The 1,150,543-nt window shown below is 45.8% G+C and overlaps 1 protein-coding gene, 1 long non-coding RNA gene and 3 pseudogenes across 7 annotated transcripts; all 5 read right to left on the reverse strand.

Annotated features, from left to right (window-relative positions):
• Nucleotides 1–45,312: 45,312 nt before the first annotated feature.
• Nucleotides 45,313–46,296, reverse strand: LOC144769417 (uncharacterized; annotated as a pseudogene).
• Nucleotides 46,297–48,430: 2,134 nt separating this feature from the next.
• LOC144769418 (uncharacterized) lies at nt 48,431–52,794 on the reverse strand (annotated as a pseudogene).
• A 1,893-nt stretch (nt 52,795–54,687) lies between these two features.
• Nucleotides 54,688–62,129, reverse strand: LOC144769419 (uncharacterized; annotated as a pseudogene).
• An 86,009-nt stretch (nt 62,130–148,138) lies between these two features.
• Nucleotides 148,139–818,451, reverse strand: AMZ2 (archaelysin family metallopeptidase 2). 6 transcript variants are annotated; one of them, XM_078654299.1, is made up of 9 exons: nt 818,333–818,445; nt 795,542–796,658; nt 693,345–693,448; nt 652,790–653,072; nt 633,066–633,239; nt 609,124–609,252; nt 213,694–213,857; nt 152,616–152,792; nt 148,139–149,958 (listed from the first exon to the last, which is right to left on the reverse strand). In XM_078654299.1, exons 4-9 carry the CDS (start codon nt 653,070–653,072, stop codon nt 149,812–149,814), a joined length of 1,074 nt encoding a protein of 357 aa, XP_078510425.1. In that variant the 5' UTR covers nt 693,345–693,448; nt 795,542–796,658; nt 818,333–818,445; the 3' UTR covers nt 148,139–149,811. The 6 variants fall into 6 exon arrangements, with proteins under 6 accessions (XP_078510425.1, XP_078510427.1, XP_078510426.1 ...); XM_078654301.1 differs by having other exon boundaries at nt 818,385–818,430; XM_078654300.1 differs by lacking the exon at nt 818,333–818,445 and adding an exon at nt 798,975–799,206.
• Nucleotides 818,452–864,693: 46,242 nt separating this feature from the next.
• LOC144770069 (uncharacterized) lies at nt 864,694–937,424 on the reverse strand. The gene is made up of 5 exons (XR_013598786.1): nt 937,369–937,424; nt 899,361–899,510; nt 889,116–889,190; nt 877,142–877,217; nt 864,694–867,089 (listed from the first exon to the last, which is right to left on the reverse strand). It is a non-coding gene; the product is annotated as an uncharacterized LOC144770069 (long non-coding RNA).
• Nucleotides 937,425–1,150,543: the final 213,119 nt, after the last annotated feature.

Raw genomic sequence — 1,150,543 nt, forward strand, 5'->3', positions numbered from 1 at the left:
AGAATTTTTAGGTCACGCATTGGCAGCGCTTGCGCTGTCTTCGAGACATGCATTCTTAGGTCTTGCATAGGCAACGTTGGCTTGCACTCAGTGGTCGAAGTGGGGGGGGAAAAGTAGGGGGAACTGTGGGAGGAGAATCAGGAGGCGGGAATAACCGAAGATTGAATCAGTGGGCGGAGTCAGGGGTGTGGCTAGAAATAGCAAAACATACCAATTTTTAGTACCTTTAGCATTTCACTGACCAGTTACAGCTTATAACGTTATTTAATTAAAACAATGGATAAACATGTTTATTTGAGGTTTAATTCAGGAAAAAGCAAACACTCATAGGGAATACAGGTTTATGTAAAGCGTGTGAAATATAAGCAGGAACAACATGTTACCTTAATGCTTTTACTCTCATTGTTCAAAAATCCATGATCATTTTTTGTCTCAAACATTGAGGTCATGAATACAGGGCTCCTCCTGTACACATGTGTTAAGCAGGGCTCAGAAGAGAAAGGGTCTCTTCAGGAGAATCTAGACTCACGGAAACCCACAAAGGCTCCTTCATATTCCTGTCAGCCAGCTAGCTGCTCAATCATAATATAGCAAAAAGAACAACTGGTGGACAGAATGCAGAACAATATCATACATTTACCCCAGTACAGAGATCTGGGCCTAAATCCATTGTTTCTTTACTCACCATGCCAGTCCAGTTTGGACCCAGCCATATGCAAATCAGTCTTGACCCTGCACCCAATGGGAACAGTCCAGCCCGAACTGCCAAGCCAGGTCCTCCCTGGACTGGAAACAAGCATCCTAGGACCGGTTTCGGGCTTTCAGCCCTCATTAGCCAGGATAGCTTGATTCCAGTGGAATGGAGAGCATGGGACTCATGTCTGAACACACCTGTCCCACTCGGGTGACAAATGCAAAAAGAACAATTGGTGGACAGAATGTAGAACAATGTCATACATGCACCCCAGTTCAGAGATCTGGGCTTAAATCCATCGTTTTTTGCTCACCATGCCATTCCAGTTTGGACCCAGCCATATGTAAATCAGTCTAGGTTCTGCGCCCAATGGAAGAGTCCAGCCCAAACTGCCAGGCCATATGTATTCAAGTGTCCTTTCATTCGGGAAGTGAATACAAAGCAGTACCCACTGAACTATGCACATAACATATTGCTCTTTGATATGCATGGTACATGTTCTTTGCAGCAGGCACATTACCCCTCTGCACTACCTTAGATGAGTAAAACAGCTATTAGACAAAATATGCTCCCATCTCTCTCCAGCAGGTACATTGATCACCAAAGTTATCTTGGCACTTGTATTATAGACCGAAACTTGCTGAATATACAAAGAACTTTGCAGTCTTTTTAAAACTCCTGCACTTGCACAAAACTGGCCCCCTACCCTCCAAGTCGCCCTGGGAAACACCTGCTCCTGCCCTTTCACTGCTCCTGTCCAGTCAGTACTCCTGCTCATGCTCGATCAACACTCCTGCTTCATCAATTCCTCTGCCCCCTCCCTTCTCCTGGCCCGTCACTTCTCCTGGCCCGTCACTTCTCCTGGCCCGTCACTTCTCCTGCCCTGTTCACCGCTCCTGCCCTGTTCACTGCTCCTGCCCTGTTCACCGCTCCAGCCCTGTTCACCGCTCCAGCCCCGTTCACCGCTCCTGCCCCGTTCACCGCTCCTGCCCCGTTCACCGCTCCTGCCCCGTTCACCGCTCCTGCCCCGTTCACCGCTCCTGCCCCGTTCACCGCTCCTGCCCCGTTCACCGCTCCTGCCCCGTTCACCGCTCCTGTCCGTTTACCGCTCCTGTCCGTTTACCGCTCCTGCCCGGTCACTGCTCCTGCTCATGCCTAATCACTGCTTCTGCCCCGTCACCTCTCCTGCCCCGTCACCTCTCCTGCCCCGTCACCTCTCCTGCCCCGTCACCTCTCCTGCCCCGTCACCTCTCCTGCCCCGTCACGTCACCTGCCCGTCACTTCTCCTGCCCGTTCACCTCTCCTCTCCTGCCCGTCACGTCACCTGCCCGTCACGTCACCTGCCCGTCACGTCACCTGCCCGTCACGTCACTTCTTCTGCCCGTCACTTCTTCTGCCCGTCACTTCTTCTGCCCGGTCGCCTCTCCTGCCCTGTTGCCTCTCCTGCCCTGTTGCCTCTCCTGTCCCCGTCACTTCTCCTGTCCCCGTCACTTCTCCTGTCCCCGTCACTTCTCCTGTGCCCGTCACTTCTCCTGTCCCCGTCACTTCTCCTGTCCAGTCACTTTTCCTGCCCGGTTCACTGCTCCTGCCCGGTTCACTGCTCCTGCCCGGTTACCACTCCTGCTCATGCCTAATCACCGCTCCTGCCCTATTACTTCTCCGGCCCCGTCACCTCTGCTGTCCCGTCACGTCTCCTCCTGTCCCGTCACCTCCTCTCCTGCCCCGTCACCTCCTCTCCTGCCCCGTCACCTCCTCTCCTGCCCCGTCACCTCCTCTCCTGCCCCGTCACCTCCTCTCCTGCCCCGTCACCTCCTCTCCTGCCCCGTCACCTCCTCTCCTGCCCCGTCACCTCCTCTCCTGCCCCGTCACCTCCTCTCCTGCCCCGTCACTTCTCCTGCCCCGTCACTTCTCCTGCCCCGTCACTTCTCCTGCCCCGTCACTTCTCCTGCCCCGTCACCTCTCCTTTCCTGTCGCCTCTCCTGCCCCGTCTCCTCTCCTGCCCCGTCGCCTCTCCTGCCCCGTCGCCTCTCCTGCCCCGTCGCCTCTCCTGCCCCGTCGCCTCTCCTGCCCCGTCGCCTCTCCTGCCCCGTCGCCTCTCCTGCCCCGTCGCTTCTCCTGCCCCGTCGCTTCTCCTGCCCCGTCGCTTCTCCTGCCCCGTCGCTTCTCCTGCCCCGTCACTTCTCCTGCCCCGTCACTTCTCCTGCCCCGTCACTTCTCCTGCCCTGTCACTTCTCCTGCCCCGTCACTTCTCCTTTCCTGTTGCCTCCCCTGCCCCGTCACTGCTCCTGCCTCGTCACTGCTCCTGCCTTGTCACATTTCCTACCCCGTCCCATCACTTTTCCTGCCCTGTCACTGCTCCTGTCCGATCAGCACTCTTGCCCGATCACCGCTCCTGTCCCATCACTTCTCCTGCCCCGTTCACTGCTCTTATCTGTTCACTGCCCCTATCCGTTCACTGCTCCTGCCGGTTACCGCTCCTGTTTATGCCTAATCACCGCTCCTGCTCCTTCACTTCTCCTGCCCCATCACTTCTCCTGCCCCATCACCTCTCCTTTCCTGTCACCTCTTCTGTCCCATCACTGCTCCTGACACGTCAACTCTCCTGCCCCGTCACTTCTCCAGCCCCCGTCACCTCGTCTGCCCTAGTACCTCTCCTTTCCTGTCACTCCTGTCGCCTCTTCTGTCCTGTCACTGCTCCTGCCCAATTCACTCTGTGTATAACATTAACAAATTACACAAGGTGTCAAGTTCCCCATGTACTCTGTCTGGGGAAAGCTCCTCTGTAATCAGCAACTCTGAACTCACTGGCACTTGATATGCTAAAGGCAGAGGGGGGGCGCATTGTCATTCGAAAGGGGATAATCGGCCTCAATCGGAATGACAATGGGCCTGCCCTCGGTCTGTGCGAGCTCAGGGAGGGGCTGCTGCAGCCTCTGGAGTTCACAGAGAAGTGCGAGCAGCCCCTGGAATTTAATGAAAAAAGTTTAAGCCAGACTATTCTTGTCGTCCCGGGATGCCTTTTTAAAAGTAAGACGTAGGGGAACGGACTGAAATAAGTAGGGGCATGCCGTGCCCTTCCGTTCCCGCCCACTTCTACCACTGCTTGTACTGTCTGTCTCTTCGAAACATGCTTGATTCAGGATATGGTCATGAAGGTCCGCCCATATTCTAATTTGCTTTTGTCACTGCCCTCTGTAAGTTTCTTTTCATTTGTCAATAGGCTTAGAACTCCCTCCTTATTACCGCCTCTTCTCTTATTGTAAGCACCCATGGGGACGGACACTCCCTGGTACATGTCCTGGCTGTTATTTATTAGTTTTGGTGCATTCTTTTCAAATTTTTTGTTTCTTTAACACCTTCCGTGCTCATGACGAGCTGAGCTCGTCATGAGGCACAGTTGCGCTGTGCTCATGACGAGCTGAGCTCGTCATAACCGCCGCAACGCTCGCACGCGGGGATAATTTCCCTGCTGTGCTGAACGTTCGGAAACGGCATGGTATGACGAGCTCTGCCACAAGCACGTGGGCACGTGGCGCTGTGCGCGCCCCCAGCACCGCAGGGAAATTAGCCCCGCGACGAAGGGGTTAAGCTCAGGAACTGCATCCAACCACACGTGGTCCCTCTCCCGGGCTGCTGCTGATGATTCCTCCTCCTCTTCCTCCTGTTCACTCCCTCTCTGCCAATGCAGCTGCCTCCTCCCTCCTGTTTTTTTTAAACAGGGCCAACAATATGCATGTTTAGGACTTGTATCTGTGACTTGCACACTCGTATGGGTGCCTCTCCTCACTTCAAATAATCCTCCACCCACGGCTGCAAAAACATCATGTAACCCATGCAACACTTTCTCAATAGCCGCAGCCTTTCCCTTGATGAGACGCAACCCGTCTTCAATCCTCACTACTCCTTCCTCCCGCAGCATTCGCTCGTCTGCTGGACCTCTTCCCTCCACTCCCAGGGATCTCCCCGCTCCACTCCACCATGGCTCTAATGTACCCACCTTCACTTTGTAAGTGCTGACACAGCGTGTACACGTTTCCTAAACCGGCGCAGCACTTTATTTTTTATGGCAGTCATGGCCAGCTGTATTGGCAACTATCGCATGACACTACGGCATTAGGTCAAGACGAAAGCTAATGCTTTAATTAAGATATAACCAGAAGATACATTCAAAGCGACCTCTGTCCCTGTTTACCAGGCAGGTCGCTCCCCTCACCGCCACGCAGCCCCCTGTGTGACCACTGACCGCTGCTGCATTGTGTCTGCCTGCGTTAAGAGTGACTGTGCCCTCCTTCTCTTCTGTACCCACGAGTGAGTGATTCTCCCCCACTGTACCTGTGTATGTTGCTGCCTTGATTGTTCCCCTTTCCTTTGGTGCCCAGATTGTGTCCCTTTTTTTTCTTCGGTCATTCCCCGCGTCTCCCCCTCGCCGCCCGTTTCCCGCCGCCGTGTTCCGTAGCTCCGCCCCCCTCGCACCCTATTGGCCGCCGCGTCCCGTAGCTCCGCCCCCTCACACCCTAATGGCCTCCCCGCTCCCACCTCCCAGCTGCTCCTCCCTCCCTCTCCCACTCATATGGAGGCCGCGCAGCGGACGTGCAGCGGGCGCGCTGCTGGCGCGCCTAAGGCAAGCCCGTCTGCGCCTGTCCGCGCCTGGCCTGCGCCCAGCGCCAGGACCCCTGTCTCCCGCAGACACCAGCCCACCCGCCGGACCTACGACGCCACCGAACTCTACGCACTCAACGCCGGCCGAATCCCGGGCTGCTATCGAGCCACCCCGAGACGCACCCACGGACCCTTCTGCTGCCACTCCTGCAAGTTCACCTGCATCCGGACCTGCACTACACCAGCACCGACCAAGCCGAGCACCAGCAGCAACCACCTCAAGTGCATCCTGCTCAACACCCGTTCCGTCCACAGACACGCCGTCGAGCTCTGGAACCTGCTCGACACCTCAGCCCCAGACGTCGCCTTCCTCACGGAAACCTGGATGAATGCCTCCTCAGCGCCCGACATCGCCATCGCCATCCCGGACGGCTACAAGATCATCCGGAGGGACCGCGTCAACCAGACAGGAGGAGGCATCGCCATCATCCGCATCACGACCAACACCGACGACACCCTCGCACCCGCCGAACACCTGCACTTCCAGATCCACATCAACCCCAAGACCACCCTCAGAGGCACCCTCATCTACAGACCCCCAGGACCACGCACACAATTCAGCGAAGACATCGCCGACTTCATCAGCCCGCACGCCCTCCTCTCCACTGACTACACCCTCCTCGGGGACCTCAACTTCCACCTGGAGAACAACAACGACCGCAACACGACCACCCTGCTGGACAACCTCGCCAACCTCGGTCTCAAGCAGCTGGTGACCACCCCCACCCACTACGCCGGACACACACTCGACCCCGTGTTCTCATCCAGCAAGGACATCACCTTCAGCCACGCCACCGGACTCCACTGGACGGACCACAGCTGCATCCACTTCAGCTTCAGAAGGACCACGATCCACCACCACCAACAACAGGTGGCACCCAGAAGCTGGAACAAGATTACAGCCGACCAGCTCGCGAACTCCCTGAGCATGAACCCTCCCACCAGCGCAACTAACCCAAGCCAGGCGGCCACCAACCTCACGAAGTGGATCAGCAACTGCGCAGACTACCTCGCCCCTCTGAAGACCCCGCCTAGCAGACCCGGCAGCAAGAAAGCCCCATGGTTCACCGACGAACTCAAGAGCTCCAATAAGAACTGCAGAGCACTAGAGAAAGCCTGGCGCAGAGACCCAACACCGAACAACATGACTGCCCTCAAGCTCGCCACCCGAAAACACCACCAACTGATCCACGCCACCAAGAAAACTGCATTCAAGGAACGACTGGACAACAACGCACACAACAGCAAGGAACTCTTCAACATCGTTAAAGAGCTCTCCAACCCCAACGCCGGAAACAACGACATCACCCCTTCGCAAGACCTCTGCAACTCCCTCGCCTCCTACTTCCACAACAAGATCGCGGACATACACAACAGCTTCAGCACTCAACCGACGCACGCCACGACTGAACCACCGCCCCCCACCACCACCCTCCGCGCCTGGACCCCGATCAGCACCGAAGACACCATCCGCCCGACGAACTCCATCCACTCCGGAACTCCGGATCTCCGACCGACCCCTGCCCTCACCACGTCTTCAACAAAGCCGACGCTGTCATCGCACCCCACCTGCGGGACATCATCAACACCTCCTTCAACACCGCTACCTTCCCGGAGAGCTGGAAGCACGCCGAACTCAGCGCTCTACTAAAGAAGCCATCAGCCGACCCCACCGACCTCAAGAACTACCGCCCCATCTCGCTGCTCCCGTTTCCTGCAAAAGTCATCGAGAAGACCGTCAACAAGCAGCTGGCCGCCTTCCTCGAGACGAACGGATCCCTCGACCTCTCGCAGTCTGGCTTCCGGGCCAACCACAGCACCGAGACCGCCCTGATCGCAGCCACCGATGACATCCGAGCCCTGCTCGACAACGGAGAAACAGCGGCCCTCATCCTCCTAGACCTCTCCGCGGCCTTCGACACTGTCTGCCACCATACCCTAGTGCAGCGCCTCAGCAACGTCGGAATCCAGGAGAAGGCACTGGAATGGATCATCTCGTTCCTCGCCGGAAGGACACAGAGAGTCCGCCTCCCCCCGTTCAGATCAGAAGCCACCGAAGTCATCTGCGGCGTTCACCAAGGCTCCTGGCTCAGCCCAACCCTCTTCAACGTCTACATGAGCCCCCTCGCAGCCATCGCACGCCAACACAACCTCAACATCATCTCCTACGCCGACGACACCCAGCTGATCCTCTCCCTCACCAACGACCCCGCCACCGCCAGAGCCAACCTACACGAAGGGATGACAGACGTAGCCAAGTGGATGATGAACAGCCGCCTGAAACTGAATTCGGACAAGACGGAAGTCCTCATCCTGGGATCTTCACCCTCCGCCTGGGACGACTCCTGGTGGCCCCCCGCCCTGGGCAACGCACCCAAACCAACAGACCACGCACGCAACCTGGGCTTCATCCTGGACTCCTCCCTCTCCATGACCAGACAAGTCAACGCCGTCTCCTCGTCGTGCTTCAACATCCTGCGCATGCTACGTAAGATCTTCCGGTGGATCCCCACCGAGACCAGGAAGACGGTCACCCAGGCCCTCGTCACCAGCCATCTGGACTACGGCAACTCCCTCTACGCCGGAACCACCGCCAAACTCCAGAAGAGACTCCAGCGGATTCAGAACGCCTCTGCACGACTCATCCTGGACATCCCCCGACTCAACCACATCTCCGGACACCTGAGAGATCTGCACTGGCTCCCGGTCAACAAGAGAATCACCTTCCGTCTCCTCACCCACGCACACAAAGCCCTACACAACCAAGGCCCAGGATACCTCAACAGCCGCCTCAACTTCTACGCCCCCACACGCCAGCTTCGATCGACCGGCCACGCCCTCGCCTCCGTTCCCCGCATCCGAAGAGCCACCACAGGAGGAAGGTCCTTCTCCTACCTGGCCGCCAAGACTTGGAACTCCCTCCCGACCCACCTCCGCCTGACCCAGGACCACCTTGCCTTCAGGAAGCAGCTCAAGACCTGGTTGTTCGAGCAGTAGCGGACCCCCCCTCCCCATGCGCCTTGAGACCCTCCGGGTGAGTAGTGCGCTATATAAATGCCGTGATTGATTGATTGATTGAAAGCCATGTACGCGTGTGTTGAGAATGCTATGCACCATCAGTATGCGCTCAGATGTCGTTGCTGTATTACGGGCTATAAGTAACGTATTGCTGACAGAACATCAAATAGTCATGCATTCCTGCATGTTGCCACTACTTCCGCATTGAACTCATGATCACAGTTTAATGAACTTTGACCGCTGGTCTACAGAGCAGAATTTAATGTGAAGCGTTTGTTAAGCTTGCGGCTTCAAGGTTAAGGTGGGACCGATCAAGACTTTGTCCTTCCTAGGTCAATACCATGAGCATAGCTCACCACCTGGCTCCATGGGAAAATCTAGTTTCATTCAATAACATCTGCAGCTAAAAGCCCTGGGCAAAAGTTTACCTTGAGCGTGATTTGTAAAGTTTGTGTCCCATATAGATAGCAGACCAGATCCCACCACTGGGTGAATGCGTGTGCTGCACTGGAAGGCAACGATAACTCGTATTCCACATCCAAGCACCAAAGAGGAGGACTAAACAAGCAAGGAAAAACTTCATTTGGCAGCCACACCATTCCTTACATACAACTTCATCCTATGCTACTGGAGCAATGTCTGCCCTACTGTCTAGCCCTATCCCCAGTAGCAGTAGGGCCTGTTTGGGCACTTCGCTCATGGCGGCAGCACATTAGTGGTGAGACTTTTACTCTCTGATTTCGGCAACTGCCTGCCTGATCTGGCTTAGGTCTCTTGTCTTAAAAAGGTATATAGAGACCAGCCGACCGAGATGGCGGCGTAGCTGAAGAGCTCTGTGAGAGAGGCGGCTCCACTGCATAAATCCGATCTTTAATCCGGCGAAATTACTCCTCCAGAAGCTGACCCGGAGGGGAGAATCCAAGGGGCACTGTCCGCCGCCACTCCGGATAAGATCCGACGTGGGAGGCCTGGAGAGGAGCGCGGAGACTGTGTGGGCCCTTCCACGTCCCGGCTGCACCGTGCTTGCGTTGTGCCGTTGCCCGGCCGGAAGTGCCCACGAGACGGGGGCGATCACCGGAAGTCGCGGTACACCAACAACGAGCCGCGGGTAAAGTCTGCGTGAAAGACGGAGTAGCGCAGGAGACACGGCTCTCTCTAAACCCTACGGCATTCGTGCCTGCGGTCCCCGCGAGCACCTTCGGCACCGGAGGAGCGGTGAGCAAAGCCCCGACGACAGCGCACTTACAGCGTGACACACGGGCTGGGGAGGGGAGGCTAGTCGGCCCCCTTCCTGGCACGTTTTGACCATCGCGCCCGTTCTTGCCTCCCCACGGCACCCTTAGGGCACCTAAATTCTTCAGGGCAATAAATCCTGCGCAAGACCCGTGCGGGGCCCAGAGAGTCAAGGGGTCCCGCGCGACGTGCTGGCCGACAGGCACCGGGCGATCCACGCCGTGCTCCACCTGGCATCTCACATAACGGGGGCGTGAGGTATCGCCCGGCGGGGAAACCGCTTCCGCTGCCGGGCAGACAGAGACTTTTTGCCGGTACTGGTGAGCTTCAGTGGTGCCCAAAGCCAAACAACACAGCAGGCAATATGGCTGGGGTGTGTATGTTGCCCTAAAGGAGACCCGCCACACCAGCTGGACTGCACGGCGACTGGGGACTAACACGTTTGCAGATTCTGGTACAGCAGGGAGGGCACTGCGGTGACACAGGCAATTTTGGCTGACCGCGCCACCATAGCAGCATACTCCGCGGAGACGCGGGGGCCCCTGGACGCGACGCCATTTTGTTTCCTGCGGACGACCCTTGCGCATCAGGCCACCATCTACGCTGCCTCAAGGCCCGGGACGATTGGGGTACCTAGGTATTGCTACACGGCCGTCTTAGCCCAGCACCAGGGCCATAATCAGGAGCCATGGCGGGAAGGGGACCCAGGAACAGCGCGGCACAGTCGAAACTTGAAAAATACGCCTTCGACAAGACCACCACGCAACACCCGGAAGGGCGCCCTTCCACAGGCAAAGGCCCAGAAGGGGATGGCACCAAGAAGGTGACATTAGAAGACCTAATGAAAATGCTATCAAGCGTGCAAACGACGGTGGGATCCATCTCGACGAACGTTGGCCTGCTGAGGGCAGACTTACACAAGATGACGGAACAGGTGGCGCAGGTGGAAGTGGTCACAAAATCTTTGGTGGTGGACACCTCCGAACTGCAACTGGCCATGGAACGCATGGACACAGTCACCAAGAAAGTTCAGGAGAGGCTGGACAACCAGGAAGGGCGTTTGAGGCGGAACAACGTACGAATCCTAGGCATACCAGAGTCAGAGGGCAAGCGAACGATGGATCTCTACGTTGAGGACCTCATTAAGACAAAGTTACAGCCAAAGGGTCTCTCCCACTTCTTCTCCGTCGAAAGGGCACAAAGATCCCCGGTGGAGTACCGAAACCGGGGGCACCGCCGAGGCCGGTATTAGCTAGACTCTTTAACTTCTGTGACAGAGACGCTATACTCCAGACAGCAAGGGTCTCGCCGCCTATTAAAATACAGAACTCCACCATTGCCTTAGTTTCAGATTACACAGCCGAAGTGGCCCGGCGCCGGAAGACTTTTATAGACATTAAAAAAGCCCTGCGAGCAAAGGAGTTGCCCTATTCCATGCTCTTCCCGGCGAAATTGAGAGTCGTTGATAATCACAAAACATGGTTCTTTGACACTCCTGAAGCGGCGCGAGAATGGCTGGACGGCTGGCGGCGTGTGGAGGCCCCTCGACGCACGGGCAGAGGACAACGCAACCAAAGACCAGAGAATCGGGCGAGTCAGCAAACATCGCCCGGACATAGCCAAGACATGTTCTCGGAGACGGGTCTGGAGGAAGGGGAACAGCCCGAGTCATGACCGCCCGGCTGCATTGACACTGGCAACAATTATTTAACATGGTAGGCGTACGGCCCTTGGGCTCCACTCTGAAGGAGGCAGGAGAGGGCAGGTGGGGCCGCTGCATCACGGAACTACTTACCCCTACAAGCAAGTACAATGGGTTCGGATGGGACTATGCGCTCTGCTAAGTTGGGGAGGCGGGGGGTTCTATGTCCGTGTAGCAGGGAGGCAGGGAGGGGGGTGGGAGGGGAATGTTCTACTGTTTTAGTTATTGTATTGCGCGACAGGACACAACACGACCAGGAACACACGCAATTCACTCACAGGGATGCAGGACTCATAGCACGGTTGGGTGCAATGCGGAGGCCCAAATTTAACACACCTCACCATGTCACGACACTCACAGGAGACAGCTTCTAGCGGCGTGTTGCGACAGATAGATGCCCCACCCCTGAAGATACTGACCTGGAACGTGCGGGGACTGGGTGATAAAATTAAGAGAGGACTAGTGTTACAGACCCTCAAACGCCAGAACCCACATTTGGTACTGCTGCAAGAGACACACCTCACAGGCAAAACTTGTAAAGCACTAGACCGTAGGGGATACAAAATGGTGGCACACTCAGAGTACACTTCTGGTTCTAGAGGTACAGGTATTCTCTTGAAGAAGACCTCTCCATTTATTCTGCTGCGCCATGCGGTAGACGATCAGGGCCGCTTTGCTGCAGTACACGGGCAGTGGGAAGGTCGGCTCCTAAACATTGTATCAATCTACATCCCATCGGCACTCCTTACAGTGGCCCTGCTGGCACTAGGAGAATTCCTGCTCCAACTCCCGGAGGGAGAGACACTCCTCGGTGGAGACTTCAACGCAGTGATAGATCCCACGTTAGATAAGTTCCCTGTTAGGTCACATACACCCAGTCCCACTAACCTACAAGGTTTCCTGGGAGCCATGGGCTTGATAGATCTCTGGCGCCAGGGGCAACCAAACGCGAGACAGTACACCTATCACTCAGCAGTACACAATAGTCTATCCCGCATCGACTATTTCTTGGGGATGGGTGATGGAGTGCAAGACATCGATACTATCGAGATCCTGCCCAGGGGGATCTTGGACCACTCTCCGATAGTGATAGCACTACGCTGTCGGGAAAAGACTCGTAAAAGGATTTACCCCATACAGCCTAACCTTCTGAAAATCCCGAACATCAGGAAAGATCTGAAAGTGACGACGCACTATTTTGCCGAGAATAGGGGTTCAGTGTCCTCCCCCTCGATCCTATGGGAAGCATATAAAACGTTTCTTCGTGGGCAGGCAATTACCTCCATTGCAGGACATAGGAGAGCACAGAGTCAGGAACTCGAAGAATTAGAACATTCCTTGCATGCGGCCACTGTGGCACAGACGGCAGATCCCACAACAGATACAACTCACACTTTACAGCTATACCAGCAGCGACATAGGGAACATCTTAGATTGCAGGTGCTGAATAACATCTCGGCCACGGCCCACAGAGTCTATGAGTGGGGGATAAGGCAGGAAAGATGTTAGCCTGGTTAGACAAGAAAGACAGGAGCGGAAGAAACATTCAACAGTTATACACCAACACGGGTCAACCACAAACTCACCCCGAGGAGATTGTGAATTTACTAGCAGATCACTTCGAGGAAGTATACACCCCAGTTCGGGAGATCACAGAACATGCTGCCCTGCATTCTATACAACACATAGAGATCCCAATGCTCACACTAGAAATGACCCAAGACTTGGAAGCCGACCTCTCTGTCGAGGAAATACAATCGGCGATCCACGCGTTACAATCCGGAAAAGTGGCAGGCCCGAATGGGATTCCCATAGAATGGTACAAGCTTATGTCAGACACACTTGGCGCGCCCCTGCTCGATATGTATACAGAGAGCCGAGAGAAGGCAAAACTCCCCATAAACCAACGGACAGCCACCATAGTGGCGGGCCTGAAACCTGGCAAGCCACCCGCAGCATGCACGTCCTACCGTCCAATTTCTCTCATCAACGCTGAAGCCAAAATCCTTGCGAAAGTACTAGCCACTAGATTGATGCCCTATCTCACACAATTGATTCACCCCGACCAATCAGGCTTCATGCCGAACCGGAGCACTGCCCTCAACCTCAGGCGAGTACATGGAGTGATGGCGCGGGCTCCGTCGCTAACGGAACCAGCTGTGATCCTTTCATAGACGCAAAGATGGCGTTTGATATGGTTGAGTGGGGGCACCTCTTCGCAGTTCTGACACGTATGGGCTTTGGCCCCAAGTTCATAGCTTGGGTACGTCTCCTATACGCTAATCTGGTTGCACATATCACAGCCAACGGTCACATCTCTCGCACGATTCGTCTGGCGAGGGGGACTCGACAGGGCTGTCCCCTCTCCCCTTGCTGTTTGCCCTGGTCTTGGAACCACTGGCGACACTGATCAGAAATACACCATTATTGAGAGGTATCAACTGGAGAGAGGAATGGGAGGACCGTGTGTCCTTAAACGCCGATGATATGTTGGTGTACCTTACGGACCCAGAAAGAAGTATACCAGCCCTGTTGACCCTGTGTGACGACTATGGGACATCCTCGGGATATACTATTAACTGGTCAAAGTCTATCCTCTACGTGATAAGGGGGCCCGCGCCACAGCTCGGTACACATTGCCCGCTGCAACTAACCAGATCATCCTTTAAATACTTGGGTATTCACATAACTGACAACCAAACAGATTTTTTTGATAAAAATCTGATTCCACCCAGGTCCCGGCTCCGTACTGATGTTAAACACTGGGCTTCCTTGCCGCTGGCGCTCCTGGGTAGAGTGGCGCTTTACAAAATGATCTATTCTAGAAAACAGAGGTCCTTAGGATAATTGTAATGGCATATACGATAGAATATATAGACTTGAATCAGCCATATATCTGGTGGCTCCAGTACCCAGCCGGGCCTGGAGAGTTTTTATTCAAGAAATACAATGGTTTAGGAAGACCACAAAGGGGGCCAAATACAGCAATTAACAGGGTACAAGCCTGTACCTATTAAAGAATAGCTGACAGACAAATCCAGAGAAAATGTTAGAAATAGAAAAGAAAAAGACATACAATATCAGGCAAGGAAGACGTGGGAGCCAACTGTCCCTTGCATAATTATTAACTGTAAAGCAAGTTCGGACAAACAATTACTGCAATAGACTAGTCACAATGGCAATACTGCAGAATTGCATTTTACTGTCGACAACGTTTCGATCCCCTGGCTCCTAGTGAACCGGGATCATCATCAGGACTAGATTTTAAATTGCCTGTTTTTTGCTATTGATGCGCCTGAAAGAAATTGGGGATAAAGGGAGAAAAAGGCGAAAAATGTAAAACATATTTACAAGTGAAAACAACGTCCTACGTCTGTCAGAGCATTGTTAAAAAGTTGCACATGTTTCCTCGCATTACTACATACTCCGTTATCTCCAAGACAACTGCAATTATTTAATCTGGTTTCTCGAGAATGTCTAACAATTTAAGTGCAGTGCACATCCGACATGGGTGTAGTTGGAGTCAAAGTGCCAAGTGTGGTATTACTGGGCACGGCATGCAATTCTTAGACGTTCGCTAAAGAGTGTTCCAGTATACTCAGACTCTGTACGGTGAATGCTTGTTGGTTTCACGTGAGCGTGCCCGCCTGAGATCTCTCATGCGAGTGGAACTAACAAGATTGGTGCCTACTAGGATTTCGAGAGTGAAACAGTGCCCGATGTGGGTGGAAGCCGGCGGAGCCATGACAGCGCAGTGAAGATCGCGACTGTAAAAGAGTCAAAGGCTGACCTGTTGGATTCCGTTCTTAGTACGTGGAATCGTAGCCCTGGTTGTAGGGGTTGAGATTATCAATAATAATCTGTGGGATTACAGAGTTACCGGTTAATGGATCAAGATGATGGCACATCCGAGGTTCCTATATGCACTAGAAAATTCACCCTACCCTGTCCCACCGAGTTACTTCCGTCAGGTCCAAGCCTTGGTGTCCAACCTGCTCTGGGGCAACTGGCCGGCACGCATTGCCCAAGTCAAGCTGACCAGGAGTTGGTATGCGGGAGGGATTGCTCTGCCGAACTTGCAATTGTACTACTGGGCCGCCCAACTTAGAATCATCAACCAGTGGATACAGGCGCCTCGAGATGACCCCGCCTACAGGGCGGACAGGGCACAGCTGGGCACGGATTGTATGCTCTCCGTACTCTACAACAGAAGCTAGATGGCTCGACTGATAGGACCCACGAAACATACGGTCACGCTGTGGCGAAGCTGGGATGGAGGGATACCATCACTAAACTTACTCCACTCTGGGACACTAAGGCATTGGGGCAGCTGAGGAAGAGTAAAGGGTTCACACAATGGGATAACATTGGCATATCCACGGTGGGGGACCTTTGGGACAAGGGAGCAGTGGTCCCATTCTCCCTTCTCCAGCAACAGTACAACCTAGGCCCAAACGAAACCTATAGATACGTACAGATAAGGCACGCATTGTTACAGGCGATACCACTAGACAGTGAGGTCCCGGAATACTCCCCCGCTGAAGGATAGATTGCTCACAGATTACATGCAACACAGCGTCACCTCCCTTACCTACAAAAAACTACTGACTAACCAACCAGACCCTACGCTGAAACTGCGCGATAAATGGGTGGATGAGCTGGGGGACATGGATGAGACAGAATGGAATGAGGTGCTGGCATCCCCAAGAGAGGTGGGAATCTCGCCCAGGCTCAAGCTAGTCCAATTAAAAATCCTGCACCGCATATATTATACAAAACCACACTGCATAAATTACACAGGGCTCCGCATCCCTACTGTCTTCGGGGATGTGGGGAAGAAGGTACACTGTTTCATACCCTTTGGGATTGCCCGCTAATCGCCGTCTACTGGTGTCAAGTGATGCGCACAATGTCACAAACACTGGAGGTGTCCTTGACTCCTGAACCACGAAAATGCCTGTTAAACATCTGGGAGCCAAATGATCTATCCAGGTACGGGCTGATATGGAGTACTTTAGCCATGCTAGTGGCGAAACAAGACGTAGCACAAAAATAGGGGACCCCCAGAGCTGCCACAGTGGCGCAATGGTGCAGAAACATGGACCTATTAATGCTTACGGAACGGACAGTATATATGTAAACAAGGCTTGCCCTCGTAAATGGAACAAGGTTTGGTCCTCATGGAACTCATACAGGGGTGAGCTCTGTGATCCACTACCGGAAGACGATGATACTGGCTCTGATGAGGAAATGGAGGGGGAGGGGGAATAGTAAACACATCTTTGGTCTAAGGTTAAATACATGATGAGGCTTCCTACTTGATACACTGTGGGTCTACTCCGATCCTAGCGTGCCTTTACTTCTCCACCTGCTGGGACTATTGTCGTGATGAATGTCGACGAGTTTGTTTGTTCAAAGTTTTATATATGTATATTATGAGCTAAGACCGATTGCAATGAGAAAAATATAGGCCTTTTTGATGGTCCGATATACACATTGATTAAACCAAGTACACCATTCACCGTAACGCCGCCGAACTCCAGGGATGTCGGCTAAAGGGCTGTGTTACCAATATAACGTTGAAGGATGCTTGTTACTGGTGCGGCCGGCCCCCGGGGTTGTAGGCTAATAGCTGTGTTATTCTAGAAGTGTGCAATAAAGGTCTTCTAAACAAAACAAAAAAAAGGTATATAGAAATAGAACTATAGAGTGCACTTGAAAAAAATGGAAAGGAAATCTGCTGTATAACGTTTTTAATGGATTAGCACAGTTGATGTCTTGGACTTTGAGACATAACCGATGCAACACCTTTTAGGGATTCTGTTAGTTTTAGTCTCTTGTGATCACTTGGCAAGTTCGCAGACACTTTCACACGTCCTCTGATAGTCTGACTGTATCCAAGTCACTTTGGTGATTTAATTAGTGAGAGAGTATGGCTAGCGCTGCTTTACAATAGAGATTACATCTTGCACCCTTAGATGGAAGTAGAAGGTGAAAATAATGAGTTATTCGTACTGGAACACGCATTTAAATGAGAAATAGCATATATACACAGTTCTGTGGTTTATAGCTTCAACTGACTGCAGACTTTGAAGCTGGTTCCCCCAGCTTCGAAGTCGGCAAATGAAAGTTTACAGTTCTCTAGTTTTGGGTGGTAAATCCCACATTCTGGAACTTTCCATCAGATTTGCAAGGCTTTGCCTGCAAGCATATGTTCCCAATGTTGCATAGAGCGGATCAAACAATAAAGTTTTTATATATATGGAGCCACAAACCACTATGTGCTTTCACCCAACCAGGCAATGCAGCCTCAAAGTACAGTAACACATTTAAAAGGCTTGAGCCCCTCAACAGCACAATGTTGTTTGAAAGCAATTATACAAGTTCATATTTATTTTTAAGCACATCACAGGATCCTGAGCCGAGGCAGAGACTCGAATCAAAGCTAGTTCTCCAACTACAAAAGTAGAAAATCGGACCAATAGGCCACACCTCTGTATTTATCTTACTCACTTCACACTGCCTTCTCTCTTTAGTTTACCCCTCTTTCGTTCTCTCTCCCTAACTTGTGATGTATTTACTATGGGTACTGTATCGATCCCCCTATTTCTGACCCTTGTCTGGTTAATAATTAACTAGCAGCCATTCAACTGCACAGAAACCCGTTATCTGATTAGCCATACAACGGCACAGAAGCCCGTTATCTGATTAGGTCATAGTGCATGCCATCTCATTAGGCAAGCACTATTTCTCCAGCCCCCTAATAGGCATACGGTGTTCTCAAAACAAATCAAACCTACCACGACCTGGGAAATCCCCACAGCCATTGTTTTGATTTGGCCGAGAACTTCAGTAAAGAATGTGCGAACGACCAGTTCGTATGACATCCTTATTGACGTATTTATGTCCATCCTTACGTCAATCTCGGCACCTTTCAGGTATAAATAATACCGACATTGCCTTAAGCAAACACACGAGGTGGTGACAAGATTGGAGCAGCGAGACTTGCCGAGGAGCCCAGCTGACAGCGAAGCCCACAGACGCTGCCCCTCCTTTCTGACACGCTGAGAGAGAGACGCTGCCTTTTCTCCTGCCGAGAAATCCAGCTCCGGCGCTTCCAGCCGCCCTTGCAGGCAGCTGGGATATCAAGACCTGAGATAGAGATACCAGCCCTCCAGCCTTCTAAACTCCCAGGTACTGAACTGAATAACCCCTTGCAGAGAATTCTTGAAGCAGACCCTTGGCAAAGCAAACTTAACTTAAACTGCTACTTATCTACTTCCGCCCAGGTATTAGGCTTAGGTCAGGTACATTGGGGTAGGCGTAGTTAGAAGCACCAGTTGAGTACGATTAGTCAATGTATATATGTATGTATCTATTTTATCCATTTTAAGTATCATATGGCTAAGAAACCATATCAATGCTTTTACAGTATTATTTTATAATTCTGTTATTACTGTATGCACTTTACTTAACAATAAGTATTGCAATGATAGCGATTCATTTCTCTTGTATGAGAAAAGAGACTGATCAATAAATAACATCTTTTTATTGAACACGCCTGTCTCTTCCTTTTCTCTACAATCTGGTGAAACTAAGAATGCACTGAACTGACTGAGTAAAATAAGTTGTCTTTTGTTTTCACACGACTCTAGAGATACACTCTTGATTAGGAGAGAGCAAAGTTGTCATGTTCTATGGTTGTCAGAAACTAAATCCCTTCTTGTCTATCCAGGGAGGTTAAACTCCTCCTTGTCTATTCGAGAAAGTTTCTAGTGAACTCTGAGCTAGCTGGCACACATAACTGTAAGTCTAATATCGACAGTAGAAGACCTAGTTAACCTCTGTCCTACGTCTATACTATTGAAGATATTATTCCAATGCGCAGAACCTATTGGGATAATAGGAACTACACTACATGGCGCCCAACTGTTTGGATAGGCGATAAATCTAACGTAAGACATTAGAGTAACTCAGTCGTGCTTTTTCACACAGACCCCTTTTCCCCATAATACTCCAAAGACGTCTGGAGTGGGTGAAAGGTTAAATCCGCCAAACTTAGTAGGAGGAGACTCCTATGTATGGTTCTTGGTTTATTCAACGTTGAAGGATACACTGTTCCAAAATATTGTGCATCTAATCTTTGTTTCCATAGAAACCTGATCTGCAAATAAACAAACTTTCTTGACATTAGAATGTCACAAGCTGAAGAAGAAAGGGAGACAGTTAGAATAGCAGCTGAACTCATAGCGGCTGACAATAGTCTCCTACACCAAGACCCGGAGGCAATACTCATCCCGGTCAACATAAGGAAATCTATAACTTTAAAACTTATAGAAAATGGGCTGACACCGAGAGGTGGTACAGTCATATTCGTAATTGAGGCACACGAATATCGGCAGACAGAGGTATTCTATTCATGGATAAACTTTCCAGCAGCAAACGCTGTAACAAAGGACTTTCACTATTACAAAATAGAGGAACCTCCAAATGAGTACACTCCTTTCGAGGAGGTGGAAATACCACTCAAATACCAAGAGCACCTGCTCTGGTTTAATGGCGCCCTAAAACATAACAATCACATCACCAGGCTCGGTCCACTAGGTAGACCAGGAGCAATGTGGCCGGTCCTAGCCGGATACACACCACATCCAGACATTGAAGAAATGTCTGCACCAGATCTTTTAGCACAGCTAAAACAACTAATTAAAATACACAGACAATTAGTCCAATATGTAATGCGGACTTCAACAGTCCAACCAACTATTAAAATTCCACAGCTGATCCCTCACCAGGGGAACACAAATAAAATTACACCACAGAACATACAGTCCTGTCTAGGTAAAGTACCCGCAAAACGGGAACAAATTCCATTCTGGTTAGCACAAAAAATCACTCAAATAGAGGCGGTATTTCCAGATACCACCCCGGTTGAGAAACACAGGATTCTGACTATCTGTCTTCCAATGGGAATCGCACCACATGTGGAGGACTGTGACACTTGGGGTACAGTCTTTGCTTCCATTTACACAAAAACACATGGTGTTCCATCCATGTCAGTAATACCAGATGTGCTAAAACAAATTCAAGATGAATACGGTCCAGAACCTGCTTTAACTCTTGGTATGAAATTACTAAAAGACTTCAAGCAGGTCTCGGCAATATTATTAGCCAATATAAAAGGAGAAAGCAGCAAATGTGGCGATCCGCCAGAGATTGAAAGAGACAGATATAGCAGACCAACCATTTGAAATTGCCAGAATCATAGAAAAATCCTATGAAGAACTAGGAAGAGATAGTTTGGGTGGAAAACCGGTGAAACCCCAACTTATTGAAAAACCTGAAAAAGTATTTATTAAAAATAATCTAAACACTCACAAAAAGAGCTGGGATGGAAATAAACAATCCACTCCTAAAGAAAAAAGATTCCAGTCCAGAGGAAGGTCTCCTCGGCGGAGAGAAAGATCTCCGGACCAAGGACACAAGTCTCCCCAAAGGGAGCCCTCTGAGAAAAAATACAACCTTAGAAATAGGGATAATCTGAAGAAACCTGATAGATATCAAGATATTGATACACGTCCCTCTCAATCTTTTCAGACTTCCTCGCAGAAATCGGAAAGAAGAGGACGGTCAGAACACAGGGAAGAGCATGTCAAGTCCAAAGACAAGGAACCTGCTCATCAAAATAAAAAATTACAGTTTCCAAAAAAGAAGGTAGCCAGTATTAAAGTAATCAACCATGCCGAGAATACTGAGGACACAGCTGAAAAACGGAGAATGGGCTCAGACAATGCTAGACAGCGCAGCAGAAGTGAGCATAGCTCGCAAGATCCTTATGAATCATCTGGAGACAGTGGACACGAATGAATACATTCAGGTGGAAACTGCAGATACCAGAGTTAGCAAACCTCATAAAATATATGAAATAACATTGCGTATAGAGGGGGATAAGACTAGGAAAATAAGAGGTCTCTTTTGGGATAATCTCTCCAAGGGCTATGATATCCTTCTAGCTGAAAGAGACTGGCCACCAGAGTTTGTCAGGGAGTGCCCTCATGGCGAAGAAATAATTATGCCTGCCTTCTCAAATCATATTCCAATTCATAAAAAATATACACTTGCAAGAAAGTGGGCAGTAGCCCAAGCTCCTGCATTATATAAAAACCATGTGGGATGGGACGAGGACTCTCCTCCTCACAAAATCCAGTTAAAATCACAACCTACTGCACAGAGGCAGTACCCAATTAAGCAAGAAGCTAGAAAACGGGTAAAAGAGATCCTAGATCAACTTGAATACCAGGGGGTGATTGAAACTTGCACCTCACAAATGAATAATCCTTTGTTTCCTGTCTCCAAACCAGACAATTCATATCGTCTTGTTTTGGACTACAGACACCTTAACTCATGTTGCAAAACCTTTGCAGTACAAAACTCACATAGTGCTGCACTAATGAATAACATAGTGCGCAAAAAATACAAAACAACATTAGACATCTCTAATGGATTCTTCTGTCAAAATATAGCACCAGAGAGCAGATATTTGACCGCGTTCTCAATAAATGGTGCGCAAAAAAAATTCTGTTGTTTGCCCCAGGGGTTCAAGAACAGCCCAGGATTATTCTCAGCAAGAGTAACAGAGTTACTACAAATATATGATGATGAGGCATTATCTTATGTCGATGACATCTATCTAACAGATGATGACTTGGATACTCACTTGTGAACACCATAATACTTGGGTTCGCAGCAGAGGGTTACAAATTCAACTTTAAAAAGTCAAGAATTGCCCATCTAACTGTCCTGTTTTTAGGATATGAACTATCAAGTGAAGGCAAAAGCCTGGCTGACAATTTCCTAGAGAAATGTGCTGTAATCCAAGCACCTAGAACACTAAAAAACTTACAATCAATTCTAGGTTTCCTAAACTTCGGAAGAACTTACATTATAAATTATGCAGAGAGAGTTAAACCTCTCTATGATCTTATAAAACCAGATTTTAAAAGAATCAATTGGACTCAAAAACACACAGAAATTTTGAGATCTTTACAAACAGATATGTTAGTTAAAACAAAATTACAAACACGTGACAACACACGCAACCTTGTGATTCGAGTCATCCCAGGAAGATGCGGATTCACATACCTGACCTCTGAGGGAGAGAAGGTACCAATAGCATACAAATCACATTTGTACACAGAAGCTGAAAAAAGGTTCAGCATTAAGGAAAACATTGTTCATGCGGTTCAAACAGCTGTAGCAAAGGAAAAATACGAAGCCGACGGTAGACAGGTTACAGTCAGAACAGCAGAATCAGCTTTTGAGGCACTAACAACACCATGTAATTTACCGACAACGGCACTGAATCCAGAATGGATACAATGGGTAAATTCTGTTGCTACAGACAAAGTAAAATACTATTTTGACCCGGAAATGAAAGAATTAAAATATCTAGAATATGAGAGAGAATACCCTCTGCCAATCGACATTCTGCCTTTACGACAGTACCCCTGTGTAATATATACAGACGGACATGCTCAACCCTCAGTTTGGGGAGAGCTGGCTTACAACGCCACATGCGAAATTGTAAAAGAAGTGTGGCGCGGAGGTAAATTAAGACCTCTACTTACAAAAACACACTCAGTGGAAAATAATTCAGAACAACAAACTGAAATAATAGCGTTAAAAATGGCGCTAGCTAATGCCGATCGCGAATTCCCAACACTTATTGTGTGCGATTCGTATTACTGCGTCAAATCATACAATAACGATTTACAGAAATGGATTCAAAACGGTTACAAAGATGACACAGGTGCAACAATAAAGCAAAAAGTGCTTTGGGAACAAGTAGTTCTTTTACAGAAAGAACTACCAAAAACTCACGTGATACACTCACTGAGTCATCAGCGTGATGGCGTTCACGTTGCAGGGAATTCATTGGCTGAGACAGCCACAGCGGCAGCAACTAAATCGGCTTCCGTAGCTACAAAGAAGCGTGCAGTAAAATACATTGACGGTGAAACTGTGCTGGCAGTAAAAACGTCATCAAAAGGCGACTGTTCAGCATTACCGATCAACTATCCACTCAATTATACATACATAATCGATGCAAACTCAGTCCCTTTTGCTCGAATCCCTGGAGTGGGGGATAGAGTAATTCCAAACACGGACAGGAGAGGCTTGTTAATAGCAGACGCACATATGGGTGAGGGTCTCAGACACCTTAAGCTAAAAGATTCTCTGGAAGAATTACAATCAGTGTACTGGTGGCCAGGCATGAGCCTGCATCATCACATTTTTGCAAAAAACTGCCCAGACTGCAATGGAGATCGCAGTGGCGAGAGAAACGGTTTAATACAATGGCGTTTCATTCCAGAATGTATCAAATCGACAAAAATAAAAACCAGTATGAATAATACGTCACATTAACATGTAAAGACTATTTTCACTTATAATGTAGACCCCAACTTTCGGCTGACGTCGGAACTGTTATACAAAGATTTGCGAGTCTAGAATGGCATATACGCTAGAAGCATGTTACGTTCTGACCAAAATCTTTCCTTTAGCTCTAAAAACAGCTTATGGGGGGTGCCTGGCCAGAATGAACATTGCATTGCGGGACTCTTCTCACTTCCTTCCTGAGGGAAACGGGATGGTGTAAAGAAAAAACCAAGGCATAAAGCAATCTATAACAGCAAAGATATTAGGTTCAGGAGTTGGGTGGGTCAAACATTTAATAAGTGTCCAACGTAGTCTAAATAACCTGCCAAGAAATTCTCTGAAAGGACTCAGTCCGTACGAACTATTATTTGGGACTAGAATGTTAATCCAGGACTATCTATCTATCTATCTATCTGGGCATTTGTATAGCGCACTACTCACCCGGAGGGTCTCAAGGCGCTGGGGGGGGGTCCGCTACTGCTCGAATAGCCAGGTCTTGAGCTGCTTCCTGAAGGCGAGGTGGTCCTGGGTCAGGCGGAGGTGGGTCGGAAGGGAGTTCCAAGTCTTGGCGGCCAGGTAGGTGAAGGACCTTCCTCCTGTGGTGGCTCTTCGGATGCGGGGGACGGCGGCAAGGGCGTGGCTGGTCGATCGAAGCTGGCGCGTGGGAGCGTAGAAGTTGAGGCGGCTGTTGAGGTATCCTGGTCCTTGGTTGTGTAAGGCTTTGTGTGCGTGGGTGAGGAGCCGGAAGGTGATTCTCTTGTTGACCGGGAGCCAGTGCAGGTCTCTCAGGTGTCCGGAGATGTGGCTGCGGCGGGGGATGTCCAGGATGAGTCGTGCTGAGGTGTTCTGGATCCGCTGGAGTCTCTTCTGGAGTTTGGCGGTGGTTCCGGCGTAGAGGGAGTTGCCGTAGTCCAGACGGCTGGTGACGAGGGCCTGGGTGACCGTCTTCCTGGTCTCGGTGGGGATCCATCGGAAGATCTTGCGTAGCATTCGCAGGATGTGGAAGCACGACGAGGAGACGGCGTTGACTTGTCTGGTCATGGAGAGGGAGGAGTCCAGGATGAAGCCCGGGTTGCGTGCGTGGTCAGTTGGTTTGGGTGCGCTGCCCAGGGCGGGGGGCCACCAGGAGTCGTCTCAGGTGGAGGGTGAGGATCCCAGGATGAGGACTTCCGTCTTGTCTGAGTTCAGTTTCAGGCGGCTGTTCGACATCCATTTGGCTACATCTGTCATCCCTTCGTGCAGGTTGGTTCTGGCGGTGGCGGGGTCGTTGGTGAGGGAGAGGATCAGCTTGGTGTCGTCGGCGTAGGAGATGATGTTCAGGTTGTGCTGGCGTGCGATGGCTGCGAGGGGGCTTATGTAGACGTTGAAGAGAGTTGGGCTGAGCGAGGAGCCTTGAGGGACGCCGCAGATGACTTCGGTGGCCTCCGATCGGACTTAGATAGTCAGACTTCAGTGGTTAAAGAAAAATGCTTTGATATCAAAGATCACTTGGCTATTTTACAGGACTTAAATGAAACAAGAAAAGACCTGAGCAACCTAAAGTTGAAACAGCAGCCAACAACCACTGAAGAAAAACCACCTGTCTCAGCAAGGCCTGTCTGGATTCCAAAAATCGGGGATCTGGTCAGAGAGAAGATCGCGGTAAAGAAGGAATTTGGGCCTTCTTACAGAAAAGCAGTTCCTGTCTTGTCTATCAACGGGACAAGATCAGTAGTGCTACCGCCCCTTGCTGGTAAAAAGGAGAACCGAGTCATATCCATCGACCAGGTTAAACCACAATCATGTGGCCGATAACAAATAGTAGGCCAAGTGGACTCCCAAGAAGTAGCAGAACACCAAAGTTTGCTACATCCACAGAGGTTCAAACTGAAAGACTGATCACATTTGGAAAATCTACAGTGAAATAACAAGGACTATGCAACAAAGCAATGGAACTTGAACCTCTTAAAACCCAAATAAAGGCTTTTCATCAAGAAACAACAACCTACGATGATGTAACTACAGACTTTTCTAATGAAACAAAGCAAAAGCCAAAAACAAGAAGTAATCCAGAAGCAATTGGAACAATTGACAGAACGGCATCCGGCTACTTCATCAACTTCGATGATTCTTCAGAAGAACAAAGCGAACCAGAAGTACAGCCATCAACAAAAACTTTTAAAGACAAAGCAAAGGAACTTTTTCATCAACTAAAGAGAACCTATCTGACTTCTCCATGGATTGAAATTTGGGTGACATTAGGAGCATTTATCCTCATACTTTGGCTCATCATGGTACTATTCTTGGGACATATCATTGAGGGAAAATATGCTAAAATGGACACAGCAAGCCAGAAAATCAACTTGGTCCTTAAACCACACACATCTTCACACGTCAAGAAAAGAGAACTTTCTTCAGTGAACTTCACAGCCAATCCTATACCAGGAGGTGTAGCATGGGACAATACTGATTATGAAATCTATGGCCCGGTTGAAATCCTGAAGTATCCACACCAATTTAAGATCTCGTTAAGTGACTTTGTAAAACCAAGCACATTTGCTGATGATTGGGACTTTGAAAGTATTAATGATATGATGTCTGACCTAGTAATGTCTGCAAAATTTACAGAACATGATTATTTGCAGGGTTCATCTAATTATGATCAAATGTTCTGCTATAACCACTATGGTAACCATTATCTCCATAAATCTGCACAACCTAGAAATGTTTTAAATTTTAACCAATGGGAACATTGTGCTACTCCTCCAAAGGGTAGTTCTAAAACATTTTATGATAAATATTCATACTTTTCAGGGTTTAACACAAGTAATGCAGAAACATTTTATTTCAAATTGTCGAATAAGACCGGTATGAAGACCATGCTTACAAACACGAAATTGATATATTCAGATTCATTTTTTGAGCAAATGAATACATTTGGTTTTGAGTTCTGGAACAATAACATTGAAACAAAAACTGTTTGGGGTGCAAAAGATTGGCAAGTACAAGGTATAGAATCATTGTTCAGAGCCTGTATGATCCCAGAACAAATATATTCTTGAATGACACTATTCAACAAACTACCTGTCTTGGCTTAGCCAAAATCAAAGACTTAAACAAACCGTCTATTCCAAAGCCAACAACGAACAGTAATAGCTCTATAGATGTTGAGATAGACGCGAACCATATTTTAAACCAAAACAGAACACATCCTGATTGGAAACAATGGTTGATCTGGCCCACAGACACTAATAACTGTCAAGACAGATTCCTGAACAAAATACAGGGGTTCAAATTGACCAGGCCAGACCCTAGATATTCCCAAAGACAACATCCAGGGATAGTAACTACTTACAGTGTGGGCAAGCTCTGCCTTCAATGGCTACAAACATCCACACTGGCAGAAATTAAGCAACACCTAACTTTACTTCAAGAGGGTGCTGACTTGCATGATTTCATTATGGGACCACGCAAACAGCGTCAAAAACGTTTCATAGCGGCCTCTATATATGCAGCTTACAATGAAGTTTGGAAAGTAACTCAAATTGAGATAGCAGAAAAAATACGGGAAATTGACCGTATTAATTTGGAAAAATCACTTTCTGTTGTGGACAATGGGTTAATGACTCTGTCCTCCAGAATATATTCACTGGACAGTATTGTGTCTTCAGCAATTGATATAATATCGCAAGACTTACTGATGTTACAACACGGTCAGTCCCAATTGCGTTCTATTGTACAGCTTGGCTGGACGTTACAAAATCTGCGTTCAGGCTACGTGCCTTGGCGTTTAATCAACACAACGTCACTATTTAATATCTTTAACCTTACTGATAAACAAATCAGTTTGGCACAGAAGGGTGCTGACTATACAATTCTGAGCATTGAAAAACTTGAGAGATTACCATTGACAATGTCAGAACGACCTGTCATTGAATGGATAATACATGGGATAATAAATATTCCGATAACAACTTTCCAGTTTCAATACTGCCAAAAATATATACAGGCAGGCCAGTATGAAAGGTTGGGTAAAGGATACATTAAGTCAACATGGAACTTGCCCTATACACACGCATGTGTTAGTAATAAAGGACAAAGTGTGTTCCTTAGTGGCAATAATTGTGAAAGGTCACTAAGCGGTACACTTCTGTGTCAGGGTATTAGTTTGCATGGAGCATGTGAAGGGACTTCAAATAACCTTTCATGTCACCAGCTAGGCACACCTGCAACACAAATAGAACCATTCTTTAGGAGACTCTCGAACGGGAGTTACATTCTAATTGTAGATCGCAGATGTTGCAGTCTGCTGCCCGGAAAACCTTATCTCATAACCGTGACTACAAAGGTCATGTGCTGTGAACGAGTATTGTTCCCAAACGATGCCCGAGACAGGGAGGCAAGGTTATGGCCCAGTTTGAAAATTTCTTCTATTCGAATTGATACTTTAAGCAGAATGAAGACAGTGCTCCTACAGACGCCAACCATGTTAACGTCATCAAAAGAAACGTATGATCTCCAAGTTGCAAGGACAACTGCTGAGATTCATTCACTGTTATCAACCAATTCCCCCATACATTTCGCAGAAATACTGAGCAAAATCTTAAATATTTCTGATACAAGTGGAATCGCGAGTGTATTTAAGACAGTGTTTTCGGGAGCTTTAACCCCATTCAAAGCCATCCTGGGTATTTTTCCAGATTTTGTCCATTCCATCTTTGGCGGACTTCCTCTCCTTTTGGGACTAGTGGCAAGCATCCTATTTTTTATCCTGTTACTTCGCTATGGCAAACCACGTCACAGACAAGACACCAGCGACAATGGAAGAAACAATCCGAGCTATTGGCTACCGGGACCGCATAACTAAAGTCCTTGGACTAGCACGGCTACGAGATTTAAACATGACTTGGTTTCTTTCATTTAGACCGATGTGGCAAAGTTGTGTTATGCCTGTATTAAGGTGCTTGCTATGCGGCGAAGAATGCGTTTTGGACACCTGTCTGACACTACAATCGGATGTGCCAATGGACGCAGAGACTTTGTTGGGTCCGGTAACGGCTCATGCATTGTGCTGTCCCCAGCGGCTACCAATCCTGATGACGGCATTCGTGGAGAATTCACCACTACGATTGAAGAGTTGTGAAGTACAAGATGAAAGCAGCATCGATCAGGTACGACCTTCTGTCAGCTATGCTGATCAAAACATCAATGAAGGCAATCATGCTCATGAATGCATGTTACAAAATTTTTCTGAGTTAGTGGAACTTTCGCAAGAAGCAGTTGACAGTTTTTTCGAAAGTCTCAACAATATGATGTTTTCACAAGAGCAGAAAGAATGACTTTGAACAAACTAGCACACGGCGTTCCCTACACCCTGAATTTGGCCTTCAATTTTGAAAATAAAGCAATAAGAAATTTTCTCACCAGTTTTTACGGAGAGCGAGACATTTTTTTCCCCATCCATTTCCAAAAATATTTACGATTTTTTGGGACACTTATCTTCTGCTTAAAGTAAAACTATTCTTAGAGAACAAAATTTCTATTTTTAACTACTCTAGAGACATTAGCTACCCTCTAGCATGTTCACAAGTATTTATGATTTTTGTGATGAGATGGTCTCGACCTTTTCTTCTGTATTAAGAGCCATTTCATGTGTAATTTCCGCATTTCGTTCATGCTGATTTCAAAATATGCGTTTAGATTTAGCATTATTATACTGCTTGAAGTGCATATAGTAACTATACTCATCTTTTCGTGTATTTCACATTTCCAATTTTCAAAATGCATTTGATTGTATTTTGGGGTGGTTCGGTATACACATGCACTACTAGTTCTGTTTACTATGCCTAGATTTGTAAATATGGACATAGATTACGTGGAGTGGGTGTGATGTATTTACTATGGGTACTGTATCGATCCCCCTATTTCTGACCCTTGTCTGGTTAATAATTAACTAGCAGCCATTCAACTGCACAGAAACCCGTTATCTGATTAGCCATACAACGGCACAGAAGCCCGTTATCTGATTAGGTTATTGCGCATGCCATCTCATTAGGCAAGCACTATTTCTCCAGCCCCCTAATAGGCATACGGTGTTCTCGAAACAAATCAAACCTACCACGACCTGCGAAATCCCCACAGCCATTGTTTTGATTTGGCCGAGAACTTCAGTAAAGAATGTGCGAACGACCAGTTCGTATGACATCCTTATTGACGTATTTATGTCCATCCTTACGTCAATCTCGGCACCTTTCAGGTATAAATAATACCGACATTGCCTTAAGCAAACACACGAGGTGGTGACAAGATTGGAGCAGCGAGACTTGCCGAGGAGCCCAGCTGACAGCGAAGCCCACAGACGCTGCCCCTCCTTTCTGACGCGCTGAGAGAGAGACGCTGCCTTTTCTCCTGCCGAGAAATTCAGCTCCGGCGCTTCCAGCCGCCCTTGCAGGCAGCTGGGATATCAAGACCTGAGATAGAGATACCAGCCCTCCAGCCTTCTAAACTCCCAGGTACTGAACTGAATAACCCCTTGCAGAGAATTCTTGAAGCAGACCCTTGGCAAAGCAAACTTAACTTAAACTGCTACTTATCTACTTCCACCCACGTATTAGGCTTAGGTCAGGTACATTGGGGTAGGCGTAGTTAGAAGCACCAGTTGAGTACGATTAGTCAATGTATATATGTATGTATCTATTTTATCCATTTTAAGTATCATATGGCTAAGAAACCATATCAATGCTTTTACAGTATTATTTTATAATTCTGTTATTACTGTATGCACTTTACTTAACAATAAGTATTGCAATAATAGCGATTAATTTCTCTTGTATGAGAAAAGAGACTGATCAATAAATAACATCTTTTTATTGAACACGCCCGTCTCTTCCTTTTCTCTACAATCTGGTGAAACTAAGAATGCACTGAACTGACTGAGTAAAATAAGTTGTCTTTTGTTTTCACACGACTCTAGAGATACACTCTTGATTAGGGAAGAGCAAAGTTGTCATGTTCTATGGTTGTCAGAAACTAAATCCCTTCTTGTCTATCCAGGGAGGTTAAACTCCTCCTTGTCTATTCGAGAAAGTTTCTAGTGAACTCTGAGCTAGCTGGCACACATAACTTTAAGTCTAATATCGACAGTAGAAGACCTAGTTAACCTCTGTCCTACGTCTATACTATTGAAGATATTATTCCAATGCGCAGAGCCTATTGGGATAATAGGAACTACACTACAAACTATTACCTCAATTAACCATTTCTCTCAAGATTTGTTCACCACCTCACCTAATTTCTTTCTACCTCACATCTATCACTAGCTTACTTATTTCTCGCTATCTCACTTTATCTTTGTCTCTTGTTTCTGCCTACCATTATCTGATCTCTCTCCCACTCTCTACCTCCTGCTCTCTTTCAGCTCACCCGTTCTACCTTACCATACCGTTCTCTCTATTCAGTTCTCTACATCGCCTCAGTCTCACCTTCAACACTCTCTGTCTACCTCACCTAAGGTAACAAGGTGTCCTGAATGTTCTGGGACAGGCTTGGTGTTTTACCAGCTCTCTTGGCAGATTTCAGCAATTTTGGCTGATGTCCCAGTTTTCATAGAGGGTCGACTGAAACGTGCAGGAGACACATTTTTATGTGTTCCAAAGTAAGAATAGTTGACAGCAGTTATCCGTAAAGCAATTTAATTAGAAAATATAGTGGGTTTAAAATTGCATTTTTAATAATGTCCTTAGTGCCTCATATGTGTTTCTATGTTGATGAATGCTGTGTTTCTGTACCCCTCAGCTCATGTAAATGATAGTCCAAAATGTCTTGGTTTTTGATTTTCAAAATGTTGTCACTTTAACCTCACTAATGTATCTACCACAGCTGTGTGTCTCTACTTCACCACCTTTCTCTGTACAACTCCTTTTTAGCCTTCACCTCGTTCACTCTGTTTCAATCTGCTTCACTACTCTTACCTGAAATTTTTTATATCTATGCCTCACATTTCATTTTGCCCTTGTCCGCGCTATCGTTTAGCTACTCTGTGTGATAGTCATAGCGTGGTCAGGGACAGTGCTGTTCTCAAGAATAGATGAGGCAATGTGCACTAGACAAGATTCAAATCAGCATTTCAAAATACAGTCCATAATCACGACTTACTCAAAGTGAGTTTGAGATCAGTAATTTAAGAAAACTATGAAGGTTTACTAGAATATTAAAGTGCAATGCTGAAAGATAAAAAAGTATAGCAATCGAAATAAATCAGACAAAAGACATAGAAATCAATTGCCATGAAGGAAGGCTTTCAGAATAAAATAGATGTAGTAATGAGAAAAATCTGAGGAATAGTCCTAGCTCATAATAAGGCTGTCTGGTTTTAGGTTTAAACCTATAATAACTGATTAAACCCCACCGGAAGGGAAATAGCCCTCACCAGTGTAAACATATAAACACTGGAAAAAAACCTGCACAACCACAAACTAAATGCAATTCAAAGAAAGGAAAAGGAGAGTGAAAGAGTCATTTTTATTTCTTCCTGAAGGGCCCAATACAATGTAACTTTGTTATATAAGGTAGCAGTAGTTTCTAGTTTATTCTTTATTGTTTGATTAATTAAAATCTTACAATGATACAATATAGATATAATAAACCAGTATAAAACAGTTAAAACAAGAATAAAAGTGCAATATATTTGTTTTTAACCCAGTTACATTTGATAAAATCCATTTGATAGTATATTTTAACATATTTCATACAGGACTGATCGGTTTTAGATTGTGCTCTTCTAATTTGGTTCCTATACTTACTAAAAACTTTACAAAAGCGGAATTCATAATTATATTGTCGGAGTGCAGACATATCAAAGCTTGCCTACATGGCCTTACTCCTCAAGCATTGAGAAGAGTCTTGAGTATGTTTTTTTTCTTCAATTTTCAGTTCAGGGCAGAGACATAGTAGGTGAATAATGTTCTCCTCTCCTGATTTACATAGTCTACAAAATGTTTCCTCTTCTGACTTTATCCATGGTGGAAGATGGCATAGTCCCGGTAATACACCAAATCGTGATTTTGTAAAGATTTGTTTATATTTCAATGACCATGGTGTTTCTAAGTATGCTTGTATCTTCTTTTTTGAAAACCCACCCAGTATTGGCTATGCATGTTTTCTTTTTGCTAGTATTTATCTCTTACCATCGATAGATGATTTGTTGTTTTATTGATTACTTATTTAAATGATTCCTGGGTTATTGTGGTTATCCAGATTGGCATCACATTAAATTCTTCTAGCGCTGTATTTAAGTATTTCCATGCCTGTAATTTTCCGTTACATCATTTATTTCCTGCCATAATAGCTGGGATATTTGATTTTCATGGTCATTTTTTATTCTATTCCATATTTAATAAATTGGCCTTTTCTTGCGTACAACTGAATATTTAGACCAAACTCCAGCCTTATTTGTGCTGAGGATGCGTTATTAGGTAGGTGAAAGAGGGTTTTAAAAGTTTTTGAGACCTCATTATTTATGATCACAGCGTCTTTCCCACTTAGAGCCTCACAGACCCCCCAGGATATAGCGGCATGGATTAGCAAATTTAGCGGCACAAAAATGGAAATTTAGCGGCATAGATATGGAAATTTAGCGGCAATTTTGCGGCATTTTATTTGGCCATTTGTCCTACAAAAATCACAGGCAACAACAGAAAGAAGTGAAATCCGCACCTTTTGCCACTCTGCAGAGCCTGAGCCATTGAGGAACAGTATTGGAAGAGGATAGTAGGTACCAATGAAAAATTATATTCCTTTATCGAGGAGGTGCATCCTATCAAGCAGTGTATCATTTCCATAAAATGTTTGCTTTGTTTGTTAAAAAAAAAAGGAAAATCCCACTTGTGGTGACGGTAGGAGCAATTAATCTAGGGGCCCCAACAAGGAGAATATCATGGTAAATACTAATATGTCTATTCATTTTACAGACTTGAACGAGATATGTATGGCAAGAGAGATAAGAGAAGAACCAGAGGTCCTAAGTAAGGAGTCAGAGCAGATGTAGGCTAAGACAGAATGGTCACGTGTGTTTAGCCTCTTTAATGCAGTGGATGACCTCAATCAAGACAGTGTGATGTTCTCGAATGAAACGAGACCCACACAATAATGGTTTGAATGCTGCAGTTAAGACACTTTGGAAGACGAGTAGCCCGGCAAAACAATGAGTTTTAAAAATGTTTCAAGCCACAGAAAAGAACAGTCTTCATGCACACAAGCTCACACACGCACACCTATGAAAGAATATATATATTTTTTATAATAAATATACAAAATTCACATAGATGTGAAGGCAAGGTTTGTGACAAGCTCGTCTGACTGCTGAGGACAGAAAAAGTCAGCTAGCATCAATTAAAATAGCCTTCTCAGCGTCTTCTTGATGGAGAGGAAAAATTCCAGGGAACTGATGGACCAGATCCTAGTTTCAAAAAGATTCTCCACTAGACTCTTTCAGAGCTTGATTAATAAGTAAACTCCGATTTGGTAGTAAAATGATGTACCACACTGCAGTCCTTTGGTACAGATCTATTGGCAACATGATATAGTATATTCAGTCAATGAAAACAGAAGGCACCCAGAACGCTCTGCAATGCATCCAGCCTGTCCTAGTCGCTCTCCTCTTCCCGCAGCAGGCCCTGAATATAGGCCATGTACACAGCGCTATCTATCTCCAGTGCGTCTAACCTCCGTCCCAGCCACTCCTGGAAGCCAGACGACTCCATTCCACACTGGGACAGTGCTCTGACTGCTGGCCAGCCTCACCGCCTTTGCAGTGGATGACCTGTTGACAGCCACTGCATGCACCTCGACCACTTAATGCAACTTTGGAAAGCCAAAAGCTATACGTTTTTTGAAAAAAGAAACAAGCCACAATTGCGTTATAATTTAAAGAGGGTGCCAAGATTGTTTTGATTTTTTGCAAAAGAAAAGGATAGTTGCACCCTCCCGCCCCTACTTCCATTTTACTACAACACATGTATCCCTTGTCACGTGCCGTGTACTGACGCTGCCCACGTAGCTGTGAGGCCTGTATAGTTCCACCACGTGTAACAGCAATGTTGTCGCGATGGCAGTGCGCGGAAAACAAGTCAAACTTGATTAGAGGAGTGAAGTTCTGAGAGCTTCTATTCCAGGGTGAAACCGTGAGTAGCTGCTCCTTGATTGACCTAGCGTCACCATTCATCGCCTGCGTCTCCATTATATGAGAGGATGAGGCTATGCCCACACACATAATTCGCTTCTGGCTGCCAGCACAACGCCTCCTAATCAGACCCCCCAGGATATAGCGACATGCATTATCTTTTGTAAAAATGCTGCGATTCCTACAAAAGTGCCGATTTCGCGGGCACTTTTGTAAAAATCGTGGCATTTTTACAAAAGTGCCGATTTCGCGGCAAACCGCGACATCGCGAAATCCTGGAGGGTCTGATTAAGGTAGGCAGTAGTTGTGCTAATATAACCTTTAAGGAGGAGCGATAAGTCAGATTACCTAATGATTTCTGCAGGATCCTAAGTGCTGCTGTCAAGGCATTTGTTTTCCTTTGATGTCCAATTTTTGCGGGAGAAAATTTCCATTATCATTAAATAGTACTCCCAAGTATCTGTATGATTCTACTTGTTCTAATTGGGCTTTCTCCAGAAACCATTTGGATTTATGTTTTAATCTTGCATTTTTAGTAATCACCATGACTTTAGTCTTTGTTTCATTTATCACCATCTTCTTTTAAATATGAAGATATTCGATCTATTAGCCGTTGTAACCCCACTTTTGTTTGGCTTAGGAGGATGACAATCTGCGTAGAGCAGATTAGATATTTGTTTGTCGGCTGATTTAGGCGGGTGTGCATTTGTTTCATTCAGAACATCCATAAGATCCGCTAAAAACAGATTAAAAAGTAAAGGGGCCAATACGCATCCTTGCTTTAGTCCTGCTGTCATTAGTATTTCCTTTGTTAATGTCAGGCCATCCCCCATCCGCGCTCTAACCCAGGTATCGGTATACAAAAGATTAATTTGTTTAAACAGTTGCACTGGAATATCTTTCTCCCACAGTTTTTCTCTCCACAGAAGTTGTCTGTGCATGCAATCGAAAGCCGATCTAAAATCAACAAAGCACAAATGCAAGGGTTGTTTCATTAAAATAGTTTTGTCCATTAGTACAGATAAGGTTAATATATTTCTAGTAGTTCCAAGTCCTTTAATAAATCCTGTTTTATTAAGCAGGAGTATCTTTTTATCCGTTGCCCATTCAGAAAAATTTTAAAGTAAAATCCCCGCAAACAACTTGGCATCTCTATCCTGGAGAGTTATTAGTCGGTAATTTTCAGGATTGGCCCTATTTCCTTTATTATAGCTAGGGGATATTAACGACCCTCTCCAGGATTCGGGTATTATCCCCGTCTGTGCGACTTCTTTAAAAACTTTTGTGAGATGTTCTGACCATAGATCCGGTTTTTCCTTTGAAAGGGCAAACAGAATAACGTTGGGACCTGGTGCCCCATCTTTTTGATTCTTTATTAGTTTTGAGATTTTGTTATATCAATTGCACAGCCAATTTCGTGAATTAATGTATCCATCCTGCTCCGATTGCCATCCTGATTCATTATTTTCCAATCGGAGTTTAAATGATTTACCAGAAAATTAACCCATTCTTTTTCAGTTAGTACTGATGAAACCACAGATTTATTAGGTCTTATTGGACCATTTATCATTTTTCAAAATTCCCTTGAATTTGTTTGGTTGCTAGCATAACATTTTTTTGTCCACATGTCATACTTAGCTTGGTTTCTTTCATTCCAAATTAGTTTCCTCAAATTTTCATTTATGTTTTTTAATTTGATGACTAATTTCTCATTATATGGATTGAGTCCTTCTCAGTTTCCTTATTGTATAGGATAAATTTATATCATTTTTTTTTCTCCATTTGTATCACTAGTTGTTTCATAACTTTAGGTGCAGAGTCATATGGTTTGACTAGTTTACGTGTAAAGTTTACCCATTGTTCAATTGGGGATTTTCAGATCTTATCTTCAAACCAGTTTTTGCGCCAGTTAATTGGTGTCATCTTTATTATGTGGCGTCTAGATAAGTCTCCTGTAGTTGATAGTTCCCGTCTGGCCTTGCGGTGTCAGATACGATTGATGTTTTTTACTAGACAAATTTGTAGTGATTTTTTGCTGACTATGATAACTATCAGGCACCTTCCTCAAAAAATACGAGGTAATATTGTTAAAGATGTTCAGTGATAAAATTGTATAGTGAATGCGTGACTTCGAATTGTGTGAGTAAAAAGTCCATGCTGGTGGTGAGTCTAACGGGAATCTCCCATTTAATATTCATAGACCCATTGCTTCTACATCCTCCACAAAAGTGATTCCTACTTTACTTTGTATAGACTTTATTTCTGTTTCTAGTGAGGAATTGCCCATTGATGACCTTGTGACTGTGTAATATCATCTCTGATAATAGGTACTAACCGATTTAAATTAAAATCCCCTGTGAGTATAAAATCTGCAAACGGGTCATCGATTGTTTGGTCCTACAAAAAACTGCTAAGGGTAGCACACATATTAGTCCTTGAACTCTGTGTCGGATGTATATATTTATTGATCAATATTAGGGTTTTTAATTTAACTTGCTTGCTTACTTTATATCGCAGCTTTACCGTTAAGAAGTAACAATTATTTGTATCCAGTTGCTCATGTTCCACTCTCAGGTCGATGGATATGAATGTTGCTAGTCCCCACTGGGGCAACCATATTCATCTTGCTTTATTGCAGGATCAAAATAACCTTTATATCCTCGTAACATAATTGGGTTGATTGCCCATGTTTCTTGTACTAAAATGATCTGCTATGAATTAGACATAGAGTTTAAGTGGGAGTTATTTACTTTGTTACCTGCCCCATTTATGTTTCATGAGCACATCCTAAATATTTTACTGTCCTTATTTGCTTCTTTTATTGTGCATTTTGCTGTGTTCGGTCATGGATCATTATTACCATGTAGAGCCGAAGATATACATTTTTACTTTATTCCTGTTGCCTTTTCTACTTTGCTTTGGGTCAGTGCCATTTCAGCATCTCGCTCCGATCTTCCTGGGGAATTTGTTATGATAGAGAAAACCGGCTTGTTCTTTCTTTTTTTCTGTATCAAACTCTCTTCTTTAATCAGAGTGGTTGGATATACCTTTGGAACTGGCTTGCTAATTATTATCCCCCAGCTATGGAAAATATATTTTTTATTTATAATTTGTTCCACTAAGGAGACAGAATTTACAGTTATCAAAGTTAGTGTCTGGCTGCCTTCAGTGTTTGGTAAGAATCCGATGCATTTAATATCTTTACTTGTCACATTTGCTAGTGACGGGATAGACTTAAAGAGGCGAAGAATGTTTCCTCTATTCAATGTGTCTTGGTTACCTCTGGGGTCATATACCAGTTTAAAAATTTGTTGTACCGTCCCATTAATTGGTAAATCTTTTTTTCTTTCCTCTCCTAAATCTTGTGGGACTTTATATGTGACTTGTTTGTCCTCCCCTTGTCCTACAATAACAAGGTGATCCCAATTCGATACGTACCAGGTATCCTCAGTTTGTTCTATCATATCGTTTTGTTTCACAATTATATGGTTTGGTTTCTTTATCTGCTGGTCTAGGTTTTGCAAATATTGCTGGTTCTGACCTTGAGTTATTTTCAAAATTGAACTTTGGACTATGTTATGATTGCATCCGTGAGACCTCTGTACTACCGGGCCGATATATACTTGTTCCTCCTCTTCTTCTTTTACCAGATCTTTAAAGTTATGAGGAATTGATGCGCTCTTTACTTGATCCATCTCTTCAGGTGATATACTTTTTATACCCGCAGGTGTCTGTTCTATAATATATCAGTTTCCCTGGTCTAGTTCTTCGCCCATCTCAGGTTCATTCACAAGTCGTCTAATTTTGTCCAATTTATTAGCTATATCTGTTTGAATAGATGTTTGGTTGATCGATTGTTTCCTATCTTAGTGAATATAGCAAAATACTTATTATTCTTGTTCTTTATTATTGAAGACTGCTCTCCATATAATACATTTTCTTGTTTACCTGTTGTTTCCTTGAATCGTTCTTTTCCTTCACTACCTATTTCTGTTGGTACTTCCTCTTGGGGATGTGTTGCTACTATAGTTTTATGTTTAGCTTTATTTCTTGCTTTGCATAGTTTTTCCTATGTCTTTTTGTCATGCTAAACAATGGAGAAACTGAGGGAGGAGCTACGCTACGAAGCAAGATGGCCGCATAAGCTCCCGGCTCCGCCGACAGCTCGTATATCCTGTCTATTATCCTTCAATCGTGCCGGACTCCCATGCGCATGAAGTCTTTCTGACTCCTGAGGTGCAAGTCCGGTTTTTCTAACTTACCGGGGGACGAAGTTACGTCGAGCTCTATCCTCTGCCTGCTCCAGGGATTCCGCCGGGACCTCGATTTCTGGCCCATTCGGGCTGGAAGTGAACAACAGCGGCTGTGGGACCAGGGGTGCATCCGGTCTCCCGATCTCGGATCACTTTTCCGCTTCCGGCTGATAATAAAGCAACCAGCTTCTCGAAGGACATGGTACGGTGACGCAAGTAATATCGGTGGCCACGGTCGGGGGTCCGACGCCCGGAGACCCTTCTGGGAGGCCGGGGTTGACGGGCTGGCCCCTGCGGGTGCCGAAGGTGCCGTCTCTGCCTGCTGTGAAAGCGCCCGCTGTTATTGCCAGCTCAGTGTGTGCCTGTGCCTCGACGGTGTTCAGTGACCCGAGTCCTGCTTCGTCTCGGGGGACGGAGATGGAGGAGACTGACGGCGCGCCATCGTTGAGGTCCGTAATGGCCGCCATTGGGGCGCTCCACTCTCACTTTGTTGTCACGTACCAACGGATGTCTGTAACGCTGGATGCTGTTTGCTTGAGACCGGACGACGATGTTCCGACCAGTTATCAGCGAGCTATGGTTCCTGAGGAATATCCTGCATGTCCTTCCGAGGTCCTCGAGCGGAAACCTGCTTTATCCCAATTTTATGACTCTGGCCTCGTAGATGGCGCACCCACGAACGTTGTTGGCTTTCCATACCGGACTCCTGTTTGGCGAAACATCGTCGCTAAAGGCTGTGAGCGACATGGACAGTTTTTCAGTGACTTTCGGAGAGAAACGCCCTTCCCTTTCATCATCCTTTGTTGTCGTATTTTCGGATGTCGCCATTTTGTTTCCTATCTTCAACCCGATTCTGTGGCCCCAAATTGTTCTGGACGCTTCGACTACCTTGATGTCACCGTGGCTCGGGCCACTTGGGCGTTTGTAAAGAACCGTACTGGTCAGGGTTGATTTTTGACTTTTTTGGAGTTAGCCGTGCTTTGTGATTTATGCCGGAAATGTACCTTTTATTCTAATGGGAGTCAGCAGTTTTTTGATGATGTCCTCCCCTTGTATGGGGTCAATACTTGCTCTTAATAGTGGATAATATGTCCTGGGGAGGTCGCTAATGGCGGGGGGTTAAGGAGACCGGGAGTGTTTTATTGTTCTCCTCTCTTTCTTTATCTTTTATTTTCCTTTCTTTAGGGTAATTCTGGGGTGACAGGCACTCTGTTAGTGGGGTAGGCCATAGCCATTACGGTGATGTAGGGTGGCGGGTGTTGGGGGGGTTTTGTTATTTTAGTTTGTTTTGTTCTATGGTCCCTTTCTCTCTTCCTTTCTTAGTAGGGTTGGCTGTATCTCCTTCTTTCATCCTTTTCTCTGTCGGGCATCTGCACTTGCCTCTACTTTATTGTCTCGGAAGGGTGGGTTTTTCGGATGATGCTTTCACTAAATTGCTTGCCATTGTTTGACCTTTACTCCTGGCCTCCCTTCGGCGGGCGTAGTGTGTTTTAGGCCGTATTGCTCATCACCGATTCCCGATTGCGTGGAGGGATACGCCCCTCCCGTCTCTTCTTGTTTATCGTGTAGTGTGATGCCTTCGATGATATAGCCACAGCTACTTCTTCAAAACTATAAAAAATTAAACCTCTTCCATCCTTGCGATTCGTGGTGCCTACAACCATGTATTATGATTACACCGTGATTACTCCTTGAGCCGTAAACATGTGCAATGCTTCTGCTTATATTTCCTGAGTTTGCGGCCGGCCCCTGTGGTTGTAGGCCTGCGCTTGTACTGCTTTGATCGAATCAATAAAGGTTTTAAAAAACAAACAAAAAAAAAAAACCAATGGACCTCCCGGTCTTCAGTTGTCTTTTCTCTATGAGGGACCAATGGTTTTGTACCCGTTGACTCCTTCCCATCCTGCTCCGTGAGCAGCGATTTTTTTCGACGTTAATTGGTCCAGGCCATCTAGGTCTATTGTGGCACTAAGTTGTTCCGTATCTCTAACGTCCGTCATGTTATTATTGTTTTTTTGTGTTTTGCAGCTATCCTCTTTTTAGTTATGTTTTTGCCTTTGAAGGGTCGTTTTGACATCTTCTAGTATGGTATTCATAACATCCGGTATTATTGCCAATTTGTTTATTATTGGCGCACATACACAATCAAAATATTTTGTAGCAGCTTCAGTTTGAGCTCTAATTATCAAACTATTTTGCTGAGCGAGTTTATGATCTATTCCAGCTACTGCATTTGCCATCACTTTGAGTAGTTCAATTTGAATGTCCATTTTATTCGACTGGTATGTCAGTGCTTCTAGCATTAGTGATGATGTTTGGTAGAAGATATCCCAGGTCCGGGTTGGCTACGGTTTGTGTTTTTTGGTCATACTGGGGTTCATACACATTGTTGGTGGAATTTTTAAAATTAACACGGGGGATTTCTTGCATTTCAGTTACTTTTTTTAGGTTGACCCATATTAATATGTTTACTACTATCTTTTCCACTATCTTGTGTTTTACTGCTGTTAGTGCTATTATAAGATGCAATTTCCGTTTTTTTCCTGAATTTTCAGTTATTCCTTGTAAAATATCTTGTATAATTTCTACATTTTGGTCATTAGAGATCAATAGATTTTGTTGATTATGGGAATTACCCCCCTTTTTTCATATTTTATTCTTGTATTTGTGCCTATATTAGTTCTTATTACCGTGGTTACCCCCGAGGTAAGTCTAGTATTACTATCAATTGTATCAATTCTAACTTGATTATCCTGGATGACATCTACTATGTTATCATTGGGGTCCTGATCGACCACCTGCCTATGTGATATAAAGTCACCGGCTGTCTCAATTTTTTTCTTTATTTCTACCTTCACCTCTATAGGTAGCATGGTCGTTTTTCTGGTTTATCTCTCCCTGAGGTATCTTGTCCCAAGGTGTTCCTGGCACATCCATATCATTTTGTTCAAATTGAGTAGGTGATATTATAGTTAGCATATCAAGGTCGGTAATGTGGAGGCTCTTAACTAGGGATGGCAGGTCCTCCTCTTGACCGGCAGTTTATTTACTTCCTCCCAAGTTGTTAATTGGCCTAATCAGGGTTTGTAGTTTACTTGTTTTTGACTCTATTTGCATTGTGATTAGGGCTCCAGATGAGTCTTTCACAAAATCGAATTTGTGTGGAACATTTGTGGGTTTTTTAAACATCCGTGCTATTGGTGAGATTAAGGATTGGTTCACCCCTGTTGTATATGCTTTTGCTTTTTTTATTACTTTTGGTACTTGTACTTTCCATGGTCGTCTTGTGGGGGGTCCTGCTGCCCTCTTTTTTCCTGAAAGCATGCTGTTTTATTTTAGTTTTTTCAAAGATATTATCAATTCAATTATGTAATATCCTGTCACTTAGTAGTAATATCACCACTATTTTTCCTCAGTGCTGAAATACTTTTCCTTTTGGTTCTCCTGTTGGCCCTCCTGCACCTCCTGCTGGGACTGCTCTCTTTCTCCCTTTTTTGTTCCTGTTCTTTCAACGGATTTGGTTTTTATTTTAGGTCCCAGAAAATGCGGGCAAAGGATGGAAGGAGAAAGGAATTATGGTATGGGGCCTGGGATATGAAGCAAGCGGGGCACCCCAGGCTGAGTCGCAAGCCGCATCTGATCTAATCGGGCCGATTCCGCGTGTCCACCGGGGCCGCTCTTACTGCAGCCGCCTACTGTAGGGCGGCCGTGCTTGCCAATTCCCCAATGCCACAAGGAACTTAATTGCCGGGAGAGTGGCAGGCAATGAGCCTTGAATATCTCTCGGGGGGGGGGGCACACAGAGTCTTTTACAGTTGAGTTGTAGTTTTTAAAGAGCTTAACAAAATAGGGATAAACTCCCCCAAGCTTGTTCTCCTCAGCTCTGTAGGCCCAGGCTTCGGGTCTCTCGTGCTGCTTCTTCTCCTTCTAACTCAGCTGGTGGCTGGCAGGCAGACCTGCACTCGTCCACGCTCCACACTCAGTACTGTGCCCTGTCCAACCCAATCACAATAGACTGGACCAGACTCTGTTTGCCTTGTGCAGGAGGTGCAAGAGGGGAGACGTCGCGGGATCTCCTCTCTGCCCACAAACTCCCGCCCACTAACTCTTGGGGTCAGCGTCGGGGAACCGCTTGAGCCGCTCGAGTCAGGGATGTATGGCATAGTTGTCTGGTGATTTTGTCCAGGTACCCAGTCAGGCACCCGGACAACTCCCCTTCTCTTACTGCCTTTCCACACTCTGCTGCAGCAGCTGCCGCTCTTGCCACCGTGGCTCCACACAACTAGCTACAGCTCGGAGGTCTCAGGCACGATCAATCGAGCACCACACAGTCAAACTCCACCTAGAAGTAAGAAAGACTGGGCTAACATTATTGCACGTGAGTTTTGTTGTTTAAGGATGTCACTAAAATAATGTTTCTTCTTCCTTTTTTCAGTATTGATTGATTGATTTCAAAATGTATATAGCGCTTACTGTCACCCCACGGGTATCCTGGCGCTTCAGACTAAAACTCACCCATGATCGAAAAGGTCACACCTGCCAGAGCCAAGATAGAGGACTAGAGCTAAGCCTTAGGAAAAAGCCAGGTTTTCAGGTTCCTGTGAAACTCTAGCAAGGCGCTGATCTGTCTAAGGCTCTGGGGAAATCCATTCCACAACCGGAATGTCCTGGTCTTTGGTCTAAAGATACAGGGGTTAGAAGCATGTTTTAGGTGTTCTTTGTTTATTTTATAAGAGAATCAGGAAATATCAAAATTATATTTGATACAGTGTTAAAGGGAAAAGATCTATGTGAATAACACAGGAGTAGGTTGACAATACAATATGGTTTAATGCATTAATCAGCAAGGCTCAGCAGAGACAGGAGACAGGAGTCAGGAGACAGGAGTCTAATGTCCAACGAACAGTTCAAAAGCAGTGGCTTATATAATCTAAAATCACAAGAGAAAAAAGTTACAAGCACAGGATTACATAAAAAAATGAGTAGATTAAAATCAGCAGTTACAACAATTTCTTGGAAACAAACAACATATAGATATGGGCCAAATGGCCCTCACATCTCATATTGGTGGAAACCTCCTCGGTGGTTTTTCTATTCTCAGACTATTAACAAAACTTTATATACATCTGTTTCCCTGCAAAGTGAGTCATTATAATATTTACTAAGGCTTTTTGGCCACGCTTATCTGACCTCTGACCTGTGGTTTCATCCATCATGCCTAGTATTGTGTAAGTGTGACGTGGTTTTCAACTGAAGGGACTTATGAGTAGAGGCACGGCTTGCACCTGGCTAGTCCATCCTGTGTGAGAGCCTAATCTATGTGTGCATGCATTAGTAACACGATTACAAAAGACAAGATTGACACCTTTCAGCTCAGTCTCTCTAGCAGATGGGCTTGTGGTTTGTGGTTTTTGTAGTTCCAACATTTAAAACATTACTGGTTTCCAGAGTCTGGAAGAAGATATGATCTATGCTTCATGCAGTAGCTTATCTTTGTGACTGCTGGCCATTTCCTGACCATTCAACGAACCAGGTGACCTGATAAGTTCAGCTAAACTCATCGTCCTTTGTAACATGCTATTTTCTGGCCTATTTATCGTGCAGAGGCTTGGGCCTGTATTTCTACTGAGGCCTAAAACTGCTTTTAACTTTAATCTTCTGCATAGAAATTGCAGGCCTTAACGCAGCAGCCCGTCTCATCCTAAAAATCCCTAAACGATCAAACACCAAAGCCGCTCTCAAAACCCTCCACTGGTTGCCAGTAAAAAGCAGAGTGGAATTCAAAGCCCTCTGCACATGCCACCGCATCCTGGCTAAGAAATCTCCTATTCCACTCCAGAACCTAGTGACAAGGTATACACCTGCACGCGAGCTGCGCTCCTCATATGAGGGCCTACTTAAGGTTCCTAGGGTCAAAAGAGCCCGTATGGGCGGACGTTCCTTCCGCTATCTGGCAGCGAAAAAATGGAATTCCCTTCCTCTCCATCTTCGTCTGGATCCTTCCGAATCCAGCTTCCGCAAGAACCTAAAAACATACCTGTTCTCCAGATAACGGATCACTGGTCTCCACCTCGCTCAGAGTTCTTCAGTTGCAGCGCGGGGACACGCTTTGGCGTAACCAAGCGCTTTACAAGCTACCCTTATTATTATATTATTATTATGTGTGTGTTTGTACAAAATAAATTCTATTTTTCCCTATATCAATCCCCCCTCTAGTTGATTCTTCAACTACTTCTTCTAATCTCCCATCCTCAAAGGGAATCTCCTCATATATAACACTCTGTTCTACGACATCTGTGGTGCTTTTCCTGACCAAGAATGCTCCTCCCACGCTAGCTCTCATCTTTTTGCAACAGGCTAGTATCACCTGAAATACAAGGCACATCAAAAGCAATACAAAAATTAAAGGCAACAAGGCCTTGAACAACCCCGACATCCAGGACGCCACCCAATCGAACCAGCCCTTGGACCACTCATCAGTAGCACCCCCTCTTCCACCATCTTCTTGTGGAGATCATGCAATGTCCGAATGGCCCAGTTCAATGTCCCATTGTCTGCATCATTGGCTGGCACATACGTGCAACAGGCAGATCCAATCTTCTTGCACACCCCCCCCCCTCCATGACCGTCATTAAATCTAGAATGTATCTATGCTGCATCACCATTAATCTAAGGGCACGTAGTTCTTCCTTTATGGCATTGAAGACATCTTCTGTGGTGTTTATGGCCTTCATTAGCTCCCACCTTGTGATCTGGAGACAGCGGGTGGTTGCTTTTGCCTGAAACAATGGTTTGATGCTACCAAAGAATAGCTGAGCATCATTAAAAAGTCTGTATTCTTGCGGAGCATTTCCCCAGGGTGTGGCGCCAAAGTACTCAGCAGTTTGTTTCTTCACATGGTGATGCAGCAGGGTCGTTGGACGGCTCATGGGCTGGTCATGCAATGTCTTAATATCCACTCTTGATATCACCTGGGAGGGGGTGTGTAGTGTGACCAGGGCGTAGACCACTCCAGTTGGGGGGTAGATGTAGGTGGAGCCGGGCCCCACAGTGACAAAGTGGCCCATCAGGCTGGCAGTGCCCCCCTGCATGTCGGCGTTGTCCACGGTGGTATTGCAGTTGAGGTTCCTTCCCACCTTTACTGTCCCATTTCCTCTAAAACAAAGAGAAACAGTGTTAATTTTATTGCTACTCTAGGGTGTGTGTTAATTCCTGTCCAGGTATATCTCTGTATGTTTGCATCCCATATTTGCTGACATTGTCCTACTACCTTATCAAATTTTAAAGGGCTATTTGTTTTCGTGCCATTCCACAATGATATAGCTCAACATATAAATGCGGCACCAGTGTGCCATTTATCAGTGACACATACTGATCCTGTAACATTGAGTACTGGCCTAGCTGCGCAGTCAGGGGGCATAGGTTTGGCTGAATAGTTACTACATTCGGACGATGGGTTAGACTTTCCTAAAAAGCCCACTGTACCTGCATAGTTTCTTTTCTGCCTTGCTTCCTTTATTCTTGATATCATTGCTTCACTATATCTTCATTTTCTGTCAGAATTTGTAGGACTCTAGGGGTGGTGTCAAATAAGGTTGTATTGACTCGAGACGTTGGTTGTAGCTGTGCTTTTATTCTACATAAAAAGAGGTGCAAGAGACAGGGCGTAACATTCGGGGGTACCTCCTTGGGGGGATGCAATCTTTCTACCACAGTGGCAGGGGGAATAAGGGAGCATACATAACTACTGGTATTAGTTGTGGATTGGCCTGTACTATGCATGTGCTGGTACCAACTATTTTCAAGCAGAGCATTGTGGAGAGGGTGATGATCAGTATCATTTTCAACACTTCTACGCATGCGCATGATATCTAATGTGAAATAGACTAGGGCTATCATCATCAATATTAACGCAGCGAGGAGGAAATAGAAAAGAAAACTACATATCTTAAAATACAAGTCTTTTGACACGTTGGAGGGAGGTTTTACTTCTCCTATTCTCCCCCCTCTTTTTCCTCCTCGGTGTCCGAAAGGATAGATGGCAAGGTCGGCGCTTGGCCAATGTTCTCAGATTATACCATGGCTTATGTCCTTGAACTTTCACCACAATAGCTGTGCTGTGAGTTACTGGGAAGGGTCAGTTGAATTTGCTGTCCTTCTGGGTGCGGGTAAAGTTCTTTGTATACACTAGAGTTCCAACTGGCAAAGGTTGTCTTTGGTCATCTGCTGGAAGTACGTTGGCACCCTTATCTGCTGCCTGAGTGACCTGTTAAGAGAAGAACTTTGCGGCTTTTGTTAGTTGTGCAATATAGTCAGACATTTCAGTGTGAACAACTTCAGGTGCACTTTTAGTTTGCAACTTGTGTCTAGTTGGGGGCACAAATGTACTCATCAGTCTCCTAGTCACTATTTGGTGTGGGGTCAAATGGTGATCTGACCCTGGGGTATTTCTGAGGGCAAATAATGCTAATGGGAGACAGCACAACCAGTTCTTTTTCAAGGTGACACACAGTTTACTCAATTTGTTCAGGAGGAGGCCATTGAGGTGCTCCACAATACCATTACTTTGAGGGTGATAAGCTGATGAGAGCTGGTGTGTTATTCCTAGCAAGGTGGTAAGATGGGAAAAGATGTTATTCACGAAGTGAGTGCCATTGTCGGATCTGATCCCTTCGTTAATTCCCAATCTCAGAATAAACTCACGGATCAGAAAAGTGGCAGCCGACTTGGCATCATAGTGCACAGAAGGGCCTGCTTCGATCCACCTTGAAAATGGACAGACTACAACTATGTGATACCAGTAACGGTTGCATCTGTAAATCATAACAACATAATCATTGTGCAACTCCTTGAAGGGTCCTTGTGGTCGGGGTATTGTAGAAGCTATTACCTTGAAGGTGGGATTTGGGGAATACTGCTGACACACGGTGTATGTGTATAGGTACATTGTGATCATCTAATTTAAGTTGGGAACGAACCAATCCTGGCGTATCTGGAGGGACATGTTGTCTCTGGCAGTGTGTGATGGAAAATGTTGCTGGTTCCAGGCTATAAGTAGTAGTGCTTGGGGCATGACAGGCTTCCCTGTGGATATCTGTCTGCATACTAAATCTGTATCTCTTTGTGTGCATCCCCAGATTCCCACAACTGCTTTTCATGGTCTGGAGCATTTTCCTGTATCTCTCTTAGATGTAGGTGAGCTGTTTCTGTATAATGCCTAGAAGGGTCCAGGGGATCACAAGATGCATCTGCGTTGCTAGCTGCTGTGTCAGTCGTTAATAGAATTGTGGCAGGTACATTGTTTAGAGGGATTTTGGCTGCTTCCTTGGCTGCCCAGTCAGCTAAGGTATTTCTATGGGACACAAAGACTTGAGAATTTGTGTGAGCTGCGCATTTTACTACAGCGACTGCATGTGGTAGAGCTAGAGCTACAATCTGATCTTTTAAAAGAGGGCGATGCATGACAGGACTTCCATCATATTTTAGGAATCCCCATCTGCTCCACCACATAATGCTGGAATACACTGTTGTAGTGACATAGGCTGAATCAGAATACACTGTAATTGTTTCGCCTCCACCCTGTTTAAGGGCTGCCACCAGTGCTACTAGCTCAGCAGCTTGAGCAGAATAATGGGATGGCAAAGTTATCTGTTCTGTTATCTGCAAAGTATCTGAAGAATCATGCTGCATAGCTCTGACCACTGCTGTCCTGTATTTCATATTCCTGTGTCCTGATCTATTGTGGAAGATCCATTTAAAAAATATACAACAATACCTGGAATAGGGTCTTCTCTTGCTTGGCTACACTAATCTGGAGTATATGTTGCACAGTCACGGGGGTCACTATCTGCATCTTCAATAGGGGGTGCAAAGAAAGTAGCAGGGTTGACGGTGTGACACTTGACTACCTTGAGAGATGGTAGTGATAAAATTATTTCATAGACTGATACTCTCTGTGTTGTTAGTGTCGTCTTAGCCTTCTGAATTATTGCAAAGACTGCATGTTCTGCATGCAGCGTCAGAGATGAACCTATGACAATGGTCCACCCGACTCTTCACCAAACTTACTGCTCGGAATACCCTCTTAGAATATTTGAGTAACCATCCGAGAGGTTTGAGGGACAGGCTTCCCTTCGGACCATTTCTACGTATTCGTAGAAATTGTTTTTTTTAAAGAAGACTACTTTCGTGAAGCAGAGATTTTATCCCAAAAATTGCAGCAACGTGGTTATTCGCGTAAATTGGTTAAACACTCGATGAAACGGGCATGGTACAATCACCGTGACCTACTGCTGATTCCTAAAACTCGGAAACCAATGACCCGTATACCATGTGCGACTACCTTTGGCACTCGCAGTAACCAAATTTCAGGAATCATCAAAAAACATTGGCCGCTAGTTGTGGCTACAGGGATTACACAGGAGCTACCGCTTTTCTCTTTCAAACGGGGCAAAAATCTCCGTGACCATTTGGTCCGAGCAGCTTTGCCCCGGCCTGAAAGTCCGAATTTAACATCTATGTGGGGCTTAAATAAAATTGTGGGACACTTCAAATGTGGCGGCTGCCTCATGTGTGTCCCCAGTATGAACACGAAACAGTATTTGCATGGCAACATTAAACATGATTTGCGCAATTTTTCTAATTGCAATACATCCAATGTCATATATGCAATTTGGTGTCCGTGCGGCCTGATTTATATCGGCCAAACGACCCAAAAGATCAAGATACGACTTGGACAACATAAAAGCAGGATACGTTGCCAAACTGAAAATGCACCCCCTGGTGGCACATTATTTACAGCTTAATCATGCCCCAGGAGATATGCGCTGGCAAGTAATCGAAGTGATACAAATTCCGGAACGAGGTGGCAGTGTTGCCAATATTTTGAGTAGGACTGAATGCCGCTGGATGCTTTGTCGCAACAGCATCAATCTTGGCTTTATCTCTATGGAGGAGTCCCACTCTGTGATAACAAGCTGAGTTATAAATATGCCACTATGTCTTTGCTAGTACTGTAATTTTAATACACCTAAGCAATCAGCTGTTTTTCCATTTCTTTCACTTTTCGCTTTTTTATAAAGATTGGTGTACTTGTCTTGAACAATCTATACTGTATTATATGTATTGGCTATGACGATATCACAATCTTATGACATACTGGTCTGTATAACCGTCCTCTCTGTCTTGGTTGATGGTGAATCTAGGCAATGTGGTGGATACAATGACTGTCCGATTTAATAATATGCTGTATGGTATTTGTTTATTTTTATTTTTTATATGATGGATTTAATTATTTCTTTTGACACATATAATGCTGAATCATGTATTTACAGTAATTTCTAGTACCTTGACCAATATGATGTGGAATTGTTGTATTATGTACCTAGACCTGTTCAAAGGAAAACACTTTTACTACTGCATGCATTCTGCCTTTATAATTTACTTTAATTATGGTGGATTGTGTTTGAGTTCTATTTTCACTTATTAGTGCAATTTTGTGGAATTTTTCATCCATTGCCATCTAATAACAGCTTCTAGATGTTCGATCTGCGATCAGTTTTTTGTGCGCAGCATATTGTGGTCCTCTTTGGATCTGGTTGTATTAATATACATGCACCAATACTCCTTGCCAAGATGGTGCCCACGTACGTTGGTCACGTCGTGGCTGAGCCTTTCTAATTTTAGTCCGATTTTTGACTGGACGGCTAGTATCTCGTGGAGACAATCCGTGTTTTTAGCTTCTGACTGGACGTGTATTTTGGTAAACCTGGCTTCTTCGAAATGTATATGACCGTTTTGCAAGCTTAATACCGGCTTGTGGTCTTCTCAACCGCAGCCCACATTTGCCATGACTCCGCGCTATCTGTATACGCGCTGGTTTAAGCCTACTATTGGCCGTGCCTAGGGCTCAATGGACTACGTTATGGATGTAATCAGCGCGGCCACGTTGTGACAGCCTAGGGATCGCATTAATATACATGTAGATATCCCCTTTTCCAAGATGGCGCCCACGGACGGCTTGGGGATCATAGTAATATACATGTAGATACCCCCTTTCCAAGATGGCGCCCACGGACGTTGGGCACGTCTATTTCTAGTCCGACTTTTCAATCGGACGGCTAGAACTTCGTGGAGACCACCCATGGTTCTGAGCTCCCGAATGGACATGTAATTTGGTAAGCCTGGCTCTTTAGAATTGTGCACGACCCTTTGATAATTTTAGTATTGGCATGTGGGTTTTCTCTACCGCAGTTCAACCCCCCTCTGATTTCGCGCTAATTGCTTATGACATTACCGGTCGTGCCTAGTGCTGCATGAACTGTACCAGCACAGCCATTGTTTTAGAGTCTATTTTCTTTAGCAGCCCCACCGGTTCCTATTACGGTTTGGGCTCCTTTGGGGGACCGACCCGGGCTGTTTGGATGTTTAGACAGCCGCTTATAGGACTTAGCCCTGTAGCATACATGTCTTGGGCGGTTGTATATTTTTGGGGGTCTCCCCGACATGTAATTTTGTGCCGGTAGTGAACAGTGAGTTAGGACCTTGATGTCGGTAATTGTTTGACTCAGTTATTCATCTGAATCGTGGCGGGAGTTTAATGAATTATCCTTGCCTTTCCCTTGTTTTTCAGCCGATTGATTTAGAAACACGTGGGAGCTATTTATACGCCACACGTAGAAAGTATCAAATTCTGGACCCTCTGGATGCTTTCTGAAAAATTAACATTTTTAAGTAAGTGTATTTCATTCCTTAGTGGTAAATTATCTCTTGGGTACGGTAATTCTGTCCCATACTAGTACCGCAGTATGATTGACTGTCCGTTCTGATTTTTATGTAGAAGCTGGACTAATTGTGACAGCCATCAACATTTGTGATTGGCCAGTCCTGTATAAAGGTGACTCTTTATATATTGCCTTGTTGGGCAATGGATTCATGTTGGGTGTGGTGGTAGTTTTAACTTGTCTATTACTCTTCTTTCCATTCCCTGACGCTGGGTGCTCTATTCCTCAGTCCTTTCCTTTGATGAAGCCTTTTCCTTTGAAGAAGCCTACTTGCTGAATGTATTTATGACTTTTTGTAAACTTTTTATTGTACAGCAATATATCTCTCAAGCCTAACTCAAGTCCTGATGATGACCGCATAGTAACCCAGCGGTTGAAACGCCGTCGACGCTTTTTGTGGCCATAATTTTTAAAGGACACATTATTTTGTCTTTTGTTGTTCTTTTGCACATGTAATGTCTGTTTTGCTAGCCACTTGTTTGGTTTGTGAAGCTGTTTGTATTTTGTTTACCAACACTTTGTCTTGAGCATAACTGTTCTTTTTGAATTCTTAATATATATAACAAATTATAACTGTTTTTTGAATTGTCTATGAATACCCAGGCTTCTTGTTGTTTTTCTTTTTTCATTGTTTGCATGAAGTTGGAATATACCCCTTTTTTTTACTTCTCTACCTGAACCCTTGTTAGGTGTTATAATATCATGACAATGGGGGCACTTTCCTCAATCGAAAAAGCTACTGTTGCCAAAGCTTGCTCGCAGGGGTAATGGCCTTTCATAACCGGATCAAGTAGACCACGAAAGTACGCAATTGGGTTGTGGCCTAAAGGATACTTTTGGGTGAGGACAGCCGTCATCACCTGGCCATTGCAGTGGCAAAAAAGGAAAAACTCTTTAGTGTAGTCTGGTGTTCCTAATCCTGGTGCATTTGTTATCACTGTCTTTAGTTTGTGAAACGTTTCTGGCATTTCTGCTGTCCATGTTATTCTGTCTTTCTGTGTATTTTCCAGTTTGACGGCTGTGAGCAAAGGGGCTATGAGGGTGCTATAGTAAAAAGCCCATTGTCTGACTTAGTTACGAAGGCCCAAAATATTTTGCATTCCCTTCACTGTCTCAGACTCAGTCATCTGCCTAATTGATGCTGCTCTTTCAGGTGTAACTCGGCGGCCTGAGGCCAATAGCAATTGTCCCAAATAATGGACTTCTTCCTGACAATATTGTAATTTGTCTCTGTCTACTTTGTATCCTCGTTAAGCGCGGGTGAAATGCAGAGACACAGTGTCTTTTCTGCACTGTTCTTCTGTGGCACTACAAATTAGTAAGTCATCAACATACTGCATTATTGTGCTGTCACTTTGAAAATTAGCGAGGTCATTCTTGACTGCTCTGTTGAAGACACTAGGGGACTCACAGTACCCCTGAAATAAACGAGAATGGAGGCACTGGGAGCCTCGAAATGAGAATGCAGTCATGTAATGATTATCTGGGTGTAATGGAATGCTAAAGAATACATTTTTCAAGTCTATGACTGAGAAGTATTTAGCATCTTTAGATACGTTAGTCAGGATAACGGAAAGGTCAGGTACTACAGGAAATTCCGGAATCACTATATCGATAAGGGGGCACAGGTCTTGAATCATTTGCCATGAATTAGTCATGGCCTTCTTGACCGGTTAAATCGGGGTATTGCAGGGGGATACACCTGGGTATATGACTCCATGCTCTACCAATGCCTGTATAACTGGGGCGATGCCTTCCTCTGCTTCTTTGGATAGAGGGTATTGCCTTACCCTTGTTAGTATTGCTCCTTCCTTCAAGGTTATTCTGAATGGGACTACTGTGCTGATGAGGCCCACGTCATGGGGTCCTATTGTCCACAAATCAGAGCGTACCTGCTCAAGGTCGTTGTCCTTACTTGGACCAGAAACAGTCTTTGGTATTGCAGATCTTGTTTCCAACGTAGTATGCAATGGAATACTATCTTGAATAAACTAACACTGACCTTGTGGGTTCATTGGCAAACAACTGGTCATCTGATATATCTTTTACTTTTAAATTGGGGTCATGAAAGAGGACACAGGCCCACATCATACAGGTAAAATCACTGGCCATCACCATCCCCCAGGTGGAAGATATCTCCACAGCTTCCCACCTCCAGTATGAGACCTTTACCCAAGACTTCAGAATTCAGGTTTTCTGACCAGGGGCTCTGGCGGCGGAACAGAAATTCAACTAGCTCTCCTGTTAGTTCTGGTGTTTCTGCTATGAAAGTATACCCTGCTCTAGTAAAGGCTGGGATGTCTATAGGCCTAGCTTTTGTTCAGTAACCGTCTGGGTGGTGAGTGACCATTGTCATGATACATGTACGAGACATTCCTGGCGTTGAGCAGACCATTGTCCCATCCTCCTCAAAGTAGATGGACATGTTTAATTTTTCCATAAGATCACATCCTAACAAGTTTGCTGGGCTGTGGTGGAGAATAAGAGACTGCTGTTAACGTACCTCCCCCTATCTCCATCTCCACAGGTTTGGTGAATGGAACCCTCATCACTTCCCTGGAGAACCCCCATGTATCCATTGATGAGTTTGACAGTGGATGTCCTCTCTCATGGATACAGGACCTAGTGGCCCCAGTATCAATGAGAAAGCTGTATTCTCTGTCATTTATGGCTACCGTCACAGTGGGTTCCTCGTCTGGCCTGTGAGTTATCGATAGTACTGGACACATGAGACTACTCCGTGGGCACCTTCATTGAGCATATCCTCCCACATAATTTTGCTGAAAGGGGTTTTCTCCTCTTACCGTTACTCCACCTTGTAAGGTCTGGTGTTGTACAGTGGGCTGCACTGCCTGATGCGGCCCATACAACATTTGGGGCATGTGTTGTTGCACCTGTTGGGACTGGAAATGTTGAGGCTGCATTTGGGGCTGTGGAAGATATATCACTTGAGGGATCATGGCAGGCTGTGCCACAGTGCGACTAGGTGGTACCATTTGTTGGCCATATATTTCCCCTGCCTTTTCGTTGTTCTTTTTGGTCCTCTATTCCCTGATGAAATTTCCTGGCATCTTAGAGTAGTGGCATGTTTTTCCGTCCCTAAATGTGTCTTGCCTATTTTCTGTTATTAAAGCTGGGGGCATATTGTTGGGGTCTTGAAGTGGTGTTTACAGGTGGCCGGCCAAAGACAATGCGGCCATTTGGGTAGCCACGGTGACAGTTCCTCCCTCTGTCCTCTTTGCTAGTTTCCGTTGTACTAACTTAGCTGCTGCTTTCTCAATTTTATCCTTCTTGCTCTTTTCCTTGTCCTGTCTCCTTTTACAATACTGTATTATATGAGCCTGTATATCAGTCCATGGTTTGGCTTCTAAGGCTACTATGTTATCTAGTTTGTCCTGCACTTCAGCTAGTAATTCCTTTTTTACTATGCTATAGAATAGTATTGCATTTTGTCCAGACACATCCCATCTTTCCCCCTACCGCCTGTGTCCATTTTTCTCTTTCATTCTGCTTAGGAATTGTGCTGGGTCTTCAGCTGCATTGTCTGTGCCTTTAGAGATCCAATGTCTGGCCTGTCTGGGTACATTTGTCTTAGTTGTGTCCAAACAACTCCCCTTACTTTGTTGAAGTGTGCCCCATCACATTTTGAATTAGTCAATGCCACATTCTATACTCCTGCTTTCATGAACAGTGTGTCTGTTTCAGTTCCTATAAGGGAGCTTAATAAACATTTGATGTCGCCTATCGCAAGGGGTATCCCTGCTGTGTGTCTTTTAAAAGCAACTATCCACTTCCCCGCCCCTTCTGCAAGTGGTGGCAGCTGTTTTTTAAGATTTTCGTTATCCATCTGGGGCCATGGTATGTATTGGGGTGTCCCTGAACCTTTAAATATTAGGGGCAGTTGTGACCGGACTGTGTCTCTATGTCCAGTAGGGTGGCTTGAGTCATACTGTCTGGTATATCTTTGCCATATTCACAAGGTCTAGCCAGCGTTATATAAAACCTTTTAAATAAAAATAAACAAATAAATAATCCCACTCAGGATCCCCTATACCGTGAAGGTTGCACATCTCCGCATTTGCCATGTCTCGTGGTTAAAAAAAAAACATCTAGTGGACATGGTGTCATTTGTGGTTCTAGTCCTTCTGTCCAACCTGCTAGATTGCCAGTAAAAGGGACAACATTGGACCAACTCTGTTCTTGTTGGGCCACTATTTCATTGGATGTCTGGTCATTGTCTGGGCTCACAAGGAGTAGGAGTGCTGTGTCTTTTCTCAATGTCATTCTTCCTGTCATGTTCGATGTCCCCTGCTTCTCATAAGGGCGTGCATGCGTTCCATCAAATTTCAATCTGTTTAACTCTCGCTGTCTCCTCTGTAAGGCCTGAGTAACCCTATTGTTTTCTCCCCCCTCACAGGCAAACTGTGACTGTTCTCTATCATAGTCGTTAATGATGGACATTCTATTAACATGCTCTGTAACATCATCTAATGCCCCATCTGATCCTATGTAAGTTCTGTCTGACCTCATGTCTTCTTCACCTAAGAGGTTATGTGCACGGAGGAAGTCCTCCGAGCTTTGGTGTTTCATCATTTGTGACCTGTCTAGTGTCTTCCGATGCTACAAGGGGACCGCCTCTTTTTCCCAGGTTGTTCTTGTGTCCATCTTCCCTTATTTTGACCAACTTGTTATCGCCATCCTCCTCTATCAGTCTCCAGCGTGCTGCAGGAGGTGTTTTTGGTGTAAAGGCTAACTTTTCTGTCCTCCTCTCACTCTTGGGGCTTGAATTCCTTGGACCGTTGACTCTTTTCCTAGTAACACCTCCTCTCTGTGTGTCCTTTGAATCTCATTTTGGGTGCTGGCCTTCGCTTTTATCTTTCTCGGCAGGTGCAGTTTCATCTTCTAAATGAAGTGTAAAGGTACCATCCACTGTTCCTACATATTTATTGGTGTCTCCCCCAACATCTCCTGAGGTGTGCTAGTCATTCATGGTCGTGGCGTTAGCCGGACATATTCACTGTGTTTGGAAAATGCTTCTGATGGTAGGCTACACTCAGGGTCTGAATATCCTACAGCAGGCAGATGTGAGGAGGTGGGAGGGTGTTTGATGAATTAACCTGCATCGTATACATGCACTGTACCTTTGCAATGTTTAAACTTGCTTCTGCCTCTCGGTACAGCGGTGGAGGAGCTGACGGCGGGGCCTGGGGTCTTATCTCAGTCTCCTTCTCGTGTGGTTCACAAAATACATTCCACTGATCTAAGATGGTCTTTCTTTTTTCTAATTTCTTCCCATTATATTTGCTTTGCAAGAGAGTGGCTATATAATCTAATGTTATGTTGTAAAAAAAGCCCTTCGCATGCCATGCATGTTCAAGTTTAATGTTGCATTAAGCTACACCTTACAATATTTCTCTATTTTGTCCTTGTCGCCAGAGAACACCTTAACCATGTGTTCTAAAGGGGTCCCCATTATTTATGGGGCGCACTTGGACTCTGTTTAGTCTTATATTTGGGCCTAACTTGTCCCTGTTGTAAGTGTTCACTCTACCTAATGAAATTGCTAATTCTCACTTCTAATATACTTTCCACCTGATACTCTTATCTACCTCAAAGGGTATTATGGTAGATTTCCTTCAGGCTATTCTCCTTGCTACTCATATAGGTAATGAGTTAATTTCTTGGGGGGCTTCTGGGGGATGTAGAATTCAAAACCAATTCCAATATCTTAAGTGTGGAAAGGTCCTGTTCAGAATCACCTGCAAGAAAATTAAGGACGTTCCTATCAAGTCAATCAGTTATTTCTTCTATGGTATGTGTACCTTGAAAATAGCTATTTAGGTCCTCATCTATACTATTTGATAGTTCTTCTAGGCTCCAATCTGGAGGCTCTAAGGTTTGATTAAAGGGATAATAATTGATAGCATCAGAATTTGTTGTGGGGTTCATGAGGTTGCTGTACACTACTCTTAATCACTATAATGTGGAGGACAATGTTTTTGTTTACTTCTCTGGGACCAGTCTTTTTTGTTATCTGACAGGAGTGTTACTGTCACATCAATATATGCTGTCAGGAGATCCATCTGTGATGTATAATCAATACCTAGGTGCTCACAAACCTCTGACATTAAGGTGTTATCTGATGGTATTGGGATTGCTGGCCAACCAGGGTCAGTACCAGTAGAAAGGGCCACAGGGAGACCGTTATAAAAATGGATGATTAATTCGGGACTCAGTTGTGGTTGGGTACCTGTGCGCACTTGAGACATTTGTCTAAATAAAAATAAAAATCCTTTTCCTAAAACTCTACAAGTATTTCACACAATAAATAAATCTTTAGATTAAACAGCACAAAGCTACAAAATGACATTAATGTGTGTCCGTACTTCTATTCACATCTGCATAGGCATATTAATGCACTCTAAAACTTCATACTAGGGCAAAAATGACTACTACTGCTGCTGCTGCAGCTGGTCGCTTCTCCCGAACTCACAAGGAGGATATAATTCACTGCCTGTAACTACAAACTATGACTTTCAGACTTAAAGTCTGAGATGACTTGAATTGTTCTGCTCTTACTCAGAATAAAATTCCAATGAACACCAGGTTTTCACCTGTTTCTTTGCCACAACATCAGAATGTACATTGGCTGTCCAGCTTTAAGCCCTACTCTTTCCTGACCACTTCTAGCTGTTTTAGCCAGGTTCCCTTGTACCTTTCGGACTTACCACTGAAGCTCTAGTCCTTGTTATTGTGTCAGTGCACAATCATGCATGCATTTCCCCATATATAAACATTAATAAAAATAATACCATAGGACACATTATACTGTCAACATGCTACCTGTAAGGTAGAAGGGACGACATTGGCACTGTTCTCACCTTTGAAGAATGCCAACTCCCAAGCCTCACCTGTCCCAAAGAAATGTGAAGACTTTCTAACCGGCGTCTTCTTACCTTCTTTTAGTTGCGCAAAACCATTTCTATAAGGACAGGCGGTGCCCAGGGTGTGGCAGGGGGCAAGAAGAAGTGGAACTCCTGGCTGGCGATGTTGGAGGGAAAAATCTCTTTAAGAATAACACAGGAGCAGGTTGACAATACAATATGGTTTAATGCATTAATCAGCTGGGAGATCAGCCGGACTCCGCATAGACTGGAGTCTGATTTCCAACGAACAATTCAAAAGCAGTAGCTTATATACTCTAAAACCACAAGTGATAAAAGTTACAAGCATAGTATTTACGTCACAAATGAGTAGATTAAAATCAGCAGTTACAACAATTTCTTGGAAACAAACCACATATAGATATGGGCCACATGGCCCTCCAATCTCATATTGTCAGAAACCTCCTTGGTGTTTTTTCTATTCTCAGACTATTATCAACATTTTGCATACATCTGTTAGGGAAGAGTTGTGGCACTGTGGCCAGGGTGACTGACACTGGATGCTGGGGCTCATGGTTCGATCCCCAGCATCGACGGCAGGTCAGCCCAGCACCATGTGACTGTGGGCAATAGCTCGCTTAATCTTCCCGACGGCCCCCAGTGCCAGGATGCCTCCGGGTAGCTGTGCACTTTACAAATACTGGATATAACAAACAGTGTGACCTGCTGGTTCAGCTAAACTCACTGTCCTTTCTAACATGCTATTTGCTGGCCTATTTCTCGTGCAGAGGCTTGGGCCTGTATTACTACTCAGGCCTAAAACTGCTTTTGTTTGTGTTTGTACAAAATGTATCCTATTTTTCCCTATATCAATAGGTTTCATAAGAATCTTTCCCAATATGTACCATCACATTTACCCACAGAGAATGGGTAAAAACCCTTGATACACCATCCCCCTTTTCTAGTGAGTCAGTATTGATAGTAGGTGAATTGCCCAACACCGGAGGCTGTAAACATTCAATGTAAGGTATAGTGACAGGTATATGTGAAAAGAGTGCATTCACAAATCATCTGAGATACTGGTGATAACATGACACAGGATTTTTGGAAAACATGGCACGCAGTGTCACTTGGAATGCTGCTGCAAAAAGTTCTTACCAAGTTCAACAAAAATGTAAGTGATTTTGTTTGTTTTTGCAGTGATTCAGCTACGTATATGAAAAAGTTGTGTGATGATCTGTCAAAATCGATACCTGAGCCAAAGTGCTTCCCTGTAAGAGATCCTTGCCACTTGTTAGATGGTATGCTGAAAGCATCTTTACAATCCTCAGAGTTAATGAAGAATGCTATTGACTTTTTAGTCCATTCTGGTGCACTGTTTTGTTATGCATGGAAACTAAAATGCAAATATTTCTCATTGTGTGCTTTGTGTGGCATCAACCAAAGAGTCATCCCAACAGTGTCACTTAGCTGGTGGTTTTCAGTCCTAGAGGCATGAATGCTATATTATCCATGTGGCAACCGTTTACTGAACTTTTGCTGAGTGATGATCCCAAAGGCAAGAAATGTGAGGATCTTTGGTCACATATTGATAGTGAGTTAAAAAACTACACTCTACTGCATTCTTAGATTTTTACAGGAAAGCATGACTGCTGTAGTGCACATACTAAACAAACTAGAGTCTGAAAACACCCTTATCTATGAAATGTTCAGCATAATTGGTGTAGATGTGAATCATATCCTTGAGAGTAGGCTGGCCAACACTTTTAGTGTCTTTGGCACTGCAACATATTCCATGTTAGGGTACTTCCCACTTGGTAAGCAGAGAAATGTTGAGGGGCAATTCAGGAACTTTTACTTTACAATGTATGAGAAATAGCCCTTCACCAACCATGGCATTTAAAGTCAATGAAGCCTCACTGTGGTACTCTGCACAAGTTATAGATCCCTTCCATAAAGGGAAATTTTATCCGGAGTTTCAAAAGTGCTGCCTAATTTTTGACCGCTTCAATAACTCTGAGGGCAAATACGCCCAGTTCAACGCATATGTTGCAGAGCCTGTCGCAGAGAATCATAATCTTCAGGTGCACCAATATTGGCATGGAAAGTTATGTCAGTGGCCAGAGTTAGCAAATTGTATACTGGCTATTATGGCGTGGCCTGTCTCAAGTGCCAATGTTTAGAGGGCCTTTTTTACAGATAAAAGTTTACATGGGAAGGAAAGAGCGAGCGTGCATGACCAAAGACTCACTGAAGAAGTATTGTATGCTGTACTACGATACGTTTGATTTGTAAAATTGTATTTGGACTTCATTTACACTGTAAGTACACGGTCCATATACCATATACTATCAGTGCAGAAAACAAGCGATAATAAAAGCAAAACGTTCCATAAACACTGGAAAAACACTGTTTCTGTTGTTTTTAATGGCGCGAAAATGTGTAACCACTGATAACCACTGTTTTTTAAGGTATTGAAATCACTTGAAAACACTGAAAAAACCCCACCAGAATTTACCAAAAATTGAAACTGAAAACAAGAAAGCCTATTCATAATATACAACAAATCGACAGAGAAATGGGCAGCATCCCTAGTAGCGACGCAAAAAGACCTGGCTTACCTCCAAATTCAGGGTTCTTATATAGCACGTTCCATCATAAAAAGCAGTGGGAAATGCACTGTCAGTGCGGTGCAAACAAAAGTGTCTTTATATCAGCAAATCATATTTATTCATTTTAAAACATCATAGTACCATCCTAGTAATATCCCACTACATGAATATGCAGTGTATGAGAAGGAAGAGCCTTGAAAGTATCTAATGGCTAACACTGGTGTTCTTGGAGAACAAAATGTCATACAACATAAACAGCGCTCATTTTACTGTGTGCAGTGTCAATGAGAAATATAAGCCATTCTATTTCAAAATGAAATCGAGACCTAGTTAGCCTAAGCCAGGAAAACAACATTCTAGACAACACAGCCCTTTCGGTCTAATTGCAAATGATTCCCATAATTAAGCAAACTGCATTTTACTCTGCTTCACTTTACCTGATCAGAAATTAATCCCAGAACCGACTCTCTACATCACCACATGTACGCTACCTGGTGTCTCACTACCTCATCTCTCTAACCTGGCTACGTCCACCCCTCTCTCCTTCTACTTCCCTTTAACTCATCTCTCTACCTTATTTCTTCTCTGGACTTCACCTCTTTGTCTGCATTCCCTTCTCACTATTTCTCACTCTCTTCACCGCCACCTCACCCTTAAACCTTACCTAGCTATCGCTTTCTCCACCTGCTTCATCATCGTTCTAACACTGTATCTTTTTTCTGGTTACCTCACCTTTCTCTAATTACTTTACGTCTTCCCCCATGTGACATAGGTTTCTACCTCAATTCCATCTTTACCATGTTTCTCACTCTTCCTAACGACTCTTGGTCTACCATGTTAATTATTTCTCTGTCCTTATTCTGTTTAATGCCAGAGAAGTATACGCCAGAGAAAAAAACCAAACTAATCAGAAAAGTATACACATAGGAGAAGAGAAGGAACAAGACAGGAGAAGATAATTATGGAGAAATTGATCGAATTTCACCCAATGAATAGTGAAAATCCTCAGAGCAGTGCTTTGACTTTCAGTGTTGCAGAGAGAATGGCAGTTGTAAAGATTGATTTATTTGTGACAGTAAATGTCTGTTTTTCCTTCTCTCCTTTACTGTTTATAAGCTGCCTGTTAGACCGGTCAGCCTTAGGGTACCCCTGGGGAAGCCCCTGGACAGCCCAGAGGGCAAGGCACAATGTATTTTATGACATATACTTTTAAGTTTGACATGTCCTGGTAGTGAAAAACTTTTTTAAATTTGTTTTTCACGACAGCAAGGCCTATCCCTCTCACAGCATAACATTGGAGTTTCCCTATTACATTTTATAAGTGTAATTTTCAAATGGGAAGAGATGAACGGTTGATGTTTGGTGTCTTTGGAGTCACAATTTAAAATCCTAACTTATGGTGAAGTCGGATTTCAAATTACAATTTTGAAAATGAGACTTTTGGAAAGTTGGCATTTTCTTGGCTTACTTAACAAAAACAAGAGCAGGAGGGTCCTAGGGAAATTTAAAGACCTGCAAGGATATGATCCCCAACAAATTGTAAAAAACAATATAGAAATCCTTGGGTCTAGAATTCCTGTGCAGCCAGGAGGAAAAGCTAAAGGTTATCTCAAGGAGCTTGTGTAGGAATCCCTTTAAAGACGGAATCTCTCACCCACCTTAGGTGGCATGCTTAATCATCTGGGATTCACCTCTTGGCGTGAACACCTAGATCCGCCAAGGGCTATGACTTCTTCTCTGAGAGGAAGGAGCTCAGGAATGTTTTATTCCTACACTGTTTAGGATATACAACATGCTTCAGATGAGAAGAACAAAGACTAGTTGTGATGAGGGCACAGTGCAATAAATGAAAAATGTCTAAAATTTAGGAAGTGATGCTAAAACTAACTAACAAGAGCAAGAAATTGCCTTTATTTGCTCGTTCTCGCTGCCAGGATTAAAAACAGTGCACCTGCGGTATGGATTTAAAACTGCACGTGTCAGACGAAAAAAAAGGTCTACATGTTTCAGCCTTGAAGACCCAGGATGATGTCACAGCTTTCGTCAGGACCTCGAAAAAGGCTACTACGTAAATAGCACGTGAACGTGATGAAAATAAAATAAAAATACAAGTAAGAAGTGAAAACAAAACCAGTAATCTTTCTGTTTTTCAGTGCTTGATTTACTGGTCATACCTGTAGAGAAAAACACAAACGACAAGGGAAAACGAATACGTAAGGGACTCTAAACATGTTGTTGAGTACACAATAAGGAGCTTGTGGGATACAGTTATCCCCACATATACGTTCCGTATGGCACTTGCAGTTATTGATAAAGTTGCTTACCCGCGGTGTACGGATAAGAAGCCTCACCTCAACCTGGCGACAGCTCAGGGAAAGGGCACTGCTCTGAAAAGAAAAGGATGTGAATGTGTCAAACATGCCCAAAGTTGGTTTGAAAAAACACCAAAAAGATATGAAACAGCAAGCATATAATACATCTGCACCTCCCTCAATGATTACCCATTTACAGTCAATATCCAAACACATTCATCTTGATGGTGTGCACATCAACTTCTCCCGTTGTTCCCGGAGAGCGATCAAACTGATCAGAGTTAATTTTTTCTAATTGTGAAATGCACCCCCATAAAGTAGTTTAAAAAAAAGACGTAGTCAATTTCGTGTCCAGCATATCCTTTAATCATCACAAATATCCTTTCAAAACCAGCCAAAATGAGATTTGGCTGGCCATGGCAGCCGGGGTGGCAAAACGCAACATCGCCAGTTGCTGGGGGGGAGGTGCCCCCGCAATGGGACCAATGGCTGCGAGATCTGGACTGGTGTCAGAGGGCAGCGGACACGATATACACGTCCAGGGGATGCATAAAGAAGTGGAAGAGGGTATGGGGGCCTTGGCGGAGGTACCAAGCCGAGTTGGGTGGGGAGGGGGAAGGGGTTTAAGTGTAATCCAGAACTTGTACTGCCAAGCTTGCCGGCGGTTGTACCATGTAATGTTGACAATTTCGATGGACGGTGATGCCAATCAACTTAGGGTGTCTTTTTTGTAGAGAGCAATCCCTACGATACTATTTGAATCATTCCTGAAAAACTGAGGAGATTCGTTTTTGATGACAGATTGACCATTACTACCTAGCCCTACAGATACTTCTCAGGAGAGAGTATACTACGAAAGGGAGTAATAATAAAAGAGGGAGAGACTTATATTTGTGGAATCAAGACAATAAGTGGTGTTCCGTGACAAGATACTTGAGTGGAAATGAAGTTGATGCTGCTTTTACTGGAACTATGAGGGATCTTGATTCATTTCACCGTAGGAATCTCCGAGTCATAAAAGAATTCTGTGGGATAAATAACAACCATTCTGAAGAAGGTCTGTAATGTGGAACTGTGATAGGCTACAGCAACGGTACACGTGGAGAAGAACCAGGGTGTAGAGAACATTCTTTGATAATCTGGTGGGTCCTGAAGAAGGTGGCTCTTACTGCTATCTATCGCCACCGAAACGCGTCGACCAAGTCTATATTAAATCCTACAGTTTGTAGTGACCCTGTCTGTGGGCATTAGACAAGAACCAACATAACGCGAGAACTTGCACAGATATTTTGCGGTATGAATGTGTATGAAGTATGTATGTGTGGTTTGACTGTTGTTTGTTCTCTACCTGGTCATATATAGATCAATCAATGAATTTGTGAATCATTTTTCATGTTGCCAAATTGAGCAGATAAAGAATTATTTTTTTGTACTTTTTTAATGATAATAATGTTTAAAAGATATAACAAAGAGGAAAAAAAATAATTTAAACAAATAAATAAAAAAGAGAATGGAAACAAGAAACATGTAAATTTGTGCTTTGTTATGCCCATGCAATAATTTAAGAGGCTAAAACCCTTAAAGAAATAGAGAGGTCACGAGGGAGTTTGTGTTCATAGTTGCTGTTATTTGAAATTTCTTTCCTCTCTTCTCCCTGACCTGCGAATTAGTACCTTAAAGGGGGTCCCATTATCTACATAGAGCAAAACGCAACATCGCCAGTTGCCGGGGGGGGGGGGGATGGCGGGGGGGCAGGCACCCCCGCAATTGGACCAATGGCTGCGAGATCTGGACTGGTGTCAGATGGCAGAGGAAATGATATACAAGTCCAGGGAATGCATAAAGAAGTGGAAGAGGGTATGGGGGCCTTGGCGGAGGTACCGAGCCGAGCTGGGTGGGGAGGGGGGAGGGGAAGGGGTTTAAGTGTAATCCAGCCCTTGTACTGTCAAGCTTGCCGGCAGTTGTACCATGAAATGTTGATATCCTTCATGTCTTTTTAACACAGCTGTACAATGAATGTGAACATGAGCAATGTTAATAAAAAGAGTTTAAAAAAAACAAAACAGCCAACGCGTTTCGTCCACCTCTGTGGCCTTCATCAGGGCTGTAGAACATACAAAATATAAAGTGTATAACGCAAACATAGAACATCACATGGACAGACAGCATCACATTTACATATATCAAGACAATACAATGTTAAAAGTCTATTAACGGACAAGGTCAAAAACACAAACATAAATATTTAAATGAGGGACAGTGTCTACATATCAAAAATCAGTATCAAAGAAATGGATCTAAACCCTATCAGGTTTTAACTCTAAGGTAAGAAGATTGCATGATTATGTATCAAAGAAAAATTCTTCATAAGCACATGGTAGTCCATCATTGCTATTCCAAACAGGTAAGTAAAATCCCTATAGTTTGCTCCTTAAATCTATACTTTCTTTCATTCCTGGCACAGCAGAACTGGTCAAACATTCACTAATTTGAAAAGGTGGGGGGGGGGGGAAGGAAAAAAATGAAGGACCCCCGATCCAGCATGAAGATAAAAGGTTGATGATGCAATTAAATCCTAAGAAAAACACACGTACATCCAAATATTAAATATGGCATACCGTATTTATTGGCGAGATTCCTTAACGCTTCTGATAGTGATTCTAAAATTATTGGTATTCACAACATAGCCGTAATTATATATCCACATTTCTTTCCTCCGACCATTCCAGAGTGATAGGTGGATGGATAGTGCAACCAAGCCTATACATAAGGAGAATCCCTGGAGATTAGGATGTATATAGCGCCCTTGTCCTCAATCTCCTATATAAGTTTCTCCAATTATAACACATGCTAGTTCGCAGCTGAGATTATGCACAAACGCTCGAAGTACCACAAAATCGTTAAAAATGCACCTCAATGCAGGCACACCCTTAGCGTGCATGTGAATGCTCATTCAAATTCAATCCAACTTGCAGAGGTAACAGCAAAGACAAAATCACGCAACATTATTTTAATGTTCCTACCTGAACAGGCTTCATATATTTCCTGTAACGCTTGACAATGTTTCTTTACTTCAATTCCCAGCCCCTATGGGCAATTTTGCTTTTGTGCAGTAAACTTATGGGCAGGAATGTGCTGTTCTAAAATAGCAGTACATACAAACTCAGGCTAAAGGAGGAAAAGAAAGAAATTACAAATTAACACGATGATTCTTTTAAAGGACGGCTCATCAAATTAACACAGTGATTCTTTTAAAGGACGACTCGTCAACATTAGTGTGTATATATTCTTTATTCAATCAAAAATATGATCATTTACAGTAATAAAAACATTTCATAGATATAAAACGATAAAAGGTTAACAGTCCATATTTCATAAAAATCTTATGTCAGGCGAACTATAACAGCACTACAGGAAATACATAAAAACATGATTTCCTTTCAAAAACATATAAAAGTAGGTATTAACCAGTCGTATTTACAGAAGCACTTTTATAGAGTGTGGTGTGGACCTTCTCCACCAAGCATACAGCAAAAACCTCGATATTGCAAATACGAGCCGCCATGTTGTATCGGATCTAAAGATGCGTAGAGCTTCACTAGGAGATCTGAACGACAGTAGGGGGCATGCTGGAATTATCCAGGTTTTCCTATGATCAGCATGAGTAAGATAATAAAAAAGAAAATTATCAATGGTCTCAGAACTGGTGTGACACGTAGGGCCCAGAGGTGTTACAACTGAGTTCCCCCATGTGCTGCTACAGTGATTCAAAGGTAAAGTCCCAAGTCTAAATTGAATGTACAAAGCTTTTGCCTGTGGGGGTTCAATACCGTCCATAAATATTTCAAAACCGAAGACTCCTTTAAAATTAAAAAAAACTATTGGTTAAAGTGCCGTGTGCAATACCTTCTGTATTTTGGTGGTCCATGTACTCCCAGAACCTTTTTTTACGGAGAGGAACCATCGATTTTGTTATGGAGCCCGGGGCCTCCCAAACGTACCCCAACCCCATTGCCAGAAGCCAGACCTTGATTTTATTGAACCATTTTATACGGCTTGATTGTTTGTGCAAAATAATTAGTTTTTCCAGGGCCACCTTCAACTGGACTTTTGTTTTACTGGTCCAGATTCTAATCCAAAACAGGAGTACCCTGAGGATAGCAAAATGGTAGATGGGTTTTAGGCCAAAATCAAGTCTTAGCAGCAACAAGGGGGTGCTGGCAGGTAGGTTCAGGATTGCCCTGATTAATTTGTTGTCAGCTAGGGTTAGATCACTTAAATTTTCCAACCCCCAAAGCTCAGCACCATAAAGGGGTGCTCCTAGACCTTTAGCCCTATGGAGTTCCAGAATAGGCGACACTGGGCGATAAGGAGATGCCCTGGCTCTCCTGGGTGTAGCGCAGTCAGCATGCTGGAGGGTCTCAACGCTCTTCTCTATATGGGGCATTCAGGACAACCTATCGCTAATGCGTACATCCAAATAGTCAAAATATTTGACCTGCACCAGTTGTTGCGAGCCCAGCATGAGTTTGCCCTTATTTAATTTATAGGGATTAAAAGTCATGTATTTTGTTTTGGAGCAGTTTATTTCTAACCCCTTCTTCCTGCATACTTTGTCAAATTTGTTTAAAAGATTCTGGATCCCACTAGGTGTCCTTGAGATTAACAAGGTGTCATCAGCAAAGAGTAGACAGGGCACAGAACTGCCTTCTAGTCTTGGGGGGGTCACCACCACAATTGTAAAGTTCTTCAATTAGACCAATAATATAGAGGCTGAAAAGTGTTGGGGCGAGAACGCAACCTTGGCGCACACCTTTCTGTACCAATATGTCTTTTGTCAGGCTGCCTTCAGTGTTCCACCTAACCTTTGCATAAGTATTATGATGTAAACGAGTCAAAATGGTAAGTAAATAGGCTGGGAAATGCAGTTCACTCAGAGCAAACCATAGTTGGTTGCGGTCTATCAAATCAATGGCCGTTTTTAAATCCACGAATACAACGTACAAGTGGCCACCTCTTATAGTCACTTCCTTCCAGATTAGTAGGAGAAATCTGAAGACTTGATCAGTGGTACTTGTGGAGGCCCTGAATCCCGCTTGAAGGTCTGACAAGATGTTATTATCCTCGATCCAGTTTTGGGTCCTAGTCAAGATTATTATTCAGAAAAGTTTTGGAGAGACATCTAAAAGGCTGATCGGCCTATAGTTACAGGGCAGCCCTTTATCTCCCTTTTTGTTAATGGGAATGATCTCGGCACCCCTCCAGGTTGCCGGGATTTCGCCACCAGAAAGGATAGCGTTTAAAAATACTTGTAATAAGGGGCACCAAATTGATGGTTCAGACTTGTACAGGTCTCCCAGGAGCTTGTCTAGGCCTAGGGCTTTTCCTCTCTGTAGTGCATTTATGGCTATGATGGTTTCCTCTACGGTGATGACTGACTCCTCAGTTAAAACTGCGTTTGATAGTCTTACTTGCAAGCCCAGATCAATGGTAGCACCCTGTCCTGCATATAACTCTTTAAAGTACTCCTCCTACACGTGGGGCTGAATATGAAAATCAATTTCTATTTTTGAGTTTGGGGAACTTTTGGCAAGAAGATGCCAAAACAGCTGGCTATTCTTTAGCTTTGCTGCCTCGACAAACTTGGCCCAGTATTCTGCCTACCATTCTTTTTTGGCCTTGGCTTGGGCCAATTTATATAGCTTTCTGCATTTCTTTACATCTAGGGGAAGTTTTGATTTAACTGCCATGATTAAGTCAGCTATGGCTTTGCCACATGCCATGTTATAACAAGGGGCTATGTTCTGTTTTGCGTGTTGGACGTTATGTAATTTGCAGAAGACTGGGCCAATTACGGCGGTCAAATGAAGGAATAAGGCCAGAGTGTCATTTATGCTTCTAGCAATGGTACTCAGATCAACAAGAGTCTGCTCCACCGCGGAGTATATTTTGGAACGGGCAGTTGGATCAGCCTGTATCATTGGCCATTTGACTCTTTTGTTATTATTGCTAGTAATAACTGGACCACTCTTGGTTCCGGAGTTACCATACAGTAGAGCTGAGCCCGTAAGTGTAAGGGCAAGGGCATTATGGTAGCTATCTTCCCATATTAATACGGCCATGTCTTTTACACTAAACCAAAGTTCAATATCAATCAGGATGTAATCAATCCTGGTTTTGGTTGCCCCCCTCTTAAACGTGTGGCATGCTTCTTTATCAGAGTCAGTCCTACCGTTGCAAGCACGTACCCCATAGGAGATGGTAAAAGATAAAACCTGTTGCCCCACCCTAGCCTGTTTCTTAATAGGGGTATCCAGAGCTTGGCAATCCCTTTAGCTTTGTCACCCTCTAGTTATCAATTAACACAGTGATTATTTTAAAGGACGACTCGTCAACATTAGTGTATATTTAAAAAGATGCCTGTAACGTGGCGGAAGACCCCCTTCTAATCGTAAGTTGAAATTGTCCAATGACCAGGCTATACTTTCATGCTTGTGCAGAATGTCCAATAAAATATAAGAAATATACTGCAGTGCCTAACTCATGGTGCCGCCCCATTCATCATGCCACTTAAAAAATAAAACACATGTAAGTGGCAGACCTGCCAAAATCATTTTCTGGTAAAAGTAATCACAAGCATACTCTCAAACACAGCCAAACATACTGTTTATGTATTCGTATCGTAACAAACTTCAGTTCTATCTAGTGGCGGTCCATGTTGCTTCCATGTTAGGATCCCGCCCCGTGCAGTCTCGATTTTATTCATGGTGACGTGACATAGCGCTCTTTATGAATAATTGCCTGGTGTTTTTTTTTAAAGGGAGAGCATAACCATAAGTGCCCATAGAGTATGATGTTACAATAACTATTGCAAGTTAAAAACAGAAAGAGAAATTTTATCCATGGGCATATAAAATACCCGAATCCGAATGTCCGATGGAGTGGTACCGTATGATCCTATATCCTAGTTGGATTCGGAAAAACGGCACCTCAGCAGCAATGTAAATTATCTAAATTAATCTCATCAAATAACGAGCCGAGGCAGGACTAGGGTGACAGAATGGATTCCTAATAGTGAGAAACCGTGAAAGGCTGAGCTCTTTAATAAATGCATGCTATCATATCTTTTTTATAAAATAGAGGCAGAAATAAACAAATGGAATATGAGCAAATTCCCGGTCTTGAAACCACAGCACATACTGTGCTCTCCAGCGCATATGTGCTACAGTGCCTATCGTGTGGAATAGAGGCCAGGATAGGAAATGGCAAACCGACATATAATAGACATGTTTTCTTACAAAAAGTAGTGAAACTCGTCATCAGTGTTGTGACCCATATCGACGCATCGAAGATGACAAATCCAACTTGCCTCGTTGCGTCGTAGTGTCAATTCTCAGTCTCCAACCCTAACTTTTAAGGGTGTGTAGTCTATCCCATGAAACCAAATCTCCGGTTTTCCGGCATGTTGTTCAGTCATATGTACAGTCATTGGATATCTGTTGTTTGATAGCCTTAACGTGTTCTTGAATTCAGATTATTAACGGTCTGACTGTACTGCCAACATAAATGATGTTACAGCTACATCCAATGACGTATGTGACAAAACATGTTTTGCAATTGTTGTATGACGAATGGCAAATGTCTGCTCTGTGTTGTATTTGAACTGTTTGAGTTTGGTTTTTTCCATACTTACAGACATTGCAGTCCAAGCATGTGAACAAACCTTGTTTCTTTTGTGGCAACCAGTTCTGATCTCTTTTTTCTGGTTCCACGTAACTAGGACAAAATGTATTTTGGATTGGTTTGCCGCGTCAATGGATTTCTTTGGGTTTCTTAGTAATGATATGGTTGACGCCTGGCACATCTTGGAGTAGGGCCCAGTGCTTGAGAAGAATCTTGTACACATCATTGCTATGTTTACTGAATCTTGTGGCAAAATGAATGTTCTTACTATCATTTCTAGGTCCCACGTCCTTCCTCGGTTTTGTTAATGTGGTCTCTCTCTGTACATGGCTTATCCTGCTCCCAACATTCTGTAATACCTTCATCTTATATCCTCTTTGTGAAACAATCCTTAACCTCTGCCTGGTTATGTTCAAACCTATCTTGTTCGCTGCAATTACGCGCAACCTCACCATTTCACTGTATGGGATATTGTCAATGGTGGACTTCGGGTGCGCCCTTGTGGCACGTAATGTACTATTGCAAGTTGTCGGTTTGCTGTATAAAGTGCTGTGAATCCGATCACCTTTTGCATAGAATGTAATGTCCAAATAATCTATCTTGAAACGGTTATATGCCATGGTTAGATTTACATTATATGGATTGTCGTTTAGAAAGCTATGATATTCCGTCAATTCTTTTTGTGAGCGATTCCAGATGACAATAATATTGTCGATATACCTCCCCAGAACATGATGTTTTCTGATCAGGGGGGCATATCGACCGCAGGCGTGTTCCTTTTCCCGCCAGCCCATAAAAAGTTCCGCATAATGGGGCAAATTTTGAACCCATCGCCCCAACCCCCCAATTCTCTAGTCAAATCTTCTAAGGGGATTGTATCATCTTCAGGAGTTGACAAGAGATATATATTCTCCCCAAAATACATAGGGGGAGGCCTTTTCCCCAGGGAGGCCCATAATTGCAGGAATAGACTCCCCCACCGAATGTCTATTGGAATATGTAGACACTTTTCTGCAACCCTTGCTTTCCAATCTGCCAGCATTCATAAAAGACAGCAAGGACATCCTCAACAAATTGGAGGACCTACAATGGGCTGAGGAGTTCTTGTTTGTCACATTTGACGTCACTAGTTTATACACCTGTATAAAAAAACAATTTGGATTGTGGGCCCTTGGCTATTTTCTTGAATCAAAAAGTGCAGAATGCTTGGAACACAATGAAATGCTTATTGCTATGACAGACATAATCTTAGCCAAGAACTTCTTCCTGCATGGTGGTCGCTGGTACCACCAGAAACGAGAGGCCGCGATGGGTTAAAAATTTGCCCCATCATATGCAGGACTTTTTATGGCTGGTGGTAAAAGGAACACGCCTGGGGTCGATGTGCCTCCCCAGGTCAAAAAACAACATCTTCTGGGGGAGGTAAATCGACGATATTATTGTCATCCGGAATGGCTCAGAAAAAGAATTGACGCAATATCATAGCTTTTTAAACGAAAATCCATATAATGTAAATCTAACCATTTCATATAACCGTTCCAAGATAGATTTTTGGGACATTACATTCTATGCAAAAGATGATCGGATTCACAGCACTTTATACCGCAAACCGACAACTTGCAATAGTACATTACATGCCACAAGCGCGCATACGAAATCCACCATCGACAATATCCCATACAATGAAATGGTGAGGGTGCAGCGTTATTGCAGCGAACAAACTAGGTTTGAACATAACCTGGGAGAGGTTAAGGATCGCTTCACAAAGAGAGGATATAAGATGAAGGTATTACAGAATTCTGAGAAAAGGATAAGCCATGTACAGAGAGAGACCACATTAACAAAACCTGAGAAGGACCTGGACCTTGAAATGATAGTAAGAACTTTAATTTTGCCACAAGAGTCAGTAAACATAGTAATAATTTGTACAAGATTCTTCTCAAGCACTGGGCTTTATTCCAAGATGTGTCAGGGGTCAACCATATCATTACTAAGAAACCCAAAGTAATCTATTGGCGCGGCAAAACAGTCCAAAATACATTGTGTCTTAGTTACATGGAACCGGAAAAAAGAGATCAGAACTGTTTGCCACCAAAGATACAAGGTTTATTCACGTGCTTGGACTGCAATGTCTGTAAGTATGGAACAAACAATTTCAAACAGTTCAAATACTACACAGAGCAGACATTTACCATTCGGCATAACATCAATTGCAAAACATAGTATGTCACATACGTCATTGGATGTAGGTGTAACATCATTTATGTTGGCAGTCCAGTCAGACAGTTGAAAATCTGAATTCAAGAAAACGTTAGGGCTATCAAACAACAGGACCCTAGATATCCAATGACAGTACATATGACTGAACAACATGCCAGCAAGCCGGAGATTTGGTTACATGGGATAGACCATACACCCTTCAAAGTTAGGGGTGGAGACAGAGAATTGACACTAAAATGGAACGAGGCAATTGCGATTTGTCGTCTTCGTTGCGTCGATATGGGTCACAACACTGATGACGAGTTTCACTACTTTTTGTAAGAAAACATGTCTATTGTATGTCCATTAACCATTTCCTATCCTGGTTTCCATTGCATAGGATAGGCACTGTAGCATGTATGCGCTGGAGAGCACAGTACTGCTGTGGTTTCAGGTCAGGGAATTTGATCATATTCCATTTGTTTATTTCTACCTCTATTTTTAAAAAAAAGATATGATAGCACGCATTTATTAAAGAGCTCAATTTGTCACTGTTTCTCACTATTAGGAATCTATTCTGTCACCCTATTCCCGCCTCGGCTCGTTATTTGATGCAATGAATTTATATCATTCACATTGCTGCTCAGGCGCTATAGGGAGGCTGTTTTTCCGAAACCAACTAGGATATAGGATCATACGGTACCACTCCATCAGACATTCGGATTCAGGTATTTTATATGCTTGAGTGTAACATTTCTCTGTTTTTAACTTGCAATAGTTATTGTAACACCATACTCTTTCGGTACATATGGGTATGCTCTCCCTTTAAGAAACACCACGCAATTATTCATGAAGAGCATTACATTACGTCCCCGTAAATAAAATCCAGACCGCCCTGGGTGGCGGGATCCTAATACGGAAGTAACACAGACAGAGATAGAACTGAAGTTTGTTACGGTACAAATACATAAACAGTATGTCAGGCTGTGTTTGAGAGTATGCTTGTGATTATTTTTACTGCGAGTGCCAAAAAATGACTTTGGCATGTCTTCCACTTACATGTGTTTTATTTTTTAAGCGGCATGAGGGATGGGGCAGCACCATGAGTTAGCCACCGCAGTATATTTCTTATATTTTATTGAGCATTCTGCACACGCATGAAAGTTTAGCCTAGGCATGGGGCAATTTCAACTTAAAATTAGAAGGGGGTCTTCCTCCACCTTACAGGCCTCTTTTTAAATATACACTAATTTTGACTAGTCGTCCTTTAAAAGAATCACTGTGTTAATTTGACGAGTCATCCTTTAAAAGAATCATTGGGTTAATTTGTAATTGCTTTCTTTTACTCCTTTTGCCTTAGTTTGTATCTACTGCTATTATATAACAGCATATTCCTGCACATAGGTTTGCTGCCCACAAGCAAAACTGCCCATGGGGGCCTGGAATGGAATTAAAGAAACATTGTCAAGCGTTACGGGGAATATATGAAGCCAGTTAAGGTAGGAACGTTAAAATAATGTGGGGTGATTTTGTCTTTGCTGTCACCTCTGCAAGTTGGATTGAATTTGGATGAGCATTCACATGCGTGCTATGGGTGTGCCTGCATTGGGGTGTATTTGTAACTATTTTTTGGTACTTCGAGCGATTTTTGCATAATCTCACCTTTTGCTGCTGAGGTGCATGTCTAAACTGATGTTAGGCACTATACCTCATACGAACTTGATGTTGAAGCTTACCATTGAATTGGTATGTATCCTACGGGTGTCACGTTTCTGCTCCTGGGGGGTAGTATTTTAAATCTCTCCTCCCCTTGGCACTGGCTTACAGAGGAGGACAAACTGGGTTATCTTAAAACTGTGACTTCAATGGACTACCACTTGGTCGGCTGAGTGGCTGTCGGGTGTTGGTTTAACAATGAACTGTACTTGGTCTAACAATGCACTGATGTAGTATCTGCAAACTTGCATGTGTTATAATTGAAGAAAAGTATTTATGAGATTGAGGACCAGGGCATCATATATAATCTCCAGGGATTCTCGTTATTTATAGGCTTGGTTGCAATATCCATCCACCTATCACTTTGGATTAGTCGGAGGAAAGGAATGTGGATGTATAATTATGGCTGTTTTTGTCACTATCAATACTTTTGGAATCACTATCAGAAGAGTTAAATAATCTCGCCAATAAATACAGTATGCCTTATTTAATATTTGTATGTAACAAAAACAACGGTTCCAGTGGAAAGTTAGGCTAGTCTACAATAATAATAATAATAATATGCACAATCGCAATCACAAACAGGTTATGGTGATGTCAGAAAGAAAGAAGACCTTGCAGACTTTGTATAAACATTGATTCTTTTTATCAGAATTGTAAAGTTCAAAATGATATATACACAAACCAGGAAAAATAATGGTGCTTATGTGTCCCCAAGTGAAATGGAACCATAAAGACAGTGAAAAGACATGTAACGTATACCACTTGGTTTCCATAATTTTTTAAAGACGACCAAAGAGTGACTTAGTAATAATTCCAGCTGCTGTGTACAATAATCAGAGCTGTTCAACTGGTTCGCTTTAAAATGCAGTCAACGACGTTTCGACCCTTTTACTATGCAAGGTCTCTTCAGGACCAAGGGATATGGGGACAATCTGATGGCGATTGTTCAACCTCGAGAGACAGTAAAATAAATGAGACACCGGTGAGGTGAGAAAAGAAAGGGGAATACAAATCGATCTGCTCTGGTCGTCTGCCTTTGCAGGCAGACAACCAGAGCAGATCGATTTGTAAGCACTTATCTGATTCATTCCTAAGAGTAATACTTTTCCAGTGGCACGATTGGTCCTGCGGCTGTTTCAATTAAATTAAAGAATCTGCTCCATCACTACCAACAAGTGGGGGTGGTGTACATCCGCCGTCCACTGCGATTAAGCAACCTATGATTAAGACCGTTTGTCAGCCTACCAGTTCATATCTCATACGGAACACCCAACTAGGTCCCCGTGTGAGTATTTCCCTTTCTTTTCTCACTTAACTGGTGTCTCACTTATTTTACTGTCTCACGCATGACGTCACCACGTTGACAAGTGGCACCCGGGGCTGATGGGATTCTTATTGCTTAAATGTCAGAAACCTGCCAATGTTTACTATGCGCATGCTCGGAGAGTCGGGGAAAACAAGGGGTGTGTGATTCAAATTTGAAAACTTTATGGAGTTCTATATATTAACCATAGACTGAAAGGTTGACTGTACACAATGCCTCAAAGCTATGTTGACTCGATGCAGGCTTGAAATAAAAAAAATACAGAAAACCAAGTGTTTGAAGCAGGGGAGGAATCTATGTCAATTTAATGGTTTTATTAACCAATATTTAAAAATGAGCTGTTAACAAGTAGAAACCTGCCTAAAGTATCTTGTAAGAGGCAAATGCTGATGATTGTTATATGTATATGTAGCCTCCTTCTTATAAATGGTCAAACACCTCCGACTTTCATGTATCAAATAAAAGGTTCTAAAACCAAATGTTAAAAAGCAGTGTTGGGGGAGAGAAAGGGGGAGTTCTATTTATTAACCATGGACTGAAAGGTTGACTGTACACGATGCCTCAAAGCTATGTTGACTGGATGCAGGCTTGAAATAAAAAAACTACAGAAAACCAAGTTTTTGAAGCAAGGGAGGAATCTATGTCAATTTAATGGTTTTATTAACGAAGATTTAAAAATTAGCTGTTAACAAGTAGAAACCTGCCTAAAGTATCTTGTAAGAGGCAAAATGCTGATGATTGTTATATGTATATGTAGCCTCCTTCTTATAAATGGTCAAACACCTCTTTCAGGTATCAAATAAAAGGTTCTATAACCAAATGTTAAAAGCAGTGTTGGGGTAGAGAAAGGGGGAAGAAAGCGCCGTTCTTCGAGATTGCGGAAGTCAAACTTACAACCTAAAATCTCTTTGAATGGTGTCTTAGAATTGAACTACACCCCAACAAGTCTGGGATGCATGTGAACAAAGTTGTCATTATTAGGGGTATGCAATTAATATGAAGGCAGTAACAGCTCATGAAGGGATGGTGGGAACACTCCCTTAAGTTGCCATATATCAGGCAATAGTAGTGTGTGGCTGAAATCAAGGGCATAAATTCATAACGACGTCCACAGGATGTCATCATTGAGCCCTGCACTATCACTCCGTAAACGATGGACCCATCTTTGTTCACGTCGGAACAAATATTTGGCGATGTCTGTTATGTGGGGATGGATGTAAGGTTGTTCTAACACCGTGCAGCTCAGTTCATCTTGTGATAAATATGAAGAACATGCCTGGACCCTGTCAGCACAAGTTAAAGATAGACACTACTAGGGTGTGTTTGTCCGAAGATCGAGGAAAAGGGCAGCTAATAACAACAGAGAGGCATTTATCGAGGGTGCAGCACCCAAAGAAAAGTCAACGATGATCACGTGTGCCAATACCTTCTGTAGCTTTTGCAATCAAATGAAGAAGTCGAGCAGAAAAAAATGGAAAATCCTGAACATAGGGAATGTTTCTATTCCCCAATCTTTGTTCACGAACCTCAAGAACCAGCTCGTCCATCCCCGACCTAAACTTAAGAGGAATACCAGTCAGGAGACACTATGGGGAAAATTTATTACAGAGTGATTTAGGGTGGTAACTGTTGTATGACAAGAGGAAATTCCTGGCCATAGGTTTCTTGAAGAGTTCAGTTCCAAGTCCATCTCCTGATGGAAAGATGCGGATGTTCAGGAATGGTAAGCTTAGGTTGATATACTTAAAGGTAAACTTCAAGAACTCATTTCTGGTATTCAACCATTGGTGGAATTAAGTGATGGAGTTTGGTTTTCCTCGCCATATGACAAAAACGTCATCAATATAGCGCTTTGACAGGAGAATGTGAGTCCGGTATGGGTTATTTTCTGTCAGTATCTTTTCTTGCTCAAACATGTGTATGTACAGGTTCACCAAGCTGGGCCCGAAAACACTGCCCAGTTGTTGAGTAAGGATCATATTGCTGCGAGTGTTTCATCCTGCTGAATGCAGGTATAAAGGGACTCAACATCAAATGAGACAAGATAGTCTCAGGTGGTATCAAACGGAGTTTCAGATAGGATTCTGATGATGTCTTTAGTGTCTTGAAAGTAGGTCGGCTTCTCGGACACCATCGGTCAGAGCAAATAATCCACGAAAGTTGAGAGGGGCTCAAAGAGAGACCCTATTCTGAAGATGATAGGTCTCCCGGGGGTGGTCTTTGCTCCTTAGGTATTTCAGGCAATACATATAAATAGGGAGTGATTGGATGTGGTGTAACAAGACATGATGCCTCTTGGGGAGTTATCCATCTATTGTCTTCGGTGTCTTCCACTAGCCTTTTAATTTCTTGTGGTACCCTCTTTGTTGGATCCATTTTCAGTGGTCAATAGAACTGTCTGTTTTCCAGTTGTCGTAGACATTCTGAGCGTAACGAAGACGTATTCATGATTACGGTTGAGCCTCCCTTGTCTGTTGGCTGGATAGTTATTGATTCGTCGTTGGTTAGCGTTTGTATCGCCAATTGTTCTCTTTTAGGAAGGTTCTTGAATTGTCTGGTGTCTTGTCTGTCACTTCGTCTGAGACCACTTTTTCAAAGGTGAGAACCTGAGAGGGAATCAGGTGAGAAGGAGGATTGAAAGTAGAACGGATTTTCAAACCCTTGTTCGATGTTCCTTCTTGGCTTAGCCATTTGGTGCCTGCCGCCTGTCTCTGGTCACAAGACTGGGTGTAGTTGGCAGTTGGGATTTGTGTATTCCTCCTAAAAAGCCACACACAATGGGAGCTTAGGTGTGACTGGAAGGGTCATCACTATCAGGAAGGTAGAGGGGGGAGCTGGGCCTAGCCTTACTTACAACTGAATAGGATGTGTCCTGTCTGCACACAAAGGGCCTAACGGCCCTGCATTGTCACTTCAGCCAGCTTGGAGCCCGGGCAGGGAATTCCTTGCACTTCAAAGCCACTGTTTAGAAGCTTTTCCCACCTTCCAGTAGCAGGGCATCAGGGTATAAAAGCTGGACCAAGGATACCACAAGTTCAATACACTTCTGTACCTGTGGATATTCTGCCAGGAAGAAGGAATGCTGTGCTGCTGAGTGATTGCCACTTGGCTGGATTGCACTCTGCTGGACTCCTTCTTTGCTGTGCTGCCCTCTTGCCTGGGTGAGAAGAACTAGACCAGAGTCTCTTGAACCCAGAGTGACTCCAAGGGCTAGTTAGTTGGCCTCCTGATATGAAGGTCAGGGACATAAAAGACTTCCAAAAACCTTACATTTGTACCTGGACTCTTCCATCAGTGAGTCTACCTTGCCAATTGGTGCCCCACGAGCTCAGGAATCTTGGAAGTGGCCCTAAGGTGCTTTGCCATCATCTGTGGATTCAGTGGAACCAATGGATCTCCTCATTCCTCACCTACATCCATCTCCCTTTGCCATTTTCCTCAATATTCTTCTCCCTTCAGGCTCCCCCCCTTATTTAACACCACATACGCCTTCAGCGGCCTCACTTTAGCACTTAAACTCATCGTTCCTAACTAAATCCACTCTCCAAACAACTTTTAATAAAACAAGACTTTAGCCAAAAACAAACTACTATCTGTTCTCACAGGTAATATAGTGTAATATATCCATGTTTTAAAACTACTACCAGACCTTTTAACAAAAGGACGAGGATTTAACGCAGGGCATTTGAGTGATCGTCTGAAATGTGTCAATGCACAGGAGGATGAAACATATCTAAACCCTTTGAATGTGAACAATAGACAAACCTCTAGCCTCACCCACATATTTTCTCATGGGTGAATGTTTACGTATTGTCACTAAATATTCACACAAAACAACCTCTTGTTTCACAGCAATTTGTGTTTTTTTAATTGAACTCCTAATACTTTATTGGTGACATATTCATGTACTGGCCCAACACTTTTGTGCCACGCTGTAAGAAAGTGCCCTGTTTGCCCCACTTTTTGCCAAACTGTTGATGTACTTTGAGTGTACCCTGGGTTCCTGCCAACCACGTACCCAGAGCCTATGTTCTTTCCCCAACACTGCATTAAAACCAAACCCAATTGGCAATCTTTGGCCACATGACAGTCCCTTTTGAATGGTAACATAGGTACCGATGGCACTGTGGCCAGGGAAGGCATCTAAGGGCTACAGCAGTTTTTGTGCCACCCTTAGAGGCCCTGTACCTTTACACACACACACACACACACTGCCATTGCAGGCTGCATGTTTTGGTGCAAAACAAAGTAAAGAGTCCACATGGCACACATCCCTGTGTGCCATGCCTACAACCCACTGCCCTGGCATAGGCCAGCCACCCCTCTTGCTGGATGCACTATACCAGTAGTGAGGGTACAGGTGCATGAGCCCTGTACCCCTACAGTGTCTAAACCAATTCTTAGACATTATAAGTGCAGTAATGCCATTAAGAGTGGTGTTGGGAGTTTGTTATTGTCACGTTAAGGCGTAGATAGAGGGTGAGGGTACATTTAGGCATGATGTATGTGGGCCAGAACGAATGCGTGTGTATGGCTGCACAACGTCTCCCATAATCCTGTGGTGTGAATAACCTGGCTTTGTATCCCAAACCCTATTTAAGCACCGCCTACAGGCTGCTCAGGTGCTTGTCAATAACGCTAGCTGCTCTCAGAAATCTGATCTACGTCGTGTTACTTCAAGCTGTGAGAAGGTATTCTCCTTCTTATACTATCCTTGCTTCATTTTGTTGCCCGAGCTGTGAGAGAACGCTCTGCAGACAAAACGGATTCACCTGGTGATTCATGACCTTTTGAGTCGAACGCGCTGGAGTGCGTTTTGGAGCCGTTACTCGGCTCGGGTCATTTGTACATTTACTTTTGCCTGCTTTTTTAATTTCTACACTCGCAGCACTGGATCGCTTCTGTGAGGCGCCTGAAATGCTCGGATTCTGTTTTCCTTTGGAGTTTTAGAGTTTCTTGACGAACGCGCTGGAGCGCATCTGTGAGCCGCCTGAGAGGCTCGGATTCCATCTTCTTCATTGTTTGTATATTTAAAAGCATTTCCTGACGAACGCAACTAACGCGTTCCCGAGCCGGGTTTGAAAGGCTCAATCATTCCTTGCTTTCTGTTCTTTGGAATATGTTGCTCATTGTTTAGCAAACGCACTGGAGCGCCTCATAGAGCCATCATTAAGCTGGATTACCTATAAAGGTACATCAACACTCAAGAATAGCGTGACCTAACTTTGGTTTGATTTGCTGCAAGGCGCCTGAAGGTATCTTGGGAAGTATATTCAGCTTCCATACCAGGAGGATTATTCACTCAGCTAAGTACACTATTCTTTTTTATATTTTGGGAGCTATTATACTGGAGGATGGGCGCAGACTTGTAAAGACTAGGTGGGTTCTTTTATGGTTTCTTTTTCGATTTTCTGTTTTCTTTTATTGCAAGTACGGCATTATAGAAACGTAAGTGCATACACATACTCTTTATTGTTTTATTGCTCTTTACATGTTGTGACTGATATATATATGTTGTGCTTATCTTTCATTACAGGGAACACAGGGCTAGACTGCTGGAGCGTCAGGACAGGAGTGAAGTTTACAACTCCACGCCTCTTCCCCACTGTGTGATTTCGCAGCCGCATCTTTATTGTTTCCTTTGTCCCTTTTTTCCCTTTCCCCTAGCATGGTGTGGTCTGTTGAGTGTTAGCTATATACTCGAAGGTCACTCCATATAGGGGATAGGGTTGTGCAGCATCATTCATCGCTCCTGCTGTATCCGGCTTCCAAGGTTAGTGGTTACCTGTCGGTGGTCTGACAGTTATTACGAACTCCACAGCACCATAATGGCTTTACTGAAAGCTGGGAAGTTTGGATTCAACTTCTCAGCACATTAATCCCACACTGATGCCAGTGTGGGATTTATTGGAAAATGCACTCAGAGGGCATCTTAGAAATGCCGCCTGAAAACGACCTAGCTCAAGAGTCCTGGCTGAGTGGCTGCTCGCCAGCTGTCACCACCAAACATGTTTCTGGACCCCTGGGTCGAGAGCCTGCTGCTCTCGGGGGTCTGGAACAATGCACATCCTGGGATGAGGTGCCAAACCTCAACTCCCAGGATGGGTAGGTTCCACGAGGGGGAAACTTCAAAGGCTTGCCGCCTTTGTGAACTACCCCAGCCATTTGCTGCTTCCAGCAACTGCCCCCCTGTTCTGACCCCCACTTTGGGTGGGAGAATCAGCTGGAAAACTATGTGAGGAAGGGAGGTGCACCTTTGCCAACCCCACCCCTCAGGTGGAGGAGGCGAGGTGAAGCACAACTCTCAGTCCCCGCCATCTTGCAGATGCCGGGACACAGCCAACCAGAGGGTGGCATAATAAGAGGTGTACCCACCCAAAGGAAGGGACCCGTTGGTCACAACCTCTACTTACCTGTAACGCCCCTAAATCTAGTATTTTGAGGCAACCATAATCCTTGCCTCCTCAGACAAGAATCGAGAAGAAGAAGGACCGAAGAAGCCATGTTGAAACTAAGAAGAGAAGGACGCCCACTGACTTGGCTCCAGTCCTACCGGCCTGTCCCCAAATTGAACCTGCTCCAGCGAAATCCCGGTGTTTCCTGCAGCCAGCAGCCCTCAAGAACCCAAAGGACCTGCACTGCCTTCCAAACCCAAGACTTTGTCTCCTGTGAGCACCAGATTTGCTCACCCACAGACTCTGGCTCTGGCCAAATCCTCCAGTCTACACCACTCTGCAACCGACGCCCACGGCCCGAGTGGCCCAACACCACACGTAGAGGTTTCCCATGGCAATCCTGATCTGAGATCTGGTGATCTTTGACCTGCCTAGAATCTCCAATCGACGCCTGCAACCCCTTTCTGGATGGTCCCCCAGACTGCGGCCGAAGCTGGTAAGAAAACCCTATGCCTAAAGACACCCCTACACCCAACGCCCCACGGCCTTTAGTGGCCCAACCAACGGTGTCCCAGCATCTCTAGGCATCCCACCTAACCTCTCCAAATGGTGGTCACCTTCAGAAGATCTTCGTCCCGAGCCTGTAATCTTTGATGCAACCAGAGAATCTCCATTGAAATCAACCGGGCATCCAATGCCAAAACAGCACCCTGAACCCAGCCGCCCCTGCGCCGCTGCGGGTGTACTTTGGGTGCTAACTCAGACCCCCATTTGCCCTGAGCCTAAAACCCAGAGCTTTTCTCCCACAACCCTGTGGTCTGCTCATGAGCAGCCACCAACCGGAGGCCACCTATCCTCCATTGGATAACATCGGGCCTCAGCACTCTGCTACCGGCCCCCCAAGTGCCTCTGAGGGTGCTTTGAGGATGCATCCTTGACCCTGGGGTAACCCTGGTTCTAACCCCAGAAAACCAACTCCAAAACCCAAGTACTTACCTTGAAACCGATAACTTCATTTCCTCTCATAGGACTACATTGACTGCTTTCTTGTGACAATTGTTTTAAGTGTGGAGTTGGTTTTGTATGAGAACTTGAAAAACTGCAAATATCTAAAAACTGCTTTACTTACCTTTTCTCTAGAAAATGTCCCAGTGTAATATCTAGGCATATCACACTGAGTAGAAAATGTAATCTGGAAAGTAATCTAACAGTAATTTCCAATGTAGTCAAAGTACTTACAAACCTGTAACAACGTAATTTTCATTCAGCTTGCTTGTATTGGTCAACCTGCCTTGAAAAGTACCATTTACACTTATTTGTGCCATGCTTGCTTGGTTCTAGAAAATAAATATAACCATATAATATTTTTTTTATACTATCAAATTGATCTGAGTTCAGTCTTTGAGTGTGTGACATCATTTCTTGCCTGAATGTGTACAACAAATGCTTAACAATACCGTCTGATAAAGCCTTACTGCTCGTTCACACTACCACAAATAGAGAGTAAGGTGCTATCTACTTTTACCTCTGCTTACCTTTGTGGTTCCACTGGACTCTTTGCACACTATACCTTATTTTGGTATAGTATATACAGAGCCAGCTAACTACAAATGCTAACAATTAGGCGGTCTCCTATTTCAACCTGAGCCCTTCCAGATGTAATTGGAATACATCAAACATGTCACCAAGCTAGGAGGAGCCTCTATGTTAAATACATTTTAACGTTTGTCACTTTAGGAAAAGATACTGTTTATTAATCATATATGAAATGACAAAATTAAAAACATTAAATTGGTTATTGTAAGACTATCTAGGACAACAGTGACTCCATCAATAAGTGTTGACTATTTTCTGCTCTGTTTTAGTAAGCCAATATCTTGCGTATACGTATTTATTAGGATCATTATAATATGTGTATGTAAGAAAAAACATATCAAAAGCATTAAGAAAAATATATATGTTCACAGTCGTCATCAGTTATGTCTCCTGCGGAGAAAAGAGAACAATCTAGTAATTTTATGATTTTTAGCATCTCTTATTAATAATGCCTCATATTATTTATTTACATCAATTTCTGGTTATTACCACATATAGGCAATAAAGACCGATACAGTATCCAAAAGGCTACCCATATATACTTAACTTTGTGGCTGTGGGGTTTATTGCCCTACTCCATGCATCTAAATATAGTGCGTATCATGCGCACCATTTCAGTAAAGTGGCACTCCATCCTGTGTGGGAGCCCTTCGGGCATTACACAACACTACTGTTATTGTGTTTCACACCCCACATTTATCTCTCAATAGCACTAACTCCCTCCTTGCGTGGAAAAAAGGGGAAAGACATGGGACAAAATGAATACTATATTTGGATGGGTTCCCAAACTTAGGAGTGGAAGTCGTGTGTTAAGAAGTACGAGTACGGTGGGGGCAGCATACCTTATAGTGATGAGTAGAGGTGAACAGGCCTATTTTCCTGTGTTAATGTAGTGAGGCCTACAGGCTCAATCAATTGAAGTTCCACTGCTATGTGCTTAACTCACCCTTGGCCCATATCAAGTTAGTATGAAAGGCTGTGGAGTGTGTATCTGTTGCATAAAAAGTAGGGCTGAGACCCTGGAATAACGTTTGTGATATCATTGTGACTGACATCCAAGTGTGAACCTCTTGTCACTCTTACTGCCTGTGTTGTGGGGCTATCAGATGTGGAAACGCTCCTATAGTGACAGAATGCTTCCTGTAGTAAGGGCAAGGCAGAGAAGTGCAAAAAACACAGTTGATGGACAGAATGTAGAACAATGTCATACATTCACCCCAGTACAAGGATCTGGGCCTAAATCCATCGTTTTTTTGCACTCCACACCACCCTGGGTTAGACACTGGCTATATGCAAATCAGCTCTGACCCTGTGCCTCATGGGAACAGTCCAGTCCGAACTACCAAGCCATGTCTTTCCCAGACCGGAATCAAGCATCCAAGGACCGGTTTCTGGCTATCAGCCTTCATCAGCCTGGCTAGCTTGACTCCAGTAGTGTGGAGAGCCTGGGACTCACGTCTGAGCATACCCAGCCCACTCGGGGTGAAAATTGCAAAAAACACAGTTGATGGACAGAATGTAGAACAATGTCATACATTCACCCCAGTACAAGGATCTGAGCCTAAATCCATCGTTTCTTTGCACTCCACACCACCCTGGGTTAGACACTGGCTATATGCAAATCAGCTCTGACCCTGTGACTCATGGGAACAGTCCAGTCCGAACTACCAAGCCATGTCTTTCCCAGACCGGAATCAAGCATCCAAGGACCGGTTTCTGGCTATCAGCCTTCATCAGCTTGGATAGCTTGACTCCAGTGGTGTGGAGAGCCTGGGACTCACGTCTGAGCATGCCCAGCCCACTCGGGGTGAAAATTGCAAAAAACACAGTTGATGGACAGAATGTAGAACAATGTCATACATTCACTCCAGTACAAGGATCTGGGCCTAAATCCATTGTTTTTTTGCACTCCACACCACCCTGGGTTGGACACTGGCTATATGCAAATCAGCTCTGACCCTGTGCCTCATGGGAACAGTCCAGTCCTAACTACCAAGCCATGTCTTTCCCAGACCGGAATCAAGCATCCAAGGACCGGTTTCTGGCTATCAGCCTTCATCAGCCTGGATAGCTTGACTCCAGTTGTGTGGAGAGCCTGGGACTCACTTCTGAGCATACCCAGCCCACTCGGGGTGAAAATTGCAAAAAACACAGTTGATGGACAGAATGTAGAACAATGTCATACATTCACCCCAGTACAAGGATCTGGGCCTAAAGCCATCGTTTTTGTGCACTCCAGGCAGAGAAGTGGGCACTTAAAAAGGAAGAAGCCCACAACACAAACATCAGAGACTCAGACCCTAAATTACATTTGGTGTCTGGAAATCGACTATAAGAATGGGAGGTCAAGTCACCCAAAATTGTGAACTGTCAAGCAGCTGCTTGAGCTGTGTGAGTAGGAGAAGCTCTGCAAGACTGCTGTCTGTGGCCAGGGCTAGAGACTTGGTGAGGGTACCTCACGCAGGACATCCAAGACCACCTGCCCCTGAAGCACCAGTGCCTGCCAGCTAGACACGACCAGTGCGCCTTGTGAGGAAGAGGATCCTGGCAAGTGGATCCCTGTAGCAAGGTGTGAGGAGATGGCTGCTTCACTAATTGGGCTGTCGCCTGTATGCAGGTTTCAGTTGATGCCCCATAAGCCAGAGACAGCTGCCATGAAGTTAGCTGTCGTCTGCATCACTGCCATGCTGATTAGGCTGTAGCCCATGTGCAAAGTGAAGTCAGTAAGTCTGTAGGCCAGTTGGAGCCACCATGAAGATTATTGCTATGCTGATCTGACTGTAGCGCATGTGCAAAGGAAAGTCGGTGACTCTGTATGCAAGGTGGGATCACTATGCAGATTGCTGTCATTCCGATCTGGCCATAGCACGTGTCCAAAGGAAAGTCAGCAACCCCGTATGCCAGGTGGTGCTGCTGTCAAGATTACTGCTGTGCTGATCGGGCCACCGTCCGTTCGAGGAGGAAAGTCGGCAACCCCTTATGCCAGGTAGGGCTGCCATGAACTTAACTGATGTATCAATCGGGTCATCAACCATGTGCAGAGTAAGGTCGGTGACCTCATGTGCCAGGTGGGTCAACCGGAAAGAACAAGAACCGTTGGCTATATTGAAATAGTCATTGTGAGGGGAGGTGAGTGAGGTGACCAGTGTTGGCACTAGCCTCTATAGTATCTAAATCCCTTTACCCTTGTGAAGGATCAGAGGAACTCACCAAAGGAAGTGCTGTGGACACCCAGCCGCTGCCCTAGGCTGAGCCTTAAGTGCTACTCACCAACAGAATCCGCCCGCGCCCCTCAGATACCCCTGTTGCATTATCCTCGTAGAAGCAGGTAAGACTGATCGCAGGGCCGGAATGCACTGATGGAGCTTGTTCACCTAAATAGTGCTTCGGGCACTGGAACACTTTTAACTTTTATCTTGGTCAGAGTGGGAAGTGTTACTCAGGGACCTGCCGATAGGGCACTAGAGCCCTAACTTGAGGGGGCTATGTGTAATGTTTGTGTATGCCGTTTTTCACTTTGTGTTCGTATTTAAAATACCACTCTTGTCATAAAAGAAAGTATTTAACTGGACAAACATTTATTGCTGGTATAGAACATACTTTGAGCTGTGAGCCTGTGTTAACCCCTGCTTCTACCTCTCCCCCTACCTCCCCCCCCCGACACACTTTGGACTGCTTGACCTGGGATGCCACTTAGAGTCAAGTGCTGGAGGGGTACTGGTCCAATTCCTCAGGACCCATTGTAGGTCGGGCATGGGACATCAGAAGTAAAAGGCCTCAACCCTCATGGTTGGGCTCAGTAGTTCCTACTTGCCCTGTGGACCTCTGAAATGGGTTCTGACATTTGGCAGCAAGCAGTGGGGTGGCCAACATTTTGGAGCCTTGGATATAGGTTTGGCAATGGCATGTTCCAATTTACACTACAAATACAATAAGTTAGATTTTACGCACCAAGTCAGCATAGACAATGGAGAATATAGGGTTGGGAATAGACCTCAGAATCATGTCCATAGATCATATGAAGGATTTACAAAGAGACAAAGTATGGAGGGTTCCCAGGAGAAGGGACAGGGAGGTACTTGCTAATTTCATTAGGAACCAGTACGAGACACTGTGTGATAGGGAGAAACTGTAGTTAACTCTAGGGAGTGAACTATGTTATGAACCCAGGAACAGAGCTCTTTGTATTCAGGCTCTAGGATACTCTGGGGATATATCTATCCCAGACACTTGCACAGTGCTGTAGTAGATTGATTTCAATTAATCAACTTATCATAGGCAAGGCTAGGCACACATACCTGCTTAGCACCAGGATACCGTCATAGGTGATAGTGCACTTTACAAATACACATAACATAATGCATTTTCCAGAGCTTCCCCAAGACACTGACCACCTTTAGTTTCTAGAATGTCTCAGGTGTGTACACCAACCAAATGTTTAGGGCACCACTGTCACCAATTCCAGGAGTAAATCCCTTGGGTGCATTGAGTCTAGCAAAGAGCCTCATTTTACAGTTGACTCTCCAGAAGGCTAAGGCTGGGTAAGAGGAGAAGCTCAGAGAGTTTGAGAGGGAGAAGCTAATAAGGCTAGCTCACCAGGAACAAGAGGAGGGAGAAACAGAAGGAATGGGGTCGAGAAGAGAAATTGCAAGAGAGGGAAGAGAGAAAGGGAGGCTAAACAGATAGAGTGAAAGAAGAAGGAAAAGTAAAGAGAGCTAGAAATGGAAAGGATAGCCATTGAGAGAGAGAGAGAAACATAGGAAGGCATCATGGCAGAAATGACAACTTCATCTGGGATAAGTGACTCTACAGCCAGTTCAGGCAAGATTGTGGACAAGGTTCCAAAGGTTCTTGCTCATGCATATGTGAAAGGTGGGGGCATTTTGGAATGGGTTATGAGCTTTAAGGCCACATGTAAGGGTCAAGCCTTGAATGAGGTGTCTAAAGCAATTGTCTTGTTGGGGTGCATGCCATTGGAAGCGGCAACCATCATTGGAAGGATGCCTGTGGCAGGCCTGGCCGTCTACGAGCAAATGAAGTAAGCTCTGATTAGACAGTTGGGAATAAAGCCAGCTCAGTCCATTCAAAAGGTCTGGGACTGCAAGAGGGCTAATGGTGTTCCGTCTGAGACTTGGATTCATGGTGTATTACGTGATTGGAATGAGTAGGTCAGAGGGATTGAGACCACTTTCAGTCCCTTAATTAGTTGATGGTGACAGACCAATTGAAGGATTACTGCTCTAACCCAGTTAGATAATACCTGTCTAATCTGACAGAGAGGGATCCAGAGAAGCCTGTAGTGTTGTCTCACAGGGTTCGCAAGGGGATAGAACTGCACAGTTCTAAGCCAAAGAGGTAGAGGAACTCTCCACAAGCTGGTTCTAACAAGAGGGTAAGGGTAATTCCAATGGGACTCAAGTAGGGCACAGATGAAATGGGAACGGTATTGGTGTGTTCTGTAAGGAGCATCATTAAAAGGGAGAACAAGGAAGTTCTTCCAAGTCCAAGGTGATGACTTGCTACAAGTGCCAACAGGTGAGACATTTCAAAAAGGATTGCCAGGCAAAATATTCTGACCCAGCAGCCCCTGTGATGTCAGACATATCACACTTGGGTGAAGGGAGGCCCCGGTTGCGCTCAACCAAGTAGTTATAGAGATCTCGGAGAGGGACTCAGATGCCTGAAGCACTTTCACCCTAATATGTTAGGGGTTTGTGCAGAAAGTTAGTATAAATCAGAGGAAAGTGCCTGCCCTCGGGATATCAGAGCCTTCCACACTGTGGTTGTGTGGAAGCACCTTCAGTCTCAGGAGATGCTTCCTGGGACCAAGGATACACGTTAGGTAGCCAGTGGAGAGGACGTGGAGTATCAGCATGCTGATGTTGAGATTGAGTTAAATGGCAAGGCGGCCATGGTTGATATTGGGATAAGGGAACAGCAGGGTTTTGGTCATCACCTGGGCAATTACTTCATTACTCCAGGCTCGGTGCCAGGACCTGAAGCCTTTATGGCTTGGACCATGTTGGTAGTGTTGACTAGAGCAGAGTCTGAGAGTGAGGCTGGGATCATTCCCGATTTGCAGGAACCAGGACAAAATTGGTTTGTAGGAGAGGGCATACTCCAGGAAGGCAATGGCCCTGGAGGTCATCGCTTCTGTTCTAGATGGAGAGGAGGATGAGTCTCCTGAAGAAGACTGGGTGTTGGAGTCTGGGTCACTTCCAGAGCTGCAGGGTTTCTTAGCTGCTGGGGGGCCTACCCAGGAGGATTTCAGCAATGCACAAGAAGAGGGACTTTGGAAGGAAGCAGAGGAACAGGTCAACAAAGGAGTGGTTGGGAAACATTATGCTGGCTGAGAGGATGGCCAACTTTATAGTGAGCTGGTGAATCTTGAGCTAGGAACTAGTAGAAGGCTTGTGGGTCAATTAGTACATAATAATTTTTTGTTGTCACTGGCACATGAAGTGCCCTTGGCAGGATAATTGGGCATTAGAAAAACCCAGAATAGGTTGGAGTCTGTGATCTACTGGCCAGGCATGTGCAGCGACACAGGGAGGTTTAGTAGAACCTGTCCAAAATGCCAGATGAGGGCTAAGTAAGCAGGAAGGAGAAACGCACAGTCAGTGCCTCCAGTAGTTGTAGATATTCCATTTGAGCAGGTGAGAATAGATCTCGTTGGTCCCTTGGACCACCCCTTCACAGTCAGGCAACACAATTATATCTTGTTTGTGGTAGATCATGGCACAAGGTACCCAGAAACAATACCCCTGAGTAGCATGACTGCACTGGTGGTAGCAAGATGTCTCCTAGGGCTCTTTTTTCAGGTTGGATTTCTGAGAACAGTAATTTCTGACAATGGAACACATTTTGTCTCCTCTTATATGAGAGAGATATGGGAGCAACCTGGTGTGACATAACACTTCTCCACAGCATACTCTCCACAAACCAATAGTTTGGTTCAGCGGTTTAACAAAATGATGAAGAGCATGATGGGAACTCTGCCAGAGAACCTCAAGAGGAAGTGGAATCTTTTCCTGCCATGTCTCTTCTTTGACTACCAGAATTGTTTGCAGTAAGGGGTACAGTTCAGTCCTTTGAGCTTCTGTATGGACACTTGTAGGATCCACTGACCTTAGTCTGAGAAGGTTGGGAAGGAACCTCAGAGTCTCCACAGAAGGATGTGGTGGGCTATGTGGTTGGCCTTAGGAAGTTGATGGTGCAGTACTTGAGTCAGGCAAAGGAAAGCCTTCAGGCCAGCCAAGCACTGATGGAAGAATGGCATGACCAGAAAGCTACATGACTGAGCATTAGGAAGGTCAGAAGGTGTTGGTGCTAAAGCCTATTTGTGCCAGGGCTTTGGGAGACAAAGGTGTGGCCATATGAGGTAGTTCAGAAGGTTTCTGAGGTAACTACTAGGTGGACACAGGTGCCACAAGGGAACCTAAGAGGATGTTCCATGTAGACAGGCTGAAGCCTTACCTCTGGAAAGCTTAAACAGTTAATATCATGTCTGTGGCAGAGGATGTTGAGAAAGTCAGTGAGCCATTTGGTGACTGGCTGCATATTGATATGAGAGATGGCAGTGTGGAAGGGGTTCAGTTAACTCCTGAGCAGCAGAGAGAGGTGTTGGGGCAGTTTGCCAACCACTTCTTACTGCTTCCAGGGTTAACACCTGTCTGTGTGCATGACACAGGCAATATTCTGTCAGTGAAGTGCAGGATGTACAAAATGTCTGACCGGGCTCAGGGATGCTTTAAGGTTGAAATTGCCTAAATGCTAGGCGGGAGGGGGGGGGGATCATTGAGGGCTCTCATAGTCTGTGTTCTAGTCCTGTGATGCTAGTACCAAAGCAAGGGTCTTCTGACATGCAGTTCTGTGTGGACTATCGAACCCTAAATGAGGAAACCAAAACTGATGCCTTTCAATTCCAAGAGCAGATTATTTTGTGGTCCTCTAGGTGCTGCAAAATATTTGAGCACCTTAGATCTGACCAGTGGGTACTAGCAGATCGCTTTAGCACGACAACAAGGAGAAGACTGCATTTACTATGCCAGAGAGACTATTAGTTTAAGGAGAAGCCGTTTGCCTGGTGAACTATGTTCTCACAGGGCTAGAAGATTTCTGTTTGGCCTACCTGGATGACATTGCAGTATTCAGCAATTCATGGCAGGACCACCGGAGACACCTAGAACAAGTGTTAGACTACAGGAGGCAAAACTGAACATCAAAGCAACCATGTGTCAGGAAGGGCATTGCTCTGTAGTTCACCATGGGCATGATGTGGGAAACAGGAAGATTTGCCCTTTGGATGCCAAGATTCAGTTAGTGATGGAATGGGAGGTGCCTACTACCCAGACAGAGGTGAGGGCCTTTTTAAGACTGTTTGTATTACAGAAACTTTGTGTCAAACAATTGAAGTATAGTTGCCCGACTGGCTGCTTAAAGTGCCAAGAATCAGCCCAGGAAATTGATATGGCCTGAGGAGTGTCAGCCTTTCACTGTACAGATGGATGCCTCTGACAAGGGAGTTGGAGCAATGCTACTTAATGCTACTTAAGGGGATTACAAGGGTAGCTAGTGTCCGGGAGCATATATTAGTAGGAGGTTCTACCATGATGGCTATGAAGGAAGAGATTCCTAAGTTAAGGTGGTCTATTTCTCTGCAAGAAAAACCTTGTAGACCTTGTAGTGGGGTACATAGTCGGATTGTGCCACAGGAATGGTGATAAACTTTCCCACCATTTTGATTGATCTGACCACCCATTCTCTTCAGCTTAGGCGTTAATTCGGGGTAGTATGATCTGGTAGGGGCGTCTGTTGAGATGGAAAAGTCCCTTTCATGGTGATGGACGTGTATCCCTGCCTCAAGTGTCTCAGCTACAGTGATTTCTTATATCCCTGGTGCTTAATTCTGTTGTCATGGGTGAACACAGATCATTTGTGTGCACCATGACATAGGCCTATCTCACGGATTGCTGTCTTTTTGGGCTCGGAGGGGCACCCAAAGTGCTACCCTCATAGTGGTGAAAGGCTATTGTGTTTGCCAGGAGTTTAGTATCACAAGCACGTTGGTGGAAGCATACTGTGTATTGATCAGTAAAAGTGAACAGGCCCTTTTACCTGTGTCACTGAAGTGAGGCTTACAGGATTACTAATGTAAAGGTCAGTTGCTGCATGCTTAACCCACCTTGGGCCAACATCAAGTTAGTATGTAGCGCTGTGCAATGCATATGTGCTGGGCGTATGTTTGCCCGTGAATGGTGCAATACATGAAAGAATCTGGAGTCTATTTTGGGAGGCTGAGGGCTCACTGGAAGAGCAGAAGGAGGTAGAGGAATCCCCCCAGACAGGTTTGGGGATTCCTTTGCGCTGGGTGGGATAAACTGGAGGAAGAGTGAGCCAGGTTCTGTAGTACACTTAAAAGGGGGCTCTTTGATCATGGAGATGCCACTGTAAAGGGGCCTGGGTAGATCTCAGGAAGAAGATGGTGTTGATAGAAGATTCATAAAGAGTAGGACTGAGGCCCTGGGGTAACTTTTAATGCACACATCACTATGTCTGACATTTAGGTATGAACTTCTAGTCACTTTCATGGCCTGTCTTTTGGGGCTATCCGATTTTGATTCGTTCCTGCTGTTACAGACTGCTTTCTGGAGGAAGGGCAAGGTAGAGGAGGGGCACTTCCAACGGAAGCAGACACCCAACACAAACTTCACTTCAAAGACTCAGACCCTAAATCACATTTGGTGTCTGGAAATGGACTATAAAAAAGGGAGCTTGAGATCCCTAGATTGACAATGGTGAAGCAGCCATTCACCCTATATGAGGAGGAGAAGCGCTGCAATTCTGTGTCTGTAATGAGGGCTGGAGGCTAAGGACTGCCAGTCTCCTAGCTGGGTGAGGGTACATCACCCAGGGATATCCAAGACCACCTGCCACAGGAGCCTAGAGCACCAGTGCCTGCCTGCTTACCAAGACCAGTGTGCCCTATGAGGAAGAAAAGGTCGCTAAAGCGAGCGAGGTCCAGTGGGGGATCCTTGAGAGTGGATTCCTGTAGTGAGGGGTGAGTAGATGGCTGCTGCACCGATAGGGTCTTTGCCTGTGTGCAGGTTCAAGTTGGGGACCCTGTATGCCAAAGGGGACTGCTGTGAAGATTACTCCCTTGCCAATCGAATTGCATCTCATATGTGGAGGAACTTTGGTGACACCGTATGCCAGGTGGGGTGCCTTGAAGATTCGTGCTGTGCCGATCGGGTTGAAGCCAGTGTGCAGAGGAAAGTCGGTGACCCCGTATGCAAGGAGGCGGGGCACTGTGAAAATTACCAGCTGCAGTGCTAATAAGGCTATAGCCTGTGTTCAGAGGAAGGTCAGCAACCCCGTATGCCAGATGGGGCGGATGTTAAGATTACTACCACCTTCCTCCACATCATGGATGACGCCCTCCAAGCCCTTGACCAAGGCAAAACCTGTCTCCTAATCCTCTTAGACCTATCCTCGACGTTCGATACCTGTTAACCATGTAACACTCCTTGAATGCCTCAAACTCAGGATGGGTTTGGATGGCACCGTCCTTGAATGGTTTAGGTCCTTCCTTCAGAATCGCTCACAGAGAGTCCTAATCAACGGTAACCTATCCGCTCACTCTCCGATCACGGTTGGAGTCTCCCAAGGATCAACCCTGTCCCCATACCTCTTCAATCTTTACCTTGAACCGCTCACAGAGGCGCTACGCACCGCCAATATTTCCTACTATATGTATGCCGATGACACACAGATCTACATTAAAATCTCTTCCCCTGAAGACATTCTCTCCCTGAATCAGGCCTTGCAACTGACTGTTCACTGGCTCACCTCTAACCAGCTCAACTTAACGCAAATAAAACTGAGTTTCTTCTAATCTCCCCACCCAAAACCAATCCCGACATCCAGGAATGGATCAAGGCTATCACAGCGCTAAACTGCCCTCTTACCATTGTGGACTCTGCTAAATACCTTGGAATAACCCTAGACAGCAGCTTGAACATGGGGGCCATATCAACTCGATGGCCAATCTGCCAGATTTCACCTGAGTTACCTAAGAAACCTGAAACCCTTCCTCAACACTTCCGACCTAAATATGGCAATCCAGGCACTAGTCATCGCCAGACTAGAATATGGATGCTCTTCTCTCGCAGGTCTACCAAGAACTCTCGGGCCCCATTGAAAGACTGCCTCAGCGCCGCTGCCAGACTCCTAACAGGTTCTAAGAAATTCTACCACATCTCTTCCCACCTTAAAGCTCTGAACTGGCTTCCCCTCGTGGACAGAATCCAACTTAAGCTGGCCTGTATTACTCACAATTCCCCTGCATTTCTCACCCAGAAACTCGTGATATCCGGAGGAGCCATAAACTCCCGATCTGCCAGAGACCTTTTGCTCCAACCAGCAGGCTTCCGGGAGAAAACCCCCTACAATCAGGCCTTCTCTGGGGCCGATCCAAGAATATGGAACTCTCTCCCGCCATCAGAAGACTCCCATCTTTGGCATGCTTTGAAAAGGAGACCAAAACTTTCCTAATGGGCAAATTCCTCGCCTAACGATCACATTAGAATCACCTCAGCGACCTGTTCTACCCAACATTACGTCATTGTTGATGGCTTTTCCGGATGATCCCTTCCCTGCACTTCTGGGCATCCCACCCAAGAGTTGAGACTGCGTGTTGTCTTGTATAATGTATCTACCTGTTTTTATCCCAAATGTATCCGGGACTTGAGACCGCTTGTTTTCCTTGTATAATGTATCTACCTGTTTTTATCCCAATGCTATCCTCCCCTCCTAAGTCTTTTGTGTACCACCAGTCAGTCCTGTAAAGCGCTGATAACCTCACAGGTCTGGTTCGCGCACTATAAAACTTAAAAATAAATAAATACTGCTGGGCCTAAGCCCTTGTGCTGAGGAAAGTTAGCAACCTCGTATGTCAGGTGGGGTAGGAGCAAAGATTACTGCCATGCCGATTGGGCCGTAGCCTGCGTGCAAAGGAAAGCCCGCAACTCCATTTGCCAGGTGGGGTCAGCCTGAAGATTAATGCCATGCCGATTAGGCTGTCACCCATGATTGGAGTAAGGTTGGTTACCCTGTGTGCCTGGTGGGGCCACTGGAAAGGACAAGGAATGCTTCTAAGTTCAAGTCATCATTATTGGGAGATGCCACTGTGGTGACCCGTGTGGGCCCAAGCCCTGAATGAGGATCGGAATAGGCAACCTACCTGCCACCTGTGGAAAGGACGAGAGTAACTTACCGTCTCACTGGAGCAAGGGCCTTGGACACCCAGCTGCTCCCATGGCCGAGCCTTGAGTACTATTCACCAACAGCAGCTGCTGTTGCTTCCAGCATAAAATACAGTTGCACCAACCACCCACAAGCTTATCACAGGGGGAGAAGGCCCAGGGGGAACCTGTTTTGCTACATAGCACTTTGGGCTTTGAAACACTTTTGATGTTTCTCAGAGTGAGAGTGGGACTCTTGAGACTCGGACTGCTAGTGGGGCTGTAACAAATTAAAAAGATAAGATTCAGGTCATGTAGACAAAATAGAATAAAGTAGATCCAATAATAGAAACCCCACCAGGAGCAGATGTAACTGTCCCTGCTTTCAAGCATATACAATTGGAACACTATGTGACATCATAGATGCCTGCTGAGCAAGTAATGACAAACACTAAAGAAGGACAGAGAAGAAATGAAAGCAGGATGCAACAGGGGCCTAACCTGAATGCTGCTGATAGGTAATGGGGAATAACCATAACCGCTAGTGAGAGGGAAGTGGGATTCAGGGACCTGCCTATTGAACACTAAAACCCTGACATCAGGGCATTTGTGCCTGCTGTATTTCACTTTGTGTTTGTATATAAAATACTACCCTTCTCATAAAAGACAGTATTTGACTGGATAGTGATTTATTGTTCATACTGAATGTTGTTTGAGTTGTGAGCCTGTATTCACCCCCCTGTATCACTTCCCCTTAGAAGCCTTGGACTCCTTGACTCCCGCTAGCACTGAGAGACAAGTGCTAAAGGGGTACTTGACCCAGTTGCTCAGGAACCATGGTAGACCAGGCCCTGTAAAAGGTCTCAACTCCCACGGTTGGGCCCATTAGCTTCTGCTTGCCCACTGGCCATTTGAAAGGGGTTCTGACAATATATGGCTGCTTCCAAAAGCAATGTTGTTAGATATCAGTAAAATAGAGTGGAAGGAAATATTTTGATGTGCAGTGTCCCCAGAAATTTAGTTAAAAATATTCATGAGATTAATTTCAAGCATCCTGTGTTAAAAAACTGTGCTTCATGCACAAACGCACATCATTTGATATCATATTGGTTTGAAGGGTAAGTAAAATTTAGACACAGCCCTCTTTTGTCGTTTCTTACACACTTTATGCATGTAAATATGGAAACTATTGCCACTGTCAAATATGAAAACTATGAAATGGCAGGGTCAGAAAAAGTAATGTTACTAAAAAACAATCAATCAGGAGAAGTGAGGACACAGCCTGTTTCTCTGGTATTTTCTTTTACTCCTGTGATTTTTCCTAATATACTTTTGAATAAGTACACAAGACTGACTGACCTCCCTATTTCATTTAATCAGTGCACCAGCATTGCTCTTATTTTTGTCCATATGTCATTTTGTACGGAAAGAGACCTGCCGTTGGCTTGAGACTTGAAGCTCTTAGGCTCAGTGGTAAATGTTTCAATCACCAATATTTGAAGTTCCCCGCATGTGAACTTGTATTTCCACTTAATGTCACCATGTTGTGCTCTGTGGCTAGAAGACATATGCGTGTTTAGATGAAATTATCCTGGATGATGTTATGTGCAACAACAAAGCATTAATGTCAACGCATGATCGGATGCAAAAATAGTAATATTATGCTTACCAGAGAAAACATGAAGTCGCCATTTTGGAATGTCCCACAATTCTCTGCAGAAGGGTTGGGAAAGAGGTAGAGGGATGAAGTGGATTTCTAGAATTTTCATGGGTTGCCTGGGCCCTAAATCTTTCCACCCCAGCTTAAACACCCATTTACAAGGGAGAGAATGTTGAGAAGACCCTGGACTTGGAGGCGGTGATGGTGAAAGGAGATGTCCAGCTGGAAGGAGAAGCCACCTGATACCCTGAAAAGATGGACTAATAACTTTGACTCCAGCTGGCCCTTAGGACTAGGATGGATTGGCACCGGTGTCAATGAGAAAGAGACTAGCACAGTGCGTGATCTGAAGTGTGGACTCCAATGTAGATTCGAGGGGCACAGATGGCACCTAGGATGACCTCCCGGGGATCCTGAATGGAGGTCTCTGCTTGATCCTTGGGTCCAGAAGCTGCATCAGACGGAACCAGAAGTGTGCTGAATATACTCAGCATGATCTTTCTAAAGGCCTTCATTTGCTGCTGCATTGCGTATGGACCCATATATTTGGGTTGTGTTGGGACCAAACTTAGAATCGACTAACAGAAGTTTTGGGAGCCAGACTGGGAGGCATGTTGACACCTTTGCACTCTCTGGAGGTGGAGAGTGGCAGAAAGGGACATACTGTAGCTCCAAATTATTGAGCTTCTCTTTTAGCTTCAGACTTCGACTGTGATGAGGGCTGCCATGGGAATGACTTCCAGAGCAAGAATGGGACCTTCTTTTTTACTTTGACCAGTCATGCTGCAGAGTCTTCTGGTGCTTGGCGACGTAGAAGTTTGTCTCATGGTCCTGTATGTCCTTCAGGTACATATGTGTACAGTCACTGCAGACCCCGAGCAGTGCTCCAACCCCTGGCCGCCACAGACAATCCTCATTGGTATGTGTCAAACATAATTGTTTGCAACAGTCCCCGCAAGGTTTAAACCCTATAGTTTTATTGGTTGCCATATTGTCCCTTGCACACTGGAAAAGAACATTTTGTGGAGAAAAATACTCATCAAGGATTAGGACAGGAAGTGCCAGCATCCAGGTCTGTAGGCATGGAAAGACAGGAACTAACTTCAGAGCACTTCAGTAGTGCTTATATGTGTCCCCAAATATCCCATCTAGAGCATAACCATTTAAATACATAGCTGCACTATGCCACTTACTGACAGACAGGAGTACTGCTTTAGAGTTTTCGAATTCATTTTGAAATCGGGGGAGAATATTCACCAGGTGAGGAACCTGTGATTTGAAGTATTCATCAGAATAAAAGCTATCTTCTGGCCTCATTTATTGGATGCTTATTACATAATTCTTGCAGAGGATGATTGGCTTCTAGTATTTGTAAGGGATGAACCTCGAGGTGAGAAGGTGATGATGCAAGCTTTTTCCTCTTTCATACCTGGAGAACTTGGATAAATATGCATGTGAGAGGGCTCCGAAACAGCCTTCTGTATTTTATAGAAACCAAACGGGGTAGCACCAAACAAATCTGTTCCACACGGGATTCCCCTAAAAAGTTTGCCCCACGTAAAAGGCTCAATATTCTCTAAAGACAGAAGCCAGGTGCAATACAAAAGCAATATCAAGGTATGAAAGTTCATGATCATTCTACTAGGAACACTTCTCTTTTTCCAGTATCGAAACCTGATAATTCATATAGAATAGTTTTAGATTACAGAAATCTGAATGCATGTACAACCACACATGCTGTACAAAATGCTTACTGTACTGGACTACTGAAAAATCTAGTGAAGAAAAACTATTACATTAATTTAAGTATCTCTAATGGTTTCTTTAGTCAAAATATAGTGCCTGAATCCCAGTATCTAACCACTTTTTCATTCGGACAGTATTTAATATGTGCATACACGATTGCTACGAGGGGTAAGAATAGCCCTGGATTATTTGAAGAAAGAATTATGGAGATCTTACAAGACGATCTTGAGGCACTTTCATACATTGATGAACTATACATCACAGACCATGACTTGACTGAACACCTGGTTAAGGTGGACATGATAGTTACTCTTTTTGGCCTGCCAAATATACATTTAATATTAAGAGAACAGAAATTGGATATCGTAATGTGATTTTTTTCAACGATAGGGGTTATCCAGCAATGGTAAATGCTTAGCATCTGACTTTATACAGAAGTGTGCTATTTTACAACCTCTGAGCATGTTGAGGAAGATACAAGCCCCAATACGGTTTCCTAATCGGCAGAGCTCACTTTCTGCATTATAATGAGTGAGTGAAGCCCGTGTATGAACATTTTCTGAAAAACATTGGATGAAGGCATGCACCGCTATCTTACATGGACTGTACCAGATGTGTTAGATACTAAATATTTTCAGACAAAGGATAACAAAATAAACCTAGTGATTAGGGTTGTTCACAGCACTAGAGGCTACACATATGTTGTGTAAAATGAAAGGCACACCACTCCCATAACTTACATATCACACTATTATTCCTCTGCCAAGGAATGCTTTATTCCTATGGAATACCATTTTACAGCAGTGCAAACAGCAATACTGAAGGAACACCATTTGGCACAGGAAAACACATTACCATAGCATCTCTTATAACTATTCTAGAAGCAGTAACAAAAGGTATTATTCATTCATTTTAAACTTTATTTAGGTTATCAGATAAAAACAACTCTGGAGAAACTACCCCAAGAAGAGTACGGCCACCCTGAAATACTGAGCCCCAATCCCTGGATTGGGGAGTTTGCAGTGCCTTCAGCTTAACATCAAGTGCCAATTTCAATAAGATACTGCAATTTCCACTAATGCAACGTCTGCTGTGGTTTATTATGAACCTCTGACAGAACCAACATTGATTGAAATGATACTACTATAAGAAATTGTGCTATATGAATAGGATTCTGATTTAGGCTTTAAAAGAAGACAAATAATTTCTTCCCTCATCAATCAGCATTATAGATGCTTCTAGCGTACTGTTGCAGATAGCTTTCCCCACCGTGGTCATACATTTGGGCTGCTACTGGACATCTGTCCATTTTAATGTGGATCATCACGAAGCACTGGAAACTTCCCTTACTGATTGTTTGGATGATAACTGTGGGTCCGCTACTTCCAGAGCAGTGGATTTGGAGGCTCTCAAGGCAGTCATAAGTGGGGCCTGCATTGGTACCACCTGTGGCGTACAACGCCAACATCGATTGGCAGAACTTTAGGGCTCTGAGGTGTTCTCGCCGAAAGGAGGAGAGAGGGTGCTCTGGGCTCAGCGGGAGGTGCAGTCAGCCTGGGAATCCTTAGATAAGTGGATGATCATGGCTTATCGTCAGCGCCTCCAAAGGGAGGGGGACAAATTCAGCAGACTTCTGGCATGGATTTTGCAGACGGAGCAGGAGGTTCCTGCATGTTTGTGCTCCCAGTGGGGAATTGGGGACTAGTCGCCCTGATATCCTGGGGGTCTTCATGGATCACTTCCAGGGGGTGTATCACGTGGGAGAGGTGGGGCCCCTCCGGGCCAAACCAAAAACTTTTTGATGGACACGGGGGTACCTACCCTGACTCCAGATCTTGTAAAGGACTTTGAGGGCGAGATTACCTTGGAGGAATTAGGTGCAGCCATTCACACTCTCAAAAGATCCAAGGCTCCAGGTGGGGATGGCTTCCCTGTGGAGTTCTATCAGACCTACTCTGTTAACACTTCTGGCAAAATTGCTTGAGGTCAGTCTGGAACCTCGGGCAAAATGGATACTTCCGCACAATATGAGAGAGGATGTATCTGCCTTCTACTGAAGCTTGGGGGTGATACGGCTAACCCCTCATCATATATGCCCCTTACAATGCTCAATATATTGGCATTGCGCTTGGGGGGAGTGATTTGCGTATTAGTCCACAAAGACCAATGCAGCTTTATGCCAGCCCATAGTACCACCTTCAATCTCTGGAGGCTTATGCACATATTGCATGAAATGGTGGATAACCACAAATTTGCCTTTGTTTCCCCTACCTGGAAAATGCATTCAATATGGTGGAGTTGCCATTTTTGATGGCAGTGCTGTGAGGGATGGAGTTTGGCCCCGTCTTTCTTTTGTAGCTGGGTGGCTCTGTCTTTTGTAGCTGGGTGCAGCTCCTCTACACTAGTCCCACGGTCCATGCCAATATTGGAGGCAATCTCTCTGAGCGGTGGAAGGGGCACCAGGCATTGTTGTCTCCTCTTGCTGCTCCTGTTTGCTCTTGCCATTGAGCCTTTGCCGCTCCTCCTGAATAAGGAATTGGAGCAGTGGGGAATTCGTGTTGGGGGGGGGGTTCCAAGCATGTTATCTCCCTCTACGCGGATGGTGCGCTTGTGTATGTCCCCTCCCCCTGCCAGGCGGTACCGATATTAATGAGGCTCCTCAGTGCCATTAGTAGGATCTCAGGCCTTTGGGTTTATTTCAGGAATCTCTTATTCCTGCTTAGTGAGGAGATTAGGGTGTCTGCTGCCCGATTGTCCGAGCTTGGCCTCCACCGGGAAACAGAGGGATTAAGATACTTGGGTATATGAGCAGCCCATACTGAGGATGTATACCAGTGGTTGAATGAGGACACTGTTTTAGTAGGTCTCAAGGGACTCCAGGGTATTCTAAAAAAGGCTCCATTTATCAGTGATGGGTAGTGCTGCAATAGCCAAGATGGTCTTTCTTCCTCGCTGCCTTTACTCGATTCAAAACTCAATGTTTCTGCTCAGACCACACTTTTCCTGCAAACTGGATTGCTTACTCATTTCCTGTGTAGCGCTCTTCCCACCACTACCTCCCAAATCACCACAGTCTGGTGCACCACGTAAGAGACCGCAGACACTGTCCCTCTCCCTTGTATCAGCAAGTGTGGCAGTGCGTTGTCTCCCAGCATGTCAAGGAACAGTCTCTTCTCCCAGTTATCCGGTACTGCCAACCATTGCAGCAAACACTGTAAGTTGGCCACAAAATAATAGTTCCATATGTCCGGTATAGCAAGACCCTAGTCCTCCTTCTCACACTTGAGAACCAATAATGCCACTCTACTGCGCCTCCCATACAGATACTCAGACAACCAATCAATAACCCATATAGACTTTCATGTAGCTACTCACCAACCCATGCAGCCGCTTACACAGCAACTGACAGACTGATACAGACATTCACAGTTTAGTCACTAACCCATGCATTCAGTACGACACATTAATCACTCACTTATACAGTCAGTCACACACCTACTAAATCATTCATTCAGACACTTATACACCCACTCATTCTTCAATACACCTTGGCCTATATATCTATAAAACATATTTAAACTTCACAGAAACACAGTCACTGGATGATGTCATCAGTGATGACATTCGAGATATCATCAGTGATGTCACTGACCATGTCATGAATGACGTAATATGTGACGTCATCAGCAGTGCATTGCGGGGGTTAGCTCAACTAACTATAACGGCTAAATTTCTCTGGTTTTGTATGAGTGAAATGTTCAACTAACTATAACGTCCCTGAAACCTGTGTTTTTTTCAGTGAATTTCTAAGGTTTTTCAAATGCTAATTTCTAACTATAACGTCCATGAAACCTATGGCATTTTCAGTGAATTTCAAAGGTTTTTTTAAATGCTAATTACTAACTATAACATCCCGGAAACCTATGGTTTTCAGTGAATTTCTAAGGTTTTTAAATGAAAATTTCTAACTATAACGTCCCTGAAACTTGTTTTTTTAAGTACATTTCTGAGGTTTTTTAAATGCTAATTTCTAACTATGCCTACAGAGGTAGGACATGTGCAGAAAGAGGAAGAAAGGCACAGAAAGACACAAGAGAAATGCAAAAAGAACCAACAGAGGTGCAGAAAGAGGCCTTGTTGCAAAGTCATCCTGGGCACCCGCCAACTTTTTGCTGACTGGTACTTGTGGTAACTGACTGACTGATTGACCCTGGGCTCTGCCTAACCAGGCCCAGAGCCAGTGCTATGCTAAAACACACTTATAATACAGTGAAAACACCTACATACACTAGGGTACACTATGGGTTGGGGTATCCCTGTGATTGGGATGACCTCCCCTGTAAGGCCCTAGTATATAATAGAGCAGGGGGATTAAAACTACCTCTACGTCCCTAGCATATGATAGGGCGTGGCAGTTTAGAGGCCAGCAGCCCTTTACTGCACTTGCATGTGTGCATTGCTGAGCCTGATGTCAGTTTAAAAGTAGCCTTGTGTGTGCAGAAAGAGGCAAGAGAGGTGCAGAAAGAAGCAATAGTGGTGCAGAAAGTAGCAAGAGAAGAGCAGAAAGAAGCAACAGAGGTGCCCATAGAGGCTAGAGAAGTTTAGAAAGAGGCAGCAGAAATGCAGAAAGAAACAAGAAAAGTGCAGAAAGAGGCACGAGTTGCAAAAACAGGCAAAAGAGGTGCATTAAGAGGGAACAGGGGTGCACATGGAGGCAAGAGAAGTACAGAAAGAACCAACAGAGGTGCAGAAAGAGGCAAGAGGGGTGCAGAAAGAGGCAAGATAGGTGCAGAAAGAGGCAAGAGAAGTGTATGCAGAGGCACAAGAGGTGCAATAATTTGCAAGAGAGGTGTTGAAAGAAGCAAGAGAAGTGCAGAAAGAAGCAACATAGGTGCAGAAAGAGGCAAAGGGGTGAGAAAGAAGCATGGGAAGTGCAGAAAGAGGTGCAGAAAGAGGCAAGAAGGGTGCAGAAAGAGGCAAAAGAGGCACAGAAAGAGGGAGCAGAAATTTACAAGACCGGAACAGAAAGAAACAAGAGCAGTACAGAAACTACCAAGAGAGGTGCAGAAACAGGTAAGAGGGGTGCAGAAAGAGGCAAGAGAGGTGCAGGAAGAAGCCAGAGCAGTGTAAAAGAACCAACAGAAGTGCAAAAAGAGGCAAGTGAGGTACAGAAGGAGGCAAGAGAACTGCAGAAAGCGGCAAGAGAGTTGCAGAAACAGGTAAAGGGGTGCAGAAAGAGGGAACAGGTAGGCAGACTGAGGCAAGAGAGGTGCAGAAAGAGAGGTGGAGAAAAAGTCAAGAAGGATGCAGAATTTAGAACAGAGGTACAGAAACAAGCAAGAGAGGTGCAGAACGAGGCAAGTGAGGTACAGAAAGAGGCAAGAGAGGTGCAGAAAATGACAAGAGTACTGCAGAAAGAGGCAAGAGGGATACAAATAAGAGAAGAAGGGTGTAAGAAGAAACAAAAGAAGTGCAGAAAGAAGAAACAGAGGTGCAAAAAGAGGGAAGAAGTGTACAGAAAGAAGCGCGAGGGTGCATAAAGAAGCAAGAGATGTGCAGGAAGAAACAAAAGAGGTGCAGAAAAAGGAACAGAGGTGCAGAAAGAGGCAACAGGGGTGCAGGAAGAGGGTAGAGAAAGAGGCAAGGGGGTGTAGAATGAAGCAAGTGAGCTGTAGAAAGAAACAAAAGAAGTGCAGAAAGAAGGAACAGAGGGGCAGAGAGAGGCAAGAAAGGTGCAGAAAGAAGGAAAAGGGGTGCAGAAAGAGGCACGAAGGGTGCAGAAAGAAGCAAGAGAAGTACAGAAAGAAGCAACAGAGGTGCAGAAAGAGGCAAGAGAAGTTCAGAAAGAGGCAGCAGAGGTACAGAAAGAGACAAGAAAAGTTTAGGAAGAGGCATGAGAATTGCAGAAAGAGGCAAAAGAGGTGCACAAAGAGGGAACAGGAGTGCACACAGAGGCAAGAGGAGTACAGAAAGAACCAACAGAGGTACAGAAAGAGGCAAGAGGGGTGCAGAAAGAGGCAAGAGAGCAAAAAGGGGCAAGAGAGGTACAGAAAGAGGGAAGAGGGGTGGAGAAAGAGGCAAGAGGGGTACAGAAAGATGCAAGAAAGTTGCAAGAAGCAAGTGAGGTGCAAAAAGAGGCAACAGTGGTGCAGAAAGAGGCAAAAGAGGTACAGAAAGAAGCAAAAGAGGTACAGAAAGAAGCAACAGAAATGCAGAAAGAGGAAAGAGAGGCACAGAAAGAAGCAAGAGTGACTTGCACACCATTAGTACCAATTTAACACCTACATTTAGGAATAAGTAACAGGTGACCATTCCAGGTTTACAAAGGACCTTCCACCACGCTGTAACACTTGTTGCTGCATTTTTGGTAAGGTTTGAGCCGTTTGAGCTAGAAATCTGCAGATTAGGTAGCACATGATGGATTATGTGGCTAATGCGGAAAATGTATAATTATGTGAAAGTTGGTGCAGCCAAACAGTTGCCTAATTCCAGTGGCCCTGTTCATACCTCTGACTAGGTCCAAAAGTGCTCCTCAGTGATTCCTTCTTTTTTTGTCTCATTGACCTCATCGTTTAGCTTCTATGGAAATGAGGAAGACTAAACCTGAGGTTACCACTCACAACAAAGACTACCATACCACCTAATTGCTCTCCATAACCCATAATCCCACTCTACATAATTCCTATACACTAAATACCACATACTTTCTATCCACATAATTTCACTGCACAACATACCACATAATTCCACTCCACACAACGTATATCCACTCCACTCCACTCCACTCCAAAAAACATTAGTAAAAAACGTTTACATTTACAACGCCAATAGCTCTAACTCTTGCAAATGCGAGACCTATTAAATTACAAATGCTTCTTTAACTGGTAGTCACATTTGCAGAGTGGTTGAGAAAGCCGGCTGGGCCGCCAACCATCGCTCAGGAATTCTGCTGCGTAGGAGTTACAGGAGGTACCAGGAGGGCTTCTTGGCCCCCAAAGACCCTCAGGAGTAAAGTGGACTTCATCCCCCAAACAGTACTGTGCCTGGAGGTGCGTTTATAGAGTGGTGGAGAAAGGAGGTGTGTGGCCTCCGAAGACCTCTTAGCAATCCCACTGTGTTGGACTTAGTGGAGGTAACAGGAGGGGTAGTGGCCCCAAGGATAACCTTGGGGGCCAACTACCCTTCCTAATACCTCCAGTAAGAACCACACAACAGCACGGCTAAGTTCTCATAGCAGGCCACGCCCCCTTTCCCCACCACTCAGCAAATGCCAACTAGCCTACCTGTTACCTCCAGTAAGCCCCACACAGTGGGATTGCTGAGAGGTGGTAGCAGGCCACGCCCCATTCCCCCACCACTCTGCAAACGCGCCTCCTGGCACGTTCTGGGTTTGGGGATTAAGTCCCCTTGAATCCTGAGGGTCCCTGTGGCACATCTAGCCCACCAGGCACCTCCAGTAAGCCCCAAACAGCTGGATTGCTGATAGTGGTCGGAGGCCATGCACCCTTTTTACACCACTCTGCAAACGCGCCTCCTGGTGCACTGCTGCTCGGGGGATGAAGTCCACTTTAGTCCTGAGGTCCTCAGGACACAAGAGGACCTCATCGCCCCACCAGCAGTGGGCCAAGAGGCTAGTTTGCAGAGTGGTGTACAAAGGGGTGTGGCCTCAGACCACCTCTCAGTAATCCTACTATGTGGTGATTACTGGAGGTACCTGGTGGCCTAGTTGGCCCCCAGGTTTCAAAGGGACTTAATCCCCCAACTTAGAACGCGTCAGGAGGTGCATTTGCAGAGTGGTGCAGGGAGGGGGCGTTGCCTCTGGTGAGATGCCAGCTTTTTTTTTTGTTTTTTGCTAGAAGGGGGGCTGTGTGTGGGTCCCCTTTTTTATAACGGGGTGGCTAAACACATGGAGTCACATCACAGAGGAAACTGGAAACTCTTGCAATTCTATGCAATTAAAACAGTGGCCCGCCATGACGGAGGCGGTGAATGGGAGAGAAAGCTGCGTCAGAGAGAATCGCGACACATTCTTAATCTAGGACTTTTACTCAGTATGGGTTAAACCAAAGTGAAGAACTAAATGTACATTTATGAATCGTTACTTTTGCCTCAACACTACGTTTTAATTCACATATTTCACCTTATAATTACAACAAGAGCACAAACTGTTAGCACCATTGGTAATTGCCCGTTTAGCGAAGAATATGCGTAATTGTAATTGCTTGGATGGTGTTCCATTTTAGAACAGATTGTATCAATTTATATGTCACCCACTAGAGGGTATGATCCATGTCATAATAATTTTTATGAACTCAGACATAATGTTGAAATGAATATATAAACTGACAAATTGAATATGGCTCTATCTGAAGTACGAAACAAAGTAAGGGCAATTACAGAATGCATTTGTTCATTCACAAAACATTGCACATTGAATTTCACATAACATCACGTTTTGTCACCGATTACTTAATTTAAAGGTGTATCATACAACAGATAACAACATCTCCCAGAATACTTAAAGATGTAAAAACAGGAAATGCCATTCAATTCGCATGTAACAACAATGTATATAATTGGTTAAGATTACATCACGAGTATTATCATAAACAAGGTCTCGGGGAGACCGAAACGCATCGGTAATGCGATAAGTTGAAATGAAATAAGAACTTTGAAAAACCTTCCATGAGTGCGGCCCATTTCTTCTTAGGAGAGTTGTTGAATTGTAATTGGCTGGGCTCCGCACCGCTGCAGAGCACCGGGGAAACCAGCCAAAGTCGAGCCATTCGTCGGATGATATATCCTCCTCCTCCGCCCCCCACCCCCGAAACGCATAGACGTGACTTTCTGCGATTTGAGAGGTTTCGACCAAAACTATATATATATATATATATATATATATATATATATATATATATATATATATATATATATATATATACACACATTAATCGCATATACCTTTATTATCATTCAAGAGATGATATAATTATTCTGTTTAAGCTACACATGTTAATTATTTAGACACAAGTGGCAAATATAGAATGCTCGTTTATTAATGTAATTTTCTGTAATGTGATAATAAAGTTTGCTCGAATATATTCACAGTATTTAATCTGAATTGAACTTTTCGTTCTAAATAATTGTTCTTGAATTGCGAACAAGGATTAATGAAAACTGCTAATTTAATTTCTCATATATTATTCTTCACAGGGCACTTTTTTTATAGAACGAAAATAAGTAAAATGGTATCAGGCCATTTTCTTTTTTTAATTTATTTAAAAAAAATTTTTTTATTTAAAACTTTTTATTAAAATATATGAAACAGAAAAGAATATACATGTTTGCATTTGTATATACAGTACATAATGTGATGCGCTTCGCTTTTATGTTCTCCGAACAACTCCTGGGAAGGCAGCTAAACGACAACGAACAATGCAAACTGTGGCGCTCGGTATCAGGCCATATTCTACTAATTGTTTATTCTGAAAGATTCAGCAGTCTGCAGCACCTTAAGCAGGTTTTTATAGGTCCTTTAAGCTTCCAGCACTACCCTTCATTCTTAAGATACCAATAAATGAGGAACACACTAGATGCCTTTGCATGTCTTCTTTTATTGACAGTGGAAAAAAGCAGTTCCAACGCATCTCTACTCTTCTCTTATTTTCCACGTTGCAAATCAGAGTATATATGGCTTCGATATATAAATTTGCATATTCACTTTTGCATATTGTTGGTATATGGCTATGCTCCCCTTCTAAGAGTGCCCAACTGCTTGTATATTTTATATCCTGACTTTTAGTTTGGCTGTGGCATCATGCTAATCTAAGCATGTGCACAGTGGTCTAGACTGGTCCTTGAGAATGTGGGGTTCTGGACCTAATCTGTGACCTGGAGGGGGCGCACTAAGTGTGCCCTCATTGTTGGACACTGTCACTGTCCTGAGTATAGCACATAACGTGGTGTGGGCAGCATAGTGTTTTTTTTTATTTCAATCTTTTTATTAGCATGTTTGGAAACATAGTAAACATCGAAAGACAATGGTGCAAAAATAACCCACATGCCTATAATGTAAACGGGCAGTAAATTATACCAAAATGCAGTCAATTATATCAAACTGTATACGTGCTGACTGAGAAGTAGAAAGAGTCATCAAGAGAGCATAACACTATTGAAAAAGGAAAAAAGCAGTAAAGGGAAAACGAAAAAATGGATGCATTACATTGTCTAAGGGTTCACAGGGCCCCAGTAGTATACCAGGGGGTACGATTAAAAAAATTAAGTACCAAATGCACGTCATTGCACCAGAATGATGGGTCAAGCATGCATACACATCACGAGAACTTGGTTTCTAGCCAACAATTCATCCTACTGTAGGAAGACTACCCAAATGTCTCTAAAAAATGTGTTCTTAGTCATTCAATCTATAACAGGCTTTTGTTGACAGCTGTTGTTGCCAAGGCCTCAAGACAATCCTCCAAGCTAAGTGCAATGGGGATGCCCACCAGTCAATTATATCAGACTGTATACGCGCTGACTGAGAAGTAGAGTCATCAAGAGAGCATAACACTATTGGAAAAGGGGAAACGCAGTAAATGAAAAACGAAAAAAGGGATGCATTACATTGTCGAAGAGTTCACAGGGCCCCAGCAGTATCCCAGGGGGTACGTTTAAAAATAAAGTACCAAATGCACGTCATTGCATCAGAATGATGGGTCAAGCAAGCATACACATCACGAGAACATGGTTTCTAGCTAACAATTCATCTTACCGGAGGACGACTACCCAAATGTCTCTAAAAATGTGTTCTTGGTCATTCAATCTTTAACAGGCTTTTGTTGACAGCAGTTGTTGCCAAGGCCTCAAGACAATCCTCCAAGCTAAGTGCAATGGGGATGCCCACCTGTGGAAGATGCACAGTTTAGCAGCCGCCAGAACGGAGTTTATCCATCTCTTTTTATGTTTAGTGAGGTCTAAGGTGTGTTGGGTATCATGAAGAATGGCCATGAGAGTAAGAGGGTGGTGAAAACTCTCTGGTATCATTTGTTCAATGTTGGATCAGAACAGTTGAATTGCAGGGTATGACCAGAGGATATGAAGAATATCACAGCCAGTCTGTTGACCGCGTCTGCAGTCGGAGGTGGACACAAATGTAGCCCTGCATAGTTTAGCAGGCGTCCAGTGCCAATCCTGAAGACTCTTGAGGTAATTGGACTTCATTTTTACTTACCAAAGGCCACCGTCATGGATTTTCATGAGTTTGGACTAGCCAAGTGTTTTTTGAGAAGAGATCAGAAGTGTTGCCTAACCTTTTTAAAGTGTCACTGAGAGTGAGACTTACTCACCCCACTTGTGTTTAGATCCACTGTTATGTGTATGCGCATAACCTTACGCTGACATCCCATGTGAATGTCCAGTGCATGTCCATGTGCATAGCATATATGTGATGGTCAGTTGTTTGAATGAGTGAGCCTGCGTAATGAAGGCCAGTGGGATCCATTTTGGATGCCAAAGGCCTGGCATTGCTCAACATGAAGGGTGAGCACTGTGCTCTCGGATAAGTTTATACCTGCATTCCTGTAGCATCTGGGAATAGATACAGATACAGATACATTAGGAATTCCATGAGGTTATTTTTGTTACCAAGGAGCTTCTGATTAGTCTTCCTGAAATCTGCCATTTCAGGACTACTGACAACTCACCTATCACGAGAATGGTTAAAATAAGGACTGAGCACATTTTTAAATGTAACAAAAACTGCACCCGAGCCTGATTCACGATACTCCTGATTGCTCTTAGAAATAGGGAAACCTGGACCTGGGAAGATTGCCTGGGAGACAACAGAGAAGGAGCAGACTGGGTGTAGCACCCTCTTGAGATTGCGCCCCGAGTCATTGACTTGCATATGTTATTTGAAGTGTGTAGTATTTAGTATAAATGTGTGATTAAAGTACTTTCTTTCATGCAAAGATGCGCGCTGGGCTGAACTTTCAATTATTGTACCTTCTGGTTCATTGATGAGATCTGAACTCAAGCACCCCTACACTACCTCCCTGGGAAGCCTGTAACTACTTACTCTTGCTACCCTGATAACCGCCTGCAGAAGTGGTTATACGTGGTCTAATTTGCAGAGCCATATTATGATGGGCCATAAAACACCAATGGCAAATAATCTCAACACACCCAGGTGAGGCCCAGTAGCTACTGTCTATCCCTAGCCTCCGGGAACAGGGTCAGACGGGCTCGCAGTTGTCTTACAAAGCAAACAAACACAAGGAAGCATCGTCTTTGGCGACAACAAGATTGAAGTATTGATCCTTTGTTCCACAGAAAGAAACAGCAGAGTTAAATGGTAACCTCAAAGATAAACAAGCATTTACAATGCAATGTTTTCGCCTTTGTTAAAGTTAGAGCTATTGGCATTGCTCTTGACATTATTTTTATTTATGTTTTTTTAACATAAATAAATGGCATTGTTATTTACAATGCCACTAGCTTTATCTCTCGCAAAGGACACACACAGAGCCCCCCCACAATAATAATAATCTTGTAACTTAATTACGTAATTTGTAAACCCATAAATAGTTTACCCTTGACAAACGAGCAGAGTGGGCGATGCAAGTAAAATGTTAAAAGAGTCGGTGGCCGAGCAAACACTGAGAAGGGAGATGGCGGAAGGGAAAAGAAGTTTGTTAGTCACTTCCCGCAATATTAGCTGACCATGGACGGCACAAGAGGCCTCTGGGGACAGGGGGCTGCTGGGGGTCCTCGTTTTGCTGGCGCAGGACGGTGGGGTCAGGCATGGGCTGGTGGGGGGTGCCTGCTGGGCGACCTAAGGGCGGGTGGGGAGGGAGGAATGCGATGAAATGCAAGGCCTTGTGGCCTGAGTTGCGGTGCTGTCTGAGGGCAAGAGGTCTCGTGCCACACTCGGACAAGGGGGCATCGCGTAGTTGACAATGGAGTGGATCCACTCCCGGACTTGACCCGATGCGGGAGGGGGGGGCTCGTAATTAAGGGGTAACAAAGGTTTCGGAAAGTGAAGGGACGAGGCGGTGTCTTGTGGGACAGTGGCGCGCGGCAGGATGGTGCGGGGGCGCCGCGGAGCTCAGCACAACATCAATAGGAGCAGAGGGGAGGGGGCGATGACAAGGAGATCAGGCGCGAAGCAGGGGATAGGCGGGCACATGGCCTGGAAGGACAGGGGAGGGGTGGTCTTTTATGGGGCGGGCAGGTTGGGTTGCGATGGGGATGGACATGCGAGAGATTCATGCGGATGCATTGGGTGCTGTTTATACAAGTTGGTAACAGCATTAGAAGAAGAGAGTGATGTCAACGCGTAACTATGACTCATTCACAATGAGTACGTCCTGAGCAGGCACTGTTACTGTACTTTCAGTGTACCCCCGCTCACCCTCCCGGCACACTGTGCCCCTGATGTATTCAGAAAGAAGCTGGAACTTAAGATACAACAGCCCCCCTCCCACCCGGGCATGTACCCCTCCGTATGACTTGTTCTGTGGGTAGTGCAGCCCTCTTTCTCTCTCCTCACCAGTACTTGACGATGGCGGTGACCTGGAGCGGGTTGGGCTGCTCAGGGTACAGGCGGCGGCACTCCCCGTAGATGGCCTGCAGGCCGGGGGGTACCAGCGGGATGAAAGGTAACGAAGGGGTCCCAGCAGCGGGGCTGGACCGCAACTCGGCCATGCCTACGCCCAGGTCCTTGTCTATTCTGCGTTACAACTACGTCGCCGCTTATGAACTTCCAGGCGCCTCCTGAACACTTAGAAAAACTTCACTCGCTTCCCAGCCGGGCTGGAGGATCACTGTAGCCGCTTGTTGCTCCTGTGCCGAGCGACCAGTTCTAGCTCTCCGATTGGATAAGAAGTTGCCAATCAAAGGCGTCGTTAGGCGGAGCTTCACCACGGCTTCCCAAATCCGTGCCCGGAGGCAGGGGCAGACGTACTTTGCATTTTACTGTGCGACACCGACGTCTAACTACGTCATAGAAATAAAAACAGGACATAAGTAAACACAAAAAAGGGACCTGAAAGAAACCACTAAAATCATCCACAAGCGTTAATAGATAATCTTTTAACTACATGCATGATTGGTTAGCAGTCATTTTCCAGGATGTTAAAATGTGAATATGAATTTCGCTTTCTAGCTAATATTGTTCTAACGAGTACACCTGAATACATCAGTCATGTACATATTGCGAGTAATATTTTGTAATAAAAACGCAGCATAGTACACGGTTCTTCTGAAAAACACGTTTATTTAAATTCTGACAACAGACTAACTCGGGGTGATGGTTTTAAGCAGAATAACTACCATTCCGGGGTGGCCTCTGTGTTTTACAGGACGAGCGGGCAGTGGCGTGCCTGATCAGATAAATGTTAAGTGCTAAAGTTCTGCAGATGGCAACGTGAGTCACCGCGTAGCATTCACATTGGCGGGAGGGGGGCGGGAGAGGACACGAACGGCGGGAGAGGGGCGGGAGAGGACACGGACGGCGGGAGGGGGGCGGGAGAGGACACGAACGGCGGGAGAGGACACGGACGGCGGGAGGGGGGCGGGAGAGGACACGAACGGCGGGAGGGGACACGGACGGCAGGAGGGAGGCGGGAAACGTGCACAGGACAGCGAGGGGGGGGCGGGGGCGGGGAGGCACACGGAGGGGGGCGGGAATGGACAGCGCATCTGAAATCACTTTCAGTGAAAGGGGAGGGAACGGGAAAAAACGAAACTCCGCCCAGGGAAAAAATCTCGGGAACGCCCCCGAATCTGGTCCGGCCTTGACGGACAGATCCGGCACCCAATGGCTAGCCTCCATTTATGGAGCTAGCCAATGAGAGCCGGGGGACGTTCCCGAAGTCCTTATTGTAAACAAAGGATTTCACCTGCGCCGAAAAGCTGCGCAGAGCGCAGCCTTCGGCAGGCAAAACCCAAAAAGACGGAGGAGACGAAATTAGCGTTCTAAGTAGCAAATTTAAAAGACACAAACAGCAGAAAGCAGTGGCTATACTTCTGAGATGAACGTCTTCATCAAGACAACGTGAAACAAATCCGTTTGCGAGGGAAATCAGTGAATAGCCTCAACCGCTATGAAGACAAAACAGATGTGATTCCTGAACAACAAAAAAAAAACATGAACCAGAAATTAAAATGTATCATGTCAGTAAAGGAACTATATCAAAGAAGCGACACTGACTCTCAAATACAAGCTGCAGGTCATGATGCTTCTGCAGTCTAAGAAAAGGAATATTTTAGCTGCTTCACCAATGGGAACATAAATGGGACAAAGTAATAATCCACGAAATGCCATGGCCTTGAAGGACAGCCCATTCAAGCAATGGCAAACCATAAAACAAGCCTTTGCATTTACAATATACCTGGTTTATGAATGAAAGTGCATTTTTTTGTGTCATTGATAACTTTATGCACTCATTAAGGCATCATACATGCTCTCCGTCACTGGTTTTGCACTCATGCATCCATTCATCCAGCCACTGAATCATTCTTACATTAACTCTCTGACACAACTATAATAAAACACACACATATTCTACATTTGGAAGATAAATTAAAAGAAAGCAGGTAGCAAAACTAAAGATGCTGCTGGCTAAACATGATGAGCATGTGCTGCAACACGACCCAACCTTCGGCCGCGTCCCACTAGCGTGGCTACCAGGCTTGTCAGGTAGGCGTGGCAACGCAGTGAGGGGAGAGTCTGTCGGCGGCGGTGGCTTGGTTGTGTGGGCGTTGCCGTGCTGTGAGCCAGAGACGAGTTGGGAATGCGCTGCGGGTTCCGGGAAGGCGAGGGGCACAGTGAGGCGGTGAGGTGGACGGGTGACCGGAGAAAATCCGCGGGAGACTCACGGTAAGACACCCGGTGCACGCGAGGGGGGGGGCTGGATTGACGGGGTTGACCGCGTGAGAGGCAGCACGAGAGTTAACATCCCGCACCATCACCACCGTTCACTCCGGTGAGCGGTCGGCTTCTCTCGGGTCCCTTCCGCCCCCCCTGACGCACTGACTGCCCGGCTCTTGCTCGGCGTTCGTGCTTGCAGTTCAAGCACGCAGAGCCCTAGAGCTCCTGAGTCCATCCCCGAGTTCTCCTCATTGCCTGCTCCGGTAGCCCTCACGCCTCACGGCTTGCGGTGTCCTTGTTGCTCTCGCTGGGGGTCTGGCCGGCACCCTAGCCTTCTACCTCTCATGCCCCCAGCCACCCCTCACTCGCTGCTCACTACCTGGCCGGTCACGGGAACCCACCAGCTCTGGGGCTGCTCCCCTTGCCTCCCGTCCCATAACCCAGCCTAGGCCTTGACTGTCCCGCCCAGACCCGGCTGGCTCCATTTTCACCCAGTACACTGCCCAAGCTGCTCGTATTCCGGTGGTGGTGGAGAGGAGGTGGTGTCAGCGGGTGGAGGTGGGGTAGGGGGTCCTAGAGCAGGAGGGACGGGGTGAGCAGGGGGGTGCTACCTTTGAAGATAGTCGCACAACGCACAGCTTACGTACAGTACAGTACAGTACAGTTCAGTACAGTTGTACAGTTCCAGAACTCAGAAACTCAGAAAACCCGCTGCTGTAAAAGAGCTGCTAAACAAAGCTCCAGTGGTGCTGGACCTGTGAGCAACCAGAAGAGCCCAGGCCTTGGGAAATAATGAGATCAGGAAAAGTGAGGAAGTATACAGCACCCAAAAGAAGGACAGCCATACGTCCTGACACCGCAGAGGCCTCGGCAATCGCCAACCAGAGCCTAAAAACACAAAAAAACCCAAGCATACGGGACTTCTTTAAAAAAACGTCATCAAAGCCCGCGGAATCGCCACAACTACAATTCCAATCTCCGGAGGCAATAACTACTACTATTACTCCCCTGGCCCAACTAGGGTCGTTTAATCTGGCCTCGGCGCAACATTGGGCACTTGAAACCACGAGGGCAGTTGAGCCATCAGAGGCCTATATTTTTGGATCCACCTGTATCGACCACAACAATAAAAACGCTCAACCTGCCTACCTTTTATCGGATAAGTCTTCCGTGCCTCCAACAGAGGATCAGTGGTCTTATCAAACTCCTCAAACCCAGCCGGAGAATACTATGTGCCCAACAGAGGTCCAATTAATGTCGCCCCAACCCACTGCAACTTGTGTAGCGACCTCGATCAACCCTCCTGCGGCCTCCTTTCACCAAACAACGACAGCACAAATCCACGTGCAAGCCAACCCTGAGATCTCCAATAGCAGCCAACAATCCCCAACCCTAACCCCACAAACAATAACCCCCTCAACAGCACCACCAACAGTACCACCTGCTTTGAGTCCCCCGTATCTGTTATTCTCGCCATCTGGCCACACAAAGGCCACACTGCAAAGCCAGCCAATACTGCCTGACCAGAACGATCAGTTCATGACGGACCTGTCCCTCATTTTCATCACCACCCCCTTTTCTGAATCGTTTTTGGCCACTATAGGTGTGGCAGGGTATACTCAGACATGAGTCCCTTGCTCACTGCTCCATCAGGATTCAAGCAAGCCGGGCCGACGACGGCTGTAATGCCAGAAACCGGTCCCCGGAAGCTTGTCTCCTTTCTGGTAAAGAATTGGCTTGGTAGTTTGGTTTGCCCTGTTCCCATCATGCACTGGGACAGGAACAGACTAATTTGCATATAGCCAAGTTCTGAGCTGGGATGGTGCAGTGAGCTAAAAAACGGTGATGCCCTGATCTTTGGACTGGGTAAGAGTGGTCTGCTTAATTCAGGCACACTGTTCATCATCACCCCCTTTTCTGAATCAGCAGACATGGAAGGGCTGGGCCCTACTAATATCATCGAGGCCATGACTCAATCTAAACCCCTGAAGCAAGCCCCAAATACATTAGGTGAGCTCACTGTGACGAGATTTTACAACGCAGGCTACTTGGTAGTGAATGGAAGGACAACAAGTGACTCACCTCCAAATTGGACCTGGTCAAACGGAAGAAACCATCTGCAATTCAGAACTACTGTTTAAACTGAACAGTTTTTGCATCCACCAACGGTCTGAAAGTGATCACAGGCCGCAGGTCACCACCTTCACTACAAACCAGGATCTCCACAAAGTGGCATCTATAACCTACAAGGGTATTCACACTGAAAATCTAAAGCGCCTCAAATGGAATGAATCTAACAGCCAGAGTGTTTTAAAAACAAGCAAGGTCTTCACAACAGACAGCCTCGACAAAGATGCCAACCCGACATGGAAATGGTTGCAGCTGTGCCTTCACTTGATCAAATCATATCCAGCGACCACGCAGAGATCAAACCGCTCATCACCAGCAGGGGTTGCAACCGCCACCGTCTTAAAACCACTAAAGAGAGCAAGAAACAATGCACTAAGGCTGGCTTCAAAATTCCCAGGGAACAGTGCCTCCCTTGCCACATATCATCATGCCCAAAAAGCATTTAGGAGGGCAGTCTCCCAAGAGAAACAGGCTCAGGAAAACCAATATTGGGCAAAACTGGTGTGGGAAAGCAAGCAAAAAAACTCAAGGAAATTCTGGTCCCTTGTCAACCACACCAACCTGAACCTAACAAACTCTGGCTCAGCAAACATCCAGGAAGCAGAATGGGTAAAATACTTAACAGCTCATTTTCAGGCACAATACCATCACGACTGCACCAGACCACCGAGGGTATGCGGGATTGGAGCTGATGTATTAATGAACACCGCCCTCAGTACAACCCTGGGCCCCAATCCTGTACTTGTACTAACTGAGGAACGAGTGGTCAAAGCAGTGACAAAAGGAAGACAAGACGGAGCACCAGGCCCGAACAGCCTGCCACAAAGGCTATATAAATCAGACATCCCTTTCTGGTCCACGGTCCTATTAAATCTCTTTAATTACACCCTGAAGACATCGACAATCCCGGACTCGTGGAGGGGCGCAATAATTCACCCCATTCACAAAGCTGGATCTCGAGCTATGCCGAACAACTACAGATTAATCGCCCTACTGGATATAGAGGCGAAACATTTTGCAGGGCTCATTTTGGAGGATTTAAGGCAATGGACAAAGGATAACGATTTGATTCCTCTGAATCAAACAGGGTTTGTTGCCAATTCAGGAACCACGGCAAACTTATTGGCAGTTTCCACAATCATCGACAAAGCTTTATTAACACGCAGGCTGGTTTTTTGCTGCTTTGTCGATTTAAAAGCAGCATTTGATAGAGTACCTAGGGCGGCCCTTTGGAAAAAATTGACACAGTGGGGTATTCGAAACAAGATACTGAACCCAATTATACAACTCTACACTGACACCTGGGTTCGAGTGAAGTTAGGGTCCGGCTCGCATCTTTCGCGAAAATCATGACCTCACGCGGTGTCAAACAGGGATGCGTACTGGCCCCCCTTCTCTTTAACCTATTTATAGCCGACCTGTCAAGCACCCTAGATAAGGTAAATAGCCGTCCACCTAAAATAAGAGGTACGGCAATATGCAACCTTTTATATGCCGATGACCTGGCCCTGTTTAGCCTTACTAGAGTAGGGTTACAAAGGCTTCTCAATGCACTATCGCAATACACGTTTGATAACCAACTAGAAATTAATATGGAGAAAACCCTGATAGTCCCATTCGGTAAGAAACGCTATAGTGGCGGTGGCTGGTCAATCAATAAAATAAGTCTTACGATTGACCAATCATACAAATATTTAGGCGTCCACTTGGACTCCAGGGGCAGTTTCACAAAGCAAAGCAGAGTGATTGCAGCCAAAACTACGGCTCTAGTGGTATCCTTGGCCAAACTATCAAAGAAACTTTCAGGTCCAACCCTTGCCCCCTTACTAGAAGTCCTCAGAGCAAAGATCGGGCCAACACTCTCATATGGCATAGAGATCTTTAAAGGCAAAATGAATACTGCCCTAAACAAACACACTACTAAAATCTACAGAAAGGCACTTCATTTGCCGAGCACCGCTTCCCCGGGCCCAGATTAGATTAGAGCTGGGTCTAATTAACTATGAAGCCTCCAATGTCGGCACCTATCTTAAGCTGTGTCACAAACTAAGACAGGCCGAACCAGGTACACTAGAATCTTTAACCTGGAAAGAAATCAACGAGACCAACCCAGGGGGAACATTCGGCCGCCTTTTGAATGACTACATCCACCAAATGTCAGTTGCCGAACTCTGGGCTCTTAACCCCAGTCAGACTGTTTTTAAAAATATAATCAAAAAATGTGTAAGAATGAAATCTTCGGCTGCAGACAAAGCTCTTGTCACAAAGCGTAGTCATTCTTGGGCAGTAGTAAATTCCTACAAACTACTAACCCCTGCTGCCTACCTCTCCACGACATTTTCACTTCATCTAAAGCGCTGTCTGATTGCCCTAAGAATGGGAGAGTGGCGCTTTCTTGAAAATCTACCCACCTGGCGCCGCAAGAAGGAGGACACAATATGTAGAGGATGTGGGTTAGCAACTGAAACAATCTTGCACGTGCTCTGCATCTGCCCCCCATTTAATTCACTACGCAGGTGTCTGCTTAAGCCAGAATGGAACAGGCTGGGGGTTCGGTCCTGTAGGCATGCCATTATTGCTGCTCTGTCTTTAGATAATATTATTTTAAACAAAAATCTGGCCAAATTTATTCAGCAAGCATACCATAACCTAGATAAAATGGACACTGCTGAGGTCTCTGCTCATCGCTAAGTCTGAAAATGCATTCTAACAGAACTTGCAAAGACCAGGAGGGCTAATCTACAAACTGTAATGTTTTAACTGGCATGCTTTCGGCCACATTTTATTGTTTGCTTCTCTTTTAATCATTCTTTTATTTCATAAAATTGTATATAATGTGATTTGTGCGACCTTTTAAAGATATATTTTATATCTAAATAAATAATTATTTACTATAGCAGCAGGAGCCCATCTTGCAGTGGTATTGTACATATATCAAGTATAATGGGGTGACCCAGTGACCCTCAGAACCTGGGCGTCTAGAGTATGTGCTAATGTTGGTTCTGTCGGGTGGAGAAATTGCTTTAATGTTACATCAATATTTTTTTCATGGGGAAAAAAGAACACACCTAATTTGAATCAATAATGTAGCATTATATTGACAGCATTAGTCGTTTTTTCTCTTTTACAATTTTTCAGTTTTCTGGTTATAACATGATGTGGCTGTCACAAACAAACAAAAGTTATTGAAAAAAGATACAGGACTAACTTATAAGTGATTAGGTGAGATAGCGGTGACAAGGTGATGTAGGCGAATGAACTATATATAAGTGCTGTACTAAAATGTTCAATTCAATTCCTAAACACATGTATCTCCAATCCGTCTAATGCTTAATCTGCTTTTCACATGGAGTGGAGAGGGTAGGGTATGGATTGTATTACTTTATCAGCACAGGCTGTCCCCCTGTGTCCTGAAGAAGACCCGCTGTGACTCCTTCTTCAATCACGCACTTCTCTGGGTCGAAACATCAACGTACCTGTACAATCCATACCCTACCCTTCCTACTCCACGTGAAAAGCAGATTAAGCCTTCCGAAAAATTTCTAGCAAAAACTATAATAGTTCAGATATCCTACCTCAAGAGTTTGCCAGAGGGGGTTGCAGCACCAAAATTCTTCCTAACAAAGGTGAGCTTGAAGATTTCATGTAACAAAATACCTGACAGAAGGCTTTAACATGATGAAAAAATAATCCATGCTTAAAAGTGTATTGCTTTAACATATTTGTTACACAGTACATAATTCAGGCCTACTGTCTTTGTTGTCCCATTTAATAATAAACAGATAAGACCTATGACATCTGAAAAACATTTATCTAGTGAATGACTCAGGCATATAACTATTATCATTGCCCTGTCACCTTATCCAGCGCAGGCCTACTGTACTGTACTTAAGCTTTCCCACAAGGTAACCATCAGGCATAGAGCCATAAAATGTCTACAGTCTATAACACGACATGATAACAAACCACTATTAAAGGTCTACTGACTTTAACTGCTTCTGTGCGTCGGACGGCCCCCGGCCATCTGATGTCATGGTGGGCGTGTGCGGAAGACGGCCGGGGGCTGTCCGAACCGGGCACTCGTGGAATTCTCCATCACCACAGGCAAATTCCGGCAGCAGCGAAGCAGTTAACAAATGTTTTTCACAATAAATAAGCTCGGCCAACTGCCTTTGTCATAATTTTTCAAAAGGAGAAGTTCAGATCTATGCATTGGATAGAACTTTTTCCAGTGCACCAATAAGGCCTATTGCTTGTCACCAAAATCAACTCAGACCTACTGTTTTGAGCGCATGTTTTCCTGAAAGCAACCATCAAATGCACAGTCATAAAATTACAAAGGTATAATAAATTACATTTGCCTAAGTAAAATACCATCTCACCTAGGAGGGTCCAACACGGATTCACAAAGAGCAAATCTTCTACAAGCACAGTTTGTAACAGGGGGTAGCCAACACCATAACCTTTCTCTACTGCAGATTCCATGTAACAAAATCCTTCTCTTCAGGCTTCCCTACAGAGTGATAACTATCCACCTTTAATTGGATTGGTATTAACCTATGCTATATTATTATTATTATTATGATTATTAGGGATTTGTAGAGCACATGGCTACCATAAGGCTTTCCAGCGCTGAGTGGTCAGATACTGAATAGGGATAACCATGTGTTAGAGATATTGCATGAACAGCCAGATCTTGATCTCTTTGCGGAACTGTAGTTCCCTGTCTATCAATCTGTATTCCAACCGCAGGGAGTTCTAGAGTTTGGGAGCCAGGAGGGAGAAAGATCTTCCTCCCCATCTCTCCCTCCTGGCCTTTGTTTCTTTTAGTCGTTCCTCCATGCTGGATCGTAGCTGCCTATTTCGGATGTAGGGAGATACTAGCCTCTCAATTTTTTTAGGACCTCTATTATGGTGTGCTCTCTGATTGACGACTAATACTTTAAATTTTATTCTGGCTTCTACTGGAAGTCAATGGAGTCCCAGTAGGTGCTTTTTTACTGACTCCTGTGTAGGAACGCTGCACAGCAGCCTTGCGGCTGCATTCTGAGCCACCTGCAATCTGCGGGTAACATATTTTGGTGCACCCAAGAACAGTGAGTTTCCATAATCTGGTCATGAGGTAACCAGAGAGTGGACTGGACCACTGTCTTCCTGAGCTGTATGGGAACTTTATCCAGGATTTTCCGAATGCTTCTGAGTAGTCCAAAGCAGGTTGCGGCAACCTTCTTGGCCTGTGTCACCATAGAGAGATCCGTTTCTACCCAGAATCCTAGGCTTTTTATTATTTCTGTAGGGGTGGGTGGATTACCTAGGCAGGCAGACTAATCTAATGGGCCTGGGTATTGCTTTCTTTCCGAGACATGGTATCCCATTTTGTCCCCATTTAACTTTAGACAACTTATCGTCATCCACTCTTTGACTCTTATCAAGCAGGAGGATAGTCTCTCCCTGTCCCTGCTATTTTTTGGGTCCAAGGAGATAACCAACTGCGTATTGTCGGCATAGAAGGTCATGGATGTATCAAATTCCAGCATGATCTTAGCAAGAGTCTCCATGTATACATTAAAAAGATTTGGGCTTTTCACAATTAATGCAACAGGCCTGCTGCCTATATTCAAACATTTTATAATAAACAGATTAGGACTGTAGACATCTTCATTGGTTTACTACCATAACCAACTCAGTCCTGCTGTATGACGTATAAGTTTTACCACACTTAAAAAGTGCAATGCAAGCATTCTTTTCAGTGGAGCACATGACTTTGGTCCAATCAAATCCTGTATCCAAAGCAACCAACACATGGGTGGAACCTAAGCCCCTTTCGCAGTAGTACTTTGAAAGCTCTTTTTTTGTTGATCACATAAGGTCTGGCGATAACTGCGATGCCAACCCAGACGTAAAAAGCAGGGCCTATGCTAGGCTTGAGCAGCTGCCCAGGGCCCTGCTCTAAGTCCACCAACATGGGGCCTCAGGACATTATTCCCCTTGAACTGGGCCTCGCACCTATGCTCCAGCACTGCGAGGCCCATGGGAGGGGCAAATCTCTCCTGGGCTCGCAGGCATGTGTAGCATAGCCATGAATACTGGAAGGCCCTTTGATACGACAAGCAATTCTTGCTCTTTTAGCTAACTATTGGTATGCAAATAGGGTTGCCACCCTGCCAGGAGATAAAGCCTAGCCAGTTGTTGCTGTTTTAGGCATCTGCAGAGGCCGGGACATGATACTAAATAGGACTTTAAAGAAAATCTTATGTATTCATTTATAACAAGACTTTTCTGTCTTTGTTTACTTTAATTACTAAGGGGAATCCTTATGGGTATTATTTAGTGCCCTCAGACACCAATTGGGTGTCATGCTTCATCATAGGGCCGGCGCTGCAATGCCCTACGGGCCCATCGAGAAGGCTTTGTCTGAGATCTTTTTCGTTTTTTGGTCGTAATAATGAAGGTGTGTGTGAGGAGACGATATGTGTAGGGAGTAGTGATTGCAAAGGGAGTGTCAAGTGATTTAAAACTTTAAAGGGATACCAAATACATTTGAATATAATGGTTCCCTTGGCAGCTCCTTGTCCCCATCTTGTGTACATATTACTTTAATAAGTAATCAGGGATCGAACACAGCTCTAAGAACAAACTTAATTGTGTTTTCTGTTTATATTTGCTCTTTGAAGTATGTACATATAAGAGCTCAAAATAACGGCTTTAGGTGATTTGTTTATTTTTGTTTTTTGTACTGGCAGGCACATTAAACAAGACAGAATGGGAAAGAAAACCAGCCAGGTGGCAAACTTAGATGCAAACAGCCTTGAATGAGTGAGTAAAACCCATTTGTTGCAGTATTGTATAGCACAAACTGGGTTACATTGCACTAGGACACATTTATTTTTAGTCACAGGGAGATTAAGTGATTTGCCCAGAATCACAGGATGTTGAGCTGATACCAAGATTGGAACCTGCTTCCCCAGTTACAAACTTGGCAGCTTTAGCTATAACGCCACATCCTGGTTAGACGGAGTGTGGCAAGCAGAAGCCACATGAAAGCTCGACTCGTTATGGACTTAAGGTTAAAACTGGACCTCAAGCTGATTCAAAACCAGGGTGTCTATTTCTCACATTAAGCCTGTTTCAAAGTGCTGCTATATTGTCAGATCCTTGGACAAGGCCACAGGGAGAGTATTACTTGCTCAGGATCAAACGGTTTGTTAAATCAGTGGACCCAGACTGCAGTACACTGCTACTTGGTACAAAGGCTATATATTTACACCTGTACTGTGTTTAGGTGACTATAACATATGACTGGACACCTTCCTCCTCTCAGGAAATATTCAGTTTTTCTTTTTAAATCACTGTGACTACCAGTTTTGCCATTGAATCAAAATACTCCCAATATTGCTAAAATGGGAGCAGCAGAGTAATAAGCAGGGCCACTGGAATTATGTGGCAGAGCAGGGCCGAAATATGCGACAGGGTAAATTATTCACCAAAAAAGGCAAATTATGCAACGTAATTTGGGCACATTTTATGATAGTACTACTTCACTTTATTGTATGTTGTGCACGTGTTAACACTGCCTGGGCATAATTTTTTTTTTTTAATATATTTTTATTGCAAACTTGTAGAGTATACAACCATGTCGCTCCTCACTCTTGCCTCCAGCTTGCTTTTTGTAGCAGCTGCCAATTACGATAACACACGGCCAGTTGGCCCACAACCCTGAGGTCGGGCGGCATTAATCAAAAATCTGCTAGATGCATACAGGCATACAAGCGACTCAACCCTAGAACATGAGGGTCTCGTGTCCGCATTTCTATTTCACCCTTCCCCCCGCCCCCCAACATGTAAACAAGAATGAGCCCTAGGAATCAACATCAAATTATCAGTACAACTACTGCGTAACATTCCTTACCCTGTCTCCCTTCGTTCCCCTCCCCTCCTATAGTAGGCAGCAATCACGTGGCGCTGAGTGCACTACATAGCGGTACCAAGCTAAAAGTGGGCAGCTCCGTGAATATAAAGAGTAGACAAAGGGCCTGCATTCCACAGTGGTCCTAGTCATATATTGCGCCCCTTGATCATTCAATTCCACTAGTGAACCCCCCTACCACCATCCCATACATTACTCTGGTGTTTTACAGCCATCTGCCAACAGTCACACCATTCAATCTAGTCCTTCCCTTCTGCACCCCGCTCGATAAGCGCTACGCAAAATCATCCATTCCTATCCTCCCTTGTTTCACCCCGCCCCCCCACACCCACCCTCCCCATGTCAGTGTGCCCTCCGCTACCCTCCCTATTGAGCTATCAATCTTCCGGTGCATTCCGGTGCCAAACTCCCGCAACACTATGCGCTTAACTCCATCCGCCGTGGGGAACCAGCAATCCCACACCAGTAAACAGCGCGCCCTGCGTCCCTACTCTATGCCACTGCGTGGCCTATTCCTAGTAGTAAGTCCCCCTCCTGCCCATCCATTTCTAATTGGTTCCCCCCGCAGCGCGCTCCCCTGATCCCCCCCTCCTCGATCTCCGGCTCCTGAGCTGCGGGGGCCTCCTCCCCACCCTCCCCGTCCGCTTCGGTTAGAGTTTGAAGCTCCACCACCAGCGTATTCCACGCCCTAGCCGCTGTTGTTTCAGGTATGGAGGTACCGAGGTCCTCCTCCCATTTATCCTGCAGTCTGTCCAGGGGTCGGAGCCCCTCCGTTGACATCCTCCTGTATAAACAGGTGATGGCCTTAAGTGTGCCCGCTGCCATTGTGACGTATTGACACCCCAAGGACGTGGGGGGTTCCGTCAAACCCATCCTTCACTGTTTCTGGATTCCCAACACTAGTGCAGCATGTAGCAAGAAATCCCCACGCGGGAGATCCCAGATGCCCTGCAGCTCTCGGAAGGGCAACAGGACTCCATCACGATAGAGGTCTCCCACCACGTGGAGTCCGCAGTCCTCCCAACCCGCCAGCGCGACCAGTCTCCACCATGTGGCATAGCAGTACACATGCCCAGAGGGATCTCCGGCGCATACGGGGCAGAAATGCCCGCTCGTCTCTAGCTGCGCGCCCAGCACTGCCGGGGAGTACGCTCCTCAAGCGTTAGTTGGTCCAACCTAAGCTTTTGCTGTAGTATGATGAAGGACAGCACATGGCGAGGGATCACCCTGCCCTGCGGCCCATCCGGGCCTCTAAATTCGCGCGCCACTGCCTGCGTGAGCCATTGGAGCGCCGCCGCCAGGTAGTACCACTCGAAGTCCGGGACTGCCATCCCCCCCTCCTCTCGCGGCCGCAGCAGGGTGGCTAGCGCCACCCTTCGTCTGCCCGAGCCCCATATGATTCCGGTCACCATCGATCGCAACGTCCTAAAAAAGGACACCGGTATCCACACCGGCAGAGTGCGGAAAAAATACAACAATCGTGGCAAGACCACCATCTTCAGGAGTGCTATCCTCCCCGCTACCGACAGCGGCAGGGTCCGCCAGAACCCCATGCTGCCTCGTATGCCTCTCAGTGCCCCTCCTATGTTCCCTTCCAGAAGATCAGAAGGGGCATGGTAGATGCGAACCCCCAGGTACGGTAGGCACTCGGCTTCCCAGCGAAGGTCTTCCAGCTCCAGAGGTCTCGGGCTGTTCGGGAGCAGGGGGAACAGGCAGGTCTTAGTCCAGTTAACCCGCAGCCCCGAGAGCCGGCCAAACTCCCGTAGAAGGGCCCGGGCCCCTGACACTGAACCCTCCGCATCGGCCAAGTACATGAAAAGGTCATCCGCATACAGAGAGATATAATGATCGTCTCCTCGTACCTGTATCCCTTCATAGTGCCGTCCCTGGCGGGCCTGCGCTGCCAGCGGTTCAATCGCCAAGGCGAACAGCAGAGGCGATAGGGAGAAACCTTGTTGGGTACCTCCCCACCGGGTATGCCGCCAAAATGGAGAGCCCCGTGCGGACCCTGGCCGTCAAAGTTGTATAACAGCTGGGTCCAGCGAATAAAATCATCTCCCAGTCCAAATCCCCGTAGTACCTGGAACAAGTATGGCCATTCCACACTGTCAAACGCCTTCTCAATATCTACTGATAGCACCACCCTCCCAGGCAAGTCCCCCTCGCTTTCGCCCATGATCCGCATCAGTCGCCTTATGCACGTAGCAGTGTTCCGGGTCGGGATAAAACCTGACTGATCTGGGTGTATGAGCGTTCTCATATGATCGGAGAGCCGTGTGGCCAGGATCCTGCTCAGCACTTTGTAGTCCACCGTTAGCATGGAGAGTGGGCGGTATGCCATCACAGCCGTGGGCGTCCCGCCCTTCTTCAGCAATGGAATTATAATCGCCTCTCGGGTGGACTCTGGTAAGCGGCCCAACTCCCAGGCCTCTCTGTACACCACGTGCAACTGAATATCAATGTACGCCGCATAAAATTCCACCGGCAGGCCACCTCCCCCCGGTCATTTCCTCCTAGCCATATGCTTAACCGCTGCCCTGATCTCACCTAGCGTGATAGCAGCCCCCAGCGCTTCCCTCTGCTCCGGATCCAATCGCGGTAAGCACGCCCCCTCCAAGAAGGCGTCCAGCCCTTCGGGCCTCTCTTTCATTCGGCTCCGATATAATGACGTATAATAGTCCAGAAATTGGTCATTGACCCCTGTCTGCGTGTAAACCAGGCTCCCCGCAGGCGTAGTCAGCAACAAGATCGGGGTGCCCCGAGCAGCCGGATTGGCCAGCCAGGCCAGCAGCGTACCTACCTTGTCCCTCTCAGCCTGCGCGCGGACCATGTATTCCCGATAATCAAAGCAGAGAAGCCGCTCCAACTGCAGCGCCACCTGCTCGCGCGCCTCCAGCACTCGCTCCTGTCCATCCGCGGTCGCGTGGCTGTCTATCTCTGCCTGGCTTAAGCTAGTCTCCTCCCTTTTTATATCCTCTAGCAGCGTCCGACGTGTCCCGGCGGCAGACGCCATGCACAAGCCCCGGACCACTACTTTGAAAGCGTCCCACTCTAGGGCTCTGGACGTCGCCGTCTCCGCATTTTCCGCAAAATAACGTTCAATGCCCTCCTTGACCACCGCGCAAAACACCGGGTCTTCCAGGGCCATTGGGTTCAGTCGCCAAGTGGGTATCGCCTGATGCTGGCGCGACCAAAGGACCGTGATCAGGCATGGGTTATGATCTGATATCGTTTTCGCCAGGTACTCGCTATGATGCGTAAGCTCCTGCGCCCCCGGTGTACACAAAAAACCATCAAGTCGCACGTGAAGGTCATGCGGCGCGGAGTAAAACGAATAATCCCTATCGGAGGGATGATGCGTCCGCCAAGCGTCCACAAGGCCCCACTCAGCCTGCCATTCCCGCCGTACCTTGGCCATTCTCCGCACCGCCGACTGGGCCAATGGCGGGTGAGACCTGTCTAGTTCCGCATCCTCGACAGAGTTGAAGTCCCCGCCCATAAACACCGTGCCGACCAGGACGGCCGCCAGTCTCCCAGACAGCCGCGAGAAGAAGGCTGCCTGGTCAAGATTCGGAGCGTAGATACTGCAGAGCGTAACATCCCGGCCATCCATGCAGCCCACCACCACCACAAATCGCCCCTCTGAATCCACTATCGTGGACGTGGGCTGAAAAGGGACCCCCGCACGCACCCAGATCAGAGCCCCACTTGCATACGCCGAGTACATGGTGTAAAATAACTGACCCCTCCATCTCTTCTGCAACGCCTGCCCTTCCGTCTGCGTGATATGAGTCTCTTGTAAAAAGGCTACCTGAATCCCTCTGCGAACTAAGTAAGCATGCACCTTATATCGCTTTCTCATGGAGTTCAGCACTTGCACATTCCAGGTTATACATTTTAGTTCAAGTCGGGTCGCCATAGGCAGGCATACAACAACTCACACCGTCACGCAACCTGACGGGCACACTGACATCCCCCCCAAATTCAAAGCATCCCCAACATATCCTCAACCCTCCCCTCCCCAGAACAGGCTCCAAACAGTCGTTACCCATCCAAATCCAAACCCCCGCTGTCGGGGGAACTCTGGTAACAACCAGAGACTCACAAGATATGTGAGGTAGAGGGGGTGACCCTACGCCAACCGGGCTAGACCGTGAACCCTCCTGCTCAACTTGTCGACCAGATCCCTGTCATGTAAGCCTTCTCACCCCGACAATCTCCCACCTCCCCGTCCGCCTCCTTTCCACGGGGCCCTCCACCCCCCCAGGGGGCCTCCCCATCTCAGGAGCACAACAGGCATCCCCCCGCCGACACATGTCCCCAGCAACAATCCCAGTAGGCTCTAGCAGCCGCTTAATCTCTGGCAGGCCCTCTTACTGTACACCATTTGATGTCCAACAGAGTCACTCATCCAGCAGGTCATCTGCAGTCCGTGGCGTGACCAGTGGCAACTCGTCCAGATTCGCCTCCGACCCTCCCGATCCCCCTTCATCCGAGCCATGTTGTGAGCCCGAATCGACCACAGAAGTCGCTGCCACCGCTCCAGAAATGACGGATACCGCCTGCAGCGCCGCGTGCCTTTCCAACTCTGTCTGTGAGGTTGATTTGGACCGCTTGCCCAGAGGACGTTTCCTGTTGCGGCTGTTCCGTCGTGACTTCGAGTGGGCCTCGGCCATCTTCCCCCAAGTGCCGGTGCCATCTGCGCCCGCCCGGTAGCGTTCCAGCCACTGCCAGGCCTCCTCTGGTGTGTCACAGAAGGTTGCCACCCCGTCCACCATCACCTTCAGTCGAGCCGGGAACAAAAAGGAGTACTGCACCCCCTTCTCGCGCAGGGCCCTTTTGACTGCCAGGAATGAAAAGCGATTCCATTGCACCTCCTGAGAGTAGTCCGGATAGAGAGAAACGGAGGCATTATCTACCTTGTACGGTCCAGATGTCCGGGCCTGCCGCAGGATGCCGCAGGATGAGGTCGCGGTCCCTAAATAACACCAGCTCCGCGCCCTTCATACGGTCCTTTAATTTATCGTGGTCTGCCCTCAGAAGCCCAGGCTCGTTGACACCAGCGATATATCATGATGTAGCGATTCCCTAGTGTCCGAGATAGCTTCAAGTATCTGGACCATCTGTATATAGCCACCCAATAGCCGGGTTTCCGGCGGCGCCCTGCTCCTGGGTGTCAGGTAAGTCCTCACCCTGGTCCGTGTGTACTGTCCCTGGCACCTTGCGTGGTTTCCCCATCTCTCAACTTTCCAGCTCCCGCAGCAGCGGCCCAGGATCACCAGTAGGGTGGAGCAGGCGCGTTGGCACCGCGCACTCACTCCTCGTGTTTATACACCCCCTTCAGGCACTTGTCCGAGTCATCCTTGGCGCCCCCGCTGCTATGACCGCCGAGCCCCGCTGGCGCCTCCGGGCTAGCGGTGAAGCTCCTCGCGCGGCCGGTGTCTACGCTCACCGCGGTATGACTTCCAACCGCAGGGCCCCCGCGCCCACCTCCAGACCGTGCAGGAGTGACCGTATCGTAATACCGGCCAGATCTCCAGGGGTCGGCCCCGTTACTCAGACCAGGGAAGCCATCACCAGGGCGCCACGTGCGCCTGCCGCTGCAATGTCAGTTCTGCGTGCCACCACGGTTCAACCGCCGACTCAGTTCGTCAACCTCCAGGCCTGCTATGTCACGGCCACACTCAGCCAGGTCCTCCACTCCAGGGCAAGTCCGCCGCAACCCAGATTCCCCCTCCTCGCTGGGCAAGAGAAGGCAGTGTGCAGTAGGCTGTTATGCAGGGGCTCCACCCTATGCATTCGTCACTGCCATCGCCATCGGCGCTCCGGTGGGTCCCGGTGAACCCCCGCTGGCCGCCAGTGAACCTCAGTAGTTGGCCTCTCTCAAGTGCCGGGATCGCCTCCTCCTCCACCTCGGTGAGCCCCGGGTAGAGCGCCCTCTTCAGGCCTAGGCCCGCACCTCGAGGGTACCGGCCCCTCGCCACCGGTATGGTCGCCTACCTGCCTGGGGCGGCCCCCCCTCGTCTCGCTCCTCACCGTGCTATGCTCACGCTGTCTGCCTGTTCAGTCCGGGCCAGCGCTACCGCCAACTGCATGCAGCACCGAGGTTCCTGCTGGGCCAATGTGCCGCCGGGCCGCCCCTTGCCTCCGCCAATCAAGTCACCTCCACAGCCCAGGGGGAGCGGGTCCTCCTCCGATCGCAGTACCAGCTATCAGGTCCTCCAGCCGGTACCCCGCTGGCCGCTGCAGCCTCTACCACCAGGGGATCGCTTTAAGGGTTATGCTGCCATGTGTCTCCCCCTCCCCCTCTCCCCCGCTCGCCGCCGCCAAGGCCGTTGCTTGTGCCCCAAAGTCGGCCGGGTGCCTTTCAAGTTCAGGGCGCCCCGCGGGGTTGCGGTCCTCGCCGGGGGAGTCCTCTCAACAGGATAATAGCCGGGATCTTGGCCGGAGCTCGGAGCTCACGCGTCCATTCTCGGCGGCTCCCAAGCCACGCCCCCCTGTCTGGGCATAGGTTGCACCTCATTAGTACCAGTTTAACATCCAAATGTAGCAATTAGCAACAGAAAGGTGGCCAGTCAAGCTTTGCAAAAAAGTATTTGACTGTGCAGCAACACGTGTCGCTGTGTTTTTAGTAACTTTTGAACCATTTGAGCTAGAAACAAAAATTATTTTTGGAAAAAATCTGCAGATTATGCAGCAGATGATGGATTGTGTTGCAAATGTGGCAAATCTATAGATATGCAAAAAATGCAATGTCAGCACAATTGCATAATTCCGGTGGCCCTGACAATAAATTCAGACAAGTGATTGCCCAAGAGCACACCATTTGGCCAAATGGGAGGCAGGTATTAAAAGAAAACCTGTCACCTGATTCCATATCTCCAACCAGTCTACTAGTCGACAACTGGGGTGTCAGGGATTCGGATGGCAAGGCGAAGGGGCTGTCCCTTGCAGGGAATAGCCAATCAGTTATGGGCCCTGCTCAGCTTTAGAACATTGTGTATTTCAATAATAAAACTTAGATTAGATGTCAAATATCCTCATTCCATGTTTAAAATGAACTGGTTAGACCAGGTCATGCGGCAGTGGGTACTTACTAGACAGTATGTGTGGTAGATGTTGATATTTACCACTGCAGCATAAAAGCCTATGACTATGTCCTTCTATTTGTATACCAGAGTTTATTTTCTAAACCTTTCGCTCAAAATTTGGATTGCGACCAGTCAAAGCTTACTCCAGGAGGTGGTTAAGGGATTATAACGCAATTATAGTATGAAAAGTCTCAAACTCAATAAACTCAATCTTCAGCTGAGTTATCTTTTAACATGACCTGTTTTAGAGGGGTGATTTAGAATTAATTAGCAAAATCTGCTATGTGACTCATAGTTCCCCTGCTCCCCAATAAACTTCTTCTCATGTCTCTGCACACAAAATATGTCTGCACACAAGCAGTGGTTCTCCAAAGGCACAAATTGTCCTGGGAAGTGATAATATGGCTACCCTACTTAGCAGCTCTAGCAGTGATGGCTGGGGACCATGGCTGTGAGGCCCAGCGAAGGTGACTTTCCTTTTCTGGGTCTTGCAGGACAAGACCATGGATGTGAAGGCCAGAGCAGTGGTGCCACATCCTTTGGGCCTTGCAGCACTACATCACAACTGTGAGGCCAGAGGATGGGAAAACACTCCCATTGGCCTCACAACTTTGGGGCATGGTGGGGTGGTCCAAGGGAGGGAACACCCTTCCCCTGGGCTTGCAGTGCTACACCATTGTTGTGATGCAGATGGTAGAGGGTTCCCTTATTTTGGGTCCCCTCTTCTGGGCATTGCAGCACTAGGCCATGGTTATGGGGAGTGGAGGCCCCTACCCTATGCCTTGCAGTCATGGTGAAGTTTTGCCAGCTAATGGGGAGGGCAACTCTTCCCTAGGCCCTCTAGCCATGCTTATGTGCTGCGAGGCCCATGAGTTAGTGTGCTCCCTCCCCTAATCCTCTCAGCGCTACATTATGTTTGAGAGGCCCAGGAGGTGGGGTGGTGCCTTGTGTGGTCACCTCCCCTGGACCCTAGTGAAACTGTCTCATAGCGCTGTACCATGGCTCTGTGAATGAGTCATTATCAAGGTCCATGTCCTGTTATGTCTTTTCCTGTGATTTCACGCTGTATGCAAATTAGAGGGACCTAACACATTTCCTTTCTGCCTGGGCATAGCCATCAGTAAGGGGAATAGCTGTCAGCAGTGCAGTGGCACTGGGCCCAGGGTTATTTAGTGCCCAATGTAACCAAATTATGGCTTTCTTTTTCTGTGCAGCCAGGGGACAAAAGTTAGGGGATGCTTTTACTTTGCACAAGCACCCTTGGCACCATTACGGTGCTATGTGCCTCTCTTCCATGGGCATTGCAGCCATATTCCAGAGCTGTGAGGCCCAGAAGAGGCCCGCCTGCCCACCCTCCCTGTGGTTGGACACTCAGGGAAAGAAGCACCAGCCCATGAGTTTAGCAGAGAAGGAGTATGGCTGTGAGCCTCACTGGGAGCCTTTCTCAGGACGTAGTTATCAGTAGTGCAGCAGGTGCAGTTGCAGGGCTCATTGATGTAATGGAGCCAGTGCATACATATTATAGCTGCGTTTTACTGTCCGGCATGATTTTCATGAATCAGATCTCATGGCTACATTACTATGCCACTGGTCCCTTCTCTCATGCACCGCACAGCCATGATCCAGAACTTTGAAGCTCAGGAAAGGGCCATCCTCTCCTAGGCTTACCAGCCATTGTTCAGTGCCGAGAGGCCCATTGGAGCCAGCCTGCTGTTCTGGGCCTTGAAGCACTGGTCCATGGCTGCAAGGCCCATGGCAAGAGTCCCTCTGAAGGGCGTGGTTATCAATAGTGCAGTGGGACCATGGCCTTGTGGGGTTATGGGACCAATGCACCCAAATTATGGCTGTTTTTTTACTATCCACTAAAGAGTATACAAAAAGTGACTGATGGAATGCTTGAATTAATCTCAGCAACTGGTAATTACTGGAGCTGCATTTCACTCCATTGTTATTTTGCATACCACGCCACCTCAGTTTGAACCCAACTATATGCAAATCAGTCTTGATCCTGCTCCAATGAGAAGGGTACAGACTGAACTGCCAGGCCAGGTCCTTCCCTGAACAGGAACAAAAGCAACCCAGGACAGATTTCGCCCTAGTGAGGGATCATCAGCCAGGTATCGCTTGGTACCAGTGACAGTGTGCACAAGACCCACATCTGGGTAAACCCGTCCGACTTAGGGTGACGCACTAAAATATTCCAAAAGGTGAAAGATGGAATGCTAGAATTAATCCAAGCCACTGCTAAGGCTGATGCCCCCGAGATCAATTGAGGTTCACCAGGGGATCCTCACCCCAATTTGAAGATCTCTGCTTACACCATTTGTCTGTATATTTTGTGTGCTTCCAATATGAGAGATTTTACTCAGTTGATGTGGCACGGATATTTTGTTCTATATTGTTATATCCCTTAAACTTCTATTGTTATTTTTACTTTTCTGCTCTGTTTTAGACATGAAAATACTATCCATGATGGTAAAATACTGACCAGACACAATCCTAGAGGCCGGGCCACCCTTCCATGGGCCTTGCAGCCATAGTCCAGCACTGTGAGACCCAAAGAAATGGGTCAGTTAGTGGGCCTGGCTCGCACCATTTTTTAATTGCATTGGAATGTTTGCTTTCCGGGTGTTGTTCAAAATTAGGAGCAATCAAATTAGAGGAGATTTATTTCAAATTTATTAACTGAATCTGCATCATGCTAATGTACAAACTGAAATGCACTCTGGAACCATGTAAATGCTAATTATTAGTATCAGAATATTTAAAAGCTTAAGAAGACATTGATAAGTGTGTTTGAGCCATGGCTCATGGCACAACATTAAACACTTTTAACCTACATATGTTTGTATTCTGGTCGTTTCTGATATTTTTCAGTGACTAAGGTAATGCCTTTAATAGAGGTCAAGCTATTTTCAACTGTTTTATTTGCATTCATATCTTTATTTCCACATACACTTTCTTGTACTGGGTATCTGGGAAACCTTCTGAGAATTTGAATCCACACTGGGCCCCTGAGAGGCATTCTACATGCTGAAGCACACCTCACTAGGGCATGAAGAAATATGACCACATCAGAACACCATGATGGGACTCCACAGATACCCCATGCCCGTACCATCTTCAAGTTCAGCTTCATCATCTGCAAAGCCATCAACATACGTTAACAGTCCACAAACCAGATACCTTTCCCATCATTCCTTGACTTTATGCTAGTCATTGACCCTGTACAGTGCTCTGCTGCTGTTGACTACGCTTGCACTACATGACCGACACCCCTGCCTACTTGTATGACAAGCTCGCCATCTACAGTGGTTCTCCATACAACGGCAGCAAGGACAGCTTCAGATGGAAGAAGATGTGCTAAAAAGATAAAGAAAACAAGAAAAAGGCCATTTCCATCTATTCACCAAGAATCTTGAATGTCATTCCCATATCCACCCGGACAGCCCAAACCCAGCTCCAATTTTGAACAAGCATTTGCAATGCAATAGTTCTCGCATTTACGAGAGTTTAAGCTATTGGCATTATAAATGCCAATAGCTTAAACTCTCGCAGATGCGATACCTATTGCATTTAAAATATTTTGTGTGTCAAAGAGCCCATGCTGCGCTTTCACGTTAATGGCGGCCGCGCCCCTTTCTTTAGACAAGCTGCGTCTTAAGAAATGGGTGAGGCCACCATTAAAGTGTACCTGTGGCATGGGGGATTTGACAAAAAAAGCATTGGAATGTCAACTTGACAAACAAATGCTTTTTTTTGTAAAAGTGTCCCATGCCGCGCTTCCACTTTAATAGCAGCTGCGCACCTTTCTTTAGACGTGGCTTGTCTAAAGAAAGGTGGAGCAGAGCTCCATTAATGTGAAAGCACCACATGGGCGCAAGTAAACAAAAATAAAGAAAGAAAGAAGCGCGTCCGCTATACTTAAAGCGGGCCACCATTAGTAATTAAAATAAAAGCGGGCGGAGAGCTGCGGCGTAGTAGGTGGAATAAGGAGGGGCAGGTCAATTAAGAAAAATAGTGCTCACAGCCAAGATAAAGCAGACTGTGTAACAAGACAAGTAAAATGTCCAGTAGTTATGGGAGGTAACAAATGTAGACAAGGCGGTACCAAGAAGGGACTAGCAATGATTTTGCAAGGACAGTAACAGCAGAAAATTGAAAAGATGGGCGGGACATGGGCGGAGCTTTAAGTCCCTACCTCAATACAGCATGCCTAACAGAGCAGCGCATGCGCTGCCCAGGCTCAACCTAAAAAATAACACAATGAACAGAGATCACACAGGAAGTGATTTCCATATTAAAGGATTGTGGTGGAGCACACAAAAATACATATCTGGACAAGAAATTGAGAGTTGCACTTTAGCAGTTATGAAAAAGTGGCTCTCTATATTAGAGCACACTGTGAGTGGATATATGATGCTAGGGTGAGGAGAAGATTGCCCCATTGTCTCAACTTTTGCAGAAATGTCACAAGTGATGTCGGACAACAACTATCCCAATTTATACTTCCCTCAAAGGGAGAGCCAAGGTAAGTGAATTTGGTATGCACCAGGATGAGGGCACCAATTTATGATGCTCACAGACAGATTTATTGCTCATCACTCAGGAGAACCAGAGACCCGTGCAGCCTTGCACACTGAACGGGTGCTATGTAGAGGTCGGTAAGGGATCAGCAGTTGTTTACATTTTGATTAGGGGGGTGCTGCTCCAAGAAAGGTGAATAAAAACAAAATATGGGTTGTACCACAGCCCAATGAGAAAAATAGCGTTATCAACATACTTGATTAAATATGTTCTCACCTAGGGATACACCCACTTAAATGACTTGTTAATGAAAAACAATGCAAATTGAGCCCATGTGCTCAGAAAAAAACACTTTTATATTATTTACACGAATTTAAAAGATTATGCAATCGTTCATAGGGAACTGGAACTCTGAGAAAGTAGACAGTAAAAACTCTACAGATTCAACATCAGGCCAAAAGTATATCAAAGAGCCTATTTGTCACACTTGGAAGAGGGTGGTATGTAAATAATGAAATACAATTATATATATAAAAAAGTGTAGCCCCTCTCAAAGCTTTGACTCCAAAACGGCCTTAAATTGCATGGTCTTAATCTTTTTCACCCATGGGCGATGGCCCATGTGTAAAAGTGCATGGTCCCTGTTTCGACCAGGGCATGTGCAGCATTTGCCCACACAATTTGAGGTAGATTTTACCTGGTTAAAACAGTGCAGCCAAACACTAAAAACTCATTTTATGGAAATGTAGCACTCCTATCATACTATAGAAAGGAAACTTCACCTTTCACTTTAAATCCAATCAGAACTATAGCAAAGAGACTACAAATCTGACTTGCAATGGAGTGAAATTCAAAGAAAGCACAGTGATGCTTTCCAAGTCACTCTCAAAGTGTCGAAATCTGATTCACGCACTTCACTCCATGCATACGCCAAGGTGAGTATGTGTTCTATTTACCCACACTATTTTCTCTAGGTTTTAACTAGATAAATCAGGCAGGCATAACATCTCAATGTGAGCAATTTAGCTACCTTATACACGGGGAAACAGCTTCAGTCACTGACACATTTCAGCCATAACCATCTTGTTTATGCTGCATGTGAAGATTGACTGCCGGTTTGGAGAGGTATCCACTGCCATTAGAGACTCTAAAAGTCTACTTAAGCTGTAGGGTGCCTGTTTCAGGGAGGGGTAATCTACAGCGATAGGCATTGAAATGTTAGGTCTACTGCCATAGTCTGGACCGGGAAGAATGATGGGTTGGCATCAAAACCGAACAAAACCAGTTACTGTGGAACGGAAAAGGTTATCTGTTTGAAAGAGAGATGACTGTTAAATGCCTCCTGAGATGAAGCATTCTGTTTGACCGAACCTGTCGTGGACCCCGAACACCCGTACACTCAAGGCAAACCACTCTTTACCTCTGTGTTCATCGCCATCTTACTCCTGAGTCAGCCGCGTTGCACTGTGGAGAGCAACATGGTAACTAAGAGAAGCTCGTCCTTAGCAACCGCAGAAAGGTGCATTGTCGCTTGGAGGGGGAGAGGTTAATCATTTCATCAAACAGAGAACAGTTCCATGGATTAAGTTAACAATGGATTTCTACAACATAGATAAAATAAACACTGCTCTCTTACGTGGGCTATTGCCAACAAAGACTTCGTTTTCCAGAAAATAACTACTCCCCTTTAAAGACAGCTTGGCATCAGGGACAACAGGAGGAAGGGGGGTGGGAGGCATGGACAACGGGAGGGAGATTGGGTGGGGGTAAGAAGGCAAGGACAACGGGAGGAAGGGGGGTGGGAGGCATGGACAACGAGAGGGAGGGCGTGAGTGGGGGTAAGAAGGAAAGGATAAAGGGAAGGAGGGGGTTTCAAGAATGCACCAACACGTCATGCCTGCAGTAGAAACTCATTAAAGAAAATAGTGCTCACAGTCTAAATAACAGGTACTGTGTAACAACCGAAATAAAGGGGCCAGTCGCCATGGGAGGGGACACATGAAGAGGAGGCAGTACTAAGGAGGGACTAACAAGCCTATTTATAAATCAGAAGCAAGCATTTAGGACAAACAATGACACAAGCCAATGGCAAATATGGGCGTAGAGTCGGCGGGGCTTCTATTTGCTACTCCACCACAACAAGTCTCGCAGAGCAGCACATGCGCACTGGCTCAGGCTCGACCTAAAAACAGTGAATACTAAAAAACAAAACAAAATCATGACGCAGTCACTATCTACATACCATCTACTATACCTATCACATGTTGCTGGTGTCTTGGACTCTGGACAGTGCTTTGCAACTCTTCCACTAGGTTTCTGCTATATAAATACTTCATAAATATATATGTACCTAATGCACCAATCTCGAAACAAATTGTTAACATTTGATTGAACTTATAAGTTTTTGGAAAGACCCAGGCCAAACCTTTCCATCCAGTATGACTAATTTAATGTATTTCTAGTTGATTGAAATGTAAGATAGAAGTACTTATTTTATTAGTGTTACCATTTATGTTTTTGTTTTACTAATACTTGCAGCAAGAAAGGTGCTTCTTGCAAAGTTGATGGCTCTTCCTATGATTCTGTGATTTAATGTTGTATGCAAATTAGGTGGGCCTCACACATTCCTTTTCTGCCCTAGGCCCAACAAATCCTAGTACCGACCCTGGTAAAAAGAATAAAGCCACTGGCTGAAGTAGTCGGACTCAACCCCTACTCTCTCTGACCAACTTCCTACTTGTACTTCTTTTTAACCTAAAAGGGGCTCAGGACTGTAAATCCTTCAGCAGTCCATATGTTAATGATAGTGCAATTGGCATACAAAGGTGTCTCCTTAAATAATGGACACTTTGAAAATATTTAAAAGTATCCGGACGCACCCTATTTTACATAATTGAAAATGGCAACATTATTTTATGACTGCAAAATCAAGAGTAATGGTGACAAAATGTTGACAATAGTTGAACAATGTGTTTGTAGATGAAGACATGCATAATCTCATACTGAGTCATTTTTTTTACATATATGTGTTGTTTACTTTTTCTCCTTTCTACTGCACCTCTGTTTTCCTAGTTTATTATAGGCGAGTTGTTTTGTGCTATTTGTCAAAACATGTTCGCAAATACAATTGGCTGAAGAGATCCCCACGTATGAATATACCACTGTCTATATACTGTTGATGAGACATCGTAGTGCTTAGTTAACTTAAATTAAGAATTAAATTAAAAAGCTGGCAGCACGCACGCGTTTAAGGCACTAGATATACAGTAACGTCTTCAATGGGCTAGTTATTCCATTCCTTTCCTTGGAATCGCTGATGGAATAACGTGGTTGGGTCTGCGGGCAGGGAATTAAAAAGGACAGAAACATGTTTGTTGTTGCGTAACAGGAACCGACTGCAAAGGTTAAAAGAATAATCAAATCATTAGTGCACAGTGGCTTCTTAAAGGATTAACATTTTCGAACGTATTACAGGAAACCGAAGTAAGCCTGTTCCAGGTAAGTTTAATTAAAAACGTTATCCATCTGGCAAGATGATACAGCTAGTGGTTAAGGAAAGATGGTATTGGTTTAAATATGTTTTTAATTGTGTATGTCTCCTGTGACTCTCTCAGAAAACACTGCGCACGCGACAGCTTTTTCAGCCGCTTAATACAGCCTCAGTCAAGTTAGGCGCTGAAAGAAAAGTCACTCCCTCACATTTATGCCATATCCATATGAAACTCGCGTGTGACGACGAAACTTACCAGCTGCTTGCGAGCCCATCCACATAACGTGCACACTACTCTCACCCTCCATCTACATGCTTCTACTATAAAACATTTTACTTCGGCATCAAACACAACTAAAAATAAAATGGTTTGAAAAACACGAAGACAAGGCACATGGCACTGAGGAGAGCTGCCAGCCAATAAAATGTTGTCACAGACTGCTGAGCTTGTTGGAGCCCCATGTGTTCAATCTGTAAATGGTATCTTCTAGACTGCCTCAGAACCAGATGTAACTTGAAAGGTTCTACTGAGTTCCTCTATGTGTAGTGAGCCATCAGGACCTTCCCTGCTGTAGCTCACTGCAACGGATATACACCCGGTAACATCCTCTGACCAGGTGTGGCACCAGGCCTTGATGTAGTATCCGGCTGGATACAGTCTAGTGTTTGGCATGTGATGTAAGACACTCTACACCCACCCACCCACCACAGGCGTCACCAGTCAGGTGACCCTGTTAATAAAAGGGGCCATGCCCACGTGCCCTGGGCCCAGTTACTGCACCAGACTACCTTGTGTCCGTGTTAGTCACTCCTCACCATGTGGGCCTGAGGCCCGGTTCTATAATGGCGACGAAGGTTGGATCTGACCCCGCATGCTCGCTGGGCGGCACTCCATTGTCCTTCATGGGGAGGAAATGAGCCAGAGGATGCAGCATTCCCCACTTTGCTGCCTCCAGAAGCCCACAACTGGAAAGACGGGTTCGGCAACTGATGCGGGCCCGTGGCGTCAAGATGTGGGGTGAATGGTGACTGGGCGTCTCGTACCTCATCGGTTCCTGAAGAAACAAGAGGGGAAGAGCACTCCCCATGAAGTACGGACCAGGGTGCAGGAGCCATCCGATTCCGGTGAGACATAGTTGCCCCCGCTATGCCAGTAATGAAGCTACTGCCGCGCTCAGGTGATCTCCACTGCAATCATGAAGCCCTGTAGTTACTGCACCAGACTACCTTGTGTCCGTGTTAGTCACTCCTCACCATGTGGGCCTGAGGCCCGATTTTACACTTATATAATAAAGGGGCGTAGACCGCAAGGGCCTTCTGCCAGTACCTTCTCTGTATGTACGTGTGTCTAATCAGGCTGTGCCTAGCGGGATACAGATACCCATATCGCACCAAGTAGCTCCGCTACACTGGCGATGAGGGTCTTCCAGGTGTGTCTACCCGGGACTGAAGATTACGTTGTCCTTCTGGCTGCTCCATGCGGAGTTGTGCCATGTCCGAGTGCCGGCACTTCCGCGACCCAGTCCCGGACTCTGGCAGTGGAGGCTGTGGAGCCATGACCCCGTCAGCATCGATCTCAGACAGCGTGATATCCTGCAGTTGGCCGCACGACCCACTCTGCCTGCGGAGTGTGTCTGGGCCGCATTGCACCAGCTAGGAGCTGCACACGCACCACACCCTGCTGCCTGATTACTGGCCTGTTATGGCAGGAAAGCATTGTAGCCGGAGCCCGGAATCCTCCAGCTAATAAGGTACACCTGTGCCTACTCAGCAGCTGGGACACTGTCCTAGGGCTATACTGGACTTGTAGGTAGGCATCCTAAAAAAATATATAAATAAAGAAAACAAAACAAAAGCTAAAAAAGAAGAAGTGACATGGCAACTGGGCGATCACTGCATTTGGCTAGAAGAAATTTCCTAGACAGACTAACTGAGCAGAGGAAACGCAGCAGCCACAAGACACAAGCCCCTGCCACACACAAACAGCAAGACAAAAGTAGAGTCAGACGCAACACATCATATGTGACAGAGTGCCAGCAGTCTTAGCATCTAACAGCAGGCCTCGCACAGGAAAGAATTGAACCACACACATTTGGTGCAGCCATGACAGATGGTGCAAATGTGGCACCATCACAAAGGCAACCACCCAGTTTCCCCCACAACATGCACTAGTAGGGGTACTAAAACCATTCAGCGAGCACACTTATCCAGCTGCAGCCTCATCCAGCTGGAAGACATGGGCCGGGAGGTTGGAAAAATACTTTGTCGCCACCTGTGAGAACGATGGGGCCACCAGGCTCTGCTTCCTACTCCATTATGCAGGAGAAGAAATCTACAAACTATTTGAACACTTAGCCAACACAGTAGCGGCAACTGACTATGAAGCATCCCTGAGAGTCCTCAAAGCGCATTTTGAACCACAGTTAAATCCAGACATTGATAGTTTCAAGCTCCACTAAGCTTACCAATGAGAAGGCGAGTCCATAGGCACCATTTACGCCCACCTACGTGAACCGGCTAACACATGCACAGCAAACAACCAGCCAAAAGAAAGAGCACAGATCAGTAGAGAGGACTAATGCACTGTACACTTAAGGGAAGGCAAGCTTGCCCTCCTCAATCTGGATCTCGCTGCAGGTGCTATGGCTGCGGTGAACACCCCCTAGATGGCTGCCCCATGCAGGGCCGCACATGCTCAAATTGCGGCAAATTGAATCACTTTGCAACAGTATGCAGAGGGGGTAGAGAGGGAGAGGTGACAAAGGAAGGTGGGCCCTATCCAGAGCTATACAACAGCTATCCCTGGATGAACCAGAACCCCTGGTGCCCACAAAATAGCTGCCACGTTACAGACACCGGCTTGAAGACTCATCGCCTGATGAGAAGGAGGGAGTTTTCCTCATCTCATTCACAAGCCACCTGATGAGGCACAGAAGGTCACAACCCTTGTGTGTGGTGGAGATTGCTAGGTTGGAAGTCAAGGCCCTCTTTGATACTGGCACGTCAGTAAACGTGATGGGCATTCAAAGGACAGGTATCAGGTATCTCCGGTCCAAGCTGACAATTTCCCTGTCGTACACCAAAATCTTCATGTATGGGAGCCCGACCACGTTGCCACTGAAAGGGTGCATGATCGTCAGTGTGAAGTCCGACAACCAGGAGATCATGACGACTTTCCAAGTGGTCGACAAAGAAGATGACACCCTATTAGGGAGCCACACAGCTGAAGATCTGGGCCTCGTGTCCTTTGCACGAAATGTACGGCCTATCAGACTGACGAACTGCTAAACCAATTCCTGTGCTATTGAGTGGTCTAGGGTGTCTGAAAGTGCTGTCAATCAAGCTACACATTGATAAATCAGTCAAGCCAGTGGCCCTTCATCATCAGCGTGTGCTTTTCCACCTGAGGCCACTAGTAGAACAGAAATTGGACAAGCGTGAGAGCCTGGGATGGATTGATTGATTGAAAAGTGTCTGGCCCTACCCCCTTGGTGTCCCCCATTGTCATGGCAGAAAAGCCAACTCAACCAGAGAAAGTACGCCTTTGCATTGATAAGAGCTTCCCCCAATCAAGCCATCAATCAGGAGGGGCATATCACGCCCACGATGGACGATATTATTGCCGAATCAAGGTGGTTCTCCAAACTGGATTTGAACGCCTGCTATCACCAGCTGCTCCTTTTGGAAGAGAGCAGATATAGAACAACTTTCTCCAAGTACCTTGGGCTCCGTGGGTACAGAAGACTGAAGTTCGGCATCCCCTTAGCAGCAGAGATGCCATAAGGGAAACACTGTCGGGAATCCAGGGCGTCACGAATGTGAGCAACGAAATCCTGATCTACTCCACAACTGCTGAGGAGCACCATAAACACCTGTGAGCCATACTAAAGTGCCTGTGGGAGTACAGAGTCACCCTGCATAGAAAAAAATGCTTTTTCCTCCAAACATCCATTGAGTTTTTTTAGATACGTGTTCAATCAGGAGTGCAAGTCTATCTCCACAAATCGCAGGCTATCAAAAAGGCCCCTGCTCCAACCACCATGCTTGTTCCTAATCTCACAACCATCCTCGAGCTTTCCAAGATCAATGCCCCCTGGACCTGAGGGTAATGTAAGGAAGAGGCATTTTAGGAGATAGAGGAAGCCTTACTTACCAAGACAAAGATGGCCTACTTTGACCCAAAGTAGCAGACAGAGCTGCTCAGTGATGCGAATCCTAGAAGCCTAAGGGCTGTACTCACCCAGAAAGTAGAGCCAGGGAGATGGGAGCCACTCGTATTCGCCAGTAAAGCACTAACAGACTTAAGCATGATATGCCCAGATAGAAAGGGAAGCCCTTGCCATCAAATGGGCCAGTGGACACTTCCACTTGTACCTCTGTGGGAGACCGTTCAGAGTGATTACTGAACCTCAACCACTTGTCCCATTGTTTCAGGGGACGACGCCACACCCACCGGCATGGACAGAATGCGGGGCCATCCAGAGACAGCACTACCACATGGTGGTGGGTAACTGTCAGGAGTCCAAGAACCCAGCAGACATCCTCCCCTGCCATTTGCCCCACCTTACAGATGGAAATTATGACAATGCGGAGGTGACTGAAGAGTACGTCATCATGGTGCCAAAAGGAGCCTGTCTGAAAGGCACACACCCTAAGCGAGATTGAACAGGCCACCAAGAAAGACACCATGCTACCGAAGGTAACAGATGCCTTGCATAGAGGCGTGTGGCAGAACTTCCTCCACAATACCAACAGCTGGCATGGCACAAATAAGGAGCGGCTCACAAAGATGTGGAGAGTGTGCTAATCGCACACTCTCACACTCAGCATCACTCTAGACAGCATAATACTGGGGGGCTGATGGCTAGTAATACCTGACAGCCTACATCACCAGGTGACAGCACTGGCCCAAGGGGGGCACCAAGGGAAGGTAAGGATAAAGTGACGGGTGGGAGAGAAAGTGTTGCTCCCAGACCTTGAAGCCGCTTTAGACGCGATGGTGTAGCGATGTCCCTCATGTCAACTCACCAGCTCCCAGAAAGCACCTGCAGCAATTATTACAGAAGAACAATGCAGAGCCCGTGGCCCAAAGTCTGTTTAGATTGCAAGCGTTTTCGCGATGGGAGAGTGACCGTAGTTTTAGTGGACAGTTATTCGAGGTGCCCCATCGTCGATGTGGTCGACTCAACTGCAGCACCGGTGTTAGAAAGGACCTTTGCACTATTGGGCCTCCCTGAGGAGATCAAGATGGACAATGGCCCTACCTTCCATTGGTCAGAATTCAAAGAACTACTCAAGCACCTAGGGATACGACATTGCCACATCACACCAAAGTAGACACAGGCCAATGGCGGAGCAATTCATGCACACACTAAACAAAGCCCTCAGGATAGCCAGAGTGGAACGAGTCAACCCTGAACTCAGCCTCCAAAGATTCCTGTAAGAGTATCGGGGAACACTGAATTGCACCATACAATGCCCTCCGCGGTCTCTGATTCTCAAAGGACCCAGAGGTGACACCATCCTGGTCCACCCTGGCTGGACACCATCACTTAATTACCCTGTGAGCACCCAAACCCGGCGCATGCAGAACAACATGTACACAAGCCTGAAGCGGCAAGCCGCAATCCAGCTGATCTCTCCAAGTGACAAGGTGATAATTAAAGACTGAAAACCTGGATGGAAGAGGAAGTTCAGGACACCCTTCGAACCTGGAGTGTGAACCATGATTCGTGTCAATGGTACCATGGTCACTACCCGCAAAGGCAGCAAGACAGTCGTCAGGAACATCTCATGGTTTCAGAAGGTAGACCTTCTGGGTCACCGGGAGCTGGAAGTGGAAGCAGACGAGGCTATGTTACAAGGCACACCCCAGAGTTAAGCTAAGCCAAGTCGGGAAGGGATGCAGTGTGCCACCCAGACCTCCCCCGCGGCAAGTCACTGCCCCGGATATACACTCTGTAACATCCTCTGGCCAGGTGTGGCCAGAGGCTATATAATACAGGGGCATAAACAGCATGGGGTCTTCTGCCCCTACCTTCACCATGAGTATAATCATTGTACTGCAGCAATCGGGCCGCGCCTAGCGGGATATCCATACTGTACCGGTAGTCCCGCTACACTATGAATGTTTACAACACTTCTCTAGATTCTATCTAGACAGTAATGAAAAAGTCACAAAAACACAGTAGGACGACTATAAAATGGTGTGTGAAAATATACTTGACTATAACTACAAGTTAGTGCACAGCAGAGGAGCTAATGACATTTTCTTTAATGGAACACCACAATACTTCTATTAGGAAATTCCACTAACATTCATCAAGCATAATCTGCAAATACACATATATATAACTATTGCATTATTCATAATAATTCTTATGTACAGTAAGCGGACATTCATTTGCAATCACCCGCAGATTGTTATTTTTTTTATAAAAAGAAATCACCGTCAACTTTCGTTTTGAATGTATATATTTAAAAGAATAAGGTGCACTAACTATTAGACCAACCTGATCGCACAATCACAAAATGAACATCACCAAAGCAGCTACCAGCCACAGAAGCCAGTTTTCTGGCTTCAAAAGTTAAACAAACAAGCCAGCCACATGAAGTGAAGGTAAAAAAATTCAAAGTGAATACTGCAACAAAGGATTAGGCATGTGCCTACGCCGAAGCAGCTGTTTAGTAGGTAGGCCCAGGCATATCCATTCTTAGTCAATGAACCATGAAACCATATCAAGTTTTCAAAATAGCCAGATGAAACAATCTGCATGAAATAAAGCTATAAGGAAATTATTTAAGGATTTATTTAGAGTCTGATAGATAAAGAACTCGACCCTTGAGTTGGCGGCTGTTCCGTTGGAAGTACGACAAGGGCTACTGAAATTGTAACAAGGTTGATAGGCTACATTTATGATGGATTACCTGTCCACCAATTGGAAAAAACTGTGTTCACCCCATGAACAGATAATATTTTAATCATTTCCCCAAAATGGGAGTAGGCTTCTATTTAGATTTTTATATTAAGCCTATCTCTTCACCTAACTCATTCCATACCCTGCTCGCATTAGCCTATTTTCTTTGAATCCTCCAAAATACACCTTGTGCCGGAGGGGGTCATGACGGTGCCTATTGTATAGAGAGTGGTATTTTATCATGTGCATTCTCATAGCAGTTTATGTCTTTTCCATATAATAAGTCAACATGTAAAGTTTGAACCCAGGGAAAAATGCAGGTTTTTGGTGATATACAGGAGAAACTAATTGCGATGAGAACCTGGAAAACATGTTTCTGCTTTCTCTGTTGATAGCCTCTCTGCAACCTGGTTGCCAAGGGTCTTGGGAAGAAGACCTTGGTCAGAGTGTATGTAGAAATGACCACCACTGCAGCAAATACATGGATCAGCTGTCTTCCCACAGAGCGGATCACTATAGTCTGGGATTTAGGAAGTCTCTGGCATGGGTCTCACATTAGATTATGTCAAGGTCTGCCTTCAACATTCTCCTGTAATGCCACATCTGCTGTAACTATACACAAGGTCTAGTCTGCCCTCTAGTGGTGCAATGGGCAGTGCAGTCAAATCTTCAAGAGAAGCAGAGCTAACAGTAAACAGCAAATACAATAAGAGAAATTGGACATTTAAACCAGAAAATGACCAAATGTTAGTTTGTCATGGCCACGGTTGTCCCCCTTTGTGAGTGGACGATTTGCGTGTTATATCTATACTCCCTTGTAAAGTGGATCTGTAACTGCCTGCAGGTTTCCATTTCCTGTTCAGGGGTGAGTCACCCTAGACAGACCGTTAGCTTTTCAATGAACAAAACAAAGCATCAGTGCTTGCTATAAGACACTCACATTCAAAATGTTTAAACAGAACCAAGTTTTAGATGTTTCATGAATGGCCCCAGTTCATGTGCATTGCAATCTGCTTAGAAAATCAACCTATGGAAAATATTTTTGGGGAATATGAAAGGAGACTGCTTCAAGGATTGCTGCCACTGGGATAGATGCCAAATCATGATTATTTCTAGGACCAATGTCCGAGAGGTCCACATCAGGAATGGATGCATATGGACAGATATCAAAGACAGAACCTTTGGGCCTCATCACTTCAGCATCTTTACAATGATGGTTCCAAATGTAAATGCTAGTTGTGGATATAAGCAAAGTGTAGGATAAGGCTAGTCAGGTTTTTAAAGAGAACTAATTATCAAATTTGTAACAGTTGCCATCATTTTCTAAGGACGACTTGCATGTCTTATTACAGAATCACTGAACAGGCACATTTTTTTTGATACCTCAAACACTTAGTTATACACTTCGCAGAATGCACCAGAGTTGGGCAGAAATATTTTTTTTTATAAAAAAAACATTAGTGCTTTTTCCCCACTCAGATTACTTTGAAACCTCCGAGCGGCCTGTTGAAATGTATCAGCTTTCAGCTGCCAAATCACATTCTTTATATTAGGTTTGTAACAGAGCAAGGCACTTCAGGAGCCAGTTACGATGCTCCTGGAATTCTTCCACTGGTTTTTGTGAACATCTTTCAGCTCCACCACAAATCTCTTGATTTGTTTCGACAATTCCATCATCGATCCAGTGTAGCAATGCCTGCAATAAATAAACACATATATATGTATACATGTACATAAATATATACAGACAAACTTGGAATTAGTGTCCTGGAATCACAAATCATTATCTGGACATTACAGCAAGAAAACCTGCTCTGAACCAGCTTAAAAAAAGTAATGGAACTGAGATACAGAAATTCAGGGCAGTAGGTTTATAACAGAATGTTGTGCCAGTCCATTAATTACTTTTGCGCCATTTGGGTCTGTTGTTAAACTGAGTGCTGTGGTAGGCCTTCGAGGATGGAGAGTACCAGTTAGCCTATTCACAACGAAGAATCACAGCTATCCATTCAAAACAGAGTCATGGCAGTATATGGTGAAGAGACGTTCTATTTGTGAATGTGGTAAAAAATGATCAATGTTGACTTAGTGACAATTTCTACATCCCTCTTTGGAGTTGAATTATTGGAAACAGTGGTTACTGCAAGTTACTTTATCTACTTGAGAGGACTCGAGTAATGTGTAGCGTGCCAGTAGGTGGCTACTGAAAGCTTGGAGCTTCAAGCGCCACATTTTCACCTCCTCATGAAAGGATAGGCAACGTTTAGGTATTGTGATTACAGCAATATCTGAGATAAATGCCTCTCCTGGCCACCTCAAAGTGAATCCAAATTATAAGCAGCACATGGTATAACAGTGCATCTACAGTGTGGGGTTGGGCGGGTTATGATACTCATGCAAGAAAATCTGAGTGCCTGCTCACATTCTAAGATTTTAAAGGGACCCAAGTATCATGTGGTTCTTTGTATGGCTCCAGTTGACATGCACTGAGCCCTGTTTGACACCGAAGAATGGTACTAAGGGGAAACACACATTTATTTGAAAATGTTATGTGAGGTCTGTCGCTCTCTCTGTTGTTCCACCTTCTTCCTGAAAAATTGAGTTGTATAGTTTGTTGCTGAAAGAGCAATGGGTTCTTACTGTAAAAGATGTTGATTACAAATGTTCTTGTCAGTCTTTTTCTGGGGCCACCTGAACGTTCAGAATACACTCTCTGATGAGATATGGACTCGTACTTTTTTTCATCTATCAATAAATGGCAGAAACTCAACTATTACTGATCCACTTCCCAAAACACTGAATTATGATCTATGAAATGCAATGCTTTATTTCCTTGTAAAGATATTCTGCAATTCACATACTATGTATAATCCTAACCTGTCATGGTTGGGATCAAAAAATCAACTTGATTACATAATTGTGGGTATCGGCCATATACGTGGCCATAATGTTCCATTATCGTATTGACACAAATCCCAAAAGTAACCCCACTACCTAGACATCAGCTGTAGACTATTTTCCATTGAGATTGTTCTAATGTGTAAATCAATAAATGGTGTATAACGAACATGCAAATAGCAAGCCGAGTTGCTACCTTCCTTCTCACTGGGAAAGCAGAAGAAGCATAAGAACATCTTGTGTTGTGTTAGTAGCTGAAAGACTATTGGTCAGGTGAAGTATTTCATTTGCATATCTCTACCTTCACAGAATTCAGCTAAGCAGTAACACACACATTTCTTTATATTGTCAGTCAGAATTCAGTTTCTTGTGTAGTGCTAATTATCCCTCAGTAATGTTCAGTGAACCTGTGCACTCATGACTATGCTACCAATGAAAGCAAGCTCTGCAACTTTTTCTGTGTAAGATGTGAACTTGGTCTCATCCATAGTTTCTTGTGAGCAAATGAATAATATATGAGGATACAATTCACACCCCAGCCTATAATATTTACTATAGAAAATAGGACTGTACTACTTCTGTTATCTAGCAATTGAAACGAAGAGCTCATCTGTGTTTCTAAAACATTTTACCCTATCAGTGTAAAACATCAGAGCCCTACTTGCACCTAGTGTGTACAGGCAGCTCTGGTGCAGCGTCCTCAAAACCACTCGATCCTTATGCATCTGTATAAAAGGCTCTTGAATTGGTAGACCTTAAACTTCACTTTTCGTACTCAATGATATTTTTGCTATTAAAATGTTTTGACTGACATGTGTTTCAACGTGCACTTATACTTTAGCTCAAATTGAACTTGTATGGACTTCTAAAAGTACCGATATCAACAATATTTTTGTTTAAAAGGAAGAATCATCTTTCCTCCTCAGGTATACAACAATTACTAACAAAGTAATATATATGTGCATCCTCTTTCCATTTGCCATCTTGCACCACATTCTTGAAATCTCAGTAAACATACCGAGCCAAACTACTACATGTTTCAATACTCACCTTGTGTGTCTAAATGTGTTTTGTGCTGCAAAAATGTAAAACCTAGTACGCAAAAGACAATAGCAACGACTTGTAAAGATCTTCAAAAATCGAGAGACTGTACCATGGAATGTAGTAAATAACTTTTCTGTGGAAATATGTCATTTTTTAAATTCCACATTATTCAGTAGTTCAGATTTGTCATGGAGTGAAGTGAAACCACTTTAGGAATATGAAAATAGCTTTGTAAGTTAGTGAGAGGAAGCTTTGCAAGAAGATGTAACACAAGAGATCATTTCAAAATCATTAAGAAAAATATGAAAAATAGCAGAAATATTAAGAAAAATAAAAAAAAATGCAAATAACAGTCCAAGCCATTATGCTGTTCCTCCTTGTCTGATTTATATCGTACAGGGTATTTCGTACCTTATATCTTTCAGCAATGTTGAAGCCGACAGCACTCTGCAGTTTGCGTAAACAGATAGGGCAGAGTTCGAGGGGGCGGCGATCTGACTCCTGTAGGTGATTGGACCCCTGCATCACACACTGCAGCCACTGACAGTGACGTAGCCCAAAAATGTGCCCGATTTCATGGGTCAGCGTCTGGAAAAAACACATGAGCGCTGCATATATGTTATTGGCTTAACTGAGAGCATAGCCTATGGCAATTTTTGAAATCACAATATTTTAAAGAGAGAATATGTTTAAAAGAACCAGTTGCTTTTGCCTTTCCCAAAATCTTATTTAGCTTTAGTATTGATTTGTATTAACCATTTAATATGGTGCATGTCCAAGAAAAATGTCTTAGTGCTTGAATGGTGTTCGTTTTACCCAACTCAATGAAACTCAGTTTATCGATCTCAGATTTATATTGCCTTTATGGATTCAATCTCTGCACCGTTTATACAACCTCTCAAACATAAAGGCTTCTGCACCCAGCCAGTAAACGATTTAGGATGATAGAAGTACCAGCTGTAGTTGTTGTTGGTAGTTGAATTGTATTTGCATAAGTTAATTAAAACCATTGCATTACAATAAAATAGAATGTAAAAAGAAACCATAGTTCATAAAGATTAAAATGCAAAGGTACAATTGATAAGTGCCATTGTTTGACTCTGGCTTATTTTCATGTTTCCAGTTACTGTTGCTCTGGAGCCGGCCCGTAGGGGAGTGTCACCCGTCTGGCTCTTCTCATTTCCAAGTCTTCTCTCCTTTCTGTTCTCCTCGTTGGAATTATTTCTCTTATAAAGTGCTTGTACTTTGCAATTTAGAGGGGGATTATAACAGATTTGTATTTGTTAAAGTGCTAATGTTATGTGCTATCTAGTGACTCAGGGGCAAATTCTTGTGTTTACTTTTGTCCATTGCGCTACGTCTGGCCCCCGATGAAGGATGTCGCATGTCTGGCTCATCAGTTATCCCAATCTTCTCAGGCACCACTTTTACTGGCTTTGGTCCGAAACCTCTTATAAAGTGCTTGTGGATATATGTTGCAGTTTTGTGGCAATATAGAGCTAACTTTTCCTTGGATAAAAGAGTTGGAAGTCTCTAGTCTCAATTGCTGCATTCAAGGAGGGGTCCGCGTTCTTTCAGGGTCCTGTATTTAAAGTAATCCAGGATCAGCCTTTGGACTGTACAAGGGCTAGATTGAGGGTCCCTGATAGATTGTACAAATCTTCCACAGCGGGTAAGGATGTGAGGTTCCTTTTGTGTGAGACATACTGCCGAGGCCTCGAGGCAGGTGCTTTCTTTTTCACTCAGGCATAGTCCCTAAGAAGGATTCTCCTTTTGGTTGCTAAGGCCAGGCAACAGCACAGGAGGTGTAGCCATGATTCTCGTTTGTATTCACACAGTCGGCATGCTCCACCTGTGTTTTGGTTTGCCCAGGCCCGGCTGAAATCCAATATAGGCAGTGCCAGCAATCGCATGGACATAATCTCTCTTCTAACTTTGGGGTTCAGCGTGGCGGAGAGGTAAGGCTGAGGTTTGTTTACCAAGTATATGTCATTCAGTGGGTCTAGGAAGGATAGTGTTTTTAAGAAAAAATTATATTTATTAACATTCATCGACACAAAACATACACAGCAGAGGAATCCGCATTATCATAAGCAGTGACAATAATAAGCAATCACAATGTATAACTTTTAATGTTGCCTGATCTTGCAGAAACGAAGCTAGTTGGACTTGTAATATTGATACGCTTTTTCCAGATAGCATATGAAATGCAAGGCAGAGCGAGTGCTGGCTTGTTTATTTCAGTGAAGACCAGGGTTCTCTCAAGCTGCGTATTCCACTGAGAGCCTGTTTTTTCAAATATATCTCTGAGGCAGCTCTTTAAGCATTCACCAGGGGATTTTAGAATTCGAATTTAATATTTTAAGAAGTCAACCTCGAGGGTTAGTGTTTGTTTGACCTGTACAAAGCTCCAGCCTGAGTCTTGCCCTGGAGAGGTGTTTTGGAAGTTGAAAGATTTTTTTGTAGCCCATGTATTGAGCCCACTCCAGAGTTTTCGAGCAGGCGCCCGGGAACGCAGGAGGCCCATAAAAGAGTGCTGAAGAAGGGTGGTTTGGATGACGTTTCTAATGCCCTCTGCTGCTGGACTTTTTAGCTTGTTGTTCAATTTTATTAAACCATAGGTTATGGCTACTGTGCCACTACCCTGCGGACTACTGTTGTTTGCGCTAAGATCCTTTAAAAAAAATTAAAATTGTAACTGAAATTGTATTTGGAACTGTTTTTTAAGTGATTTACAACTTAACTTACCTCGCTCGCATCATCCTAGCAGCACTGGCTCCCTTGCGTTCTCCTCAGCACACCCCTCGGCTTTAGCCAATCACGCCGGGTGGGGGAGGAGTCAGAGGCAGGGAATGGCTACATATGTCCCACGCAGCACGGGAGCGGGCACTCTAGCGATTGTGCCGCTACCCTGGCGACTGCTGTTGTCTGCGCTAAGATCCTTTTAAAAATGTTTAAATTGTAGCTGAAATTGTATTTGGAACTGTTTTTTAAGTGATTTACAACTTACCTCGCTCGCATCGTCTTAGCAGCGCTGGCGCCCTCGCGTTCTCCTCAGCACACCCCTCGGCTTTAGCCAATCACGCTGGGTGGGGGAGGAGTCAGAGGCGGGGGATCGCAACTTATGTCCCACGCAGCGTGGGAGCGCCGAAGGTGCGCCAAAGGCAAGCCCATCTGCGCCTGTCCGTGCTCGGACTGGCCCAGGGACCATAACCCATGCCCAAATTCTTACCTACTCATCTGAGGAACGCAGGAAACTCCATCAGGCAGCACTTTCTCACTGCCCTGTCATCCGCGCATGCCTTACCCACACTGGAATTCTCCAAGCACGGAGCTTCTTCCAAGAGATCTCGAATCCTATCCTCAACCGGTATCGGGCACCGCCTACTGCCCACGTCTAACACAATGCACTACGTATACATTACCTCAATACACGTTCCCTAGTCAAGCATCAGCTAGATATCTACCTACTCCTACTGTCTGACAAACCGGACATTTTCTTTGTCACAGAGACATGGCTAAATCCCGACTCCACCTCAGATATACTGGCTGCTCTACCCCAGGACTACTATATCCTCCACTGACAACTGGTTGTCAACTGACAACCAGGAAAAGTGGGTGGAGGAGTAGCCGCAATCATCCATAAAGACCCCAAATTCACATCCATGTCCTCCTTTAATCTCCCCGCAGTAGATAATATGGTCATCAAGCTTGATTCTAGCTCTGGGCCACTTATCTGCGTCCTGATATACAGGCCTCCGCAGCACATACCACTATGTCCCCTCTCACTGAGCGAACAATTGGCTAATCTTGCCACGGAGTATGCCAAAATATTGTTAATAGGGGACTTAAATTACTGGTGCAATGACGAACATGGTGGGCCCCACTCCACTGAACTGACTGAATTACTAACAAACCTGAATTTAATCCACCACATATCCTCAGCCACACACACCAAAGGACACATACAGGACCAGGTCTGAAACATCAACCTCACGGTGACCACGCCCACAACCCTTCCTCGTATTTGGTCTGACCAGCACCTTATAAAATTCACGGCAACAATTCCTAGCAGCAGTAAGACCCCCACGGTCAAGGGGTGCATAATTAGGAAATGAAGTGCCCTCAATAAACAGGAATTTCAAGACAGCGTGGCCGGCTCTACCACTCCCTTCCATCCCGATGTGGACCTCCTTGAAGCTAACATCTCAGCCTGGCTACTAGCGGCCAGAGATAAACACGCCTGCTTAAAAACCTCAAACGGGCTAGCCGCTCCGATGCTCAGAAATGGTTCTCTTCTGAGCTAAGAGCCCAAAATTTGGATCTCCGCCAAAAAGAAAGGAAATGGAGACTCACCTACACTCCTAAAGGGAAACTTCACTACCTGAATGCCCGAAAAGAATACGAAAAAGCCATTATGTCCGCCAAGGCCGCCCATTTCTCTGCAAGAATCATGAACTCCAACAACAGATCTAAGAATATCTTCGCTATTGTTAACGAACTGTCCAATGCCAAGAGAGTCTTGTCTAAACCCACACCCACTCAAGACTTGTGTGACTCCCTAAATAACTACTTCTTGGAAAAAATCTCCAACATCAAAGCCAGAATGAATTCCTATCTTCAGCCCCAGAGAGGCTCCTACCGCTATAATAACAAATCCTTTACCCTTAGATAACTTCATCGTCATCGATGCCCAGTCCTCTGGGACTTGCTGTCCAGGGTAAAATCTGGCTCCCCCATGGACTGCTGTCTACCTCATATCCAAATAGACACCCCCTCCGCCCTACCTTACTCAACCATGACCCTCTTGAATAAATCACTCTTGCAGGGCAGGGTCCCCAAAGCATTCAAGGACGCAGTGGTGGTCCCTCTCCTAAAGAAACTGGGAGCTGACCCCCAGAACTTATCTAACTAACTGCCCATCTCCCTGCTCCCCTACTTTTTTTTTTTGCGCAGAGTTTTATATAGCGCGAACTAGAACCGAACCGAGTCAGTTATCAGAGCGCTTTACATAGCACCAGTTACGTTACATGAGGACACACTACTTGGCCATGGTTCTTGAAGCCCATGTGGCAAAGTGTCTGTCCAATTTTTTGGAACAGTCTGAATACTTAGACCCTCACCAGGCTGTATTCCGCCCTGCTCACTCTGCAGAGACAGTGATCCTAGCTGTCCTGGATGCCCTACGAGAAAAAGCCGACAAAGGCACTCCCCAGGCCCTGGTGCTTTTAGACCTCTCGGCCGCATTTACATGGTCGACCATGTCATCTTAATGGACCGTGTCGGACAGGCCGGCACTCCACCTCCGTCAAGAGCCTAGGGGTAACCATTAATAATGACTTATCATTAAAAACACAAGTGAGCACAGTGGTCTCGACCTGTTTCTTCCAGTTACGTAAGATCAGGAAGATCAACCGTCTGCTCACTCACACAGCACTGATTCAAGTTGTGATAGCCCTGGTGCTATCACATCTAGATTATGGCAACTGAATATACCTTGGCATGCCACTTTTTTTTAATTAAACAGCTTCAGCTGGTTCAGAACAAAGCAGCAAGATGGACCCATCAGCAAACCAGATGGCAATCCGCCAGACCCCTTTCAAAAAAACTTCACTGGCTGCCCATTCCCTAACGTATGGCCTTCAAGAAGGGTTGTATCATATTTAAGTCTCTTCACAGCCAGAGCCCCAAATTCATCAAACGCCTCCTACCTAGGTACAACCCCTCCTGCAACCTCCGTTCCGCCCACCTCCAACTTCTGGCCACCCCAGCCTTCAAGCTAAAACGTCAAGGAGGCTGCAGGTTCGCGGCCTTGGCCCCCAGACTGTGGAACTCCTTTCCACTAGAGATTTGATCATGTACCAACCTGCTGAGCTTCAAGAAAATTCTCAAGACATGGTTGTTTACGCAGACCCAACTTAACACCTTCCATCGGTCCCGGCACACATAGAGCTAGCGCCATGAAATCTTCTGGTGTACGTGCGCTATATAAGAAATTGATAACATAACATAACTGTCAATTTTTTTGTCAGATCTTTTTTGTGGGCATAGTTGAACGGATTCTGTGAACCAGACCCCCAAGTACTTATATTTCTGAACTGAGTTGATTGTGCTGGAGCCTATGGAGCATGTGCTTTTGCTGTCCAAGTACAAGGATCTTGGTCGTGTCTGAATTCATGATTAGGTGGTTTGTTTTACTCGTGTAAGCTGGTCAAAGCACGTTGGAGACCCACTTTGGTAACATCCATGATGACAATGTCATCCGCTTATTGAAGAATGTGTAGAGTTTGGTTGCCTAGTCTGGGAGGGGCCATGCAGCTGTTGGCAAGAGCTTTTCCCAGATCCGCTGTGTACAGGTTGAAGAGGAGGGGAGCAAGCACACAGTCTTGTTTCAGGCCTCCGATCATACAGATTTTAGCTGAAAGAGATGTAGGGCCTGTTTTCACCCATACTCAGATTTCCGATTAGAGGGACGTTATGGCCATGAGGAGCAAACATGGAATGCCCTTGTTCACTAGTTTCTTCCAGAGAGTTTGTCTGTCGACCTTGTCAAAGGCAGCAGTTAGGTCAACAAAGCAGCAATAGAGTGATGGTTGATACGGCTGGGTGGCTTGATGACAAAGGGCAGAATAGAGCAGTTATGTTGTCCGTTGTTGCAGCTTCTCTGCGAAAGCCTGTTTGAAAAAAAGGGGAGTAACTCCTTTTCTTCTGCCTTAGTTTCCACTTTTTCCATTCGGCGTATGCTTTTGCTTCCAGGTCTAAAAGAGCTATTAGACGGTAGTTGCTTGGATTTAGGAGGTCTCCTTTTTTGTGGATCGAGCACAGTATTGAGATCTCCAAGATTCAGGTGTCAGCTGTAAAATCTATCCAAGTCCAAAAGTTACTGATTCTTGTTCTAAGGATGTAGAAGTACGACATTCCAGTACGTAAAGACCTTTGGCTAAAAGAAAAATTTACAAAAAGACTATTATCTTACCATTTCGAGACCAGTTCAGGATGGAGTCACTCTTATGCATGGATACCTGGTGGACTGTGTGAAATGGGTTTAGTCACAATTCCCTCACCAGTGACACCAGTCTCTCTACTAAAACCTCCTTTTCGTACGTTTTTTCTTGCTTTTAAAAGGACCTGAATTGCTGGTGTTTTTTTTTACCTCTGTGCTATGAGAGGGTGCTAAACAGCTCTTCTTAGCATTTTTCTTCTTCTTACGCATTTACTACTGTTTAGGATACTTAACTGGCATGAGAGCCTTTCTGTATTCCACTGTATGTCGGTGCCCACAAACTGCACAACTGACGTAAAAGTCAAGTTACTCACATGGGCTGCGGAAAGGCTTTCACTGGTTTTGACCCAAACAGAGTGACCAAAAATCAATCACTGCACATCATGGCCAGCCCCAGGATTAAAACGTAAAATTACCTCATTTTTAGTAATTAAGAATGAAAAATGAGAATAAAGTCAGCTGCCCAATTGCATTGTAATAACAAAGCTTAGCTGTGCAGTGTTCAGATTTTAAATGCGCAACCAGTGCCTCCTTGTATGTTTAAAAGGCAGAAAGAGGGTGTTTTTAAGTCTGACATGGAAGTGGCAAGAGGCACCTTTTTTCATGACATCTGCCAATTATGGAAAATTACAATCCTTGGCTGGTATAACTTTTATTACAAATTCCACAATAATGACTTTTAGAAAGATCACTTACTTCCTACCTTCAATTTCAAACCTATTTAGTACTGCTATTGCTGGATTGGATTTTCACCACAGGCACCAGTAATTACACTCTTCCAGTCTGGACATACGGTTTAAAAGGTACAAATGGGCCTTCCTTGCTCTCCAGGCCACCTCGTGTATGATAATCAGCAGTCACGATAGGTCAGTGATTAAAGTTCTAGACACATAAATAACTGACTAGTTACCCATTTCTCATGTTTTGTGGAAACAATTGAAAGAGCCAAAAGCTATCTGACACAAAGAAGTATCCTGCCTTTTATGCTGTCATCTACAAGCCGAAGAACTAGCACAGGAGGTACTTAAGATGGGGTTGAGGCCACATCGAGGCAAATAACTTCCTAGGAGAATTAGCATGGGGTATCTAGAAGTAGTATGCTTCACCTTAATCATGAAGGGGCTGGAAATGGTGGATGTTACATTCTTAAGTTGTTTTATATGTGTTATGATTGATTGTTAAACCTTGGTTTCAAATCCATAATTTAGTATGTGAACCTTTAATTATGATTGAGGGGTGCACTTCCTAATACTGGTCACTCAATGGCTACCCACTTGTGCTTCCTGTAGCATTCTAAGTGTATGATCCCAGTGCATTATTTGTACCATGTTCCATTGTGGCAGCTTAGCTGTTAGTACTGTACTTGCCACACACTGCATTTAAGATCTTTATCAATACCATGACTGCATACCTCTTTTAATCACAAAACTGGCCTTATCGGCGAACTAGGAAGCTAAGTTAGACAATCATGGCCAAGGCTGAGTGGTTGTGAAATAGGTGGAGCATGCACTCTGGGGTAATCCAAAAATTAAAGCAATTTGATAGGAAAGTAGATCACCTTTCTGCGTGCAAACAGGGTATCGCTTACTGATCCTAAAGCGTTACTCAGAGTAGAAAACAAAGCGTCACCCCAGGGGTAACGTCCCCTGAATGCACAACAAAGTACCCAAAGAAATGGAGTAATTCAAGTTAATCAACATAATCCGAAATTGAAATTCCATTTTGAATTTTATTAATTTGTCGTGGTTGATCAATCATCAAGGCTGAGTGATGCCACCTTGGAAGAAGTGAGACTAGAGAGCATTATTGGACTGATGCTGCCAATAAATAAAGTGTTAAGATAGGAGAGGATTGAGAGGGAATTTCACTATGTTAGGTTTTGGGAAATTCAACAATCACTATTGGGTTAACATAAAAAACAGTTTTCAGCAACTTGAAGTCACAGTGCTAAGTGCGTTCTTCGAAAACGACGATAAGACAGTGTACGTGGAAGAATTTTCATCAGCCTGAGAAAGGACTGGTGTCTTTTCCCAGTCAGGCATTCCTGACTCTGCAGCTGTTCTGATGACCAACCCATACAGAACAAAGGTTCCAATGCGATAAAGCAGCCAAAAAGTCAGTAGTTAAATTACAGTAAAAGTGTGCATAAAGATAATGCTGTATCAAAGAAAGAAAAACAGAAAGCAACACACTTTGCAATTGTGCAACTTTATTGGTTCAATAAAGGTGCTCAGTGTTCATTTGTTATCTCACAGTGATAGATAAATAATTACTACAGTGTGCATAAAAAGAATATGACAATGGAACATATAAGTTGGTAATTATTAATAAGGATTTATGAGTCATTTGATTAGTGGATCCAAAACCAGTTCCATTTGCTGTATGCATCAACGGCATTGCGACCCAGGAGGATTAATGGGTCATCTTCAGCACTCAGGCAATTGAGGGAAGCAGAAAGGTCTGAGGAACAAGGCAGACCCCAAACAGCAGGGCATTACTCTGAGGAACAAAGCAGGCCTCAAGCAGCAGGACAGTCCTCTGAGGAACAAGGCAGTTCTTCCTCCCTAATGTCCACTGGTCCAAGAGTGTACCAAGGAGTGGTTCTGAGTGTCTAGCAAGCCTTCGAAGTGCAGTGATTCCTCATACCACATATTTTTGCCACTTTGTCACCCCCCTCAGTGATGACACCCGGGGCGGCCGCACAAACCGTACACCCCCTTCCTACGCCACTGGGTGGAACATTCCGCCAGCAGCTAGTCCTCTCGTCTCACTATCTCAGAGGAATAAACAAAGCTCAACAGAAAAGCCATTCACAGGCTAGTGATCAAGGATACTGGCAAAAGGCACAAAGGGTTAGGATAAGAAAATGCCAACTTTCTAAAAGTGGCATTTACAAAACTGTGACTTAAAGTCTGACATTACCATCAAAGAGGATTTTACATTATAATTCATTTGCTTTGAAACATGACATTACCCTATATTAACCTACTCCTCACCTAAATGTATCACTTATTAAATGTAATAAAGCAGGGTTCTCCAAAGTAGGTCTTGGAGGGCCGGATCCAAGCCAGATTTTTAGCACATTCCCATTTAGGACCGACTTTGGAGAATCCTTTGTAAGGTAGCCCAATGCAAGTCAATGGGAGAGGTAGGAGTTGCAGCGATGAAAATGACTTTATGAGCTTTTCCCTAACAGGACATGTAAAACGTCTAACCTATAAGTCCTACTTTTTACATACAAAGTACCCTGCTCTATGAGCTTTTAGGGCCTATCTTAGGGGTGAATTATATGTATTAAAAAGGAAGGTTTAGGTCTGACAAAATATTTACTTTGTCAATGTCGAAATGGCAGTTTAACAGTGCACTACAGGCTGCAGTGGCAGGCCTGAGGCATGTTGCAAAAAGCTACTTTAGTGAGTGACGCCAGGAGAACTGCTGTTCTTCAGTAGCATTTAATTTAGCAGCTCTAGGTACCAGTGGTACCATTTACTAGGGAATTACAAGTAAATTAAATGTACCAATCAGGTGCAAGTCAATTGTACCATGTTTTAGAGACAGAGAACAAGCACTTTAGCACTGGCTTCAATGGTAAAGTGCACAGAGTCCTAAAAGTAAACAAAAATAAGGTTCTCAAAGTAAGGGGGTGAAGAAAAAGAGTTTGGGGTGACTGCAAAGATTCCATGGTCCCATATATACCCAGTGGTTATTCACTCTTGCTGGCTATTCAAAATCTGAAAAAAATATGGGAATACGCTAAATTAATCAATCGTGGGAAAGCTGTTTTATTGTGCGGTGAAAAATGAGTCATTCACCAAAATCCAAACATGGGTACCTAAATATGCAAAACTTAAAACTCATGCTGTACTATACAGAAGACAATTTTAAAAATAGGGAAGCCATGGAAAATGTATCAAAATATCAAATTAAAGGAATGAAAGGCAAAATGCTACACCAATCGATTGTCATAAAGTACCTGTGCAGTGTTGTAGAGCCAAAGTATGTTTGACTCATTGCGTTAGGGGTTCAAGCAACAGTCTAATCACAAATCGAGTGGGCGGAGGATCCGGTTTGCTGCGGTGTTACAGCGACCTCGCTTTTAAAGGGAGCAGTGAGAGAAGAGATTGTGTTATGAGGGACGCAGCTTGGTCAGTAAGACTCGGGTGAGGGGGGGGGGGGGGGGGAGATTCAGATTTTCCATCAATCATGCTGTTGTATCCCGTTTATCATTATATGAGAAGGAACGGGAACAGAGTGAGAATTGTGAGGGGGGGGCTTAAAACACCAAGTTTTAAGATCTTAAAACAGAGCCAAGAGTGTATGTGTGTGTTAATGGCTTACCCAATTACCTGTAGTCCTGATGAAGAAGCATCAATCATCGCGGGTCGAAACGCTGTGGAAGACCCGATTCCCACTTTCACCTGTAGGCTGGTGGCAATTAGAGTACTAGAAAAGAAGCTATGCAACATTTGGGAAAAGATGGTCCCCAGAAATGTTTTTACTTCTGCAAGATAAGGACATGGTGTCAAACTTATGTGAGGATAGCACATTATTGTTGTGTCCGTTTTCCTGATTTTTCCCACTACGAGCATTTTAGAACCAAGTTCGCAGCCAATTCACAGCTGCAAAAAGAAGCTATTTAACCTTATAGAACTCTGTTCGGCCACAGCTTCCAGCCTTGCCTGCTGAAGGTTTTAAACCTCCAAAAATGTTTGTAAGTAAACTATTTACAGGGCCTAAGAGCTCATTGTTACCGACCCTTGCTGATCAGCTGTAACAGGTGCTGTAAGTACTGATTTGCGATCAAACGGGACTGGAGTAAGGCAGCAACCTCTATCCAACTTTGCTCGAGCGCCATTCAGATGCAAGGGTGTCTAACACAACCTACTGAATAAAAAATGATTTTTGTCCCTATTAATTTCCGTGGGACGGTTTTTACATACACTTACAACTCCTAATCCCTTTGACCATTGTTGTCATTTGAGTGTATTTTTAATTGTTATAGTTAACTTTTCAAATAAAGTAGCGTGAGAAATGTCTTTCTTAATACTAAGGTTGTTTTTGCACTGTTATGCACAGGCCACATACATATTGTCTGGAAAAAGCCTGTCAGGATACAAAGGGTGAATTCAGGATATTTACAAGAAACTAGTGTTTATTTATAGATGTTAAATTGGTTTAAATGTATTAAAACTCAGCCTCAGGTCGCATCATGACTGAGGTGGCTATTCCCCATAGGCTCACAATCTGGTGCCCTGCATCCCCCATCAGCAGTCACTGCAGAACAGATGCAGAAGCATGTTGGCACAGAATTCTTGCTACTATAACTTCAGTTGCATCCATGCAATGCATGCATGTGGTATTTCTATAGTGCAAACCTAGTCAGAACTCAAAAGGTATTGGAGCACTGTACATGGTCAAAGTCCAGCAAACAGTCAACAAGTGGTTTATTGACTGTACTGTGTTTAGTGTTCTTTAACAAAAGCAACTCTTCAATTCCTTCCTAAAGTGGAGCAATGTTGGGGTAGTCCTAATGGATACAAGAATGTTGTTCCAGATCCTAGGTCCATAGATGGAAAAAGCTTACTGCCTTGTTTTTCGTTTTTTACACTTTTAAGTTTACTATCTGATGATATCCTGGCTACAGGTATGCCAAGAACTACTAGAGGTGGTGAGCTTGTCTGCCAGATAAGCAGGGTACTGGTTGGGATGGCTTTTGTTATTGATGCAGCTAGTTTTGAAGATGGTGAGGGTAGGCCATGGGAGTCAATGTGAGTTCCATCTGCATGGAGTGGTTCTTCAAGCCCTGGATGAGATTAGAGGTAGGAGGAACTCTAGGAGTTTCATGTGTTTTGGAATCCAACTGAGTTACATAAAAACCCTGTAAGATTCCACAGAGTTTCACAAATAGTTGGGAAAATATGCAGCTCGTGCTGCAATTTAGCGCCAGTATCGTGAGCAGCGCTGAAAAATCGTCACGAACGGCACCATGTGTTGTGCCAGAATGCGCGGCCATTCAGTTGATTTTGCGGCCACTCAAGATGAAAATCTACTAGAGCGGAAACATAGCTACTAGAGCGGCAGCCCTCTGATCGTGACCGCTCATGTTAGAAAATCGTGCTAGGAGACTCCAAATATCACTCGTGCTCACCAGCTCGCATTTCCTTGTGCCTTGCAGCAGAAAAATTCCACCACACAGCGAATAGCTGAATTTGGCTAGAACACCATGTTAAAGAATGACACACAGTGACCAAAATTCCAGAGGCACAATGAAACATTGCGCCCACCACTAGATGAGGTGTTCTGCGGTGTGTAGGAGGTCGTTAAAGGCTGGCAGTGTGGAGTGTGGAAGCCATGGAGTAGGTAATTACAATCATCCAGATGCTAAAGTATGAGGGCTTTAACAGCAGCTATGAAGTCGCTTTGTGGAAAAAACAACTACACTTTCTTTAGAAGAGAGCGGTCCCCGAATGTCTTTACATTTTTGACAATGAATTCCTTATGGGTGAGGTTAGTTTCCGGGACGAATCCACATGATTTGGCATTCAGCGAAAGTTGAGGTTCAAGGCCGTCAAGGTTCTTGTCCTGCAGCCTGATTTGTACCGTTCCTTGTTGTTGTTCATGGCAAATAACAAGAATTCTCTCTTGGTTGAGTTGGCTCAGGTAGGCGCTGAATATCCAGATTCAGATGATGTGCAGACTGTGTTTGAAGCGTTGGATGCCTGAAGCAAAGGAGACTTTCAGGTAGAATTGAGCCTCATCAGCTTATTGGTGAATTAATCTTGATGCTGTTATCTGTAAGAAGAGCACTGAGTGGCTTCATGTAGAGGTTGAATATGACAGAGAACAGAATGGAAGCTGAGGGACTTCGCAGGTGATAGGGATCATGAGGTACACATGTGAACAAACTGGTTTTGATTGCAGAGGTAAGAAGAGGTTCAGTGAAGGACGTTGCCGGAGAATCTCATATGCAACTGCACGTCACTTCTATAGCAGTGATGGCATGTCATTCCCATAGTGTGTTAATGCTCCTATTAGAATCCTCTCATAAGCACTAACATTTATCCAAAATATTTATCTTTGTGTACCACTCACTGCTCATCTTTTGCTTCTAAGCACTTGAGAGAGGCACAGGCTTACATGTGAGTGACAAAGTATATACAGTTGCATTGAGGTCCTCTCAGGTGCTATACATTTTCAAGTAGTACAATATCATTTTCATGCAATCTAGGTTACTCTGAGCCATGTCGTACTGTGACGTGCATTTTGCTCGAAAATTGTGAGCATCACTTTTTACTGGAATCATATTCTTTTAGTGCTTGGCATTCAAGGTTGGTGCATGAGTTGGGGAGAAAATATAGAGCTGGGCCTGGGAGTATCAATTGTCTGAAGAGCGGCTATTCCATTGTAGCGGGTTGTTGTGACAAAGAAGCATCTGTCTCATCTTTTGGTGTGGTTTTGACTCCCCACTCCTGGAAGGGGCTTTATATATTTGATCATTATAATATATTTTACTGTGAGGTAGGTTGCAGAACCGCAATAAGGACCCTCATAAGTGTCTTTTAGGTATAAGTGTACAGGGCCTAAAACTATTTGTTGTGTGTATATTGGTATAATGATGTGTGTGAAGGGACTTCTCTACCACTGAGTCTGGCTGAGGGAAAGGACCAGGAGCTCAATGGACTGGTTAAGATAGAAGGGGACTACCACCTTACGAAGAAATTTAAGATTAGTTCTGAGTACAGATCTCTCATTGTGAACTTGAACGAAAGACTCCTCAAGGGCGTAGTGCTGTAACTCGCTAACACACCTTTAGGCTGTAATAGCTATAAAGAAAGCAACTTTCCTGAAGAGGAACTGTAAAGGGCACAAATATAGAGACTGAAAGGGAGGACCAATGAGTCTGGTAAGTATAATGTTATGGTTGCAGACAGGGCAGGTACCCTAGGTGGGATAACCCATTTGAATTTTCCATGAAAACTTTGGTGACATGAATTTTGAGTAAAGAAGAGTGCTCTCTGTCTTGCATGTAGGCTGCAATAGCGCTAAATGAATGAATATGGAAGTACAAGCTAGATCTGATTTCTTGAGGGAAACTAAGGTCGACAGATTGTAGGACATCAGAGCCAGATTGCTAGAGTGAGCTAACAAACAATAAGCCCTGGGAATATCACTAATTCCTAATCGAATTTAACGCTTCTATGAGGTCCCTCATTTCAGTATTGTGATATGGGCAAGCTCTAGTGAAAAGCTACAAGAACATCCCTTTGCATGTGTCAATGTATAAAACCAAGAAACCAGGTCAATGCCAAGAGATAGACCAAGTGTACTCGTAGAACACCCAGACAAGAAAGCAAGCAACCACCAAGGAGCAGTTGCCATTTTCTCGCCAATTTGCTCACATATCATCATTGGCACCTCTCCTCTGCACCATAAGGAACCAACGCCTGAATAAGTTCAAGAAAAATGTTGTGTATGTGTGTTCATTGTTTGTCTAATAATGTTTTTTTTATACAGCACACATCTATCAACGCCCGGAGCTCCCCTAAGAGGGAGGATAAGCTTCTTCCTTACAAGAAAAAAGGTTAGAAATGAGTTGCATAGGGCCTCTGGCAATTAGTATTTTAATAACGCCTGTGCTCATGATTTAAAAAAACCCTACCATATATTAGACCATTTTAAATAGAAAACCAACATGTTTCATTGCCTTTCCTACTCGTTGGCAATTTACTCAGGGCAGGGGGACCTCATTTCATCCATATGTCCCCCGGATCAACTGGCTGCCGGGTAAATGCCTACCAGCAAGCAACTGTGAGAGACCAAAGGTTATTCTCCAGACACACTTTTCACAGCTCAAAGTCTGTTCACCGCCTATGTCGGCGTTCCACAGATTAGCTAGATTGAGCTGCCTTGGATTGGGGTGTCTGATTGTGCCTTGGTTCTGAGTGAGAAGGCCTGGCCAGTTGGGCGGTTTCTCGTGGGAAATACTGACATCTCTAGAAGGGTCAAGAACCAGTGTAGTCTGGCCCATGTGGGAGCCACTAGGATGAGAGCGAGGGAGGTTTGCCAAAGCCTCAGGACCACATATGGAAGCAGTGAGAGAGGAGGAAAAGGGTATGCAAATATCCCTGACCAATCCATCCATAGAGCATTGCCCATTGACTGTGAGAACCTGGAGGCAATGTTTTGACATTTTCTGCTTGCGGCAGTAGCAAAGAGGTCGATCTCATGGACCCCCCCTCCACGGCAGAAGTACGGCAGTAAGACTAGTAGGTGCAGTTCCCATACATGGACTTATTGCTGCATCCTGCTCAGTAGGTTTGCAAAGTTGTTGTCGACTCCCAGAACCCTGGCAGGCGTTGCATCTACTGGCCAACTGCCGAATGCCAAATGCTTTGCGCCGGTGCGGTTAGCTATGTTGAGTGTGTGCTGCCTTGCTTTTGGTGATAATAAATAGCTGTCATGTTGTCTGTCTTTATCATGACTTCCTTGTGCTGAGCCTGCTGGTTCAAAGCCCTGAGAGCTAACCAGAAGCAAGAAGTAATTGAGGGGGTGTACCCTTTGTTGTAGCGGCCATTAACATGTAGTTTTGTTGAAAAAGAGGCAGTATCTGCTGAAATGTTTGTACCCATGCTTGACTGGGGGTATGACTTGCTGGTGACTGTATTGAATACAGCCCCCAGACAGGGCTGGATCTGAAGGGACAGAAGGTAGTATTTGAAGGTATTTATGGTGAAGCCCGAGCTGTGGAGAGAGGATATAGTGGCTTGGGTGTGAGCAAGACACTGTTCTTTGCTTGCTCTCTTGATCAGCCAAATGTCTAAACAGGAGAATAGGTGAATGGCGTTCCTTCTGAGATGGAGAGCCATTTTGTAAATACTCTGGGGGCAGTGGTGACCCCAAATAGCGACGCTTTGAACTGATGATGTTGACCAATTTCCACGAACAATGGGTAGCGTTGATGAGTGGGATGGACAGGTATGAGGAAGTAGATATCCTTGAGTTCAAGTACAGTCAAGAAGTTACCTTGCTGCAGCAGAGTGTTGACATCCTGCAGAGTGACCATGTGGAAGTGTTCTTAGAGGATGCACTTGTTGAGGTACCCGAGGTCAAGTATGGGCCTTAGTGACTCCTTTTTGGGGATTAGAAAGCATAGGGAGTACAACCCCTTTCCATGATGCTGCAGTGGGTCTAGTACTAGCGCCCTTTGAGAATGAAAACCTGGACCGCTTCCTTAAGAAGACACTGGTGTTCTCCAGAGAGGGTGTGTCTGCGGGTGAAATGTTTGGTGGAGTTGCAATGAGGTCTACACAGCAGTTATGCTCTATGATGGAGAGCACCTGTTAGTCGGAGGTGATCCCTTCCCAACATGGAAGTAGCTCCTGCAGTCTCCCCCACAACAGTTGTAGTGTGAACAGAGAAGAATAAAAGGTAGTCACAGCTTGGAGGAGGAAGCTCCTTTAGCCGAGCCTCCTTTGCCCCTGCCCCTGATGTTGCTACCTGCTAGTGGTTTGAAGGGCACCCAAGCCTTGGCTGTGTCTGTGTCTTTTTTTAGCTTTTCAAGCATCTATCTACTTGGTATTTAAAGCAGTGTACACCTACAAATGGCAGGTTCAACAGATGTTGCTGTACTTCTGGCTTAAAGCCAGAGCCAAGGAGCCTCGTGTGACGTCAAAGCAAGATGCTGGTGTTAACTCCCCTGGTTGTGGTATCTGTAGCATCTATGGTGCAGTGGATAGTGGCATTCGAATTGGCTTAACCTTCTGTAACCAGATCTTGTCCATGCTGCCTATACTCCTCAGAAGGGTGTTTGAGGAGTTCCTGTATCTCATCCCAATGCACCTAGGCTTATCAGGAGAGCAGGACAACTGAGTTGACAATCCTCCAGTGTGTGGCTAATTGCACTGCCACTCTTTTGCCTGCTGCTTCCAGCTTCTTACCCTCCTTATCAGGAGATGCAGCACCCCCTGTATCCTGGGTATTGGCGAATGTCTGTGCTTTATGGACTACGAGCGACTCTGGAGGAACATGGCTATGAATGTAGGGAGAGTGCTTGGGTGACCACTTGTATTCTGTGTTGACTCTAGATGTAATGACCATAGCTTTGTCTGATTCCTTTGTCTGATTCCTTAAAAATCTCTAGTACAGTCTTGAGCATTCCATTAAGCATTGGAAGGAACTGAAGGGTACGCTGGATCTTTGATAATATTTTAATCAAGCAGTTGTCGTCTTCCTTAACAACATGCATTTCAATTTCATGATATGTAGCTGCCCTATGTATGAGCTCATGGTATGTGGTAGTGCCCTTGGGGAAGGAGGGATTGACTGCGTACAGATCAGGGATTGACATCATAGTCGTCCACGGGTCATCCTTAGGCTCAGGGTCCTAGAGTGCATTGTAGGGTTCAGCTGGACACAGTGGACTACCTGCTCCATAGGAAGAATGTGGTGACCACTCCGGTGCAACTGGAAGAGGTAGGGCATGAGGCTGTGGAGGAAGTAGTGGCGAAGCAGGAGGTGGTGGAAGAGAAGAAGGTGGAGGAATAGAAGGAGGAGGAGGTTAAGTACAGAGGGGGCTAACGCCCCTGTCCTTATGTTCTTCTGTTTTGCAGGAGGTGGAAGTTCCAAGTAATTTGCTCTTCAAAAGTCAACTTCCTCTTCTTTGGACAAGTGTCCTGTGTCTTCGGCAGCAGCTTTGTGGGGACTCTCCTAGTTAGAGGGTGGATAAAGATATGCTTCTGACGAGCATCAAACTCCTCCTGTAGGCGCCTCAGAGCTCGACATCAATAGAGATTTTTGCACTGAGAAGGTTCTCGGCATCAATGGGTCTTTAGTATGGAGGCCCTTGGTGTCAGTGTTGTTTTCAGTGTCGAGGTCGGCTTCGGTGACTATGTCAGCTTTGGTGGTGATATCAGCTTTGGTGGTGACTGTCTATCCTGTCTCTACCACCCTCCCCATTACCCTCTATCCTCTATGGGATTTGTCGTTTATGTTTTACTATGAGACTGTGACTAATGTAACTATGCAAAACTGTTATTCATGTAAAGCGCTCCGATACCTCCGGGTCTAGCCAGCGCTATATAAAACTCTAAAAATAAATGAATAAATAAATAAATAAAATTTCAGCTTTGGTGGTGATATCAGCTTTTGTGCCAGAGTTGAGGACACTGTTGGCTTCGGGCTGCAGCTCATGCAGGGTCTCTTTTGTTGGAAAGGGAAGTGTTGCCGGCTCAGAAGGCTTTGGTTTGACTGGACTATGGCCCGAAGGCAGTTGTGGCCTGATAGGCTGTTGTTGAGTCTATGGGCTCAACGTCCATACCCTGTTGTCTGTCCATAGTCACTGCATGACCGTCGATTAAATGTTGGTGTGGACCTTACTCTTGGGTTCAGAATGTGTGCTTGCCTCTGAACTGGACCAGCTGGGTCTTTCATGGACCGGCCTCTTCCTGCACTTTGACATAGCATTTCCTGAAGATATCAGAGATGTTATCCGCCACCATTCTCTACATTCCCCGATGTACCCCCCTCCATTCGTGTCAGAACCAAAGAGTCTTCTTTGAGGGGCAAGTGAGGTAGGCCTAGAACATGGTGTCTCTGTGCTCTGGAGAAGGGCTTAGATTTCAGACTTGGTGGTGTTTGATCCAGGGGAACATACAGTACAACTGGGGGCAGTATTGGAAGAGAGTCCTTTCCATCATTGGCCTGGCAATCTCATTGACAGGGTACCATAAATGACGCGTGAAAGGCCCCAGCTGAAGGGCACTGAGGTGATCTTGTTGTTGAAGTTGAATAAATGATCTATGGGGAGTCTTCAGTGTCATGAGGTGACTGGGCCCAGCTGTAAGCGGTATTGGGAGCTGAACACTGAGCCCCATGAGTACACATCTAAACCCGATGGTGGAAAAAAACAATCTAACAATGGAGCCGGAGCCTGTGCGCATTGCTAACAAATGGAAGAGCCACTATACCTCATGAATCTAAAGACTTTTTTGAAAGAAAACAAGTAGCAAACATCCCAACACTTGATGGCAGGAGTATGCAGAGCATGTGCATCTACAGCCACACATGCTACAGAGATATAATTTCCTGTGTGTGCTGATTTAAGAAGGGTCTGGAAACAGGGTGATCCTATTATCAAACTATGAGAGCTCTCTGGCAGGTCTACAGCCCTCCTATCCATTTTCAGGCTAATGTGTATATCCCAAAGGGAGAAGTAGGAGGTGTCATATCAATTTTCTCTATCACCAAAGAAGCATGGGTATATCCACAACTATGTGTGCTAAGAAAATCAAACCAAGAGTACTCTTAAAAAGGGGAGTCTACAAAAATCTGTTCATACATTCGGCTTTCGAATAACCGCGGGCAGAGAGCTCAGATCCGCCCACGGAGTGTGTGGAGTTTCGCAGCGGAGTGGAGTTGACCAGCCCCCGCCTCCACCCCCCCTATTAAGAATTAATTAAAACTACATTAAAAGTAAAAGAATAAAGACTTACCTTGACTGCAGCATCCCCAGGCTGCCGTCATCCTCTTCATTGCTGTCTCAGGGTAATCTGCGCGTGCGCGCGCTCGCACGCCAGCACATGCACATTTTTGTCGCACGGAATGCGCAGATCTCCCTGAGACGGCGATGAAGAGGAGGACGGCAGCTTGGGGACGCCTCACTCAAGGTAGGTCTTTATTCTTTTACTTTTAATGTAGTTTAAATTAATTTTTGGAAGGGGGATGTGGAGGCGGGTGGCGGAGTTCCACAGAGTATGTCCCCAACTCCGTAGAACCTCCGCGTAGTACGGCGCTGCCAGCTCCACCTAGGGTTACTTTCGAATCAGAAATAAGTTTGCTTGTCAGAGAGCAATGAGCAGCAGTACCGAATGTAGGCAGGCAGACAGTGAACTAAATATACATCTATACTATCCTCAATCTAAAGTAGTACAAGACTTTTAGGAAAAGGGTCACAGATTTGTTTTTATAATGAAACACCATGTGTATAGATCGTATAACATTGTCCACCACTACCCACCTCCAAACATCAGCTGCATAGAGAGACTAATTACACTGCCAAAACGGCTGCTGCTGCTCTTTTTTTGCTGGGGGCAGAGAGACACTGAGACTGGGTGACTGGGAGGAAGTGACCTGACCCCAGGTCACCCCCCACGCCGCACGGCTCCTCGCAACTGCCCGAGTGTCTGCCCTCTGCCCCGCCGCTGCCGAGGGTTCGCCCCTGGTATCCGGTAACTGGGTACTTGCTTACTCTGCTGTTTCCTTCCCTCTGTACTTGCTGTGGACTGTATAGTGTGATTAGTTTTTTTCGTATTGTCATGCACTCCTCACGCCCCTGCCTTGTGCCCTTGTGCCCTCCCCGCTCCCCGCTTTGCGCCGCTGCTCACCCGCGGCACGCCCCCTTTTCTGTTTCCCCTGCCCTCGCCCATTGGCCGCCCCGCTCCCGCCTCCCAGCTGCTCCTCCCTCCCACTTCGCCTCTTACGGAGGCCGCGCGCAGCGGGCACGCCAAAGGCAAGCCCGTCTGCTCCCGTCTGCGCCCGTCCGCGCCCAGCGCCAGAACCCCTGGCCCACACCGGAGTCAGGGCGCCCGACTGAGATACGACACCACCACCCTCAACGCACTCAACACCAGACTACCATCCGCCTGCTACAGAGCAAACCCGAAGCAAACCCACGGACCCTTCACCTGCCAAGCCTGCAAATTCACCTGCCTCCCAACCTACACCCCGCCCGTCGAACCCAGCAACAACAACAACAACCACCTCAAGTGCATCTTCCTCAACACCTGCTCCGTCCACAAACACGCCATTGAATTCTGGGACCTCCTCGACACAGCGGCACCAGACGTCGCCTTCCTCACGGAAACCTGGATGAACGCCTCCTCGGCCCCCGACATCGCCATAGCCATCCCAGACTGCTACAAGATCACACGGAAGGACCGCATCAACCAAACCGGAGGAGGAATCGCCATCATCTACAGGAACACCATCAACGTCACGACCAACACCGAAAACACACTCTCCACCGCTGAACACCTACACTTCCAGATCCGCACCGACCCCAAAACCACACTCAGAGGAACCCTTGTCTACAGACCCCCGGGTCCACGCACACAATTCAGCTGTGACCTGACCGGACCTGGTCAGTCCGGTCGCTCCTCCTGCCGCGTGGCCCACCCCGAGTGTGCCCGTTCTCCTCCCGCTACCACCGCCGCTGCCGAGTTAAGACCTCTGCCCCGTCTAGGTTTGGCCCCTGTCCCTGACTGTCCCTCTGTGCCTGCTTGTATCTCTCTTGTTGTTTCGCTGCCGTTTTTTCGTTTTGTAGTATTTTGCTCTGTAAGTGTTTTGTGCTATTGTCCATCGCTCCAGTTGTTCCCTGCCCCACCCCGCTCCCTGCCGCTGCTCCCCGCGGCCCCACCCCCGCTCCCTCCAGCATCTCCGCACGCTCCCCCCCTCACCACCCCGCTCCCGCCTCCCAGCTGCTCCTCCCTCGCCCCGCCCCCCCCCACTCTCCATTTATGGCAGAGTGCATGCGTATACGCAGCGGGCGCACCGATTGTGCGCCGAAGGCGCGCCAAAGGCAAGCCCGTCTGCGCCCGTCCGCGCCTGGACCACGCCCAGCGCCAGGACCCCTGGCCCCCGACGACGCCTGCCCACACGACGGACCTACGACGCCGCCTCCCTCCACGCACTCTACACCGGCCGAACCCCCGCCTGCTACCGAGCCACCCCGAAACGCACCCACGGACCCTTCACCTGCCAAGCCTGAAAATTCACCTGCCTCCGGACCTGCACCGCACCCACCAAGCCGAGCACCAACAACAGCCACCTCAAGTGCATCCTTCTCAACACCCGCTCCGTCCACAGACACGCCATCGAACTTTGGAACCTGCCCGACACAACTTCACCAGACGTCGCCTTCCTCACAGAAACCTGGATGAACGCCTCCTCTGCACCCGACATCGCCATCGCCATCCCAGACGGATAAAAGATCACCCGGAGGGACCGCGTCAACCAGACAGGAGGAGGCATCTAAGCATGGGCGGATCTAGCGGATCTCGCGTACGCAAATTTGCGTATTTACAGATTCGCAATCCGCAAAATCCGCGAACTCTCGCGGATTTGCAGATTTTTGTGTTTTTTGTGTTGGCGAGCGTTCGCGAGGATTTGTGGACCATTTCGCAATTGCGAACTTACTTTTCGGCTCGCAACGGCCGCGACTATGTTGTTTCTACGTCTGGTTTATCATCACAGGTTCACAGCACCCTCTGTTTCACCACTGCCACCCTCTGGTACACCCATGCCACCCTCTGGTACATCCTCACTGCCACCCATTAGGTTTGTTTATCACTGTAGATTATGGGGGTGAAAAAAAGCAAGCACACCTGCCCTGCTTCAACTGCCATGAATTAATTTGGGGTTGATTAATGTGTCAGTGATTTTGAAACTTCCAGTCTGGCTGGCACCTGCTTCCTTCCTTATCTGTAATTTGCTTTCTGTTGCAGTGAAAGCAAGCACACCTGCCCTTCTTCAACTGCCATGAATTAATTTGGGGTTGATTAATGTGTCAGTAATTTTGAAACTTCCAGTCTGGCTGGCACCTGCTTCCTTCCTTATCTGTAATTTGCTTTCTGTTGCAGTGCAATTTTTTTTCACAGGACCTTTATGGTCTACTTGTAGCTATTCTATGAGCCTGCTGTTTGGGTCATAGCAGGGTCATAGAATAGTTGCAAATAGGCAACTGAACTCTGGAGAGGCCCCTCAGGAAGCACTAGAGTGAATGATTACTAATGTTAAGTTTGAACTTTTGCATCTGCTGATTGCTTTCATTTTTGCTAAAATCGTTTTTCTGCAATTTCGCGCGATTTGCGGGGCGCGAATCCGTGCGAGATCGATTTTGGAAGCTGCGAATCCGTGCGAATACACTTTTTTTTTTGCGGCGTGTATGTTCGCGTGTTTTATTCCGTGTTCGCAAGGCGCTTGTAGCGATACGTTTGGCAAGTTACCCTAGCGGTCGTACACGGGCGCGGCCATCTTGTTTGCGTGACGTAATTCCGTTTCCGGCCGCTATGTGTAATCTCACAAAGTGTGCGGCTCGCTAGTACAATTTTGCGTGTGATCGCGAGGAAAATCTCGCGCGAACTTACCCACGCGGTCGTGAACGGGCGCGGCCATCTTGTTTCTCATTCATTGCTATGGTTCTGGGCATGCTTTCTGTATCCTCTCTGAATCTCTGCCATCCTTTGCTTGTTTGAAGTTTTTTTGATCTATTTTACTTATTATCTATCCCTCTATTTTTCTAGCTCTATATTTTTGTGTTTTCTGCTACTTTTTGTTAATTTTAAACTACTTTTTTAAACTCTTTTCTTTTCTTCTTCCCTATTCTATTTCTTCTTTATTATTTAACTTCATTTCTGCCCAGACCATGGTAAAGGGAGCCGGGAAGCACCCTGAGAAGGGGTAGGGTCCCGCACCCCGTGCCCGGCTCCCGTGCGGGCGTTTGAGGGGGGAGACAGTGACAGCCCGGGAGATTTTTAGTGCGGAGGAGGTGGCCGCACTAATATTCCACGTCCAGCGCCGCCTCCCCAAGACCATCCTGGGAGGCGGCAAGATCGCAACCGGCTACGGCATCCGGGAGCGCCGGAAGCGGTGGGAGAAGGTGTGCCGGGCCATGTTTAAACTCTCTGGGGTCCGGCGCACCTATAACCAGGCCACCCACCGCTGGACGGATGTCATGGACCGGGAACGCGACTTGCTGGACGTGCTCGGCGTAGAGGTCCCCGGGCTTGGTGAGTAGTAGTAGCTATTTCTAGCTATTTCATCACTACTCTGTTTTATCCGGCTCTGTTATTTGCAAATCTTTGTTCTTTACCAAGAGCAATAATGCTGCCGATTACATTGTAGGTAAATTATATTTCAAAATCTTCTATGCATTTCAGGTGCACTGCTCTCCTTCTCAGTAGCCTTGCTACTATGCTTATTTGTTTTGTATTTTGTGTTCATTTCATTGGCCTGAGAAATTATGTATGAGTGTAGTGTAAAGAACTGCGTAATGCTAGACACTAAGGGTCATATTTTCAATTACCGGCGCATCCCTGCAAAGTAGCAGGGATGCGGCAGTAATTGTGCGCCATGCCACCACCACCACCCATGGGCCCAAAACGTCACAGAAGCCTTACGCATCTGTGCCGTAAAGGCGGCGCATTGCTGGAGTTGCGTGCCAACGATGGCGCAGCTCCAGCAATGCTCTGGGGTGCCCTATCTCCCCAATGCTGCATCAAGCCGTACGTCGGCTTCAAGCAGGCGCAGGGTTTGAGTCACGCATCATTGTCCTAAAAGTGACTGATTGACATCTTGTAGATTTCCCTCAGCCACTTTTAGGATTCGTTCCTGCGCAGGAACGCCCTCCCTTGCGCTGGAACGCCCCCTGATGGCGCAGGGCTTTACAACGTGATGCATCTCCCATATGCGTCATTTTTTTTTGTTGATATACGCCGCACCATGGCGCCTCTTTTGTTCTGCCGCTGCGTCACAAAAGTCACGCAACAATGGAGGAAAATGAGCCGCAAGGGACTTCTAAATCAGCCCCAACAGACTGAAGTCCAGTACTTCCTTGAGACACATGGCTATAAGAAGAAATAGTGGTGGTGGTCGGTGGATTGATAGTTTAAGTATTCACTGATCTGCAAGCACGATGGACTTTGTCTGTCACTTCGCGTGCTGCGGACTGCTGCCTGCCAGGCCTAGGCAAACCTTTTTAGTAGTCTGTTTAGTGAGTTACATAGGAACTTTCAAAGTCAACGGTCCGCAAATCAGGCAATACGAATAACGTAGTATACCACATGAGATTGGTCAATATATCCTGTGGAACAGTTGTCTATCTATTTGCTATTTCGCCAAAATATTTTGTTATTGTTCTTTTGAAATTTTTGATTTGGTTGACAAATGTCATCCATGTTTTCTGGTCTTTCTTTCTTTCATGTTGTACATCAGCTCCCCCCAAGGGCAAGAGGACACAGGAGGAGGAGGGTGCTGTTCAGGAGGATGCAGGCCAGGATCGGGCAGGCGAGGGTTCCTTTGCTGGCCCCAGTAAGTTTTAATTTCAATATAGAGTACCTATTTTTTCCTAGCGTTCCTCATTCGATTTTTTCTAAATCGTCTTTGATCTTCTTGTAGACTGGATCTAAATTCTTATCCTGCCTCGACGATGACTCCCTGTGGTATTACTAGATTATTCTTATTAGTCTGTCTGTGTAGCTAACTAAGATTGCACATTTGGCAATTCCATTGGACTCCCATTCTAGTCAGCAATAGCTCTATGCACTGAGTGCAGTCCTCTGGCATTGTCCATAATGTCTTTTCAAGTCTTCTAAATGTTTATGCTTTGACAATTGCCAACAATAAAAAGGTGAATGACCACCAAGAAAGAATAAGATACTACTGTACTTTTGGATAGGAGGACAATCCATTCTACTACTGTTGCAGGGACAAATCTGCACAAACCGAACTATGAACACTAAATAGTGCATTGTTTATCAATTATAATAGGCGCAGGTAGACTTTCTTTCCACATACCTCAGTGATATCAGACTTTGAAGAACCCCCAATCTCCTTACTGATTAGATAGTGTGGCAGAGTCATTTAGCTCCCAAAGTCACCGATGATTGATCCCCAATGATGATTAGATTATCCAACGCAGGACAAGAGTACGGAGTCAGAGTCAAGAAGTGTCAGAGGCACTCATGCTTGCAAAAATTCCAAAACCTTTAGCTCATCCACTCTAGTCTGGAGGACCAAAAACCACAGAGTCTATTTAAGTTTAAAAGCTTTATTAAAAGTAAACACATTTATTAAAATCAACGTTGTCATAAAAGTAAACGTTTAACTGAAAATGGAAAAGTGCTTAGTGCTAACGATTAATTGGACACATTTCTTGTGGTCGAGCTGAGCTCTCACCTTGTTTGAACTTGAGCTTGACCCTGATCGTGTTCTTAGAAGTCAAGCTTCTGTTAGGAGAAAAAGTGGTGTGTGTTAAAAATAAAAAGCAAGCATTCATCAGTTGTGCCAAAAAGTGCAGCAAGACAACAGCCTTCCCTGGAAAAAGGGACATTTTTACTTTAGAGTAGACAGTTACAAATTATTACATTGTATTTCGTTTTTTTAACATTTCTTTATTCCTCCTAGACCAAATATTATATAGTAGTGAGTGGTGTATTCTAACATTCTTAAATGTACTTTGTAGGTGGAACATCTGGTGGCGGGGCCAGCGCGGAGGTGGTGGTGTTGGAGGAGGACTCTGGGGAGGAGGCGGTGCAAATGCCGGACGTTCCTGTGAGGGTTCACACGGTGGTGGCGGGAAGAGGTAAGCTATATATTCCTTACTTATTGAGATTGAAGACTGCATAGTGTGCTTTCTGCACGGGTGTATTATAAATCAACTAGGTAGTAGCCTCCTCTAAATGTACTTCGACTTAGCTGTGAAGTTTTTGGTGAGAAGAATCCCAATAAGATCTTAGATGAACTTGATGGATGGGATGAATGAAAAGCGAAAGAAGGGTGTAAGTAAGTGTGGAAGGAGGAGACATTTTATGATGGCTGGCAAAGAAGAATGATATGTGTTTGCTTGGTCCCCGAGGTGGCTGGGAAGGAAAGAATATGGTATGGTGCATGGCTGGGTCAATGATGAAGCAAGGATGGGTGGAAGGAGAACAGCCTGGGTGGGTGAAACAGAAACTGTATGTGTGCATATACTTTGAATGGATGGATGCCTGGAGCATGGTATTATCTGACTCTTAGATAGCATATGTGTATCTAGAGAGAGTAGATGGTCACTGCACTGGATGAACTAAGTGTTACCTTGAAGAGCATGCAACACCGCACCCGCACGTCCGTTCCAGTGTAGGGAAGGCAAGGAAAAGAAGTTGTAAATTTGTCCAAATACTACCATGAATAGTAGCAGTAGTTTGTATTGCAACTGCAAGCACAGCATATATCCGGTTATTACGGTGGACACTCCGTACCTCTCTTAATAACTTTAGTTTCGTAGTAGTACGTCATTCATGTGTGGGTGTATCACTGTTCACTCAATAATAAGCAAAGCACCTGAAGTCATCCCATATGTCATCAAATACATCCCATGTGAAGTGATAGATAATCAAATTATTTAGCTTCTTCATTTTCCTTTTCTAGTACTCATTTGCACTGTAGGGTGAAAGCTAAATTAATTAAGCAGTAGCCCTTGTAACAGAGTATTCTCAGTGCCACCCGTAATAGAAAAGTAATAGCTTCACCACCTGCATGTACTGGACCGGTACAGTAACGCAAGTCTGTCTCACTCATCATGGTGTGCGTCTGTTTTTCTCGGGTGCAAGTTCACTGCGCTGGCATTCTGCCGGCTTGCATAAGATAACGTACCAATTTTCCTAAACAAGAGAGAAGAAGAAGAATAAGACTGGTGTACTGTCATAGTCGACTGTAATGGAAGTCCATGGTGGTCGTAGAATTTGTTCATTAAACTCTCACTAATGTTAGAGCAAGGATGCAGAAGTGGGAGGTTAGATAGATACTGTCCTCAATAGTTATGTACTGTGCTTTCAATTTGCTACTTGTACTGTGACACAACTTTCGTCTCAATCACTTTGTGTTATTAATGTTAAGGAGCATTGGTTACAGACTATGTCTTTCTTTCTTCATATAGTTGCTCCTTCCAAATCGACATCACGGAGGGAGCAGGCTCGAATGGCCCGGCAACGGAGGCTGGATGCCACTGTCGCCGAATATCGGCGGCTGGTGGCCCTGGAGGAGGAGGACACGCAGTCAACCGGTGGAACCACAACATCCTCCACTGGGACAGCTGCATCCTCCTCCGTGCCCCCACGGGCTGCCAGCCAGCGCAGTGCTCCAGCGGTACGGAGCCGGGCTACCAAAGCCAACCGCCACCGCCGAGCAGCAAAGACATCAGCTGCCCCCCACAGGAGTTGCAAGGCACGCCAACGCCGCTTATCCCTCAGAGTGTCCTACCTGGAGCAGGAGGTCCATAGCTACAAGAACTTGGTGGAGGGCCTCCGCTTCGACCATGCCACCCTCCGCAAGGAGTATGATGCCCTGGCCGCTAAATTCAACAGCACCATCCAGTAGTGTAGTGTCCCTTGCCCTTTTTTAGAGACTTTTGGGTGGTGGGATTTGGGAGTTGGGTTCTTTTTGGGACTTTTGAAAGACAATCGTTGGGGTTAGGGAGGGTCTTGAGGGAGATTATTTTGTTAGGGCTACATAAATATACTTTTTTAAACTTTATCGGACCATACCTGTTTTTTACTGCTTTTGAGTCTGGTGGGTCAATCTCTCGTCTAGTCCTAATACTCCATTATACTACCTCCCACCAAACGCTTATCTTACCTGTTTTTTGTGTTTGAAAGTAGGGCTAGGCCCAGGGCTGGCTCCACGGGAAATGGGGATTAAGGTTGGCAATCCTGGGCGGATGAAATGTCCTCATTGCGGTGGTACTAGTGGTGTGACACAGTGGCAGTTGCATGCATATGGAAAAAAAGAAAACGAAACCTGGTTTGTCCTTGCAACGGTTACGGTACGATAGAGAATATAGCAGGTGACAGTACACTAGAACAGTGCCACAATGTAGCCTAACAAATGGTAAAGTATTGCAAGTATAACGAGTACTTGCGTTGAATTTATTTGACATTGGCTCCTACTACTACAAGAAATAGTACTGAAGCTGAGTAAGTCTAGAATATATCCTCGGATTCCTTCACCAGCCTGTTGCTGCTATGACCTTATCCTCCCCAGCAAGTGTGTGGAATTATTGATGTCATTTAGTCACACATCAAGCAAAACCACACAGCCCGGGGGAAGAGGGTTAGGGTTTGGAAAATGGATGGGAATGGGGGTTTCTTTTTGGGTAGGTTTTGTTGAGAGAAGAAAAAAAAAGCAAGCATGGACAAACAATAATTGAAGATAAAGAAATCTTTGGGTACAAACTAAAGCTAACCACAAATCTTTTAAGTGACATAAAGGAAGTGCATGCCCTACTGCATGCATTGTTACTGAAAAGTAAGTAGTACTAGAATGCGACAGTACAGGGCTGCAGCGTTTTCACTAGCCTATCTCTGCACTCAGAGAAACACTTCTTACATTAAATTAGGTTTAAAAATTAGCCGAAGTAAAACCTATAGAATGGCTGTAGGGATCAATTTAGAAGCAGAGAGAGATCCAAGCAATGCAGTCACACTCATAGAAGAAAACAATGGATACTGTATCTGTATGTTGTTGGAGTTGTCCTGTTGAATTTGGTAAGTAAGTTGCATGCAGCAAACAATTCCTCTTATTAGCGGCACTCCTCCATTCCAGCTGACGCTTCGTCCATCAATGTTGGTGGCCACTGACAGAAGACACCCTGTCCACTGCCTGCCTGGCGGATGTTGAATTGCGGCTCGTTAATGTGAAGCCTGACTCCATCTTTTTTCCCCATTGCACAGACTGAAACCCGGCCTGTAATTATTGAACGGAAAACAGTAAGTGCTATTACAATACCACTGATAAATAAATATAAGGTATGTACGCTGTGTGGTGCAAAAAGTCACACTTTGATTTTCCTAATAGACAGTACAATATTTTTGAAAGTGCGTACTCTGTCTGAGTCACCTTTTGAAGGATAAATAAGTATGGCCAAATTAATTTAGCGGATCTTTCCCCTCAAGCTAGGTGTACTGTAAACTGTGTTTTAGAACAAAATTAGACCTTCCCAGCAGTGCTCCCACCCAGACCCTTACTAAAGCCAGTCGCAAAAATGTAGAAGACCCCCAATCAGATCTCAAAAAACGAGGCCTAGCAGAAAACTGGTGACAAAACGTACTTTGAAAGTAAAAGTAGGCCCAAATACCCCCTTACCCACCGTGGATTGTATTCAAACCACTTGCAAGCAAGCAAAAGTATCCATAGCCATCATCGCTCCAAGAGTGCTCTAAAACCCCAGAACTCATTTGCAAAAATCTAGAACACCCCGAAACACATGCAATCCTGCTGCTAGGGCTAACCCTAACGAACCCTAAGTTACAAAAAGGGCCAAAAGGCTTTTCCTTATGGATTTTGTCCAAACCACTTCTATCCGGTATTAGACCTTCCCAGGAATGCCCCAAGACCCGCCAACCCACCCGCAAAAAAGCACGCGACTACACCCCCAAACAGCCAAAAAGCAAAATCTCATACTTACAATATCTCTCGGCCTTCGGTCCAAACGCGCTGTGCAGCTAGGTCATCATCATAACTCCTGTTTTCCACCACGGATTTCCTGAAAAGCAAATGCAATCTAGATTAGACTGTCGCAGCAGGGCTCCCAGACCCCAAAACTCACCCACAAACACCCGGAACCCCGCCAAAGAGCACCTCAAAGGCAAGCAAGTCAGCAAAAACGGCAAGAAATTTCCGCCTCATATTTGGTCCAAACCACTTTTATCCGTTATTAGAGCTTCACAGCAATGGCCCCAGAGCCCTCAACTCACCCGCAAAGAAGTAGAACACCCCCACAAGTGCTGAGTCTTTCTTCATTGGGCGTAATCCAGCCCTCTGCTTTGAGGGAAATAGGAGTCTGGAGGAGGAGGATAGAGGAGCATGTTCTTCTAAACTTGTGAACCTGAGGAATGTACACTGCGGCACCTTCAAATCAATAAGCAAACAAGTGAAGACAGTTCTGCTGATGGGCTTGTTTTTGTCATTAGGTGATTAAAGTTTGAATTAAATTAACTGTGCAAAACAAAGAAAGACAGACACACAGGAATAAAAGTGAATAAGGACGAAAAAGAAAGTTATTGATTCATTGTCTCATTTTCAGGGCTCGGTGTCAGGGAATAAGAATAAGAGTTCGTCATCATACTCTGCGAATTCAGGCAGGATGCGGTCAGTGTCACCGAACAGAGAACAAATTCCCTCATCTACGTTGCTGTCCTCCTCGTCTTCATGCGCGTGGTTTCTCGTACTTTGTAATCTGGTGGTATGAGGTGCTGATTCATCTTTATCATTGTTAACCTCTCCACATTTTTGGGCGAGAGGCGGCTCCGTTTGGGAGTTACAATGCCACCAGCAGCACTGAAAACACGTTCAGAAGACACACTTGCGAGTGGGCAAGACAAGTAGTTTATAGCCAGGTTGGAGAGCTGTGGCCACAATTGTTTTTTCCCATGCCAATACTCCAATGGCTCATCATTAAGAAAGACCTCTGTTGAGTCATTCAGATAGTCCTGCACCATCAACTCAAGGTCCTCAACGGTTCCTCCACTTTGCTTACTTTTTGCTGTGCCGGTGACCTTTTTTCGAGAACCATACCCAAGCCAAGATAGCCAATCCTCTTCAGCAGCCAATGTTACTCTTGTGTGTGGTGCAGATGATCCGGTTGCCGGTGTCTTTAACGGCTGAGAGGTCACTTGTGCCACAGCCACAGGTGCAGAAATGGATTCTTTTGACTGGGGATGGCCTGCTGATGCTGATGCTGATGTACTGCCTTCTCCTTCAATACCCTGCCGTTCTTTTTCAAACCTCTTGGCTGACCTGGCTAGCCAAAGTTTGTACTTTTTAACATCTTCATCAGCAAAAGGAAAGAATGCTTGGCCTGCCAGCGCCTTTTTGTAGCGTGGATCCAGAATAGTAGCACAAATGTAATGCTGTTCTGAGTTGATCATTTTAAGACGTTCATCACCACGTAGGCGCTCTAATAATTTCTCCGACAAAACAAAAGGGTCTTTGTTTTTTTCATCTTTTTCTAACTCAGAAGACACCGCCTTCAGTTGGTGCTCCAGCATGCACAACAATAGGATAGCTTTTCCCAAATTACAGTCCTCCTTGCTGACTGCACGCGTGAAGACCTCAAAAGGACGAAGCATTTCTGTCATGCTTTTAACTATGTCCCATTGCGCCGCATCCATCCTCAGGTCCTTCTGAGCTGTACCCTGTTTTAAGAAATAGTGATCGAGTACCGTATACTGCTCATACAGACGCTCAAGCATGTAGAAGGTTGAGTTCCAACGTGTTGACACCTCCTGGATGAGTGCTTTCACTGGCATTCGACGTTGATGTAGCAGGCTCCTCAGATGCTTCCGGGCCTTAAAAGAATGGCTGAAATGGTTGCACATTTTTCGGCAGGTGGCCATTACCTCGCACGCTGGACTGTCTTTATCACTCAAGAATTTTTGAACTACCAGGTTGATACAGTGCGCCAAACACGGCACTCTGAAATAGTCACCCAGCGCCATGGCCTTAACTACATTGGCGCCATTATCTGTGGAAACATAACCAATCTGGCGTTTTTTTGGGGACAGCCAGTGAAAGACCTTTTTGTTAAACTCGTCCAAAATGTTTCGTGCTGTGTGACGTTTCTCCAAGCCAAACATGGCTAGTGTTGCATGTTTCCGAGCAGCTTTAAAAACTTGGTCCGGGTCAACACCTGCGTTTAGCTTTGCTTTAACCCCTGAAAAAGAGACCCAGTGTGCAATGATGCACATGTAATCAGCGCCTGCGCCACTGGTCCACATGTCTGTTGTCAGATGTATAGTGTGAACAGCACTCTTCTGCAAAGCTGCCCCAATCACCTCCAGCACATGTTCATGTAATGCTGGAACCGCAACTCGGGCAAAATAGAACCGGCTAGGAACCTTCCATTTAGGGCAGAGCGCTGCCACTAATTCTAGAAAACCTACCGCTTCTACAAAAGAAAAAGGGAGAAGGTCCAGAGCTAGCATTTTAGCCAGCTTAGTGTTATACAGACGCGTCAGTGGGTGGTTGCGTTCATATGGCGCGTCTGAACAAAACATGGTTCTAATGTTGCCCTGGACCAAGCATTTACGGGATGATAATGACTTCGTTGACCCAATTTTGCTCGCTGGTGAACTTTTTCGCATTGGTGTCTCACTCGCTCCAACACTCTTAGTGTGCCTCACATGGGGTGTGCTGCTGACAGGGGTACTGGGTGTAAGTGAAGTGTTTGACACGTCTTCTTCCTCCTCGTCATCATCAGATGAAACATCAACGTTTTCTTGACTTCCAATTCGGGCTTCCTTGATCTCCTTCAGGTGCGCAAACCATTGGACAGCGTGCTGTCTCCTAAGATGACCTCTCTGGCCTCCGGTACCATAGTTGGTACCAAACTTACCACGACTAACTGCAATCTTACAAATGCTACAAATGGCGAACTTTTCCCTTTTTGGGCAAACAGTAAAGAAGTCCCAAACTGGGGACTTGAATTGTCTGTGGGGGCCGGAGGAGGCGGCGATACTGGTGGTGGTGGTCATGCTGCTAATGCCAGATGAAGTGGAGGATGTGGATTGCCGAACTTTAGTACGTTGTGCACTTTCACCGCCACTAATTAAGGTCGAGGTGGATGGAGGTCCCTTCTTGCGAGAAAGAAATATGGAAGCGGTACGAGTTGGTGTACTACTTAACTCAAATGATTGTGGTGTTTCCACTGCCTCCTCGTCGACAACATCATCAATATCACGCTCAGCAGCTCTTCGGGCTAGGGTCGTCTGTTTGCTGCATGCCCGCTGGGGCTGCAGTGACCTTTATGATGACTGGGTCGTCGTTGTCAGAGTCTTCATCAGCAGCAGTATCCGCCACTTCTTGTTGAGCCTCATCACACTCCATAACTCTGAGACTTTGGACGAGCTTCCTTTTACGCTTAACTACCTTTGTCAGATCATGGTGTGCCTCACTCTCAGACGGCAGTGGTGCTGGTTCCCAATTTTGATCCGTATCATCAGAAGGAGGTGTGCTTGAAGAAGATGTAGACACCACCCTTGATCTCTTCCTTGCTAGGGGTGTGGAAGACAATGAATGACCATCAGGACGAGTGGCTTGATTGTCGATTTCCTGATGTGCCCCTACTTCGGGAGGAACAACTATTGTGGGCACTTGTGACCCTCCATGCACCTCTGCTTGCGCATCTCCTTGCGCTGCCTCTCCTTCCACATGTACTTGGGCTTGTACTTGCACATGTGGTTTTTGTTGCGGCTGTGGTTGTTCAACACTCGTCAGATGAGTTACAACAACCTGTGTTGATTGAGGGACATTGCTGCTACTTTCTTGCGATGAGCCAACATCACTGGTCGATGGTGATTGAACAACTAGACTAAGTGCCTCTGCAGCAGTGAAGGGCTTGGACTTAAGTTGGCGTGGTGGTGGTGGTGGCACTGAGCCCAATGGAGCGGGGGTGCTGCTCCCAGCTTGGTCCCCAGCAGATCCCGCTGCTGCTGCAGGCATACTTTTTTTTTTACTCCCAAAAAAAGGGGCGGCCGGCACACCAGTCTCCTTGGTAACTTGCTTCTTCTGCTCCTTACTGGCAACTTTCTTGCTAGAGGAGCTACGGGTAACTTTTTTTGGGGCCATCTTCTTCAGAGCAGGTCAGAACAGCAGGCAGCAGTTGCACGAGTTGCAGAGTTGTCTGTGTCCAGACGTGACGTCGCGTGACGTTATGCTGCACACACACACCGCTGCAGGACTTCTTCCTGGCACTGGTGGTTCTCTTGAGTCTTGTGCACCTAAAAGCAATGGAAGACAGAGGAACATCAGTTCAGTTATACACCCCAAAAAAATCGAAAAACACAGAAAAATCAGCACAATCCCATGCCATCCATGATGTTTACATTCAAGACACCCCACAGAAAGACTAGGCCCATGCAACACTCACTACCCCTGGGCATAAAGGTTGAAAGCTAAGCAAAATGGTTGCAGACCTAAGAACACTGCCTGCATTCAAAATGTCCGCCTGCCTCCCAGCACATGGCCAGGGCCTGCCTGTTGCAGCACTCAAAATGGCCCCCACCCACATGGCCAGTCCCCATGAACACCCCAAAAAATCGAAAACCACACAAAAATCAGCACAATCCCAAGCCATCCATGGCCTCAATGATGTTTAAATTCAAGAAGACACCCCACAGAAAGACTAGGCCCATGCAACACTCACCACCCCTGGGCAAAGGGCCCCACCAGCAGCCCCAAAAAACGACGAAAACCACAAAATTCAGCACAATCCCAGCCCATCCTTGGCCTCAATGGTGTTTAAATTCAAGAAGACACTCCACCGAAAGACTAGGCCCATGCACCACTCACTACCCCTGGGCATAATGGATGAAAAGTAGGCAAAATAAGTGCAGGCCTCAGACACTGCCTCTCTTCAAAATGGCCCCTTGCACCCCAAGCACATGTTGCCTGCTGTACCAGCACTCAAGATGGCCACCACCACCACCCACATGGCCAGTCCACATCAACACAGTACACCCCAAAAAAAACGAAAAACACCCAAAAATCACCACAATCCAATGCCATCCAGGATGTTTACATTAAAGAGAGTGAGACCCCACAGGCACACTCAGTCCATGCACCACTACCCCTGGGCAAAAGGCCACACCAGCAGCCCCAAAAAAACGACAAAAAACACAAAAATAAGCACAATCCCAGCCCATCCATGGCCTCAATGATGTTTAAATTCAAGAAGATACCCCACAGAAAGACTAGGCCCATGCAACACTCACCACCCCTGGGCAAAGGGCCCCACCAGCAGCCCCAAAAAACGACAACAAACCGCAAAATTCAGCACAATCCCAGCCCATCCATGGCCTCAATGGTGTTTAAATTCAAGAAGACACCCCACCGAAAGACTAGGCCCATGCACCACTCACTACCCCTGGGCATAATGGATGAAAAGTAGGCAAAATAGGTGCAGGCCTCAGACACTGCCTCTCTTCAATATGGCCCCTTGCACCCCAAGCACATGTTGCCTGTACCAGCACTCAAGATGGCCACCACCACCACCCACATGGCCAGTCCACATCAACAGTCCACCCCAAACAACCCGAAAAACACCCAAAAATCACCACAATCCAATGCCATCCAGGATGTTTACATTAAAGAGAGTGAGACCCCACAGGCACACTCAGTCCATGCACCACTACCCCTGGGCAAAAGGCCACACCAGCAGCCCAAATAAAACGACAAAAAACACAAAATTCAGCACAATCCCAGCCCATCCATGGCCTCAATGGTGTTTAAATTCAAGAAGACACCCCACCGAAAGACTAGGCCCATGCACCACTCACTACCCCTGGGCATAATGGATGAAAAGTAGGCAAAATAAGTGCAGGCCTCAGACACTGCCTCTCTTCAAAATGGCCCCTTGCACCCCAAGCACATGTTGCATGTACCAGCACTCAAGATGGCCACGACCACCACCCACATGGCCAGTCCACATCAACAGTACACCCCAAAAAAACCGAAAAACACCCAAAAATCACCACAATCCAATGCCATCCAGGATGTTTACATTAAAGAGAGTGAGACCCCACAGGCACACTCAGTCCATGCACCACTACCCCTGGGCAAAAGGCCACACCAGCAGCCCCAAAAAAACGACAAAAAACACAAAATTCAGCACAATCCCAGCCCATCCATGGCCTCAATGATGTTTAAATTCAAGAAGACACCCCTCAGAAAGACTAGGCCCATGCAACACTCACCACCCCTGGGCAAAGGGCCCCACCAGCAGCCCCAAAAAAATGACAAAAACCACAAAAATCAGCACAATCCCAGCCCATCCTTGGCCTCAATGGTGTTTAAATTCAACAAAACAGTTGCATCATGCACCCATAACCAACCCTGGTCCTACTGGATACTGTGGCTGCCCACAATATATTTTATTTAATGTTCTGAAAAAGTTCCAAAATTGAAGTTGCAGCAACTGTAATGCCCCAAACAAACTTACTTGTGAAAGTTGATTTCTAATCCAAAAGTGATCCAAAGAAAGTCAAAAAGGCCTCAAATCCAAATATCCAGCAGCAACCACAAAAAGTAATCCTTCCAGGTCAAGGTCCAAATGAAAGTGACCAGCACATGAAGAAAGCACTGGGAGGAGCCTGCTGGACAGGAACAGGAAGTTGGAGACTGTGGGGCACTTCCTTCCCCCCCCCCCAAAAAAAATGGACTCCTTGCAAAAACAAAGTGCATGCAAATGTCAACCTGAGGAGTGATTCTGATACAAATCATCATTTTCTGAAGGTTTATGCTGTTTGCTGGTGGATTTCTTGTGCAGAATTGCAAAATCTCTATTTCGCGAGTGCGAGATTGTTCCTGTCCGCCGCAACTACGTGTTCGCAATTGCGAACTCTCGCGAGGCGTGCTCTGCAAGGTGGCAAGCCGCGATTACGTATTCGCGGGCGCCAAACTCCCGCGGGATCCCGCAGCAAGATCCGAAATGGCGCAGCACTCGCAAAATATGATCGAGAAAAACAACTCGGCAAACGTTTAATGACGGAAAGTGAACGCCGTGCACCACGCCGCGCGCCGCAATATTGTATCACCAAGCAAAAAATCCGCCGCGAGCGAATTCACGGATTTTCGTCAAATTCGCGAGAGTTCGCGGATTGCGAATTTGCCGAAAATCCGCAAAATCCGCGAGCGGAACGGATTTTACGCCCATGCTTAGAGGCATCGCCATCGTACACAAGGACACCATCCGCATCACGACCGACTCCAACGACACCTTCTCCGCTGCCGAGTACCTCCACTTCCAGATACACACCGACCCAAAGACGACCCTCAGAGGCACCCTCGTCTACAGACCCCCGGGGCCACGCACACAATTCAGCTAAGACATCACGGACTTCATCAGCCCGCACGCCCTCCCCTCCGCTGACTACATCCTCCTAGGGGACCTCAACTTCCACCTGGAGGAGAACAAGGACTGCAACACCGCCGCCCTGCTGGACAACCTCGCCAACCTCGGACTCAAGCAACTGGTCAACACCCCTACCCACTACGCCGGCCACACGCTTGATCCCGTCTTCTCATCCAGCAAGCACATCACCTTCAGCCACTCCACCGGACTTCACTGGACCGACCACAGCTGCATCCACTTCAGCTTCAGAAGAACCGCGACCCACCACCACCCGCAACAGGTTCCTCACAGGAGCTGGAGCAAGATCACCCCCGAGCAGCTCACCACCTCCCTCAGCCAGAACCCACCCGCCAGCACAACGGACCCCAACGAAGCAGCCCACAACTTCACACAGTGGCTGACCGCCTGCGCAGACGACCTCGCGCCACTGAAGAACCCTCCCAGCAGACCCAGAAGCAAGAAAGCCACCTGGTTCACCGACAAACTCAAGGACTCCAAGAAGAACTGCCGCACCCTCGAGAAAGCCTGGCTCCTCGACCAGACCACAGACAACATGACCGCCCTCAAACAAGCCACCCGCAAGCACCACCAGCTGATCCGCACCACCAAGAAGAAATCACTGAAGGAACGACTGGACAACAACGCCCACGACAGCAAGGAACTCTTCAGCATCGCCAAGGAGTTCTCCAACCCCAGCACCGGCAACAACGGCATCACTCCTTCACAAGACCTCTGCGACTCTCTCGCCTTGTTTTTCCACCGCAAGATCGCCGACATCCACAACAGCTTCGGAGCACCATCCACGCACCCAACCACTGAACCGGCGCACACAACCGCCACCCTCCGCACCTGGACCACGGTGACCACCGAAGACATAGCCCGCACAATGAACACCATCCACTCCGGATTTCCAACCGACCCCTGCCCCCACCACGTCTTCAACAAGGCCGACTCCATCATCGCACCCCAACTCCGGGACATCATCAACATCTCCTTCAACACCGCCACCTTCCCGGAGAGCTGGAAGCATGCCGAGCCCAGCGCCCTACTGAAGAAACCAACAGCGGACCCCACCGACCTCAAGAACTTCCGCCCCATCTCGCTCCTCCCTTTTCCTGCCAAAGTCATCGAGAAAACCGTCAACAGACAGCTTGCCGCCTTCCTCGAGACGAACGGATCCCTCGACCCCTCGCAGTCCGGTTTCCGAGCCAACCCGTGCACCGAGACCGCCCTCATCGCAGCCACCGACGACATCAGAACCCTGCTCGACAACGGGGAAACAGCGGCCCTCATCCTCCTGGACCTCTCTGCAGCGTTCGACACCGTCTGCCACCGCACCCTAGTCCAACGCCTCAGCAACACAGGTATCCAAGAGAAGGCACTGGAGTGGATCATCTCGTTCCTCGCCGGAAGAACACAGAGAGTCCGCCTCCCCCCGTTTCGATCCGAAGCCACCGAAGTCATCTGCGGCGTACCGCAAGGATCATCACTCAGCCCCACCCTCTTCAACGTCTACATGAGACCCCTTGCTGCCATCGCACGGCAACACAACCTCAACATCATCTCCTACGCCGACGACACCCAACTGATCCTCTCCCTCACCAGAGACCCCGCCACCGCCAGAACTAGCCTACACGAAGGGATGAAAGACGTCGCCGAGTGGATGAAGAACAGCCGCCTGAAACTGAACTTAGACAAGACGGAAGTCCTCATCCTGGGACCATCGCCCTCCGCCTGGGACGACTCCTGGTGGCCCCCCGCCCTGGGCACCGCACCCAAGCCAACAGACCATGCACGCAGCCTGGGCTTCATCCTGGACTCCTCCCTCTCGATGACCAGACAAGTCAACGCCGTCTCCTAGTCATGCTTCAACACCCTACGCATGCTCCGCAAGATCTTCCGATGGATCCCGACCGAAACCAGGAAGACGGTCACCCAGGCACTCGTCACAAGCCGACTGGACTACGGGAACACCCTCTACGCCGGAACCACAGCCAAGCTACAGAAAAGACTCCAACGCATCCAGAATGCCTCCGCCCGACTCATCCTGGACACCCCCCAACGCAGCCACATCTCCGGCCACCTGAAGGACCTGCACTGGCTGCCCGTCAGCAAGAGAATCACGTTCAGACTCCTCACCCACGCACACAAGTCTCTCAATGACCTCGGCCCCAAGTACCTCAACGACCGCCTGACCTTCTACACGCCCACCTGCCAGCTACGTTCTACAAGCCTCGCCCTCGCCGCCGTACCACGCATCCGAAGAGCCACCACCGGAGGAAGATCCTTCTCCTACCTGGCGGCCAAGACATGGAACTCCCTCTCCACCCACCTTCGGCTGACCCAGGACAATCTCGCCTTCAGGAGACAACTCAAGACCTGGCTGTTCGAGCAATAGCGGACCCCTTCCCCTAAGCGCCTTGAGACCCTTCCGGGTGAGTAGTGCGCTATACAAATGTTATGATTGATTGATTGATTGAAACCATCGCCGACTTCGTCAGCCCGCATGCACTAACCTCACCAGAATACATCCTCCTAGGGGACCTTAACTTCCACCTAGAGAACAACAACGACAGCAACACTACCACCCTACTCGACAACCTCACCAACCTCAGACTCAAACAACTGGTGAACACCCCCACCCACCAAGCCGGCCACACGCTGGACCCCATCTTATCCGCCAGCGACCACGTCTTCTACAGCCACTCTACCGGACTACACTGGACCAATCACAGCTGCATCCATTTCACCTACAAGAAGACCACAACACACCACCGCTCGCTACAGATCCCCCGCAGATGCTGGAGCAAAGTCACTACAGACCAGCTCACCACATCACTGAGCCAGAACCCACCAGCCAACACTCCCGACACCAACGACGCAGCTCACAATCTCACACAATGGATCACCAACTGCGCCGACAACCTCGCGCCGCTGAAGAACCCCCCAAACAAGAACACCAACAGAAAAACTACATGGTTCACCGACACTCTGAAAGACTCAAAGAAATCATGCCGCATGCTCGAAAAAACCTGGCGCCACGAACGGACGACAGAAAACATGACAGCCCTCAAGAACGCCACTCACGAACATAACCAGCTGATCCGCACCACCAAAAGGACATCATTCAAAGAGCAGCTGGACAACAACACCCACAACAGCAAGGAACTCTTCAGCATCGTAAAAGAGATCTCCAACCCCAACGCCAGCAACAACGACATCACACCATCACAAGACCTCTGCAACTCCCTCGCCAGGTTCTTCTACCGCAAGATCGCAGACATACACAACAGCATTGACACCCAGACTCCGCCTCCAGCCTCCACACCAACGACCCCCACCACCACCCTAAGCGACTGAATCCCCATCAACACAGAAGACACCACCCACGTCATGAACACCATCCACTCCGGCTCTCCCTCCGACCCATGCCCCCACCACATCTACAACAAAGCAGACGCCATCATCGCACCCCACCTCTGGAACGTCATAAACAACTCCTTCGCATCAGCCACTTTCCCAGAGAGCTGGAAGCACGCAGAGATCAACGCCCTTCTGAAAAAACCCACAGCGGACCCTAAGGACCTCGAGAACTTCCGCCCCATCTCTCTTCTCCCCTTCCCAGCCAAAGTCATCGAGAAGACCGTCAACAAACAGCTGACTGCATCCCTCGAGGCAAACAACTTGCTTGACCCATCCCAGTCCGGATTTTGAGCCAACCACAGCACCGAGACAGCCCTCATCGCAGCCACCGACGACATCAGGACCCTGATGGACAACGGGGAGACAGCCGCCCTCATCCTTCTAGACCTCTCAGCCGCCTTTGATACAGTCTGCCACCGCACCCTAACAACCCACCTCTACAACACTGGGTTCCAAAGAAAAGCACTAGACTGGATCACCTCGTTCCTCTCCAACAGAACCCAGAGAGTCTGCCTCCCACCGTTCCAATCCACGGCCAGCAAGATCATCTGCGGCGTACCCCAAGGCTCCTCGCTCAGCCCAACCCTCTTCAATATCTACATGGGCCTCCTCGCCGCCATCGCACGCAAACACAACCTCAACATCATCTCCTACGTCGACGACACCCAGCTGATACTCTCCCTCACCAAAGACCCAACCACCGACAAAACCAACCTCCAGGAAGGAATGAAGGAAGTTGCGGAATGAAGGAAGTTGCGGAATGAATGAAGCTCAGCCGGCTAAAACTGAACTCAGACAAGACAGAGGTCCTCATCCTCGGACAATCCCCTTTCGCCTGGGACGACTCCTGGTGGCCCACTGCGCTGGGCACCGCACCGGTACCCACGGACCACGCATGCAACCTGGGATTTATCCTGGATTCCTCGCTCACGATGACCAAACAAGTCAATGCCATCTCATTCTCCTGCTTCAACACCCTGCGCATGCTCCGAAAGATCTTCCGGTGGATCCCTACAGAAACCAGAAAGACGGTCATGCAAGCCCTCGTCACCAGCCAACTGGACTACAGGAACGCCCTATACGCAGGAACCACAGCCAAACTTCAGAAACTTCTGCAGAGAATACAGAACGCCTCCGCACGACTCATCCTCGACGTCCCTCGCCACAACCACATATCGGCCCACCTGAAAAACCTGCACTGGCTCCCTGTCAGCAAGAGGATCACGTCCGGCTCCTCACCGACGCACACAAAGCACTCCACGACATGGGCCCCGAAAACCTCAACAACCGCCTCTCGTTCTACTCTCCCGCCCGCCAACTCCGCTCCGCCAGCCTCGCCCTCGCAACCGTCCCACGGATCCACACCACCACTGCCGGAGGACGATCATTCTCCTACCTAGCCGCCAAGACATGGAACTCCCTCCCCGCTCACCTACGACTGATCCAGGACCATCTCTCTTTCAGGAAACACCTCAAGACCTGGCTATTCGAGCAGTAGCGCCTCCCCCCTCTCCCTCAGCGCCTTGAGACCCTCGCGGGTGAGTAGCGCGTCCTATAAATGTATTGATTGATTGATTGAGGAAGTGAACTACAACTCCCCGCAACCCTTGCGGCCCGTGAGCCCCGTCAACGCCGCCTACTGCCCGCATATGAAGCGCCAGGAGGTGCCTACTTAAGCCCATCGGTGCTCCGGCAGCGCGGGAGCCTAATTCCAATGCCAAAACCGCTGCAGCTGCTCTTTTCTTGCTGGGGGCAGAGAGGCATTGAGACCGGGTGACTGGGAGGAAGTGAACTACAACTTCCAGCACCCCTTGCGGCCCTGCGAACCCCATTAACGCCGCCTACTGCCCGCACCTGAAGTGCCAGGAGGCGCCTACTTAAGCCCATCGGTGTTCCCGCAGCGCGGGTAGCGGCGGGCCGCGCGCGGGTGCGCCACAGCCAAGGCAGGCCCATCCGTGCTCGTCAGAGACCGGGCTGGGCCACCCCTTTGACATCCCCTATCATTCCTGACTTCTACGCGGTGAGTCACACAAGATTTATTTTTGTGGATACTATTCATCATGAGTAAACGTAATGTTATGCAAAGTTCCTACCCCCCCCCCACCTCCATAGAAAGTATGCTGGAGAGAGCCTTTAACATCGTTAGCACTGAAATCGAGCTAACAGAAAGACGCTTATCCCTGGGACTAGCAATCCTTCAGTTCTCTCTGAGGATAGTGATCGTACCAGCCCCCCTTTGATGTTAAACCCATCAATTTAACACAACATGCATTCGTCAGCCCTGGGAAGCGGGCAGGGGGCAGAAGGCAATAAGGCAGCCGGGGGTTCAAGGGTAGTTGAGGACTTTCCTTCGTCAATTTGTAACAAGGACACTGGCGTAATCGTGAACGCTTCCCCAAAATCAGAAATTGCCGGGGCAAAAAGAAAAAGGAAATCTACTAAGTCTGTTTGCTCAAATAGGAAACAACCCCCACGCTCAAAACGACAACGTACCGCCTTAAGTACATGGATCCAAGGACCAGCGATCCCAGTCGATACAGCAACTGTTAGTGTCTCCGTCGATCCAACGCTCTCTGAGACATTAAACTATTCCATTCACACTCAAACTGAGTCTGTATCTACACCTTTTACTAATTTTAAACTTGGGGACACTGCAATTGACATTATCATAGATACTATGTATGAGCATGTTAAGGAGTTGGTAGATAAGCATTTTGCTACACTTTGGAAGCGCATGGATCGCTTAGAATCATTAACTAATAAGCTAAGCTCTCACAACAATGTACCCAAGACGCTACCCAAACAGGGAGGAACCCATAAATCGCAGGCCAGAGTGCAACTACTTCTAGTATGCAATAGCAAACTTTAACCCCAGTGCAGCCTCCTTTAATTGATTCCTGCAACACTTGTCACAAAGTCAAAGAATGGATCTTCTCCAAACATCCTATCAACCAGGTAATTCCTCCAAAGCCAAGCAACCATAACAGATTATACCCACCTAGCCAATCAGTCGACCATGCTCCCCTCACAGCCCCCACAACTAGTACTAGTCCCCCTCAGCATGCAACCCCCAGAGTATGACCCCTGCTACTAAGAATAATGGGTGTGGGACTCTTGAGGCAAGTAAAGATGTTTTAAGTTTACCACCGGCGGCCTGTCCTTATGTCTTGGTTCTTGCAGGGTTCCCCCCTATAGGGATAAACCAGCCTGAGTCCTGGGACCAATTAAGTAACACAAGCACTGACTGGCTGGCTAAACACAAAGGATTCAGGGTGTCTAACACCAATGACACCATAATGGTGCGTAGAGTTGGCTGGGTTGGACCCTCGGCTAAGGCCATAGAGGGAGACTGTGTTGTCATCAATTTCCGCCGACCAGCACTTGTAAGATCTATATTGATGTCAAAAGAGCATAACAGCTCATCACCCACTCATATTTGGTCACTGCCTCTTGGCTTTTTTTATAACCCCAAACTTTGGGCAAAATACAGCTGCTATCTCCCCATACTCTACACATAACAGGTTGTCTGCCCTCTCTGGTTTAGACAGTTTAGACTCACTGATGCCTATATTAACACCAACTAAATCTGCTCCCTCTTTACCCATGCCGGTCCACCTGGAAAACGACAGCTCGGAGACACATGACCCAAACCTGCAAGTGCTAACCTGGAATATTGCCGGCCTGGCCTCTAAAGTAAGCATTGAGGACTGGGTTAAGATGGTAAATAAATATGATATTTTAATGTTCCAGGAGACTTGGGCAACAAGGGAGCTATATCTAGAAGGGTTTGAATGCTTTAACGTCACCGCACCAGTCCCCAAACATGGGCGACCATCTGGTGGCCTTTCCATTTGAGACAACATTTCTTCAGGTGGTAGCATCAAAACCATTACCACTAATAGTGCCAACTTTCAAACCCTGATATACTTGTGGGGGGTCCCCATTTGTTTTATCAATTTTTATAATAATGATTTTTTAACTGTACCTAATGCGAACTTTGCGAATCTTTTTAATTTTGTCTTGGACTTACAAAGTTCAACGGAGAACTACAATTTAGCTGGAATCTGCTTGGGTGGCAACTTTAACGTTAAGATCGCCGAGGCAAACAATTTGGTTGCCGTCCACAAACCCCAGGCACACATTTGCAAAAGGGGGGCTTAATTACTAGACTATTTGTTAAATCACAATTTATTAATTGTGATGGACATCGCAGCCGTAATTCAAAATGACAGTCACCCAATACCCACCTATAGAGGCCGCGGCTGTGCATCACTAATAGATTATGTTTTTATATCTGCTCCATTGGAAGATTTTTTAGCAAAAGCTGAGGTTAAACTCACCATGTATGGGGACCATAATCCAACCTCGGTTACATTTAGGGTTGCCCTTAGACCAAACTTTACTGAAGAACCAGGGGCCTGCAGTTTAGCATCCTCAACAGATAATTTAAGAGTTATTTGGAAAGGTATTGACAACACTAAAGTGTTCTTAAATATGTTAATAACCTATTGACTATCTGTCGATACTTGTCTGTCGCCCACTGACCCTAATCCTGAGGTAGTTATCGCCTTTATCCACTTATTTGCAGGCATCAAACAAATGATCTCAAGCCTTGCATCTAATAACAACCATAACCCTAAGTGGTTTAATAGTGCTTGCTCACGGGCAAATAGAGAGCTCCGCGTTGCCCTTACAGCGGCACCAAGGGATGCAAACCTCGTTAGTTTACTGAGGTATCAATTTAAAAAAGTGACTAAGATGAGATCCCTAAAGAATAATGGGACAATTTGGCTTGTGCTGCTAGACTTAATAACACAAATGGTTTCTGGGCAGCAGTCAAAGACACGAGAACCATGGGCCTTAGACTCATTCCACTAAGCTGCGATATAACTAGCGAAGCGTGGGAAGCTCATTTCTCCAAAATATACACCGCCCTGCCAAAGAGTGAGAATCTCACAGACAATTATGCCGCTACACAAATTCAGATATCTCTATCTGAAGTTGAGGATGCCATCTACCAAAGTTTAGGTAGCAAGGCCCCTGGCCCCGATGGGCTTCTCATCGACCTTATTACGCATAAACCTGAGTTCTGGGCAACAGGGTCAGAGCTGATTTGCATATCGCCATTGTCTAACCCAGGGTGGTGTGGAGTGCAAAAAACGATGGATTTGGGCCCAGATCTTTTGACTGGGGGAGTGTGTGACATTGATCCACATTCAGTCCATCACTTGTTGTTTTTGCAAATGCCGCCCTAAGTGCGCTGGGGATGCCCAGACGTGGGTCCCAGGCACTCCACACCACTGGAATCAAGCTAGCCGGGCTGAAGAGAGGTGTTACCTCGAAACCGGTCCGGTCCTCGGATGCTTGGTTCCGTTCTGGGAAGGACATGGCTTTTGTAGTTCGGACTGGACTGTTCCCATGGGGCAACAGGGTCAGAGCTGATTTGCATATCGCCATTGTCTAACCCAGGGTGGTGTGGAGTGCAAAAAACGATGGATTTGGGCCCAGATCTTTTGACTGGGGGAGTGTGTGACATTGATCCACATTCAGTCCATCACTTGTTGTTTTTGCAAATGCCGCCCTAAGTGCGCTGGGGATGCCCAGACGTGGGTCCCAGGCACTCCACACCACTGGAATCAAGCTAGCCGGGCTGAAGAGAGGTGTTACCTCGAAACCGGTCCGGTCCTCGGATGCTTGGTTCCGTTCTGGGAAGGACATGGCTTTTGTAGTTCGGACTGGACTGTTCCCATGGGGCAACAGGGTCAGAGCTGATTTGCATATCGCCATTGTCTAACCCAGGGTGGTGTGGAGTGCAAAAAACGATGGATTTGGGCCCAGATCTTTTGACTGGGGGAGTGTGTGACATTGATCCACATTCAGTCCATCACTTGTTGTTTTTGCTAGACTTAATAACACAAATGGTTTCTGGGCAGCAGTCAAAGACACGAGAACCATGGGCCTTAGACTCATTCCACTAAGCTGCGATATAACTAGCGAAGCGTGGGAAGCTCATTTCTCCAAAATATACACCGCCCTGCCAAAGAGTGAGAATCTCACAGACAATTATGCCGCTACACAAATTCAGATATCTCTATCTGAAGTTGAGGATGCCATCTACCAAAGTTTAGGTAGCAAGGCCCCTGGCCCCGATGGGCTTCTCATCGACCTTATTACGCATAAACCTGAGTTCTGGGCGCCTCTTTTACTCAAAGTTTTAAACAATTTAACAAACACCCAAATTCCTAACACTTAGTCGACCAGCATTATTGTGCCGATTTTTAAAAAGGGGGACAGATCTAACCCTAGCTGCTACAGACCGATCTCCTTGATTGATAACACACTTAAAATACTCGGAGGGTGCTATTTAACAAAATCAGGTCTTGGGCCGAGGAGGAAAGTACTTTAAATAAGTGTCAGCTAGGTTTTAGAAGTAATTTGGGAACCGTGGAACAATGCCTCAATCTCAATTTGATCTTCAGCAAATATACAATAGCCCGGCACTCTCCCATTCACTTAGCCTTTATGGTCCTTACCTCAGCCTTTGATTTTGTTAATAGATCGCATCTATGGTTATGCCTTTTAAAATATGGTTTGGATGAGGGTTTTGTGCATTTTTTAGCCTATTTACACAGAGACCTGAGGGCAAGGGTGAGGATCAGCAGGGATGGGGCAGTTTCAGGGGACATAGTTATTGGCAGAGGGGTCAGACAGGGGTGCGTACTGGCCCCGCTCTTATTTATTTTATACATCAATGAGTTACATAATATGCTGTAAAATTTGACCAGACATGTCCCGATGATTAATGGTAACAAACTGCCTGCCCTACTATATGCGGATGACGCGGTCTTAGTGGGCCGCAACCCAAATGCACTGCACACTTTAGTTAGGGGCTTTGTTGATATTATGGACGGATTGGACCGTTGTACAAATTTAAAGAAATCGTTTTTGAGTCGTGGCCCCAAAAAACACTTTGTTAAAGGAATCACCTCAGGCTCTGATAATCTGTTATGCACCCGCACATTTCCATACCTGGGTCTAGTGGTTTCAGATAACGGTTCTTGGGCAGCTCACCTGACGCATAGCCGGAGTAAATTTTTAAAGGCTGTCAACTCGATCTTGAGCCTCCCCCAACCTAGAAGAACAGAGGTAGTGCTATCTTTACTGAAAATATATAAAACACATACCCACTGCAACATACGGGGCAGAAGTCTGGGGCCATACAAATTTTAACAGCATTCAGGAAGAATAAAATAGATTCTGTCGGAAAATCTATGGGGCATTAATTTCATCCTCTGTTTGCCACAAGGAACTAAAGTTGTCTTATGTCGAAGACTATATTAGGTCTCGCCCAGCTATATTTTGGCTAAAAGTTTGGCAGAATCCAGCAGCCACGTTAACTTGAGAAATTATAGCTGATTGCCCTAAATGTGACAAGGGCGGAGATATAACGTGGATGGCGGCTGTTAGGGCCAGCCTGTCTTGCATAAACCTTGACCATATCTTTTTAAACCCAAGTCATATAGAGGGTATTAATAAAAAAATCATTCAGGTGGCCCTATATGCACACTACTGTGGTATAAGATATGAACAAGAACTCTCAAAATCAAGTGCACAGTATATATCCATGGTGGACGCTGATAGTCCCCCTTCACATTTACCAGCCAGCTATCTCCTAAAAACCATCAACCGCTGGGACCGAAGCCTGCTATTTTGCCTTAGGGCTGGCACCTTAAAATATCTACTGTGTTTTCCTCTAGGCTTTAACATCAATCTTGAGCAAACGCCCTGTCCCTGCGGCAATCGTGGCAATCAATCTATGTTGCACTTTCTATTTTTTTGTAACTTTTACCAAAAGTATAGCAAACATCTGTTTATTCCTTTTTTAAGGACTTGGCCATTACTGACTTTATGATAGCTTATAGGGCCATCTTTAAGCTTAATGGGGAAAATGTTGTCCTCCACGTTAGCACTTTTCTGAAAATGGCCATCCGCTCACACGTCTCCATGAACACTTCATAAATAGACCTGACTGCACTTCCTTTTTAAATTTTTGTTGATAAGGAACCTGAATTTGGACTTTGATTCATGTGCTGAAAAATTTTATTTATTTTATGATCCCAACTTTATAATATCATTTTAATTGCATTTCTAATGTACCAGGCTGCTCACACTGGATAGTGTCCTGAAAATATTCTGCTGCTATTTCGTCAAACCTTTTGCACTTTACTACATTATGCTGCTATATTTTATGAAATACCTTGTTATTGGTCTGACCTAGCCATAAGTTTATGATGAATTTGTTGCGTTGTTTTGCACAATGTATAGGTCCCTGTGTATTCATGGTTTTAAGTCATGTGTTTATTGTCTTATTATGTAATGTTTTAAAAGCACATTTCTTGCTGGTATCTTTGCTCTGTGCTTTTATGGATTTTTTATATCCGAATAAAGATTATTGATTTGATTTGATCAGCTGCATATAGGCAGTGGCTATTGCATGCTGGAACTGTCTCTCTCCATGAAAAAAATCTAAGAAGAGAAACTGCTCCAACCTGGTTAGTTGGATTCTTAAACTGTCAAGAATGCCCTGAATCTACGAGGGAGCTGCTCTCAGACTGCCAGAATATGGGAGAATCTGGAGCTTCCCTCCAGCTTCCTGAGCACCTCTTGGGTATCTACCTTCATAGCCCACTGCTGCCGTTTGTATTTACAGAATGTGGAGAGTTAAATGCTAACCCTTTCCTCCTGGCTAGGAACAAGTCACAAAGCACTTCTGAAGCTGGGGCCACTGCTGCTGACCTTGCCCGTGAAAGCCTTTAGCCAACTCACAGAATCCGCAGGCACCGAAAAAGTGCCATCTGACCCCTAATCATTGACCAGAGGGCTGCCCCAACAAACTATATCTACACATGCAGGTAAGCTGAGTGGTGCCTCTGCATGCAAGCACACTCAATCTAAGAACTAACTTCCATTGTTTTGTTATTGGCTGCTCCAGCTACTTTGACAGAAGTCTAGCACAAAGCTGGTCTCTACGTTACCAGATTAAGAGAGGCTTGCATGCTCCAGTATAAAGCGTTTGAGCTTGAGAGACGCCCATCATCGCTGAGCATCCTTTCATAATGAAGGCCCTAAAGTGACTCAATCATTAAGCAGGAAACTGTGGCTCTGTGCTATTAAGGCCCTACTTCATAGACTGAAATTGGATAAATATTGGGCCTCACCAGAGAGTATGCGTTTAATTGGCAAGCCCAGCATTAAATAAATATTCTGGCAGAGTGTGGCAATAGACAACGGTACACAGTGCAAGGGCTCCTTATCTGTGTCTTTCATTGACTGAAAGCTAAGTACCATCAATGAAATTGTCCCTCCACTAGCCAGGAAACTCTACCTTCAATCAAGGTATGGTACTTTACCTGTAAAATCATTTACTGGTAGATGGCAACAGGATAATGGTCAATACGATGATCTGTGTGTAGGCTGTGTTGGATGTTGGATGTTGGCTGTGTTGGATGTTCTAAATCGCTTATCCATGTTTTTTCCCCTTCTTACAAACACATACGTTAAAAATGGATTGTTCCTTTGTGAAAAAAACTGGGTTGTAGAGAGCTCCTGGAAATGTTCAGACAAATACAGCGTGACACCAGTCAGATTGTGTTACTTTTGTCTGGCTATGTTTTTAAAGGCATTTTGGATTAGGCGTTTAAAATTCGTGCAGTTAGCTTCTGATCTATGAAACAAATCATTTGAGGTCTGTGTCTGTGATGTACTGTGGTGGGACATTTAATATTGCTGTAGAATTTAATCATGACCACTGTCTTTTTATGCTTTCTATACACTGGTTCGTGTTATGAATTTTGTGGTTTTATATTGTTCCTTTTAAATATGCTAGCCAGAGCTTTTTATATATTGATATAATCCTATTTATTGATTTTTATATTTGTATTTTTATGCATGTGTGTGCTGTGGCTGTTTTTCTGTCTACAATTTTATGATCCATAGAGATAGAAATTAAAACCTTTGATGATGCTGATTAAGCAGGAAACGAGCCAGTCTTAATAGTTACAGTAATTCTCTTTTCTTACCTCCAAGGCAATAGTCATTTCATTTGCAGGTTACCATTTCACTATATTTGTGATTGTTACTTTGTTTTTTGTATTTGGTCTTTTTCTCTAACAATAAACGTTTCTGAACCCCAAAACAAGTACCTCAGTTTTAGCAGGAGAAATTAGATTTTTTTGGTAGTGTGATCACAATAGCCAACAGTATATGTTGGAGAACATTTTCAGACTAATTCCAACATTAAGATAAAGGCTTTACTATTCTGTTGTGTTCTCTAGTTATCCCGGATTACTCTGATGTTTGCGATCAATTTACTGACAGCACAGAGTATGTACTGCTTATTGCCAGGGACAGTGGTTTTCTAACTGATTAGTTTTGCATCACTGTTTTATTGTATATTTTGCTTTGAGTGCTTTTTACTGTTTAAGTCCCATCTCTACTATAAATGCATGCGTTTATTTTTGAGTTATTACTAAAATGTTGTGTATTTATATAAACTTATAACTTTAGGTGAACATTCCCATCTTTACTGCAACTGTGCTAATTATTTTGCTCCATAGTCTACATCTCAACCTTAGAGCTAGGCTTTGACTGCTCACCCACGTATACTTAAATAGTTAACGAGGCGTGGGGTACCAAGTCTGCATCACACACAGTATACCCAGTGTCAAGGGTATTGGCTAACACAAGTGCTCTTACCTTAGATGATGTCTGAATGTCCCTGCATCTGCAGTGGTTGCAGAAAAATACTAACATCAAGGGAACTAAAACACTGGGTGGAGAAAATAGAAAAGGAGGTAAGTGGATAGTGAAATGTGAGACGAACACTGAGGTGAGGAGAAGCCTCCATACAAACTAGCATGAGGAGGATGAGAAAGTGTAGGAAACGAGAGGATGAACAGACTAGACACTGCAGATAGGGGCCGGTAACATATGAAACAAGCATTGGCATAGCCAATAGGTCTCGCTTTTGGGACCTTATAAGTATTTAGTTATGCAGCACAATATCCTTGTTGCAACAACATCAACTGTTGCATAGCTAAACACTTATAATTGATTAGCCATGCAACACTTGATGTTGTTGCACCAAGGATATTGTGCTGGTTAACTAAACACTTATAAGGTCCCAAAGGCGAGACCTATTGGCTATGCCAATGCTTGTTTCTGTATGAACACATGTTACAAAGGCAGCCGTCTACTAAATATATGCCATACAATTATCAGCTCTTTCCTCTATTTCATGGATGAAAGATCATAAATATGACCTACAGAAAAATAAATGCTTCTTAGACCTGTGCTCAAGAGTACCTTCCTCTTTTGCAATTTACACAGACAGCATGAGCATTATTGATAGACTACTGTTAAACTGTTGGGAAATAATTCGATTGCAGATTGCAACAAAAGAGTTTCTATGAATATATAAGTGGTAAAATGAAAATAACACCCTTCTACAACCAATTGTATGAATATTCTAGTAATAGCATGGGCAAGTCTTCAGTCATTGGAATGGATTGGAATGCTTACTCTCCCTTATAGGAAAACATAGGGTCTCAAGTGATTTATGATGTTGTATAGGGGTCACCTGCATTTTAAATTAGGCTGCATTTCTGCAGCCTGTCTCTGCAGCCACAATACAAGTGAAGATGTGGGGATGTTGTTTGTCACACTGTCTCTCACACACACACACTGGCTCTCCATTATTCCATTTATGTGCTCTAAAGGTTTGTTACATTCCGTTGCATGCATGGACTAAGTTGTGATAAGTAGTCATTTTAAATGTGTTTACGTCTAATCTGCGGAGGTGACAACATGACAGCCCACAGAACGTGCGCATATAAAAACAACTTCATTCTCTCTAAATCGGGCTGAGACACAGATAATGGAACATAAATGTGACTGACGTTTGCAGAACAGAAAAATCTGCGACAAGAATCACTGCAACTGCTTCCTGTTAAAGTTATTGGAATGTTAGTGCTGTGTTCATTTAGTTTTATTTGAATCCTGGTACTCGTAAAGTGGGAGATTTAATGCACTGTTCAGCAGACTGCAGGCTGTGCCGTAGCTGCGCGGCGATAAAATTGCGACAGCAAAAGTGAATGCAGGCTGGCACAGAGCTTGCAATGTGCGCACCATGACGAGAGAGGAAAGCCATATGGCGCCTCTGCTCGTCATTGTGCGCGTAACCGCACGCTCAATGCCAGCCAAAAAGCTGTGGGCAGACTCTTAAAAGCCCGTTTACTAAATGTCTCGCAGAGCAACATATGCGCTGGCTCAGACGAGACCTAAAAATGGTGACTGAATTAAGGGAGGAATTGGGGTCCGCAGCCCCCGCGGTGCAGGGGGGTCCCCACTCTCCTCAGTAAATGAAGGGGGCCCCCTCAGCTCTTCAGTGAGAGCTGTGAGAGAGGCTTGCGCTAAAGCAAGCCTCTCTGCCTCTAAAGCAGGTGCAGGCAGTCTGCAGCCTGCTCTGAGCCCCTCCCGCTGACTGAAGAGAAACAATGTAACACGTTACATTGTTTCTCTTCAGTCAGATCCCGGCCCGGAAAAAGGGTGGGGGCCCCAGAGAGAGCATTCCCCACAGGGCTCTGCTCCTCTGAGAAGAGACAAGGACAAGGATGGGGTGGGGGCACCAGAGACAGCATTCTCCAGGGCAATGTTCATATGAGAAGGGATAAGGCAGCAAAATGGTGCCCTCAGGTAAGCACTCTTGTTAGAACGCACCATGTGGGCGTCCGCAGGGGGGTAAGGGGGGGCAGTTGCCCCCCCTGGATCACCAGTGCGTCTGGTGTGGGCCCAGTCAGGGACGGCCCTAGTCTATCATGCTTTTGAAATGGTGCCATTGTTCACGGTGGCAGCCCCTCCATTGAGTGGGAAGGGTGCAAGGGGTGGCCGAGAAGGGTGCAAGGTGGAGGGGTGAAGGGTGCTAGGCAGAGCGGAGAAGGGTGCAAGGAGGAGGGGGAGACGGGTGCAAGGGAGAGGGGAGAAGGGTGCAAGGCAGAGGGGAGAAGGGTGCAAGGCAGAGGGGAGAAGGGTGCAAGGCAGAGGGGAGAAGGGTGCAAGGCAGAGTGGAGAAGAGCGCAAGGCAGAGAGAAGAAGGGTGCAAGGTAGAGAAGGGTGCAAGGCGGAGGGGAGTAAAGGCAGAGGGGAGAAGGGTGCAAGGGGGAAGAGGAGAAGGGTGCAACGGGGAGGGGGAGAAGGGTGCAAGGCAGAGGGGAGAAGGGTGCAAGGCAGAGGGGAGAAGGGTGCAAGGCAGAGGGGAGAAGGGTGCAAGATAGAGAAGGATGCAAGGCAGAGGGGAGAAGGGTGAAAGGTAGAGAGGAGAAAGATGCAAGGTAGAGAGGAGAAGGGTGCAAGGTAGAGAAGGGTGCAAGGCAGAGGGAGAGAAGGATGCAAAGCAGAGGTAAGAAGGGTGCAAGGCAGAGAGGAGAAGGTGCAAGGCAGAGAGGAGAAGGTGCAAGGCAGAGGGGAGAAGGGTACAAGGAAGAGGGGAGAAGGGTGCAAGGTAGAAAAGGGTGCAAGGCGGAGGGGGAGAAGGGTGCAAGTGGAGGGGGAGAAGGGTAAGAGGGGGAGGGGGAGAAGGATGCAAGGCAGAGGGGAGAAGGGTGCAAGGCAGAGAGGAGAAGGGTGCAAGGCAGAGAGGAGAAGGGTGCAAGGTAGAGAAGGGTGCAAGGTGGAGTAGAGAGAGAGAGTGGAGAGAGAGACAGTGGAGATAGAGTGGACAGAGTTGAGATAGAGAATAGAGAGAGTGGAGAGAGAGTAGAGAGAGTAGAGAGAGTGAAGAGAGAGAGTGAAGAGAGAGAGTGGAGAGAGAGTGGAGAGAGAGAGAGTGGAGAGTGGAGAGAGAGAGTGGAGAGAGTAGACAGAGTGGAGAGAGTGGAGAGAGCATGGAGAGACAGTGGAGAGAGTGAGCGAGAGAGAGTGGCGAGAGAGAGAGTGGAGAGAGAGAAAGTGGGGAGAGTGGAGAGAGAGTGAGAGTGGAGAGAGTGGAGAGAGAGTGAGAGTGGAGAGAGAGAGAGAGTGGAGAGAGAGAGAGAGTGGAGAGTGGAGAGAAAGAGTGGAGAGAGTGGAGAGAGAGTGGAGATTGAGAGAGTGGAGAGAGAGAGAGTGGAGAGAGAGAGTGGAGAGAGAGTGGAGAGTGGAGAGAGAGAGAGAGTGGAGAGTGGAGAGAGAGAGAGTGGAGAGAGTAGAGAGAGAGTGGAGAGAGAGAGGGGAGAGAGCATGGAGAGACAGTGGAGAGAGTGAGCGAGAGAGAGAGTGGAGAGAGAGTGGAGAGAGAGTGAGAGTGGAGAGAGAGTGAGAGTGGAGAGAGAGAGAGAGTGGAGAGAGAGTGGAGTGGAGAGAGTGGAGAGAGAGTGGAGAGAGAGAGAGTGGAGAGAGAGAGTGGAGAGAGAGAGTGGAGAGAGAGAAGAGAGAGAGAGAAGAGAGAGAGTAGAGAGAGAGTGGAGAGCGAGAGTGGAAAGAGAGAGTGGACAGAGAGGAGAGAGAGAGTGGAGAGCGAGAGTGGAGAGAGAGGAGAGAGAGAGTGGAGAGAGGGAGAGTGGAGAGAGAGAAGAGAGAGAGTGGAGAGAGAGTGAGAGTGGCGAGAGAGAGAGAGTGGGGAGAGAGAGGGAGTGGAGAGAGAGAGTGGAGAGAGAGAGTGGAGAGAGAGTGGAGAGAGAGTGGAGAGAGGAGAGAGAGTGGAGAGAGAGAAGGGAGACAGTGGAGAGAGGCAGTGGAGAGAGACAGTGGAGGGAGACATTGGAGGGAGACATTGGAGGGAGACAGTGGAGAGACAGTGGAGAGAGAGTGGAGAGAGAGTGGAGAGAGAGTGGAGAGAGAGAGAGTAGAGAGAGTAGAGAGAGAGAGTAGAGAGAGTAGAGAGAGAGACAGTGGAGAGAGAGACAGTGGAGAGAGAGACAGTGGAGAGAGAGAGAGACAGTGGATATAGAGTGGACAGAGTTGAGAGAGAGAATAGAGAGAGAGAGTGGAGAGAGAGTAGAGACTGACTGACTCAGACTGAATACTGACTGACTGAGAGACTGACTGGCTGAGAAACCGACAGAGAGAGAGAGACTGACTGACTGACTGACTGACAGAGACTGACTGACTGAGGTAGAGAGAGACTGACTGACAGAGAGAGAGACTGACTGACAGAGAGAGAGAGACTGAGAGAGAGACGCTGAGACTGACTGACAGAGAGCTAGACTAATTGACTGCGAGAGAGACTGACTGACTCAGAGAGAGACTGAGAGAGAGACTGCCAGAGAGAGAGAGAGACTGACTGAGGTAGAGAGAGATTGACTGACTGAGAGAGACTGACTGACTGGGAGAGAAAGACACTGACTGGGAGAGAGAGACTAAGAAAGAGAGACTGAGAGACTGACTGACTGAGAGAGAGACTGACAGTGAGAAAGGAACTGACAGAGAGAAACTGACAGAGAGAGAGAGAGACTCACAGAGAGAGACTGACTCACAGAGAGAGAGACTGACTGACAGAGAGAGAGACTGACCAACAGAGAGAGAGAGAATGACTGACAGAGAGTCTGACTGAGGGAGAGAGAGACTGTCTGGAAGACTGACTGACTGAGAGAGAGAGACAGAGAGAGAGGCTGAGAGAGAGAGAGAGAGAGAGACTGACAGAGAGAGGGACTGACAGGGGGATAGACTGACTGGGAGAGAGACTGAGAGAGAGAGACTGACAGAGAGATGGACTGACAGACTAAGAGAGAGAGACTGACTGACTGAGCGAGACTGATTGAGAGAGAGACTGACAGAGAGACTGACAGAGAGAGACTGACTGACAGAGAGAGACTGACAGAGAGAGACTGGGAATCTGACAGAGAGAGACTGGCTGAGAGAGAGAGAGAATAAGAGAGAGAGGCTGACTGACAGAGAGAGAGAGGCTGACTGACAGAGAGAGAGAGAGGCTGACTGAGAGAGACTGACTGACATAGAAACTGACAGAGAGAGTCTGTGAGAGACTAACTGACAGGAAGGACTGACAGACAGGGGGACTGACAGGGAGAGAGACTGACTGAGAGAGAGAGACTGACAGAGAGAGAGACCGCCTGACTGACAGAGAGACTGACTGACTGACTGACTGAGAGAGACTGACTGACTGAGAGAGACTGAATGACAGAGAGAGATAGACTGACTGACAGAGAGAGATAGACTGACTGACAGAGAGAGACTGACTGAGAGAGAGAGACTGACTGACTGACAGAAAGAGAGAGATAGAGAGACTGACAGAGAGAGAGAGACCGACTGACTGACAGAGAGGGAGATAGACTGACAGACTGACTGACTGAGAGAGACTGACTGACTGAGAGAGAGAGACTGACTGACAGAGAGAGAGAGAGAGAGAGAGAGACTGTGATGGAATTGGGGTCAAAGTGTGTATGAAGCTATGCAATGCCTCTTAAGATTGCTATTGTGACTGGAGGGGGACGAGCTGTTTTGGGGGCTGACCGTGTGAAGGGGTCCCTTCGCCTTTGTCCTGTCCGGCGGTCCTGGACCCCGCGCCTGGCTCTCGCCTGTGGGGCCTGCCGCTGTTCGGAGAGGATCCTCCCCCATCGGGCGCTCTCCCATCCTGTGCCGGTGAGGCCGTTGTTGGGAGCCTCCGGGGGTCTGTAAAGTCCTACATTTGGGAACTGTTTGGGGGCCCACGGTGGAGTGTGGGGCGGCTAAACTCACAAGATGGCTGCCGACAACGTGGGGGACACTCCGCTCTGCAACGATGCTCCTTGCCGGCCGGATTGTGCAGAGGCCTGGGTGTGTACTCGAGCGCCCACGCCCGGAGATGTCCTGGACGCCTTGATGTCATTGTATGCTGTCTTGGCCCCCGGTGCCTCTGCTGACCCCGTGTGGCCCGCCGCCATTTTGGGCCGCCGCTCTTTCATGCACCCCTATCATCCTGATGCCGCCATTGCTTCACCCCCTTCGGCTGCGCCAGGAGTTGCTGTTGTTGTTCTTCGGCCGCTGGATGGGCCGGTGACTTTTGACCCTCTGCTTCCTTGTCGCCTGGATTCCGAGGACTTCCACACGCCGCGGAGATCTGCTCCTTCCCGGGTGCCTGGGACTCATAGGTGGGCCGCTGTTTGCTCCCGCTTTGTTGGATTCGAACTTTTGTTCTGGAGGGATACCTTTGTACTGTCGATCTGCGCACCTGGACTCCGGCTTGCCTTTGCTTGCCTTGTCGTTACTGCTACAATTGACTTGCTTAATTGACTTTTTGTATTCCCTCCGTACGAAAGCTCTACCTGATTTATATCATTATCGTGACTCTGGACTACGTTATGATTATTTTTTGCTGGGTGGTCCGCTCCACATTATCCTTGATTGGGTTGGTTTCGTGATCAGGAAGGGTTGGGGGTGAGTTGCACGACATGATAGTTTGCTGGTCTACCGGCCCGTTGCATTGATGTCTGTATTCCCGACACGGGGAAACGTTACGATCTCTCCCTCCTCCCCCTCCCTGTGGTTCTTGCTGTATGTGAAGGTGTAGTACTGATTTGATACTTATTCATTTGTTGGCCGGGGAGGGTCGTGGCCGAATGTGTTTGTTCATATCCTCTGGCTCCTCCCTCACACTTTATTTTTTGTTTTGTATTTCATCTCCTTCTCTTTTTGTCTTCTTCCTTTACTTTTCTTTCACTATATTTCGGGTTTCGGATTAGGGCGACAGGCACGCTGTTTGGAGGGTAGGCCGTAGCCTTCTGCAGGGGTGCGGGGTGGGACGGGTGGGTGGGGTCTTTCAGATGTTTTCTTTTGGTTCTATGGCCCTTTTCTATCCCTTTATAGCGGTGCCGCTTCTGTCCTCGCTTCTCAGGCTTGGGTGGGTTGGGGTCTATTGCTTTGCCACTTTTCTCGGTTTCGATGCTTCGTTGCGATTGCCATACCCTTCTTTTCGCCAGCTACCACTTTCTTCTGTACTATTAGCCACGGGTTGCTTGGCCCGGGGTGGCGCCCGTCTCGCACAATTGTGTTTCACTTTTATTTTTATTTCTTTTGTTCTTCTCCCTTCCTTTCCCTCCCCTTTTTCTGTCCTTTTTTGGTTTCCTCCCCCTAGTTTCCTTCCTATTTTTCCCCCCCTTCCCTTCTCCCCCCCCCCTTCCCCCTTTTTCCCAGGCTCGTATTGTGAGAAGTGGGCTTGATTCGTACATTTTTCCGTTCCCCTTGCCTCCGTTAGCGTGTTATTGGGTGGGGGTCATTAGATCTTGGTAGCACTTGTATGCTTCTCCACTACATTTTGCGTCTGTTTTGTGCTATGGTCGTATCATGCCCTTACATCCTCTTCCCCCCTACCCCCCCCCCCTCCTCCTCTCGTTCTGGCATGGGTATAATCCTGTTTCTGGGTTTTTCCGTATTTGTGAGTCAGCCATGAGCCTTGTCCCCTCATTATAAAATAGACCTCATTGATCCTGATGTTGGGCCGTTATTGCTGCTTATCCCATTTCTAGCATTGTTCGATTATGTTTGCTTGCTTGCCACCTGGCCTCGTGTTGCCTCTTTTGCCTCTTGATTGTCTTTGATTTGTGGCCGGCCGGATTGGTTGTAGGCCCGTACATGTTTATCCTAATGATGCAAATAAAGGTCTTCAAAAAAAAAAAAAAAAAAGAAAAAAGATTGCTATTGTCTACTAATAAAAATGTATTATCAAAATGTGCTCTTTGTAGTTACATCTGCTTTTGAAATACTGCATTATCGCATTGTCTAATGTTTTAAAACAGAAACGAGAAGGAGTAGTGGATGCACTTTTGTCAAAACTGAACGATGAGAGGGCCCGATGTTGTATATCATGACAAGAGTGTGCATCAGGAAACCCACCTAAAATAGGGCAAACTTCCCCGGCGTACTGATGGCAGGGACCCTGTAATGAATGGACCACCACCTATGAAAGCCTGCTGGCAGATTAAGTCTAACCTTTAACTCCACCATCCAGTGTTACTTATAACGGCTGTATTGGTGACAGCGGCGTAACAATAGCCCTGCATCCCCTGCAGTATGGCGGGTTGCTGGCCTGAGAGCTCTAGCCTGGAACGGAGGATGGGAGGGGGGGGGGCCCTCCATGTAGTTTGCAGGGGGGCCCCCTCAAGTTTCGTTACGCCACTGAATTGGGGGCAATGTAAGGTGGGTATAAAGAATACATATCCATCAAATGGCCATAAATCAAGAAGAGGAGGATATGTGACACTAGATTTGTTCAATACGTTTTGTCAGTCATGTTTAAACAGATAGGCATTTTGTTAGCTTCACTTCAGCAGGATCACAGAACCAATCTGTACACATACTTTCCATAATACATTTCACAATGTGCAACAATGATCCATCGTACAGTTTTGCCAATGAAAGCCCCGGCCAACACCCACCTTGCAGGACCGCTGGAGTAGCACCCCAGTGATGGGAGGGGTGTAGTATCCATTAAACACGGAGTAGTTTCCTCGGATGACAGAATTCCCTTTATCCAATTTGCCCTTGTAGTTCTCACTGTAGAAATTACTGTCATATCTTGCAAAGCTGAAAACGCCCACTCCTTCAGAGAGAAAAACAAATGTATAGACTGCATGTTACAATACTAAGGATTGGCATAGGCATGGCAGGGTCTTGGACCTGCACCTCATCTCAGCAGCTTGAAATGGACATCTTGGGAAGCCAAAAACATTTGTACAACTAAGAAACTGCTATGTTGGTCATGCTGTATCTCTACTACAGGCAGCCCACAGGGACAAAATTGTCTACTTTCTCAGACCTTCTTTGCCTTTGCTGGAGATTATTTGCATAATTGAATAATCATATATCAAACGATGTCGTTTATTTTACATACAGTGGCAGGTCCTCTGCCCCCTTGAAAATAAAGGCATTCATTTAAATGTGTAAAAGAAAATGCAGCTAAAAAAAGACAAGTCGGGCGCAGCAGTAGGAAATAAAATTGGTGCGTGGCAGTTCAAATTGACAAGGATTAGGGGACTGTGAAAAAAGCACTAGATGCAACAACTCAGAATAACGCAAGCTGTGCATTAGCATCTGATGCACAGCGAGCAACAACGGAGACACACCCCATAAAAGCCGAACCCCTCGATGCACCTAGGATGAAAAGCACTGGACTGCAGAACAACCACTTGATAATCAACCTAGCACTCTGAACAAACAAACAGAGCGCATCTTCGGATGCCAGGTTTGATTCTATGGCAAGAACATAAGCGAGGTTTATGCTCTTCTTCCTTTATTGCAAAACTATAGCAGCAAAAATAACGTCAACATACAGACCATATTTCCCAAAAAGTCAATGGAAATGGACTTCAAACACTACTGATAGAGTCCAATACAGTCCTTTGTTACTATTCCTTCTGCTTCTTTCTTTTTTGCTTTACAGCCAGTTAAGTAAAGTCCGTTGTTTTGACTGTTTTCTTAAGTAACTAGGGATACCTTTGTTGACATTGTGGATTGGCTGCAGGAGCTCCCCCGATTGTGTGGTCCAGGCAGCACATTTCCTCACATGAATCCTTCTCACTGGTTCCGCGCATTAGCCTCCTAAACCAATCACACCGTTGTGGAGCAAGAGCCCAGGACGGCGTGGTGGATCGGTTCCTTGAGCCTTCTAAGGAGCGAGCTTTCTGCTAGTCAGGCAAGGTCTTCAGGAATTAGCAAAGAGGTTCCTGGAACAGTACAATCTTCCTTTTGTTGATTTATTATACGCAACTAATAATTTACCTTTTGTCTGGGCAGTCGTGTGTGTCATTGATCCAGTATTGGCTGACAGACGGCAATACCATCTGACAGCAACTTTAGTTCTTTATTACAAGCAACATATGATGTGGAGTAAGAAGACTCCTGTGCTTTGATCTGTTTGAGGTCATCCACCATTTGCCTCAGGGGTGCTTTAGAAAGGTGTCATCCCACTTGCGAAGCGCTGTGGGCAGCAGCTTTGCAAACTGTCCCCTCCATGGCAACTCCACCTTAAGTGTGTGGGATGGATCCATGCACAATGGGACGACAGAGCCTCCTGCTAAGTGAGACAAGCACTAGAAAAAAAGTCAATTTCAGTCAGGCAAAACTTTATTTAGGGTATAAGCCATATAAACATTGTATAAAATATGTTTAACATTAAAACTGGAGCAAGCGTACACTCACAGGAGCAACAGTAATTGGTTATAACAAGCGAGCACCATTAATAAAATTATTAGAGAAAACAATACACATAAAACATTTCATAATGTCAATAAGTTGGGCCAGAAAAGGGGACATAAATTATATTACGCAGCAATTTTACCAATGCGTTGTGCATGAAGGGGAATGGGATCACAGAGGACACCACGTGTTTCTGTTATGTCGCGGCCCGAATTAAGCCGGCACATCATACGCTTGGTCCTCTCCATCATTAGCAAGTTGCGGGAGACAGTAAAGACAATACTTTGTCTCGTGTCATATTTCAACATATGTGAAGCCACTGCATGTTTCTTTGCCCCTAGATCCCAGCATACTGGGAGTATCCATTTTTACCTCCCCTTCGTATAGCCAACGTAGAAGAAGAATAGTGCCTGCTCCACCATTTCAGAGGAGTATGAATGCTTTGAGAAGCTCGAGAAAAAAGGTCCTTTCAGAGAAGCATTGACAGTTTGAGAAGCTGAATAGGACCTTTATAACGACGAACCTTTCGGAACAAGAGGAAGAGCAAAAAGGTCCAAGATATGGAAAGCTTGCTGACTGTAGGTCCAGGAAAGAAGTGACACCTCATTAGATGAGGAAGAAATCATGGGTGATGATTCCTCCGAGGACTTGGAGGAGGGAATGAATGGCATGTACCAAGTACAAGAGCAAATTGTGATAAGACTTTGTTTGGCCAGGAGAAAGGCCTTTGGAGGATATGTTCGACTTAAGGCATTATTGGTACACAGAGTGGCCGTCCATGTCCAAGATGACAAGTGACATGTAAAGTTGCCTCCACAAGCCTTTGGATATGGACTACAGACATTGACAGAATGTTCTGGCCCATCTGTGGAGGGGAAGGTTTTGCATAAGCCCGAATTACTAGGAAGGTCATGTTTATGGGCATGTTTTCCAAGAGACCTATGAAAGGCATCAGCAGGTCATGGTGGTCTTAACAGGACAAATTACTAGATTTGTGGTACTGCTTACTGAGATCCTGGGGATTAACACAGACAGTCTCATGGGATGGGTGCAATAGGTCCTTTGACTGTTTAGGAAATACAATTTGTGCTATCACTGTGGAGCACCAGTGAGAAATTCTGATTTGAGTGGCCACCAAATTAATGGAACTAGTGCCCTCTGACCCCTAATCATTGACCAGAGGAGGGCTGCCCCAACAAACTATATCTACACATGCAGGTAAGCTGAGTAGTGCCTCTGCATGCAAGCACACTCAATCTCAGAACTAACTTTCATTGTTTTGTTATTGGCTGTTCCAGCTACTTTGACAGAAGTCTAGCACAAAGCTGGTCTCTAGGTTACCAGATTAAGAGAGGCCTGCATGCTCCAGTATAAGGCGTTTGAGCTTGAGGGACGCCCATCATCACTGAGCATCCTTTCATAATCAAGGCTGTGCCCTGAAGTGAGCAAACCATTAAGCAGGAAACTGTGGCTCTGTGCTATTAAGGCCCTACTTCAGTGGTTCCCAAACTTTTGACTCCTGTGTACCCCCATTGAGTCACCACCGGAAACCAGGGACCCCCCAAGCAATTTGTAGGATTCAAATTTCAAACATTAAAACAGTAATTCGAACAAAATAAACACAGGTGTACACAAAAGAAAAACTCGAATTACTAACAATTTTTGGGGCATATTTACAAGCCCCTATCCCCATGGGAATGCCACTTTTTGCGATGTTCCCGTGGCGATAGGGGCTTCGCCTTATGTACAAGGCAGCGTTGAGCCACTTATCGTGGCTTAACGCTGCTTTGCAAATAAGGCCCCCTTTCATGCAATACTTAGCCTGAAAGAGGTGGGCAATGGGTGGTGTGGTGGGCGTTCCACTGCAACACCCATTGATTTTTTAGCGCTGCCTCCTATTAACAAGGGCAGTGTAAATAGGAGGTTGCGTCAAAATTAAAACCAGGAAACACCTGGACTTAACTTGGCGAAACGAGGAGAAATGCTTTATTTCTCCTCGATTTTGCTTTTTCCATGTGTGCTGCCTTATGCAGTACACATGGAAATAGCAAAATGCCTTGGGTTTTTTATGTTCAGGATGGAGGATCTTCCTGTACGTAAATAATCTTCCCCTGCAGGCAGACACACTTGCACTATGGTGCAAGGGTGCCTGCATTGGCACTACCCTGCTATGTGTAGCGCTAGCGCAGGGGGAAACGCAGGGCTGCACCATATTCTTGTAAATATTGTGCAGCCCTACATTTCAGAAGTGGCGGAGCGTGTCGTCTAGCCAAGGAGGCTAACGACACTCTCCTCCACTTCTGTAGTAAATATCTCTCTTAATATTTTATATTGAAAGAATTTGCAAAAAACTAAATTATTTAATGGGAAGGTTGGTGCTGCATCCCAGTGACAAACTTTTACATGGCTGGTTTTATTTTGCAGGACGAGGCTCCTGCTCCTGCCAGGCCAGACTGGAAACCAAAAGCAGCCCTAGAAAATGTTTTCAGATCAGTCCCCATACGGTTCATACCAAGTGCCTGGCCACTAAAGAGGGGGCTTTGGAATGCTCTCCCCCAAAAGTTTTTGGGACACAATGGTGCAGTCTACAACACAGTTATCATTACATATTGAATTTTATTAGCTTTTAAAGAATAGTAAATGAAGACCTTACTATGCACCAGGATACAACAAACTGGGAAGACAAATAAGTTACTGACAAAAGCAGTAGGTAACTGATTGACCTATATATAAAATTTTAAAAAATTAAATGCATGGTACATGTTCTTTGCGGTAGGCATATTAACCCTCTGTGCTACATTAGATAAGTTAAAGCTGCCGCTGGACACAACTCTCATCTCTCTCTCCAGCAGTACATGAATCACTGGTGTTATCTTGACGCTTTTATTGTTGCTCGAAAACTGCTAACTCTACAAGGAACTTTGAAGTGCTTTCAAAACTGCTGCCTGCGGACCCCATGGAATGTGTCAAGGACCCCTGGGGGTCCGCGGACCACAGTTTGGGAAACACTGCCCTACCTCAGACTGAAATTGGATAAATGTTGGGCCTCACTAGAGTATGTGTTTAATTGGCAAGGCCAGCATAAAATAAATATGCCACATACCACATGAAAGCTTACTCCAGTTTGCCTAGAGAGGACAGTTTTGGGGTTCAAGGTACTTCTATGTAGCCTATCGTCCACCAGCGGGTGCTGTATGAAGATCCAGAAGCCAGTTGAGAGGCAAAGGGCTCAGAATGATGTTCAGGAACAAGAGGTAGTCATTTCTCAGCTACGTCTAGATGCTAAGCTTGCAGAGGGTCTGAGCTTCATTTGTTTTGTCAAATCTGTTTATTGGCATTTTCATATAAAGACAACTCATTGTACTAGACGAGTCAACAATAAGCAAACAGTAAGCAGGTATGCCAGGCATCATTCAAGAGTCCATACACCTCCCATGTAGGCATTCAAGTCTCTGTGTGGAGTGGGAAAGGATTGTCCTGCATTCAGAGGGTCTGAGCTTTATGGTCAATTGGGAGGAATCAAATCATATGCCCAACTGAACATGGAGGTCGCAGGGTTTCTGGTTTACATGGTGTCGAGGACTCTCTTCCTTTCACTTACATATATTAAGAAGCAAGCTCTCTGTTGGCTCAGAGGATGTCATGGTCAGGACTGAAGGCCTCCTTTCTATGTCTATACAGCAAGTTTGACAAGTTCACTCTATTATTAGGCCTTGCAAAAATCATGATACTGCATCAGAGAAAAATATATGGATAAATGAAAGAGGAGAGATTGTCTGAGAAAGCCAGGATCAAGATTCAGAGGTAGCTAGCTGAATCACATGTAGGCATGGAATGGCACAGCCCTTTTTCCTTATCCGCACCAGATACTATGATCAAGCGGGATGTCAGCTGGCCAGGGGTGCACAAGGTGGGAGACTTATCTAGTTCAGGAAACTGGTCAGGAGACAAACTATGAATAGACATCAACTGACTGCAACTCCTAGAAGGTTCTTAGTGACTACTGAAAGACAAGATTTAGTGTTGTGTACTGTTCACAAAATGCATGTCTTCCAGAGCAGACTAATTACGTTATCAACAGGAGCTTCAGGATCTTGAGGAACTCTAGCAATTGAAAGGTGGATCCAGGAATTTCATGGCAATAATGAGCAGATGGGGAGAGTGTGCCAGAATCTGTTTGTGCCAAGACTGAAAACCCAACTATTGTTCTTTTTCTGTCGCCTATGCCCTTCTTTAAAAGTGGGGATGGTCCTCAGTTATGTCTTACGGCTGATGGAGGGGCCCAGGTCATATGCCAGATGACAAACATAATTATGTTGGAAACCTATAGCTTATGTTCCAGTGCTTCAGAAGCTCTTTTCCGATTCTTCAATCCTCCTAACCTGGTTTTCAGAACTTTTGTTTTATAACTTTAGAGGTTTTCAGAGGTTGGACTGGGAACTTACAGCCTTATTTCTGATGCAGATACATACTATGTTATTATTTTCAATCAGATTAGAGAGGTTACACATTTCTGCGTTTCAGGACAGGTTAACAGCATGGCAATATATTGTAGCGGACAAGGTAATCAAGCTACATTTAATTTATCACACACATGAAAAGCAAGATTCTTTGTTTATCATTATCTCATCTTACAAACTGTCAGTCGTGCTGGAAAGAAGTGACAATGCAGGCCACATCTATTAATTATATTTGGCATGGACACTGGTACATTGTTCGTAGTGGGAACCCTTCAATGTCTTGAGGTGAGGAAGGCCCAGGTTCTTTAAAACCTTTATATCTTTTGGAGAACTACAGCGGTGAGCTTGCCCATAGTGTATATGTACTATATTTTTGTCCACCAAAGACTCACTGATGGAGGATCTTGTAACGTCCAAATTGTGCTACCAACAAAGGGGCCACCAACAGCATGTGAGTTAACAATTTGTCCATGAAAGTTGTTAAAGGTAAGAATGAACTTTTACTGAGTAACCAAACAGTATCATTTGTAGGTCTGAGGGTAGTGAAATGTACTGAAATAATTTAGAAGGAGTAAAATCATAATCCGATAACGATGAATTTGGCAACAGGTCATGCTCCCACAACTTTCACATCCCCTCCAACACCCATCAAGAGAGCCAAATATAATTTGTGGATATACTGAAGCGAGGTACCAATGTGTTAAGATTTAATATATATCTGCAGTACTTGCCCATAAAACATTCCAGTTATCTTCTGTGATCTTAATGCCAAGTTCACCCCTTTGTCAAGTATTTATGGTTATGTGGCAGTTGCCTATCCCCCAGCATCACAAATAAGGAATGAGATTTAACCTTGGTGACCCAACACTCATGAAAAAATTCAATATGCGTGTTGTCACAACATTCTTTTTCCATGCAAATATCAGTATGCAACCAATGAAGGACTTAAAGAAATCTGAAGGTATCTGCAGAGGATAACACAAAATCAGTTGTACAACAGAATTAAACCACTAGAACATAGTTCACCCAACTGTGAGAGCGCTGCCTCAATGTCAGGAATCAGTGAATAGTAAGACCTGGAAGAAAGCCTAGAGTATGGACAACAGGTGTCACTGGTAACTTGTGACTGTTCCTTTATGCATAAACAAATTCCGTGTTTCTAATAAAATGTTTACTGATGTTAAAGAGGGCTATCTTTAGGTGGGAACCAAAACATGTGATTTATATGGGTGATAGATGATTCGCTTTCCACTTATACCCATAGTTTCCGTAAGGGAGTGTACATCACTTTAGAGCAGGGTCTATTTTGGCTGCTCACATGTACATTTCTACATTTGGCAACCATACCATAGCCTTACGGATATTCAACTGTTTTAATAGTTTTGTTGCCCCACGTAAATGCTGTTAGGTTTTGTTTCACTGACTACTTTGAGCATCAGTTGCGTAAACTGGAGAGACAGTGTTTGGATAATGTAGAGGAGTAATGTATACAATTAATTTTAAGGCATGCTATTCTTCCAAACCATGATATTTCAAGGCAGCCCTGTCCATATAGAGCGACCCCTGACCCTGCTTGCAGGCCAGGTCGCTCCCCACCTGCCACACAGCTCCACCTGTGTGCCTGTGCCTCTCCCCCTGTGCTGCCGCTCCGCCGTGAGTTTGATCATGCTGTTGCCCCAGTGGTGAATTGCTGTACTGTTTCTGCTCTTTCCTCTTTTTTCGCCTCGTATCCACCCCTCCCCCCTTTTCGTCTGCTCCCCCTGCCCGTTTCCCGCCGCTGCTCCCCTACGGCACCACCCTCGCCGTCCATTTGCCGCCCCGCTCCCGCCCCCCAGCTGCTCCTCCCTCCCTCCCCACCTTAAATGGTGGCCGCTGTGCGGCCGCGCGCAGCTGGCACGCAGCTGGCGCGCCGCTAGCACGCCGGAGGTGCGCCAGAGGCAAGCCCATCTGCACCCGTCCGCGCCTGAACCGCGCCCAGCGCCAGGACCCCTGGACCCCGCAAACGCCACAATGCCATACTCCGATACAATGCCAGCACACTCCACGCACTCAACGCCGGCAGAGACCACACCTGCTTCCAAGCTGCCCTGAAACGGACCCACAGACCTATCTCCTGCAGCACCTGCAGCTTCACCTGCGACAGAACCACCAAACCTCCAAGGACCGGATCCAACCACCTCCGCTGCATACTCCTGAACACCTGCTCCACACGCAAACACGCCGACGAGCTCTGGGACCTGCTCGACACCTCCGCACTAGACGTTGCCTTCCTGACGAGACCTGGTGGAACGACTCCTCGGCACCCGACATCGCCATAGCCATCCCGGATGGCTACAAGATCACCTGCAGGGACCGCGACAACGGAATCGGAGAAGGAATTGCCATCATCCACAAGTCCTCGAACAAGGTCTCCACCCACTCAGATGACACCCTCAACACCGCCGAACACCTGCACTTCCGGATACCCACCGACCCCAACACCACCCTCAGAGGAACACTCGTCTACAGACCCCCGGACCCCGGTTGCAGTTCAGCGACTCCATTGCCGACCTCGCCAGCACCCACGCTCTCGCCTCCACAGACTACATCCTCCTCGGGGACCTGAACTTCCACCTCAAGAACAACAACAACGCCAACTCCACCTGCCTGATCGACAACCTCGCCAACCTCGGCCTCAAACAACACATCACAGCTCCCACCCACGCCGCCGGCCACACGCTTGACCCCATCTTCTCCACCAACACCCATGTCTCCTTCGACCATACCACTGTACTCCACTGGACCGACACCCGCTGCATCTATTTCCCCTTCAACAAGTCCACCACGCACCACCGCACCCAACAGCGGCCCCGCTGCTGCTGGAGCAAAGTCACAGAGGACCAGCTGACCATCACCCTCGCCCAGAACCCACCCACCGACCACACCAACCCAGACGTCGCCGCCCGCAATCTCAGATGGTGGATCAACGACTGCGCCAACACCCTTCTCCCGCTCAAGAAACCCTCCAACAGCCACACCAGCAAGTAAGCCACCTGGTTCACCGAAGAGCTCCAGAGCTCCAGACCTCCAAACGAGCATGCCGAAAACTGGATATGAAATGGCTCCACGAACAAACACCAGTCAGCCACGCAGCCCACAAGGACGCCACCCGCAGACATCACCACCTCATCAGACTCGCCAAGAGATCTTCCTTCAAAGCCCGCCTAGACAACAACGCACGCAACAGCAAAGAGCTCTTCAACATCGTGAAGGAACTCTCCAACCCCAGCGCCAACGCCAACGACATCCCACCCTCACAAGAACTGTGCGACGCACTGGCCACCTTCTTCCACCACAAGATCGTGGACATCCACAACAGCTTCAACACCCCGACCACCCCAATAACGACAGGCAGCACCCACCTCACGAACACCACCCGCATCAACGGCCTGACCTCATGGACCAACGTTACAGACGACAAGACACAAACTACATCCACTCAGGATCACCATCAGACCCCTGCCCACACCACGTATTCAACAAAGCAGACGCAGCCATCGCTCCCCAACTACGGAAAGTCATCAACATCTCCTTCGAGACATCTACATTCCCGGAAAGCTGGAAGCACACAGAGATCAACGGCCTTCTCAAGAAGCCCAAGGCGGACCCCAAGGACCTCAAGAACTTCCGGCCCATCTCCCTGCTCCCTGTCCCGGCGAAGGTCATCAAGATAATCGTCAACATACAACTGACCCGCCACCTCGAGGACAACAACATCTTAGACCTGTCCCAGTCCGGATTCAGAAGAAACCACAGCACCGAGACAGCCCTCATCGCCGCCACAGACGACATCAGGCGCCAACTAGACAACGGCGAAACATCAGCCCTCATCCTCCTCGACCTGTCAGCTGCCTTCGACACGGTCTGCCCCCACACACTAAAGACATGACTCCAAGAAGCTGAAATCCAAGAGAAGACCCTCAACTGGACCACGTCCTTCCTCACCGGCAGAACCCAGAGCGTCCGCCTCCCACCTTTCCGTTCTGAATCCACCGACATCATCTGCGGCGTACCCCAGGGCTCTTCCCTCAGCCCGACACTGTTCAACGTCTACATGGCCCCCCTCGCACAAGTGGCCCGCCAGCACGATCTCAATATCATCTCCTACGCCGATGACACCCAGCTCATCCTCTCCCTCACCAAGGACCTGCACACCTCCAAAACCAACCTCCACAAGGGTATGAAGGCCGTCGCCGAATGGATGAGGAGCAGCCTACTGAAGCTGAACTCAGACAAGACGGAGATCCTCATCCTGGGACCAACCCCATCAGCCTGGGACGACTCCTGGTGGCCAACCACGCTGGGAGCAGCACAAACACCCACTGACCACGCACGCAACCTAGGAATCATCCTCGACTCCTCCCTCTCCATGTCGAAGCAGGTCAACGCCGTCTCCTCCTCCTGCTACAACACCCTCTGCATGCTCCGCAGGATCTACAAGTGGATCCCTACCGAAACAAGAAGAACAGTGACACAGACCCTCGTCAGCAGCAGACTGGACTACGGTAACGCACTCTATGCAGGAATCTCAGCCAAACACCTACGACGACTGCAACGCATCCAAAACGCCTCCGCCCGGCTGATCCTCAACATCCCTCGCCGCAGCCACATCACCCCCCACCTGAGAGATCTACACTGGCTCCCCGTCGACAAAAGGATCACCTTCAGACTCCTCGCCCACGCACACAAAGCACTCCACAACACCGGACCATCCTACCTTAAAAGCAGACTCAGCTCCCACACCCCCGCCGCCAACTCCGCTCTGCCAGCCTTGCCCTCGTCGCTGTTCCTCGCATCCAACGAGCGACCTCAGGTGGCAGATCCTTCTCCTTCCTCGCCGCCAAGACCTGGAACACCCTGCCTACCCTCCTGCGGCAGACCCAAGACCTACTCACCTTCAGAAGACTCCGGAAGACCTGGCTCTTCGAGAAGTAGCAGCACCTCCACCCCCTCCCCCTCAGCGCCTTGAGACCCTCACGGGTAAGTTAGCATGCTTTAAAAGCAGATTGATTGATTGAGAGATGCTTGTACAAAGTTTCAAGAACATAGGGACTGTCACACACATACAAGTTGTGTAGGGATATACCACTAAATATTTAATTGGACCCTTGGTGTAGAGAAGTCCTCACCCAAAAATGGTCCTTTGTTGTGGTTTAGGTAATCTGCTGTATTTATAGCCACTTATTTGGAGAAATTGACCTAAAAAAAAGAGTCCACTGAAGAGACATCTTGGACACCAAAGCTGGTATGATTTGTTCTGAACGGGTTACAAACCACAGCAAGTAAGCTCACTTAATTTGAATCCTTGGCGTTTGTAAGCCCTAATATATTTTGATTGTTCTGGATCTTCCAGGCCCAGGGTTCCTATATTAATAACAAACATTTGCAATGCAATAGGTCTCACAATTGCGAGATTTTGAGCTATTGCCATTGTAAATTACAATGCCTTTTATTTATATATTTTGAAATTAACCCATAAATAAAAGGCATTGTCATTTACAATGCCAATAGGTCAGAGGCTGTGAAAGACATTCATGGAACATTTAGGACTACTGTGGCTGGGAATAACTTTGACAGTGGATGTTTCCCTGAATGATTATGGCCGTGTAGTTACTATTTAAAGATGTTTCTGAAATTAATTGAGTTCCAGTGAGACTGTCTGTAATGGAGATTCGCTGTAGCAGCACACCCTTTTAATATGATGACAGCAGAGGATGACACCAGGACTAACATCTGTAAAAGTTTATTCACTGATGGCTTTAGAGTCCCTGGATCGAACCAGACAGCTGAATTTACTGACATTCATTGTAATGCACTGTAGATAGCCTGGGATGTTTGCATTTGTACCACTGCGCGCGCACACAGTCAGAACATCACCAGCCACCACAGCTGTGGGCCCACTCCTCCTCATGCGACAGCCTCATTATGCACTGCACATGCAAAAGGATGCCAACAGGGAGGGGCCAAGGGCTACAAAGCTAAAATGTAATGTACTCTTGTTTTGTTGTGGATATTTGTACATCAATTTCCAAAAATAAATCTTCCATAGTTCAACATCTCAAGGTGAGAAGGTTGTGCAGAACCTGTACACTGAGCAACTCTTGCACATTCTCAACGTCACAATTGTCGGGCCCCGCAGACTACTTTCACACTATGACATGGCTGAAAGTGAATTCATTGGGGATTTGTTTCCCACAAATTATTCCGCAGGTCTCCATTCCCCGCTGTATTTGCATCTGCTAACGCCAGAAACGTGTGCATAAGGTCTCTTGGTGAGACTACACTTTGGCACCTTTTGACCATTTGAGTCTCAAAGCAGTCACAGCAGCTGCTGGGTTTAACCCCGCTTACCAGAAACGGAAATTGTTTTTACGGACTATTATATAACAAACCAAGAGTAAGTCCCTTTGTGTACTTTTTAAAATGAAAGTGTAAGCGAATTACCTTGAAAAGTACACTTTGTCGTGTGTTAGTATGGCCGGGGACTACCGAACATCCCTCTCCCCCGCCTTGCTTTTAACCAACATTTATTAAAGATGCACATGAGAGGGATTTCTTTGGAGGCGGGGGTCGTACAACCCCCTGCCGTATTTATTAAAACTTAAAATAAAAATAAAATAAGCAATATTTGCACATTTTTACGCAGAAAACGTAGCATTACATTTGATTACATGTTAGATGGCTAACCTTTATATACTTCTAGTACAAGGTATTTCCTATCCAAGTCTAACATCTGAATCATAATCATACATGAATTACTTTTCTGCGTATCCTATTTGGGTCTACGGCAAGGTCGCTAACTGTTGTCAGATCCTTATCAATTAGCCACGTCCTCCCGTAGGAGTGCGCATACGCAGAGGGCCCGTTTACCGTGAGGGTACTTCCCCCTCCCCCCCGGTTACCCCCGTACACCCTATTAACTCCATTAAAGGGGGCCCTTGCACTCTGCGCCGTTTAGTGACGTCATTGTGCACGTGCGGGGTGGACAACCAGCCTAAAGAAAGCGTGACTCCCCCGAACCCATCCAGCCAACCGGATGTACCGCCCCTGGAGTTCTAGGAAAGACCACTTGTCCCTCCCCTTGGGCGACCCCATTCAAGAATGGTACAAAAGGGGGTGGTGATGGACGGAGCATCTGAACCAATCAAACACTCACACCCAGTCAACATATGCAAATCAGTCTGTGCAACCCTCTAGCTGTTGCTTCTGTGGCACCCCTATTCTGAATGAATGAGTCCAAAAGTCCTTTGTATCCAAACCTGTCCTGTCTATTGCTAAGGCCAGTACCCTTTTAAATTGGAACCTGGTAAGAGGGGTATTATCAGCATTCATTAATAATGCCCCCCCATTGCACTATTCCTCGGTCGGAGGAAGGCTTCTAGGTGCATCACTGGGCAGCATGGATTATCCTGTGCCCGGTGAAGTACTATCCCTTCACCACGGGTTCCCTGATCAGTTTTGGACTTTGTAATGTTTATTAGCAAAGTGTCGCCCTGTAGTGCTCCAGCTGGAGCCCACCTTGCACATCCTGTTTATTGCGCGCCATTAGTTCCCCCACCCTAAATGCTCCATAGAAGGCCAGTGAAAAGGCAGCTCTGAACAGCAATGCCTCGCCTGTTGAACTGCAAATGCCACCCAGGGCTGCTAGCAGCGACGTCAGCCGTTCCAAGCCAATCGGGTGTCTTGTGTCCGGAGCGGACCCCTGGAGGCGCCACCATCCCTTCAGTGCCTTCCTCACAATTAAACTATTAGTGGGGTCCCTGGTGTCCTTGATTTGCGCAAAGAAAGAAACCGCTGCCACATGTCGCCTGGCTGTCGCCGCAGAGCACCCTTCCTTATTCATAGTGTCTAAATACCGGAGGAATACCCCTGACTTATGCCAGCTATCTGCCCAATCCTGCCCCAGAAAAGCGCAGTAAGACCAAAACGCTCCTTCATAAGCCTTCCTGGTCCTGGGCGCTAGGCTAGCTGCCACGAGGTTCTGTAGCTGGGGGCACCAATCTGCCAGAGAACTTCCGGGAAGTGTGTTGGTGTCGCCTCTTCAGAGGGTAGGTGTTCCCTGAAAACCTGCATCTTGAAGCGAGAGAGTGCATCAGCAGCATTATTCAGCACCCCCCTGGACATGTTTAGCCTTAAACTGTATGTTCAGCTTCATACACAACAGCACTATCTCTTTCAACAGGCAGAGGATCATTCTACTGCTGGTTGATGCATTCAACCACTGTCATGTTGTCTGACCAGAAAATCACAGATTGATTACGCAATTGATGAGGCCAAACAGTCAGTGCAACCCAGATGGGAAACAGTTCCAGGAAACCTATATTGGCTGACACACCACTCTCCACCCACCAAGCCGGCCAATGTTGTGCCACCCATTCGTTCCCGAGAATGGCACCAAATCCCACACTGCCCGCAGCATCAGTCCATAAACCTAACTTCGCTGAAGTAGTGGGTGGACCGGGCGACACTACCCTACCATTGAAACCCCCCAGAAATGCTATCCAAATCCGCATGTCCTGGCGAACCTCAGACGACAGTCTTGTGTGATGGTGTTTTTCCTGGAGGCCTGTCATGGCCTGAGAGATGGAGTGGGAGAATGGTCGTGCCATAGGTATTACCCTTAGTGCAAAGTTCAAATGACCAACTATCTGTTGTAGCTGATGCAAGGTTACTTTATCTTTTGCCAAACATTGCCGGAGTGCTGCTCTAAATTTTGCAATTTTTTCCTTAGGTAACCGGAAACACCCCTGTACAGAGTCCAACTCAATGCCTAAAAACTCTATCATGGTTGCTGGACCCACCGTCTTCCCCGGCGCCAGAGGAACCCCGAAAGCACACATGAGCACGCAAAATTCCTGCAATGCCCAAGCGCATTCCCGAGAGTCCGCCGACCCCAGAAAGAGGAAGTCATCCAGATAATGCATGACGTATTGGTGCCCTGTTGCCTGTCTCAAAACCCATTCAAGAAATGAACTGAATTTTTCAAAGTAAGCGCTGGAAACAGAACAACCCATGGGCATGCACCTATCCATGTAGAATTTGTCCTGAAATGAAAAGCCTAACAGGTGGTGTTCAAGGGGATGAACAGGCAATAGCCGGAAGGGAGACTCAATATCTGATTTGGCTAGCAAGGCCCTGGGTCCCAGAACCCTTAGCATATCTACTGCCTGGTCAAAAGAGGCATACGTCACGCTACAGATTTCTTCGTTGATGGCGTCATTTAATGAAGTGTCTCTAGGGGCTGACAGATTATGAATCAACCTAAACTCCCCTTTCTCTTTCTTCGGGACCACCTCCAGGGGCGAGCAGACATAATTGTACACAGGCATCTGATCAAGTGGACCCGCTATTCCGCCCAGGCGTAACTCCTTTGCAATTTTTGCTGCTGCTACCCCCGGATTGGTCCTTACAGGAAGCTGATTTTTACACTCTGGTGTCCCAGTATAGTCGGCTGCCGGAATCCTAAAGCCATACAAAAAACCTTCTTGTAAAATCCTAGCTGTGGCATGGTCAGGGTACCTGTTTAACCAATGAGTCATAGCCATAACGTCAATGGGTGAATGTGTTACCATTCGGGTCCCCTCTTTACTCCTGTTTCCTCCTTCCCCTATTTCCAGATTTTTTGAAGTATTTTGATTCTGGGTGAGAAGGTTGATTACATATGGAGCATGCGTGCCTGAATTAACAGGTGCCTTGTGCCCTGGTGCATGTCCGTCTATTAAAATCCCAGCATGTCCCTTTCCTTCCCCCCGCTCCCTGTACTAGGGGCCACGCCCGCAGTTTGTGGTGGCCGAAAGGGCTGAGGCGCTTGGGAAGTGTGACCCTTGTTCCAGTTTTGAACTGCACTGCGCGGCTGTCCTGGGCCAAACTGGACAAACCAGGAGATGGAATCGACCCGGTCCCAGGTAAGTGATGGGTCAAATTCCTTAGCCTTCCTGAAATTCATGTCATATTCCTTCCACCCCACGCCCCCATATTTATCATGAGTCATAGTAACCCTGCTCTGGTAACAAGCCATTTCCGCTTGCAGATTAGGCGAACACTCAGCTATTATAGCCATAAATACAGAGAAAGCCCTAATCCAGTTGTTCAAAGTCTCCTCCACCCTGAATCTCAACATTTCAACACACCATTCATTAGGAAGCATCCCATCCTTCTGCTTCTTGGCATACTCCATTTCTCTGTTACCCACAAGCAAGGAGAACATATTGATGTAAGCCCCAGACCAAATCAATTCCTTCACCTCGCGTGTTACATGTCTGGCCAGATGTTCCCTCCTAGTGGGTAGTACACCCACATCCAGCAGTGGCAATGACACTTCCTTACCTATTGCCCCAACTCCAGCTGGCTCCGTCACCTTGTCTTTTCCATTGTTGCTCTCCTGTACTGCTGGTTGGGGTAGAATTGAAGTACCTGGCCCTTCGCCTGGCACCCAGTTTGCGGCTGCAATAATCCTTGCCACCATCCTCTGTGCCTCCGCTAACAGGTCCTCCCCTACTTCCTTTGCACCTACCGAAGACGGTAACATTCCCCCCCTTCCTAACCAAGGGAGAACTGCCGCTATCTGAGCCACTAGCTCCTGCGGAACTGGAGTGCGGACCACTGGATTCAGAAGAGGGACCACCGGGACTGATGCGGGGCTAGGTGTGGGCAGCACAGGGATAATTGCTGGGACCACCAGAATTGATGCGGGAGGCACCGAACTTGGTGTAGGCACAAGCGGGGTAGGAGCGGGGACCAATGGGACACTTACCGTGATCTCTGGTATAGGTATAGGGCTCACCGGATTCACTGGAACTCCTGAGGGACCCTCCCCCAAAGGAATCTCCCCTAAAGGCTAACTTGGTATGGGATTCTTCCCCTTCCTGGGTCTAGTCCGCCTGGGGAGTGGGTCCAATTCCCCCCCTGGGTTTTGGAGGCACTATCGTTCGCTTAGGCCTGCCTGTTGCCCCACTCTGCCCATCCACTCCTTGTCTGAGCTCAGCAAGGCTCTGCCCCAATTGCTCTACCTTTCCCCATCTCCTATCCATTGTCGCCATCCTACGCATCATTGATTCCAACATGTGTTCCATGCGGGAACGATTTGCGCCACGTTTACTAGCCATAGCTCCTGAGATAACAACTGCAAGGTAACGTATGCACCGATAGGCAATAACACCGCGAGCACAATGTTATCTGTCACCTAAATGGGACCTGTCCAGGTCCTTACCTGTGCACGTTGGGGGTACACAAACTGGCCGTAAGTACCACTCAACTGGAACCGTGCCACACCAGCTAACCTGGGTGTTGGGCGAGTAAACTCTAGCCCGGCAGCCCACAGAAGCAGTGAAATGCAGGCCTGTCTGTGTCTCCTTACAGCGATGTTCCTTGTCCTGCCTCCTGCTGACCTGACGTGATGAGTACCCCTGCGTGTACTCCTATAATGGAAAATAAAAGATCACATGCCCTGTGCTCCTAAACAATAACAAACCTTCTTGTAAGCCTTTGACCACCCAGAACAAATGTACGCTGCAGCCCTAAACCATTTAATAGTTTGCAATTGACACAATGATTCACATAAGTCTCCTACTCATAAAACCACACTGTTGTGTTATTTATAACAGCACCACCACTAAACACGGGAAATGTTACACAATAGAGGCCCGTATTAAGAAACTAATTTGGCAACCCTCGCGCTGCGCCGCAGACGCATTAAACCCCTGCTATGCAGACTTTTCCATGCACCAAGCCCGCAAACAAAAAGGCCCTAAAACCAGACTTCAGAACACTGCCGTGATCTAAACGTGTTTAAAGATCCTGGCCAGTACGGGGAACGAACCCATGTCCTTAGCGGTCATAGAATCACACTCTAACTGACGGATATAACCGGCCGTAGCACTTCGAGTGCCGCCGCTCTTGGTCCCCCCACTGTGTTACCTGAAAGGCGCTCGTGTGCCTAACCGCATGAAAAACAGGAGCGTGGGCTGATCCTCCTACGCGATCCTTCTGCTCTCACCGCCACACGTGAAGATCCTCCCACTGTCACCGCCGCTCGGGAAGCATAAACCCGCACCCTGCAGAGAGAGACAAACAAAGAAAGGCGATGTTCCCTAGCCACGCGTCTTACAATCCTGCCACTTCCACTTCACACGAATCCTTCCTCGAGCCGGCACGTAGTGGTAGAGGAGTCCTGGGAACGCTTTGATTTTGGTACCACCTTTTACTCCACGCAACCTGCAAAAACGGCAAAAAGGAGAGAAAAAGATGACAGCCTCCTAGAGGTTGGGTGGGGCAGACCTGGGAGCGCGGGTAAAAGAGGCCGAAACCCGCGCTGCCGGCCTTTTAAACCCCACTACAGGCCAGGCCGGTTCTAACCGGCCTGACCTCTGCTCCCCAGTGACCCGGAAGCGATTCAATTGCTTCCGCGTCACTTTGGAGCCCTTGTTGCCAATCCATGTTGAGGTGCGCCCCCGCATCATAATGACACGGCAGGGCACGCCACACCACGGAAAGCAGGCGGTGGAAGGCGGTGCCCCGCAATACTTGCGGAGGTGCCAATGCCGGCCACCGCCTTTCTTTCTTGGTATGCTGCAGCAGCGGCGCTGCCTAGCCACTGCTTGCCATTGCATGTCTTCCTTGCTGTACCTCTCAACATGGTAGGCTGCAGCAGCGGAGACACGGGGTGGCGGTTTAGTGGCGCCCGATGATATAAAATGCTGTAAGTGAAGAACATAGTAGTGCAACTCTCTCAACCTACTTCAAAACGTGAGAGCGGAGGCACTGTAGAGATGAAGTGACTATGTCACTCCCACGCCCGGATGAGTCTGTTTCCATTTGTAGGGACGCTGTTGGTACCTCGCCGGGTCGACCCACCGGGTCCCCAGACAGTGTAAGATTGAACACCGAATCAACCGATTGAGGATCGCGAGCCCCCGCCGTGCGCCATAGTCTGTCAGCAAATTCTCAAGGAGGGTTAATTCCCTGCCAATGGGGATGTCATTGTTACCCTGTGAATTGCTTGGAGGCGCAGGGTGGTAGCAGCGTTCGGACCGGATAAGACAGGCTCACTTTAGAGGCCTGGACACAAACAACACTTAAATAAAATCCTGTGGGCTGTTTTCGTACCCAAGACTGTGTGCAGTATTTTTCCCAATGTTTCCGTTCATATTAGTGTCACGGCCACTTTAGATGTTTTGCACCTCCTCATTATGGTGCCACGCTGAAACAAACATATTTAATACAAGGGGTGGTGAGGGACAGAGTCTCTGAATTAAGCAGAATACTCTCACCCAGTCAAGTGATCAGGGCTAGATCCAACACCGTTTTTTAGCTCATTGCACCATCCCAGTTTCAGAACCTGGCTGTATGCAAATTAGTCTGTCCCTGGCCCAGTGCATCATGGGAACAGGGCAGACCAGACTACAAAAGCCAATTCTTACACTGGGAAGGAAACAAGCTTCCGGGGACCGGTTTCTGGCATTACAGCCGTCTTCGGCCCGGCTTGCTTGAATCCTGATGGTGCAATGAGCAAGGGACTCATGTCTGAGTATACCCTTCCACGCTTAGGGTGGACAAAAATATTTACAACAAGGGGTGGTGAGGGACAGAGTCTCTGAATTAAGCAGAATACTCTCACCCAGTCAAGTGATCAGGGCTAGATCCAACACCGTTTTTTTAGCTCATTGCACCATCCCAGTTTCAGAACCTGGCTGTATGCAAATTAGTCTGTCCCTGGCCCAGTGCATCATGGGAACAGGGCAGACCAGACTACAAAAGCCAATTCTTACACTGGGAAGGAAACAAGCTTCCGGGGACATTGCACCATCAGGATTCAAGCAAGCCGGGCCGAAGACGGCTGAAATGCCAGAAACCGGTCCCCGGAAGCTTGTTTCCTTCCCAGTGTAAGAATTGGCTTTTGTAGTCTGGTCTGCCCTGTTCCCATGATGCACTGGGCCAGGGACAGACTAATTTGCATACAGCCAGGTTCTGAAACTGGGATGGTGCAATGAGCTAAAAAACGGTGTTGGATCTAGCCCTGATCTCTTGACTGGGTGAGAGTACTCTGTTTAATTCAGAGACTCTGTCCATCACCACCCCTTGTTGTAAATAACGCTGAAACAAACAGCGCTGTGTAAATGAAACGTACACGCCCACTTTTGTTATTTTGCAAATTTTCATTAGGGTGCCGCGCGGAAACACACCGTGGCACCTGGGTAGATGAAACGTATGTGTTTGGCTGAGAGTGAAGTCAACAAACCGCGGCGCCTGTGTCACGATAAAACCTACGCACACACTTTTTCTGCACTAGGGTGCTATCGGCCTTAGGCATTTGCAAGATGTGCACCTGCACAGGGCCGCCAAACCCCAGGGGCGCCACGTCAATATATATCCTAAATATAATAATCCTCTGAGGATCGCTACATATTTGCGTGACGGCCCCTGGCAGGGATTTGGCAGCCTCAGGCTCTGTTCCACTTCCAAACACCCTGACCCCCCCTCTTCACTGCGGACCCCCTCTTCCGGGGCCCTCTACCTACGCTCCCTGCCCAGGGCCGCCATGAGCCTAGAGTCGCCCCTGGTGCTATGCTGAAATAAACCGCAGCGCCTGTGAAGGTAAAACATATGCCTGTGTAGATAGGGGGCGGGAGCAAAGGGGATGCGGACAACGGGAGGGGGGTGGGAGCAAAGTGAACAAGTGCGAAAGTGAGCAGGAGGAAAGTAAACAAGCATTTGTTTCCGGGGACACTGAGAAGATGAAGTAGTCCCAAAACGAAACAGAGATACCGACCTACAGCGTGACTAAACTGCAGTTGGTCAGAGCTGCTTCCCACAAAACGGAAGTGACATATCGGATCGCCAGCCAATAATGATCCAGCTAAGCAGAGCAGCGCTAGAGTGAACCAATGTCAAGCGGCAGGCGGGATTACCCTCCATGTACTGTTTACTACAGGCCTTGCGGACAGAGCATGTGCTGTCTAGGCTTGACTTAATAAAAAAAGAGGTAAGAGGGGCAGCCCTCTCTCGTCCCTTTGGTATGTGTACAATCGGGGTATTGCCCATTAACATTTCCTTTGATTTTTGGGTCTTGAAAGGTGGCTAAAATGTAATTCTTCATGTTTGGGCCCAAGCAGGTTTTGTTTAACAGTTCAGCCAACAGAGCGCATTTGACTCTGTTTAATGTTTTGTCAGCACAGAGTGAATACAGAGTCAATGACATGTAGGTGAGTTCTGCTATATCAATAACATTTACTGCAAGGCAGATGTTATGCCATGTATGTCTTTTTAATGAAATCCGCCTAGAAGGCTGACATTATCTTGGCCTAAATAGGACGCCAAAACTTTTATGTAAATCGTTAAGTCTTGAGTTAGTAAGGTTATTGGTCCATACAAACTACAGTTTTTGGGGTATTAGCCGGCTTTCAATATTAGGGTCAGAAATTGCATCATCATTGTGTTGGTGACAACCTCTGTATGTAAGAAAGGAATGAAAACATTGGTGAGTAAGGGTAAGTAAGTATAACATTTTTTAAATAAAATAAGGCCATAAAGCCACTGGGCCTGGAACATTACTGCCAGGTAAGCTTCTGATAAATACTCAAACCTCGTATTCTGAAATAGGTTCCTCTAATTGCAACATAACATCAATATCATTTTTGGAAAGCTCAAAATCAACCAGGTAATTATCTAGAGTCTCAGGTTCACACCCCAGTCATGCATAATGATATACAAAATTGGTAAAGCACCCTTTGATGGCAGGTGTTCTTTCTAGTCACCTACCATCTGTATCAACAATACTCTTTAAGCTAGTTCTCATTTGGAACTATTTAGGTTTATGGGTGGGGAGACTGTCAGTCTTGTACCCTGTTCATAATATTTTTGCTTGAGAAACAGTAATGTAATGCTGGTTTCTGAAAGCAAGAGTTACTCTAGCTTCCTGCTAGCCTAAGAGATTTGTAGATAGCCTATGAGCAGACATATTTATGTTGGGCCTCTATGGCCTGGATCCGGGAAACAAGGGCTATTTTCTTTGCGCTGCCATTCGAATAAATGTACCTGTGCATTAGATCACCTTTCTTCTCATGACAGCCTTTGTGGCATCCCAAACATTATGCCAGACCAACACATTTTCAGCATGTAAGAAATGAAGGATGGAAGCTCACTCAGGCAACAAACACGATCCTTGCCAGATTGAACCGAAAGAGTCGCTAAATTAACCTGCACTGAACCCACTGGTAGCTTGGCACAAAAGCATTCAGGCTTAACTTCGAGACAATGTCTAAAGAATGTATGCAGCACTCATACAGTAATAAAGGGAAAACAACACAGGAAATATCCCACACAATTTAGAAAAATAGAGGACAATGTAATAATTAAAATAACACCAACATGAATTCAATCCAGTCAGTAGAACCGGAGTTCTACATTTTTAATGTTTTAGTGTAAAATATTGCCTGAAAGATCAAAGCGCCAACTGCAGGTATAGGGTCGCGTGAGACAGTCGCAAAGTCAACACCTAAGGCTGACCACGATGAAGCATGGGTTGAAAACGTGAAGTGGATTGGGCCCGGTCTCAGCTTACCTTTGGACTTAGACGATATTTTGAAGAAAAGTTCCTAATAATGTAAAGCTCAGCGGAGCAAGGCACCAGACGGTGTCTGAGGAGGGGGCGTCATCGTTGGCGAGCCTCTGTTTGGAATTCTACCTTCAAACTTTGTCAAATTTTGGGAAGTTGGAAATCCCCAGTGGGACAAAGCTGCAAGCTGTAGCGGGGCTCCATGAGGCTGGATACATTTGCTGAGATGTCCAGCTGAACAGGATTTGCTGCTGTGGAGAAGAACAGAGCGGGAGCTACCGCAGAGTCAGGCCGGTCGGCAATGCACCTTGGGTCGATCAGCAAACAGTTAGGCCCGGACTTCTATTGGCATTTTTGGGTGGAAAATGTTTCAAGCACGAAGTTTTAGGGTGAGGCAGGAGCAGTAAAACCAACACCACAACCAAAGGTCCAGGACCTGTGGGGCTCCACTTGAGGGGTTAGGGCACACTTGAGCAGAAGTTAGGTGCAGGGTTCAAGGTCTCTGGAGCTTGTTATGTCCCTGTAGCTCACACAGGAGATGGTTCCAGGCCTCTAGCAGCAAGGCGGTTCACTGGTAGCAGAAGGGCAGTCCTTCTGAAATCTTCCACTGGTCCAGGAGTGTACTGAAGAGTAGTTAAGAGAATCTAATGTTTACACCTGGTGCCAGCCTTTGAAGGGGTGGAGGGTAATCCTGGGCTACCCCCACATTTGGTTTTGGGAACTTTGTCTCTTCCCCTGCCTTGGTGGGTGGATGTGTGGGTGTGTGTGGTGGAGGCAGCTCTTTGAAGAGTAAATGGGGCAGGGAACAACTCCACTCCCAGTCATCCTGCCAATACCTAGTCTTCCCTTTGGCACACTGTCTGGGAGGAATGCGCAGAGCCATTTACAGTTATGTGATGTGAAGTAGTAGCCATCAAATAGCTAGGACAAGAAAATGCCAACTTTCCTAAAGTAGTAGTTTCAAATGTATGATCTATAATCTGACTTTACCTTCAAAGAGCATTTTAAATTACAGTTGATTTGAATCTAAACATAGCATTCCTACCTGCTACCAATAAGAAGTTAGCCCTTTTTAAATGTAATATGGTACCTCAATGTTATCTAATGAGAGAGATAGCCCTTAAACATAGCATTCCTACCTGCTACCAATAAGAAGTTAGCCCTTTTTAAATGTAATATGGTACCTCAAAGTTATCTAATGAGAGAGATAGCCCTTAAAGTAGTGAAAAACAAGTTTAGGAGTTTTTACCCTACCAGGACATGTAAAACACAAACTCGCATATCCTACAAGAAACCCTGCCCAATGTGCTTTCTAGAGCGTACCTTAGAGGTGACTTCTATTTATCAAAAAAGAAGGCTTAGGCCTTAGAAAAGGTTTATTTTTAATTACCCTTTATTTATGTTCTCTTTCAATCTATTTTTTAAGTCTGTGCGTTGATATAATCAAGATACTATGTTAAGCTCTTTTTTTTCAAAAGACGGACACACAGGAAGCTACGTTTCTCAACATACCCTGTGGTGATCACCAATCAGCTGGCACCACATCAGCTGAACTTCTTATATTGGCCGCGTAGTGGTAGCAATGCCATACCCCAACATGGTGGCTGCCACTTCTTAGGCCACTTCCTCCTCAGTCACTATGTTCCTAAAGGCAGACTGAGGGGATGTGGCTTCGGTTCTCCACCTGACACCTCCCTTGATAGCGGAAATAAATTAACGTTAGTGGGGGCTAATAGCACACGCTACCCCGTTCTTCTACAATGTAGAATTATTAGGTTTGACTAGCCACTTTCTCCTTCATACATTAGCAAACTAGCAATGTAAGCTATTGGTGTGTTCTACATTTGCAATTTTTTCCATTCTTTTCTGAAGACTACCTACTCCTAGTAAATCATTATGGTGCATGAGACAACCTTACCTGTCCACACATATAGTAACCAGGGTCTGCAGGGTAGAAGCCTAGTTTCCCCAAGGTTTTCCAATTAACAATAATTACGGCACAATCCTACAAATCAATCATTTGTCCCCATTCTCTGAGATGGCACAGATGACAATTTACCATACAATACATATTTATGTTCCCCTGTGAGTCTTGTCTGTATTTTTTACATGGATACCTTATTATGTCCCATAAATGTATGACTACAGGAAGTGCCCACCCGGTTCTGACCATGTTGTAAGCACCAGCCGACAGTTGGGTAAGTCAGGATGCATGAAGGTGTGCATGTTTTTTACCTTTCCACAGAATTCTTATTCCACAAGTGAAGTGTGTAGTTTGCAGTGCCACCAGTGAAGAGCATGTGTGCTGCCGCTGTTTTTATTTCTCAGAAAATAAATTCTACCAGAATTAATATCTGGTATGGTACCCTACCCTTAGGCCACCCCATTTGAATGGTGAATGTAAGAAATCCTTCTTTCACCAGCACATAGATGTTTTCACCAACCGTATCCTATATCTTCATTGCCCTGATGAATGAATGCTCAGGACCTTCCATAGGCCGCCTCTAATGGGCAGAAACATGTTGGCAGATGACTGGATGTAGTGGCCATGACACCCACAAACATCCCCTTTTTATGTATACCTAGGGCACTGTGACCGGGTGAACCCGCAGACCCCCCCCAAGACATCCCCTATAGAGAATGGTGGACGGCGATGCCTCCTTTACAACCTTGTGTCCCTTCCCCACAGGATGAATGGAGCTGGGAAAGCACACCTCTATGTTCAGCTACGGAGGAAGAAAACGAGGCCGGCGCCTTTAACTGGGCTTTCCAGTTTCAAGAAGAAGCCCCGCCCTCAGCAAACATCAGCGATCCGCCATTGGTTAAAGAATAGGAAGTACAGCAGTCGCCGTGCACTGACACCGGAGAGAGATCGGGAGGAGTTCTGGTGGCGTGTTCGGAAGAGCGAAGAGGACGAGAGAAGGAAGATTGTGTCCGAAGAAGAGAGCCGAGTATCGAGGGAGCTACGGCAGAGCCAGGAGGCAATGACCCCACGTTCCGCTGAGCCACGTTCCAGGAGGAGTGAGGCTGCTCCAGGAACGGCAGAAAGTCTCGGGTTGGGTTGGGAGGTGGGGGAGCCCGTTCGTGTAAAACCTGCCCGCACCTGTTCCCCCTCCTCTCCTGTACCCCTTCCTGATCCACGTCACTCTCCCCATACACACGTCCTTCACATATGTTCCTTCCGCATAGATGGACGTGAAAACGAGTGAGCACAGTCAATGGGGATCCTTGCACCCCCGGTTTCCTTGGGTGATACGAGTGACGTAGAAACGTCATCCTGACCCTCTTTTTGTCTTTTCATTCCCCACAGTGGAGAAGCGTGGCTCAGTGGATAGAGGCGGCAGACCCGGAAGCTGAGATCGACCGTGGACCAGGGTTTGATTCCCCGCCTTGGCAGGTCTCGGGCTCAAAATTCCACGGACTCGACAATTCTCGCTCCGGTGCCTACTCGAATCACGGGGTTACACTCTGCAACTCTGGGCAATAGCTTGCTTAATCTCCACTACGGCCCCTCGCGGCGGGATGCCTGGCTTTCACCTTGTGGACACCCTGCCGGGGTTTCACACAGGGGAATACCAGGACGGGTTCCCTAAGCAAGCGCCAGGATGCCCTTTGGGTGACAGGTTTGCGCTATATAAGTACACCTACATTTACATTTACATTTACATATTTGCCGGCTGGAATACCCTCCTGGGGGACCCATTAACCAGACACCGGAGCAACTACGCCAGAAGGTCCCGGTCCACCCCTCGTGAGGCCCGGCCTCCAGGCCCTCTACCATCACGGATCCAGCCCGGTTTGCCAAAGAAAGACTGTCTAGTCACTCTAAAAAAATGTTTCAGAAAATAAAACCTTACGTATCCAGACCTGGTCTCCGATCCCTCACTTCGACCTCGTCACAGGTACTCTTCAATAACGAGAATTCCCATGGGTTAACCTAAGGTATTTTTAATATCTGGTTCCCTGTCCTATCCAGCTCTTGTATTTATTTTGAACAACTCCCTCACAAATTATAGGCTGAGTTTGCTCTGGTAGTTCCAGCTTACCATGGTGGGGTAGGAAGCCTATGATAAAGCATGCCACATTACATGGGTGAGGCTTCTTTAACTAGAAGAACTGAATCTGGTTTCAGAGCCTAGGTTTGCCTAAATATGGTATAAATCTATTATACCATATTTTCACAGAACACTGTACCCCTTTGTGTTTGGATCTATTAAACACAGGAAAATTTATGGGGTGCCACTCAGTCATCCCTATCTCTCACTTTGATTATATAAAAAGGTTTATTTTGCCAAGTTGAATTCACACTTTGAAACTGAACTATAGGCTGCAATGGAAGGCCAAGTCACATGTTAAGGTGCTACTCTAGTGGGTGGCACAATGAGTGCTGCATGTCAGGGACTGTCCGGGACTATGTGGGGAACACAGTCAGGGACTTGGGCAAGGACTGGGAACTGGGTAGAAAACTTACACAGGAAGAGGAGTACAGCGCTACCCAGGATCATACAGGAGTCAGAGGAGAAAAAGGGATCCAAAGGGGAAGCCTGTACAAGTGAACAAGATGGGTAAGACTTAGAAAGGAAGGGCACTCACAAAGCAATTTAGCATTCAGAATAACTACACCCAGGATGAATGTGCAAGACATATATATGTGAAACAACATTAACAATAAAGGGGGGTGTGGGGTAAAGCACTCAGGAGCTCCACACGGGAAAACTGAAGCTCAGTAAGTTTCTTACCCACAATTGCTGTTACAGATACTGACTGCAAATACCCACATGTAGGATATGGATACAAAGGCAGGGTCTGTGGAGCTTATACCTATGGTGATGTTATACATGTAACTCAAAGACAATACTCACAGTGAACAAGAAACACCACCTAGGTAGTCAGATGTGCCCATGGATCCTGGCGATCAGGAACGCACAAGGCAGTAACAGCAAAGGGGTAGAACTAAACACAAGCACAATAGACAAGGAGCTAGCAAGGAGGAGTGCTTAACAGGAAAGGAAGGAAATGACCGGGCACACTTGGCAGAAAGCAGGTAACAAAATACTAGGTAACAGAAGTAAGATGGCAGAATAGAATGACAGCAAACTAGAACTGGAACCAAGGAAATGGGAAGTAAGGCAGGGACTGGAAACGGATATACAGAAGGGGAGGCTACAAGGGTATACTAGAATAGTGCAGGTTAAGGAATCAAGAAAACAAAGAAGCAGAGAAGGCAGTATTGGGGCAGAAACAAGAAGTGAGGTAATGCTCAGGAGTCAAGGCAGCACTGCAGGCAGTGCTGGTTCAGGAACAGGGAATTACTAAAGCTTCAAGGAGTCAAGGTAGCACTGCAGGCAGTGCTCGTTCAGGAACAGGGAAATTACTAGAGCTCAGGAGTCAAGGTAGCACTGCAGGCAGTACTGGTTCAAGGAAACAGGACATAGCTACAGCTCAGGAAAGAAGGTGTCAAGAGAGCACTGCAAGCATTGCAAATCAGGAACAAGAAATAGCTAAGCCCTGGAACAAGAACAAAGAATAACTATAGCTCTGGAACTCAGGAAACAAGGTAGCACTGCAGGCAGTGCTAATTCAGGTACAGGGAATAGCTATAGCTCAGGAAACAAGGTAGCGCTGCAAGCAGTGCTAATTCAGGAGAAGGGAAACTGCTGCAGTTCAGGAACAAGGAATACTAAGGCAATGGGGTCAGGGTAGCACTGCAGGCAGTGCTAATTCGGGAACAGGGAAAACAGCAGCAGGTCAGGAACAAGGAGAGCAAAAGCTCAGGCGCACTGGAAACAAGGATTGGTCTCACCGGTAAAACAGCTACAATGACCAACCTTTGCCTGAAGGGAGCTGGGGCTTAAAAGAGCTCACAGTAATCACATGCAGCTGGTGTAAGCAGGATAGGAGCAGCCAGCCACAGGTGAGCTGAATTCCTCCACCCATCCTTGGCCTGCAGGGGTGGAGACAAAGCAGTGAGCAGGGAATTCTGGGTAATGAAGCTTCAGGCATGAGTAGGCTGGCTTTAAGTCTAAGCAGGCTGGCTTTCACAAAACCCGGCAAGGATTGGGAATGGATGTCAATTCCCAAATAGTGTCCAAATGGCTGGAAGTCAAGATATGCATGCAGGGGAGTGTCAGGAAGCATATTAGAACACTGGAGAGTCCCACAGTTCAGCCCCCTGGTGGTGGACACGAGAACACAGGGAGCGAATCGTGACACTGCAGGCCCACTATTAGCATTTAATTTACAGGTCCTGGGTACGTGCAGAACCATATACTAGGAACTTATAATTAAACAAATGTGCCAATTAGGTGCAATTTTACCAGTGTTTTGGTAGAGAGCACAAACACATTAGCACTGGTTAGTAACAGGGAGGTAAACTGCAAAAGCAAGTGGTGACAGTCGCTCTGTTGCGCTGGGATCAGGGCAGGGGAGAGGGTGACACCTTTCACTGACCATACAGCTCTTTAGAAGACAGAAGATCTGGGAGAGGTTCACTCTCCTCTTCCATCCCATCATCTGTCACCAGGAGCATAGGGATTTTGGACCTCTCATTGTGGGGCTTGATACGATTGACATGCAGGACCCTTAAGGAGTTCCTGGGGGTCTTGAGGTCCATCAGGTAGGTGGCCTCCCCTTTGATCCCACTTCTCCTTCACAAGGCTGAGGCGCCCTCTCAAAGGGTAGACACTAAGGGTGGGCATAGTTGGCAGAGTACCACTACACGGAATTCTGCAGAATTGATCAAAAACTGTGAATTCTGCTCCACAACTCCATTCCATCTCACCACAATTAATAAAACAGAAACCTCACATACCCTTGGTAAAACGTCAAGTAACTCTATTATTACATGCTAAAATGCATATAATCATCTCACAAAAGTGAAAATAAAAATAAGCAAGCAGTGAGAGAGGTGATGATTTGGATGTCCTCACTAACCTAGGGAGAGAACCAAGCAGATGCCTTGAACACAAAGAACACATCCTGCTGAACGATTGGTGGTGGTCCCATCCTCCTAGGACTACCACAAGCACAGTAATGGGCAAAAATACAATCCCAACTAAAGGCCCTGCAAAGCATTATGGGACAATATTCTAGGGTGCAGAGAATATATTATAGTATCCAATATCAAAACACTCCTCAAGGGGCAGGCTCTGGGGCTCAGCTGAGAGCTAATACTATAATATTCACTAAACTCTAGAATCTCGCCCCATAATGCTTTGCTGGGCCTTTGGTTGGCATTGTATTTTTGCCCATAACTTTGCTTGGGGTGGTCCTAGGAGGATGGGACCACCACAATCATTGAGCATGATATGCTCTTTGTATTCAAGGCACCTGCTTGGTTCTCCCCCTAGGTTAGGGGGACCCCAAAATCATCACCCCTCATTGACTGATACGTTTCAAAACTCACTTTTGTGAATTGGTTACAACGCGTTGTAGCATGTAAAGGTAAAATTGTTATATCAATGGAATGTGGTTGTATTAGCCTATTCCAGAGTTTTTGTATTAATTCCATTGTGTGTGTTAAAAAAGTTTTAAACAGAAATCTAACATACCTCTAGTAAAAAAAAAAAAAACTTTGCATGCTAAAATACATATAGCAATCTCACAAAAATGAAAATATGGCAAGCAGTGCCTTTAAACAATAAATAATTCTATCTTTACATGCTAAAATGTATATAGCCATCACCCAAAAGTGAAAATGAAAATTAGTAAGCAGTGAGAGACGTGATGATTTTGGGGTCCTTCCTAATCTAGGAAGAGGACCAAGCAGATGCCTAAGAGCACATCATGTTGAAATGATTCGGTGGTGGTCCCTTCCTCCTAGGACCACCCCAAGCACAGGTATGGACAAAAATACTATCCCAACCAAAGGCCCTGCAAAGCATTATGGGACGATATTCTAGAGTACAGTGAATATTACAGTATTCAATATCAAAACACTCCTCAAGGGGCAGGTTCTGGGGCTCAGCTGAGAGCTAATACTATAATATTCACTAAACTCTAGAATCTCGCCCCATAATGCTTTGCAGGGCCTTTGATTGGCATTGCATTTTTGCCCGTAACTTTGCTTGGGGTGGTCCTAGGAGGATGGGACTACCACGGAATAGTTCAGCATGATATGCTCTTTGTGTTCGAGGCATCTGCTTGCCCTCACCCTCAGTAAGGGGTGACACCAAAATCATCACGTCTCTCACTGCTTGCAACCTGGATAAACAACAGCTGCCTTAAGCTCAATTCAGAGAAGACCGAGGTCCTCATCTTCGGACCCTGCAACTCTGCCTGGGACAACGCCTGGTGGCCCTCCGCCCTTGGAAACCCACTCACTCCTACAGACCACAAACGCAACCTCGGCATCATCCTTGACTCCTACCACTCCATGAACCGCCTGGTCAACGCTGTTGCTTCCACCAGCTTCAATAGCCTCGCATCCTCCGAAAGACCTTCAAATGGATCCTCCCCCCCCCCCCGACTGTAGAAAGACTGTCACCCATGCACTCATAACCAGCAGGCTGGACTATGGCAATGCCCTCTATGCCGGAATAAACAGATCCTTCCTACACAGACTCCAGACCATCCAAAATGCCGCCGCCAGACTCGCCCTCGGAACTCCAAGCCACGAACACATGACCCAACACCTACGAGACCTCCACTGGCTCCCTGTCGAGAAGAGAGTCACCTTCAAACTCCTCACCCACGGCTACAAATCCCTCAACAACATCGGACCCAAATACCTCAACGAGAGACTATCCTTCCCAAGAAGAACCTCCACTCCACCAACCTCACCCTGGCAGAGGTCCCCCGCATCCGCAGAAGTAGAACAGGCAGGAGAGCCTTCTCCCACATCGCAGGCAAGACCTGGAACAGGCTCCCCTTGAACATCAGACGCTCTCCAACCCTGCACACCTTCAGGAAGGACCTCAAGACTGATCCGGAGCTCCCCTCCTCCCCTTGGCACAAAATCAGTCAGGCGTAACTTATAGGCAATGTTTTAGAACTGGGACACTCACACACCCTTGCAAGTGTCATGCTTCATCATAGGGCTTGCTCCTCGTCGGGGACGGTGCTGCAATGCCCAACCGGTACCCTCAAGGGAGCTCTTTATCAGAGATATTTTTCCAATGCCATATGTGAAATGCAAGTATTGGGCCCTGGTTGTAGATTGATAAAGGTGTGTGCCACTGAGTGATGAGTAGTGAACTACAATAGACTAGGCAAATAATTTTTATCAGTGAGTGTGTCTGTCTGATTAAAAATGTGTTAACCATCAGTAGAGGCAATAATCTCGGGGGAGGAGGGGGCTTAAGATAGAAGTTTAGACGGTCAACATGTTTCTTGCCGACATAAAGTCAAATACTTTTCGGGGGCAATTCTTCAGTAACATATGAATCTAATCTACACAGTATTTGGAACCAGAAGTAAAATGCATGGAATCTAAACACTTAGTATCGTAATTGATGTACCTTGATAATGCCAAAAAGGCTGACTTGATAAAGTAGATGGGAAAAACACAAGTTGAATCATTCAATAAAATAATACATTTTATACAAGTGTAGTGGCATGCAGCATTGGCATGCTTACTACCATGATCATTTCACAAAGGTGAGGAAAAACACAGGCATGGGGAAGACATGTGACAAAGAAGTGACAGGTTCATATATGTAAGGATGGTTTCATACACTGTAGACAAGGAGGATAAATTGCTTACCCGATGTGGGTAGTGAGTCTGCCTCCTCAAGACTGCGCTGAGATAACACTAAATTTTAGCATACTGTTAATGTATAAATTGGACAATAAGAAGGCCTGAGGGAGTGCCTTGGACCTAATCAATAGTGTGAAATAAAAGTACAGTACCTACGTAGTCCTTATGACATATCACAGGAGACCCACCCAGTCTTGAGCGCCTCTGAAGTGAGGGTAAGAGGGAAGTCAGCTGCCTTTATCTGGTGTAATTATTGCTAATCACTCTTGGGTGGCGGAAAAATCCTGGGCGTGTCCAGAAAACATGGGCACCATCTTAGACTACGTTAGACCAATTAGCTTCATCATTGAATGTGCCACGCTTGCCCTTACTGAATGTTTTTTTCAATACGGTGAACAGTTGAACCATTAGACCCAATAGAGTTCCATGGGAAGCAATTTTGCTCCGAGCCAGGCCTTCCACTATGTGGCAACACATGCATGTCAGTGGAGCATATAATGCGAGGATTGGTTTGATCACATCAAAAGGTGTAGCCCGGACTACGACTTCCATGAATTGCTGCCCTCAGTGTCATTGATGTGTATCTGGTGAAGCAGACCAACTCGTTGAAGTGAGTGGTCTGGCCAGTCATGGTGCCAGCAAGGTGCCTGCATGTCAGATGGGTAGGAAGTGAGGCCACCAACCGCACTGGGGCGGTGTCAGTGTGAGTATCTATTCAGAGCCCAATTCATAAAGAGGATGGACAAAGGGAGTGTTTGTCACCGCCTTTGCTACTGGGTATCGGTGAGGGACCCCTGAAATGAAAATGGGTGGGGCACAAAACAAAGTAAACAATTAATTAAATAGATGACGAGCTGGCATTATCATCATTTTGGTCAAAGTAATAGAATCCTACGACAGAGATGGATGGTTATAAATCAGCATACAAGGTGGTCCTACAGCGTGTGTAGTATATGGCTTATTATCAGTGGTTAGGCATGGTGAAAGGGAGGGGGCTGCCAACCGGATGGAAAATAAGAAGTTTATGTCCCCCCAAGGAATATCCTTATTCAGTCCCAGAATGTGTGTAAATATTCAGAAAATGTAATTCTGTTCCCTCTTAAAGAGTGCACCCTTTGTGAGAGAAGGAGCTTTCCGCTCCATCCATCGTAAGTCATCAGCTGAGTGGCCTTGATTGACAAAATATGTACACATCTTGGTGCTGGTCTTCTGGCATCTCACATTACTGAGGTGTTCAGTGATACGAGTCTTGACTGTTGTTGTAATTGTCATCAGTATGTATCGATCTTCACATGGGCATGTCACAGTGTAAGTGTAATTTCTAGTGTTGCAGTAAGTGCAGCCTTTTGTGTCCTTTTGTGGACGTACAAGGAAAGTGGCCTCTGACAGGAGGTAAGGACCACAGAGTTCTTTGGTCTGAGGTATAAGGTGTGTGTACCAGCATGTCCTTGATGTTGGGGATGCGCTTGCAAGCAAACCTCAATTGTCGCATGGTGAGGTTGCCCGACTGTAGGCAGTACCATTGTTTTTTTTATAATCTTGCGTATCCTGATGGAATCAGCAATGTATGTATTGACGCAAGTAAGAGTGTCTTTGGGTGGTTTTTACTTCTGTTCTAAGAGGACCTCTCTATTATTGTTTCTGGCTCATTTCTTGGCCATTTTGACACAGTGTTGGGGGATAGTCTCGTTTTATTAGATTCTCAGAGAGTTCTTGTGTTTGTGTGTCATAATCAAGTATAGAGCTGCAGTTTCGACACAGCCTTAAGAATTGTCCATAGGGAAGGTTGTCCCGCAGTGCCTTGGGATGATGGCTGCCATAAAGAAGGAGACTGTTGTAGTCTGTAGGCTTTTTAAATGTGGTAGTACTCAATTTGCCACCCTTTTCCAAGTGAATTATGAGATCTAAGAAGGGGAGTTCGTCATCTGAGACATTGCTAGTGAAGTGTAGGAAAGGGTTAAGGGAATTGACCAAATTGCAAAAAGCGTTGCATGCGGTCCTGTCGCCTTTCCAAAGATGAGGATGTCATCATTATATCTGCCCCAGAGGGATATGTTGGTACTGTAAGGGTTAGAAATGTTAAAGATGTTTTCATCCTCAAAGGCTGCCTGAGAAGGCGGGTCAAATTGACATGCACACTTAGAAGTGCACAACACTCATCCTCCCGCCTCACATGGCCCGACCCGCCCCACCCTGCACACGCTGCTGAAAAACAAAATGATAATGAAATATCATTTTAATTCTCAGCTGCTTTTCTGAGCCAGTGGGCCGACGCTGCTCCGCCATTGCGGAGGAGCAGCCACGGTTGCCTCTATTGGTGGCTAACACATTTTCAATTAGGTAGGCATAGTCACTGATTAAAATTATTTTTAGAGATTTACCTAGTCTATTTTAGTTCACTACTCATCACACACTGATACACACCTTTACCAATCTACACTAAGGGCCCTATACTTGCACTTCACATCCGGCACTGGAAAAAGACCTCCAATAAAGAGCCCCCCTTGAAGATGCCTATCAGGCATTGCAGCGCCGGCCCGATGAGGAGCAAGCCCTATGATGAAGTATGATACCAGCAGGGGTGTGTGAGGGCCCTAGTTCCAAAAAGGAACCCGCCACCCAATCTTTGGTTCCTATATTTCTGACCTGATAGCCTCTCAGGAACTGCATACCTATTATTGATTAGATTTACATTGGTGCATGTCTGCTGGACCTTCATGGGCTGCTGGACCTTCATGGGCTCCTGGTCCCTCATTTTTGTGATTTAAGTATTTATGCAGAACTCAAACAGCAATTAAGTGTAAACACAACACAAGAAAAATAACACACCAATTCAGAATAGAGAATACATGAATAAATGACACCAAAACAAATCCAATTCAATCAGTGTAACCGGAATTATGAATTGTAAAGATTTTTAGTTTAAAATAAGGTCTAATAGATCAAAGAGCCAACAGCGGGTAGCTGGTCATGCAAGACCAGGGCAAAGCCAAAAGTCATGGCCGACAGCGGTGGAATGCAGGTTGGACACACAAGGTAGATCAGGCCTGCTCTTGGCTTACTTTATACCTAGATGGAATTTTTAATAAAAGTTCCTGAGAAGGTTTACTGGGGCAAAGCAGCACACTGCGTACGAGGAGTAAGCTTTATCGTCGGGGAGCAGCTGGATGGAGTCAGGGACTTTTGTGTGTGTGCTGGAGGCAGTTCTTTGAAGAGTAGGTGGGGCAGGTAGTGATTCCACCCCTAGCCATTCTAGAAGGATGGCACATCCTGCCAACACCCGTTCTCCCTTCGTCTCAGTACCTCAGAGGAATACACAAAGCTAATCAGCAGAGCTATTCACAGTCATGTGACTCAGAACACTGGTAGCAGGCACCAAATGGTAAGGGAAAGAAATGCAAACTTTCTAAAAGTGGCAATTTCAGAAGTTTAACTTATGATTCGACTTTACCTTCATGGTGGATTTTAAATTACAATTTATTTGCATCTAAACATGACATTCCTACCTGATCTCAATCAAAGGGTAGACCTTATCAAATGTAGTAAGTTAACCTAACATTAGCTAATGGAACGGATAGCCCTTACAGAAGTGAAAAACTATTTCAGAAGTTTTTCACTACCAGGACATCTAAAACTTACACATACATGCCCTACTTTTTAAATACAATGCATATTACTCTGAGTTTTTTAGGGCCTACATTAGGGGTAACATATGTATTAAAGAGAGAGGTTTATGCCTGGCAAAAAGTTATTTTGCCAGGTCAAATGGTCAGTGTAAAACGGCACTTCAGGCTCCAACGGCAGGCCGGAGATGAGTTTTAGGGTGCCACAGCAGCGGGTGCAACAATGAGCTCTGAGGTCCCATCAGTCACATTTGATTTACTTGCCCTGGGTATATATAGGTCCATATACAAGGGACTTATAAGTAAATTAAATGTTCTAATCACGTTTAAGCAAATTGTACTAGGTTTTAGAGAGAAATCACAAGCACTTTAGCCCTGGTTAGCAGAGAGAAATCACAAGCTCTTTAGTAACTGCACAGTCCTAATGCCGACTGTGAGCTTGTACTCGGGTTTGACAAGGATCGAGGTCCAAACGTAAATATTGTTGAGTATTTTCATTTTTCTTATGAACGCGATGTTTGACATGAGGCAGTGTGCAACAGTTCGATAATGCTTCTTAGCCCGTTGTCGGTAGCCCCGGTCCCGTCCTTCCTGTTTTTCTTTCTTCCACTGATGTCCTCTTTGGGTGTTCTCATGAGGAGAGAGGAGGAGTGGAACAGTGAGTGGGGCGCTACTAGTGGTCACGTAGGGGAGGGGAGTGAGGATGCTTCTAAGTAGTCTTAGCGAGGTGAAACGAAATAAGTGCAATTGATGGGAAGACTTTGGAGCAGAAGAAAACCTGGCTCACGGAATGCTGTTTCATGATTTTGCAAGGTAGTCTCCAGGTTGGTAATGAGGATCACGTTGTAATTTTACCGAGACCTGCTAATAATCAGACTGGGTCATTGTGCGTATTAATGGATCTAATATAGATAAAGTTAGCATATTTTTAGTCAAGAGGAAATGTGTTCTTGAATAGGATTTATGTACATTTGAAAAAACGTGTAATCCATTCCTGTCAATGGGAGTATTGACTTCACCACTATGTCTTTAAGCAGTGATGGCGGAATAGGCTGTGAATGTTGTTTGAGGTTTGATCGAGTTACGGCGGGGTCACGTGTTGTGTTGAAATCCCCTTCTCCTCCAGCCCCAGCATGAGATTGTCCCTGCAGAAGCTAAATAGAGTTGGGAACAAACCCTCATAAACCCCTTTCCTTTATTGGGAACATAAATTGAGAACAGCGTAAACCATCTCTGATTTAGGAGACCCCGGAGACTTAAATCCTACACTCTTTTAAAAAAAATATTTTGCATCAAAGGAAACAGGAAAACCACTGCAAAATACTACTTACGCCCCTTTCGGTTCAGTAGAAGCGTGAGACTGGAACTGAATGGGGAACCAATAGGGCTGTAGTCGTTTTGCATCTTTCTGAAGCAAGTGTTTTTTTTTTAACATCGCTATGTCTATATCCTTAATGTTTAACAGTTTCACACTGAAGTTCAGTTTTTGAACAATTAGGATGTAGATATTCAACACTGTCATTAATTAGAGAATAGAGAATGCATGTGAAAAGAGCTCAAGATAGACCCTCGACAGACCCAACCGACCATGAATGTTTGTTAACACTTGATAATCTAGCTCCCTTACAAAGGTGTGTATAAAGCTATTCACATAAAACAAGAAACCAAACATCCCTGTCATAGTTTCTAGTTTCCTCAACCTGATTTTGTCAATATGCATCATGCCTGCTAACCATAAACATGCTCTATAGAAATGGAGAACTAACAAATAACAAAATAAGAAACAGGGAATCAGTAAAAGCAACTGCCTTACATACAGAGGTGTGTTTGTTGCCCCTGGCATGACAAGGTAATGTATACTGGAAGCTTTTTTATGTAAAATTGTTCCCAATCAATTGTCCCAGCCATCTAGTTTTCTTCCAGACACCCAGGAATAAAGCAAATGGTTGTAATGGATTTTGTTGAATACTAGAGCAAAACCTGTATTTGTAATTTTGACAGTGTAACAACCTTGTGAGAAGGTGTATTATTAGTAATAATGTCACTTTTCTTGTTAGGTCCAGTAAAGGTTTTAGTAATTTAAACTTGAGTGCAACTCATGGTAGCTATGGTAGACAGCCAATAGCCTTAACGTAAGAAAAATGTGTAAAGAATTTAGATGTACCAAAAGGTGAAAAAGTTGAAAATCCAACACAATAAAAATTCCATTCCAATTTACAAGATCAGATAATAATTTAATGAACAAAATGATCATGATCCAATAAAGAGCTCGAATCTTTAAAGTCGTAGATAAAAATAGTGTCAGCCACAGACAACTGGTCGCCCTTGATTGGGACAACGGTAAGTTTGCAGGCCAACCGCGATGGAGTGTGGATCGGATACAAGAATAAGGTTTGTCCTGTAGGAAAAGTTACCTCCAAATGTCGACCGCCTTCATGAAAAGCAGGTAGTGGGCTTGCATTGAGAGAAGGGGTGAGGTGTACATGGATTTCTGCGTCAAGATGGAGCCACAATGAAAACTTTGGTTTAGGAGGGAGAAGCTTACATTGGAGAAGCTCACGTTTTTGCACCCTGGAGGTATCCAGCGTTATCAGGTCTCCTTTGATGTCAGCGATGATGAAGCTGCAGTTGGGAACTGAGGAGGGCTTGGCGTAGATGGATTCCGGTTTCAAGACAAGAAGATAGCAGGAGCTAGAGGGAACTCAGGCCCACTGATGCATCCTCGGCAGATCGGCTGGCTAGTCGGTCCCGGTCCCTCCATGGTTCTCCAGACAAAAAGTCAGCAAAAAGTTTGTAAGTCACAAGTTTTAGGGTTAGGCAGGTGGAGAATACTCTGACACCAGCCAAGGGTTCAAGGACCTCATGAACAGTATTCGGGGATCAGATTTCCCTCCAACAGAAGCCACCAGTAGGGTCCAGTGCAGATCCAGTGGAAACTGGTCAGTTGGGGTCATGCAGGACAGTGGGCTTCTTGCAGCTTTTGTATGCCTGTGGCATTACAGGAGGTCAAGCCAACTGACCATTGGAGTACACTTCTTTCTCCCAGGTACAAGTGGGAGCAGGTCCAGCCAACTGGGTTTTCCTCAACAGTCTCAACTGGAACTGCAGTCCTTCTTCGGTCGTCACAGGTTCAGTAGTGTTCTGTGAAGAGGGTGCCCAGCTACATTCATGCTTTGCTAGTGCCACATTTATGCTTGGCACTAGCCACTTGCCAGTGGGTGTTGCTGACTCGTTCTTAACCTACCCACTTTTGTATCAAGTTATGTGTGCCAAAAAGCAAACAATCCCACAGTGCTCCTCTCTATCTAGACACAATATGACACAACCTTTCTTCCTCATGCAGAACTCCTGTGCGTACCTCAGACGTGTGGCAAGGCAAATTAGTAAACCTTGCTCTGTGGTCTTTCAAACTGGTTCTGGGGGCTGCTCCTTTCCCACTGGAATCGGTGCCTAGCTGACAAAAGGGACAAAGGAGGGGGCAGGTCCAGGTGTTAGCTAAATCTGCCTCTGACAAGGTAGGGCCCATAGAAGTTAATTACGTTTACGAGCAACGCCAGATGGTCATCCTGCAGAGGTGGAAAATACAACCCCAAATCCAAGGCCTTGTTTCTGCTCTGGGAGCATATTCACACCTCATCAAAGGGAGTATTTAGCTCCTGGGTGACAGTTGGAAGCTAATACAAATGGGCTTCTAAAGGCTTTGGGCAGGGAAAAGGTAACTTTATTTAAAGTACCTTTAGTTAAATATGTAGTATAAATCTGACTTCACCAATGAGTTGAGCATGTAAAAATATTTTTAAATATCCAAGAATACATTTTGTAGCTGTTTCCTAGGCAGGCTTGTGTGTGGAACACCTACCCTTGCTACAGTGAAAATAATGCTAAAGGCCTTATTTTTTAAGAACATGCTTTACAAAAAAAATTGACATGTCCTATTTTTAAATACAATGCATCCTGCCTTAATGTACATTAAGTGGTACAAAGGGGGGGGGGATGGACGGAGCATCTGAACCAATCAAACACTCACACCCAGTCAACAGATCTGGGTTTAATCCATCACCGTTATTTAGCCCACTCTGCCACCCCAGTTCAGACATGACCATATGCAAATAAGTCTGACCCTGTGCCTCATGGGAACAGTCCAGCCCGAACTGCCAAGCCATGCCTCCCTGGACCGGAAACAAGCTTCCGAGGACCGGTTTCTGGCATTACAGCCGTCTTCAGCCCGGCTTGCTTAAATCCAGTGGCAAAGTGAGCAAGGGACTCACGTCTGAGCATACCCTGCCACACTTATGGCAGCCAAAGCAATACAAAAGGGGGTTGTGATGGACGGAGCATCTGAACCAATCAAACACTTACACCCAGTCAAAAGATCTGGGTTTGATCCATCACCGTTCTTTAGCCCACTCTGCCACCCCAGTTTAGACATCGCTATATGCAAATCAGTCTGACCCTGTGCCTCATGGGAACAGTCCAGCCTGAACTGCCAAGCCATGCCTTCCCTGGACCAGAAACAAGCTTCCGAGGACCGGTTTCTGGCATTTCAGCTGTCTTCAGCCCGGCTTGCTTGAATCCAGTGGCAAAGTGAGCAAGGGACTCACGTCTGAGCATACCCTGCTAACTTATGGCGAACAAAGTGGTACAAAAGGGGGTGGTGATGGACGGAGCATCTGAACCAATCAAACACTCACAACCAGCCAACAGATCTGAGTTTAATCCATCACCGTTCTTTAGCCCACTCTGCCACCCCAGTTCAGACATGGCCATATGCAAATCAGTCTGACCCTGTGCCTCATGGGAACAGTCCAGCCCGAACTGCAAATGAATGCCTTCCCTGGACCGGAAACAAGCTTCCGAGGACCTGTTTCTGGCATTTCAGCCGTCTTCAGCCCGGCTTGCTTGAATCCAGTGGCAAAGTGAGCAAGGGACTCACGTCTGAGCATACCCTGCCAACTTATGGCGAACAAAGTGGTACAAAAGGGGGTGGTGATGGACGGAGCATCTGAACCAATCAAACACTCACACCCAGTCAACAGATCTGGGTTTAATCCATCACCGTTCTTTAGCCCACTCTGCCACCCCAGTTCAGACATGGCCATATGCAAATCAGTCTGACCCTGTGCCTCATGGGAACAGTCCAGCCCGAACTGCCAAGCCATGCCTTCCCTGGACCAGAAACAAGCTTCCGAGGACCGGTTTCTGGCATTTGAGCTGTCTTCAGCCCGGCTTGCTTGAATCCAGTGGCAAAGTGAGCAAGGGACTCACGTCTGAGCATACCCTGACAACCTATGGCGAACAAAGTGGTACAAAAGGGGGTGGTGATGGACAGAGCATCTGAACCAAACAAACACTCACACCCAGTCAACAGATCTGGATTTAATCCATCACCGTTCTTTAGCCCACACTGCCACCCCAGTTCAGACATGGCCATATGCAAATCAGTCTGACCCTGTGCCTCATGGGAACAGTCCAGCCCGAACTGCCAAGCCATGCCTTCCCTGGACCGGAAACAAGCTTCCGAGGACCGGTTTCTGGCATTTCAGCCGCCTTTAGCCCGGCTTGCTTGAATCCAGTGGCAAAGTGAGCAAGGGGCTCACGTCTGAGCATACCCTGCCAACTTATGGCGAACAACTTTGTTCGCCATAAGTTGGCAGGGTATGCTCAGACGTGGGGTACAATCTTTTCTGCAGTTTACACCAAAACACATGGTACCCTTCTCTAGCTGTTCTACCTGAGGTACTGAAGCAGCTTCAGAATGAGTACTGGGCAGCACCTTGCCTGGACTTAGGGATGAAACTGATGGGCAATTATGCCACAGTGTCTGCCATTATGCTGAGCCATAAGAGGGGAGGCAGCTATTGTAGCTATACGCAAACACGTGAGGAATATCACCCCTGTGCAGCAGGAGCAGGAATTACAAAAAGTTATTGAAGTAACCTATGCTACACTAGGTAGCGATAATTTGGCAACCTGACCTGGGAACCCACAACTTTGACTAAGAAGAAATGGGTTAATAAACAAAAAAATTGAGGCAAGACATGATCACAGGGTGGGTCTCCTCAGCAAGATGCCACTAAAAAACAGATATAATCTCAGAAACCGTGATAACATTAGAAAGCCTGACAGGTATCAGGATACTGATACACGTTCCTCTCATTCCTTTCAAGGAGTCATTCGATAAACGTTCTGAGAGAGATGGAGGGTCAGAGCGCAGATCAGAAGACCACGTGCAACTGAAGAAGACGTTCATCTGATTACATCATTAATAAAGAAGAGAAATGAAAGACTCCTAAGCCTCAATTCAAAACGATAAAGGTAGCTGGAATTAAAATCAGGCATGCCCAGAATACTAAGGATTTCTGAATGGGGAGTGGGCAGTGACAATGCTGAACAGTGTGGCAGAAGTCACAATAGCTTGCCAGAACCTGATTTATATGGCAACATTCATGCTGAGTGAGCATATCACTGTGGAAACACCAGATACTAGGGTAAGTGTTCCTCTTCGCTTATATTAAATTACACTCCAGTTGGAGGGGGACATACCCAGAAACATCAAGGCTCTATTTTGGGAGGACTTGACGTATGGTTACTATATCCTTTTGGCTTAAAAAGACTGGCCACCTAATCTTGTAATGGAGTGCCTAAACTGGGAAACAATAATTCTACCGGCCATTCTGAACTTGTCCCTGAATCAGTGAAACATATATGCCAAGGAGTGAGCTTTAGCGCAAGCTCCAGCATTATACTGTAATCATGTTGGGTGGGATGATAAGTCACCTCATCACGAGATCCTATTGAGGCAACTCCTCAACGCCAAAGACAATATCCAGTTACACATGAAGCTAAGACACAAGTTAGGGATATCCTAGAACAACTTGAATACCAATGTGTAATAGAAAATTGCACCTCGTCAATGAATAATTCCTTGTTTCCTGTAATGAAACTGGACAATTCAAACTGGCTAGTATTGGATTACAGAAATTTGAGAACATCTACTCGCACATTTGCAGTACAAAATGCACACAGTGGCGCACTAATGAACAACATTATGTGGAAAAAATGTAAAACAACACTAGAAATCTCAACTGGATTTATTCTGTCAAAATATAGCAGCTGGAAGCAGATATTTGACAGCATGTTCAGTGCTAGGTACTTAAAAGACAATTATGTGGATTACCCCAGGGGTATAAGAATTGCCCAGGACTGTTTTCAGCCAGAGTAACAAAGTTACTTCCAAATTTTGATGAAGAGGCATTGTCCTACATTGATTATATAAATCTAACGGCTGATGCATTAACGGAACACTCGAAAGGAGTGGAACGCATAATTCTGGAGTTTGCTCACATGGGATATAAATGTAATTTTAAAAAATCACAAATTGCATTTCACAATGTCCTAGTTTTAGGATACAAATTGTCAAGTGATGGCGAAAATGTGCATTGGTCCAACCTCCATCAACTCTGAAAAGACTACAATTGATTTTAGGATTTTTAAATTTTGGATTACGAAGAAGGTGTAAAACCATTTTACGACTTTATAAGGCCAGACTTTCCAAGCATACTTTAGACTCAGAACAGACAAACAATTTGCGTTCGTACAAGCTCATATGAGAGCTTCCAAACATTTACACACACGTGTAAACACCACAAATCTGGTGATCTCGGTAGTCGTTAGACAATCTGGGTAAACCTATATCACATTCAAAGAAGGCGATATAGTACCTGTAACATACAAATTAAATTTATACACAAACGCTGAAATGCATTTTGCACATACGGAGAAAATTCTGTTCTGCTGTAGTGAGCGAGAGAGAGCACTAGCTCAGGGTATACGCATAACTCTTGTAACCCCAGTGCCGACCTTAGAGGCAGTCATCAAAGCAAGCATTCCAATGCCAAAGCTATACATCTAAGATGGCTACAGTGGGCTAACACTCTCAGTGCAACAGACGAAGACTACAGATTTGACTCTACATTACAAATACAAGCCTTTTTGCAGTATGAACAAGAATATCCTCTGCCGAATGAAATAATGCCTCTAGATCAATACGATTACATCATTTACACTGGTGGGTATGCCCAGCCTGCCGTAGGAAAAAAGCACCAATATTAGGCCGCATACGCAATAGTAAAGGTGCTCATGCATAATGGAAAATTACATCCTGAAAAAACACACATGCAGTCCCTTGGTGACTGCACAGCGCGGCTGGCAGAACATCAAGGCCCTGATACTGCCACTGGAGAATAGGGATCATGGATTCCCCACACTTATAGTGTGTGATTCATATTATTGTGTCCAGTTATATAATGAATTCCTTCATTAATGGGGCCAGAATGGATTTCTAGATTCAAAGGGTTGCATGATCAAGCACAAGATGCTTTGGGAACAAGTGGAAAAGCTGACAAATTGCTTGCCACTGGCTCATGTAATACACACCTTGAGCCATAAACGTGATGGTGTTCACGTTGTAGGGAATTCCATGGCTGATGAAGATGCTAAGGCAACAGTTCGTACTACTGAAGTTGCTGCATTCTCTAGTTCTAGTAGGAGGATAGAGAGAGACATCATAGTGGCTGTCAATGCTGTGCACAATGACACACACCTGCAGAAAGGCTTTCCACTGAAGTACTACTACAAGTTGGATGCACAGAACATACCATATGCTCACATTTCAGGAGTGGAGGATAGAGTCATACCCAACAGTGATCGCAGTCTGAGTTAATGCTAGCTGCACATGAGGGTCTGTGTTCAGCACACGCGGGGATTAATGCTACAGTTTCATTATTGCAGCAGCGCTATTGGTGGAATGGTCTTACTAAACATACCAAGGACTATGTCCTCAAATGTGACATCTGCCAGCAGATGAAGGGCTCCACCGTAGCACATCCACCACAGACACCTCTATTGATTTCAAACAAGCCACTTGCTTGTGTCTATTTGGTCAGAAACAATTTCCCTTTGGGGGTTACAAAAAGCATACCATACTGCTCACTGTCACATTCAAACTGACAAGCATCCAACAGAGGAAATGGTTAAAGCCCAAAAATATCAATATACAAATGTTTATTAAATAGATCCGTTCAGTACATTTAAATTTGTTTAAAATATACAGTCCTTCCTGTGACTAATAAAAACAACAATCTATATGAGTTCATTACATTACATACATAGATTCAAGAACAGACAACACAATCTTCATTAACACATGCGTATAACAATTACAACCACTATTAATATTAGGTTCTCCAAATCATAGACGTTTTGTTGATAAGAACCCTTAAACAGTGGTAGGGAAAGAAAGGGCCAGAAAGCGATGCATTTCAGTGGTATCAAAGGGTCCAACCACCTTCTTCAGACTTAAAAAGTGATGTCTCCCAGCAGTCTTATCTAATTCAAAAAATGTATATATAAAGGTATATATTACAAGCAGGCCACAATAAAGATTGTAGTACCATATTGACAAACTTTGATTAAATTCATTTTGATCATTAAACATTAAAACTTATTCTTATTTTATTAAAAACACAGAGTTAAAAAAAAACATTTGTTACAATCCAGACCTTATAAGTCACTAGACAAGATTTCCAATTATATATAGCAACACACTCTCATCCATACAACCCAGTTCACACTATCTATACAATCTATCTCTCGTGGGTACACTGATCTCCCACCTATGGGAGATCAGTGTACCCTCGAGAGATAGATTGTACCCTTCTTAAATTTAAGGTGTGCACTATAAATGCTTATGAGCTATGTTGATAGCTATGTCTATAAACAACCATACGGAAGGTTATATAAATATATACCATTTATAACTCTAAAGAAAAATAGGGGTGACATCAGGAACCCATGTCAGATCTGCTCCATAAAGCATTGAGAGGGGCCTAGAGACATATTGAGTGGAGGAATAAGCGCCCCACTTCAACATCTTGGTTTTTGGTGGGTATTGCCCCATTGGTATATTTTCATGAGTTCTGATAGTATGAACTGGGTTGTATGGACGAGTGTGTTGCTATATATAATTGGAAATCTTGTTTAGCGACTTATGAGGTCTGGATTGTAAGTTGTGAACCTATAGATGTTTCTATTACTAGGTTGGAGCCAAAAAACCTAATATGTAACAAATGTTTGTTTTTTAACTCTGTTTTTCATAAATTAAGAATACATTTTAATGTTTAATGATCAGAATGAATTTAAGCAAAGTTTGTTAATATGGTACTACAATCTTCGTTGTAGCCAGCTTGTAGTATATATCTTTATATATACATTTTTTGAATTAGATAAGACTGCTGGGAGACATCAGTTTTTAAGCCTGAAGAAGGTGGCTGGACCCTTTGATACCACAGAAACGCGACGCTTTATGGACCTTTGTTGCCCTACCACTATTTAGGGGTTCTTATCAACAAAAAGTCTATGATTTGGAGAACCTAATAATAATAGTGGTTGGAATTGTAATAGTCATGTGTTAATGAAGATTGTGTTGTCTGTTCTTGAATCTATGTATGTAATGTAACAAACTCATATAGATTGCTGTTTTTATTAGTCACAGGAAGGACGGTATATTTTAAACACATTTTAATGTACTGAATGGATCTATTTAATAAACATTTGTATATTGGCATTTTTGGCTTTAACCATTTCCTCTGTTGAATGATTGTCAGTTTGAATGCAACAGTGAGCAGTATGGTATGCTAGTGATAAACCCCAAAGGGAAATTGTTTCTGACTTAGTGTCATTTGGTATCATGTCCCTTTGGTGAGAAGGACCCCTCTCTTTTTTTTTGATATTTTGATAATTTGGACCAGTGCGGCCTCTTATAATCTGACAAGGCTTACAAGTACATCTTGGTGGCAGTGGATTCTTGCTCTAGATTCCTGTGGGTATTGCCACAGCGGTCAGCTGATGCCCAAACTGTTATCAAAGAATTGTGAGTCTTCATCGGGACATATGCAATTGGCACACTACATTCCGACCAGGGTCTGGCGTTTAGCTCTCGGACTAACAAAGAGGCCATGGGAAGTTTGGGTGTGACCTTGCTATACTCCTCACCCTATCATCCTGAGAGCAATTTTATAATCGAGCGGAAAACCCATGAAGACCCTGGGAAGACCCTGATCTTTAACAGCAAGGGTACTAGGTTTAGGTCGCAGTTGGGTCCATCACCTATAAGGGGTCCAGAGGGCACGTAACAATATGCCAAGAACATCCCTGGGTGGTCGGACTCCATATGAAATCCTGTCCGGGATGAGAATGTGAGTCCCGGTCCTCAATAATGTTGGCACAGTGGGAAGCAGACACACCGTTTGACATCAATGAACGTTTGGCTGTTTTACAGGAACTAAATGAATTCTAGGACGAACAAAGCAACGCCCAGGTAAAATGCATTGCCACTGAAAAACTGAAAGTTGTCCCAGCAAAACCCAGTTGGATCCCAAAGATTGGGGATATTGTCAGGGAAATAACTGTAGACAAAAAATAGCTTGGACCATCATACTGAGTGACTGTACCTGTCCTGGCTATCGAAGGTACCAGAACTGTGCTTTTTCTGCCCCTTGCCAGTCGATGAGTGAAAAGGTTTGACTCCATTGATCTGATCAAACCACATTCTGTGGCCAATTCTCAACTGTGGGCTCCTGGGTAGCCACCACTCTCCTCTCACTAACACACAAGAGATTCAGATGGAAGCTGTGATAACTGAAGAAGATTCCTCTCTCAAATGAGAAACAGTAAACAGCAATGAAGTATTTCTTCTCCCTGTTGCAACAACCCCCATTGTACAATCAACTACTACAGAAACGCATATTTAAATTCGAAAACACGACGAGAATATCATCTATGTCAATATGCCACAGATTTAGTCATCTTCTGGTTCTACAAAACCTGCTGAGCTACCAAAAATAGACCAAACGGTGTCTGGCTACTTCGTGGACTTTGACGACTTCTCATTGGATTCAAATGAACTCGAGGCACCACTGCTGCCACCCCTCCATTTCAAGCTAAAAGTGCGTGCTCTCTATCTTTGGCTGATAAAATACATACTTTGTTACTCCATGGTTACACTTATGGATTACAATTGGATTACTATTTCTGGTCCTCTGGATTGGTTTGGTGACAGTCTTTTTCATACTTCTGAATGGACATTATCTCGCAGAACGCTCTACAGTACATCTGGTGAACTTGGTTTGAAACAACATGCATCATCGCACCTTGAAAAAAGAGATCTGTTCCTGGTGAACATTACAACGGTTCCAATTCCCAGAGGAATAGTGTGGGTCAGGGTATCGTATGATGTGTATGGTCCTACTGAACTTTTGCAAATTTCTTTCAATTATAGCATCACTGCTAGTACCATTCTGATGATTGGGATATTGATACAAGGCATAATTTGCTAAGATACCTGGAGCTATCAACAGTATTTTCTTCTGATGAATTGCATGATGGTACATCTAATTACGGTGATATGTTCTGGTCATCACTTTCTGCATAAAGCAAGTATCGCACGTGCCATTTATAATTATACCCAATGGGAACACTGCCCATCATTGCCAAAAGGTGGTTTAAAAATATTTGCACAGAAGCCTCATATTTTTATAGGCTTGCACCTACATCTGCTAAGAAAAATATGCTAACAAATACCAAGCTGATGTATTCTGCTTCTTTTCTTTCCGAGCTGTCGGTACAGGGTTTTCACTTTTGGAAAGACACAATAGATACAAAGTCTTTTTGGGGGGGACAAATGATTGGCAGGTTCAGGGAACTGAGGCCCTGTTTAGAGCATACCTGATACCACACCAAATGATTTTCCTGAACTGTGCAACAAATGTCATGTCTTTGAACAGCCATGATAAAGGACTTGAACACACCACAAATTCCCACATTTGCATGTTTTGAAAATTGGCAACACCTTACACGCTGTAATGAGGATACACTGGACGTCACACCACGCAATTTCTCTTACAGTTCATCAGACCCCAATCGGAAGGGATGGTTGGTTTGGCCTTTAGACACTAATAGGTGTCAGTCCACAGTCCTGGATAACGCCACAGAGATTAAGATCAATAGACCTGTCCAATGTTATGTACAATCTGAACACTCGGGTGGTGACATTATACAATGTTGGGAAGTTATGCCTTGATTGGCTAAAGACCTTGACACTATGTCAGGTGGAACAACAATTGTCTCTTCTGTCAGATGACATGGATGTCAGGGATTTCTTGTTATGTCCCAGGAACCCACTTTAAAGCGCTTCTTATATGCCATATACAATAAACTATGAAACGTTTCTCAACAGGAAGCTGCTGAGAGGCTGTGCAAGATTGATAGGAATCATTTAAAAAAGGCTTTTATGATCTAGCTGAAAGACAGATTTTAATGGCACAGAGAGATGCAAAATATACCATGTTGTACACTGAAAAACTAGAACGATAACCTTTCACTGTTGCTGAGACGTCATCCACTGATTGGCTAATCCATGGATATATCACGACATTCCAATTCCAATATTGTCTACAACATTACTAGGTAGGCAGATATGAAGCATTAGGGGAAGGATTTGTGCATGAATACTGAGAATTACCTTTCAAGTTTTGAAGCAGGAATGGGGACACTGAAGTTTTTCTCAGCGGTTCCGACTGTAGAATGCTTTAAGTGGGTCCTTCGTATGCAAGGACATTTTACTTCATGGGGCTTGTAATGTGTCGGTTGCGAACTTGTCCTGTTATCTAAAGGGATCTCTGGGCGACGTGAGTCATTTGGTTTTCAAACTACTCGCCAATGGGAGTTATTTGATGCTGAGCGATCAAGGCTGCTGTGGAATGGAACCACGCACCGCTTATCTGGTGACGGTTAATTTCATAGTTACTTGTTGAACACAAGTACTGTTTCCACATGGCTGCACAGTTAGGGAGGCAACGCCGTGGCCTTCGATAAATGTTTCCAACATACGCTTCGATTCTCTGAGCAAACTGAAAGCCATGCTTTTTCAAAATGATGTAGCCTTACCATCCGCCAAAGAGACACTTGCGAGGTACCCGTCTCAAATACAAACTCTGCTTCATACTAACAACCCACTACATTTTGTGGAGCGGCCCACTGTATCTTTAATGTGCCTCATACAAAGGGAGTAGCACACTTTTTTAAATGTATTGGCTCTGGATTGGTTAGTACCTTTCAGACAGTTTTCGAAGTAATTCCAGTCTTCATATACTCCGTGATGGGAAGCGTTTTTGGAGGTTTTCCGCTTGTCCTGACACTTGTGGCTGGATTCTTTTTTTTTTTTTTTTTTTTTTAAGAACCTTTATTGACATGATACGGAGATACAGACACGGGCCTACAACCAATCCGGCCGGCCGCTATTCAAATCGATTAGAAGTAATGTATTAAAAAGTATACAGCGGTCCGGGGGACAAGAGCTGAGTAGCATCCAGGATATACCATATAAGTAAATTACCATGCGATAATAAGGATCTGAGACGGTTCATTTTGTAATAACAGGAAAAGAAAATAAGATTCAATGTCGCTTAATCACACACACCCCTAATATAGCCAACGAAAGCAAGGAGTTTACGCCAGTGATGTACATAGATGAAAAGGATGGGGGAGGGGGTATACGAATCAGGATGGATGCAATAGACACCAAGCAAACATAGCGAACCAGCCCCACACCTCAAGGCGAAACACAATATGGGAGACATGGAAGACGACGACATCGAAAAAGGAAAAGGGCAAAGGGCCATAGAAACAAGATAGAACAAAATAACAAACCCATCCCCCAACCCTCAACCCTGCACCCCTGCAAAAGGCTACGGCCTACCCCCCCAGCAGCGTGCCTGTCACCCTAAATAAGAGACCCGAAATACAGAGAAGAAAAAGAGAAAAGGAAGAGAAAAAAATACAGGAGAAGGGCCCTCGATCCGGTCATCCGGCCCCTCCCACCTCCGCATACAAAAATCGTATAAACAGTAAAGGCAAAAGAAGTACAGGTAGCAGCAATCACGTAAAACGCAATCAATGACAGCCCCGCTAAGCGCCCCTCAAAGCACCATCAACCAGCTATGAGTCCCTCCATATTCCAATCGAATTCACCCCTGGCCACGTTTTGTCAATAGTACCAACGGTGAACCATCCCTCAAACGGGATACAAAATAACACAAAGGGTCCGATTACACCGGGAGGATCAGGCAGTGGCGCCGCTCCATAGGACCCCAGCCACCGAAATTTCGCCGATGATGCATGGCGGAAGTCTGAGTGGAACAATGGCAACACCGCCAACAGTCTCGAGTCCGAACACAGTCCCGCCAGACACGGAAAGGGAAACACACGAAGCGGGAAGCGCCAAAACCCAGACGGGGCCGCCCAAGTCGTGCATCGACGCTGTTCCGCTACTTGCAGATCAAAGAAAGGCCCCGGTGAGACAATCACATGCGCCACAGATGCATCCACAGTAGGCTCTCGAACCAAATCTATCCACGTCTCTAAGAATGCAGACTCATCCGGGGAACACGTCGATGAAGCAGAGGTAGACACAGCGGCGCCTCCCTGAGAGCGATCCGGGCCGTTACAAGATGGCGGGACAACAATGGCGGCCATCCTTTGTCCCAAATCTCGGGCCTCCCGGATCAGGGCTGTCCGCAGGGTTGTTAATGCAGCCAGGATATGTTTGGGCGTGGGCGGTTTCTCACAGGGCCAGACCCTGGGGTTCTCTTGCGCACCGGTTTCTCTGCCCGGGTGAGGGGTGCACGGGGAAGCATCAGCCGCCATTTCAGCCGTCACGGTCTCTTTCCCCTCCACCTCAAATCAGGAGCGGGCCCGACCCCCGGGAACAGCAGGATCCACTGCGGGATCTCAATAGTCTGGGCAGGCAGCAGAAAGGAGAGTCACCGAAAGGCTAAACAAGCTCCCCGCTGCCCGGGAAACACCCGCCGGGTCCCAGGGAGGGCTGCTAACATAATCGGGTATCACACCGAAGGGGAACTGGGCATCATGGACTCTCTCCGTCCCGGATATTTCGCACCTCCCGCAGGGCAACCCACTATTGGGGGTGGGTTGGTATCACCTCTTCCGGCTCACAGTTCTCAGGCTCTCTCCAACCGGCTTCCCATCGCGACCAGAGGCCGCTGGTGTTGCAATCATGACCGGACACTCCCCTCACTCGAGATCCCGGCCGCAGCACCTCGAAGGCCGCCAAAGAGACGGAGACAGTTCTTCGGGTCTACTGCACGGTGGAGCCTCAAAAGCGGATGGTAAGTGAACGCTTCTCTTCACCTACTGAAATTAGCGAAAACTGCTCGGGTTTATCACAGGATATATGTGCGGGGCGGGAGGGCACACGGAGCCAAGCAGTTATGCAGCCATCCCGATCGCCATCTTGGCTCCTCCTCTGTGGCTGGATTCTTATTTACATTTTTCTGCTCTGCAATGTTGTTCAAGTTCAAAACGAAATGGAGACAGCACTGCCGTGAGCGCAAGATACACTGCTTCGGCACACCTCCGCTTCGAGAACTGAATGAGCATTTATTCTAATCGCTCAGGTATGTATGCGTACAACTGATATTCCACTGTCTGCTGTGCAGTCATGAATGTCTACTGGATTTCTGTCTCAGATCGCACTTGGTTACAACATTGGACATTCAGGTGTGAAGGACCCATTCAAGGCCCTTCGGTATAGTTTTCCCCAGTATATTCTATTGCTGCTGAATGCATTCTTTGAGCCACTCTGAGATGCTTTGGCTCCTAGTGAACTAGACATCGGCTCTGCGGAATGCTTACATGCTGTAGTCCCTCCCTCTGCGGCTGTTGTCGGGACTGGATGGAACCACCTTTGCTCTATATGATTTGATTTAAACTCATGAAGTGCAACACATGCCGAAAGGCATCTAGGTGCTGCCTGAAATCAAGTGTGCAACTAGCACATGAGAAGATTAAGAAGCAGAGGTAAACAGCCAGGTTTTAAGAAGCTTTCTAATAGCCAAATGGTTGGGAATGTTACTTAAATGAACAGACATTTGGTTCCAAAGGCGAGTGGTTGCATGACAAATGGTTCTACAATCCCAAGAAGCTTTAGAAATGGTTGTAACCCACATTTTATTAGATGTCAAAGAGCACAAATGGCTGTTTGGGATGTACCATCTAAGCTGGTCTCTGAGCAGGGAAAGGCCCACTAGAAAGAGTGATTTGTGCGCTATGCAAAGTGCTTTGAACACAACTCTTCTTTTGATGGGCAGTCAGTGTAAATCGTGCCTGGCTTTTGACACAGGTTCAAATTTATTGATCTTTTCTAGCACCCAGAATGCTGCATTCTGCAGCCTCTGGAGTGTATTCAAAACTTTCTGTTGGGGTCACACATAAATAGCATTGCAGAAGTCTAACTTTGAATGCACGGGAGGTGACCACAACCTTCTACAGGTATGATGGCAAAAATGGAAGAATTTTCTTCAGTACTTCTAGAGAGTGGAAGCAAGAGTAGGCCAATGAGCTGGTTTGGCCCTTGTAGGGAAGCTTAGAATCAAAAATAATTCCAAGATTCCTTGCTTTGGCCACCTGAGTGGGGAGCGGTCCAAGCACTGGTGGCCACCATGAGCTGTTCCAAGCACTGGTGGCCACCATGAGCTGTTCCAATACGAAGTATCCTTTCCAAAGAAAAGAACCTCAGTTTTCTCAGAGTTAAGTGTTAGCCTCCGGGACGACATCCAGCTGAAAATTGGCAGCATGCAATTAGTGAAACCTGTGACCACCTCGTCTATAGTCTTATTATGGGAACAACAATTTTAGTGTCATCGGCATAGGATATAGTAAAAAAGCAGAATGACTTTATAATGCTCATGAGCGAGGCAACATATTTATTAAACGGGGTGGGGCTCAATGATGAACCCTGAGGAACACCGCAGGGCAGTGTGAAAGACTTTGAGTTAAAGTCGCCTAGGTTCACTGTTTGCTTCCTGTTATCTGGGAAGGAGCATAAGAGCTGCAGAGCAGATCCTAGGATGCCTATCTCAATCAGTTGTTTCAGTAATGTATGGCTTACCATGTCAAAGGCTGCGTATCAGTCCAAAAGCACCACCGCAGCCTAGTCACCTCGATCTAAGATGGCCCTAACCTCTTCAGACACTGAAATAAGAGCAATTTCAGTACTGTGTGCTTTCCTAAAACCGAATTGAGATGTGTTGAGAATGCAGTTTTCCGCCAAGAAGACAGTGAGAGTGGTATTAACCCCTTGCATGCGGCGCAAATTTTCGCGCTGTGCGGCCGTTTTGAAGAGTGGGCGGGATCATGACGGCCCCCAGCCGTCATCAGCACACGCCCACCGTGATGCATGACGGCCGGGGGCCGTCATCAGCATGCAAGGGGTTAAGGTGCATCTCTAAGACCTTAGCAAAAAAAGTAAGTCTTGCTATTGGGCGGTAGTTTACCTCTGACGCCGGGTCAAGGCTAGGTTTTTTCAGCAATGGTAAAATGGAAGCCTCTTTCCATTCAGTAGGATAACAACCAAGATGTAAAATACTGTTTAACAGCTTGGTCATAGAAGGAAGCATAAAATCAGCAATGTCATAGAGCTCCGGATTTAGTTGCTTTAGAAAGCTCCATATGTAGTTTGGGCGAAGTGACAGGAAATTCCTGAAGGGTTAACTGATTCAGAATAAAACAAGGTAAAATTCTAATCGGTTGTCATGCTCGGAGGAAGATTATTGAAGATAGTTTTTTGAAAACAAATTTTTTATTGTCATAGTTGCAGATGCAGCTTATTGAAGATAGTTTTGACATTGTTTTGAAAAAAGCGAGCTAGGTTATAACAAAATTGTTGTGATTGAAAAGTAGAAGATGAGGCGGAATGAGGAGGAGAGGTCAGCCTATTTACTGTCTGAAAAAGATCCCTAGTAGAGTTGGAGGCAGACCTAATAGTCTCAGAGAAGTATATAGTTTTCTCAGAGATTATCAGGTTTTTATATTGCAGAATTGGTGCTTTATATTTCAGTTTTTCGTCCAAGGCATAATGAGTTCTCCATGATCTCTCTTGGTGACAGCACTTTTACTTTAGGTCTTTCAATTTGGAGGAATACCAAGGGGCCGGTGGTTTAGTTCTATGATTAACAACTATCTTAAGCAGAGCCACCATGCCTGACGCTTTTTGTAGCCAAATACAATAGTGCACAGCATCAGTATTAGGGGAGTTCGCCATGTGGGCTTGAGAGGTCTTGAGAATCTCTATAATCCTGATTCAGGTAGCAACTCTGGGAACGTCTGTGGTTGCTTGCAACAGCAATGTTGCGACTACCACTCATAACACAAATAATTCGCTATTCCGTTTAATGGGCCTGTTTTCAAACAAAAAAACAAAATGATGCTTGTCTTTATTTCTCTCTATCTTCTTTTGCCTCTAGGCACCTTGGTGTGGGCTTCAGGTTTGCCTCCCAAAGCAGACAAGTGCCTCCTCCACAAAAGAGGGATAGTCACAAGGAATAAATGTGGTTTGGCTGTTCCTCTCCTTGTCAGGCAATGGCAGCAATCAGTTCCAAGGCCTGGCTCAACTCTGCTGTTCTGTAGACCAACCAGCTTGAGAGGTATTGTCCTCACGCTGAGCTGGGCCAAGGGCTGATTTAATGGAGAAGGAATCCACCTTGGGCAAGCGTACCCCCTGCCTCCGCACTGCTTTAATTGGTCTGCTACAACAATGGAGACCCAAGGGGAGGGCTCTTGTTGCAGCGGGCCCTCAGCTTGGCATGCAAAGGGAGGGAGACTATGCCAGAGGCGAGTATGCACAGCCTTCTTGCCTGTAAATAAGCACACACAAGATGATGGACGGAACGCTAAAGCTTTTCAGACACTCACCCCAGTCACAGATCTGAGTTGAATCCAACATTGTTCTTTAGCTCACTTTGCCAACACAGTTCGGACCCAGCTATATGCTAATCAGTCTTGACCCTGTGCCTCATGGGAACAGTCCAGCCCGAACTGCCAAGCCAGGTTTTCCCTGAACCGGAAACAAGCATCCTCTATCAATCAATCAATCAATCAGTTAGTCAGGGACTTGTGAGGCACGCTACTCACCCGTAAGGGTCTGAAGGCGCTGGGGGGAGGGGGTTTGCAGCTCCGGTCAGTCGAAGAGCCAGATCATAAGGGTCTTCCTTAAGATGTGCAGAGTGGAGGCATGTCTGATGTTGATCGGGAACTCGTTCCAGGTCTTTGCCCCAATGTAGGAGAAGGCTCTTGCACCCAATCTGGCTCTGTGGATGCGCGGGGTTTCGGCAAAGGGCGAGGTTGGCGGATAGGATGATTCTCTTGGGTGCGTGGAAGGATATTCTTTCATTGAGATATTGGGGTCCGGAATTGTGGAGACACTTGTAGGCATGGGTGAGAATCTTGAAGGTTACTATCTTCTTGACGGAGAGCCAGTGGCGGTGTCGCAGGTGTTGGGTAATGTGTTCGTGTCGAGGATGCCGAGGATGAGTCTGGCTGTGGTGTTCTGTATGGTCTGGAGCTTGTGGAGCAGAGATTTGTTGATCCCGGCATAGAGGGCGTTTCCATAGTCCAGTCTGCTGGTATTGAGTGCGTGGGTGACGGTCTTTCTTGATTCGGGGTGGATCCATTTAAAGATCTTGCGAAGGATGCAGAGGGTGTTGAAGCATTTTGAGGTGACAGCGTTCATCTGTCGGGTCAAGGTGAGGGAGGAGTCGAGTATGATGCCGAGGTTCTGAGTGTGGTACATGGGGATTGGGGGGCTGCAGTGGGCACCAGGTGTTGTCCCATGCAGAGGGGGAGGGGCTGAGGACAAGGTCTTCTGTCTTCTCTGAGTTAAGCTTCAGGCAGCAGCTGCTAATCCAGGATGTGACATCCTTCATTCCTTCCTGGAAGCGGAGTCTGGTGGTGAGGGGGTCCTTAGTGAGGGAGGGAGAGGATGAGCTGGGTGTCGTCGGCATAGGTTACTATGGTGAGTCCATGCTGTCTGACAATGGCGGCGAGGGGGCCATGTAGATGTTGAAGAGAGTAGGGCTGACCGATGATCCTTGGGGTGCTCCGCAGTTGATCTCAGTGGGTTCAGAGAGGAAGGGCAGAAGTCTGAATCTTTGGGTTCTGCCGGTGAAGAAGGAGTGGAACCAGTCAAGGACAGTTCCCTGTATGCCAGAGTCGTGGAGTCTGATGGTGAGAGTATGATGGGAGACGGTGTCCAAGGCTGCAGAGAGGTTGAGGTGGGTGCAGATGTCTTCTGTGGTAGCGAATAGGGTGGTCTTGGTGCTGTAGTTGCTGCAGAATCCAGATTGGGAGGGGTCGAGGATGGTGTTATCTTCGATGAATTTTGTTAGTTAGACGTTGACGATCTTCTCTGTGACTTTGGCCGTGAAATGGAGGAGTGAGATGGGTCGGTAGTTCTTGAGTCCGTCTGGTCTGCTGAGGGCTTCTTGAGGAGGGGTTTGACTTCTGCGCATTTACAGTCATCTGAGAATGTGCTAGCTTCGAAGGTGGCATTGATGGTGCGTCGTAGCTCAGGTGCGATGGCGGCGGAGGCTCTGTGGAAGATGTGCGGCGGAAAAGGGTCCGAGGGGGCACTGGAACCGATTTCCTGGTAACACCCCTCATCAGCCAGGCTAGCTTGAGTCCAGTGGAAAAGTGAACAAGGGACCCACGTCTGGGCATACCCTGCCAACTTAGGGCGAGCAAAGCACTAGCAGGGAGGCTGTCAGCATTTTGTTGAGCTCTAGTGTGATCTTTGATCTTTTCCTCCTGTCCTTGGGCTGTATAAGATTACCACCAATACTACTCCCCCATCATGCCAGGCCACAAACAGTAACGCTGGGCAACAGCTGCTGCTAAAAACATTCATGCAGGAAGCTGTAGCTGGGAGCTCAGTAGATACATCCTCTTGGGTCCCTGCTATGACCATCTTCCCTGTTAACTGACCTTCTGATGGTACCAGGGAAAGCTCTCCATCCTGTGATCCACAACACCCTTTTGAGCCTGAAGGTATAGCAGGTTTCAAGAATTTATGTCACATGATGCACTATATTAAAATTACAATCCATGTAGCAAGTTGAGAAACGTTTAGTTCCAAGTGCTGCATAATATGTTTCTTTTATTTTAAACAAATATATTACCAGGTTAGTGCTGTTCAACAGGGCTATGTATGCCACAATACATTACATTCACTATCTAATGCTACAGTACACTTGGCATCAGTAACACCTACTAGTTGCGGTTTAAGCCTTCACTTCATCCTACTGAGTGCTTGATTTCCCTGTACGCATTGTTAGCTCTATGTTCTATCTGGTTTGATGCCATAATCATATATGCACTCTTCACATTAATTTTTACTTAGTCTAATTATATACAGTGCAAAGTAAAAGGAATGCCTTGATGAATTGAATACAGGTTAGATGGGGCGATGAGTTTGGTGTGGAGAGGTGAGGTGCGATGGGGAAGCAACACAGCATTGGTCAATCAGATGTTTAAGTGCTTACAATGAATTTGTGTGTGGATCTGAGCTGTGAATAGATGTCAATTTAGAATTAAATATAAAAAAAATTATAGGTTCATACCTAATTTATAAAATAAATGTTGCTATATTTACCCCTCTATGGAGCTATACCTTAAAGATATAACTATGTCAATGGATACTGAAAAGATATGTGTAGATGAGTGTCTACATATGGGTTTGTGCTCCCTTCTATGATAATACATATATGTCTATCAAATCAGGCATAGCATCATACATAGAACACATCTGAATATATTGAGATTAATTTGGCTCCTTTTGTAAAAACACTGCCTTCATTTATTAAAAATACAAAGGACTTTTTGATACAGATGATTGATATAGCCTTGGATTCTGACTACTATCTTGTAACCATGGATGTACACAGTTACAAAACGAGGCACAGCTATACGAGCATAGAAAATGATAAGGGTTTAGAAGCTTTAAAGGGTCAGATGTAGGTGGCAAAATACCGAGCGTTAACGCTGAAATTAGCAGAATTTCAGCGTTTGCGACCGTTTTTTGGCTGCGAACAATGTAGGTGAGTTTAAACCTACTAGCAAAATAAGGAATCGCAAAATTGCGATTCCTTATTTTGCTCTTTCATTTAAGGAATCTCTAATTGCGATTCCTTAAATGCAATGTAAGTAGAACAAAAGAAAGTGCACTTTAGCCTTAAGGAATCGCTAATTACCACCAACTTCAAGAGAGTGGTAATTAGCGATTTCCTTTAAAAAAGCAATTTGTTGCTTTTTTTAAAGTGCCATGTGGCACACATTCATGCCCTTAGGGCATGTATGTGCGCCACATGTGCACACATGCACATTTCAGGGGTGCAACAAGGGTGTCCTTTTGACACCCTGGCACCCTTGAAATAGCAAATTGATCCACCGAGCACTCAAAATAATTAATTACAGTCCACAATAGTATTTTCCTTCTTCAAGTTTTCTTTTCTTTATTCTTTAACTTTTCTTCTTCCAAAGTAATTTTCAAAAAAGCCAACACGTGTTTCGTCTTAGCCAGTCTTTGACATACAGACTTCTTCAGGGCTGTAAATAATTATACTATTCTTAATTGTAACCAAAATATGGTTAATAATATGTACAACAATTCTTACAGTTAACTGTTCTTTGTCTTTAAGAAGACCACCGAGTTACTGTGGGATATAGTAAAGACATCACTTATAGGCCCTAATGCCAAGTATAAAATTAAAGTCACCATAGTGAAATGAGAATACAGTTGCCAGGTGGGCAGGACCCAAGTATAGATTCCAGAGTTAGAGTAATAGCCAGTGTATCTTAGTTTATTCAACCTACCCATATGAGGTCCAGTTGAGATTATATACGATAGGTCCTATCCACTAATTCCAATTCAGCGTTTAGCTATAACAACAAACAACAACACGACCCCAATCATAAGCCATAACCTATATATCCTATTGATACCAAATCTTGTACATCATACTAGGTTTCTCACTTGACTCACCTTGTACTCAGAAAAGTACAGTCTTGTAGCACGATTTCTTTAGCAGCTGTTATGGTTAGGTATCCGTTCTCTATATTCGTTATTCTAGAGTAACGAAGTATAATAAATATATCAATATTGACATCCTATATCCTACTAATCTCGTTTTTACTACTATTCTCATTAGTTACCTGTTATTTAATTTATATCACAATATTTTATTCTTAATAAAGAATATATCAATATTAACATCCTATAACCTACTATCTCGTTTTTACTACTGATCTCATTGGTTACCTGCTATTTAATTCATATCGCACTTCTTGCAGTTTGTGTCATTCATATCGCACTTCTTGCAGTTTGTGTCAGTCTTGGTCCGTGATTCTGTAAAGTAAGTGTGACCAGACTAAGTATTTCGTTAATTGGTAGGTCCTAATTCTATTATATTACATCGATATGTTGCCCATTAGACTCACCATGTATCTTGAATCCGCCTCGGTAATTTCTCGCGTGCTACGCCGATGCCATCTTGTAATGGCTTTTTGTAGTCTTAAGTTCTAGGCGCCATCTTTGCATAGTGTTTCGATTGTTTAGTTACTATCGGCGATTATTTAAAAGTCCTAGATTTTATATTACCTCTTCGTAAATTATTTTTTACTAAGTACAAGAATAGAAGTACATCCATGATAGATTAAATCTATATAGCATTATTCAGCGGACTGTAGTTCCGCCATTTTGGATTGGGCTAAAGTTCCCAATTATTTCGTCTTTTATCCTTGTGTTTCAGATAGTTATAGATTAATTATTTCTATCTCGATTCCCTTGTTAGTCGTACGATTTAAATACCAGTGCAGACTATTTTTATGCCGTTAGACTAAATTTTCACTGGGTAATATTACAGTTACGCGTTTCCTACTGTTTATTTGTATTTATATCCATAGTTATCAATATACCTAATATTTGATAGATGGGCAATCTTACATCACATATTGCTTAGTTTAGAACCTACTAATTACTTATTGCTAACTATCATTATCATTTATGTCTTATAAATTCAGATAACATAGAGTATAGCAGATGACTGGGGGTGTTGTTTAGTATATTTGCTATTTAAGATTTTCGTATGGATATGTATTCTAGGGGGAAGGATAGAGGGGGAAAAAAGGTACAGGCAGGATAGCAGCGGATAAGGTCAAAGACATATTGTAGGAGAGTAGGGTCTGCTATCCTATGGTCACCCCAAATTTTTGCTTTTTGCTTCACTGGTTTATGACTTAATGTGGCTGTGAGCCTGCTAATCAGACCCACAGCAGGCTGTTCTCTCTCTAACTTATTGCCAATGTACTTTAGGTGCATTACGAAATTGGAACTGGTTCACCTTATTGGCCCCTGTAACAGTGTACCCAGGTACCCAGGGCATAGGTGCTTCCAAGGCCTACCAGGGGCTGCAGCACGTATTGTGCCACCCCTGGCCTGGCCTCCATATTTGACACAACTGGCTGATCACTCAGCTGGGGTAAGTCGGTGTAACCACCCCTAACTTAGGTGTAGTATGCCTATGCCTAACCTAAAATAGACACATATGTTCCTATCAGCCACTCCTATGGAAGGCCTCATCAATCCTGGAGGCAGAGTGCTTGGAAATATGTGAGATGGTGCTCTGGCATGAGCTGAGCCTGTCTGCAGCTTTCGGAACCATGTCCTTTAGCTGTTTCATGATACTGCCATACCATATACTCTTAAGTGCATTATGAACCTCGCGGTTAAATGCTATCTTTGGTTTGGCTTTATCAAAACATGTCGAGTAAGGTGTCATATGAATTGGAATACTACCCCCTCGCCAGTTCTGGTGACGGGGGTAGCATTCCACCCTTCTAGAGGGATACGACATGTACCTAACCTGAACCCCGGTTAAAGTTAAACAGAGCCTCAGCATCACAAAATGGATGCTGCCACCACAGACACAAGTCTGACCTCCTGCTGCTGGGAGTCCTTCCAGCGAGGGCAGCTTGGACAAAGGGTTTCCTGCCTTGGGAGGTGCTAGCACCACCCCAGACAGGATTTTGTGTATTGGGTAGGACAGGGCTGAATAGAATCAGACATGCCTGGGGCACACAAGGTGTCCCTGTGCATATGCCAGTTCAAACCGGTGCTGGGGCTTTCCAGCCCCAGTCTTGGCGCGAAGCTGGACAAAGGAAAGGGGGTGTAACCACCCCCCTTCCTAGTCCCACCCAGAGGAGGGACCTAGTAGGTGATCCGGCCCCCAGATTTGGAATAAGAGTAGGAGCTGTGTCCTGAGACTTCAGATCATCCTGAACTCGACTTGAAATACAGAAGAAACTTGGACTTCGACATTCTGCTGCACAGAAGACTGAAGAGAATCTCCCTTGTGGCCAAGGAGTGACCACCCTGTGAATACAGGCACCAAACAGCAACTCGACGTCTGCTTTGCCGCCGCCTCCTGCCGGAGCCCGAGCCCAGTGCCTGACAAGACCCAGACTCCCAGACATCTCAGAGCCCGATCCACAGTCCCTGCTAAGAAGAGACCCATGGAGGCACCGAGAGACGTGGGACCGGACATCTTGGAAGACCCCTGAAGAGCTGACTGCGCAGCACCCGAGGCACCCTCGACGCTCTGCTTTGGGGTTTGAGAAGCCCCAACACCGAGCAGCATTTGCACCGAAGATCAGCCCCCCAGCATCTCCACGATCTGCGTGGGGCCCTTTTGCACTTTGCCACTCGACGCGCCATCCCGGTTACTTGCCACGCGGCTAGTGGCCATCTTGGCGACGAAAACTACGACTTACACCACTGGTCTGGTTGCTCCAGACTGGCCCTTGCTCCCCTGAAAAGGAGCACCCGCTCTGACCTTGCTGGTCCGAGTGAGAAGCTTGAATCGATTCCTGCGTTACTTGCTTTTGCCAAGGCCTGTTTGCTCCAATCAAGTTGCCGACACCACCATCAGCGAGAGCCATCGTGGGACAGCTTGTGATCGACTCCTGGACGTCCTTGACCTCTTCGTGTCCACGTGGCTGCAGAGACAATCTTCACTTCATCACCTGTTTGCACCGGACATTGCCTGGTTCCATCCTGGTTCCACGGTAGTCACTGGCTAGTGACTTTGAACATTGTCCCCTCTGCTTTCAGGTCTTCACCTCTTCAGATCCACCCTTTGATCCACCGGAACTCTTCACGACGACCCGCCTGCAGCATCTTCAGCTCCAAGCACCATCGACCTGCGTGACGAAACCCGACACTACTTCGCACCTGTGCACCCGCTTCCTGTGGGTGAGGTAACTCAGCAACGCCGGTGTTCCCACACTGGTGTACACCTCTAGTGCCTGTGTCTAAAGTTTTATCCTTGTAGGTCCATCGGAAGGTTCCTTAAACACTAACTTTGTAACTTTTACGCACCATTGACTTAACATTGGTGCATGCGTGCACATTGAGCACTGCACCCGAATTCCGCGGGCCTTTCCCGACTTCATCACTGCTAGTCTCGAACAGCTCCAGCGATTCCCCAGGCCCTAGGCCTCTTCACTTTCCCCATAGTGGTTCTTATACCACTATTTTAGTATATGGTTTAGATGGCCCATAGGGCTCATCCATATTTGTGCAACTTTTGTATATTTAAACTGTGTTTTGTTTTAACGCATTTGCTTCTGTGCTCATAAAGAGTATAGGGGATATTTGTAGAAATAAATCTATAAATATTTTCAATATATATCTGTGTGGTGTCCTTTCATTTGGCATTCAAGGGGATCGTGTATGGTAAAACAGCTTGCTTCACATGCCTTTACAGAGTTTAGCCTAAGACTGCTTAGTCCATGCTACCCCTAGGATAGCTTGTCTATAAGGTTGACTTTACAACCTCCACCATAAGGGTTGCTTGGCATGATACAAGGTGATCACTAGAACTAGTGAGCATCATATATCAGGCCAACTTCTCACATTGGTGAGCAGCGGATTGGGATTTGAGCTTGCCGTTGTTTTACCATTACAATCTTTGAGAGTATCATTTGAAAGATCATACAGGTACCTGATAGGTACACTAAAACAAGACTAGTATACTTAAGTTCTACTGAACTTAGTTGTTGTAGAGGATAGGGAGTAGCACACCCTGACTACAACTACTAGATAGGTTTAGTAGGAAAACACCAGTGTAGGTAGATTGCAACATATCCACCCACACTAGAGCAATGTCTGGAGCAGAGGGATCCACTGGACCTATCTCTGTTGAGAGTGACCCTCCAAGGGCACCATCCAAATTTGCTATCTTTACTTTTAAAGAACTGAGGCAGCTGTGTTCCTTAAGAGGAATCAAAACGGGTCCTACCCCTACAGCAAGTCACCTCAGAGAGCTTTTAGACCAGTCTGAAGCTCTAAAGACCTCCAAACCAGGCCCCTCAGGGACTGGAGAGGGAGGCTCTCCCACTGAAGATGACAACACTGACACCCCTGCCCCTGTCATCCAGATAGATGAGGAAGACCAGGTCACTGGAGATACTCAGCCAGAGGATGAGGAAGAAGAGGAGAAGGAGGAAGAAAGTGGGTCTGATGATGAGAGAAATAGTCAGGTGCTAGTCAGCAGGCTTAACCTGGCTAACTTAAGCACATTTGGGTCTGAAAGTGGGTCCAACCCATTCAGACCCCCAAGTGGACTTAACCAGGAGCAAAGGAGGAGAAGGAATCCCTCAGGTGAGTCCAATGCCTCCCAAGCTTCTAGAGGTTCTCATGGACACTCCAGAAGGGAGCTGTCTAGCCCTCAGAGAAGGGAACATGAGGCCAAAATGAGAGAGGCTGAACTTAGGATCCAGAAGCAAGAATTAGAAGTGGCCCTGGCCAAAGAGAAGCTTGCTAGAGCAAGACAGCCTAGAGAGAGTGGATTAGGATCCACTGGTGGCAGCAATATCCAAAAGGATAAAGACAGGTCCTATGACAATAGAAACCTGAGTAAGATTGTGCCCTCTTACAAGAGTGGGGATGACATCCACAAATGGATGACTGCACTTGAGAGAGCCTGCAGAGTACAGCAGATCCCTCAGGAGCAGTGGGCAGCAATCTTGTGGCTCTCCTTTGAAGGTAGAGGCCGAGACAGACTCCTCACAGTTAGTGATGGGGATTCTAGAAACTACCTGGTCCTGAAGAGTGCTCTGATTGATGGGTTAGGCTTAACCACTGAACAGTACAGGTTAATGTTCAGAGATACCCAGAAGACACAGACTCAGGACTGGTCTGAATTTGTTGAATGTGCCACTAAGGCTCTGGAGGGCTGGTTGCTGGGAAGTAAGGTTACAGACTATGAAGGATTGTACAATTTGCTTATGAGAGAACAGATTTTAAATAACTGTCAGAACCAGCAGTTGCATCAACATTTGGTTGACTCAGATCTAACCTCTCCCCAAGAATTGGGAAAGAGGGCAGACAAATGGGTTAGAACCAGAGTTTAGCAAAAGAACCAGAACCAGGGTGGTGACCAGAAGAAAACAGACCAGAGGGGTGGGGAGCAGAAAGCTAAAGACCAGAAGTCTTCAACAGGGCCCCAAACTAATACTGAGGGTGGGTCCCAAACTTCCAAGAAGAAGAAGAAAGAAGGTCAAAGAAAACCCTGGTGTAGTTTTTGTAAAAACACCTCTCACTGGACAAGTGAGTGTAAAAAGGGTGGAGCCCCCAACACTGCAGCCCCTAAGGCACCTGCACCCACTAGTAGAGTTGGCAGTGTTGGTCCACAGACTAAGGGGGTAGTAGGTATCACCTTGGGAACTGAGGGAGATTCTGGCCTAGTCAGAACCCCTACACAGGCTGTTCTGATCTGTGATGTGGAGATTGATTTGTCCACTACTGTCAGTCCCAGTAATCTGGGCAAGTACAGGCAGACGCCTTTGATTAATGACAAAGTGGCTCAAGCATACAGGGACACATGTGTTACTGTGGGATATAGTAAAGACATCACTTATAGACCCTAATGCCAAGTATAAAATTAAAGTGGATTGGAATTAGTGGATCGGACCTATCGTATGTAATCTCAACTGGCCCTCATATGGGTAGGTTGAATAAACTAAGATACACTGGCTATTACTCTAACTCTGGAATCTATAATTGGGTCCTGCCCACCTGGCAACTGTATTCTCATTTCACTATGGTGACTTTAATTTTATACTTGGCATTAGGGTCTATAAGTGATGTCTTTACTATATCCCACAGTAACTCGGTGGTCTTCTTAAAGACAAAGAACAGTTAACTGTAAGAATTGTTGTACATATTATTAACCATATTTTGGTTACAATTAAGAATATTATAATTATTTACAGCCCTGAAGAAGTCTGTATGTCAGAGACTGGCTAAGACGAAACACGTGTTGGCTGTTTTGAAAATTACTTTGGAAGAAGAAAAGTTAAAGAATAAAGAAAAGAAAACTTGAAGAAGGAAAATACTATTGTGGACTGTAATTAATTATTTTGAGTGCTCGGTGGATCATTTTTCTATTTGGTCGAACCGCCTTGGTGGTTTTGTTTGGAGTCGTGGCAACAGACTCGCAATTACCTTGAGCACCAACTGTACTTTGCGAACTACTTTTCCTAAATTTGCTGTGCGCTCCTTGAAACTGTTGCCATTGTTGTAACCCTTGAAATAGCTTCCGCTATTTGTGATTCTTTAATAGCGAATCGCAAATAGTGAATATCTTCCCATTCATTTCTATGGGCCTCCTAGCCCATAGGAATGAATGGGTAGGTATTCCTTATTAAAGAATCTCAATTTGCGCTTCGTTATTAAGGAATATTAATGAATCGCGAATTTGTGCTTAGCAACAATTTTTTTCCATATCAAAATGATTAATATCAAAGAAGAGGAAAAGCTACGGGCTCCAGGTTTGCTCTCTCTTATGAAAACCTTGTGATCGGATTGTATGAGTGGAAGCATGCCTGGACTGGATCGTGGAATGAATGTGATTAATTTTTATTTTGGGGTAGTTATATCGATGACATCTCCATCATATGGAAGGGCAGTGTTGAGGATTTAAAAATGTTTCACTGTCATTTAAACAACAATCGGTACAACATTACCTTGAGTTTACAATACATTAAGACAAATATTTGTTGCTTGGATTTCAAACTTTATATTGGAGAGGGCAAACATGTCTCAAGAATGTTTAGGAAACCAACTTCGGCAAATGCTATTTTATGTGCCGGGTTGGGTCATCTCAAGAAGCAAATCAACACTATTTTTATGGGCCAAGAGAAATTGTAGTATGCAAGCTGAATACGAAAAACAGTCCTCAGAAATTAAGGTTAGATTCTTACGGAGAGGTTATGATCCAAGTGCGCTGCATCTGGGTAAAGAAAGAGCAAGTAAGAATTGCAGAGCGGAGATATTGAAAGACAATATCAAGAAATTAGATACGAAGAATGACGATATTAGACTTACCACTACATATAGTAAGGGTAATAATCTAATATATAGGAGCCTTTTGTAACATAGGAGGTTTTAACTTTTGATACAGAAATACGAGATGTTCTCCCAAACAAACCTCTGTTTCCATATAAAAGAGCACCAACATTAAGGACATTTCTCAGTCCGAGTGATAGAGTTAAGTACCAAAGCAACATAAGAATTGGTATTGATGATTCTAATTTGTTACCAGTACTACTTAAGGGTTCATATAAATGTTGACATTGCATATGATGTAAAAATGTAATGGATAATACAAAGACTTTCGTGGATATTACACATAGTTGTGAATGTAATATTTCATTGTCCCTCAAATTGTGTGTGTGTGCATATATACATATATATATATCACTGAAAAAAACAAAGGTTATAGGGATATTATAGTTAGGCTGACATTTCACTTGCACAAAACCTGAGAAATTCAGCAGTTATAGGTATCTGAGCTAACTATAATCTACACCCCCACAATGCACTGTTGATCACCTCACATATTACATCACTCATGACATGGTCAGTAACATCACTCATGACATCTCAAACTACATCGCTAATGGCATCATCTAGTGAGTGTAAGTATTTTCTAAGAGTTTATGATTGTTAAACATATATAGTAACAAATTAATTACAAAAGTTAAATTAATATACTAGGTGCACTACTACTGAGTGATACTATTTCTAACATATATTACGTGAGTGACTGTATGAATCTTTGTGTGTATGGGTGTGTGAGTGACTGGGTGTGTGTGTTGCTGTGTGAGTGGATGTATTGGTGAGTGAGTGGGTATGTAAATGGCTTTATGGGTGAGTGTACGGCTGTTTGAATGGGTGTTTGGTTAAGTGAGGTGGTGTGTCAGTTGCTGTATTGAAGAGTGAGTGTCTGTGTGAATGGCTGTATGGGTGAGTGAGAGGATGTGTGACAGCTTGTATGAATGTGTGATTGGATATGTATGTGATTGTGTGGGCGTGTAAGTGCTTGTACGGCTGAGTGAGTGGCTATGTTGAGAGACTATGGGTAAGTGGATGTGTGGGTGACTGTAGGTAAATAAGTGGGTGTGTGAGTAGCTGAATAGGTGAGAGTGTGGCTACGTGACTGGCTGCACGGGTGATTGACTGGTTGTATGAGTTGCTGTATGGAAGAGTGAATGGCTGTGTGAACATTGGTATGAGTCTGTGAATGGTTATGTGAGTAGTTGTTTGGATGTGTGACTGGATGTACACTAGGTTGTATGAGGGTATGAGTGGATGTGCAAGCGGTTCTGTGGATGATATCATCAGTGATGTAATATGAGATGTCATAAGTGATGTCACTAACCAAGTCATGAGTGATGTAATATGTAAGGTGATAAGCAGTGCATTGTGTGGGCTTGCATTATAGTTAGCTAAACTGCTCTGGTTTTGTATGAGTGAAATGTCAGCCTAACTATAACATCCCTGTAACCTTTGATTTTTGGAAGTGCATTTATATGTTACTGAGAGGGTCTGTGAATGAGTGTATGAGTCTCTGAGTGGGTCCATAACTGGGTGCATAAGTGTTAGAGGGGGTTTGTAAGTGGGTGCATGAGTCTCGCAGTGGGTCTATGACTGGGTGTATGAGTGTCTGAGTGAGTCTGTGAGTTGGTGCATGAGCATCTGAGTGGGTATGTGCCTGGGTGCATGAGTATTCGGAGTGGGTTTGTGAGGGAGTGCATGAGTATCTGGGTGGGTCTGTGAGTGGCTACATAAGTCTCTGAGTGGGGACTGTAAGTGGGTGCATGAGCCTGTGTGAATATGCGAGTGGGTGCATGAGTCTCTGAATGGGTCTCTGAGTGGGTGTGTCAGTGTCTGAATGGATGCATCAGTGTATGAGTGCATTTCTGAGTGGGTATGTGAGTGTATAAGTAAAGCTATTGGCAAGTGCGTGTATTTTTGAAAACATGTTTTATTGTCAGACTGCACATATGTTGCAGGGCTCTGCACACCAGAGACAACTGTGGTATTAAGCTTTACATCCACCGGAAGGCAATCGACTTTTCTTTGTGAGCAACAACAAGCAAATATATGACATGTCAATACTTATGAGTCCACAGCTCCCCCCCAAACAGCCCCCTACCCCCCAACTCCCCCCCTCCCCAACACCCTCCCCCTGGAGTCACACAAGTTCCACCAGGGCCCACCTATACACAAAATCAAAAGCACAGAGAAATAACTGTATATGCACACCCGCCTCCCAGGTCCCCCCACCAATACTACCCCAGTACCACTGGACCAATCCATCACTCTGCCGGAATATCTTCTGACACAACAGGAGGTTCAAGCCACAGGCCCCTATAATCCGCACAGCGGATTATAGCGGGCACCCCCTGGCTACAAAGATCGGCTGCTCCAATCCCATACAAACGTCAAGTCCATTTTCCACACTGCCACAGACGGGGACCGCGGATCCTTCCATGCCCTGGCTATGTCCCTCTTGGCCAATGTGAGGCCTAGTTGCATCAGATGCCTTTTGTACACGTTGCCACCCACCCGATCAATTACATGCAGTAAAGCAAACCGTGGCGTACGTGGGAGCTCCCACCCCCAGCACTTCCTATAGGCAGGACAAGACCCCCCACCAGAACCGATCCAGGGAACCACAACACCATACTGTATGCAAAAATGTGCCTTCCTCCCTGCCACAGCGGAGGCACTCCGGTGAGGCAATCAGTCCCGCCCTCCAAAGCCGGACCCTGGTGAAATAGACTCTGTGTAAGTATTTAAAATGAATAAGACGGAGGCGCATTGCTATGGTTGCACCTCTGGGGGCGGCCAGATCCTCCCTCCAATCCTCCTCCTTGAGCTCGCCCACCTCCTCCTCCCATGTCTGCCAAAGCCTCTGCAACTTAGGGGAGCAATGCGTAACCAGGGGCTGATATATTCGGGATATCTTCTTTGTCTCCAGGTCCCCCAAAAACACCTTTGCTTCTAGCGGACTAAACTCAGGGAGAGACTCTAATCCCTCCAGGCTGCGGGACAATGCATGACGGAACTGAAGGTACCGAAAGAACTGGGAGCGAGACATACCATATTCTTTAAATAGGTCCTGAAAGTACTTGAGTGTCGTGCCCCTAAAACATCTCCCACTGTCGAAATACCTATGGTATCCCATCCCTGAAATCCCTGTAGTGTCGCGAGGCTGGGCAATCGCCCATTGTGTCACAAGGGGGGTTTCCCCAGTCAGGGTATTCCACCACCCCATCCAGCGCAGAGCCCGACTCCAAATTCGAAACACTACCTGTGTGGCCGATGGCAATGCGCCCGCAGCAGCGCCAAGTAAAGAATAGTGTGCAGCGTGTGGGACCACATGAGATAGCATTCCAATGCATATGCGGGGTCCCCCCTATCGCCATACCACCACTCATTCAGGACCAGCAGATGTGAGGCCTGATAGTAGGAAAGGATGTCCGAGGTTGCCAACCCTCCGCATTAAGTGGATAGAAAGCATGCGCGCAGCGCCACACGTACAGATCCACCCTCCCACAGGAACTGCCCGAGCACTGAGTTCACCAGCTGGAACCATTTAGGCGGAATTGGATATGGGTGATTTTGCAGTTGGTATAGCAGTTGGGGGAGCGCCACCATCTTAAAAATTACCGATCTGCTATAGATCGTCAGCGGCATACGCAACCAGGTCTTGAGAACCGCCTGAACTCGCTCCCATACCGGCGCCAGGTTCCGCTCCCAGGAGACGGTCGGCTCCTCTGAGAGAAACACCCCCAGATATTTTAGGCCCCCCCACCGCCACCTGAAGTGTAGATGCCCAATCAACCAACCTCGACCGCTCCCCTATCACCCACAGTGTGGACTTGCGGGGATTCATGTAGAGCCCCGAAGATTCTCCAAAGATCTGCATTATCCGCCGGAGGCGCGGCCCGACCTATTGAGATCGGAAAGAAAAAAAGAGGACATCGTCCGCATACAATGCGTCCCTATCGGACAGCCCCTGTGCCCACTCAAAACCACGCAGCTGCGCATCAATGCGCACCCACGCCGATAATGGCTCCATAGCCAAGGCGAATATATATAGCGAGAGTGGGCAACCCTGCCGGGTGCCGCGCCTAATAGAGACTGCTCCCGCCACCCGAACTGACGCCGTCAGATCGGTATATAAGAGCGTCAAGTAGGACATGAAGCGAGGCCCAAGATTAAGCCGGGGCAGTAGTACGAACAGATAGACCCAACTCAAGGAGTCGAACGCCCTGTCCATGTTGGCTAGGAGGAACGCGGCCTGTTCCCCGGTCTGTCGAACCGCCGCCATCGCCACGTGCACCCGCCGAATAGTGTGCCTGGTCGCCATTAGGGGCATAAAGCCAGCCTGATCCGGGTGTACAAGTGCTGAGATGTGGGGTAGGAGCCGGTAAGCCAACGCTTTGGCCAGGACTTTGGCCTCCACGTTCAGAGGAGAGATGGGACGGTAGGAGGCATGGTGTTCCGGAGGGCCCGCCCTGCTTGTTGAATACCATCACTTCCGCATGTCTCCAGTCTGGGGGGAGCCTACCCTGTTCCCTGGCCTCCTCCAAAGCCGCCCAATAATGAGGAGCCAGCTGCAAGTGATATTTTTTTAATAACTCACTGGGGAACCCATTCGGTCCGGGAGCCTTCCCAGAGTTGAGCTCACCCAGGGCTGTGCCCAGCTCCTCTTCCGTCAGCGGAAGCTCCAACCTAGCGCTCACCTCATTGGACACTGCTTTAGGTGGCAAGTCTGCTATGAACTTGTCCACCACATATTCCGGTAGGCACTCCCTCGGGGCGTACATACGCAGCAAAGCTCTCCGCCAGCGCCCTCGGATCCGTAATCGGGGCTCCCGCTTCGTCGAGGATCCCCGGAAGGGTCTGAGCATGGAAGGCGCCCTGACAGAGCCGATGCAGCATTTTGCCCGACTTGTCCCCCCACTGACATATTCTGCTACATGTTGCCAGCCAGATCTGCAAAGAATCGAATATAAAACAACACTTGCTAGCTACAAAAAATTAATAACAGCAGAGAAAAGCAAATACTTTATTCAAAAAATTAATGCATCAAAAAACTCCAGTAAAACCCTTTTTTCCACGGTCAAAAAACTTTCCAAGATTGAAAATAGCATCCCAGAAGAAATGTCATCAGAATTTTGTAATACTCTGGGTGAATTCTTCGTAAAAAAAGTTTCATCAGTCTACGAATCTTTCAAAAATTACAAAACAGACAAAACTGATCATAAAGATCCAATCAATGCTCAAACAATAATTTCAGAGGAACAACTAGTTCAACCTACAATGTTCCAATTTACCATCCCAACAACAGACCAAATTCAGAAAGAATTACTTAACATCAATTCAGGCAGCCCAACAGACCCATGTCCGCCCAAAATAATGCAAATCTGCTCAGAACAATTGAGCATTGTACTAGCAAAATTATTCGGTCAAATAATCGATACCAATACCTTTCCGGATGACTGGAAAAAGATTTCTATCAGACCACTACTAAAAAAAAACTATCTTGATAGAGACGAGCCAAGCAATTATAGACCCATAGCCAGAATTCCTTTCGCCGCTAAAATACTGGAGAAACTTCTGAACAAACAGCTATCTCGATATCTGATTGACGGCAACTGGCTGGACGACTCTCAGTTTGGCTTCCGTGAAGCACACGGAACAGAAACTGCATTAATCACAGCAGTAGAAGAACTCCATTAAGTGATGGACAACGGAGCGAAGGCCGCCTTGATATTACTAGACTTATCGGCGGCCTTCGACACGGTCAGTCATGAAATTCTTTTAAATCGATTAAAAACCGCAGGAATACATGACTCAACATGTATCCTCATGGAATCCTATCTTTCCAATAGAACCTTTGCAGTGGAAGTAGAAGGAGAAAAATCTAAAGCCTTTTTTCTACCATGCGGAGTTCCGCAGGGATCATCGTTAAGTCCCACCCTTTTTAATTTTTATGTTGCCCCACTTGCAGAGATAATAAGAAATTGTGGTTTTACCCCAATATCATACGCTGATGATACTCAAATTGTAGTGACCATCAATAAAGACCTAGAAGAAACAGCGGAAAAATTCCAACATTGTATGATACAGGTCAGCCAATGGATGGAAAGGAATTGCCTGAAGCTCAATGGAGACAAGAGTGAAGTGATGATATTAGGAGGTGACACAAACATCTGGTCCCCCGCATGGAGGCCTAGGGATATGGGCAGATGTCCTAGATCATCAGAAAAAGTGAAGAATCTGGGCGTTACCCTTGATATGAAATTATCATTTGAAGCTCAAGCCAACAAACTGTCATCATCACTCTGGTACATTTTAAAAATGATAAAAAAACTATTTCCATATTTACCACAGGATTCTCGCAAAACAGTGGTAACAGCATTAGCATTAGCAAGTCTGGACTACGGAAATGGTTTATATGCCGGAGCCAGAAAAAAGATCATAGATAAATTACAACGCCTGCAAAATGCTGCAGCGAGACTGGTTCTAGACATACCCAGGTTTGAGCCAATCAAACACAGACTGAAAAGTCTCCATTGGCTGCCAATTGAAAAGAGGGTTAAATTTAAATCACTCTGCCTAACCTATAAGGCACTACAGGGAAAAGGATCACAATTTTTGAGACACCATTTGAAACATTTTGAACCCATGAGATCTTTGAGATCGGGCCAGATGAAACTAATTGCTGTCCCCAGATTTAAAAGAACCAACTGGGGAGGGAGAAGTTTCCTGGTACATGCCGCACGTGCATGGAATCAACTGCCTCTTAATATAAAAACCTGCCCATCTCTGGAAACCTTTAGAAAGGAAGTAAAGACATGGCTTTTCTCCGATTAACACCAGACACTGCTACAGAGCTGGAAAGGACTTATCTTAGCGCCAAGACGCCCATGGGCAATCGCTGCGCTCTATAAATTGATAAATCAAATCAAATCAAATCAAATCTGCCGTGCCTCATCCAGCAGACGGGCTACATAGGACTGTTGCGCTAGGAGCACCTGCCCCACTGCCTGACCCTCACCCACCACGCGACTCGAGCATCTCAATCTCTGCCTCGGCCCGCACTAATTCCGCCCTGCGTCTCTTACGAGCCGCTGCACACTAGGCGATATCCACCCCCCCCTTAAGGTGGGCTTTAAAGCTTCCCACAGCATCCCGGCGCTAGAAACAGAACCCACATTCTCAGCAAGATAATTAGCAATAGACTCACTCATGTGCCTCCCATATTCTTCCTGTTGCAGGTGCCACACCGAGAGGTGCCAGCGGAATGGCTGCCGCCCTCTGCCCATCCGGATGTCAATGGACACAGGTGAGTGATCCGAGAGCCAGCACGGAAGGATCTCTCTGACTCCACCCTTCCCGCCATTTCTCTGGGGACGAAGATGTAGTCTAGTCTGGAGAAGGATTTGTGGACTGCTGAAAGATATGTGTATTCCCATGTGTCCCCATGCAAGCGCCGCCACATGTCAACCCAGTCCAAGCCCGCAACCATATCATGCAGTTTCGTAGATTGGCCACCACCCGGGCCTCCCCAATCCTGTACCTATCCCTGACCACATCCAGGACATCGTTCCAGTCTCTTCCCACCACCAATAGAGCGTCAGGTATGTCCGCCCACACGGTAAACAATTTCTCAACCAGCGACCACTGCAGGGGGGGGGTGGGGCATAGATGCAGCCCAACACCAAAGGTTCTTCCCCGACCATGCCCCGGATAAACAGATATCGTCCTTGTGTATCGGCCCACTGCTTGGAATGGAAGTAAAGAATTCTGCGATGCACTAATATGGCCACCCCCCCTTGAACTCCTTGCGAACCCTGCGTGGAAGACTTGTTGGTACCCATAGCGCTGCAAACACAGGGCCTTAGTACCCATTAGGTGAGTTTCTTGTAGCAAAAGAACGTCAGCTCTAGCTCTCTTCGCCTGGCGCAGTACTGCCCCCTCTTTATTTTATCCAAGACACCACGCACATTCCAACTGTAAATGCGGAGGGTACTCTGGGGCCCCCAATCATCTTCAAGGCGACCAGCCATCAGGGAAGTGTGTGTATTTTTAAATATATTTTCACCAATACATGCGCTGTCATCGATAGTCACGACGTCCCAACGACGGTACACGGGGGGCCCACTGACAGTTGTGTTGTCATAAATATCGCATGTGATTAAAAAAATCAATTTTGGACACATAACTTGTGTCACTAACACCCCCATTTCTCAAACATGGGGTCAGAGTACTGCCAACCTGACCACTTATGTCAGCTGCCACAGAAATGTTCAGCCCTGGGAACTGTTCCCCAGTCGATAAAATGGCAGCAGCAACTTTCTGTTCAGGTTGCGGCAAGCCAATCACAGCATTTCTGTTGGCGCTCACAATCGCGATTATCAGCGGTGTTGCAACAAAATATCCACATTTGGAAGAAAGGTAATTAGGAACTAGTTATAAATAGAGGGCAAAGACGGACAAATGACAGCAAGAACTATTGAAAAACAAAGTGTGTGGTACAAAAATATGGCTTTTATTTTATTTTATTCAAATGTTTTTCTGATAAAAAGCATCATTATTTTATTACAGGTAATTATCGTGTGCATGCCTCCACTATACATGTGACTTTCAATCTACATATATATACTTATTGTTGCATCCTATACACATTTCAAGGTAATTAATTTAAACTTGAAGGTTGTGTGGAAGATTGTTTCAGCACACTGTACATAAAAACATGGCTAAGTATGACATCTACGCGCGTTTCGGCTGGGGGCCTTCATCAGGGAGCCATGTGAGTATCCAAATGGACCTATACATATAGAGAGATATAAACAATAGCAGTGCTTGTCAATGTCCGTGAGTTGTCCTGAATATTTACATGTTAAAATACAGAGAGAAATCTTGTGATACATTTATACAGTGATACAAAACATGACAATAAAGTCTATGAAAATTCTTAAACCTGTCCTATTATTTACAGTTATATACAGTTTGGTGCCCATTTAGACTGGTACATTTCTGATATCGTTGTATTTCTATGCAGCAAGCTTCAATACGAGGGCGATGGAATAGGGGAGGACACATGGGATGATTATCTAAACAATATTTAAAGATCTGAATGCTAACTACAGAAAGACGTAATGCGGTAATGTTGTGCAGATAGCCATGAGAGGGGAAAGGGAGGAATGGTAAAGGATTGGAAGAGTGTGAGTGATGACGGAAGATCAAGGAAAAGGATTGAGAACAAAAAAGGAGAAAAACGGGGGGAAGAAGGAAGGTGAGATGACAGATCAGTTGGGGACATATGGAGAGCAATGGTTGTACCTGGGTAAATAGATGGTGCCGGTTCTCAAAGAAGGGGAAGGATAAAGAGATCTTGACCTATGAGATGTTTGTCTTTGAGACGTGGGCACTGCAAGAGGACATAATTAAAGTGCGACATTTAGTAGTTCAAAAGGATGAATATTCAAAGGAGTATAACAGGGGAATTACGGAATGGAAGAGTACCTGTATTGTAATTTATTTTGCTTGTGTTATTTCTCTTTCAATCGGTGTCCTGCTATCTAAGGGCAAGCTTCGAATTTTGAGCTGTTAAATAAGAAGGACATAGGGAGGAATTATATAGGTCATACTAGTATCATGAGACTTAATGGGTGGAACAAGGCAGGAGTATTACCTGTAGAGATGGTCTTGTACAATTGCTAGGTTACGTGCTCCTGGCGCAGGGGAAATGTTGTGCAGTTAACCTAAATGTCAGGAGACATTCATGGCAAGCTGTTAGTGGTGGTTATCCATAGGGGGGGTGCTAATAGTCATGATAATAAAGGCCCAATAAGTACCTGTAGATTAGGTTCATAGGTGCTCTAGGTTGGGATCTCTGGACGTTTCTTGTAGCGCTGACTATCTATGTGTCAGAAAGGATACAAGCAATGACAACGTTTTAGAGTGGCGTATTGTTATACATGGATGGTAGAGAGCGGATATTTATTTACAACTAATTACCTTTAGCCTGCGTCCACTGTGTTTACACTGGGGGTCTATGGGCTTCTAGGGTTTAGCCGACGGATGCCGTCATGTTAATGGCGGTGCGAGGACAATCTGTACGGCAAAAATAGAGACATACAGCCAACGGTTATTATCGGGCTGTGTCTTGCGAAGCGTGTATGAACGCTATTTAATCGGGCGTAGATCTATGACGACCGGTTGCTTACCTGATGGTTGTCTCTTCTTCGCTTTCCGATTGGGGGGTCTGCCGGCGTCTAAACATGTAGAGCCAGGGATCGAAAAGGCTAAGTGGCGCCGACTGTATTTAAACCCTTGAGGTCAATTTCAATGGTGGGCGCGTCTAGAGTGGCCTAGAGGTCGATGACGGGCTATGTTTAATAGCGTCATGTAAAGATGCCGAAAACTGGCGGACATGTTGGAAGGGTGAAATGGACCTCTCGGTGCTTGATGATAAGTGGCCTAGAAGTCGATGACGGACTATGTTTGATAGCATCCTTTTACAATATCGAAAACTGGCGGACATATTGGAAAGGGTGAAATGGACCTCTCGGTACTTAATGATAAATGTGATTCTTATCAGTTTGTTCAAATTTGCGGGAGGATTTTTTTTGGTAGGGGGGTTTGTTAAGGAAGGAAAACAGTGAACAGAAACATAAAATGCCTAAGTAGGAGTGAGAGTCAAAAAATGCCCGGACTGGTGGGATGTAGGGCCACATTTTTATATTTAACCATAGTTATGTTTCAATACTTGGTCCCATGGTATTTCGTTATTCATGCCCTTTAAGTAGGTATCTAGGGTGAAAATCCAATATACTTCGCGACATTTACGCACCTGTGTGCTAAGTGCACCAGATGTTTTATGGATTTTTTCCAAGATGAACCAACGAATGTCGTTGGAATTGTGTTTGGCCTCCTGGTAGTGTTTGACTAGGGGAGCCTGTGTTTTACCCGTACGGATGGCTGATCTGTGTTCTGATAAGCGTGTAGACATCATCCTTGCTGTTTCGCCTACGTAGCCATTGTTGCATGGGCAAAGTAGAAGATAGACCACATTGGTGGTTTTGCAGTTAGTAAGAGTTCGAGAGCGAATGTTGCAGTTGTTAAAATTCAGCTCTTTGGTTTCAATTGCAAATTCACAGGCAGCACAATCCAGGCACTTGTAGTTGCCTATAGCTGGGCTCAAGCCAGTGAGCATTCTTTGTGTGAGAGCTGTTTTGTTAGGTTCCATTCTTGATCTTACTACCAGATCTTTTAGGTTTTTGTTTTTCCTGTATGCAAACATAGGCTTAGGGAGTTGACTTTCTTTGGGTTTTGTTGCGTTCAGGATGTGCCAGTTTGAGAATATAATGTGTTGAAGCTTCGCATTCATAGTGGAGTGCCTGGTTACAAAGACCATTTTGGATTGTGGTTCTTTGATTTGGGGTGTTAATAGGTGCTGTCTGTCGAAGAACCTTGCTCTTTTGTATGATTCTCGTACTAGACGCTTGGGGTATCCACGAGATATGAATTTAAGTTTCATATCCGTTGCTCTTCTGTCAAAGTCCGTGACAGAAGAGCAGTTCCTTCGGACCCGAAGGAACTGACTGAAAGGGATGCTAGACTTCTGGGTTTTGGGGTGGTAGCTGGTATAGTGTAGTAACGTGTTGCGGGCGGTTGGCTTCACATACAGGTCTACACTAAGACGGTTGTTCTTACTGATGATATTGATGTCTAGGAACTCAACACGTGTCTGGCTAGATGTAACAGTGAAGTGCATGTTTTTATCACATAAATTGAGCCATGACACAAAGGTGGATAGTGGTTCTGTATCTGAGGTCCAGATGAAAAAAATATCATCAATATAGCGAGCCCATGATGAGATGGACTCGCTAAAGGGGGCAATTTCATTGTAAATGAATTTAGACTCGAATTCAGCCATATAAATATTGGCTACGGTGGGCGCGCATGAAGCACCCATGCTGACGCCCATGGTTTGTTGGTAGAGAGAGCCATTAAAGTCAAATGTATTTTCTGATAGGACTATTTTTAAGCAATCTAGGATAAAATCTTTCGGGCAGTCAATTTGATAAGCGTCAATGAACCAGGAGACAGCTTTAATGGCTCCTGGTTGCGGAATGTTTGAGTACAGAGCCTCTATATCCATAGTGGCTAGCCACTGTCTGTCAGGGTCAAAGGTGAGAGATTCCATGATGTTGATGATATCTCTCGTGTCCTTGACGTGGGATTGAGTTTTTGGTATATGAGGCCTTAAGATGGTATCAATGTATTTTGACAGAGGTTCGGTAATGGATCCGATGGTGGAGACTATCGGTCTGTACGGTGGATCATAGCTGTTTTTATGTATCTTTGGGACTCCATAGATTGCTGCCATTTTGGGTTGGCGAACATTAAGAAAGTGCCACTCCTTATCACAGATCACATTGTCGTCAAGGGCCTTAGTTGTTAAAGACAAAATCGCAGATTGGACTCTTTTAGTGGGGTCTTTTTGAACTGGAATATATATCCACAGCCACAGATATCACTAAGATTTTCAACTTACATTTCTCAAGAATTACTGAACGGATTTTCACCAAATAACAAAAACCACAATCTGCATAACAACATCTACCTTTCTGCCAAATTTTGTACAATTCTGTCCAGCGTGTTGGGCTGTAGGTTCGACTGTGCATCCTATGCGAATTAACAGGGAAAACACACTTTTTGGGGGAACATTTTGTGAAGATTCATCAACCGGCACCAAAGATATAGGCAAGTTAAAAAACGCTTTTCCAATGGAAATTAGGTCCTAACTATAACTACCTACTGTAGACTGCCAGTAGGTGCTATATATATATATATATATTCACTGAAAAAACCATAGGTTTTACACCAGTTATAGTTAGCTGGAAATTTTACTCGCATAAAACCATTGAAATTCCCACGTTATAGTTAGTTGGACTCACTATAACTTGCGCGTGCAATGCACTGCTGATGAAGTCACATATTACATCACTCATGACACGGTCAGTGACATCACTGATGACACCATCCAGTGAATGTGTGTCTTTCTGAAAAATAAATATGTGTTATATATGTATATGTAAAAGTTGATGGAAGAATAAATGTTTAAATAAGTGTTTATATGGATGTTTAAAAAAAAAAAAAATTGATTGGTTAACTGGTTTATTAAGTGTATCTTAGTGAATACATATATTAGAGAGTAATGTTTAAATATTTAAATTATGTATTAGTGTTTCACTTTGTGTATAAGTGGCTGCATGGGTTGGTGAGTAGGTACATGTGTATGTATATAGGCTATTAGATGTTTTTCTTAGTATCAGTATGAGTGTTTGTATGGTTTGGTGGAGGTATTACTTAGCACAGATGCATGAATGACTGACTCTCTCTTTGTATGTGTTTTGAAGACAGCATATGTGCAGGACTGTATGGGTGGATGACTGTGTATATGTGTGTGTTACTGAGTGAATGAGTGTCTCACTAGTTTCTTTATCAGTAACTACATATGTTTTAATCTAGTGTATGTGAATATTTATGTTTATAAGTGAGTATATCTGAGAGTAAGAGATTGTAAGAGTTCCTATTTAAATTAGTATGTGTTTCTATAAGTGATTGTTTAAGAGAGTAAGTATGTGTAAGTTTCCTTAGAAGTAAAGTGGTAGTGTGTGTATAGCTGTATATGCAAATAAATGGATGTTGAATAGTTAATTTGCATGTGTGAGTATGTGTGTGAGTAACTTTTGGATGACTGTCAGTGTGTAACAGGATGTATAGGTGTATCACTACATATGATGAGTCAGTATATGTATGAGTGACTATATTGAACTGTTGGTGAATGAGTGCATGTGTATATAGATGGTGGAATTATTGAATTGGTTGTTGTAAGTGGTATGGCTATCTCCATTTTTTTGTAAATTTTAGTTTCTATTTTTGAATATTTGTTTCAAGGGTTACATTACAGTGAAAGGAGGTCTGTCACTTTGTCACAAGGATGGTGTGATCAGTGATGTCATGAGTGATGTCACTGACCATGTCATGAGTGATGTAATATGTGACGTCATCAGCAGTGCATTGCACGCGCAAGTTATAGTGAGTCCAACTAACTATAACGTGGGAATTTCAATGGTTTTATGCGAGTAAAATTTCCAGCTAACTATAACTGGTGTAAAACCTATGGTTTTTTCAGTGAATTTAATAGGTTTTTTAAATGCTAATTCCTAACTATAACTGGTGTGAAACCTATGTTTTTTTCAGTGAATTTCAATGGTTTTTTAATAGCAAATATTTATAGGTATAGAAAGTGAAAAATTTTAAAACAAATTTTATATTGTATAAATATGTAAATTATTTTTATTTATTTTTATTTTTAACCCGGGGGCGCTCCCGGGGCGCGTACCGGTGAACGCACGGGTAAGCGCAATATTACGGCGCGCCCCGGGGTGCGGACCGGGGAGCGTCCCGGGAGCACTATTGCCGCAAACGAAAACAACATCGTGACGTATCGCGTACACGTGTGATGCGTCATATGACGCACAGCGTAATCGCAACCGAAAGCACGCGATCGCATACGATCGCGAAACGTCCTGACGCGCTTACGCTACGCACCTGCGGGCGCGCCCCGGGGCGCGTAGCGTAAGCGCGTCGGGTCATGTGACTTGAAAATAACACTTTCTATTGGTGCAGAACAGTTTTGGTTTCTAAATGAGTAATGCCTGGGTCTTGTGACCAGCCTGGGTCTTGTGACCTGAAAATTACACTTTCTATTGGTGCAGAACAGTTTTGGTTTCCAAATGAGTAAAGCCTTGGTCTTGTGACCTGAAAATAACACTTCTGATTGGTTCAGCACAGTTTTTTTTCCAAATGATAAAAAAACCCACCTTTCTTCCTTACTCTGACTTTGTCCTTTGACTGAGGAAGACCTGTTTCATCTACAGAGACAATTCTTTTGTACTTTGAAATGGCTACTGTAGCAGCAACAGCTGGAGCATCTGCACCACCACCACCACCACAACCACCAAGAGGACCACCACAACAATACATTGGTGGTGAAGAAGAGGAGGAGGAGGAAGAGGAAGAGGAGGAGGGGAGCAGATGGCCGCCTGAACAAAATACCCCATACAAGCCAAAAGAACACATTGTATGGGAGTTTTTTTCACTTCCAGAGGGCAAGAAAAAAGTTAATGCGGCCAAGGTAACATGTCGAATCTGTGGTGCAGAACTCTCAAGGGGCAATCCAGATAAAAAATATTCATTTGGTAATAATACCATGATTCGGCATATGACCCGGAAGCATCCTGCTAACTATTCTCGTGCAGAGATCAGGGAACTGGCCAGTCACCTCCCCCAGTGTTCAAGGACCAGCTCCAAAAGAAAGCAACCCACTCAATCGGGACCAGAAACATCAGAGGTGATGCCTTGTATCCAGGAACGATTTGGTGATTTTAAAGTCACTTGTACTGGATGTGGCAAGCTTATGTCCTATGGGGAAAAGAGTGTAAAGCTCATCGTCATTGCTGGTGACAATCACGATTGCCCCAAAAAAAAGAAGTAATTTTTTCCATTTTTTGTTTTTTGCTCCAGTTGAGCCATTTTCAATTCCCTTTCTCTTTGTTTCTTCCCATAAAAAATACAAAAAAAATATAAAACTGTTTTGAAAAGTCAAAAAAAGTACAAAATGTTCAAAAAACAATACAAAAAATATAAAACAACAAAAAGAAGGAAAAAAACAGTTCTTTTTAGAACTACCTTTCATATATAAAATTAAACCTATATTTTTAAAGGATCTCAGACAATTTTTTGTCCTTAGGGTACGCGTACCGGGGCGCGCCGCCCCAAAAAAATAAAAAAATAATTTAATGAAGCAGTTAGCATGAGAGAAGAACACAAAGAGAGTTATGTTAAGAGAAAAAGAGCTACAGGATGAACACAGAGGGATTGTTTATTACATAGTAAAAAATAGAGACGGTGTAATTGGATGAAAGTGAGAAAAGTAAAATGACTAAAGGAGCAAACGAAAGGAAGAGAGAGGAAGAACACTAAAGTAGAGATAGTGGGAGAATGTGACTGGCTGTTAAAAGAAAAAGAAAGGACAGTAAAAAATGGGGAATGAAGGGTAGTGGCGGAACCGGGATAAATGAAGAACGATGAGGGAAAGTGAGAAAAGACCAGGTAGTATAAGTAAAGAGGGGTGAAAGAGGGGGAAGACATGGGGAGTGACAAAGAGAAAGGACAAAGAGAGTAAAGGAAACAGTACCTGAATGGGCTTGAGTGAAACAGCAAAGAAAGATAAGTAATGCAGTGTGTGTGACTTATAGGGAGTCAGTGGGTGTAGGTCGGGGTGTGGGTGTGTAAGGTGTGTCTGTAGGTGTGGCTGTGTGGGGTGTTTCGGAGTGGGTGGAGGTGAGGGTGTGTGAAATATGTGTGAGGAGTGTATGAGTGTGGGGTGTATATGTGTTCGATGTATGTGTGTGTATGGAATGTGTGTGTGTGTGTTTGAGGTGTGTGTGTGGGAGGATTTTGTGTGTGTATGAGGTGTGTGTGTGGTGTGTGTCGGGTGTATGTTAGAGGTGTGTGTATGTGTTGGGAGGGGGATGACGTGTATGTGTAGGAGTAAGGTCCGCCATTTTCTGACTCAAACCTACCGAAACACAAAATGGAGGACTCCCGTAGCGCTGCCGGTACGCGTACCGGGGCGCGCACCGGGAAGCGCTCCAAAAAAATAATAAAAGTTAATTTACATAAAAACCACTGGAGACACTTTCACCAAATATAGAATAGACCATACTACATACCAGTCCCTACCATTTTCCCAAATTTGGTGGAATTCCATTGAGCCATTTGAGCTGTAGCACTGTCTAAATATCCTGAGGTAAATTACATGACAAAAACACATCTGAAGTGTTAGAATTTACAACCAATTAAAATGTTACTTTCATTTTCTACTTTTTTTCCTGACATTTGATTGGTTATGTACATGAATATAAATGAAAAATGAGAGGGAAACACGGCCATTTTGACTACAACTACCTGAGGTACATCTTGAAAGGATTTTCGCATTTTTTCTTCTTCACCTCTCTGTAAAGTAAGTTGATAATTTGTAAGGGGCACTTTAAGTTAATTTGTAAAAACGTTTTCTGATAATTATTTACTGTCCCTCTGCTATAGTTATAGAAAGAGATAGGCTCCTCTGTTATATTTATTGATTGACTTAGGCTTCTCTGCTATAATTATGAATTTACTTACACTTCTTCACAGGCACTTTTTTATATTTTTACTTCCTGCCTGCTACAACACACTACCCAAAGTTAACTTCACTGTTAAATAATCAGAACTACCTGTCTGAACTTAAACAAAACAGTGCCCTAACTCTACTGATATAGTTATTTTTTATACAATTTACAGAAAAAAATGGAAGGGGAGCAAGAAAATATCAATGTTTCCTTCGAGATTACATCTGACGAGATTCTAAATGAAGATTTTTTGGATGAAGATTTTATGGATCAGTCTTTGGATCAACAATTTATTGAATGTTTACAAGATATAGAAGCATGCATGTTTGAGGAGATTCCAGATGATGTAATGCTGGAAGTTTTATTGAACTATGAAAATTCTAACCAATACATTTTTATTTAATAATTAAAAATTGTTTGAGACATTATTCATTTTTATATCTAATTCATGAAGTACTATCAAAATAATTATGTTTATATTATAGTATAAAGTGAAACTTACAGTATACTGTGCAATTTTAAAACATCATAAGGGAGCAGAGAAGACTACCCATGATCCCCTAGGTCTTCTCAGGAAGTACTTAAAGGATCTGTTTCTGCTTTCCTGACAGATTATGGTATGGATTCCATATACCACAATAACTTCTATAACAACATGCTAGATATCTACATAAAAAAAGGTGTACATTGAATTTAAGACTCAGCATTGGTACCTACATGTTGGTACTTAAATCACCCACACAACACAACAACTCTATTCAGAGCTACCCTACCTCTAAGCACTTTAAATTAATATTTTACTGTTTCACTAGGTTTTCCCCATGGTACGCTCCCCGGTACGCTCCCGGTGCGCGTACCGGGCGCTCCCCCCGCGAAAATTGAAAAAAAATTAAAAAAAATGTTGTCCCGCGGGACCCTTTTATGGCCCCCACATCAAACCTAGGGGGCCAGGGAGGGTGTACCCTGCCCCTTTTGGTCATTTCCCCCTTAGTTTTTTGCCACCTCTTGTGTCTCGATCCTACCGAGACACAAGATGGCGGCCGCTGCGGACTGTTTCAAATGTTTACAGACACCCGAGAGCCAATCAGCTTACGGTGCGCGTACCGGGGCGCGGCCATAGGTATATACATTTTTTTTAACCTAAATTACTCAAAATCCTCTGGAGCACATATCTTGAGACATAGCAAAGGCACATCGGGCTACCAGTCCCACGTTTTGGGACCCTCCTTTTATCTCGGCCCCCGCTTGACGAATCCCCCCCAAACTTTCAGGGAAGGAGCGGAGCACCGCGAGGCAAAGTTGCTGAAATATTCAGGCAGATTCCTCAACCGGCGCCAAAGTTATTCCCAATAGAATGTTGCGATTTCCCTATGGAAATCAATCCTAACTATAACTATCTACTGGCGACCGCCAGTAGGTAATATATTTATATATATATATATATATATATATATATATATATATATATATATATATATTTTTTTTTTTAAATATATATATTCAAAGATGGCCACCACATAGACATTTGTTATCATACATACCGTTTTCTACGTTGTTGATTACTTTGGGCCAACAGAAGGGTTAAAATGGCCACACGAGGTTTGCACAAACTGACACTGACGAAGCTGAAAAGCGAAACGCGTCTGTCGGGGGTGAGGGGTTTGTAATAAACATCAAGTGAATCAGAGACCTGTGTGCTTGTCCTTTTTGATTCAACTGAGTCAAACGTGTTGGCATATATGTATAAATGTTAGATACTTATGTGTGGCCACAGACACGCCAGGGCATCCGCCCTCAAGCTGTTCAGAGGCATCAGTGGCATTGTGATGGGAGTTTTTCTCCTGATTCATCACCTATATTATTTTCAAGAAATTGAAATCATCTGAACCGCCGCAGCCGAGAGGAACAGATATCTGCTGTTATTTACAGGTCGTGACTGCATGGTGAGACACAGTTTACTTAAACAGAGCCTTCAGGTGTGTTTCAAGTTGGCGATATGTGGGTGGATGTAGGGTATAAGAAATTCATTGCATTTTGAAAATGATTCAAGTGGCATTAACTTTATGGAACTTTGATGATGATGCATATGAAATTGACAGCCCACACTCATTTGAGGATATAATAGTACATTATCTTAAGGGCTGAAAGAAAGACATCAATATCAATAACAGCGTTCCTAGGAGGAATAGTGGAATGCTGGGACATGCAGTCTACTCAAAGGAGCCACAGTGTTCTCTCTAATGAATGTGTGGCTAGCAGTGCTTGCTCCAATCAGAGCGAGGCAGCACATATAAAAAAATATGTAAATGAGCCCTGGAGTCACAAGCAACTGAGAAAGGCACACTCGTCGAATATATATATATAATAGTTTGTTGAAATCAAACTTCTAACATTTTTTGCATTTGCACTTTAGATATCTGACATGCACTGATTAAAATTAAAATGTGTTTAATTTCACAAATGTTGTGTAATAGAAAAAGTTAGGAATTAACACGCCCGCAAAATATATGTAATCAACATTTGTGAATTACCTTTGGTTTAAAAAAATATGCATTGTCACTTTAATTGAAACCTAGAAGTGAGGTTTTCAAAATAAGTAAATAGAAGTATTGAGAAAATACGCTCTCTGGCAAAGAATGAACATGTTAAAATATGGCCACCAGATTGCGAAAGAACTCTTTATGCATTGTGTTGTGTCCTTTGTCAGTGTTATTCACTATTGGTTGTGTATTTTATTGAGAAAAAAATGGGCTCTGACATCGTGAACATATATATATATATATATATATATATATATATATATATATATGGCGGTCACCAGTAGGTAGTTATAGTTAGGACCTAGTTTCCATAGGAAATCCGCAACATTCTATTGGGAATAACTTTGGCGCCGGTTGATGAATCTTCGTGAATTTCTCAAAGAAGATGGCCCGCTCCGCTCCTTCCCTGAAAGTTTTGGGGGGATTCGTCAAGTGGGGGCTGAGAAAAAAGGGGTTCCCAAAACGTGTTTTCCCCATGTTATTTTCCATAGGACGATTAGACACAGCTACAGCCCGAACGGCTGAACGAAATTACAAGAAATTTGGCAAAATGGTAGAGTCTGATTCGCAGATCACGCTTTTGCTCAAATGGTGTAAATCCCTGCAGTAGTTCCTGAGAAAATCACAAGAAAATTATATATATCTAAAAGCGCGCACCGTGCGCGCATCCGTGCGTGAATCGGGTGTGCGCAAGCGGAATTCTGATTTGCTGTTAGAAGTCTGTCAACATTCCAATTGGTGTTGGCTGCCATTTTGTCACTCCGAGGCAGAAGAGAGCCCAAAACAAAAGTGGAGAACGTGAAAAGGGGGCAGGGTAGAGACTCCCTGACCCCCTAGGCCTTCTCAGGGGGTCCCTGAAGGACCCCAAAGGCCCCACAAAACCATTTATTTAATAAAAAAATTGTGAGGTGCGCGCACGTTGCACGCACCCTCGAGGCAGAAGTGAGTCAAAAACAAAAGTGGAGAACGTGAAAAGGGGGCAGGGTTGAGTCTCCCTGACCCCCTAGGCCTTCTCAGGGGATCCCTGAAGGACCCCGAAGGACCAAAAACCCATTTTCTTTTTTTTTTTTTAAATCGCGAGGTGCGCGCATGTTAGAAAGAAAAAAAACAAAAACAAAATACAGTTAAATAACAAGTTTGAGTGTTTAGATGTTGGTTGGCTCTAAAGAGAGCCGTTGTGTTCATTGAGAGTTTTTTGTACCTACAAGTAAGTACCGATGCAGAGTCTAAAGTTCAAGAGGAAGACTCTGTTTCCCTCATCTGTGAAATGTACACCGTCTCGTCTATAAATGCCTTGCATGTTGTAATGCAAGTTGTTGTGGTATATAGAACCCATACAATAGTCTCTGAGGAAAGCAGAAACAGACTTATTCACATGTTTCCTTGCTTTCTCAATCTGTGGACAATATTGGTTGGACCAGTTCCATTTTTGCCTTTGGCATATATTAGAATATACAAAGGCAGTTTGTGGAAAAGGTGACATCAATTGCCCAAAGGTGTCCTTTAAAAGCATCTCCAGACCTACCCCAGTCAAAGTGCCTAGGTCATTGCCACCACAGTGCACAATTATGGGGTCAGGGTATGGAAGATGCAAAAAGGATTTTACCAATGGCATCAATTGGTGACATCTTAATCCTTTCTGGCCAATCCATATAATATCCACATTTGGTAAATCAAGGTTGAGAAAGCATCTATTTGCTGCATACCTTTCACTCCAGAAAATATAGCTGTGTCCTACAATCCACACTCTAAGCATCTTGAAGGGAGATCTGGTTGTACTCAGATGGGCTCTGGAAATGAAATGGCAGTTTGAAAAGTAGGTGTTTAGAAATAAATGTGGATGAGATTCAGTGCACTTGAAAAAAAAGAAATGATTGGTGGTTTCTGAAAATTCAACATTGAAAACTAGGGTGCATGCTACTGTTTCTTTTTAAGGAGAAATGCAAATGGTTGAGAAAAAGTAATTGAAGGGAACATTGCACAGGATTCGCTGGTGTATTGAAAAGTCAAACACCCTTGCTGGTTTGGTTTGCAGATGAACTTTTCACCTATGTGTTCAGTTAGGTGTTCTATGGAGGGTTACCATGGTAACAGGCAGAGAGAGCAGTGGGGGAAGGTTGAATAGTATGTGAGATTTAAAGTGTTGCAATGTAGAACCAATTAAAATGTTAGTTTGGTTTTGAATTTGTGTGGGAAGATATTTCATTGGTTATCTACAAGAATATGTGTGTAAAATGAGAGGGAAGCTATGTCATTCTATGGTTCCAGTGACTGGTGCACAATTGAGAGATTCTGCTTAAGAAAATCTGGTGTGTGATTGACACTGTTCTAAAACTACAAAAGCATTTTTAAAGGGGAGTTGTTAATTTGTAAGGTGATCTATGTTGTGCACTTTAAAATAATAAGAAAAATGTGTTCTAATGTGGAAGCAGGAGTTTATTTGCATAGAGTCTGATTCTGAATTTGTCTGCTTTTGGAAAAACATTGTCATAGGAGCATTTGGTATGTTAATGTGTTTGAGGAGATTTGTTTTGCAATGCAGCGCTGTTGTTAAAAATGTAGAGTGTGTACATGAAGTGGTCTAACCACTTACACACTTGTATATCAGGGTTAGAATTCTCAGATAGTCTCCTTGCAGTCTAGTATACACTCTGGGTGTGCTGCACAAATGCCATGGAAAATCTTTCAGTAGCATGTGGCAGAATAATTTGCTTAGTTGATGTGTTTACAAACATGGGAATACATGTACTAATGGAGTGATTCAGGCTTTAGGACATGTAGTGCTAGAAAGTTCTATGCAGCATGTGTGTCAGGCCTCTTAATTCCCAAATAGTCTCCATGCTGTGTAATAGAGATCCTGGGTGTGCTGTAGAAATGCCATAGCAACTCTCTCTGTAGCATGTAGTAATCATTTCAGTGAATTTTCATTTCTACATTCTCAGTCCCACCTTGACCCCTTATACTGCCTGAACACCACTGCACTGTCCTAAACCCTGAAACACCATCCCTAGCAAAACCTGCTAAACTCTTTCAACACTACTGCACTGCTCTAAACCCTGGAACAGCACTCCAAGCAAGACCCCCTTTCACTGTAGTAATCATTTTACTGAATTGCAAGGGATACTGTAATTTTACTGAATTGCAAGGGATACTGTCATGTGTCTAAGATCACACTGTGAGTTAGTATTCATTTCAGAAAATTGTGGCAGAATAATTTGCTTAGTTTATGTGTTTAAAACTATGGGAATACATGTACTCATGGAGTGAGTCAGGCTTTAAGACATGTAGTGCTAGAAAGTTCTATGCAGCATGTGTGTCAGGCCTCTTAATTCCCAAATAGTCTCCATGCTGTGTAGTGAAGATCCTGGGTGTGCTGTAGAAATGCCATAGCAACTCTTTCTGTAGCCTGTAGTCATCATTTCAGTGAATTTTCATTTCTATATTCTCAGTCTCACCTTGACCCCCTACACTGCCTGAACAGCCCTGCACTGTCCTAAATGCTGAAACACCATCCCTAGCAAAACCTGCTAAACTCTTTCAACACTACTGCACTGCTTTAAATCCAGAATCACCATCCTCAGTGAATGCCCCTATAATGTTGAAACACCACTGCACTGCCCTAAACTCTGAAACGGCACTCCCTGCATGATCTCCTACAGTGCCCGAACACTGCTGCTGTGCCTTAAAGTCTGAAAGAACACCTCTTGCTATACCCCCTACACTGGGTGAATACTAGTGTAGTTTTCTAAACCCTGAAACAGCACTCACAGCAAGACCCCCTTTCACTGTAGTAATCATTTTACTGATTTGCAAGGGATACTGTCATGTGTCTAAGATCACACTGTGAGTTAGTTTTCATTTCAGAAAATTGTGGCAGAATAATTTGCTTAGTTGATGTGTTTAAAAATATGGGAATACTTGTACTCATGGAGTGAGTCAGGCTTTAGGACATGTAGTGCTAGAAAGTTCTATGCAGCATGTGTGTCAGGCCTCTTAATTCCCAAATAGTCTCCGTGCTTTGTAATAGAGATCCTGGGTGTGCTTTAGAAATTCCATAGCAACTCTTTCTGTAGCATGTAGTAATCATTTCAGTGAATTTTCATTTCTACATTCTCAGTCCCACCTTGACCCCCTACACTGCCTGAACAGCACTGCACTGTCTTAAACCCTGAAACACCATCCCTAGCAAAACCTGCTAAACTCTTTCAGCACTACGGCACTGCTTTAAATCCAGAATCACCATCCTCAGAGAATGCCCCTATAATGTTGAAACACCACTGCACTGTCCTAAACCCTGAAACAGCAGTCCCTGCATGATCTCCTACAGTGCCCGAACACAGCTGCTGTGCCTTAAAGTCTTTAAGAACACCTCTTGCTATACCCCCTACACTGGGTGAATACTAGTGTAGTTTTCTAAACCCTGAAACAGCACTCACAGCAAGACCCCCTTTCACTGTAGTAATCCTTTTACTGATTTGCAAGGGATACTGTCATGTGTCTAAGATCACACTGTGAGTTAGTATTCATTTCAGAAAATTGTGGCAGAATAATTTGCTTAGTTGATGTATTTAAAAATATGGGAATACTTGTACTCGTGGAGTGAGTCAGGCTTTAGGACATGTAGTGCTAGAAAGTTCTATGCAGCATGTGTGTCAGGCCTCTTAATTACCAAATAGTCTCCATGCTGTGTAATAGAGATCCTGGGTGTGCTTTAGAAATGCCATAGCAACTCTTTATGTAGCATGTAGTAATCATTTCAGTGAAGTTTCATTTCTACATTCTCAGTCCCTAGCAAAACCTGCTAAACTCTTTCAGCACTACGGCACTGCTTTAAATCCAGAATCACCATCCTCAGAGAATGCCCCTATAATGTTGAAACACCACTGCACTGTCCTAAACCCTGAAACGATTCATAAAGGGGGGTGGTGATGGACAGAGTATCTGAATTAAGCAGAACACTCCTACCCAGTCAAAAGATCAGGGCTTGATCCATCACCGTTTTTTAGCTCACTGCACCATCCCAGTTCAGAAACTGGCTACATGCAAATTAGTCTGTCCCTGGCCCAGTGCATCATGGGAACAGGGCAGACCAAACTACCAAGCCAATTCTTTACTGGAAAGGAAACAAGCTTCCGGGGACCGGTTTCTGGCATTACAGCCGTCTTCGGCAAGGCTTGCTTGAATCCTGATGGTGCAGTGAGCAAGGGACTCACATCTGAGCATACCCTTCCACGCTTGTGGTGGCCAAAATGATTCATAAATGGGGGTGGTGATGGACATAGTATCTGAATTAAGCAGAACACTCCTACCCAGTCAAAAGATCAGGGCTTGATCCATCACCGTTTTTTTAGCTCACTGCACCATCCCAGTTCAGAACCTGGCTACATGCAAATTAGTCTGTCCCTGGCCCAGTGCATCATGGGAACAGGGCAGACCAAACTACCAAGCCAATTCTTTACTGAAAAGGAAACAAGCTTCCGGGGACCGGTTTCTGGCATTACAGCCGTCTTCGGCCCGGCTTGCTTGAATCCTGATGGTGCAGTGAGCAAGGGACTCACATCTGAGCATACCCTTCCACGCTTGTGGTGGCCAAAACCATTCATCAAGGGGGGTGGTGATGGACAGAGTATCTGAATTAAGAAGAACACTCCTACCCAGTCAAAAGATCAGGGCTTGATCCATCACCGTTTTTTAGCTCACTGCACCATCCCAGTTCAGAACCTGGCTACATGCAAATTAGTCTGTCCCTGGCCCAGTGCATCATGGGAACAGGGCAGACCAAACTACCAAGCCAATTCTTTACTGGAAAGGAAACAAGCTTCCGGGGACCGGTTTCTGGCATTACAGCCATCTTCGGCCCGTCTTACTTGAATCCTGATGGTGCAGTGAGCAAGGGACTCACATCTGAGCATACCCTTCCACACTTGTGGTGGCCAAAACGATTCATAAAGGGGGGTGGTGATGGACAGAGTATCTGAATTAAGCAGAACACTCCTACCCAGTCAAAAGATCAGGGCTTGATCCATCACCGTTTTTTAGCTCACTGCACCATCCCAGTTCAGAACCTGGCTACATGCAAATTAGTCTGTCCCTGGCCCAGTGCATCATGGGAACAGGGCAGACCAAACTACCAAGCCAATTCTTTACTGGAAAGGAAACAAGCTTCCGGGGACCGGATTCTGGCATTACAGCCGTCTTCGGCCCGGCTTGCTTGAACCCTGATGGTGCAGTGAGCAAGGGACTCACATCTGAGCATACCCTTCCACGCTTGTGGTGGCCAAAACGATTCATAAAGGGGGGTGGTGATGGACAGAGTATCTGAATTAAGCAGAACACTCCTACCCAGTCAAAAGATCAGGGCTTGATCCATCACCGTTTTTTAGCTCACTGCACCATCCCAGTTCAGAACCTGGCTACATGCAAATTAGTCTGTCCCTGGCCCAGTGCATCATGGGAACAGGGCAGACCAAACTACCAAGCCAATTCTTTACTGGAAAGGAAACAAGCTTCCGAGGACCGGTTTCTGGCATTACAGCCGTCTTCGGCCCGGCTTGCTTGAATCCTAATGGTGCAGTGAGCAAGGGACTCACATCTGAGCATACCCTTCCACGCTTGTGGTGGCCACAACGATTCATAAAGGGGGGTGGTGATGGACAGAGTATCTGAATTAAGCAGAACACTCCTACCCAGTCAAAAGATCAGGGCTTGATCCATCACCGTTTTTTAGCTCACTGCACCATCCCAGTTCAGAACCTGGCTACATGCAAATTAGTCTGTCCCTGGCCCAGTGCATCATGGGAACAGGGCAGACCAAACTACCAAGCCAATTCTTTACTGGAAAGGAAACAAGCTTTCGGGGACCGGTTTCTGGCATTACAGCCGTCTTCGGCCCGGCTTGCTTGAATCCTGATGGTGCAGTGAGCAAGGGACTCACATCTGAGCATACCCTTCCACGCTTGTGGTGGCCAAAACGATTCATAAAGGGGGGTGGTGATGGACAGAGTATCTGAATTAAGCAGAACACTCCTACCCAGTCAAAAGATCAGGGCTTGATCCATCACCGTTTTTTAGCTCACTGCACCATCCCAGTTCAGAACCTGGCTACATGCAAATTAGTCTGTCCCTGGCCCAGTGCATCATGGGAACAGGGCAGACCAAACTACCAAGCCAATTCTTTACTGGAAAGGAAACAAGCTTCCGGGGACCGGTTTCTGGCATTACAGCCGTCTTCGGCCCGGCTTGCTTGAATCCTGATGGTGCAGTGAGCAAGGGACTCAATGCAGAAGAGGTGTTAGCTGATGAAGTTTTAGGGAGACGTCCTAAGGCTCCAGTGTACACTTGGAATTGTAGTAGTATTTGTAGTGTACGTCAGGATTCAATTGATTTTTTTCGCAATTTCTTACGTAAGTATAGTAAGAAAAGTGTTAAACAAAAGATTAAGATGTTGCAAGAATTATATCCTTGCAAAGAGAGAGAAAAAACAGGTCTGCAAGGTCATTCTCTGGCTTGTCTTTCTAAAAAAGTATGTCAGAGTGTTTTTCACCATTTCAGGATGTTAGCAGTACATCACACCGAAATAAGAAAATTAGTGAGAAGGTTGTATTATGCAAAAAGTCCAGCACTAATGTTAAAAAAGTTAAACAGTGCTCTTTTGCATGGATCTGTATTAGATGTAATCAACATTTGTGAAGAAATTGAGGTTAGTTACTTTGGTCCTGAAGAAGACAGTACAGAAACAGATGCATTAATAGAAGGAAGTGTGGAAGAAAATGTACAGAATTTTAGTACAGAAAATTTTGAGCAAGAAATTACAAGGTTTAAGGTCATTTCAGGTGAAAGGCCGAACTTTTCTTGTATTTGTTGTAGACGAATTTATTATAAAAATCAGACCAGGTTAGTTGATCTATATTTAAAAAGTGAAAAGGAGAATAATAATGAGTGGAAGGAATTTGCAACTTATTTGTTGGTAGAGAATTGTTTTGATTTGGGTTCTGATCAACGTATTTGTAAATATTGTTATAACAAAATAAATGAAAACAAAATGCCTGCTAGAGCTGTACATAATAATCTTGAGTTGGTAAATATTCCTTCTGAACTGATGGATTTAAATACTTATGAGTCTATTCTTATTCAATGTGTGCATCCATTTCAGGCTATTGTTCGTATGGAGCCTAAGACAGGGAAATTGCCTCCTTCAGATTTACAGGGAGGATTAAACGGAAGAGTTTTATATTTGCCTCTAGATTTAAAGAAAAATATTGAAACAATTGGTGTAGAAAATGTGGAAGAGGAACCTCTAGTTATTCTAGTTAATGGCGTTCCTACGAAGAGTAAGAAAATCTGGCAAGAATTAGTGGATGTTAGGAAAGTGAAAAAGGCAATGTTGTATTTAGTAAACAATAATCAATACTATAAAAATGTATATGTAGGAGAAGAGGAAACAACTGTAGAAGAGGACAGTGATTTGTCAACTGCACAAATTGAAAAAGTGGATGTGTCCAGAACTGAAGAAATTTATGAACATTATAGTGTGCATCCACTTCACTCTAAAGAAGTGATGGGGAATACAATTGAGTTATTCCAAATGAAAGAAGTGAAAGGAAGTCCCATTAGTGTATGGGAAGAAAGCTTGGAAGCTCGTTGTTTCCCTCAGTTATTTCCAACAGGCAAAGTTGGACGATATGATGAACGACCTGTGCAGATTCCTGCATCTGAATACCGGTAATCAAGATTATATGCAGAAGATCCAAGGTTTCGCCAATGTATTCCATATTTGTTTCATCTTCTGTTTGAGAGGGACTTATCTGGACTTTCTTATGCAGTGAACAATATACTAAAAAGTGGAGTACATCTGCAAAATGTTTCGCCAAAGGACTTTATGGATAAAGTCCATCAGAAAGATACTGTTTTGGAATCACAGCTAATTAATCTCATGGCATGTCAGCGTGGTACTAATGAGTATTGGTACCGTCGTCATGGGGAATTGAAATGTATGCTAAGAAACTTAGGAAGTCCTACATGGTTCCTTACTCTAAGCTGTGCAGAGTATGCTTGGGAAGATTTACTTCAATTTCTTCGAGAGGCAAATGCAAACATAGAAAATATAGAATACAAGACACCTGGAGAACTGTGCTCTTTGGATCCAGTTAATGCATGCAGGTATTTCAATCATAGATTTGAAGCTATGATGTCTTTTATCACAAACAAAAAAAATCCTCCTCTTGGAGAGGTTCTGGATTTCTTTTGGAGAAAGGAGTATCAAGCAAGAGGTGCTCCTCACATAAGATACATATGCTGCTATGGATCAAAGATGCCCCCAAATTTGGAACAGATTCAGATGACACAGTGATGAGTTTTATTGAACAATATTCTACATGTGCTGTACCAAAAAGTACAGTACAAAAGAATTTAAGACATCAAGTCTTACGGTTTCAAACCCATCATTGTGGAAAATACTGTCGTCGAAAGTACAAATATAAGGATAAGTTTTACACAAAATGTCGTTATGGATTTCCACGTCCGGTAATATCAAAAGGAAGAGTAAACAATTTGATGTCATCTTTGCGACATACTGTCACAAGAAAATAACCGAAAAATACCTACAACTTAAGAAGAAATGAAGAGTCAAAATACATAAATGACTATAACCCAGTCATTTTGTCCATGTGGAATGCTAACATGGATATTCAATATGTTGTAGACAACTCCATTGCTGTGGCTCGATATGTAACGTCTTACATTACTAAATCTGAAAAGACGGAACTAAAGGAAATGTGGGAAGAAATTTCTCATGAAAAGAGCCTAAGTAAGAAATTGTACAGCTATAGTTTGAAGATGTTGTCTCATCGAGAAATCGGAGCATATGAATGTTTAGATCACTTATCATCTGCAAGTCTATACTCCAAATCTAGAACAATCATTTGGGTGAGTTTAGGTCTTGCAAGAACACGAAATGGAGTTTTGAAATCTATAGAAGAAATTGAGTATTTAACAGAGAGAGAACCAGACAGTACAGATATTTTGAAGACAAATATGTTGGATACATACTATCCAAATAGAAGTAATCATCTTGAGAACGTTTGTCTCTATGAAGTACTGCAAAGCTATACTTTTAAGAGGAATATTACAGAAGATATCAATAAAGGAGTATATGCTGTGATTGGATCTGAAGGATGTTTAGTGAAACAAAGAAAAGGACATTTGATTAATCACCGAAAACTGGGTTATGAAACTCCTGACAAAAGGGAATTTTACTATTTAGCTCTTTTGCAACTCTTTAAGCCATGGCGAACAGAACTGGAACTACTTGGAGATTTTGACAGTTATGAAGATTCATTTAACGCAACTAAAATACTATAGAATGTCCTGTTTTTATTAATTATCTGAAAATGTTGAACGACTAAATACAGCAAGAAGCTGCAATTGCAGCAGAGATTGCTAGAGACAGTTCTCAAGACAGTCAAAGTTCAGCTTTGTTGAGTCAGGATCCACTAGGAGAACCAATTATCCAAAATGAAGCAGCAACTGCCATGAATGAGGTGGAAACAGCAATGCAACAAGCTCAAGAGGATGTAATAAACTTAGAAGAATTGGAAAAACAACTAAATGTTGAGCAAAAACAAATATATGATCAAGTGACAGAACAGATTGAGCATGGTTTATATCATGAGAAAAAAGAGTGCTCATGTACGTCATTTAAACCTGTCCAACTGTACGTGAGTGGAGAAGCAGGAACTGGGAAAAGTTTTCTAATTAAAGGAATTGCAACTTATCTACAGAGTCGTCACTCTCTTGTGTTGTTACTGCTCCAAATGGGTTGGCAGTGTTGGACACGGGGTCACCAGCCCACCTAGGGTAGCCTGGCACCAAGTGGGAAGGCCTAACTTCAAGGCAACCGTGTTGTACTTGCGTCACACTCAACTCAGCGCACCTCCACTTAAAAATGACACCACACCGTCTTTAGAAAAGTAGAAATGTTTATCTTTCATGTTCGATAGGTTTGAAATTGTCAACACATTTCATCAGTTAAGACTTGAGCAATGCAAAATTCAAGTATAAGCATTAAGTAAGGGAAAGAAAATTTCATTACATTTGGTTCAGAGCATTATCAAGCAGAATTCAATAACATTTCCAATGTGCCATTTGTAGTACACTATAACCAAGCGAGGGATTAACAGCGTTGGTTAAGAATTAGGCTGATATTTACACCATCAATTATAAAAATAGATAAATACATAAATATTACCAATGAAGAAGATTAAATAAGATTACCATCAAGTCTTTTAGTCATCTATTTGCTTGACCTACATGAAAGTTCAAGAAGATGGCACAATAGTTATTAACCCCCTTCTCGGCATACAATTACACAGTAACAGGAATTGGTATTATTTCAGAGAAACAGTTCCTTGTACCATTCTGGGAAAGCAGATCAAATAAATTCACTTGAGGAGAGAACCCAGGTAACTGAAGTAGTGATACAGGGTTAACCAAAAGATCAGGCCCATGCAGAGTCGCCACTGGAATGGGGGAAACTTAGTTATAAACATCCCCTCCCCCCCTTATTTGGCAGGTTCTCTCCCTTTATCCCTTCCCAGAGCAGGCAATATCTTTCTAGGCCTCAGGTAGGCAGGACTAACTCTCACACTTTAAGGACTTCCAACAGTGTGGGGAAGAACACCCCCGTTATCCTGTCAACTGGGGCCGCTAACAAGACCTCCACACCTCGGGCCCAGCGTGCACAAGTTCCTCAGCTCCTCACATGAGGACTGTTGTTGATGGAAGGAAGCTCGCACCCCCACACGGGAAAAAGGGGGGGTTCCCTGCTAATAATTCCGCCTCACTCTGTGTCCCCGCTATGCCCACAGCACCAGAGACGGCAAGACAGCGTTGTTCGGCGGCAGCAGGAGGAGGAAGCACTGACGAGGGAGAGTGACACGCTGGGTTGGAGCCTCGGTCGCTAGACGACTCCGCTCAGCGTCTCTCCCAATCTTCACTCAGCTGCACTTCAGCCTGGGCCGGCTTCCCCTCCCAGTCCGGGCTGCAGCGATGACTAAGACTTCCCAGCAGCAATCACCCCAGAAGCGGAGGCTGGTCACTGGCACGTTAGGCCCCACGCACGAGAGAATCTCCCGGGGGCTGCAGCGGTGAGTCAATTAGGGCTTGAAGCACAGGGGGATCCCGGGCTAGCTGTGGTATTTATAAATGAGATCCTGCAGCGCGAGGAAAACCCTGAGATCACAGAGGTAACGTGAAGGGCAGTCCTGTCCCACTAACGCTCCAGGCGGCAGCAGGGGCTCTAAGGAGTACTTCAACCAGGCTACACCTCCCACTGGAGGCGGCAGCACTCACCACCTTTAAGAATGTTCTGCCTTCCTCAGTTTACGTCCTGGTAGATCCCCAGGGCCAATTTGGGAGCCCCACTCCTGTGGAGACACTGGGGAAAAGTGGGTCCGGGTGTTGATTAATGGCAGTGTCAGATCAACAGGTGGGGGGGCAGCGTCAACTGGGAAGGGCAGCAGCCCCAAAAGGCGATCAAACCCTTCAGTGCGCCGACCTCCTCACTAAGCAGCCTGTACTCCAACCAGCCCCTCAGTGACCACTCTCTTCTCCTCTAATCTCCTCACTCCCCCAAAATGGCCGCCCAACATTCCATCTTTTATAGCCTGGGCCCAGAGTGTCCAGAGTGGGCCAGAAGGTTCTGGAACCCCTCATTGCACCCTATAGCCCAAAGCTCTGAGGCAAATTCTGACAGGCCACCATTTTGTGACAGCGCACCTATCCTCCATTTTAAAAGGTGCGCCCCACCATTAATCAGTAATGATGGTGCACCCAGAGTTTTTAAGGCAATACACCCAAAAATCACAGTGGACACAAAAATAGAAGGCAAAAAGGAAGAAAAATAAGGGGGGACCACCCAAAGGGCTGACAGGTCTAACAGGCAGCACATAACATTAAAGGGATTACTTTACACCGTTTATTGATGCTGCCAGTAGAGCATAAAAATAAATTAGAATACCACAAGCTATCTGGAGAAGCTTGTTGTGAAGTTTCTAGAGTTTTGAAAAAAATTAAACTTCTCATTATTGATGAGGTAAGCATGGTATCAAATTTAATGCTTGTCTTTGTGCATTTAAGAATGCAACAAATCCTTAAAACAGAGTATGATGTGTTATTTGGAGGCAAACACGTCATAGTTTTTGGAGATCTACTACAACTATCTCCTGTGAAAGGACAACCAGTATTTAAAACAGTTACACATGAAGACACCAGAAAGTGCCTGGGAAGCATTGGAAATGTTAATATTTGGTCATATTTCAAATATTCAGAACTCATTACAAATATGCGACAGGCAAAGGACGCTGATTATAAAAGTATTCTTGAAGATATAAGAATTGGAAAAGTGAGTGAACATGGCAAAGAAGCTTTACAGGCACGATTACTTACAAATTTGTTTCCAAATAAAAATATTCTCCCAGAGAATATATATAGAAAAATTTGAGAAAACAAATCAGTGATATGCTTGATGCCAACTCTGCAAGAATGTTCAATATTCAATGACAAAATGTTAAAGTTAGAAAATCAAGAAATTATAAAACTGGAAGCTATTGATAGAATAAAGCATGAAGGAGCTACTATTATTTTGTCAGAAAAGTTGAAGTCAAAATTGGATTCTTTAGAGAAATCAATATCTAAAACTGCTGGTTTAGAAAAGAATCTATATGCATGTATAAATTATCGGATAATTTTACGACGTAATTTACATGCGGAAAGAGGTTTAGTAAATGTAGCAATGGGTAATGTTGTTGATTTTGTGAATTACCCAAATAGAGATGACATTGAATTTTTGAAAATCAAATTTGATGAAATAGAAGAAGTACAACAATTGTGTCGTTGTTCAGCTCGATTTTTGCTTGTAAAAGATTTACATGTACGCCGAAAACAGTTTCCTGTTTGTTTGGCATATATTCATAAATCTCAAGGTTTAAGTGTAGATAGTGCTTTGGTGAATATTGGAAGTACTGTGTTTAAAGAGGGTATGGCATATGTTGCTTTATCTCGAGTCAGAACTTTATCTGGATTATACTTGATTGATTTTGATGAGACAAAGATTAGAGCAGATGTAAATTGTGTAAAAGAGTATAATAGGTTAAGAAGAGAACATGCTCCCAATTTACCTCAATATCCAGTATTTGAAAAGCGTGTGGTAAGTCGAAAAAGAAGATATGAGAAAAATTGTAGCGAGGTTGCAGAGAAAAGAAAAAAACTAGATGAACCAGTAATAGTAACCAAAAATAAAACGGATTTTATTGAAGAGGTTGTTGGTTTTCAGTTTGAAAACAGTTCAGGTGTCAACTGCTATGCTAATGTAGCGGTTAATGTTGTTTTTTTTCTTGGAACTTTACTACAACAAATTGTTGAAAATCGGGACAAAAGATTTTGTTGTTTGTTGAATTCTGTGTTTGAGAAATGTAGTAGTGATAAAACGAAAAATAGAAAGTGTTTCTGATATTCGAAATGTTTTAGACATATGTTCTGGTTTAAATCAATTTTCACAGAATATTCAGCAAGATTGTCAGGAATTTCTAATGTATATGCTTGTTGTATTTCAAGATGAAGGTATACATATTGAAAATCTTTTTGGCCTTTCTTATAAATGGCAACATGACTGTGACAATTGTTCGTTTTCAAGTAGTACTAAAATAGACACTGAAAGATTTATATATTTGACTTTACCACACTGCAAATCAGTGTCTTTTAATAATCTAGTTAGAGAAGCAAATCAAAACATGGTCTGTACCCAATGTAACTCACAAATGTTATCAACATTATTTATACCAAGATATGGACAGTATGTAATTTTAATGCTGCAACGATGCAGACCTGATGGAAGAAAACTGACAACTTTAATTTAAAAAATGGTGGCTTCTCAACTATCAATGTCAGGAAGAACTTTTGTAACTGTAGCAATTATTTTCAATGATGGTCCTTCTACAACATCAGGACATTACACAGCTTATTTAAAATGTACAAAAGGCTGGACTCATTGTAATGATAGTCAATTGATTTTTAAACAACGTTTGCCTTATGACTTACCAAATTCTTACCTAGTGTTTTTACAACCAAAATGTTAGGGAAAATAATTGCCTGGGAAAATTACTGCTGTTAAGAAAGGGTAGTCTGGTGTTGAAAAGTACTTTGTGAGTGAGGGTGATGAGGTTCAAAACATTCTTGTAGTTGACGTAGAGGTAGTGTAAGTGTATCAGATAGTGGGTGATGTGGCTATCACAGGAGATGTTGATCATCAGTGAGGCAGAGATGTTTTAGATTTGTTGTAGTTGTTGGAGATGTTGGAGATGTTGGTGACATTTTTTATTCCCTTGTAGAGGTTTCTTTTAATGGTATACAGCTCCTTGGTAAGATAAAGGATGAGCAGAGTGTCATCAGCATACCAGATGATGTTGAGATTCTGATAGTATGCTAGTTGTTTAAGGTTCTATGTATATGATAAATAGCATCGGGTGGAAGTATAACCATTGTAAGATGGTACAAAAGATGTTGGTGCTTTTGATTCAGAAGGTTGGGAAACGGACGCTTAAGAGTACTATTAAGTATCTTCCAAACTAAGGATTTCACATATACTATTTGGCCATGAGGAATGGTATTTGAAACAAAAAATGACCATTTTGGGTAAATGTTGTTAGAATATGTTTGTACATAACTTTATTTAGAGTGTATAAAAAAGAAGTAATAATGTTTTATTACTTTGTGATTGTTGGAGATATCCCATATTTACGTAAGAAATTGCTGTTCGAAAAAAACCTTTAAGATATGTTTTTTCTAATTGTTACATTCTTAATGAAAATGTTGAATGGGTTTTTTAAAGGCATTCTTATTGATTGTCTTTTTTTTGCCCGCTGTTATATGATGAGTACTATTGAACTCACTGTTTTCAGTGAAATTCAATATATTCTGAGAACAGAAAAACAAAATACATAACATATTGTACAAATTATTTTGTATTGTGAAATATATATTATAACTCAATTTTTTCTTCTCTTCCACAGATATTATATTTATAAAAAATATATTATTAACTTTTCATTACTTATAAGGTAAGTATGACAAACAAATAATACTTTCTCATCACTCTCTTACATCTCTTTCCCTTTTTCACTTTCTTCAATCTGTCTCTTACTCCACTTCCTTTGCTCATCTTACTCCCCTTCCCTCACTCTATTTACTCCCCTTAATTCACCTTTATACTCCTCTCACCATCAGTACCCTTCCCTCACCCTCACTTACCTTCTCCTGCTCCCTCTTTCCTCTCTGTGTCCCTCACTTCTCTTTTCTTTCTTCCTCCATCACTACTCTTCTTTTGCTCTATCCCTCACTCTTTTCTCTCTCCCCCTGACTCTTTTTCATTCACACCATTCCTCACTCACTTTCAGTCACTCCCCTTCTCTTATTCCCTCACTTCCTTTTGCCCACTAACCTTCCTTTATTCCCTCCCTCACTCCCCTTTCCTCCATCCGTCTCTAAGTCTCTTCCTCTGTCTCAGTCACTATAACTGCCTCATTCCTTCACAGTCCCTCACTCTCCCTCTCTTTCTCTCTCTCACTGTCTTCCTCTCTCTCCACCAATCTTCCTTTTCTTTCCTCTCTCTTTCTATAAATTCTTCTCTCTCACTCACTACTTTTTCCTCTATCTTAATATGCTTCTTTTTCCCTCACTCCCTTTCCCTTACCCTCATATCCCTTCCCTCACTGTCACTGCCCTTCACTCAATCTCACTCCTCTTCCCCTATTTCATATTCTCCTCTCTTTGCTTTACTCCCATTCCCGTTCTCCTGCTCCCATTCCCTCACTCCCCCTCACTCTCTTTCCCTCACTCCATCCATCAGTCCCCTTCCCTTACTCCCCTTTCCTCATTCACTTTTGCTAACTCCCATTCCTTTAGTCCCTCACTCCCCTTCACTCCATTTCTCTCTCCCTCTGTCTCACTCAGTCTAACCGCCTCACTCCCTCTCAGCCACTCGCTCTCCCTCTTACCCTTAATCTCCTTTCCTCTCTCTTTCTATCACTCCTCCTCTCTTCCTCACTCACTTTCCCTCTCTTAATTTTCTTCCTTTTCCCTCATTCACCTTCCCTCACCCTCATACCCCTTCCCTAACTGTCACTGCCCTTCACTCACCGTCACTCCCCTTCCCCCTCTACACTTCCTCCTATCTGTATCTCTCACCCCTTCACTTTCCCGCTCCCTTTTCCTCACTCCCCCTCGCTCTCCTTCTCTAACTCCATTCCTTACTCCCCTTCCCACACTCCCCTTCCCTAACTCCCTCTATCCCCTCATTCCCCTTCTGTCTCCTTCACTCCCATTCTCTCACTTTTCCTTACTCCCCTTTTCTCATCCTCATACCCCTTCCCTCACCGTCACTCCACTTCCCTTTCCTTCACTCTCCTTACCCTGCTCTACTTCCCCCTCTCTGTCCCTTATTCCCCCTCCGTATCTCCATCCCCCGCTTCCTTTCTCTCACATCCCCTCCCTCACTCTCCTTTCCTTCACTCCCATTCTCTCACTTTTCCTTACTCCCCTTTTCTCATCCTCATACCCCTTTCCTCACCGTCACTCCACTTCCCTTTCCTTCACTCTCCTTACCCTGCTCTACTTCCCCCTCTCTGTCCCTTATTCCCCTTCGGTATATCCATCCCCCGCTTCCTTTATCTCACATCCCCTCCCTCACTCTCCTTTCCTTACTGCCATTCCTTTACTCTTTCACTCTCCTTACCTCACTCCCCTACCCTTAGTCTCCTTCTTTCAGTCACTCTTTCACTCCCCTTTCCTCATTCACCATACTCCCATTTCCTCACTCATTCCCTCAGTCTCTTCCTCCCCTTCATTCAGTCATTTCAGTCATTCATTTATACACTACACATTCATTCCAAAAAAGTATGAGACAGTATATAAGAAATATAGCTCTTCTTGGAGAAGTGAAGTTAGTTCATAGAAGAACTGTTTTTTGTTGTAAATTTGTTTAGTGATTTTATTTTAGCAATTTTATATTTTTTGAGGGTTTTCTGAAACAAAAAAGAAATCAGGTAACCAAAAACTGTTCAACAGGAAAAAAAATAATAAAAGAAAAAGAATTAACGGCGGGAGCATTTGTGCTGCCTGATCTTTGTCACGATTAAGTCAATGCTTTGTTCTCCGTAGCATAATATTTCGTTGCAGTGGTTGCAGCGTGTGTGTACATCTGCAAAATCCGTCCGGATATCTAAAGCAGTTGCAGATGGAGATGCTCCCGCAGAAGAAGTGCTGGGGACAGCAGCTGGAGGATTGTCTCTAAGGGCTTGAGTTGATGCCTGAGCAAAGTTGTTTAGATGCAGATTTTTAACATGCCTAATCATTGTAGCAACGCTAAAAGAATAATGCTTGGTGGCATCACCTCTTGAAAGTATGCTGCCACAGATTTTGCATGTAACTTTGGAGGCATTAACCTTCTTCTGCCCCTCTGGTTAAGTAAAAAACTTCCAAATAAATTATTCTTTGGTCTTCTTTGGAGGTGTCTGCTCAGGAACAAAGTCCTCATCTGAATCAGATGAAGATTCCTGTGGCTGCTGTTGTTCTGCCATTTTCAAATCTTGAAGAAAACACTGAAGATGCTTCTCCCAAGGAAGTGAAAGAGCGTGTGAGGGAAGTAGGTGGGATTTTTGAAGATTTGGAAAAGAAACCAAATCAAAAGTGTTGTTTTCAAGTCACATGCGCGCACGGTTTTCGCAAGGTGCGCGCACGGTTTTCGCACGTCGCATATGAATGACGTTTTACCCGATTTTCGTAAATGCTTTTAAAGCTAATATACGGTTATAAAAAGTAAAAAATACTATTTTTACAGTTATGTCACAGAATGTCTTGGGTTATTATGTACATTACATTGACAGAAATGACTTTTTGGAATGACATTTTTTTTGCGGGGTGCGAACACCGTGCGCGCATGCGCGCGAAAACCGTGCGCGCACTTTAAAAAACACCAAAAATTTTAATATTGATAAAAATATAGAACATTTGTATAATAACACAAAAAAAACAATAATTGATACATGTTAAAATTAGCATTTAAAAAACCTTTGAAATTCACTGAAAAAACCATAGGTTTCACACACGTTATATTTAGCTGGACATTTTACTGAGACAAAATCATTGAAATTCCCCCGTTACAGTTAGTTGTACTCACTATAACTCGCGCGCCCGCAATCCACTGCTGATAATGTCACATATTACATCATTCATGACATGGTCAGTGACATCACTGATGACATCACTGATGACATCATCCATGTGACAATGAAATACACCTCATCACACACTAGTACAATATTTCTTCACTCACTGTAAAATACAAAGTGCCATATTTGAAACCATTGACACACCAACAGTAATTTCTAAACACCCACTCAGTGATTCATAGATCTATACACACATCTAATCACTTACCTATAGATTCAGAGTTATATGCAGTGAATAATTAACAGAACACTATCAAATATACTTATATGCCTATTTCAACTTACACACCAGCACACATTGTATTCACTTATAAAGACAACATTCTGACTTATGCAAACAATTGATTAAACTTATATTTACTCATCTACACACTTATACAAACACCACTTCATCTATTTATATAAATAGTAACTCACACTTAGTTTGTTATAAAATCACTATTTCAAGTATATAGTTATCCATATACTGACTCATACAATCACTAAGTCTTAAGCACAGTTAATTAGATATAACTGCCACATACACTGCCTTTTTTTAAAGTTTAATGGAGATGTACCATTGAGAGAAATATTTTATCACCACCACACCCATAAACATATACACTTACTGAAAAAACTGTTATAACATGTAGTTTTAACCTCATATACCTACTGAATGAACTATTCACACATTTTTGATCAATCACACATCCCCCACCAAACCACATAGACATTCATTTACCCATACAAATACTCAGTTAAGAAACTAATTACAAATTTTGGGGTCGATTAGGATCGCGGACGGACTTGAGTCCGTCCGCAACCCCTGAGGAGGAGGGAACGTCCGCATGGGCTGCGGCGTTCCCTCCGATCAAATTAGGATGTGACCGCCAGGGTGGCGGTCACATCCTCTATCTCTAACATTGCGGCGGGTGCAGCTTCAAGCTGCACCCGCCGCAATGTAAAAAATCCATGCACAGCATTTGCGTGCACAAAGCGGCAGGCACCGCGCGGTGCCTGCTGCATTGTGCACGCAAATGCAGGGGGGTACCATAGGTACCCCCCATGTGCACCCCCCACCCCACCTTCACCCAGGGGGCCCGCAACGGGCCCCCGAAGTGAAGGTCCGTATGCTTTTCCACGGCGGTAAAGCCGCCGCGGAAAAGCATATATTTTCAGACATCCTAATATGCCTGGCGGTGTCTGATAGACACCACCAGACATGTTAGTGCTTTTCTGCCGCGGTCGCCTTCCGACCGCGGCGGAAAAGCGGCGGACAGATTATCAGACCCACCAGCCATCCTAATTTGGCGGTGGGTCTTTGGAGTCTCCGCCGCGGTTTTTCCGCATCCTCCAGGCCGGCGGACACTTCCGCCGGCCCGGAGGATGCGGAAAAACCGCCATCCTAATCGGCCCCATAGTCTTTAACATAGCAATTAAGACAAAGCAATAATGACTTTCACACAGTTTAGTAACCACACATTATATATAGTGAGACTCTACAAATTAGTCAAGGAAACAATCAATGACACTGTTACTAAATCCACCGTCCACACATTTATATTTATATATCCACTCATTCTTCAATGCAAAGTAGTGTATTTATAATACATATTTAAATATCAAAGCAAACCACATTCACTGGATGATGTCATCAGTGATGTCATTTGAGATGTCATCAGTGATGTCATCAGTGATGTCACTGTCCATGTCATGAATGATGTAATATGTGACATCATCAGCAGTGGATTGCGGGCGCGCGAGTTAGAGTGAGTACAACTAACTATTGTTAAAAATAGGGAAATAGAAATAGGGAATTTCAATGGTTTTGTATGAGTAAAATGTCCAGCTAACTATAACTGGTGTGAAACCTATGGTTTTTTCAGTGAATATATATATATTGCCCCGGTTGAAACGCGTCATGCTGCCAGATTAAGAGGAATAAAAAGCACCTTCACACCATCTTTGCATTTGAGTGGTCTGTACCTGTCTTTGGAGTCCGTTGGATTGGGCTGCAGGATTTTTGAACTTATATATATATATATATATATATATATATTTCACAAAGTCCAACTTGTAGTTGGAAATGAAAATGCACTCACTCGGATGTCAGTTTAAAAAAATTACAGCAGCTTTATTTTACCAAGCTTTTCGCCAAAGCCCAACGCGTTTCACCTTAAACAGAAGGCTTGATCACGGGATGTTGAGCCTTAACATTGAGCCTTCTTTTATGCTTGTGCATAGTGATTAAACAATATACATACTAGTGCATTCTGGTTAGTGTAGTTTTCCAAATGTTTTAACCAATTCAAAATTAAAGGTGCTCCATGTGTTTACAAACAACTTAAAAGGAGATTTTTGCAGTGTCACGGATAGTGATAATTTCATTATTTGTTTCTTTAATGATTGTTCATTGTTTTATAGTCTCTCTAGTGAGATGTATCGTTTTCCTTCACAGTTTGTGTCACTTGTTACTTTAGTTTGTTAGGATCAAACAATCTTGTTTTTGCCGTCCTTTCTGAGATGGTAAGCATTTTAACTCTCTAGTGAGTATATGTGTGTGTGCTTTTGAGAAGTAGCCTCCGATCTGATGGTTATTTCATTCTTGATGTTTTGTTTTTTACAGGTGGACGTATAATTCTTCATTCTGGTTTAGGCCTCTTGGGTCTAAGGTCCTGAACGAGATGATATGTTTTGATTCCTTTTGCCTGAGAGTCTTGGTCCGATTGCCTCCTCTTTCAGTTTCCAGTATTTGTTCAATGGCACAATATCGTAACGTTTCCCAATTGTTATCATGACATTTGTCCATGTGTTTGGCAATGGCATTTGTTCGATCTCTGTGGGTGGTAGCTCGTGCATGTTCTAGAATTCTTTTTTTCACCTCAAATATGGTGCTGCCGATGTATCTTTTTTCACAGGGGCATGTGACCATGTAAACTACGTGTGTGCTTTTGCATGCGAGATGTTGGCGTATCTTCCATTTCCTGCCTTTATGTATCTCAAATTCCCTTGTTGGGGTTGCGATTTTGCAAACTTTGTACTGCTTACATGGCCAAAACCCTTCTCTTTGCAGCCAGGTGGTTTTTGGTGAGTCTCTGAAGTGGCTATGCACTAACCGGTCGCCTATGTTTTTGACTCTTCGGTAAGTGATATTAGGATGGTCTCCAATCAATTTTGCCAAGGTGTGGTCCGATTTCAGGATTCCCCAATGTTTCCGGATTATTTTTGTGAGTTGTTGGTTTTCTGAATTATATGTGTTGATTAGTCTGATTGTGTTATCTTCAGCTGTATCATCCTTTTTGTTGTGCAGAATTTCTTTTCGGTCTTGATTTATTGCTTTGTTGAGGCATTTTTCCACAACTTTAGTCGGGTACTTTCTTTTGAGGAATCTGTCTGTGGCTTTCTTGCTATGTTTTTGAAATTCTTGCTCATTTGAGCAGTTTCTTTTTAATCGCTAAAACTCCCCGTAGGGGATGCTCCACTTGAGTTTTTCATTGTGGAAACTCTGCCCATGTAAGGTTGCATTAGTCGCATTTTTTTTCCGATGCAATGTTGTCTCTAGGGAGTTTTTGTCAATGTAGATTTCTGTGTCTAGAAACACGACTCTTTCTGAGCTGATTTCAAAGGTGAATTTGAGGTTTGTTGAGGTGTTGTTTAGTTTTGCAAAGTAGCGTTCAAATTCTGCTGTTGTGCCATTCCAGATGATTAATAAATCGTCTATGAACCTCAGCCATAGTATGTTTTTTTGTTTTCACTCACAGTTTTCTGTATTCCATGCCTCATTTTGTTCGAACCATCCCATTGTGAGGTTCGCATAATTTGGGGAGAATGAAAATCCTATCGCACATCCTCGTATCTGTTTGTAAATCCGCTTATTAAATAGGAAGATATTATTGTTGAGGCACAGTGAGATCATTTTATTTAACATTTTGTTGTGTTCTCTGTATTTGATGTTTCTTTTCCCCAAATAATATTTACAAGCATTGATTCCAATCTGATGTTCAATGTTTGTGTACAACGAAATCACATGCATGGTGATCAATTTATAGGATGGTTGCCAAACAACATTTTCAAGCTTTTCCAGAAGGTCTGTGGTATCCTTCAGATAGGATGTGTGGTCTAATGAAGCAAGGAATTGGTCTATATAGTTTGAGATTGGTTCTAGTAGTGAGTTATTTGTGGACACAGTAGGCCTGCCTGGTGGTTTATCTCGGCTTTTGTGGAGCTTAGGAAGGCAGAAGAAGGTTGATAGGGTTGGATATTTGTTGCCCAGATATTTATACTCATCTTCATTTATCAGGCCTTGTTGGTACCAGTCCATTAGATGGTTTGTTATTTTGATTTGTAGCTCCTGTGTTGGATCTTTTTTTTAGTAGTTGGTAACAACTTTCATCCTTTAATTGGCGCTCGGCTTCTGCAACATAGTCAATTTTGTTTATAATGACTATGTTGCCGCCTTTGTCTGCCGGCTTTATCTCTATGGCTTTGTCTTCTGCCAGATTTTTTACGATTTCTCCTTCCTTTTTTGTTAAATTATTGCGTCCTTTCTTTGGTGTGATTTTATATAATTTCTCAACTATTAGCTCATGGAATATGTCGATCTTATTTCCTGATGGTAATATCGGATTGAATCTTGATTGTTGCTTCAAACCGCTTTCACTTGCTCCCTCCATTTGGAGTGTTTCCTCAATTTCCGTTAATGCTTGTTCTTCTTGGGATAGAGATGTTGTACCCATTGTCATTAGAGAGGTTAGGCCTTCCATGTCTTCCACATTGAGCGAGCTTGTTGATCTTTTGCTAGCCTCTTTGTTTTGAGATGGTTTTTCAGCATAAATGTTTGCTAGATTTAACTTTCTAGTATATTTGTATAGATCAATGCGTGTTTCTGCAATGTTCAGGTGGGATGTAGGACAAAAATTTCAACCTTTTTTCAGTATTTCATTTTCTGTTGTCGTTAAAGTTCTTGTTAAAAGATTGATGACGTTTCATTCGTGTGAGTCTTGATCTGATTCTCTTATCGCCGAGGTTGTCTCAGTCTGTCTTTCGACCAAGTGTCTTCCTTTGGTTCCACCCTGACCTCTCTGGCCTCGTCTGTATATATAGGCTCAATCAATCAAACTTGTTTATAAAGCACGGCTATTCACCCGCAAGGGTATATAGGCGCTGAGAGGTACGCAAGTGAAGGGATACATTGTTCCAGGACTTCGCAGCGAGGTAGGAGAAGAGCGTCCTCCACTGTTGCTTTGATGGATGGGAGGGTGTGTGAGGAAGATTGAGGCAGAGCGCTGGTGTCTGGAGGGTTGGTGGAAGTTCATGCGGTGGTTAATATATGCAGGTCCTTGATTGTGAAGGGCTTTGTGTGTGGATCAGCATCTTGAATTGGCATCTTTCCTGAATGGGGAGGCAGTTGTCTTTCATCCAGTCGGCAAAAGCTCATCATACACTTGTGGAAGTTGGTCTTTGTGGTGAGGGGTCTTCTGATAGTGAGAGGATGAGCTAGGTATTGTCTGCATAGGATATGATGTTTAGTCAATGGGTTCTGAGGATGTTGGTCAAGGGGGTCATGTAGGTGTTAAACAGTGTAGGGCTGGGGGATTAGTGGTAGGTGGTGAGGAAGTAGGCGATTAATTTAAGGGCGACTCCTTGGATTCCTATGTGATGAAGCCTCTTAATAAGAGTGTGGTGGGGTATGGCATTGAACGCTACTGAGTGGTCAAATAGGATCAGGGCTGCTGTTTACCCCGGTCAAGAAGGGTTCTGATGTAGTCAGTGGCAGCGATCAGGGCAGTTTCGGATGCTGTGATTGGAGCGGAATCCGGACTGGGAGGGGTCCAGGAGATTAACATGGGGAAAATGTGTTTTGGGACCCACCATTTTTCTCAGCCCGCCCTTGATGGATCAACTCGAAACTTCCAGGACAGCAGCTGAAGTGAGTGGCAAACTAGTTTTGCAAGTTTCACGAGAATGCATCAAACAACGCCAAAGTTATCGGCAAATGAAAAAACACCTTTCCTAGGGAAAATACATACTAACTATTACTACCTACTAGCGACCGCCAGAATGTTTTATTTATTTTATTATATATAAAATGTCTAATCATAATTTTGTTTTGAGGTGGAAGGGAGGAACACCATTGAGATCTGAAACACACAGCACTATAGCCAGGGTCAAGGGATAGAAAGAAGACATTTTTGGAATCAGATCAAGTCCCTGTTGCTATGATTGTCTTGGCCATTCAAGTACAATGGGGAGTATGAGTAAACTTCTGTTTCAGAGGTTAAATGATGTTCACAGTGCCTCAAAGATTGAGAAACAGCACACACCTGTGAGTGGCAGACTGATACATCCATAGGAGGGACTTCCACAAACCGATGGGTATATGCTTTTTGTTACTCAGGGGATGGTTTTTGCTCTTCTGTGCATTTTTTGCCTTTCAGTTTGGGTTCTGACTAAAATGAAGTGATGGTATGTTTTCTGTGCTATGGGAAAAGTGGCCAAGGAACACAGAATGGGTATTTCTTCAAGAATTCTCACAGTCTGTATCATTAAATCGTTGAACTAGTTCAAAACTACAGAACATCGGAGGGTTTGACCTTTAAAGCCAATAAGGATTATTACTTTGTTCTCACTACATACCAAATGTCAGTAGTTCTCTGTACACAAGAACAGGATTTATTATAAATGCTAAGCCAAGTCATTACAGCCCTCCGAAATGGTTTGTCTGGTCCATGGTGCCAACAAGCTATACCCCCTGCCTTGTGTGCCTGAACCACAAAGTGAAAAACATAGCATCCATCTGAAGAAGAGGACGTCATGCTCAATTCATTTGGATCACAAGAATAGAGGTAATGTAAAGGAAGAACCAAAGTGGCAAAAACTTAAGGTTCGAATACAAATATGGATCACATACAAGGACAAAAAAATAATAAATGTGAGCCATCTGTCAAATTTACATTGCCATTAGAATGAATTGGGTAATGTGTGTACTATGTATTTAGAAGTGGAAACAAGTCCGTATTAACTTGATGACAGATTACTGCGATTCGGTGTGTGAGTGGTTGTGTGGGTGTGTAAGTATGTGATTACGCCCGTGGGTCTGTGTATGTTATTTTTTTTAATCAGGGTCTGCATTCCCACAAATTCACCTGAATCGGGGAGGATCCATGGATCCTCGTGTTGGAAAAAAAAGGTTTTTGGACAATTCCTTCCCCATGCAAATCATGATTCCCTACCCTGCCCATGTGATAGACAGAGCGGCCAAACAATTTTACATTCTCTATTTTTCTGCAGGTTTTATATAAAATATGCTAAGTGGCTTTTAATTCCATAAAAAAAAAATAGGCCCATCAGTCTGGTAGATGCCAATAGCGGATTCTAACACTGGCTGACAAAGACTTAGTCCTCCGCGTCTGCACTTTTTTTAGATATGCCGTACGGGCCCGTAACATGATGTGTAACCCCTGAAATGTGTCTGATTTTATGTATATGTATTTATTTAAACACATGTTTTAAATACTGTATAGCTATGCCTAAATATCATCGAATTTTTATTGTGATCATGCATTTGTGTCATTAACTGTTATGTTCGATGTGCTTTTATGGATATGGCCTATCTGAATAAAGTATTTTTGATTTTGATTTGGTTTGAACTTGATGACAGATTACTGCGAGTGGGTGTGTGAGTGGTTGTGGGGGTGGGTAAGTATGTGAGTAAATCTGTGGGTCTGTGAGTCAGTGTATGTTGTTTTTTAATCAGGGTCTGCATCCCACAAATTCATCTGAATCAGGGAGGATCCATGGTTCCTCATGTTTGAAAATAAAAGGTTTTTGGACAATTTCTTTCCCATGGGGGACCCTCACAGACACCTCCATTAGTCCCATAGGGTAAGGGTACCTTTACATTGACCTCTTCTATCTCTTTTTAATTTTATTTTCCACGCCGGAAACCTAATCCCAATGAACAAAATGGCGGCTACAACTATTCTCCCAGGTTGTGGTCAATCACAACATTCCTGTTGGCACATGGATCCGCAGAAGAATCATGTCCTTAGAAATAAAAATCTAGTGTTTAGTTAATATCGCTAAAACTACTGAATAGATTTACACCAAATCACAGAAAGTGTGCTTTTTAGACCAATAGCTAACTTTCTGCAAAATTTGGCTTAATTCCATTCAGCAATTCAGGCTCTAGTCATGTTCAAAATCCCCATGGGAATTAACATAGGAAATATGTGTTTAAGGACCAGTGAAATTCAACAGTGATAGTTACCTGAGCTAACTATAACTTACACCCCGGAAATGCACTGCTTATGACCTCACATATTACATCACTCATGACATGGTCAGAGACAGCACTGATTACATCTTAAATGACATCACTGATGACATCATCCAGCAGATATACTCAGGCCACTCTGTGCGCTTCTTGGACCTGATATAGGGGAACCCCTCACTTCCTGATGTGCCACGACAGACTGTGAACAGACAATGCACTCACTACCCACCCGGGCAGTGCTTCGCCAGAGCTTGAAGCACTGGTTTCCTTCTTCCAAGAATTCCATCCAAGTCAAAAGTACATGAAGATATATCCGACGCTCAGACTGACCCAGACTTAAGATGGCTAAATAAATGCAGAACGTTTTTATTGCTTGCGTTCATAATCAGTGCCTAAAACCGAAGGGATTTGGTACATACTATAAATGGCTGCGTTTTGTTTACAAAGCAAACCACAGAGTTTCCCAAACAAATAAGCTAACATTGGAGGCACTCATCTGTGTCTTTGTAAAGTCGTTCTCCCTGAGTGGTGTCCCAGAGGTTACCAAAAACGCATATAATTGAACCTGGAATTTACTTGAAAACCATATCAACCTTGTAGGTCACAGAATTGATCCATTTCGATAACATGGCACTTTCCTAAAGACTTTACTCCATACCAGTCTGAAATTAAGACATTTAAGTAGCCAGCAAGATAAAGACCATTAAGGAGTCTGCAAGATGGCTTGCTGAGTAAAACATGTGGTGTTAGCGTTCTAGACGCTACGCCTAAGGCGTGTGACGTAACACGCCTGACGCGCCTGGGATGGAATGCGCATGCGCGAACGGCGGTTCGCGCCAGAGACTCGCCGGCACTGCGCTACTCACAGCAGACGCCCGGCGCTCTTCCCGTGATAAACATAAATGCTAATAAAGCGGTTGTGGAAACAATACACTTGCCTCCTGGTCCTCTGTATGGTGCTGCATAGGAAACTCCACAGTGGCGACGAGGAGTGGGATCCACCCACAAAGAACAAGGAGGAGCAGTGCCAGGCAGAACAGAGGTGGAGAAAGTCCTGGGGCACACCAGAACATGGAGGCCCCACGCTATTCACCCGCAGCACTGGTGAAGAAGGACAGAAGTCATACAAAGCAGAAGGAAGAGCGTGGCAGTGGCGCAGAGAAAGAAACGTAGTACAGGTCAGAAAAGCAAGGCGACCTGCGCGAGAGCATTGTGGGCCGGTAAACCCCCCACGTAGAACCTGGCTCAGAAGGGCGCCCACGAAGGAGCGGGGAGCAGTGCACCCAGCGCCGCAACGTCGCAAACTGACAGTGCCAGTGCCCCTGGCAGCCCCAGGCGTCAAGAAGGGGATAACAGCGCGCCAGGCAGCCCCAGAAACCAAGAGGAAGGACCAGAAGGGCGAATCAAAATGAGTAGTCAGGCGTCATCACTCACAGCCCCAATCCCGTTTCTACCCAGGCCCGGAGAACCCCAGATGAAGTGGGAGGACTGGAGGGAGTACTTCGGCAACTACCTAGAAGCCCTGGAGGACGAATCCACTGATGAGTTCACCCCTGCGAGACGGAGACGGATATTACTACACAATCTAGGCCCTGAGGGCATAAGAGTATTAAAAAATATTGCGTCACCACCACTTCAAGCAGCTGACGCCGATACCTTCAAACAGGCCTTAGAAGACTTGGACGCCCATTACCGCCCGGCAGTATGTGTCTCCATAGACCGATTCAACTTCCAGCAAAGGAAACAAGGAGAAGGAGAGTCAGTGGACGACTACGTGGCAGCCTTAAGGAGACTTGCAGTCACGTGCAAGTATGGGAACATGGAAGAGGATTTTATTAAAGACCAGATAGTAATGCACACTACCAACAAGAATGTGCAGGACAAGCTATGGGCTCATGGTGAAGCCACGTTAAAAGAAGTGATCGCAATGGTAAAGAAAGCTGAGCTCTCCAAGAGGTGTGCAGAAGCCGCAAAGAAGGAAAGCGCGCAAAGAGTAATGGTTAACAAAATTGATGACGCAGAACCGGCGAACAGGTGGAAAATGGCGCCGAGTGGCGACCGTACACCCGGCAAATGGGCGGGAAAATCTGGACAAGCGGGAAGACAGTTCTCAACCACCGGATCGTCATGCTACAGATGTGGCAGTGCTAAGCATGGGCGTAAAATCCGTTCCGCTGGCGGATTTTGCGGATTTTTGGCAAATTCGCAATCCGCGAACTCTCGCGAACTTGCCGAAAATTCGTAAAATCTGTGCGAAGCGGATTTTTTGCTTGGTCGCACTTGCCAACTAGAATACTATACAATTTCGCGGGAGTAAACACTTGCGAACACGTAGATGCGGCGGGCAGCGACAATCTCGCAATTGCGAGATTGCAAAATTTGCAATTTCGCACAAGAAATCCACCAGCAGGCAGCATAAACCTTGAAAATTATGATTTTTATCAGAATAACTCCTCAGGTTGACATTTGCCTGCACTTTTTCTTTGCAAGGAGTCCATTTTGGGGGGAGGGGGTGAGGAAGGAAGTGCCCCACAGTCTCCAACTTCCTGTTCCTGTCCAGCAGGCTCCTCCCAGTGCTTTCTTCATGTGCTGGTCACTTTGATTTGGATCTTGACCTGGAAGGGTTACTTTTTGTGGATGCTGCTGGATATTTGGATTTTTGCAAAACTGAAAGCACTCAGCAGGTGCAAAAGTTCAATCTTATCATTAGTAACCTTTCCCTGTAGTGCTTCCTGAGGGGCCCTTCAGAGTTCATTTGCCTACTTGCAACTATTCTATGACCCTGCTCTGACCCTCACAGCAGGCTCAGAGAATAGCTACAAGTATACAACAAAGGTCCTGTTAAAAAAATTACACTGCAACAGAAAGCAATTACAGACAAAACTGAAAGCACTCAGCAGGTGCAAAAGTTCAATCTTATCATTAGTAACCATTCCCTGTAGTGCTTCCTGAGGGGCCCCTTCAGAGTTCAGTTGCCTACTTGCAACTATTCTATGACCCTGCTCTGACCCTCACAGCAGGCTCAGAGAATAGCTACAGGTAGGCCACAAAGGTCCTGTGAAAAAAATTGCACTGCAACAGAAAGCAAATTACAGATAAGGAAGCAGGTGCCAGCCAGACTGGAAGTTTAAATTCAGTGACACATTAATCAACCCCAAATTAATTCATGTCAATTGAAGCAGGGCAGGTGTGCTTGCTTTTTTTCACCCCATAATCTACAGTGATAAACCAACCAGAGGGTGGCAGTGATGTACCAGAGGGTGGCATGGGTGTACCAGAGGGTGGCAGTGGTGAAACAGAGGGTGCTGTGAACCTGTGATGATGAACCAGACGTAGAAACAACATAGTCGCGGCCGTTGCGAGCCGACAAGTAAGTTCGCAATTGCGAACTGGTACACAACCCTCGCGAACTGGCAGAAACCCTTGCGAACATAAAAAAAATCCGCAAATTCGCGAGAGTTCGTGGATTTTGCGGATTGCGAATCCGTAAATACGCAAGTTCGCGGATTGCCAATTCGCAAAATCCGCCCATGCTTAGGCAGTGCCAACCACTCAGCTCAGGACAAACGCTGCCCAGCCTTTCGTGCGAAATGCATGTTTTGTGGCCTGATCGGCCACTATGAGAAAGTGTGCCGCAGAAAGGAAAAAAAGACGATGGTAAAATACATAGCTCAAGAACCACAAGATGGAAGCGCTGGAGAGGTGTCGGGGGATGATGATGAAGTACTGTGTATCGAGGAGCAGGTACTAGGTGTCGACACTCAGCGTTCAGACAAACAACGAGCTGAAATGCTGATAGGTGGTGTGAAGATCAAAATAGCGATTGACTCTGGGTCTCCATACTCCATTGTGCAGAGATCGGTGTGGGAAGGAGACTTCAGTCCGAGCCTGGGTTCACACCTCAATCCGCCGGACATCAGACCGATATCGTATACAGAAAATTAGATCCCCATGGTGGGGTACCGAAGCCTCCTGTTCGAATTCCGAGGACGAACAGCGACCTGTAAGCTATATGTAGCTGAGAGAGGACCCTCCGTCCTGGGGTGGAGAGACCAAGGAGACTTGGGAATTAAACTAGACCCGGGCGGCAAGGAACAAATTCTCCTTACAGACGACGAGCAGTGGCCCGACTTGGACAAAGTGAGAAGAGAATATCCCAGAGTCTTCGGGGGCAAAGTGGGCAAATTGGAGAAATTCATGCATAAAATAGTGCTCAAAGAAAACTCCCAACCCGTATCCCACAAGGTCCGCAACATACCCATCGCGGTGAGAGACGCAGTCAGTCAGTCAGTCAAATTATCTTTATTCGACTCAATTAAAAGTCATACAAAGAGATTAAAAACATTTCATACAAAGAGTTTAGGAACATTTCATACATGTTAAGAACAAAAAACCATTTACATTAGAACAAATCTAGGCATACAAAAATTTAAAAAGGGGGTAACGATGGATCTAATGGGTATGTTTTTTCATCCTAGCTGCAGCTACCAAGAAGTTAGCTATACAAAAATTAATACGTATGTTGGTCAGTGATTGTAAAAAGAACAGAGCCGGTCTCACTTGTGTAATGCCAGCCTCCTTCAAAACTGGTACCAGATATTTTTTCCTTGGCCCTACATAAAACCCACAAAACATAACAAAATGCATAGTATCTTGGGGTGAGAAATGATCACAGCTGCAGGGTAAAGCTAATTCCGGTTTTTCCCATGTTTTAAAAGTGCCTAAATAAAAATGTAACAAATTAAACCTAAACTTAGTTAAAAGAAACCTGTGGAATGGGATTGTGACAAAACCAAGATAAGGAGCTAAAGAAAATGAATTGACAAGTAAGTAATGACCCCTTACTGCTGGTTTCACTAATTCCCTTTCCTCACGGAATGCTCTTGCCCTCCCCATAAAGTGCTTTTTAACAAGATCAATATCTTGGACCTTGATATCTTGAGGGGAAGTAAAGAGCTCTGGTCGTCCCAAATCTGAGAATGCCTTCGACAGATAGGCCAGCCAAGGGATCTTTTTTTTTTTTTTTTTTTTTTTTTGGGTTAAAAACTTTTATTGAGCAATCAGATAAAAAGTACAAAGATGGGCCTACAACCACACGGGCTGGCCGCTAATTCGCAAAGCACGTAACATGCAGTAAACATTAATCTCCGTGGCCAGGCCCAAATCACAGATTAAATATTGCACAAAGCATATGACAGGACACAACAGCTTTGTCTTAAACATTAAAATAACAAACCAAAACAAGGCGAATGTAGCAATCACGTCAGCCCAGATGACAGAGGGGAAGTACACTAATCAGGAAGATAAAGGTAAATCAATGAGACTTGGCAAGGCCGGGGGGGGGGGGGGCAGCAGGGAGGACAGGAAAATCCTAAAAAGAGAATGAAAGATTTCGGGAACGTCAGCCTAGGGAGACAGGGCAACATCGGATGTGTCAACCAAGGGAGGGGTACAAATGTCTCCACGATACGCATTCCACTGACCCCAAATTTTAGTCCACGCCCTGGGTCTGCCCCTAGCCACATAGACGGTCTTCTCTCGAAACATGGACCAGTCCATGTTATCCTCCCACACCGAAACGTCCGGAGGTCTGGATGCGCCCCAAAGTTGCGCAATGTCCCGCTTCGCGACCATGTACCCCAAGGTTGCCCATCTGGTCTGGGCCACAGAATAATCGGTGGGTTCCCACACGTTCAACAGGCATCGTCGGGCCTCAGGCCGCAGGGCAACACCAGTCACGACAGTCATCACATCAAGGACATCAATCCAGTAGGCCGCTACCAACGGGCATTCCCAAAGTATATGCATAAATGTACCACTCATCCCACAGCCACGCTTACATAAGCCATCCGGGGAAAAACCCATTACAACCAGGCGCGGGCCAGTTACATACACGCGGTGGAGGATTTTAAGTTGCACCAAACGAAGACGGGCGGGAATGGCTACCTCCTTAGGAGAAGAGAGTGCTGACTGCCAATCCTCGTCATCTAATTCCAATCCGTCACCGACCCACAGCTCCCTAAGGCGGACCAACAGGTCGGCGCGACTATGAATCAATTTTTTATAAATAAGGGAGATAGTACTATCAGGCAGGTGTCCATCTAGTATACGATCTTCAAGGGGGGAAGACTCGGGCAGGGTCACACCAGGAGTTAGAACCGAGGCCAGGGCATGCCGGACCTGCAGATACCGAAAAAACTCTCTATCACTCAAGTCGTATTCTGTCTTAAGGGTCTGGAATGACTTCACGCTACCTTTCGCACAGAGATCACCCACCTTACATATCCCAATCATATCCCAGCGGTCGAATCCCTTAGTAGACCAGAGACACCCCAAATGTTCAGAGGCATAAAGCGGCGTCGCTAGTGTCAGTCGGTTCTCCCAGCCCAAACTCACATGCGCGGCGCGCCACACAGTGACTGCAATCCTGGACGGGCCCACAAGATGGCGCCCGGCCGATCTAGAATAAAGCGCTCTATTAAAGTCCCCTCCCGGCAGCTGGAGTCTATCCATCTCAAAGGCCGGATCCCGACCCGGTGAATACATCGCGTGGTTGATGGCAGACAGCTGGGCAGCCCAATAATATCTCTTGATGTCGGGGAGCGCCATGCCCCCGTCATACCAAGGGATGGTGAGTTTCGCAAGGGCAATACGTGGACGCCCGTCCCAGATCAGTTGTCTTTGAAGACTCTCGATCTCTCGGAAATAGGTAGCGGGAACGTCGTCATAAGAATTCTGAAGTGCGTAGAGGAACCGCGGCAAGGACATCATTTTAAAAAGGGCTGCCCTGCCCAGAGGAGACAGGGGCAGCTTACGCCAACGGGCCACATCTAGTCGCAGTCTAAGAAGCGGGGGGAGGAGATTGCGCTCGAATCGGAGTGAGGAGTCCAGCGTAATAAAGATCCCCAAATACTGGAAGCCAGACTGGACCACCTGGATAGGAAATCTGTCCGGCAATGGGGGCAAAACACCCGAAAGAACATACACGCAGGACTTAGCCCAATTAATAACTAGGCCCGAGTTAGCTCCAAACGAGGTAAGAACATCAAATAAAACATTTAGAGATTTACGCGGGGAAGTAAGATACAAAAGAATGTCATCCGCGTAAAGTGAGACGCGGTCCTCAAAGTCCGGTGACCAACGGATCCCCTTGAGTGAAGGCTCCCATCGAAGCCACGCAGCTAACGGTTCTAGGGCGAGCGCAAAAAGCAACGGAGACAAGGGGCAACCCTGACGGGTCCCCCTACCAAGGCAGAAGGGGACAGAAACTCTACCGTTCACCACTACCTGCGCTAAGGGTTCAGCGTATAACAACTTTACCCAACCGATAAACTCAGGACCAAAACCAAATTTTTCAAGAGCAGCCCAAAGATAGGGCCACTCCACTGTGTCAAAAGCCATCGAGGCATCCAACGAGGCCAAAATGGCCGGTTCCGTCAGAAGCCCCGCCCTCGCAACAGCACCGTGGAGACGACGTAGGTTAAGAGCCGTGTTGCGATGTGGATAAATCCGGATTGATCCGGATGAACCAAGTCACTAATGACCGACAAGAGGCGGGTCGCCAGGAGCTTAGCCAGGACCTTGGGCTCAACGTTTAACAAGGAAATGGGCCTATAAGACGAACAAAGGTCCCGCGGTTTACCGTCCTTGGGAATTACGACTATCGTAGCCAGACGCTGATCATACGGGAGAACACCCCGTTCCCGGGACTCCAAAAACATGTCGCGAAGATAGGGCGCCACCTTATCAGGACGTAGCTTGTACAGTTCAATTGGCAACCCGTTCGGGCCCAAGGCTTTGCCCGAACGGAGTGAGCGAATGGCAGTAGCTATCTCGTCAGTAGTAAAAGGGGACTCCAACGATTTACAGTCTAAATCGGAGACACTGGGCAAAGCTATATCGCGCAACAGAAGGCGAGAGTCAGCAACATCCCGTCCAGACACAGGGGTATAAACCACACGAAAATACTCAGCAAAACATGCAACTATTCCAATCGGGTCCGTCACTCTCACACCATTCGACGATTGAATCACAGGCACCACACGATTCGCCCTCTCCTTCTTATCCAACCACGCCAATAATTTGCCCGCCTTGTCCCCCACATCATACAGACGGCCCTGTTGCTCCCGGAACATCTGTTTGGCCGCATCCGTGACCAAAGACTTATAAGCAAATTGTTTCAGACCCAGGGCATGGAGTTTATCAGATGTGACTTCCGACTCTAAGGCAGCCTCCCTTTCAGCAATCTCCCTCTCGAGGTCCACCACCTCCCGATCCCTCGCCCTCTCGGATTCAACAATAAGGGAAAGGGCCTGTCCACGAATCACTGTCTTAAAGGCCTCCCACAGGGATATCGCAGAGGAAACGGATCCCTCGTTGTCCAAAAAATAGGCGTCCAAAGACTTAGTCAAAAGGTTGCGGGTCTCGGGGGAGGTAAGGTACCATGGGTTGATAGGAGCAACCCGGCCCGCCGCCTCCACCCCCATCTCAAAACAAAGCCAGAGCGGAGAATGATCGGAAATGCCCCGGGGGAGGTGTCTAATCTCACGCACCGCCGGCGACTGGGCCGCAGGCATCAGGAAATAATCCAGTCTAGACAAACTCCCATGGGCCCCAGAGTGGAAAGTGTATTGAAGCTGAGTAGGATGCATAAGCCTCCAGCAATCCACCAAACCAAACGTGTCTAGAAACCCACCCAGCCACTGTTGGGCCGAAGGAGTGTCCCTAGGGGGGCGGCGATCGTGTAGACCGGAGAACACAGAATTAAAGTCACCTGCTATGAAGAGAGTACTATTAGGGAGGTCCAACAAAACACGGCCCAAATCGGAAAAGGTAGAAGTCTGCAGGCCGGGGGGGACATAAACAGCAAATAAAGAGAGGGTACGACCCTCATAACGACCCACGAGGACAGCATATCGCCCCCGATCATCAAGGATCACATCATCAATAGCTAGGGGGAGGGAAGCCCGAACAAGGATACCCACCCCCCTGGAACCCGTGGTAAACCCCGAATGTGCGGCAAGGCGATAGCCCCACCTATTCATCGCACGACAAGTATTGCCCACCAAATGAGTCTCCTGCAGAAAAACAATATCTGGAGATAAACCTCGTAAACATTTCAACACCACACTCCGCTTAATACGATCCCCCAGACCATTAACATTCCACGAAACAAACCTCAACCCGCTACCCCCCATCCCACACAGCAACGCCGAAACCCCTCCTCCATGAGCATGACATAAAAACCATCAGTAGCAAGATAAAGTCGCCTTGAGAACATAACACACAAACATCGAACTTCCCAACCACCCACCCCCCAACAATCAAGAAAACACCCCCCACCCTGCACCCCTGCAAAATGCTAAAAAGCCACCCCAACATGCAGTGTGCCTGTCGCCCAAGAACCCCCATTCTACAAAAAGACCCCGGAGGAGGAAAGGCTCTGGCCCACCCGCCACCCCGATCAAGACAGATGACGAGGAAAACACACAAACAGTAGAGGCACTTAGGCATAGAATCCCGGAAGAGTTTACTCTATACGAGGGCCCAGGCGTAAACGAATTGTTCAGCTCTCCACACCACCCTCAGCACCACCCGGGTGGGCGTCGGACTCAGTCGCAGGAGGTCGGCCAGGCAGAGAGTCCAGCCAGTCGTTCACAGAATCTGGCCGATCAAAGAAAAAGGTTCGGTCATTGTACTCCACTCGCAGCCTGGTCGGAAACAGCATAGCGTAGCGTAACTCCATGTCCCGAAGACGCTTCTTGACACCACGGAAGCCCATACGCTGTTTCTGGACCTGTTGAGAAAAGTCCGGATAAAAGTTCACTGTGGCGTTCTCAAAGGCCACCGGGCCCTTCACACGTGATGCTTGCAGGATAGCGTCCCGATCCCTATAATGGAAGAGTTTCGCAACAATAGGCCTCGGCGGGGCACCTGGCTTACCCTGGCCTCCCGGAACTCGATGAGCACGCTCTACTGCGAAAAATTTACTCAGTCCAGACGGAGAGAGATAGTTTTGGATCAGGTCCTCAACCAGGAGATCAACAGAGTGAGGTTCTGGATTCTCCGGAACGCCAACCACGCGCACATTACAGCGACGTGCCCTGTTCTCAAAGTCCTCCAGGCGCCGGGTCATGAACTCGTTCACCCTACGGAGATTACCAATCTCCGTCTGTATCTCCGAGACGTCCGTCGTGAGGCTGGATGACTTGAGATCCAATGATTTCACCTTCTCATTGGTTTTCGATAGGTCGGCTCGAATCAAGTTCACATCAATGGCCACGGTGTCGATTTTGTGGGCCAAGGCCTCGTATTGTTGGCCTATCGTCTCCCTCATGCCAGAAATGGCGCCCATGATGTCCTGCAAGGACGGCTCCGTTGACGCGTCCACGATGTGTTCAGCAGCACTTGGACCGGGCAGGGCGGCTCCGGGGGACCCCTTCAAGTGAGTGTAACGGTCCATAACGTTAGACTGGACCGGGCCCCCGCGCAGGGGTGTCTTGGTCTTCCGTGTCTCTCGGTCCCCTCTGCCCGCCATGTTGGAAACTGCGTCACAAAGAGATTCACCAGGCTCGATGGAATGGGCACAGGAAAATAAGGCCTCGGAATCAAAGAGCCGCCAAAAGGGTACCACCAGGATAGAGCCAATCAGATAGGAGAATAAGCCAGCCAAAGGCCCACAGCCGTCTCGTGCCCCGGACCCAGCCCAGGCCAGACTCCCCTGCCAGATGTCTCAGTCTGAGGCAGAATCGAAACCGAAACTTAAGAGGGGGACCCACAAGTCCAATCCCCCTGCCGCTGTTGTTCAACTCCAAGACGGCCACAGAGCCTCACCCAGTCCCGGGCGTACCTCAAGGGCGGATCCCAAAAGTTCGAATCACCGTAACTCCGGCACCCCGGGTCAGAATCAAATTCCGAAAGTTCCAGGACGATCAGCCCAGCGTCCTCTACACAAATCCTCGTGAAAAGTCAGGATATGTTCAGGATATCATGCCGGGAGTGGCGGGGGTCCGGAGAGCGCTGTGCTCACGCCAAGCTCCTCCTCGAAGGGTTCTTTTTAAAATGGTCTAAGGACAGGACGTCGGACATGATCTTATGGTTCAGTGGAAGGTCTTCATTGAGCCACGTCTTTAACCAAAAGATCAGGGAAGCCATGTTCAACCCATCAGTGAGGAAATCTAAGCCCACCTCCATGTGTATAGAGTAAGTTGGTGTTGACTGCGGCACAGAGAGGAGTGTCCGTATGAATCTATTCTCCGCTCTCTGGATTGGTTCCACGTTTACGTAGCCCCAGAGTGATGAACCATGTGACGTGAGAGCGACAGGTTTACTCTTATAAATTTTTAACAACGCTTTCATGGGCCTGGCACCTAACCTACCCGCAAAGCCCATGAGGGCAGACGATGATCTAGTAACCGCCAGCCTCTTCGCCCTCACTTGGGGACCCCAGGTTCCTCTCTGGTCAAAAAGGACCCCCAAGTAGGGAAAAGTGGGGACTCTAGAAACCATATCCCTTCTACACGTGAAGGTTTTTGTTCTCCTCTTGCTGCTTTCTCGGCCCACCACCATGGTGTGCGACTTGCTAGCATTTATTTTTAAATCGAGCTGTTCCATGAATGTGCCAAAGGCATTTAAGAGGCGTTGAAGGCCGACACCCGTGCGCGCGATTAGCACGGCATTGTCCGCATACAGGAGCGCTGGGATCTTGACTGCTCCTGCACGCGAAACGTCGACTTCCTTTTCCTCCAAATGTGCACCCAAACCATTAATATAGATGGTAAAGAGTAGGGGGGCCAATATACAGCCCTGCCTTACCCCCTTCAGGGATTTGAAAAGAGACGTGCACCTACCCTCATTTGTGACCCGTACAGCCGCAAAGAGCTCCTGATGTAGGGAAGCCATGAATCTCACTAATGCCTCGTCAATCCCCATCTCCAGCAAGATCATCCATAACTTAGCCCTGTTTACCATATCGAAGGCCGAGGAGAGGTCCATGAATGCTAGAAACAGGGACCCCTCCTTGGCCACCGTGTACTTCGATATGAGCAGGTGTAGGTTAGAGCATTGTTCGATTGTACCTTTCCTTTCTCTAAACCCATACTGGATCTCTGACAACCCTCCACAGCTCTCAACATTATCCCTCAGCCTAGACAAAAGGACTCTGCCTAAGATCTTCACCGACGAGTCCAAGAGGGATATGGGCCTATAACACCCGGGGTCGTCCCGCTGGCCCTTTTTAAAAATGGGGACGATGGTGGATATGACCCAGGAGGATGGTGTAGGGTTGCTATTAACGGCAGTAAATACATTGGCCAGTACCTTTGCCCACAGCTTTGGGGAATGTATGAAAAAATCGGCTGGCACCCCATCAGGGCCCGGGGCCTTGTGCTTAGTTGTGGCCAAAATAGCTTTCTCCACTTCTGTGCTATAAAAATGTATTGGAGTGGCGTCTAAAGTGGCCAACAACACGTCTTGGGTTGCCCGATCATTATCCCCATACACGTTTTTAAAATGAGTCAACCACTTGTCATCTTGGATGACACAGTCCATGGCCTCGTTATTTTGGTCGGAGAAGAATGGCTGTTTGATTATATCCCAAAATTTCCGACTGTCCTTCAGGACAGCCACGGATAGGAGATTTTCCCAAGCTTCCCGTTTTATACTTTCTTGTCTGGTTTTTATAGCTGACTTATAGATTTTCCTCAGTCTGACAATCTCGCCCCTTACCCTAGGTGTTTTTCTCAAAGCTACCATCAGAGACCTGTGTGCATTTGAACATGCGGTGTCGAACCAGCGCTTCATATTCGGTGCTCCTTTCTTTGGCTTAGCCAGGAGATCCTGCGACACCTGCCCACAGATCGACTCAAAGGCCCCTATAGTTTCGCAACCCGGGGCGCAAGGATTCTGGCAAACCTCAACCTGTTCCTTAATTTTCTGGAAAACCTCCGCGTAGAGGTTTTCTGGGACCACCTTAGCCCACTTAACTCTTCTACCCTGATCAGAGGTGCGCAAAGTGTGGTCCGGCCTCACTTTCCCCGGATTTGGCCCCATGTGATCTCCCCAAGCCACTTCAAGTAAAACAGGGTTATGGTCACTGTGGTGCGATGGCACAGTGCTGTAGGAAATCACCCGGTTTAGGATACCTTGTGTAGTAAAGATATAATCAATTATAGTTCCGGGATTGGTGCCAGTGAAGGTAGCTATTCTTGGGCCACCCTCTGGTTCGTACAAGTTGAAGTTTGCCAGAAGATCTTCTAGCTCCTCTCCTTCTGTGGTATGTTCAAAGTGAGGTACCTCGGGGCCTTCGCCCCAATCATTGTTATTTAAACTGCATGCTAGCTTGCAGGGATGAATATTAAAATCACCTAGTAAAATATACTCTATATCAAGTTGAGTGTTCTGACTGCCTGACCTTAATATAGCGTCTAAGGTAGCGATATTGCTACCGCTATTGTCCCTGCTCCCCGAGTTGTAAAAATTAATGTATAAGGACCTCCTAGTGGGGTTAATCTCTCTCTCTACGATGAGGATGTTGTGCGAGTCAGTGCTAATCTGTTTTAGGGAGCCCTTCAGTTCCAAGGAAAATAACATCAACAAACCTCCCTTAGCTCTGCCAATGCGACTAGGAATAGCCGTCTTGGGGAAGCTAGTGAACCTATCACACCAAAAGTTAGCAGTTGTATCCCAAGTTTCCTGGAGGGCAATAATATTATGTCCTACAACAAAGCTTGACCACTCCTTATCATTGCGTTTAGAATTGAGTCCCGCTATATTCCAACTTAATATTTTGCAAGTTTCTATAGTTCTCTTCACAGCAAAATCGGTCAAGGGGACCCCATCTTCTGCTCGTAGATGGGGAGTTCCATTATCCGATAGGTTACCCACTATCTCTGCTACATTTGACTGATCATGAGAAATATCATTATCATTAACATTCTCGTTGAATGAGCCACCGACGTTCTCGGCCAAAGTTTGGTCAGGAGCAATTTTCCTTTCTGGAGCAACCTGCACTTTGCGACCTTCCAAACTGGTTGTCTCGTGCATATTTGTACCATTTATGAGTCCTCTGCCCCTATCTTTGGGGTTGCTTATTATACATGAGGCCCTTAATCCATTTTTTGACATATTTGGACCCCCCGTACGTCAATCGCAATCATTTAAGTTTGCCAAAACCCCATACCTATTCACTGTGCCGAACCCCCAATCATGGGGTGTAGCCCCCAATCCCCATCCATTTGTTACTACGTTCCACCTAGGTAGTGGGGTATTGGGGCGCATCGGAAACTGCTCATCACCCGGCCAGGCTCCAAACCCATTTCCACAGCTTCCCCGGTCATTTACCGGGGCACCCACCCCCCACCTATTCATTGTATACCAGTTTGATCTAGGGGTTTTAGAAAATAACGCTTTCTGATAATCACCTGGCCCTGTACCAAATCTATCTACTGGGCCAGTACCATGGTCATTATATATAGGTCTAAGACCCCCACCCCATCTGTTACTTCTAGTGGGCCGCCCTGGTCTTGGAATATTTGGATGGGTCGCATTTTGCTGCTCACTATAGAAGAATTTTAGGGTAAGAGAGATTATGGATCCACTTCTTCGTTGGGGGGGAAATATGTTTGACAGGACGTTTGGGAGCACGGCTGCGTTTGCAAAATTTAACACTACGCAGTCCCCCTTAAACTTTTTTTGCCTGTTCCCTATCCATGTCATCCTCCTCGCCATTACAATTTCCCCTGCCAACTGCTCTTTTCCATAATGTGCCATCTGCATGTTACTTGACAGCCAGTGTAACGCCTTGCTTGTCAGGGATGAAATAGATTCTGTCTGGCCAGGGGATAAGATAGGTACATTGGCTAGTACCAGTACCAATGGTGAGGCTTCCACTATAAATTGTGATGAGTCATCCCCTAGGGATGGCGGTGTTGATGAAGTAGATGGAACTATAGGGGCCTCTCTCGCTGCTTCCTGGCTAAGTACAACTGGTGGTGCCTGACCAGACAGGATGGTCTCTAATGAGCCTTCATCTGCTACTATGTCTATATCTCCCCTATTATTGTTATTATTTCCCTCCACAATATCTATTGGTCTAGAGACAATGGTTACTACATTCTCTATTTCTTCTACTAACTTACATTGCAGTCCTCCCATCCTTTTCACCTCTGCGGTGAGCTTGTCAATTTTTCCAATCAATGGCTTAATAATAGTCTTTATCTTTATATCTATCATATCCGCTATCCTGTTGAAAAGATCATCATCTATAATTTGTCTACGGTTATCTTCCTCGTGCTCCGTTTTTTTTCCCTTAGACTTTGGTGGAGAAGCGGCCCTTTTCCTCCCTGTCCGTGTCCCCCCGCGTTTAGGCTGAATTTTTCTGCAGGTTCTCACCGCCCTAGTCATAGGCACAGAGGATGAGGATTCCTCTGCTATAAATTCCACATGGGACTCGGGGTCAGACTCTGCATTTGTGTCTAGATCAACCAACAATTCTGCGCTTTGATCAGGGCTTCCGGTGTCAAGGAGGTTAGTATCAGAGATGTTCATACTGGGGTCTTGCGATGGTATATCAGTCATTTGCACACTAGTGGAGGGGCTCCCTAAGTGAAGGACAGGGGATTGACTCAAGCCTAGCGATTGCCTTCTTTCACTGTTTATTTTATTTACCACCTGGACTAAATAATTATCTAAGGTATTAAGCGTGTCTGAAGCTCCAGAGACGATTTTCTTAGGCATATTATCAAATAGTAGTAAACTCTGCTATATAACACAGACAAGTGTCAATCAGGTTCAATGCGTGCTAAATACAGTCACAGGGACACTGCTTTGATGTAATAGGTGATATAGTCTTACTTCAGTCGGCTAACTTTAATGGTTGTACGGACAGAGTGGCGGGCCCAGTCCAGTCCTTACCGTCCTCGAACGGCCTCAAACGGCCCGCTCTTTGCCCGGTCTTATCCCCGGGCTGAGTCCCGCGCATGCGTCCCGCGCTGCGGGACACAATGAGCAAGATATAGGAGTGGTTACGGGCTGTGGGCGGAGCAACAGGGAGAGCGGACCGGAAGATGGGTGTCGGTCAGGCAGGGAATCCTGGGAGATAGAGTCCCTGCAAACGCTCGCAGCCCCGTTGCGTGCCGCTACCTGGGTCTAGCAGTTCCTAGCTCCCTCGATGCGTCTGACTGTCTCTGTCTCCACAAGCGAAGCGGCACCCGCGGAGCGGGTGCGGCGAGGTCCGGTATACAAAAAGGTGCAGATTATGACTCCCCACCAGCAGGGTCGTCGGTAGTGTTCCAGTGTTCTTGGAGACGCAGTCCAACAAGAATTGTCCCGACTGGAAGAGCAGGGTATCATTGAGCCAATCGACAGCTCAGAATGGTTGGCTCCCCTCGTGGTTGCCAGGAAGCCCAACGGGAAAGTGCGTCTATGTGTGGACTTACGCGAGCTGAACAAATGCTTGGTGGTAGAGAAATTCCCCCTCCCGAGAATAGAGGAGATGCTAGCGAAAACAAGAGGTGTGCAGTGGTTCTCCACCATTGATCTCACGTTGGCGTACCATCAGATCGAACTCCACCCGTCCAGCAGGAAACTGACGTCCTTCATTACTCCATATGGGTGCTACCGATTCCGCAGGATGCCCTTTGGGCTGGCGTCTGCAGCGGCGGTGTTCCAAAAACTAATGCATCGCCTATTCAGGGATGTCAAAGGCATTCAATACTTCCAAGACGACATCATGGTAATGGGGATGGATCGCAAGGACCATGACGCTAAACTGGACCAAGTGCTAAGTGTATTGCAAGGAAGAGGACTCACAGCGGCATGGGAGAAGTGCCGCTTTGGTATGACCTCAGTCACCTACCTGGGGCACGAAATAAGTGGACATGGAATCACACCCAAGAAAGACAACGTGAGAGCAATCTGTGATGCCAGAGCCCCCAACAACAAAGAGGAGGTACGGTCATTTCTAGGGATGGCAGAGTACTATAGCAAGTTCGTCCAACACTTCGCGACGAAGACACACAGCTTGCGTCAACTAGTCAGAGACAAGACGTCCTTTCTCTGGGATAGTGCAGCTCAAAATGAATGCGATGAGCTAAAGAAGGACATCAGCCAGGCTGTGCCGTTGCAGGGGTATGACCCAATGGGAGTCAGCATCCTTACCACAGATGCCAGCGAAAAAGGACTGGGAGCAGTCCTGGCTCAACAAAGAGAGAATAACACCGTTTAAACGCTCAGTTTTGCGTCCAGAGCATTGTCGGCCACTGAACAGAAGTTCAGTGTAATTGAGAAAGAAATGATGGCAGTCGTTTGGGCCATGGGAAAGTTCCGGCAGTTCCTGTGGGGCACGAGGTTCCGCCTGCAAACAGACCATAAGCCACTAGTCAAAGTGCTGACCTCAAGTGGACATGCAACGGCAACCCCACGGATTGCCAAGATGACGCTCAAGTTACTGGAGTACACCTATGACGTGGAGTACATCCCGGGCACGTGCAACAAGGTAGCAGACTACCTTAGCAGGGCGTCGAACATGGAGGAAGCACCTGCTCCCGCAGAGGAGAACGAGGAAATGGTGGCGGCCATGGAAGATGTGGAGAGGGCGATAAGTATGCAAGAATGGACCCTAGCATATGGAAAAGACGAGACATTGGAGGAGACTAAGAGGCACTTAGTCAATGGTTGGCCGGACAAGAGAAAACTGAAGGAAGAGCTCAAGAAACTGTTTGAGGTGCGAGAGGAGTTGTCCATGAGTGATTCAGGAACCTTTCTGTACCGGGGGGACAAGGTAATACCTCCTCAGGAGCTGAGCAGGCCGGCCTCAGGGGCGCTGCCCTTGAGTGGATCACTTCCTTTATCTCGAACCGCACTCAAGCGGTTCGCTTAGGGCCTTTCACTGCTTCAAGAACCACCTCCACTTGTGGGGTCCCACAGGGATCCTCACTTTCCCCTTTGCTTTTCAATTTGTATCTGCGCCCCCTCCTTCACCTTTTAAAACAATTCAATGTCACAATCTTTAATTATGCTGACGATTTACAGCTAATTTACCCTCTGAATACTCCTGATTCAGTCGCCCACTTTCACCAAACTATGCTTATGATACAACGCTGGATGAGCTTAAACCACCTCAAGCTCAACCCGGGTAAAACCGAGTTAATTCTTCCCGGGGACAGCAGTATCAGCTGGGGCCCTCATTATTGGCCTTTGAGCCTTGGTCCTGCCCCAGTCCCTGCTTCTTCAGTGAAGAGCTTGGGTGTTACACTTGCATCGGATCTTTCATTAAAAGCTCAAGTCGGAGCAGTTGTTTCTGCTAGTTTTTACCAGATTAGGAAAGTAAAAAAGATTGCACAATTTCTGACATACTCAGCCCTTATCCAGGTCACCATCGCACTGGTACTCTCCAGGCTGGACTTTTCTAATAGTCTGTACCTGGGCCTTCCATCTGGCCTTTTAAAAAGACTCCAACTAGTGCAGAACCAGGCAGCCAGACTTGTTCTTAAACAACCTAGGCGGTGTTCCATCAGGCCTGGCCTAGAACAATTACACTGGCTGCCTGTATCTCAAAGAATCATGTTTAAGTCCGGCTGTATCATATACAAGAGTCTACAAAACATAGGGCCTCAGTTCATCAATCAGTTGGTCTCCAAATACAAGCCCACTCGCAATCTTAGATCCATTAATAAAGACTTGCTGGTTGTTCCCTCTTACAGGAGAAAGCGTCAGGGCGGCAGCTGTTTCCATTACTTAGCTGCTGTCCTATGGAACTCCCTACCACTTTCCCTTAGGCTCAGCCCAGACTTTCTAACTTTTAGACGTTCTTATAAAACTTGGCTGTTCAGACAGGCTTATTTTCAGTAAGTTGTTGTGTTAGGTTCCTACTTCTACAGCGCCATGAAGCCCATGGGCGTACGTGCGCTTTACAAAAAAACCCTAACATAACATAACATAACATAACATCCCTAAATTGTTGAACCAACTGCACGAAGGTCATCTCGGGATTGTGAAGACCAAGTCACGGGTGAAGCAAATGTACTGGTGGCCAGGAATGGACATCGCAGTTGAGAGACACGTCAGGGACTGCAACCAATGCCAAGAGTCAGCTAAAGTACTCAAGCCGTTAAGACCAGCATTAGGCCTCTTCGAACAACCCAGTGATCCATGGGAGGACATAGCTGTTGACATACTAGGGCCGATATTGGATGGGCAAGGGATAGCCAAGTACTTGTGCGTGCTGGTAGATAAGTATTCCAAATGGCCTGAAGTACATGTACATGAAGTAATGGACACGGAGGTTGTAATCAAATTTCTCACATCCGTGTTTCTGAGGGAAGGCATCCCGAGGACCATCCTGACAGACAATGGTCCACAGTTCACGTCAGAGAAATGGCAAAGTTATATGGAAAGAAACGGCATCAAGTCAAAACACACGGCGGTGTATCATCCCGCCTGCAATGGACAAGTGGAAAGATTCAATCGCGTGCTGATGGGATCCATTCAAGCCGCCATAATGCTAGGAAAGGACTGGGAATTAGAAGTCCAGAGAATGCTATGGGCGTATAGAATCACCCCCACCACAACGGGGTACAGTCCCTTCCAGATTCTCAGAGGTAGACACCCGTTCACGAAAGACAATGTGGTCTGGAGAGAGAAAACGATCACCAGCAAATGGTCACCTGCTGTAGTCCAACACAACTTGCAGAGAGCACAGAAGGTGTACACAGACCACTACAATCAAAGAAAAAGAGCACAAAGTTCGTCGTTGGAAAAAGGAGAGTGGGTGAGAGTAAAAAATGCAATCCTGAAGAAGAAAGGGGAGAGCAAGTACAGCCCACCCCTACAAGTAGAGGAAGTATACAGCAGAGCGGCTCTCCTTTTTTTTTTTTTTTTTTTTTTTATTAAACATTTTATTAGTTGCGAACAGAACATAGACATGACAGTGGCAGCATGTACAATCCAATACAATAATAAGCGTGGTACATACAGTAGAGAGGTATCAACTTCCCAAATGAAAAGAAAACACAGGCATATAACTCCATGTACAGCAGCGGGAGGCCAACATTCTAGGATCCCCCCCCCCCCCTCAAAGAACGGGACGTGGCAAGACAAGCTGCATCTTTTCTTCCCAGTTCAAACGGGCGGGCAGGCATGTAGGGCCGGCATCACCGGAGTACCCCAACACGAGCCCGTCTACGCACCGCCCAGGTAGCTGGCCGTGTTATCATGTGTGTCAGTGTATCATACATACCCCAGACATATGCGTCTTCACTGAGGGACTCATCTAAGGACAAATGTATAGAGTAACAGGATACAGTATAGTGTGAAGCAGTGCATAGTGCCCCCCGTCCCTAGTGTCATCTGGAGCGTCGTGTACGCGTAACACCCAATGTGTTTGTCCGTCACCCCCACCCCAAGTGGAGGAAGAGTAAGATAGGCCCCTCCCCGAAGCAACAACACATAGTCCTCCGGACATCCCAGGTATTCCAACAGTAAGAGTTCAGTGGGTGTACCCCAGACATGTCCTTTCACCTAAATCCAGGCGGCGTGAAGCACCACCCGGCACGTGTAGAGTAGCATGGTGAATGTAACGTAAAGCACTCACGCGCTCACGGGCCCGGAACCGGTTCGTCATCCCCAGAGGAGTCGCTATGGGTCGCTTGAGATAGCCAGTACATCTGCAGGGGGGACCAAAAGTCACGAGGAGCGCACCTGGCAGGTAACAATTCTGCATAAACGCCATGTTGGTCCTGGCAGTATGTGAGGTCGTCAAGCCAGTCCTTAAATTTTGGGGCTCTCCCCCTTCCCCATCTGCAAGCTATTCTCCGCTTAGCAAGGAGTAGCGCAAGGTCGACAAACTTGCGAACTGACTTGGGCAAATTTTTGGTGTACCCCAGCAGCATCACCACCGGCTCCATGGGTATGGTGCCAGCGATCATTATTTGGAGCGCAGCATGTACCTGCTCCCAATACGATTGTACTGCTCCACATTCCCAGGCCAGATGGAGGAAATCCGCGCCAGCCGCCCGGCATCTAGCGCACCGATCATCCTCCGCCAGGTGAAACCGCAATTTCCTGACGGGGGTATAATAGTATCGCTGCACAAACTTATAATGAATAATTTTCAGCCGACAGCTGGAGGAGACTCTAGCCGTGAGCGAGCAGCAATAATTCCACTGCTCGTCCGTGAGTGCGGTTGGCAGGTCTGCGTCCCAGTTAGTCCGAGCTTTCGGCAGAACCGCTGGGCGCTGTTCACGCAAGGCGGCATACAATTTGGACACCAAGTGCCTGCCATCCGACACAAGCATAACATGCAATGGCAATACTGTCCCCGGTTCCTCCGGGAAGTTGGGGAGAATGTCTCGCATACCCTGCCGGAGTCTGATATAATAGAACACTTCCATGGGCGACGGGGGCGTAGTCCGGAACATCTGTTCCTTGGTACGGAACATTCCATCCAGAAATAAGTCACCCCACGTGTGAAGGTGTACGCGATTGCACATGGACCGGAATCCGTTTTCCGTTAGAAGGGAAAGCTTTGGGTGGTATGCAAGGGGCATCGCCGGGGAATAAAGCATGGGAGCGTTCAGCAGTTTAGTTACTCTCCGCCAAGCATCGACTGTGCATGTAACCGTGGTATCAGGCGTATCTACATCCCCAATCAGTCCCATCAGCATGCCCTTAAGCGGGATCGGGTATACGATCCAGGCCTCAGCTGCGACCTGTGGCATAAAGGGAGCGGGGTTAACCCAATGATACGAATGCTGAGCCTGAGCACTGAGGTAGTACATTTCCATGTCAGGCACATCGAATCCTCCCCTATCGTACGGCTGCGTCAAGACTTTCCAGCTAAGGCGTGGTTGCTTACCACCCCAGAATAGGCGAAGCAGCTCAGTTCTAAGCCGTTTGAAAAAATAGGCCCCCGGGAAGTATGGAATGTTTTGGAATAGGTATAGGAACCGCGGGAGGACGACCATCTTGATCAGGGAGGCTCTCCCTGCCATCGAGAGCGGCAGGGCCCGCCAGCGGGTTACGTTATCAGCCAACTGCGAGATAGCCACTCCGTAATTGGATCGGATTGTGTCGTCTTTATTGAGCGTCACTTCTATGCCCAAGTACCGTAAGTCGGAGCCACACCATTCCAGGGGGTAATCCAACGGAAACTGGACAACTGATGCCGTGAGGGGGAAGAATTGCGACTTCTTCCAGTTAATGTGTACCCCGGATATACCGCCGAACGCCACGAATTCCCTCAGGAGCGGATTAAGATGATCTTGTGGGTGGCGCACATACAGCGTGACATCATCTGCATAGAGAGAAATACCAATCTGACGCTGCTGACAGTTAAAGGCACTAGCCTTGTGCAACTGACGTATCCTACAAGCCAGTGGCTCTATTGCCAGAGCAAACAGCAGAGGCGACAGGGGGCACCCCTGCCTAGTCCCTCTCGTGATCGGCATCCGTGCCGAAAGCACTCCATTGACGACGACCCTAGCGACCGGCAAGGTGTAGAGCAGTTTCACCCAGGCTATAAAGATCTGAGGGAAGCCCATCCGGTCCAGAATTGCCAGTAGATACCCCCACTCCACCGTATCAAACGCCTTGGTGGCGTCCAGAAACACTGCAGCGATCGGCAAGTCGGGCGAGATGGTGGGAATCAAGGAGAACAGCGTACGCAAATTATGGGAAGTAGCTCTCCCCGGGACAAAGCCAGATTGATCTGGCAGCACCAGAGTAGTCATAAGTAGGGACAGCCTAGTCGCAAGCACTTTCGCGAGGATCTTCACATCACAGTTGAGCAGCGACAGGGGCCGATAGGCATCAGTATCCTTCGGATCCTTCCCTGGTTTCAAAAGCGACGTGATCGCTACCTCCCGCATGGAGCCCGGCAGTATCCCGACCTCAAGCGAATCCTCAAAGACCTCTTTCAGGACAGGTGCCATGATGTCTATGTAGCACTTATAAAATTCGGCCGGTAGACCGTCCAATCCCGCCGCCTTGCCGTTGCTAAGGGACATAATAGCTTCCCTGATCTCGTCCAGTTCGAGCGGGCATCCTAAGAACGCCCTGTGGCTATCGCTGAGCCAGCAAAGCGCGATGTCGTCCAAGAAAGCACCGAACTCCACATCGCCCATCTGCTGAGAGGAGTACAGCCGCTGATAATGTTGTAGGAAAGTATTTCGAATTCCATTAGAATCCTGGTGAGTCCTGCCCCCCTCGTCGGAGATTTCCAGGACATGGGTAGCGAAGCGTTGGTGCCTCGTGAGCGCCGCTAGGACCTTACCCGGCCGGTCTCCCTCACAATAGCGCCGAGCCGTCCAATATTTGCCCCGAAATTTCGATTCCCTGGCCGCTTCTTCCTCATAGGCCGACAATTTAGTCCTGAATGCCCCCGCCAGGTCTGGGGAGGGATTCCCGACCATCTCAGCCTCCAGTGCCTTGAGCTCCGATTCAAGGTTAGTTAATGTGCGCACTATGTCCCGCAGTACCCCGCAACTCTTAGAGATCGTGAACCCCCTCACTGTCACCTTAAAGGCTTCCCAGATCGTTTCCACCTTGTCGACTGAACCTTTGTTCCTGGGGAAGAAGGCCTCGATCTCCTCGCCTAGTTCATGACGAAAGACAGGATCCAGCAAGGCTGAAGGAGGGAACCGCCATGGCGGTCTCACCCTAGCATACCCCGGCATCTCCAAGACTGACAGTATAGGACAGTGGTCTGAATAGGTGCGAGGCAGATGGTTCACCCTAACAACACCGCCAGCAAGGCCTCTCGAGACAAAGCAGTAGTCGATTCGTGCCCATGAGCGTGTATGCGCTGTGAAGTGGGTACCCTCCCTAAGCGTCGGATGTCTGTGCCGCCAGCTGTCTACAAGTCCAGCCTCTGTGATTATGCCCTGGAGGGCATCCCTGGCATTCGTGTTATATTGTGCACTACCGTCCGATCTATCTACCATAGGACATAACGATAAATTGAAATCCCCCCCCCAGACAATGTGCGTGACTTCGGTTTCCAACACATGACCCCACAGCGACAAAAAGAAACCAGGAGTGTCAACATTGGGCGCGTAACAGTTCACAAGCATTACCACATCAGTGCCCAACCGCCCCCAAAGGATGACGTACCTCCCTTCCCTATCCGCCCGCTCCCCCAACTTCAGAAACGGGAGTTGTTTATTGATTAATATAACAGTCCCTCTAGAGTACGTAGAATAAGAAGAGAACACTCTCACACTCGCCCACCTGCTAGCAAACTTGGGGACACTATTTGGGCTAAGGTGGGTTTCCTGGAGCATCGCTATCTGTACGTGGTGCCTATCCAAATATGCAATCACATTCCTGCATTTGCGGGGATCATTAAGGCCACGGACATTCCAAGACATTATGGAGACATTTGTCAAAGCATTATCACCCACGGTTATCTCTGTATCCCTGAAAGAAGCCATCGGTCAACGCACCAGCCCTCAGTCTGAATGTACCACGTGCCGAACTGCCCACTGTCCAAAACATCCTCTCCACACAACCTATCATGCTGTCACACATACAAACTCCAGTACCTGCACACATGTCATGAGCGCCAAACGCAACAACAGTTACATTTTCAACAACTAGCAACCCAGCAGCCAAACCCCACCCCACCCTCCACACACAACCTCCATACCCCCATTCTCCCGCTCCACCCCCCACCCACTGAAGCAACCCAATCTTGCCAGTACCACGGCCCTCCCCCCCACCCCGAGCCCAACAAACAAGAACAATAGAAAAACCATATGGGGAACCCCCTCCTAGTGACACCAGAGGGACGCACCCAAACACCCCACCACGCTCCCCTCGCCCCGCATGTGCCATACGAGGAAGAGAGAGAAGGCGGGGCGGTGCCCGGCCTGTAGTAGTCCTGCAGGCTAAGCCCAGACAGCCAGTCAGCAACTCCTATCACCACCCTCCATGTAAGAAAAGTTACCAATAAGTTCAGGAGGACTGTCCAAGGCGCAACCGCTGCATACATCAGGTCCCGTTCCACCATCGGGCAGCCCTGATCAAGATCAACTCCAGCATCGGGGCAACATATACGAAGGCAGATGGCGCTCAACAGCAGGCCACGATACAGCAAATCAGTCATCAACGGTTCTGCAGGCAGGGCCGGGTCTCCCCGACGGTGACAGGCAACAAGAGTCCATCCGACGTTCCATTACATGGAGTCAGTAGGCAAATGTTCGCGATGGCCCTTTTAAGATTCCTCGTGTTCAACAGGGAGCTCGTCTGCCCCAACCTCTCCCTCGTTCCGCTTGTCCCTCCTGGCATTGCGAAGCTTCCGAACATAGTCCTCAGCCTGCTGCGGGTTCGTGAAAAAATGTTGTTTGCCCTGATGGGTCACTCTGAGACGCGCTGGGTACAGGAGCGCGTAGTCTACTTGCATGTCCCTCAGCTTCTTTTTCACGTCCAAGAATTTCCTCCGTTGGTCCTGCACCATGGGCGTAAAGTCCGGGTACAAGGAGAACTGCACACCATCGCAAGTCAGGTTCCGGTTCGAACGGGCTGCGCGCAGCGCTGCGTCACGGTCACGGTAGTTAAGCAGCCGGGCGATGATGGGCCTTGGCTGCGCCCCTGGCTTGGGAACCGGACCCAGGGAGCGATGCGCCCGCTCGACAATAAATTGGCTGGAGAAGGCCTCCTTGCCCACTGCCGTGATGAGAATGCGCTCCACATAGTCCTCCATGCGCCCAGTGTTGGTGGACTCCGGAATCCCCGTGACGCGGATGTTATTGCGCCTGCTCCTCGCCTCCAACTCCTCGTTCTTCGCCGCTATCACCCTCAGGATGTTGTCCATTCTAGATAGGCGCGCGTCGTGGGCAGTGGCCGTGTCCTCCGAGGTTGAAATACGTCGTTCCGCCTCCGTCAAGCGCTCCTCGTGGACATCTATTTTCTGCGCAATTCCATCCATTCTGGATGATAAGCGGTCTACCTTGTCCACTATCGTGGCGAAGCCCTGCCGCATTTCCTCCATCATCAGTCTCAGCTCCGGGGCTAAGGAAGTAGAGGGGGGGTCAGTGCCTGACGGTCCTGGGGCACCGCTAGCCCCCGCCATGTTGCGCAGAGGTTTTTTCGCGGCCGGAGGGGTGAAAGAGAGCTTGGGCTGCTGTCTGTCATTTTTGCCCATCTCGCCTGTGCTGTGAGCGGCCACTAAGTCCGACAAGGGGCGAAAGTGTCTGCGTCCACCGGCCCCGGCAGGGGCAGCGCGTACCGATGGCCCTCCGCGCAGTGGTCCCACCTGGGGCGGTAGAGCCTCCTCGAGGATGCAGGTCAGTAGTAGCGAGTGGAGTCCACGCTCCGCAGAGCCCCCGCTCCGGTGAGGCAACCCCGGGCAAGCTGGTGAGGCACCGTAGCAAGCGATGCAGCTCAGAGCCCAGGGGATGGCAGCGGGGGGTAAAAGCAGGCCGCCAGGCGCAGGAGGAGAGTCAGCGCGCCAACCTCGGGACCAAGGAGACACAAGCCGGCAAATATATATGTCCCCCGGGGGGCCCCAGTCGATCCACAGGCCTCCCCCCGCAGCTGCAGACGGATCTCAGCAGGAGTCAGGGGCAGCAGTATGAGCCACGCGATGCAGGGCCGGGTAGCCGACCCACCCCCACAGCAGGCCCAGCCGGGCGACGCGCTGAGTGCTGGTGACCTTGACTGCCCACCAGCGCAGTGCTCCGTATCGCAGTTCTCCGCAGAGGCCCCAGAGGGGGAGAGACTCACCTCCGCCGCCCCCGCGAAGCCCCAGCAGGTCTCTCCTTGATCAATGCGAGCCCCGCAGCACCGGGGCCTATCCCCCTCGTGGGAAGCCGCGGCCTCGCGTGGTCCGGCGCCCAGGCGCCTCGGCAGCACTCTCCAGCGGCTCTCCCCGGGCAAAGGAAACAGCCGCGCGGTTCCGGCCTCCGACCTCGGATTTCCTCCAGATTTGGACAGGACCCGTGGAAGGTGTATGTCCACCAGCGCTGCTAATCCTGGGCTGTCACCCGCAGGAACAGAGGATAATTTCAGGATGTTTCCGGCCAGGCAGCCAGAGCCTCACGAAAGTGCGGCCATTAGCTGGTGCGCCCTCTAGCGCCCAATCAGAGCGGCTCTCCTTAGTGATGGCAGAGTGTGGTCACAAGATCGTATGGCCAAAGTCAACAAGATAGTGAAGTGGCCGGAGGAGAACAGCCACGACGTGCATGTTCAGGAACAAGGAGCAGGGAGTGGAGAAAAAGAGCCCGAAGAAACAAGCAGAGGAATGGAAAAGGTGAGCATGGACATAGGAGACCCCATCGAAACCAGTGGAAGAGAAACATCAGCAAGAGCGGAAGCGACGCCTGGGAGAGGGGGACAAGATCGAGTAGGAGGAAGGGTAGAGAGCCCTGACCCAGAGCTGCCGAGAGGAAACTCCACGCCGGTAAGGCGCACGCGTGCTGGGAGGTTGGTGGTCAGACCCTTGCATCTAAGAGACTTTGAATAAATGAACATTGAACACTGAACTGTTTCCTCCCTTATGAAAAAAGGGAGATATGTGGTGTTAGCGTTCTAGACGCTACGCCTAAGGCGTGTGACGTAACGCGCCTGACGCGCCTGGGATGGAACGCGCATGCGTGAACGGCGGTTCACGCCAGAGACTCGCCGGCACTGCGCTACTCACAGCAGACGCCCGGCGCTCTTCCCGTGATAAACATAAATGCTAATAAAGCGGTTGTGGAAACAATACACTTGCCTCCTGGTCCTCTGTATGGTGCTGCATAGGAAACTCCACAAAACACTCTCTCCAGCAAACCCACCATGTTGTCCGTGCAGAACACGATATTAAAGCCCCGTTAAGGATCGCCTTCCATCCGTTCTGTAAATTGAGGGCCATTACATTTACTTACAGTGGCACTGGTTTACAGCACTTATCGACTGCAAACCTGCAGTATGAAGCGCCGCTTAACAGACAAAGTATAAAAAATCTTCTTTTTACAGCTGCTGGGAGTGAGATGTTTGTCCAATTAAACTTTTCCAGTGAAGTTTCATATAAAATTGAGGCAATATCCCCTAACAAAGTGCCTCAGTCACCTATCAAAGGCACAACAAGGCCCAAGGAGGAAATATGTCTGCGCAACTACCAAACAGGTAGAAACCATTTATCACAGAGGTTTCTCTTCAGGGGTTTGTTTTAAAACAGCGCAACAGACAAAAGAATTTGAACTGAAGGATCCACGTATTTGATAAACGAAAGACTTCTATTGGTAGAAAACCTCATACAGACTAGTGACTACCTGTGGCGCGGTGGAGAAGGAGACCATGACAACTACGTGGCTTTCAGGGGTTTATTGGTAGGTTTTAACAAAAGTAAAGTTCTAGGGCAGATAGTCCTTAGTGCAGGGATTCTGGGTCTTGTAGTCTGTTCCGGTTTCCTCCTGTGGTGTTGGCTGTTAGTCAGGAGCTTGAACCCTTGTGTGGCGACTGGAAGGATCTGGACCAGGTGCTCGTTGATAGAGCCAGGGGGAGAAATGGACAACAAAGGAAAAGAAAGAACGTAAGGAAGGTGTTTTCACCTCTATCAGTTTTCGCAGGGAGCCAGGGGGTGAAGGGATTTGCCACTTCTACCGCCACCAGTGATGTGTTGTGCCTTTAGTCTAACTGTGGGGGTTGAGCTCTCCCTCTCCCGTTTCACCGCCAGTCGTGGGTCTTTCAGTTGCGAGGCCCAACGCAAACCCAAATTGGCCCCGTAGCTTGTGAAGCCACGAACCTCCTCCTGGGCCGTGGCCGGAAATCCCGTGTTGCCAGGTAGGGTCTGGCTGCCCGTCCGGTTCGCCTTCTGTGGCTGTTCCTCTGTCATACTCCTCTCGGGACAACGCGACCTCCTGCTCGTCCTGCGCAGTTATTCCTCCGTCCGATGGGGGTATGTGGAAGGTTTCCACCAGCGTCTCTTCTTGACCAGTCTCGTGGATCGGTCCTAACGAATACCGGACTCCTCTCGCGTCTTCCGTCTTGAAGCCGCCTCCGAGACCACCTGACTCTGTCACCTGGTGTGGGAAGTCTGGTGCCTTAAAGGACCAGTCCTCTTCCTGAACGTTCTGAAAATATAGAAGGGGAGTCGAGAAAGAGAATGTGGAAAGTGCCCCACTACGCTGTCCTCAGATTGCACATCCTCACACTACCTATCTCAGATAATGAGTTCTGCAAATCCTTTCAGCGTGCATGTTCTAGTCATGATGGAGCCATCGTGCTCCGCACTGCAGGGCTTTAAGTAGGATCAAAAAAGCAAGAGGGCTCTAAAAAGGGTGGGAGATGAATGGCGAAAGCAGGTGCAAAGGGAAACAAAAAAGCAGTGAAGGTCATAAAACAACAACTGAAACAAAAGAGTTTTCCCAAACAGTTACAGAATGAAAGCATAAGGAAACTGTACTTTGCCGGTGCTCCTCAGCCTTGAACACGAACAAGTTAGGAAGCAGCAAAGAAGAGAGACACTGGAGTAAACTTATGGCAAGCAGCAGGCGGGAATAATTGTTTTTTTTAATACAGCAGGTCTTGCATACAGCACATGCACGCTGCCTAGGCTTGACCTAAAAAAGCACTTCCCTGGACCATCAGCTATCTTTCTGCCAAATTTGGTAGAATACCGTTCAGTAGCTCATGCTTTAACTGTGTAAAAAACTTCTATGGAAATTAACATGGGGAAAATGTGTATTGGGAACCGCCATTTTTCTCGCCCACTGTTTGATGGATCACCACGAACTTTCAAGACAGCAGCTGGAAGTGAGTGGCAAACTAGTTTTGAAACTCTGAAAAAGTTAACGGCAAATGAAAAAACACTCTTCCTATATAAAATACATCCTAACTATAACTACCCACTTGCGATTGGCACTGTCCTAATCCTACGCTTAAAGACTCTGATAGAAAAGCAAATGCAAAAACAACAGTTGATGGACAGAATGCAGAACAATGTCATACCTGGACTGGAAACAAGCATCCTAGGACCGGTTTCGGGCTTTCAGCCCTCATCAGCCAGGATAGCTTGATTCCAGTGGCATGGAGAGCACGGGACTCACGTCTGAGCATACCCGTCCACTCGGGGTGACAAATGCAAAAACAACAGTTGATGGACAGAATGCAGAACAATGTCATACATTCACCCCAGTACAGAGATCTGGGCCTAAATCCATCGTTTTTTTGCTCACCATGCCATTCCAATTAGAACCCAGCCATATGCAAATCATCCTTGACCCTGTGCCCCATGGAAACAGTCCATCCCGAATTGCCAAGCCAGGTCCTCTCTTGCCTGGAAACATGCATCCTAGGACCGGTTTCGGGCTTTCAGACCTCATCAGCCAGGATAGCTTAATTCCAGTGGCATGAAGAGAACAGGACTCGCGTATGAGCATACCCATCCCACTCGAGGTGACAAATGCAAAAACAACAGTTGATGGACAGAATGCAGAACAATGTCATACATTCAACCCAGTACAGAGATCTGGGCCAGGAGGATGTTTCTTCATTGATGTTTTTTACCAATAACTTTTTTTTACCAATAACTTGTTAGAAATGCAAGTGAGCAAAGTAGATGTGAGGTGATTTCTTGGCAATGCTTTTTTGAGTATTTCAGTATTATTTCAAGCCAGAAGAGAATTAAGATATAAGCATGGGGTTTAAAGTGGGAGGGTACAAACTATGAGTGGTTTACATTATTCCCCTTTCCCCCTGTCTTTTTCTTTTCTAGAGTGGGGCCTCTTAATCCTGAGCTAGGTCCAGTTGAGGTGAGGTACAGTCCCCGGTCAAGACGGGTGAGGCCCTAATGTTTTTGTACCGTTCATTGAGATAATGCACACTACGCGATTTGCGTTTTTTTAGCACTTTATAGAGTTTTGTTGTAAGAGTGAACTAACTAGGAATGTGTTTATAATGTTTCCTACATATGCCATCTGCATCCCTTGAAGCGGAGGATATGTTGAAGTAGGTTGTATTAATTCCAACCTCTTATGCTATTTCCTATTTCACCTTTTTTCACTTTATTTTGAGAGAGATTTAAGCAGTAGCAATTGTTAAGAACAGAGTTCCTGACGAAAGCCTAGGGCACTCTTACCCTATTGGATGAAACATGTTGGCCGTGATAATCTAGCAGTTATTTGTTAATACTGCTCTTTGCACTGTTCTGTTTTTAGATTAGAGGGTGAGGTGATAACTCTGATAAATATAGTATTTTCTCCTCATGACTCTTTTTTTAACATCACACATTTTTGTTTTGGTTTGCACTGCTTTCTGATTTCCAAGTAGTCACAGACTGAAAATATTGCACAGTCTGTTTCACTTTTCTCTGAGGTCCTTATTTCGATTCCATTGAGCGAATCCATTTGTTGGAAGTCTGTCTCCATGATCAGGAGACATATCATCCATATGGGTGGATAACCAGATGATAAGATTGTTCACTCTGATACTTGATGGGAATCCAAGTTCAGCTCAATGATTTCTGGTTCCTTTAACATTCCTGTTATCTTCACTTTTCTAATTCTGTCTGTAGTAACCTAAAGCATTTGGTGGCTTGATATCTATTAGACCCCAGTTCAGTTGGTTAGTGTTAGAGGTGGCTATACCCTATGTGAGTGGAGAGGCGCAATCTTCGCTCCTGTGGATATTGGTTCTTCTGACCGGGGGCAAGACCCTGACAGAAAAGCTAAGCCCACGAAAGATGTATCCCCCGAGCGAAGATGAACAAAGGCGCATCATATGACACGCTTATGGATGACTCCCTAACCCTTCAAAATCCTGAAACCACTATGAATGACCTAGCCGCTACAGTGGTTAATTTACAAGCAGAGCTTAGGTTATTGCGAAGCAAGAAACAGTGCCTTGTATCCGAGCTAGATATCCTGAAGACCCAAAAACAGATAGAGGCTAAGGTGACTGAGACAACTCCCAAGCACAGACGTAGCTACATACAGCCTGCCCATTTTCAAGTCCCTTCCCCAGCCACTGTTGTACCCTCTACTCCTGCTTCCGCCCCGGTTAATGTGACAGTAGTTACACCCCCCAAACACCCCTAGCAATGCCTGAAAGATTCAATGGGGACAGCAGCAAATATGGGGTGTTTATGAATCAATGTCACCGCCAATTCCTTTGCCGAGCAGCCTCTGTTCCGGATGATGCTGCTAAGATAGCATTCAAAATATCCTATTTAAGTAGTAATGCAGCACTTTGGGCAGTACCCCTCGAGGAGAATGATGACCCTATTTTGTACAACCTGACTCAGTTCAAAGAAAGGATGAGGAGTCTCTTTGCCCATCACTCTTATATACAGGCAAGTGACAATGAATTGCTCAGTCCTAAACAGGGTTCGAATGATCTGTTAACCCACCTTCAATAGGTTAGTTACTGAGACTCACTGACCTCAAGATAAGAGAACCTCTCTGTTTTATAGGGGTTTAAGGGATGAGCTTAAAGACATCCTGCCACGGATAATGGACCCACCGGAGGATTGCTCATCGTTCATGGACCTGGTTGTCAAGTTGGATCATCGCTTGGCTGAGAAGAAAGGAGAGAAGACCAAAGGAGAGTATTCCCGCCTTTTCCTTGCTCAAAGCAAAAAGAAAGAGACTAAGGACACCAGTGAGCCCATGCAAATAGGAGAGGTAAGGGGCCAGTTATCCACTGAAGAACGTGAGAAAAGAAGAAAATTGAATCTCATCCTGTATTGTGGAAAAGGAGGACATTTCGCTAGGGAATGCCCTGTTACACCTAAGTCTACTTTGAGGGGTCCTATGGGTAGGTTAGGGGCTGCTGCGCTGTCGGAAAACTAATTGACTTGGAGAGTACAGAGATCGCTCTTCCAAGTCCTTCTCTGTTACAGATCTCACACTCTCTGGCCAACATTCTGTCTCCTGTACCCAAACATTTCGCTATCACTGTTGTTTTTGTTTTACCCTCCCAACATAGAAAATCCATGTCCATGCAGTTGGATTTAGGGGCTAAGGGGAACTTCCTGGATATTGCAGTGGCCAAGGCACTTGGATTAGAGTACATCCCGAAAACACAACCTGAAAGAGTAAGAGTGGTGGATGGAATGGAATTGTCCTCTGGCTTGATAGCTTATCACACCCCAGACCTTATTATGGTATTAGACAATGGGCATTCAGAAGTTATTTCGTTTGATCTGATTGACACCACAAACTTTGGCCCCATTCTTGGTGTGGTCCCTGGCTACAACTACACAATCCGCATATAGATTGGATCTCCAGAAAAGTTACTCTACAGTCCTCTTATTGTATGGTACACTGCTATCAAGAAACCACCCTGTGGCAATCCCCCTTGTGTTGCGCTTTTTCAAGTACTGACTCCTCAGTCCTGCCTTCTGAATATTTCGAATTCGCAGAAGCATCAGATGAGGCAAAGGCAGTAGCACTTCTCCCCACATCGAACCTTCGATTGTAGGATTGATTTGATACCTGGTGCAGATTTGCCGGTCAGTAGGGTCTATGCCTTAACTGAACCAGAGACCAAGTACCTCTATGAGTACCTTCAGGATAGGCTAAAAAAAGTTTTTATTTGTCATTCTACCTTCCCAGTCTCCTCCCCAATTTTCTTCAATCCCAAGAGGGAAGGAGGATTAAGAGCGTGCCTGGACTATCGTGCCCTGAACAAAGTGACGGTAAAGAACAAATATCCTCTTTCGTTCATCTCCAATCTCTTGGATCAGGTGTGCAAGGCCAAGCTTATAATTTGATTTGAGTCAGAGAAGGAGATGAGTGGAAGACGGCCTTCCGCACTAAGTTCGGATTGTATGAATATTGCGTTATGCCGTTTGGCTTATGTAACGCCCCAGCGGATTTTCAGTTCTTCGGGAACAAGATATTGAGGGAGTATCTACACCTATTTGTCATCGTTTATATAGACGATATTTTAATCTATTCCCAGACCGAACAAGAACATGTGGAGCACGTAAAACTGATACTGCAACGACTACAGGACAATCATCTGTTCGCCAAACTGGACAAGTGCCTCTTTCATTCTCAGAAAGTGGACTTCCTGGGTTTTGTTACATCCCCTGATGGTATACATATTGACCCTGCCAAAGTATCAGCCATAACCAATTGGGCTAGCTCTAAGACCGTGAAAGAAGTGCAATCCTTTTTAGGATTCGCAAATTTTGATAGGAGATTTATCCAACACTTCTCTGAACTAGTCACTCCAATTACGAGGTTACTAAAAAAGGGAGTAGCGTTTGAATGGGATAACGCAGCATAGTCGGCTTTTCGAGCTCTAAAGAACAGCTTTACTTCTGCCCCCATCATAAGACACGCAGACGAAACTCAGCTTTATTTTGTTGAAGCAGACGCCTCGAAGTATGCAGTGGGTGGGGTTTTATCTCAACAGGATTTAAAATCTGGTACCCTCCATCCAGTAGCGTACTTTTCTAAGACCCTGTCAAAAGCAGAACAAAATTACACTATTGGTGAAAGGGAACTCTTGGCCATAAAAATGGCATTCCAGGAATGGCGCCATTATCTATTGGGATCTCTTCATACCATAACTAGTTACTCTGATAATCGAAACCTCCAATTCTTTCGGTCAGCTAAAGCCCTTACTCCCAGACAGATGATGTGGGCCTCTTTTTTTCTGCGAATACGACTTCGTTATCACCTTTCGCCCAGGAATGACACACGGGAAAGCAGACCATGTGATGTAACTGTTTTCATTTGCAAAGTATGCCAAGAAAATTGCAATAAAGAAATAAAATAAAAAAATTTAAAAAAGGGAGAGCAGACGCCCCATCACGTTTGAGAAGAGACCATAAATATATAGTAGAGACCCCTGTACCCATCATACCAGAGAGCAAGATCAAAGTCCTTGGTGAACGTCACGATGACGAATCGGACTCCATTTTCTTACAACTGGAGCAGGCTTTTCTTAAGCTTGATCGTGGTGCATGGTTGGCAGATCTTTTTTTAACAAAATAGTTAATGGCTTATTTTATCATGAAGACCGCCTGTTTTTCCCCTCAGAAAAAACACATAACCTGATTATGAAATGGTGTCACACTTTACCCATGGCAGGACACCCGGGGGAGAAAAGACCCTGCAAACATGCCAGAGATGGTTCTGATGGAAAGGCATGACTCAGGATATCTCCAATTTAGTCAAAGCCTGCCCAACGTGTGCTCGACAGAAATCCATGCATTGTACACCCTCAGGCCTTTTACAAACTTTACCTATCCCTGATAGTCCTTGGTCCTCCATCAGCATGGATTTCATCACTGACCTTCCAGCGATTCGAGGGTTTACTACGATATTAGTTGTAGTAGATATGTTGTCCAAAATGGCCCATTTCGTTCCTCTCAAAAAACTTCCTAAGGCCAAAGAGCTCATAGAGGTGTTCATAGAGCACACAGTGTGCGATTACATGGATTGCCCTCTGTGATTATTTCAGATAGGGGACCCCAGTTTGTATCCAAATTTTGGCAAGGAATACGTAAAGCACTTCACATAGACCATCGGCTCTCTTCGGCTTACCACCCGCTAACGGATGAGCAAACGGAGAGAACAAACCAGACCCTTGAGCAGTTTCTCCGATGTTTAATTAGCACTACAACCAGTGATTGGGTCCAAGCTCTCCCCTTAGCAGAGTTCGCTTATAATAATTCCACGCATTCTACTTCCAAGATTTCACCCTTTTAATTTACCACAGGTTATCATCCTAAATTCGTTCCTCTTCAGCTTCCTCCCTTGTTGCCGGGCGTTCCAGCAGTCGCATACCACCACACATTCCTCATGTCCATATGGGAGCATGCCAAACAAGAACTACTTGAAGCCAAACAACACATGAAAAAACACGCTGACAAACACAGACGTCCTGCCCCTGATTATTCGTCGGAGAACAGGTTTGGCTGTCCACCAAAAACCTCAGGCTATCAGACCCCGAAAGGTACAACACAAATACATGGATCCATACACAATACTAAATGTAGTTAACCCTGTGGCAGTCAAATTAGAGCTTCCATCAGACATGCATATACACCCTGTTTTTCATACTTCTCTGCTAAAACCCATATGTCATCCCTCCATGTCCTGAGCCCCCACCTCCTCCTGTCACCATTGAAGGGGAACTACAGTATGAAGTCAGGCGAATTATTGATTCACGAAGATACTGGGGGAAACTACAATACCTTGTAGATTGGGTGTGATACGCCCCTGAAGACAGAACATGGGAACCTGCTGAGAACGTTCATGCTCCATAATTGGTGAGAAGATTCCATGCATTACATACCTCTAAACCTAGACCACTGAATAATCCTTTAGGGGGGAGAACTGTTAACTGTCAGGCTTCTTGTACCTTGTCCCTGCTTGATAGCATCCAAAAACTATAATTTCCATAAGGCACTGCAACTGCTACCAGATTGTATGCTTTCCCATGCTGCACTAGTCTAAGGTCAGGTGACATATGCAGCATATAAGCTGCCAGCTCCCGGTCTCAGGTTCTTGGCTTTTTGCTAGGACCACGCCCTTCCTGCCTGTGAGTTCCTGTTTCTCCAGTACCTGTGCTGCAGTGCTTCTGGTGATTTCCCCCTGCCTAAAGAGTTTTTGTATGAGATCTTCATCCCTGATCTTCCCATATTCAGCCTGGAGGTGCTGAATACCTCTGTCTTCCTTATTGCAGTGAGCGTGAGGACGCGCTGGAGCCTGTTTCCCCTTTTTGTTTATTTTGTTCACGCCGGGACCCGTTGCACTCTACAGTCTTGTGGATTTCCCTAAGCGCGAGGACGCTCTGGAGACTGTCTTCCCTTTTGTTTTACTTATGCGCTATCGAGCGCTGTGCATTGTTTTGAATCCTCACTTTTAAATCTCCCTTTCTGTCGATCTGACAGACTGTTATGTCGCTTGCGAGTAGAGCGCGAGGAGCGATATTACGCTAGTGACTTATCCTTTTTATTTTGTTTTATTCACGTGCACGTGAGCAACGGAAGTTGTTTTGTTTTCTTTATAACACGCACGGGCAGAGTACGGCTGATACTTTGTATCCCTCTGAACCCGTTCGCGTCTTTCAGCAAGATTGAATGCTACTTTCTGCAAAGCAGTCTAGTGGGATACACGGACTGCTGGAGGACTTCCAATGTGTTTAATTGCTTACACTCACGGGGAGTGTGTGTAAGGAAGGAGATTACCTTTATTTTTTTATTTTTGCCTTTCATTTGGAGAATCCTGAGACTGGCATTTCAGAAGAGTACCCGATCTACTGATTATTCCTCCTCCTTATTACAAGAAGTTCTGGTGGTCCTTCCGGGTCTCTTCACTCCCTGAGGGTATCAGTCTACCATTGGTGTGCCTAATTGGCTAGAGGTGGCTATAGCCTATGTGAGTGGAGAGGCGCAATCTTCGCTCCCGTGGATGTTGGTTCTTCTGACCTGGGATAAGACCCCGACACCTCGATACGCCATAATGATGGAATAAGAGCCCTTGAACATATCCTTAGCACCAGACCCATTGAACTGTACGCACACAGTAAGATGTTTATAGATCTTACAAAATTCTGTTTAGAGAATAACTATTTTGTATTACAGCAACAGGTCTATCATCAAATAAGGGGCATGGTTATTGGGGGCAAGCTTTTCGCCAAGTTATGCTTTCCTCAACATGGGATGGTATGAGGAGGAATTCTAAAAACTTAATATGAAAACACAATGGCAAACAACGTAATAAAAAGGGTTTGTTTCATAAATGATTTGTTTGTGGTGTGGAGGGGGGGACAGAAAAAGTGCAGAAGAGTTCATAACCAAATTGAATTGTAACAATATAAACCTGAACTTCACATATAACATCAGTGAGAGCGCTATCTGTTTCCTAGATGTAGAAATGTATGTGGCAGATGGGAGGTTGGAAACTAAACTACATCGGAAACCTATATCAGGCAACACGATTTTACATTCTAGCAGTTTTCACCCAAGACATACTATCTGCAACATCCCCAATGGAGAAATTCTGAGAATACACAGAATTTGCAGTAATGAGGTAGATCTCACAACAGCACAGGAAAACTGTAAAAATCGTTTTTTGGCCAGAGGATACTCAGAACACCCCATTGAGGGAGCAATAAACCGCACTACAGAATTATCCAGAGAAGACCTACTGCTAAAACCAACAGGCAGAAAAAACAGAGAGGGAAAATATGCAGAAAATGTTGAAACCAGCCCTAGGCTGATTTTAACATATAATAAACAAAAAGATGAATTGAGGAAAATCATCAAAAAGAACTGGCATCTAGTGCGTAGTGATCAGATCATTGGGAATAAGCTTCAAACGACTCCAGTAATCACATTGAGAAAGGCTCCCAGTACGAGTGATTTTTTAGTAAGTAGCAGTTCCGAGATTACAACAAGGGGAAACTGGATGACAGACCGCAATGGATGTGTCCGGTGTACAATATGTAAGGAATGCAGATATGGAGTGAGCAAGATTTCATATTGCACCCCTTTCAGGGATGGACCTGTTAAAATCAACAATTTCTAACATGTAAATCTGAATTTGCCGTCTATGCGCTGGAGTGCTCTTGTGGACTGCGGTACATAGGCAGCACAAAGCTGCAGGTCCACAAGAGAATTCTCCAGCACCTTCGGGCCATCACCAGTTCAGTTTTACGTATCCTGTGGCCCGCCACTTTAAAGAGGTCCATGCTAACAACCTGGACCATTTAAAATATTATGTGATGGATACTGTTCCGCCTCTAAGACAAGGGAGTTATATGGAAGCAACACTTAGAAGATTAGAAACCAGATTCATCCTAGAATTCAGCAAAACCAAAGAAGATGATGGACGGAGTGTTGAACAATGCAAGCACTCACCACCAGTCAACTGATCTGGGTTTAATCCATAATCATTCGTTAGCTCACTCCGCCACCCTAGTTCAGACATGGCCATATGCAAATCAGTCTGACCCTGTGCCTCATGGGAACAGTCCAGCCCGAACTGCCAAGCCATGTCTTCCCTGGACCGGAAACAAGCATCCTGGGACAGGTTTCTGGCTAATCAGCCATCATCAGTCAGGCTAGCTTGAATCGAGTGGCAAAGAGAGCAAGGGACCCACGTCTGGGCATACCCTGTTAACTTAGGGCGAACACAGCAAAACCAGAGGGGATGATGGACGGAGTGTTAAACAATGCAAGCACTCACCCCCAGTCAACTGATCTGGGTTTAATGCATCATCATTCTTTAGCTCACTCCGCCACCCCAGTTCAGACAAGGCCATATGCAAATCAGTCGGACCCTGTGCCTCATGGGAACAGTCCAGCCCGAACTGCCAAGCCATGTCTTCCGGGACCGGAAGACAAGCATCATGGGACCGGTTTCTGGCTAATAAGCCGTCATCAGCCAGGCTAGGTTGAATCCAGTGGCAAAGTGAGCAAGGGACCCACGTCTGGGCATACCATGCCAACTTAGGGCGAACAAAGCAAAACCAAAGGGGATGATGGACGGAGTGTTGAACAATGCAAGCACTCACCCCCAGTCAACTGATCTGGGTTTAATCCATCATTCTTTAGCTCACTCCGCCACCCCAGTTCAGACATGGCCATATGCAAATCATTCTGACCCTGTGCCTTATGGGAACAGTCCAACCTGAACTGCCAAGCCATGTCTTCCCTGGACCGAAACAAGCAAATACAGAGATGTAAACATTTGGTCAGAAACGGGCTCAAGAGATAACACATGCCTCAACACTGATCAACAAAGACAAAAAAGTCAACAACAAAGAAGATGAGAATGTGATAAGAATATTCACAGCATACAGTAAGGAAAGGTACAAGATTAAAAAAGTTCTCCAAAAATATGGAATGTCCTTAAAAAAGATCCTGAAATTGGAAGTACAATCGGTGATGGACCGCTGATAACGTACCGAAAAGTACCGTCATTGAAAGATAAACTGGTCAGGAGTCACTTCACAAAAGAAAGACCCAGCAATTGGCTCAGTGAGAAACAAACAGGCTTTATCCAATGTAACAAATGTAAAGCCTGCAAAATCGGCTACAATATAAAAGAAGTCAATGAATTTCGAGGGAAAATATTCCATATCAGAGAATAAATAACATGTGATACATCATACGTTGTTTATATGATCGAATGCCGATGTGGCCAGAGGTACATCGGAAGTACAATCTGTCCCTTAAAAAAAGAGAATCTTAGAACATCCAAGGGCGATCAACAACAAGGACATGAACTATGCGATTTCCAAACATATACACCAACAACACACAACTGGGTGGCGAGACATCAAATATTTTGGAATCGCGGTGGTGAAAAAGAACGAGGGAGGTGGCAACCGTTCTCTGCAACTAAGAAGATTGGAATCGAGGCTCATTGTCAGATTCAAGACAAAGACTCCGTTTGGCATGAACGGGAATGAATTGTTGCATATTCACTTATACATTTGAAATCTAGATCAAGGTGAAATATGTAATAGAGCACTGAGCTCTTACAGACTGTCTTTAAATCAGCAATAAAATTGTATGCGGATTAAACATACAACAGAGCTGAAAAAGCACACAATGATCACCACTATGTTAATCAATAACAAAATACGGAGATCCTTACAATACACCTTGAGAGATCAATGATGTAAGAATATGAAATCAAAATCTCACTTAGAGAATAAATATAAAAAAAACTCTTCATTTCCAAGATGTGAAAAATCGCATACAATCAGAAATAAGAATTTATGTTCCTTAAAATGAACTTTGGCAAAGAAAACACTACTAGTCCCATAATGGGCTAATATGGACAGCTTATATAATGATAAGAAAAAAGGACTCACGCTAACCGTGAACAAGACCATTTCCTGGTTGAAACGTTGGTGATGGTGGTTGTGATTATTGCACTTAAATAAACAAGCTGACTAACTGAAACTGGAGGAGTGCGGTGATTCCTTGTTGAATAATGTAATACGAGGTTAAGTCCGACCTCGAATCCTGGGCACCTGCTGTGCGAAGTGCGCGCCAATTCAGGACTGTTTGTTTGAAGATATATATATCCAGAAAACTAAGTTTGTTTGCTTCGTTTGGTGCAAAGTTATTTACTGTAAGTGCAATATGTCGCCATGACACGTTTCAGCCCCTCCACAGGCCTAGATCACAGATATATAATCTAGAAGCACAATCTAGTTTTGAGGTGAAATGGAGGAGTACCATTGAAATCTGTAACAAACGGCAATAGAGCCAGGGTCAAGGGATAGAAGGAGGCAATTATTGAAATCAGAGCAAGTCTCTGTTGCTATGATTGTCTTGGCCATTCAAGTGTAACTTCTGTTCCTGAGGTTAAATGATGTTCACAGCCCCTCAGAAATTGAGAAACAGCACACTTGTGTATATGCTTTTTATGTTACTCAGTGGGTGATTTTTGCTCTTCTGTATATTGTTTGCCATTCAGTTTGGGTTCTGAATAAAATTAGGTGATGGTATGTTTTCTGTGCTATAGGAAAAGTGGCGAAGGAACACAGATTGGGTATTTCTTAAAGAAATCTCACAGTTTGTATCATTAAAACATTGAACTAGTTCAAAACTACAGCACATCGGAGGGTTTAACAGTTAAAGTCAATAAGGATTATTACCTCATTCTCACTACATACCAAATGTCAGTAGCTCCCTGTGAACAGGAACAGGATGTATTCTAAATGCTAAGCCAAGTCATTAACGCCCTCTTAAATGGTGTGACTGATCCATGGTGCCAACAAGCTATACCCCCTGCCTTGAGTGCCTGAACCATAATGTGAAAACACAGCATCCATCTGAGGAAGATAATGTCATGCTACATTCATTTGGATCACGGGAATAAAGGTAATGTAAAGGTGGCTAAAAGCTAAGAATCAAATACAAGTTTGGATCACATACAAGGACAAAAAAATTATAAACGTGAACAATCTCTCTAATTTACATAGCCATTAGAATGAATTGGGTAAGGCATGTACTGTGTATTTAGAAGTGGAAACAAGTCACTATTAACTTGGTGACAGATTTCTGCGAGTGGCTAAATAGCACAGTGGATGTCTGAAAAAAAATCTAAGTTGTAAAGGTTGTTAATAAGGATGAAAAGTGCTTGACTGGAGTCGGCCAGCCTTCCACACAAATATTACACCTATGGGCCGAAACGTATGGCTAATTTACAATATGTAATGTGTACATCCTCCTGAATGACCGATTCCTTGGGAAACACCAAGACTCTATGATGTTCTAGGCCTCTTGGCAACTGTCTATCCCTCACACATCACCTCCTCTGGCTCACAGCGTATCACAAATAACACACGTACATAGGCTCCTCTCCAAGCAACTCTCTAACTATTCCTTGCGAAATCAGGAATTGCTAGTTATAACCTCGTGTGCCTGGATGTAATCAGCTACAAAAAGCTAAGAAAATATGGAAAGAGTCTTCTGTACTGCTGAAATATATAAAGATTCATATAGTTCACAAGTAAAACATTCTTGTTCCACACGACAGACATCACACGCTTGCAGAATGCATAACATGCCAAATTATTTATTTTGTTATTATTAAAGCATGAACTTGCCAATGGCTGACAGAGCACTGAAAAACAATTTACAGTACATTATATATTAATAAAAAAAAGCAGATATAACTATCTCCCACTTATATATTATTCCCAGGTGTACCAGCAACGTCTCTGTGTGTCCCTTCCAATAATCATCTACATAAAGGGTACAGTAATGCTCCAAAGGAGACACAAGAACCTCAGATCAACTTATGCAAGTCCCCATTCACCCTGTCCAAGTGTCCCATCCTCAGACCCCCATATCTCTCTCACCTCCACTAATCGGCCTCCACTTGCTGGATTATCCAAAGGCACTGTCATGGAACCAATATCTCACCATCCTACATCTAATCTTCGCCTGTCGGCCTCTGCCCCACCATATCCACAGTTTCCCTTCAGTCACCAAAGCCGGCAAGGTGTTTCTATGTGAACCACAAAATCCCGGAAGGAACCCCAGGGGCACCACCCTTCTCTACATTGCCACCACCACCAAAATGTGGTTTCACAAACCCTGCCTCTGAGAACAGCATCAATGTACCTCTCCCCCCCAAATTTCACGTCTGAGCTGTGCTCTTCTTGCACAATCTATACCACACAGACAGACATACGTTGCATTTCAACATTCTTTGCAGGAGCCCTTTGTGATGTTTGATTGACCCTTATATAGGCAACGTTTCAGGAGATAATCACATGCAAATGCTGCTGCTCAAGGGGGCAATGCCCCCACTGCAACCTCTGATCAGTCACCAGTTACATTGTCCTATGCAGTAATGGAGACAATGACTGAGGTGGGGAAGTAAGATATGGGGTGGGTTGTTCTCTTCCTTTCTATGATCAGCTGCAAAGACATGCATGTCTGTGCTGTTTGCCCTTTGAACACAGCTGTTAAAAGGTTAACTAGCCTCATCACATTGTTCATCGGTACAGTTCTCTATGGGCTTCCCAAAAAGCAGTTCTTTGCTTGGGCTCCTCCTTCATTTAACGTAGACTGGCCAGACCACCTCTACCATGCAAATCTCATGAGTGACCTCAAATCATGCAGGTAATCCTTTGGGCGTCTTGCACAGGATGTGTTAGCAGACATATCCTTTGCTTTTTGCTACAGGTTGATTAAGTTAAATCAAACAAGACAAGGGCCACTAAGTTAGACACCTGGTTACTCAAAACCTTAAGTTCACCATCATTGAGAACATACTTCTCACATGCTCTGACCATTGAGTTACATACTCTTCCAGGCTACCTGAAGAATCTACCTTCTCCACTGCTTCCACTACCCATGCCAAAGGTGACTCCTTTACAAAGGCGAGGGCTAGTTAAAAGGATATTAAAACAGAGGGCACAGTGACGCATCTAAACAACTCAAATAAAAATTATTCGGAGTTCATGATCTCGGACACCTCAAAAGATGTGGCATAGACCTGGAATGGCAGTATCTTCAATCGAATTGTGCAACAGCTGTATGACCTACTCCCAAGACAAAACTGAACATCCATGTCCAAATATTGTAACATATTCACTCCAACCCAAAAGAAAACGAGCCCTGCGGTGCAAAATTAAAACCTGGAGCTCACTATTGCTCATATTATATACGTAGGGAAGCAGTTGGGCATCCTGCTTAAATATGGCTTAATTGTCTTTAGGCTAAAGTAGATAGTTGGCAACTCCACCCAACAGTTTCTTGATTATAGAATAATTTGGGAAAGAGACTTTGATACAGTGCTGGATCTCACTCTAGGTAAATCATAATGCAGGTCCCAGACACACTCATGATCTGCAAAAAAGATGCATGAGAAACTAGAATTTTATAGCTGGGTATACAAGTGGGTTAGCTGTCATACAATTTATAGTCATTCTATTCATTAGGAAATAACATGTATTAGAGAACTGACCTAGTATTAGGAGAACTAGGGGCTTTCCATTTTATTTCTACCGACATCTATTGCTAGGATGCTGCTGGGTCATTCCTAACATTGTGTTGTTTAAAAATTCAAAGAACAAACTTGAATAGATTTAGAATCGAAAGGTGCAGAATGGATAAAATTGGGTTACTCTCATAAACTAATGCAGGGATGGGTGAAAGCACACGTGTTTTAGGGAGGTATTCACAGCTCACATAAGCTGCATGTGTATCACCAGATAAAATCAAATGTTAAAGGCAATTCATGAAAAACTCGATTTTGCCAAAGCCAACCACAAGAGAGTAACTGCAATATGCTGCAAATTAAGGCCAAAGGGTTTAACATCTTTCCGAAACTGAAGTTGTAATTGATTTATTGATTGATTTGAGTTTTGTAAAGCAGGAATGAATATCCTGAGGCGTCTCGGCGCTAAGGAACAAGGAAACATTAAGACCACAATTAGGATTTCGTTAGAAGCCAGGTTTTTAAGAGCTTGCAAAAACCGAGAGTTGAGCAGCTGCCAAGTCAGGGATGAGCTGCAACATTTGTGGAGAACATACATTAACAAAGAAGATGAATACAGAAGAATTAATATCTTATTTATTTTCAATGTAGGGCACAATTAGTTACCCTATCAGTATATAATTCTACACAAACCGTTTAATAACACCCTTTTCAATTGGTGAAGCAATCTGCAGCCACAGCAGTCCAGCTCCTCTCCTTAAATCAACGTGAGGCCAACATTTTTGGAGGGCAAGGATTGTGATAAATTGACCAAAGTATGTCAACCTGAACAGATGCTAATTTGACAGTCTCTTCAGCACTCTGATGCCTATTGTTGTCTCTAATAGTTTGATAGCGCTTCAGGTAAATGGCCCAGTAATTGCAATCATTTTAAGATGGCTGACAAGTACTGGCATTTTGCCATTTGTTATGGTCATTCAAAGAAGACCGCAGAGTGAGTAGCTTGACAGTACTATGATAATTCAACTTCTTTTAACATAAAATTATATTTGGCCTCTCTGGATGTTCTTCTCACCTTCTGTTGGGCAATGCTCTTCAGAGCCCTGTTATTTTGTTCTTGAAGGGTTTGTGGCTCTTGAAGCAAGTAAATTGCAGCATCATCAAAACAAATTCTTGTTGCAATAGCCAATGTGGCAGCAAGGGTCGACTGAATTATTAGTACATAGGAAGAACGTGCTATTTTGCTGCCAGTCACAAAACTTTACACACCCAACAGTTTGAATACACAATTAACCCCTTCACAATCTCAGTCTCATTTTATAAGACAAATATCGCAAGAACTAGTGAAATAAGCCAAAAAAGGTTCTATTGAGAGTAAATGTCTATTTTTGTGCCAAGTGTGGTGTGATTCCATTAAGCAATGTAATGGACAGCAAACTGTATAAAGGCCTTCCAGTGGGAAATTCTATCTTGGCTTGCCCCAAGCAACGTTGTCCTGGGTTAACTACCCTTCAAAAAATTTGAAACATGGACTCTCCGTTGAGAGAACCAGGGCTTTGAGTATTTTTGTGTTGATTCATCAAATGATGCCAAGCTAATAGTATTTCAACATTTCCCATTCCTATGAAATGTTGGTCACTTACTCTGTGATGAATCCCTACAAAATCTGCCTTGTCCTAATGGCCCATAGGTGATCACATATAGCTTCACTGAACACCATATGTCCCTTGAGACATAGTTACATTTTTGAGAATATGTGACATATAACATTAAACACCCTCCCATACTTAATCAATGAAAAATCTAGGCAAGCCAACATGACAACACCCCACCACCACAAAGATTCATAATAATACAGCACAGTCCCACTAAACAGGAACAACATACCAAAACGGCATAACTCCACAAACCGATTAATTCTTTATTTTGTTTAAAGAAACCATTAAAGATGCAAATAAATAATCCGTATCTTAAAAACAACCAACAGTGCTTAAAAACAACCAACAGTGCCTAAAAACAAGAGAACATCAATAAAATTACAAATATCAGAAATACTTCTACTAAAATGTAACATATCCCGTCATTCGCGCTACACGGCTTTATAAAACCTTTGTTGTGGATAAGTCACTAAGGTACGAGCAGCGCGGGAGCAGGAATAATCAAGTGAGCTTTTACAGGTGGTTCACAAAATTCCCTGTAGGTTCTTACACTCTCAAAAGGGTCCAAAAAGAAGTGCTTAACAGATTCTTTAGTAGGAGGGTTGATTATATTATGGATATTGAATATTTCTGGGCAAATCGTTTTGATACATTCTTCTGGGGGATCTGAGCGACATTGTATAATGACAAACAGTCTCATATGATAGGCCTGGTGAAACATGTCCCAAACTGAAATCCAAAATAACAGTGGAGAAATGTTAATTCAATCTTCTATATAGGAAACCCCTACTTTGTCACGGCAAATAAATGTTGCCCATTTTTTTAGGAGCCTTAGGAGGAAACTATTTTCAACTTTATGTAAAATGCTTGTAGCGGAATAGCCCCACAACCCACAGCCATATGTAGCCTCTAAAGGGTACTTGCTGTGGACTTCTTCCTAACTTGGTGTCTGACTAACGGCCTTGAATGCCCTCATGAACTGTTAGGACCTAGCCAAAGCAAATGGCCCCAATTGAGAGCAGACTCCATTGGTATGCTCAAATAAGTAAAGTTCTGCATTCGGCCCACCAGAGAACCGCTGGAAATATGATACAGACTTTTCACAGATTTTAATCTACAAACCATAGTGTGTGATTTTGTCACATTAGCTTTCAGGTCAAGTCCCTCCATGAAAAACGTGACAGTGTTAATCAGAATCTGGAGCCCATTAGCAATTTTAGCCAACAACACTACGTCTTCCATGTATAATAAATTCTGGATTAGATCAATCTTCCCGCTAAGGCATATCATTTCCATTTTTATCAGATAACTCACCAAACCACTTATAAATAGAATTAAAAGAAAGGGTGCCAATCTGCAGCCTTGGGACACGCCAGTATTAACTTTAATAGACTCAGTACATTCTCGACTAGTAAGCAAATATAGGTTCTAACTGTGCTTCACTGTCCCAAAGGCTGAAGTGAAATCTGTATTGGACATCTGTAAAAATTTAATTTTGCTCTGCCCACGCTTCTTCCCATCAGAATTCTTCCCAGCACCTTGACAGGAAAGGCAAAGAGAGATATCAGTGGGTAGCACCTTGGATAGGACCTATCCCTTTTTTAGTAGTCAGTTCGTTGGTAGAGCTGGACCATCATTAAGGTAGGGTGCTCTTGATAGCAGCTCTTATGACATTAGTTTGCAACGTGGTCCATACAGCAATATTATTCTTAAAGAAGTCCATATGGATGGTATCTAGACCTCGTGCTTTACTGCTTGGGCTCTTCCTGATTGTGCAACCTCTAAGGAAACACTTACATTTTCCTTTGCAGGTCATTCTAGCCAACTTAGGGGGATGGGGCAGCTGGGCAGAAGAACAGGCACTAGTAAATTGGGCCACCCAACTGCAAGCTTATATTAAAATTTGAACCCCAGAACTAACTGCACTAATGCCAACAGGAGGATTTGATTTAGTGGGCCGGGTATCAAGCTGATTAAACCCATCTGTAAGTCCTGGCTCCAGTGGAACCAGTATGGGAAGTTAACAACGCCCAGAGGTAACCACAGAATGAAACAAAGGTGTTTAAGATCTTAAGAGGGTCCACACTTAAACAGACCCATCATGCCTCTGCGTTCTCTTCAAATAGTTCTAACAGTAAGGTGGGGTGGGCGGGAAGGAGTGGTCACTTATACAACTAGGCACTATCTTACAATTACACATAAAAGAAATCATATCTTCATAAAAAAGGATATAATCTATAATGATGCGGACTCCCCATCCGGATAAATTAGATACTAAGAGAAGGGAATAAGAACATAACTCAGACGAAAAGACAAGGTTGTATTTCATAGTAAAAGTATTAAGGGTGTTGTCTTATGTATTTTTACTTAAATACGACTGATCTTCCCAGCTAATATTCATACAACCACACACTTTTCTAGGAGGATACTGACAATGATGGGCGTTTAAATCTCTCGCCCAAATAATCAGAAGACTACACTCTTACATGGTAATATAATAATCAACATCACTACCAATATTGAGTGTGTTGATTAAATGAGTGCTACGAGGATCAGAACTGTTATTGTTCAAATGAATCCCCAAGATGTTTAAGTGGCTGGGAAACTGAATATGTACCAACTGAGTATACACAGAGAGCTAAGCACATGACAGAAATAACAATGATCAAACCACCTTTGGCCCTGCCCATACGTGAAGGAAGAGCTGGAGTATAGTATGTGGGAAACTCACCTACGTGGAAAGAATCCAAGGCCCAGAATTCCTGGAGACATATAAAATTATACTGTCTAAGAGTAGCAAGCCAATTTGGATTGTCTAGGTTGGAATCTACCCCTGCTATGTTCCATGAAAGAAATTTCAGGCTACTAGCTTTTTTGTCATAGTCATCGCACTTTCCCACTGACAGAATCTTTGACCTGTTGGATGTGGACAGTTCTTTGTCAATTGGACTGAAGTATAAGACCTTTTGTCCAATTGAGAGCAAGGGTCCAATTGTCGCCTTTAGTACTGCTTTTCTACGACTGCCTGTGTATTTCTCTCAAAGCTTTACAGAAGTTCTGAATCCCCTGGCAGAGTACAGGCTGGGGAAGCAGCCTTAGGCACGCTCCTCCTGGACAGGAGAGGCCAAGTTGGGAAATAGATTGAGGTCAGTTTTAACACATGACCAATGGAGAACTGGTACCGGGTTGTGTTCGGTATTGATGAGCAGGTCATCTTTCCACTGGTCTTTCAACCACCTAGATGGCCAGGTTTCGCTTGGACCTATGTTATCATTATAAAATGAAAGACCCTCCTATTCAGTGTTTCCACACGTCATGACGTCTTTGAATAGTTTGTGCACCTGTCTTGTAGATGGGCATCTGTAAGCTTGTTGGGTGTTTCCCCAATGATAGGTTGTTTTGATATGATGGCCAAATGCCGTAAGACTACTTCTAACACCCTATATGGAGTGAGAACACGCTTCAGCCACATTGTCTGCTAAGTGGAAAGGCCGAAAGTATGGGAGTAAGTTAGGCCTAACGTGCAGTAAAGCTAAATAATCTGTACAGCACCTTTTATTCTTCTTTGTGAGGTGCTCTGGGCAGTGTAAACGCTGGATTGCCCCCCCTCTACCGTACCTTGGGTACTTGTCAACACCCGATAGCACTAAGAATCTGTTTTGAGGACACAGGCTGCAGCACAGGAGCTGGGCACAGCTACCCCCACCCTGCCGCCCTGCAGGAGAAGCCCACAATGCCCAGTGCTCTCACAGTCATGTGCCAGTGTGTGCTTACTTGTAGACCAACTTAAGGCATCCCTCCACAGACATACCACTCAGTGCTACTTCACTGTGAAGCCCAAGCAGCCTCGAGGGCCCAACTACAGCAGTGCACAGGGGCTCTTTGCTCAGAAGCCGCCATAGTGTGCAGTCCATCTATCCACGCACAGGGTGTGCTTCCTCTGCAGTAGTTGACAGTGGCGCACCCTCCGCCACACGCACCCGACCCTGGCGCACAAAGGTCAGGACCACGCGATTGACAACCTCACACGCCAGGCTGGGTCTGCCCTTCCGCCCGGCCAGACAGCGCCCGGCAGTCCCCCGTCTACACCTGGTGGATCTCAGCCACAGCGGTCAGCCAGCATGTGTGCACAGACATTTTCCCCTCACAAACCCGGTCCCCTTCCTACCGAAACCAGGGGAACCGGCTATGAAGTGGGAAGACTGGGAGGGGTCCTTTCTGAATTACTGGTCTGCTCTGGAAGACGAGGGCAAAGAGGAATTTTCAAGCAAGCGCAGAAAGAAAATCCTTTTGCATAATTTGGGGTCGGAAGGGCTTAGGGTGTACAAGAACATGGTGAAAAAGACGAGACTCCCCGAAGATGGCGACATTTTTCAACATGCGGTGGAGGATTGGGACAGTCACTTTCAGCCTGTAGTCTGCACTGCCATAGACCACTTTAATTTTTTTCAACGCAAACAGACTGATGCTGAATCTGTAGAAGACTATGTGGCAGCGCTTAAAAAGTTGGCGGTCACTTGCAAATTTGGCGTCCTTCGCAATGACTTGGTACGCGGCCAGATAAAAATGCACACTGTGAATACCAACATACAGGAAAAGTTGTGGGTCAGCAGACATGCACCCCTCAACAAGATCATAGCCATGGTCAAAAAGGCTGAACTGTCTAAACGATGTGCAGTGGCGGCGAAAAAGGACAGCGCCAGCAAGGCCACAGTGTGCAGAGTGTCGGACACCACCTCCCACGACAGCACAACTCCACCCACGGTTGGGGCAAAGCACCACAGGAAGCTCAAGGCGACCGCACCCCACAAGGCGTCCAGTGATCACAAGAATAGCTGCTACAGGTGGGGCAGTCGCACGCAGCCAATGATAGACGGTGTCCAGCCTTTAGAGTCAAATGCTCTTATTGTGGGGTAATGGGGCATTTTGAGAAGGTGTGTAGACGTAAGCCTCGCCAATCATCTGTTAAATGTGTTCTGCAGGATTCTGACACAGACGAGGTGGAGGGTGAGGATGAGGTGGAATGTGTCCTTTGCATTGATAACTAAATTCTAGGTAGCGACTGTTCCAGTACAAAAAAAGCCTTCTTGTCTATTGTCCATAGGGGCTGTACAAGTGTCCATGATGGCAGACTCAGGGTCCCCATACACCATCATCCAACGACATATATGGGGACGGGACCTCGCACACAACACAGGCACTCATCTGCTCCCCACAGACATCCGCCCTGTTACCTTCACGGGGGAAAAGATCCCCATGGTAGGCTTGCGCCCACTCCGTTTTGAGTTCAAGGGTAGAACCTCAGAGGGAAAACTGTACGTAGCAGAAAAAGGTCCCTCGGTATTGGGGTGGGCATACCAAGGAGCATTAGGGATTCTACTAAATCCAGGTGGCACCACGCAAGTACTCATGACAGACCATCCGCATACATATGAGAGTGGTACATGGAAGGCAAGCTTTCCAGCCGTTTTTGGCGGCACCATTGGCAAACTCACAAAGTTCACCAATAAAGTTTGCCTCAAAGAGGGAGCGGTGCCAGTAAGTTACAAGGTGAGAAACATCCCATTCAACTGCAGGGACGCAGTGCAGCAGGCGCTACAGCGCCTAGAAGACAATGGGGTAATCGAGCCAATGGAGAGTGCAGAATGGTTGGCGCCATTGGTACTCGCACGCAAACTCAACGGAAAGGAGCGCCTCTGCATAGACCTGAGGGAACTCAATAAAAACATCATAGTGGACAAAGTTCCACTGCCCAAAATCAATGAAATGTTGGCCCAGACCAAAGACATCAAATGGTTCTCCACGGTGGATCTCACATCGGCGTACCATCAAATTGCGCTGCACCCCGCCTGTAGGAAACTCACATCCTTCATCACACCATTTGGTTGCTAAAGGCTCCGGCGGATGCCCTTTGGGTTGGCATACGCTGCAGCCGTGTTTCAGAAGCTGATGCACAAGTTGTTTAAAGACATCAGTGGAGAGCAATACTTCCAGGATGACATCCTAATCATAGGAAATACCAAACCAGATCATGACGCAAATCTTTCTACAGTACTACGCATACTATCACAAAACGGTCTTAGAGCAGAGTGGGAAAAGTGCAAATTTGGCCTCCGCACAGTCACATACTTGGGTCACAAAATAAGCAACAAAGGGGTATCGCCCAAGCGTGCGAACATGGAAGCAATCAAGTCGGCACCTACACCCCAGAACAAGGAAGAAGTACGTTCATTCCTGGGAATGGCCGAATTCTACAGTAAATGTGTGCAAAATGTCGCCACCAAAACGCACCATTTATGCCAGATACTGAAAGAGAAGAATGCCTTTGCCTGGTCCGCTGCCTCTAATGAGGAATTTCTGCAAATCAAAGACGACATTTGCGCTGTTGTGCCTCTACATGGCTTCGACTAAACTGCACTTTCTATCCTCACTACGGACGCCAGTGACAGAGGCTTGGGAGCGGTCCTGGCGCAGAGGTCCACGGACGGCGTGGTAACAACCATCAGTTTCGCGTCTCGATCCCTCGCCCACAATGAGAAGTTTAGTGTAATTGAAAAGTAGATGCTGGCAGCCATCTGGGCAATGGAAACATTTTGTCAGTTCCTCTGGGGTTCCAAGTTTTTCCTCAGAACAGACCACAAGCCGCTGGTTAAAGTACTTACGACTAGTGGACATGCCAGTGCCACTTCACGCATTGCAAAAATGACACTCAGGTTGTTGGACTTCGTATATGATGTAGAATACCTACCCGGCAATAGGAACAAAGTGGCGGACTACCTCAGTAGATAGGCGGCAATGGAAGAGGCGCCTGAGCGCACAGAATGGGACGAGTACACGATAGCCTTCACGATGACCAGGAAGAAGTCATAAGCGAACAAGACTGTAAGCGGGCGTACGAAAAGGACCCCCATCTGGTGAACGTCAAAAGATTAGTCACACAGGGGTGGCCAGAGAAGAAGCACTTGGACACCGACCTCCGGAAATTCTGGGAAGTCTGGGAAGAATTGTCCATAGGGGACAATACCATATTCCTCTTGCGAGGAGACAAAGTAATCCCTCCACAACAATTGGTGGAACGCCTGCTCATGATCTTGCACAAGGGCCACCTAGCTAGCACAGTTACGGAAAAAAGGTGACAGCAAGTTCAGCGCCCCTTTGCAAGTCGAGGAAACCTATTCACGATCTGCTTTATTAAGTGATTGCAAAGTATGGTCCCACAGCAGAATGGCCAGGTGCAATCAATAAAGTATTTGGATGGGACAAGGGAGGAGCTGTATCAGAAAAGGGAAACACCAGTTGAGGATTGGATGATGAAGAGCATAGACAGGAGACAGACACACAGAGAAGCGGCGCAACAGGCAACAGAGAAGAAGAGACAGACAATACACAGGAACAGAGAAATCTGGAGGCCACACATCAATGTAGGCCACAAGAGACCCAAGGTACAGGTGAATCAGACACCAGGCGACAAACCTCCACAATTCCTATGAGTGACCAGCACGGAAGCACAATTGAAACCAGAGCATACATGATGGAGACACAAGTGACACAAACACCCTCTACACGCACAGACAGAGCAGTGGTATTACCCAAAATATACATTCACTCCTTGAATACCATGCCCCTTCGTCCTCTCAGCGAGCCTTTGATAATTGCCGCTCACCTATGTCAGGGATCCCCTTCCTTGCCTCTCTTCTTGTTGTTACTGTTCCTTTATTGTGATGTGTCCTAAAGGGGGGGTATATGTGGTGTAGCGCTTTAGTGGTTACACCACGTGATGCTGCAGGGGATGCTGGCAGCTCCGTCGGCCATCTTCCACACAAAGGGATCTACGTGTGGGAATATCCCCGGTGCTCTCCCTGTTATGAAAAAAAGACGTTAACTCAGTGCAACCTGTGCTGTGTACGATTCTGCCGCCAGACCTCTACTGCATGCATCTGTGTTGCTAACCAGGTTTCCACAGGCTGTTTTTGGTTCTGTAATTCAGGCATATGGGTTTCATTTTCATATGATCTGTCACCCAGCCCTAGCTTTTCATCCAACATTGTTTTTCATTGTGGCTTTTTTTTTTAGCTTTTTGTGCATAATTTATAAGCATTAACTTAAACAACTGGCAAGAGTTATTAGCTGTAAAGCCCGAACCGGCTTAAAATGTCCCACCAAATTTGGGGTCACATAGGTCCCTGATAACTCATGTCATCAAGGAACACCATTTCCTGAAGTAATTATTTGCATTTTGGGATTTTAAGTCTGGGTTCATTTCAACTGGACTAACATTAAAACAAAGGTTTGTGAAAGGAAATCACAGCATTGGAACATACTAGAGTCATCTGGTAATCTTAATAATAACTGGCTTGTTTATAAATATTAGTAAGCCTATTCCGGAGTTCATGATATCTAGTTTCTTTCGTTTTAGTCACATAGCTGGCATTCCTGCAACTTCAAAGTACTTGGGCATCACTATGAGCTATGCATTGGTAGTAGAGAGGTGGGGAGTGGGGGCAGAGCAAATAAGAGGGCACAAGTTACTACGGGAAAGCAGCTCAAGGAAGCAGTACAACATTTTTTTTTCCCCACAAAATGTTATTGAGTCCTACGGATGATATATATATGTATACATAATCAAAATTATAGATTTTGTTTACATTTTTATATAGCAAGATGGTATTAGCCATATATATATATTCTGAGTTACAATATGTAGAGTACTGATCCATTCAATACTAAGCGATAGCATCATAAAATATAAATGTGCATACTTTATAAGAGCATATAATGTAGAATCATGAATATGGATGAAAATCGCAGTATCCAGTAACCTCCACCCAATGAAACCCACCCCAATCAATACCCAACTAAACAAGAATAACTGTTGCCGCTACATAGACAATACACCCTATCAGATGTTTTTGTATCTGGTGACTGTCAGGTCAGAAACTATAGGGGAAGGGAAGGGGGGCATGGTGGAAGAGGGGGAAAGAGAAAGGGGGAGAGAGAGTAAGAGGGGGAGGAAGGGAAGTGCAGGGGAAAGGTGAGGAATAAGGAACACAATCAATTCACAGACAGTAATCAGATGTCTGCACCGCTTTCCAACACTGTAATATGCAAATCTTCTAACTCATTCCCCGTGCCTGCTTAAAAAAGTTCTATCAGGTGTGCCCATTCTAAGGATATTGGACGTTTTCGTAGTCCCCTATATTCTTCACGCTGTAATGCCTCCCTCTCTGCAACCGTCCACCTGATAACCTCCTCACGCCACTTGCTCTCACGGGGCGCCGTGTTAGATTTCCAGCGCTGTGTAATCAGTCTTTTGGCAAGCATCAGGGCCAATCCTTTAAATCGACGTAACAATTTCGCCTTCTTAGGGAGGGGGAGGAGCCCCAGGAGACAGGCCTCAATCATATCCCATGGTGTGCGTTCTGTCAGTACTACTAGACTCTGGATAACGTCTGACCAAAACCCCCTCAGTACTGGGCAGAACCATAGCATATGAATAAAATCAGCCTCTTGTGCCAGACACCTCGGGCAAGCCGAGGACGCATTCAGGAACATCTTTCGTATTGTTGTCGGGGCAAGGTATGGTTTGTGTAATATGAATAATTGTATCATTTTTAATTGGCAATTACGAGGGACTCGCCAAGGCTAACATTAGGGCCCATTCTCTGTCTTTAACTCACACAGAAGTATGTCCCATTTCTGTCTGAGATGTTGTAATGGGGTATGTAAATGCTCCCTCAATCCCGATAGAGCCAGCGTTCTAGATGTCGGCCATGCCCCAACATGTGAACAGATTTCAATAATTGGAAAGTTGAAGGTTCCCTCTGGTCTATGAACCAATATTTCCGAATAAAGTGCACTATTGCTGCATGAGTGAGAAACAATGTATCAGGTACGGAATGATTACGTACAAACTCTTCGTGGGGCATTAGGTAGCCATCCAAGAAGAACTCACCAACTGTCCCTACACCCATTTATGTCCACCCTCTTATCCGATTCATTGATATTATCCCGCGCCTGCAGGTAAGCCACAGAGGGGGATGTTCGGGGCGTATGGAAATGGCAGTTTTGCTAATTTATGGGCTTGTTTACAATAGTGTAGTGCAACATGCAGAAGATAAGGTGGATCCCGCAGTTTATTCGCACCCGGGCATAGCAGTGATTGAAGGGTTCCTTGTTTTAAAAAGTCAGGGTAATGCCCAATTTCAAATAAATTCTTGCCCGCCAACCAATATGCCAACCACTGTAATTGTCCGACTATACAATATGTTTTAAAATTAGGTGCTCCCAGTCTCCCCGCATTACTAGGTAGCTGTAACTTAGCCAACGCTAACCTGTGTAGTGGAAGTAGCCGTGATGCCAAAACCTTACTAAGTATCTTGTACTCTGTATTAAGAATCGAGAGAGGTCTGTAAGACAGAAGTTCAGTTGGATCCTTGTCAGATTTCAATAGAGACTTAACTAATGCCTCCCTGGTAGTGGGAGGTAGGGCACCTTCTACGAAAGAGGAGGTATGAAGTTGCAATAACCTAGGAATCAGTGTATCTGCAAAAGTTGAAAAAAACTTCACAGGGATGCAGTCTGAGCCTAGCGTTTTATTACGGGCTAATGCATTCATCGCCATACGAATCGCAGCAGTAGTAATCGGAGCCGCCAAGTCCTCTGTGGTCGAATCCAAAATAGTAGGAAGTTGGACCTTTGCCAGGAAGCAAGTTGTAGTAGCGGACATATCCAAGAGGGGGCGGTATATAAACGAGCATAGTATTCCTGAAATGCAGCATTAATTGCAGCTTGAGAAGTAACCAACGTGTTATGAGCAGTATGTATCGCCAAGATGGGCGTGGCAGTCGCCGTAGGTTTATTCAATCGTGCTAATAATGTGCCTGCTCTATCTGCCTCGGAATGAGAACGCAGTGTGTAGGCATTAAAATCTATCAGTCGCAAGCGTTCCAGTAATTCAGCATACTTAATCCTAGCAGTCTGCAGCGGCTCTACGCCTCCTCTGGGCAGCTATCTCCAGAGCCTGTATGACCCTTTCCAGGTCTGTTATATCCCTAATTGTTTCCTTCAACAAACCCACCAAGGTTCCCATTGAGACCCCGCGAATGGTTGCTTTAAAGGCCTCCCACTCAAAGGATCTGGACTAGGCTGTACCCTCATTATCTAAAATATGTAGTGATAGCCATAGCCAAAGCGGCCCAATTAACTTGGTCCTCTAATTATATAGGTTGCATTCTCCACGTTGGGATAGGAGCGAGGAAACAGGATTATGGTCAGATATGGTCTTGCCCAGATAACTACACTGTGCAACGGAAGGGGATAAGTCTGGAGAACAAAGGAAATAATCTAAACGAGTGTGTAACTGTGGTAAGAGTAAAAGGAATATGCTTGCATATTAACATGTAGGGACCTGCACACTTCTAATACATTCCAGCCTTGTGCCCATCATGTCAAGATAAAAGCCTGCGATCGCGCTGTAGTATTAGATAAGAGAGGATGAGAGCGGTCAAGATATACATCAAATATCGCATTTAAATCTCCACCCAATAACCATGGGAAGTGTGACAAGTCTGAAAGTGCTCGAGAGACCCATTTTAAGAATGCTTCTTGATCTGTATTCGGAGCATAAAGGGAACCCAACACTACCTGTCTACCATCCAATGCTCCAAGAAGGACAAACCGACCCTAGTCATCAATTTTACTCTCACTAAGGGAGAAATGAATCCCCGCCCAAATCCATATTGCAGTCCCTCTAGAAAAGGCAGAATATGAAGTCGCATAAATTTGACCCGGCCATCTTTTTTGTAGTCTCATAGTTTCAGAGGGAACCAGTTGAGTCTCGTGCAAGTATACTATTTGAGCTTTACGGCGGTGTAATTGTGCGGCTATTCTGTGCCGTTTAGTGATAGTTCCCATACCCCGGACATTCCACAAGATGATAGTATAAGATTTGACAGTAGACATCATAAGAAAATAATGATAAATCTCCCCAGGTTCCACCCCCAACCACCCCCCCCCCACATACCCACCCCCAAATCCCAAACCACGCGGCACAAAATACAAATAACTCAACAATGTCCCAATACTGGGTCCAACGACCAAACTTCGTTCAACCAAACCATGAAAAAAAGAGTAGCATTCTTCACATTTGCTAACGCCTGCAGGGGAAGGTCGCTAACACTATTGGCATCCAGACAACCGCAATGAGCAATATATAAAAACGCCCAAAACGAGGGCCGGGCCAGGGGACTCTCTGAACCATCCCTACCTGTGGTGCAAACATACTAGGAACATTGTATACTGGAAGTAGAATAAGTAAGCATGACTATAACAATAGCACATCAATCTGTACAAGTAACTGGTAGTGGACTGGGAGTTCCTTTCGGAGTCATGTGTCAAATAGCATATAAACAGCTTACACCAGAGGATCATTACTAAGTTGCATGACCACAGAGAGCAACAGCGCAACGCTGCCGTCAGAGTCTGAGTCCATATTAGCATCCTCGTACTGACTGGTACTGATAGACGGGCGAGACGTACGGAAGGTTGAGGCAGTTTGAATGGCCCCCTGCCTGCCCTCCATCACCTGTTTATGAAGCGGGGGACTTGAGGCCGAACTCTGGGTAAGGAGCCCTCTCTTATGCCTTTGAGGGGGGGCGCTGTGACTTTGGTTGCGAGGAATCCATACGCCTAGTAGGTTGGACATCGGGAAAGGTCTTGTCCAACCAGTCCCATGCACTGTCAGGAGTATCAAAAAACAAGTAGCGCTGATTATAGATGATTTTCAGTTTTGTTGGGAACAATAAAGCAAACGTCAGGCCTGCTGCCCGGACCTGCGCCTTCACCTCCATAAAGGAACATCTTTTACGCTGTACAGCCAGAGTGTAATCGGGGAATATTGAGACCTGTACATTATCAATCCGCAATGGGCCGTTATCCCTCGCCACCTGTAGCAAGTGATCCCGGTCTCTATAGTTCAAGATCCTGGCTAATATTGGACGTGGGTTGGCGCCAGGTATTGGTCTACGTGTAGGGACACGGTGTGCCTGCTCTACTGTAAAGTGCGCTGATAGTCAAATCGGGCCACGCTATTTTTCAGCCAGGTTTCTATGTACTCCGTGGGGTTGGAGCCCTCCGTTCCCTTGGGTAATCCAACAATTTGAAGGTTGTTGCGGCGTGCTCGACCTTCTGCATCATCGGCCCGGGCTTGGAGGGAATCAATCTGTTGGCGCATGTGACAGAGTTGCACTTCATGGGCTTTTACTTGCAGTAACATGGTTTTCACAGTTTGCTCAGTGGATTTAACCTTATCAGCTAATTTCTTATGATCATCTTTCAATAAATTGAGATCAACTGATATCATGTGCAGTTGCGCCTCTAGTACAGAGCGAGAATCAAGGATTTCCTGTAAAATCATGTCCAGTTTATCCACTGAAGCGTTGGTACTGACACTTCCTTCTGTATGATGTGACCGGCTGTATGAATGTCCTGAAGTCAGAGATAGTGAACCTGCTCTTCGGACCTAGTAGAGGCTCTGGGCTTCCCTTTGCCCATGGTCGGTGACGAGGCGCAGTAGTGCGATGAGCATGTGGTGGTGATTGCAAGTATAGTATAAACACTGAGGGAACAAGGAACAACAGCCAAGGAAGTGGGTGAAGAATGGATGCGTTGGACACCAAGCACCCACTACGAAATGGCAGTCCGTCTGAGAGGCACTGACATGAACTCCACGTACCTCGGCAACGGTGATGGCGAGTTTCACAAAGGCAGACTCGGGCAGTCCACGCCCAGGCAGGACAGTAGTAAGCTCTGCCGTCGCACTGGAAATATACCTGACCGGGGGCTCGAGCAGACACTGCAGCCGGAGCCAGTGTCAGGCGGCCCAGCCAGTCCACAGGCCAGCCCGAGGCTGACGAGGCTCCTCCTCCGCACCAGGTTATGCCAGAGAGCGCCGCCGTCCAGAAGACCACACTCCCAGGATCTCTGAAAGCCGGACAGCACAGTTGAGGCAGCCTGTTGTTGGGAACAAGCGTTCAGCGATGAAAACAGCTGACTAGTAAGGTAGGGAATGACGGATATTATGCGGATAAGGAGCTCGTCGATTGAGCGACCCCCATCTTGGGCTGCAGGCAAAGACAGGAATAGTCTGAAGGAAACACAGAGGAGTGCAGATAAGACAACTTAAAACAAGCATTTACAATGCAAATGTTCTAGAATTACTGAAAGTTTGAGCTATAGGCATTGCAAAAGAAAAATGCAATAGCTCAAACTTTCAGTAATGCGAATGCTAGTTTTACTATAGTTAGCATGACTGTATATATCAAAGTTTGTATGGTTTTGAATTTATGCACTTTATAGGTCCCATGAAAGCTTTATTTATTTATTTGATTTGAATATTTGTATAGCGCACAAATGCCCAATTGCGTCTAGGCGCTAAAGTGGCCCGGAAGGTTGTCAACGAGAGAGTAAGAGCATAGTTTTAGTTGGCAAAGAGCCATGTTTTTAGTAATTTTCTAAAAGTTAGCAGTGTTGGGCTGTTCTTTATGTCAGCAGGGAGTTCCATGTTTTAACTGTCCCCAGGATATAACTTCTTCCACCCCAGCGGACTTTCTTAAATCTGGGGATCTGTAAGAGTTTGCTCTGTGACGATCTTAAATTTCTGGAGGGAACATACCAGGTCAAGTGTTGCTTCAGGTATTGAGGACCAGCACTGTGCAATGCCTTAAAAGTAACATGCATTACAATTGAAAAGAAAAGGAGTCACTGTAAACTTGAGAACAAACGGGTATTATTCACCATTTAGAAAGCTAGGCAGGTCTTTTTGCAAAATCATACAGTTAAACAGCACTGTATACAATAAATGGGGTGACAACCCGGTGGCACTTGGTGCAAGTGGTATATACATGAATATGTACAGTGAGTAGTGACGGCTACACCCTGGAATTACCCACCCGGCATACCTCTGATTGATTCAGACGCTGATTTTCACCGTCTACTCAAGACACCCCTGCTTTCAGCTCCGGACCTTAATTTCCAGCCCCTCCGACTGCACGACTTTTGACAGCAGCGGTTTTCACTGTCTTCCCCCGACAACCCCGTCCTGATGATGATCCCGAGTGATGAGGATCGAAACGCCGTCGACAATACAGCCTAATTTTATGGCGCTTTACCTGTTTTGTACTCCTGGAATTGAATTGAATCTTGTTTTAAGTGATTATTACTTAAATCCCTGGAGCCATTACTCTGTGTATTTTTCACTGTCACTTTGCGCCGACCACGCTGTTTTCACCCCTGCACTTGCACTACCGTCACTACTCACTGTACATATTCATGTATATACCACTTGCACCAAGTGCCACCGGGTTGTCACCCCATTTATTGTATACAGTGCTGTTTAACTGTATGATTTTGCAAAAAGACCTGCCTAGCTTTCTAAATGGTGAATAATACCCGTTTGTTCTCAAGTTTACAGTGACTCCTTTTCTTTTCAATTGTAATGCATATTGCATACATCCTTTGAACTGTCTTCCTATTGATACCTGTTGGGAATTGTTTACACTTACAGTCTACACCCATCCCAACTTGGTTTATGGGTTCCCTCCTGTTTATCCTATACATGCCTTAAAAGTAAGGCATAAAGATTAAAATGTTATCCTTTTGTCAACCGGGAGCCAGTGTAACGAATTTAGTCCATGGGAGATTAGCTGGAATTTAGAGATATCCAGCAGCAGTTTGGCCGCCGCATTTTGAAGACGTTGCAGCTTGAGTAAGTACTGCTTTTGAATACCCGAATATAGGGCATTGCCATAATCTAGTCTAGACAGGGCTGAAGTACTTTCAAGGTGTTCAGCGGTATAAAAGGACGAACTTTCCTGATTATCTTTAAGATGAAGAAGATTGTAGAGTTAAGATTGACGATCTGATGTTTCAAAGTCAGATTGTCGTCAAATACAAAACCAAAGTTCTTCATCTTCTTGACTAGAACTGGAAGATCTCCCAGACTAGCTGGCCACCACCAGAAGCAGGTGTCTGTACCCAGCAAGAGGACCTCAGTCTTTCCTCCATTCAACTTTAGGCAGTTAGAGCTCATTCACTGGTTCATCTGGGTCATACAGCAGTTAAATTGGTCTGCTGTTTCATCTACGTCGCTTGAGATAGACACCACTAACTGGGTATCGTCTACATAAGAGACGACTGAGAAACCAAACACCATGATAATTTTAGCCAGGGGATTAACATAAAGGTTGAACAGCATGGGGCTTAGCGTAGAGCCTGGTGGCACACCCCAGGGAAGCATGAATCGCTCAGAAGAAGCAGCTCCGGTCTGTACAAATTGAACCCCGTTGGCTAAATAGGATTTCATCAATTTGAGGGCAGTCTGTCTCTTTTATCCCTACATCGAACAGTATTTTGATCAATATGTCATGGTTCACTGTGTCAAAAGCTGCTGATGAATCTAATAAAATCAGAACGGCCTTGCCACCAGTGTCCATGATTGCTCTAAGCTCATCAGCCGCCATGACCAAGGCTGTCTCCGTGCTATGGCCCTTCCGTAAGGCATATTGAGAAGGATCTAGAAGTTCTGCGGACGAGATAAAAGCTGTGAGTTGGCAATTCAGCACCTTTTCCAGTACCTTTCTTGGGAAAGGTAGTCTGGAGATAGGTCTGTAGCTGCTGGGATCTACACGATCCAGATTGGGTTTATTCAGAAGTGGAAGGATCAAGGCTAGCAGATAATCAGTTCTAATACAGACCCTATTTGTTCACTGATAAGTTCAGGAGCAATATGGAGTATTTATGAGGGGCATGGATCCGATGTATGAGAAGTTGGCCTGGCATATGCTGTCCACTATTCTAGTGGCCACCTTGCACCAGTCCAAACGACCCTTATTGATGGTAGGTTTAAAGACAACCTATAAAGAAAGCTATCCTAGTGGTAGCAGTGGAGAGCAGCCTTCAGGCTAAGTATTGAAGGAATGTGGAGCAGCTTGTTTTTCTGGTCTATAATCTCATGAATGACCAAATGAAAGGAGAACCACACCAGGTATATATATAAAATATATGTATTTCTTCTAAACAAATCCCTCTAGTCTCTTTATGAGGCTATAGGCAAAAGTACATACAGTAAACTTAATTAGCACACGGTAAATTAGCACAATATACGTTGAGCCCTAGGGGTGTACCAAACCATATATTAAGAAATTGGTATAAGGACCACGACTGGCATAAATACAAGGCCTAGAGCCTTCAGAACCGCTGGGGCCACCAGGGACCACCCAAGGTAGTGACACAGGGGACCCATGGGGGACGTGTGCAGTGTCTAAACACAGCCGCGAATCACCGTTAACATCTATGGGGAAAGTAGCGGTTGGAAAATTACAGATTAAGGACACTTGGAAGAGGACTTGGAGCAAACCCCTTTATAACTAGGCAGTTCTAGAATCAATACCCACGGGAGCACCGGAGTACTCGAGTTACCTCACCCAGGGAAGCCGGATGCAAAGGTGTCTTTTGATGTCGGGTTTCGTTGCTGTTTTCAATGGTGATCTGCTGCAAAGTGCTGCTGGAGACCAAGTCGAAAGTGTCCGGGTGGATCCAAGATCTGAAGAACCTGAAAGCAGAGGGGACAGAGTCTGGGTCACTTTCCAGTGACCAGGAAGGCGATGAGCGGATGCCCTCCGAAATCGGGTGCTTTCAGATGAAGAAGGTGAAGCTTGACTCTTCAGCCACGAGGACCAGGGGGCGTTGACGATGACCAGGTGCTGGATTCAAGCTGTCCCACGAAGGATGTTGAGTGCTGCTGTGTTGGTATCCGGATTGGACCCAACAAGCCTTGGAAACAGCAACCCACGCAGAAAGCAAAGATTGGCTTTGGTGCAGACCAGCAAGATCTGAGGGACTTACCACTCGGTGGGGAGTCAGGGCACGTCTGGAGCAACCAGGAAAGCCCAAGAAACAGCAGAGTTACCTTTGTGGGGATCCACCAGTCGACGGGCCAGGGATCGCACAGGAGCCTCGAGCGGAAATGCTAGAAGCGGGCCCACGGAACACTCGTGGTGTGTAGGCCCACAATCTTCGGTGCAAATGGTGCTCGGGGCTTGGACTAGAAGTAGCCCAATGCACAACTTCGAGAAAGCTTGGGAAGTCAATGCACTTGCAAATATGCATGGTGTCCAGGAGTTCCGGTTCCAGGTCACTCGTGAGAGCTGCGGGTCTCAGCTTTGCTGGGATCTCGTGTCGGCCTCTGCGAAATCTGGAAGTCTGTCTCCTGCATCGCAAATCCTTCGGGATCCGGTGGAAGCCTTGAAAATGCAGACCGGCAAGATGCTTCTTTAGTGCCTGTTTGACCCCAAGGGAGATTCTTCCGTCTTCTAGTCGAAATAGAATGTGGAAGTTCCAGGATATATGTTGCAGAGTTTCGTCCAGGTGTAATCTGAAGTCCTAAGGACTGGGTTCCTATACTAATACTAAGTTTTGGGGTTGGACTAACTCTTGGGACCCATCTATGGGAGGGTCAGGGAAGAGGGGTGGTTACACCCATTCCCTTTGTCCAGTTTCAAGCCACAGATAGGGCTGAGTGCCCCTGCAACCGGTTTGAACTGGAGTATGCACAGAGACACCAAGTGTGCCCCCAGCACTGTCTGAAAAGCATTCTATGAATGCACCCACCCAGCTCCAATACACTAAAGCCTGTCTGGGAAGTGGTTCCAACTCCCTGTGACAGGAAACCTATTGTCCAGGCCTCCCTGCCGGGGTTTCGTCCAGCAGCAAGAGGTCAGACTCGTGTCTGTGGCTGCAGCATCCATTTTGTGATGCTTGGGCTCTTTTAAACTATTACCGGTTAGGTTAGTGTGTACATGTTTTCTCCCTCAAGAAAGGTGGAATTCTACCCCCGCCGCCAGGACTGGCGTGGTGGTGGGGGGGGGAGGAGGATTCCAAAGTGTTTGACACCAAACACGACATGTTTCCATGGAGGCATTCCAAAGTTAGCATTTACTGCGAGGTTATAATGCACTTAAGAGTATATGGTCTGGCTGCATCACAGAACAGCATCAGAGTATAGATTCAGAAAGCTGCAGAGGGGTCCTGCTCATGCATGGGCAACCTCTCAGACAAAACCAAGCACTCTGCCTTCAGGATTGATAAGGCCTGCCATAGGAGTGACTTATAGGTTTATATGTGTCAGTGATTAAAGGTAGATATAGGTAACCTATATCTTAGTAAGGGGTGCATGCACCAACTTACCCAGGCTGCAGTAGCAGACCTGTGGTGCCATTTTGGAAGGCTTCCCAGGGATCGCATAATACATGCTGCAGCCCCTGGTAGGCCTCTGGGGTACCTATGCCCTTAGTACCTAAGGTACCATATACTAGGGTCTCACAAGGGTAACACCAGCAAAAAGTGGGGGAACCATAGTAAGCAGAACCAACTCTCCTACACGATGGAGCTCCAGAATTTGAAGTCCTAACCACCTTAGATATCTGTTCCACATTGGGTGTGGAAAAGGAAACAAACAGGTTAGATAGGGAGGGGCAAATTATTCGGAATGAAATATGACTTTCTGATGCTTGGCATATTGTGGTTATGTACAAGTGGAAATTACTTGTGTGCATGTCTTATTTAGAATCGTCAATTGATTTTGCTATGCTTTTAAGGTCTTTGACCGAAATAAAGTGTTTGGAACGGAGAACATGCTTGAATGCGTGCTCATTGAGCTTTGTGGTTGGCAGGCTCATCCAATGCCACTGTGTTAACATGCTAATCCTATATCTTTCCAGTTAAAGAGACATCTGCTAGTTAACCACTGTCACAGACTTCCTGAAAAGTGTGATAATTTATCAGCTTGCCTTCAATACTTTCCTCACTTTTGCATTAAAGTGGCAGATGGGAACTGCATATATTCTGCAGGCTTATTGTGGCCATCTAGATAACACAATCGTGAAAGGGAAACTGACTGTGCTGAGAAATAAAAGAAGCAGAATGGAGAAAGGTGTGCCTGCAGATTAAAAGGTATCAAGTAAAGCCATATTTAACTAATGGAATTTAACGTGCTATACCACCCTCAACTGACTTGAGGGTGGTCACACTACTCGGAACAATTCCCACAAGAGGAGAGAACTGCACCAAGTGCAATCACACTGGAGCCACCTTCTTGCTCTGATAAGGAATTTCCCACAGATCTCTGAATTCTTGGCATCAATGACTAACCAGTTAACATGTTTACCAATAGTGAGTCTCCTTAGTCCAAAAAACGTTTTCCTGTGGGTATGTCCCAAATTCAATGAGTGCGAGATCCGGAAAAAAATATTTGCACTATGAACCGGTGCCGATGTAACGCCAAATAGTGTTAAAATGGTTGCACCACGTAGACCTGAAATTGGATACATGACTAAAGGATGTCATGCGATGTTTTAAGGAAGAGGCAATCCATCCATATAATAACAACTCTAGGAAGGACTACATATAAGAAGATGTGAAGGAGTGGAAAGTAATAATGTTGGCCCTATCGACTAATCCACTAGAAAAAAGTTGTGTGATAAATTATTATGATGTGATATTTAAAGATGTCTTTTGTGTGTAAGTATAGGACGAAATGAACTCTGCGCACTATTTGTAAACTAAATGGGCTGGGATTGTCTGAGACATGCCATGCTTTCATAACATTTTCCATGAGAATGTTTTACTAATTTTTAAGTGTATCTACTGGTTTGTATTGGTTCCAAATAAATACAAATGTATTGATAAAAAAAACTGCCCCCTGAAACATGCATGCTCTTAGCCATGCACCATGGCTTCACATTTCCGACTACTTTTGATTATTCACGTCTGGCTTCACTGAGCCAATTATGCCCGGCTATGGAGCCACTCTGCCCTTTAATCAATTTTGGTCTGTATTGAAGTAAAAACAAGGGGAGACCATGCATGGAAACTGGATCCATTCTTTTGTTCATAAACCCTCTGGAGGAAATCCTCTCTCTCGAGCTATGCCCCTTATATAGGTGCCAAAGGAATTACCTTTTGCATCCTTCCCGTGGGGTTGATTTTACAGGAGTTGGTGACCTAGTCTGAAACAGCTCGCAGCAGTGATTGAGACGTGAAGTGTAATCCATGTTTTGGATAGGAATTATCTGTTGTGGATCTCACAGGTCACCTCAGGTGTGGTGTGTGGTACTTGGGTTTAGGTTTTTCTAGGTCATCAAATGACTTGATCTACAATGAAAAGTATTTCTTGAAATGTCATAATAGTACTGAGAAAGTAAATTCACGAGGTATGTTATTAACAATGTTGTGTATTACCTTTCCTTGTTTTGACTTAGGTGCAGCTTCACTTTGTTTGTTGTCTACATATCTGATGACAAAATTTAAGGCATGGCTTGCTGTTCTACCTGCTGTTTTTGTGACCTCTCAAATAAGGGACAATTTACAATCTGTTTTATGAGTAGAAAATATTTCCTTACAGGGGACACGAGACTAACAAATAGCTTGTTATATTAATAAATGACAGAAAGTGAAATTCTTTCATGTCATTTTTGGCAGGGTCTCCACTTCCTAGGATCTGGTTACAACTGGCCAGCTAGTCTCTTTATGAAAGTAGGTATTGGTCAATCAATCAATCAGTACACTTGTAAAGCGCGCTACTAACCCGTGAGGGTCTCAAGGCGTGGGGGAGGGGGGGGCTGCTACTGATCGAAGAGCCAGGTCTTGAAAAGTCTTCTGAAAGCCAGCAGGTCTTGGGTCTGTCGTAGATTGGTAGGGAGGGTGTTCCAGGTTTTGGCGGCAAAGGTAAGAGAAGGATCTGCCGCCGGCGGTTGTTTTCCGGATGCGAGGAACTGTGGCGAGGGCAAGGCTGGCAGAGCGGAGGCTGCGGTTGGGGGTGTAAAAGCGGAGTCGGTCGTTGAGGTATGCTGGTCCGGCGTTGTATAGGGCTTTGTGTGTGTGGATGAGGAGTTTGAAGGTGATCTTCTTGTTGACGGGGAGCCAGTGCAGGCCTCTCAGGTGGGGTGTGATGTGGCTGCGTCGGGGGACGTCGAGGATCAGTCGTGCCGAGGCGTTCTGGATGCGTTGCAGCCTTCTCAGGAGCTTGGTTGTTGTTCCTGCGTAGAGGGCGTTCCCGTAGTCCAGTCTGCTGGTGACGAGGGCCTGGGTGACGGTTTTCCTCGTGTCGGAGGGGATCCATTTGAAGATTCTGCGGAGCATTCGGAGGGTGTTGAAGCAGGACGGGGAGACGGCGTGGACTTGTTTGGTCATGGAGAGGGCGGAGTCGAGGATGATCCCCAGGTTGCGTGCGTGGTCGGTGGGTTCTGAGGCTATTCCTAGCGCTGTTGGCCACCAGGAGTCGTCCCAGGCTGATGGATTGGTGCCGAGGATGAAGACGTCCGTCTTGTCTGAGTTCAGCTTCAGCCTGCTGTCCTTCATCCATTCGGCGACGGCCTTCATTCCTCTGTGGAGATTGGTTTTGGCGGTGTGGGGGTCTTCGGTGAGGGATATGATCAGAAGGGTGGCGTCGGCATAGGGGATGATGTTGAGGTTATGTTGTCGTGCGACGTGGGCGAGAGGTGACATGTAGATATTGAATAGCGTCGGGCTGAGGGAAGATCCTTGTGGGACGCCGCAGATTATCTCTGTGGTCTTGCAGCGGAAGGGTGGGAGTGGGACGCTCTGGGTTCTGCCGGAGAGGAAGGATGTGGTCCAGGCCAGGGCCTTCTCTTGAATGTTAGGGTGCGGTGGCAGATCGTGTCGAAGGCTGCTGATAGGTCCAGAAGGATGAGGGCAACTGTTTCTCCTTTGTCCATCAGGATCCTGATGCCGTCGGTGGCGGCGATGAGGGCGGTCTCGGTGCTGTGGTTGCTGCGGAAGCCGGACTGGGATGGGTCCAGGATGTTGTAGTCTTCTAGGTAGCGGTTCAGCTGTCTGTTGACAATCTTCTCCATGACTTTCGCCGGGAAAGGGAGCAGGGAGATGGGCCGGAAGTTCTTGAGGTTCTCGGGGTCCGCCTTGGGTTTCTTCAGTAGGGCGTTGATCTCGGTGTGCTTCCAGCTCTCCGGGAAGGTTGCTGTCTCGAAGGAGGTATTGATTGTTTTCCAGAGATGGGGTGCGATGGCTGTGCTGGCTTTGTTGAAGACGTGGTAGGGGCATGGGGATCCGGAGTGGATGAAGTTCATGGTCTTGATGGTGTCTTCGTCGCTGACGTTGGACCATGCGGTCAAGCGACCGGTGTGGGTGGAGGTCGCATGTGGTGGTGTTGGGGTCGGTGTGGATCTGGAAGTGCTTGTGCTTGGAGGTGGTGAGGGTGTCGTCAGTGTTGGTCGAGACTCTCAGGGTGTCCTTGTGGACGATGGCGATTCCCCCTCCCACTCTGTTGGTGCGGTCTCTGCGGGAGATCTTGTAGCCCTCGGGGATAGCTATGGCGATGTCTGGTGCCGAGGTGGCGTTCAGCCAGGTCTCCGTCATGAAGGCGGCGTCAGGGGTGGTTGAGTCTAGGAGGTCCCAGAGTTCGATGGCGTGTTTGCGAGCGGAGCAGGTGTTGAGGAGGAAGCACTGGAGGTGGTTGGGTTCTCTGGTTGATGGTTTGGCGGGCCGGATGCTGGTGAAGCTGCAGTTCTGGCAGGTGAAGGGCCTTTGGGTGTGCTTCAGGGTGGCCCGGTAGCAGGAGTGGTCTTGTCCGGTGTTGAGTGCGTGGAGGGTGCTGGGGTCGTAGTGCAGTCTGGTGTTGTGGCGGCTTCGGGGTTCAGGGGTTCAGGGGTTCTGGCGCTGGGCGCGGTCCATGCGCGGCGGCGCGTCCACTGTGCGTCAGTGCGGCGGACGCCATTTAAGCGGTGCGAGGAGGCACGGCACGTAGGCAGGAGCAGGGTGGCGAGGGGGCGTGGCCGCGGGGAAGCAGCGGGAAGCGAGTGGTACAGAAGGCAAGATGGATTGGGGTGGGGGGGTGGCGGAGGGCTGTGGCGGTAAATTTAACAACAGAAAAACGAAAATGGCAAAAGTAACAACAGTTGTAGAACAGGCAAAGAGAAACAATCAAACCCACAAGCAGAGCACTGGCGAGGCTTAGGGGGCTCGAACCCTGCAGGAGGCAGCAGCAGAGCCGAGCGCGATCAGAAGGAGCAGCTGGTGGCAGTGGGAGTGACTCGGCCCTTGGACAAGGTCGAGGTCCTGACTCGGCCCTTGGACAAGGTCGATGTCCACTTTACTTATGGATTGCATCTTTGGACCACAGTGAGGAATTCTAGTAGCTAGCTGTGCTGCAAGAGCAGTGTCTCACAGGATACACTGGTGCTGCTTTCTGTAGCCTGTGTTAAGTTCTTCTGAGTTTTCTCTTCCTGTGTTTGGGAAGCTGAGTCAATCTATTTACACCAGAAGGCGAGTTCCTCTACTCTTTTTTTCACAGCTTTCATTAATGGTTTGATTATTTTCCTGACAATTGTTAATATTTAGCCTCTTTCACAACTGGGGCACATTTGGTTGATGCAGTGATGTACATTGCAGCTCTTCCAATCAGAGGCCACATTGTCTTGATAATTTAAACCCATGTAGTTCTATTGGTGACAGCTAGCTTGATATGTTTATTCCTCTGTTACAGCCTCAGCCAACGAGGCACAAGGACTACAGTGGCTGTCTCTCCTGGTTCCTGTACGGTTCGATTAGCTCTTTGATGGAAGTCCAATTATTTTTTATTTTATTTCTAGTCATTCCCTCCTCCTGGCGGTTGATTGGCTCCCTCTCGTCTGTTGCACCCTTATGGCTTTTTTGGGTTGATCGGCTGAGTCTGGTGCTAGGGTTTCATTGTCATCTCTGATTCACTTTCAAGATTAGTCAAGACATTTGAGTTGGTGTGTTTAATAGCCATTCCATTGAGTCCCTCAGTGTATAAATAGCTGCTTGCATTACTGGGTGAACACCTGGGACAGTCACCCACTGATATCAAGCCTGTGTAACACGTGAAGCAGGATGCGAAAGAGAGTCAGTAAAAGACTTGCTACTGCTCAGACAGCCGCCATGGACTTGAACGAAGACAAGGAAAAGGAACAAAGCAATCAAATTTCAATATGTGGCAGTATTATTAATCAAACCGAGGGCTATTCTTTCCCTTTAACATAATAAAGGCACGTTTTGGCCTCACCGTTACCCACTCAAGGCATGGTCTGCGTCTATAATGATGAAGTACAGCTTAAGTATTTGGGGTGAGAGGACAGCTATAGGGAGAGAGTGAAGGGCCCAAACATCAATGCAAAAATGAAGGTATCATCCATTTCCTAGAAACAGACTCACTTTCATGAAATATGATTTCTCCAGGTCACATTTGTAGCAACCCTGTACTGTATTCACGGACACGTTCTGCATCTGATGCATCTTTGTTATGAATTCTGTACGGCTAAAAAGATTATTTTCTTAAACTATCATGTCCTCAAGACCAGTAGAAAGTATTTCTCTTGCATTTTACACATTCGTGCATCATGTCATGAACAGTGCGTAAATGTGTTAAGATGCTCTTAACACATCTTGCTAGTTATACAGGTCCAGTGCTGATCTGAATCCATGAAAAAAACACTGAGCCAAATGTTCCCAGATGTGAATCCGCATCCTGTTAGTCCACCAAGACTACAGGGCTGAAGAGGCAGGGGACAAAGACTGAAACGGGCCCATGTGCTCTGCTGCCGCAGCACCATGGTCAGTGGTGCAGGGACAGTTTTCAGTGTGGGGGTGATGCCATTAATGTTGCATCATTGAAGTCATAGAAATCGTGAAAAATGCAAACGTCGTACAAAGAACAAGTACAGCAAATGAGCCACATCCGTACGGCAGGAGAGTGGTAGGATATGGTATGTAGCCAGCGGTGCATCAGGTGCACATATATTACTAAAGCATGGTGTGGTAGCACACAGTCATTTACAAGCAGCACATGTTCTATTTAAATGGACACTACATTTGCACTGATGTGCAGTTTTACGGATATAATGAAACAGCGCACAAATGATAATGTGTGGAAATCGGGTTCAAGCAAATATTTATCATTTGCACATCACCAAGTAAAGTCTCCTCATTTGTTTTGATCCTATCTTTGTTTGCATCACACTTCAGAATCACAAAAAACGAGCGTCCTTTGTGCCTTCCTAACTGCTGATATATTTTGAAATATTTGTTCAGTTAAGTTACAGGTATTTAAATGTTGTTGTGTGTTAGAAATAAAACTGACACCCTTCTGCCTTTTCTTTCACAGTCTGTATCTCACGCCAAGATTGTAAGATAGCTCACCGTACAAAATCCTACAATTTAGCAATGCGAGAAAGAAAAGTAAATGCCAATCTCCTCGTTAATAGAATGAGAAGTAATTTGGAATCTAATCTACCTAGGGAAAGCTTGATTCTAAACCTCCCTTTTTGTCATACGGTTTAAACGGGAAGAATGCAACTAATGGCACCTTAAAACACATAATTTGGTAAATCGTTACTGATGAAAAACTTAAGATGGCACAAATATTTGAGAGCCTCAAATGAAATCCTGAAGGCTAAAGATCTCTGGGAAAGCTCTCACCACCTAAAATATTAGGTAGATTATTATCTAAACAGTCACAGTTAATTTCGAGTGATCTCAACATTGAAGCTGAGAACAGTGTTGCTTTTATAAGCATGACTTCACTTCTATATAAATGAAGGCAGTATTACAAGTTTGCTTCACTATCTACTGAAACTTCATAGGAAAAAATAAATACTACAGTTAAGGTGCAGCATAATTCTTCTTAAACAGTATAGTTGTGGTGGGAAATCTGGCTCGACAGAGTGTTCTGCAGGCTCTGCGGGTCAGCATCAGTCTTATTACACATTATCTGCTTCTGTGAACCATTACTGGTGCAGAGACGTTGCTGGCTGCTACATATAAGACCATGCCAGGGAGCAATTACTACTGTCTATCCCTCCAATCATCACAGCTTGCAGACAAAATCTTGAAATTCATGCAACATGCGGGTAAGATGCTGGAGGAGGCCGCAGATTACAAAAGACCCTTCCTAATGCCACGAGGCACCATTTGACTAACTCAGGGACAACAAGTAGGAGCAAGTTAACCAGCGACCAGAACAGATCACTTTTGAAGTATTCGTTTTCTATCCATTTGCTGGAACAACATTAAGAATGATAGTTTATCTGATTACATGGTCTGGCAAGAGTTCTAGTTACCCCTGACCTTAACAGATGTAGAATTAAAGCGGGTGGGACTTAGAAAACGATTGTGCCATCCCAAGTGATACTAAATATCAGATCAGCTTATTAATCTCCAGCATCCAGTCTCTTGCATAGCACACTAGCTTGAAACTATAGAGTATACATGTTTTATAAGTACAACTGGATTGATCTGTAGTTTTGTGATGCACTTCGTCCTTTTTAGCTGTGCTATGTAAACATCCGGTGTGATAATTTGACGTATTTATGACTTGGGCTAATGCAAAATTGCAGCTTAATTTATCGAATTCTTCAATTAGGGTAGCCATTTTATTGACATGATTGTTTAGAATTTCTCTTTGTAATGATCTTTAATAACAGTACAATAAATGTACTTACTTAAAAGTAATTTGTCAAAAGACAGAGCCTACCATTTGACCTCTGTCTTAGAAGACACTGCAAATGTGACGAGATAAAAACACAATTAAAAGGCATCTTTACTGTCCATCCACCTTCTGAACTTCAGCATGATTATTTTGCAACACTCCCCCAGCCTCCCTCGAGCCTGGCTTCACCCATTTCCACGGCTGCCATTCAGTAATCCACTGTGGCGCCCATCCACTTTTACAACCGGCTCAGAGGAGGTAGTCAATGTCAGAGAATTAGCTCCTGTAATTGGGGTTAACCTGTGGTTTTTACACCAGGTAAAGGGTCTATGGTTAGTCACCATAGCTTTGATTAAATATGAAACGTCCCTAACAACATGGGGAGATACCGGCTGGAATTGTCAATTCTGGTCCTGGTATGTCCCCGCAGATGTTACAGCCAACTTTTCATTGGGCTCAAATACTACAAACCATGATTTACAGAGGAAGTGGGGACAAACGTCTACTGGGCTACAACACTAGAGGAAGAAGACCTCAACCTTGGCTTTCAAATGTTACCCCTTCTCCCTTTCCATGCTGTATGACAAAACTTTTGCTTTTTTTGTAGATATTTTTGCTAAGGTTTCCGGATCATATTGCATCGCTCAGAAATCGAACTGCAATACAATTAGCGTTATGAAGTGTACATGCTGCGTGCATGGAATTTGAAATGAAGTGCAGGGTGCAAACATCTGAGGTAAACAACAGGATAAGGGAACAGCCAATCCAGTCCTGCACCAGATTCTACAACTGGCTGTGAGTATTACAGTAAGAGATAAGTAAGACACATAAAGCTAAATGTCCATCTGAAAATAAGAGCCGCTAACCACACCAGGTTCACGTGTACAATAATGACCAAGTGTTGAACAAAGAAGCTGGACACATAAGCAATGGCCGTCCCTGTGCATCAAAGACAAGCATGACCCTACATTTGCATAATGGAGGATTTGTAACTGAATGTAATGGAGATTCAGATCCTTGATAAAATGTAAAAAAAACTTCCCTGCGAATATGTGAATGTGTGTTTGTGTGTGTGGGGAAGGAGTGTGAATGGTTTGCGTTTTTAGCATCATTTTGGGTTTACCGAATTTGTCACTTACCGACACTGCTGCATAATTTGCAGATTTCAGGAGAAAAGTTTCTTGCAGAAATTGATCATTCCCTATCTGATGCAACATTTGGATTGCAGCACAGATTTAGACACGCTGCCAAAGTTAAATGGCTCTTTCAACTGATTATTGTATTCTGCAACTGAACAGTTAAGGACTGAACCTAGGTAGGGTTAGTATCCCCTAAAATATAGACTGGGAGGGATGTTAAATTGTATTTTTCTACTATAAGGAACAAAAACTGTAGGTATATAATTATAAATCACCTAGGGTGGAAAGACTGGTTAATTATGGGATGTTTTGTTCAACTGTTGCTGCTAGTGCATGTTTCTGTAGACGTTTTTTCAAAGATGAATGAGGTATTTTGGGCCTTCGGAAATCAGAATAGCCCCAATCTTTTTGCAGTTGTTTAATATTGAATTTCTCGAATCTTGGAGGTTCCGCCTCCTGATATAGCTTGCTATGAAGTGTGTAATATTGTTCCACGGGGCAGTTTCTGCTTTGAAAGGAGAGTTTCACAAGAGCTGAACAAGATCAACATAAAATGATTCGAACCTTTAACAACAGAGAACTAGATTGCAACGAAGTTGGGGTACAGAGAATAAAAGGCGGACACTTTTTATTACACGAGATGTGTACTTGTTAGTTTCTGTTCTGCTGATTCAATATTTCATGCTTTGTTTTATACAAATGATTGTAGTTTGTGAGGATGAGATGGGGGAGTATTAATAAAATGTAGCTCCTGTGTGCCCATGCAATACAAAATCCGTAATACTTATGTGTCCAGTGTCATTCTTCACAAACTCTATATATTTCTTTCATAAGAAACCAAGATTTCCCGTAACACTGCGACTCATTTTGCATCAATAACCGTGTATGATAAAATGTCATAAGAGGTAGATAAAATACATCAGAATATGCTGCTTAATTTACAATTAAAAACAAAATATGCCACTGCTTTTTTTATTGTTGCTTAATTCAGTAAACAATGCGAGAGATTTGGTCCGACATTGTCAAAGCAATATGATCAAAACCTAATATTGCCCGAAACGCCTGTGCAAGCAACGCTCACTTGTTATTATTGCCTCAAAGCTTGCCTGATATTGCCCAACTCTACCCCAGTCAGACCGGCTTTTCAGAGCCACTGGCCTGCAGGAGCTTATTACTGCTGTCGTGTCTGTCTAGACGAGTGCTAACGTGGTCCAAAAAGAAGCAGCTGTAGTGAACAGGCGCTCAACAACATCATGGCCATGAAAAAGAACTTCAAGTTCTGAACCTCTGCTGCTCTTGTGCAACACTATATTGCAGATTTCGCAAGTTTGCAAACTGAAGTCACTGTTTACAGAAACAAGGGTTAGTACGCCCTGCCCTAGTCGCTATCCACCTGTTTTTGTCAACAGTCTGAAATTCCCTTGCACCACACAGTGCCAGACGTTCTGGAAGAAACTTAAAATGAACAATTCCTCGGTAAACAAAAGTAGGTTTCGCATGGGAAACTGATTTGTTGACGATTTTTTCGTGTGCTTTTTCATGTTTCTTGTGTGGCGCTTTTCCTGGCTGACAACCACAAACTGACGTTTTCTTCGATCCACAGCCATAGCATGTCACACTTCTCCACACAACTCCAACGGCAACGAGGTGTCGCCTTGGCAAACAAAATATTGTGGATTTTAAAATATATATGCATAGTTTATTTTGTATTCTTTATTAATCTTAGTTTGGTCAAAGTTAATTACAAAACCTTGTTTATTTTGTATTCTTTATTAATCTTAGTTTGGTCAAAGTTAATTACAAAACCTATGTAATTTACATTTAATTACCTTTCTTAAGTCTCGCCTACAGACTGTAGTTGAAAATGTGTGTATAATACCAACAGATCTTTGTAGAGTCAGGCCTCTACTTATCAGTAATTGACTTTTCTGTCAATCTCATTTGCTTATTTCTTATTCAATTCCTTTTTTGTCTTTGTCCCTCCCACGGAGCATAACTTGCTTACCATTCTTCTGATTAGACAACTTGTATTCTGTCCCTGCTTACTTTCAGGGCACTCATTGTTTTTAGGTTTAGCCTAGAGTTAGCGTGCAAGCGCTGCTCTGGTGAATATCTGCTGTAGTTCAGTGCGTGAGGGAAGCTCCGCCCATATTTTTCATTGGCTTGTATCTTTGTTCTTCATAAATGCTGCCTTCAGATTAGTTTATAGGCCTGCTAGTCCCTCTTTATTACGGCCATGTCGTCATTTGTATCCTCCCATGGCTACTGGCCCCTTTACTTGCTTGTTACCCGGTAGGTGAACTTTTTCTTTATTGAGGCTAGACAATGGCGGCCGCATGTTTTTTAAATACACGCCAGAGTTTTGCAATGTGCAGGAAGGTGTGTTGCAGGACGGCCTTGGCAGTGCGCCCCGGGAAGGCGGAGGGGCACTGGCTCCTGTTCCTGTGTTAAAAGGTCTCCGAGCATGGAGGAGGCAGGCAGCAGGAGCACTGGAGGTTCTGTGAATTCTGAACCCGTGGGTTCCATTTTGTGTATGGCAGCCATTTTGTGGTTGCCCTCACATAGGTCACGATTGTGGCCGAAACCAGTCTTTTAAGGACATGTAGACCTTAGCTTGAGTTCATGCTGACTCCTGTTTGTACTGAGTGAACTGACCCTGTTGCCTGAAGCTGACCTTGTTAAGCCAGTTCCTGCCCTATAGCTGATCAAGATTGAGGATCAAAGCACAGGACATTGTAGAGTTTGGTATGCACACACACACACCCCTTATACTGCTTCTTATCTGTTTTCTGTTCCTTCTTTTATGGTCTGTTTATGATATGGGTTGTGGTCCTTTTATTATGGGTTTGTCCGGCTTGTGTAAGAAGGAATGTTAGGCATTTTGCATGCTTGCAAAAGCTAGGACTGCCTCTTACTTGTATGCTGAAGTTTGCATATAAAAGGCCTCTGTTTTCTGAATTCTTCAGACTGCCTCATTCAGTTGCTACGGCTTCTGTGTGACGTGGCCTCACTTATTAAATTTAATAAAGATGTCTTTTCATATTTTCAGCTTCTGTGCCAAGTTCTTTTTTATAAGTAAGTATTCCCTGAGAATGAAGATTACAGTTCTTCAAATGGCGCAGCCAACGTGGGCTTCATCAGAGAAGTGACTTTCTGTGGGAGTAATCTGGACAGAGGACTGAAATCTACTGAGGAGGACAGAACAGGATTCTACTAAGGAGGTACTCTGTGCACAGGGATTCTGGAGATTCTTTGATTCTGCAGCCCAGTATATTTCTGATCTTCCTGATTTTGATCCTCCACATGATGTCACTCCTGACTGAGAACCTTTTTGGCGTGAGTATTCTAAAAAAGACCGTTAGGTCATGTAGAACTTGACAGTTAGAATTTGGATAACCTTTTGATTAGTAAAAATAAGAAGTACAAGTGGGTCGCTTCCACGACTTTGTTTGGTTTCTTGATTTTGATTTGGTTATTGCAATTACCAAAGCCGAGGGGTTTGGTTTCTTGGTTTTTGATTTGGTTATTGCAAATTACCAAAGCCGAGGGGCTCGTATATTTGCGAGTGTATTGGTAGAGATAACCCCTTGAAGTTTGAAGCTAGATTAGTGAGCTATAAGATGCCTAATCTTAGCAAATTTGGTACTGTAGCTTTGGAACTTTGGAATTTGTGTTGGCCAACTTTGGATTTGTATAGGTTTGGATATGCGAATTGCTATTTGTGTAGGCAGGCAATGAGGAGATATTTCTCCATTTGGTTTAGTTGAACGGTGCACATACGAAAAGTACCTTAAGCACCACTTTGATTATAATACTTGCGTATTCCGCAGTATTTTTGTGGCATGTCTGTTCTCAAGCTCACATGGAAAAATGTGTTGCTTTTTTGGAAGGTACCATAGTGTGATGTGAAGTAAATTAGCCGGCCCCCCTAGCAGGAAATATCTAAATAGGTTTAGATTTACAAACATATTTCTTCCTTGGTGATTTTGTATCCCCAGGGAATTAAAATATGACATAATACAAAACAAGGATCCTTTGTTCTGCGCAATGTTATGAAGGAAGATATGCAGAGCGATTTTGTTTGGTGTTCTGCTAGACAAAGCTAGTGAATTGAGTGTATTTTCGCTTCTTGGACATACATCAGTCTGTTGGGCTGTTTTTGCAGTTTTTTGAAACACAATTGAGAAGCGTTTCTTGTAAATATGACTTACAACTAGTATTTGCAAATGGTTTGGTTTAAGTACAGTCTGTGGGCTGTCCTTGGTTTCTGTCCTGAGTATTGAGTTATGGGTTAAATGTGTGTTTAAATGTCTATGTGGTTTTCCCATTAGTGCAACTTCTGTAAGTAAATTGCGATGGCGCTATTTATGAAATGCATGGCTAAAAGCTCGCCGTATTGTGTGTCCTGAGTGTTTCACCCCTTTCTGTTTATGTCTTAAGTGAGCTCAAATGTGTGTTTGTGGTTTTTTATGTTTTCAGTCTATTAAGCAAAATTTCTAAATGCTTAAAAAAAATAAAAAATTAAAATTCACATTCATTAGGAATAAAAAGGCCCCCAAAAATGAATGGTGTGTTTTTGTAGAAAAACCAACTTATATCATTTCTTCATTATTTTGTATTACAGGAAGACATTCCAATTAAGGGGTTCCTCTCTTTAAGCATACGCATATACTTGGCTCTGTTGCTAAATTGTCCTTTTTAGAAAGAAAAATGTAGCGCCAAATTTTGTCATGTTTCAAGTTAGGCTTCTGTGCTTTGGCTTATAAATGAATGCGTCTAAAATGATAGGAAAGGGTTGCAGCTTGCTTTTATATGTGAAATTAGCAAAAATGATTGGGTATATTAAAAATAATTATTAATTATGAAAAATAATTATTAAAAATAAGTGCTACAAAATTCGTTTTTTACTATTCATGGAGCTTAATGCTCTTACTGTGACCTCCTAGCATTATAATTTGATTTGAGTTGTGTTGCACTGCATAATGAGGACATTAGCATATGACATCTTACCTAACGCAGGCGTAAAAAACTCATTTTTCTAAGGATTTACATGGGATATGTCTAATGTCCAATCTCTGTAATTTGTAAAGAACATTCTGAGGATGATTAATATGTATCACAAGTATAGGATATTTATTTTTAAGTGCCCTAAACATCAAAGTCGAATTTGGGTAAAATAGACCATTTAAAACAGCATTCTTGCCATTTATGATAGCTTTAAAGTGCTTTAGGCTTCAGTAAATGCATACATTTAGGTGTAATACAAATTTGCAGACTGTCACCATTTGGGGTTTGCTTTTAAATGGCCCAGTGAGATTCATTTAATGTTGCTGAAATGAGTATCATTGCATAGGGTAATAGCAAACATCTGTTCTAAAGATGGTATGTTATATTATTATGTTTTGCGAATTAGTCACAGTAACTGTTTTAATAATCTAAGTATAGAAATAAATTGTAGCCCCTAACAGGAGTAATATATATATCATGTGTTTTAAATAGGGTTGGTTATTGCAGGTTAGAAAGAGTTGGGAAGGTTTTTTGTCTTTTTTCAGCCTTAAGAGTGAGGAAGAGATAGAGGGCTGAGGAGCCCGCAAGGCAGATTTTGACCTTAAGGTCAGTAAGGTGGGAGTTAGCAGTAAGTGTAAACAGATGGAGAAATGATTGCTTGGAAAAGCAGGGCCTCAAAGGGTGTTGGCGTACGGGACACGCAGAGTGTCAGTGAAAGAATTTTACTTTTGGAAAGTTAAAAGGGCTTCATGTTGCAAGCTGACTGACAAGATGGTAACAGTTAAGTAATGGAAATTTTTTTTGTGTCTGTTAATGTGTATCATGTTTTGTCTTCTGATTAAAAGTTATAATTGATGTCTGTTTGTCATGAGAAAGGTCTCTCTTTTGTGTGTTGTGTATTTTTTCTTTTTGCTTCTGCTCACAGATCATTCATGGATTGTTCTGGGTGATTTTAAGGCTGACAAGACACGTGAGTTTGGTTGGTTGAAAAGAGATGTGGTTTTGCGTAATTTCTTTGAAAAGAAATGTTTGTGCATTTTACATATTCTTGCATTTTATCCTTTTATGAATTGTTCCTGCTGGTCACGTGTGTCAGAAGTGACACACAGTAAGTTGCATTTGACAGCCAAATCTCCACTACCTGGTGATTTGCTGTCAAAAGGAGGGTGAGGATTTTAAACCTGACAAATTAAGCAGGCCCGAATATTTATATATGCTATTGTTTTGTCTATGCTTTTTGTGCTTGATATACAGTGAGTATATCTGATGGCTTGACATGTCCGTTTTGTGCGTTTTTTTTGGCATGTTTTTGTTTTATGTTGCTGCTTATAATACTATTACAAGTTTACCTGCGTTGTGAAGGGATATACATGACGATGTGTATCCTGCAAACAGTTGGGTAGATTTGCTTTGACACTAAATTTCACAGAAAAACAGACAACACTTCATCAGTGTATGTCAAATTTGGCTTTAATGGTATTTGAAGGAAAATAAAAAAGAGATATACAGAATCAAAGTGTGTCACATGCTGTTAGTCACGTACTGCCCCTCCCCTTAAGGAACAGGCAGCCCTAAAATTATGTATCCTGAATTGGATGTAAGGATAAATTATAGATCGTGACTTTTGTGCATGGTGACCTAATTTTTATATTACATTAGTCAGTTTTGTTCTGCTTCCTAAGTAGTGTATGGCTTTGTACAATAAAGGAAACCAGGTTTCATTTTTCCCTGAAGAAGGAACTGGAACATTAGCTGAGATTACCGTATATGGTGTAGCGGCCAGCGGTAGAGTTTAAATTTGTGTATTATTTTGACCTTTTGTGTATCACCCATACTCTTGGTATTGTGTCACATGCCTGACTATCACCCAAGCGCATCGTGCCTAGTTATTGGGATTTTAGCTGTGTCCTAGTTCCATTTCCCTTTTCCATATTCTTTTCACCAGTTAGCCCATTTCTTTATTGTTGGTGAATTATTCAGGTTCACACTTTCAGATTGCAGTAATGTACCATGGACCCCCATTTTATGTATAATTCCCTTTTGTATAACCAGACTGTTTTCCCTGATAATCTGTATTATGCGATTTTACTTTTGAGATGTTCTAGATAAGAAATTTAGGAACACCTATATGTAATCATTGAGATAAAATGTGTTTAGACGATGCCACTATGTGTGAGGACATCCATTCACATTGAATTCCCATGTCGCTATCTACCCTTAGATGGTGAAGGATATGCTCTCACACGGAAACCCAATTGAAGAGCCTAGAGGCACTGTTTTGCCTACTGCCTTTGTTTTTGTATTGCCTTTGGGAATGACAGTGTATTTCAACGCAGAATTGTCCCATGGCATATGGCCACTCCTTTGAAGATTGCAGGCCACCTGCTTGCAGTCCCCTTGTTATACAATGAACTGTTTAAAGCAACGCACTTGCTCCATCAGACGGCATTGGACATCACAGAACAATAATTTCAGTGCAAAGAGCAAAAGAGAAGGATTCTTGTTGTTTGAGGCTTCAGTTTTCCACCCACCTGTCATGTACTGGTAACCTCTGACAGTGTGCAGTTCCTTGAGTCCCTTGGCCTGAGTTTTGGTCACACACCCCCCCTTTTCCTTTGCTCCAACGGAAGTGCAGTGCACTGGAGGATCCAAGATTGGAAAAAGGCACTACATTCTGGTGCCCATGAAAGAGCAGCCTGAGCGTCCTCTGACACTGAATGATGAGTGTTGGAGTCTGAGAATGGTCCCGGGTCTGCACAAGATGATTTGTGCTCATGATCAATGAAGATCATGCTATCTGTAGTGCCTGCCGCAGAGGAGAGATATTGGTGCACTGCCTTGAGACATTGAGACTTTCAAATGAGCTGTGAGTGTTTGCCAGGAGGGCACTCCAACGGATACTGAAAAACACTATTTTTCATGGGAGGCATGCAACAACTGGAGCAGATATGATGGACAATAGAAGCCTGCCAGAGAGGCTTTTGAGCGGACTCTGAGCATAGTTGGTTTCACAAGTGGTTTCCGTGTGATTGCATAAAATGGGTTTGAGGAGACTGATCATTATTGTTTTACTGGCATTGTTTTAAAGTAGTATTCTGTTTAGTAAAAGCAGAATAAAATCCATTCTTTGTGGAAGAGTATCCCCTTTTCACCTCAGAGCATTGATGAGGATCACCACTGTTTCACCTGAACATATAATAAGTTACTGAAATGCATAGGAGCCATAGAGCCATAAAAATGTTACTAGATAATTTTAGGAGTTGCTTTCTGCTTAGGGTTGTGAAAAACGATACATTTTGTTTGTAATAGTGGTCATTACTTTCTCCTGTTGTCTATATGTTCTTAAAAACGTGTTTTCTAGTGTTTTTAAGCATGATGTTGTCTCTGATGGGTGGGATTGTTTTTGCTACCCAGTTGACATCTGTACCCACCTCCCAACCTATGACTCTTCCTACTACTACTTCTTTGCATTCTTTTCATATCTTACCTGAACACGAGCAGATTAGAAGGTCGGAATTTGTGAATAATTCCTTTGTACAGTTTCAGCATCAATACCAGTTAGTAATGAACACCACTAATTGTTGGGTGTGTGGTCTTATGCCACATACTACAGATAGAGGTATTCCCTATTTGGTTCTGTCATTTAGTTACAATGGGTCAGTATGGGCATATCAGACGATGTTTTATGCCAACGAAGCCTATCCCTTGTGTTCCATGAAAGATAACTCGAGTAATAGTGCCTCAGTGAAGGGAATAACGGATAATATTGATATTGATTCAGACACAGACTGAGTGATTGCCTATGTAAGGGCAAAAGGAGGGGCTGAGGTTCTGTGAATTCTGAACCCGTGGGTTCCATTTTGTGTATAGCAGCCATTTTGTGGTTGCCCTCACATAGGCCATGATTGTGGCTGAAACCAGTCTTTTAAGGACATGTAGACCTTAGCTTGAGTTCATGCTGACTCCTGTTTGACCTGAGTGAACTGACCCTGTTGCCTGAAGCTGACCTTGTTAAACCAGTTCCTGCCCTTTAGCTGATCAAGATTGAGGATCAAAGCACAGGACATTGTAGAGTTTGGTATGCACACACACACCGCTTATACTGCTTCTTATATGTTTCCTGTTCCTTCTTTTATGGTCTGTTTATGATATGGGTTGTGGTCCTTTTATTATGGGTTTGTCCGGCTTGTGTAAGAAGGAATGTTAGGCATTTTGCATGCTTGCAAAAGCTAGGACTGCCCCTTACTTGTATGCTGAAGTTTGCATATAAAAGGCCTCGGTTTTCTGAATTCTTCAGACTGCCTCATTCAGTTGCTACGGCTTCTGTGTGACGTGGCCTCACTTATTAAATTTAATAAAGATGTCTTTTCATATTTTCAGCTTCTGTGCCAAGTTCTTTTTTATTAGTAAGTATTCCCTGAGAATGAAGATTACAGTTCTTCACACTTCCTTGCAGCGGCATGGAGGAGTGAGCGGGCAGGATCCGGGGTATCACAACAGGAGCAGTATCCCCAACTTTGCAGAGGAAGAGCCAGGCTCAAAGTAACACGCAGCCACCGCTCCAGCAACACTGTGTCCGCTGCAGGAAGCAAGAGGCGTGCGCTGTTTCAATCCGAGCAGCCGCAAACATGGTGAGTGGCTCAAGCCCAACAGGGGTAATAAAGAGTTGCCTGAGGGGACAGATGAGAGGCAAAGGGTGAGGGAAGGGTAATAGAGTGGAACAAGGGGCCAATGGTTCTGCGAATCACAGTTGCTTCAAATACGCCCTTTAAGGAAGCTTCACACTTGGAAATGCATGGAGAACGGGTCTCCTGGCAGGTCAGGGGGCGATGTAAGATGTGGGCTGGGTTGATTTTGTCATGTTGAAAACCCTACCCATAAACTACCATTCCCCAGGGAATCTTGAGTCTGCCACACAGCAGGCGGCCTCCCTTAGTGTGGTCCTGCAGGATCGTGGCTAATTTCAAAGCCTCCTCCAAGCCTCTCACCAGCCTCTAGTGGGATCCCTCGCCATCTGGCCAACTTCCTGGGAGGCTGTCACAGCTCACCGGCACCAGTCTTGGAGAGGCTCACTTCCAGCCAGGGAAAGCATCCGGCCCCCTCTGCAACCGATTGCCTCCGCTCCTGTCGATCGGTGTGGGCAAGGCAGACAGGAATCTCACAGACACCAAGACAGTTACAACCACGCCCTCCTAGGGCTTAGAGCTTTCTCACTCCTGTGCACCGTCTTCACCACAGCAGTCCCAGGGCTTTTGGTCCCCCCTCGCGGCTGCCCAGGCACAGCCATGCCCCACAGGCCCGGCCAAACCACCATCCCAACAATCAAGGGGGACATCTGGACATCACCAGCTCAGGGATCCGTGTGTGTTTGTGGGGGTGGGGGGGGGGTATGTTAGCATAGGCCTCTCTGTGAAGCACCTTTCTAAGGGAGGAAAATTGAGAGGATGTAATGTTAGGGTCAGAGATGTCGAATTGGGAACTATGCAAATGAGTCTGCAACCTACCTTAGCTCAACATCCTGAAATTCTGGGCAGATTATTTAATAGCCCAAGGACTAAAAATAACAAGCATTTGCAATGCAATAGGACTCACATTTACGCCAGTTTAAGCTATTGGCATTGTAAATGACAAGGTGTTTTATTTATGTTTCAAAAACCAAAACATAAATAAAAGGCATTGTTATTTACAATGCCAATAGCTTAAACTTGTGTAAATGTGAGACCTGTTGCATTGCAGATGCTCGTTTATTTGGCTTTCAGCATTCCATGTAATTGCATGTGTTTTTATGCTCTCTCCCTTCTGTGCTGCTTCCTTCTTCATATTGCCATCTACCCACTCACGCTCTTCATGTTGCTTTCCCACTCACAGTTCATACATCACGTCACCCACCCCTTCTTTTCTGGCTCAGCTTTTGGCGTGGGTCCCGTGTTCACTGTGCCACTAGATTCAAGCTAGTATGGCTGATGAAGGGTGATACTATAAAACCAGTCCCAAGATGCTTGTTTCTGGTCCAGGGAGGACCTGGCTTGGCAGATCTGGCTGGAATGCTCCCATGAGGAGAAGGGTCGACTGATTTGCATATGGCTGGGGCCACACTGTGGTGGCGCGGTGGGCAAAAATACAATGGATTAAACCCAGATCTGTCAAATGGGGGTGAATGGTTGCATTGTTCAACATTCTGTCAACTATCTGTTCTTTTTGGCAAACAATCTTCAACAGATGTTTTGACAAATACAGAACCATGGATATTGGTCTATGATTGGCTTGATCTTTAGAATCAAGCCTATGTTTTTAAGAAGTGTTGTAAATTTGTTAAGGTAGCAGTCAGGACATAGGAATAAGCTGATTATATATTTTTTACAGTTGTATCATCCAACAGCGACAAGTATTTAGGAGAAACCCTGTTTTTCTTTAAGTTATATGCTCGTCATACTTTGTCATTGATACAAGTTGGCATTTATCAAAGGATTGCAGCGGTATCATGCCTATCAAAGGCCATAACGGCAGTCTCATCAATCACTGAGAATTCCTTTCTGGGCTTCTTAACCCAGTCATAGAAAAAGTTGGATAAATTACCTACCAGTTTCTGAGAAGAGGCCACCTCATGAGATAAAGGAAGTGGATCTTGGGTCTGTTGCTGGTGCATGGTTTAGAGCAGCCTGTGGAGCGCCAAGCACAGCTATTTTCATTTTCTTCAACTCATGGCTCAAATTGTACCTTAAGAGATACGACGGTGCAGCAAAGATGTGCTTTCCCATTTGAAGTTAGTGGGCAGTAAAGAGTAGCTCCCTTCACAGTCTGGATGGCTAATCACACCTACTTGGGCTCAAAGCATAACGGAAAGCAGACCAGAAAAAAAGTCTGCTCTGCTCAAAAGAGGACTCCCGCTGTCTGGACCCCATGGTGCCCAGTGTTTGGAGGAAGACAGAAGAGACTGCTGCCCTTGCAACAGTTCTGCAAAGCTACTATAATAATGTTGTTCAGGACACAACCCATTGATCAAAACTGCATGAAGTCTGAATAACTCTATTGCCATCTTAAGCCAAATAAAAGCAAAAAGATAGCCAAAGGGGCCCGAAAGAAATGTTAGGCCAGCAATTGTTGCCACTTTATTGTTGCCAAGTTGTGCATAACCAGGTAAAGACTAGGAAGAATTACTGTTTTGATTACTTTCCTAAATGAGGCGCTTGCTCTGATCTTAGGCATGAAGTAAGTTGGAGGAGGGGACCAGAGGAGCTGAAGAAGAAACAAGTTTTGTGAAGTTCAGGAAGCATGCACAACAAAGCCTGTGTTGCCCTGTCTTATCATCGTCAAGGCTGAGGTTGGCCTCATAGGGCAGACGAGGGTGGAAGCTTGGGTTGGGATGGAAATGTCCACTGATGACATATGGGTTTTTTCACCTACCCTAAGTGCCCAACTACTTATATATATGATATCCTGACTTTTACTCTGGGTCCAGTGACATGATCATTTCAGTATGTGGGAAGAGGCTTAAGCCTCTGACTATATGAGGTCCTGGCCCATCATATAACCTTGAGTGGCACACCAAGCATCCTGTCTTTGCTAGCAGTGGACTACTGAAACTTATCATAGGTATAGCACAGACATAGTGGTGGTGGCAGCATACCATGTTGAAGAGAAATCAATAGTATTACGAGACATTTTTACCAGTGTGACTAGGGTTGAGGCCTAATAGTGCACCTATGTAAAATTCGGCTTTTATTTGTATGACCAGACCCTTCCACTGACAAGCAGTGTGTGTGTTAAGAGTGTATTTGGTTATATTGAGTATAATTTAAGCATTGTGTGTGAGTAAGCCAGTGTACTGGAAACCAGTGGGGTCGGTTTTGCATACCATTACCCTAGCCTAGCACACAATGGAAGTGGAGGACTGTGCTCCCAGTTAGCAAAAGTGTACTCCTTGCGTTTTTCTAGATGGAGGGAGGAGACACCGACACTGATGTGAGGAGGATGACACAGCTCCCTCCAGAAATTCTAAAAGAGCTTTTGTTAGCAAGGAGCTGCTGATTTGTCTTTGAGCATTTCCATTTGGTGGATGACAGGGGTGAGTGGTGTTACTGAACAGTATGTTGTGAAATGTGAGGAGATTTTTAGTAGGGGTGTGCGAAATTTGAATAATTCGCTTTAGTGCAATTACGTAAAGTTTCTTGAAAAACTAGAAATTATGCAAATTGAAAATCTGCCATTTAGCGATATATTTTAGCACAAAATGTCTCGTCATGTCAATTTTTGTAGCAGTACCCATTTTGCATTTTTAACTGGTGTGGGAAACTCAGCTGCCGTGAAAGGCAGTCACTCACGTTCTGGGTGTACATGTTGTTCCTGTGCTGTAATTTTGATGTAAACAGCAGTGCAATAATGTAACATGGCACAATTTTGATAATTTCTCGTATTCAGCGTAACGCCAATTAGGCCGGCATAATTAAAATTTTGCCTGGGTCACGTTTCTAGCTGAGGCCTACCCTTTAATTTTTCCCCGAGTACTCATTCAGTTGGGATGATGAAAGCCAGGTGCAGAAAGCTCCCCCTCTTTTTGCCTCCGTTGTGGGTGCTCGGGAATGGAGACAGCCCTAGTGGTACATGATGTGAGAACTAACATTCTTAACAATGGCTATGTCTGAAGAACAGTATGCATCGGACCCTTGAAAGGAGAACCACTGTAAACTGGTTCCATGGTTTGAGATAGTGGCTTTACATCCCCTCTCTCGAAGTTGTGTGTAAAAGTGGGTCCCAAACCACCTCACTTTTTTACAGTTCCAAGGGCTTTATGAGAAAGGAAGGAAGAGCTCTGAAGAGTCCTCAAAGTACTGTTGTGTAACCAGAGCTGGTGTCTGCCTTAGAGCCAGTCTTCCAGAGGTGAAGGGACATCACATGAAGTCTGAACTTTCTACTGGAGAAACAGTGGATCTGCCCCGAAGCAATTCTGAGAGTAAGAAGGAGTCTTGTTTGCCCTGCAAAGGAGAGATCGTTTGGGAAGTGCAAGGCCCAATGTGTCTCAGGGCTCTGTATCATTATCGGGGGAGGGAGGAGGGGCAGAGCGTTCCTCAAAAGAAAACTAGGGAGGACCCTTGTGCCTTTGTGCCCCACTCATTTCAGTCTCTCATTTTGGTTCCCGGAGGGATAGGGGCCAGGGTGAGACTGATACAATGTGCTCCTAATCTGCCCATTCGGGGCTACAACTGTGCGACAGCCAAAGGCCAAGACAAGGGCCGCAAGTGCATGATTGTTAAACATTTGCAACTTTGTGATTGGCAAAGGCCCGGGATGAGAGTTTCAACTGCGTGAGTGCTGTCTGCCCAGATGATGGCTGCAACTGCGGGAAGTCTGGTCAAGGGCTACAAGTGCCTGGTATTCGTAAGCTCAGCTGGAGGCACCTAACTTCTGTCCAGTCAGGACTGTGCCCTTCAAAACTGCCACGGCCCGACTCTCAAGCTGTACCTATTGTGACCGAGTCAGGTCCCCATTACCGCACCAGACGAGGACCAATGCAGAGGGGTATGTAGCTGCACCTGCACAACCCCAGCACTGTGACTTCTGTGACCAAGGTTGGGTGGGCGCACTGCAAGTTGTGCCCCAGGTCTGATCATCCAGAAGATTGGCTGGCTCACTATGACCCCTGCTAGTCGTGCAGGTCCAATGGGCAGGAGAGCTGCCCCTGACACTATGCAGGGAACAAGGACTTTTAAGATATCAGCCATCCCATTGAGCAGTACAACCAAATGTAAACTGAGAGTACTTGGCTTTGGGCACATGTAAACTGTTACAACAATACAGGGAGAAGAAGGGTTATAGGGAAATTTTAAAGACCAGCCCTGGTTCGCATCCCCAAATAATACATAAAATCAACAAAAAGAACCAGGGGTCTAAAGGCCAATATTGTGGCGAGCTACCCTTAACTTCACAATGGTAAGTTAGTACCCAAGTTACTGGGAAAGCCCAAGAAAAATAACTCATACATGAGAAAGGACACTAAAGTGATATGTGGGATAATCCAAACTCCTAGCTCTGGATTGCCATCAACTAAACCTTGTGATCAGTATTATCATTTGGTCATCCAGTTGTAGAAATGGTAAGTCCCTTGATCATCGAGACATGTTACCATTCAAACACTCGTGGGCTGGATCATGCCCACAGTCACTTTAGGACCACAAATGAACAGCTGGATCGTTGATAGCTAAAGAGATGGTAAAGTGCAGTGTGGAAAACATATATGTGGTGAGTTAAAATAGAGTAATGTGTCCAAAGGTGAATGCAAGTTTAATGGAGATATGGGCACATCCCCTGATTAAAAACAGAACAGTGCAAACGGCAGTTTAAACAAATGTCTGCCAAAAAAGGGCCAACATGTTTCAGTTAAACGGGCAAATAATCCCTCGGCTTTCGTCAGGGCCTCTGCTCTCAAAACCTTGCTACTGCATCCAAACGTGTTGATTAAAAAAATATGTAAACGTGAAAGCAATCAATTAAAGGCTGGAATAAATACAACCTGTAGTGTACTAATCCTCTGTATCAGTGAATGCAGATGGCATCCAGCTTTACCGGGGACTGGACCTCACCTCACCTTTACCGTGCTCAGGTTATCGAGGCCCCGCTCTGACCGTCATTGCCTCAAGACTGACCTGAGTCAGTAGCAAGGTTTTGAGAGCAGAGGCCCTGACGAAAGCCGAGGGATTATTTGTCCGTTTGGCTGAAACATGTTGGCCCTTTTTTGGCAGTCATTTGTTTATACTGCCGTTTGCTCTGTTCTGTTTTTTTTTTTTTTTTTAAAAGACCTTTATTGCGACATAAGGCAGATACAATTACAGGCTAGCAAATACACAGCCGGCATAATCACAGAGACAGTCAATGCAAATCAAGAAGTTAAAACACATACCTCCCGCCTCCCAAAGTCCACCTCAACACCCATGATACTGTTGCACCATAACGGCACCAGGATAAGAGAGGTTTTGTTTTCGTTTTTTAAGGGGGTTCAAAGATAAAGCAGGATCCGACATCATACAATCTAGTAGCACCAGAGCTAGGGGACATCATAAATCAGGATATGCACATTTGGGACCACTGCAGGCGGGGCGCAGACACTAACGCGTACTAAACAGGATAGACAACAAACAGCACATTACGCCCTCCAATGCAGCACGAGCCCGCCGTACCTGAAATGAAAATTTATTAGAACATCCCCCATATTGGCTTGAGACATAAGAACAGCCGGTAAACTACTTACTACTCGGAATCCCAAAAATAAGAAAAGAAAGAGAGGAATAAGTCACCCAAGCAAAGCAAGAGAGAAAAAGAGGCCCTAGAAACTGAAAAAGAAAAGAGAAAAACAGAGAATACCCCCCACCCTGCACCCCTGCCTCCGGCTACGGCCTCCCCCTCAGCAGTGTGCCTGTCGCCCACTGTATGAACCCGAGATTTAGAAGAAAGAGAAAAGAAACAACCACCCGTCCAGACTAAAAAGATCCCAAGCGAGGGAAGGAAAGAAAGAAAGAAAAAACGGGAGGGGAGCCCTCTAACAGTCCCCCGGCTTCTCCCTCTGCAAATATCGTAGACGGACAGAATGTAAAACACCCTCGCCCAAAGCAATACAATAGGTCAGTGCACTAGGCACAGGAGCCGCCCAACATGGCAACAATATGGACAGTATGTCACACATCCCACATGAATCCGCAAGCATGAAGCATCGAAACGGAGGAAACATCGTCTACCCTTGTTCTGTCCCGCACATACTACGATGGCCCATCAAATTGTTCCACACCAAATCCGCAAACGTAAGGAAGAGGAATATTGGAGCAAGTCCAGAGAGCAGCAAGTCTGTAGTGCTGCGCTGCGATCGGACCCCATCCGAGCCCGCTGCCGCCAGCGCGAATGACCAACCTGTCGCAACAACATGACTGCCACATCGCAATCAGCAGAGCAGAGCAGGGAAAAAGTGCCGCAGAATGAAAACGTGGTTGGAGCAGAATCAAAGACACCAACAGCATGGTGTGGAAAGAATGCCATCGCTCAGTACCAAGCAGGAGCCCACGGATAGTTCCAAATCACGAATGTCACAAACTGGGGATCTCTCGAGAGCCCGCGTACAGAAGTTCAGGATATCAGCGCAGGCGCCATATTGTCGCGTCTAGGTAAGAAGTGAAACATACCACTGTGCGCCCACAAACCACACGGGCTCAATAGTTCCACCACAAAGTCAATACCATCCAGCATATCACACAGTGAACGGACATCCTACTCCAAGGTATCGTGAAGTACAGCTAGGGCAGCCATGAATCACCAAGACGAAGTTCCGCTCCATGTCCTCTTTGTTAAAGCTCCCGTCCTCCACAGGATGAAAAACAGGTCAGGACTCGGTAGCACGGATACAGCACTATGCCCCCCTCACTACGTTCCGAGGGAGCACCATCATAGATCGGGGCCGGGGCACGAACAGCAGGGCATCAGGCGTCATGGAAGCACAAGCCGGGCACCCAAACAGAGGAAACATGGCCAAAACACAGCCGCCGGGGGAGGCCGTGTTATCAATCGCGGCCGGGCACAAATTCGGGATTCTCCCGCGAGTAGCGGGACAGGAATGACCACGGTCCTCGGCGGCAAGCGAGAAATGTCCAAAAAAGGGGGACAAACGACCCAGGGAAATCAGGAAGGGGCGATCTCCAGCTCATGCCCCCAATCAGACAGGTAAGCGATCTGAAAATCGGCCGGTCCGGAGCAATCCGGAACCGACCGGCCCTTCACCGTGGTCGGTGGCCGTTGTTGTTGAATTAATGGCCGGCCCCGCAGTTAGACGAGGTCCCGGTCTTAAAGCTGCCCCAGGCCGCAAACGCCGCCGTCCGTTTCTCCTCGTGTGGAGGTGGTAGAAAACCCGGGGACGCTCCATCGAGCACCGGAGCCGCTCCCGCGCCCGTGTGTACACTTTATGAAACAGGACATCAGGCCGAAGGCGCCTCCAGGAGGAGATGGTACACGGAGCCGGGGGACTGGGCGGCCATTTTCGATGCCGGCTTGGCTCCTCCTCTGTTCTGTTTTTAATCAGGGGATGTGCCCATATCTCCATTAAACTTGCATTCACCTTTGGACACATTACTCTATTTTAACTCACCACATATATGTTTTCCACACCATTTCTACAACTGGATGACCAAATGATAATACTGATCACAAGGTTTAGTTGATGGCAATCCAGAGCTAGGAGTTTGGATCTTACCCCTTATCACTTTAGTGTTCTTTTCCATGTATGAGTTCTTTTTCTTGGGCTTTCCCGGTAACGTGGGTACTAACTTACCGTTGTGAAGTTAAGGGTAGCTCGCCACAATATTGGCCTTTAGACCCCCGGTTCTTTTTGTTGATCACATGTAAACTGTGCCAGAATCTGTTTGGATGCATTACTGATTTAAAAAAGGAGGCAATACAGAGCTTGGTAAACATCTGAGAGGGACTTGTAGAGCAAGCAGGGAGGGAATAGTACATCCAGCATGATCACACTCAAGAACATAGACTTGTGTGATTAATGAATTGTGTATTATTAAGTGTAACTGTGTAAGTAAAGTACTTTCTTGTTTACAAAGACAAGCAAGGGGCTAGACATTAAGATTATACTGTCTGTTGGTTGATTGTTGAGCGCATGGCTTGAGCACCTTCACCCTTCCTCCCCGAGTGGCCTGTAGCTGCTTATCTTTGCTACCCTGAGAGTCAAATGCAGAAGCTGTTGTTCTTGGTCCAGGTAGCAAGTTCATGGGAATAGCCTGGGGCATCAGTGGCAAATAAACTCAAGGTTGGGGTCCTGTAGCCCCTGCCTGCCTTATTCCTTCTCCTGCCCCATCTCAATTGTGTCTGACAGTTTTTTTACAGAACTGATTTAGAGAGGCAAATGACTTTGAACCTGACTTGTAAGGAAAACCACGATATCTTAGCGGAAGCTATGGATAGGTTTAATATAACATTTTGGGAGGTCTAGATTTCTCCACTAATGAGATGCACAGTATCGCTTAAGAAGAGTGCTTTTTGGCATTGGCTTGCATATGATGTTAGGTGGTGTAAGAAATTGGGTTATCAGTTATGAGAACCCTACTCAAGTAATAATCACCATCCTCGTCAGGGTGAACCACAAAAATCACTAAATAAAACTGTGGTTCACCCCTAGTAGCTTGGTACAAAAACATTCAAGCTTAACTTAAAAGCAATGTGTAAAGTATTTGGGCAGTACTTAAACAGTAATAAAGGGAAAGCGCAACACAAGGAAAATCCCAAACCAGTTTAGAAAAATAGAGTAAAACGTACTAAATCAAATGATAAAAATATCACCAAAAGGACAGGAGCACCAAGTGCAGGTATCTGGTCATGCCAGACTGGGACATAGTGACAAATTCAGGCTGGCCATGATGGAACACAGGCAGGTACAGGCTCTAGTTTGGCATGCTGGACGTAGTACCTTCTCTCCTTGAGGCAAGGTCGGCAAAGTGCGGCTCTGTAAGGCTTCACATTGTTCAGTGACAGATATGTTGAAGAAGCCAGCTATGCAGCGAGGCTTTGCATCGCTCGAAATTGGATCTGATGTAGCGTTCAGGCGGGTGGCATTCATCAGGACAAAAAACAGGGCTCCTATCATACCACTTGTACAATTGTCATTGGGGAAGAGGAGAGGACATCTCTAGGAGAACAGCGAGGGACGGACTTGAGGCAAGTGTTACTACAGAGGGTCCCTTTTATCCTCTTCCCATGGGGCAGTTAGCACCCTAACTTGGGGTTTAAGAAACAGCAGTTTAGTTAGAGGATGACACAGGTCACTCTAACATAGTGGTAACATCTAATCGCATTGGTAAGATAGGAGCCCTGTTTTTCGTCTTGATGAATGCCAAGGACCCATTTGTGCCAAAGGCAGAAACATGTTGACGACAGAGGTGGAAATGGCGTAATAGTGCCCCCAACCCCCACATTTCAGCTTTTAATACCAAGTAGTACCCAGCGAATAAATGTGTTTGGGTTACTAAATTGAATTTTTAAATCATTTATTCACTGGCCCCCACTTAGCTTATTAGAAGTGCCTCCCTGTCTCCAGGTATAGGCCCACTCTATATCAAATGTGGTTTTCAGAGAGTGAGGACTGCCAATGATAAAGCTTGACACCTGGTGGTGTGTGAGGACAGTCCTTTTTTTAGATGCCTAGCACTTTACTGACTTAGTGCTTTATAAGGACATTGTTGCATTTTGTTAATGACTAATCATTCAGAGTATCTTCTTTTGTTTGTGCTGTATATGCCATTGACAGGGCAGGCATCTTCAGAAGTCAGGAATGGGTGGGTACAGCCTTCAGGCTACTCTTGGAAGCTCACGAAGGGCTGAGTACACCCCCAGCCCACCCTGCTCAGGAGAGGAAACCCCTCCCCACACCCAATGCCCTTTTGTCCCCTGTCTGGAAGGAATACACTTAACACCACAAGGGAGCTATTTAAAGCCTTATGACTCTGGACACTGGTATAGGCACATTTGGTTTTGGCAGAAAAATGCCAACTTTCTAAAAGTGGCATTTTTAAAATAGTAATTGAAAATCTGTCTTTACCATTAAAGGGGGTTTAAATTACAATTCAACAAGTGGAAGCAGTGTTTCCCTAGCTGTTCCCAACCTGCGGTTATCACTTTTTAAATATAATAAAGTACCCTAGTTTTAGTCAATGGGAGTGCTAGACTTGCTGCAGTGAAAAACATCTTTGAAAGTTTTGCACTGCCACAACTTGCAAAACTTAAGTACACATGCCCTACTTTTTAAATACCATTCACTTTGGCGTATAAGCTTTTAGGGCCTAATTTAGAGGTGACATAAGTATTAAAAGGAAAGGTTTAGGCCTGGCAAACGTTTATTTTGCCAAGTCAAACTGGCAGTTTTAAAACTGCCCTACAGGCTGCAGTGGCAGGCCTGATACATGTTTTACAGTGCCACTTTAGTGGGTGGGACAATGAGTGCTGCAGCCCACTTGTAGCATTGACTTTACAGGCCCTGAATACAAATAGTACCATATACTAGAGACTTATAACTAAATTAAATGGGCCAATAAGGTGTATACCAATTTTACAATGCTTAAAAGGGAGAGCACGAGCCTTGACTGCTCGGAAAGATATGTTTAAGACAAATCATGGCTGCAAGGTTGATGTGCCTACAGACCAAAGTTATGATCCCAAAATGGCACTCCCATTCGATGATAGCCAAGAGCAAACTCCGCAAATATAAAAAGGAAATGTTTAACCACCTTCTGTGATGCAGTCATGCACTATTGAATGCTTGCCACACCTTGCTAAAACCATTGTTCCTCACACACAGGATACAAACAGTTACAGAAGCAACTCATTTTGTTTTTAATATAGTGGAGCCGTGTGTCTTGTCGAAATTTGGCAAACACATCAGCCTGCTACACGTATTACTTAAAGACAGTAACAAAACTGATCACCTCTTCTACTAAAATTACCAAACCAGTGAATTTTAACGTTTTATATGGTTGCTTTTTATGTCCGCTTGGATAGACTTTTTAATGCTTCTATTAGCCAGTACAGAGATCTGGGCCTAAATCCATCGTTTTTTTGCTCACCATGCCATTCCAGTTAGAACCCAGCCATATGCAAATCAGTGCAGTTCGGGCTGGACTGGTCCGATGGGGCACAGGGTTAAGACTGATTTGCATATGGCATGAGCAAAAATCGATATATTTAGGCCCAGATCTCTGTACTGGGGTAAATGTATGACATTGTTCTGCATTCTGTCCATCAACTGTTGTTTTTGCATTAGCCTCACTCTCAGCACGATTAGACAACTATCTGTCATATGGTCTTTAGTTTATATGCACTTCCTGCACCTGCACCGTTTGCACACCAAAACTATTCTGCACAGTAATGAACTGGTATCTAGCCACATGTTCCATTTATGATTTTCACATTTTTATGACATTTATTTAAAATTGACCCCTATCTGCTTTATACTATTAACACTGTCTATGCTCGTGTTTAAGATCACATGCACTACATGTACTGTTTGTACAGCTACGCTATTTTGCACAGTACTGAGCTAATTTTTAGCAGTAGGCCCAGTTTAAGATTCTGACATTTTTATGGTATCTATTTAAATCTGGCCTTCACATGTCTAATAACCTTGAGTTTATGCCCATACCTTTTATAGCATCCCTTTTTTCTTCTTTGAGAATTCTTGAATTGTTTTAGACATATATGTGAGAAGTTGGCCTGATATGTGATGTCCACTATTCTAGTGGGCACCCGGTATCAGTCCAAACAACCCTTATGGTGATGGTTGTAAAGTCAACCTTATAGACCAGCTATCCTAGTGGAAGCATGGACAAAGCAGTCTTAGGCTAACACTCTAAAGAGCATGTGAAGCCAATTGTTTTACCAATAACAATCCCTTGAATACCAAATGAAAGGACACCACACAAGGTATATATCAAATATATGTGTATTTATTACTAACACAACCCCTCTGTACTCTTTATGAGGTCAGAGCTCGAGATACAGCACAAGTTACTCAATAAGCATACTATAAGTTGCACAAATACAATTCTGCCCTAGGGGCCTCACGAACCATATACTAAAGAAGTGGTATAAGAACCACTTCAGGAAAGGTGAGTAGGCCTAGGGCCTAGGAAATCGCTGGGACTAGACTGATCAATCAAAGGACTGGAAGTAGGAGACCCACAGGATGCGTGTGCAGTGTCTAAACACACACGCGAGTTACCATAGACTTTCAATGGGAACGTAAAGTTTACAAAGTAGTTGATGTCGGACACTTCCGGGTGGACTATGGGAAAACCCAGTTAAACTAGGACACTTGGATAGTGGTTACCGATGGGAGCACCGGAGTACTCGAGTTACCTCACCCAGGGAAGCCGGGTGCATAGGTGTTCTTTTGTGTTGGGTATCGTCGTTGAATCCTATGGAGAGCTGCAAGAAGATGCTGCAGGTGACCAGGAGGAAGATGTCCGGGTGGATTCAAGGGTGGATGGGAGTCGAGAAGAACCTGAAAGCAGAGGGGACAGAGTCTGGGTCACTAGCCAGTGACCGGGAAGGAACCAGGAAGGAACCAGGCGATGTCGAGATGCAATCAGGTGAGGATGTGAAGCTTGTCTCTGCAGCCACGTGGACCAGGAGGCGTCGACGACGACCAGGAGCTGGATACGGACTGTCCCACGAAGGATCTCGCTGTTGGCGGTGTTGGCTTCCGGATTGGAGTCAACAAGCCTTAGCAAAGGCAACCCACGCAGGAAAGGAAGATCGGCTTCTGTTCAGACCAGCAAGGTCTGTGGAGCTTCCCCTTTACAGGAAAGCAGGAGCAAGCCCAGAGCAACCAGGCAAGTGGTGTTGATTCAAAAGGATGTCTTCAGGAGGGCCACTAGCCAATGGGCTAGCAACCGCGAAGACGCGTCGAAGTGAAATGCAGGCACAGGCCCCACGCGGCACTCGTGCAGTGTGGAGGGCTGAGCTTCGGTGCACTTACTGCTCGGGGTTGGGGCTTCTCAAACCCCAATGCACAACTTCGAGGACGCCTCAGAAGCTGCACAATTAGCAAAAAGCAGGTACTGCAGGATGTCCGGTCCCACGTCTCTTGTGTCCGCCACAGGTCTCAGCTTTGCTGTGGATGTGGGTCGGAGTCAGAGAAGTCTGGAAGTCCAGAGGCTGCGTCGCTAAGTCTTCGGGATCCGGCTGGAGCGTCGACAAAGCAAACCGGCAAGTTACTGGTGGTGCCTGTTTGCACAGGGTGGTCACTCCTTGACCACACGGGAGATTCTTCAGTCTTCTAGTTGCAGTAGAATGTCGAAGGTCCAGAGTTTCGTTTCACAGTTTCAGTTCAGGATAATCTAAAGTCTCTAGACTCAGCTCCTAGCTTTACACCAATCTAAGGGGCTGGATCACTTGCTAGGTCCCTCCTATGGGTGGAACCTGGGAAGGGGGTTGTTACACCCCTTTCCCTTTATCCAGTTTTGCGCCAGAGCTGGGGCTGGAGTGCCCCAGCAACTGGTTTGAACCGGGCTATGCATGGAGCACCTTGTGTGCCCCAGGCAGTGTCTTATTTCATTCAACCCACCCTGCCCCAATACACTACAGGCTGTCTGGGGAGGTGCTAGCACCTCCCAAGACGGGAAACCTATTGTCTAGGCCTCCCCTGTCAGAGTTTCGTCCAGCAGCAGGAGGTCAGACTCGTGTCTGTGGCAGCAGCAACCATTTTGTGATGCTGAGGCTCTGTTTAACTTTAACCGGGTAAAGCCACAACTACATGTCTTCTCCCTCTAGAAGGGTGGAATGCTACCCCCGCCGCCAGAACTGGTGGGGGGCGTAGTATTCCAAAGCGTATGACACCTTACACGACATGTTTTGATAAAGCCAAACCAAAGTTAGCATTAACCGCGAGGATTATAATGCACTTAAGAGTATATGGTATGGCTATATCATTGAACAGCTATAAGGACATGGTTCCGAAAGCTGCAGACAGGCTCAGCTCATGCTAGAGCACCATCTCACATAAAACCAAGCACTCTGCCTCCAGGATTGTCAAGGCCTGCCATAGGAGTGACTTATAGGTATATATGTGTCTATATATAATGGTAGGTATAGGAATACTATACCTAAGCAAGGGGTGATTACACGACCTTGCCCCAGCTGACTGATCAGCCAGTTGTGTGAGTTTGGATGGCCAGCCAGGGGTGGCATAATACATGCTGCAGTCCCTGGTAGGCCTTGAATGCACCAATGCCCTGGGTACCTATGGTACACTATACAGGGGCTCACAAAGGTGACCCAATACCCAATTGGATATGTACCTAAAGTATATTGAGTCCATTTTACAGAGAGAGCAGATAGCCTGGGTCCCTGAATAGCAGGATCCCAGGCCAACTAAGTCAAAAACCAGCTAAACACTAGGCAAAAAGTTGGGGTAACCATACAGTCAGATATCCACCTTCCTACAATATATTATAAAGATTTTAATTAATTATACAATAAAGGAACACCGACTACTGGTTAGCAGGAGTAAGAGAGTGCAGTCTTCAAAACAAGAAAAACAGGTACAGCAAACAAGGCAATACTCTGGGGTGACCCTGCCGAAAGGGCCTGGCCCAACAGGAGAAATTACCAGCTGTTAATACCTACCCAGTGAAACGGCGCATCTTTACAGATTATTTGTTCATTCCCATCCCTACACCCAGGGTTAGTAAACAGAAACATTTTGTTCAGACATTGCAAAGACAAGTTCGTAAAGTGCACAACTGGTACTCAAGACCAGTCACCTGTTCTGCTTACAAGCGTTTTCTATTTACACTGCTGCCCAGGTGTGTCATTCCTAAATACTTTCCCCAGACTTCAGACGGTCGTCATGGACAAGAGCCTCCCTCTGCTGGATGCAATAATGCCATTGTCAACTAATTCGGTATGAATTTCCTACGGGAAGAGCGAGGGGTTTACCTTTCAATGTACCCACTTTCGAGGTTGTAGAAAGCAGGGGTGAAATCACCTTTCTGCCTATTGATTAGCAGCGTTCAGCCTACAATTGCCTTTGCTTCAATGTACTTCAACAGGGAAAATAACATGTAAAATACATTTTCTTTATCTTTGGTGCGTCAAAACTTTCGCATCCTGCTAGGGATGGTAAATGCGTAGAGTGGCCCACTCGGCCACGGCGCCTCTTGTTCTGTCGGTGCTCCTGGGCACTGCAGACTGGAACCCTTCCAGCATGCGGCAGCGCGCTAATCCCAGGAGGCTGTCAAACGTAACGCACACCCCGGCGGAGCCAAGATTCTGTTCAAGGGACTCTATGTGTACCATCAATCAAAATGGTTCTTCTCGTATCGAAAATATTCCAGACACTCGCCTACTAGAACACTCAGTTCCGTGTGCACGAGAGAGAGAGAGCGATACCTTATCCCGGGCGAGGCGGGCCTTTCGAAAGTACCGCATTGCAAGAGTGATGGCACAGGCAGCCGACCCAGCGGCGGGCAGGGCTGCTTCAGATCCATTATCCCACAGAGAAGCCCCGGCGTGGAAAAACACCACGGCAGACCCACCGTACCCTTCATCTGGATGCGCTGCGAGGCCGAACGTAATGGAAGCCACATAATGTAAAGCAACAACAAACGCCTGCAGCCTGGCGCCTGCCTTCCGAAATAGTTTAAATAATTACAAGATGTTGACTACTGTTCCACCTGAAGTACTATAAAATATCACCGCGAACTGGGGCATAAGTCGCTATTTTATACATGCCAACATTTTAGAAGAGGAAATGGGGGGGGGGCTATAATCGGGAGAAAGTACCTAATACAAACTCCCCCCACCCACCTCTCCCCCACCCATTCAAAATCATGAGTCCCCCCCCCCCCCCCCCCCCGAATTGAAATACATGGTTGATGATATTTGATACCAGGACACAAAACTCAAACTGCCTGTATTGTTTATTTTTCCGAATTTAGCACTCCGTGGTTTGTGTATGGTTTGCGAGTGACCTCTACCGGTCAAACTGAGTATTACGCAGCTCCGTTCTAGAAGGCACTTTTTAACTTTTACATGAAAACACGTTAGGTGCCACAGCGATATATATTCAAACAACCCGAGTTACAGTCGATGTTTTACTCTTTTTTGCATTATGTATATATTGTGTTATATGCACAAAGCTGGCCATGTGACTGAGATTCAAAGCAATCCTGTATGCACGTTCTTTTCTTTTGCAGACCCTTGTAAAGATCTACTTGGACAGTAACGTTTAGGATGACTTTTACGTATTTACTGATGTTACACTCGCCGCTACCATGATGTTCTTCTGTGTCTAGATTCATAAGGGTTTCTATTAATATTAGGAACAGGTTCGATTACCCCCATGTTCCACTTTTAGGATAGGAATTCATTTCAATCTGATCGATCTCTCTTTTTTTTTTTAAATGATTGTTTTTTTGGATGTCATGTTTTTTAAAACGTTTGCTGCGTGGTATTAATGCTTGTTATTTTTATGACCTATGGTCGAAATATACTAGGGTTGATTGCTTGATGTATACTTTAGGATGTATATATGTGTACGCACTAAATGTAGTGTTCTGCTGCACACGGGCCCGCCTGTCTACTGGGGCTGTATTAACACTCACCCCAGCCCCATCCAGCATAGGTATCACCTGACGGATGACCCTGCCATTAAAGAGGCATGCACCCTAGGCCTGTTACACTACCCTTAACACTATTGTCCATGTCGTCCTTTTAATTAGCATGTGGGCTTGGGCCCAGGATGCTACATTGGAGAGGAGGCTGACCGGACCCAGCACTGGCATGTTAGGACCCACAGGGCTACCAGCTGAGGCGTCCATTTGTTGACTGTGCCTGCCAACATTCATTCCAGTGCAATGCAATAAGTCTCGCATTACTGAAAGTTTGAGCTATTGGTGTTGCATTATTATTTGTGAATTCACAAACAAATGTGCTTTTTTTTTGTAATATCGCCCATGCCGTGCTTTCACTTTAATGGCAGCTGCGCCCCTTTCTTTAGATGCGGCTTGCTGTAAGCTGAATACGATGAGCAGCATCTAACGGAAGGGGCGCAGCCACCTTTAAATTGAAAGCACGGTATGGGGTGCTTTCAACAAAAACAAAAAACAAGGATTCTGGAGTGTGGCCGCTACAGTTAAAGCAGACCTCGCTCGCAAATAAAATAAAGAAGTGCAGCCGCTCTAGTCTAAGTGGACCGTCCGCCATTACTAATACAAATATAAAAACAGGTGGCATGTTGCGTTGTAGGAAAACACGTCATGGGTGGAGTAAGGGAAAATCATTCAAGAAAATAGTGCTCACAGACTATAGATAAAACAGGCCATGTAACAACACAAGTAAAAAGTCCAGTTTTCCTGGGAGGTTACAAATGCAGACACGGTGGTACCAAGGAGGGACTACTAAGCCTATTCACGGAACAAAAGTAATGATTTTGAAAGGACAGTAAAAGCAGCCAATTGAAAACCAGGGAGGAAAATGGGTGGAGCTTCAAGTCCATACCTGGATACAGTATACCTCGCAGAGCAACGCATGCGTTGCCCAGGCTCAACCTAAAAAGAAACATTCTGCCGTTGGAAGTTTTGCCCTGTTGTGAGTAATGAAAAACAATGGACCGCAATAAACCATTGCTAAATTGACAAGTGATTTTAATTTAGATCTAATGTAAAGGATCATGGGCGCTAGGTGATATCAGTTTTAACCAGTGTAATGTAGTGAAATGCAGCCATTTTATGAAACAATCCGACTTTAATAACATACTGATTTTGTTTAATGTTCAACCTCAGGAACAGTTCTGCCAATTCACATAGTATTGGTCACACTCATTAAATGTGCTTCAACCCATGTATATGATATAGATCAGTCAATGGCTTTAGGGAGGGTAGATCCACCACTGATCAATATTTGAACCTGTACCTACTGGCAGCAAAATATACCATCGCTGGTAGTGGGAATATATATATGGGGTTTATGGACCTCTCCCCGGCCTTCGATCGCGTAATCAGAGAACAACTTTGGTCATTATTGCTATATTTAGGAGTGGATCACCCCTTGTAGATGTCCTAAAAAATCTACACTGGAATACTTCTGCAAGTGTGAGATATAACCAAGAGGGAAGTAAGACCGACCCCTTTGTATGCACCAGTGGAGTGAGGCAGGGCTGCATTTTAGCGCCCTTCCTATTTTCTATATATATAAACCTCCTGGAAAAAGAACTTCTTAAGTTACAGGTAGATTCGCCCCAAATTGGCCATCGCGCGGTGCCAGTATTACTATATGCCGACGACGCGGTATTGCTAGCCAGAACCCCCCTGGGGTTGCAGAAGTTGATTGATGGCTTTGTTGATTTTATGGCCAAACTTGATCTATCAACAAACCTGGAAAAATCTTATATTATGTCAACAGGACCTAAAGAAAAAGGGAAAATTACTTATCATATTGGTTCACATAAAATTGGGCAGGTTAAGACTTTTTCTTATCTTGGCGTACTGTTTGACAATCAATTGACTTTTAAACCCCTGGTGGAGAAACATGCAACTAAACTGGCGGCGTCATCCGGCGCTATTATGGGGTTCGGGAGAAGACTGGGCAGATGGTCCCCAGAGCAAATATTAAATCTGTATAGATCAATATGCTGTGCCAAGGTCTCTTATGGTGCAGAAGTTTGGGGTTTTATTGATAAAAAACTGCAACTGATACAGGTGGAAGAAAATAAGTTCTTCAGAAGAATTCTGAAATTACCACAGAGTGCACCGGCCTTCATCATTCATGAGGAAGTTGGAGAGTCGTACATTGAAGATCGGATTAGAAGTAAACCTCTCCTAGCCTGGGTTAAAATCTGGACCAATCCCGATGCGTCCTTCACAAGGCAAATTATAAAAGATTGCCTTAAACGGGATAAATGGGCTCATATACCTTGGCTGAAGTACATTAAGAACTCTATGGAGGATATTGATTGTAAAAACTTCTTTGTAGCCCCAGAATCCCTAACTGCTGAGAATAAAACAATGGTTAAAAGACTTTTTTCGGAACGGTTAAGTATGACCAGGGCGGAGAGGGAAAGACGAAAGCCCACTGTCTTATCTTATTGCCAACTAACAGTGAAGCAAGGAATGGAACCATACCTGAGGGTCATGTATAATGCTCAGGATCGTTATCATAGCACCTGTTTTAGACTGAATATGCTCCACCACTTATTTGCGGTTCCCCCTGGATTCACTCTTACAGTGGAGGCGAAGAGTAACCTGCGGCTGCAAAGCTAGGTCTCCGCAGGATACCCTTCACTTTGTTTTGCTATGCCCCTTTTACTCTGCCCCAAGGCGCAAGTTTTTAGTAGGGATTCTGAAAGAAACAAAACTCAGACAAGCAAAAATGGCCTTGAAGTTTCTACAGGAAGCCTCAGATGCTCATACACTGTTCTGTATTGTGAACTTTATTCGAGTTGCATTACGGTTAAGGAACACATGAGAAAACTGACTCTAATACCATTTAAACCTGTATAGACAACTCCTTTTTCCTAGCTTAATGAAATACGTGTTTTTAGCTGATTTTTAAAAAAAAAAAAATGTAAAAAAAAAATTCATGTGTATATTGTGTATGTGCTTTTATGGTGTCTTTTTAAGTACCGAATAAAGACTAATAAATTGAAATTGAAATTGATATAGATCAGTCCACTTGGGAAGACCAGCGCACCCTCTTTGCCTGCTTCGTTGACTTCTTGGAGGCATTTGACTGTGTTAATAGAAATCTACTTTGGCAAAAACTACAAAATTAGGAGATTCCAAACAGGTTGCTGAACACCATTATAGCCCTCTATACCAGAACCTGGGTACATGTCAAACTCAATGGGAACAGCGCCCCAAAGAAGATATACACAGACAGAGGGCTGAAACAAGGTTGCATATTGGCTCAGCTACTTTTTAATTTACACACTGCAGACATTGGCAAAACAATATCAAAAGCCAACCTGTTAGCACGCAAGTTCAAGTCACCACTAGTTCAAGTTTATTTATTATGATTTGGGACTCGAAAGAGTTCCACATAAAATGAAGAAGAAACATCTAAAAATTAACATTACACTTCATAAAAAGAGGAATTTTCTAAATTTGTACGATACTAAATTTATCATGTCATATACAAACACAGAAAAGCATATATTCGGAAACCATTCAAGGAACCTTTCAAGTGTCAAGAAGGTTGGTTCATAACAAATCAGATTACCATCAATGAATACTTAGAGGACTTTTACGAAGATTACAATCTAATGCTGTAGTAGAAACCTTCAAAATTAAAACCATGTAGTAAAAAGCGGGGACTTGTCAATTCACAATACAGTACAAGATAACCAGCAGCATAATAGTGCAAGAATTTTAAAAATTGAGTCGACTAGACTATTCCTAATGCAATATGCAGGTGACATGGTCTTCATTGACCATACAAAAACAGGCCTGCAAAGAGCACTGGACGCACTCAGCATTTACAATGAAGAAAACGAATTGACAGCAAATGCCAGCCAAACACAGGTAGTCATCTTTAGAAAACACCCCAACAAACTTAAACATCTATGGAAAATGGGCAACCTGAAATTATTAACAGTCAAATATAACTACTGGGGGCATGGATCATGAGCAATGGCAAGCCAACAGCTCACATCACATCTATAGAAGCTAAAGCACAGGCGGTAATGTATGCCATTTGCAAACTCAATTCAAAACTATGTAGTGCGTCTGTGAGAAGTTGGCCTGGCATATGCTTTCCACTATTGTAGTGGGCACCTTGCACCAGTCCAAACGACCCTTATTGATGGTAGGTTTAAAGACAACCTGTATAGAAATCTATCCTAGTGGTAGCTGTGGAGAGCAGCCATCAGCCTAAGTCTTGAAGGAATGTAAAGCAGCTTGTTTTACCAGTCTATAATCTCATGACTGACCAAATGAAAGGAGAACCACACCAGGTATATATATAGAATATATGTATTTATTCTAAACACATCCCTCTAGTCTCTTTCTGAGGCTAGAGGCAAAAGTACATTCAGTAAACTTAATTAGCACACATTAAATTAGTACAATACATGTTGAGCCCTAGGGGCGTACCAAACCATATATTAAGAAAGTGGTATAAGACGTCCACACAGAATTGCGCACACGAAGCTTAACCGTGGATGGTACGACGGAGGGATAGCCTTACCTAATATTGAGCTCTACTACTGGGCATCGCAACTCAAAGTTATTAATCACTGGTTACACGTTCCACAGAATGACCCGGCGTACTTCTCAGATAGAACGCAATTGGGGACACACAGTTTGCTGGCCCCGCTTTATACTCCTACCCTTGCGAAGACACTGCTCGGTCCAACCAAACACACGGTCACTATATGGCACAGGGCACTGACACGACTTAAGTGGAAGGGAGTCTTAACCAAACTTACTCCACTGTGGGACACTGCACAATTGGGCTGTCTTAGATCAAGTAAAGGTTTTACTCAGTGGGATAATATCGGCATATCGACAGTGGGAGACCTATGGACTTGTACGGGAATGATCCCTTTTCCACACCTGCAGCAACAATATGCATTAGGTCCCAATGAAACTTACCGATACATACAGATACGACATGCACTCATGGCGGTCATTGAGCCGGGCGCTAAAATCCCGGATTCCTCACCTCTGGAGGACCGTCTCCTCACGGAATTCATGCAAACACGCGCCACCTCACTCACATACCGTAAGTTATTGAATAATTTACCTGATCCCTTGCAGAAGTTGAAGGAACGGTGGGAATCTGAGTTAGGGTCCATGGATGAGGTAGAATGGAATGCCGCTCTGGCATCGCCACGGGAGGCGGGTGTGTCGGCCCGATTCAGGCTGATACAGCTCAAAATACTGCACAGGGTATACTACACCAGGTCCTCACTACACAAAATGCATAGGGCAGACACCCCGTATTGTCTTAGAGAGTGTGGGGAGGAAGGAACATTACTACACACACTTTGGGAATGTCCTCTTATCTCGAATTACTGGCGGCAAATCATGCGCACTATTTCCCAAACCCTTGACACTTCCATACCGCCAGACCCACGTCTGTGCCTTCTGAATGTGTGGGAGGGGGTTGACCTGCCGCACCGGAGACGGCAGTGGGTCACCATTGGGACTATGGTGGCCAAGCGCGACATTGCGCAGAGGTGGGGTGTGGCGGAAATCCCTACGCTGGCGTTGTGGTGTAGAACGATGGACAAACTGATGATTGTTGAACGTGCAGTTTACAAAATGAGGGCTAACCCGCGCAAGTGGAATGCAATCTGGGTGGCTTGGAATAAGTATAGGGGGGACCTCTGTGAGCCGCTTCCGGAGGATGAGGACGATAGCTCAGACGAGGGTGAAGACCTGGAGGACTAGATTGAAGGGAGTGGGTGGATAGACTGGCGGAGTTAGGGGTCGAGTGCCAGGGATAACAGTTGAGCGGGTGTGGGGAAGGAGAGGGGTGATAGCATAGGAACCTGGTCCTAATCGAGTGACACTGGGATATATGGGAAGATTCGACGTAACTGTCCTTATTGGCATGAGTCTAAAGTTTGGATTGTTTGTTATAAAAAGCATAAAACAGTAAGACGTCTTACCAACTATTGATATATCATGATTGCCTTATGTGTTTTGTCAAACATTTGCTGCCGGACCGGAAGGATGTCGGCTAAATAGCTGTGTCACAATGTACAACCTTGGCTGACCGAGAACTCATTCCCTCCACTGTGTTGTACAATTACTGTAAGTTTGACAAATGCTAATAAAGTCTTACCAAAAAAAAAAAAAAAAAAAAAAAAAAGAAAGTGGTATAAGAACCACGACTGACACAGATACAAGGCCTAGAGCCTTTAGAACCGCTGGGGCCACCAGGAACCACCCAAGGTAGTGACACAGGGGACCCACGGGGGACGGGTGCAGTGTCTATAACAGCCGTGAATCACCATTAACTTCAATGGGGAAAGTCACGGTTAGAATTTTAAAGATTAAGGACACTTAGAAGAGGACTTGGAGCAAACCCCTTTCGAACTAGGAGGTTCTAGAGTCAACACCCACAGGAGCACCGGAGTACTCGAGTTACCTCACCCAGGGAAGCCAAGTGCATAGCTGTCTTTTCATGTAGGGTTTCGTCTTCGATTTAAATGGCGATCGGCTGCAAAGTGCTGCTGGCGACCAAGTCGAAAGTGTCCGGGTGGTTCCAAGGGTGGATCGGAGATGTGAAGAACCTGAAAGCAGCGCAGACAGATTCTGGGTCACTTGCCAGTGACCAGTAAGGCGATGAGCGGATGCCCACCGATGTCGGGTAATTTCAGGTGAAGAAGGTGAAGCTTGACTCTTCAGCCACAAGGACCAGGAGGCGTCGACGACGACCAGGAGCTGGATTCGAGCTGTCCCATGTAGGATGTTGAGTGCTGCGGTGTCGGTTTCCGGATTGGACCCAACATGCCTTGGCAACAGCAACTCACGCAGAAAGCAAATATTGGCTCGGTGCAGACCAGCAAGGTCTGAGGGACTCACCACTCTGTGGGGTGTCAGGGCATGTCTGGAGCAACCAGGGAAGCCCAAAGTAAAGAAGAGTTACCTTTGTGGGGACCCAACAGTCGACGGACCAGGGATCGCGAAGGGGCTTCGAGCAGAAATGCTAGAAGCGAGCCCACGGAACACTCGTAGAGTGTAGGCCCACAATCTTCGGAGCACATTGTGCTCGGGGCTTGGACTACAAGTAGCCCAATGCACAACTTCGGGAAAGCTCGGGAAGTCGATGCACTAGCAAATGTGCACGGTGTCCAGGAGTTCCGGATCCACGTCACTCGTGAGGTCTGCAGGTCTCAGCTTTGCTGTGATCTTGTGTCGGCCTCTGAGAAGTCTGTAAGTCTGTGTCCTGAGTTGCAAATACTTCAGGGTCTGGTGGGAGCCTCGGAAATGCAGATCGGCAAGATGCTTCTTGGTGTTGGTTTGAACAGGGGAGTCACTCCTTGACCCCAAGGGAGATTCTTCTGTCTTCTAGTCGGATGTATGACGTTACAACGCAGGCTATTACTACGCCTGCCTTTACAACGCGGTTTTTACATCGCATACCATTACAACGCATAGCGCTTTTGGGTGCTGGATAGTGAATAGTTTAATTTACTATTCCAACTCCAATCCCCGTGGACACTAGGGAAGGTGTTGGATAGTAAATTAAACTTATTCCCTATCCTAGAGCGCCCCCCAGCGCAATGCCTTGTAATAGTTTGCGTTGTAATGACCGCGTTGTAATGGTAGTGCGTTGTAAAAGTTTCGTTGTAAGTGATGTTTACCCTTCTAGTCGTGTAGAATGTCGAAGTGCCAGGATATATGTTGCAGAGTTTCGGCCAGGTGTAATCTAAAGTCCTAAGGACTGGGGTCCCATACTTATACTAAGTTAGGGGGTTAGGCATACTCTGGGGACCCACCTATGGGAGGGTCTGGAGAGAGGGGTGGTTATACCCCTTTCTCTTTGTTCAGTTTTGCGCCAGAGCAGGGGCTGAGTGCCCCTGCAACTGGTTTGAACTGGGGTATGCACAAGGACATCAAGTGTGCCCCCAGCACTGTCTGAAAAGCATTCTATGAATGCACCCACCCAGCCCCAATACACTAAAGCCTGTCTGGGAGGTGATTACACCTCCCTGTGACAGAAAACCTATTGTCTAGGCCTCCCCTGCTGGAGTTTGTTCCAGCAGTAGGAGGCCAGACTCAAGTCTGTGGCTGCAGCATTCATTTTGTGATGCCAGGGCTCTTTTAAACTATTTCCGGTTAGGTCAGTGTGGACATGTCTTTCCCTCTTGAAGGGTGGAATTCTACCCCGGCCGCCAGGTCTGGGAGGGGGGGGGGGGGTAGGATTCCAAAGAGTTTGACCCCAAACCTGACATGTTTCCATGCAGCCATTCCAAAGTTAGCAGTTACCACAAGGTTTTAATGCACAAGAGTATATGGTCCGGCTGCATCACAGAACAGCCTCAGAGAATAGATTCCGCAAGCCGCAGAGGGGTCCTGCTCATGCATGGGGACCCTCTCACCCAAAAACAAGCACTCTGCCTTCAGGATTGATAAGGCCTGCCATAGGAGTGACTTATAGGTTTATAGGTGTCAGTGATTAAAGATAGATATAGGTAACCTATATCTTAGTAAGGGGTGTATGCACCACCTTACCCAGGCTGCAGTAGCAGACCTGTGGTGCCATTTTGGAAGGCTTCGCAGAGGTGGCATAATACATGCTTCAGATCCTGGTAGACCTCAGGGGTACCTATGCCCTTGGTACCTAAGGTACCATATACTAGGGACTCACAGGGGTAACCCAGTAACCAATGTGGAGTGTACCTAAAGTTTATACAATCATTTTAGAGAGGAAGCAGCCAGGCTGGGTCCTGAATAGCAGGGCCCCAGCCAGACTAAAGTAAAAAAACAGTGAAACACCAGCAAAAAGTGGGGGTAACCATAGTAAGCAGATCCTACTCTCCTACACAACCCCTCCAACGCAGTGACATTAAACTAACCTTGACCAGTTGAGTCTTCATGTTCTAAGTGGAAATATATGGAGAGCCCATCTGCATTGGCATGGTTACTCCCAGGTCTATGTTCCACTGTATAGTCCATCCCCTGTAGAGAAAGGGACCACCTCAAAAGTTTGGGGTTTTCACCCTTCATCTGTTTTAGCCATAAGACGGACTTATGGTCAGTCTGAACAGTGAAGTGAGTGCCAAACAAGTATGGCCTCAGCTTCTTCAGAGCCCAAACCACAGCAAAGGCCTCCCTCTCAATGGCTGACCAACGTTTCTCTCTAGGGGTCAGCCTTCTGCTAATAAAAGCTATTGGCTGGTCCTGACCTTCATCATTCAATTGTGATAGCACAGCCCCTACCCCCAACTCAGATGCATCTGTTTGGACAATGAATTCTTTGGAGTATTTAGACTTTGCTGAATTGGTGCAGTGCGCATGGCCTGCTTCAGGACATCAAATGCCTTTTGACAGCTAACTGTCCAATGAACTTTCTTTGGCATTCTTTCAGAAGTTAAGCCATTCAGGGGTGTCACAATGGAACCATACCCCTTGACAAATCTCCTGTAGTACCCAGTCAGGCCCAAGAAAGATCTGACCCGAGTCTGGGTAGTTGGAGCAACCCATTCCATGATGGTCTGGATTTTGCTCTGTAATGGTTGAACCTGGCCTCCACCTACAAGGTGGCCCAGGTACACAACCTGACTCTGCCCTATCTGGCACTTAGTAGCCTTGATAGTTAGGCCTGCCTTTTGCAGGGCCTCCAAAACATTTCTCAGGTGGAACAGGTGATCCTCCCAGGTGGAGCTAAAGACAGCAATATCGTCTAGATATGCTGCATTATAGTCTTCCAGGCCTGTTAGGACTTTGTTCACCAACATTTGAAAAGTGGCAAGTGCATTCCTCAAACCAAAGGGAATTACCACAAATTGATAGGGCCCACTAGGGGTAGAACATGCTGTCTTTGGCTTTGCATCATCATCTAATCTGATCTGCCAGTAGTCAGCTGTAAGATCAAATGTGCTCAGAAATTTGGCTGAGGCCAACATATCTATAAGCTCATCTGATCTTGGGATTGGATGAGCATCAGTCCTAGTGACTGCATTGAGACCCCTGTAGTCAACACAAAACCTCATCTCTCTCTTACCACCTTGTGTGTGAGGCTTTGGTACCAAGACCACTGGACTAGCCCAAGGGCTATCTGAGGGTTCAATAACTCCCAAATCCAACGTTATCTGGACTTCAGTCCTGATACAGCCCCTGACATAATAAGGTTGCCTGTAAATCTAATTTTTAACAGGCAGACCATCCCCAGTGTCAACTTCATGAGTGCACCACGTAGTCTGACTTGGAGTCAGAGAAACCATATATGTCTGTACTGACTGAGTACCTGTCTGCAATCAGTTTGCTGCTGGTCAGTGAGGCTACCTACGAAGGCTACACCATCTACTGACCCATCACCAGGGTTCTGTGAGAGCAGGTCAGAGAATGGATCACTCTCTTCCTCCTGTCCCTCATCAGTAGCCATGAACAAGCCCATGTCTGCCCTGTCAACATATGGTTTCAGTCTGTCGACATGAAGCACCCTATGGGGGCTTCTGGGAGTTCCAAGATCTACCAAATAGGTAACCTAACTCTTCTGTTCAACAATAGTGTGGCGTCCACTCCATTTGTCTTGGAGAGCTGCTGGGGCCACAGGCTCCAACACCCACACTTTCTGTCCTGGCTGGTAAACAGTCAGTACAGCCTTTTGGTCATGCCAGGATTTCTGTAATTCCTGGCTAGCCTCAAGGTTTTTAGTTGCCATTTTCATGTACTCAGCCATCCTGGAGCAGAGACCTAGTACATAGTCCACTATGTCCTATTTAGGGGGTTTGAGAGGTAACTCCCATCCCTCCTTCACTAGACACAATGGGCCTCTTACAGGATGCCCAAACAGAAGATCAAAAGGGCTGTAGCCAACCCCCTTCTGAGGAACCTCCTTGTATGCAAATAAAAGGCAGGGTTGTAGGATGTCCCATCTCCACCTAAGCTTTTCTGGGAGACCCTTGATCATACCCTTTAAGGTTTTGTTGAACCTTTTAACTAAACAATTGCATTGTGGGTGATACGGTGTGGTGAATTTGTAGTTCAATCCACGCTCCTTCCACATTGCAGTCAAGTAGCTAGACAAAGTTTGCACCTCTGTCAGATACTACCTCCTTAGGGAAACCCACTCTTGAGAACACCCCCAAGAGGGCTCTTGCCACCACAGGTGCTGTAGTGGTTTTAAGGGGAATTTGCTTCTGAGTACCTAGTGACACGGTCCACCATCACTAGGATAAACCTGTGCCCAGATGCTGTCTGAGGATCCATTGGTCCAACAATATCAATCCCCACTCTCTCAAAGGGAACCCCCACCACAGGTAGTGGGATCAGGGGGGCCTTTGTTGTACCACCTGCTTTTCCACTGGCTTGACAGGTGACACAAGAGTGACACAACTCCTTTGTGTCTTCAGACATGTGGGGCCAATAAAAGTGAGGGACAATTATGTCCCAAGTCTTGTTTTGGCCCAGGTGTCCTGCTAAATGGGCTAGTGTCAATAGGAAGCCCCTGAATTTTAAAGGTATAACCAACCTCCTGGTTGCACCAGGATTGGGGTTTCTACTCTCTGAATACAGGAGTCCATCATCCCAATACATCTTATGGGTGCCACTAGCATTCCCAGCAGCCTCAGCAGCAGCCTGCTGCCTGAGGGGTTCAGGAGAAGGGCAGCTCAGCTGCTCCTGACTCTGATCTGCCCTGGAAGGGCCCCCTGTCCCCAAAAACTCAATCGGATCAGGCTCAAGCTCATCTGGGACAGTTCCTTTTTCAGGAGCACAATCATCTCCCTCAAGAGACTGATCATCGCTCTGAGTCAGGGGGGAAGGCACTGAATTAACCCTACTGCTCTTGTTCTTGGAAGGCACCTGGTCCATTATTCCAGAATCCAGGGCCTGTTCAGTTTTAGACATTTTGGCCTGTGACCTAGTCACAGCAAACACATTTGCAAAGATTCCTAACATTTCTGCATGGGTCCTTAACTCCACTTCAGACCAGGCTGAAGTCTCTAAATCATTGACAAGCAAGCATTCTACAGGGAGGTCTGCACTTACCACAACTTTCTTGAGGCCAGTTACCCCTCCCTAGGAGAAATTAACAACTGCCAAGGCATGGTTGATCCTGATATTGCTAGCATTGGTCACTTGGTAAAGTTCACCAGGTATGATCTGTCCAGGGTCTACAAGGTCTTGTGTCACCATTGTGACACTTGCTCCTGTATCCCTTTAGGCCATAACCTCATTTCCATTTATCAAAGGCTGCTGTCTGTATTTGCCCAAGTTACTGGGACTCACACAGGAGGACATATCCATGCCTCTATCACAGATCAGAACAGCCTGAGTTGGCACTCTGAATAGGCCAGAGCCCATGTCAGTACCCAGGGTTAACCCTACTACTACACCCTTCTGCTGAGTACCACCACTTGGAGCTGAACTAGGGGGAACAGTTGCCTTAAGGGTAATGGTGGCTGAAGTTGAATCTTTTCTAGTGCAATCACTAGTCCAATGGCTGTTCTGTTTACAGACTTTACACCATGGTTTCTCTGGGCCTTTCTTTTTGGACGATTGGGACTCTCCACCATTAGAAGATTTTTGGGGGCCTTGTGAAGACTTCTGGTCTTTACCCTTCTCCCCACCCTTATTAGAATCTTGCTTCTTCTGGTCACCACCTTGGTTCTGTACCTTCTGCTTGACTCTGGTTCTGACCCGTTTGTCTACCTTCTTTCCCAATTCTTGGGGAGAGGTCAGATCAGAGTCTACCAGGTGCTGATTCAACAGCTGATTCTGACAGCTATTAAGGATCTGCTCCCTCATAATCAAGTTGTATAATCCTGTATAATCACACACTTTACTGCCCAGTAACCAGCCCTCCAGAGCCTTAGTAGCACAATCAACAAAGTCAACCCAGTCCTGAGTCTGTGTCTTTTGGGTATGTCTGAACTGTATTCTATATTGCTCAATGGTTAAGCCAAACCCATGTATTAGAGCACTCTTCGGAACTTGGTAATCATCAGCATCCTCTTCTCTGACAGTGTGGAGCTTGTCTCTACCTCCTTTGACTGCAAAGGAGAGCAACAAGATTGCTGCCCACTGCTGCTGGGGGACCTTCTGTACTTTGCAGGCCCTTTCCAGTGCAGTTATCCATTTGTGGATGTCATCCACACTCTGGTAGGGATGGACAATCTTGTTTAAGTTTCTATGGTTATAAGACCTTTCACTACCACTAGGGAAGCTGCTGCAACCATGACCTTCTAGACCCATCATTTTTCTAGCCTTTTCAAGCTCTAGGGACTCCCTTTCTAAGGTTACTTTCTGTCTCCTTGTTCTCAGTTGAGCTTCTTCAAGTCTCATCTGTCATTTTCTCTTCTCCTTCGAGGTGTCCCTCCTATGTGAAGAGACAGAGGTCCCTAGAGATGTGTCAGAATGGTTAGATTCCTGTGAAGAAGATCTTGGCCTTCTAGGCACACCCCAACTCTTCCTGGTGGGACAAAGACAGGGCCACCTTGACCTCCATCTCCAGTTGGAGCTGGATTGTCCAGGTCTAGGTCATTGTCACCTGCCTGGTCAATATCAGAGTCTGAGTCCTGTTGGTTTGTACCACTGGCCTCTTCTCCCTCTGTTGGTTCCACCCCATTGCCTATCCTTTCAGGCTCTGTACCCTTCTTAAGGTCATCTAGCAGTAACACCTCTCTGAGGTGTTGGGTGGTGGCATTCTTGCCTGTCTTCAGTTTCCTCATAGTACACATAGCCCTTAATTCTAAAAAAGGGAATATATCATACTTGGATGCCTGTAACATACTGACATCTGGCAGGGACCTACTGGTTCCTGGCCCTGAATACATACCTAGTGAGGTGTGATGTATGCACTACCTACTTTAGTTGTTTACCTACTAAACTCTCTTGAGTTGTAGAAAGGGTGTGCTTAAGCCCTTAACACACAGCTCTAAGTTCAGTAGAACGTACTGTATGTAAGCTTGCATTATATGTACCTCTGGTACCTTTAGTAGTTTTCAAATGATCAATCTCTTGAGATTATCTGGTAAAACAATGGCAAGCTAGAATCCCACACGCTACACGCCAATGTGAGAAGTTGGCCTGGCATATGCTGTCCATTATTCTAGTGGGTACCTTGCACCGGTCCAAACGACCCTTATTGATGGTAGGTTTAAAGACAACCTATAATGAAAGCTATCCTAGTGGTAGCTGTGGAGAGCAGCCTTCAGGCTAAGTCTTGAAGGAATGTAAAGCAGATTGCTTTACCAGTCTATAATCTCTGAATGACCAAATGAAAGGAGAACCACACCAGGTATATATATATAAAATATATGTATTTATTCTAAACACAGCCCTCTAGTCTCTTTATGAGGCAAAAGTACATTCAGTAAACTTAATTAGCACACGGTAAATCAGCACAATATACTTTGAGCCCTAGGGGCGTACCAAACCATATATTAAGAAAGTGGTATAAGAACCACGACTGACATAGATACAAGGCCTAGAGCCTTTAGAACCGCTGGGGCCACCAGAAACCACCCAAGGTAGTGACACAGGGGACCCACAGGGGACGCGTGCAGTGTCTAAACACAGCCGCGAATCACCATTAACTTCTTTGGGGAAAGTCACGGTTGGAATTTTATAGATTAAGGACACTTAGAAGAGGACTTGGAGCAAACTCCTTTAGAACTAGGAGGTTCTAGAGTCAACACCAACAGGAGCACTGGAGTACTCAACATTCCTCACCCAGGGAAGCCGGATGCATAGGTGTCTTTTCGTGTCGGATTTCATCGTCGATTTCAATGGCGAATTGCTGCAAAGTGCTGCTGGCGACCAAGTCGAAAATTTCCGGTGGAACCAAGGGTGGATCAGAGATGTGAAGAACCTGAAAGCAGACAGGACAGAGTGGGGGTCACTTGTCAGTGACCTGGAAGGCGATGAGCGGATGCCCACCGATGTCGGGTGAAGAAGGTGAAGAAGGTGAAGCTTGACTCTTCAGCTACGAGGACCAGGAGGCGTCGACGATGACCAGGAGCTGGATGCGAGCTGCACTATGAACAATGTCGAGTGCTGCGGTGTCGGTTTCCGGATTGGACCAAACAAGCATTAGCAAAAGCAACCAACGAAGAAAGCAAAGATTGGCTTCGGTGCAGACCAGCAAGGTCTGAGGGACTCACCACTCGGTGGGGAGTCAGGGCACATCTGGTGCAACCAGGGAAGCCCAAAGGAAAGAAGAGTTACCTTCGTGGGGACCAACCAGTCGACGGACCAGGGAATGCGAAGGGGCCTCAAGCAGAAATGCTAGAAGCGAGCCCACGGAACACTCATGGAGTGTAGGCCCACAATCTTCAGTGCAGATGGTGCTCAGGGCCTGGACTACAAGTAGCCCAATGCACAACTTCGGGAAAGCTCTGGAAGTCGATGCACTAGCAAATGTGCACGGTGTCCAGGAATACCGGTTCCATGGCACTCGTGAGGGCTGCGGATCTCAGCTTTGCTGGGATCTCGTGTCGGCCTCTGAGAAGTCTGGAAGTCCGTGTTCTGAGTCGCAAATACTTTGGGGTCTGGCGGGAGCCTCGGGCTTGCAGACCGGCAAGATGCTTCTTGGTACCTGTTTGAACAGGGGAATCACTCCTTGACCCCAAGGGAGATTCTTCCGTCTTCTAGTCGTGTAGAATGTCGAAGTTCCAGGATATATGTTGCAGAGTTTCGTCCAGGTGTAATCTAAAGTCCTAAGGACTGGGGTCCCATACTTATACTAAGTTAGGGGGTTAGGCATACTCTGGGGACCCACCTATGGGAGGGTCTGGAGAGCGGGGTGGTTACACTCCTTTCTCTTTGTCCAGTTTCGCGCCAGATGGGGCTGAGTACCCCTGCAACCGGTTTGAACTGGGGTATGCACAAGGACACTAAGTGTGCCCCCAGCACTGTCTGAAAAACATTCTCTGAATGCACCCACCCAGTCCCAATACACTAAAGCCTGTCTGGGAGGTGGTTACACCTCCCTGTGACAGGAAACCTATTGTCCAGGCCTCCCCTGCTGGAGTTTCATCCAGCAGCAGGAGGCCAGACTCGTGTCTGTGGCTGTAGCATCCATTTTGTGGTGCCAGGGCTCTTTACCGGTTAGGTCATTGGGGACATGTCTCTCTCTCTAGAAGGGTGGAATTCTACCCCTGCTGCCAGGACTGGCTAGGGGTTAGGATTCCAAAGTGTTTTACAACAAACACAACATGTTTCAATGCAGCCATTCCAAAGTTAGCATTTACCGCGAGGTTATAATGCACTTAAGAGTATATGGTCTGGCTGCATCACAGAACAGCCTCAGAGAATAAATTCTGAAAGCTGCAGAGGGGTCCTGCTCATGCATGGGCACACTCTCACACAAAACCAGGCACTCTGCCTTCAGGATTGATAAGGCCTGCCATGGGAGTGACTTATAGGTTTATAGGTGTCAGTGTTTAAAGATAGATATAGGTAACCTATATCTTAGTAAGGGGTGCATGCACCACCTTACTCAGGCTGCAGTAGCAGACCTGTGGTGCCATTTCGGAAGGCTTCCCAGGGGTGGCATAATACATGCTTCAGCCCCTGGTAGGCCTCTGGGGTACCTATGCCCTTGGTACCTAAGGTACCATATACTAGGACTAGGGTAACCCAATAACCAATCTGGAGTGTACTTAAAGTACATTCAATCATTTTAGAAAGGAAGCAGCTAGGCTGGGGTCCCAAATAGCAGGGCCCCAGCCAGACTAAAGTCGAAAAACAGTGAAACACCAGCAAAAAGTGACCATAGTAAGTAGATCCTACTCTCATACAGCGTCGACTGAACCTATTCGAAAGGTCATACGAGCCAAGCAAATTCCTTCAATCTCCTATGGGCAACTAGTATTTCCCGGGCCCTAATTAACATCATGGAGTCTGCCAACTGCCTGAAAGACGGCCTCCAGACACGGCTCCACGGACACTTTACGGTTCTTATGGGATTCGGGTCTACTCTGAGGGAATCCCCCACCTACTCGAGACCTTAGCTTTTCTCTACTCAGAAATACCAGTTCTTGCCGCCTCAACCTACACATGACGGACTTTTTCATCGCCAATTATTCCTTTGCCCAGAAGAAGCCCAGTTTTGGGTGAAACGCGTTGGCTGGTTTCGTCATCTGCATATTGTGCATAGCAGAAAATAAAAGATGAAAAACAACATTTGAAGATGTCATGTCGTTAAATGCTTATACCTGTTTCTGTTCTCCATATGTTGCCTCTCATCCAAAGTAGTTTGTGAGTCAGCCAGCTGTCACACATTCAAACAGATATTCCAGATGCCGGCCTAAGCCACAAACGCGCTAGTAAGGCTGGAATTTGGAATAAGCAAACAATCTTATCAATATTGGGCCTTGTCTTCCGTTATTATAGAGGAACATGTGCTGCCCCCCCAGATACAATGAAAGCTACCTTAAAAGAAATTTTTACGAAAGGGAAAAATCCATGGGCAGACGCTTTATCAACAGCCCTCACAGAGCTGCACCTCGATCTGTCTGACTGGGGCTATTTTATTCATCAACCGGGCCTGCTTAAAACAATTTTAAGGAAACAAGTTAGAACACTATCAAAGCAGGATGATATAGCGAATATAGAGTCCTCCAACAGCAACATTGGGATACTATTCAGCTCTTATAAGGACAAACTGAGACAGCCTTACCTTGACTCAGCTATAAATAAACCAATACGAAAGCAGATCCTTTCGGTCAGACTCATGGCCATACCAATAAAGACAATAATACTCGCTGGAAATCACTAGACCTCTTGTAGACTCGGCCATCAGTTAGAGAAGTCCCTGGCCCATCTATTCTGCATCTGCCTTCAACTGAGTTTCGCACGTCACACTTTACTAAAACCCTTGTTTCTAAAATATGGCATCCGTACCTGCACGGATGAAATAAAGCTTCTTTTCAATTTAGATATCCCCATGGAACAGGCTCAATTAGCGAAATTTGCATAAAAAGAGTTTTTAAGTAAAGATCGAGCCTTGGCTTGACTTAAGTCTCTAAGCCTAAAGCTGTGAGCATGTATCAAGTAACTATGGGCCTCAATTTTTCCTTTTGATATGGCTCTGAAATGTATGAAACAAATTGAAATGATATTATTTTTAATGACTTTCGATATGGCGCTGAAATATACTAAATGAATTGAAATTATATTGTTTTTATTAACTGTCAAAGAAGGATCTTAGAAGTACACATGACGCATGGTCTTTTGTAACAATTTGTATTAATTGAAATAATAAAATTACTTTATCATACTGTATATGAACAAACATTTAATCAGTATCACTTTTAAATACATTATTTCTTCTACTGAGCTTGTTAAATTCGCCTCGATCTAGTTCCAGACTGAGACCATTGAAAACATTTGAAGTTCTAACTCTTTGCAAAGAATACTTTGCGTGTACCCCCATTGTGTGTACAGTTTCTAATGCATAATGCATTTTGGAGATTACATAATTAGTGATGTAAGCCAACGCAATTTGAAAATACTAATAACATCTGAACTATGAGGGGCGGTTCCCAGTGAACAGGCCAAAACCAAATGTCTTGCAGTAAAAAGCATTGGAGGTTAGCATAGCAAGGAAATCTAGATAATCTACAAAAAAAAGTGTTATTTTAGTCACAATGCACAGGCATCTGGTGTCATGAAGTGCCTAGTCCGGTCTGAGTCCTTGTCTCATTTTCAGCCCCTTCACTTACCAGACCGCACATCACCCATTACACTCACTGAGGTTCCAGGTACTCACTTTCATTTGGGAAAACCGATACCCAGCAGAGGTTAGCAGCATGCTCTCCTACTAACATAATCCCTTCCTTCACCCTAAAGTTCTCAAGATAAATACCCGCAAGGATTGTGCAGGATTTCAGAAGTCCCATAAAAGTTGGCAGCTATGTTGGGTGTGGCGCTATTTATCTATGCCAAAGATTTCACCTGATATGCTGCATAGAGGACTGAGGGAAATCGTGCCACATCCTCCCCTATTTGGAAACTAAGCAGACATAATTGTGCCCATAATAGAGCTTCGCACACATGGTTACTTTTTCTGAGATCTTTTTTGTAATGAATGAACAAAACATTGTTTATTTGATGCGGTTGTAGTTGACACCTACATTGCATTAGCTTTTAAGAGTGGTTACCTGTAAACGGTGTGGTGATCAGGTAGCCGCCTAGGAGTACGGACATTTATTGGATACCTCCAGTTACCAGTGATTAACTAACTGACATACAATTCCCAAGCTAAGGTGTGGGCTCATGGACAGGTGAGTGAAAGCAGTTGCCTTGATTAGGCACAAATCCGAAGACACAGGGAGAGGCGCGCCTGCTCTATCTCATGGTTTATTAAAGAGAGCCACACCTGATGAACCGGCTGCGGCCCTCCTCAAGCTCGGCGAGATAGTTTGAAGGCAGCAGCTGTAAATTAGAAATGTCTCACATTTTTTATTTACATGTATCTGGGGATGCATGTAATTTATTTTCCTACGAGCTTTGGGCTCACGGACAGCAAGCATTCAAAGACATACGGAGACGCATGGCTGCTGCGACCGCTCTCTCTCGCTCCACAACCTGACTTCCGACTTTGGTCGGCAAACCGGCAGACCACAAAGCACGCCAGAGCCCGGCAGGAAGAGGTGGAGCGTGGCAAAGCAACTTCCTGTGCAGCAGATGAAACCATGACAGAGCAAAACAAGCATTTGAGAGACAAGACTTCAACAAGCCCAATCCCCTTTGGAAAAAAGCCCAAAACAAAATGAATAGCCTACCAAATAGAAGCCCAACTGAAGGTGGACATGAAAAGTGCAAAAAAGGCTAAATTAATATAATCTACAGAGCGGAAGGCACAGTGAGGGAGGCAGCACTAACACAACTGTGACATTAAGAGGAGGTAGGAGGTGGGAGGAGGAATGCTATATTTACATGTAAGCAGCTATGCCTCTAAAGCTGAACACAGGCAAACAGTAACAAACCAAGAAACCGAGAAAAAAATAGTTCCCCAAAGAACACATGAAGAACTATAGCGGAATGAGACAGTACCTAGTCCCTGCTGTGTGGGAGGAACAGAAGGGGAAACGGAGGGACAAAGAAGCAGGGCTGACCACTAGCAAGCAAGGATTTTTAAAGGACACTGAAACAAACAAATCAAAAGTGGCGGGATGGCTTTAAGCCCACAAGAGAAATTGCAATAGGTCTTGAATGCTCGACTTAAAAAGGGGAGCAGCACCATCATAGCAAAGTGCAAGCTGGGCACTCATCCTCCGGCAAGGCCCCCCAAGGTGGGAGGACTATTCTAGTAAGGCTCTGGAGTGCTCACATAAAGGGACTTGCACCTCGGCACTCGCGTGCCGGAGCTCTTGAATAGAGAGGCCTGAGAAGAGGGTGGAGTACTCCAAGCACTGCTAAGCAGAACATGAAGCCACCCCCTGACAGACAGCTTGTGCCCTAGAAATCCCCAAGCTTAAGCCTACTGCAGTCACAGCAAGTAGAAGAGACTGCTTGACTCCTGCAGCAACCCAGCAGCACCAGCTGAAATTACAAGGGAAGTGCAGGAGAAAGCACAAGGGGCGCCGTACTTTGGGCACAGCCCAGTAAGAAAGCAAGGAGATGCCTACCTCCAACCAAGCCAACCCAAGTACCAGATACAGCGGGAGTAGCTCCATGTCTCCCTCATGTCACAGGGACTGATGCAGACTGACACTGGAGCTCTGGGAAAGACAGAGAAGCCCTCACCCAACACAACAATGAGCAGGTCACAGAGGATCAAAATTGACGACTACCTCTCTTTACCAAAGGCTGTCAATCAAGGATTATCACAGGGTTCTATACTTGATCCTACCTTATTCAATCAAAACTCTTGTGGTCGTATTAAGAAAGGCTGGTATCATCTACCATCAATATGCATATGACACCCAGCTCTACTTAAAGGTCTCATCCAGAAATTACATCCCTCCTCTTGCACACACTTTAAACTCCGTTCATGATTGGATGACTTCTCTCAACATATAACTGAATTGTTAGACGTGTCGGCCATAGAGTGGCCTCCCCCCACACTTTTTGCCTTCACCCTCCTATTATGCTGAATTCATTTTTTTGTCCATAGAACTCTGTGCACTTTACCAGTGCTAAAGTGCTTGTGGACACTCCCTAAAACATGGCACAATTAGCTTACACCTCATATGCATATTTAATGTACTAACAAGTCACTAGTAAAGTGGTATGCCACATACCCTGAGCCTGTAAATGAAATGGGAATAGTGGGCCTGCAGCACTTATTGTGCCACCCACTTCAGTTGTCCCTTAAAATATGTCCCAGGTCTGCCATTGGAGCCTGCATGCAGTTTTGAAATGCCAATTCGACTTGGCAATATAACCCCCTGCCAAGCCTTAAACTCCCCTTTTTTGCTTTTAAGTCATCCCTTAGGTAGACCCTATGTAGTCCATAGGGCAGGGTACATTGTAATTAAAGGGTTGGACATATACTTTTACATGTTTTGGTAGTGAAAAACTCCTAAATTAGTTCTCCACTACTGTGAGGCCTACCTGTACCATAGGATAACATTGGGTTGTCTTATTACATTTAATATGTGCTAACTTTTGATTGGGAACAGGTAAACATTTCATGTTTGGTGTCTAATGAATATTAATTTATATCCCTCTTTAATGGTAAAGTCGGATTTTAAGTTACAATTTTGAGACTACCACTTTGAGAAAGTTGGCATGTTCCTACCCTATTTGATGCCTGCAACCTGTTCCAGGGTCAATTGACTGGGTGTAATTGGCAGTACAAAAGGGGGTGGTGATGGACGGAGCATCTGAGCCAATCAAACACTCACACCCAGTCAAAAGATCTGGGTTGAATACATCACCGTTCTTTAGTCCACTCTGCCACCCCAGTTCAGACATAGCTATATGCAAATCAGTCTGACCCTGTGCCTCATGGGAACAGTCCAGCCCGAACTGCCAAGCCTTGACCTCCCTGGACCGGAAACAAGCTTCCGAGGACCGGTTTCTGGCATTACAGCCGTCTTCAGCCCGGCTTGTACCGCTTTGGGTGTAATTGGCAGTCAGGTTTTTTATTCCTCCAGACAGCCGCACATTAGAGGGATTAGGTGTGCCTGGATGGGCCATCACTGTCAGGATGGGGGAAGGGTGAGTAGCTGAGCACAGCCCCACTTGCCACTGAATAGGCTGTGCTCTGTTTTTCACACGCACTTGTCATCTCTGCACTTTTCATGCGGACAGTCAGGGGCCAGGGCAGGGGCAGCAGGAAACTAAGTACTTGAAAGTGAATTCTCTAGAAACTTCTCCTGCTTCGAAGAAGGCACCAGGTATAAAAATAGGGCCCCAGTCCCACTCTTCACTTTCTGGACCTTCGGAATGACTCGCAGAGGAATGTCTGGTGCTGTGGATTTCTGTGTACTCCACAGGACTGCTCTGCTGCACCTGGATAAACTGCTTTGCTGCCCGGACCCTGCCTTGAACCCTCAAAGCCTTTGCTGCTGCTTGAGCCCTGCTCCCCTGCTTAAACCCAAGACTACCAGAGTGACACCAAAGGCTAACTTGCTGGCCTTCTGATCAGAGCCTGAGGAACTGAAAAGGCTCCTACACCCTCAGCCTAAGTGGTGCCCTCCAGTCCTGGACCCCTGGTAGTGGTGCTAAATGTGCCCAGACAGTTAAAATCAAAAATTTGGGACATAAAACATTTTGGGGCTACAAACTGCTCAGAGAGCAGAGACAAGACCGGACAAACCTGCTCATCTAGCCGCCCAAGGTGCATCGCTGGCCAATCTCAATTCATGGGAGCTCCCGCTACATTCTTCACCGCTGTCCTTCGCCAAAGGGGTATTCAGCCTTGTGGAACTCTTGACGGCTACAGCCTCCAACCTCGTCCTGCTGGATATTTTTTACTCCAAAAAAATAGACTAAGCCTGAACATGGAAATCTTCACCATCACTTCGTCCAGCGGCTCCCCTAAGATGACCCCTCCACCTCAGACACCACCTGCCACCCAGCCCTGTTGAACTTCTACTTTCTCGAAGACCTTTGCTGGAATTTCTTCTCAGTCCAAAGGTAAACTTTGACTGGGCGCAGCCCATTTTTGTATCAAACACTGGCTCCATCTTGGTTTGCCACAGTTTTCGACTTTTACCCCATCTCGTTTGACTAGATGTCCATGGTTGTTGCTTTGATCTTCTAGGCACCCGTTTCGGCCTTAAACTTTACAATTCCACTGATTGGATTTTTGTCATTTTGGTGTCGAATATGTTTTTTAAATTTACTATGTAAGTTCGGGAGGGATTTTCCGTGTATGGTGTATTCACTTTTTTACTGTTTGTGTGCAGCATAAATACTTTACATATTGCCTCAAAGTTAAACCTGCCTGCTTTTATGCTAGGCTACCAAAGGGTACAGGTTAATTTAGTGACTTTTGTGGTTCAGCCTGGCAGAGACTGTGGCTGTTGCTTGAGCAGGTTTAACACCCCACTCAACCAACAACCTAATTTGTCACATGAACCCTTCCAAAACTGAATTCCTCTTCATTTGCCCTTCGAATTCACCACCACCTCTACAATCCTGCATGGATTCACTCAGCGTCCTAAACAGCAACCCCATTATTGTTGGCAGTTTAAAATCTCTAGGAGGAACTCTGGATAAAAGCCTTAACCTTCAAACCCAAATCAGCACCATGGTCAGGAATGTGCGATATCAACTAGGTCTTCTTTAAGGAATTCAACGCTATATTTCTGAACAAGATCTGAAATCTTTCCAGAATATACTATTGTAACTCTCTTTTGGCAAATCTCCCCAAGACCCAACTCACCTCTCTGAAATCAGTTCCACATTCAGGCACACGCTTTGTCAATGGGGTGAGAATAACAACCATATCTCACCAATGCTTGACCCTCTTTGCTGGCACCCACAAGGCCTTGCATATATCCACTCCTTGCTATCTAGCGAAAAACTGAAGCTTTTTGGAAGCTCCAGACAACTTTGACATGCTGAAGCTATGTTGTTAGATCCTTCAACCTTTACAAAGGTATGACTTATGGCACAATCTTTCTATAGTAGTGCGACTAGAAATTGGAACTGCTTACCCCTTAACTACGCACAACCACCTCATTGCCAATCTTCAAAACAGCTGAAATCCCTTTCCTACATAGACATTTTGGCCAGCTGTTCCCCAAGCCAACCTAACCCAAAGATAATTTACCCTCCCCAACAGGGCCGGACTGGGAACCCAAAGCAGCCCTGGAGAATTTTGTCAGATTAGCTCCAGTACGATGCATAGTGAGTGCAGTGTGTGAACCTGGCCACTACCAGGAGGGTAGGGGGCAAGAAAATGTGGGCAAAAATGGCACATCCTTCAACACATTTTTCTTAAATATTCAACTGTATTAGCTCTTAATAGCTAATAAATGATGACCTTAGAGTGCACCAGGATTCAACACTCTTTGTTGCGGTTCTTCAATGATTCCCGCTCTAGCACCCTTCATGCAGAGACGGACCCTCTCAGGATCCGGATGTGCCGCAGGGGGTGCCAAGTTGCCGCAAAGCACAGAAGCTGAAGATGGGCTAGTGTTGCATTAAACACTGTATCCAAATATTCAAAGACGATCACTACGAAGGGATCAGGTAAATCCGAAAGGTGCAGAGGTGCGTCCGTGGGTGAGAACCTACTGATCGCCAATAGGTGGTGAAGAAGGGACCGGATCTGGAAAGGTAAAGTGACTATTTTTATTGGTAAAGTTTCACCCATGACAGGCAGCGACCGGCTGGTTCAGATCCCAGTTACAACTGACACATTCTGCTGGAATCCTCACCTGCCATTCAGTCTGCAAGCACAGGCAGCTTTGAACATAAACGAGGCACGAGTGATGCAGTGAAGCTCGGACACAGGCACACAGTGCATGACCTGGACACCATGTTACATTCTATTATAGTCTGCCATCTTCCTTTTGCTACTGAACCAGAAACCCGTCCACCCCTCACTCTCACCTTCCTAGGAAATTGCCCTCGATCCCCTACTATAGGTGATCTCTATATGCACCATCAGCCCCTCCTGTAAACCCTTCTCTTGTACAGTGATATTACTTTGTAGCGAGGTCACTGCTACATAAATGACATACACACAGGAAGATGAACAGAAATGATGTATACGTTCGTGTAGCATTCTGGGCCCACATGCAAAGTAAAAGGATGACATACACAGTAGTTGTTTGGGGTAGGGTAACTGGCTGCAACAGGATATCTTTGCTCACCTTCAAAAATTTGACCTATGTGAGACAGGACATCAACACATGTTCAAAGAAGTCCAAAAATGTCTGTCCGCATTGTAGCAGGAGTCACGTCCACAGTATGGAGTCAGTCCATTTTGCTGATGCTCCAGTTGATTTGTGGTTGGTGTCAACAGTTCAAAATGGGTGCATTGTGAGGGTTGTCCGAGTCCATCTTGAAGCTTGACAGGTGGTGGTGTTGTTTGACTCACCGACAACTGGGACAGTCTGCAACCTGTTGAAGTCTCGGTTCTGATGCCCCTCTACCTTGTGGCATCTGTTGAAGGGGAAGGGTCAAGTCCATCTCTTGTGTTTGTGGCGGCCCCTTGGATGGGTTCCCATGGAACTGCATGTGTTCTGTGCCACGGCAGTGTGTACGCCACTGCACGACTACCGAGGAGCTACTGCTGAGTCACTTCTACAAACACAGCGGTAGATGAGTCATGGTCAGGCATGCTCTCGCCACTGGGATCAGGATGCAGGTGGGGTAAGCAGGTAGTCACTGGCTGACTGATTCTTCAGATGATCATTGGTGCTTCTTGCCTATAGGTATAATGGCAGTGCTGAACTCCACTCTGGTTATTCGGCTCCATGGCTTGAAGTGATGACACACTAGACAGGGCTGGCATAATGGTGTTGCCAGTTGTGTGGTGAACTTGTATAACAGGTGGGTTCGACTTCCCTTGATGGTTATCAATCAATCAATCAGAGAGTTTGTAAAGCACGCTACTTACCCGTGAGGGTCTCAAGGCGCTGAGCGGGGGTGCTGCTACTGCTCGAAGAGCCAGGTCTTGAGGAGCCTTCTGAAGGTGAGCAGGTCTTGGGTCTGTCGCAGATGGGTGGGGAGGGTGTTCCCGGTCTTGGCGGCGAGGAAGGAGAAGGATCTGCCGCCGGAGGTGGTTAGTTGAATGCGCTTGACGGCGGCAAGGGCGAGGCTGGTGGAGCGGAGTTGGCGGGTGGGGGTGTAAAAGTTCAGTCTGTTGTTGAGGTAGGCTGGTCCGGTGTTGTGGAGTGGTGTGCTTTGTGTGCGTGGGTGAGGAGCTTGAAGGTTACAGGCCTTCTTTCTTGGGCGGTTGACAACACTTGGAGTGATGGTGGCTATGGGCTTGCATACCTTCTTTGTGGAAGCATCTGCATTCTTTAGTTTGGATGCTCTGAATTGCTGAGCCATCAGTGACTGTGTCTGGCCGAGTGCGCTGGAAAGCATCGGGCGGAGACTCAGTTTCCCCATACGTACAGCTTACTTGTGGTTCTTCCGCTGGGCTGTCTCCAGGCCATCTTTATTTGACATTGGTAGGCTGCTTATGTGGCTATATGCCCTCCATCAGCGGCTTGAGTCTTCGAGTTTGCCTTTGAGCCCTGGCCTCACTTGATCTTCCCTCCTAAGCTTGGTTGATGTCGAGTTTCCCAGTGTGAACAGGCTAGTCACAATTACACTTCCTTCTCTTCTTTCCCCTTCTTGGTGCGTCAGCATGCACTTTCGCTTGGGGGGGCGCTAGGTGGTGTGCGACCAAGTTGGCTGCACACCAGTGAGGCTCCTGCCCAGCCAGGTGGAAAAACATCCTTAAACCCCATCCTAAGCTGCATATAAAGCCATTTATGCACATCACAGAAGAACAGAGCCGCTGCTGTCTTCAGCGAGGTGATTTTTTAATGGAGGGAGCAGATCGCTTCAAAACGAGAGGCCGGTGAATCTTCGTGCAGACGACTGCTGCTCAGGCCTGGTGCAGAGAGGCGGCTACGGCAATCAGGACAGTCCGTGGTCGCGTGGGCCCTCCAGACGGGAGAGGTGCGGTGGTCTGCTACGCTACACTACTGCTGGCGCATTGCCGCGTCCCCATGAGGTGAGCGCTTGGGCAGCGGAAAAGAAACGAGAGGGCCGCGCCAGGTAACAGCCGGTCAGAAGAGAGTTGCACTGGGGGAGCGCCGTGCTCAGATTGCGCAATACCTTACAGAGAGTGCTGATTGAAAGTGGAGCGCCAGAGTGGGAGCTGGCCGGAGACTAACGGAGGCACACACAAAGAATCCCCTTTGTCACTGCTGGTTCCAGGGGGCCGAGTAAGAAGCCCTCAGCAAATCGCAGGCGCATCGCCTCCTACCCATTCTTAACAACGTTGCCGGGGGGGTGAGCTGCCATTTTACCTAGCGGGCGAAACAGAAGAAACATGTGAGATCGCGTAGGCGTAGGAACCAATTCTTGCATATATACAACACCAACCCTGTATGGCTGTACCCAAGAAAAGACACTTATGAGGCCGGACTGAGATTGACAGTAACAATAACGCGCACCTTGGCAGCAGCAGGGTGATATAGTGAATGCTGGGCACCTCCTAGAGACCCTAGACACGCGGTAGGACTCACGGATATTGAGTGGGTGATCCGGGTGATACGGAGCCTCCCCATAGCAGCGAAGTGTCCTATCTTGACACTGTTGTACACAAAGGGCGCCTCATAATCATTGTACTCAGCTGCGCCGGGGGAGGCGGGCAGACCAGGACCTGTCATAGCAAGTGATCAGAGAGTTCACCACTTCAACTGTGTGTACCTGTGAGGGTTGCAAGTCGCACGTGTCATCTACATGCATTGCCCAGGTGAGCTAACATACTGAGACTTCTATGTAGAAGGTGCCGGAAGAAACAACTTCAGGGCACAGTTTGGAAAACGGCGTGACGCCGTACATTCCCGCCCTTTGATTCCAGGCCGCTCGCCAGTGATCACCATGGGGCGCAATGATACCAAACAAACAAAAATACCATTTGAATCGTGCAAAATGCCCAGGTACAACTCAGAGGAACACACGGACTCTGATACCGCAGACAACTAGGAGGAAGATTGGAAAACGTTACTACTTGGCATGAAACAGAGCCTTTCATCTATAGATGCGAAAATAGACACAATGAACGTGCGGATGGATTCAGTAGTCAATAAACTAGACCAGCATGAACAACGGATTAAAGAAGCAGAAACTAGGGTATCTGAACTGGAGGATGGCGCCACGGCAAATAGAGAACATGTTTTACAAATGGACAAACTACTTAAACTAATTGCGGATAAGAATGAGGATTTAGAAGCCCGATTCAGAAGGAACAACTTCCGCATTACAGGCCGCATGGAAGACTTTATTGAAAAACGAGCCGTGGATCTATTTGGAAGAGACCCTTTTTCTGCGCATCTTACAGTGGAGAGAGCACACAGATCATTAGCTGCACGTCCGTGTCCGGGAGCACCACCACACCCAGTGATAGCGCGCTTCCTGAACTACCCAGACAGGGACACGGTCTTACGCCTTGCCCGTGGAGAGACACAGGTACATTATGAAAACACCACTTTAGCGTTTTCCCCAGATTTTACACTTACATTGCAAGACGCAAGGCGAAAGTTTGCAGCTGTGAAGAAAAAATTACAAGCGCAAGAGATTCCATACGCCATGATGTACCCGGCGAAGCTGAAGATAACGCACCATGGGAGACAATATTTCTTCCAAAATCCACAACAAGCGGAGGATTATCTCAAACAAAATCGCCGAGCAGCATCTATGGAGGCAGAGACACGCAGATGCTCCAGATCCCAGTCCCCTCTGTCGAACCCAGGCTGAAGAGGACAGTTACTACTGACACACATGTGGTCACCTTTGGCGATCTGACCTCGGAGAACTGTTCTAAATTGGTGAAGTATTGAAGTTATTAATGCATTGTAACCTGTTCCGCCCAGACACTCGCCTCCATCCCGCTATAGCTACCCTTAAAGCAGAGTAGCAGGTGGGTGCAATAGTGGAGGAGAGTGGGCAAGTTGTGAGCCCCTAGTGACTTTCCCACGAGGGCGAACTCCCAAATTTCCATTACGGAGGGGAATTGATTGACTGACGTTTCTCATTGGTAGAGAGGGTATACATGCCCAGCGAGTTGGGGAAGCCGGAGTGGGAGGGGGGTGGGTGCCCTAATTTAGGCAAAATGTTATCTACCGAGTTTGCTACCAGCAGCGGCATATGTTTAAGTTTCACTCACAAAAGTCGAGGGAATGGCGGACACAACAAGTGATACAAACAACCTAAATGTGATATAATGGAATGTATGGGGTCTGAATAACCCTAGGAAAAAGAGACCTGTACTAGGATACTTAGACAGGCACCACATCACGGTCGCTTTACTGCAAGAAACACACTTGAACCCAGAGACTACACCCCAGTTTGCTGCAAAATGGGCCTCATATATCTGTTTTGCATCGAACTCCGGGTACTCTCGAGGAGTGGCCATCCTAGTCAAGAGAGGGATGAAATTCGTGCCTGGGGGGGTCGGAAACTGAAACTAACGGGAGGTTCTGTTAGGTGTGGGGGAGGCTGCTGATGTGACATTTGCAAATTACGACAGTCCTAACACTGACGATCCACATACTTTACTTCTATTATGGAGCAAAATCCAAACAATAGGTACTACTTATGTCATGGGGGGGGGGGTTAATACGGTAGTACACCCCCAAATGGATAGGTCAAGAGTTTCCCCAATGCACTACACGACCACGCAGAATACGCTAAAGGACATAATAGACACCAACTATTTACTTGACACAAGGAGATATAAACACCCTACGCAGCGGGAGGGCATGCACCATTTCGCAGTCCACTCGACATGGGCTTGGCTAGACTACCTGATTGTATCCGTAGGGACGACACATTGGCTGGAACAAGTAACTCATCTTGCCCGTACATATTCGGACCACTTCCCCGTGGCAATGGTGTTGCAAGGCCCGATGGATCAAACCCCATACAATAACTGGTGTCTCAATCTCCTGCACCTTCAAGACACTGTTTTCGGAGAGGAAATAGAACAAGAAATTCAGGAATTATTTGAGCGAAATGTGAAATATGTCTCCAGCCTCACAACTGTTTTGGAGGCATTTAAGGTCACAGCTAGGGGTTGGTGCATATCCAAGGGTGGGGGTATACTCAAAGATCTACGTAGAGACTTACACAGACTGGAAGGGGAAATCAAAACACTTGAAAGAGATCTTAATTCAGGCACAAACGAAAGCGTAATCAGGGCCAAAATACCGGATACACTGACAGAATATGAAGAAACTGCCGATAGGGAATCCAAATTTCGAGGGAAACCTCACATGGAAAGGGTTTATGGCGAGGGAGACCGCCCAGGGAAGTTTTTAGCAAATACGATTCGGCCCCCCAAGTTTTCTAACTATTTAACGGAGATACAGGACGCACAGGCCACTATACATAGAAACCTCTCAGATCAATTGAACACGTTCATTGACTATTATAATACACTCTATACTTCCCAAAGGGGTACCCCGCTTGATTTGTCACAATATATTGAAGATACTGCCTTGGCTTGGTTCGGGAATACCCAGAAGGTTTTTGGGGACTTGGAGGTGGACGAAATTACTGATGCAATAATGCACATGAAATCAGGGCGAGCGCCGGGATCGGACGGCCTGCCAATAGAATTCTATAAGGCCTATGCACCACTCTTAGCTCCCATCCTGAAAGAGGTATTCTACATGGCGTCGGAGGAGTGATGCCTACCGAGAACCGTGCGTGAGGCTTAAATAACTTCATTATTAAAACCTGGTAAATCCCCACTACACGAATCGCTCTGTCCCCGCTCCTTGCTGAACTGTGACACTAAAATGCTCCCAAAGGTCTTGGCGACCCGGCTCAGCCTGCTGATGGAACGCTGGATCAGGCGGGATTTATCCCAAACCGAGCCACATCCCAGAATATCAGGACCCTTTTATCAGGACTGCAGGATATAGATCCCAATTGCTCGGCAGTGGCGGTCTTCCTCGATGCCACTAAGGCGTTTTATTCAATGGTGTGGGATTACCGGTTGGGAACTCTGGGGTTTATTTGGATGCCCCTTACCTTTTTAAACTGGGTGCAACAGCTATATAGACAACCGATAGCCACAGTACTGATGAATGGTGCCAGGTCTACCAACTTTACTATTTCCAGGGGCACGAGACAAGGCTATCTGCTGTCCCCAATTTTATTTGCCTAGCAATTGAACCTCTGGCCGTAAAGCTACGGCAACATCACAATGAGAAGGCACTGATTTCCTATACGTGGACGATATGACGCTGTACACCAAAAAGCCCCAGGAGAACCTCAACCTTGTGCTACAAGAGATAACCAAATTCGGGGGAATCTCTGGCATACAAATAAACTGGGCTAAGTCTGCAATATTTCCCTCCAACGAACAAGACCCTTCCACACCAATTGGATTACCCCTTGGTCTGGGAGAGTGACGAATTAAAATATTTAGGTATACACATCACCAGGGATAAGGACGCATTGATGCGTGCAAACTACGGCGCGGCTATTGACAAGGTAACAGATAGTATAACTAAATGGATACGGATACCACTTTCAATGGCAGGGAGGATATCCCTTATTAAGATGATACTATTGCCAAAATTCCTATACCAATTTATCAACAAACCATATCACCCAGGGAGATTCTTCTTCAACACACTTAAGACGCAGCTTACAAGACTCATATGGGGTGGGAAACAGGCACGGCTCAACCTTGCTACATTGATGTTACCGTACCACCAGGAAGGATACGATGATCCCAATTTTGAATATTACTACTACTGTGCACAGGCACACTTTGCAGTTTATTGGTTTCATCCACCTCCTTTCATGCCTAATCTGGCGGTAGAGGATGGCTATATGACCCGACGCCTCCAGAGGATTACCTATTCACGGCAGCGATGGACCGGGACCCATCCACTGTAGACTGCGCCATCGCAGCATGGCAACGGATTGCTCGCAGACTCGAGGCCGGCATGATGTACTCCCCTAACATGACCCTGCCACATAATCCCTTATTGCAGATCACGTATGAGGGGATATGTCGCAGAAGGCTTGACAGACTCCACTATAACACCTGGGGGGGATCTCTATATTGGGGGACAATTCCGTACCAGGGAGCAATTTTTCGGTGCACACACACCCACTACCATGGACATATTCATGTACATACGACTCAGACAAAGTGTTAAAGCTGCAACCCTTGTATTTCCCGAAGAACCAAATATACTCGCAGCTCTACATGCTCTACTACAAACGGACGCCCCTGATCATGTCACATCTCTATTGTATAAGCATGTACAAAAATGCACCACCCTTCCAGAACCCTCGTGCCAGACTGGAGTGGGATAACGATCTGGAAGTCCCGCTGATGGATGAGCAATGGGAACTCAGTTGCATGCAGACGGAGGATGTCACAGCCAATAGTAGGTTACGCCTAATCCACTTTAAATTTCTGCATAGATTGCACCACACCCTGAATAAGCTACACAAGTTCCTCCTGCGAGAGAACGACAAATGTACATGGTGTGGGAGGGAAGGAGCAGATTTCCTGCATCTGGCATGGCATTGCCCCCAGGTGGCGGACTACTGGATGCGGGTTTTTGAAGGAATGTCGACCATGATAGGAGTTCAGATACCACCGAACCCACTTGCGGCTCTCCTGGGTCTAATCCACGACATAAACACAGTTCACAAAAAATACTTGGTAATGGGTTTGTTACTAGTGAAGCACCAGGTAGCATGCAGGTGGGGAAGGGGCTGTGCTCCCAAGTTCAAGGAATGGATACATGCTATCTCCACTTGGCAGGACCACATGCACTATTATGCTGAACTCTTACCTATAAAGTTGCGCCCGAAAAATACCACTGACCGCCTATCTTCTCACACAAGGGACAGACAAGGATGTAGACCGGGTGGGGGAAGAGGAGGAAATAAGGAATGAGGAGAGGCCTGCAGCCCAATCTCCAGTCCCACAGGAAGAACTTGACGCACTATTGTTCTGGAGTGAGGGAGGGCCAAATGGGTGGAGACATTGGATTGGGTACGCCTGGGACCTTGTTTATCCATTAATGCCGCAGAATCCCAAATTGTCTTTTATTCTAGTAATGTGTAAGTGATCTCTTCATATTGTGTACTCTCAAGACCCCGTATATGGGAAAGTGTGTTGTTGCCCGTACAATATAGTATTATGCCGTCTCACTTAGGACTGGGTGGGATTTTGAATAAAGAGGTAGATAATGGGGGGGGGGGGGGAATGTTAATAATCTGCAGCAGATTTGTACGGGAAGGTGTAGAATACAAGAGCAATATCACTGCATTTGATTGATGTTAAACATTACACTGATATACTGTGCAAATCTCCAATAAATGTTTTTGAAACTAAAAAAAACCCACAAAAAAACATGCACTTTCGCTTCAATTATGCAGCTGAGACCACTTGTTGCTTGAGTCTTTACTCTTCTAGGTGTAGCAGCATGCACCTTCTCAGGGACTGGCCAACAGGGCCGCTCGATGGTAGACTGTCTAAGTAGTCTGGCCACCTGCCTCGGGTGTTGAGCTCCGGCTTGATGATGATCAAGGTGGTTGCTGACCCAATTCTTCTTGACTTCTCTAGGGCTGTGTGATGTCCAGCCACATTATGAATATTCCCTCTTTTTGAGCCCTACTCCAGGGTGTTCCATCTTTTGGTACCTTCTTAGGGAGCTGTGGCTCTGCCTCCTTTCTCTGGGTGGTCCAGAGCATGTGCCTTGAGGTGTTGCTGCTAACAGGCATGATTGGTGGGGTGTGACACTGTTTGCCTTGAAGGTGCGGGACAATGTATGTCTTAGTGTCTGGACTTGGGTCTCTGGTGTCAGTGTGCATCTGCCCATCTTGTGGTCCAGTCTTGCTTTCCCTAGGCCTTCACCGACCTGGAGCTGTGCCTATCTGGGAGGCCAGGAAAACCAACATGGTGTCTCCTATGAACTGGGTCGGCTGAGGCATGGTCTGGGATGCGGAGCGAGCAGATAACAGGACTAGTGGCAGGGAGTAACGGAGGCTGGCAGGACTGGAGTTCCTCCACTGAGGACAAAACCAAAATGCTTGTTCCCTGAGCTGTAACTGTCTTTGATGGGGCCAGGTGTGTTCATTGGCTGCTGTCTGAGCCTTCATCTCAGGCAGGCAGGCTCGACAGGGGGCACACTCCAGTGAGGACTCTCTGTTTGAATCTTCCTTTTCATTAGGGCAACAGACTGAGGGTGCAACCACCAATCATTTATTTATGCATTGTTATAAACTGTGGACATTACCAAAAAGTGTTAGAGGACCTTACATAAAAACAGGTTTCATTACAAGAGATACAAAGTTACATACAGTTTCCTGGCAACAGCCCGCAGGCCCATGTCAGCAGGACGCTGTTGCATGTGACGCTCTATGCAGTGGCAGTGACGCTCCATGCACCATGAGCCAGCAGTGACGCTCCATGCAGTTGCCATATTTGATTGGGCTCACATTTGCCAATTTGGTGAGCATGATGAATTTAACAAACAGTTCATTTGTTGGCCAGTCGCCTGACGTTTGAGCGGCACAGTGTCATTGTTCATGGACACACCTATGCTACTATACATTGCTTAATAAGCAGCTGCAGGTACTGTGTTTTCATTTTTTCTTCTCTCACGAATTTGACTGGTTTTACTCTATTTGCTCTTTTAAGTTATGTGACTGCTCACACACAAAATCAAGTATGGTGCCATTTCATATTGTGGTACAGTAGCATCGTTCTCAAAGATATTTCAAGGTGGGCTGTAATTTTGGTTGTCTGTACGTTTTTGTTTCCTCATTATGGCCACTCGACAACAAATCACAAAGCCTCCTCCCTTATTTTATTTTATTTTATTTCTTGGCACTACCAGGCAAACCTACCATCAAGTGGGCCCAGTTGTTTTGCCTGTTTGAAAATCCTGTTGTTGCCATAGATGTGGGTGGTTACAGCCCACAGCGAAAACTTATACTACTTTTGATAATCTACCACCCATTTCCGCCACTTGCTGTCAATCTGGAGACAACTGGAACATATGTCGAGGCAATCGAAAGGCTGCAAAAACAATTCGCAGAGGAACCCAGTGTCATGCTAGAAAGACATAATTTCGTCAAACGGAAATAACTCGTTAATGAGGGAGTGGCAGGTTATGTGGCTGCACTTGGAATTTTGGCAGCTACGTGCGAGTTTGGTCTGAATTTGGAAACGTATATTCATGATCAATTCGTTTTCAAGTCTGTTTCAATAAAGATTCAGGAGCAGTTGCTCAGCTGCCACAATCCTACTCTCAATGAAGTCTTGGATTTGGCTGAAAGGATTGAGCGATGTTTAATTTCATCAAAGGTTTTAAATCCTGATGCCACAGTCAATTTGGTTGCTGGTCCAACTTTCGAGCACGAGGTTCATTCGTTATGTGCAGTGCATACTACAGGAAGATCACAAGTGCAGAAAGGAAACATAAAAAGATTTTGAGCTGCTTGCTACAGATGTGGCTACAGATGTGGATGAAAGAACCATCTGAGCAACTTTCCAGGGTGTCCTGCAATAAGTAAATGTTGTCTTGGTTGCAAAAAGTTAGGACATTTTTAGATTGTGTGCAGGAGTAGCAAAACCCCTATTCGCATTAGCAATGTGGATATTGGACTTAATTCTTGTACTCAAGTAACGTCGTTTTAACCAATTAAAGTAACATTGTTAGCACAACTGTGAAAGGTCCCAGTTGTGATGCTCTGATTGACAATGTTTTGTTGCAGGTCATGGCAGATTCCGGCTCACCAATCACTATTCTTTGAGACACTATCTTCTATGACAAATGGGGTAAAAGCAAGTCACTCATTTGCCCAGATATGCGCCCAAAAGCATTTGGTGAGAAGCACATTGGCATGATAGGCTTCTTTATGGCTAAAGTACAGTACATGGGTAGGGCACCATCATAGGTAAGAACATCATTGGTTGGCAGGACCTTGCTAAAATAGGCTCGTACCTCGTTCCTGGCTAAAGCACTCCTGTGATCGCAGGTGATATGCTGGTAAGTTTAGTGAGAATATGGAGGTACCTCTTGATGCAACTTTAGCTAAGCATAAGGAGCTGTTCAGTGAACAGGTGGGAACTGTCAAGGGTTTCGTTCATCACATTAAAGTAAAGCCCCATGCACAATCATTTTTGAAGAGAGTAAACAGGATCCTTATTCAGTCAGGGAAGAACTTAAACAAATACTAAAGGATTTATATAACCAGGTTATCATAGAACTAGCTGGATCATCTCAATAGGTGGGACAGATTGTGGTCGCACGCAAGAAATCAGGCGATATCAAGTGGTGTGCAGACTAGAACACCTTGAATGCCAATATTTTGGTAGACTGTCACCCCTTGCCGAGGATACAAGAATGGTAGATAACTTGGGTAATGCTAGATGGTTTTCCATCATTGATTTAAGGTCAGCTTACCACCAGATTGCTTTGGACGAGGAGTCGCAGTAACGGACGGCTTTAGTCACCCCCAGTCAGTGCCTATAAGTACTTACGGTTACCATTTGGACTGGCATCAGCTGCCAGCATGTTCCAAAAACTCATGGATGTCCTGTTTGCCAACCTAGAAGGGTACAAGCCTACCAGGACGACATATTGGTTTTTGCAGATTCTCTTGAAGAGCACAATCGCATTCCAGACAAAGTTATGTCTATTCTTATGCACAGAGGAATGACGGTAAGGAAAGATAAATGTAAGTTTGGCACCATAGAATTGGAGCACCTGGGATATACCATCATGGATTTAGGCATCAAACCAAAGTTCTTGTTGGTAAAGGCTATTAAAAAGGAAGGTGCACCCACTGACTGTGATGCCTTGTTTTTCATTTTAGTTCTCGCTGAATATTATGCATAGCTTGTGTCAGGGTATGCATTAGCAGTAGAGCATCTTAGATCTCTGTCGAGAAAGGGACAGAAATTAATTTGGTCAGAGGCAGTGCAAACTGCTTTTGACAAAGTAAAAGATTTAATCATGGAGGCACCAGCTCATTGTGCATTTAGGGAAGATAGCACATCTGTGATCACTGTGGGTGCGAGCCTCCCGGGTCTAGTGGGCAGTCCATATTCAAAGGGAATGGAGTAAAGAGCAAACTGTCGCATTTTCTCCAGGTCACTCAGGAAATTTGAACAATACAGCACGTTTGAATGTGAGGCCCTAGTGTGTATCTAGGCAGTTCAAAAGTTCAAAATGCATGTTTGGGGCGACGCTTTGAGATACACACCGACCACAAGCCCTTAGTTTACATTTTCACATGGGATATTCACAACAATGTGTCTGCAAAATTTACAATATTTGTTCTGAAACTGCATGAATACACTTTTAACATTAGTCATGGGGCAGGAGGCAAGAGGCAAGAATTTCCGGGCATATTGCCAGTCTCGCAAGCCTCTGGCAGAAGTGGACGAGGAATTTGACATGGATGACACTGAGTGTGCTGCTTCTATTGATGCCGTTCAAGAAGGTAATTTCACATTTGGTACTAATGATTGGTTACACGCATGTCAAGAAGACGACATTTTGAAACAGGTTGGTGTGTGAGCTGAGGTTAGAGGTTTATAGGGTGACTTGAAGGCTTATGCTAAGGTTGCGAGTGAGCTTTCATTTGTCAATACTACACCTTATTGTACCACTGCGGTCACTCCGTTTTTAGGTCTAGGGACCCTCGCACTGCGAAGCAGGGGGGGCGGAGTCCCAAAGAATTTATGTTTTGGAGTTAGGGGGCTTGGAACCCGCCCCTCTTCTCCATTGGCTGGCTTCCTAAACGGAGGCCAGCCATTGGAGGAGAAGGGAGTCACTCCAATAAAGCCCCGTCTCTTTCGGATTCGGGGGCGTGTTTTTGGCGTTCTTTCGCCTGTGACGTCATCCGTCACTCAGAACGCCAAAAACACGCCACTGAATCCGAAATTTTCCGACGTTTGCGGCCGCCATTTTTTTGTTGTTGTTGTTCTGCTCCCTGCGTGCACCATTGCTTTGGCACTGACTCGGCTTCGTAGCTCTTGTGTCTGCTTTATTTGACTTGACTTGAACAACATGTTGCGGTGGCACAAAAAGACTTCCCATCTCTCCTGTCCTTGGTCCACCATGGCGGTAAGTGTGTGATCCTTCCACATACAGCCGAGCACAAGCCTTCGCAAGGGCAGTGGGTTGAGAAGCTCGGGCGCAAGGCCTTTGATTAATGCTGCATTTGGAGAATTCGTGATATGGTTCATGTTTGTTTCGGAAGATGCTGCGTGTTTGCATGTGGTGTTTAATGGCTGCATGTTGATTCAAAAGGCATCCAGAGCCCGCACGCATGTCACATACATCACCATTGCCCATGATCCAATCTGAAACCATTGATGTGCAGCCAATCAGAGAGGTGGGTTTTTAAATGGCCAGAACCATTATCCTTCAATTGTACCAAACCATTTCTTAGGGTCACAGATAAAAACTGGCAGGCCACCTACAACGTGCTATCATGAAGATTGGCTGCTTGTCATATATAAAGTGACAAACTTATTAAGCAGGCTGAATTGAACACTCGTATGGTCTGCGGAAGGGGCAAGGTCTTCGGAGTGCCTCAATCAATCCTCTTCTCTTCACACCACTCTCTTCTCGAGTCACTTTGTTCGTTATCTATGCTTCTTTTCTCATCGTTTTCTGAAATGCTCCATCTGCATATCTCACGCCTCACCTCTGTGCTCCTCAGCACAGTCTTATCTCTCTCCTGCCCGCACTTCGTTGCATCTCCTTCACTGCATCAATGCTCCCAACACACACGACGCCCTTACCCGCGCGCACTGCACTTTCTTTAACTTTCGCCCTGTCACTATTTCGATAATTAGGTACCGCCTCCTCAGCTCTGTCACTATTTCGATAACTAGGTACCGCCTCCTTACAGTTCAACATATAAACACCAGGGCTTTAAGTGGGCCGGGCAGGCCGGTGCTCAGCACCAGCAGTTCTAACAAGCAGGTGCTGAATCGTGTCCCTGTCGGGCTCTCCCTCACCCTAGGTGGAAAAAAAATCTTAACTCTGCAGGAGGACCACTCTTCACTGCCTTTGATGTAACCTTACAGTGATTCATTATAGTTCTTCACAGTCATCATTTCAAAACAGAAGCATTTTCAATATTATATACAATGAAGGCCTATTTGTTGTTTTTTTTTTCATCTTTTGCTACTAACAGCCATTGACAATGTCCATAGTCCTGGCTTGTTGTAGGTGAAATGTTACAAGTTGCATTATATATCTGGATGCAGAAGCAGCAAAATAATAGTCAGGCGGCACACTGTGCTAATCACAGATTTTTAGCTCGTGTGCTTTTAATCCACGCCCTTAATTACACCGGCCAAGCCCCTTGAGAGACACCCAATTTTTCAACCCATTTAAAGCCCTGATAATCACAATTACAATTGCCACGCTAGGCCATTTCTATGTGCAATGTACAGAGAGGCCAATGATTGGATGAGCATGTGTTCAAAACTCCCTTATATCTCACTGACAGGCACTGCGAGACGTCTGCCCTGCCTTTGGCCTGAACTCCGCGACTCTCAGTCGTAGCCCACAGGACTCGCACAGCCACATAAGAGCTGTTGTTTTCACACTGCTCGCTGTACATAAGCAATACTTTGCATGAAGAACTACACAAACAAAGCATCAGGAATAAAGCAAATGCTGTTAGGGAATGAAAGGGTAAATGAAACGCAAAATGTAACAAGCATTTACAATGCAATGGTCTCGGCATTATTAAAGGTAGAGCTATTGGCATTGCTCATGACTTTTTTTAAAAAAATCATAAATAAATGGCATTGCACACCAACCCGCTCAAAGGCAGCTCGCCTGACATGAAAGGAGCGTTTGAATCTGCTCCGCGCCGAACAATTGAAAGGTGCAGTCTGCACGGCTGTGGCACTGCTCCAATAGCAGCTGTTCTGCATTCTGTCCATCAATTGTTCTTTTTTCACTGTGATAATCACAGATTTTTAGCTCGTGTGCTTTTAATCCACGCCCAATAGGTCATGCATTTGCGAGCGAATAACCTATTGGCATTGTAAATGACAATGCCATTTATTTAACGATTAAGCTATTGGCAATGTAAATGACAATGCCATTCATTTAAGATTTTAAAAAAAATAAAAAATGACATGAGCAATGCTAATAGCTCTACCTTTAATAATGCCGAGACCATTGCATTGTAAATGCTTGTTTGTTGTTGAGAGGGAGAAATGATCATCCAGCTTTCTTTCCCTATGTGGCTAATGCACCAAATTACTATCAGGAAACAAAAGAAAGTAACTCTTTGAAGGAAAAGGTTACTGCAAGGGTCATTGAAAAAAGGCAAGAATGAAATAGGTCTTTGGTAAGGATCATAGCGCGGACTCTGGTTTTAAGCTTGGAGATGATGTTCTGATCAAAAGAACCGAGATGGTCAGAAAGGGGGGTCGATCTTTTCCTTCCCCAACAAGAGTTTGCAGAGTTGGAAAGGGGTGAGTTCGTTTGGAAGATAGATGCTGGTGGAACAAACAGAATCTGGTCAGGCTCACACAGCAGCAAGCCTGCATCATTAACAGGGAGAAGGGTACAGGATCAGATTTAGATTTGGCACAGTAATTATAGTCTGAAAAGGACACCAGGAAAGTTAGACAATTTCATGAGGTGGATCCTGTGGAATGACAGTATTCACATCAATTCTGATAGTCACTCCACTGTAGTATGTACTAGATCACGAGAGGTTAAAAGTCCTAGCAAATTCAAGGATTATTGTTCTAGTGCTGATGCCTTTACTAGCTCCTGTACCTCTTTGGTTTCGGTTATAAATGTTCACATATTTTGCAGGATTTGATTTGTCTGTTTTCCGTCTTTGTTTTGGGGGGAAAAGGTGACTGTAATATAATGTAAACATGCTTGTGCGCTGTGTACTCATGCCCGAACTGCACTGCGATAACTTGTGCCGGGCCAATGTATAAAGCTACCCGTGCAGACTGAACGGCTAACCAGGATTCCAGCTAACTGGGTCAGTTGTAATGGGGATCCGAGCCGACTAGTCATTGCCTTTTGTGAGTTTACCAATAAAAACAGTCACTTTGCCTTTCTGGCTCCGGTCCCTTCTTCACCACACTGCAAATGGAGACAAGGTTGAGGTTACAGAACAGGGAAAGAAGTTTGGGGAATATAAAGGGCAATGGGCGCAGAACTGGGTGGACGTCGGTGCAGTGTGGGGCATCTCATAAGGTTAGTGTGACAGCTGGATGATTATACACATGTCAACGTTTTGCGAGCACAGTAGAAGGCTTGGCATCTCATCTCCACCAACCTGCATTTCCTGGTTCCAATCTGGGAATAATGCGGTTTGCTGATGTGTGGCTCACATGTTCCTCTGCACGTCGTGATTTTGATTACCAGGAATAGCTGGGTGTTGTAGTTGGCTTATTTGCAGGGAAAAGAGAATGTCTTGAATGTGATCTGTGTGGGAAGTGGATTCCAAAGGAGTGATGAGCATTGGTGTGCATACATATATGCTTGGCAACCATTGATGAGATGAGCTGCTGCAGGTAGAGGGCCCTTCTGTTGTGTCATGTCGGGAGAAATCAGTTCAAAGCAGACTGGAAGTGGAATGGCAAACAGTCCCTTCAAAATCTGATTAGGTCTTGCTCAAATCTGAGTTGTGTTGGATGAACATATCATAGGGAGGACATTTGGATGTGCACTAAACTCAAACCAAATCATTGTATCTAGGATGGCAGCCACCCAGTAGATTTTGGGTGGTCGACCTCTTGCTACAGGTTGGGAAACACTGGATATGTGGTGAGGAGTGGGGCTACTGTGTGATTTATTGACTAAGCAAAGAGTCTCCAATTAGGCTTTCTTTTCTGGAAGCAAATGTAGAGTATCCCAGGCCGACATGATGTGGTAATACAGTTTAAAGCTATACAAGGAGCATGGTTATGGGTTTTCATAAGCTTGGTGATTAGTTATAGGGGAAGACGAGTATAAAATGCACTGCAGTAGTCCCATTATGGGATAACAACAGCAATTGGTGTAAATTGTAAAATACATTCTTGTTGGGTTCATTTGTGAGGAGATAAAGAAAAGGTGCTTTTCTAATTTGGAATGGTGGGGGCAAGGGGGGGCTCTCCGGGGAGATGAACCATGAGAAAGGGAGAGGTAATCGATATAAAGTAATCATGAGCAACAGCTCTGATTTCTGGATTTTGAGGCACAGCCACTTCCTCTGTATTCACGGCATGCGTTTGGACTCCTTATCCCTCTTTTATCTTGATATAGATGTGCTTACTGTTTACTGATGTTGTCCAATATCGTGGGCTTCCAGAATATCAATTATTGGGGGTTATACGTTTTTACAGAAGAAGTTAGAAGAGAGGGCAGAGCCTTGCTGATGGTGAGCAATGGATTACATTTAGCCTGGTGGGTCTAACCTGTAAGGGGAAAATTTCATTGCTTGACTAAGTTCAGTCACACACGTAGCATTGCAATTTTTGATTACTCCGTTCTGCATTTTAATAATAAATATCATACGCATGAAGAGTTACGGAGAGTAAAGATATCCCAAATATGGACTGTAGCTTGTGAAGGCTGCACATTATTTATTCATCTAAAAGTATAGCGTGTGAGTGTTCCTCTTCAGTTGTATATACAGTGAACTATGGGCTTTTTGAGATATAAAAACATTTCTGAGTCAATTCAAAATGGACAAACACATTTGAATCGCAATGGAATGTATCAATGTAGATTAAATAACAGTACACTGTAATCCTCCTCCCCTTCCTAAGCGCCTTGAGACCCTCTGGGTATGTAGTGCGCTATATAAATTCTTTGACTTGACTTGACTACACTGAAGGGTGATTTAGTGGCAAACTCTGAATATAGTCCACAAACTGCGCCAATAATTCATAGGGTTTAAAGTCCAATTTGCGGTTGGCATGGTTCTTCTCAAGGCATTTTGGAAAAATAAAGACGGACTGAGAATTTTAAAGGCCAGTGGGGCAAACTAGCCACAAATGGGAGGATGTAAAGACCAATCTCCAAAGTAGTTGGTCACTTACTCCCACATACGTTTGGAAATTTAGTAACATATAGTGCATTTTGTTTGAACATCTCTTTATTGACAGTTTTAGCATACAAAGACAACAAAGAAAAAGCGGTACACCTTAGGCACATCAAAGTTTCAGTATCCCATTACATTGTGCTGGCAAAGGCCACCAGCCATAATATCGCTGTTTCGCATTTTTGTTGCGGTAGTAGGGCCGCCAAAGGGCGAAAGGGAGCCTAGAGTCTATAAGTTCAGCATAGGAGCGATAAGGAAAACAGTGATACACATTAATAAAAAGACAGTTCACTTTAGGTTGAAAATACCCATCCATCGCATGCAGAAGCTCAGGAGGACCTGTGAGGAAGACACATGGGATAAAGAGAGGTGACATGCTGTTTGGGTTTGACGTGAGGGTTCAGTGAAAAAGTTGGAGTACTTTGAGTCTAGGAGGTGTGAAACGTGAATGCTCCAGTTGCGAAAAGCAGTGTATGAGAGCTGCCAAGTGTGGGTGAATATCCCTTCCGTGCAGGCGATTTTATGAGATAGAATTTCTATGGCTAGGACCATTGGGTACCATTGAGCTATAGGAGGGTGTCAGGAGAACGCGGATGACAGGAGAAATGATTGGCCTCCTGAGGAGGTTAACGGCCTACTGTTGCCTTCTACGCAGGTAGGTGTGGAGCCCTTTAACGAAAATCCCTCGGATGAGTCCATGGAGGCGTGGCCTTTGATGTTTCCCTCAACCATCTAATCAGGTGAGCGATCGGACGGAACAAGAGAGGAGAGCCCCTGCACGATTGCAGAAGGAGAATCCTGGGCGAGAGAAGAGTCGGAAGCGTGGAGATTGGAGCAAACAGACGGATGGAACGGAGACGAGAGAGGAAACGCTGCCCCCGACAAATACGTCAAGCCAGGAGACCAACAAGACTGTGTTCCACCCCGCCACCCTCCAGGAGGAGGGTGGCTTACCAAGGTACGGGCGAAGCTTCAGGGGTTTCCAGGGCACGGGTAGGTGAGGGTGGTGAATGAGAGGGAGGTCACAACTGGGTCCACACGGTGTCAGCGGTTTTGGTGACTCATCCTTCACTCCCCGCTTCCCTGTATTAGGAAGTGTTTCGCTTCCCCACTGACCATATTATTATTTCCTTTGTTTTCTGGGTTTGGTCGGGACGCCATTACTTTCCCAAATTCCCCAAGGGAGGAAGCTGGCGAAAAAGGGTGCAGCCCCAACCAGAGGAGGACTCCATTGTACCAGACTGTGAAATAAGAATCAATAAATGAATTGATAATAACTCATTTTCTGCCTCATTGATACTTAATACCCCTATGAACAGAGGCCCCGTTACAAAGTGGCTGAGAATGCAGGCATAGCCTCCGTCGATACACGATGGAGAATTTGGTATATAATTTAAAGGAAGGCCAGGCCAAGCTGGAGTGGGCTATCGAGAGAAGCTCCAGCCAGGCCGAAATGGACAGAGCTGCCGTTACAGCTGCCATACAACAACAGGCTGACCAGATGGTCAAGCTGGCAGAGGGGCAGAGTCACATTCTTATGGGCATCGGACAAGGAAGAAGCCCCACTCCCCCAGTACAGTTATCCCGTTACAGAAGTACTTACCAGGGGAGGACCCTATCTCCTTCTTCCTGAACTTCGAAAGGGCCGCCCGGGCTAGTGGATGGCCTACGGATCGCTAGCCCTTCTACTTGGCCCCTCTACTTACAGCCGAATCACAAGCAGCAAACCAGGTCATCAATAAAGATGGTACTTCGGCCTATGGAATAGTGAAGCAGTATAACCTGGACCACCTAGGGGTAGACGATGAGACCCACCGTCTCAAATTCAGACAAGAACGTGGCCTTGCAGGTGACAACCCACAAACGCTGTTCTATAAGATCAAATACATTGCTGATCGCTGGTTAAAACCCCAGGAGTTCAACATGGAAGAAGTAATGAGTAAAATCTACTTAGAGCAATTCCTTGAGGCCATGCCCTATGGTACCGAGGCCATGCCCTATGGTACCCAAAGGTGGCTTAGGCAACAAGCTGGTCTGACTTTGGCGCATGCAGTTGGAAGGGCCAACTCCTAATCCTGTGCACAAAGTCGCCCCTTCGTAAAAGAGCCAGAGAAAACCCAGAAGGGGTCTCGAAGACGAAGTACGACAGGAAACCGATAAAGGCACCCCTGGAACCTTTTAGAACCCAGACTGTAAGACCAGAAAGCTCTACCACGTCTGGCCCTCAATGTTTCAAATGTGGTGAGCGGGGCCACATAGCCTGCTTTTGCAGGAAGAGAAGGGACAAGGTTGAAGACGAACCCATGGACGTCCGTTACGCTCCCTGATCCATCCTCTTTTCCCAAGAGACGGGGCACATCTACTACGTGAGTCTATTGGTGAATCACAGAGAAGTAACAGCTCTTCTAGATTCAGGGTGCAAGCACTCACTAGCCATAAAAGACCGTCCCCACCACGGCTATTATACCAGAGAGAACAGTCAATATCGCTGTGTGCATGGGGATATCAGAGAGTACCCGATAGCACAGTTGATCATTCGCACTACGACAGGCAGAAGCACCTCGGTCACCGTAGGAGTACTCCCTACCCTTTCCCGAGGCTCTGATTCTGGGGGTTGATAATCCTTCCTTTGCTCTTCTTATGTCCAATACTCTTGGTATAGGTGTGGCAGACCCGGGTCCTCACAATTCCCTTCTGACCTCTGAGCCCTGGGCCATCGATAACAACTTCAGGGCGGCCCAGTTAAACGACACCTCCCTCAGAAAACGCATGGCAAGGATCGCAGGAAACTAGAAATAGCCCAGACGCACTCATCCTTCTTTTGTAGAACAAAACAGGCTCCTCTATCGGCTTGCCAAGGAAGGAGCAGAACCCCAGTTACTAGTCCCCACCAGTTTTAGGGAGCAAATCCTTTTTTTTGCACACTCCCATCTTCTTGCGGGTCATGTAGGGGCGGAGAGACTAGCCAGGCGATCCTAGGTTGTTCTTATAGGCCGGGCATATATCTCCAGATTAAGAAGTACTGCCAGGAGTGTGCCATATGCCAGAAGAGGAATCCCTATGCACCCCCAAAGTGCCACTACAACCCCTACCCATTATGGGTCGTCCTTATGGACATGGACCTCATAGGGCCTCTCCCCAAGTCCAGCAAGGGTCACCAATACGTTCTTGTGTTAGTCAATTACGCCACTCGTTATCCTGAAGCCCTTCCGCTACGAACAACCACCACCACCACGATAGCGCAGAGGGTGATAGAGGTGTTTTCTAGGATGGGATTCCCACAATAGCTTGTAACAGACCAGGGTACACCCTTCGTCTCTCGTCTAATAAAGGAGGCTTGCAAACAATTTGGCATCAAACACATCAAAACTGACAGTCTGGTACAAGGGAAACCTAAAGCTCACCTTGAAGAAACTGTTGAGTGGGGATGGGAAGAGTTGGGATCAGTTACTTCCCTTGGCCCCGTTTGTGATAGGTAGCACTATTCAGAGTAGACTAGGATTTTCTTCCTTCGAACTAATGTTCGGGAGAAAACCACGTACCCTCCTTGAGATTACGAAGGAAAGTTGGGAGGAACAAGGGATAGCCGAGGCTCAAGCCCTGTTAGAGTATGCAAATCAGGTGAAGTTGCGGCTCACAAATAGAGGTCCCTAGCCCATGAGAACCTAGAGAAGGCTCAGACTCCACAAAAATACCAGTATGACAAGGGCAAAAAAAGGAGAGAGCTAAAATCTGGGGAATGGGCCCTACTTCTCTTTCCTTACTCCACCCACAAACTCAGAAAACAATGGCAGGGCCCTTATTAGGTAGTACAAATGATCGGAAATACCACTTACGTGTTGCGGCTCTCCCCTGGGAAGACTCAGATGTATCACGTAAACCTATTAAAAAAAGGGCTAGGGCCCGTCCCTAATAAGCCCTGTACCATTTCTCTTGCCACCCCATCCTAGACCACGGTAGGGGACACCATCCTTGGCCCAGACTTAGAGCCCCAAGAAACAACAAAAATAAGGGACCTCTTGCATTCTTTTTCCGATATATTCTGGGATCAGCCCGATAGAACCACTTTAGCAACCCATACAATACCCACCACTGAGGGGATTGTAGTTAAACAAAGACTGTATCGGGTCCCCGAGGCAAGTAGAGTTGTTGTGTAGCATTTTAGGACCCAGGCGTAATTTACCGATTCATGCCCTTATAGAGGTCCAATTCACATTGCCCTGATATAGGCATAGCAATCATAACCATATTTAGACATAACCCATCCAGTTCAAATACAGGCATGGCTACTTCCACTTGTTCCAAAAAGCCACAACGATTTCTTGGAAAAACTCGGCTTCAGCAGTCAGGAACATCCCCTTCCTTGAATATTGATTTGTCCTAGAAATCATGGAGTTTTCAAAGAACTACCATTCCCTTGGGGTTCTTTGATGATGTCTTTATGTCCGACTTTACGTCAAACTAGGCACCTTCAAGATATAAATATGCCTACACTTGCCCCTGCAAACACACGGTCGTTCGGAGCAGCTCGACTATCTACTTGTACAACTCGCTACAGCAAGTGCCGAAGGAAGCCGACCCTCCAGCTGACGCACTGATCAAGAGGCTGCATTTCTCCAGGTGAGAATCCAGCTCCAGTGTTTCCAACACTCCCTTCACGGGGTGTTGGGAAATCGAGTCCAGAGACAGAGATACCAGACGTCCTTCATTCTAAAACCAAGGTACGGAGCTGATTAGACTCTAAGAGAAATCTTGGTTAGATTCTCGGCAAAGAAAAACTGAACCTATGCTAAACCTCACTTACTTCTTCCCTTGTACTAGACTTAGGTTAGGTACATTGGGGTAGGCGTATTTTAGAAGCACCAGTTGAGTACTTTTAGCCTTTGTTATTTATGTATGTATTTATCTATGGTTTAGAAACCATACAATGCTTTTACAGTATTATTTTATAATACTGTTTTTACTGTAAGCATTATACTTTGCAACCAGTATTACGATTGTAGCAGTTCACTTTACTTGCATGAGAAAGAAGACTGTTCAATAAAACCCCTTTTATTGAAAGCACCTGTCTCTCTATTTCTCTGCACCTCTGATGAAATAAAGCATGCACGATTGACTGAGTAAAATATCTACCTACTGTTTCCACGACTCTGAAGATCAGTTTTATTCTTGGGGAAACAAAGTTGTCATGTTTATGCGGTTGTCAGAAACGAATCCCTTCTTGTGTATTTGAGAAAGTTTCTAGTGACCTCTGAGCTAGCTGGCACTCACAATTAAGTCTAATATATTCAATAGAGACCTAGTCGACCTAAGTCCTGCATCAAATCTATAGGATATATTATTCCAATGCGCAGAGCCTATTGGGAATATAGGAACTACACTACATGGCGCCCAACGTTTGGTAAGGCACTAATTTAATGCTACATACTAGAGTAACTCAGTCATGCTTTTCTTAGAGTCCCCTTTTTCCCGTAAAATACTCCAATAGACGCCTGGAGTTGGTAAAGGGATAAAATATCCGCCATTACTGAAAAGGACGAAAATCCTATGTATTAGTTTTTGGTTTGATTGAACGTTGGAGGATGCAGTGTTCCAAAATATTGTGCACCTTATCTTTGTTTCTTTGAAACTTGCTCTGCAAACTTTCATTAAACAATGTCGCTGACAATAACGCAACTGGTGGAGCGGCAGCAACTGCAAACCAACCGGGTTTAGACGTTACAGGTTTAAAAACAACCGACCCGGATGCTGTAATCATCCCGGAAAACTTAAGTAAAACCATCACTATAAAACTTATAACAAATGGCCTATCACCAAGAGGTGGTAGGGTAATTTTTGTCATACAGGCACACGAATATCGGCAGACAGAGGTTTTCTATTCATGGATAGTCTTACCTGAAGCAAATGCAGTATCCCATGTGTTTCACTTCTACAAAGTAGAGGATAATCCAACGGAATACACTCCTTTCGAGGATGTTGAAATTCCACTAACTTACCAAGAGTATCAGCTCTGGTTTAAAGGCGCCCTACAACATCGAAATCACATTACCAGACTCGGTCCACTAGGTAGACCAGGAGCAATATGGCCGGTACTAGCCAGCTATACACCACATCCTGACATTAAAGAAATGTCAAGTGAAGAACTATTAGTTCAACTAATAAAAATACATAGACAATTGGTTCAATATGTCATGCGGACTCTAACAGTCCAAACTCCTATAAGGATTTCACAACAAACCCCTCACCAGGGGAAATCACACCACAGACTATACAATCAGTCATTGGTAAATTACCCGCAAAAATTGAACAAATTCCATTCTGGATAGCTCAAAAAACTACTAAATCGAGGCAGTATTTCCTGAAAGTACACCTCATGAGAAACACAGAATTTTAACAATCTGTTTACCAATGGGGATCGCACCACACCTGGAAGACTGCGACACTTGGGGTACAGTCTTTGCTGCAATTTACACAAAAACACATGGTGTTCCATCTATGGCAGTAATTCCAGATGTCCTGAAACAGATTCAAAATGAATACGGGGCAGAGCCTGCTTTAAATCTGGGTATGAAATTACTGAAAGATTTCAAACGGTCTCAGCTATAATATTAGCTAATATTAAAGGTGAAGCAGCATCCGTGGAGATCTGCCAAAAAATACGAGAAATTGATATAACTGAGCAACCGTATGAACTGGCCAGAATAATTGAAAAATCCTATGAAGAACTAGGTAGAGATAGTTTGGGTGGGAAACCAGTAAAACCCCAACTAACAGAAAATCCTGAAAAGATCTTTATTGAAAACACTCTCACTACTCCTAAAAAGAAGTGGAAAAATACTAAACAAACTTCTAATGAGAAGCGTCCCCAGTCCCGAGGAAGGTCTCGTCAAAAGGAACCCTCTGAAAAGAGGTATAACCTCAGGAATAGGGATAATTTGTGAAAACCTGATAGATATCAAGACACTGATACACGTTCCTCTCGTACCTTTCAGACTTCATCACAGAAATCGGAAAGAAGAGGATGGTCAGAACACAAGGAAGAACGCGTGAAGTCCAAAGACAATCAACACGTTCCAAAAAATAAGAAAACCCAATTCACCAAAAAGAAGGTAGCAGGTCTAAAAATCAGACATGCCGAGGATCTTGAGGACACAATTCAAGAAAGGGAAGTGGGCCCAGACAATGCTGGACAGCTCAGCAGAAGGCACCATAGCTCGCAAGATCTTGAAGGATCATCTGGAGACAGTGGACTTGAATGAGTACATTCAAGCTGAAACAGCTGATACCAGGGTTAGTGTACCCCAAACGTTATATGAAGTAACGCCCTGGATGGAGGGGGACATAACTAGGAAAATAAGAGCACTCTTTTGGGAGAACCTCTCTAAGGGTTATGACATTCTTCTAGCTGAAAAAGACTGGCCACCAAAATTTGTCAGGGAGTGCCCACATGGCGAAGACATCATTATGCCAGCCTTCTCCAATCATATTCCAATTCACCTAAAATATACCTACGCCAGAAAATGGGCTGTAGCCCAAGCTCCAGCATTATATAAAAATCATGTAGGATGGAATGAGGATTCTCCTCACAATAAAATCCAGTTAGAAACTCAACCAACTGCACAGAGGCAGTACCCAGTTAGGCAAGAAGCTAAAAAACAGGTCAAGGAGATCTTAGATCAGCTTGAATACCAAGGGGTGATTGAAACATGCACCTCGTCCATGAACAATCCTTTGTTTCCTGTCTCCAAACCAGACAATACATATCGTCTAGTTCTGGACTACAGACATTTAAACTCCTGTTGCAAAACCTTTTCAGTACAAAATGCACATAGTGCAGCACTAATGAATAACATTGTGCGTAAAAAATATAAAACCACATTAGATATTTCTAATGGTTTCTTCTGTCAAAAAATTGCACCTGAAAGCAGGAACTTGACCGCTTTCTCAATTATGGGGACACAGCATCACTTCTGTCGTCTCCCCCAGGGAATCAACAATAGTCCGGGGTTATTTATAGCTAAAGTAACAGAATTACTACAAACATATGATGATGAGGCATTATCTTATGTCAATGACATCTATCTAACAGACGATGATTTGGACAGACACTTGAACTATACATGGATTCGCTTCTGAAGGGTACAAATGTAACTTTAAGAAATCAAGAATTGCCCACCTCAACGTTCTTTTTCTAGGATATGAGTTATCAAGTGAAGGCAAAAGCCTGCCAGCCATCTTTTTAGAAATAAATGCGCTGCTCCAACCTCCAAAAACGCTGAAAAAACTTACAGTCAATTCTAGGTTTCCTGAATTTTGGAAGAACATATATTCTAAACTACGCAGAAAGGGTTAAACCTCTTTGCTAATTAATCAAACCTGATTTCAAAAGTACTAATTGGGCTAAAAAACACACAGAAATTTTGCGTTCAGTGCAAACAGACATGTTAGCAACAACACATTTACAGACACGCGTAAACGTACGCAACCTTCTAATAACAATCATCCCAGGAAGATGCAAATTTACATACTTAACCTTTAATGAAGGTGAAAAAGTACCAATTGCTTACAAATCACACTTGTACACACAAGCTGAAATGAAATTCACTTCAACAGAAAAAAATTCTGACAGCGGTTCAAACTGCAGTAGCAAAAGAGAGAGCTCTCGCACAGGGTAAACGCATAATGCTCGTTACTCGTGTACCTGCCTTAGAGGCAGTGACAAAAGCAAGCATTCAGAATAAAAAGGCTTTACAACCAAGATGGATAGAATGGGTTAACTCTCTTGCTGCAACAGACGTTGAATACGTTTTTGACCCCTATTTGAAAACTCAAGAATTTCTACAATACGAACAAGAATGTACTCTGCCCACTGAGATTCTGCCTCTGGAACAGTACGAATGTATAATAGATACAGACGGATCAGCACAGCCCGCAATTGGGGGTAAACAAGCTTATAGCTCTGCGTGCGCGATTATTAAAGGTCGCTGGCGCGATGGTAAATTCCGACCTATGGTCACAAAAACTCAATCTCTCGGAGACTGTACAGCTCAGCGAGCTGAACTACAGACTTTCAAGATGGCGCTTGAAAATAACGATCGCGAATTCCCCACACTCATAGTGTGCGATTCCTATTACTGCGTTCAATCTTACAATGAATACTTGCAGAACTGGGTACAAAATGTTTTCAAAGACACAAAAGGTGGGACAATCAAGCATAAGTTGCTTTGGGAACAAGTAGTTCAATTACAGAAATAACTACAAAAGACTCACATGATCCATACACTGAGTCATCAGTGTGATGGCGTTCATGTTGAAGGGAATTCATTGGCTGATGAAGCCGCGAAGGCAGCTGTGCAAACGACTTCCATAGCTGCAATCACTCGTTCGAAAACAAAGAGAGACAGCAAAATAATGCAGGCTGTCGCCACTACCAATAAAGACAGCGGTAAAACATTACCAAAAGGCTTTCCACTCAAGTATTCATATATAACTAATGTAAATAATGTTCCTTTTGCTCAAATCCCTGGAGTGCGGGATAGAATAATTCCAAACATGGAACATAGATTAGGACTAATCTTAGCAGCACATGAAGGGCACGCCTTTGCACACGCAGGTGTTTCCGCTACAGTGTCATTATTAAAGCAAAGATACTGGTGGCTGCGCATGAGGAAACAGACCATAAACTATGTTTTGGAATGTGAAATCTGCCAGAAAATGAAAGTTTCAACAGTGAAACGCCCGGCGCAGACGCCCCTTTTAATTTCAGATAAACCATTGGCATGCGTTTACCTGGACCACTGTGGACCCTTACAGAGGGATGGTAACTACAAATATATCATGGTCGCAGTGGATTCATGCTCAAGATTCATTTGGATGTGGCCTCAGCGCTCGGCTGACGCCTGAACTGTTATAAAAGATTTACGAGTCTTTATCGGCACATATGCAGTCGGCACGCTACATTCTGACCAGGGTCCTGCGTTTAGCTCCAAAGCTTACAAGGAGGCCATGGCCAATCTGGGTGTTGCATTGCGGTATTAGAGTCCATTCCATCCTGAGGGAAATTCTGTAGTGGAAAGAAAAAACCGGGACATAAAGCAATCTATAACAGCTAGGGTATTCGGCTCGGGTGATGGGTGGGTCAAACATCTAATAAGTGTCCAACGTAGTTTAAATAATCTGCCAAGAAATTCTCTGGATGGAATCACTCCATATGAAATCCTTTTTGGTACTAGAATGCTTGTCCAGGACCTTGATCGTCACACTTCAGTGGTGGAACAAAAACCCTTTGATATCAAAGACCGTTTGGCTGTTTTGCAGGACTTAAATGAGAAAAGGAGAAGTCAAAGCAACACAATACAGGAGCCAACGACCACTGAAGGAGAACCACCCATCCCAGCAAGGCCTGTCTGGATTTCAAAGATTGGGGATCTAGTCAGAGAAAAGATCGCGGATAAGAAGGAATTTGGGCCTTCTTACAGAAAACCAGTACCTGTGCTAGCAATGCACGGATCAAGAAGTGTTACTACCGCCCCTTGCTGGAAGGAAGGAGAACAGGTTCGTATCCATCGACCTGGTAAAACCACATCATGTGGCCAATAATAAGTAGAAGGCCCAGTGGACTCCAAAGATGTAGCAGAAGATCAAATCTTGCTACTATCCAAGAGGTTCAGACTGAGAGACTGATAACATTTGAAGACTCTGCAGCACAAAACAAAGGACCAAGCAATAAAGCTATGGAACTTGTGCCTCTTGAGACCCTAATAACAGTTCGTCAAGACACTCCTGTCTACAATGATGTAGCATCTGACTATACTAATGTGACAAAGGATCCGGTAGCCCCAGTGATTTAAAAAAATCCTGATGCAATTCCAACAATTGACAGAACTGCCTCTGGCTATTTCATTAACTTTGTTACGTTTTCTGTGGATCCCAGTGAGCCTGAAACGACGCCAGCCAAAATAAAACTTTTAAAGATCAAGTAACAGAACTCTCTCAGCAACTTGAAAAAACTTATCTGGTTTCACCATGGGTTGAATTTTGGATTGTGCTAGGCGTACTTTTTCTCCTACTTAGGCTAATCCTGGTATTAACTTTGGGGATGCTGATAAATGGAAGATATAGTAAAATGGACACAGCAAGTAAGAACATCAACTTGCTCCTGAAGCCACACAAATCATCTCATCGTGAACAAAGAGACTTGACATCAGTGAACATCACAGCCGTGCCTATACCTGGTGGTATAGCATAGGACAGAACTGATTATGACATCTTTGGCCCTGCAGAGCTGTTGAAGATTCCACATCAATGCAAGGTTTCTTTGAGTGACTTTGTTTCACTTATCACATTTTCTGATGATTGGGACTTTCAGACTGTTAATAATATGATGTCAGACTTAGAGATGTCTGCTAAATTTACAAAGCATAAATACTTAGAAGGTTCGTCAGATTATGCACAAATGTATTGTTATAATCATTATGTCCATCATTACTTGCACAAATCTGCAAACCCTAGGAATGTTTATACTTTCAATCAATGGGAACATTGTCCAACGCCACCGAAGGGTAGCTCAAAAACATTTTATGAAAAATGTCCATACTTCTCAGGTTTTAATGTCTCAAATCCAGAAACCTTTTACTTTAAAAATGTTAATAAGACAGGAATGAAAAGTATGTTGACTAATACTAAGCAAATTTATTCTGCAGCCTTTTATGCCCAGCTGTCCTCTTTAGGTTTTGACTTTTGGAGTGACAACATAGAAATGAAAACTGTCTGGGGCTCAAGAGACTGGAAAGTGCAGGGAATAGAAGTTTTGTTTCGAGCCGCCTTTATCCCTGAACAAATAATGTTTTTGAACGACATTGTGCAACAGACATCCTGCCTTGGCCTGGCCAAGATAAAAGACTTGAACAAACTGCCTATACCTACACCTATATCTGATAGCAAAAACACTTCAGAAGGAGGGATTGACGTAAAAACTATTTTACTTAAAAAGAGAACTGATCCTGATTGGAAAAAATGGTTAATCTGGCCCACAGACACGAATAACTGCCAAGATTAGATTCCTGAACAAGACACAAGGGTTTACAATAACTAGGCCAGATCCAAGATATGTCCAGAGACAACATCCAGGGATAGTAACAACATACAGTGTAGGAAGACTGTGCCTTGAGTGGATACAAAATCTACACTTACAGAGGTTAAACAATACTTATCTTCACCTAAAGATGGTGTTGATTTAAGGGACTTTTTACAAAGTACTGCGAAACGCCGTCATAAACGTTTTATATATGCAGGTAAATACGCCATTTATAATGCAGCTTGGAAAGCGACACAGGCAGAGGACTGCAGAAAGAATACGAGAAATTGATCGTATTAATTCAGAGAAAGCACTCTCTGTAGTTGACAATGGGTTAACGACCCTGTCCTCCAGAATTTATTCTTTGGACAGCATAGTATCCTCTGCCATAGACATAATAGAACAGGACTTGCTCAGCATGGACAGTCGCAATTACGTTCTATAATGCTTTTAGGCTGGACGTTACAAAATCTTCGTTCTGGATATGTGCCATGGCGTCTAATAAACACCACATCATTGTTTTCTGTATTTAACCTTACAGATAAACAAATCACTCTGGCACAAAGAGGAGCAGACTATAAGGTGCTGAGCATTGAAAAACTGGAAAGATTACCATTAACTGTTTCAGAAAAACCTGCAACAGAATGGCTAATACATGGGATAATCACTCTGCCTGTCACAATTTTCAATACTGTTTGAAACATATACCAGTTGCCATGTATAAAAGATTGGGTAAGGAATACATAAAGTCTACCTGGGAATTACCATACACACACAGATGTTGGTGTGGAAGAAAAGAAGTATTTCTTAGTGGTACACAATGTAAAAGTGCACTAAGCTGTACACTTTTATGTTAGGGTATTAATTTACATGGAGCCTGTGATGGTTCTTCGACCAACTTATCCTGCCATCTGCAAGGTTCTCCAGCAGCAGTGATAGACCCAATTTTTAGGCACCTTTCTAACGGGAGCTATACAATGTTGAATGATCACAGCTGTTGTGGCATGTTGCCAGGAACAGCCTATCTAGTAACTATGTCAGCCAGGGTCACTTGTTGTATGCAAGTATTGGTTCCTAAAGCTAAGAGACCGGGAGTCGCAGTTATGGCCTTCACCGAACATCTCTTCTATTTGAATTGATACTTTAAGCAGAATGAAAGCCATTCTTTTACAAAAAACTGTGCCTCTGACCTCGTCCAAAGAGACGTATGAACTACAAGTTGCAAGGTCCTCTGCAGAGATACATGCCCTTTTATCCACAAACTGCCCGTACATTTTGTAGAAATGTTAGGTCGTATCTTAAACATGTCTGATAGCAGTGGTATTGTACATGTATTTAAGGCAGTTTTTTTGGGACTGTTAGCACCCTTTGAAGCAGTCCTCAGCATTTTTCCAAATTTCGTGCACTCTGTGTTCGGTGGCCTGCCTCTCATTTTGGAACTCGTAGCAGGAATACTATTCTTGTTCCTTCTGCTCCGATATGGCAAGTCCGGTCAGCAGCGACACCCAGGTTACCACTCTCCTGGCAATGAAGCGTCATGAGCGCATGATACAGATTCTGGGCCTGGCTCGTTTAAGAGACCTGAATACCACGTGGTTCATATAATTCCGACCAATTTGGCAAGATTGCATCTGACCTGTTCTACGATGCCTGCTATGTGGAGAAGAATGCGTGTTGGATATCTGTCTAACACTTCCATCAGCACTGCCAATGGATGTTGATACCTTGCTTGGTTCAGTAACGGCCCATGCATTGTGTTGCCACCAGCGGCTACCAATCCTGATGACGGCATTCATTGAGATCTTACAGACGCAATCTGCTGACGGTGAGATACGTGGATCGACAGGCACACAGGTACCATCTCCATCTCCGACGAACATTGCTAATGCGGCTAACTATGACGGCGATGCTTCACATTTTTGTGCTATCGGTTTACTTAATGAAGTGGTCCAACTTTCACCTACTGTGGTAGACTATTTCTTTGCCAGCTTAGAAAATTTGATGTTTTCTCCTAACAACGAGAATGACTTTTGAAGTTAGCACACAGCATTCTATGGGACTCTGTATTCAACCTTCACTTTTCAAAACAAAGCTTCCAACTTTAGAACTCTATTTTTCAGCGTTTTGACTTTTTTTAAACTTTTACTTTTTTGGCACAAAGTAATCTGCTCAAAGGAAAACTATTCTTAGAGAACAAGAATTCTTTGAAAACACTTCCAATTGACAATATTTGACCTTGTCCACAACCTAAACAGTTTATATATTCTGTCATGGAATGGTCTCGACCTTTCTTCTGTATTTAAGAGCCATTTCATAAATGTTCTTTCATGACTCATTCTGATAAGCATTTTCGAATATCACACTACATGCTTTGAATGAAAATATTGCTTTTTTAAATGTGTACAGCACAAATGCTCATCTTTCATGTACAACCATTTCAAATGCATTGTATGTATTTTGGGAGGGATTTTTAACACATCATGCTTTAGATCTGTTTAAAATGCTCTGAATTTAGTAATATCGAACATAATAAAGAGGAGTGGGTGTTGTGTAGCATTTTAGGATCCAAGCGTAATTTACCGATTCATGCTCTTATATAGGTACATATCACATGCCCTTATATAGGCATAGGAATCATAACCATTTTTAGACATAACCCATCCAGTCCAAATACAGGCATGGCTACTTCCACTTGTTCCAAAAAGCCACAACTATTTCTTGGAAAAACTCCGCTTGAGCAGTCAGGGACATCCCTTTGCTTGAATATTGATTTGTCCTAGAAATCATGGAGTTGTAAAAGAACTACCATGCCCTTGGGGTTCTTTGATGACGTTATTATGTCCGACTTTACGCCAAACCAGGCACCTTCAAGGTATAAATATGCCTACACTTGCCCAAGGAAGCCGACCCTCCAGCTGACGCACTGATCAAGAGGCTGCATTTCTCCAAGCGAGAATCCAGCTCCAGTGTTTCCAAGCTCCCCTCGCAGGGTGTTGGGAAATCAAGTCCTGAGACAGAGATACCAGACCTCCTTCATTCTAAAACCAAGGTACGGAGCTGATTAGAACCTAAGAGAAATCTTGGTTAGATTCTAGGCAAAGAAAAACTAAACCTATGCTACACCTCACTTACTTCTTCCCTCGTTTTTAGAAGCACCAGTTGAGTACTTTTAGCCTTTGTTATTTATGTATGTATTTATCTATGGTTTAGAAACCATACAATGCTTTTACAGTATTCTTTTATAATACTCTTCTTACTGTATGTATTATACTTTGCAACCAGTATTACGATTGTAGCAGTTCACTTTACTTGCATGAGAAAGAAGACTGTTCAATTAAAAACCTCTTTTATTGAAAACACCCACCGCTCTATTTCTCTGCACCTCTGATGAAACTAAGCATGCACGATTGACTGAGTAAAATATCTATCTATTGTTTCCACGAATCTGAAGATCAGTTTTATTCTTGGGGAAACAAAGTTGTCATGTTTATACGTTTGTCAGAAACAAATCCCTTCTTGTGTATTCGAGAAAGTTTCTAGTGACCTCTGAGCTAGCTGGCACTCACAATTAAGTTTAATATATTCGATAGAGACCTAGTCGACCTAAGTCCTACGTCAAATCTATAGGATATATTATTCCAATGCGCAGAGCCTATTGGGAATATAGGAACTACACCACAGGGTGGCCCTAAAGAAAGAAGTGGCCGATATGTTGGCCCTGGGGGTTTGTGGTGCGCTTTAAAAGCAATTGGTGCTCACCAATCGTCCTTGTCCTGAAGTCGCATGGTTGTACCCGGTTATGCATTGATTTCAGGGTGGTGAACCGAATATCCAAGCAGGAATCATACCCCCTTCCGCGGGTCAATGAATTGATTGAGCGCCGTGGTGAAGCTCATTATATCACCACCATCGACCTCACCAAAGGCTACTGGCAGATTCCCCCTTCACCCCGGGGACCAAGAGAAAACAGCCTTTTCCACCCCAGAGGGCTTGTTTCAATTTACAGTCCTACCATTTGGCCTACATGGTGCCCCAGCCAGCTTCCAACGGCTGATGGGCACCCTTCTGAAAGACCTTCAAGATTATTCGGCAGCATATCTAGACAATATTTGAGTGTGTAGCAAAACCTAGGATGAGCATCTGTACCATATATCGGCCGTCCTCACTGGGCTAAGAAACGCAAATCTACACATCAATGCAAAAAAATCCAGATTCGCCTACCAAAAGGTAAAATACCTGGGGTACTTGTTGGGGCAGGGCTTAACCGAACCCCAAAGCGAAAAAGTGAGTGCTATCCAAAACACCCCTTATCCCACCACAAAAAAAGAACTAAGGGCCTTTTTAGGGTTGGTTGGTTATTAGAGGCATTATATCCCCCTTGTTTCTGATACTGCCGCCCCCCTTACAGACCTGCTTAAGAAACACGCTGCTCCCAGCCGCCTTAGGTCCCCAACCAAAGAAGAACTATTGGCTTTTCAGGCCCTGAAAACAAGTTAACCACTTCCCCTTTTCTACTTACACCAGACTTCCAGAAAACCTTCATCTTGCAGACAGATGCATTAGGGATGGGAATAGGAGCTGTTCTCTCTGTTAGATGAGGAAGGGCTGGAACGGCCTGTTCTATATGTCAGCAGGAAACTCTTCCCCAGAGAGAGGGCATTTCCCATAATAGAAAAGGAGTGCTTGGCCATCAAATGGAGTATGGACACATTAAGGTACTATCTGGAAGGACGCTCCTTTCTGTTATATACGGTTCAAGCTCCGTTCACCTGGCTGCAGAGGAATAAGGGCACCAACAAACGAGTCCTTAGATGGTTCCTGTCCCTTCAGCCATATTGATTCCAGGTGCTTCACCGAAAAGGTAGAGAACAGATCAATACCGACAACCTGGGTCAGGAGTCCGCGGATGACAGGAGAACTGATTGGCCTCCTGAGGAGGTTAACGGCATACTGTTGCCTTCTACACAGGCAGGTGTGGAGCCCTTTAACGAAAATCCTGAGGAGGAGTCCCCGGAGGCGTGGCCTTTGACGTTTCCTTTGACCGTCCAATCAGGTGAGCAATCGGACGAAACAAGAGAGGAAAGCCCCCGCACATATGGGGAAGAAGAATCCTGGGAGAGAGAAGAGTCTGAAGTGTGGAGATCGGAGAAAACGGATGGAAGGAAAGGAGACGAGTGAGGAAATGCTGCCCCAGATGGAGACGTCAAGCCAGGAGGCTAACAAGACCATGATCCGCCTGCCACCCTCCAGAAGGAGGGTGGCTTACCAAGGTATGGGCGAAGCTTCAGGGGTTTCCAGGGCACAGCTAGGGGAGGGTGGTGAACGAGAGGGAGGTCACAACTGGGTCCACACGGGGTTGGCGGTTTTGGTGACTCATCCTTCACTCCCCGCTACCCTGTATTAGGAAGTGTTTCGCTTCCCCACTGACCGTATTATTATTTTCTTTGTTTTCTAGGCTTGGTCAATTTCTGGTACCGGGACCACGGATGTACTGTGAAGCCAGGAGGACATTACTTCCCCAAATTCCCCAAGAGAGGAAGCTGGTGAAAAAGGGTGCAGCCCCAACCAGAGGAGGATCCCAGTGTACCGGACTGTGAAATAAGAATCAATAAATGAATTAGTAATAACTCATTTTCGGCCTCATTGATACTTGATACCCCTACGAATAGAGACATCCGCAAAAATTTTTCCAGGGGGGGGGCAAAATATTAACATCATCACCATCCTCCGACATGATGTGTGCCAGGTGGGGCACAAGAAACACTAGGGCGCATAACTGGGATAGGCTCAATTAAATGCCAGGAATCCAGGACATGTGACTGACCCTGCCACAGGCCAATAAACACCACCTGTAGGGAAAACGCTAAACTTTCTGACTAGGTGCTTTATCTCTGTCTGCTAGGTGTGCAGACTTCCGGGTCCTCGATCCAACACCAATCAAGGCTGTCTTCAGCACGATTCGATTTTTATCAGAATACTTTAAAACAGCCTATGATTAAAGCACCAGATTAAATATACTGTATGCACAGTGTATGTTAGGGATTATTTGTAGCACACATATTTACAATATTGGCTTCTTGGTGCTAGAATTCATGATAACTTTTATCCAAAGTTAAAGCACAACGTCAAAGTTAGTAATAAATAATGCAGCAATCACACACGCTAGTGATGCGCCAATGGGTGCTCCCTTTACTAGAATTCCCCGGGCATTGGTAAATTTTACACACATTCAATTAATTTATACAAATTAAAATGTTTAGGTCCAAATGTTAGCTATATTTTTTAAAAGAAACGTACAGTCCCTCTACGTGTAGTCAATGTCAAACTGACAACGTGCGCACGTTTAGGGAAACAATAATGGCCAGCTCCCTTATGCGGAAGCCCGGCACCGTAAATGTGCGGCACATGCGGCGCCCGCAGCGGTGGCACATCACAGGTCCAGGGATGCTGAGTCTTACACAGTGGTCAAAGTGGGAAAAATAAAGTAGGGGAACAGTGGGCGGAGAATCAGGGGCGGGAATAACCCAAGGATTGGATCTGTGTGTGGAGCCAGAGGTGTGGACAGAATGCGCAGACATCCCAATTTTTAGTATTTGTTTGGCATTTCACTGCCCAGTTTAATCAACCAATGAATACACATGATTATTTAAGGTTATAATGAGTTATTGACATTAAAATATATTCACAAAGTGGGATATGCTTCTAATCACAGAATGTACCAAATACGATAAAATGTGGAAACACAAGCCATTTGTCTCCGAGCCATGGAGTTTCTGTCATCAGCACTACTCCCTTTTTCCACAATAGCAGTTCAAACATGAATGGCAAAATATCCTAGTTTGCAAATGTTTTCTCTAAAATGATGGCTCTGCCATATTTGCCTCATAATGCAAGATCTGCTGCATGATCTGACCATTTAAACTAATAAATTGTTTGTAGCTCAAACATATCAAAAGTTAATATAAAATGTGACTTGTGTTGCTGCGGAGTGGATGGCCTATTGTAAAGGTTGACTGGTCACCTTTCTCACTGCTGCGTTTGTATGTTACACTGGTACTAATAAGGCAAAATCTTTCCAGAAACTGTTAGCATGTGTACACACGTCAAAATAATAAAATATCTGAAAATATACTGCATTACGCTGCTGCCTTTTTTTAATGCATAATTTAGTCAACACTGCGGCATAATGTTGTCATCCTTTGCTGCATAATTAATTCCAGTGGCCCCACAGCAGGCAGCACATGTTAAAAGTGCTTGTGAATGAAGCAGGGAGACTGTGAAGTTGGCAAACTTAGTTTGGTGTGCGTGCAAATCCTGCATTGCCAATCCCTGGTGAGTTGCAGCTACTACTGCTGAAACAAGGCCAATGGAGGTACCTATGGGTGAGGCAGACTGGCCTCAAGGGCAGGGCCAGCCATAGCACTGGTGGTGTCCTGTGCATTAATGTTTGTTAGTGCCCCCCAATGACCACCTCTGCCATGCATTCCCTTACTACCACCCTTTAACTGTGCCCCCAAGTTGCCATAACCACTCTCTCAGATGCATTTAATTTGATTTACAGCGCCACTCATACCATTGTAGGGTGTCAGAGCACTTTACATCACACACATTACACAGAGACAATCAATATGTGTGTAAATCATTGTATAGAAAATGTTACATAAGACTAAGGACTACAAGGTGTAGGAGTCACATGACAACCATACTAGTAGCCCGCATAGTTTTATAGTGATTGGTCTGGAGAAACACAATACCCGGAATGTAAAACATAATACCATGGTTGGGGGTTATCCTTAATAATCAGAATTGATTTCTGTCCAAAAGAACACTTTTTGGTACATTAGGATAAGGATACCTTGCAGTTTGTATGCAGCTCTTAGATGACAGTTCATAGCTCACTGTTCTAAGTTAGGATTTTAACTTATAAACTGCAAGTAACATAAGGATCTCTCTGACAAAAGCAGTAGCCCACTGACCTATTTACATTATGTGCACTTTGTGATTTGCATGGCACATGTTCTTTGCCGCCGGTACATTAACCCTCTGAGCTACCTTTCCATGAGTCAAAACTTCCACTAGGCAAAATTCTGATCTCTCTCTAGGAAGAACATTAATCACCAGAGTCATCATGACATTTGGGTGTTGCCGAAAATTGCTGGAGGCCAGGAAGGAGGCAGCAAGCATTTTTAAAACCATAATATACTTGCAAACATGATGCCTCCATCTAAAGTCAGCACCCGGTGCGGTCACACTGGTTGCACCGCCCTAGAGCTGGCCCTTCTCAAGGGTCCTGTGACCTCAGTGACTGTTGTTCTAGGGTGTGCTGCTTCATAGGCCTGCCTGCAAGACTGGAGGTGAACTTCAGTATGTATAGTGGTGACAAGCCTTCAAGGTTAACTTACACTTGTCATGCTAGGGTCCACCTGCTGGTGCGAAGACACCAGGACTTCTAAGGTGTTGCAAAGCCTTCAAAGGTGTAGCATGTGATTGTGCTCTCGGAGGAGAGTGGTCTGGTGGGCTGGTTATTAAGGCTGAACCTGGTTCCCAGTTCCAAATTCAGCAGCTCTGACCATAGTGCCACATCCTCTCCCCCACTGAACACTGTACTGCCCCACTGAGAAAAACTCCCACTGCCTTCAACTACAGCCCAATTGTTGCCCGCTATAAACACCTGGATGCGGCTCAATTTAAATTACCCACTAGACAAGAGCAATATGCGGCCTACAAAAAAAAAGTAACAACATCCTGGAAAAAGCAAACACTTATAGGAATGCAAATTTTAGCAAACCATCGGAAATGTAAGCAGGAACAACATGGCTACCTTAATGCTTTTACACTCACTATTCAGAAATCAGTGAGTGCTTTTGCCTGAAAAGTTAAGGACAGGACTACAGGGCCCTGAATGGACCCATTTCAATGGCCATTGCTTATATCCTTACAAAACGTAAGCAGTATGGTAAAAAGACCACATCCCTGGACACGGAGCCGCAGCACACATTTTATTTTCCAATCCACATATTGCAGTACCTCCAGGATTGGTGCACTAGTTCCAAGTCCAGGAAAAACAAAGACAAGAAAACAAAAATAGTGCTTCACTGGCAAACTCTGTAAAAGTGGTGCTACTGTGTTTCAGTGTGAATAAAATCAGTTTGGCCAGTTTGCTACCACTCTGTCTTACTTTATTTAGTTATTTATCTATATTTCATTATTTAGCCTTTTATTCCCATTGCTGCACTTTGGAATTAAAATGTCAGAAAAATACAGCATTTCCAGCAAAAGCGTCTTTCTTTTTTGGATACATTTCACAGGGAAGCAAATAAAAGAAAGGAGAGGAAAGAGAGTGAGAACCCCGTCTTGAAGTCATGGTTTTCATGGGCGTCCGCAGGGGGGGCAAGGAGGGTCGCTCAAGGGGGGGCAAGCGCCCCTCCTTGCCCCCCCTTGCGGACGCCGGGCCGTTACAGAGGGACATGTTGTTTTTTACAATTTAGAGCTACTAGTTGCTTGGCAGCACCCAACATGTGGCTAATTAGGTGCCATTCTGCATGAGTCATGCCTTGCAAGAGTCGGGTCGGACACTGAATTATCGTCAAGTAGGATTCGGGGGGCGGCTAAGAATATTTCTTTCCAAAAAGTTGTGATGAATGGACAGGACCACCAAATGTATATGGAGTCTCCCAGGAGAGTGGTGAAGAGGCAGGGAAGATCGTGAGTAGGCACCAGGTGTGAGATACCAGCATGTCATTACTTTGTATGCCAATTCGTGTTGTGGTGTACAATTATTTCAAATAGTGCATTTTGGAGGACATTAGACCAGCAACATTGAAACAAATTGTTTGGATGTAAATAACCTTTTCAAGTGCTTGTAGAGTCTTCCTACAGGAACATTTGGATAATTAGTTGCACATAGCATTTAAAGCACATATGCCAGTAACCTTTGTCAAAATCTGGTAGGATGGAAAGAGCACATCCAAGTGAATCAACTGTTCTGTGCAAGAGTAGTCTAGTAAATCACGTGGAAATTGTGCTTTTAAACTATTAGGTTATAAAACATTCCAAATATGGTAGGATGTAAAAGGTGGCTTTAAAGATGGAGTCAGGATTGACCCTAAAGATTCTTTTGGACGTTTTGTGGCAAACAGTGTAAAAAACGGTCCATTCTATTGCCACAAATACAGATATATTGTGAGAAAATGGCAGGAAGTAGGATCAAATTACCAGATGGCTCGATGTCACCAAGGACACCATTTTTGTTTAGCAACCTAATGCATTGTGGAATTGGTGTATTGGCTCATTTTAGTGGATGCACTTGAGCTCCCACACCTTCAACAATGATTTGTAAATGAAATGCCCAGGACTGCACTGAAGCATTGTGTTTTAAGTGATCTGGAGCCATCTTGTGAAGACCATTTTACACAAGAATCGTATCACACTTTTACATTTTACATTACGACCCAGTTATCACATACTGTAACACTTAACACGCTGCTCTGCATACTGCAGTGTGAAACCACTATGCAGAGTTTGCAATCTCCATAAGAGTTTTGTAGACATCATCTACTGGCTGGTTCTACTACTCCAGAATGCCACATTAAGTGTTTATATTTATTTTCATGGACTTAGGTCTTTCTGCGGAGCTTGAAAGCGACAGAGCAGCTTCCTAAGCGGTTTTAAAATCACTTTGAAACTGAGAATTAAGGGGAAAGGCATGTAGCTACAGAATTCCATAACTGACCCCAATGCAACAGGCATGTGTTGACATATACTGGACTAATCACTGACAGACCCTGACAAACTGCCTGCCCAGTCTCACAGTAGCAAGCGCTTCATCGGGAGAACCCGGTACACTAACATGGCATATTGTTCCTAGGATCTGATTAGCTGGGTTTTCACCACAACAGAGGTCATAATTCAAAAGGTCCAAAATGAAAAACAAACATGTAGAAACAGAAAAAAATAATACATGTTGCAGGAGGCTAGTAGGCTGGAGAGCAGAGATATTCTGTCTCTGTATTCCTCCTTCTAATTCTCTGCCCAGATGCTGTACTTAATGCGTCCTACTCTTGGCTTGGAAAGAGGCTTCAGCAAGAAGACTAATTGTTAAAGAGGATGTCGCCTCAATGCCTCAGACCCGAGCGATCTTGTAACATCTGTGTTCGTGCCACAAAACACTCCATGGGAACAAGTGCCAGGGGACAAACATTTCATAAGCTTCCATTCTATCTTATGATATATACTTGTGCTGTATAGCCCTGACAAAACAATGCAACAGGGGTTGGATCACCTGGCAGTCAACATTTCAGGAGGCTGTGCGTAATATGTTGCTCACAAACATCATGGTCCATTGTATCATACGCTGAATACATTTTCAGAAGCATCACAGTGCATACTTGCCCTTTTTTATGAGGATATGTAGTTCTTCTTTAATAATGAATAGTGTGTTTTTTGTTAAGACTTCAGAACCCAGACAGAAAGTTCTTCAGTTCTATTCAATTTTTGTATTGGCTTGAACATTGCATATTGTTAGAGTTTTAAAGGGACAACACCGATGGTGTTGATGAGGCTTTTAATAGGAGCACCAAGGGAGGCTAGGTGTATGATCCTCACATTGCAGATGACCATGGTGGTAGATGATGTTTGATGGTGAAAATAGTTTAGCCATGACTTGAAGTCGGACCAGAGTGAACTAAAGCAGTGCTGCATGTTGTACCATCTCCATAGAAATAGTTTTCATCAATGCTTAATTTGATCTGGTGGTTACTGGCGGGGCCTACCTGCACTCTTTTTTGGGGTCTGGCACTTATTTTTCTTCATTGGACATTTCCTGAGAGCAAGAGAAGGAAACTCAAACAAATGGAATGAAGGAGAAAGAGAAAGATGGAAAACCAATTCAAAGGGAGAAAGTAGGAACCTGTAAGAGTGAGTTAATAGAGCATGGGGTGTCTGGTAGTTGATTAAAGGGGCCTAATGTGAAATGAAGTCTATGCAGCCTTGATATTCAGTGAGCTGACATGTAATAGCACCTGCTGGGGGCTTCAAAGCAGAGTTTTGGTCACCAGCACTCATTCTTTTACAAAATAAGTACTGGTTTTGATAACTAGCATAGCTGCAGGTTAAATGTTTACCCTTACAGAATCAATTTGATGTAGTATTAACAAGAGGTCACTTGAAATGGCCTCATATAATCAACTACTTAATCCACACTGCTTGCTTGCCTTCATAAAGGTAACCAGCTGTATACTCACCCCTTTGATGGTTATACCCGATGGTTTTACCTACGAGTTTGATATGCCAACCTCTGAAGTTATCAGCAAGAGGAAAAGTCAGTCTTTCATGCCACAGGCGAGGCAAGCGTACTGAGCGAACATGATGACATGGATGTAGGTATTTTGACAAAAGCACATAAAGGGTCACTGTGACATTCAATACATATTGATGGTCTGAAAGTCTAGTCTGTTATCTAAAGAATTAACTACAGATAGTGAAGAAGAATCAAAGAGTAGTTCTACGTAGACATGAAATACGTACTTTTTCTGCCCATTAAATAAACATTAGATCTATGGGGTATTACAAAATGGAGTCGGCGTACACAACCCTATTCACTCTCGAATAGGTTTTTCTTCCTAGGTAACTTCAATATCTGGGCCAGAGATTCACCCAAACCTATGCTCCAGATATCACACAGAATATTATCCGCCTGAACTTTCAGTGACTAGTCAGTTAGCAAAATCCAATCTAAAGGACACAACTTGACGCCTAGGGCCACTACCTAAGCTACTGTTCTCACTAATCTTCATGTCAAACAAAACTAACTACAAGGCCCATACCCGAGTTGTCCCTGTGTTGAAGGTGGTAAGAAATCAGTTAAAATCCACATGGCAAAAGGTCGCAGCTTTGCACAAAAGTATGTTTCCCCTCAAGCAGCCAGAAATTAAATCCATCAAGAGCATCAATAAGAGGTAGTTAACATTTGGCCTATTTAAACAAAAGAGCATAGCTCTGTGGCACCGTTTGGTCAAAATTCACAAGCACTGGCTGATCTCAAAGTAGATCAGTGGACCTCTAAGGGGTATAAGGCCAAAAAAGACCCATTTCTATTCCAAAATAACAGAAGCTTAAAATTCCGCTAAAGAATTCAGAAGTATCCAACAATTGTCCACAATAGTTGGAACTATGCCAGACTCTCAGGAAAACCACTGACTATATAAATGATTACCTTTGGGAATCATTATTTGTAAAGTTATTCTGCGAATATATCCTGAAACTCTACTATAGATCATCCCATCATGGAACAACGTTGGACACCCATAACAAAAAGTAGTGGCCTTAGCTCCTGCAGAAAGCACTGCCACATACTTACACCAATGTTTAGAATGAACTAATGCGATTCACACATTTTACCTACAGCCATTCATCAAAACCCTTTCCAAGGAGACATGCAGTACTGTCGAGTTCACCTTCGTCCAACTTCAGTTTATTGCTAGGAACTTTCTTACCTTCAAAAAGTCATCCCCTTGCATGTCCACCCCACTATCATCTGCAATATGAAGGTCATAAACCTAGCCTCTCTGTACTGGCTTCTACTGATCGCTTGATCAACTACTTAACACACACTGTTCTCTTCCTTTAATCAGCTAAAATATATGAACAGTCATTGAGGATGAACCTTGAGCTCTTTCCTTGGTGTTTCCTTGAAGTGTAGAGAGTAGGGTGAGTAATTACATCCAGAACTATTACAAAGAACACAGTGTATATCATTCAATACACCTTGCACAACTTGTTGTGTTTACACTGTGTGCCAGCTGCGTGTGTTAATACACAACCCAAAATTAATCTTTTTCATACAAACTTTTATAGATGGCAGATAAGAGTAAAGTACAATGTGACTTAAAATACGGTTTGTAAAAATACGTTTTTGAGACATTTGGTTGTTCCCATTCGCCACGACAACAGAAACCACTTTAAAAACAGACAAGCTCTACTGGTTTTGTGTTTGCTTTTTTTGAATTTTCACATATACTTCTTCACTAACCTCACCACATTATAAATCCCACATTGATAGGTTATTTTAAAATTAGCTTGGACTCAGTCCAGAAGAAAGCCGGAGACTCCACAGGAGCTTTAAATAATAGCTGAAACGTGCTGACCATTCAAATAGAAATAGGGAAACATTTTCACTTCAAGTGTCAAACATCAATTTTCAGTCTTATTACAGGGGGATAGGGGCACTATAATAAAAACATTAACCGAGTCTTCTACTAAGTAATTTTATCACATTCATATAGATCCTCCATGATTCCCACAGCACTGAAGAGTCTAGGAGAGCTATATTGGTGAAGGACATAAATATACCTGTGATACAAGAAGAAATATCAAAAAAATGTCTCATTGGAAGCCTACTACTCAGAAGTCTACTCCTGGTAACAAACTTAATGTCAAGGGTGAGGAGCAGACTCATTCCTGAAGCATGCCACCTCAGTGCGTGATGTGTCCGTGTTTTTCATGAGAGAAGCCTTTGTTTTACTATCAACATGACGCCATGAATATTGTTGCCTTACCAACAAACCAATATTGAGTTGCATCAATATGTGGGTATATTTCAACAGGTACTGGGCACACGTATGGTTAACAACTATGATAGTACAGTAATTAGAGACAAATACTTTTGACACCGGTAGTCTAGTAAAGCCAGTATGTGATGCTTTATGTAGTTCTTTTTTTCTTTCAGATTTTACAAACGCCAGCCGACACGTGTTTCATCAACAGGGCATTGCCTGTGACTCATCAGGGCTGTATAACATATCATAGTGTTACCATGACAAAAGCAACAGATAAGGTATACAAAAAAAAACACAAAAGGGGACTCCAGCAGCAGTCCAAAAGGAAGATATATGCAATACTAATTATGTGCATGAATGTGTATCAACGAAAATAGAAACAATATTAACAATAGAAGGTAAGTTAAGCACATTGGTGAGCATGTGCAAAACGATCCTAAACGTACTGTGAGTGAGGGATGAGTGAAAAACAAGGGTGGGGGGAGGGGGGGAAAAAGGGTTGGTGGAGAGGTGGGTGGGTTTGACTAAGGAGAGTGTCAGTGCAGAGAGAAGTTCCACGAAGGAATTGCAGTGATGATGCTGAATTCAACAGCTGCATAGAAGACATGCAGCATCGTTTTCACAAACGAGGCTACAACCAAAAAATGGTCAACAAAGCAGTTAAGAGAGCTAAACTACTAGACCGCGACAGCACTCTTTTACCAAAAAGTAAACCCATTCTTGACACCCCCCAAACGAGGATGATCATGGACTACAACAACATCAGCCCTGTTATCAGGAAAAGCATCAACAGACACTGGAATGTTCTCCTGGCTGATAAAACTCTGTCTCCCTGCATCAGCTCCAAACCACAGATCACATACAGGCGTGGAAAAACTTTACGAACAAGACTAAGTTAATATTGTTTCTATTTTCGTTGATAAGTATTCATGCACATAATTAGTATTGCATATATCTTCCTTTTGGACTGCTTCTGGAGTCCCCTTTTGTGTTTGTTTTTGTATACCTTATCTGTTGCTTTTGTCATGGTAACACTATGATATGTTTTACAGCCCTGATGAGTCACAGGCAATACCCTGTTGATGAAACACGGGTCGGCTGGCGTTTTGTAAAATCTGAAAGAAAAAAAAGAACTACATAAAGCATCACATACTGGCTTTACTAGACTACCGGTGTCAATCGTATTTGTCTCTAATTACTGTACTATCATAATTGTTAACCATACGTGTGCCCAGTACCTGTTGAAATTTTGTATGGTGTTAAGGCCTCTGCAGTGCGACGAACTAGCCCTAACAAGAAACTTTTTCAGTTTCAAAGAAAAATTGTTCCTACAGACAACTGGAACCTCGATGGGGGCAACCATGGCCCCAAGTCTGGCCTGCATATATGTGGGCCAGTTTGAAGAGCACGTAGTCTATCCCTCCACCAATCCCTTCAGAGACCAGGTACGTCTCTGGAGGAGATATACAGACGACGTGCTCTGTATTTGGACTGAAGAGGAGTCCATCTTGCTGGAATTCCTTAACTGGCTTAATACGCAGGATCAAAGCCTACGATTTACGTGGTCCTACAGCAGGGACACTGCAGTTTATCTGGACCTGGACATCAAAGCCAGTGAGGGAGGCTTGATGACAAGTGTCCATCAGAAGCCCACCGACAGGAATTCTTTGTTGTCCTACGACTCATACCACCCAAGAGCACTTAGAGACAACCTGCCGGTGGGCCAGTTTCTTAGATACCGGAGAAATTGCTCCAGTACAGATATATATGAGGAGCAGACACAGGTTTTGGCAGACAAATTAGAACAAAGAAATTACCCTGCAAAAATCATCAAACAGGCAAGAAAGAGAGCTTTAAATACACCCAGAACTGCACTCTTAGAGGTTAACCATCGGGATAAGGAAGATTGCCTACCGGTGGTAATGACATTCGATCCTTTGGCTACGAAAATAAGGCAATCAATTCGGAAGTATTGGCCGTTGTTGTCAACAAAGGAGTTCAAAATGCCGAAGCCAAGGTTTGCTTTTAAGCGTGCTAGTAACCTCAAAGACAAGTTGGTTCATACACGCCCACAAATTTGCAATGTAACAAGTAACAGCACGGTCCCCTCGGGACACTATCCATGCGGGTCATGCTCGGTGTGTCCCTTAACATCAAAAGTGAAAAGTGTAAGGTTGCAATCAGGTAAAGAATGGAGTCTTAGACAGTTCAGAAATTGCAACACCACTAATGTGGTATACAGGTTGGACTGCGAATGTGGTCTACAATACATTGGACTCACTACACGCAAAATAAAAACACAAATTCAGGAACACTTGAGCACGATCAGGGCCGGAAAACTTTCCACAAAGTTGGTCCAACATTGTCACAGCAATAGGCACACATTCAAGTGGGTGGTGCTAGAAAAGGTGACAGGCGACTCTGGTTCAGTCGAACGCCTGCTCATTGCGAAAGAGGCCAGATGGATCTACCAAGAAAAAAGCGAGAAAATAGGTCTTAATGACTTGTTGGAATGGAATAAAGTACATTGAAATTCCCTGGGTTGAGAGAGCAGGATTCCATCAATTTTAAGTCTAATCATCAAGCCTAGATGTTTCATTGCCATGTGTGAAGGTGTATAAGTTTGATACCTCCATAGACCAGCTGTGTTAAATCCAGCTCTGTTTTAATCAATACGCCACATTATGTTAAAGAGTTGTATATAAAAACGAAATAGGCAATACACAGACTATATATTTCTGGAACATGTGTGTCTAAATTTGATAAAAAATTGTTTTCAATTTTTTTTTTTACAATTGAATACAGTGGGTTTCTATTATGTGGGGGGGATTGAAAGGCGATCATCTGTTTGGAATGTGCACTATTATACAAAACCAACTCGCATCGTTCCACCTCTAGATGGAGCCCGAAATAGGTAGATGAATTGCACCTTTAAAAAGACGGGAGTATTTCGATATAGATTGGTTACATAAAAAGATTCAATCTATATAGATACAGCCTGTATACATCATAAAATATAACGTTATTTGGGTTTAAAACACAATATTTTAAGATATAGTTGCCTATTCAAAGATGGCGCCCGTAGTCGAGATGTAGCAGATCTCGCGAGAATACGGAGAACACCGGAACACTCGAGGGTTTTATACGGGAGTAAGCTTCGTGGAGATGCACACGGGCTGATGAAACGCTAGTGGTTCTTCTATACCGGTAAGGAGTAAGGGGTCCGGTTATGAGAAAGGTCAGATCACTTTGAGATAAAAAAGCGGGCAGTAAGATGTCCGGTTTTTCGCACCGAAAAGTGGAACGCTTAGCGCTACCAGCTAGACTTTTAGAAAGCTTAGATTTTTTGGAGATAAAGCAGAGGGCAGTCTAGTAAATTCTCACGATATCGAGTGGTGTAGTAAGAGATGAAGCACAGAACTAAGCAGTGTATAGTTTTGGAAAATAGGATAAACATATAACCCTGCACTGTTTTAAATTTCCTGCAGTGTAAATTACGGATGGAAAAGAAAAGAGACTCACGTTTGGAGCATTTCTAGAAGCACAAACAGGTGTTTACCTCTCGGCTGGTACGAGACAAGTTAGCTGATAGAGGGTAAATATGTTGGAGTTATGTGCAATTTGGTTTGGCTACATTAACAGTACTTTACAAGCAGTGGCGGCTGGTGACATTTTGAAGTGGTGAGCGTAAAAGTTTGTGATGTATAGAGAAGCATGCAAGCACGACAAATAAGAAGGGCTGGGGGTAGGGAGCGGGGTGTCCTACAGGATACTATCAGACTGAAAACTAAGAAGTTTAAAAAGCAAAAAACAAGACAGCACAGCAGGCATTTTCCATCTCTGCACCCAGTATTTGGAACAATATCCTCATATCCATTAACACCACCCCAGCAATGCTGCAATGTAGAAAAGATTTGAACACACACTTCTTTACAGAATAGTATATCACAATGCAGTAAAAAAATTACCACCAGCTACAACTCCTATTACTCATTGACCGTAATAGTATAACATACACATTTATTGCTTGGATGTTTATCAGCCCATTGTAAGTGGCTGTGCTTATTATTGTGGACATCTGGCAAGGTTGTCATAACCCTTTCCTTCCCTTTATCAAAACACTACATGTAGCATGCCCTGCACATCTTCACGTTTTTTCACTAACTGCAGCCCTTGGTTTCCAGCAGTCACAGAAAATCCATAACAGATTACATTTTAATCCTAAACAGTTTCAGAGGCTGTCCATGAAAATTATCATAACCAAATTCAAGGTCATTAAGAGACTTTACATTTCCACAAGAAAGCAGAGCAGAATATACTTTTCTCAAGTTGAAATCTGCCATGCTGGTAACAACAAATTTCACAGCACTGCCAACAGTGCACAGATAGCAAAACGTTTGAAACTGCAAACAAAGTCCCATTTTTTTTTAGATTTATAGCGGAGTTTGTGGAGTTTGTTACGAGATGGTGGTAGATTAGCCGCCCAAGCCCCACACCTGATAACGAATGACAAATGTTCCATATTATGTCAGACAAAACCAAGGCTCTTGTAAAACAGCTCGAATAGGATATTTTAACACAGTTACGCCAAGGAGTAGGCAATCAGACAGCCGCCTGCTCAGCAAGGGAGTCGTAGATTAATCCAAACCTGCAATCAAATGACCAAGCACTGCAAACAGCGGGAAAAGCAGCCGAGCAGCAGGAAACACAAGCTCGTGAAATAATGGCGCTGAAAAGGAGTTCTGTGCCCTTCTCGAAGTCAGGAAGCCAAAGTTAAATATTGTATCGCGTATTGCCAATTAATTCAACAGTCGCCAGTTAGGCAAACCATTTATTTTATTTGGCCTTTCGTTGCCGTCAGCGGATCAGCCATAAAAAACATTGGGAGGCACACGCACAGAAGCACGCACACAATCGCACTGCTAAAGAAAAACAAAACAAAATGCACGTTTGTACATATAGGCCACTGTGGCCGTGGTTAATGTCACCTTGGGGTTCCACACTAAAAAAATTTAGACCTTAATTTAAGGAAAACAGAATGAAGCAGAAGCACCAGAGGGTAACTATGGGACTCTCCATTTGGCATACCATTCTTTTTGGTTTTAACCCTCGTTCTCCTATGTTGCCACAGTAAAGGCTCCTTTAAAACCTCAAGGTTGCCCTGGTTCTGCTCAGTTTGTGCCATAAACAAGTTTTTTTTCTGTCCGTTACGCACATTGCTAAGGCCTAATGTTCTCTATTTTACACTTGCTGCAGGATAAGAAACTGATCAAAGCCTTCTTTGATGTTCTCGTTCATCCTCAAAATTATTTCAAGTACACCGCGAAAGAAACACAAAGAGATGCTCCCACGATCTTTCATCAAACTGCAGTCTGCTGAAATCCAAAGTTTCAAGCTTTCTGGGGCCATACAAATAGCCAAGAGGCATATAGCAGTGGCACAGGCAACAGCTACAGCCACGGAACCCCGTTCTCGTCCTTTTGAATTCTTATCTCCCTATTCAGACTTTTCATCTTCCGCTCTAGTGGAACCAGTTGCTTCACGCAGGGAATTAGTAGAATAAAGAAAGAAAACTTACCTGACCGCCGGTCAGCGCCGAATCTTCTGGGACCTTGGCAAGTTGGCGCCTTCTCACTGGAGCGGAAACCGTTACCCCGCCCTCCGTCCTCAGCCAATCCTGGCGCTGGAGCAGCGCCAGGATTGACACAGGGCATGGTTGCTTTCTGCCCGCCTGCCCATTAGGAGAACGAGGTTTCGCTTTTCTAATGGGCATGCGAGCAGGCACAAGTGCGCATGCGTGGGGAAGGCTGAAAATGTGCCCTCCGTCCCCACTCATGCGCACATGTGCTGCTGCCTCCTGCCTGCCCCTGACAATGCTGGTCTGTCAACATGACACAGGACTGCCCAGGTGGGCGGTCCTGCATGCTGACTGACAGGCATTTTCCCTCGGCGTCTTTCAATTGAAGTAAACTGAGAGTTTACTTCAGTTCAGACTAGAGCAGTACGCCGAGGGAGCTGCTGGTGCCGGTGCGGGCGGGGGGGCAACGCCCCAACGTCCCCAATGGACGCACCGCCACTGTTTACAAGGCAGGTTGACAACAACTAAAGTGCTGTGTATTTTATAATTTCACAGTTGTCAAGACGATATATGTCCAATGCAGTGGCTTGAAATATGTAATGCCCTGAAGAAATTGCCAAAAAGTTGAATGGCAATGAAACATGTCGGCAAGTGGAGTATGGTTGGATAAGTAGTAACCACACTCACTTTTTTAATTATCCACAACCAACACTACGGAGAAAGAATAAAATTGGTTATCCGTGTTGTTTGTGGTTTGTATGTTGTTTTGACTATATGTATGTCATTTTTCCACTTACACTGCACGTTTGTCACAAACACATTCTTTGTTTGTTTATTTGGACACAATTACTTTTGAGCTTGATGGCACCAATGATGAGAACAGGGCAATCCTGGTGAGTACCTGCCAGGTTCCCGTTGGTGGTGCGCCCGTGAGGTGCCATCTCGCTCACACACACTTTTTCTTTTGTCTGAATGTGACACCAGGGTGTGTGTTTTTTGTATTCTGGCAACTGTGATTTTTACAAGTAGGGACTGGGCAAGTTTTAAATACGGCACAATATGGATGTATCTCCTACCCCAGTAAATTGAAATAGGGGAGGTCAGTTGTAATGTAATGTTTTGCGACACATGATACACCATTAAACACAAAATTATATAGTGCCATGGGTCTAGGTTCTTTTTTTGTAAAGTTAAGGCCTCCTACGCCTGAACACCTTTTAGAGGTTTTAGGGTTGTCCTCTACACTGGCAGCACCGTCTAACCACTTCTTCTTGTCCATCACCACATATTACAAACGCACTGTTTGAGCGCCCCTGTCCTGTATACCCCAAACCCACAGCAGATTGCACAATATGTGGGTATATCACATTCTTGGTGTTCTAAATGAAAGTATATCCTGGACTTTGAATAAAATGATGGTTCTAGGTGACCAGAAAATTAAAGAAGTGAAACAAGTATAGTCGTGTATGTTTTTAAAGGTTCTTGGGAGGGTGTCTTACAAATCGTAATTCAGAAAACGGGGGTTAGCTATAAGTACACCTGGCAGCTTGGACCACATGCTTGACTCCGCTATATAAATTCATGTACATTTATTAAATTGAATGAGACACTTAAGTTGGAACAAGCATAGTTAAAATGCATGATAGACAAGATAAAAAAGAAGGTGGTGATAAACTTAAGCACTTTGAAAAGCAAGGCTAGCTGGACTCTTATAGCATGGAACATTAGAACAGATATATTTCGAGACATTATAAAAGAGCTTAAGATTCTAGTCTGATCAACAGTAGTATTTACAAGATAGGAAACGGAGGCAGCATTTCGCTAGCATGTTGAAGGAGCATGGGAGGAGGATTTGTTTGGTTATAACAACTCAATTTGGCTGCCATTACTCAAACTCAATGAGTGGAGTTACAAAGACCAATTTCATATCACAAAATAAGAAATTGATGGACTAAAGAAGATCAGGTTGGGATGTCCTGCCAACAGAACCGTACAGTCAAATCCTGCCCATTTGGTATAACCTGTTCAGTTAAATCATCGATGGTAACACGGCTTGCAATACTTGAACAGAGTCAGTTATAGCTCTAATACTGAAACCAGAAAAGGATCCCAAGAGTTGTGAGTGCTACAGACTAATCTCTGTTAAGATACACAAGTCTCACACATCAAGCTGCATAGAAAAATAATCTCATAACAGATACACTGCATGAATATCAGAAGGGATTAATTCTGGGGAGAAAGATTGCCGAAGTGACCCACAAACTAATTACAACAATTGATCGCGCAACTCAGTTTATGAAAGCACCTGCAGTTTATCCTGCATACAACCACCAGGGCTTCCATTGCGTCAATTTGGAGTGCTTAAGGAAGAAAGCAAGACAGTTTGGTTTGGGATCAAAGCACTTGACATCTATACAGGCATCACATGCAAGTCCAATGGCAAAGATATTAATAAATGGTGCTCTCATTTCGGTATTAAAAATGGAGCGAGGTAAAGGGTAGGGATGACTTTTATCACCAATCCACTTTGATCTCTTTAACAAACCACTGGCACAGAAACTTGATCTAAATGCTGAGGTGGGCAAATTTCTTTTTATGATTGCTTGCCAAAATAGTCAGATAAACCTGATTGAGGAGATGTAGACTGGGTATACAACAAAAAGAATAACTTATTCATTTACTATGTATCTGTACATAATTGGTGATTGAACACAAATATTAGCTTCTTAATGCGCTTAACCAATATGGTATCAGAATGTGTCGCCAAACAATAATTTTTTGTATGAGGGGAGGATTTGCTATTGTGACTGTACGGTTTATTAGATTTATGAACAGAGTAGATAGGGTATTGACAGCAAAAGAGCAGTAATGAGGAATACTTGATTAATAATTGTAAGTGACTGTTCAAAATGTGAATTGATTGTGCTCTGGGGCTAGGCTGTTACATAAGATTCTGATGTTTGTGTAGGAAGACTATTTTGGCATTAGTTTTAACTACACATGGGTTTGGTGCTATACTTTCCTCCTTTCCTTTTGCTGATAAAGATGATATTTAATTAGCCTGTGGCTTTGAAATATGCAGAATGGTTTTAAATATTTTATATCCATTTTAATAATTTGCCTTTTTGCATGGAATGCAGTTGTTTCTAAATTCATGTTTACAAAATCACTTGGGAAAATAAATCGTACATACTAAGGTGAAGCGGTTTTGCATTCTAATGAAATTCACCTTATGATTTTTTTAGCAGACTTTATCATACTTTTATACTTTTGCAGCAAGCGGTCTTTAAAAATTAAGGTGTTACTGAATTTAAGATGTACAGAGCACCATAGTTGCTTATCTTCGTTAACTTCCATTAACTTTTAAATACATGCTTGCTTGTTTATATAACATATTTGCAATGTTAGTGCTGAGTCCAGAAAACAGAAGCCCAGTGCTGCTGTCGACCAGGGGGGCACATGTAAAGGTCAACAGGCTGCATGTGGCCCCTGGCCGTGCTTTGAGTATCACTTCAGTATTCCTGAGAAATTGACTGAGAGTAAGGTCCTTGAGGCGGAAAGCCGGGGACGCTTAGCATTTTAAAAATCGTATTTTCGTGTGTGACGCTTATATTTAAAAAATTGTAAATATTGTGGATTTTAGCACAATCAGCTCCCTGGGCACTCCCTACCTGATAGCCCACGCTCGCGCTCACCTCGAAATCCCTCAAGCAGCCGATTAGGCGCTGCTCCCACTAACTTCGTCCGCCATCTTGGGTGAGTCAGAGGGCGAGCAGACCAATTGCTCGGCCCTCCCACCCTGACCACCACTATAAAAGCACTGCGCGCCCTGTGGCCCCATTCCTGAGAAATTGACTGAGAGTAAGGTCCTTGAGGCGGAAAGCCGGGGACGCTTAGCATTTTAAAAATGGTATTTTCGTGTGTGACGCTTATTTTTAAAAAATTGTAAACATTGTGGATTTAAGCACAATCAGCTCCCTGGGCACTCCCTACCTGATAGCCCACGCTCGCGCTCACCTCGAAATCCCTCAAGCAGCCGATTAGGCGCTGCTCCCACTAACTTCGTCCGCCATCTTGGGTGAGTCAGTGGGCGAGCAGACCAATTGCTCGGCCCTCCCACCCTGACCACCACTAAAGCACTGCGCGCCCTGTGGCCCCATTCCTGAGAAATTGACTGAGAGTAAGGTCCTTGAGGCAGAAAGCCGGGGACGCTTAGCATTTTAAAAATCGTATTTTCGTGTGACGCTTATTTTTAAAAAATTGTAAATATTGTGGATTTTAGCACAATCAGCTCCCTGGGCACTCCCTACCTGATAGCCCACGCTCGCGCTCACCTCGAAATCCCTCAAGCAGCCGATTAGGCGCTGCTCCCACTAACTTCGTCTGCCATCTTGGGTGAGTCAGAGGGCGAGCAGACCAATTGCTCGGCCCTCCCACCCTGACCACCACTATAAAAGCACTGCGCGCCCTGTGGCCCCATTCCTGAGGAATTGACTGAGAGTAAGGTCCTTGAGGGGGAAAGCCGGGGACGCTTAGCATTTTAAAAATCGTATTTTCGTGTGTGACGCTTATTTTTAAAAAATTGTAAATATTGTGGATTTTAGCACAATCAGCTCCCTGGGCACTCCCTACCTGATAGCCCACGCTCGCGCTCACCTCGAAGTCCCTCAAGCAGCCGATTAGGCGCAGCTCCCACTAACTTCGTCTGCCATCTTGGGTGAGTCAGAGGGCGAGCAGACCAATTACTCGGCCCTCCCACCCTGACCACCACTATAAAATGTCCCCCCTCCCCGGAAGCGCAGCGGACGAGCGCAGCGGGCGCGCCAGATGCGCGCCTAAGGTAAGCCCGTCTGCGCCCGTCCGCGCCAGGCGGGGCCCTAGGGCCAGCCATGTCGGCCATACCATCTCATACTCGTCACAATCCCTTAGAGAGTTGCAGCATCCGTACGCCCCGCCGTCCCCTAACACCATCAGGCGCATACACACAGCCGGTCTTATGCGCCCTGCCCCTCATTCTTTCTGCGGACGCAAACCTTCAGCTAAACCGACCTGGAGCGACACTTCCATCAGGGTGACATATCTGAACACCCGCTCTCTAGTAAAACACCACGACGACATCTACATCCTGCTGTCCACTAACAATCCCGACATACTTTTGCTCACGGAAACATGGCTAACTACAGAGTCTCTCCCAGATATTCTGGCGGCCCTCCTCCTGATTACTACATTCTCCACGCCGACCGCTCTGGTGACCGGCCCGGGGGTGGGGTGGCAGCCATCATATCTAAGCTCCTGAACTCTATCTCTTCATACTCCCTCCCCCTCCCTGAGGTGGACAACTTGCTTATTAGCCTAGAAACTGACACTGGTGCCCTCACGTTCCTCCTCTTATACCGGCCCCCACACCCTATGCCATCCTTCTCCACCATCATGAGTGAACAGCTGTCCAATCTATTAACACAGCACTCTAGTCTCGCCCTTTTCGGCGACTTGAACTACTGGTTCAATGACACCAATGCCGGTCCTCATGCTATCGAGCTCTTCGAAACTCTCAATAGCTTGAATTTGACCCAACAGGTCACCTCACCCACTCACATCAAGGGCCATATCCTCGACCAGATCTGGACCCATAATCTGGCTCTGTCCCAGCCAGTTATATCCCCTTGCGTATGGTCAGACCATTACCTAGCCGACACCACCATCACTGTCGTCGGCAGGACTCATGCCCCTCTGATGGCTGGTGGCTCCTCACGAAAATGGAGCACATATGATTCCCAGGGCTTTCTCGCGACCCTGGCCGACACCCGCCCAGTCATCAACCCCACAGACAACATCGACGCAATAGAAAGTGACATCGGCTCCTGGCTGAAGACGGCCAGTGACCAGTTCGCCCCCCAAACTAAATTCCCCCGTACTAGGCATCACAACTCCCACAGATGGTTCTCTGATGACCTTAAGCAACACAAACTGAAAGTGCGCCAGCTGGAACGGATCTGGAGACGTGATTACTCCAACTCAGCCAGACTGTCTTACACGGCTGCGCGCAGAGACTACCAAACTGCCATCACCCTAGCCAAATCGGAACACTTCTCCAATAGGCTCTTGTCAGCGGTCAACAAATCAAAAGAGGTGTTCAAAATCATGAATGAACTCACCACAGATGACAGAACCCTCCCAGCCCAGACCCCCACCCAAGAGACATGCGATGCTCTCAACCTCTTTTTTTGTGGAAAAGATCATAAAAATCAAGCACTCTATCCCCCCTCCGCCCCAGTCACATCCCTCGGACACCTCCCCTAATAACCCCCTGACCCTCACTACACTCCCTGCCCTCAACCCCACTTCGTTGGCGGAACTCGCTACCCGGGTCAAATCAGGCTCACCAAATGACTGCTGTCCGCCATCGGTCTTGCGGAATATCTGCCTCAATCTACCCGACTGCATCTTACCCCTGCTGAATGGCTCACTCAGCAGTGGTATTCTTAGATGTCTCAAAGATGCCATCCTAGTGCCCCTCCTCAAGAAACCTGGCGCTGACCCCGCGGAACCATCCAATTATCGCCCCATCTCCCTCCTCCCTTATTTTTCCAAATAAATGGAGGCTCACGTCACTCGATGCCTTTCAAATTTTATTGAAACCTCCTGCCACCTTGAGCCCAACCAAGCCGGCTTCAGACCTGCCCACTCTACTGAGGCCGTCATTCTGGCAGCCCTGGACACACTGAGGAGTAACGCGGATGCGGCGATTCCCCAAGCCCTCGTACTCCTGGATCTGTCGGCCGCGTTCGACACGGTGGACCATAACATCCTCCTCCACCGCGTCGGGCAGGCAGGCATCCAGGGTACTGCTCTTAAGTGGATCGAGTCCTTCCTGACTGGAAGAATACAGGCCGTTCGTCTGGGCCCTTATACAGCGGCAAAAACTCCCACGACCTGTGGAGTCCCCCAAGGCTCCTCCCTCTCGCCACTGCTGTTCAACCTGTACCTCCGGCCCCTGATTCACTCACTTCAGAACTGGGACATTATTGTCTACAACTATGCCGATGACTTGCAGATTGTCTTCCCACTCAATTCCCCCAATGCCATTAACACTTTTCACACCGTCATGATTCACATCCAACACTGGATGAACTCGAATCAACTGAAGCTAAATCCTGGGAAAACCGAGCTCCTTCTCCCTGGATCCAGCCTTGCTCACTGGGGCCCGCAGTTCTGGCCCTCTGAGCTAGGTCCCCCCCCAGTCCCGGTCAAATCAGTAAAAAGTCTAGATGTGATTATCGACACCGAACTATCCCTTAAAGCTCAAGTGGGTGCTGTCATCTCCTCCTGTATGCACCAGCTCCGGAAGATCCGCAAAGTCAGCCACCTACTGCCACCCGCCGCACTAACCCAGGTTGTCATCTCTCTGGTACTATCCCGTTTGGACTTTTCCAACTCCCTTTACTACGGTCTCCCACAATCACTGCTGCACCGCCTTCAGGTTGTTCAGAACCAGACGGCCCGCCTCATCCATAAAACTCCTAAATGGCAATCGGCAAAACCCCTGCTTCATAGACTGGATTGGCTACCAATAGGTCAAAGGGCAGCCTTCAAGGTGGGCTGCCTTACATTCAAAGCCCTCCACTGCACCGGTCCCGCGTTTCTCAAATCTCTAATCATCCCACATCGACCAACGCGTAACCTCCGATCAGCTGATCTTCATCTGCTAGTCACCCCCAAAGCTAAAACCAAGAAATTTGGTGGCCGTCGCTTCTCCCACCTGGCTCCCGGTCTCTGGAATCCCCTCCCTCTTTCCATCAAATCCAGCCCTTCCCTTCTTAATTTCAGAAAATCGCTCAAAACTCACCTCTTCCCCCCCTTGGTTAAACTCCGTCACCCATGCCTTACCCTCACTCACTCTGTCTCCAAGCGCCAGGAAACCTTTGGTGTCAGTGCGCTATAAAAGCTTCATTTAACATAACATAACACTGCCCTAGGGTAAGCAGTAAATCTACTAAAATCAGAGGATATGAATCTTATGAGATATGTGGTGTGGTAAAATATTTGGTAACAGCAGTGAAGAGTAACTTCCTCAAGCTTATGTTTGATAATGTGAATAAAAGTGGTAAAATATTAACCTCTTACAAAAAATAAAGTGATTGGAAGAATCAATGTTTCAAAAAAAGGTGAACAATGTCAAAATTCAATTTCTGATTTGACTCTGTTCCATTAGTGGTAAAACAAAAATCATTACAATTCAAGGGCATTCAGTACCTTCCTGTGGACATCTCAAAGTATCAAGCTATCATATACTAAACTGGGGAGATCTATTACAAAGAGAAGGGCGGGTCTTTCCAGACTTACAAATACACACTGTGGTATTTCAAGTAAAGAAGTTAGTTTAGAACATCAGTAGCTCAGTGGGAAGGGTCGGCATGGGCCTACCACTTAAGTTAATGACTGCATCTAGTTGGATGAAAGATTACTTATACAAATTCTCTATCCTTCACATATTTTTAAATGCTTGTGTAAATGTTACACGTAATGCAATAAAAAGTTATCAATTAATTATGGAAATAAGAGAAACTGAATACGATGGAACGAGGCAGTCAACCTAAGATTCACCAGGCACTCCAGAATGTTTAAAGGACTATTGAGCTAAACTATTAAGCACATTATTGTATCATTTCTGGTAAGCCCTGATTACAAAAAGTCGGTTGAAATTGTGGGAATTTCTATATACGGAAACAAGTGGAAGTTTATCTAACTGTAAGTATTTGCAACTCAAGTCATAGACATCCACTCAATGTTAATCACGGAGAGGCTCAAATCACAGAACGCCAGGAGCTTTTAGGTTGAATTTAGGACCCAATGCTATATAAGGAAGGCAATGGCTAAGTGGTACAATATTGTCATAAAGTCTTGGAGGAAAATGTGTTCTTGTTGGTAGAGTTGCTTATGCTGGAGAATCAACAAAAATGACAAGTAGCAATTAATATGTTGTAAAAAAAATATATGGACTGCTGCATTAAGGAATACGCTTTTTTAATATTCCTTATGATTTATTGGACACCTTGGACACCTGAGAAGCTCACCAAAATCTGTACTAGAAGAATAGTTTTATGTCCCTAATGTGATTAATCAGATGCCAACGACTTACATAAGCTTGCATCCTGGGCAGCTCTCCACATTTTCTGGAAAGAATTGAGTAAGCAAATGTCCAGTATCCTACATAAAGACATCAAGGTAAACTATTTTTTAAATAATTTTTGGAATAAAGGATAGGAAAAAACGGAATTTGTCTTCGGAAAAAACCCACAAGCACATTCTTCTAAATGATAATACTAGCAAAGTGAACGATCTGCGAAAAATAGATACTGATGAAGCTACTTGACCTTGGTTACATTCAGGTTTTTTAATGGGAAGTAAGAGAAAAACCCAGAAAAGGCCAGTGCTCTGTTCTAGCTTCAAGCAATGGTCAGCTACAGAAAATGGAGTGATAAGACTTATGATTAAATCCTCACAGAACAAAACAGAGTGGTTCTTTTAGCCATAGGGCCACCTGTCTCATTTCCTGCAAACCGAGAAACAACAAGGAACTGTTTGCAATAAAAAACGAATTATTCAAGCACTAAACGTTCCAAGAGGCACCCTGACCCTATCCCAAAAATTGAAACTGGAAGCGCACTGAACTGTGAGATCATTAACCATTTGGGCCATGTGAGTGAAAAGCTAGTAGGGTATTCCGGGGTCATCTGCTAGATATTAGAATTCACTCAGGTTGCTATGTGTGAGAGAGTGTTTTGATAACCCTGCATGATGCACTGAGGTCACCACTGCTGACTAACATGCATGGGGTGGCCACTAATGTATTCTTGTCTGATGTGGTTACTGTTACAACACAAATAATATTAACAGCTGAGGATGATTTTCATTGACCATAACTCGTGCTTATTACATAAAAGGTTGGAGACCCATGATCTATATCATTACTAGGCCAGAGAACAGCAACTTGACCGAGGCATCTTAATTGTACACATGCATTTTATGTAAGATTCTTTAAATGTCTATTGTATAAAAAACAATTAGAAACAATTGCACATTTTTAAAATTTATTTATGCTTTTTACAAAGGCCGGATAAACTGAAAGTGAACTCAAAGCAAGCGATTCTTTAACCATAGTATGAGGCAACTCAGTCCGGTGAGGGCGGGAATACCTTTTCAGCCCCTGACAACAATGGTAGACCCTGATGGGAGGTTTGTGGCTGTGCAGGGCCGGCTGAATGGGAGAGATTTGACGCTCTGTAGTGTTTATGCCCCGAATATAGAGCAGACTGCCTTTTTTGCACGATTGTCTGGGAAATTAGCAACAGTTTTGGCTGGCGCGATCCTGCTTGGCGAAGACTTTAATTCTGTTGTAGATGTGGAACTAGATAGATCACACCCACCACTAGCCCAGTCCACAGTTCACAGAATAGCGAAGGGGAGACGGGACTGGCAGGATACGTGGGGTTTGGTTGATGCATGGCGTGTGCAACACCCTGCTGAGAAAGATTATTCCTTCTATTCCTCTCCCCATGATCTGCATGTCAGGCTGGATAGTATTTTAAGTTCCCCGGATGTGCAGGGTTTGGTTCGCCATAGCGAGTATTTGGCGAGGACGATCTCGGACCACAATCCCTGCCTGGTAGTTGTCCAGTGGGCTCGGCAGCGACAGGCTATTCCCACTTGGTGTTTGAACCCCCTGGTGTTGGAGGACTCGGTCTTTAAGGCGGCAGTGCAGGACGGCGTGGAGCGCTACTTTGCTGAGAATGAGAGAACGCTGTCGAGTAGGGCCCTTGAATGGGATGCCTTTAAGGCGGTAATTAGAGGGGTTTGTATCTCCTCGACGGCGGGGGCTCGCAAGACTCTCCTCCGTGATCTTGCGCAGAGTGAAGACCGATTGCGTTCCGCGGAGTGGGCTAGTCATGCGGATTCCGGATCCCACGGGGCAGTTTTGGCTGCCCGCGAGGAGGTCGCAACGCAGATGGAAAAGCTCCGTTGCTTCGACCATAAGGAATATCTCGTTCGAGCTCACGCTGAGCGAGATAAGGTGGGCTCCCTGCTGGCTTGGCTAGCTAATCCTGCGGCCCAGGGCACTCCGATCCTGACCCTGACTACTGTGGAGGGTCGCTCGGTCTATTCCCAGAAAGAAATTAATGATCAATTCTTTGTTTACTATGAGCGCCTTTATAAGAGTGCGTTGCCTGACGTGACTGAGAGACTTGATGATTTTCTAGGTGCAGCTCAGTTGCCGCGCCTTGATCCAGCCCAAGTGGAAGGACTAGGGGGGAGATCTCAGCAAGGGAGATTCGTATAGCAATTAAGCAAATGGCTCGCCGTAAAACACCTGCCGCAGATGGTTTGCCGATTGAGTTCTATGCAGCCTATGTCGATATCTTGGCCCGAGATTGCAAGCTGTTTATAAGGAGGCTTGGGACACTGGTGTCCTGCCTGCAACCGCCCGGGAGGCCATTATAATACCCTTATTAAAACGTGGGGGTGATGCTGGCTCTCGTTCGGCCTATCGACCACTATCCATGCTTACGGTTGACTATAAGATTTTAAGCAGGATCTTCGCGTCGCGACTCCTCGGTCATATGCGAGGCCTGGTCCACCCGGACCAGGCGGGCTTCATTCCCCAACGCCGACTTCTCCGGCTCATGGGGGGCGATTTCGGGGGGCTACCAGAGGCCACTGTGCTCTCGATTGACATTGACAAGGCCTTTTACAGTGTGGAGTGGCCCTACCTGTTTCGGGTCTTGGAGGCGTTCGGTTTGGGAGCCCGGTTTGTAAAATGGACTGCTTTGCTCTATAATGCGGCTACAGCCAGAGTGAAAACCGGAACCACGATATCGAAGGCATATCGGGTCGGCCGCGGGACGCGCCAGGGGTGCTTACTGTCCCCCTTGCTGTTCGCATTAGCCATCGAGCCATTGGCGTCTCATGCTCGAACTGGGCGGGCGTATGAGGGCCTGATGTTGAGGTGTGAGACCCATTATATTTCACTTTACGCAGATGACCTGCTGATTTTTTGGGAGGATACTAACGACTCGCTTCGCGGAGCTGACCTCCTCCTTCATGATTTTGGCAGTATTTCGGGATTGACAGTCAACTGGGGGAAAAGCTGCCTCTTCCCGATAACCCCGAGAGAACATGCACCCCAGATGGAGGGGAACCTTCGGTGGGAGCTCCATTGTCTCCCGTACTTGGGTACTCATATTTATCATGCCCAGCTAGATTTGCTGGAGGGCAATGTGAATAGAGCGATCAGGAACCTGCAGAGTAGTATGGGATTTTGGCGTACCCTGCCTTTATCAGTGGCGGGAAGGGTGGCTCTGCTGAAAATGGTTGCACTTCCCCGCCTATTGTATTTATTCTGCACGCTGCCGGTTTGGATACCGGCGTCTTTCTCCCGCAGACTTCGATCACTGACTACTGGGTTTGTCTGGGGCTCGGGCAGGCGTCGCGTTGCTTTGACTACCCTGATGCGTCCCAGGACGGATGGTGGATTAGCAGTCCCTGATTTTGAATGGTACTACCTGGCGGCGCAGTTACAATGGCTTACTCAAGCAGTGGCTCGGGAGTTTAGGGGCCCGGAGGGGCCACAGGGCAGACTGATTCCCAGACAGATTATCTCCTTTATAGTGCTAGGTCAGAAGATTGACTTAGATCACCTCACTCTTGAGGAACGCACGCTCCGTCTCTGCTGGCTCCGAAGCCACAAACGGTCGGGTATCACTTGTCCATATGCTCCGGAAATTCCCTTAGGGATGTGTACGGCTCTTCCACACGGCGGTGACTGGTCAGCTTTGGCTGTTTGGGAGGATCTCGGGCTGCACATTATTGGAGATCTGTATGGGGATGGGGCTCTGCTGACTTTTTGGGAGTTGCAGAACAATTATGACCTCCCAAGAGGGGATTATTTGCTGCATGCCGCTTTGTGGCTAGTATTCAGAAACAATGGAATATGGGGCTTTCTGAGCCGCCGACCTCTCCAGGGTGCCAGTATGTGGTTATGGCGGCTGGTACCTTCAAGGCCGTTACCTGCCTTTATAGGAGACTCTCTACGGAGACCTTATTACCTTTGGATGGTCTGCGAGGTAAATGGGAATTGGCCATCGGAAAACCCATCCCTGAGACGACATGGCCCCAGCTGGTTCGACGCGCCTGGAAGGGCACTCGGAACGCTCGTTTTCAATTGGTCCAGTTTTTTACTCTACATCGGGCGTATTTAACGCCTGTTAAGATCCAGCAATACTTTGGTGGCGCTACATCGCACTGCCCGAGATGCAGGGCTGATGGAGCCGATTTTTCCCATATGTTCTGGTCATGCGCGGGCTTAAATGACTATTGGAAGGCGGTGGTGGATTGTTTAAATGGTGTCACAGGCCGGCTTATAGAGGCGGACATGGGGACCTGCTTGCTACTCTGGTTCCCACATACCCCCCGAACAAAAATTACTAGCAAATGTTATGACTTAGGTTTAATTTTGGCCAAAAGGGAACTCACCATGCACTGGAAATCGAACCTGGGCCCTAGTTATCCTAGATGGAAAGCGACCCTGTTGCGCTGGGCTCGAGCCGAGGGCACACTTCGACTGCAGGAGGCTAGGCGCTTAGATAATGACAAACTTCTAGAAGCGGCTAGAGCGTGGGAGGCATTGGTGACAGTGCTCCAGCGTCCAGCAGATAGCTCAAGTGAGGAGGAGGAGGACATAGCATAGGCGTTGGCACTCTGGTGGGATGGATGTTGCTGAAGCGAGACAGGATGTTGATAGTACACCGGGCATAGTTAGGAAGCCATCCCCTATACCATATCAGGCAGAAAGGGAGTTCATGATACGTAGAGAGTTTCCATAGTTACTGTATTTGTATATATTGATTGTGGGCGCACTGACAGGGATGGGGGCAGGGAGGAGGGGGGGGGTTTCTGGGATTTTTCTTTTCCTTGTTTAGGGGCATGAGTATCCATGGATGCTATGTGAATTGTTGCTAACGCGACCTGAGATGATTTGAAATGTGATGCTCCTTTTGTTCTTTCACAAATACCAATAAAATATATTTACAAAAAAATGAGGCAACTCAGTCCCATCAGTGGCCATTCTTTGCCTCATAATGCAGTTCAGCTCACATTTTCGACTGCGCTATCCTATTAAGGACCAGCGGGCGGGGGGAGGGGGATTCCATTTCACACACTAAAGACTATTAATCGTGAGCACCTTACAGTTCATAATGTTGTCTATTTTTTTGCTGCTTCTTTGTTAACCAATCTTATATTTAGCCGATTCTCAAATATGTATTTAAAAATTAACTAAATTCAAACACTTGCATACAAAGCTTAGCAGCTATTTATAAAGTCACATGTCCAGCATTGCTCTGACATTATGCAAGTTAATCGAGCATGATATATTGATGATTGATGGCAGCCGTATCGAAATACTTGGTTAACGCCGTGCAAAAGAGGATTAGATACAGGATGGTCTAGGCACTTGAATGAGACCAAGGAATTTTAATCACAATCAAGTTGGCCTGATCAGTAGGAAATATTACCAGAAATTGAATCTTTGTGCTCTGATATGATAAGGTTGAAATATATCAAGAGCTTAGCGCTCAATAATGCAGCTGGTGAACCACGCATCTTATAGCTCGTAGTCCACCAGAATGGTTCTCCGAAAGATGGGGAAAGTAGCAACACAAAGGCAGTGGGGATGTGGCCAGACGGGAGTTTTTCACAGCATACTCTGGCCTTATGTAGAAGGGAAACGATGTTGGGATGAGGTAAGCGAATGTCTCAAAACCATAACAGGAGTACAGATTGGAGATGCAGCCATAATACTCATGCTTAACATTTGGGTAGAATGAGGACCGCCGAAATATATAAAACTATTAAGAGTCTTTGGGTTAATGGCTGATAAAAGGGAATATAGCTAGGAGATGGTGGGCAAGCGGCTCACTAGGCATTCACAATTGAAAGAATGAAGGAGTGGAAATTAGTGCACGTTAGCTGAGAAACAGTTTTATGAGGGCAGACAATGTCCTGGAAAAAGCGGGTAAATTAGCAGCCCTGACAACAATACAGGGAACTACAGGCTTGTATATAAACTTTGAAATTGATTTGTTGTATTTCGAAGACAAGGGAAAGGAGAGTTAATCAGTTTTACTGATTATGTCAAAAACTAAGCCTTTTTGATTGCTCACTAACACAGCAAGCCTGATGGGCACTGAGCTGTCTTAAATGAGAGAATGGATTGTTTGTTCAATTTTTTTCCAAACAGATTTTAATGGGTTTTTAGATGCATGCAATACATTCAACAGTGTAAACACATCTGAGAACAGCATGCAAGACCTCAATATAGTACGCAGCCAAATCTGTTTAGTGACTCAAATTTAAGTCAATCAAACAGTTCCCCCCCACCACCCTCCCATCCCCCCCGCTGGTCAGTACATCATCTCCTAAATGATAACCCAGTAGGCATGCTGGAAAAAGTAGCAGGTCACACATCCTAACAACGAGGGCCAGGCTAGAGGACTTTCTTCGCCATGGGCTGCGTCTACACAGCCGGTGTGTCATAAAGTGTGGTGTCTGGGACTGAACCATTAACCGTGGAGCTTTCAAATCATCTCAGAGATTAGACAGGGGAGTCCGCCGGTGAGTCTGGTTCTGGGTTGGCCAGATCGTCTACTAGTATGCCCCTGGCTCGGGTCCTGTCCATGTTCCCCATACCCCTCTGCACCTCCCTCAAGAGTATCCTGCCCTCGCTACCTGCCCATTTGAGCAGTTCTCTCTTCCATACTACAAATTGTGGGCCACCTGCTGCCTTCCAGTTCCTAGTTATTTCCCGCTTTGCAATGATATACGCTAGGTCTTGAAACCTCTCTGTAATCTTGGTACTTGCGGGGTGGGGAAACCAACTCAGTAGGTAGTGACCCGGGGTTTACAGAATCTCCCTCCCAGGGCACTCCTCAAGTGTCTATATCACTCCCTCCAAGAAATAGTGAAACTCGGGGCACTCCCAAAACATGTGCAAGAAACTGGCCCCCACAGCGTTACATCTGAAGCACGCTGCGTCCGGTATGTGGAAGTATCTACCTACCCGTTCTGGTGTCAAGTATACCCTGTGCAGTATGTAATAGTTTATTAGTTTAAATCTAGTGTTTCTATAGACTTTTGGTGCTTGTTTTAATATCTTGCCCCATTCATTCTGGCTAATAGTGGTATCTATGTCTTCCTCCCATCTGGCCTTCAGTGTGTCCAGTGGCAATTGCTGGTCTATCCTCAGTGCCCTATAAAGACATGAGACTGTCCGTATAACACCTGCTGAAAAAGCAATATATTGACAGCCCTAGTGCGTCGTAGGTTCCAACGACCCTTTTCCCCAGTGCTTTCTAATCCCTGCTGTAACTGCGCTATGGGGAAGGAAATGTCTCATTCCATTCTGAAGCCCTCAAATGGGAGCAGCTCCGAGTTCCTATATAAGTCTCCCACCCTCAATGTTCCTGCCTCCGCCCATTGGTCCAGGTCCCGCCAACTCCCCCATGCGAGAGTGCATGCAGGAATCCCATGGGCAATTCGGAAGTGTATGGGGTTTTAAACACATTCTCTGGAGGCTCTGCCCTGTGCCAGCACTTCGTCAGCAATCAATCAATCAATCAATCAATCAAGAACTTATAGAGCGCACTACTTACCTGTGAGGGTCTCAAGGCACTGGGGGAGAAAGGGGGGGAGCCACTTCTGGTCAACCAGCCAGGTCAGCAGTTCTTGGGTCTGTCATAGGCTCAGTGGGAGGGTGTTCCAGGTCTTGGCGGTGAGGTGGGATAAGGATCTGCTGCTGATAGCTGTTCTTCGGATGCGAGGGACTGTGGCGAGGGCGAGGTCGGAGGAGCGGAGCTGGCGGTTGGGGATGTAGAAGAAAATTCGTCTGTTGAGGTAGGTTGGGCCGGTCTTGTGGAGTGCCTTGTGTGCGTGGATGAGGAGCTTGAAGGAAATCCTCTTGTTGACGGGGAGCCAGTGCAGGTTTCTCAGGTGGGGGTAATATGGCTGTGGCGTGGTACGTTGAGGATCAGGCGTGCAGTCTCGTTTTGGATGCGTAGCAGTCATTTGATGAGCTTGGCCAGGTCTCCGGCGTAGAGGGCGTTTCCATAGTCAAGTCTGCTACTGACAAGGGCTTCGGTGACTGTTCTTCTTGTATCTGTCGGGATCCACCTGTAGATTTTGCAGAGCATGCGGAGGTGTAGAAGCAGGAGGAGGAGACTGCATTGACTTGCTTAGTCATGGAGAGTGTTGAGTCGAGGATTACTCTCAGGTTGCATGCATGGTCGGTGGGTGTCGGGGCTGCCCCCAGTGCCATGGGCCACCAGGAGTCGTACCAGGCTGAAAGGTTGGAGCCGAGGATGAGGACCTCCGTCTTGTCCGTGTTCAGCTTCAGTTGGCTGATCTTCATCCAGTCGGCGGCGGCCTTCATTCCTTCGTGGAGGTTGGATTTGGCGGTGAGGGGGTCCTTGATGAGGGAGAGGATCAGTTGAGTGTCGTCGGCGTAGGAGATTATGTTGGTCGTGCTGTCGGGCGACTTGTGCGAGCAGGGACATGTAGATGTTGAACAGTGTTGGGCTGAGGGATGATCCCTGGGGTATGATCGGGAAGATGATCTTGGAGGCTTCGGATCGGAATGGGGGGAGGCTGACGCTCTGGGTTCTGCCGGAGTGAAGGAGGTGGTCCATTCCAGGGCCTAGTCTCGGATCACTGCGTAGTGGAGGCGTGTGTGTAGTGTGCGGTGGCAGACAGTGTCGAAGGTGGCAGAGAGGTTCAGGAGGATGAGGGCCGTGGTCTCACCATTGTCCAGCAGGGTCCTGATGTCGTCGGTTGCGGCGATGAGGGCTGTCTCGGTGCTATGGTTGCTGCGGAACCCTGACTGGGATGGGTCCAGGATCCTGTTTTCTTCGAGGTATCTGGTTAGCTATCTCGATGACCTTGGCTGGGAAAGGAAGTAGGGAGATGGGCCGGAAGTTCTTGAGGTCTCTCGGGTCAGCACACGTAGCTCATGGATTGTTTGATCTTCATGGGGGGTTTGTTCTTCATATTGTTAAATCACTAAATATATACATCTTTTTAAAAACATAATGCAGCAGGTCAGTGGCAAAGAGACCCATTTGTGTGAGGGAGTCACTGTACCCCAATTATGGCCGTTTTTATTTCCCAAATGCAAGGCAAGGGACCCATTTTCTTTACTTGCATTAGGCCTTTGGCACCAATGCTTCACAACTGTAGGTGTCTACTAGAAATTATAACTAAAATCAATGATGTATAACATTAACAATTCAGACAGCATATAGCCCTTCTTTTTATATGCGTAGCTTACATAAAATGATCTTGTTCTACACACCTTTCAAGATAGGCTTTATGAGTGCAGAGTCATTTTTCACACCCTGATAGGTCCCTCTTCCTCTTCAAAAAACTTGCTTGAAAATAACATCTAATTCATTTTAATCTATAAATTATGCAATTTATATACAAAACTATTTCTGAAATAATCGATGATTTAGTGACTGGCCCAACGCCTTTAAGATGATGTGGAAGGCTATTTGATGGAATTACAATTCGTTAGGGAGTGAGGACATTTGCTGAAGATGAGCACTCTTTGGACGGTTGAAGACCAGCAGGAGCAGGCCGAGGGTGGTGGCCCACTACCAGAGTCAGGCAAGAAGATGCTGAAAGTCAATCTGAGGGTTGACACTGTTTCCAGGTGACTGAGCAGCATCATGAGTGTTAGGGTCAGACCTGATTCTGATAACTTTCTTGTTGAAGATCTGATCAGGCAATGATCCAGGAAAATTAAGAATGGCACACTACTCCCTCTGAACCAGTTTCTGTGCCAGTGGACCACAACTACACTAGCCGACCAAATGACCCGGTCCTGGAGTACTTCCAAAGTGGTCAGTATATTATTTATGTCGCTGTTTTGGAAAGCTTTTAAGAAGTGTTTCTTTAACCTGGTTTCTGCTCCCATTTGATTTGATTTGTTTGGCAAAGCTTACTTCTATTTTTTTCCATCATCTGAATTCTGCGTAAATGTTTATTTTTACTTCTGATTATATTTTTACAAGAGTTTACATTTCTTGTGTAATGATTCGTGTATTCTGTTGCTATCCTTACACGGCACACAAATAACATTCGATGGTGAAGACAGGTGTTTCAAAAAAACGTTAAATAAAATAAATATTCCCACAAGGTTCTCTCCAGAAACCCTTGCAGTGAGAAGTAACACTCCCGCGGGGAGAACCCGAGTACGTTTTATATTAGGTTAAAAAAATATTTTAAAAAGAGGAAGTTGGTAAAAACAAATGGTGATCGACTGAAAGAAACAATTCTTAGCCTCTGGAGAGGATATGAGGGGAAAGCGGGAAATCTAAGTCTTGCTTTACCAGCATGGTGTGTAAGAAGAAAGAATCTACCTAAGGGATGTGCCTGTTTTGTCAACAGTCAACAAATTTGAGTTAATCAACTGAATTACAAGGCCCTTCATAAGAACGAGGCGTAGAACACTCATAGGCAGCAAGGTAATAGAGGGTGCAATCAGCGGGCAGCATGATCCCCATTTATGCCTTTGCCTAGAGAGCACGAGTTGAGCACAAGGCTTTAATAGAACTGAAAGAATTACTAAACTAGCGGAAAGGAAAGAAGAGTGGTAATGGGGTGACTGTATTGGTAGGGCAAAGGAGGGAAACTGGCAATTGATGGCAGGGATATGATGGAGAAGGTCAATATAATACATCATAATTGGCATCCTTAGCAATGTAGGGAGACAGGGAGACGAAACACGAAGGTGGTGACGAAGAAAGCATCAGGAAGACAAAATGCAGGCAGAGGAGTGCACAATTCACTTAGTTCCACTGCAGCCTGTAGCAGGAATAAGTCATTCAGAGTAGAGCATATTTGCGTAGAATGAATTCCATTTTGCTAGAGAACTGTGGTATACAATTCAACAAAATATGGCTTGTGGCTAAAGTTCGCTGGAAGAGCATGCCGTTTTGCTGTGTAATAGTTACTGTGGATCGTAGACGAGTTTGCTGCAGTTCTAGAGTGTATGAAGTGCGTGGTCATCTCAACATATGCGTCTAAAGATGGTTCTTAACTTTGCAGGAATCTAAAGGAGGTCCATCAGACGTTAAGCGTTGCCGCAGCATATTTGAAAGTGGATATTCTGCTCCAGAGAAAATTTTAAAAATGAGTGGGCAAATATTGCTTGCTCAGTTTTGCTTAAAATTGCACTAGGGGCGTGGCCAAGATGGCGACCGGGGTGGATGTAGGCGTATGAGGCTCCCGGCCTAGTCCCCCGTCCTGACCACTCACTAGCCCTTGATCCCCCAGAGTAACCCCCAGAACGAGAGCGATTGTTGCCTAGAGCACCAAGGGGCAACCCTCGATAAAACTTGTGGCCGGCGAAGGCCGAAGGGCGGCCCCGAGCGGGATCCCCTCCTCTGTGGGGACGGGACCCGCCATTTGCTGCACTGATGAGTTGGCCGTAGCTGGAGAGCGATCCTGGTTCCCTGATCGCGGAGGACGCAGGACGCCGGAGGGCGGATCATCGGGGGACGACAACGGGCAGTGGCAACGGACCCGGCCGCCAGGAATTCGCCCAGCACCAAGGAGGGTGATCGCGAGCCGCCGGCACTACCGCCGGGATAGCGTGAAAATCAAGCCCCCGGCTTTGGGGCCTGGTGCCGGGGCTCATGCACGGAAGGCGGCTCTCACCCCCAGCAACGCAACGGAGGCCCGGTGTGTGAGGCGACTGGGGAGGCAGTCGGAAGCAAGACATGGACTGAAGCTGACGGCCCGGTGAGTGTGCACTGGAACGGAGCGGGGGGCCGCACCTGGCTGCACGAACTGCCCAACTCGAGCCCCCGGCTTGCGGGCCTGGCGTCGGGGCTCGAGGGCAAGTGGCAGTGAACATCCCTCACAGTATAACGGGGGCAGGGTGCACACAGAAATTGGGACAACGGAGATAGGAGCGCCAGTGCCCGGTGCCCCGGGGGAGAGCGGCTGAAGCCGGTGAGCACACCCACGGACGGGGCGGGAGGATGCATCCGGCAGCGAGGAGCGAGGACACCGAGCCCCCGGCTTGGAGGGCTTGCGCCGGGGCTCGGGAGCGAGAGGCGGCAGACACCCACAGCAACATAGCGGGGACCAGGAGTCGACGCCAAACTGGGGTAACATCTCAAGGCGCGGTGCAGAGTGGAGCGGACAACGCCCGGTGCCCTGGGAGTGATCTGCTGAGGAAGCCCGTGGATAGGGCGGGAGGCCACGTTCAGCAGCACGCTACAAGCCTTGGGCCGGAGCACCTTTGCGAGGGGCGCGGAGGGCGGCCTGCACCCCTACTTGCATCAAGGCTGGAGAACTGGGGCCCGACCACAAGTGCCACTGGGGCGCACCGCGCGGGCTCTGTCTCCTCTAGAGTGGGGGCTAACCTGAGGCTCTCAGCGGACGGTGAACACCGGTACGATGGCGACGGGGCAGCGCAGAGCTGGGCGCACGATAACAGACATGTTGGGGAAGAGCGCCCTTAAAGGAGAAAAGAGCCCTACAACTTCGGCGGTGACAAAGAGTGCAATGGGGCCAGAAGATGAGGGTGCCCCCACCACCAAATCCTTCTTGGAGACTCTTTTTAATACATTGCGCGAGGACTTCCAGACATTGAAACAGGACATGGCGGGGGAGTTCAGAGAGCTGCGCAGAGACGTGGATGGCCTGGGAGAGCGGGTGGCCGCAGTGGAGGAGACCGACCAGTCTAGAAGTGAGGAGGTGGAGCAGCTGCAACAAGAAGTGGTGCGCCTCAAGGAACAGCAGGTCGACTTACAAGCACATGCGGAGGACCTTGAAAATCGATCCCGGAGAAATAACATAAGGGTCCGAGGCGTACCACTTAAAGCGGAGGGGACAGATGTTACTCTCTTCTTGCAGGGCCTCTTTAGGGACATTCTGGGGGAAGAGAAGATTTCGACATACGCATCGACAGGGCGCACAGAGTAGGCCTGGCGCTCTGAGCGCCTGCTCCCCCCCAGACATCCTGGCGTTCCTTCCTGACTTTCCCTTAAAGGAGCGTATACTACAGGAGGCCCATAAGAAGCAACCCCTCCGCTACCAAGACCACTCGGTGGCACTGTTCTAGGACCTTTCGGCCATTCACCCTTCAGAAGAGAAAAGCTTTTAAACCAGCCACTGCATTTTTGCGGGAAAAAGGCATTCCCTACTCGTGGGGCTATCCCTTTAGGATAATCTTCAAATGGAACGGAGCCCTGCCACAGCTCCGATCCCTGCAGGACACGTGCGCACTACTGGGAATAAACCTAGACGAAGATTCCACGAGGGACGACCCTTCGGAGCGACCTTCGCCCAAGTCTACGCCACGAACTTCAAACGACGGCTGGCAGCGAGTAGGGCGTCGGCACTTGCCCAAGGGGTCTCTTAAACCGGACCCACAACTGATGGCGCAGGAACAGGCAGCGGCCATCCAAGAAGTATCCAGAGACACAGCGACATCGGAATAGCCGCAAGGAATACGTACAGTGCCCTGGTGCAACAGCTCTTTCAGAAATGTGTACAGGGGTCTATCTGCTTCAGGATCAGCAGGTCAGGGGGTAATGGGGGGCCGAGGGGGTCGCCGTTGCCACACATTCCTCCACGTGAAGACTCTGTGGGTCTGAACTGTGCTCGGATAGGCCCAGGACTATGATAAAGTTGGGTTTCCAGTTGGGGTTGGGGATGAGGGAGGCTGGGGGGCAGGGGACGGGGGGTTACCCCCGCGCCCTGTCAGACTACAACGCGGTTATGGTACGTTTGACGGTTCCACGCGTGCGGACGCGCAGCGGCAAGTGGCGCCTTCGAGAGAACCTGCTCCAGCGCAAAGGAGTGGCACAACAGCTTTCCAAAAGCATTGCAGACTACCTGAGCATAAATTACACGCAAGAAGTGGCCATGTCGGCTGTGTGGGGGGCACTGAAGGCGGTGGTACGGGGGGAGCTAATTGTGATTGCTGCGGCAGACAACAGGGAACGCACGGAGCGTCGCCAAGAGTTATCGGAGCAGGCGACGGAACTCGAAAGGGTTCACAGCCGGACAGGGGCCCCTAGGATCTGGCGCAAGCTAAAGGCGGCCAGGGGACAGCTGGCAAGCTTGGACCTCGACCGCACAGAGTACGCGGCGTTGCGCCTCCGCCACACGTACTACGTGGGGGGGACAAGACTGGACGTCTGTTGGCCGGTAACCTTAGAGCCAAAGTACTCCGCTCCACAATCCCTGTTATTGACGGTGAGTAAGTAAAGTAAAGTCCACATTTGGAAAGCGCACAATCACCCTAAAGGTCTCTAGGCGCTGGGGGCCGTCGGGAAGATTAAGCGAGCTATTGCCCAGAGTCACATGGTGCTAGGCTAACCTGCCGCCGGAGCCGGGGATCGAACCGTGGTCCCCAGGTTCCAGCGTCAGTCGCCCTGGCCGCGGCGCCACACCTCTCCCCTGAGGGGGGTAGAGAGGCCAGAGAAGACGATCAGATAGCAGAAGCATTCAGGGAGTTCTATGCCTCCCTATATACAACTGACACGTCCCTGGACGCTGAGGCAGGGAACGCCTATCTCGAAGCCGCAGCTATTATGGTCCTCAATGAGACTAACGCCCAGTCTCTAGAGGCCCCGATACGCTTGGAGGAAGTAGTATCTGCGATAGCGCGCCTCAAACCGCTAAAAGTCCCTGGCCCGGACGGCTATTCCGCGGGGTTTTATAAAACGTTCTGCCCCCTCATAGCCACAATACTGACCAAACTCTTCAATTCCTTTCAGGGTCCAGGCTCCATCCCACAAGACATGCTAGAAGCCGCCATAATCGTCCTGCCGAAGCCGGCAAGGACATGACCCAGTGCGCGGCCTACCGACCGATCTCACTGCTTAATCTGGACCTCAAACTTTTCACCGGGATTCTGGCCGCTAGGCTCGGCCCGTGCCTCCCAGGTATTATAGAGCCCAACCAGGCAGGCTTTATACCTAATCGTCAATGTGCTGATAATACCAAGCGCCTGCTACACGTCATTGACAAAGCCCACTTCAAATGAATCTGACGCTGCGCTCCTCTCGGTTGATGCGGAAAAAGCGTTCGACAGGGTAGATTGGAAACAACTAGATAGAACGCTAGCGAGATTTGGTGTAGGAGAGAGATTCCGCTCTTGGGTGGCCAGCTGTTACGCATCACCGCGGGCAACCATCCGGGTCAACGGAATAGGTTCTCGGCCTTTTGACATCAGGCGTGGTACCCGGCAGGGGTGCCCACTATCGCCACTCCTGTTCGCCATGTACATAGAACCGTTTGCACAACGGGTTCACGACAACCCATCCATCACAGGCATCAGCTTCGCGGGGGAGAGACAACTATTAGCTTATACACCGACAACATCCTGGTGGCCGTGGACAAACCCGAGTTATCGGTCCCTGCCTTTCTATACGAAATTGAGACTTTCGGGAAAGTGTCGGCTTTAAAATGAACGTCGGGAAGTCGGTGATCCTACCTCTAGGACGCAATACACGCCTGGCCAACAGAGGCCTGATGCATATCGGTGGACTATCCACCAGTACGTCAGTGCCTTACCTTGGGATTGTCCTGACACCCACCACGGCCCAAACGGTCGAACACAATTACACTAGGCTCCTCGCCACCGTACAGGGGGACATTCAGCGTTGGCGCCAGCAGCCACTCTCCTGGCTCCGGCGCGTGGCGGCGGTGAAAATGTCCCTGCTGCCCAAGGTGCTGTATCTTTTTCAAACTATCCCGGTCGCTCCCCCAAAAGGGATGATTAAGTAACTACAGGACATCCTACAACAATTTATTTGGGCGGGAAAACGCCCCGGCTCCGAAGGGACTTAACCATGCGGACACCTGCGGAAGGCGGCCTAGGCTTCCCGGATCTACTGCAATACTTTCAGGCAGCGCGGCTCCGATACCTCTTGGAATGGTCACGCCCTACTTCGGAGAAACACTGGTTATTCCAGGATAGGGCGATGGCTGGCATGCACCTGTGGAAAGTCCTGTTCCTGGCTCGGCCGGACAGACCAGCGTACATCAAAAGGTCTCCCGTCACCTGGACACTCCTCCAGGTGTGGGACGCATGGCGGTCGCCAAGAATCTCACTTCTTTTCCGTCGCCAATGACACCCCTGCTGGATAACCCGGCCTTCCCGCCTGGGTTGGCCCCCTGCTCATTCTCCCAATGGCGACGGTCGGTCTGTAGGTCCGCCGGACACCTGCTCGACACAGAAGGTTTAATGCCACTAGACACCATACGGGATATGTACGGGATCGAAAAACCACAACGATTCCAATACTTTCAGCTCCGACACTGGCTCACGAGTACAGCCGTCTCCCCACAGGTTGGTCGCCGCCTCACGGCGTACGAGAAGTGGCTTGTTACAAAAACCACCGATGCTCGGGCTATATCAGAGCTATACAAACTATTGGCCCCCTCCCCTTCCCCCACACGTCCCGCAGGCCAACGACGTTGGGAACACGAGATAGGGCGCACCCTTACGGACAAGGAGTGGCAAGATATCTACTATAGGGCCCACCACACAGCTAGCAACGTGGCCAGTCGGGAAGCGGCAGTGAAAGTGGCATATTACTGGCACTTGACTCCGGCGAGGCTTCACCAGGGTAACACGCGCCGTGATCCCAACTGTTGGAGGGGTTGTGGCCAACCTGGGACGATGATACATCTGCCATGGGAATGTGTTGAAGTGCAGGAATACTGGGAGGCAGTGCATCGGGACGTGGACCAACACTTTGAAACAGAATTCCCCCGCTTCCCAGCCTATGCGGTCCTAGGCCTACCAAACAAACTCACGTTCCCACTCAAATCAATCAGGGGGAGACAGGTTGGCGGTAGGCACAGCGACACATCACATCCTCTCACTATGGGGTACCGTACGAAAGCCCACACACACAGGGTGGCTCCACAGATTATGGTACATTATGGGTATGGAAAGGATACAGGCCTCCCTCCAACAAAAGTCTGACTCCTTCAGGGAGACTTGGCAGCCACTAGTCTCACTGCTAACTCAAGAATTTAATGAGCTGACATGCCCAAAATATCTCAAGGTCCTCCGCCTGGTGGATGAATTCCACAAGAACCCAGAGACCCGGAGTTAAAGTTCCAGTAGGGACAATTCCACAGCGTTACTTGGATAGGCAAGAGAACACACCGGAGGGGGGAAGGGGGGACGGGGATAGTTGGGGGGGGAGGTGGGGGTTGGGGAAGAGGGGTGGGAGGGTTCGGGCACGGGAAATGTCATTTGCATGGTTTGGATTCATATCGCCCCCGCTGGCCTGCATGGACACAATACACCCTTCCAGAGACGAGGGACTTGGAGTAAGGGCCGGGAGGGGGGTACGAGCATTATCGGGATATTGGATTTGTCTGTCTGATAATGTGTGCCATGTTGGTGAAACCAATAAAACAAAGTTGATCAAAAAAAATTGCACTAAGGTTAATAAGGCAGTTGTGAAAGTGTAGTTAAAACATCAATAAAGAGATTTTATATTATAATGATGTAGGTAGCTGCTTATTTAGTATAACCACAGACCTTTATAACAGACTTTGAGATACCAATGCTGAGTTGTACAGATTTCTTTATTTATTGAAATACTTTTACAAATGAAATCTACTGAGGAAATATGTGTTATTATGATTTGTCGGACTGGACACTGAGCCAATCTGTCAATGGGGAATTTAAGTGTGCAATGGCAATGTACTTACTGTGAAGTCTTGGTCAATGGGGAATTCGATTCTAACTCCCCACTGACATAGTAAAGACCAAGTCCTCAGCTCAGCTGAGGGTTAAGACACATGCAATCTCAGAAGATCCATAAGTTGTTTTTTTTATAAAGTTTTTTATTGTAACAACAAGCAACAACATGCCATGATACATTGTCACACATTATCGGTCTTCCGGTCCACAAATTGTACTTTTCGAATGTCTTACACAGCCATTATGCCAACAACGCAAGACGGGCAGGCGGCGATAACAGATAGGATCTAGAGACAATATAACAAGCAAATAGCTAGAATTCCCCCAGTAGCTGGGCACGGATGATTGACCTGTGCATTCTTCAGGTCCAAAGCACAAAAAAACCCAGTTTCAGTGTACCTGAGTGTTGCCACATACACTCTCCCCTCTCCACTAGCTCTCCCGTGCATTACTCTCACCCGCCATCCCCTCTTCCGTAGTCCCTTTACAACAACACGAACCCCAGCTACACTCAATAGGTCGCAAAGAGTGGTCGTTCATGGGGCACCCTAAACACCACTAGCAGTCTCACTAGAACCTGTACCAACCTCACTAGCTGTTCCTCCTACTTCCTTCTCCAGCCCTCCTGTATTGTTAAGCATATATGCAGTATATAGTCCTCAAAAGTTCTTCGGGTGGCTCCTAGGTGGGAGCAGCTCACTGTAATTTTCAGACTGCGTGGAGCAATACATCATGTCGTGTGACCAGTGTCGAAGTGTCGGGACGGGACCCCTCATCCAGCACATTGCAACCCCTCTCTTGGCCATTAGTAGCCCCATATCTACCATCCTACGTATTGCCTTGGGCAATTTCTTGGTGTACCCCAGGAGCGCCTTCGATGGGTCTGGCGTGAGATCAGTTTCCACCACTCTACCCAGCTCTCTAAGTATGTCCTCCCAGTAAGAATATATTCCCGGGCACTGCCAGGCTAAGTGTAAAAAGTCCTCAGTTGGTGTTAGGCATCTCTCGCAAGTCGCTTCCCGTAAGCCATATCTGCATTGTCTCTCTGGGGTGTAGTAGGTCCTATTAAGGAACTTGGAGTGCACAAGCATATGCTTGCCATGAAGCGATATCTTTCTAGTGTTCATACAGCAGTAGGACCACATAGAATCATCCAGCTGTATCTGCAAGTCCCGTTGCCATGCAAGCCTGGCCGCCGTGTATTTGATTTGATTTTGATTTGAAAAGAATTTGTTAAGCGCGGCTAACACCATTAGGTTTCTTGGCGCTGTGCTGGGGCGTGGTGAAAATAAATAGAAAGGAAGCAGAATCCAAGGATACGAGATAGTAAAGAGGAAAGTTTTAAGAAGAGATCTAAAGCCAGAGTATGAGGGTGCTAGTCTAAGAGAAAGAGGAAGAGAGTTCCAGAAGGATGGGGCCAAAAGAGAGAACCTCAGGCCCCCATGTTTTTTCCTCTTGAACCTAGGGATGGATAGCAGGGCCATTTGGGATGAGCGTAAGGTACGGGACGGAGTATAAGAGTGAAGGAGAGAGGAGATAAAAGAAGGACCTGAACCAGAGAGAGACTTATAAATGGTGCAGCCTAACTTGAATTGGCAGCGGGCAGAAACCGGCAGCCAATGAAGACTCTTTAAGAGTAGGCGAACGTGCTGATCTCTGGGCTGGTGAAAAATCAGGCGAGCAGCCTGATTTTGTATCAGCTGGAGTCTTCTCTGTTGGTACTCAGGAATACCGACGTATAGCACGTTGGCATAGTCGAGTCGACTGATCACTAACGCCAAGAGTGCTAACGTGAGCGCTTCGGTGGTAAGAAGGCGAGATATTTTCCGGAGTTTCCTGAGTTGGAAGTGGCTGGCGGACACCACTGCGCTGATCTGGGGGGTCATTGAAAGATCATTGCTGATAATGACACCCAGACTTTTGGCAGAGTGGACTGGAGAAGGAGGGCTTCCAAGACTGGCAGGCCAGATGGACGGTTGCCATGGGTTGGAGGCTCCCCCGACAAGAATTAGTTCAGTCTTGTCGGGGTTGAGCTTCAGATGATTTGAGCTCATCCAGTCACTGATGAGGCAAAGTGTATTTTGAAAAATAGAGATGGAATCCTCAGAAGAGTCAATATTAAAAATCAATTGGATATCATCCGCGTAGTTGAACGCAATAACGTTCAACCCGCGGAGAGCACGGAGTAACGGGGCCAAATACAAATTAAAAAGAAGAGGGGATAATGAAGAGCCCTGAGGAACACCACAGGACAGCTCAACCTGAGTGGCGGAGAACTGAGACAGCCTGACAGCTTGTTGTCGTCCCGTCAAAAAGGACTGAACCCAGTCAAGGGCGGTCCCTCGGATGCCGGCCTCCTCGACCCTATGTGCAATGGCAATTTTGTATATGGCTGTGATCATCTTACGGGGGGACTTAATCTTAATTACATGCGTCAGTTCGCGTACTTCCGGGGGTTCTTCCATGCCCTCACCTAGCAATTCTCGCAAGGCCCTACGTACCCTGTGGAACTGGAATTTACTCAGCTGCGTGCTTTCACCCGCAGCCCCTTCAATCTGCTCCAAGGTCTGCACCGTTCAGTTTAGGAAGAGATCCCTGGCCAACTCCATGTTCATTGCATGCAGTGCCTGCACCACGCCCCTTTCTGTACATGTTCCCAGCCATCGCATCCACTCAAGTGGCCTTGCAGGGGAATATAATAATGCTCCAGCCTGATGCTGCAGCAGACTGTGCCATGCATGTCGAGTGGAGTTTAAGGAGTCCAAAATGCCCGTTCTGCGATCTACTGGCTCAAATATCAAGGCAGGTAGAGGGATTGGTTCCGCAAACAGTCTCTCCAAGCAAGTTTTATCATGGACTGCCGAAGTCTGAGGAAGAAGGTAAGCGGCAAACCTATGGGTATGTTTGTAAATAAGAATAGTAGCCTGGGCAGGACCACCATCTTCATAATCGAAATTCGTCCCATTAGTGACAAGGGTAGACAGGAGCACAGTTCCACCTCATCTTCCAGTTTATCTACGGCCTTGCCATAATTTTCCCTAAATACTATTTCTGAATCAGTGTGAAGCTTGATTCCTAAATATCTGATAGAATCAGTAGACCATTGTAGTGGGTACTCCATAACAAATTCCGCCGTGGCTGGGGTGAGTGGAAACACCAACGACTTTGCCCAGTTAACTTTCAACGCCGACAGTGCACCGAAGTGGACGACCTCCCTGATGATCGAGGACACGTTATTTTCAGGATCCCGAACATACAGCAGCGTATTGTGCGCGTAGGTCGACACTACTATCTTGTAAGTCGGAAATCCAATCCCCTCATTGCCATGATACACCCGCATTGCACATGCCTAGGGTTCCGCCACCAAGGCGTATAGCAGCGGCGACAGGGGGCATCCCTGCCTGGTCCCTCTAGATATGGGAAATGAGTCCATAACCAAGTCGCCCAGGCGGATACGCGCCATAGGTTTATAGTATAAGGTCCCGAACAGCTGTAAGAAGACCGCCCCAGTCCCATTTCCACCAGAACCTGCCTCATAAACGCCCACTCCACCGAATCAAATGCTTTTTAGGTCGAGCTGCGAAAACGCGCGAAGCGCGTTCTCGATGAGAGAACTATAGTCGTCAGCTCAGCCGACAAAGGAGTGGAGACAAGTGATGGCCACGCGCAGCATTCAGGAGCATGGCAGAGGCAGATTCCAACGCGCGCTTTAGGATTGGGTCGTGCAAGTGAGTTTGTCTGTAGCCAGCTCGCGACACACGCCTGGTAAGTTTCGGTTTTCGGCGCCCGCGGGGGAGGAGGAGGCCGGTGGAGAGGAGGAAGGAGCAGCGGAGATCCCCTCCTCGGACACCCGGTGTAGGTATCGGCTATCCTCCACGCTCGCTCTCAGAAGGCATTGAAGCTGAGCAAACCTCCTCGTAAGCAGCACCGATTTCGCAGGCCGCGCCTAGATTGCCGGCTGCCGTAAGTCTTCCACTTACCTCCTGTAAAATGTTGGCTTGTTTTCGCTGTTTGTGTTTTCTTCTTTCGCCGGTGATTTGGAAGGGACGGGAGACCGAGCAGAAGCGAACCGACTTCGCTGACCGATGTCAGACGGGTGACAAGCTATCCAGAGGAGGCCGGAAGTGCCTGGAGAAAGGGATCGCGTCTGTACGGATTGAAAGAGCAATGGTTAAAAAAATAATAATACCGTTCCCTGAAATAACTGATGAGATGCACATGTTCGGATTACAATGCTATAGTGCCGAAACCTGACACGCATTCAATAGTGAGTGGGCTTTTATTAGCTAAATGTGAAAATACCCTAGGTGCGACTTCCATTTCTTCTCAATGCAGCATAAGCAAAACTAAACAAATGTGAGGTCAACAACAAATACATATAGATTAGTAGATGAGGAAATGTTTAAAAATAAACATTATAAACATGTAAGCCTGCCTGAACGCCAGGAGTGGAGGCCAAAAGCATGGAGATTTTCCGGAAGCAAACCTCAGTCCTGCGGTGCCCCTCTGATTCTACCACAGACAGCCTCGAGCAGCTTCCTTTGCAAACTGCCTTCAGTCCAGCAGACGACCAGTCGTACACCCACCTGTGCCCGCTGCCGTAACCATGGACTGACTGCCATCTTGAAGGGACACAAGAGAGCCTGCCAGTTTCAGAGCTGCTGCTGCGACAGATGCATTCTTATTTTGTGAGCAGTGCGGGCTATAGTGTTAGGAAAAAGGTTTTCTTCAAGGGATACACCCCAGTGTTCTGAGGCATTTTAAGGGCAGATAATTTACAAACAGAACTGGGGTATTTTGAGATGAGGATGTTTAGTATAATTGTTTCATATTTGAAAAGTCACCTTAGCTAGGGCAGAGTGAATCTCATGTCATGTTAGCCTTGCAGATGACTGCCTAAGTTCGATATTAGCCTTTCAGGGGTGAGCTTGACGCAATATGTTACTTGTATTATATCGTATTGCAATTTTATTTACATTGTATACGGCCAGTAGTACAACTATGCAGTATTCTTTTGCATGCTTACCTGCCCTTGGTGGATCGGACTCTTGAACGCCTGCCATACTCTTAAGAGCTGATCTTGACAAATGATTGTCTGCCCCCTTCAAAAGCTTCACCTGATTGAGGCTCTCCATCAAAGACAGTCTTTCCGAGGCTTGACTGACAGGTGACAGATTTTTCTTATCCTACTTGTTTTAAAAAATGGATTCGGACTCACCCTGCCAGCTCTCAATACCCTTTAAGAAATGAGCCTGACTTGACCAAGACTTCATGTTTTTTGCCAGAACAGTTAGTGCAACCCTTCACCAACATCTGTGTTCATCCTTCTAAACTTTTAGTTCTCACTAATTTCAGTAACTTGAAATTAAGCCATGACTGCATGATTAAAAGGGCATTCATTTTATTCAGAAAAATAAATACGTTTCTAATAAAAAATAAAAATAAAAAATAAATAAACATGTGAGCCTTAATTATAACGTTTTAGACACACCTGACACATAAGTTGAGTTTCTCAAATGTAACTTTTACTAGTCTTGTCATTCTGCCATTACACGGCCACACACTGACACCAGCCTGCAGCCAACCCCGACCGGACTTTACCGTGCTCTTTTACCAGCGGACATGTGACTTTAAGTCACATGGATGTCATGCCCCAGGGCTGAGCTTTCAGTTAACACTGTTGCACTCTTCGCGGGAGCCTTTGATGTCAGGAGTCCTCTACAAACGCCAAATGCATCTGATTAAAGAACCAACCTAACATGTTTCTTAAATCCTTTCATCCCACCCAGTGCACAGCTTGTCACTGAAGCCATGCGTATTTAATCTTTATTGCTTGCCATGTAGTTGCCAAACAATGCTTTCTAGTAGTACAGACACTTTGGCCTAGCAACGGACACCTGTTCACCCTGTGGAAATAAATACATAGTCAACTCCTGTGGCCCACATGCCTAGGTACAGAGGACACTACATCCACTTCACACTACTAGTCATATGGGCTGTACGATAATGAAGTGCTACTTAAATTGCAAGTGTACCGAACTCATTCAGTAAGGGGGTGGGGGTTGGTAATTGTCATTAATATAGAGCACATTCTCCATCAAGTCCCCTTTTTGTAACTAAATGTTCAGAAACACGACCTCTGTGTGATTGGAAAGAGTGGCCTCTTATTTACTTTTCACAACTTACTGTTGTGTATTTTGATAGAAAGGCCTGAAGAACCTTTGTGTCAACACAAATTGACAACGTGCTATGACCCTTCAGTTCAAGAGGAACAGGTTCTGTCCCATCCTCCCAACAAATCAGAGGTTGTGACCTCTCCTCTTGACCAGCCCACTGAAGTATGAGGCCCTTTGTTCAGTTCATATGCAACAGCTTCTGTGCGCTCAGCCACAAAGGTGGTAGGTCATTCTGCCACACAGTGTGGCATGCTTTTTCTTGGGGCGTATCCCACCAAGCACTGGTAAAACAGCCTCTCTATCTTCCATGCACCTTCTGCGGCAGTCATCCAGCCATCTTGGGTGTTTATTTGATGAAAGTCTGAACTGCTAATGCTGGTGCTTCCCGGTGCCAGGTGTAGCACTGTAAGGCCCCACTGAAAAGTAAACAATTGTAAGGTTGAAACATCAATACTTTATTGTTGTCCCCATCACATGATTGAAAACCATGAGTATTCTTAACTGGATCCTTTGTGTTCCTTCGGTCTCCGTGTGGGAGTGCACTCCTTTCATTGAATTGCTGCAGGTCTATATGTATGTATGTGGTATTTCTATAGCATGAACGTAGCCAAAAGGCTGTCATCTGGACAAGCGCTGCCATCTGGGGCATAGTGTGGCAGCAGAAATAATGTCCCATACGCACAACAATTCAGTAGGACTCTATACCTCAGTTTTGTATTGAGTTACCGTGCTTGTCGAAGTGCAGGCCAACGCCGAACACATGCAACATAGTCACAGACCGGCGCCAAGTAGGAGAGGTTTTGGGGCGTGGCTGTCGCATGCAGGGTCTGCAGGATTGTTATACTGGCCGGCCACTATCGCCGATATAAGGGACAAGTACATGACACAGCCTATTCTTGTACCTGCTTATTCCACCAGTCCATAGCATGGATTATTGATTGGTGCCTATGTGTGCTATTTCCCGTGTTTTTATGTAGTATTTTGCACAGGGGCTTACTATGTGGTAGAGGGTATCTTTTTGAACTTATGTTTCTTATGCATTACTGATGAAGCTGCTCATCAGGGAAGCAAGCAAGACGAGTGTTTCAAGTGTGAAGCTGTTGCATGAAGACAGGTCAAGTGCATTGTGTGCTCCTCTGCATTTATGCTGTTAAAGGGTTTACTGGTGCACTGTATTCCTGAGTCTGCACTGTCCAAGAGGTGTTCTTCCCACTGAGACTCTGACACAATGGCCATATTTATTATTACAATAACCTGTACTTAGACATGCCTGGCCATGCTTGTTTTGTAAGGACATAGAGTATTTCATAAAGAAATATTCGGGCAAGCGCAGGAGTTGTCACCGCACACTTGTGTACTTCTGCCTGAGCACTTATCACCAGTGCTTTGATGGTGGTAATGGATTATCGGTAGGGCCACTGGAATTATGCAATTTTTCGGCCGTGGGATTTTTCGAAAATATTGGGATTTTGCCGCATTTGCCACCTAATCCATCATCTGCTGCATACTCCTGCAGCTTTCAACAGCAACAAAAAAAATTCTCTAGCTCAACCGGTTTAAAAGTTACTAAAAACACAGCGACACATGCTGCTGTGCAGTGGAACGGCCTTTGCAAAGGTTGAGTAGTCATCTTTTTGTTGTTTATTGCTATATTTGGGTATTAAACTGGTACTAATGAGGTGCAACGTGTCCCCAGACACCGTGCAGTGTAAAAATAAGAAAGTAATACTATTATGAAATGTGCTGAATAAGTTACTTGAGAGTTGTTTGGGATTTAGAAATGTTTTACATGCATGAGTGTCTGACAGGCCGTGTTAGTTACTCTTTGCTGCGGTGCCATGTTCTTTATAGGTCACCCTTGCTGGCCCGGGTGGGGGAGTGCTTTTATGTGGCCCTGCGTGTGGCCACTCTATATTGTTTTGTGCCCTTCCGCATTATATCAACTTCCATTTTAATCTGCGTAAATCAGAAATACGGCCGGCTCCAAGTTTGTTCACATTGTGGCCTTTGCTTCAGATTTGTAAAAGAATAAACACCAGTGCCCCACAGATTTCTTCATAAGCTCATTCCACTACTCCTATTGTAATTCAGATACTATTTCCCAACCTCCACCCTCCCGTTGTTTATGCCCTCCTCCCCCATAACAAAAATACCATAAGAAATTAGCATTAGAACAGGCAGAGAAAAGTTCCCAGCATTGCATGGACAAAAACTAGAACCATTTTTTTTGTGTTAATTCTGTTTTTATTAGGGTCGTTCAGTTGTACAAAAAGTTTGCTTGTTTTATTCATGTGTATTGTGCAACTCTTTTCTTGGTTTTAAAGTCTCTGCTTGTTCAGTTTACTTGTTTCACTGGTGCCTGGTACATAAATTCCCCTGTGGAGGAAAAAAACGGTGTGTTCCATTCTGTAATGCAAAGGCCTCAACAATGCTGAAAATGGTACTGCCCTATTTTTTGGTATTAGTAAAAAACAAGCATTTGCAATGCAATAGGTCTTGCATTTGTGAGATTTTAAGATATTGGCATTGTAAATAACAATGCACTTTATTTATGTTTTAAAAAATCAACAAGTAAATAAAAGGCATTTGTCATTTACAATACCAATAGCTCAAACTCTAGTAAATGCGAGACCTATTGCATTGCAAATGCTTGTTTAGAACTGCGATTGCCTTATTTTCCTGTCTCACATGTTGCATGCTACCAAACACAGTACGTATATTATATGTAAGATTTCTAGACGGTATGAATCCCGCCTGCTCTGGGGCGACTAGGATAGTGGACATAAGAGCTAGTCTGGGAGCCGGGGAGGGGACGGGGGGAGGGGGTCGCTAGGTGGCGCATGAGCAGCATGGCCGCACTCCTGTGAGGCTCCTGCAGCCTGGCCCATTTATCCGATATTTATCCTGCTCAACAGGCCGACTGAGGGGAATTGCAGATGCCCTACTACTGCTGACGACTCGCTGAGTCTCCGGTGCGAGTTACAGCTGTAAAGATTTTGCTCAACTCTCGCAATGCCACGGGACAGGTCAGCAGGGAGAGGCCTGGAGCTGCTGTGTGACTGAGGCGGCGCGGCAAACTACGCAACCCCGGGGCTGACCACGAGGAGGCTAGGCCCAGAATTGCTGAGGTCGTGTGCGGCCTGACCTGGAGTGGTACCGACCTCCTAAATGCGGTGAGAGCAGAGTGGCATATGCCCTACACTGGCTGAATTCCGCTTTGGGCTGTGGTGGTGTATAAAAAGAGCGAACTGGGACTAAATTGCTCCGGTCCCTGCAGCGGCCGTCATTACGGGCGCATCGGAGGTTGCGTTGGCAGAGAGAGGCCCCCACGGAGGAGCGGCAGATCCCCCGAATTGAGACACTCAGAGTGGCTCCCCCTCCCCCCCGCTGCCCTGCTACGAAACTGAGGCGGGCTGAGATCGCCTCAGAGTGGCGGTGACACACTGCTGGTGAGGGGATTGGTGACTGCTGTGGAGCTGACGGGGGTGCGTTCCCTCAGCGGAGCGCTTAGCGCGATCGAGGCACTAGAAGAGACAGCTGGTTAACACTGGAGTGGGACACATGCTAGGAGACTTGGGATTACCTCGGAGCTGCCTGCGCATAAATCCGAAATTAAGGGCTCGGAAGGTGCCGGTAAGCCTTGCTCGGGACCCCAAGGTGGTAGTGCCCTGCTACAACGTGAAGCACTAGTGACAGCAGCACACAGTTGGGATCTCTACACTACGCACTCCTTTTTGGGCCCCAGGAGAGCCGCCCATTAGTATAACACATATCTGCGCAGTGGAGAGACTGTATATTGCTGGAAATACATGGAGGCGCCCCTCTATGCTGACAATCTACTCTAGGGCAAATATTGGCTTGCGAAACACACGATTTACTATTGCTTTGGACTTCCAACTGCGCAGAGTCGCGGGGGAGGGGTGAGACCTCGAGCAATCATGGGCAAACCAGATACTAGACAGCATAAGCTGAATTTTGAGGCGGTGAAGAGAGGAGTGCGTGGTTCGCAGGAGGATCACGACAGAGACAAAGGAGACAAGACACCGCGAAATATGGCGGAACAGAAGACTGATGTATTCCACAGGAAGTACGCCAGGGATTCGCCACCATTGTGGACAAGGTCGACAGGATGTCGTCAAGGATGGATGCCATAGCCCATAAATTAGAGGGTCTTGATGACCGATTGAAAGAGGTAGAAAGGCGCATATCTGACAACGAGGATACGACGACCAGGGCTACAGAGCACATTGCTCACATGGACAAGCTCCTGAAACTTATTGCCGCCAAAAATGAGGACTTGGAAGCACGCAGTAGGCGTAATAACATACGCATAATTGGCATTCCAGAATCCACCAATTCAGGCAGAATGGAGGAGTATGTGGAGCAGCTGTTGTTGTCCTCGATTGGTGCTGAGTCCTTGTCCAAGCAATTTATAGTGGAACAAGCCCATCGTTCTCTGAGACCGCGGCCTCCCCCGGCGCGACGCCGCAACCAATAATAGCCAGACTTTTGAATTATAGGGACCGGGATGTGGCACTGCGGGTGGCACGGAGTAAGCAACAGCTAACGTATGATGGAAATAAGTTCTCCATTTACCCAGACTTTACCCCTATGGTCCAGGAGGAACGGCGAAAGTTCACAGACGTCAAGAGCAAGTTGAGAGCGGCCCAAATTGACTATGCACTGTTGTATCCAGCACGCCTTAGAGTCACTCATGAGTGGAAGCAGCGTTTCTTCACCAAACCACAGAAGGTGGAGGTGTTCCTGAAACACGTCAGATGCACACAACGCAGAGATGGGAACCAGGCAGCGTTGCAGCAATCATTATCGGAGGGAGCGGAGGATGATTCACTTTGATGGACCTTGCATGGGACAGATAAGTCTGGATTTGCAATGTGATGTGCGAATTGTGGGGCTAATAGAGATTGTTTGATTAAGTATCTGCCTCGTCCAGAGGTTGGACACGAGAAAAAGCAGAACTTATTGACGGCCAGGCACCCTTGACCCCCCGGAGCCCCGAGGCGTAAACTAAGGTAGACTCCGGTGGAGAGCGGTAACCGTGCCGCCACCTAGGAGTCGGCCCCTATTGGGTGTACCCCCACTGTTAAGTTTTTTGTGGGTTAGCTGAACAGATAATCGGTTTGTTGGTTACTGCTCACTGTGTAGAGGTTACAGAGTGACGCTCTTTTTTTTATTATTGCTGTTTTTCATGCAGGATGGGAGGGGGTGGGTGATGTTTTCTGGCAAGTTGGGGATGTTTCAGTGGGTTGGGGAGGGGATAGGGGGTAGATTGGAGATCACACATGGTCATCAGAATATATGATGTTTTAGACGATGAGGTAGCTAGGATGCTATGCGATTCCATTACTGGTCAGGCAACGCATGATTTGTCAGCCCGCTTGGGACGCCATTGGGGTCTGGCCTGCGCACCTGAACCAAGAACTGTTTTGCTGGGGACGTCACAAACCTATGGCGAATACCAACGTAGACAGATTGAATTTTATCACATGGAATATAAGGGGGCTGGGAGATCCACGCAAGAAGCGGAACATATTGGCCTATCTGGATAGACACCAGATTCATGTAGCAAAGTTACAAGAGACACATTTTAGCCCACAACACGTTAATACCTTTGCCAGTAAATGGGCAGAGTACAGAATCTTTTCCTCTTACTACTCATACGCAAGGGGAACAGCTATACTGATAAAGAAGCGCACACCATTTACAATGGCTGGGGCCACCTGGGATACTCAGGGGAGGTATTGCCTAGCTTGGGGCAGAGTGGGATCCTACTCGATCACCCTGGCTTGCTGCTATGGACCGAATGTAGATGATCCACAGTTTTACACTGCATTAGGGGCGAAAATTGTGGACATTGGCTCCAATCACATAATATGGGGAGGAGACTTTAATATCGCACGTAACCCGGAAATTGATAGATCTCACCCCGCCCCCAATCACTAAACCAGGGCACATGCGGTGCTGCATAACACACTCACTGAGTACCGCGTGATCGATGCCTGGAGGCATATGCATCCGCACAGGCTAGAAGGGACTCACTTCACGGCGCACGCAGCATCTTGGGAGCGTCTAGATTATCTGTTTCTCTCTATGGGGCTCTGTCCGGCCATTTTTCAGGTGCAACATTTGGCCCGAACATATTCAGATCATGCGCCTGTCAAACTTACCCGGTCTTTGGCAGATTATGGTCCATCACGAAGGAGCTGGAAGCTGCAGCCTACCATTTTATTAGACTCTGTGTTCCAGGAGGAACTCAGGGCGGAGGTGCAGGACTCCTTTGTATGAAATAAAGATTTGGTTAAAAGTGTAGAGACCATTTGGGAAGCGTTCAAAGTTACGGTACGGGGCTATTGCATAGGAAAGGGGGCTGGTATACTGAAAGACATCATGAGCACGCTGATAAAGCTTGAGATCGACCTCAAAACTTTGGAAACTGCACTTTCCACACGTTCAGATGGGTCCACACAGTCGAAATTCAGGGAGGCACTTACAGAGTATATGGACACGGCACGCAGGGAGGCACGCTTTCGGGGGAAGTATTGGGTGGCCCGCCGCTATGGTGAGGGTGAAAGACCGTGCAGGGCACTGGCTGAAATGATTAGAAAGCCACGATGCTCCAATTTTGTGCTGGAATTGGAAGGTTTGGAGGGGGTGGTGTATAGAGACACTGCGAACATACTCAATACTTTTACCGCTCACTATGCTAAACTATATACTTCGCAACGGGTGGGTATGCTTGATCTAGATACCTATTTGGGGGATGTGACTCTGGGTTGGCTGAGTGATGTGCAGCGACGTTTTCTGTGTGCCCCATTCGAGCATGATGAGGTAAGGGAGGCAATTATGCATATGCAATCCGGGAAAGCCACGGGCACAGATGGTATCCCCGTAGAATGTTATAAAACATACATAGATCTGATGGCCCCCATACTAGGTGAAGTTTATGAGGACGCGCTGGACACAGGGCATCTCCCCTCCTCTATGAGGGAAGCCCTCATCACCTCTCTTTTAAAACTGGGGAAGGAGCCACGACAGTGTGACTCATATAGGCCCCTGTCCTTGCTTAACTGTGATCTTAAAATACTTGCGAAACTTATCGCCACACGCCTCCGTTTTTTTATGGAAAATTTAATTTTGCCCGATCAGTCCGGCTTTGTTCCCGGAAGGGCAACATACCACAATTTGAGAACGCTTTTCACAGTCTTAAATAACGTCTCTTCAGATTTGCCTTTGGCGGCTGTTTTTTTAGATGCCATGAAGACTTTTGATTCGATAGAGTGGGATTATATCTTTGGAGTGATGTCGCGTATGGGTTTTCCACCCCTTTTTCTGTCTTGGATACAGCTGTTGTACTGCTCACCAATCGCTAAGGTGCTTATTAACGGTAGGGTTTCCCAGAGTTTTCCGGTTACGAGAGGTACAAGGCAAGGCTGCCCCCTTCTGCCTTTGCTTTTTGCGATTGCTGTTGAGCCGCTAGCGGCAAAGCGAAGACAACATCACCGGTATAAAGCGTTGAGGTGTAACATGAGACAGATATTAATATCCTTATACGCGGATGATATAACGCTCTATATACGTGACCGACTGCACAACTTGAATCCCATCCTCAGAGAGTTCATAGTCTTCGGGCAGCTTTCAGGGGTTCAAATAAATTGGAGTAAGTCTTGTATTTTCCCTCTTACCGCCGCAACGACTCGATTCCCCCTAGAATACCCATTGCAGTGGTGTGAAGATGAATTGAAGTACTTGGGTATCTGTATAACGAGAGACAGAGACGAATTGATGCGCCTTAATTATGGCACAGCCATGGACCGCATAGCTGACAACGTTACTCGATGGATAACACTTCCACTCTCAATGGCGGGGAGCGCTTTTATAATTAAAATGGTGATACTGCCTCAATTGCTCTATTTGTTTTTGAATATACCATTCCATCTGGGAGCTTATTTTTTCAAACAGCTTCAGTCGGGGCTGACACGGTTGGTATGGGGAGGCAAGCAATCGAGGTTGCAGTGGAGGGTTCTCATTAGGCCCTACTCGCAGGGAGGGTTTGGAATGCGCGACTTTGAACTGTATTACCTGAGCGCACAGGTACATTACGCATACTTCTGGGTGCATCAACCGCAATACATGCCACCGGTGGCGGCGGAGCATTGGCTCGCTCTCCCGGTTCCCATAGATGGCGCAGTGTATGTTCCGCTCCCTAGCAGGGGCGAGACGCGGACTACTGTGACCTGCACCGTTGCAGCATGGGCTAAGGTCAGTAAGATGCTGGATGCCTTCATGCTCTATTCACCACTGCTGCCTCTTGTGTATCATCCCGATATGCCCCTTCTTCAAGAATTGATCTTTCATAAATTTATGGAGCGTACACGCATAAAAACCTGTGGTGATATGTACCATGAGGGGAAATTTCAAACAGTCAAGCATATCTTTCAGGGCTTGCAACAAACGCCATTAGGCACCTTTCTGTACATACGTCTTAGACAGGGCGTCTGCTCTATTACCCCAGACTTCCCTATGGAACCACAGGCCCTTGCACCATTACAGCTGGCTCTACAGAGCACGAGGGCCAAGCGCCTGGTATCAATAATATACTACACAGTGCACACACAGAGAGAGGAACCGGCTGCATCGGCGAAAGCGCAATGGGATCAGGAACTAGGCTTATGACAGATGAGCAGTGGGAATACTGTTCACTGCAGACTGAACGGGTATGAGCTAGTAGTAGGCTCTGAATTATTCATAATAAATTCTTGCATCGATTATATTATACCCCAGCTCGTATGCATCGCTACAAATTGAGGGAGAATGACAGATGTCGAGCCCCTGAGGCTGACTTCCTGCATCTTGCGTGGGAATGTGCGGAGGTAAACGCATACTGGATATTAGTGTTGAGGCTTTGTCTCTAATGGTAAATGCATGGATTGAGCCTACTCCATTGATGGCCCTATTGGGTTATGTCAAACCATTGCCAGCAGCGAATCGTAATTTTGTTGCTTTTGCGCTGTTGATGGCTAAGAGAAGAGTGGCATGCCGCTGGGGCAGGGGAAGAGCACCTAAATTTAAGGAATGGATAGCCAATCTGGTTTATTGTCAGGAACAGCTAGCAGTACAGGCGGAACTGATGCCCATTGAATCCAGACCCAGGGACATCTGGGCTCCACTGCAATGTTATCTATTGTTGCACCCCCAGACAGACCCCGCTACAGAATAATAGCTATCAGCACACTTACTATACACACTTTTTTTGCTAGTATAATTTGATCACCTGGCGAGAGCACTGTACTAATGTACCGCATTGATAATACAATAATAGCAAGTATCTGATATGTAAGGGTGAACTTAACTGGGACGGGGTGAATTGATACTGTCCTTTACATATTCCTGTCATACGATGATGCATACTCCCCCAATATCAAGGCCAGACTTGTGTTTTTTATACTTAAGTAACCTCGCCTCTGTACTACATGTAATGTATGAAACCAAAGATTTTAATACCTGGCTACCTACTATCACGAGACGCATTGCTACCAAATACTGTATGATGATTTGTAATGTATTTAGTCAAACTGCTACGAGTATTGATGTGTACCATGTTTGAAAATCAATAAAAAGACGTTTTGAATAAAAAGAGCTAGTCTGGTAGCCAATATTTTAGCGAATATCTTAGTATCCACATTGAGTAGGGAGAGAGGGCTGTATGAGCCGCACTCTTCTGGGGGTTTTCCTGGTTTAGGGATGGCGACCAATAGGGCTTCCCTCATTGACAGCGGGAGAGTGCCCGTGACACACATATCTTCAAATAGGGTAGCTAGATTGGGGAGTAGCAGATCTAAAAAGGCGTTGTAGAAGGCAACTGTTAAGCCATCAGCCCCCGGGGCACTGCTGGCTTTCATCCCCACCAGAGCCTCAGTAATCTCGTTCTCCTCTAATGGATGCATTAGGAGCTCCCTGTGCGTATCAGAGAGGAATGGTAGCCGTATATGCTCCAGGTAATCCGTTATTTTCACGTCCACCCCATCTGACTGGGACCAGTACAATTCTGTGTAATATTGTTTAAAGCGGTCGGCAATTTCCGCCTCCTCCGTCAGTAGTTCCCCGTGCTCTGACGTGATCTCCGAAATCTGTATCTTACCACGCCTTGCTTTCATCAACTGGGCCAAAACTGAACCCGGCCTGTCCCCTTCCCCATAGGACCTAGCCGTTGCGTACTATCGAGCTGCTGCCGCTCCAGATTCTTCAGCTTAGATTCTAAGTTAGATAATCTCTTCTGTAAGGCCTTAAGCACGCCAGAGTGTTTAGCCATCGCTATACCTATAATAGACTTTAAATGTTTCCCAAATGGTCTGGAAGGTGGCAACTGAGCCAATAATGGTATAAAAAAAGGTCTCAATGGCGTCGGCCATTTCCTCCCTAAATAACGGGTCCAGCAGTGAGTAAGGGGGAAATCGCCACATAAACTGCGGCAAGGACTTCTTTGGCGTGGAGTGGTCAGAAAGTGTGCGCGGCAATATCACGCATTTTCGGACCTGATCAATCAATGAAGTTGAAGCCAGCCAATAATCTATCCGTGTGTGTATATTGTGGTACGCTGAGTAGTGTGTGTAGCCACCCCTGCCGCTGTTACGCACCCGCCATACATCGCATAAATCCATACAGACCATCACTCCCTCCAGCATTCTCGCAGCCGCCACCGGGTTCCTAGGGGGGCCTGCCGATCTATCTAGATCCGGGTGACGGACCAAATTGAAGTCGCCTCCCCACAGAACCTGGATGTTCCCATAGGGTTTGATTATTTTAGCTATATTCCCAAAGAACTCAGGGCTGTCATAGTCTTTTTAATCTTTATATGGTCCCCTTGATTGAGCTGATTGCGTCCTATCAGATTGAAGTCATATCGTACGCTGACGATACCCAGCTGATTTTAGTGCTGGATAGGGAGCTGCCTGGGGCAGAAGAACATCTGATGAACTGTCTAAGGGCTACATTTGAGTGGATGACTAACAATCACCTCAAGTGTAACTCGGGGAAGACAGAAATAATATCTTTTGGACCTCAAAATCTGTTCTCCCCCTCACAATGGTGGCCCGAGGATGCAGAAGCTCCTCCTAATACTATTGCTTCTGCGCGAAATCTTGGGATTAAATTCGACGACCAACTTTCATTCAAACAGCAAGCGGTGGGTGTAGCTGGCTTGTGTTTTCAGATCATCAAATCACTGAGGAAGTTTTTTGATCTTCTTCCTCTGGCAGCCCGAAAGACTGTGGCAGTAGCCCTTATAACATCCAGATTGGACTACTGCAACAGTCTTTATGCAGGCACTAATAAAGCAGTGCTGCACAGGCTGCAGATGGTCCAACATGCTGCTGCTCGCCTGGTACTCCGCTGGCCGAGAAGGTCATCTGCTTCGGCGGCGCTTAAGGCCCTACACTGGCTGCCCATCCATAAGCGTGTATTATTTAAGATTCTTGTCATCACCTTTAGAGCCTTTCAGTTTCAAGGCCCCAGATATCTTCTGAATGGCTTTAAACGCTATGTGCCAACACGCTGCTTGAGGTCTGCCAATCAAAATCTCTTGGTGATCCCCAGATTTAGACTGGCCACCAAAGGGGGGAAATCTCTTTTTGTGCTAGGATCAAGAGCTTGGAATAAATTGCCAGCTCAGCTTTGCCGTATAGTCAAGGAGAGTGATTTTAGGAAATCCCTGAAGACATGGATCTTCTCACTCTCCGATGTGGCTTGCAGAACATTAGTGTAAAGCTTGTACTGCGTGATACTGCCTCTTGTCCACCAACTTATTCCAGCAGGGTTGGGTGCTGAGCGCCAAGATGCTCCTTGGAGCGATAGTAGCGCTATATAAATGTGTGCTTACATTACATTACATTACTCATTGACTATGAGCAAGTCCAAGCCCCGACTAAGGCATTTAGATACTACATAGCGGCCATCAACGTCTGCATGTAACTGTGTAAGTTTGAATGGTGCTCTGGGATTGATCCAGGTCCGTACGCCCCTAGCATGTGAAGTGAACACCGCCAAATTAATGTTCCCATTCAGTCCCCTAAAACGCAGCTTGGGGCTCATTTGGGGTAGGTGCGTCTCCTGTAGAAGTGCAATATCTACATTCTGTCTATTTAAGTAGCTTAGTACCTTCCGGAGCTTACAATGATCTTTAAGTCCCCTAACATTCCAGGACATTGCCCGCATACAACCTACCGTGTCCTGGGTGTCTTGTGCATTATGTGTCATCATCTCCGATGACAAGACTTATCGTGGAATCAGACTTACTGTGCTCTCGTGTGTGGTGTATCATAGGCATGTACAAAAACAAACCCCCCAAACTACCCCCCTCCAGGAACATCTCCCCCATCCCCCCCACCTCCCACAGCAGACCTCCCCCCAACTTGGCCGCATGCACGCCCAACAGGCGCCCCTTCCTCCCTTCACCACCCCCTCCCACAGACCCACTCAAAAAGCAACAGCAGTGCCAGGCACTGGTGGGCGGAGGTAGCTCCTCGTGCCATACTCCTATATTCAGTAGCATCAAATCTACCCAGCCATGACTCACGTGCATCATCAGCGTCCATTTGCAGCATTTACCATAAAACATTTTCCGCTGGAGAACCAGTACCTCTGGACCCCGCATACTCTGTCCACTGCTCACCCCCCTGAAGAGAATATCAAGTCCGCTGGCCCCTGTGCCGCAGTGTTGATTCTTCTCATATCTGACCAAACCCACTCCCCACACTAAGCAATTAACACTGTACTTCAGGTCCTGCAATAATAGCGGATAGATACCTTCCGGGCACCACAGTCTCAAAGCTCCAGGTGAGGGCGATCAAGTCATACCTCAGACCCCGAACCCCATCCCCCCAACTCCACCCCCATGCCATCTTACTTCCCGGACGTTCATCAGCTCTTTGCGTCAGTCTTGGTCATCTAGCGAGCCTCCTGCCGCCTCCTCCAGTAGCTGTCTCTCTGGGCTCTCCCGCCGTTCCGTTGGCCAGCTCTTGATTGCCTGCTGTAAAGCCTTGGGGTCTGTAAAGATATGTGATCACCCTTGTCTATTGACTCGGAGTTTAGCCGGGTACAGCATGGCATAGTCCACACCCAGTTCGCGAAGCTGCTTTTTAAGAGGGACAAAGTGCCTGCGGGCCTCTTGTACTCGTGCGGTGAAGTCCGGGTATAGGGACAACTCTGAACCCTTGTATCTCAAGACTATCTTATCCCCAGCTGAATTAACTATTGGCAGTGCCAGCCTGTTCCTCTCCCCACTCAGCAGTGTGGAGCTCTCTGTGTCACTGCCACGTGATGTTTTGTAGCGCGCCTGTTAGTTCAGGGGGGGCGCGGCCCACCTCACACCCCGCCTGGTAGTACGAGGGGGAGGGAGGACTCCTGTACGATGTATGCCCCTTGGGCTGGTAACAATCCCGAGGTCAGCGCCACACTTCAAGCCTCGCTGCTTGCCCCCGCACTTCTCTGGCCGATCTTCTGGCAAGCGTGCTCTGTGTCGCGAGTTTGGCAGCCTCAAATGAAACCCGGTGGCTGACTCTCCCTGCTATTGCCAGCCGCCGCACACACCTCTTTCACCCGGTAACTGGAGGTAACCCAGGGCTGTCTCAAACATTCACCAGTCAGGGGCCATTACAGCAGCCTCCCAGGCTCGACTAACCCCACAGCTCAGGTCTGGACCGGTCAGCGCCACATGGCTCCTGGGCGCCCCCCCGCAGCAAGGGTCTCTCTGAACCCTTGTATCTCAAGACTATCTTCTCCCTGGCTACTCGGAGAGCTGCATCCCGATCACGATAGTTGGGTAGCTCTGCTATGATCGGCCGCGGAGGGGCGCCCACTAGGGGTCTAGGGCCCAGGGATCTGTGTGCCCTCTCCACCACAAACATCGCAGAGAAAACACCCTTTCCCAGTAGTGTCACCAACAGTTTCTTCACGAACTGTTCTATATTCCCCATGGGAGCTGTTTCTGACAGGCCAGTGATTCGCAGGTTGCACCGACGGGAACGTGCTTCGAAATCCTCCGTCTTGTCCTGCAAGACTCGAAGGACCCTTCCGAGTTGCTTGTGGTCGGCATCTAAGGTAGTATGAGCCTCCTCTACCTCGGTTAGGAGCCTTTCAGACATATCCAGTCTTTCTGCGTGTTTGTCGAGGCGTTCGGCCATTCTGTCCATTCTATATGTAAGGGCATCCATTTTAGTGCCCAGAGAGGTGATGCCACTCTGCAGGGATTTTCCATAGATTTCAGGATACTGCGTATGTCTGATTCAGGGTCTTCGTTCTCTGGGGGCGGCATCCTAGCGTCCTCACCCGTGGCGGCGTCATGATATTTTGATTGCTTCTGGTCAAAGGCAAGTTTCATCTGCGTCTTGTCACAACAATCCCCGAGGTCAGCGCCACACTTCAAGCCTCGCCGCTTGCCCCCGCACTTCTCGAGCCGATCTCCTGGCAAGCGTGCTCTGCGTCGTGAGTTTGGCAGCATCAAATGAATTCCGGTGGCTGACTCTCCCTGCTATTGCCAGCCGCCGCACACACCTCTTTCACCCGGTAACTGGAGGTACCCCAGGGCTGTCTCAAACAATCACCAGTCAGGGGCCATTACAGCAGTCTCCCAGGCTCAACTAACCCCACAGCTCAGGCCTGGACCGGTCAGCGCCGCATGGCTCCCGAGCGCCACCCCCAGCAAGGGCCTCGCGCCTCTCACCTCCGCTGGCACCCCCTGCGTTCTCAGCCGCTGCCCGGGTGACACAGGGCTTCCGTCGCTGGGTTTTCGGGACACCCATATCTCCACACTTACGGCCCTCAGCACTGCAGTCTTCCACAGAGCGCGCCAAGTGGCTTTTGTGCCTGCTGCACGTCGAGCGACGTCGCCCGGATGTCACTTGCACTGTGGCTTGGGGATTTGCGGCCTGTCAGCCATCTCGCTACTTCGCAGTGTAGCTCCGGCTATATTTGTCGGAATACAGAGCCGAACGGGTCGTCGGCACCCATTCCCTTTCCGATGGCTTGGGTGCTGGAGAGGTGAGCAAAGGATCAGAAATACTGCAGGTTAACTTAAGGATGGTGTGATAACGCGACGGAGCTCCGGGCTCAAGTGGCCATCAGGTCGCGAGCTAATTCCGCCCCCCCCCCCCCAAAAGATCCATAAGTCTTGATGGCTGCTGATAATGTTTCTTAACCTGAAGCGGAGCAGTTTGTGCCTGAATTTACGAGTTGAAAATAGTGGCGTTCTCATTCATTCCTGTAGCCCTCCCTCAGACCAGCTGATTCTTGGAGGTGCTTGGGAATAACAGCGAAAAAGGAGAGTAACAATAAGGCTGGGATTAAACAGCTCAGTTTTACATAGCTTTATAAGTGCCACGAGTTATAGGTTTATCTCATAATTATGTTGAAAATACCTTCCATTACATAATTCCTTGTTACAAACACATCTTTTAAAAAGGCTTTCAATTCTTGTGACATTTTTCAAGCATGCTCTCGACTTTTTCCGTGTAAGTATTCTACCATAAAAACACCGTCTGTTACAGGGAGGATAGAGACCTTGTTACACTACGCCTCAGGATCAAAAGAGGCAAAACATTTAAACATATGGTGGTAAAAATATTTTGTGTGCTTTTGCTCATACAAAAATCATTTGTATTATTGGAGAGTCGCAGATTGGAAGCTGGACGTGACACCGGCCACGGTAGCATTGTAAGAGGAGCTGCCCTCTATATTCTTTCCAGTAACACTTCACGGGGAGGAGGGAAAACAGCCGGTAAATTACTGTGGAAAAAGTAAGTGCTTGTGTGACCCCCCCCCCCCCCTGCGCTAATTACAGTTTTTGTCTTTCTAACTGGTTAAAAAGACAACAAGCATTGGCATAGCCAATAGGTCTCGCCTCTGGGACCTTAATAGTGTTTAGGTATGCAGCACATTATTCTATGTATTGTGTTGCTAGGTATTGAATAGCTGTACAATTACTATACATTGGGTTATGGTGTCTGATTTATGACGAAATGCCTGGCTCTCAACATAAGACAGAGTGTTTAGTCACTGCTTTGGACTCTTTAGCCCAGTGAAGCCACAACAAAAAGCTGGTCATCAACTCTGTACTAGCGTGTGTGGTCCATTTAATAGGGCACTGCATGAATGGGATCAAGATTTTGCAAATGTTCCTTCTCCTTGTTTGGATCTGGAGGAGGTAAGAAAGATGGAGCAGAGGTAGTCTGAGCGAAATGGAATGCAGACATCTTTTTGGATAAGACGAATAAACAGATACTAACTTTTCTCCGACCCCGTGAGCCGAACAGAACTGTTTTCATTTTGAAAGCAAATAAATAGTTAAATAGTACTTTCATGATTACACATGCATTTTCACATTGTACGGGAGTGAGAGAGCGCAAACTGACCTAAATGTATGAGTGCATCACACTTACCCGTAGTAAGCACAAATCATGAGGAGAAATGCCATGAGTGCTAATAGTATCTGCAATTATATTCTGAATGTATAGCTAATGTAGAGATTTAAGTAGAAGTGGAACTAATACAGAAATGTGTGACACTATATGATTTTATTAGATGTGATTATTCCTGAATCCATGTCGTGTAGCTGTTAAAATGTAAGATGGCATGTGGTTAAACGCAGAATGTGGTAGGCCTCAGGGCCAGAGCTAGAAGGGAAGGTGTTTCTTTCCACGACATAGATTGAACTAATGTTTTGGTCATTGCATTAATGGGCCATGATTTATAGATGTGTTTACTGAATAATAGAATAAGAGTATTAACATGCTTTAATTAATGAAGAAGTTGAATGCTATAATTATTATGAGACATGTTGTAGGCCTGAAATGTTTTAACATTGATTTACACGTACATGTCTGGGCCAAGAAATGTTGCGAACCTTTTTGGAAGTCTATGAGAGTTGGGATCTTGGCTGCAGATGTCTGTCTGCAAGAGAAAAGGGGGAATCCAATTATAAATAAAATGAATAGAGGTCTGTTCAGGAGACGGCCCAGACATGGAGGAGGGTTCCGGAATGTTTAAGGGGTATCAGCGGGCCGGAGAAGAGTCTGAGAAGCAAGGTCAACTCCAACGTATGAGGCCCAATACAAAGCAGCATGGAAAAAGCCAGAAGCTACACCACGTGAGGGGCGTCTCACGAGGGGCGTCTCAAATGTTGTTGACTGTTTTGTATTAGGCACAGCACCCCTGGGTGGAGTTGGAGCAGATACCTGAGGACCCTTTAGAGAGCGGATGGGTAGGCAGAGAGGGGTCATGACTGGAGAACTATAGGTTTTCACCAAGAGACTAAGAGTGAGTGACTTCCCTTGGGGGTCATTCACTGCTGACACCTTTGTTAGGTTGGGATTTGGTTAAGTAGGGATACCATCTAGAGCAGGGTAGGGACAGCCTAACCTGTGCGTTTTTCCTCCAACTTAAATGAAGGAGAGATCTCAATATGCGTCAATGCTGATAGCTTTATTATTCTTAGAACTTGTGTTAGTAATTTCCGTTGCTCGTCTGAGGGCTTTCAGAGAGCACATGTATGTAGTTGGACCTGTGTATCTCGTGAATCTCATTCTGAGATGCCTGTATTTGCAGCTTATCCTAAGCTTACAATAAACTTTTGAAAGCTAGAAGTTGTTTGTGATCTTTGGGAGCGGAGTCCTTTATTGGGTGCGCTAGCTTGGTAAGAGATGCACTTTCTTCCTCAAAGACAGGCAACAAAGGTTCAGTCGACCAGATCGAGGTTTGGATCAATAGTGATAAGGTATCGATCAAAATCTCGCCCTTCCAGTTGGTAGCAGAGGATGGTTGCCTTCTTGAGGACGGTGACCTAGGCCAGGTTAGCTTACCCCAAGGCCCCTAGAAATCGATGATCGGAAGAACCGCCCGCTGAAGAAGATCCGGATGACGTGAGACAGAAAAAGCAGCAGTATCGGTCGAGAGTGAGTATAAAGGGTTATGCGTGTTAGATTGCGGTGTTTTGTATTGTATCTATGTTGTAATGTCTGGCGGAGTTGAATGTCTGTAGAGTGACTGTGGAACAGGTTGTGAGCGCGCGCAACCGGTGGAAATCTTAAGTTCAAGGAGAGCTTAAGTGGTTCGGGTGTTTCGGACACCCAGAGTAATTGTCAACTGGAGTGAAGGGGGTCATGAGGTACCATTGATCACCCGAAAGACCGAGATAGGGGGAACGTAAGAGTGAGTGCGTGAGTAACGGACGCTGGTCGGAGGTTACTGTGTGTGTAAGCAACCTATCAGAGAGACGATAGACATTTCGTCAGTTGTGTTGACAATTACATATAGACTGTGGACGTACAGTCGAGGGAAGTGACCGCTTGGTCGGAAGTAGTCATTTTTCGGTGTATGAATGGGACGCATGCATGACCGGGAGACGAGTTGAGAAAGGAGGGGTGCTGCTGCGAAGCGGAGAAAAGTGACGTCAGGAAGTGTCGCGACGTGATTGGCCGACAGGAGAAAGACCGCGCTGTGATAGGCCAGCTAGCAAAGACGTCAGAAAGTGTCGCGACGTGATTGGCCGACCGGAGAAAGACCGCGCTGCGATAGGCCAAGTTAGCAAAGCCGCGTTAGGATTGGTGGATTGTCATCAGGAAGTAAACAGAGTAGCGAGGCTGGATATTGTGCGTATAATTATGAAGTGTTTTAAATGGCTGAGAGCGGTGTTTAAAAAAGAGAAGCGGGGATCGGAAGAAGGGGAAGAAGCCCCGCCGGAGGGTACGCCGGCTCGTTACATGGCAGTGAATGTTGGGTTGCATACGATCCTTTGGATATCAGAGTGGAGTAAGATTACGGAAGGAAATGAGGAACTGACGTTCCCGAAGTACGGGACGTTCAGATTAGAGGTGTTACATCGATTAAAATCAGTCATGACCTCAATGAGACCCTTGCCTAGACCGACCCAGTTTGAAGCTCTTGATGCATGGATTAGGGCAGCGCATGAAAAGAATATGAACAGACGACAAGAAAGGGTGAAACGATCGGTAAGGGCAGTGCAGGATGCCAGGTGGGATGCGGATGCTAAAAGATGGAGAGTGCATAACATGGAAGTAAATAAACTGTACCCGGTGTTAGAGGTGCCCGGAAATAAAAGCCCCCTAGAAGAAGATGATGAGAGCGAAACAGAGGACAGCCTGATAAACAGATTATTGACAGACAGGCCACCCCCGTATAATAGAGCAGGGGGGGAGGTCGAGCATAGTGAAAGAGAAAAGGGGGGCAATGCAGGGGAGCATGGACCGCTTCCCAGTTCAGAGTGGGATCCTGAGGCAAAGAAAGAGCTGTCCCAGCCTAGTCAGGTGCAACAGGTAGTCGGGAGGTTTGTGGTACAAAGAGCGCCGGAAACGGAGAGCGCCACATCCTACGCATTACCAGATGCACTACAGGTACCTGTTACCATAGGTCCTATAATATCGATATATGACCAAGAAAGAGCAAGAGGGGAAGAACGGGTACGGAAGGACAGAGAAAGAGCAGGGACGGCAAGGAGGAACGATACGATTAATTCCCCAAGTCAGATGCCGATACCAAGAGAGTGGAGCACCCCGATGCACACAGCAGGGGATCCAGGAGGGGACCCTGGGGGCCCTAGATGGCCAGTGGATCTGAGGGGATCTGGACGAAAATCCTTTCAAGAGCTAAATGAGTACATGAAGAAGTGGGATGAGGCAGTGGAGGCTCACAAGAGCATCATAGCTGCAGAAGCTGAAAGGGAAAGTCAGGACAGCAGAGCTCGGACTCACTGCGGGGCTGGGGAGAGCAACCCGGAGTGGGACGGGAGAGAGAGAGATAGTAGGGGAGTCACCCATTGGGCCCGGAGTGGGGATAGAACAGACCTGGAAAACGGGGGCCCCGGGAGTGGAGGGGTGGCGCGCCCAATACTCAGTGAAGGGGAGAGGAGAGCGCAAGAGTACAGAAACAGCTTTAAGTGTCCACACTGTGTGCCCGGCACCAGAGAACTGAATGGGAGTTGTGAGAGGTCGCATCATAGTCCCTGTGATGACGGAAATGAGCGCAGCCCAGGGAATATGGGGAACCAGGAAGGATCGTATCGGATACTGAGCGATACTAGGCAAAGGGAGAGTAGCGACCAGAGGGAAAATAACAGAGAGGCGTACGGTGAAAGGAGAGAAGAAGAAGAGAGTGGGCAGAGCAAGAGTGGGGGTAACAGGCCCGTGTTCCATCACCTTCCAAGATCGGATGGCCGAGCATGGGACCTGGAGAGATGGGAGCAAGGGAGAGCACTCATTAACTCTCCCGAGCCCAAACGTAGAGCTCGGAGTTGGGATGGTAGGGAGACCAGTGAGCCCCCTTCGAAAGACATATTGCGAGCTGAGATAAAAGCTAAGAGACTCGATGTCGCCAGCTTAAGGTCAGACCTGGATGACATGATAGATGGTACCCTGCCTTTAGAAAGAATAGAAATGTATGAGCAGGATGAAATACTGTATATGGCAAAGGACATCACTCGAAAAGCGAGAGCAATCCATGAGAAGTTAGTCGAACTAGCAGGCAAATATATGGTGGACCTGTCAAGAACCAAAGCATTACAGGGTAACCACAGGCTACATTACACAGATCGAGACCTAGATGAGAGGAGAACGATTGGGCTGAAAACGCACATAAGGGAACTGATCACTGGAATAAGGACATGGAGGGCACTAGATAAGTGGGAAGAGAGGTGGTCCAAGAAAGGGACCGTCAGGAGAAGCACGCTTGGTATGACACCAGGAAGGCTGCAGGGAATAGAAGCATACCCTTTGCGTGAAGTCGCCAATGGGAACTATGTGCATGTCCCTTGGAGTAGGGGAGATTTAGCTGCTTTTACCACCTCCTTCCCCAAATTGCGGGAAAACCCAGTGGAGTGGTACAAGCAAGTCGAGAGATTTGTAAAAATCTCAAAGGTCCTATGGATAGATCTGAACACGCTGTTCGACATTGTAGTACCAGGAGATCTGTGGACAGCATGCAAGGTTAGCGCTGAGTGGCCCACAACGGAGCCGGAGAGAGAGGCTAAGACTAATGGGCCGTCCGAGATTGTGATGGCAAAATTCGAGAGAGTGATGACTTGGCTGAAAGAGAAAGTGCCAATGCAAGACATAGATTGGGTCAGAATAGACCGAACCAGACAGGAACCCAAAGAGACCGTCCACGAATATTACGAGAGATTGCTGAAGGCGTTTAAACAGTATAGCGGCCTGGATGTAATGGATCCAAAAGACATAGGGCAATTCGTGTCCAAGTTCGTCCTGGGACTGAGACCGGATATTAGTTTAATGATTCAGCAACACTCGATTTGTTGGCAAAATAAACCCCTAGACGAAATACTGAGGTATGCCAGGTACTGCTGTGATGAGATAGACTCCAAGGCTAAGAAACTAAAAGAAAAGTTGATGGTGGTACAGATGCAGGCAGCAGGAAAGGGGGGACAGCAGCAACAGCAGCAAGGAATAGGTACAGGAGGAAAGAAGCAGTACAGTCAGAACAAGGGCAATGAGGAGAGTTCCACCTTTAGACCCAGATTAGACATAGCTGCCTTGAAGAAAACGACTAGGTGCCACCAGTGTAACGAGGTGGGGCATTGGAAACGCGAGTGTCCCTACAATGTAGAGATAGGAGAACAAGAGATAGAGGAGGAAGAGGTCCAGAGCGCGCCTACAAGAGGGGTGATGCCATACCAGGGAAAGGTGCTCAAAGGGGGGGGGGCTCCTCCCCGAGCCCAGTTCCCGCAACCTCCTCGAGTAGGGACTATGGGTAAGACCTATAGACAGATGCCCCTGTTTGTAGAAGGAGAAGAGTGCTATTATGTGGACCCATTAACCGGACAGAGAGTGGAAAGAGAAGACTGCACCCTCGGGGCAGCCTTGGAGGTGGACCAGAGGGGACCCTATGTCGAAGCAGAAGTAGCAGGGTGCCCCACGACATTTCTGGTGGACACAGGAGCCACTAGGTCCACGATCAGATCAGCTGCAGTTCCAGACCTGCCCATGTCTGGAGAGACCATACAAGTGGTGGGGGTCGCAAACAGGAGAATAACCAGCCAATTGACAGAACCGGTACAGGTGAAAATAGGGAAGTACAGCGATGAGCACCAGTTTGTGGTTTGCGATTCAAGTCCTGTGTGTCTGCTAGGGAGAGACCTGTTGTGTAAATTGAATTGTACTATATACTGTACACCTCAGGGAGTGGAGGTATTGACCAATGATGATGACGCAGACTTCAAAGTTGCAAACTCAAGAATATGCGTGGAGCTGTACCCTACTTTGACAGTAGATGAGCTCCCCTGGGACTTGAGAGAGACAGTGGCACCAGAAGTATGGGATTTCACTGGGGAAGAGATAGGATTGGTCAAAGGGGTGGACCCAGTGAAAATTGTAGTGAAACCGCATGCTGAGTTCCCAAGAACACCCCAATATAAATTGACTCCAGAAACGATTGCAGGCATAAAACCCGTGATCGAGTCCATGATTAAACAGGGAATACTGAAAGAAATCGTGGGTAGTCCATGCAACTCCCCGATTATGGGTCTGCAGAAACCAAATGGGAAATTTCGGATAGTGCAGGACCTCCGAAAGATTAATAACATAGTCGTTTCGTGTTGTCCAGTGGTGCCGAATCCATCAGTGATACTGTTTCAGATTCCATTCCAAGCTGAGTGGTTCACTGTGATTGATCTTTGTCAGGCTTTCTTTTCGATCCCTCTGGACGAAGAAAGCCATTTTCTTTTCGCATTTAAGCTGGAAGGTCGCGTCCTAACATGGTGTCGTATTCCTCAGGGGTATACAGAGAGCCCATCGATCTTTAACCAGCTTTTGAAGAAAAATCTTGAAAGTCTAGTGCTGCCCCAGAAGTCAGTTCTGGTCCAGTACATAGACGACCTCCTCGTGGCGTCAGAAACAGAAGAAGCTTGCAGGGAGGACTCCATTGCTTTGTTAAATCACCTAGCTGCCAATGGGCACAAGGTGTCCCCGGGAAAATTGCAGTACTGCCTGACAGAAGTGCAGTACTTGGGACACAGAATAGAGAAAGGCAAACGAAAGGTGTCACCAGACAGGATAGAGGCGATCATGAAAATGAATGCGCCTAAGACACAGAGAGAGGTCAGGATGTTCCTAGGGATGGTGGGTTATTGCCGACAGTGGATCGCGAACTTTTCACTGAAAGCAAAGCCCTTGCAAAAACTGACGCACAAGGAGGTGAGCGATCCGGTACCATGGGACAAAGACTGTTTGATGGCATTCCTACAGCTGCGAGAGGACCTGTGTCGTGCTCCGGCATTGGGAATGCCTGATTACAATAAACCATTTTTGCTTTACTGTTGTGAGAGAGAAGGTTGCGCGTTGTCTGTGTTAGTCCAAATCCATGGGAATGCCCGCAGACCAGTTGCTTATTTCTCGGCTACTTTAGACCCAGTAGCCGCAGCGTTGCCCGGATGTCTCAAATCCGTTGCTGCAACGGGTGTCAGCATTGAAAGATGTGAAAATATCGTCATGGGGCACCCGTTAGAGGTGTGCGTGCCCCATTCTGTTGAACTGTTGATGACCAGGACCAAAACACAGCATCTGACCAACAGCAGGCTCACGCGCTATGAGCAAGTTATTCTTGCTGCAGAGAATGTGACCCTCAGGAGATGCTCTGTTTTGAACCCTGCCACCTTGATGCCACTCCCAAATGATATCGAGGATGATGATGAATGTACAGACCATGACTGCCTCGATGTGACTGAACTATGCACCAAACCCAGACCCGACATCGTAGATGAGCCACTGACCGACCCAGACGAAATTTTCTTTGTCGATGGCTCATGTGTAAGAGACGAAGTTGGGCAGTTGAGAGCAGCTTATGCTGTTTGTACAATTACTGGAGTTGTAGAAGCTGGGTGCCTGGAAGGAGTACACTCCGCTCAGGTAGCCGAGATTATTGCCTTGACACGTGCTTGCTTGGCAAGCAATCAAATTCGAGTCACCATATACACCGACAGCCAATATGGTTATGGGGTGGTTCATGATTACGGGCAGTTATGGTCTCAAAGAGGGTTCATGACCTCTTCAGGCTCTCCCATTCGCAATGGAGAGTTTGTGCGCCTGTTGTTAGAGGCGTTGCAATGCCCAGCAGGTATCGCAGTTGTAAAGTGCACCGCACATACCAGAAATGAGGACTTCGTTTCGAAAGGCAATAGATATGCTGATGAAGTTGCGCGGTATTGCGCGGAGCAAGGGTACTCTTTCACAGAGGTGGAAGTGGGTGGAATAAATGTAAGGACTGAATTAGCCATGATATTGGAAACTGTTGATACTTGGGATGAACTGTCAAACATGCAAGAAAATGCTCCTGATTTTGAAAAAGAAACATGGGAAAAGGCAGGATGTGTAATGGGTGAGTCCCATTTTTGGGTCTCAGCAGACGGCAGAGCAGTGTTGCCCAATGAGATGGTGAGTCCAATGGCCAGACTCATACATGGTCCCGTACACTTAGGGAGAGATGCTATGCTGAGAGTGTTTAGACAGACCTGGTACAATCCTAAGTTTAGAATAGCAGCAGAAGCAGTGTGCCAGCGTTGTGTGACCTGTCAGCAGCTGAACGTAGGAAAAAGAACACCAGTTGCACTGAGTCACATAGGAAGGTCTGGAGGTCCATTCAATCGAATGCAGATAGATTTCATTGAAATGCCGAGGTGCAACCGCCTCCGCTATGTCCTGGTGGTTGTTTGTGTATTCTCCAGATGGGTTGAGGCATACCCTACACGTAGGTGCGACACCCTCACAGTGGCCAAGTTACTGCTTAGGGAACTCATTCCGCGCTTCGGGGTGCCGGCCTTTTTGGAATCAGATAGGGGAACGCATTTCAACAGCGAGCTTGTGAAGATGATTTGTGCGGCTCTGAACATAGATCAGAAATTGCATTGCAGTTACCGACCAGAAGCCTCAGGAATTGTGGAGCAGATCAATGGCACGATCAAGGCCAGAATTGCAAAAGTGTGTTCCTCAACGACCCTGAGTTGGCCTGACGCCCTGCCATTGGTCCTCATGAGCCTTCGTAGTACCCCAGACAGAAGAACGGGGTTGTCACCACATGAGGTGTTAATGGGGAGAGCAATGAGGCTGCCATCTGTCCCAACTACTGCACTGTTAAATATCACAGATGATATGATCCTGGACTATTGTAAGGGGCTGTCTGACGCCATTCGTTCTGTGTCCCTTCAGGTGCAGGCTGCCGAGGTTCCATCGTGCCAGGGCCCGTGCCATGACCTGTACCCTGGGGACTGGGTCCTGGTGAAAAAACATGTGAGAAGAAGCTGCCTGGATGTTCGTTGGCGTGGGCCCTTCCAGATCATCCTGATCACGAACACGGCTGTGAAGGTGGGAGGCCTGCCCAATTGGATCCACGCGTCACATACGCGAAGGGTTCCAGCACCTCTGGAAGAAACAGCTCCTCTCTCGGATAGACGTCCAACAGAGGACCGAGAAGCCATAGAGGGGGCTAGCCAAGCTGTAGAGGTGCCAGCGGAAGCAGGGAACGAGTCTGACCAAGCTGAGGACGGTCAGTACAACAGCGAAACAGACGACGCTACAGAAGGAGAAAGTAGCTGGGAGTACGAGTCAGACACTGACAGGTCTGACAGAGAGCGAGAACAGACAAGAAGGAGAAGGAGTAGAAGGGCACGTGGAGAAGCTAATTGGCCGCAAAGAAGGAGCTCTAGCTTGAGGTCAACTCCAGAGATAACCCTTCCTCCGATATCAGAAGACTCAGACCCGGAAGAAGGTGTTCAGGGCGCTGAAGCACCGGACCGAAGAAGGTCAAGAAGAGTGCGTGTGCCTAGCAGAAGATACTCCACCCCTGAGTGGACATATCTGGCGACAAATGTCTGTGAAACAGGAGACAGGGAGGATCCGAGCGGTGGTGGTGTCCAGTTCTGAGCCCATCGTCACCGTGGAAATACGACTGTTGGTACCCGGAGTCGAACAAGAAGGGTCACTAACATTCATGCTCCCCAGACCTCCCCGCCTCAGCAAGTTAAAACATATGTTTCTCTCAGAATTGCAATTCCCCGACTTTGGTACAACGATAACAGCCCATGAAGAGCACAATCTTCGTTTGGAAATACTGAACTTTGCTATCGAAGCTGCAGGCACAAACCTGATAGTAGATGCTTAAAGGACTTTGTAAATAAAGCGAGCAGAAAAAGAAGATTACCTAGCGCCCAGGAAGCAGAGAATATTAGGGAACTTCCCTTGAGTTGATGGAGAAGGGCTAGGGTTGTCTTTATTGAACTGTTAAAGGACTTTTGCGAAGAAGGTTGTCAGCTTCCAGTTGTGTGGATTCTAAAGACAAAAGGATTAAAAAGAGACTGTAAAGGAACGAGAAGAAAAGAACTTTTTGCTAAGATAAGAGAGAGCCATATTGTCTGACGAAATGGAAGCCGGCACCCAGAACCGCAGAGCTAAATGTATAATAGGTACACTAATAGTAGGAGTGATAATATTGATAGCTTTAGTGGTAACAATTTCTTATGTAAAGGGACATGAGGAAGAGGCGAAGGTAACTGATGTGAAATCTGTAGAAACGCTTACACCCACTGTTGCTGGTGAGAAAAGGGAAAACACTCAAGAGAAAGCGTTATTAGCTGCAGAAGCCCGCAGGTTACACGTAGATGAGTCCCAAGGAGACTTTAGGTCAAATGCTTATGCTAAACTCTTATATGAATACGTGGATGCCATGGAGGTTAAGGACTGTTACGTCTGCATGCAGTTGCCGGCGTCTGTAGATGAAGGCATTAGATATCATCACCTCCCGCTGACATATGGCATTACATGTAGCTTATTGCTTAGTATATTTTATGAGAGAGATAGTTTTGAATACTATTTCTCCAACTATGATTCAGTGTTGCCAGAAGTCCCAAATTATAAGCAGATGAACAAATGGGACTACTGGAAGAGTGAAGACAGATTGGCCAAGTTCTTCATTCCTTGGATTACCTTAGATACTTCACATGCCCGTAGAAATAACCTGACATGTAAGGTGTCAGAAGTCGAGAAGAAGTTCATAGGGCAGGTGGATGATCGTTACAGGAGACAAAAGATTTTGAAAAAATCAGGACAATGGAAAACAGATTGGACCGAGGAAGAGAAGGCACACAAGAGAAAGGGTAGTAGTGGTCCAATAGCTTTAGATAAGACGCAGAGAGGAAAGCTATGTCTTCACCGAGCCAAAACGTATTATGAAAATGTATACGTGGGAGAAGTCGACTGTGAACATGCTTTCAATATAGAGTACTATACTAAAGATTTCCTGAAGGGAATGCAAGTGATTCCAAATGTGTATTTTGTATGTGGAAGAAATGCCTACGTGAGACTACCTGACAACTGGTATGGATCATGTTACCTAGCAATTGTCTTCCCCAAAATATATCATGCACAAGACTTAGAGATCATTGAGGGCAAGACATCATCGAGGGGAAGGAGAGATGTAGGAGATGCAGAAATGGTTGGAGATGTCTTTGGAGCTATGTTCCCTCTTTTGGGACTAATCCTTAATGATGTTAAAATTAGACGACTGGCAACAGTCGTCGACAGGTTGTCTGCCAGCACTGCTCAGTCCTTAATGCTGGTAGAAGGAGAGATGCAATCGATAAGGGCTATGGTTCTTCAGAACCGTCTTGCGTTAGACGTCCTACTAGCAAAAGAGGGCGGAGTCTGTAAGGCTTTGAAGGTCCAGGAATGTTGTACTTACATTCCAGACAATTCAAAGCCCCTTGAGAAAGTTATTAGGAACATAACTGATATTCACAAGGAGATCGAAGACTTGAGTAGAGAAAATGTCTGGGAAAAGGTGGGCCACGGAATGAGTGAAGTTGGAGGGTGGATTTCCACCTTAGGCAAAAGCTTTGTGTGGTATATACTGAAACCTATCATCATAATATTGATCTGTGGGATCATATTGTGGGGATTGGTGAGGGTATTCAAATGGTACAGAGCAAAAAGGTCAGAAAGGGCCCAAAGAGAGCAGCTGCAGAGATTGGCTGCCATACAAGATAATCAGTACAGGAGTCTGAGGGCTCTGGAAACGCAGAGACAAGTTATGCTAGCAATAACTGCAGTTTAAATGTTAGTGATGACCCCGAGAGGTCATCAAAGGGGGGAACTGAGAGAGCGCAAACTGACCTAAATGTATGAGTGCATCACACTTACCCGTAGTAAGCACAAATCATGAGGAGAAATGCCATGAGTGCTAATAGTATCTGCAATTATATTCTGAATGTATAGCTAATGTAGAGATTTAAGTAGAAGTGGAACTAATACAGAAATGTGTGACACTATATGATTTTATTAGATGTGATTATTCCTGAATCCATGTCGTGTAGCTGTTAAAATGTAAGATGGCATGTGGTTAAACGCAGAATGTGGTAGGCCTCAGGGCCAGAGCTAGAAGGGAAGGTGTTTCTTTCCACGACATAGATTGAACTAATGTTTTGGTCATTGCATTAATGGGCCATGATTTATAGATGTGTTTACTGAATAATAGAATAAGAGTATTAACATGCTTTAATTAATGAAGAAGTTGAATGCTATAATTATTATGAGACATGTTGTAGGCCTGAAATGTTTTAACATTGATTTACACGTACATGTCTGGGCCAAGAAATGTTGCGAACCTTTTTGGAAGTCTATGAGAGTTGGGATCTTGGCTGCAGATGTCTGTCTGCAAGAGAAAAGGGGGAATCCAATTATAAATAAAATGAATAGAGGTCTGTTCAGGAGACGGCCCAGACATGGAGGAGGGTTCCGGAATGTTTAAGGGGTATCAGCGGGCCGGAGAAGAGTCTGAGAAGCAAGGTCAACTCCAACGTATGAGGCCCAATACAAAGCAGCATGGAAAAAGCCAGAAGCTACACCACGTGAGGGGCGTCTCACGAGGGGCGTCTCAAATGTTGTTGACTGTTTTGTATTAGGCACAGCACCCCTGGGTGGAGTTGGAGCAGATACCTGAGGACCCTTTAGAGAGCGGATGGGTAGGCAGAGAGGGGTCATGACTGGAGAACTATAGGTTTTCACCAAGAGACTAAGAGTGAGTGACTTCCCTTGGGGGTCATTCACTGCTGACACCTTTGTTAGGTTGGGATTTGGTTAAGTAGGGATACCATCTAGAGCAGGGTAGGGACAGCCTAACCTGTGCGTTTTTCCTCCAACTTAAATGAAGGAGAGATCTCAATATGCGTCAATGCTGATAGCTTTATTATTCTTAGAACTTGTGTTAGTAATTTCCGTTGCTCGTCTGAGGGCTTTCAGAGAGCACATGTATGTAGTTGGACCTGTGTATCTCGTGAATCTCATTCTGAGATGCCTGTATTTGCAGCTTATCCTAAGCTTACAATAAACTTTTGAAAGCTAGAAGTTGTTTGTGATCTTTGGGAGCGGAGTCCTTTATTGGGTGCGCTAGCTTGGTAAGAGATGCACTTTCTTCCTCAAAGACAGGCAACAAAGGTTCAGTCGACCAGATCGAGGTTTGGATCAATAGTGATAAGGTATCGATCAAAATCTCGCCCTTCCAGGAGTATAGTATTCTATCAGCATTATAATTCAATTCCAATTGTTTGCTTTTGCAAACATTTGCACACGTTTTTAACTAGAAACACTGTAAGTAATGCAAGCTGAGTCCACAGCTCAATGCATTTCCGTGGTGTGCTCGCCCTAACAGCATGCTGGTTGGCAACTAATATACTCCAGTAATATCACATGCAGAGGAATAGCTACCACTCGAGACATATGGTGCAACGTGGAGACGATTGAGTCGTTGCTAAGGAAAACTATTTCAGGCTCAGTCTAAAGCCTGGTAGGAGTATTTATAAAGTGAGCACTCTGTGGGAAGAGGATTCAATTATTCATGTAAAAATGGAGGATAAAAACCACCATGACAGATCTCCTGCTCCAAGCTAAACTGTTGGAAAAGCAAGCCTTTTTTTTTTTTTAAAGCTTTAGGAAAATAGTATAAAAAGTTAAATGAAAGCTCTCTTTACATGATCAGTAAACCAAGATAGTAAATGCTTTCAGTATGCCCAAGATGAGGCAGCAAATCTTTAATGGCCCTTTAAATCCAGTCTGTGTTCGCTAAAACAAATTTGAATCTGAAGAAACCGGTTACCAAAAGCAAGTCAACAACATTTCAGGATGACTAAAGAACCCGATATTAATCCCCAAGTGCAGAAAAAACCTGAACCTAGTTTATAAAAAAATTAAAAATAAATCTTCCTATTATTCTGCAAATTGCAAAGATGGGTGACAAGGGAAAAAAGATTAAAACAATTTAAAAAAGAGAGGAAACAGGGACATGGCGGTCTTAGTGTCTTTTTATTTTTATTTACTTCTGTGACAAGCACTGAGTGGTGATACATTAGCCGGGAAAAAACCCTTTCAAGGAAAGAGGGTGGAAAAAATTTATGGGAGAAATATTACACAGACATGTAAACAAGGGGTCAAAAAGAATGCTAGCTGTGGAAGTGGGAAGACTGCAGAAAAGAAATCTCAAACACGGGGCCAGAGAAGGCTATGCTAACTGGAGGGAAGAGACTGCCCATCTATCTCACTCTTCCAACACTCCCACCACACACACAGACACACAAACACAGAAGCACACACACACCAACGTCAAATGATCGAAAGGATCCTAACGACAACAACCAAAAGTTAAGACAGACATTTGTTAGATGCTTTTGTCAGCCTGGAAAAATATATAAATTTTCTTATTTTCCACAGCATGTTTGATTTTCATAGAGATCTACACAAAAGCCTCATATGGTTAAAGCGCAGAATGAGTCAAACATAAAACTGGACTACGTTTTACAGAATTTGACCAATATGTTCCTATTGAAGACGTGCAAGACATATTAAATAATTAATTTCTGGTGATGGTAAATTAGTTTAGAAATTAGTGCCACCGCTGCTTAGGACATTTTTCATTTTAGAGACACTGACTGTAACTACATGAAGCATCTTCGAATGAATATAATATTTTCAAGAATGTACCACAAGACGAACCACCTATTGAAACCGTTCAGTGTGAATTGTAAAATACTGTATTATAAATGTTTTTAGAGGAAAAAGCAAGAAACAAAATCATTGATTTCCTAAAGGCAGTCCTCAATTTAGAATATCAGTTTACAACAATCTATTTTTATGTTCACTGTAGAAACCACATCATTACAAGTTTCAGAAAGCAAAACACATCTTTGCGGGCAGTAGTTTAACTTCATGTTGTTGCGATTGACTAAACAAAGTATATTCCGCATGTTTTCTACATGAAAAGAGGATTGTGCTGTTGGTTCACGTTACAGGAGCTTCAAATCAAAACCTGTGGTATAGATATGAAAGTCATTGTGGCTACTTTTGAATTCAGTAAAAGAATCAAGTAAAGAAACTGTTATAAAAGGAAGACAGGCGGCACACCAACGTCGTGTAGGTTAGGGTCTTTTATTGAGCAAAGACGTAGGAAAACCCAACCATCAAGATCGGGACCAAACGGGCAACTGACAGCCGTTGGACCGAACACTGGACATGTCATCGAGTCAGGCAGCACGAGCTCAGCGCGCGACCTGGGCAGTGACACGGAGCACAGGGTGAATATAACACATCTCCTTTCCTCAAACAGAGAATGAAAAGAATGCAACAGAACAAATTGGACAAAAGCTTATAGCAACCTTTTACAAGGAATCATGTGAAATACATAGTAAAAACAATACAGCATTGAATATACTTCTTTCTCTTGAGAATGCAGGACCAGGTAAAACAGGTCATTCAACCCCACATCCTCCCTTAAACAAACAAAATTACACATAATCTTTTAAATAAGCAGGAGTAACCTTGCGGCGAAGAGGTCTGCAAAGCCCATCAGCAACAATATTCTTAGAGATTTGCACTGAGGGAACAGACTTAACTCTTTTCTGATAAAGTGCCACCCGGCGGAGGTTCCACGTTTGGCCATTCTGCAACTTAATGTAGTTGCCAACTACCGACTTTACTTGGTAGGGCCCCCTAAATTTGTTGAACATCTTCTGATTACCGCCAGGTTTCACTTTTACCAGGTCCCCTTCGGCTATTTTAGTAGAGACACGTTTTTCTGGGACGTTGCATTCCACCTTGTTTATTCTCTCATGTAGCCAGGTAGGAATTAGTTTCGTACCCGCCGCTCTCCCCCTCATGAGCTCAAAGGGTGTCACGGACATGTTGCTATGAACCGTTGTGCGGTATGCCCACAGCATTTCTTTAATTTCCTTCTGTACTGAGCGGCCTGATGCTAAGGCAAGTTGCATAGTGCCCTTAACAAGTCTATTTATCCTCTCACAAAGTCCATTCCCTTGTGAGTTGTAGAGCGAAGTACGCAAATGTTTCAAGCCCAGAAATACAAAATAATCCTCCATAATGGCTGAGGTAAGCTGCGTGCCATTGTCTGTTAAAACCATGGAGGGAATCCCCTCACGTCTAAATATCTCATCAAGTACCTTGACAGTGGACTCAGCAGTGATATTTTTCATGAAGGCAACCTCCACCCACCTGGAAGTTGAATCCACCAACACCAAGGCGAATTTCTCAGAATCTAATAGGTCATGAAAAGGACCTATAAAGTCAATGCAGACCTTCTGCCACACACCATCGTCAGAAATAATTTTTCCCATGGCATCCTTACTTGCACAAACCTGTAACCTCTTTTCAGACTCTCTGCATAGCTGGCATTGCTCAACCCAACTCTTCACCTGTGTATCTACCCCCGGCCACCAGAAGTCAGCTTTGATGCGTTTACCAGTAAGGGTTTGGCCTAGATGGCCCTCATGCGCCAAGGCAATGATGCGGGGTCTAAGGGATACCGGAGGTATATATTTTTCGCCCCGCACAAGAATATATTCGCCCTGTAAGGAAATTTCATCCTGTAACTGAACATAAGGCCTAAGAGCAGGTGAGACTGTACTTTGCCTTGACACCCCTTCTTTGCACATCTTGATTAAACCATCCATGACGAGATCTTTCCTCATTTCCTCAATCCATTCCCTCCTAGATATAGAACTGGGTAAATCACTTTCTAAGTCATCTAAAAACGCGACCACATTCTCGATCACTAACTCTTTGGGCAGCTCTTTAGTGTCGGGTAATCTGGATAAACAGTCCGCAACACTGTTGCACCAACCAGGTAAGTATTCTACATTACACGTGAACTCTTGGACACTAACAGCAAGTCTCGCTAACCTCCCTGAGCAATTTCTAATTCCCCCAGGGGCTAAAACCTTCAACAGAGGCTTGTGGTCCGTTCTGAGTGTGAACGTGATTCCCCATAAATATACTCTGAAGTACCGGGTTGCCCATGCAGCCGCCAATGCTTCACGCTCTATGACCGAGTAATTCCTTTCGGTCTCAGTCAGAGAACGCGAAGCAAATGCAATAGTGTTTTGTTTACCACCCCCTTTTTGTGTTAGGACCGCTCCAATCCCAACAGAGCTGGCGTCAACAGTGAGGATGGTGTGATATGACTGCACAAAACTTGAGAGAATGTTAGCATCTAAGATGTTTTGTTTGATCAACAAAAAAGCATTCCTCTGATCTGCACCCCAAGTGAAACCTTTCCCTTTTCGCATGATGATTCGCAAGGGTTCTACCTTTCCTGCAAAGTTTTTTACGAACTTTGCATAGTACTCAACCATGCCCATAAAAGACCTTAGTTTGTCTTTGTCATCAGGTTCAGACACATTACATATTGCACTTACAAGGTCTTTTTTGGGTTGTATGCCAAGGCCAGACACGTGGTACCCCAGGTAATCTACTTCCTCAACAGCAAATACACATTTTTCCCTTCGCAATGTTAAACCAGCCCTTGAAAGAGCAGTGAGAACTTTATCTAGAATAACATTATGGTCATCAATGTTCAAACCATGAATTAATATATCGTCCTGGAAAAATACTACCCTTTCAATGTCTTTGAGGACATCTGTGATGATTCTTTGGAACGCACTTGCTGCCGAGCAAAGGCCAAAGGGAAGTCTTTTGAATTGGTATGTTCCCTCCGGAGTGATGAATGATGTAAATTGCTTTGAGTCCGGATGAAGCTTTATCTGGTGGTATGCGCTGCGGAGATCCAACTTTGAAAAGATTTTTCCTCCACCCAGACTCAGGACAATTTCATTTATGTTTGGAAGTGGAAAGCTATCCATTATCACGGCTTTATTAAGGCTTCGCATGTCCACACAGAAGCGCAAGGATTTGTCCGGTTTTTGTGTGATCACTACTGGACTCAACCACTGTGTGGTCTCCACAGGTTCAATTATGTCATCCTCCAATAACTGCTTGATAATCTTTCTGACCTCATCCCTTGCAGATAGGGGTATCTTCCTTGCGGTGTGTTTCACAGGTGCTACACTCTTCTTGGTTTTAATAACATGTTTGTAACCAATGGCTTCTCCCAACTTCTCATTGAAGACGTTTTCATGTTTTTTAAGAATGGCTTCTAGATTCTCATAAACTATATTGCACACATTTTCTCCCTCCACACACATTACAGGTGGATCAGCTCTCGGGTTCACTCTTATATTAAGCTCATATTGGTGTAACCATCCCAAAATTGCAGGGCCATGTGGGGATACATAAACCTTTCCCTGAGTGGCTCTCCCCTTAAACCTAATATTGGCCTCAAAGAATCCAAGGACACCAATGCTCACCCCTTGATAACCTCTTAGAGTGATGTCAGATTTCACTAAAATAGATCCGGTGCAAGATAAATTATACAATTTTTTTGGGATGATTGTGTAAAGTGACCCTGTATCCACCATTAAATTGACAACAATTCCATTCAACTCAAAATTTGCTTTAGGCCGAGATAGGACAGCACCCTCTGTTAATTCCAGGCTGCCAGCAGATGTAATCATCATTACCTCCGCTTCATCATCAGTAGCTTCACTATCAACTATAGCAATCTTTTTTGAGTTATTTGTTCTACACATTCGTGCATAATGCCCTTTCTTCCCACATTTTAAACAATCCCTAGATAAAGCCGTACAATTCTTTGAGTCAGCTAAATGAAAAGGGCTTCCACATCTATTACAAGACCGTGTGGTCTGTTTAAACTTGCTGGTTATCCCACTTCTATTAAAAGAGGTTGTGGGTTTCCCCCCTTTATTTGTTTGTCTTCCTTGTATTAAGTCTATGCTTTCTGAAGCATCTGCCTGTAAATTTGCAACTTCTTGACTACTTGTGTGTCCCATTTGTATTCTTTTAAGTTCCTTCATGCATCTATCGCTTTCTTCAGCAATCTTAGCAATAGTAATTGCTTCAGTGAGGGTGGGGTTTTTAGCTGCCCACAACTTTTCTTGTGTTTTCTTACTAAAACATTGCACAATTAATTGATCCCGAATCATCTCATCCTGTATGTTCCCAAACTGACATTTCACAGAGAGTTCTCTTAGCTTAGAAACAAATTCATCTATCGTTTCATTTTCCCTTTGTGGGGCAGTGTAAAATTTTGTGCCTGCGCATTACTACATTCTCCTGCTTAGCAAACCTAGTATATAGTCTAAATAGAGCATCTTTGTAAACATCATCAATGTCAAGAGGCGGGTTCGGCAAGTATTTAAATACCCTTTGTCCCTCCTTCCCTAAGGCACCTAGTAACAAAGCCCTCTTCCTGATGGCAGAAAACTTTGTACCATCCAAGGCTATGATGTAATTCTCAAATGCCTCACACCAATCGTCCCATTCCATGGATGGTTCACCTGGGGCACTTAGGAAAGGGACAGGGGCTTGAATGGCATTACTCACATTCATAGTGAATACTCAGGATTAACACTTACAAATATACTTAACACAAATCTCATAGAAACATAAATCAGAGAGGAAAATTACTTAGCAAGGTTCGTGATATTTCAATTTAAAGTGTGTGTGTCACTGTCGTTTATGTTGTAGGTGCGTGACACACTATGAGAAGGTTGACTTTAAAGTGAGTGTGTCACTGTAAATTAGGCTTTTCTCCAAAGTCGGCCGTCTTTAACGACAAATATGTTTATTTAAAGTGCAGTTCCCTTGTGGTTGCGTGACACACGGTGACGAACTTGCTTAAAAGTGAGTGTGTCACTGTAGACTGAATTGCGCTGGTATTCGTTTAAAATGCACTTTCTTTGTTTAAGTGCGTTTCCCTTTTAAATTGTTCCCCCGAGTGGTGGGGCTCACTGGTACTGCCTTTCTGTTTGCATTGATAATTTCCCCTTTAAGAGCAATGGCACCATGGGGGCGCTGTCGCCTGCGTAGACGGGCTGAAGACTAACAGTTAATGCTCCGTCACACTTCGTACGAAGACAGCTACAGTTTTAATTCCCTTCACGGTGAGCGACTACTCAACATACCTTCTCTTAAGGCTTACGTTATTGTTTCTAATTTCGATCCGCTTTCTCTGGTCTGTGAGTATTTCCTCTGGTCGGGTTTCCTTTTTCGTGTCGTCTTTTCCGCTAAACTCTGGCTTTTCTTTCTCGCGTTACCCTCCGCCTTCAGCTGTCGCCAAAATGTTATAAAAGGAAGACAGGCGGCACACCAACGTCGTGTAGGTTAGGGTATTTTATTGAGCAAAGACGTAGGAAAACCCAACCATCAAGATCGGGACCAAACGGGCAACTGACAGCCGTTGGACCGAACACTGGACATGTCATCGAGTCAGGCAGCACGAGCTCAGCGCGCGACCTGGGCAGTGACACGGAGCACAGGGTGAATATAACAGAAACATAAATAACATGTCAGATATCCTACTGGTTAACAGCGGATGGGGGAATGTTTGTTTTCATAAAGTTCGTTCACCCTCTTCCGCGATCCCAAGGTCAGACCCGTAGGGAGTCCTCCAGAAAATATTCTAAAAGGGTATTAACTCGTCTACCACAGAAATATCTTCTTAGTGAATTAACACCTTATCTTCGAGGCCATCAAACTGCAGGGTTAAATGCTGTCTCTGGCGCAATGGCGTAGGAAGGGGGTGCGGTGGGTGCGGGCTGCCCCAGGTGTCATCACTGAGAGGGGGTGACAAATGGCAAAAATATGTGTTTTCAACATATTTTTGTCAAGACAAGAGCCTCATCAGGTTCCATACCAGGGTGCACAGCTATCAAGAAATAATGTTTTCCAACAGTTTCATCCATAATTTATCTGTTTATTGAGAAATTCTGTAATCAAGCAACTCTAAGAAAAATCTTTGGATCCATTCTGGCTCCTGAGGGTATTCAGAAGGTGAGAAATATGCATTTAGATAGAGTATTCAACAGAAAGAGTGTTACTGAGAGTAAGAAACTTGTTCACCTAGTTTCAATGAGGAGTTGTAACTGCATGATGTTATGTTGCACTTAGCAACTTGCTGAATCTCAATAGCTTCCATCCTTTAAAACTGTGAGGTGTCAAGAAGTTTACAGGATTTGTGTTTGAAGCTAGATCATTGCAGACCTAGATAGTTGGTAGGGCATGAACAAAATATTTCTTTATGCACTTCTTAGATGAATAGTTAATTTGACTGATTAGTTTTAGCCAAGTTGTATACAGTAACATACATTTCCATTTTATACAGTTACAATATGAATCCTATGCTTTCCATTTTGGTGCAGAGTTTTGAAGTTGATGATTAGGTTTTAGTATCTAGTCATTGGTAAAGTAATGTGCCTGTTGCAAGGGTAATTATGGTTCTGCTCCATGGGCAAGCAGTGCAAAGTTGGCTGTCAACATCATTGTTCAAGTTCAGATTTAGAGGGCCTTCAGCCTGGAAACATTGACAATCCATTGCTAAAGTCTTCTTTCTTGGTGCAAATTTACAAAATGTTACTTTTTGATGACCTCACGATAACTTTACCTTTTATTTTACTCTGATAGTTCATACTTCTTCTACTTCCAAGCAACATTAGCTGGGATGTTAGGTTCATTATTTTTGAAAACTGGGGACACTGTAGGTATGACTTTAAAGTTCTTCCGAGAACTGCTTTCAGTATTTCCTACCAGAAGCACTACTAGATCCTGGTGTACATCATGTGCTACTTGTCTGCTAACAGGCAGTTGAAACACAATGAGAAATGCTGCACTAAAGGGACTCACACAAAATTATTGGAAACGTTGAAGGGAGCTCAGAATGCTGGCGTATAGATGAGATGTAGCATGGACGCTGCAGAAGGTAACTTGTGCCGGGGAGGTGATTGGGTTTGTGAATAAGTTTGGCTTAATGTTTAGTTAGATTAGCTTATTTGTATGGGGTGACGGGGTTTGACACGGGTTACGTTAATCTGGCATGGTTATATCACTAAAATAATATGTAGGCAGCACGGCATTGGAGTTTTAGCGTTTTGTAAAGCATGCAGTAGATTTGAATTGGGCAGTTTGGTAAAATAGGATGCATGATTATACTTTTAAGATCATGATTAAGTTTAAAGTGCAAGCGACAACAATGTAAAATTAAACGATTGTGCATGAAAACATGGGTAGAGTAAGAGGGAAATAAAGTCATGTGCTTTTATGTTTACAGCTTACCCCTGAGGAAGGGCGACTACATGCCCGAAATGCATTGGGTTCCTATTGTATAAACAACGTCACGCGATGTGGAAATTGGGCCCCCCCATGTAGCTTTGAAAAGCCTGGAAAGGAGTTGGTTGAAATTATGGTTAAAATGTTCGTACAATGAACTGCTGGAAGAAAAAACATAGGAATTAATTACAGAATTTCTCAATAAACAGATGAATTGTGGATGTAATTGTTGGAAAACATTATTTCTTGATAGCTGTGCACCCTGGTATGGAACCTGATGAGGCTCCTGTTTTTCACTATTATAGTATCAGAGCGCATGGAAGGAGCGCTCTCTAGGGTAGCACGCTGAACATTTATAAGCTTGTAAACTTTGACCAAAAGTCTTTTTGAGATTGGTGTGCAACCTACCACCTTATGTGGCTCAATGGTTAGAGCGGCAGACCCTGATGCAGAGGTCTAGCCTGGGACCAGGGTTCAATTCCCCGCCTCGGCGGGTCTTGGCCTCAAAAAATCCACGGACCTGATAATTCTCGCCTCGGTGCCTATTCCAATCATGGAGTCCCACTCTGCAACTCTGGGCAATAGCTTGCTTAATCTCCACAACGGCCCCCACAACGCTAAGGATGCCTGGCCTCCACCTTGGGGGTGCCCAGGAGTGGACACCTCACAGGGAAAGCCAGGATGGGTTCCACAGCGGTATTCGTACAAGCGCCTTGAGACCCTTGCGGGTGAGTAGTGCGCTATACAAGTATCAATTTACAATTTACATTTTACCTTATGCAGTTGTTCAACATATTTTTGCCATTTTGCCAAGCCGGGGGTGACGAGAAATTTTCGCACCGGGACCTGACCTTGCTACACCACTGGTCTCAGGAAATTCATTGAGAAATCAAATACTTTACACCCTGCTTACCTCCTCCTATATGAAGGAGCCAAGGCAGTCTCTGCTCCTTGTTCCGTGATCTGAAAAAAAGGTGAGCCGTGCGGAAAGAAAGAAACGTGCAGCCTTTGGAAAAGTGAAAGCACACTGAAAATAAACACAAGAAGAGCCCACCAATGCGTAAGCAACAGAGCCACTGCTGAAGCGCGAGTGCAGAGCTGGTTAAAACAACACAATTAAAAAAATTCAAGGAAGCCTGCTGTGAGGAAAAAAAGCCCAGACTGCCATTGTTTGTATTGCGCCTGTGTTAGGAGTGGCGTGCGGGGAGCAGTAGAAAACAATCTGTGGCCCCCATTGACTGTATGCACTGTGCTTTGCTGAAACATTATGCAAAAGAAACAATTGAAGGACAGAATGCTGGACAATGCAAACATTCACCCCCATTCACAAGGATCTGGATTTAATTCATCATTATTTTGCTCACCACACCATCCCAGTTTGGACCCAGCTATATGCAAATCAGTCTTGACCCTGTTCCTTGTGGGAACAGTCCAGCGCGAACTGCCAAGCAAGGTCCTCCCTGGACTGGAAACAAGCATCCTGGGACCGGTTTCAGTGCATCAACCTTCAACAGCAAGGCTAGCTTGAATCCAGTGGTGTAGTAGCACGGGACCCACGTCTGGGCATACCCTTCCCACTTAGGGCAACATATGCAAATTAAACAACTGATGGACAGAATACTGGATAATGCAAACATTCACCCCCAGTCACAAAGATCAGGGTTGAATCCATCATTCTTTTTCTCACCACACCAGCCCAGCTTGGACCTAGCCATATGCAAATCAGTCTTGACCCTGTTCCTTGTGGGAACAGTCCAGCCTGAACTGCCAAGCCAAGTCCTTCCTGGACCGGATACAAGCATCCTGGGACTGACTTCAGGACATCACTCTTCATCAGCCAGGCTAGCTTGAATCCAGTGGTATAGTGAGCATGGGACCCAAGTCTGGGCATACCCTTCCCACTTGGGGCGACATATGTAAAAGAAACAACTGATGGACGGAATGCTGGACAATGCAAACATTCATCCCCAGTCACAAGGATCTGGGTTTAATCCATCATTCTTTTGCTCATCACACCACTCGAGTTAGGGCCCAACCATATGCAAATCAGTCTTGACCCTGTTCCTTGTGGGAACAGTCCAGCCCGAACTGCCAAGCCAGGTCCTCCCTGGACCGGAAACAAGTATCCTGGGACCAGTTTCAGGGCATCACCCTTCATCAGCCAGGCTAGCTTGAATCCAGTGGTGTAGTGAGCACCACTTTGGTGTGCTGTGGCTACACAGAACAGCAGTCACGCCAGTGTCTTAGACTCATTGACTGGCAATAATGTTTCAACTTAAGCCCCAACCACTCAGGTGGCTTGTCTTTCCAGGACCCACCTGGAGCCCTCCTCACTCGATCAGTTGTAAAGCTGCTGCAGAGAGAATAAGGTCTACCAATAATTTATTTGGGGGGGTTAGGCACCTAAAACAATGAGTGGGTCATTGCCCCAGCACCCTAAAAGATGCACTGTCTCTATGTGCTGTATGAAATCACTTGAAGCCACCAGCCACTTGTACCTGCTGCGAGGGATCCAAAATCTGAACAGACCTGCCACATAACCTTACCACAGACCTCGTGTGGACTCCTTGCATTTACACAATCAGTGAAAATGATGTCTTGCCAGAAATAATTTTCGTCAGTGTCTCACATTCATGGTATTTGATTTTGCCTTAGCACTCCTTGCATTTACGCAATCAGTAAAAATGATGTCCCGACAGAAATACTTTTCATCAGTGTCTTACAGTCATGGTATTCGGTTTTGCCTTACCACTCATCATTTGCTAAGTGTCTTAGTGACCAATAAGGAGCCAATCAAATCCTATACAATTAAGCATTATGTCACATAAATGACATTAACCAAACCTGAACAGAATTTAGCCTGCACTCTCAAGTGTTGCATGTTAATATTTTCCAAGATAGTAAACCCGAGTTTAGAAGCTCAATAATGAATACTTTTCATGCAGACATATGCATGATGGCGATGAAGAAAAAAGATGGAAAACACAACCTGGAGAAGCAGTCAAACATTGACCATGGATTCAGAGAACCAAATCTGTGAGTCCCTTTAGTGCCGCATTTCTCATTGTGTTTCAACTGCCTGTTAGCAGAGAAGTAGTATATGATGTACACCAGGATCTAGTAGTGCTTCTGGTAGAAAATACTGAAAGCAGTTCTTGGAAGAACTTTAAAGTCATACCTACAGTGTCCCCAGTTTTTAAAAACAATGAACCGAACATCCCAGCTAATGTTGCTTGTAAGGGAAGGCGTGGCCAAGCAGCATGGCCGACAGGACGAGAGCTCCACCAGCTCCGTCCCGAAGACCAGCGTAATCCTTGCATTAATCCTGCCCGGGCTCTCCTGATAGCTGGAAAGCGTGTTGACAGGAGCTGTGACCCTACTGGGACCCCTGAGCTCGAAAGATCGGACCCGCGACCTGTGCTCCGCAGTGGGTGACAACTCGGATGCTACTGGAGGCGGCGACGGCGCGTTGCATCACGCACCGCCGGGGATTGGGCCTGCACGGTGAGGCTGGACTGTGGGCGCACCACCCGGGGCTCCCGACCTGAGCGAGCCCCCTGATGAACGCTGGTGATCTCGCCGAGACTCCCGAAGCGTAGGTGGAGGATCGGAGAGCGGCGGCTCGGCGACCCTACTGCTGGGAGGCGAGGAGGGAGTCCGGACGGAGGCGCCGTCCATTTTGTGCATTGCTCCTGTGACGGAGCTCTGGGGCCCCCCCCCCTTTCTCTACGGCTGCTGGGGTCTGTGTGCCCGACCGTCGGAGCGGATACACCCGGTGTAGGAGGACGTGAGTACCGCCTACCCTGACTCCCGATTGAGGCACCTGGTGACCGCGAGAGCCCCAGACGGCTGTGCGCCTGGCTGGACCCGGCCCCTTCACTGCTCCCTTGCACAGACTTGGTGCCTGCCTCCCTCCTCCTACCGGACTCCGACCTGTATCCTCATTTTGCCCCTCGCCACCTTACTACACCAGGGGGGAATGTGGAACAGCGTCGCTGGGGCCACGGTCAGGCTGCGCCCCTCCCCCACACGCCCGCCATCTTGAGAACTGTGCCGGGCGGCCTCCAGGGAGTCCGAGGCGGCTGGTAGCAGAGCGCGCCTCTGTCCCTCCTTGCCCAGATCTGCGGAGCCTGGGAGATCCTCTGCTGGACTGCCAGTAGTGCGTTCCGTGAAGTGAGGAGGCGACGATACCCGCGTTCCCGCTGGTCCTGCTCATTGTTATTTAGGTGGGATCTCGTATCCTGACCCCCCCTTGGAGAGTGGCGGCCGCGTGCTGCCCCTGCGCTATCTTGCCTCTCGGCTTGCGTGAACTACCTGTACTGCGCCATCTGTGCGACGTGGGGTGCACCTACCATCTCTGACCTGGTCTGGTTCGGGGGGCCCTCCTTGGTCGGCCGGGCTTGAGGTGCGCATCTTCTATCACACGGACTCGAGCTCCTTATTATGGCGGCCCGCGCAGGTCGTGGTTCAAAGGCCTCCCAGCCTAATACGATCGTCCAGTACATTACCCCTCGTCAGCAGCCGCAGAGGATCACGCGGCAGACAGGGCCTGAAGACGGAGGTGAGGACCCATCGGAACCGTCCAGAGCTGAACTCCTCAAGGCTATTCATGGTTCGCACACGGCCCTGGAACGCCAGATAGAGACGGTCTCTATAGATGTGAACCTTTTGCGGACGGACCTTCGCAAGGTGGCAGACAAGGTTTCGGATGCAGAGGGCAATATCACTCAACTGCAGGGGGAGGTCGCGTCCCTACAAAAATCACTTGCTCAGCTCACCTCTACTACCCGCGCACTGGAAAGGCGCGCTGAAGATGCCGAAGGAAGGGCGCGTCGGAGCAACATACGAGTACTGGGAGTGCCGGAACGATTGGAGGCGGGGAACCCTGAGCGCTTCCTAGAGACTTGGATCCGTGAGCACCTGTGTCCGACTGGATTGTCCAGCGTCTTCATTGTGGAACGGGCGCATAGGGCCCTGGTGCCCCCTCCGCGGCCAGGGGAGGCTCCTAGAGCCCTCATCGCGAAAATACTAAACTACAAAGACCGTGACTGTATTCTCAAAGCGGCGAGGGAGACGGGGCCCCACATGATTGAGAACAGTCGCATTTCAATTTACCCTGATTATACCCAGCAGGTACAGGAACAGAGGAAATCCTACTTGGGGGTTAAACAAAAACTCCGTGACATGCAGCTTCAGTACATGCTTCTATATCCCGCCAAGCTCAAGGTGCTTTCCCAGGGCCGGGCGCATTTCTTTGAGACGCCAGCGGAGGTTTGGGAGTGGCTTGAGATCAGAGGGGATGACCTGCCCCCGGGTGAGAGAGGGGGCTCGCGAGACACTTGGGTGACCAGGCCACAGAGACGACGTCGTGGTAGGAGAAATCGCCGCTCTAGGTCCCGTGGTTCTCCTGAAGCTCGACCCACGGTGGGACCGGATGGGGCCATCCTTCTGGACGACTCGCCGGCGGGTTCGGCTGGGGCGGCTGCTCCCCATGACATCTTGGTACCGGACACCTTGCCGGAAACACTGCTAGTAACAGCTTCTACAGCTCCGGTGGTCCCGGAGACTGCGCTACCGGCACTGGAGTTGGAATGATCCTTGCTCTAACTGCCACGACTTTTTCTGTACAGTCACCCTTGGTTGTGCGAGCCTCCATTGTCCTGCAATTCTCTGGCCTGTAGCATTTCGTCATTGTCGCTGGGACCTTTCCGAACATTGGTTAGTACCTTGGGATTGGTATTTGGGTCATATGAGCTATGGGGGGCATGAGGTGGGATTGGTTGGTGTCGGGTCTACATTACTGGCACTGCTGGGGAGACATGCCCGGGTGATTATTTCAGAATCATTGGGTCTTTCGGGGAGCTGGGAGGGTGGGTGGGTGGGTGGGGTTGTTTTGCTGTGTGTGAGTGTGTGTGGAGTGTGTTGTATGGGGTGGCTGTGCACGTCCTGGCACTGGCGGGGGAAGGGCGGGGTGGCGGTTTTGGTTGTTGCTATCCTATTGCTCGTGGGTGGTGGGGAGGAGGGTGTTCTTGCGAAAGTTTCTTGTTTTGGGGTTGTTGAGGGGTGGGATTGGGATTGTGATAAAGATGACAATGACATTATGTGCACATTGGTTCCGATTTGTGGGAAGCTTGTCCTCAGAGCTGCATCCCTAGATTTATATGTAGCAGGGGCCACTTGGAGGCGGTCCGAGTTGCACCTATACTGTAGCCCGTCTGGGCGTCATCATTGGCCATGGGATTTAAGTTTTTAACGTGGAATGTGCGTGGCTTGGGCACGTGCACCAAGAGACACAGGGTCCTCACCTTCCTTAAACGACATGGGGTTTCAATTGCTTGTTTACAGGAGACTCACTTAGATGAGGAAGGCGCACAACGCCTGGCTAAGAAGTGGAGAGGCCAGATTTTCCATTCCTCCTATTCTACATATGCTAGGGGGGTTCTCATTTGGGTGGCCCCAGGGATTCCCTGTGCTGTTCAATATATAGACGCAGATGTGGAAGGTAGATATATCTTAGCGCGACTCAGACTAGATGACAAAGACCTCCTGCTTCTAAACACGTATGCCCCGAACGTTGATGACCCGGCCTTCTTCTCCCGGATACAGGATCTTGTGGCTCCGAGTTTGGATGCGCCCCTCCTCTGGTTCGGAGATTTTAATTGCGTACTGCACCATGAGTTGGACCGTCACCCGTCCAGAGTGGGCACTAAGCCCCGTATGACGCGGCGCTTACAGGAAGTGATGCATAATCTTGGGGCAGTAGATGTGTGGCGTACCTGCCACCCCACACAGAAGCTTTACACATGTTATACCCCGACGCATGGTACACATAGTCGGCTGGACCGGGTTCTCGCGGCTAATCTTCCCTCTTCTCTTAGATTGACGGTTACACACCAGGCCCGATACCTTTCGGATCATGCCCCCGTCACGTGCGTGGCGCAGTGGCCTGATCGTGCGGCACGTCCGCGCACGTGGCGACTGCCGGCTGACCTGCTTCAAGATCAGGTAGCCAGAGATCATGTGGCAACGTCGCTTTCCGACTACTTGGAACTTAACTGGGTGGGGAATGACCTGTCCTACTCCACCAGGTGGGAGGCACTTAAGGCAGTCGTACGTGGAGCGTGTATGGGCCTGTCGTACGGGGTCAGAAAACAATTGCTCTCTGACTTACAGACTGCGGAGGATGCGCTCATGCGCGCCCAATCCCAGCCCGATCCGGATGCGTCGGACCAACGGGCGGAGGGTATTGCCCTGGTATCCATACACGACATACTAACACGGCTTGATAAATTTACGCTGGGCCAGTACAGGCAGCGTCTCCACCAGGAAGGGGATAAGTCGGGCCGCTTGTTGGCCTGGATACTTCGTCGCGAGTTCACGCCCGAACGAATCGTGGCCCTACGTAACCCTAGTGGCGTTATGGTCCACTCAGAGGCTGACGTTCTAGCAGTCCTTCGGAGCCATCTACAAACCGTATATGAGGCTGACTTGTCCATATCGGTGGATGCCTACCACTCATATCTTGAAGATCTCCGCCTACAGACCCTACCGGAAGCTGTGGCGAAGGAACTTGATGTCAGCCTGTCGCTGGGTGAGATTACTGCGGCGATAACCGCCCTCCCCCGGGCCAAGACTCCTGGTGGAGATGGATATCCGGCTGAGTTTTATCAGGCTTTCGGACATGTCCTGGCCCCCCCCCTCTTACAGGTCTATAAAGAGGCTTTGCGTACTGGCGACCTTCCACCCACCATGAATCAAGGTGAGGTGTGTATGATCTTGAAGCCGGGCGGTGACAAAACAGACCCCGCAGCCTATCGACCTATCACATTGATAAACTCAGATGCTAAAATCCTTACTAAATTGCTAGCCAATCGCCTGGCCCTGCACATGGCCCACCTCGTCCACCCCGACCAGTGTGGCTTTATCCCGAGTCGTAATACGGCGATGAATTTGCGTCGCCTGAATCACGTATTACATGAGGTGCGGGGACGGGAGGGTCCTCACGTGTTGGTCTCCGTTGATCTGGCTAAAGCCTTTGATACGGTGCACTGGGGTTATCTAATGCACGTTCTCCTGAAAATGGGGTTCGGTCCTGGATTTTGCGATTGGATCCGGGTGCTTTACAAGGCGCCCCGCGCCAAGGTGCGACTGGGATCGGCCCGCTCCGACGAATGGTCATTGGGGAGAGGGACCCGACAGGGCTGCCATCTCTCCCCTCTCTTATTTGCTCTTGCCATTGAGCCCCTCGCCATTTCTGCCCGCCAGGAGTTACATGACTGGGGCATAGTGGTGGGGGATACTACCAATATTATCTCCCTCTACGCTGATGATGCGCTCTTCTATTTGACTTCCCCGGTGGAGGCCGTCACCGCCTTGATGCGGCTTTTGGACCGCTTTGGCGCAGCCTCTGGACTGCGTATGAATGTCAACAAGTCTCTGGTGTTTCCGCTGACAGATGCTGTCCCTGTCCCGGATGCGGATCCCCAACACTTGGGCCTCAGGTATGAACGCCTGGCGTTTCGGTACTTGGGTATTCAGGTAGCCGCCTCTGACGATGCTCTCCTAGCTTACAATATAGACAAAATTCTCGCGGCCCTCGGTAAATCTATTGCCTTTTGGAACACACTCCCCCTCTCTCTCATGGGGCGACTAGCAGTTGCCAAAATGGTGATGCTCCCTAGAGTCCTTTATGTGTTGCAAAATACTCTATGCCCATTGCCGCCCCGAGTGTTCCGAACCCTGAATTCACTCCTCACCTCCCTGCTTTGGGCGGGTGGGCGCAGCAGGGTCGCGCTACATACAGTAACGAGGTGCTGGGATGAAGGCGGCCTCGAGGCCCCGAGGTTTGACCTGTACTACTATGCGGCACAGCTTCTCCCAGCCGCCAGGTGGTTTGCTGAAAACGAGAACTGGGAGCTGGCATTGTTGGCTGACGCGACTACTGTTAAGGGCCTACAGGAGGCCTTGATGCAGGGTCGAGGCGCTGATGACACTCTACCTCATGTGGTGAGGCATACGGCCAGCATTTGGCAGCGCTTCGTAGAGAAGGTTCTGCGGCGCACGCCGTTCCATAGGGAACTCCCACTTTGGATACTAGCCCCGATACTCAAACTGGAGGCGAATATGTCCTTTCGAGAGTGGCGTTTGGGCGGCTGCGAGACCCTTGCGGATCTCTACCCGGACGACTCCTTTGTGTCCGTTGAGAAGGCCGTGGACTCTTTTGACCTCGGGGAGGGCCAATACCTACACTATGGAAGTCTTAGGGAGGTGGCCAGGACGACATGGCCCCAATTCCCAGAGGCGCCCCAGCTCACTTACACTATGGACATCGTTTTATCCTGTGGGAGAGGCAGGCGCCTGATTTCCCTCCTTTACTCTGCCATGCGCAGAAACTCGACTCCCCCGTTGGCGCCGGCCTGGGCGGCTTGGGAGGCGGACCTGGGGATAGAGTTGGATCCGGCCCAGAGAAAGCGGATTGGACTGTTGACTCGTAAAGTATCCTGCAATGCACGTTTTAAGCTTATACACTTTAATTTTGTTCACCGCACTTACATGACACCTGTCTCCCTCCATCGTATATCGTCAGATAGACGTCATAATTGCCCTAGGTGTGGGATGGAAAGGGCGGGGTTCCTACACCTAGCGTGGGAATGCCCCTTAGTCCAGGATTTTTGGCGCAGGGTGGTGGTATTGATTGCCCGTGCCACCCATCTTAGGTTGCAACTGGACCCACTTCACTGTCTGCTAGCATTAGTGCCTAAGCCGAAGAAGAAAGGCCTGTCTTATAAATTACTGCAACTTCTCCTGGTACTGGCGAGGAGACGGGTGGCCATTACCTGGATGGGTCAGAGGGCACCTGAGATTTCTCATTGGTTACGAGATGCCAAGGAATGGACCTTGGCAGAGGAGACGCACATGCAGCGCACTCGCAGAGACGAGAAGCTCCAGGATGACCTACTCGCCTGGAGAACTCTGTGTATGGAGGGGTTGCGGGAGGATGACTCAGACGCCACCAGCGCTGAGTTGTTTTCCTCTGCGTCCTCGGACTCTGGTGATGGGGGGGGGGATCTGGGGCGGGGTGTTTGAAGGTGGTGCGGATGTCCACCGATGGTCACGCCGCTATTCCTTGACGGCCATGTTTGTATTTCGCTGTGTTTCCCATTAGGCCACACTACATTGTGATGACTGCGACCTAGCTGGCCCTTGCATACTTCTCCTCCTATATTCGGATCTGCACTGGAAATGTCATTCACGGGGTACTTAGTTACTGTTAAGCTGTTATATAGTGTAAAAATGCAACATAAGAAAACTGGCGTGGACATTGATAATGCTTTATTGTTACTTGGAGCACACTTGCACTATTCCCTACTCGTATGTATGTTTACTCCTGCGCCGCCCTGCCTCCGGGATGTGGGCCATACATGGCTGTGTATTGACTCTGGGATTTTTGTTCCTGCCGTTTACATACCGACTGAGTTGATGACTGTATACCTGGTGCCTTTTTACTATTTCCGCCACAATAAAAATACTTTATAAAAAAAACAAAAAACCTTAATGTTGCTTGTAAGGAGAAGAAGTACGAACTATCAGAGTAAAAAAAAGCTAAAGTTATTGTGAAGTCATCAAAAAGTAACATTTTGAAATTTTGCACCAAGAAAGAAGACTTTAAACCACGGATTGTCAATATATCCAGGCAAAAGGCCCTCTAAATCTGAAATTGAACAATGATGTTGACAGCCAATTTTGCACTGCTTGCCCATGGAACAGAACCATAATTACCCTGGCAACAGGCACATTACTTTACCAAAGACTAGATACTAAAACCTAATCATCAACTTCAAAACTCTGCACCAAAAAGGAAAGCATAGGATTCATATTGTAACTGTATAACATGGAAATGTATGTAACTGTATCCAACAATGGTTAAGAATAATCAGTCAAATTGACTATTCATCTAAGAAGTGCATAAAGATATATTTTGTTTATGCCCTACCAACTATCTAGGTATGCAATGATCCAGCTTCAAACACAAGTCCTGTAAACTTCTTGACACCTCACAGTTTTAAAGGATGGAAGCTAATGAGATTCAGCAAGTTGCTAAGTGCAACATAACATCAGGCAGTTAAAGCTCCTCATTGAAACCAGGTGAACAAGTTACTTACCCTCAGTAACACTCTTTCTGGTAAATACTCTATCTAAACGCAGATTCCTCACCTTCTGAATACCCTCAGGAGCCAGACTGGATCCAAAGATTTTTCTTTAATTGCTCCCACACAACAGATGATCATAGGATTCATATTGTACCTGTATCATGGACATTTGTGTGACTGTATTGAACCTATTTTCAAAGGGTGGAAGCTTTTGAGATTCAGCAAGTTGCTAAGTGCAAAACAACATCAGGCAGTTAAAGCCCCTCATTGGTATCAGTTGAGCACGTTAGTTACTTTCTGTAACACTCTTTCTGATGGATACTTTATCTTCTGAATACATTCAGGTGCCAGACTGGATCTGAAGATTTTTTTTAGAATTGCTCCAGAAGGTTGAATAACGAGGACTAGCCATCTCAATATGATGTTTTTCTGCCCCCCCAGAGAAACCCACAAAGAGCTGAACGTCTACCTGATGGTCCTTGGTACAACTGATATGAAAACTTTAGGCTCCTACCCCTTTGCGGGATGAGGCGCAGCAAATGAATGCCCAAAGAGTGACAGATTGGCTAACATGAAAGGGAGTCACATCATTCAGCGCAAATTCTGCTCTGGTCTTCAATATTAGTTTGTCTGGGAAAACGTTAGTGTACGCAGGCTGGACAGAAAAAGCTTGTGGGTTACTAATGTGAAACGCTGAACTTGATGAAATGAGAACAATTGTTTTAAGAATCAGGAGATGTAGAGAACGGTTGCCTATCAACTCAAATGAGGTACACATAAGGAAGACCCAGAAGAGTTGTGTGGGAACATATGAACAAAACCTTTGAGGAAACGCTTCTCAATTGGTAATTTAAACAAGAAAGGTTTGTCCAGCAAATGCAAAAACGCAGAGAGGACCAAAAAATAACCTTTAACAGTGCCCACGGCCAGTTCTTGTTGGGCTAAGGACAGCACAAAATGCAAAGTATCCAACAACTTTGCTTGCATTGGGTCTGTAAGCATGAGACAAACTCCCAGCATCTGGGGTAAACAGATTTTGTAGATGGATGCCTGGCTGCCATAATATCCACAACTTCGGGAGGGAGGTCAAAAACAGTCAACTGTAGCAGCTAAATCTATATGCATGGAGGTGTGGATTGCACAGGCCTAAATAAAGTGGCATCCTGCCCAGATGTTTAGGGTACTACACTCTCCTGGCCCAATCCAGAGCTACTAGGATGACTTGGGGCAGGTTGCTCCTGATCCTGTCAGAACTCAGACTAGGAGAGGTGGTAAGGTATAAAGGATTTCCAATCTCCACTCAAGGCAGAATGCATCTCTGAGAGCCTTCTCGAGTTGACAGAGAAGAGATAAAGCCAGAGTTCTCCCAATTGTTGGTAGACACCCTGTGCCACCTTCTGGTGTAACTGCCATTTGTGATCCACTAAGCGTCAGCGGCTGAATTTGCCCACACTGGCAATGAAAGATCCTGCCGGGTGGTGTACAATCGGAGAAATGCTCTCATGATCAAGCCAGTTCAAGCGCAGAACCTCCTGGCACAGGAACCAGGACCCCACCCCACCCCGCCCTGCCCTGCCACATCGTGATACTGTTTCTGTGAAGACCTGAACCAGCCTCCCTTCAATGGATGATAGGAAGGCTATCAGCTCCAAATCAATGGCCTGCAACGCCAACAAGTTGATGTGGGGACAGGTCTTTGCCAGAGACCAGAGTCCTCTGATCTCCATTTCCGCCAGGTGGCCTCCCCAACCCAGCAGTGATACATCATCAACTCTAGGTGGGTAGGGAGATTGATCTGCTGTCGGTCCAATTGTGGTTGAGTAGCCAGTGCTGCAGATAACATAACATAACATAACGTGTATTTGTAAAGCGCATGTTCACCCCAACAGGGTCTCTTGGCACTGAATAACAGATGTTTATTGTTACCCACCTCAAAGGTGCTCATTTTATCGACCTCAGATGGAAGAAAGGCTAAGTGGACCCGCTGGGGATTTGAACCTGTGACCATGAGGTCGAACACAGGCCCTTGCAGTTGCGGCATTAGTCCACTGAGCCACTAGACCCGGCTTTTGCAGTCTCCTCTGAAACCTATATGGAAACCAAAAGATTCCCTTGATGCTGAGCCCTCTGAGACTTGAAATCCCTCTGAAGGGCCTGCATGTGCATCTAGTTTAGTCAACAAGCAGGGTGTAAAAGGCCAAGAAGGCTCAGAGCCACTTAGAGCTCCATGCTTTTGACCCCCTCTGCTGTTAAAACAAGCATTGGCATAGCCAATAGGTTACGCATTTGGGACCTTATAAGTATTTAGTTATGCAGCACAATATAATTGGTGCAACAACGTCAACTGTTGTATGACTAAACACTCATAAGGTCCCAAAAGCTAGACCTATTGGCTATGCCAATGCTTGTTTATCCAGTATTGGTATCTTTCATAGATTCACATGCCTGAATCATTCCCCGTCGTCGGGGTGGGAGTCCCCGGTAAATAATTATAGTAATGTCACATGGACATATACTTAGTACTAGGCCAGAGGCCTCACATTAGTAGCCTATCTAGGTCCTTATGTAAAAAGGACCAAACTTTGGCCAGTAGCCAATCAGTGACCATCACCCTCCTCACCTTCCTGGAAGGAGCCCTAGTCCCTCAGATTTTCGTAAGCACAGTGCCAAGTAGTACCTACTGAGAAGACAAAGGTGAGCCCTTCCAGGGGAGGTGGGTGGGTTGCATGTGAATCTATGAAAGATACCAATACTGGATAACTGCTGTTACAGGTAAGTAACGCATTTCTTATCCAGTATTATGGGTATCTTTCATAGATTCACATGCCTGAATCAGAATAGCAAGCAATAATGAGCACATTTCGCATAATACATCTGTAAAGACATAAAAATCTTATCATAAGTTGCTACACCGTTACATGATACTTACAACCTGATAAGAAATGTGCAATAAATTACCTGGAAGGTGGGATGATAGGAAGAAGGCTCACCTCTAATGAAATAGATGACGTAGGCCCGCCTGTCCTACTGCTGCATTCTTCATAAGTTCAGAATCCAAGCAGTAGTGCTTGGTGAACGTATGTGGCGTCTTCCATGTCGCTGCTCTGCAGATGTCGACAATGGGAACCCCAGCAAAGAGCGCCATGGAGGTGGCTACCGCTCTAGTGGAGTGTGCTCGAACCTTTGAAGGGAGAGGATGGCCCGCCTGTTGGTGACAGAAGGCGATGGCAGATGAAATCCATCTGGAAATGCTCTGTTTAGTCAATGCTAGGCCTTTCCTGGGCCTGCTAAATGCAACAAACAATTGGTTGGACTTCCGCAATTGCTCCGTCCTGTGTATGTAGAATTTGAGACATCGCTTGAGGTCCAATGAGTGTAGAGATCTTTCAGCCGCAGATGATGGATTCGGGAAAAAAGATCTCAGGACAATAGGTTCGTTGAGATGGAAAGAGGACGGAACCTTCGGTATAAACTTAGGATTAGTCCGTAGAATGACCCTGTCGTTCTTGAACTGGATGAAAGGGTCTTGCACAGAAAAAGCCTGCAGTTCACTCACTCTTCTTGCTGACGTGAGCGCCAGTAATAGAGCCGTTTTCCATGACAAATATTTAAGATCTGTTTTGTGGATTGGCTCAAACGGGTGTTTCATTAGTTGAGCTAGTACCACATTTAGTTGCCATGTAGGTGGTGACGCTCGTACTGGATTGAAAGTTCTGAATAACCCCTTCAGAAACTGCTTGATCAGTCTGTTGGTCCATAGTGAAGCTCCACACGAAGAACGTCTGAACCTGGATATGGCCGCCAGGTGGACCTTTATTGAAGTGTGCGCCAGCCCCGAATTGGCTAGGTGGAGCAAGTAGGGCAGAATTTGTGCTGGAGTAGAAGTGAACGGATGTAATTTCTGAGTCCTACACCACAAACAGAACCTTTTCCACTTAAGGGAATATGTCTTATTAGTACTTTCAGCCCGGGCTAGGACGACCCTGCATTCCTGCGGAATATCTAAATGCCGGAGCTCTCTGAACTCAGGAGCCAAGCCGATAATTTGAGAGATGTTGGATCCGGATGCTGGACTTGTCCCTGGTTCATTGTGAGGAGATGTGGGCAAGTCCTGAATAGAATTGGAGGTTCCAGCGATAGAAGGTGTAGTTCTGTATACCAGTGCTGGCGCGGCCACGCTGGGGCTATCAGGATCAGGGTACAACTCTCTGCTTTCAATTTCCGGAGAACCCTGGGGATCAGGGGAAACGGTGGAAAAGCGTAAGCAAAGAGTTTGCACCATGTCATCGAAAAGGCATTCCCTAGGGACCTTTTCTGGGGAAGTCAGCTTGCGTAATGTTGGCATTTCGCATCCGTTTCCGTCGCAAAGAGATCCAGGTGAGGCTTGCCCCAACGGGAAAACACCGAGTCGAGCGTCATCTGGTCGAGCTCCCACTCGTGGCAAATTGAGCGCTGCCTGCTTAGCGAGTCTGCCAGGGTGTTGTCTACTCCTGGGACATACTCTGCCCGCAGAGAAATGTTGTGTTGGAGCAGCCAGATCCAAATTTGCTGAGATTCTCGAGACAACGTCCTGGATCGAGTACCTCCCTGTTTGTTCAGGTAGTGCATTGTGGTGGTGTTGTCCGTCCTCACAAGCACTGGGAAGTTCCTGATGCGGGGTAGAAATGCTCGAAGTGCCAAGCGCACTGCTCGTAACTCTAGCAAATTGATGTGGAGTTGTCTTTCTGCCACTGACCACTGACCCTGTACTTGCAGTTCTTGAAGGAATGCCCCCCATCCTTCCAGTGACGCGTCTGTGGTTATCACATAAGGAGAGATTGGGAGTAGAAAAGACAGGCCTTTGTTCAGGTTGTCGCCCAGAAGCCACAATCTCAGAGCCTTCTTCATGACCTGAGTAATCTTGATCCAGTCGTCGAAGGATCCTGTACTTTGGATCCACTGATTTGTTAAAGCTTCCTGAAGAGGTCGCATGTGGAGGCGACAGTGAGGAATGAGAAAAATGTTGGAAGACATCATTCCTAGTAACGACTTGAAGAGTCGAACCTTGACTCTCTTTTTGGTCTGAAGTTGGACGGCCAGGGTCTTCAGCTTGACCTGACGTTCCCTGCAAGGGAAGGCTTTCTCCTGTTTTGTATCCAACGTTGCCCCCAGGAAATTGAGACGTTGTGACGGTCTTAGATTTGACTTTTCCCAGTTGAGCGTGAGGCCTAGGTTCTCGAAGAGATGAAGGCAGGCTGTAGAGGACCTGGCCACGCCTGTCCGAGTAGGAGCTTTGACGAGCCAGTCGTCCAGGTAGGGAAAGACTTGGTGATGATGCTGGCGAAGGTATGCCGCAACAGGAGACAGACACTTTGTAAAGATGCGTGGAGCTGACTTCAGGCCGAATGGTAATACTCTGAACTGGTAGTGTCTGCCTGCTACTGCAAACCTCAAGAATTGTCGATGACTCTTGTGAATGAGGATATGAAAATAAGCATCCTGGAGGTCTAAGGATACCATATAATCTTTTGAATTGAGTAGATGTAATACCTCCTGGAGGGTAACCATACGGACAGACTGCTTCTTGAGGTATTTGTTTAGGTTTCTCAGATCCAGAATTGGTCTCCATTGCTTCTTCTCCTTTTTTCTGATCAGGAAGAATCGGGAATAGAATCCCTTCCCCTTCTGACTTCGAGGAACTCTTTCCACTGCTCTTTTCTGGAGCATTAGTGAGAGTTCCTGTTGAAGTATGGTTAGATTCTTGTGCTGCACAGGACATGGTGGGTTCGGAGGAGGATGTTCCACAAACTCCAGAGTGTGTCCGAAGCGAACTAACTGCAAAACCCAACGATCTGTTGTAATTTGCTTCCAATTGTGGAGGAAGTTGGTAATTTTTCCTCCAACTACGAATTGTGGAGAAGAGGTGGAGGCCTGCTGGAGAAAGCAGTCATTGGCGTCTGTTATTGTCTTTCTTTCCTCCTCTTCCTCGAAAGGACGACTTGTTGTATGAGGATTGTCCTTGTTGTTGCCTCTGCTGAAATTGAGGCTTGTACTGCTGGGAAGAGTTATAAGTGGACTTGTAACCTTGATAGTTGCCACGATTCTGTTGTCCTCGACCTCTGGATCCTCGAAAGGAATTATGCTTGTATTGTAGGGTGCCTAGGGCTTTCGCCGTTTCGGTATCCTTCTTAATACCTTGCAGCATGTCATCGATATGCCCACCGAAGAGTAGCTCCCCATCAAATGGCATGTCGAGAACTTTGGCTTGTACTTCAGGCCGGAATGCGGTGGCTTTAAGCCATCCCTGGCGCCTTAAAACTGCTGCTCCCGCCAATTGACGAAAGCCTGTGGAAGCGATATCCAAGGCAACCTCGTTCATCTCTGAGGCAGAGCGTTCGCCCTCCAGCAAAATCTTCTTAACCTCTTCCTTCTGGTCTTCTGGGATCGCCCCTAGATATGGGGCTATATCTGCCCATATCTGTCGATTGTAGCGACCTATTAATGCCAGAGAATTTGCAGCCCTGACTGATAGGGCGGACATGGAGGAAAATTTCTTGCCAATGGCATCAAGTTTTCTTCCTTCTTTATCAGGAGGCGTTGTCATTGCTGCTGACGGGTTGCTGGACTTCCGCTGAGCGGCCTGAGATATAACTGAGTCAGGTTTAGTGTGGCCAGTTAAACATGCGGGCGCAGCGTCTGGGGCTTTGTACTTCTTTTCAAGCCTAGCTGGCACTGGAATGAGAGAGGAAGGATTTTTCATTATTTTTAGTCCTTGCTCCCATATATAATCGATCACTGGAATGGAGCGAGCTGAAGGGTTCTTTAAAATCATGAAGGAAACAGTCTTGCGTTTCCGATGCTATTTGGATGTTGAACCTTGCAGCCGCTCTTCCTACGATATTATGGAATCCCCCTAAGTCTTCAGGGGGTAAATCGTCCTGTACTTGGTCTGGGGATGCTGAATCTGGGTTGGCGTTATCATCAGAATCATCATCATCATCATGTATTTCACCTTCTTCCTCTTGGGTCTCATCATTTCTCACTTCTTCCTCATAGTCATCCTCATCCGAGGAAATGTGAGGAGGTAATGTCTCTTGTTCCTGACGCACAACCAGCGGGGGCGGACGCTGTCGATGTTGAGGAGTTGGCGTTTCCTGCTGTACCTGTACTCCTGAGGTAGGAGAAGATGATGGAAATCTTTGTTTATAGTCTGAAATTAGAAATTGGAGGTCAGAAACAATTGAAGCTGGAAGGCACACCATAGGCTGAACAGTGGTATGTTGTTGAACTGTCTCCTGTATTCTAATCTCTTCAAAATCTTCATAGTCCGAACTCTCCTGAACTTTGATGTTAAGATGAGAGGGACTGGATGCCACTGGAAACATGGTCTGTTCTTCAGGATCTTCTGTTTCTAGAAACTGCGTTGGCAGCAGCTGTTGGACCTTGCTAGGTGAAGTCATCTCTGGTGTCACCATACATGACGACATTTTAAAGTGTGTATATGTATACTTCAATGAGGGAGAGCCCTTAGATTGCAGATCCGTTGACGCGGTGTCCGTCGACGGTGGGGCATCTACGATTTTTGATGATTTATCAGGCATTTTCATCACCGACTGTATCGTCGACGTCGATGTCCTCGTCGACGACGATGATGTCTTCGTCGACGGCGGCGGCGTCGACACTGTAGTAGTCGACGACGATGGCTTCGTCGACGGTCTCGTCGTCGACGGGCTCGTCGACGGTGGTGTCGACGGCGTCCTCGTCGATGAGGTAGTCTTCGTCGACGGCGGTATCTTCGTCGACGGCGGTATCTTCGTCGACGGTGGGGTCTTCGTCGACGAGGGATTCCTCGTCGACGATGGGATTTTCGTCGACGCTGGAAGCTTCGTCTTCGTCGACGATGAAGCGGACGTCGACGGGAGCGTCGGCAGAAGCGACGTCGACGGTCTTGTGACAGGAATGACAGAAGGTATTGACCTACCCATCGTCGACGATGTTGTAGTAGTCGATGCCATGGAGAAAGTAGACGCCGTGGATGTAGAAATGGAGACTGTCGACATCGTCACAGGTGCCAGAAGACACCAAAGCAGGCTTCTTGAAGTCTGTCATCTGAAGAGAAGGTTTCTGAGGCTTGACCTTAGGATGACTCTCCATGGACTTTGGCTTCTTGTGCGGAGGCGCAACAGACTGATCTGGGGATGTCTGTCTAGGCCTTTTAGGAGAGGAGTGGAAGCTCCTGAAGGAACACTCGCTCTCACCTGAAGAGACTAGCTGCTCTTTGTCCTTTAGTCTCTGGAGCCACAGAAGCAGTCGCCCTTCCCTGTCCTTCAATGTCTTGACCGGGAGAGTGCGACAAATCTTACATTCTTTGGCAGAATGCTGAGGATAGAGGCAATACAAACAATCTTCATGCTTGTCCTCTATATGTAGCCTCATTTTACTACAAGAGGCACAGGGTCTAAAAAGCCCTTTTTTAGAAGTAGTAGACATATTAAACACCAATACTCCTTCTAATCTGAAACTTGAAGAGTTAATAGGAAAAAAAACAAAGATATAGGAAAAAACCTGAGCAGAGCTCAGTGGAGACTCCCTTAGCACGACGTGCGGTAGAAAATCTGAGGGACTAGGGCTCCTTCCAGGAAGGTGAGGAGGGTGATGGTCACTGATTGGCTACTGGCCAAAGTTTGGTCCTTTTTACATAAGGACCTAGATAGGCTACTAATGTGAGGCCTCTGGCCTAGTACTAAGTATATGTCCATGTGACATTACTATAATTATTTACCGGGGACTCCCACCCCGACGACGGGGAATGATTCAGGCATGAGAATCTATGAAAGATACCCATAATACTGGATAATGTAACAGGTGCTCATGTAGGTCGATGCAATGCGCTTGGGCTGATTTAGCGCTATATAAAACTACAAATATTGAAAGAAAGAAATGCTGCTCTGGATACTTAATTTTATGGCAAGACCGGAGGCTCCTATTATGCTTTCTTATCTTGTATTTATTATCATAGCAGCCAAGATAAGTGTAAAACTACAGTTCCCAGGGGCCCAGGGAAACCACACTGGCCAATGGGAAAACAATAAAACGAAACCTAACAACTAATCATGACATAGTATCCTATAAAACATCATATCTGACTGCGCAGCTTCCTCTTTTCTTGCTGCTCGCAGTCAGATAAGTGTTTTATCTTTATGCTCCCATTGTTTGCTTATTGGGTTAATTGAATAATTAATTGAATTATTACTTTACTATATACTTATTTCCTTAATTGCTTACTGCGAGTAATTTGTTGTTGCTGGCAAGCGTTTTTTAGCGCGTTCGCGCTATCCGCTCCTCTTTCCCCTCCCCCAACCCCTCCCCCCGCGGTTGCAGTGTCAGTGGTTCTCCCCTGTGGCGCAGTTCCCGTTCACACTCTTTGGGCGTCTACGTTGCCGGTCTCCTGGTTTTTGCCCCGTTTGCGCTAGGCTTCCCTGTTTTAGCGCGTCCTTCGCGCTTTCACCTGTGTTGACAGCGCTTCTTCTCCGGTCCTCTCGCTCGTTCCTTTGAGCGTTTCCTCTACTTCGTTCCAGGACATGCCCCTTCTGGGAATTTTTTTCCCTCTGTAGTTTCCTCCCTCAGTGAGACTATTAACCCCTTCCTACCACGCTTGTTTCTGGCTTGTACTCATGGAAATAGACAGCTCTCCAGAGCGCAATGAAATGAATGATGAGGGTGCTGCCTTCAGGCACGACTTTCGTAAATATATCAACACTTCTGTTGAAAATGCTTAAGAGGTGTCAATGAAACAAATGTCGAAGGGCATGGAAAACTCCATGTTGAGTCTCCTGTCTAAAGCATTGGCCCAGTCTACGGGGGATAGCAGACAGAAAAAGGTGTTTTCTTCTGCTCCTTTTCACGCCTCAAAAACTGCGTCTTTGGTGACAAGCGAGGTTTCCTCGTGTTTGATCGAGGACAAAGTGCCTTCCAGGCCTCCTGCTAAGGAGGGGTTGCTCCGAGGGCAAAAGCAAATGTAAATCCAAACATGCAGAGCTGCCAAAGAAATTGGTTATTTCCACCTTAATGAACACGGATGACGACATGGATGACGCAGATGACCTTTTTGATCTTTTCGATATTTCTGACCCTCCTTCCCCCCTTCTAAAAAATCCAGGTCCGAATCTTTTGTTTTTGAGCCCGTTATGGATTTGGAAGGCGTTCCAATGTTTGATCCTTCCTCCATACACCACCCTAATTCTACTGAATGGTTTCCTGCCCCTCATGAGGGCGAGCGAGTACATATCTGCCAGACTCCGTCTTCCTTTAGAGTCTATTTGGAGACTCCCTAGTCAAAGACCTTAGCAGGTTTGTGTCCACCTTTGCCTCATTAGACAAGGCTCAGCAATCTATAAAGAAGGTTTTCTCGCCCCGGGGTTTGGACGGGCCGGCAAAGGCAGGGGTCGCTCTTCCGGCCGTCCCTACAACAATCAAGGCTCCAGAGGTTCCTCTCATACCAATTCACAGGACGGGGCAGAGGATACAGAGGTCGCGGGCAAAAGAACTACCGCTCCAACTACAACAAACAGCAAGGGACGTCTTTCTCCTCTCCTCCCCTCCCCCCCCCCCGGTGGGAGAGCGTTTAAAGTTATTTCTTCCAAAATGGCAGACTATCAGTACAGATACATGGGTGCTAAATACCATACAAGGTTATCTTATAGAGGTTTATGCGCCACCTTCCCAAACTGCGTTCCCCCCTTCACTGGTCTTTTCAAACGAGATGTCCCAATTGATCTCGGCGGAGATTCTCGCCCTGCTTCAAAAACAAGCTATCCTTGTCGCTCCCTTCGATCCTTCAGCCTCCCTCAGTTCCATTTTTCTAGTTCAGAAAAAGAACAAAAAACTACGCCCAGTCATAAATCTAAAATGGTTCAACCAATTTGTGGTGTATCGCCACTTTAAGATGGAGACGATCATCCATTTAAGAGATACCCTTCGGCCAAACGATTGGATGGTCAGACTGGATCTGCAGGACGCGTATCTCACCGTCCCCATTCATCCTTCCCATTCCAAATTTCTTCAGTTCCAGTTATTGGGCGTGACCTATCGCTTCACCTCCCTCCCGTTCGGTCTTTCTTCGGCACCTTGGTGCTTTACAAAACTTCGAAAACCTGTGGTGGCTTTCCTTCGATCGCTCTGGATCAGGCTCATTACATACCTGGACGACATCCTACCATCTTCGCTTCTGCCCCAGATCTTGTGTTAGAATTAGATGCAAGCCTGTCGGGTTGGGGTACCCGCTGTGGAACAATATCGACTGGCGGTACATGGTCTCGCGAGGAGTCCTAATTGCACACCAACTGTTTAGAGATGCTTGCAGGTTCCTTTGCAATCCAAAGCCTGTTAAAAAACAGAGTGCGATGTTCTATTCTTCTTCAAATGGACAATGTTTCTGCGGTCCGTATATCAATCACCTTGGCGGTACCAAGTCCAAACCCCTGGCGGAATTGGCGAAGAATCTTTGGGAGTATTGTCTGTCGAACCAACTTTCCCTGACAGCGGAATACCTCCTGGGAGATTTCAATGCAGTGGCGGATTGGCACCCTTGTTATCTCCGCGACTCCAGTGATTGGAGGCTGCTGCTATCCGTCTTCCACTCTCTCTCTCTAACATGAGGTCCCTTTTATATCGATCTATTTGCTTCCCGCCTCAACTCCCAGTTACCCTGTTTCTTCAGTTGGCGTCCAGATCCTTCAGCTTTAGCAACGGATACGTTCCTCCAGGATTGGTCCCTCCACCTCAACTATACGTTCCCTCCTTTTCTCATGATCAGCAGAGTTCTTTCCCAAGTTCGTCTGCAGGCGACCTCCCTGGTCATTGTGACCCCCTTTTGGCAGTCCCAAGTTTGGTTTCCTTCCCTGTTGGAAATGGCTGTGGATTTCCCAGTACTTTTGCCGGTTCGCGAGGACTTACTTCTGAATCCCTTGGGATGTACTCACAGCCTGATTCTGGACGAGTCTTTGGTGCTTTCGGCTTGGAAAGTTTCCGGCCTTCCTCTTCTGACTTCCTCCTTTCACAAGAGGCTCCTCTCTTTATCAGCTAGGCCTGAGCCCCCGGGACCTCTAAAGCTTATAAGTCCGACTGGTCTCTTTGGGCAAGCTGGTGTATGGAAAGGCATGTTGATCCCTTTTCAGCCCCTTTAACTTTTGTGGTCAACTTCTTAGCCCCTGAGGCTAGTGCAGGTAAGTCCTATAGGACGGTCAATTTGTACAGGTCCACCATGTCTCTGAATCACTCCATGGTAAGCCAGTTGGTGTCCACCCTTTAATCTTTCGTCTACTCAAAGGAGTTCGTTTTGCCAAACCTCCATTGGCTAAGTATTCTAATTTATGGGATGTTTCTGTTCTCAAACTGTTCACTGATTGGCCAGATAATTCTGCTCTTTCTTTAAAAATGTTGTCAGCCAAGCTTACCAGGCTCTTATGTTTGGTTTCCATTAAACGTGTTTCGGATGTTAGAGCTTTGGATATTTCTTCACGTCAATTTTCTCCTACAGTTGTTGTGTTCCAGGTTCACAGAAGAACTAAGACTAATCTAAATACTGTGTTTTATCCCTATTTTCCCTCTCAAAAGTTATGCATAGGTCAATGTCTAAAAGCGAATGAAGAACGGACTTCTGATCTAAGACTGCCCTCACATTCCCAACTTCTAATTTCTTTACGTAAACCCCACTTTCCTGTCTCTTCTGCTACTTTGGCCCGGTGGGTGCGTTGGATTATGTCTCTTGCAGGCATCGATGTCTCCGTTTTCGGAGCTCACTCCACCAGGGGAGCCATGGCTTCTAAAGCCTTTTGGGCTGGCTCCCGTCTCGAGGACACTCTGAGATCAGCAGACTGGACTAATGACCGTGTTTTTCGAATGTTTTACTGCAAACCTTTTGATACTGTCTCTTCTTTGGTAGTCAATATGCTTTAAACAAGCATAATAGGAGCCTCCGGTCTTGCCATAAAATGTAGATTTTCCTAGTTATTATGACGGAAAGTCTTAATTTTATTAAAGACACGGAGGCAAGTATTATCCCACCGCTAAACTGTTAACCTGTGTTTTCTCCCTCCCTTCAGCGAATCCGGCTCTGCCGCCTGCATCGTCGTAAGGATCCTGTTGCTCATCGGATTTGGTCTCCTCCTCGACAGTTCATCTCTCCGTCCGGATTGGACGCCTATGTGACGAATCCTGTTGCTCCCTTATCCTGGATGAACGTGGCTCAAGATCTTTGCTCCTGTACTTTGGCTGTTTCTATCGTTTTGCCAATTGTTTCACTGTTTTCTGACTTTATCTGAGCTGCTCATCAGCGAAAAGAGGAAGCTACGCAGTCAGATATGATGTTTTATAGGATACTATGTCATGATTGGTTGTTAGGTTTCGTTTTGTTGTTTTCCTATTGGCCAGTGTGGTTTCCCTGGGCCCCTGGGAACTGTAGTTTTACACTTATCTTGGCTGCTATGATAATAAATTCAAGATAAGAAAGCATAATAGGAGCCTCCGTGTCTTTAATAAAATTAAGACTTTCCGTCATAATAACTAGGAAAATATACATTATGCCGCCCTGTGGCTAACAGCTCTGCACTACCACATTAAAAAAAAAAGTTGCACTGCAGAAATATATTTTGGTGCCCCTGATACAGCCTCGTAAAAGCAGCCTTGAGAAACAAAGTTTTTGTAGGCGGTGCACTCGCGAATGTCGTCACATTGACGCGAGCCCTGTTAATCCCGCCTAAGGAATCTAGAGTGGAAAAAGAGTCTGTAAAAAACATGAGCATGGAAGCTGAAGCTATAAGTCTGGCCAGACAACTCGAACAGGATGTAGGCTGGAGAAGGTGGCATGGAATTTCAATTACGTGACCGAGAGGCGTGACGCGGCAGCTGTGGACCAATGGGAAAACGTACAGGGAAGTGCGAAACCAGAAGTGAATATGAGACCGAACACTCGAAGTCCTGCTAATTTTTAATAAATCGCACGGTTTTACCCATACTTTAGGGGTCTCACGTGTCGACATTGGAGCGAGACTCTCCCCTCGCAAAAACAGCTTACCTTTAAAAAAAAAAAGTTGCATTTGTATCGCCCACTATCCGTCGCTGCCCGTGTATTTGGGCTTTGAGAAAGAAGATATTTAGACGTAAGAATCATGACATAAGAAGGAAGCCTGACACTCAGAGTTTTTCTTCGATATGTCAATAGGTGTTTTTCATCGATGAAGTAAACAAGCATTGGCTGTCAAAGTGACACGGCCGCGAAAGTGAAACTGATCGCGACCGCGATCAAGCACGGCGAACGAGAAGCGATCTGTGGTGGGGGAGGGGGAGAAGTGGGAGTTGTATGATGGAGGAAAGACAGATGGCGGTTGCGCGCGTGCAATTCGCGTGCACGCAAGTTTGAGGCCTCCAAAAGCCTGCGGTGGCACTTTTAAAAGCCACTTACTAAATGTCCCAAAGTGACACTGCATGCGCTGTCTCAGACGAGACCTAAAAACGCGTTATAAGCAATGCTTTTCTGTTTGCAAGGCAAAATCCGCATCCAAGGGATCTAGACATAATCTCCTGGAACTTGACGTCGTGGCCAGCACTTTATCTTTAGCTTATTTCCAACAAGTGGCAGAGAATTTTTCGCACAACGTTACGCCTTAACCTACTCCACTTTTTATTGACCTTCCCCACCCAATGGCCGTGGTTTGCATCACTCCCCACATGCCCTTGTGATGGTAATTCTGCACAGAGCACAATGTACTTTATAATATTCTGCTCACTCTATACAACACAAAATAAACCCTTTTTGCCCCCAATTTTACGCAAACTTAATACAAGATCTCATAAGACAGCTTTTGCCTCTTAACAACACTTGGGGAGTACTGGGGTATGTTATGCCATAATTAATTTTTGTAAAAAGTATCTTATTGATTAGAAAGAGATACTGAACTCGTGTAGGTTGTATTGGCTTTTTATTATATATTGTACTGTGCATTTTGTTGTAACTTTAATGTATATATTATTTTAAATTAATTATTAATGACTGTCTCGACTTTCGGCGAGTGACAGGCAGTTTGAATTATACGATTGGACACACAAAATTGATTTCTAAATTCCCATACCGAGTGATTGGATCACGCCAAAAGACTGAAGCAGAGCAAACCTAGAGAAAAAACAGGACTGCCTTTCGAGTCCTAGGTACAAACAAAAATCGGAAATGGTAGCTACTACAGGGTCTTCTGGAGCAGCAGCAAACTGAAACAAAGTAAAGCTAAGATAGTTATCCAAATGTAGGACAAATAGGAATGCCCGTCGTCCGAGGATGTTAAAAACAATAAGGCCGTGTGGGTCATACACAGCTATACTTGCTGGCGCTTCCACCTCATAACCAAGGCCACTGAATTGTGTGGCCATGGAGCACCACACTGAGGCAGGGTTCACTAAATTATGGGGCAAGAAAAGACAAATTATGTGCCATAATGCAGCACATTTTTGATAGTTGATTAGTACCCGTTTAACAACTAAATACAGGAATATACAACTGAAAAATGACCAGTTAACCTTTGTGAAGGGTATTCTACTGCACGCACATATATCGCTATTGTTTTTGTAACTTTTGATCCGTTTGAGCTACAAACAAAATATTTTTTTGTTAAAATCTGCAGATTATGCAGGAGATGATGAATATTATTGAAATTCGGTAAATCCGTAAACATGTGAAAACAGTCACGGCCGCAGGATTGCATAAATGCAGCAGCCCTGATCATAACCCTCTGCTTGCTTTGATAATGGAGGAATGTATAACTGACTTGTTGAACAGGATGGATGAACATCAGGTGGCACAACAAATTTACAATGGCACATTCCTTACATTACATGGCTACAAAGAAAAAGGTTCTGAAATAGAATTAGATACCTTAGTATATTTTCTGCTTCAACATATAATCAGGCCGACATATTCCACAGTTCAAAAGGAAACCCCTGAATGTGTGCAAAAGGTTGTCGAAGCTACATAGTGTAACCTCTGCTAAGGGTCGTTGTAATCAAAACCAACGCTGCTGTGAGAGAGATGTGAGAATATATAGATAATGAATCTTGTTAATATTGCTGCAACCACATGGCATCCACTTGCACGAACTGTAGACATCCACTATTGCATTTTACATGTTTGCACCATATTTATTACATACTTGTTGAGTTGCACAAATGTGATTGCTTGCAGACAATGCCTGCATATGTCAGTACATGCATGTTGATTTCATTCATGTGGCTTGGAGTTGTCCGAATTTGTTAGATCGCTGGAAGCACACACTAACCTGTCTGTCTGAGGTGATTGTCAATGACAATCCAGTTTCACCATTAATTATACTGCTAGTACATGTTGAATGACTGCCTAAAACGATTAGGAAATTTACTATAGTGGAACTTCTGCTGGTGAACTGCTGAGTCACCATGGCATGGATAAGGAATCCGCAACTAGCAGTAGGACCTACTTCTATATAAGGAATGGGCAGAAACCTTTGTCATGTTACATCCAACGCCCAAAGGATATATGGGGTCCATTATGGGGCTACCTAGGGTACGAACTACATGACCATTGACTATAGGGAAATTTCACAACACAAAGGTTAAAATCAATTATGTATTGCAACCAATAACCATACTCTCCTGTTGTGAAACAAAAGAGAGGAAATCCTTGGGTTGATCAGGATTGCTGAGATGCCAGAGCAACCCATCAAAAGCTTTGTCATCATCACGAGAACACATTCAGGGATTGTAACATCCAGAGAAGGAAGTCAAGGAAGTACAAGTCATTGCTTAAGTTAAAAATTGAAGCTGCTGAAACCGAAACCCTAGATCTCAATTGAAGAAATTATTGAGGCAGGTGACTCACATTCATTTTGGTGCCTGGTCACTACTGGTCAGTCAAAATTCAAGAAGCCACTGAGTCACTCATCCCTAAGTTACCTTAGCAGTCTTATTTTTTAAAGATGTACAAGGCTATTGATTTCCCGTATTGGCAGTGACAAGATGTGCTATTCATTATAACGACTAATCCGATCTTGAGCATTACAGCATTAATTGCCAACAGGTTGGAATATCTAACCACCTGCTTAGGAAGTGTCCTGAGTTTTGGGCAAAAATGTTGGTTGCTCTTTTATATAAGATCATCCTCATAGGCCATATACATCCTATGTGGGATGATTCACTATTCAGATCTTTTTATAAGAAGGAGGCCAAGCACAATCTGGCACCTTATCTTCTAATATCCAAACTGAAAGTATTTGATAAACTTCCCCTGCAGTGCTTGGACACCAAAGTGGTGGAATTCGCACCGATTCCAGAAGAGGCAGGTTTTAGACCTAACCTGATCCTAGCTAATAAGGTTTTCACCCTTTAGTTCATCGTACAGAGGTTCACATTGGCAGGTAATTTATATGCCCACCTTATGGACTACTGTGCAGCATTTGACATGGTTGATCTTAGTTGTTTGTGGGCCAAGCTAGGCAAACATAGTATTTCAGAGTTAAGCTCCCTTGGTTTCTATGATTGTGTCCACAAAAGACTTCATGGGCTATGGTCAGATCAATCCAATGCACTGCGATAGTCCAGAGGATTCCTCCTACAATCTCCAGGGCACAAGTCAATATCTTATTTTATGGTAACAAACTAGATTTGCTTGAAAGAAAACTTTGAGGCCTCAGGTAACATCTAGCTTGCTTACATCAGCAATGTTTTAAAACATGGATTAACTATCAATGCATCAAAACGCAGGTACTACATCTTAGAGGAGGAAAGCCTCATACAACTGGACCTTCAGATATGCGTGTTGTAGTTCAGTATTTAGATTTCCTATTCGTGGGGTATCTTAATTGGAACAAGCACATAGAAATGAGTAAAAGCAACACTATAACAACAATGCATGGCCAGATAAGGTGAACCACCCTCTAAAAGAAGCATTCTGATCAAGGCTATGCTAAGAGCATGCTATGTTAAAACGCTCCTCATTTATTCTATGGTTTTGCACCCCCTAGTCTCGAAAGACTTCTCCAGCTTTAAGAAATTACAAAGTAAATTCTCTAAAGAGTCCTAATGCTGGTAAAATCAGTTAGGATCCAGTTCCCATGTTCAGAGTGAGGCTTAGCAGTCTGAGGTATGAATATGAAGTTGCAGGCATTAGGTTCCTCTCTAGAATGGCTAATGAGTCAGAAGATAGCTATGGGGGCTGAGCGGTATATAGTTTATTTTCTGAAGGATCTTCACGCCTACACATTGGCGACAGTCAGGTACACTAATGACCCAAATTGTACGCGCCGTTTTAAAACTGGAAGGGGGGTCAGACCGGTTTTCTATTCACCTTGTATATTAACAAGCTTAAACAGTTCTTAGTGGATGGCCGAGCAGATTGCCTGCAGATAGGAGTCCGTTCTCTGCCTGTCCTACTTTAAGCAGACGACCCAGTGTTAATGGCAAAAACCACAAGGGGTCTGCAAGCCCTTGGATGCATTTGAGTGTTTCATGGATGAGCTTGATCTAAGTGTTAATACTAGTAAACCTCATGTGATGGCGGTAGGACCCAGTACAACAAAATCGAAAACGTTTAATGTAGGGTCCAGCCTCTATCTAAGACGAAACTATTTTCGCATTTGGGTGCCATGGTCGACTCAGACTTTGTTGGAATCCCCTGCTCAATGGAAAAAATATGGATTTGTTAAGAACTAATGTGTCTGTATGGAGGTTTGCCTCTTGATTGGGCAGGAGGCCAATCAGAGTACTTGCACAAGTTTATTTGCCCAAATGTGTCTCCAAAGTATCATATGGGAGTCACATCTGGGGATACACCAAGCACAATCCCTTACACGTGGTCGAAAAGAATTTCTTAAGAGGTCTTCTTTGTGTTCCCCCAATGTATTCCCTCCTTTATAGTGCATGAAGAATTGGGGGTAGGCTACTTTTTGGACATAATAGCCCTTCACCCTCTTCTACACTGGGTAGAAATTTGATCTAAAGGTGGGAACAAGGAGGTCTTGTTAGACTGCCTCTCCCTCAACTACGTCATTCGTATTCCTTGGCTCAAATACATTAAAGAACAGTTGCAGAGTATAGGGTGGGTTGAGCTAGTCACTTATTCTGGGGGGACTGTTAAGGTAGATTAGACTTGAGTCAGAGATAACTTTCTCAAACGGAGGTCATTAGACAGGGAGCAAATGTCACTACAGAAGTCCTCGGTGCAAGGTTATGTCCTGTTGGAATCAACTCAATGTACAGAGCCCCATCTCAGCACTGTAACCTGTAACTATGATAATTACTTGCTTACCAGGTTTAGACTTAAGTTGATACCCTAGTTGCTGGCATTTCCACGGGGCTGGCAGTATGTCCACCCTGCGGCTGCGACAAGGTGTCACCACAGGACACTATGCATTTTATGTTCTGTAGATATTACGAATTCACTAGGAAAGCCAATATTGTCCCTCTGTTAAAAGCTCCTCAATTCAATCAAGTTCGACCTGCCCTTATATTTTAACAATTGCTTTCAGTTGATATTATTTTTAATGTAGCTTGTCCTTTAAAAGCCGCAATGAGATTAAGGAGATCTAGAGATTTTTGAATTAATTTAGGGCATTTATTGTCCCTTATGATGTTGCTCTTATGGATAATCTTTTTTTACTGCATATGTGTGTGTATATTCATAACTTTGTTGTATTTATTGTGGTGCTTTCATGGGTTTTATTGTAACCGACTAAAGCTTACTGACTATGACTGAGTCAGAAGATAAAAGGAGATGAAAGTCAACATGCCTGCTCAATAATTTTCTTTCTAGTTTGAATTTAGGCTACGACAAGACTATATTGATTAAACATGTTTTTACTTTTTGATAACATACCTTAAAGAAAAAAAAATCTAATAGAGAAGACAACAGTCATGTCTGTATAAAGTGTATTTGATAACCTTCTACAATCACAAATTAGTAAATAAACCAGTCCATACTTATTTTTCGTTCCCAACCCTACCACAACGAAGGTTAATGGTGAGACTTGACAATAGCAGGTATTGTCTCATCCCGCTGAGTGATATTGTTTTCAAATAAACATGCATTTGCTCGTTTTAGACTCAGAGTGCTCGTTTTCATATGCTTTTTAGTTTTTACTAACCACTTGCGGCTTAAGATATACATTCTGTGACCCCTCTTCAGAAGGAATTGAATTAGATCAGCCAGACAGGCTGCTACGATAGGCGTTTGCTATGATGTATATTAAGACACAGCTTGGATCACTATTTAAAAGGCATTTCACCTTTCTAGCTATTTTAAAATATTTATTCAAAGCTGTTTTTATATCCCTTAGGTTTTATCATTCGAATACTTATGTTTACATGAGCATGTTTTATCTAATGAAAAGAATTTTGAATTGAACTGTACGGATGGAGAATATTAAAAGACTTATGTCTGATCAAAAAGGGCCAACAAAATCAGTTATGTTGCATACACTTATCAGATAAGTAAGCAATTGGAAAATGCTACAATAACTGTAGATGACATCTTGCTCCATCTGAATATACATTTTTGACCAAGTTAGCCAACTCTTTGTTTAACAGTATACTGCTAAATCATCAACGTATTCTCTAACTTTATGTGATGCCTTTAATAAAAAACAAAATACGAGAAGCAGAGGTGGATTGTTTCGGAGAAGACCCCCTTATACTTACGTGAACTATGAATTACCTTCAGTCAATGAAGCCAGTCCAAACACAAAGTTCCACGACTCTCTTGGATACAGATCTATCATTGTGATCCCCACAATACAAAATGCATCGCTCGGTTTCTTTTTCTTTAGGTAACTTAGGAGGCGCGCTGCAACAAATGTAAAGCATTAAAAAGTAAAATGAAATAGATGTCTTCATTTCTTGCATAAGCAGCAACCATGCAAAGATTTCAAGAGCTATAAGAACTAAACATACATGTTTTTGGTCCTTACAGTACAAGCTCACTTCACATTGGAAAATGAAGTAGCTTCTCTGTGCTGGCTATTTTGCACAGACAATGTTAGCTACTATCAGGGACCATTATGATTATGGCATAGCAATCAAGTGGAAGCAACAGGCTGTAATCAGATTGAATTTCTCACAATGTCTTGCAGTATTCTCGTCAGAAGAGGACTTCGAAAGAATTATATAGGCATGCAAAAGCAGTGGCGTAGGATCAGGGGTGTGCTGGTTGCGGGCCACCCCGGGTGTCATCACTGAGGGGGTGACAAAATGACAAAAATATGTGTTTTAAACACATATTTTTGCCATTTTGTCAAGTCGGGGGTGACAAGAAATGTTCCCCACCGGGTACGACCTACCGCACTGTGCAAAAGAAAAACAAGGCGTGTGAAGACAAGATAAGCACGAGTCCAAAATACATTAATGTGCGTAAAAAATTAGGCAACCTCATGTACACAAAGTACAGACAAAATTAAAGATGATGCATGTACATAAAGAGATGAGATAGACATGTATAGAGAACATGCGTTGACGACATAGGCAGGCAGGAGTACATAAGAGGCTAGCATGAGAAAGACGAGGTAACACTAGGGTGGAGGGAGCAATGGGCATGTTCATTTACTGTAGCATAACAAGTCAATAAGAAACACGGTTATTGGAAATCGATAGCCACACTGAGAATCAAATTATATCTGAGCAACTTCGGTGATTCGCAATCACAGTAAAATCTCAGTAGAAACATTAATAGTAATTATGGCTTCCGGTGTTATGGTATTTATATTGTTGTCTTTTTCATCTGTATTTATCCATATTTCTTTTTTGCTAATTTTACCTATATTTATCCATATTTATTTTACGTCATGTGAAACAATGAAGCCGAAATGTGTATATTTCTGCATTTATTTAACCACTTAATGTACACTTGTGCTTGAACGCCTGACAGATCTTAATGATATACACACACACTCAGATGATAAATTACGCACTTATAAGAAAACTTGCACATTTTGGTATCAAGGTTGTGCAAATCTACTGCTGTTTAAGGCTCTATACTAAAGTGCCATTATTTGTTTAATCCCTTGTCGGTCAATCCGCACAACTTTTGGCCGGGCTGGCATGATTTACAACATTCAGAATCATTAAAAAACAACCCAATTTCCATTTTTATCCACATTTAAAAATAAATACAGACAGGAAGATAAATGGTTTTCTGTCTGTATTTATCTGTAAAAACAGACAACAGGGAGCCTCAATAGTAATACAGAAAAATAGAAAACCATTTAAATACATTTTCAAGACAAAAAGGTGGCAATAAAAGAAGAAAATGAGCATCATTTAGATACGTAAAGAATTATTTATGCATTAGCAGATGTGCCCAAATGGACCTGACTAAGGGAACATTACATGGAGTAGTGTAATGGTCATGTACTCTGCCCCAGACACTTGTTCAAAATGTAATAGTGCGCCCCCCTCTTCCAACTAATCCTTTCTTTCTCGTTTCCTATCTCTCGCTCTTCTTCATCTATACTATTCTCTTCCTACTCATCTTTCTTAATTTACTGTCTCCCCTCCTGCCTTAACCCCCCTCCCCTGCAGACATGCCGTATACTAACACAGACCCACACAGTTTTCTGCTTGTTGACAGGAGTGTCACCTCCTCCTGCCCCATTGAACATTCCAGGTTACTAACATGTGACACCTCTCGTCTATTATTCCCTCGTTCCTCCACTCACCCTACCGCCCCCCGACCAGGGTCTCCTCATCCTTCATTGTTGAATGTTTACACACCTTAGTTCTCCCAAAGGGGCAACCGGGCCGGCTGCTCCTCGATGTGAGAAGCTGGCCTGGTATATGATGTCCACTAATTAAATTGGGCACCTTGCACCTGTCCAGACAACTCTTATGGTGATTTAAGAGGTCTCACGCAACCTTAGAAGGCTATCCAGGTGGTAGCTGTGGGGGGAAGCCTTCGGACTTAGTCTTGAAGGAGTGTAAAGAAGCTTGTTTTACCAGAATGCAATCTTATAGTATATAGTAAATGAAAAGGCAACCACACAGCAGTTATAAAAAGATGTATTTATTATATAACACTATCTAGTACGTTACAGTATCTCCTACACGGAGATAGACACAAAGCACACAATACTTCAGCAAAGAAATAACAGTAAATAGCACTTATACACAGTGGGCCCCAGGGGGGGAACCAAACCATATACTAAGAAAGTGGTATGAGAACCACGACTCGAGTCAAGACAGTGTTGAGAGATCGTTGAATTGCTGGGACCCCAAGGAACCACCCCAGGAGAGTAGATAGGGACCCCACGGAGTGCATGTGCAGTGTGAGAACACGACTGCATGCTCCGTACAAGTCTATGCGTAAGTCACGGTTGGCATTTTAAAGATTAAGGACCCTTCCCATTGGACTTCGAATAAACCCTGTGGAAGACAGAAGGTTAGAGAGCCACCCCACCGGTGAATACCGAAATACCCAAGTTACCGATCCCAGGGGAGCCGGGTGCATAGGTGTGCAGTGTTGTCGAAAACAGCGGTCAAACTCAATGGAGGACTTCAAGAAAGTGCTGCTCCTGGAAGAGGAGAAAGTGTCTGTTGGAATTCAAATGTGGATTCTTGTCGAAGAGTACCTGAAAGCAGAAGGGACAGAGTCTGGGTCACTTAAGAGTGACCTTGACTCTGCAGCTGCGGGGACCAGGCGACGTCGAGGACGACAAGAGCTGGATAAGAGCTGTCCCACGAAGAATTTCGAGTGCTGAGGGGTCGGTGTCCGGCGGGAGCACCAATAAGCCTTGGCAACAGCAACCCACACAAGAGGTTAAGGAAGTGCATGGTTCGGACCAGCAAGGTCCAGGAGACTCACCACACACAGGGGAGTTAGGGCAGGCCCCAAGCAATCAGGGGAGCCCAATGAAAACAAGGTTGACCCTCAATTGGACCCCCAGGCCGAAGGCACAGGAGTCGCTAGAGGACCTAGGGCAGCTTCATAAAACAAAAGGCCACGGAGCACTCGGTGCAAGGTGGTTGAAGATCTTTGTAGCGGAAGTTGGGGACACTCAGAGCTCAATGCACTTGTTGCAGAATTGCCAGCAAGCACTTGCAAAAGTACGCAGTGCACAGGGGTACGGGTGTTGCATCCCACATGTGGGATTCTGGCCTCAAACTGACTGAGAGGACAGCTCAGGCCTCGAGGGACTTAGGAGCCCACCTCCTGTGTCGCAGCACCCTTCAGAGTCCGTAGGAGCTTGCGATCAGCAGACCGGTCAGAAGTGTTGCGGTGCCCGCAAATGCAGGGGAGTGACTCCTTTACTCCAAGTGGGATTATCTTCAGGGACTTGGATGCTCCACAGGTCCTACATGGATCCGGAATGGTGCACAGGCACGGATGATGCAGCAAACTGAGTAGGAGACAAAGTCGGACCCAAATAAAGTCCAGCGAAGTCCAGAGTGCCCAGACGGTCGAAGTACAGTGGTTTTAGTTCTGAATCTTGTCCACGATGAATTCAAGGTCCTACAGCCAGGTAAGCCCTTAAGTACCCGCAGGAGAGGGTTGGAAAGATTCAGGGGACCCTCCCAGGAGAGGGTCTTGACAGGGGGGGGGAGGGTTACTCCCATGTCCTTTGTCCAGTTTTGCGCCAGAGCGGGAGCCAAATGCTCCCAGGACTGGTTTGAACTGGACTATGCACAAGGACACCAAATGTGCCCATCATGCAGACTTTCAGTCGCTGGCAAGTGCACCCACCCAGACCTAATACACTAAATCCTGTCTGGGAGGTGGTCACACCTCCCTGTGATGGGATGCCTATTGTTCAGCCTTCCCCTGCTCGAGCTTGGCTCAGCAGCAGAAGGGCAGAAGTGTGTCTCTGGCCGGCAGCAACCATTTTGTGCTGTCCAGGGCTAGAAGGCTGGTACCAGGAACACCAGGAGCCCCACAAAGGACGCTTCTGAGGGATGGAATCGTATGATTCCAACATGTTGGACTCCAAACACAATAGGGTTTGTTTCAGCCGATTTAGAGTTGGTCCTCTCACGGTTGCATAATGCCCCTTATAGTAGTATATGGCAGCTTCACTGACAACCCAGAAGAATGGACTCCGTAGGCTGCAGGGGTGTCCTGCTCATGCTGGGGTACCCTCTCACTTAGAACCGAGCACCCTGCCCTCAGGATTGTAAAGACCTGCTATAGGGGTGACTTATAGGTTTTAAGTGCAGTGACCGTTAGATATAGTAAACCTATATCTTAAGTATGTGGTGCATGCACCAACTTACACAGGCTGCAATGGCAGGGCTCTAGTTCCATTTTGTATGGCCTCTCATGGGTGGCATAATACATGCTTCAGCCAATGGGAGGCCTCTGGGGTACCTATGCCCTGGGTATCATATACTGGGGACTGACAAGGGTATCCCAGTATCCAATCTGGAGTGTACCTAAGTATATAAGATAACAGTTTTAGGGAGAAAGCAGATTGACTGATATCCTGCTAATCAGGACTTCAGTCTGACTAGTCAAAAACCAGCTTAGCACCAGGCAAAAAGTCGGGGTACATATGCAGAAGGATCCTACCTTCCTACACTCAACGTCAAGGATTTACTATTTATTGATATTATTAGCATTGTGTCAGGATTCGCGAGCATGAGCGCCTACCTGGCGTGTTAAAACTACAACTCCCATGATCCTCTGTAATATGGGAGGTACTTAACGGTGAAACGCGCTGAGGCAGATGCGCGTAATTCTGTTTTCCTGTTTCGAAGTCCTGGCGTCCTGTTGACATGTTTCCGCTGTAGGTGTCCTCTGATCCTAACGTGGTTGCCGTGAGGTGGATCCTTGTGTTCCTGTTGTCCTCTTAGCGGTGAGTCCTTGTTGTGCGGCTGGGCTACCTGAATGAGCGGAACGCGGTGTGTTGGACGACCACGCGTTACCGTTTTTATTACCTGCCTGGTTCCAGCTTATCTTGCGGAGCATGGTAGTGCCTGCTACATGCTGCCGTAGAATCATCCCGATTTCCCTGTACTGTCAGCGGATCACAGTGTGTCTGGAGGCCACGCGCTACCGTTGTTGTTGGTTTTTCTTTGTATATACAATACTGCGGAGCGAGGTGTGTCTGGAGGCCACTCGTTGCCTTGTTTCCTGCAACTATGACCAAGGTTATTAAACAGTGGAGTTCAGTGGTGATTCAACTACGGACTACCGTATGTACTAATTCTTTGATAAAGAGAACTGTGATATTTACTTTGACTCCCAAGAGTTTGCTGCCCAATACTCTTGAGGCTTGAAAGACACTGGGGTAAACAGAGGATTTAAGGATAGAAGGATCTGTTCTCATTTATTGCTTTATTTTGACCTTTGAACTGCAAAAACCATAGGAATCCCCAGTACTCATGATTCCTGGTTGAACTGATGCTTGTGTATCCTATGATGTGTTCTGTTGTTTGCAACGGTGTATGTTTACTCTGAAGTTGAAGAGTACTCATTGTTCCCTTCAGGTATGACTCATCTTAGTGAGACTATATGAGAGTAGCATTACAGTTAGAAGTGGTGTATAACTGTGTTTTTCTGCTTATGTCATTTCAGAGCCTTTTATTCCTGCAGTTCCTACCCCTTCCCTTATTTCCCTCGCCTAATGGTTCGAACTCCCTGTTATTGTATTCAGGGAGTTGGTAACATTGGGAGGTGGACCCCTATAAGCAATGACCGGATCCTCTGGAGCATAACCCTGACAGAACTACGCGCCCACGAATAGTGCTCCACCCGATCTGGTGGTTGAAGGGGCCATGGCCTCTATGGACGACATCCTCCAGGCTTTAGTTTTAGTGGAGCAGGAGTTGATTTCTTCTAAGGCCGAAACAGCGGCTCTGAAGGAAAAGGTGGAGAGACTAGCCAGAAATCCTTTTAATGCCTCCACATCAGTCACAGTACTCCCTCCCATACCTTTGGCTTGTCCTGAAAGATACTCAGGGGATCCGTCCAAAACCCATGTGTTCCTGACGCAGATCATGATGCATTTTTCAAGCAAACCGTCATCATTTCCTACCAATCATTCGAGAGTGGCGTTTGCCATATCTTACCTAAGTGGGGATGCCGCCAACTGGGCAGTACCGCTAGTACGGAATGATGATGCTATGTTATCTAACTGGGCGGCATTCCATGCTGAGTTTGAGAAGGTATTCAATAGATGGGCCACCACCTTTAATGCAGACAAAGAGCTATTAGAGCTAAAACAAGGGCGACAGGATTTGGTAACATATCTCACAACCTTTAATAGGCTGGTAGCGGAGACAGCATGGCCGGAGGAGAAGCGAATGTCGCTGTATTATCAAGGCCTAAGAGAAGGGTTAAAAGATAGCATTGCTCAAATAGATCCACAACCCATCACCTGTGCCGATATGATAAACCTTTCCCTAAGACTAGATGGGAGACTTACCGAGCGGGGAGGAGAACGACGTAAGACAGAGAGGGGCTACTACCGGTCTGATTACCCTACACGCAAAGTTGGTAACTCGACAGAAGTAGGTAGTGAGACAATGGAGATAGGAGCCGTTATAGCTCCATTATCCAGTGGAGAACGAGAAAGCCGTAGGACATTAGGGCTGTATATGTATTGTGGGAAGAAGGGACATTTTGTAAAAGAATGTCCTGTGAAACCCAAGAACACAGGGAGCTGGTCCAGAAACAAGAGGGTGGCTGTGTCAACCACTATAACTGAGGAAACACCTCCAGTAGTAGAGGCAGAGAAGAAGTGGAAACTCCCGTCACTGTCAGCCTTAGCCATACAGGACAATGAATCGCACATAGTGCTTCCCATGACTTTAGAGAACGAAGACCAGGTCCATCAAGTAATGGTTATGGTCGATTCAGGGGCCACAGGGAACTTCGTAGATAGCGGTTTGGTCTCTACATTGGCTCTACGTAGGGTACTTAGGGCTAATCCTGAAGAAGTGTGGGCTGTGGATGGAAAACCATTAAAATCAGGTCGTATAACGGAACAAACAGAAAGTTTAGTCCTGTCTGCGTTAGTAAGTGGAGGTATACATCAGGAAGAGCTAAGATTGAACATCATAGAGGCTCCCCAGTATGAAGTTATTTTGGGTATGCCTTGGCTGTGCCATCACAATCCCACGGTACATTGGAGGAACAAGACCATACAGTTCTTAGACCCTGAATGTCAGAGCCACATAATACAAAACCAAGACACACATGTGATTGCCTTGTTGAACTCTTACAGCATAGCTACGGCAGCAGAAAAGGTGGTGGTCCTACCCCGTGTTATCAGGAATACAGCGATGTATTTAGCAAAATCATGGCGGAACAGTTGCCTCCGCACAGAGAATATGATTGTCGCATAGATTTGATGGAGGGGGCTATCGTACCTGCTTGTCGAGTGTATGCCTTGTCAGTCCCTGAGACTAAACACCTGAAAGACTATCTGGAACACTACGTAAACATTGGTTTCATAAGACCATCTCGCTCTCCAGCAGCCTCATCTTTGTTTTTCATCTCAAAGGCTAATGGGGAGTTGAGGGCTTGCGTGGATTACCGCAGGTTGAATAAGATTACCATCCGAAGTAGGTACCCCTTACCCCTCATTTCAGTCTTGCTGGACCAGGTCCGAAACGCCAAGATTTACACGAGACTCGATTTACGAGGGGCTTACCACTTGGTTCGCAATAGGGCAGGGGACGAGTGGAAGACTGCATTTAAGACCCATTATGGCTTATTTGAATATCTAGTGATGCCATTTGGGCTTTGCAACGCCCCTGCTGCGTTTCAATTCTTCCTGAATGACATTTTGAGAGAGTATGTAGATGTCTGTGTAGTGGTGTACATTGACGACATCCTGATATACTCTGAGGAGGTAGAAACACACACATCTCAGGTCATTCTTGTGCTCCAGAAGTTGAGGGAACACAAATTGTACTGTAAATTGAGTAAGTGTGAGTTTGGGGTGACTGCTGTTGAGTTCTTGGGAGTTATGCTTCACCCTGAAGGGTTGCGTATGTCAGATAGGAAGCTGTTAGCAGTGCAGAAGTGGCCCATACCCAAGTCTATCAAAGAAGTACAGTGCTTCCTAGGGTTCGCTAACTACTACAGGCGATTTATTTTACATTTTTCACAGTTAGCAGTGCCCCTAACACGCTTGCTCCGAAAGGGAGCAGTTTTTCTTTGGTCACCGGAAGCAAACAACGCATTTGAGTACCTGAAAGAGGCATTTACCTCTGCTCCCGTTCTGGCCCACCCTAAACCAGAATTGCCCTTTGTAGTGGAAGCTGATGCATCTGACGAAGCAATAGGAACAATTCTATCTCAAAGAGATCAGAACACTGGCCAACTGCATCCAGTAGCCTACCTGTCCAAGAAGTTGAGTTCAGCTGAAAAGAACTACACAATTTCCGAAAAGAAGTTACTGGCTATTAAAAGATCCTTCCAGGAATGGAGACAATACCTTTGGGGGGCTGTGTACCCCATCACCGTCTACTCAGATCATCGCAACCTTCAGTTTATGAAGACAGCCAGGCACCTGACCCAGCGCCAGATGAGATGGATGCTATTCTTTGCAGAGTAAGAATTTGTAATAACCTTTAGGCCAGGGAGTGAAAACAGGAAGGCTGATGCTTTATCCAGGCAAGAGGAGGATACTCCCTCAACATCACCAGCCTTGGGAATCAATTATAGAACCCTCTAAGGTGGTTTGTGCCCTAAGCGCTGAGAACTTTCTAGATAAGATAAGGAACGCAAAGACTGCAGTAAACTGGGGATCTTGGGCCGCTATGGAAGGAAAAAGAACCATAAAACAGGGTTTGCCGTTTGTGAACAATCAGCTGTTCTTGCCCTCAATTGGGTTACAGAAGGAGGCATTCCAATGGTGCCATGTGTCTCCTTTGGCAGGGCATCAGGGTGCGCTCAAGACCATACATTTGGCACAAAGACACTTCTGGTGGAAAACGCTGAACAAAGACATCATCTCTTGGGTAGCGCAATGCGATGTTTGTGCCCAATCTAAGAACGATAGTGGCAGGAAAAAAGGGAAGTTGATGACAATGCCAACTGCTCGTAAACCGTGGCAAAACATCAGCTTAGACTTTGTTACCGGGCTACCACCTGATCAAGGCAAGACCGCTATCCTAGTGGTGGTTGATAGCCTAACCAAATTAGGGCACTTCATACCTTGTATCAACCTTCCTACAGCAGGACAACCTGCGCAACTGCTTCTCTCAGAGGTCACTCGGCTGCATGGAGTGCCTGAAGTGATCGTTTCAGATAGAGGCCCCCAGTTCATTGCTAGATTCTGGAAACACTGGTGTCAGGCCTTGCAGATAAAATCCTCTCTGTCCACAAGCTTCTATCCGCAGACGGATGGCCAAACCGAAAGGCTAAACCAGACTCTAAAAAAGTACCTCCGTTGCTATGCTGCCTTAGCTCAGGACTCCTGGGTATCCTTGTTGTGGATCGCAGAACTGGCCTATAACAACGCCTGGCATTGTTCTGTGGGAGTGTCCCCTTTTTATGCAACATACGGGATTGACGCTAGTATTCTTCCTGTGTGTATCCCTGAAAGCGTATCTGAACAACCTACAGTATACAGCAGAATGAAGAAGCTGCACGCCGTGATGCGCCAACTTACCAAACATCTGGTCAAGGCCAAGGGTGAGTACAAATGATGGGCGGATGCGCATCGTCGTGAAGGCCCGGATTATCAGGTGGGGGACAAGGTGTGGCTTTCGACAAAGAATATTCGGTTCAAACTGCGTAGTGTCTTTCATCCCCGTTTTATTGGGCCTTATGTCTTTGGAGGAAGGTGAACCCTGTGGCTTTCAAACGGAAGTTGCCTGCATCAATGAGGATTCACCCAGTTTTTCATTGTAGCCTTTTGAAACCTGCTTTGTCTTCCGCGCGGAGGGCTCCTCCTCCGGTGCTCGTTGATGGTGGTTATGAATATGTCGTGAGATGTATTCGGGATTCTAAATGGAAGCGTGGTGCTCTGTGGTACCTGGTCGCTTGGAGAGGTTATTCAGCTGAGGATGACTCCTGGGAGCCGTGTGGCAATGTCCATGCGCCTGCTGCTGTTCGGCGATTCCATGCGAGGTTCCCTGCCAAGCCTGGCCCTAGGAGGCGCTGAGAAGGGGGGCCTACTGTCAGGATTCGCGAGCATGAGCGCCTACCTGGCGTGTTAAAACTACAACTCCCATGATCCTCTGTAATATGTGAGGTACTTAACGGTGAAACCCGCTGAGGCGGATGCGCGTAATTCTGTTTTCCTGTTTCGAAGTCCTGGCGTCCTGTTGACATGTTTCCGCTGTAGGTTTCCTCTGATCCTAACGTGGTTGCCGTGAGGTGGATCCTTGTGTTCCTGTTGTCCTCTCAGTGGTGAGTCCTTGTTGCGCGGCTGGGCTACCTGAATGAGCGGAACGCGGTGTGTCGGCCGACCACGCATTACCGTTTTTGATACCTGCCTGGTTCCAGCTTATCTTGCGGAGCATGGTAGTGCCTGCTACATGCTGCTGTAGAATCATCCCGATTTCCCTGTACTGTCAGCGGAGCACAGTGTGTCTGGAGGCCACGCGCTACCGTTGTTGGTGGTTTTTCTTTGTATATACAATACTGCGAAGCGAGGTGTGTCTGGAGGCCACTCGTTGCCGTGTTTCCTGCAACTATCATGATGTACTACGACCAATGTTATTAAACAGCGGAGTTCAGTAGTGATTCAACTACGGACTACCGTATGTACTAATTCTTTGATAAAGAGAACTGTGATATTTACATTGACTCCCAAGAGTATGCTGCCCAATACTCTTGAGGCTTGAAAGACACTGGGGTAAACAGAGGATCTAAGGATAGAAGGATTTGTTCTCATTTATTGCTTTATTTTGACCTTTGAACTGGAAAAACCATAGGAATCCCCAGTACTCATGATTCCTGGTTGAACTGATGCTCGTGTATCCTATGATGGGTTCTGTTGTTTGCAACGGTGTATGTTTACTCTGAAGTTGAAGAGTACTCATTGTTCCCTTCAGGTATGACTCATCTTAGTGAGACTATATGAGAGTAGCATTACAGTTAGAAGTGGTGTATAACTGTGTTTTTCTGCTTATGTCATTTCAGAGCCTTTTATCCCTGCAGTTCCTACTCCTTCCCTTTTTTCCCTCGCCTAATGGTTCGAACTCCCTGTTATTGTATTCAGGGAGTTGGTAACATTGAGAGGTGGATACCTATAAGCAACGACCGGATCCTGTGGAGCATAACCCTGACACATTGTATGCACTGTGAGACTTTTTCCCTCTCTTGCGTCCTTCCCTTCTGCCACACTATGTACATTGCACTGTCCTGTACACCTGAGCCATAGATCTCTTTTTTCAATAAAGAATTACAACACAAAAAAAATGTAATAGTGATCCGAAGCAAAGGCTAAGAGATCCTCAGCATAAAGTACATTTGTCACATCTGTCACAGGGTCAAGACTGATTTGCATATGGCTGGGTCCAAACTGAGGTGGCAGGGTGGGTGAAAACATAGGATTGGAATGCGATCCAAAGCAATTGCAAGTGGCTAAGATTAATTCAACCATTCCATCCATCACCTCATTGTTTTTACAGAAACAAACAGACGGCCTAATATCAGAGTTTATGTTCTAGATCCTTACAAACATTTTACAGGGGGTGGAGTACGTCCCTCTACACTCACTGACTGAGCCAGATTCCCTATCGATTCTCTCAAGATTGGGGCCACATCACATATGATTCTTCTTCACTTCAATGAACAGGACTTACCTTCTGTTGGTGTAACCTAAGGGCACGTTATGAACTTAAGGGCCCGTTATGAAATAAAGAACTTATCTCCTACCTTATTGGCTCCAGGCTCTTGTAGGAAGATTCTGCACTGTGACAACATTTTGATGAAAAGTTAAGGGCCTGCATGAAAATGCAGCAAGATTCTGGTGGCAGTTGGGAGCCATTAAGGACAGACAAAGAGGTCTGTCCTGAGAAGGATGATGAACCTGTGAACCTGGAGTTATGTGTGTTGGTATTAGGTTACTAGATTAGTATACAGGCTGCATACTCAGGGTTGTTCTATGCCATGTATTACTATGTCAACATAGAATTCTTGTATGGGGATATTCCTGTGTGACAGTTGGAAAGGAGCGTTGGTTGGGTGTGGAGCCTTCCCTGTACAGTTGCACCAGTATTCTTCAATAAAGCTAGTTCTACTTCTTTGGGTCCTAGAGATTATTCTCCAAAGAACTAGTGATAAGCTGAACTGACAAGAGAATGCAGCAAGTTCTGTAAACAAGTTATTGAAGCATGTTCGGGTTTCCCACTGTTCTGTGTAATTGACTACCTTCAAAGTTGGGGAGATGCCTTTGAACTAAATAATAATGAACTTACGGTGAGTGAATTTACTCTAGGGCGACCTGTACATTATTGGCGAAGCATAAGCACACAACCCCAGTGCTGCACGTGAACACATAGTGTGACCCTAATGTTGTGTGCACAGGTGTCACGTTTTGACGTCATCTCAGACACAAAATGGTCGTCATTTTGAATCAGGCTCTGTTTTTGCCCGTACTGTCAAGTAGACACGAAGCGTACCGCCAGTTTACACAGTTGTTGCGGATGCTCCAATTGGCACTTCAGCTATTCTGTTCCTCGTGGTGCAACATTGTATTTGCGTCAAACTACCCGCTAGCATTCATGAACTAAAAGTGTGGCACCTCATGCTGAACTATAGTAAGTGCACTTTACATTTTAAGCTATTCTGACTGATTATTACTTGCTATTTTCTTGTCCAAGATTATTGGATTCACATAGTTATAATGCCTACTTTAAAATCATGGAATTTCACAACACCACAGCCTTTAATTCCACCTTCTGGGGACTCCTCTATTAAGTGGGAAGAGTGGAGTGAATATTTTTAAATTTCATATCCACATTTGAGGTGGACGAAACGTTTACCCCCTGGAAAGAGGAACAAAGTACTGTTACATTGTCTTGGGCCAGATGGTTTAAAAATCTTCAGTCTATCGAGAAAAAAACGAGATTTCAAGGGCAAGATGTTTTAACTAAAGCCTTTTTAGGATTTAGATACATATTTCAAGCCTGGATACACATATTTTCACAGGAAATAAGTCAAAGATGAGACAATTGAAGACTTTATTTCCGCTCTGAAAAACCTAGCGTTAACTTGGTGCTTGGGATTCTGCATGATGAACTTATTTATGACCAAATGGTTATGCTCACATCCAACCCCAATACATACGAACGTCTACGGGCAAAGGGAGAGTCACCAATGCAAGAGAGGATAGATATAGTTATAAGAGCGGAATTAACCAGAAGATTTGCGATGGTGGTGCTATTGGAGGAAAAAGAGAAGATTGAGCAGAAGACTTAAACTAATGCTAAAACAAAGGCAGGATCTGCTAAGAACTAAAAACAGAAGGAAGAAGGAGGAGAAGATTATTGTCACAAAGGATGCAAGTGGAAAAGGTTTGGGGGCAGTGTTGACACAAATTAACTCTGATGGTAGAGAAAATGGAATTGCTCTTGCCTCCTGTTTGTTTTCTCTGACTAAGGTGAAATTTTCTGTCATAGAACAGGAAGCACTTGCATGTGTATGGTGTGTGAAACAATTTAAACAGTGCATATGGGGTACATGTGTACCTCCTACCAGAGTACTGATCACAAAAGGTTTTTATAACGCTTCCCCTTGGTTGGCAGACCTGTCATTGCGGTTCTTAGGATCCAATTATATGAAGTTCAGTACGTACCAGGAGTTAAAAACAGAATTGCACATTTTTTGAGTCGCCTTCCATTACCATTAAAGGATGCTACCAGGAGACAGTTTGAAGAGTGCTGAGTTGCAGAAGTGTGTGAGGATGAGAATGGCATTTTACAAGAAGAATGGATGAGTGAGCAGGAGAAGGATACGGTTTTAAAAGAAGTTTTGTTGACGGCTGGCCAGAGAAAAAACAGTTAAGCTAGGATGTAAAAGTCTTGTAAGAGATGCAGAAAGCACTTTACATCTTTGAAGAGAAAATCAAATGAATGGTAAACTGTTACTCCATCTGAATCTCAAGGAGCTTTTGAAAAATTGCCATGAGGGACACTTAAAGACTGTAAAAACCAAATTTAGGGTAAAACATTTGTATTGGTAGTCTGGTATGGATATAAATATTAAAATACGTGTAAGGGACTGCTTGTTGAGCAACGATGCAGACAAAGCTCCAGTTACCTTGAAATCCTCTTTATGTCCAGTGAGCGCGCCTAGCATGCCATGGGAGAAGGTTGAAACAGATATCATGGGACCCGTAAAGGACAATAACAAACAGACATTTCTCATTGTTACGATAGATTATTTATTTCTCAAAGTGGCCTGAGATTAAAATTGTTTCAAAAGTAGATTCCGAAGCAATTGTGACATTTCTGGATAGAGTATTTGGGAAAGAAAGGTTAACTAAAATCATTCTGAGTGACAATGTGCCTCAATTTATGTCTAATGTCTTTACGTCTTTTGTAAAGAGGAGTGGGATCACTAATAGAACTACATCTATATACCACCTTGTGGTTAATGGTGTTGTGGCGCGCTTTAACCATGTGATTAATGGTACCATGTAGCTTGCTATGAATGTGAATGTGAGTTGGAGAAGAAAGGTTATGTGTATGGTGTGGGCACACAGGGTAAGCCCTTGTACAATCACAGGACATAGTCCTTTTGAACTCAGGAGAGGTAGGGTGGCAGCTACCGAATACATGATTTAGGCTGGACGCCAGAGTGCAGGAGAATACAATTGTCACCTGAGTTGGTTACGGAAAAAATAGTGAATGCTCAAAATGTGTACAAGGTGTATTTGATAATAAATACAGGTGCAAACAAAATGCCATAAAAGTTGGTGATTATGTGAATGTGAAGAGACCGGGGTTGGTTGTGAAAGGAGAAAGTCAATTTTCAAAGCTCCAATGGGTGGATAAGATTATTTAGCAACTCAATTCTTCTGAATGATAATAAAATATGGCATTTGAGTCGAATTTCTGTGTGTAAGAATGGTGTGGTTAAGGGAAAAATTACTGGAAGTCCAAGTAGCGATTGGCTATCACAGGATGATACTAATGTTGAGGAAAACAATCCTGGGTTTGTAAGAGAAAAGGAGAATGTGACATTGCACTCACCTCGGCTTCCATCTGTCTTGGTGCAGTCTGACACTGAGGTAGATTATCAATACAATACAATGATCATGCTGAGAGTGGGATGCAGAGGGAAAGCAGCAGATGGTTTGGTAGATGCCTAAACAAACCGTTCAGATTCAAAGATTACTTGAGTCGAGGCCTCTTACATTAATGTTATATATATTTCAACATCATTCACCACAATGCTATTTAGTGTATAGGGTTTATAAATGTTCACTTTTCCTTTTTCCCCATTTCTTATTGCATATAGAGGAGTTGACCTAACGGCTAGGGCGCTCGACCTCGGACCTGAGGGTCTGGGTTCGAGTCTCGGTAAATCACTTAGGGCCATATGTATCAAGCTAATTAGCATTCGCAAAGGCCGAAATTCTGCGAATTTCGGCCTTTGCGAATGCTAATTTGACAAATGGTATGTATCAAACATGTTTGATGCAAAATAAGGAATAGCAAAATTTGCAATTCCTTATTTTGCGATTGCACTTAAGGAATTGCAAATTTTGCGATTCCTTAAATGCAATGTATCAAACAAAAAATATTCAAAAAATGCCATTAAGGATTCGCAAATTACCACCAACTTCTAGTTGGTGGTAATTTGCGAATTCTTTTCAAAAAGCTTTTTTCCAAAAAACAAAAGGTGCCATATGACGCCCATACATGCCCTTAGGGCATTTATGTGCGCCATATGCACCCAAATGTCTTTTTCAGGGGTGCAGCAGGGTGTTCTGGAGACACCCCTGCACCCTTGAAGAAATTCCTAATTTGCGATTAGCTAATTGCTAATCGCAAATTGCACCTTCATTCCTATGGGCCTCCTGGCCCATAGAAATGAATGGGTAATTTGCGATTAGCAATTTGCTAATCGCAAATTAGGAATGGTAAAGAATCGCTATTTAATAGCGATTTTGTACATATATACCGTTTTGCGAATTCCAAATAGCGATTCCTTAAAATTCGCTATTTGGAATTCGCAAATCGGTAGTATGATACATATGGCCCTTAATCTCCCCGTGTCTAAAATGAATGTGTGTCCGTCCTCATGTAACGTAACTGGTGCTATGTAAAGCGCTCTGATACCTGATTCGGTTCGGGTCTAGTTCGCGCTATATAAAACTCTGCAAAACAAATATAGGTTTATTTAGACACATACGTATGGATTGTAATTGTTATTCTGCAGAACTTCTAACATGTAATTTATGTTTGTTATCAGTATTTATTTATAAATGAGTGGGATGTGTTGTGTGTTCTTATTAGGTGCATATATAGGCTTCACAGTGAGGGTTGTTCCATGTCTTATATTATGATACAAAATCCTTGTGTGGTGATATTCCTATGTGGCAGTTGGAAAGGAGCTTTGGTTGGGTGAGGAGCCTTCTCTGTATAGCTGTGCAAATTTTCTTCAATACACCTTATTCTACCACTATGCATTTTTAAGATCCAAAAGGCAAGTGTTGTGAACTCAAGTCACAGGGCAGGAGGATCCACGTGAGCAGGGTGGGCAGGTTCTGGCAAAGAAAAAGAGCTACCTTGGGGGGTAATCCACGTTTACTATGAATCTTTTTTTCCGCGGACTTTGACTCCGCCTACCATTACTCCGCGAGGTCATTGTACCCGCATACCATCATTCCGCATTTTTTCACAACGCGTGTGCATTTACCACGCACGCCTTTACAACGAATTACGTTGTAAAGGCATGTATGGTAAATGCACACGCGTTGTGAAAAAAACCCAGACTTCATGAAGAAGGAACCAGGAGGAGAGAGGAACCACGATGAGATAGAGGTAAGAGGGTTTGGGTTAATTTTTTTAGGGGTGAGGGTCATGCTAGGGTAGTGATTGTGTAGTGTAGGGTAGTGTTTGTGTAGTGTAGTGTAGTGTTGTGGTGGTTGTGTAGTGTAGGGTCGTGCTGGGGGTAGCGTTATAGGGTTTAGGGTAGTGTGGTGATTGTGTAGTGTAGGGTAGTGTTTTAAGGTTTAAGGTAGTGTCGGGGGTCGTTCAGGGTAGTGTTTTAGGGTTAAGGGAATTGTTGTAGCGATTGTGTAGAGTAGGGTTTAGGGTAGTGTTGTGGTGATTGTGTAGTGTAGGGTTTAGGGTAGTGTTGTAGTGTATGTGTAGTGTAGGGTAGTGTTTTAGGGTTTAAGGTAATGTCGGGGGGTCGTGCAGGGTAGTGTTTTAGGGTTAAGGGAATTGTAGTGATTGTGTAGTGTAGGGTTGTGTTGGGGATAGTGTGTAAGGGTTTTGGGTAGTGTTGTGGTGTTTGTGTAGTGTAGGGTCATGTTGGGGTAGTATTTTAGGGTTTATGGTAGTTGTCGTGTTTGTGTAGTGTAGGGTCATGCTGGCGTAGTGTTTTAGGGTTTAGGGTAGTGTTGTGGTGTTTGTGTAGTGTGGGTCATGCTGGGGGTAGTGTTTTGGGGTTTAGGGTAGTGTTGTAGTGTTTGTGTAGTGTAGGGTAGTGTTTTAGGGTTTAGGGTAGTGTTTGTATAGTGTAGGATAGTGATGTGGTGTTTGTGTAGTGTAGGGTCGTGCCGGGGTAGTGTATTAAGGTAGTGTTGTAGTGTTTGTGTAGGGAAGAAAAGTGGTTTATGGTAGTGTTGGGGGGTCGTGCTGGGTAGTGTAAATGTAGGGAAAGGACTGGGTGTCAAGGGTGGGTTGTGCAGGGGTACTACATTAGGGTGTAGGGTAGGGTAGTGTACTCTCACTTACCTTTAGAACTTTTACAATGAGTATACCTTTAACATGCATGCCTTTGTGTTGTAATGGCATGCGTGGTAAAGGCATAGTCATTGTAAAAGTTTGCGTTGTGATAATTTGCGGGGTGATTGTACTTGCGGTATAATAATTGCGGAGTGATGGTATGCGGGGTAATTGTTTGCTGGAAAAAGTCACATATTCACCTTGGGGAATTGTAAACTGAGGGGAAATGTCTCTGTGTATGGTTCTGAGCGTAAGTGCAATGCTAATTAGACAATGTCAACACAGTTATGTTGAGACAGTAGGACATTTCCTTACAGTAAGCATAACTCTAAAACGACCAATGGAGCAGCAAGCAGTAATACATTCAACGGTGAAGGTGAAACAAAGTGAAGCACTGGAGAGTGCACAATAGGATCACTGAATTACGTTGACTGTGGCTCAGACTAGTCCATGCCTCTGGTGGGTCCAGTGTGCAGTCCGCATATTTTATGGCACCCAGCCTGGAGCGACGAGAAGAGATGACATGAGCCCTGCTAGCACCGTGGTCAAGGCAATGGACAGATGTCTTGTGACAATATGCAGCACCATGTAAATGGGGACTTTTCTCTCTGGTGGGAGCCTGATGGTGCTGAAAGAAGAAGTTCTGGTGTTCAGGGGGCACAACAGCACCGTTTGCTCATCACAGGGCATCACCAAAATCTTGGATTTCAAATCAGGGTGTCAGAGGAGAGGAACTGGCTATTTAGACTTTGACCTCGTGAAGGAGGGTGGTAAGATGATTTTTGATTGGAACACGTCTGGAGACACTAAAGAAAGGCTACCCAATGACCCTGGATAATTTAGAAGAAGTAAAACGATCATCAAGGAGACTGGCGATGGAAAAGATACTGTGTTGTTTGAGAGTATAATGTGTTCTGAAGTCATCGGAAGTCAAAATAACCACTGTCTGGCATTTGTCCAATTGCAATGTTAAAATAGGATATTCAGCTAATTCATCAGTGGGGTTACATGGCGTTCATGGAGTTCATAATAGTCTATGTGCCTTGGTTAAGAAATGTGCCATGTTTCCCACTAACTGTGAGGTTCATTTGGTTGGGGGAATGTTTGGTTGGTGATTCCTGCATATCGACATGTGCCATATACACCCTAATGGTAACGCATATGTTGGGTTAGTAATTTTCCAAGTAAGTGGACTTCTGTAGCTTGGGCATTGCAGTTTATATTATGATCATGGTGTGTACAATGCTTAGTGTTGCAAGACAAGTGAACATTTTTTATATAAGGCACCTGTAGGTTGTTGTGGGGGTAATATATGGGCATTAACGTTGAAGTCCATGTGAAGTCTAGCAAGCCGTTTGGGGAAAAGAGCGTAATACCCCTCTGCATGTTGCTGTGCAGATATGTGAAGCTTCTGCATGTTCAAGTGCGGTCGATGTAGAGAAAAGCAGTATCCCATTATGAGAGACACTGGTGTAGTACACTTGTGTATGCGTTAGTGTAAAGGGGGAAAGAGCTGTACCCAGTCTCTAGACATTTTATGGGGAGTATCCCATGGTATGTAAAGTTGGGGAACTGTAGTACCCTGTTGAGATGAGTTGCATGGGGAGCACTTCATGGGTGTGGTGTGGGAGAAGAGAAATATCATGTTGCGAGAGGCTGCACGGAGAAGTAACTAATTGAGTGAAAATGTGGGAAAGTGCTGTAACCCGTGGAATTGTGGGTGATAGCCACAAGTTTCAAATGAAAGTGCTCTGGGACTAGTCAACTTTCTGCACAAATGGGAAGATTAGTCACAAGTATGGTACAGCAGGCCAAGTATGTTTGTGATTGTCTTGTGGTGCATTTTATTCAGTTTGTATATAAATGAGTTTCTTAATGTGTTTGAATGGTAGTGTTGCATGTAGCTTTAATGTGTTGTAGGTGAGTACTTTTATACCTGCTGATGTGGTCTGGTGTCAATGGTTGTATTACGGGACTTCTCTACTTTTGACTGTTGTATGTCATTTTAAGTATGCAACTACTGGAGGATGTCATCATTATGTGCGAAGGGTTGTCACAACTTCTTGTGGTGGAGTTTCCAGAGGGTGTGGTAGTGGGTGCAGATTAAGTGCTTTCTTTGGTCAGGGAATGGGTCATTTTGGTTTGGCCAGCTAGTGTGACTGGGTCTGGGGTGTGTTGAAGTTCTGGGCTGCTGTTTTGTGTAAGTGTTACAATGTATTGTCCTGGTGGAAATATGTGTGTGGTATGTGGAAGATGAAGAATATTGTGCTGTGAAGTTTAGTAAAGGGATTTGGCTGTCTGGGGACATGATGTATGAGTGCAGTTGTGATGACAAGGGTTGTGTTGAAGTCTAGCAGAGGGAATTTTGAACTGAGGTTCACTTTTTGTTTTGTGCCTTGAATGCATTCATTTAGAGGTGATGGGGAAACCCTTGGTCGAAAGAAGGGTCCATGCTTTGGCTCTTGTGTGACTGGATGCCCAAGACTACATATCCTCCATGCATACTTTTTCTATGGTATCATTGTGAGTGTGCAGGCATGTGTAGAGAGGTTGCCAGAATTGCACATCTTGGTTCTGGACCGTTGTGCAAAGGTAGTTCCAACCTATTTGTTGAGTCGTTTCCGCGTTAGATATGAGGTGTGGAGAGCCTAATGTATTACCTGTTTCTCAGACTATTATTTGCTATCTATGTGTGACTATGTGGCTATTGGGGAGTTTAACAGGTTGTGTGTTGGGTAAGTGTTGGAGATACTGTGATTCTGAATGACTGTCCATGTACTTTATAGTCCATGGAATGGCTGTTCATTTTATTTCCGTTTGTGAGAATGGGGGGTGTGTAGCGTCTTGTGTATCACCATTTCCTGTATGTCTAAGATGGTTTCTGGAATGTTGAAAATGAATGATGTAACTAAATGTTGATGTGTGGTCTGAAGTGGAAGCTATCAAATAGGGACAGCTGGATGAAGCCCTAACTGGGCCTACTGGCTGTTGATGTAAACTAAGGGCCTAACATTAAATAAAGGTCCTACCTGAGTGGCTCTAGGCTCTTGTATGAGGATTCTGCCCTCTAACTAGAACAGTTATGTTTCATCTGGTTTCCAGTTTGATGGGATGTTTCAAATGTTGCACCGCTGTGTGGTGCATGCCCTGGAAGGAAGCATGAATAAAGGGGTTTATGTTGATTTAAATTTATGGTGCACACATCCATGCTCGTAAGGGACTTAGGTCTTCAGAGTCTAACATACAGGCAATTTTAAGCAGACTCCTCACCCTGGTGGGCATGCTGATACTCATTGTTCCTCTCTATTCTCTTTCATGACTAGTCTCCAGGTCTTTCACAACATCAACATCACAGGCAATATGATCCTGTCCTTTATCGACCACCATGAGATCGGGTTTGCGGTCTTGCTGGAAACTCATCTTGTACTAAGAGAATGTACTAAGCTCAGAAAATGTTGGGAAGTTCTGGTTTACCACTGCTTATTTATATCTGTGGTCTCCATCTTACTCCAAAAGTGTAAAACTCTTTTTGTAATTTTATCTCTACACAGTTACCATCTGTGCAGAGGAGTCAAACTAGTGGTATGCTCTATTCTCCCTCCAGATCGGCCTTTTGAATTTTTACTCCCCAACTTTCAAAGCATGACATTTTCTGAGCATGTTTATCTAAATGTTTATGCTATCTAGTTTACCACTGGTTTGTAGAGGGGATCACAACTGTCATGAACCGAATACTTGATAGATCATTCTGAGCACCCCCTTCTTTTTCCAGGGTATCAAAATGTAACCAGCAGCCACTATTACATCTCAATTGAAGGATGGGCTCTCTATCCCAGCACTAATACTTGACAGATTATCCCAAGCATCCCTTTCTCTGTAAAATATATCAAAATATATCCAGAAGACACTGTCAGATTACACATCAATCAAAAGTGGGACTCTCACTCCCATCAGTCATCACTATTTGCATCACTCAACTGTTCATAACAGCCACCCCTGTACTAACTATTTTGCAGCCCCACGTGTGTGTATATATACATATATACACACACACATACATGTATATATATATATATATATTTATATATGTATATATGTACAAAAAAGAAGAGAACTCTGGGTAGATCTCAAGTTTAGGTGGAAAGCACTCTCAACACCAGCGACACACTAAATTTGCTCAACTCAAATGTCTGCTTTTCTATCAAAGTCTTAAAGCATAGGATTAGCACAGTGCTATCCTTGCCGAGCTGTAAAATGGCCAAAGCCTTTTACCATTCCAGGCACAGTATTACAGCTTTGGATTAGAAAAATACCATCCAAATCAACCTGAAATGAATAAAAGCAACCCTTGACACGTGTTTCGCTCTCATTAGAGCTCTTCAGAGAGGTATAGCTTTGTCCAGACACAAGGGCGCACCCAGTATAAGTAAAAACAAAACTCTCTTAGGCATAGAGTGATGAATAAATTAGGCAAAAAAGAAGCAGAGAACTCTGGGTAGTTCTCAAGTTTAGGTGGAAAGCAGCTCTAATATAAAGCACTCTCTACACCAGTGACACTCTAAATGTGCTCACCTCAAATGTCTGCTTTTCTATCAAAGTCGTTAAGGGTAGGATTCGCACAGTGCCATCCACACCGAGATAGAGAGGGACAAAGTATTTTACCATTTCCACAGCAAAGTCTTTAAGCATAGGATTAGCACAGTGCTAGCCTTGCCTGAGCTGTAAAATGGCCAAAGCCTTTTACCATTCTAAGCACAGTATTACAGCTTTGGATTAGTAAAATACCATCCAAGCCAACCTGAAAGGAATAAAAGCAACCCCTTACACGTGTTTTGCTCTCATTAAAGCTCTTTGGAGAGGTATAGCTTTGTCCAGACACAAGGGAGCACCCACGCTTAAAGACTTTGATAGAAAAGCAGACATTTGAGGTGAGCAAATTTAGAATGTCTGGTGCTGAGAGTGCTTTATATTAGAGCTGCTTTCCACCTAAACTTGAGAACTACCCAGAGTTCTCTGCTTCTTTTTTGCATAATGTATGCGTCACTCTATGAGAGAGAGACAGAGAGAGACAGAGAGAGAGACAGACAGACACAGGTTAGTTGATCTGTGGTCAAAGGTTGATGAGCACTCAGTGATTTTCTGCATATAACTTTTAACCCTCTCAATATCAATTTGGTTACCTGAGTTGTTACATCTTCTGGTGAAAAATAAATATCTATACAAACATATACTGTTTGCACTATTTGTGGTAAAACATATTTTAGTCATTCACTGGCTGCCCCCAGTAGTGAACTAGATGTGTTGGCTTAATGGGTGCCCATCTCTGTCTATTCGAGCCTCTCTTTTACCTCTTTGCTCCTGAGACAAAAACGTGTTCATTAGCTTGCTCAGCTGAAAGTTTTTACATTCTTGTAACAACTGAAGGTTGTTTCTTCCTGTTTCAAGATCTTAGACTCTGGCACCTGTGTACTACCTTTATTTTTCAATATATTGTGATTCCCATTGAAAGCCTATAGGTAAAATCCGATATTTTTGTGTCTTGCGTTTGCTCAGAGTGTTTGGTTATTTTGGAGTTGCTCAGGCCCTCCTGGTTGCTCAACTCAGTGACTCACGTAGAATATATTCTACTTTTGTTAATAAACCTTTCAGAATTCGACTGCCATGTGCACAGATGTTTTTTGTTTAACAAACGCATAACACTTTGTGAAAATCAAAAATACTCCTTTCTCTTTTACTCAACCAACACAACAGTTCACCCTAATAAAAAATAAAATTTAATTCAAGTTTCGCCTCCACAAATACCTGCATGAATCTGTAGATTCTGAGTGTGCTCGTTGACTCGGAACACACATTCTGCATCCTTTACAGACACGGGTTCCAGGATCCTTACTCTCAGTCCGTAATAAAATGACTCGCAGTAATCCTTCAACCACCCAATGAATTCTTCTGTTGAAACTTTGGAGTCCCCAAAGGAACCTATATATGCAAGGAAATAAAAAGATACATGTATCTTTCAGGCTGTTGTAATGTCAAATATTAGTCTACAACCCTCACTATGTGTAAAGAAATCTAATAAAAACCCAGCTCAAAGTCCTGTAGTGCAAAACATGGGATGGGCTTATGTTGAAAACCCCTCCTACGTTAGCATTTCCATCTGAGAGTGCAACATTTTTTGTTTGGGCTACATTATCTTGATTTATTATAATAAGGGGCAAGTTTCAATAGGATACACATTTCATGGATTACCAGGCTATTGATGTAAGGTACTCGCCACCGATAAATACTTGTAAAGTGGATGGCTTTATTGTCTCCCCTTTGTAGGTAGAAACCTATGTTTTCATAGACTCTAGGGTTTAAGTAATGTACCGTTCTTTAAAGTTCCTCAGCCATCCGCATGAGCTACTACTCACCGTATATCACAACGAATGGTAAGTTTATAACAGAAGCCAAACATTTAAGATCAGCTTAATTTCTTGTTTTCAGTGGATGAGCAAGTATCCTTTATGCTTGGAGAGCAAGGTGAACCAGTGCTTGACTACATATGCTGGAGGTACTTAAGTGTTTGCTCGATAAAGCATTGTTTTAGTTTGAGGACATAGGCGAGTTTCGACATGGATAATTGACTGTGGCTCCACATTGGGTGGGGCAGGACCTGAGTACTTGCGCTGTACTGATGATACGTCTTAAAGGACGTGGAGCCATTCTCTTTTTTAAACTGTTTGTCCTTGATACAGTTGTTACTAAGCTGCTTTTGCCAGGATCTAACAATGGATATTTATAGGGTTCTCGTACTCCAGTAAGACGCCCTATTTTAGGATGAGGTGCCCTCTTGCTGGTAAAATCATTTGTTGTCAAGTGAGTCAGGTAAAAAAGCGATCCATAAGTTGGTTTCTAGATCTCTACATTTACTTTTTCCATCAGCTTTGCTGATTCTATCCTTCAATGAACAAATAGCCATTCATTCAAAGATGTTTAAAATAGTTATATTGTATTTCCGCGCAGGAGTATTTTAGAATGCATTAAAGCCACTGAAAAAGTGTTGTTTAAGTTGAGGAAAAATAACTAATTTCACAAAAGAGGTACTTGAATATTGTGGGAATTTCGATTCAGTCAGTGATTTTAGATTTTAAAAACTCGTTTTGTGATCAATAATGTTACATGTTTGAAGGATAAAGGTACAATTTTCTGGATGAGGCACAGTGTTGTACGTGTTCAACATTTAAGATGGACAGACATGAAAATATGTACATAAATGAAAAGATGTACAGGCATGAAAAAAGTAAGGCACACTGCAACGAAGGTTGGAAGATAACCAGAGCATCATTTCCTGGTCTCCACTCCCATTTCCCTAGCATGCTTTTCCATTGATCCCTAAAAAATTAAAAGTTCTGTAGCGTGTAATTTTCAATGTAAAACAAGCATGGCAAAGTCAGTTGGTTTTAATTGGCTTTAATGTGCTAACACATGCAAGCAAAGACATGCATAAACATTGTGTGCATGCATTTTATACACATTTACTGTATAGAATCTTAAAGTCCGATTTACCAGCTTTACTGAATCTGGGCAAAATTATGAAAGAAAAAATGATTGAATTCAGTGTATAATGCACACAGGAGAAAAAACCTAAATGTGACAAACAGTGTGATGATTGAGTGCACTTTAAGATATAAAATAGTCTCTTTTTAGGTCTTGCCTGAGACAGTACTGTCACGTGTCGATCTTTTGTATTTTTCTCAAAGCATAGGGAGGGCTTAGAGCCTGCTCATTACATACCACTGGGTGGCGTTACTGTCACTCTAATTTCCCTGCTCTTCATTGACCAGTGGGTGCAGTTTTACTTTCTTCTTCATATTTCCATTGTGAGTTTATCCTTCAGATAGAGCATGCCCCAAGTACAGATTGATGGCTTCAGTAGTGTCTTTACGCCTCTTGCAATTGGACTCATGTACTTTTATTCTTTTTTATATTAGTGTTTCTCCGTTGTTACTTGCGTCCATCTTGGCCTTCTCACTCCCTTCCACGGTCTGCTGTTTCCATGTTGTTCTCTCAGCTTGTGTGCTTCACCTCCCTGAAATGCCCCCGCTTCCAACCCATGCTCTGTGTTGTTCTCTTCCTTCGTGTGCTCAGAACCCCCATGCTATTACTTACTTGAAAATTGACCACACCCACTGCCCCAAAGCTCCGCCCAACCCACATATTTAGCATAATTTAATTCCGCCTACTTATCATACTGCTGATTATAGGGTCAACTCAATAAATAAAGAATTGTAGTGAATTGAGATGGGAATTTCAAATTTAAGGCCAAAGTAGCCGATTTGGAAAAATTCTCCTATTCAGCTGTATCCGATATTTTTTCCAAATTGGCTACTTTTGCCAAAAGTTTGAAATTCCCATTGGAATTCATTTGTTAGGGGTGGCAATGGAATTGCCGGGACTGTCTCAGGATAGTGAATTTCCCAGGACAGTCTCCCACTTGCCGGGACTGTCCTGGAAAAAACGGGACAGTTGGCAGCCTTAATGGCTGGTATTTGGGGGAGTGGCCTGCACTCTCTACTTAAGCTGTGACACAACTATCTCAGGCCATATACTAGGACACAGCTGCAGACAGAAGAGGTACAGTGTAGGGAAAGAGGTGAAGCATGTATCTCACCCAGGCACGCATATACACGGTGTGCACGAGCCACTACATGGCATGAAAATCGTGTTTAGTGCCGCAGCAGGAATTCGATTCAAGACATCCCTTCTCTCCAGTTGTGTTGGATTCGTATTATTTAAATAGCGCTTATTGCCCCATTGCAGAGCGCTGAACTGCTTTCTCTGATGGATAGGCTGTAGTCATATTTGAATGTTGATGGTATACCTCATCTGTGGATGTTCTATACTTAAACAGTTTATGGTTACTTTTTGGTGGAAAGGTGAGAGCACTGGACCAGCTGTGCTTCTATAAAAAAAATGTATTCTTGAAGGGAAAGTGGATTAGCATCATCTTCTTGTTTGACCCTAAAACTAAGGGCCCGGTTCAAAGTCCTCATGAAAAGCTCAACTGCCCAGCTTCCTTGGGGCCCTTGCGGCGTCACTTTCCGGTGTCATATTGCCAGGGAAACAAGATACTGTTGGAACTCCTGCCCCTGAAACGGGGTCCATTGTCCCTTTTCAACTCCTCTGGCAGACCAAACAGAGCAAATACTTTCTTCAACATTGGTTTGACTCTGGAAACCACAGTGGACTGCACCAACTCTACCATGGGGAACTTTGAATGGGAGTGAATGAGCATGGCTGTAAGGCTGCAGTACGGGAAACTCCCAGAGTCCATGCCCGCCTTTGACTATGGCCTCAGGCTTGGCTCTTCTGTGATCACAGGGGCCAGCGGTGGGTATCGAATAGTTATTGCACAGGAATGGCAGTTGCACACCTAGAAGAGAAGATGCGCAACTATTCGGTACCTTGAGAGTCCATCCTGGGGAACCACACCTTTGCCTTCAACAGTGCCTTTGTCTTGACCACACCCTGGTGTCCTCGGTGTGCTAGGTCAATCACGGGGGCCCAGAGGCTCCTTGACACCCACAATCTGCCGACCACTGAGAAGCAAACCTCCTTTGCTGGTACTTAGCTCATCCTTCACCGGCCAAAGCTGGTTCCTCATGATTTGCTCAGCTTGCATCAGCCTTTTGGCTCCAAAGAGGAAGTGTTTCCATTGTTTCCTGGAAAGCATCTCGTTGATCTTTCTAAGGATCTCATTCAGTGCTGTACGTTCATGCATCTCCTGCATGGAAAGAGCTTTTGGGCACGCTTCATGTACTACCATCTGTACAAACTCCTCAGCACCCTCTCCATTGTCTGCTTGATCTCAACCCTCTGGTGTGGATGGGTGCCTGGACAAGTAGTCCACAGTGTCGTTTGCTTGAGGGAGATAGATCACTTTGAAAGAGTACGGCTGGAGCTGTACAGCCCATTGCTCAATCATTGGAGGGGCCAGCCGGTTAGATCCCTCAAACAGAGGGACCAATGGTTTGTGGTTGGGGACCACCCTGAATCGATGCCCACACAGGTACAAGTGGAGGTGGCAACATGCCCACCAGATGGCCATCCCTTCCCGCTCAATTTGAGCGTAGTGGATCTCTCTGTCAGAGAGCGCCCAGCTCATGTAGGTGATGGGGCCCCGTGAGCATTCTGCTTTCTCTTGTAGGAGCACCGCTCCCAACCAAACAGGGCTCGCGTCGATGACAATCAAAATATGCCATTGTGGTGTCATCAAGGAGAACTTGTTTCACCTGTATAAAAGCCTTGTCCGCTTGTGGCCCCCATTCCCATGGGGTGTCTGCTCATGTGAGGATCCTCAGTGGCTCTGATAAGGTGGCCAGGTTGGGGATTAACTGGATGCATTACATTGCCATGCCTATAAAGCTCCCGACTTCTGTTGCATATTGCGGAATGGTCACTTTTTGGATGCCCTCAACCTTCCTCGGGTCCACCCTCAGGCCATCCCTTGGGAGGATGTAGCCAAAGTACTCGATGGAGTTTTGGTTGAACGAGTACTTATTCTGATGCAGTGTCAGTCAACACTCTGTCAGCCACTGCAGCATGGTTCTTAGCCACACATGGTGATCTTCCAGGCTCTCAGAGATAATCAGAATGTCATCACTTATGATGAGCACCCCGACCAGCCCTGAGAGGGTCTCCCCAATGGAGGACACCTCTACAGCTGACAAGATGTGGGTGGAAAACATGGTGATATACCAACTGGAAGGCTCCTCCTCCAGCTGAAACAGCTCGCATTCAAATCGAGCTTTGAAAATCATTTAGCACCATTCCGGTATGCCACAAGGTCACCCATGGTCTGTGTGAAGTGTCACTCCCGCCAAATGGCTTTGTTCAAGAACCTAATAACAACACACAGTCTTATGGCTCCAGGTTGCTTAGGCGTGATGACAAACAGGGACAGCAGGGTGTGGGGCTGTGACTTCCTTGATGACCCTTTTTGCTCAGGCCAAAGAGTTCTCTCTCTATCTGCTGCCTCAGGTGACAGAGGCCCCTTCGAAGGAACAGCACCGTCGGTCGAACGGCTTTGTGTTTGCCCTTGTGCCGACCAAGGCTGATAAATAGTTGGGGAAACTCTAGCATCATCTCCACGGCATGTGGTAAGTGCACCTCTTTTGCAAAAAACACCAGTCCTAGGTTTTCCGCAACATGGCGCCACAATAGCGTGCCTGTTTCTCCCTCCATGACGTGGAACCTTCACTCACCACTTCCACAATTCCTTTCAGAGGTAGTGGCTCGGTGTATGCATAACCATAGATTCATGCCTTGTTGGCAGCTAGATAGTGGAGCAGTACGATCTTATCAAACTGCGCTGAGTCCATGAGGTTCACAGATGCCCCAGAGTCTATTAAGGCAGTTATGAAAGTGCCCCCAATCTCCACAGTACACATGGGAGGGTGCTTTTTCTTGTTGCCCTCCTTCCCAGGTAATACCATGAACACATAATCATCTTCTTCATCATCATCTATTGGACCACCTGGAGTGCCACGTCAGGCATATCTTCTCTTCCTTCCTCAAGAGACAGTTGGCACAGAGCTGCAGATGTTCTGCTTGGGTACCCTCTCTGAGTCCCTAGCAGCTCACCTCTACCCACCTTGGCAAATTCATTTTTCCACAGTTGGAGCAGGTTTGCCCTCTCGAAGGGCAGACATTCTGTGTCCAATGCTCCAGTCCACAGCTTCCAAATAGTCTCCCTTGTGGTTTCAACACGCTCGACGGGCAGGTAGGCCCCTGGCATCTCTGGATCGCATCGGCCCTTCCTTCCTTCACCTTAACCAGTTTTGGGGCCCTTCCTGGTGAGGCGCTCCTTCTTAGGGCTACCTCTATATTGTCTGCGTTGTTGTTTAACAGCTCATGTACGTGGACTAGGACTATGATACCATCCACGGAGATGCTTGGCTGCCTCAACATGAGGCATCTGAGCACCGCTGACTGTCAGCCTCGTATTTTCTGGGCACAGATTTCTTTTGGTTGGTCTATGTTCATGCATGTGCTTGTCAAATTTTGGAGCTGCACATAGAAAATGTCAACAAATTCTTCCTCCGCATGCCAGGCTTGGCGTAGTTTGAAACGCTCATATTCATGATTCAGCTGTGGATCAAAATGCCTAATCAAGGCAGCCACAGTTGCATCAAAGTCATTGACTCCCCCTTTGTTAGGCAGGAACTCAAATATGTCATATAGCTCTGTCCCCAAAATGTATCAGCAGAGATCCCCTGCTCCATCGGTTTCACGGGTGGCGAGAAAGTAATGCTGAAGGAACCAGATTCAGGAGCGCCATTTAGGTGCATCTGTTGCTGGGTCAGCAAATTCACTGAATGGTGGTAACACTGCCACCAATGCCTGTGAATATGTGGCTAGAGGCCACGGAGCTGGAGCTGCCTTCTGTTCCGTCTTCGTTGTAGTGCCCAGGAGATGGCACTAGGACCCTGCGAACTCAGGGCTGGGGACAGGGGACACCGGACACCACATCCGGTCAGGAGAGGGTACCAGAGGGCAGATTGGGCTAGGACCTCGGGGCAAGAGGTCGCCGACATGCAGAGCTATGTACGAGATCCTATAATGCAATAAAGGTACCTGTAAGAAGAGCTGGCGTCCTGTGTGCATTCCTGGGGCTAGGAACACGACATCTGGCGACGAGGCGGGATCGGAATCATCCGACGTGGAAAAATCGCGATTTTAACCAGGAGCCCACCCTGGATCGCGTCGTGACCTGAAGGAGGAGTGCAGCAACATTGAATGAGCAGCAGCGACGCGGGAGCCCACCCCGACCGCTGCAAGAGGAAAGGAAAGAAAAAGCGACCCCTCCGGTAAGCGCCGAGCGAAGAGCGCAAAATCCAATTAAAATAGAAAAGCAGCGCGAGCTCTCGCGACCCACGAGAGTCTCGGCGGCCATTTTGGGGTCAGGCGAGAGAGCCAATAGGAACTGCAAACGAGCGCGGTGGCCATTTTGGAGTCAGGCAGCGCCGCAATTGGACGCGAAGTCCCGCGAGAACACGGCGGCCATCTTGAAGACAGGCATATGACCCAATAGGAGCAAAGAACGAGCGCGGCGGCCATTTTGAAGACAGGCGGAGCGCGAAAAAGAGCCAAGAAGACAAATATAAGGGGTAAAGGCACCGAAAATAAAGGAAAGAAGACCACAAAGGGTGGTTAAAGTGAAACCATAAACAAGAGAGACATATATATATATATATACATACAAAGGAAAAACAAAAAACAAAAAAAGGAGAGAAAAGAAAAGCAAAAGGAAAGAAGCAAAAGTAAAGCACAAAAGTGACAAAAAGGCAGAATGACAGAACAAAAACCAAAACCCAGCGCACAATACAGGAGCCCACTACCATTCAGCCTATCAGAACAACAGACTGGAATAAGATGGGAAAAATGGGTGAGACGTTTTGAGAACTATGTCGACGCGACGGATGTCACAGAGGCCAAGAAGAGAGGACTATTCCTCAACCTAGTAGGGGACGAGATAGAGGACTTACTAGTGACACTGCCAAAGGATGAAATCTCCACCTATGATCAGCTAATAAAGTGCCTAACAGCAAAGTTCGATCCGCAAAGGAATGTAGACTTTGAGCGATACAGCTTCATGATCGCCTTCCAGCAAGCAGATGAGTCACTAGATGACTTCGCGACAAGGCTGCGCAAATTAGTCACACATTGTGAATTTGACAAGTTCGACAATGAGCAAGCCATAAGACTAAGGATCATTGAGGGCTGTTGCGACATAGAATTCCGGGCAAGAGTGCTGAAGGAACCAATATCGTTGGAAAACATCCTAGCGCTAGGGAGAGCGTAAGCGAGAGCGAATGCCCATGCAAAAGAAATGGAACGAGGCAAAGCAAGAGGCGGAGAACAGATACAACGAATGACAAACAATCGCTCAGGAAACTGGAGGAAAGACAGAAATGACCAGGCCACAAAGAAGCAGCCAGAGGGAACATGCTACAAATGTGGACTAGAATTCCCACACAGAGGACAATGCCCAGCGTTTGGCCAGACCTGCAGAAAATGCAACGGAAGAAACCACTACGCCAGTGTATGCCAAGGGACGCAATTCAGAAACGACAGAGGAAGACCAGGAAGAACGCGAATGCCAATGAGCAGACACATCAGGCACGTAGAAGCGGGAGTGAGAAACTCATCCGCAGAATCAGGAGAGGACAGCGAAGAAGGGACAGCAGAACGGCTGTACCTCATGACGGACGTCACTGTGGAGTCCGAAGGAGAAGAAGATGAAAGCGCAGAAATAATATGCCTGGTAGACAAAAAGAAAAGAAAAAAGACGGAATCAGTGACCATCAACGTGGGGCCACATGAAACAAAGTTTGTTTTGGACAGTGGGGCGACGTGCAACATCATGTGCGTCTCTGAGTATGAAAGAATGAAAGTCAAGCCGACCCTCAAGCCATCGCGCGTGGAAGTCTTCACGTGGGGATCGAGGAGACCAGTAACAAACATTGGAAATTCAAAGAAGAATTACAGTACAAGGGTCAGAGACTGACAGAGGAAATACATGTGCTAAAAGGGGACATCCCAGCTCCGTGTTTGTTAAGTAATGTCACAGCTCAGATCATGGGGCTAATGGAGATGACATACAACATGTCAGACAAGGAAAGCATCCTGAAAGAATACCCCAAGTTGCTACATGGACTAGGAAAGCTAAAAGGACGACAGATAACGTTGCACATTGATGAGACAATCAGACCAGTAGCACAGCACCACCGAAGGGTGCCCATACACTTGCAGCCGCAAGTTGCAGAGGAGCTAGAAGCACTGTTGAAAGAAGACATAATAGAGCCAGCGGAAGGGACACACCGTGGGTGTCACCCATAGTGGCGGTCCCAAAGAAAGACAAGTCACAAATAAGAATATGTGTGGATATGAGGGTCCCAAACAAGGCAATAGAGCGAGAACGACATCCCGGCCCCCACCTGGACGACATGATTAGCTGTCTCACAGGCACCAGGCGGTTCTCAAAGCTGGACTTATGCAAAGGGTACCACCAGCTTGAACTAGACCCTCAGTCGCGATACATCACAATGTTTTCCACTCAGTTAGGCCTGTTCCAGTACAAGCGTTTGAGTTTCGGAATCTCATCAGCTGCAGAGATTTTTCAAGAGACAATAAGACAAATAATAAGACCAGTAAAGAACAGCCTGAACTATAGTGACGATATCCTGGTGTTCGGCAAGTCAGACGAAGAGCACGACAAAGCTCTAAGAGACGTGTTTTCGCAGCTGGAAGAAGCAGGCCTGACACTTAACGAAGAAAAATGTGAACTGGGGCGAAGTGAATTGGTGTTTTTCGGCCACATTTTCTCCAAGAGAGGGATGCGGCCGGACCACAGCAAAGTGGAGACGCTGGAGAAGGCGAAGAAACCCACAGATGTAGCGGAAGTGAGATCATTCCTGGGGCTCGCAAGCTACTGCGCGCGATACATCAAAGACTTTGCCACGGTAAGCGCGCCTCTAAGAGAGCTCACAAAACAGGGACAGACGTTCATGTGGACCAAAGAGTGCGATAAAGGATTCGAGGAAATAAGAAAGGCAGTGACGGCGGTAGACCATCTGGCCTATTTCGATCCAAAACTGTGCACAGAACTAACGGTGGACCCAAGTCCGGTAGGACTCGGAGAAATATTGGCACAGCATCAGCCAGGGAAAGACTCCCCAAGGCACATAGTAGCATATGGAAGCAAAAGCCTGTCCGACGTCGAAAAGGCATACTCTCAACCAGAGAAGGAGAGCTTGGCAGTAGTATGGGCCTGCGAACATTACCACATGTTTGTATATGGAAAGCCGTTCACAATCATCACGGACCACCAGGCATTGATCACAATATATGGCAATCCAAGCGCGAAAATACCGCCAAGAATACAAAGGTGGGGGATCAGGCTCATGGATTACAACTTCAAGATCATTCACAAGCCAGGAAAGGAGCAAAACCCAGCAGACTATGTGTCGCGACATCCCCTACCTCAAAACTCAAAATCAACAACAATGGCGGAAGAGTATCTAAACTTCGCACTGAAGCTAAGCACGCCTGAAACAATTACATTAGAAGAACTAGAACATGAAACGAGACAAGACAGCACCATGCAAGAGACCATGAAGATCAACAAAATGCAGAGGTGGAGACACGTAAATGGCAATACCAGCGTGGCAAGAGGAGTAGACAAAGATGAACTACTAGTGTTCAAAAGAGTCAACGAAGAACTATCAGAGTGCGAAAACGGAATAATAATGAGAGGCACTCGGATAGTAATGCCCCGCACGCTGAGAAGGAGAACAGTAGAACTGGCGCACGAATCACATCGGGGAATGGTGGCCACAAAAAAAATGCTGCGGGAAAAGGTGTGGTTCCCCGGTCTAGACAGTATGGTGGAGGAAGTAGTGACCAAGTGCCACATATGCCAAATAACAGGGTCATCACCAAAACCAGAACCACTTCCAAATGTCCCCGCTACTAGAGGCGGTGTGGACAGAGCTGGCGGCCGATTTCTACGGGCCGTTAGAAACAGGTAGCTACCTGCTGGTCATCATCGATGAGTATTCGAGGTTCCCCATAGTGAGGCCGGTATCATCGACATCAGCAAACGCAACACTGCCAGTGCTAGATGACGTTTTTGCAGCGTGGGGCTCCCCTCAAACTCTGAAAACGGACAATGGCCCACCATTCTCAGGAGAGGAATTCAAGAGATTAATGGCGTACCTCGGAATACATCACAGACGGATAACACCGTTGTGGCCACAAGCAAATGGGATGGCGGAGCGGTTCATGGGTACCATCAAGAAGGCGGTACAAAGGGCAAAACTGACCCAGATATCAATAGGACAGGCCCTCTGCCAAGTGCTAAGAGACTATCGGAACACCCCACACAGTTCCACGGGACGGTGCCCCGCTGAGTTGGTGTTAGGGCGAGTGAGCAGAACAAGACTGCCACAAGTCAAAGAAGGGGAGAAGGAAGAACACAAGGACATTGCCACAAGAGACAAAGAACAGAAAGCCAAAATGAATAAATACGCTGACCAAAGAAGACACGCAACCGGCAGCAAGCTAAAAGAAGGGGACACAGTGCTCGTGAAGCAACGGCAGGTGAGAAAGTCAGACAGTCCTTTCTCAAAAGATCCCATGACAGTGACCAAAGTGAACGGGCCGATGATCACTGCGTCTGCCGGTCAGCACCACATCACAAGAAACAGCTCCCACTTCAAAGAGCTCAAAACAAAAGAAGAAGACAAGACAAAGCAGGAGCTGACAGCTGCCACACCACCGGCGGAACAGCCAACAGACGGAGGAGACCAGCGACCGAGACGGGAGTGCAAAAAGACAAAGAGACTGATCGAAGAGATGTGAAGAGGTCAAGATGCGGGAACAGACAGGCGGGAGGCGGAAACAATCTCTCTCTCTCTCTCTCTCTCTCTCTCTCTCTCTCTCTCTCTCTCTCTCTCTCTCTCTCTCTCTCTCTCTCTCTCTCTCTCTCCCCCCCACCCCCCCCCTCCCTCCATTGGTTGTTGTTCACGACAAAGGGGGAGATGTAGTGCCCAGGAGATGGCACTAGGACCCTGCGAGCTGGGGACAGGGGACACCGGACACCACATCCGGTCAGGGGAGGGTACCAGAGGGCAGATTGGGCTAGGACCTCGGGGCAAGAGGTCGCCGACATGCAGAGCTATGTACGAGATGCTATAATGCAATAAAGGTACCTGTAAGAAGAGCTGGCGTCCTGTGTGCATTCCTGGGGCTAGGAACACGACATTCGTGATGGGCACAGGTGGCATATGGACGTGACTCTCGCCCCCTCCAAGGCACTGTGGACCTGTACCTTGGCCTTACTGCTACTAGAATGGGTTAACTCGGTGGTGCAATCGCATGCACAGTCTCACATTCTGTGGGTGACTCCTGGGCTATAAATACTTGTTCTGGTGTTACACTAATTATCCTAATACGTAATACCCAGTACTGTTTTTTATTTTTCTCAAATAATTTTTATTGGGTTTTCCAAAACGAGAACAATAGTGAAAATGAAAGACACAACAAGATGACATGAAATAAATGAAGTTACAGCTGAAATGACAAATGAAAATTACAACTGAATTGACAAATGAAATTACGAATAAAATTAAAGTAAAAGATGTTCCTTGTTATAGACACGCTTACGCTATCTAATCATATAAGCCGCATGATAGACATACATTTTGTGTGATGCATCCTCTCATTTGTTCCATCACTCATAAGGTCTTCAATATGATACTAAAGATGTAACAACGTCGGGATATGAGAGAAAATTTGATGATTTGGTAATCTAGGTAGACAAAGATTTTGCACAGGACATTACTGCAACTTGATGTGCACAGTACCGTCATGTCGTTTCACATACATGAGTCCATGCATATCCTACTCCAGGGCTGTCCCAGCTTTACCATTAGACCTCATGTGTGACACATCCAAACACGTGGGACGCCCTTCACTCCCGCAGGGCCACTTTGTTCGCCGACCACCTTTTATCGCCAGCACTCCGATGACTGTATGCGTTGCTGGGTGAGCGGCAGCATGGTGGCGCTGCAGGCACTTGCAATCTCTGCAGCGGGCCTCGCTGCACATGCGGAGAACCATTAATGCAGCCAAAGACGGGCACACCGTACCGGTCAGCAGCAGGTGAGGGCAGGGCAAGTCTCCACTCCCCTTACAGGAGAGTGCACATTCAGCAGGCTAGCTGGCGGATAACAACATAGCTCCCTCGCTGCCAAGTCACCTCATGGTTGCACTCCACCCAGTTCGAGTCCAGGCAGCAGCTGGGTAACGGGTGTTCCCGCACGCGAGTAAAGCCAACAATTGTCATTGCCAGGGTCGTGTGCGAGGCCTGGTGAATGATGCTCTGCCCTCTGCGCAGGCGATACAATGTAAAGGAATACACACGCGCTCTAAATCTGCTTTACGGCTGTGGCCACAAGCGACCACTAGCCCCTTTATTTTTAGCTTTCACGCCAAGCCTGGCCCTCAAGGTGCAGGTTGCAACATAACAGAATAGAGGCCTGGTGGCACTCTACACTGTGACCCCCTCCCCTATGCTTTTTTACTGTTTTATATTGGACAAACGGGACGCAAAGGCATTGCAGTGCCTTTCACAAAAAACAGTTACATTGCTATCGGTCACATTCATTTTTTAGGCACGTGGGGAGTGATTTGCCCAGAATCACAAGATGTTGCGTCAACGCTGAGACTCAAACTTTGTTTCACAGTTCCAAAGACAGGGCTCTGGCTGTAACAGCACATCATTCCTTTTCCTCTTCTTTCCTCTGGAGACCCCACTCGTTGCGCCATGTCTGACAATCAGGAGAGCTGGATTCTCACATGGCGCAGAAAAGTGTATGTAAGGTGGGAGAGATAAAACCATGGTCACTGCTTGAGTCAAGTAATTAAAACTGTACTTTTAACTACTGTCACTGCATGAAGCTATAAGACTTGGGGTGACATTGCTGTCATATGCAAAGGCAATTTTTATTAGCCATGTTGTACAGCAGCACGTCTGCTGTGGAGCTTGGCTGAAATTAAAGAACAAAGTGCTGTGATGCAGTTAGTGCCGACTGCATCACAGTGCTTTTTTTTCCTTGACTTTTAGCAATGTTGCCGTACAGCGTTGCTAAACAAAACATTGTCAAAGCCAATGGCTCTTATATAGGTGAGACATATTTGCTTTGCCAATGCTTGTTTTCCATTGGAAGCACTTCCTATCAAGCTGAATGATACACCAAACAGCCAACAGTATGAGTTGAAAGATAAATACTCCTCTGGGTGGCTGTGTATATTTTAAAGGATTTGTAACAATGGATCAGCAGACAGCTGCACTGTCAAGGCAGACCTGAAAAAAAAACTTTAATCAGAATTTCTTCATGGGGAAGTGATCAGCGCACTGCATGCATCAGAGAACCTCCTACTAAGGCATATAAGCAAAAAAATACCCCAAGCTTACAAAAAAATAAAACTTTGTATGTGCCTAGGCAGAAAATAATTCACAAACAACTGGTTTTCATTGGAGAATCCAGTATGCTGCAAATGTATCAATCCATCATGCACACAAGATATAGAGGAATCACTTAACTGTTGCACGTTACTAGATAGAGGAACAAAGTAACTGATTTGGCACTGTTTAACAGTTCCTGGTGGTGAAATTGAGCTGTTGTGTTGAAATAAATGCTATGGAGTTACCAGAATGGATTGTTGATCCCTGTTGTGGATGTGTTTGATGTTATAGCAGACTTTGAGTGGAATCAAAGTGAGCATTGAGCAAGTATGATACAGACTCGTTTGGAAGGAGCAAACACGTCTTAAACGGGTGTCCCGCTGAGAAAAATGCAGGCACAAATGTGTAATATAATTTAAAAAAATTATTGATTACAGATTTTTTCGTTAAAAATAATCGGAACATTTCCTAAATGGAAGAAATTATGTACATCTTAATGATTACTTTTTCCATAAATAGCTGCTAAATTTCAGCCTTATTCAAGTTAAACCACATTTTTTGGCTTTACAATTTGTACGACAAAATACAAACAACTATTGGCAAAGTCAATAGGTCTTCACCATGGCAATTTTATACATGCCACATTCTGGTGCAGTATGCTGTGTGCGTATAGCGAGATGAATTTACCAATATGATTATCCGGGCAGTGTAATGAGAGCCCTTTTTAAACAGCATTTAGATATGAGGCATGTATAAAATTGTAAGAAAGCCAGAGGTAGTACAGAGACGCAGTCTACCTGATGTCAGACAGAATAAACATTTTATATGTTACTTCTAAACAGTTTACAGGTATAGAGATCGATGTATGCAATGGGTGTTAGATGATAAACCTGGGGTAATCTCGGACATTTTGCCTTCAGGACAGTTGGTATTGTAGAATGGGGGTGTGAGTAAATAGCCTGAAATAGAGACCAATTAATATGTGGCTCCACATTTTCCATACTTTGTAGTTCTCCATTCTATCTCACTGTTTACAGAGCGGGGCCTCCATATCCTGAGCACGGTCCAGGTGAGGTGAGGTCCAGTCCCCGGTCAAGCTGGGTGAGCATATTTAAGTTTCTTATATTAATGTTCTTATCAGAAAGAACTCCACATAGCAACAGAGACTCATTATTGGTAATTTCATGTTTTGTAGATGCCAATTGCATTCCTTGACGTGGAGGATTATGTTTATATACATTCACGTCACTACACTGATGTATCACAGCAAGTATTTTGCATGATTAATTTTCATTAAGGTTTTGATCGATAGATGCAGTAGCAAAGGGTATATAGCAGAGGCTCTGCAGAAAGCCTAGGGACAGTTGGCCCATTTGGCTGAAACATGTTGGCCCATTTTTGCAGTTATTTGATCATACTGCGCCTTGCACTGTTCTGTTTTTAGTTAGGGGGTAATGTCCGCACATCGAGTAAAGTTTGTTAATTTGGGGCACACCACCCTATTTTAGGCGGGGGCTGCACAAGCAACACAGGCATGATGTGAAGCGTCAGTGTCTAGCGTCTGTGACTGGTGATCATACCGGCATGGTCAGTCACACACTGGCCAGTGCGATGGTGCAGTGGGCCGAGCACCTGCGGCTGAGATCTGTGCCTAACTTGCAGACTAGTGCTTTTGATTTCCACAGGACCAACTCAGCCTTTCAATCTCCCAAGGTCGATAAAAACGATAACCTCTTTTAGCAATAGCTATGACTTTAGAACTAAGGCATGATAAAAGTGTTGAAGTCTGTGCCTTAAGAACGGTAAGCATAGCGTCCAATGGGGTAGGTGTTCCTGCATGATAGATCAATAATGGAATATGGAAATGTCACGCCCCCATCTTACAGTGAGCTGTGATTTCGACAGAAACACTAGGTACGCAAAAGCACGAGGACGGAAACATCCCGAATGAGCCAAGAGGCCCCGGGCTCGGCCAACAGGAAGTGAGGGAACATCTGGACACTTCCGAGGCAGATGAGATGGTATCGGTCCCGGATGAGTGTTGGAAGGCGCGAAAGGAGGGCCTTCTAGGGACTTCTGGAGCCAGCAATCAAAGGCGGTGCATCATGGGAAAATATCTGCCATGGAAAAATGTGTCACGCCATTAAAGCCTCCCTTCGAGACCCCGTCATGGCAGGGGACCCCCTTACACCCGCCGTGTGGCCAATAATGTTGAGAATATGGAAGGAGTCCAAAAGGATAGTATAAAAGCATCCATTAAATATAATTAAATACAATTGTTCTGTTTTTAGTTAGGGGGTAATGTCCGCACATCGAGTAATGTTTGTTAATTTGGGGCACACCACCCTATTTTAATTCACCACTCACAGGTTTTTGTTTTGCACTGCTTCAATTTTTTCAGTGATCTAGTATAATATGGTTCACTGTACTTGTTCACAATATATTTGGGTAGGATCCAGCCGAATGCATACAGGTATGGTGTTCTCTATGATCAAGAGGTACACCAGCCCTTAAACTGGATGACCAAATGATAAAACTGATCACCTTGAAGATTTGATGGTTATTCAGATTCTGTTATAGGCAGATTGTCCCTTATATAGATCTTGATTTTTGGTTTTGAGTCCGAGTGTTATGTGCATTCTTTGTACAAATAAGACAACACACCACTAGTGAGAGTGTGCGATAGACCTGCCTGATTTGAGGCATTGTAGACCCCCAGTTCTTCTTTTTTGGTGTTTAGATTGCAGTATTTGGGGATGTGAACCTGGGCTGGTCTTAAAAATATCCCTGTGACCCTTCCTCTCTCTGTTTTGTTACGATAATATTATTATTTTTAGCCATGCAGGACAGCTGTAACACTGTTATACAGCATGGCAACAAATCATTGCCAAAGTTGGCAATGCACATGCTGTACATCATGAACTAAAGGCAATGGCAGACCCAACAATCTCTTGGCGAGACCTTTTGGCTTTCCCAATGCTTGCTTGGTCTCAGCACAACATCCATGTGATTCTGAGCAAATCAGTTAATCTCCCTACACGTGAAAAATAAAAAAATATGCCATTTGGCAAAAAAAACCAACTATCACATAAAGAAAGCAACTGCGTACATGTCCCTGTCTTAGTGAAAATACATTTGGTAGCAGACAACATCTGTTGTCTCAATAAACATTCATTTCACTGCAGAAAAGGACTTCTTTAAAGAGCGTGTGGCATTTTAAAACAATTACAAATCTTAAGAGGTTCAACAAGAATGCCAGTGAAGAACAAAGAAAACAAGTATTGGCATATTCAATAGGTCTCGCCTTTGGGATCTTATAAGTGTTGAGCTGCCGACACCACCGTCCTGGAAGAGTGGCCGCCTGCTAGGTAGAAGAATTGTTCTACGAGAAACATTGATACTGGGCGGGGGCTGCACAAGCAACACAGGCATGATGTGAAGCGTCAGTGTCTAGCGTCTGTGACTGGTGATCATACCGGCATGGTCAGTCACACACTGGCCAGTGCGATGGTGCAGTGGGCCGAGCACCTGCGGCTGAGATCTGTGCCTAACTTGCAGACTAGTGCTTTTGATTTCCACAGGACCAACTCAGCCTTTCAATCTCCCAAGGTCGATAAAAACGATAACCTCTTTTAGCAATAGCTATGACTTTAGAACTAAGGCATGATAAAAGTGTTGAAGTCTGTGCCTTAAGAACGGTAAGCATAGCGTCCAATGGGGTAGGTGTTCCTGCATGATAGATCAATAATGGAATATGGAAATGTCACGCCCCCATCTTACAGTGAGCTGTGATTTCGACAGAAACACTAGGTACGCAAAAGCACGAGGACGGAAACATCCCGAATGAGCCAAGAGGCCCCGGGCTCGGCCAACAGGAAGTGAGGGAACATCTGGACACTTCCGAGGCAGATGAGATGGTATCGGTCCCGGATGAGTGTTGGAAGGCGCGAAAGGAGGGCCTTCTAGGGACTTCTGGAGCCAGCAATCAAAGGCGGTGCATCATGGGAAAATATCTGCCATGGAAAAATGTGTCACGCCATTAAAGCCTCCCTTCGAGACCCCGTCATGGCAGGGGACCCCCTTACACCCGCCGTGTGGCCAATAATGTTGAGAATATGGAAGGAGTCCAAAAGGATAGTATAAAAGCATCCATTAAATATAATTAAATACAATTGTAAAAAAAAAAAAATCACTGTGCACTGAACTGTAAGTAGGACGAGATGTGGAACATGAGATGGTGCTCGTTAGTGAAGAGACCATATCCGTAGAAGGACATTAGTTGTCTCAAGAGGTTAATGTTCTGATGATAAGATGAAAAAAATGAAGTAATCAAGGGTGAAAATTGATGAGCGGGTGCGAAACTGAGGAGGGGGTGGGAAAAATGGGCCAGGAGTTTAGCGAGGTGAAAGGGAACGAAGCGCACAGAAAACAAGTAGGCCTTCACAAGAATAAAAGTTAAGCAAAGGATGATGAAAGGCGCAGCCGCCATAATTACAGACAAGTATAAAAGTTAAGCAAAGCATGATGAAAGGCACAGCCGCCATAATTACAGATAAAGCGCTGCTTGACACAACAAGCCCGGGAGAGGAGCCCGAGCGCTGCAAGACATTTGAAGAATGCAGCTGGCACACTGCGGGCTACTGCTTGCTCCTGAGACCCCTAAGCCATGGGAGTGAAAGTTTTGGGGAAAGGCGGGACATGCACCCGTCTTTGGCCATTTGCGTGCTTTCATTATTGAAAGGCCAATGGGATGTGTGAGAGGAGGCAGACCCACACGGAGAACTCTCGTGGAAGTCTGAAGTGATTTCTAGAGGCCGTCTCCTAGAGCAGCACATGCGTGCTGTGCTAGGCGAGACCTAAAAAGTAGTACTTCAATAACAGCGTAATCCGTGGCAGGACTGCAAGCACGCTGAAGCAATCAGTACTTGATCTACGCTCCAGCAGAAAGAATAGCAAGTTAAACCAGCATGCACTGGCCAATTAGAAGGAAGCAAACAACAGTGACAATAAAGCCAACGAATGTTAAGCAATGGGCGGGCTGCAAGCCCCTTGATGTATAAAATATCACTCTCAAACGAGAGCGGGTGCAGTGCATGCACTGTTGCAGGAGAGACCTAAAAAGAAGACTGTCATCACTGCCCACAACTTAGACACTCAATCTTATCTGGAAGACGTGTTCTCAGTGACTGAACCAGACACACTACCATATGTAAAAGTGAGCAGGACCACGCTGCTATGAACTTCTTTTAACCTCTGGCTGTATAATAGAAACAAAATGGCAAGAGAATAATGCCCAGGTGGGACTTTAATAAGGTGATAGCAAACTCATAAAGTTAGGGTGTTGAAATCTACATTTGCTTGGAAAAATGTGTTACTCAAGGTCTCAGTAGATATTGTTTAAAACAACTGAAGTGTTCAAGACATGTTGTTTATGGAAGCCCAATCTGCTTACAATGAGCACTTTGTTCCTGAAAGAGAATATTTACTAAACAAACTTTTAATTTGAGAAGATTACCAATGGGTTGCACGTAGATGATGCTCTTGTAGGAGCTCGGTGTGCATCGGCAAGGGTCCTCATAAAACTGCTGGAAGTCCTGGGTAGGCTCAGAATGAGAGGGAATCCAGTCAGAATTTGAATGTATGATCACAGGCTTGAAGAGAACACTGTCCAAGCGAAAAGCCTCACTGAGCAGCCGTTTCTCTCCCAGGGTACCCTGCTCGAAGAGCTTTGCAAGGTTACGATCCTTCGATATCAATGCTGTTCTCAAAACATCTTCCTTATGTTGAATGACCTGCATCTGAATAAATAAAAAGTAAAAAAGAAAATAGGACAGAAATACTCCGGTGAGTCTTATGATTAAGGAATAAGCTAACTACGAAATATTAGAAAGGTACAGTAATTAAACATACCATGACAAAAGGGCCAGGGCGTTCTAGTAAGACAATCTGATTTGCAGTGATTGCATTGCCCAGTAGCATTTCAACAATGGGAAACTTAACAGACCTTCATGGTTAAAGGGCCTACCATTTCGTCTGCATTTGCGAAGAAAATTTAAAGCCATCTAAGGATTGTAAACAGGTTTGAGGCTATGGTATTGTTGCACTTCTCTATGGAATAAACACCACTGAAAAAGGTCTCACTCAAAAAGCCACTTTACTTCTACAAGCTGTCTGATCTAGAGACAGATAAATCAACACTTATTGCCACCAGATGCGGAGTTTAATTTTAAAACGGTCTGATAAGATCAGGTATCTCCAACCAGTCGATCGCAAGATAGAAAAGTAGCTTGTAGACTCCTTCAGAGTAGTTCGCAGCCTTGAGTTGATTTTTAAATAAGCGGAGGGTCACATTATATTTTTTAAGTTAGGGGAAAGTTGTGTTCATTTTACATTATCATTATCAGGCTGCAGATAGCAGGGCCTGATAATGAGTACTGCTCAATCAGATTTAGAATCTAGGTTGGGGCACAGATGAAGAACTGTACACGCTGGTATTTGCTCTTAAGTAAAAGTCCTTGTCAACTCAATATTGGAGTGCGAGAACCAAATGATGTCTCTAAATACTTTTAAATGAAGGAAAATTAAAATTAAAAGTTACCTCAATTATTAAGCATAGTCTTCCATTTTATTTTTCTCCCATTTCAAACTCTCCCATTTACAAACAGCACGCCTCTTGCTCCCAGAGGCCAGTAAGCACTGTGCCCCATTTATAACTGAAAAATCCGGCAATTATGTTTAAATGGGAGAAATGTAAAGTGAAGAAAAATATTTCAGTGAAACATTTATTTAAAAGTTCTATATGGTGCAAATATGACCCATAAGAGTATCAGAGCACTTTACAAATGATAAGAAAGAAAACAAGCATTTGCAATGCAATAGGTCTCGAATTAGGAAAGTGTGATGTTTTGGTATTGTAGATAATATGTTTATTTATTTATGTTTTTGTATACACAAAATATAGGAATTAATAGTTTTGTATTTTACAATGCCAATATTTTTAATTTTTCAAATGTGACACCTTTAGCAATTGTAATACAATGTGTTGTTTGCATGTGACTTGTATGTATTGATATTACAAATAACAATGGCTTTTATTTAAATGTATGAATTCAATTTTAAAATAAAAAGTTATTGTAATGTACTATGGTATTTGCTAAAACTTATGTAAATAATTTGGTGGATTTGTATTTGGAGGGTGGAGTTTGATTGTGGTTTTGCTTTTTGAGTTTGTTATTTGATGTTGGATTTGGAGGGTGGAGTGTGTAGTTGTTGGAGGGTGGAGTTAGAGGGTGGAGTGTGTAGTTGTTGGAGGGTGGAGTTAGAGGGTGGAGTTAGAGGGTGGAGTTAGAGGGTGGAGTTAGAGGGTGGAGTTAGAGGGTGGAGTTAGAGGGTGGAGTTAGAGGGTGGAGTTAGAGGGTGGAGTTAGAGGGTGGAGTTAGAGGGTGGAGTTAGAGGATGGAGTTAGAGGGTGGAGTTGGAGGGTGGAGTTGGAGGGTGGAGTTGGAGGGTGGAGTTAGAGGGTGGAGTTAGAGGGTGGAGTTAGAGGGTGGATTTGGAGGGTGGATTTGGAGGGTGGAGTTGGAGGGTGAAGTTGGAGGGTGGAGTTGGAGGGTGGAGTTGGAGGGTGGAGTTGGAGGGTGGATTTGGAGGGTGGATTTGGAGGGTGGATTTAGAGGCTCGATTTGGAGGGTGTATTTGGAGGGTGGAGTTGTAGGGTGGATCTGGAAGGTGGATTTGGATTTGGAGGGTGGAGTTGGAAGGTGGATTTGGAGTTGGAGGGTGGAGTTGGATTTTGAGGGTGGAGTTGGAGGGTGGAGTTTGGGGCTGGAGTTGGAGTTGGAGGGTGGAGTTAGAGGGTGGAGTTAGAGGGTGGATTTGGAGGGTGGTGTTGGAGGGTGGAGTTGGAGGGTGGAGTTGGAGGGTGGAGTTGGAGGGTGGAGTGCTGAGTGTTGCTATTGTGGTGCTGATTAGTTTTGCGTTGTTTCTGAGTTGTGCTGTTGTTTGCTGACTGATGCTGTGTTGTGCTTAGTGATGCTGTGGTAGCGCATAGTGATGTTGTGGTGCCCCTGAGTGATGTTGTGGAGCCCCTGAGTGATATTGTGGTGCCCCTGAGTGATATTGTGGTGCCCCTGAGTGATATTGTGGTGCCCCTGAGTGATTCTGTGTTGGTGCTGAGTGATGCTGTGAGGATGCAGTAGATAGATAGAGTGAGTGCGATAGATAGATAGAGTGAGTGCGATAGATAGAGGGAGGGCGATAGATAGATAGAGGGAGGGTGATAGAGTGAGGGCGATTGATAGATAGAGTGACTGCGATAGATCGAGTGAGTGCGATAGATAGGCAGATAGTGAGGGCGATAGATAGATGGACATATAGAGTGAGGGCGATAGAGCAAGGGCGATAAGATAGATAGAGTGAGGGCGATAGATAGAGTGAGGGAGATAGATAGATAGAGTGAGGGAGATAGATAGAGTGAGGGTGATAGATAGAGTGAGGGTGATAGATAGATAGACTGAGGGCAATAGATAGATAGATAGACTGAGGGTGATAGAGTGAGGGCGATAGACAGATAGAGTGAGGGCAATAGATAGATGGTTGTGTATGTGTGGGGGGTTGTGTATGTGTGGGGGGTTGTGTATGTGTGGGGGGTTGTGTGTGTGGGGGGTTGTGTGTGTGGGGGGGTTGTGTGTGTGGGGGGGTTGTGTGTGTGGGGGGGTTGTGTGTGTGGGGGTTGTGTGTGTGGGGGTTGTGTGTGTGGGGGTTGTGTGTGTGGGGGTTGTGTGTGTGGGGGGGTGTGTGGGGTGTGTGTGGGGTGTGTGTGTGTGTGGGGGGGTGGGGTGTATGTGTGTGGGGTGTGTGTGTGTGTGGGGTTGTGTGTGTGTGGGGGGGGGTGTGTGGGGTGTGTGTGTGGGGTTGTTTGTGTGGGGTTGTGTGTGTGGGGTTGTGTGTGTGGGGTTGTGTGTGTGTGGGGGTGTGTGTGTGGGGTTGTGTGTGTGGGGGGTTGTGTGTGGGGGAATGTGTTTGGGGGGTTGTGTGTGTGGGTGTGTGGGTGTGTGTGTGTGGTGTGTGTGTGTGTGTGTGTATATGGTGTGTGTGTGTGTGTGTGGTGTGTGTGGGGGGTTGTAAGTGGGGCATCACCTTTCCTAGATTGGGCTTGGATAACCTTTGGTAGTTTATCCAGTGTCAGCTCACAACATAGTCTTACATGCAGCACAATCCAACACGATTGTCTTTTTAAACTATTTACAACCTTTACAACCCACAAAAGCCAATAAGCCACCTCTTCACTCACTGTCCTGAACACTTCTGAAAAAGAGACATGAAAATGAAGGTCTCTGCATTTATTCCCGCTCTCCTGCAATCTGGAAAGACGCGTCAAAAGAACAATAGACGGGTAATTACATGTTTCAACAAGATAGAAATCAGACATCACTTTAGCATGAAAGACTTTTATGCAGTCCTTAATTTGTGTCAGTGGTTTCAGGTGGAACTGGTGAGTTCAAAGTACGTGCACTTTAAGTTAAGCAAATTCCGTAGCCGAGGCAGGAAACCATTAAAAGGGGCGCTGTGCTTAAAATATAAAGCGCAGTGTCTGTGCCATGGCTAGAACAACAAAGAAAAAAACATGAGTCAGGAAACTATAAAATAAATTTCAAAAGTGGGCGCTGTGCTAAAATATAAATCGCGGTGCCTGTGCCATGGTGACAACTAAGAACAAGGAATGACGGAAACTGTGCCAGTGCCGCGCGCTTGGCTAAGTGGAGCACTGAAGCGCTTTGAAGCCGCGTCCGTTGGTATCCTGCAGGGCAAGCAGGTTTGAGTGGAGGGCTGAAGCCTTTGAAGCTGCGTCCGTCGGTGTGGTGACAGGCAGGTTTGGGGAGGTATCTTCCTCTGACCTGGCAGTGGTGGAGGGTAGGAGGGGGGCATTGCCATTGCGGGGGCAGGAGAAAGCATTCCTTTGAGTGAGTTCGAAGTACGTGCACTTTAAGTTAAGCTAAATCCGTAGCCGAGGCAGGAAACAATTAAAAGGGGCGCTGTGCTTAAAATATAAAGCGCAGTGTCTGTGCCATGGCTAGAACAAAAACAAGCTGTGAAAAGACACAACCATCACCAAATTTGGAACACAAGACTTCCCGCTGCATTGAACGGGAACAGCAGCTTATGTTTAAACATGAATGAGCCTGGTAACGCGATGCTGTTGACTTTGTGGGGCAGAGGTTACAGACACTGAGCTCGTCAGCTGCCTGTTTGCCAGCCATTTGGAAAGCGTTCACACCTTATTGTAGATTATGCAAGAAGGGTTGGAGATGGATTTAGGTGTGAAAAGGGACTCAAGAATGTCTACTTGTGTTGTAAATGGTGATGCATAGCACGAACGATCACTATCGGGAGCCGCAAATACATTCTCTCACCATAAACATTCAGTGAATTGCCCTTAATTAAAGGCTGGGAAGACTACCACCAAGACGGCACCCAAACATATATATATTTTGTTTCCACTCTAGAAAATTGTGTGCCAGTTTAGTAATACATACAATATCATGATTCAGTTAAAGGTCACCTTACCCTGTGTGCTTATAAAATTGTGCAAACACAACATAGTATAGGTTATAGTTGTGTAAATTGAAAGGTTACCAAAACATGGTATTACAAAAATAGATATTTAGAAAATCTAATCAGCATGTTGCAATGAACATTAAACTGTGGGCGTTCAAAATATAAATGAAAAATAGGGAAACATAATTAGCGTGACACGGTGGTGGAAACAAGTACATCGAAGTTGGTGGATTTAAAAAAAATAAAAGTTCTTGTAGGCGTGTGCATTATAAGTACAATTAAAGGTGATCTTACCCTTTGTGCTCCCCAAAAATATAGCCTAAAGATAACATCATATGCGTTGTGCTTCAAAAGCAGAGTTAAACAATATTACCTATTGTGCCTCAAACACGAACTAAAAGGAGGAAGGGTTGCAGAAAGCAGGCAGCGGTGGTGCCTGCTTCAATGGAGAGCACACAACAGGAGCACGTGAAGTGAATGGTGGGTGGCAAATGGACTCAAAGCGGCCGTTCGCTTTGATGTTCTTGGCTTGCTTTGTGGAAGGGGTAGGGTAATTGGAAGTGTAAACCAGCATGAAAGCCAATGTGGGGGAAAAGCGCGTGCTTGTGTTCACGTGAACTGCAAATTCCGTAGCCTAGGCAGGAAACCATTAAAAGGGGTGCTGTGCTTAAAATATAAAGCGCAGTGTCTGTGCCATGGCTAGGACAACAAAGAAAAAAAACACGAGTCAGGTAACTATAAAATAAATTTCAAAAGTGGGCGCTGTGCTAAAATATAAATCGCGGCGCCTATGCCATGGTGACAACTAAGAACAAGGAATGACGGAAACTGTGCCAGTGCCGCGCGCTTGGCTAAGTGGAGCACTGAAGCGCTTTGAAGCCGCGTCCGTTGGTATCCTGCAGGGCAGGCAGGTTTGAGTGGAGGGCTGAAGCCTTTGAAGCTGCGTCCGTCGGTTTGGTGGCAGGCAGGTTTTGGGGAGGTATCTTCCTCTGACCTGGCAGTGGTGGAGGGTAGGAGAGGGGCATTGGAAAACAAGCTCTCGGCATTGCGGGGGAGGGGGAGAGCATTCCTTTGAGTGAGTTCAAAGTACGTGCACTTTAAATTAAGCTAAATCCGTAAGCCGAGGCAGGAAACCATTAAAAGGGGCGCTGTGCTTAAAATATAAAGCGCAGTGTCTGTACCATGGCTAGAACAAAAACAAGCTGTGAAAAGACACAACCATCACCAGATTTGGAACACAAGGCTTCCCGCTGCATTGAATGGGAACAGCAGCTTATGTTTAAACATGAATGAGCCTGGTAACCCGATGCTGTTGACTTTGTGGGGCAGAGGTTACAGACACTGAGCTCGTCAGCTGCCTGTATGCTAGCCATTTGGAAAGCGTTCACACCTTATTGTAGTTTATGCAAGAAGGGTTGGAGATGGATTTAGGTGTGAAAAGGGACTCAAGAATGTCTACTTGTGTTGTAAATGGTGATGCATAGCACTATCGGGAGCCGCAAATACGTTCTGTCTCTCACCATAAACATTCAGTGAATTGCCCTTAATTAAAGGCTGGGAAGACTACCACCAAGACGGCACCCAAACATATATATATTTTGTTTCCACTCTAGAAAATTGTGTGCCAGTTTAGTAATACATACAATATCATGATTCAGTTAAAGGTCACCTTACCCTGTGTGCTTATAAAATTGTGCAAACACAACATAGTATAGGTTATAGTTGTGTAAATTGAAAGGTTACTAAAACATGGTATTACAAAAATAGATATTTAGAAAATCTAATAAGTATGATGCAATGAACATTAAACTGTGGGCGTTCAAAATATAAATGAGAAATAGGGAAACATAATTAGCGTGACACGGTGGTGGAAACAAGTATATCGAAGTTGGTGGATTTAAAAAAAAAAAATTCTTGTAGGCGTGTGCATTATACGTACAATTAAAGGTGATCTTACCCTTTGTGCTCCCCAAAAATATAGCCTAAAGATAACATCATATGCGTTGTGCTTCAAAAGCAGAGTTAAACAATATTACCTATTGTGCCTCAAACACGAACTAAAAGGAGGAAGGGTTGCAGAAAGCGGGCAGCGGTGGTGCCTGCTTCAATGGAGAGCACACAACAGGAGCGCGTGAAGTAGATGGTGGGTGGCAAATGGACTCAAAGCGGCCAGTCGCTTTGATGCTCTTGGCTTGCTTTGTGGGAGGGGTAGGGTAATTGGAAGTGTAAACCAGCATGAAAGCCAATGTGGGGGAAAAGCGCGTGCTTGTGTTCACGTGAACTGTTTGAAATCCGCCGATGGTTTGAGAACTTTTTTGCCTACTATAATTCTCCCCTATCCATTCCTTGCGGAATGGTATAGGCGAGACCTAAACATGCAGGGCAAACAACATAATCGAGACCGATACAGGATGCGGCAACTCCCCAGCTGGGGCAGGGGCCACCTCAATGACTAATCTGACAAGTCAAAAAACATGACCGTAACAGGTGAGTATAAAATATGGGTTTAGGCAATGTGCCATGTCGGGCCGGAGAGCAGAGTTCCTGGGTTCTAGGGCAAACGTTTGTTCATCAATAGTAATTTAACTTCCTTTTTGAATGATGCAGTTGAGGGATGCAGTCTGATTTCAGGGGCAACAAGTTCCAAATTCTTTGGGCAATACACAAGAAGGCTCGGTTGTAAGTTTTCTTTTTATAGAATTTCTGTGGTTCCAACAGTAAGGTGCTGGTACTTCTAAAGCAAGGCTTTTACATGGAGCGCATTAGGAAGACATTTTGTATGCAGACTGATGCATTCAGTGAATAAAGGTACTCGCTACCACATAGCACAATTGAAGCAGGGAGAAATGTGCCTAGAGTCGCCAAGTCAAGCAATGCATTAGCTTTAGAGTTAGGGTTTTGTTTTTATATTCAATTGAGTTAATCAGCTCATCAGACAGTCAGCACTGATGGCTGGATGCAACGAGTAGCTCTGCATTAAAGTTGTCACAATTGGGCATGTAAAACCTACAGGGCCCAGCCTTGGCTGTAAGCAGGTGGAGACTGGTGTTCCTAGCCAACACCATATGCAAATCAGGAAATGGCAGTTGGTGGCACATGCAATTGTCTGCCTCCACAATATGGTTAGTGCACAGTCCTCCGAAAGGATGGTACTGTCATACGGCAGAGTGAGCTGTGCGGGAGCTCTGGAAGAGAGTTTACACCTCATTGGGTATTATGAGAAATAGAGTAAGATATCTTCTCTTTCGGGCTATAGCACCTGCTAGAAAAAAATATCAAGTATTAACAAGTGGTGACGATATAATTCTGAGACAGGCTGCTCTCGCGAGTTCGTTTGACCCTTGGCCCCCTCCCTCCCCCCCCACCGCCCCCAGACGAACGCTGACTTGCATCTTTGGGAACTTCCATGTTGAATTGTCCTCCACAAGCCAGTCATGTTCCAGGCTGTTTGTAATTACCACTGAATGATATACATAACCATGGGGATGGTATTGCGGGAATGCGAGGCAGACTAAGATGCCATTTGGGAAGTATTTAGTTGATAGTGCACCCACGAGGGAGAGGTTGTGTATAGAATTACAAGGGTACATGAGAATATTATAGCAAGCAAACAAGACCTAGCTCTTTTAGTTTAAAGCTATTAGAAGATTGGGTCAGCTGTCTAAAGTACATGTGACTAGTTGGTCAGAGAAATCGCAGGCACTGAACAATTGTGACGGATCACAGAGATTATCAATCACGAGTCGGGGAGGCAGCAGACTGTTCTCTCAGGGGTGTGAATGGTCAGGGAGTGGCTGGGTCAGAACTAATCTAGAAGTCAGATGATAGTGGAATGGTCAGCCCAAGGGCACGTTGCAGTGCGTATGGAGAAGAAGGTACTGGAGGACAGCCTTATGTGGCAACACAAGAGCATTGCAGTAGCCAAAGGGCAACACTTCACTCTAGAGATACTGCTTGCGGTATGCAGGATGGCACTGACACCAGCAAGTGGAAACATATGTTTCGGACAGTTAATCTGTGCGATTATGGCATCAAGTCCCCCCCAGTCCGCCCCTCCCCCCCCCCGAGGGGTGCTGAGTCAAAGCTCGGCTATGCCTGCATTACATCTTGGACAGCGACTTCTGCCCCGCTTGCTACATTCGGCACGGAAGTATCTGATGAGGGTTTCCTTTCAGTAGGACCACCAGGCGGCCAGCGTAGAGTCTGGATTATGGACCACTCCTCCGTCGCAAGAACATGGCAGTGGGCATTGTCGCAGCAGGAGTACACAGGGATAGGGCTGCACAACACGGGAGTAACCTGGTTGGGGCACCCAGGCTTGAGATGAGGCTAACAGAGGCAGAAGTAGGAATGAATACCGGACATGATACTAGTACACCGGGGTGGCAATGATCTGGCTGGCTTGGGGTGGAAAGACATTGTGGAGCCAAGCTAGCTGCCTCACAGACCGTGCCAGATTGATCTGCCCAGAAGACGCCAGAGTGACAGAGATCCTAGTGTGTCGCAAATGGAAGGGGGTGCTAGATTACGGGGCTATGGAGAGGTCTAGGCAGAAGCTAGTTGGGGTGCTAGAGCAGCAAGGGATCTCGTAGACTAACGGATGAAGAAGGAGCTGCCGATGATCGAGGAACCACTGGCAGCATGGTAGAGACAACATGCAACGACAAACAAAAAAGATCAGTAGCCCAGTAGAAAAAGTGTCTCAAACAATGTCCTTGAGATGCATCATGGCAAGGGCACTGTGAGCAGGTGATTGGCCAGCAAGGTTCAAAGAGTGGCTCAAAAAGTGTCCTTGGGATGTCTCACAGCAAAGGCAGCCTCACGCCAGGGGCACTGGGAGCAAGCATTTGGTCTGCAAAGGGTCAGGTTTAAGGGGACATGGCACTTGCAGTAGGGGCTGGCCATGACGGCCAACCACACAGATCGCAGAAGCAAGGGAAGCCTAGAAGCCACAAACACACCTGCTAAGGGGCCATAGTACAAGGCTGGGACAAGTCATGCTGTTAAAAAAGTAGTAAGGACAATGGTTGTTTAAATACTGTCCGTTTATGCTTTGTATTATAACAACCAAGTAACGTGTTGTGATAAATCATGTGTTACGCAAGATATAATAAAGTGCTGCCTGTTTGCACCATATGTGGTTTTCCAGTGTACTCAATAAAAGTGAAAGGTGCTCAGGTCGGCAAGGTGGGACAAAGACCACTTGCATGTCTAGGAGGGGTTAGGTCAAGGACATCGGACATGTCCACAGGAGGAGGCAAGATGTTATTGCTGAGGGATGTCAGTTAATTTAGGTTGATGTTTCGCATGCTCCTTTTCCAGTCTTTGGGTTTCTTGAGTTGCGCCATATTTGTTCCCACAGAATCTGTGATGAGGAAGGTCAAGCAGTGATGGTCTGTCCAGTCACAAGGAATGATCGATTCCAGCTGAAGGTTGAAGGTTGCTCCCTTTTTGTGTGTAGGACTGTCGCAGATTTGGATCAGGTTTAGGTAAGCTAGGAAGGTTTTAAGGCTGTTAACTGCAGGGTCATTGAAGTCATTTCAGTGGAGGTTGAAATCTCCATGGAAGATCTGGGTGCAGTGTTGTCCCACGTTAGTTGAGATGACTACCATCATTTGTGCTATGAAATAAATGTTATCTCCTGGTGGTAGATCGCGTGCAGTTTGCATAGTGGCCTGTAGTTACATGTAATATCGATGCATAAGTATTCAGATGAGGATAGAACTGGGGACTATATCTGTTTCATTGGGAGGCTGTTAAGGTGTATGTAGGCGATACCTTTACCTGGTATACCAGAACTCATCCAATGATGTTGTGGCTAGGCGGAACTAGTATGTCAATGATAGGTGTAGAGGAATCATTTAGCCAAGTTTCAGTCAGGATTAAGAGGTCATGCTTGTGTGTGAGGTTGAGGTCAGAGATGTCCGCTGCATGTATGACTGTCGATCTGCAATTGAGTAGCATGCATTTGAGATGAGGTTTGGAGTCAGATGGGGCAGTCTGTGCGAAGGTAACTTGCTTACGGTTGTACTTATTTATGGCACTGGAATTGGGCCTAGGTTCTCTGTGTGGGTCCAAAGGAATTGTTTGGAGTTGACCCAGATTGTCTGTGTTATCAGAGTATGTTGAATTATATGACAGGAAGAGGAAGTGAATATAGCTGCTGGATAGTGGATCTTGCAGTCGAATGGGCTAAGTGGGGGCGTTGGGGTATGGTATAGTTCTCCATCTCAGGTGAGGAGACATCGAGGTTGGGGAGATCATGTTGGTTGGGGGAGGTGATGGAAGCCTAGGGCGGAAGTTCCTGGATTGATCATGGTTATGACTATTCATCCTCGGAGTCCTGTTTGGCCACCAATTGTTCACCAGCTCTGATGTGATGTATATTAGGCTTTGTAAGTCAGCCTTACGTTATTGTAGGTCTAGTGCAATCTAATCAAGTCTGGATTCTAGTGAAGTGGGGGCAAGTTGTCAAGTTTAGTAGAAGGGGTAAGGAGATTGGGGTGTGTTCAAGACTATGGTGTTGGAATACTGCTGACCAGGGAGAACGGGTTGGAGATGGAGGTAAGCTCGAGAGGTGGAGGTGGAGGTGGAGAGCTCGAGAGCTGGCCCAGTATGAGTGCTTTGGTCATAGGAGTCATATTGCTAGGTGGGTTTAGGAGTTCGGACTGAGGGAGGGTCATTGGTTGAGCTATAAGGAGGGTCTGGGGTATAGTCGGGGTGAAGGTGTTACTTTTGTTGCTCTGTAACTCTGAGCTGCTCTAGAAGTGTGGTGCAAATGGAGGGGGGACTCAGACCGGTAAGGTGGTGGTATAGAGTTAGTGCTGTGAATGCTGATCACCATGGAGGAGCAGGGGATAGTAAAGGGTGGGAGAAAATATGCAAGGACAATACTTGGGGATCCTGTAGTTTGCATGCAGAGCTTGGACAGCCTTGGGAGGAGGTGGATTCAGTACAAGTCACAGTGTTTTTGATGAAAGGGAAAAGCTTCTCAAATATTTCTAGGTTGCAGTCTAATGATTGGATGAGGATAATCCCATTGCTATAAAAAGAGTTTGTTGCTTCTGCTCTGCAAACAGATAAGGGGGCTACCGAGAGTCTTAGACCATGAGGAGTTTTCCTGGATGTAGTGATCACGAGCCAAGAAAACAGGGCTATCCTTCATTGTGCTCATCTGTTCGTGTAGAAGATAAGGTCACTTAATATGGTTCTTTTATTCGAGAATAGGTAGGGGTCCGAAATTAGTTTTTCTGGGTGAGATTCGAGGAGTCAATTATTTTGAGTTCTTGGATACGTTTTTTGCTAGATAAGGAGAGTACTTCATTTGATAAGCTTTTCGGCCTGACGGTTCCAAAATGGTGTCAGCTGCTCTTAGTGAATTAGGATCCATGCCTGAGTTTGATGCAACTAAAGTTAGAAGAAGAATGGGTGATGTAAACAAGTAGGGACGAGTGTTTCTGACTTATTATTGTGGACAGTGTCCTATTTATTTTTCGTGTCAGTGCAATAGGAATTTGGGGTTCAGGGTTCCAGTTACAAATAGACGCCACAACATAAGGAGATGTAACTAGTGATGAAGTACTGACAGGGGAGGTGTGGTGGGTGTGAGGAAAATGTAGTTCAAGCCCTGAAGCAATGGTGATATGGGAAGATCATGAGAGTCATTGAGAAATGTTGCATAGTTAGGGCAAACAGAAGATATACTAGTCAAGGTAGGGATCACACTAGTACCATTTCAAGATGGACGCTACTTAGAAGCTCTGGGATCCAGTTTAATGTTGGGCGAATAGTCCTTTACTTTTCTGCAAACTGCCTGTCAGTAGTCTTATTTCATTTCCTTTTACGTAGGTACAGGTCCATTGTTTTGGGAATGAGGCCCTTGTGTCTCAATGTGAGTGAATTCAGACAACTTCAATATGGAAGACCATTCAACCTCAACAGAACTGGAATGCATAGAAGGAAAGTACAGTGCTAGGCCATATGCATGCATTAAGAAGTGTAGAAGCAAAGTTTTCACAGGCTGATGTGGTAGACTCTCACAGCACAAGAGCCCTGCTCCACAACTTGGAATTCAGGCAGGGACAGTTGGATAATAGCTCATGTACGGCAGCAGCAGGAGGTGCCATTGGTCACATTCGAGGACACATCGGGACCAGTGGCAAAAGATGAGTTCACTTGAGATCAGCCAAGTGAGGCAGGGGCACCAAGGGCGAAGGGGCAGCGGAGCGCTGCCATCACCTCCCTCTGCCTGTGGCAATCTAAGGGACACACGTTCCGATTGCTGGAGATAAGTGCCTTGGGGTGGCCGAATTGTGGCATGACTCTGAAAGCAGGAGGGTGCGGAAGTCTGCAAAGTCTGACCCTGTGCCTCATGGGAACAGTCCAGCCCGAACTGCTAAGCCATGCCTTCCCTGGACCGGAAACAAGCTTCCTAGGACCGGTTTCTGGCATTTCAGCCTTCTTCAGCCAGGCTTGCTTGAATCCAGTGGCAAAGTGAGCAGGGTCAGACTGATTTGCATATGGCCATGTCTGATCTGGGGTGGCAGAGTGGGCTAAAGAACGGTGATGGATTAAACCCAGATCTGTTGACTTGGTGTGAGTGTTTGATTGGTTCAGATGCTCCGTCCATCACAACCCCTTTTGTACCGCTTTGTTCACCATAAGTTGGCAGGGTATGCTCAGACGTGAGTCCCTTGCAGAGCATTGGTTGCTATAGAATTAGCTAGGATTATGTATAAAGCGTTATATAAGGGTTTTTGATGTACAGAATTATGACTAATATCTGTTGAGTTCGTATTATGTTATATGTAGTCCTGAATAGGCTTCCGAGTATTGTGTGAAGCTGGTCACTCTGTCTGCAGGCAGAGGAAGTGTGACAATGAAGTCGCACATCGCATAGTCTGTTTCAAAAAGTAGTATCGTCTTATACTGCGGTGGTATCGTCGTATATCACAAGTGGTGTTGTCGCACATTACTGGTTTAGGGACTTTCCGTATGAAAGGAAAAATGTATAACGAAGGCAGTCTATAAAATCTTGGCTTTCAGGTACAGGGATCATTGCGTATCCTGATTTAAAACTTACTGCTGGGAGAGTACCTGAGCTTGAGAGAAGGGTAAAGTAGAGGAAGTGGTGCTACTTTATTGGCGAATGTAAAATTCTGTGGTAGAGAAGAGGTAAGCGCTGTCTACTGGAAATACAGAATACTTGTGTAATTGAGAAAATTCTATCACTTTGTTTGGCGAAAAAGACGAATGGAGTTGTTTTGTGTAAGTTACTAACCGATTCAGTTGAATATCTTGTAAATACGGCTTCTCGATAAACCTTGTAAAGGAGGGGTCAGTCGGAGCTGCAGAAGCCGGAGTGCTGGTGACGTCAAAAGTGTCACGCTGGGATTGGTCCTCGTGACCAAGACAGAGCAGAAGCTGATTGGTGCATCATGGAAAGCAGCAAAACTATTGGTTAAGCACTTAAGAGACGTATCTTGTTCTAATTGGTATGCTAGTGTGAACCGCGCTGTGATAGGTTGGTGTTACGGAACAGCAACAGAATAGTGCGCGATCTTTTTGAAAGACAGGGAATTTACAGAAAAATTGATTACTATTACGAAGAGGAAAAGAAGAAACCTTCATGGTTTAAGAAATTGTAGAATGTGTTTGTGAAGGATAAGGCAATAGTCACAAGAGAGGGAAAATTACTTCCTCCACCGAAAACGCCTGCTTCCTATATGTTGTCAAAATATGGTTACCATACGTGTGTTTGGTTAGAGAATTGGGTAAGATATACCAGAAATGATGGTGTGCTACCTTTCCCGGAAGGAAGATCTTTTGATGTGGCAGTTTTGAGAAATTTGAGAGGAAAGATGATGAAACTTGACTCAAGAACTAGACCGACTCAGTTTGAAGCTTTAGTTGAATGGGAAGATGAGATGCATGAATTGAAAAGCGAAAGGTTGAAAGGACATATCAGACCAAGAGGTAGATTTCGTAATTTATGGGGAGAGACACTTGAGAGTAGAATGCGTAGATGGAGAAATGCTGACATGTGTGATGGCATGTATCCAGTCAGATTAGTGGATGAATATGAAGGGCGGAAATGCACAGAAAAGAGGAAAAATGTAGAAACAGGAAAAGAAGGTTATGGTGACAGTGAATCAGAGGATGCTGTGCTAGAAGAAATATTAAATAGGAGACCCCACCATATCAACCAGGTTCTTTATGGACTACACCTAATGCTCCACCCGTAGATGAAAGGATTAATGAAACCCCAAGGAAATTTTCTAATTTTAGAGATGTACCAGAAAGAGTAGAAGTGAGATATAATCTGAGTACTTCAATAACAGAACCAAGACTTGCCGGTACTCCAAAGCAAATTAATGAACGAGAAAGTGTAAATAGGGTAGAAAAACGAGTTGAAGAACAAGCAAGTACAGCTGAATATATACTGACTACAAATGCATTGACAGAAAAGATACAAGAGCTTACAAAAAACATAGAAGAAGTAACAGTCCCAGTAACGATAGGACCTGTAATTCCAGTGTTTGAAAACCAAAGAATAAAAGAACCAAGTTTGACAATCCCTTTACAACAGATTTTGCAAAAAGTGAAAGGAAATATTTATCCAGCTTTGTCAGAAATCAGATGAACAAATAATGTAAATCCGCCTGACTTAACTTTCAATCAGAGTTTACCCTATAAATATGCAACCGGAGCAGAGTCTGACTCTGCTACACCTGAAAAGAAAATAGATTTAACGCAAACCCCTGTAAGACCATCAGAGCAAGAATTAAGTGTTTTTATTAAAACTCTGAAATGAAAAGAGCATGAACCTAAAGTACTGGATGTAGCGAGATTAAAAGTTGATATGGAAGAATTAATTATTGGAACAATTGGAACAGATAGATTAAAAACGTACCAAGATGATGAACTCATGTTCATGTGTAAAAGCATAACATGGAATGCAAAGTCTGTACATGATCAATTAGAAGGATTGGCAAACAAATTTGAAGTAAAATTTGCAAAGAATAAAACATTACAGAAATCCTATAGAGTGGATTTTTCAGAAAAAGATATTGAGAACATGAATACTGACGGAAGGTTAACCCAAATAAAAGAATTAATTGTGCTGTTACGAAGATGGGGAGATGTGAATAAATAAGTGCAATGGGCAAAGAAGAAAAAGGAGGCTAGTGATAAATCCAAATTAGCGTTTCCAGTCAGAGAAAAGGAGACAGTTGCAAATGTGTTCCCTATGAGAGAAATACCTGGAGAAGGATATGTGCATGTTCCTTGGAGTAGACAGGATATATTATCATTTACAAATGATTTCCCCAGATTGAGAGAAAAACCAGTAGAATGGTATAGACAGGTAGATAGATTTGTGAAAGTTTCAAAAGTGCTATGGGTTGATCTGGATGGATTATTTGATATAGTTGTGCCAGCAGATCTGTGGACGGAGTGTAAAATCACTGTGAATTAGCCAAAAGAGGAGTATCCTCGAGACAAAGTAACTGGTGCTCCGTCACCTGAAGTGATGAGGCAATATGAACAAGTGATTGTATTTTTGAAAAATAAAATTCCACCAAAAGAAACAGATAGGGTATAAAAATAGAGAGAACTACACAGGAACCTGTACATGTATTTTACGAAAGATTGCTGTTGGTATTTAAACAATACAGTCGATACGAAGAGTTGAGCGAGAAGGACACGAGTCATTTTATTTATCGATTTGTGTATGGATTAAGACCAGAAATTGGAGACATGATTAGGCATAGTATGATAGGATGGCAGTCGAGCACTGTAAATGATATCTTAAGAAAAGCAAAATATTGTAGTGAAGAGATAGATGCCAAACAAAAGAAATTAAAAGAAAAAGCTATGTGGGCACAAGTGAGGTTAGCAGAACACCAAGTGGCACAATTGGAAAATAAGAATACTGATGCAAGTCAGGGAAAATTGAAAGGAAATTTCAACAAAACGAAATTAGTAGGAAATATAGAAGAGCACAAGAAAAAGTTCCCTTGTCATAATTGCGGCAGAATAGGGCATTGGAGAAAAGAGTGTAAGTATCCACCAAGAGCTAATCCAGAAAATACATCATTGAATCCACAGGTGCAGAATGAGGTAATTCAACAGCAACCGCAACAGCAACAGATAGTTAATCAGCAAAGTCAGGTGCCACAACCGCCACTTCCACACAGTGTAAACCATCAGAGATACAGTGCAGAGACAGGATTCAGCGGAGGTGAGCAGGTAAATAGATCGCCCAGAGTGAATGTAAGTCCCCAGTATTGGTTACAAGAAGAAGGTGGAAGTGAGTCGGATGAAAGTTTCCGACGGTGCCTGAGAGAGGAAGAAGAGTGTGTGCTTGGAGTCACTCTTGAGGTAGATCAGTCTGGTCCATTTGTGAACGGAAAAGTGAATGATGTAGAAATAACTTTCCTAGTGGACACTGGTGCTACCCGTTCTACTGTTAGATCAGTGGAAGTCCAATATCTTCCTCTCTCGGGAGAAAGTATCCAAGTTGTAGGTGTAGCTAATAGACAAATTAAAACTTCTTTGACACAACAAGTTGAAGTAGAAATTGGAAATTTTAAAGACATGCACCGATTTTGGTGTGTGATAGTAGCCCCGTAAATTTGTTAGGACGAGACATTCTGTGTAAAATGAACTGTGCCATATAATGTTCACCAGAGGGCATAGAACTGCAAACCCCAGATGAAGATAGCCTGTCTAAAATGACAATGCTTATGCTTGAGGCAGAGCAAAGCAAATTGTTCCCTGTGTTTGATCGAGAAAAGATACCTGATGAATTAAAAGAGGTAGTGAAAGAGAAAGTGTGGGATTTCACAGGAGAAGATATTGGGTTGATGAAAGATGTAGATCCTGTAAAAGTCTCTATAAAAGAAGGTGCGAATCACCCAAACATTCCCCAGTACAAAATGACCGCAGAAATAATTGAAGGAATAACCCCAGTGATAAACAAAATAATTGAACAAGGCATACTGAGAGAAACAGAGAGTAGTCCTTGTAATTCAACGATAATGGGATTGAAAAAGCCAAATGGAACATTTAGAATTGTACAGGATTTGAGAAAGGTTAATAAAAGAGTTGTCCCATGTTGTCCGATTGTACCAAATCCAGCAGTGATTTTATATCAAATTCCCCATGAAGCAGAATGGCACACTGTAATCGATTTGTGTAATGCGTTCTTTACAGTTCCATTGCACCCAGAAAGCCAGCCAATATTTGCGTTCAGATTCGGAAAACGTATTTTGGCATGGTGCCGAATTCCTCCAGGGTATACAGAAAGTCCATCTATCTTTAATCAGCTGCTAAAGAAATCATTAGAAAGTTTGAGCATGCCTGGAGAGTCTGTATTGGTTCAATATATTGATGATCTCCGAGTGGCATCAAAGACAAAAGATGCATGTGTAACAGATACCGTTGCATTGCTAAATCATCTGGCAGAAGAGGGACATAAGGTGTCTCCATTAAAATTACAATTTTGTCAGAAAGAAGTGCAATACTTAGGTCATAAGATTGCCAAAGGAATAACACAAGTCACGGCAGAAAGAATTAAAATGATACAAGGAATGCAGCCACCAAAAACTCAAAGACAAGTGAGATTGTTCCTGGGAATGGAAGGTTACTGTAGACAGTGGATTCTCACTGATTGCTAAGCCATTGCAGAGCTTAACCAGAGCAGATATCAGAGACCCTATAGTTCTGACTAAAACTGAAATGGAAGCATTTGAACAGCTGAAAACGAGCTTATGTGAAGCACCAGCTTTAGGGATGCCCGACTATGAAAAAGAGTTCGAATTGTACTGCAGTCAACGAGAAGGATGTGCATTGTCAGTACTGATTCAGAGACATGGAAAACTGAGAAAACCTATTGCGTATTTCTCAGCTGTTTTAGACCCTGTTGCAAAAGCATTGCCAGGTTGTCTGAAAGCAGTAGCAGCTACAAGCGTCAGTCTAGAACAAAGTGAAGGAATAGTGATGGGATTTCCTGTGAGGGTGTATGTACCTCACTCTGTGGAGATTCTCCTCACTAGAACAAAAACACAGTACCTGACCAACAATAGGATGACAAAATATGAAAAAACAATTCTGGGAGCAGAAAATGTGACAATTTCTAGATGCGTGAATGTGAATCCTTCTACATTATTGCCCGATACTATGGAAACCGAAGTGAGAAATGAGGTTGATCACAAATGCCCAAATGTTCTTGAATACTGTACCAAACCAAGACCAGACATCAGAGATGAGCCATTGCCTGAATCCGACTATGTGATGTTTGTTGATGGTTCGTGTCTGAGAACAGATGAGGGTGTTTTGAGTGCAGCATATGCCGTTTGTACAGTGGCAGATGTACTGGAAGCTTCTTGTCTGAAAGGAATTTGTTCTGCTCAAATAGCAGAATTGATTGCTTTGATTCGAGCATGTGAACTGGGAAAGGAGATCAAGGTTACCATAGTGACTGATAGTCAGTATGGATTTGGGGTTGTCCATGACTACGGCTGTGGTCCCAAAGAGGTTATTTGACTTCTGCAGGATCCCCCATACGTAATGCAGAATTTATGAGAATGTTGATTGATGCAATTCAACTGCCTGACAAAATAGCTGTGGTGAAGTGTGCAGCACATAAAAAGGGGGATGACTACATCATCCGAGGTAACAGGTATGTAGACTCAATTGCCAAATACTGCGCTAAAAATCTTGCAACCATCAATCGGGACAGGGAAAAAGAGCATGTTTTAAGCCCTTTAATGCTAACAACTGTAGTTGAAACTTGGCAGGAAGTGAGGCAAATGCAGGAAGAAGCTGATGAGGAAGAGAAAATGTCTGATTAAAAGCAGGATGCAGACAAAGAGAGGAAGATGAAATCTGGGTTTACAAAGATGAGAGACCAGTAATGCCCGATAGCATGATCTCAAATATGGCCCGAATGTACCATGGTCAAGCTCATATTGGGAGAGATGCCATGCTTCGTCTATTCAGACAGACGTGGTACAATCCAAAGTTTAGAATGATTGCTGAAAGCTTATGTCAGAGATGTCTTGTATGTCAACAGTTTAATCCAAACAGAAGAACAATTGTAAGTTTGGGAACCATAGTACGGGAGGGAGGTCCATTTACACGAATGCAATTGGATTTCATTGAGCTTCCGCCTTGTAACAGACTCAGATATGTTTTGGTGATAATCTGTTTGTTCTCCCAATGGGTAGAGGCTTTCCCCACAAGGAGGAATGATGGGTTAACTGTTACAAAGTTACTTCTACATGAGATCATCCCTATGTTCGGTTTCCCAGTGACCATTGAAACTGATCGTGGCCCACATTTCCAAGATGAACTCATGCAAATGCTATGTGAAGCACTGGACATTCGTCAGAAACTGCATTGTGCTTATAGACCTGAGGCTTCAGGAGTAGTTGAACAGGTAAATGGAACGATTAAAAACAGGATTGCTAAAATGTGCCTGGCAACAGGACTGAAGTGGCCAGATGCCTTGCTACTTGTTTTGATGACATTAAGAAGCATTCCTGACAGAAAAACTAGATTGAGTCCATATGAGATTTTAATGGGCAGGGTAATGAGACAGGCATTTGTACTAGCTGATAAGTTGTTAACAATAAATGATGACATCATACTGGATTACTGCAAAAACCTGTCTGACGTGGTGACTTCTGTTTTCCATCAGGTGGGAACTGAATCAAACATGAAAGAGAAAAGTCCAGATCATGATCTAGTTCCTGGAGACTGGGTGCCCATAAAAGTACACCGCACAAGAAAATATTTGGGGCCTCGTTGGCAGAGACCAAGACAAGTCATATTAGTTAGCACCACTGCAGTTAAGTGTGCTGGAGTAAAGAGATGGGTACACGCAAGTCATACTATCCGTGTGCCTGGACCTGAAAATCTAAACGAGGAAGGTGAAAGCACAACTGATTCTGACTCTGAAGGTGAACCAGAGTGAGTTCCAGATATTGAAGATCGACAGGAACGTTGATATCTGGAAGTATCAGATGCTAGCTCTGCGTCTGAAGGAGAAGGAGAAATTATTGAAGTACCAAATTCTGAAGATCAATCTGAAGATCGAGAATTGGTAGAGAATAACACCAGTAAGGACACTGAGCAAAGCAAAGGTAAAACTGGTGATCAAGAACATTCTGAAGAACAGTCTGAAAGCTCTGGAAGCAGGGACGAAAATCCTGATCCTGGAAAAGAAGGAAAAATTCACGATAAGGATGAGATTCCAAGTACCAGCTATGGAAATGTTCCTAACAGAGTGAAAGAACTGTCAAAAGAGAAAACTGACTCTGAAAAAGGAAAAGACGTTGAAAAGTTTGTTATAAACAAAACTGTCGAGGACACTGAAAGTGAGACTGACGACAGTGCAGATGAAACTTCATTGAGAAAGAGTCCAAGAAAAAGAGCTTGGAGAGTGGAACATAACACCACGGAGCCTAAGACAAAAAGATTTTGTAAAGGAGATAATTGGCCTAAAGGAAATGATGGACTGAGATTAAAACTGGTTAATAAAGAAAGAAAGCGAGAGGAACAGGTCAATGAAATAACCAGTCAAAGAGAATAATTGGGAAAAAGAATAGAAGTTGTCCAAAGGCCAAAAAGAGTGAGAAGACCAAATCAGAAGTACAAATCACCTAAATGGACGTATATAATACTACCTCCAATCGAAGAAGTTAACAGCAGTCAAGAGAATCTGAACTGCACAAAGACAAATGAGAATAGTGAGTAAAGAATTGAATCACAGAGAAAAGTGGTAATTGATTAAAAGACAAGGTAAAACCTGAAAACCTGATAAAAGAGAGGGCACTGTAAGTGAAAATTAAAATAGGTGACACAAGGTCGAAGAAAACTTGTTAGAAAAATAGAAGCTTGTAGGTGACACAAGGTCGAAGAAAATCTGTTAGAAAAACTTGCTGTGTAAAAAAAAATGGTTAACATTGAGCATAAAACGAAATGTTCTGTATTTAGAAAATGGTGTAGATCATGTCTAATATCTATTGGATTACTAATATTGATATGGATACTTTTGGCTATTGTCATTCCTTTTCAGAATAACTTAGTGAAGTTAAAACATAATGTGAGTTCAAGTGAACAAAATGTGGAATCAAAGTCTAACAAGCAGCATGTATATAGGCCGGAAATACATCAGGATAGTTCTATTAGTGATTTTACTAAAAGTACATTTTCAAGATTATTGTCTGAATATGTCAGGACAATGGATGCTAGTGACTGTTATGTGTGTGTAAAGTTGCCTGCATATGTTTCCGAGGGGGTGACATATCACCACCTTCCACTTACATATGGAGTCACGTGTAGTGTGATTGCAAGCCTGTTTTATCAGACAGGTAAATTAGAATATCATTATTTTAATTCGGATGAAGTTTTTGCAAAATCAAAAATTGATAATACACTGAATAAGAAAAAGCCTGCCACAGTTATGGGAGAATTCTTTTTAGAAATAGATGAATTGAGCCATGATTACGCTTTTGAAAATAATTTGACATGTAAAATGAGAGTAGAAGAGAAAGCATTTTTAGATATGGTTGAGTAAAGAAGAATCGCCTATAAACATAAAGAAAAAGTAAAGCATGCGAAATCCAAATATTGGACATTTGATTATGAGAATCTTGATGAAAGAAATGTGAATGTAGATATATACATAGATACTCCATTGTTAGGGAAATTTTGTATTAGGAGAGACAACACTGTGTATGACAATTATTTTGTGGGAGCAAGTAAATGTAAAGACACTTATAGAATCCAAGGGGGTTGGGGATTTAAAAGGGGGAAAAGATCCAGTTTTTCCTGGTATTTATTTCATTTGTGGAAACAAGGCTTGTTATAGATTACCTGGCCACTGGTACGGTACTTGCTACGTAGGCTTGGTCTTTCCTAAAATCTTTCATGTAGATAGAGGTACTAATGGCATCCATGAGATAGGTAAACCTTTGAGTCGTAGAAAAAGAGAGAGTGTCATAGAAATAATAGGTGATGTTTTTGGAGCACTGATACCAGCAGTGGGAATATCTTTCAATGCAAATGGAATTTGAAAATTGCCAACGATAGTAGATCGTTTGTCAACAGACACAGCAGGTGGATTCTTAATGGTAAACATCGAAATGATTGCTATGAGGACTATGGTAATGCAAAATCGTCTTGCTCTTGATATAATATTAGCAAAAAAAGGAGGAGTTTGTGGAATTTTGAAGGTACAGCACAGCTGCACCTACATTCCAGACAAAAGTCAAAACATTGAAAAGTACATTACAAATATTACAGAGTTGCATAGAGAAATTGAACCACTGGAGGTTGATGGTATTCTTGAACGACTTGGTAAAAGTTTTACAGCAGTTAAACATTGGTTTCAAGAAATAGGTAGTTCAATTACAGGCAAAATACTAATTCCAGTAACAGTAATAGTATTAGTAATTTTAATAATAAGATTATGTTGCATTTACAGAAAAAGAAGGAATGTTAGAAAGTCATTAAAGAAGATAATCCAAGAAAAACGAGAAAGAGAAAGAGAAAAAAGTGATATAGAAATGGAGGAGTTCCGAGAAAAGGTTTTTAAAGAGACTAGAGAAAAAGATACTAGAGTATAAATCCATACTAATCTGTAGAACCTGAAACATGTTTTGATAACATTTTGTGCCAAATTTTGGGAGATATTTGGTGATAAATCACCAAAGGGGGGAGTTGATGGAGCAAGGTGGATAAATTAAATGTTGTGTACCCCTTGCAAAATCACACTTCCATAACCATAACTTAAACTAATTGAGTTGTGTGTGTAATTAATCAACTTAGAATAAGAAATGCACCTACACAAGTACACGTGGGAACTAATTTTGCTTATGTTGCAATCATAAGTAACTAATTATTTGATTGTTGTGTCATAAACCATAAAAACACACCCTTAATAGGGGAACTGTACCCATGACCCAAAACCAACCCAGTGTAAGGGTTAAACGTAATGTTAATCGGAGAAGACCCAATAAACATACCCTATGTAAGGGTTACCAAATCGAACAACTGTAAATGGGAATCATACCCATGAACCGAAACCAACCCAGTGTAAGAGTTAAATGTAATATTGATTGCAACAGACCCAATAAACATACCCCATGTAAGGGTTACCAAATAAAACAACTCAATTGGGAATCATACCCATGAACCCACCCCTATGTAGGGGTCATGTGTAATGCTTTATGAGAGATGGACTCGTACCCAAACCCATGCTGATCCCTCATGTAAGGGAGAATGTTGTACAGCTAACCACCAAGGACAAGACTAGGACGTCCCTTGAGCAAGGAAACGTAAACAGTGGAAGCTGAAAAACTAAAGCTGTGAACATTCAAGTATTCATACATAGATTCACATAAGGCAGACTCTACATACATAGGAAAAAAACAATTATTGTAGGAATATGTAAAATAAGAAACGCCGCCGGTGAGCGACCTCTCACCCGGATTATGCTAGATTTATGTTAAATGTAAGCAGCAGACACATGAACTGATAGATCAACTCTACTGCATAAATGTCAAATTCCAACTTGGCACTAGATGGCAGCGTAACACAGGGCAGAGAATAGTGAAAAATCATAGCTGTGTAAAGACACAATCATAACCCACAGATTTGAACATTACCACGCCGCACTTGAGCAAAAACAAAAAAGAAGAGTGCCACCTCCAAGAAAAAAAACTAGTCACTGTTCCTGTTTTAAAGTCACAGCTGCTATGATAAGCCTCTCAATTGTGTTTTGCTAATTTCGAATATGGTAATCTCTTCATGTTACTCTTTCTTAATGTCCAAGTGTGGAACTGGAACAATACAAATCGATTCAGTCACTGGATGGTAGACAATAAAAACTTCCACTCTCCACCGGTGTCCAAAATAGCATCCACTGTCCTTTGTAAGATGATCAGACCGATCACGGGATCATGGGATGACCCTGCAGAAAAACAGAGGAAAAACGATCGTAGCAACGATGAGAAGCCTCGTGGTAACCAATGCCGCACCACCAAAGAAAACGTAATGTTAACTGAGACATGGTTGGTGTTTTGAATGCAAATCAATAGCAAAACACACAAGGCTAGGTCCAACCACAAAGATGGATGCACGCTCATGAGACGCACGTCGAGTGGCTCACGGCATGCTATATGTGCAAAGCGTCCATTGGCAGGCAGCGAAGACTCCGGAGGACGTCACAGAAGACTCCACAGCTCCGCGTGACACCACGGACCAGGTAAGGTGCGGGCGCTGTAATTTGAATTTGACAGTGGTAGTTACAGAGATCAGGTCTTAACGTAGACCAACAATCAAAGATCAATAATATGTCTCACCTGACTCTGCCCCTTGTGATACTGCATCTATGAGGCACCAAGCATGTACCACAACCTGGCACCACGTTGCTAGCCACTGCCAGGGAGAAGCTCGTACTTGCCTAAAGCTCGTCAATGAAGTCCGTCGGCTCTCCTTCATGTTAAGTCCACAGCTCTCCTTCGTGTTAAGTCCACAGCTCTCCTTCGTGTGAAGTCTCAATGTTGAGAATGTCCATAACAACCAGTGCACCTTTACAAATCCAAATCGTTGTGTTAGATGAACTATAGAAATTTCTACACACATTGTAGATATATCTATGTAGCTCAAAAAAACATTCCAATGTAGCACCCACATCCGGCAGCTGACAGACTTCGCGCAGGACAGATGCCCATGAAAATCTTGACCTGTGTTGCATACAAGCACAGTTTGTACAAGTTAAAAGTCATTACTAAGGAGAAATCTTCCCTTGATTGCGCAGGTCTTGTGGCAAACACACAGTCAGCATGCTTTTGTTGGGGCAGTCCGATGTACAGGACACTGGTGGGGGTTAAAGAGTATGGTGTAACAGTTTCTTTTGTACCTTTTGTGGCATCTTGAGTTACGATGATTCCTCTTGTGTTGCCTGTTATGTTGCCGCTTGTATGCTTGATGTAGCGTTGTTTCATAGTTGTCTGCGCTTGTAAGACTTGTGGCTCCTTCTCACCCTGTGGACTGGTTAAGGATGTCATCTTCTGCTTCCTTGACCAATTGTGGAGACCAGTAGGCAAGTGGGAAAGTCTCCAACTCTCGCTCGTCGCCAAAATATGTAGTACCCTGTGACAGAAGACGTTGGTAGCCAAGTAGAGTTCATATGTACCTTTATTCGGTATACAAGTACATCAAATATGTAGTCCAGGTAGACAGGTGATGGTGATGTAGGTCAGCCCTTAGTCCCATGTAACAGCAACCCCACCAGGAGCAGCCTGCCTGCTGCTCAGCCCATCTCGAACTGTCATTCCTCACACACACAGACACCCCACATCCCGTGCATCACTGAATTCCCAACATTCTACAGTAAACATACACAGTGGCTGAGCAGCAGGAATATTGATAAACTATAAGATATAAGTAAACTATGCAGGGCATAACACACTTACAGTTCGAATTCACATCAGACAAAAAGTGGGGGCTAACCATGCAAAAAGAGGCGCTTTCCTACACTGGCTCTATGGACATTATGCTTAAAGTCAATGAAGCAGGTGGTGGGGGTGTATGCAGTGCTTTAAATGGGGTAAAATAAGTGCAGGTACTCATTCAAATAAGCTAGAGGTGTGCCAAGTGGGCGGGGTTAGGGGCGGGGCTAGGGGCAAGACATAATGATATTCAATGACTTCTATACCCGTTGCAGCACATATCAAAACACAACAGAAATGCATTTATGTAAACAAAACAGGTTAAATCATTACACAAAATGGAAGCTAAACAGAATAGGTAAACATTTCCTTGTTTTGTAAATTTGCAAACTCAATGTCAAACCGTTATTTGTTGCTGTTTGGCACAATGCTATGTATTCTCAATCGTGTACACACACACAAACAAACAAGCAGACGTACACAAAAGCATTCCACCATGCAAAGGAGCCTAAGCTGAATAGTCGGCATTGGCTGAGCTAGGGACTACAGAATCGCCTTGGCTGTCAGAGACAGCTTCTTCTCGGACAGCCTAGTGCTCACCAGAACTATCAGCCAATGAGCCTACCAGTAGCTAAATGCCGGTACTAATAGTGATAAAAATAAGGAGTGGCGGTACTCAGTACCTATGAGGATCGTCCTATTTAAAGCACTGTCTCTGCCCTTTTCACTACGGTCAGGCTCTTCATGTCTATTGCTGGTTCCGTGTCTTTACAGTCACATCTCCTTTCCGTTTTCGATTCACCTCTCATTCCTACCCAGCAGCTAACCTTCTCTCCAGGGTTCTGCCCCTCCTACTCCCACCTCTCGCTTACTCTCTCCACAAGTCTCTTAGATGTTGTCACTATTTTTTTCCCCTCTTGCCTCCTGTTCTCCACTCCATGATGTACCCATACCCTAAATTTGCCACCTGGCCAGTATTTTGTTGTGCTATATTTCATTATATTTGTTGATAGAGCAGCTTACTGTTGAGGCCTGAATTTTTAAATAAAGTCTCACAAAAAACCTTGATAAATCACAATTGATGTTTTCTCCACTAAATAGAAGCATAAATCATTTAATCACTTCAAAAGTATTTGCAAGCTGTGAAAGTGTGTGCCTGGACGCGCATGCACGCGCTGTCGCTGCCCTGCAAATTCTGCAATTCAACGTTACACAAATGTATGTTAAAATAACATTTCTAAGCACTCATTTCAGAATTGAACAAATAGCTGATATTTTATCGGAAAAAAGTGGCAAATCTAACTTCAGCTGTCACACTTTTACATTCCTCCCCCTTCCTTCTATGTTTATCTCATTTTCCCCCAACCAGATTCATTGCCAGTTGTCCTTCATGGGGTGCTGCAGGGGTCCCTGCTATTCTTTGCTCTTCAGGCAGGGCTGCCTTCACACTCACTGTTTTAACCCTCGCTGTTTTAATGTAAATGCAGCCATTAGTGCTGAAGAGGCACACAAAGGGAAGCAGCTCCTGTGCTAAAAAAAATAATGAAAAGAAACCAGATTTGGTGAGGGTGTAGGGTTTGTTAATCACTGCGTGATACAAGCCCTCTCCAACACCTGCAGTGTGGGAAATTCAAATGGGCGCTGCTAATCCAGTAGCCTGTGTGCAAAAACGCCACTTCAAGGACTCGGGGTGATGTGCGACATTAGGAAGCAGAGCGGCATCTGTCCTGCGTTGGAAGAGATTCCAAACCAGAGCCTGCCATCCATCTATCAGGGTACCGGTACTCTCCCTGACAAAAAAAGTGCCGGTCCTGGCGGCTAAGAAATTTGGAAGTGCCGGTACTCAGTACCGCCCCATTTAAAGCACTGGGTGTATGGTAATAATGAACGAGTTGCTTAGCCTTCACTTGCTCACAATGATTTTGACTGATCAGAAGTAGCTCTCACTACAGAAATATTTGGAGACCCCTGCTTTAGAGAGTGCGAACCACTGCCTTGATTCATCATAGCAGGCTGTACCTTTTTGACTCCAGTCTCATTTCACAGGCTGATCATGTGTTTGCATTGGATTTTGTAACATGGATTAAGACCCAGAGTGAGGTACTGTGATCCAGAGGGGGCACACCCTGTGCAACCTCCTTTGACACAGCAAGACTACTGTTTGCTCACAGAGCAATAGAGAACGTACAATGGTGGCAGCAATACTGTGATATCGGTATGGCAGGCTTGTTTACTTTCCTGTGCCATGGGAGTCTCCTACTTGTCTTTCCCAGAATTTTGTAAATTGGTCTACCAATATTCAGCAATTAAGTCATTCGCCCATCCAAGTAGGACATGGATGTTGTATGTTTGTATTTTCGAGGAGTAGAGGATCCATGTATGTAGTGTATGTGATACATGTGGCCATTGCCACTAGAATACATTTATTATTTGCTAGATCCAAGGGGTACCTACGATTTGGGTTGGGTAAAAGTAAAAACAGAAGATATGAACTGCCTGGCCGTTTCAGGACATTCCAGAGATCCTTCATAGTGGATCAGAGTTTTGTGTCTGGTGGAAGGGAGGCTTTGGGTTTCTAATGCATGGGGACTCCCAGCTCTCCTCAATCTTGCTGCTAACACCTCGTAACAAATGCCTTGGCTGGACTTGTCTGATTGGCATAAGCAAAAGGGCAAACTTCCCAGAGCCAGTCTCAGAGATGACTGTTGGAATACACAACTATCATCTGACATTTTCGTATAAAATGGGGCAGGATCCTCCAGCTGGTGTACCAACATTTCCCCAACAGAATCTGGGGTCTCCATGCTAGCTGCAACAAAGAAACATTTTTGTGATCCTGGTTTGGGGTATCCATTGCCAGGCCAGAACCTGGCAACTTCGACAAGAATACCAGAAGGGGCTGATTAGACCCAGCTTAAAGGAAGAGAACTGACTAGCCAGGCAGGAGGACCATTGTCGTTGCTGTTGCATGAGGAAGACACTGCTCAGAAGGAGGTGATGTTTAAGAAAAAGTGAAATGAGGGTATAGGTATGACAAACAAAATTATTGCATCTACCACTTCTTGCCCTCCAAATAGAAGAGTATTTTTGTTGCTGTGTATCATGGTCCGCTGACCTATTGTGAAACCACTTAATAGCGATGCCTCAGTGGGCAGGCATAAAACAAGCGAGTCTTCATTTTAATCTAAAAAGTTTGAAGGATTATTTCTCATTTTATATATTGCATAAGTTGACTCCTACATGTACTAGTTTTTATCGACCCGCAGTGGAAAAAAAATTCTAGGAATCTGGGTATATTAAAATACGATGAAGGCTGCTACTGCCTGAGGAGATACCTCTTCACAGATCAGCTGCTGGCTGAAAGTGCGAGAGAGAAAACTAATCTCACACAATCCTTTGTGATCTCCTTTGTAGATGTTAACTAAAACATGGGGAGTTGTAAGCACGTAACATGGAGAGTTGTAGAGACATAGAATGTGGAGTTATAGAGACGTAGGCGGTCTACATAGATTTCCACGCTTGCTGCCTTGCTATAGACTATTTGAGAAAGTCTGTTTTGCAAAAGCAGTGACGGTCAGCAGATGAGAGAGATTATATTACATTGGAAATAGTTTCCCCCTGTCGTAACTATAGCCATTACCGGCTTGGGCCTTTAATGGCCAGTAGAGCCCACTACGGGGGGCTCTAAGGCTATTAGAACATTCGGCCCATAGAGGTAAAAATTTTCAAATTTGTAAAACAAAGGCCTCACGGAGCCCGAGGTAACTGAAAACCCCTTGGGCTCTGTGAGGTCTTTTGTTCACAGCAAGAGCTGTCAACCAACATTAGAATGTTGATGCTCTGGACTTCTACCAGCCATTAGAAACCCGGAGCACTCCACTCCACTGTTTTCAAAAGAGGTCCCAACATTGCAATGTTCTAATATGGAGCAAATTCGGCAATCTTCGTATTAAGCTTAATACAGCCGTTATCAGTAAACATTATACAAGGCCGGAGGCCTTTCACTCATTTTATACGCCAGATTAAGGTACAGGTTATACACTGATATTAATCCTTCTCAGGCTGAATGTCTCTTATTAAAGACAGTGTAGCACTTCGTGCTGTAAGTTAACATCAATATTGAATTTTAAAATAGTTTCGAATGCTCTGCCCCACTTAGGAGCCCAATGCAGGAAGATGGACTCAGCTGGATTAGGTGTCCTTAACGCTAAAAAAAAATTCATATTGAGGATTCATACAAATAGCAGTAAACTGTAGAGAGCAACTAATGAATACCTTAATACGGCATTAAAATCCTTCATTAGCAACACTTTTGAGAGCAAACCTCACTTTATCTGGATGCATGTGAGCAAACAGCTGTGCTCATTCTCAACAGCAACTCATGGCAGCTCTGCTTCCTAAGCCTCTGCAATTTACAGGGAAAAATGCCATACTTCCAGGCCTGATTTATAGTGGGGATATCTCGTGCCATTCGCTCTTTACCCCAGGCTCACCCCTCTCCCAGTAAGACACTTACAACTGATTGGTGTCCTCTGCGTAGCTTTATTATTATACCAAAATCCATTTCAGTTGTGGGTAAAACTTCCCACATTTACCATTTATTAAATTCACACATAAATGCTGCGCCCATACATATGCGCCACAGTTTACCATATATATACAAATTGGCATCTCTAGAGGAGTGTTGTACCAGCAGGACACAACACCACCCCCTTTCCAAGCCACCAGCTACTAGGGTAGAGCCAGAGAGTCCAGGACCACCAGCAGGACGGCCCCCTCTCCCGCCAGCCTAGAGCCGCCATAACAGCCTCCCCTGCTCCAGGGTGAACCGTTTTCCGTCCAAAAGGAGTCCCTCAGCCTTTTCTCTTATCAGGGACCCCGCCCCCGCCCCCAACAATTGAACTTAGGGATGGGTGGGTGGGCAACTCTTCTTGGCTGGCCTTCCTGCTACCCAGGCGAGAGACGAAAGAGGGCTACTTCCCGGGGTGCTGCTCTCCTTATCGCCTTAGGAAGGAGGGTCCTCGGACGCCCACCAGGGGTCTCGCATTACCGAGACCCTCCCCATGACGTCCAACCCCAGAATCGAAACTTTACCTACAGGGGCGGGCACGGAATGCCCACTAAAGGCCCCCCTCCCCTAGACGCGGGGGTGGCCTCTCATAGTGGGGATATCTCGTGCCATTCGCTCTTTACCCCAGGCTCACCCCTCTCCCAGTAAGACACTTACAACTGATTGGTGTCCTCTGCGTAGCTTTATTATTATACCAAAATCCATTTCAGTTGTGGGTAAAACTTCCCACATTTACCATTTATTAAATTCACACATAAATGCTGCGCCCATACATATGCGCCACAGTTTACCATATATATACAAATTGGCATCTCTAGAGGAGTGTTGTACCAGCAGGACACAACACCACCCCCTTTCCAAGCCACCAGCTACTAGGGTAGAGCCAGAGAGTCCAGGACCACCAGCAGGACGGCCCCCTCTCCCGCCAGCCTAGAGCCGCCATAACAGCCTCCCCTGCTCCAGGGTGAACCGTTTTCCGTCCAAAAGGAGTCCCTCAGCCTTTTCTCTTATCAGGGACCCCGCCACAGGGCAAGGAGCCCCACTGGCGCTCTTGCCCTCCCCCCATGCTAACGCCCTGCCACTCTACCGGGGTGTAACATAATGGCCCCCAGGATTGTTTGCACAAACACCTCCAAACCTACCCTGGTCAGGTGCACCCCCCCTGCCCGATACTCGTCTGGGGTCAATGTCTGCAGCAAGGTATGTCTAATAACCAGTATCTGTGAACCCCTCAACAACTTTTCAACCTCCCTATTCATTTTCTTTACTGACGTGTTCATTGCTGCTGCCGGCACATCACACCCCCACTCCCTCCGAGTGAGAACCTCTGACCAAATAATTGTTGTGTCCGGCAATGCCCTTCTGATCCAAGTAAGAAGAGAGAATAATGCCTCCTTGGCTTCTCGCCTGCCCCCTGGGACCATATTTTCAGCCCCGACATGAATAACCAGCACATCTGGAATAGGCAAACGTTTATAGAGCGCACTCCTCAAATGAGTTGAAACGTCCTCAGCCCGCAGGCCCTCCAAACCTAACCAGTTGTGGACCATTCCCAGGGCCCTCTGCGTCTTGTCCACCCCAGATTCTCCAAACCAATTCCCCGCTCTGCATATGACCGAATCTCCACACCAGCATACTTGCATCCTCTGGCTTGCCACCCCTGCAAGCGAGACCAGAAACAAAATACAAAAGAGAAAAGTGGGTAAATACCAACCTGTTGAGGGTACCACCCCACCTATACCAGCTGTGGTCGCACATAGCGCTCGAAACTCGCTGAATTCCACCTGCCCACTCTCTTGATAGCACCCGGTGATAGTCCTAATTCCGCTGCTGTAGTAGCTGCCCCAATACGGAATGAATGTGACGTAAAATGAGCTATGTCTTCTCCTAACAATTCCAGAGCCCGCTTGCATATTCGCGTGAACTGGAATTTCGTCAACGGTGTACCATCCTCATGCACCAACAGCCTATTGTCTTCACATCCTGGCCTCATCTGCATGAACCTTTCCATCAACATCACCGGGCAATAGCCCGCCCCCTGGCTTGCTCTCAGTTGCACCCATACTCCTTTTCCCAGTGGGTCTGTCTTCGACCGCCGTACCCTGACCTGCAGCAAGCCCGCTGCCATCACCACATCATCAACGGCGATCCCACCCTGTCTGTCCATCTTAGAGTTTGGCACTAGCTCTGATACCCTGAATGCCCCAAAGAAAGCTAATGAATATGCTAGCTGCAGCAATTGCACCTCATAATGCGACCAACAAACCTGCGGCAACACCCCCAAGATATTCACCAACCTTTTGGAATCGATCGGTCTCCTGGAATCCTTTTCCCCTGGAACCAATCGTTCCCATCCCTTCATGGCCCTTCTAACTCTAAGGTCTTTAGTGGGATCCGTCACCCCTTTTATCCCTGCAAAGAAGGCTATTGCTGATAATTGTCTGCGTACCAGAGCCAGGGACCTTCCCCCATCTTTCTGGCTAACTATGAAACTGAGCACCCCTTGTGGTGTAAATTCTCCCACACCCTTTTTGCTCTGCAAAACAGCCCTGTAAACCTGCCAATCCTTCTCATACCTACTCTTAGTCTTGGGAGCAACCGATGCCGCTATGAGATCGGGAGCAATGGGGCACCAAGCTTCCACAGGCTTTCCGGGAAGGCTGTCATCTGAGCGTCTGCTTGCGGCCATCGCGCTCTGAATTCTGTTAACTTAAAACGAGACAGGGAATCAGCTACTGTGTTAACCACGCCTGGCACATGCTTTGCAATGAAATGCACATTACGCCGCAGACACTCCCGCACCAGCACTTTCAGTAAACGGAGCACCCAAGGACATTTGGCACTTTGGTTGTTCACCGCCAAAACCACTGACATACTGTCAGACCAAAACACAATTTTTTTGTTTTCCAGAAAAGTGCCCCATATCTGAAGAGCCACAATAATGGGGAATAACTCCAGAAATGTGATGTTGCGGACCAGCCCCCTCTCAAACCATTCCGCTGGCCAGTGTTGCATACACCACCTGGCTCCTAACACTGCCCCGAAACCAACACTACCTGCTGCATCCGTATAAAGTTCCAATTCTCTGTTGTCCTGCGCCGGTTGTTGCCATATTACCGACCCATTGAAATCCTCCAAGAAATCCCTCCACGTGACCAAATCATCCTTCATCTCAGTTGTCAGCCTAGTGTGATGGTGTTTTTCCTTCAAACCTGACATCGCCCTAGCGATATTCCTGGAAAAAACCCTGCCCATAGGTATCACTCGGAGTGCAAAATTCAACTGACCCACTAACACCTGTAGCTGATGCAAAGTAACCTTGCGTGCCCTCAAGCATTGGTCCAAGGACCCCTGAAATGCCTTAACTTTTTCCTGAGGTAATCTGCACACTCCTTCAACCGTGTCTATCTGAATACCTAAGAATGTCAACTGGGTTGTCGGTCCTTCCGTTTTCTCCACCGCCAGAGGCACCCCCAAGGCCCCCGCCATGCGCTGAAAACCCACAAGAGCCTCCTGACAATCGGACGCGCCCGCCCGCCCCATAAACAGGAAATCATCCAAGTAATGCACCACCTCTCGCGCGCCCATCACCTCCCGCACTGTCCATTCCAAGAAGCAACTGAATGTTTCGAATATTGCACATGCAATGGAACAACCCATCGGCATACATAGATCCACAAAGAAATTGCCCTCAAAAGTGAATCCCAGCAACCTAGTGTCCTCCGGGTGGACCGGCAGAAGGCGAAAGGCCGACTCAATGTCAGCCTTTGCCATCAGAGCCCCTCCCCCCAGCAGCTGCAATTTCTGAATAGCAGAGTCAAAGGTGGTGTAACGAACTGCACACAATTCTGGATCCAAACCCTCATTGACTGACCCACCTGCCGGACTTGACAAGTTGTGAATGAGACGGTATTTTCCAACTTCTTTTTTCGGAACTAGCCCTAAGGGAGAACAAACCAGGTCCGGCCTAGGCATTGTCTGAAAAGGACCGGCCACCCTCCCCAGGGCCAACTCCTTGCTAATCTTTTCCCACGTTACTTCTGGATTCCGTAGCACTGACCGTTGGTTGCGGGGAGGAACTGCGGATGGGACTGCAGCCGAGGGAATGTGAAAACCGTACTTAAAACCTTCATACAAGAATTGTGCTTCTGACCCTCTCTCATACCTTGCTAGCAGGTGGGTTAATACTGGGAGCTTTATGGGCGTGGGCAGGTTCCGAACTTCACTGTGCAGGGCGGGGCTTTGGTTGCAAGGGAGCTGCAGGGGAAGGACGGGGCTCCTTAGGCTTTCCGCCCTTCTTGAAACACTTGATCTCTGGGTGGCCAAACATCCCACAGAAGGAACACATGTGCCTGAACTTACAAGCCGTCCCTCTATTACATTCATTCTTGTTGAATTGCCAGCATGCTTGTTTCTTTTCCCCGGCACCCTTGTCTCCTCGAAAGGAATGTGCAGGTTTGCTAGTTGGTACCGCTGAATAAAATTCCCCATGCCAAATATTAATCTCGCGCTGATCCCATGCTATGTCGGGTTTCACCGCCTTCATCTGCCTGAATTTCGTATCATATTGCAACCATGCCGTTCCCTGAAATTCTGAAGCCGCCCCATGAATCAATGCCATGTAACTTATCAACTGTGCCGCCAATGCGGGGAACCGCTCCACCATAATTGCTGCATATATAGCAAACCCAGTCACCCAGTTCTTCAATGACCATTCCACCCAGACCTTCTTCTGTTTCATTTCCCCATCTTTACCCGATCTGGTTTTCCCCGGGACCACACCTGCATTAATCAGATCAAACACATCCACATACTCCCCCTTAAAGATCTTCTCCCTTGTATCTGCCGGCACGTGCCAAGTTATACTTGCCGACGGAGTCATTGCCAAAGATGCCGAGCCATATAAAACTGGGCTATGCATAAGGGGAGCATGCGACGGTGCCACCGGCGCAGCGGGTGGGGTCGGGGACACCGTAACTGGCCCCGCCCCCACTGACATTGCGTTGTTCACTGGGCCTTGAGCTGTGGTAGCCATCACCATTGGTGCTTGTACTACACCCCCTGACTGGACCCAAACCTGAGCCACCCCACCATTTTGTGTCGCCACCACCGGGGCCTGAACTGTTTCCACTAGGGTCCGCGCTGCAGCAACGGGCACCGCCCCCCCACCATCCGGGGCTGCCCCCCTGGCCACCACCGCATTCTGTGTCGCCCCCTCCCTAAGCGACAACCCACTCCCTGCTGCTTCAGCTGTCTCGCCTACGCTCGCCACCCGCATCGTGTCCTTGACCACCAGGGGCAGGCCCTCTGCCATCGCCTCACCTGGAACGGTCGTTCGCTGACCTGAGACCCGCTTGGTCTTCTCTTGCTGAGCGTCCTTAAAGCGACTAGGCGTCCGCCGAACCCGTTTTGCTAAAGTGGACTCCAGCTGCCCACTCGCACCCCCATCTTGCGATAGGGTCCTCAGCGCCCAATCGATACCTCCTTTCTTTGCGACCTCCCACAATGCCGCCAATGAACGAAATTCCTCTGTTGATGCCGGGGCCTCCTTGCCCCCCCGTGCCCGCTTGGGCGGCATTTTACCTACTAAGAAAGAAAATACAATCATTAATGAGTCCCAACATGCCTGCCCCTTCCATCCGGTATTGCACTGGCGCACAACCTACTACGCGCCACCCCTGTCCTTTGGACCCCTGCACCATATCCGCCTCTGATGTACAACAGCCCCACTCGCATTGCCTGCACGCCACCAATCACTTCAAAGCCCTTTACATAATTGCGCTGCTGCAATTCTATGACGTAGGCTGGCAAAAAGTGGGAATAATGCCACCCCCCAATCCATTTACAAAAGGAGCTGCTTGTCTGTGAGTGGGCATCTGACGCACCGAATTAAGATGCTGTTAAATGAGCAACGGTGCAATGTTCCCCGTGAAATGGCCAGACCCCCTATGTGTGCCTGACCAAAGACAATGCATCTGAATGAAGAAGCGGCTTCTGTGATCCAAAGCCAATTCCCTCACCCTGCATGCCGTTTAAAATTCCCTTCTCACATAACGAAATCTCCCATGTTCCCAGCAATGTGAACTGCCGCCCTGTATCCGCGGCGCCCTCAAGCTGCACCCCTCCGTGCCTCCAGGGCGCGTCTCCTAACCCTGAATACCTATCTCGGAGCCCTTAGCCCATCCATCACCCTGACATCGCGCTCTGGCTCCCCCTCCTCCACATCTCTGCCGTAATATCGTGCAGCAAACGATCTGCGCTCTGCTGTCCTACCAGGATCGTTTCACTGTGCCATACTTAATCGGCCTCGAACCCAAAGTGAAAAAACCCATCACCGCCACAAATGCCAATGCGCTCCGTAAATCAATCCCTTAACATCGCGCCCCAGCACCACGCTGCGCTCATCTCTCCTTATTATCTTTACTGATTTATCTTTATCTGTGCCGATGTCGTAGCATCCCTACCGGGGCTCGAACCGTGCTCTAATGTGAAACCCCAGGCCAACTCGCACCGCAGCACGCCACGCGGGTTGAAAAAAGGGGGGGGGGGGCCACCCCTCCCTCCGCCTGTCCGATATCCCTGCACCCGCTCCGCCTGCGTTATCATTGCTCGGTACCCCCACCATAAGGCTTAACGAGGGGGTTTATTCAACTCTCCATGCATTATTCCTTTGCCACAAAAAACGGGAAAACAATGAAAGAAAACAACCTTCCTGAATAAACGTGCGCTATCACAAGGGCCCGAACCTGAGGCTCCCGGCCCCATCCCCTACCGCTGGCTCCCCCATTACGCTACGCTATGGCCTCTCACCTGTGTATCAGAAAAACAAAGGCCACCAGTCTCGACTCCGCAACTCTTCTTGGCTGGCCTTCCTGCTACCCAGGCGAGAGACGAAAGAGGGCTACTTCCCGGGGTGCTGCTCTCCTTATCGCCTTAGGAAGGAGGGTCCTCGGACGCCCACCAGGGGTCTCGCATTACCGAGACCCTCCCCATGACGTCCAACCCCAGAATCGAAACTTTACCTACAGGGGCGGGCACGGAATGCCCACTAAAGGCCCCCCTCCCCTAGACGCGGGGGTGGCCTCTCAATGTAACACCGGGGAACAAGGCCTTCCCCCTTAATCCACTCTCACTCCCCCGCCCCTCCAAAAGAAGGCCATGGTGATAAGGAATGCATGGTGCAGTTCATGTATGAACTAAATAATTACTGATGTCTGCAGCATTTTCTGGGGTTTCTGTGCAGTGTACAAATATCCTGGTCCCCCATGGAACAGTTTTCCATGGAACACACTGGGGCCAGTGAGGGAATGAGGAGTGGTTAAAAGACATGTAGGTTCAGGTACTTTTGGACTCTCCTTTGAAGGACTCGTGGGTCTGGGGTAGAGTCAGCCCCGTGATATGCTAGTCGTGGAGTCTGATGTGGCAGATATTGATATGAAGGATTATTCCTAAGGGATATGTACATGTCAGTTTTACCTGTGACAGGGCAGCAACTACACCAATAACTATACATAGTGAGCAGGAAAAAGTAAGGCCTGATTATATAGATGCCATTATTTCAAGTAACAGTCACTAAAATAGTTTTAACATTAATGACACAGACATAGAGTGATAATAAACAAAATGCTCCAACTATCTGGCATTAAAAATGCCACTGTGTATACATCTGAACATACATATAAACCTGTAGCAACACAGTACCCATATAAATGCCAGAATCAGATACGATTGTTGTGCCAAATGTTACTATATGGAGTATTTTTAAATCTTAAGATCATACCCCTTCTAACACTTTCTTGAATACAAATGTTAAATAGTATTTGTATAAATATAATACTCTCCTATCTTTATTCAACAAGATGATTCCCGAAAGCTGATGTTATGTTATGTTATACAGATTTTATAGAGTGCATGGCTGCCCCAGCAACAAGGCGTCCCAGCGCTATATCAAGATCATCCAGAAATACAGATAAATAAGGGCGGCAAGACGTTATCTCCAATCTGGCATTCCACTGGCACCATTGGGCACATGGGTTCGCGTTTCCACAAGTCATCAGTAGGATCTTACTCATTCTTCTACAATTCTTTTCTTGAATTTGAACTTGCGTTACTTCAAATGATGCAAACTATGGGTTCAGTACCGGCAAAACTCTAATAGAAAAACAATATTACCATCACAAATAGTACATTAACATTTTGGTACACTTTCTACCATGCCTATTTATTTATTTATTTATTTATTTTAACACTTATAAAGCGCACTAATACCAACCGGTGTCCTGGCGCTGAAGTGGTAACTCCCTAAGGTTAAGAATCCCCGGCTAAAGGGTGAAAAGCCATGTTTTAAGGTGTTTTCTGAACGCTAACAGATTGGTGATTGATTTAAGGGTCAGGGGGAGGGAGTTCCAAGCCTTTGCCGCTACTCGGACAAAACTCCTGCCCCCCCAGCGTGCCTTCCTGATCCGAGCAATTTTTACCAGTCCCATACTGGCAGACCTCAGCTGTCTCTCAGGTCTGTACCATTGGAATTGATCTTGAAGAGACACTGGGCCCAATCCATGCAGTGCCTTAAAGACAATGTAGAGGGCTTCAAACATAATCCTCTTTCGCATCGGGAGCCAATGCAATTTCTCCAGTTCCTTGGTAGCTGAGGCAAATTTAGGCAGACCTCCAATAAGGCGGGCTGCCGCGTTTTGAAGGACTTGCAGCTTGTTCAACACTCCCTGTTGGGCCTCTAGAAAAAGACTATTACAATAGTCGAGGCGCGACAGAACAAGTGCCGTCACTACCGTCTTTTTGCTTCCCTCCGGTAAAAACGGGAGCACTTTCCTGATGGTTTTCAAGAGCCAAAATATGGACGAGGTCAACGCCATAACTTGGGGTTTGAAAGAGAGTTGGCTATCTATAATGACTCCCAGATTTTTTACCTTCTGAGCTGGAGCCGGCGGGTCACCCATATCTGTTGGCCACCATCTTGGACTCCAGAGATTTGAGTTGGACCCAAAGACGATCACCTCAGTCTTGGAGGAGTTAAGTTTTAGACAACTTTTTGCCATCCAAGAACTGACAGCAGACATACATTCCTGAAACCTGGCTGCCACCCCTAGCTCTTTCTCCGGATGCACCGAGACCACAATCTGGGTATCGTCTGCATACGAGGTTAATTCAAACCCGAAAGCTCTAATCACCGGAGCAAGAGAGGATACATAGATATTAAACAAAGTGGGGCTAAGGGAGGATCCCTGAGGGACCCCCCCGGGGAGTTAGAAAGGTCTTGATTCGATGTCCCCCATAGCCACCACTTGTACCCGGTCTTTCAGGAAGGCCTTCAGGCTTGTAAGTGCTCGCCCCTGGATCCCGCAGCCCTCCAGCCGGTCCACCAGCAAAGCATGGTGAACCGTGTCGAAGGCCGCCGTCTTGATGAGATTGACGGTGGGGTTCAGCAGGATTCCTGCAAAAAGTTTGTTATGTGTTCTTACCTTGCAGGTGTGCAGCACTTCCAGCAGGATGTATTTTTGAGATAGTTCTCCCTCCTCCACTGCTCAATTTCAAGGCAAGTATCTCCTCCCCTAGGATATCCTATCTACAACAGAAAATTCCCAAAAAAGCAAAAAGGCACCGGTAAACCTCAAGTGTATGACCATCATTACTTGTCACTTTGATATTTATAACCAATCTTCTGCTTAATGACACTATACACTGATAACACAAGAAAAGTTCCAAATGTATGAAAACACACGAAACCCTAATTACCCAGAGTATCTACCTGGTTATCTCTGAAAGTGGTGGGGTGTAATACATGCCCTGAAATCGAGCAAATGAAGCAAGCACGCCCACCTACGGGATCCAGTCGGGGAAACGAGGCGGAAATATCCTCCTCTGAGAAACTGTTAAAAAGATAGGGTCAAATATGGATTTTAAATCATCAATTTCTATTACATTAGCTAAAAAACACATATCCTCTGTACTGGCACTAATTAAACATTGAAGTAAATTCATGGTGTGCCAAGTCAATGTAGGCTGATGCTGCCTTAGAGATGACCCCATTTTTATCAAAATGTGCAGTGGGTCCCCCTGTATGTCACTACTTACCTTTACTGTGCCGGGTCCAGCATTTTGTCATAGATGTCCCTCATATGTCACGGATGGTTCATTATGAAAAGAATTACATACAATATGCTAGTGCCAGAATTTTGCCAATGACTCCATCCATATACAATCGGTGACTCACATGAATAAAAGTATGCTTAGTATGACAATGGCTGTATGTCATCATGGTTGCATACCCAACCCACCAGTATCAGTATCCCATTGGGGTCCTCATTAAAGCCAAGAATTACCTGTAGTGCCTTAGGGGACCATTTCGCCAAGAATTACCTCTGGTGTTCCATATGCCAAGAATTACATTTAATGTGGCAGCATTTTGCCCATGTACCCCTTATGCCATTAATTACCTCCAGTAAGCCAGCATTTTCCCATGTGTACCACTGTAAGCAAATAATTACCTTTAGTATGCCATGGAGAGCGGCAGACTCACAAGTGTAACATACATACATACTTACACACACGCTCATTTGCTTTTGGAATGGAATATCTCCAGCAAGGTGTACATGTGTGTTCCTTTTCACTGAGTACCTGACTGCGTGTAACTGGTACCGTTGATTTTGACCCTAGCCTCACACTAATCGTTCGTGTGTGTGCACAGAGGCCTGGGCCTGCATTTGGAAACGAGAGAAGTCCTGGACCTATCCTATGACCTGGAGGGGAGCACCAGCATGCCTGCATTATTACAACACTGGATGGCAGTCCCCTTCTTTTTGTTGTGAATCTGTTTATTGTTTTTTCCACAAAAGAACATGAAGGAAAACAGTGACATATACAGAGGAACATTCAGAATGGACCCCAAAACGAGGGGTGTTTCAGAACTGTAGGGCATTGCAATTCAAATACAGTAAGCGAGAATAACAAACGTGTATTATAGCGAGTTGCGGATACCGACAGTGTAGATACATCTGTACATAACGTGTGTTTGACACCGAGGTGCCGCCTCCTCGCCCGCAACGCCCCCTCCCCCCCCACCCCATCCGCAAGTGCACCATTTTTCGTTCTATAGCAGATAATTGCCACGTATGTTGAATGGGTAAATGGGTAATCGCCGGATGGTTGTTGGAGAAGTCTTTAACAAAGGGACATCATGACCTAATAGGGACGGATTATGTTGGCACAATAGCTGGCTCCTCCTCAGTGGATGAATCTACTGGATCCATGGCATAGAACCTCTGTAGGTCCGCTAATATTGCATCCCAACTGGTGGATAGAGGGAGTTTATGGAGGCCTAGCAAATCTTCTCTGTGCAGGGCAATGCTCTCTGCTTTAGCCCATATCAGTAAAGAGCAGCGCCACACCATACGTGAGGGGCATAAGAAATTTCCATCTCCTAGTGATCAGACGCTTAGCGAGTCACAAACCCAAATCCAGAAAGGGAGACGTAACTGCTCTTAAAGAGATGCAAAACATGGGTCTCCCATAGAAAGAGAATATCACGTTCAGTGCAGCGAGCAAGAACGCTGGCTATTTTTTCCAGCACTCATTTAGAGCAGGGCAGCGCCACAACATATGCAAGTGGTCGGCGTTAACCAATTGGCACCTGGGACAGGTGTTCTCTGTGTGATGAAAGTACTCATTAATTTTAGCTGGGGTGAGGTACGCTCTGTGCAGTATGAAAAATTGGATCTTGCAGAAGCGCTGTTTGCGAGGTATTTATGTGGTGCTATTTAGGTCTATAGCAAACTCAGTGTCCGTGAAAGGACGTTCCAAGTCCAGTGAACCTTCAAGGGGTCTAGCGTAATTGCAGTATGCTACCTAAGGAAGGCGGTAAACCACCGCGTCAGGTGACCCCCAGTACCCATTATGTGTAAATACTGTACTGTGAGATGTGTGGGAGGCTCTATGGTCAAGTCACCCCAGCAGGCAGTGAGGGCTGCTATTAGGGTGCGGAGTAATAGAAAGTGCCCTAGGTGAGGCCCCTCCTCAGAGACACGTGTGGTGTATGGGATGTGGTTTCCGTCCAGGAAAAGATCCCCAATGTCATGTATGTCAGCAGTCTCCCAGTTGTGAAGCTCAGCCACCACGGTGACCGCCTGCCCCCTGCGTGTCCTCTGGAGAGGAATAGCAGGTGCATATGGTATTGTAGAGCGGGTGATAAAGAGGCTTCTGTGGAAGCATTGGTGCGCTACTGCGAGCAATAGGGAGTCTATGATCTTGGGATGCGAGCAAGGGTGAAACAAATGGAGAAGGGAGTGATGCGATGGCGGAGGGTATAGAGTGGCTGTGTCATTGAGCTGTTGGGATGCCAGCCACCGGGTGATCTACTGTAGCTGTGCAGCTAGATAGTAGTGCTCTAGGTTAGGGGCAGCCAGGCCTCAATGGTCTGTAGACAGATAACGTTTTTTAATGGAGACACAGTATCGAGAGGAACCCCAAATAAAATCTCTAACAGTACTCTCTAATTCCTTAAAGAAGGGAGGTATATAGAGGGGTAGGTTCCTGAAATAGTAGAGGAGCCAGGGAAAGATCACCATTTTGGTAAGGGCAATCCTACCAGTAACAGATAGTGGAAGGGTGCCCCAAAAGGAGAGTTGAGTGCGGATTGCGGTAATTGCTTTACCTATGCTGCCGTAGAAGAGGTTGGGGTCTCGCCGATAAATGTGAATGCCAAGATATTGGAAGGAGTCGGCGCACCACATTACTTGGTTCCCGTTAAGTGTATATTTAGTGTAGAGTAGAGCCAATGAGGAGGGAATGGAATGAATGTCTCTCACGTACAGCAGGATATCATCCGTATACAGTGAGATAGTGTGTGTCCAGTCACCTAGGGGTATGCCCATATCTACTCGGGTATGAACACATTCTGCCAGTGGCTCCATTGAGAAGGAGAAAAGAAGAGGGGGTAAGAGACAGCCCTGTCTAGTTCCGCGACCTACAGTAATGGGATCAGATATATAAGGACCTGTGTTCACATGAATAGTTGGATGAGTATGAAGCAACCTGACCATACCAATAAAAACGGCTCCAAAAACGAATTCGGATAGTATTGCAAAAAGATAATCCCACTCAAGGGAGTCGAAGGCCTTCTCGAGGTCCAAAACCAGGCACCCCGAGTGTGGCCAGCAAAGTGGCGCCTCCCATTCCAGTGATGGTGAACCTGTGGAGCCGACGTTGGGGGCAAAGTACCCCGGAGATGGGAAACATCCTTTACAACGCAACTTTTACCATGCAGTGCCTTTACGACGCAACTTTTACAACGCAAACCATTACAACGCATTGCGCTGGGGGGCGCTCTAGGATAGGGAATAGATTTATTTTACTATCCAACACCTTCCCTACTATCCACGGGGACTGGAGTTGGAATAGTAAATTAAACTATTCACTATCCAGCGCCCCAAAGCACTATGCGTTGTAAAGGTATTCGTTGTAAATACCGCGTTATAAAGGCATGCGTGGTAAAATCATGCGTTGTAATGTCATACATCCCCCGGAGATTGCCACGCCCAGAGACCCATGACAAGCTTGGTCCTCCAGTGCAGCCGGCTGAAGACGCCAAGTAGGGATTGGAGGAGGTCCCGCGTCCCAGCTAAACCTCAAAAGCTGAGGGTTATGATTAGAGTGTGTGCGAACTAGATATTCGGTGTCCTGAGTCAGGGGGACGAGGCAAGATGAAGCTAACATACGATCCAGTCGCACATGAAGATTATGGACAGGTGATTAGAAGGAGTATATGCGGGCTTAGGGTTTACGAGAGAGCCATACGTCTATTAGGAACCAATGACTGAGCCAAGTGAGTAGAGCCTGTGTGCTGGAGGTCGTTGTAGTAAGCGTGAGGGAGGGAAAGAGCGGTCCAGTGAGTCGTCGAAGACGGAATTTAAGTCACCTCCTATAAGCCCGGGCAAGCTGCTCCAATGGGCCAAAACCCCAGAAAGTCTACAAAGGCAAGAGTTCTGGTCAGCTCTGGGGGCACAAACTGAGCCAATAAGGCGGGGCTTGCCATTAAGTCTACCCTTGTGAAACACATATCTACCCTCTTCATCGGCCTCAACCTCCTCAACCTCACAAGGGCCCCCCACCTTCACCCATATCAATGTGCCCGTCGCCTGGTAAGAAAAGTTAGTGTTGTACACCTGACCTCGCCAGTGGCAGCGTAGCCGATCCGCCTCAAGATTAGTGAGGTGGGTTTCCTGGAGCAAGGCAATTCCAGTGGACCTGCGCTGTAAATAAGAGAAGAAGCGGAATATATTCTCCTCACATTCCAGGTAACAACATTAACGTGTGCCATTGGGGACAATAGTAGCATCTGAGCTTAGTCAGCGCTGCGGACATGCGAGAGGAGAGCAGGAAGCTGGGCGGCACCCCACCAGGGGCAACAAAGGGTATAGGGGGAAAATTAAAGAACTTGTTTGTGTGTTGTGTAACATCATGAGAGCCAGCTAGCAATGGAAGTTGGTCCAAACAGGGGTGCCGAACCATGGAAACTAATGCACGAACAAGCTAGTGATTGAGGTGGGGCGGGAGCACATGTACTTATTACTTGGTGTCTATTCCCCGGTATTTGAGTGTGAAAGAAAGGGAAAAATATCTTGCGGTGTAGCGGGAATTCCGTTCTCCTACAGAACTGTGCATAGAGATTTGGAACCTCGGCGAATTAGGGTGGCCCAAAACTCACCTGAGAACCCAAAATCCCCTTACCAGGCTAGCTACAGTGTGTCATTGGTCATAACAAACTCCCAATGTTTAGACAAACCAGAACATGAACTTACGATACCTCCGGTCACGTGGAACACATGAGCACTCCTTCGTTATACAATCATTTCAAACCAGAACGTGGAGTAAATGAGGAAACGTGCACGTATGAAATATTTATTTACTAATGCCGTCTTCTCAAACGCAGTATCTTAGATAATACAAGGAAACATATTATCAGAAGCAAAGTTATCAGCATAGTTACTAGTCCATAGAAAGAAAAAGGTGACAGCATGCTAAAATACTGTAATGAATAAGGGTTAACAACACCTAATTTTCACCCTCTCTAAGTAGCATATTATATTAATATCTAATAAGGTCTCTTTGGCTTTTAGCAGGGCGGCCCCATACCTCAAGATCCTAGTATGAAGAGATCACATCAACTTCCACCAGCTCTCTGCATGCGAACCGCATCAAGTGTGTATGTGTTCTTGGAGCAAAGCAATATAAAACGTGCCTAAAGCCAGAATTTGGCAGGAGCTGCACTTATGTTATGTCTATGAAGGTGCGGAGATCAGACCTCACAACAATTCTGTGTCGAGTTATCCTTGAAGCTTCAGCACTCTCTGTACAGACATAATTTACTAAACAAAGCTGATATCAGAGCAATAACATATTATTCTCATGTAAATCACAGCGCTCTTCTAGGTTGAAAGCTAAATCAACAATTATGTGTCGTGTGCAGAAGTAGCAAAAGGAAAAATGGCGTTTAAACATTTAATAAGCTCATGCTAACTTAACACAGTATATAGATAAGCAGTAACTATATGACAGCGGAAATAAGCCACTGTGGCCCCGTTCACTGCATAACCGGACCATAGGGCGAAGTCAAGTCTGGCACCACCCGGAGGAGGGCGTGGCTTGGCCGAGCAGTGGAATGGTCGTGCATTAGTGCGGCTCCGCCGGCCGGGCTAATTCATCCGCTATTAATCCGACCAAAAACACGCAGCACCGAGGCACAATAGGGTAAAAAGTCACCAGGAACAGGCCAGCAGACGATAGAGACTGAGCTGTGCCGAGAAAACAACGAGAGAGGCTGGTGAACTCCGGCGCAGCAGCTGGGCCTGGTTGCTGGGAGGAGCCAGAACCTACATTTGGCGTTCGCCCCGGACATTGAGGTGAGGTGCCCGGGGATCGGAATTAATTTCGGAGAACATACGGAGCCAAAAAGGATTGTGACTGCTGCAGCGGCACTCACCTGCAGATGGGCATAGTTCCGACTCCCGCTGCGGGCTTGTGAGGGGCTGGAGCGTGGCCCGGTATATGGCGCTCCTGCTCGTGCTCCGGTTGCGGTGTTGCAGGTTGGCCGCGTTCGCTGGGGCTTGTGAGCCAACAGTCGCGGGGTTGGCGGTCTCCAGCTGGTGGGGCGGCAGAGGAGCTTAAGGAGGCTGGCCGGGGCTGGAGCATCGGCGGAGCACCGAGGACTGTGCGTACCGCTTTGGAGGTGGGGCCGCCATTTTGTGTCGGCTAGTGGAAGATTCTAGAGGCGCTGCCCCGTTGCGGCAACTGCCTCCCGAAGTGTCCGGCCTGATTGGGGCGACCTGGAGGCTCTAAGGCGAGGAGCACAAGAACGGAGTGGCGCAGAGGGTCCTGCAGCGCATACTCGGCTGGACAGGAGGAGCCTGATAGACACAGAGGTATGAGCAATATTTTACCTTTTGAAATTATTTTGGCCACCATGAGTGTGGAAGGGTATGCTCAGACATGAGTCCCTTGCTCACTGCACCATCAGGATTCAAGCAAGCCGGGCCGAAGACGGCTGTAATGCCAGAAACCGGTCCCCGGAAGCTTGTTTCCTTTCCAGTGAAGAATTGGCTTGGTAGTTTGGTCTGCCCTGTTCCCATGATGCACTGGGCCAGGGACAGACTAATTTGCATATAGCCAGGTTCTGAACTGGGATGGTGCAGTGAGCTAAAAAACGGTGATGGATCAAGCCCTGATCTGTTGACTGGGTAGGAGTGTTCTGATTAACTCAGATACTCTGTCCATCACCACCCCCTTTTGAAATTATTTTGGCCACCATGAGTGTGGAAGGGTATGCTCAGACATGAGTCCCTTGCTCACTGCACCATCAGGATTCAAGCAAGCCGGGCCGAAGACGGCTGTAATGCCAGAAACCGGTCCCCGGAAGCTTGTTTCCTTTCCAGTGAAGAATTGGCTTGGTAGTTTGGTCTGCCCTGTTCCCATGATGCACTGGGCCAGGGACAGACTAATTTGCATATAGCCAGGTTCTGAACTGGGATGGTGCAGTGAGCTAAAAAACGGTGATGGATCAAGCCCTGATCTGTTGACTGGGTAGGAGTGTTCTGATTAACTCAGATACTCTGTCCATCACCACCCCCTTTTTGAATCGTTTTGGCCACCATAAGCGTGGAAGGGTATGCTCAGATGTGAGTCCCTTGCTCACTGCACCATCAGGATTCAAGCAAGCCGGGCCGAAGACGGCTGTAATGCCAGAAACCGGTCCCCGGAAGCTTGTTTCCTTTCCAGTAAAGAATTGGCTTGGTAGTTTGGTCTGCCCTGTTCCCATGATGCACTGGGCCAGGGACAGACTAATTTGCATATAGCCAGGTTCTGAACTGGGATGGTGCAGTGAGCTAAAAAACGGTGATGGATCAAGCCCTGATCTGTTGACTGGGTAGGAGTGTTCTGATTAACTCAGATACTCTGTCCATCACCACCCCCTTTTTGAATCGTTTTGGCCACCATAAGCGTGGAAGGGTATGCTCAGATGTGAGTCCCTTGCTCACTGCACCATCAGGATTCAAGCAAGCCGGGCCGAAGACGGCTGTAATGCCAGAAACCGGTCCCCGGAAGCTTGTTTCCTTTCCAGTAAAGAATTGGCTTGGTAGTTTGGTCTGCCCTATTCCCATGATGCACTGGGCCAGGGACAGACTAATTTGCATATAGCCAGGTTCTGAACTGGGATGGTGCAGTGAGCTAAAAAAAACGGTGATGGATCAAGCCCTGATCTGTTGACTGGGTAGGAGTGTTCTGATTAACTCAGATACTCTGTCCATCACCACCCCCTTTTGAAATAAATATTTTACCTGGGCAGGAGTGGTGCAGCGCTGGTGGATTGTAGCACGGCTTGGTGCCTCTTTGATCTGGGAATACTAACACACGGACACAGTAAATCAGGGGAAGTTAGACCTGCAAGTGTCTAGCCTCCCACAGCTCTGCTTAACCCCGAGATAGACTGGGGCATTCAAAATAAGGACATACACAAACAATATCTTGCAGAAAGAGCACAGTAGAAGGGAAGTTAGCTGTGACTAAATGCAGGACAGAGCGAGAACTGGAGGCAGATGGTAGTAGCCCATATAGACAAGGGAGCTGCGGAGGCCGGCGAATTGCAGCTACAGTGCAGCATAGACACCGCTGGGACCTACTGTACGAGCTGCTCCTGGTGGCTCAGAGGGGAGACCGTACCTGGTATGTCGCGCTGCCTCTAACAACTCTATGGACTAGTCACGATTTGGCTGCCAGGCGAACACATTTGAAGCCGCCAAGCAGGAACCGGCGAATGGCAATTTAATTGGTCTGCATCAGAAGTCACGCCTGACCCCCTAAGAAACTCGCTGCCTAAGTGGAGGTGCTGCTGTGGGCACTCTAGATTGTGGAGTGGAGGGGAGGATAAAATGGGAAAGCCGGACACCAGTCAGCCACGGCTCACTTTTGACAAGAAAAATGCAAAGAAGGCGGACGCGGAAGCGTCCCATCAGGACCCAGTTGGGGATAATACAGCGAGCCAACCGCCCACCGAAAACATACGAGAAATGTTTAGGGATATTAAAACTAGTCTACAAGGCCTAGACGGCAAGATGGATTCCTTGGCCGAAAGAATGGACCGAATAACACAGAGAATGGAGAAACAAGAAGGGCGGGTCCGCGTTTTGGAAACCAGAGTGACAGAAACCGAGGAGGGGCAGACCGAAATGGACAAGAAAATACGTCAGATGGACAGCGTGTTGTATGCTATACAACAGAAGAATGAGGACTTGGAACCCAGGTCTAGGCGCAATAATATACGCGTTACAGGAATTGCGGAAAATCCATGGAAAACATGGAAAAATACATTGAGAACATGATGACGGATCTTTTTGGTCAGGACCTGTCAGCAATGTTCCTAATTGAACAAGCACATCGAACGCTGGGTCCGCGACCTAGAGCTGGTGCGCCGGCGAGGCCAATACTTGCACGCGTCCTCAACTACAGAGATCTCGATACAATATTGAGACTGGCCAGGGAAAGAGGTGATATCCAATATAAGGGCAACCATATTGTGCTGTACCCGGACTTCACGATTCAGGTCCAGGCGGCCCGGAGAGAGTTCCTTCCTGCAAAAAAAATCTTTCAGCAGTTGGGCACCAAGTACTCTTTGATATACCCGGCCAAATTGAGAGTGCAGGGGCCAGGAAAGACTACTTATTTTTTTACAGACGCCAGGGCGGCCCTCTCATATGCCAAACAATTAAAAAAAGACAATAAGCAAAAGACGGCGACCAATGACACACAATCTGAATGCACTCTCAGCAACAATGAGTGATGATCGGAGGCCCACGAGATGGAGGTTCAGATAAGTACAGCTTCCTGTATAGACTGCAACTGGGGTCTTATGTTCCAATATCCACAGATACAGAAGAGACTTATTGAGTAAAACAGCTGATTGGGAATTTATGTCATGTTCAGTCTGGCAGTTGATATTTTGGCTGAAACTGTACAGTATTTGATTGGTTTCGGTGCTAAGTGTTCAGTTCCCGGCCACCCTGTCAAGAGAACAGGAAGGTTTGCCGGCAGACCCACGTACCCCGCAGAGATGACTCCCATGGGTTCACTAATGTGGTCCCTTTGTTTGCAGTTAGGGGGGATTTGGGGGGCTGTACACAACCTGTTTGGGGGGTTGGTGTGGGTGGGGGGAGAGACGTAAAGTTGTTTTATCCTTCAATAATGTTATGTCATGTGCCACTACGCAAAACACACTTTTGCTACCAACAACTCTGCTCATTAGTTAGGAGAGGTCTGATGCGAGGCGATTCTCGCGGGCTGGTGACAGTCTCACAATATCCTGGATTCGGATACCGGCCGTACAACAGCTAACCTTTGGTTTTACATATGCATGTCTTGAGTACTCCCAATGACAACACTTAGATGTCTTTCCTGCGCCACCTGATACAGGAGACCCACATGGTGCATGCGCCGATTACCGCACTCAAACACTCTAGATGGGGCGAGGTGGTGGAATCAGGACTCTCAAATTATTCTAGGGGGGTGGCGATACTGATTCGTAGAGGACTACATTGGAACACTCATCACATTATACGTGATAGGGAGGGGCGATACATATTATTAATAGGCACACTCTACAATACCCCTGTAGTGCTAGTAAACACGTACGGCAGAAAGTCCTGACATTAGACAATGTGGCGGTATTGTGGGGGGGAGATTTCAATGTCGTGCTGTCACCGTCATTGGACAGACAGGGAGCGGCCCGCGACCACCATCCACGAGCAGCAGAAATGCTGGTAGGAATTATGGACGATCTTGGCCTTGTAGACCCCTGGAGATTACAGCACCCGACAGTTAGGGAGGGCACCTGCATGACTCATCGTCGTAATGCATGGTCAAGGCTAGACTACTGGCTAGTGACTAGGGATAAGTACGCTTGGGTTACGGACGCCACCCATCTATCTAGAACTCTATCAGACCACACGCCTACCCTTTTAACGCTACGGATTCCTCCACAGTTTCGCCAGCCGTTTGCCTGGTGATTTCCGAATGGTGCGCTGAGAGACCAAGTATTCCGTGCAGAGTTAAGAGACAAAATAGTGGAGTATTTCGCGCTGAACGAGGGAACGGTTGATTTGCCGGGTACACTTTGGGAAGCATTCAAGGTGGTGATAAGGGGCGACTGCATGGCACTCAAAACTGGGGTCCTGAGGGATATATGTAACACACTAGGCAGACTGGAACGTGAAATAGGAGAATTAGAACGCTCAGTCCAACAGACCTCTACACCCATTGACCTGTCTCAGGTGAGATCAAAATTAACGGAATATCAGGAGGAGGCGGAGCGGGAGACGGCATATTTGGGGAAATATGCACAAGCGAGGAGATACGGGGAAGGGAACAAGGCTGGGAAAACCTTGGCAGGACTGCTTAGAACCCCGAGGGGAGTAAATTATATAACCGAGCTTCACACTGAGTCTGACAAAACGGTGCGAACGCCCAGCGAGATCTTGCATACAATGACCCACTTCTACAAACAGCTGTACACCTCACAAACTAAACCGGCCCAGTCTGTGATAGACGAATATTTAGACACGGTAGCCCTAGCCAGGTTCAATGGGGGGCCAGGGAATATACGGACATGCCTATAACGATAGACAACATAAAAGAGGTGATTGGAGGAATGCAGGCAGATAAATCCCCAGGAGCAGACGGCCTTACAGCAGCCTTTTACAAGGAATATGCGGATATATTAGCTCCTTACCTATTGCAGGTATATTTAGAAGCAGTGGAAACGGGAATCCTGCTTCCCACCCTCAAAGAAGCCACCATCATTACATTGTTAAAACCCGACAAGGATCCCTCTAGGCCTGAATCTTACCGACCATTGTCATTAATTAACTTAGATGCCAAGATCTGCGCTAAATTGATTGAGATTAGATTACAACCAATGCTACCGCAAATAGCGTTGCCTGACCAATCCGGGTTTATTCCGGGTCGATCAACTGCACATAATCTAAGAACGCTGTTCGGGCTATTGCACTACTTATCGCCACATGTTCAGGCCATAGCGGCATTGTTAGATGCCACTAGGGCGTTAAACTCCTTGGAATGGAAATACTGGTTTACCCTTTTACCTAAATTAGGATTAAGCCCAACATTCATTAGCCAGATAGCGGTGATATACAACATGCCTAAGGCACGAGTGAGGGTTAACGGACAGTTATCAGAACTGTTTGATATTACAAGAGGGACCAGGCAGGGGTGTCCACTCTCGCCGCTGCTGTTCGCCATCGCGACAGAGCCATTGGCGGCCAGACTTCGCCCACACCACACACACAGAAGCATAGGTTTTACATCTAGGGGGTTATTAATATCGATGTATGCAGACGATATGAGAGTCTACCTAGTACATTTCCAGAGATAATTTTGATGTAATAATGAGGGAAATGGTTCGGTTTGGTGTTTTGACGGGAATCCAAATTAACTGGCAAAAATCTACATTGCTGCCGCTCACTGATGGCACGGCCCAATGTGACACTGAATTTCCCATTGTGTGGGCGTCGGGTGAAGTGCGTTACCTGGGCATTTGGATAAGCAGAAATAGGCAAGAAATATGGCTAGCTAATTATGGTAAAGTTATGGATTGGGTAGATAGCAAAGTTCAAGGATGGAGTAAACTTCCACTGTCTCTTATGGGTAGAATAGCCATTATAAAAATGGTGATACTCCCCAAGCTTCTCTATTTATTTGTGACCATACCAATGCCCCTGAATACTCAGTTTTTTAGGCGACTCCTCTCAAGTATTATTGGCCTGGCGTGGGCGGGGAGGCAGCCCCGGGTCTCCTGGAACCTGCTAACGCTTCCCGTTGATCAGGGCAGTCTTGGAGCACCTGACTTTGAACTCTATGCATACAGCGCGCAAGCACAATATCTACATTTTTGGCGACATCCTACGCAGTTTCAACCACATGTAGCGATAGAAATAGATAGAGTTGCACCCACTCAGTTAAACACAGCGCTATACCACCCATACAAAAGGCCCAATATGGAAATTGACACCGTGGAAACAACACGATGGGCATGGAGGAACATAGCTAAAAGGGCTGGTAACAGTAAACTGTACGCGCCTTCCATGCCGCTGGGGGGGCAATCCTATTTTAGCACCATTGAAGGACAAAGCTACCACTATGAGGGCACAAGCACATGGCATTATACAAGGAAGTAATTTGTACCCAGAGGGCGAATTTCTTACACTCCAGCAGATGTGTAGGCAGCAGGCACCTTCGGCGTCGGACATGTTGCTGTACTATCAGTTAAGGGTGACCAGTAGAGCTAGGTACGCAGAGTTCCCGAAAGAACCCCCCACTTTAGCGGCCCTGGAGGACGTTTTAGCAAACTCCTCGCCCCGTAACTGATAACACGTATTTACAGAGCGACACAAAAACACTCACCCATCACGACTAGCCAATCTAAACCACACTGGGAAAGTGAAATTGACACTGAGATAACTGATGGGCAATGGAGCTATTGCTGCTCACAACTAGAACACCTTTCACCTAACTACCGGCTGAGGCTCATACATTTCAACTTCCTACACAGAATATATCGAACACCGATTCAATTACATTGCATGGGCTTACAGCAGACCGCGGGTTGCTGGAGATGCGGGGCGCTAGACGCGACATTCTTACACCTGGCCTGGAACTGTGGACCGATAGCGGGATATTGGACTGAAACTGGTAGACACATTGCTGACGTAATTGAAACCCCTATACACCTGACCCCACTGGTGGCACTGCTGGGATTTGTGGGAGATCCCAAGATGCTCCCGAAAACTCACGGCTATATTGCTCCTGCTAGCCAAGCGGCAGATCGCCATACATTGGAAAAAGAGGGACCCTCCTACAGTAGCTAGATGGATAAACGCGGCGATGTATTGCAGGGATCAACTGACAAATTATTGGGACCTGATGCCTGACAGGTCTAGACCAGTGGACATCTGGGTGCTATTCGTGTTGTGGTTGGAGGCGGGTGGAGCGGATCTCCATAGTGATGACTAAATCATAACTATAATATTGGGGTAGAAGACAGAGAAGGTTTCTTACGTTGCAGAGTTGGCTGTAGGATTATATGCCAAAGGACAAAACACAACGAGGCAACAAACAAGGGATGAGACAACCGCACATATTCTATGTTTAAGAGATTTGTAGAGCGGCACTGACATATTAGGATGGAACGGGAGGGGGGAGTTAGATGGGTGATTAGGGGTATTTAGAGGTTTGTTAAAACTATAAGTTTTGAATAATACAAGATTTTACACACACAGTATCAAATGTGTAATTATATAGCGAGTATGTAAAACCAAATGAACGCTGCTGGGCCCCAGGGATGTCGGCTAAACAGCTGTGTAACCTATGCAAAAGGGAAGGGGGAACTATGAATGCTGCCGGCCCCAGGGTTGTAGGCGAATGGCTGTGCAATCTAAGTGTTTGGAAATAAACAAATAAAAAAAATAAAAAAGTCTGGCCCCACCCAGAAATAAATCCACCCCCTCACCCCCCTGGTGCCCAAATGAGTCGAAAAGGTGGATAGGTTTGAGCTAAAAAATGCAGAGCCTGATAGGGTACAAATCGGACTGACAATAATATGGAATATATTCACAACGTTCAGATGAAGGTGTCCGAGGTTTGTTAAGTGATAATAGGGGGACGGGGCAAGCCTGAGTCTCCAGACCACGCAGGTAAAGAAACATCTTCACTAGGCGACTTGGGTGGTGACAATACTGATGAAAAGGCCGATTTCGTGCCGCGAATCGACGCAGCCGCTTGGAGCGCCACCTGACCCTCAGAAAGGATCTGCTCTGGGTCCCGAGCCTTGCTCAATGGGGTTCTACGATGCGGCCCAACCCCTCTGCCCCGGCCACATCTGACCTGCCGGGGTGCCGGGGGGGGGGGTCATCAGCAGATCCAGGCAGAGTGGCCAGGCCTGTCTCCTCCAGGCAGTCCCAAACGTCTGAGGGGGAATTGAAGAAGCGTGCGGATACATCCTTAACCCCTCGCATGCATACTGGAAATAGTAAGGTGTTGTGACCGGGCCGACCGGCACCCAGTCACGGAAGGAAATACGGACTGGTGGTCTGTTTTACCCCCGTCACCCTCTCTCTTTAAATCCCCACAGGAGGACTGGTCCAGGGAAGTTGATTGGAGCTCACCTGAGGAAAAAGAACAGGGCGCCTTTATTGGGCTCTCTACTGCGACGAGGCCCCGCCCCCTGGGAACGTCAATGAAAGAACACTGGATAAGAGTCAGGAAGTGCACAACACGGGGTGCAACGTCACCGAAGTGGAGGAGGAGAGCGGAGGAGCCACGGTGATATCCGAGTGCAGCGGGAGCAGCGGTCGGGAGGAGAGACCAGGACGGCGGAGGCAGTGCCAGGAGGCCAACGTTTCCACTCATCCCCGAGCCACGCTCACGGAGGAGCGTGGCTTGTACAGGTGCGGAACCGTATTTCGGGCTGGGTTGGGAGCGGGGGGTACCACTAATCTCCATACAGTGCCTGTAGTGTTCTGTGTAAAATATCGTGTATTTCTCCCCCCCCTTTTCCCGTATTCCTCTCTCCTACCCGTTTTCCAGAACTTCACTCCCTCACTAGCGCGCTACCGACTTGTGCACTCAAGCACATGAGTGAACTAGGTATCTCCTCACCCCGGCCCTGTTACTAGTGGGAATCAGATAGCAGTCTCCCTGATGGCCTCTTCTCTGTCTCATTCTTTTTGAGAGGCCACTCCTTTCCCGGGACAGACAAGGAAGCCCTATAGAAGAAGTACCGGCCACTGGGAAACCTGGGACCCCTCTGCCATCACGGATCCAGCCACGTTTGCCGCAGAGAGACTGACAAATAGAAATAAGCGGGTGTTAAAGAAAATAAAACCTTACATACCTCGACCCAGTTTACGCCCTGTCCATTCCACGCCGCCACAGGTGTATTACAAGTTGATGTCGAGAAGTTGGTGCTTCACCGCTTCGAAGGAGCTGCTTCGTTTTTGTACTTGGGTAGTATTGTCTGGAAAGAACATAACTGATGCATTCTGGATGGTGAGTCCCGGCATTTTTCTGACCTCTCTCAAAATTGTGTCTCTGTCCCTGAAGTTCAATAATCGGAATAGAACTGGACACAGGTTGGCTCCAGGAGGGGACCTCTGAGCGGGCACCCTGTGCGCACGCTCCACCACAAATTGGGGAGACAGAACCCCGGGTGGAAGCAGCTCCTTCAACCCGCGTGCGGTATAGTTGACCGGATCCAGGCCCTCTGGGAGGCCAACCACTCGTATGTTGTTACGGCGCGAGCGACCCTCAGCATCGTCCAGTCTGTCTTCAAGAGTGCATACCCAGTCCAGAAGATCTTGTAGGGTGGCAGTGTGGTTGCCCGACTGGAGCTGCAAGTCGGTGAGTGCAAGTTCAGTCTTGTGGGCCCTATCAGCAAGTTTTTGGTGGTCAGCCTTTAGGAGCATAAAGTCTGATACCACTTTATCTATTTTTGCCTCCAATGAGGTGCATGTGTGGTCCAAAGCTGTTCTGATTTTCTCCACGGCTGCAAGGACTGAGTCAAGTTTGGAGGAGAGAACAGAGTGTTGAGACTGCAGAGGCCAATCCCCTTTGAAGACGCCTCATCACCGGCCTCTTGGTGCGCCTTCACATGCGGGGTAGTGGAGCGAAGGTGGACCATGACTAACTACTGGGCAGTGGGCAGTACCTGCCCCTGGATGATGTAAAGGGTCCTAAGTTGTGAATCCGCCACTAAATTAAGAGGGTATTTAAGGTGGTTAAAAGCGACCCCACAGTGTTAGACCAGCCGGTATATCTGATGGTAGAGGTAGCAAATACTGATAGACATGCAGAGCAGCAAATGGTAAGGTCCAGGTGGGAGAGGAGACCAATAATACAGTCAATAGCAGTTAGCTGAAGTGAGGAGTGGAGCGCAGTAGGTCCAATCCGACTCCCAGGACGACCCCGTGCGCAGAAAAGTGGGCGAACTCCCAGCTCCCTCAGGCCTGAAGGACAAGCAGCACCAGGATAATAATGAAGAGGTAATGTGATCTGTAGAAGGGATGCCTGGTAAGGAACAAGAACAACCAGGAAGTAAACATGGGGGGCCAGGTCCAGACAAAATCCGGTAGCACGTCTGATACTCTCGCAGTGGAGTAGGGAAATGGCTGCCCAACACCAGTACAAGTCTGTGACAACCCACAGGAGCACTCCCGTAGCCTAATGCTGGAGCAGTGCACACGGGTGTGGCTATTTCCGCCCTCAACCTGTAGGAACCTTCATGCCATGCGTGGGGGCCTAGATCCGATAGACCCCTGTGCCCCCGGCCACGCCAAAGAATGAAGTCAGGGGAGGGTAGCCTGGACACGACCCGGTCACCGGGCCGCCTCCACACCTCACGGGCCCAATAGCTTATGGTAGTGAGCTTGCGGTGGAGCGAAGCAACCCACCACCATCGCCCAGAGGGAGAGAGACAATCCAGGCCTGACATGACCCTCTTGCTGTCCCAAATCCTGGTAGTGAGCACCGGCAGCTGACAGTCAGACCAGACCGTGGGTCGCGCTGTCCTCAGGTGTCTGTATCACTGTGTAGGGAGGAGGAGCCTAGGCCCTATTGACCCGCGAGCCCCCACCCCACTTCCACAGGTCCGCAGATGCAGACGGCTAGCGCCGGACTCACTTCCGTCGACGAGGCGGGTGCCCATCCTAGAAGACAATGGGGGGCCAGACGTCGCTCCCCAGCAGATTGTCTCGTTGACAGGGGGCCAGCAGCCTAGGGTCAGCCTCTGGGAGCAGGGAAGCGGGGGAGCCACATCAGGTGAGAGCGCCCAGGACGTGTTTGTAAGGGTCACGCCCGGGCCCCCAGGCAGCAGGCCTCAGAAGGGACCAGCCCAACACTCTGCAGTGCCCTCAGGCCCGGGAGCCCCGGCAATCCAGGTGGTCCAGAGGCGCATTCAGTCAGCGGGCCAGAGGGCTGCGGGCCCACGGCCAGTCGGGACACCCCCCTCCAGCCACTGCGGGACTGCCACTGCTGCGCAAGGGCGGGGAGGCATGCTGAAGAAAGGCTTTGGCGCCCATGCCAGGCAAGGCCACACCCGCAGCAATCAAGGCAGGACAAGGGCACGGGTCGTTACAGCAACCGATGCCGCAGCGGCAGGGGGATGTACTTACCCGTGGATGGGCTATCGGGTAAGGCAGTCGCATTATTGTTGAAGGATAAACGGAGGAAGGGTACAGAGCAGGCTCAAAGCACGTCCGCCATCTTAGGCAGTTGGCCCCACCCCTCCTTCTGGATTACAGTCCCCTTCATGGCTCCGGCACATAGAGTGGTGGTGGTAGCCTACCCTGTTTTGTGAATCTATAGTTATGATCAGATCTTTTGTCCATGTCACTGGAGTGGAGAACTGCTGGCCCACTTCTGTTTCTATCCACTTTCCTAGATCCTTTCACTAAATGCCCGGTGTGCTATGTGAGTAGTCTTCATGGAACATACATGGTGTGTAGGGATGAAGAAGTGTAATGTAGGCCTGTGGGGTCTATTCTGAATGCCCCTAGCCTACCTTTTTGCACAGGAGAGAGGCAATACTGTTGTCCCTGACAGTGGAAGTGCAGCTTCAACATTCCTGAAGCTTGAGGGAGGTGACAAGGCTCCTTAAGAAATTTGGTTAGCCTGTTGTTGAACACGGCGCTCTTCAATAGCGTTCCAGAAGCACTACCATTCGGAGTTGAAGTTTGGGACTATAGTTTCTGTTGTGCAATGATGAACGGGACCCCTTAGTAGAGGCTCAGGTTTTCTCTTTTAATGATCCTTCTTTCAGTATGGCTAATAACAGCCATGTGCATAAAGCTCACACACCTTCTTTGTGCCTCTGTTGTGGGTGCTCCAGGCTGGAGAGTACCCTGCTTTTTGGAGAATTACCCCACACAAGGACTGTGTCTGGAGAGCAGGCTTGAAAAGACACTTGAAAAGAGAACCACGAACTATGCTTGTGAAATATCTTGCATTTAATATATCTTAAAAGGGTGCTCTTATCAGTTCCTATTCCCAAACTTTTTTTGCTACCTTCCCCTGACTGCCGCATTTACAATTCTTCTACTAAAGCTGTTCACACTGTTTTAGCCCCGTACACTGTCAAGATAGGATCTATTCCCATAGAAAGGGCAGAAAGCTTTGAACATTATGCTGGAATGCTAGCTTTTTATTACTTAGATGTGTAAAGCAGATGCTTTAGCCTTAAAACGTTTATGGCATTTCCTATTCATGCCTCAGTACCTTTCGTTGCACTTTGTCTGCATTATCGGATTGATTTTTTCCAACGTAATCTATTTGGTCATTATGATCAAATTATAAATGCTGTAATAAACACTGCACGGTAAAAATAAAGTTAATAGGGGGCGTGGCCAAGATGGCGGAGAGCTAAGACGTGCTTTGTCTTCTCTCCTCCACCCGCCAACCTATTGCACCAGCCTCAGACCTCATATTGCCCAGAAAACGGCTGAATTGCTTCCTACAACACCCAGGTTCCCGTTATCACTCACCGAAGTGCCCCCTGGGTCTTTGTGAATGCGCTCAAGGCTGCCGGCCTAGGCTTGATCTGGGCACCGGTGGGTGGCGTGAGGCATCGGACGGTGTGGCTATGGTGGGGAGGCCTTGCCCTGAGTCTCTGTAGGTGGAGAGTGTCGTCTGCCTTTGACATCGGCACCATTCGGGGGCATTTCCCGCAGCAAAGGACCCGAAACAGAGACTGAGGCAGCCGGAGACGAGATCTTGAGCACCGGGGCGTGCTGCACAGCGGCCCCTTCTGTGGGACCCGAGGAGCCCGGCGGAGAGATAGCGGTGAATCAAGCTATCGGCTCTGCATCCCGCTGAGCTCCTACCTCCCCGGGGCCAGCCAGACATGTATGGTTCCCATCAAGCTGCGCGATCCATCGCCACAAGTGGGCCTCTCTAGATCTTGGGCCTCTGGCAGTGGACCCTGCATCGCACCTATCACACCTGGATCTTCCGCCCCACTGCGCCGGCTGGAGCCAAAACCGCCAGCTCGCCGCGTCTGTTAACTAGGGGGTGGCGGCAGGGGCTCGAGGCCACACACCGGGCGCCATTTTGCGGGCTCTGGTTCCCAACGCGATCCCACGCTAAGACCCCGAGATTGGCGTGTGCGGGGTGGGCCCTCGGGAGGTATATCGGCCTTCGGCCCTGTGGAACACTTCAGAGAACTCCTGTGGTGGCCCTTGCTGCCGCCGCGCGCCCCCCCCACCCTTTGCTGAGACTCTGCCTGTTCGAGGCCTTCTGGAGACACCCGGACTGCACTGCGCCACAAAACGGCCATTCTTTAGCACTGGGCCTCTAAACTCGCACTTGGTCGTGGCCCACGAAGGGGGGCCTGCTGGAGTTAGCCGCAAGAGACGTTGCGAATAAGGCCCCTTACTACCGGGCCCCACGGCGCGCTGGTCCCTATGGCGCTGGCAGCGCCACCCTGCACCCTTTGGTAATGGACTCCTGGCAGTGGGAGCTGTCCTAGCCTGGATATTTCCCCTACACCATTCTGCCGCTCCCTCAGTGGTGATAATGCACAGATGAGTGACTTCTGGCCCTACTTCTCGGCTTCCCTCTGATTCACAATACAGCGTGACACGACCCTCCCTGGGCCCCGACAGCGCCGACGCTTTAACATAAGTAAGGAGGCTGACTGACTATTGTTGGGTACATCGCTCCGCGCGGAGCGCGACTCCCTGTTGGCGCTCACAGATTTGATCCCTGGGAGACAGTGTGAACCCGCGGCAGTGGCCGACTTTGTGCTGCTGTGACTTCTGCCCTGGTCCAACCTCTGGCTGCTGTCACCAGTGCTATGAGACCGCTGAGCATGACATCTACTAGGGGTCTGAAAAACAAGTCGGCCATCAGAGAAGATTTGCTTAGGAACTTATTCGCTAAAGCACAAGGAGGAGGGCCCAGAGACACGGAGCGGCCGAGCTTGACGGCGCAGAAGGCTGCCTCCTCAGAAGCACCGGTCACACAGGCCTTTTTGGAATCTCTTTTCGCTGGGCTGCACGACGACCTTCAAACCGTGAAGCGTGATCTCACAGCAGAGATCAAAGACATCCGTAAGGATGTGGACGATAGAGGAGAGAGGGTGGCAATCCTGGAGGACAAGAGCGATACCCAGGACACCGAACTGGCGGCTATGCAGCAGGAGGTAATCTGAATGCACAAGCAACAGGTTAATGAGCAGTCCCATCTGGAGGACCTCGAGAATCGCTCCCGCCGAGGGGGTGGGTACCAACGAAGAAGCTGGTGCTTTCTTTATATATGTGCGAGAGCTCTTCAATCATATCCTGGGCAACCCACTGAACGCTGACCTGAAGCTAGATCGTGCACATACAGTGGGCCGACCAGAGCAGCGACTGCACCACCAGCAGATATCCTGGTCTATGTCCAAGACTTTCAAACCAAGGAAGAAATCTTGCGTAAAGCCCGCTCGCTTCAGCAGATTTCCATTCGCAACCAGACTCCCACCCTTTACCAAGACCTTGCCGGCATCACACTCCAGAAACGTAAGAACTTTCGGCCCATCACTGAGGCCCTCCGCCAACGCAACATCGCCTACTCCTGGGGACATCCGTTCCACCTGGTTTTCCTACACGAGGGCAAATTGTACCAGTTCCGCTCCCTGTCTGAAGCGAGCAAATTGCTGGGGATTCATCTCCCTGAGGACACAGACGATGGGGAGCACTCAGACCCCGGGTCCAACAATGGCAGACCGAAATGGCAACAGCAGAGACGTCGGCGCTGCTTCCATCGTCCTGACCCCACAGTGGTCAAGCAGGAACAAATGGCTGCCCTGGCAGCCCTGGCCAAGGCGTCAGCCAAGTGACTGAACCTGGTTATTATGATGTATCCTTCCCTCATGGCTCGGGCGGAGTGGAGGGGGGACTGGGATGATATAAGCCACACAAACACCCAACAGACTCTTCCTCTGCTCATCCCTGGATGACGGACTATGACTGTATGTCGAATTCATTCGGACACTTATTGTGCCTTGTTAGGTTTTTTTTTTGTTTCAGGTCTTTGGGGTCTTTCTCTCGTCTCTTCCTTCTCTTATTCTTTCTCTTTCTTTCTTATTCCAAGGGAGCACCCGGCCCACAGAGTGCCATTATTCTTTTGCCCCCACATTGGTGAGATATGGAGTTCCCTATAGGGCCCATCAGGGTCCTCACTTCGCAGGGGCTATTGCTTGGCATTGCTTCCTCCCTGAGGTCTAGATGCTGCTATCCCCAGTTCAGATTCTCACTCTCAAGTGAGAGGTCTCAATAATCCCGTCAAATGGAGGGCACTCATTTCATACCTGGAGAGCACTGGGGCAGTCATTTCCCTTCTCCAGGAGGCACACTTACTTCCCACAGGCTCGGTCCCACTCCTTCCCGACACAATTCTTTTCCTCTAGGACCACTAAGACTGCTGGGGTGGCTATCCTGGTTTCCAAGGGCTTTGAGGGGACGGTGGCACAGAAGGGAGTCGAAATCAAGGGCAGGCTCCTCACGTACCAATTTACCAAGGGGGGACACACCCTGACACTGGGGTCTATTTACTCACCTAATGAGGGTAAAGAACGATTCTTACACGAGGCACTCACTGAGGCGTCGGCCACTCAAGATCGACACATTTTGATAGGGGGGACCTTAACCTGGTATTTGATAATGACATGGACAGATCGGCGCAACGCACAAGCCAGGTTGGCGCTTTCTCTTGCACAGGGCTTACCAGACTATGGGAGATACCATCACCCTCAGTTATGAGAATTTTTGTTCTACTCTAACGCACACAAGACATATGCCAGACTAGATTACTTGTTAGGCTCAAAGGCTCATTAGGACACCACACTTTCGACTGACATACTAGTTGCGACCCTGTCCGATCATGCCCCAGTGGTGGTTACGTTAGCTCTTCCGCAAACACATCGACTGACCAGACACTGGCGGCTCCGGGACACCCTACTACACCGGCTGGACACTGTCACCCAGATACAGCATGCTCTCAATAATTACCTACCACACAACGATAACCCTGACACAGCCTTTTCCACTCGGTGGGAGGCCCTCAAAGACATAATTAGGGGAGAAATCATAGCCATCTCTGCTGCTGACAATGCGGATTGCAAGACAATGCGGTAGGAACTGACTCAAAATGTGCGAGAATTAGAAAATGTACATCAACGCACCGGGACTCCGTGCGTCTGGAGACAGCTGACAGCGGCTCGGGCGCAACTAGCTGCCCTGGACCGTGACAAGGAGGAATATGCTGCGATGCGCCTGCGACACTCCTATGTTGGTGGTGATAAGTGCGGGCGACTGCTTGCCCACAAGCTTTGGGAAGCACCGCAACGTGAAGGGGTTTGGGAAATCAGGGATCACACAGGAACACTGCGCTCAGACGATGCGGCTTTTGCCGAGACATTCCGCGACTGTTATGCACAGCTTTACGACGAACAGCCACTGGAGAGGGCAGAGAACGATGCCTATCTCGCTCAGGCTCGCCTGCCCGTCCTCACGCCAGAACAGGCGACTCACATGGAGAGGGAGATCAGACCCGAGGAAGTCATATTCCCCATCGCCCGCCTAAAGTTAGGTAAGTTACCTGGCCCTGATGGTTACACCAGGGCCTTTCACTAGTTCTGCTCCACGCTCACCCCTTTACTCACCCGGCTCTTTAACTCCTTCGCGACACTAGGGGCGATTCCCTCCTCCATGTTAAAAGCAGCGATCGCCGTTATACCCAAGCCAGGAAAAGACAGGATGACCTGTGGGTCGTATCGGCCCATTTAGCTCCTAAATATTGACTTGCAGCTGTACACAGGGATACTAGCCGCGTGGCTTGGCCCTCATATGCAGGGGCTTGTGGACCCCGACCAGGCTGGCTTCATTCCACAGAGGCAAACGAGCGACAACACCAAGGGGGTCACGTATCTTATAGAAAAGGCATCCCGCATCCCTGGTGCTTACAGGCTCCTAACTATAAACGCGGAGAAGGCCTTCAATTGGGTCCTCTGGCCCAATCTTGAGCAAGCACTGATACGCATTGGCATAGGAGACAAAATGCGAACGCACATTTTTAACTGTTACCGCTTCCCTACAGCCACAGTATGAGTTAATAGTCACACAACCACCTGTTTCCTATCCGTAGGGGTACGAGGCAGGGGTGCACTTTGTAGCCCTTGCTTTTTGCCCTCTACATGGAACCTATGGCACAGAGGGTAAGGGATCACCCCCAGATAATGGGTATCCGCTTTGGCGGGGACACACACACTATACGTTTGTATGCTGATGACATGCTGGTCACTCTCACAAACCCTTCGACCGCATTGGGGACCTTTCTGGAGGAACTAGACTCCTTCGCGAGAACCTCCGGCTTCAAGGTCAACCTGACAAAGTCCACAGTGCTGAATCTGTCCTTAAGTATGGAGAGATTCCCTTGAGGTGAGTTACAAGCAGGATTATATCAATGCACAATGTTGAGAAAATGATTCTTACATATATAAAACAAACATATAGCAGTTAAAAAGTCATTTATTATAAATGCAAAGACAGAACATTAAAACCAATTATTCTAACTAGCTAATCTAATCAGCTAATAAAAAAACATGGATACATCACAATCAATTATGACCTGCATAATTGAAAAGCAAGACAGAAGTGTAAAACATAAAATTATTGGATACAGTTTGTACATTCAAACTCCTTTATGGTTTCATCGATCTTATGTTACTATCGAATCTGTGAATCAACCATCGATGCTGGAGTCTTGAATTGTACCAAGGATGGCATCGACGTGTTTCGGTGGAATAAACAGATGAAAACCACCTTTATCAAGACTTTCTGTATATCTGTCGTGATAGGGAATTAGTTGAATCTCCCTAAAATGTATATACACACAATTAGAGTAAAGTAATAGTCTGGTACATCTCTACACAGTAATACACAATAGGGACATAAGTACATGGTTGACTTCCCTATCTCAAACCTATTTCTTCAGTTTAATTGTCATATAACTAACATTTGTTAAAAAAAAGCAGACATGTTGTTAATCTCTATGTTCCAACAATCTATAACATAATGTAGATGATAAATGCACTACACTGTATATACAACAAAAGTCATAATTCATCCTGTGGCTAAGGAAGACATGAGATAAAAATATCAAGTGCTCACTCGCAATTGGTCTCCTCGAGTCTTCATTACATAGGCAATTTTCTATTGGTAGACAAATAAAATACTCGAGAGAGTCCTATGTTCAATCACAGACTTCATGGAAAGCCACATAATAACATCCTAGTGTGATTTTTAAACCACTATATTCCTTTGTTTTGGGGCTCACGGTGGTGTCAAAGTTATTCATTTAGGGGATGCTTACCCTAGCGAGACTGGCAGCTGGTCTATTGATGTCCAAATCTGTATCTTGTATATATTGCAACGATAAACTAGGATTCGGTCAATTTTCTTTCCTAAATAGGGGGTATACACTAGTTAAAGAGATGCATACACGTGACTTCTACCTATATTATGAGTTATAGAAGATTGTAAAAAGCCTACCTATTTAAGCTTTTGCGAGTATTTTGCTGTTTTTTTGCAATTATATGTCTCTATTCACCTCCTGAAGGAATAGTTCAAAAATATTTGACCATTGTTTAGAAGGTTTGGCAGAACCTGGCAGGAAAATAAGAAAAGAACAAAGAAACTCATTTGTTCTAAATGTTAAAAGTTCTATCCTTAATTTTTTATCCTTCCAATTTATCTAAGAACATACCTGTAATTTGATAAGTCTGAGCACAGAGTCTCCCTGGTATATACGGGTCAATTCCGTCTCGCTCTCTGGTCAACTCAACAGGATCCTAGTGGTTACCCTGCATAATGATAAGCAGAGTACCATGTAGGTCAGACAAACCTAATCAACCGTTTACATATCTTATCTCTCTTTCAAGTATGACCCTAATGTTGCCGGGCTCGCTCTGGAGACAGTCTTACCTGCTGGCTTCTTCGTGGTATCTGTCAGTACAGGGATTCCGCAGTGAATGCGCGCAAAGCCTTGTGAACATGAGTTATATGCATGCCAGTTGCCTGTGATTGGTCTATGGTTACCCTTCCTATTGTCCTATTAAAATACAGTTCTTGAAGCTGAACAATATGCATATTCAAGAGGCTTGGGAGGGCTGGCTTCTGATTCGTCCTTGCCGCCTAGCTGATCCTCCCTCTTTTACAGTGAATGCAGTTCTCTATCTGGTCGGTGCCCGTCTTAAAGGGGAAGACAGATAAAGATCCGGCTTTCCCGTTATTTATATATGTGTGACTGTTTGCATGTTCGAAAATTAACCTGTATTTTAATAAAAAGTGAAATCACATTTTTTTTAAAGTCCTATCGGCAATACGCTAATCTTAGCGACTTTGATGAGCTGGCTGCTGATTCGTCCTCGCTGCCTAGCTATTCCTCCCTCTCTATCAATGGATGCAGTTCTCTATCTGGTCGGTACCTATCTTAAGGGGGAAGACAAATAAAGATTCCGCCTTTCCGTTGTTTATATATGCGTTACTGTTACATGCCCAAAAATTGGCATGTATGTAAATAAAAGGTGGAATCCCCTTTATTGAAAGTCTTATCGATTTTAGGTGGGCCCTACAGATTGAAAATATGATTGTATTAAATATAGGATTCTTCTGCAGTATGCAACTCACAAAGTTCAAACGGACTGTATTACGCTATTAGGGACCGCAGAGCGATGTAATTTAACCTCTCACCATTAAGGCAACTCACTATTCAGAATAGGGAAACTATAGTACAAAGTGCATGAGTAGGTACATAATGGGTGGTGGATAGTTTAGTCTCGTGGAGGAAAACAACTTTTTTAACATTTGGGGTCAGCTCTTGTTCCCTGTTATAAACATTTGGTCCAATCTTCTCTCGTATTGAGACCTTTTAAGATGGTGTTAAGATGGCAAAAATACCATTGTTCCTTCGTTTTTCTTATTTTATCTATGTCTCCACCACGTCGATGAAGGTGAATAGAGACATATAATTGCAAAAAAACAGCAAAATACTCGCAAAAGCTTAAATAGGTAGGTTTTTTACAATCTTCTATAACTCATAATATAGGTAGAAGTGACGTGTATGCATCTCTTTAACTAGTGTATACCCCCTATTTAGGAAAGAAAATCGACCGAATCCTAGTTTATCGTTGCAATATATACAAGATACAGATTTGGACATCAATAGACCAGCTGCCAGTCTCGCTAGGGTAAGCATCCCCCAAATGAATAACTTTGACGCCACCGTGAGCCCCAAAACAAAGGAATATAGTGGTTTAAAAATCACACTAGGATGTTATTATGTGGCTTTCCATGAAGTCTGTGATTGAACATAGGACTCTCTCGAGTATTTTATTTGTCTACCAATAGAAAATTGCCTATGTAATGTAAGACTCCAGGAGACCAATTGCGAGTGAGCACTTGATATTTTTATCTCATGTCTTGCTTAGCCACAGGATGAATTAGGACTTTTGTTGTATATACAGTGTAGTGGATTTATCATCTACATTATGTTATAGATTGTTGGAACATAGAGATTAACAACATGTCTGCTTTTTTTAACAAATGTTAGTTCTATGACAATTAAACTGAAGAAATAGGTTTGAGATAGGGAAGTCAACCATGTACTTATGTCCCTATTGTGTATTACTGTGTAGAGATGTACCAGACTATTACTTTACTCTAATTGTGTGTATATACATTTTAGGGAGATTCAACTAATTCCCTAACACGACAGATATACAGAAAGTCTTGATAAAGGTGGTTTTCATCTGTTTATTCCACCGAAACGCGTCGATGCCATCCTTGGTACAATTCAAGACTCCAGCATCGATGGTTGATTCACAGATACGATAGTAAGATAAGATCGATGAAACCATAAAGGAGTTTGAATGTACAAACTGTATCCAACAATTTTATGTTTTACACTTCTGTCTTGCTTTTCAATTATGCAGGTCATAATTGATTGTGATGTATCCATGTTTTTTTATTAGCTGATTAGATTAGCTAGTTAGAATAATTGGTTTTAATGTTATGTCTTTGCATTTATAATAAATGACTTTTTAACTGCTATATGTTTGTGTTATATATGTAAGAATCATTTTCTCAACATTGTGCATTGATATAATCCTGCTTGTAACTCACCTCAAGGGAATCTCTCCATACTTCGGGTTAGATAACCCCACTTCCCTTGACTAGATTAAGGGGTACCTCTCTCTTTTCACACACTGAATCTGTCCTTGCCATCACAAGTACAGGTGGACCTCCAGGCCCGACACCCCTTGCAATGGTCCGATGAGACGGTCCCTTACTTGGGCATACAACTGTCTCCGACCTTGCAGGCCATGAGGAAGGTTAATTACTCCCTCCTTCACACAAACATACGCTTAGCACTGCAGAGATGGAAACACTACCCAATTTTGTGGCTAGGACTTATTTCGGCCATTAAAATGACGATCCTACCCAAAATTCTGTACCTTTTTTAGACACTTCCCCTGCCACCCCCTACAGGTTGGCTACAAAGGGTACAGTCAGACCTTTCTCTTTTCATCTGGCAAGGGCGCAGGCAAAGAATGAAATGGTTAGTGAGCTTCTTCCCACCCCATTAGGGGCGCCTCAGAATTCCAGACCTCACGCTCTACTATTACGCTATGCAGCTTCGACACTTGGTCGAATGAAGCGGGCTGAATTAGAGAAACACTGGCTCTTCCAAGACCGGGCAGTAGCTGGTACGTCCCTCATGAAAATTCCCTTTCTCCCGAAACCCCATCGCCCACCTAATTTATATGTCTCACAGGTGACGCCCAGGACCCTCAACGTCTGGGATAGGACCAACAAACGACACGCCCTAACGATCTTCCTTTCCCCGCTCACATCCCTTTTCGATAATCCGGACTTCAGCCCCAGGATGGGTTTGCAGACCTTCCTGTTGTGGAGAGAAGCTGGCTGCCGAACATTAAGCATACTATTTGACAAAGGTGATATTTTCACCTTCTCGCAACTTAGGACCGATTATGGCCTTCCTGAATCTGAGCGAATGCGCTACTCACAACTGCGACACTGGGCCATGCATCCTGATAACCAAGAGCAAGCCGCTATACTTCTCACCCAGTATGAACGGCGGCTTATTACACGGTCCTCGGACAAATAGTTGATCACGGACTTATACAAACTGCTCTTGTCCAGATACACCCACACCTACCATGCTGGACGCGCAAGTTGGGAGAGGGACCTGGGACAGAACCTTAGCTTTAAAGAATGGGAAGAGCGCGCCACATGCGACTCACGTCGGCCTAACCGAAACATTATGCCACCTCAATCAATGCCACTCTACTCTACACCACTCTATTTCACTCTACACCACTCTATGCTACTCCACTCTAACACCACTCTGCTCAACGCCCTTGACTCCACACAATGCCACTCCTCTCTACATCACCCCACTATAATCCATGCCAATCCACGCCACTGTAGTCCACACAATGCCACCTATGCCACTCCACCCTAAGTCGCTCTACAACATGCCATCCTCCTCTACCCCTCACCACTCTTCACCACTCTTTATCCACTCGGCACCACTCCACTCTACCTCTAATCCACTCTTCACCACTGAGCTCTAATCCATGATACTCTACACCACCCCAGTCTGCCATTCTACTCTACGCCTTTCTACTCTATGCCAGTCTATTCTATACCAATCTAATCTATGCCACTTTACTCTACACCATTCTACTCTATGCCACTCCAGTATAAGCTACTCCATTCTATGCCACTGGACCAAGTGCGTCTTCTTCCTCGCCTTTGTTCTTCCTAATCTTTTTGCAAGGAACTATTTCTCTTAATTTATAAGTGTGTCAATATTATTCCTGGACGTGCAATGTGCTTTCCTACTTTTAGCACAAGCATACAGCTTCTTATTTATGCTGCTTTTACCCCCTATCCTGTCTCTATTGAAATTTTAGTTACTTATACCCACAACTGTACTGCTCTACTCCACTCTATGCCAGTCAACTACACTACATTCTACTCCACACAATGCCATTCTATGCCACTCCACACCATACTGGAGGTGTCTACAAGGAGTCCCCAAGCAGCCTTGGTGAGTGGGGCTGACGTTTGAGTATTGTTGGTGCCCAGAGATGGCACTAGGAAGAGCCCAGTGAACAGGGCTCCCTAGGCTCTGTTAGTGCCAGCACTTTGTCGGCCACAGCTGCATCGCACTAGCGCGGGCAGCTGCAACGAGAGGGGCACATTGTTTAGGAGTCCCAGTTGGGCTCCAGGGGCGCACAGTGGTGCCAAGGCCAATTTTCTCAGCCGCACCGCGAGAGCGCGGGCAGCTGCAACGATGGGGGCATGTGTGTTTTCGTGCTAAGGAAGGGGTGAGAAGCACACCGCGCCCACTGCATATTGAGCATGGTGTTTTCGTTGATTTTGGCAGCCAGAGGGCTACTTGAGAGGCCCTACAATTACGCCCTCACATTCTGGACAGAGGGCATTTGAGCCCCAGTGGAATGCCAGTTGGCCTGAGGTCAGGTTTGGTACCTGTGTGCACCAGGAGGGTGCAAGGCCCTAAAGGAAGGTGATGTATGCACCTAGGGAGTGTCACTAAGGTGCCCTCCCCATTGTGATTCATGCGTAATGTGTTTTATGCCTAATGTGATGCAGACATAATGTGTTTATGTTGCTAATGCTTATTCTGACTACAGTATTTCGCCAGTAGTTGCTGGTAATATATTATTATTACTACTTGTGCTTTGTGATGGTTCTGAAAGTGGCCCGATTGGCCGTGGCATGTATATAATACCCTGTGAATATTGCCTAGTGCTAGTTGGCACAGTGTATATGTGTGGTTATGATCTAATGTGTTTTGGATAATACAAAGGCCATTTTTAAATAACCTTGTGTGGAGTTTCTTTGTGGGGTGCCTAGTGTGTTGCTGCTGTGTGGTGCCCAAACGCTTTACACATTGCCTCTGGGATAAGCCTGACTGCTCGTGCCAAGCCACCAAAGGGGTGAGCAGGGGTTAGCTTCAGCGTGAAATTCCCTTGCCCTGACTAGAGTGGTGGTTTCTGCCTGGCTTAGGCACATGCCCTAGCCAACCAGAAATCCCATTTCTAACAGCGCCCATGCCCGCTTTCATTTTAATGTCGGTTGCATACCTTTCTTTAGACACGATTTGTGTAAAGAAAGGGGTGTGGAGTCTATGAATGTGAAAGCGTTGCATGGGCACTAGTAAACAAAATAAATACATAAATAAGTAAGCATGGCCTCTAAATGCGACCGCGCTGCTAAATAAATACATTTTAAAACGCTGCCGCTAAAGCAGACCGCCTTTAGTAAAAATGAAAATAAAAGCAGGTGGAATGGTGCGAGGTAGTGGGTGGAATAGGGGAACAGCATTAAAGAAAATAGTGCTGGTACAGGCAGTCTCCCACACACACACACAACATAGGCACAGGCGTGCAACGCCCACTTTACTCTACGCCATTCTACTCTATGCCACTCCAGTATAAGCTACTCCATTCTATGCCACTGGACCAAGTACGTCTTCTTCCTCGCCTTTGTTCTTCCTTATCTTTTTGCAAGGAACTATTTCTCTTAATTTATAAGTGTGTCTATATTATTCCTGGACGTGCAATGTGCTTTCCTACTTTTAGCACAAGCATACAGCTTCTTATTTATGCTGCTTTTACCCCATATCCTGTCTCTATTGAAATTTTAGTTACTTATACCCACAACTGTACTGCTCTACTCCACTCTATGCCAGTCAACTACACTACATTCTACTCCACACAATGCCATTCTATGCCACTCCACACCATACTGGAGGTGTCTACAAGGAGTCCCCAAGCAGCCTTGGTGAGTGGGGCTGACGTTTGAGTATTGTTGGTGCCCAGAGATGGCACTAGGAAGAGCCCAGTGAACAGGGCTCCCTAGGCTCTGTTAGTGCCAGCACTTTGTCGGCCACAGCTGCATCGCACCAGCGCGGGCAGCTGCAACGAGAGGGGCACATTGTTTAGGAGTCCCAGTTGGGCTCCAGGGGCGCACAGTGGTGCCAAGGCCAATTTTCTCAGCCGCACCGCGAGAGCGCGGGCAGCTGCAACGATGGGGGCATGTGTGTTTTCGTGCTAAGGAAGGGGTGAGAAGCACGCCGCGCCCCCTGCACATTGCGCATGGTGTTTTCGTTGCTTTTGGCAGCCAGAGGGCTACCTGAGAGGCCCTACAATTATGCCCTCACATTCTGGACAGAGGGCATTTGAGCCCCAGTGGAATGCCAGTTGGCCTGAGGTCAGGTTTGGTACCTGTGTGTACCAAGAGGTTGCAAGGCCCTAAAGGAAGGTGATGTATGCACCTAGGGAGTGTCACTAAGGTGCCCTCCCCATTGTGATTTATGCGTAATGTGTTTTATGCCTAATGTGATGCAGACATAATGTGTTTATGTTGCTAATGCTTATGCTGATTACAGTATTTCGCCAGTAGTTGCTGGTAGTATATTATTATTACTACTTGTGCTTTGTGATGGTTCTGAAAGTGGCCCGATTGGCCGTGGCATGTATATAATACCCTGTGAATATTGCCTAGTGCTAGTGGCACAGTGTATATGTGTGGTTATGATCTAATGTGTTTTGGATAATACAAAGGCTATTTTTAAATAACCTTGTGTGGAGTTTCTTTGTGGTGTGCCTAGTGTGTTGCTGCTGTGTGGTGCCCAAACGCTTTAAACATTGCCTCTGGGATAAGCCTGACTGCTCGTGCCAAGCTACCAAGGGGGTGAGCAGGAGTTAGCTTCAGCGTGTAATTCCCTTGCCCTGACTAGAGTGGTGGTTTCTACCTGGCTTAGGCGCATGCCCTAGCCAACCAGAAATCCCATTTCTAACAGCGCCCATGCCCGTTTTCATTTTAATGTCGGTCGCATACCTTTCTTTAGACGAGATTTGTGTAAAGAAAGGGGTGTTGAGTCTATGAATGTGAAAGCGTTGCATGGGCACTAGTAAACAAAATAAATACATAAATAAGTATGCATGGCCTCTAAATGCGACCGCGCTGCTAAATAAATACATTTTAAAATGCGGCCGCTATCGTTAAAGCAGACCGCCATTAGTAAAAATTAAAATAAAAGCAGGTGGAATGGTGCGATGTAGTGGGTGGAATAGGGGAACAGCATTAAAGAAAATAGTGCTGGCACAGGCAGTTTCCCACACACACAACATAGGCACCGGCGAGCAACGCCCATAGGGCTAAAAGGGCTTTAGCCCCCCACACACACACACCGTCGTGTGTTTCTGTCCCAGCTGGTGTGGGCTTGGCTGGGCAGTGTCTGGAGTCTTATCTCCGGCACACCCCAGTTGTTCACAAGTCTTTAAAGACCATTTGCATACCTTTGCAAACTGGTTACCGAGGCTTTGTTTTTTTCTGGTTCCAGTTCCTCCTGGGCTCCCACTCTTCCTAGTCCTTACATTTGTATTTTACTTTTTACTGCCTTAGTGTGAGAATGCAATTCATTAAAAGGAATATAAAGTAGGGTTACCTAAAGAGAAATTCCTGCCATTTGTTGTTTAAAGAGCCTGTAAAGGCCTTGTCTTGACACTTAATAGGGTTACAAATAAAATAGTATGTATTCATTTGTGATGTGACTTCTCTGTCTTTTGTTCCCTTTAATTATCAGTCATGGATCATTCAGGCATTCAAGTATGCACAGGTACGGGTTGAAAATAGGTTTTAGGTGACTGCTTATTTGTGTCCCGTCTGGGACATAAATATAATGAGCTGGCAACCCTAATCACAAGACTGGAAGTTTGTTGCAGGATGAGCACAACATATATTTCCTCCACTCTCGATTCCTGGACCCTGAAAAATTCCATAACAGCAATAGTTTACCTTATATCTGAAACTCTATGCCAGCGCTCAATAACATGCTGAGTTACTTCAAATGTTTGGGAATGCACCCTGCCTTCAGACAACTCACTCCTCATTCTCGCCCTTCACTTTCACACTCACCCTTCACTCACAGCAAACACAGTGCACTCACAGTGAACACACTGCACTTATGCCACTCGTCATGAACTCACACCATCCTCCCTCCACTTACCCTGCAGTCACACGAGCACACCGCTCACTCTGCACGTGACACTTGACTCACCTGTCCCCCTCACAGCTCACTCTGCAATCTCACTCAAACAAGCCCATCACTAACCCTACAGTAATTCGTCCTACTCTGCACTTACATCCGCACCCAAATTCATATGGTCACCTTACTCACCCTGCAGTCATGAGTGTGAGTAAACTACGGGTAGCCCTATAAAAAAATGAAATGTTGGTCAGAAAGGTGCTATAGAGAGATGAGGTGCATTGTTGGTGAGTGGTAGTAAAGGAATTCATGGAGGAGGAGTAAATGGGGGAGGGGTGCCAAAAAAGACTTGCACAGTGTGTGACCAGTACTAGGGCCAGCCCTGGCTGGGAGTTGGCATCTTTTACATCGATTTTGACTTCTTCCAAGGCTCAAAAATATTTGCAATGCAGTAGGTCTCAAATTTAAATGCAGGACCTATGCCGCTATTGCCCCGGCTGTTTCAAAAGGGAAAGTGCGCATGGTGCGGTAAATGTAATCAGAACATGTTGTGCCTACAGCAAGAGAAACTCAATAAAGAAAATAGTGCTCACAGACTAGAAAAGACATACCGTATAACATCCAAAGTAAAGGGCCAGTCTCCATGGGAGGTTACAGATGAAGACAAGGCGGTATTAAAGGTAGACTTTATGAATCAGACGCCAGCATTTACGTAGGACACTGACACAAGCCAATGAAAAATATGGGCAGAGAGTGGGCGGGACTTCTATTACATACTCCACTACAACAAGTCTCCCAGGGCAGCACATGCGCACTGACTCTAAGCTTGACCTAAAAAACACCTCTTCTCAAGCTGCCAAGCTAATTTTACTCACTTAAGACTATTCGGATTTAGAAAAAGCTTGCAAACGTGTTCACGGGCTTAAAGTATGCATTTGGAGTGAGGCTTAATTATGGGCTCCTCTGGATCAAAAGGGACTTTTGATATGGACTAGAACACCTAGTTAGGTTGGTCTATATACTGAGCTTGTTGAATGTTTTAATGTTGCCTCAACGAACCACGTAGGGGAAGTGTGCTACTCATCAATACCCACATGACGAAGCCCAATAAGAAAATATCCTTGCTGATTCAGCCACCAGAAAGGCAACCACTGATCCTGATATTATGTTGTACAGATTGATTTTATCTCCCACACCATCTCTAAAAGATTTGTCTCTGTTGCAAGAATGAGCCTCTGAGACTGAGAAACAATAATGGATCAACCAAAAGCGTACAAGGCACGCTAAGAAGTGTCGATAGACCTCCGACTGCCCTCCAAGCTCACGTAAAAAAAGACCCACCCTCCCAGCCAGCAGGAACCCCCTGGAGCTCTATAAGAACCATACAGAGCCACTGCTGCCCTCGCCACCTGCGACTTGTGTGCCCAGACCTTCTCTTAAACCAACCCCGTGCCATTCCTACCAAAGCCTGGAGAACGTGCCATGAAGTGGGCCGATTGGAAGGGGTACTTCTTGAATTTCCTCTCAGCGCTGGAGGACGAGGGAGAAGAGGAATTCTCCAGCAAGCGGCAGAAAAAGATGCTGCTCCATAATCTGGGACCGGAGGGTCTGCACATTTACGACCAGATGGTGAAAAAGACCAGGGCCTCGGCCGCCGACGACGTATTCCAATATGCCCTCAAAGATGTGGACAGCCTCTACCAGCCGTGATATGCACAGCCATCGACCGTTACAACTTCTTCCAAAGGAAACAGGTGGAAGCCGAGTCAGTGGAGGACTACGTGGTCCTCAAGAAACTGGCCATCAACTGCAAGTTTGGCACCATGCACAATGACTTCATACGGGACCAAATAATCATGCACTCCACCCACATGAGTGTCCAGGAAAAGCTCAGGGTAAGCAGCGATGCATCCCTTCCATAGATAATTGCGATAGTGAAAGAAGTTGAGTTGTCCAAATGATGCGCCCTAACTGCCAAGAAAGACACGGCACCACAAGCCACAGTGTGCAGGATTTCCGACCGTAAGGTTCCATCTCCGAAAACCACAACAGACCCCGCCGCCCCTGACAATCTTCGTCTAGGAGCAGAGGTCCAGATCGCAACCCCCCCCCCCCCCCCGGCAAACAAGGAGCCTGCTACAAATGCTACAAATGCGGCAGCCACTCCCATATGGGTAATGACAAAAAATGCCCGGCGTTCCATGTCAAGTGCTGGTTCTGCGGAATCACAGGGCACTTCGGCAAGGTTTGCCATCTGCGGCCCAGAAACTCAGCAATCAAATACGTCCAGGACGTTTCTGATGACCAAGAGGGATCGGAGCTCTCAGACCCAGATAGCATTCTGTGCATCGAAGACTACATCCTGGGCATAGGGGGTGTCCAAACGAAGAAACCCTTCTCCAAGTTGTCCATAGGCAGCGTCCACGTCGTCATGGTAGCAGACTCGGGATCGCCCTACACCATTATCCAGAAACAGATTTGAGATTGAGACTTCGCCCAAGTGGTGGGTAACAATTTTCACCCCTCGGACGTCTATCCAGTCACATACATGGGAGAAAAGATCCCCATGGTGGGCTTCTGGCAGCTCCTGTTTGAGTTCAAAGGACGACACACTACAGCGAAGTTGTACGTGGCACACAAGGGCCCATCGGTCCTAGGTTGGGCGGAGTAGGGGGCTCTTGGTATTCAGCTCAAACCCGGTGGCGACACACAAGTGCTCCTAACTGATGATACATCCTTGCCATCCTCACTCCAAGCAGAGTTCCCCACAGTTTTCAGCGACCCCATCGGGAAAGATGTGCAAGTTCTCCCACAAGATTGTCCTCAAAGACGGAGCAGTACCAGTCGCCCACAAAGTCAGGAACATCCCGTTCAACTGCCGAGAAGCCGTACAGCTAGAACTTAAGCGCTTAGAAGACGGCGGCATCATTGAATCGATCGAATGCGCCGAATGGCTCGCGCCCTTGCCGGTGGCGCGCAAAACAAAAGGGAGGCTCTGTATTGACCACCGCAAACTCAATAAGAATATCATTGTGGAAAAATTCCTGTTGCCAAAAATCAATGAATTACTCGCCCAGACCAAAGGTATCAAGTGGTTCTCTACCATCGACCTCAAAGCCGCCTACCACCAGGTATCACTTCATCCGCCATGCCGGAAACTTACATCCTTCATCACACCTTTTTGGTGCTACAGGTTCAGACGCCTGCCTTTCGGCCTCGCATCCACGGCGGCCGTCTTCCAAAAACGTATGCACAAGCTGTTCCAGGGCGTCCACGGCGTCCTCTACTTCCAAGATGACATCCTCGTCATGGGAAAATCCAAAGCTGAACACGATGACACCCTGCACACCGTCCTACACACGCTCGCTGCCAATGGCCTCACGGCTGAATTAGAGAAATGCAGATTCGGTCTCCGCAAGGTCACATATCTGGGGCATGAAATCAGCAATACAGGAATCACTCCCAAATCGGCGAATGTGGAGGCCATCAAGTCAGCTCCATCCCCGACATCCAAAGACGATGTACGTTCGTTCCTTGGGCTGGCTGAGTTCTTTAGTAAATTTGTCAGAAACTTTGCGACAAAGACGCACAACTTACTCCAGCTGCTCAAGGAAAAGAACAGCTTCACCTGGTCTGAGGAAAAGGAAGCAGAGTTCTTAGCCATCAAACAGGACATCTGCAAGGCAGTTCCCTTACACGGGTTTGATGTCGCTGCGTCCAGTATCCTCACCATGGACGCCAGCGACTAAGGGCTGGGAGCAGTCCTCTCCCAGAGGGCTTCCGATGGGCGATGGAGAAATTTCGACAGTACCTATGGGGGTCAAGATTCACACTCCGCACCGACCACAAGCCTCTGATCAAAGTCCTTACATCCAGCGGCAATGTAACAGCCACACCACGCATCGCTAAAATGATATTGCGTTTGTTGGACTTTGTCTATTATGTGGAATACATCCCAGGCCCACAGAACAGTGGCAGACTTCTTGAGCAGAGCGGCAGCTATGGAAGAACCCGTCACCTCATCGGAGTGGGAAGAGTACAGTGTTGCCTTCATGACAGATAATGAACACACCATCAGTGCCCAAGTCTGGCAGTAGCCTACACGCAAGACACGGAACTCTCCCAGATCAAGGGGTACGTCATGCGAGGCTGGCCGGAGAAGAGACACCTCGAAAGCAACCTCAGAAAATACTGGGAAGTCCACGAAGAACTCTCTATTTGTGAGGATTGCATATTCCTGCTACGGGGCAACAATGTTGTGCCCCCTGAAGGCTCTGTATGACCACATTCTTCACATCAACCATGAGGGCCACCTGGGCATCGTAAAAGCCAAAAGGCGGATAAAGCTGCTATACTGGTGACCCGCCATGGACATCCAAGTGGAAAGGTTTGTGAGGAAATGCGCCCATTGCGCCAGAGCGGACAAAACCCTGGTCACCGTGAGGCCCCCATGGGCGAGTTCTCCACTCCCAACAACCCCTTGGAGGATTTGTCCATCGACATCATAGGCCCGGTCCTAGACACCTGGTGTACACCCAAACACCTCATCGTCGTGGTGGACCAATATTCCAAGTGGCCAGAGGTCGAAATCTGCAAATCGGTACATTCCGATGCCATCATCTTGAGGGAGGGCATACCCAAGTCCATCACCCGCGACAATGGACCCCAGTTCACATCGGCAAAATGGACAGCCTTCACCAGCAGAAACAGAATCCGGATGAGGCACAGCCCGGTCTACCACCCTGCGGGTAACGGCCAAGTGGAACGCTTTTACCGGGTGATCATGAGCTCGATCCAAGCAGCCATCAGAGCCGGAGAAAACTGAGTCTGAAGTCAGGAACACGGTATGGGCATACCGCATTACACCCACCTTGACAGGCTATAGCCCGTTTAAGATCTTAAGAGCCAGAGAACCATTCACCAGAGACAACACAGCCTGGATGACCATAGACTCCAAAGCAAATGGTCACCAGCCATTGCCCGCAGCAACATCGATAAGGCACAGAGTATCTACAAAGCACATCATGACAAAAGAAACAACGTGAGTGACACCTCATTGGCAGAGGGCGAGTGGGTCAGAGTCAAAAAGGGCCAATCAGGACTCAAAGGAGACAGCAAATTCAGTGAGCCCCTACGTTTGGTAGAAGCATACTCCCGCTCCGCCTTATTGAGTGACAGCAAGGTCTGATCCCAATCCAGAATGGCCAAGTGCAACAAGATCCTGCATTGGGGCATAGGCAACAGTCAGCTGGGAGAAAGCCCCAAGGCAGCGGGGGCGGCCGCACCCTCTACAGACCATGTGAGTGAGACCGGACCAACCAGCGCGGAAGGACAATCACCTGGACCACCAACACTGTGTCCCCCTATCCAGGATACAGAGGAAGGTGCATCCCGGGCGAGACACCCACAGCCTACCGGAGAGATCAGGAATTAGGCACAAGGTCAGATGCACCCCACGGTGGAAGAGAGCAGGGGACCGGAACACACACCCGCAAGGGCCGTGTGGTGAAGCTACCGAAACACCTCAGTGACTTTCAGTTGTAAAACCTTCCCTTCCCTTCCCTTTTCCCCGTCTTTTTCTCTCTCTCTCTCTCACTCTACCTAGTTTCCCCCACACCTGTGGACATACCTACTGTTTTGTCTGTGATTGTTAAGGGGGAAGATGTGTAGTGTGGCGGTCTAGCTCCCCGCAGTCACGTGACCCAGGGGCAAGGATTGCGAGAGATCGTGACGCGGGGGCAAGGACTAGAGATCGGGACACAGAGGCAAGCGGACCGGCTCTCCCCTTTTTGTAGTGCACAATATATGTAAAGTTAATAAAGTACTGTTAATGCGCCCCATAGTCTCTTGCCTTATCCTTCCGAGGGACTCTGCATTCTCCCCTCCACAATCCTTCTTACTATTCCTTGAGAAATATAGTCAAACCATTAATCTTTCCTCATGGTTGATCTGCACACACTTATCTGCCGATAACTTGTGGTATGTGTCTTTGTTCAGAGTGTCCCTAAGCCAAAACAAAACCTTTCTTGATCTGTTCCATAATTTGCACAGACTGACAGAATGTGCAGACAACTCTAACATTCTTTGAAGGGCCTTGAACAGTACAACGACCCCAAAGGCCAGTATAACCCCAACGTAACTCATTTGGCCTTTGCTGAATGGGGGCAGTTTTGTGAACACCAAGAAACAACTACCTGTAATGTCTTTGTTGGCTGAAGTGAATGTGACACTGGTGTAGAGACTATAACCCATGAAGCAACACAGTCTTCTCAATGGTGTTTTAAGCGTTGATGTCAGTGAAACTATGACCATGTTATCAGTAGAATAAAAGGCTATCCCTAGCTGCCTCAACTTTTTCTTCTAAATGTATTACCTAACTGTGGCATAGGAGAGGTCATCAGAGAGACTACACACAATGGTTAGATACTAGAAGTAGTAGTGCGGATCGAGCAGTACAAGGCTTTTCGAGGGTTGCAAGATAAGCAACAGTGCCAGACTCAAAATACAGTGACCCCCAATAATGTGGTTGTCCCTTTCAATACTTACTTTTAGTAGAAAAAGTAGTATTTATTACACGCGCAGAGTACAATCAAGCATACTAAATAACACACACTACAGTTTCTCAGGACAACCGCTTTCCTAGGCAGTGTTCCCTAGGTCATCCCTCTCCCTCCACACTAACAACCAGGTTCATGGCAGTTTACATGAGGTAACACCAGAAGTGCTGATTGCAATTGCAAACAAGCATTGGCATAGCCAATAGGTCTCGCCTTTTCATTTGTTGCAGATTTATATAGCACGACCTCGAACCAAAGGTATTGGGTGCTTTCATGAGCACCAGTTACGTTACACAAGGACACATTCATTTTTAGTAGGTGCAGGGAGATTAAGTGATTTGCCCAGAATCACAGGATGTTGAGCCGACGCCGAGGCTCGAACCTGGTTCTCCAGCTCCAAAGTCGTCAGCTCTAGCCATAAGGCGACATGCTCTTTGTGACCATATAAGTGTTTAGCCATGCAGAACATTATCCTGGGTAGTTCAATTATAGCTTAATTCCTGAATATGCATTAGGTTTTATCAAGCTCAAATTGTATCCACTTATTAAAAAAATTAAAATGAACTGTACACAAAATAGTAAGTGTTTGCCAAATCACAGGCACATGACTTGTGAAGCAAAGTAAACAAGCCAAAGATTAAGCTCCATGGAGACTGGATAGGTGCAATTTGGCTCTACCTCACTATCACTCTTGTATCTATACAATATCCAGATCTACGTTTTGTTGATTGCAGCGAGTGAGCAGGGGGACACTGAAAATTGCTGCGGTTAAGCTCACGACTCCAGCCCGGTTCCGGCCTCATTTTGTTGCAGGGCACCCTTAACCTTATCGGGGGTTAATTGGATCGCGGATCAGTTCGGTTGGGCCGTAGCTACACCCAGCAGTGGACTGAGCACAGCGGAGCGCGTTCGGCCATGACCTGCCCTAAGGCCGCTCTGGACGCTCCCGTCCCTGCTTTTGCTCCCGCCGTCAGTGATATCAGTGCTTCCATTTGAAGATCCCGGGCGTGGTGCGGTGAGCTTTCAACCCCTGGAAAAACCTTTGGGAGCTGGTTGCGGTTGTTCAACGAGCATAGGAACACAGAGCTTCAACGCCCTCACCGACGCTGACGCTTAGTGACCCAGAGGTGAGGAGAAGAGAGGGTAGTGTGGAAAGGGGGGGTGCTTAGCTGAGGGGATTGCGGTGATCAAGCACTCTTTCATGCTCGACCCCTGCTTGTCTCCCTTCGTTTCCTTTCACACCTCCCTTTGGCTTTTGGCTCTACCAAATCTACTCTTGCTCCTCTGATCCTACTCCTTTGAACTAACCCCTCTCTTCTGCAACTGCTGCTGGCCTTAAGGCCATACCGCCCTATCTGGCCCTACGTTTTTTCCCTCATTGTCTCATTGTCCCTGGCAGGAGGGTACGTAGGGCCCGTGTAAAAGAGTCAACGGTGGTCAAGAGCTTCTCTAAAGCCTAACTAAGACTTAGCTGATTCTGCTGCAGTAGACTAGAGTGGCAATACAGTGGTCTTTAGGCACATCAGACGGATCATGGAAATAGCTCCTTGAAAAGCCAAAAACAAACACAATCACCATTAGCAGGGGGGTATCAAGCGAGCAACCCAGCAGCCAGCAGCCAGCGGAAGCGGGCTAAAAAACAAGCACATATAACTTGGTTAAAGTAGCATACAGAATATATACGGCTGGAATTAGGCAAACAGGATCCTAGGGAGGGTATCAGTTCCAAATAAATATGTGATCTGGCATGGTCAGGAAAACACCTGGAGACAAATCAGGAGCCCCCAAAAAAGGAACCAAGGCAAATCAAATTACTATGAAAGAGGCAAATACAACTTGTGTAAATACTAAACTAAGGAGTCCACTAATCTCACCAATAGCCACAATGTTTGGGAGGTCAACAAAGAGCATCCCGGGGGTGCAAAATCTCACATTCCTATTGCTCAAGGACCCCAGTTCAGTCATCTTTTCAGCAACAGGTGACACGCGAAGCCTGATGACTACTTTGGCTCCCACTAAGGTAGTGCAACGGCTGGAGAGCCAAGAAGCGCAGAATTTGTCTAAAACCCCAAAAGAATTGACAATGTCACTACCAACTGCTAAAACAGCGCAGGACTTCAGTGCGATGAATTTCCAAGTTGTCTGTCTGAGCATGAAACTCTTCGCAACATATCTCAACAATAACAGCAATTGTACACACTGATTCTATACAAAATCACCAAATGGGAAGCCAAGTGTTGCCAATAAGCCCAATTATAACAGAAGGATTAAACGTGTCAAAAACAATAGCTCTGAAATACTCAGACCCCAATGAAAACAACACAAGGGGAACCTATGTGCAACTTTCTAGCATATCAAAAAATGAAGAAGAAAAAATCCTGGATAAAATCCTAAAAAGTCAAGTTAATAAACAAAAGGTCGAAGAACAAAACAAGCCAGATGGGATACCATCTAAAGCCCAGGGCATGGACACACATTCACCTTCCAAACTTTTCAGCTAAGTAATGAGGATTTAGATTATTCATGGTTAAATTCACAAACATCACAAATTCACAAGGATTATTCAGAAATGAATAGCCTTAAAGAAAACTTGCAAGAAGCCTTATCAGAGGTACCGGAAAATGCGGACATGGAAGAATTCTCACACAGCCGCAAAAGAGGGCTAGTTCAACAAACAATGTTGCCTCAAAAATGCACTATCAAATCTTGCCAGCCCCCAGAGTCCATCGTAAATGTCAATTTAGAATTAAATTACCTCACTTGAATCAAAGGAAAATGCCAGACAATCTCCCAAGCCAGACAGCGGGGCAAGGGTTACAACACAGATGCAGATGGAACTCTTACTCCCGCTGTTACGAGCACTGCAAGCATCAACAGATACTCTGACTATGCAGTCAGACAAGCTTGTCACCCAAATAGATTTAATGAACATTATTGCAACTTATATTGCAGGTATTAACTCAAAACCTAACAATTTAACCAATTTAATAACAAGAGTTCAATCCATTTACTCTCCTCAGCCCTCTTCATGTACATGCGGTCCAATTCTAGATAAGCTAAGCTTTTTATCGACTTTTATGGAACAGATTCTTTCTCTTAACAAAGGTATAGTTCTCTCACGGGAAAACATCAATCTAGATTATATTGACTCAAACACAAATAAGCCCCTGTCAGTAGTGCCAGTTTCGGTACAGTTAAAATTATAACTCAGCTTTCTAGTACCGAAACGGTAGGACAAGTAAATGCTGAGCAAAAAACGAAACCAACTGCTTCTCCAGGTCAACCATCTACACATTTGCAATCCAGACAGCAAAAACAGAGAAAAAGGAAAGCTAGAAATAGAATAAAGGATCATACTACTGATAGTTCTTCTAAATTATATCTGATTTTCACTGCATCATGTAAAACTAAGAAATTAGAAAGACATGCATCACCATCAATATCTGTAAACACACTGCTAATTCGACCAAAGGATCCACAGGAACAAAAATAGAGTTCCCAGGGTCTCTTGAAAACAAAACCACTGAAACTATAGTCTTGGTTCATGCTAACTCCGAGGAGGAAAATGAAACACATAATAGAGTCGATCTGTGAGCACAAGAACTTAAGAAGCAAACAGAGTAGACCCAAAAAATTGCGAAAAAATACTCCTTTAAATTTGCATCTTAAAAAGTACAGCCCTGCCAGACATTTCTATAACCATTGCTGTAAACCAGGAAAAGATAAAGAGAAACCAGTCACCACAAGAACAACTAAAATATCATATTGCAAATAAGATAAACTACGAATTGAAGGGCAGTATACATAAGGAAAGTCTAAGAGTCTCCCCTAAGCTTAATCTGACAACACAGCAGATATTATGGACACCGGAATACGATTCACAAGGTAGCCATGACATCCTAAATAGAAGCAATATATTAAGACTCTTGGAGGTGATCCCGGACCCAAAGCAGATACATACAACGAACCTTTTGGCAGCCCAGATCCTCCAAACAGACCGAACAGACTCTAAGAAACAAAAACTGACTACATGGCAATCTGCAGAAATTGCTCAGCTAATATTAAACAGCTCCCTACAAATTGCGGACTGGGGTATAAAACTATCTATACCAACAAGTCCTCGCTACCCCTCTTCTCTGACAGATAATTATTTACATCGAACAAAGGGAGATGGTGATAATTCTCTGGTTAACAAACAAGTGTTTTCTATACTACAGAGTGTCAAAGGAAGCACCAGTTCACAAGCAACCTTGGAAAGCAAAGTCGTAGTTCGACATCCAATAAACAACTTAAGCTCACATGACTGGCACTGGCTTCCGGGAATACTAGTAGTACTGGCAAACAGAGAATGACAAAAAAAGAATTAGGAACCCTTACGAGGACGAGATTCACATAATATTATGGAACATAGCTGGAGCAAAGAAATATCTTGAAGAAGGTCTCCCACTGCAAGAATGGGCCTTGTGACATAATTGCCCTACAAGAGATTTGGGCAATGGAGGACCTTCCTATAGTTGGATTCACACACTACACAGTGTTGGCAGAAAAATGTAAATAACTTGGTCCGGCTAAGGGCGGCCTGGCAGTCTACATAGCATTAGCTCTAAATATTACTTCGGAACAATTGAACTCACCAGATCCAAGCACTCAAATTATCAGACTTACATACCTTAGCTCAGGCAAAGAGACATCAGTAATACTGATTAACTACTGCACGCAGCCAAATGTCCCAAAAAAAAGGACAACAATGCATTACTACTCAAAACCATCTCAGAACTACGTTGAGCTCAACCAGCTTGGAATATAGTTCTAACTGGAGACTTCAATGCAAATGTGTTCCATATACCTGAAGAAGATGAGATTCTGGAAGCTGATAATATCTTTTGGAGCATACGGCAACAGTTTCCAAATAAATCAACCAGACAGGATAAAATTGGTCAACAGCTGGTAACAGCTTTAAAATACCAAGGAATGGGGAGGAGCCAGGCTGGCGACCGAGATGGCTGCATAGACGCTCGGCTCCGTGAGCCTTCTCACCCCGCGCATACATCCTGGCAACTATCCTGAGCCGTCACGGCATATTTAAGTAGGCGAAGGACAACTTTCACTGACCGTTTGCTCCTGAGGCTTTTACGCGTGGCAGACCCGAGGAAATGTCCCCGACTGTTTTGCGGCCTTCACAGAGCTGAGACCGGGGTGTCGAGTGAGGAGAGTAGCCGGCCGCGACTGCGACAACAGTGGAGGTGAGGAGTCGGCTGGAGGGCACCGGAGATCTGTTGGGCCGATGGCGACAGTGCCGACCCAGTCCATCTAGCGGAGTGCCTTGTGGGATGTGTGGTAAAGCATGGTCGAGGGGAGTGCACGATACTTGGCCCCCTTTCCGGTGTTGTGTCCGGGCATGACTAATGACTTCTCCCGGAATCGGCGGGCGGCTCCCAGAAAGCGGCGGAGATTTTGTTTAGCCTTCTGGTGACCCTTCGCTGAGAAGCCTGCCTTGACTTTCGGGGTCCTCATGGTGAATCCTGTTGCGCCCTGGTGTGGGGCCCGGTCCCGAGGTGGGGTGGAGAAGGACGAGGCCGGATCAGCTAAGATGGCGGATGGCACCCTCTTACGCAGACCACATCCAGGCAGAGAAGCTGCTGTACGGGAGAGTCCTGGGGTCTGGCGACACGAGACAGAGCCCACGTCCAGAGATATACTGGCTGCGCTAACAACCCTGCATACGACCCTGATCCGGGACGCCCGGGACCTGGGAAGAAGGATGGCCGCCATTGTTGTCCCACCGTTCAACACGGGCATAGTTCGATCTCAAGGAAGCGCCGATGTGCCCGCCTCTGCGTCAGTGAGGAGTGCTCCAGCTACGCCTATGTTCGTGGAGACACTGGAAGACCCGGTTCATGAGATCGCTTTGGACAGATCTGTTGTACATGTGAGTGACTCGTAGGGGCACATATCTAATCGGTGGCTGGGGAAACAACGTCGATCTATGGTTTGGGCTGCCCCGGCGGCGTTTCAGCGCTTACCGGATGGTGTGACTGTCTTCTGGCTGGTGAGACTGTGTTCGGACTGGAGGATGTTTTCGGGGTCGATGCTGACACAGACGGATTTCCGCCATACATATTCGGCTGGGTTTTGGTGGCTGAAGTCCCATGGAGTAACGGCTCTGCCCAGTCCGCCCGGGCCACTTGGACCCTCCACGCTGCTCTGTATGCCGATTGATATGTGGACGTATGTTGGTACTGCTGATAGAAAAGGCCAGGGGTGAAACCGTCTAGGACATGGTGGAACTTATTGTTGGTGATTTGGGGGACACTCGGCGGGGATGTTATTGATTGTGCTATCGGTGATTAATGTTTTCCATGGCTATTCTGATCTTGCTTTTAGGATGTTTACTGCGCGCGGTGGGGGGGGGCGGGTGGCTAGATCGATGGCCCTTCCCCACATTTTTTTCTCTTTTTTCTCTTTATCTATATTTCAGGTCTCTCATTTAGGGCGACAGGCACGCTGCTGGGGGGGATAGGCTGTAGCCTTCTACAGGGATGCAGGGTGGGGGGTAGGGGGATGGGGTTTGTTAATTTGTCCTTTCTTTGTTTCTATGGCCCTTTGTCTTTCTTCCTTTTTGGTGTCGTCGTTTTTTATGTTTCCTACACTATGTTTCGTTTTGAGGGGTGGGGTGCAGCTTTGCTACGCAACGTGTTTGTTTTCACATTTATCCTGCTCGTATGCCTTACCCCCAATACTTCAAACGTATTTGCACTGTTTGCGGATTTCCTGCTTCATGCTTGCTATTGTGGGACCATGTATGACCGTATGGCATTGATTCTGAGTTTTTCTTTATTGTAAAATGAACCTTCTCGAATCCTGAATCTTGCACAGTACGCTTGAATACAAGTTATATCCCGGACACTTATTAGACCCCGATTTTTGGGCTGCTGTATTTTTCTGCATTGATTTGCTGTACTTACGACTTGACTAGCGGCCAGCCGGGGTGGTTGTAGGCCCCTGCTTGTATTTCCTTGAAGTAACAATAAAGGTTCTAAAAAAATAAATAAATAAATAAATAAAATACCAGGGAATGAGTGTGATCAATGGAAGATCGGAAGAAGATACTCCACCTAAATATGTGTATCATGGACCAGGGCCATAGTCAACACTTGATTATACCATCTTAACGCTCCCACTAATGCCACTCCTTGCTCATTACTACATTGAATACACTATATTGAGCAACCATTCAATTCAGCATATTGTTTTCAATCCAAATTTAACACGTTTCCAAACCTCTGCATCCCAGGAAGGCAATTTGAATACAATAAATCTAAAACGCCTCCTTTGGTCAAATGGTAGCAATTAGGAGCAAATTAAAACAACAAAAATACAACTGGCTGAATCTATTCAAGAAAACATCAATATTGTAGAAGCATGGTCACAATTTTTGTTTAACCTACCAACTGCAAGAATTATCTCTAGTCAAAAGACACCATGCATTAACCCACACACAGGATTAACAAGTGAGGTAAAATTAAGTACAGTCATAAAAAAACAATTAAGGAAATTACAAATAAAAAACAGTAATGATATTGCATGGGAAGTACTTCGAGAGCAGAGAAAACTCTACAAAAAAAAGCTATGGGAGAACAAACGATCAAGAAGAGAACGCAAAAAATCATAACTCAAATAAATTCTGGCAAAACAATAAATGTATTGAAAAGGCCAAGAAACATTTTAACTTCAAATGTATAGGAACAGGTATGGGTGAACTATATAAAGCATAAATTTGTAATGGAGCATTATCATTCCCAACAGACTCAGATAAGGCAGGTTTGTCCAAGTCGTCGACAGCAACTAAGTGTTGATGACCAACTTATTTTAACAAAAGAGATGAAGGAGATCCCTGGTCCATCTACGGAACCTAACATAACTAATTTCCCCTGCACAGTAGATGCAATAAAAGTAGAAGTGCTGGAGCCCATGGCCTAACGGAGTCCCGCAAGCCTTTTTTAAACATGACCCAGCCTTTTGGAGCTCTATACTAGAGAATCTCTATTTAGAAGTCGAAATCCTAAATCACATTCCAGAGCTGGCAAGGATCTATTTTCACACCAATATATAAAGAGGGAGAAAGAACAAATCTGTCTAACTACAGGGTTATAGCATTGTTGGATGTTGAATCGAAATATCTTGCCTCCCTGATTTTGGAAGATTTGGTTAATTGGTCAAATAAACTTAAATTGATTCCTGCAAACCTAACAGGCTTTAGAAAAGGGATAGGAATGATATCTAACATCTTGTCTGTCTTCCTAATTGCAGAGAAATGCAAGAAAAACAAACAGAATCTGCATCTCTGTTTCGTTGATCTAAAAGCTGTGTTTGAATAGTGTGGTCCAGCAGCTCTTGTGGACCAAAATGTGAACATGGAATTTTCCAGAAAGAATTCTAAAAGGTTTAATGTTATTTTATATTGACACATGGGTAAGAGTTAAACTCGGGAATGGTTCAAAGAGTTTCAAGAAAAATATTCACGAACAAAGGCTTGAAGCAGGGATGCGTTTTGGCCCCTCACCTATATAACATTTTTATATCTGATCTGTCAGGAAAACTTAATACAACTAATTTCCACTCCCCACACCTTGGTACCTTACTCCTTTCGCATCTTGCTTACGCTGATGATATTGTTCTAATCAGTCTAACAAAGATCGGTTTATCGAGATTATTAAAAGCACTTGTAGAATTCCTAACAGTAAATAAGTTAGAACTTAATACAACAAAAACGAAAACTATGCTTATCAGTAACCGGGCTACACCTGGTTAGAAGGAAAGTGCATAGAAAATGTGTCTAGCTACAAGAATCTAGGATTCTACATAGATAACAGACTGACCCACTGCAACCACAGGAACTATATGGCTCAACGGGCAAGTGCACTAACTTTTGCTTATGGCAAAGAAACTGGAGGGTCCATCATATAGTCCACTGATCTTGGTTATCACAGCTAAAACTCTTTCAACGCTTAGGTATTCGAGTGTCGCCCTTTATGGAAAAGATTGAACTATTCTTAATAATACAATAACTAGTATCTTTAAAAAGGTCTTTCATCTTCCTCAAACCGCGTTGCCAGCTCAAATGCGCCTGGAATTTGGTCTAATTGATGAAACCGTAGGCCGACTCTACTTTACAATAAAAGTGTGGTTTCGGATTAAACAAAACTTGGGGAATTCCAGGCCTAATGAGGCTCTGTGGCAAGAACTTGAGAACAGGATGAAATCACCTTACATTGTTTATTTACACAATGCACTTGAAGCCACATGTACACTGGACCTGTGGAATAAAAATCTGTCCGCTTCAACATTTAAGTCAGCACTTAATAAAGTTGCTAAACTCCATTCTTTATTACTGGACAAAAATACTTTCAGTCAAAGATCTAACTCCTGGTCAGTAATTAATAACTATAAAGTCCTCAAACCAGCGGCCTACATGGTCATACATTTTCGGCCCACTTGAAAAAAAAAGCTAATGGCGCTACGCTTTGGTACTTCTCCCTCACTTTCAGACGCCCCAAGGTGGAAAAATATTACCTCAAAAGTGTGCCACCTGTGTGGTAATCATAAGGAAGATTTCATACATCTGATATGTATATATCCGAAACTCCATCTAGCATGTGTCACTTTGTTAAAGGAAGCTTTCCAGATTAGAGCAATAAGATCTTGCAGGTCTGCTATTATTACAGGGCTTGATCCGTCAGACCCCCCGATGAACTGCAAACTGGTTACGTTTCTTTATAAACACAAATAGGCTCTGAAGCTTACATTTTTAAGTGAGGGTCAATCCGCCGAAGAATAAACGTCTGCCTCAATCTGGTCCAACGGTCTGTCAGCACAATGACCGAGTTTACTGCTGTACATACAAAACACTTACGATCAATAATGGTCTGCTGACTTGTAGTAAAACAAGACGCCTTGGACTTTATCACTATTTCACAATATTATTTTAATTGTAAATAAAATGAAAAAGTGTAAGTTACTCTATGTTAATCAACTCAAAACTTGTACAAATGTTTTTATTATATAGGGTTTTGAGAGAACTTCGATACTTGAAGATTCGTGTTTTATAGTTGTGTGAAAATATATTGATGAAATCATTTTAAGTATGTTCTTAATCAATGCTTTGAAGTTGTTATGGTTTTAATTGACTAAACAATAAAGAAACATTATTACTGTACAAGTCTGCAAGGAAGGTATCGCAAACCTGCTGTCAATTCCGTCACTTAAGGCACTTCTGAAGATCACCGATCAGTCTCTGGAAATGGCATAACTAATGACAGCAATGTCCTAAATGGTGTCCCCTACTGTCTGTGTAGGCCATTTCTAGACAGCAGAGGGGGCCAGTGGAAAAAGAGTCAGCCACAAGGGTGCCGGTTGCACATCTTCCATCAGAAAAAACACATTTTCCCAAATTCTAACTGAGGGGGAGGATCAGGGAAGATTGCAAAGGATATTTTGCAATTATTAACAGATGTCCCGATTCCACCCTATTCTAAATGACTCCCATTACTCACATGACAAAACCTAAAGCACACTGGGCCCCAACCAGTAGAAGAAAACCATATTTGAAGGTTGTTTTTTGAATCCTTCAATTCACCCTCTCTAATACCCTTCAATAAAAAAGCACAAGTATATTAAGGGTTGTGCTTGCACATGTATACATTTCAACCCCGTAAGACATATGCTGATTGAGATTACAGTAAAATATTTGTATGAACATACCCTGGCAGCGTGCGGGGGATGTATATCTCTATTCAATTGATATAACAACAGGCCTGCCAAGTATCACGCATCAGGTGTGACGCTCACCCATTTCAGTGTGGGGTTCCGCATCACCGCACTGAAATGCATTGTGACGCATTTAATGGCACTCTAAAACTCTGGATACCAGGGTGCCAGCGCGCGCCACCGGTGCTGTGCGTGCTGCTCCCCAAAGAAGTGCTGCAAGCAGCTGGGCTCAGGAAATTAATCCTTAAAGATGACTGCTCTCAGCTCTGAAGTGGCTGAGATTGCTGCTACAATGTTAAAAATCTGCCCGGCAGCCTGGCGTGCCTAGCTGCATATTTCCTAAGGCCCGCGGCGCCGCACGGCTTTCAGACAAGCACCTCATGACCGGGGAGCGGGGCCTGCCGTCAACAGTGGTTGCTACTGGCTGTGGGGGGCCTGGGATTAATAATCCGGGTTTGTGACCGTAGTGGAGGAACTTTGAGGTAAAGTCAGATTCAGAAGCGGCAGGGGACTCAATCTGAGAGTCGATTCCTCGGTGCGTTGCTGACTGCGCAATAAAACCCCCAGCGTTAGGCCAGATCGAGTGACTGATTAATTTCTCACTCACCGGCGACATAGCTGCCAAGGTTTCAGATTGCTATGAATGACATTTTCATAATTTCAGAGTAATTATGAGTGACATTTTAACTAGTGTGAGTCTATGAGTGACACTTTCTCGTGAGCAAAATTAGGCCGTGAAGACGAGGCAAACATATAACTATCAGAAATTGCACTCATTTGAGCAACGAGAAAGTCTAAGAAGATCTTAAAACTGCAGCAATGCACCAGAAATGGAACAGCACTAACCTATTAAAAGCAGTAACTCACAGCTAATCCTCTAAAATAGTTTTGCGAATATACATGGTTCATATTCCATAGCAGAAACTGTCACAAGACAAAACTCTGATCTCACTCCAGCACTCCATTATTCACCAAAGTTACCTTGACCTTTTTTCTTGATGCATGAAAACTCCTGGACACACATAGAATTCAGCCACATTGCCAACTTGTTTTAACCCCAGGTTATATTTCTGGGCCTTTGCAGAGTCTTAAAACACGATTCACTGGTAGAGGTCGACCCTACTGGCCTACCTCTGTCCATTTTAACCACATTCATAACTTACCTAGGGTGTCTTCATCGGCTCGGGAGGTGCAGGGGGTGAAGTATTATTCCAAATATGGTGGTCATGTAGCCAGGTAGATATTCAGTTGTTAAATCATAATCATGAAGATACTTCTTTAATGTAGACAAATGATACTACTATGAACGTATACACAGAGAACACCTTATAGTCAACCAAGAGGAAGGACAAGCAAATTACGATATGCAAAGGTGAGCACTCATGGGGATCTGTGTCAGTACGATGCCTGGCTGGTAGAAATCATGTAATAAGTGCAGACTGAATCACACAGGTATGAACAAAGTGAGCAAGGAGCCCGCCGATATGGGATAAGAATCTAGAGGAATAAAATAACAAATACAATTCAAACAGCACTTCCAATACCCAAATTTAATTATGAATGGGGACACGTTTTCAGCATGAAGCAGATCAAAGAACTTAGCCTGTAACTGATTGTCTGTAAGCGATCTTGGAGAAGGCATTGTGATATTTGTTTTAGGTACAAATAGAGACAGACATCAATTATTGTGAGCATTTCTATACAAATTGTTAGCTAACTAGCTCATATGGTATAAACCAGCAGTGAATGACAAAACTACAAGCAATCCCCCACAAAGGGATATGAGAAAGCTCAAACAGTATATAATACTAAAACAATAAGTTGGTATGTGCACAAATTGACATCCAACTGTACACAAAGCACCCGAAGTTGTCGGATTACTCCAAACAGCGAAGGTGCAAAAAATAAACCGCTCCCAAACAGATTAAACTTTCAGCTAAATTGCGGAATACCAAATAAGTGAGCTAAAATCACATTAAGTGACCTTGGAGATGTTACTCACTGACTCGTCTCCCACCCGGCCGGCCGTACTTTGCGCCCGCGATCACGATGTCGATGCCTCTCAAAAGGTCACTTAACGTGATTTTAGCTCACTTGTTTGGTATTCCGCACTTTAGCTGAAAGTTTAATCTGTTTGGGAGCGGTTTATTTTTTGCACCTTCGCTGTTTGGAGTAATCCGACAGCTTCGGGTGCTTTGTATTTTGTATTTTAGAGGATTAGCTGTGAGTTGCTGCTTTTAATAGATTAGAGCTGTTCCATTTCTGGTGCTTTGCCGCAGTTTTAAGATCTTCTTAGACTTTCTCCTTGCTCAAATGAGTGCAATTTCTGATAGTTATATGTTTGCCTCATCTTCATGGCTTAATTTAGCTCACGAGAAAGTGTCACTCAAAGTAGTTAAAATGTCACTCATAATTACTCTGAAATTATGAAAATGTCACACATAGCAATCTGAAACCTTGGCAGCTATGTAACAATTCAGGCCAATAACGCTATTCAATTTTTTTATTTATTTATGCGTTTTTATATCAGGGATGTGGAATTCCTATAGCCCGACGCCCAGGACATATTGTTTGGGGTCAAGGGCAACAAGTTTTAATGTGTATTTTGTCCTTGGGACAAGTAGGCCTCACCCTTTACAGCACAAACTCTTTGGCGGCCAGTTTACAGTAACACATTATGGATCAGGGAAGAGCAATATCTGCAGTTAAGGTAATATTTGTGTCCATATGTTAATGAAATTCAAACTTGAATTTATGGTTCATTAATGCAAAGCCTTTATTATTATGCCACGTGCTCTTAAGTAAATGTTGTAAGCTCGGACTGTACTACTAACAGTGGTTCCAGAATAAAAATGTGTACACACATTTTCAAAGTTTAGCAATATGAGGCTATGTATAATGCTCCCAGAATGCTCTCCAATTAGATGCAAATATTTGCAGAGGCTTGAATGTAAGTTTGAGGAGTCTGCTTTCAAAATGAAATGTTCACAAAAAATTGCAAGTAGGAAAAAAAACATTTGGCTAAACTACTGTATAAATGTAAGTACCATTTCTTTGCAACATCATTTAGTAAAATGTGTTGATGTATGCTAGCATATTCCAAAGATATTCATAATGGAAAATGAGTGCAACTAGTTTCAATAAGATTTTGGGAAACATAATAAACACATTGGCAAAGCCATCAGGTCTGAAATTGATAGCGTTTTAGTTTTGTCATTGTCTGACTTGGTTTGGCACGGTTTATGTAAAACCAAAGTGGTGTGGGGGCTGCCGGTTCATCATCATTATAACAAACATTGGCAAAAGCAAAAATAGGTTTTAGCCTCAAAATGCATACATTGCCACAGTAGTTCCTGGCACTGACAAAACTACTTTGTGTGCCGATATGCTCCTTGTGAAAGAGCAGAATCCGGTCAAACACAGTGAAGCCAGCTGACAGAGAGAGAGAGAGAGAATTTTAATAAACGCAAAAAGCCATGGTTAACGTCAGACCTAATTAGGGGTAAAATTATTAAAGAGTCTCAAAAGTGCACCTATGGTACATGTCCTTGTATTAAGTGCAAATATACAACTTTTGTGAATTCACAAAAAGTTACAGAAGTAGGCCAAGAAATAGTACTCCTCGAAATTGTTTGTGAACTGCATTTTAGCACGAGCAAATATGCATGTGTAGATTTGCTCATGCGAATATCTGAGTGTTTGCAAGTTCACTTTCCCTCCAACCACTTTTTTCCCAACCCTGGAAGAAGTTTCACATCTGCCATGGTCAGGAGCTAGGTTCCAACCTTACTCAGTATGGGAAAACACTAGAGAAGAGTTGGTGAAAATCCTTAAAACATGGAAGTCAGTAGGTATGCACAGACTCAAAAGGGCATTCCAACCCTGGAACTATTGCTAACCACTATCTTCAGCCCCAGTATGTAGACCTGCGAAAACGGGGCAATATAAGGAAATAGCTAGTATTCAAACCGTACTATGGTATGAGCCTGGCATAATCAGAGAGGCTCTATCAGAGATCTTATATAATAAGATTGCTGCCATAATTTGTTGCTGCATTACATGACACAAAAGGGACAAGTGGATTTTGTTACAGGACAAGTAGATTTGTGAAGCAACCTGCCCCATGGACAAGTAGATATTTTATTAAATTCCACACCCCTGTATATAGCGCGGACTTTACCCAAAGGCGTCAGAGCGCTTCACATTAGGAACAGTAATGATACATGCTGATACATGCAATGATAAAAGCTAAAATCCAAATAAATGAGGACATTTTGTAACTAATTATACATATCTCCTTTCTATGTTTTACTACCACTACAGACAATTCGACAGACAACAAACAGAGAAAAATACTCAGAGAACCAAAGATACACAAAGCTAAGTAAGTATATTCAACATCTTCATTAACTAGTAACATGTTTAAAATGAAACACTGGTTTACATTTCTAAAACATAGGAAAATTTGTATTTCAGAAACGGCTACATAAGACTATACTACAAAAGAACAAACAACAACATTATACAATCAAAAAGAACACTTACAAAGTAAGTACCTCCAAATACAAAACTAAGAGTTAAAACGCCCAAAACAGCACATGTTCTAATTAATAACAGATGTCTATTTTTTCCCTCCTAAAACTACAGAAAACTCTACTGTCAAAAACAATAAAATAAATTACCAATTCACAAAGATATTACAAAATAAGTGTGTATATATAATAACGAAAGTAACAGATAAAATGTTAAAAACCTAAAGACATGCTAACATTTCTAATAAATCATTTTTTTCCCAGATACTACTACAGAATACTCTACTAAGAAATAACAGACAACTCTACTCCAACGTCCTATCTAAAAGTAACAAAGTAAGTATATTCACAAATTTTTTTATATCCTAAAGTTATTAGCAACCAATTTTATAGAAAAATTGGCCCTGAAACTCTAAAAATCTACAAAAGCAAATCATTAAAATTACTCTTATTTTTAGCTTACAGATCAGAGACAAACAGAAAACACAGTCAACAACCGAAGAATAAAGCATATCAAAATATTTCACAGATTTGAACAAACTGTAAGTATATACTAAAGTATTGTTTAATTAATTAATTTTATACACAAACATGACCATTTACATAACTAATAAATATATCTCTTGTAGATTTACAATCAACAAAATGACTGAGGGAGCAGAATTTGTGACCAGCCAGAAAGGAAAGCTATTACTCTGCTACATGGGTTACACTTATACCCAGGAGAAACAATATGGGTTGAAAGTAAATTGGAAATGTTGCAAATATTATTCTAACAAGTGTTATGGAAGGGCAACAACTAGAGAAGCAACTGTACTTTATACAAGGGAACACAACCACCCACCAAACATAACAGAAATAGAAGTTAGAACAGCATTAGAAAACATAAAAGAAGCAAGCACAGGTTCCCAAAAACCAACCAGTGTCATATTAAAAGAAGAAATTCCCAAAATTCCTAAAACAGCAACAACACAGATGCCAAATGTTCGTGCACTAAAAAGAACAATAGCACGAACAAAAAAAAGTACTACTACTACCACAACACCTCCAAGAACATATAGTGATATAAGTTTAAATGCCAACCAAACCATAACTCTAAACAAACAACCATTTATCATTTACGACAATGAAAGCAACGATAAAAGACTTATAATTTTTGGAACAAATCTTAACTTAATAAAACTTCAGCAAACTCAATATTGGATGATGGACGGGACTTTTAACATTTGTCCCAAACCATTTTTCCAATTATACACCATACATGGCCTATATAATAACTGCAACATACCTCTTCTTTATGCACTACTACCAAATAAAACTAATTCCACATATATGGAATTATTAAATATAATCAAACAAAAAACTAATGACTATTCCCCAGAAAAAATAATCCTAGATTTTGAACAAGCAATGCTTTCAAGCATATTGAAATTACACCCCCATACCTGCATTCAAGGCTGCTACTAATACCCTGGTGGAACATTTACAAAAGCACCTTAAACGGAGAATCTAAAACAAATAACGCAGTGGAAGGTTGGCACAATGCCTTTATAAAATCAACTGGCAGAACTAAACCAAGTTTAGAAACATTCATTAAATGCCTTCAAAAATAACAAAGCTACCAGGAGTTTAGAATGGAACAATCCATTACTGAACTACTCCCTAAAACATCTAAACAAACCAAACAAATGCACAAATACCTAGAACAACAAGTAAAGTTATACCCTAGTACTAAAGGAATTGAATACCTAAACTTAATTGCCAAAACACTACTCTAAATAAATAATACCACCAAACAAGTACATAAAAAAGGAACCTAAGCAATTAAAACAACATCAAAATCTTTATTTTCAAAACTCTTAAATGTATGCAATATAATTCATATTTTTTGACATAAATATGCACACATTACTTACAATGCATTACTATAACACAGAACCAAATTTATAAATACATTACCCACCCACAAAAAATAAAAAATAAAAATAACTCACCAAGCATGTCGACAATCCAGGAAATCCTTCTCCCCCAAAATAATCCAGGTAGTGTAAAATGTTCCCAAAAAAAAAAGCAAAACTGCAAATGTACCAAAAATCGCTAATCCATCCAACAAAGATCCATTGGAAAACCATAAAAATCCCGAAAATTGTTCAAAAATAAAATAAACGCTCCAGGAAAACCGAAAAGTTTGAAGAAGTGTTAGAAATGCAGTAGTTAATAAAACTAAGAAACACTTCCTTAAAAAAAAACGCTCCTTCCGAAATGGCAAACACCTAGAACAGAAACATATAAAACATACATTCCCACCCACATAAAACTACACATAAACAACTACTAACATTAGTATTAACATTATATTCCTAATACTTATACTTAAAACATCTATATAGTAACTCTCCAAACAAGCCTAAAAAACGGTAAAACGACGTGTACCTACCACACGTGAACAATAATAAATCCTGTAATACCACTCAAATCTAACAACAATAAATATCACCACACTAGTCTCAAAAATAACATTAAATACACATAAAACATATAAAACAAACCTTACCTTAAGCGACGTTAAGTTTCTCCCAACCGCGAGCTGCTCTCCATCCAAATGACACAAAACGACCTAACCCGGTTACAAAATAAAAGACCCAAAAGCAACAAAATAGTCCATAATGACAAATATATGAATTAATCTGTGTAAAATGACCTTCAATATTTGCAAAATTAGTACAATATTTAACACAATGTTTTTTTTCTCCTTATATTAAATAATTGTGAAATATGTAGTAAAACTGTAAAAAAAAATATAATAACAAAATGTTTAATATTAATTTAAAAAATTTGAAAAATTGAATGTAATGTTACAAAATTTTGTTATGACAATTTTCAAAATGTATATAAAGAAACCTATGTTAAAAATAAAATGTAACGAAATACATTGTTAAAATAATTAATATTAATATATAAAATATTAATATTAATACAATATTTGCATTTACTAAGAACATATATAACACTATAAAAATGTGATATGACATTAAACAATACTATGTTTTATTTTTCTCATGTAAAATATTATTTTACATTTATATAATGTTTTTGTTTCAAAAACATAAATATTTCACAAATGTCAATAATATATGTTGAAAATAATTTACTCAGCAAATGATACAATACCTAATAAATTTTTATTGTTTGAAAAATTTTATTAAGTGTGTGTTTTACTATTAATATCATAAAAATGTTTTTCCCCATACACAAAATATAATAAATATTATTTTATTATACATAAATCAACAACTCTTCCCAAATTAATCCACATATATATCAATTAGTTACTGGACACTAAATAAATATAATTTACTATTCCCACTCCAGTCTACATTAAATTGAAGTAGGTGCTGGACACTAATTAAATATAATTTACTATTCCCACTCCAGTCTACATTAAATTGAAGTAGGTGGTGGACACTAATTAAATATAATTTACTATTCCCACTCCAGTCTACATTAAATTGAAGTATGTGCTGGACACTAATTAAATATAATTTACTATTCCCACTCAAAACTGACCCAGAACCCTAAAAATACCCCTTTACCCAAAAACTGACCCTGAACCCTAAAAAGACCCCTATATCCAAAAACTGAAAACTGACCTTGAACCCTAAAAATAGCCCTTTACCCAAAAACAGAAAACTGACCCTGAATCCTAAAAATATCCCTTTACCCAAAAACTGAAAACTGACCCTGAACCCTAAAAATAGCTCTTTACCCAAAAACGGAAAACTGACCCTGAACACAAAAAATACCCCTTTACCCAAAAACTGAAAACTGACCCTGAACCCTAAAAATACCCCTTTACCCAAAAACTGAAAACTGACCCTGAACCCAAAAAATACCCCTTTACCCAAAAACTGAAAACTGACCCTGAACCCTAAAAATACCCCTTTAGCCAAAAACTGAAAACTGACCCTGAACCCTAAAAATACCCCTTAACCCAAATACTGAAAACTGACCCTAAACACTAAAAATACCCCTTTATCCAAAAACTGAAAACTGACCCTGAACCCAAAAACTGAAAACTGACCCTGAACACTAAAAATACCCCTTTATCCAAAAACTGAAAACTGACCCTGAACCCTAAAAATACCCCTTTACCCAAAAACTGAAAACTGACCCTGAACAAAAAAATACCCCTTTACCCAAAAACTTAAAACTGACCCTGAACCCTAAAAATACCCCTTTACCCAAAAACTGAAAACTGACCCTGAACACTAAAAATACCCCTTTATCCAAAAACTGAAAACTGACCCTGAACCCAAAAAATACCCCTTTACCCACAAACTGAAAACTGACCCTGAACCCTAAAAATAGCCCTTTACCCAATAACTGAAAACTGACCCTGAACCCTAAAAATAGCCCTTTACCCAATAACTGAAAACTGACCCTGAACACTAAAAATACCCATTTACCCAAAAACTGAAAACTGACCCTGAACACTAAAAATAACCCTTTACCCAAAAACAAAAAACTGACCCTGAACCCTAAAAATACCCCTTACAAAAACAAAACCATATAATTTACTATTCCCACTCCAGTCTACATTAAATAGAAGTAGGTGCTGGACACTAATTACATATAATTTACTATTCCCACTCCAGTGTACATAAAATTGAAATAGGTGCTGGACATAAATATAGGAAATGTTTAATTGTTATATATGAAAAAACTTCTAATATTATAACAGTTTTAAATTAAAACTAAAAGACTATAAAACAATAAGATTTGTTTAAAATATTATATAAAATATATATATATATTTTATCATTTTTATACAAATCTAAATATTAAATGTAGAAAATAATAATTAACAAATCAAATATCAAAAAGCGAAATTTATAAATTATAAAATAAAATGTAACAATATTTATAATTATAAATACATATATTTGTAAAATAGTTATTTTTTTTATAACAATATATGTATAATTTTTGTTTAGATTTTTTTATGTGTTATATATAGTATTATATTTCTAATGATTATATATTTATTAATACATATATAATCTATATTTTGGAAATAGTATGAATACATATATTTTTCAATATCTTTACATCTTTTATTTAAATTTCTAAAATCTATTTTGGATTTTTTATTTGTATTTTATAAAAAATTTAAATTTTTTAGATTAATTATATATATATTTAAATTATATAATAAAAATTTCGCATTTTTTTTATACATATAATTTTCCTAAATTGTTAAATTTTTAATTTAAATTTCGATTTTTTTTTTAATTTTATAATCATTATATTAATATTTAAAAAAATATATCATATTTTATAAATATTATTTTATTTAAACATATATTTTTAAAACACTCCCCACCCTTATCCCCTATAAACCCAATAACCCGCTCCTAAAAATATATATGTATTTATAACTGTTTTAAGATTAAAAAAAATTAAAATATTTTTTTTTCAATAACATTAACTGATTTCAATAAAATATTAACTTAATATGCATATTTTTTACTATTATATACTATTATACGATATTTTTTTCTCTCGATATTTTGTCTTCCGATATAATTACTTTAGATATTATGATAAACATACTATTTACGATATTTTTGTATACCATATTTTTTTGTTCGATATTTTTGACCTACGATATTTAATGTTCGATATTATGTCAGTTCGATATAATAATTTCGATATTATGTCAGATTACCCATGAGGTAGCAAACGGTACATTACAGGAGGAAAAAGTGACATGTGTGCAGGTTACAAGAGAAAACAAAGTACAATTAGAGGTATAATTCTGCATGATTTGGTCAGCCAAGGGTTACAAATACATTGCAAATTCACAGCTACTAAAAGGTGCACATAAATCCCAAAGATTAAAAAGAAGAGCATTTGCAATGCAATAAAATCGGTCTCGCCTTTGGGACTTAAATATTTAGTCTGCAGCAAACGGTTGCGCTTTCAGTTAAAGTGTAAGGCAGCAGCTGCAGCCTAGTGCTAGAATACACTACTATTGTCTGTGAGAGCGGCTGACGCACTTTGGGCAAGTTTCAGTCCTATAAATGAGATAAATATACTTGAAGGAGGCTGCTGGCCAACTCCGCTAAGTACATGATTCCTACAACTCCGGAGTCTGTTGGGGAGGAATGGGACTCGTGCCTGTATAGCAAGGTCTCACCTACAAATCTTAATTGGTATCTTTTCTGCAGCTTAATACAGCGCAAACCCAACCCGCCAGCACCAAACAAACCCAACCCGCCAGCAGCAAAGCGCTCCACACCAGAAGCACATCTCCCACATGAAGTCATACCTTCATGCCTCCGCGGCACGGGAAGGTCAAATCCCAGCGCCGGGTCAACTTCCTGTGATTCGGGGCAAATCACGTAATCTCCCCCGTGCCACAAAAACAGAAAAATATGCTCTCAAGTGCAAAACCTATGCGTTGCGCGCAAAGCCCCCCAATGCTCCAGGGCCAAGTCCGAGCTATATAAATAACATACAACTGTCTGTCCGTGTAAAATGAAGGATAGATGGTCGCTCTAAGCTACTTATTTCAAAACATGCCTCGTTTTCCAGCTTTTTATATAGAAGGCAGTTCTGCTGCTGGTGTTACTTTGTCAACACGGTCAACAAGCATTAAAACATTTTACATGAGAAGCATATCTTCTACACAAAAGCATATCTTTCTGCCTCTGCAGCATGGGAGAAGTCAGTCCCAGTATCGGGTCAACTTCCTGTGATTCTGGGCAAATCACTTAATCCCCAGCACCACAAAAATAGAAAAAATGCCCTCAAGCATAAAACCTCCGCCTCATGTGTCAAGCACTTTAATGCTCTCGAGAGTAGTACGCACTATGTAAAGCTGCAAAACACATACAAAGTATGTATGTGCTTTATATGGTAGAATAAAATGCCGATTTAAATGTCTATCTCACACCCACGCCATTAAAGCAAATGCTATATGTTATAAATAACGTACAACTGTATATGTCTGAGTAAAACAAAGGATAGATGATCACCACGTGCGAAAAGAGCTGTTCACATAAAAAAACAAAATAGGAAACAGAAAAAGAAGTCCAACGCCGTAAGGGAATTAAAATGAAGCGCAACACTACACGTAACCGGGCCAGTCTCCAGGGATGGAAACCACCCACCGAAAGGTGGGACAAACGATACAATGAGCCACTGAAAGGAAGGGAATTTTTAAAAGCATGCAAAGGAACCAATGGGAAGCCAGAGGTGTGATCACTGCCGATAGATGAGAAACTGCATGTCTCGCAGAGCAGTGCATGCGCACTGTCTCAGGCTCAACCTAAAAAGTCTCCGTTTAGCCCTGAAAGTTGAGTTTAATATAGTACTAATATTGCAAGTGAAAGGCCCACCAGCCTTGCCCCAGTCTTACCCAGAAGTAGCCTGAAGAAGTGTTCAGGAGTCGTGCCATGTTTTCCCGCACTCCAGCGATGAACGAGATGCATCACATCTTCCTGAGGCCAGTGGGAGTGGTGCGCTCCGGCGGTCGCAATTGGTAACGGCTTCTGGGTGCAGGTGGTGCCTTATCATTCATGGTTCCTCGAGGTAAGGTGATAGGGCAGCAGCAGTGATGCAGGGTAGCTTTTACTCTTGATCATGAATCATTCCGATTGTTGAGGGGACTCCTCTGATATGGGTGACAGCGCTAATGGATTCGCTTCCACGAGCGATGTCCCAAGTCTTGGGGGCCCTCCTGGCATACAGGAAACACTGCCAAGGGCTATGTCTCCGACAATGTTGCCTCGATTGGATACAGTCCAAAACTTATCTGTGGCTTTCTCTGACAATAATCCTCACACTTCTCTCGGCAAGAACCATTTATTGGGATCCCCTCTGGGCCTCTCTCTTCCAGGCTCTCTCCTTCTCCTCACAGGGCACACTGTTCTTTGCAGACAGGCAGAAGGCTGGTGCTAGAAACACAGGTCAAGTGTTCTTGGCTTCCTGGGAGATGGCTCCTCTCCCAGTTGAGAGAATAGCAGATCCCCTGGCCCCAAGACTGTCTGGAGCAGTTTGACGATGTGGTGATCCTGTCTACAATGATGAACAACTTCTGGGACTCATTCTCCCATTTTTATTGTTTATTTTCAGACAAAGATGTGATTTAGTGCCTGGTCTTTTGAAATTCGGTTGTGGGTGTCGACTCTTTTGATGTGTCCTATCATTTGGCCTGTTCTTTACCAAATTGACAGTGTGCTACAGCTGGAGTGTCTGCAATGTCAACTAACCTACAACAAAGGCCAAGGGACTAAACAGTGATTACACATGGCTGGTGGCCTTCACTGAAATATGTCTGGTTCAAAGGCCTACGTCTTCCCCTTTATTATGATTCCTTCGTCCTTCAATTGCAACCTTATCAGACCCACTATCTCAGCCTATGAGCCAGGCCCCATTGACCAGTAACTCTTCCTGGGATCAGAGAGACCTTTCATGTGCTCAGAGGATGCTCTGCTCTCCTTCCTCCAGGCTGCATGTTCCCACAGCAGCACATAGGAATGTTAGCAATCCACATCTCCGGACTGGGGCTGCAGTCCTCACCTTCAACTAGCCTTTCAAGGACGTGGCTTCCAAACTGGAACCCACAGTCCTCAAAGTTAAGTATTAAGCACAGGCACACACACAGCATGCACATGCCAGCATCACACACTGCATGGAGCAACATACAGTCATCATGTAGGCCAAGGGTGAGCTCAGTACACAACAGCAGAACTTTACGTGAGTCGACCTGTGGGCACCACTCCAGGTACACAGGTGAAAAGCGATGTTCGCACTACTGGCCGTTATGAAACACATGGGTAAGCTGCCACCACCGCGCTAATCTCGCTTAACTCCAGGCAAGGGCAGTAGCTCTTTATCATTATGAGAGTAGTGCTCTGTCTGCCCCTCCTGGTCTTACAAGGGTATATTACCATGAGACAGGCCTAGGTCATGGTCCACAAATGTTATCTGTATGCTCCCATGACTAAAATCAACCCCAGGGGTCTAGATATCCATGGAACTGGGGTACACAGGGCTGCAGGTCTCTCACCATGCAGGGGACTTTTCTGTCCCTAAAGGTCCTCACAAAATTTCTAAGGGTAGCCCTTTCTCCACTCTTCCTCAATTCAAAATCTAGATCACCACCCAGACCCAGCCCCAGCGTGAAGAATGTGGACTATACACTCCCACGGTCTGTGGACGCTATAGCCATGCTGCATCTTGTGCCATGCTAAACCAAGGGAAATCCAAAATGGATCTCATTAGTCCCAGCAACCATACGAACATGAACACTAGCTAACATATCTGTACTACTAATTCACTATGCATATATGAATGTAACACGCACACAGAATATCAGGGAAAAGGTCCGGGTGTTACATGGAAGCAGTGCTTTACATGTGTGAGTCTGGTAGGTGACCCTCTTCTCTTGGCACAGGAAAAAAGATTGGTTTAGGACTATTAATTCACAAATATCTGTATACTACTACTCAGGACATGGACGGTAGTTCAGAGCTAAACAGCTGGTTTCCCCATTCTGGTTCCTCCCTCTCTCCTTTTGGTATATGGGTGTACATTTGGTCGTATCCGTCCAGTGATGCAGCAAGCTGGTGGGTTGGGGTCCCCCAATCTAGCCCGTTATAGGTTCTCCAAAACCCACACCTTCTGAAATGTTCTCTGGCAGACACTCGCTCCATCGACAACTCTTCTAACCTCCATCCAATGCATCATACCAGTCACCTATTGATTATTGGTGGTGGTATGGGGCTTCCCCACTTACTAGATACATCCCTTTTTGCTGTGCTGAAATTCAGCTCGCAGAATGTGTGTTGTTTTCTGGGGTGGTCTACATCACTTAGAATTCCCCAAAAACACGAGCTGTGGCTGTGGGACCAGAATATCAGCTAGCTCTGCAACATCCACCTGTGTATAATCTTAAACCAAGGCTACGCTTTTTTAGTTCTTTATTTTTAAAACGTATGCAAAAAGCATTAAAAGTTAAAAGTAATGAAAATTAAAAATATTGCCATCTACAGTTGCCATGTGTATGATTCCAAAAATAAATGAAAAAAAGCATGAAATGAAAGTAAAAATAATAGTTGGCCTACCAGCCCTAAAACTGAAGCGGACTACGTTTCAATGGGGTTAGGCACATGTGAAAAAGTAAATTGCAAGACGCATTGTCAGGGTTAGTAAGCGCTATATAAATGCAGTTACAATACAAAATAATATAAATGTAGAAGAGTAGGATCTGCTTCTTATAGTTGCCCCCACTTTTTGCTGATGTTTCACTGTTTTTCCACTTTAGTCTGGCTGGGACCCTGCTATCCAGTGCCACAGCCTAGCTGCTTCCTCTTTAAAATGATTGCATGTACTTTAGGTACACCACAGATTGGGTTCTGGGGTACCCTTATAAGTCCCTAGTACATGGCATCCTATATACCTAGGGCATAGGTATCCCAGAGGCCTCTCAGGGGCTGCAGCATGTATTACGCCACCCATGAGAGACCACTCAAAATGACACCACAGGTCTGCTACAGCAGCCTGTGTAAGGTGGTGTACGCACTCCTTACTTAGATATAGGTTCCCTCTATCTACCATATATCACTACACATATAAACCTATCAGTCATCCCTATGGCAGGCCTTATCAATCCTGAAGGCAGGGTGCTGGGCTTTGTGTGAGAGGGTCCCTCTATAGTCTTCGGAATCTATTATCTGGGGTTGTTCTGTGATGCAGCCAAACCATATACTCTTAAGTGCATTATAACCTCGCAGTAAATGCTAACTTTGGAATGGCTGCTGGAAACATGTCGTGTTTGGTGTCAAACACCTTGGAATCATACCTCCCTGCCATTTCTGGTGGTGGAGGTATGTTCCCACTCTCCTAGAGGGAGAAATATGACTACACCGGTACACCCGTTACCAGCTTAACAGAACCCTGCATCACAAAATGTATGCTGCAGCCACAGACATGGGTCTGTCCTCCTGCTGCTGGATGAAACTCCGGCAGGAGAGGCTGGACAATAGGTTTCCTGTCACAGGGAGGTGTAACCACCTACCAGACAGGCTTTAGTGTATTGGGGCAGGGTGGGTGCACTCCAAGCGTGCTTTGATGTCTGCACTGGGGACACGATTGGTGTCCCTGTGCATAGTCCAGCTCAAACCGGTTGCAGGGGCTACCAGCCACTGCTCTCGCGCTAAACTGGCAAAGGATATGGGTGTAACCACCCCTTTATCCTGACCCTCCCATAGGTGGGTCCCCAGAGTTTGTCCCACTCCATCCTTGGGTATAAAGTAGGCACCCCGGACTACAGGACTTTAGATTTACCTGGACGAAACTCTGCAACAGAATCCCAGAACTTCAACTATCTACACTTCGTTGGATGACCTAAGAATCTCCCATGGAGTATAGGAGTTACTCCCCTGTAAGCCAGGCATCGAAGACGCATCTGTCCGGTTTGCAACTACGCAGCTCCTGAAGGACTCTGAAGACTTTGCAACACAGGAGGTGGGTTTCCTAGCTTCCCCAAGGCTGATCCGTGCTCTCAGCATACCTGAGATCCAAACTCCTTGTAGGGACCGTGCAACCTGAACCTCTGGACACCGTTACCATTTGCAGCTGCATATGCTTCTTGGCAATCCCGGAGGCTGTGCATTGGGCTACTTGTAGTCCAGACCCCAAGCAGTGATTCCACCGAAGATTACTGGCATACACTCCACGAGTGACCCATGGCTGGTATTTAGTGATTCCGCTCGAGGTCCCTTCACGATCCCTTGTCCGTCGACTTGTGGGTCCCTGAGACGGATACTTTAACTTTGAACAGGCTTACCTGGTTGCTCCAGATGTGCCCTAACTCTCCATCGCTTGGGGAGTCCCCTGGACCTTGCTGGTCCATCCCAAAGCCTTTTTACTCTCACCGCGTAGGTTGCTGTTGCCAAGGCTTGTTAGTCTCCGATCCGGACACCGACCCCCCCAGCACTCTACATCCTTTGTGGGACAGCTCGCCTGTGGACTCTGGTCATCGTTGACGTCTCCTGGTCCCCTTGGCAGCGGAGTCAAGCTTCACCTCATCGCACCTGAAACACCCGACATTGGTGGGCATTGGTCTACCGTGCCCCTGGTCACCCTTCAGTGACCCAGACCCTGTCCCTCTGCTTTCACGTTCTTCACATCCTCGATCCAGGCTTGGATTGCACACGACACTTTTCCTTTCCACGGCAGCAGCACTTTGCAGCAACTCGCCATTGAAACCAGCGACGATTCCCGACACCATTTGGCACCTATGCACCCGGTTTCCCTGGGTGAGGTAACACAAGTACTCCAGTGCTCACATGGGTGCTGGCCTTAGAACCTTCTAAGTCTAAAAGAGTTTTCTCCTTAATCTTTAATTTTCCAACCACGACTTTCCTATAGGATTGTGCGAAGCTCGCGGCTGTGTTCTCACACAGCAAGCGTCCCCCCTTGGGTCTCCTGTGTCTTGGGTGGTTCCTTGGGGTCCCAGCGATTCTACGTGCTCTGGGCACTGTGTCTAGTCAAGTTGTGGTTCTCATACCACTTTCTTAATATATGGTTTGGTCTCCCCCGGTGCCCATTGTATACTGTGCTATTTACTGACGTTCTAGTGTGTTGATATTGTGTATCTTGTTCTCTAATCTCATAAAGAGGTTAATAGAGAGTGTTTAGTAATAAATACATATATTTTATATATACCTGGTGTGGTTCTCCTTTCATTTGGTCATTCAAGAGGTTATAATCTGGTAAACTAAGCTGCTTTGCACTCCTTCAAGACTTAGCCTGAAGGCTGCTTTCCATAGCTACCACTAGGATAGCTTTCAATAAAGGTTGTCTTTAAACCGATCATCAATAAGGGTTGTTTGGACTGGTGCAAGGTGCCCACTATAACTAGTGGACAGCATATGCCAGGCCAACTTCTCACATTGGTGTGCAGCGGAGGGATTCAAGCTTGCTATTGCTTTACCAGATAATCTCATTTGAGTGACTAACTGAAAACCACTATAGGTATATAGAAAACAATCTAGAATAAAGTAAGTTCTACTGAACTTATAGTTGGGTAAGTCAAGGGTCTAGCACACCCTTTCTCCAACTCATAGAGAGTTTAGTAGTCCCAGTAGAGTAGGTAGGTGCAGACACCACACCACAGTAGTATGTCTTCAAAGGCTGAAGCCTGTGGCTCCAGATTAGCTAAGTATGACCATGTCCCATTTCCAGAATAGAGGAACATGTGTGCATCTAGGAAATTGAAGACAGGGGAAAACCCTAGGGCCCAACGCCTCATAGAGGTATTGCTTTTAGATGATCTCAGAAAGACCCCAGGGTCTGATCAGGCAGGTTTGGTGGGGCAGCAGAAGAGGAAAGGCAAGGAGGTGAAAACATCCAAGACCTAGACCTTGACGCTGACCAGGAGGATCAGAATGATCTAACCTGGACAATCGAATTCTCCCTGTGGATGAAGAAGAGAACCCCGGTGGCCCTCTCTTCACCCCCCCTCCCTCCAGGAAGAGTTAGCAGTGTGCCTAGAAGAGAGAGTCTTCCTATGATAAAAGTGCAGACTGCTCAAGTTTGAAGAAGCTAAACTTAGGATCAAGAGAGAGCAGCTGACCTTAGACAGGGAATCCCTGGAGCTCCAGAGAGCTTCAAGAAAAGAGGGACTAGAGCTCCATGGTGGCAGCTACAGTGCCCCTAGAGGTAGAGAACATACTCATGACCATAGGAACCTGAACAAGATTGTCCCGCCCTACCAGAGTGGGGATGACATCCACAAATGGATAACTGCACTTGAGAGGGCCTGTAAAGTACAGAGGGTCCCTCAGGAACAGTGGGCAGCAATCATGTGGCTCTCCTTTGCAGACAAAGGCAGAAACAAGCTCCTCACTGTAAGAGAAGAGGATGCTGATAATTACAGTGTCTTGAAGAGTGCTCTGATTGACTGGTTTGGCCTAACCACTGAACAATACAGGATTAAGTTCAGAGACACCCAAAAGGACTCAGGACTGGGTTGACTTTGTAGATTGTGCTACTAAGGCTCTGGAGGGCTGGTTACTTTAATAATTGTCAAACTCAGCTGTTACATCAGTACCTGGTGGACTCTGATGTGACCTCTCCCCAAGAATTGGATCAGAAGGCAGACAAATGGGTCAGAACCAGAGTGAGAAAGAAGGTTCAGAACCAAGGTGACTCCAATAAGCAAGATTCTAAAATCTCTAATAAGGGTAGGGAAAATGTTAAAGACCAGAAGTAGTCTCAAGGGCCCCAAAAATCTGCATATGGTGGGGAGTCACAATCCAACAAGGAAAAGGGCCAAAAGAAACCATGGTGTAAAATCTGTAAACAGAAAATCCATTGGACAAGTGGTTTTACCAAGTCCAAAGACTCAACTCCAGCCATCATTGCCCCTAAGCCAACTGTTCCCCCAGTTCAGCTCCAAGTGGTGGTAATCAGATTAAGGGTGTAGTAGGGTTAACCGTGGGTTTTGAGATGGACTTTGCCCTAGTCAGAGTTCCAACTCAGGCTGTACTGATCTGTGATAAAGGCATGGATATGTCCTCCTTTGTCAGTCCAAGTAATCTGGGCAAATACAGATAGCAGCCTTTGATAATTGGAAAAGAGGCTTTGGCATACAGGTACACAGGAGCAAGTGTCACAATGGTGACAAAAGATCTTGTGGTTCCTGAACAAATCATACTTGGGGAGATGTACCAAGTGACCAATGCTAGCAATGTCAGGACAGACCATTCCTTGGCAGTTGTTAATTTCACCTGGGAAGGGGTAACTGGCCCTAAGAAGGTTGTGGTAAGTGCAGCCTTTTTTGTTGAATGCTTGCTTGGCAATGATTTCGAAACTTCAGCTTGGGCTGAAGTGGAGCCCAGGACTCATGCAGAAATGTTGGGTATCCCTGCAGATGTGTTTGCTATGACTAGGTCACAAGCAGAAATCTCTAACACTGAACAGGTCTTGGATCCTGGAAGAATGGACCAAGCACCTTCCAAGAAGAGGAGCAGTAGGGGTAAGGCAGTGTCTTCCCCCCTGACTCAGAGTACAGATCAGTCTCTTGAGGGAGATGATCCTAGGCCTGAAGAAGGAACTGTCCCAGATGAGCTTGAACCTGATCAGTTTGAGTTCTTGGGGGCAAGGGGACCTTCCAGGGCAGATCTGAGTCAGGAACAGCTGAGCTGTCCCTCTCTTGAACCCCTCAGACAACAAGCTGTTGCTGAGGCTGCTGGGAGTGCTAGTGAGTCCCATAGGATCTACTGGGATGATGGACTCCTTTACTCAGAGTAGAGAGACCCCAAGCCTGGTGCCACTAGGATGTTGGTTATACCTCTGAAGTTTAGGGGCTTCCTATTGACATTAGCACATGACATCCCTTTAGCAGGTCACCCAGGCCAAAGCAAGACTTGGGACAGAATTGTCCCTCTCTTTCATTGGCCTCGTATGTCTGAAGACACCAAATAGTTTTGTCGCTCCTGTGTCACCTGCCAAGCCGGTGGTAAAGCAGGTGGTACAACAAAGGCCCCCCCGATACCACTACCTGTGGTGGGGGTTCCCTTTGAAAGGGTAGGGATTGACATTGTTGGTCCTATGGATCCCCAAACTGCATCTGGGCACAGATTTATACTGGTGGTGGTGGACCATGTCACTAGGTATCCAGAGGCAATCACACTTAGGACCACCACGGCTCCTGTGGTTGCAAGGGCCCTCCTGGGAATCTTTTCCAGGGTGGGTTTTCCTAAGGAGGCAGTATCAGACAGAGCTGAAAACTTCATGTCTATTACTTAACAGCTATGTGGAAGGAGTGTGGTGTAAATTATAAATTTACCACCCCTTATCACTGACAATGCGATGGTTTAGTTGAGAGATTCAACAAAGCCCTCAAGGGCATGATTAAAGGTCTCCCAGAAAAGCTTAGGCGCAGATGGGACATACTTGTGCCCTAACTTCTATTTGCATACAGGGAGGTTCCACAGAAGGGGGTTGGCTACAGCTCATTTGAACTTTTGTTTGGACATCCAGTTAGGGGTCCATTGTGTCTAGTGAAGGAGGGATGGGAGTTACCTCTCAAACCCCCTAAACAGGATAGTGTGGACTATGTACTTGGTCTCCGCTCCAAGATGGCTGAGTACATGAAGAAGGCAACAAAAAACCTTGAGGCTAGCCAGGAATTACAGACGGCCTGGCATGACCAAAAGGCTGTGCTGACTGTTTACCAGCCAGGGCAAAAAGTATGGCCGTTGGAGCGGCCAAGTGGAGTGGCCCTCATACTATAATTGAGCAGAAGGGAGAGGTTACCTATCTGGTGGACCTAGGAACTCCCAGGAGCCCCCATACGGTGCTCCATGTCAACAGGCTCAAACCATATGTTGACAGGGCAGACATGGGCTTGCTCATGGCTACTGATGAGGGACAGGAGGAAGAGAGTGATCCACTCCCTGACCTGCTCTCACAGAACCCTGATGATGGTTCAGTAGATGGTGTAGCCTTGGCAGGCAGCCTCACTGACCAGAAACAAACTGATTGCAGAATAGTTCTACAACAGTTTAGACATATAGGGCCCGATGTAGGTAAGCAAATACTGGTCGGAAACGGCCGAAAATACCGATTTTCGGCCGTTTCCGACCGGTATTTGGATATTGAGATGTAGGGGCATGTTAAATTACAGAATCGGTAATTTTACAGAATCTGTAATTTTTCCGATTCGGTAAAATACCGAATCTGTAAAATTACCGATTCTGTAATTTAATGTAATCAGTGCTACAAGGGTTTAAGAATTCGTTATTTACCACCAACTAGAAGTTGGTGGTAAATAATGAAAACCCTTCAAAAGGCATTTTTTTGCTTTAAAAAATGTGCCATGTTGCAGACATACATGCCCTAAGGGCATGTATGTCAGCAACATGTGCACCCATGCACAATTGAAGGGTGCAAAAGGGTATCAAAGTGACACCCTGTCCCCCTTTCAAATTCGGTAATTTTACCGAATCGGTATTTACCGATTCGGTAATTGCCATTGATTCCTATGGGCCTCAAGGCCCATAGGAATCAATGGCAATTACCGAATTCATTCATTCCGATTCGGTAATTTCAAAAGTAAAATTACCTACATCCCATTTACCTACTCTTAAATACCGAATCAGTATGATTCGGTATTTAAGAGTAGGTAAATCGAGATTACCTACATCGGGCCCCTAATCTCACTGACTCCAAGTCAGACTACATGGTGCACTCATGAAGTGGACACTGGGGACAGTCTGACTGTTAAAAATAAGATTTACAGGCAACCTGATCATGTCAGGGAATGTACCAGGACTGAAGTCCAGAAGATGTTAGAATTGGGAGTTATTGAACCCTCAGATAGCCCTTGGGATAGTCCCTTAGTCTTAGTCCCCAACCCTCACACCCATGGTGGCAAGAGAGAAATGAGGTTTTGTGTTGACTACAGGGGTATCAATGCAGTCACTAGGACAGATGCTCATCCAATTCCAAGGGCAGATGAGCGTATAGATACTTTTGCCTCAGCCAAGTTTCTGAGCACATTTGACTTGACAGCTGGCTACTGGCAGATCAGATTAGCTGATGATGCAAAGCCAAAAACAGCATTTTCTACCCCTAGTGGGCACTACCAATTTGTGGTGATGCCCTTTGGTTTGAAGAATGCACCTGCCACTTTTCAAAGGTTGGTGAACAAAGTCCTTACAGGCTTGAAAGACTATCGTGCAGCATATCTAGATGATATCCTGGTCCACCTGAGAAATGTTTTGGAGGCCCTGCAGAAAGCAGACCTAACTATCAAGGCGACCAAGTGCCAGATAGGACAGAGTCAGGTTGTGTACCTGGGCCACTTTGTGGATGGGGGCCAGGTTCAACACTTGCAGAGCAAAATCCAGACCATCATGGACTGGGTTGCTCCAACCACCCAGACTCAGGTCAGAGCTTTATTGGGCCTGACTGGTACTATAGAAGATTTGTCACATGTTATGGATCCATAGTGAACCCTTTGAATGACAACTTCTAAAAGAATGCCAGAGAAGTTCAGTGGACAGTAAGCTGTCGAAAGGCATTTGATGACCTGAAGCAGGCCATGTACACTGCTCCCATTCTGCAGAGTCCTACCTACTCCAAAGAATGCATTGTCCAAACAGATGCATCTGAGTTTGGGGTAGGCGCTCTGTTATCACAATTGAATGATGAAGGTGAGGACCAGCCAGTAGCTTTTATTAGCAGAAGGCTGACCCCCAGAGAGAAACGTTGGTCAGCTATTGAGAGGGAGGCCTTTGCTGTGGGTTGGGCTCTGAAGAAGCTGAGGCCATAATTGTTTGGCACTCACTTCACTGTTTAGACAGACTCATGGCTAAAACAGATGATGGGTGAAAACTCCAAACTTTTGAGGTGGATGGACTACACAGTGGAACATAGACCTGGGAGTAACCATGCCAATGCAGATGGACTCTCCAGATATTTCCACTTAGAACATGAAGACTCAACTGGTCAAGGTTAGTTTAATGTCCCTGCGTTTTGTTGGGGGGGGGGGGGAGAGTTGTGTAGGAGAGTAGGATCTGCTTCTTATAGTTACCCCCACTTTTTGCTGATGTTGCACTGTTTTTCGACTTTAGTCTGGCTGGTACCCTGCTATCCAGGGCCCCAGCCTAGCTGCTTCCTCTCTAGAAGGATTGCATATACTTTAGGTACACCACAGATTGGATTCTGGGGTACCCTTATAAGGCACTATTATATGGTATCCTATATACCTATGGCATAGGTACCCCAGAGGACTCTCAAGGGCTGCAGCATGTATTATGCCACCTCTGAGAGACCACTCACAATGACACCACAGGTCCCCTACAGTAGTCTGTGTAAGGTGGTGTATGCACACCTTACTTAGATATAGGTTCCCTATATCTACCATATATCACTACACATATAAACCTATCAGTCACCCCTGTGGCAGGCCTGATCAATCCTGAAGGCAGGGTGCTTGGTTTTGTGTAAGAAGGTGCCCATGCATGAGCAGGGCCCCTCTGCAGCCTTCGGAATCTATTATCCAGGGTTGTCCTGTGATGCAGCCAAACCATATACTCTTAAGTGCATATTAACCTCGCAGTAAATGCTAACTTTGGAATGGCTGCTGGAAACATGTTGTGTTTGGTGCAAACACCTTGGAATCATACCTCCCTGCAGTTCTGGCGGCGGAGGTATGATCCCACTCTCCTAGAGGGAGAAATATGACTACACCGGTTGCACACAAAAAATGAACATTTGTGCTGTACGCATTTTAAAAGCAATGTTTACATTCAAAGCGTATAGTATGACATTGGAAATGCTATCCGAATTAATTATGAAATTACATTTATGAAATGGCTCTTAAATACAGAAGAAAAAGGTCGAGACTATTCCATGACAAAATATATAACTTGTTTTGCTTGTGGAAAAGGTCAAATATTGTCTCTTGGAAGTATTCAAAGAATTCTTGTTCTCTATGAATAGTTCTACTTTAAGCAGATTACGTTGTGCCCAAAAAATGTAATTCAATTTTGGATGAAAGTCAAAGCGTAGAAACATAGAGTCCCAAAGTTAGAAGTTTTGCTTTTGAAAAGTGAAGGTCGAATACAGAGTTTCATAGAACGCTGTATGCTAATTTCAAAAGTCAGTCTCATGGTTTGGAGAAAACATCAAATCTTCTAAGCTGGTAAAGAATTTGTCTACCACAGTAGGTGAAAGTTGGACCACTTCGTTAAGTAGACCGATTGCACAAAAATGTGAAGCATCGCCGTCAGCGTTAGCCGCATTAGCAATGTTCGAAGGAGATGGAACCTGTGTGCCTGTCGATCCACGTATCTCACCGTCAACAGATTGCGTCTGTGAGACCTTAATGAATGCCGTCATCAGGATTGGTAACCGCTGGGGACAACACAATGCATGAGCCGTTACCGAACCAAGCAAAGTATCAACATCCGTTGGCAGGACTGATGGCAGTGTGAGACAGATGTCCAACATGCATTTTCCACATAGCAGGCATCATAGAACAGGTAAGATGCAATCTTGCCAGATTGGTCGGAATGATAGAAACCACGTGGTATTCAGATCTCTTAAACGAGCCAAGCCCAGAATCTGTATCATGCGCTCACAACACTTCATTGCCAGGAGAGTGTTCTCTATGGTAATCTGGGTGTCGCTGGTGACCGGACTTGCCATATCGGAGCAGAAGGAACAAGAATAGTATTCCTGCTATGAATCCCAAAATGAGAGGCAGGCAGCCAAACACAGAGTGCAAGAAGTTTGAAAATATGCCGACGACTGCTTCAAAGGGTGCTAAAAGTCCAGAAAAAAACGGTCTTAAATACATGGATAATACCACTGGTATCAGATATGTTTAAGATACGACCTAACATTTCTACGAAATGTACAGGGCAGTTTGTCGATAAAAGGGCATGTATCTCCGCAGAGGACCTTGCAACTTGTAGTTTATACGTCTCTTTGGACGAGGTCAGTGGCACAGTTTTTTGTAAAAGAATGGCTTTCATTCTGCTTAAAGTATCAATTCGTATAGAAGAGATGTTCAGTGAATGCCATAGCGGCGACTCCCCGTCTGTCTTAGTTTTAGGAAACAAAACTTGCATACAACAAGTGACCCTGGCTGACACAGTTACGAGATAGGTAGGTTTTTCTGTTTTCAGTTTCTATTTTTGGTCAATTCTGGTGGTGTTTTTTCAGTGTTTTCCAGTGATTTCAATACCTCAAAAAACAGTGCTTTTCAGTGGTTACTCATTTTTGCACCATAAAAAACAACTGAATCGGTGTTTTCCCGGTGTTTATTGAACGCTTTGCTTTTATTATTGCTTGCTTTCTTCATTGATGCATGGAATATAGACAGTCTATGTACAGTGTATATGAGGTCCAAATACATTTTTACAAGTCGAAGGTTAAGTCAGCACTTTCGGAAATTTGCCTGAAAAGGGAGGCTCTGTGCAAGGAACACCTTTTGAACTGCGGGGTACAGAGAGAACTTTTTGGAAATTATAGATTTCTGATTGTGTTGAGTGTTGTAGACAAGGCAGGCAGTTCTCATAGTTCATTTAGAATCAATGTGTCGTCATTTGAAGAAAGTGAGAGCTGGGTGACATGTTCATGGTTTTGGGCACTCCTCACAAATCACTTAGCATGATGGCACGGCTCTGAGTAAAGTTAGGCTGGTGCTCACAGCTTTTTTTCCCCCCAGATATATATAGTGCTAACTCGACCTGAAGGTATTGAAGCACTTCACATGAGCACCTGTTGCGTTACACAAGGGCACATTGAACTAGGAGGCCTTTTTCTTCCAGTGTGACTGCATAGCTAGGCCTCACTGATCCCTTTTTTTAAGTCATTACTTCCAGAAAAAGCTTACTTCGGAATGCATGATGGACTATTTCACATCTTAAAAGAACACCCAATCACCCTGCTGTCATTCATTTATGACCTGTGCGCGTTAATTCTTTTTTATGTTTCTCAGAACTGGCAAAGCCAACAAGGGTAATTAACAAAATTTGTAACCAGCATTTTCAATACAATAGGTCTCGCATTTTAGAAACTTTGACCTATTTGTATTGTAAATGACAATGCCTTTTATTATTACGGTTTTTTGAACACATACATAAAAGGCATTGTCATTTACTGCCAATAGCTTAAAATCTCGCAATTGCGAGACCTATTGCATTGCAAATGCTTGTTAAAATCATCACTCTGTAGCTTTGGTACCTGTGCTTACATCGTGCGGTCTTCTTTCTCCCACAGCTGCAGCTCAACGAAGTTGCTAACTGTAGCATGTCGCATTGTGCTTGCCTGTGTGTTTCTAGGGAGCCATGTGAGACTCCCCGGAAACATCCGGAACCGCCCAAGTTCTACTCCCCGATGAGGAAAGACAGCTGATTCACCCCCGCCCGCAGCTCTGGTGGAGACCGATTTAAGGCACTCGAAGAATGACATGCTAGTTAATTTGGCCTCGAGTTTCCCCTCCCACGTTTCCTTCATTGTTCACTAACTTGTGCATTTTGGAGCCAGCGTTGCCTAGTCATATGCATCCATTGGCGTGCTTGCTCCCGGTGCGGGGGCGGGGGTGAAAGGGGGGCGGAGGGGGGGGTCTAAATAGCAGCAATGTAGTATTGTCCTAAAGGCCGTCTCCTGCTTCTGATAACATGATAAACCACAGGATCAAAATGTTGAATGTTATCTGTAGGTTTTACCAGCCCTTAGAAGCCACACGCCCGAAGTTACTCTTGTATGTGGTTTAATACATTTTATTTACCTATTTACACTGTGAATTTTCATTTATTGTTAATGCTGCGATTACTCGGTAAATAAAAAGATAAGTGTTTTTTACTAAATATAATTTTAAAAAAATGTTTGCTTTATCAATTGGATCATGACTATTTTAAGACCTGGACAACCAAAATTAAATCAAATTTGGCATTTAAGATTTTTTTTATTTTAAAGTAGAGATCAGAAGGGTAATTCATGGGAACACTAACAAGTGTGAATGATCTATAATTCACATTAGTGATGTCACATGTATGAATTACGGGTTTCAAAACCATTCGGAATTGTTCAATTAAACGCACCTCATATAATGAGCAGGTATGTGCTCTATCTTTGTAACGTGGCTAGGCTTTGCCTGTGTGATTTGAAGGACTCAGCATAAAATGTGCACTTATTTGCTTTGCTGTTGGCAGAAGTGTTGTGTGAGTTCATTTGCTGAGGCTCTGTAAATATGCCAATTCTGAGGAACTGTGGCTAATATAAATCATAACCATTTTAAGCCACAAAACCCGATTAGCCACACGTTTGAAAGCTGCCACTTTCACGTTTTCACTGTTTGTAGAAAATAAACTGAGATTTTGTAAGGCTATTTATTTCTCGTTCTTTTTTTTCTTTCATTAAACAGTGTTGTCAGATATGCTTGGGCTGTGTCTAATCTTTTTATCCCCAAGCCCCTTCCTTGCAAATGACTAGTGCTTGCTGCGCGTCACTTATGTGTGTCTCTTATCCTGTGTAGTCTTTCTTAGATCACCATGCACAGCCTCTTCATGTGTCACGTGATCACAATGACCATAACCACTAATTTGGCACACTTGTAGCTTGCCTTTGTTGCTTAGTGTGGAGGAAGTGCTCAGTAGTTCGGAAAACGTTTTAAGGGTTTCTTAAAACTTTCTAAAGAAACAAAGTTTGCTTCTCTTTGGGGTTTACTGGCAGCCAGGTCACAGGGTTTCTGTTGCCCTACGACTTATTTCGGCACACACACAGAGTTTTCTGCTCGGCAGATCATATACAATCCTACTCCAGAATGTGTAGGAGACCTGCCAGGGACATGTAAAAGAATGTTAGGGTGCCGTAAAGACAACCATGGGGACAGCGCATTGCCACTCATGTAGGAAAGAGTCAAATGGGAATAACACCACCACTTAGAGACTGTGTGGGGAAAAAAATGGGATTGAAGACAGATTAGTACGCGGTCACGAGGTCCAATGGCGTGAAGCCCTTGCTATGGACACTGACACATCCTTACGAATGAGGGCTTTGGCAGGCCTCCAGCCACCTCTTGTGGAAAGTCACTGGAGGCTGCGGACAAAGCCTAATTAACAAGTCAATAGTCTTTTAAAGACCTGTAAAGTACTCGGGTGCGGCTGGCATATCAAAAACGTGTCTTTGTGTGTGCCCTGGGGGCTGCTCAGCCCGGGCTGACACACACAACGGGGGGGGGGGAAGGGGGAGGAGGTGGGAGGGGGGATGGGACTAAAGCCCCCTGAGCCCAATCGGTGTCTGCTTCCAAGCTCCCTGATGCAGGGCCGGCTGCCAGACATGTGACAAAACCGCAAGCAATGAAGACTGTTTCTGCGCTCTGCCCCGCCCCCAGGGACTCTGAGAAGGGGCAAAAGAACAACAAAGCCTCGTTAAGTGAATGGTCTTTTTAAAGACTTGTGAAGTACTCGGGTGTGGCCCCCAGTCAAACAGACGGGAGACCACAACAGCTCCTCTCCCCCCCACGTCAGCTATGAAAATCAGTGACACTCGGCTTAAACTGGGTCGCCTGATTTTCATCCGGAGGGGTACTGTCGGAGAGAGAGTCGGTTTTAACCGAATTCCGGAACGCCTATAGATAGGCTATTACTGGCAACATGCCACAGCAGCTGTGATCATTCAACATAATATAGCTTCTGTGAGAAAGCTGCCTAAAAATTGGGTCTATCACTGCAGCTGGAGAACCTTGCAGGTAGCAGGATAATTTGATCGAAGAACCATCGCAGGCCCTGTGTAAATTAATACCCTGACATAAGAGTGTACTGCTTAGTGCACTTTTGCAATTTGTACCACTAAGAAATATTTCTTTTTCCCCACTCCAACATCTGTGTGTATATGGTAATTCCCAGGTTGACTTAATGTATTCTTTACCCAACCTTTCATACATGCCAGCTGGTATATGTTTCAAACAATATTGAAAATGGAAAATTGTGACAGGCAGAGTGATTGTTCCGTGTATTAGCCATTCTGTTGCAGATTTTTCTGAAACAGTTAATGGTAATCTTTCCAGTTTCTCAATGCTCAGCACCGTATATTCTGCTCATCTTTGTGCCAAAGTGATTTGTTTATCTGTAAGGTTAAATACAGAAAACAATGACGTGGTGTTGATTAGACGCCATGGCACATATCTAGAACAAAGGTTTTGTAACGTCCAGCCTAAAAGCATTATAGAACGTAATTGTGACTGTCTAAGCTGTAGCATGAGCAAGTCCTGTTCCATTATGTCTATGGCAGAGGATACTATGCTGTCCAAAGAATAAATTGTGGATGACAGAGTCGTTACCCCATTGTCAACTACAGAGAGAGATTTCTCTAAATTAATACGATCAATTTCTCGTATTTGATCTGCAGTCTCTGCTTGTGTCGCTTTCCAAGCTTCATTATAAATGGCATATATACCAGCGTATATAAAGGGTTTATGACGCCGTTTCGCAGATCCTTGTAAGAAGTCCCTTAAATCAACGCCATCTTTAAGTAAAGATAAGTGTTGTTTTACCTCGGTTAGTGTGGACTTTTGTAGCCAGTCAAGGCACAGTTTTCTTACACTGTATGTTGTTACTATCCCTGAATGTTGTCTCTGGGCATATCTTGGATCTGGCCTAGTGAATGTAAACCCTTGCGTTTTATTCAGGAATCGATCTTGACAGTTGTGTGTGTCTGTAGGCCAGATTAACCATTTTTTCCAATCAGGATCTGTTCCGTTTTTAAATAAAATAGTTTTTACGTCGACCACCCCTCTGTAGTGTTCTTACTATCAGGTGTAGGTGTAGCTATGGACGCTTTGTTCAATTCCTTAATCTTGGCTAGGCCAAGACAGGATGTCTGTAGGACAGTTTCGTTCAAAAACATAATTTGTTCAGGGATAATGCAGGCTCGAAATAAAGCTTCTATTCCCTGCACCTGCCAGTCTTTTGTGCCCCAGACAGTTTTTGTCTCAATGTTGTCTCTCCAAAAGTCAAAACCTAACGAGGATAGCTGGTCATAAAAGGCTGCAGAATAAATGTGCTTAGTATTAGTCAACATACTTTTCATTCCTGTCTTATTAACATGTTTAAAGTAAAATGTTTCTGGATTTGAGACATTAAAACCTGAGAAGTATGGAAATTTTACATAGAATGTTTTTGAGCTACCCTTTGGTGGCGTTGGACAGTGTTCCCATTAATTAAAAGTATAAACGTTTCTAGGGTTTGCAGATTTGTGCAAATAATGATGACCATAGTGATTATAACAGTACATGTGTTCATAAGCTGATGAACCTTCTAGGTATTCATGTTTTGTACATGTTGCAGACATCTCTAAGTCTGACATCATGTTATTAACAGTCTCAAAGTCCCAATCATCAGAAAATGTGCTGGGTGAAACAAAGTCACTCAAGGAAACCTTGAATTGGTGTGGAATCTTCAACAGCTCTGCAGGACCATAGATGTCATAATCAGTTCTGTCCCAAGCTATTCCATCAGGTATAGGAACGGCTGTGATGTTCACTGATGTCAAGTCTCTTTGTTCACGATGAGATGATTTGTGTGGCTTGAGCAGTAAGTTGATGTTCTCACTTGCTGTGTCCCAAACTTAATCAGCATTCCCAAATTTAATACAAGAATTAGCCAAAGTAGGAGAATAAGTATGCCTAGCACAATCCAAAGTTCAACCCATGGTGAAACCAGATACGTTTTTTCAAGTTGATGAAAAAGTTCTGTTACTTGTTCTTTAAAAGTTGTATTTGCTGGCGTCGTTCCAGGCTCACTGGGATCCTCGGAAAACGTATCAAAGTTAATGAAATAGCCTGAGGCAGTTCTGTCAATGATAGATATTGCATCAGGATTACTTGAAATCCCTGAGCTACCAGATCCTTTGTCATATTAGTATAGTCAGATGTTAAATCATTGTAGACAGGTGTTTCTTGACGAACTGGTATTTGGGTCTCAAGAGGCACATGTTCCATGGCTTTATTGCTTAGTCCTTCTTTTCGCACTTCAGATTCCTCAAAGGTGATGAATCTCGCAGTTTGAACCTCTTGGATAGTAGCAAGATTTGGTCATCTGTTACTTCTTTGGAGTCCACTTGGCCTACTACTTATGATTGGCCACATGATGTGGTTTTACCAGGTCGATGGATACAAACCTGTTCTCCTTTCTTCCAGCAAGGGGCGGCAGTAACACTGTTCTTGATCCGTGGATTGCTAGCACAGGTACTGGTTGTCTGTAAGAAGGGCCAAATTCCTTCTTATCCGCGATCTTTTCTCTGACTAGATCCTCAATCTTTGGAATCCAGGCAGGCCTTGCTGGGACGGGTGGATCCCCTTCAGTGATCGTTGGCTTCTGCAATGTGTTGCTTTGACTTCTCCTTATTTCATTTAAGTCCGGTAAAACAGCCAAAAGGTCTTGATATCAAAAGGTTTTTGTTCTACCACTGAAGTGTGACGATCAAGGTCCTGGACAATCATTCTATTACCAAAAAGGATTTCATATGGAGTGATTCCACCCAGAGAATTTCTTGGCAGATTATTTAGAGTACGTTGGACACTTATTAGATGTTTGACCCACCCGTCACCCGAGCCTAATACCCTAGCTGTTATAGATTGATTTATGTCCCGTTTTTTTCTCTCCACTGCACAATTTCCCTCAGGATGAGATGGACTAGAATACCGCAATGCAACGCCCAGATTGGCCATGGCCTCCTTGTAAGCTCGAGAGCTAAACGCAGGACCCTGGTCACAATGTAGCGTGCTGACTGCGTATGTGCCGATAAAGACTTGCAAATCTTTTATAACAGTTCGGGCGTCAGCCGAGCGCTGAGGCCACATCCAATTGAATCTTGAGCATGAATCCACTGCGACCATGATATATTTGTAGTTACCATCCCTCTGTAAGGGACCCCAGTGATGCAGGTAAAAGCAAGCTAATGGTGTACCTGAAATTAACAGGGGCGTCTGCGCCAGGCGTTTCACTGTTGAAACCTTCATTTTCTGGCAGATTTCACATTCCAAAACATAGTTTCTTTTCCATTTCCTCATGCGTGGCCACCAGTATCTTTGTTTTAATAATGATACTGTGGCTGAAACACCTGCGTGTGTAGAGGTAAGCCCTTCATGTGCTGCTAAAATAAGTCCTAATCTATGTTCCATGTTTGGAATTACTCTATCCCCCACTCCAGGGAGGCGAGCAAAAGTCACATTATTTGCATCAGTTATATACGAGTATTTGAGTGAAAAGCCTTTCAGTAACGTTTTACCACTGTCTTTGTTGGAAGCGGCGACAGGCTGCATTATTTCGCTGTCTATTTTTGTTTTCGAACAAGTGATTGCAGCTACGGAAGCCGTTTGCACAGCTGCCTTTGCAGCTTCATCAGCCAATGAACTCCCTTCAACGTGAACGCCCTCATGCTAATCACTCAGTGTATGGATCACGTGAGTCTTATGTAGTTCTTTCTGTAATTGAACTACTTGTTCCCAAAGCAACTTATGATTGATTGTGCCACCTTTTGCGTCTTTGAAACCATTTTGAATCCAATTCTGCAAGTATTCATTGTAAGATTGAACGCAGTAATAAGAATCACACACTATGAGTGTGGGGAATTCGCGATCAGTATTTTCAAGCGCCATCTTGCATGCTTGTAGTTCAGCTCGCTGAGCTGTACAATCTCCAAGAGATTGCGTTATTGTGACCATAGGTCGGAATTTACCATTGCGCCAGCGACCTTTAACAATCGCGCACGCAGCACTATAAGCTTGTTTACCCCCAATGGCGGGCTGTGCTGATCCGTCTGTATAAGTTATACATTCATACTGTTCTAGAGGCAGAATCTAAGTGGGCAGAGGACATTCTTGTTCGTATTGTAGAAATTCTTGTTTTCAGAAAGGGGACAAAAACTTATTGAACGGCTGTTGCAGCAAGAGAGTTAACCCATTGTATCCATCTTGGATGTAATGCCTTTGCATTTGGAATGCTTGCTTTTGTCACTGCTTCTAAAGCAGGTACAGGAGTAACGACCATTATTCATTTACCCTGTAAGAGGGCGCTCTCTTTTGCTACTGCAGTTTGAACCGCTGTCAGAATTTTTTCGGTAGAAGTGAATTTCATTTCAGCTTGTGTGCACAAGTGTGATTTGTAAGCAATTGGAACTTTGTCACCTTCATTAAAGGTTAAGTATGTAAATTCGCATCTTCCTGGGATGATTCTTATTAGAAGGTTGCGTACGTTTACGCGTGTCTGTGAATGTGTTGTTGCTAACATGTCTATTTGCACTAAACACAAAATTTCTGTGTGTTTTTGAGTCCAATTGGTAGTTTTGAAATCAGGTTTTATTAATTCGCAGAGAGGTTTAACCATCTCTGCGTAGTTTAGAATGTAAGTTCTTCCGAAATTCAGGAAACCTAGAATTGATTGTAAATTTTTCAGCGTTTTTGGAGCTTGGGGTACTGCACACTTCTCTAAGAAGTTGTCTGCTAGGCTTTTGCCTTCACTTGATAACTCATATCCTAAATATAGGACAGTGAGGTGGGCAATTCGTGACTTTTTAAAGTTGAATTTGTACCCTTCAGATGCGAACCCAAGTATAATGGTGTTCACTCTTTTTAAGTGTGTCTCCAGGTGATCGTCTGTAAGATAGATGTCATCGACATAAGATAATGCCTCATCATCATACATTTGTAGTAATTCTGTTACCCTGGCTGAAAATAATCCTGGGCTGTTCTTGAATCCCTGGGGGAGACGACAGAATTGCCTTTGAGCCCCCATACTTGAGAAAGCGGTCAAATACCTGCTTTCAATCACAATGTTTTGACAGAAGAAACCATTAGAAATATGTAATGTAGTTTTATATTTTTTACGCACAATGTTATTCATTAATGCTGCACTGTGTGCATTTTGTATTGCAAATGTTTTGCAACAAGAGTTTACATTTCTGTAATCCAAAACTAGACGATATGTATGGTCTGGTTTGGATACAGGAAACAAAGGATTGTTCATTGACGAGGTGCATGTTTCAATCACCCCTTGATATTCAAGTTGATCTAATATCGCCCTGACCTGTTTTTTTAGCTTCTTGCTTAACTGGATACTGCCTCTGTGCAGTTGGTTGTGTTTTTAACTGGATTTTATGGTGAGGAGAATCTTCATCCCATCCTACATGATTTTTATATAATGCTGGAGCCTGGGCTACAGCCCATTTTCTGGCATAGTTGTATTTTAAGTGAACTGGAATGTGATTGGAGAAGGCGAGCACACCCTGACAAATTTTGGTGGGCAGTCTTTTTCAGCTAGAAGAATGTCATAACCCTTAGAGAGCTTCTCGCCAAAAGAGTGCTCTTATTTTCCTAGTTATGTCACTCTCCATCTGGAGCGTTACTTCATATAAACTTATGGGGTACACTAACCCTGGTATGAGCTGTTTCAACTTGGATGTATTCATTCAAGTCCACTGTCTCTAGATGATCCTTCAAGATCTTGTGAGCTATGGTGAATTCTGCTGCGAGGTCCAGCATTGTCTGGACCCACTCCTCGTTCTTGAGTTGTGTCCTCAAGATCCTCGGCATGTCTGATTTTTAGACCTGCTACCTTCTTTTTGGTGAATTAGGTTTTCTTATTTTTTGGAACGTGTTGATCGTCTTTGGACTTCACGCGTCCTTCCTTGTGTTCTGACCATCCTCTTCTTTCCGATTTCTGTGAGGAAGTCTGAAAGGTACGAGAGGAACGTGTATCAGTATCTTTATATCTATCAGGTTTTTTTTTAAATTATCCCTGTTCCTGAGGTTATACATCTTTTCAGAGGGCTCCTTTTGAGGCGACCTTCCTCGGGACTGAGAACGCTTCTCTTTAGAAGTTTGTTTGGTGTTCTCCGACTTTTTTTTGGGAGTAGTGAGAGTGTTTTTAATAAAGACCTTTTCAGGACTTTCTGTTAGTTGGGGCTTGACTGGTTTCCCACCCAAACTATCTCTACCTAGCTCTTCATAGGATATTTCAATTATTCTGTCCAGTTCATATGGTTGCTCAGTTACATCAAATTCCCTTAATTTTTGGCGGATCGCCACAGATGCTGCCTTACCTTTAATGTTAGCTAATATTATAGCTGAGACCTGATTGAAATCTCTCAGTAGTTTCATACCCAGATTTAAAGCAGGCTCTGCCCTGTATTCATTATGAATCTGTTTCAGGACATCTGGTATTACCGCCATGGACGGAACACCATGTGTTTTTGTGTAGATTGCAGCAAAGACTGTACCCCAAGTGTCACAGTCCTCCAGGTGTGGTGTGATCCCCATTGGTAAACAGATTGTTAAAATTATGTGTTTCTCATGAGGGGTGGTATCAGGAAATACTGCCTGGATTTGAGTAATTTTTTGAGCTATCCAGAATGGAATTTGTTCCCTTTTTGCGGGCAATTTACCAATGACGGATTGTATAGTCTGTGGTGTTATTTTATTTGTGTTCCCCTGGTGAGGGGTTTGTTGTGGAATCCTTATAGGAGGTTGGGCTGTTCGAGTCCGCATGACATATTGGGCCAATTGTCTATGTATGTTTATCAGTTGTTTTAGTTGAACTAATAGTTCCGCGGCTGACATTTCTTCAATGGCAGGGTGTGGTGTATAGATAGCTAGTACCGGCCATGTTGCTCCTGGTGTACCTAGTGGACCGAGCCTGGTAATGTAATGTGATGTGATTTTGATGTTGTAGGGCGCCTTTAAACCATAGCGCATGCTCTTGTATGTTAGTGGAATTTCAACATCCTCGAAAGGAGTGTATTCCGTTGGAGGTTCCTCTTTGTAGAAGTGAAACACATGTGTTACTGGATTTGCTTCAGGGAAGAAAATCCATGAATAGAATACCTCTGTTTGCCGATATTCATGTGCCTCTATGTCAAAAATTACCCTACCACCACTTGGTGATAGGCCATTTGTTATAAGCTTCATAGTGATGATTGTTTTCCTTATGTTTTCCGGGATGATTATAGCTTTTTGTTGGAAATCTGTAATGTCTAAGCCCGGTTGGGTTGCAATTGCTGCAGCTCCACCGGTTGCGTTATTGCCTCTTATAGCTCTACCGTTCTCGGTTTCGCTATCCGACATTTTTTAATGAAAGTTGCAGAGCAAGTTTCAAGGAAACAAAGATAAGGTGCACAATATTTTGGAACACTGTATCCTTCAACGTTGAACAAACCAAAAACTAATACATAGGATTTCCGTCCTACTCAGTTATGGTGGATATTTTATCCTTTTACCCACTCCAGACGTCTATTGGAGTACTTTACAGGAAAAAGTGGTCTCTGTGAAAAGCACAACTGAGTTACTTTAGTATCTAGCGTTAAATTAGTGCCTTACCAAAAGGCTGGACGCCGTGTAGTGTAGTTCCTATATTCCCAATAGGCTCTGTGCATTGGAATAATATATCCCATAGATTTGACGTAGGACTGAGGTCTACTAGGTCTCTATCGAATATATTAGACTTGATTGTGAGTGCCAGCTAGCTCAGAGGTCACTAGAAACTTTCTCGAATAAACAAGAAGGGATTTGTTTCTGACAACCGCATAAACATGACAACTTTGTTTCCCCAAGAATAAACGTATCTTCAGAGTCGTGGAAACAATAGATAGATATTTTACTAAGTCAATCGTGCATGCTTCGTTTCATCAGAGGGGCAGAGAAATAGAGAGACGGGCGTTTTCAATAAAAGGATTTATTGAACAGTCTTCTTTCTCATGTAAGTAAAGTGAACTGCTACAATCGTAATACACGCTGCAAAGTATAATGCGTACAGCGTGAAGAGTATTATAAAATAATACTGTAAAAGTATTGTATGCTTTCTAAACCATAGATAAATACATACATAAATAACAAAGGCTAAAAGTACTCAACTGGTGCTTCTAAAATACTCCTACCCCAATGTACCCAACCTAAGTCTTGTACGAGGGAAGAAGTAAGTGTGGTGTAGCATAGGTTTAGTTTCTTTGCAAAGAATCTATCCAAGATTTCTCTTTAGAGTCTAATCAGCTCCATACCTTAGTTTAGAATGAAGGAGGTCTGGTATCTCTGTCTCGGTACTCGATTTCCCAACACCCCGCGAGGGGAGCTTGGAAACACTGGAGCTGGATTCTCAGCAAGAGAAAGGACAGCTTCTTGATCAGTGCGTCAGCTGGAGGGTCGGCTTCCTTCGGCACTTGCTGTAGCGAGCTGCGTCGCGCAAGTAGATAGTCGAGCTGCTCCGAACCACTGTGTCTTTGCTAGAACAAGTGAAGGCTTATGTATACCTTGAAGTTGCCTAGTTTGACGTAAAGTCGGTCATAATAACATCATTAAAGAACCCCAAGGGAATGGTAGTTCTTTGAAAACTCCATGAGTTCTTGGAAAAATCAATATTCAAGCAAGGGGTTGTCCCTGACTGCTTAAGCCGATTTTCCAAGAAATCGTTGTGGCTTTCTGGTACGAGTGCAAGTAGCCATGCATGTATTTGGACTGCATGGGCTATGTCTAAATATGGGTATGATTTCTATGCCTATATTAGGGCAATGTGAATTGTACCTATATAAGCGAATGAATCGGGAAATTTTGCTCGGATCCTAAAACGCCATACAACAGGGACTTACAGCCTGATTCATTAACCTAAATTGCGCTCGCAATAGCTGCGAAAAATCTATTGCGAGCGCAATAGTCAAAATCGCTATTCATGAAGGAAATAGCGAATTCGCTAAGCCAGAATAACGAATACGCAAATATTTTCGCAGATTACCGGCAGTTGCCCAATTGCGAATCGGAAATAGCGAGGAACCACGGAAATTGCGAAAAAAATTGCGATACCGCAATATAATCGCAATCGCTATTCAAGAAAAATCGCTAATACCGAAAATCCCGTAAATCGCAATTAGCGAGGCGCATTTTAAGGACAACCCAAAGCAGGTGGTAACCATCAAAGCCCCTTAAATTATTTTTTGAAAAACCGTTACCCAATCAGGAACAGGTGCTGGCCTGACCAAACACACTTAAGGAGATGCTGCAGCAGCATTAGGATTCTCACAATGTCAGGACTCTACATGGTGGTCAGGCGGCGAAGGCTACAGCGAGCAGCACTGAGGAGACGCAGAATCCAGGAGAGGATATTCCGCCAGCGGGTCACCCTGCTGGGCCAAACCAGAGAGCAAATATATGCAAAGTACCGCCTGAATGGGGCAATGATTATCAAGCTAATACAGGACCTTGACCCCCTGATGCAGCACCCAACAAGGCGGACCAATGCTGTGCCTACACATGTCCAGGTATTGTGTAGCCTGCACTTCCTGGCCTCCGGGAGCTTCCAGGGGATAGTTGCGGCTGCTGGGGGATATCCCAGCCCACCATGTCCCGCTGCCTACGGAGTTTCCTTGACGCAATGCTGACCCAGCTACACCAGCACATCAAATTTCCCACCAGCCAACAGGATTTGGATGTGACCAAGCAGCAATTCTACAATGTTGCGCAGTTCCCACATGTGATAGGATGCATTGACTGTACTCACATCCACATCTGCCCACCAGCTGCAACGGAGTACATGTACCGCAATCGCAAGTCCTACCACTCCCTCAACATCCAGATGGTCTGCAATGCTAAGTCATACATCACGGACATTGTGGCACAGTACCCGGGGAGTACACATGACTCCTTCATATTCCGGCACAGCGGCCTCCACACACGACTGGCCAGGGGAGACTTTGGTGAAGGACACCTACTTGGTAAGCACACTTGCCCCACAATGTCACACTGTGATGTTATGTTATGTTATGTTATATGCGGATTTGTAACGCGCTCCGATAATCAAGACTGTCCTGGCGCGGGGAAGAAACTGGATCAGAGTGGAAAAAGGAGTCTGCTATTCAGGAGCTTGAAAGAGGTGAGTTTTAAGCAGTTTTTTAAAATTGGTCAGATTGGGAGCGTGTCTAAGAGCGTCTGGCAGGGCGTTCCACATTTGAGCTCCCTTTACCGTTAGAGATTGTCCACCCATGCGGACTCTTCTGAATCTGGGGACGACCACCTGCTTTCTGGAGGTAGATCGCAACTGACGGGTCGGGAGGTAGAGAGTGAATCTTTTGGCAAGATAGGAAGGGCACGGTCCATTGAGGGCTTTATAGACGATGACCAAAGATTTAAAGCGAACTCTTTGTGCCACGGGAAGCCAGTGAAGCTCCTTCAGCTGTTTGCGAACGCTGAGTCTCCTAGGGATGTTAAAAATGAGTCTCACCGTAGCATTCTGGACTACCTGTAATCTTCTGATCATATAGTCAGGAGCCCCTATATAAAGGGTGTTTGAGTAGTCCAGACGGGAGAGAACCAGAGCTCTGGCTACCGTTTCTTTGGCCGTTTGAGGGAGGAGGGGAAAGAATTTGCGCAGAGTGGTCAGGGTTCCAAAACACATCCCCGCCAAGCGCGAGATCTGGTCGCGGAAACATAGGTCGGCTCCGAACCAGATACCCAGGTTCTTGGCTATCCCACTCTCTCCCGTAGGGCATGTTGATTCGCTGGGCCAAATAGACTCCTTAAAGTCAGTGGGGAATTGGCCGTAGAGCAGAATTTCTGTTTTTTCCTCGTTGCATTTGAGGCATGATTTGGCTAGCCAGGCAAATACAGAGGATAGGCATTGGCGTACTCCAGAGGTGCACAAATTCTCTTTTTTCCAGGTGAAGAGAAGCTGGGTGTCGTCGGCATAGGCCATTATCTTAGCACCCCAGCTCTCAGCCAGCCGGATCAGAGGAGTTAAATAAATATTAAATAAAAGGGGACTTAAGGTCGACCCCTGGGGGACATCAGTCTCTACCTTTCTATTGGAGGAGTAATATGGGGGTAACCAAATCTGTTGGGAACGGTCAGATAGGAAAGACTTAATCCAATCTAAAACCGTGCCCGAGATGCCAATGTCCTCCAGCCTAGATAAAAGCTGGCGGTGGGGCACCGTGTCGAACGCGGCAGAGAGGTCCAAAAGAATAAGGGCCGCTCTGCCGCCTCCGTCAAGGCATTCCCTGATGGCCTCAGCCATTTCCACCAATGCAGTTTCTGTACTGAAAGAGGTGCGGAACCCTGATTGGGCCGGATGAAGGGCCTCAGAGGATTCCACGAATCTCTCAATTTGCCGGAATGCCGCCTTCTCGCAAACTTTGGCAAGGGATGGTAGGAGTGATATGGGCCTGTAGTTGGAGGTGATCGATGGATCTGCGGAGGTTTTTTTTTATCAGAGGGAGAAGTTTGGCTTGTTTCCACTTGGTGGACACAGCTCCTGAAGTTAGGGATTCATTAACCAGGGTGGTGATCATGGGGGTAATTACTTCAGCTATTCCATTCAGGACCCTTGCAGGGCAAGGATCTATAGGTGACCCTGACTTCAGAGTTTTTAATAAGGCCATAACATCTATACTTTCAACCTGAGTGAATTTGGTCATTTCCACTTTAACCCTTGACATTAGGGAAAGTGGAGGAGAGAGAGGTTGGCAATGTAAAGCTAGATCCGTTTGCGAGACAGGTGGCTGGTCCGGGTTATTCAGACTGTCTTGAATTTTCTCGATGAAAAAAGTGGATAGTTGTTCGCACCATTCTGTGGAAGGCGGAATTGCTGTCTTCTCTGCTACTGGGGCAGTAAAGCTTTTAACTATGGAGAAAATTTCTCGACTGTTTTTGGCTTTTTGGATTCTAGACGCATAGAATTCCCCTTTAGCTGTTTTAATCGCTGCGTAGTAACTTTTTTGGGCTGCACGAAGTTTCGTTTTAGCAGTGGGACAATAGTTCTTTCTCCATACTCGCTCTAACGCCTTACATCCTGTTTTTAACATTTTTAATTGTTCAGTATACCAGGGGGAAGTAGGGGTGATCCTATGGTTGTTTTTACCTTAGCTTTTTGGTAGTGACTTAATGGAGGAGTCTATCCAGGATGAGAAGTTGTCTACAGCTTCATCCAAGTTTTGTGCTTTCATAGGGGTGGAGTGGGTGAGGGCCTCCACTAAATCCGGAATATTAATTCTTCTAGAGCGTTCCTCAGTCTTAAGAGTGGGTAGCACACGAGTTTTGTTAATGAACCAGGAGAAGTGAACCGGAAAGTGGTCTGACCATGAAATGGGGTATGGTGGATAGGTGGAAATGTTAAAGTTGGAATATACCAGATCTAAACAGTGCCCCCCTTCATGAGTGACAGATTGCACCTGATGAACCATCTGAGCCAAACTACAGATTTCTTTCAGCTCTTTAACTCCAGGAGCAGAGCTCGTGTCCATATGTAGATTAAAGTCTCCCAACATTAGGAAGTGTGGGAATCTGAGTGCACGTTGGATGGTGATCTCCTCCAGGGATTTGATGAAGTTACCTAGAGGACCCGGAGGGCGATAGATCAATAGTCCCCCCAGAGTGAATTGCGGGGATAGTGCTAGGGAAAATTCCATAGCTTCTCCATCCTCAATCCTTCCTGTGCATTCTGTCATCAGAGTCCATTTCTCTTTATAGATCACGGCCAAGCCTCCTCCCCTGCCTTTATTGCAGTCCTGTCTGGTAATCTTAAACCCCCTGGGGACAGCCAGCTCAACTACTGGGGCGCAGCTCTTATTCAGCCATGTCTCCGTGATGAATAGGATGTCAAGGTTTTTATCAATGATGAATTCATATACTTCCTCTGAGTGTTTTGGTAGGGAACGTGCATTGATAAGGGCAGCCTGAATAGGTGGGTCATCCGCTGTGGTAAGCTGGGGGAAGGAGGGATTAAAGGGACTGAATTTGAAGAAGCAGTTAGGACAGATTCGTGAGATGGAGTCTGAGACATCCCAGTGGGCGCCATTACATGAGAGGTTGTGACTTAAAGCTCTCAGTTCGTCTGAGTTGTAGGTGATATGGGGAGTAGTCCCATGCAGTGTTGAATCAGCAGGGTTCCTGGCCCTGGGCACTGCCGGGGCGCAGACGGGCTTGCCTTAGGCGCGCCTTTGGCGCACAAACGGCGGTCCCGCTGCGCTCGTCCGCTGCGCTTCCTGCCTAGGCACATAATAAGAGATGAAAAGGGGGGGCGTGGCCTCAAAGATGTAGTATCTGCGCTGCACAGGCACTCACCCTCTGCTACTCTCATGCAGGTGACAGTGGCTACGCCCTCCGTGAATACCTCCTCACCCCATACCTCAACCCTGCGACACCACAGCAACGGCGTTACAATGTAGCACACATACGCACAAGGAATTGCATTGAGCGGACATTGGGCTACTGAAAAGCAGATTCTGCATACTGCACAAGACTGGTGGGGCCATGTACTACAGTCCTGATGTGTTCTGCCGCATTGTGGCTGTGTGTGCAATACTACACAACATTGCTACCAAGCGCCGGATACCTGTAGAGATCTCTGGCAGTGAGTCGGAAGGGGACGACCAGCCACCTGCACATGTGCGTCATGCACACGGGGAGAACCCAGCTGAAGGACACAGACGCCGCAACCACATCACAATGAACAGTTTCTAGTGCACCCACTCCCCTCACCCAACAAATCACAATTGCATGCCAATGGAAATAATGACTGGAGGCCGATGTATGATGCAAGAATAAATATTATTGTTAAATGCACAATAATAATGTTATGTCTCCATTCATCAAATGCTAGCAATATTGCGCCATACTGCTCCTAACAAAACACTGGACATGCTTGTATCAGCAGCATGTCCCAGACAATGTACATGAAACTCAATTGCGCCTCCGGCGCGCAGCACCCAAACGTCTCTCGGGCTCTTCCTCTGGGACGGCATGTGTCGCTGCAGTGGGCCTGGTGCTGCGGCGTAACACGCCAACCAGTGAGGCAAACAGGCTGCTGACACTGGAGGTGCCCTCACTGGTGTCGTCCCCCCGCCCCCATTGCCTGGCCCAGTAGGATGGAGTGCCAGCACGGCAGTGGTGACCTGCTCCAACACTCGTCCAACATCCTCAACGCATTGGATCAACTACTGCTGCTGCGCCAGGGACCGTCGTGAGAGCTAGGAGGTGGCATTCCCGATTATATAGTTAGAGCGGGTGTAGGCTGACAGCCGCGTAAGAAGCTGCCGGTGGCGGCGGCGGCGGGCGGAGTTGCGCTGCGATATGAGCGCAGCAGTGTTGGCCTCCATGGCTGTCGTCATGCGCTCAATCCTCACGCCCACATTGGCCACATTGCGTTGTTTAGCTGCAGTTGAATAGCCCCTTGTTTTCGTTGTGCCTGCAGTTGGTGTATGCGTAGCATCTGGCGCTCAATGCTCAGGCCTGGCACGCGCACAGCCATACCCCTCCTGCCGCTGCGTGCGGTGTTCTGCTGGCGATCCCTGCCATGCCTGCTCTGCTGGCTGCCCACAGTGGGTGTGCGCACTGTCACCACAGTAGCTGCACCAGATGTAGATGGTCCAGCTGGTGGTGGAGTTGTGGTTGTCAAAGGTGCTGCGCCGGATGGTGCTGGCGCAGTTGGTCTTGCCCTGGCTGCGGGGATAGGTGCTGCGCCTGATGGTGCTGGCGCAGTTGGTCTTGCCCTGGCTGCGGGGATAGGTGCTGCGCCTGATGGTGCTGGCGCAGTTGATGTTGCCCTGGCTGCGGGGAGAGGTGCTGCGCCTGATGGTGCTGGCGCAGTTGGTGTTGCCCTGGCTGCAGGGAGAGGTGCTGCGCCTGATGGTGCAGGAAGTGTCGGTGTTGGCACCTCCTCGGCATCCTCTCGTGCATCGTCAATGAACAGCCTGTCGCTGTCGCTGCTGTTGTCAGCGCCACCTGTGGGGGGAATAGGACGTACATTAATTGCATGTATCTGTCACACGTGCAGTTGCTACATGCATGCTGGATGACATTCCCTCCCTGGCTTTGGCATTGCGTACTTTGGGACATGTGAGGCTGCATTGGGGTTCTTGTACATTGTGGGTAGACTTCATGTCCCACAATGCTTTAGGGCATGACCTAATGTGCATGGTTTGCATGACTTGGGATGAATATGGGAGGCTATAGGGCCATGGCCATTGTTAGGGGACAGGGTCGCAGTCGCATGCCACTTACCTTGGCTGTGTCGGGATGAGTCCAGATTGACGACCCCTATGCACGCCTCTGGCTCCAGAGTGTCCTCCACACGGTCCTCCATGGGGGTGTTGGGAGGGACTGTTGGATCTCCGCCCCCAGTAGCCTGGGTCTCGCCCAGCATCTCTGCCACCCTCTTCTTGGCACGACCTCGGAGGTCGTACCACCGCTTTTTCAGCTCATCCAGTGACCTGTGTGTCACGCCCACAGCGTTCACTTTAGCAGCTATCCCAAGCCAGATACGACGTCTCTCCACCTCCCGCACCCTCCTGGAGTCCTTCCCAAATAGTTTGGAGTGGTTATCAACCACTCCCTCAATGAGGTGCTCCAACTCCTGCTCGGAGAACTTGAGCTTCCTCTTGCGCCCGGTGTCACTGGGCCCTGGTGCTGGCTCCTCTGCCGTTGCTGCAGTCACAAATGGGTGGGATTAGCAGGTTTGGAGGTGTCCTGGAAGGAGCTCTGTTCAGCTGCAGCCTCGAGATCAGCCTCACAGTACTGAATGGGGGTGGGAACTGCCTGCTTCCTGGTTGTGATGTCATCACTGTGCTCGAAAAGCGACTTCCCGTTTTTGCGATCTCGCTACTTGCGAGATCGTATTTTTCGATCTCGCAATTAGCGATCTCGCTAATAGCGATATCGCTAAATCGATACGGATTTTGAGGGTAATTGCGATTTTTCTGCGATTTTAGTAATTCGCTAACGCTTTTTGCGGCCGGGAGCGATTCGCTTTTTTTTCTCGCTAACTATGATGAATGCCGATCTGCGCTTTTCAAATTGCGATTCGCTGTAAATCGCTATTTGAGAATCGCAGATTCCCTTTTTCATGAATCAGGCTGTTAATGTCTCTAGATTCTTTTTTATGTGGTCTAGACACTAAAGTTGACTTTTTGAATCACTAGAGTCCACTACTTCCAGTCTCCCTTATACTGCCCTAATCTTACTTGTTAAAGGTGGGGAGCCCTCTTTATTCAGATTTTGTTAATTTAATTTTGTGCAGCTGGTTCAAAGGCAGTTTTTAAACCATCAGTATATCCTTTATTTCTTTTATGACATTCGTCATGATGGTTATTGTAGTATTTATTAATTTACCACTGTTATTCCACCAGGCTCGTATTATAGAAAATAAATACACCCAGGTTGAATTCCTGTGTCATTTTATTTCTTGAACTCTAACACATCCTTACTCTCATAATGAATCACGTAAGGAAGCATGCAAAACACCCAAAGGTATACCGGGAGCCCATACCCCGCCAGCACCCACCAAAACAGAACGTGATCAACCTGGGCACGACGAGCTCCTTTTAGCGAGTCCTCCGTGCCTCGGCCGACCACATCCCACTCCAGCGAACACAAACAGACCACAAACTCCCCGCACACCCCTACACGTTCTATATTGCCTCCCTGCACGATCAATCCTCATTTTTCTCAACTGCAATTAATTTAACCACTGTCGGTATAAATTAATGTCCGAGTATGTATCGTTACTTAGGTTTTTATGCTTCTAGTTTAAGCGATAAATTACGCTATCTTAGCAACTTGATTATCATTATTTTTATCTATACAAAACTGTTTAGGTCTAATTAAAATGCGTCTCTTACCTGTCACGATTATTCTCTAGAACGCCCCATGTGAGTAACGCTGATGGTCCCGCGTTGCCCTTGTCACTATTTAAATGCTCCCCACGACCTTTCACGTCAACGCGTGTAATTACTTCCGGAGGAGACGTGTTGTATTGCAGCCGGTATTCAAACTTAGCGCCATCTTAGTCTAGTCAATTCTACTTATATTCTATTATTTAACCTAGGTACCTTCCCCAATATGTATTATTTCATATAGTAGGCAATCTTTACATGTATAAGGAGCAGTGTATTTAATCTTATATGGCTTTACTTCTCAGCATACCTTTTCCTCCCACTCTCAACATAACGATAATTTCAATTTATATTGAAGATGGTTTATTTGATTTTTTAAAGCAAAACATATATTAATGATGCAACGCTTGTTCCTATTAAGTACTCAACTATAATAAGACGAATAGATTCTTGAAAAGGTATTGTCTTTACTAAATAGCAAAACCGTATACCAGCTAAAACGTTAACATTACAAATTAATCTAGATCATTTCTACATTTTGTTTGTTTGTTTCCAGCTTAAACAAAATAACCGCCTAGGCGAAGGAAAAGACAAATAATATCCCAAATACAAGAAAAGTAGGGCTGGGCTATTCAGAACCAATGCCAACAGGGATAAATAGAATAATAAATAAGGTTCTAAGCGTGACAGTAACTTACTTTGGTGAAGGATTTCGGAACCGGTATATCTCTTTAAAGTCAGGCTCCATCTATGCACAGTATGTTTTTATAAATTTGATCCCCTGGGTGTTATCAGAGCACGAATTCCCAAATTCAAGGGTGTGGCGTCAACGGGATGCACTGGGCCTCCTAAGCTACATTATCTTTTAATCAAATGGATAACTATGTGTAATCAGATCCATCAAGCAGGCATATTAATATTAGACCATACTATTGTTAACCTCTCCTTTTAAGAATCTGTGACGGAGTCCCGAGGAAGGTGCAAGCCGAAACGCACGTAGCCAGAACATAAACCGCTAATTCAATAATTTTAAAAGGAAAAAAATGAATATGTATTGACAATAAGAGATGTTGTAGTCTAAAATGAATATCAATGTATCAACAAATGTACCGAGAAATGTGAGAGCAATAATCGGTATTAAAAGTTTATGTACTGTTTTACATATAAAGAAAATGTTTATGATCAGAACAGATATCTGTCTGTATGAAAAGTGTTTCTCTTGTTTATATTAAAAAAATACGTGATTAACGCCATCATACTGAATATAAAAAATATTTGAAAAAAAGAAAATAAGCAAATAAAAGAAATTGTTTTGATACAAGGTTGTCATGTGTTGAAAATATATATATATGGTCACTTCAAGTAATTGCTTGATATAGAATGTGTTTGTGAAATGTTTCGCTTCAAGTAGTTGCTCAATATAGAATGTGCCTGTGACATGTTTTGATCCACCTTGCCACAGTCACTCTTTAAAAAAAAAAAAAAAAAAGTTGTCCCATTGACTCCTGCCCAACACAAACTTTTTTCAACATTCACAATGAGACAGGGGTTCCAATGGGGCCGCTTGTCGTTTACAAATGGGTTACTACCTCTTTTGAGGTGTTGGTAAAGGTTTAATGTTTTGCAACCAGATTTTGGTTGCAAAACATTGATTCATACCTTAACAAAGTGCTATTTAGAGGGGAAACCCTAAACATACACCTTTCAAATAGTGATTTGTTATGGGTTTCTAAACACATTTTGCAGTTCTGGACCCATCACCGAATAGGTTTAGTATTATAATAATAATAATAATAATAATAGTAATACTGTAATTGTAACTGTAATGTACAGAAATTTTGTGATTGCAAACGCTGCAAATTTGCAAATGGCAGGCTTTGCGATAGCAAATTGACTTTGTACATCAGGGCATCTATAATTAGTACACTTGTAACATTTCAAGAGTGCATGGTTGCCATGGCCACGTGGTTGGCAGATAACTGGTTACAGTTTAACTCTTATAAGGCTGAGGTCTTGCTTTTTTCTGGTCAGGATCCTCTATAATCTATTCCACAATGACTTTAGCCAGCATCTGTAGGTGCTTCTCCATCTCAGGGATTTTCAGTCCACAGCATGGGCTTTAATTTTGACTCTGATCTTTAACTAAACAATCAATTCAACCATTTATCTTTTACTGGTTCCACTTTGATGAGAATTTTACATAAAATGCTTCCTTTTCTATCCACACCAGCTCAGCAAATGGTGGTGCGGGCAACTACTATTAGTCGCTTTGACCAGTGATTCTTAACCTGCGGTCAGTGGACCCCCAAGGGCCACCAAAGCCTACCCAGGGGTTACACAACTGTGTAGATAATTAAATAGTTTTAGCAGATTAATAACGTATACGAACATGAAAAAACACAAATTGTAAAACTGAACATTTTAAAATGTTCTGTAAGTGTGAAGTTAGTATACTTATCTGGATTCGTAGGACCAGCGCACGTACAGCAAAGAGAACTTCAATTGAGGCCACCAGTCGGGCTCACTTGAAGTACTGGTATATGCCAACCAAAAAAGAGCAAACATAAGAAGCAAAACAAAATCTAGGTGAATTGCTGGAGTCTAGCATATAGCTTTGTCTTTTAGAAGTAAAACCACATTATTGAAAGTTCCAACCTGCTCAATAAAATGTCGATTTTTTTGTATAGTATGTGATTGAAATAAAATATTTTATACTTAGGTTTTCGTATTTGGTTGATACGAACTTGTTTTGTATTTCTGTGTATTGTTTTGAGGTCCAAATTTAAAAAACTGCTCATATGGGTGTCCTGCCTTCCAGCAGTGATTCATTGGAGGAGAGGACTGAAGTCAAAAGGTTAAGAACTGCTGGCTTAGAATATTGCATCTACCTGTTTCGTGGTTCATTTATTGGGTTAATGAAACACTTCAAACGAATCCAAAATGCTGCTGTGAGACTTGCACTGCAGTAGCCTCGATTCTCTTCAGCATCTTTGGCACTGAGCACTCTTCATTGGCAGCATGTTTCCAAAAGTGTGTTTTTTAAGTTGCTCCGATTGGTTCTCCATGCATTCTATTCTCTTGGCCCAAGCTATCTCCACATAAAGTTCCAACCATACCACCCTACTTGCAACTTGAGGTTCTCCCAGCTTGTGTTAGTTGCGAAGTTCTGCCAATCCACAGTGGGTGCCAAAGCCGTCTGGGTATGGAACTCTTTGACTTTGTTATTGTGTACTTTTTAGAAGCTATTACCCTTTCAGAAAGCCTTGAAAACCTGGCTTCTCGCACAATTTACACGTTCTGTTTTTTGCTAACACTATACCTTAGCGCAAGGACACCTTTTTAAATCTTAGTCATATTCTATAAATATTATTTACATAAAATTACATATTACCTGGCATCCTTAAGAGTCGCCAGAACATGGGATTCTCCATTATAAATCCCCTTGCTCTTTCTAAGAAGCAATTCTGAGGCAGATTCACCACGCGCCATTTGTTGGGTCTTACCTTACACCAGCCTGTGTTCGATCTCATTATGCGTTAATTGAAAGATTCGGACATTACGGTTCCCAGGCTCCTGTCCAGACTCTGTCCTATTGATGATATGGACAAGACTATCCTTGAATCTGTGCACTCCTCGGTTGTGTATACATTTATGGCTAAATAAAGTATTCTGAAGGCTCCAACTGATAAAACAATCATTGTCAATGCCAAGAGGTCTAGGTTTTGGGACTTGTTGTCCTTGACAATGGCTCCAGGCATGCTGTATAGAATCCCTGATGATGTGCAGCACAGCTTTTGCATTTTCTAAAATAAAAAGAAGCCTATGACGTGGCCAGCTGCGCCATTTTGTAGGTGTAGGTACCAGACAAGCATGTGTCTACAAAATGTAAAGCAAGTTGAGAAAAGCAACACAGAGGGGTGGGGAGGGCGGAATCACAGAGTACTGTGTAAGCAATAGAAGGGTAGTGCAGGTCAACCAACACAGGGGCGCAGGTGGTGGGAAACAACATGGAGGGCGCAGGTGGGAGGAAGCAACATGGAGGGGACAGGCAAGAGGAAGCAAATGAAGAGAGGAATGTGGGGGAACAAACAGACAAGAGTGCAACATGGAGCAAGGGGAGACGTACATAGGCGAAAAAAGAAACACTGGGGATAAGCACACCACGGTAACACGGCAGAGGTGGGGGGGGACGTACACAGGCAACGAAAGAACAACATGAGAGAGCGTGGCGAGTGAGAGAAGTACACAAGGAAGACAGCTAGAAAATACATACACTCTTGTAGGGTGCTTAAGCAAAAAGAAAAAAAGTTACACCTGCAAAGGGAGTAAGGGTAATGGGTAGTTTCAAGGACATGATTAATGCGGTCATACTCCAGGGAAGGAACAAACACAGAAAGAGGAAGGAAAGCCCACATGGACTAACGAGTAAGAAGCAAGCAAACGAGAGTGACAATAAAGTCAATCAATGGTATGCAATGGGTGGGCTGTAAGCCCATTGCAAGCAAACATATAGTTCATGCGCGGTCTCATATGCGAGAACTAGCATTTAAAAAGTCATGGACTAGGACCCATCTTTCCATGAGAGGAGGGATTTTAAGAACTTTTAAAGCCATTCAGTAAGGGGAAAAGGTTGATCTTCATTTGAATCCATAGAATGACAAGTGGAATATCTGTCTAGTTGTTTCGTCTGACCTTGTCTGAATATCTACTCTAGCAAAAGATGCAACGATTGCGGCTAGAAGAAATAGCAAAGTAAAGGATTGCACAAAAATACAATGCAGAAAGCTGAAACGTGGGCATACCTTCTGAAGGGGTAAAACTATTTGGATAACAAGTGGAAGAGAAATTTCAATTAAGAAGCAAAAAACAATATTTTAGAGTGATAGGAAATTCAAACGTTTGAGCAAAAGGAGAAGCCTTCCTCACCAAATAAATCTCAGTGCTTCGGACTATGCTGAGAATGACCCACAGTGGCCAGTTGGAGGAGGGATAGTCCTTTCAAGCCTGACTGGCAACTACCCACTTCAGATGCCTGCATCCTGATGATTTGTGAGGGTGGGGGGTATTGGATCAGTTTTTTTGTTCAGGTCAGCCAGAGACCTTGATCGTTTATACATCCTGCCTCCTCAATATGATCAAGAAGGAAGCAATGATATCAGCGATCCATTCCTTAATAGTGAAGAATGCAATTGGATCTGTCCCGATGCTGGGGTAGGAAAGTAGAGTTTCCGCAGTCATCTTGATTCCAAAGACCACAGGAAAAGCCATTAAGAGCATTCTGAAAATCCCATTCAAGATGGAGACTCTTCAAAGGATAATTCCTTTGATTCTGTAAGGAGTTTTCATGGTCACTCTGGATCTCTTAGATGCATACTTCAACATTCCCATTTCAGTACATCATCAGAGGATTCTGAGGTTCTGCATTTTAAGGAAACACCAAATAGTTCCATGTTCTGCCCTTTGGTGCCAGATCTGCCCCTAGAGTTTTTACAAAGATGATTACTCGTTTGATTTCACTTGGTCATCTTAAAGGCTGACAGTTGGTATGTTCCCCTCTATCTAGACGATTGGCTGTTTCATGCTCCATCAAAGGAAAAAGCAAGCAATTTAGGAATGTTCAACTCAACATGGGTTCATTATAAAGAATCAAAATGTCAGGTAAATCAACTTCAACACAAGACATACACATCAGCCCACTTCAGAAATGGTGTGCCTTCCAGCAGACACCGCAGAGAAACTCAGTCTGTTTCTTTATTCCTTTTTGTCCCAACATCAGACAGCTCTGGCTAGTGATACAAATGCATTACAAGATCCTTGGGCAAGAGTACATCTTAGACCGCCCCTGTTACATCTGCCGAAGGTCTGGAGTCTTACACTGATTAAGTACAAAAAGAAAATGTCAATGTCAGTTCAAATCTGCATGCATCTTCAGCTGTAGTTAAAGCCAGGATCACTAGCCAACAGCTTTCCTCTTCATCCAAGTTTTTCTAAAGTCATGAGAAGGGATGTCAGCATAAGACGTTGGGGAACAACGTTGACGAACCTGCAGGTGCATGAAAATAGAGTTACCGAGTGTCAGAATCTTCAAATTGGAGAGAACTGTCTGGAATTCTACGAAGACTATCTCACTGTCAAAGTCTTCGTCAACTCCAGCATGTTCTAGTCCAGACAGACAACCTGGTTGGTGTGAGATATATATAAGCAAATAGTGGGTAATAGTCTGTCTAATTCATGGGTACTCACAAAGTTTCTCTCAGGGGCTAAATTTACAGTGTGGTTTGTGTCCGAGGGCCGCACAGGTGGGGGCGGGGCTAGGGCAACAACAAAAACTGTGACCATGAGGTTGAACACAGGTCCCTGCAGCGGATGCCTTTGCCCACTGAGCTACCAGACCCGGCATACACACATCTCTCTCTCTCTCTGTCTTCCTCCCTCCATCCACCTCTCTATCTCTCTCTGCCTCCCTCTCTCTGCCTCCCTCTCTCTGCCTCCCTCTCTCTGCCTCCCTCTCTCTGCCTCCCTCTCTGTCTCCCTCTCTGTCTCCCTCTCTCTCTCTCCCTCACTCTGACTGACTCCCTCACTCCCTCTCCCTAACTCTGACTGTCTCACTCCCTCTCTCTCTGTCTCCCTCTCACTCCTTCCCTCTCCCTCTCACTCCTTACCTCTCCCTCCCTCTCATCCTCACTCCCCTCACCCTCACTCCCCTTCTCTCACCCTCACTCCCCTTCCTTCCCTCTCTCCCTCTCTCTCCTTCCCTCACTCCCCTTCCCTCACTCCCTAATTCCCCTTCCCTCACTCCCCTTCCCTCATTCCCCTTCCCTCATTCCCCTTCCCTCATTCCCCTTCCCTCACTCTCTCCCTCACCCACCCCCTCACTCCCCTTCCCTCACTCTCTCCCTCACCCACCCCCTCCCTCACTCCCTTCTCTCACTCTCCTTCCCTCACTCCCTTTCCCTAACTCGCCTTCCTTAATTCCCTCACTCCCTCTACTTCCCTCACTCCCTTTCCTTCAGTCCCTCCTTCACTCCCCTCCGCTCACTCCCTTCCCTCACTCCCCTTCCCTCATTCCCTCACTCCCCTTCCCTCACTTCCCTTCCCTCACTCCGTCTCCCTCACTCCGTCTCCCTCTGTCACCCTCCTCCTTCTGTTGGCCCCTCCCTCTGTCACCCTCCTCCCTCTGTGGCTCCTCCTCCCTCTGTCTGTTTCCCTCTCTCTGTCTGTCTCCCTCTCTCTGTCTGTCTCCCTCCCTCGGTTTGTCTCCTTCCCTCGGTCTGTCTCCTTCCCTCGGTCTGCCTCCCTCCCTCGGTCTGCCTCCCTCCCTCGGTCTGCCTCCCTCCCTCGGTCTGTCTCCCTCCCTCGGTCTGTCTCCCTCCCTCGGTCTGTCTCCCTTGCTCTGCCTCCATTTCTCGGTCTCCCTTTCCTTCCCTCCCTCCCCGTCTCCCTCACTTTCCCTCCCTCCCTCTCCCTCTGTCTCCCTCCCTCTACCTCCCCCTGTCATCCTCTGTCATATCACCCTGCCTGTGGCTTTGCCCGGGCTGAGACAGCTTCCCCGGCGCGCACCCACAGCCGCACCTGAGCACTCCACAGGTCTTTAAAAGACCATTTGTATGTTAATGGGGCTTTGCTGTATTTCACCTCCTCTTAGTGCCCCTGCAGCTCCACTCTGACGATCGCTGGAATGAATCGCCCGGCACCAACAGAGCAGCAGAGTCTCTCAGAGTGTCTCTGCTGCAACCGGCAGTGTTTGCAGACACTCTTTAAAAATGATTTTTTTTAAAACGGGTATGATGTCTCAAGGTCCGCAGGCAGCCACGGAAGGCTGGCCGGGCCGCTGGCGGCTCGCGGGTGGTACTATGAGTACCCGTGGTCTAATTAGTAGTGATGAAGATTGAAGCAAGGGAGGAACATCACATATTTTACCTGAAAGCTGTTCATTTGAGCACACAAGACAATCGGCAGAGGGGCAGCTTAAACAGAATCTTTCTCTCATACCAAAATCTTTCTCTTTCTCCAGAGATATTTTGGGAAATATGCCAGAGATTTACAGACCTCTTTCTAGATCTGTTTGCTTCATCAGATCTTCCAAGATTGTGTTTTTGATTTTCTACACCAGGAATCTTGTAGAGTAAATGCCTTGTTTACACACTGGCCACTTCTACGTTATGCCTTTTCTCCTACTCCACAACTTCTCCTAAGAGTTCAGGAAGGAGCAGCAGGGGCGATAGTGGCTTCAATTTTGGCCTCACAGAACTTGGTTCCCTCTGCTGCAACCAATGAATCTGTTTTCTGTTTGGAAAAATCCACACTTTACATTTCAATCAATCAATCAATCAGAGCATTTATATAGCGCACTACTCACCCGGAGGGTCTCAAGGCGCTAGGGGAGGGGGGTCCGCTACTGCTCGAACAGCCAGGTCTTGAGCTGCTTCCTGAAGGCGAGGTGGTCCTGGGTCAGGCGGAGGTGGGTCGGGAGGGAGTTCCAGGTCTTGGCGGCGAGGTAGGAGAAGGACCTTCCCCCAGTGGTGGCTCTTCGGATGCGGGGGACGGCTGCGAGGGCGTGGCTGGTCGATCGAAGCTGGCGTTTGGGAGCGTAGAAGTTGAGGCGGCTGTTGAGGTATCCTGGGCCTTGGTTGTGTAGGGCTTTGTGTGCGTGGACGAGGCGGCGGAAGGTGATTCTCTTGTTGACCGGGAGCCAGTGCAGGTCTCTCAGGTGTCCGGAGATGTGGTCGCGACGGGGGATGTCCAGGATGAGACGAGCTGAGGCGTTCTGGATCCGCTGGAGTCTCTTCTGGAGTTTGGTGGTGGTTCCGGCGTAGAGGGAGTTGCCGTAGTCCAGATGGCTGGTGACGAGGGCCTGGGTGACCGTCTTCCTGGTCTCGGTGGGGATCCACCGGAAGATCTTACGTAGCATGCGCAGGATGTTGAAGCACGACGAGGAGACGGCGTTGACTTGTCTGTTCATGGAGAGGGAGGAGTCCAGGATGAAGCCCAGGTTGCGTGCGTGGTCCGTTGGCTTGGGGGTGGTGCCCAGGGCGGGGGGCCACCAGGAGTCGTCCCACGCGGAGGGAGCGGATCCCAGGATGAGGACCTCCGTCTTGTCCGAGTTCAGTTTCAGGCGGCTCTTCTTCATCCATTCGGTTCATCCATTTCCTCTACAAGCACGAGGATGTCTTTCTATCCAATGCCTATCTCTATCACTTTTGCAGGTTGAAAAGATTGGGTTGCAAAATAGGGGCATACTATTCCAATTTTTTCTTAGGCCATTCAAAGATCTCGTAAAGACTGGGAAAACTTTTACAACTGGAGTACTATAAAATATTGTTCTCCTATTGTTGGAAATGGCCCTTTTTGCAGGGTCATCCCTAAACTTTTTGCCTTCCTCTTGTATTTTTTCTGACCTGTTGTTGTTAGTTTTATGACTTTGGGCACTTTACCAATGCCGATCAGTGCTAAAGTACATATGCTCTCCCTTGGTAAATATGACTGTGAATTGGTATATCCCTGATTGGCTTATTTGGTTTACCTGTTAGTCCCTAGTAGTGTGGCCTGTGTGTGCCCAGGGCTGGTAACCCAAATGCTGCTGGTGGGCCTGCAGCGCTGGTTTGCGCCACCCACAGAAGCAGCTTGTAAAGTGTACCTCAGACCTGCCACTGCGGTGTCTGTGTGCAGTCCAGAACTGCCATCTTGGCTGTGAAGTGTCCACACTTCCCAGCCCCTGAACCTTCCCTTGATTATCAGTCACCCCTATGGTAGGGTGCATTGTGTGTGTAAGGTAGGACCTGGCTTGATATGTGTAGCATGTCTTGGTAGTGAATTACACCCAATTTCGTTTTTCATTACTGCAAGGCTACCTGATCTCCATAGGCTAGAATGGGCAGTTTGATTATTACATCTTATAATCCTAACTGACCCAAGGAACATGGTAGAAGAACGAATTTAGTATGCCTGAACTCAGCATGATAAAATACATCTTTTAGTGAAGTTGGTTTTAACATTCTGTGTTTGAAAATACCACTTTTAGAAAGTAGGTATTTTCTTGCCTAAGCTTTCCAGTGTGCTCTGCTGTTATGTGTATTCGCTGTCTGGGTTTAGAGGGGCAAGGCAGGCTGAGTCAGACCTGGGTTGAATGGAGAGATCTGCATTGAAGTATTGGGGAGCGGTGGTTTCCTGACCTGAATAAGGCTGTGCCTGGCAAGGTGAATGCTGGCTCCACCTCCTACTATGTGTCTGATGGCAGACCCCCTCTTTCTAAAAGGAAGGATGCAGCCTGGTAAACAAAGTGCTCCAGAACTGGGCAGAACTGGTTTTGGTTGAGTTCAGTGACTAGTGACTTTTAGAACAAAGACTTTTGGGGTATAAATATCTGTGCTCAAACCCCTACAATTTGTGTTGCTCCTGGATGTCAAGAAGAACCTCTGTCCGTATAACTGAAGGAATCTGCAGGAGAGGACTGTCCTTGTGCTGTTTCTTGAATTGGCCTGCAGTAGTTTTCCCTGGACTTGGAAGAAGAGGGAAAAGGACTTTGAGATAACTTTTATTTCAACTTGCTAAAGCAATCACCCAAGGCCTAGAAGAGAGCTAGCCTCCTGCTGGAGTCTCAGGCACATCTGACTCCACCACCAGCCTCCTGATTCCTTCCAGCGAGGATTTCTATCTGCAGGTGAGGCTCCTGTGAGTTCCAGGGCCTCTAGTTCTACTACAGAGAAGAGAGTGCTGAAATCGTCGCTAACGCCCGTTTGAGAGCCGCCGCAGCTGAAGAGCGTAAGGAAAATCACTGTGCTGCTGGCGCCGAGCGCTCGCAAACCAAAAATCATCGCAGCGCACGCTTGCAGGCCACAAAGTGCTCGCTAACACCCAAAGATCATCGCATTGCAGGTTTGCGGGCTGTCGAGTGCTCACTAACCTTGGATCCTCGCATCGAGATTATCGCATCACGACATCGCATTGCGGGCGCCGTGCGGCCGCCATTTTCATCGCATCCCAACCGGAGCGTCGCTCCCTCGCGGAGCGCCATTTCTTCTCATCGCCACAGGGTCGCACAAGCAACAGGCTCGGTGCATCATCCTCCCTTGCGGCAAGGATTCAACGCATCGCTGGCCTTGCGAGAATAAGTTTGTCGCTGTGTCCCGCACGCATCTGAAGATCGGCGCATCATCCTCCCTTGCGGCAAGGATTCAACGCATCACCGGCCTCACGTGAGGAAAATCAGTGCTACAGCACGTTTACAACATTTTGGTTGTTTTGCAAAATCCAGATACTTTGTAAGAAAAAGGGTCGCATAGACCACTGCTTTGAACTGAACTCCTTTTTGCACACTTTGAACTATTTTTACAGCATTTCAAGAGTAAACCTATTTTATAGTATTGTGGCTTTTTATCGTTATTGGTCTTGTGTTAAGTTTAGATATAAAGATACTTATTTTTTATAACTACTTGTGTGGTGTCCCTTTGCAGTGTTCTTCACTGTGTTACTGTGTATGATCATAAATGCTTCACACACTGCCTCTGAGATAAGCCTAGCTGCTTGTGCTACTTTACCACAGGGTGGTGCAGGGGTTATCAAAGGGTGTAGCCCCCTTACTCTGGCTCAAGAAGAAGGGTCCCTACTTGGACAGTGGCCAGCCATTGCCAACTAGAGACCCCTATTTCTAACACCTATCAACTGTAACGTTTTGGGGATTTCATAAGAAGCTAGCAGTGGCAAAACTTAAGGCTCTGTGGGTAGCAATTAGAGCTTTTGGTGAGTCTTCGGGAGGGGGGGGCTAGAAGGTGAGGCGATTCTATGTTTTAGAATGCTGAAAGTTTTTTCTACGTCCAGACTTTTACTGCAACCCACTGTCCCTCCTTGGGATTTGTTCCAGGTTTAAGGATCTCTCTAAGGGTACCTTTTTGAGCCTCTTAATTATCTTGAGTTGGAATGTGTGACCATGAAAGTGGCCTTTTTGGTAGCAATTACTTCTGCTATAGGGATTGGGGAGCGTGGTGCCCTCTTATGTAAATCTTCTTTTTCGACAACTTTAGAGAATGGTATAATGTTGCAACAAACCCTAAATTCACACCCAAGGTGGTATTAATGGCCGACAGACATCAAGAGATTATGTTTCCTATGGTTGTAGCCTTCTCCTTCCCGTGAAGAGAGCCTGGTGCATATATTGGATGTTAAGGGAGCAATTTATGTTTACATGGAGTATTATGGACATTTTAGTTTAACTCAATCATTTTATTACATTTGGGGGTACAGGGCAAGGCCAGAAAGTGTTGAATATTTCTATTAGCTCATGGATTTATCTGTTGTTTCAGTGGCATAGATTTTACCGGTCATCCCTATGCCGAAGGTTTGTGAAGGATCTACCAGAGGTGTTGCTGCTTCTTCGGCTGAGATTCAAGGGGTTGCTTTATTACACATTTATAGAGAGACTGCTTGGGGCTTCAACTCATACCTTTATGAAACGTTATCATTGTTATGAGTTGGGGTTGAAGGGTTGTTATTTTGGATAAAGTGTTTTGAGTTCTGTTGTCCTAAATTTCAGTGATACAGAAATATTATTCTCCATTAATAAAGTTTCAGTCCAGAAGTATTAGTCACCGTGTATATTATGACTGCATCAAACACACAAAAGGAAAGTCCATGGGTCGCACACTACTCCACCCACCAGCGGGTATACCCCAGGAGCATCACGGTAAATGCAGTTCTTCAAAGCGTGTGCGCTTTTCGTAGAATTCGAAGTGTATAAGCAAAGTTGCAGCACCAACTCTGGACACCGGTGTTTCAGGATTATTTTCCTTCATCAGCAGAGTATAGGTAGTTTTCAGGGGTTTGCTGTGCAGGCCGCCAAATATTATCAGGTCTGGTACCTCTCACGGCGCGTAGGTGCATTATCCGAGCTCGTCAGCCCAATGGCCCGAGGGAGCCATATTTAAATGAAAGTCCATGGGTCGCACACTACTCCACCCACCAGCGGGTATACCCCAGGAGCATCACGGTAAATGCAGTTCTTCAAAGCGTGTGCGCTTTTCGTAGAATTCGAAGTGTATAAGCAAAGTTGCAGCACCAACTCTGGACACCGGTGTTTCAGGATTATTTTCCTTCATCAGCAGAGTATAGGTAGTTTTCAGGTGTTTGCTGTGCAGGCTGCCAAATATTATCAGGTCTGGTACCTCTCACGGCACGTAGGTGCGTTATCCGAGCTCGTCAGCCCAATGACCCGAGGGAGCCATATTTAAATGAAAGTCCATGGGTCGCACACTACTCCACCCACCAGCGGGTATACCCCAGGAGCATCACGGTAAATGCAGTTCTTCAAAGCGTGTGCGCTTTTCGTAGAATTCGAAGTGTATAAGCAAAGTTGCAGCACCAACTCTGGACACCGGTGTTTCAGGATTATTTTCCTTCATAAGCAGAGTATAGGTAGTTTTCAGGGGTTTGCTGTGCAGGTGTTGGGAGGGATGCTTGCAATAAGTCTAACCACTAGAAATCGCTTGGGGTAGCATTCCAACCCATAGTTATTTTGCCCGTCATGCCACCTGAGGTTGGACCCAGCCAATCCTTGCGGAACTCTGCATATGTGGTTGTGGTTATCAAAGGTGTACGGTGCCAGGCTGACTGACTGTGTCCTTGCAGGTCAGGAAGGAGCAGAGCCATTGGAGTGCGTTTCCTTGGCGTCTGATGTTGTGTAGCAGTTGGATGAGTATGGGGTGGGAGACAATATCAAATACTGTTGGGAGGTCAAGTAGGATGAGGGTCACTGTGTCTCCTCTGTCCAATCATGCAGATGTCATCCGTGGCAGCAATGAGGGCAGTTTCCGTTCTATGGCTGATCTGAAACCAGACTGAGTGGTGTCAAGGAGTTAGTGGTAGCAGAGGTATTCGGTGAGACAGATGTTTTTTTTTCAATGTTTTATTGGTTTTGCTCTTCAGTAGCACCATTACATACAAGGATAATGTGATTTAACGATTACACATACATTGCAGCTTAAATCATAGTATGGTTCAGTCCCAACAGGGGTCAGCAGTGGTAATGGCAATAGGCAGTCAAGAGCAAACTGGGGAAATAAAAAGAGAAACATAAAATGACAGAAAGTGCTTGGCCTTACTGTGCTATTACACGTGTCCCAGGGTAGTGCCGGAGTGTCACTCTCCCTACCAGACATTATCCCTCCCAAATACCCTCCTGCATGTGGCCACAAGTCATCGCCTTGAAAGCCCAGCTTGGGCAATGACATCCGTGCGCCTTCTACGCACACTAATAGGTGTCTTGGTGTCATGTTGTGGGATCATGGACGGTTTCAATGAGGTCTATGGAATGTTTGTGAAGCCCCCTATGTTTTTCAACTTGAAGGGTGTTGCCTTCAGTTTTAGCCCACCTGCCAACCTCATCCTTCCAAGGACAGTAAGGGGTCCAACTACAGATTTCCAGAGTGTTGCTATGGCCCGGTGCACCAGCACCAGGCCCAAGTTGGTAAACCTGACCTGTCCCGCCCTGGAATGGAGACGTGGATACCGGCCCAGCAGGCAGGCCTCTATAGTTAAAGCAGGAGGTGTCCCCTCCACTCTCCCCAACTCTGTCACAACCACTCTCTAGAACCATGCCACCAATGGGCATGTCCAAGTCATACGTAAGAAATCTGGGTCCAATGTGTGGAATAGGGGGCACGCGTCTGACATCATGAAGATAGTATTCAACCTGTAGGCTAAGTGATGTGCAAGTAATTGAATTGCGTGTAGTGGAATCTAATGTTTCCAGAGATCTTATGTGAATGGGCCTGCATCTGTTACCACTCCTTGTCCCACAGCTCCCTGACCATCACACCCTACCAATATGTCCTCTGCTTCATCAGGGTGGCGGCGGCGTATATCTCCTGCAGCAACTTGTACAACTAAGATACAAGTTTGCAGCGGCCTCCGAATGTCAGCAGCACCTGTAAAACCTTATGGGTCTTTGGTTCTGTGTGCCTGCCGCCACATAGAACCTCCAGAGAGCGCGCCCGTGGTCCATAGTTCAGAAACTGCGATTCCAGAACCCCATCCTCCTCAGACAGAGAGTTTAATTCTCGCAATCATTCCTCAGTGCAACAGTCGCTCCCTGTGGTAAGCCCCACATCTGTCCATTTTTGCATCTTATCGGCTGTGAAATACCCTCCCTGAGCTATCGGGAGGCCCATCATGGAGATCACGGGGGTATACGGCCGGCATGTTGCTGTCCTTCGCAGCGTCCTTCACCAGCATCGAAGGACTATGGATACCAGCATGGTAGGCTTAGGTTTTTGCAGCCTGAGGATCAGTAGCATAGCAATGAGTGCTCCCTCCCATTGTCTGTCACTCATCTGTCCCGGTTCGTCTAAGTGGCAGCCATCTAGTCATCGTGCTATCCACTGCACCTGGGCGGGGAGATGCTATAAATCAAAGTTCTGGGCACCAAGGCCTCCCAACTAAGTAGGTCGCCGAAGGGTGGTTAGCAGCACGTTATGCCTGCCCCAGTCCCATATCAGAACCCTGAGTAGTGTGTTCGCAACCGTAAACCAAGATTGTGCGATCCATATGAGGAAATTTGCAAAGTGATAAAGCGTACGAGGAAGCACCCCCATCTTAGACAAGTCGTTCCTTGCCATGATCAGCACTTTCACAGTACGCCAGAACTCTATGCTGGCCCAGAGGATTTGCAGCACACTTCCCAGGTTAACCTCCCAAACTTCTGCCTCTATGTGGTAAACCTGCACAGTACCTCTGGCAGGGCAACTCAGGAGTGCGGCGCTAGTGGGAAAGCGAAGGATTTGGACCAGTTCGTATAAAGACCGGAAACACTGCTCGGGTGTCCAAGAGTTTCAAACACCAGCGTATGTCGGTTTCTGCCGTCTGTAAATATAGAAACATGTCATCAACATAAAGCGATATGCAGTGCTTCCATTGTGCAACCGTAGCCCCCGGTCCCATCCCTCCGTCTGGACTATACGTGCAAACTGCTCCGGTCCAGCGCAAACAGCATAGGGGTAAGACGACAATCATGTCTTGTTTTCCGAACGGTCCAGAGATACAGCCATTAGTCAGGACTGTAGCCCGCGCCTCCGTGTTTGAGCGACACCCATTTTTACCCCCCTGCTCCCTGGGCCATCCACCACAGTACTGACAGCAAATATCTCCAGTGAAGGGAGTCAAAGACTTTTTGTAAGTTGATAAACAACACCACAGAGGTTGGGTGGGTCCCTGGATCCAACTCGTCAGTTATTTGAAATAACCGTCTGATATTTATTTAGGTATTCCTTATGGGAATTCACCCATTTTGGCCTTGGTGAATGAGGGTCTGTAGGTAGGGCTCAAGGCGGCCAGTTACGACTGTACTAGGAATTTTATAGTCCAGTTTCAACATGGACAGGGTTCTAGAAGAGGAAACATCCAGCAACTTTTCACCTGGTTTGAGTAAATCCAGATCAATGATCTTGAGCCCTTGCCCCGCCCACGAGCACTTATATGCTACCGTGTGAGTGTGCTCCAGGGCAAAGAATTTGGAGAGTCCAGCGGGGCCACTTCACAAGAGAACCATGCCTCTAAATAGTAAACTATTTCAGACCCTTCGACTTCTTCAGGTAGGCCCACTATGCAGATATCTTTTCTCCAGCTATGGCCCTCCGCATCCTCAGCTCTCTTCTCCAGCAACTCCACCCTGCGTAGCAGTGTTTCCAATTGGTGCTGCAGCATGAGGATTGCAGGGTGTGTGAACTCCAGGACATTTTCATGGCAGTTGACCTTGTCAGATAGTTTTCTATGATTGTTTCTGAGTAAGCCAAGATCGACTGACACTTTATCTATCTTAGCCTCAAGCGTATCTGTGGTGGAGTTAACTGCTGCCAGAATGCGATCAAGCTTAGCATCCAAAAGAGTCTGTCTTGACTCCGACCCTGTGTCCCCCACTGATGTTGCGTCGCCACAGAGTCATTCTCATGGGGGGTGGGACACCATGCCCTCAGTCAGGGCTACTCGTCCCAGCTCTGGTTTGGTGAGTACTGCCCATGTTTGGTGGCACTCAAAAATGCCTGACAAGAAAAAGAGGCTGCAGTGTAGATGAGCCTGCCCCATGCAGTCTGCCAACTCCCTAGAAGACGACAATGTTGAGTGCGTCAGAGGCTTTGTCTGGTCAACTCAGGGGGGAACCCCACAGATCTTGTCCCCTTCGCCATTCACCCCGCAGCAGATAAAGGGACCACATGGAATCCTAGCCTAGGCACCGCACAGAGTCCGCTGCTCATCACCGCCCCACAAGGGGCCCTTCACTGCAGCGAGGCATTAGACGCCAGCAGCTAGGTTAGTCTGCTCAGACAAGGTGAAGAGTTCCAAGTGAGCTCCCAGGGGCTCTACTCTGCTGCAGTCCCATGGCAGGTCAGGCAGTGCTTCCAGCGTCAAGCAGTCCTGTTGGTGGCTCATGCAGGCCCCCAGCATAGTGCATAGTTAAGTTGAGTCAGCCAGCTCCTCCGATGTTGTTCTCTGCACAGGCTGCAGGGCTCCTCTTCAAGGTCCACCTGTGCCCTGGACTAGGGTGCAGCCATCCAGGCCACGCAGCACTGACAACATGCACCACAGCCTGATACTGTACATCTCCCATGTCAGCAATACAGCAATTCGCCCATATCATTGCCCGCCAGTTACAGGGGTCAGCAGGAGGATGCTAGGGATCCCAGTAGGCAGGGTTCATTTGTATTATGGGCGTGGGCTTGGGAGATCACTAGAGTGCTGCTATCTTTACTCGCTGCGGACCATACCCCCCTTCAGTGAAGCATCTGTTGATTATTTTCTCTAAGACCCTAGCCAGGAATGGTAGTGGGGGGAATCAGCCTTTAGCTGGCGTATGTTAAGGGTCCTCAAAGGGTTTCATCAGCAATTGGAGGACAGTTTTGTCCTTCCAAGCATCTGGGAAGGTCACAGAAGAGTTGGAGGCATTTGAAATGGGTGCGAGCATGGAGCAGATTGGTTGCAGTCCTCAAAGTAGGCATGTTGGGGGCAGGGGTTTCGATGCGGCCCTGAGTAGATGGACTTCATGGTGGTGAGGGTTTCTTCTGGGTGATGATGGCCCATGTGATAATATTATTTCTTTAGATATGATCAGGAAGCGTTTATTGAGGTCTGTGGGGTCGGTTGAAGTTGCTATAAATGGCAGCAATTTTGTTGCTGAAGAATTGAGAGAGGTTGTTGCAGAGGTACTATAAGGGACTGATTTGAGTTGGATGTGGCCACTGTTGAGGTGAAACACTTCACAATGGCAAAGATGTTGTTACTTATGTGGTGCTGTTAGCAATGCGGTCCACCAGAGTGGCACATTTGGTCATCCACATCACAACATGGAAGCCTCACAGGGCTAATTTGAACAGGTTTCCCTTCTGTATTGTCCTGGCTCATTCGCTATTTGTACTCCCGTTTTTTTGCTGTGGGTTTTCATCAGTCTCAGTTTTCCCATATACTAACTGGCTTTGGGTCTAGATCTTGATGTGTTTGGGAGCAGTGGGCATGCAGTTGGTGTAGGAGGTTTTCCAATTGTTGAACTTCTTTTTTTTTAAAAATAGGTTTATTGATATTCAAATTAACTAAATACCCACAATACAGGGCTCGAAAATTCCACTCGACCGCTCGCATAGTCAAGCTAAATTTAACAAGGTCGAGCTGTTTTTAGGTCCTACTCGCCCTTTCTGGCGAGTAGGAAAACAAACCAACTTTTGTCCTCTATCTGTGAAAACTGAACAAATGTGACAAGATAAGATTTAAAGGCATTTCTATTGCTCACAAAGTTAATGAGCAATAAAGATGCCTTTAAATCTTGTTATCTTGTCACATTTGCTCCGCTTTTAGAGACGGAGGTCAAGTAGGTTGCAGTTAGGTCGAGGACATTTTTTAAGGTACTAGTTCTGCAGGACTAGTACCATTTTTTGGATTTTGAGAGCCCTGCAATACAACACAGCATCTTCGCCTCCATGACCATTGTCGCGTCGTACCCTTAATGCAAAACATATAAAGTCACATGTAGTTCGTCTCAGCATAATGTCCAAGTTTAACTCGTCGGCGTATCTTCCTTCTCAGACAGGGAGCCCCATATTTCCATCCCCCACCCTCCTCTGAGAGCAGGAAAAACAATGACAGACTACCTCAAAACATGGCCCATTTAGCCCGGCGCAGTGTCCCAACCACCTCAAATGTTCTCAAATTTCTTTTGGAACCCCAGTTTCAGACTTCATGCCCCAACAACCTATAGTGGTCCATACCCTGCACCCATTCTCGATACTGCTCTCAATTTTCTTTTCAATCATGAAAATGAAGCAGTATGCGTAAAATTGGTTAACTTTTTAAAGGAATTTATGTATATCTTTTAACTGTATATTTCCCAAGTGGGATTTAATTTCTGAATTGTTGACCTTATATCTAGATGTTTTATCTTCTCCTAATTTTGAAGGTATTTCGCACTATTGTGTTTTCTACACTAAAGGCTCTGTGTTCATCTAATTTTTAATTTGCAAATTTGCACATGAATCGGTTGCTTCCTATATGTCAGTTGCATATTTCCGGATATGTCCTGCTGTTAATTGTAAACTTTGATCCATGAAGGTGCTCTATGGTGTCCTGGCTGCTACCTATTTGTTACTTCCACAATTCATGATATGATCTGTGTTCTCATTGTCGGGTGGTTAATTTTTAATTTTATCCCCTGATACTGCTGTTTCCTCATGTTGGCTGCTAAATTCAAATTTTTTTTTTATACTGCTATATGGTGAAAAATGTTGTTCTTGGACCACCTTATCATTTTGTATTTTTATATGGCTTTATTGTATTTTATGTATTAATTGGTATGCATCGTTTTAAGTGGACCTCATTAGAGTTCCAAAACTTTAATAAAACTGAATTGAACAAGGGATCTCGGAGTGCCATTTCCTAGCAATGCAAAACCAAACGGGATGATGGACGGAGTGTTGAACATTGGAAGCACTCACCCCCAGTCAACTGATCTGGGTTTGTTCCCATGAGGCACAGGGTCAAGGCTGATTTGCATATGGCCATGTCTGAACTGGGTTGGTGTGATGAGCAAAAAAACGATGGATTTAGGCCCACATCTCTGTACTGGGGTGAATGTATGACATTGTTCTGCATTCTGTCTATCAACTGTTGTTTTTTCATTTGTCACCCCGAGTGGGACGGGTATGCTCAGACGTGAGTCCCGTGCTCTCCACACCACTTGAGTCAAGCAATCCTGGCTGAAGACGGCTGATAGCCAGAAACCGGTCCTAGGATGCTTGATTCCGATCCAGGGAAGACATGGCTTGGCAGTTCGGGCTGGACTGTTCCCATGAGGCACAGGGTCAAGGCTGATTTGCATATGGCCATGTCTTAACTGGTGTGATGAGCAAAAAAACGATGGATTAAGGCCCAGATCTCTGTACTGGGGTGAATGTATGACATTGTTCTGCATTCTGTCCATACTGTTGTGTTTACATTTCATAGCAATAGCACGCTTTGCAACCATACACCCTAGATTTACCAAAATGTTATGATATTAGGAGTGGTCCATCTGCCCCCATACATCCAGTACCGCAAGTGTAGGCTGAAGGTCCAATGGACACCTGTCGTTTCCTCCAACGTGCCCCTCACCACCTCCTAAAATAAAACAATCTTAGGGAAACTCCAGAGTGTATGGTAAAAAGCACCCTCCTGGACGCACTCCCCGAGGCAGCGGCATCCTCAACCCTACCTAGTCTATGGAGCAGAGTGCATGTGTAATATACGCTGTGTAAGATTTTGAAGTGAATCAAATGGAGGTATGCCTGGATAGCCACCTCCGCTGGGAATATCAGTGTCTCTTGCCATCTAGATCTGTGCTGTCCTGCGACCACCTATCCAGCATTCAAGTCAGGGGGTCTGTGTGTTACCCATCAGGGTCACATACGTTAAGCAGATTAGTCCCTTCCCAACTGGGCCATCCAACACTCATTTTAAAAGGGGGCATTCCTGCGTCACTTTGTCAGGAGACACATTATTTCTAAAACTCTGTCTGCAAATGGGAAAAGGGACCCACCCCACTAGATTTCCAGACATCCGCGAGGGTTGAAATACTAATATTGTCCCACTTTCAGAATCCAGTCAGAGTTATACACTAGCCGGAGCCTGGGCCCTTCCCACAACGGAGTTCTGGGTGTCAATCTGCTCCCCCCAGCCCATCTCCCTGGTCTGTTTCTTCAGGTACGCACCACTGAGTTTGTGGCGGATAGATGTAAGATGCGACCACCTATCCAGCATTCAAGTCAGGGGGTCTGTGTGTTACCCATCAGGGTCACATACGTTAAGGAGATTAGTCCCTTCCCAACTGGGCCATCCAACACTCATTTTAGAAGGGGGGCATTCCTGCGTCACTTTGTCCGGGGACACATTATTTCTAAAACTCTGTCTGCAAATGGGAAAAGGGACCCACCCCACTAGATTCCCAGACATCCGCGAGGGTTGAAATACTAATATTGTCCCACTTTCAGAATCCCGTCAGAGTTATACACTAGCCGGAGTTCTGGGTGTCAATCTGGTCCCCCAGCCCATCTCCCTGGTCTGTTTCTTCAGGTACGCACCACCGAGTTTGTGGCGGACAGATGTAATTTCTCGGTCTACCCCATAAAGAAAGTGTGAGTAGCTCCTATCCCCCACATGTCTAAGCGGAACACATAGTCATCCCATTCTGCATACGCCCACCAGTAGACGATGCATGTCTGTGCTGCCTCATAATACTTCCAAATGTTCAGGAAGGCTATACCCCCCTCGTATATAGATAGTTGGGGAACCCGCAGGGCCATCCCAGGTGGCCCGCCGGTTGTGTGTCGATTTAGATACCCGTACGTAGGTTTAGTGAATCATGTCTGGCTTTCGGGCTAGACACTCCACTGAGGCTGTGGTGGTGTCGGTCTTGGATAATCTGAGAGAGGGCCTAGACTCTGACCAACCACAGGCGCTGATCCTCCTGGACCTGTCCGCCACCTTTGACACGGTGGATCATTCCATTCTTCTTTCCCGTGTCAGGGCGGCGGGTATCGGGGGGACAGCCCTTGTCTGGCTCTCCTCTTTTTTGAGAGACCGCACCCAGGCGGTTCAGTTGGGAGATTTCTCCTCTACCTCTCTTCCGATCTCATGTGGGGTCCCCCAGGGTTCTTCTCTTTCCCCTCTTCTGTTTAATTTATATATCGCCCCCTTGATTTTTGCTCTTCAGAAGCTGGAGGTCACCGTCTATAATTATGCCGACAACCTCCAGCTCATCTTTAATCTTTCCTCTTCCTCTCACTCTGTCTCCAACTTTCACTCTGTGATGTCTTTCATCAGGGACTGGATGAATCATAATCATCTTAAACTCAACCCGGACAAGACTGAGCTAGTCTTGACGGGGGGTTCATCCAGCCCCTGGAATTCTTTGTTTTGGCCTCCTTCTTTAGGTTCCCCTCCCTCTCCTTCTTCCGTTAAAACTCTGGGCATTAAACTCAATGACCATCTCACTCTCCATTCTCAGATCGGGTCTGTTGTTTCCGCTTGTTTCCTAACTCTTCGTACCATTCGCACTGTTTCCCGTTTCTTTTCCTTTTCTGCACGTAAACTTATCTTGTCCGCTCTGGTCATCTCCCGTTTAGACTACGGGAATGCCCTATATAACGGCATCCCGGCTTATAGTCTACGGAGATTGCAATTGGTACAAAACCAGGCGGCCCGCTTAGTTTACTCTCTCCCCAGATTTCATCGTGTTACTCCTCTGTTCAAGGAACTCCATTGGCTCCCAGTTCGTGAGCGTGCATTATTCAAACTGGGATGCATGACTTTCTTGGCCCGTCTGGGTCTGGCTCCCGCCTTCATCTCCTCGGCGGTACAGCCCTACGTGCCCTGTAGAGAATTGCGCTCATCTTCCCTCTGCTTACTCACTGTACCACGTTTCAAGCGCAAGAAATGGGGTGGAGCCAAATTCTCTTACCTGGCCCCAGTGTTTTGGAACTCCCTTCCCATTCACCTCAAATCCTCCACCCAGTATCTTTCTTTTCGTAAGTTACTTAAAACCTTCCTCTTTTCCCAAGCTTTTCATCTGTAACTCCTCTCCCATTTCAGCTTAGCGGTCCTTTTTTTTGGTTTCCATCTATGCCTGTACTTATAAGCGCCAAGAAACCGCATGGTGTACGTCGCGCTATATAAATACTTTAAATTCAAATTTAAATTCAAATTCATGTCCTTATATAGGCACAATTCGCATTGCTCTTATTTAGCCATAGAATCCCAGTCCTTATTTAGGCATTGGCCATGCAATCCAAATACAGACATGGTCACCTACATCCGTCCATCCCACGTCACAACGAGTTCTTAGAAACCAGACCCTTAAGACATTGGGACATTCTCTGCTTGGATTACTGATTTCTCCAAGAACTCATTTATTATGCATGAACCACTATAGCCTAAGGTTCATTCATGACGTCTTCCTCTGCCCGACTTTACGTCAATGCTAGCATTCCTAAGTACACTCCAGGTATAGATATACCTTCACTTACTTTGACAAGTTTCGGCTACCTACCGGCTGCACGACTGCATACTTGCACGGCTTGGCTACGGCTCGCCACGGCAAGCTCGGAAGAAATTCGAGTCCCCGCCTGATGCACTGACCAGATGCTGTCCTCCCTGCTCACAGAGAATCCAGCTTCCAGTGTTCTGACTCCCTTCGCTGGGTGTTGGAGTTTGAGATCCGAAAAAAAGATTCCCACCTCTCTCATTCTAAGATATGGAGCTGACTAGAACCTAGAGGGACTCTTGGCATACTAACTATAGCATACCATACTATAGACAACAGCAACAACTTCTTACATCGTACTACACTTAGGTTAGGTACACTGGGGTAAAACTATTTAGAAGCACCAGATGAGTATCCACTTTTAGCCTGTGTTGTTTATGTATATGAATATAGGTCATAGCTAAAAGACAATGCTATTACAGTATTATTTCTTTTTAGTGCTCAGGCTGTACATTTTATATCTTGCATACTGTCTAACGATTGTAACAGCTCATAGCTCTTGCACGAGAAATAAGACTGTTCAATAAACCCTTTTATTGAAACGCCAGTCTATTCTTTCTGCGCAACTCTGCAGAAACTAAGCATGAACGATTGACTGAGTGTAACTGTTATATAGTGCTTATACGATTCTGTGACATGTTCCGATTCGAAGGGAAACAAAGTTGTCATGTTTATGCGGTTTAAAACTAATCCCTTCTTGTACATTCGAGAACTTCTCTAGTGAACTCTGAGTTAGCTGGCACACACAAGTAATTAAGTTTAATGTACTTGATAGGAGCATACTGACCTTAGTCCTATGCTAAAACTACAGTGTATATTATTCCAATGCACAGAGCCTATGAGGGAAATAGGAACTATACTACATGCCTGCTCACAGCACAGTCCATACCAGTGCCTCAATCCTCGCAAAGAAGGAACCAGGGAGCCGATAGGGCGTATTCTGGAGGACGTAGAGGAAGCAGGGGAGAGCCATCATCCTAAAAATAGCACCCCACCCAGGCACCGAAAGGGGCAGCAGCTGCCAATGCTCGATGTCCCAGTCGAATAGTGCTACTAAAGGAGCCAGGTTCTCAATGTACTGCGACTCCAGATCTCTAGTGATCCACATTCTCAAATATTCAAGTTTATGGAGGTGTGCTCTAAGCGTCAAGGGATTGTTCCCCATCTCAGTCACACCCACTGGAAATAGCAGAGACTTTTCCCAGTTTATGGCAAAGCTGGAGGCCTCTACAAAGACCCAGAAAACATCGAATTGTTTAAATTTGTGATGGCTTTGTGGTGGCTATTTTGGTTTTAGGGCGGGTAGTTGCTGAGGGTGGTGTTCCACTCTTTTTCAGTGATGCTTCTCCAGTTTAGGCAGGCTAGTCTGGATGTGGTGTGGGTGCGCATTGGACAAGAACAGGATGTTGAACTTGATGAGGGGTTGGTCTGTCCAGGAGACTGGTGTCGATTTGTCGACTCGGATGTTGTTGATGATGGAGAACATAGGGTCCAAGACATGTACGACGATCTGGGTAGGCCTCGTTACTTGTTGGGTGCGGCTGAGCCTTCCAAGGACTTCGATGAGTGCTTATGAGTTGGGAGTCGGTGTGGTCTTCCAGATGGGAGGTAAGGTCTCCGAGTAGGATGCACTTGCAAGCGACAAGAGTGAGTGGTGCGACTAAGTTTGTGATGGTGCTGGTAAAGTTAGTGATAATACATCTCTCTGAGGTGTCCCTCAAGGCTCTATCATCTCACCCATGCTTTTTCAACATCTACATGAAGTCATTACCAGCACTGATCAATCAATTTCACCTCACATGCTATAAGTATTCTGATGACACACAAATACTCAAACTGGAAAGCCTAAAATACATTGAAATCTCACAAATTGTCAGATGCCTCTGCGCCATTGATCAGTAGATGACATGGAGCCATCTCAAATTGAATGCTTCCAAAACGGAAATACACACATGTGGCAATTGGAAAAATTATGACCCACTCGCCGCCTGGCGTGACGATCTGGGAACACTGCCTAAGGTATGAAATAAGAAATATAATATATATATATATATAAATATAATATATATTTTATAAATATAAATATGAAGTAAGAAACCTCGGAATTACCATGGACTCCAAGCTACCAATGAATGCTCAAGTGGACAAACTTGCAAGATCCAGCTTCATTACTATAAAAACTCTGCAACACATTTTCCCCCAACTGGGATTTCCACACCAGGTCCAAGCTACTATCTCTCTTATTCTGTCAAAACTCGATGATGCAAATAGCCTCTAATAAGGATCATATGTAACAACTATGAAATGTCTACAATGGATTCAGAACTCTTCTGCCGGACTACTCTTACATATACAACCACAAACCCACATTTTCCCTGCCTTGACGGCCCTACATTGGTTACCGGTTGCTAGAAGACGCACATTCAAGCTGCTTTGCATTACCCACAAAGCAATACATGGAACAGGGCCGCTCTTCATCAGGTAAAAAATCACTGAATGCATTCAAAAAAGGAACCTCCGCTCTAGATTGGCACCTCACCTCAAAATGCCATCATAGAAGAAAAAACACTTAGGTGGCACATCCTTCTCTGTTCAAGCAGACAAACTATGGATCTTTTTACCCCCAGACATGAGATCCAATGATAACTACCTTATCTTCAGAAGATACTCAAGAGTTGGCTCTTCCCCATATAATCACCATACTCAAACATAAATATACAGCATATCCCTGTGTATATAAGCAGCTTTTTGGATTACATATGTGTACCTAAATATGTGTATTCCTTTGTATAAACTTGTTATAATAATCTTGATTATAAATATATCGATTTTTATTTGTTATGCTTAGCAAATGCATGTTACTTATGGTTATATTTTTCTTTGTTTGACATGCACATAGTTCACTGCATACAGTTTTATAATAACTGTTCATCTACAATTGCTACACTATTGGGGGAGATATATATATATATATATATACACACACAAATAAATTAGCTTAGAGTTCTTGAAGTACAGCAACACTTGAAAGTCTGCGTTCATTTAATACAACTTAAATCTAGGTATATCACTATATATATATATATATATATATATATATATATATATATATACACACACACACATGCCTTCCATGTAATTATGTATCTTTATATTTATTACTTTACTCCTAACTCAGCATCTCTAATGCAGTACCCTGTATCTCACCCCATACCTTTCAATATATCCTCTATCTCAACTCTGCTTCATCCCAAACCTCCATCTACTACGCTCTCCAATGCACTACCCTATTTTTCACCCTATACTTCTCTTAATATTTCCTCTACCCACTCTCTGTGACTACTATGATCCCCAAAACAACTCTTTCTATGCTCTTCCCCACTCTACCCTTACAATGATCACCAAAATAACCCTTTCTAGAACCTTCCTCTACCTAACCCCTTGTATCGTCTCAAACCTCTTTTACTATTCAGATCCCCCACACAGGCCTTTCTAAACCCTTCTTTCTTACTCTTGTCCCTCCCCCGACTCATCCCAAACCTCCTCTTGCTGTTATGATCACCAAATAAACTCTTTCTAGAGACCCTTGTCTCTGCTATACTTCCACTATCAGACTCACATGTCCACCGCTCAGATAAATTGTTTATTTCCCTATACCAATTCACAACTATTCTTGCTTGGGTCAGGAGTATTGTGCTACTAGTCGAAAAACACTTTGATGCCTCATCGGGGGTACCAAGCACTAATGAAATTCGAACCACTCCCTCTTCTATCCCTCCACTATCCTTTTCAACCCAAATAACAGACTCACATATCCACCGCTCCAATTAATTTCATATTTCCCTATACTACTTCACCACTAACCCTTTTTGAGCCCCAGAGTAGCGTGCTATTCGCTGCAAAGCGTTTTGACGCCTCGTCAGGGGTAGTAAGCACTATATAATTACAATGTGGCTGATAGAAAGCCTAAAGGCAATGTATACATCTGAACACAGTTACGCAATGCTATGGACTTATGTAACAACACGTATCTAGCCTGGCGTGAATATCGAAACATAGAGCAATAATGAAAAACCACTTGTGCACAAAGTGAGTGTTTTAACTTGGGCACAAAAAAACACACAATTCCGTGCAGTTGCCTACTTTGACACACGGTGACACTGAGCATCTACCTGGAAGTTCTCAATATAGTAGCGTTGTACGAAAATACTGAAGCTGAGGTACCTCACAGCTGATTCCCCACGACAGCAATCAGTTTGGTCCTAGGCGCAATCGCAACAAAAGAGGGACATCGGCTGAACTCATAATAAACAGGAAGTTCCAGGAAAAATGTTGTTATAAAAGGGGGGAAATGACTGGACGTAAAAGAATGAGTCATATAGTATAAATCAAAACCACGACGCTAGCCATGATTCTACTACACGAAGCGATCATAAATGACTCCTGTAAAACGCTACTTGTTATTTGTTTCGACGTGACCTTGGTATCAGAGAATGAAAATCACGTATGTTACAAGATGGCGGATACGTTCGGCCACTTTTGGGGGCGAGGCATGTGTTATCTCTAGAAAATAGTTAACATCGTATAGAAAGGGTAGAGAAGGAATATTGTCATTTTATATTTTACATTTAAAAAATATAAAGGAGCGTGGTATTTACGTCAATTAATGTGAAACAATATTTTAGAAAATCTCATATGTCGTTGCTTTGATAAAGAAAAAGCCGGTCCCTCCAGTCACATCTTTACAGCGGGGGTAGAAGCAAGCCATTTATAAATGGTGACCTCTTCTTTAAGTACTCTGTCGCTTCTAATCACTTACCAATGGTAATCTTAGGCGGGATAAACTGTAGCGGACATGTTGTAATAGAAACCTGAACAGATGTAAATTAAAGATCTTAGTCGCTGCTCTCAAGGTTATGTTTCTTTACCTTAATTGATTCGCTTCCCGCATCGATCAATTAGCATACTTATTTCATTAACAGGTGGCGCGTTCACTTGAATTTTTGTGAGGGCCATGATGAAAATACGATGCGCAAACAGCATTACATTGATATCTTTAAAACCGGCAAGACAGGGGTTATTTCTCTGTTTTCTCTATTCACAGTTAGCAGCTACTTTGCTTTTCGTCTCAGGGTCAAGGCAGCAAGCAAGTGGTAACACTGACTCTGCCACTGTTCCTGGCTTGTATAAAGTGTGTAGTTGGAGTCCTCTTTTTATTACGCTGTCTTATCCGGCAATGTAAGGGACTGCCACGACCAGAGAGATCATAGATATTAAAGACGGACGACATTACATTAAAATTGAATATATTAGGGATGAGAAATGGATTTCAATATTGTAGATTTTTAGTGCAGATCTTCCCTGATGTGGTTTTTTTTTTTTCATTCTAACTGGTCAGTCCCGAACAGGTATTCTAAAATAAGGCAGCTCTCAGACGTAACCTGACAGAGAGGAAGTGTGAAAGTCAATGACTTTATTCCACTTCTCTTCTCTTTCCTCGTTCCGTCTCCAAATATCAAGTTGCTCTACAACTCATGCAGTTGGAGGTTTGCATTGTAATATTTACCCACAAGGATAGCAAACTGTGCTCATGGTGTGTGGCTGGAAGGTTTGTTAAGTTTCGCCTACAGGTTTTTAAAATACATATTTTGGTCCTACCAAGAATTTGCAGTAGACCCACAGCCCGCTCATAGTTTACAATTGCTTCGCTTTTTTATGACTGCTATTTGCTTGCTTCTTCTTTGTTGCATTTCCTTGTACTATCTTATCCAGTGTGTGTCCTCTTCCCCCTACAGTGTATCCTCTTTACTATCATGTTGATGACTGCTTTGTATTCTTCCACTACACATTTTAGAGAACTACGTTTTTCGTTTTTAGTTATTCACTCCCTATCAAACAAGACCCATTCCTTCCTAATCTGTATTTTTACCTACGAAGTCCCTCTGGTCTCCATTACCTCTGGCACTGTTCAATGTGTATCTGCTCCAGTATGCAACAATTGTAAACCATACTCTGAGTACCAGTTGTACGCCATCAATACTCAACTTTACATCAAAGTCCGTGGTCTTGTCCCTTACAGTCTAGTTTCCTTGAGGTTAAGAAATAAAAATGTAACTATTTACAGGTAAATGGTTCAAAACAGAGCGTAAGCGCTGGTAGTAGGGTTCGGAGGTGCCCTAGAATAGTCATTCTGCAGTCCCAAAGGTGAATGAGCAATAAAAATGGCTGTAAATTTTGTTTTTATATTCTCACTTTTTCTGTGCCCAAAGACAAAGGTCAAATGTTAGACATTGTCTTCTGACAAATTGCTGCTTGTTTTTAGGTCTCGTGCTATTAATCGCGGAAGCGATAATAGGACGAGAGTATAGAGGCTCATCCAAGCTCTGAAACCATCGCGGATTACGTCGAGTGCATGTGCACGCGCTTTTTACCATTTGCTCCCCGAGCCGCCTGCCTCCGAGAGCTTCACTTCAAAGGCATCCAGTCCCCGCCCCCTGTCTTGCATTTCTCCTCCCCCGCCCCCTGCTTCACACTTTTCACGGCCGCCAGGCCGTGTCTCGCATTTCTCCTCCCTCCTCCCCACAGCAATGCCAAGAGCTTGTTTTAAAACCCTTCCCTAACCATGCAGCTCTACCATTGGCCACCAAACTAGTACTCTGCTTCTTGGTCCTGCCCTCCTTGTTACAGCTCGCCACTCCTGTATCTGTCCCCATTCTATAGCAAAACTCCCCACAAAAAAACTTTTCTCTTCCTCTTCCCAGACCGCTGATCGAGCCACGCAAACATTCCTCTCAACAAACCCTAGTTCCTTTTAGTAATTACCTCTTACCCCCGCACCTACGCCCCCACCCTCGCTCACATGTGCACTCCTATTTTAGTGAACTGTTTTTTCACCCTCTCTGTCGCTCCTACCCAGACCTTATACCACCTGTACCGTCTCACACCACCTAATGAACTTTGACTCACCCAGGCCTCTTGCTTCTAAGCCCCCGCCCCCTCCCATGCGGAGTGTCATTGCGCTCCAGCTGTTTAACGGCTAACAATGCTCCCACTCCCCTGCTACCATCTAGCGTGTGCTTTCAGGCCTTTAATTATATTACGGCCCCATTGTGCGCTGTTTGGATGAGCCCTGATGGGCTCAGCCCACTGTTTGCAAAGAGGAGCCCTTGAGATGCCGTGGGCCAGTGAATCCTAATCTGCTCTCACTGGGGACAGCTCGGGCCATGCTGGCCTGTTGCAAATACCCCACCCCTAGTGTTTCTAATCGTAACCCCCGAACCGTCAGTGTTTGCCAGCGGTTACTCGTATATCTTCATGGCCCCGAAATCCCACTTGCTGCCTAGCACCACCTCTTCCAGACCCCGACCCGCTCTTTTCAGAGGCGGCCCCATTTTCCTGTCTGTCCCACATTACCAGTGTACAATTTTCCCATTGCGACATTTCTATGCTTTGACGGGGCCAGGTTTATAGCAGCGTGGCCTCCGTAGCTGTGCGAGCTGTTTCCTCACCTTGATTTCATTGTGTTTCTGATTCACACAGCTACAGTTGTGTACCGGCTGTTCCGATAGCTCAGTGGTTGTGTCCTCTGAAATGGTTTGCAATGAAGCTGCAAGTACACATTCACAGCCTTTCTCTTGCCTACCTGCAGAGTTTGTGAACGGAACACGTGGCGCCATTCATCGCCCCCCCCACCCCTCCCCACCCCGGCACATGCTTGTGCTCTGAAATTCGCGCCAGACTCACTTGCTTCTTTTACAAAAAAAATGTACAATTGGAATTAGCATGTGCAGGAAAGGCAATGGGCAATGTGCTGGCTATTGAGCACGTTGCTGATAGAAAGCGCTACCCAGTAAGCGGTGGGCGGGTTGATTCCAATCCACAGCACTGGTAACAAGAGCCCCATTTTCTGTTTGCGGGAGTACCAGACCCTCTATCTCCATCGGCCGGCTGTTTGCCTGCATGTTTGTAGCAACGTTTTCACAGTGTGTCTTTGTCTGTCTTGTCAAGGGGGCAGCAGAGAGAGAAACCGAAAGGCACCTCCATGGCGGCGTAAAGCTGCCCCCCTCCCCAGTGGCATATTGTATTGCAGTCCCATGGCCAAGCCAACAACTAGACGATACACATGGTAACTCAGAGCGCAGTCACAAAGAGAGAGACGCTCAGCGGCTACAGGTTTAAGCAGCCTTCCCGAATATCTTTCCAACCCGGAAGTGACCGTGCTGATGGAGCTGGGGATGACCCAGTCCAGACTCATGTCGTTCCAAGCTTTCTCTGCACGCTAAAGTAGGGTGGAGAGAGGTGGGGGAAGGTGCTTTCATGAGGAAATAACACAAAAGACTATAATTGCGAGGGGGTCAGAATTTTGAGTTGTGCTGAGTTTACCGCACCTGGTAATTACCAGGTGCAATAAACTCCTCACCCATCGCTACATTTCAGCTAGTTAAACCTCTTGCAATTTGAAAGGGAGAAAATATTACAATATTTACTGTGACTTGGATATTTTGCTGCAGTCATTCCCCCAGAAACACAGAATAGGTGCAGATTGTAAAACCCGATATATTCAGAACGTAAGAATCTATTAGTTATAATAAATTACACCTTTTCTCCAGGGCACTTGTAACGGGGCCCTACATTGCCCATCTCTCTTACTCGTTGCAACGCTTCCGGGTTCAAAGCCTGACCTCCAGTGTTCTTAACGGGGCCCTACATTGCCCATCTCTCTTACTCGTTGCAACGCTTCCGGGTTCAAAGCCTGGCCTCCAGTGTTCTCTTTTACTGTCGGCCTCTCCATGCCTGCAGGGACCTCCAGTTGTTCCATGACGGCCTTTCCTAGTGTCTCTAACCCATGCAATTTGGCCCCAGCAGTATTTATTTTACTACTGTGTATGTCAGACCCCTAGTACCTGCTTGCATATTTAAAAACCACAACTGCTTTTGTATTGTTATGTAAGTATAGCTCTTCAAACACGACAGACAATACACAACCTACTTTCAGAGGACAGGTAGGCGCACTACTATGTAGGTTTTGCCTGGTTATAAGAGTGCTCGTTTATAGTTGTTGTTCTGTGTAGGCTGCACTCTCTGGATTGAGGCTGTACTTGTGTGACATGTTTTTCAAGCCAGAGTTCTAGTGACTTTATTTTCATAGCCATGATTTTCCTCTGAATATGTAGTACCCGATGCCCTACAGCTCCTCCTCAGTGGAGTGACATTCAGAGTGTATACCACAGTTTCCTATCCCAGTAGGCGAGGCCAGAGATGACACAACACCAATTGTAACCTAGGTCACCCGCACTTTTCTCTTCAACTTTTTATGCATATCTCCCACGTTGCAGTCAATTACAACTACCTCCCCTCTTTTAATGATTATGGGGTAGGGGATATATCACTCTTGTGCCCAACTTAAAAAACCCGTCCCTTTGAAATAAACAATTGTGAAACCTTAAGCCACTGTGAGAAAAAAGTGTGTGGAAGCGAGATGGCACCTCACGGACGCACCACCAACGGGGAACCTGGCAGGTATTCACCAGGATAGCCCTGTTCTCATCATTGGTGCGATCAAGCTCAAAGAAAAGTGTCCAAATGAAAGCAGGTATGTGTTTGCAAAAAGAGAGTGCAGTGGAAAAACAAACAAAAACACACAAGATAGTGTCACATAAAATAAATGCACCCAGCACAAATACACAAACTTTATTCCTATTTATTGTGCTGATTGCATGATTAAAATAGTGAATATGACTGCTGTTTATACAGCCATACTCTACTTGCCGACATGTTTCATTGCCATAGTATTCATCTGGCAATTTCTTCAGGGCATATAGTTTATTTGCAACTGCTTTAGACACCGGCGCTTCACAACTGTCAAAATATAAAAACACCCAAATTTCGATTTAGTACTCTGCCGTGTGGGTATTCAAAACCACATTGCTGCGCAAAAAAAGCACTGTGCTGCTATTTGTCAATATTTACCCTCTAGCGGCAGCAGTCTCTCATACCAGCCGAGATGTACTAAAAACACTTATAGACTAACTCCTTCTGTGAGTTGTCTGGCGTCCACTTCGTGATTTTCACTGTAAAAAGACGAACATCGGGATATGTCTTAAATTTTAACTTACTTCTCACTTCTCATTCTCATCCGTTTTCCAGACCACATCTATTTGGGCCCCCCTTCCACCTTACCGATAGTTGAAGACCCTCCGGCTTCAACTCGACCCGTGTAATGTTCGCGGTTGCCAGCCGTTCATTTACACAATGCTGTGCGAGAAAAACCAGCCCTGATTGGCTCTTCCAATCTCGCGTTACTAGCGGCCATGTTGGATTGGGCTCTTACACATAAGAGCTACAGGGAAGTGCACATCCTTATTCCTTCTCGCGAGACTACGCATATTAACATTCTGTCTTCACCGAGATTTTCCATACCACAACTTTATTAAAACTCGTGTGTACAGATTGTAATTTCACAATTCTAATCAAGCGTGCAGCGTTCACTCACTAACTCCTCTTAAACATAGGAGATATAAAGCGATGACATTCCTCCTCCCAAGCGCAAAATTGCGCTTTTTGACATCTTATCTTATCATAGCACAGTTTTATTAAAAACCCGTGTGTGTAAGTGTAAACTGTCAATCCTTAGGTTACATGCAATTGAATGCAGTGTATAATACTCGCTCTCAAATTGCCAATGTTACATTAAAAGAAGGGCTTTTTTGTTAAAGAAAATGCAGGGGGGGAAGAGGGCCCCCCCCAAATCTTATTAGAACCTCAGATTCGCACTCACATATAGGGGATGTCATTACTTATCAATGTTTTTAGGATAAACTGGATTACCACATATCCTTGCATCATCATGCTCATCTTCGGTGAAGACAGAATGTTAATATGCGTAGTCTCGCGAGAAGGAATAAGGATGTGCACTTCCCTGTAGCTCTTATGTGTAAGAGCCCAATCCAACATGGCCGCTAGTAACGGGAGATTGGAAGAGCCAATCAGGGCTGGTTTTTCTCGCGCAGCATTGTGTAAAGGAACGGCTGGCAACCGCGAACATTACACGGGTCGAGTTGAAGCCGGAGGGTCTTCAACTATCGGTAAGGTGGAAGGGGGGCCCAAATAGATGTGGTCTGGAAAACGGATGAGAATGAGAAGTGAGAAGTAAGTTAAAATTTAAGATATTTCCCGATGTTCGTCTTTTTACAGTGAAAATCACAAAGTGGACGCCATACAACTCACAGAAGGAGTTAGTCTATAAGTGTTTTTAGTACCTCTCGGCTGGTATGAGAGACTGCTGCCGCTAGAGGGTAAATATTGACAAATAGCAGCACAGTGCGTTTTTTGCGCAGCAATGTGGTTTTGAATACCCACACGGCAGATTACTAAATCGAAATTTGGATGTTTTTATATTTTGACAGTTGTGAAGCCCCGGTGTCTAAAGCAGTGGCAAATAAACTATATGCCCTGAAGAAATTGCCAGATGAATACTATGGCAATGAAACATGTCGGCAAGTAGAGTATGGCTGTATAAATAGCAGTCATATTCACTATTTTAATCATGCAATCAGCACAATAAATAGGAATAAAGTTTGTGTATTTGTGCTGGGTGCATTTATTTTATGTGACACTATCTTGTGTATGTTTTTGTTTGTTTTTCCACTGCACTCTCTTTTTGCAAACACATACCTGCTTTCATTTGGACACTTTTCTTTGAGCTTGATGGCACCAATGATGAGAACAGGGCTATCCTGGTGAGTGCCTACCAGGTTCCCCGTTGGTGGTGCGCCCGTGAGGTGCCATCTCGCTTCCACACACTTTTTTCTCACAGTGGTTTAAGGTTTCACAATTGTTTATTTCAAAGGGACGGGCTTTTTTAAGTTGGGCACGAGAGTGATATATCCCCTACCCCATAATCATTAAAAGAGGGGAGGTAGTTGTAATTGACTGCAACGTGGGAGATATCCATAAAAAGTTGTAGAGAAAAGTGCCGGTGACCTAGGTTACAATTGGTGTTGTGACTTGATGAGTGGAGGACGACCTAGGTCCTAAAATCCCTCTTTGCTCCTTGTTGTTGTTGGAGGCCAGAGATGACCCAATCTATGTGCAAGCAGTGCAGTGCCCACCATCCCTCTCAGTGGTATGACCTGCCGTTCTGCGAAAAGAACAGCCAGTTCTGTACCATTACTTTAATTTTTATTTTTGATCCTCTTTCACATCTCTGCGTTTTTTTGTGCCTTTCTGCCCTCTGTTAGACTCGTTTTTGACTCGTTTTTTTGTGCCTTTCTGCCCTCTGTTAGACTCCTTTTCCCCTTGTTTTTCTGCCCTTATGCTCTCTGTTAGACTCGTTTTTTGTGCCTTTGTGCCCTCTGTTAGACTCGGTTTTTGTGCCTTTCTGTCCTCTGTTAGACTCGTTTTTTGTGCCTTTCTGCCCCCTGTTAGACTCGTTTTTTGTGCCCTTCTGCCCTCTGTTAGACTTGTTTTTGTGCCTTTCTGCCCTCTGCATCACCACATCATCACTCAGCGCTACCCCAGCATCACTCAGCACCACCACATTATCACTCAGCACCACCACATTATCACTCAGCACCACCACAGCACCACCCAGCGCCACCCCAGCATCATTCAGCGCCACCCCAGCATCCCTCAGCGCCACCCCAGCATCACTCAGCACCACCCCAGCATCACTCAGTACCACCACAGCATCACTCAGCATCACCACAGCATCACTCAGCACCACCACAGCACCACTCAGCACCACCACAGCACCACTCAGCACCACCACCACAGCACCACTCAGCACCACCACAGCATCACTCAGCACCACCACAGCACAACTCAGCACCACCACAGCATCACTCAGCGCAACCCCAGGTTATAGGTGTCTTATTTGCGAAAGTTATAACTATTGGCATTGTAAATGACAAAGCTATTAATTTAGCTATTTTCAAAACCAACACATAAATAAAAAAATTGCCATTTACAAGACCAATATCTCTAACTTTCCTAATGCGAGACCTATTGCATTGCAAATGCTTGTTGTATGATGGAAATTGGTGTATACTTTTCTTTCATTGACTAGAAAATGAGAGGATTTTATCAAATTAACTGTGCCAATCTTGCTTGCGTGGAAGGAAAGCCTACAGGGTTTTATATCTGTAAATGAACTGTACAAATATTTCAAAATACATCTGCAGTTAGCAAAGCACCAATTAAGCTCTTTTTTGTAATTCTGAAGTGTGATAGAAACAAAATATTTTAATATGATCAAAACAAATAAAGACAGCTAACTGGGTTCAGTGGCCAGGGCCAGGATCATCTTGGCCGCTCGGAGCTTCTGCTCCGCTAAAGCCTCGCGTTCAACAACCAGCGTGGCGCTCAAACCCCATTTTAACAGATAACTGACCCACCGCAAGATGTCTGAAGGTTGGGACTGTCTGCCGCCGTACAAAACAGGTGCTGCAACACCGGGATTTCGGCAAATGACCTGCCCGACGTTATTGCCTCAAGATGGCGCCTAGGATGGAACGAACACGCTTTTGAAATACTGGAGCTGTGTGGCCCGTCCTCTGCGCGTAGAAAACATCTCTTGGCCGCAGCGGACATGCCGGTTTGTTTGCCCTGAGCCTAGAGACACCTGCTTGCTGAAGATCGAAATGAGCGTGGCCCCACCCCCCTGCGAGAGACAAAATGGCAGCTCCCATAGCGCTGCCCACCGTAATGGGTGATGTGCCCCGCGTCCTTTCAGGGTCTGCACACGCCTCGAGAGCCTAGGGACACCAGGAGTGAGTCCGACCCTTCTCTCCTCACAAAGCTCTGGCGTACTTGGCTCACTCTTGGTTTGGAAAAGGTCCCAGGATAACTGACACCAACATGGCCGACACTGGTGACTCCTTCCCCCTTGCTTAACCTTTACCTACTCATCACTTCCTGGACTATGCCTGACCTCATGAAGACTTCTAGATCTCTTTTTGACCATGGCCTCTATCCCCCCCCGCCCCCGCACTACTCTGACATTCCCTCAAGAGGACTTTTAGATCTCTTTTTGACCATGGCCTCCCTCCCCCACCCGCCCGCACTACTCTGACATTCCCTGAGGACACATGACCTCTTTCTGGACAGCGGAGTCCGAGGATTATGTCCGACGCCTGGTGGAGCTGCTCTGTTCAGCTAATGAGGAGATAAGACTTGGTTCACCCCCTGACCCCCACCTGCCCAGCCGTATCTTGGGCACAGTTTTTCTCCCCTTCTCCCTGTCTCACCCACCCTCCCCCTCATTGTATTCATGCCGTTCTGCTTCTGCCTTGTTCTCCTTTCTATACACCGGTCTGACTGATACATGTTGGTGTTTTCTTGAGAGCTATAGGGTAAACGTTCCTCGGACGACCTCACTGGCCATCACCTACCATTCGGTCTTTGGGCTGACTTTACTCCCCTGTCTCTTATTCCTTCCTCCCACTCGGACAACCTCACTGGCCATCACCTACCATTCGGTCTTTGTGCTGACTTTACTCCCTGTCTCTTATTCCTTCCTCCCCCTCCCCCTCTCCCTCCCCCTCTCCCCCTTCCCTCTCTACTGATCTCTCGTTCTTTCCTGTTAATGTGTCTCATATATTTTGATGTAACGCAAATTGTTATTATTGTTGTAACTTTGCTGACCTTATGTAAAGCGCTCTGATATCTATGGGTCTAGCCAGCGCTATATAAAACTCTTTAAATAAATAAATAAAATTGGTGATACCCAATAACACAATCGCTGAAAACCATATCCACACCTTATTGTTTGTGCGCTATATTTTTATTACTAAAACCATGTCTTTGCAAATTTAGTGGCAATTTCAATGTAGAATGGCAGTATTCAACCACATCATGTTTTAGTAATATATTTGCAACTGTGTACCCTAAATTATAGAAATAACTACGTACTACACCCTTACCATGATTGTATGACAGAGGCATGCATGGCTAAACCACGCATGCCTCTCCAACGCTGCATGCACGGTTCCAGTTGCGGGGAAACGCAATGCGTGTAACAGCCGGGAGGGCATTACATCCAACAAAATGGATGCCCAACTGTGACCTCTTTGAGACCAGTGGCACCACACCTATAGTGTGACTCACACCTTTCTCCCCTTGAGGAACAGCACAGCATCCACAGTTTTGATACTCTGGGACACACGCTGGGGCTGGACCTCCCACTCCTGGTGAGTGAAAATCACTCTTTCCTCCCCTCTCCCTCCTGTTGAATACATATGAATCAAGTTTGTAATGTTTCTTGGCAAATAACAGAATTTCTGTCTTGGTTGGATTGAGCTTCAGGGAGACACTGGACATCCAGGTTTGGATGAAGTGCAGGTAGTGTCTGAGGCATTGAATTTCTGAAGCAGAGGAGACTTTCAAGCAGAATTGTATATTATAAGCATGTTGATGAGTAACATCAAGTGGCTCCATGTAGGAGATAGTATGGAATCCTGGAGTTCTCTGCAGGTGACAGGGATCTTTTGGGACCTGTAGGTGCCATAAGAGGTGGCTTTGAGGGAGATGAGTATGTAGGTGAGATCTGTTAGAGACAAGGCTTTGAGGGGTAACCATTACAGATTTCTACGGGAAGGGGTGGGCATAAGATATTAAGCAGGCTTCATGTTCTTTACCTTGTCTCAAACCTCCTGTATTTGTTCACTGAAGAAGATGTTGATGGGATTGCACTTTTCTGTGAAGTGAGAAATACATCAAACACAGATGACAGATCAAGAAGCCTCAGTAATGTCAAGTCTCCAGAACCCAGGATCTTAAGTCTGATAGTTTGAGTGTGCCATTCAATCCGGGCAGGGGGTGCTAATCTTTTGTTTCTGATGAGTTAAAAAATGTCTTTTTTAATAAAGGTGTAATCTAGGTTTCTCTGAGGGAAGCATGATTTCCCATTCCCTGAGCGAGCAGTTAATATGTTCTTAATGAATGTGAACATTTTTCTTGTCCTTCATTTAATAGCCCCAAAGGACATGGGCCGCCATAACAGAATGTATGATTGACAGATTTGATTAGTGTAACAGTTTCCTCTATGGTGACCTCATTGAAAGAGAAGGTATACCACAGTTGCTTATGATATGGCAGGTAGCCTCTGTATTAGAACTTAGGTTTTGCTTAGGGAGAGTGGTCTTGAGCTATTGATTATACTCTGTAAATATTCTTGAATAAGATTTCACCAGTATTTGGTAGATCAGGAGTATCGTTGTATGAAGGATGTTGAATTTCCTTCAGAGTCTGAAAAAGGGTTTATTTAACAGTAATGGAAATATCTTTCTTGTTTCTTTGCTTCCATTGTAGTTTCTTTTATATCTTTTGTTTGTCTTAAGTTTCTGGAGGTGGTTTTAAGGTGTACAGCTTCCGCACCAAAACGACAGAGTGTAAAGGTTTGCAGGTGTAGCATCTGGTGTAATCCACTAATGTATGGTTAGTTTATTTTTTCTCTTGCAAGAGTATACATACATTGTTCCATATCGAAAAGAAAATCCAGAGTTTACCATAAGGGAGAAAGAAGGAAAGCATGTGAATATATGAAAAGTAATTTTTAAAAGTAGTAAAAGAATATGGAGCGTAGAGATGCAGAGGAAAGAATAGAACTGAAGAAAATAGATGAGAGTGTAAGTGGAGTAGAGGAAAGTCATGGAGAAAAGATTCCAATCCTTCAAGGGCAGTGTATTACTTATTACATCAAATATAAGCCACCCCATTGGCTTTCTGGAGATAGGCCGCAGCACTTGTTTTAATAAACCTGTGAAGGAGAACAAATCAATTGCATTCTTCATACAATGATGATACTCATCAGTTTCCCTGTTAATTTCATACTAGGTGCATCTCTGTGACACAAAGAGCAATGTTCGCTCTCCACCTTGAGTAATTGTGTTTCTTCTCAAATCCCCCTCTTACGATTACGGGGTCACACTCTTGCTGGCCACTGTAATATACTGTTCAATATTGTTACATTTTGTATTTCGTATTCATATTATACACTAATTGTATTTATAGATGTATGCCTTTAAGGCATGAGGCATGTTATGTTTCTGCTTTGATTCTGTATTTCAAACAGAACTGTGCTAATGTAGCATTCTGTACTTAGAAAGCAGTTGTATCCTGCCTCACCATTGACAGGAACTTTGCTGTGCTGATCTTCAAATAAACAACTGAAAAATACAATTTTGGACTGAATTCTTACAAATTTGGCGACGAGGACCATTTACTCCTGCCAATTCTCAGCACAGGAGCGGAGTACTCTATGAACCCATTGGATGAATTTACTCATTTTCAATTTCTTTGTGTTTCTAATTAAAACTGTTTATCTCAAGGTACTGTACTTCTAATTATTTCATTCATATACTGGTTCTAATAATTCAGTAAGTTTCTGGAAAGGTTGAATATCCATCCTATTTTATGAAAAGGATGAACAGAGTATAATCCTGCTTGGCGCTTCTCAAGCTTTCCTTTTGTGATACTACATTTCAACGCTGTGCTGGAAATTACTTGCGCATGAACAGCGTATTCAATCAATCAATCAAGACATTTATAGAGCGCACTACTCACCCGTAGGGTCTCAAGGCGCTAGGAGGGGGGGTGCCGTTACTGCTCGAACAGCCAGGTCTTGAGCTTCTTCCTGAAGGCGAGGTGGTCTTGGGTCAGGCGCAGGTCAGTCGGGAGGGAGTTCCAGGTCTTGGCGGCCAGGTAGGAGAAGGACCTTCCTCCTGTTGTTGCTCTTCGGATGCGGGGGACGGCGGCGAGGGCGTGGCTGGTAGATCTGAGGTGGCGCTTGGGAGCGTAGAAGTTGATTCGGTTGTTGAGGTAGCTCGGGCCTTGGTCGTGTAGGGCTTTGTGTGCGTGGGTGAGGAGACGGAAGGTGATTCTTTTCTTGACGGGGAGCCAGTGCAGGTCTCTCAGATGTCCGGAGATGTGGCTGTTTCGTGGGAGGTCGAGGATGAGTCTGGCTGAGGCATTCTGGATCCGCTGGAGTCTCTTCTGGAGCTTGGCGGTGGTTCCGGCGTAGAGAGCGTTGCCGTAGTCCAGTCGGCTGGTGACGAGGGCCTGGGTGACGGTCTTCCTGGTCTCGGTGGGGATCCACCAGAAGATCTTGCTTAGCATGCGTAGGATGTTGAAGCATGATGAGGAGACGGCGTTGACTTGTCTGGTCATGGAGAGGGAGGAGTCCAGGATGAAGCCCAGGTTGCGTGCGTGGTCCGTCGGTTTGGGTGCGGAGCCCAGGGCGGGGGGCCACCAGGAGTCGTCCCAGGCGGAGGGCGAGGAGCCCAGGATGAGGACCTCCGTCTTGTCTGCGTTCAGTTTCAGGCGGCTGGTTGTCATCCACTCGGCTACATCTCTCATCCCTTCGTGCAGGTTGGTTCTGGCGGCGGCGGGGTCGTTGGTCAGGGAGAGGATCAGCTGGGTGTCGTCAGCGTAGGAGATTATGTTGAGGTTGTGTTTGCGTGCGATGGCCGCGAGGAGGCTCATGTAGACGTTGAAGAGGGTGGGACTCAGCGAGGATCCTTGGGGGACGCCGCAGATGACTTTGGTGGCCTCTGACTTGTACGGTGGTAGGCGGACTCTCTGTGTTCTTCCATCGAGGAAGGAGGTGATCCATTCCAGTGCCTTCTCCTGGATTCCGATGTTGCCGAGGCGCTGCACAAGGGTGCGGTGGCAGACAGTGTCGAATGCCGCGGAGAGGTCTAGGAGGATGAGGGCCGCTGTTTCTCCGTTGTCCATCAGGGTTCGGATGTCATCGGTGGCAGCGATGAGGGCGGTCTCGGTGCTGTGGTTGGCTCGGAAGCCAGACTGTGAGGGGTCGAGGGATCCATTCGTCTCGAGGAAGGCGGCCAGCTGTTTGTTGACGGTCTTTTCGATGACTTTGGCCGGGAACGGGAGGAGCGAGATGGGACGGTAGTTCTTGAGTTCGGTGGGGTCCGCTGTAGGTTTCTTGAGTAGAGCGCTGAGTTCTGCGTGCTTCCAGCTCTCCGGGAAGGTGGCGGTGTCGAAGGAGGTGTTGATAATGTCCCGCAGGTGGGGTGCGATGACCACGTCGGCCTTGTTGAAGACGTGGTGAGGGCAGGGGTCGGTTGGGGATCCGGAGTGGATGGAGTTCATTGTGCGGATGGTGTCTTCGGTGCTGATCGTAGTCCAGGCGCGGAGAGTGGTGGTGGGTGGCGTTGCTGTGGTCGTGGCGTGCGTCGGTTGGATGCTGAAGCTGTTGTGTATGTCCGCGATCTTGTTGTGGAAGAAGGAGGCGAGGGAGTTGCAGAGGTCTTGCGACGGGGTGATGTCGTTGTTTCCGGCGTTGGGGTTGGAGAGCTCTTTTACGATGCTGAAGAGTTCCTTGCAGTTGTGTGCGTTGTTGTCGAGCCGGTCCTTGTATGTATTTTTCTTGGTGGTGCGGATCAGTTGGTGGTGTTTCCGGGTGGCGAGCTTGAGGGTAGCCATGTTGTCCATTGTTGGTTCCCTTCTCCACACTTTCTCGAGGGCTCGGCAGTTCTTCTTGGAGTTCTTGAGTTCGTCGGTGAACCATGGGGTTTTTCTGCTGCAGGGTCTGCTGGGCGGGGTCCTCAGAGGGGCGAGTTCGTCCGCGCAGTTGCTGATCCACTTAGTGAGGTTGTCGGCGGCCTGGCTGGGGTTCGTTGAGCCGGCGGGAGGGTGCTGGCTCAGGGAGGCGGTGAGCTGGTCGGCTGTGATCTTGTTCCAGCTTCTTCGGGCAACCTGTTGCTGGTGGTGGTGGATCATCGTTCTTTTGAAGGTGAAGTGGACGCAGCTGTGGTCCGTCCAGTGGAGTCCTGTTGCGTGGCTGAAGGTGATGTCTTTGCTGGATGAGAAGACGGCGTCGAGTGTGTGTCCGGCGAGGTGGGTGGGGGTGGTCACCAGCTGCTTGAGTCCGAGGTTAGCGAGGTTGTCGAGCAGGGTGATGGTGTTGCGGTCGCTGTTGTTCTCCAGGTGGAAGTTAAGGTCCCCCAGGAGGATGTAGTCGGCGGAGGGGAGGGCATGCGGGCTGATGAAGTCGGCGATGTCCTCGCTGAATCGTGTGCGTGGTCCCGGGGGTCGGTAGATCAGGGTGCCTCTGAGGGTGGTTCTGGGGTCCGTGTGGATCTGGAAGTGCAGGTGTTCGGCGGTGGTTAGGGTGTCGTCGGTGTTGGTCGAGATGCGGATGGTGTCTCTGTGGATGATGGCGATGCCTCCTCCCGTCTGGTTGGCGGTGCGGTCCCTCCGTGTGATCTTGTAGCCTTCTGGGATGGCGATGGCGATGTCGGGCGCAGAGGAGGCGTTCATCCAGGTCTCTGTGAGGAAGGCGACGTCAGGGGCTGTGGTGTCGAGGAGGTTCTAGAGTTCGACGGCGTGTCTGTGTACGGAGCGGGTGTTGAGCAGGATGCACTTGAGGTGGTTGCTGCTGGTGTTCGGCTTGGCGGGTGGTGGTGCAGGGTAGGTCCGGATGCAGGTGAACTTGCAGGCATGGCAGCTGAAGGGTCCGTGGGTGTGCTTCGGGGCGGCTTGGTGACATCCTGGGATGCGGCCGGTGTTGAGTGCGATGAGATCGGTGGCATTGTAGGTTCGTCGGGTCGGCTTCCGTCGGTGGGGGCCAGGGGTCCTGGCACTGGGCGCGGTCCAGGCACGGACGGGCGCAGACGGGCTTACCTTTGGCGCGCCTTCGGCGCACAATCGGCGCGCCCGCTGCGCGTGACCGCTGCGCGTTCGCACGGTCGCCATATAAGGCGAAGTGCGCGGGTGGGCGGAGCAGCTGGGAGGCGGGAGCGGGGAGGGAACAGAAAGAAAAAAGGGGCGGGGTCAGCGGTGGTGGCGGGAAGCGGGGAGGGAAGACAGAGGGCGGTTACAGGCGGCAAAACGGGCGAAACAGCGGGAAGGAAACAGTAATGGACAAAATACAATACCAAATACAGACAGTAAACGGGCAATCAACAAGGACAGATACAGCACTTTTAGAACGAAATTTAAACAAAATATACACCAGGGGCACAGGGAGAGAGGCGGCGAGCGCGGACCACGCTGCGAGATGAAGGGGGCGTGGTCACGATGCGGCAGCCGGGTAGCGAGGCAGTACAGGCGGGGGGCACACGCAGCAGCTGGTGGCCGTGCGGCGCGGGGGTGTCCTAGAACTAGGTCACACTCACCTGCGCCGCACGGTCGCCATATAAGGCCAAGTGCGCGGGTGGGCGGAGCAGCTGGGAGGCGGGAGCGGGGAGGGAACAGAAAGAAAAAAGGGGCGGGGTCAGCGGTGGTGGCGGGAAGCGGGGAGGGAAGACAGAGGGCGGTTACAGGCGGCAAAACGGGCGAAACAGCGGGAAGGAAACAGTAATGGACAAAATACAATACCAAATACAGACAGTAAACGGGCAATCAACAAGGACAGATACAGCACTTTTAGAACGAAATTTAAACAAAATATACACCAGGGGCACAGGGAGAGAGGCGGCGAGCGCGGACCACGCTGCGAGATGAAGGGGGCGTGGTCACGATGCGGCAGCCGGGTAGCGAGGCAGTACAGGCGGGGGGCACACGCAGCAGCTGGTGGCCGTGCGGCGCAGGGGTGTCCTAGAACTAGGTCATTAGATGTTGACGGCGTGTTTAACTTTGCAACCATCCTATTGGATTTATTTATTTACAGACAGTTAACTGCGCTGTCACCTTTTTTTATTTTCTCTACAACGGCCAAGTAATTTCCTCAGTACCTACGTTTGGTGGTGCCTACGCTCAGCAATCAGTTCGAGTGAGTTTGATGTGCAGCACTGACAAGTTGTGGCGAACGCAAGTCATCACCGCATTGAATTTTTGTGATTTCGGCCCCAGCACTGACAGACTGCAACGGTTCAAGTTATTGTTCGGACCTACCTGCATCTTTCAATTCTTCGCTGTCCGAGCGCTCAAGAGCGTTCCATTTCTTGTTGCTTCTTCCCGACGCTTTGGATTCCTATGAAGCGGTGAATTCTGGGAAAACTGAGACATTCTGGGTAGCGCTGTGCATTCTGGGCGCGTATCCCGGCAACCATCGGAAGCTTTTCTCGAACACGGCCCATTTCAACAAAATTCAACTTATTTTATATTTTCAAACACATCAGAAGCACTGAATTCTCAAAATTTTAAACAAACACTGGTAAATTCAACGCTACATTATTTTGGTGCAAGTGTTTTATGCATATTTCTTTTGAATTACATCTTATTCTCATTTGCTACTTATATTGCTTTGAGTTTGTTAAGTTATATTTCTAGTAATTATTATAGTTATTATATTATATTTCACACTTATCTCATTTATCTCATACTTTAAACCTAAATAAAATGCAGTTTGATCCTCAGCTAAGTTTTTGCAAAACAAAGGTGACCCTCCAATGCCATGGTCTAGATGGAAAGAAGAGTTCTTTAACTATATGAAGGCCATTGATGGGGAGATAATGGGTGCTGAAAGAAAGAAAAGCATATTACTTCATTGCCTTGGTTCAGAAGGACAGGACATTTTTAGAACATTACCACAAAGTATTGCACGGCCTGGTGAAGGTGATGCTTTAAACGTGTACATTGAAGCATTATCTAGACTTGAAAAACGTTTTAAACCTACAGCCTACATCGCTTTAAACCGTTTTAAATTTTACACCAGAGCACAAAAAAATGATGAAACATTTGATGACTTTCTCACTGCCTTAAGATCTTTAAGTTTACATTGTAATTTTGGAATGATGTGTGACGAAATGCTTAGAGACCAAATTATCGTCCATGTCAAAAATAAAAAGATCCAAGAGAAACTCTGGTGCATGGGAGATCCAAATTTGGAAGAAACTATTGCAGTAGCAAAGTCTATGGAAATGTCAGAAAAATGGATGAATGTAGTAGAAAAAAGTTCCAATACCAATAAGTCTACATCTGAGGAGGAAGTTTGTGTTTTAAAGCCTAAACTGGATTACAAAGGTTCAAACTTTACTCAAGGAAAAAACAAAGGGAATTTTACAAATTCTGCTTACAAAAGACAAGAGAATTTCAACAAAGTATTTACTTGTTATAGGTGTGGTAGTAAATAACATATTGCATCATTTCAAGGTTGCCCAGCTATTAACAGGGAGTGTAAAATTTGTGGGAGAATGGGACATTTTAGTAATGTTTGTAGGGATAGACGTAACTTTCAAGCACGTTCTTCTTCCAACGTTTCAGACCCTATTAAAGTATCATCTATTAATGAGGGCACAGAGGAGGGTCAAATTCTAGAATCCAATAAGGGTTTGGTTGTATCCATTATTCAAAAAGGTTGCATAGGAAGTTTATTTTCTCCCAAATGTTTATTTTACGTGTACAATAAAGAAATTGAGCTCATGGTGGATTCAGGCTCACCATGGATTATTATCACTAGAGAATACTTTAATGAGAGATTAATGGAGACGTGTGACATTACTAAAATGTTACCTTCAGATATTATGGCTGAAAGTTTTAATGGCTCCACTATTGATGTAGAAGGGTTTTTAAAGGTACCTTTAACTTTTAGAACGAGACAAGCTATGATTAAGTTATATATTGCAATTAAAGGCGTTAATGTGTTGGGTTGGAGAGATCAATTTGAGTTGGGAATAATTCTCAATCCACGTTCCAAGGACCCAGTCTCATTATGTAATGATTCAGACATGGTAAGTACTATTTTTGAAGAAGATAAAAAGGAAAGCAGAGAGTTTTGGAGTCAGAAGTACAACAAAGTGTTTTCTGAGGATCTGGGTAGGTTAAACATTTTTACACACAAAATTGTTTTGAAAAATGGTGCGCTACCTGTCAAACAAAAATTGAGAGGTGTTCCTCTCAATGTGAGAGATGAATTGAAAGAAATATTGAATGATCTCCTTAAAGAGAACATTATTGAACCCATTGAATCTTCAGAATGGGTGTCCCCTATTGTTCTTGTGCGAAAACCAGATCAAAAATTACACGTATGCATTGATTTAAGAGCCTTGAATGCAAATATCATAATAGATTGTCACCCACTTCCAAACATTAATAAGCTGGTTTCCCTTTTTGATGGTGCGCAGATTTTTTCCACCCTTGATCTCAGATCAGCGTATCATCAAATCGAACTGACTGAAGAGTCAAAGAAATATACTGCATTCATCACACCCATGGGTCTTTTTCAATATAAAAGGATGCCATTTGGATTGGCATCAGCTGCCTCTGTTTTTCAGAGGGTGATGTTTCATATTTTTAGAGATTTGGATTATTTTGTCAAATGTTTCCAAGACGATATTTTAGTTTTTTCAAAAAATGAACATTAACATATATCACATTTGGATCAGGTATGCAAAAGACTGGAGAATAGTGGTCTTACTTTAAAGGCAAATAAATGCAATCTGTTGAGTACCTAGGGCACACGTTATCTGGTGAAGGTTTAGTTCCCAAAAGGTCTAATGTAGATGCCATTCTTAAAGCCCCATCTCCAATCAACAAGGAACAACTTTTATCTTTTTCAGGAATGTGCGAATACTACAGTAAATTTGTAGAAAACTTTGCAACGAAAATGGAGCCTTTAAGGAAACTTTTGAGGCACAATGCTGTTTTTGATTGGAAAGGTGAACAAGACAGTGCTTTCAGGGACATTAAAAGTGATATTGTAAATGCTCCTACCTTGAAACCATTCAGAATGGGTTATAAATGTATTATCACGACTGATGCCAGTTTATATGGTCTTGGTTCTGTCCTTTCCCAAAGAGATGGGAATGTTGAGTGGAATGTGTCTTTTTCATCTAGGACACTCAATGAGACTGAACGCAGATATGCGGTCATTGAAAGAGAGTTGCTTGCGTGTGTGTGGGCAGTAGAACACTTTAGGATTTATGTGTGGGGAAGTAGTTTTATTCTTAGGACACACCATAAACCCCTAATACACATATTGTCAGTTGGTGGTGGTTGGAATTCCACAGCGAGAATTGCACGGCTTGCATCCAAATTGCAGGAGTACAATTTTTCGGTTGAGTTTATTCCTGGGAAAAAGAATGTAACTGCGGATTTCTTGTCACGTCTTCCATGTGAAGATAATAAGAAGGAAGTCAATGTTGTAAAGGAAATTGATTTTGTGTTGAAAGTTTCTGATGTGCTTCCGGTACAATACCAAGATATCACGGAATTAAAGTGGAAAGAGTCTCAGGAGGCAGATGATTTGTATCTGTGTTTAAAGAGGTATGTGCTGGAAGGATGGCCTAGCAAAAGCAGTATTAGATCAGAATTGTTACCGTTTTTCAATGTGGCTGATGAATTGGTGTATGAAGGTGATTTTCTGTTCAAGTCCGGGAAGTGTATTCCACCTTGTGGTGTGCGAGAGTTAATTTTAAAATTGGCACACAAGACGCATCCTGGTATCTCATCAATGAAACGTTTGATTCGAGTGTACTTTTGGTGGCCAGGAATGGACAGATTCATTGATCGCACCGTCAGGGAGTGTAATGTGTGTTGTGAAAGTGATAAAATGCTGAAGGTTCATATTTCACCACTTAAGACTTTCACATGGCCCCAGTTTCCGTGGAAAAAGATTGCCTTTGATATTTCTGGCCCTTTTGCTATTTTACCTGAAACTGCACGATTTTCTCTGGTAATCATTGACTATCATTCGAAGTGGCCAGAAGTTAAGTTTGTGGCTAAGGCTACTACAAATGCAGTCATTTATTTCTTTAGAGAAGTTTTTGCCCGAGAAGGATGTCCTGCCACTTTAATTTCTGACAACGGGGTACAATTAGTTTCTGATGAGATGGAACGTTTCTTGAAGAGTTGTCAGATTAAACATATTTGCACGTCACTTTATGAACCTCATGAGAATGGACAGGTTGAGCGTTTTAACCGAGTGTTGAAAGGTTTTGTAACTGATGCTGTCAAGAGTAAAGGGGATTGGTTGAATGTAATTAGAGAAAAGTTATGGGCTTATAGGATTACCCCACAAGCCACAACGGAGGTCAGTCCTTTTAAGTTGTTTAAAGGAAGAGACCCAGTTTCAGATATTTGCCCGTGGTGGTTCAAGGAACAGTGTAAGGATGTTGTGGAAGACAAAATTAATTGCCAATAGAGTAAGTGGGAAGCAGGACAAAGCCATGTTATGGTACAACAACAAATGGAATACTAGAGAACATGACTTAGAAGTTGGTGATTGGGTCAGGATTCTAAAACCTGGTTTTGTTGGTAAGAGCATGAGTAAATATGGTAGACCCATTCAAATTAAAAGAGTTTTCAAAACTTCTATTATTACACAAGATGGTAAAGTTTGGAATGCAAGGAGAGTAGCTAAGTGTCCCAAACAAGACACCAATATATGCCAAGGAGAGTCAATATGTGATAACAAAATAATGCGAGAGTTTAAACATGATTCGGTGGCATCTAGAGTAAAAAATTATGTACGGATCAGAAATAGACCAGGTGCTTTACAAGATTTTGTGTAACACTCTTTCTGTGCATTTTCTAATTGTTCCTGTTTTTAAAAAAGGGAGATGTGTTACATTTTGTATTTCGTATTCATATTAATACACTAATTGTATTTATAGATGTATGCCTTTAAGGCATGAGACATGTTATGTTTCTGCTTTGATTCTGTATTCCAAACAGAACTGTGCTAATGTAGCATTCTGTACTTAGAAAGCAGTTGTATCCTGCCTCACCATTGACAGGAACTTTGCTGTGCTGATCTTCAAATAAACAACTGAAAAATACAATTTTGGACTGAATTCTTACAAATATGTATGCTAATTTGAGTTCTGAAACATTTAAAACATTCCTACGGACATCTGTTATAAAGAATACAAAGCACCAAAAAGAACTGTTCACTCTTATATATTTATGAAAGAGAGCCATATCCCCTGCATACCTTCAGTTAATCCAACAGGGCTTTGTTCAGCATCAATGAATGAGCCAGAAGATCCTGCTACACTTCTTCGAAATTGCCAAACTTGAATAAAGTAACTAACTAGTCCCTTCAGTGCACAGGCAACAGTTGCTATTGAGTGAATGTTACTTCCGACATCTTTATTAGAGCAGGTCAACAAAGACAGAACACAAGACTAATGAAGTATTTTTCAATTTCCTCTTTAACATTGGCTGCTAGCCTTTTGGCAATGCTTGTTTAGTTGTGTCATGGTTTTTGAAAAACTTTATTCTTCAGGAAGCTGCTAGGCCTTCATCAATCGAATGACTAAAGGTAAAATAGATTTTTTTGGTCTAGAAAAAGCACACACTACCATAGTACTCCATGGCACTAAAGGGAAATAATTTGTGTGAATGTATTATGGCAAGCTGCCCTTGTGAAAGAAAAGGTAGTATGCTGTAACTCATAGTTAATTCAACTAATGGCTGAAGTGGACAGATGCATTATCCTCTGATGCATATGCTCTGATGCATGCTGGAGTAGGTGGAAAAAATGTAAATGACACAACCACAGATGAATAGATGAAGTGTGGCTGAAACCACTATAAATAACAATGTGACGCACATAATTTCTTTAAAATTAAAGGTCTTGGCTAACACAGACCTAAAAAAGCCAATTATTGGCTGCCAGCCTCCTGCCTTCAAGAAATGAAGACATATAGAAATAAAAAATAAAGCAAGAGAAAAACCAAAGAAAGAAATAAAATGAACAGAAGGAAGGAATGAAAGAAACAAGGAAAGGAGGAAATTACAAAGGAAAGAAGGAAATACATAAAACAAAGAAGGATGAAGGCAAATCAAAGAAGGAAAGAAAAAAAGGAATGAAAGAAAGAAAGCAGGGAAGAAAAATGGCAGAGAGAAAACAAAACTGGAAAAAAGCAGGAAAAGAAAAAAAACAGAGTTACAATTGTAACAAATTAAACACAATAAAGGCTGGTTTTCGTTCTGGGCAAAGTTTATAAAAAAAAATTGATGAAAGTGAGTCCTGAATAAGCGTGTTCTGCTTTGAGTACTGCGTGCATAGTAAAAAGAATGTAACAATACACAACAGTTTCAATCTGGTATGGTGTGAAAAAACAGATGAACATAGGACACTTCAAAAGGAATTTACAACAGCATTTGCAGGAGACAGAACTGATAAAGCTGGAGAGAGCTCTGTGCTTGAAGAGCCTGTAGAAAGTGTCCTGCTATCACACCAGGTTCTCAAAACAAAGGCAACACTAAAGTAAAAACAAAAACACTGGCAGTGAAGGAAACTACCTTGTGTGTGAATGCGCTCATTGTGAGAGAACAAAATGCAGCCACTTAAAGTGAAGTTAACAAGTGGCTTAATTTGGCTGACCCATTGCCCCATGCTGCATACAATAGTGGGTGGGAGCAAAATGTGATGACACAACGACAAAGCAACGGATGAAGAGAGCTGGATAAAAGCCCCTTTATGTATATATATTATCTATATCATTTAAGTAAAATCAAAAGATCTTGGCTAATGCAGTGCTTAATTTGTAAAATATTAAGTGCAGGGGGTGCTCCATTTTTTTGTGGGGAGGCCACGCCCACTCTCCGCCTACTTCCCCCAGAGGCTCCACCCACTTCCTTTATTGGTTACGCCCACATCCACAAGCCTCACCACATCATAGCCACCTCCTCACATCTTGCATTCCGCAAGAAGCTGAAGACCAGGCTCTTTGCATAAGCACCTCAGGGACCTCAGACCTATACACCTGCCCAAGTACCTGGATACTCTCTCAGGTGATTAATGCAATGTAAAAATCAATATATCATAACATAATATAACATATGGTAAGCCTATGACAACCACTTAAAAGTGAGCTCAAATTAGAGAATGTTTGTAATTCTCAAAATGCAGCTTTAGGAAGGGTCATTGAAGGACTTGCGGCAGCTTTGCAAACTAAAGAGAATGGGCTTTTACTGTGCTGTTTAAAAGATAGGAAAGAGTGAAGGAAGGAATACATTAAAGAAGGCAGCAACAAATGCAGGCAGGAAGGGGAGTACTGAAGTGAGGACATATATGAGTAACGGATGAAAGGAGGAGGAAACAAGTAAAGAATGTGAAAGGAAGAAATGGAATAGGGGGAGAAAGGAAGTGAATGATGTGTAATGGATGAATAGAAAGGAATGGAACAACATAAGCATAAGGAAGGGTTAATGATAAAAAGGAGGAAATTAAAGAAGAGGTGAAGGAAGGAGCAGGAAAAAAGAAAGTAAGGAAAGAATGGAGGAAGAAGGAATAAATGCACCAAGGGAGAAAGGATGGGTAATGAATGAGGGTGGAAGGAAGCAAGAATGGGATGATGGTGTAAGGTAGCAAGAGGGGAAAGGAGGCATGGCTGGAGGTGCCGAGGAAGAGAAAAAGGGAAAAGGAAAAGATGGGACTAAGGTAAGAAAGGAGGTCAGGGGAATGCATCCATGTATGAAAGGTACTGGGTCAAGAAGGGACAGAGAGAATAATGACAGTGTAATGTAATGACAAAAGATTAAAATACATTTGTGTGCTTAACATACCATGAATGTTTGTAAAGCATATATTCTCCAAAGGGGGCATTGACACTAAATTTAAAATGTTGTTATCCAGCTCATAGGCACAAATGTTATCGACCTCAGAAAGATGAAAGACTGAGTTGCGTACCAAGATTAAAATGTATGACCCTGAGAACAAACACCGATTCCTGGAGTACATATAAAGAAATGCGCAAGAAGGAAACACATAAAAGGGAGAGTGATGAAGGAGAAGAGGTCTGCCAGACCTAAAAAGGAGTACTAAACCAAATCCCTAGCATGACTATAATCTTTCCAACCTAAATACTCCCGGTATAGCAAATGTACACCTGTATTCCAAATGAGCAAGCAATCAGTTCCTGCTAAGGCGCTTTTAAATCACCATACTTATATGAGAACGGAAAAGGATATTGATAGTCTACACCTCACTCCATAAAAAACACTAATCTTAGTAATGACGTGGAGGAAAGACCTTTTCAGGCAACACAAAATTTGCATGTTCATTTGTGAGGTTCCCAACTATGTACATTTAGGGCGAATCTGAACATGTTCCTTACTAATCAGAAACAGTAAAATACAAAACCTTTGACATCTTCAGAAAATGCCCCCCTCCCTTAGCAGAGCATTATCCTAAACTATACTGAACATTCACTATCTGTCGATACAGGGTATTGAAAGACTGCCAGAGATGCACAGTTTACATTGTCACCAAGATGTTTCCATTCTTTAAACTCGTTAGGAGCAAATTGCATGTTTTTGTTATAAAAATCCAGTGAGTTACTTTTTGTGTCAAGTTGTTTCTCTTAACTAACTCCTCTATAAGTAGTCAGGTTATCTATTGCCTGCTAGTTAAGGTCATCTAGCAAAACAAACATACAAAACACACACCAATTTTATTTGTTGATTTCTGTTATTACAAATACTAACTTCCAATATACTCATCTTTACCACCTACCTACAGCCAAATGCTATTAATATTAAAAGCAGAAATTGTAAGTGGCATCTCAGTTCGTGCACCTGCCATTGTTCACCTATGCATGACTATTTCTGATACACAGTGGCAACCACGACTCATCTAAAACCACCCACATATAGGACCTGATTCCCAATGGTAAATTTATGCGTGGAAATTTCTGCACATGTACCTTTATGCCTTCAGCTAGGCATACATCTCCACCTATGCAATGCAGCCATTTCAGGCAGAGTTTTAAGCCTAGAGGAGTTTTTGTTTCCAGCCACTTACATGAGAAGATAGGCGTAAGTAAAACTCAAAATACAACTGTAAAGTTACTGCCAGCATTGTTGCAGACATATCTTAGGCATACATTTGCCAGATATAGTTCCACATGCGTTAGGAGGAGATCTCATCTATGCTATGTAGAACTATTAATCGAAAACAATAGGGAAACAGGCATCATCTGAACAAATGAAAACACACCAGACAAACATTATTACTAGGAACACATAAATAGAACCCACATCCTGGACAGAGTCCTCTTCCCTTTGTGTAGCAAAATGTTATGGAGCCAGACACCTGCAACAGTTAAATTGTGTGTCATGTTTCTGTGTGTGTTTTTGAAACATGCAGTGTCTTTGAAAATTTGTAGAGTGGTGTTAGATGTGAGATGAGTCGTGCTTCTTGAGTATTTCCTAAACAATTTTCCTATCTGTAAATTTTCTGTGTATGTGCATCTGTTATGTTTATATCATTATAATGTCTTCAGTAAAGTTGTGTACAATGTTATATTTTTTATATTTCCTTTTTAATTTTATGTATTTGATATAAGTACAGTCTGATGTATATTGATGTACACAGTTCATAAACGATATAACTATTTTCTTATATTAATTTCTTTCTAATATTTCTTTTTTAATATTTGGCTTACAGTTGTAAAATGTGATGCGCATGGGCCTATTGAATAGCTAATATTATATAGCCCCTGTGCCTTTGTGAATCACAGCTAGGATAAGCCTCTGTACCTTTGTGAATTGCATTTAGGAGCATGTCAAGTAGTTTTGTAAGATTGCTTCTTCACATACTCATAAATGCATATTGCAAAATCGGCCCACACACTTTCTTTTATCATGCATTATTAACATCATAGTCTTTCTTTTCAAGGCTTTTGTAGTCCTTTCATTAAAAAAGTTTAAAATAACATGAATAATCCGGACTTTCATTTTTCTGACTCTGTGTCTTGAAATGGTCAATCTTCTATCACTCTTGTAATAACATCATCAGTAAATTTCCATCTGTTAATTTTGATATAACTACTTTGTAAAATTGAAAAAGAGTATCTTCACTGTACTGTGATCATTTGCTTGGAAATGTTAACCAAACTTGAGGGTTGATCTTGATTACATATTTTAGATTTATGTTCATGATTCGAAATTATAACTTGTAAGTAGTTTGCACAATGTATAACTTGCCAGATGTTTTTAATCACAAACAAAATAATTTTTGGAATCACACATTCCATAATCCCTGAGTTGACTAACTTTCTCATTACAACAGTTTACACAGCTTAGGGATGAATAAGTACCTGTACATAAAGTTTAAACCCTGTCCTCTTGCAGATTTTTCAATTTTGCATCTATCAACATGTATCTCAGATTTCTTTTTCACCCACTACAGCAGCTCAAACCTGTTGAGAAAAGCAATTCCACACTCTACCCAAAAAGCAACAGACCACTACAACATTATTACAACTGATCTGCAGGTACGAAAAGGGGGATTCAGCCCTGGGCCAGAGAAGTCAGCGAACACCCAATCTATGTTTAGATTGGTGGCTGAGACACTTATGGGTGGACAGGGTCTGGGAACTCACCATGAAGATAGACATAAGGACATGGAAAATTAGGTTGCCCCTCGTCTGCTGAGGGGGAATTAACAGCAGGAAGGGGAGGCCGCATCATCAGCCATCGTCCAATTCAGTCATTGTCGCTGAAGTGCCCAGCACCATTTCCCTCTGCAATGGTGCTTTAGGCAGAGGAGGCCAGGGCATGCCGTCGATAAAAGTTAATGGCCTTCGTAGGGTCCTAGAAGGTGTGGGATTTGCTGTTCAGCATAATCTGAAGTATGACAGTGTATATAATAGTGTATTTGAGGCCTGCTATGAAGAGCATCCACTTGGCGGGAAGGAATTTACATCTCAAAGCCAGGGCAGCATTGGTGAAGTCGGGGTATATTGATAAGCAGTTGCAAGAATAATGTTCATCCTCAAATTCTTGAGCAAGGTGGAGGATGGTGTCCCAGTTCTTGTAATTTTGGAGACGTGCAATTATTGGACAGGGGGCGCCCCGGAGGGGGCTGCGGGCTCAAGGTGCAATGGGCAGACTCCATGGAAAACAAGGGGGCACAAGCATCCTCAAACAGAGAGTGGAGCATCGTCTCGATGTAGACTTCAATTCAGTCCATAGCAGTGGATTGAGGGAGGCCAGTAATCCTGGTGTTGCGCCTAGAGCTCACCTGTAAATCTTTGTTTTTAGCCTTGATGATCACTAGCATCCTCTCATCTGCATTAACTGTTCATTGTGTGAAGAGCCCCTATCTTTAGTGTCTGCCACAATTTTCTCCAAATGGCCTCTGGGATCGTTGTGTTTATCTATCCTGTCTTTCATGAGGTCCAACCTGGTGTTAAGGGAGTACATTTTGGACTAAGAGCTCGAAGGCTGTGTTTCATGCTGGTGAGAAGAGTTTTTATTGCCTCGATCAGGAGGTCCTCAGTCTTCACCATCTGCTAAGTGTCCTCCTTGCTGGGCCCTAACCATTTTTTTATTTACCAAAGGTAATCTTGGTCTGCTTCTGATCCTGTTTCCCATAGTCGCAGTCACCTCGGAGGGGTGCAGGAACTTTATATCTCTCCCATGACACAGGGCAGAGGGGTGTAGTCCTGACACCTTGGCCACTATCAAGGGAGGACTATCGAGGGGGAAGGAAAATGGGCCACGGGGTATGAGCAGGGTCCCTAAAGCAATCAGCCCCACAAATCAGCGGAGTGCCCCAGGGATAGATTAGGGCAGCGGAGCGAGGTCTGCAAGGCTAAAGACTCAATGGAGGGGTGTTGAAAATGAGGCAGTATCTTATCTGTAAGGCCTGTACAAATAACCTGACTATATTTTCCTTCACTGGGAACCAAACACCCAATTGTAGCGCGTGACTCTCAGAGGGTAATGTTGCAGAGCAGTCTGAGGCTTACTCGGGGGGGAGTGGGGGTGGTGTGGGATAGTAATCGCCATTTGCAGGTGCGCAGGAATAACACTCAATAATTGATTGTCCAGTCTGTACTTTGCTTTATAAAAGTAAGAGTACATTTATTAACCACACACACTACTTAATACTATGCACCAATTTACAAATATACATAAGCTGTTCGAATTACTTTGTGACATTGCATAACATCTTCACCCTTACTGCAGGGGGGGTGGGGTCTAGTATCACCACTCCCATGTATGCACATCATCTTGCCCCCAATGCAGTTAGTGGAACATAACCTGGAGCTAGGGCCCTGCGCACTGGCATCATCCCAGTGGCGACCCACCCCTTTACCTCAACAAGCATTTAAAATAGGTACACCTGCCCTGGTGACACACAACCCTGACTGAGCATTTCCTACTGACCATGAAGTATACACCCCTACGTCTTAAGGGCTAACAGTCTGGGTTCTTCACCTAATCGCAGCAGCAAGAATACATGTTTAAGCATAACTTTAGAATGACAGTACTCATCACATTTGTTGGACATTAGAAAGAGTTGCAATTACAGCCCCTAAAGGTATTACAGATGAAATCACAGGATTACGCCTATACAGCCAGAAACTCTAGCTGGAATGTCTGGCAACATAACCCCACTTTGCTTATGACAACACCTTACACTGGTACTTCACATTACTCATGTGACCTTCAGTCCCTCTAAAAGAAATAACTAGTAAATGCATTTCTCTAGTGCAATTACACCTCTACACCTCCAGGGGGTGCACTTCTCCATACATCCCCAGCTCAGTCTTTCATACCATGGTGCACTCCTCACTCCACATCCAGCTGTAAAACAAAAGTTCCAGCCCAGGAAGAGTTAAAATGCAGGCTGAGCCCTTGAGGGGTTATTTCTGCCATTTCCCCAAGAGACTTAGGGGAGACTTTCCTCTTCGGGCTGGGGGAGACTGCACTTCACCGGCAGCTCCCTCTGCACCTCTGTACATGTGTGGTGGTGACCAGGTTCTCCTGAGGACACCACAAGCCAAGAAAACGCTGTTTGCCCTTGCAGGCCGGTCCTGGCCTGCAAAGCATTATGAGAACTTTAGCATTTTTGAACAGCGGCTCTCCCGCTGCTCCGGGGAGAGCCGCGATGTGGGCCTCTGGTTGCTTTGGCTTTCCGTTGGAGGGTCCGGTCCCACTCGGACCCCCAGGTAAGTGGTATGGCTCGGGGAGCCCAACCGAGGCCGATCTGCCAGTTTTCGGGGCCCGGTCCCACCCGGGCCCCTAGCACCTCTTCTGGGCATTTGCAGGGTCCCGGTCACACCCGGGAAACCCGCCTTCTTCCATCGTGGGAGGGCAGCCCGGGGAGCCCACCCCCGGCTGCCCCTGCCGGCTCCCCACCCCCGGCTGCCCCCGCCGGCTCCCCACCCAGCCAGCACCCTCGCGTGCTGCCGCGGGAGCCGGCGCTGCAGTTCTGGTCTGCCCGCTCTGTCGGTCAGACACACAGACCTTTGTCGGCTCCTCCGGCTTCCAGGAGGAGTGCAACGTCATTCCCCACCCACCTTCCAGCACTCGGGGCCCGGGGATGGGATCCCGGCCCCCTGATCATCTTCAGGGGGGGCGCGAGAGCGCTCCCCCATTCAGCATCGGCGGGACCAGGGTGGTCTTCTGGTGCCACGCTTGGGGGCATCTTCACGAGGAGCGCGACGGTGCCCGGGTATGGGGTCTCGGGCCCCTCGAGACCTCTACGCTGGGGCTTGCTACGGCACTCCTCGCCCCCAGCTCCTATTCTTCTTCAGGGCCCGGGGATGGGGTCCCGGGTCCCTTGCGCACATTTTTGCAGGGGGGCGCCACGGCGCTCCCCCGCCTCCTCTCCTCACTTGGGGCCCGGAGTTGGGATCCCAGGCCCCTCTCCCACACCTCTTCACGCGGAGCGCAACGGCGCTCCCCGGCTTCATGTTCAGCGGGGGCCAGGGTGGGCTCCTGCCACCCTGCGGGCCACATTCTTCATGGGAAACACAACGGCGCTCCCCGCCTTTTCACATCATGGTCCGGCGGCAGTTCGTCATTGGTCCTTCCAGAGGTCAAAGGTTGCCTACCTTCTGGGGGGCGTATCTTGGCCCCAGGGGTCTGATTTTCGCGATCTCGGCATCTTCTTGCTCCTGGTGGCACTCCCCAGCCACTGGGAGCACTCTCTTTTGCCCTCTGGGTCTCTATGAAGGTGGATTCAGCAGGGAGCTGCCTTCACTGGTTCCCTGTGCCAGCCTTTCCTCTGGCTCTCCTCCTAGGCCTCTATTCTCCCTGCGCAGAGGCCCCTGCTTCTGCGCACTGGTCCTGGTCTCTTCTCCTGGGGCAGTCAGGGGGTTTCTCCTTCCAACTGCCCATTGCGCCAGGCTCCAGCATCCTCTGCCTCAGCAGACCACACCCCAGAGAGAGCGCCTCTTCCTGTGCAAGTTCTTTTAAGAAGTTGGGGAGGAGGCTTCCAGGAAGTCGCTGTTTGCCCTATCACACAACGAGACATCACTTCTCTGCCCCGGCTCCCTCCTTCCTGCCCAGGCCTCTGGGTTGGTTCAAGATGGCGTCGTCCAGGGTCTCCTGCCACATGGTCTCTGAAAGCCCCTTCCCCCCAGAGCTGCCTTCTACCTTGTGCCGCCTGGTGTCTGGTACCCAGTGACAGCTGCTAATGGATGAACCTGTAGCTCCACCCATCTTCTCTTTCCTTGGAGAGGAGGCCTTAGCTCTTGGAAGAAAGGTTATCAATCCAGACTGCTGAGGTCAGCCCCCAGCCAGGCCCTGGTTATGGCAGACTCAGAGAAATGTGACATTTCTGGATGACCCAAAGCAGTACAAATATAACTTTGGACTCTGCAGAATACTTCTTCTCACACCCATTACAGTGGACTTTAGTGCGTGTCTGGAATCTGTAGGCGAATCTGTAGGCCTTAGAAAATGTAATCTAGCCCATGGGCTCCACATCCCCATAGTAGAATAATGTCATGAAAACAGTAAAACACACTGACTTTCCCTGGCATGTTTCTTCCCAGTGTGTAATGTCTATTCCATGTCACCACCCAATTCTGCAGCAGTCCTGCCACACCATTCACTTTGTATCTGCTCCTGGGCTGCGCACAGCAGGAATCTCCCCTGTGCAGCCCGTACACTCATGCACACGCATGGACACCGGTGCCTGCATGCAACCGGCCCCGGGCCCCTTACTCCCGCTGCTGTGCAGCGGCCTAGTCAAGCTAGGGGGACACCATTAAAACCCACATGCAGCCGTTTCATCATGAGTTCACTGTGGGTGAGTCCCAACTTATGAGGCTCTCCCACAGTAAAAGCTCAACAAATAGGTGCTCAAAAAATGAAAAATCTGGGTGGCCCAGAGTGTCAGAACCACCTTCTAACAAGGGGCAAATCCTTATGGCATCAGGCTTGCCCAAAGAGAGGAGGAGAGGGCGCTTCGCAGGCCTAGTCCGAGTTAGACTCGCTACTCACCAAGCACTCATCCCAGAGTTCCCTAGGTCAGTCTAGAAAGGATTGCCTGGCCTCAGGCTCAGTGATCATGCAGGTGGTCCTCTCCAGCAGGGCCTCCCGCCAGCTGCGATCCAGCAGTGGACCCACAGTCTTGTAAAACCTCTCTGGTCCCCACCCTGCCTAGCACCACACGAGGGCCCGATGAGCAGTCAGCTCCAGAGGGCAGCCTTGGCAAACAGACTGCCAGCACACCACTTCTGGCTCCACGAGGCTAACCCCACGCCACAGTAAGCTGAAAAACGCAGGTGTCCGTCCACTAGCAGCCATCAAAGCTATGAAGCAGAGACAGGCTGCCAGGAGGCTCCCAGGTCAGTCAACAGCCCTCCTCGATGCACATGCAGGTGTTCCAAGCCCTAAATAGTGGAATTAATAGTGGATTCTAGTCTCGGCCGGCAGAGCCCTACAGAGGTGCGGCCATCTTGCTGCTAGGCTCTCTGGAACAGATCAGGTGTAGCATCAGGTCTGTAGCAAATTACTCTTGATGCTAGAGACGAAGTTCATACAAACATCGGTAGAACCAGAATACATTTTCCTTTAGGCTGGATAGGTTAGTGCACACAGGTGTGACGCAGATCAAGCCACAGTAATGGGCAATATAAGAAGGTTATGCCCTGTAGGTTTACTACAGTAGTAACAGAGGAACATTTAAAGGTTGATTCAGTGGGAGAAGCACAGCCCGAGCAGATGTGTTCATGGTGCCAATGGAAGACCTCGAAGTCTTAACATTAATGCAGATTACACTTCTCGTCAGTTGCTCTGTTTATAACAATCCAAGAAAACATTTTATTTCAGGCTAGCTTTAATCAAGCAAATGATTTACTATGACTAGTACAGCTAATTACATTAATAAAACTGGCAGGTTTATATAAAGTGTACATCAAATACAATTTCAATTCAGGTGGACTGCAAGCAGGTTAGTATAAGCAGGCACAGGGCTAAATGCAAGGCTCTCCAGTTTAAAAAGGGTTTTTTATTGGAATCTGATTCTGGGTATGGTTAGGATCAATTATACAGTAGCAACTTGAAGCATGTTTTCTTTTTTGGCTTTCCTTTCCAAAGACATCTATTTTGGACTGGAAAAAATCGACAAAACCAGAGGTTCAGCTTCTGGGCCCACACAGAGCAAAATACTGGCTTTTCTTGGAATAATAAAGTACATTTTAGAGATGAATCCTATTTACATCGGATTCATATATCCTTAAGAGGACCATCCTGATTCTCCAAATCTCAGAGCAATTTATGGTTTATTTTTGTCTCGTTTGGTGGGTTCTCACACTTTCAATTCTCAGGGTATTTCTGTGCAATTTGGTTGACTGGTCTTATCTAACATAAGTTTGCAATAGGTATTTATTTCTACTTTCCTATACCCTAGGACTACAAATGCATTACTGTCCTTTTCTCCTTTGTCCCTATATACTTTTAGGATAAATCAATTGGACCCTTCAGTGCTCTGGGTTGTAAATCATTGTACAAAATCATTGTATCAATTTTCCTCCCCTTACCTCTCAAGGACAGGGCGTTGTGATCTCCATTATTGTTATCGATACCCTGCCATCATCTATGTAGCAACGTTCAGGATGTCCCTCCAAGCCCGGCTTAACGGTGTCTGAGTTTTTCTTTACCTTACCAATAACTCACCTTGTACAGTGACTCGTCTTCTGGTCATGGGGTCTGCAGATGGTGCCTTTCTCACGTACATCCCATATCCTCCACATCTTAATGAAGGCAAAACTCACAACCACTAGTTTTTGACATCCAGCAATCTCTTGCTGTCGCTGCTTGAGTCTTCTGGACAGACTTCTTATGAGTCTCTCTGGCTGGTCGCTCCTTCTTCCTGCCAAAGCAGTTGTCTACTTCTGGGCCCTGGGTTCCAGGCAGCAAGCCGTTATCTACTTCTGTGTCTGTGACCACTGCTTCCTCCTTCCCCATGTACCACAGTGATTTGTTGTTTGTAAGGCTTTCAGGACTTTGCAGGCTTAGGTTCCATCCAGTGCTATGTTCCCCAAGTTCATTCTCTGCACTTTCTGGTTCAAATCCTGGCTTTGGACTGAGGTAACAGCAATGGGAATAAAGGCAGGTGTGGGACGCTTCTACAGTTAGTATATTAGCACCAATCAATCAATGGCTTGTAAAGCGCAACTATTCACCCATAAGGGTTTCAGGGCGCGGTGTGGGGGAGGGAAGCTGGTGGTCTGTCGAAGGTGCTGTGGTTCAGTCGAAGAGCCAGGTCTTGAGGTCCTTCCTGAACCGAGGCAGTGACTGTGATTGCCTGGGGTGGAGAGGTAGAGTGTTCCAAGTCTTTCCTGCGAGGTAGGAGAAGGATCTTCCTCCGGCTGTGGTTGTGCAGATACGTGGGACGGTGGTCAGGGCCAGTTGGGTGGAGCAGAGGTCTCTGGTGGGTACAGGGAATGCGAGGCGGTGGTTGACGTACGCAGGTCCCGCGTCATATGGGGCATTGTACACATGTCTGAGGAGCACCGGAACCACAATAATTTCTTTTACCATTGGCACCATTTACACAATGTAAAGAGATCACAACCCTTTCATCTTAAATGTGCCTTAATTGATTAAGTAGTGCAGTCCAGAATACATGCAGATCCAGGCGCATGTAAAGCTGGCTAATAAGGCAGCAGAGATATACAGCAAATTACACCTTATGCCAGTGGTGCATTAAGGTAGTTATGTAGACATCAGATGATTTTCCTGGGCTTTGAACAACATAGATAGTGTGATAGTATAGTAGTTATATGTTACACAAAGATGATATTTGTTCAGTGCCAGGTCCCTACAGTCCTCCTTGGTTCCAGGTGGTTTTCAATGGTTCTTACCAACATTGGAAGACAGTCCCAGAGCTTAGTGCTTGTACCAAGCAGGCGATCCCACTGATGTGTTTCTTCTTATACACATGGAGGTTTTATTGTGGTGCCTTGCAGGAGTGGACTGCGCTCTTCTTTGGTCTCTTTGAGATGGATTTAGCCTATGTCTGTGTTAGCAAAGACTGGTCTAAATCTTAAGGTCGTTGAGGTCTTCAGGAGTTATAGTGTAGCTATAGTATGTAACCTGCATAATCCATGCAGCGCAGCATAAGCGTTATATTTTTTCTATGTCTTTCTGATCTATTTTTAGGATTTAGTCATCACTGCTTCATCTTGGGAAGAACCAAGTTTTCACAGCCTTTTTCAATTGCAGGTGGGTTTCAATGATTCCTATCAGTGGTAGATCTCTCAAGACAGCAGGAGTCCGCAAGTACGTTCATTCACTACATACAGAGCTGCACGGTAGCGGAGGCCAAGCGCACAGGAGCTCCTCCGTTGCAAGCACCAGTTCAACTGACAAATCTCATAACATTGCTTTCTTAACCCTGCATCTTCTACCAAAGGAATCTTAATTGCACTAGGTTCCAATGCAAGCTAAACAGCACAAGCGAATCAGTAAGATATAACCAGGGCCACTGTAATAATGCAATTGTGCTGGCGCTGCAATCTTTGCATAGTTATAGATTTGTGCATTTGCCACGTAATCTATCATCTGCCACATAATCTACAGATTTAAGCAATTTTTTTTTTTTTTTTTGCTTCAAACAGTTCAATAGTTACTAAACATGCAGCAACACATGCTGCCGCACAGTGAAAGGCCCTTTGCAAAGATGGACTTGTCACATTTTTGTTGCTTATTGCTATATTTGGGTATTAAAATGGTACAATGTTTTAAAATGACAAAATAATGAAGTTATACTATTACAAAATGTACCGCATTATGATGCATAATTTGCCTTTTATTGCCTCATAATTTACTCGATCCTGTTGCATAATTTGGCCCTCTCCTGCCGCTTAATTCCAGTGGCCCTGTAATATAAAATTTTTGTTACTGAAAGAGCGTGCCAGAGTTTACCCGCTTGTACAAAGAAAGATGCTTCATCAATGCACTTCCTGTATGCCTGAATGGGGTGAAGTGTGCTGGCAAATGTAAGCACAAGAGGATGATGGGCTCCCTCTAACCAATAAACACCCTTGTCTGCTACCTAAGAGGTCACAGATGAGTCTGAACATTGGCACAAATGAGTATGTTATACGGCGCAGGGTCGGAACAATAACAATCCTTACAATCATCCATTACAGTGGTGGGAGTTCACAACCTGTTCATGGCAGCACAAAGCATATGAGAGAAGCCAGTTTAAAGGACTCACTCCTGGAAGTTCACTATAACAGACTCAAAGAAAGTTAGGGGGCAGATCATTTTCCAAATAGGTGCTAATAAGGCAGGGCTATCACCTCAGCAACAGATGAGTAAAACGCCCTATCCTAACTTGGCAGGTTTCTAACTGGGAGAAGCCCATAGGATCTGACCAGCAAGACTGAGTTACAAGGAGTGGGCTATATTACCTACTAGGCTTGGCACAAGAGGTGGTACTTTTGTATGCTTAAGATGGTGACAAAGGTTCAGAAATGTCTTGCTCCTGCTTTCCTCCGGCATATAACCTCTGCTGATGCAAAGCATTTCATCTGATGATATCAGGGCTCGAGTCGGGGTACCACGCGGGTGGACGGCGTCCCCGCACTTATTTTACCGGAAGATGATAACTGGAGCAAATGGAGCCACACATTCTCTCTTTGGCCTCTCTGGCGCGAGATCGGAGCCCATTCAGAACGCTTCTCACGCCCTGGCTTCTCTGATGCAATCGCATCTAATGGGTGAGCGAGGGGAGGCAATGAGTCTGATGGTGCAAGCCACCTTTCGTGACGTCACTTCCTGTCGTGACGTCAGCGTTCCCCCACTTCTTTTTTTGGGACTTGTGCCCTGGATGATATTCAGTAATTGTGGTTGAGTCACTTGTTTTAATGATCAAGTGAGCATCCAGTAATCTTTGCCACATATGGAGTAAATGTCTATTTTTGATATGCATGACAAATCTAACCTAAGGTTGGGATATATCAAGGTGTTAAAGACCAGTAGAGGTCGGTGGTCTGTGGTTGTTGGGTGGAAGGCTTCATGGTGGCTTGGCTCTGCCAGGTTAAATATATGCAAGTTGGTGTTAGCAGTAAGAAGAGAGAGGCAGTGAGTACACCTGCTAGAATGCAGCAGCCTGAAAATCACATGATTATTCTGACAATCCACCTCGTGCTTCATACAGCGCCTGTTTCTCGACAAAATTGCGGATAGATGATTGAAAGAGGCTCGCCCCTCACTTTCATGGAAAAGCAGCACATTCTTAAACTTGTACATCCTCCTTCTAGTTTGTACACAAAATAAATAACCCCTTTCACCTCGTTTCGCCCTAGTTCCCGAAGTTCATTCTCCTCCTTAGGGCAAACTCCTGCACCAGACAATCCCTCTGCAGAGTTTTACACTATGGGCACTCTACGGTCTCATGCTGGAAACTGAGGAAAATGTCCACATGAAAATGAGTGATCGGCTTTTTAACGTGAATAACAGCAGCACGGGTACATTCGAACCATGCTCCCATAGCGTAGCCGAGCATGGTCTTGGACTGCCGGCCACCTCCCCCCTTGAACACCGACTGAATTACCCAATTCAACCAGTCAACACATGGGGGTCTTTGGAAGTCAAGGGGGGGTACGGGGCCCCCCCCTGGCCGTATTTATTAAAATATAAAAACAAATCAAAAATTTTAATCAAATAAACATTTCTGACAATCATTAAAATGCACACTTTTCAGAATATTAGATTGACATCCGTTTCGACATGGTATGATGGGCTAACCTTAACAAATAGCTAGTACAGCGTGTCTCCTAACGTAATCTAATCATCCTGAAAATTAAACTGCATTCTAATATTTTTAATATTTTTAATAATTTTTATAAAGTCCTACGGCAAGGTCGCCAACCGGTGTCAGATCCTTTTACAGCTGCGCTCTCACGTTGAAGATGCGCATGCGCAACCCAGGGCACGTTACACCCACGTGCGCTCCCCGAACTCCATTTAACCATAACAGGAGGGCCCAGACACTCGCGCACCTTAGTGACGTCATAGTGTTGTGAGGGGTGGCTACCAGCCTGAGGAAAGCGTAGACTCCCTCCCCCGCACCCTTTAAAACGGGATATCATATCCTGCCCCTGAAGTTCTGAGAGAGACCAATGGCCCCTCCCGCGGGCGGCCCTTTCGTGAATGGGTCCGCCCCCCCGTAAGGACCTTAAAATGCTGCTCACCGATTAATGATCTTACCGCCAGACACACATAATAAATACGACATTGCTATTCTAAAAGGAAAAAGGCCTAAGGAGAAAATTGTTAATACACAGCAAAGCACAAACATATACATATACAGTTATTCCTGTAAGCGGGAAAAAGGCCTAAGGAGAGAATTAGTTAAATATCACGGCACTGCATAAAATATTTACATCTGTTCCACCTTCCAGTAAACGGGAAATTCAAGGCCTACTGGATCAAACCCCTAAATCTATAGTCCGGCACATTGACAAACCTGATTCTTACCATTTGCCCGGCCCCAAGGTCTGCTAACAAGGGATGGAGGGTGGGGAAAATTACACGGCCCCACGGTGGGGCGGCGAGGAGCGAGCCTGGGAGCGCGGGCACAAAGAGGCCGCTTCCCGCGCTCCCCAGGCTTTTTACCCTTTCGCCGCCGCGACCCCGCCCCCTCGCCCCGGAAGCACACCAGTACTTCCGGGGCGAGGGGGCGGGGCAAGCGGCCCCGAAAGGGACGGGGTGTGGGAGGGACCGGGCCCCGCCATGCTTGCGTGGGGGCCTATTGGCCCCCCCTTGTATCATGGTCTTGGACTGCCGGCCACCTCCCCCCTTGAACACCGACTGAATTACCCAATTCAACCAGTCAACACATGGGGGTCTTTGGAAGTCAAGGGGGGGTACGGGGCCCCCCCCCTGGCCGTATTTATTAAAATATAAAAACAAATCAAAAATTTTAATCAAATAAACATTTCTGACAATCATTAAAATGCACACTTTTCAGAATATTAGATTGACATCCGTTTCGACATGGTATGATGGGCTAACCTTAACAAATAGCTAGTACAGCGTGTCTCCTAACGTAATCTAATCATCCTGAAAATTAAACTGCATTCTAATATTTTTAATATTTTTAATAATTTTTATAAAGTCCTACGGCAAGGTCGCCAACCGGTGTCAGATCCTTTTACAGCTGCGCTCTCACGTTGAAGATGCGCATGCGCAACCCAGGGCACGTTACACCCACGTGCGCTCCCCGAACTCCATTTAACCATAACAGGAGGGCCCAGACACTCGCGCACCTTAGTGACGTCATAGTGTTGTGAGGGGTGGCTACCAGCCTGAGGAAAGCGTAGACTCCCTCCCCCGCACCCTTTAAAACGGGATATCATATCCTGCCCCTGAAGTTCTGAGAGAGACCAATGGCCCCTCCCGCGGGCGGCCCTTTCGTGAATGGGTCCGCCCCCCCGTAAGGACCTTAAAATGCTGCTCACCGATTAATGACCTTACCGCCACAGGCCAGGTAGTTTACCGACTATCTGGCCCCCCCCCCACCGCCTACACTGAAAGGTCATAACTTCCTAATCCAAAAACCCTCTACCCCTGCTATTTAGTTCCCTATCCCTAGGGCATCCCCGACTCTGTCCACTGGACCTCCCACCCTGTGAGTAGAGCCTCTAATAAACGTCAGCCCCCCACTATCAGCCGACTGTTAGTCTACTTAGTCCTGAGATGACCCCCCTGTGGGATATTCTGCGATTAATGTGTAGGAAATAGTTTCTCAACCAAGTGTTGATCCTCTTTATCGAGTGATTCTTCATGTCCTAAATGAACGAGGGTCCCTGCAGATGCTGTGACCGGGGGTATCCTGGTACTACCATTCTACCCTTCCCACTGGCATACTGTACAGTCTGCTAACCATCCACACACAGCCACTACGCTCTGGAAAGTGTTAAGTGTATGGTACTACTTTTACCCTGGAAGTCCCCACTTCCTGAACCGGGGAAATGAGGCGTTGCATAGGCCTATCATTCCTGGGGTTGCCGAGGCTAGCAATGCACACCCTTGTATATTGTCCCATCTCTACCGTTGTCACTTACCACTTGGTGATCTATGCATATCATCCTGAACTGGTGGCCCTGCGAGCACAGGCGCCGTTACTGTAGGTATACATTTTTCTGTTACGGCAAATACTGCCATTTTTTGTGAAACCACATCCTGCTACATTACTGCCGCCAGCCCAATATAATGGCTTACACACCGGAACAATCAACTTTGTGTTGGCACCTCCTGCGTCTTTTGATTGCTCGGCCATCACACTTGCTTTGTTGTTTGCCATCCTCTACCTGACGTCAGCATCCCTTGGGCTGTCCACCTGTAGCAGCTGTTGTGATGCGGAGCACTCCAGATATCCACCATGGACCCGGCCATACATGAATGAAAAAGATAAAGCACAGACCATTAGTGTTTCTGGCGATAACTGGTGTACACGTGCTAGTCTTACATTGCCATCCCTTGCCACGTTTGAGATACGATTAGCGTCAGATGCATGCTCCTAAACACTTCCCACTAAGTGTGGAGCATAGCCTCAGTTTGTGTCCCCTGTAGCGTGACTGTATTAGTGTTACGAGGAGTGCCCTGTAAAAATGGCCGTCATTAACGAACACTAACCCGTGTGTAGTGCAGTGACACAAAGCATGGAGTCCTCAGTGCATACCATAACGCCCTCATGACTCCTGAAGAATGATTAGGATAGCAGTTAAAAGGAACAGTCCGTTTGCATTAGCACCCACCCAATCACAATTTGATGAGATATACGTGTTCTGAGTACCGAACCCCTCGCGCCGGACTGTTGCCTTCGAATGGCCTTCATTAACGAACACTACCCAGTGTGCAGTGACATAAAGCATGGAGTCCCCCCCTGAATACCATAGCGCCCTCCTGACTCCTTAAGGATGATTAGGATATCAATTCGAACACCTCGCGCCTGACTGCTGGCTTCGACCGTGGCTGACAATGGTAACGCGAAATACCACAAAGGGGCAACCATAACCTATATATATTATTCCTATGATACCCTACTGAGCATCATTACCTTAACAAGTTGCCTATAACAGGTGGCCCTCCCGCTGCCACACATGATTTCCCAATCAATTCATAGTATACCGATACTTGTTGCAAATCATGATACAACCTTAGTGTCAACCGATCAGAGTGTAATGTGGTATCGTTCATTAACCCGTTCTGCCTCCCCCATTTCAGCCCTGGTCCGATGTAAATCTGTCCGACCCCCCTGCCCATCTAAGGGCACCAGCATTATCAGAGATGGGAATTAGGCTTGGTCACAACCTCCCTTTTTAGCTCCACTCTACTATAGTGGGTCCTTTGCTTGCTAAATGTCCTCTGAGAAGATTACCTGAAACTAATAGGCACACTTATGGAATGTCAATTTCCTGACTGACCTTTGGTACGGCTGACTCATGAACGCCATAACACAGGAGGGTAGAATTTAGTGCTCAATGCTGTTAGGTAGACACGCAAGCGCACACAGGTAACCCTGAAGTAGTATTGTCAATATTACCGGTAGATATATTGACTACCTAACCCACTCTGCCATGTTATCGTTGTAACTACCATTAGCTTGGTCTGTGGGCGGAAACCCAGGTGGAGTGGACACACAATATTGTTTACTGAGATCCCTCCTGTTGGACCAGACAGGACCTATTAATTTTATGAACAGTGCGGACGTTCTGAAACAACAAGTATCCCCGCACCCAGAAAGAAATATTGTGGGGTGGCGGGGTCAGCGAAAGGAGGGTGTTACACCTGGGTCAGATCACCGTGCCCGCCAGCAATCACTGTTACCTTGTCTATTCACCGAATAAATAACAACCACGACTGTCTTGTCGCTGAGTCAGAAAGGAAAACAAGGGCACAGTAATTGCCATCCCAATTTCACAGCATTGAACCCCAAGTGGGCAGTTTTTCACGCTCCCTGCACTCAACCAATCTGACAATGATCGTTTACAGTGTTCTTGCCCAAATGTAGGTATACAACGGGCATCGTCTCTGAGATTAGAATTAACATATGAAATGCATTTAGATACAGTGCATCTGTAGGCATACAATGGGCAGCATCACTGAGATTAGAATTAACCCATTAAATGCATTAAGATACAGGCATACAATGGGCAGCATCACTGAGATTAGAATTAACCCATTAAATGCATTAAGATACAGTGCATCCCAATATAACACATTTTAAAACTTGTTGCTTATCCTGCACATCTGTCGTGGATACCGCCCTCCTGGGCCTACATTGGACATTCCTTGTTTAAAGACAGAGATAAAGATCCTCCAATTACAGCAGGCAATTATTTGTGGCCCTGAACCCTCCTTTCGATTACCTTGTGAGCTAAGAGCCCCACTGCCTCATTGCTTATGCCCCGTAGCAGGTGGTCACCCCTGCGCCCAAAACCCGCCCAGACGGGGACTGTACTCCTGGACCCCGGCCAGACCTCTGCATCATGGTCTGCCAGACTAACCATTTTCTGGGCCACCCTTCTCCACAAAATTGGAGCCAAACAGTACTTGATATCGCCGTGCCAACATCAGTACACCCACTTTGGGCATTAGACATTGAAGTGGACTGATCACGTCACCTCTAGCATCAAATATCATCCACTGTGGCTCCTTCTACAGAAAGGAGTTGAGCGTATCATCTTGCTTCAGCTTTCGTTGGCTACCTACCATAATTACGAGATATGTGTCTTATGTCAGTTAAGCATCATTGTTGTAGAACATAGGGACAAGCTAGAGTTTAGTGCTCAGAAGACCCTGTCACCCACGTGGCGTACTACTCTGTCCACCAACCTTCAGTTTTATTGAGATAATGTCTGCCAAAGGGAGCCACGCAATAGCCGCTAACGATAACCCGAGTACCGGGATGTACAGCAGAATGTCTTATGGTCATTCGAATAATGACCGCTCGTTGTGACATCTGATAGCTTAAATCTGGAGATCATGCAACCGTCTAAGCCCGGCGGTGTCAGGTCGGCTCCATTATATTTAACACAGCCTGATGCCAATGTAAACATGCCAATTATTATATCCCTGACTGCTTGGGCATAAAATATTAATTCTCCTCCGACCTGCTAATAGTCCTTTTCATAACCTCAACTTCCTCCCCATCTTGATGCTAGTTTTAATAATAACACTAGATACACACGCTTAAATTAATCTTGTTTGTTTCCAACAACAATACAACATCGCAACAATCACAATTGGATGTCGGAGGTTACACTTCATCCACAAGCCATACATGCGGAATTTGAGCTGTAATCCCATCCCTAGTTCTTTATCGCCCTCCATAGTTCTTTATTCCCGGTCACCCAAAGGGTTTTGGATCTTCGCCGTGCCCCCAGTTCAATATTGTTTTACTGGTAACCAAAGTATGTTACTGGGGCACCGGCCATTGTGCAATATGTTTTAGAACCTCTATCCCCATCAACCGCAAATTATTTCAGCGTTTGTTCCATCAGTAAATTACTAGAGCCTTACATGCACCCTCGCTACATTATTAGTATTTTATCGTATCCACAGCAGTTTATTTAACCTTTAGCCCCCTTTGCAGTGCCTTACTGAAGCATTATCTTGCTACACAAATTTATTGAAGGCTTGACTCTTCCATAATTGGTAGAGCTGTCAATCAAGCCGCCATCTTATATTGCTTTTTTATCTGCACAACCTACTGATGGTTTCTCCATGATTTAACCTAGTCACCAAAGGGTTATTGTGGCAGAACAGAAATCCCTACATAGATTTACCCATGATTGTTACCTGCTGAATAGTTGTGCTGCCCCCTTGTCTTCTAATTGGCCGGTTTGTTTCACGTCATTCTGAATACTCCTACCAATGATAATGTGAATGAGAGCAACAAGGCAATTTGCATGACTGTGCTGCTATTTTGAACCACAGAGATGCGTGAATTCACCTGTGCATAACACCCTTCACACAATTAAAGCAGTGCTCAAATAATTCACTTGTGGACCTCACCTACCTGTTGATCAAAAAAGCTGACTAGTCCAAAGTAAACTCTGGAACTCTGCTGAAACCTCCCTCATTCTGAAAGGCTAGTAGGGCTTGGAGGAAGATTTGCCTAGTCTGTAGTCACTTTTAATCACACTAAATCCACTAAATTTGACAGATGAAACGATTTGGAAAGTTAAATATGAACCGCAGAGCAAGGGGTATAAAGGAACATCCCCCTACAAGAGGAAATAAGAAGTCAGTGCATGAGCAAGGAGCCAGCACTAGAGCAAAGGAGGCTGAGATAATCGTCTGCAAATTTGTGGTTTTTTACAACTCAAACTTCTTACATTTCTATGGAAAACCATGCGTCTTACACAGTGCTCGAAGGGCGATAACACGGAAAACGTTTTGTTTTAAGGCCTCATATAACAATCGGACCTTCCAAAACTAATTGCGCTTTTCCCCTTCAGTGCCACTCGAAGTGCCCATAGCGCAAGTGATATTTGACATACTCAGCACGTGTCATACCGACACGGCTGTAACAACCTCGAACATGGTCACTATGTAAAACCGGAAGCACAACCAAAGCGCCACAGTACTTTCCCAGGGGGCTTACTTTTCTGCTTGTAGTTCCCCATGATGCGCTCCAGGTGCTGCCGCCGCGCTCCCGGTGTTGCCGCCGCCAGGACAGCCACGCATCACAGCAGCGATGGATCATGGATGGCTTCCTCCCCCGACGAACAACGGAGACATCGTCTGCTGCTCTCCCGGGCTCCGCAGCTCCACTCCCGGTGTCTGCGATGATCTCCATGCTGGACTACAAAAGAAAAGAGAACAATTATACAGCCCCCACGGTGGGGCGAGGCGCGAACCCGGATCAGTCCTCCGCAGCTAGGGTTCTCCGGATCAGCACGCCGCCTGGTCATAAGTTCTCCCGCTCCACCTCAGCAGCGCGTCGGATCCATGAAAAAACACCGCAGTCCTCTAGCAGCTACGAGGCACACCTGCAATAGAAATTGAACAAGCACATTACATAGCCCCACGGCGGGGCGAGGAGCGAGCACCCGTCCCCCGACGAACAAGGGAGACATCGTCTGCTGCTCTCCCGGGCTCCGCCGCTCCACTCCCGCTGATTGCGATGCTCTCCATGCGGGACTGCAAAAGAAAAAAGAAAATTACACGGCCCCACGGTGGGGCGGCGAGGAGCGAGCCTGGGAGCGCGGGCACAAAGAGGCCGCTTCCCGCGCTCCCCAGGCTTTTTACCCTTTCGCCGCCGCGACCCCGCCCCCTCGCCCCGGAAGCACACCAGTACTTCCGGGGCGAGGGGGCGGGGCAAGCGGCCCCGAAAGGGACGGGGTGTGGGAGGGACCGGGCCCCGCCATGCTTGCGTGGGGGCCTATTGGCCCCCCCTTGTATTTCTCCCTCTTTCAGTACCGCGACACCATGTCCACCATGACCCTCTGCGCGTGCGCCTGCTCTCGGGATGCACCAATGACCGGTCACTCGCAGTCTCCTGTTTTGTTTCTCTCTAAACTGTGTGTTGACCCCCTGCCACTTTTCTAAACTTTTTTCAGCGAAGCCAAACACCTCCCTAACCCTGCCCCCTCCTCTGAAAGGATTGACAGCTCCTGGAAGTGTTTATGTGTCAGTAATAAAGTGCGTGCTGAGTTGTCTGTACATCGTCGAGGGGCAATGCACAAATGCAGGGAAAAATGTACGAACAAAGCATCCATGCAAAGTATTTCTTCAAATTATTTCTTTCTTTAAGGTAAAACTACCATAAAAATCAGAAGGGGGTGGAACATTCGATGACTGTACTATTTCAGACCGTTAGTTAATATGTGAGCTCAGGCCACAGATCGTAACCACACGTTACTGTGATGACAGATTCATCATAACCACGGAAGTCAAGATCTTGAAAATAGAAATAGAAGTGGAGTTCCCCTCCCGCCACAACTTCCCCGTCCCAGCCTACGCCATCAATGTCAGAAACTGTGACGGCTTTCATGGCTCATCGCAATGACAATTGTGCAGGGGGGTCTTTCCAGGGCCTTCTGTTCCCTGAACGTGGGGGAACCACACCCATAGATGCGCAGTCTTCAAACACCTGCTCGTCACAATGAGAACAGTTTGATATTCTCAAGTTGTCCAGTGGCAATGCTGATTGATACATCAGTTCATCATTTTGACGTGCATAAAGCCTTGCCAGTAAGTGCCTCTTGTTTGTATAGCTCTGTAAATTACAGTGCATGAAATGCCTCCAAAGGAGTTCTACTCCTCCTTTTGGTAATTGTTCAGGATTCTGCTACTGTTTATATTGTTTAATACTTATGAAACTCTCAAATCTTCTGCACTAGCCAGGATCCACCAGCTTTCCGCGATTCCTCATATCATTTTTGCACCCCTTCTCCTTGTCCATTGAGCCATCGGTGCACATGGCTCTCTTTTCTAAGACTCAGTTTTTTAAAAGACTGCTCCCGCCTCACTCTTAACCTTGTGTCCGTCAACGTTTAGGGGACTCCTACTTTCTGTTCGGTAAAACTTGGCAGTTGTGTCTTTAATTTACAGGCGGACATGGAATGGAGCTCTTCGACAGGCTTGAGAGTAAGGCAGCGAAAATGCATAAATCTCTGAAAACCTGGCTGCAGAGTGAGCTTTGCCTTGTACTAGCTATACCCTACAGCACCATGATGCGCTTATTGGGTGAACACGCATTACACTAATCTCGAGCAACAAACAGTGTCTCTCAGATGGCCAGGCTCTGCACTTAATGTAGTGCCAATATCGGCAACACTCATCACCCCCAAAGCAGCATCATACCCAATAAATAAAATAGACAAGAGACTGTTTTCGTGGAGAAAATTGCTACAGGTTTATTAGCATACCAACTATGACAACATGGTGGGTTATTTTACAGGCGATCCAAAGGCAAGCAGCCCTTCGCGGCCTACCACCTGATGGGCCAACTCGCATCGTGACCTTAGCCAATAGGTGCTTAGCGGTTATGGTGAGAGGATAGCCCCTCCCATTTCTGAGGACCCGTCGGTCCACCCCATTACTCACGCCCCCCTACGAGGGGCGGAGCGTTCAAGCGACCCCCGGTTGTACAGGTTTCCAACCTCCCGTAGGACAGACGGGGCACCGTCGCACCTCAGGGTCCACTGCAAAGACTTCCTGGGGATATTAGGTCGCAGCACCCTTTGTGCTCCTGAAGAGGGTACCCCTGAGTACCTTTCCACCCCTGGATCGCCCTGTAACTCCGCCACAGCCCTGGGTGTGGTGATCGTTGCAGCCAGGGCCCCCACCAAGGCCGGCATTCCTACTGACATCCTGCTATTTCTAGGGCCTCTCCCAAATCCAGCAAGTACAAGTCCATACCTATTCTGGACAGATGTACCCCATCGTCATCGAAACACCCTGTGGATTTGGCGTGTAGCAAACCATGTCTAATGAAGCCAAATCCCCGCTGCTCGGTGAATTTAAGCATAGTGCCATTGACCCTCCTGCGCGCAGCCTCCATTGCCTACCCAGACCGAGCTCCATGCCACAGGAGCCAAGGGGTGATCTCGGACCACCAAAGTTCACATGTCTCCAACTGGTTGCTCAATTTGCACATTGTGGTCTTCATGTTTTGAAGCAATGTCCTTTGCCCCAAGGCAGTCAGGTCGGTCCCCCCCGATGTATAACAAGAACGTCGCATGCCTGGGTGACCCAGCCAAATTATCTCGTTGTTGGAAAAGCCATGCCTCCACTTCCTGCATTCAGCCCACTGTGCCAGTCTCAAGACACCAGAATGGCCAAACACTCAGACCTTTGTTCCTGGCAAATAAAGAAATGAGATGTTGCAAAAACGCTTATTGACACCACAGCACACCAAATTGCAAACAGTAAATTACACTCCACAACACACTGCTACCAGTCACCGGGATTCCGTTTACTGAAACAAAATTAAAATTCGTGGGCTCATGGCCGTATGTATCTCTTGAAACATTGGGATTCCCACCACCCCACTTGTTTGATACCTTCTGCTGGCAAAGCTTCCATGAATGCTGTTGTTGCTGCCCCTATTGGGGAATGGTGACTGCAGAACACTTGCCCGGATCAGTGTTGCCTGACAACGCCAGGCATGCGTGCTTTATGTGTTCCACCTGGAACTTTGTAAGGGGCGTGCCATCTGCATGCAAAAGAAGATACCCTTCTGCTGACGGGCGCAGGGCCAGATAGGCGGCAAACAGGCCCACAGGGCAATACCTGCCATCACCCAAACTGTGTTGCCAGAACACCCTCCCTTCCCCGGACTGGTCCGTCTTAGATCTTCTTAGAGTTATTTTGAGGGAAGCCCCCAAGAGCACCGCATCCCATATCTTCAAAACCACTCCAGACCTGCAATGCTTAGATCTAGCCACCAGCTCACTATTTCTGAGTGCCCGAAGAAAGCCAGGCTGAAGGTGGCCGCAAATAATGCCGCCTCAAACGCAGAGTGAGTAGCCTTGCGCACCCAGTCCAGCATCCCCTGCAAGGTCTTGAAGTCCATGGGGGATCTATTGTCCGGTGCCCTTGGTTCACGCCTGGCCCAACCTTTTAATGCTGCTCTGATCAAGAAAGATTTGGTGGAGTTGGACTGGCCCCTTAGTCCAGTGTGGTGACTGACTGCCTCCAGATGGCCCTGAAATCCAAGAATGACTCTTTCTGTTGTCCTTGGCCCACAACATGAAAGAATGTACCCTGTTTTCTAGAAATGCCCCGCCTTCCTCTCAGGATCCCACCACCGAACAGAATTTGGCAACACAGGACCTGAATCTCTTACTGGTCCTGGGTGCTAGGGACAGCTCACCCATCCCCCTCAGTCTGTTTTCCACTTCAGCAGGAACCAGAGGTGTGGTGGGGTAGGGGTCATCTCCTCTCTCGCTCTCGGCCATGCCTCCCGGAAGCGGCTCCACTGAAAGCGAGAGAGAGCATCAGCTACTGTGTTCTGTACCCCCTGAATTTGTCGCACTCTGCTTTCGACTTTATTGTGCAGACACACCCGCACCAATTCCCTCAAGAGGAACAAAACCAGAGGGCAACTCGCTGACTGGGAGTTGATGGCCTGCACTACTGCCAGGTTGTCAGACCAAAAGAGGACCCTCTTAGCCACCAGTACTGCAGGCCACAGGTGAAAAGCTACCACTATTGGGAAAAACTCTAACATTGTGATGTTGGCCGTGATCATCTTCTTGTGCCAAGAGTTGGGCTATTTCTCAGCACACCATTCTCTATCTAGGATGGCCCCAAAACCTTCTCTGCCTGATCCATCTGTAAATAGCGCTAGGTCAGGGCTGCCCACCCAGGGAGCCCTCCAAATTACTGAGCCGTTAAAATTGTCCAGGAACTCCGCCCACATGACTAGGTCCTGTCTCATTCATTTGCTTAGTTTCACCAGGTAGTGATTCTTTTTGACCTTGGCAGTGGCCCTGGCTATCCTTCTGGCAAACATCCGACCCACTGGGATGACCCTGGCCGCAAAGTTCAGTTTCCCCAGGAGGTATTGGATGGATTCCAAGGTGGCCCTGTCCTGCCCCAAAGCTGACTGGATTAGTTGCGCTAGATCACGGACCTTGTCTGTCAGCAGTCTGGACTCCCCTGCGATGGTATCAAGCTCAATCCCCAAAAAAGTTAAGACCTGCGCTGGACCCACTGTTTTACCCGGCGCAAGGTCGAGCCCCAGGTGACTGGCCAACTTCACGAAGTCCGCAAGGGCCTGATTACAGTTCTGCGTGCCATCGCTCCCTATGAACAGGAAATCATCGAGGTAATGGGTCACCCCTTCCACCCCTTAGGTCTCCTGGAGAGCCCACTGCAGGAAGCAACTGAATGCCTCAAAAACATGCACAGGACACAGCGCAACCCATGGGCATGTATTTGTCATAAAAGTACATGCCCTCCAGCTTGAAACCTAGCAGGTGATGGCTGCTCGGGTGGACTGGTAGCAAACGAAAGGCAATGTCTGCCTTGGCTGACCAGACCCCTTTGCCCGCCCTCCTGACTAAGTCCAATGCCACGTCCAGAGTACAATACGACACAGCGCAGATGTCCTCCTCTAGACCATGGGAAACTGATGCCCCCTGCGGGTATGAAAGGTGGTGAATTAGCCAAAAAGCCCCTGGTTCCTTCTTAGGTCCCACCCCAGGGGTGAGACCACAAAGTTGTCCAACGGGGGTTGCAGGAATGGACCTGCCACCCTGCCCAAGGCCCCATCCTTCTCTACCTTGGCCCTAACAACATCAGGTCGCTCCCTTGCTGATCTAAGGTTGTCAGCCTCCCTTCTGCCCAGGGGACCCACATAGGGGATCTTGAAGCCTTTGCTAAAACCAACCAGCAACAAGCTGTCTGGTTTGTTGGGGTACAATCTGAGAAGGGGCTTGATGTTGGCCAGGCTGACAGGGGACAGGCCTTTGACTGTGTGAAAGGGTGCTGAGGAGCTAGCTATGGTGAAAAAGCTCCCCGGTTAGCTCGAAGTTGGTCACTGGACAGGGTGAGACGCAGGACCAGGAGGTGGGTGGGGGAAGGGAGCTTGAGATACTAGTGATCTTATGGCCTCAACTTTGTTGCCCGCCTTTGCTGTCTGGCTGTCGATTCAGCTTCGTGTGGCAAGAACACTCCGGGTGGGGCCCGCCACATATGTTGCATGCGGGCAAAAACATGCACGTCTTTCCCCAGGAGCAGTATCCATTGTTAAAAAGGCGGCATGTCCCCGGGGAAGACCTTCTGAAACCTCCCTTCTGTCTCCCCGTGTGCTCCCCGAAAAGTCTGCTTGAAGCCCCGTGTGCCTGCCTGAAAGGACCCCCTGGACAAAGACTGTCCCACCTGTGCTTTTACCTGGGAGCCTACACTCTGCTGCGTGTCGGAGCCCATCTGATCCATCCAAAGCTGAACCTCTTTTTGGTCCCACCCCATCTCCGGGCACTGGGCATCTTCCTCCTGAACTCCCTATCATAATTCAACCAGCCACTTCCTCCTCACTTCATAGCCTTGTTGTGTATCGTCCTGGAGTACTGCACCAGGCCGGGGCCCAACTCTGGGAATATCTCCATTGTCACAGCGGCTAAGATGGAGAAAGCCTCGAGCCAGTTTTCTATGTTCTTCTCTGGCCAAGGCCGGTACTTTACTTTTTTGTCATCCTCCTTCGCCCCTCTTTTCCTGGCGTCCAGGCCCTCTTGACCTAACATGAGCAGTGTAAAAATGTCTATAAACTCGTGCCTCCAAATTCCTTCTTTGGCTGCTTGGGGCACTTGCCAGGCCAGCGAGGCGGAGGTGACTTGCCGGACCGTAGGGGTATGAAGGGAGGCCGGTGTACTCAATGTGGGGGCGAGAGGAGACACTACAATAGCGGCTGCCGTATTGGTGGTGCCCAGAGGTGGCACCGGGCTGGATGTTTGGGGGGGGGCAAGACTGGTGCTGGCGCGCTATCTCCCCCTGAGGTGTGGTTTGCAGAACTACCCGCGGGAGGGCTGGCCCCTTCCTTGGACACCGCCGGGGTTGTGGCAGCAGTGGCCCCCGCTGCCCTAATGGCGCACAAACACATGCTGACCATATACTCACAGCCGCTAGCGTGCCCCCTTCCCTTGGGCAAATACTGTTACTCAGATGCGCAGGGCTGGGGCCAACAGGACCTGCTTTAAGCTGTGACATAAAACTGTTCACAGTGTCCATGAGCTTGGCATGCTCGTCCCTAGTGGCATAGTTACCTGGGGCCGCGGTACTGTCCATCGGGGTGGGTGGCCCCGGGGGCAGGGGAGCAGCCAGCGCAGGAACGACTTCCTTGGGGGTCTGAACTGGTCTGCTTCTAGTTGGCGGCAACGGATCTGCCGGGAAGTCCCTGATCATGGGCCTGCGGACCCGCTTGGACCTAGAAGGGCCTGCTACAGTGCCGGGCTGCTGTTCTGTAGCGAGGGAATTGCTAACGATGCCAGAGTCCTCCTGCTCTGAAGCGTTCATAATGCCATTGGCCCACGCCTGGCCTTTGACCTTGGCCATCTCGAAGAAATTCACCCATTGCATGTCTTGGGAAGTGTCCGGCATCGAGTCCTCCACCTGGGACCTCTCCAGGAAAAGGGGAGGGGAGCCCTGGCCATCCATGCTGATCTCTGTCGCCACGTGGACCACCAATCTGAGGAGAACATTTTTTGGATCAGCATATAGGATTCACTGCATTGCCTAGGGAGTACCTCTAAGTCCCTTGCTGCTGCAGGTGTTCCGTGCCCCCACTTTACCCCTATACTTACTTAGGCGTCACCGGGGTTGGTGTCACCCGGTGCGGGTAACTCATGGTGTCACCCCCTCACGACTTACCACATGGACCACCTCTGTCGGAAATGTACGGTGCTAGGTACTGTCTTACTCCCTCTAGCTCCCTCTCTCTGTCTAGCTCCCTCTAGCTCCCTCTCTCTGTCTTACTCCCTCTAGCTCCCTCTGGTTCCCTCTCTCTCGGTCTTACTCCCTCTAGCTCCCTCTCCCTCTGTCTTACTCCCTCTAGCTCCCTTTCTCTGTCTTGCTCCCTCTAGCTCCCTCTCTTACTCCTTCTAGCTCCCTCTCTCTCTGTCTTACTCCCTCCAGCTCCCTCTCTCTGTCTTACTCCCTCTAGCTCCCTGTCTTACTCCCTCTAGCTCCCTCTCTGTCTTACTCCCTCTAGCTCCCGCTCTCTCTCTTACTCCCTCTAGTTCCCGCTCTCTCTCTTACTCCCTCTAGCTCCCTCTCTCTCTATTACTCCTTCTAGCTCCCTCTCTCTCTGTCTTGCTCCCTCTAGCTTCCTCTCTCTGGTTTACTCCCTCTAGCTCCCTCTCCCTCTCTGTCTTGCTTCCTCTCGCTCCCTCTCTCTGTCTTACCCCCTCTAGCTTCCTCTCTCTGTCTTACTCCCTCTAGCCCCCTCTCTCTTACTCCCTCTAGCCCCCTCTCTCTTACTCCCTCTAGCTCCCTCTCTGTCTTGCTCCCTCTAGCTCCCTCTCTCTCTTGCACCGTGTACCTCCCTCCCTCTCTCTCTGTCTTGCTCCGTCTAGCTCCCTCTCTCTCTGTCTTGCTCCCTCTCTCTCTATCTTAATCCCTCTAGCTCCCTCTCTCTGTCTAGCTCCCTCTCTCCCTGCCTTACTTCCTCCAGCTCCCTCTGTCTCCCTCTCTGTCTTACTCCCTCTAGCTCCCTCTCTCTCTCTTACTCCCTCTAGCCCCCTCTCTCTGTCTTACTCCCTCTAGCTCCCTCTCTCTCTGTCTTACTCCCTCTAGCTCCCTCTCTTTTACTTCCTCTAGCTCCCTCTCTGTCTTGCTCCCTCTAGCTCCCTCTCTCTCTGTCTTGCTCCGTCTAGCTCCCCCTCTCTGTCTTACTCCCTCTAGCTCCCTCTCTCTCCATCTTAGTCCCTCTAGCTCCCTCTCTCTGTCTTGCTCCCTCTAGCTCCCTCTGTCTCTCTTACTCCCTCTAGCTCCCTCTCTCTCTGTCTTGCTCGCTCTAGCTCCCTCTCTCTCTATCTTTCTCCCTCTAGCTCCCTCTCTCTCTGTCTTGCTCGCGCTAGCTCCCTCTCTCTCTATCTTACTCCCTCTAGCTCCCTCTCTCTGTCTAGCTCCCTCTCTCTCTCTTACTTCCTGTAGCTCCCTCTCTCCCTGTCTTGCTTGCTCTAGCTCTCTCTCTCTCTATCTTACTCCCTCTAGCTCCCTCGCTCTCTGTCTTAATCTCTCTAGCTCCCTCTCTCTCTGTCTTACTCCCTCTAGCTTCCTCTCTCTCTCTAGCTCCCTCTAGCTCCCTCTCTCTTGCTCCCTCTAGCTCCCTCTGTCTCCCTCTCTCTGTCTTACTCCCTCTAGCTCCCTCTCTCTCTGTCTTACTCCCTCTAGCTCCCTCTCTCTCTGTCTTACTCCCTCTAGCTCCCTCTCTCTTACTCCCTCTAGCTCCCTCTCTGTCTTGCTCCCTCTAGCTCCCTCTCTCTCTGTCTTGCTCCGTCTAGCTCCCTCTCTCTCTGTCTTACTCCCTCTAGCTCCCTCTCTCCGTCTTAGTCCCTCTAGCTCCCTCTCTCTGTCTTGCTCCCTCTAGCTCCTTCTGTCTCTCTTACTCCCTCTAGGTACCTCTCTCTCTGTCTTGCTCGCTCTAGCTCCCTCTCTCTCTATCTTTCTCCCTCTAGCTCCCTCTCTCTCTGTCTTGCTCGCGCTAGCTCCCTCTCTCTCTATCTTACTCCCTCTAGCTCCCTCTCTCTGTCTAGCTCCCTCTCTCTCTCTTACTTCCTCTATCTCCCTCTCTCCGTCTTACTTCCTCTAGCTCCCTCTCTCTGTCTTGCTTGCTCTAGCTCCCTCTCTCTCTATCTTACTCCCTCTAGCTCCCTCCCTCTCTGTCTTAATCTCTCTAGCTCCCTCTCTCTCTGTCTTACTCCCTCTAGCTCCCTCTCTCTGTCTAGCTCCCTCTTGCTCCCTCTCTCTTGCCCCCTCTAGCTCCCTCTGTCTCCCTCTCTCTTGCCCCCTCTAGCTCCCTCTGTCTCCCTCTCTCTCTGTCTTACTCCCTCTAGCTCCCTCTCTCTCTGTCTTACTCCCTCTAGGTCCCTCTCTCTCTGTCTTACTCCCTCTAGCTCCCTCTCTCCGTCTTAGTCCCTCTAGCTCTCTCTCTCTGTCTTACCCCCTCTAGCTTCCTCTCTCTGTCTTACTCCCTCTAGCCCCCTCTCTCTTACTCCCTCTAGCTCCCTCTCTCTTACTCCCTCTAGCTCCCTCTCTGTCTTGCTCCCTCTAGCTCCCTCTCTCTCTTGCACCGTGTACCTCCCTCTCTCTCTGTCTTGCTCCGTCTAGCTCCCTCTCTCTCTGTCTTGCTCCCTCTCTCTCTATCTTAATCCCTCTAGCTCCCTCTCTCTGTCTAGCTCCCTCTCTCCCTGCCTTACTTCCTCCAGCTCCCTCTGTCTCCCTCTCTGTCTTACTCCCTCTAGCTCCCTCTCTCTCTCTTACTCCCTCTAGCCCCCTCTCTCTGTCTTACTCCCTCTAGCTCCCTCTCTCTCTGTCTTACTCCCTCTAGCTCCCTCTCTTTTACTTCCTCTAGCTCCCTCTCTGTCTTGCTCCCTCTAGCTCCCTCTCTCTCTGTCTTGCTCCGTCTAGCTCCCCCTCTCTGTCTTACTCCCTCTAGCTCCCTCTCTCTCCATCTTAGTCCCTCTAGCTCCCTCTCTCTGTCTTGCTCCCTCTAGCTCCCTCTGTCTCTCTTACTCCCTCTAGCTCCCTCTCTCTCTGTCTTGCTCGCTCTAGCTCCCTCTCTCTCTATCTTTCTCCCTCTAGCTCCCTCTCTCTCTGTCTTGCTCGCGCTAGCTCCCTCTCTCTCTATCTTACTCCCTCTAGCTCCCTCTCTCTGTCTAGCTCCCTCTCTCTCTCTTACTTCCTGTAGCTCCCTCTCTCCCTGTCTTGCTTGCTCTAGCTCTCTCTCTCTCTATCTTACTCCCTCTAGCTCCCTCGCTCTCTTTCTTAATCTCTCTAGCTCCCTCTCTCTCTGTCTTACTCCCTCTAGCTTCCTCTCTCTCTCTAGCTCCCTCTAGCTCCCTCTCTCTTGCTCCCTCTAGCTCCCTCTGTCTCCCTCTCTCTGTCTTACTCCCTCTAGCTCCCTCTCTCTCTGTCTTACTCCCTCTAGCTCCCTCTCTCTCTGTCTTACTCCCTCTAGCTCCCTCTCTCTTACTCCCTCTAGCTCCCTCTCTGTCTTGCTCCCTCTAGCTCCCTCTCTCTCTGTCTTGCTCCGTCTAGCTCCCTCTCTCTCTGTCTTACTCCCTCTAGCTCCCTCTCTCCGTCTTAGTCCCTCTAGCTCCCTCTCTCTGTCTTGCTCCCTCTAGCTCCTTCTGTCTCTCTTACTCCCTCTAGGTACCTCTCTCTCTGTCTTGCTCGCTCTAGCTCCCTCTCTCTCTATCTTTCTCCCTCTAGCTCCCTCTCTCTCTGTCTTGCTCGCGCTAGCTCCCTCTCTCTCTATCTTACTCCCTCTAGCTCCCTCTCTCTGTCTAGCTCCCTCTCTCTCTCTTACTTCCTCTATCTCCCTCTCTCCGTCTTACTTCCTCTAGCTCCCTCTCTCTGTCTTGCTTGCTCTAGCTCCCTCTCTCTCTATCTTACTCCCTCTAGCTCCCTCCCTCTCTGTCTTAATCTCTCTAGCTCCCTCTCTCTCTGTCTTACTCCCTCTAGCTCCCTCTCTCTGTCTAGCTCCCTCTTGCTCCCTCTCTCTTGCCCCCTCTAGCTCCCTCTGTCTCCCTCTCTCTTGCCCCCTCTAGCTCCCTCTGTCTCCCTCTCTCTCTGTCTTACTCCCTCTAGCTCCCTCTCTCTCTGTCTTACTCCCTCTAGGTCCCTCTCTCTCTGTCGTACTCCCTATAGCTCCCTCTCTCTCTGTCTTCCTCCCTCTAGCTCCCTCTCTCTCTCTTACTCCCTCTAGCTCCCTCTCTCTGTCTCCCTCCCTCTAGCTCCCTCTCTCTCTATCTTACTCCCTCTAGCTCCCTCTCTCTGTCTAGCCCCCTCTCTCTCTGTCTTGCTCCCTCTAGCTCCCTCTGTCTCCCTCTCTCTCTGTCTTACTCCCTCTAGGTCCCTCTCTCTCTGTCGTACTCCCTATAGCTCCCTCTCTCTCTGTCTTCCTCCCTCTAGCTCCCTCTCTCTGTCTAGCTCCCTCTAGCTCCCTCTCTCTCTGTCTTGCTCTCTCTAGCTCCCTCTCTCTGTCTTACTCCCTCTAGCTCCCTCTCTCTCTGTCTTGCTCCCTCTAGCTCCCTCTCTCTTATTCCCTCTAGCTCCCTCTCTCTCTGTCTTGCTCCCTCTAGCTCCCTCTTTCTCTATCTTACTCCCTCTAGCTCCCTCTAGCTCCTTCTCTGTCTTGCTCCCTCTAGCTCCCTCTCTCTTATTCCCTCTAGCTCCCTCTCTCTCTGTCTTGCTCCCTCTAGCTCCCTCTCTCTCTATCTTACTCCCTCTCTCTGTCTAGCTCCCTCTCTCTGTCTTACGTCCTCTAGCTACCTCTGTCTCCCTCTCTCTGTCTTACTCCCTCTAGCTCCCTCTCTCTCTGTCTTTCTCACTCTAGCTCCCTCTCGCTTTGTCTTTCTCACTCTAGCTCTCTCTCTCTCTCTGTCTTACTCCCTCTAGCTCCCTCTCTCTCTCTTATTCCCTTTATCTCCCTCTCTCTCTGTCTTACTCTCTCTAGCACCCTCTCTCCCTTTGTTACTCCCTCTTGCTCCCTCTCTCTCTGTCTTGCTCTCTCTAGCTCCCTCTCTCTGTATTACTCCCTCTAGCTCCCTCTGTCTCCCTCTCTCTCTTACTCCATCTGTCTTCCCTGGATTTGTATAAACAAGAGTGTGAGCAACAGGTGGCACTGTAGTGAAGAGCAAGCTGAAATTTGGAACTGGTTCACTGAAAACCTAAAGACTGCAAGATACTGAAAAATAGGAAACTATGCACCCTCAGATGAGCTAGGCTGCTATAGAGTTGCCTTGTGAGCAAAGAAAATTACAGTCAAGCATTGCAGATCTCCTGCGAGACGCTGGCGAGCGTGAACAGCATGAGGAACAAGCTTGCACAGGGAGCGAAAGTAAAGGTGAGAGCAGAGGCGAGGCTGCAGGGCAGATTGGTGTCACCCCATGTGTTGGTGTCACCCAGTGCGGGCCGCACCCCCCGCACCCCCCTAGTGACGCCACTGTTGTGCAGTAGTGGAAGTGGACCTGGGGCGTGATGTGCCCAAAGGCCGGTTCAGTGTGTGCTCTGCGTGCGAGGATGAAGAGGGGGCTGGGGGGAGAAAATAAGATGTTAGCTGTGACCTTGGCGCGAAGTTCACATCCCTTCTGACACCACCACTCATTACGCTCCTGGTGCCCCACCTGTGGGGCCCAGTGCTATCACCCCTGCTCCCACCCGCCGGTGCGAGCCTTGGCTCATACCTGCTCTTAATTCCTGCTGTTCCTCCCTTTTCGCAGGGCCACCTACGACGTTGCCTCCCTAATGACCTGCTCTGACCTGGAATAGAAAAGAGTATAAATCTTTTATTGTATAGTTCGTAAAAACCGTTACAACATCGAGTGCAATAATATTTAAAAATATATCAAAAAAATACATTCATGTGCAAGGGTTAAAACAGCCGTTAATAAAATGATAAAAACACGGTGCACTTGTTGCACTTGATGATTCACAAAACAATTCTACATTAAGTAGTGCAAATTAAGAAACCTTGAGATTCAAGTCTATGTTAGCTCTTCGCAAGAGTTCCTCTTTTTTTCTTCTCAAAATTAATGACATGTTTAATTGTTTGACAAATGAATTGTGGGTCTATTGAGCACAGTGCTTGTAAGATCGCAGAGGGACATGTGCGTATTCCTTTTTCGTTGAATTTGGGCTTTAGTAGGCTCCGGCGTTCCCGGTCCAATGCAGGACAAATGCAGATCATGTGGGTGATATCTTGTACAGCAGCGGTACGTAATTCGCACTCTTTGGGGCCTGGTGACCTCCAGCCGGGTTGATCAGCATTTGTTGGCAAATTTCCCATCCTTAGGCTAAGATATTTTAGTTTAATGTGTGATGAGAAGGCAAGCCCTAGATAGGATGCTGGTGCCGGCTTTTTGTAAGATTGTATGGTCATCCAAGCGTGTGAGCGATGGCTTAAGGGGGTTTTGTCATCGATCAACGAATGCATGTTAGCTGCCTTTTTTACAGCTTGCTTAAATAAGGGTACCGGTAGCTTCCTTTTCCACAGTGATGCTAATTCGGTTGTTTCAAGAGAGAATTTTAAGTACTTAGCGTACTGAGAATTAGGATTGCTTTGCATGGCTTCCCAAATGGCGAGATTAATTTCTATTTAGCGGTTCATCCAGATACCACACCAAAATGTAACTGTCTCGTATTTTTTAAGCAATGTTTGAGCCTGCAGGCCAAATTCAAGACGCACCTGTGCAGGAGAGGCATCACTTGGTAGGCTGAATATACGCTTATACACCCTCGTTTGAATTTTATCTAGGAGCAGTGCACTCCTTCCATGATGTACCACACTGCCGTAAGCTATTGTTAGAAGTAGCTTAGCTTTGATAACTGTTAGGAGGGCAGTGAAAAGAGGGCCTTTTAACTGCTTAGATAGACTGCTGAATGCGTGTAATAAGGTTATTCCTTTCTTCTCGATGGTATCAAAATGGGCAGAAAAGGTAAACCGTCTGTCCAAATGTAGCCCCAGGTACTTGTAGCTGTTCACTACTTCCAGATTCTTGTTGTCAATTACAAAATTTGGCGATGTTATGCGGTGATGGGTTATTTTCATGACCTTTGTTTTCTTACTGTTTATTTCCAGGAGGTTCTGTTTGGTGTATCCTGCCAGTTCTTGCATGAGTCGTTGCAGACCTATTTTCGTCTGACTTAGGAGAACCACATCGTCGGCGTAGGAAAGATGCGTGATGGGTAATGTTCCTAGTCGTGGTGGGTGTGCATTGATCCCATCTAGCCTTGGTGTCAGATCGGCCATAGAATAGAATGGAAAAGAGAGTTTTAATGCACTCCGGGACGAGCCCTGTGCCCAGGAGCCCCTCAAACGCTGCTGCAGTGCCGCTGGTGACCCATGGTCCCAGTACATGCTGCGGGAACGTGCGTCGCCTGACCCTTCGAGGCAAGGAACGAGATCCAAAGACACAGCCCCTGCAAGTAAACATATATTAGCCAAGCACATGCATTGTGTACATTCCCACCCTGGTACTGCACACGTGTCCCAAACCTTGTTAAGACAATAAGATGCAGGCCCACAGGACATGCGAACAGGGCGCTGCCTGTGCATCTCCGCAAAGAAACCCAAAATTCTGTTGTTGATCATAATACAATAAATGTTAGTCTTGATTGAAATGCTTGTTTATATCGGAGGTGCTTCCATTGTCTGCAGACACTGAACTCTGAGACAGGCACGCTCCTGCTGCAGATACTCAAACCACTACCTCTGATAAACGCACTCCACGTACAACAGGCGAGCTGATGCTGACACGCACCCCATGCCACGTGCGATGCTTTCTAGCTATCCTGCCAAAAGCTGCATTGTAGACCTTTGAGTAAACGCGCACATCACCTTTCCAGAGTACGCTTGCCCTGCTGAAACAACATGTCAACATTCCCGTGTCACCTGCAAACCCCATTGTAACTGTACGTCGTAAATACGCTGGAGGAGCCTGAAAATTGTGCGTATTTATATAGTGCGAACTCGACCGAAGGTATCGAGCGCTTTTCAGGCCAGCCACCCTCGCCAGATAGCCCCTACAGGCCATGACCAATTGCGCAGCCAGAACACTGTCCCCACCGGACGGCACCGAAGCGACCAAGCTATAGTGCAACACCCATACGGGCACGGGAGCAGCAGAGTAAGTACACACCAGTACGGGCACATGCTCCCAAACCGGAGCAGGCGAGCATGCCCGCCCGTGTCCCACCGTGGGCCCAGGTCGTGGCGGGCCTCACCAGGACAACCTCGGCCCCTGCGGCCCCCGCAACGATGCCGATGCAATCCATAAATCGGCCCTCGCAACCCGCAAATCATGCATCGAGTAGAAAGTGCCCAAAGGACCGGGGCTGTTCCCTCCGCTCACACAAGGCCTCCGTAGTCACCCCCACTACCCAGGCTGACCACTCCGCAAAGCTCACTGGAAGGATGGGAGTGGGCAAACTAGCTGTGTCCCCCTCACCCTGGAACCTATGAATAAACCCCACAAGGCTGACCGTTAAGACACCTGGGGACCCTCCCTGAGACTGCTGCCCTCTCCCCTGTAGCTGGGAACTCTAGCGGTCAGGCCCACACCCCTCGCAAGTCCTCTGGCACATGCGGAGTGCACCGTGGGGGGAGGACTGCACCCCGGAGATCAGGCCGTGATCTCGGCAGCCGCCGGGCAGGCCTGGCTGCCCCCCCTCAGAGCTTAACGTCCAACTCAGGCCTGGGCCCCAAAAGCCCACAAGGCAGGGGACCCCGCAGCAACAACCTGGAAACACGGGAGAGGACCCGGTCCCTCTGGTACAGCGTCTGCCAGCGGCCATCAGCAATCCACCCCCGCGCCACCGGAAAGCTCGGTGCCCCAAGCGGACACGGCCCATGTGCCACTCCCCCTCCTGCAACTCCGGAAACCAGGCGGGGAGGAAGCCTCATGCTCTTGCTACCTCCCTCCCCCCGCGGCAGTCCCACTCAGGCCCTGGCTACTGACCACGTGGGCTGAGGCCCCACAGGCCCTAATTGGCCCCCCTACCTCAGAAGGGGGAGCACCTCTAAGTCCACCACCTGGGACGAGCGAGGGAAATCGGGGGTGCTCAGTCCACAGTTTTCTCTCACCTTCCTCCAACCCCTGCACCCACAGAGCCCACTCAGGGCCGGGGCAGCCCGGCGGAGACACCTGTGGTCAAACAGGAGCTGACTGAACCCCTACCCGCCCAAGGCGACCTGCAACCAAGGCAAGGCCACCCTGCCCTGATACAAACCCTCCCCCCCCCCCGAAAGGGAGGAACCGTCGAGGGGGGTGATATGCACTCACCGTGCAATTAAAGGTCAGCAGCTCCCGGCAACACGTCCATACGGCGACGCTGGGCTGTTCCGTGTCCCATCCTGTGGCACTAAAAGGGCCGCCCTCTTAGGAGGTCCCCTTCGTGGACGTTGGGCAGCCCACAGGTTCTCTTCTTTTATTCCTGCTTGCACCCTTTTGGAGCTTATTTTTCCATAACACTGTCTAAAGGAGTCCCACAAGAATCAGTATTTGGCCCATGTTTACCTGGGATGGCTCCTCCGCAATGGCAGAGATGTGTCGCCCCACTGGCTCAGAGTCAGCAGCTGAAAATTAAAACAATATTTTATCATCATTTTATTTTCTAGCTGCTGGCTTAGCCAGCGTGTCCAGGGAGGGGTGGGGCCAAGGCCATGGGAGGGGGAGGAGGATTGGATGGTGCACTTCTAAGTGCACATGTGTGTTTGGCTGGCCATCTTAGGTAACCGAACGCAAATGCACACTTAGGGGGATATTCTCAAGAGCGTGTGATAATTATCGCAAAATAAGCCTACACACAACTCTTCACATCGCAGTCTATTGGAGCAAAATAACGCTGTGTTAACGTTGTACTCTCAACACAGCATTCTACCATGCGATAGGCTCATGATAACGCATCAAATGTCCGCGATAAAGTCAACGTGAAGCTGCAAAAATGCGAAACACGAACGCAAAAAAGTTGCAATGAGGCCAATCACGATACAAAAATCTGCGAAAACCAGCGACAGATCTGCAATTCCCACGCGTCAAGCTGGAAAGGGCACCATAAAAGCAGAACAAAAACATATGGAAACAAAGACAAACTGCGTAGCACCATAGATGCACCCGGACCGATTTCAGAGGTCAACGCGAACCCCACAAGCCCCAAAGACCACCAGCAAGGAACCTCGGGGTCGGGAAAGGCAAAGGAGAAGAGGAAGAGGAAGATGGGGTGCAGTCCGCAGGAAAACTGGATCAGGGTCACGGAGGTGGTAGAACACTACCATCAAATGAACTTCAATTTGATAAATGTGAATGCAGTTGGAGTGTCAAGGAGGTCAATGGAGGTGGTCAGGAGGCGCTGGCATGAGGTAAAAAGCCAAACCAAGCAAAAACCTGCTGCCAACAGGAAGGCAGCAACGGCGACTGGAGTTGGGAGTCCTGCGCCACAGGAGATGCTGGAGGAAATGGTGGCCACAGTCATCAGTGTGGAGACGGTGCAAGGATTTGGGAGTCCGGACACAGCTCGATAGGACCTGACACAACATCAACAGGGTGAGTAACAACCAGGGACTGGGAGGACAGGGGGGAGACGGGCACAATGGCACACATGCACAACAATGTGTATCACACTGCACACCTACAATGACCTTGGATCATGTCCCTGATCCCCGTGGCACACTGCAGCACACATACAACACAAAGTAGGCCCCCGTCCACCATGTGCCCAAAGGGGTCCCACCCCACATATTAACAATCCCACAACCAACACATGCACACGTGCGAAACCCTGCACAGATGCATATTTTTGTGAGCCACACTGACAATGCAAGTGACACTACATGACGATCAGCATGGCTGCAGTACGACCATCATGTCATTGTGCACGCCATGACACTGAGGTGGCTGAGTGTGGAACACATCCAAAAAGGAGCAGCTCTCACTCTGAGACATCCACGTGCACAAAATACCCCTGAAGTCAACAAGACATCTGCAGACAAACAATGCACATGAGTACAAGAACCGTCCAAGAGCACAAATGACCCCAGTCACCAACATCTGTGCACCGTAAAAGCACAAAAGTCAAAGGCATACCGCCTCAAACGGATAAGGGGCAGCAAAATCACAGCTGCAGTGGCAACACTCCCCCAATGCAGCACACACACATAGCAATAACAGCACATCCAAATTGACGACAATGTGGTACAAAGTGCAACACTTGCACAGCAGAACAGAGGACACAACTGGGCCTGCTCATGCGTAGAAACTGGCCAATCACATCTGACATAGCAGGAAACTGTGTGATGAAAATGTATGTGTACAACCTCACATCTGTCATGTAGTCCAAATGTCCACTGTCCCGCATCAAATGGCCAGCTCCTCCCAAACAGTCACAATGTACATTGTCATACAGTCTGCATGTAAACTTGAACAATGCGCCAACATACATGTCAACACAATGTCTAAATGCATCTCCCCTTCACATTGCAGAGGGACAAACAACACCTCCAGTAAAGCAGACCAGACCGCTCATCAGTGATACTGACAAGGACCTCCACACCTTCGACACTGACACCCTACAACAGTTCATGGACATCTTAGGCAACTCACCTCCAGGAGCAGGGCAGCCCAACTGCATTGAGGAGACCCCACCCCCTGCACAGACCACACAGTAGGAAGCACCCACCACCACGGCTGGCTCCCAACACTTCACCGAAGCGCACATCTCATTTCAATGCCAGGTGTTAGACTGAAAGAAGGAGGTGGCCGAACTGGTGAGGGTGGGGTTTGAACTCATGGAAGCTGGACTAGATCACATACGTGGGTGTCTAACTCCTATCAGGGACCACCCACACACCCCATCGGAGACCCACACTGTGACAGAGACACATGCATTTGCACATTTCCTGTACTGAACCATGCCCAGAGCCCCGGAATAATCATTCACACCCCCACGCTGGACCTGCGTACGACAGCCCAGTCCACTCGTCTTACGTATTGAGTGTGTGACGGCAAAGCTACATGTACAAGGTCTTACCCGCTGCCTGCGGTGACATGATTGCGTCCGCTGTACACAGCACAATGTAATGTTGTAGGGCCCGAGGCCTTATGCATACATATGACCACACAGACACACTCAATAGTATGTGGAACTGGCTACAGGCACGTGTGCCCGGCCCCTTTATTGGCAGGGTCACATGTACTTTGACACCTGTGCTGGATGTGTGTGGGGTGAGTGTGAGCCAGCTCTCACGGAGTGGTTGGTGCTGGCAACAACTTGAACAGTGATTACTGATAGAACGGAATGAGAAAACACCAGCATTACAGAAACAACTGCGAAGCATCATTGTGGTAGACAGAGCAAGTACAGAGGTCACCTAATATGCAAACAGAAATGTCCGTGAGTTGCAGTGCACTGAAGTTGAAGCACTGGAGCCGAGCGTGCTCAGGTGAATAAATTGTCTAGGATTGTGCCCCTTTGGGATATTACTGATGCAGCTGCAGTGGGGTGTGTCACACCTGCATCATCTTCCTCATCATTGTCCCAGGTGTCTCAACTGCCTGAGGTGACATTGCTGCGTGAGCTGTGCACAGCACAGAACTCAATCGGAAATGGTCCATGAGTTGTGGTGCACTGAGTCAGTGGCACCTGAAGAGCTGAGCAGGGTATCAAGTAGATGACGGCATCCACGACAGGTGTGAGCAACTCTGATAGTCTGGCAGTAAGACTCTTTCGAATCTGGCAGTTGTTGTTTGGAGGTGGTTTGGAGGTGGTCCTGGCGGTGGGGGTGTGTACCTCCTGCGGTGATGCGACGTCCAGGCTGGTCAGGACTCAATTTGCTGTGTGAGCCCTCGTGGGCCGCAGTTGAGTCTGGAGGCAGCGGACAGTACAGGGCCACAGACACATGGCGTTGATGACCCCAAGGCCATCGACCCTGATGCCATCCAATTTTCTATCAGACAGGGTCCTTGACTTGAGCTGCACAGTTAGTGGCCCCAGATGCACTGCGGCCGGCACAGGCACACCGCCATGGGACGGTGACTTGCCCGTGCACTGAGGTAGGGCCACTCAAACTTAGTGGGTCCTCGTCGATGTCGAAGGTGAATGTAGCGGAGGATTGTGGGGGACAGTGGAAGGTGTCCTCCAGGGCATGATGCAGCCGTCAGGAAGCGGCAAATGGAGGAGTGGAATGCTACAGCCTCGTTATTACCACAAAGTCTGTATCAGCTACATGATGATGAAGACCACCCCCAGTCCATAGACTCAGACGCCACCAAAGTTCAACCAGAGTGTGTCCCATGAATGTCGGGGAACAGACTTAGTGGCACCGAAGCTGAGAGGGGATGTAGTCTGCGATGAGGCCGGTACAATGATATAAACTCTGGCATAAATAAATCAAGATTCAGTTCCAAATGTGTGACCTACTCGACCGCAGTGTAGGCCGGAGGCAGAGATCAGCAGGGGCCCACAGCCAAATGTCGTTGCCTCGCGATGCACAGAGTTAGTGACACCAGAGCAGTTGTTGGTAGTGTTCGATCACCTCCTTTTTACCTCTGGACTGTAACGCGTCTTCCCCTTACAACTCTCCTTGCGTGCAATGATATGAACTCTGCCACTGGAAAATCAAGACTTAGTTCCAAATGGGTGACCTACTTGACCGCAATGTGGGCCAAAGGCAGTAGTCAGCGAGGGACCACAGACATGTGTGGCTGGAATGCTTTACACAGACTTGGTGGCACCACATCGAAGGGAGTACAGTGATATCAAACGTCCCAATATATGAACTCACCCATCAGGATATCAAGACTCAGTTCCAAATGTGTGACTTACTTGACTGTAGCGTAGGCCGGAGGCAGCAGTGGAGTACGTCAACGAGAAAGGATTACTGCGGGCCTGTGTCGCGTAGGCTGTGATGGTTGGAGGAGGCTGCCAAGGTCTAGGGCCTCAGGCTTGGAGCTTGCACTGGCACATGGTGGGCCCTCTTTGACACACGCTGGTGTCGGCAGGTGAGCAGTGAGGCCGGGTGTGCAGGGGTGGGCAAGATGGGTTCGGGGACCAGCGGCCCGGGGTGCAGCATGCGCACAGGATCACAGGCAACACCGCTCACGATGACTGCCTCGTGGCGGGGTGAGAGGCACCGCCCTGGCAGACACGTTGGGCATTCCGGAAGAAGACCACGCTAAGAGCTACATGCTTTTTATTCACACCCCTATGCTGGCCTGGCGTACGCCGGGCCAGCCCACTCCACTCACCCTTACAGGGGGGGACGTAACAAGCTACATTTCCGCGATCTTCCCCACTGGCTTGGGTGACATGGTTACGTCCACTGTCCACTACACTCCAAACACCAGTAGTGTATGTCAACATGGATGTATCTGTGGTCTGCATACTACAGTCTGTCCAGCACTTCCACGCCACATTTGGCATTGTGTACATTCTCATTCATGGGTCAGTTGCCTCCTTCGAACATGCCTGGTTCCCACCTCTCCCCACTTTCTGCTATTGTGTGGCTGAGGTGTCATGCCATTGATGGCTCATGTACATGGCTAGCCCAGGTTACCACAGTAAGTTGTGCTGTTGTGTCTGGTGGGTGGGCATGTTTTTTGGCACGTTATATGTGAGTTTGTAACATGTGCATTCCCAGTTGCATGATTGTGGAGTTGGGGTGTGTGGTGTGTTCATTTGGTACTTACCATCGGGCAGCGCATTTCCGTAGGTGCCATCCTGGAGGCGCCGTTTAATGATGGGCGGTCGGAAGATGTAGGATTCATGCACACTGCCTGGGTAGTTGGCGACGACATTGGTGAAGAGTCCCCAGTGATCCACTGTTGCCTGCACATTGATGGAATGCGGGTGCTTTCTGTTGCGATAATTGTGTGCAGTGTCGGCAGGGGGCACGAGGAGTACATGTGTGCAGTCGATTGCCCCCAACACGTGTGGGAAGCCAGCTATGGTGTAGAAGCCTTGCTTGGTCTCCAGCTGTTCCTGCGCAGTGTTGGGGGAGTGAAGGTACTGGGGTACAATGCTGATGATGGCATCCAAGACAGTTGTGATGAACTTTGAAAGGGCTGCCTGTTAGACACCTCCGACTGTTGCGGATTGGTGTTGTCGTGGCTTTTTGCACGGGAATGCCTACTCTGCATCTCATTAGCGATAGTTGTCGGGGTCATCTGTGGCAATGTTTTTTGCAGCTGCTATCACAGGTAAACTGGTGATATGGGCTGTTAGCACCAGCTTGTGAACGGGGCGATAAATGTGTCACCACTTTGGCTGCGATAAAGTGCTGATAACTCGGCGATAAATCCTTGAGAATATACCCCTTAGGTTTCTCCAACTCAGCTGTATTTCACAGCCAGGTTGGAGAAACAGTACAGACTCCTGTGCCTGAGCAAGCGTTAAACAAGGCCAATCCCTGCACTGCTCTTATAGCATGAGAGCAGCAGGGGAATTGCACAGGAGTCTGTGACGCTGTCCCAGTGTCTGCTTGGATCAGGAAGCACAGGAAGATTGAGGGGTGAGGCATCCGTCAGCTTACGGTAAGTCTCCATTTTTGTATTATTATTAAACCTTGCCCCGCGCCCCCCACTGCACTCCCTCCACCCGCCACACCACTTTTTATTTGTGGCGGCTGTCACTGATGTTTATATTGTCCCTATACTTTTAATCCTATAAGAAATCATTGCATGCTTTTGTTCACCTAATTTATTGTAATGATCAGAATCAAGCATGTGTAAAGAGAAGGCTGGCGCTAACAGTCTTATACAGACTAAGCTTATTAGGGTGACCAGTTAACAGCAAGAAGTTTGGTCCAGCCACAAGCATGCCCAACTAGGAGTAAAATGTAATAATGGTACACTGAGCTACAAATATACAAAATAAAACAGGTTAGGGAGCACCAATGCTCTCACAGACCACATGATCGCAGAAATCAATGCAGGTGCAGGCAAACTTGTGACACAATACATCTTCCAGCAAACATATCTTCCTTCTTTACTAGCGGGACTAGAAAACACAATCAACCAAAAGCTGGAATGACACACCATAACACCCACAAAAATTTACAAAAATCTGAGCCTAGACATCAAAAAATCTTGAAAATGCAAAACTTAATGGTCACATAAGGCACTTACACATTCATTATTGACATACAAACTAGGCAACAGTACAGCCCCGTTGGCAACTCAAACACATTCATATTATCGACCATCTTGGACACAGCTGGAACCCACGACCAAAATATAGGTCTTCCAACCACAGTGATCACACTCCAGCAAATGTTCTAATGCAACAAACACTGACTGCCTCCTGTATGGCACATATACCAACCAAATCACCATCCGGTGAAGTATAGGTCAACCATCATGTCCACTGCTTAATCCTCATAGTAGAAACTGCACTCATACAACCCCAATGCAAGCTCATACACCACATCCCATAGGTCACACACAACATTTACCTATGGCAGTGCACTCTTGCATCTGCCAGACAACCTTACAACTAAACAGTGCACATTGGGTGTTAGAGTGAAAAAATCACATAATCATCGATCATCTATTGAGACCTCAAACCCAATTAAGCAGTCCACAATGAAACATTTATAGTAGATGCACATTCAGAACAACTCTCTTTCGGCTGATAACACTCCGACACTGGCAACCCAAACAAAAACTCAACCAACCAGACAAACCATAATAACATGCTATATTTCCCTTGCCACTTCTCTTAACCCTATCTATCATACAGATTTTCTACACAGCGATCCTCTTCTTCAAACACAACCAATGTCAATACTCTTTCAACCCCCTACTCAGCCTCCAACCATCTCCCAAAATAAATATTTCCTGCTCACACACTACAAAGCCTCTACTCACCCACACAATCCCACCCCCACTTTTCATCAACATACACAACTCACCAGTTCTTCACACTCCAATCCTACACCTCAAGTCACAACCAAAAACCAGATAATATTACCCCACAAAAACAAAATCAAACACAAATATACATTTTATCAAAACATAATCCCACACATTCACAAACTCCCCACAATCCCAACATACGTACACACATATACTCATCACTATATATCACCATAAAGTACAAACAATTAAGCCCATCTCTGTCTCCCATTCTCCATGCAACAAATACACCAATCACTAAATGTACAAACACACAAAAACACTCACTCACATGTCTAGCATCCATTACTCAATTAAGAATCATACAACATGACCCTCATTCTCCACCTCCACACCTCACCCATGAACCTTCCACCTTCGACATATGCAAAAGTAAGCAACTTCTCAACTTTTCATAATTTTGCTTCTCCTTTTCTATAGCAAAACAAGCTTAACTTTCACACACAACTCTTTAGCCCAAACACTCAATTTGAAGCAGACTCACGACCCACACAACCAGATCCAAAGAAAATGTCTTCTTAGCCTTTTGGAGGAAAATAATGAGAAACAAAAACAGCATTTCTCTGTCCTCCAACAGCCACCAACAATAGCACACGACTTCATAGGACAATACTAACTCTCCTGCAGCACAATCTCACCCCCGCCCCCATCAAAATAAATTCTTTAGACTGCCTACTGATAAATGCTTGTTACATTTTTAAATAAAAGTTCAACATATTCAACCTATTGGTAGACACAGAACCAGACTTACCTTTTGTAACTGAATCATGACTGGTTGAAGATATGGCACCGGTATTGAATGGAGCTGTTCCACCAGGACATCAAGCTGTGAAACAAAAGAGGGGCAGCTTTGTCGTCTTACTTAAAGAAACAAATATCACTAATGCTGAGGATGTTTCGTAACAGGATTGTGAGACCCTCTTTGTCAGATGCAACCCTACCACAACCATTTCATGTTACTTTCTCCTTTTCTACAGACCGGCATCTTACAATGGAACATCCCCAGGCAGAATGCTAGCCCCAATCTCTAATCTTATTACAGTATACCTAAAACTATACATCCTTGGTGACCTCAACATATAGTTTGACAAATCTAATATGCCACGCCCCAGATCCATCCTCACTGGCCTAGACACACAACCCACAACAGCTCGTTCACAATCCCACACACATTACAGGACACACATTAGATATAATCTTTGCCAACCGAGAACTAGTTACATTCCAAAGAACTACTCCAATCACATGATCAGACCACTACCTCATTTCTTTCTAACACAACTCACCCCATCTGAAATCATCTTTTATTTAACTACATACCTGCTTTGGAACTAGCTGAATTTAAAGGAACTTGAAACCTGCTTAACATAGATATGGTCGAAATCAATTCTGTTCAACCACTCTATGGATTTCACCAGCCAGCGTTTGATCTCTTAATTCCTCTACGCATAATAAAAGAAAACACGTCCCTTGGAGTAATGCAAAGTAAAAAAAGTTTAAACAAAAAATTGCTACGCTTCAACACAACTGCCTCAAACAAAAAAAATCCCAAGACGGGATATGTCTACACTGACCTAACAGAATATACGAGTCAACAATCAAAAAGGCAAAAAAGCTATACTATTCCAGACAAATCCACAATGCAAAGTATGTCGATGAAGGATTTTATAAAATACTCACAGAATTCTGTAAGCCAAAATACCCAGAAGCTACCAATCAATTTTTTCTTGAATCTTGTGACAAACTGGCAACACATTACACAACTAAAGCACAAATGTGGGATTCTTACTTAAACAACAAAAAACACAACAGTCCCAACCTGTTTCTAACAAAATACAGCCTCTACGCTCCTTCAAATAACTTTTTAGTTCTTGTCAATACAAGCAAGCCAGCCTGCTGCCCCACGGTCCCTTGTTCACCTCAAATCTTCAAAAATATTCTATTATCACCTTCAGCTGCCATCCCAGTCATAACACTCATCAACAACTCCTCAACAACATGAGTTTTCTCAGATGACTTACGAAAAAACATTGGCCCATGAAAAAAACCTAACCTGGACAGTCAAGACACCAAGAACTGTGGACCCATAGCAAATGGACCATTCCTAGTGAAACTTATAGAAAAAGCAGCTATTGGGCAGATAACACAATTCATTGAAGACAATTCTTTCCAACTTTCAAATTGGATTCCTTCCACAAAGAGACACTGAATCAGCCCTCATCTCTATCTGTGATGACCTTAAAAACACAGCAGACCAGAAGGGGGTTGCTGCCCTTTTTCTTGTGAACCTTTTGGCAGCCTTTGACACAGTGGATCATGACACACTAATCCAAAGACTTGAGGAAGCTGGAATAGAGGGCACAGCTCTCGCTTGGATCACATCGTGCATACACAATAGAACAAATATCATACATACTCTTACATTCTCTTCTAAACCATACTACATTAAACCAGGAGTCCCTCAAGACTCAATCATCCTATCCATGCTTTTCAACATCTACATAAAATCATTACCAGATCTGATCAATGGTTTTGAATTCACCTTCTATAACTATGCAGATGACACACATATACTTCTGAATTTGGAAAGCCCAAAGGATATTCGAACATATAAAATCTTCAGTTGCCTCCGGGCCATTGATCTATGGATGACATGGATCAAATTGAATACCTCCAAAATTGAAATTCTCACTTATGGCGACTTGAAAACATATGACCCTCACTGTGCCTGGGCTAACAATCTGGGACAACTGCCAAAAAAGGTCTAAGGAAGTAAGAAACTTAAGAATTACCATAGATCCCCAAACTGACAATAAATGCCCAAGTGGATAAGGTTGCTGAATCAAACTGCCAATAAAAACACCGTACATAGGATTCCTCCAAAAGGCCCAACATACTATCTCTCTTGTCCTACCAAAACTGTATTACACTAATGAACTGTATCATGGCTCACCTTTGTCAACTATGAGAAGATTACAGAAAATTCAGAACATTGCCACTAGAATCCTCCTGCACATTAAGGCATAATCACATATCTCTGCCTTGAGGGCCCTACATTAGTTACCAGTTGCAAGAAGATGTGCCTTCAATCTGCTTTGTATTGCACACAAAGCAGTATATGGCAAAGGGTCACTCTTCATCAGGAAGAAAAACACTAAATACATACAAAAAATTAACTCAGCCTGGGCGTAGTGGGGCTACGCAGAGCGCAACGGAGTTAAAAATAAACTGTAAAACTCCGCGTAGCTCCACTAAGCCACCCCCACCCACCCGCCCTATTAACAATTAGCAAAAACTTTAAAAAAGCGATTTAAAAGTAAATATAAACGCCTAACCTTAGCTGCGGCATCCCCGGGCTGCCCTCTTTCTCTTCATCGCATTCTTGGTCAAAACTGCACGTGCGCGGTCATCCGCGCATGCGCAGTTTTGACACAGTGTCCCACGGGATATTGTCATTTAGTCCTGTGCGGTGTGTAGACAGACGGTAAATTCACCGCTGTTCTTTTTCAAACAGCGATTGTTGGGTGTTTGGTCCTGTTTTCAGCTGTTCAATGATTGTCCATGTCAAATCATTAGTAGTATGATTCAGCGATAAAAAATTCCGTTAGTTTAGTGCTGTTTTGCAACATCAGATGTTACTATGGTGTTCACATATACGTTGTTTAATTTTTCTTGTGGTCATGCAGACATACCTGAGCCTGCATGGGCAGGTAATAAGATAACATCATACAAAGACGTATTGCACACCTTTTTTACTCAATTTCTTCTTCATATTTACGAACCAAATGTTAATCTCGTGCGTGCTCACTGTTGACGTGCTAAGCCCACAACAACACGTGTAGAATTAAACTCATCAAGACTTGAGGCACCTTTTTGCCTCAACATCAGTGGCGACAGCTTTTTTAAATATGCAGTTGCATCCATTTCTTAAACTTTTCCATTATTTCAAAACTTCATTTTCATCCTGTTCATCCTCAATTTTATATCAGTTTCATCCTTTTAACACCTCCTGCAAGAGTCTGCAATTTCCTAGGTTTCTCATGTTACAGCGGGCCGTCCGAACCTCTATCCAATAACTGAGCACAGAAGCATCAATATCTTTGAAAAAAAACTTATACATTTAGACATTGGTGAAAAATATGATGCACTATGGGACCTGTAGTGGTTATTGCAAAGATTGGGTGGCTGAGGGAGTGTCCGACAGGGGAGGGAATAGGAAGTGACATCATAAGGAAGGAAGTTAAAATTCGGGGGTTGACAAAGGATGTTACGATCTATGCCGGGGAGGTGAGAAGAAAGACGGAGTAGCAGGTAGGCGATGTGGAAATTAAGAGGGAGTGCTTGAAGACGGGGGTTTGAAGTGATAGAGGAATTTCGATCCAGTTTATAAATACATGAGAGAAAGTGTGAATTGTAAACATAGCAACCACCGGGGAGAGTGTAGGTTAATTAGAGCTGCCAGACCGCGAGGTGAAAACTTTCCAAGTACAGGGTTTTAGCCATTTGGCTGGGATAGGTTCACGGGAGAAGAGTTGGAACAAGGAGGGAAGGCATGTATGGTGGGAAAGTGGGGCACGACGGAAGATGTAAAAGGGGTAGGGGAGAATGAAGCCACAAAGAAGGGAGTGTAATCGCGACCATGAAAATTTGACAATCAGATGTTTAATGAAATATATGATGCTGACTTAAGAAATGTTTTAAATTTAATTAGTGGATACATTGGTGTATTTACTGATAAATATGTTTGATTGATTTCACAGTTACCCCTGACGAAGGACCCGTGGGGTCTGAAATGCATTGGGTGAAATAAACTGCTTTTTAATGAACGTTGCCTCAGTACGTGTTATTGGATAGAGGTTTGGACGGCCCGCTGTAACATGAGAAACCTAGGAAATTGCAGACTCTTGCAGGAGGTGTTAAAAGAATGAAACTGATATAAAATTGAGGATGAACAGGATGAAAATGAAGTTTTGAAATAATGGAAAAGTTTAAGAAATGGATGCAACTGCATATTTAAAAAAGCTGTCGCCACTGATGTTGAGGCAAAAAGGTGCCTCAAGTCTTGATGAGTTTAATTCTACACGTGTTGTTGTGGGCTTAGCACGTCAACAGTGAGCACGCACGAGATTAACATTTGGTTCGTAAATATGAAGAAGAAATTGAGTAAAAAAGGTGTGCAATACGTCTTTGTATGATGTTTCAAATAATTTAGCCCCATCGCGTTGCACCCGCACGGACAACAAGTATGATGAAAAAGGAAAGGATGTTTTCCCCTTGCAAGATGGAAGATTCGTGTTCATTAAGCGCGTTTATTTTAAATGAGTTTTACGAACGTCTAAGTGCCAACTGAAGAATCACAAACATTAATCTGAGCACAGAAGCATCAATATCTTTGAAAAAAAACTTATACATTTAGACATTGGTGAAAAATATGATGCACTATGGGACCTGTAGTGGTTATTGCAAAGATTGGGTGGCTGAGGGAGTGTCCGACAGGGGAGGGAATAGGAAGTGACATCATAAGGAAGGAAGTTAAAATTCGGGGGTTGACAAAGGATGTTACGATCTATGCCGGGGAGGTGAGAAGAAAGACGGAGTAGCAGGTAGGCGATGTGGAAATTAAGAGGGAGTGCTTGAAGACGGGGGTTTGAAGTGATAGAGGAATTTCGATCCAGTTTATAAATACAGGAGAGAAAGTGTGAATTGTAAACATAGCAACCACCGGGGAGAGTGTAGGTTAATTAGAACTGCCAGACCGCGAGGTGAAAACTTTCCAAGTACAGGGTTTCAGCCATTTGCCTGGGATAGGTTCATGGGAGAAGAGTTGGAACAAGGAGGGAAGGCATGTATGGTGGGAAAGTGGGGCACGACGGAAGATGTAAAAGGGGTAGGGGAGAATGAAGCCACAAAGAAGGGAGTGTAATCGCGACCATGAAAATTTGACAATCAGATGTTTAATGAAATATATGATGCTGACTTAAGAAATGTTTTAAATTTAATTAGTGGATACATTGGTGTATTTACTGATAAATATGTTTGATTGATTTCACAGTTACCCCTGACGAAGGACCCATGGGGTCTGAAATGCATTGGGTGAAATAAACTGCTTTTTAATGAACGTTGCCTCAGTACGTGTTATTGGATAGAGGTTCGGACGGCCCGCTGTAACATGAGAAACCTAGGAAATTGCAGACTCTTGCAGGAGGTGTTAAAAGGATGAAACTGATATAAAATTGAGGATGAACAGGATGAAAATGAAGTTTTGAAATAATGGAAAAGTTTAAGAAATGGATGCAACTGCATATTTAAAAAAGCTGTCGCCACTGATGTTGAGGCAAAAAGGTGCCTCAAGTCTTGATGCAGGTAATAAGATAAACCATGTTGATGGAATTACAGTTTGTGTGAGATTTCTGCAGCCATTGTTTACCAGCTTCCAAAGTAAGTTGCTTAGTAGGTGAGGTCAGGTGGCATACACTGCAGGATCCGCAGGGAAATTGTCCAGTCACTGGTAGTAGGCCCCATGCATTCAAGATGGTGTGTTCTGGATCACTGTCCAGTGCCCTGGGGCGTGTATGCACTAATGAGTCCTTAAGGCTTTTGGGCCTCTTATAGGAGAACAGGGATTTCTCCCATTGATGGTTATTACTCTGCAGGATTTTCCAGTGTTTTTTTGCTCGATTTGCTAACTGCGTTGGAGGCAGTGTTGAAGGTTGTCACACAGGTCAGTGGGATGCTTTCAAAGCTCCTCGCCACGCTCTCTTCCAAGAGTGCTTCCCTGTTTTGATTACGGGCTCTCTTACAGCTCTTCTTGAGGATCTTGTCCGGATAGCCCCGCTTCTTCAGCTTCTCAGTTAATTCTTGTGCTTGAACCTTGAAGACTGAGACTTCACTGCAATTACGACACAGTCGTAAGAACTGCCCAAGTGGAAGGTTTTCTCGTAAAGGGCGCGAGTGGTAGCTTGTGAATTGTAGCAGGTTATTCTTGGCAGTGGGTTTATGGCGCGTTCTGGTCTGCAGTGTGTTTCCAACCTTTGTAATCACTACGTCCAGGAACACCCTCTCATCCCCTTTGTAAAATTGGGTGAAATTCAAATTGGATCAAGTGTGTTGATCCAACTGAAGAAATCCAAATGGGTACTTTCTGAGCCCTGCCAGATTATAAGCACATCATCTATGTACCTTCGCCAGAAGGTTACATAGGAAAGGTATGGGTTCTGGTCAGATAGAATGTGCTTACATACAAAGTTGTGTACATACAACCCGGCAACACTAGGGGCAAAAGTGCTGCCCATCGAAGTTCCCGTGGATTGTTAGTAGAGGTCACCCCTATACTCGAAGTAGTTCTTCTTCAGAGCAAGGGTGGCACACGAGATAACAAATTCTTTTGGAGTAACGTATTCCCACGGGCTGGCACCCAAAGTGTCCTCTATCACTCTGATGGTATCATCCTGAAGGTATGCAAGTGTAGAGGCTTTCTATGTCCAGGTAACCCTGGACTTAGAAAGCTTTGCATACCTCAGGATGATACCATCCGAGCGATAGCCACCCACTCTACTCACTTGAAAGGACAGCTCCATATTAACAGAGGTTGTAATGGGTGGGGTTTATGCCCATGTTTTTTTTTATTTACAAAAACAGGTCCCCGACTTTTTTTTGTATGAACAACTGGGCCGACTTTTTTTTGTATGAACAACTGGGCCTGACCATCAAGTGCCTCTGGCTGAAAGTGCATTGAGGGTGGGTTCCTGCCTGTAAGGTTAGGGGGGAACAGAGAACTAGACAAAAAACAGGCCTTCTCACCAGGGTGCCTGTTGTCTGAAAGAAATGTACATGTGCAATTGCTTAACTAGCAAATGTAGAGTATAGGCTTAATTGATGGAGTCACTTGAACCTTCATGGGGAAAAAGATGTATTCTTTTTGGGAGGTAACGGAAGTGTGCTACCAGTTTATATCCAGGTGTGTCCTTTTGATGGGCACTCATAAAAAAATGTTAACACTACGTACAGTCTGATTGTGCATTACAAAAACATATATTTTGAAAACATGTTTTTCTCTTAAACACTATATTATGCATATATTTTTTAAGCATTTGTTTTATCTTAAACACTAAATCATTCTCCAACAGCCTATCATATTGTGTGCAATACAATTGTATAACAATAACATTCATGTTCACAATGCTTTCTCTCACAGACTGGGGCCTCGTAGGACTATAAATATTCAAGTCACTGTTCACCAATGCTCAAACCAGGATTCACTTCTGTGACTATCTGTTCACATATACCAGGGGTCTTCAAACTGTGGGGCGCGACCCCCAGGGAGGCCGTGGAGCGATGCAAAGGGGGTCGCGCCTTCACAGTGTCACTTCTGCCCTGGCCTCCAGGGCTTCAGCCCCCCTCCTCCCCCATCCTGTGTCTCAGCCCGGGCTGCTGCAGTGCAGCTCGCACTGCTGGGACCTCGGCTGGGCAGTGTCTGGAGTCTTATCTCCGGCCCAAGTTTTTCACAGGTCTTTAAAGACCATTAGCATATTTACATGCCTTTGTTAACTGATTACCAAAGCTTAGTTTTTTTATGGTTCCAGTACCCCCTGGGCCCCCACTCTGCCTATTCCTTACATTTGTATTTTTACACTTACTGCTGTAGTGTGAGAATGCATTTAATGAAAAGAAATATAAAGTTGGGTTGCCAAAAGAAACATGCCTGCTATGTGTTGTTTAAAGATCCTGCAGAGACCTGCTCTTGACACTAAATTGAGTTATAAATAAAAAAGTATGTATTAATTAGTTATGTGACTTTTCTGTCTTTATTCTCTTTAATTATTAGTCATGGATCATTGAGGCATCCCTAGAACACAATTAAAAGTGCTTTCTATTTATATTTGCTGTTCTAAGTATTCACAGATAAGTGCAAAAAATACAGCTGTAGGTGACTGCTTATTTCTGGGCCATCAAAATAATGAGCTAGTAGCCCTAATCATTAGCCTGGAAGTTTGTTGCAGGATCAGCAAATTATTTATTTCCTCCACCCTCGAACCCTGATTAATGCCATTATTGCAATAGTTTAACTTATATCTGAAACCCTACGCTTCAAGTTTCTGGGAATGCACCCTGCTTTCAGACTACTCACTTCTCATTCTCGCCTTCACTTTCACGTTCACCCTGCACTCCCAGCGATCACAATGCACTCACACTGATCACCATGCACTCATAGCGATCACCATGCACTCATAGCGATCACAATGCACTCAAACTGATCACCATGCACTCTCACTGTTCACCATGCACTCACACTGATCACCATGCACGCACACCGATCACCATGCACTCACACCAATCACCATGCACTCACACCAATCACCATGCACTCACACCAATCACCATGCACTCACACCAATCACCATGCACTCACACCAATCACCATGCACTCACACCAATCACCATGCACTCACACCATTCACCCGCTCACCCTGCACTCAGTGATCACAATGCACTCACACTGATCATAGTGCACTCACACTGATCACAGTGCACTCACACTGATCGCCATGCACTCACAACATTCAACCACTCACCCTGCACTCACAGTGATCACAATGCACTCACACTGATCACAATGCACTCACATCATTCACCCGCTCACCCTGCACTCACACCAATCACCATGCACTCACACCATTCACCCGCTCACCCTGCACTCACAGAGATCCAAATGCACTCACACTGATCACAATGGACTCACACTGATCACAATGCACTCACACTGATCACAATGTACTCACACTGATCACCATGCACTCACAACATTCACCCACTCACCCTGCACTCACAGTGATCATAATGTACTCACAGTGATCACAATGCACTCACACTGATCACCATGCACTCACAACATTCACCCGCTCACCCTGCTCTCACTGTGAGCACTCTGCACTAAAAATTCGCTTGCATTGTTCACTCTGTACCTCACCCTGCAGTCACACGAGCACACTTCTCACCCTGCACTCATGTGATACTTCACTCACCTGCCCCCCCCCCTAACTGCTCAATCAGTAGCTCACTTAAACAAGGCCATCACTCACCATGCACTAATTCGTCCCACTCTGCACTTACAGCCGAACCCAAATTCATATGGTCACCTCACTCACCCTGCAGTCACTCCTTTTACCCTACTCTCACACTGTTGCATTGCTCACCGTGCAGTCACATGGGCACTCTTGTCACCCACACAGTGCAGAAGGTTAAAGTGCCTGCTACAAAGAATGTGTACCATGCAGATCACAGAACAGAGTGTGAGTAAACTATGAGTAGCGCTATAAAAAAATGAAATGTTTGTCAGACAGGTGCTATAGAGAGATGAGGTGTATTGGTGGTGAGTGGTAGTGAGGGAATTCATGGAGAAGGTGGAAAGACTGTTGCACCGTTTGCGACCAGTGCTTGGACAAGCCCTGGCTGGGAGTGTTAACTCCCCCTCCCCCCCCCCCGAAGTTCAGGTCTAGTGGATCCCCTGCTTCTGCCTATTATTTACGTTTGTAGTGCGCTACTGTTACCAAAAGGTGTCCTGGGGCTAATAACCATCTGCCTGCAATGTGAGAGAAGGATCCGGGTTTGGGAGAGGAGAGAAGAGAGGGATGGAAGGAAGGGGGTGAGAGGAAAGGGGCATGGGTAAACTGCTTAACTCTGCACAAGACTGCCACGGTTTGAATGCACACTTGCTGCTCCCGTCCATGGCCAGGTGAGCTTCTAATGTGGCAGCGCATATTCCTGCGGATTGGGAGGCCCTTCTCAGAGGTTGACTAGACATCTTTCTGATGTTAATTGCTGTATTTTGGTTATAAACTGGTACTGATGGGGTGAAATCTTTCCTCAGTACTGCCGTGTTTAAAACAATTCTAAATAATAAAGCAACGCTACCCCAAAATACGCAGCATCACAGAACATTATTTACATTTTCTACTCACACAATTTAGTCAAGCCTGACGCATAATTTGGTCCTCACCTTCCTCATAACCTAGAGGATTAGAAAGTTTTGTCAGGAGGGGGTCCTTACGCTTGAAAATGTTGACAGGGGGGTCTCGGCATCCAAAAGTTTGAAGACCTCTGACATATACTGACATCTGCAGTACTCGCATGAACCAACTGAGGTTTTCTACAAAACAAGTACATTTCACACAGATTAGTTTAGCTTGCATTTAATTTTCATTTAATGTGAGTGTGTTTAAAACAAAATAGTCACAAAATATTTAGTTTTTTAGCCATGTTTTTGATCTGGTCACCACACTCATTGAATTTGCACCCGTGGCACTCAGGGTCACATTTCTATTTCCTTTTTTATGCACTTCAAGTTTGTATGTAAATGAAGACAGCCTGGAAACATCTGAACAAGCCCCATTGGCTGCCAAGTTTACAGTTTATATTGGATTCTGCATCATATTTCATTTCATGTAATGTGGCTACAGAGATGATTATTGGATTATATTGTGATTTAGAATCTTGGATTGTGCATGACATTTGCATATTTTTAACTGTACATATTGTCTATTTATTTGCCTTGTAATTCTTGTGCCCTGTTCCTATACTTTTCATTGTATTTTGGTGCATTTTTGAGCACCCTTTTTGTTTTGACATATTTATGACTAGTTGTATGTTAGGAGGTTTTCAGGCCCCATCAATTCAATATTATATTAATGTATTAAATTAACTAAAGTATACATCTAATATTTCACATGTTCTTCAGATTTGTTTATTTATCAGTCATACAACTTTAATCCAGGTTGCCAAGGGATGTTTAACTACATTGGTTGCTTTTTTCCCTTGCCCTTGGAACCATTATCATTTTTAAAAGGGGTCCCTGTTTTTTGACATATTGACAACCTGGAAACACGCCAAATAAACTAGGTCACGTTTCATGGCCTCCTTATTTACAAGTATTACTGAGGCATATGTGCCCCCTGAGAATACATCCACAAACCCCCAAGGTGGGGCTCCCCGCAGTTTGAAGACCTTTGTTCTAAAGACTAGTAGGCTTGTGCCACTTCCTCACATTTCACCTGGTACTTCCCAGGATTTGTGGACATCCCAGCACAACAACAGACTCCAAAAGGAGCCTCAGAAAACAAGTACTCTCGCTGTCCCTTGTCTATGTCAGCACAGAGGCAGAGGCCATGAGTAATTCTATTCTCTTCATTTTTAGAATGAAAAGCTTGCTCGTAACTTTGACAGTGACACACAAACCTAGTTCCACAACAGGGCATTGACCAGGAAGCAGATCAAGCTAAGTTTTGGGCCACACAACACCCGACACATAGAACCAAATCATAGAAGACCGATGACATCAGAGCAGATAGAGTGTTTTTAATAAATGCAAAGTTGTGCAATTAACGTGTAGAAATAATGTGTAGCCCTAAAACGAGCATGTGAATAAGTGAAGAGTTCAATGATAAAATGTGTTGAAACAAATAATCTAGTAGAAAAGGTCAATTTCGACCTTCCTATAGAAACATGACCCATTAAATACAATAGAAATGTAGTTACATCTTAGTTAAATGTTTTTTCAGGAATCAGATTTGTAAGCTAGAATATGTGAGAAAAAGACGATTCCATTTGTGGAATGATACACCTAACCGCAAACTGTTTTGTTTTTAGAAAAGAGTCGATTGGTAACCAAACCATGACTTGTACAATGCCGTTAGTAACGAACATGTAACACTTAATATTTGTAAGTCTTTGTTTCAAGATGTGGGAAGATTTCTGTTCCCATGAAGACATTGTGTTCCCATTGGATGAAGAAACCAGACTACTGCAACAATTGTATTAGTTTAGATATCAGAATTTTATATCAGTGCATGTTCATATCCCTTGCCAGGTTTATTCTATATTTACTGAGACTCCACTGATTTCCTGAACTTCTCGTCATGAGAAGTATAAATTGAATTACTTAAAACGTTTATTTTTAAAAAAAAACCTTTATTAGTGATGAATAAAGAGTACACAGCCACTCGCCTACAACCTGCGTCCGCAGGCCGGCAGCTATCGTGATCCGAATCATGCGTGTATGTAGATCTAGCAAGGTGAAACAGCAATTATTTAAACACAGCATGACGCCTACAACCCAGCTGGGCCGGCCGCAATGTAAAGGTAATGTAAGCTGTTAACGGATGCATTATCTAGCAAGCAAGCTAGCAAGGTACATTCAAACATCGGCCACTAGAGGTTCCTTTTATCATTTACAACAAACTAAACATATCAAAAGAAACAGTTCCCTCCCATGGTTCCCATCATACTTAGAAAATGGCGAGAAATATCTTGAGGTGCAGAGCTGCAAGCAGCACTGCCTATTTCAGAAGACAATCCACTCCTAGGAGAATGGCATTCTGCACCCAATTGTCCATTCAGGCTGAGATGGGAGGGGAGAGGGGGGTAGTCTATGATCCGATCTGTGAGTACAACATTGTGTGACGTGTCGAATGCTGCGCTACATGGGACATTCTAGTGTGGTATAGAAACTATCTGGTGACGGTGACGAACGGCTCTAAACCCATCCGCTGGGGAGCTGTGGCTGGTACGACCTGTATTCCAATCACCTGTAATGGCTAAAACAGCACAGCGTCTCAAGCTATCCACCCATGGGCTAATCATGCAGGCTGTCAGAAAGTGAGATGGTGTGTAGGGGGGGGGGGGGGAGTCTACCAGTCCCCGTCTACCGGGATCCTGGTCCTGGCATGTAGAAAGGGGACAGGCTAGCTTAGTCTACTTCTCTGTTACTTCCTGCCTCTGATGCATCTTCAGCCTGCACGCGCAGAAGGTATGTAATGAGGGGACCCCAGAGGTCTTTAGGCCGGGACTGGTGTGGTAGAAGATCGGCATACGTGTGTAGATGTTCCTGCCAAGTAGACATCGTGGTCAACCAAATCTTGAATTTGGGCGCACAACCTCGACCCCAGCGACACGCTACATGCCGTTTGGCTAAAAGGAGGCCTAGTGCAAAAAATGTCCTATGCGTTTTAATCGCTGGATTCGACTGGCCCAATAGGGCAATCCTAGGACACGGTACTATGTCTACCCCGATCATGTCAGACAGTGCCTTAAATATCTCGTCCCAGTAGGCCGCTACGGCAGGGCACCACCAAGCCAAGTGTAGAAAGTCCGCCCCCTCATTCCTGCATCGGAAACATCTGTCATTGTCCCGGAGTCCAAAGCGGAACAGTTTGGCAGGTGTATAGTAAAGTCGGTGCAAACATTTATAATGAACCAGTCTGAGTCGTGCATTGCCTGTCACCGCGTTGGTATGCGAGCAGCTTTCTTCCCATTGCTCGTCCGACAATGGTGCTTCTAGATCCTCGTCCCAGTCGCTTCGCGCTCTCAGTGACGGGGGAGATGGGGCAGCTTGCGCATGTTTATATAGCATAGACACTACATGTTTCGGGGAGTCCGTTTGCAGGAGGGCGTGTAGTGGTGCCATAGTTTCCGGCTCATCAGGGAAATGGGGCGTGACCGCCTTGATATTCTGACGCAGCCGAGTATAAAGGAACGTGTCCATTACTGAGGGGGTATTATCCCCAAAGAACAGAGCCGATGAGCGAAATCGCCCTTGGAGATATAGATCGCCCCAGGTACGTAGCGCATATTTCGCGAGCATTTTACGACCAATTTTCTCACAGGGGACACTTAACCTGGGATCATGCGCAAGGGGCATACATGGCGAGTATAAGAACTTGACTCCCATATTATCAGCTATACGCTTCCAAGCTTGCACCGTACAGTCCACCGTGGTAGGGTCTCGATCCACGATACGGGCCGGGGCATATAAATAACCCGATGGTTGTGAGGGCCTCATATAACCGTCCTCCACCGCCAGGTGAGCCATGAAGGGAGGAGGGTGTAGCCAGTACACGACAAAGTGTCCCTGGGCACAATCATAATATCGTTGAAAATTTGGAACATCAAATCCACCTTGGTGATAGGGTAGCATGAGTGTCTTCAGACTGATCCGAGCCTACTTGCCTCACTAGATAATCCTAGACAGCTGGGAATTGAGGGAACGGAAAAAGTAGGAGCCTGGGCTGTACGGTATATTAGTAAAAAGATACAAGAGCTTGGGGAGAACCACCATCTTAATCAGGGAGATGCGCCCCGCCATTGACAGTGGGAGATGGATCCATTTAGTGATGGTGTCAGTCAGTTTATCCAGGACAGTACCATAATTAGCCCTAATGAAAGCTTCCCGGTTTCTAGTCACTATGATGCCCAGGTATTTTATTTCATCTGTCTCCCACATTAGGTGGTAATTAGGGGGTAAACCAGAGGGAAGTGTAGGGTCTTGTCTGTCAAGGGGAATAGAGCAGACTTCGACCAGTTGAGTTGATCTGTATCCCCGATATGGCTCCGAATTTGGTGATCTCCCGCAACAGAGGGTTACGGTTCTCTTGCGGTTTGTGTACATATAAAGTCATGTCGTCAGCATAAGGAGCGGTGTTTGTGATGTTGCCGGAGTTTGGCCGCCAGGGACTCAATGGCGATCGCGAAGAGGACAGGGGAGAGCGGGCAACCCTGCCGGGTACCTTAATGGATCGCAAATGGAGCTGAACGGGAGCCGTTTAACAGGACTGAAGCTTGCGGTTTGCAATACAGCAGTCAAATCCAATCAAGAAAGCTATAGGGGATTCCCATCCGTTCCAGAAGGGCCAGAAGATAGTCCCATTCGAGAGAATCGAACGCCTTTGTGGCGTCTAGGAAAACCGCAGCAGCCTCGCAACGAGGATTAATGTCCTGCAGTACAGCCTGAAGGGTGCGTAGATTATGCGACGTCGCCCTATTTGGGACAAAGCCCGCTTGGTCAGGCAACACCAAACGCTCCATCAGTAGATTAAGGCATGTCGCAAGTACTTTCGCCAAGATTTTTACATTGGAATTTAGCAGTGAGAGAGGCCTGTAAGAGTCCCAGTGTTCTGGAGACTTGCCTGGTTTCAACAGGGATGCTATCAGAGCTTCATGCATAGTGGTCGGCAAAGTTCCCTCCTCTAGGGCCGAATAGTAAATTTGTTTCAGTATTGGAGCGAGTAGATGAATATAGGCCTTATAAAAGTCTATCGGCAACCCATCAGGCCCAGGTGATTTGCCCAATTTCATAGACACGATAGCGTCTTTTATTTCGTCCAGCTCGATTTCATGATGTAGAAATTTCAGCTGGGATGGCCCTAGCCACGCAATAGCGGTGTCATCAAGGTACAGCTGTAAGTCGATAGATGTCGATCTGTGAGAGGTGTATAGTGTGGAGTAGTGATCAGTAAGGATACGGAGTTGTTCTTTGAGGTCTCTCTGCGGGACCTGATGTTCGTCCAGTAAAGCAGCGACATAGTTGTGATATCTCGGGGGTCTGATAGCAAAGGCGAGGGCCCTGCCAGGCCTATCTCCCTCGCCATAAAGGCGCGCAGTGTATGGTTTCCCAAGGAACTTACATTCCTTTTCCGCCACTTCCGCATATTCATTCAGCTTTTCCCTGAGGAGAGCTTTAGAAGTATGCCCCAGCGTATCACGAGTCATGCCCCGTTCAAGGTCCCGGAGCTCGGTTTCTATCTTGCGCAGTTCGCCACGTAGTGACTTGAGGACACCACCCCCCTTCGCGATGAACCACCCTCTGACCGTGAACTTGAAGGCCTCCCACACCGTCGTAAGGTTCGACACTGACCCCACGTTACGCTCAAAGAAGTCTTGTATGTCATGTTCAAGTTCTGCCCTAAAGGCCGAATCAGTGAGGTGTGCGGGATTTAGACGCCAACTTAAGTATGGAGAGGCATCAATGGGTATGCGTACTGTGAGGAGGACTGGCGAGTGGTCTGAGAATGTCCTGGCAAGATCGAGGGCGCCGACCAGCCAAGGAAGAAGGCCCGCCAATAGGAACACGTAATCAATCCGCGCCCATGTGGAATGCACTGCAGAGTGATGTGTACCCTGTTGGAGGGAGGGGTGTAAGTGCCGCCAGGCATCAATGTAGTGGTGGTCTTCAACAATAGTTGATAGCGTACGCTGGGTATGAGTGTAGTGCACCGCCTGGGGGTGGGATCTATCCCGGCCTGGTTCCAATGCTGTATTGAAGTCACCACCTAATATGACGTGGCCTATGCCCAGAGTTTGAATTTTACCCCACATTGTAAGGAGAGCAGACGGGTCGTCCGTATTGGGGCCATAATAGCAGGCGAAAAGGACTGTATGCGAATGTAGTTTCCCCCAGACCATGCAGTATCTACCCTCTGAATCTATCTCAGTCCCGGCAGGTGTGAACCGCATCCCTCGCCTGACCACAATTGTCACTCCTCTAGCATAATTGGAATAAGAAGAGAACACCTTGCACAAGGCCCATCTAGATGCAAACAGAGGGGAACCATCAGGCCTTAAGTGAGTTTCCTGAAGCATAGCAATTGATACCCTCTGCCTATCCAAGTAGCCCAAAATTTGTCTCTTCTTTCGCGGGTCGTTCAGCCCTCGGACATTCCATGAGACCAGCCGAAATTGCTGTGACTCCTGTGAGTCCTCTACGTCACCCTTTCAAACAAGTAAAGATTAGTGTAGCATATAGGTGCAGCATCACAGATCATGGTACAATCAAGTACATAGAAACAACAGTTCCCCCCCCCCCACCATCCCCCCCCAGACCAGCCCCGAACTAGCGGTACCGCCACTTTAATAACTCCAACTTGAAATCGGAATGTCATCCCACCCACACCGGCAACCCCAACCAGCCGGGTATATGTCTCCCACCCACCCACCCAGAACCAATACGAAACCAAAACCAAAAAAAACACTACATATGTCCCTGCCCTCAGAAGGGGAGGGGAGTTTAGGGGTTCACCCATTGGGGGTCAGATCTAGGGGCACCAGACTTGCCAACCACCTCCCTACTTACACCCGCGATCAACCAGGCTTACCCCGGTCGAGTCATGCGGGACGGAGGTGGGTGATCGAGCACTTAATTAAACCTTAGACCAGTAAGACTTAAAGCAGAACGAGTATCTCACCAGTATACGCAGGCATCAGTTTTCGCATACCTGGTGACCAGGGATTATTTAGCCTCCGGGGGCCAGCATAACAATACATCAGATTAGTCCTGTTGTGACAATGGTGATTGCGACCTAGAGCGTCGACAAGCTGACTCCTCCCTGCACTGTTCTTTTCTGCATTGCTTGAGGAAGTCGTCCACCTGCTGCGGATTTTGAAAAAAGTGGTGCTTGCCCTGATGGGAGATTTTTCATTTCGCCGGATATAGCATGGCATACGGGATCTCCTGTGCTTGTAGTTTCTTTTTCACCCCTGCAAACTTGCGACTGGCTTCTTGGACCGAAGGGGTGAAATCGGGGGAAAAGGATAGCGTTGTGTTGTCATAGTTCACAGACCCCAGCTCCCTCGCGCGTCGCAACACCGTCTCACGGTCTCTTATAGTTAAGAAAACGCGCAATGATGGGCCGTGGTTGGGCACCAGGAGGAGGACGAGTGGCCAAGGACCTATGGGCTCTCTCAACGATGAGGTGTGGGGAGAATGAGTCTTTCCCAAACAGTTCCACCACAAGGTTTTCAACAAAGATCTCCATCCTCCCCGTGTTGGTGGATTCCGCAAGGCCTAAGATGCGGACGTTATTTCGGCGGGACCTCGCCTCCAAATCCTCATTTTTGTCCGCTATTATTCTTAGCAGCCTGTCCATTTGAGTGACTTGTTTGTTGGAAGAGGTTGCTCCATCCTCTAATCCAGAAATTCTGTCTTCGGCCTCCTTAATGCGAGTGTCATGATGCTCCAATTTAGCTTCCACACTGTCCATGCGTGTATTTATGGTGTCGATTTTGGAGTCTATTGTTGACAGGCTCTGCTTCATGCCCAACAAGAGTGTATTCCAGTCTTCCGCCTGAGGGGCCGAGGTAGTAGGGCTGCCCCCCTCCTCCGGCATCGTTTTTGAAGTCTTTTTGGATTCAAATGGGATTTTCGACTGTCTAGCATCGCTGCGCCCCATGTCCCTCTTCGGCGTCCGCGATACAGTAGAGAAAGGGGCCGCCAGGTCTCAGGAGGGTTCAGGCGGATGGGGGGCTGATGCAGGCTAGGTGGGAAATACAGGGTATAAGTTGAAGGCCCCCCGGCGTTACCAGCTCCAGTCGAGTGGGGAGGCTCAGGGTCCAAAGGCTTCTGGCAGCGTGATGATAACGTGCAGCCTGTCGTCGGATTATGGTAGGACGGGATGGGCACCAAGACTAGGAGATGGACGCGGGCAGGCTCTGAAGTTGCAATTCCGCTTACAGCGCCGAGCAAGTAGGGGCTCCTGGCTCCCTGGGGCGGCTCCGTGTGCCACAGGCGGAGCTAGTATTGGCAACGCCACAGACAGATTTCTCCTGCCGATGGCCTGAGTAACGGCGATGTGCCCCAGGAGTGGATTAGCAGGGCAAGTGGGTATAGGGGAAGCAGGGACAGATAGGAACCTCCAATATTCGTTATGTGACAAGTCTCAGGGAGTCACCTGTAGGAAAGGCGGGGGGCTCAGTAACAGGTGTCACCTGCTTAGGGAGGGCTCCCTATGTCCCAGTCGTTCTGTAGGTAGGATGGGCTATCGGGTCCTTGTAAATAAGATCCTCAGCAAAGGTTCAGCTCCAGGTTGGGGGTGGGGGAGCAAGCCTCTATCGACTGGCCCGCGATAGTGTCGGAGCGAACCGCGCTCCCAAAAGGCGCGCCGGGCTCAAAAAGGCGTGGGAAGCAGTGATATTGCGGACCAATGTCCCACGCAATAAGCGCCTGTTGACCAGAGGAGCCTGGCTGCCACAACACGGGCAAGAGAAAGCAGCGGGAATGGCGCTTCGGTCCAGACGGAGGTGGGCTCTCTCCTGATGATCCACCGCCGCCGGGCTAGGGGGAAGTAGCAGGCGCGGCAGGCCGCAGCAATGACGGAGCCCCCCAGGGAGAATGTTCACAAATCCTCAGGTGGGAAGGTGTCAAGGTTCTCGGCAGTAGCACGGGGGGGGGGGGGCCCAGCAGCCCGACGTAGATGATCGCGGAGCCCTATCACGCCATACAGCAGTCGTTGCGGCCAGGTCCCGGCAGGCCGCGCGGCACCGGGGTAGCGTGGGCGGCCCTCCCGCAGATCAGTGAGTCTCCGGGGAAGCAGCGGAGGGTGGAAGCAGCTGCACCAGCCAGGTAGGCAATTGAGGGGCTGGGTAGAGAGGTACGAAGCACAAATGTCCCCGGCATACACACTTCACAGCGCATCCGCCAAGACGCCAGGCCGCAGACCGCATCTGGCGCCCGGACCGCGGGAGTGAAAACGCGGTCAGATTTGCTCGTAGCGCCAGGGGGCCACAGTGCACCGGCGTCGCTCACCTGCACAGCAGCTAAGGACGCTATAACGGCAGCAGCACCCTCCAGACCTCCAAATGTCTCTACTCCAGCAGGTGGGGAGGGGGGAAGGCCTCCCACAGCCCCCACGCATAGGCCGCAAAGCCACGGTCTGTCCCAGCAAGAGGGGCCGATAGCAGGGAGCTAGCTCACCAAGGCAGCAGTCCGTCTCAGGTTTATCGACTGATATCTCCGCAACCGAGCAGGCTCCCCCAGCAAGAGAGGTGTCGCTGGATTCAGCTCGGTGTCCCGGACACTGTGGGGCGATGGACAGTCGGGTATCTCCGGTCAGGATCCCTGAAGGATGGAAAACAGTGCTCGATCAGGCAGGAGCCTCACTACAGTGCGGCCATCTTGGTCTGGCGCCACCTAGCGCCCCCCGTTTTACTTAAAACGTTATGCCTTCAACTCTTGATTTCGAACTCTTTATGTGTTCAAGATACTTTTCTCATCTTAAAATTTAGAATAGGGACTCACCTTACATGGAATGCGCTTATGCAATTGTTCTGTATTGTACTACTAATGTATTGATTCCTTATTACTGACTAATAAAGAAATATCTACTAAAAGAGATTAATAAAACCCTTTAAACTCATACCAAAATCTCATCATTGACTCTTAATAATTAATGTTTAACCTTGATATCTAAATTTGAATGTTGATTTGCAGATTATGATTACTTCTTACTAGGGCTAATGTCCGTACGTCTTAGAGCTCAGTAAAAGGAGGGACTTTATTTCCAGGTATGCTGAGACACAAATTCTTAATCATAAACCAAATATTTATTAAGGTCCGTGGTCCACCAGAGCGAACCGTGGTGAATACACCTACCATGTTCTCTCTTTTATTGTACTGAACTAAGTTTGTGCATGCATGCAGAATGTTGTTTCACCAGTGGCGTTCTTCTCTCATTGGTTCATATAGCTTGCGTTTAGTTTGTCTTATTACTGTACTGCTCTTGGTGGCCAGTGCGGTGGGCACTTTTAATAAAGTTCATCTTTACTTTTATCTCGGTTTGTGTACTTAACACAAACACATGGCCAAAACAATGAATCCATCACTGATGCAGAAGCAGCCAAAACAGGTACAACATTTATGTTGATTATTTAAAACCAATATTTTTATGGATGATGTCACATAACTCTGGTGGAGTTTTATGCCACCTGGTGTTACAGTTGTGGGTGTTTTATATTTCACGATACAAGAAATCACAGTGGGTTCTGTGCCAAGTTTGTTTAGGTTGTTATTCGTTTGAAAGAACTTTCCAGAGTGTTTTTTGGGAAAGGTAGGTTTTTAATATTTTCTCCGCAGTGGGACACTGGGTGGGTTGGTACACACAATTTTCTGTTTAAAAATACCACGAAAAAAGTAGGTATGGACAAGTAGGTTTATACTTAAACAATGTTCTAAATCACAACATCTGTCTCCACTGCTCCTGTTATCGATTGTTCTTGTCAGCAGTGTTGTGAAGAACACCTGGCGACACTACGCCGGGCCCAACTTTAGTTTACTAGGGGTCTTCTACTTGGCCTTTGCTGCACACAACCAACATTTGAGGATTAGGCCGCTGGAGCCATATCTCATGGAGTGGAACTAAAGTCAAGAGCAGCAGTCTGTGAAAGCTGGATCAAAGTCTTGTTAAGCTAGGCATTCATAGTAGAGTTACAGAACATACAATACTTATATTCATTTTCACAAAAACATGGCAAATACGGAATATGACAGCATTCTATATATTCTTTTCCCCTCTTCCCTTGTAGTTGACTGGTTAGATGTGTTCCCACCTCATTCCCAGATATGTAGCAGTGCTCTTTCAAATGAAGCAGAATTAACTCTGCCCTATCAGTGTAGATGGTCTTTAGTTATCCTATAGTGGTCGTCAATTTGCGTAGGAGAATACAAGATGGCCTATCTCTATAGTCTTTCTTCTCCAGTTTTTTAACTGGATTTCTAAGGCTATCAATCTGCAAAGGTGTATCATGAGAGCAATACATTTCCTCAGCACCATAGCCTTAAAAGAATTCCAGACTCAAGAGACCTCTGTGCCATCGCTGACGGAAACCTTTTCATAAATCTTTTTCCCTATCTCCTTTGTGAAGACTGGATCCCTAAGAATGGACGGGTGTAATCACCATGTAGGGAAGCTAGGACAACTCAGACCCATAGTTAAATCTATTGCTGTCAGGTCATCTTCCGATATATCCCTAAAATCCTATATCAACTGTGTTAGCTAGGGAGACCAAGGGTTGTTAACTAATATGTAATCAATTAATGAGTGAGATCGGTGAACTTGTGAGATTTAGGTATAATCATTGTGGCGAGTATGAATTTGTCACTATATGTCCCTCATGCCCATCTCACTTAGTGGGCTTTACGTTTCCTGGAGAATACACCAGCTCGCCTCATAACCAAATTGGATCTATCTCACTGACTTTTCCACACTAAATTAAAATACCCAGAGAACATAATGTCACCCAGTACAAATTAAGAAAGAGCCACTAAACACTCTGCAGGAAGGAATCTTGAGCTGTACTTAGACAGTATGTTGTAGTGATAGTTACCAACTACTAGGGGCGTATCTTAGTCAATGCTGTTAGGGGTGTGAGATTTTTCAACAAGCAACTTGGTGTACCCAACTAAAAAAGACCGAAGGCAGCAGAGGTAGAGGTAACAGTCTTGGATCTAGGCAGTAATTCTGCCGTGTTTGGAAAATGGTACAAAAGGGGTGGTGATGGACGGAGCATCTGAACCAATCAAACACTCACACCCAGTCAAAAGATCTGGGTTTAATCCATCACCGTTCTTTAGCCCACTCTGCCACCCCAGTTCAGACATGCCATATGCAAATCAGTCTGACCCTGTGCCTCATGGGAACAGTCCAGCCCGAACTGCCAAGCCATGCCTTCCCTGGACCGGAAACAAGCTTCCGAGGACCAGTTTCTGGCATTACAGCCTTCTTCAGCCCGGCTTGCTTGAATCCAGTGGCAAAGTGAGCAAGGGACTCACGTCTGAGCATACCCTGCCACACTTATGGCGGCCAAAAGCGGTACAAAAGGGGGTGGTGATGGACGGAGCATCTGAACCAATCAAACACTCACACCCAGTCAAAAGATCTGGGTTTAATCCATCACCGTTCTTTAGCCCACTCTGCCACCCCAGTTCAGACATGGCTATATGCAAATCAGTCTGACCCTGTGCCTCATGGGAACAGTCCAGCCCGAACTGCCAAGCCATGCCTTCCCTGGACCGGAAACAAGCTTCAGAGGACCGGTTTCTGGCATTACAGCCTTCTTCAGCCCGGCTTGCTTGAATCCAGTGGCAAAGTGAGCAAGGGACTCACGTCTGAGCATACCCTGCCACACTTATGGCGGCCAAAAGCGGTACAAAAGGGGGTGGTGATGGACGGAGCATCTGAAGCAATCAAACACTCACACCCAGTCAAAAGATCTGGGTTTAATCCATCACCGTTCTTTAGCCCACTCTTCCACCCCAGTTCAGACATGGCTATATGCAAATCAGTCTGACCCTGTGCCTCATGGGAACAGTCCAGCCCGAACTGCCAAGCCATGCGCCTTCCCTGGACCGGAAACAAGCTTCCGAGGACCGGTTTCTGGCATTACAGCCTTCTTCAGCCCGGCTTGCTTGAATCCAGTGGCAAAGTGAGCAAGGGACTCACGTCTGAGCATACCCTGCCACACTTATGGCGGCCAAAAGCAGTACAAAAGGGGGTGGTGATGGACGGAGCATCTGAACCAATCAAACACTCACACCCAGTCAAAAGATCTGGGTTTAATCCATCACCGTTCTTTAGCCCACTCTGCCACCCCAGTTCAGACATGGCTATATGCAAATCAGTCTGACCCTGTGCCTCATGGGAACAGTCCAGCCCGAACTGCCAAGCCATGCCTTCCCTAGACCGGAAACAAGCTTCCGAGGACTGGTTTCTGGCATTACAGCCGTCTTCAGCCCGGCTTGCTTAAATCCAGTGGCAAAGTGAGCAAGGGACTCATGTCTGAGCATACCCTGCCACACTTATGGCGGCCAAAGCGGTACAAAAGGGGGTCCATCACCACCCCCTTTTGTACCACTTTGTTCAGATCTTTTGACTGGGTGTGAGTGTTTGTTTGCTTCAGATGCTCCGTCCATCACCACCCCCTTTTGTACCATTGTGTTTGGAAAATGACATTCTGTGCAGCTTTAAAATGTACTTAGAGACATAAGATACAAAACAATTTAACACAGCAACGACCGGAATTGGATTCATGTTGTACGCATGATAGTGCTTACATTTTCAATGTAAAGTGTACTGCTGGTGGAGGTTAATAGGTTAATATGTGAGTTTAGCTTGATCTGGTCGATCTGGATGTGTCCCTGAGGTCGGAAATGCTTAGCTTGTAGGACTTTTGTGACCATGAAGGTGCCTGGAATTAGGTTGAAAGTCTACGGTTGGTGCAGTGTAGCGGTTCTGCCTATGAAGAACTACCGAATGTAGAGTTGATCTGTGACAGAGAAGCATAAGGAGAGAAAATGCAATCTCTATGGTCTCAAATGCATAGAACCCACATCAGTCATTTTGTTATGTCAAGGCATTGATTAAATACAATTGGTTAACCTACTTATGATTGTTGTTCAAGAAAAGAAAGCCCGACATGCGGCATCAACCTACTATGTGAGGATGCCCAAGACCCTTGCTCTCTTTAAGCAGAGGTGTTCCTTAACCCCTCATCTATCCCATGTCAAGAGCAGTGCTGGTTAAGTTCCAGGGAGGCTAAGGTATGAAAAAAAGTTGCATGTATAGAGTGTAGAGATTTGGGCTTAACAATGCAAGAGAGGAGCTGTGAGAGAGACATATATAGCACCCATACTCACACGTTTATGGAAGACTGACATATTTGGAAATAACCTACTATTTTCAGAAAGCTGTCACCAGTTACCTGAATAATGAAAAACGCCTTGCATAGTTCATGCTGAGTTTGCTGTTAGGGCACAACTCAGTGAGCTATTTTACCAAGTTTGTCCCTTGAAACCCATAGGTTAAACAATGTCCCTCCAATTAAGGCATTAACATACTGAGCTTTTTTTTTACCTAGAATACACATTTGTCGCATAGTGTTAGCGCGCTGGAGCGGATACATTATATTAAGTGTGCCTCAAATCCACTATTAGCTAACAGAACAAGGGTGCCAATACTGATATGAATAGTTCAATCAAAACAATACCCATCCAACACTGGAACAAAAATTCAAGAGTGGGAACTACTACTCAATAGTATTTTATTCAAAGATTTTTTGAAGAATTAGTTTCAAAGTTTAATACATGATGTACAAAATCTTTCTCAAACAAACACGTGGGACATTAAAACATTAGCTATATACTTGATCTTTCATTCAATTGTTCAGGCATATCACAAGCATCCATATCACGTACACACACTCAGAAAAAGAAAAACATTTTTTGTATATACAATTAAGGAAAAAGAAGAAAAAGTGAAAAAATACACAAAGCAAAAGACAACCGGATCTGTAAATAATTTCCGAAATTAATAAAAACACACTATTTTTCAAAGTACATTCCTATGTAACTAGTAGATTAATCAAAACTCAATCACAATTAATCCTGCAAGGTAATGTACGAAATAGAGCTCAGGGTTCAACTGTTTGAATGCCCGGATGCTCTCGCAGACCGGTGACAGCAGGGCCTACGCGTTTCAAATCCCACTGCAATTGTTGGGGATTCTCTTCAGGGCCTTCTCAATTCTCTGTGACAAATGAAAAAAAGAAGAAAAAGAAAAAAGAATGTATATAAATTGCAGATATTCTACAGTTTAGGACAACATCGGGCCACATATAGAGCACTGTCCAGCGATACATCAACCAGTCCTTATAGAGGCTTACCAATCGTGGAAAGTCCTAGACGAGTGGGAGCACTGTATTATAGCTAGGTCTGGTCCTGCAAGGGAATATAAATAAGGCATTCCAACATCAGGACGGTGACTGCACTATTTGAATACTTTTCTTTAAACATTGGAGGTTTGGCATCTCCTGGTTACTCAAGAGGTATTCTCATACTCACTTATATTATTAGAGAAAGCGTCTCTGCATGAAGATTCCACGTGTTGTCATGAGCTGGTGTCAGGGTTCTGATGCACCGCGAGACATGGAGGTTGCCTAAAGGCGAAGATTATTTATTTAGAGTTTATTTTCCTAAGCGGCGAGTTGCATTTTATAAACAAGAAACTTGATAATCTCTTACCCCTAGTATTACACAATTTCTACTCGGGGCTGATGGCCAGATGGACGGTGGAAATGAAATAACGAAGTCTTAACTAAACAGCAACAAGAAAAAACGGAAAAGAAACCGTTACTTTTGATTGAAAACGGCCCCGTATGACGTGCTCTCTAGGTCGTATATTCGATCGGTCTTACCAGTCTATACCAATTGTAGGCTCGGAGAGTGTCGAGTCATTTATCGCGAAGAATGGGAACGCGAGTGGACACTGCAATGGAGACAAAGAATTGTAAAATTCACCTCTTTGCCGCCAGTCATTCACACTTCGGGGTGCGATGTGACAACTCTCTCGTAAAGTTCTAACAGGCGCACTGCAACAAACAAACCCAAAGGGAGCTGTCATGTAAAAAACTCTGTATATATGGGGTTATCGTTTAGTCTTGATTTAGCAACTCTTACCGGGAACATCGGGTATTTAAAGAAGACCCGTACTCTTGTGTGCAGTCGCGCTTCAAGTTAGATCCTGGCCCGGGCGTTTCGCCGGACTCTATAACAGAACAAAAAACGTTACTCTCAGTTGGGGCAACGATGAAATATAGCCTCTAGTACAAGCCTGGGACTTACTGGTATCCCGGGCATCCACACGGGCCGGTGGCGTTTAATTCAGCACTTCTCTCTCGCGCATGCGTGGAGAAGCGCGGTCAACGAGATGTGCGTTTTTTAAGCAAGAAAGAGCAAGGACCGCCCACGAGGGGAGTAGTGGACTGCTCGTTGGGCCAAGCGGGAATATAGAAACGAGGCGGACACGAAATACCGCTTACCTTGATGGTACATAAATTAAAACGAGCTCAAAGATTCAGTACAAAGGATAGAAGCATTTTGTGGGATATACATGATGGTGTAAGCAGGTTTCTTATCCACAGGGCATCTCTATAGTTTATAAATTTCACTCAATTCATTAAGGCCTGATGTTGCCGTATCAAATTTAACTATAAGGAATGCCTCTCTCTTCGATAGTTTGAGGTCCCAGTCCCCTCCACGAGGGTCTTTTTCGACCTTTGATATAACCGTCCACCTCAGATCACAGATCTGATGTTGCATCCGCCCCCAATGATTAACCAGGGGTGCATTTTCCACTTTTGTTTTCAATCTTGATTTATGTTGGGAGATGCGTTGGCGCACTTCTTGGTTAGTTTTTCCGATGTACAGGTGTCCACATGGGCATTTTATCCCATACACCACGAATTTAGATTTGCAATTGCTGAAAGCATTATGCTTCCAGGAAATCCCATTGTGTTGAAATAATTACCCTTCTACTGTGGTCTCACAACATAGGCAAGTACCACATTTGTGGTGTCCTATCACTGGAGTCATACCTAACATTTGGCGTAAAGTTGGTTGTCTTTCAACTGGCATGGCTGCTCGTACTACGTGGTTGGCCACGCTATTCTCTTTCTTAAAGGCGAATAGAGGGGGTTCTTTTAAACTTGCGTCTAGATTTTTCACCAAGTGCCAATTTTGTCCAATGACACGTTTGAGCTGGTTGGCATTTGGGCAAAAGGTTGTGACGCAAACTTGTCGTTTCAGCTCAGGTTTCTTTTTACGCTCAAGTAGTGTCTCTCGAGGCGTCCATCTAGCTCTCTTCATGCTGTTTTTTACAAGCTTTTTCGGGTACCCTCGGTCGCACAATTTAGATACCAAATTGTCTGCATGATAATGATAATCTTCATTATCCGTGCAATTTCTGCGGACACGCAGAAACTGACCGTAAGGCAGATTTTCTTTGAGGCTCCTGGGATGATTACTATCAAACAATAAAGATCTATTTCGATCGGTAGATTTGACGAACAAAGTTGTTGCCAGTTTGCCTGCTTTGGGGAAGACTTCCACATCTAAGAATGGAATTTTAGTTGCTGATTGGGCCAGGCTAAACTTAATATCCGGTGTTCTGGAATTTAACCATTGGTGGAATAGGGTCAAGTTGTCGTCGCCTCCTGTCCACACCATGAAGACGTCATCTATGAAGCGTAGCCATACCCTGATATGATGGCCAAATGGGTTATTGTTATGTACATAGATGTCTTCGTACATAGACATAAATAATACTGCTAGCTCCGGCGCAAACGGGCAGCCCATTGCCACCCCCTTGACTTGAAAATAAAACTCCCTGTTGAAGCAGAAGTAGTTTTTTTTCAATGCAAAAGATGCTAGGTCAACCAGAAATTTTGTGGGTACTCGTGTGGGTCTAGGTCTAGAATCCAAAAAGAATGTCAGCACTGCCACTGCCTCATCCTGGGGAATCTGAGTGTATAGGGACGTCACATCAAGAGTGACCAAGGAGTCACTCACCTCGCAAAAATTGACTGTCTCCAATTTATTTATAAAGTCCGTAGTGTCCTGCAAATACGACACCACTTGGATCATAAATTCCTTTAGGAAGCAGTCTACGTACTTCGCAATCGGCTCAAGCAGTGAACCACATCCTGCCACGATGGGTCTGCCTGGCAGCTTTTCTTGGCTCTTATGAATCTTCAGAAGTACGTAGAACATAGGTGTTTTAGGGTGTTTAATTTGTAGGTATTCGAGCTCTTTAGGTCCCACAAACCCTTGTTCAAAGCCTTCCTGGATAATTGCAAACAGTTCATTTTGTAAATCCTTGGTGGGATCCTTCGCTATCTTTCGGTAGCAACTGGGATCATCTAATTGCCTCATAACTTCAGCAGTATAGTCGTTGGCATCCCACACGACTATGGCCCCACCCTTGTCGGCCTGCTTAATTATGATTGAAGTGTCATTTCTTAAATTGGCCAATGCCGTGATTTGCTCTTTAGTAGTATTGTACTTGACACATTTTTTGTTTTGTTCCATTGCTGAGATGGCAGATAACATGCTTTTTTCAAAAATCACTAATTCTTTTGGTATCTTATGAGCTGGTGGGCAAAAAGTCGATTTATTTCTTAGGCCTGTTACTTCAGTGGAAAGTGGGATAGGATTTTCATTAAAAAACATGGTCAGTCTCAGTTTTCTACAGAACTCAATGAATCCAGATTTCATTCTCACGAAATCTGTCCTTTTAGAGGGTACAAATGAAAGTCCTTTGGCTAGTATACTTTCCTCTGCCTGGGTAAGAGCCTTTTTTGAAAGGTTGAAGATTGGTGACACCACTAATTTTTGTAGTGTTGACGGCGGGTTTTCATTTCCCAGGGAATTGTGTATCTCACCCTGCCTCTGGGGCGCGTTTGGCCTCTCGATAAAAAAGAATTGGGAGGTTGATTTTACTGTTGTTGGTTTGGATTCCAATTACGATTCCTATTGGGACGATTATAATTACTGCCTGTGTCACTATCTGTACCTGATGAGGATGTTTCAGAGAAAGCGATAAATTGTTTTCGTGATCTCCCTTGATTGTCTGGGAGGTGACGTCTTGAGTCAGCCTTAGAGTAGAAATCGGCCTGTAGATATGGATATACGTTATCCAATGAGAAACTTTTTCTGTCTTTCTCAAACTGATTAGTTTTCTGAGTGATTGTATAGTCTTTAAATTCCTGTATCTCCTTCTCCACCTTTTCTAGCAGTGCCTTTGCGTCAGCTATAGTCGGATTTATGCTGATTTCAGCCTCCAATTTGGCGATTTCTATCAATTCTTCTTTAGAAATTCTCACTGCTGTCTCAACTGTCAAGACCATAAGGTCTCTACTGCATTTGGTTTCAATATAAGAAAAGCCTTTTTTGAAACTAGGATCCTCAGTGAAAACTACTGGAATAGTTTTGATTTGTAACCCACCTGGGATCGTGCCTTCTCGGAGATGCTGCAATAAAAAATGACCATGGAGGTCTGTTCTAATCTGCTTCTTTTTTAGGCGAATCAACTTATCGGATTCGTTGTGGGAGGTCGCTGTCACACTCAAGGAAACCGATGCAAAGACTGGTGGGTCGCTCAGCAGGCTCCTGATGTGGTCCTCGGTATAGGCAAAAGTGTCCTTTTCTGCCATCACGTGAAAAAACAAAAATGAGAAGAGAAATAAAGATAAAGATGGAAGAAAAATGTGTTTAAAGAATAAATGCAATCACAAACAACATCTTGAAGGAAGGTTGAAGTAATTGAGTAAATTCAAACCTAACCACAAACTAAGGACCAAAAGATAATCCTTTGCTTGTTTGTAGTCAAATCCACTATAGCATGCAGTACGCCTGCCAAGTTTCCAGGTCTTTGCGTTTTGGGACTTGTAGTTTTGTTTACTCCATTATAAAACCGGGACTACAAGTCCCAAATTGCAAAGAAAATGCCTATACAGTAGCAGCTAGTACTGCATGGACCCGAGAAATGTGGCGCAGCTTTGATGAAGTGTTGTTGTAGAAAGTAATAATTTATATGACCTTTTGTGGATAAACAGGTAACTTAAACTAAGATGAATCTTAATCGGGTCTACTGTGCTGAGATTATTACTGACTTGGCACCACCAAACAGGCCTATGCAGGGTTAGATGGGTGACATGTTGCGAGAAAGCCTGTCTGAAATCTGGACGTGCAGTGCTCTAAGGATGCAGAATCTAGTTTAGAATACCCGATTTAGCTAAAAGCGTGCAGCGCCTACATCTGTTTTTGCACCCATGGTAGAGGCTGCAGAGGTGTGCCCAGAGTTCTGACTAAGCACAACTATGAATACTGCTCCTTGCCATCCAGACAAGCAACAAAGGCTGGCAGATTAACTCACCCGGTCCCTGCCTCAATATCACACACACACTTGGGAAACGTCACCTCACCTTTCACCCCCAGCAGTGATGTAACGTGGTGGCGATAACCTACCCGACTGTCACTGAGTTTGAAGAAGCTGATACCCGACTCTAAGAAATTATTTGTGGAGTGTTCCACTCGATAAACCCCCCTTGAAGCTACGGCTCTGCCAAATGCCCCGACAGGGAAGCCCGCATGAATAACATCTTCCTTCCTTATCTATTTTGCAGTCTTTCCCTTCTCACAAAGGTGGCTGCTCCATCATATTTTGAAAGAGTGGATGAGTAAAAGGCCAGTAGGAATACTCTGTGTTTCTCCTGCCTTTGATACCCTCTTCGAACGTGCCTATTCGGGAGAGAGATGATATCTGGCCAGGTTGCTAACAGCGACCTCCAAATAAATCCTCTTTTTCCCAGGACATTTACACCGTTCACATTCAGTAAAACTATTTTCACCATTTTCGACTGAAGAGTATAAAGCCCTGTACTCAGTTGCAAAAAAGGCACTCCACACCACTTGGAGTCAAGCTAGCCGGGCTGAAGAGAGGTGTTACCTCGAAACCGGTCCGGTCCTCGGATGCTTGATTCCGTTCTGGGAAGGACATGGCTTTTGTAGTTCGGACTGGACTGTTCCCATGGGGCAACAGGGTCAGAGCTGATTTGCATATCGCCATTGTCTAACCCAGGGTGGTGTGGAGTGCAAAAAAACGATGGATTTGGGCCCAGATCTTTTGACTGGGGGAGTGTGTGACATTGATCCACATTCAGTCCATCACTTGTTGTTTTTGCAATTGCCGCCCTAAGTGCGCTGGGGATGCCCAGACGTGGGTCCCAGGCACTGCACACCACTTGGAGTCAAGCTAGCCGGGCTGAAGAGAGGTGTTACCTCGAAACCGGTCCGGTCCTCGGATGCTTGATTCCGTTCTGGGAAGGACATGGCTTTTGTAGTTCGGACTGGACTGTTCCCATGGGGCAACAGGGTCAGAGCTGATTTGCATATCGCCATTGTCTAACCCAGGGTGGTGTGGAGTGCAAAAAAACGATGGATTTGGGCCCAGATCTTTTGACTGGGGGAGTGTGTGACATTGATCCACATTCAGTCCATCACTTGTTGTTCTGGCAATTGCCGCCCTAAGTGCGCTGGGGATGCCCAGACGTGGGTTCCAGGCACTCCACACCACTTGGAGTCAAGCTAGCCGGGCTGAAGAGAGGTGTTACCTCGAAACCGGTCCGGTCCTCGGATGCTTGATTCCGTTCTGGGAAGGACATGGCTTTTGTAGTTCGGACTGGACTGTTCCCATGGGGCAACAGGGTCAGAGCTGTTTGCATATCGCCATTGTCTAACCCAGGGTGGTGTGGAGTGCAAAAAAACGATGGATTTGGGCCCAGATCTTTTGACTGGGGGAGTGTGTGACATTGATCCACATTCAGTCCATCACTTGTTGTTTTTGCAATTGCCGCCCTAAGTGCGCTGGGGATGCCCAGACGTGGGTCCCAGGCACTCCACACCACTTGGAGTCAAGCTAGCCGGGCTGAAGAGAGGTGTTACCTCGAAACCGGTCCGGTCCTCGGATGCTTGATTCCGTTCTGGGAAGGACATGGCTTTTGTAGTTCGGACTGGACTGTTCCCATGGGGCAACAGGGTCAGAGCTGATTTGCATATCGCCATTGTCTAACCCAGGGTGGTGTGGAGTGCAAAAAAACGATGGATTTGGGCCCAGATCTTTTGACTGGGGGAGTGTGTGACATTGATCCACATTCAGTCCATCACTTGTTGTTTTTGCCTGTACTCAGTTGCAGTTTATCATGCAGGGTTTGGGAGTGATGTATGTGTACTTCAATATCCGTATACCAGCCTGAGCTTTGAAGTTTTCTGGTCCCCACCCAAACTCCCCTCCATCCAACTAGGACAAACCAATAAAATCAAACACCATAAAACTAGAGTGTAAAAGCATGTCTAAGATGGCAACTTCTGCCTGTCCTAGCTCACTGAATGGTGCTGTTAAACAGAAATGCTCCATTGAGAATACAAGGTTGCACTGTTGTTGGGAGAGTCAAGCCGCAACTCAGCCTACCATCAAAGCACATGCTGGCCATCTGAGGCAATCCAGGTGACTGTTGTTACCCGAGTTATGGGGTAAGTAAAGCCTGTAACCAAATAGTTGGACAAAATGAAATTTTGCCTTATTGTATTTCGATTCAGTTCTGATCAAGGCTCAAGAATCAGCCCATGTCTCAAGTACACGGCTTTCGCCTTGAAATCTATTGATGCACTACATCCTCCCTAGGGTCTGGGCTGTGCTTCTCCTAGGTGCTGCAGTCTCTTGGGCCCCTCCCCTCCGTGCTCTTGGGCCATGTCATATCCACAGTTGTCTCTCATCTGCAATTCCAGGAGCTTCCTCCTGGGTATCTGGCCTATTGGCACTATTCGCCTCAATTGGTTTGAGTCACATTTGGATTTGGCTGCATTATTTTTATTGATGAAGTTGAGTGCCATAGACATATATATCCCGGCAATCGTAAGGGAATACGCCCACCTATAACGCACCCTCTTGGCGCAAAGGTTATCAGTCACAGGTTTAAAGAATAACCATGTCTGTGAGGTGGATTGTGAAATATCTTTGAAAATGACATATAATTTTGGAAGGATGGTTCATCTTTCCCTCTGGTTGCTTACAGATCTTCTTCCTTTTCTGGTGTAGCAGTGGAACTTCGGCAAAATCTTTGGTGGTTTCTGAATGTGCTGAGACGCCTTGATCAAACCCTATGTATTCTGTCAAGACTGACCTTGTTGTGACTGACCATCACCAGCAGGCAGACAAACCCACAATAAATGCTTTCAGGTCAGGACCCTCAGCTCCTTCCTCCATTCATTACACAGATTCTCTCTTTGGGATATGTTGTTTGGTAGGGTTGTGTCGAATAAGGCTTCAGAGCCCCTCAGTTGGTGCTCTGAGGCTGCTCCAGCGATTTCCGTTCGGTCTGCTTGCTATTCTAGTCCCAGAACCCTGGCTCCCGCAGAATCCACGTTGACTTAGTTTGATGATGACTTACCTATCTCTGAAATGCCCATAGTGAGCTCCTTCCACGTGTTTGAAGGGTATCAGCTATGATAGACATGGTGGGTGCAGTTAGAAAGTTCTCTCCTTCTGACAGCCCCTGGTTTCCAATAATGCTAGTCAGTTAATGTCTGATGGCTGTTGGGAGATAGGACAGCAGGCCACTTTGTACGTTCTTTTTGGGAGGCATGGAATTGCTACTGAGATGTTGCAGCCAGTGGGAAAGGGGAGAGGGGGGATTTAAATGTAGCACCAGTAGTCATTAAAAACTGTCTGGTCAACAGTTCACAAAACTCATCGAGTCAGTTCATGGAGCATGTGCCAACATCCACAACAGGTCTATCATAAAGTGCGCTTACAGCAGCAACAGTAGGTCAATTCACATTTAATTTCTGTTTCATTCACAAGGAGGGTCTCCACTGATGGCACGACTGAACCCAGACAAACCCTGTCCCAAATTATCCCCGTAGCACCACCAGATGTCTGCACCATGAGCCAGTGGTTGCTTCTGGAGGCAGAGTAGTACCAAGTAGAATCATTAGATTTCTGATTCCCCATGCCTCTCCCTGCTGTTAGTACTCCTCTTTACCTTAATGCATAGACGTTTCCAATGTTCTTCGCGAACAGGTACAGTGGCATACAATTCCTTTGGGATTTTCTGGCTCCTAAGGGCTTCCGTAGCCGGTGTGAAAACTGCGCCGCTCCAGTGTTGCTAGGGGTCACCAAGGATCTTTATCCATGGCCCTTCTTCTGCCCTGTTTACCTCTCTATTCACATTCGCCCCACTCAGCTGCTCTGTGGTCACAGGGAGTGGCAGACTCCACCTCAGAGAGGATGTGCACCTCAAGCGATCTCCCTATGCCACGCTCCACAGATTCCCATCTTAGATGTAGGGCATCCATCTACAGTCAGAGCTCAACAGCTTCTCATTCTTGATGACCTCTATGTATATGTATCGGAGAGCTATTTCTTGTTCCTCACCACCTCTAAAGAAGCTGTCGGATACAATGGGCACAGTGTCACTGTTAAAGGGGAAATTTCAATGGGAACATCAGAGGCGAGTGGGAGCAAAGGAGAGGTGTGTGTCTAGCCGCCATCATGGCGGCACCCCACAATGTTATTCAAAACAACCTGTTTGCAACCCACCATGTGATCCTGAAAGTTGATAAAACATGTATGCATGGGGCATTGTGGTGACTTTCCTTGAAAAAGGGTTATTGGTTTCATCTTCTCTTCTACATTGGAGGGAAAGGCCTTTATTTCAAAATGTAGTCCAAATATTAACATTAAGCTGGCAAACTATACGAATCTAAGCCTATTGCAGGAGCCAATATTTGCCTTCATGATCTACCTTTAAGAAGGTGGTTAAGAGGATCGTAGGGAATGTTAATTTCTAAGTATACTCACGCTTAAGCTGGCCTGCATCAAAGCTGTTGGTGACTATCACCAGAATATGTAAGTTTTTGGCATTCTGGGCGATACATTTTGGCAGGTCAAACATGCTGAAATGTAATGGGTAAGAAATGCTCAGTAATGTAAGAGATATGCAGACTGTGGTGCCACTGCACCAACGGGCGCACATTGTTGCTTGCTCCAACCCGCTGTCTGTGTTGTTGCTCTCCCTCCCAGCCCCCTCACACATCACTGGCTGTCCCATGTTCTTGCTCTCCCTCTCCGCTTCACACCTCCACCTGCTTTGCCTCCAAGCCGATCCTGCAATAAACAAAACAAGCATTTGCAAAGCATTTGGTCTCGCATTTACGAGAGCTATTGGTGTTGTAAATAGTAATGTCTTTTACCTATGTGATGTGAATGTGTGTGGTGTGGAGTGGAATTATGTGGGTTGGATTGAAATTGTTAGTTGTGAAATTGTGTGGGGAGGTATTGTGTGGTGTGTAGTGTATTTGTGTAGTGGAATTATGCGGCATGGTGAATAGATAGGGATGAGAGGTGCAGAGAATAGATAGACAGGATGTCAGAGAGAGATAGGTAGTTTGTGCACAAAGTGGTGAATGAACACCCGACAAGAGGAGCAGAAAGAGTGTGTGTGAGAGAGAGAGAGAGAGAGGAAGTAGGGGAGAACGGGCTACAGATGTATAAAGATGGAACGTGTATATACGCAGACGACACCCCAAGAAGAGAAGGAGGGTGTGGAATTGAGGGATGAAAACCTTGAAAAGGCACGGGGTAGATATTGTGCTTGAATACCTTAGGTGAACCACATGAGAGAAGCGAGAAGAGTGCGTGAGAGAGTGAAAGAGAGTGGTGAGAGATGGCATGAGAGGGAGAGAAAGAGAGATGAGTGGGAGGACAGGGGGGTGGGGGGGAGGGCGAGAGAGAGACAAAAGTTGGGCTAGTGCACAGCCCGAGGAGGTACAGGACTACGCTCCCTTAACTCGGCTTGCTACCCATAAAGACACAAATCCAAAAATCCTTCGTTGATTTTTGTCCCACAACCTTTTTCATTTCAGACCCTACACATGCCTGGCAAGCACTAAAAGAATGTGGATTATTTTGTCCCGATGACTGGCCTCTGTATGGCCCAAAAGTCCACACTTGGTGAAGGGGCAGTATAACCCCGCGAGCGGGACACCCAAGATAGCAGCAGTGAAGTACCTAGGGGGAAAGGCGTTTATCCTTCCAGCAGGGTGAGATGATAATCTTGTGACCACCGTGTAGGCAAAAACGCCGTGGACACACAGAGCCGGATGGAGAAAAGACGTGGAGCCACAAGAGGGGAAGTCTCCGGGAAGGGGAAACAATGAGGAGGACGAGAGCAAGAAGAGGAGCCCAGAGGAGAATGGAAAGGCGGGGTCGACATCGGCCCCGCCGCACTTATGGCGGGGCGCACCGGCCCACACTCCCCCCGGGTCCGGGTGATTGAGTCACTTCCGGGTCACGAAGGGAACAAAGGCCAGGCCGGTTAGATCCGGCCTGGCCAGCGAATGGTTAAAAGACCGTGCAGCACGGGAGTCAGCCTCTTTGGACTCCTGCGCGCCACGGCCTGCTCTTTCCAGGCTCTAGGAGGCTGTAATTAATTTTGTTTTTGTTCCCTGTTGCAGGTTCGATCAAACGGCTTTGGGACGGTCTCTTCAGTGCAGAAGGAGCGGAGCAACTGGAGGAGCGTCGCAGGACGGGGCCACGCGTGGAGGTCGAAAAGGAACGGGCGGCGCAGCTGGATTGGGGCGTGTGGCGCGGGAAGGGAGAACTGGGCTGAGCAGCGTCAATTTGGCACGGAGCCCGGGTGTGGGCATGGCGATGGGGCTAAAAGGTGAGCTCATGGGCCGCTGGTGCCGTGTTTCTCGCTGCACGGGTGTTGTAGCAACAAATGGCTAGGTGCTGTGGCTCAGTTGGTTAAAGCGCTTGTCTGGTAAACTGGGGATCCGGAGTTCGGATCTCAGCAGAGCCTTGGTTTTAACATAACGTTACAGCGAAATGTCTTTCCAGGTACACTGCAATCGTGCAGCTGCCTTGGCCCTGCACAGTGTGTGGGAAAAACGGTGGGAAAACTGATGGTGTGTGGTCAAGCCGGGGTAGTTAAAAATAATGGCAAATAGGGGGGCGTGGCTTGAGGCATGGCCGAGTAGCACGTACTCGGTGTCAGCTCCGGCAGGCCGACATGATCCGACGTCCTTTTCCGATACCCTGTGCCTTCTAACTCCTCAAAACGGCACCCGATACCGGCTGGACCCCGGCGGCCGCTTTTGACTCCCTCCGGAGGCGGCGACACGCAGGGGATACGGCCGAAACTTTCGCAGACCCCGGAGCCCAGGGGCGAGGCAAGATGGCGGCGCCCATAGGACAGTGAGCGGAGCTCCGACGAGGAACACTGCGGGCAGTCCAGAACTGTCGGAAGACCACCCCCCGCCGTCCCCGGCTCCATCTGCGACCTGAGTGAGCCTGTGGGGGTGGCGGGTGGCCCTGGTCAGGTGGCGGCGCCGAGTGAACGGCAGATCCGGGGATCGGAGGCTGTTCCCCCCCCCACCTCTTTCCTCGGCGCGGAGCTGGAGCGCTGTGAGGCGGATGGTGACCCCTGGCGCCAATTGATGGCCAGTGCCGGTAGCTTGCCGGCCCCTGCTACGGTCCGCAGGTGAGAGGGAACTGGGTGTTGCTGAGGTAAGCTGCCTATTTGAGTGGCGGCTGGGCCGGGTGACCACAGGCCCGTCGCGAGTCAGAGAGTGGAGGACCGAGAGAACAGGGGGGACGCCATTGGTCACCGCACGCTCCCTGTGACCCCAACAGCGATTGACCCGGCTAGACCTGGAGTGGTAGCGGCGAAAGGGGCCAGCTTAGACATCCTGCATTACTGAGTGAGAGACGTTGGGCCTGGCTGCGGATGGCCGCGAATCGCGCTGCCGCCTGTGCTGACGGGCTTGCCTGAGGCAATTTTGGGAGTGAGGGGATACGGCTCCGCCCCGCGGCATTGCGATCCTGAACTGCGACACGGCCTGGCAGGCCCAGCACCCTGGCGGTGACGCCAAGCTTTGCCTCCCTGGGGGCGTCAATGGGAGTCTATTATCCCGGCGATTGAGGACCACACTTGTCCCCGATAGGCGTCAGACGGGGAGACACCAGTGCAGCCAGCGCTGAGACTCCAAGGTGGAGAGCCGTAGTGGGCGTACGACCGCTCGGGGGGCTGCGGACGCTGCCCTGCCCCCCCCTTCTCAGCGGAAGATCCAGGGCGCCATGGGCAAGAAGGATCCGGCTCCTAAAACCCCGAAACAGGGCCCCATAGACAAGTTCGCGGTGGCGTCACATACCGGAGGTGCGGAGGGAGCGGGGGCGACCTCGGACACGGCCCTCCTAATGGCTGCGATACAGGCCTCGAGGGCAGACATCCAGGCATCCAGAGCGGCCGTGGAGGTGAAGATAGGAGAGGTGGGGGTGGAGGTCAACTTACTGCGGCAGGACCGCAATCTCACGGAGAGGGTCACCACTGCGGAGACACGGCTGGGCGAGGCGGAGGATGTCATACAGACTCTGCGGAAAGACGTTAAGGAATTGAAGGACTCCCACAAGCAATTGCAATGGAAGGTGGATGACGCAGAAAACAGAGCGAGACGTAATAACCTCCGCTTCGTAGGATTTAGAGAAGGGATTGAGGGACCCAATGTGCCGGACTTCCTGTGCGCCTGGCTCCTTGAGACGTTCCCCCAGGTGAAATTCTCAAATTGCTTTATCATCAAGAGGGCGCATAGGGCACTTCTGGCTAAGCCCCTGGTGGGCGGAAGACCGAGACCGATCATCGCGAGGTTCCTCAACTTTGCCGACAGAGATCTCATCCTTCGCGAAGCCAGGAAGGTGGGAGACATAAGGGTCGAGAACTCGTCAATAATGATCTTCCCGGATTATAGCCAGGAGGTACAGAAAATGAGACGGTCATTCGACGCGGTCAAGGCCAAACTCCGGGACTTAAAGATCCAATATATGTTACTTTTCCCAGCCAAATTGAAAGTAATTAATAAGGACAAAACGTACTTCTTTACGCACACGGACGACGCATGGCAGTGGTTGGAGGAGCGCCCACCTTTCCGGAGTCGAGAGGAGGCTGTTCGTAGCGTGACAATGGAGGGACCTCTAACTGGTAACCCTTGGGAGGTGGTGCAGCCACAGCGGAGGCGACGGCAGCGAGCTGTAAGGAAGACACAGCTGACACCGTACCCCTCGTTGAAGGGGTCCCTAAGGACGCAACAAGACCCCGGAACTCCACATCGGGACACCCAGGCAGGATCTCGATACCGGGCCTTGGCAGACGGAAACTGCACCGAGGGGGAAAAGGACACGGAAGATGACGCAACTGGGAGGAGGATGGCGAAGACCGGTCACTTCACCCGTTGATCGCAGCCATACAGGAGATGGAGAGTGAATCCGTGGCTGACAAAGTCCCCGCTGAGGGGGAAGGTTAGGACTCGAACACAAGAGAAGGACACAAGATGGATGAAGGAGATATCGGCCGAGCCGCATGGTGACACGCAAGTGGCTTACACGCCTCCTATTGTCTTTATTGTTATACAGTAATTCTTTGTTTGTATTAGTTCTTCTCCTTTCTTGTACCGACCTACCGAACTCTATTGTGGACTCTATGGACCATATCCTTTTGTTATTTGGTCACTGTGGCAGTGCCAATTTGGGGTAGCTTGGCATAGACGGGAGAACTCAGGGAGGGCGAAAGACCTTTTCCAGCCAATACGTCCTACTTTAGGAGGGAGGAAGATGGTGGGACCGATGGGGGAGGAAGGTGGGGTGGGGGGAGTTGGGAAACGTTGGGGCAGTTTGTTGAGTTAATGTAGATGGGAGGGGGGGGCATATGAGGGATGGGGGAAGGGAGGGGACGATGAATGTCATGTTGAGCACACGCCCAGGTTCTTTAGGAGACACCTCCACACAGGAATCCAACCATACTACGGTATGCACACACCGGGATGCCGGATGAAGCCACAGGTACTCACAGGGACCAAAGGGGACTTAGTGTCCTAACATGGAATGTCAATGGGTTGGGCAGCAAGATTAAAAGGGGGTTGGTCAATTCCTACGGATGTATGACATTACAACGCATGCTTTTACCACGCATGCCTTTACAACGCGGTTTTTACAACGGAAACCTTCACAACGCATAGCGCTTTGGGGTGCTGGATAGTGAATATCTTAATTTACTATTCCAAATCCATCCCCGTGGACACTAGGGAAGGTGTTGGATAGTAAATTAAACGTATTCCCTATCCTAGAGCGCCCCCCAGCGCAATGTGTTGTAATGGTTTGCGTTGTAAAAGTTGCGTCGTAAAGGCACTGCGTGGTAAAAGTTGCGTTGTAAAGGATGTTTCCCATTCCTACATCAAAAGAATGAGCCCTGACATAACACTACTTCAGGAAACACATCTTAAGGGGACAAAATGTGCCTTCCTAGCTTGAGGACAGTACAGGGTACTGGCGCATGCGGGGTACACCACTGGATCGAGGGGAGTGGCCATAATTGTGAAGAAGACGACCCCATTCTGCATAGCTCACACGTGGAGGGACACACAGGGAACATACGTGGGGGTGAGGGGGACCTGGAATAGTTGTGAGTACACGATACTCTCAGTATATGCCCCCCCGAAACTGCAGGCAAACACACACAAGAAGGGTGACAGAAATACTCCTCGACACAGCAGACACCATACAGATCCTAGGCGGGGACTTTAATGATGTGATAGACCCAGGGCGGGACCGGACGGGGGCGACGATCAGAGACCGGACTCGAACCCCCCTGTCGCGAATGGTTGCCACTATGGGACTCACGGATGTATGGCGGTGGTTACACACAGACCAGCATCCTACTCCTTCTTCTCTGGTTCCCCTAAAGTGTACTCGAGACTGGATTACATTTTCCTATCCAGGCAACACTTAGACATAGACGATACGGCGGACTATAAGGCAAGGGGGATCTCTGATCATTCCCCACTCCTCGTGAGATTTGGGTTTGGAAGTAGGGGGACCCCAGGATCCTGGAGACTGACGGCGTGGGATTTACAAAACGTAAATGTAGTGAAGGCTTTAAGGGCAGACCTGAAGGTCTATGTCGCTAAAAATGAAGGGACGGTCCAATCTAAAGTTATGTTCTGGGAGGCTCTCAAAACGGTAATGCGAGACAGAATACATATAGGCTAGCGGAGGACAGGAGGAAACTCCTAGCGGATACAATGGCACTGGAAACCAACATTCTGGACCTGGAGATGGAATATCTGGCTCGGAAGCAGCCGGGAACTCTCCGGAGACTGACGGACACACAAAGACGGTATCGAGACCTGGTCACGGGGAGGCCAAAACCCAGGCACTAGCCACACTACACAGACTGTACGATGTGGGGGATAAGTCGGGCAAATTACTGGCGTTTCTCAGTAAAAAGGAGCGTGCTATGCAATGGGTGGAGCACGTCAGAGACCCTGCGGGAACACTGACGAGAACAGATAATGACATTGCCTAGGCATTTGCGAAGCACTATGAAAGCTTCTATCGGGCCAGGGACTTGGGAACCTCTGAGGAGGCGCTACAATACATGGATGCGATCGACCTGCCGATCCTGCCTCCTGAAGCTCCCTGGACGACATCACTGAAGCTGTTGCTCGGCTTAAAACGGGTAAGACCCCGGGTCCGAACAGGTTCCCGGCTGAATTCTTTAAACGCACGGCGGACCTCCTGACCCGTCATTTGAAGGGTCTATTCGAAGAGGCATTCCAAGAGGGGAAACTCCCCCCAGATCTCCGTATGGCGATAATTGTTCCTATTCGTAAAGAAGGGAAACCACATGAGGATTGTGCGTCGTATCGCCCCATTTGGCTTCTGAATATAGAGACGAAGCTCCTGGCAACCATTCTCGCATTGCGCCTCCGCACGGTAATTTCGGACCTGATACATCTGGATCAATCGGGGTTCCTCCCGAGTAGGGCCACAAGATTAAATCTCCGACGTACTCATAATTGGTTACATGAAGTAAGTGGCAGGGAAGACCCACACTGGTTTCTTTCCCTTGACGCAGAGAAAGCTTTCGATGCGGTCCATTGGCCATTCCTCGAGGGGGTCCTGCAGAAGTTTGGCTTCAGCCCGAATTTCTGTAGATGGGTCCGCTTACTTTATACTGAACCCAGAGCGAGGGTGAGAGTGAATGGGGCTACGTCAAGAGACTTCCCAATCCAAAGGGGAACCCGACAGGGTTGCCCGCTGTCCCCCCTCCTCTTTGCACTTACGATAGAGGTATTGGCAGCTAAGATAAGACAGAATGAGGCCATCAGGGGGTTCGGGATGAGTGAGTTGGACGTCGGGGAGGAAAGAATATCGCTTTACACGGATGATATCCTCCTTTACATTACACGGCCCGAAACCACGACCCTGGAGATCTTTCGGGAGCTGGAGAGGTATGGTAGATATCCAGGCTACCAGGTGAACTGGCATAAGTCAGTCCTCTATGATCCTAAGGGAGAGGGGAGCTGGCCGGACCTTCCGGGACGGCTGCTGACGACGGTGGAGGGGTTTAATTACCTCGGAGTTTACCTCACCAGGGATCGCACACAATCCTACCAACGTAATGTAGAACGAATACTCCTGAATTTTGTGGAAGATGCAACCCGATGGAGGCAACTCCCACTCACCCTCTTAGGCCAGGCGGCTATGTTCAAAATGATCACGTTGCCCAAATTCCTATATGCCCTTCAGAATGAGTACTATCCCCTTTCGGACGTCGTTTTTAAGAAGATACATGAGGAACTTCGGTCCTTCCTGTGGCTGGGTAAGCACCCGGGGGTGGCATTGACTACGCTTCAGCGCCACCAATATAGTGGTGGGATTTCACTCCCGAACCTTGAAGCATACTACTGGGCGGCACATATAGTCCCGATTAACGACTGGCTACATGTGCCAGCGGACCACCCCACCTACGCCCTTGAGAAATACAAACTCTCACCTAGGCCACTATTATCCTATTTATACGGGGGCGCTCGAAGACCGCAGCTTCTTCCCACTACGAATATTACCTTACAACTGTGGAACAAAGCGATGAACCGTACCGGCTGGGGAAAGAAACCCACACGACAAACGCCGATATGGCACTGCGGCTGGCTCCCAGAATTGAACAAATTGAGAGGGTTCCAGAGGTGGGACGATATTGGTATCTCCACCTTGGGAGACATAGTGGCAAGAGGGGACCTGAAAACGTTTGCGGTTCTGAGATCAGAGTTCGGACTCCACCACACGCAGTTCTTCAAATAGGCTCAATTACAACATGCCTGGCGAGCGGAAAAGGTACAGCTGACTGATTTACAGGAATACGCACCTCTGGAGGGTAGATTGTTGCAGGAACAAATTCAGGACAAAGCAGTATCGCTTACATACAAAACTCTGACGAACAACATGTTGGGAGACCTAGAGAAACTTAGGAGACAGTGGGAAAGTGAGGTGGGAGACATGGAAGATATAGATTGGGAGATGGCCCTGATGCACCCCAGGGAAGTGGCCATTAAATCCCGATTGCGTCTTATCCAGTTTAATATAATGCACAGGACATACTATGACAGAGTTAGGCTCCACAGGATGGGACGGACGGAAGACACTAGCAGCCAGATTCATGAAAGACAATTCTACTTGCAAAGGGCCAGATTCTGCGAATCTGGCCCACCCGCAACAACTGCAACGGGTGGACAGCCAAAGGGACGCGTACGTCAGGCACAGGAATGGCAAGCAACAACGTCAAGTGTGATGGGCGATCGATCAAGGACTCAGGAGGTGCCATCACTGGGTTGATTGTTTATGGGTGTGTTAACCCTAGATTTGGCTGGCAGTAGTAATGTAGCAGGATGTTGCTTAACATAATATGACAGTATGTTCCTTATCAGGAAACAGTATTTCTACAGTAACGGCGCCTGTGCTCGCAGGGCCACCGTGGTCGTCATAGTATATTCATGGGTCACCAATTGGTGGTGCCAGCGGTAGTAATGGGGCAGTGCACAGGGGTGTGCCTGGCCAGCCTGGCCAAACCCAGGAGTAATAGGCCTATGCAACACCTCAGCACCCCTTGTCGGGAAGCTGGACTCTGCCTTTACGGGGGACCAAGCTCCCAGTTGCCATTTTGTAGACGCAGCGCGTTTGGGGCCTTCCATAGTAAGGAAGTAGACATACACTGAACATGTCCCAGAGCGTAGTGGCCAGGTGTGGGTGGTTAACAGACTTCACGATACGCCAGTGGGAGCTTTTGGGGGCCTTTGGTTCCCCGGGTAGCCTTGTCAGTTACGCTGACAGTGGGTGTCAGGGTCATGAGCGCTGTGTCTTGTCGGGCGCAGCGTAATGCCATTCAATTAAGCCCATCTTGTGGCCTATGGCGGCACGTCTAATTTCCCTGGATCAGTCAGCCCTAGCATAATTAGCACACATTGGGGGGGGAGGGGCTGAATGAACAGGTACACCAGGACGCCTGGGTAGAAGGGGGTCGACATGTCTGTATTCGGGGTACACCCTGGCGCGGACATTCCAGATCTCCCGAAGTTGGGAAGTTAGTCTGTGAGGACATAGGGAGGCTCGCTACTTGCAGACCATAGCCCAGGGGTGCATCAGGGGAGTCGTGCTTCTTGAAAGACGGCGTCTGTTTGTACACGTCTGGGGTTGACACCAGGGCAGAGAATTTTTCTTGCCTACGTAAGGTATGATCTTGCAAGGAGTTGGTAGGGCCCGATAGTTGGATTAAACATATAATGGCTAGGTGTGAGAATTTAAGGTTAGGGCATGACCTTTCAGTGAAGGAGGGTAGGGGGACCAGATAGTCGGTCAACTACGCTGGCCTGTGGCGGTAAGGTCATGATTGGTGAGCAGTTAATTTAAGGTCCTAAGTGGGCGGCACCATTCTCGAATGGGGTCGCCCAAAGGGAGAGACAAGTGGTCTCTCATAGAACTCCAGGGGCAGGTACTGCCTGTTGGGTACATGGGTGCGGGGGAAACAGTCACGCTTTCTCTAGGCTGGTTGGCCACCCCACACGTGCACAATGACGCCAGTAAACGGCGCAGAGATGCAAGGGCCCCCTTTAATTGAGTTAATGGAGCGTACAAGGGTAACCGGGGGCCTAAGTATCCTCACGGTAACCGGGCCCTCTGCGCATGCGCACTTCGACAGAAAGGCGTGGTTAATAGGGCGTACGGGGGTAACCGGGGAGGGTGTGTGCCCCCACGGTAAACGGGCCCTCTGCTCGTGCACACTCGAGCAGGAGGGCGTGGTTAATAGGGCGTACGGGGGTAACCGGGGAGGGCGTGTAACCCCACGGTAAACAGACCCCCTGCGCATGTGCACTCCTTTCAGGAGGACGTGGTTTAGTGATAAGGATCTGACAGCGGTTATTGACCTTGCCGTAGGCACAAATAGGTGGAGAAGTGTGGCTCAGGGGTTAGAGGCGGCAGACCCGGAAGCTGAGATCAGTCCTGGACCAGGGTTCAATTCCCCGCCACGGCGGGTCTTGGACTCAAAAATCCCACGGACTCGATAAATCTCGTTCCGGTGCCTACTCAACTCACGGGTTCACACTCTGCGACTCTGGGCAATAGCTTGTTTAATCTCCACTACGGCCCCTCGCGGCGGGATGCCTGGCTTTCACCTTGTGGATACCCTGCTGGGGTTATCTCACAGGGGAATACCAGGACGGGTTCCCAAGGCAAGCGCCTTGATGCCTTCGGGTGATACGTGCGCTATATAAATCGCAATACATTTACATTTACAGGTACGCAGAAAAAGCTGGTATAATGTGATTGATATGTTAGTTTTTGGAGAGGAATTACCTTGTACTAGAAATATGTTAAGGTTACCCATCTGAATACCTGTATATATCAATTGTAACATCTTCTGCGTAATTGTGTAAATATTGTTTATTTCAATTTTGATTTATTTTGTATGTTTTAAAAAATACGGCTTGGGGGTCGAAAGATCCCACGCCTTCCAAAGAAAGCCCTCTCACGTCATGTTAATAATGTTATGTTGGTTAACGGACGGGTGGGAGTCCTCCGGCAGTCCCTGGCCATAGGTACCTGCTGAGGCCAGCAAGGGTAGGAACGGACTGGAAACAAGCCCCCAGCTGGAGCAGACGACGGGAAACAGCCTTGTGGCTTCATGCTTCAGTCCAACCGTCCCGAGGAGAGAGAGGACACCTGGACTCCTTCCGCCACGACCCAGAAGGGCCGTGGCTATATGCAAGTGCCGCTCCTCCATTATTTCGCTGTAGGGAGGTGGTGGGGACATTAAACTGCACCCAGACACTTTGATATAACGGAACATACAGAACAACCAGCAGGGTGTTTCTGTGGGAGTTAATTAAAGAGTCCCTGAGCCCTTTGCCTACATTATTTATTCTGTTGCTCTTTTTGAGAGTAAAAACTTACTTCTACCCTTCTGCGGCTGCAAATTAAGAAGAAGAGAAAAGGGAAGCAAGCCCTACCATATATCCCGAGGGGAGAAAGGACAAGATGGAGGAAGAATACTTCCTAAAGACTGTAGTCTTTCGTAAAAGAACCTCTGTTTCTTTAGGTTAATGTTTTGGGACCAATAATCTCATTAATCGGTGTAGCTTGCCACATAATAAAACTACCACCAGTCTAATAGAACAATTTTCAGAGTGTGTCCCTTATTCTCACACCGAGTGATTACAACCACATACCTAAACACTGACAAAGCCAATAGCTCTAGTCTCACAGGCGAGACCTATTGGCTTTGCCAGAGCTTATTGTTTTAAAAAGAATTCTGAAACGCAAGGATGGAGCAGCAGGTGGCAACTAGAATATCAGTAAAATCAGTGCTTTAAATGGACCGGTACTGAGTACCGGCACTTCTTAAATTTACCGAGCCGAGTACCGGCACTTCTCCACTGTCAAGGAGAGTGCCGGTAGTCAGGGTCGGACTAATAAGTTGGTTACAGTAGACGGGTATACCCATTAAAGTCACAGGGACCTGGGTGCAATGCGGTACATATGAGAGAGGGGTCCCAGTGCACAGTCTTTTTGACAAAACAAGCAAATAAAGATAAACATGTATATAGAAAAAATATATAGGCACACAGATAATCAACGAACTTTTAACACACTGTTATTTAATCACAATGTGTAAAATCAAGAGAAAAAGTACATAATACACGTATTCACATATAATTACTTTGGTGCCCCAAAGGAGTGTGAGAAAAAGGAATGTGCACATGAAGAAATAAGTCAAAAATAGAAATCTGTTGCGTGAAAGGTTGTGGATTAATCTTCCGCTCCACAATTCTAATTGGCATTTGATATTAGACCAAGGCCAACAGGATGCACACTATAAATGGGCACATTATTTATTAAAATAAACCATGCTTATTGCTCATCAACATATTTAAGTATCTAAGATGGCTTCAGCTGGTGGAGGGACGGTAGACAAGTCGACGTTTTGACCCCAAGAGTAGTCCTAGGCAACAGTCTAGCCTTAGAGCGGGGTCTTCATCAGGACGGTGATGGGGGGGGGGGGAGCGGGGAGGGGCTTCAGTAAACCTAAAACAATGAAACACCATAAATAGGACGAAAACAGGGGAAATTGCAAAAATAAGGCGAGTAGGGCCATTGAAGGTGCACTAAATAAATTACCATGTCAGGTAAACATCACTAAACCGGGCCGTCCGGCTCCAGGAGTGGTGGAGGGTGGTGATCTGTAATGTATAACAGGGGCACACATAATTAATATAGTGCCCTTGGGGAATTACTCAAATGAATATATCCTAAATGTAAACAGAATGACTTACAGTGAAAAAGAAGCAATGCGTCAGCTCAATCCAAAATTTCAGTTGATGGCGCTAAGCTCTGACGATACTGTGATGGGGAACATTGAGAGAACAAACACGGAGGGGGTAATATTAAAAGCTGCTAATAACAAGGTCTTAGTAGCAATCAGAATGTAGTGGGAGACATACGCTACTCTCTTGGGGTAACCTAAGCAATTCGTAGTCAGATGCCGGAAAAGATTACGATGTCCGCCGCAGCCGCAGTCGAGACTAATACTGTAAAACATGTAAACAATGCGGGGCATTAGAAACAGTCCGGTCTTAGTAAGATCGCGACTCAAAAACCGGGTGAGGTGCGGGATCGGGGGAGAAACCATACCTGATAGATCAGAATATTCCGGCAAGACGTGGAGATCTGTTCCACCTCCTTAGTCGGCAAACGAGTGTGGGACTGGGCTGTCTATGCTAATAACGGTACACGTAGCGTCAGGCGCGTGCACGTTGGTTCACGCAAAATGCGTGGTGGAAAGACTCAACTACGGCGTGCCTCACAGAAAAAGAAAGATGCAAGAATGGTCTATAGTCCCCAAAAGAATGGAAAACCGAGTGACATAAATGTTCGTTGTAGAATGTATTAGTCAACAGGCAATACAACAATGCAATATGGACAAAGGGCTCGCACCTCTCCAAACATGAGGGTGTAGTGCCCAAATGGCAGTATCGTCCTGTGTTGCTCAACAAACTTTATTGCTATTCAAGTTGTTTATGGTCACTTTAGAAAGCAGGGAAAATGTTATTTCTAGAATAACCCATATAAGGGTGGGGCAGTATTAGGCATTCACATGGAATCAAAAAGGCATTTGGTGAGGGAATAGTAAGGACTATGAGGACACGCACCTCTCCAGCATGAGGGTGTAGCGCCCATGACGCCAGTATCTTTTTATACCGGTGATGGAAAAATGACAAATGTAAACAGACTCGCATCTATCAAACATGATGATGAAGGTGTCACCACATGAGATATACTGACAACAATGACACAATCACGTAAACATATTTAGTTGACATGTCCCTGACTGGGCAACCCCCATTTTAGAGTTGGGAAGATCATGTGGGATGGTTGCTAAGTTATCAAAAAAATAACACCTATGTGTAACAATATGCGGTGATGTATTATTTGGACAGTGTCGCTAATTGTGCACTGCTACTACTACGATCAAACAGAGTTATCCATTTGGATTCTCTAATGTTAAGAATCATGCTGATATTACCCCCTCTGAGGCCAGCATGACTTTCTCTAGGACAATCCATTTCAGTGTGTCGGGCGCATGGCCCAATCTTTTAAAGTGTTCGACCAAAGGTGCACCTTGTACTTCACAGCGTATCCTGCTACAGTGTTGTAGTATTCTGGATTTCACTTTTTGTTGAGTTTGACCCACATAGAGATGATCGCAAGAACATCTGATTGCATATATCACGTTGACTGAGTTGCAGTTCGTGTGTGATTTTAGAGTAATCTTCCGTTGGTTGTGCTCAAATTCTTTGGATTGTATTGTCATCGTGCATGCTTTACATGATCCACATCTATGGTGGCCCTAAATGGGGGGAAGATTCCATAACAACAGTACGGTTGGTTGGTCTGGAATTGCAAGGAATGAATGAACCACTCGATCTTTTATATTCTTGGCTCGTTTGTAGGCATGGAGGGGAAGCGCATGTTGTTGGATATCCTCCGAGATGAGTGACCAGTGTTTATTCACGACTTTCTTGATAGCATTGTGTGGTGACCTCTTAAATGACAGTCGAAGCCGTTACGTACGTTAACAAAATGTGTTTATTAGTTCAGTACAAACACCTGCGACCTCAGCCACAGCCTGCCGATATGCAGTCGCCTCAGCAAGTCCCCGGCGCTCGCCTTGGAACGCTGGTCGCGGTGACATTCTAAGTGATGTCACCGCGAGCAGCTCCATCACACGCAGAGCCGCCGGGGGAGGACAGAAGAGGGAGGTACCACACATCCCCCTCCCCTGCAAAAATTGAAAACATTAAATATAACAATGTGCAGAAAGAAAACATGGGGGTGACCAGACGAACTAGTATGGGGAGTATGGCAAACAGGAAACCCTGACCAGGTGAGGGTGAAAGCTTACAGTAGGCAGAGTGGCAATAGTTACATCATTACATATTGGTCAAAGTGCCTGGGGGGTCTGGTCACTCTCCTGTTGGGCCTGTGGCCTGGGTGAGGGACACCAGACGGCCTCATGGTGGTGGAACTACTGTCCAGTCTTGGATCACCTTCCCCCCCCCCTTGCACCTTCAGGGACTTCTACTGGAGGGTGGTATTTTACAACTCTCCCTAGGTTCCATATTTTCCCTTCTTGAGTTTTGACTGCATTCTTGAAAAGTTTTGTGATTTTGGTAGGACTGCTGTACCCTGACCAGCTTGCCCTCCCTGTGGGAGCTTTGATTTTGATGTTGTCTCCTACTTTGAATTCGACCTCCCGTGTGGCTTTGCGCTGGTCGTATCCTACTTTCCTCGCCTTCATGGCTTGTTCATGCTTCCTCAGGCTATCCTTTTCTTTGGTTCGGTCCGACCACCCCTTGTGCCATTCCATCCACCCTGGGGTAAGCTTAGTGTTGGGTATCCTGGCGCGGAGCAATTCGAACGGGGTGACGCCCGTCGTCTGATGCGGCGTGAACCTGTATGCTTCCAAACGCCTCCACACCTCTTCTTTCCAGCTTATGCCACTGGCTTTGGCCAGCTGGATGCTCTCCTTGAGGGTTTTGTTAAAACGTTCGACCATGCCATTGGTTTCGTGGTGGTATAACGTGCATCGCTTGTGTCTGATGCCTCTTTCTTCTAGGAAGTCTTCCATCTCTTTCGAGCATAGTTGTACTCCGTTGTCAGTGAGGATGTTGCTGGGGAGCCCCTCTCGGATAAACACCTCCTGTAGAAATCCGATGACTGTCTTGGTCGTGACTTCATTGACGACTTTTATCTCCGGCCACCGAGAATATAAATCCACGAGCACCAAGATGTAGGGCGTCCGCAGTTCACCAGACATTGGGCCCACGATGTCTAATGCCAACTCATCCCACGGCCCTGACGGGGGCGGCCTACACACCATGGGTGGCGTCTGTTGCTTCAGGACCTTGTCGCTATTGCCGCATGGAATGCACTCCCTGATTCTCCTTTCGGTGACCAGGTCCATGTTCGGCCACCAATAACTCTCCCTGAGTCTCTGCTTGGTTTTGGTGATACCCAGATGCCCTTCGTGGGCTATCTCGACCAGGTTGTCTCTGACAGTTGCTGGTGGCACAAGCCTCGTTCCCCTGAACAGGCATCCGTCAACTATGGTTAACTCGTCCTTAATAGCCCGGTAAGGCCGCAGGTCTTCATCTCGTTTGTCACCGTGCTTCCATCCACTTCTTACTCTTCTGCAAATTTCCTCCAATATCTTGTCCTCATCCAGCGCCTTTCTCCATGTTTCTTCTCCCAACGCCTTCTGGATGATGCAGACATTCTCTACCATGAGGCCCTCTTCTTCTTCATCCATCTTTTCTTGCATTTCCCTCGCTCCTTCTTCACAGACAAGTCTGGATAGACAGTCAGCTGCAAGGTTTTGCGTTCCTGGGACGTACTCGACGTTGAACGTGTATTCCTGGAGGCTGACCACCCAACGCCTTATCCTGCTGGAGATGGCATCCAGACCTTTCTTGCTGAACACTTCTACCAACGGCTTGTGGTCAGTTCGGAGGGTGAACTGAGTTCCCCACAGGAAGTCTCTGAATTTTCCTACTGCCCATGATACCGCCAACGCCTCCTTTTCGATAACTGCGTAGTTGTTCTCAGATTTTTGGAGCGACCTTGAGGCAAAGGCTATGGTTTCTTCTCCTTCCTCGCCTTTTTGGGTGAGGACAGCTCCCAGCCCTTTTGCGCTTGCGTCTGTGGTGACTATCGTTGTCCGGTTGGGCACGTATGACTTCAAACTGGGGGCTTCAGCGAGTGCTCTCCTCACGTCCTCGAACTCCCTCTGGCACTCCTGGCTCCATTTGAATTCATTTTCTTTTTTCAACAGTAGCCTGATGGCGTAAGTCCTGCCCGCCAGGTTCCTTATGAATTTTCCATAGAACTCCAACATCCCCATGAATGATTTGATCTCGTCCTTACTCTTGGGGGGAGACAGATTCACGATGGTGTTTTGCAGTTCGGCCTTGGGACGTATGCCTTCCGTCGTCACCTTGTGACCCAGGAAATCCAACTCTGCACAGCTAAACACACATTTGTTCTTCTTCACGGTAAGGCCTTGGGACAAGAACCTCCTCAACACACTTCTCAGTCTCTCATCATGCTCTACATGGTTTTTTGCGAAAACAAGTACGTCATCCTGATAACACATTACGCCTGGGATGCCTTTTAGGATGTTGCCCATGATTCTTTGAAACACGGCGGCCGCCGAGACTAGCCCAAAAGGCATCCTTTTGAACTTGTAAGCGCCCATGGGTGTCACGAAAGCCGTGAGTTCCTGAGACTCCTCGTGCAGTTTTATTTGGAAATAGGCCGAGGTGAGATCGAGAGTGGAAAACACCTTGGCACCCTCTAGCATGCTCATCATTTGGGTGATGTTCGGTAAGGGGTATCGGTCAACCACGACCTCCTTATTTAGTGCCCTTAAATCAATGCAGAGCCGGACTGACCCATCCTTCTTCTTCGCAGCCACGATGGGTGCCAACCATTCAGTCGCTTCCACTGGCTCGATTACTCCAGCCTTGAACAGTTACTCCAATTCGGATTTGACTTCCTCCTGAATGGCTATGGGGAGTTTTCTAACTTTAGCCACGACAGGCTTGGCGTTCTCCTTCAATCTTATTTTGTGACAGTAGTTCTTTAAGCATCCAAGCCCTTCCCTAAACACCTCTTCGAACTCTGTTGTGATGTCAGCCTTGCATTCTCGTATCTCCTGTATTAAAATCTGGGGATTGCTGTTTGGATTGAGATACACTCCCAACTCCTTCTGAGCTTGCCACCCCAAAATGTTGTCACCAACGGTAGATACATACACTTTAGACACAGTAGTCCTATTCCTGTACTCAATTTTACTCAGAAAATATCCTTTCATGGAGATGGGACGCCCAGCATACCCCCCTGGCCTTAAGTCTAGACTCTTCAAGGTTATCTTTCCTTTTGACACACGTGAGAACTCCTTAGCATTGATAATCGTTATTCTAGAACAGGAGTCAAACAATGCTTCAAGTTCAACCTCCCCTACTTTTATGGCGTCCTTTGGGCTACTGACTTGACCTTCACCAACCTGTACTACAACTTCCGCACACGTGGGGTTGCTGGGACTTTGTGCCTTCAACTCTTGTATCTGCACTACTATCTCATCGCACACCACATTCGTTCTGTCCCTACTCTGTCTACTGACCCCCTGCCCACTCTTACAGTATTGCTTAAAATGGCCTTTCTTACCACATTTGTTACATGTGAATCTGAGGGCGGGACACTCCTTGTCGTTGGCTAGGTGCCCTTGCTTGCCACACCTGTAGCAGGTACCTTTGAATGACCCTCCCGGCCTGCCTTCCTTCTGTTCTCTGCTCACTACCTTCTGACCTTTTACTACAGACACAGCCTCGCATTCGGTCACAACCTCACTGACATTGGTCTTGTCATCGTTCTTCTTCTCCCCTGCATCTTGCTTGATCTCCTTGACGCACTGCAACATGTGCTCTACCTGCTTGGCTATGATGAGGACCTCTCTCAAGGGCGGGTCATCTTTAAGCCATAGCTCTTCACGCACACGCTCCATCCTGCAAGTCAGGACAAACTGGTCCCTAATTCTCTCCTCACTCGCTCCACCAAATTTGCAAGTGGCGGCTAATTTCCTCAACTCAGACACAAAGTCTTCTATAGACTCTCCTTCCTTCTGAGCTCTCTTCCCAAAGTGGTACCTCTCCATGATAGTGCTAGTCTTAGGGAGGTAGTGCAAATCTAACTTCTTTAGACTAACTTCAAACTCATTCAGACCCCTTGCCTCCTGTGCCCCTAAATCTGGGAGGTGGTCTAGGACTTCTTCTCCTTCTGCGCCTAAGTAATAGGCCAGCAACGCAACTTTCCTTTCTAATCCTAGGTTGGGCCCACACACAGTAGCGTAATTCAAGAACACTTTTTTCCATTTTTTCCACAGGATGGTGGGGTCACCTGGATTGGTTAAGAAAAACGGTGGAGGGGTCACACTTTGCATGCTTACTACACAATAGACTGGATGAGGGCTTTAACCCTTGAAAAATGCACCAAATCACAGTTACACTTGGGTATATGTGAATATGCGCTGTAGTCTGTGCTAAGGTAAGTGTGCCTGGAAGAAAAAGGTTACAGGTGGAGACACTTATACTTAAGGAGACAAGATATAATAAGCTAGTACGAATATAGGTGACAGACTCCTGCACGGCTCCCACTCCCTCTAACAAGGATACCGAGCATGTGACTTGCTCCAGAATAGGTTACTGAGATGCAGGTGATCCTTTTGTTACATGAATATACGAAAAGACCAGCAGTGGGGAAATGAAAGTACGAAACCCAAAATGAAATATTTTCCCCGTTTACACAGTCCATGCACCCTGGGGCTGGATGTCCCAAAATGAAATATTTTCCCTGTTTACACAGTCCATGCACCCTGGGGCTGGATGTACACAGCGCTCGGCTTGCCCTTTGGAAAAGTCAAAACTTTGCTCGATGTGTTCATCCAACTGTTTATCATTGACTGACAGCACAGCTTTCCCAGAGAGTTTCAAATGGTGGCATTACACATCTTCATATGCGTCTACTCCCACGGGTTAAAATCGCCAACAGTTCATTACCAATGCAAACACAATTCTCCATCAAACAACAGGCAGTGCACCGCTTTCATGTGCACATCTCCTCTGTCGCGCTCAGATTGCGCACGCTTACCGTGGTGACAACGAGGAACTGCCACGCACATGCGCGCCTAGCACTGTGGGCTTTCCAACCAGCAAAGCCTTCATAAGACAGCAGGGGTAAAAGGTGGGGAACGCTTCTTAAAAAACAAATGCCAGTCAAAGTATGTAGATTACACGCCGATGACAATCCATGGGACTAACCAGCCACATTGTGCGCTGGATCCCTACGCGCGGTGCAGAGCGTGCCCCCGAAGTGAAGTTCACACTCCTCCTGCTTTCACTTCGAGAAATGTCATCAAGGTGCTAGACTGATCTCCCTCCGTGCTATTCCAGGCAGCAACCAGTTCCGTCAGCGTTGCTGCCTATCCCCGACAGCCTGCTCTTCTGCACCGGATGGGGGGACAGCGCGCCTCGCTCTCGCCTTCACACTCGACCAGGAGGTGCTAAAGTTACACGCTAGCAGGCTCCGTCATGAACTGAACGTTTCCCACACACTAGAGGCAGAAGGTTGCGTAGCTCGCCACACAGAACAAAGGCGAGAAGTCTTGGGAAGCGTGCAGGGAAACAGGCAGGCGTACCTCACTTCACAGGAGATTGTCAGGTGGAGAGTCTACACCGACCTGCAGTTGCCTTCACACGTATACCGCCGTGGCACCTTCTCTCCCTCTGCACCTCCTTCGAGTGTTAGACAAACACCATTCTCCCCTGGGCTGCGCCTTTCTCCGGTCAGTTCTCCTCATTGTAACTCGATACCCTTTTCCTTCGTCCGGCTGGTTTTCCTCGAGTCAGCTGTTATACTTTTCTTCTCTCCGGCGTGTTGAGGTCGCAGGAGGTTACCCTCGTCGCCAGTGTGGTGACCTCTTAAATGACAGTCGAAGCCGTTACGTACGTTAACAAAATGTGTTTATTAGTTCAGTACAAACACCTGCGACCTCAGCCACAGCCTGCCGATATGCAGTCGCCTCAGCAAGTCCCCGGCGCTCGCCTTGGAACGCTGGTCGCGGTGACATTCTAAGTGATGTCACCGCGAGCAGCTCCATCACACGCAGAGCCGCCGGGGGAGGACAGAAGAGGGAGATACCACACATTGCTTTTTGTAGAGAAAGTTGTAACACAGATAATCCGTTCAGTGTTAGAGTCACTTCTATCTTTGGTTTGGAGCAGGTCCTCTCTGGGGCTTTACCATGCCCGCTTCCTTGCCCGTTTGATGAGTCTGGCAGGATATCCCCGGTTTTGTAGACGATTGGTAAATTCCTCTGATTCTGACATGTAATCTGTTTTGCGTGAGCAGTTACTGCGGAGACGCAAGAACTGCCCTAAAGGTAAATTGTCCCTCAATCCTCGCAGATGGTGGCTACTGTATTGTAAAAGGGAGTTCCGTTCAGCTGGCTTCCTGAAGAGAGTGGTTTGGAGTCGACCTTCTTACTCAAAGATTTTAATATCAAGGAAATCAATGTGTCTCTCATGTGATTGTATTGTGAACTTAATATCCGGGTTGTTAGTATTCAGCCACGTGTGGAAGCACTGTAGGTCCAATGATGATCTAGTCCAGATCAACAAAATGTTGTCTATGTAACGAACTCATAGGTCTATGTTTCTGCTGAAAGGATTGGAGTCGTTGAATATAAAGTGTTCCTCATAGTCGGCCATGAAGATGATGGCAATATCTAGGGCAAATGCAGCACCCATGGCCACTCCCTTGGTTTGGAGAAAGAACTCATTCTGAAAAATGAAAAAATTCCTCATCATGGCTAATCGCAGTAACTCAACAATAAAATCCGTAGGAACCGGAACCTGTGCCATTCTACGGTCAAGGGCTCTTTTAATAGTATCCAAAGCCGCCATCTGAGGAATGCTCGTATATAGTGACACGATGTCACAGGTTACCAAAAGTTGTTTAGTTGGATCAAAAGGCCGCTCATCCACTATATTGATTGTTTGCATCATATCCCTGAGATAGGCTTTTGTGTGCTCAGCAATTGGCTTGAGGAAGTGATTCACGTTTTTGCATAGTGGTTCCAGCATGGAACCACAGCCGGATATAATTGGTCGGCCAGGTGGGTTCGTCATGTCTTTGTGGATCTTGGGCAGGGTGTACAACGTTGGTAATCTGGGATGGCGTGAATTTAGAAAATGGAATTCTTGATCTGTAATATATCCCTGGTCTCGTCCTTGCTGGGTGACCTGTACGATCTCTTGCGCCAGTGCGTTGGAAGGATCCGCTGGAAGTTTGGAATAGCTGACCCCATCAGTAAGTTGTCTGTAAATTTCATCTTTATATTTATCCACATCTTGTACTACTATGGCTTCCCCCTTGTCTGCCGGCTTGATAACAACTTTTTTGTTGTCTCTGAGAGTGTCTAGTGATTCTTTTTCCGCAATGCTGGTGTTGAATTTGATGTATTTATGTGAATCTATAATCTTATCCACCTCTTGCGAGACCACCTCCTCATATGCTAGTATCTTGTTGGTCATGGCATACGTAGGTGGGAAAAACGTGGATGGTTCACGTAAACCAGTCTGTGATGTCCTCTGTTGAGTCGTAGAGTTTCTGAAGTAGTATCTTAGGTGGATTTTTCTAAAGAAGCCGTAGAGTCTACCGTCCCTCCACCAGCTGAAGCCATCTTAGATACTTAAATATGTCGATGAGCAATAAGCATGGGTTATTTTAATAAATAATGCGCCCATTTATAGTGTGCATCCTGTTGGCCTTGGTCTAATACCAAATGCCAATTAGAATTGTGAAGCGGAAGATTAATCCACAACCTTTCACGCAACACATTTCTATTTTTGACTTATTTCTTCACGTGCACATTCCTTTTTCTCACACTCCTTTGGGGCACCAAAGTAATTATATGTGAATACGTGTAATATGTACTTTTTCTCTTGATTTTACACATTGTGATTAAATAACAGTGTGTTAAAAGTTTGTTGATTATCTGTGTGCCTATATATTTTTTCTATATACATGTTTATCTTTATTTGCTTGTTTTGTCAAAAAGACTGTGCAATGGGACCCCTCTCTCATATGTACCGGACTAATAAGTTGGGCACTGGACTGGTGCTCGAGGGCCAGCTGCGTGCCGTTTGTTTAGCAGCATGTTGGATGTTGACGTATGTATTATTCGGCTGTGGCCTATTAGAGGCCTGCTGCAGGAGAAAGAGGATCTCTGCTCACTTCCTACCCAGATGGACCCTCTCCTTGTCCTCATCACCTGGCTGCCAGGCATCGATGCTGGGTCCGTGGAGGAACGCAGGCACAAAGGGCCATTTTCACCCCTTGGCCTCCCACTGGAGTCTGACTGTCTTTCACATGACTCACTTGTCCCTGCGATTTCACCCCACCCACTGGGACATTGAGTCCTTGATGGGCGGGGATGAGATGGTAAGGATGGCTTAAGCAGCCTCCTGGGGCCCAGGTGAGGTGGGGGAGGTCAACTGACGTTACCATTGGAGGCCAGTATTGTTCTTCCCCTGACCTCTACCCTGCTGGACTCTGCACATACTCTGGACCCCGAAGTGCTCACTATCTGACACTGCAAGCTTTCTGGTGGGGGGCCTCCTGCCGAGGGGAGAGGAGGGAAAATGGGGATGAGTGAAGGTGAAGAGTGAGGGGGAAGGAGCAGAGAGTTTAAAGTAGAAAAAGCGCAAATAGAGATATGATAGGCATCCAGATGGTTATGGAAAGAGATAGAGAGGCGCGGAGAGGGCAGATTAGACATAGAAAGAGTGATGAGAGAGAGTGATAGGATACAATTGAGGTAACAAGAGTGGGACAGAATTTGCTACAAACGGGAGAGAGGTGAGTGCAGGCGGGATCTCGAGCTTAGAGATGTGAAAACAGAGAGTGTATTTTTGAGAGGAACAGAATCAGGAGGTATTTGAAAAGAAATGCGTGGAATGTTTGTTTGTGTGTGTGCACCCTTGCATATTTAGGGATTGCGCCAAATGCAACCAAGTAGGAACATTCGAAATATTATGATATTAAGAAGCTGCAAATATTACAAAACAAGAAAACATGAACATTTGGTATTTCACTTCATTTTATATAACGAGTTAACACATTTAGTTTGGATTGATACATTTCTCACATATTTTGTTCTGTCCTGCAAAAAGATGCAAGTGCCAGAGTCTCCCTCGTCCTGGAGCACATTATTAGCCTGAAAGTGCCAAAAGTACTGTTGATGGCTTGGCTCATTCAGGGTTTTAGTTGTTAATCAATCTGCACAATGTAAAGTTTGAGACCACTATCCGAGACAATGCAGCATGAATACTCAATAGAAGTGTTTTTGTATCATGTCTAACTCCGCCTCTAACCCCGCCCATTAGCCACGCCCCTAGCTCAATTAATGAGTACCTGCACTTATTTTTTCCCATTTAAAGCACTGAGTAAAATTAATAAAGGACTAACAACGGCTTTCATTCAAGAACGGTAATTCAAGAGCAGAGTTCAGGGCGGGGAGGTCTAGTTTACCTCAGTTCAAGGCTAAAGTTCTCCCTCCATAGACTGACACCAGACGCATTTCCGGCGCACAAACTGAAATGTGTTCAAGCATAATCTCATAGTCGCAAAGCCAGTAAATTAGTCACCGTGTTATTAATAAAAAAAAGAGAAGTTATTACTGCTTATGATTATATTTAGCAGAGCTGGCTGCTCACTTCTTGCGAAATGTACATCAACGTTTTTGCCAACTCACGCCGTCGGAAAATGAGACCAGTCGACAAACCGCTTCCACCGACGGACAGGCTTGCACCTGTTACACGTTGAGTATTTTTTTTAATTCACTTCTTTCCAAATGTCGTGCGTGACGTACATATCTGATCTCTGTCGGGACAGAATGGGTTCTTGAGGCGGCAGTCACTCGAGGCAGGAAGTGCTGGAATGTTTGCGCCATCTGTTGCGGTGGAGGGCGAGCCCGGGCACACAGCAGTAAATGTTGTTGACCATGCAGTACTGCCCGCATTGCCTTTAACCAAGGCTTTCCGCTTTAGCTGTGTTTATGCAACTCATAAAATAAAGCAATGAAAAAGGTAATTGCTTTCCAGGACACACGAGGCCTCCAGAGTCAGCATCTGCACCCTGGAACTCGCTTTAGTACAGGGTTTATGCCAGTGGCGGTTGGTGCATTTTAAAAGAGGTGTGGAACAAAGCTTTGAGTTGAATATTAAGTATGAGCGAGCTGCAAGCATAGGGGAGAGGATGCAAGAGGTGTTCCCTCCCCACAAGAAAATGTGAGAAAAATATGGTACTAAAGGATGAATTTCAGCATAACTGTCAAGAAAGTTTGTTACAATAGTTTTGAAAAAAAACGTGGACTGGGCCTAACAGATTTACCACTTACTCTGCATTTATGCAGACATATCACTCAACCTGCACTCACAGACGCATAATGCTTTGCTCACCCTACTCTCACCCAAGCATAACATTCACTCTGTCCTCACAAGGGCAAACCCTTCATCCAGTGCTTTCAAAGCACTCACCCCTCACTCATGAAGGCATAGTCCTCATGCAGTGTACTCATACAGTCACATGACTCACTCTGCGCTCACACAGGCACACCAATCGCAACACTTAAACAGACACACCCTTCATCCTGCACTCATACAGTCACAAGACTCACCACCGTCCACCCTGCATGCACACTGAGACCCCAGGCTGCAGCAGCACTAAAAGCTCCCTGTCCTCACCCATTCAAGCAGATCCAATGGGAGTACTCCTCCCTCAGTGTGTTGGGGATGTGGTGTTGTGGAAGCTGCAGGAGTTCGGGAAACCTCGCCGATGGCGACTCCCTGCGATTGCTAGATTTGGGCCGAGCAGGCATGTTCTGTCCTCTGCCAGCCTCCATCTCCCTCCTTCTGACGCTGCAGGAGCTGGAGCTTCAGTGGCGTAGCAAGGGGGGTGGTCCGCCCCGGGCAGCACGAGTTTTGGGGACGGCGACCTCCACACCCCCTGTTCTTTCATGGAGCCGCCGCGCGATGCAATGCAAAACGAGCCTGAGGCCACCTAACGAATACCCGCGAAGGGTCAGCTTGAGCATGAGCCGATTACCCCAATATTTTGCATGTAAAACGTGTAACAAACAAAATGTAAAAATATGGCATAGTCAAAAGAACCAAGATCCAGGTTAGATATTTTGTGCCCCTTACACATGGCCTGTATAGTTAATATACATACATTATTAGAGTCGATTCAGCCTTTTACTAGAAATGATTTTACACACGCTGCTTTTTAAAAATATAAATGCCGATGTGAAGCCCCTACCTAGAAGACGCCTGCGGGACCTGTGCAGGAAGGGTGTAAGGGTCGGGCAGACTAGGGAATGGCTGCGGGAGGAGGAATAAGGAAGTGTTCACACTTGTTTAAGAAAGGCTCCGTTTGTGCTCAGAGGGTGGGGAGGGCTTGTGATGCGAAGCAGGAGGGGGGGAGCTTAATGATAATGCCGAAGTGGAGGTCAGCATTCACCGTCATTATCTTCGGTCCGTGTCGCATTGATGCGGACTACAGACCGGTTCGAGTCTCCCTTTCTCCCAGTGCCTATTAAAAAAAAATAAGCTATAGCTGGTTACATTTCCGGGAATAGTTTTAAAAGCTGTATACACGACGGGGAATGGTCCATGAGGGCCGGTCTCCTATGACGTACTTCAGTACAATTACAAATAAAAATCACCTCGAGCCACCATGCAGCATGGAGTGATGTTTGAGTTGTATAGAACAATGGAACGGTAAGCTCTTCGGGGAGGAGACATTCCCTCGTTTCAGCTAGAATGGAGAGGCAGCCTGAGGGATGCAGAGGCAGTGAGACATTTGGAAAGTAGCCTTTGAGCTGGGGGAGTTGTGAATGTAATGCGAGACAACAGGAACAACAGCGGGAAATTATTAGAGGCCTCAAGAGAGTGAGAAATGCTGTGAGATTGCGGGGAAGGCAGCTACACAACAGCAAAGAAAGTCTTCGGAGTGGCATTGCGCAGAGGGGGGCGGGGGACAGCATTCCTTTGAAATCTGAAGCTCTCGGCATTGCTGTGGCGGGTCTGATGCGATGATGCGAGGCGGCTCGGGGAGCAAATGGCAAGCGTGTGCACGGGCACATGCACTCTGCGTAATCCGCCTGCCAAAGCCCCTTGGTCAGCTTTCCTGATCCACCTCTATATGTCTCGAGCTGCAATGCTTGCGCATTAGCAGGTCTCGACCTAAAAACCACCAGGACCCCACCCTCGGTCTTTCACCTGGTCAAAAGCAAGGACCACTACGGCAGCACAAGGGCTGGCTACGCCACTGTATATAACAGGAGGCTGTACAAGTGAGGCTGTTAGCGACTGAGGGACTGTAACCTACCTGAAGGGGTTATCACCTGGTAGGTTTTTACTGGCATGCCAGTTATTTTAATGCCCCAGTCGGTAGAAAAATTAGGAAAGTTACGGAAAGCCAGTGTTTTCCCCCCTGTCATCAGTACATGCAGAATCAAAATTTAATCCTAAACTGCCAGCTTTAAAAGTGGTAAATTCGGGGGGGCGTGGCCAAGATGGCGGCTTAGGAGGACGTGTTTCGCGGAGGCTCCCCGTCCCCGGTCCCCCGACCGTGCCTAAAAGCAGACCACGTCGCCATCCAACCCCCTTGCCGACTGCCAACGGTGAGCGGGACATCAACAGTGCATCCTGAAGTCTCGGCGGGGTTTGGGTGCGGAGGCGCGACCCGCGAGATGACAGAAACAGCCGCTACCAGCCGGAGGCGCAAAAGCCTCTCGCGGCAGCCGGGAGGCCGCACCAACACGCCGGAGGTTTCCCCAGCCTGGGCTGCAGAACACGGGCAGCGAGAGGTGGCGAACCGGCCGCGGGCCCTTGAAGTGCGACCCGCGACGTGGGGCACCGGAGAGGGCGGCGTGAAGAACTACCCTACGCCCAGGCTTGGGCCTACTGGGCGGGGTAGCAGCGGCCGCGGGCATAGACAGACAAGAACGCCGCCGCACACAGAGGTGAGGAGTGCGACAGAGCGGACCTAGGGGCGGCAACTCGGGGGGCAGATACTCGAGCCCCCGGTGCTCAACGAGCCTGGACTGGTGCCGCTGGGGCCCTGGGACACACGGCCGCGTACTGAGTGGCGGCACCACGAGGCCAATACAGCTGGGCCTCACACAGAGGGCGGTGGACTCGTCCAGCAGGGCGCGCAACAGAGGCGACCTCAGGGGCAGAGGGGGAGAGTTCGGGGGGCACCAAACGAGCCTCCGGAGAGAGACCCAGGGCGAACCACTGCTTCGAACCGCGGCGCAGCGGGTGGCCCCACATCGCGAGCACCGGCCACACAACAACACATGGCTCAATGCTCAAAATCCTTATCTCAAGTTCACGGTTGAATTCAGCCATGAGAGACTCCCATTTCTAGATTTGTCTATTTTCCCGCTCGCAGGCAGATTAGAATGCGAGCTCTACACCAAACCCATGGCTAGGAACTCTCTCCTATTATTCGATAGCCACCATCCTCGTTCGTTACGAGCTAACTTGCCAGTGGGCCAGTTTCTTCGCCTCAGAAGAAATTGTTCATCCAAAGATCTGTTTGATAAACATGCCACCGTGCTCTCTCATCAACTCCAGGCTAGACATTACCCCAAAAATTTGGTTAAACGAGCGTGGAAACGTGCCTCTAACAATCATCGAGAGGCACTATTGGATAAACGGCCACAGAAGCCTCCTCTAGACAGACTGACATTTGTTAGTACCTTTAGTGTATTGTCCAACACTATTCAAAAGACTATACGCAAACACGGGAGCATTTTGAATATCACCAATGATAACATTCCTCTACCTTTGTTTTCTTTTAAAAGAGCTCCTAGTCTACGTGATAGCCTAGTACATACGAGACCAAGAACCCAGGAGACTGCCAGACCTGCGACACTCTGGAACCTGCCACCAGTACAGGGCCACTATCCATGTGGCTCATGTAGTGTTTGCCCCCAAACTTGTAAAACTGAGCAATTAGATCTGGGTACGGGCAGAATGTGGCTGCTCAAGAAGCATACAAATTGCAACACAGAGAAAGTCATATACATGATTACCTGCCCCTGCTCTTTGAGGTACATAGGGTTCACGACCAGGAAAATCAAACTCAGAATTGGGGAACACAAGAGTACTATTCGCTGTCATAAACAGTCAACTAGACTAACTGATCATTTTCTTAATCAGAAACATTCTGCTGAAGATCTTAGGTGGGTCGTTCTAGAACAGCCATACATCCCGCCCCACATCAGTGACATATCCAGATTTCTTTTCATTAAAGAACAAAAATTGATTTTTTCGCTTCACAGTGATAGTAGGGGTCTCAATGATGACATCACATGGACATCACTATAAATACCTTTCTAGATTTGCCCACAGATCTGTCATCATCTAGAGTGATGCCACTTGCCTTAATATCAACAATTGACTATTATAGTGCAGGTGATTTGAGATACCACCTGATCTGAATATTAACATCTAACTATGTTCACGTGAGGTATTTCAGCTACGAAACACTCTTGTTTTTCCTCAGACTAGTGTACCAGTCATATCACCTGTACCTTCGGCGGAAGGGACATTGGTCACTCACGAGGATATCATTTTCACACATTATGTGAGACTTGCGCCTTGCATTCGATCTAAGCTCATCGTGTGGGTTACCAAGTGCTGCAATTCCAGTATGTTTTTTGGCCTAGAGTAAATAACAAAACATATTCTCTCCGTATGCATATCGGGCTGCTCAGACATTCCGCGCATGCGCGGGAGCGGTGCCCTACCGGCATTATTAACTGCGCACGCGCGGGTAACTAGTTCACACGGTTACACCCGGGCATGCGTCGGTATGGATTCTATTCCGGGCACGCGCTGTTCGAGCACAGCGCGGAGATTGTTTACGAATCTGATGCTCGTTAAGACACACTAGAGCTATAATTGAGCCAATTAGCGTGTGTATAAAAGGCGCGCCCCCTGCCTGTCCGCAACCTCCACTCCCACTCGGAAGCTGGCCTGAGGTACCGACGGACAGGTAGGGGTGTGTTACATCCACTTTTGCTCTAGACGTTAGTTGAACTTTGACTATTTACATCGTCTTTTGGCTCTCATTTTGAGCTGGGTTAACAATACTGTTCGTATTGATTCATGCTGGACCAGCGTTTTTAAGCCTTGATTTTGGTAGAGGGGTTTGCTAATTTTTGGAGACAGCTGAGTTTAGTTTAAATTTTGGAAACATATTTGATATAGCTACATTTTACTATGAAACTCCCTTTCGTTGTAAATCCATACATTTTAGCTATCTTTCCATCCTAAACAGAGCGGGCCTCATTCCACCCCGAGCGATTGCCGGGTGAGGTGAGGCTACTTCCCACACAACGCTGGGTGAGTAGAACAACCTTTGATTGTTAGTGCTTGACATTTTTGTCATAATTCATGAGTACATTGTCCTCTTGAGAAAGTGAGGAGATTTTTTGCCCCTTACTATTTTGTGTGTTAGCTGTTTTGTTTGTATTTGTCACCTGTGGACTATTTAGGATATTAGTGTTTGACACTATACAACCTTTGTCTGCACCATCTTCCTTTCTTTTAGGAAAAGGACGTTTCATCCGATTTTCCACCAGTTAACATTGGGGCTCCAAGTTCCTGGTAGGAGTATTTTTGTTGTTTAAATTGATATCCCTGCCTTTGTAGTGCGCTTCTTTTACACCACGGTCCTTACGAAAGCTGGATACTATATTCCTGACAGCTGAAACATGTTGACCACACTGCACTGCGCTAAATCATAGTTATATTTTCAGACTATTTAGCGCTTGTTTTAACCTTAACACTAGACCAGTATCCATTAAACATATTTTCTGCTCTAGTAGTTATTTTTAATATTTTCACCACTTTTTTCACTGAGCACTGCACACCTATCAGCACCAGTTTTAAATACACTGTGGCTAGACGGTTACCTCGGTTTTCCTGTCTCCACACCATCAACAGATGGGTTGGGTGAGATTTGGATTACATCATCCGTATCCCACATGATGAATCTCCGCCATAATGGTGGGCTGATGGGAATTTTTTCAGCCTAGTGTAATTTCTGTTTCACGCAACTTGATCTCAAAACAGCTCACACTACCTTTGACTATGTACCTCCCTTTTGTCTTTGTTACTATGCCTAGGGTTGTGAGGTATCATGGTCTATAAACCAACCCACCCAGACCCCCCCACTTCTCTGTATTTTCGCACACAACAACACAGCCACCACGGGACCCCATCCCGGGGGCGGGAAACACAGGGAGCCCCTGGGAACCACCAACGGGGCACAGGGTGAGAACGGACCCTGACGCCGGGGCGACGGTCCAGGGGGCATAGCACGGGCCCCCGGAGATCGGCGGAGGCCTGAGACCGGGAGTAGCAACCGGCCTGTGGGCTAGACGCAGCCACTGAGATATGAGGGAGAAGATTGTTTCGAGAGCCACAGGATACCGCAGTCCAGGACCCTGGGCCGAGGGGCACGAGACACTTACCGCGACGCAGCGCCATCCAAACGCACAACTCCTCCTCCCCCTCTCACACGCCCGCCATTGACTGTGGGCTCGCTGGGGAGCACGATACATTTGGGAGACAGCCGGACCCATAAGGGAGTGAACTATGGCTTCCACCAACTGCAAAGGAGGCCGCACCATCCCAGAATTGCTGGTCAAAGGGACTTCTAAGACCGACAAAAGCCCTGACAAACCGGCGCAGTCGATTCCTTCTAAAGGAAAGGATCGAGATGAAGGGGAAGCCCCGGCGACTAAAGCATTCATGGAGGCCCTTTTCCCCTCTCTCAAAGAAGACATCCAAACCCTCAGACAAGAAATGGCGGGGGACTACAAAGAACTACGCCGCGACGTCGACGACCTTGGGGAGCGGGTGGCCGCAACTGAACTCGCTGGGCAGGCCAGGAGCGAGGAGGTAGAACTTTTACAGCAGGAAATCATCAGACTTCACGAGCAACAAATGGACCTCCAGACCCACACGGAAGACCTTGAAAACCGCTCAAGGCGCAACAACATTCGGGTCCGCAACGTGCCATCCAAAGCAGAAGGAGAAGACATGGCGGGGTATCTACAGAGCCTATTCCGAACGGTGCTAGACGAAAGCGAGGACTTTGTGATCCGTATCGATAGAGCCCACCGGGTGGGCCTGGCTCGCCGTGCTCAGGGTCCCCCTCCAGACATCCTGGCCTTCCTGCCCGACTACCCCCTCAAGGAACGCATACTGAAGGCGGCACGCCTAAAACAGCCTCTTCGCTTTCAGGGTCACACAGTGGAACTATTCCAGGACCTGTCGGCGATTACCCTACAGAAGCGAAGGGCATTCAAAGTGGCCACCACCTTCCTCCGCGACAAGGGGGTCCCGTATTCCTGGGGGCACCCCTTTCGGCTAATCTTAAAGTGGAACGGGGCCCTTCATCAGCTAAGATCTCTGCGAGACACTTGCGCTCTGCTGGGCATTCCACACGAAGGGGACCAGCCAGATGACGAAGGAGAGAGGCGGTCCTCCGGGGCCCAGTCCGGATCCCCACGAACGACCGGTGATGGCTGGCAGAAGGTACGACGTGGACGTTCCTCCAGGAAGGGCCTTAAGCCGAATCCAGAGACAATGGCACAGGAAAAGGCCGCGGCGATTCAAGAGGTCTCCAAAGACACCGGCGCCGACTCATAAGAGACTGTGGCGATGGTGATATCCAGCTAAGTTGTGGCGACACGGGTGGGGGGGCGGGACGGGGGGCCACGGGCTGCCACTACCACGCAACCCATATACCTACCAATCCACCACAGGCCTGGACAGACGTTACGTAGGTCTGGGACAATGTTTACCAGTTGGGGTTTCATGTTTGGAGTTGGGGGGGTAAGGGGGGAGGGAGTGGGATGGGGGGGTTTCGGGGGTACGCTCAGGTGTGTTCCATCCATTCAGGCAGCGGGATCAGGAGGGGTGGGCGATTTCGAATTAGAACAGTGGAGGAGAGTGATAAGGTACATACCTCCTCATGGCTGAAGAGTCTATTCAGGTTCTCACCCTTAATGTTAAAGGGCTGAATAACCCAATCAAGAGAAGGGCGGTGCTCTCATACCTAGAGAGCTCCGGAGCGGCGGTGTGCCTCCTCCAGGAGATGCACTTACTAGCCAAGGATTGGCATCGCATGAGGTCCAGGACGTTCCCAACCCAGCTCTACTCCTCCACCGCGGGGAAAAAAGCAGGAGTGGCCCTGCTCTATGCTAAACACTTCAAGGGCCGGGTGGGGGACAAAGTGGCCGAAACAAAGGCAGGCTATTAGCTCACACGGTTCATATCGGGAGCCTGTCGATCACAGTGGGGTCCATATATGCCCCCAACACCAAGCAGGAGGTGTTTCTGACAGGGGCACTCTCGGAGGTCATAGGTACTAGCTCGAGGCACATACTGATAGGCGGGGACATAAACTTGGTTATGGACAATGAGAGGGATCGATCGGGTCGGAGGTTCGGCGATTCCGGAGCTCTCTCTACTGAGGGGAAGCACTGGCTCGCCAGTAGGGGGTTCTTGGACACATGGAGGGAGGCCCACCATACAGCCCCAGGGTACACCTTTTATTCACATGTGCACCGTACATACGCCAGAATAGATCACTTTCTTAGCTCTACTGACATGGCCCCTATGGTGCGAGACTTGGAAGTTACCCCGGTGGCTCTATCAGATCACGATGCAGTAGTAATGCGCTTACAGGTTCCGCGACTGCAATCACATAAGGGTAGTTGGCGCCTCCGAGAAAATCTGCTCTCCCGCAAGGGGGTCACGCAGCAGCTCTCCCAGAGCATCACGGATTATTTAGGCCAGAACGACACAGGGGAGGTGGCAATGACGGCGGTCTGGGGGGCGCTCAAGGCGGTCATTAGAGGAGAGCTGATAGCACTTTCGGCTGCAGACAATAGGGAAAGGAAGGAACGCCGCCAGGAGCTGACGGCGCAGGTGCTGGAGTTGGAGCGGGCGCACAGCCGGACGGGGGCCCCCAGGATCTGGCGTAAGTTAAAAGCAGCCAGGGCCCAGCTGGCGAGCCTTGACCTAGATCGGGCGGAATATGCGGCATTGCGCCTCAAGCACACGTACTACGTAGGGGGGGATAGGACGGGCCGCTTGCTCGCCAACAAACTCAAAGCGAAAATCGTCCGATCTAAAATCCCGATCATCCGCGAGGCGGGGGGCCGGGAGCTACGGGAAGATGACCATATTGCGGAGGCATTCAAGACATTTTATGCCAAACTTTACACGGCTGAACCAGCCTCTGATGCTGAGGCGGGAGCAGCCTACCTAGAAGAAGCTAAGGTAACAGCCCTTAATGAGGCAAACGCCTTGGCTCTCGATGCCCCCATACGACTGGACGAAGTGATCTCCGCTATTGCACGCCTCAAACTGCTTAAAGCCCCAGGCCCGGATGGATTTTCCACGGGCTTTTATAAATCCTTCTGCCCCCTCCTGGCCCCAGTATTGACGAAGCTGTTCAACTCTTTTCAGGGTCCAGGATCGATCCCTCCAGAGATGTTAGAGGCCGACATTATTGTCCTAATGAAACCGGGCAAGGACAAGACCCAATGCGCGGCATACCGGACGATTTCTCTCCTCAACCTAGATTTAAAGCTCTTCACGGAGATCCTGGCCGCGAGGCTGTGCCCATGTCTCCCAGGTATAATAGAGCCGGACCAGGCGGGCTTTATACCCTCCCGCCAAAGCGCAGATAACACCAAGCGCCTGCTGCACGTGATCGATAAAGCACACTACAACGCCACAGACACGGCCCTTCTGTCAGTCGACGCCTAAAAAGCGTTTGACCGGGTAGACTGGATCCACCTAGACAGGACGTTGGCGAGATTTGGAATGGCGACAGGTTCAGGGTCTGGGTGGCGAGCTGCTACGCGTCTCCCCAAGCGACGATTAAGGTGAACGGGACGAGCTCCAGGCCGTTTGCCCTCCGCCGAGGCACGAGACAGGGCTGCCCGCTCTCGCCCTTGCTGTTCGCCCTCTATATAGAACCTTTTGCCCAGCGCGTACGGGACAACCAGACCATAACGGGCATCACATTCGGGGGCGAGGAACACACTATAAGCCTATATGCGAACGGCATCCTGGTCGCCGTGGACAACCCTAGAGTCTCAATACCAGCGTTCCTGAAGGAAATGGAACGATTCGGGAGGGTGTCGGGCTTTAAAATGAATGTCGGCAAATCGGTAATTCTCCCCCTGGGGTGCAACACCCGCCAAGCCAATAGAGGCTCGCTGCAATTGGGAGGACTGTCCACACAACCGGCGCTCCCATACTTGGGGATCAAACTAACGCCCACAACAGCTCAGACAGTCGAGGTGAACTACACCAAACTTCTCACACACATCCAAGGGGATATTCGGAGATGGAGACAGCAGCCGCTTTCGTGGCTTGGTCGGGTGGCCGCGGTCAAAATGTCCCTGCTGCCAAAGGTGGTATACCTATTTCAAACCATTCCGGTCACCCCCCCTATAGGCATGATTAAAAAGCTGCAGGACACAATACAGCACTACATTTGGGCCGGTAAACGCCCTAGGATGCGACGTGACCTGATCACGAGGGCCCCCGCAGAGGGGGGGTTGGGGGTACCGGACCTACAGCGGTACTTCCAGGCAACACAGATGCAATATCTCCTGGAATGGTCTACGCCGATGTCAGAGAAGCGCTGGCTATTCCAAGACAGGGCCATGGCAGGAATGCCGCTCTGGAGAATCCCGTTTCTGGCGCGACCAGATAGACCAGCATACATAAAAAAATCACCCATCACCAGGACACTCCTTCAGGTCTGGGATGCGGTGGCGGTAGCCAGAGACCTCACGTCCTTTCCCTCGCCAATGACGCCTCTATTTGACAACCCGGCGTTCCCGCCGGGAATGGTCCCCGGTTCCTTTCCGCAATGGAGACAGACGGAGTGCAACTCAGCCGGCCACTTGTTTCATCCACAGGGCTTTATGACACTGCAGGCTATAAGAGATGGGTACTCCATTGACAAACCACAAAACTTCCAATACTTTCAACTGCGGCACTGGCTTACCCATAAGGATGTCATCCTGCACGTAGGCCACTTTCTTCAGCCATACGAGAAGTGGCTCCTCGCCAAATCCACGGATAAACGAGCGATCACGGAGCTGTATAAGCTGTTGACCCCCCCCTCGCCACTGGTTAAATCTGCGGGACAACAACGGTGGGAACGTGAGCTGGGACGCACGCTTTCGGACAAGGAATGGCAGGACATCTACTATCGGGCACACCACACGGCTCGTAACGTAGCCAGTCGGGAAGCAGCGGTCATGGTGGCATGCTATTGGCACCTGACCCCGGAGAGGCTACACCAGAGCAATCCCAGCCGGGACCCCATGTGCTGGAGGGGATGCGGACACATAGGGACCATGCTCCACCTGTTATGGGAATGCCCGGCAGTGCAGTAATACTGGGAGGAGGTCCTTCGGGACATAGATGAATGTTTTGAGACAGAGATTCCCCGCTTCCCCGCATACGCGATCCTGGGCCTACCCAACAAACTCACTTTCCCACTTAAGTCCATTCGGGGGCGCCAAATGAGGCTAGCAATAGGGGCAGCGACGCAACACATCCTTTCACTCTGGGGTACTCCACGGAAGCCCACACACGTAGGTTGGCTCCACAGGCTATGGTACATAATGGGAATGGAGCGGATACAAGTGTCTCTCACGCAAACTTCAGACACCTTTAGAGAAATATGGTCACCTCTAATCTCCCTGCTGTCACACGAATTCCGTGAGCTTACTTGCCCAAAATACCTCAAAGTCCTCAGACTAGTTGATGAGTTCCACAGGCCGCCGGGAGACAAGACACGTAAGGCCTGACGAGGGTCCATTCGTATGCCATGAACCTGCACAGCGGCACACACCGGAAGGGGTGAGAATGAGGGAGGGGGCAGTTCAGGGGAAGGGACAGTTGGGGTTAGGGGGGGTCTAAGAGAGGGGTTGGGTACGAGAGCTCTTAGAGGCAGTTTATTGCAGGGCAGGACCCATACCACCTTGCACGGACTCATGGCATCTCGCCCCAGAGATCAGCCTCCTGACGCTCAAAACGGACCAAGGGGAAACAGACGCATATGGTACTGTGACTGTTTGATAGTTGCAATGTTGTGTCTCTATGAAAATAAAAATAAATTTGATCAACAAAAAAAAAGTGGTAAATCAAGTTGAAATGGCTGGTGCTAATGGTCCCTGTGAGCATAACAGCGTAATTTAGACTCTACCCTCATACATCACAGAAGTGCAGACTGTATTCGTACACTTGACATTGTATATTCACTGTGTGCCCTAACTTTATTAGCATGTGAAACATTTAAAAACATTACTGAAATGTATTCACTGTAGAACTAGAGATTTATACACGTGTGCACTGATGTTTAGTTTAAACATGAAGAGATGTAAGTCTCATTTACACATTTTCCACTTATGTATCAAGCTATGTTGCATTTATTTTGAAAGTGACATTTGCTTATGTAAATATGTAATCATTTATTCATGTTTTGCAATTATTCTTTAAGTTGCACGTGCATGTATAATCATGAATTCTAAGTGCACATTGAAATGCTTAACTAAAGTTAGCCCGACTGCAGGCCTTAGTTGAAATACATTTTGTTTTGCCAGCAGGTTTTCTTATTCTCTTGCAGGTTTATCATCATTACATTTGTTAGCTAGGGATAAGCTTATTGTCTGTATTTGACAATTGATAGAGAAACCTGAGAGGAAACTTGGCAGTGAATGTGGAGAAACAATGGTTAAAAGAGGCCTTCTGTTCTCTTTGTACCAGGATGGCAAGATGTTCAAGGCTGAGCACCGAAGCTGCAGTTTAATACAGTGTGTACCGGAACTGATGTTGCAGAGGCACCCGAGCAGTGACATGATTGGTCCCTGCTGGTTTGAGAGAGATAAGAATGTTCTGAATCTCTTGTTACTTTAATTTGATGTTTTCACAGTTGTAGATAGAGCAGAGCAGATTCATTTTAGACTTGGAGAGGGACAGACCTCTCTGGTTGCCCTATTCTTGCACGTGAGAAGCTTTATGCTAAACACTGATTTCCTTTTTGTTTGGACTTCTACTGATGTCTGCTCATGGTGACACCTTTCTCCCCCTTTTGTCCTAAGGTCTCAAAGATTTTCACAAGATGACCTTAGAAACTTCCATTTCAAAGTTTCTTAATGCTTGCTTTAATCTGTGTTTATACAATAGTGAATATTGCACTTCAATATATTATTCTGCTGTGCCTTAAACTACTGACCGTTTGTATTCCTTCACTTACTGAACATATCTGGTCTGCCTATATACTGGATGGATTGGAAATCCAAAATAAAATATTTTAGCCATATTTAATGATTCCTGGTCCTTATTGTTCAGTCAGCCTGGCTTCACAAGTTAGAAATGTATTGTTGATGAGAACTGCGTTTCAATGCTTCATGTCAGCTAACAAAGGTCCATACGACCAATGGCAGAAAACCTTTAACGACTTAACTAAGATATTGCGTTTCAAGGCCCAGTGCTCTTTCACTCACACTGAAAAGAAGATATCACCTTTGAATGGCATAGAGAAAGAAGCGAAAAGGAACACTTATCATAATCTTGGCACTGTTTGGGCCCTACCTCTGGCCACAGGACTCAATGCCCCAAAACAAGCACATTCAATGGCAATAAAAAAATTCCACTACCACCAGCCTGACGTCACAACACTGCCTTGAGCCTCCAGGGCGAGTAAACTCTTAACCGGCCAGGCACATGCTTAGTCCTAGGCATGTTTCCAATAAAAAAAAAAAAGAGTTTCGGGTTAGTGCCCGACACTTGACACCACTGTGCCTTTCGCTAAAGCAGCTGGTGGGGTTGCCTTTCCATCTATTGTTGGTAGGGCAACACCCACGTCTCCCTTTAATACCAGCCACCATTGGTTTATGCTCTACTCATGGCTTAATAGCTTTGTTGACACCTTCTACATATGTAAACAGTGTAACATAAACCATATATGCAGATCAACAGAGCGTAATATGTTATATATCGCAATTGTTGAGCGAGGTGAGTGGCAACATTTACCCACTTCAATCGTTGCCTCTAGCGAGTCATGGAGCGTGATATTTTGCACCAGTGCTGTTAATGGTGAGCGGGTGCACGACTTAAAGATGAAAAATAACCCAAACACAGTGTTAGACACTGTTTCACATGGGGGATGGTGTTGCGAGAGATACTAGGGTAAACAGGGGTGCTTGGGCACCATGCATGGTACTTGAGGTTGTTTACAACTGGTGCCTGTACTCTGTCCTACTATAGCTCTGCATACTGGGCAAATATATACTTTCTGCACTTGACTCTCAAAGTACTGACGGAGAGCAGTCAAAGGCTTCTCAGGAAGGCAACATTGGGGACAAGAACTTAGAACTCTAACAACATAAACATTAATGTATGTTCAGCTGACTGATTACCTTTTGAATAAAATAAACTATTATAATCAATTAGGATTACATACTATACAATACTATACTAGATCATACTATACTATACAATTAAGAGAATGAGACACATGGTTGAAATCCTGTTTGCAGCCTTGAGGTGTTACACTGTTCGGTACCCTCCCCTTCCTCTCAGAATTCCCCAGCGTCTAATCTGGTCATAAGGTGCTGATTACGCATAGGTGTGTTTCGCTCAGTCACCTCTAGGTATATATGCACCCCATTCTCCTGCTGTTCTCATGCCCTATGGTTGCCTGCATTTTGGTATTTGTGGTGGGGTGGTCAGAATAACGCTTAAGAGGCTTTTCTAGTTTGCTTATGGTGACTTTTAATAAGTTACTTGAGTAACATATAATTGTCTTGTCCCCTAAGTGTAATGTAAACTAAAAGCTACGGAAAAGCCTCTCTTTCCAACAGGTTAAGTCACCCCTTCTTCCTTAAGCTGGCTAGTAAGGCCTTCTTTAATACCTTTTCTCTTTCTTCTTTAGGTCTGGTAAGGTGGTGTCACTGACAGTGCTCAAAAGAAACAGGAGAACATCCAGGTAAGTGGGGTATGAAAAATACACAACTTTTCAGTTTAAAACCTTGTCAGGAAAGTAGGGGATTTCCGTTTAGTGTTTTAAGGTGTCCTATGTTGCCTCTACTAGCGAGTCTTGGTCCCTTCTTTGTTTTCCTCTTTCCCTGTTACCATTTTATTTCAGGGTGAGGAGTTTTACCTCCCCGGTGTCCATGCCTGCCATGTAATTTTGAATCAAGGAATACAGGGAAATCACCAAAACCCATCATCATTAGCACCTTGTGGACCATCCACATGGCTCTCTTAATGTTTGTGATTGAGGACTAAGGTAGCGCAGACACAAGCATCATGACCCCAGCCTTCCCAGGATCCCCCATATTTCTTTACCCTACGTCGCTTTGTCCCCTTACTCTCAACCTGGTAGCCACAACTCTCCTGAGATGTGGCGGGCATGTCCATGTTGGTTGGCAGCATCTACCAGTCTTCAGACCAGTCCTCTTCAGTTTTCTCAAACCTGGCGTCCTCGTAATTCTCTCTTTGTTCTGTGAAAGGGGCTTGGGTTTCATCCGGTCTAGCCCACCAGACAATCCTTCACTTCACATTGCCTACAGGCTCTCTCTCGATCCTCTTGGTGGCCCAAAGTCCTCTCCACGGTCCTCTGTGTCTTCCTCGGGGACCTCTGATTTGGCATCCTCCTTCTGTGTCTTTTGCCTGTCTTTTCTCCTCTTCGCCCCCCCACCCTAAGTGTGGTAGTCTGTTTTTAGTGCCTGAGGTTTGTTTTGTTGGTGTTCTTTCCCCTCGCACTAAATTTGGTCCTTTCTTTATTTCTACGTCTTTCTGGCCACCAGGAGCTCTATCCACGGAATCCTTGTTCTGGATACCATGTGCGGATACTGGCTCTGAGCCCCCTCACAGTCTTCTAGCCTAGGTGGGTGCAGGATGGACGCATGCATCAGAGGTTTCTGAGCTGTTGTCGATGTTGGCAGTGGCCTTGCTTGGAACTTGACGACTGAAGATTTCAGCATGGTGGTTCCCACTAGAGTTCTCATATTAGGCTGTAACTGCCTTCCTAGTCTAGGAGCAAACAGGATGGTGGCACAGCAGGTGTTGCCTCCAGGCCCATCACAACCTCAAGGATGGCTTTGGCACTTGCGGCCTCCAGGCCCATCATGGTGCTGACTTTTATGTGAAGTGTTTGGATGCAGACGTCAACAGCCGAAGCAGCAGTCTCTCAGTCATGATGGTCCACTGATCATACTTGCTACTTGATTTTTGCAGAAGTCAATGAGAACCATTTAGGCAGATCAAGAGACTCCTTCCACACATGGGCCATTTCTAGCTTCCCTTGCAGTCGCTCACTCTCTCTGGTTGTTCTCCACACCTGAAATATGCTGGGATTCTATTCTCTCCTACAAGGCCAGGCACACTATTTCTCTATCTCATCAGGCAGACAGGCTTTTAGGCTGTAGGCAGACCCTTAACACCTCCGGCAGAAAGTTCAGACTTCATGTGAAGTCCCCTCACCTGTTGGATACTGACTTTCACGTAAACCCATGTCACATTGCAGTCCTTCAAGTACTCTGTGGCTCACTGCCTTCCTTGGTCTTGAAAAATTTGCAACTAGAATAAAGTGGGATGGTTTATGTCCCACTCGGAAGCACATTTTCCAGACAGAATTAGATTTCAGAACCAGTTTGAGTTTGATCTCTTTCAAATGTCATATTCTGCCTGTTTCACAGACAAATCATTTGCATTTGGTAATGAGTCTTACTGCAGGCAGCAATGATACTAGTCCCATACAAGATTATTTAAAAGAAGGGCACAACAAAGTGTGTGGTCCCTGTACCTGGCTGTCATCAGCCATCTTAAAGCAGTAATCAGAGATATACAAAAGAACAAGCACTGCCTAGAAACTTCCTCACCTTGAACAACAGAAACTGCAGTTCCACTCCTCACCTCTACCATCTACCAAATGCTAGTGCTCGGGAAGAACTAATTAGTAATGCTTGCCTAACAAGACCTAATACATTTTGAACAGTACCCTGTGTCCATCCTTCTTCACTTCAGTGTATGGGTGTTCACTCTCCAGTCACAGGAATGCAGCCAATAAACTTGCATTTCTTGCTAAACCACGGGCCATCCAAAATGGATCCCAATGGTCCCAATTCTCAGACTCCCACCACATATAGCGTCCTGCACTGCACATGTGTCACCCACTGTTTGCACATACACTTGCTGGACATATACAGGAATCTCAGCAAAAGCATCAGGAGATTTCACAAACCAGCAGAACATCACGTGGGATTTTCAACAAAGTATGCTGTACACCAACCAGATAATACCAGTGTTTTTTTTTTTTACTACAGACAGGCTGTTTAGTCCAGTATTTCACTTATAGTTTTTTCACTTATTGTTTTAAATAAACAGTTGTCTGTTGGAAAATTGAATGCCTAATACATGTTTGGGTGCTTTGGGTGCATGATGGGTGGAAAATAGGTTTGTAGTAGTGGTGCAGGTTTATTTTGGTAGAAGTGCTTGAGTGAGAGACCTCGAATTGGCCCCTCCTTCACTTGTGTTTTTTTTTGTTTGTTTGCACCTCCATTTTGCAGCCGCATTAGTGAAAGAGTGCACTAGTCCCAAGCCTCCTGTGGCTGAGGGTGGAACCTCCTCCTGTGGCTGAGACTGACTGACTGATGGACGATCGAAGGAACGCACGTACGCAACGTAGCAACGACGATGTGTGTGCAAGCAAGTTGGCGGCCAGGCGGAAGGCGGAAAGTACGGAGGACGCGAGCTCAGCGACCGCGACCATACTAGGATTTTAATGTGCGTTATAGCACTCAGCGAGAAGTAAGAGGGACCGAGCGGGGGGGGCCATGAAAAGGAGCAGCTGTTATGTTCTGCACTGGGGGGAAGAGAGGAGTCACTCGCCATGGATAAACGCGAGCGTTCTTTCCCATTTGCGAGGTCCCCACCCCCCTGCTTCTCCCTGTGGGCCTGAGTAGCTTGAAAGACTTGGAAAGGGGCGATTAGGACCCCGGTGAACTGATCAGTACAGTGGGCAGGGGACAGGGAGGCGAGTCCCAGATGTGAGTAAAGTTTCTCTCCGGCGTATAGGACATTTTAGCTGGAGGCAAAATCACCACCAAGAAGAACTACGGTCAGTCAGTCAGCACGCAGGGGAGGTAAGTGGTTGTTGTAATTTACTAAATTATTACAAATTTGTTCAAAGAGTTTTTAAGTGTTTTAAAGAGAGAACTGACCTGTGCTGGAGTATAGTAAGCCGAGGGAGAGCAAGTAGTAAGTGCCCGTAAAGGCTATTGGCTCTTACACTGTGCCGGTTACAAAACAGACGGAATTTATAAACAGCTCTACACATATAAGGAAGTCACTTTGGAATGGCGCCAAGAAAGGCAAAGACAAGGAAACTATGTAAAGACACATCGAAAGATTGCGATATGTTGGAAATAGGGTCAGCTGACGAAGGGCTTGAACGGGCGCCCGCGGAAACATCTGTGAATATCAACAAAAGGGGTGTAAGAAAAATTACAGAGAACCCCTCTCCGGTTAATAAAACCCAAGGTTGTGGGAAAGAAGGTGGTTTAGTGTCCAAGTCAATAAAAGATTTCGTGGGGAAACACTTTAAGAGGACACTCACACCGGGAAGAGGTCAAGTCCAAGACCAAGGAAGTATTAATGAGTTACTAAGTGGAGAGGAGGTCATAGAGACTGTTGACTATTCCATTACACAGAGTGTCATAAGCCATATCGACCCTCCTCTGGAACCCAGACTCTCGTCTTCACCTCGGATTTTTTCCTCGTTGGAGGTTGAGGATGAGGTTCTGGCAGGGAATGGGTGTAAAGAAGTGGGGAGTCGCATTGACTTAACAAATTCCGCTATAAGATCTACATTGGAAAAAAGTGCGGGCACACAGGTAATCAAAGCCCCAAACCCATGATCTCTGAAAACGAAATGTTACAGAATGGTACGATGGGCTTGGATTTCACAACATCGTCCTCAGCGTCAATGTTGGACATTATGTTGATGCTACAGAAAATGTTGCAAGGATTGTTAGAGGTATCTGTGTTGAATAACACCCTGTTAAACAACCATGAAATATAATTTTTAAAAATGGTAGAAGAACTGCAGGGGATAAGGGGGCAGATGCCATCAATGGTTAGACCTGTACAAGACCCCACTACAGAAGGTTGTAGTGAAGGGAATATAGGGGAGACAAGGGCCACTGGGGAGGGAAGTGCGCTGCATGATGTGTACATATCCAGATTGCCGATGTTGGTAAGGAGGCGGGGGGATATGTTGTGGCCAAAACGCCAGAAGTTTGGCTATTCCCATAAAATAACATCTCATATCCATGGAAGGAAGAAGGCCCCAATTAAAGAGAAGGGAAAGGAAACACAGCGTAACGAGAAGGGAAAGGAATTGCAGCCCAGAGTACAAAATGAGAGTGGAATACTGCAGAAAAATGAAAGGGTTGGTAAAGTAGTTGTAGAAGGGGGAAGGGAACTGCAAAACCGTAGCTGCAAACTTGGTGGGGCGGACAAAGATCTAAAACGCAACAGAAATAAGTTAGGAGGGAAAGAACCAACTAGAAGAGGTGCAGCTGGTGGAAGTAAAATGAATACACCGCCGAATAAGAAGGAATGGCAGAGAAGGAGAGATTGGGCTACAATAATGCCGTTGGAAAAAAGTAATAAAAACATGTGGATATATTTTAAACCAACTGACCAAGTGATGGGGAGGAAAAGACAAAGGAAGATTGTCCCGTTAAATCACTCCCAACTTCTATTTGCTATTGCAAAATGTTCAGGCTTGAAAGAAATTGGAACAAAGGACTTGAGACAGGTTGGGTTCTGTAGTAACAACAAAGGAATAGAATATACAAAGGTCCAACTTTATTCGGGCTTTGTTAAGGCAGCTATCCAGAAAGCGGAGGAAGAGATATTGAATGAGGGCATAAGATTAATCTCTGAGGCTGAAATTGACGAAGGGAAAAAGCAAGAAGGTGACTTCCTGAGATTCCATGCAGGTTTGGGGGTAAGGCAGGTGAAGTTGGTAGAAGGTGGACGGGGGAGAAGGCAAATATGACTATAGCAGTAGAGAACCTGGAGTCAAATAAAAATTGGGGCACTTGGGGCTCGGATAATAGTATCTTAAGCACTTCTTCATGGGGTTTGAATGAGTCAGGGTGCCTTAGTGAAATCAATTAGGATATCGTGTTGCTGCATAGCCTGAGAATAATGTAATGGAATATTAATGGGCTGGGAGGTCAGACAAAGGTGGACAGTGTAAATTATGTTGCAAAGTATTTTAAAAAGAAAGAAAAAAAGAAATCAATAAAGAAGGAACAGAAGACTTATAAACTTTATGAACTTTTTTTGTTAACTACACCATTGAGTGCACCTCTTAAACTCTTTATAAACTATGTTGCAAAGTATGTTGACATTATTTGTATACAGGAAACGTGGCTATGCGGCAATACCCCAGCAGTAGAAGGGTTTATTCAGTTTCATAAGCCAGCTAGGAAATTGAAAAAGTTCGGACGCCCATCAGGCGGGATCATCACAAGAGGCTAAGGTAATTAGCACTTTATGTAAATGGTTGTTGGTTTGTAAGGTATCAGTCTCATGTAGTAAGGGGAATGATGACTACCTGATTCTCATAAATGTATATGTTCAATAGGGCTCTCAAAAAGAATATGATACAGAAATGGGGCTCTTTAAAAAGGATATAGCAAATCTAAATGAAGTGTATGGAAAAGATATAATGGTGTTAATGGGGGATTTTAATCACAAATTAAATTATGGAAAAATAGACCGTTGGTTTGAGGAGATGTTGAGCTCAAACAATATAGGGATAGCAAAATTCCCCATATGTTTTTCCAATAAACAGGATGAAGCATTAGGGGAATTTCTGAGCTCTATGGGATTAATATGCTTAAATGGCCGGTTGGATTCAGACCGCCCTGCTACACAGACCTTTAGTTTTTAGAGAGATCAGTGACACATAGCATATAGACCACAATAGGCTACTATATAGTTCCAATGTCCAGCCGGACATGGATTTTATTTTGAAATATTCAAGGAATAGAAACATAGATATCAGAACAACAACAGTTGTAGTAGGGCACAGTCCTGGACCTTACTAGGGGGGGGGGGGGTTTGGAGGGAAGGAAAGACAAAAATTAGGGTTTTACAGGCAAAGACTGAGCAAAAATGGCTTCTTGTAAATCAGTATTTCAGTAAGTATAACCAGAAGTGGAAGACATAACAATTTATACACAATGGTTGGTTGTGACACCACTAGAAAAGGTCGACGTTTCGATCCCTTGCTCAAGATTATACGGGATCATCATCAGGACATAAATACAACATTTGCCTGGAGGTTTCAATTGCGGCCTACAATTGAGAGGCACTGACGTGCGTCTTAGATTACGAGGATCAGGTATTTGCAAGGATACACGCTTGCGTGCGGGCAAAAAGTATCGCTCTGTGCGTGTCGAACACTGCGATGTACCCGGCCAAGTGTAGCGGGCAGTTGAGAGGGTCTCCTGGGTTTACTTAAATAAGTTGGTCGTCAGATACTCAGGGACGCTTGTTGAATGTGAGCAACAGCCACAATGTGCTGTCGGCGGGGAGGCAGATGTTTGCCCTCGGTACTCGGCGCGATGATCGGGCTGTATACCAAAATCATGGAGAGGTTGAATAATAAGACCCCTACACAAAAAGGGTGAAAGGAAGGATTCAATGAACTATAGATTAATTAATCTGCTAGACATTGGAGAAAAGGTATTTTCTAAAATAATTCTTTGTATATTAAAGGAATGGGTGGAGCAGCGGTCGATAGTCCCATCAGAACAGGGTGGTTTTAAGGAAGAACATTCGACTGTTGACCACTGCTTTGCCCTGTGGGCCGTGGAGCGGAAATCCATAGAGTTGCAAGGGAAGTTGTACTGTTCCTTTGTGGACTTCCGATCAGCTTTCGATTTGGTAGACAGGGACTGTCTGTGGGAGACCATGATAAAGTATGAGATTCCCGAGGATTTACTGCTGGTAATTCAGGAGTTGCACAGCAAAACTGGGTGCAGGTAATTAAAGATACATCAGGCGGGCTAACTCTAGAAATAGCTATAAATAATGGTTTCAGGCAAGGGTGTGTCTTGGCCCTGCTTCTTTTTACTATGGGGACAGCAAGAGGCGCCAGCCCAAAATTAAATGGGAGGCACCTGTCCTGTTTACTGTATGCCGACGATCTAGTAATTTTGGATCAAACCGAGGTGGGTCTTCAAAGAAAGCTGAACACATTTAATGCATATTGTGCAGCAAAGCGACTAACAGTAAACATGGACAACACAAAAATCTTGTGCTTCGGGAAAGGGAATCTGAAGTTTAATTGGTACTTGGGCCAAACCAAACTTAGGTAGGTAATAGTTTGAGAGAGACCCCTTAACACACCAGGAAATTAGAGTGCTATTAAACAGTAAAAAAGGAAGAAATCCCTTGGTGGCACAACTTAAACAACTCTACTTATACCAATAGTAGCCCATGTATGAAAAGTGATCACTAACATAGGATAATACACAATACAAATTATATACATTTCTTTATTTCTGGATTTTTTAAAAACAGATTGTGAATGTTGCAAAATCTAAAAACACTACATCACAATTGCATTAAAAACATGTACATAGGCACCACATTAGTATCTATTTATCATTAAAACAACAATACAAAACCATATAAAGTAGGTAATAGTTTGAGAGAGACCCCTTAACACACCAGGAGATTAGAGTACTATTAAACAGTAAAAAAGGAAGAAATCCCTTGGTGGCACAACTTAAACAACTCTACTTATACCAATAGTAGCCCATGTATGAAAAGTGATCACTAACATAGGATAATACACAATACAAATTCTATAAATTTCTTTATTTCTGGATTTTTTTAAAAACAGATTGTGAATGTTGCATAATCTAAAAACACTACATCACAATTGCATTAAAAACATGTACATAGGCACCACATTAGTATCTATTTATCATTAAAACAACAATACAAAACTATATAAAATCAATGAAAAAGGAGCGAGACAAACAACAGACAGTTCCTATTTGTCATATATACACATATCAGGGAACCTATTTCTTAAGAAGCTAATCCTGGACACACTTGAAATATCGTGTCTACAGAAAAGGCTCTATCCCTTGATTATGTTGAATCTGGGCATCGACGCGTTTCAATGGTTTTAGTTATAATAGACCATCTTTTTCAGGACAAATTTGATATGTCTCTCCTATAACAGGCACTGGATGGTTGCCAACTTTCAAAGGAATCCTGCAGGTAAACATATTTGTATAAATATTGTGTAAGGGAAAAGCATATCAACTTATATAATACATTCTCATTCTTTAAATACTAGACCCTCATCATTTGTATACATGCTATATACATTTTATAGACAATCTGTGCCAGTTTTTTGATGTGTGGTCTCAGACCTTCATATTACTACCTGTTTTCCACTTTCTGTCAATCCTATTTTCTCACATTATTGTCCATTCATTATATTGGCAGATTACTATTATCCTTTCTCATATATGGGCTCTTGGTACTAACTTCCCTCATCCCATTCGATCATATTTTTTTGTATTGGGGGGTGTACATACCCACCCGCACCTCATTGTATCTAGATCAGTCATGCATATTCAGATGATTACGTATATTTACCTTAAATCATATTATACGTTGTATTTATTCCATATTTCATATCGTTCTATTTCATTCATCAGGAAAATCCCTGTAAGGAAATATGCTGATATTAGTTCCCCATTGTTTATTTGAAATCTATTTGTCCTATGCTGCTGTTTACTCTTGAAATACCTTAGATTTTTAGTGTGCTTAGGTTGATTTCCACATCTAGTAGTCGTGAATTCAGGCAGATCTCTTTCGTATTTCTTGTCTGTATAATTTAAATCTAAAAGAGTGGAATATTGTAAGTTTATACTCCGAACTTATTTAATTCACTTTATGTGTTTATGACACTTTGTTACGTTTTTGACATACCTCCTTATACGTGCGTTATGGGCAGTCTTTTCCCCCACCTTATACAGTTCTAAATGCCAACTGTGGGGACGATACAGTCAGTTTTCCAATTTCTTATCTCTATAGTAAAGAGTTTTCAACTTAATCCTCTGTTTCCCGTTATTTCAATACCTAAAGTATTTGAGTCCAATATTGTATCTCAAAAACTTACCTCCTTATGCTATTATTTTATTCTTCATCTTGTTCCCCTTTAACAGATCGCATGTGGAAGCTCGAAGGAGATTCAACCAGTTATTTCTGTTTTCTGACTTTAAAATGAAATTTGAGACGACATGGGGCACTATTTATTACTATACATTGTTTTTTAATTCTGTAAGGCGCTATCCTTATGGGCAGATAATACTTACATTAAAAAAGGTATTCTACATCCTCCCTTAGCACTGCAATCCGAAATGAAGTGGTCGATCGTGTATCCCCTGGTTAGACTTGGTATGTTCTACGGTGAACAAAATAAAACAAACACAGTTCTTCTGTTACTAATATCCTCTCATCTATTTTCTAAACGCTTCGAGCCTGAAAGTCAGCCTCCTTACCTCGAGAGTCCAAGCGCTGAAATGGAGATTGGGATCACACATCCTGTCTCTGGTCGTCTTCTCAGAAAGCGGTTAGATTTATCAGTCGCTTTTCTCTGTTTATTTAAGTGTTAAGCCCCGGCTGTAATTGGTGAGAATTCATGGACTACAGCTGTGTTTACTTTGCCTTACGCGCTATTCCTATACTGCCCCGGAACTCCAACCCCCATGACCTGGAAGTGTTCGTCCCTCATCTTGTTATTGGCTATGTACTTCAAGCCTCCATTTGATTTGAATTTGCAAAAGGCTATGTCACAAATTATTAGGACACCATTCTTTTCGTATTTGAGACTTGTCCTCTATGCCCCAAGTTCCAATGAATTTTTTTGTTTTTGTTTTTTGGCGGCATCTTGATTCTGTAGATGTTATTTCTAGGCATGCACTAATATACGGCATCCAAGCCTCCCTTCTCAACAGTCAAGCCTCGTTTTCAATACTGGGCGTGGCCTTAAACCCCTTCTTATTTGCACGCATTGCGAGTAACCTCGCTGGGTTTATAGTGCAATGCCAAGCCTCTTTTTCCATTACCAGTGGTTGGTGATTGCGTATACAAACATTTAGTTACATTTATTGTCCCCACTGATACTCTTAATTGTATATTAAGGCCTTATCAGAATAATGTGTTCAAGTGGTCCATTGAGGACCCCGGTTAATGTCACCTCTACGATCTTGGTACTACTTCAAAACCATTCGAAATAGGAAATACATTATTGTGCCTACTTTCCAAGTTGCATGTCTCATTATTAATTTATTAGCGTTTCAGTGGCTCTTATTTTTCTTTTTCTTTTTATTTGTTTCGTCCCCATATTAATCAGTTCTACATGGTCTATTAATATATATTCCCCTATCTCTTTCCCGAATGGGATTTGCCTAATTTCGTACTCTTATCATAATAGATGGAAATTCTTGTCCTTCCATTACTGACCTTTTTACGTTAGTGTAATGTTGTTGTAACTATACAGCCCCCTATTTTTCTTCAATTAGTTTCGATGATATTATTGACATTATGTGTCTATTATATCAGTACTCATTTATCTTTCTAAGTAGATAATGCCCTTCATAGTTCATTTTCATTGGTATTTTTCCTTTTCCACTTCATATTCTGTTTGTTAAATTGTTGAAAACCTACATCTATGAATGCAACATTCTATTTGAAAAACCTATCGTCTCATGGTTCGGCTATTTATATTTTTATTCTTCTTGTTACTTTTCATGTATTACTGATTGGCTACTAGCTTCATCCATTCTTCTCTAGTATTCAAGCCTGTATCAATTGTGTTAAGGTGGCATATGAACCATTGTTCACGTGTTTTCCTTATTGTTTCCAGGTTGCCACCTCTACGACTTATATTGACCTTTTCTAGAATATACCATGTAAAGTCATTACACCCATGGTTGTTTTTAGAGAAATGGTCAGTCAAAGGTGCGTTTTCTTTTTTGTTTTTTATAGATGACCTATGTTCAAGGAGTCTTGTCCGGAGTTCCCTACCTGTCTCTCCCACGTACCCCCACCCACAGGGGCAAATGAATAGATAGATAACACTCTTGCTTCTACAATTATTAAGTGTTTTAGAGGACAGGACTTTCCCATTGAACTCCAATGTTTTGGTTTCTATACAGTTGGGGCAGATGGAACAGGTGCCACACTTGTAATTACCAACTGCTTTTGTCTTATTCAGGGTACTTTGAATGCTATTTACAGGATTTTCATAAGTTTTTACTAAGGCATTCTTGATTGTTCTATTCCACCTAAATGAGAAGAGAGGCTTAGATATTGGGGTTGTAAGTCCATTGTTCAAGATTTTCCAGTTGCGGTTCACAATGTTTTTTATTTTATTGCTTATACCTGAATACTGGCTTACAAACACTATCCGATCTTGGACATTGTTTTTTTTCTTTTTGTTCATGTCTAGTAGGTGGTCCCTGTCATAAAATCTTGCCAGTTTTAAAGACTGTTTAACAAGTTTTTTCGGGTATCCTCTCTCTCTTAATTTTTTGTCCATGATTTCTGCATGGTAGTAGAAGTCATTCAGATTCGTACAGTTACGTCGCAACCTTAAAAATTCCCCGAAGGGAATATTGTCTTTTTGGGACCGTGGGTGATTGTTCTGGTATTGAAGCAGGGTATTCTTATCTGTTGGCTTGGAGAAAAGCTCCACTTCCAACACCCCTCCTGTTTCTTTAATCTTGATGTTCAGAAAATCTACACTGGTGTCACTAAAATGTGCTGTGAACTTAAGGTTTTCATCTCCCATAGTTAACCATTCCAGAAAAGCCTGGAGTTCTTCGCTGGGACCGTTCCAGATGAACATGATATCATCAATGAAACGGTGCCAGCGAGAGACATTTTAAAAATATGGAGCCATTTCGTTATAAATGTGCTTCTGTTCAAAATGACCAACATAGAGGCATGCCAGACTGGGGGCACATGTAGCCCCCATGCTGGTCCCCTTCACTTGTTTGAAAAGCTCTTCTTTGAACAAAAAGATATTATTTTTAATACTAGCTCTATACATCCAAGAATGAACTCTTTGTGGCCACCATTTAAGTTTTCTTCAGCCAAAATTGTGGACATAACCTCAATTGTGTCATTTTGGGGAATGTTTGTGTATAGAGCTTCGATATCCAAGGTGACCTAAAATTGGGTCACCTTGTCGAAGCTCTGACCTTCAAATATTGAGATGGTATGAGCCGTGTCCTTTAAGTACAACCTCTGTTTCTGGACAATCGGTCTTAAAAAAAAGTCAGCATATGTGCTGAGGGGCTCTAACAAAGAGCCCAAACTGCTAACAATGGGCCGCATGGGGGGATTTGTTACATCCTTATGGATTTTCGGCAATCCGTATATGGCGGGAGTTATTGGGTTGGTGTTAAATAAAAACCTGTATTCATCTTCGCAGATCATGTCATTTTCCCTGCCATGATTTAGAAAACGGGCCACCTCTCTCAGATTCAACATAATCAAGGGATAGAGCCTTTTCTGTAGACACGATATTTCAAGTGTGTCCAGGATTAGCTTCTTAAGAATTAAGTTCCCTGATATGTGTATATATGACAAATAGGAACTGTCTGTTGTTTGTCTCTCTCCTTTTTCATTGATTTTATATGGTTTTGTATTGTTGTTTTAATGATAAACATATACTAATATGGTGCCTATGAACATGTTTTAATGCAATTGTGATGTAGTGTTTTCAGATTTTGCAACATTCATAATATGATCGAATGGGATGAGGGAAGTTAGTACCAAGAGCCCATATAAGAGAAATGGTAATAGTAATCTGCCAATATAATGAATGGACAATAATGTGAGAAAATAGGATTGACAGAAAGTGGAAAAGAGGTAGTAATATGAAGGTCCGAGACCACACATCAAAAAACTGGCACAGATTGTCTATAAAATGTATATAGCATGTATACAATGATGAGGGTCTAGTATTTAAAGAATGGGAATGTATTATATAAGTTGATATGCTTTTCCCTTACACAATATTTATACAAATATGTTTACCTGCAGGATTCCTTTGAAAGTTGGCAACCATTTAGTGCCTGTTATAGGAGAGACATATCAAATTTGTCTTGAAAAAGATGGTCTATTATAACTAAAACCATCGAAACGCGTCGATGCCCAGATTCAACATAATCAAGGGATAGAGCCTTTTCTGTAGACACGATATTTCAAGTGTGTCCAGGATGAGCTTCTTAAGAATTAGGTTCCCTGATATGTGTATATATGACAAATAGGAACTGTCTGTTGTTTGTCTCGCTCCTTTTTCATTGATTTTATATGGTTTTCTATTGTTGTTTTAATGATAAATAGATACTAATGTGGTGCCTATGTACATGTTTTAATGCAATTGTGATGTAGTGTTTTTAGATTTTGCAACATTCACAATCTGTTTTAAAAAAAATCCAGAAATAAAGAAATTTATAGAATTTGTATTGTGTATTATCCTATGTTAGTGATCACTTTTCATACATGGGCTACTATTGGTATAAGTAGAGTTGTTTAAGTTGTGCCACCAAGGGATTTCTTCCTTTTTTACTGTTTAACCAAACCAAACTTTACATAGTAAATGAATATAAATATCTTGGCATATGGTTCACACACTCTTTGAAGTGGGGGTTGCAATTGGAGGCACAGAAAATAAAAGCTCATACGGCGATATGTGGGCTGAAAAGATTCAATCAAATTTATGGTGATATGTCCCATAAACCATTATTGACGGCCTATAAAGCAATGATTCCACCGCAATTCCAATATGGTGCAGAAATCTTCTGTATTGATGGTAAAAACTCCTGCTATAAGGAAGAAGGGAAATGTTTAAAATCATTACAGTCCCTTCCCAGCTCGGCCATGGTCCAGGCAATTAGGATGGAGTTAGGCCTGACTGCGTGGAATGTGCAGGTGCAATCAAGCCTATGAAGATTTTGGAATTGCTTGGGCCTTGAGGAAGTCCGAGGTTTCGCAATGGTGTATGAAAGAAATTCAAACTAGTGAGCTAAAATGGGCGAAAGCGACAGGGAGAAAAATTCAGTCCATTTGCGAGCACCTAAATGTGAAATTAGACCCGAAGACACTGCAATACACAATAACAAAGAGTGTACTTAAAAAGCAGGGGAAAGAATTGTCTAGAGCAGCAGACCAGGAGTACTTAAGTAAAAAAGATTCTGTAAAATGGTTGCGCAGTAGCTGGGTGGAAGACATAAGTTACGCGTACCTAGACACACTAGCCAATCATTGGCTGAGGATGGAAGTGCTTAGGATCAGAATTGGTATTAACCCGGCTGTGGTAATTAGTGCTATAAAATCTGGAGTAATGCAACAAGGTGGTAAATGTAATTGTAAGATAGGGATGAAATGTAATATTTTACACATTTTATTGGATTGTGATCATTTTTTAGAATTACGTAAATTAATACTTCGTCCAATCTTTTTTTTTTTGTGTTCAAAAGTTTTTATTAGGAGCTTAAGAGATATACAGCTGAACATAAGTTATTAACAGAATAAAGAATTTGACAAAAAATACACATATAGGGTAAACAAAACAATAATAAAAGTTGGCATTTGGAAAATACACGAGTCGTGTCATCCTTTTTTTACAGTAAATTAAGTAAAACATATGTTATACCTTAAATTATACATACAATCGTACATAGGAGAGTTGCACTTATTTTTACATGACGGTAGGCATACAAAGTCATAGTCATAGAGTCATAGAGTGATATCACTACCACTACAGCATGTTAAGTAGGAAGGTGGATCTACGGGATGGTCGCGAGGCCATCATGTATCAAGGAGGATTGTGTAGATCAAAGTATTCATCTAGCGAGGACTAGAGTTTTCTGAGTGGAGGACGCCACGGGGTAGAGGCGAGGGCTATATTGTCGGCTCCCTTCGTCCGATCTTTTTAAAGTACAATATAAGGGCGCGTTTACAAGCATGGGAACTTCTCGCTGAAATGGAAAAGTTAGATATCGCGATAGCCATAGGGAAATTTATGCAGGGTGTATATAAGTTCCCTGCTACATTAGAGGTCTAAACGCAACGAATTGTGTAATAATCTAAAAAGAAATGTTATTGATGCTTAAATTGCTAGGAATGAATTTTTTATGGATGTCATGTTTTTAAGACTATGATGTTTTATGTGTAGATCTTTTAAAGATTAATGTAAGAGCTGTTGTTTAAAGACTGAATGGTCTAAATATACGTATTTTTTAACTGAACTGAACTTGTTTGTTTTTATTTTATATATCCAAAATAAATAAATACAGCGAACTGATACCTCAGGTATAAAAGAGCGTCTAGGAAAATATCGTAGTACTTCACCTTACAGACACTCTAATCTCCTGAACGTGTATGCCATTTTACGAAAATGACCGACGCACACTTCTACCCCTATCTAAACAAATTCTTCATCAAAATGGCCGCTTGCGATGACTTCGTCGCGCATTTATTATGTGATGCTATCATGGCGTACGCGAGTAGTGAAGCTTCTTGAAAGCGAGGCTTGAACCGCAATGCATACCCCTCGAGCTTCTGATCTCAACTGCCTCCCAGTGAGGCTCTCTGAAGGGAACTGACCACGTGCCACGCAGACCTAGCGATTCCCGAACTGCACAATGTTTTCCCCTTGCGCTTCCAATCCCAACTGTCATCTGTTTTTTTTTAAAAGACTGTGGTCACTAACAGGTAACAAAATCTTGGTGATTATCCACTAAAACACTTTTAGGCCTAATGTACATGCGTTCTCCCCTTTTAAAAGGGAACTCGTTTCTGAAACAAAACTCTGAAACGTTAATTTAAAAGTATAAGCACCTACTACAGCATAATTATTTACAACAATAAACTCGCAAAAATTGGGAAAACCAAAAACAAATAATCACATAACATATAAAATAAGAGACATTAACTGAATCTCAAACTAAAACACACCTTCATATTAAAAAGAGTATGTATGCTACTTAACTGACAAAGAGGAAGATGGCTGCTGGACTGGAGTTTACATGGGCTGGCATGTTCATTCTAAACCTAGAGTTTTGAGTATGTGTTGAATAAGCTGCCGTGGATTTTAAGCACTTGTAATATGGAGGAGGAGATATATGCCATGTTTGTGACAGAGTATTCGGTCTTGTAAACTCTAAATAAAGCCCTAAGTTTATGTCATCTCATGTTATGTGTTATGTATAAAGTGCATTAACCACCCAAAGGTATCCTTGTGCTGACAGTTTAAGAAGTAGCAATCGAGAGGGGGAAAACTACTACGGTTGTTTATCAGAAATCCTGCCTGAAAAGCCTTGTCTTTTATGGTTTTCCGAATGGGATCAAATCAGTAATTAGGTAAATTTTATTTGGTAGGGCGTTCCCCTCTTTGGGGACCATCACAGAGACGCTGTGCCCACCCCTGCTCTAGTTTTCTTAAATCTAGGCACCTCCAGTGAATTTTTTGATGCATAACCAAGAGTTCTTTTAGGGGCGTAACTAAATATTTGATCCTTCAGAAAACCTGGGCCATCCCTCTAAAGGTCTTAAAGCCTAAGGCTGGACCACATGTCCACAAAGCTGGACAAGTATGCAGTGAGATTGAGCGAAGCGGAGACACGAATATCGGATGTGGAAGATGGCCTGCAGCAAATGGCCTCAAAGACAACAGACATGGAAAAAGTGCTCGCTGCTATACAAGCCAAGAATGAAGACCTGGAGGCCAGATCCAGGCGCAATAATCTAAGGATAACTGGCCTGCCGGAATCCACAAACACCGGTCATCCGGAAACCTACATAGCAGTACTACTACATGGGATTTTTGGGGCGGAAAATGTATCACCAGTACTGATCGTGGAGTGGGCACACCGGTCTCTGGCTGCTCAACCTTCTCCGGGGCCCCCCATGCCCAATAATCGCGCATAAATTACAGAGATCAGGACAGCATTCTTCGCATGGTGCGAGGAAAAGGAGCTATAAACCATAATGGAAATAATTTGGCCTTCTAATCGGATTTCAGCGCAACAGTCCAAGCGGCAAGGAAAGAATTCCAATCTGTCAAGAAACTCTTAATGGCTGAGAGGGTTGCCTACGCCATGCTCTACCCGGCGAGGCTGTGCATCAAGGTGGAGGGAAAATCAAGAATTTTTACCACTCCAAAGTCCGCAATGGATTATGCCGAGACCCTCAAGTGATGAAACTGGTAATCCTCCAGCACAGAAGCAGACGAACGTGGTGAATCTCAACATACTACAGCAAATGGATAAAATGACTGTATGGGAGGTCGACTCCGGCTTCCGCGTAACTGTTTGTTGTTCTTCTGACTAAAAGAATGGAGATACGGACTCTAACTACTCAGATAAGATATCAAATTACTGTTTAAACCAATGCTAATCACTGCATTTCTCTAATTTGTATTGTGATAAGGTCAGGAAATCTTATTATTGATGGTCGGCTGCCTCCCTTTGCATCTGGGAGGTTATCTGTGCTCCAGCATTCCCCCAATGGGTATTCCCCATAGTTATTCACAGATCTGTTTTTGCATTTGGGAGTTATGTTGGGAGGTATGGGATGGCTTTAGCAAGATGGTGTTGCTTAAGTGGGTGATGGTGGCCCTGGGAGGGCGGGGATAGAGGGATGTTTTTATGTGGCTAAGTACGACTCAGAGATCAACCTGGGGTAACATTCATGTGCCTCAAACCTCAGTTACAACATGCATAGTACACAGTATGATTATATGTCACAGCTAGACAGTGAAGCAATAAACTGCTTAACCTGGAATGTTCTTGGGCTGAATTCACACAAAAAAATAAGACAGGTGCTAGTCTTTGTAGATCGACATGATATAAAGATAGCGCTTATTCAGGAAACGCACTTGACGAAACACTCCGAGGCCAGAATTGGCGCCCAATGGGCCGATTATAGACTGGCATCCTCATATTCCACATATGCTAGAGGGGTGATCACACTAATAAAAAAATGTATTCCATTTACTTTGATCAAAAGCCGCATAGATGAAGATGGCTGTTATACAATTACAAATGGTAAATTAGCTGGTATACTGCTGACTATCGTGAATGTTTATGGCCCCAACATAGATGAACCAGGCCTTTTTGAGAACATATTATCTATACTGCGGGACTGGCCCGATGCTGAAATACTATGGGGTGGAGACCTTAATACACATTTGGACCCCAGTAGGGATAAATGAAGCGGGAGGGGAGAGCACTCACCCATAGCAGCTCGGATTATCAATGAGGGGATGGCTGAGCTGGGCCTAATAGACTTGTGGCACTTGCGTAATGAGGAGAGATTAGAGGGCACACACACTTCCACGGTACACAGTAGTTGGTTGCGGCTGGACTACTGGCTGCTGAGTGCAGGAGCGAATACCTGGGTTTCCAAAATTGAGGTGCAGCCCAAAACGCTATCAGATCATAGCCCAGTTAAGCTTAGGTTACGCATTCCACAAACTATATCCTGTCAATTCACATGGACGTTTTACTCTGAAGCACTGATAGATCCATTATACATCACCACGATACGAGAGGCCATAACACAATCTTTTGACCAGACTAAGGGCTCTGTTGACAGCACTGCGATTCTATGGGAGGCCTTCAAGGTCACTATAAGGGGCAAATGTATTGATACGTCAGCAGGAATACTAAAGGATATCCGGGGTCAGTTATCCAAAGTTGAAGACACCCTGTCTTGCCTCGAGCGGGAATATGAGAGTCTACCCTGCACACAGACGCTAGCAAAAATCAAAGAGTTTATACTTGAGTACAACGAGCTGGCGGCTGGAGAGATCCGCTATCTGTCAAAAAGACATGTCGTTCACACATATGGGGAGGGGGCCAGACCTGGGCACAACTTGGCCACCAATATCAAAACCCATATAGAGAGACAAACAATCACCAAGATAACGGATGAGACAGGAAGGGATCACTACACCACACAAGATATTGTCACACAGTTCAGAAATACCTACACGGAATTATACACTTCAAAGGGTGGGACTAGCAGCTCGTAACCTGATGACTATCTGTCGGACATGGCCATTGCTTGGGTGTCCGACAGACAAAGAGAGTACCTAAGTCAACCAATTACCAAGACTGACATTCGCGAGGTGATCCGATCGCTCCCCAATAAGAAAGCACCAGGCCCAGATGGCCTTACCTGTGAATTCTATAAGGAATTTGCAGATAAATTGATATCCTACCATTAGAGATGTATGACGAAGCTTGCAAATTAGGCAAACTACCACCAACGCTTAGGGAAGCATTGATAATCACCTTAATGAAAAAAGATAAGCCACCTTCCAGTTGTGACTCCTATCGGCCACTTTCTCTTATTGATATAGATGCGAAAATTTTTGCAAAAATTCTGCCCACCAGACTTCAACCACTGATGCCAAATTTGGTCCTACTGGAGCAATCTGGATTTATTCCTGATAGATCAACATCATATAATTTGAGGACGATATTTGCAATGTTTCATATACTAGATCCTGACCTAAAGTCTGCGGCTGTGATGTATGACTTGGCCAAAGCCTTCGACTCTATAGAATGGAGTTACTTATTCCATATACTACAGCGGATGGGGTTCCCTCCCATTTTTAGTAATTGGGTGTGGCAGCTATACACGGACAAAGCAAAACCAAAGGGGTTGATGGACGGAGTGTTGAACATTGCAAGCACTCACCCCCAGTCAACTGATCTGGGTTTAATCCATCATCATTCTTTAGCTCACTCTGCCACCCCAGTTCAGACATGGCCATATGCAAATCAGTCTGACCCTGTGCCTCATGGGAACAGTCCAGCTCAAACTGCCAAGCCATGTCTTCCCTGGACCGTAAACAAGCATCCTGGGACCGGTTTCTGGCTAATCAGCCATCATCAGCCAGGCTAGCTTGAATCCAGTGGCAAAGTGAGCAAGGGACCCACGTTTGGGCATACCCTGCCAACTTAGGGCGAACAATGCAAAACCAAAGGGGATGATAGACGGAGTGTTGAATATTGCAAGCACTCACCCCCAGTCAACCGATCTGGGTTTAATCCATCATAGTCCATTCTCCCCTTTGGTTTTGCTATGTTCGCCCTAAGTTGGCAGGTCCAGGGAAGACATGGCTTGGCAGTTCGGGCTAGACTGTTCCCATGAGGCACATGGTCAGATTGATTTGTATATGGCCATGTCTGAACTGGGGTGGCGGAGTGAGCTAAAGAATGATGATAGATTAAACCCAGATCAGTTGACTGGGGGTGAGTGCTTGCAATGTTCAACAATCCGCCCATCATCCCCTTTGTTTTTGCTATACACGGATACCACAGCACGAATTTGCGTGGAGGGAAGCACATCGGACCCCATTCAAATAGGCAGATGAACTAGGCAGGGATGTCCCCGCCCACGGCTCCTTTTTGCCTTGATGATGGAACCTCTTGCCTGCATTATCAGGCAGCGACATAGAGCGGCGGTGTTACGATTTGCCCACTGTCCGGTGAGCATTTCAATCTACGTGGATGATGTGCTGCTTTTTATCAGGGAACCACAGACCTTCATGGCGCCGATACTGCGAGAATATATCTGGTTTGGATTCTTCTCTGGATTAAGCATTAACTGGACCAAATCTGTTGTCGTGCCGCTGACCGAGAAAACCTCCCCACATACTCTGGAGTTCCCTCTTGTATGGTCAACGGAACCTGTAAAATATTTAGGGGTATGGGTCCATCGGGACCCGGACAAAGTTATACGAGAGAACTATGGCACTGCATGCACTGTGTTGGAGCAACAGGTGGCCAGGTGGTCAACGCTGCCTTAGCATTGGTAAGCCGTATAGCCCTTATCAAAATGGTTGTATTACCACGATTTTTATACTTGATCAGCAATATACCTGTAAAATTACCCAAATTATTTTTCAAAACGATGCGGTCTCCGCTGATATGGCTGGCGGGGGGGGGGGGGGCAGCAGGCCAGAGTGAGCTGGGAGACTCATCTTAGACCACAAGAGAGGGGGTTTTAGCGTACCTGGCATGTATCTGTATTATCTCTGCGCCAAAGCACAGTTTGCACACTAATGGTACAATACTCATGACTTCATCACACATGTTGCGGTCGAGGTTGGCAACGCACACCCCATCCCACTGCGATCAATCATAACACGCTCTTACAGGGGCACACCCAAAAATGAAATAAACTCAATAGACACCACGATAGCAGCATGGCAGGCGCTAGGCAATATGACTGCGAAGCTACCACTATATGCCCCCTGTTACCAATTGCGCATCATGTGAGATTGTCAGTGACACAGGAAACGGGAGCTATGCGCACCTTGACGTCGGCAGGGATAGACAATATGCAAGACATATACCTCAACAGCGATTTTCTCATGGAAGACGACTTAAGTTATGTGCAGAAGGGGATCCCCGCTTTTTAACTTCATCTTTCATAGACTGAGAAAGGCAATGCAGGCACATTACAACACATTTCCCCCCGAACCACCGGTGTCAAAGACCCTTCAGACTCTGCTGGTTAACCCAAAAAGACACAAACTGGTCACCAAACTATACAGAGGAGCTAGAGAGGCGTAAAGCATGATACACAATAAGAGCCTGGACCAGTGGAATGCGAGACTTGATCCTCAACCTACACAGAAAGAGTGGGAACATTGCTGTCAGCTCACAAATGCACTCCCGTCAAACAGAAATTTGCGTATAATCCACTTCAATTATCTCCACCAGGTTTATCATACACCACACAATTTGTTCAGATATGGTCTTAGAGATAACGATGCATGTAAATGATGCGGGACGTTGGGTGCAGACTTCTGGGACCTGGCCTGGGAGTGGAGATGGGTGGCGAAGTTCTGGCCCGAGGTGACACGCTATGACTAACACTGTAATAGAATGCACCCCACAAATATGTTTACTGAGCCTCACACCGTTCTTGAAGGTGGCATGGGTAAATTTGTGAGAATCGCTTTATTGTTAGCCAAGAGGCGGGTGGCGATAAAATGGGAAAGTACAGCTGCCCTGATCCCTAACCACTGGATAAAGGATTTAGGGCCCGATGTAGGTAACACATTTTTACCGATTCTTAAATACCGATTTTTACCGAATCGGTATTTAAGAAAAGGGAAATGATATGTAGGTAAAAAATCGGAAAAAAATACCGAATCGGTAAAATTCGGAGACCCCGACCCGTTATTTACCGATTCGGAAATACACATTCAAACCTATGGGCCCGGATGCCCATAGGAATGAATTGAAGTTACCGAATCAGTAAATACCGAGTCGGGGATACAAAATATCAGGCAGTTAATCTATCAACCAATCAGGTGCCTCCACCACGCCCCTCAGCCAACCAACAGAGCAATCTACCAATCCTGTGCATCCACCCCACCCCACAACCAGGAAGTGGCCACACCCATGCAGGTGCAGAGTACCTGATCACACAGGAGAGCAGTTACACAGAGACAGGCTGTTGTGAAGCTGAGCTCTGAAGGACAAACAAATGGATCCCCAAGACTCCCAGAGGGAAGGTGGAGATAGGAAGAGGGAGATGAAGTTTAGCACAGGTGAACTTCAGGTGCTGGTGGAGGAGGTTGTCAAGCACTACCCCAAAATCTTTGGAAAGCAGTCTCTGCAGGTACCAGAGGCTGTGAAGAGGAACACCTGGCTGGGGATACAAACCAAAGTCAATGCAATAGGAGTGACAACCAGGGAAGTGGACAATCTCAAGAAGAGATGGTATGATCTAAGGATCATAACCAAGAAGAAATTGGCAGCAAGGAGTAAAGAGGCCAATGCTACAGGTGGAGGGAAGAACAGGGCACCTGCTCTCACGGATCTGGAAGAGCTGGTGGAGTCCACACTGGAGCCAGAGTGCGTTGTGGGGATTGGTGATGCAGACAGCTCAGCCCGAGCTGCATCAAAGAAAGGTAAGGGACATGTCCATCATTCCTCACCCCTTGCCTGTGTCCCTCCCCCAATGTGGCTGTGTGTTGAGGAAATCCAGTACAGACTTCAGTATTCACCTGCAATGCATTATGGGAGTGGTAGGCATAAGAATACCCATCAGAGCAGTAAACATGAAATAATGTCAGGTATGCCACACAATACAAATAGAGACATGGGAGGAGCAGGAAATAGTGATATTACAATCTGATTTACTAGTGATTTACACGGTGAAAGCACCACTAAGACACTGTCCATATCTGTCCACAGGAGAGACATCACGCAAGTCAATGCAGGAGATGGAGAAGACACATCCCCACAGGGATAGGAGTGAGCAAGAAGGCAGGGATGCAGGGCCCAGCACTGCAACACCTACAGCACCCTGCACACAAGCAGCTGCCACACCAGAGGCAGACACCATGCTACTTGAAGCATCTCCTGTGCTCCTAGACTCTCCACAAAATGAGTCACAACTACTTGACACACAAGCAGACACAGAGGTGTCAGACATCTGCAGGCCCAGGAGGCATGACGTTCCCCCGCTAAGGATCCTTCAAACATCCTCCGATGAGGAAAGGGAGGGTGAGGAGTCAATTGAGGCAATTGCAGGAAATGCACCAGGTCAGTCGATCCGGTGGCACAAGAGGTTGTAGGGTCCGGGAGGCAAGCGTAACTGGCCGTGATGAGGGTGTATTCCGTGGTCAAGGTGCAGCGCCTGCAAACAAAAGGTATTAGTGCAGTGCACAGACAAATGCACCATGTGAACACAAATCTGGACAACATGAACAAGGGAATAACAGCAATGGCGGACAGCATGAGGGACATGGCCGAAGGAGTCAGGGACATGTCACAGTGTGTGATGTCACTCTGTGAGGAACTACGTGAGGACCGCGTCCAAAGGCGCAGGGCGAGGCATTGCATGCAACAGCAGACAAGGGGCATGCACCGTCTTGCAACTACGACTTCACTGCTGTGTCGCCGTTCAGTTGCGATGCAGGAGGGGCTGGTGCACTGCTGTACTGATCTCACAAGGGGGATGGGGAGAGTCACTACAGCAATGGAGGTGCTGCTGACAAACCAGGCAGCCACCACAGGAGCAGAAGGTCTGGCGGAGACAGATATTTCCAGTAGCAGGAGCAGCACCCCATCCCAGAAATACGGAGGAGCAGCAGACGCCAGACTACCGGCGCTGCTACAGCAGACTTGGAACAAAGCCAACCTCACGCATCACGCAGTGCTGGTCATGGGCGCAAGCAGTGAGTCAGCCAAATTCAGTTGGACATGTGAGGGTGAGGTAACCCCCGTCCACCCAGTAGTGCTAGGCACACTAGTATGTTACAGTTGTGTCTTCAGACATTTAACGTAGTGCCAAATAAACTACGTGCATTGCAGTACAACACATGCTTTGTCTCTATACTTACTCAAAAGTAGTTGTGTGTGATCTCTGCCCGTCTCTGTCGTCCGTCTGTGGGTGTAGGTACTCCTACTGTGTTGGCTGCTGGTAGTGCCTGCTCATCGTCATAGTCTTCATAGTCCTCCAATTCCACGTCTGTGCCCTTCTTAGTTGCGAGGTTGTGCAACATTGAACAGGTTGCAATGATCTTACAGCATGTTACTGGTGAGTACTGCCGTGCCCCACCACTTTTGTGGAGGCAGCGGAACCGGCTCTTCAGGAGCCCAAAGGTGCGCTCCACGATGCTCTGGGTGGATTTATGTGCCACATTGTATCGTCTCTGGCTGGGGGTTGTGGGGTTGAGGTAGGGTGTCAGGACAAAGGAACGGAGTGCATATGCACTATCCCCTAATGTGAGAGGGAAAAATACATTACTCACAGGCACGCATTGACATACGTCTGCATCATCTATCAAGGGAGTGTCACACAGTAATTTACCTAGCAGGTATCCTTCCCCGAATTCACCCGCTGTCAGGCGGGTGTAGATCCCACTGTTTTGGAATATATATGAGTCGTGGGTGCTTCCTGGGTACCTGGCCACTATATCTGTGATCATGTACTTGGCATCACAGATTACTTGTACATTAATTGTGTGTGATGACTTCCTGTTCCCGTATATGTGCTCAGTGGCAGCTGGGGGGCATATTGGGATGTGGGTCCCATCAATGCAGCCAATCACGTGTGGGAAATTTGCCATGAGGTAAAAGTCAGTCTTGATCCTGAGCAAGTCCGCATCAGTGTCTGGGAAGTGGATGTAATGCTCCATTCTTTGCATCATGGCATCCAGGAACTTTCTGAAGATACGCGACAGGCAGCTCTGGGACACCCCACCTACCACAGCAACAACACTCTGGTAACTCCCAGAAGCAAGCAGGTGTATGCTACAGAGCACCTGCACATGGGGTGGGATGGTGTGGGCCCTTGGTTTTGGGTGGTCCAGGAGTGGGTGCAGGTCCCTGATCAGGTCCATGATAGTTTGGGGTGCAGTCTGTATCTTTGCAGTATCTCTGGCTCTGTCAATTGGAAGAGTGTAATCCTCTGCCTGTAGACCTGCTCCTCCCTTCTCCATTCCCTCTCACCTGCTGCCTGTAGCCTTAGCCGTCTTGCTATGACGTAGAAAGCCGCCATTCTGGTTCCAGTGTTGCATTTTGGGGCCCTTTTTTATAGGCTGCACCTGATTACCACCTGCTTTCCATCCATGTTAAATACCGATTCATAAATACCGAATTTTCGTGAAATTCGGTAATTTATGGGTCACCTACATCTCAATGGTGTTGTTTTTTCCATTTCTTATTTTCCGTTTCGGTAATTTTACCGATTCGGTACATTTACCAACTCGGTATAATTTCCGAATCGGTAATTTTACCGATTCGGAACATTTACCGACTCGGTATATTTTCCGAATCGGTAACTGAAATATTTCCGAGCCGGTAATCTACCGAATTGGTATTTTTACTGATTCTGTTAATTTTGGGCGACCTACATCTCAATGTCCTAATAACGGTCGGTAACGGCCGAAATTGCCAATTTTCGGCCGTTACCGACCGGTATTAGGCTACCTACATCTGGCCCATTGTATACTACAGGGAAAATGTTGTATTATATGAAGAAGAGTTACCCGCCCCCTCAAGGCCCAAAGATATCTGGGAGTCTCTATTGCAATACTTACGGTCCACTGCGCAGAACACGTCATCTGAAAATGGAGAATAATATTACTATATATGTAAGCTATATGTATGGCACTTTATGGCACTGCAAAAGTGGTTATTTGAGGACAAACTATTCCATGTAATATATAGCCACGTGTTGTTTTTATTGTAATGTTTCTACTGCAATGTATGTGAATTTTGATTCTGTAAATTCAATATGCATAATAGCTTATAAAAACTTTAATAAAATTATTATTTTTTTAAATCTGAATTACAGTTCGGATTTCAACAGGGTCTTGGCACGCTTGAGCAAGGATTAGACCTTAATATTTCAATGGGGAAATACACAAGGTCCAAACAGGGAAACGTATTCCTGACCTTCGTAGACCTTACCGCAGCCTTTGACAGTGTTTTCCATGCTAAATTATGGAACATACTAACTGAAATGGGAGTGGAAGCCCCATTGATACACTTTTTGAGACAACTTTACAGTAAACCAAAAGCAAGGGTCCGTTACGGGGCTAAGGGTGGATGTACGGAGTTGTTCAGCATGGAGAGGGGGGTTAAACAGGGCTGCGTCCTGGCGCCGCTCTTATTTACCCTTTACACCAATGGTCTGGGCCAGGCCTTGGTGGAGCGGTGCCAGGACCTGCCGCAAATAAATAAACAGCCAATACCCGCCCTTTTATATGCTGACGACGCAGTTCTGATCGACCTACACAACTAAAGCTCCAAAGGGTGTTGACAAATTTTAATGTATTCATGAAAAATGTTGGCCTTAAAGTTATTATTTCAAAAACCTTCATTATGAAGTGCGGGAAAGGCAGCTCACAATGCAGGAACATATTTATTAACAATAAAAAGGTAGAGTCAACCAAGATGTTCCCCTATTTGGGCATTTTATCTGACCACATTGGGATGTGGTTGAATGCAGCTAAAGCAAGGAAGTTATTATTTATGACGACCACGGCTGCACTGGCAACATTTGCAAAGAAATTGAACAGAAGACCCACGGAGGAGCTCCTGCACATTTATAAAGCAAAATGAGTCATTGCAGCTGGGTACGGTGCAGGCATGTGGGGATATTGTGACCCATACAGTTTGTCAAGAATGCCTTTTTAAAGTTTGTTCTGGCACTCCAAGGCAGTTCCTCAACATATATTTGCCACTCTGATTTAGGGTTACACTATATAATTGACCTAATACACATCCAACCGGTGCTATTATGGCATAGGAGATGGACGTCCACAAACACTTCTCTCAATTGTGACATCATAAAAGATTTAAGTTAGAAAAGGCATTGAACATCCACTGGTTAAAATACATAAAGAAGTTCATGAATGACCTTGGTCATCCTGAATACTTTGATGATCCAGCCTCTATTGCCCACATGCATCAAGGTAAATTGCATTCGCAAACGGTGCGAATCGCATTTTTCGTCCGTTTGCGAATGCAATTTCCTGATTTGGGATGCACCAACCTTTTTCAAAAATTCGCAATTTAAGAAATTGCACAATTGCGATTTCTTAAATTGCGAATGCATTTAAGGAATCTCAATTTGAGATTCCTTAAATGCAATTCATCATACTTTTAGAAATTGCGAATTTGGAAATTAGAAATGCAAATTACCATGAAGTAGACCTTCATGGTAATTTGCGAAAATCTAGAAAAATGCTTTTAAATGCATTTTTCTTTGTTACATGTTACACACACGTGCCCTTGGGGCATGTGTGTGTGTAAGATGTATCCAAAAGCAAATTTCAGGGGTGCAACAGGGTGTCTTTAGGACACCCCTGCACCCTTGAAATTGCATTCTCAATTTGCGAATTCACAATGATGAATTGCAAATTGAGAATGCCCTCCTATTCATTCCTATGGGCCTCTAGGCCCATAGGAATAAATGTGTAGAAATTCCTTAATTGCGATTCTCGATTAGAGAATCGCAATTAAGGAATTTTAAGAAATCACAATTTTTTTGCAAATTTCTTAATGAATTGCATTTTGCAATTCCTTAATTGCGATTCCTTAATTTTCGCAATTAAGGAATCGCAAAATGGAACAATGATGCATGTGGGTGTCTAACCTCCTTTAGCAGAAAGGACTTTAAAGTAAACTGCATGGCGCACCTGGAGATAAACAGATTCACTTCACAGCTGAGGCATTGAAACCATCGGTACAGTCCAATCAACTAGTACTTATGCAGTCATATCTAAAATTCACAGTGAGTGGTTATGAAAGGCTGGTATTGACTCGCTTCCGACTTGGGATATTCCATCATTTATTAAATTTCCCAATAATAAATGATTGGTCCAAAACAATGAGCAATTGCCCATGTGACAACAATTCCCCGCTGTCGACAATGCACGTCACTTTATTTTGTAAATTGTATGTATCACAAAGGAAAATATAACTTAACAATTTTAAAGGTACTAGGCATGAGCCTGCATTCTTATTATTGCAATTCTTAGAGAATCAATGCTTAACTACACCAATTGCATTATTCTTAAAGAGTTTATCATGGTATGAAATGCATCGTTCTGTTTTTAAATGTAATTTATTTCTTGTTTGGAATTTTGAAAGTAACGTTTTTATATTTAAAAGGATAGCCAAATATGAAATTATGTATGCTTGCTTTTATGATCTTTTCTGTAAGAATCAAATAAAGCTTTTATTGATTGAATTTAGGAAATACAAAACATGCACCCTTTCAGACAAAATATCGTCAACTTATTACGAAAGTGGTTAACTCTGTGAGGGGTCTGTTTGTGTTGTTTGATCTTCCAAATCCTAGCTATGCCTCCAACTGTATCCCTCTTTCCAAGAGCTCTTTGACAAACTCACACTTTTTGTTTTCAGAGAAAGTGGACTTCATTAATCAATTAATCAGAGAATCAAAGCAGAGGCATCTTCCATTGTTTCGGCTGTGGGAGAGCAGCAATAGGACTTAATGAAAGATGGCCCAGCCTGTATTCCATCAGTAGCTGAGATCGAAGTCCATGCTTTTCGCTCAAGTCAAGCTTCCAAGATCATATCTATCTGAAGTCTGTCCTCAAAACTCTGGTGCCTTTGATCACCAAGGCTGTGATATCTTGTTGATCCCTCAATCTTGGGTGTGATAATCCTACTTCAGTGTAAGGGGTGATTAAGCCCATCCTTAAAAAGCCATGCCTATACATCAATATTTAACTCAGCCATAGAACATTCCCTTAACCTCCTCTTTTGCAAAGGGAGAAATTACTTTTGAACCCTCTTGAGTTCTTTTACATTCAGTATTTTGCTCAGATTGGTAACTGCTCTGGTGATACAGAAAATGCTCTGATGCCAGTGCTAGATGACTTGGGCCTGAACGTTGATCTGGTGGATAACAACATCCTTAACCATGGTTGTCTTTGGTTGGCCCGCATAGGGTGGTCCTCTCATTGTTTTTTTTGTGTCCTCATTTTGCCAACTCTCTTGCTAGAATTACTCTTATCCCTCAGCGGTCGAGAATGAGGGGAAACAGAACACTTCGCACAAGAATACTGTTGTTTCCACTTCCATTTCCTCTACGAGAAGGGGACCACCACATAGGAGAGGTCAGGACCAACAGCATGTCTGGCTTAATCATCGGACCTGCTCGTCTTCTCTCTCCAAACAACCAAAATTGCCCAGATCTTGTACCGGCTTAAATCACAGGCCATATCAGACTGACTCGTGTAGATGATACATTTGAGGCACTCAGCAAAAGATGGAAGATTTACAGACTTCCAGAGCCTGCATATCTCACGTCTCGCCAGCAAAACCACATAAAAACAAACTTGGAAAAGGCTGAATTTATCGACATATCTTCCTCTTGAGTGAGCCCAAAGAATACAAGACAAGGGCTTACCTTGATCCGTTTACCAGTTACTTCTTCAAGAAAGCCACATATCGAGCTCCAATAGGAAGCAATCTTCGACACTGCATAAACAGATGTAAATCGACTGCTAATGGAATCATGCACCTTGGACAGTTATAGATGTTACCTGTAACCTTTGATAACTTCGCTGGGGACCAATAAACTCCTTAAGCAGTAAACAAATGGTTACGTTTAAGTGAAGCAGGTTTAACCACAGTTCGTAGAGTGCAGAAGAAATCCACCCATGTTTGCTTCAAATCTCCACCCCCACGGTCTTTTGCCCATAGGTCCGAGAGTTCAACATTAATCTGTTCATCTGTTTCTAAAAAGGGTCAATACCAGAATGAGACTTCCTTTTTCCATTGATCAACTCTCATCACCTGGTCAAGCTTTGGGTCTTCTTCTTCTTCCACCCAATGTTGTGAGGCCCACCAGGAACACATTTGATAATATTTGAACCTCGTCAACAGTCCTTGGGTGCAACTGTTTAGCACTTCCAAACTCGCTAAGCTTGCTCCGGTTTTTAGATCTGCCAAATAACACCCCCCCCGCCCAGATTTTAAGGGCTGACTCAGTTGATCTCTTAGACATTCCAGAGTGCCCGGGGATTCCCATATCGGGGACCGTGCTGAATAATATTGGACTCCCAGCCTTTTCCGGAACGACAACCAAGTTCTTAAGACAGACCTCAAAACCTTCAGCCTCACTTGAATTTTTTTGGGGGGTCTCCATATTTAAAAAAGAAGGGATGCTTGCCTTAACATACATCAGCTAACATAGCCTCAAAAAAGCAAACCCATAGGTGACATGTCTGTCTTATTTGCAAGCATTCGAACATTCTTAAAATGAAAAGCATAGCAGTACACAAGTAAGTCGGGTAGAGCCAACCCCCCTACCACCAACCTCTTTCTCAACTTTTTCCAGGCAATCCTAGGGCCCTTTGAAGCCCAGATAAAACTCCCAATTTTCCCCTGAAGCATAGCTATACCCTCCTTCTGAAAAGTTAAGGGAATAGAATTTTAAAAAAACGTGGAAGGACAATCATTTTTATGAGGTTTACCTGGCCATAGATGTTTAGGGGTAAGTTAGCCCATTTTAACAGCAAACGTGTTACTCTTGGCTAATTTTCTTCTAGTTTACATTGGGAACATCATCTAGCTTCTGTGTGATCTGTACTCCTAAATAATGTATCTGGGTTTTAACCCCCCTGACTCAGCCTACTCTGATTCCATTCCATTATTTCTGTTTTCTCCGCATTCACCTTATATCCTGAAATTAGACCAAAATTCTCTGCCTTCGCCATCAAATTGGGGAATGCGCTTTCCGAGTTAGTGGTACAGAGAATCAAGTCATCTGCATATAGGGCCAATTTCACCCCAAACCCAGAGGACTTAAAGGGAAAAATGGTAGGGTCTGCTCCTAATCAAGTTGGCAAACGGCTCTATATACAAGTTAAAAAGAAGTGGAGATAGGGGACAGCCCTGTCTTGTACCCCTCGAGATGTTAAAGCCAATCTGAAAATTCTTCGTTCACCAACACCTTCACTCTAGGAAGATGATATACATTTTGCACAGCCCTCATGATGTTCTGTGGGAAGCCAAAACTACTCAGGGTGTCCCAAAGATAGGCCCAATGCACTTGGTCGAAGGCCTTAGCTGCGTCTACGGCTACTATGGTCAAAGGTACATTTTGAGCCTCCACCACATTTATTACCCCCAACATCATATACATGAGTTCATTCAACTGCCTCCCTGGAACAAAACCTATTTGGTCCGTGGATAACTCCCTTTATAACCTTTGCCACTTTCGATGCTACTATCCCGGAGAAAATCCTGTAGTCTGTATTTAATAGGAATATTGGTCTACATGAACCCACTCTTTGTGGGTCTTTATTAGATTTCAATATTAAAGTTACCATAGCCTCCGACCAAGTGCTAGGAGCAGTTTCCCCGTCTATATATATATATATATAGCATTGAATGGATCTTTTAAAATTATGATCACTTTGTCTGTAAGTTGAGTGTAAACCTCATCCGGAAGACCATCAGGTCCAGATGCCTTACCGGGTGCCATTCTTCTACACTGCGCCCTGATCTCCTCTTCTGTGATCTAATTTCCCAGGGGCTGTCTTCTGCTCATTTGTAAGTTGAGAGAGCTCAGTCATCTTCAAACATGCCTCAATGCTATCCTGCCTGGGATGTGTATCCTTACTATATAGGCTACTCATATAGCTTCGGGCTTCTCCACTTATATCCATATTGGAATATAACATCTCCCCTGACTCTTTACTGATTACATTTCGTATTATGTTCCTGGCCCTATCGGTTTTAGCTTTCCAGGGTAAAAATGAACTACACCATTTTCCATATGCAAAATGTTGAGCTTGCTCATTCTCCATTTATGGTAAACCCGCTTATCTAATTGTGCCTGGAATTCTGTCTGCAATCCCTCTACTTCTCTACTGAGCACAGATACTCTGCCAGACCCTTCCATCGAAGCCTTCTGAAGATCACCTTCTCTGACCCCAACCTCCCTAATTTGATCCTCATCCTCCTGCTTCACTGCACGCATTTTACCCACCATTGCTGCTTGTAAAATTCCCCTTACGTATGCTTTGAAAGCATCCCAAACTATTTGCTTCTTTGCAGAGCCCTTGTTAAGCAAAAAAAAAAAATTAGTTCTTTCCTTTAGGTTGAATACAATCTCCCCATCGAGGAGAATCATCCTATCCAAAGTCCATCTTCTCTGTCCCACCTTTTGATGTAACTTCAAAGATAAGTCCACAGAGGAATGATCTGGAAAAAACGCAGGAACATGGCTTACCGCCTCCACTTCTGCGTACAATTCCTGATCTACCAAAAAATAATCGATATGAGAATGGTGTCGATACCTCTTGCTATAGAATGTGAAGTCCCTCGCTACCCCCAACTTGCTCCGCCAAATGTCTACCAGATTAAGTTCCGTCATCAAACTTTTCAATATGGCAAAAGATTTAGGGGGACTAGTATATTTGGCTTTTGATGTTCGATCTAACTCCTTATTCAGGACTAAATTGAAGTCTCCTCCAGGTATAATCGGGGCTGTAGTCTCTTACAGACACAGTTCTAGTTTCATTAAGGCCTCAGGGTTGTCATTGTTCGGACCATAGTATACTGCGCATATTATAGGTCTACCCTGAATCAACAGGGTGGCCACTAGCCATCTACCGGAGAAGTCTGATTCATACCTGACTAATCTTATTCCTGAATTACACCTGATAATAATAGCCACTCCTCTAGTACTCCCTCTCTGGTCCGAACACACTATCTCCTGGATCCACTGTAACTCATGGTTTTAATACTTTTTTAGCATTGATCTTAATTTTTGGCTATTCCTCCTTTACGTTTCAAGACCATGATTTTCTTCTTGTGGGGTTCCACAGGGTTTCTTCCTGACCCTATTCATTTTAATATCTACCTTCAATTATTAGCCTGATTAGATCCTTTGGAGTAGACTCTATTTCATATGCAGATGACACCCAGTTTACCCTGCACTTCGACCAACCTTCATCAGAGTTTCAACCTACCCTTGAATCATGCCTTGGGTCCATTGAGGCTAGAAGTAAAAACGGAATGAAGCTCAATGCAAGACAGACAGCTTAATGTTTGGCCTAGACAGTCTGAAGGAACCGTTTAATTTTGGCAAATCGACCTCTTCACGGAAATTTGGACAACTTATACATACTCCGCGTTTCTTTGGAACAATACAAAGCCCTCATTCTATCAAAGACAAAACACTATATACATTCTAAGCCTTGAAAAAGTCGCAAAAGCGACGAAACACGTGTCTGCTGTGTCATTGCTGTAACAACATAGCAACAGTGGTGAAGATCTGAGCGCTGAACAAATGTCTCACTATTGCAACTGCCTTTTGTAATTAAATATAAGAACCTGACGGTGAAGAGTCAGTTATATACTACATTGTGCTGTGCTCTGTCATTTATTGTACTGTTCTGTAAATATGTAAATTCGTGTAAATATTGAATCATGTGTATCGAACGAATGAAATGAGCCAATGCACTCTTTTACTATGATTTAGCCATTCTAATATGGCGACTAAGACTGAATTTTAAGTCCTTTGTTTGTTTTGATGTGAATTTGCCAATATCAACTTCCGCCCCGTAGACGCCAGCTGACACTGACGAAAGCGAAGGCTGAAACGCATCTGTAACTATTGATTTGCGCAATAAATCCTGAAGGACTTAACCTAACAAGAGTGCTGGTCCTTCTGTTTTTGACAGTGGAGCTTAGTACGTTAGCGACTCGTCACCGCTGGACCGGGCGCCCGCTCGAACAGAGTGCGGACTTCAGACGTCAACCTCCGGAGCAGCGAAAAAGAAAGGAAAGGAACCCGCACCGCCGTTGAGAGTCGTGAGATCAACACCCGTCCCGAGGGAGCGGAGCAAGACAAACAGAGCTCACAGCGTCTCGGAAGACGGAGGTAGGAGAGCCAACAACATTAAATTCATAAATGGCACCAACTACATAGGAAGCGCAGCCAATTAAATCTATCAATGTTTAGTGAAACAGCACGTCGAGAGGTGGCGACTGGCATATTTAAATCACGCCCTGGGGGAAATACACAGGACCCGACCCAGACACAAGACGCTGCGCAATTGACTGTGAGGAATAAATACCAACAGTTAGAGAGACTTTACGAGCGAGAAATCAGGAAATGGTGGGAGGCCACCTCCCTTCAACATTATGTGGAGGTGAATAGAGTACCACGTGGCCTCCGCATCTACACAATACTGGCATATTAAAACCCGGACCCGGATTTATTAAGTGAGTGGGCAGAGTACACGGCTCATTCGTCGAAAGGAATGTTAAGGATTCTAATTAGATTTGCTTGGAGGGATCGAGAAAAGGCCTTAAAAGACATAGAATCACTGGAAAAGGATATTCTTGAAACGGTTGAACAAGTGAAACATGATGAAGAAAAGGAGTTAATGAAAAAACGTTTAACCACGTATGAAAAAAAGATCCAACAAAGGAAGCAACAGAAGTTTGAACGAGACGCTTGCGATTACGAACAGGGAAGGATACTCACGTTCGCAAGGAAGTACGACGCTCCACGTCACAACTTGAGAACAAGAACACAAAAGACAGTAGAGGTCAGAGATACCTCGGAGTCTGAGGTCACAAGTGCAGAGCAATCAGAAGAGGAAAGTTCAAGCACTAGACAAGGACAAAGACCGCAGCCTTCTTTTCGCAAGGAGTTCGACCTCATCCGACAATCATGGCTGAGGGGAGGGAAAGGCCGCCCTCCGGAACAACCAGCAAGCACAAACGCATCACAAGGAGGGGGGGAGAAGGCACGGGAAGTGGAACAAGACAAACCCGGAACCGGAGAGCTCGAACCAACAGGAACTAGGTGATGACCTAACAATCATAAACCTTTCCGCAAGAGTCCTGACATCTGATGAACAAAGAGTGCTCAAACTAGGCCTGACATTCTGCCCTATGAGCTGCTATGAGTACACCCAAACCCGGATTGACTTATTTAAATTTATTCGAAAAGTGAAGCTGTTGAAATTTTTCAAGCAGAGAATCCCAGGAGCAGAGACATTGATGGGTGCGGAAAGTAGACGCATCGAGGAACAAGAACAAACGGACATTAACATCCGGGATTTGGAAACTCTAGCAATACTAGAGGAACTTAGAGATGAGAGTAGTACTCAACAATCGTCACAAGTAGACAACACAAGAAGAGCAGCTGAACTAGAGATAACGCAAATAGGAGAACTGAGCACATTTAAGCCGCCATCACGCTTCTGCCCCCAGTCCCCAGTTGATGCGATTGATATTTTTTCTGAAACAGTGATCCGAGAACTCCAGAACTTGTCAAAACAAGAAGAAAATTCAAAAGGCAAAATTAAATGGAACATATCATCAAATCAGAGAAAAGCAATTCAGAGCCTGGAACAAGATGATTCCATTATAATAAAGCCATTCGACAAAGGCGGAAATGTTGTTGTACAAACCCGGAACAACTACTGCTGGGAGGCACTTCGACAATTACAGGACAAAGACAACTATGCACCTACCATGGAGGAAGAGTACAAAACCAGCATTCAGGAATATGATGATTTAATCCACAAATTGTATGGAAGAGGGATTTTGTCCAAGGAAGAATTTCTATTTTTACAAAATAAACAACCAAAGATACCTACATTTTACGATCTGCCGAAGGTTCACAAGGATGCTGCTAGACCACCAGGAAGACCAATTGTGTCATCAATCGGGGTGCTAACAGAGAATATGTCCAAATTTATTGATCATTTTTTGGCACCCTGGGTAACACAATTGAGCTACTATACGAGAGACACTAAAGATTTTCTCAAGCAGATACAAGATGTTAGCTGGGAAAATGACTTTATTATGATAACGCTTGATATTCCCAACTTGTACACAAGCAGAAGACATATTGATGGAATGACAGCAGTGAGAACTTTCCTTGGGCACTGTCCGGCCAGATATTTGAAACACAGTGAAATGTTAATGGAATTTATTTCATTTTGTTTGAATAACAACATTTTCCAAGGCCAACGATATCGGCAGATCAGAGGTACGGCGATGGGCACCTGCTTCACCCCCAGTTATGCAAACTTGTTCGTAGGCTGATGGGAGAAGCAGGTGGCCTGGGCCGATGACAAGGGGAATGGGTGGACAGAGTGGTCTGCTGGCGGAGATATATCGATGATCTCTTTGTCATCTGGAAGGGATTTAAGACCTCAGCAGAAGCATATATCTATGCCCTCAATGTCAATGATTTGAACCTAACATTCACCCACGAAATGAGTAAAAAGGAAGTGAACTTTTTGGACCTTAGAGTTTTTGTAGAGTCAGGAGGGATTCAAACAGCTTTGTGCAGAAAAATCACAGCTGGAAACTCTATCCTTCATGGATGCAGTAGCCACCCAACAACCCTCGTAAACAGTATCCCCTATGGGGAACTATTACGAATCAAAAGAAACAGTTCTAGAAAAGAGGATTATGACGATGCAGCCAATAACAGCATTAGGCGTTTTAGATCAAGAGGCTACTCACAGAAAGTATTGCAATTGGCCAATGAGAAAGTTGAAGCAATAGATAGACAGACATTGCTGAGAGACATACAGAGCCGAGCATCAAAAGAAGGGACAGGTAATTTAAGATTAATCACCAACTATTCCTCTGCAGCGAGCAAAGTAAGGGCAATAATGCGTAGGAACTAGAAAATCTTGAAATCTGATAGTACTATAGGAAAAGAACTTCCGGATTACCCTCTACTAACCTTCAGAAAATCAAGATCTTTGAAAGACAAACATGTGCAAAGTCACCTTGCCAAGGAAAGGTCCGTTACAGGACTGCAGAATTTACATGGCTCGTTCCCATGTGGGAAATGTAAAGCATGCAGATCCAGTAAGAGTGTTCTCACATTTCAGATTCCAGACAAAAAGTTCCGTACTAAGATCTCGAAATGTATGACCTGTTCCACAACCCATGTGGTGTATTGTTTAGAATGCCCTTGTGGCTAACGCAACATAGGAAGTATAGTCAATGCGGTTAAAAAACGTATACTGGAACATCAAAGCGCCATTGCAAACAGAGATGAGAATTACCCAGTGGCCCGGCACTTTGCTAGCCACCACCACAACAATAGAAATCTTCTAACCTTCTTTTGCCTAGACTGTAGCCCATTTGACATCAGGGGAGGTGACAAAGAGAAAAGATTACGACGTCTGGAGTCCAGATATATTATTGAGCTGCAGACAAAGTCACCCAAGGGTTTGAATGCAGGGGAAGAGCTCGTAACTCACTTATAGTCCAGATTAGACCTTTAATGAACAGCACGTGTCATGGGAAAAATGATTATCAACAACATTATGAATTAATTCTGTTAACATCAAAACGAATAGAATGTGAAGCTTGATTCAAGAACATTAAATGTTGAGTAGGTTTGTGGGGATGCTATAATTTGGACACAGAAATTATTAACTTAGAGAAGGTTTCTCACTGTGCAATCCAATGCTAGCCCATTCAGGGCCAATTAACAAACCTATGTAAATATGTATATATTAAATCATAGAGAATTTAGAATGAGATTATTGAAATATTTGGTAATTCATTTATGTTTTTTACACGTCTCGATATGGCGATCAGAATTGCATATAGAATGAATGTGAAAGTAGCTCTCATAATTTTTGAGGCACTTTGATTATACCCATACAGGGTTTAATGATGGAATTAATTAATCTTTGCCATTCTGTAAATATGTAAATTCGTGTAAATATTGAATCATGTGTATCGAACGAATGAAATGAGCCAATGCACTCTTTTACTATGATTTAGCCATTCTAATATGGCGACTAAGACTGAATTTTACGTCCTTTGTTTGTTTTGATGTGAATTTGCCAATATCAACTTCCGCCCCGTAGACGCCAGCTGACACTGACGAAAGCGAAGGCTGAAACGCGTCTGTAACTATTGATTTGCGCAATAAATCCTGAATTGGACTTAGCCTAACGAGAGTGCTGGTCCTTCTGTTTTTGACAGTGGAGCTTTATATATATATATATTTACAAAATGTTCTCGCTAAAGTTGCTTTGGATTAGTATGTCTTATGTTATTTGAGGGCTTGGGCCAAACGTAATTGCTCAGAGGTTGAGAATGTGAAAAAAGAAATTGAAAAGTGCACCGACAGACTGAGGGGAAGAGGCTATCGAGAACGGGACTTACAAACTTGTATGAACAAAATTGAAAATCGAACACGAACAGATATTTTGTTAAAAAAAAATCGAAGAAGCCAAGAATGGAGGAACAAAATCAACAAATTTCCAGACTAATCTTATCATATAGCAAGGAGTTTCACAAAATCCGCAAAAGCGTACAAAAATATTGGTCTATTCTCAAACAAGATCCAGACATGGAGAAATTGATTGGCCCAAACCCTCAAATAACATTCAGAAAAGCACCATCTATCAAAGACCTATTAAGCCAAAGTCACTTTAGCGAGAAAACGAAACCTCAAAGTTGGTTGGAAAAACAACAAAATGGATTTGTAAAATGCAATGTCTGTAAGGCATGTAAAATTGGTACAAATAAAATAAACTTGAGAGGAGAGAGAAGGGCGCTTAATTGAAATCAACAAAAGAATTACATGTTCAACAAAACTTGTAGTAAATGCCATACAATGTAATTGCGGAATGCTCTATATAGGCAGTACAAACTGCATGCTGAAAAAACGAATATTAGAGCACATTAGAGCAGTGAAAAATCAAGATTGTTCATATGCTACAGCAAAACACCTTTTAACATGCCAGGATGGAGACTGGCGCAAGATGAATTACTTTGCTCTAGATACAGTTGAACAACATGAAAGAATGGGAGACCAACGCAAAAAATTGAAACAACTGGAATCAACATACATAATACGACTACGAACAAAAAGCCCCAGAGGCATGAACCTCGATGAAGAACTTTATGTTCACTTAGAATAAAATGAAATCACCTAGCTCTAAGGACAAACAACTTGCAAAATACGAAAATGGATACAATTTGGGAGATAGGGTACTATACCCAAAAATACTATCAGAAATACCAAAAAGGACTTATGAGAATAAGTTTACAAATATAATATGTAAATATGTACTATACAAATACGCCTTGTAATATTCCAACACTATGGAACAATTACGTTCTTTTTCTTTAAACATGAATTTCCCTCAATGTATGTATATATCCATTTTTCTTTAAAAAAGCAATGGTTTGAGAAAGTTATGAAATACAAAAATGTAATGGCGTATGTTCATTTGGAAATAGGACATGGTCTAACAAAGGTGAACTGTTGTAAATAATCAAAAACTACATATCCCAGAATTCATGGGAGCAGTTGAAACTGAAAAGAGTATAAACAGTTGCAGTAAAGTAGTAGCACCTACCGTGAGCAAGGCCGTAAGGCTGAAACGCGTTGGTGTTAGACTGGGCACTGAATAGAGTCTAAGAAACGTGGAGTTGTTGAGTGCGGCGTCATTTGTGATAAAATTGACTCTGGCCATTGGTCTGGCCCCGCTGTGGAGCGATCCTGCTAAAGACCACATTGCAGCATAAAAAAAAAATGAATAAATATATATATATATATATATATATCTATATACACACACATATATATATTCACTTAAAAAACCATAGGTTATAGACCATATATAGTTAGGAATTAGCATTTACAAAACCTTGAAAATTCACTGAAAAAACCATAGGTTATAGACCATATATAGTTAGGAATTAGCATTTAAAAAAACTTATTTTACTCACACAAAACCATTGAAATTCCATATATAGTTAGTTGCACTAACTATATATTGCGCACCCGCAATCCACTGCTGATCATGTCACATATTACATCATTCATGACATGGTCAGTGACATCACTGATGACATCACTGATGACATCTCAAATGACATCACTGATGACATCACTGATGACATCATCCAGTGACTGTGTGTTTCTGTAAAGTTTAAATATGTTTTAGATATTGAAGAATGAGTAGATGTATAGCTGTCTGGACGAAGGATTTAGTAGGTGCATGACTGAATGTATGAGTGAGTGATTAAATGTGTCTCACTGAGTGCATGGGTTAGTGACTAAACTGTCTTAATTTGTGCATCATTATGTCTGTTGTTCTGTAAACTACTGCATGTGTTGATCAGTAGCTATATGATTAACTATATGGGTTATTGATTGATTGTCCAAGTATTTGTATGGGAGACTGAGTGTGTGTGTGGCTGGCTGGGAGGTGTGTGACTCTGTGCAGATCAATGTGTACTTGTATCAATGATTGTATAAGAAAGTAAGTATGTGTTACTATATGTTTGAAAATGTAAGGTGCTCTATGTTTAACTGTATAGACAAGAAAATGGAAGTGTGATTGATTCTTTACAGGACTGACTAGGTGTGTGAGTAACTCCATGGATGAGTGGCAGAGTGTGAGTGTCTGTATAGGTGTATGAGTGCATATGATAGTGTTGTAAAGATGAGTGATTGTATGTATGAATGATTGTATGGGTGAATGAGTGAATGTGTGTGTAGACGTAGGAATCAGTGAGTACGTATGTAGTAACTAGTATTGGTGTGTCAATGGTTTCAAAAATTATACTCTGTATTTAACACTGGGTGAAACAGAGGTTATATTAAAATGTGAGGAGATGCATTGTATTGTCACATGAATGATATCATCAGTGATGTGGTCATTGATGTCAAATGAGATGTCATCAGTGATGTCATCAGTGATGTCATTTGAGATGTCATCAGTGATGTCATCAGTGATGTCACTGACCATGTCATGAATGATGTAATATGTGACATGATCAGCAGTGGATTGCGGGTGCGCGATATATAGTTAGTGCAACTAACTATATATGGAATTTCAATGGTTTTGTGTGAGTAAAATAAGGTTTTTTAAATGCTAATTCCTAACTATATATGGTCTATAACCTATGGTTTTTTCAGTGAATTTTCAAGGTTTTGTAAATGCTAATTCCTAACTATATATGGTCTATAACCTATGGTTTTTTAAGTGAATTTCAATGGTTTTTTAATAGCAAATATCATAAGCTGTCGAATGTCAAGTACGTGGTAAGTGAAAACATTTTCGTGTTTATGCACACTGATCTGCTTTGAATGGTGCCCCCCCCCCCTCATTTCTATTAGGAGTACTCTCTCTTTGCAGATAGTGAAAGGTAGTTAACGCAGGCCTTTGCCCCCGTTGTAATCCGTCGTGCCTGCTTCTCTCTCCATTTGATTGATTGTTATCCAAGTATTTACTGTTTTAGAATTAGTTCTCTTTGGTTCATTCTCTATTTACAAACAAACACAGAGTCGCAATACTCTGTTTAGTCTTTGCAGATAACGAAAAATCGTGTAAAAAAAAAGAAAAGGAATCGAGCAAAATCAGTAGGCCACTAATGGGATCTCTTTTTGACCTCGCTAAAATAGAAACATTAGGAACAACCCCTCATGACAAATACAAAACTAGTGAGATGAACTGAACTCCACACAATGATGGCTGCAAAACAGCTCGGCTCCGCCACCCACCCCGCCCAAAATAACGATAAAGAGCGGCTGCCATGATTGGTTGCGGAATGGCCACAACGGAGCTACGAAATGGTGCTGCTCTCATGCTAACCCCAGCTTCGGTCTGAAACATCCAGAAACACTGTAGACTACCAATTCGATCAGTTCCGGTAGCGCCCCAATGTAACCCGGTAGAGAAGAACTAGCCCTCCCCTCTTTGACTGATGGTTCTTGTTGCCTGTCCCTTCTGTTGTCATTTAACAGAACTATTTAGCCTGCTGAAAGGGGTTGTGTTTCGACCGCTGGTTGGTGGAGACATTTTGACTATATTCTGGACCTGCGTTGTCGCGTAATGCGTCATATGACGCGCCGCGTTAGCGCATCCGGAAGTCATCCGGGGCGCGCAGCGCGTAACGTAAGCATAACAAGTCATGTGACTTGTTAATAAAACTTTTCATTGGTTCATTTTACTTTTCTTATTCTAATGATGAAAGCCTTGGTCATATCACCTAAAAATTACGCTTTTAATTACTTCCGAACATTATTTTCTCTTAAATATATGTTATAATGTTCCAGGCTAATGTACTTTCCCGGAAATTTTACAACTGTCCTGCAAGTAAAATATATTCTTTTTTCGAGAAAAAGAGCGTTTCTTCGTCCCATGACGGAGCCGTTGAGCAAAAGAGGGTCGACCTGCTGTCTTAGTCGCCGATACGCCTGAATATGAGATTCTTATCGATCACTTTATGTTGCAGGAATAGAAAACACAACAGCCCTTGACCATTTATCTTTACTGCGTTCCTTCGTATTATACCTTTTACCCTTCATGTAATTGGTCTGCTTTATTTCACTTGCCTTTTACTGATTCTAAAACAGTGACTATTATTAAAAACTTTACCAATGTATACACTACTACCATGTTTTCTTTTAAAAACCTTTATTGTGAAAATTTCATTATACAAATACGAGCCTATAACCACGTGGGCCTGCCACGGAGCAAACTGTAATCGTATATGATGAATAGACATTTACACTGTAGAGGAACGTAACGGGCGGGCCATTAGGTTGCAAAAACTAAGGTGTCTAACAGCTACGGAATCGGTGGACGTACATTTTATAATTAAAATACGACAGGGCCAGTTACAATAAAATTATCTAGATATACATTTGCGGGCAAGTACCATGGGTGACGTTAATTCGAATTTTCAACAGTACAGTAATCAATAACACATCAGAACTTAATATCAATAGGGATGTCGAAATATTCAATCAATTCTCGTCCCCGCCTGCCATGTGCTTCAAAACTGCATACGTATCTCGTGATATCAAGGTTGTGCAACCAGTACACAACAAGGAGTTACGAGTCCCATTTATTCCGGCGCCATTTTGGGCGAGGACGGGCAGGTCCAGGATATAGTCAAAATGTCTCTACCAACCATCGACTATGATGATGTTCATATGCTGTATTTATTAGAGTAACACTCATCTGCCCACATGAAATTAATTTACCACAATCTAAACATGTCATTTTAATCTTTCCAAAGTTCTTCTAAATATTTGGGACCGTTTCCCTTGCCTCTGAAGCTCTCAGTGCCACTTCTTTAATGAATGTACTAGCAGGTCAGGGGTTCTCCTCCAAATCTCTCTTTTATGCAGCACTATAATTAATTGGTGCCACCTCTCCATATGACGATGCATGGTATAGTTACCACAACTATATATTTTTTCGGTTCCTCTGGAGAGTTCATCGTGGCAGATGAAGCGTGTAACATACCGGGCATTTACCTTTTTTTGCATGTACAGGAAAGGAAAAAAAAATCGAGCGTTCGAGTTCTTAGGTGTCCCAGGGCCATTTTAGTGGACCAGGCCCAAATCCAAAGAACAGCTATCTCACAGGCTAATGGGGCGACCCACGCCGAGTTTCAGCATTGTAGGATGACCACACAAGTACAGCAACTTGCTAGACATCACCTCGGTGCCATCCGGATCTCGGCGCCCCACTGCAGATGAAGTGCCTCTCAACTATGAAACCACCACGGTGACATCCGGATCTTGGCGCGTTGTGCTGCCTTCGGCCTATTCGCACATCGGTCCGCTACTGACGCCATCTCACAGGCTAATGGGGTGACCCACGCCGAGTTTCAGCATTGTAGGATGACCACACCAACTTGCTAGACATCACCTCGGTGCCATCCGAATCTTGGCATCTCAACGCCTAGTGGTATCTTCCATACAGAAAATATTGTTACGCTGCCTTTGGCCCCATTCGCACATCAGTCCGCAACTTAGACATCACCTCGATGCCATCCGGATCTTGGCATCTCAGCGCCTTGTGGTGTCAGTCAGAAAATATTGTTGCGCTGCCTTTGGCCCCATTCGCACATCAGTCCGCTACTGACACCATCTCACAGGCCAATAGGGCGCCCCACGCCGACTTTTACCATTGTACGATGGCCACACCAGTGGCACAACTTGCTAGACATCACCTCGGTGCCATCCGAATCTTGGCATCTCAACGCCTAGTGGTATCTTCCATACAGAAAATTTTGTTACGCTACCTTTGGCCCCATTCGCACATCGGTCCGCAACTTAGACATCACCTCGGTGCCATCCGGATCTTGGCATCTCAGCGCCTTGTGGTGTATTCTCTTCAGAAAATTTTGTTGAGCTGCCTTTGGCCCCATTCGCACATCGGTCCGCAACTTACACATCACCTCGGTGCCATCCGGATCTTGGCATCTCAGCGCCTTGTGGTGTCTTCTACTCCGAAAATATAGTAGAAAATATTGTTGCGCTGCCTTTGGCCCCATTCACACATCAGTCCGCTACTGACACCATCTCACAGGCCAACAGGGCGCCCCACGCCGACTTTTACCATTGTACGATGGCCACACCAGTGCCACAACTTGCTAGACACCACCTCGGTGCCATCCGGATCTTGGCATCTCAGTGCCTTGTGGTGTCTTCTACTCCGGAAATATAGTAGAAAATATTGTTGCGCTGCCTTCGGCCCCATTCACACATCGGTCCGCTACTGACGCCATCTCACAGGCCAACGGGGCGCCCCACGCCGACTTTCAGCATTGTAGGATGGCCACACCAGTGCGGCAACTTACTAGACACCACCTCGGTGCCATCCGGATCTTGGCGCGTTGTGCTGCCTTCGGCCTATTCGCACATCGGTCCGCTACTGACGCAAACTCACAGGCCAACGGGGCGCCCCACGCCGACTTTCAGCATTGTTGGATGGCCACACCAGTGCGGCAACTTACTAGACACCACCTCGGTGCCATCCGGATCTTGGCGCGTTGTGCTGCCTTCGGCCTATTCGCACATCGGTCCGCTACTGACGCAAACTCACAGGCCAACGGGGCGCCCCACGCCGACTTTCAGCATTGTAGGATGGCCACACCAGTGCTGCAACTTGCTGGACACCACCTCGGTGCCATCCGGATCTTGGCGCGTTGTGTTGCCTTCGGCCTATTCGCACATCGGTCCGCTACTGACGCCGCCTCACGTGCCAACGTATTTTCTCCGCATTTTATACCCTATGCCGCATAACAGGTCATGTGACTTGTTTATAAAACTTTTCATTGGTTCATTTTACTTTTGGTTTCCTAATGATGGAAGGCATGATCATGTGACCTAAAAACAATACTTTTCATAGGATGAAAACTTTTTTTTTTTTCCCAAACGATGAAAGCCCCACCTTGTTTCTGGATGTTTCAGACTGAAACTGGCGTCAGCATGAGAGCACCACCATCTCGTAGCTCCGTCGTGGTCATTCCGCGAGCAATCATGGCAGCCGCTCCCCACCAGAAGCCTGCAGGAGTCGGAGCCCCCAAAACTTTTGATGAATTCTCAAGGCGGAGGGGACGCTTTCGAGAATGGGGTCCAAGACCTAGCAGACAAGCGTCCGATTTCCAAGGTGTCCCAGGGCCATTTCAGTGGACCAGGCCCAAAAAGGAAACAGCCTGCCGCCATTTTGAGAGTCCTGTGACAGCCGCCTATCGCTGCACCGCAAGAGTGGGCGCAACTCAGCTGAATTGCGGCTTTTGACACAGTGGACCAAAAACGGACGGAATGGCAACTGAAACGGTAAAGGGGCGCCCCACTACAACAGATGACACTCCACCTGGAGAGGCCCGTTCACGCCGCCTCCCCCGGGGCGCTCCACGCCGTTATTCGGAGCAGCATTGTAGGATACCAAAACCAGTGCGGCAACTTACTGGACATCACCTTGGTGCCATCGTTCTGCTGCCTTGGAACTATTCGCGCAACAGTTTGCTACTGATGACCCACCCCCCGCGACGCCCCATGCCGTTATTTGCTGGGTGGCAACTTACTAGACATCACTTTCGTGTCATCTAGATTTCGGCGCGTTCTGCTGCCTTGGAACTATTCGCACAACAGTTTGCTACTGATGACCCACCCCCCGCGACGCCCCACGCTGGAAATCTGGACGTTGTGCTGCGTTGGGACTATTCGCACAGCCGACCGCTACTTCGTTGTTTTTCCCTAAAAATGTTTATATGTTATTACTATTTTTGTTTTCTTGTATATATTTATAAATTATTAAAGTTTTATAATCTTACTACTTTGTCGGAGTGCTATATATTTTTAATGTGACACATAATTGTAAAAACTTTGATGTACAAACAGTCATCCCTGGAATCTTCCGCTTCAGGCTCGGTCCCCTCCCCAATCACAATACAGGATGGTTTTCAGATAATAGCAACGCTTCTGCTGTGACGGATCTCATCGAGTGTGGGCCTTGATCTACTATAACTCCTTTGAAGAGGGGTGATTCTTTACAGCTGTGGCCATAAACTACATCTGCAGGGCTAGCTGATAGCCTAGGACCGGCCTGGACAATCGGACACAGAGGAAAAGGAGTGTCAGAGGGTGCGGTAGTGAATAGGGCGAAAGGGAGGTGTCGGGCGGGCACAGGGTGTGATTCTCAGGGAACAGCAGCGCAGATGGGGGAGGTTTATTACCCATGCATAAGACAGAGAGCGGGGGTGACCACTGCCTGGGGGAGATGCTTGCGAGGGTGGGGAGCCATGCTAAGGATCGACAGCGTGCACAGAGTGGGTCTGGTCAAGGCATCTAAAATGGCTGCCGTGCACGACAAAAGTGTGGCATTTGAAAAAAGACAAGATGGCGCAGACAATGTTTTTCAACACTTCCTGATTTCCTTCGAATCGAACGTTAACAGACGTTGGGGCATATTACCAAAGTTAAGCGATATTTATCCCTAACGATGCTTAGCAACGATTTTTTTACCGTCAGAAATTATCGCAGATAAACCTTGCTATTATCAAGGTTTATCGGAAATACGATAAAAAACGACCGCAATGCATTAATATCGCTGAAAACTCAGCGATATTCATGCATTACCGAGCTAATGCTCTTAGCCATGTTATCCACCTCCCATTGGATAACATGGCTAAGAACTGCTCAGGACAGGTGGTAGCTTTTGGAGATATTCGCCCTTATCTCGAATATTTCCAAAAGTTGATAATAGGAGATAGCGATGTTAGCGACTGTTTCCAGTCGCTAACATCTTGGCATGCCCACTTTGCATGTCATTAGTGATAAATATCACTCACATGCAAAGTGGGGCCCAAGATGGTCGCTATCTTCTACTAGCCGTCGCTAACTGGTGTTAGCAACAGCTAGGTAATACACATATAATTTTATCTCCGCGAAGCGGAGCGCTGTTACAGATATATATCTTGTTTCTGAACGTTAATTTCTCAAAATGCACTGAAGCACATATATTGAGACCTAGCAAAGGCACATCGGGCTACCAGTCCCTACAATTTTGCCAAGTTTCGTGCAAATCCATTCAGCTGTTCGATCCTACCGAGAGACAAGATGGCGGCCGCTACGGACTGTTTGGAATGTTTACAGACACCGGAGAGCCAATCAGCTTCGCTTCGCAAAGCTCCGTAACGCGAAAAGTACGCGAAGCGGTGCGCTGTTACAGATATATACCTTTTTTTGAACGTTAATTTCTCAAAATCCACTGGAGCACATATATTGAGATCTAGCAAAGGCACATCGGGCTACCAGTCCCTACAATTTTGCCAAGTTTCGTGCAAATCCATTCAGCTGTTCGATTATTATTATGTTTATTTTTTTTTGCCCCGCGGGGCCCTTTTAAAACCTCCACATCAAACCTAGGGGGTGAGCGACAATGTACTATGCCCCCTTATGGTCATTTGCCCCTTCGCTTTGGCCTCCTCTTGTCTCTCGATCCTACCGAGAGACAAGATGGCGGCCGCTACGGACTGTTTGGAATGTTGACAGACGCCGGAGAACCAATCAGCTTCGCTTCACAAAGCTCCGTTGCGCGAAAAGTACGCGTAGCGGAGCGCTGCCCAGTCCGCTGCTACAGATATATATCTTTTTTTGAACATTAATTTCTCAAAATCCACTGAAGCACATATATTGAGACCTACAAAAGGCACATCGGGCTACCAGTCCCTACAATTTTGCCAAGTTTCGTGCAAATCCATTCAGCCGTTCGGGCTAAAAGTGAGGCCAACCGCCCTATGGAAATTAACATGGGAAAAATGCGTTTTGGGACCCCCCTTTTTTCTCGGCCCCCCCTTGACGAACCCCCCCAAAATTTTCAGGGGCTGCTCAGAAACAAAATGTGCCATTTTCCTGAAAATTTCAGCCAATTCCGTCCACAAACGCCAAAGTTATTAGACATAGAATTTTCAAAAAACCCATAGAGAAAAAATCCTAACTATATATACCTACTGGCGACCGCCAGTAGGTAATATATATAGGTTTCCTTTATATATTATTTAGCACTGTGGATGGCACAGTGCAAGACATTGAGCACGCCATGAGACATTGCAACTATTGAAAGTAAATTTATTTGCAAACACAACAGAGGTGCTGGCTACTGTTCTAAACCACTGCCATCATCTTTCTGTGTTCGATGTTTGTGAGCGTGTTGGGCCCTAAATTGATTTACTGCAGTCTCATTAATTCAGTTTAAGGCTCTTTGCAGGGCATATTGAGCTCTTTACGTATTTCACCACAGCAATATATGTTTTAAGCTTTGCCACTCTGTTATTTTTCATTATCTTCACTTGGAATCCCTTCTTTTACTTCAGGTTCTCCACTGTGCCTTTCAGAAGCCTCTTAAAACCTGCATGTAGTTGTCTTTTAGTCTTTCCTATACCCTAGCACCAAGATGCCTCCAGGTGTACATGTAGTTCATAAATATTTCACACACTAAATAACTCAGAGTGCTTACTGTTAACTCCCTTCCTGCAGAGAACAATCCTGCATGTTGTTTGCACTGCCTCCACAGTCCGGAGGACACCACCGGATTGTCCAGAGGTGGAGGGTTGGTAGCTGAGGATGCGTCGGAACCTCTGGAATTCGCATTAGAGGCTTGACCTGATGCAACCCAATTGTTTGTGTTATTGCTTTGCCTGGGGTCTTTCTGGCACCTATGGGCAGCACAATGTTTGAACAAAACATCGCTGGACAGGGGAGATAGTCTCCATTTTCCAGCAAACCCTCTCTCAAACAAATTCCTTCTCCTGGATCGGGGTACACTGTGCTCATCGAGCAGGGATCCCACTAGACACCAGGGATCTGTTTTGTAGGAGAGTTGGTAAATAGCATAATAGTTGATCAGTGTCTTAAGGGGGCTCACCCATTGCTCCATGATGTATTGGGTGAAATTAAAATGTGAATGGCCCAATAACTGATGAGTGGCTGAACTGGCCTCACCATTCCCTTATGTTTAAGCATTACGATTTACGATTTTAACCTATTTCTGCTTAGGAAAAACCGACCAAGCAGAAATCAGATGGTACTCTGAAAGCTTACTGGCTTAGATTGACCTCAATAATAAGGACACGTTCTGATTAGGGGAAGACTGTTCCTCTTGGACAACCTGCCGACCAAGGTATTATTACATGACACAACCCTTCACATTATTTATGACCCAGCTGTGAGGAAAGATGGAACCTGTAACTAAAAGATGAGATCCAAGTGTAGTAGAGCTGCCCAAATAGAAATTAGGGTTCATGTAGATAGGTGATATTGCTTATGCTCAGCTTCTCACAGGTACAGCAAGAGGCCACCAGGACATAAAGTTAATGCCACAAATGGCTGTCTTACTTCAAGATTGTAAAGGGTAGTGAGACTTAGGTTATCCAAGGGCCTAACATGGGACTCATTCCGTCCCTTTTTCATCAAGTTGCCTATGGGTTTTGTTGAGGTCCTGAGACACTGATAAACAACAAAGACTGTTCACTCCAGCTGCAGTGGGACCTTAGTTATTGTGTCACAGTATCTCTTCTTTGTTCTTAAAACAAAGAGCTCAATGTCACTAGGTGCACCTTAGGTATAGAAGGCGTAGAATTCATCTCCAACACTTCACATTGCATTGAAAAAAAGAGTTCGGAGAGTTGGTACGCCATGTTGAGTCTTAAAGTACGTATTTATTTGGTGTGAGCATAGACAGTTCTCTTGAGTACCCAACTCAACTGAGTCCACAAGAACGCTTGCATACACATACACCAGCATTCCAACATTCCAATTAGATATCAAGGACTGGCATTGCCACGAGACTTGCATGACAAACATGACAGAGGCGCTCAACACATGATAAAACACACCATTATGTACACAAAGTCGTTTTTAAGTAACACAATTTCCAGGATCGTCAGATCTTATCAGCTCAGACCTTCTTCAGCCCGATAATCCCCGGAGAAACATCCCCCCCGGAGAAACACCCTCAGGGATGGAAAACCCAGAAGCACAGCCCAACCATGCATCCCGCACGCGGAAACCGGGCCGCTTCAGACAACACAGAAGCACTGGACAGAAAGATATGAGAGGAGGCCAGATGATTGACAGCAGTAAATTCATGGTGGAACCAGCAATATATATTCTAGGACCTACAATATCTAGTCTAGGGGAAGACAGGAGCTCAGAGTTTTACAGTATGCTTAATTGTATCACAGTGTCTACCTCCGATTCGAAACATGCCTCGCGCACTTGCAGAATAGTCCTCACATCTTATTAAATGCAATTTGTTCTGCTCTTGTGAAGGCAATAAGACAAGCGGACTTGTTTGGTTTTCTTTTCTTTCAATGTTTGCGAAAGTAGCGTCTAAGGAAATCTAACAGTGTGAGATCCAAAGCTATGTCCAACTGTGGGTGTTGTGTAACAAGTATGTTGGCTACAGAAACCGATTATTCCGGTTTGGTTTGAGATGTCTGAATTGAATCTTGCTCATGCTACTGAAGAGTAGTTGTTCCCTTGGAGTTGCATAATGGAAAGTAGAAACTGCATTGGTATTACAGGAGTGAGGGATGGGCGTAGTTAATTCTGCTATGCTTCACGTTTTCTGCCTCCACAAAAGAGTCTTTCTCTGTGCATTGAGCGGAAGTGCAAATCTTTCTAAAGTTGGGCCACTAAGCTTTGTCTAGGATCTCTGGTGTAGGCTCTGGGAGAGGGCTATATTGGTTGCTCGAGGTCTTACAGGGAAGGTTGGTAGTGTGCCAATACATCCCCCATTGTTGGCACTATCCGCTTTAAACTAACACCTTTACGATTTTCCCCCTACCATAACACCACCTCATACAGTCTACACCATTTACTAACATTACTTCATACACCCACACTGGCATCCACAGCCTATGGCACCTGTTTACACCTATACTACCACATAAACCTTACTCCACATCACCACCTGCATCCAACACCGCCACGTCATACTGTATCACATATACACCCCACCATAGCTCTACACCACATCCAACACTACCCACCTGAACTCACATCTCGGACTATATCCCACACTATCACTTGCACTTTACACAATGCACCACTTAACCTATCACCACATACATCTATATTGTGAACCCTACTTCTTCATTGCCCTTTACAACCTGCACGCCAAACTCGAATTACAGGCTCATATACAGTTAAAACCACTACATACACATAAGCAACCAGATACTATGACAAACACCAACACCGCCACATACAAATATTCCTTGTAATGAAAGCAGATATGCAACTTTATTTTTTATATTTCATAAAAAACAACATTTCAATTACACTTAAAAGAAAAGCCAGGGTACATAAAATCGTTTTGAAGCTATTCCTGCATTGCTCTGATAAAATCATGATTCATTTATCACCAACAGATCAGTACCGCTAAACGTGAATTAAAATGCTGCATCTGCATTTCAAGCCATTTTGAGTATCAGCCACACCAAGTTTACCGGTCAGGATTTTGTTAATGAGCAATGTGCATCATACTGTTTCTGACGCATCATAGGCCAGCAGCTAGTTAATGCCTACGCTGAATTCACCTGTTGGTGAGAACAATGCTTTAGATTTGTTAAATGATCCTATGGTTTACCTAAATAATTTTTTCATAATAAAAAAACTAATAGTTAGGTTAGTACGAGTGCCTTATATATAGAAGCTATAGGAACTGGATTGTTAACCTACATCTAAGCGAGGTCCCCGTTTTTATATGAGCTGAGGCTGAGCTCTCACAAAGTCACAATCTAATTCCTATTAAGTAAATCTCTTTCTGTGAGGAATGCCAAGCTTACCTTGATAGTTTGATAGGAAGCTGAATGAGCTGACCCACTTTAAAAAGGGTCTGAAGTCTCACCTTTTTCCTAGGGCTGTCTGATCCTCCTCTGCTTGTATTGCGATTATGTAGTCAAAGCGCCAGGATACCCTTTGGGTGACAGTACGCGCTATATAAGTATGCTATACATACATACATACATAGTTTGGGACAAGTAGCAGGGCCTTACTTGGAGAAAAGTAAAGGCATTTGGTACATAAACAGTAGAACCAACAATAAACCAAAAATAATATGAAAATTAAGAAATAAATGATTTGAATTCTCCAAACAACGTAGTTAAAAAGAATAGAATTTAATGATTAGAAGGAAACTAAAATGACTAAAATAATATGCAGGGGATGGGAAATAAACAAATATAAAAAAAAGGCCATAGACCAGAGAACAAAACTAAAAATCTAATGTAATACAGTGGGAGGGTAGACTATTTACTTGGTATCCTCAGATGTTGACCAGCGATTGAGGGATTTGGGATAGATTGTTGGTTTGCTCTGATCAACTTTTATGGAGGACCGATACGTAGGCACCCTCTGTGGCAGACTTGTGATGGAGTGAGGTCCACCAGATATGTTGATGCGCAATCATTGGAGATAGTCCATCGGCCACAAGACCTCTTGACACAAACATTTGACACAGACACGGCCAAATCTACCCCCCCCCCCACCCCACCATTCCAGGCAGGAAAAAATAACAATGGATTCCAGGTTTCCCTCCATATCAAAGATCCAGACATTTATGATTGCCAGGTGGAAAGCACAGTAAAAGGCCATGACGTCCACCATTCCAAGACCACCATCGTAGGGTGACTTACAACATTTAGGGCTGGATGTTCAGTTGTTCCATAAGAAGGCTTTGATTACAGCAGCTATGGATTTGACAAACTGAGATGGTGTTCTGTACGGATAGTTCTGTAATATATATAACACTTTCAGAAGAGTAACCATTTTGAGGAGAGCCACTCTCTCCAACAAGGAAATGAGTAATAAAGTATGTCATTATGGAAGACGATGAGTTCCAATAATAAAGTATAAGCAATTATCATGAACAGCCTGGAGAAGCGTGATCCCCTCTTGCCAGCCATACACCAACAGACAAGAACATAATCTCACCTCCCTCAGAACACATTGCATAGCGTCTGATAGAATGGTCAGCATAAAGGTTCTATGTCTTTAAAGACATAGCATTACAACACTTCCCCTCGCTTCTACTAAAACAGAGGATGCCAAACACCCAAAACAAAATGATACATTAAAGTAATGAACCTCCTGAGAGGAAAACGAGATAACATCTTGAGCTCCCATAAACATTTTGAGCTCCCATTGAAGTGTTCATCGCCTCTGTATGTAATCTTCCAAATATCGAGGCAGTCTCCAACATTTTTGAACACGTACCTCATTATCACCCAACAAAGATACACTATTGCTGCACTCAGAACTTCTCACACCCTCACAACCATCTTCATTCCTTAATGTACTACCAGCAGAATTTTCTATAAACTCTGCATCATCATCCATCAGCATGAAGCCGCTGATACTTTCCTGACTGTGTTGAGTCTTGTCAGTGTCAATAGCCCCTCTCTCATACAAGGCCACCCTTCCATCTATTACTATTAACAAATTTGATGTACCTCTCATGCATCTCCTTCACTTTGAATGGGCCGCAAAATTTAGATATGTCACGCACACTCTACTATGCTTCACCTTCACCCAATTTCCCGCCTTGATGATCCCTTCTGCCAAACGACAAAACTTGTCATCCTTTACCTCACTTTTGCAATTCAACAACCATGCTAGGGTCAATTTTGTGTCTGGCTCCCTTCCTCTCATACTTTCGAAAGGCAATAGTTTGGTCACTCCATTCTCTGAGATGGGATGGGCCCATATCATGCTATTCACCATGTCTTCCACACTATCCTTTCTCTGAAACGCAATCAATACTGCACTATCAACCAATCGGTTGACACTCTCCACCATCCCATTAGCTTGGGCGTTGTACAGCACCATGCGATGATGCCTTATGCTGCACCTTTCCTATTATGAACTCATTTCTCGTGAGGTGAGTTGGGTACCATTATCAGTTCTGAGCAGGTGGGGAAAACCTTCCTCCAAAAACACCCTTTCCAGGATTTCAATGGTACATATGGTGGTCACCTCCTTAAAAAACTTTACAATCAACCACTTGAAATGTACATCCACCATGATCATTGTATTTCTGACTTCACCTCTCACTCATTGTGCAGGCTCTATGAAGTCCAAACACACCATACTCCCTGTTTTGAGTATCTTTTAACTCTCTTTACAATTATCACACTTTCCACCCAATATGTGATCTGGATACCAATCAATCCATCAGAAAATCCCCCTTGCTCTCTTTTTATATAGGGTTTGCTCCATGTCCCTTATGTGCTATTTTAATGGTTTTCTCCTTCAATCCTTCGGGTGGAACACATTTATCGTTCTACAAGATTACTTCCCTTCCACATAGAGTCGATTCATCAAACATCTTCACAAAAGGCCTCAAGGGAGGACAAACTGTGCTCTCCCTCCGTCTGCCTCCCACCACGATCTGTTTTGCAACTTTTAATACTTCCATACTCTTGCTCCGCTCCTTAGTGGTAACACTCCACATGCACATTCTTCCACATCGGACAGTCACACCACAGCTCCTTCTTTCTCCTTGGCCATGACAGCTTGCCTATCAACCTCAGTCCAATCAAGAGACATACGCGACAAACAGTCTGCATGAGCATTTCATCAGCCCAAAATGTGCTCAATTTTGTATTTTTTTGTTGTTGTAACTTTTTATTACATAAAACAGAAAAAACACATCAACAAACAGTCAAGGCAATGTAGTAATAGTACATCCATTAGGCTTGTGCTCAAGGAGGACGGGAGACACAGGACAACAGGAGAGAAAATTCTTCGAATGCAGATAGGGGGGGGGGGCAAAGGCAACATTGCATATAAACAGCACAATGTACCACAGCTAGAAGGAATGCAGGTCAGGGCGATTGAGAAGGACTAGGAATTTCTGCGAGTGGGGGCGTACAGATATCTCCCCGGTATGAGTTCCACTGGTTCCAAATCTTCCCCCATTTCCCAGGCCTGCCTCTTGCTATATACACTGTCTTCTCTCTGAACATGCACCAGTCCACACTCTCTTTCCAAGCAGTCACTGTAGGCGGCCTCGGGGACCCCCACAATTGTGCAATATCTCGTTTGGCAACCATATTGGCAAGAGTCACCCACCGAAGCTGCGACACGTCATAATCATTCGGACCCCATACATTCAACAAACATTGCCGGGCTTCTGGCATCATCACAACACCTGTTACTTCACTCATCACATCATGTATACGATGCCAAAAACGCACCACCTCGGGGCACTCCCACATTATATGGAGATAGGTGCCAAGGAGACCACAACCACGCCTACACAAGCCATCCGTGGAATAGCCCATATGGATCAGACGGGGGCCGGTGACATAGATTCTGTGGAGGATCTTGAGTTGGACCAGACGGAGGCGGGCTGGAATCGCAACCTCCCTGGGAGAGGAGATCACGGATTGCCAGTCCTCATCATCTAGTTCAATACCATCAGCAATCCAGGTTTCACGAAGGCGATCCAGCAAACTCGATCGGTCATTAATCATCTTTTTATAAAACAATGAGATAGTACTATCCGGCACATGACCATCCAATATACGATCTTCGAGGGGGAGGATTCCGGAATATCACTACCCACAGGAAACACTGAATTCAAGGCATGGCGTACTTGAACATAACGGAAAATTTCCCTGTCACTCAGCTTATATTCCGCTTGCAAATCCAAAAAGGTCTTCACCCCTCCTTTAACCCAGAGATCACGCACTTTACTAATACCGAACGTTTCCCATTTATCAAATCCCTTCGTCTTCCATAGACAGCCCAATTTTGCGGAGGCATAAAGCGGAGTAGCGCCTGTTAGTCTGTCGCTCCAGTCCATAGCCGCAGTCGCGCTATGCCATACCCGCACGGCTATAGCGGTAGGTCCTGAAAGTTGTGAACGGGAGGATCCCGAGTAAAGCGCCCTATAATAGTCTCCACCCGGGAGCAGCAACCTATCCATTTCAAAGGCCGGATTCAGTGCCGGACCATACATCCCATGGTTGATGGCAGCAAGTTGGGAAGCCCAATAATACCTACGAATATCCGGGAGTGCTATGCCGCCATCATACCAGGGAAGTGTTAATTTTGGAAGAGCGATGCGCGAACGTCCGTCCCATATCAATTGCCTCTGCAACGATTCTACCTCCCGAAAATATTTCGACGGGATCACATCAAAACTATTCTGAAGTGCATATAGAAATCGCGGTAAGGAAATCATTTTAAAAAGAGCCGCTCGCCCCAAGGGAGACATAGGTAATCTACGCCAGCGCACTACATCCGAGCGCAACCTTTGGAGTGGGGGGAGTATATTACGTTCGTAGCGAACCTCCGGATCCAGCGAGATAAACACACCCAAGTATTTAAAACCAGACTGTGACAACTGGATGGGGCAGCCCCGCGGTAAACGAGGGACATCACCTGCGAGCACGTAGATATAGGATTTTGACCAGTTGATAACGAGGCCCGAGTTCCTCCCGAAGGAGTTAAGCATGTAGAACAATACGTTAAGCGATTTTTTGGGAGATGTGAGGTACAATAAAATATCATCCGCATATAGGGAGATACGATCTTTAAATTCCGGGGTCCAACGTATGCCCTTCAGTGAAGGTTTCCAACGTAGCCGAGCCGCGAGTGGTTCCAACGCAAGAGCAAAGAGAAGCGGGGATAACGGACAGCCCTGCCGCGTGCCCCTCCCGGTACAAAAGGCATGGAGACACGACCATTAACCACCACCTGCGCCAGTGGCATTGCATACAGGAGTTTGACCCAACCAATAAAGCCAGCGCCAAATCCAAACTTGGCGAGCGCGGCCCAAAGATACGACCTATCAATTGTGTCAAAGGCCATCGTGGCGTCCAAGGCTGCCAAGATGGCCGGTTCACGCAACGTCGGGGCCCTCGCCAGAACACCATACAAACGTCGTAAATTTAATGCCGTGTTACGATGAGGGATAAAACCCGACTGATCCGGATGGATCAGGTCGCTGATCACCGTAATCAGACGATTAGCGAGTAGCTTGGCGAGAATCTTAGGCTCCGCATTTAAAAGCGAAATGGGTCTGTAAGACGAACAGCGATCCCGTGGTTTGCCCTCCTTGTGGATCACCACAATGGTCGCAAGACGCTGATCCCTAGGGAGGAAGCCATTTTCTCGCGCAGCCAAAAACATAGCTCGGAGATAGGGAGCCAGGGTATCAGGGCGCAATTTATACAATTCTATAGGAAGACCATTGGGACCCAGAGCCTTGCCAGAACGAATGGAGCGAAGCGCGAGAGCCACCTCATCCACCGAGGGTGCGGCATCCAGACAATCCCGATCTGATTCTGACAAACACGGCAGTGCTATATCTTTAAGCAACAATTGAGAATCCTATCCGGGCCTGTCAGACACCGAGGTATACACCTCTCGGAAATAATCAGCAAAGCATTCAACAATTTCAACAGGGTCCGTTACACGCACACCATCCAATTTCTCAATCACAGGAACCACACGACTCGCTCTCTCCTTTCTGTCCAGCCAGGCAATCAATTTTCCTGCCTTATCGCCCACATCATATAATCATCCCTGCTGTTCCCTACTCATCATCTTGGCCGCATCAATAACCAAAGTTTTATATTCCAATTGTTTAAGGTGGAGAATATGCAATGTCTCTCGAGCCACATCTCGCTCCAATGCAGTCTCTAATTCTGTAATTTCTGTCTCGAGATGAACAATTGCCCCATTCTTACATTTCTTGGCACACCCAATCAAAGACAATGCCTGTCCCCTGATAACAGTCTTGAAGGCTTCCCACAGCGAAACAGGTGAGGACACAGAACCCACGTTTTCAGCAAAATACAGATCAAATGATTTAATCAATGCAGTGCGAGTTTTGGGGTTAAGAAGATACCAGGGGTTAATCGGGGCCATTCTTCCTTCAGCGCCTGTGTTAAAATTAAAATGAAACCAGATAGGGGAATGGTCTGATATACCCCGAGCCAGGTGTCTAATCTCTCCAATCGAAGGGGACAGGGCAGCCGGTATCAAGATATAATCCAATCTGGAAAGACTACCATGTGCTCCTGAGTGGAAGGTAAATTGAGTCTGCACTGGATGCATTAGCCTCCAACAATCTACAAGCCCCAGTGTTTCCAGAAAGTCACCCAACCAGGATTGCGCAGCAGGAAGGTCTCTGGGCGGATAGCGATCCGCTCTGCCAGAAACGACGGAGTTAAAATCACCACCCAATATCAAAACACCCTCAGGGAGACCTAATACCATCCGCCCCAAGTCAGCAAATGTCGTGGATTGCAGGCCAGGAGGAACATACACCGACACCAACAAAACTGTTTTACCCTCCCACCGCCCAACAAGTGCAACATATCGACCCCTGGCATCAAGGACCACATCATCAACCTCGAAGGGAAGTCCTAAGCAATATACCCACCCCTCTAGAACTAGATGTAAATCCAGAATGGGCTACAAGACGATAACCCCGTCTATTAAGAGCGTAGCAAGTATTCCCAATCAGGTGTGTCTCTCGTAGCAAAACAACGTCAGGTGAGAGGCACCGCAAAAGCTGCAGAACCACCCCTCTCTTTATCCGATCACCCACCCCATTCACATTCCAGCGCATTACCCTCAACCCCCTACCCCCATCCAGATCCACAATGAACTCCCATCTCAAAACGAGCACCACACCAATGTCAAAAAAAGTGAAAGTTCTTTGCCTTGAAAAAGAAGAAACGAATAACCCCAACACATTTCCCTCCCTCCCCCCAATGTTCCCAACGCAACTCCCCCCCACCCTGCCCACCTGCACAGACTCAGAAGCCACCCCAATTTGCAGTGTGCCTGTCGCCCTAACAATTACAAACAAACAACTAATCTACACAAAGGGACCCCAGAGGAGGAAGGGTCCCGTCAACCCCGCTACCCCCCAGGATACGATGGGAATGATCAAAGAAGTCAGTGAGCCGCAGCCGTTCACGGTGAAAAGTATTCCGGACACAGACGCCATAGTCATTCTTGGTCCATTAAGCCCCCCCTCAGCGCCACCAGTATGGTCCCGGCCAGCACGACGAGCCGGTAAAGTGTCCAACCAATCACTCGCTTCCTCAGGCCGGACAAAGAAGAATGTTCAATTGTCATGTTCAACACGAAGTCGGGCCGGGAACAACATCGCATATTTTAACTCCATGTCTCTAAGCCGCTGTTTTACCCCTTGAAATCCCATTCGTTGCTTCTGGACCGATTGGGAAAAGTCCGGATAAAAGTTCACAGCAGTGTTCTCGAACTGCGTAGGACCGCTTGTCCGTGCCGCCTGCAAGATGGCGTCGCGATCTCTGAAATTGAAGATGCGTGCGATAATCGGACGGGGGGAAAACCGGACTTCGCCTGTCCCCCCGGTACCCTGTGTGCACGTTCAATGGCAAAGAATTTGCTCAGGCCCTTGGGTGCAAGATGATTGAGGATAAGGTCCTCCATTCGAAGATCAGTGGAGAGTGAACTAGAGTCTTCCGGGACCCCAATAATACGCACGTTGTTGCGCCGTGCACGGCCCTCAAAATCCTCCAAGCGACGAGCAAAAAAATCATTGGCAGTTCTAAGGTTGCGCACTTCTGTTTGCAAGTCGGACACATCCGTTGTGAGGCTGGCTGTCTTTAGGTCAAGGGACTTCACCCTCTCGTTCGTCTTGGCCAAATCAGTTCGAATGAGGTTGACATCAATGGCCACCGTGTCCAGCTTCAAAGCCAGGGCTTCATATTGTTGGCTAATAGAGGACTTGATACCTGCAATGGCGTCCATCACGTCCTGTAGCGTTAAGTCCGCCGATACAGCAGGATCGTCGACAGCCTCCTCCCGGGTCTTAGGTGTGCCACCGGGGGATCCTTTAGAAAGTGTGTAGCGGTCCATGACATTCATCTGGGTTGAGCCTCCTCGGAAGGTGGTCTTGACTTTCCGTTTTTCACCCTCTGGTTTTCCCGTCATGGCGAGCCGGGTGCCCCGAAGGGAGGCTTGGGATCTGGTCCAAATGGCTCCTTAGAATTCACCCACACTAATACCAGAGGCAGAGTTGAGTCAATTTGAGTCCACAGCCAAACTGTCGCTAGCTCCAAGCCCACTGAACTGGCATGGGAGCCAGCCCGATCAGCCGTCACCCCGCAGAGGGAAGACGGTGCGCAGGAGAAACGAAACCGAAAGTGAAGTGAGGCTGTGAACTGAGCTCCGCCAGCCGTTGTTGTTGAATTACGACCTGGGTAAAGCCACAACTCAAGGCCCAGGCGGTTCCATGGAGAAGGCCATAAACTTCAGGATTGCGTAGCTCGGGGACCCTGCGTCCGATTTCGACCCAGAAACCTGCTAGTACATCAGCCGGGCTGTTTCTTCAATGACCTTCCATCAAATCAGGATATTATCCAGGATTAATGCGGGAGGCGGCGAGGGTCTCAGGGAGTCCTGTGCTCACGCGGCCATCACGGATGCGCGCGAAGCTCCTCCTCCTCAATCTTGTATTTGTATTCCTGTAACCTAGATGCTAACATCGCCAACCTTGGAGATCCTTTCCCTGCCCCTCCTGGAGTCAGAGCCTTAATCAAAAGCTTGCGATCCGTGCGAACACAGAACTCTAAACCTTACAAAAGAAAGTTCTGTTTTCCTAACTAGGTGTTGGATACTTTTTGTGTGATGTTTTCACTTTATTACTGTTTGAAGTGCTGCACAAATACCTTACACATTGCCTGTAAGTTAAGTCGGACTACTCTGTGCCAACCCCAGAGGTTTCAGCACAGGTTATGTGCCTCACCCTGACAAGGATTGTGATTACTGCTGGACCAGGGCTCACATCCCAGTCAACCAACAGCCCAATTTCTCAATTTGGTGGTCAGCAGTGAGGATTAGGACATGTGTTTGTGCAGTGCCATACAGCGATTTTGTGTACACTACCATCCCATATCTAAGACCGATTTAAGTTTAAATTCTCTCCGATTGGCCTTTTTGTTTTTCCAAATTTTCTAACTCACTGTTTGCCTAAAATCACATCTCAAAGAATAGAGTTTGAGCTGACCAATGTGGATGCCTACACTGTGGCCCAGCTCAGAGATATCTGACTTCCAGCAAAGAGCACACCCGAAAGGTGGAGCTCCAAGAGGCTCTGAAGGCCTGGGCAGAAGCCCACCAGTCATTGGTTAGAGCCATAGAAGAAGATGATGAGATGGAAAGGCAAAGGGAGGATCTGCCTGAGGTCCTGCCTTCCACTGAGGGGGATGATAGTGGAATGGCTAGTTTCCCCATAGCAGTACACTGTCCAGGTGTGTAGGTTAACTCAGGCCCATGGGCAGGACTTCTTCCACCCTATGACCCTTGTATTCCTAGAGTGGGGTGGGAAGGTGATCCATAGGAGAGTCATAGTTAGTCCCCAGATGCCCATAGGTTGCATTTTGTGAAATGAGTTGCTTTTGGTGTCAGGACAACTGAGCGAGGCGGCCGCCATGGGTGCCCTGACAATTTAGTCTTCTGGGGGTACCACTCCCAAGTGGAGGGTAAGCCAGCCCAGATGGAGGGACAGGGGATGGAGGATTCACCCATGTCTCTCATTTCAGTCTCAGGGTACAGACCATGGGCTTAGTGTCCAGTCTCGGGTTACCACCCCTGAACTGGTGGAAAGGGGTGTGAAAGAAGGGTGTCTAACACCTAAGGCTAAAAACCCCCACCCTAACAAACCTCAGAGGTCAGAGTGCCCTCGATGGCATGGGGCCTGGCTCTTGACACAGATAGCTGTCAATGGCCTCTGTTGGCTGCTGTCCTTAGGAGCAGAGTTTTCCTTGGGCTGTGGGACCAGAAGTCTGATTCAAGGGGCGGAATGGACCACAAAACATTTTTGGCCACGGTGGAACTGCCTGCCTACTGGGATGCAACTGTGAGGAGCAAGTTAAGGTTAGGTGCTTTACCGATGGGGTCCACGGGTGAGGAGAAGTATTGCCTATGGGTCAGTTCAGTGACTCAGGAGAGCATAGAGAGACGGATGCAACTGAGTTTAGAGAGGCGTACAACTGACAACTGCCCCTGCATAACAGAGCCTTTGTCCATGTTCTATCACCTAAGAAGGGAAGCCCATCAAGGTATTGATTAGTCTACCCTGGCTTATAGCAAGAAAGGGGTCATGTTGAACTTGGCCCTTTGTGCAAGGTCATCCCCAAACTTGTTTGCCTTAATTTCTCCATTTTAGCTGAATCTATTTGTGTTGGCCTTAGGACTATGTGCACTTTACCACAGCTAACCAGTGCTTGTGCTCTATCCTCTAACAATGGAGGAATTGGCTTGTACCCAATTGGCATAATTAATGTACTTATAAGACTCTAGTAACATGGTACTACATATGCTGAGGGCCTGTAAATTAAATGCTACTAGTGGGTCTGCAGCACTGATTGTGCCACCTATTTACGTTGCCCTTTATACATGTCTCAGGCCTGTCACTGCAGCCTGTGCATGATGTTTTAAACTGCCATTTTGACTTGACAAAATAAACCATTTGCCAGGCCCTCACCTTCCATTTTAATACACACAAGTCACCCCTAGGGTAAGCCTTGGACAGCCCAGAGGGCAGGGTGCAGTGTATTTAAAACATTGGACATGTACTTTTACATTTTGCATGTCCTAGTAGTGAAAAACTCTTTACATTGTTTTTCACTCCTGTAAGGCCTACCCTTTCCCGTAGGATAATATTGGAGTTACATTATTACATTTAATAATCTGTAATTTCCAAATGGGAACTGTTAACTAGCTCATGTTTTGTGTCTTTGGAATCGTATTTTATATAACAATTTTGAAATTGCCATTTTTAGACAATTGGCAATTTCCTGCCTTATCCATTTAGTGCCTGCAGCCTGTCTCTGGGTCACATGACTGGGTGTAGCTCAGATTTGGGCTTTGCGTATTACTCCTAGACAACAGCATACAATCGGTATCTTAGGTGTGACTGGATGGGCCATCACTGGCAGGATGTGAGGGAGGAACTGGGCCCAGCCCATTTACACTTGAACATGTTGTGTTCTGAGGGCTGCATACTTGTCCATAGTTAGTCTGGAGCCAGGAGCAGGAAGACAGGGCACTTGTTCCCTTCAAAGACTGCCTCTAGAAGCTTCTTCCCATTTCAAATGCACAATTGGGTATAAATACTGGACCTCAGACACAAACTCTTCAGAACACACGTCTGGACCTGTGGATACTCTACCACGAAGAAGGACTGATGTGCTGTGGAAAGGACTGCCACTCATCTGTACTGCTGCTATGAAGGACTGCTGCACTGCTATGCTGACCTACTGACTACTGCCCTCTTGCATGGGTGAGAAGGAATGGACCTGCCTCTCTTGAACCCAAAATCCAGAGTGACTCCAATGGCTAGTTGGCTGGCCTCCTAATCTGAAGCCTCAGGGACACACCAGGCTTCCAACAACCTTGCACCTGGACGGCCTTCTGTGAGTCTGCCCTGCCAAGTGGTACCACCCTAGCCCTGGACCGTTGGAAGTGGGCTTAAGGTTTTCTGTCAGCCTCTGTGGATCCTGCGGCATGGCGCATACACAAGCAGAACTGACGCATCACTGCTGCTGCATGGATTTGACCAGTCACAAAGACCAGCATCGCCTTCGCAGCCCCAGTGGAACTGCCACTGCGCTATGCATCCTCATCACAGGCCCTCGCATCAAAGCCTCACCGCATCTGGGAACAGACACGTCGCTCCAGCTGCATGAGGTATCTTCAACGCGGATCTTCGCAAACCAGGATTTATGGTACTCTGCTCAGTGGGCCTAACCAGGTCCCTGTAGCCGGCCTACGCTCCATTGCAGTTGGCCTGAACTTGTGATTTTGTCCCATTGGGTGCTTTGTGGTGCTATTTTCATTAAAATGTTTAAAAGTGCATATCTCCGGTTCTACTGATTAGCTCTTTATCATTTTGGTCTTGTTTTATTTATTAAAGAAAGTTCTATTTCTCTAATTTGGTGAGGGATCCTTTTTGTTTGGTGTTTTCTTTTTATTACTGTTTGAAGTGTTACACAAACACTTTACACATTGCCTCTAGGTTAAGTCTGACTGCTCTCTGCCAAGCTACCACAGGGTTGAGCACAGGTTAATTATAGCGTTGGCTTGTGGTTCACCCTGACAAGGATTGTGGTTGCTGCTTGACCAGGGCTCACATTCCAGTCAACCAACAACCCAGTGTCTTACAACCACCATAAACCAAACAGACTCAGATTACCTGATCCGCTGGGTAGGGGGCTTGGTTAAACACCTAGCAGCTTTCCTTGGGAGAGACACTAAGTCCATGATTGGATCATATTATGACTCAGAGATGGAAAAGCGGGCATAACAGATAGACACTTGGATTAAACTACCCTTTTCTCTTGCTGGTGAGTGGCACTTATAAAAATAGTGGTACTTCCAAACTTTCTGAACGTATTCACTAATATACCACATACTTTAAGTTAATGTCTTTTTGCAGACCTTGAAAATGCTAAAGATAAGTCTGATCTGGGCAGATAATTGACATGGATCCACTAGAAGATCATGATTCTTCCGTATGAAAGGGGCGGGGTTGAGATACCCGATTTAGAAGTCTACTATTTAGAGGCACAATGCCACAGTGCGTGGCTTTGGTAGAATCCAGACACAGTTACTTTTTCTAATTCCAAAAAGGAACTAACAGGTGGTGTTTTGCTGGTCTACTGCCTGCCATGTGTTCAACCGAGTCCCAGAAAGGAGACAGTAATGGTGGCCTCCAGTTGCTGGGCATGGAGCACTCTATGTCACTAGGCTGGAGCATCCTTTTTATACGACCCTACAATCTGCTTGACCCACAATACACTTTTTCCACTTACTAAATAATGCAGTGTATTGCAGATACTATCTAAAGCTGACATGTTCCACTGGCTCACTTAGATATGGAGAGTCTTTAAAAACAAATGCAAACCCACACCCCGGAAATATTCATATATTTTCAATTCAGAGATATGTTTCACACGGCGATTCTGGATTTTCCCGATGAGCCACCGGAATTCAGCTCCTTAACTCAGATAATTACAACTCCAGGCTCTACAAGATGGGTATTTGCTATACTCACCTTTATCTACATTGAGAGCAGTTGGTTCCAATTACAGTAAATTGGCGGGAGAGGCAGACATCAAATCAAACTTCACAGGCACCAAGTGGGCCTTATGTTGTGGTCAGACAAATATGGTATCTATAAACTACAGACATGAGCTTATTCACTTCAAGTTATTACATGAGGCTTACTTTACCCCCAGAAAAACAACACAAGATACACCCGACCAGACCTCATCATTGTTGAGGGTGCCATGTTAACAACGCAGGGTTCATACACTTGGCTTGGTTTTGCCCACCCATATTAAACTACAGGCCCACCATAACCTCAGGTATCTCTAATATGGTTGGAAGAAGAGTTGACCTGCTGCTAGATGTGGCTTTATTGAGGTACATTAAGGGTGTCACACATGACGTTCGCCTCTTCACAGCGCTTGCATCGTTGCTGGCCAAAGGCAGAGAGGCCAAGCACTGCTACAAACAAGCTACTCCCAGGTAAGAGGACTAGCCTTGGCTACATCTAATGACCATTCTGAGACTTACATCACATTGAAGCCTCCCATGTCTAGGCCATCTGTGGTCCTTTTAAGTAATTTCTGAAAGAGATAAGCACTGCCAGCCCGCATTCTCGAATAGAAGACCCATAGGCGCCGGGCCCTCTGGATGTATGGCTCGTCATGACGAGCTTTCAGGAAATTCACAGTCGCATATTCTTGTCTCATGTTTACATATGTTGGCACTGACTATTGGGCTACATTTGCAATTGTAATGTATTGGGAATTGTAATGTATTGTACTACACATTACTGGATTGTGATGTATATATCTGGAGACAACTAGTTTCTGAGAATTAACTGATGGGGTTTTACATGTGCTGTATCAGGCCACTCCTGCAGCAAATACAGCCACGAATACTATTGTTTATGCTGAAATATTTAAAACATTCTCTTCGGTCTTAAATGTTTAAAACCAGCCTCACAACCCCTAAAGTTCTAGCAAGAGAGGGCTTTGCATTTGTCCAGGTGGGGGCAAAGTATCCAGTTCAATCCGCTTCTGCACGAATTTGTCCATTCTGCCAATTCCAATTGGGCAACGTGATGAAAGTTGTAGGCAAAAATCCGTTCTTCTCGGAGGTCAATAGAAGTCAATAAGAGGGCAATTATTCTCGAACTATGGTTTGAACATTGGTTTTGCTTTATCCCTATACTAAGACGATTGTATTGACTTTAAATATTAAGAAGCGGGCTACAGTCAGTACAGCCTTACTCAGCGAGTTACACTGCTGTTCACCGGGCAGCAACAGATTATTCATGAAGCACTCGTTATTGGTTACTGTTGTACAAGTGCGAGTCATTTTTTTCCTATAGCCGTCAATTGCCTTCAGACTGGGGTGGAACCCTAACGTTTAAATAACTCGACTATTAATAGCATGAAAGTAAGTAGCCATTGTCTCCTTCTAAATTTTGTGGTTGGTGGTTTGTGCCTGTCGCCAGTCGCCGTTTACAAGCATCCTTCACCCACAATGTACAGCAAACCATCACTCCGTTCAAAGGTCGTCTGATGTCACTTCCTGTGCATCCTTATGAGGAAGCGGCCAAGGGAAATACGTTGTGCCTTCCTGTAGCCCTACGATGGAATACTGTTTTTCAAATAATGACTATGAATGTAGAATGATAAATTACTGACTTTAAGAGACCCATATTGATGCTTAAGGGTCTGTGAGAAATTGGTGGCATACGACAGAGAATGAACAGATTTTCCCCCAAAACTAATGACATGTGGCCAACAAACTGAAAAAAGCTTCTCATACTCACTCCTTCATTCATTTGAAGTCAACAAAAGGATTAAGTTGGGTTATACTAGAGTTTACTAATAAGTAGACAATAAATAACAACAAACAAAAGTATGTGTTGCTCACAAAATAAAATTGTCAATATTACGTTAAAAGCGAATTCTAATAAGTAAGGTACATTTTTCCGTTTAAGGTGTGGTTGTTGCATATTTTCCTACACTGTACTAAGCAGAACACTCATAAAAAACACACTTGCGGAATTTGTGTATATATTTTTGTTACTAGCTTTGTTTGACTCTGTTCTTTTGATCTGCCTGAAGCTGTGAGAAAAACAAGGCCAATGTAAAGAAACGAAGGATGTAGCAAGGGTATTTGTTTATTCAAGGAGAGGTTGCAAAATGGAATACAGCATTTAATTAGACACACTGAGCACTTAAATGTATAATCATTCTTCTTTTTGCAGCAATATGCACTGGAGCAGAAAGGTCAGTGTGTAGACATATCCGACCTGGAGAGCTGGAAGAAAAGGTTATAGATTCTAAGCACAGTATCTGCGGTTCTACAGCAAGAGGCCATCCAGTGAAGAGAAAGGAAATCCCTTCTCCAAGTCCTGCATCTAAAAAAAATACCAACAAAAGACATTCTAGAACATTCCTTTGTTAGGTTATATCAGTTGCGGTTTTGAGATGCATTGTGACATCATCCAGTGGATCCTTTAAGAGACTGCTAATCACAAACAGAGGGGACCCCAAGGCAGCGTGGCTCATGTTGTATTGTAATACGGGAGCCTACAATTGCAGTTCGAGGGCCTGACTCTAATTGCCTATTACAATCAAGTTGTGATCTCTAATAACTAAATGACGGAACTGCTCATCTGTAACAAGTTACTTAAGTTGAGTTGTGACTTCATAATGGCTGTTAACAGATGAAAGGCAGGTAACAGAGCATTATTACAGTCGCAGTTTAAACATCGAAAACGACAACCGGTGTTCAGTTCTTCGGATCTATTTTTCTAAAATGAACAGTAATGGGCAGAAAGGAGAAAGTACCATGTGTTTATTTTTTTCACTCTATAGGTCATTACAGGAAAGATAGAATCCCTCTGCGCAGTCAGAGCTACAACATTTTTAAAAATCTCGCTTACATGAAAACGGATTCTAACGCAATACGTTTGTAACCTCTTTTTGATGATTTCATTTTGCACTACAGATTGCGCGTTTTCTCTTCAAGTCTGTAACTAAACTATCATTTTCATATGAAACATCAAGAATTTTGCAATTTGTGGGCGATGGTGTAACCATGTATTATAAGGTATAAAATACCCGCTGTCACACGTTAAAAAGATATTTCAGACAATGTCAAGACACCTTCAAAAATTGGAGTTGATTAATTTCTGTTTAGAGTGAATTTAGTCTGGACAGGAAAATAAACAAAGGCCCTTGCAGGGAAAAGAGCACCTAGATTATCACACTGCATCGAGATTTAATTTCTGAAAACCCCAACTGGAATTCAAAGTGTTATCTTGAATAAAAACCAACATCAACTTATATATAAGTATAATTCCACCTCTCAACAGAATGCAAATTGCAGTGATAGGTGCCATGACATAGGCAATCTGACCTATGGTCTACCTGCCAAAGATTACTCTTTTCATCCTTACAGATTTTGAGGTCAAAATATTAGCACAGCCCCCTGCGACAAGTAGAGTCTCTGTAAGGACTAATGCCTCTAAACTGGGAAACTAGAAAGGCTTCATACCTGGGGATTCAATTGGCCCACATCATATCTCACACAATAAATATAAACTTTGCCCGCCTGCTCATTGAGGTAAAGAGAGACCTACAGTCCTGGCACAATAAGTATTTCTTGAGGCTTGGCAAGGTGACTGCTGTAAAAATGTATAACCGTCCTCGGATTTTGTATTTGTTTCAAACCATTAACTTGGTGGTACCACTTAAGATCCTAAAGCAATTGTAAGCAGATTTTATTTCGTTCATCAAACAGGGAAAAATCACTAGGATACAGAACAAGATTCTATATCACTCACAACAACAGGTTGGCTTTGCAGTTCCCCACATGATCCTCATACTACAGAGCATCCCACTTAAGATGGTCGAATGGGGGAACAGAGAGCGACCCAACCTATCTTGCGGGGAGTATGGTTAAAAGGTACACAAAGGAGCTTGGATCCTTCTTCGCCCCTTGTCACAAGGTTTGCCCTTTCAATTTGGGATGCAGTGGTTGAGAGCTGTGGTCAGGGCCGGCTTTAGCGCTGGTGGCGCCCAGTGCGAAAATCATTTTTGCCGCTCCGACACCGATGATCGCCTCCTCGGATTCTCTCACTACCACCAGGCAAAAATGCCCCTCATCTCCCAGATAATAAATTATTGCTAAACACAGCGCCCCCTCTACAGGATAGTGCCCAGTGTGGCCGTACCAGTTGCACTGCCCTAATCATCGTACTCATCTCCTTTTACGCCCATCTGCTTTAATCTGACGTGACTCTGGCTACTTCCCTACATACATCTTTGAACTGGAGATGTAGTATGATGGGCTCATTGTTTTTTTTTTTTTTTTAAAACCTTTATTGTACAGAAAGCGCTCACAGATACGGGCCTACAACCCATCGGGCCGGCCACCACAATAAAAGAAACATAGCAGGCAATACAGAAGCTCCCACAGGACATCACAGCAATCCATATGAGAAGCAAAGGCAAGAAGCCACCGAGCAACCATCACGTACAGGATGAGAGAAGGTTGATTTTATAATAGAAGAAAGGGTGTCTCAGAATAAGGGCAATCCGTAAAGTTCAGAGGGCCGTGGTGGGCCGCGAACAAGCAGCAGTATCGAACACAGGAATATTCAAAAAGAACAGGTACATTTTGGCAAAGTCAGAACGTGAGTCCCACAGTAATAAGCAATTGCAACCGCTGCCCAGCGCCCTCCCACCACTACGAAAACACACAATAATACACAAAACTAAAAGTAAACTTGCAAAACAAAGAGCCCTCTGCCACAACAACCCAGGGGAGGAAAGAAAAAGGGGGAGAGGGGAAAAAAAAAAAGGGGGGGGAAAAGACATAGGAAAAAAGGGGGGAGAAGTAAGAACGCAGCATCACTGCACGCGCCCCACGGCTAACGAAGCACTCAAGAATAGATCAGCACATGGAACCAGTGGTAACAGGAGGAATGAATGCGTAGTAAACCGCGACGGCAGGAATACCCGAAGGCTCATGCTAGCAAAAACACCCCAGGGGGCCACATGCAGACACCGCATCTCGAAAAAAGGGGATACATAAGAGCCATAGAACCAAAAAAAGGAATGAGGGGAAAAACACAATACAACAGACCCCCCCCCACCCCGCACATCCCACCCTGCACCCCTGCAGAAGGCTATGGCCTACCCCCCGGCAGCGTGCCTGTCGCCCTAATCAGAACCCGAAATATAGAGGAGATAAAAGTAAGCAAGAACCACAAAGACAAAAAAAGAAGGGAAAACAGGGAAGTAGCAACGGGAGAGGAGCCATATAATCAAAACCCCATCAGCTCCCACCCTCCCGTCCGAAAATACTCAGAACCCACGGGAAGATAATAAGCACAAGGATAAGCTCCAGGAACATGAAGGAGAATCGAACATAGTCATACAGTTACAAACGGATCATCCGATCATACCGCAAGATAACAGTCCACCGAGGCAAGTTCATCTCAACCCTGTCCTTGTTTATCCCAAGCTGTAGTCGTCCAACGCACAAGGAACCAGATCATGTGGAACAGGAGGTGAATAACAGGGAGTCCGATTGGCAATCCACCCAAGTCATATCGATTGTGACTCGGATGAACCGGAAAGGACGGCAACCACCTCAGGCAATGCAGGCACAGTTCCGACGACAATATGAGGGAAGCCGATCCGGCGGAGCAATGACAGGATCTTCGTTCGGCCATTCGAGGCAAAAAGGGAAAGGGAGATCCAACAAGGCCGGTCCGGACGGGACCCGGCCGGCGGACCCCCTGTACAGGGGGGAGCACAGGATGAAGGAGGGCAGCGGACATCCGCACACCCACACCAACGGCAGCCGCCGGGCCCACGACCTCCAGGAAAGTTCCAGCAGCACACAACAGAAATGAAGCCGCACACACCGGGGGGGGCTCGGCAGGCCCGGCAAAATGATCCTCCTCCAGGTCAATGATAGGCGCGGCCATAGGAGCACTCCAGGAGCGCAAGGCGGCGAGGATGTCGCCAAGTGTAGGCTCACCTTTACGGTATTCAGCAAACGTGCCATGCGGCGGATCAGCGTCGCCAGTCTCGGCCAGTCCGAGAGACATGGGGTCGGCCGCCATCTTAGAAGCCCGGCGGGGCCGCGGCAAACTCCAACCCCCGTCCGGACACCAGCGGGGCAAACAGGATACAGCCGACCACCAGCAGAGGCACCACCAGAGCAGGAAGGGGGGCCACCAGAAGAAGGCGGGTCGCCGGCTCCCCACACGCTACCGGCTCCGTTCTCCGAGTCCGGGCGGAGGGACTCAAAATGGCCGGACCGGAGAACAAAGGGGAGACGGACCACATACACGGTCAACCCCGTCCATGGAAGGCAGCGCCCCAACACCAGGCCGCAGGACCGCCGGATCAGGCCCGGATAGCCGTAATCGGTCTAATTGCACATCGGCCTCTCCGACCGAACCCACACGTCCGCCACGGACTCAGTTGTACATTTCTAATAAACCACTAGGCTGTGTTTATTTAGATCACTGCGGTCCTTTTTCATCTGATACTGCGTATAAGTACATCTTAGTAGCAGTTGACTCATGCACACGCTTTGTGTGGGTATGGCCACATCGCAGCGCTGATTCACGGACTGTCGTTAGAGATTTGCGTATCTTTATAGGGATTTTTGCCTGTGGTACCTTCCATTCGGATCAGGGTCCGGCTTTCGCCTCTAAGGCGTATAAGGATGCCATGACTTCGATGGGGGTCCAAGTCAAGTTTTCGTCACCCTACAGACCTGAGGGTAATAGTGTAGTTGAACGAATGAACCGTGATTTAAAGCAATCTTTGACAGCCCGAGTTATAGGCACTGGCAGAAACTGGCTGGCTCACCTCTATGGCGTGCAGCGTGCTCTTAATAATCTCCCTAGAAGGTCTCTGGGTGGGCGGACCCCATACGAAATGCTCTTTGGCATCAAGATGTACGTCCCTGACCTTGACGGTCTAGACTCTGTGGTTCGCGCCACTTCCTTTGACGCAGATGAACATTGCAATGTTTTACAGAATCTACAAAAGACCAGAGACAGTCTTGCAAAGGAACATTTGCCCTCCACATCGGATGATGCGTTGCAGATCCCGGTAGTTGGCTGGCTACCCCAAGTTGGAGAACTGGTTCGAGAGAAGATCGACAACAAGAAAGAGTTTGGTCCCTCCTATCGAGCTCCAGTCCCAGTGCTTGGAGTGAAGGGCACAAGAACAGTCATTTTACCACCACTTCCAGGTCGTAAGGAAAACAGGTTTATTTCTATTGACAATGTCAAGATACACAGAGTGGCCCATTCTTCTTAGCATGACACCAGCTGTTTCCTGTCCTTCCATTGTGAGAAATTCAATTATGCCCACTGCTTCTAATAATGAACCTGAGGTGGCCATCGAATTACCTGCTGTTTCCAGTCCATTATTAAATAATTTACCCGGAACTAACATTGATGAGACAGACTATACATACCCCACTGATTTGTCCATGCCTGACCTGCAAGCTCGTTTAGCCACGGAATCCAGATTTTCATTTGACTCTGCTTCCCTTGCCTCGAAAAAACCCTCTCAAATTGCGGTATATGCTAGCCTGTTTAAAAAACATTTTTTGATTCCTCCTTGGATATACATTTGGCTGGTCCTTTTTTCGGTTTACCTTTTTATGTCAATTGGTTTTGTGTTTTATTTTTTTCGAATTATGAATGGACACTATGTCGAGGAGAGAACTTGCATTACTCATTTAAATGGAACATTGGCCCCACTTTCCTCTTCACATTCTACACACAGATTAAAAAGAGACTTGACTTTGGTTAACATCACAGCATGGCCTGTTCTGGATGGAATTGCGTGGGATGCAGTTCGTTTTCAGATTCATGGCCCAACGGAAGTCGTTAATGTTCCTAATGTACTAAGAGTTAATATGGGGGATGTGGTGAAACAAAACATTCGTTCTGATGATTGGGATGTTAATGCTGTGGAAAGTTTGTTTTCTGATTTGAAATACTATGCTGCTTTTGATGCTGAGGATTTATATTTAGAATCTGCTAATTATGGTGAATTGTTCTGTTACCAACATTATGGCAATCACTTCTTACACAAAACATCTTCCCGAAGGGATGCTGTTAATTTTACTCAGTGGGAACATTGCCCAGCACCTACACAAGGGAGTTCAGAAACGTTTCTTAAAAAGTATACTTATTTCACTGACTTTAATCAGTCCAATCCCGAGTCCTTTTATTTTAAATTTCACAAACAGCCACTGTCCAAGGTTAGACTTACCGATACAAAATTGTTGTATTCGAAGGCCTTCCTAGATCAATTAGTTACTGGGGGCTATGAGTTATGGAAGGAAACGATAGACCTTAAATCGGTTTGTGGTTCAAGGGCCTGGCAGGTACGAGGCACTGAGGCTTTGCACCGTGCATGTCTCATCCCGAATCATATGTTGTTTTTAAATGAAACCATTTCCCAGACCACATGCTTTGGATTGGCTACATCTAAAAGGTTAAACACCCCGTCTTTCCCGGAGTTGGAGGAATATGAGAATTGGAGTAATTTTACTCAATTGTCCATTAAAGATATACAGGCTCTGCTTCTTAATTCCTACTTTAACATTTCCAGTATGAATCCCAAGGGTTGGCTGCTTTGGCACCGTAGTGCTGATTCTTGCCAAAAAAGATTTTTAAATATAACTGACGGTTTTAAGACTGTTAGATCTGATCCCCGGTTTGATTTGAGTCATACTGTCACCTCTTACTCTGTGGGCAAGTTGTGTCAGGCTTGGCTGAAACATTCAACTTTACCTGCGGTTAAGTATCACCTTTCCAAACTGAATGCAGACGTGGATTTGAATGATTTCATTAAAGGCCCAGCTAGTGGCAGGTCGAAAAGGTGGTTATATGGGGTTTACAATGAAATTTGGAAACTCTCACAGATTGAGGCTGCTTCACGCCTTAGGGCTATTGATCAGGCGAATCTTGAGAAAGTGCTTGCAGTTGTTGACAATAGCATTAATGTGCTTTCCTCTAGAATTTACACTTTAGATAATATTGTGTCGTCTGTTGTAGATATTGTGCATGATGAAGTGTCAGTATTATACCATGGTCAAAATCAATTACGGTCAATCATGCAGTTTGCATGGACACTTCAGACTCTGAAAATGGGTAAAGTTCCCTGGGGATACATGAACGTTTCCTCTTTATTTTCACCGTTTAATTTGACAGACAAACAACGCTTGCTTTCAATGCGTGATGCTTCCTTTTCTATGCTCCATATTGAAAGGTTGGAATCTTTACCTTTTTCTGTGGCAGAAGCCACTACTGCTACGTGGCTTATCCACGGTTTAATAACACTGCCTTTTGCTTTATATAAGTTTTCAAATTGTATGAAATATGTGCCAATAGGTCGTTTTGAACCCTTAGGTAGCGGTTTTCTTCATGAGGTCTGGTCACTCCCATACACATACAGATGTTTCAAAGATGAACAAGAAGTTTATCTAACGGGGGATGAGTGTACTGAGACGCCAGATCATTCTTTAATGTGCAGACACATACAGTTACACGGTTCATGTAACAAGGACCGACCGAATATGGCTTGCGTTTTACAGGGCACGCCAGTTCCTGCTATCATCCCCACGTTTAAATTGTTAGAGAATGGTAGTTATTTAATGCTCAATAATGAAAACTGTTGTGGTTTAATTAAAGGTATAGCTTTCATAGTAACAGTAAGTGAGCGAGTTATTTGCTGCAGAAATGTTCTTTATCCTCCCACACGTGAACATAGGGAGTCTTCCATTTGGCCACAGATACCGACCTTGGGAGCAGAATTCAGCGGCATGGCTAGAATAAGAGCTCTATTGTCCCAGAAAGAGGTGGCCTTGAGCTCGGCCCGTGAAACTTTCGTGCTTCACATTGCTAACACCCGTACGGAGGTTCAGGCTCTTTTAAATACTGATTTGCCTTTGCATTTCGGAGCCATGGTCCGTTCTATCTTTAACGCATCCTCCACAACGGGCCTAGCACATTTTTTTAAAGTTGTTAGCGGTGGTCTCGTGACTTCCTTTGAGAAGATTTTTGGAGTCATCCCTGCCTTCTTCCATTCTATTTTTTCATCCTTATTTGGAGGGTTCCCGTTTTTACTTGCATTAGCGGCTGGCGCATTGGTGGTTTTCTGCCTTTTTAAATATGGATGCCCTTCCTGTGCAAGACCACGCTCAGCTGCTACTGACGCGGTTTCGCAACCGCATGCTTGATTATTATGGCACACTGCCGTTGGCGACTCTAAGCACGGCTTTTGGATTATCTTTTCGGTTCTCCTATTTCACCTGTGTCCAGCCTGTATTTCGCTGCCTGACCTGTGATTTCCTTTGGGCCATTGATTTGTGTCTCTGCGGACCAATATCTTCTGACGTCGATTTTGATCAACTGATGAGTCCTATCATTGCTCACGAGTTGGTTTGTTCTGACGAAAGGATTATGGCCTTGGCGGTGGCACATGGACTAATGGGTCCCTGGGATGTGTTGTCGGCAGCGCAAAATTTCTTGGAACGAAGTTTTCTTGAAAACCCACCGAGCTGTCCTCTGATGGTTATAGAGGATCCGGTGCTGGAAGATCACGTATGTTCCTTTCATCTTTTAAATTGGATGGCTGAACTGTTTTCGGATGAGGACAGTGACTTCCTCCTGGAGGCTGTTGCAGCATACTTTTCATATACAGTCTTATCATAGACACTGCCTCAAATTGACATGCTGATTGATAGCATTTCCTTGATTTTATTGACTTTTGGTCAAGACATTTTATTTTTGCTTGCCTATTGGCTTGAGCCACATTATACTTGTGGGCTATTTTTTAGCATTAGTTTTTATAATTGAATTTTTATTCATGCTCGTTTATAATTGGATTCTGCTCTCATGTGATGGCACTTCTGTTATCTTATTTAGTCCGTTCTCGGATCATGGGGGGGTGTTGTATAGCTCCTATATATCCTTTATCGTGTTAAGTTAGCATAGGTACATTTGAGATTTAAACGCCATTTTTCCTTTCTTGCAACTTCTGCACACGACCCTTAATTGTTGACTTAGCTTTCAACCTAGTGGTTTGCCGTGGTGTATGTGAGAATAATATGTTATTGCTCTGATATCAGTTTTGTTTAATAAACCATGTCTGCACGGGCCGGCCACAGCGCTCCGCCCCGCCCGGGCGCCGCCAAGGAGTGTCAGGCCCGCTCGCTCCGGAGGCCCCGAAGCAGACAAGGGTGCAGCCCAGGATCCGCGGCACCCAGGAACAAACGGATCAAACGGTAAGTGCCTGTGAAATGTCGTAGTTCCATAGTCTATCAAAGAATACTTCCCGGGGCAGGATAAAACACAGGATAGACGTTCCAGACAGGAAAGCGAACGGAGCCGAGCTAAAACGCGGCCATCTCGGATGCGAGCTTGGCTCCTCCCCCGATGGGCTCATTGTTAACGAGGGGACAGATTAAAACCTTTGAGGACAAAAAGCACCAGTACAACCTACCAGAAACAGATGGATTAGCTTACCTGCTGGCCTGTCAGAGGGTCCATCAACCTTACATTAAGCAGCGTGCTACAAGATCTCTCACCCCATTTGAAAAACGGCTCAAAGTCAGTGCCCAGGAAAAATAGCTGATATCCAAAACATATAAACACCTGATGGGACCAAGACAACTGGGAAGACGTCTGGCCAGAAATGTTGGGAAGCACATTTGAGGGTATCGATATCACTTACAAGTTGGGAACGTCTGTATGACTGAGCCCATATCTCGGCCATCAACTAAACCATCAGAGCAACCCAATACAAAATCATCACACCTTGGTACCTGTCAGTAGAAAAAAGCAAAGTGGGACAAAAAGATCGTCCCTATGTTGGAGGGGTTGTGGGGCGATGGGGTAATTAGTGCACTTGCTCTGATCCTTCGATTTTAAGAACTTATTCCAGAAGAGATTGGTTAAACTTTTCTTGTTAACATCGTATAAGAGACCTCCTGCTGTGTTTCCAGTATCCAGTCACATGTCCCAAAAATAACTAAGGGGAAAACAAGTAACGCTGGCCTTGATTTTGGCAAAAAGGACGCTAGTGGGCATCTGCGGCAATCAGTCAGTGCCCAATCTGGGGACCCCAAATTATGAAATCCTGGCCACGGGGAGGATTGTGCTTTCCATAGAGTACACACACAAAGAGTATGAGTCCAACTGGAATCCCAAAATTCAGATCCTTTTAAAAGATCCCTTCCACAGAATTCAGAGAACCAACACGTGGGAAACCTTCCCACAATGATCTAGGGATGTGAAGGCCATGGGTTTGGGTAGGCACTTTATCCTGGGCCTCACATCCATGGTCTAGCGCTGCAACGCCAGGGGAGGAGAGTCCCCTACACAGGGGCACACAGATATGACTCATCATTGTGGAGCCCAGGAGAGAGGGACCCTCTCCTGGGCCACAAAGCCATGGTTTAGCACTGTGAACCCCAAACAGGTTTGGCAATTTTCCTTTATCACTTCACAGGACACTTTGGAGACATGTTACTGCAGGCCCAGAAGACATCAGATGCCATTTGTTGGAGAGCAGAGGAATTATGAGTCACATAACAGATTTTGGGGATTTCATTCTAAATGCCCAGCCTCTGAAGCAAGCCATCTTAAAAGACAACTTGACTGGATATTGAGTTTATCAATTGTGATAACTATTCATACTGTATTGGTGTTCAAATCCTTTTATCATCTCCTGGAGTAAGTCTTAATTGTTTGCTAATGCAAATTTTGAGCAACACTTTCAGAAAATTAGCTCTGGTAAACAAATGGAATGAAATTCTTAAGCTTTGATACACCAGTGGTACATATCAGTATCTACCACGCTAATTGTCCAGTAAGTGGCAACTGCCACAGAACGTGGCCCAGTAGATACGTTTTAGCTATGGAGCTAGGATATTCAATGTCTTATCTCAGCTTTACCATTTCAATCAAATATGATGGAAATAAACACTGTGCTCTATAGCAAGGGCCACTAGAAGTATGCGATTGTGCGCCTGCTGTGTTTTCCGCATGATTATAGATTTGCTGTACAACTCATCATCTGCTGCATAATCTGCAGATTTTAAAGAAAAAAGTTTTGTTTCTAGCTCAAATGGTTTTAAAGGTATGAAAAACACAGCAACAAGTGTTGCTGCACAGTAGAAGGCCCTTTGCAAAGCTTGATTGGTCACCTTTCTGTTGCTTATTGCTAAATATGGGTGTTCAAGTGATATTAGATGCAACCAATGCCTAGACAGTGTTAAGAAGTGTAAAAATGACAAAATAATGAAGTAATACTATCACAAAATGGGCTGCATTACACCAAACAATTTGCTTTTTCTTGCCGCATAATTTACTCAACCCTGCCATTTAATTTGGCCCTCCCTGCATCATTATTCCAGTGGCCCGTCTATAGCAGGGCAGGTCCCATAACAGAGTGACATTTCCCTGTGAAGAGCAACCCCTTGCCATCAGAATCACTGGCACCCCAGTTGTGTTCTAGTGGACTAGTTGGAAATGTGGAAACAGGAGCCATGTTTTTTAATGCCTGCTTCCCATTTGGCTAAATTGTGTACTCTTGGGCAAACGCGTTTCTGAACTTATTTCTCTACTTGCTTTTTGCAAGATTGAAAGTATTTCGATTCCATGTAAAAACTGATAGTAAGCAAGACTGTGATTAAAAAATTGACTGAATATTACCAGGGAGTGGACAAGTGCCCAGTCACATGGTATATTCATCTGAATGCAATACAATGATGAATGTATAGCATTTGTATGAAGTAGCAGCAGCAGCGTCTCCTCCGCATGGCGGAGGACTATCGCCCCATTGCTTTCTCACAATGCGAGAAGCAAAAACATAAAATGGTAATAACTTTTAGTTAGTACCATTTTATGTTTGCTTTGCGGGCGGGGCTGCTCTGCACTCTGAGCAGGGCAGGGGCGGAGTGGTATTGCCACTTCTGAATGCGCAAATATTGTTTGGTCAGCCCTCTCGGGCCGCCCAAACCAGTCGGGCGCACTTTGCCCGTCTCCATTACGGCGCTCCAGACCAATTGACTTAGGGGAGGGAGCCTGGCTGCCTGCTTCCTGTTCTTGTTGGAGGCAAGAGAGCAGGAGCCGAGAAGCCATGGGACCCGGCCTTAAGGTAAGTTTTAATAAAAAATATATATATATCACACCCTGCGTGACCCCTCCCCTGCGACCCCCTCCTCGAATGACCCCACCCCCCCCTGCACCCACCCCACCCTCACGGGCCATGCCAGCCGCAACGGAGTAGCAGTGCACTGCTGTCTTATGTCTACAAATTTAACCAACTGTGTTCCTGGGTAAATAACACTCAGTGTCTAGTCCACTTCTCTGGCAATGCGGCAGCACTGTGAAACAGGCTTAATGGAAGAAATAGACACCAAGTGCATACTTCCAGGACAGGTCCGGTGCATAGATTTTATTCACTTATTCAAGGCTGTTTGCATTTCAATAGCTGGAGATGCCCCATAAGCAGTTTTTGGAGGGATCCTCCTGTGCTGTAGCACCTTCCTCCCAACACCAACAAGGATCTTTTTTTCACAGCTCATCAAAAGCTGAAAGGGTGTGAGTTGCTTGTCCTTCGCAAGGGTTAACACGTGTGGGGTGCCAAAATGCCAGGCAGCGCGCGTCCTGCAGTACCTTTGCGTGGGCCGGAATAGATCCTTAATTGCAGGCAAAAGCTGCTGAATGGGAATGGTTGCCCACCTTATCCAGGGCGTCTTACTTCAGGCCTCACAGCTCCACACTATGGGTGCAGGCCTGGGAGGGCCGCTTCCTACCCGGAGCATCACAACTATGGTGAACTGCAGAGAAGCCCAAGGGAGGGGCGCCTCATCCCCTGGGTCTTGCTGCGCCACACCAAAGCTGCGAAAACCAGAGCAGGGTGTTTCACTGGTGCAGTGCCCCATATTGGTCGGCTGGGTGCATGCCCAGGGCAACTACCCATGCTTCACTCTGGCCCTGACTCAAGAACCCGCGTCACAACAGAAAAGGGCAAAATGACAGGAAACAAGATGACAACCATTTGACTACCGATGACATTTGTGACTTCTTACCAAAGAATGGGAAGACACATTTAATCTGGAATTGAAAGAGGTTCGGAGGGAAATATTGAAGGCCATAAGTACTTTAAGACAAGAGGTGATACAAATGAGTCCATATGAAATGGAGATGGAAGAGAGTACTGTATAGGTCCTCAAAGTGGAAAACAAAACACAAGGAAAGCTCACGGAAAAGAAAAATTAAAAATTGTCATACAAAATATGAAACTCCTGAGAACCGTCTGAAGAGGGACAACCCAAGGGCAAAACATGTGACTGAAGAAGCGGAGGGCTTTAACAATATGGACTACATCAAAAGACTTTTCACATAGTTGCTAGATATAAAAGAAGGAGAGTGTAAGAATGGATGTCCATCCAAGATTTATAAAAGATAGATTTATTCATAGCATTAGGATCCCATCCATAAGATGGGTCTGAAGAACAGCAAATCCAGGCTCTAACTGCCTGTCCTAAGCTCATAACACAACATTCTTCACATGTACATTCTAAGGCACCTAGCAACAGCAGGGTCCCACACATCTCCTCTCCTTAAAACAAAGAAATAAAGAAAAACAGAGAAAGCAAAACCTATTTAACATAGTCACGTAGATAATGAGGAGAATGAGTAACTCTTGTAGACTTACGAGTCGAAGGTGAAAAACTTCGATGATCAGATGTCACAGTAGTAGAAGATCCCTTTTGACCACGTAGATCTTCCTGTCGTGATGCATTCTGTCGCGAAGTTGAAGAGGAATCAATAAAACGATGTGCAAAGTCTTTCCTAACCACCACTACCCTGTTCAAGTTCCAAATGCGGTGGTCATCAGTCTTAACTGCGTTCTTGAAAATCTTAACTCTCATAGGTTTCAAAAACCTTGAAGAAGATTTTAAATTAGAGGGATTCTTTATGATAACTGTCGGAGGGATGGTCGGAAGCAGAAGCGAGGAGGCCATATGGGTTGAATGCTGAGACTTTTATTTAGGATACATTTGTACTTTGGGGGAAAAGGAATAGTCCAGGTAAATAAAAGATGGGGGAAAAGGAGTTGGTTCTGCTGGCACTAGGATGCTGTAGAAGACTTCCTCCCGTTTCTAGGGGAACTTGGTGGTGGCTCTCTCCCTGCGGTCTGGTCCGGAAACCTGTGACGGGCTTCCACTGCTGTGCTCGACAGGAAACCTATTACGGGTTTCCACTGCTGTGCTGGACAAGAAACCTATTATGGGCTTCCACCACTGTGCTGGGATCCCGGAGTAACCTCAAAATACAAGAAAAGCAGCGGTCAGAATCTGGTCTCAGCTACTATAGGTTACCGTCACCAAAACCCATGTAAGAGGGAGGGAAGAGTGAAACCGACAGTTAAGTTGTCATAGAGGTTCGCTGGGTATATCGGGAGAGCATTAGGTCGGGGATATATATAGTGAGGCTTTTGGTTCTGGGGCTCGTTGGCGAGAAGGAGGGTGTGCGCAGGGTTTTAATTGAGGCTACGCTGGTGCTATCAGACCTCCCCAGTTTACCACACCACCCGTATCCTTCCCACCCCCTCCCTAAGGCTGTTCGCCCGCCACGTACCGCTAAGAGCCACAACTCTCCTGAGTTGTGGTGGCTTGTACGTCCTCCGGGATCCACCACTCTTCAGACCACGACTCGGGGTTCTCCTTTTCGATTTTATCCTTTTCGGCGTCCACGTTGCTGTCCTGCAGCTTCTGGGTCCCTCGGCAATCTTCTCCCGAGTTCTCTCTCGCTGAGGCGTCTTCTGTCTCGTCGTCTTCCCTTTTCTGCCGCTCCGGACCTCCTTCTGTGTCTCCTGATAGGTCATCGAAGTTGCCTGTCCCACCTCTCAGTCATACTGCTTCTGGGTTACTCGCGACGTTCTGCGGGAGGAGGGGAGAGTCAGCCATTAGCTGCGCCAGTCCAGGTGTTTCGTATTTTTCACTGGGGTAAGGAGTCCACTCCACGATTTGTGGGTATTATCGTTATTATTGTAACTAGCGGGGAAGCACCCGCGGTCTTCCTCACATTCCCCTTCCCTAACTTTCTTGTCCACAAGAGAAGGTATGGTGGGATACCTTGATAGAAAATCTGCATTTGCATGTTCTTTTCCTTTTCGGTGATGTACCGTGTATCTGAAGGGCTGAAGGGCAAGAAACCATCTCAGAATTCTTTGATTCGGTCCTTTGTTCCGAGCGAGCCACTCAAGGGGAGCATGGTCTATGTATAATAAAAACTCTCTTCCATCCAGTTAATACCGGAGAGCTTCTACAGCCCATTTAATGGCTAAAGCCTCTTTTTCGATGACTGCATACCGTGCTTCTCTTGGAAACAGCTTGCGGCTGAAAAAGAGGATAGGATGTTCTTGCCCTGCCTCATCTTCTTGGGATAATACTGAGCCTAAACCCTGCTTAGAGGCGTCTATTTGAAGTATAAAGGGCTTCTGATAGTTAGGATTGATAAGAACAGGTCTGGAAATGATGATGTGCTTTAATTGCTGGAACGCGTTTAGCTCCAAGGGGGAAGGGTTTCTCAGACATTTCTCAGTCTGACTGGTTTTCCTCAATAGATTAGTCAAGGGGGCGGCTATCTCAGAGAAACTAGGGATGAATCGCCTATAGTAACCTAGTAGGCCTAAAAAGGCCCTAAGATCTCTTTTGGTCTTAGGAAGGGAAATTGGGATATTGCTGTGACTTTTTCTTCTTGTGGTCTCATATACCCTCCTCCCAAGAGGAACCCTAGGTATTTGACTGATTTAGCAGCCAAGTGACTTTTGGCGGGGTTGATGGTTAAGCCCGCATCCCTTAAGGACTGAACAACCTGAGTTAGATGATGGAGGTGTTCTTCCCAGGAATTGCTGTAAATGATGATATCATCTAAGTAAGCAGCTGCAAAGTTTTCATGGGGTTGAAGAATTTTGTTCATTAGCCGCTGAAACGTTGCGGGGGCACCATGTAATCCAAAGGGTAAAGCCTTAAAATGGTATAACCCTCGGGGAGTGCAAAAAGCGTTTTTTTCCCTATCCTGACACCTCAAGGGTACTTGCCAGTACCCTTTACATAGGTCAAGGGTACTGATGTACTGTGCTTTTCCTAGCTTTTCTACCATTTCATCGACTCTAGGGAGGGGATATGCATCAAACTGTGATATCTTGTTTACCTCCCTAAAGTCGATACAGAAACGCATGGACCCGTCTGGTTTAGGTACCAATACTATAGGTGAACACCATTCACTTTTTGATGGTTCTATGATGCCCATCTGTAGCATTTGATGAATTTCTTGGTCAATGGCTTCTCTCCGTGCTTCCGGTATACGGTAGGGTTTCAACCATACTGTTTTTCCGGGGGGGGTGTATGGATCTCATGTTCCACCACTGAGGTTTTATCAGGGGTCAGGGAGAACACTTCTTGTAGTGGGACTAAGGCTTCCCTTAACTTTTGTTTTAGTGAGCCTGTCAGGTACGGGTCTATACTCTGTTCTGTTAGGGGTTGAGTCGTTTGGGTCAATAACACTGGGACAGGTCTGTTGGACCCGGGGTCTCCGGTCCACTTAGGGTAGCTTGGCACAAGGTGGCAAGGCCCATCTCCAAGGCAAATTGTCGCACTTGCGTCACACTCAATTCAGTAACACAGCGTACCTCCACTTAAAAATGACACCACACCATCTTTAAAAAAAGTAGAAAAGCTTTATCTTTCCTTTAAAAACTGGTTTTCAGTTTCATCAGCAATATTGTCTTATCACATTAGATTTCCTGGTTACTGGATTACAGGTTATCACAACAATTCAAAACATGCTAGAGAACCCTTCTCATTTGTCTCACTATTAGTAGGTTATAGAATACTTCATTACATGCCAAACCTTATTTCAGCTCCAGGGGCTATTAATCAGGCCTAGAGGCAAATTAACAGGACACCTCGCAACCTATCTCATACAGGTAGCTGAATTGTTCTTCAACTGAGCAATATTTAAAATTTGGACAAGGTAGGAATTTTCATCAAGCTATTCAGGCATAAGGTTATTAACACAAGACCTTCGTTTTATACAGAGTTAACTTTCATTAGCTTCCACAGAGCAGGATTCTTTAAGTCTTTACATGGCAAAAACACTGGAGTCTTAAACAGTAAACTGCCACCTATAGCGTACCAGACTTTGCCCTGCTTCACATGAGAAAAGCACGTTCTGACTGTAGATCAGCAGTTATCGTTTGAGTCATGCGTTTCCTTTCCTTCCCCCTTTTCTTTATACCCTGCTTACTTCTGTAGGGAAAGTTGTGGACGCTGTTCTTAGTATGGAGGTAGGGAGGAGTTAGGGATTCCTCTCTTGTTCTCAATCTTTTCTCCCAATGTCCCAGGGCAGGCCCCCGGTAAGAGATTCCCCCCTCCCCTTTCTCCAGAGCAATGCGCGTCTCCCCTAGGATTCTTTCTTCTCTTCGCGTTACCCCCTGGCTTCACCCTCGCAGTGACGGGAGTTAACGCGCCTCCTTCATAACTCCTCTTCCTCAGGGCGGGTGCACCTCTTCCAGGCCCACCCCGCTCCCTTTTCTGCAGCAATGGGAGGACTCGCCGGAGAGCAAGTGCGCCCCCTCAGCAACTCCTCCTTCCAGACGGGCGTGCCTCCTCTAGGCCCGCCCCGCTTCCTCCTCCGCAATAATGACAGGACGGGTCTCAGAACGGCGTCCGCTAACAGCTGACGGCCTGGTCCGATGCCGCTCACACCCCGTCAGCCCGAGCCTCTCTCTCCTGACAGACCTTGCGAGCCTATCGACCAGCGCTCCGTCGGCCTCCAATCCACCGGGACCCCTGTCACCTCCACAAAAGTTCCGCTTGGGCCACGGCAGTGTTACCAATCGAGCGCGAACCGCTCAGGTCAGTCTAGGGCATTAATTAACAGGCTCTAGCGTTTTACATCAGGCAGCTAGGGTACGGGCTAGTCCAGGCACTGGGTGATATTGTGACAGGGAAAGGGCTAATACGCCAAGTCTCAGGCTATCACGGGGGGGGGCCCACTCACCCTCACCAGACCAGTCAAGTTTTCTTTTCCACAACCTGGCCTCCTTGCAGTTGTTACGCCGCTTAAAATGGAAATGTCCACACGGGGTCAGGTCAATGGACCAGTGGTAGCATCAGATGAGAGAATAGCAGCCCCTGAAGGCAGTCAATCCTTCCACAATGTGCCAGCCTCCTTACTCCACAGCCTGGACTCCCAGTTGATCCTTCCCCATTCACCTCCTCACATCACACTAAAATGGCCGCCCAACATTCTATCTTGTATATCCTGGGCCCAGAGTGTCTAGAGTGGACCAGAAGGTTCTGGAACCCCTCTTAACATCATTATGGTCCCCAGCTGTGTGGTAATTTCTGACAGTTAGCAGGCCACCATTTTGTGATGAGCACCTACTCTTCCTCCATTTTAGAGGAGCACCTGCACTTCAGTGCTAATTAGTAGCAATGAAGCGCCCAGAGACCTAGGGTCAACACCAAAAAAAAGAATGTAGTGGACATACAAAAAAAAATAGAAGGCAAAAAGGGGATAAAAATTATGAGGTACCACCCAAAGGGCTGACAGGTCTAACAAGGTCCTTCCCACTTTTTCAATAGATTTATATGGAAGATCTGCGTGGTGTTGCCCTGGGGGTCCATTTCTAGCTTATAGGTAACTGGAGTAACTTTCTCAATAACCTTAAAGGGTCCCTGCCACTAATTGAGTAGTTTATGTTCGGAGGAAGGACGTAGCAACAAGACCTGATCCCCTATGTCTAAGGTCCTCTCCTTAGTGGTTTTGTCGAACTGTTTCTTTGGAGCTATTTGGGCCTGTTCTAGATTAGCGCGTACGATCTCCCGTACTTGGTTCAGATGAGATTTATGTCCGACTACATAGTCTAGTAGTGGTTGAAAGGTATCATTTTCCTCTTCCCTGGCCATATCCTGAAGGGTGCGTGGTGGTCTTCCGTATAGTAATTCAAAAGGGGAATACCCCAGGCTTTTCTGCTGGCTACACCTAATGGCAAAAAGGGCTAGAGGAAGCATATCCTCCCATTTGCGAGCCTCAAGGTTCAAAAACTTTCTTAAGGTGGTCTTTAAGGTGGAGTTGTAACGTTCCACCAGCCCCTCAGTTTGGGGATGGTAGGCTGCAGTACGTATATGTTTGATTTGTAACTGCTGACATACCTGCTTCATGAGTCTTGAGGTAAAGGGAGTGCCTTGATCCGTCAAAACTTCGTTTGGAAATTCGACTCGGGCAAATATACTGATCATGGCTTTGGCAACCTGGGTAGTATTAGGTTGTCTCAAAGCCACAGCCTCTGGAAATCTGGTGGCATAATCTACTAGCACAAGTACATAGCGACACCCGTTACGAGATGGTAGAAGGGGACCTATAATATCCATTCCTACCCTTGAGAATGGAACGTCAATGATGGGTAGAGGCCTTAGTGGTACCCTGGGCGTACTATAGTGACTAGTCTTTTGGCATACAGCACATTCTCTACGGTATTTTCGGACCCGATGATATATCCCTGGCCAGTGAAACCTCTCTAGTATGGTTCCCTCAGTTTTCTCCCCACCAAAGTGACCCCCTAATAGGTGGCTATGGGCCAGGCATTGGACTTTCTCCCGGAAGGGTACTGGGATTAGAAGTTGGGAGGGAAGTGTTTTTCTTCCTTTACGGTATAATAAGCTCTTATGTATAAAGAATTGGGGACCTACTTGAAGGGGGTCTTCCTGTTCGTGGGCTTGCTTCCACGCTTCTTGTAGAGTGTTGTCTTCCCTATGAGCAGAGCGAAAGTTCCTGTCATGCTCCCAGATAGCGGGAACCGTGTTTGTCACAAGAACAGCCTTCCCTCTTTTTTTTCTCTCCGTCTTTGTTGTTTACTTTTTCTGTCTTTTCCCGGCTTCCAATCAGGATGGGGTTCTGAAAAGAAGGGTGCCTCTTCCCTCCAGTCTTTGTGATTGTTTTCGTTGTCTGTCAACAGATTGTTGAAGTGAGGATAGTCGGTCCCAAGTATCACAGGCTCAGGTAGATGGGGCAGAAGACCTACTTTCATTTTTACGGCACTCTGTGTTGGCTGATGCTGTATATCTACCTCAGTCATGGGGTATACTTTACTGTCACCATGGATACATTGTATATTCACCATGCCTGAAGGACTGGGGGTTCTCCCAGGCACGACCTGGAGTCTCATAAGGGTTTATTTACTTCCGGTATCTACCAAAGCTTCTCTAGGTTCCCCGTTGATAGCTAATTGTCGGTGGAACAGCCGGTGTTCGATGTCTGGACCAGCATAAAGAACCCTCGTGTAACCGACCTCCATAGGTTCTTCTTTTTGCGGGCATACTTTGGCTATATGTCCATATGGGCCGCAATGGTAACATTGGGGTCCTAGGGGTGCGTCGGGTCTAGGTGGGGCTGGTAAGGGAGTTGGTATCATAGTTATGGTTTCTGTTTTCTTAGGATAGATGGCTGGTCGGGGTGGTCTAACAGACGAATGTCCTGATTGTTTCCAGGAGCCCTCCTCTTTCCCTTTTTGTAATTCTTGTGCCCTGAAATAGGCTGATGCGACCTCAACTGCTTTGTCTAAGGACAAATCGGTATGCTGACGCACCCACTTTTGTATCGGAGGATGCAAGGAAGTAAGAAATTGTTCTAGGTAGATTTTTCTAGGATGGCTTCTTTGGAGGTGGTTAGTGGCTTTAACCATCTATCTGTGGCATCTTTTATACGGTAACAAAGGGACCGCCGATTTTCCTGAGGGCCTTCTTTGATATGACGGAGGCGCATTCTGTACGTCTCTTCATCTCTGCCCATTCGCTCTAGGACGCACCGTTTGATCTCGGGATAGGGAGTGCTCCCTAGAGGGTTTGCGGCTTGATAAGCGCATTGTAAATCCCCACTCAAAAGGGGTCCCAGGTACTGACCCCATTTATCCTCTGGCCATTGGGCAGCTCGGGCCATCCTCTCAAAATTGACAAGGAAGAAACCAGGGACTTCTCCTTGAAGGTATTTCTGTACTACCACTGAGGGTAGGGCAGTATAACCCCGGGGTTGTCCAAGTGTCTCTGACAGTTTTCCCATAGTGGCTTCTTGCGTCTGTCCTTGACTAGTAATGGTCTTATGTAGAGCTTCTCTTTCTGACTCTGCTGTTTCCAAAAACCGGGCCATTATTTTCTCTAGGCGGTCTTGTCCCTCTGCCATTTTTTTTTTTAACTACGGCCTCCATTTCCTCCGATCCCACTTCTGACACCAAATGTCGTAGGGATGGTCGGAAGCAGAAGCGAGGAGGCCGTATGGGTTGAATGCTGAGACTTTTATTAAGGATACATTTGTATTTTGGGGGAAAAGGAATAGTCCAGGTAAATAAAAGATGGGGGAAAAGGAGTTGGTTCTGCTGGCACTAGGATGCTGTAGAAGACTTCCTCCCATTTCTAGGGGAACTTGGTGGTGGCTCTCTCCCTGAGGTCTGGTCAGGAAACCTGTGACGGGCTTCCACTGCTGTGCTGGACAGGAAACCTATTACGGGTTTCCACTGCTGTGCTGGACAAGAAACCGATTACGGGTTTCTACTGCTGTGCTGGACAGGAAACCTATTACGGGCTTCCACCACTGTGCGGGGATTCTGGAATAGCCTCAAAATAAAAGAAAAGCAGCGGTCAGAATCTAGTCTCAGCTACTATAGGTTACCGTCACCAAAACCCATGTGAGAGGGAGGGAAGAGTGAAACCGACAGATAAGTCGTCATAGAGGTTCGCTGGGTATATCGGGAGAGTATTAGGTCGGGGATATATATAGTGAGGCTTTTGGTTCTGGGGCTCGTTGGCGAGAAGGAGGGTGTGCATAGGGTTTTAATTAAGGCTATGCTGGTGCTATCAGACCTCCCCGGTTTACCACACCACCCGTATCCTTCCCACCCCCTCCCTAAGCCCGTTCGCCCGCCACGTACCGCTAAGAGTTGTGGCGGCTTGTACGTCCTCCGGGATCCACCACTCTTCAGACCACGACTCGGGGTTCTCATCTTCGATTTTCTCATTTTCGGCATCCGCGATGCTGTCCTGCAGCTCCTGGTACCCTCTGCAATCTTCTCCAGAGTTCTCTCTTGCTGACGCGTCTTCTGTCTCGTCGTCTTCCCTTTTCTGCTGCTCCTGACCTCCTTCTGTGTCTCCTGATTGGTCATCGAAGTTGCCTGTCCCGCCTCTCAGTCATACTGCTTCCGGGTTACTCGCGACGTTCTGCGGGAGGAGGGGTGAGTCAGCCATTAGCTGCGCCAGTCCGGGTGTCTCGTACTTTTCACTGGGGTAAGGAGTCCACTCCACGTTTTGATGGGTATTATCGATATTATTGTAACTAGCGGGGAAGCGCCCAGGGGCGTAGCTAGGGGAGGTCCGGGGGGGGGGGGGGCGGTCCGACCCAGGTGGCAGTATTTTTTGGGCGGCGGCCGCGCGGCACTAGTGGCCCTTTGCGGCTGTGTTTATAATTTATGTGGGACACTCTCACTGACACTACTGTCAATTACAGTAGTGTCAGTGTCCACGAATAAATTATAAACGCCGCCGCAAGGGGCCACCAGTGCCGCGCCTGCGGCCCCGTTTGAAGTGCGTGGGACATTTAATCCCGGAGCAGTGAGCACCAAAGAAGACGTCATCACTAATCAGCCCGATTTCTTTTGCAGCTCATCGGCGTCGTCGCTGTTTTCATCAAGGCGCGCTTCCTGATTACTCACTGCGTGCAGGGTAATTGGCCTCCTAGGCTGCAAGGCAGGACATTCAGGAGGTGGGCGGCAGGTTTGATTTTCCTAGCTGGCAGACTTGTGTTGGACAACACTGAGGTAGGAGGCAGGTTGTAGTTGTAAAATCGGAGTCGGCTCGTGTATATCGGCCCACCCACACTCGCATTCACCTGCCCAGACTTTGCATTCATGTTGGCCCAGCGGGGCACACTCAACCGCCCCTCGTTTGTTTATTTTTTAATTTTTTTTATTTATGCGTTTTTATATAGCGCGGACTTTAACCGAAGGCGTCAGAGCGCTTCACAATAGGAACAGTAATGATACATGAGGAGAAAATTATAAGTGAACAAATTACAAAAGCAGACGTTAAGTTACATGAGGTAAAAGTGACAATTGTGAGCAAACAAAATACATGAGGTAGCAAACAGTGCATTACAGGAGGAAAAAGTGACAAGTGTGCAGATTACAAAAGAAAACAAAGTACAATTAGAGGTATAATACTGCAATATATGCTGGACATTCAGGCACAAGAACAAACGTTACGTAGGCAATGGTGGCACTTGTGCAAGTATCTAACGCAAACAAAATGTAAGCGGTAGCAAACAGTGTGTTATAAGAGAAAAGTGGCGTGTGCATGTTATAAAAGAGTACCAAACACAGGTAAAAGGGTAATACTGCAATAAATGGCAAACACTCCAACCACAAGAACACACTGGGAAGGCACCTCCATAGTCATGGAGAATAGAATTTTCAGTAATAGGAGGTCTTCCTTCAGATAATGGAGAGGGCGCGAATTAATTTTGGAGGTGTCTTTGGATGATTCATTGACTCACTTTGTTGGAGGCTTGCGGATCACGTCTGGCGGTCATTCTGGGGTCTTGTCCCTGAAATTCGTGCCTTTGTGCATCTAAGAAAAGGTGTTGAGAAAAAATGTAGTGCTTTCGGACCATCATTCATTCTCATTCTGTCCCCCCTGGTTATGTTGCACCCTGAGTGTTTGAAATAGTACTTGCATATTACGAAAATTCAGAAGCTCGTGGATAAATCGAGTTGTATTCCGTGCTTAAGCAGGAGTCATCTTTATACAACACCAAATGGTGAATAATTATGCATGGGGCATTGTTTCATTTTTTTTTCTTTTTCGTTTTGTTGTAAACGAAAGGGTGCATGTACTGCCAAAGTATATTCATCATTTATATTTTGAATTGAGATTGTGAGGGTTCTGCATCATCAGGTTTAAGGTAATAATGTATTGTTTATTTAGGCAGCAATCACTGCGTTTTGGACTGTTTACAGTTTTTATTATTGCTTTTCCTTTGCATTGTGCATGGTAATATAATGTATTTCCATGTGGTATACAACTTTAAAATAAATACACTTATTTTATTAGTTTTAATATTTATGTTTTTATTGTTTTACTGATATCCGCGCCAAGAAAATTGCTTCTTGCAAAGCTGCTCAAAAATAGTCAATTGATTGGACTTCCTGTGATGTCATTTCATGTGATTTGACGTGGATGCAAATTAGAAGGGGCCTTCTGCCCGGGGTCCCTAAATACCTAGAGCCGGCTTTCCTCAAACACATCGCCGACAGCTAGAAGTGAAACATGTACTGCACAATTTGTAGCATTACCATCTTGCTTAATTGACAGAGAAAATAAGAACTAGACAGCAGTAGTGCAGGCTTTTCACCCAAATACAGTTGCAGAGGCACAAATGTACAAAGAAAAGCCCACTTTTGGGATCTCCACTGCAGAGAAGATGTATAAAATGTAGGTCTGACGTAACCTTCCAGGTGAGTGATATTTATTGTTGGCGTTCCTGGCGCTATTGTGTTGAGCCAACCTCTAGAGTATGAAAGGGCTGGAGGCAGCTGTCCTAGTTGTGCTGTAATAGGCTTTTACCATGTCCTATTCTTGGTTCCTATGAGGTGTAATCCCTTTCATGATAGTAGGTGGCGTTTGTTGTTTGGAGACAGAGGTTCAGTTAGTACTGCAGTCATAGCCTTTTGCCATGTCATATTCTTTGTTTCTTTCAGGTGTGACTCCCATCTAGTTAGCAGGCGGTGTGTGTGTTCTGTTGTTTTGTCCACAAAAGGCTGATGAGGGCATAGTGTAAAGTCTTCAGTTCCTTGTGTCTTAGTGTTTCATCTCTGGGCAGGAGAACCCCAGGGTTTAAATAAGGGAGTGAAACCACAAATCAGTGTTGCAGGACTTTTCACTGAACCCTGGTAGGCAACAGAAATAATGCAGGGTGTAGCCTTGGACCGTGTCATGTATGTGCATGTAACTTGCATGATCGAGGTAACTATTAGCGGCAATACTACGTGTCTCTTGGACCTCTTTAAAGGGCTCGTCGTCCTTTCTCCCTCCTCCCCCCAGGGCCGGCAATCTGAGGGATAGCCCCGGGCACCACAAGCTCTAGCTACGCCACTGTCTGAGGGAAAGGATTATGTGTTCATGTACAAGTGGAAACTCCATGGAAAATGTGGATTTTCGGGTGTCAACATAATGCTGTATTTGTGTCCGAAATTGTTATACTGGTTGAAAGCTGGCGAAAACAGGTTTTGGGGTGACATTCTTTAAACAAAAATGCAGACTGTGGTCAGGGCATTTTACTCTCTTATGAGTCAAATCCGCCACACAAGCTGAAATAACGACATTTCATAAAAAAGGGACAAACAGTAGGAAATTATATCTTGTTTTCATAATGTAAACTAGTGCTGCTGAACAGTTCAGTGAATCTGTTTGGTTTGTGAAGATATATTACAAAATGTTATGTTTGTTTTTTGAAAATACCGCTCTAAAAGTAGCTAATTTTTTGGCATCAGTAATATTGTTTTTAGAATGTTTTGTTTTATATTATCCCTTCACCTTCATGGGACGTCCCCATACTCTTCTTTCATTTTCATATCTTCACTTTGCAACAATGAATCAGCCATTGTCTCTCTTTGGGGCATATTTACAATGATTATCGCTAAGCAGTTTTCACGCTGCTTAGTGGCAATTTGTTTAACACTGCCGATCGCCAAATCCTAACGCTATGTTTGCGATGTATTTATAATACGTTGCTACATGGCATTAGGATCAGCTAGCGACTGGGGAAAATGTCGCTAACACTAGCTTCAAGGCGATAGAAAAATAAATGTTAGCGTGAAAAAAGTGACAGCCGGCCAATTAGTGGCAAAAAAAAATTCACGCTAGTCAGCCCAAAGTCTAATTTTAGCGTCTAGCGGCAAAAAGAGCTTACAAATATACCTTAAAGCAAAAAAAATTATAAAAACACAGGAATGCAGAATGGAGCTGCCAGGACCAAGATCAGCACAGGTCAACAACCCCCTCCCCAACCTCCCCCAACAGCCAGGATGACCAGCCAGAGTCCCAGGAGAAGAGGAAATGGTGATTCAGGGCCTCATTTATGAAAAGTGGTGCATTGCTGGGGAAAACCAGTGATGCGCCACTTTTTATTGCGCCATACTTGCAACACCATGGATCCACCGCATTTACAACAATACAGTAAGCCCTGAGTTTCCCACTGAGCTGGCGCTAATTTCAGCTGCCTAGCGCCAACACAGACCCCCTTGCACCATAGGGAATTGTAGTGAATGATTGTTTATGTGCAGGAAGGTGTCCCTTCCTCGTCTACAGGCCCCCGCCCACCCTTCACCGACGCCATCGTAGACCTCATCGCATCCCAGGCTCTCGCATCCACAGATTACATCCTACTCGGAGACCTCAATTTCCACCTGGACAACCCCAGTGACCAGAACACCGCATCCCTACTGAAGAACCTCTACAACATCGGACTCTAGCAGCTAGTCATCGTACCGACCCACACAGCAGGACACACGCTTGACCCCGTTTTCTCTGTCAGCGGGAACTTCACCTACAGCCACACCACAAACTCCTCTGGACTGACAACCACTGTGCACATCTCGCCTTCTTCAAGCTGACCGCACACCACTGCCCTCATCATCACCCCCTTATGCCCCCCATTGGAGCTGGAACAAGGGCACGAAGAAAGTCGACTTCCTCAGCACGACCACTTTGCCAACACCAACAGATGTCAACAACGCAGCGCGCAACCTTCATCGATGGATCTCCAACTGCACCAACACTTTGGCACCCCTCAAGAAGACACCAGGCAAGCAACAATCTAAGAAAGCCAGCTGGTTTCCTCCCGCTCTCCACGAGTTCAGACGCACTTGCATATGACTCAAGAAGAGAATGAGGAACACAAAACCCCAGAAACCCACACAACCTTCAAATCCGCCATCAACGCACACAACATTCTCCTCAAATCAAATACCATCATCAAGGAGTTCGCCAGGCTCCACAGCGAGACCATGGACATCCCACCCTCCCAAGACCTCTGCAACAAACTCTGTACCTTCTTCCACCACAAGATCAGGCAGATCTATGACAGCTACAACACCCAAGACCCTGCCACTGTACCCACCACTACCGCACGCAACCACGCCGCACCCCAACATATTGTGCTCAACTGGACTCCGCTCACCATACAGGACATACTCAAGACTATGAAGAGCATCAATTCAGGAGCCCCATCGGATCGCTGCCCAAACAACATCTTCCATAGAGCAGCCGCCTCCATCGCCCCCCAGTTTCGCAGCACAGTCATCTGCTCCATCAAAACCACCACGTTCCTCGACAACTGCAAACACACCACAACCAACCCCCTGCTGAAGAAACCGTACACTGACCCGTCAAACCTCAAGAACTTCAGACCCATCCCCCTCTTTCCCTTCCCAGCCAAGGCCATCGAGAAGGTCATCAGCGTCCAACTCTCCGAGTTCATCGAAGAGAACCACGTCCTGGACACCTCCCAATCCAGCTTCCGAAGCAAACACAGCACCAAGTTTGCACTCCTCGCCCCCACTGACTGCATCCGCTCCCTCCTCAATCAGAGCGAAACCACAGCCCTCATCCTACTGGACAGCTCGGCACAGTCTTTCACCACACCCTAATCACGAGACTCCACAACACCGGCATCGGGCACTGGACTGGCTCATCTCCTTCCTGACCGGCCAAACACAGCGAGTCAGACTACCACCGTTCCTCCCAGAACCTACAGAGATCAGCTGCGGAGTGCCCCATGGCTCCTCCCTGAGCCCAACCCTCTTCAATGTTTACATGGCCCCCCTAGCAGCCATCGTCAAAAGCCATGGGTACTAAACATAGTCTCCTACACAGAAGACACCAGCTGATCATCTCCCTCACCAATGAACCTACAGCTGCCAGAATTAACTTTCACAACAGAATGAAGGCTGTCGCTACCTGGATGAAAGACAGCTGCCTCAAGCTCAACTCAGACAAGACCCAAGTTCTCATCCTGGGATCTACTCCCTCAGCCTGGGATGACTCCTGCTTCAACACGCTCTGCCTGCTTCGAAAGACACTCAGATGGATCCCCACAGAATCCAGAAAGAGGGTCACCCAAACACTCATCACCAGCAGTCTTGACTATGGCAACGCACTCTATGCTGGCGTCACAAAGAAACAGCTCATGAAACTACAGAACATTCAAAACGCCACAGCCAGACTGGTCCCCTGCTGCAGCCACATGACACAACACCTCCAACAACTTCACTGGCTCCCTATCAACAAGAGAATCACCTTCAAGCGCCTCACCCACGTCTACAAGGCTTCCCAAGATGCAGGACCAGAATATCTGAACCACTGCATTGCTTTCCACACACCTGCCAGACAACTCTGATCTGCCCAACTTGCAAGGGTGGCTCCTCCAGGTGGGCGGAGGAGCATTGCCGAAGTGCTTTCTCGCAATGCGAGAAGCAGAAACATAAAATGGTACATTTTATTTTTCTGCTTCTCGCACTGCGAGAAAGCAGAAGGCAGGGTTTGGTTGGGGGCGGGTGGGTGGGTGGGCGGTCCTGCTCCAGGCAGGGGAGGAGAGGCTAGCCCACTGTTGTGGGCACTGACTGTTAGGTCGGCCCCAGGGCTGACTAACCCAGCTATGCACACTCTGCATTTTTTCTATGAAGGCTGCATGCAGCCTAGATACAGAAAATGGCCTCCCCATAGATGTTGTGGGGTCGGCCTCCCAGCCAATCACAACGATGCCATTGCAGCGTTGTGATTGGCTTAGGGGAGGGAGGCTACCAGCTTCCTGTGTGGAGAGTAGAAAGGAGACGCGACGCAGGACCGGAGGTGAAGGTAAGTAAACAAAAAAAATGTATTAACCCCTCCTACCCCCCGCAAGTCATGCCAGCCACGACTGCCAACTTGCTTTGGCCTCCATCCCACAGATCCACAAGACCAGAAGCAGTGGAAGTTCCTTCTCCTACCTCGTCGCCAAGACCTGGACACCCTGCCCATACACCTCAGGCAACCCGTGTTGTTGATACAAGTAAAGACCTCAAGACTTGGTTTTTCGACTGAAACCTCCACACCTAGATGGATCAGCAGCCCCCCTCCCCCTCAGCGACTTGAGACCCTCATGGGTGAGTAGCCGCGCTATATAAACCCCTGGTTGATTTATGATTCCTGCACTAAATCAATCAGCCCAGCAACGTAGTGCAAGGGTGCCTGCGTTGATGCATGGCAGCCCATTGTGCGGCAGCGCTGGGGAAAAGGTCAGGAATGCACCATATCTTATGGATACGATGCATTCCTGCCCATTTCTTTTGACGTAGGGCAGAGCAGGAAGATTCCTTGTGATGCTGCCCTGCGCCAAAACCTCATAAGTTAGGTCCCTTTTATACAATTGTGTGTTAGTGTTATTTTAAAGACCAGGTAATTCCTAGCTGTATGAAACTGCCGCTAATGTGACTCAGCAAAGTTTTTCTTTTTTAGCGACGTACATGGAAACCCTTGTAAATATCGTGTTGCGTGTTTTGCTAGAGTTTTTGCGCCGGAACACCCACCAGGCATCTCATTTTCAGTACTTCACGCGAAGCGAAGTGACGCTATGAAAAATTGACATTAATGCTTAAAAAGTACAGACGCAACTTGTAAATATGGCGATAAAAAAAAGCTGCCGGATCATCAAAAAATACTTGTAAATATGCCCCTTTATGTTTTCATTTTACCGCCAGTGAGCAGGGGTATCATCATTTGGAATTTTACTCACTGAATTCGTGACAATGTTAGGTCAGCCCGCTTTAAGTTTAATCACATTTATATGGAATCTCTATTGTAGGAACTGATCAATATTAAAATAGCCATACTTTATCTATGTTTTAAAGTGCTGATAAGGGGAAGTATCAAATTATCTTTAAATATACACAGCTCTAGGGCAGAGTGTTTCGACATCTGTCAGATTCCAAAAATACAATAAGAATGTGAGAGCCGGAAAAGAATCCTCTAACGCCTTTGAAATAATAGATCAGAGATGCACTAACTGATCAGTGTCCGCGCCAATGAAATTTGAAAGAAGCTGAGTGTTGGAAAGTCAGAGTTGCACGTACGGATACATTTTATTCAAATGTCACAGAATGATAGATAAGTAAAGACCTAATGTTGCCAAAGGGTCATATACCACAGTACCTACTCTCCTCCTTTTATGATGTACATCTAGAGTGCAAGCTAAGCAATAGTTAAACATATACTTTTTCATTAAAAATAAAAGTAAAACAATTAAACATATAGAAAATGACAAGCTACCATGGGTCGACTATTTGATTTGACTTTGGCATCATTTGATGAATCTTTGCAAAACTTTCCAAAAAGCGTAAAATTGGGTCCCAAAATGAAAAGTCTCCATGTATTTTCCATTGATTTCTTTAAGAAGCACTACCACAAAAATGGAATGACACAAATTTTGCAGGAAGCTAGATCTTGGTCAGCATATTGTGCCTTTAGTGATTTCATGTAAATCAGATCAGTAGTTTTTGAAAAATGAAGGCACAAAAATATTTGTATATCTGGACGGTTGGGTCTGAGGGAGCTAATTCAAAAATAGAACTTTCTGATTGGCCCAAGAAGCTTTTTTCCTTTGGGCCATCTCGCTCTACAGGGAGTCTGACTGGCTGCCAGCAACACAAGAAAAATGTTGGCAGCAGTCATTACAGGACTCAAGGACGTAGTCCGCTGTCTTGAAGTTTAAAAAAAAAAAAAAAGATGATATGGCAGGGTAGGAATACCCTGCCCCAATAGGCCCCATGAGGGGATGACCCAGAGAGACCACCCCTGGGGCCAAAATGTAAAACATTTCTGCAGATTTTGCTACGATCTCGCGAGATCATGGTAAAAATAAAATGAAATATATTACCTACTGGCGGTCGCCAGTAGGTAGTTATAGTTAGGACCTATTTTCCATAGGAAAGCTGCAACATTCTATTTGGAATAACTTTGGCGCCGGTTGACGAATCTCCGTGAAATATTCAAAACTGGTGGGGCGCTCCGGTCCGCTCCTATCTTAAAAGTCTTGGGGTGATGCGTGAAGCGGGGGCTGAGAAAAAAGGGGAGTCCCAAAAAGTGTTTTCCCCATGCAATTTTCCATAGGTACCGTTCATCGCGGCTACAGCCCAAACGGATTTACACCAAATTTGGCAAAGTTGTAGTCCGTGGTTAAGACCTGTGCCTTTTACTTATATAGTGTAAATCTGTTCATTAGCTCCTGAGAAAATTACAATCAAAAGTACATATATATCTATGGCCTCCGTGGATCCACGCATCTTGAGCGGATTATAAGCGCACCGTCCCGATCACGCGCAGAATGCTGATTGGCTGTGAAGTGGTTGTCAACATTCGAAACCAGGAAGTGTTGGCAGCCATTTTGTGCCTCGATAGAAGCGAGGATCTAGAAATTAGTGGAACAAGTGTTTAATACGTATAAAGGGGGCAGGTAAGAAATATTTTGACCCTCTAGACCTGCTTAGGGGGTCCCACAAGGACTCCTAGGGCCCAAAAAAGAACGGGCAACGGAGAAATGTGCGCTGGGTGCATGGATTCGCCGTAAAAAAATAAAAATGAAGCGCGGGCTCCTGTGCTTGTTTAAAAATTAACTACGTGGGAAGGAGAAATCCCAGGGTCTAAAATATTGCATTTGAAGCAGTGGCCGAGAAAAAAGGGGGGTCCCAAAATGTGTTTTTCCCATGCAGTTTTCCATAGGAACCGTTCATCATGGCTACAGCCTGAATGGCTGAACGGAATTACACCAAATTTGGCAAAGTGGAAGTCCTTGGTTTAGGCTCGTGTCTTTTGCTTAAATGGTGTGAATCCGTTCAGTAGTTTCTGAGAAAATTACAATAAAAAATACATATATATCTATGACCTAGCTGGATCCGCGCATCTTGCATGCACTCTAAGCGCACCGTCCCAATCACGCGCTGAAAGCTGATTGGCTGTCAAGTAGTTAACATTTGAAACCAGGAATTGTTGGCAGCCATTTTGTGCCTTGGTAGAAGAGAGGATCTATAAAATAGTGGGACAAGTGTTCAACATGTATAAAGGGGGCATGTATGAAATATTTGTATCATCTAGACCTGCTTAGGGGATCCCACAGGACCCCTAGGTGCCCAACCCCAATTTTTTTTATTAATTAATTAAAATAAAAACGAAGCGGGGTTCCTGTGCTTGTTTAAAAATTAGCTACCTGGGAGGGCAAATCCCAGGGTCTAAAATATCACATTTGATGGGGGTCCAGAGGGGCCCGCCATTCCTCGGTGCGACAAAATAAATGGGTGAGGGAGCTCAAAGGTCCGTCTAAGCCCCGAAGATTACTACCCTCCGGGGCTTTTTATATTTTGAGAGGGGCTCCGCGTGGTCTCCTTTCTAGAGCAGTCGAAAGCCTTGGGGAAGACCACCCCCCTGGAGCGGCTCCTGCTGTGTCTCGGGGTGTCTACCCCCGGGACACTGCTGTTTGCTATGGCAGCGGTACAAAAGGGGGTGGTGATGGACGGAGCATCTGAACCAATCAAACACTCACACCCAGTCAAAAGATCTGGGTTTAATCCATCACCGTTCTTTAGCCCACTCTGCCACCCCAGTTCAGACATGGCTATATGCAAATCAGTCTGACCCTGTGCCTCATGGGAACAGTCCAGCCCGAACTGCCAAGCCATGCCTTCCCTGGACCGGAAACAAGCTTCCGAGGACCGGTTTCTGGCATTACAGCCTTCTTCAGCCTGGCTTGCTTGAATCCAGTGGCAAAGTGAGCAAGGGACTCACGTCTGAGCATACCCTGCCAAACTTATGGCGGCCAAAAGCGGTACAAAAGGGGGTGGTGATGGACGGAGCGTTTGAGTGAATCAAACACTCACACCCAGTCAAAAGATCTGGGTTTAATCCATCACCGTTCTTTAGCCCACTCTGCCACCCCAGTTCAGACATGGCTATATGCAAATCAGTCTGACCCTGTGCCTCATGGGTACAGTCCAGCCCGAACTGCCAAGCCATGCCTTCCCTGGACCGCAAACAAGCTTCCGAGGACCGGTTTCTGGCATTACAGCCTTCTTCAGCCCGGCTTGCTTGAATCCAGTGGCAAAGTGAGCAAGGGACTCACGTCTGAGCATACCCTGCCACACTTATGGCGGCCAAAAGCGGTACAAAAGGGGGAGGTGATGGACGGAGCATCTGAACCAATCAAACACTCACACCCAGTCAAAAGATCTGGGTTTAATCCATCACCGTTCTTTAGCCCACTCTGCCACCCCAGTTCAGACATGGCTATATACAAATCAGTCTGACCCTGTGCCTCATGGGAACAGTCCAGCCCGAACTGCCAAGCCATGCCTTCCCTGGACCGGAAACAAGCTTCCGAGGACCGGTTTCTGGCATTACAGCCTTCTTCAGCCCGGCTTGCTTGAATCCAGTGGCAAAGTGAGCAAGGGACTCACGTCTGAGCATACCCTGCCACACTTATGGCGGCCAAAAGCGGTACAAAAGGGGGTGGTGATAGACAGAGCATCTGAACCAATCAAACACTCACACCCAGTCAAAAGATCTGGGTTTAATCCATCACAGTTCTTTAGCCCACTCTGCCACCCCAGTTCAGACATGGCTATAAGCAAATCAGTCTGACCCTGTGCCTCATGGGAACAGTCCAGCCCGAACTGCCAAGCCATGCCTTCCCTGGACCGGAAACAAGCTTCCGAGGACCAGTTTCTGGCATTACAGCCTTCTTCAGCCCGGCTTGTTTGAATCCAGTGGCAAAGTGAGCAAGGGACTCACGTCTGAGCATACCCTGCCCCACTTATGGCGGCCAAAAGCGGTACAAAAGGGGGTGGTGATGGACGGAGCATCTGAACCAATCAAACACTCACACCCAGTCAAAAGATCTGGGTTTAATCCATCACCGTTCTTTAGCTCACTCTGCCACCCCAGTTCAGACATGGCTATATGCAAATCAGTCTGACCCTGTGCCTCATGGGAACTGTCCAGCCCGAACTGCCAAGCCATGCCTTCCCTGGACCGGAAACAAGCTTCCGAGGACCGGTTTCAGATTCATAATCCTCATCAGCCAGGCTATCTTGAATCCAGTGGCCAAGTGAGCAAGGGACTCACGTCTGAGCATACCCTGCCAACTTAGGGCAAACAAAGCGATACAAAAGGGGATGATGGACTGTAATGCCAGAAACCGGTCCTCGGAAGCTTGTTTCCGGTCCAGGGAAGGCATGGCTTGGCAGTTCAGGCTGGACTGTTCCCATGAGGCACAGGGTCAGACTGATTTGCATATAGCCATGTCTGAACTGGGGTGGCAGAGTGGGCTAAAGAACGGTGATGGATTAAACCCGGATCTTTTGACTGGGTGTGAGTGTTTGATTGGTCTCTCTGGAGCATCCTGTCTTCGTTGTGTAAGCAGCATCGTCTATGACCCACCTCGACGCCTGGCGAAATAAAGCGGTGGAGGAGGTATGCCTACCTCCCTCTTGGGTAACCGGGATTCCCGCGCTGACCCCCGTTTGATAATGCTGGACTGAAAACTTGCGGGGGTTTCAAGTGGGGAGCTGAAGGGGCACTGGACTGTCGACGTGCCTTACCTCCCATCGTGCTCCCAGCCTGCGCCTGTACTCTGACACTCCGCAATTTCTCCAACACGGCATCTCCATTCCCGTGATGCCGATGACTGTGGCATTATGGGGTTTGTGGTCCCTATACTACTTTGGGAGGGCTGAACATTATCAGGAGGCGGAGCTAATTGTTACCACCTACTTAGAGGCAGATTCAACATTTTCGCAGCAGTAGGAGCGGTTGGAGAGGGGCGCTGATGAAGGAGGAAACTCCGAAATGCATTCGCCTATGGCTTGCCGATCTTAAAGTGCTTCTTCAATTTCCCTACGGGTCACTGCCTTTTCTTTTGAGGAGGATTTGTTCGTGTCTAATATATATATATATATATATATATATATATATATATATATATATATATATATATATATATATATATGAAAGGGAAACCAAAGGGTGGAGGAAAAGAAGAGAGATAAATATATCATACGCTCCATACCACATAAGGGGTCTCCTGATCCTTCCCACCATAAAACAAGTTTTCCCTTAGCGTCCATTTCGGCTTGCAGTTGTAGTTAGGCGATTGAATATAGCAGCAGGGTGGAGTTGAGGGTGGAGGGCTGTTGGAGGCGTAAATCTGGCTAGCCATCAGGCTAGAGTAAGTAGGGGTGGGCTTTCCAGGGGGGGGTGGGAGAAGGGAGGGTGGGGGAAAATAGCAAAAAAATCCTCATATGTCTGCCTCTTGGTATATTACAGTATGTTTACTTCTGACACTTGTCCAACATCCGAGCTCTAAAATGTTAACGATAGGACTCCTTCAGGGGCCGTTGGGAAAGGTGGAGGAGCAGGGGATAGATGTGGCACCATGACACTTCTTCACTATATGTCCTGGAATGTCAATGGTCTGAACGTGAGAAGTAGGCAGGATCGTATTATGCAGTACTGGAGGGACTCTCCCGCGCAGATCATTGCCATCCAGGAGTCACACCTTCTTAAAATAGAGGCCACAGTGATACTTAAAAAACAGAGATGGGTCGATAAATTCTGCTCTACTGACCATAATGCTAATATCAGGGGGGGTACTATTTATCTTCAAAAAAGCAGCTAAAACCCAGATTCTGGATCACATAGAAGACCATACAGGGAGATGGTTGATACTGAGAGCCTCGTTGGCTGGTGGGAGCTGTACCTTGGTTGTCTATTATGGCCCTAATTCAGATGATCCAACGCATCTGGATACCATTAGGAAACATCTGGTACTTTCTCAGGATCCAGTGATCTGGATGGGTGATTTTAACATCGTGCTGAATCCTAGATTGGATAAATCAGTAAATTCGAGAGCCTGTAGTTCACCAAGGTCCAGGAAAACTCTAATAGCAATTATGACCCAACTTGGCCTGGCGGATCTATGGAGGGAAAGAGCAGGTAGTAAAATGGGGGTTTCCTTCCGGAATAGTAGATTCAAGCACAAATCTAGAATCGACTACGCTCTGTTCAGCTATAATTTGAAAGACACCCTGACAGCGATAGAGTATCTCCCATCTCATCTGTCGGACCATTCGGCTCTTGTTTTTTCCCTTAGATCCGACAGCAGGATGGAACATTCATCTTGGTCATTTGACCGGACACTCCTACTCGAGGAAGAAGAAGTCAACTTTCTGGTCGCAGAAACTACTGCATTTTTTGAAATAAATCTTGAATCTTCATCCCTGGCTGTGGTCTGGGAGGCCTTCAAGGCCCTTCTAAGAGGGTGTATTACTAGTAGGGCCTCCTATCGGAGTAAAAAATACAAGGAGATGATAGTCGGTCTGGAACAGGAAATGAAGAATATTGAGTTAAACCTAGGGCAGTCTCTAGGTTCCTTAGAGGAGCAGACAAAACTGGCTGAGCTAAAGCTCCAACTAGAAAACATCTTACAGGAGAGGGTTAACAAAAGGTGGAAAGCTTGTAAGATTTCCCACTTTGAGTTCGGAGAGGCCGCGGGCAGGGTATTGGCATGGAAAATAAAATCTGACCAAGCCCTGAAGTACATTAGAGAAATCAAGGTAGATGGGGAGGCGGCGCCAAGGGTATCAAATCTAGAGATTGGTAATGCCTTTTTTGAATTTTTTGAGGCAATCTATAGGGAAGAGTTACCTAATGATCAGACGGCAAGGGACACGTGGCTGGAAGGGATTATGCTTCCTGCTCTCTCAATAGCACAGAGCAACAGCCTAGAGACAGTAATAACGGAGGCGGAGGTGAGGGAAGCAATACGGCAAACAAAAAAAGGGAAAGCATCTGGCCCAGACGGTCTTCCTGGAGAGATCTATAGAGCTTTGGGGGATGCTATCGTCCAAGTATTGACAACCCTTTTTAATGGTATCCTAAGAGAAGGGATGCTACCGCCAAAATCATGGGGTGAGGCCACAATTGTTCCCATCCCAAAACCAGGGAAGAATGTTTCGGACTGTGGGTCCTACAGGCCAATATCGTTGCTGAACAGTGACTATAAGATCTTTGCCACCATAATGTCAGCAAGATTGGGAAGAGTAATAGGCACCATTGTCCATCAAGACAAGAAAGGTTTTATCAAAGGGCGCCATCTCTCGGACCTTACACACGACTTGGTAGGGGCAATAGATATTGCCTCGGCTTTTTCCCTTCCACTGGCCACCCTCACTCTTGACGCAGCAAAGGCCTTTGATAGGGTCAATTGGCCCTATCTGTATGATGTACTAAAAAAGTTTAACTTTAGGAAGGGCTTTTGCAGAACCATTGCCTTGCTTTATGGGGCTCCTTCGGCTAGGTTGCTGATTAATGGGATCTTGACAGAACCCTTTAAGATCACTAGAGGTACGAGGCAGGGCTGTCCGCTTTCTCCCCTCCTTTTCAATTTATATATTGAGCCGTTTGCTCAGGTTTTGCGGGCAGACGAAAATATTCCATTGTTTAAATTTAAGGAGTGGGAAAGGCGATAGCACTTTATGCTGACGATATTTTAATCTTTACCTCGGACCCGGTACTGTCTTTCCCTGCTGTGATCCAAAGGGCAGAAGAGTTTGGTATTGTCTCGGGCTATAATATCAACTCAAGCAAAACTGAGGTTATGGTCTGGAATATTCCAGATTTACGGTTAGGCTTAAATATAACCACCTCTAATGCGCTATCTTGGGACCCGTATTACCCAAGACATCGGTACTATTGCACAAGCTAACTTAGACCGAATATCCAAGGATTGTAAAGGCCTACTGAAATCTTGGACTCACCTGCCACTCTCTATAATGGGTAGGGTGAACCTAATAAAAATGTGTATTCTCCCTAAGTTCACATTTATTTTTGGTGCCATTCCTGTAGGGTTCGATGTCAAGATAATTGACAAGTGTCAGCGAGAGATCAATTCCTTTATTTGGAATTACAAATCTACTAGAATTGCATGGAAGAAGCTGAGGAGGAGGAGGGAAAAGGGAAGTCTTGCCTTACCTGACTTATTATACTACGCATGGGCCTTTCAGTTATCTTATTCCAGGATGCTTCTAAAAACACCATCTAATCTTCCTGGGGGGACAATGTATAAAGCCATGTTAACCGGAGCAAATCTACAAGCTGATGGATTTCTGTTTAAGTTTGGGAGCCAGAAATTCTTAAAAAAAATAAGGCAAAAAATTTCACAGTCATGGGCTAAGGTATGGTTAGCCATTAGAAAAAGATTGGGGCTGTCCTACTATTCTAATTTCGCTCCTATATGGGATTCTCCGGGTCTAGCGATGTGCCTAAGGAACAGCTTATCCTCTTCATTAGAGGAGGCTGGGATACAAGATGGGGAGAGTTAATGGCGGACGGATCAGTAATAGCTTGGGATGAATTACACGATCGCATAGGTCCAGCGCTTTCCAGATTTAAATTCATCCAGCTGGAAAGCTGGGGGAGGGCTCAGGGGTGTAAAGACGTACACTTTGGGAAGTCAAGCTACCTGGAGCAGTTGTTAGTGGAAAGACCTAGGGGAGGCAAGGAGGTGGCCTTCTGGTATTGGCAGCTGCAGGAGGAAATCGATGGGGATTTTTTCCTCCCAGATGAGCTGTGGGGAGAGGCGACTGGCTTTCAGTGTGAGGAGATATGGTTAAGATCTTTTGCGCTCCTTTATAAAGTTGTGAAGCCATCATGGTTAAGACGCAACCACCTGTTCACAGCCCATCTGGCATATATAACACCGTTGAGACTTTCCAAGTTTCTCCCAGACAAGAAATGTAGTAAATGCAATTTATTGGAAGCATTGGACATCCACATGTTTATGGAGTGCCCTGACATCGGCCGGTTCTGGGAGGAAGTGAAGTCTACTCTGAACTCCATTTTGAGTACATCATTAGTAATCTCATTGCCACTTATCATCTTTGGCTTGGAGGACAGCATCACTGGCAAGGCTAGATCCTTCTTGTTCTATGCCATTTTGCTGGCTAGGAGGCAGATTTGTATACAGTGGATTAAGAAAATTGCTCCATCACATTCTGGTTGGCTCACGTCCCTATATGAAATATCGAAGGTTTACATGGCTAGATCTTGCAATAAACGTAACCTGGCCTTTTGGGATCTGTTGACACAATGGAGATAGTATTCCGGGTTTTTTTTTTTTTCCCCGGGTCCTATGATTATGCCATCAATACTCCTTGGACCGGGTCTGGCCTCGTTACGGTTTTTGGTTCTATAGGTTGAAATACACCTAGATGGAGTCAGCCCAAGTTCCTAAAATCCCCCTTCTTCTTGGGACCTCTCTGCCACCAGGATAACATTCTCGGGTTCTGGCGCCAGAGATGGGCAAGAGTATCTTTGCTCCGCCTTTTGGTCAGGGACGCGCAAGGTGGCTGGTATTTCCCAAGTAAGGGGCAAGGCAAATGAGGACAAAAAAAAATAATTAAAAATAATAATTAAAAAAAAAACAAAAAAAACATTGTGCGTCATTTTTTTTATCAAAGGAGAGAGGAAGTGAAAGAGTGACTGAAAAGAATATTCGCAGCTCACCTTTCTGTCAGCGGTGTGTCTTTCACCATGTGCAGGGACATAATGCACCCTGATGCTTTACATCTAAAAGATAGTAAAAGAAAGATGTTATGATTGGTAATTGTTACTATCTTAATGTGGAGTAGAATTACATCACCCTTTCACACATCTTCCCTCCCACATTTAAAAAACAACTATTTGTACAGTTCCAACTTGTTTAATAGGCTTCGATTTTTGTACATTTACTATAGTAGTAATGCTTTTTATCCAGTTGTGAAAGCAAGCGGTGCGCAGTGATACACGTGGTTTTGATCATCACAAACGACGGACATTTGATAGATTATAAAAACTTTCCTGCTATTGGAGAAAAAAATATATAAATGCAATAAGAAACGGTATATAGGACTGCGTATGCCTAAATCGTTGCGTCGCCTTTTTGTATCCAGTCTGCTGCACTCCATCTACTCCCTCCGCTGCGCACCCAGGCCTCACTGCTCACCTTTCGCGGACAGGGTACGTTCAACATCATGCAGGCCTGCTCTGCCACCAAGAAGTCTCACATTTGGAGCGGAGTCTTGATATCACTATGGCAAAGGACATACTCATGCACCTATCTTCATCACAGGTTCCTCACCCGCTCAGTCCTTGCGGTACCAATAACTCAGTGACCAAAGAGGCCATGCACGTGGTAGTGGGCCCCCCTGTGCGGTAGTTCAGGCCTACATGAGGCGTCCGAACCACTAGGACGGGCCATCACAGCGCTTGCGATGGAAGCAACTCTAAAATGGTGTAGAGTGCGTGCGCCCCATCTTTTTTATTGGTAGGGTATGTGCTGGATGGGTGTTGTGTGGGTATATACCAGCCATGAAGGAGTGTCTGTGTGCCGTTCTGACAAATATACCTGGGGGCTCTATTTTGATTGACCTGTGTGCCCGTGGGGTTCTTGGTGGCTCCTGGCTCTGTGCTGCTGGCGCCCTGCATCGCGCCCCTGCCGCTGGTCTCCCCCTGCCGCCGCAGCCTCTCTAGATCATGGCACGGCCGCAGTGAGGGGGGATTTCAACACCCATCTACCCCTGCACCCGGAAGCTGCGCACGCCTTGTCCCTTGCCCGGAGGCGCATAAATATCGCCGAGAGCCCCGGTGGAGTGGGGCTCTATTTTGACTGACCTGTGTGCCCGTGGGGTTCTGGGTGGCTTCTGGCTCTGTGCTGCTGGTGCCCTGCATCACGCCCCTGCCGCTGGTCTCCCCCTGCCGCAGCAACATCTCTAGATCACGGCGCTGCCGCAGTGAGGGGGGGACTTCAACACCCATCTACCCCTTCACCCGGAAGCTGCGCACGCCTTGTCCCGCGCCCGGAGGCGCATGAAGATCGGCGAGAGCCCCCGTGTCGCGGGATCGCGCCGGGTTAAGCCCGGGACAAGGGTGGAACCATCTGGGGCCATCCAGGGCCGGCAGGGGCGGGGCTGGGCCACCCCCCTAAGCCTTGAACCAAGGTGAGTGCTTAATAACACCATGGGGAAACGCACAGTGACCACAACAGCCCCGGGCACTAAAAGTATTAGCCCTATTACTTCCTCCTTCGAAAGCTTGCTAGAAAATGCTTTCAATCTGGTCACCTCAGAGATTGAAAGTACTGAGAGGAGACTTTCTATGGGCCAACTATCCTCTAATAAGCATGTGCCTGACGGATCAGAGAGGAGTGGTTATATGGCCCCTCTGCCACTATCACCAACCATAATAATTAACAACTCACTCCCCCAAGGCAAGTTACCCAAGGGACTGATGACCGATAATAACACCATTGACACCCTGGAATCCCAGCAGGACCTTCAAGTAAATATTAGTGTCACCAAACCGGCTGAAAATTCAAAGAACACGGGGGCGAAAAGAAAGAGAGGTCCCTCAAAATTTACTATTAACAAGAGGAAACAACCACCCCGTAATAAATCTCAACCAACACCGCTGAGTATGTGGTCACTTGGAGCAACTGGAACGGGAGGGGTGGCTGTCAGCACAACTGCGCAACTAGATGATAGCACGGTAGACTTAACCCGAGCGGTACTTAACTCAATTTGTACACAAACTGAGCCAATAACTCAAATGGTACACAAGGAAGGCCAAATGAAAACTTAATTGATACCATAGTGGACTCCAATTTTAATTGCTTGAAAAGTATAATGGACAAACAGTTTAATATTATTATTATTATTTTTTTTTCAAAGGCCTTTATTGAATGTACTTACAGAGGAAATAGATGCATATCAGGGCCTACAACCCACCGGGCCGGCCGTCTCAGACGTACTCAACATCAAAACTGTACATTAGTACACAGCCGTATGGCCGACAACCCTGGGGTCCGGCGGCGCGCCATAAAATCATCTCCTACATATCGTCCTCTAATTCGTGTTTAACAGTTGTTAGGTCTTATCATTTTTAATATTCATTTTTGTCTATGCCAGTTACCATAACTCAAAATTACGGCCCAGCTAGTTATTCACACTCAACGGTTATTTCCATGTCTACCTCCATCCACTGATTAATGCCTTCATATACCTCGATTTAACCACAAGTCATGTCCCATTCACGGTTTCTCTCTTAGTTCCTCTTTAAGCTGTGTCACCCACCCGCGCCCTCTATAGATCCTCCTCATCCTCATCCGAGCTTACTTCGTCATCCTCAGGTAAAGGTTCACACAACTCTCCTCTGTATATATTCCAGGCGGACCACACTTTGTTCCATTTACGGAGGCAGCCTCTAATCATATACACCGCCCTCTCCGTAAACATTAATAAGTCCATGTTCCTACTCCACATGGATGTCGTGGGTATTTCTGAAGCTCCCCATTTTTGTGCAATGTCTCTTTTTGCCACCATGATAGCTAATGTGGCCCATACGAGTCCATATCTAGTCAGATCGTTCGGTTCCCAAATGTTTAATAGGCATTTGCGTGGTTCAGGGATGAGGGAGATTTGAAGTGTTTGTGAGATAGTACGCATGACTTGCCACCAAAATTCTACGATGGGGGGATAGTCACAAAGCGTGTGGTACAGTGTACCCTCTTTCCCACAGCCGCAAAGACAGAACGGGTGCGGTGCTCTGTGTATCTTGTGTAGCATGCACCGTGTGTAGTACATGCGGTGTAGGATTTTGAGCTGCACTAATCTGAATTTTGCCAATATGCCCACTTCTTTTGGGGAGGCTAGCGCCTCATTCCATTCTGAGTCGTCAATTTCTCCTACGTCTCCCACCCATTTCTCTCGTAACGCCACTGTGGGGTCCTTCAGATTGTTGATCAATTTCTTGTAGGTGAGCGAGGTATCTCCCTGTTGCATGTATTCAGTAAGTAACCTATCTTCCAGTGGTGAGGAGTCTGGCACTTCAGTGCCCAACGGTATCGCCTGTAGTAGCGAGTGCCTGATTTGAATGTACCTATAAGTTTCGTTTGGGCCTAGCCCATATTGTTGTTGTAGCTGCATGAACGTGATTACAGTGTCTTTCTCCCACAAGTCACCCACCGTGGAAATACCAATACTATCCCACTGTGCAAATCCCTTACGGTGTCTCAATTGCCTCAGGGCCTTCGTGTCCCAGAGAGGGGTTAGTTTGGTAATTTTCCCCTTCCACCCCAGCTTCGCATGCGCTGCGTGCCATAAAGTGATCGTGTGTTTTGCGGGCCCCAACAGTCGCGAGACTTGTTGTTTATTGTACAGCGGTGATAGCATACAGTCCGTTCCTAGCTGTGCCCAATCGGCTCTATATGCCGGGTCATCTCTCGGTACGTGCACCCACTGGTTCACAATTTTGAGTTGCGCCACCCAGTAGTATAAATGTATGTCTGGTAAGGCAATGCCCTCCTCGTACCAGCCTCTTGTCAATTTGTCATGTGCGATGCGCGCCGGGCCATTACTCCACAACAAGTTGGACACTAGCGCCTTTATTTTCTTGAAGTAACGCGGCGCGACCAGGTATGGTGTATTCTCCAGGGCGTACAAAAATCTTGGTAGTGCCATCATCTTATACAGGGCCGCGCGCCCAAGGAGGGTCAATGGCAGGGTCGCCCAGTACCTGACATCTGTTCGGAGACGTTCCAAGGGGGGCCTCCGGTTTTTGTCGAAGAAGTCTGGGGCGTTATCTGTGATATGGATGCCCAGATATTTAAAGGAGTCCGATGTCAGCGCAAGGGGGCAGTCCGGCGCCAACACCGGCCTCGGTCCCCTCAACACGTAAATCACTGATTTTGCCCAGTTCAGTGTATAACCAGACGTCTTTCCGTGCATGTCGCATAGTGTTAAAAGCGCCGGGATGCCTCTTTCGGGATTCGTTAAGTAAATCAGTATGTCGTCGGCATAGAGGGACACTCGGTCCTCCCAGCCTTCCGCCCATCCTATCCCCTTCAGCAATGGTGTCGTTCTAATCAGTATCGCCAACGGCTCCAATACTAAGGCAAAGAGCAAGGGGGACAGGGGGCAGCCCTGTCGAGTTCCTCGCGCCAGCGGGAATGTTTGCGAGATGTGACCATTGGCGATTACCTGAGCAACAGGATTGGTATAGAGGAGTCTGATCCAGGAAACGTACTTAGGGCCAAAGCCCATATGGGTCAGGACAGCAAATAAGTATTCCACCTCCACCAAATCAAACACCATCTTGGCATCTAGAGAAAGGATCACCGCTGCTTCCGACAGGGAGTGGGCTCGCGCCATCCCCCCGTGTACCCGACTAAGATTAAGGGCCGTGCTCCTGTGGGGCATGAAGCCCGATTGATCCGGGTGGATTAACCGTTGCAGGTGGTTCATCAGTCTGCTAGCCAGTAGCTTCGCTAGAATTTTTGCTTCTACGTTAAGAAGGGAAATGGGGCGATATGTGGAGCATTCCGCCGGCGCTTTTCCCGGTTTTGGTATAGCCACGATCGTCGCGGTACGTTGGTCTAATGGAAGTTCCGTCCTTTCCAGGCTGTCCACGTACATTGCCAATAGGGGCTTACTGAGAGTCTCTGACATGATTTTATACCACTCTATGGGTATCCCGTTGGGGCCCAGCGCCTTCCCAGGTTGGATCGCCAGGATTGCTCGTTGTATTTCCTCTCCCGACAGATCCGCCTCAAGTTCTTGTACTGCCTCTGGTGGAAGTGTGGGGATGTCTACGCCATTAAGGGAGGCCATCGCTGCCTGTGCCGTGACTTCTTGTTCTGGGGTGTACACTTCCTGAAAATGTTCCGCCAGAGTGTGCACTATATCCTCTGGATGTGTCTGCAGCTGCCTCTCACGAGTACGCAGGTGTTGTATGCCTCTGTTACCGCTTCATCTCTTGTCTAGCCATGCCAGTATTTTCCCCGCCTTGTCCCCGATGTCATAAATCCTATGTGCAGTGCTAGAAATGTTGTCCCTGACTTGCGACTTGAGGTGGGCTCGGTATTGCTGTTGGCGCAATTTCAGTATGTGTGCAGTTTCCGTCGTGGGATCAGCCATGTGTGTCGTGTCAGCCTCTTGGAGCGCCAGCTCCAGCTCCGAGAGCTCTTGCTGGTACGCTCGTTTGTGTCCCGTGACTGATGCAATCGCGCGCCCCAGCAGTACCGTCTTATATGCCTCCCACAGAATTGAGGGGGGAGGTCACCGATGTTGTGTTTTCTGCAAAGTAGTATTTGGTCACAGATTTAAGGTCTTTTTTGATCTGGGGGATCGTGAGATAATTGGGATATATGGGATACATTCTTGCGCGTTTCTTCTACTTAGTGGAGAGGGATAGTAAAACAGGAGAGTGGTCTGAAATTCCTCTTGGCAGTATGTTTATGGCGTCTACGTCCCTCATCCCATCACCGAGAAGCAAAAAGTAATCTAGATGGGACAGACTATTGTGTACCTGAGAGTGATATGTGTATTGTTTCGCTGTGGGGTGGATATGGCGCCAGGCATCTTTCAGCCCCAATGCCCCCATGAAGCCTGGGAAGGCAGAGGAGCCCGACGCGTGTGTCCTGGCGGGAAACGTGTCCAGCGCTGGGTCTACGATGGCGTTGAATTCCCCCCTATGATCGTATCTCCCGTCGGGAGATTCAAAAGGAACTCCCCTAGTACCGGCAATGCTATGTAGTGTAGTGCTGGAGGAATATAAACGGACACTACATTCAAGAGTTTACCCTCCCATTGCCCATGGACAGCCGCGAAGCGGCCTTGATCGTCCACTTTGTGTTGTATCACAATGAAGGGGGAAGAGTTTTTCACTAGGATACCCGTCCCTCGTGAACCCGCCGTAAACTCCGCATGCGCCGCCATTTTGTAGCCTCGTCTATCGAGTGCACGGCATGCTGTCCCCGTGAGATGCGTTTCTTGTAATAACACTATTGCGGGGCCTTGGTGCTTAATTGCCTGTAGGACCAGCCCTCTCTTTATTTTGTCCCCTAATCCTCTAACATTCCAAGTGAGTAGTCGGAGGGGGGCAACGCCATGGAGCGCGGCATGTCTTCAGTGACTGCTGTGCGGGACTGGTGCATCATCATGTGGTCTTAGGAGCATGTCTAGTTGTCGCATCAATTGTGGTGTCTTGTGTCTGTTGCCGTCTGTGGATCTGTATGGGTAGAATGTGACATGGTGTACCATAGCGTGTAAATCTTGAGCCAAAACCAACAAAACTAAAATCCCCCCCCCACCCCCTTCCTAGTGTGTCTGTGTGTTTAGTTTTAACTTGCGTTTTCTGCTTAACAATTAAACAACGCCCCGATGCCGCCCCCCTCCCTGCCTCCCTGCTTAACGGACCTGGAACTGCCGGCCCCCACAACTCAGCAGAGTGCTTCACCCATCCCATGAACAGTTACTTGCTTGCTGGGGTGAAGTGTCCCCCGGAGCAGACGGCTCCCCTGCCCTCTCCGGTTTCCCCCGGGTCAGTGTCCAAGCTCGGCCCCACCGGCAAAGTCTCTTTAAAGTGTCACCTTATGGTGTGCCGGGAACTCATTCCTCAAAGTTTGCGATCTCGGTTGGCTGTCTCCTCGCTGGTTCCGGTTAGTCCTATTAGAGCGGCGGGGCAACCCTACTTGTCTCCATCCCTCCAGCCAGTCTCGGGCCCCCTCCGGTGTGTCAAAAAACCAAACCTTACTCTCAGTCGTGCTGGAAACAGCATAGAATACGACAGTTCCTTAGCTCTCAGCTCCTTCTTAACTTCAAGGAAGGTCCTCCTCCGACGCGATACCTCCGCAGTATAATCTGGGAAGAAGGCGAGTGTGGAGTTTTGAATCTGTATCGGTGTGACTACTCTCACCGCTTGCAGGATGGCATCGCGATCACGCAAGTTAAAGAGCCTCGCCAATATTGGTCTTGGGGGGGGCCCCAGGTTTGGGCTTTCCCCCAGGGACTCTGTGCGCTCGTTCTACGGAGAAGAATTGCGACAGTCCCTTCGGTTTAAGCTGCGTCTTGATCAGTTCTTCCACATATAGGTCCATGGTGCGGGTGCCTTCCGATTCCGGTACCCCAATAATCCTTACGTTGTGTCTTCTGGAGCGCCCTTCCTGATCATCCAGTTTTCCCTTTAGCGCCTTATTCTCTGCCTCAACATGCTCCATCGCTATTTGTAGTTCCGATACATCCTCCACTAAGGATTTTGTGACCACCTCAACCTGTTTCACTCGCTCGCCCAATTTTTGAAAGTCTGCACGTAACAGGGAGACCTCCGTAGCTGTGGATCCCACCGTCGCTTGCACCTGTGCCAACGCCTTCAAGCGTTGCTTTCTTGGATCCCTCACCTTCTGGTGTTTTCCCTGTGGACGTGCGAGGTTCCGATTGAGAGGGGGCATGTTTGTCGTAGGCAAATTTTTCCAGCCTGGATTGTGATGCATTGTTCCTCGGGCTCCTGCCTGCCATGGTTTCCTCCAGTGGTGCCTGTTAGCCGCTGTCTCTGTGGTGTAGTTCCAGGGGTGCCTCTCCCAGTCCGACTCCAGGCCGCACCACAGTTTTGACTACCACTTGTCACCCTAGCGCATGGAAATCTTGACTACTGGCGGTGTGTCAGGATGCCGTTGGTAGCGGGCACCTCAGGTCTTGCCCGGCCTTTTTTTTTTATGTTCTCTGCTCGCAGCCCCCCTCCCGTCCAAGGCCTCTTCCTCAGTTAATGCCGCCGGCACTGCACATGTCTCGTGGGATCACTCCACCTCTGTCCCACTCCGGCTGCTGGAAATTTTGCAGGCCCGCCTGCCGCGTCTGGGCGCCCTGAGCCCCCACCACGTCATTCGTGCCCTTCCGCCTCGATTCCCTGCAGTCTCTGCGTCTTCTTGTGTCTTCTCACCACTCGGGCGTGAGCCAGTAAAATCACCAGGGCGAGGTTTTGTTGCCTAATAATGCAGTGTGGTGCCTCCACGGTACTGTGGTATGGCTCGGCACCGACTCCCAGCTGCTGTGTGAAGAGGCGGGGTCAGTGCTTATCGCAATTCACTATGTCCCCTTCCTCCGGTGTCCGGATAAATTGCACTGCGTAGTCCGCCGCAGCTTCCAGTGGTAATAATTAAAACTATCTGCCGGCTTCTTCCCCCGGGGCGGGTGATTGCCTCTTACTCCCCCGTCGCTGCTGTGGTTCGCGAGTTCTCGAATGTCCCGGTCAGCCTTATGTCGGGCGCTCTTCCGCTGCTCACCTCCGTCGGTACAACTCTCGCCGGTGCTGGTAGGTTTCAGAAGGCACTTGGGAGGAGAGAGGGAGGATTCCGGTCTTTGCCTCCGCCGAGGTGCATCGGGAGTATTCAGCCAGCGCGGACTTCCGGTTATCTTCTGCCGTGTCTCCTGCACTTCCGCCCGGCCTCCAGGGATACTGGTGCTTGGTGTTCAGCCTGTTTAAGGCCCTCAGCAGACGGAGTCCTCAGCGTCACCCCCCGGCATACAATTTTCACCAGGGTTTCGTCGGGTGGACTCCGCTCGGTCCTGGACCCAGGTTCCTCCGGTTAGAGGCTACAGATTGTCGGATAAATGTGCGGATTTCAGTGGGGAAGCCGCCTCACTCTCGGAGCCTCACGGCTATGCTATCGCCATGTTCAGCTGCTAGCCACGCCCCCCCTTAATATTATTTTCAAACGTTTGGATAGATTGGAAAATTTGGTAAAGAAAGAGGATGCCAAAAGAAAAGGGGTTACCATTATCGATCAGATTAGGGGTGAACGGCTTCTGAAGGATATGGAAGCTATTAACAAGGGCACTGCAGGAGGGAGTGATAACTGTCTTATAACAGGTACCAATATTGTTTGTGAAAAATGTGTTGGCAAAAAGACTAGCCTGACTCCTAACCTTACGCCTGGTGTTGGGGTTAGCACACTGCCTTTGGTAGAGGTACCTGTTGTTAATAAGCACCCGAGTCATCCTTCCTTACCTACAAAAGCACCACCTGCATTACCTGTTTCAGCCCCCTTGAAAGTGGCACCAGGTCTTAACAACAATGCTATTCCCGACATACAGACCAAAACACATGTAGAGGTTGTTTTGCATTTGCCCCCAGAAGCCTGCCCTTATGTCATAATCTTAGCTGGAGTACCTCCATTAAAAGAAAATCAAAGCGAGTCTTGGGACCAACTTAAATATAAGTGTATCGACTGGCTATCTAAGTATAAGGGGGCAGGTATGGAGATTGCTAATGTAATTCTGATGGTGCGACGAGTGGGGTGGGTTGGACCTTCAGTTAAGAATATTATGGGCAACTGCATAGTCGTGAATTTTAGGCACCCCACCTTGGTGAAATGTGTTTTGAAAAGCAATACTAATCCTTTTAGCACCCAAACCGTCATAACCTGCCTACCACTCGGTTCTTTTTATAGACCACCTCAGAGAGCTTGCAACCCAGCTATTTTAACATACCCTACATATAATCGGTTCGCACCTTTATCAGATTTAGAGAGACAGGATTGACTACCAAGTAAACTAGTAAAAAGTATAGACCGGGCTTCGGTTGTACAATTGGGTCATCAGGTTTTGACCACACCCCAGATTACTGGTACTCTCCAAAAAACCTCTCTGGTAGAACCTTCATTATCCTGTCCCGTTATTAGGGATCCTAGTTTTTAGAACAAAATTTAAAAATACTTAGCTGGAATATTGCAGGCCTAAAATCTAAAGTAAACATAGTAGAGTGGACTGAATTGGTTTGTAATTATGAAATTTTAATGTTTCAAGAAACAAGGTGTACTAGTAACTTGCTCCTTGAGGGTTTTGTTTGCTATAATGATACTGTATCCAGACCCGAAGTTGGCCGACCTAGCGGGGGTTTATCAACATGGATAAGGATTACCACAGACAGTAATATTAAACCCTTGGAGACAAACAATGGCAACTTTCAGGCCACAATCTATTCATCTGGGATTACATTATGTTTAATACATTTTTACAATAATGATTTTACTTCACTGCCAAATAGGAATTTTATTGATTTATTTAAATGTATTGATACTTTGGTAGATGAACATAGGTATGGCAAATTAGATGGAATCTGCCTGGGGGGATTTTAATGCACATTTGCATAACAGAATAGATAATCCGGTTGTTACATCGACTCGGGTAATTCCATGTAAAAGAGGGTGATGGAGCGAGTTTCAGAATAATATTAGTTCTGGCTCGTAAAGTTAAACTTCCATAATAATATAACCGTATTAATTGATTTGTGATGGATTATTAACCAACCTAGTTTAAAATGCATTTACACAACATGAGGGACTAACTTATGTGCTCTTTGTTGCAAAAGCAAGTGCGTTAAAAATTATAAACTAACCTTGTCTATTGTCTTTGTCAGTATTAAATGCGACTTTTTAATTAATGGCATGTGCTTATTTGTGTGCTTATGTTATGTCTTTACGTCTTTTATGTGGCATAAGCTCGTGGAGAATCCTGCGGCCTATAAGAAGAAGGTTGTTATGAATGCTGCTTTGTGTGCTTCAGCTAGGTAACATAAATTAATGGGTTAATATTTAGAAAAGGGGGTGGGTAACAGAATGGGTCTCAATTCTCTAATTAATTGATGTCTTGTGTTTGTTTAAATAATAGTTTCTGAAGAGAGGCCTAAGGCCTGGAATGGCAGTGGTCGTGAAACCTGTCCAGAGTGGAGCCTTGTATTTGCACAGCAGTGGAAACTTTTACCACGTTGTTGATTTTGACAGAAAATGCAAACTATTAACTGTGCTGAACGTGCACTAAGTGAAGATGGCTCAAGGGCAGCAAGCCAGGCGACATTGCCAAGGTTAGGAAGTTGAGGACTGTATCTTGAAAGAAAATGTTTCACTTTTGAGGAAGCCAAAAGTCACGTGAGTGAAAGGACAATAGAGCTTAAGTAAAGCTCGACTTTGGATTGAAAATGGTGATGACATCACATGAACTGACATAAGTCAACCAATGAGGACACTGGATGGCAAAGAAAATTGTACAATTTAGTGAGATTAGCTAGACAGAAAAGGTATAAAATCTGACCCCATGGGCAGGAGGGCGCTTCTCACTACTCACTTCGATTCCCGAAGGGCGTGATGTGCTGTTGGACATTTTGGCGCATGTAAGGATAATAGGCTTTAATGACTTTACATTTTTAGATGAAGTGAGATTTAGTTAGGGAAATAGACTTAGGGAATGGAAAACTGTTATTTTGCCTTAACTCATACATGCTGATTTGCTTTGAAGATGCCAGTTCAATAATTCATTTACCTTAATTGATGGTGCTTAATTTGATAATAAAGATTTTCTAATGAGAATGCACTTTCCTGAATAATAAAGTTAATAAATAGATCATTGAAACGACAAGCTGGTCTTGTTTATTCATGGTCTAGTTATCATCAGCTGATCCATTTGCCTAAGTGACTTAATTAATATGATAAATGCATAAAAACATGGTAAGAAAATGATAAACTGCAGTTGTATATATAATTGTAAATAGTTTGTGAATAGGGTTTATTAATTAGGTCACATGATTCAGTTGCCCAAAAATTGTCTCGTTAGTATATGGGCCTTGTGAGAGTATTATGATTAATGGTGAGTATTGTGAAGTTGGGTAGCGTTGGTGAGACAGTTTTTCCTAAGGGGCGCTGGATCAATTCTTTGGTAGCAGAGGCTGGTTGCTATGGTAACTGTCATGCTACATGGTAATTACATAGGATCGATGTTTAACATATGTTGAGCTTGTTCAGTTGTTATATGTAGTCGAAAGGTTTTTTCCAGCAGTGTGAAAATTCCTAGTTGTGCCGGCAAGAGTAGTGTAACAGGTGAAGTTGTACAGTGCATTTGTTCTGTTTCAAAATAGTGGTATTATCATACATCACTAATGTTGTGGTCGTACAGCACAAGTTTAGGGATTCTAGGTGTGTAAGGTAAAATGTATAGTGAGGATTATCTATGAAATTCTAGCTTTTGAGTATAGGGACTTGGAGCCTGTTTTAAAACTCACTGTGAAAAGAGTAGTAGAATGTATCCAAGCTTGAGTGAAGGCTAAGGAAGTGTTGTCTATCTTACTGGTGAGTGAGATTTCCTTATGTGGGTTAAAGTCCTACCAGGATTCATGTATACATGGTTAGAGATTTTTCCGTTTGAATGTGCGTAAATGATTTAGTAATATTCGATTGAGTTTAACTTTGAATTGTCACTATATGTGCATTCGGAGAAAAACAAGTTCGTTATTACCTGCTAGAAGGGTAGAGTAGCCTTACTTCATCAACGAATTTAAATATTCTGTGAGAATAGCTTTGTCTATTCCATGCAAAAGAATATCTGAGTGTCAGAAAAAGCTATCACTTTATTTTAGCGAAACGGACAAATGGTTTGTTTTTCTGGAGTTACTAACTGAATTTCATTGAGAAGTTTTGTTAAAATGGCGGTGTGAAAATATTTAGTGAAGGAGTGGTGAGCTCAAGGAGCGAGAGACGAGAAGCTGCAGCGGCAGTGTACGTCATAGGGTCCGCGCTGTGATTGGCTAACACACGTCACAGCAAGCGCACAGATTGGTTCATGTGACTAAGACGAGCTGACAGCTGATTGGCTCATCTTGAAAGCAGTAATTCTATTGGTTAAGCAAGGTGGTGACGTAGCTTAACCTGATTGGCTTGTTAGTTTCGCGCACGGATTGGCTGGTACAGCGGAATACCAACTTCCTTGTTACGATCTTTACCAAAGCAAGGGAAACAGTTTTAAAACATGGATTATTATTATATTAAAGAGAAAAAGAAGCTTTTATGGTTTCAGAAATTGAAAAATAAATTTAAACCTGATAAGAAAATTAAAACACGAGGTGGAAGATTACTTCATAAGTACAAAACACCTGCAGCTTATATGCAAGGTGAAAATGGTTATCATAATTGTCTTTGGATTGAGAATTGGATGGAATATACCAAAAATGATGGTTTTTAGCATGGCCGGAAGATGGATCGTTTAACATTAAAGTTATGAAAAACTTGAGACAAAATGATGACTTGATCCAAAGCCTAGACCTACACAATTTGAGGCTTTAGCTGAATGTGAGGATGAGATGTTTGAAATGGAACGAGAGAATAAAGGTATAACAAGAGGTACTAGATTAGACATAAAAAGGGAAACTTATGAGGATAGAATGCGTCGATGGAGACGTGGTGCATGTGATGGTCTGTATCCAGCGAGATTTGGTGAGGCAACTAGTCAAAACAGTGCCCAAAAGAAAAATAATAATGCTGAAGAAAGTGAATTAGAAGGTCCAGTTTTAGAAGAAATTTATATTACAAAACAGAAACGACCTCCTCCTTATCAACCAGCTTGTACATGGTCTTCCCCGATGGTTCCTCCGGGAACTTCTCCAAGTGCTCCTCCTAGAGAGATTAGTGATGAGGCATCACCCAGGTTAAATCAAAATAATGCAAAAACTCCTGAAAGAGTAGAAACAAGATCTAACTCCAGTATGTCTGGTGAAAACAGAAATTATGCTGAAACCCAAGTTCGTAGAAATGAAACCCCAAGAAATGTAATGAGAACAGAAAGATGCGAGGAAATCCCAAATACTTCAGAATATTTTCGAACAAAAGATGAATTAATACAGCAGTTAACTAAAAGCATGGAAGCAGTAACGGTACCAGTAACAATTGGACCTGTTCAGACAGTATTTGATCAAAGAGAAATGAGACATTCAGCTTTAACTATTCCATTAAATGCAGAAATTCAGAAAGTAGCTGAAAAATTTTATTCAGATTTATCAGAAATTCACCGAGAGAAAACAATGATGCCTGACTTAACTTTTAATCAAAGCTTCTCGAATAAAACTCCATCTGGTGCAGAATCTGATTTTGGAACTCTGGAAAGAGCATAAATAAAATAGATTTAAGGCAAACTCCACAAAGCTCAGAATTTAAATTACTTGATGTAGCAAAACTGAAAGCGGATTTGGAGGAATTAATTATTGGTACAATTGGACCTGACAGTTTAAAGCTATATCAGGATGATGAATTATTATTCATTTGCAAAAGCATACAATGGAAAACGAAAACAAAGTATGATCAATTAGAGGAAATGGCTGATGAATTAGAAATAGATTTAACCAGGCAGAAAAATTTGCAGAAACATTACAGAGTGGATTTCTCTGAAAAAGACATTGAGAACATGAATACCACAGGAAGAATTATTCACATAAAAGAATTAATTGTATTTCTAAAAAGATTAGGTGAATTAAGTAAGTGGAGAGTAAAATGGAGAGGAAGAAAGGAGCGAAAGAGGAGAGGTAGCAGGTCAGTTTCCAATTAGAGAAATTGCTGGTGGTGGATATGTGCATGTTCCTTGGTCAAGACAGGACCTTTTACTGTTTACAAATGATTTTCCTCGGCTGAGAGAAAAACCTGTAGAATGGTATCGACAGGTAGACAGGTTTGTTAAGGTTTCAAAAGTTCTGTGGATTGATCTTGATGGATTCTTTGACATTGTTGTCCCATCGGATCTTTGGACAGAATGTAAAATTTCTATAGATTGGCCCAAAGAAGAACCTGCTCGAGATAAGGTAACAGGTGCTCCTTCAGCAGATGTTAGCAATCTGTATGATAAAGTAATTTTCTGGTTGAAAAACAAGATTCCCCAAAAGAAGTTGATTGGGTTAAAATAGATAGAACAAATCAAGAGCCAAAAGTATCAGTACATTCATTTTATGAAAGGTTACTGCTGGTATTTAAACAATACAGTGGTTATGAAAAGCTGAGTGAGAAGGTTATGAGCCACTTCATTTACAGATTTGTTTATGGTTTAAGACCTGAAATTGGTGAAATGATAAGGTCTGGAATAGTTGGCTGGCAATCACTCTCAGTTGATGACATTTTGAGAAAAGCAAAATATTGCAGTGATGAAATAGATGCAAAACAGATAAAACTGAAAGAAAAGGCAATGTGGGCACAGGTAAAGGTAGCTGAACAGCAAATAGCAACATTGGAAAACAAAAATGTTCATCAGAATCAAGGTAAATTTAAAGGTAATTTTAATAAGCAAAAATTAATGGGAAATATGGAAGAGTTAAAGCAGAAACTCCCATGTTTTAATTGCGGCGAAATTGGACACTGGAAGCGCGAATGTAAAAATCCGCCCAGAAATTTTAAAAATGCATCATTAAATCCACAGATGCAGAATGAGATAAAGCTGCAGCAACAGCTACAGCGACAGGTAGTGAATTAGCAGAGTCAGATTCCACAACCGCCATTTCCAAATTGTGTGAATGTGCAGAGATACAATACAGAAACGGGATTCTGCGGAGGTGAACAGGTAAACAGATCACCACGAGTGAATGTGTCAAATGTTTCCCAACAGGATTTGTTGAATGAAAATGGAGGGAGTGATTCTGATGATTACTTATGACGGTACCTGAGAGAGGAGGAAGAGTGTGTGCTTGGAGCCACTCTTGAGGTAGATCAGGCTGGTCCATTTGTATATGGGAAGGTGAATGATGTAGAAATCACTTTTCTTGTGGACACTGGTGCTACCCGTTCTACTGTTAGATCAGTGGAAATAGAAAACCTACCTCTCTCGGGTGACAAGATTCAAGTAGTTGGAGTAGCTAATCGGCAAATTAAAACAGATTTAACAGAACCAGTTAAAGTTGAAATTGGCAAATTTAAAGACAAACACAGATTTGTAGTCTGTAACAGCAGTCCTGTAAACTTGTTAGGAAGGGACATACTCTGCAAGATGAACTGCAAAATATATTGCTCACCTGATGGTATAGAGCAGCGTTTCCCAAACTGTGGTCCGAGGACCCCCAGGGGTCCGTGACACATTCCCAGGGGGTCCGCAGGACTTGATTGCCTACTGTCCTTGTAAAAAAACGAAACGCCCATGCGCCCTCACAGCACTTAAGAGGTGTGAATGTTGCTGGCGCCAGGGCGTTAAGACTACAATACAATGCAGCAACACCACACTGGCCAATCACCATTCCACTTTTGGTGCAAGCTGAAGGGTGATTGCCCTTATTTTACTAATCGCTTCAGCCAGTCACCCAAAGTTGCACTCGCACAGCAGTGCGTGCGTTTCCTCCTCTGTTTGTGGCCAGGCCCAGGGCATTTTGCATATGTCCCCATTTGTGCAGAAAGTGAGGCACAGCTGTGCCTCGTCTAACGAGACTGAAGAGCATTAGAGGCTGGAGCACCTCGAACGGGCAGGAGGACGTTTCTCTGTTTGGAACTTCATGTAAGTGTTTCATTTGTGTTACAGTAAAAGCGCACGCTCGCCTTTGGGACCTTATTAGTCAGGGTTAGTCCTGCAGCACATTATCAAGTTACGCTACGTTAGACGAGATTAATGCACTTTTGATAACGTACTGATGTCTTCAGGTTTAGTAATGGCAGCTGCAGCGTGGCCTAGCAGGTCACGTTATCATTCAATCACCCAGCTCTCAGTACCGAGGTATTCCAGCCTCCTAATCGGCCTAATGGGAATCTGGTTATTTTAAATACCAGCGACAGAATGAAGATGAGCAGAGCTGTAGTCACTACAAATAGCATCATGGGACGGCATGTTTTTATATTTATGCCAGGGAGTTAGGCTAAGTGACAGTAATAACTAAAGGGAATAATAGCTGTTTAAGTCTAAGAGGAGCACTTGCAAAAGGCAGCAAGATGTTTTATGAAGGTTCACTGGTCTGAACCTGGAGGAACCAGTCGCTAGGGTCTTCAGGGAGCTAGGGTCTTTAGTGAGCTATGTGTAAAACACCTATTTGTGTATACCTGAATGGTTGTGGAATATGCTCCCTTATCAGAACCACTTAATAGACACTGACTTCGAAGAAAAGGCGCAGTAAAACATTTAAAGTGGGCCCCCAGCCTTCATCAAGAGGAAGCTAGAAGAACCAAGCATTGTCATAGTCAGTAGGCCGGGCACTATCTGCGAGTCTTGTTTGTCATTGCTTATTTTGTCCTCTGCAAAACTTTGTTAGGGGGCTACCGGGGGACAAGTCAATATTAAAAAATCTTTGGCTGGAGGCTTTTGTGTCAAGAAATACACATGTATTACATACAGTCCCTGGAAATAAGTACTAAGTGCAAATAACAGCATGAGATTAGCTAAAGTGGGCTGGCACACTGACTTGTGAATGGCGCAACTGTCCAACAAAGTATTAAACCTTTGCAAACGCGAGACCAAGAAGGCATTAAAGACTGCAAGAAAGAGGGGGGGGGGAAAAGTGAGAGGTAAGTAAGTATTATGAAAGAAGGTCGACTTTGTCAATAGACGGAAAGGTGGGCAAGTAGTGTCTGGTAAGTATTATGAAAGAAGGTCGACTTTGTCAATAGACGGAAAGGTGGGCAAGTAGTGTCTGGGGAGAAGGGAAACGAGGGCAGAAAGGGACAAAGGTTGAACAGAAAAAGATAATGACGCACAAGCACGGCCGAATTTCAGTGTAATTTTGAGTGACATTCAAATACTATGAGTGACACTTCAAGCATTCATAGGTTATCACAGGCACTTACCTACTTTAAACTGCATCAGTGTGAGTTCCTGGCGCTGGGCTCCAGCCTCGGGCCATTCCTTCTGCAGTGCACACCAGGCGCGTAACGCCCATTGGGCTCAAAGTGCTTCAGACCCCCCCCCTCCCCTGTTGTGTGTGGCAGCCTGGGAGAAACAGCTTCCCGGGCTTACACCTATTTTTCAATATAAAATAATAAAAGCTTTAGTAATGCAAATATTTATTTGGTGTGTACTTGTTTGTGTATTTTTTGCGAATTACTGTTTTAATTTTTTGAAATTTAAATTGTACAAATTGCTTGGGGGTCCCCGGCTTCCAGTAGTGACTCAGTGGGGGTCCTCGGGAGTCAAAAGTTTGGGAACCACTGGTATAGAGCTTCAAACGCAAGAAGAAGATGGACTTTACAGATTAACAATGTTAATCGTTGTAGCGGAGGAAAGTAAATTATTTCCTGCATTTGATAAAAATAATCTGCCTGAAGAGTTAAAAGACAGTCAATGCTAAAATTTGGGATCTCACAGGAAGTGAAATGGGTTTGATGAAAAATGTAGACCCAGTTAAAATTACAGTAAAACAAGGAGTAGTTTTTCCAAACATTCCCCAGTATAAAATGAAAGCAGAAACTATTGAAGGTGTTATACCTGTAATTGAAAAATTTATAAAACAAGGTGTACTAAAAGAAATTGAGAGTAGCCCATGCAATTCACCGATTATGGGAATGAAAAAGCCAAACGGAACTTTCAGGATTGTTCAAGACCTGAGAAAGGTTAATCAGATAGTTGTTCCATGTTGCCCTGTTGTACCAAACCCAGCGGTAATTCTTTATCAAATTCCGCATGATGCAGAATGGTATACATTAACATAAGAATGGGACCCCCTCTATATTTACTTCAATGGTCAGGGAAAGAGAGGAGAGACAAAAAACACAATAAGAAATATTCCCCCACGACCTCTACAGTTCTGGCGGTAACAACTCCAACACTTTAACTGTTATACTTTAACACATAGTGGCAACATCAATTTTTTTTGGTTTATAGTTTTATTATTTTTTTAGTTATATTTTATAGTATAGAACTGTAGAGGTCGTGGGGGAATATTTCTTATTGTGCAGAATGGTATACAGTCATAGACCTCTGTAATGCATTCTTTACTGTTCCATTGCATCCAGAAAGCCAACAAATTTTTGCATTCAGGTTCCAGGACTGTATCCTAGCATGGTGTTGTATCCCTCAGGGGTATACAGAGAGTCCATCTATTTTTAATCAGTTGCTAAAAAAATCCTTGGAGAATCTAGACTTACCTGGAAAGTCGACATTAGTGCAGTACATTGATGACCTCCTTGTGGCTGCAAAAACACGAGATAACTGTGTAACAGATACCATTACTCTCTTAAATCATTTGGCAGAAGAGGGACAAAGTGTCTCCTGCAAAATTACAGTTTTGCAAACAAGAAGTGAAATATCTTGGTCACAGAATTGCAAAAGGAATCAGACAAGTGACAATTGAGAGAATTAAAATGATTCAGGGAATGCAACCTCCAAAAACACAGAGACAGGTCAGAATGTTCCTAGGAATGGTGAGTTATTGTCGCCAATGGATTAGTGGATTTTCAGTAATTGCAAAGCCATTGCAGAGAATGACAAAAGCAGACATAAAAGACCCCATTACCTTAACAGAAACTGAGTTAGAAGCTTTTGAGCAATTAAAAAGAAGTCTGTGTGAAGCACCTGCTTTAGGTATGCCAGATTACGAAAAGGAGTTTGAGCTGTATTGCAGTGAAAGAGAAGGATGTGCATTATCAGTTCTGATTCAAAGACATGGAAAACTGAGAAACCTAATAGCTTATTTTTCAGCAGTTCTTGATTCTGTTGCAAAAGCATTACCTGGCTGCTTAAAAGCAGAAGCTGCAACAAGTGTAAGCCTTGAACAGAGTGAGGGAATAATAATGGGATTTCCTGTAAAAGTATATGTACCCCATTCAGTTGAAATTCTTCTTACCAGAAGAAGAACACAGCATTTGACAAGTAACAGGTTAACTAAATATGAAAAAGTTATTCTGGGATCAGATAACGTTTCGATCGCGAGATGTGTGAATTTAAATCCTTCCACATTATTGCCTGATGGTACTGTAACAGAAATCAGGAATGAAAATGACATTGATCATGAATGCTTGGATGTTTTAGAATATTGCACTAAACCAAGACAGGACATTATCACTGACCTGGGTTCGGCGAGGGGAGCTGAGGAGTTCCAGCGCCTTCCCTGCTGCCTGAACAAGCCTTCCTGCTTGCTTGTCATCTGGCCCCTCTGCCGACCAACATCGCGGCGGACCGGGGACTACATCCCCCAGCGGCCTTTGCGAGAGGGACTCGCACACGCCCTGTCCCACCCCCGGAGGTGCTCTTATACCAGCGAGAGCCCCGGGGGGGCGGGGGGCACACTATCACTGACCTGGGTTCTGCGAGGGGAGCTGAGGAGTTCCAGCGCCTTCCCTGCTGCCTGAACAAGCCTTCCTGCTTGGTTGTCCTCTGGCCCCTCTGCCGACCAACATCGCGGTGGACCGGGGACTACATCCCCAGCGGCCTTTGCGAGAGGAACTCGCGCACGCCCTGTCCCGCCCCCGGAGGTGCTCTTATACCAGCGAGAGCCCCGGGGGAGCGGGGGGCACACTATCACTGACCTGGGTTCTGCGAGGGGAGCTGAGGAGTTCCAGCGCCTTCCCTGCTGCCTGAACAAGCCTTCCTGCTTGCTTGTCATCTGGCCCCTCTGCCGACCAACATCGCGGCGGACCGTGGACTACATCCCCCAGCGGCCTTTGCGAGAGGAACTCGCGTACGACCTGTCCCGCCCCTGGAGGTGCTCTTATACCAGCGAGAGCCCCCGCGTCGCGGGACGCGCGCGGGCAGCGCGGGATGCACGCGGGCAGCGCCGGGCGGAGCCCGGGCAGAGGACGGAGCCCGGCCAGAGGGCGGGCCGTCTGTGGCCGTCAGGGGCCGAAGGAGGCCGGGCTGGGCCACCCCCATAACATCCTTTGCTGACAATGGGTAAGCACAAGAAAGCGACAAATATGGAGGTGGGTGGGAAGAACGCCAAGGTCCCAAGACACTCTAAATCTATCATGACTTACCTTTCCCCAGCGGTGGGAGCATTGACCAAGGAGATTGCCAATGCGGAGTACGAACTGGGTCTGTCAGCCACTCCCTCACCAGTCACTTTTCCATCTACCCCCACAGACCTGGGTGATATCACACCTAATGTCAATCCCCCGTTACCACTAGACCCCGTTGTGACAAATGTTAATCCTCCTCCCATATGCCTTACAGCTAAGGCATCCACCCCCACCTCGTCAGCTAGACAGCCCAAGTCGAGTCAGCAGCCAATTACTCAACCAATTAGGAGATCGATGGATAACAACGCCACCAGTGTGAGCCCATCAAATTTGCCAATTGATCTCCTGGGCGACCAATTAGAGGCACTTTTTGTTGCCAGGATTGAACCACTACTCGTTGGGATCGCGAAAGACATTGTGGACACACTAAACACCTGTCTAGAAGGATTAAAGGATTACTAAAGAAATGTGAAATAATCGATAGACTTGTCAACACCCCCCCCACCTCGTGTGGTACCACATGATAGAGCGATGTGTTCCGAGGGTGAGGGAGGCAGGAAGGTGACTGATAAGGGGGATATGGTACAGGCACCATGTGCGGCACTGCAACTTGAGAGTAGCGTAGGGGCCACCAATACATCATTTCCGGTCAAGGATGCACCCCCTCTAATTTTGGAGGGGCAGCCACGCCCGCAGCACCAGCCTTGCACACCTGATCTTAGGAGGATATCCTACAGTAAATATAAACTAAATTTACCACCTCAAGCATCCCCATTAGTAGCCGTTTTCATCGGGGTTCCCCACTAAGGGACGGGGAGGTGGAATCTACCACGGACCTTATGGCTAAGACTAACAAGTGGTGCTCGGACAAATGTTGCGGGGAGAATATTGCAGACCAGATTATCTACGCAAGGAGGGTGTGTTGGATTGGAAAACAACAGAAATCTACCCAAGGAGATTGCGTGGTCATTAATTTTAGCAGGGCTAACCTAGCGGATAGACTCTTCTGGGATGGCTCTAATATATTTTGTTAAAGGACCAACTGAGACCTGTCCGGCTGGGTTTCTTTTACCCTCCCCCCGTTCGCACTATGCAAACCAGACACCCTGGGAGCAGCAGGTTGGGAGGGTGCCTACTTCTAGGAGAGGGCAGGATTAATGTACACACATCTTCACAATCCCTAAGGTGCCCAACTACCTCATCAACTCGCCATCCCCGTGTCCACCAGAATGCCCGGGAGGTTTTGGGGTTGGCCACGGAAAATCGTTTTGCCCCCCTGTCGGGTCTGGAGGACATAGACGGACTATCAGTCAACTCCACACGTGTGACAGAGGAGGTAGGGCATTTAATTAATGATGAAGTAGGGGTATGTAAGCTACTTAGCTGGAATGTGGCAGGAATTAACTCAAAACGCAACGACAAGGAATGGATTAGATTTGTCTCTGGGCATAAAGTTATTGCCCTACAGGAAACATGGGACACTACCGCTAATTTTTGGATGGACGGGTTTATCAGCTTTGCTAAAGCTGCTACCCCTAGCTGTGTTGGTAGAGCTAAGGGAGGCCTCCTAATTTTATTTTCCCTATAATTTAAAGGATCTCTAAGACAGATTAATAACGTCTCTCCCAATATCCTTATTGTTGAAAGGGAAATCAGCCCCTCCAGGAGGACATTATACATGAATTTTTATAATTCCTGGAATAGGGACAACAGCGATAATAATATTGCGAGACTAGATGCTGTTTTAATGTCAGTCAGTCAGTCAGAATACACATCTCGATTCGGAGTACATACTATTGGTAGATTTTAATATTCACCCCTGCAAGCTAATGTGTGGCTCAAGTAACAAGGAAGGGGGAGAAGGTCTCGAAGGCCCCCACTTAGAGCATACGACATCAGGTGAAGAGCTAGAAGATCTTCTGGCTAACTTTAACCTCTTTGAACCGGAGGGGGGCTCAAGAATAGCTACCTTTACGGGTACTGACCCTGGAACAATTATAGATTACATTTTTGTAACATCAGGTATCTTAACCCCTTCGGGGCTAATGATGAGCTGGGCTCGTCATGGCGCTTACCTGTCGTGCGCTGATGACAAAGCGCTGGCGCTCCCCCCGAGGGTCCCCGATCTTCGTTGTTTTGCTGGGGGCGGCCGCCCCCCCCCCATAGGAATCCCTGATGACGTCAGCGCGCACAGCGCGCGCTGACATCATCAGGGATTCCCAGCGCTCGGGAAGCCATTTGCTTCCTGCGCGCTTGGAGGAGGTTTCTCCTGTCTGGCGGGGGTTTGGGGCAGCGAAGAGGCATCAGGGGAGAGGAAAGAATTTTCCTCTCCCCTGATGTCTCTTTGCAGGGCATTTCTGCCTCACGATCGCGCACAGCGTCGCGATCGTGCGGCGGAAATGCCCCCACTAGCACCAGGGATTTCATTTTAGTTTATAGGAAGCGACCCCTTGGGCAAGGGTCGCTTCCAGGCGGGGTGTAATTATGTTTTCGTTTTTCTGCCCCCCCTGGGGGCAAATCGTCCCGTTTTTTCGGCCGTTTTGCCCCCAGGGGGGGGGGCAGAAATTCCCCACTAGCAACAGGGTTGTTTTTTGGAGCCAAGATGGCGGCCATGTTTTCTGTTTACGTTTTTCTGTCCCCCCTGGGGGCAAATCGGCCCTTTTTCTTTTTGCCGTTTTGCCCCCAGGGGGGACAGAAAATGCCCACTAGCACCAGGGATTTTGTTTTTAGCTTTTAGGAAGCGACCCCTTGGGCAAGGGTCGATTCCAGGTGGCCTCACACATAACTTTTTGTTTTTCTGCCCCCCCCTGGGGGAAAATCGGCCCGTTTTTTGGCCGTTTTGCCCCCAGGGGGGGCAGAAATTTCCCACTAGCACCAGGGATTTTTGTTGGGGCAATGTGTTTGTTTTGGGAAGCGACCCCTTGGGTAAGGGTCGCTTCCAGGTGGCCATGATTGTGTTTTTGTTTTTCTGTCCACCCTGGAGGCAAATCGGCCCGTTTTTTTGCCTTTTGCCCCCAGGGGGGAGGGCAGAAAATGCCCACTAGCACCAGGGAATTTAAATTTAGTTTTTAGGAAGCGACCCCTTGGGCAAGGAGTAGTGCTTGGCTGGCGGTGTGTGTGGAGTGGCGCTTGGCTGGTGGTGTGCGTGGAGTGCTACTTTGCTGTCTGTGCACGGAGTGCTGCTTGGCTGACGGTGTGTGTGGAGTGGCGCTTGGCTGGTGGTGTGCGTGGAGTGGTACTTGGTTGTCTGTGCATGGAGTGGTGTGTGGCTGGTGGTGTGTGTGGAGTGGTGTTTGGCTGGCGGTGTGTGGGGAGTGGTACTTGGCTGGATGGTGTGCATGGAGCGGTGCTTGGCTGGCGGTGAGTGGCGCTTGGCTTGCGGTGTGCGTGGAGTGGTGCTTGGCTGGCGGTGTGTGTGGAGTGGTACTTGGCTGTCGGTGTGCGCTGAGTGGTGTTTGGCTGGCAGTGTAGGTGGAGGGGTACTTGGCTATCTATGCACGGAGTGGTGCTTGGCTGGCGGTGTGTGTGGAGTGGCGCTTGGCTGGTGGTGTGTGTGGAGTGGTACTTTGCTGCCGGTGCACGGAGTGCTGCTTGGCTGGCGGTGTGTGTGGAGTGGCGCTTGGCTGGTGGTGTGCGTGGAGTGGTACTTGGTTGTCTGTGCACGGAGTGGTGTGTGGCTGGTGGTGTGTGTGGAGTGGTGTTTGGCTGGCGGTGTGTGGGGAGTGGTACTTGGCTGGATGGTGTGCATGGAGCAGTGCTTGGCTGGCGGTGAGTGGCGCTTGGCTTGCAGTGTGCGTGGAGTGATGCTTGGCTGGCGGTGTGTGTGGAGTGGTACTTGGCTGTCGGTGTGCGCTGAGTGGTGTTTGGCTGGCGGTGTGCGTGGAGGGGTACTTGGCTATCTATGCACGGAGTGGTGCTTGGCTGGCGGTGTGTGTGGAGTGGCGCTTGGCTGGTGGTGTGTGTGGAGTGGTACTTTGCTGCCGGTGCACGGAGTGCTGCTTGGCTGGCGGTGTGTGTGGAGTGGCGCTTGGCTGGCGGTGTGCGTGGAGTGGTGCTTGGCTGGTGGTGTGCTTGGAGTGGTACTTGGCTGTCTGTGCACTGAGTGGTGCTTGGCTGGTGGTGTGTGTGGAGTGGCGCTTGGCTGGATGGTGTGCGTGGAGTGGTACTTGGCTGTCGGTGTGCGCTGAGTGGTGTTTGGCTGGCGGTGTGCATGGTCTGGTGCTTGGATGGTGGTGTGGGTGGACTGGCACTCGGCTGGCGGTGTGTGAGTAGTTACTTTCTGTCGGTCACTACACACACTGCTAGTTGAGTGACACACTACGCAGTCCATCATTTTCTGAAGTTACTGTGTCAGATATGTGGGCGTGTGAAAGTGATGGGCCCCTGAATGGTGCTGGCGGTGTGAATGTTTTGTATGTGTCACACGTACAAAAGGTGTATGAATGTCCTTACTGCCCCTGTGTGATGGGTGTACTGGTAGGAGCAAAAGACTGACTCGCACCAAAGGGGTCAGGCAGTAAAAAAAATTCAAAAAATTAACCAGTGTCTTGATGTTAAACCTCATCTAATCCCAATTGGTCTAAGCCCTATTTGATGGCCCATCTGGCCGAATTTAAATTTGGGGGGCAAATTTGTGTGTTGTTTTAATTGTTATATTGTTTGTGAAATGTGGTAGTAACTTTTTTTTTCTTCTCTATTTTTGTCTTGTTCCAGGCTTTTGCTGTTTGGATTGTTGTAGGTTGCGTGTCTGTTTGCAGCTTGTGTAGTTGTTTGTGCTTGGTAAGTGAATGTATTTTGTACTACTTTCCCTTGATTTTTTGTCTTTTTGAAAAAGGTTGTACTTCTAGCAGTCTGTGTGGCTCTGTGTTTTTTTTTCATTTTTTTTTCAGCATTAGTGTTTGATGTGCACTTTGTTTTCTAATCTGTCATTTCTTTTTATCTTTCTAGTGGGATATCATTCCTTTTTGCTGTGTCTCAGCAGAGTAGGTGCTGGTGAGTGTAGTTATATTTGGTAAGAGTGAAATTGTTTTGGATTGTATTTATCTTTTTGTGAAAGCCTTACCTTGTTTACTTCTTACTTTGCACAGTGTAGGTTGTTGTTCACTTGTGTGTGCAGTCTTCTTGCTTTGTAAGGATAATGGCTAGTCGCAGGATTACTGCTCAGCAGGTTCTTGGTTTGCTTTTTTTGAGTCTTCCTCTGACCATGGTTCAGAGACTGAGTCCGATTCGGACTCCCAGGTAGGGGCAGAAGATTCAGGCAGTGAGTTTTCTCTTCGCATGGAATCATCATCATCATCAGATGATGAATCTTCTTCTAGTGCTGATGAAGGGCCTATGTTAGAGGAGGACATTTAGGTGCCGGTAGTGGGCCAAGAGGCACCTGGCACCTGTGCTGCTGCCTAGGGCCGCAAGGTTTCCTTTCTTTTTACGTCGGCAAGAGGCATGTGGGCTGGAGCCTGCGCCCAAAAGGCTTCACATTGCTGTGGTGCGCAAAGAGGCATCTGGTGTTTTTCGTCTTCCTGCTGGTGTAGTGCAGCAAGAGGCATCTGGGGCTGTTAGGCTTCCCATTGGTGTAGAGCGGCAACAGGCATCTGGGCCTGCTTGGTTTCCCGGTGGTGTAGTGCAGCAAGAAGCATCTCAGGCTGCTGGACTTCCCGTTGGTGTAGTGCAGGAAGAGCCCTCTGGGGATGCTATGTCTTCTGTTGGTGTTGTGCAGCCAGAAGTATCTGTGGCTGTTAGGCTTCCCATTGGTGTAGAGCGGCAAGAGGCATCTGGGCCTGCTTGGTTTCCCGGTGGTGTAGTGCAGCAAGAAGCATCTCAGGCTGCTGGGCTTCCCGTTGGTGTAGTGCAGGAAGAGCCCTCTGGGGATGCTATGTCTTCTGTTGGTGTTGTGCAGCCAGAAGTATCTGTGGCTGTTAGGCTTCCCGTTGGTGAACAGCAGCAAGAGGCTTCTGGGCTGCAGGCTGGGGTGGCTGCTCCCCCCGTTGATAGGGATGGCCTCTGGGTTCCCCCTGGCTTGGTGCAGCCGGCATTGCTAGAGTTCACTGGTGTTCCTGGGTGTAGAGTGAATACTGAGAATTTTCTGCCAATACATTTTTTTCAGTTGTTTTTTGACGATGTGTTTTTGCAAGAGATCGTTGAGCAAACCAATTTGTATGCAGAACAATTTTGAGGGCCAACAGTGCCAGCCTTAAGCCCTATTCCAGAGCAATCCGGTGGACTCCCACAAATGTTGAAGAGATGAAGAAGTTTTTGGGATTAACTTTTTTGATGGGCTTGCTAAGGAAGCCTTCAATGACTTCATATTGGTCCACTAGTCCCTTGGTGGCAACAGCTATATTTCCAGCAGTCATAAGTCGTGATCGGTATATGCTTCTTCTTCGGATGATGCATTTTGTTGATAATAGTTTAGCGTTGTCACGCGATCACCCTGATTGTGACCGTTTGTTTAAAATTCGGCCTGTCCTTGATCACTTTATTGATCGTTTTTCTGAGATCTTTGTCCCTGGTAAAGAAATTGCAGTGGATGAATCTTTGCTGTTGTTCAAGGGCCGCTTGGTTTTTAGGCAATACATTCCTAGTAAGAGAGCACGCTATGGAATCAAACTGTATATGCTGTGTGACAGTGAGACTGGATATGTGTACAATTTCAGGGTGTACACTGGTAAGGAGTCCAGCATTAACCCTCCTGGTTGTCCTTCTACTTTTGGAGTGACTGAGAAAATTCTGTGTGGGAACTAGGTAGAGGATTATTTAACAAAGGCCATCATTTATATGTAGATAACTTCTACACTGGTGTGCGGTTGTTCCAGGAGTTGGCCAAAGTGGGCACTGTTGCTTGTGGCACAATGCGCAGTAACCGTAAAGGTTTCCCAAAGGAACTTGTTTGCAAAAGGCTTGTGCGTGGACAGTCTACGGCATTGCGATGTGGGGAGCTTCTAGCTGTGAAGTTTGCAGACAAGAGAGATGTGTACATGCTGACTACTATCCACGATGAAAGTACAGAACCTGTGCCTGTTTGGGGTCAGGGTGCTGAAGTGCGCAAACCTGTGTGCATTTTAGCTTACAATAAGTTCATGGGTGGTGTTGACAGAGTAGATCCGAGGTTGGAACCTTATGCTGCTCTTCGAAAGGCTTACGTTTGGTACAAGAAGTTGGCTATCCATCTGTTCCACTTGGCATCCTTTAATGCTTTCGTTGTGTACCAGAAGTCTTGTCCTGAGAAGAAGATGTCTTTAGTTAAGTTTCAGGAGTCTATAATAGGCAGCCTTGTACTTGTGGAGCAGGCAAGTGTTCCTAGATTTGGAGTGGTGGAGGAAGTGGCTAGATTGAAAGATCGCCACTTTCCTGAATCTATTCCTTCCACTCCTGCAAGAGACTTTCCGACTAAAAGATGCAGAGTCTGTTGGCGAAGAGGCGTGCGGAAGGAGTTTCGTATATACTGTCCTGACTGTCCTTCTAAGCCTGCATTGTGTCTGTCAGCTTGTTTTAAATCGTACCACACGCAAAAGAAGTTTTGGGAGTTTTAATGAGCTGTAAAGTGAATTGCCTGGTCTGCATTCTGTAAACATTTTTTAGTTTGTTTCAAGGATTGGCATTAGTGCAAAGTTTTTATTTTAAGAATTTGTGTTAGCTGATTTGTACGTATTTCCATTTGTTTAGTGTTATTTTCAAAAAAAGAATTCTAAATGTGTTTGTGGTGTGTGCTGGCTGGTGCTTGGCTGGCGGTGTGTGTGTAGTGGCGCTTGGCTGGTGGTGTTCGTGGAGTGGTACTTGGCTGTCTGTGCATGGAGTGCTGTTTGGCTGGTGGTGTGTGTGGAGTGGTCTTTGGCTGGCGGTGTGTGTGGAGTGGTACTTGGCTGGATGGTGTGCGTGGAGCGGTGCTTAGCTGTCTGTGCACGGAGTGGTGCTTGGCTGGCGGTGTGTGTGGAGTGGCGCTTGGCTGGTGGTGTGTGTGGAGTGGTACTTGGCTGTCTGTGCACGGAGTTGTGCTTGGCTGGTGGTGTTTGTGGAGTAGTACTTGGCTGTCTGTGCACGTAGTGGTGCTTGGCTGGCGGTGTGTGTGGAGTGGCGCTTGGCTGGTGGTGTTCGTGGAGTGGTACTTGGCTGTCTGTGCATGGAGTGCTGTTTGGCTGGTGGTGTGTGTGGAGTGGTGTTTGGCTGGCGGTGTGTGTGGAGTGGTACTTGGCTGGATGGTGTGCGTGGAGCGGTGCTTAGCTGTCTGTGCACGGAGTGGTGCTTGGCTGGCGGTGTGTGTGGAGTGGCGCTTGGCTGGTGGTGTGTGTGGAGTGGTACTTGGCTGTCTGTGCACGGAGTAGTGCTTGGCTGGCGGTGTGCGCTGAGTGGTGTTTGGATGGCGGTGTGCATGGTCTGGTGCTTGGATGGTGGTGTGGGTGGACTGGCGCTCGGCTGGCGGTGTGTGAGTAGTTACTTTCTGTTGGTCACTACACACACTGCTAGTTGAGTGACACTCCACACAGTCCATCATTTTGTGTAGTTGCAGTGTCAGAAATGTGGGCGTGTGAAAGTGATGGGCCCTTGAATGGCGCTGGTGTGAGTGTTGATATGTGATGGGTCCGCGGCTGGCGGTGTGAATGTTTTTAATGTGTCACACGTACGAAAGGTGTATGAATGGCCTGTAAAGAGGTTGGTGCCTTGACGTGGCTTTACAGCTCACGAGCTGTGAGTCAGTGGTTCAGTTAATCATACTTTCAATTATACGCAGTGTATTTCATTTTTTGTGAAATTACTTGAGAATACAATTGTATGTACTGAATCATCACTCACCCTCGTGCCAAATCCAACCAGTATGTGTGTGTGCTTGCGGATTAGATGGCTGTGCAGTAAAAAAAAATGTTCTCTCTTTCTGCAGTAGGGTGTACCTTGTCCCTTATTGTGATTGTTGTAATGTGTTGCTTTTCCTTCCAGATGGTGTCAGTGGTCTGGTTTGTATCAGGTATGAAAGGTGCGTGAATGGCCTGTAAAACGGTTGGTGCCTTGTCGTGGCTTTACAGCTCACGAGTTGCGAGTCACTGGTTCGGTTTTTATGCATTTATTTATTAACAGAGCATTTCATTTTTTTGAAATATCATGTTAATAAAATTGTATGTACTGAACCATCACTCGCCCTCGTGCCAAATCCAACCTGTATGTGTGTGTCTTTGAGGAATAGATAGCCGTGCTTGATTCTTTGTCTTTTGAGTAACTCAGTTATGGTGTATATTATAGCTATAAATAACTTTCTAAATTTAGATATTATTGGTAATTCATGGTAGTATATGGTCATGTCTTTCGGGTGAATTCTATTGTTGTTTTTTGTCCACAATCTCTTGCAAACTTGAAATTGTCTGTCACAATTTTCATGCGATATTGTCCCCTGAATCGCACGTTCTCCATCTGAAAACTTAATTCATTCAAAACAATTTGGTTTTGCAAGGGGGTTCCCATGAGTTTTTGGCCCGGGGCTTGGCGGGCATCTTTGGAAACTGCCAAACCCAAACAGTTCTGAGAACTAGACACCCGGGGAGTCCAGGGAGGTATGGCATGCGTGGGTCCCCCAATGTTTTCCTACCCAGAAACCCCTGCAAACCTTAAATTTAGGTTTAAAAAACCCACTTTTCCGTACTTTTTTGGGTGGGATCTCGCTGCCGGCACAAATGTCCTACCACCCAGCGTTCCCCTTGTTCTCCCGAGTAAAATGATACCTCACTTGTGTGGGTGGGCCAAAGGCCTGTGACTAAGGCAGGGGGGCTTAATTTGTAAAACTTAAATACTACTTTTTTCAAAATTCATTTTTGGCCTGTTCTGCTTTGGGGCACCCACACAAGTGAGGTATCCTTTTAGTCGGGAGAACAAGGGGAACGCTGGGTGGTAGGACATTTTTGCCGGCACGGAGATCCCACGCAAAAAAGTTTGGAAAAGTGATATTTTTACCTAATTTTAAGGTTTGCAAGGAGTTATGGGTAGGAAAACATTGGGGGACCCACGCATGCCATACCTCCCTGGACTCCCCCGGGTGTCTAGTTTTCAGAACTGTTTGGGTTTGGTAGTTTCCAAAGATGGCCACCGAGCCCCGGGCCAAAAACTCAGGTGCCCCCCCCCCCAAAATCAAGGTTATTTTGCTTCAGGGTATTTTAAATTCAACACCGTACGATTTGGACCTTTTCCTGTTGCAGCCACTATGTTTACCCATGCAAGTGAGGTACCGTTTTTATCGGGAGACCTGGGGGAACGCTGGGTGGGAGGTAATTTGTGTGAGCCCAGTGATGCCACGCTTTCCCACACAAAAAAGTGTGAAAAAAATGATTTTTTTCTGCTAAAATTGAGGTTTGCAAGGGATTCTGGGTAAAGGAACGTTGGATGATCCACGCAAGCCATACCTCCTTGGAAGCCCCCGGGTGTCTACTTTTCAGAAATGTGTAGGTTTCCCTAGATGGCCGTCTAGCACGGGGCCAAAAACCCAGGTAACCCCTCTTGCAAAAGCTGGTGGACTTGACATTGTCACCATTGTGCTGGCAGAGCTAGGGTGCAAAAACAAAAGGTAGTCTTTTTGTCCGAAAAGTGCAAGATTTCACTGGGAAATTGAGGTGCGACCATGTTGCGTTTTGCGCTGTTTCATGTCGCAGCCACTATACCTACCCACGCAAGTGAGGTACCATTTTTTTCGGCAGACCTGGGGGAACGCTGGGTGGGTGGAAATGTGTTGATCCACGCAGATTCCAGAACTTTCCACCACAGAAATGTGCCGAAAATGTGTTTTTTTGGTCAAATTTTTAGGTTTGCAAAGGATTCTGGGTAACAAAACCTGGGGGTAGGCAGACAAGTCACCCCATCCTGAATTCCCCTGGGTGTCTAGTTTTCAAAAATGTATAGGTTTGCTAGGTTTCCCTAGGTGCTGGCAGTGCTACGGCGCAAAAACAAAAGGTAGTCTTTTTGTCCGAAAAGTGCTAGATTTCACTGGGAAATTGAGGTGCGACCATGTTGCGTTTTGCGCTGTTTCATGTCCCAGCCACTATGCCTACCTACGCAAGTGAGGTACCATTTTTTTCGGGAGACCTGGGGGAACGCTGGGTGGGTGGAAATTTGTTGATCCACGCAGATTCCAGAACTTTCCACCACAGAAATGTGCGGAAAATGTGTTTTTTTTGTCAAATTTGTAGGTTTGCAAGGGATTCTGGGTAACAAAACCTGGGGGTAGGCAGACGAGTCACCCCATCCTGAATTCCCGTGGGTGTCTAGTTTCCAAAAATATATAGGTTTGCTAGGTTTCCCTAGGTGCTGGCAGAGCTAGGGCGCAAAAACAAAAGGTAGTCTTTTTGTCCAAAAAGTGCTAGATTTCACTGGGAAATTGAGGTGCGACCATGTTGCGTTTTGCGCTGTTTCATGTCACAGCCACTATGCCTACCCACGCAAGTGAGGTACCATTTTTTTCGGCAGACCTGGGGGAACACTGGGTGGGTGGAAATTTGTTGATCCACGCAGATTCCAGAACTTTCCACCACAGAAATGTGAGGAAAATGTGTTTTTTTGTCAAATTCTTAGCTTTGCAAGGAATTCTGGGTATTCTGGGTAACAAAACCTGGTGGTAGGCAGTCGAGTCACCCCATCCTGAATTCCCCTGGGTGTCTACTTTTCAAAAATGTATAGGTTTGCTGGGTTTCCCTAGGTGCTGGCAGAGCTAGGGCTCAAAAACAAAAAGTAGTCTCTTTGTCCAAAGAGCGCAAGATTTCACTGGGAAATGGAGGTGCGACCACGTTGCGTTTTGCGCTGTTTCATGTCGCAGCCACTATGCCTACCCACGCAAGTGAGGTACCATTTTTTTCGGGAGACCTGGGGGAACGCTGGGTGATTGGAAATTTGTTGATCCACGCAGATTCCAGAACTTTCCACCACAGAAATGAGGAAAATGTGTTTTTTTTGTCAAATTCTTAGCTTTGCAAGGGATTCTGGGTAACAAAATCTGGTGGTAGGCAGTCGAGTCACCCAATCCTGAATTCCCCTGGGTGTCTACCTTTCAAAAATGTATAGGTTTGCTAGGTTTCCCTGGGTGCTGGCAGAGCTAGGGTGCAAAAACTACAGGTAGGCTCTTTGCCAAAAAAGGGTCAATTTGTAACTGCAAAATTTAGGTGTGACCACACAAGTGAGGTACCATTTTTATCGGGAGACTTGGGGTAATTCAGATTTGTAAATCAACTGTTATTACCAATTGAGATTTCATGCATTTCTCCCTTTCAATGAAAGACATTGTGTAAAAAAATATTTTGAAAAATTACCAATAATTCTCATGCTAGTATGAGTATTCCCAATTTTGAAAATGTGCAATTATATACTGTTTCTGAACTCTATAAATTGTACCCAATTCAGAAATACATAGGTGTCTTTCATACGGATTTTTCCATGTATACATTTTCCAGGACAAAGTGCTCTATACCCAGTAAATGAAAAAATACCATTGCAAGTTGCTGCTCAGTTTTTGGATCTGGGTTCGTCGGGTTCTTGGTGAAACTACAAGTCCTATATATCCCCACAACCAGGAAGGTCTAACGGATGTAACGGTATATTGCTTTCCAAGAGCTATCAAAATTACAAGAAGTTATAGGTGAAAACGTTGAGACAAAAGGCAGTTTTTTTCAACAAATTTTCAATTATTCCAATATTTAACTGTTAGTTTCTATAAAGAAACCTTCATGGTTTTAGACAAATGACCCCTTTCTGAATTCAGAAGTTTGTCTACTTTTCGAAAATGTACAGCTTTCCAGGATCCATTATTGCTTTCAAACTCATTTCTACCATTAACTGGAAGGAGGTGGAAAGCTCTAAAAATAGCAAAAATAGGCTATGTCCCAGAAAAATGCCAAAACTGTGTGAAAAATGTCGGTTCTCTGACAAAAGACTGTCATTCCCTAAAAGATGAGAAAATTGAGATTTCAGCCCCACAAACCCTTTTTTGATAACATTTTCAGGGAAAAACCCAGAGGCTTTCATTTGCAGCCCGTTTTTCCCATTTTTCTGAAAAAAACAAAGATTTCACTATATTTTGGTTAATTTCAGGGACCCCTCCAAGGGAATCAACAAACCCTGGGCGCCTTTAGAATCCACATGATGTTGGAAGAAAAGGACGCAAATTTGGCGTGGATACCTTATGTGGTCAAAAAGTTACAAGGGCCTAAGCACGCACTACCACAAAACGCCAAAAAAAGCCTTAGCACAGGAGGGGAAAAGGCCTAGCAGCGAAGGGGTTAAACAGGGTCATCACCTATCGCACAGTTCCCTCCCATTACAGCGACCACAATCCTGTTATACTGGATGTAGCTTGGGGAGATTTTATGGGGCCAATCCCGGGGCCAGTAAAACCAGGGCATACTTTACGCACATCCGACCAGGGTAGAAGACTTAAATGGGCCAAGGTGGTTCCGGAGAACTTTTATGCAGAAGTTTTCCCGAAAATCGAGGCCCAGGTGGCGGTGTGCCAAAACCCAAATGCCCGGGACTGTGAAATTATAGGGGCCTTTGAGACTATGTGTGGGCAGGTCTCACAGGATCTTTTGGTAAAACCCAGGAAGGGAGTGTGTAACAAGCAGCGCTGGTTCGACGCTACTTGCAGAAAAGCACACAAATCCCTAATGGCAGCCTTGAAGAGAACACCTGGGATAAGGGCTGACATTGTCACCTTGAGGAAGAACTACAAGCTAGCAGTCCAGACCAGACAAGACAACATCAAAAGTGAAGCCTGGGAGAATCTCCTCTCCGCGGCCGTTCTGAAGGATAGAAGGCAATTCTGGGAAATAATCAAACAGCCATTTTTCTCTGATTCAACTAATGATGTCATGGACTGTGTTGTCTCGGATGATAAATGGCTGGCCCACTTTAGAAAGGTGTATGGAGACAACGAGACGGCTAGTCAAGCATGCCCCCTGGTGGCCCCGGATGCCGCTCCCATTTACTTTAAAAGATCTGAGGTGGAGAAAGCTAATTTTGGCCACTACCAAGAACAAGGCTCCTGGACCTGACGGTGTGCCGGCTGACTTTTATATACACGCACCCAAGTTATGGGCGGGGGTCTTGGCTAACGTCTCTACCGCCGCTAATGGCAACTCCATACCATCCACCTGGGTTATCTCTACCATCGTCCCCATTTTTAAGAAGGGCCAGCGGGACGATCCCGGGTGTTATAGGCCCATATCCCTCCTGGACTCTGCAGTTAAGATCTTAGGCAGAGTCCTTTTGGTCAAACTGAGGGATAGGGTAGAGGGTTGCGGGGGGCTGGCCGACATTCAGTACGGGTTCAGAGAGAAGAAAGGAACGGTTGAGCAATGCTCCAAGTTACACCTGTTGATCTCTAAATATACGGTGGCCAAGGAGGGGTCCCTATTCCTAGCGTTTATGGACCTCTCCTCGGCCTTCGACTTGGTGAACAGGTCTGATAAATTTTTTATTCTTCTGTAAATTCTATACCAGATACACAAACAGTATTTAATTCCTTATTTTAAAGCGCACGCTATCTTTGATTTTAATATGGCATTTCGTGAAATCTTGCAATAGGAAGTGATGATGTGATTTATCGAGTAAGCCTATTTTTGCAATCTGCGGTACGCTCGCGATCCTCTATGAATACACTGTAGAAATATTCTCTGTAAATAGCCCTTTTGTACATGTATTAACTGTTTAAAGTGGAAATAGCAGATTATAAATTGCATTTTTGTACTGAGTCGAAGGTTTACATACTTGCGAATTTGCACAATGCTATTGCTTGTTTAATTGTACAGTGCTAAAGTGGACTAACAGATTCATAAGTTGCCTTTTTGCAATGATCTTCAAGTTTACATACATGCGAATTTGCACAATGTTATGGTCTGTCTTGTTGTACAATGCACTTATAGCACCTTTTGCACCTTATTGCACATCAGATTTTAATTAATGATGTTTGACTTGACAAATCCACCCTTATTTTTGTATTCTATTGTTATAATGTTGATTGTATATTTATGTCCTATTGGTGGTGATGATCTGTACTTTTATGGATATTTTATCCGAATAAAGACCATTTGACTTGAGTTGACTTGATACCTGGAAGTAAGAAATCACTACAATGGAAATCTGGGCCATGTACGTACCGTTGTTGTGTTTTCCTGGAAGCGTAAGTGGAGTGGGCTGGACTGACGTATGCCAGTGCTGCGCGAGACTGTGAACGATGACTCCGGAGCTATGGGCGTGGTTCCGTCATGAGCTATATGAAAAATCTACTGATTCGGGTGTCTGTGTTGTAGTGCTGCTGTCACCCGGGTCTTACACGCAAATGTGTCACTATATCTGTAAAGTCCCACAATATGGCTAACATGGAAGGTACAGGGTATCACTGACCCTATATTCATCCATAGTTACACACACTAAAGATGGTGGACATGACACATTTCTGCGAATATGAATGTTTGTTGTACATTTAGTGGAGTGTTGTAGCTGTAGTAATACAGTGCTGTGAAAGGTTTAGGTTGCAGTTTTTGGCACCTGAAGGACAGATAATATATACGTATGTGGTCATTCAGGTATACTGTCGAACTTGGTGCTGGAAATCATTGTTCGAGGCTCGGAGTCGCGTCCACATCCTGTTATTTATTGTAGAGTAATGACGTAATCAACTTGTGCCTGAAAATGTACTGTAAATACGATGCTCATGTAAATTGTTGATATAGTTTTAGGTCGACTTCGCGCTATATAAATATGCTAAAAAATAGTACACATTTATAAATTAACTATACAGTTTCTTTGTGGTATTGTAATGATCCACTTTGTATGTTCGTATTTGTAGAATAAGCGAGAGAAAGTTATATAATCTAAGTTTTTGTTATTAGCAGAGTTAAGATGGTTGCATACGCTATTTACAGCACAATATAATGTGGTAGGGCGCAGGAGCAGCATTTTACAAACATAATAAGTATACAGACACAGATAGTTGAAGTGGGTATGGGCACGTGTGCTTGACTCCATTTTATTACGTTGCTGTTGGTAACAAGTAGAATAGTAATCATGATATACACAGATATTCAATCATAAACGGTTTATGACTTATGCTGTACAAAGGTAGGAGCACTATATGTAAAATTATACACAGAAGATTCTATCGTAAAGTGTTCATGAGTTGTGGTACACTGAGGTAGGGGCGATTTGTCTGGAGCCTGCGATGATGCGTGGTTCAGACAGAACACACTGGAAAGAATGTCTTTTGACAAATTAATTTTGCCTTAATAAGGCTGCGTGGCGATTATTTATGGTGCACTGAGTTAGTGGTACATCCGGTGCTCAGCGTGTGCTCACTCTGCGATGAAGCGTGGTTCTAGCGGTCTGTACTCAAAGCATTCGCTGTTGCATACTGGACAGCATGAACTTTGAGAGGGAAAAAAAACTACCATCAATGGTTATCAATTGCTCTGCAAACTAGGTCTACTGATTGCTCCCCATAACAAATTAAACTATTGCATTTCACGCAGTGCATTTTAACTTTCTCAAAATGGGGACGTATGTCTGGTGGTGATGTTGAAGGTGATGCCCCAGTGGTACTTGGTATTGCCGGTGGTAGAGGTACATTTTGGCGCTGTGTTCTACATTCTTTGTGAACATAGTTCACAGGATGCAGGGATTAAAGGTGCTTGCGCACACTAGCAGTGCCACAGGAGTATTTTTTGTCTGTGCCTTAAATAAATCAAGGCTAAAATCCCTACTGTCTGTAGTGTAGATGCAAAGCTGAATTCAAGTTGCAAACCCTGCTGTCCGCAGCGTAGATCTTAGGGTGGATTGCATCATCTGTAATCATGATTGAAATGAAATATAGAACATGTTTAGAATACATTATTGAAATATGTATGTTTCAGGGACATTATACTTCAAATTGTGATCTGTGCTGTCCTTAGTGTAGACTGACATTAAGTGTGTGTTTGCACTTGCAGCGTGAATTTTATTATTCAACTAAATCTATAAGTAATATAAGAAGTTTTTGAAGGAAGCATACTAAAGGGATATTGTATAGATTTGATAGCTGTTATACTTAGTTTGGTTTGCACTGAGTTAGTGGTATCTGAAACAACAAGGTTCTGTGGAGCCTGCGATGATGCGTGTTCCGGGTAGGCTGTACTGATAGTAATGTTTTTCGTCTTGTGAATTCAGTCTTAGTAACGCCACGTGACAATGATTTTTCGTGCACTGAGTTACTAGTACCTTTGGCGCTTAGTGTGTACGTATCCTGCGATGATGCGTGGTCGGGGGGGCACAGTAATTGGAGTAATGTGTTTTGTTGATTGGATTCTGCATGAATTCCATTTAAAAGGAACACTATGTCTCACTGTGACATAAAACTGTTCACTCTTCTCTGCAATGATTTATGGTGCACTGAGTTAGTAGTATCTTTGGCGCTGAGCTTGTACGTATCCTGCGATAATGCGTAGTGCAGGGAGGCTGCACTGGCAACACTGTTTTTTGCCTAGTGAATTCTGCCTTAATAAGGCTACGGGGAGATTACTTGTGGTGCATTAAGTTAGTGGTACCGAAAGAACTCGGCGTGTGCGCACCCTGCGATGATTCGTGGTTCGGGGGTGGGGGTCGCAGTGGTATAATGTCTCTGTCTACTGGAATGCGTTGTGTACAATCGCCATTCTACCTGAATTGTGAGCCATCAAAATGTAGATCGAACGCAGTAGTCCTCACTGACATCAAGAAATTCTTTTTGTCGCATCTTTTAACAAAATCTGAGGACATAAATTATAATTAGCTCTACCTTAAAAAAACAAGGCTAAATTTCATGCTGTTCGTAGTATTGATTTAAAGCTGAAATCAAGATGTGAACCCTGCTGTCCGCACTATAGATCGAAGGCAGTAGTCAGCAGAGATTTCGACGAATTATTTTTGTCAGTTATTTTAACAAAATCAGAACACATACAGTAAAATTTTCTCTGCATTAAATAAATCAAGGTTGAATTCCCTACTGTCCGTAGTGTACATGCAAAGTTGATTTCAAGTTGTGATCCCTGCTGTCCGCAGTGTAGATCGAAGGCAGTATTTGACACAGACATCGAAGGAATGCTTTTTTTATCACATACTTAAACAAAAATCTGAGGACACGGTACAATTGTCTCTGTCTTCAATAAGTCAAGACTGAATTCAATGTTGTCTGTAGTGCTGATGCACCACTGGTATCAAGTGGTAAACTCTGTTCGCAGTGTCATTTGAAGGCAGTAGTCAGTATAGCTATTGAGGAATGTTTTTTGTGGCAACCTTTAACAAAGTTGTCTCAGCCTTACATAAATCAAGGATAACTTGAATTCTGTCCGTAGTGTAGATGGAAAGCTGAATTCAAGTTGTGAACCCTGATGTTCACAGTGTAGATCTTAGGCTGCACTGCATTATCTGTAATGTACTCCATACATGGACTGTTGCATACGGGACTCATGAACTGGTATCAAGTGGTGAACTCTGTTGATTGCAGTGTACATTTGAAGGCAGTACTCAGTAGAGACATTGAGGAATATTTTTTGTCGCATCATTTAACAAAATTGTCTCTGCCTTACATAAATCAAGGCTAACTTGAATGCTGTCCATAGTGTAGATCAAAGGCAGTAGTTGAAAGACATTGAGGAATGCTTTTTGTCACTTAAACAAAATCTGAAGACATATAGTACAATTGTCTCTGCCTTAAATAAATTAAGGCCGAATTTCCTACTGTCTATACTTTAACAAAATCTGAGGACATAGTACAACTGTCTCTGCCTTAAATCGAGACTGAATTCAATGTTTTCTGTAGTGCTGATGCGCCACTGATATCATGTTATAAACTCTACTGACCGCACTGTAGATCGAAGGCAGTAGTCAGCACAGATATCGACAAATAACTTTTATCACTTATTTTAACAAAGTCTGCGGACAGAGTAGAATTGTCTCTGCCCTACATAAATCAAGCATAACTTCAATGCTGTGCGTAGTGTAGATCCAAAGCTGAATTCAAGTTGTGAACCCTGCTGTCCGCAGTGTAGCTCAAAGGTACACATCATTTCTGATGTGTTTTTATTTTCCTCTTGAGTCGGAAGCCGAGAGGCTGTGTTTGTGCTTCGAAACTTTTAGCTCATTTTAAACATTACAAATTGTATTTTTTTTTCTTCGTTTGCTTGATTACAAAGCTGACAACCATGGTATCCTGCCCACTGTTAATCCACTGAATTGAAAGCGGGTTTTACTTTTTACCTTATGTCATCTGCCGCCGCCTGCCTGAGTAGTGAAGCACGGTGAGCCTATCGACCCTCCCCCGCACCCCCTGCAACCCAGACCTACATCAGCCGACTCAGGGCTGAGCTTGTGGTGCTCCGGTCGGGCTGAATTTTTGTGCGGCCATCTTTGGTTGGGGAAGCCTACTCTCGCGCTGTAGCGGAGAGTATAAAAAGGGAAAGGCATGTCTCCGCGCAGCGGACGCGCCGGAGTCGTGCCAGAGTCCTGCCCGTCTGCGCCCGTCCGCGACCAGACCAGACCGCGGCTAGGGTTACAGACCATGTGGGTCTCCCTATCCATAGGTATGATAGAAACACACTACTTAATTTGCAACCTCCCTTTGGATTTGATTTCATCTAGCTTCCCGTGTATGCCTTGTCTTTTTGATCAGGCCGAGGATAATCTGGAATTACGCTGCCCTTTTCGCACGAATCTTAAGCAGACCCTATCAATCAATAAAAATGTTAAGATAAAAGCAGGCCTTATTAACTGCCGCTCTTTAGTAAAGCACTCCTTGGATATTGCCCTATCCCTAACAGATAACAACTGGGACATTCTTTTCTTGACGGAAACATGGCTTGGGGAAGATTCCAACCCTGCCTTAGCCCTAGCCATTCCTGCGGGTTACAACATTTATTGTGAGAATAGGAATAGCTGTTACCACGGCGGTGGCGTTGCCATTATTTTTAGATCTATTTGGACTATTTCCTCATTTTCCTATACACAAATTGATTCTATTGAAGCCCTCCCTTTTTGTATCCACTTTCCGGCTAACGTCACTCTGACAGGTCTGCTTGTCTATCGGCCTCCTAAGTCCAAGATTTCCGCGTTACCGGATTTTCTGGACTATATTCTTCAGGCTAGTTTGCGTTACGCAAATTTCACCTTACTTGGAGACTTTAATCTCCATGTGGAGGACGCTTCGGATTTACATAGCTCCAACTTTCTCTCCACACTTCTTGACGGCGGTCTGGAACAGCGGATCCGTGGCTCCACCCACAAGGCGGGCCATACTCTCGATCTTATCTGCTCCAATCTGCCAGACTTAATCATTGGCAACTCGTACCCCGTGATTTGGTCTGACCATTTCTTTATTCCGTTTTCTTTGTGCTTATCCCATCTAAAACGCCCTTGTGTTCAGGCCAAAACCCTTGGGCGCAATTGAGCCATTATCTCGCCAGTGAGTCTGAGCGCTCAGCTGGGTAACACAGCCCCGAGGGAGGCCGCCGATCTTGATTCTAGGCTGAACAATTTCAATAGTTGGATTTCCTCAGCCATTGATTCAATTGCCCCCATCAAGCCAATTAAAACCTTCCGTTCGGCTCCCTCTGCACCATGGTTCTCAGAAGAACTACGTAAATGCAAATCGGCCTGTAAACTTTTGGAAAGGCGCTGGAGACTTTCATACTCTCCCGCTAGTAAAGCAGAATATAAATTGGCACTCAAAAAGTACAGGAAAAAGATCATAGATCACAAAAGAATACATCTTGAGGAAAAAATTAGCAAAGCCCATGGTTCTGCTAGGGAGATCTTTCGGACGGTTAGATCATTCACCGATCCTTTGGCCCTCAAACGCCAGTCCCCAGTCTCTCAATCACTTTGTGATCGTTTATCTGACTTTTTTGAGGACAAAATCATCTCCATTTATGACTCGTTCCCTAATAAAAACCACCCTGACCCCTCCAATAAGGTTACTTCTACCATTCCCCCCGATTCAGTTCCTTCTAAAATTTTCACCAACTTTGAAGAAATCCCCCTTGATCTTTCGTTGGCAGAATTATCTAAATGCAGATCGGGTTCACCTACCGACCCATGGCCGGCAAAACAATATAAAGCCTTGGCCCCTCTCCTTAACCCCATTTTGAATAGCATTTGGAACGACTCATTCCAGACGGGCATCTTTCCAGATTCTTGGAAACATGCACGACTAGTCCCCATCCTGAAAAAAGCCAACACTGACCCTAATGAGCCGGCTAATTATAGACCAATATCTCTGTTGCCGGCACCAGCCAAGGTTCTGGAAAAATTAGCACAACAACAGCTTGCTAAATTTCTGGAATCCAACGGGTCTTTCCATGATACACAACATGGAATTAGACATGGCCATAGCACGGAATCAGCCCGGATTGAAATGGCCGATGCCGTTCGCTGGAAACTTGATGGAGGTTTAAAGGCGGTGTTGGTGCTGCTCGACTTGTCGGCAGCATTCAACACCGTCTCCCACTGTCTTGTTGGATCGTCTCCACTCTAAGGGTATCCTGGGCCAGGCCTTGAGGTGGTTATCTTCCTTTCTGTCCAATAGGACTCAGGCGGTTTTCACGCCCCCGTTCACGTCCACCAGCCGTCCGCTCAGGTGGGGAGTCCCGCAGGGCTCCTCCTTGAGTCCTCTTCTTTTTAATGTGTACTTTTCCCCGCTTGCCGAGATGATCGCCCAGGCCGGAATCAAAGCCACTTCGTATGCGGACGATATCCAACTTCTGTTCGCATATGATAACCTCTCCCAGTCGGCTTTTGACCCTTTAAAAGACTGCCTGCGTAAAATATCACTTTGGATGGACAATAACTGCCTCCGTCTTAACGCAGGAAAAACTGAGGTCCTCTTTTTCCATCAGCCATCTCCCTTGGACCCCCACCTTTGGTGGCCATATGATCCGAGTTCCCCCCCTTTGGCTAAACAATCCGTAAAAAACCTGGGTATTAGATGGGACCCTAACCTCTCTTTACGTAACCAAGTACAGACAGTAGCTTCGGCTTGCTTCTCCAAAATTAGGATGGTAAAAAAATTCATCAATTTCCTCCCCAATAACACCAGGAGAGCCATAGTCCAAGCACTGATCACCTCCCACTTGGACTATGCCAAAGGTCTGTACACTGGGCTGTCTGTAAGTCTATGCCACTGACTACAGACAGTTCAAAATTCAGCGGTCCGTCTAGTATGTGGCATCTCCCTAAGAGAGCGTATTTTCTCTCACCGGCGCCCTCTTCACTGGCTACCAATCCAGAAGAGAGTTTAATACAAAGCCCTCATCCTGACTCATAGGGCTTTGAAAGGACAAGGCTCTGCCTACCTGACCTCTTGTCTGGGCCCCTACAAAAATGTAATATCTCTCCGCTCAGACACAAAAAACTTTCTTATCTCTCCCAGATTTAAGAAAACTCGCTCTGGAGGGAAAACCTTCCAGGTCTGTGCCGCCACCTACTGGAATAAACTTCCTCTTGCCATCAGGTTGATTCCTAAAGAGCCCTCCTTCCGTAGGCACTTAAAACCTTCCTTTTCTGGTGATCCCCTAAAGGAGTAAGATTTTTACACTCTCAGATGCGCCGGGACACCCCGTTGGGGTACCCGCGCGCTATATAAGACACACTAAATAAAATAAATAAAGGTAGTAGTCGATACAGACATAAGCCTGCAGTGCTGTGGCGCTGAGTTCGCAATGGGCCTTTATCGAGGAGGCACGTGGTCATGGCAGCAGGCACGTGGCAGGGTAAGGACCTTCGCTGTGGCAGAGTATTTTCTCTTTGCAGAAGTGAACCACGCCCAAGGCGTAGGCTAATTATTTATACTCTTACGCTGGAGCTGTGTACGTTGGACAAGCCCACTCTGCTTCTGCCTCAAGGGGGGGGGGGAAACAACACAGCTACATGACCGAGATATTCCCCAGAGTCTGAGATAATATGGTTGCGTCAACTGTGCAGTACACTACAAGTATCAATGGTATATGTACACACAGAAAAGTTTTTGGTTTGTATAGTGAGTTGTGTATAGCATATCACCAGTAGTGTTAGCAGTGTGTACATTATTGTTGATGTGCAAGTTCCTTCCCTTATACATAGTTGATTGCCACACCTCTGAACATTGAGCTAGTGTGCTGTTGAGGGGATATATTATTTTGGGAAGGTCTGTTGTCCTGTTTTGCGCTGCCTCGGAGGTAGTAGGGGGGAGGGATTCGGGGGAGGGGTTGAGGTGGTGATGGCGCTGGGTGTTGTGATTTTGTTGGGTGTCGGAGGTGCATGATTAGTACCTCTACTACATATTCATCTTTAAGTATGGGTGTGAGTTGGGTGTAATTCACGCAGTATATAGTCGACCTCCTTACACCATTTAAATGTTGATGTTAATTTGTTACTGGTAAGTGGAGGTATCGCTTGTTTTTTTTAGTGGTTTGTGGCGATTTTGTTGGCGGAAGGAATCAATTGCAGAGTGGTGATGTGTGCAGTTTTTACTAGGTTGAGATTGGGATGATAAATAAAAAAGATAGAAAAAAAACAGATATGCTTAATGAACATTATAATTAGGAATTATTTAAAAAACCTTTAAAATTCACTGAAAAAACCATAGGTTTCAGGCAGGTTATAGTTAGGCATTATCATTTAAAAAACCTTAGAAATTCATTGAAAAAAAACATAGGTTTCAGGGGTGTTTTAGTTAGCTGGACATTTCACTCCTACAAAACCATTGAAATTCCTCCGTTATAGTTAATTGTACTAACTAACTCTCGCGCCCGCAATCCACTGGTGATGTCACATATTACATCATTCATGACATGGTGAGTGACATCACTGACGACATCACTGATGACATCTCAAATGACATCACTGATGACATCATCCATGTGACAATCAGATACACCTCATCATACACTAGTATAACCTTTCATCACTCACTGTAAAATACAGAGTAACATATTTGAATCCATTGACACAGCAATACAAGTATCTAAAAACCCACTCAGTGATTCCTAGATCTACACACATCTAATCACTTACTTATATCAATATCTATATCAATACCTAACTGATCAATAGAACACTATCAAATAAACTTATACACCTATATCGACATTACACACCAGCACACATCCTATTCACTTATGCAGTCATTCTACTCACTTTTGCAAACAATGTATCATATTTACATTTACTCAGCTACACACTTATACAAATAGCACTTCATTTATTCATATAGATAGTAACTGATACTTAGTGTTATGAAATCACTATTACAAGTATACAGTTATCTATACAGTCACTCATGCAATCAATGAGTTTTATGTATACTTATTTATATACTACAACTGTCACATACACTGCCTTTTATTTTTTCTACTTTGTTGGACATGTACCATTGAGAAATATATTTGCTCATCACCACACCCTTAAAGATATTCACTCACCCAAACAACTATTATAACATGTAGTCTTAACCTCATACCTATTAAATTAACTATTCACATATCTTTGGGCAGTCACAGAGCCCCCACCGAACCACACACACATTCACTCTCCCATACAAATAGTCAGTTAACTAATCAATAACTAATATAGACTTTCACGTAGCTAGTAACCAACTGGTGCAGCAGTTTTTTACACAACAACTGACAAAGTAATACAGATATTCAGTTTAGTCACTATCCAATATATTTATTAAGACACTATAAATTAGTCAAGTAAACAATCAATCACACTGCTGCTAAATCTTCCATCCAGATATTTATATATCCACTGATTCTTCTATGCAGATTGTATGTCTGTCTCTCCTTTATGCATTACTACACCCTTCATCCGATCGCCATGAAACTTTGGGAAGTTGTTGAGTACACTTCCGCGAAGGTTACTGGCATAATTTTTTTTTAAATAAAGCAAGATTAGAAGCTGTTCGAATACAAACTGATCAAGCCCGTTTTTCTCAAACGAACGACCATCGAGAATCGCTCCGAAGGTGAATTCCTCTATTGTAACCCGGCACTCCTCGAGAGCAGCTACCCGCGTTGAGGGGGCCGGAGAAGCTGCCCAAACATGTCGAATTAGTCTTCGTTGTGCCGAGACGGAGTGTTGGCGAGACGGTGCGGGATCGAGAATGAACCAGAGTCGTGATGGGGGCGCAAGGTATGAGCGTGTAAGCGCTGTGCTCTCGTGCACGCGTTCAAAAGTATACCAAATGCGATGAGGCCTAATCCGGTTCAAAATAGAACCGGAGGGGAAGTAGTCTAGGGTGAAAGACACAGGGGCCAATATCGAGTGCGAGACACAAGTATCATTAGAAAGCGTACACAAACCAGAGAAAAAAGTTAAAATTTCACCTTAAAAGGCCATTCTGAGGTATTCAGAAGATATAGGCCAATCCCAGAAAACATAGTAAACTCTTAATACTAAATAACATCCTATCTACATATATAGCAACTGTTAATACTAAATAACATCCTAATTACATATATACAAGTATCAGATAAGCAAAGCAGAGTAAATCAATAACAAGGATGTCGGAGAGATACTTCTCTTTCGGAGCAGCAGCAACATTCCTTTCTTCTGAGATCGGTGCAACGCGCGACGGGTAAGCTAGTATATAATACATATTTAAATAACAAACCAAACCACATTCACTGAATGATGTCATCAGTGATGTCACTGACCATGTCATGAATTATGTAATATGTGACATCACCAGTGGATTGCGGGCAACTAACTATAACTGAGGAATTTCAATGGTTTTGTATGAGTGAAATATCCAGCTAACTACAACACCCCTGAAACCTAGTTTTTTTTTCAATGAATTTCTAAGGTTTTTTAAATCCTAACTATAACCTGCCTGAAACCTATGTTTTTTTCAGTATATATATATACATCGCAGAAACCTCCCTCCAAAGAAAGCAGGCTGGGGTCCAGAGGGGATTCCTTCAGGGAAGCTTTATTATCCAGGCACAGCAAAATAGTGGCGGCGTATGCATTTTGGGCGAATGTGTGTGCCCTCATCATATATATATATATATATATATATATATATATATATGGGGAAGGAGTTTGATTAGGGCCCCCCTCCTCACCACATTTAGGGCCCAGGGACCTTATCCCCTGAGGCAGGCATATCTAAGGGAAGGGATGCGTGTGGCTCCCCTCCCCAATGGTGGCATCAGAGACCCCATCACCTGAGGCATATTTTTAAGAAAAACAAAAAGGGGGGAATGGGGGGACCACGCGGGCCCCCTCACTGAGCCTATGAATCCTTTCCCCTCGGCTGCGATTTATTTTTATTTTTTAAAGGGAAAGGGGGCTTGTGGCCTCAGTCCCTGAGCCTACTAAGGCCTCAGCGACCACATTCCCCTTTGATTTTGGCCCCAGAGGGGTGGCGTCACCAGGGCCCAAGAAGGCCCTGCTCCCTCTTCTTTTGTATTTGGCCCCAGGGGATGGGAGTCTTGGGGAGAGGAGGCAAGTGGCTCCCTTTCCTTTTATATTGCATTTGTCCCCAGGGTATGGGGACCCCAGGGCTGATTAGGGCTCAGGGAGGGGAAGCTGCACCCACCTCTACTTTAGATTTTGGACCCGTGGGATGGGGACCCAGGGCCCAAGAAGGATTGGAGAAAGGGATTACGCAGCCTCCTCCCCTATTTTATTGTATTTGGTTCTGGGGGATGGGGTCCCAAGAGTCTATTAAGGCTCAGGTATGGGGGATCCGCCCCCTCCATTAAATTTTGGCCCTGGGGTATGTGGTTCGCAATGGCCAAAGATGGCTTAGGGAGGGGTATCGCATGGCCCCTTCCCTGTTTAATTGAATTCGGCCCCAGGGGAGGGGTACATTTATAAAAAACACTCCACCCAGACTACATCATCCCCCAGGGCTTTATTACAGGCCATGTCATCAATTACACCGGTCATTTGCTCCTCTGATATTAGCCCTTCAAGGCCATTTGATTGGTCTGTTGTCATTGTGGAAATGGGTAAAAAACAAAAAACCTCAGGGACATATATGAGGGCTTTGCATCATGCTTGGACCACGCAACGTAGTACATGCATGACGCAAGCCTCTCAGTCATAAACTAAAGCCACACAAAGCCAAACTGCATGGCTTTGAATGGCTTCACAAATATGGAATAATGCAGTGCAAATCGCTGCATTGCCTTACTCTGCGCAAAGGAGGCATTTCTTTGGCGTTGCGGTGGGTTTCCCCTTGCAACTCACATGGTTTTTGACACATTCCCAGATTTACAAGGCTTTGTAAACCTGGGAATGCGTCAAAATCTTCCGCTTTCAAGGCCAGGCGTAAAGAGGAGAAATATCTTTATTTCTTCCCAGTTTTTACTCTTTTTTATGTGTGCTGAATTCTGCAGCACACATTGAAAGAGGAAAACCCCTCATTGGATTGTTTTTGTGCAAGAAGGAGCCCCATCTTACACAAAAACAATCTATCCTGTACTGCAGGCATCCTTGGTGCAAGGCTGCCGAAATGGCGCCAGCACAGAGGGAAAGTACAGGAATGCACCGCATTGGATAAATACGGTGCAGTCCTGCCCTTTTCCAGCGACGCAGGGCAGCACAGCGCAGCAAGGTGACTTGCTGCGCAGCGCTGCGCCACTATTTTTGTAAATATACCTCTCAGTTTCTTCTCCGTCAGGTTGCTAGCTAGCATAGAGCATCTTCCCTACCAAATCTCTCCTTAACTTCGCTCTTTTCTGGTGTCCAGTGCATCTTCTGTAACAGAGCAATGTCTGGCCAGTGGCAACCAAAGAAGGCGGGGATTTTCTTATGTGTAATGTTGTGGGTTAAGCTGTGGAAGTTGAGAAATGTCACCGACAGCATCGGTGTGTTGAGCCTCGGCATGATGGTTCACCCATGGTGTCATATCTGGTGAAGATAAGTATCATTTGGTCGGGAAAGTAGTGATAGTTAAAAGTCTTTAAGGAATAGGTAAGTAGACACTGATATATGTGTAGTCATAACCGGAGTGTGTATGTCATAGTCCTAAAAAGCAATCAAAGTATAACTTAGCCAAATCTGTGTTATGTCGGGTCTGGTGGACCTAAGTGTAGTTCTGTCAGTGTGAAAAAGAGAGAAATGATGGTGATAAAGGGGAGAGGGGTATAACCTGAGAGGGAGAGACAGAAGGTTGGAACAGCGAGAGAAGAGGAAAGCAAGCAACGGCTTGCCAGCTGAGAGAAAGAGCAGATGGTGAAATGAGGAACACAGAAGACAATGGGGCAGAAAGAAAGGAGCAAAAACATGCTGAGGGTGACAGAGAAGGTTCAAAAGAGAAAAGAGATAGAGGGGGCATATAAAAAGCAAGGTAGAGGGAACTGAGAGAAAGCATTTAAGGGACCGACAGAGGCAAAGGTGAATGGCAAGGTAGGAAATAGGAGGAAACGGAGAGAAAGGGAAACAGAGACGAAGAGGTTGACTAGGGTGTGAACAGAGAATATGTGAGGGTTTACTTTGTAACTTGCATGTCAGACCTTTTAATCCCAGTTCCAAAGTACCAAATGTTTGAAAATATGGTGCTACTCTGCTCTTTCCCTTTCACGCAACACAGCACATCAACTTCACTTTCTATGCTGTGTTGCGTGAAATGTTCGTGACTATATCCCTAAATAATTTGGCACAAGTGTCCAGACTTAAATTTTGTCTTAAACCATACACAGCGCTCCATTGCCTTTTGGCTAGGGTCCTGCTACAGAAACATATACATACATATAGGTAGTAAATCCCTGTTTAAGAAAAGGCTATTTTTAGAAGAATGAGGGAGAAATACACCCAAGGTTCTGTTGAAATATAAAACCTGATTCTCTCGTTTTTTGATTAAGCTGTGCTTCATCAATTTCCAGCCCTGCCCTGCTTTCAGCCTGGCTCTCTCCTTGACATCGCACCTGCATAAACATTGGTAAAGAATCTAGAATGGGGCATTGTAGGCTGTGTATACAAGCAGCCTCAGCGCAAAAGAACTGTTGGCGTTTGTACAGGGTTTTTTAAACAATAGTAAAGCCTTAGATAAAGTTTACACAGATAGCCTATCTTGTACAGCTTCAGGACGCAACAGTTTCACAAGGCATTAAGGCTGTTGATTATTACCGATTGTTTCATTTATATGTTCTTCCCAAAGCTTTATTTACCTCTGGGCGTCCCGTGCTTGTGATCTTTGCTATAAAAACACATGTAACCATCGTTCAGGGTGCTCTCGCATTGAGTATCTCTGTGGTGCTTGTCGGATGAGGCCCCCATTCATGAATGCTAATAAATGACCTATGGTTTGTATTTCGCTCCGTTGTAGATTCCTACTTACTTGTTAAGAACCCGTGGCGAAGTGGTGACCCTGCACCAGTGGGTTATTAATAATCCGCTCCACAAATTGGCCCCAAACATGGGGCCCCGTCAAAGGCTTGCAGTCGGACCAGGGGAGGAGATCAGGTCAGTAAGACTAACTTCGCTGAGGGGCGCCCCACCTGAAGAGACTAGTGTTGCTCGTGGTCCAAGGTGATTTTTCAGTTCTCCGACTGATGGTCCTGGCGGCTGCTGGCTTTGACTGGAGCTCTCGGATGGTCATTCTTTTGGATCAGTGAGGATCGACAGGTGAGCGTCGAAGACTACACATAAGGTAAATCTGTATTGAACCGGTTCATTTGGTTAGAATTTGTTTTGTATTTGTCTTGGCATTTATTTGGTATCTGTTCGAAATCTGCTTGGAATTTATAATCTGTTTTGGAACTTGCTATTTGTTTTGACTAACATTTTTCCTTATAGGTAATGTGAGAATATTTTTTATTTCTCTGTTTATAAGTTTTTTTTATATCTTATAGAACATGCCAGTACTTAGTACTCTTTGGAACTTTTGTTGCTGCTGCTGCGATAAGCAGAGCCTTTTGGAAGCAAGTCAACCGGCGCCACCAGAAGGTACACCGAATTTTGAGATGTACATCAAATATGGTATTTGTTCCATCATGTATAATGCATTGTGGAACAAATATACAAAAGGGGATCCCCAGTTGCAATGGCCATTAGAGGGAACAATGGACCCATACAAACACTAGTATTTAGAGAAACTATTGTTTTTAAAGAAAGTTAGGCTAGCTATGTTTGACAGTCTGCGTATGTGGAGGGAGGAAGTAAAGGAGCGACAGCTCAAGGCAGAGAAGGTACAGAGGAAACAGGATAAGGAAGTTCAGGAGAAAAAGGAATGTTGAGATAGAAGGAATAGATTATTAATATCTAAAGAATATATAGTTAGATCAACAGTAGCAGTTCAGGTGCACCAAGAAGATGTGGATTCAGATATTGATGGATTATTGATTCAACAACCCCCGCCCCCATATGTACCTTCAACACCTCTTCCCCCAGGACCACCAAATGCTGTGCCTCCTGTTCCACCACCTTTGCCCGCGGTTGTCCAGCTCCCCATTTCCCAACCGGTACATCTTTTATTCCCCCCATCTCAGGCCACTACGTCCCCATCCCAGGCCACTGCGCCTCCATCCCAGGTTACTGCACCCGAAATGACTGATGATCCTGTACTTTCTGTATCTGTCCTGACTCTTCGTATTCTTTGTTCTACTGTATCTCAATCACGTCAGGATGTGATAAGGTTGATGGTATTAAATTGGTTGAGTAATTTAGAAATGGAAGTAGGAGAAATAATAGATCAGATACAGGATTTTCCTGAGGGCGAGCTTCTGTCTCATAAATGAGTTTTCTCGTCAACTTATGGTCCAATGGGAGATGACTACAGGACAGAATGGCCCTGATCATGTTAGAGATATTAATCAACAGTATCAGATAGGAGCCTTCCCTGTAAGTAGGATTAACACTGCCATAGCAACAATAATTGGATATCGTAATGAACTCTCTTCCTCTCCTCAAATAAGACCTATGAGGGAAGCTGCGCCACAGTTCATTCCAGGAAGAGGGAATGCAGATAATAATGACCTCAATAGTCTTGTTGCTAGAGCCCATTTTATGTACAGTGGATATATACGCCCTGGAAAAGGACAGCTGTACTCACTTTAAAAGCCTCTTTACAAGACATACAGAAACATCCAAGAGGATTTTATGATGATGTACAGGCAGTCATTGATTCTTGTGCTGTGACCTTGGCAGATGTTATGTTTTTTGGTATGATCCTGCCACCAGATATGTGGTGACATACGCGGAAACAGGATCATGCTGTTGACTTGGAAGGAGACTGGGCTGCCATAGTAGCAGCTGATAGGGTTAGGAAGCCTGGTAAGAAACCTAGTCAGCTCATGCTAGATCTTCCAGGAAACATACTCACTTATATAAAAACCATAGTCTCGGCAAGGAAAGTAGATTGGGCACTTCTCACTGCTTGTAAACAAAAACAGGGAGAGGCCGTCCCTGATTTCTTTACTCGCTTTGAGTAGGTGTTCCACGATTTTAGTGGGCAAGATAAGTCTACACCAATGGGTGCACATTTATTTGTAGATCGATTCGAGGGAAATTCACTTCTTGAGAAAACGGTTAGCTTAAAAAATTCTGAGCATACATGGGCTTCAGTAACCCTAATAGCTATATTAGATATGGGTCAGTATTATCAGACTCAGGTGACCACTGTGCAAGAACAGAAAGAAGGAAAACTAAAAGAATTGGAGACAGAGGTGATGATGGTCCAGGCCCATGGACCTCCAGGTCGAGGCCGTGGTCAAAATTATGGTCAGAATTATAGACCAGCACCTCCAGTAGGGCCACCGCGTAGACAAACTCCACTACAGGCGGTTCAATGTGCTTATTGTAAGGAGAAGGCACATTGGTGCTCCAAAGGTGCCGTTTTAGCTGCTGGTGGAAGGGGACAAGTGAATGATAATCGAGGGACTTCAGCTCCCCGACAGCAGCCACAGCAGGTTCAAGCTCCAGAGACAAATCGGTCAGGAAATTATTTTGATCCACGACCTAATCAATATTCTATGGAGGATTGGGAATCAGAGGAAACTGTGGGGACACATTTTGCCTAGGACAGTGTAGAACAAGGAGGACCAGTTGAGATACCTCTAGATCAGTCAGGACCCTATATCACAGCCACCATACTTGGGCAGGATCAGAATTTTTTGGTGGATATAGGGGTGACAGGTAGTGAGATATCTCAGAAACTGGTCCCTGGGACACCATTGTTTGGCCAAATAATTACATCAATAGGATTTCATGGAACACCAACTCCTAGCCCTGTGTCCCAAGAACTACCTTTGTGGGTTAAGAATTTCATTACTACAGCCCCCTTTTTATTTCCCCCACATGCTCCAGATAATCGGATGGGACTCGATCTTTTGAAATATTTCCATGCTACTATACATAGTTCCCCATCTGGAGTACGTGTCATTTTTGGGGAAAAGACATTGCCTAACCAATATAATTTTTCTTTATGTTCGGACCTTGATTCTGTTCCTTCATGTATTTGGGCTACTGCTGACACATGTGGGGAGAATGGACATTTCCTCAGTACACATACAGGTTCGGGAGTATGCTTCCTTTCCAAGGGTCCTGCAATATAAAATATCAAAAGAAGGTGAGGATGCATTGATATCTATCTTTTACGACATGATACATACAGAGTGGTTGAGGAGGTTTCCTCTAATGTATGCAATAGCCCCATTCTCCCCATCCTCAAACGGGGCGATGGAACAGGGGACAAGATTTACCTATTCGTGATTGATTTAAGAGAAGTCAACAAAATAGTGATTCCTCAATATCCTGTCGTCTCTGATATTACAACATTGTTGACATTTATCCCACCTACAGCCACTGTATTTTCTGTTACTGACCTCAAAAATGGCGTTTTCTCTATTCCTATACATTAGAATAGAAGATATTTTTGATTTTTCATTACGGGCCGCTCATTTAGATTTTGTAGGGCTCCACAAGGCTATACAGAAAGTCCTAGCATTTACAGTCAGGCACTTAAACAACAGTTGGATGAACTTCTTTTGCCACCAGGAGAAATACATAAAGACCAAGGAACATGGTCCTGGTCCGAATGGCTACAGGGACTTATCTCCACTTGGGGTTTGAAATGATCACTGGGTATAGGAGGCATCTTTCTCACTTGCTGTTGCTGCATTCAACGTGCCTCTATGATATGCATCACTTGTATAAATACTTGCAATAGTATTAAAACTTCCCCAGTCAATGTTCATAAACTGAATCGAGAAATGATGGTACAACTTGAAATTGATGAAGATTGATATATTGATATATATATATATATATATATATATATATCAATCAAAGTAAAACCTGTACCTTTTAAAATGGATTCAGCCTAGCTGAAAAGGAAGAACTGTTGAAATGTAAAATCTGATTCTCTCGTTTTTTGATTAAGCTGTGCTTCATCCATTTTTCACCCCTGCCCTGCCCTGCTTTCAGCCTGGCTCTCTCCTGGACACCGCACCTGCATAAACATCGGCAAAGAATCTAGATTGAGGCATTGTAGGCTGTGTATACATGCAGACTCAGCGCAAAAGAACAGCTGGCGTCTGTACGTGTTTTTTTTAACAATAGTAAAGCCTTTGATAACGTTTACACAGATAGCCTATCTTGTTGTGCAGCTTCAGGATGCAACAGTTACACAAGACACCAAGGCTGTTCTTACCGATTGTTTCATTTGTGTGTTCTTCCCAAAGCATTATTTACCTCTGGGCGTCCCTTGCTTGTCATTTATAAAAACCAATGTAACCATCATTCAGAGTGTTCTCTCCTTGAGTATCTCTATGGTGCTTATCGGATGAGGCCCCCATTCATGAATGCTAATAAATGACTTATGGCTTGTATTTCGCTCCAGTGTCGATTCCTCCTTACTTGTTAAGAACCGGTGGCGAAGCGGTGACCCTGAACCAGTGGGTTATTTTTAATCCGCTCCACAGTTCCAGCCCAAAGCATTTGTCTGACAGGTTACAAAGTGGCATTAGAAGATTCTGGGATTAGTAGAATTAGCCTGATCAAAATTAAACTACTGCCGGATGAGGGAGGTATGGGTGCCCCTGACTTTAGAGCCTACTACTGGGCTGGGCAGCTTCAATGGCTGTCATACTGGCTGGCAGGGGACCCTTTAGACTAAATAGCCTACCCACACCAAATGTTGAGGGACGATAAGCTCCACCAATTATTACTACTGGTGACACCAAAGCCGACCCATCTCTCACTATTACATCCTGTTGCGCTGTCCTACAGAAAAAGCGCCACTCACTATACAAACTTACCTCCAAACTATGTACCTAACATACCCCTGAGAAGTTTGCCCACCTCCCTAGGCGCACACAGTGAGTTGGTTGGTCTCGCAGGAGGAGGCAGGGATTACAACAGTTGGACACCTGTTCACGGAGGGTTCACTTGTCAAACCAAGAATTCACACAGCTACATGGCCTGCTGGAATCCTATTTCCTGACACATGCCGCTAGGATACAATACCTGCGTAGGCATTGGGCCCAAACGGGAATAGAGCCTACTACTCACACACTAGTGGAGGCAGTCTACGGCCTAGGATACGGTAGATACTTAGTTAAATGGCTTTATAGCGGAATACACACACAATAATGCACTCTTAGAGCACCTGCAAAATAAATGGGAGACAGATCTGGCTCTTGCCCTTCATGATAGAGAATGGCACTCTGTTTTGGAATACCCACACAGAATCTACTGTAAGTCACAGTTCAGATTCCTGCAATGCTCAATAATACACAGGGCATATCTGTTGCTTCTGAAATTACAGAAACATGTCCCTCCCCCTCACTTCCACATGCCACACAGGTACTGCAGATCTCTAACATTTGCTGTGGGTCTGCCCAATACCAACTGCCTCCTGGGTGGATATACGTGGCTCACTACCCACACTGATGGGAGCAGCCCACTAGGATAATGTGGAACACAGTCTATTGGGGTTGTACCCCAGATCCAAGAGTTTTAAAGTCCCAGCCAGGCTTGTAGATCTGGCACTTCTCTTAGCTAAGCAAGATTACTAGGCACTGGAAAACCCCAGGGCACCCCTCATCTTAGGCTAGAGAGAAGTCGACAAACACTGGGGCACGGAGGAGAGCTATGCCCTCTAGAGGGAAGAATACCGTGGCCTGCACAATAAACCTATAGCCATGAGTTGGGATGCCCTATTGAAGTCTTTAAAGCCCAAATAGACCCAGAATAACTTACACGGCACTCGGGATATAGTACACGATTGACACAACATGCACAGATTACCCTTCCCCATTCATTACTTTCATCAACACACAATGTACCAGCACTCCCAATGGATATCCCTAGCAAACAGGAACAGTTCTATTTGGCCTAGTATACTTGCAGAGACCTGAATCAGAGATGTCCCTTTGGAGTTTAGGGTGAGGGATTCAGAATCAGGGGATCTCATGTGAAACTCAGCATATAAAATACTGTGAACCATTTAATTATTGTAGGGATACCTATTTAGAATACATGTACTGAACAATTATTTGTATAATTGACTACTACTGATTCCACATGCTTATGATATGTAATGTAGGATGCTCAATCAAATACAATATACTAAGTGTTTAAAAAAAAAAGAATCTGGGATTAGAGCACATCGGTCATGCTATGTAGGTATTTCTACTGCTCTTTATTCTCCATTAACTGGACATATTGAAATAAAAACTTTACAGAAAGGCAGATTACAATAAAATTAAATGGATCCAGTCATAGGTTAGGATAGGCCAAGGATTCAATCAGTAACACCCTCCAATGGCAGTTAAAGAGACCTTGCACCGATGGCAGCATTCAGTCATGAATCCAATGGCTGACTGCTCCCATGCAAAAGGAGGTTATAAAGACACGCTGCTGAATACGGTCACATAGATTGATGATGAATATTTACTTGTATGGTGCATACTTGTATGGTGCAAACTAGAGCCCCAAGGCTTCTTCCTGTACCAGTATTACTTAAGAAAGGACAGATACATAAGCATCTGCAACTAGATGAATAGGCATGGTTTTGGGGCTTTTCTAAAAATCAGGATATTGCTCTGATAAAGATAGTCCTGGCCCCTTGATACACCTCTATAAAAAAAAATGTTTTTGTATCATTAGATAAGCTATTTAGCTTGGGTACACATTGCTAATCCAGGCGGAATTTTTCTAGACACCAGTTTTCAAAATGGCAGATGTGTTACAGTGATGATACAATACTTCAGGAACCATGAGACCTACATACTTCATTTTGGTGTCAAAACCTAGGTTTTGGGAGTCAGGTAGTCTTATAGACAGAAAATAACTCCTCAGAGCAACCCTTCCACCATTTTCAATAATGGTGGCTCTATAATGATGTGTTTAGCCGCCATATTGGTAATGAATTATTTTTGGGGATAAACAATTTTATTGGTTTTGAAATAAAAAATACCAGCTGTAGTCAAATACAGTATGCCACGGCATTCGTCTGACATTTCCCTTTTACATATACGGGGAGATGGGTTTGCAGTACACAGTCCTACAGATCCCCACACAGTTTAACCCCTTCCACGCTGATGACGAGCTGGGGACAAACCGCGTCTCTAGGGGCAGTGTGCTCAATATGTACAGCAAGGCCAGCAGCAGTGAAATCTACCTCCTCGGACACAATGTATGTTTCCTCATTCCATCGCCAGTGGGACAGGGGAGAGGGTCGGGACAGTGAGAATAATAAACACTAGGAAAGATGAGGAGAAGATGGGTGATGGAGAGGTGAGATGAAGTGAGGTGAGAGATGCTAAGATTGGGGCTCAGGCATGGAAGGAGGGGAGGTGTTCTCTATACATAGACCTGTGAAGAGGCAGGAGGGAGTGATATGACTCCTTGTGCTTTACTAACCCCCCGCCCGCCCCTCCCCCGCTAGCTCCAGGTAGCATCCTCGTCAAGTGTTTGGCTTAAAAAACAAACGCTTGTTTGACCTTGCATGTCAAACATACACACTTACGCAATGGGCAGGCTGTGTATGTGTGTTGTGGGCAGAGATAGGAAAAGTGCGTGTGGGGAGGCAGCGACAGGAAATGTTTGTGGGAGGAGCAGCGATTGCATGATGAGACATGGAAGCAAGGGAGGAAACAGGGAGCTAGGAAGACTTAGTAGGGAGGGTAGTGGGCAGGGCAGAGGAAGGCGTGAGGTGAAGCTCAGCTAAGGATGTGACAGAGTGTGAAGGAAAGGGATGTAGTGCGTAAGAAAAAGCCAGGTTTTACAGAGTTGTGCAACAGGGCTCATTTTATTGTGCCCATATAGGCACGTGTACGTAACAAGACCGAACCTTGTTGCACAGAGGTAACTCAATGGGTTCAGGTTCGCGAAGATACAAAGTATTCTTCAGTGTAGTACAGCGAGGGGCGTGGGTGGGGTGGGCGAATGAAAGTAGTGGTGAGAAGAGTGTGGGGCGAAGATGGGCTGGTGAGGGCAAGAGTGACAAGTAGGGAGGAGCATTGAAAGAGGAGAGAGTGGCGCGGGAGACATAAGGGGAATGGGAGATAGAGAGAGAAAATGAGAGACATGGAGGGAGGGATGGAAAGAAGACGGAAGAGCGAAAAGAGTGAGACGGGGAGAGGTGGGGTGAAAAATTTAGGCACAGCAGGTGGGGTGCAATACAGATATTGTAGCAAGAGATCTATATATAGAAGAGTGGGAGAACAATGGGTGAATGAGAGCAGAGAATCTGGGAGGATGAGAGAAGGGTGAAAACCATGAAAAGAAAGATCAGAGAGAGTGAATGGAAAGAAACTGAAAAGTACAGAGAAAGAACGAGAAAGAGTGAGGCAGAGGGAAGGGTTAAAAAGGTGGAACAAAAAGGATTCAGAGAGAGATGGAGAGCGATGAGGGGATGAGAGAGTGGAGAATGAGGGAAAGAGAACTATAAATAACAAAGAATGATAGAGGGGTGATTAAGGGGTTGGAGAAAAGCTGTGAGTGTGGGAAAGGAAAAGAAAGATTCAGAGACTGACAAATGAATGATGGAGAGGGGGGAAACGTAAATCCACAGGGCTGAACAGAGAAATTCGGGCACATGGCATCATTCACTTTCATCAGTAAGTGCAATCTCAGGTGTTTATTTCAGTTCATGACCCCTACACACTAGGAACCGCATACCACTGCCTCGTGCCAGCTTCGCCGCGCCTAGGCACTTCTTGTGCATTCACCAAAGCTTTTTGCTTTTGTTAGTCACGACCTGCACAGAATACCACATGCTGCCAAGTCTGGAGCCCTTGGCCCCAGGCCGAATGCCACTGCCTCACCTTGTGCCAGCTTCGCCTCGGGGCGCACGGCTCCAGCGAGGCGTCCATAGTCAGAGAGCTGCGAGGGAGGAAGAGAGGGGGCCACAGCGAGCGGGAGACACTGAAAGGGACAAGAGGAGTCAAAGGGAAGGCGGGATAGGCGGCGGCTTCCTTTGATCTACAGCCCTCCTCCTTGCCCCCTCCTCCCGGCAGACGCTGGGAAGAAGAGCCCGGCCGGGGTGAGCTGATGCGGAGTACACTGCCCAATAAGAGCAGCAGTGGCGCGTGCTGCAGCCATGAAGGCAGCGTCACGGCCTGGAAAGCAGTAAACTTCGCTTGAACCTTCCCTGGACACGCCCCCCCTTAGATAAAAGAACAAGCCAAACTGAGAGACGATGTAGACTCGCTGTCTCATGGGCGTGCACTAAAAAGCCACAGGGCGATAACCTAAAACCCTGAAGAGCAATCAGAAGCCAGGGTTTTTGACATTGCCCAATAGAAAGCATGGCGGGAGCATAAGTCCTTTTATTAAAATCCCTCTACCCCAATAAATCTCTCGCTGTGCGCTGCAACGCTAGGTGCGAGCCCTAAAAAGCCTGTAAATAATTAGGCAAAAAATAGCAGAAACCAGTGAACCACAACAAGAATCAGTCTCTTCTGAGAAAGCGAAGACAACCAAACCCAATGCCCATTGACTTAGGCTACCCGTCGTCCACCTCCAACAATTGCTCAGAAAACAGAGGATCTTCTATGTGATATCTGTGGTTTAGCCAGAACAAGGGCCAAAGAGATTGACGAAAGAAAAAAAGCACAAACTATGTAAGTCTCAACGGGAAAACATGTTTTTATCCGCAGCTAGTTTTTTCGAAGACGACTTTTTCAGCCGAGAATGCACTTGCAGCAGATTTGTATGCCCACCCGAACTGCATGCATTCGAAAATATGTCTTTGGATTAATTTTCTGTAGAAGTATGCTTTTCCACCTCTAGCCTTTTCACTCTTTCCAAATACCAGGACCCATATCTCAGGTAGTTTATGCAATCAAATTTGCAAAACAAAGTAACCAGTGACTCCACAGTCTTCATGTGTAGCTCTCAATCACCTTCACGATCGGCATGTACCAAGTTTTTCACTAGAGCTGTCATGTGGTAAACATTTGGCCAGTACTTGCAACGTTCTGATTTTCTTCACATTCTTAGAAAAACTCTAGGAACTTGGTTTTCTGACTTTGAACTGAGTGTATTGAACATTGCCTGGCCTTGCATTATGTCTTGTAAATGAAGTGAACCCTGTTCCTTGTTCACTTCTGAGATAAGATAGGCGAGAATGTACTTGCAGCAGATTTGTATGCCCACCCAAAAAGCATTCCAATGCAATGTTTCTATAGCCTCAGATATGATGAGCATACCTTATAACAAACAAACGAGTCCTGCTCAATACTGACTGGACAGTTTTGCTTCCGAAGATTGTAGCCTCAATAAGTGAATCGTCTATGCCACATTCACTAAGAACTTCCTACATATCACACTGCAACTTTTGTCACGTGGGAAACGCCCATCATTGGATAAATATAATCAAATTCTACTAGATTTCTCATAAAAATGTCAGCTACAATACGGAAAACCCCTCCATTGCAGAAAATTGGCAGGGTAGGCTGATCTTCAAGCTGAGCATGCACATTTTGGAAATTTTTTAGAGCGGTGTATTCTGTTGCATAGTTTAAGACTGGAGATGGTATTATTGGTAAAACACAACCTTCTTCAGTGGGCAGGTATTCTGGGAGTTCAGAGCATAAATTCCAGCCCACTGAGGAACTGGCTTTTCTTCATTCTTCAGTCCACATCGAATAAACGGTATGATAAATTCAATTAAATCAGCTTTGCGGAATGCAGCATCAGGTATAAGATCCATGTCCTCGGACACTTTGAAACTTTCTTGTAGACTGGGACGAGTTGATGGCTTGTAGTGATTTTGCACATATTGGCAAGGAAGTTGGGTTATAAATTTGCAGCTTTGCTTGTTTATGCCTACAGCTGACAGCTTGTTTTCCAGCAGCTATTGGTACAATTTTGAAAAAGCACCATGGCAGTATCATGTGTGCTGGATGTTCCAGACAAAATGATGAAGAGCAGCAATTGTAAATCTTTTACTACTAAAGTGACTGAGAAGTGGTGTGCTGTCAGATTCACAAGATTTTGTAGTATGAGCTGCTAACAAGTTCCTGCTCCATACTATGTCATTATAATTTGTTAATACACAAACCCTATTCATTGAAGTGATTAGCTCGCAACTTTTGCACCTGTCATAGACTGCGCGGGCAGTCATGTGTAGCGGAGCTTTCTTTTTGTCATTATGTAATTCATGAAACATGATTTGGAAAATATAGTACATTTGTACAGCATAAGCCATCAATGTTGCCAGCTTCTCTTCCGACCTCAAGGACTTTAGTTTGTAACACTTTTGCTTTGCTGATAATAAACAATGATGTAAAAAATGTTCAGACTAAATCAGGCGTTCTTGTTGACTCCCATGATATGGGGAGCTCCGGGGCATCACAACATTCGTCATCAATTCCAAAATCTAAATCTTTCAGGCAGTTTCTTAAAATAGTTCCGATTGATTTTACTGCATCCTGTGATCTTATTTTCGCAGCTTTAGGAGTCAAATCAGCAGAGAAAACTATAAGTGGCTCATTCTTTTTGTTACTCACAAAAATGAATTCGGTCGTTGTACATTGTCACCAGAAAAATCTTAATTTCATTATGGATAAATACAGTTTTATTAATGTTGACCATTATTTCTCTGATCTCACTGAGTGTTATGTAAATAACATTTATACAGCGCACGAATACCCTCGGGTGTCTTGGTGCTTCCAGTTCAACCTACTGTACTCGGTGGTACTACTGCTAAAAAAAGCCAGGTCTTCAGTTGTTTCCTGAATTCGAGTGAGGGAAGGGAATTCCATTCATTGATGGTGTTAAAAGTAAAACTCCATTTCAGTTCCAGTTCATCTTTTTGATCCGGACTAGCTGTATCAGATGTGCATTAGCCGAACGCAGAGTTCTATTTGGAGAATACCATCTGAAAAAAAGTCCTCTAAAAATGTTGGCCCTTCTTTGTGTAATGCCTTACGGGTCATGCAGAGTGCCTTAAACTTTATCCACTCGCCAACTAGCAGCCAGTGGAGTTCTCGCAATGCTGATCTGACAGACTGATATTTAGGTATGTCCAGTATCAGTCTTGCAGCGGCGTTTTGCACTGCCTGTAACTTCCCAAGGAGGGTGGATTGCACATTAATGTACCGTCCATTACAGTAGTCCAGTTTAGACAAGACTAAGGAGGTTACGACTGACTTTCTGCAGGGTTTAGGAATGAAAGGCAAAATTGTCCTTATAGTCTTAATCATAAAAAACGAATAATATACAACCTTGGAGACTTGAGCTTTAAAACTAAGTTTTTCATCTATAATAACCCCGGGATTTTTTGCTTTATCTACCGGGGTAGGGAGGGAACCAAGATTATCTGGCCACCAAGCTGGGGACCAAGGTAGAAAGAGGTTTCCGAACATAATCACCTCAGTTTTGCTCGAGTTTAATTTCAAGCAGTGAGTACTCATCCAGTGACTTAAGGAAAGCATACAGTCATGGAGTTTTAACGAGTGATTAATGTCCTTATCCACTGTTGAGATCACCAGCTGGGTATCGTCGACATAAGATGTAGGAATCAAATTAAAACTTCTTATCAATGGTGCTAATTCCGCTACATAAATATTAAAGAGTGTAGGGCTCAACGATGAGCCTTGCAGAACACCACATGGAAGGGTAAAAGGTGCCGACTTAAATTTGCCCAAATTAACTGATTGGGTCCTCTCCGATAAGAACGATGTCAACAGGGAGATAGCTTTACCTCCTATCCCGTTTTCTTATAAACAATGAACCAGAAGAGTATGGACTACCGTATAAAATGCAGCGGATAGGTCAAGCAGCACCAAGGCTGCTGACCTACTGCTGTCTAGTGAGGAGCGGATTTCTTCTGTGGTCTTAATCAGAACGGACTCTACTATGGTTAGCTCTGAAGCCATACTGGCTGTGATCTAAAATCTGATTAGTTGCAATAAAAGTGGAGAGTTCCGCATTCATGGTCTTCTCAATTATTTTGGGCGGAAGTGGGATCCTCGCAATGGGCGTGAATGGGTGTGAACCCATAGCCAGCACTCAAGAGTGGCTTCAAAACTTCAACTCTTTTTCAAGAGTCCAACCTTAACTGAAGGCTGGTGCTTAGCGTGCTGCAATGGGGCTCATACATTCATATTTTCAAATTAGTTATGTATGAGAGAAACAGGTTCCAACACAGTTTAGACTCATGCTTTATTGAATGTGGGCAAGGCACTCAGTTAAATAGCTTTCTAATTCCACATACATTTGAATATGAAACTGAGCAATTGGCATATATAACCACTGGTTTTGATTGCTAGGATATTTTAGAAGTACCACCAATCAGGCTTTACGGGAATGGCAAAACATGGTTAAGATTTTACTTTTTAGCTGTGATTTGATAAGAATGAGCTGGACCTGTACCAACAATTCTACATGATGTGAGTAGCTGAAGAGTAGAATACAAGGATTTGCTGTGCTGAACACCAGCGATAAGAGAATGCATATTCCAAATTCTAGGACACAGTCTCTGGCTGCAAGCAGCGCACCCTATACCACCCTCAACCTCCACACATACATTAGCAAGTCTCACAAAAGTAGACTGTAATACACATCAGCAGCATCTCAATCAGCAACAGTATCACAAGTACCTCATAAACACGGACGCTAAATATGATTTTACGTCAAGATCAGAGACTCCTATTATGTGGTTCTTTCCAGCTGTGTATTTTTATAGCAGCCAAAAGTGACAAGAGGAAAATTACTCTATGAATCTAAACAACTATATCAACAAAACTATTGTGGAGAACTATTAATAAATACTGCACAGGTGCTTAATCAAATTCTAAATAAAGCCCCCCCCCCCCACCCAGTCCTTAGTCTTTATTGCTGCTGCCAAGTGACTTTCTTTCACTCTTCAAATTTATGTCAATGTTTGGTTTTTTTATGTGGATTTGCGACTTGCATTTGTTGCCTATTGCTTTATTTGCATTAATTTGTTGGTGTTCGGTGGCTATTGCTTGGGTGATTGAGACTCTGGAGTTTGTGTCTCGTTCCGCTGAGGCTGCTGTATGCACTCTGAGCTTCTCACAGGTCCCTTTTTGAGCACATGTTGCTTTTCAGCACTCATCTGCACTTTATGTTTCAATCGGTCCAGTTTCCTATGGTTCATTTATTTAGCTCATCTCTCCCGGTCCCTTTAAAAAAAAAAGCCCTATTTCCAACACAAGGCTTTTAAAAAAAAAAATCTTTTGATTAAACACAAGAAACAATGGTGTTCATCACAGTTACATAGTGCACAGTATACAGATGTACCTTAGGAATTCAAGCACACATATATAGGGAGTTGGGTACCGCAGACATGTCGCCTTACATTGCAGCATTATACAGTCAATTGTGCGAGTGGTCCGTCAACTCGGGGGGGGGGGTTCGCAAATGTGACCCCTGTATGCATTCCAGTTGGACCAAATACCGACCCATTTCTGTGGGCATCCCCTGGCCACATAAACCGTCTTCTCTTGGAGCATGCACCAGTCCATGTCCGTTTTCCAATGACCAAATTTCGGAGGCCCTGCAACCCCCCATAGTCTAGCAATGTTCCGTTTTGCAATAGTGAAGCCTAATATATTCAGCAAGCACCTTTTTGCTTCTACACGCAGCTCCACCTCCCACACCTCCTGCATGCACTGATTTATCCGCTGCCAATAAGCCTGGAGCACCGGGCACTCCTATACAATATGAAAGAATGTCCCCACCTGCCCACACCCCCTCCGGCAGAGTCCATCCCCCCTCGGCCCATCAGTTGAAGCCTAGTTCCGGAGATATAGACCCTGTGGAGAATCTTAAGCTGTATCAAACGGAGTCTGGCAGATATAGCCACTTCCTTCGGTGACGCCAATGCATTACGCCACTCTTCATCTATTTCTAACCCATCGGTCTCCCACTTGGTTTTCAGGGATTGCAGAAGATCTGGGGAATTGTTGACTATTTTTTTTTATATGTGAGGGAGATGGCGTGTTCGGGGAGGTGGCCATCAAGTAGTCTGTTCTCCATTGGGGAGGAGGCCAGGGGTAGCGTGCCCGCGGGAATGTTGGATTCTAGGGAGTGCCAGATCTGTAGGTATCTATAGAGTTCTGTGTGTGCAAGCTCGTATGTCAGTTGGAGGGAGGCGAAGGACAGTACACCCCCCGGACCCCATAAATCTTTAACGTGAGAGATCCCGATCAAGTACCAATTACGGAATCCCTTGGTGCGGCTCAGCGTACCTAGCCTTTCAGAGGCCCACAGTGGGGTGGCCATGTTAAGGACGTCTGCCCAACCTAATTTAGGATGCACCATATGCCAAATTTGTATTGAGTGTTTGGTGGGCCCGGTGAGCAGATATCTACCCGGTCTAGAGTACAGTGCTGCATCAAAATTCCCCCCCGGTAGGAGCCACCTAGCCATTCCGTACCCAGAGTCATTACCGGGGCAGTACTTACCATGGTTAATAGCTAAAAGGTGTGCAGCCCAATAGTACTTACGGATGTCTGGGAGCACTTTAACTCAGTCGAACCAGCTTAGCGTAAGCTTCTGGAGGGAAATACGAGGCACTTCGGCCCACAGTAGTTCCCGAAGCGCTGTCTCAATAGATGCAAAATATGACTGCGGCACCAGATCAGGGTGGTTTTGCAGGGCGTATAAAAATCGCAGCAGAGCCATCATTTTGAAGAGCGACGCCCAGCCCAGCAGGGATAGGGGGAGCCTCCGCCAAGATGCCGAGTCCCTCCGGTACCGTCGCAGAGGGGGCATGAGGTTCTTCTCATACCGGGTGGCCGCATCTGTGGAGACAAAAATACCAAGGTATTTAAACCCATCTTTGGCAGTTGTGATGGGGCAATCACGGGGGATCATCGGGGAGTCCCTGCTGAGGACATAGACGACGGACTTACTCCAGTTTATCCTATACCCAGAGTTCCTCCCGAAGCTGGCGAAAATGTCCATAGCCGCCATGAGTGACTTGCGGGGTCTAGTTAGATACAGAAGAATGTCGTCCGCATAAAGCGATATCCGGTCCTCCCAGCCGTCCGCCCATCAGAGCCCTCGTATGGAGAGGTCTTGCCTGATCCAGGCGGCCAGCGGCTCCAGAGATAGGGCAAAGAGCAGAGGTGAGAGGGGACACCCCCGTCGCGTCCCCCTCTCCAACCAGAAGACCTTTGAAAGTTTATTGTTAACCGTGACATGGGCCAGGGGTTCTGCATAGAGAAGGCGCACCCACCGTATGAACTTAGGGCCAAAACCCAATTTACCAAGGACCGCCGTCATATATGGCCACTCCAGGGTATCAAATGCCATTGCGGCATCTAACGATACCACTACAGCCTCCTCGCGAATAGTATGGCAGCGCCCTATCACGCCATGTAAACAACGAAGGTTGAGCGCCGTATTGCGATGTGGCATAAAGCCAGACTGGTCCGGGTGCACAAGCGATGGCAGGACTGGTTTGAGCCTGTTGGCCAAGACCTTGGCCAGGATTTTAGGTTCCGTGTTCAGCAGCAAGATCGGCCTATATGAGGCACAAAGGTCTCTGGGTTTGCCCTCCTTCGGAATGGCCACAATGGTGGTTATTCGCTGGTCCTTCGGTAACCTGCCCTGCTCCTTAATTTCCTCAAACATCCGCTTCAGGTACGGGCTGAGGCCGTCCGACTTAAGCTTATAAAGTTCGATGGGTAGCCCGTTGGGCCCCATTGCCTTCCCTGAGCGGAGGTCGCAGATGGCGCAACCTATCTCCTCAACCGAGAGCGGCGCCTCCAGGGTGTCACGCTCTACCTCTGTGAGAGTAGGTAGACTAATGTCCGCCAGCAAATCTATCGAATCCTCCTCAGGCCGGTCAGACCCTCTAGTGTAGACCAGCCGGTAGGGTCTCTCACATTCCTCAAAGACAAGGCTTTTAAACACAAATCTTTGTTTCAACACTGTTTAGTCATACTTGTTTTTATGTGAATCCTATTTATGCAATAAAATCTGAAAACAAGTGAACCCTCACAAGAACTGCTATAGATTCTAAGAAAAGGTTTTGAGACACTTTAAAACAATTATTGATACCGCCATCAAGTCAGCAGTTAATTCTGCAATGGAGGCTTTTGTTCAGGACACAGTAAGGAATGTGAGCAAATGTATTTTGGCATAGACCCAGGATTATTAGTCAATTCCAAAACTGAAAAATATCCAGGCTCTATGTAGTTAATTAAATCCCAGATAAAGGTTTCAATCTGATACTTTGAAAGAGCAATCCAACAATGATTCAGACTCTGATGTTCAAAATTAGTCTAACCTGAATTGGTTTGAACTGATTTAACAGTAGCTAAAAAGAGTGTCAACATTTCCCAAGGAAAATAGCGATTCTTAAGCAAATTATGAAATGTATGTTGTGATGTAGGTACCGCAGTTGATCCTTGATTATTGTTCCATCCTTTATTCACAGACTGGTCTACCAAACCGCATGTAAAAAATTGAAGGCAGGCGAGGATTAGAACTCCTTCAGACAAACTTATAAGAAATACATTGAAAACAGAAAGCTCTTGTTCTACCCTACCAGAAGTATAAGCAACTTTTGCTATACACCCTAAACTTTTAATCTATTTGGCAAAATATGGAAAGGAACCAAAGAAATAAAACCTAAACCCTGTCCTAAATCTTTAACACTTCAACCAATTTGGCCTTTAAATTCATTTCAAAATGGAAACAATTCTGCTTCACAGATACAGTCTTCAACCCCTACATTGGATGGACCAGTCAGAGTTAAAGGATGGTCACTGGTCTGTTCCCAGCTTTCCACCCCATCCAAAGTTCCTCAAATTCCAAAAGGAATGCCAGATCTATCAAGTTACAACACTCCAATCTATCAGCAACTCCTTTTTGCTTTACTAAACTTCTAAAACCTGAGGTGGGACACCCCGGCCGGATCTCAGGGTACCCACATGTTAATCTATCTGGACAACATTCTTATAATGTTCCAAGACATAAATGTTCTCATGTATCAGTTACAAACATCGGTTCTTCTTTTGTACAATTTGGAGTTTGTTATAAATCAATCAAAATCACATCTCATATTGGCTCAATCTATGGTTTCTGTACTTTCTAGTGAATTCAACATCCTGCACACATTGACTTGTGGATGTACAGCAGATTACTATCAATAAAAGATTTTCTTTCTCACATTTCTCTCTCCAGCTAGCTCAAATAGTAGCTTTTTTATCTTCATAAATTCATGTTGTATTCCCAGGCCCTCCCAGTATTATCAAACTTGTATTCTCAAACTTTTCAAAGATTCAACATCTCAAAGGGGGGTTGAGCTTTTTTTTAGGCAGGATACCCGTTGACTTACAAGCAAAAGGAGACAAACTAGTGGTTGGAATACTTGGATGCTAGGAGCAGAAGAACAGTTATCAATTCAACCTCAGATCTTCTATTAGAGTCAGATGAAAGTTTGGCAGCATGGGGAGCTGATTGCAACCAGTTCTTGACTGGCAGTGCATGGTCTCTGAAGCAAACTTTTATGCACATTTAGAATGATTACTTCCAACATCACACACATCAGTGATGGTAGAATATCTACCACGCCCATGAATTCAGTAGCAGAGTGACTCCCACCATCTCAGATTTTTCAGCGATTGGCAACCTCTGGTTTTCAATTCCTTCAGAAAATCCTGGTTGCCTTCTCAACAGATCAAATAGCCTCCAGATTGAATTCTCATCTTCCCTAGTTCCTCAAGAAGACACCTGAGCCACTGAAAATAGCAACAGATGTTTTTCATCATCCGTGGAATCATGCGCTTCTCCTACATTCTCCCTCCATTTCTCATGATTTCCCATTGGCTCTTCAAGAGAAGGAGGGAAGTGACTTCTCTAGTCATGGTGAATCCTTTTAGGCCATCTCAAATTTGATTCTTGGATCTTTTACAAATGTCAGGAGTCTTTACCAGTTGTGTCCTTCCTCTGCAAGATTATACAGGTCAGTTTGATGACTTAGTACTTTCAGCTAATAGCGTGGAAAGTTTCATGGCCTCCTGTGAGTCTCAAGACTTTTGTCGGGGACACTTGGATCGTTAAAAAAAAAAGCTTTCTCCGGGAATATTCAGTTTACAAATCAGCACAGTTGATTTGGTCTTGCAGGTGTTTGGAATCAACACAATTCCCAGCTTGTCAGGCATTTCAACCCTACCCAATTTTCTAGGCCACTTAACACCTTTAGGTAAATTTTTTAGGACAGTCACCAATGCCATTAGCAGGTGTACTATAACATTAAATCATTGATACATAGATGGGAAACTGAATGCAGAACATCTGCAGATATGTACATTACTCTGTGGCATTAGGATGAGTATTCCTCCTTTGGCCAAGATAAACTGGCCTTGGGTTGTTAATCTGGTTTTAAATGTATTCATAAAACCCACCTTCAATGTTTAAAGCATTAGCAGCAAAATTGACAGTTATTCTTTTTCATCCGTGTCCCTAGCCAGATGTGTCAAATGTACGAGGTCCTAAGTAAAGCTTGAGAACCACTTTACGTTATGAACTATGGTCTGGTATAAGGACTGACACTACTAATCTTGACCCTGATCATTCCGCACCTCGCCCTGAAGTCCATTGTGTTGGACGAAACACATTGGCTGTTTGAGTCATAATTCTGGGCTTTTGAAACGAGGAACAAAATAAAAAGAAGACTTCACTAAGAACACAAATCAGGAGGATCGGTTTATGTACAAGTCCAGCACGTATAAAGGGGCTGAGTGGACAGAATTGTCCACTTTGGGTCACCCTCAATTGTGTGGGACCCAGTGTACTTCTAATTACAGGTGTCCTATACACCAATTGCGATTATTAGAAAGAATACGTTGCCAACAACTGCTTCATAGCAACCCATTTGTCCGATCTTTAGTCGCATGACACTGCTGACAACTTTCATCCTGTCTCAGATACAGCTGCTCCTCTTATAATTGGACTCCGCAAATGCCCAGAAGTCCATTTGTAATGGACAAACCTCGTTGGCTGATCCACTCTTCATGCTGCATGTCACGCTAAAACTAATTGTGATTCAAAATAAAAGGAGAATTTGAAGAACACAACTCTGGATACAGATCTTATATTTTATGGAATTGTTACATTGTGGTGCACTGATTGCCTTTTATGTTGAACACTGTATAGTCCAGTCTAGGGTCTCACCTTGATAGTGGGTGTTTATGATCGTTTGCACACATACTCTGGGAGACTTCCCTCTATTTACTGATTTGGGGGATAGCAGGTTAGGTGCTAGCAGCTATAGGGTCTCACAGCCAAATAGTTATATTCCATCCATTGTTAAATAGCTTTTTTTGCCCAGCGGGTGAGAGTAGGCAAGGAGTAGTGAGTATAAAAGAGCAGTGATCATGCTTGAAGGAAACATCATGTAAAGTGAATAACATCTTTTACTAACACTGGCTTCCGGGGAGGAAGGTGGGCGCACGCTGATCTACAACACTACATGCAATGAACAGATGCCTACAGGCTAAGTAATATGATCCGTTCTTAGTATAGGTGGCCTTAGATACCCATGCTCCGCATCAACTGTGAAACAATACTGACTTAATCAGTGAAAAAGCAGTTCATGATGCTTAGGTCTGAAATAGAGACCTGAGCGCATTTTGATCAACTTTGGCTTTCTGCCTCACAAGAATTTCCACCCAATAATGCTTGTAGGTGTGTAGGGGGAGTGAGAGTGTGTGAGAGTGTGTGAGAGAGAGAGAGTGTGAGAGAGAGAGAGAGAGAGAGAGAGAGAGAGAGAGAGAGAGAGAGAGAGAGAGAGAGAGAGAGAGAGAGAGAGAGAGAGAGAGAGAGAGAGAGAGAGAGAGAGAGAGAGAGAGAGAGAGAGAGAGAGAGAGAGAGAGAGAGAGAGAGAGAGAGAGAGAGAGAGAGAGAGAGAGAGAGAGAGAGAGAGAGAGAGAGAGAGAGAGAGAGAGAGAGAGAGAGAGAGAGAGAGAGAGAGAGAGAGAGAGAGAGAGAGAGAGAGAGAGAGAGAGAGAGTGTGTGTGTGTGTGTGTGTGTGTGTGGAGTGGACGATGTGGCAACGTTACAAATAATCCTATAAGTACGTTCCCTTGAAAAACCATAGTAGCACCCTGCTTGCGGGTGGAATGTGGTCTGAGGCAGTAAGATGGGGTTCTTTTACCTGTGGTGTAACCAGTTTGGATGCATTTAACAATTCACGTGGCAATCCCCGCCTTCAAAATGGCATGACCTTTGTGAAGCTGCAAAAAGGCTAAAGGCAAGTTTTGCAGAAAATGTGGTCCTTTCTAAATAACACACAGAAGCATACTTGACACCCAGTGTGTGCAGTGCTCTTTCAGGTACCAGGGTCAGCAATGGGAAAACGAATGGGAGCTTGATAGTTTAAGGAGTTCACCTTAAGTAAGAATTTGAGGTTGGTCCTAACAGCCATGTTGCTATGGACCTGGAAAAATGGCTCATTTAGTATGAGGGTCTGTAGTTCACTGACAGTTAAGAGGCATGATGGCTACCAAGTAGGAAACTGCAAAAGGCAGGACTACAGTGGCTCAAAAGAAGGCCCCAAGCGTCTGGTAAGGACAATATTGACACCAGACTGGTGCTGGAAGTACCCTTTGGGGAATTATATTTTTGGGGCCCTCCATAAAAGCTTTGGTTACTGGCATTTTGAAGCAGGAAGTACAATAACAGACAAAACGCAGCATAGGAGGTGCGTGTAGGCGGCCTATGTGCTTCTCCGAGTATGTTCACAAACTCTTGAGGTAGACTAAGGGCAACCCAACTAAAATGGCCTGAGTGGCCAAACCAGCAGGGTATGCTATCTATGTGTCTGACTTTACCATGGTTCTATGCAATAAGGTTCAACTTGTTAAGAAGCTTCTTGTGAGAGGCAATGGACATCTCTAGAAGTGTGGAGAACTATGGTTGTCTGGCCCAGAATGACTGCAAAGGATGTTTGCCCCAGCCTCCTGACCATATATGCTATCAGTGGGAGGCAGAAAAGCATACACAAAAATCCTTAACCAGTTCCTTCACATAGCTTCACCCATGGACTGGGGACAAAGTTTGAGTACTTGCATTTTCATATGTGCCAAAAAGGTCTGTTCTGTGCCCCATTTCTGAAACTAAGGGATCAGAACTGGTCAGTGGAGTTCACATTTGTGGACTTGTTGCTGAGTCCTGCTGAGCAGGTCTGCAAAGTCGCTGTCAACTCCCAGAAAATAATCTTCCAGGAGATGAACTTGGTGATGGCTGCCTAAGCTACAGATTAGCTGCACTAAGGCCAAGAGCTGAAAGGAATGTATGCCTCCTTGTATTTGGAACATGGTGGGCCTGTTGTCTGTGTGCACAAACACTATCTGGCCTTCAATCTGTTGGAGAAAGGCTTTGAGAGTGGGTGAATGGCTATCCGCTCCAGGTGGTTGATGTGGAGGTCACACTGGTGAGGTGGCATCAGACCCTGGACTGTCATGTTGTTGAGGTGTGCACACCTACCCCTCGCCCAAACCGACAAGCAATGCCTCTGTAGTGACAGTGTCTTGCAGAACCGGTCCGAAAATGGGCTGTTAAACAGATTGTTGCTGTTACACTACTGGAAAGCGCAATGGGGGTTGGTCCGTATCAATGGTAGATCCTCTGATCCTATACTTGTGACCACTGACTTAACAGGTACTCATTAATTGAGCACATTAGCAGTCTGGCATGGGACACTATGGCAATTGTCCACAGATGGAAAGAAATGGGTTCCTCCTGTCCCGATGTGAGGAGCTACTACCATTAGACATTTGATGAAGACCCTTTGGGCTGTTGTGACATTGAAGGGCAGTTCATTGAACTGGTAATGTTGACCACTTAATTAAGTAGAGACAGCTGGATGGATTGGGATGAGAAAGTAGGCGCCCTTCAGGTTCAGTGTGGCCTTAGATGTCACCTTTCTGTAACAGGGGGGATGAAATCCTGATGGGTGACCAAGTGGAAGTGTTGGGAGAGGACGTTATCTGTTGAGAGGGAGGTGGGGTTGAGAGATCAGATCTTCTTGGGAATGAAGTATAAGGAGTAGACACAGTGGCCTTGGTGTTCATGGGGCACTGGCTCTATGGCTTGTTTGAGTAAGAGCTTCTGAAACGCCATGTGCAGTAACAGGAGATGCTCTGGGCAGATGAAGTGAGTGTAAGGTGGGATATTTGGTGGGGGTAAGAGGAGCTAAAGGCAGTAGCTGTGCTCGATAAAGGATAGGACCCATCGGGCTGCAGTAATTTCCACTGTTGGGGGAGGGGATGTAAATTGGGGGAAAGAAATCCCTGAAGTCTCCTCCCCTCCAACCCCAAACAGGTGCCTTGCAAATAGGGGGATGTGGGACAAGTCAGTTCTTAGAGGTAGAGTCTCCCTTTCTGGGAGAGCTTCTGCCTTTAGAGCTATTCTCCCTGAAGGAGCCCCGTAAGAAGCCTCTGCCACCCTATTGCTGCCAATGGTGGGACAGGGATTGGTTCTGGGGAAGTGGCCGGCCTAGGGGCGACCTCTATCCTGCTGCTTCCATAAGGCACCCTACTGGAAAGGACCTGGAGGGTACCCATTGCTTGAGCGGTCTCCATTTCCTTCTCAACTTTTTCCAGGCATGGTTTCAATCTGAAGATGCTTCCCCCGTTAAACAGCAGGTTAACAAGGTGTTGTTGCACCTCTGGGGTGAAGCTGAGCAAACTGAGCCAGGAGTGGCACCGGGGGATGGTTGAGGTGTTCACTCCTCTGGCTGCTGTATCTGCTGAATCCAAGACACACTGGAAAGTTGCTTTGGAGATGGCTTGCCCCTCTTCAACAAGTTCCTCACAACCTTTTCTGGTACTGGTCAGTGAGATTCCCTCCCAGTGATCTTTATCATACCGGGAAACGAGGCCTACAGAATTGGCAATGCACCAATAAGTGACCGCAACCACCGCTACTTTTTTCCTGCAGCATCAATTTGCTTGCTCTTCTGGTCAAGAGGTGAAATGTTGCCTGGACTGCTGCCCTTTTCCTAGCAGTGGTGACAACCAGGGAGTCTGGCGGGACATGACCCATGATGTAGAGCAGGTTTGAGGCTAACATTTTTCTCTATAGAAGGTGAGACTACCTGAAACTTGACCAGCCTCCACCGAAAAGTAGTCCTCCTCAGGGGTGACGAAGAGGTCCACCTAATGGTAGGTGCTTGCATGTTGATTAATTCAGCGATAAGCTGTGTGGTCACTGGCAGTGAAGACCTGACTGGGCCACGTTTTAGATTTGGGTCCGAGGGTCCACATCATAATCCTCCCAATTATCACCTGAGGGGCTGTGGCAGATTGGGGCTGGGCCTGCCTGTGTCAAAGTAGGACTCTGGTGACCCCCTTAGGGGAAGCCGTATGAGGGGAGTGTGGAGGTGGTGGTGGAGGAGGAGCAGCAGCTTTATCCTTAGACCTCTAAGAGGGCAAGAGAAGAGCAGGAGTATCCAGTCATGGGACTTCTTCAAAAGCAAGCGTGTGCTTCTTTGGCAGGGTCTTTTCTGAGGCAGAGATCTTGCCAGAGCGTGGGTCGATGAGGCTCCATTTTGTCGTCCAGCTCTTGCTGCAGTTGCACTCCTCTATCTTGTGTGCAGTTCAATGGAGTATTTCTCATCTTTATGTGGTTGCTATAAACAACAAGCATTTACAATGCAATGGTTTCGCCTTTGGAAAAGTTAGAGCTATTGGCATTGTAAATGACAAAATTTGTATTTATGTGTTGGTTTTGAAAACAGATAAATAAATGGCATTGTCATTTACATTGCCATTAGCTTAATCTCGGCAGTCACTCCCTAGCACTCCCCGCCACTCCGCACACTCGCCACTCCGCACACTCGCCACTCCGCACACTCGCCTCTCCGCACACTCGCCTCTCCGCACACTCCGCACACTCGCCACTCCGCACACTCGCCACTCCGCACACTCGCCACTCCGCACACTCACTACTCCGCACACTCACTACTCTGCACACTCACTACTCTGCACACTCACTACTCTGCACACTCACTACTCTGCACTCTACACAAAGATCCGTTACAATTAAAATAAAATAAACCGAGGTGTAAAAAAATGATATGAAGTAATCTTCCTCGAGTTTTTCTAGCACCCGATTCTCTCCCTTCCTTCCCCCTTCTAGCTCCCCACCTCACCTTCTGCCCACACTTTTTCAGATAATGCTGTGAATGGGTGCAAGTATTTATTTTACTTAATGCAGTTTTATATAGTGTAAACTTTTCTAGCACTCGATTCTCTCGCTTCCTTCCCCCTTCTTGCTCCCCACCTCACCTTCTGCCCACACTTTTTCAGATTATGCTGTGGATGGGGAATGGCGGGCATAAAGAGATGGGGTGAAGGAGGGACGAGGGGGTCGTAGGGAGGGGGGTGGGGCGCCAAGGACGGATGGTGGACGTGGTATACAAGGACGAGGGAGGGATAGAGTTATTGGGTGTAGGGATAGGGAGGGTCGTAGGAAGTGGGTACGAAGGGAAGGGGCCGGAATGGAAGGGGGAGACGAGGGAGGAGATAAAGAGAAGAAACGTCAGGAGAGCTGAAGGAAGGGGGCCGGACAAGCTGGCTGCAGAGGGAAGAATGGCTGAGTGAAAGCGGGTAGTGGAGAGAAGGAGGGACGAAGTGAAGGAGATGTGAGAAGGATAGGATGAGAGGGTTGGAAGGGAGCCTGGCTGGGGCTCGGCAGGGGCTGGAGCTGAATAACAGTCGGGATGCAGCGGGGGTCTGTGTGGAGTGATGGAGGGGTAGGTGAGGCGAAGGGTCGTGAACTGATGGTGGGAAGAAGGGGCACCAGAGGAGAAGACGGACTCAGGAGAGACAGGCAGGGAGGAGGAAATGAAGGGGAGGTGGACTGAGAGATTGGGGTAACTGGAAGGCGTCTTGGAATGAAGGTTTGGCAAGTATAGAGCCGACACAAGAGTGAAGGGCTGGGTGAAAGGGGCTTAGGGGGTCGTGGTATGTATGTATGGTGACTGTATGTATCGTCGACACGACTTACTGTCATAGGGTTGGCCAGTTTGAATAAGTGCCGAAGGAACTGGCGGCTTCTGGGTTCAGAACCAATAGCTAAACCTCCCTTGTGTTCATAACCTTCATACCAAAGCCTTTGTGTCGGTGGTCTCATTTATCTGCGTCATCTGGGCACACTCTACCACTCCACCAGGGGCCTTGGATTGTCCAGATCAGGTCTTTGTCCTAATCAAACCTTCCACAAAACAGGCATGGAGGTAGAACCATAAAGTGACTTGGTCCCCACCTCAAAAATGATCTTCATCCAGCATTAAGGAGCCCAGAGACAACTCGTCTTTCTAGGAAACGGTGAGAAGAAACTATTCAAACCGAAACCTTCAACCACAACCACTGTGAATGAGCACTGCCCTTGGACTTTCTGGCGTATATACTTTTTCTTGCCCCAGTCTTTCCAAGAGCTTTCGCTTCTAGTTTAAAAGTGGAAGCTTCATACCGGAAGTTTGCTTTCCACTCTGATGACAACAAATGATGGATGGAAAGTATGAATTAATCTCAGCTAGCCACCGGTAACTATTCAGGTCCGCTCACCAGTCTTGCGTGTTTTGTTCATTCACTGCAACGACCAGACACAAATCAGTCATGACTCCCACAACAAAATGAATAACTAGACCGCAATCCTAGACATTTAGCCTTTTAGGACCGACTCGTTGAGTTTCACCTATAATCGTATGGGGCAACAATTTGTGGACCCAAGTATTCACTTATGAGACATGGCCCAGCAGTTCAGGCTGGTGTTTCGTTTGGGATTGGCCCAGGACTGGTTTGCGTTTGGTGGGTCATTGACTGTAAAGGGTTCTACAATCTTTGTAAGCATCTGCAAAATCAATAGGCTTGACGCATATATTGTATGTGTATCAGCTGTGTGCATATTATACAAATATCAATTCTGTTGGCCTGAAGCATAGACCGGAGCATCAGAAAAATGGATTGTAGCGGAAGAGGTCATCATTTTTGCCTGTAGCTTCCATATTTAAGGTGATTTTGCCAACACCCGATACCCATTGTTGCCTGGCTGCTTATCAACTCACTTTAGATGGAAAATAGTACCTCATGCATTCCAGTGGCAGAGGAAGGGGACACCCAGCCAGGCAATAGAATAACAGTGAGACTAAAAATATTCCTGCGGGCTGATCCAAGATAAGATGGACCATGTCTGAAGCCAATGGCTGATGGTTCTGGTGCAAAAAAGCAGATGGCTGACAAAGGCAGACTCAAAACCCCTTAAAATACGTGCGTTTAGTAGAAAGTTTGTCATTAATAGCGCATGGTCGATACACTTCAAACCTAAACAAAATCAAGTGTGAGCAGTAAAATTGCATATACCTCAGATTAAAGTATTGAGATTAAGCCTATTGGTGATCTCAGCCTAAAATGCTTTACGAACACAATTAGTTGTACGATGGCGGATTTCATCTCCGGAATGTGTGATCCGGGGCCGGTTTTCCAGTCACACTTGTTTGCTGTCTTTGCCCCAGTGAGATCAGAATCTAGGACTGTTTGTTCGTTACAGAATACTGCAATCCTGTCCCCTGCGGAAACCCTTGATTGCACATAGCACCGCTCTTGCTGTATCGGCCGTGGCTGGCCCACGGACAGCCAGAGGGCCGCCCCTCGCCGCGGGCCCCTGCCGCCCGCAGGGGGACGCCCTGGGGGCACGGGTAATTGGCAGACGCGCTGGATTTAAACTGCTCAAGAGACGCTTTCCCCCAGCTGAGTACCCTTGAAAGAATGAGGCGCCAGCGGGAGGGAGGGAATGAGCCTGGCTTGAAAGGGAGCGCGCGCAGGTATCACTTTGAAGGCTTTAGCAGATTAATGAAATGTAAATGGTGCGTAAACTATTTATGGCAGGCCTTTTTTGCCATCCTTGGAAGTTTGCGCAGTGTAGTACAATAAAGCCGCGTGAGGCATGATTATAAAGCCACTCTCAAGCTAAGACACTGACTTAAAAGATGGCGCGCGCCGCGAGGGCCCGCGCCATTAAAGCGGGGCTGCGGCTCTGCTGACTGGCCGCCACCTTTGTGTTTTATCTGCCTCTGTCAGGGCTCACGCGGCGTCGAAAGAACACAATTCGTATCTGGGGCTCCTCCTGACGACGAGTCCGGCACACGCAGAAAGGAAGGAAAATGGGCAGGAAGAGCCTTGTTCAGGTGTCTGAGGCCTCATAAAAAGAGGGCGTCATCTGTTTTTACGCCACTTTGTGCACTTCATGTTTATGCCCCACTCAGCAATCCGTGACCTCCATGAAGTGCGTGATTACCCCCATATGATCCTGGTGACCTGGTGTATAATGTTTTTCCTGAAGTATATCCAGAAATCCAGTGTAGAGAAAACAAGCACCACGAGCACAGGGAGGGAGGGGGGCGGGAACGGCGCACGGATAG

Source organism: Lissotriton helveticus, chromosome 7 (genome assembly GCF_964261635.1).
Source record: "Lissotriton helveticus chromosome 7, aLisHel1.1, whole genome shotgun sequence".
Taxonomy (NCBI): Eukaryota; Metazoa; Chordata; class Amphibia; order Caudata; family Salamandridae; genus Lissotriton; species Lissotriton helveticus.

Excerpts from the sequence above, each read along its gene's own strand:
- AMZ2 (XM_078654298.1), bottom strand. The coding sequence starts at position 653,072 with ATGCAGGTCATTCAACATAAGGAAGATGTTTTGAGAACAGCATTGATA. Across the intron at positions 213,858-609,123 it reads ACTGGCTTCATTGACTGAAG|GAGTGGGCGTTTTCAGCTTT; the intron begins GTAATTCATAGT and ends TTCTCTCTGAAG. Across the intron at positions 149,959-152,615 it reads ACATTGCTGAAAGATATAAG|GCATTGCTACACTGGATCGA; the intron begins GTACGAAATACC and ends TATTTATTGCAG.